Here is a 1,146,542-nt window from a genome sequence, read left to right as displayed (position 1 = left end):
TACTGCCGCCACTCACTGCAGAAATCGGAAGCGCTTTAAACTGGGTTTTTTCATTATCTGGCAACCTCAGCCCCGCGAGATGGCCGCTAATTAATTTTCCTCCTTCTTGATAGGCGCGGTCTTAACATCCGTGCCCTGGGGTGTTCTGCAGTTTCTTCGTATGTGTCCTTCAGCACCGTAGTTCCAGCACTTTAGTGTTTGTTTCATGTCGCACATATTCCGCCTCAAGGTATTGACTTGTCTAGTTAAATCGTTAAGATGAGCAGTCATTTGATCCACTGGCTCTTGTACTTGAGCGGCTCTGACTGGTTGGCGATCTTCGCAAATTGCTAGCTGGGCTGCCTCGAATTTCATGACGTACACCAAAGCGCGTTTTAGGTCCTTGACATCCGCCTTTCGTAGAAATTTCCGTATTTCCGAATCCTGAATGCCATCGATGACGTACTTCAGGTAGATTATTTCCCCTGTTTCTCTCGGGCACTCCGTAAAGGCGAGGTGAGACAGCCTTTCAATACCCGTGGAGTGTTTCTGTGGGCTTCTGTTGACGGGATTTTAATTGAAGCCTACTGTAGTCTTTTAATCATTTCTCTCCAAAGCGCCGGACAGAACTTCGAAATCTAACCTTTGGTTTTCTGGGAGGTTTTGAAGGATATCTGCTGCAGCTGCTCTCAGAGAAGCGGCGAGATAACAGGCCTTAGTTTGTGAATCCCATCCATTCGCGACTGACACTATAGAAGATTGTGTCTTATACACTGCCAAGTGTTCTTCCCATCATATGTAGATAGTTTCAGAGAGGGACGCGCAGGCATCGATAAAACTTTAAAACCATTTGTACTGCTCCTTGGCCACCGCAGAAGCCCTGTCATCGATTTGGTGTTGGGCTGCAGAAACTCTTTCTTCAATTCGTTGCTCCACCGCAGAAACTATTTCTTGCATTTCTCCAATTCTCTCTTTAAATATGTGTATTCTTCCTTCCCTAGCCTCGAACTTGTCTTCTATTATGCAAGTAATTTCTCTTTCCATTTCCTGTTTAATAGATCTCATCTCTTCTTTAACGTATTATTCCATCTTTCTTGAACGATTTTCCTCTCTACTTTAACGGATCCTTGGCCGGCTTGAACGGCTTTCATCTCTTCCTTAACGGATTCTTGGTCGAAATTCATTTGTTCTTGACCAGCAACCATCTTTCTTTGACTGATTTCATTTCTTCTTTAACGGAATGTTTTATCTCTTCTTTAAATGTAGTAAAAAACTTCAAATAGAACACAATTCAAACGAAGAGAAAGCTAATCCGATCTCACCGCGAATTCGCTACAATTAGCAACAAGAACTAAGTAAACGATTAAACTGAGAGGTGGATCGACGATCATTTATTCACTTCTGGTACACAACTACAAAGAGAGTTTTAACCAATATATTACATATTAATAACATATTAACATTTGCTTGAAAAAAATATGATGTACACTAGTACATCGTCGCACGAAGGCGGAAATATGAAGATGAGTGTTCATGAGGTAATAAAATACACTAAACGTAATACACTAAATTAGAATAGTAGTAATACAGTAAAATACACTAAACATACTAAGCAATGCATAAATTATTTAAGAAAAAACATGAGCTATTAGTGTTTGAAAGCATAAATAACAGAAGGAAGGTAACAGTACTAAAATTTACAATTAATAAAAAATATTTGTGTTTTTTAAATAGTAAGCAATTAAAAGTGCAATAATTATGCATTTCAGTATTTATTAGTAATGCTGATGTTTCTTAACACCATTTCTTTCGATTATATATAAATGTATTTACTTACTATTAGTTTCTACATTTTAGAATAGTGGTAGATTACAATGATCATTTCATGCACTTTTTATAATCAATAACTTTTCTTTTGATACTAAATAATTTAAATAATATAGTATACGATAGTAAGCTAAGTACGTTCAAGCTCTTCGTTAAATAGCACACGATGAAACTTTTTGTTTTATTATGAATTTCTTTATTATCATCTGTACATAAAATGTAAGCGAAGGAAATAGAATATACTTAAATTTAATAAAGAATAAAACCTAATTTCCAAAATTCATTTATTGAGCTAATCTAATAGACATACATAACAGCAATATTTAAAAAAACGCGAATTACATAGTGTTTGGAAGAATAGCTACCAAACGACAAGTAATAAAACTGCAATTTGCAATCAAATAAAAAAATATTTAGTGTTTTTTAATATTACACTTTTGAATATCGCATAATTATAGATTACAATATTTCAAAGCAATCCTAATGTTTCCTTAACACTATTTATTTTTTTCGATCATATGCGGAAAGTCTGAGCACAAACCTGTTCATTTAATATGAGTGATATACGATATAGCGCTTAGGACGTTATAACCGAATCCGTGTATCCAAATATTGCACCGCTGGATCACTGAAAATTGAAGAACACCACTATGTAAGTTTAATCACCAGAAACATAAAACACACACAAAAAAAAACACTATTTCATTGTAGGACGTAGCACATTGCATTATAGAGCAAATATTCACAAACAAAATAAGCAGAAATTCGGCATCACTATCATGATTCCTCCTCAATTCAAGATAAACTGCCATCATTATATTCTTTTCCATCGTTCTCTTGCCGTATTGAATCCCTCCAGTATTTAATTCCGACGGTGAATTAGAAAACCGTGAAGAAAATATTTCTCAAAAAAAGATGGAGCCTGAAATTATTGCACCGATAATGACAACTAGCCAAAGCGCGCAAGCCTCGAGCTCAGATGTTCGTTTATATAATCATCCGGTAAATAATATGTACATGGAATGTCAATCTCTCGAACAGCAGTTCAGTCTAAACCTTTCTACGGTTCTTCTGTTAATTCAATAGAATCTTTTTAAAATGGCATAGAAGAATTATTTCAACTGAATAGAATTACGAACGGTGCTCAAAAGATTATATTTACAAAAAAAATATTTATTGGGCTCGCTAAAGCATTTGTAATGTCAATATCGCCAAATCCCGAGTGTACTGTATATTAGGATTAAATCAAGCATTTTTAAATGCATGGAGGTGACAAAAACGTAACAAACAGTTCATCAGAACTTTTATAGGTAATGAATTTCGTATTTTTGTTCACATTTTCTCTAATTTTGATGTCATCATTTATTAGTAATTAATGAAAGCCATTAATTTTGTCGTTTTCCATTAAAAGTGTTAATATTTCTTTCTCATTTTCCATTAATTTTTTCACTTCTGCTTCTCCTAGCTGTCGGTCAGTTTTCCGTCAGATATATTGGACAGCCGTTAAATATGCATGGATATGCAACGTCTTTTAACATTGGACTTTTTCACAGAATTCTTAAAATCGCCCCATTTGTAACCATGAATACATCTTCATGCACAACCATATCTTCGCGAAAATTGTACTTTTTGCTCTGTATGCGGTAAAAATGTTTCATATTATATCAGCATATTCATTCAAATAAATTCATCCTTACTTCAAAAATAATAAAGTCATATTTCAGCAGTAAAATAATTGCTAACATGTGAATTGCACTGATATCAGAAATAGGATTTTTTTAAGTATATAAAACGCATAATTTAATAACTTGCTTTATAGATTAGTTTCATTTTTAAATATTTTGCTATATTTATAAAAATATTTTAAGTATTAATTATTTTAACAAAATTTTGACAATAATTTAGCACGTATTTTAGTACTAATTAAATTAAATAATTCAAGCATTTATATTAAATTTATATTTCATTAAATGAATCTACCTTAGATTAATATATTTAACTAAAATAAAGTAATGAAACATTGCAAAATATATCTTATTTGGACTTCAGATTCTTGAGAGGACAGATTTAGTCTCTTTTCATTCTAAAAGTGACACTGATCTATGAAAAAGATGCTAAAACGACCACGTCGAAAAGCGTTCATATCATGACGTTTCAGCGACGTCGACAAATTGCCAGGAGCAATGACAAATACTTTGCGTTTTCGCAACGTTGTAAAAGACGTCGTAAATGTTACCACTTTGCAACCTCTCGGACCAGTTTGCAACGTCGTTACGACATTGCTGTGCTACTTGGGTGGTAACATTGGCTTCTGTGTCTATGGTCATATTACGAGGAATTCCATTGATATGTCCCATTATGAAACGTCCGTTACTGCCGCCACTCACTGCAGAAATCGGAAGCGCTTTAAACTGGGTTTTTTCATTATCTGGCAACCTCAGCCCCGCGAGATGGCCGCTAATTAATTTTCCTCCTTCTTGATAGGCGCGGTCTTAACATCCGTGCCCTGGGGTGTTCTGCAGTTTCTTCGTATGTGTCCTTCAGCACCGTAGTTCCAGCACTTTAGTGTTTGTTTCATGTCGCACATATTCCGCCTCAAGGTATTGACTTGTCTAGTTAAATCGTTAAGATGAGCAGTCATTTGATCCACTGGCTCTTGTACTTGAGCGGCTCTGACTGGTTGGCGATCTTCGCAAATTGCTAGCTGGGCTGCCTCGAATTTCATGACGTACACCAAAGCGCGTTTTAGGTCCTTGACATCCGCCTTTCGTAGAAATTTCCGTATTTCCGAATCCTGAATGCCATCGATGACGTACTTCAGGTAGATTATTTCCCCTGTTTCTCTCGGGCACTCCGTAAAGGCGAGGTGAGACAGCCTTTCAATACCCGTGGAGTGTTTCTGTGGGCTTCTGTTGACGGGATTTTAATTGAAGCCTACTGTAGTCTTTTAATCATTTCTCTCCAAAGCGCCGGACAGAACTTCGAAATCTAACCTTTGGTTTTCTGGGAGGTTTTGAAGGATATCTGCTGCAGCTGCTCTCAGAGAAGCGGCGAGATAACAGGCCTTAGTTTGTGAATCCCATCCATTCGCGACTGACACTATAGAAGATTGTGTCTTATACACTGCCAAGTGTTCTTCCCATCATATGTAGATAGTTTCAGAGAGGGACGCGCAGGCATCGATAAAACTTTAAAACCATTTGTACTGCTCCTTGGCCACCGCAGAAGCCCTGTCATCGATTTGGTGTTGGGCTGCAGAAACTCTTTCTTCAATTCGTTGCTCCACCGCAGAAACTATTTCTTGCATTTCTCCAATTCTCTCTTTAAATATGTGTATTCTTCCTTCCCTAGCCTCGAACTTGTCTTCTATTATGCAAGTAATTTCTCTTTCCATTTCCTGTTTAATAGATCTCATCTCTTCTTTAACGTATTATTCCATCTTTCTTGAACGATTTTCCTCTCTACTTTAACGGATCCTTGGCCGGCTTGAACGGCTTTCATCTCTTCCTTAACGGATTCTTGGTCGAAATTCATTTGTTCTTGACCAGCAACCATCTTTCTTTGACTGATTTCATTTCTTCTTTAACGGAATGTTTTATCTCTTCTTTAAATGTAGTAAAAAACTTCAAATAGAACACAATTCAAACGAAGAGAAAGCTAATCCGATCTCACCGCGAATTCGCTACAATTAGCAACAAGAACTAAGTAAACGATTAAACTGAGAGGTGGATCGACGATCATTTATTCACTTCTGGTACACAACTACAAAGAGAGTTTTAACCAATATATTACATATTAATAACATATTAACATTTGCTTGAAAAAAATATGATGTACACTAGTACATCGTCGCACGAAGGCGGAAATATGAAGATGAGTGTTCATGAGGTAATAAAATACACTAAACGTAATACACTAAATTAGAATAGTAGTAATACAGTAAAATACACTAAACATACTAAGCAATGCATAAATTATTTAAGAAAAAACATGAGCTATTAGTGTTTGAAAGCATAAATAACAGAAGGAAGGTAACAGTACTAAAATTTACAATTAATAAAAAATATTTGTGTTTTTTAAATAGTAAGCAATTAAAAGTGCAATAATTATGCATTTCAGTATTTATTAGTAATGCTGATGTTTCTTAACACCATTTCTTTCGATTATATATAAATGTATTTACTTACTATTAGTTTCTACATTTTAGAATAGTGGTAGATTACAATGATCATTTCATGCACTTTTTATAATCAATAACTTTTCTTTTGATACTAAATAATTTAAATAATATAGTATACGATAGTAAGCTAAGTACGTTCAAGCTCTTCGTTAAATAGCACACGATGAAACTTTTTGTTTTATTATGAATTTCTTTATTATCATCTGTACATAAAATGTAAGCGAAGGAAATAGAATATACTTAAATTTAATAAAGAATAAAACCTAATTTCCAAAATTCATTTATTGAGCTAATCTAATAGACATACATAACAGCAATATTTAAAAAAAACGCGAATTACATAGTGTTTGGAAGAATAGCTACCAAACGACAAGTAATAAAACTGCAATTTGCAATCAAATAAAAAAATATTTAGTGTTTTTTAATATTACACTTTTGAATATCGCATAATTATAGATTACAATATTTCAAAGCAATCCTAATGTTTCCTTAACACTATTTATTTTTTTCGATCATATGCGGAAAGTCTGAGCACAAACCTGTTCATTTAATATGAGTGATATACGATATAGCGCTTAGGACGTTATAACCGAATCCGTGTATCCAAATATTGCACCGCTGGATCACTGAAAATTGAAGAACACCACTATGTAAGTTTAATCACCAGAAACATAAAACACACACAAAAAAAAACACTATTTCATTGTAGGACGTAGCACATTGCATTATAGAGCAAATATTCACAAACAAAATAAGCAGAAATTCGGCATCACTATCATGATTCCTCCTCAATTCAAGATAAACTGCCATCATTATATTCTTTTCCATCGTTCTCTTGCCGTATTGAATCCCTCCAGTATTTAATTCCGACGGTGAATTAGAAAACCGTGAAGAAAATATTTCTCAAAAAAAGATGGAGCCTGAAATTATTGCACCGTTAATGACAACTAGCCAAAGCGCGCAAGCCTCGAGCTCAGATGTTCGTTTATATAATCATCCGGTAAATAATATGTACATGGAATGTCAATCTCTCGAACAGCAGTTCAGTCTAAACCTTTCTACGGTTCTTCTGTTAATTCAATAGAATCTTTTTAAAATGGCATAGAAGAATTATTTCAACTGAATAGAATTACGAACGGTGCTCAAAAGATTATATTTACAAAAAAAATATTTATTGGGCTCGCTAAAGCATTTGTAATGTCAATATCGCCAAATCCCGAGTGTACTGTATATTAGGATTAAATCAAGCATTTTTAAATGCATGGAGGTGACAAAAACGTAACAAACAGTTCATCAGAACTTTTATAGGTAATGAATTTCGTATTTTTGTTCACATTTTCTCTAATTTTGATGTCATCATTTATTAGTAATTAATGAAAGCCATTAATTTTGTCGTTTTCCATTAAAAGTGTTAATATTTCTTTCTCATTTTCCATTAATTTTTTCACTTCTGCTTCTCCTAGCTGTCGGTCAGTTTTCCGTCAGATATATTGGACAGCCGTTAAATATGCATGGATATGCAACGTCTTTTAACATTGGACTTTTTCACAGAATTCTTAAAATCGCCCCATTTGTAACCATGAATACATCTTCATGCACAACCATATCTTCGCGAAAATTGTACTTTTTGCTCTGTATGCGGTAAAAATGTTTCATATTATATCAGCATATTCATTCAAATAAATTCATCCTTACTTCAAAAATAATAAAGTCATATTTCAGCAGTAAAATAATTGCTAACATGTGAATTGCACTGATATCAGAAATAGGATTTTTTTAAGTATATAAAACGCATAATTTAATAACTTGCTTTATAGATTAGTTTCATTTTTAAATATTTTGCTATATTTATAAAAATATTTTAAGTATTAATTATTTTAACAAAATTTTGACAATAATTTAGCACGTATTTTAGTACTAATTAAATTAAATAATTCAAGCATTTATATTAAATTTATATTTCATTAAATGAATCTACCTTAGATTAATATATTTAACTAAAATAAAGTAATGAAACATTGCAAAATATATCTTATTTGGACTTCAGATTCTTGAGAGGACAGATTTAGTCTCTTTTCATTCTAAAAGTGACACTGATCTATGAAAAAGATGCTAAAACGACCACGTCGAAAAGCGTTCATATCATGACGTTTCAGCGACGTCGACAAATTGCCAGGAGCAATGACAAATACTTTGCGTTTTCGCAACGTTGTAAAAGACGTCGTAAATGTTACCACTTTGCAACCTCTCGGACCAGTTTGCAACGTCGTTACGACATTGCTGTGCTACTTGGGTGGTAACATTGGCTTCTGTGTCTATGGTCATATTACGAGGAATTCCATTGATATGTCCCATTATGAAACGTCCGTTACTGCCGCCACTCACTGCAGAAATCGGAAGCGCTTTAAACTGGGTTTTTTCATTATCTGGCAACCTCAGCCCCGCGAGATGGCCGCTAATTAATTTTCCTCCTTCTTGATAGGCGCGGTCTTAACATCCGTGCCCTGGGGTGTTCTGCAGTTTCTTCGTATGTGTCCTTCAGCACCGTAGTTCCAGCACTTTAGTGTTTGTTTCATGTCGCACATATTCCGCCTCAAGGTATTGACTTGTCTAGTTAAATCGTTAAGATGAGCAGTCATTTGATCCACTGGCTCTTGTACTTGAGCGGCTCTGACTGGTTGGCGATCTTCGCAAATTGCTAGCTGGGCTGCCTCGAATTTCATGACGTACACCAAAGCGCGTTTTAGGTCCTTGACATCCGCCTTTCGTAGAAATTTCCGTATTTCCGAATCCTGAATGCCATCGATGACGTACTTCAGGTAGATTATTTCCCCTGTTTCTCTCGGGCACTCCGTAAAGGCGAGGTGAGACAGCCTTTCAATACCCGTGGAGTGTTTCTGTGGGCTTCTGTTGACGGGATTTTAATTGAAGCCTACTGTAGTCTTTTAATCATTTCTCTCCAAAGCGCCGGACAGAACTTCGAAATCTAACCTTTGGTTTTCTGGGAGGTTTTGAAGGATATCTGCTGCAGCTGCTCTCAGAGAAGCGGCGAGATAACAGGCCTTAGTTTGTGAATCCCATCCATTCGCGACTGACACTATAGAAGATTGTGTCTTATACACTGCCAAGTGTTCTTCCCATCATATGTAGATAGTTTCAGAGAGGGACGCGCAGGCATCGATAAAACTTTAAAACCATTTGTACTGCTCCTTGGCCACCGCAGAAGCCCTGTCATCGATTTGGTGTTGGGCTGCAGAAACTCTTTCTTCAATTCGTTGCTCCACCGCAGAAACTATTTCTTGCATTTCTCCAATTCTCTCTTTAAATATGTGTATTCTTCCTTCCCTAGCCTCGAACTTGTCTTCTATTATGCAAGTAATTTCTCTTTCCATTTCCTGTTTAATAGATCTCATCTCTTCTTTAACGTATTATTCCATCTTTCTTGAACGATTTTCCTCTCTACTTTAACGGATCCTTGGCCGGCTTGAACGGCTTTCATCTCTTCCTTAACGGATTCTTGGTCGAAATTCATTTGTTCTTGACCAGCAACCATCTTTCTTTGACTGATTTCATTTCTTCTTTAACGGAATGTTTTATCTCTTCTTTAAATGTAGTAAAAAACTTCAAATAGAACACAATTCAAACGAAGAGAAAGCTAATCCGATCTCACCGCGAATTCGCTACAATTAGCAACAAGAACTAAGTAAACGATTAAACTGAGAGGTGGATCGACGATCATTTATTCACTTCTGGTACACAACTACAAAGAGAGTTTTAACCAATATATTACATATTAATAACATATTAACATTTGCTTGAAAAAAATATGATGTACACTAGTACATCGTCGCACGAAGGCGGAAATATGAAGATGAGTGTTCATGAGGTAATAAAATACACTAAACGTAATACACTAAATTAGAATAGTAGTAATACAGTAAAATACACTAAACATACTAAGCAATGCATAAATTATTTAAGAAAAAACATGAGCTATTAGTGTTTGAAAGCATAAATAACAGAAGGAAGGTAACAGTACTAAAATTTACAATTAATAAAAAATATTTGTGTTTTTTAAATAGTAAGCAATTAAAAGTGCAATAATTATGCATTTCAGTATTTATTAGTAATGCTGATGTTTCTTAACACCATTTCTTTCGATTATATATAAATGTATTTACTTACTATTAGTTTCTACATTTTAGAATAGTGGTAGATTACAATGATCATTTCATGCACTTTTTATAATCAATAACTTTTCTTTTGATACTAAATAATTTAAATAATATAGTATACGATAGTAAGCTAAGTACGTTCAAGCTCTTCGTTAAATAGCACACGATGAAACTTTTTGTTTTATTATGAATTTCTTTATTATCATCTGTACATAAAATGTAAGCGAAGGAAATAGAATATACTTAAATTTAATAAAGAATAAAACCTAATTTCCAAAATTCATTTATTGAGCTAATCTAATAGACATACATAACAGCAATATTTAAAAAAACGCGAATTACATAGTGTTTGGAAGAATAGCTACCAAACGACAAGTAATAAAACTGCAATTTGCAATCAAATAAAAAAATATTTAGTGTTTTTTAATATTACACTTTTGAATATCGCATAATTATAGATTACAATATTTCAAAGCAATCCTAATGTTTCCTTAACACTATTTATTTTTTTCGATCATATGCGGAAAGTCTGAGCACAAACCTGTTCATTTAATATGAGTGATATACGATATAGCGCTTAGGACGTTATAACCGAATCCGTGTATCCAAATATTGCACCGCTGGATCACTGAAAATTGAAGAACACCACTATGTAAGTTTAATCACCAGAAACATAAAACACACACAAAAAAAAACACTATTTCATTGTAGGACGTAGCACATTGCATTATAGAGCAAATATTCACAAACAAAATAAGCAGAAATTCGGCATCACTATCATGATTCCTCCTCAATTCAAGATAAACTGCCATCATTATATTCTTTTCCATCGTTCTCTTGCCGTATTGAATCCCTCCAGTATTTAATTCCGACGGTGAATTAGAAAACCGTGAAGAAAATATTTCTCAAAAAAAGATGGAGCCTGAAATTATTGCACCGTTAATGACAACTAGCCAAAGCGCGCAAGCCTCGAGCTCAGATGTTCGTTTATATAATCATCCGGTAAATAATATGTACATGGAATGTCAATCTCTCGAACAGCAGTTCAGTCTAAACCTTTCTACGGTTCTTCTGTTAATTCAATAGAATCTTTTTAAAATGGCATAGAAGAATTATTTCAACTGAATAGAATTACGAACGGTGCTCAAAAGATTATATTTACAAAAAAAATATTTATTGGGCTCGCTAAAGCATTTGTAATGTCAATATCGCCAAATCCCGAGTGTACTGTATATTAGGATTAAATCAAGCATTTTTAAATGCATGGAGGTGACAAAAACGTAACAAACAGTTCATCAGAACTTTTATAGGTAATGAATTTCGTATTTTTGTTCACATTTTCTCTAATTTTGATGTCATCATTTATTAGTAATTAATGAAAGCCATTAATTTTGTCGTTTTCCATTAAAAGTGTTAATATTTCTTTCTCATTTTCCATTAATTTTTTCACTTCTGCTTCTCCTAGCTGTCGGTCAGTTTTCCGTCAGATATATTGGACAGCCGTTAAATATGCATGGATATGCAACGTCTTTTAACATTGGACTTTCTCACAGAATTCTTAAAATCGCCCCATTTGTAACCATGAATACATCTTCATGCACAACCATATCTTCGCGAAAATTGTACTTTTTGCTCTGTATGCGGTAAAAATGTTTCATATTATATCAGCATATTCATTCAAATAAATTCATCCTTACTTCAAAAATAATAAAGTCATATTTCAGCAGTAAAATAATTGCTAACATGTGAATTGCACTGATATCAGAAATAGGATTTTTTTAAGTATATAAAACGCATAATTTAATAACTTGCTTTATAGATTAGTTTCATTTTTAAATATTTTGCTATATTTATAAAAATATTTTAAGTATTAATTATTTTAACAAAATTTTGACAATAATTTAGCACGTATTTTAGTACTAATTAAATTAAATAATTCAAGCATTTATATTAAATTTATATTTCATTAAATGAATCTACCTTAGATTAATATATTTAACTAAAATAAAGTAATGAAACATTGCAAAATATATCTTATTTGGACTTCAGATTCTTGAGAGGACAGATTTAGTCTCTTTTCATTCTAAAAGTGACACTGATCTATGAAAAAGATGCTAAAACGACCACGTCGAAAAGCGTTCATATCATGACGTTTCAGCGACGTCGACAAATTGCCAGGAGCAATGACAAATACTTTGCGTTTTCGCAACGTTGTAAAAGACGTCGTAAATGTTACCACTTTGCAACCTCTCGGACCAGTTTGCAACGTCGTTACGACATTGCTGTGCTACTTGGGTGGTAACATTGGCTTCTGTGTCTATGGTCATATTACGAGGAATTCCATTGATATGTCCCATTATGAAACGTCCGTTACTGCCGCCACTCACTGCAGAAATCGGAAGCGCTTTAAACTGGGTTTTTTCATTATCTGGCAACCTCAGCCCCGCGAGATGGCCGCTAATTAATTTTCCTCCTTCTTGATAGGCGCGGTCTTAACATCCGTGCCCTGGGGTGTTCTGCAGTTTCTTCGTATGTGTCCTTCAGCACCGTAGTTCCAGCACTTTAGTGTTTGTTTCATGTCGCACATATTCCGCCTCAAGGTATTGACTTGTCTAGTTAAATCGTTAAGATGAGCAGTCATTTGATCCACTGGCTCTTGTACTTGAGCGGCTCTGACTGGTTGGCGATCTTCGCAAATTGCTAGCTGGGCTGCCTCGAATTTCATGACGTACACCAAAGCGCGTTTTAGGTCCTTGACATCCGCCTTTCGTAGAAATTTCCGTATTTCCGAATCCTGAATGCCATCGATGACGTACTTCAGGTAGATTATTTCCCCTGTTTCTCTCGGGCACTCCGTAAAGGCGAGGTGAGACAGCCTTTCAATACCCGTGGAGTGTTTCTGTGGGCTTCTGTTGACGGGATTTTAATTGAAGCCTACTGTAGTCTTTTAATCATTTCTCTCCAAAGCGCCGGACAGAACTTCGAAATCTAACCTTTGGTTTTCTGGGAGGTTTTGAAGGATATCTGCTGCAGCTGCTCTCAGAGAAGCGGCGAGATAACAGGCCTTAGTTTGTGAATCCCATCCATTCGCGACTGACACTATAGAAGATTGTGTCTTATACACTGCCAAGTGTTCTTCCCATCATATGTAGATAGTTTCAGAGAGGGACGCGCAGGCATCGATAAAACTTTAAAACCATTTGTACTGCTCCTTGGCCACCGCAGAAGCCCTGTCATCGATTTGGTGTTGGGCTGCAGAAACTCTTTCTTCAATTCGTTGCTCCACCGCAGAAACTATTTCTTGCATTTCTCCAATTCTCTCTTTAAATATGTGTATTCTTCCTTCCCTAGCCTCGAACTTGTCTTCTATTATGCAAGTAATTTCTCTTTCCATTTCCTGTTTAATAGATCTCATCTCTTCTTTAACGTATTATTCCATCTTTCTTGAACGATTTTCCTCTCTACTTTAACGGATCCTTGGCCGGCTTGAACGGCTTTCATCTCTTCCTTAACGGATTCTTGGTCGAAATTCATTTGTTCTTGACCAGCAACCATCTTTCTTTGACTGATTTCATTTCTTCTTTAACGGAATGTTTTATCTCTTCTTTAAATGTAGTAAAAAACTTCAAATAGAACACAATTCAAACGAAGAGAAAGCTAATCCGATCTCACCGCGAATTCGCTACAATTAGCAACAAGAACTAAGTAAACGATTAAACTGAGAGGTGGATCGACAATCATTTATTCACTTCTGGTACACAACTACAAAGAGAGTTTTAACCAATATATTACATATTAATAACATATTAACATTTGCTTGAAAAAAATATGATGTACACTAGTACATCGTCGCACGAAGGCGGAAATATGAAGATGAGTGTTCATGAGGTAATAAAATACACTAAACGTAATACACTAAATTAGAATAGTAGTAATACAGTAAAATACACTAAACATACTAAGCAATGCATAAATTATTTAAGAAATGCTCAAAAATAAATGAATAAATAATAACTCTCTCGCAAAAATAAATAAATAAACACTTCAAGTAAATATATATGTAAAATGTATTTATTTCTTTTGCAGCAATTTGTTGAAATGATACATACAGTATTTATTCTCATTCAGTAGATAAAGGCTTTCGAAAAGATGTATATGCAGTCTGTAGATAATGCATTTGTTCCACGCATAGGTGCATTAAAATTCGCATAGTATTTGATGTCGCATCAAACTATCACAATCTTACAAAAATGGACGCTAATTCAATGGCTTTTTTCAGACATTGTAGCTTAGCAGCTCTGGTATATCACAAAAGTATTTCAAGCACTCAGGATTAGTGATATTGTTCACTTGAGGAATCTGGTTGGTTGCCACTATCTTTCGAACAACACCTTCTAGTCGCTTGTTATTCACATTGTACTGAAAAGAAAGGGATAAAACAACTATAATAATCAACGATCTGATGTTAAAAACACATGTGTGAAGAGAGCACTTACATACCACTTGCAGAAAAATACCTCTGAAGATAATGATTGAAATTATATGTTCTCTGGCACATTATAACTCAAAAGACGAGCAAACTACCTTAACAATTCTGGAGTTTTTCAAAAGGCATCTTTATACATATTACATATTTATAAGTAAAGTCGGTAAAGAAATAGGAGTGGATTGTTGTTTATATCATGTATCAAGCAATAAATAGAAATGTAGTATTTCTGAAGATAATTAATGATAGAAATGGCACCAGTTTATTGGTACTTTATAAGCCAAAATACGGCCAAAATACCTTAATTCTGGAGTTTGAAAAGGCATCTTTATATTTATTACAAATTTATAGGTAATGCTGGTAAAGAAAAATGAATGGAAATGTAATTTATATCCTGTATCATGTAGTAAATGGAAATGTAGTGTTTTGTTTCAGAAATTCATGGAAAATACTTTTAAAATTGTAAAAATGATATCTGTAGGAAAAATACATATGAGGGAAAAATAGTTTAAGCAGGCGTTCGCATATTTGCAACAAACAGGAGGAGCACAACAGTCATTATTTGTCAAAAAGCATGTGAAAATTATGAAAAACATCAACACTTCAAAAGTTTTTTGAATTCTGTAAGCTTTCGTTCCATAAACGAACAGTAATTTATAATAAGAAGAGTGGAGAAAATTAACGTAATTTGCACAAAAGGTTAACTTCAGTTCGAAAGAATAAGTCAGTTGCATCCCTGAAGCATCATCACTGTTCTTGAACATACCTAAAATATGCAGCAACACAGCAGAAAGCGCTGTGTCATCCTTAGTTTTTAGCACCACGTTGGTCTCCGGGAGCCATCTATGTTTGGCAATGAGAACCATCTGTTAGCTTGTCTATACCAGGGAATCCCAACGGAGTCGGTATGGTAGGGTGTGTGTGTATTTAATTGTGGCAAAGCACACTAGGGCTATCTGCCTAAGGGGAGGGATGCCTTCGTGGATGACTTTCTAAGGGGAATTAGCTCGTATACACTTTATACATGGGGAAACCACGGTATGGTAGGGAACAGTGATGATCAGGGTTTCCATAGCCGAATATGCACAGCAAATTTATCGGCGGAATGAAGATCCCATTAATTATAAAAATTATTCATATTATAAATTTGATAATTAATTGCTTATTGATACAAAGCCAAATCATCTAAGGAATATATCATACGAAATAAATATAAGGAGAATAACACACGCAAATTATTTAATTTATTATAAAAACCAATAATATTTTTATGCAAAAAGTGCAATATAAAATGTAAAACGCAGGATTACAAGATAACACAACTAAAAAAGCAAGACAATAGTATTGAAGAAAGATGTTCAAGCGCAAGTTTAATTCAAAACAGAGGGGTGCGCTAAATCCTAGAAGTTAAAGCTTATTCGATAGAAATATCCCAAAATAAAAGTTATTACTGAAACATTATTATATTTTCTCTTTTCTAACCTAGTCGCAGGCTTCCGTCAAGTGAATAATTTAATACGGAGATCATGAAACGGGTTAAATAGTTTTAAAAGATGCGATTTAAGAATTACGCAGTTTTATGCCAAATATTAAAATAGATTCATCAATACATCAAACGCAGCCGTAACATTCATTAAAATAGGGCTTTTGTGCGATTAGATTTGGTAATTTTGATTCTGAAAACTTAATTATAATATTTCTAAAATTAAAGAATAATATTTCAAAAAATAATAAAACAAAACCATTTTTTAAAGCTTTTATTCCTATTCGTAGTCTAACTGATATCTTTATATGTGTAATTATTTATATTATGATTGCGTTGTAGTCTGTATATTATAAAGAAAAATGTAAGGGTGTCAATGAAGAAAACCATTCTTTCAAAAGAGGTCGATGGAAGAAAAGGCTTGGGAATCTCTGATCTGAACAGTTAGTTGCTAACGGGGATGTTCGCCAAGAAATTGTACCTCTAAGGATGTTGCTCTTTCTGCGTCCTCTGTTTCTAATGAAGAAGAACAAGCCGGTCCCGTGATTTGTCTGTATATATTAAACAAGAAAAACATTTTCCTTGATTTAAGCATCTTAGTTGTTAAGGGAGCGATGTTCGTGGTTTGCTAGCAAAGCCTGATGTTCTTTGGCCCCGATCACGATGGAACATAGGACCCTTTGGACTGTAGTACAATGCTAAACAGATCACACTAAAACAGTTCTCGGAGGGTAAGAGAATCAGAGGCAACGCCTTACTGTCCCATGGGAACCTACTCATCCCCAATATTAATAAACGCCGAAGTAATTTAGAAACAAGTTTCTTTTTCCGAATTTTATTTCCTTGCATTCTTTACTTCAGTTTCACAGACATTTATTTGCACTTACAGGAATATCTGGCACTTCTAAAATGACTTGCGGCACGCAGTCTTCCCACAGTTCCCTATCGATGGTGAGGGCGATTTTTTCTCTGAGTTCTGGAGTGAATGTAAAACCCGGTTTCAGCTTGACAAAGAGAACAACTCTACATTCGCCATCGTTCCTACTCTGATTGACACATATGTAGTCCATGATCTCTTCCATTCCGTGAACTGTAAATAAATAAACACAAATAAACTGTACATTTTGAGAAAGGAAAAGAGTCTTTCATGCATTGTTTCATTTAATATCGTTAAGTGAACATAAATTTAAAATAAAACAAAACTTATAATTTAACTATTTGTATTAACAAGAGATGAACATTTAGTTTTTTTGGGGGAGGAGGGTAATTCTTAAGCATACTGCAATATTTAAGAATCTGAAATGTGGTAATTATCAAAACTTTGATATACAGAAATGTTTGGAAGCACTGAAACTTTGCTATATGCAAAATGAGAGATTTTTTATCAAAGAAACAAGTTTTCTCAAATACCAAGTAAAAAGGATTCAGGATTTTAGAATTTTGTACAACTGCAATTTTTAGTTCAAGTAAAATTTTAGAATTCTTAAATGAAATCTCATTAGTAATCTCTGAAATCTTACTATACTAATGTTTGTGAAAAATGCAATAGCTTCCCAGACCAGCAGTCGCCAACTTTAGAACTTCATGGACCACTAAATGTAAAATTTTTTATTTGGCGAGCCACTAATATATGTTTAGAAAACAAAGATAAATACATTTATATAATAGCAATCAGAAAACTTTTATTTTATTAATATAAAGTGCATCCATTAAAGGTAACAGAGTTATAGAGTAATTATTTAAAGAAATGAAAAATTTAGGTTTATTTAAATATTACACATTTTTTAGTGTGATATTTGTTCCTGTTTGTTTGAAATCAGTTTGTGGATTTTTGGTTCTAGTGATATCACTGCAAGACGAAGAGCCACGTTTATTTCAAGCCGTGACCTGTACCAAGTTTTAACAGCTGTTACAGAAGAAAATGTCTTTTCGCAAAAGCAGATTGCTGAAACTTGAATTAAAATTTTCATAGCTTTTCCACTGAGTGATGGGTATTCATTCTTTTTGTAGAGAGACAATAATGAAGTCTTTATAAAGATGACTAGAATTTAGTTTTTGAACTGTCGCGCAAGACCGATCTATCTGCCTTTCTTTTTCATTCATGCTTAATTTGCTATCTTCAGTGTTTGCTGAAAATGAATATAAATTATCCACATATTTCCATGCCTAGGATCTTCTTGCTTTAGGTGATATAAACCAAACCATTCTGTCAATGACTGTAAGTGCTGTTGAATAATGGATACCACTTGCTGGTTTAGATCGTTCTCTCTCATATTTTCAATAAAATTTATAGGCATTTGTAGATTTCTACAGCGTTTGCCACAGTGATGTATTTTTTGAAAAGCATCTACTTTACTCGTACTGTAAACATGTGTTTAAGTTGTTCTTGTATATATTTAGTTCGGTTAACAACGCTGATGGAACGAGACGGCTCCCGACCTAATGCGAACTAATAGGCGCCAAGCGGGATTAAGTGCCGCCCCGCCCTTGATCAATCGACAATGTTGCGACCCCACAGGGTAGACAAGGCAGTACCAGTATAGTCCCTGCCGAGCCTTACTCTGTCCGAGAGCCCTCAGGCCTTCTGTGAAGTCTGTTATTATGCCCCCATGGTTGAGACTGCCTAGGTGCAGATCTTAACCAGTATTTCCCAGGCGTTCGCCTGAGTCAACCCCGGGGGAGAGTTCGGTTAACAGAGGAAATTCATCCGCCAGGTATGCAAGATTGGCTACCCACTTATCGTCGGACTAGAGTTCTTGAAACTCCGCATTATTTTGCTGCTGAAAAATAATTTGATTTCTTCGCGCAGGACGAACATTCATGTCAGTATTTTGCCCCTCGAAAGCCATCTCACCTCAGTGTGAAGAAGACGGTGAGGTGAGGTGAAGAAGGTGAATATTGGGAATCTATTTCCCCTTCACAAAGTACTTCGAATAGTCGAGGATTAAGCGCTTTGTATCGAATTTAATTTGTGATATTAATAAAATCTCGTAATACTTGGTGTAGTTCTGGGGACATTTTCTTTCACCACAAGATGTTCACTATGTGTAATGCAGTGTGTGTGGACAGAAAGTCTGGGTGACTAACATTTTTCATCTTTGCAACACCTCCTGAGCGATGCCCAGTCATGTTTAGTCATTTCCTCAATTTCGGGCTTAACAGTGTTAGCAGACATTTTACTTTCAGTTTCTGTACAGCTTTTTCTCCAAAAACCTCTTTACAGGCTTGGAATACGCAAGGCTTGAATAATTTTTCTCCGATCGTATATGGCTTTTTGTTTTTCTGTGTTTCATGTGCTATCAGATAGAAAGCCTTTGAAAGGGATTTACCTTATAGAATCATATTTCTAAGGTACCTACTTATTAGTTCAAATGGGCTTTGTCCCTGAAGGACTATTGCTTTCGTTTTGCGATTTTACGTTGAAATGTCCGTTTCACTTTTAAAACTGTTGCCACCAAATGCTAGAGTCCTGCATTATATTTGAAAAAATTCAATAATGAAAAATCTGAATAAATGTATGTATGTTCCTCGCATTGTGATAAAACAACGGTTCATAGAGCCATCGAATTTTGAATGATGTAATTCTCCTACGAATATGAGCATGTGGAAGACCAAATGTGAAATTTGGAATTTGTTTTATTATCGATTTCATATTTTTTAAATCTTCAACGCTTTAAAAGCGAGCAATGGCAACACTCTACGGGGTAAAAAACCTTTTTATCTCCAGCGCGTGGAACTGTGTATCGGAAATTCTAAAGATAGTCTCATTTAAAAATTATTTTGAGACATTGCTATTGAACTGAATTTTATGGTTTAAGTGCAAAAGTGATATTTAATAAATAAAGGTAACACACAAAACGTTAAAAAAACGCCCCTTTGGACTTCATTTAAAATCTGAAACGTTTCAGTTTTTTTTTTTTTTTTCATATTTTCACACATTTTTTTGAAAATATTTAAGTAGTTTTTTAACTAAATCTTGGTGTTTTGATTTCAAGTGACTTTCGAGTTTTGAAGGCTTCATGGCATTATTAAACAAACTCTCATAATACCAAATGGCCGTAGATTCAGCTAACTACCGGGTTCTGGAATAAATCTAAATTTCAAGTAGTCTGGATCACATTTTCTTGTTATTTTGGGTTTTTGCTTTGGGCCTGTAGTTTGAACGTTCTTTCTAACGCTGTCTAACCGTGACGAGGAATGTGGACGCTTTGATTCATTCATCACCTCTGTTAAATGAAGTAATACCATTTTCATTAGTTATTATATCTTTAGTTTTACTAAAGAAATGGAAAATATTCGCTTGCTTTTTCTCCCTCATTATGCGTCTTTATATTTTTTATTTGAATTTGAAAACCATAAAAAAATTAAAGAAAATTATTAATGAGTAAAAAATGTCCTTAAAAATGCATAAATTATGTCCTAATTTTTCTGCGGACCATTAAAAATATTTCACGGACCACCGGTTGGCGACCGCGGCTCCAGACCATGATGCTAGGCGTTTATGACGCTTGATAACACATTGTGGAAGCAGACGTTTCCCTCTGCAATGTCTGATGTTTACTATTCCATCATTGTACTCCATTGTACATCATTGTAGCGAGATTCATCGGAGAAAATTCTTTGTCACAGGGCACACCACGCATTGTGTTGCCGTGCCCATTGAAGTCGGAGGTGTCTGTGATTCAGCAACAGGGAAATCCTGCGCAGTTCATGCTGCAGCGGACGAAGAACCCTTGCACGCAGTTCATGCTGCAGCGGAAGGCGACGAAACGTAGAGCTACACTACACAACACCTGTAGCCATGCTGCAACGTTGTGCTAACACACGGCAGGGCGCTGTAAGATCCGTCACAGCCATGCGGATGAAGTAGCTACCTTCCTGTGCCATTGTAATATTGCGTACCCCACTTCCAGGATTTCCCCTTACTTGGTTCTTCTCTGTCCAGGTTGCGATTGCTAGGTATGGAAGCCTTCGCTTTTGGCGAGGCATATTGATCACTAATTAAACGTTTACCGCAGACAGAAAAGGATAAACAGATTTCAACGCAACTTTACAATTCTTTATGGAACAAGCGACCGGCGCATGCACAATCGCTTTGTAATTCTAATTATTTGCATGTCTTGTCTCACTTTACATTTTCTGTAAGTTTGGTTCAATTTGCATAATTCCTTCATGGTGTTGCAATTCTAACAAACATTAGTGTATTACCTATATATGATATTAATTAAGTAAAATAGAGTTAAACGAAATACTTTTTGTGCATAAAAATTATATACTTACTGGCAAAATAAACATCTCCAGCTGCAAAGCGATCACCATATTGAATTAAAGTATCATCACTAGAAAAATGAAGCAAAGAACTGAAATTAATGAACAGATGTATTTAAGAATTTTGATGAGCGTTATTTCATTAGTTGCAAATAAAACACTTTTCTTTTAACTTCAGTAACGGAATAAATAAATCAAACATGGAGGTAAGAATAAAAGGAGTGGTCAGACACGCACTACGAGTGAAGCACTGCTCCCTGGCCTTGGTCTCCAGATGGGGAGTATTTGCACATACAACAGTTCCACAGAAATCGGAAAGCGGAACACTTCCGCATAAAAGAAACATTCAATTATTGGATGGATAATAGAAATTTGTATAGTTCAGTGACATTTATGCAAAAATCAAATCTTGGTTATTTTTTGATAACTTGCAACAACGATATTGCGATACCTTTAAAATTGTATACGTCTTTCGATACCTTGACAGAGTGTTCGCTACTCTTATTCTATGTTCAAAACACCAAAATGTTTTAAATAAAATACGTTTTGTAATCCACGTATTATCATTTTATTTTTCTACAATTGAAAAATAATCACTTTGGGTTAACTAAAAAATTTTAAAAATAAAGTACTGTCTCTCTTTCTTAAAATTTTATTTAGCAAAATGTTTAATTAATGACTAAATGTAATACAAAATCATGAATGAAAAATCTTTGTTATTAAATACATATACTTGAATAGCGATCTGCTATTTTTGAAAAAGTTTCAAGACATGAAAAAAGCATCAGCAAAGTTATTAATAGGTATATCAATATAATTTGAATATTGTTTCCTTCTGAACTATCACATAGTATGCAAATTTCAGGTGTTTGTGAATTTAGATTAATTAGTTGTTTTAACTGTTTTAAAAAATGAAGCAATGTTATGCAGAGTAAGGCAATCAAGGCTGCGATCTGATGACAGTGAGGTTAATGTTTAAGTGTGAAATTAGTAGTTATTATTTATTATATTATCAGAGAACTCTTAAACTGGGTAAAATCGCTAAAAGAGCTATTGAATGCTCTGCCAAAATCTATTTACTAGAAAATTTGAACTTGATAATGAATGTATCCTAAAACGAGTTTTAAGTCAAAAGTTTGAAATTGATGGCTAGTTGTAAATATGAAATTATGCATGTTAAAATACTTGTAATTAGGCAATTAGGCATATAGGTCTGGTTAACTTTTCGTTCAATGTAATTTTCATTCAGGTTATAATTACACATATTTCTTATGTAAAAAATTCTGGTATATGATAAATTATTGCATATTACTTTACTCGAAAATGACAGTGAATGCACGGAAATTAAAGATTTGCACATGCCGGAAATAAAAAATATGAAATATGTATGGGTATTTATGCATATGTTTGAAAAAAGCATGTATCTGTCTTTAACAAATGACGTAAATATTTATTAAATTATTTATGAATGCATTTGAAATGAAGGTTTTATTTATTCATAAACAACTGTGAAGAAATCTAATTATTAAATATACCTAAATTTATAATGATTATGAATATTATCTAAATATATAATAAACTTAACATTTAATTGTAAACATAAATTGAAATTCTGTTGACAAATACGTTTATAATACTATTTAAGCAAGAATTGTTTGTACTGGAAAGCAATCTGTTAAAAGGTACTTTAAAGCAATTTCTATGAGGCGCATACTTAAGGAAGTAGCAAAGAAGAGTTTTTAGAATGTGTATTGTTGAAATGAAGGGTAACAAAATCTGTTAAGCATTAAAAGAATTATTTCCTTACATTTTATAATAACTCAGTTACAAATTTTAAATAATATTAAAAAAAGAATCCTTTTTCCCTTTAAAAAATATCTATAAAATGTTAAGTACATAGAAATCAGCACCAATATTTAACATATTTCGCTATTAAAATAAAAGGTGCTCTAATTTGAAATGAACCGAACAGAGCATTAATTATAAATTTACTCAGATTTTCGATTTAAAAGATGCCTCAGAAGCTAAAAAATCATATTTCAGAAAGTACTTTAGGAAGAAGCTCTGTAAATAGGAAAGAAATAATGAGTAATTTTAATATTAATAATACAACAAACTTTGATCTTAATTTTTGCAATCCTTAACCGAATAAAATCGAATTACCTTAATTTTTTTCTAATGTAATTAATGAAAGCTTGTAGAAATATTTCATTAAAATTAAATTATTTTGAGCAAACTGTTCTGGAAAATGTATAGCATTGAATTTCGTTCAGCATAAAATGCTAAAAAATGCATTCGTTTCACCTACTTAGGAGTCTGAAATATTGCAGAAAAAGAAAATAAATACATTTATAAGTATATTCAGGACGTAATTATAAAATGTTTAGATCCGATCATGTCAAAACCCATTGATCTTAATGGTTAGTCACTGAATGTTTTGGTTTCCATGAAGGGATCGCCACTGCTTCAAAGCAGTGAATGAGGAAAACCTGTTAGGGCCTCTACTCTTACTTCCTACCTTCAAGAAATAAAGTCACAATATGTTTTTTTTTTTTTTTTTTTTTTTTCAACTACTCTGGATTTGAAATTTAAATGATCTTTGCACGAAATTATAGCTGTAAAAATGATCTATCTGCCAACATGAATGTAATTCATATTAGTCCCTGAAATTACAAAAAATTCACTTTTTTTTTTTTTTTTTTTTTTTTTTTTTTTTTTGGATATTTTTCAAATGGCTCTTAGCAAAACCATTTAACATAGAGAATTTTAATTTTCAGCTTGTATTAAATACAGCAACACGTTCAAACTCTGAAATAAAAATAGCAATCTTCGAAACAATTCTTGTAATAGATTTATACGAATATGAAATACTGAAAATGAAAGAATTTTAAGTTGTAGAAAGGAAAAAAAATGAAAGGAAGTCAGAAAAGACGAGAAACTATACTTAAATATATATATATTTTTAAGAATAGATTAACATACATTTCAAAATGCAAATATATCACTTACAAAAAATTTATGTTTTATTTTTGCAATTACTTTCTGGCAACACACTATTCATATATTTAAAAATCGTGTAAAAATATTCTTTTTTAATCAAAATAACATACATTTATTAATCCTTCTAACGTCTGAAGATCTAATAGGTTTTCGATCTTTGTAGTTCATGAGACGCCTATGAACAAGAACGTATTGTTTTAAAGTTATTATTACAAAATGCCCCTAATATAATATGCCCTGATACTTTTATTTTCAATATGCGCTAATGTTTTGAGAAAATACTTTGCGTTTGTTTCCGTATGGAATTGCAAAATTTATCCAACGTCTAATATTACGTTATCTTCTCCAACGTATCATAATATCTTACTCAGATTATCTTAGTCATAGCATCTCATAACAAATCAATGAGGATACAGAAGTAACATTAAAAGAAATTACTCAAAATACTTTTGTCTGAGCTCTTTTGAATTACTTCTTTTTGAGAAAAATAAGACAGGTTATATAATGTACGGATATATATATTTGTGCAATCAATAAAAGTATATTTCTTTCACTTCCTTCCATATTCTGACCGATGAGACTCGGATGCCTTCGGTTTACAGGTCGAGTTATTGGAACAATTAAATACCAGTCTGGTTTTCGTTTCTACTGTCTCGTGGTTTTAGTATTTTTCTGATATTGAACTTGTTGAAAAGAAAAAAATAATTTCTTTAGTTATTTCTTCTGTTATTATATTATCCTTTTGTTACAAGAGATCTACCACAACGTAAAGACATCTCTTTTTCCAGAGCATTTTATTTTATTATTACTCAAAATACTTTTGTCTGAGCTCTTTTGAATTACTTCTTTTTGAGAAAAATAAGACAGGTTATATAATGTACGGATATATATATTTGTGCAATCAATAAAAGTATATTTCTTTCACTTCCTTCCATATTCTGACCGATGAGACTCGGATGCCTTCGGTTTACAGGTCGAGTTATTGGAACAATTAAATACCAGTCTGGTTTTCGTTTCTACTGTCTCGTGGTTTTAGTATTTTTCTGATATTGAACTTGTTGAAAAGAAAAAAATAATTTCTTTAGTTATTTCTTCTGTTATTATATTATCCTTTTGTTACAAGAGATCTACCACAACGTAAAGACATCTCTTTTTCCAGAGCATTTTATTTTATTATTATGATAAAACATATCTAAAAAGATGATAATGTTCCAGCTAAGTGCCTTTTAAATTTGGTCCACAGCACGTCTTCGTGCATCAGAAGGAAAATATTGCAAAACGTCTTTTGAGACCCTCTCTCAGACTGCGCAATGAATTCTGAATTTTGTAAAACTTAAGCAACACTTTTAAAGCCCCTTCAATCAATACTTATCCTTACATTTTGTACAAAATTACAAAGGATTATTTTAACAGATCTCGAGGTGAAGGGACAGCTCTGAGTGAAAGAAACGAATACTATTTCGGCATACAAAATAATGAATAAATAAATAAATCTGTATTTTAGTAAAGGAACATAGACTTTTAGGTAACGTTTTATTTTCATGCAAAGTAAACACAGATTGAAATTATGATTATTAGAAGCATATGAGTTACCTTCTTCCAAGTACAATGAGACCCTTTGTATCCGGATTGATCAAGCCTTCATCGTGTTGACACCAGACACCTAAAAGAAACAACAAAGCTTATTATAGTATAGTCTGTTAGGAGAAGGGACTCGATTATGCTTATATCACATGGTATCGGACGATCCCAGCATATTACTTTAGGTAAATTGGGACTGCGCAGGATTTGTAACTATGCTAGGAAATATTTAAGCTCCAAGCACATTTTAAAATACAGCATTTATGAGAATGATTTATGATTTTCTTAGCTACTGGCTAGTATTTGTACCTAGCAGTCTCAGCCACATGGGTATACAAATAAGGAATCTAGTGGCTGTAAAAGCCCCGGAAAGATCATTTATCGGTCGGCTCGTGGGTCTGGCAGGTCCTAGAGCTTAACGTTCTAGTAAGCCCGGGTGGCGCGTCGGGTACTTGCTTCGGGGTGGCACACTGGTTTTGCTGGGTAACGTCCTTGGGCGACAGGCAGCCCACATGACTGCCAGGTGAACCAGCGTCGCCTTATGGCGATGGCATCAATCCGCTCCAAGCATGGAGGTAAGAAAGGAAGGAGTGGCCAACCGGCACCAGACGTAAAGCACTGCTTCGAAGCTTCGGTCACCAGATGGGGTGTTCTTTGTTTACATTCAGAAGCTCGCTTGACAGTGTTCTGATAGTATTTCGACACACGACAGTTCCATACAAATCGAAAAAGGGACACATTCGCATGAAAGAAACATTCATAGTGTGATGGATAATAGCAATTTGTATAGTTTAGTGACATTAACGCAAAAATCACATCTTGGTTATTTTTCGATAACTAACAACAGCGATTTTGATCATGAATTTGTTTTATAAAATTCTAAGCTGTTGAACTACAAAAATGTTATGCTTAAAGAATGAAAAATACCTTACGGTACCTTCAAAATTGTATACGTCTTTCGATACCCTTGGTAGAGTATTCGCTACTTTTATTTTATGTTTCAAACGCCAAAATGTTTTAAATAAAATAAATTTTTTTCACATCCATATATTATTGTAACATGTACCTTTTAAAATTTTTTAGAGGAGAGGGTTTACTGCTGCTCATTTTAAACTCATCATTTTAATTTTATATATCTGAAAAATAATCCCTTTGGGCTTACACGTCTTACTTATTTGGGTTAATTAAAAATAAAATATAGTGACTGCACAGAAATTAAAGATTTGCACATGCCGGAAATGAAAAATATGAAATATGTATGGGTATTTATGTATGTGCTTGCAAAAAGCATGTATCTGCCTTTAACAAAATACATAAATATTCATTAAATTATTTATAAATGTATTTGAAATGAAGAATTTATTCATTTATAAACACATGTGAAGAAATCTAATTATTAAATGTATCTAATTTATAATGATTATAAATGTTATCTAAATATATAGCAACCTTAATATTGAATTGTAAACATAAATTGAAATCCTGTTGACAAATACGTTATAAAACTATTTAAGCAAGAATTGTTCGTACTGGAAAGCAATCTGTTAAAAGGCATTGTAAAGCAAATGCTATGAGACGCGCACTTAAGAAAGTAATAAAGAGTTTTGGAATATGCATTATTGAAATTAATGGTAAAAAAATTCTGATAAGTATAATTAAAAGAATTATTCTCCTTATTTTTTATAACTCAGTTACAAGTTTCAAATGATACTTAAAAAAAATCCTTATTTTATTCCCTTTCAGAAATGTTCAGAGAAAGTTAAGTACTATTTAAAGTATTTCGCTAATTTCTAATAATTCTCTAATTTAAAATGAACTGAATAGAGCATTAATTATAAATTAACTTATATTTTTTGATTTAAAAGATGCCTCAGAAGCCAAAAAATCATATCATATTTAAGAAAGTATTTTAGGAAGAAGCTATATAAATAGAAAAGAAATAATGCATATTTTTAATATTAATAATACAATAAACTTTGATCTTAATTTTTGTACCTTAACCGAATAAAATCGAATTACCTTAAATTTTTTTCTAATGTAATTAAAGAAAACTTGTGAAAATATTTCATTCAAATTAAACCATTCTGAGAAAACTGTTCTGCGAAAAGTATAGCATTTAATTCGGTTCAGAATTAAATGTTGTTTAAAAATATGTTATTTTCATATACTTAGGACTAGAAGTGTTGTAGAAAAAGAAAATATATACATTTATATGTATATTTACGACGTAATTGAAAAATATTTACATCTGATCGTGTCAAAACCCATTGAACTTAATTGGAATGGTAAATAACCTAATGTTTTGGTCACCACGTAGGGATCGCCAGTGCTTCAGAGCAGGGTACGGGAGAAACCTGTTTAGGGCTACTCCATCTTGCTTCCTACCTCCATGGCTCCAAGGTTCGAGGGCAGGGGTTGAACCTATGAGCCTGGTTCAGCGGTTGAATTGGCAACTTAATGTCGTAGTATGCCCGAAGTTTACCTACTAATGCTATCGTACTATATTCATATTCCATGTTATTTTGGCCAGACTTTCTATGTTATTTTGCCAGACACAGACGAATGGGCTTGCTGCATAGTTGGTTTCTGTGGTTTGTCCCCTTAAATGTAATGTGATATATGAGTCATTCCTCCTTTCATCTTTTCTCTTAGACATATAGCCTTAATGTACTTAATGTAGCTTAATGTACATGTTCAAATAGCCTAATCTAACTATCTATTACATGGGAAACAAGAACTGCCATGAAACAGGGAGTATAATCTGTCTGATAATAGTTAAAACATTTTGCTATATATTTAATAATTATAAATGGTAATGCCAACGAGCGCATACATTTAGAAAATCCGAGGAAAATTCTGCAAATGAATTATTTTATATAAACACTAGATAAACTTTATATTGTGGTATGAATAGTTATGAATTGCTTCATGGGATCGATAGATTCAAACAATAGACATTCTATTAATAATGTTATTGCCATATATCAAAATACAAGATATTTCATTTTAAGAATTCTCTGAGTTACCTGTTTCATCCAGAAAGCAAATGATTTATTGTCACAAAATTATTGTATATTGTCACAAAAGAAATTGTTACAGTATATATGTGATATTTTAGCAGTCGTGAACATGAATGACGAAGCTTGGCATCAAAGTCCGTGCATTGCTGAGTGTTAAGGCAGCAGAATGACGACGCAGAAGGATTTTGATTTTAATTGCACATCTTTACTAAATTCCAATGGCAGATAATCTTTCTTTTAAATGAAATTCTCCTAATTACATATCAAATAGTGTTTCAAACTAAATACGATGAAATCTAGGCTTTTGACGTCATAACTATTCTAACAAAGGGAAGAAAGATGAGAAACGCAGCAGCATAGATCTTAATAGCAGAGGGAGAGAGCAGCTTCTGACGCAAAATGGCGCGAGTTCTCTATTTATAGAAGCGGTTACATAATAAGATCGAATGTTCTGGAAAGTACTGGTCTAGGGCAAGATCCTGAATTGCAGAAAGTTAATTAAAGGTTGCTAGTTCGCATAGAGCAAAGCCGTCGTATTTTTTTTTTTTTTATATTTTACAAATATGTAAGATATAACAAAATATGAAAGCTCTTTCAAAAAAAAATAATAATAATAATAATTGGCGACCTCAAAATTAACATTCTAAATTTGGTGGTCTGCCCCTAAATTCATCTCTTCTCACAGGTTCCAGATTTTTCTATCTTACGTAACGTTTTATTGCAGATGCCTCTTGTCCAATCAAATTAATTGTAAACCAAAACTCTGAACTGAAACTTTCCCACTCCTAACCTTCTTCCTCTGAAAGTACTATAACTCTTTCCCTTTTTCGCATAAGCTGTCCTGCCGGCAAAACTCGTTTTTATGTATGCTGCTGCTTACTTGCTGAAGATAACGTCGTACTTCAAAATGCAACTTCTGTATTCGAATATAATTAGGAAGCATCTTGTCTGAAAAAAGGACGATTTGATATACATAAAAAAATAAAGATTGTGATTTTTCAAGATACGTTGTGCTAAATTGCGTCATCATGCTTCCCACTCTGCCATTTACAGCCACTATGGTCTTCTCAGCCATTTACGCAATACCGAAAGCTGTTGAGGGTTCCACTGTTTTCATCTACGCATTTTGAAATCATTACACATATGATAAAATGGTGGAGGTCCAGTTTATATGTGTAGCAGATGCTGGATGTGGTCCCATTCTTCTTGTTGGTGCCAGGCATCCCCACTCTGCATATTTGCAGATGACGCAGTGAACTGGAAATTGTTGTACATTATTTACATCAGCGATTTTTCTGGTTGTTATTTGTGTAGGATTTACCGACATATATACTTTTAGTTAAAATTTAATATAAGGAATGGTTCGGAGAGATTTAAATGAAAAACTTGACAGCCATAATTCCCTAGAATAATCCTGTCTTAAAAGTAATTAGTTGCCAACAAAACTACGAAGTTCTCCATATTTCAGTCTCTCAGTAATTTATTACTGGCCATTTTGAATGGAAAATTTATGCCAATGTGTAGTGGAGAATTTATAAATTGAGAGTGACCATTATCGCCGCACATGATGAATCAGTCACCTATCGTAAAGCCCACCAACGGCCGAGCGGTAAAGACGCTGACCACTGGTAGTTCGGTCCGAGGTTCGAATCCCGCGAACGGGCTGGCTGCATGGGCGTTTTCGTGATTTTCCCCATGTGTAACGTGTATGCGAGCCAGTTTCCCTTAGAAAGTCCTCCACGAAAGGCATCCCTCCCCTTAGGCAGATAGCCCTAGTGCGCTTTGCCATAATTAAATACACCACACCACTACACCACACCTATCGTAAAAACTCCTAAATATGAAAGCCGGATTTCCATCAATAACATGAAAAACGAAGGTATTCATTTTGCTGCGATGCTCTGCTTTGGATATCTTTCAAGGTATGTGTTGCAGCAATTATATTTGCCTCTCACGCATATGATGCATGTAGCAAAATGTGGCTCTGGTGTCCTGCGATTAAGATTCTGCAATAGTTAAAAATTTGTATCGAAAGGGTTGATTTACTTCAACTGTGAACAATAAACTAATATTATTATTAACGAAAAAATAAAGATCTTAACACCTACCGTTTATAAAATGTCTGCCAAAAATAATTATGTTTCGAACGCATCATAATAGATCGAATTACATCTTTAGAGACGTTTTATGTTAGAAACATATAAAAACTTAGTCAATACACAAAGAGGCATTCCCATTAAAAATACACGGACACATTTTATAAATTAAATATATTCTTTTTAATTTGTACTTCATAAATTATCTCCCTCTGTTCCAAAAATAAACTGAAAAACCGTGTAGTATGATAAAATATAAACTAGTATTTCTAAGTGCTATAAACAGGTTATTATTTTTTAATACTATAGTCTTTAATTATTATTATAATTTTAAGTACTACTGTTATTTTCTGAAGTACTATAAACAGTACAATTTTTAAGTACAATGACAAATATAGCGAGGCTGTCCTGTATGACTGCTTTTATTAAGACGTCGTTAACCGATGACTGGCACTATTCGTTACGTGATTAGACTGCATCTGTCATCATTAGCCGATATAAAATTTTAAAAATTCCAATCTTCTGTCAAACTCTATACAGATCTCTGGCCAACATATCGGCTATTGCAAGCTGAACGAAAAATTATTCAAAACAATTGACGCTTAACGCGTTAAATGAGTATTAACTGGTGCTAGTGGAAATTTGGCTTAATATAAAATTTGAATTAATATACCGAATACCTGTATATTAATTCATGCATTCATATATATTCACTAATGTAAATGCACTAACTACTACGTAATAAATACTCTATGTAGAGTGAGACATATTTATGCCCTCTCCTGTTATATAAAGCAACGCTAAATGCAATTCTGTCCCACTGTTGACTTCTTTGAGTAAAAAATTATAAAAGTAAAGCTCAGTCGCATTTAAAATAGAAAATTAACATAGTTCGAAAATAAAATGGTTTTTCCTGTCAACTCAGAAAACTGGCGGAGATCCCGCCAAATTCGAGCAAATATTTTGGTGGGAAGTCAAAGAAGCAGGTCTTTTTTTTTATTTAGCTACATAATCACGAACCACTCTTTAATTAATTTGATAATTAACAGATACAAATTATAGATACAGCAAATTTAAAATGGTTAGTAAATATGAACTCAAGTTTTCAGATTATCTGACAAACAAATTATTAAAATTGCAGAGAACCATCTCAGTGGTTAAAATTCTTTAAAATAGCAATAATATTTCGAATTTCTTTATAAACTTGGTGAATGCATAAAGTCGTTTAAATTTGAATCCCTGTGGTATCTCAGGTTTTCGCAGCGTCTTTTATTGCGCATTGTTTGCGAACCTCACAACGTTTCAGTTTTTAGTCCAAAGGGGTTTTGTCTCTAAAGGACTATTGTTTCCGTTTTGCGATTTTGCGTCGAATCACTATAAATGTCCATTTCACTTTTCAAACTATTGCCACAAAATGTTAGATTCCTACATTATATTTGAAGGAATTAAATAATGAACAATCTGCATAAATGTATGTCTATTTCTCGTATTGTGATAAAACAATGGTACCTAGAGCCATCTGATTTTGAATGACGTAATTCTCCTACGAATATGGGCATGTGGAAGATCAAATTAAAGTTTGGAATTCGTTTTATGATCGATTTCCTATTTGGTAAAACTTTAATGAATTTTTGAATAACAAAACTCAAGGATTTCAAAGCGAGCCATGGAAACATTGTACAGAAAAAAACATTTTTATCTCCAGCGCGTGAGTCTCTGTATCGGAAATTCTAAAGATATGCTCAATTTACAACTATTTTGCAATATTGCTGTTGAACTGAATTTTATGGTTTAGAATTATTTATGCTTATTATTTATGAATATTTTATGATTAGATTTACATATCCTATGAGTATGTTATTGAATCATGTTTGCCCATCATTATTGGCGCTAAATCGCACTATTTGGCGACAGTTTTAATTTGTCGAGAATGGTTGACGGGAAAGTACTTAAGTAGCATTGCTTCTTAAACAGAACCCTCTCAACTCAAATGAGATGCTGCGTTTTACATTGAGATATGGAAGAGAATTTACCTGGATATTTAGAGAGATAAGTTTCCTTCATGATTGTGTGATCGACGTCCTTCCAAAAGTAAATAGGAAAACTTGGACATGGAGCTGCAAATATTATTTCACCCTTCTCACCAATTAAAGATCGACCTGAGAATAAATGTTTGAAATTCCATTTCAGAACACACACAAAAAAGATTAACATTTGACATAGAAATTATTTAAGTTTTGTGCTCGAAATTTTAAAGAAATAATGCTAATGCACAAGTAGTCTTATGCTTCTAGCCACGTTTAAAATACAGAGAAAAATTAAACAATTGCAAAGAGCAGAAATTTAATTGCCATTTTCTTCTGGTGTGAATAAATATCGAGTGCTTATAATTGGTTGACGGCTTATTCTGTATAGAGTGAGAAATAATAAAACGGATGGTCTGTTTTCAGTTCAGGGTCATCAATAATATTTGATGCTTTCTTTTCTATGTTGAATTAAGATATTTCTTGAATATTGAAATAGTTATAAATACTTTAATTTAAAGTTTGTTCATATTGTTACGTTTTTCTTTCTGACACCAGATGTTGCGTTATTTTCTTCCTTCACGTTTGTACGGTGTTTGTAGATTTGGAGTGAATAACGACGACACTTGATGAAGTATCGAAAGTCGAACTGTTATAAACACGCTGACACAATCAGCGACACAGCCTTCACACTGTCAGGCAATAACGGTGGAGACAGCTTCACTGCAAAGCACCCGAGTACAGCTCCCAACTACGCTTGGTTGTTCTCGGAAAACCATGTACTCTCTAGACTCTGATGCACTCGACGATACACAAGAGTATAGCTCTCGACTCAGCACAGTCTAAGACAAAACTCGACGATGCACTAATTCGCGATGCACTAAAAGACTCTCTCGATGCACTCGACGACCACCTCGGCGCTAGACTTCGAGACACTCGCTCAATGACTAACTATCAGCTCGCTATACGAGGCACACACACTAACTGACTGCGGACCAGCAAGGATTTTATAGCTTTTGGCTTGTATTCGAGAACATTCTTGGCTAAACGGTAAGAATTCGTTCCAGAAGGTTCTCCATTCGATGGTATATCGCCAATTTTGTAGCCAAACAGGCGATTTTTTTCCAAATGTGGCAACTTTGCCGTCCCTTACCATTTTATGGCAACCCTAAAACTACTTTGCGGGGAAGCCATCTCACCGCGCCTTTACATTTCGTAACACTATATTCAGCATTTTAATAAATGTTGAAATATTTAAATGAAATCCTTGAAAGCATTTAAAACTAAGGATTTAGTAAAATACTTAGCTTATGTTTAAAAAATTGCATTTTGGACTTGATATTACTATATAGGAGTTATTTTCATTGCACAGCTAATTTTTAATATTACGTTATCAAACAGTCGAAATCAATGTTACGTTTTTATTCGTAAACTGTTTGCCAATAAATTGATTAAAAGTTAATTAATTTGTTAATTTATAAAAATGAAACTGAGATGTATTAAATTATTTTAACGAAAATTGCTTTTATTCTTACTTTTTAAGATTATAATAATGTTCGACGACTAAGTTTCATTATCCGATCAGCAAGTGCTCAGTTTTTATTGGAATTTAATGGGATTATAAAAAATTATTGTTCAGTAGTTCGGTGACTATTCTTTATGTTTATGCAGTAATTTATGGACATAGGCGTGAGTCCTTCGGAATTTACCGGATAAAGTAAGACGTTTTATTCTAAATAAGGAAATTTTAACAGCTTAGCGTTAATGCTTGTAAACTGGCACTGGCATGAAGTAGGTTATAAATACTACATTGTAGAGTACATTTATAGTAGAGTACCAAAATAAGAGACTAAATTTGCTTAGTTTGTTAGCTGTCATGTGATAGTTATGACATTTGCTAGAAACAATTCCATAAGTAAGGCATTATCACTTTCAACATCACACTAAATATATCACAAGAAGCAGATAACTTTAGTTATTTAATCGAGGTCCTTTTCTGAGAAAGCCTGTATGTATTTTTGTTGTTCATACTTCTTTTGATTTGACACGAACTCTTAGACGAGCCTATACAGAAGAGGTAGTGATTGCCTACCATTGGCCAGCTGCTTGGATGCCATACAGTTTATAGCACGACTTTTCCCAGTTCCTTCTCTTTCAGAGGAAAGGTTCACATGGAACATCTAGAAAGAAAAATCCCAGAGATTTTCTAGAAGGAAAATCACCAGGGAACGTATCCAAAGAACTCCCACCAGTCTTCCCTAACACCAACTTCTATAGAGAATATAACTTTTACCACTCTTCTCCTAACACCAACTTCTATAGAGAATACGCAGTATTTTAGCTCTTTATCTCTTAACCCGTCAGCACACGCGCTGGGGTAAAATCCACCCCACGTATCGTATTTTCTTAGAAAATAAGGAAAGGTCGTACGTGACCTTTCTAGTACTTCATGTACCTTTCAAGGTCAAGGTTAGGAAGGCGTCGTCCAGAGGAATTTTTCTCGTGTCCTTGGGATTTTGTGTTTTCGGGAAAGGAATGTGCAATGGGATTGTAGCTACCCCGCGCGTTTAGTAACGTTTCACTTCTAGGGAGACATTCATAGAGATGAGTGCGTATGAGCGAGAATAGTAACGACTGCGGGTTCTTCTCGCTAGTGTTGAAACTGATAGCAAAATTGAAGATTCCGATTCTGAGTGCGTTAATATTTCTGAAAGTGCTCCCGAAACTGATTCTGACCTGTAATATTATGATTCACATGATTTAGGGAGCATATCTTCTTTGACATCAGATGATTTTTATGTTTGAAAAGATGGAACAATTAAGTAAATAATTACCCTCGAAAACATTTGGACACGGCTGCACAATATAGTGACATATTTACCTGGTGTCAAGAAAAGCTTTAGAAATTTGAAAAATCCAACTGAGTGTTTATTGCAGATTTTTGATAAATAAATAATGGAAGATTTGGTGAAATCAACAAGCATTTACATTTCATCAATAAGAAACAAGATAATAGATTATTTCATCAATAACTTCTCTAGAGAACGTGATGCACAAGAGACAAACGTAGCTGAATTGAAGGCGTTATTTTTCCTAACATATTGCGCTGGAGTGCTGAAAGCACCACTTCTCAAAGCAAAGATTTGTGGTCAGCTGACGGAAGCAGAATAACAGTTTTTCAAATAACAATGTCTATCAACCGATTCCACTTCCTGTTGGTTTATTAGGTTTGATGACATAAAGATGACGGCTGGACTTGCACTTATTAAAAGTGTTTTTGAAATATTTATCAAAAACATACGAAAAATATATTCTTTATCTGAATATTGTACTATAGACGAAAAATTAGAACAATTTCGAGAAAGGTGTCAATTCAGACAATATATAAAATTAAGCTCCCAAGATATGGAATAAATGCATTTGCTTTGTGCGATTCTCATACATTTTACGCATACAACCCAGAAATTTATGCAGGTCAGCAGCCTGTTGGACTATATAGACAATCAAATGTGGCATTGGATGTTGTGCAAAGACTTATTGCACTCATAAGTGGCATTGAAAGAAATATAACTTATGGACAATTGGTACATGAGCATTCCTTTGGCCAATAAATTATTGAAAAAGCACAAATTGACATGTTTTGGGACACTTCAAAAAGATAAGAGTGAAATTCCAGAAGAATTTCTGCGAAATAAATCGGTTCTTGTTCTATCATCCATGCATGAGGATAATCAAATCGCTCCATTGTCTAAAGAGCAGCTCAAGCTCGAAATGATAACTTTTTGCAACTCTACAAAAGGTGATGTTTATACTGTTGATGAATTATGTGGAACTTAGTCTGTTCCAAGAAAATGCCGCCGCTGGCCTCTAACGGTATTTCACGGACTAATGACCATTGCAGGTATAAATACTTTTATTATTCATCGATCAAATAAGGACCAAGTGAATATCAACCGAAGAGCTTTTCTCAAAGGATTTAACATTAGAGCTTGTAAAAGAACATGCCCTGAAAAGGGTTGTAATTCTATCTCTCTCGAAAAACTCAAAACTGGAGTAAAAAGGTTGGCAGGAATAGAATATGCAGCATACCTTCACCCTAAGAAATTGTTTGTAAAAATATGTTGTCACATTATGTGAGGATTGTTCAAAACAAGATTATTTGAATAATAAACTCAGGTGGGGGGACGGAAAACCTATGTGTTATTTATATTTTGTAATATTCGTATTTAGAATCTATTCTTTGATATGAATAATTGTAGGACATTATATTGAGTTTAAAGGAAAAAAGCTAGTAAGAATGAAGCCTTTTCATATGCTTCTAGTGCTTTATCAAACCAATCTTTATAATAAACACTTATGTTTAAAAAATATGTACATATGAAAACTGATTTTTCTAATATAAGAAATCATATATGTATCTTATATAAGTCAGTAATTTTGCATAAATTTCGAATTTTATCGCTTACTTTAGGTAACTAGTATGGAAATGTTTGTATAACTTAAAGTAAGATTCTCTCGAATTAAAACTGGAAGAAAGAATTAACAGAATTCACAAAGCTATTAGTCATTTTTATACATTCATTTTAAACAAAGAAAATGCATTTATTTATACGTTAGGGGGATGAACTCTGAAAAAGAAACACTGGGGTAAAATTTGTCCCGCGCGTGTACCAACGTAGCGCAGTGATACGTGTGTGTTGAAGGGTTAAAAAAGAGCCTCAGGAAATGGATTTAAAAGTTTCCTAACTCTCTTCCCTAGAAACAATTTTTAAAGAGATTACGATAGTACTTTAATTGCCCTCATGCAACAAACCCTTTAGGCATTTATAAACATATATGCCTTCTTAACTGGGGCAAAAGTCTATGGTAGCCGGCTTTTTTACGACCATGCTAACAGTTGGCGGAGTCCATAGGTAATATTCTTTGTTTCCAGTCTGAGGATTCTATAAATAAAAACTGAGTAATAACGAAGTGGTATAACTCCACACATTGTGCAGAGTTTCATTCTATGACCACAGGTGCATTCTATGATCAATTTTTTATTACTCTAATATCTCATTCTATGATTGATATTTCTTAGAAGCTCAAGAGCTAGATTCTGATGGTCATGATCGTGTCGGGTACAAACTATGTGACAAATATGTCTGCTGACATTTCTCGAGTACTTAGCCATGAATGTGCTGTTTCGAGCTGATCCAGTTTTTTGTTATCCTCTTATGTCGGCTGTTCGTGTAGAAGTTTGAAACTACGCCACAGAGTCAAGATTATACGCGTTTTAATCAAATACTTATACATAAGAGTTCTTAAAAACCAGAATGACTGTACGAGAAAGATTATACGAATGTGAGAATGAACAAATGTACGAAAACGAACGAGAAAGAATGTAGCTATAACTTCTATTTTTTCAATATGTGTAAAGTAGGCATTACAAAAAATATTATTCGCATTCCACACTCATTGATCAGTAGATTCAGAAATTATGTAAATTAGAGCTCAAAATGTAACCATATGTAAATTAGCTTTTATTTTTTCTAATGGGCCGTGCTGGATAGGAATTTCTGATCTCATTTTGTTGTTATTGTTGTCTTGTCCATATTGCATCGAACAACGGTTGCCAGAGCCTACTCCGAAGAGAGGTTGGACTTCTATTTTCCACTCCCAATTTTGAGGGGAAGCACCCAGGGAGATCTGGAGGTCTCCAACCCCTCCTCCCTTCCACCAATCCACGCGAGAGAACTTTCGGCTCGCCGCGTATTTAGAGTGCCGCCATGCCGCACCGACACTATACATTTACAAAATCCATATCTTCTCCGGGATTCAGACCCGGGCCCTTCGGCACAGTAGTACGCTCTCCTAACCACAATACCACCTTGGTGACATTCTGATCTCATTTAGCATCTGAAAAGAATGCGTTTATGTACTGTAGGACAACCCTATAAAAGTATCAATGCCTTTGAAAAAGTGCTGACATCAGATACTGCAATGTTCCTTTCCAGTTTTTTACTAAGGACGTGAGTATAACAGACAGAATATGCAGTAATTAGTTCAAAGAGGATCGTCGAATACGAAGCTAAGGTTTCTGATTTCGTACGCAGCAAATGTCGATAAAGAATTGCCATTTCAGCAGCATGTTTTGACAGATGTCACAATATGTCAACATTTATTATACTTTCAATTACGTAATTTTCAACTGCTTGTCAAGCTGTTTTTTCCAATTCAGCAACTTTGTACAACAGAACAATAGTCCATGCAATATCGTGCAATGGAAATTGAATGGCAAGATGTTGTTTTCTCTGATCAACAGTGGTTTTATTTAGGTAAAGATGGTCACACATGTGTCCTCCTCCGAGAGGGTAAGAGATGCTTAGAAGAATATAGTTTTATTCGCTAAAAATGGAGCTTTTTTGTTTTCGGTGTTTAATGTGTTATTGGATTTGAAAGCAGATCCTCTATTGCAAGACTTCAAGCCCCCGTAACGAGTACTCGATATCTGAATGACATTCTACAACTTTTTAACTTTTGTACATGCAGTGATTATCTTTGGATAATATTCTAGAAAGATAGTGACACTCCTCATCCTGCAACAGCCTTCCTCAGATTTAATTGTACGTAACTGCTTTCTTGCCTGCTTTTATCAATTGAATGACATTCTACCGATCTGTCGAATTTCTGTACTTGCAGTGTCTCTCTTTCGATATTTTTCTAGAAGAATAATGACACTCTTCATGCTGCAAAAACAAAGTAAGCCGAATGCTCCTTAATCCTTCAAGAAACTTAAATTTAGGCTGAAGGCTCCAAATAATTAATAATGTATATTTTATGAAATAATTATTCGTCCAAATGTTAAATTCATATATAAAACCAGAGAGGGAAATATGTAATAGTCTGTCTTCTAGCTTGGGTTGAATAGTACTGAATATGTCATATTTGTAAGTTGGTACCAAATTTTGAATTAAGTTAAATATAAAAATCAATTAGGTAATTTATAAATAATAATAACGTAAAATTCCTTTTAACCTGAGAAGACTTAATAAAGTTGGTATTAATTTGAAATTTATATTATGTTTTCATTTGTGTATTTCATTTATCTTTTTTCCGATCCTTACCCGAGCACGGTCCCGGAGAAGACATTACTCACAAGGCGATGTCTTTAAATACGATCACAAACAAATGTTTAATTTGCTAGCACTTACTATATTTCTATGATTATTTTAGGTTTTGCTAACCTAGTTGGTTTAAATTTTTATTAGTTATGCAATTTAGTTACGGATTCACCAGATAATATTGTAGGACCAAATCGTAGAATATTACATTGGTGCTATTAATTAGTGTTACGGTTTCACCTGTCAGTTCTGTGTCGGTATTTTATTACGGTACCGGCGTCAAAACTGAGCTCATCCTGCTCGAATGAAATACTACTAACCTGCTTAACGCTTACACATAATTCCTAAATTAGCAATCTATAAAAAAGAACAGTAACTAATTTTCAACTGCAGAATGTTGAATCTATTCAATTATACGTTGCATTATATCAGTGTCGACTTTCTAGAACATTCTCCAAGCTTAACCCACACAGAATACCAAGCATTCTTACTTCATTTAATAAAAAGAAACTTACGTTTCCCGTTCCTCTTGACCTTCCCCATATTTTGGGGGGTTTAGGAAATGCGCTGTTTATTTTCCTCTTCTCTGAGATGCCTTATCCTATTTTAATGTAAACAGTTTCAAGTGATTATGCTTTAGAACTCTGTGAATCAAATTTCACTGATTTGCTACATCTCTCAGGTAACATAATGATTTCCCATACATGCATTGTTCTGTAGTTTGTTTTTAGTTTGACGTCGCTTAGAAATTAGCTTTTTCATTCTGAAGCTCAACCTGTTTATCATAAATTATGTCTGCTAAATTTTTAAATATGCGTGTTGCGTCACCAATAACAATTGATAGTTCCGTAACCAAAATGGCTAAAGAATACTCACCCTTTTCGTCTACAACACGAATATCCATTCCCAGAGCAGGCATTGGACTTCGCCGGCATACAGTGGCAGATTCATGTCAACACCGGAGAAAAATCCGAAAGACTCAGTGGCTCCTGAAATAAAATTTGCAAAACATACATACGTACATTATTTTACTTGGGCATTGATTACATGAACACATGCAAGTTTATTATGCATGCCACCGTTGATTTCATTTATGTTAATCATGTGCACGTCCTCTTTATCCTCTCTACGTGCAGCGCTCTCATCCATTGCATAATGTAAATGAATATTTGATTCATGTTAAAAAAATACCAGATTAAGCAAAACTACCGTTATAGTTCTTTGCAAGTGATTAAATTTAAAATTAAGAGCGCACGCCGTGCTGGAGCAGGGTATCCACAGCGAGCTTTTTAATTTCTAGCTACAAATGGGCCCTCTTACCAAAGAATATGAATTCAAATTCTTTATTCTTTGATGGGGAAATCGAAGCCATTGTTGTGGTTATTCAACAAATGTCGATTCGTAGCCACTCTTTTGTACCGATTTCAAAAGTCCGTTTCAAATCCTTCTGTATAATCAAAATAGTTCCCAAAGAATCTTAAACGGTACGCTTCTGCTTGAGGCAATAGTGTACAGAAATTCTTTCCACTTACCAATGGGCCCTCACTGCATTTGATGGGAAAATTGAAGCATATTGTTGTAGCTATTCAACAACTGTCGATTCGTAGTCACTCTTTCGTAAAGGCAGTCATATTGTCAGATTCTAAAAGTGCGCTTCAAGTTCTGAATAATCTAAAAAGTTCCCAAAGAATCTTGCACTGTAGGCTTTTGCTTAAGGTAATGGTATACAGAATTTCATTCCAATGGATTCTAGCAGTCATCCGGTGGTGACAATCTAGCCCACTGTGGAATTATGAGCAATGAGAAAGCTGATACATTAGCTAAGAAATTAACTTTGATAATGCAGCTAAATTAACCGGCCACTTTCTTTTCATACGACTAAACTGTTTGTTAACCTGACTCTTAAGCGGGATATGATTGGACGCGCTATGGATAAGAGATGGAGAATTCTGAAAGAAGAGACAACTTCTCATTCCCAGTTTTCCAAGAAAGACAGCAGTAGCTCTATTTAGACGTCTCACCGAACATAACCGTTTGCGAGACCACATCTTCAAAACTGGAGTGGTGGTTTCTCGAAACTGTATATTGTGCGACTCCAGTCAACCTAATTTTGAACATTAAAATAATTATACTGCCCTTTCTCGATTTGAGAACATTGTTAAAAAGTACTGGAGAGCCCGTGAACTAATGGCTTAAGCGCTAGTGTTTGCCATTTGTAAAATACAAGCAAAAACGCAGTATTAGACTGGCGAGGCTTTCTAACAGAGCCCTCAGATTTTTTTTTCAAAACCTACGTCAGTCTAAGACTGCTTTCCCCCTCTTAGTTTTTAAATTTTAAGCATATGTGATTCTCTCCCAGCTAGATGGTTATAACTTTGTTTTAATTAATGAATAATTCAGAGATGGCCACATCGTGGCGCGCTGGTAGACTACAAGTGGCACTTCAGTCAGTTCTGAGTGGTGACGAGTTTTGAAGCAGAGTTTTTGCAAGAGCGTTTTGTGCATTTGTGCTTTTTTTTATTTTGTGTGATACGATGTACGTAACTGTTATCTATTTGCTCTTTTTCAAACCATTTTTAGAGTTTTTGTACTTCTATATTTTTTATAGTTCCTTTTATATACATCCTTTGTCAGAAAAGTCCCAGAACAATATTTTTATTTCTGAGTTTGCAATACTAAAAAGAACAAATGTTTTTATGTTACCTGAAATGTGTTCTTACTTGACATGTCCTTCGCCATATTTCCGCGCGAACTCACTAGGTGGTAGGGCTGTGCTTAGCAACACACTGTTCGGGTTGTTGTCGTATTCGTTAAGATGACACAGTAGATACTGATTGTGTGCAAAGAGTGAACATTAAGTTCTGCGTTAAGTTCGGAAAAACCCCTAGTGAACCATGGAGCATGATTAAGAACAAAGATTAGCAAAGCAAGCATATGCAGGCGAGAAGGCACTTTCAAAAAGTCGTGCTTTCGAGTGGCACAAAAGGTTTCGAAGGCAGCGATTCAGTGCAAGACGATACCAGGGTTGGTCGTCCGTCTACAGCACATATCCGATGCAAAAATGGAGGAGTATGTAAGGCAGTTATTGTAAGAAGACCGCCATCTAGAAGTGCGTATGATATCAGAAGAACTGAATCTGAATTGTGATATGTGTCATAAGATTTGTCCTTTGTTCTAGTACTTTTCTGACAAAGGATGTATTACAGTGCAAATTAAAATGACCAAAAGAAGCAAAGAAAGTCATAGTAGGCGTGACTTTAATGAACAGTGGGAAAATGAGTTACTATTTGCAGCAAATTCATGATGAAAAACATTTTGCATAGCTGGTGAAGGTACTTTTTCACATAATAGAAGACGCTATCTTAGTAGACACTATAAAACACGGAATCAGACTTACATTGAAAAAAAAATTAAGTTTGTTGAGTTGCGAAAAGAACTTGTGACTAAGAAATAGGAAGAAATCAGAAGACAAAATATATCTGCTAAAGTAAGTTATGTAGACTTACTAATGACAGACCTAACCATTTTTCGCATATAAATTGCATGCAACTGGTGTAATGGTTTGGGCAGCCATTGGATACACGACACGCATATCTCTAATTCAGATCGACGGTAATTTGAACGCAGATGTGTACATTTCTGACGTCTTACATCCTGTCACTGTGCCCTATATTCGAGGCCCCCAAACGCCATGTTCCAACAAGATAATGCAAGACCAAATGTTGTAAGACGTGTTGTGGTCTTCCTCAACGCGTAGGTTATTAGATAGCTGCCCTGGCCTGCATGGTCTCCAGATCTGTCATCCATTGAAACCATCTGGTCAAGGGTTGCTGAGAGACTGGCCCGCCACCCTCTCCAGCTAATACGGATGATAAAGTGTGTCATTTCTGTCATCTAAGCCCAGTTTGACTTCGTGCCTAATGGGGTAAGGGCAGTTTCAGCTGCCAGAGGTGGCGGCTGTTTCTACTAATTTCGCACCCCTATAATCCTCCAAAATGCTCACAAATTTAATCATTTTGTTTCCAAGGCATGCTGTTTACGTGAAATAAATATATTTTTTGTATTTACTTTCCTTCATGGTGTTGCAATTTTAATGGACAGCAGTGTACATATATGCACATACACTACATACACACACACACATATAGTATATATATATACAGAGAGAGATTAACATATGCATGATGCACAGTGCAAATGTTTTTAACCGCATTTATGACCAATTAGGTTCTTTCTTGCTTTACACTTGCTTTGTATTTCACTTTTTTCTATTTTTATTGTATTTTCTTATTTTTAAGTACTGTTCTGTGTACTTGCTTTGCTTACTTCTGAATTTTATTCTTTCCAATACTTCGTCCGTACGGCGAGGAATTATTTCGCGGTCCAAAACAAAAGGTGAAATTTGGATTTGTTGAAATGTGAAATTTAAGCGGATTTTTGTCGGATTTAGAAGATGACGAAACGCGCTTTTCATGACTTATTGATTGGCTGTATGGAAAGATTCCAATTCCTCTTGATACGTCGGGATCTTTCCATGGAATCAGCAACAATTGTGTTTTATTTTTATGTTTTACATTTTAACTGACACAACTGTACCTTTATGCATTCCAATTAATTATCCTTTCCACAATAGTCCACATTAACTTTGTAAAATACTTTCTTAATTGCTAATCTTTACCACAAAAGTACACATCTGCATTCTAAATTTCACTTCGAATTTTCTAGAAGATGATTTCCTTTTAGTTTTTCTAGTTCAAGAAATTAATTTGATTTACCGTATAAAATAGCGACGAAGATATGCTTTCCAATCTTGTTTTGGACGAAAGTGAAGTTTTGAACTTTAACAGGGCTTCCACCTATGAACACCACTTTCAGGTTTTCTAAATTGGAATTTGGACCTAAAATATAATAGTAATAAATAAAGGTCCTAATACTGCAAACATGTTAGTTATTTGAAAGACATATTTATAAAATTATCGGCATTAATGTTTAATTTATTGATACGTTATAAGATTTTTAACAATTGCAATGAAGTTTAATAAAATAAAATAAAGAAAGGAAATAATGTTCCTAATATTCATGCCTACCAAAGATCGAGAGATAAAACCACTGAATTCTGGCAGTTTGATCTAAGTTCAGAACTTAGCACAGCTTCACGGGAGCTTTTGGGTTTAAGTCCACCTGTATTGTGAATAGAGCCAATTTGTCTTAGAAAGTCTTCCACGAAGGCAGATATCCCTGGAGTGATTCGCCATAATAAAAATATTTTAATCCAGTCCTAATGCTCATAGCATTAGAAAAAATGCATTTTGAGTTTCTTTAGAGTTTGATTTATAAAATCCAACTGTAAGTTTTTTTATTTAATTTTTTAAAAATTAAATAAAAAAATTTAAATTTTTAAAATAATTTAAATTTTTAAATTTTACTTATTTTAAAATAAATTTTTGATTTAAATTTTTAAAATTTAAATTTTTTAAATTATTTTTTTTAATTAAAAAATAAACCCTACTTAATAAGAAACTAGGGTTTATTTTTAAAAAAAAATATTTAATTTTTAATTTTATAAATTTATTTAATCCTAGTTTGGAAATAATTATTGTAGTGTTTCTCTAAATTATTCACTGTTCTGTTTAGATTTTTAATATTCTTTTCCTGTCTTATTAAATAAAAAAATTTCAATTCTTGCTTGTTTTATAACAACTGCTTATAAAACAATGCGGTTAAGAGAAAATTTTATGAAAATGAAAGTTCCCCGCCTTTCCCTATGCTGCCGGAAAAATTTGTTTCAATTTTATGCTTTGTACTCCGTAATTTGTCCTTTTTTTGTACTATTTTCTTCTACTGTTTGAGAATATTATTTTTCATAGTTATAAAACTGATTATCATATAAAATAATTATCCACGAACAGACTTTGGACAAAAATATTATTCAGAAATGACACTGTTACGAGTAGTGATTTTCAAAAACTAATACTTGCATAAGCTTCAGAGTAATCAGCTTTTAAAAAGTATTTCATCTCAGTATTTTCTAAACGTTTACTGAAATTCGTTCATAATATTAGTCACCAGAAAAGACTAATGGGAAAATAGACACAAGAAAAATGGGCTAAAATCAGGGACAATGATCAAGAAATAGAGTTATTTCATAAAGGAATCCGACAACGTTTGGCATGCGAATTTCGTAAAATACACTCTTTTGTAAAAAATATCGAAGCACCAAGAAGGACCTTTGCGATCGTGACGAAATTTGGTATGCAAAAACATCTTGGTCGAACACGCAAATTATCAAAACTGTAGTATCAGGCTCAATGTTCCGTCTTACTTTCTTCGGGAACATGCAAGGACCTGACTCGGGACAGAGAGCTTACTAAAGCTATGTTCAATCACTGTGGGAAGTAGACAGGATACACAAGAAGGGTATACAAAACCCTTTATTTTTCTCTATTTACAATAACTTCCGTACTTCGGAATACACAGACCCACTACTTGTGGTCTAAACGTAAAAATATAAAAATAAAACTAAACTCTAATTTAACTTTAAAATAATAAACGTGGAAGATTGGCCTTATATTAACAGGAAGCCGTATGTAGTACAGAGAACTGTGAACACTACAATACGTTTAAAAATTATCAAGAGGATTAAAACCTCTAGCCTGGAAGGCAACCAGCAACTGAGTAAAACTTCTAAGGTAAACGGCCTGCTTCGACTCACTGCTTCCTCTCTCTCGCTTGGCAAAAAGCCACAACTTAAATACTTGGCGTTCGCCAGACAAACTTTGAATAAATACGTTAACGCTTATAATTCTGGCCGGAAGTAGAAAATAAGAAGTGATAGTAAAGATTTAAAATAAAATAAACGTTAGTAAAACTTAAGATCCTTACATACTTCCCGCCAGAGTTAATTAGTTTGAAACTGGGGTCTAAAACGACCTTGTTGAAAACTTTTAGCTCTAGAATCTAACGCGAGGCCAATCTTTTACAAACATTTTTCGCTAGAAACTAGAAATTTAAAAGAAAGAAATTTGTTTTTACAATAGCAGCTCCCAGGACACACAATTTTTTTCATCTCTACTGCATCTAAACAGGAGCTTTTATTCAAATCTGGTTCCTTCCAGAGATCTGGAAGGAAAACTAGTTTAATGAAATGTTACACAATGAAACGGCAAGTAACATGTATAGTTATATTTCTCTTAACATTCTTATTTCATTCATGACTATTTTAATTATCTCTCCCCGTGCTCTCTGACATGTGTTGTAAAAGAACACCAAACACGAATGTGTTTCTGTCTACGTGTTCAACACTTCCTCCTACAATCAAAACACTAACGTGTTAAAATTCAACATACCAAGACCTCGTAACACACCCTAATTTCAACTCTAAACCCTGAGGTACTATTCTGAAAGTGGCTAACTCTGAAGTGTAGCGTCAGAGAGCCTAACTACATCATTCAACCTTTAACACATATTCACCATGATTTAGTCTTTTTACAGTCACACGAATAAAAAAAAATTTAACATTACTTTCACTTTTACCATATCACGGTATTTCTTAACATTTAAAATAACAGTTCACCTTATATATAAGAACATATTAACATGCCGTTAATTTTACACATTTGAAAACATACATTAGTAGTACATTGTTAACTTCTATTCTTTTCAAAGCAAGTGCCGATTCTTTCTACATTGAAATAATACATTTCAAAAAGTCTTTCAGACTAAAACTTCTTTCTTGCCAGAATGTTTTAAATAATATTTATACACTAACTTTTACAATATATAAGTCTTTACACATCGCTATTATACATCAACTTTACTTTTACACGCGAGTAATTGAAAAACATAATACCAAAATCGGTAACAACTCATTTCTCGCCCTTTTGGCGATAAAGGTAGACTTCGCATGAGGTAAAACTTCTTGAAATCTGCCACTTGCAGTAAGAATGAAAGATTAACTTAAGTTTGCAAAGTAACATAAAATTTTACTTATCTTTGTGATATTCGGACATTCTTTTCTGGGCCCAGTCCTGAAAGGTAGTGCAGATTGTTGTTTGATTTATCCTCCGTTTTGTACGGGCTCGCCCTTCAGTGCCTTCCTCTAGATGCTTTCTTTTTTCTCCAGTTCGGTCACCCTTGAATACCTTCTTTTTCGCTTCTGCCTGTGGTCTTGGTCGTTTGATTGCAGCTGGTCTTGGCGGAACCGGGAAACTTCTGTCGTGTTCCTGCTTGGACCTCGTTGCTGGCCGTTCAAATTTTCCTTGTAACTTTTCCTCCGTCGCTGGTGGCCCTTCCGCAGTTCGGCGACATTTGCTGCGGAGAGTCCTGTCGGATGTTTAGATCTTCCGTTTTAGAGCCGGGTTATAGTTGCCGTTATTTCTCCTGGTTCTCTTTGCATACGTCGTCCTTCTCCTTTCTTCATTCTGGGGGTGTTCGTGAGCTCTCTTTTCTGGACGGTGGAACGGCTTCTTTTTCTTGCTACCTTCAATTTTTCCGCGAAGAAACTTTCTTTTCACTTGCTCCTGCCTCTTAATGGCTTGCCCTTGTACTTGTCGTTTTTCCACCTCTGGAGCTTGTGCCTGCGGTGTCTGCCGTGCCGGGTCCTGCAAAAGATCTTTGAAAATTTTCATTTTATTACGATCATAGTAGGGTTTGATTTGATCAATGTTTGCGGAGCAGGTTTCACCATTTCTAGCTTTTAACACTACTACAGCGTGAGTTATTTTTTCTATGACATATGGTCCTTCAAATCGTGAAAAAAATTTGGCAGTTTTATCTTCTGGTGCTGAAGAAAGTGAATGCTCAATTTTTAAAACTTCATCCCCTACTTTATAAGTTACTCCCCGTCGTTTCAAATCATAATATAGTTTTTGTTTTCTCTGTGCTACTTCAGTATTCTTTTTTGCTCCTTTAATTAGTTTTTCTATATCACCCATTTTAAATTCTGGGGCTCTTTGTTGCACATAAAATAATTTATCTAACGGCGTTATAATCTTTCTGCCTAAAAATAACTCAGCAGGAGTTTTGCCCGTTGTATCATGTTTTGCGGTCCTAAGGGTGAAAGCAAATTCATTGACATAGTTATCCCAGCTTTTATGAAAATTTTTAACATAACTACGGATAATTTTCACTATATTTCTATTGACCCGTTCCGCTATATTTGATTGCGGCCGATACGGGACCATTTTTAAATGACGTATGCCCAGTTTTTGGCACTTGTCTTCAAATATATTACTTACAAATTGAGGACCATTATCCGATATAACTTTTAGGGGCGCCCCGTATTTTAAAATATATTTATTTAAAATAGAATCAGTAACTAATTTCGCGGAGGCTCGTTTTAAGGGAACAATTTCGGTCCACTTATTAAAATGATCAACCATAACAAGGAGATAGCGACTTTTATTTAACTGACTTTTTGGGAAAGGGCCCAATAAATCGATGCCAATTATTTCATTTGGAAATTCGGATTTAATACTATTTAGAAACCCGGCCGGGCGGAAATTAATATAATTAACTGCCTGACATGTTGGGCAGGACTGGGCATACGCCCTTGTTAACTTTTGCAGTTCAGGAAAATAGACTGCCTCGCGTACGCGTTGGATAGGTTTTCGAATACCAGCATGAGAAGCTAAAGGTCTGTCATGGAGCACCTCCAGGATATTTAATCTAAGACTAGCTGGGATAACAGGTCGAAATTCGTTGTTGGAATTCGTAGTTTTTGTATAAATTAATAGAGCATCTATTAGTTCGTAATGGGCCGCCCTATTTCTTATCGCCACAATATCTTGGTGGCTAAAATTTTCAGGATCCTTTAAATAATCATAAATATTTTTAAATTCAGGATCCTTACCCAGTTCGGTTATTACAGTTTCTCGGGAATTTATTGTACATGCTGTGAGCATTGCCACCTTTACGGTATTACCTTCTTGATCTATTTTAATTCTGGATAGGGCATCTGCTACGATATTTTCCTTTCCGGGGGTATGCTTGATTACCAGATTATATTCTTGTAGCTTGAGTGCCATCTTAATAACCTTTGGGATAAGTATTTCCCTGAGTACTATCTAGTTACCGCCGCATGATCAGAGTACACTGTTATTGGCGCCTTTCTAAAATAGACTCGGACCTTTTGCACTGCTAACAGAACTGCAAGTGCCTCTCTCTCGGTCGCGGAATAATTTCTTTGTGTTTGATTTAAAGTTCGGCTAAAAAATGCCACGGGCTGCTGATTTTGCGAAAGTACCGCTCCTACCGCAAAATCCGAAGCATCCGCTGAAATTTCTAAATTCTCATCCTTTTCAGGAAATTTCAACACAGGGGCTTGCGTTAATGCTTGTTTTAATTTTTCGAAAGCACTATTGGCTTCGGCCGTCCACGAGAATCTTGCCTTTTTCCTTTTTAATTTTAACAATGGTTCAGCAATAGCTGCAAAATTTTTTATAAAGGACCTATAATATGAACAAAGTCCTAGAAAAGAAGAGAGCTTCTTCGCCGTGTTTGGAGTCGGATACTTTTGTACAGCGATTATTTTTGATTCGTCTGTCTCTATTCCTTTCTGAGATATCTTGTAACCTAAATATTTTAATTCAGGGGCTGCAAATTTGCAATTTTCGACATTAACTTTTAGACCGGCTTCATTTAATAAAGAAAACACCTGTCTTAAATCCTGTACATGTTGGTCGAGATTATCACTAGTAATAATGATATCCTCTAAATAGATAAATGTGGACTTTCCATGAACAGGCCTTAACACAATGTCCATATATCGCTGAAATGTTGCCGGTGCCCCTGAAAGGCCAAATGGCATACGCAGAAATGCATAAGTGCCAGACTTGGTTATAAAAGCAGTCTTAGGCACGTCCTCAGGCCTAACCCCTATTTGAGAATAACTAGTCGTTAAGTCTAAAGTCGTCATATATTTGGTGGATGTTATGTTCCTTAGAATTTCTTCTATAATAGGTAACGGATATACCGGATATTTAGTTATGGAGTTTAATTTACGGTAGTCAATTGCGAATCTCCACCTTTTTGGATGTGTCAAAGGATAGTCATTATTTTTCTTACATAAAACCACCGGGCCTAGCATAACTACCTGAGATGGGCGTTATGATCTTTTTACGTAGCATATCGGTGATATGCCATTCTATAATTTTTTCCTTATTCTTATCATACCGGTATGCTTTGTGGCGAACTGGCATTGAATCTCCGGTGTCAATACTATGGTTAGTAACCTGAGTAAATCCTGGAATATCACTAAATAACGAAGCAAATTCACTTACCACTTGTCGGATTCTTCCTTGCTCGTCATTAGGCAGGTGGTCAAGATTTAACATCGGCGGTTCAGCCTTTTTTCCACGAACTGGTTTCATTGACAGCTTAAGGGACGCTTCATTAAAATCTAGCGTTGCTTGTGCCTCTGAAAGAAAATCTATTCTAAAATAATATGTGCTTGCAGATTCTTTACTATAAAAAACATAACCTTTACTTTTTCGTCCTTGATACGGACATACAGCGGTAATTTACCTATACACTTACATTTTTCTCCTTGCGCCGCTAACACTGTCGTATTATCCGAATTATATATGCGGTATTTCCGAAAATACTTCCTAAAAAATCTTCTGCCACACAGGAACACTGCGCGCCTGTATCCAGGAGTGCGGTGGCTGGGATATTATTCACCAACACTTCAATCTTCGGAAGAGTCAAATTTTTCACCATTACTGTATTTAACCTGAAGGAAGAGGGGTTTTCGTGGCCTTCGGATTTCCGCACCCTCTCATTAGCAGAAATCCGTTTTAGTTTAAATTATTTTTCATTTCCGTGCTTTCCTTCTTTTTCCACTGGCCTTAAGACTTTTTTCCTGGATTGCTCTTGAACTGTCGACGTTCGCCGGCTGTTTTTGAATGCTCGGGTTTCCTTGCCCACTGATTCGCTGTGCTTCCGTAGCCGTGTGCTTGAGTTTGCTGTAGTCTTGGCGCACCAAATTGGTTTCGCTGTTGATATTGGCGTCTTCTTTCAATGTCCGCCGTTCTTCTACTTTCAAACTGGATTGCTAGCTCAAATAACTTTTCCAGTGTAGTCGGATTTCTTAATTCAATAAAGTCTTGCACTTGGGGCAGTAACCTCGGCAAAATCACTTGAATTATCTCAGGATCCGGACGGTTTCCATACAAGAGTTTGAAGACGTGAATTTTTCTTAAAATAAAGCTTGAGAGATTTTCGATTCTTTGTTGATATATGCTGAAAAGTTCCGTTTCTAATTTCGCACGATCCCTTACGACAGGGAAGGCTTTTAGTAGGGCAGTCTTGAAATTCTCGTAAGTATAGGTGGGACTTCCTGCTTGACCCAAGAGACTTCTGCCTATACATTTGAACCAATTAAGCGCTTGGCCCCTCAAAGCGCTGGTAGCTAAGGTAACTTTTTGAAATTCGTACACGGGGTAGAGCATGAAGTGGTCATCCAATTTTTCCAAAAAACTGGTTACCGGGGAGTTTCCATTAAATGTTGCTTCTGGTTTCATCGAAGCGCGCATGGTCTGGACGATGTAACCAAATCCTTCCAGGGAGGCAGCTGGCATTTCTGGATTCTGAGCCGCTGCTGCAGAGAGCACAGGTTCTTCTTGAAACTCGGCTATGGTTATTCTTCTTCGTTGGGCGCCACTATCAGGCTCAATGTTCCGTCTTACTTTCTTCGGGAACATGCAAGGACCTAACTCGGAACAGAGAGCTTACTAAAGCTATGTTCAATCACTGTGAGAAGTAGACAGGGTACACAAGAAGGGTATACAAAACCCTTAATTTTCTCTATTTACAATAACTTCCGTACTTCGGAATACACAGACCCACTACTTGTGGTCTAAACGTAAAAATATAAAAATAAAACTAAACTCTAATTTAACTTTAAAATAATAAACGTGGAAGATTGGCCTTATATTAACAGGAAGTCATATGTAGTACAGAGAACTGTGAATACTACATTACGTTTAAAAATTATCAAGAGGATTAAAACCTCTAGCCTGGAAGGCAACCAGCAACTGAGTAAAACTTCTAAGGTAAGCGGCCTGCTTCGACTCACTGCTTCCTCTCTCTCGCTTGGCAAAAAGCCAAAACTTAAATACTTGGCGTTCGCCAGACAAACTTTGAATAAATACGTTAACGCTTATAATTCTGGCCGGAAGTAGAAAATAAGAAGTGATAGTAAAGATTTAAAATAAAATAAACGTTAGTAAAACTTAAGATCGTTACAGTAGGACTATGAATCGTATTTTTTGCATCGCTATTAGAGAAGGATTACAGCCTTATCGTTCTCTCTGTTCTTAGATACATTTCTCTCAATCTTATTATTTGGCATCGGGCACTCTCGCTTTCTCTCAATCAAATTAATTGGCATCGGGCACTCTCGCTTGTAAGAGATATAAAAGGTTTCAAATTTTTTTTTGTCTTTTTATTATTAACGTTTTCCGTGTTGACCTTATTTATTAAATATCACGTTTATCGGACTTATGCCACATAAAATTAAATTTAACAATAAAATTACGAAATATTTTAAAACACCAAAGTTTTAGAATTTCGGTTACATAGTCTTGCATACTGGGATAAAAATGTTTTATTCCGTACAGTATTGCCACTACTCGCTTTCTAATCGTCGAATCCGTTAATCAAAAATTCGTTTAATATGAAATAAATAAATAATAAAAAAAATCACGCCATTCTTCGAAAATACTAAATATTTTAATTAGAGCAATCTTGAATTAAATACAGTTTTATTGCTTAAATCAATTCGATTCAAAAGTAAGAAACTAATATTCTAAAGAACTGCTTCTATTACTTTCAAATGTATTGCTAAAATTAATTAATGTAAAAATTAATTGCTAGCAGTTATCCTTAATTGGTTTCGAGATTTCAGTTTTATTTGAATTAACGAGAAATTGTATTTATGTTGACTTACTTGGTACAATCTGCAACTTTTCTAATTTATCTAACATGCTGGGTACAAGGAAACAGTACTTGGCTTTATACTTTGCAATTAAGTCCCACATGTTGTTTCCATCTCTTATCTAGTAATGGCTACCACAGTACAAAAATATAGTTATGCCTAGGGCTAGGCATGGAGTGAAGAAATCCCAAGCGGTCCAACCCACCTGGTGCACATAAAAGGACAAAACATTTATCTTATTGATACTAAATGCAACTTAGTTAAATTTATTCATACAACACAAGTTCAAATAATGATAATATTGTTTTCATTATTTATTGGGAAATATGTATCGCATGCTGTCGAACATGATGTCAAATTTGCCGCATCAGTTATAAGCATTCATGTAGATTGTTCAGGCATAAAATTCAAGATGGTATAAATTTGTTTCCCTAGAGTTTGGCAGAAACATTCCTCAATATGAAACATTATTAAGAAAAACAATAAATGAATCCCAAGTTGACATACAGAAAGTGTGCAATGTGACATTTGTTATTGACAACGTAGATTTTTTTTGGCATTGTGTTATACTGATTACGAGTGTATGTGATTATGGCAAAGCCTCGAGGGCTATCTGCCTAAGGAGGGGAATGGCTTCGCGGAAGACTTTCTAAGGGAAACTGGCTCGTATACACGTTACACATGGGGAAAACCACGAAAACGCCCATGCAGCCAGCCCGTTCGCGGAATTCGATCCTCGAACCGAACTACCAGTGTTCAGCGACTTTAACATTCGGCCGCTGGTGGGCTATACCGATTACGAACCAGTGAAGAATGTTATCCCATAAGCACTGTGACTTAACAAGAGCCGCTGTTATTTAAAAAATTTATTTTTGAAATTCTTTTCTGACTTCCTAGTGAAGTCAGGAAAGACCAGCTGGAAAACGGTGACATTAAACACATAATTGATTTAATGGAGTCTTCAAACAGAAAACCTACTTGGCAGGACATTTCGATCTATAGATCTACCTACAACAAAACAATATTGGGCACTCTGGGACTCACTCCATATTCGAAACGGCGCCTTGTACTGGATAGTGGAATCGGATGATAGAAAGACGTTCCGATGGCAGCTGGTACTTCCAAGATCTCGGATCCCGAACATCCTTAAAAAACTGCATAACAGCCCTACAGGAGGCCACTTTGGAATAATAAAGACCTTGCAGAGAGTTCGAGAGCGCTTCTACTGGAGTAATGCGAAAGATGACGTGCAGAGGTGGTGCCGATCTTGCGATGCTTGTGCTGGTCGGAAAGGACGGAAGAAACGCAACCGAGGCAAGTTGCAACGTTACAACGTAGGAGAGCCTTTTGAACGTATCGCCGTTGACTGTCATTGTTTACTTCACCAAGTGGTCTGAAGCATATCCCTATTCCTGATCAAGAGGTTGTCACAGTTCGCGGAACTGCACGTATGTATATAAGCACCGGTCAGACTAGTTTCTGCCCTTTTCTTCTTCGCCCGTGTCCTACCTACTGTCGCTTGGCAATCAGCGACACCGCACGTTGTGCGAGTTTGTGTTCCTGCATATCGCGCTGATGGAGTTCCATCGTTCCTGCATATTTCACATGGAGTGTCGTCGTATTTTTTGCATAAAAAGAAGCAGAACGATAAGGTTGCAATACATTTAGATGAAAATGCTCAGCTTAAAAATCCATCTGCCACGGTAACGTTTTAAAAGATCTCAAGCAGATTATCTATAGGTGTTCGACTCCAGAAAATGCATGACCAGCGATGTGTCACCCGTGATATTTTATGTGTGTTAAAGAATGTGAATGTGAAAAAAGAGCTTGCACGTGTATAATAATAACGCGTGCACTGCACGAAATTAATATGAGAAAATTTCGACTACATAAATTGTGATGGAAGTCGATTTGATTTGTTAGCTAACGGACACGTGTTCTGTTTTCGTCTACTATTCCAATTTTAGGTTCCCACGCTTTGTGTTCTAAGTTATGATATTTTATATGTGTGTGATAAGTGTTCCATATTTAATCCAGAAAAGGTGTTTTTTGATAAAACAAATGTGAGATTAGAAAAAGAAATTTGTCTCCGCAAGTCTCATGCACGTGGGTTATTGGGTAAGTGAAATATTTAATTGTCCTTGATGCTAGGATTTAATACGCAATGTACGATCACTAAGAATTGAAGCCAGTAAATATTGGGCACATGTAAATTAATTAAGGATTTCTAGATAAATATTTGGATAGATTGTCACATTACAACGCCTCCTAGTAGTGCACACCACCACAGAGATGAAGATACAGCACTGGATTTCCAGGTTCGGAGTGCCTCTTCAGTTACTTTCGGATCAAGGAAGGAATTTTACCTCGGCTGTAATCAAAGAACTCTGCAAGCTACTCGTCATTGGTAAAACTCAAAAGACGCCCCTATATCCCCAGTCGGACGGCATATGGTAGAGAGGTTCAATCGAACCATCCTTCTCATGGGTGGCTTCCAGAAACCAATAGGACTGGGACAAGAAGTTACTGCTGTATTTACTGGCTTATCGCACGAGTACTGGTTTACGAGACTACCGGCTATTCTCCATCTCAGATGCTCTTTAGTCGTGACCATTGTCTGCCTTGTGATCTTTTGTTTGGACACAGTCCTAAACAGGCTGAACGACGTCGTGGTTCGGATCCGTAAGTCATCGAACTCTAAACCTAAAGTCGTTCATTACGACAGGTTAGCTCCTTACTATGTTCGTAGTAAATAGCGTATATAATTGTAAATAGAGTAAGACCATGGTCCTTTTGGTTTCTAAATTTGTAAAATTTATGCACTTATCTGATTTGTATTTGATTTGATTTGTATTTAGTATTTGATAATATTTGATTTGTTTTACGTTACTTATTGCAGTTATTGTTTATGTTATTTCTTATTGTAATAAAATATTTATTGTTGGATTGGTGCCTTGGTTGTAAGTTTGGCTTCCTGTCCAGGGGTTGTACTGCACGGGACGTGCAGTCCTTGGGAAGGGGGCAGTATTACGGTTTTTGTATTTAGATAGCTTTTTTTGGTTAAGAATTATTATTATAAATTATGAATTATTATTATGAATTACCAGAATTGTTATTGTTCCATACTTGTAACTTTATCGTTTCGCTGACGGAGCACTTTCCCATCGCATTTTTGTTATTGTGCATTTATATTGTCAATCCGTTACATCTGGCAACAAGAAGTAATGTAAAGATTAGTTTCTGATAATTGGCAACTGAGATATATTCCTACTACGCAGCAGAACGCTCACTCGCAACATGTATTAGCTGGAAAACTCTCTCTCTTCTCGCTAAGAATAAATGATTAAATTATATCGTTAATTGCGCATTTCATTTCTTACTACGCTAAACAAAGCTCACTACAGCGCACAGTTATTAAATTGTTTCACTTCCCTTGCAATGCCTAAAAATTAAAAATACAGGAGCACGTGCATTTAACATTTAATAAATAGATATCTCGTAATTGTTCTCTTTTGCCATCGAGAAAATACCAGAATGTTCTCGTGCACGATTAAAAAGCTTATAAAAGCCTGATCAAGTCATCTCAGTTCAGTTGTTTACTTAGTGCTGTTATTGATTGTAGCGAATTCGCGGTGCAATTGGATTAGCGTTTCTATGTTTTGAATTGAGTTTTATTTAATGTTATAGTAGTTTACAATATAAATACTGTACGAATATCTCTGAATAAATTTTAACATTTTGTTTTATTTCTTGGGATAAAAATAAATTTTGTTAACTTTTTATCAAGTTGTGCATTCAATCCATTACGAACCCGTACGCAAGCAACAATATCATTCTTTAATAACAACGTATTATTATGATACTTCGGCACCGAAGACAGGTGACGGAGAACGGGGGCACTTGGCGTCTACCAGAGGTAAGCAGATGTATGTCTCTCATCCTTCATTATCCAGCACTTGGTGAAGAATTTGTGAATTTATCAATAGAGCACAGCTTGCTGTTGTGTCTTCGCTCTTTTCAATATATAATGGCGGCGTTTTGGAGATTATGCTTTAAAACGAAATGACCCGTTCAGTTGCGTTTGCTTCGACGTTTATCTGCCGTCGCATGAGAAGACATCAGGCTATATATTGAATGATTCAAATTTTCACTTTACTGAAATTCAGCATCGCCGTCTAGCGATGGGCGGCCTGACGGAACCCCGCAGCTTAATATTTCTAAGTTTATACTCTGCTCTCTTTGAAAGATGCATTAAGTTTCGCTCAAACGTGTGATTGCAGTAGTATTAACAAAATTATCTCAAACATGTCTGTATTTAGATACTTAAGTTCTTTAAGTCTATTTCCTGTTATAAACTAAAGTATTACTGAGGCTACTCGTTTTTATTTGTTAATAAGTGTGGCAGGTATCCCCGTGGAAACGCCATTGATAATGCATGCAATATATGTACAGTAAACGTGTTATGTTATAGAAAGTCAGTATTTAAATATATAAATAAATCTCTATCTATAAATGTTCTTCTTTTTATGTAAGATGTTGATTGCAGTTTTTAAAACTAAGTAACGAATGAAACGCTTCATTCTTCTGATAGAAACCACAGACCTCTGTTATTGCAGTAATAGAGTTAATAGTTGTTTAGATCACAATCATTTGCCACTATTCTAAAGTTTTCATTCATGCTCAAGATTTATTCTAGTTTGAATTATGAATCATAAATCTGTTTTTAACTTGATTAAACTGAATTTTAGAACGTTTCTAAATTCATTTATTTACAGATTGCTCTTCAAAATGGGCTGGTAAATATTGTGAAAGAACATTTACCGGACACCAGTTGAAAACGACATCTCCGCTCTTTAAGTTATAATCAAAAGCAATGTTTTCGAACTCCGGTATTAACATCTGAAAGAAAAAGGAACAGAAATTTATTAAACCATAGGGATAGGTTTGAAATCAATATACATTCAAATCAACTCAATGTTGTACAAAGTTCACATAATATGAAAAAATCTGATGTGTACACCACATGACTGCCTTGTATGGAATATTAAATTAGATGCAATTTTTCCTGCATTTTACTTAAGCTTATTGAATTAAATTAAATCTTCTTTGTCGATAGCGCATCAACCACAACAGAATAAATGCGCTTTTTAAAATTTACTATATTTATTTACCATCTTGATACTCTGGCGTTAGGTTCACCTAAAAGTGTTACATCGCATTCTTTTTTTAACTCAGAATGTTCAAAAATTATATCATCTGAAGAATTATATAATCTTTGCCACATGTTCCATTCAAATACTGTAATAAATCTAAAACCACGTCTAAAAGAAATTAGACAAGTAAAAAAGAAACAGTTTTTTACAGACGATTCAGTGCTGCTTAGCTAATGCTCTTGCGCTACTCGTAAACATGTAGATTTATTACTCGTAGATTTATGACACTCGTAGATTTATGACAGTATTTTCTCCTGATATAAAACACTTATTTCCTCGAATTTCATTAGAGATGTATTTCTCATTCAATTAATTCAGGTCTCACTTCGCGACAAGGCAAAAATAATAAATACACAAAATATCTTCAATAAAAATTTAAAGATATAGAAAAACATAAAACACACCAAACACAGTTAAAAAGTTTGTTTTTCTTAAATTTTACAATAAAAATTACAATTTCTACACAAAAACAAGCAATTCGACCAGCGGGCAAGAAGACAGATTTTTCGGTGCATAAAACTGAAAGTTTATTTCTTGTCTCACTCGGCAAAAAGACACTGAAAGCGTAGAAACTGATTTCATTTGTTGTGGACCCCATGCTGAGTGAATATATGGGCGAATTTAATAACTTAATTGATAATTCCAGAATGATTTAAACATAATTTAATTCGCAATAATAACAGAAGACGTTACTTTGTTGTTACGAAGTTTAGTTTCTCTAGATTAGCAACAAATCCACTATTCTGCTAAGTTTCAAATGTAAATAAACATGACTGATATAGTAAAAACAAATATGCTTAAACAACTTTTAAACTGTTGATAATTATACAACTATTACATGCAAGTTAACTAAAGGCATAAAAGCCTTAAAAAATGCACAATTTACAAACATATAGGATTAAAGAAACTGAGCTCACTGAGCCGAATATCAGAGTGAATATATATATATATATATATATATATATATATATATACTTATATACTTTTGGTGCGGCCGATTCCAACAAAAAAGGGAGTAGCACAACTACATGTTATAGCAGTCCCACATACAAAATTTTAACGTTCTGAGACTATTCATTTTTGAGTTATGCGAGATACATACATACATACGTACGTACGTACAGACGCCAAGAAAAAATCTCTTCTGAATCCATTTTAAATCGGTTTTAAAATTCGTTTGGGGGAAAATCCTTTATTCTGTCCTTACGTACAGATGTCACACAAAAACATCGTTAAATTGCATTCGATAGCGGTGAAAATGGATATTTTCGTTGAAATAGAATACCCGAAATTTTTCGCGATTAGAATACTAACTTTTTACTTCGTACAAGGAAGTAAAGTTGACCACAGAATTAGAAACTAAGTGAGCTTCATGAATTTTATTCTTATTCCAATATATTTTAAAATCTTTCACTATCGCTATCTGTCTTATTCTTTGAACTTTGTACACATTCTCTAAGCTAATTTTTCAAAAAAGTACATGTATGAAGAAGAATGAGCTAAATTTTAGATTTAATCTCGAAACCAGCAAGGTATTTTCTCTTATTTGGTACCTAAATTTTGTTGACGGCTTGTGTTTCGTGATTGAGAGCAAGCAATAGGCTATGAAAACATATCGGTCTCTTTGTAAGCTGTGCATGTAAAGGTATGAAGATGTTAAGCTTATTAAATGGCCGAGAATATTGTACACTAGTATACATTTATTGTTTTAATACAGGGAATTAAATATTGAAAGAAACATTAAAAAATAGATATCATATTCAAAAAACATACTCACAATAGAATTGAAGTCTCTTTTAAAGTTCTTATCTCATTTGGACAAATTTTGTAACTCTGTAAGATTAAACCATAAACACTGGATTAAACTTCCTGGATTATCAGATGAATTTTTGTCGCTTCTTTAACTTAATATCCAATACAAAAAAAATTTGCAATTAAAGCATTTACTTATTTGCACTTTGACTTAAAGTTAAAAAAAAACTAAAACATGAATAAAAACCTGACATTTGCTTCTTGTTGGACGACAACGCAATAGTATTTAAATTTTTTTACGGGGAAAAAAATCCCCAATCAGCACAGCAAAATGGTAGGCTTAGAGTTAAAATCTGAGATTTATAGTTCCTAAGAATGCCAATAATCTTTCACTTGAGTTACATTTTAACTCGCTGTTTATATTAACATAATTTGAATTTATGGCTGCGTTGGCAAGGTGGAAGTCCAAGAAAGATTAGCCTTAAAGAAAAAACGTGCTAGAATAAAATTTATGATTGGAAATAAACGTCTGCCAGCAATATTCTACGAAAATACGGGTACTTACGTATTAACGCCACCGTAGCTGCAGATTTGGCGGTTTTTAAGTGCCGCCAACCTACACCTAAAATTTTTGCGACAAATCATAAATTAAAACACTTTATTTAAAATCAAAATAGTCAATTGGATTTCGGTGGTAAATCGTCCGATAGTTAGAGTTTAACATAGATTCAAAACAGTCTCTATTTTCTTTGACCTGATGCTATCGCCATATGAACTCTGCTAAATAAGATTCTAAATGATATCTCGCTGTCCCCCTATGTCTCTTGTTCCCCCATTTAGCACAGACCCACATTCTCTCAACTCCTGTATCAGGATCAATAAAATTGTATTTATGATTACCTTTAGCATGTAGGAATCCTTCTTTTTCTATTCTATTTGTTAGGTAACCTTTCCAACTGTCAGAATAAATTTGTGCTAGCATCTGCAATGTTTTCAATAATTTTATTAAGAAGGGTAGTTCTATTAGGAACAGTGACAACAAACGAATCTTTTGCCTCTGGACATATACCACCAACACCCACTATTCGGGTAATACTCGACCACAATTATTTTTACGCTTATCGACGCAATTTTTCATCAATTTCCACAATGTAATCTGGTCCACCTACCATAACTACGTTTATTCGCCCTATCCAATTCACGCATGTAATTGTTTCCAATCTATAACAGTTTTATCTGATAAATCTAGTTGCTTTTCACAAAATTTAATCGACGTCAACTCCTCGCACCAACAGTATATGAATCTCATAGCTGAACAAAATGGAATTCTAATTCCTTGAAACCAGTTGTCTTTTCTTAGTCCCACTTGCTGATCACACTGTCTTAAATTACATTTCCAAAACGTACGTTTAACCAAAATAAAGTTTCATATCATGCGAAATTGGTACATTTTAATTTTTTATGGTAAAATATTAAATTCTCCTGAAAAAATAAAATTGCATCTTCTTCTGTGCTTGACAAATCCCAAAGACGGGTTTTCGTAGCACTAAAAAGTGGCGCCAAAAATCAGCAAACAAGACAAAAAGGAATCCAAAAGATAACAGCATTCGAACAACAGGATTGCTCTTTATTGGCGCATCAACGCGACTCCTGCTGCGGTGGCGTTAATACGTTAAGTGCGGTGGCGTTAATACGTAAGTACCAAAATACATTCTGCAGCCACTTTTCATGAAAATTTATGTAGAGGAATGGAGAACGAATTATTTTTTTATTTTAGTTTTATAAAAGAGCACTATTATGTCCTAAAATTGTACTTTTTGCATATTGCATATTCCAAAAATCTGTCAAGGAGAATTACAATATAAAATTTCGAATATACGTAAATTATTACCCCTGCTGAATGAACCAGTCCCTTTGGGAGGCCTGTGGTGCCAGAGGTAAAGTTTAGAAAGGCAGGATGGCTGAAAGGAAGTTGCTCGAAAACTATGTCAGGGACGCTATCATCAGGATTTCGACCGCTTTCCAGAAACTCCTCTAAAAACACTCTTTGAAAAGAATAATAGAGAGAAGTTAATGTATAAAAATTTGCATAACATATATAATTGTGCACTATATTAATTGCGTTAGAGTACAATTTGGAGTACAATTATTACAGTACATGGGTATTAGACTACATTTGAGTGTTAAGTACGCATTAAGGCCCGTCCACACGAGTACGCTCGTGACGTAGTTGACGAAATTTTTTTTTTTTTTCGCCAGCGTAAATTCGCATTAAACTGAGTTCGCTCCTATTCAGCTTTTTCGTCCGGGACGTGAACCAACAGCCAATAGCCAACCGAGTTCTAATCACATGTCATAATCGGAAAATTTTCTCTCTTACCCGTTTAAATATGGCGTCAGAACCTTAAATAGATCGTAACTGTATACAGCAATAAAATAATCAGCCTTGTTTACGGCATCCTCAGATTTCTCAAACCACATACATTGGTATAAATTTCAAATTCTTATTAAAGGGCAAAAACTGTATCTTTATATAAAGCAAGGATCCAACCAGTATATCCATGTGCTTCACTTGTTTATAGCACCGTAAGTAATAGGAACCTAAATGAATTACAGTTTCTACGAAATTGAAGTTTCTTCCTTACAAATCGAAGTTTCTTACTTTCTCCTTAATTATTATAAATATTCGCTATTTCATGTGTAACAAAAAGCTCTATAAATACACCCAAAACTAAGTTACATGTTAAATACACCCAAAACTAAGTTCAGCAATATAACAATTTCTAAAATAAAGCAGTGTGACTGTGAATGAGTATTCAATAAAATACAATTACGAAATTTTCGAGGGCAGTTACAACTTGGTTCACACGTCAATCATTTATTGAATATTAATTAAATTACTTTTACAGTGACTTCTTACATTATTTTTCATAATATAATAAGTGCTATCACAGATAGCTGAGTGAATGGTCAGTATACTCTATTGCAAAGGGAAAGGTTGCAAGCTCGAACCACACCCATAACTACTGTAAATCAAATTTAGCTTTTCTCTTTTTGAAGCGTGTTTCTTATATTTAATCATGAATCATTATATTCCTAATTTGCCTATTATTATTATTGTTTTCATTTCTCACTTTATATATTATTATTATTGTTTTAAATTTAGTTTAAAAATGTGCACTTCAAATGGAAACCATTAACCCCTTATGTAATGATATATCTACGTCTCTTGTATAAATTATCTCTTTATTTTTACTTTATTGTATATTTTATCCTGCACATAATTTTACACAAACTGTCCAAAATTCTAAATTCAAAACTAAGTAAAAGAAAAACAAAAGAAAAAAGTCTGAAAGCTTTCAGATTTTATATTACTCTCAAATGGGCCTTTTTTTTCCTTTACAGCTACGTACATGTTTCGAGTGCATTAAGGCTAACGTCACATTGTGCCAAAAATATTTAAAAACAGCATATCTTTAGAAATTTTATTGGATGAACCTTTTCTTCATATTTATTTGTGTGATAATATATAGAAAATTATCAAATTATAGAACGCTTTACTTATTACAAAGATTCCTTTACGCGTACTCCATACCACACATAAACAAGCAAACCAAGGGAGGGAGAGATTAAAAAATGTGAAGTTGATTTTGTTATATGGTGGATAGTGTTTCAAGTAACTTAATTCTCTTTATATATAATGTAGCCCAGACCAATTATATAAATCTTAATTTTCATACAATATAGAATCTGCAAGTCTGTCAAACTGGTCGATACTCCTTCTGAAGTAATTAAAAATAATTCAGGATATTCATTTCGCAAACGAGGCAGTTAGGAAAATATCTCTTTGAACAGGTCGCTCTGAATAAATCTTTCGGACCCATTCTCGCCGTGTTTTGCCATTTTGCTTCAGCTTAATGATTGTTCTTAATAGCAATGTTTCAGCTATTAAAAATTATCTCATTCTGACATCTTGCCCCAAACATATAGAAACACAGTGAAGTAACAAGGTGACATCTCCGTTGAACAAATCTACATTACAGCGTCACGTGATTTTTTGTCACAAATAATTCCATTGGTTAAACGCAATCTTCGCAAGCGTACTCGTTCGGACGCTGTTTCGCTGGTAACGTAGATGCGTTTTCGTCAGTTACATTTCGAACGTAGTCGTGTGGACGGGCCTTTACATTAGTATATTAGAGCATAATTATTAGATTGCAGTATTTTAATTCCACTAGAATTATAAAAAAATTAGGTAAAAAAATATTAGGTATAAAGCGGCTACATATACATTTTTCTTTTCGTTTGCCACAGTCCTTTTTAATGATTAGAGAAGCAATTTGAAAGGAGGCGTTAAGATCTGACAGAAGGCTGACTGAAAGCTTATTTCGAGATAGACAATCTGAATATAATCTGAATCTAATATAACACATATATAATCTCTAATATATGTAATATTAATATATATATATATATATATGTATGTTTATGCGTATGTATAATATTTAAGTGCTATTCTCTTTTCTAGTATATAAGTATCTACTATATCTGGATATAATTTTACCGAAGGCTTATTCGAAGATAGACAACTAGAACATAATCTGAATCTAACATAAAATATATGCGAACTCTAACTTAATATATATAGTCTCTAAACTAATATAATATATCTGAATGTAATTTGACATAAGATTTTATTTCTAGCTAAACCGAGGCCATGTTAACATATTTTTGTTGTACAAGTTTTTGAGGTTAAATTTTTGTTATACAAGTTAGTTTATAGCACCTACCTTATGCTCATGTTTCCCTCAGTACGAAACATACATCAAATAACAAAATGTTTCCTTAGTCTCAGTTTATATACAAAATCATAATATCCCTAATTGGACCATGACAATCTTGAATTTGTTTTTAATGGGTTTTCAGTTTTGGTTGGATTTTTGCTGTAAAACCTTACTCTCGGCTATTACAAGTACCATTTCATATTCAGAAATATGATGTAAACCTTCCTTTTTGACAGATTATTACACATTTGAATACAATCTAGAATACTTCAGTAAAAATGATCAAGATAAAATATACATGAGTAATAAATTAAGAAATTACCCGTTTCTAATGTGCGAAATGCCACTGGTTACTCTTTCTTCCTTGGAGGGTATAATAATTACCTTCTCAAGTGTTGGGCAATCTAAAATATTTATGAATAATTATTCTTGGATCGGCTATTAATTCAATATGTTTAACTTGTTAAATAAGACAAATAAACTTTATTATATAAAATTTAAGCTTCCAGATCTCAAGTTCGAACATTGTGAATGTTACTTTATTTTCGGCAAAGGTCATTAGTGTAGTATAATAGTACCTTTAACCACAAGACCATATATTTTTCTTTATAACTGATATATATAAAATAAAAATCGGAATATGAAAAATCCCAATTTTCTATATATTAGAAATCTGATAATACATTATTTGTGCAGAACTATTTTTTTTTAAAGCAGCTACATTTTTCAAAAGTTTTTTTCATGAAAAATGCTTCATTTGCCGTTTTAAGTCTGTTACTTTCTGAAACAAATTTCTGTCATATGTTCGCTTTCTGCTTTTCTTACTGTAATCTCATGATGCAACCTTAGCAATGAGGTTACAGACGAAAACATTACGGCAAAAACATTGCGACGAAAACGTCGCGGAGGAAACACTGCAAAAGAGAAAACGTCGTGGTTCAAACCATCCTGGAAGAAAACATCGCAAAGAAAAAACATGAGCAGCTCTGAAACAAACGCAGCTCTGAAGAATCGTGGTCGAAAATAAAACTTCGCAGTTTAAAAACATCGTCGTCGAAAATATTGTGCTAAAAAATAAAGCACCTAAAAATCAACGCATGATGGTAATATCGCATAGATGCGTTTTTCAAATCGCATAGTGACATGTTATGTAATTGACTTTCGTTATAACTAGAAAAATCGCACTCCAAAAATTGATTGCACACCAAACATGAAAATGTTAACGACACTTTAAGAATAAACGGAAACTAAGTAATGTGTAATTTTCAGTAAAACAGTATTAGATTAACAAATGTGATAGAAAATAATTTTTAACTAAGCACTGATTATTAACTAAGCAACTTTTATAGAGGTAACCTCATGCAGTTACTTTTCTTCCTTTTTCTAAGCATTTTAGACTGTATTCTTTATGAAAAATTATCAGTTAAACTTTATAGAAAATGCTTAATTTATTATTGACATTTTGTTAATTAATTATATGAATTTAAAATTCTATTAAGCTTTTTAAGTTGCATTAATTTTCTACTCATTTTCAATTTTTAAATGCTAAAGTTTCTTTCTTATTTTTTCAGCGAAAATTTATTAGTTCGTTCAAATGTATGAAACATAGAAGTAAAAGAATCCCTCTTTTCTTCTTGCACTTTTTATACGAACATGCATTTACAACTTTCAAAACCTGAAAACGCATGTTCGCGATGTTATCGCCATGAGATGATTTGTAAATACTTTAATTTTTAACCTGATATTTTTGACGACTATGTTTTTAAACTCGCCTTTGAAAAGGGGAGTATATAAGGTATTTCTCCCACCTTCTTCGCATGCCTTCGTGGTGTGAAAAAAAAGTGACAGTTCTCTTTCTCCCTTTCTACAAGCCCGACTGACGACTGACTAAAAATTGGGTATCTGTCAAGGTAGCTTAATGGCACTTAAAGTTCAAATCTGAGGATTGGTAACCCTGAAGAACATATATTCAGATAAAAAGGGTATTAAGCATTAAAAGAAAATACCTGAATATGCAGGAAATTATAAAGTTTAAAATTAGAATGAAGTTAATCACGAAGTAAAATAGTAGAATCAGTCACGGTAAGAGTACAACAGAATGATAAATTGTAGATTTGGCAAATAAAAATAACACTATAAAATATAAACTAAGTAAGAGTTATTCAACGTATGGATATGAATAACAATTAAAGGTTATAAAATAAAATACTTAATTGAAAATTATTCTATGTTTATGAAATTTAAACATGTAATTTATCTGAAATAGTACCATAAAAAGCGGGATTACGATTGAAAATTATAAAAAAAGAGTTAAAATTTAGAGTATGTAGGAAACTAGAAAGAAAAAAAAGTGTCAAAAGAGTATAAAAATTACATCTAAAATTAAATAATGTCGATGTGGATACTGGAAAAATGTAATAAACAAGTTCAAAATTATAGTACTTTAAAAATTATGAAGGTTCAAAATGTATGACGAAACAAGTTAAAAATAATATGTAAAGTTAAATAAAGCTCCTATATATGGTCAGAAAATAGAGGAATTACGCTAAAACTAAGAACATGTTTGAAATTACCAAGGTTAAAACGTAAGAAATTAGTTAAAACGTATGAAAGTTAGTTAAAAACTAAATGAAAACCATGTATATAGTGTGAAAATATAGCAAATCAGTAAAAATACGGAGTATGTTGGAAACTAAAAAAATTAAAAAGTAGAAAAAAAGTTAAAATTTACATCTTAAATTAAATAAAAGTCAGGTATGTGATCTCCAAATATGGGAATTCTGTTAAAATTAAGACTATATTAGAAATTTTGAAGGATAAAATGCATGAAATCAAATAAAAGTCATGTATGTAGAATGTGAAAATATCAATTAGTTAAAAATTAGAGTACATTAAATATTAAAACGTACAACACAAGCTAAAAATGTTACACCTAAAATTATGTTAAAGTCATCCATATGATCAGAAAATATGAGAGATAAGTTAAAATACAGAATATGTTGAAGATCACAAACGTTAAAAACCATAAAAAAAAGTTTAAAATTACATCTGACATTGAATAACAAGAACGCGTATTTTAGTAATTACACTCATAAAATGTAACAAGTAAGTTAAAAGTATTGGCTAACAAGCATGAAAAAAATTCTGGGTAAAATGAATTTAGTAATAAAAATGAGTAATGCAATTAAGATTTTGGAAAGTAAATGTGATATTATGAACAGTAGAATTTTGGAACGTAACCACATTTACTGAACAGAAAATTTAAGAAATAAGGTAAAATTCTGAGTATATAGGGAATTAAAACGCTTAAAATATACGGAAAAATTGAAAATTTACATCTAAAATTAAGGCCTGCTGCACAGAATCATTGAAATCGAAAATAAGCACCGTTAAGGGTACTTAGGAAATAACCTTCATATATGTATTGATTAACAAAGAACCTTCGGAAAATCAATAAAAGATAGTCTTTTATCAAATCATGACGTCGTTCCGCGCTCTGCCTGCGAGCATGCTCCACGCTCCGCCTTCTGACGCTGAACACTCCGTTTCATACTACTCGCTTATAACAAATATACAAAATTTTTAAGCGGGCCAATATCCCACATAGCACAAAAACATCCTTGGGATATCCCGAGGATGTTGCTCGCGGGATATGCGCACATCCTCAGGACATCCCGGAATATCCCGCGAACCTCCTAAACACCTCCTCCCGAGTGCTTAATGTCACATCCCGGGATATCCTCAGGACATCCTAACTAAGTCCCATTGACAGCGTGCGGGATGTTATTAGGATATGAACTCCTACTTACTACATCCTCAGGACATCCCGGGATATCCCACTAACCTCCTAAACACATCCCATTATATCCTAAAAACATCCTATCTATGTCCCATCGACAGCGTATGGGATGTTATTAGGATTTAAAGTCCTACTTACTACATCCTCAGGACATCCCGTAATAACCCAGTTTCCTCCTAAACTCAACCTCCCTAGTGCTTAATGTCACATCCCAGTATATCCTTAGGACATCCTATCTAGGTCCCACCGACAGCGTATGGGATGTTATCAGGATTTGAAATACTAGTTACAATATCCCTTTAACCTCTTAAATACATACTCTCAACTGCTTAATGTTACATCCCAGTATATCCCCAGAAATCTTCTTTATATTCCAGTGAAAGTGTGTGAAGGTGTTGTGATAACCTGAAACTTGCTTATTTTCCACAGACAATCTCAGGTCCTCCATCTGTGGTTACTATAGAAAAATAAGAAATGTTAAGAATATTTATACAACTTATTTTCTAATTTGAATTTAAATTTATTTAATAATTTGTAAATATATCTAAAACTGAGCAAGAGACTTGAAATGAATTATTAATACAAAATATTATAAGAGAAAATTTTGCTTTAAAGTACTAAAAGTCTTTCGATCATTTTTAACCATTCAATAGCCCAAAACTGAATTCTTCGATATATTCATAATTAAATTATTCTACAAATTCAGTTCTGACTTCAGTTAATTTATATTCAAAATTCAATAATAAAATTAAGCATTTAATAACCTTTAAGTAGTGGACCAGATGTGTGTAAATTTTGAAATTCTGAACTTAAGTCGGTTATGTTGATTGAATCATTATTCATGGCTACAATATGATTAAACAGTTCATGAGTTCGTCTTGCTATTTGCTGTAATGGAGCGGAAGATTTTCTAATCAATTTTTTAGTAGAAGATATATAGCTTTCAAATTTAAATGCACTGTAATTATCTAACGGCCCAAACATTTTTACATCTTCGCAAATATGCAGTAGGCCGTGAATATTATGAGCAATATACTGTTTTTCATAATAAAGCCCAAAATTTACTACGAAGAGTTTTAATAGAGACTGTGCGTATTCATCAATTGCCGTCTGATTCTGTATTTTACATAAGAGTCTAATCGAAATATGAAGTAGTAAAAAATGATCATGTAGCTTTTTGTTAAATTAAAAAAAGAAAAAAAGAAAAATAAGTGGGCTAGTGTACAGTAAAAATTGACGGTATTCTGTAGCTTTCCAGTGTTTCAATTCTTTTAGAGTTGGTTCCTTGGTTTTCTTGCAAATTCAATTGGTACATAAGGCTTTAAAAACTGGTCATTTAAAAAAAAAAAAAAAAATATTTCAACATTTTTATGTGGTAATCGTGCTTGTAAGGTGCCTCCGCCTATCCTAATAGTAATCATTTTTTGTACTACTCCTAAGCACACAAGGGACATAAAGTCTAACGGAATATTTATTAGTCCTATATTTGGAATATTCCTTAAAATGGGATAATCGTTTTGGTAATCGTCATCAGTCAGTTCTTCTTGAGACATAAAAGTTCATATTCCGAATCACAGTTTGAAATGGAACTTAAAGAATATTTGCTAGCGCGAAAATTCGATACAGTCCTTTTTCATAATTAAATACTACTTCATCTTCTGACGAATCCGATAATATACGTTGATTTATTCTGCTGTAAATCCGTCTTTTAGATATCTGAGATAATTTTTTTTTAGTTCTGATCATTTTTGTAGAATAAAGGAAACATTTAGAAACTTACTTTTCACACTCTGTCAATGTAACGCTTGCAAGCGTCAGCAAGTCAGTTCGTAACTGAAAGAGAATTTGGAACGACGGCTATTAACGTTTAGCAGAATAGCTGAATTCTGGAAATCAGAAAGTAAGTACATGTACTTTCCACTTTGTGGGGTTCTTCAAGGATATCACTATTACGGAGCAATTAAAACCGTTGGGGGCGTTTTGCGACTTTGTTGTGAAGGGGGAAGGGATGTTTCCCTTGTAGGGGGATACAAAAGAAGGGAAGGTCTGACACATAAATCTGCCACGTTAACAAAAGAGAAATCTTCTTGGGGCATCGGCTACAGAAAAAGTGCTCATAGGTGTTACATTCTGAGCGGAGCTCGGTTTCTCAAAAGCAAAGAAAATTTGAGAAGCAGTTTTACGACCAGTGATAATGATGATCAAAACTTTAAGATTTTCAACTTCAATTGTTATTTATAGTATAAAATAAAGTAATAAAACCGCTGAGTTTAAAGAACGCGTTTAATTTAAAAATTAAATCATTTTAATTTAAAGTTTGAACATCTATTTAATCCGTTATCTAATTTTGAGTTTTCATAACAACATTTAACTTTGTGTTATATACCTTGAAGAAACTTGTTTACTGCGTTTTCTGGATGTTACAAATAAATTAATAAAGCAGCAATTACTGTTAAATTATGAGGAGTCATGTAGCATTGTCGGCATAACGTATAAGACTGCAGAGCGCTGGATATATTTTTTTCGCGCTTTGTCTAGCAGAAACCGAATATTTGTATGGTTAAAGAGGTAGCAAAGTGAGGTTTGAGGAAAGTAAGAACTTAATGTTAGTTCTTCCCATTCTCAAACCTTATTTTCCTATTACAGAGAGGTAAAAAATAAGTTACTTCTTACCTCAGTCGCTTTGAAAAACTAATTCTCATTATTAAAGAACTTACCAGAAAATGAACGAAGAAACTGCAATGAATTTTTTAGCCCAATAAAATTATTCTTCTGTTTATAAATTCAAATTAAAGCAAGTTAAACCTCGTACAGACTAGTTTTTAACTGCGTCTGTAAACTAAAATTTCGTTTGTTAAAAAAAAAAAAAAAAAAAAAAAAAAAATATTGTTACTTATTACTGCACAGCACTAAACATCATTCATTACTAATATAATAGTGTAACAGATCAAAAAGTATTTTTTTTTCTTTTGCAGTTTCAAAGTATAGTTATTTCTATGCTAAGAACTATCGATGAATTTAATAGAATACTTTTATAACTTGATATTTCTGATTAATGCCTCAGAGACGGGTAAGTGATTATATTGACCGATTGCCGAACAGAAGGGCTCAAGTTCGAATGCCATATAAGGCATGGATGCACATCATGCCCATCTGTTCATAGGATAAATGTCTTCGTAAAAGATTTTCTGAGTTAACCTGTAACGTACATAATATTTGTGTTCAAAGATATTAGAAAAGTATCTAAAATAATGTTTACAAAATATATTATGTAGCAATTAGAATTCAATAGTAAACACACTTTCAATATGAAATTCAAAAACGAATGAAAACACGTGCCTATAACTTGTAAGAAAGTTCTCTGATCAATAGGCACTGTGAAACAACAACAAAAATTTGAAAATATTATTACTTAATATTTACAGCCAACATATACAAGACGAAATCCAGTGTAAGCATAACAATTAAATTTTCATATGCAGAATGGGTAATCCATAGAGTAAGATTTCGATTCTTATAACATGACTTGCGTGAGGTACAAGGTTACTTTAATATTTTCAGATATGAGCTTCCATAAAAAGTAAGTACTGAAGATATCTGAGAAACAACATTCTCAGGAGATCTTCATATATCCCGGGACATTACGACTTGAACAGGACATCCTTAAGATGTTGATTTACGATGTCCTCAGGATATCTGAAAATCAACATCCTGAGGAGATCTTCATATATCCCGGGACATTGAGACTTGAATAGGATATCCTCAGGATGTTGACTTAAGAAGTCCTCAGGATATCTGAGAATCAACATCCTCAGGATATCCTAACTGCTTCCCAGGAGATTGCGACTTAAATAGGATATCCTGAGGATGTCTTGTGTTATGGGGGATGTAAATTGACGTATATCTTAGTAAATTTTGAATAAAAAATCTAGTGTTTTGAAGATGTGCCGATAAATACATCTATTCTAAGATGATTTAAAAATTTTATGGGTTATATTTCAAAATTCTTTTCGAAAATTTTATAAAAATTATTTAAAAATGCAAATTTTAAAAATAAAAATGGGCGAATTTTATTTGGAATGAACCTAAATTTCAAAATTAGAAAGGAAGAACCAAATGAGTTCGATAAAAAAAGAAAATAAATATATACCAAATTCAATTAACATTGAGGAGCTAAAGTTTCGAGAGCTAATTTTTTTAAAAACTGCACGCGCGATTTTTACAAAACTTGACCGTTTGGCATAATTTGACGCGTAGAATCGAAATATGGAAAAAAGTTGGCATGTCATTTCAGAAAACGTCCAATTTTGTGTCAAAATACCTATATTAGAACAATGTTATGTATATTTCTAATACATATCCTAAATCGCGCTTTCCAGGAATGAAAAATGCAATTTCAATTTCGTCAGTCGGCCCAGTAGAACGGGAAATATAGAACCGTCCCCTTCCCCCCCCCCGCAGTGTACATCAGAAACATTAAGGTTTCGCATTTTATCAACATTCTGTAGCTACTCTATATAAAAAGTAATCATTACATAAAAATATATACATAAGCATATATATATTTCATTTTATAAGAATTATTTTTGTAGATGCGCATAATACTCATTGTCGACTATAATCGGCAGATTTTCTAAAATGTTCCAAACCACTCCATCGTCTTGATGACAGTCTATAGTGATTAAAAACTTAGGTTCCATTCTAGCAACAGTGTTTGATGCAAACTAAAATGCAAGGAAAAAAAATCATACAAGGAATTTTCTCTTCAAATTTTAATATATAATATTACTTATTTGCTTACTTTCTCTTAAATTTTACAGTTTTATTAAGGCAGGAATAAGGGATCACCTGGCGCTGCTAATAAATAAACTTATAAGTTTTAAGTTTCCTAACAAAATGCCAGTATATTCAAAACCGAATGCAAGTGCTGTTCCCTATAAAATACATATGTTACCCTCTAAGAGAATTGTGACGCACAAAGAAAACATTACCTAATTGTAACGAAATTTCGTATGCGCATACCTATCGATTCAAAATATCAGTGATTAACGTTTTTGAGATCAATGAATAAATAGCGGAAGCTATAAAGATTGGCAACTGAACATTCAGATGGGGTACAAAAAAGGAGAAATTCCAATTTTAGGCCATAATTTCCATTCTACTTTAATGTCGTCTGTTTCCTTCGACTGCACCAATAACTTGCAAATGGATTTATGTCCAGTAGGAACATATGTTACCAGTTAAGACAGAATTTGCAGTTGGTATAAAAGAAGCAGGTTGGTCGAATCAGAGGATCGCTCGACACATCATTTGGAGTGATACCGCCATTATACGATGTTGGCAGCAATTACTGAATCATGGTAGAGCCCAGCATCTAGAAGGGAACTTTCAGAAAACAAAGACAACAAAAGGTAAGGACAAAGTGGCCATCAGATCGACTTTCGAAGCATCAAATTTCTCATAATATATATAACAGAAATATCAATGGTCGAATGTACCCTTGTCAAGCGTCTCAGAGAACGGAGTCTGCTCTCATGACGCCCATTGCCCTGATTACTCCTCACCTTTGCACACTAACAAATGCATTTGAAATGATGCCGGGCTCGTTCAACCTGAAATCTCACTTACGGGAGTAGAATTGTCTTCCGCGACGAATCCCGATGAGCCGCAATAACAAGCAAAAACGTCCAGTACAGCAACTGATATCGTCACACAGCCCGATATCATGGAGTTACGACATTCAGAGCTTCTCCTTTCATACTTCCGTCCCGTTAGCTGTTATCATTGACACCCTCAAAGCACAGTGGTACATCAAGGATATCCTAGCTCCCATTCTGTTGCTGTACTATTCGAAGCACACCGGGATTATATTTAAACAGGATAATGCCCAGGATAATTCTTTTCTACTGACTCCATTTGAGCTTCTTTTGCCTGTTCAGAAAGCGTCTCCAAGCCTCCTAAGGTGTCACCGAACTAGCTCGACAACTGGAGAGTTTGGTGACAAGTTATTCATCAGTTTTTGAGTCAGGTATCAGCTTCAAAACTTGCATAAGGGACAGAGGTAGGCGAATACTTTTTTGATTTATTCACTATATATAGCTGTATTATCTGAATAAATCCTTAAATTAGTCTAGGCATTCCGATAAGCTCCACTCTACATGATTTGATACTTTTTCTTTAAGGAGCTAAGTCAAAGACTAGACTACACTTTAACATGGTGCATGATATGCTATTTTTTTTTCTTTTTACGAAATAGTAGAAGCTTATAAAAACCTTACACCAACAAACATGCAGAATATTTGGAGACTGATGATTAATCGCTTTCCGAAGTGTAATGATCTTAATCCCATTAGTTAAAAGTCACGTATTTTGAAACTTAAGTACACTGTATAACAAAGGGAAATATAATATTCTAACTAAGATATCGCGAAGACTTACATAAATAACATTTCTAAAAGCACTGGAAAGAGAAGGCGTTATATAATTAGAGATATTATATTACAAGAGCGTCGAATCATTTACCATACTGGTGCAAAGCTGCTCAGGCTGAAGACTCCAGTTTCAACTTCGAATTTATGTTACTTCTCCTGGAGTCTTTTATTAATATTATTTTACTACGTTATTTAAATATCACCATATTTCTTTTGAACATCAGGATAACTAGAGAACTCTGATAAACTAAGTGCAGCTATTCCTAAGCCTTTGACTGTTAACGGGGACATTTATGTCCCGTTAAAATTTCAAAATTACTGCTGGGTTAAAAAGTACTTACAATCTTCTGAAAGTTGGGAATCATTTTCCAATAGTTGGAAAATTAAAGCCAAGCTATGCTCGTTGTACACAAATGACCACAAAGGAAAGAACAAATAGGAGTTTCCCAAAGTATAATGCTAGGTTTTGCAAAGAATGCAAGGTCATGTACCATATGATGTAAACACGATTTCAGATAATAACGTTTTCTAGAATAATAGGTGTGCTTATAGACACTCGACTGCTACGTGTGGGACATATATATGCGACCATTAACTACGGTTGGGACATATGTGTCCCCGCCTTTGAAACCGTTTGTCAAAAAAATCCAAATTCTAAATGTACCTTATTTATGACATATTTTTGTTCACTTGGGTAGGAAATGTAGTAATTTTTATTTTTAATTCATAGTCAAAGGGTTAAGCAGAGCACGCACTGTTATTGGAAGATTTCATTATGAATTCAGTTCTATTTAGGAAACTCTCTTACAAAGAAGTACAGTCTTAATTAAGATTCAATAACACGCCGAATAAATACTAATTCAGAATTCAAACAACAAAAATCAACGTTATATTTTCAAAATTATTTCACAGGAGTAGTTTCGATGGTTTTACCGAACCACCATTCTCAGCACAACCGCAAATGAACAAGATAGGAAATAATGATTAGATAAGATAAGAAAGCCTGGACAAAAATAAGCAAATGGCGCCATCTGTTGGTGAAACCAGAACTAAAACATAAACATTTTTTCTGCTGCCAAAATTATTCAAAAAACATTCTTCCATTGGAGAACTGGATTTTCTAGACGCATTTCACATTCAAAAAATCTTTCTGTTCTCGTTAACGATCCTAATTCCAATCCATCTTTGCCTTCGGCCTTTAAAGAAATTATGTTTTAGTTCTGGTTTCACCAACAGATGGCGCCACTTGCTTATTTTTGTCCAGACTTTCTTATCTTATCTAATCATTATTTCCTATCTTGTTCATTTGCGGTTTTGCAGCTGAGGATGGTGGTTCGGTAAAACCATCGAAACTAGTCCTGTGAAAAAAATTTTGAAAATATAACGCTGATTTTTGTTGTTTGACTTCTGAATAAGTACAGTCTTCTTAACACCAAAGGTCAAAGAAAAGAGATCGTCTACAAAAGGTAGTAAATATTTACCAGTCTAGAATTTAAAATTGACGCCTAATTTATGAAGGAAATATTCACATGAACATGTTATACTTTTATATAATAATTATATTAAATCTCTGGTAATTCTTGAGTTATAATCCTGAAGAAGGATATCAAAACTTGATAAACAAATGATTTGCCAAAATAACTCTAATGTGACAAATACTGTACGAAGAGTATAACAGAACTTTTTGAACTTAGAATTGCTGCTTATCTCTTTGTCTGTTTCTATGCATGTGATAGGTTAGTTAATTAATTAGTGTTAAGACTTTCGTTTGAGGTAACTGAGCTAATATTAATTTCGCTATTGATATTTAGTGAAAACTTAGAGTATGTGCTTTTGCCGGTTTATTTATTGTTTTCATTATCGAATACTTTTCATCGATTTCTACATTTTAATTTTGCTGACTGTGCCTTAAACTCATTGCATTGAATATTACAATTAATATGATCGTCACTTCTTAGCTTTTACTTATTCTATGTATATATATATATATATATTTGTGTGCGTGTTTCTGAATAAAAGCTTAAAACGAAAAACGCAGATACTTGCAGTCATTGCCGGAAAATACTTTTAAGCCAACACAGTTAAACTGGCGCAAAAAACGAGCTTATTCTTGAACAACCTACTTCACTACCTTATAGAGTTTTAAATATATTGGAAGATACAACGAAGCAGGGAGTATTATTAAATAGGCAGTAGAGAAGCGAAAGAGAGAATGCGACGTGTTTAGGGTGAAATTCCCGTTTAGAATGATTTTGTCTAAGTTCAGACTTTCCCCATCGACTAATCTTAAGTTTTGGTTCAAAAATTTGAGACTGCTTTTGGGTGAAGCGTTGTGTAATTACCTGCATCATTAGCATTACGTAAAAATATATATGACAACGATTAACTTTGAAATGGTATTGAATTTATGAATGTATATGGTATATGTAAGAGTTTAACTCATGCCGCCCGGATGCCGTAACGATGGGCCCGGATTCGAATCCTGGATATGGCATGATTGTAATTATCCGTCTTTTCATAGAAGGGAATGGTGACCACCTATTAGGTGCTTCCATAATGAAATGACCACCACTTCCGGCCCTTGTAATGGCGTATATTGGCTATTAAATAAAATGCCCAGCCACTAAAATAAAGAAATATTTAATTTCTTTTATATTATAAAAGAAATTAAATATCTCTTTATTTATTATATAATATTTATTATTTAACACGCACACAAATATATATATATATACATAGAACAAGCAAAAGCTAAGAAGTGACGATCATATTAATTGTAATATTCAATGCAATGATTTTAAGGCACAGTCAGCAAAATTAAAATGTAGAAATCGATGAAAAGTATTCGATAATGAAAACAATAAATAAACTGGCAAAAGCACATACTCTAAGTTTTCACTAAATATCAATTTAATTTCTTTTAGTTCAGGCGAAGGCGCTGCTCGTTTTTGACTTCTCGAGTATCAAAAAACCTAATGACTTAACAATTAAAGAGTTTACTATATTAAACTGGCAAATAGATAAAAGTAATTGTAAACGAAAGCCAAAAATTATCAGTCTACGAAAAGCAACGGAAACGTAGTCTTCAATTTTAATCCTTAGTTCTCTATTATAAATTAAAAAATGGATATTATATTAACGAAACTATTTTTCGAAGATACATAAATAAAAATTGCTCGTGACTGTGGAATACATGAAAGTTTAAAGGAACAGAGGACCGTTTTCAAAAGGAAAGCACTTAAATCCTATTATCGGCAATCAAAATTTTATTGAAGTTTTAATTCGAATGACATTAACATAACTTACTCGTGCTCCACAGAAAGGATGAGGTCCTCCCCATATAGCACCAATGCTGGTTGTTGCCAACATGGCGTAGATTGCTTCTTTCCTATTTGACATATGACCTGCAAAGATATTTTGTGTATTTTCGCATCACTGACTTACAGGTAAATGCTTAAAAATATGTTTCTGGCTCTTGATTTTATTTAATTAGTTTGATAAAAATTTGCATATTTGCCTCATACTGAAAATTGTTGGGTTTTTTTTTTTTTAATCATAAATGCGGAAAATCATACACTAAGCATTCAGCAAATATCTTAACTGTTTCAATGTTAAGAGGCTGAATGCCTTTTGACATATATGTACACATGTGTTCCATTTTATTACTTTCGATATAATTTTATTACTTTCGGTAATTCCGGTTTATTACTTTCGGTACTTTTAGAAATTAAATTTTAACCTATTTCTTTAGTCCCTTCTTCTTTGAACTTTAAGAATTACTTTAGTTAGTTAACAAATGCTGTTTATTTGTGGTATTATGAACACATTTAGTGTACTAGAATATTTAACAATCATACTTCTTTTGCAGTTTAAAAAAATTGTTAACCAATTAATAAACAAGTCTTGAAATTAAAAAAGATACTAGCTTTCTTTCCTTTTCATTTCCCGTAATTCAATTGTGCCTGTATATGTACTAGTTCGACCGCCTTATCCGCGACCACGCATGTTTCATTCGGACTGAATTATTCTCTAAATAGGGTGAAAGAATCGAGACTTTCTTTTCTTCGAGCATCTAAATCCTCTCTTTCTAGCGAAGAGAAGACTTTCACGTCGCAGTAAGTAATAACGCCCGTTTTGGACGAGCCTATCTGTTTTAGCAGAATGCCAGCCAAGGTTGCGTTTGAGACGGTCGAACTATAGAATTAAAAATAATCGTTTTCAGAAGACGTTTGCGAAAAATGACGTTCTATCAAAACAAAAACTAAGACAGCAGTGAAAATAATGATACCGTAATAATTTGCATACATTTTTTAAAACATCAATTCAAAAGCAGAATTTTTTTTCCAAAGTAAATTACAATAATGTGGTTTTATATGAAACTAAAATTCGTAAATTGACTGAATACCAGAGCTTCAGGTTTGGTTTTGTAATTTGAATTAAATTAAATGACACTATATGAAAAGTCGAAAACATTGCATAAATCGAATAACTGCAGAAGAACATATGCGCTATTTACAATATCAATTGAATATTATCAACATTTGAGAATATTGTTATGTTTTTTGTATTTATTTAATTATTTTAGTAGAATTAATTAAAATTGTTTTATATCCCAGTGTAAATGCAGCACGTGTATTATCTGAAGGGAAAGCTACGCAGGAAAAGGAGCACGCGAATTTAACATTTAAATAAATAGATATCTCGTAATTGTAGTCTTTTGCTTTCCAGAAACCTCTAAAAAATACAGATTACCATAATGTTATCGTGCATTATTAAAAAGCTTTAAAATGACGGACAGAAACATCTCAGTTCAGTTGTTTACTTAGTTGTTGTTGTTGATTGTAGCAAATTCGGGGTGAGATCGGATTAACTTTACGTTTTGAATCGAGTTCTATTTATATTTCAGTAGTTTAAAATATAACTACTGTGAGATATTGCAATATTGTACGAACATCTATGAGGAAATTCCAAAATTTTGTTTAATTTCTTGGGATAAGAATACATTTTATTAACATTTTATCGACTTGTGCATTCAATCCATTAAGAACCTGTACGTATGCAATAATATTAACAACATCTTGGAACTCTGTGTTTTTGAAATGCTACATATCTTAAGAATTAAAAGAAGTATTCAAAGATTAGTTAAAAGAACCTAAAGATTTTAAGATTGTTGTCAAAGACAAGATTTCAAATCTAAACAATTGTAGATTTATTAGTTATTTTAACAACAGCTTGGACATTTTCAAGCATACTGTATTTCTAATATTCAACATTACTTTAATATTTTTCACAGACTTTCATAACCCTGTATATTTTATTTTCAATGCGAATTTTGAAGTAATACCGCAGATAAGTCTTCGATATATATAAACTTTTTCCTTATAATTTATTAATATTTTGGCTTATACTAAGATTTCTTATAGCAAAATAGTTGAGAGATCTGATGGGGAAGGGAGTCCCTTTAGTTTTCTAATGAAAATTGATATAAATGAGCCTAATTTTTCTATTTTATTACATTTTTCATTCATTTGTATTATTTGTTTTATTTTTAAGAGCTAAAATGGACCCTTGAACCCTCCTCCCCTTCCCTCTTCTTCCTTCTAGATACATCTGTGTCAAATTTTCAGCCAAACTGAAAAGGGTGTCTTTATTGGTCCTCACATTAGAAAACTTCTCAAAGATGGTACTTTTGAGGGAAAAAATGAAAATTGCGGAAAACGAAGCCTTGCGGAGCCCTTTAAAGAAGCAATAACCAAGTTTCTTGGCAATAAAAAAGAATCCAAACTTTAAATCAACCCTTGAGAACATGCCGCAAAAGTTCAAAAATGTAGGATGCTCCACGAGCTTGAAAGCTATTTCTCTCAATTCATATTTGCACTATTTTTCTGAAAATATAGGTGCCGTTAGCGGAGAGATGTTTGACAGATTTCGTAAAGACGCCAAAAAATGAAAAAAATATATATATATCAAGGAAGATAGACTTCTTAGATGACGATTGGCTATTGCTAGATGTTACTCCGTTGTCAACTCCATCAAAAACATAAAAGGAAAAACAATGAAGAATCTTCTGGTAAGTTTTGGAATCATACACATTAGACCCTAGCTGAAAATACTAAGTAGTGAATTCTCGGTAGGTCGTGAAAGAAACCGATGACTGCAGAAGAAGGTTTTAAATAACGATTTTTACTTCAACTTAACACAAAATGCATTCGCTCGGTGCTCGCAATCTACCACCACTTGTAGCGAAGTAACAAGAACAGAAGTAAGCAACATAAAAATAAGACAAAAATCACAATAAAGTAATATTGATGCATGACTGGCTCCTTATTTATATAAACCGCTAAATAGGCTGCACACAGCGAAGCCGAACCTAGAATATCAATATAATCTAAATCGCGATGAGATCGAATTAGCTTTAATTTAGATTAAAGAGAGTGGCTAAGCACTATTCCAAGTACAAAACTACTTCACTCGGCATAAATTTGTAACTAACTCTCCTACTGCAAACTCAGACATGGGACATCGTTGGTGGTTCTTGACCAACGTAACTTCGTAGAGAAGCCAGAAAAAACCCGCTAGAAGTTTGGACCTCTAAGAGTTGACGTTGCGCTCTGAGGCCTTTGGCTGAAAATAGAATAAGCGCTTTTTCGCAACTTAGATTAGTATCTAAGTTAAACAAACAAGAAAATGTTATTTGCTATATGGAAAATGCAAAATATAGTTGAAACACAATAAACATATATGAAGTAGATTATATATCAAGAAATTGTATTCTTGCGATGAGAAGTATTAGAATTTCACACTTTGTTGATATATAAAAGTTTCTTGAAAGTTATTTGCAATTAAGTTTCTTGAAAGTTATTTGCAATTAAGTTTCTTGAAAATTATTTGCAAAGTATAATATATAAATGCGTTAATCCTAGAATACTAAAATGCGTTGAGAGTAATAATATGGGTTGAAGTAAGATACAAATAGAGTCCTATTATCAATTTGTCGGGAGCAAAGTCCTTTTCTTTGCAAGTTATATGAAAGTTGAATACATTATAAGGTATTTCTCCCGCCTTCTTAGCGTGTTTTCGTGGTGTGGTGGTCTGCACGCTGGGCGCGTATTCCAGGGGTTCGCAGCTCGATTCCCGGCGAGGGCGTTGCTCATTTTTCATGACTCCTGCTTCCAAAAAAAAAAAAAAATGCCTAATGCCTCTACAACAAAATAAATGAAAATGTAAAATGATGTAGAGAATTCAAAATTCCTAAAGCTTTGCCAGTTGAATCACAGTCTTTAGTCTGATATCTGTTGCTTTGATGAAATTTAGTTACTATGAGCAGAAAGAAAAACGATGTTATTGCACTTTTGGCCTGCGTTGGCAAGTTTAATATGCAGGGTTATATAAGAGGACGCTTGAAAGGATGCACAGTTACATGATCATAGTTTGCGAGTTGTGCGATATGAATGATGCTCTGAATTTTGTACATGTCTGAAGAAGTTAAGCGTGGTCACCAATATATAATCTTGAGCATGAGAAATTTTTAAAGCTACTACGAACTCTTAAAACCGCTGCTTAAGTACTGATTTCAACTCACTTAGACTTGCATACATGCCATTAGAATTTACATTCTGGTAGAAAACTGAAATCAGAAGGGAAAGGAAAGTTTTATGAAACTAAAAATAATTGGTTAGAATAAAATAAGTCTTTACAGCGTGAAGCAGAGTATGAACGTGTGGGTGCACGGAAACTTCGACACGATAAATAAAACTGCGTGTTTTGCGTACATTGTTTTAGTATAAGCTAAAAAGAACAGAAAATTAAATCTAAGGAAAAAACGTTTTAAATATATTTTAAAGCCTCACATTTTAGCGATTTTTTCGACTTGTCACAAATTGCAAATGTTGCCATTTCCGAAAAACCCTCATATAATGAGAAAAAATTAACATCATTTTCGTGGGATTCAAAGCTGCAAATTACATAGGAATCAAGTCATTAACGAAAGCTAATAAACATGACACGACCCAAATTTTGCATTCTTCTGTATTTATTAAACTGTTATTCTGAAGTGAATGGAACTATTTCATATATTTATTACCAAGAATATAATCGAAAACTATGATAATTCATGACTGATATCTCGCCTTAAATCAATGTCATTATTATATACTTTTAAATGCATTACTCACAAGCCACTGTATCGCCTTTTTGTAAGCCATGTTTCCTGAAAGCAGCTGCGTACAGCTTAGTCTCTTCGAATACTTCAGCATAGGTGACAGTCTCTTCATAACCAGTCTCATCTGGAACATGGAAAGTGTATTACACTGAGTCTAAACAATAGTTTGGTCTTAATGTAAAATACAGTAATAGCACAAAAAACGAATCAAAGGTTAATACTACAATAATCGAATGTTAGTGCTTCGAAATGATAAGCCTAAAACTGATTTTTGATAGTTAATTGAATATGAATGAAATATCACTAAAATACCCTTTATGTCTCTGAATAAAATCCTCGATACGGAAAACTGAGAATAGCAGAAAAAGAAAGTAAAGTGTTAGATAAATTAATCAGCTACTTCGACTCACCTGATGTATGGAAATTAAACTAGCATATGAAATATATGCAAATGCATTACGTTTTGGTAACGTGAACTCAAGTGCGAATGCACCCATGGGGTCATGAGATGGACGTAAAACAGCCATACTGATGACAGAGCAATAAAAACTATGCTACACTGCAAAACTAAATGAAGCCTCAATCACACCCGCTGTTTTCTCCATAATAGTTGTTCTGGGAAGATAATGTGTGTAGATTATTGCATTTCATCTAAAGCGCCATCTCGCTCGAGGCCGTCGCGCAATATAATTTATTTATCACCATCCAGATAGAAAGTAGTTAGTGACTCTGGCAGCCGTATCGCAGGACCGGGGTTCGAATCCCGGAGAAGGCATTGATAAAATGTGTTCGCCTCTTGATAGGAGGCAACGGTGGCGCACCTATTAGGTGCCTCCTTAATAAGGAGACCATCGCTTCCGGCCTAGTAGTGGTCAACGCTATAAAGCGGCTACAGGCCGCCGTTGCGGGTGGGGATTCAATAATTCTTCATTGTCGAGTATATCTTCAATTTCCAGATGATTCTCCTGCTTAGAGGGCGAATGGAATGAGTATTAACTTCCTTTTTAGATCCCGTAATGCAACATTTAATGCCCTCATTAAGAATTTTCTAATGGTTGAATTGTGCTCCTGGAAATTGACGTTATTGCTATTCCTGGGAATTGGCGTCAAAGTCTTAGGCATTATATCTTAGTATTCTGGCGTTTATACTTTATCTAACACTTAATTTAGGTTCCAGTTCGGAAAGGTTTTCAAAGCAAGTTAATATTCTGAACAACTTCTTAATTGACTTTGTCAGGTGTGAGAATGTCATCTGGTAATTTGTATAAAATGTTTAAAAAAATATTGCCGCCCAACCGGGATAGGGGTTAGTGATTCTCATTGCCGTACCAAAGGGCCAGGGTTTGAATCCCGGAGAAGGGATGGATGTTTATAAATGTATAGTTTTTTGTTGATATGGGGGCACTCTAAATATGCGGCCAGTCCTCTTGAAAGATTGGTGGTAGGGAAAGAAAGGTGAGAGATCCTCGGACCCGTAGCCCCCCGGGGTGCTCTTTTTCAAACTTGGTGGCGGAACTAATGTCGGAATGTAACCTATATGGTGCGCGAGGCTCTTGTCAACGCTCCATCGCATTTGACTCCTCGCCAAGTTGAATGTCGTGAGCTTGTGCTGACTATTGTCAGGCAACTGAGACTGGTAACAACAACAAAAAAGTATTTAAAGCATGAATTTAATTTCCAATTTTCTAATCTACACGTGCGCTTTCGCCAAACTGTGAATTAGATTTCTGTGTGAGTTACTTTTTATGGAAATTAATGAAAAAGAAAAATGATTTTTATTGCAATAAACAGCATACTAAAGACATCATTATGACATAAATTACCGAGATATATGAGAGCAAGTCTGTCATCTCTTATCCGTAAAAGGTTTTCAGCAATATTAAATTCTGCTCCTCTGAACCAATCGTAATCGAGGAACCCATCACCAGTTTTCACTACAGCCTATGATGAAAGATAAATTTTAATACCTTGAAGAGAAATAGACCCATATTAATAGCAAGCTCAATTTCAAAAAAATAATACATTTGTCTTACAATAAGTAAAATTTATGAATTGTTTTAATCTTCATAGTACTAAAAGCATGCGATAAAAATGAAATTATACAAAATGACATTGGAATTTGTCAAAATTGGATTTGTTAAAGATAACCATCTGTGATTTCAGGCCCTAGCTAATTTTTTGCGCCATAGGGTATGAACTAATAAATTCTTTGGCCTGTGTCAAGGACTGAAATCATCGAACAGAGAATAAAATATTTATCTCAAAATTTAGTATCGAATGGCAGTGATTGAAACTTGTATTAATCAGGTGTTTTGACATTTTAACTCAAATTTATAAAAAAAAAAAATATTTATTGCTTATTTTTGATAACGGTAAAATATTCCCACAAACTGTGGTGCAAATAATTATTTCGCAATTCGTTCGACTTTGAATGCTTCATCAATATTCAGAACGATCATATTTGATATAATTTCTAATGTTTTGATGATATAGAGATAATGACTTAAAGTTTAAGCACCCTGGAATTACTCATTTCCATAATCGATGATAATTGAAAGATTGTTAACTTACGTATATAAAAATTCTAAAAGGAACATAAGGTAGTATAATACTTTTTTCAGTACTTATTATATTAGATTAGTTGTAAAGTTTTATTAAACTATTGAAAATAATAATTTAAAAAAGAAAAGAGAAATAAATAAAAAATATTAAAAGAAATAAAGAAAAAAAAATCTGAAAGGTTTCAGATTTTAAATTACGTTCAAAGGGGCTTTTATTTAACATTTTGTGTGCACCATTATTTATGAAATATCATGTTGTTCTTAGCACTTAAACCATAAAATTCAGTTCAAGAGCAATATCGCAAAATAATTTTAAATTTAGGATACCTTTACAATTTTCGACAGATACACAGTCTCACGCGCTGGAGATAAAAATGTTTTTTTCTGTACAACGTTGCCATTGCTCGCTTTGAAATCCTTAAGTTTGTTAATCAAAAATTCGTTAAATTGCTAATAAAACAAATTTCAAATATGGCCTTCCAGATGCCCATATTCGCAGTAGGACTACGTCATTCAAAATTGGGTAGGTACCGGCTCTAGGTACCGTTGTTTTATCAGAATGCAAGAAACATACATACATTTATGCAGATTCTTCATTATTTACTTTCTTCAAATATATATATATCTGGTGGCAACAGTTTGAAAGGTGAAACGGACATCCAGAGTGATTTGAAGCAAAATCGCAAAACGAAAACAATAGTCCCTCAGGGACAAAGTCCATTTTAACTAAAAAATACTCTTTTATTGTGAAAGTAAATCATTCAATAAATTTAGACAATTAATCTTAAGAAAAGGATGTCAGTTTAAGCAATTTCTAGTATGTACCTTCTGGAAATGAGGTTTGATGCAGATTTCCTCAGGATCTACTAAATGCATTCTATATTTTTACCTCCTTGTACGAAGTTACGGAAGTAGTGATCTCTGCGAGGTGCTTGCTGTACTGCCTCGAATTTCATGGCGTACACTAGAGCGCTTTTTAAGTCCTTGACATCCGCCATTCGTTCAACCTTCTGTGTTTTCGAATCCCGAATGCCATCGATGAAATATCTGCAGGGAGAGTATTTCCCTTGTTTCACTCGGGCACTCCGTAAAGGCGAGGCGAGACAGCCTTTCAACATCCATGGCGAGCTCCTGGAGTATTTCGGTGGGCTTCTGTTGACGGGATTTTAATTGAAGCCTACTGTAGTCTTTGAAACATTTCTACCCAAACCTCAGCTCCAATGTGCCGGATAGAGCTTCAAAATGTAACCTTTGGTTTTCTGGGAGCGTTTGAAGGATATCTGCTGCGTCTGCTCTCAGAGAGGCGGCGAGATGACAGGCCTTAGCTTGGGAGTCCCATCCGTTCGCTTCCACTGCTATTGAAAATGGTGTCTTATAAGCTTGCCAAGAGGTCTTTCCATCATACGTAGATAGCTCAATAAGGGACTAGAAGGCATGGGTAAAAATTAAAAACCATCAAAATTGCTCCCTGCTGTCGCTACGAATTTCTTTAAAGTAGCAACTTCTTTGGCAACTGCAGCAGAAATCCTGTCATCAGTTTGCTGTTGGACGGTAGAAACTCTCATTTCATTCGTTACTCCGGAGCAGCAACTTTTTTCTTTTTATTATTTTACAGAGTAAACTCTTTCTTCTCTTTGTTCTCTTACAGAAGAAACTCTTTCTTTAATGTGTCCAACTTTATTCTCAACAGATTCAATTCTGCCTTTCATAGTCTCAAATATATTTTTTTATTTCACAGGTTATCTCTTTTATATTTTCTTTTGACCTACTTTAATTTATTCCTTAACAGCTTTCATCTCTGCTTTAACAGATACCTGAACAAACCTCAACAATATTCATCTCTTCTTTAAAAGTTACTTGCCAGCTTTCGTCTTCCCTTAAACGGAATTTTTGCCGGCTTTCATCTCTACTTTAACGGAATCTTCACATTCTTTCATTCTTTCTTAATATTCTTTAACGGATTCTTGGTCAGTTTTTATCTCTTTTTCAACAGACTTCGCGGCCCTTTCCATCTTTTCTTGGAATACAGCAAATTCAGTCATCAACTGTCTGAATTGTTCTTCCATCACTCTTGTAATTGTCATTCAATACCCCACTTCTGACACCAAAAAGTGTTGCGTGCGTACGGGTTCGTAATAAATTGAATGCACAAGTCCAATGAAAAGTGAATAAAACTTATTCTTATTGCAACAAATAAATCAAAATGCTGAAATTTCCTAAGAGATATTTGTACAATATCTCAATATCACACAGTACTTATATTTTTTAACTACAAAAACGTTCAATAGAACTCAATTCAAAACACCGAAAAAGTTAATCCGATCTCACCGCGAATTCGCTACCGTCAATAACAGCACTAAGTAAACAACTGAATTGAGATCTTTTGATCCGGCCTTCTGTAAGCTTCTAAATCCTGTACGAGAACATTCTTGTATTTTCTCGATTTTTACCGAATAGCAAAAGAGTACAATTACGAGATATCTATTTATTAAAATCTTAAATGCTCGTGCTTCTGTATTTTCATTTCTCCGCAATAGCTTCCTCTTCAAATAAGTCTCGTGCTGCATTGCACAAGAATGTAAAACAATTTTAATTACAAATTCTACTAAAAATAGCTAACCAAATACAAAATCTGTAACAATATTTGTATATACATATGTAGTGCCAGTGTTGAATACTAGATGGCGTACAGGTTGCTCATCGTACATTTCTTTTAATGTTTTTTTTTTTTTTTTGATTTGTCGGTTGGCAACTAGATGAGTTGAACTCAAGATTAAAAAAAAAGATGACAATAAAGACGTTGTAGGGTTTATATTTATTTTAACTAACATTTATTTTAAGTTTAAACTATCTTTCCTGTCAAGCCTTACTTTCCCCTGGAACTGCCAATGCCAGAGTATGTAAATTTTAGTAGAACGCGCAAGGATTCAAATTATCAGCGGAAGTATTCTGAGTTAAATAGAAAGGAAACGAGTTCGAAGGTGTGCTTTTCTTACTTCACGAGCGCGGAGGTAGTGAGTTAGAAATTGAAGAACCGCGCGTTTCGGCCTGTGTGCTTGCCTCTGCAAAATTGTTAATCTTTCAACGTAATCTTCAGAGTTTGCTGAATTATCAGCGGTATTTTAGAACGCGGTGAGGTTAGTTACGTTTAGAGAGCCTCGTAGTTAATGACTTGTTAGTATTTCTTTTCAGTGTCTTATTTTTATTTTACCGCCGGGTCGGCGTAGTTTGTGAGCGTCAAGAGCACGCATTTGTGATTTGTAAAGTTGAATAAAAAGGGACTTAAACCCTTCGCAAGACTCTGTCTAAATTCCAGTTTCAGCAGTCACCACTTTGTTGCGTGCAGGTTGGAGGCACACAACTCTACTTTGGCGCCCGAACACTTGTCGAACTGAAATGGCCGAAAATCGGATGGAAGCCGCGGGACAACAACAAGAAATGGCAAGCCAATTGGAAGGATTTGGATACCTGGTCCAGACGTTGAGAGCGTCAATCAAGCCAAACGTCAATTTGGACGGAAAAAATTCGGTGGCGATATTTCTAGGAAACCTCGACAATCACTTCCAGCTCTACCCTGTGCCTGAAAGACAAAAAGTTGCCATCGCCACATCTGCACTAAGAGGACAGGCCGCGCTATGGTGGAAGAATATAGGCAAAGTTTTATTAGGGGAATTTGGAGGCCAGACATATACATTTGAAAATTTCAAAAAATCGTTATTAAAGGCCTTCCCCATAGTGAAAGATCGAGCAAGGCTAGAAGCCGAACTATATAGTTTCTATCAACGGGATATAGAAGAATTAACGGACTTTATTCTGCGAAAAATTAAGCTGACGGATATGCTGTATGGGAAGAAACCCGACGCGGAGATTATTGAAATAATCTTATCAAGATTGTTACCTGCTGTTCAAGACTACTTCGAAATTAGAAACCCAAGCACATTGCAGGAGCTCTTCGAATTGGCGGTCAAGTTTCAAAATCGCAGAATAGCGGAAAAAGCTAGAGAGGCATCGTATTCTCAAGGGATCCGAAGGCAATCTTCAAATGAGCAGACCAGAAATGCAAACCGCTCTTATGGGGAAAAGAACTATCAAGCTAACTCATCGAACCTCGAAGGTCAGGGCCCAAAAGGAAATTCGAAAACAAATATCCGCGTACCCAGAAGGCAGAAGTTGAAAGGAAAGCTTTAAACGAGTAGAGGGGCCTGTGAAAGCGAGGGTCCAGACCCCGGAAGTTTTAAAAAAACCCTCAAAAAGACACTTAAATACGGTCATCGTAAAGAACTCACATCTACCAATTATACGAGTCCTGGTTAGTGATGTACCAGTAGAAGCCCTCATCGATACAGGAGCAGAAGGTAATTTTATGAGTGAGACATTTTTCAAAAAGAATTTTTATAGGTTACGATTATTTAAAAACAAAAACACAGAAATTATAGCGGCGCAAGGAAAAACCCGTCACTGCATTGGGAAATTATCATTAAACATACAGGTAAAAGAGGAAAGCCTCAAAGTATTAATTTTTGTAGTGAAGAATCTGCAAAATCCTCTTATTTTAGGTATGGAGTTTTTAAGGGTCGCGAGGGCCAAACTGAATTTTCAAGACAGTTCTATTGTGCTGGAGATGGACCAGAGGGTGGTGGAACCTGTGGAACAACCGCAAGTTGACCTTAGCCATTTAAATGACCATGAAAATCAAGCCATCCAGCAAGTGGTGAGTAATTTTTCAAACTTGTTTTCAGAAAGGCCTGGTAGCTGTCAAATAGTTACGCATGAGATACAGTTAACTGCCGAAAAACCTTGTAGGACTAAACCGTATCGTTATGATAAACAAAAAGACCTAATCATCGAAGAACATATTCAGGAGATGTTAAAGAATAAAATAATAACGCCCATAAATAGTGAGTACGCGAGTCCAGTCGTACTATGTAGGAAAAAGAACGAGTTTCCTCCTTCGGATAAAAGGGCTTGGAGGTTTGCTATCGATTACAGAAAACTAAATAGTATTACTAAATTCCCAGTTTACCCTTTGCCGGTTATAGAGGAAATTATTAGAAAGATCAAATCTACTAGATATATGACTACTTTGGACTTAACGTCTGGCTACTATCAAATAGCTATGACATCCGAAGACATACATAAAACCGCGTTTATAACAAAATCGGGCACTTATGCATTTTTACGCATGCCCTTTGGGTTGTGTGGGACCCCATCAACATTCCAGAGAGCTATGGACATTGTTCTAAAGCCTATCCTAGGAAAATCGACTTTAATCTATCTAGATGATATAATTATAACGAGTAGTACGTTGGAACAACATATTAAAGATCTAGAAGAAGTTTTTAAATTATTAAAAGAGGCCGGTCTTACAATTAACGTCTCAAAATGCAAGTTCGCAACTAAAAAACTTAAATATCTGGGGTATAAAATTTCGCAAAAGGGTATAGAAACGCAAGATTCAAAAATAAAAGCAATGAAGAATTTTCCACCGCCCAACACCGCCAACAAACTTTCTTCTTTCCTTGGGTTATGTTCTTACTATCGGTCATTCATAAAAGATTTCGCTAATATTGTTGAACCACTGTTAGGAATCAAAAAAAAGAAAAGTAAATTTACGTGGACAGCGGAAGCAAATACCGCATTTGAAAGATTAAAAGAAGCGCTCATCAATGCCCCTGTTTTGAAATTCCCGGAGGGGGACGAAAACCTGGAAATTGCAGCAGATGCGTCGGACTATGCGGTGGGTGCGGTTCTTATGCAAAATAGCCATCCTCTGGCATTTTTTAGTAAAACGTTGAATCAAACACAAAGGAATTACACAGCTACAGAGAGAGAAACATTAGCCGTATTAATGGCTGTACACAAATTTCGAGTTTATTTCGGCAAAGCGCCAGTAACAGTCTTTTCGGATCATGCGGCTGTTGGTAGACTTTATTCGGGGAAATCTTAACGCCCAGGTTAATAAGATGGGCTTTAAAACTCCAAGAATATAATCTAATAATAAAATATAAACCGGGTAAGGAAAACAATGTAGCTGACGCACTTTCTCGTATAAAACTGCACGAGGAAGGTAATGAACTTAAATGCGCTGTGTTGACTTCAAAAATTTTAGATTCTAGAGATACAATTATCGCTGAACTGAAAGCTGATCCTGAATTTGGAAATATCTATGCATATTTGAAAGACCTCGAAAGCTTGGAGCACACAGATATCGATGCGATAAGAAATAGAGCAAAAAACTCTGAAAGAATAGATAATTTATTATTTTATACGAAAACAACAAACGAAAATCTCGAGTACAAACCAGTCATCCCAGCCTCACTTTGATTAAGCATTTTGAAGGAATTACACGACGCGAAAACAGCGGGTCATTTAGGGTCAGAAAGACTTTAAAAAGGGTACGCGAGGCGGTATATTTCCCGCAATTATAGAAAATAGTAACTGCGTATGTCAGGTCCTGCAATCAATGTCAGTTAATAAATGATATTAATTACAGCCCGGCCGGGTACTTAAATAGCATTCGCGCTACATTTCCGAATTAAATTTTAGGCATAGATCTTCTTGGTTAGAATACCCCAGAGCGAGTTAAATAAAAATCGTTTTCTTTTAGTAATAGTAGATCATTTTTCAAAATGGATAGAAATTATTCCACTTAAAGGCGCGTCAGCCAAAACAGTCGCAGACGCATTCTTACACAGATACATTTTAAAATACGCTGCACCGATAAAAGTCATTAGCGATAACGGTAAACAATTCATTAGTCAAATATTTGAAAACATATGCACTGGACTTAGCATACGCCATATCAAAATGGTTCCTGTGCTAGCAAGCCGGCATCTACCATCAGACGATATCGCTTCAAGAATTGTCATCGTATCGTCCAAGCCTTTGGTGGCAGTTGTTGGACCGGTTTTTTTCCTCTTCTGCTGCTGGCGTTCGGGGGTGTAGGACGGGCTTCGGTCTGTCCTCTCCCTGGCCAATATGATGTGCCATTTTCCTGCTTCGCTTTGCTGTTCCTTCGATGCTATCTGCCATAGATGAAAATCCTTTTAGTGAGATTTTTACATGAAGATTCAAGAAAATAATTACTCCTGTTTCCTGTACATTGCTGCAGAAGATAAATTTTGTTCGGCTTCTTCCTCCTTTTGAGAAATCTTCGCAGCACGTGTTTGTGAAACCTGAAACTTCCTGATCTAAAGAAGAAAATGCAGAAATACCAGGATTGATCAAGTATGCTTAATGACTGCCATCAAATTTTGATTGTTCCTTTTACACCAAGACTTTGTTTCGAGTGGATCAAGAAAGATTGACTTTATTCTCAGTGCAACGTTAATTCTGGTGATGCGCATCACTCGTGCTTGATGTTCAAATTTATTCGCCTTTGTTTATATTAATACTTAATTCAATATCAAAGATGAAGAATAAAATATAATTGATTTGGTAACATACAGTTGTCATACTTTGGGGTAAGTACTTTATTTTGCTGTCCTCTGTGGGTCACATATTTTATCCCTGTCATTCGGGTTATTGCGGAAACAACGTGATGTACTCTTAATCATTGTTGTAATTTCATCGCTGATAATTACTTACTAAAAAAATTAAAAAATATAAATATTTTCACTACTTATAGCTTTCCTCAATTAATATTTTCACCACATATGGTGCCATAATTATTTTTTACCACAGATACTAATATATTTTTACTACATATGGTGCCGTGACAAAAGAAATAACTTAAAATCATTTAGTTCAGGTTGAGAATTCAAATAAAATGTGTGACCTATAGTATATTTGCTACACATATGATTTATATTGTTGAAAATTTATGATAAATGATAGGTAATATGCCATGAAAGAGTAATTCTATTTTGGATAATTCAAAAATTCAATTTCATATGTATTGTTATATATATGTGCATATTTAAAGAAAGTTTTAAGATATTTGAATCAAAAGCTGATTTCAGTAATTTCATTGGATTGTGGTATGTAATGATAAAATAATGTTCAGCAGTATTAGAATCCAGAAGTGTTAATGATCAGTGTACTTATATTGCATCACTAATTTGATATATGCATGGTTGAAGTTACAGGAGATCCTAATTAATTACTAAAATAAAAAAAATATAAAAAAAAATTACCTTAACTTTACTATCTACTCTTATATGCATGTTTGATAAATGTATATGTAAATTATCAGAGAGAGTGCTAAGTGTTTGTGTAAAATAATGTAGATCTCAATAACATTAAAATAGAAATAGCAGATTGTAAGGTAATGCAACATAAGTAACTATATTTCTTCATCTATGTCAAAACTTAAAGGTAGATCTAACATTGGTATGGCAACTTCTCTAGCTTCTGCTCTGCCCACATTTAGTGGCAACTTATCTGAAAATGTAAATTTCTTTCTTGATCAGATAAATAGTGTTGCTAAATTAGAAAAATGGTCAGATGAAAAGAAAATAATCATTCTGAAAATAAACTGTAGGGATAAAGCTCTAGATTTCCTAATTAATGATCCAAGAGTGGCTAAGGAAAATAAGTTTGAAAATTTAGAAAAATTATTAAAGAATAAATTTGCACGAGTTGAATCCTTTCAGGACATTCTACAGCAATTCTCAAACATTTCTCAAAAGTGTAACCAATCTGTTAGGGAATTAGCTGACAAGATTACTACAACAGCGACAAAATACATAAATGAATATTCGGTTGAGGATTCTAGTTTACATAAATTAAAAGAGAAAATGAAGCTCACTAAATTTCTTGAGGCCCTCAGAACAGACATTAGGATTGAAGTTAAGAAATTGGGTCCATCTTCCTTTGATAAGGCTGTAGAATTGGCAAGTAATATAGAAAATGCATTGAATGATGAGAAAACATATTTGAACAGTATAAATGTTGAGCAAAATTTAGAGATTAATAATCTTCTCAAAGAACGACTTGAACAGAATAAGATTATTCAGGAGCTAACAGATAAAGTAAATCAACTTTCTCAAAAGAAGCCTATAAACACATCTTATACAAGAATAAATCACAATGCTTCTACATCTCAAAATTCTAGCAACCTTAATAGTGTATCTTGTCATATATGTAGCAAAAGACACTTAACAACAGATTGTTGGTATTTTCCTAGGCAAGACCAGCATAATTTTAGAAACAACACATTCAGGGGACACAGACAATTTCGAAACACTTGGCGGAGGAACTATCATCCTTACAGAAATAATAGTCAATACAAAAAAGGTCAGAATAAGCATTTAAACTAGCTAAGGATTCTTGCCAGATATATTACAACAAAAAGTTTAGACCCCTTGCAAGAATCCGCAGAGACTGGGGTTATAAAGAACACCTGTATACACATCATAATCCAAGAAAGATCCAAAGTAACAGCAATAATGTCCAACACAAGTTTGCAAAAAATAAAAGATGTAATAATAGAAACTCAATCAAATTGTTGATGTCTTGTAACTCAGAAAATTCTAATTATCTGCCAATAATCAAACTTAAAATTGGTTCTCAGACTTATGAAGCTCTTCTTGATACTGGTGCTAATTTATCTTTAGTCCAACCAGATGTTATTGAGGAAATTAAACAATTCACTAAAGTTGAATTTGTTTCTCGGATGGTAAGAATAAAAACTATTGAAGATTCATGCATCCCTTACATGTCTGCAGTTAATTTAAAATTCAAAGTAAATGGTTCACTAATTTATTTTATGTCACCCAAAACAATTGGAATTCTACTTATCAGATAATCCTAGGGTATGACTTCATTCAAAGTAACAAAATTTTGTTAGATTCCATAAATAAGAAACTCATAGTAGATAATACTCATTTGGACTTTGAAGAAAATTATCCCAATAAAAAATTAAGCCACTCAGTTAATGTAAGAAGAAAAAATTGTAATTTAAACTCATTAAGAATGGTTTCTAATATAATAATAGTCCAGCCAGGTCAATCTCAAATCATTTCTTTAGCTGTTCCTGAAGCTCTAAAACAATTCAAAGAAATTTTGCTTTCTCCAAAGCCATCAAAAAATAAATTCCATATCAATGAATCTTTACATATAGTTGATTGTCACAACCACATTCAAACTATTGTTGAAAACAACACCAATGAGAAATTAATTCTTAGGAAGAATTCTGTTATTGGAACTGCTGTGCCATTTCACTTTGAGGATATTGTTAGTCCCAAAAATCATGAGACTTTACAAATCAACACACTAAATCTGCAAGAAGTAATTAAACTTAGAAAAAAGGAATTAAATGTATCAGACTTTAAACTAGATCATTTAAATGAACAAGCAAAAAATGAAATGATAGAATTGCTAATGAATAACTATGCTGTGTTTTCAAAATCATATAATACTTTAGGATCTACTGATAAAGTTGTACCAGAATTTAAACTTCTTCACAATTTCCCAATTCAAACTAGACCTTCCCTATTCCTAAAATTGCAAAACAGTATGCTCAACAAGAAATTGCAAAATTATTAGAAGCAGGCATAATAGAACCCTCTTCTTCAAGTTATAGTTTTCCTGTAATATTTGTTAGGAAAAAGAATTTACCTGGTGAAGATAAAAATGCACCAAAATTTCGTATGGTTGTAGATTATCGTCTATTAAACTGTATCACAGAATCATACAAAATTTGTTTACCAAAAATTTCTGAGATTTTACATAACATTGCTGGTAGGAAATTGTATTGTGTACTGGATTTGAAATCAGCCTTTTTCCAGAACAATTTGCAGGCCTCTGATAAAGAAAAGTTGGCATTTTGCACCGAGCTGGGTAATTTTCATCCTTGTAGACTTCCCTTTGGAGCTCGCAATAGCACTTCTTATTTCCATACATTAATTTCAAAATGTTTGAACGACATTAAAGGTAGTAATGTTCAATTTTTTCTGGACGACATTATTATTGCAGCTGATAGTATAAGTGAGTTAAAAGTAATTCTTCAAAAAGTGTTTGACAGATTAAAATCATTTAATTTAACACTAGATCCAGCTAAAGTGCAGCTCTGTAAATCTGAAATAACTTATTTGGGTTTCAATATTTCACAAGCAGGTTTTTCTCCTTCTGAAGAAAATATTTCAAAGGTTACAAGATTTCCTATTCCAAAGGATGTAAAACAAGTTCAGGCTTTTCTTGGCATGATGAACTATTTTAGACATTTAATCCATAATTTTGCTGAGATCACTCAGCCAATAGTACACTTAACTAAAAGAAATGTTCCCTTTGTTTGGAATCAAGATTGCCAAGATGCTTTTGATAAATTACAATCAATAATGTTGGACAAACCAACTATAAGGGACATTGATGATAATCATGAGATATTTTTGATCACTGATGCATCTAAAATAGCTATGTGTGGTATTCTGTTACAAAAGATTGATGATAAATTCTTTCCTGTAGAATTTTATTCGAAACTTCTCACTCTTGCTGAATCTAGATACCCATCGATCAGGCGTGAGCTTTATGCTATTTTTTCTTCTGTCAAGCATTTTTATGAACATTTATATGGCAAAATATTTACTATTTTAACATGCACACGGCTACTTGCCACCTCACTCTCGTATTTCGCTTCGATCCTGGAATAATATCGGCAGTTTTCTAGGAAGGGTTTTCTAGACAAAGTGACGGCGATTCGATGTGATGATCCATTCCAGTGACGAATATTTATGCCATAAACTTGCACTCTCCACATGCGCACGGCTACTTGCCACATGGCTCTCGTATTTCGCTTCGATTCTGGAATAATATCGGCAGTTTTCTAGGCAGGGTTTTCTATACAAAGTGACGGCGATTCCATGTGATGATCCATTCCGGTGACGGATATTTATGCCATACTTTTGGACTCTCCACATGCACACAGACACTTTCCACCTGGCTATTAGATTCGAGATACTTGAAATTTAAGAACCAGGTCAACAATGCATGGTCTGTCCCGGAGCAGGAATTTTCAGCCGCAGAGATAACGATGGAAATATTCTACGGCTTTAATTATGGCGAGCAAATCGTTCCCATTGACACGGCAATTCCTCTCCTGCTTAGACCAGCATTTATTCCAGTATTGTATGATATTTTCTTGACCGTTTATTTCTTGGAAAAAATAGCTCCGATTCTGTCGTTCCTCACATCTGTGTGAAGGTTAAATGATTTGTCGAGATGATGATGCGGCAGGATTGTCAGATATAATGCTTCCTTTAGTTTGTCAAATACATCCTCACTTACATTTATAGAAGAATTTTTGCTTGCTCTCTGTTAGTTTCTAAAAGCTGCTTGCGATGGAAGAAAAGTCCTTCACAAATCTCCTATAATATGTGCATAGCCACAAGAAACGTCTCTGCTATCGAATTCCAGGCGTCTTCATTCTTTAACTGCTGACACGTTTTCTGGATCCATACTCTTATCTTTGGCAGAGACGGTATGTCAAAGGTAAGTCATTGCCTATCTGAATAGTGTACATTTGTCGGAACGTAACATTAGATCTTTTGTGGATCATTTGGATGTATACCTACTTTCCAATACGCACTCTTTACGCCAAATAAATGTGACCAAAGCAATCAAAACGCAACGATAATTTGCACTTAAAGGGAAAAAATCGCCAGCAGCTGCGGACCTACGGCATACATGTGATTCGAAATTCTAATCTTCTGCTTGATAATGTGTTTACCAATTCGTTTCGCCTCCCCAATTTCAAAGATCGAAGTGCTCGCAAAACGCAGCCTGCGGTGAAATTTTCCAACTTTCATGTTCCCCAGAAAACACCATACTAATTCTTCCTAAAATGGGACAACGCCCTCGAGGGAAAAGTTCCCGCGAAATAATTAGAGGTGTTAAATTATCTCGTCTTTAATGCGGGAAATTTGGTTATTTTAGCTTTAAGCATTTGTCTTGTCACTACCAAACAATTAAAAAGACAACCTTCCTATAACAATTTTCGGTTTCCCTTAATCTTGCGGTCTTAGTCCACATTATTATATAGAACTTTGAAAGGAGTAATAAATCATTTATAAATTAAATGTGTAGTACAATGAAAATCTTAAGACACAACACTTGACTCTAACGTACTGAAACAGTGATAAATTGCTTTAAATTCAATGTTGAACTATGGAATATTCTCTTCTTACAGCTATGATGCGACAGCATGGTAAAAAGTGAATTTTTTCCAGTTCCTTGCTTTGCGGGGGAAGATGACCTTCGCTCTGCGCCATTTTAAATATTCCATTGCCTAAATGCTGATGATCTTCAGCATGCAGAATCGTTTTACCATGAGGAATGGATAGAAAGATATGAAGTTTAATTCTTCGCAACTCGTTTCGCTTTCAATACCTGGCTTTTAAGAATGACTAAAGACTTATCTCACCCTTGTACAGTGATCAGTGCACAAGTACAGATTAAAAGTACTTAATAAGGATTTTATTACATGACAGAGTGAATAATAATTATTTTCCTCAGTATAACATTTATAGGAATGCGCTGCATTAAACAAACGCCATAAGGCGAGTGCCCTCAACAGTAATGAACATTTTAATATATTTGTTAATTTCTAATACCTAATACACAAAATGAAGCAAACTCGCCAAGCTTGTTGCGTAAGTATTTACACCAGAGATTGCTGCGAATATGAAAATGAGGAGTTGGCTACTTGTTACCTGAGAGAGGTCCCAAAAGGTTCGGGTCGATAAATAAGTATCTCGAGCTGTCGTATATAGGACATAAAAATCGAAAGTGGCCGAGTCTCTAGGACTGGTGAATACTGATCCGATCATGGCCCGAAGCAAGGAGAAATAATGGCTGCTTGGTAGATTTTCTCTTATGCAGGGAGAATGCCAGAAAGTTTTCGTTAGAAGGTCCGCCAGGAAGGCATCACTCCCTCTTATGCAAATTGCCGTCCTTTGCTTAGCCGTATTCAAATAACCTAACTCCGAATACTGCAGGCCAAACACGCCTCAAACACTGACAGAAATAGCCCAGCAAACGCCTAAACATTCCTTAACACACTAATAAAATGCAAACAGCTGAACAACTAAAACGAACAACCTATCTCTTGAACAAACTGTTTATAAAAGAACAATTTATACACGAGGAATATTTTTGGAGGGATCAGCGTCTAATCAACAGAAAGAACAGTTAGTCAACACAGTTTCGGTCAAATCTGTCTTAAATATTGGTTTAATAATTTAACTAACATAAGCTTCTGTTATACCGTTAGAGATGAAATCTTCATTTTTCATCAAAGGCCAGCGCTCAAAGTTACGGATTCTTTACGCATTTATTTAAAGCATACTTTTACTACAGATTTACATTATTGGACAAAACTGCGTAAAAGATGCAGAAGTCACCATTTAAATTTTTTTCTAACAGTAAGTATTTTAAAATTATTTGTAAAGATATGACAAAAGTTTGCTTTGATATTTGAAAGCTATTGTATTTTCCTGCAAGAGTGTCTGATTAAATGAAACTGTAATCCTTTATATTATGTATAAAAATCGGAAGAATTGATCCTTAAAATGTTGCATTTCGAACATATATTAATTTGCATGTAAAGCAAAATCTGAAAATTATAAACAGATAGTTAAAGATAAAAAAGAAAGATAAAAAGTTTATATTTTATTTTTAGCGGAAATTTTGATACAGCACCAAAGAATAAATTCACTATTAAATGCCACAGCTGTAAATATGTTTAGAAAGATTTCATTTTAATAAACAGTCCAATTAATTAACACATTTCTTTTAATAAATTTAGATTTAGAAGATACGTTAGCGAACAGGGGGAAAGAATTTGTTTCTTCGGTTTAAGTACTTAGAACATGCTAAAATATTTTTCAATACCGAAGATCTATTTGTGCAAATATTATTATTTTGCACCAAATGTACGAAATATATACGAAATATTGTACGAAGAGGGGTTATATTCAGATTTATCAAAAGTTAAATATGAAAAAAACACCTTCTCCGCTCGTTCTCGAGTTTCCAACACGAACCACTCTATTAGTCAGAGACAGCATTCTCCACTCGTGCACTGAGGAGAGCATTAAAGCTTTCCAGATTTCGTTCTTACCATTAATATTTATGGCAGAATAAATTCCAAATATTTCGTAAAATGAAAATTCAGAAGTATTTAACAGAAAACATGTTTGGAAGGATGGAGATTGTGTAAGAAAAATCTTACCTCGAATCAAAATTGAAACAAAAGTGCAACTGAAAGTAGTAATAAAAATGCTAAGTTTTTTTACTTTCGCCTAATACTAAACCTTTTAATTCTACACGAGAATGTTTCGCTTTAAATTACCTAAAGATGTATACTGAGTTTGTACTAAATGTACGACTTGAACGTTAGTGTTTAGGCATATTCTTGGGGGTTTATACACCCAGAGCATATGTAAACAGGGCACAAGTATTTCATAATGCTTAAAAGTCAAGGATGGTTATGTTAAAATAAATACGAGTTTAGGTTAACGTAATTGATCAACAGTGACTTTATTTTTACGTTTAAAACCTTCAAACTGTTGCTTTTGTTTCACTTGAATAATATGCCTTTACGTATATTTTTAAGCATGCGACCCTGGATAAGGATTTTAGAATTTCTTTAAAATTCTATCAGCTTTACATGATGGGTTACGTCATCGTCACGCACACTTCTAAATAAAATTTCTCAACTACGTTCTTAAAAGCAATGGTGGTGATCAGAAAACAAAAAATACGTAAGCACAAAAACCAAACAAAGTGAACATTAAAACTTAAATTTATTCCAAAGCCACCGCTCCGCCTAAAATTGTCAATGCCATTTCATTTGAAAAAAATCTGAGAAAAGTTTATATGTATATCGCTTCTTAATTTTAAAATGTATGTAGCAGAGTGGTATACAAATAAACGAGTAAGCAAAAAATTGGTTAAATTGTTTTTATAATAATTCTAATCTAATACTGTAATTTTAAAAATCCATGGCATCATCGAATCGAAACTTATTTTCATGTAAGATCCAGTTCATGAAGAAATCTGAAATAAATAAATCTGTAAAATCACTACACACATCTTTAAGAATCATATGCAAATTTCAGGAAGTAACCAGATGACTCCGATGGTACGTCACAATGACGAGAGTGTAAGAGAGGGATATATAAGAAATACATGCAAAGAAGTAAAATTGTTCGCAGGCGCTTTATAAGAATTTCAGTGCAATAACCGAATAGTTATGACACAAAGGACGCATTTGGATGATTTTTTACGTGGTAGAATTATCGGCCGTCTGGAATGTGGGCGTACCCAACTGGAAGTATCAGACGGACTTGGAATTCCTCAGAGTGTCATCTCCAGGCTTTGGCAACGACTCCAAGATGATGGTAATGTGAGTAGACCTTACAGCACAGGTCGCCCCAGAGTTACAACGCCGAATGAGGACCGGTATTTGGCAGTTACTGCCAAAAGAAACAGGCGGAGCACAGCCTCAGACCTGTCTCGTCAGCTCTCTTCAGCCACTGGTACGACAATTTCAAGGCAGACGTGTACAAACGCTTAGGGCAGATTGGTCTATATATGCCCGTAGACCTGTCAGATGCGTTCCACTTACTGCAACTCACTGTCCCCTGCGGTTATTCTGGAGTAGAGAGCATGCATTGTGGACACCGCAACAGTGGGTTTGTGTGATGTTTTCCGACGAGTCCAGGTTTAGCTTGCAGTCTGCTTCTCGCCGGACTTTCATACGGAGAGCTCCAGGTACCCGTTACCACCAAGAAAACATCATTGAACGACACCGTTACGGTGGCGCAGGAGTGCTCGTTTGGGGTGCAATTATTCTGGGTTCCAGAACTGACCTGCATGTTCAGATTGGAACCATGACAAGCCAAATCTATCGGGACGTCATTCTGAAACAACATGTTCGTTTGTTTCGGGGGCCATGGGCGCACCGTTTGTGTTTATGGATGACAACGCTCGTCCTCACCGTGCAAAAATCGTAAGCGAATGCCTTCAGTCGGAGGATATCACCCGTATGGACTGGCCAGCATTCTCACCGAACTTAAATCCAGTAGAGCACGTATGGGACATGCTTGGCCGACGAGTTGCAGCCCGTCAGCCTCCTCCTACATGTCTACCGGAACTTCGGAGAGCATTGCTTTTTGAGTGGTGTAATATCCCCCAAGATCAGATCGATAATTTGATACTCAGCATGCCTAGGCGCTGTACGGACAGTATTGCATCGTCTGGGAGACATACAATGTATTAACAATCATACCAACCATGTAATATTGGTTTTTTGTAAATAGGTTTTTTTTTTTTTTTTTTTTTTTTTTTTTTTTGTAATTTGCTCCAGGGAGAAAAAATCGCTAATATTTTTAATAATATCAAACATATAGCATCTTGTTTTGTTGTTTACCTTTTGTTTAATAATTAAGCTTTACAAATAAGTCAAATTTGTTTTGCTTCTAACTCTTCCTTTGCCTGATTTTGCATTATCCTCAATGATGGACAATCCTTGTGGACATGAGTGTTTTTCATATTGTGTAAAACTTTAATAATGACTTTTTCATTTGCAAACTCAACGATTTCAAAGCGAGCTGTGTGGAAAACACTGTATGGAGTACAACATTTTTATCTGCATCTCACTAGTCTGTCTATCGAAAATCCTAAATATGTGCTGTTTTTAAATATTTTGTGATTTTAGTGTTGAATGGCATTTTATGCGGCGTGATATTTAATAAATAAAGTGAATACACAGAACGTTAATAATTAAAAGACAAAAAAGAGTTTCGTGAAGCCGAATTCATATGATCAACTGAGAAAAGACTGAAAAGAACAGAAAAATGTATGTCAATACTTACGGCGCATCGTGAATTCAAACATGCACGACTATGATGCTTTTGAAATTTATATGACAGTCCTTTCAAGAGCATTCTGGCTAACGCCGTTTGGGCTAAAATATTTAAAAAACAACATAGTTTTGAAATCAACTTCCCTACGAGGTGGAGATTAAAATATTTTATTCTGTACAGTATTGCCTCGACTCGCTTTGAAATTGTTGAGTAATTTTTAGCGCTCGAGACTGTGTATCAGAAATTCTAAAGACTCTTTTTATTAAATTATTTTGTGAAATTGCTGTTAAATTGAATTTTATGGTTTAAGAGCGAAGAACATGAAATAAATAAGGTAACTCACAAAACGTGAAGAAAACGCCCCTTTGGGCGTAATATAAAATCTGAAAGCTTTCTGATTTTTTTTACCTTATTTTCTTTATTAGACCACAGGAGAGTTTGCTCAGAAGTGTTAGTCTGGAAACTGGATTTTGCGTCGGATCACTGTAAAAGACTGAATCAGTTTTGAAATTGTTGCCACCAAGTGTTATCGCTCTATATTATTTTAAAAGAAAAACATATAATTTATTTTCAAACATTCTTCAAAGATTTTCCACATCACTACATTACGGACTCGAATAAGCAAACCGGAATTCATCTACGACGTAATACATTTCTGATACAATACAAAAAAACAAGGCCAGAGGATGTCAGTTTTGTAAGCGAATAAATTATTCTAGTGGAACAAAAGAAGGGCGAATGACAAGCGAGCCATGGTACGAATACATTAAACAGATTACAGTCCGGGATCATACTGCAAGAATGTTTACATTAAGAGAATTAAAATTCAGATACCTAACAGTCTAATATTAGGATGCTGGGTTAAGGTTTCATCGCATTCCAGGAGCTGCCCTACCGAAAGGCCCGGGTCTCGAATCCCGGAGAATGCATGGATGTTTGTTAAGTGTATATGTGGAATGGGGCACTCTAAATAGGCCATGGAGGTAGGAAGTAAGAAGGAGTCGCCCTAAACAAGTTTCTCCGTACCCTGCTCTGAAGCACCGGCGATCCCTACGTGGTGACCAAAACATTGGGTCATTTACCATTGAGTTCTATGGGATTTGACGCGTTCGGGTGTAAATATTTTGTAATTACGTCGCAAATATACATATAAATGTATATATTTTCCTTTTCTACAACACTTCAGAGTCCTAAGTATGTGAAAACAACATATTTTTAAACAACATTTCATTCTGAACGGAATTAAATGCTATACTTTTCACAGGACAGTTTTCTCAGAATGGTTTAATTTGAATGAAATATTTTCACATGTTTTCGTTAATTACATTAGAAAAAAAAATTGAGGTAATTCGATTTTATTCGGTTAAGGTACAAAAATTAAGATCAAAGTTTATTGTATTATTAATATTAAAATTATGCATTATTTCTTTTCTATTTATAGAGCTTCTTCCTAAAATACTTTCTTAAATATGACATGATTTTTTGGCTTCTTTTAAATCGAAAAATGTAAGTCAATTTATAATTAATGCTCTATTCGGTTCATTTTAAATTAGAGAATTATTAGGAAAATAGTATTTGACTTTCTCTGAACATTTCTGAAAGGGAATAACATAAGGTTTTTTTTTTTTTTTTAAGTATTATTTAAAACTTGTAACTGAGTTATTATAAAATGTAAAGGGAATAATTATTTTAATTATACTTATCAGATTTTTTTTTTACCCTTCATTTCAACAATACATATTCCAAAACTCTTTATTACGTTCTTAAGTGCGCATCTCATAGCATTTGCTTTACAATACCTTTTAACAGATTGCTTTCCAATACGAACAATTCTTGCTTAAAAGTTTTATAACGTATTTGTCAACATGATTTCAATTTATGTTTACAATTCAATATTAAGATTATTATATATTTAGATAACATTTATAATCATTATAAATTAGATACATTTAATCATTAGATTTCTTCACAGTACTATCACAGTTGTTTATAAGTGAATAAATTCTTCATTTCAAATACATTTATAAATAATTTAATGAATATTTAAGTATTTTGTCAAAGGCAGATACATGCTTTTTGCAAGCACATGCATAAATACCCATACATATTTCCTATTTATCATTTCCGGCATGTGCAAATCTTTAATTTCTGTGCATTCACTATATTTTTCGTGTAAAGTAATTTACACTAATTTAGCATACACCCGAAAGTTTTACATAAAAAATATATATGAATATAATTTGAATGAAAATTATAAGTATTATTTTTAATACCCACTCAAAGGTCAGTTTTTCTTCAAAATTCCTCCACGATGGCATCTCTCTCTTTAGGCAGATAGCCCTTGCATGCGTTACTCTATTTAATAAAAACTTAATCTGACCTATGTGCCTAATTACAAATATTTTAACATACATAATTTTATATTTACATTTAGCCATCAAGTTTCAAACTTTTCAAATCTTCTAGAAAATAAATTTTGGCAGATCTCTTTTAGCAATTTTCTTAAAATCTATATTTTTGTAGTGCAACAGCTTAGAATTTTATAAAACAAATTCATAATCAAAATCGCTGTTGTTAGTTATCGAAAAATAATCAAGATGTGATTTTTGCGTAAATGTCAGTAAACTATACAAATTGCTATTATCCATCACACTATGAATGTTTCTTTCATGCGAGAGTGTCCCTTTTTCGATTTCTATGGAACTGTCGTGTGTCGAAATACTATCAGAATTTTGTCAAGCGAGCTTCTGAATGTAAACAAAAAACACCCCGTCTGGTGACCCAAGCTTCAAAGCAGTGCTTCACTTCTAGCGCGGAATGGCCCCTCCTCCCTTTCCTACCTCCATGAAATAGGCAAACCAAATGTCCTCTTGAGACGACGATGGTAGGGGAAGGAGGTGTTGGAGACTTTCCGACCCGTCACCCCGGGCAAGCTGTCTATCAAAATTGCGTGGAAACTGAGCACAGTCCTACTGTTCTCTGCATGGTGCTCAAGGCTCTTGCCAACGACAGACGCAATCTTGCACTTCTTGCCCCGATGAATTTCGTGGGCCTGTCCTGATGTTACTCTCAGACAATTGAGATAAGTCACAACAACAGCAACAGACTTTTCGTCTATTAAACAGACGTTGTGCTTTGTTTTCGCTAGGTACCACCTTAGATATTTTATTTCAGTCAAGTTTGGTATTTCAGTTAGGAATAATTTATGTATTTTCAAACAATTTTTAACTATAAATTTTTAGACACTTATATTGTTTTGTAAATATTTTTAAGCTGTCAACTTTTGCAGGTTTTGTACTTATTTCCGTCATTTTCTATTTACTAAATTTTGCGGCGTCTTATTTTTTTAATGCAATTTGAAGTCTTTATGGTTTTTTCCTAACATGCTAATTTTTTTTAACTGCAGTTCATTCATGTTTAGCCACTAACTTTTCAGGAATGACTCTCGAAGGAGAGATGTACTTGGACCATGCAAATCTTGGTATAACTTTCGGTTTATTTCTAGCAACACATAGCGTTTCCAAACACGATATTTTCTTTTAAATGCTTTGTGTAAAACAGAAGTAAAAAATACCTTGAATAATTGAACATTTTAAGGTAATTAGGTACTTAACGGTATTCCAAGTTTTATAACTGACAGCCTCTGGCAATGTATCTAAGATTGAATTTTAGCGACTTCGTTTATGATTACATACTTCTATATCTTCAGTTAATGAAGATATCAAAGTTGTACTTTACTAAAGTTGTAATCTAAATCAATTGGAAAGTCAAAGCCGTAAACATAGGTTCTGTCAAGATATTTTAATATATTATGCACAGAAACGAAATGGAACAGTGTTGTAAAATGTTTAGGAATGATTTTAGCCACGAAAAGAATTTTGCAACCTAATCGCTGAATCGAATTTATATGATAAATTAGTCTACGCTTAGTAAAGATAAATTAATAGCTTAAAAATGTTTAATTGTTGCTTGCCTTAAAAATAGCTGTGCATTTATATTCAGAATTGAAAACATGACTCTATAATTTTCTTATCGTATTGGATATTTTAGTTTTACTGCGAAATTAAATCTTGCGTCATTGCTGGAAGGAATGAAATTTGAATTTAACAAACATTCTCTATTCGTAAAAAGCAAATTTAAAGTTAATTAAACTTTAAATGAATTACAAATAAATGATTTATTATTGCTGCAAACTAAAATGAACTTTAAATTTGCTTTTTACGAATAGAGAATGTTTGTTAAATATATATATATATATTTTGAAGACCGCGATATATTTGACATATATATATATATATATATATATATATATATATACATATAATAGTCTCTACCGATGTAGAAAGGGATAGCTCAGAGCGTACTTTTGTAATTAGTAGTACTTATGTTTATTTACATTCTAGAAATACTAATGACTTTCAGAAGTTGTTTTCATAAATAAATGATTATGAGTACATAATTATTTAAAAATTGATAGTTACATTTGAGAAGGTCACTTAAATTTAAAGCTAGAATATTCATAGAGATTTCTTTTAAATATTCCAGGAACTCCAGGTATCCCACTACACGTAAAAATGACATAGTGAGATAAAATTTAATGACGAATTTTGAGTTACTTAAATGATAAATTTATTCATTGCTTGTCTGCTGTATAAAAAGATATTTGAATTTCCAACGTTAAGCTCTCAAATTAATTTTTTCGTTGGGGTTGCTTTACTGTTATAAGCACGTAATTATAAATAATCTATATTAGAATAGTTCGTATTCTGATTAATGATTGTTTCGCTGTCTTTTATTGAAACATTTCTTGTATAAAAAGAAAATTTAATATAAATGTACGTTAAGTTTTCTTTCTTGTAAATCTCTTTATTACGTTACAAGCAAAACGAAAAGTGCTAGAAAGAATTCAACAGCATAAACTGGGAATAATTAGCCTATTGACTCATGCATCCACTCCCTTTTTTAAGAAAATAGAGAGGGAAACATTTTGAAAATAATTTAATTTTACGAATAACGTGGTTAAACGGTGGTAGCAGTTACAGTAAAAACAAAGTAAAAGAAAAGCGCTCTTGAATACATTATCTGTAACTATCACAATATTATTAATTTAAATTAATACTATTTTTCAATAAGAACTCATAATAAAATTAAAATTAATAAACTATCTTCATTTCTACTTCCCCGTATTTCACTCGCTCTCTTATTGTTGTTTACTGTGAATGTCTAAGCTTTGAATTATTTAATGCTATTGGAAGTAGTGTCTGTGTGGTCTGTGTGTGTAAAGATATATTCACCTTTATTCCTTCACCTTTATTCAACCATTCACCTTTATTCCTTGAGCAAATCAGTAAAATGGAAACATTCATTGCGAGGTCAAATACATTCTAAAATTTAGGCGAGCTCGATTATTGAACTCCTTGAGGAATGGAATGGGAAAACTGGGTGAACAATTTTAAAATTTCAGAGCCTGATGAGAAGAAAAATGCGCCACTAAATACGATAATTAATATTATGAATCGATTCAAGGAAAAAACACTAAATTCATAGTTTTCTAAAAAATTCAGAATTTATTAAAACTGTTTCTTTTACAGTTGTTTAGTTTTACTCTTTTCTCAATATCAAAAAGTACATATAAAAAAGCTTAAAATTTACAAATCATATGATTTACATCTGTTAAGATAACGTTTTTAAAACCAACTCGTACAAGTGAAATAGCGATGAAAACGATAAAATGTGTAACTCTGTTCTAGCTGACTAGTAGATATAAGCTGAAACAGAATACTCTGAGATCGGTGGTTATTGTGATATCATACTAGAAAATTCTTTACCATGCATTCGTATTCCTTCATCTGGATTTCTTTCATCCGGAATAATGGGCCAGTGCTAATAAAAATGTCATCAAATATGCAAACGTCTCGGTGCCAAAATTAGCCTTATACTACAGGAATTCATAAACGGATAGGTATCTGTACAATGGTTTATTTTCCACTTATGTTCAACTATAAAACTAAAATATTTTGTGAACATTTCCTTATCATAACCTTGATTGTCATCGTTATCAGGAACATAAATTCTAATATCACCATTGTCAAGATCGGCGTCTTCGTCGATGCGTAATTCCCTCGTAAGTATTTTTCGTTTTATTCTGCTACTTAATTTGTGCCAAGAAAACAAAACTGCCGCTAGATTTGACTCGTTAAGGGCTTTTTGAAACAAATTAAGAAAAAAACATTCCTGGCATACGAACGATTCGGGATCTTTCATATATTTAGACCACAGATGGACTACTGATGATCTTGTAAAATTATGATGAATACCTGCAACTAGTGAATCTTTCTTTTCCGATGACATTTGATTCCATAACTGAATAACGGATTCTTCTATACCGTATATGCATGATAATCTATACCGCTGATCATTTGAAATTCTGTTGTCTCGAATCAAGCGTTCCGCGATTTTCTTCTCATCTAAATGGCCGTTTGTCCAATCTGCCGGCGTCCAAAACTGTGCAGTGAAGTCGCAAGGGATGTTAAACATTGTCTTCCATTCTCCACTCCAAACTAATAGCTCTTGTGCAGTTGCTCGAATGCTATCAATTAAGCATTTCTGCACTGTGCATGGCAGAAAAAGTTCCTTGCACACTTCTGTAGAGCGCTTCGAAATAGATTCTTCCCAATCCATTGTTACGAGCTGAACAGAATAAAAATGTGCCCGATTCAGTTTAATGGAAAAAATATGTTTCTTGAGTTCAAAGTTATGACACATTTGCAAAGCAATTTTTTGAAGCGCCTGTTCCTTTAACAATGTTGGGGTTTTGGAAGAACCCTCTGTCATGAGTCCATCAACGTACGCTTTGTTGAAGATCATTTTTAGCTTGTTTTCCTCTTGTTACTTTCTATTAACAAATTCTTTTCCCAAAAAAGTCCGCTTGCAGTCGTCAAAGAAGCTTTCTCCGAACAATACTTCTTTGACAATTTTCTTCGCCTAAAAATTAAAATAAAATAATTATTAATATAGAGTACTTATTTGAATACCTCTGAACAAAATGAACTAAAAGAAACAAATTCAGCAATTCTGAACTTATTTTTGAACGTTATTAAAAACATTATTTTCTAAAGAACATGTAATATTACATTTTATCTGACTTTTGTGATAATAAAACTCATTCCTAGTACTACATGGAACAGAGTTAAATTTTTTAATTTAATGAATTAAAGGGTAACACTTTTTAATCAGGAAATAGCCTAATTATACACAAATCTATTGTTATTTTTTATGGGAAGAAAACTGTCTCATAAACCCTTAAAATGTAATTCGTATGTTACCTCGTAGAGACATAGAGTTCGTCGCTACGGGACACAGGAAAAGTGTGCACTGCCCTCGCTGTGATTCGAACTCCGAATCTCTCGATTGCGCGTCGCGCGTCCTTCCAGTTACTCCATGAAGGCACGGGCCAAATTCTGGCGGTGACAAAATATCATCCACCACCTTGTAGTTAAGACTACTTGTACAGTCTCTCTCTCTCTTTGTTTTTTAAAGAATTTTTTGAACTAAGAACATCAAAGAAATCCGCAGTGCCATCAACGGGATTCGAACTTTTTACTTCCCGATTATCTGTGGGACGTGCTTCCAGTTACGTCACAAAGGCAGCGGAAAGGTTGGGAGAAAATACCTTACAACCTTTTATTTCGTTAAAGCAATTCAAATCACATAATTTTTTTTTTTTTTTTTTTTTTTTTTTTTTTTTTTTTTAGTTTTGCCTATGAAAACAACTGTGAAAAAGGTTTTATTAAGGTGAAGAACATTTAATAAAGCCTTATTTTTTAGGCCTTACCCCATCTGAAATCTCAAAAAAAAAAAAAAAAAAAAAGATTCAATTTTTTAAAATTATAAGTAACTTTGTAAACAGGAAAATTCACATTATGAAATACATAAAATTTTAAAACATCACGGCTACAATTAAAAGAACAAATTTCGAAAGTTTCTTGTAACACCACTCCGTTTCTTCCAATTATAATTAATGCAAACACTGAAAAATATGAATAATGTATTACTGATTTAAAGCGAAATTTATCCGATTAAATTAATAATTTCAGTAGCATCATTAAACTTAAATTTATGGCATTCTTTATAAAATGTAACTTCTGATAATTTTTCTGTACTTATTTATTCCCAAAAGCTTATTACTTCATTCGTAATAAAAGAATAATATAAAAAATTCAATGTAATATCTAAAGCAAAAATATATTTCATACCTGTAAGAATTTATTTATTCCTTCCCCCCCCCACTCTAAATCCTTTTAATCCATTTTTTTCAGCTTTCCCTTCGTTTTTAGTTTCCTAATGCACTTATAATAATGCAATGCATTTGTATATATTGAATCCCAATGCACTTGTATATATTGAAAACACCAGCTTTTTATTCTAAAACTTTGCGAGTATGTGCTAAATTATTGTAATCAGTTTCCGTTTAGATTCTGCGCATTCTGCCTTAAATTTGAATATGAAAATAAGGCGTAAAATTTAAGCGAATGTAACTTATCTAGAGATATACGTATATGCCGCCTTTAGTTTAAGTACTAAAGGTCTAGTTCAAAGGAACTGTATGTGCTACGAATTTAAGGTCTAGCTGCCCAACCGGTATTGTGGTTAGCGTCGCTGACTGCCATGCCGAAGAGCCCGGATTTGAATCCTGGAGAAGGCATGGTTGTTTGTAAATATATAGTGTCGGTGTGGCATGGCGGAACTCTAAATATGCCGCGAGCCGAAAGTCTTCTCGTGTGGTTTGGTGGAAGGCGAGAGGAGTGGAAGACCCTCGGACCCGCCCCCCCCCGCGTGCTGTCCATTAAAATTGGATGGACTGTAAGAATCGAATCGGAATATCGAAACTTTGAGGAAGTTAAACCCATCTGGATATTAAAATAAGGTTCGATAGTCGGGTAATCTCTTTTTTATAAGCCAAATATATATTTATTTTAATGCTAGTGAGAAAAATATATTCCTTCGTGTACATTTTTATTTTATTTCAACAAGATTACGTAATTAAAAAAATTAATGCTTTTATTCTCAGAACAAAAATTATATACCCCTCTCGATAAGAAACATATTAAAATTAAATTTTATTTACTCCAGCAGAAAACTTATTCCTAATTTCTCAACATTTAATGCGGTAGAAAATCTAAAACCTGCCAGCACCTCAAATCGGTGAAATCCCTCAGATGTCAACAATAAAATGCAAATTGTTTTGGAGATTTTTTTATGTCATTTGAACTCTTTTTTGGCGATAGGTTTTTCTCATTCAATATTGTAGTTAGCTACGGTTCATGGGTTATCATTTTATAGTTGTTGTTGAATAAATATTCTGCCAAAAGTCACTAAACTTATGCTTCTAACTGAAGATTAATCATATGTCCTTTAAACAATGCATGTGGGATCGCGTACGTTACTTTCTCAGTCAGCAGATGGACTTATTATCGTATTCTTGGAGTGTTGGAAAGCTTCCTGTCGGAACAGAGACAGCAGATTGGCGGAAAGATGCTGACACTCAAAAGTAGGACAAGTCTAGACATTTATAGCAAGTCGCTTCAATAATGTTCCGTATCCTTCAGTAATTTAATGGTAGGAGCAGATGTTTAACTTCTTGTTCGGCATCGACGTATGTAATCTCTTCATGTTCATTTCTTCAATTAACCTTAATTATACGTAGTCATTGTCTAAAAATAAATGTATGAATCTACAGTACTGGGGTGATTATTTCCGAGCTACGGAGACACCGCATACATGCATGCAAGACTGCAGTAGCTGGTATTTTTGTACTTTTCCTTTAATGAAGCGATCCACCGAAGGCTGTGTGGTTGGTTTTCGTGACTTTCTCCATGTGACTGATAATTACATTAATCAGTCAGTCTACCTTAAAAAGTCCTTTACGAAAGCATCCCTGGTCTTGGGCAAACAACTCTTGCGTGCTTTGCCGTGCTCTAATAACCTAACCATTAAATGAGCAGCAGCCAAAATATAGGCAAGCACGTTATTTACAACAACCTTACACGGTTAACCACCTAAAACATTATGACTCATTAACGTTTCGATCCAGACACGTGGTTCGTACAAAATTTTAAGGATGACTAAAGATGGATTTTACGATCCGACTTTGCCAAATAATAAAGACTCTCTATCTGATTTCTTATAAGAAAAGGAAAAATTTACTTTATTTTCAAGTGCTAAATGCAAGTTCAAAATGGACGATCATGCCAAGAGAAAAAAGAATGCAAAAACACAAAATTGGTTGAATGGAATTTTTCTTTTCACAAAATTCTGTAATTTTTTTCACCTAAAATCCAGGTACGACTTGAATGTATCTTACGCATTCTCCTAATTATTTCAATCCAAATTTTGTGCCAACATTTATATTTGGCGACAGCTGCTGCCTTGTAAATGTATATATATTAATCGATTGACACAGAGTAACTCGAGGGTTATCTGCTAATGAGAGGGATGCGTTCGTGGAAGGCTTTCTGGGAATATTTTGGTCTAGTATATAAAAGATCAACTTGTAAAAGTTGAGAAACTACATGAAGTAAAAATGAACTGGGTGAAAGCCCATATTGGTGTTTTAGGTAACGAGAGGGCAGACATGCTGGCCAAAGAAGCTGCTATGGGTAATGTTGAGGATGTGTAATATGAATATGAGGAAGTTTCCTTTGTAAATCCTCCACGACAGCATAACTTGCCTTTGGCAGACAGCCATCTTGTGCTTTGCTTAATTCAAATAAATTAACTTACTTAATTTGCTATTTTGTTTATTTCAAGTACAAATTTTAATTTTATTTCCCATTTAGTTCCGTTCAGTGTGTAACTTCACTCATATGATCATGTGCAGATTAAATGAAATTTTTTATTGTATATTTTTAATAGAATCTTTAATCTATTCCTAAATCGATTAATGAAATGCATGGAAATAGTAGCTCAATAGTTTTAAAAATATAATATATCTGAGAATATTTAAGGGAATTCTCCGAGAGTCTTAATATTTTATTCGTTTTATTCTTATTAATCTTCCATTATAGTTTAATATTTTATTCTGATCATAGTTTTTCATTTTCTAACAAATAAATTTGAATCTTTTTAGCATTAGAAAAAATCCTCTCCAAAAGCAATTCTAAAGGTCATTATTAAGCAACTAATTAGATATGTATTAAAGCAAGAGAATTAAGAAAGAAGTAGAATTTCCTCATGACGCCCATACCTTTCTTTAACAGCAATTTTTACTTCTACATCTACTAATCCAAATCTTACTGAAATGTGTTAGATTAATTAACAGTATACCGTATTTCTAGATTTCAAGCTTTGAAATAATGAATCAAATTGTTGTTTGGTTTTCAAATTGTCAATCAATTGTCAAAATTGTCCATTTTGTTTAGTCTGGATTGTTAAACAATCTAGATCTGTTTAACAATCCAGACTAAACCAAATGGACTCTACTTTATATGGGACTAAATAATTTAAGAAACAAGAAGAGTGACAAAATGGGTTTTAAAAAATATATAAAAAGATATATTTTCAAAACTAAGGTATTAAATTTAAATAGTATTTAATACCTGGAAGAGCAATTTTTAATTTTTAATGCAAATTGTTTAAACATGTAGAAAAGATATTTCATACTCTGTATCCTTTAAATGCAGTGATGTAATCAATTTTAGTACAAATGCTAACAGCAGGGTCAGATTTTGTACACGTCAGTTAGCACATATGCTAATAAAAATGTGTATCTTGTAAAATTTATATCATACTGTTAATAAAAATTTATACTATCATTAACAAGGGGGCTAATTTCAATCTTTGGTTTAGAAATAAAACTAAAAAAATCTTTCCCTTTTGCATTACTATGGGAAATTATTAGGATAGCCAATCATAGCTTTAAGCAATATTTATTGTATTTTGAATTTCCATTATCCGGGATATCTAATTATACATTGCAAAATTTCCACTGCAGTTTATTCTTTGAAACATCAGTATCGCCACATTTCAAAATGAAAAGAAATAAAATTTGATCCGAGGGGGGAAAAAATATTTTCTCGAGTTGAATTACGTGCTACGTTAGAATGTAAAATCATTTCTTTGCTAACTGGAAATCTGAGTATTACTACACCATTATTATATAATTTCTTGCTCCGAAACTTCGATTTGACGAATATGGCAGCCTCCATATTATGAAACTCAAGAGTAACTTTAGTCATATGAGGAGCGTAGCTCTATATTGTACTATATGTCATGAAACCAGATGACGAGCTATACTCGTCACATGAGTAAATTACTGTTGAATATGATAATAATAATAGGAGGCTACCCTATTCCTTGAAACGAAACCAGTTAAACTGAAAGCCAAAAGATGGGGACGTTTTCAGAGCACATTCCTACAACTCAAATGAAAATAAAACCTTTTAAAAGGGGACGTAGTGTTACAAGAATAAAATTAGAAGTGACACCTTGACAGTGTAAATAATGGAGGATTCCTTTGCACCTACCGGAACGTTTTCAAACTATCACACGCTTGAAGACTATTGGGTATATCTTATTTAAGATTAACTTTACTTTTTTGTCATTTTTGATTTTACGCAAGAAATTAAAATTGTAATTAACAATGTACCCGTACTATAAAATGAAACTTTTTTTTTTCAATAATAATTAGACGGTTAATTTAGAAGTCAGACAACAAAAATTAGCGTTATATGTTCAGATTTAATAATATAACTTTGATTTTGTGACTGATATTTGAAAATATGACACTCCTTTTTGTTGTTTGACTTCTAAGTTAATACTTGTTCGGGGGTGTTATTGTATCTTAATTAAACGGTTATTTCACGCAAAAGTTTTCGTTCATAAATCTTACAGTAGAGGATTAATGAAACGTATAAATTGCACAGTTGTAAAAAATAACATTTTGTGGCCGTAGTACTGATAGGAGGAAAAAAATATTGAAAGACAAATCAAACTGAAGTCTGTAGTTTAAAGTAATCAGATATTCGAAAATAATCCAAGGTTAATTATTGCATTAACAACATTCTTTTTCGTCTCCTACGGCACAAAAGTCCAGGGTGAGTTTGGTTTTCTTCTCCCCTCGTTCCTCCGCCTTCGCAGTACAACTGGAAGCATACACAACGCGTATTCGGAGGTCCGGAGTTCGAATCCGGCTGGGGCATTGAACATTTTTCACGTCTCCAGCATCAAAAGATCTTAACAGTTCTGCAAGTCACACCCGAACTAAAAGGGGGTGGATGATAATTCACAATCACCAGTATTTGACGACTGGTTCCCCTAATCACCAGTCGTCCTTTAAAAGGGGGAGGATGTAAGGTATTTTCTTCCTCCTTTCCGCATGCCTTCGTGGTGTTAATTGGAAGCCTACAACCAAGCCATACTCGGCTTTCCTGCTATTCTGATTGTTTTTTAATTGTTTTATTGTTAAATAATGTAATGTTAAAAATATTCAGATTGCTTCAGCAAATTAACAATATTAATTAATTAAAAATTTCTTGAAATTTAACTTAAGAGAAAATAGGTTTCGAAAATAATAATACATCACCATTCACCGCTTTTTCCCATACCTTACAACTGCTATGCATTTATATTATTATATATACAATATAATTTATATTAGTATATTGTACAATGTGTACATGGTATATGCTTTACAGATAGCATTTCCAATGCTACATGATAATAAAATAAAAATATCCTTAATGTATATCGGAAAACAGTTATATATAAAATTTGGAGTCCTGTGTTAAATATATGAATTTTTCAAAAAGTTAATAATATTATAAAGAAGCAAATATCTTCTTTTCAGATCACTCAGTTCGTTATAAGTATTGCTATATTACTGTTATAATTTGCAAACAAATTAAAAATATGTTGTTTCATGGAATGTTAGCAACTCGTAACACGGACAGTCGGCCAGACTTTAAATGAGTTATTGGAAACAAAACTTTGCCATAAATATATAATAGTCTCTTAAAAATGTGCTTGCACCATATGCATAATTAAAGCTAAAATTCTGCCAAATTCAGGTGCTCGAATTCTGTTTCGGCAAAAACATATAAATTCATTTGAATAAGTAACCTAAATCTAAATTTTCTTGAATTTGAGCTCTGAACAATTCGCGAATCCATCAAATAAGAATTCGAGAAACACAAATAAAGAAAAATATCACTCAATTTCTAAAAGTTGCTTAATAAAAAAAAATAAAAAAAAACTTAAAAACCTGCATTTAATGAAATATAAGTTCAAGAAAATGATTTAAAAAATATTGCTGCATTTGTTAAAACACAAATTAGAAAAATAAAACGTATAATTTAATCTTTTGAATCCTGGGGCTCATTCACTTGTTAAAATTTGATAAAGAATTCGAACAGCAATTCAGATTTTAATGAACATTTCAAAATTCAGCAGCCGTGATTGAGCTGTTTATCTGGTAAACAACACGAATCGTACGGGATGCAGCACTTTCTATGCTACTTATGCCTTAGCGTGAGTTGTTGAAACCATTCAGAATTAATTTGTTGATAGATTATTGATGTCCAGAATTATCGTCAAGATTTAAATTTAGTTTCGAGCAAGGGCAGCGCACCGATTGCTTGGAAATTCTCATGCATTTCATAATATTGCAGACTCATATACAATCAAACTGCAAAGGGCCGTTACCACTGGGGTTTATCTGAGTTAACGGAGACAGTTGATGTAACCGACGCATCTCCAAAACCAGTTTTTTTTTCCGTAGGGCCTCAAGTTGAAAAATCTGAACTGCAGGCATAGCGGAGCTAGTCCAAAAAATATGTATTGTCAATTATTGAATTAAACATACACGTTCTTCGGCTAGTCGACACATGGAACTGACTTCGTTAGCTCAGATAAACCCCAGTGGGAACGGCCGTGACGTTAGAGAGGGAGAAGGCCGTGACACTTAATAACATGGCGGAGCTTTCCGTCCGATGTTATCGTCGGAAAGTCGTCTGAATTCTTAAATTTTCGTCGGAAATATAACTTTATCATGTTGCTTAGTTAATTAAAATAGCTGAAAGGAAGGAGGCTTTATATACATACACACTTTTTAAGCTTTTTACAGATATTTTAATTAACTTTGTGCATAAATATAATTGAAAGAACCGAAAAACAAACGAACATTTTACAAAAATTTAAACGCTAATTGAAAATTGCCACTGTCATGATAAATTGGGAAGAGGCTCTTAAGATAATAATTAATATTTTACCTAGGGTCAAGTATTTAATTATACGCGTTTCAGAGAAAAATATATGACCATCAACTTCAGCGTATGTAAAGGAAATACTTTGACATATTTAGTGAATGTGGCAATATTTTAAAAAGCACATAAACTATGCAGTGTTTGAAAGTTACCAGAAAAAAGAAACAGAACTACTATTTCCATTTAATATATAAAAAATCATTTAATGTTTTTTAAATAGCAAGCTGTTAAAAGTACAATAATTAGTAGCAATGCTGATGATTTTTAACATAATTTCTTTCGATCATATGTAAATATATTTATATACACTAAATTTAGACAATGGCAGATTCTCACGGTCATTTTACTCCTTTTTCCAAATCTATAACATTCCTTTGGGTACTTTACCTTGGATACTGGGCAGAAATAATTTGAATAATATACACAATAGTAAGAACTGCACATTTAAATCTGCTCTTCTTCAAATAGCACACAACAAAATGTTTTTTCTCATTTGTCTTGAGTCCCACCAGCGGCCGAGCGGTAAAGTCGCTGAACACTGGTAGTTCGGTCCGAGGTTCGAATCCCGCGAACGGGCTGGCTGCATGGGTGTTTTCGTGATTTTCCCCATATGTAACGTGTATACGAGCCAGTTTTCCTTAGAAAGTCTTCCACGAAGGCATCCTTTCCCTTAGGCGGATAGCCTTAGTGTGCTTTGCCATAATTAAATACACCACCCATTTATCTTGAATTTTTTTTGCTATCACAAGCATGTACAAAAATTAAAAATGAAAATGGAATGTATTCAAATGTAATAATTAAAAAACATAACTTGCAACATTTGTATTCATACTAAGAGATATACTACAAATTCCAAAAGAAAAATAACAGAACTGCAATTTGCAGTTAATGTAAAATTTAATGTTTTTAAAAATTGTATGATTAAAAATGAAATAATTATGGGTTACAATATTTAGTAGTAATGCTGATGTTTCTTAGCACCATTTCTTTCAATCATATACATATTTTTAGGTTCTAAATTTTAGGATAATGCGAATTATGATTGTCGTGTATATGCTTTTTATTGCCAGTTGTGTATGTTGTTTGTTAGGTTATTTCATTTCAAATATGAATGTTGGAAGGCTTTTTTGTTATAAGATTTAGGTATGTTTCTTGTATGAAATATTTTTATCACGTTTATTAGCTAATTTATATAGCATTTCATTTACATATGCTGGAGATATAGAAGTTGATGGTTATATATTTTGCTCTGAAACGCGAATAAATTAATACTTGAGCTTAGGTAAAATATTAATTATTATCTTAAGAACCCCTTCCCAATTTATCATGACAGTGGTAATTTTCAATTAGCGTTTAAATTTTTGTAAAATGTTCGTTTGTTTTTCGGTTCTTTCAATTATATTTATGCACAAAGTTAATTAAACTATCTGTAAAAAGCTTAAAAATTGTGTATGTATATAAAGCCTCCTTTCTTTCAGCTGTTTTGATTAACTAAGCAACATGATAAAGTTATATTTCCGACGTAAATTTAAAAATTCAGACGACTTTCCGACGATAACGTCGGACGGAAAGCTCCGCCATGTTTATTAAATGTCATGGCCTTCTACCTCTCGAAGGTCACGGAACGGCCCTGTACAGCGAACCCAGTTTATACTAAACCCCCAGATCTAACAAACTATCTGGTCCCGTCCAATTTCCTATACATTTTACACTTAATGTTACTTTATACGGTTATCTACGGTTTCAGTTGTTCAAAAATCAGATAACACACTTTGTGGAAATCTTGGACTGAAAAATTTTGTATAAAACATTTTTGCGGTCTTTCTGCAACTTTCAACTGGAAAATTATTAACTCTTAAATTCCCCTCTTTGCGGTTAGAATAGGAAAAACTACGTTTGGATTACTTCACCTTTGGCTGTGTTCTAAACAAAAGGCTATGAGAGAAAAATATAACACACCTTCTCGTAAAATCAGAATACACAATATATCTTAGGAAAACCTATTGTGTCACGCACCAAGCCAAAGAAACTTTGATCCATTGAGATAAAATGCTTTTAATTTCATTCTAGTTCTCTGAGTAATCAAACAGCACTCTGTTCAAGCTCGATGTTTATTTATAATTATAAATACTCGTTTTAAATGGAAAAGTGTAATCGGAAAGACACGTTTTTATGCTAAGTAATGTTTCGTGTAAGATTATTAAACTTTTTTTTTTTTTTCCTTTGAGAACATACAGACTCCCCGTGCACCACATATGTACAACACGGGGCTTACAGAAGTAAGTTAACTAGAACATTAAAGGTTACATGTATAGATAAACATTAAAAATCACATGCATAAATAAAGCGAACAAAAGCAGAGAACAGCAGTCTGGACTTCACGAAAACAGATAAGTTCACTGGCCAAGTCACTCCGAACATTTTCAAATCGTTCTGTAAGCATAATATAGGCCCATCAAATGTAGGGCACGAGAAAATCAAATGTTCCACATCCTGAGGAACTCTTTTTGAACATTCACATAAATTGTTTGATCGTAGATTAAAACGAAACAGATAACTTGCAAATTTACCGTGACCAGATAAAAACTGAGACACTTTAAAATTTAACGAGAGGAAAGACTCGGAATTCAGTCTATGGTAAATAGAAGGAAGGAACTTTTTGGTGACTTCAGCATTACAAGATGAAATGTATTCCTCATTCCACATAGCTAAAAGCTTTTTATAATGAAAGGACTTCCAATAACTCTTTGGAATGCTAATGTTGATATCAATGGGTAAATTTAAGGCATCTTTAGCTAAGAAATCAGCTCTTTCATTTCCGTAGAAACCATGATGAGCACGCACATAAGCAAAGCAGATATCAATTGTGTTGAAACCGAAAAACAACTAACCAGAAATTTAGCTGTTTTGCATAATAATAATTAACTTTTAATGCATTTTTTTAATTAAAGTTACTATTAACATTTGTTTATGACAATAATAATTATAAAGAAGCAGACGTTCTTATGTAATTTATCAATCAACTTCGACCCTTCAGATCGGATAGAGTGAACCAAATTCTCGGCACCTTGAAGTTTGTTAAAGAGGAGTTCGACACCAATATAGCTTTCATGGTCGCTAATGAGATGACATGTAGTAATACTGAAATTGTAACAATCTCGTTTGTTTAATAATAAAACTCAGTTTTTCAAAATTCTGCGTTGAAACATATAATGGTTTTTCAACTTAAGATATGGAATGATCTCAATGCCCCCCCCCAAAAAAAAGGCTCGAATCTTGAATCCTTTTTAAGATTTGCGGTATTCAAAACATCCCATCTCTATCATGCACTATTAGTTCTGACACAAAAGCAAATATATATCCTACATTGCTAAAACTCTATGCTATTTTTGTCTGTAATATTCAAACTAAGAACTTCCGCATTACGCTTTTAAAGCATTAAATTATGAACTATAAAAAATTAAATTTGAGAAAATGTGTTTAGAGAGGTTGCACATCTCTTAACACTCTTGCTAGTGATACATTCAATTCTACAAATGGACAGGAAAGTGTAAGCTTTAAATTTAGCCAAACGTTTCACTTAAAATTTTAAACGCAAGTTTTTGTAAGGATCTGTATCTTTAATTAGTGGGAAGAAGAAGAGGGAAAAAGACCATAGCTTTATGCGGTTAAAATATTCCAAGGATATAGTAATTAATATTTTCAATAGATAATTAAAATTACATGAATTTCTATAAAATAAGTTTACGAGGGTTGAACGTTTTTTGTAGAATTTTATTTAAATTAGAGATTAAAATCTATTTAAATTAGAGAAAGTTTATTTCTATAAATTTTATGATTATCTTAAGTCTTACGAAATTTAATTTCTATGCAACCTCTTAAATATATGTTATCACTGTTTCATTTAGTGTTTTAAACTATGCAATTTTGAGATTCTTCATATAAAATCAACAGGCCAAAATATTTTTTATCAAAGTGAAGAATTTAAGTAAGAAATTGTATAGAAAACGATCGTATGAAATTTAGGTTTACAGTAATTTATAATAAGCTTGAAATTGCCGTAGTAATATTTTACCTTAATGGTTCACTAATGATACTGGAATCACGGATTTATAGCCAATAATTGAAACAATGCTTAATCGTTCGAATGTTTTAAAATATCGAATAACTAGATATCAATTACGTTCAGATAGCTTTGAACTTTGTTCTGAACGTGAAACAAAAATTTTGTAACTACACATAAATTTCATGCTATCTAGTGATTAAAGGATAATATAATAGTTAACAATAATAACAATGCTGTAACAATTTATTGTAATATCTAGAATCACATGTTATTTATTTGGAAAGAAAGAAGGCCTTTTGCCATACATTATAAAATGCATAAAATTTATTCTTCCATTAAATTTGTGCTGCAGGAAGTCATGTTCTAAATTAGTAAAATGTATTGCCAACTAAAACTTTTAACATGCAACAAATAAAACACTTGATAGTAAGGAACTTAAGTGAATTTTCCGAAATAAAAGATAATTTCATACAGCGGATACATAACATCTTGGCCGAGAATTTTATATGTCCTATTATTTGTAATAGTTAACACTTTTTGTTTTTCTCTCGATAAAATGTAGGTATTAATGGGTTTCGAAAAAAATGTGTGCCTTTATCCAACATTTGTATATTATACTTACAAATTTAAATCCAACTACAAAATCTAGTGCAGAAATTCTTCCAAGGCTAAAAATTTTGATAAGACGCGCAGGAATTCCTAAAATTACATGAATAACCTCGCAAAAAAGTAGGCATAATCATTTCTGCTAGATTATTAAATGCTTATTAGATTACTTAGAATAAAAAATGTTTTATACTTACCACGGGTGAAGAGATTCTGCTACTCCCTGAAGGATTCTGCTAGGAAACGTTTGGGCAGCAAAACACACAACTCCAACACGGCTGAGAGCAAATGCTTTTTTGCATTGAGGGATTGGATATTTCATGAAGGTTGCATTTCATCCGATTTCTGAGGAAGTCAGAGAAAATGATTGCATTAGCGGAAACCAATACTATCCAACAAAGGCATTGTTACTTGACCTTGTCACAAAGGAGACAGGTGTTTGCTAAATGTCAAAGAGTAGAACGGGCTTAGAATCCTGAAGACCCTACCCCAAGTCGAAAACATTTTTTCAATAGGTTGCGAAACAATAACTTTTATAAGGCGCATAAGTGAAGCCCCACACCCGATAAGAATTTTGCCCCTAGGAAATTGTCGAACTGGCGACGAAAAAAAAAAAAAAAAAAAAAAAAAAAAAAAAAAAAAATAGGAAACGCAGCTTTCAGAAATTAGTTTCCACGAGGCAAACAGCTTTTTACGAGAATCGAAATATCCTTTTATTGAATAAGAATCTAAAATATTATTGTTGTTAATAAGATCGTAAACATTATTGATGATTATAAACGTTAATGAATATGCCAGTTCTGATGAAAAATTGAGCTTTTGGCCCTAGATATGGAATGTTCCATAATAGGTAAATCCACATAAATGGGAGGTTGAGTGGGTAGAAAAGAAGAAAGTGATCCATTGTTATGGTGTTTCAGATTATTCTTGCCAAAGCTGGAAAGGGGGCTGAGATGTGACCTTCGGGAACTTAGATTTCCTGGTCAGCTGCAAATTCATGTGATATGAGGTCATGAAAGACATCTGAAACCTTTTCCTAACATTACGTCATTCGGAGTGGGGACACTGAGGAAAGCAAGGTTTAGCACAATTTCGATTTCAACAAAATAAATCCTGGATTAAAATATGATTTTTCCAAGTTTCATCTTGTTATCGATTTCTTAAAATTACATTTTATGAATAATTCATTAAATATTTTACATAGAATAGCACATTTTGCATAGTGTAACAAACCCACAAATCTGAAAGTTTGCCGCTTGAGTATTTATTCTTAAACTGTATTTCTCGTTCTTGTCGCCATCCAAATTGTGCAATATTAAAATATTGAGATTCTTAATTTATACTTTCGTAAAATTGTAAAGTTATTGTTGACCTTTCTTATTCTTTCCCAGATTATCATGTTTACATAAAATCACTAAATACTAATTCAGAATTCTGCTTTCAGTAATGATCGCCCACTTTTTCTGAATTTTGGACTGTAAATGGTTTCCCAGCCCTATTCCAATTAAAATAATTTTCAATGAAAATATCCACTATAAAACAAATACTCATTGCGTAAATTGTTGAGCTTTACTGTCTAAATATCCTTAATAAATTTTCTGAACAAAGTTTCAGCATCATATGCTGATCTCTTTCCATATTAATAATTATATAACAGCAGTAACATTTCTAATTGATCAAAAACAATATTCGTACAAGGAGTGCACTTATTCATTTCTTCAAAGAGAAAACAGATCATCGTGAACTATACTAGAAAAATCTATTAAGTATACACAGTGTGTCTCAGATACGAAGCTTTAGCTGTATTATGAACAAATTCTGCTTTTTAAGTATATAAATGTATAAACAATTAAAATTTATAATAAGACATACACAGTTTTTTAGTTTTGCTTCAAATAATCTTCTAGACAATCGCTCAAAACCAAAATACAGATAATTAAATCGAGATTAAACTTAAAACTCTTCTACAACTTCTCTTTTAAAAAATCTGAAGCAAATTTTAAAAAATTCCGTTTTAAATTTTACAAATGAAATTTGTGAAATTTTAGATCTCTAAAAAATAAGAAAACTTTATCATTTGGAAATCTATACACAGTTATACCAGTTTTGGAAATTACAATAATTTACTTTTTTTTTTTAATTTATTCTTGCGACTTACAACTTGAGACTTAGTTAATCCAGATTCAAAATACTGCTTGTGTTATTTAATGGTTATTTAATGAGAATGATTACAAATAAGGTGAAATTCTTGATGTTTCCTGAACATTTTATAATATAATTAACATTGTACAGTTTTATATGCAGAATCTGAAGTACTGTTCAGTTACTGAGAATTATTCTTGGTGGCAAGTATTGTATGATTATTTCCACCATACGTAAATTTCATTCTCATTGTGCATAAATTTGTATCTGCAATTCGATTCAACATTTAATTTAAAAACTGAAAGGAGTATCTAAAGTATGGTCATCAGAATGCAACAGAATATTATAAATGTAGTTTCATGATAGAAATTTATTCTAAAAACCAAAATCTGTTTTTCATATTTCGTATTATTTTATAATAGCACCAATCAAAAATGTTTTGAAATGCTTTTAGAAATTTAACGCTTTTGGAATAAGATAGCTCAAATATTTTTTATCCATTTTTAGTGTAGACTATACCTTTTAGAATATTAAATCATAAGAATTCCAAACCTTTACTCTAAAATATTTCCAAAATTAATTAAAATCTTTATTCATCTACTTTTTAAAATTTTTATGTTTTGAATGCGCACTCATCGTTCAGTGGATAATACTTTTAATGGATGGACAACAAGAGGTCATCCGAAACTCTAAAACGAACGACGTAAAAATTTTAAAATATGCCATTATACGAATGATTGATATTTTATCGTAAATTATTATTCAGTGATTTAAGAAAATAATAATTTTAATATGATTAAATTTGATTGAAATTGAACTAAGGATTTACATCTTCTGTATTACACACTTTTAGACAACAGATACGAAATACAAAATATCAGAATTTTTCTTTAATGTGAAAGCTTAAAAAATCCTTCAAAAGGAAAAAAAAAAAAAGGGGGGGGGACCAAAACGTTACAATTATTGCAACGTAATTTAGATGAAGGGACAACTTCTCCAGCAGCGCGGGAAATTTTATTACCCTCAGTCAGAATGAAACAGACAGAATGGGAAAGAAGAAAAGGCAGGGACAACCTACTGCAGGGTTGTCCCTGCCTTTTCTTCTGTTCCTCCCCCGCCCCCGCCGCATTCAAGCAATTTTGACTTGGCCCTGTATCCAAAAGGAAAGATGCAGACGATATACATCTTTGATTTTCGGAATCGTGAGAAAGTATCTGTCATTTCATTTGAAGATTTTTTTCAAGCTTTCATTCATGTTTCAAGTTAGAATCACGTTTCAAGAATAAAACTACAGTTTGTTGCAACAATTTTTAGAAACAAAACAAAAAAACTAAAAACAAAACAAACAAAAAAAGGATAGTAAAGATTTTTTGACACTGTATGATAAGTGAAACTCTTACGTTATCCCCTAAATTCTTTCCCGCACTGCTGGAGAAGTTGTCCCTTCATCTAAATTACGTTGCAATAATTGTAACGTTTTGGTCCCCCCTTTTTTTTTTCCTTTTGAAGGATTTTTTAAGCTTTCACATTAAAGAAAAATTCTGATATTTTGTATTTCCTATCTGTTGTCTAAAAGTGTGTAATACAGAAGATGTAAATCCTTAGTTCAATTTCAATCAAATTTAATCATATTAAAATTATTATTTTCTTAAATCACTGAATAATAATTTACGATAAAATATCAATCATTCGTATAATGGCATATTTTAAAATTTTTACGTCGTTCGTTTTAGAGTTTCGGATGACCTCTTGTTGTCCATCCATTAAAAGTATTATCCACTGAACGATGAGTGCGCATTCAAAACATAAAAATTTTAAAAAGTAGATGAATAAAGATTTTAATTAATTTTGGAAATATTTTAGAGTAAAGGTTTGGAATTCTTATGATTTTATATTCTAAAAGGTATAGTCTACACTAAAAATGGATAAAAAATATTTGAGCTATCTTATTCCAAAAGCGTTAAATTTCTAAAAGCATTTCAACAAAAAAAGGATAATAAAGCAACAAAAAAAGGATAGTAAAGATTTTTTAACACTGTATGATAAGTGAAACTCTTACGTTATTCCCTAAATTCTCTCAAAGGTTAATCTAACGAATAATGCTTAACAATTTAAAGAATAATGTCCAAGTCTTTTCATTAATATTCTTTTTAGTCCAAAGGGCCTTTGTCCTTGGAGGCTGTTGTTTTCGTTTTGCGATTTCGCGTTGGTTCACTATAAATGTCAGTTTGAATTTTCAAACTGCTGCCACCCAATGTTAGAGTCCTGCATTATATTTGAAAAAATTAAATGATGAAAAATCTGCATAAATGTATGTATATTTCTCGCATTGTGATAAAACATTGGTACATACAACCATCGAATTTTGAATGACGTAATCCTACTGCGGATATGGGTATGTGGAAGTCCAAATTTGAAATTTGGAATTTGTTTTGTGATCGATTTGATATTTTGTAAAACTTTAACGAATTTTTGAGTAGCAAACTAAACGATTTAAAGGCGAGTAATGGCAATGTTGTACAGAAAAAACCTTTTTATCTCCAGCGCGCGGAACTGTGTATCGGAAATTCTAAAGATATGCTCAATTTAAAACTACTTTGCGATATTGCTCTTGAACTGAATTTTATGGTTTAAGTGCAAAGAACGTGATATTTAAGAAATAAAGGTAACACACAAAATGTTAAAAAAAGTCCCTTCGGACGTAATTTAAAATCTGAAACTTTTCAGATTTTTCTTTTATTCTGCAAATGTAAATAACTTGGATAAATAAAAAAAAAAAAAATCATTTTGTGTAGTTTCATTTTAGCCCAAAGGGCATTAGCCCAGAAAGGATATTAATTTCCTTTTGGCATTTTGCGTCTATTCACTTTCTGTGTTGATTCACTTTTCTGGAAGCCCTAATTTGGAATTTGGTTTACTATCTATTTCATATTTTGTCAGACATTAAAGAATTTTTGATTAACAAACTCAACAATTTCAAAGCGAGAAATGACAACATTGTAAGGGATTAAAATATATATATATATATATATATATACCTCCAGCGCGCGAGACTCTGAATCCGAAATTGTAAAGATCTTCATTTGCGGTTTTGCAGATTTTCATTTGCGGTTTTGCAGCTGAGAGGATGGTGGTTCGGTAAAACCATCGAAACTAGTCCTGTGGAAATTTTGTAATTATAACGCTGATTTTTGTTGTTTGTCTTCTGATTTTGTAAAGATCTGTTTATTTTTAAATTATTTTGCGATATTGCTGTTGAATTGAATTTTATGGTTTAAGTGTGAAGAGCATGATATTTAATAAATAAAGGTAACGCACAAAACATTAAAAAAAACTCGCCTTATTGCATAATTTATTATTTTAATAATATATATTATTAATAGTTATTTAATAATATATATAATATTTTATAATTTATTATTTAAATATTATTTTATTATTATTACTGTTTTATCAGTAATGTTCACAATTTGGAAATTCTAAGTTCCATAACCGACAAAATAATTCAAGCTTATGATATTTGTTATTCTTCTACAAAATCGCTTATCCTACGCGCTTTTTAATTGCAATTCCACACCTGCGTCGTTAGATTTCGTTTTGAAGTCCCTAATGACGGAAATGCTTTTAATCTCATATAAATCCGTGAACTCCATTATATAATCAACGCATTCATCTTTGATGTATTCCTAGAGAATATATGCATTGATTGCAGATAACTGAAGTGAGTTCTAATTTGTTCATTGTTTTCATGTATATCTGATATGATAAATTATGTTTCTTTTTCCTAGTACATTGATCTCAGTAAACAGTACATCGTGTATTTTCATAAAAGGAAAAAAAAATTCTTTAAAATAACTATATTTTCAAACGAAGAAAACTCAAAATTCATTACAATCAAAGGACATAATATTTCAGTAGTTTGTTTTCCTTTACTTCGAGAATAAGAGTTACTGCAGAGCAACTTTCTTCAATGCCTTGCTTAGAATAGAATAGTAGAGTTTGGACACTATGATAGTTAGTTTAATTAATAAGGTTTTTTTCCCCTCCTTTACGTAATCCATCGCGGTGTAATTAGAAGCATACTCGACGCGTATTCGATAGCTCCAGGGTTCGAATTCCGGCAAAGGGCAATGTACATTTTTCAAGTGTGCAGCATCAAAAGCCGTAATGACTCAAAGTCCGTAGAAGAACAGGTTAGCTCACTTGCATTCCAATGATTATGCTATATAAATTTAATAATATTTGTGAAATAAAAAAATTAATTTTACAGTTACGTTCAAATTTACATTAAACTTAAATCAATGCAAAAGTTTATAAGAGCCAATATAGAGCGAGAACTCGCTTTCGTTTGTTTACGCAAGTGAGGTAACCTACGATTCTTCTTAATTAAGAGACTAAAACTATCTGCCTATGAACAAGGATGCTTTCGTGAAGACTTCTGAAGGGAAAATATCTCGTATTCACGCTACAGTAAAGGAAACCATTAAAACTTCCATGCAGTCCACCCGTTCACTAGGATTTCAGCCTAGGTCAAACTACCAGTTCAGCGACATTACCGCTAGGTCGATACTATGATATTGAAGATTTCTTAAAGAATACAAAAAATTTACTGCATTTTTCTCCTTCTTCACAATCAAATTGAAAAATTGAAATATTTTCCTCTTTTGATCTTGTTTTTGTTATAAATACGTATTTTTTATTTAAAGATTTGTCCATAACATTTTGAAATGAATGATAGTGTGGAATTAATTGTTTTTCTTTAATGCATAGCAAATAGATTGCAATTTTCTTGATCTAATTTAATCCTATCAAAAATTCTGTTCTAGTAACGCTTACGAAAGGAACAAGTAGTATGTTTCTTTAAGTCTTGAATAACTTCTGAAACATTCATAAGCAGTATTATTGGGTTTGATTGCTTTTTTAATTAACTATAATGAAAGAACATAAACTTTCCCGAGTTTGCAGCGCACCTGATATAGCATACGAGGGCTATTTCCCTAAGGCAAAGGACGAATACGAGGAGGATTTTTTAAGGGCAACTAGCACGTGTTCGCATTGTTCATGGGGAAAAAAAAAAAAAAAATACAAAAACGATTAAGTAGCCACCTCATTCTCTGGGATTTTAACGCCGGCTTAACACAATTACAGTAGTCTTATTCACTCTGTCAGTGGTTGGCCTTTTACTGAATTTTAATAGTATTAGTATTTAGTATTGTAAAACATTTACAAATGAAATTGATGCTTTCAAGGAAAAGTTTAATTGAATTACGTATTCAATCTATTAATACCGAGAAGAAGATAAAACCGAAAGCATATTGATCAAATATCAGGTCTGTCTTCTAAATTGGGTATTAAATATCATTCAAGTGATTGTTATAGATTTGTGCATATTGTATGGATTTTTTAAAATGCGCAAACCGAAATTGCGGTAACACCATTAATTTCTTTCGACATATTTCCTCCTCTGAAAATTCTCTATTCTGAAAATTTCGTTCTCTGTTTACGAAAAGACAATGACCTCACAAAGACATACTTTTTATGGAATATGACATTATTTAAAAATTTGTGTTCGAAATTTGAGTTCTGATATAGGAAAGTACACGTTACGTAATTAAATGTGGGTATTCGTGTACATGTTTGTAAAAACAAATATATAAATTTTTAGCAAACTTTTGCATATTTTTCTATTTTGGTAATAATACTTTTAAGTTAGGAAAATATTCTATACTGAACATATGTGTCTATGAAATTCTTTGGAAAAAGCGGAAAGTAAATAATCATTTCGATACTTCGCTAAAAATAATAAAAATGAAAGCATGGCTCCAGTTCAGCAATGCAATGCAAAGTGTTAAGGGAAAAAAAGTTTCTAAACTGAGTTTTTTTTGTCACGTATGAAATGTATTGAAAGAGCGAAAATTAGTAATATATTAGCAGTGGACTAGGAAACAAATTTTTCAAATATAATACTGTGGTTTGAAAATTAATCAAAAAGTATAATATGTAAAAATGTTTCTTCGCAGTAAGTTATGAATGCTTTCGTTTCAGTAGAATGAAGTTAGAAAGTACAAATTTTGTAATGAAACATTTAAGCCTTTAAGATTTTTTTAAAAGGTGCAATAAAACATATTCACTTGAAATGTAATGCAGTAAGTTAAAATATAACTTTGGTTCATCAATACAATATATTAGTTATGTACAGTTAATTGTACATTTCGAATATGATAAAGAAGAAACTTTTGAGTCAAAAACAATGATTCTTATTTTATTATTAATTTCAAGCAAAGCTCTGATGTTTCTTATGAAGATGAGGTATTTTCTTAGACATGTTTCTAATGAAATTAGTATATAAACTTTTCAGAAAGAAATAGACTTCACGAGAAAAAGTCTATGACAATGCAAGTCAGTGATTGTGGTGACTTAGAGAAAATATTCCAAGTCTGTATGAGCTGTGTTCAAAGTCTCTATTATCTACATACGAATACGTCAATGTCAGAGAAAATTAATCTATCCCCATAGAATACTAAAATAACAATTACATTTCTTTTCTTAACTTCTGGTTTAGCGTGAAAGTGTTGTTGAAATTAAATCTTCCAAACGTGTAACAAAATTATTAAATCAAATAATATAACTATTTAGTAAAAATTTGCTCTCATGACTTTACGGGGCATTGTAAACATAAATAGGAAAATATTTGAAAATTCAATGGTTTGCAGTGGCAGTAAGGTAAAAAATGGTAATATTCAAAGTGTTCTAAAGGTTACCAATAAAGTGCTTCACAAAAACGGTTTATGAAAACACGAACACATCACAGCCACCCACAAATAACTTCTGTCAAAACTGAAAATTCTATACTCAAAATTTACTTTGAATGCAGGAAAAGAAACATTAGGGGTTTCGAAATGAAGGTACTCATGTAAACTTTCCGGAATGAAATGTACAATATTTCAGGAAATATTCCATTAACTTCTAACTTGTTTGCAATTTTGTTAAATCATATGTAATGAGCGTATGTGAGACAATGCATTCGTATACCAAAAAATAACAAACATTTAACTATCCGACAATGAATCAAATTTCATTGGAAATGTAATGGCATGAAAAGTAGTACATGGAAAATCTGTATGGAAAATCTTAATGATAATTTCTGGTGTGTTTTTTTCGAATAAAAAAAATAGTTAAAGGCTCCTAGGTTAGTAATGAACTACTAAATTCGGTCAATTTTCATCAAAAACGCCGTAAGAAGTTCTCCGTACTGGTAAAATATTACTTAAATTCTCTAGCTTTGTGACTTCCCTCAGACATTGGCAGGACCAACGGCTGTCTGGTCAATACAAGACAACTATGTGTTTAATAGGTTATTTCAAAGATATGAAAGAAATAACAGTTCGGCAAAATTATGGATATTTTCAAGAAACAAATGTTCTCTTATGTCCTTTTGGCATTATATTTATAAACAAAATGCAAAATTTAGTAAATACATAGATAAATCTCAGGAAAAAATGGTAAATTAACATGAAATGTTTACTTAAAGTCTATGTAAAGTTGGAAAACGGTGATCGTAATACATTTGAAAAATAGTTCATATACAGTGCATTAAAATTTTGCACCCGATCTATGAATTCATGAAAAATCAGCCCCAAAAGTCATTTATCACGTTCGCTTGCTTGCAGTATATTCTCTTGTCGTTTAATCTTCTTGCTTTTGAGTTGTAGTATTTCTGAATTTGAAGCTTTAAAACACAAAATCACTCTGATATATCAACTTGTGCCTACCAAATGAAACCAAATGAAAGATTTTAGCATAAGTAAATGTACTACAGACAAAATAAAATTAAAAAATTCATCATTATTTTTCATGCTCTGTTCATGAAACTAGTCCTGACTTATCCCATTCGGAACATTTTCAGAAAAAATATTCGCTTCTTGTTCATGTTTTTGCAAACTAAGATACTAATTTTGTTGGAAATATGGAATTTTATTATTCCCTTTTATATTTCACTGTTAAAGTCCGATCTATGAATTCATGAAAAATCAGCCCCAAAAGTCATTTATCACGTTCGCTTGCTTGCAGTATATTCTCTTGTCGTTTAATCTTCTTGCTTTTGAGTTGTAGTATTTCTGAATTTGAAGCTTTAAAACACAAAATCACTCTGATATATCAACTTGTGCCTACCAAATGAAACCAAATGAAAGATTTTAGCATAAGTAAATGTACTACAGACAAAATAAAATTAAAAAATTCATCATTATTTTTCATGCTCTGTTCATGAAACTAGTCCTGACTTATCCCATTCGGAACATTTTCAGAAAAAATATTCGCTTCTTGTTCATGTTTTTGCAAACTCAGATACTAATTTTGTTGGAAATATGGAATTTTATTATTCCCTTTTATATTTCACTGTTAAAGTCTGGCTTGCGAAAATTCTTTTCCGTGGAAATGGCATACTTATCCTATATATCTGCGACTGTTCTAATAAATGACATTACTAACAAGTGTGAATAAAATCCAGTTATACAAGAATTATCTTGAATGTTTCCTTAATCTAAAATGCAGAAATATGGGTGCAAAAATAGAGCAAGTTTATCTTAAAAAGTTCTCCACGAATACATCTTTTTCTCAGTCCTTACATACTTTTCTGTATTTATCACTCAAGTTCATTGTGTACCTCTCTTTTATCTAATTTGTGAAGTATTACTGTTTGAATTCTAACATTTGAATTTGTTTAACTGATTTTAAAGTACATGTATATTTTGGTCAATGCGTGGGGAAATGAGGAACTGTGGCACTGAGTGTTCTAAGCATTCCATACTGCATTTTTCTTAAGAGTACAGTCAGTTAAAAGAGAAATGTGTTTCGTACTTTGTGAAAATTTTAATTACTTATTATGTGTCATGCTCATAATAAATAAAAATGTTATACATGTGCGCAGGACTGTGTGGTTCCGATGTTTAATTAAAATAATGCTTTTCAAAAAAGTGTGATCTTTCTTATGACATATTAAAAAAAGCTTTAAAATTTTTAAAGTTGGTGACTATGGTAGATCTTTATATGGATTTTCTGTCATTATTACCTATTTTGTATAATTATTTGTGTGTAATTTTATTTACTATCTATGAAAAGTTAAATGTCAAAAAAGATGTAAAATCTCATTATTAAGGAATGTCAGTTTGAAATTTCTATCTTAACATTATTTGTGTTAATGCCTTTTACGTTAATTACTATGTTAGATCATTATTTGGAACTCTACTCAATATTTTGTGTAATGTATCATAACTATGTAGGAGTCATTTGTCAGGTATGGTAAATTAAATTTCGTTCTCGAAAGGCTGTAAGAGTTCAGTGCTAAATAAATTATTGACAATGTGAAATATGGGTATTTTTCAGTTAATTTACAATGAATACGTTAAAAATATTCCAAGTTAACAAATTTTTATATTCCAAGTTGGAAAAAAGGCAATAAAGTTTCATTTCCATGGCTGAATATTAATTTCATGTGTATTATAGACTTTAAGTTCTCCTTCACAGTATGAGACTATAATTCAAATTTAAAATAATACGTTACAAAGTGGATATTCTTCTCTGTAGTTAAAATATAATTCAACCTTCTGTACCTTGTTAAGAGAGTAAAGCTGTGATAAGTTCAAATAGAGCAGTGTTTATAAATTTCTGCGGTAAATGGTGGAATCATATTAAGAATCCGAGTGACGTTTTTACATGAAGGAAAAATCAAGGTTCACTGTATGTTTGGTGATTTAAGAAGGATGTGTGCAAGAAAAAATTTTTGTAAAATATTTCAAAGAGTTAACAAAATTTGTGTTAGTAGTATAAATGAATCTTACTGAATAAAAGGGAGTGTTCTGAATATATATGCATAAATGCCTGTAGAGTAAAATAAGAAGAAATGAAGTGCAATTGGTACGTATCTAAACTTAACTGGGTAGAAATGCTCCATGCACTGGTTTGAGTGGGCTTCATACCATGAAAATTTATTGCTCGTTATAAGATTTGTTTAAAGTCAGTAGGTCTTACAATAAAGAAACAAGTGTAAGTCTGTACTTATTATGGGGAAAAGGAATCAGAAATACAGCATGAATATGTTTTATAAGTTCAATATAAGGGTAAATGTGTAAATGGAAAGTGTAAAAATTACATTTGTCAGACATAGTTTGGTGAATCCTTTGAATAAAAGTAAGACGTGTAAAAGGGAATCAACAAAGTTTGTATAGTTTTGATAACGTGAAGGGGTAGCCGAGCGGTAAAACGCCAGCCTCCCATCTCATAGATAGCGAGTTCGAATCTGCGCTGTGGAGTTATTTTTAAAATTCAGGGAAAATGGTATTAAATTCCTTAAAAATGGATTAAAATATAATGGAATCAATTAAAAATAATAACGTATTAAACAATTAAAAATAATTAAAAAAGCGTAAATAAGTAAAAATAATAAAATAAAACGGATATCATGCCAAACACGTGGTTCAAGATACCGTTGCCATAAACATAAAAAATAGTGTCGTTGCCACAAAAAATAAAAACTTTGAAAAGTAGGATTGTTGCCACATAAAAGAAACTTTGATGATGTTATTCCGTCTACGTCATCCAACATCCATGATGGCGGAGGCCACGCCCCTTTTTATGACGTCACTTCCGCTGGCTGAGGACCGTGGCTTACTACTGACGTTTCCTTTGATTATATGAAAAAAGTCATAATTTTTCCTCTATCTGTCCAAGTATTTACTGCAAGTTAGTAAGTCTTGAAGTTGAATTAAGTGTATCGTTACCAGTTTGGTAGGTTATGACTTCGTTCCACCAAAAAGAAATCATTCATCACTTATTACAAAGAATAGTATAATATATGAACGTACTTTTGTATACATTTCTGATTCATTTTCAAACCATTTGCTTAAAGGGGGAATTTTGTTCGTACTCCGGTACTAAAATATTACTACTTTTTGCTTTTTAACCATTTCGTATTTGACAAAAGCTCAGTATAGAAAATTATACTTGCTGACACTTTGTATTGCACTGATGGACAGAGAGTCACGTTTTAATATTTTATTGCATATCATGTGAATAATAAAAAAAAAGTTTTTTTTTTTTTTTCTTCTATTTGCGCTGTCTCAAGCAATATTCTACTGTTACATAGATCGCTTTACAAATAGGTAAAATATTCAAAGGGTGACCTGAATGTTTCATTAGTAATTCGGAAGTTTCTTTCTTATTAAGAAAATAATTTATACACGTATTTTTTGTGCTCCTGTTATTTTTTTAAACTATTTATATATGACATTTCATTCTTGGTAAAATATTGAAGTGATTATTAAATTTTCGATTTTCGAATTCATTTCGTAATCACTTAAGCTCAATACAGAAAATTCCTTTGAGTTGTCAATAATACACACAAAGCAGAAAATATGGAAAAGTTTCCTAAATGTTTCATATGTTTGCTTATTTACAAAAATGCACACGGCTATCACATTTAATCCTTTAATGTTTATTTTCCTGCATCACAACTAAACTTTCAAACACAAATTATGGAATATTTACTTATTCCGCAGAAGTTACATATTTGCGATAACGTTGTGTTTTCAAAGAAACCTTTTCATACTGGAGTTTAATTCCATGTTCCATAAAATGTACGTACTCGAGACTTCATTTTACTTTTACGAAACCTATTTTAGACTGCGCTGTCGATAGCCTTTTGGTTTTTAAGAAAATAATTACTCTTTACTGTTGGTATATGTCAGTGAATTTCCATTACTTTTTGTGTGAATATTCATGTTTTGATGTCTTAAAAATATATTTATAGATCGTTCATGAGGGATACTGTGATAGCGAGAATAAGTAATTTTTTCTGCTCATGAGAAGAAAACTGATGTTTCATTTAAAGTACATTATTAAAATTTAATTTACTGTCATTTGAATGTATACTTACAATTTATTTCTCATTAAAACTATTATTAAAATTAATTTATATATTCAAAAACCTCTTAAATAGTCATAAAGTTGCCTTTTCATGAGTAATTGCTATTATACGATTTTCTAAATTAATTAAAAATCTGTATTTAGATAATATACCATCACTTGCAGAATCCGCTCTTCCTTTATTTCTGCTGAACATACATCGGTTAATTGCATACATTGTTATGTAATAAAGACTGTATTCATACCAAATTGTATATACTACATAGAATTTAAAAAGCATTGCGCGTGATAATCTTAACCTAGTTTCTAGTAAATTTAACCTTGTTTCTAAACTGTAGGCTCAAGCATAGCAGAATACTTAATTATTGCTTATTTCTTAACGTGTGAATTAATATAAAATATATGGGAAACTTTATAAAGTACATTAGCGTTAATATTCACATCCATGTATCATGAAATACAGGGATATAAGGTTAACAGAGAATAGCAAAAAGCCTTGCATAGCAAATTTAACACACAAACTTTTTTTTTTTTTTTAATTGAGGTGTTTTTCGTCATTCGGTGTATGTATAAGAAGAACCATTTTGACTAGAAACTTGGATATAAGGAATTGAAGAATAAATGTCATATATTTGAAATTTTAAATTGAAAATGATGAGAAGTAAATAAGAAACTTAGGTCTGCGATAAACAATTAAACCGCCTTTAGTTTTTTAAGAGAAGCAATATGTTTTATTCGCTTGTAAGCTATTTGTTACAATGTGCGGTTGGGTGACACAAGAGACTTGTAGAGGAAATAAATATAAACACAATTCGGTATATTAATTCTTGCTTAATTACTAATCTATCTTAGTCGTGCGTAGTAAGTTTAAATTTTTTTGTCCGTATGAACATATTAGCATAGGAATATACTTTGCAAAAATTGTTTAATTTATTTATAAAGTTCGGATTTATGAATAAGAAGTAAATAATATAATTATAAAAATTAGTTGAATAATATAATTATTCCAAATTTTTGTTATTTATTATTTGGAATATCATAATTATTGTTAGACTATTAATATTTTCGAAAATCCTGCACCGTGCAGAAATATATGTCATTAGTTACATTCCTGAATATATATTAAAATCAGTTAAATTACATTTAAATTTCTGAGTTAGTTGCTACTTTTTTTCATAAATTCTTCAAAGACTTTCAGTAAAGCTGTAATTTAAACGCTTTGGCCGAAACACATTAACAAACATAGCATTTAACTCATAAATACAAGCGTAAGCACTAAAGATGCAAATAATTAAAATAACTTTATTACCGCACAGTAATTAAAAAATTACATAGAAAAATTGTTTAAAATAGTTGACAAGTTGATTTTGTATTTACAAATCACAGGTTTGAGAAGTTGGAGAAAAATATGGATTGTTTTCCTAATTGAAAGGTCAGGTTTCCCACACTGGAGGAGAAAAGTTTTTCCCAGATCTAGCATGTTGATCTGTATGATACAGCAGGAGAGGGACTTCTTTAGCGGCCAAGAAAATTTACCTACAAAATAAGCATAAAGCTTAAAACATGAAAAAGTCACAAACAATAACCATCATATGTTAAAGTAATTTAACAATGAAAAAAAGCTGTGCATGTAATTAACACACTTTTAAAAACAATATGAGTTAAAACCTGTTATTTCCTAAATTATTGTCCCTGATAGAATTCCATTATAAAATTCACAAGGAGAAAATCTCAATAAAGTAACCACGCGCCTATAAGGTTTTAAGAATGAATACGTCAAACATTGAGGGCTGGAGGAAACCATATTGTCACTTTTCACAGTTTTCCCAATGCACTGCATATTTTTGCTTCATAAAAATTCAACTATTAGCCACCATTTAATTCCCTTCTAGCGATAGTCTAGATCAGCGATTTTCTGCCGGTGGTACGCAGGAGCAAAATAGGTGGTACGTAAAAGAAACTAAATAGTTTTAACTATTAAATTCAAAAATCGTGTGAAAAAAAGAACACTTGATATAAATTTCCTGTGATCGAACTTTAACTGAAGATTTAAAAAATAACATCTATTAACGTTTGGCCGAACACACACACACACACACACAAAAAAAAAAAAAAAAAAAAAAAAAAAAAAAAAATTAAAGGCATTTAAAATAAAGCTATTATATTTTTATCACCTTTTTGCAAACCTATTTGTGTCAACAAGGATTTTCTTCCGTGTTATATTTGAAAAATAAATAAAGAAGAATATTAAAAGTGGATCATAATTTACGGTTAAAACGAAGTGAAATTAAGACCACAAATAAACAATTGATTTCCGTTTAACAAGCCCAAATTTAACACTAAATTTTAGAATTTAGTTCTTATAACTGAAGTTGTAATAAGTATAATGGTACCCAATTTTCAATCTAATCTTGTTATTCGTGCATATTTAATACGAATAGCCAATACGTTGCACAAATGGCAAAATATATTTATTGAGAAATTGAAAAATAATCCCTGTAAAATGTAATGGTGGTTCTAAGGTTTTTCAATTTTGTTTAGATGGTACGCGTTAGCCAAAAGGTGAAGAACCGCTGGTTATCTGTTATAAAATTTTATACAAAATGCTGAGTTCATTTATAAAAAACTTAGTTAATTTTAGAAAACTATGTTTAAAATAAAAGTTCAGTAATAAATGTTTGCTAGACCTTTTAACACAAAGTGTATAATTTAATAAAAATGCATTTCAAAAATACATTAAGTACTTACCAGTCAATTAACATCACCGCTAACTTTTCTCCGTTTATGAGCTGATTTTTTTTTGTTTCTCTTGGCTTGAACCCTCATGTCTAAAGGTATGTTTTCCAGTTCGGAGAATCTTCTTTTGCAATTTCTCTTCATCAGTTTCACGTGATCAGCAATCGATGGGACTGATTTGACTCCGTGGTCGTTCTTAGACTCGTCAGGGCTGCTGCTATCCTGTTTGGGAAAGGAAATAAGCTGTTGTTAGAGTACGGTTTTGAAAAATAAATTGTTTCTATTTCACTTAAGCTAAAATCAAGAACTATAGTTTAGAAACTGTTTTATAAGCTATGGTTGTGATTCAAATTATTTTCCTATGAATATTTGAAGTTTCACTGAAAATAACTGCCGTAATTTACTTAAACATCAAAGAAAATGCGCTATTGAGGCCAAACTCTCTATCCACCTTTTCGAATATACATTTGTTAACGCTTGGTTTCCAAATGCTCGTGAATAAAAAATTCCTTCAACAATTCTATACTCACTTAAATAAATTAGAATATTTCGCAGAAACAAATCGCTTTAAATCATCTTCAGCACAGTGCCATTGTAGACACAAATTAAAAAAAAAAAATAAAGTTATTTGTCTATTGATTTCTGGGAAATGCACAGATAGTTATTAAAAACGCTAAGAATTTAAAAATTCTCAAGGGTTATAAAATGATGTTAAAATTTCTGAAACATGGTAAGATCAGATACAGATATATTTGACATTTTATATTTTCAGTACAATTTAAGGCAAGAAATTGAGAATTAAGCCATTGAAGGCAACAAATTTAGTTTAAGAATGATTTCAATTTTTAAACGTCTCACATGGCGGAGGGGTAATTCGTAGTAATTCAGTCCGAATTCAAAATCCAGCCAATGGTAAAACTGAATAAACAATTTTTGGCCTGTATAGTGTGTTGAAAAATTTCAACAATAAAAAATTCATTTCTTACAATCCAAGTGTGTTAAAAATTTAGTGTATTTTTCTAAATTATTTGTTTAATATTATAAAAATCTGAGAAAAAAGTCCCATTTAATTCACCGTGCGTAATTTTTGCCGATTCGAAGCATTCGTAGCCGATAAGAGGCATTCGTTGTCTCAATGGTCATGGCTCATACAATCATTGCTTGCAAAATAATTAATTGATAATTTATTCCAACAATCATTAATTAATAATTAAAACCTTTTGGTGAATCATAACAGTTTAACATATTATTCTTTTCCCCTTAAATTGAAATCCATTGTGAAGATCAGATTATAAATTATACGAATGCATTTGAACGTTCAGGAATAACGTTCGCGGAGTATGAGAATCCTGGAGTTGTTCTCGCTTTCATTAATTGGTGCAAAAGAATTCTTAAAACTTATTGGATAAATCGCAACTAATTAGCACAGATTTCCCCCCCCTTAAACTGAAGTATGTATAAGAAGAAAAGATTAAGATATCCGAGATTAAATTACTACCTAACAGAAATTACCCTCCTGAAGATAGAATGTTTTTTAGAATGCTTTGTGAAAGCGGATATGTACAGTGCATTTAGAACTGTAAATAATTCTGATCGCAGAAAATATTTACTTTTTAGCAAAAATATGCTCATGAAATTTTCATCATCAATTTTAAAATGTGTACATGAAAGTCAATCTAAAATATTCAACTTGAGTTAAACAAACAAGAGAAAGAAAGTTAAAAATAATCACTTGCAGAAATTTTTGATTCGTTATGCGAAATGAGAACAAATGGAATCTGAAAATAAAATTTTATCTTACAAAAAGGAATGTCAATAAATTTCGCATCTAACTGGAGGGAGCACCGATCCAGTCTTAGTCAAATTTTACTGATAATTATGAATCACAGGACTATCTACCTATCTATGATATTGATGGTAGTCTTAAATCCTCATTGACGTGTCTTCAAAAAAAAAAAAAAAAAAAAAAAAAAAAAGGAAACTATGTAGTTAGTTCACATTAAATAACTCCTCCTCTTGTATCTCTGGGCCTAAATCACATACATACACATACGCGCGAGTGTTCACACCCACGCAAAGAGGAAAAAAAAAAAAAAGAAGAAGAAGAAGAAGAAGAGGGGGGACATGTGATATAATGTTATTAAGTGCCTAGTGTACGTGTATTGTCTTACTGTATTAATTACATGTGGTTCTAAGATAATTCAACGCATATTAAAATAGGTTTAAATACAATTCTAAGTACTAATAAAAATATTAATTTGGAATTATCAAGGAAAATAAACATCTGCTATAATTAAAATGTCTTAAATGAAATACATAACAGTAAGCTGATAAAACATCAGTAGATTAATTCTTACTTGAACATCACTGTTTTCCATCAAGTAGAACAAATTAGAGTTAATTTCGTCAGAAAAGTCACTCGTGTAACTTTCGTAGACCTCCTTAATTAAGAGACGAAGTTCCGTTGCCTGAAAAAAAAAAAAAAAAAAAAAATAATAATAAAAAATTAATATTACAGGGACAGGTTATTCACGTAAATATTAAACGTAATAAAGGCATCGTCTTTCTTGTACAATGAAAGCTGGTTTCTTCCCTTATACTTAATAAATTTATGAGACAGGCAAATAACATTCAATATCACATATTCATCATTTCCGTCAGACAAATTCTAAGAAATTCTTTATAAACTAAAATATAAGCAAAGATATGCATTATTTATGTAATTTAAACTGTATTTACTTTGTGATATATTCAGTATTGAAAGTATCGGTTAAACATCATCGAAGATCTGGGTGTATAATCTCGCGTTTCGCATGCCTTTACTTTTATTAAATGTTTTTGGCACGTTTATGTTTTGCATAAGAAAATGACTGCTAAATAATAAGTACCTTGCATTATAACAGGAAACTATGTTTTTATAATAACCCTTAAAACTTATGAAAATGTTTAGCCACTGTAACCCCTGTGCCGATGATGACTCTTTCATAAGCCATTGTTAACACGTAACATCCGACCTACAAATTGAAGATTCGTTGCTTCAATCCGGCAATAACACAGTTAAATTCGTGTTTCTCTGTTTAAATAATTTAAGTGTTTCTAGAAGAGTTCAAAGACACTGTCTGGTGATACTGCTTAGAAATAATTTTGGTGCGCTTTCTTTATAAATGTATTTTAATTTTGAAAGCTCGGTCACAGAACTTCATACTTTAGGTCACTCAGACCTTCAGTGCTTACTAAATACTAATAAATACATGCAGATCAGGTCAAAAGGAAGAAATAATCCCATTTCTCAAAAGTACACTGTTAGTCCCCCCCCCCCCCCCACGTTTTAATGTTTGAAGATCAGATTTCTACGGAACAGCTAGGAAAGTTTACTGCTTCTTTTGTCGTATGTCCCTAGGAATACCGTTAATGTAAAAGATGCCCGTATGGCCCTTTGTTTTATTTTTCTGCATTTGCATTCTAAATTAGACTTTAACCACTTTGTAAAATGATATTCTATTGACATTACTTAATGTAAACTTTTGCCTAATTTTAATTTTAATGTAGAAAAGTTGGTAATATATAAAATTTCATCCAATCAATGAGCATTTTATATATCTATATTAAAGAAAAATATTTTATGCATAATAATCGTGTTTAAATTTCCTGTATGTTGGGAAACGATTTTCTTTCATAGGAAATCATTTATCATCACAGTGATTTGATAGGTTATCATTGTCTATGATGGCAAATGATTTCTTTGATTGATTTCCCTTCAAATGGCAGTATTAAGTATAATAATTTAAAATGTTTTTTCTAGAAAATGAAGTACTGCCACTAAGTCGTATTGGATATGCTGCAAGGTAATTTTCTATTCTACATTAACTCAAACTTTATGTCTTGTTACAGATATATTGGCAGAAATAATGAAAACCTGACATTCAAAAAGAAAAATAATAACGTTGCATGTAGTATATTAGATGGTTAACTGCGGTTTGGCAGCTCATTAATAATCTTGCACATATTGTACACGAATAATTTTGACAATTACTGGTATTTTCAATAGTATAAAATTAGGCAAGAAAGCAGCTTTAGTTTAGCACCGATTTTAAATACAACTCTCTTAATTTCGAAGGTGATCCTGCACACACAGGTCCTGTGTAATAGAAGGCTCGCCAACGGTCCTGCGGTAAAGTCTCTGAACACTGGTAGTTCGGTCCGAGGTTCGAATCCCGCGAACGGGCTGGCTGGATGGGCGTTTTCGTGGTTTTCCCCATGTGTAACGTGTATACGAGCCAGTTTCCCTTAGAAAGCCTCCACGAAGGCATCCCTCCCCTTAGGCAGATAGCCCTAGTGTGCTTTGCAATAATTAAATAAACCAAACCAAACCAAAACCAAATGGCAGAATTTCTGCAACAATGTTTACAAAAGGAATTTCTCTTTACTTATTTAAAAGTAGTTTGTGCTAAATTACGGCAAAGTACACTGGAGCTATCTGCCTAAGGGGAGGGATGCCTTCGTGGAAGGCTTTCTAAGGGAAACTGGCTCGTATACACGTTACACATGGGGAAAAACCCGAAAACGCCAATGCAGCCAGATCGTTCGCGGAATTCGAACCTCGAACCGAACTACCAGTGTTCAGCGACTTTACCACTCGGCCGCTGGTGGGCCCCAAAGCGAAATTTATAGTCCATCTAGGGAAACTGCCCCTTTGGATTAATTAAATATTTAAACGTATTTAATATTTTAATTAGATATATAATGAATTAAATGCTTTTTAATTTATGTCAATCAGATTAAAAAGTGCAAGATAGTGCTATAAATATTTTCGTTAACGCAGGTTTGGCTTTAAACGGTTCAGATTGTTATTTAATAACAAACAGATTAACTATGAAAATTAAGTTATTTAATTTTCCCGAAGGGCAACAGTCTCGAAAGGAAAGCGAAAAACACATGGGTTGGTTTAATTTTAAATGATTTTGACTGTACCGTTCAAGGTAAATCTCTTATATATATTATATAAATTAAAAAAAAAAAAAATATTTTGCGGAAATAAAAACTCAGAAAAAATAGGAAAGAGCAGCTATTGCACATTAAATTTTCATCAATATGAATGGCGTAATATCACACCTAAGCTTTCTTAATTATCTACTAATAATTTTAATGATACATAAAGACAAATAGAAAATGAACTGAAATCGTGTCGTCATTCAGGACACGTGCATTGAACTTTGATTAGTTGCATAGTAATACATGACTGAAAACTTCACGTTTTCTATTCTGTTAATATATGATCTAGGAGTAATGATTATTCATAGTATTTCTGTAGCTTAGTGCTATAGAAAATATTTTAAAGAATAGTAGTGGAATACCCATTTCTAATGCATGAGATTGTTATGTATCACCTGTATTTTTAAAATTTGAAGAAAAACACGCAATTTAATAATTAGAATATATTTCATATTTTTAATTAGATATATCATGAATTAAAAGTATTTTTATTTATATTAATCCGGTTAAAAAGTAAAAAATCATATTATAAATATCGTTTTCTAACATAGCTTTGCCTTTAAAAAGTTCATAGTGTTAGTCAATAACGTACAGATTAAATATGAAAGGATAATATCTTTCGTTTTTCAGAATGCATGAAAACTGAAAAAAACACATTGAGTTTATTATAAACTTGGTTCGCCATAAATGAGTTTGATTGTGTCGTACACAGTAAATCTCTTACTATATACATTATTAAAATTAAAAAAAAAAAAAAAAAAAAAAAAAAGCGCATATAAAATCTCAGGCGAAATAGGAAAGAGCAGTTATTCTCCACTGAAATCTCATTGGTATGAATGACATAATATACCTTTTAAGATTTGTGACTTAGCTGCTAATAATGCTACATAAAGACAAACGAAAAATCAAGCTTTACAATTATTTTTGTGTTACAGCATTCAATAATTACACTTTAAAGAGTTTAGAAATAAACGTGAGTCAGAATTCTTTCAACTGACTATATGTCTGCTTAATATTCGTGAGAATTTTTATCTACATTAAGAATTCTCAGCAACACATAACATCCATTCGACATGGTTGTATACCACGTGACATTATTCAAAGCAAGTGTATATTCTATTGGAACGAGTTTCTAGGAATGAAAAAAAAATGGCAACGTATTTTCTTTGATCTTCCGATTGCTCAATCGAATGCTGACCAGTTTCAGTCAAATCGTAAATTCTAAAGAAACGAAAACACGGGGTGCTAGAAACAGAGGGGTGTCTGTGGGCTTCGGAGCTGTGCAAAAATGCAAGAATCCGTTTAAACATCTAACTTTTGTGAGGCCAGAAAATATAGTAAAATTTATGTAATTTTGTACTATGAAAATGAATTATTAAGTGATAATTATCGCTCAAATAATTTCTCTTGAATGCACAGGGGTAGAAATAGACATATTTGATACATCAATAAATAAGTTTTGTGCTTCGAATGATGACATGAAGTATCTGAATATCTGAGAAATAGTCTTTACTAAAGTGGCTTCCAACTTCTTTATGTCTAAGGACCATTTTTTCAAATTATAAATACATTGCGGGTGGCTGCTTTTTGGTTAATTTTTTTAATGCCAAGTAACATTTAGCTATTTTTAATTCGGATCGAATGATTAAATGTGTGTTACATGTATGCGTGTGTATGTGTATGTATGTACACTGCACGAAAAAAAAAAAAAAAAAAAAAGGATACTTCTATATCTAGCGTTCTACTGGGCCAGTTGACGAATACAGTTTCGTTAGTTTTTATTATTTAACATTTATTGCAGTTTTCGAACACCTGAAAAATAAAACTAATTTATAAATTAATTTCGTGTGCATTTCTTTTTCAAGTATTACATTTCATAATACTTAAAAACAACTTGAAATTTGGTACGTGTTAATTTATTTGGAATATGTTCATATTAATTTTATAATTTAAATAATTCATTGTGGTCACACGAGCATAATCCAAAATGCACAGCATTTGACGGCAAATTAAGAAACAACGCAATGTATATATATAAAAAAGAAATCTGAAAGGTTCCAGATTTTAAATTACGCCCAAAGGGGCGTTTTTTTTTTAAACATTTTCTCTGTTACCGTTACCTATTAAATATCACGGGCGGTTTTTTTTTTTTTTTTTTTTTTTTAACATTTTCTCTGTTACCGTTACCTATTAAATATCACATTCCATAAACTTCAGCACTATTCACTAATATCACTTAAACCATAAAATTCAGCTCAAGAGCAATATCGCAAAACAGTTTTAAATTTAGCATATCTTTAGAATTTCCGATACAGAGTCTCGCGCGCTGGAGATAAAAATGTTTTTTCTGTACATAGTTGTCATTGCTCGCTTTGAAATCCTTCAGTTTGTTAATCAAAAAGTCGTTAAAGTTTTACAAAATACGAAATCAATAATAAAACAAATTCCGAATTTGGGATTTCAGATGCCCATATTTGCAGTAGGATTACGTCATTCAAAATTGGATGGCTCTAGATACCGTTGTTTTATCACAATGCGAGAAATATACATACATTTGTGCAGATTTTTCATTATTTAATTTTTTAAATATAATGCAGGACTCTAACATTTGATGGCAACAGTTAACCGATGTAAAATGCCAAAACGAAAGTAGTCCTACGGGACTCGAATCCTTTTGGACAAAAAAAAAAAAAAAAAAAAAAAAAAAAAAACTGAAACGTTTTAGATTTTAAATTACGTATAAAGGGGGGGGGTATTTTTAACATTTTGTGTGTTACCATTTTTAAATAAATATCATGTTCTTTGCACTGAAACCATAAAATTCAGTTCAAGAGCAATATTGCAAAATAATTTTAAATTGATCATCCGATACAGTCTCACGCGCTGAAGATAAAAATGTTTTCTGTATAACGTTGCCATTGCTCGCTTTGAAATCCTAGAGTTTCTTAATCAAATCCCTAATATTTGTACATTTATTTACACATGTAAGTTTTTCCTTAACATTGAATATTCGAGATCCCGAGTAAGCTCCGCCCTTAAGATGTGGCTCTATTGCCATTCGTCGTGGGATAGGGCGAATTGGAAAGTTGTTTTTCGCATTATCAGTGATGTCTTCCAATGTCAATTGCATGAGATAGCGTTTGCTAGTTTCATCCAGGGAAATTATTTCCTTTAAGAAATTTTTGTGAGAAATGTGTTCCAAACCTGCCTATGTAGTTTTCTGCTTTATTATATTTATTTTAGATATGGCCTTGAAAATAATCAGTACAGATAAATGATACAGTTTTGCAAAGTCATTAGCAAACTGAAAATAATTGTAATTTTATCAGTAATACTTAATTAAATAATAAGAATATTTTACAGCTGATAACACTGAATTCTCAGAAATGTTTTGCTTATTAAACAGTAATATATTTTTATTTTTTGTTTCAAATCAAATGAATTTCCTAATACCTTAACAAAATGTGTGGCGCTCTCTCTAAAAATTTACTAAATGTCAACTGGGAATATTTTCTTCGGCAATCTACTTAGGAAATTCATCTCAAGACACAGGCATATTTTTAACATTTGTATATCTCACTACACTCTGTGATTTTGTACTCGGTTATATTTATAAGTATCATTATAAGGCGTTTTTAGAATTAAAATTATATTACGGCATTCTCTACGGCAATGTTTTCTTATTTGTTTAGAATTCCTCTAGTAATTGTGCGGGAAATATCACTACTCGTTATTAGCTCAGCCGGGTAACTGTTCTTGGAAATTTGTGCAAATTTTCCTCTTTTTCCAAGGTTTAAAACATGACTACTCCTACACTTTCCCCAAGAGTCTTTTCATAATAATACGATTTGGATAGTTTCGTTGATGAAGTTCCCAAAATATCCTGGAGAAACTTGACTCACATCTAAGTAAATATTAATTGGTTACAAGGTTAAATTTGGTTTACTGAATTAGTTTAATGTTGCGTTCATTTATAACAAAACTAATGTTGCATAATCTTCAATCTAAGGAAATTGTACATTCTGAAAAGGATCCAGAATGGGGAATAAGGGCCATTAATTATTCCCTATTTTCCACTGAATTGCGTAATTCATCGGAAAGATATTTTTGTTGGCCAGCTTGGGCTACTGATTATTCATTGAGAAATATTAATAACCGTGCATACATAACTAGTCACGATGAAGCTTTATTTTAAACATGATTTTCTAGCGAGAATTTCACAGAAGTTTAATGAGATATTTTTGATTGCTATTTTTTAAACGGGAGGTTTTGCTAATTGCTTTTCCCGCTCAAAAGTTTTTATTAGCTTTGAAAACACCTTCTCAAATAAAACGTATATTTTAAAGAAGCAGGGTACATAGAAACTATCAATAGCGAATCCTAGACTTCGGAGACATGGGTCAGAATTCTCTGTATTTTATGGTGAAGTGAGTATAGTGTTTTGAATGTTAAGCCTAAACTTCGAAATTCTCCAACATTCATACAGAACGAAATTGTTGAAGTAATTTTTTAAAAAGACGAATTTTAAAAGCAAACTGAAATCGCGGACTGAATCTACGCGGACGAAAAATTTAGGGTAACTCGTTTTATGAGCGCCTTACGGAAGACAAATATTACCTAAATCATTAAAACAATTTCAGAATCCTGTGCTAAAAGAAAGCTAGGGAGGAAATGTTGTCTGAGTCCCAGTAATTCATTTGGACCAATATGTAATATTGTTTTAGAAATTTAAGGTAATAAATATAATATTTTTCGAATGCTAGAACAGTTCGAGAAATTTATTCAAGTTATGAATTCTGAATATAAGTATACTGTATATTATATTTAATATCTATGATGGCTTCATTTATGAAAAGATTTGCATATTCGCTGTTTTTGTACAATGAACTAAGCTTTCTATACGTGATTCCTGAAGATTTTGATCTTCAATAATAGTGGGCATCCTAGAGACGTTATGTTTACTAACTAGTTATTTTATGAGGAATGCTGGTTAAAATTAAAAAGCGATTGACTGAGGTATCTTGCGGTAATGAGACGGATCATTGTAATCCAATTTTTTAAAGAATTTAAGCTGTTCTTAATTACTTAAGATATTATAAAGAAATATGATTATAACTACATGTTTTAAACATCTATTAACATTATTTTTATAAGCTTTTTTTAAGAGCATGATTATGATTTTAAAAGAAATGTTTTTTCTTTATTTAGGAGACATGGTTTACATGTGCAAAGAGGAAAAACCATTCATTTTTAACAAGCAGTCGAAACTAATTTTTATGAAATGCTGTATTGTATTATTTTTTAATTATTCTTTTTTCAGGTTTTTATGTAAAGTTTATGAATTAAGTAATAAATTATTTTTACTTCTGTACTTTAATTAGCATATTATTTGCTTCATAGTGTTTCACAATAAAATTATAAATTCAATAAACTTCTTAATTAACATTCTGTAATATAGAGAGAGCATAAAGTTTGTTTTCTGTTGTCACATGTATATTTCACAATTTTGTATGCGAATCTCGAAATTTATAATAACTAGGAATACTTTTTTAGTATCACTTTCAAAATGGTAAATATTAAGCTTAGATTTATTACATATTATGTTTGTAAAAAAATATAGGTAAAATTAAAATGCATTAAATTTTAAGCTAAACTGAAGTATTAATTTTAGAAATAAATTTCTTAAAGGCATAATTGTATTAAGAATTTTAAGGGAAACAAGGCTTTAAAAATTAAGGTCAGTTGGCGAAGTTTTATGCTTATTCAAAAAGCATGACATTAGGTTTTTAATGGAAGACTTCTTACTGTTAATTCAAAGGAAATTATTTGAAGGTAAGTAAAAAAGTTATGCATTATTTCAAACAATAGCAGACTGTTGACAAACACTGAGTGCAGATAAGAATAAAAAGATTAGTTAGACGTTGTAATTCAAGCGCATGAACAAAATTTTTAATTCCTTGTAGTAACAAAATGAAGTTCATTGCTATGTTGAATTCTTTAATTTACTGAAAATGTCATTTTTTAGAAGGAGAGAATATATTTTTGAAAACATGAAGAACAGCTGTTCTGAGTTCTTCATAGAAAATTTTCACAAAATGTCTTTTGCTGTAATAATATGATCATATCAACATGCAACGCGTTTACTCTATCTAAGTTAAATAAAGTAGTTTATCTAAGTTCTATCTAAGTTAAATCTAAAGCAACATGTGTCTATTTTAGCTAAAATTTCTGAAAAGAAAGTTCTAGAACATATCTTATTAATTTAAACTAAAACATGCAAATAAAACATACTGTTTTTTTTTCAGCTATTTTACAGGGCAAATATAAATTCAAGATGCCTTAAAAACAACAGTGTATAATGAAATTTAAAAAAAAAATCTTACGTTATTTTCCATAGCCAAAAGATCCATATCGTTGGTATCCATAGCACAAATAATCCGCAGCCTTATTCACAAGCTTGCAAAATTTGAATTAATCTAGGACCCTATAGTTTCATCAAGAGGAATGTGGGCACTTTGACCAGTAGTGTCTTAGTAGACTTGACCAATAGTGTCTTAGTATAGTGATGACTTGCACAGTATCAGAACATGTGTTTACCATTGAATGTTTAAGAACTTTATTGTTCTTTCCCAGGTGCGTGCCTCGGAGGAAATAATGGATGCAATATCGGTGTGGGGGAATGAATACAGTCATTCTGGACTCCGATTATTATCGCAAAAAATTCCTTTCCCCTTAAACGAGATATTATCATTTTAAATTTTACATTGGCATATTTTTCTCCCGATTCAATATAATAACATATATTTTTTTAATAATTTTGCAACTTAGGCTTACATCAATATTTCATTTAAATAAATACGTGTAAGATTGTTATTTTAATTTAGACAAAACAACTTTACTCACAGTACCTAAAAAAAATGTTTAATTTTTCAAAAGTGGGGGTTAAGGGGGCAGGTGTTCTTATGCCAATTACTTTAATGTTATGCTTTATATATATTTTATCTAGAATGCTAAGCTAGCACAAAATCGAATCAATAATAACAGAGGATACAATAAAAATAACTGTAACAATAACTTAACAGAATTAGTTGTCATTTGAAATATGCTTTACTCTATTAACTTCTAAAATGTCATCTAGAAATATTTCAAATCAAAACATATTATATATGCTTTTTTGTACAGTCGCAATGCAACTAAAAGTTGTTGAAACATTATTTATTAGCTGCCACATTCAAAGCAATCCCCCCCTTTTTTTTTAGTTGCTTTTCTTTGGGAAAAAACATATGCATTTCTATTTAAAAAATGTATTCTAATAAAAGTTCGCACTCTGCAAAATAAACGAATTGCTTCTCTGTTAACTTCAGGATAATGTTTCTCCAGTTTATTAATTAAATTAATTAAAGAGCCAATGACATGCTTCCCTTTATAGTAAGTTGTACCATGAACTGCACAAAATATGCTTTCGAACTCATAAACTGTATTCATCCATGAATGAAAAGCTGTAGTCAAACCTCCTAACGACAAAAATTTAATCCATTCTGAATTAAATATTGGTTCATCAGCACTATTTTTAGACATTGTTCCCAATGATGGGTCTTTGTCTCGCCCACGATAGGCAATATAACCTGCAACATATGTTAATTCTTCTTTTTCGGCGGTCGAAAATTGTCTAGAGGTTAAAATATATATTTAGAGGTTAATCTAGAGGTTAAAATATATTTAGCATCATACGATGATTTCAAATCCTGGTGTAGGCCAAAAAGAGAATTTATTGAAATTATTATTCCTTTTTGGAAAGGCAGTAAGTTGGCTTTTCCCTGAACTCTTAATCCACCAATGACTTTCTTCATTAATTCCAAAACTTGAATTTTTTTCATGATGTTCATTTAATCCAAATGCTGCTTTAAATATTTTATCTGAAGGAGGGTATGTTTTGGTACTAGTCATAAAATCGAAAAAATTGTCGATTAACTCAATGAAGTCGGATGCTTTTTTATTTCCTGTGAGGTGAGTATACCTTTTGCTGTAGTTCTTGAAAATAATGTTTTTGCTGGAGCGACTTTTTGTCTCTCGTTTCCCTTGACATTAAATAATTTGGTTTTAGTTTGTGACATAATTTAATTTCTCCTGAATCTTTATTTAAAACCGCTTTAACAATATCAACATTTAAAACAGTTCCATCTTCTAAAACAAATTCTTTATCTAAAAAGTGGTTTGTCAGTAATTTGAGGCAGTGCGCTGAATCTGCAAAAACCCATATTTTTTTCGTTTGCAATACTGGATTTGGAAACTGAGAACTATTAATCGAAATCTGTGACTCTTTTCACAAAGTACTAGATCCTCCTAAATCAGACACTATTGCTTTCACTTCTACTCCAGATGATTGAATATGTCTTATGAGTGAAAAAAGAAGTTCTTTCTTCATTGGAGTGTTAAAATCAAAAAATATTGGTTGTTTCCACTGCGAAATGAGACCTCTGATTAAAACAAACTGCACTTTTTGAAAAGGACCAAGAATTTGGTCCAGTTTGGAGTCATAGCAGAGTTTAGAATCTATGTGCATTTCGTCGAAACTGAGAACGCATATTTTTTCTACAGAATTCAAATATTCGCATCTTTCCTTCATTACAGCAAGAACATCACTCTGAATTCATGGACTACATGAAAATTTAGCGTACCATCTCTTTAATGTGCTAGTGCTAGGTAAAGGAATTCCCATTTTTTTCTTTCCAAAAATCTTGGCTTTTAGATGACAGAGCTCTTATGACAATACAACGTGAAATATCTTCACTAGTCCACCTGATTTTTTCCTTCTTTCCAGCAATGAGTTAATCTGCGTCTTTGTAAAAATATGCTTTAGACGTTTTTCCAAATTCTCCGATCTGTGCTGTTTTTTCCTAAATTTCGCTGTTTGGGATTTTAATTTCTGAATTTCCGATACAAATTTCTTTCTAGATCTTGTCCACCTTCTTTGTCGCTGAGCAAACATTCTAAAATTTTTCTTTTCTCTATTTTTCAATATTTTATTACAATTTTATAAGGATATTATTTTGTTTTTCAAATTATCAATACATTCTTGTTTATCTTTACACTTAGGGCATTCAGGTATATTGTCACTTGTGAGTTTTTTTTCAAAATTATTCACATTTGATTTATTATTGTCAGCTTCAATTTCGTTCTCGGCCTCAAAATAAATTTTCTTTGGGCTTAATTCGTGTAGTCTTTCAAAAGCACTCTGCATTAGTTTTCTTTTCAAATGTCTCCGATTTCTTGGTGTTATTTCGTTTACTGCACAACATAAATTTACTTTCGACACAGTAATTTCAACAGTTTCTTTTGCTGTAATCCAAGCAAGCGATTTCTCATGTCATCTTCATAATCACTGCCCAGAAAATGTTCGCTGCAAATTCTTGCGTTTTTCACATTAATAGAATCCTGTCTTCGACATTTATGTATCCATTCTTTCGTCAAAAGCAAATTGTCCTTGGGAAAAGCATGAAATACAATATCTCTTCCTTTCGTATTTCTATAAGAGTTACGGCACGTTGCTACAGCACAAGAAGCCATATTACATAAAGGATACTTTAAATATAGAATTTAAAAGTAAAACTGACTGAAACTATATATATATATACACAAATTATTTTAAATATTTGCATTATTAGATAACAAATACAGTGTCTCAAAAAAGTGATGGGACACTTGTGCTTTACAAAAAGAAACTGTAATAAAATAAATAAAAAAAACATGTAAAAATTTTTTGTGGGTGTGTTTCATAATTAAATTTAGTAACAATTATTACATAACATACATGTTTTCAAAATATTAAAATATTAATTTAATAAAAATAAAATTGTTTAGAACGGAGCAAAAAATGGCTCACATAAGTGATGGCACACTACGTATTATGCAACAAAAATCGTCTGAAGTAAGCAATAAAAATATCTTTTGGGGTATTTATTTTTACTCAAAAGCAATTGGCAATAATTTATAAAATCGTCTGCAGTATTTCTCTCCAGTTTGTTTTGGAATTTTTGTGTTTTTTAGCTCTGTGCAGCTATGAATGCTAAACGAAAAGAAACTTTGCCTGAAATTCGAAAATTAGTTATTAATTTGCATATTGAACGTGGAAAATCTATTAGAGAAACAGCTAAAACAGTTAACTTGAGTCCTTCAACAGTTTTCAATATCATTAAACGATATAAAAAGAATCATATGATCCAGGATAAAAGAAGACCTGGCCGACCATCAAAACTATCCAATGGAATAAAGCGAATTATCGTTCGAAATATTAAAAAAAAATCCAAGAATGAGTGCTCCTAAAATTGCTGCTGATTTACAAGCATTATATGGAGTAATTGTTAATCCTCAGACTATTAGAAGAGTAATTCGATTTGCTGGATATCACGGTAGAGCAGCAGGAAAAAATTCTTCGTAAGTGAAAAGAATAGAAAACTCACACTGGCTTTCGCAAAATCCAACATTAAGAATTCTGATTACTGGAATGAAGTTATATTTGCTGATGAGAGTAAATTTAATATATTTGGTTCTGACGGTAGAATCTTGGTGTGGAGAAAACCCAGGGAAGAATTTCGCAAACAGAACTTGGTGCCAACAGTAAAACATGGTGGAGGAGGAGTTATGGTATGGGGGTGTATGTCGTCCACTGGAGTTGGTAATCTTGTTTTTATTGAGTATATTGACATTTTAAATCAAAATTTGAAATCTTCAACACGAAAATTGAACCTTCATAACAATTTTAAATTCTACCAGGACAATGACCCTAAGCACATTGCTTTGAACGTTAGACTCTGGCTGCTGTATAACTATCCTGAAATAATAAAAACACCACCACAATCTCCAGACTTAAATCCCATAGAGAATATTTGGCAATAATTGGAATCAAGAATCTGCAAACACACCATTTCTTCAAAACAACAATTAAAATCGGTGCTTCAAGAAGAATGGGGTAAAATCACTCCAGAAATCACAAAAAAAAAAAAAAAAAAAAAAAAAAAATTAGTGGAATCCATCCCAAGAAGATTAAATCATGTCGTAAAAGGAAAAGGAAATCCAAGAAAATATTGAAACCTTTTAAAAAGTAAAATTTTTGGATAAATATTTGATGGAAAAGTAAGTGTCCCATCACTTATCTGTGCCATTTTTTGCTCCGTTCTAAACAATTGCATTTTTATTAAATTAATATTTTAATATTTTGAGAAACTGTATGTTATGTAATAATTGTTACTAAATTTAAGTATGAAACACACCCACAAAAAATTTTTACTGTTTTTTAAATTTATTTTACTACAGTTTCCTTTTGTAAAGCACAAGTGTCCTATCACTTTTTTGAGACACTGTATGTATGATTAAAATTAATTTGGGATATGCGACCTCCAGAAAATCGTCTCGCAACTGAATGAAACTACAGTTTTAAATGTGCGAAATCAGAGCAGGTGCAACAGAGCCACGTCAGATTACTTCCAGTTCCCCCCTCCATGAGGCTCGCGTGGGCGAGGAGTCGAACAAAGGAATGACCTAGCCCTTCTATTTATCCCTGGAATAAGGGAAGACTGAGCTCTTCGATGTCGTGGGAAAATATGAGGGTCGTTTAATCTAACTTCTGTACATTCCGTTTTATAAAGACGAAAATAAGAAAACAAATTGAATTCTTTGAATGAATGCAATTTATTTACTATGAAAATGGGTTATTGAACGATAAACTTTAAGGCAAGTAACATCTTTTCTTAAAAACATAGGAGTAGAAAGACACATATTTATTACTTCAATGGATTTGTAGGGCAAATATTTTATTTATTTATTTATTTATTCCAATGGCAGATTGTGAACAATTACAAATGTAACCCAGTCCATTAATCTATACAAGGCCAGATGTGGTGATCTCTTTATTATGGAGGCACCTAATAGGTGGGCCACCATCGCCTATCCTATGAAGGGACGGACAGTTACAGCCATGCCTTTTCCGGGATTCGAACCCAGGCCCATCGGCATCGCAGTCAGCTTCAGGTAATAGGTTCTTTCTTGGCCTTTATTTTCACAATCATTTGTCGTAATCGTCAAATTAAAAAGGAGGGGGGGGGGAAGAATTTTCGACAAATAACGAAATCTAACTTTTAATGCGATCTCCCGTTTCTTGTATTTATATTTGGATATTTATATTTATAAGTACTTATATTTTATATACTTATATATGAAAAATTTTATACGCTTTATGAAAAAATAAAACGATAAGAAGTGTGTCTAACGAACGACAAAAATTGACCAGAATATTTAATTTCGAAATTTGCGTCTTTTTATAGCATTTTCAACTTGTCTCTAGGGATCGATTAATGAATTTACAATAATTCAAGGAAAGATGTTTAAATAAAGTGCGACAAAAAATGTGTATGATTTAGTAGGCCGTACAAGGAAATAATGTGGTGTCCACAATTTTTTTTTTTTTTTTTTTTTTTTTTAATTCTGTGACTGAATATTGCTGAAACACAAATTCGAAAAGGAAATTAATCGATGATAAATTTATTTTGAGTACCCCCAACTTCCCTCCTTTATATTTCGCCAAATTTCTGTAACAAAGCGGATTTTATCACTTAGATGAAACAACTGAAAAAGAATTCAACAGTAATTCAATATCATCTTATATAGGCTAAATTGAGGGCTGCTTATCTCGTAGCCGCTCCAATGGCTGTTACCAGATCATCCTATTCAATAAAATTAGAAAATCCTGAACGAGAGGCATCATTTAAACAAATAACACTCGTGCGCTTTCCATATTCAAATAACCAATCTAAGGAACTTGCTCAATAGTGTTAATGCTATAAAAAATGGTAAAGCACAAACAAAGAGCGTCTATGTTCTTTAACATATTCTTTGGCACAAATATGTCACTTGAAAAGAAAAAAAAATCGTTAACAAAAGTCATTACAAAGTCAAACGAAAAAAAAAAAAAATCTGAATGGTTTCAGATATTAACGGGTCGCCCAAAAGGGTTTATTAAGGTTATTTATGTTTTCTCTGAGCTGGAAGCCTACCAGTCTGCTGTTGAATTCATTCCTGTTATTTTTTTGTCATTTAGACTTATTATTAAGCATAATTTTCTTCGCACTTATGCCTAATGCAATTCAACAACAAAATTGTAAGAATTTTAAAAGCAGCAAAGCAACATGTTCAGTTTGTTAGTAATATGGCTTGCAAAACATTTTTTTTTTTTTTTTGTCTTTTTATTATTAACGTTTTGTGCGTTAGCTTTATTTATTATATATCGCGTTCTTCGCACTTAAGCCACATTAAATTCAATTCAGCGGGAAAATCCAAAAATATTTAAAAACAGCATATCTTTAGAATTTCGGACAGACAATCTTGCATGCTGGAGATAGAAATATTTTATTCCATGCACTGTTGCCACTGTTTAATTTCGAATCGTTGAGTTTGTTAAGCATAAAATCATTAATTTTACAAAATATGAAATCTCTACATATAATAAAAGAGTCTGTGTGTGTCTTTCGTTCGCGTTGCGCGTAAGCTAATAGACCCACGGCTACGAAATTTGGTACATAGGTGCATCTAGATAAAAGCCAGTGCACCTCGAAGCGATTTTTTCGAAATTCGAATTAGAATTTTTTTATGTTTTGTGACGAAATCGCGTCATTTTGAGACATAATGGGCTATAGGAAAGCGAGATTTTACTCTACACGCTCCATTTTTACATCGTCATGAAACGTAGGCACTGAGCTATTTTACGAACTTAAAATAAATTTCGTGTTTCAATAAATTGATTAAATACGAATTTATTTAACAAAGGGAGCTTAACACCTTTTCAACGGGATTTTTTCTGAAAACGTTTATTTAAAAAAATGTACAGTTTATTTTTCTTTGATTTTCGGACACTTTAAACTTTCATTCTTGCGACTGCTTTTGCAAAAAGAATTTTGAAAAAAAAAAATGATAATATTTTGTATTTTTAAAAAATTTGTTAAATGAAGCTTCCGAGTACACTTCTCACATCTCACATCTTTAAAAATATGATTTTGGCAACAATTTTCCTGTCTTATTGTTGTAGATAGATTTTTGATGAAATCGCATTATTTTGAATAGTTTCATTCTTTTAGAAATATGCGTTTGGCAACAAATTTTCATCGTATTTCTGATGTCACTGTTTTTAAGAGATTGCCATACTTCATTGTCATTTTTTTTATATAGATATAATACATTTTTATTTAATTATTTATTTATTTTTTATTTATTTATTTTTTTGATAAAGTTGTTCTGCAGAGTAAAATTCTGCGCGGAATTTTTTCTTTTGAGTTTCTTTCATGTTATTTTTTGCTTATTTCACTATTTGTAAGATATTGAAAAGTTTTGCTGATTTTTTTTCTTCAACGGAAAGTTGGTTAATTTTTTTATTAGGATAATAAGTATTTGTATTAAGGGATATAGCTTATTTCATTGTAATTTTTTCTCTTTATGAAGTTGTTCTGCAGAGTAAAATTCTACGCAGTTTTTAAATTTAACATTTGGTGTTCCCTTCAGCCATTTTTTCGATACATTTAAAACCCAGACGAAGGCTGGCAGCGAAGCTGCTAGTAGATTATAAAGTAAATACAAAAATTTAAAATTCGGGTTTCCAGGTGTCCATGTTCAGGTGGAAGACTACGTTATTCAGAATTGGATGGTTGTAGGTACCGTCGTTTTTTCACAGTGCGCGAAACATGCATACATTCATGCAGATTCTTCTTTATTTAATTTCTTTAAAAAGAATGTAGGGCAGCAATAGTTTGAAAAGCGATATCCCGTGTAAACCTCGAAACGTAAACCCCGTTTCGAGAGCAGTAGTCCGTTTGGGCTAACGCCTCCTTTGGGCTAATAAACCAGCTAAAGATGAAGAAATAAACTATCAGACAAATGAGATGACATATGAAGTGACAAATGAGATCATATGAGATGTCACTTGAAATGGAGCGGCCAGTCCTGTTAAAGATTAATGTACTAAGAATGTACGAAGTTTTAAACAGGATATATGAAGCAGATGACGCAGCATTTAGCTTGAAATTAATATATATATATTTAAAAAATATGTATATAAAGTACGTAGCGTATTCGGAAACTAAGTACCGTTTCATTCTAGCGCCGTCGCAGCGCTGTGGTAGGCGTCCCGCGCATGGGCACTAGTCTTTCTTGTTCACTGACTTTCAATTGCGCCATTTTGGTTGCTCTATGTTGTGTTTTTAGTTTGGTGTGCACATTCAAAATGTTTAAGACAATTAGTTCTCCCGATGACTGTGAGATTCGTGCCGTGATTAAATTTTTGAACGCGAGGAATGTTAAACCGACCTAAATTTATCGTCAAGTGACAGAAGTTTACGGTGAATACGCGATAAGTGATGGAATGGTGAGAAAGTGGGTAAGAATGTTTAATGCAGGTCGAACAAATGTCCACGCCGAGGCTCGGAGTGGTCGGCCTTCAGTTTTCACCGATGATAAGGAAAGTTGATGAAGCAATTCATGAGAACAGACCAAAGAATATGTATTGTAAAGAATATGTATAGACTTTCTTTTAACAGACGCTTCACAATGACAACTCTTTCAGAGGCATTTCCACAAATGTCACGTACTGTTTTGTTCGGCGTTCCCGATGGGTTCCAAAAATGCTCACTGATGTTCACAAAACAAAGCGACTTGGTAGTGCCCTGACATTTCTCACGCGGTACAATGATGAGGGAGAAAACGTTTTAAACCAAATTGTGACAGGTGATGAAACTTGGGTGTGTCATTTCACACCAGAATCGAAACAACAATCGATGGAGTGGAGACACACTCATTCTCCGAAAAAACAAAAGTTCAAAGTGACAATGTCATCACAAAAAATCATGTGCACTGTCTTCTGGGATAGAAAAGGCGTTTTGCTTACTGAATTTCTTCCCAGAGGTGATATTGTGAGACTTTAAAAAAACTAAGGGTGCCATTCAAAACAAACGAAGAGGAATGCTCAGTAAAGGAATTGTGTTGCTCCATGACAATGCTCGGCCCCATCCTGTTGGTGTCACTCAATCGTTAATTCGACAGTTTCGTTGGGACCCCCATCAACATTCCACAAATCCAACACGTGACTGAAACTGTCAATTTTGTCACTTGTACAGTAATATACTATTGCAGTTTTAGGTCATTAATTTCTAATTTTAAGACATAGAACGATGTGAAAATTATAAATAAGTAGAAGAAGAAATGAAAATGTCAAGTGGAAAGCAAGTAAAATGAACATTTATATTATGAAAAGAATGCGTCAAAACATCGTTTTTTCCTTTGTCTATATTTTCTTACTTCATCTATTTTCAGATACCCCGTGTAAAAATAATTGGTAATTGTAAAATTATTATAATAAGTTAAAGAAAAATCAAAAACTGCCAAAATGTTTGGCGATCCGCTGCTGCAGGACGCGACTCACAGTTTAAGAAACTCTGGTATAGATAAACAGTTAAAAATTGTAAAAAATAAACTGATTTGGCGATATAGCCCTCTTTGGCAAACTTCAAAATGCAGGTTCTGAAAACTTGGAAAGTCGCCAAATTGACATATTCATGCAACGGAAATGTAAAAATAATGAAAGAAGAGCTAACAAACAAAAGTAAACATATTTTGGCTGTCAATGGACACAAATTTAAAATAGAAGGATTTAACAGAACTGCTGGAAATTTAATTTTTGAAAAATGAGGTCAGGATACAAGAAATTCTATAAATCATTTTACTGTGGCTTAATTTTTAAGATTAGAAGTGCCGGAGCCCTATGGAAGACCGTCAGCAGAGAGGAACAAGAGTAAATAAATAAATAAAATGATTATTAAAATCATTAATAATTTTAAAATTAAATAGTTAATTATTATCAAATTAATTAATAGCTATTTAATTAATGTTTATAAATTGTTATTTAATCAATAATTATTATATATCATTATAAATTAATTGATAATTATTAGATAATTAATTATTATTTATTGAAATAATTAAAGATTGAAGTAATTAACTAATTAAAATTAAATAAAATGTAAAGAGATAAATTAAAATTTAATACGCGATTTAATATAATTTTATTGTTAAAATGAAATTTTCGAGATAAAATTTCTACTGAAATTGTTATTCAACTACATAAAAGAAGTGCCGAAGTCTTTTTATTCAGGGCTCCGGTGCGTTCCGGCTAGAATTATGATTTATTACAAAAACTAAGAAGCTCCGGAGCCGAGATACGGTGGGTTCCGGCCCAATTTAAGTTCTGATCGTAGGGGGAGGGGGAGTTCTTTTATCATCACAAAAATTAAACATACTTAAAGTATAGCTGATGAAAATTCCAAGGCGAAACAGAATGAGGGTATGAGTGGGTGGAAACAAAAAATGAGGGGAATCTTGGTGAGAGAGAACATTCTCTTTGACCGCAGCTCTCTGTTGGTATAATTATATCCATCAAGAAGATGGTTTTCAGGGGTAAATGAGTCCTGAATGGGACTCCTAAATGTAAAGTTGCGGGTTACGTCCCACCCCCCTCCCATTCGTGGATACTGTGGGAAAGACGATGTATAGGACGTGCTTGAGCAGTTTATCTCAGTATTTCACTCTTTTTGTATTCGCTGTCATTTAACGCACATTTAAGAACACGAATTTTCCTTCCTGGGAGGATAACTAACTGTAAACATCGATAACAATACACTAGATACGATGGCATGGCGAGAAATTTAGACGTTCCTAAACAAACTCCCCCAAATTTATTGCTTTGCGGAAAGGTTTCCGCATGTGAGTGAGGGGACTTTATTTGAACTTCTCATGAGTTTGTTTGTCTAGGGAAATAAGAATATTGCATGGTCTACTTATTGTTAAACTAAAACGTTAGGAATTCTAAATTTTGTTCCCTTTAAATTGTGATTCAGTTTTATAAAAAGAAGTACCGGAGCTCATCTTAATTAGGGCTGCGGTGCGCTCCGGCTAAAGTGGTAATTTATCTTAAAATTTTAGAAGCACTGCTGTGGACAGATGCGTCATATTTTTGTCATTTTAGTGTAATACAAATACTACTGCTTTACGTAATAATAAGAATGTAGTGGATTACGTACTGAAGTTATAAAGCGAACAAAATGCAATAAAAATGTGAACAAATAATTATCCGATTTACGCAATTATAGTCAGCGAAAGGAATCGAATTCCAAAAGTTAAAAAATTTCTAGGTCATCATTGGTCAAGTGCTTTTCCTCATGACTAAGGCAAATGCAAGACATTTCCATTAAAAATCCTCTCTTTCTTTCAAACTAAAAATGCTATACACTTTTCAGTGTTTCATTTTATTTTGAAGTATGTGAACTGTCGTATTGCAAGCTGCAAGCTAAATTCGATTTTTTTAAGAATCGCCAGAATTTTATCGCGTTTTCCCCTAACAGAGATATGATAAATTTTAGGGATAAAATACGATAAAATTTTCCCTTCGAATTTGAAGGGACTACTTCACATTTAAATCTGCCACCTGATTGCTTTTTAGAGCCTATCTCGTCAGCTGATGAGACGAGAATTTCTTCTATTACTTCCTCAACCGTAATCTCCACTGAACTTTCATATTCTTTCGAAATCTCAGATCAGATATTTCAGTTAAATATCATCTTCGGTAAAAGCTGTTAATTTCAAATGTCTAATGTATAATCTTGAAACAATATCCAGATCACACTCTAGCCCACGAGGGGCCGAGCGGTAAAGTCGCTGAACACTGGAAGTTCGGTCTGAGGTTCGAATCCAGCAAACGGGTTCGCTGCATGGGTGTTTTCATGGTTTTTCCTATCTGTAATGTGTATTCGAGCCAGTTTCCCTTAGAAAGTCCTCGACGAAGGTATACCTGGAATAGGCACAACTGGACGAAGGCATTCATGGATGAGATTCAGTGCATTTTGTGACGAAAACTTTCTTTCCTTTTAGCTCGAAAGGACTACTAGTCTTCAACAGAGATGGACAAAACCTCTGTTTTCTGGGATCGAATCAGAGCCGTTTTCTCTCTGAAATGAATTAGCTCTTTTTTATGTCTCATCTTTCACCAGTAATAACATTAATGAAAAAGATCGAGAACAAGGGGTGAATCTGAGCAGTTAGCGAGTATGGATCCAAGGGCGGAAAGGATGGAATGAGCGGATCGGGACCAATTAACGAAGCTGGAGCGAAAAGAATTGCACGGGTCGTGGGATCTGAAAAATTGACTCATCAAATGCTAACTCTCTAAACTGATTTCTTTCATCTGTAGTTTTGAAGATTGCCTTTCTACACAGAACTAACAATAAAATGCTAGAATGAAAATGTTTCAAAACGTCGAGGATGATAATTATTCTTTTCTACCCTAATATGAGAACCGAATTTTCCTGACACGTTTCCAATAAGATCTCTGCTCTTTTTTTCCCGAATCCGATTGCAAAACTATATATTCCTAACACTATTCCAACTACAGCTCTCCGTGAACGGTAAAAGAGTTACGTTTTCTAGAATCGGAATTAAATTCACAAAGTAAAGTAAATTGATCCTTTGAATCCATTCCGGAGCGGATCAATCAATCCTAGCCTCGAACCTCAATTTTTCATCGAATCACTTTCGATGTCCGTATTACTTTCCAAATAAAAAGATGTTACAACATCGGTTAACCAAAAGGGAAAAAGCTTTTATCACATGAAAAGCGATTGAAAAAGTTATGTGTAAGAACAAATAAAATTGAAGCAACAAAGCATATTGGTCTGGAAACCAAACGTCGTATAAAATAAACAATTCAAGCGTCAGAATTAGAGGAGCTGACATCGAGGAAAAAACGATTTCTTTTGAGCAACGTTAAAACCTGAACCATTCCAATTTGTTTTAATCCCAAAGGGCGCTAGCCGAAGAGGGCTATTAATTTCGTTTTGGGATTTTGTGTCGAAAACTTTAAATGTCCGTTTCACTTTTCAAATTGTTGCCACCAAATAGTATCCCCCTGTGTTACATTTAAAGAAATAAATAATGAAGAATCTGCATAAATGTATGTATGTTTCTCTCATTGTGATAAAACAGCGGTAACTACAGCCATCCAGTTTTGAATAATGTAATCCTCCACCAAACATGGGCATCCGGAAACCCTAATTTGGAATTTGTTTTATTACCGATTTCATATTTTGTAAAACGTTAACGAATTTTTTATTAACGATCTCAACAATTTCAAAGCAAGCAATGGCAACGCTGTATGAAAAAAAATTACATCCAGCGTGCGAGACTGTGTATCGGAAATTCTAAAAATATGCTCATTTTAAAAATTATTTTGCGATATTGCTGTTGAACTGTATTTTATGGTGATATTTAATAAATAAATATACAGCAGTTTAACTCCTGATTGGTTCTGGGTGAGCATTGGTGTACTGCAATAACCCTCCCCAAGAGCATCCCAAGGATGTTCAGGAGGATTAAAGTCAGGATATTTGGCTGTCCAATCCATTCGGTGTATATCCTCGCTTTCCAGATAGTCATCAACTAGGTGGGCCCTATGTGGTAGTGCGTTGTCATCCATAAAAATGAACTCAAGGCAAACAGCTCCCCTGAAAAGTCACACATTGTGCTCTAGGATCTCCTGTGTGTAACTCTGGGCGTTCATGGACCCAGTGTGAAACAAATGGAGCGGCTTGCGGGTATCTTGAATGATCTCTACTGAGACCATCACTTCTCCACCACCACATTGCTCCCTTTCCATTATGTTGCTGGAATGGCATCGGATCCCAGGTTCCCTCCATATCAATAATCTCTGAGAATTGGGTTGTAGGCTGAATCTGGACTCATCCATGAAGAAAACATTAGCCTACTGAAACTGTGTCCAGTGTTGGTGTTGTATGCACCATTGTAAATGCTTTCTTTTGTGAGAGGGAGTGAGTCGAATGCAAATAGCGAACTTTCTAGCATATCGTCCTGTCTCATGGAGCCTTCTGTTCTCTTGAACCTGTGGCAGTAATGAGGTCACAAGACAGGTTGTATGGCTGTAGACGTTCTCTGGCGCTTGGTTGAAGTACCAAATGCTGATCATCATTGGTCTTTCTGGCACTCGGGCAACCATGTCCTAGTCTTCTGTTTTTAAACTGTCCTCAAACTAGAGATGAAATTTGATGTTACATCCAGTTCCCTTGCAACCTGAAGTTTGGACTGCCCTGCCTCAAGCATACCCACAATTCTCATCTCATACCAGCATCCAAACGATGATGTGTTCTCATAAAAAAACAGCGAAAAACAATAAGATTATTTAAGAAAGACAATAAAAATCGTTACTGTGTTGCAAAGCGGAAAGAGTTGAGCAGCTGGATGCAGACTTGTATATCTCCTGCTGATGTAGCAACATGCACAGCAATACATAAACTCATCTCCCAGCACCACAGTGGCATTATATGGCAATAAACTGTCCAGGTTTTGCGTGGTATTTTAGGAGAAATGAGGGAAAATGTTTTCCATCTCTTAATTTTGTACACCAGTGTATTTACGAGTATTTTAGCTGAATTCGATGTGTTTTATTGTATGGACTTTTTTTATTGTTGCTTTCACCAACAGTCTGTTGTAATGCAAATTCAATTTATTGAATTTTGAAGTAACTTTGCTGTATGATCAAGTCTTGACGAAACCATGGCATCAATTGGTAGCTGAGAAAATACTGAAATACGATTGTAAATTTCAAAATTTAAATTTTTAAAAAATAATTTCATAGCACAAACATATTGCTGCTGTTTAGATATGTCCTGTATTTACATTACTTTGTTTTATTTCCCACGTTCTTCTTTTAACACTATTCCTAAGCACTCCTAAACACTGCCCGCTGTAGACACCGATTCTAAAAAGGGTTCCGTGAGCCAAAACATTTGAGTACCGCTGCTATAGGGGAGTTAGCACGACATCAACACCCTTCCAGGGATCTCTAGACCAGTGGTTCTTATCCTGTTTTGCCCCATGCACATCTTTCACCATTGTTAGAAGATCATCTCCCCTTCTTTCCAGAACATGAAAAATAACATATTTTTTATGAATTAAGCAGATAAAAGTATAGAAAATGTTGATAACAAAACTTAAAAGTAGTTTTTTATGTTTATAATGTAAAATTAAATATTTAATAGCCAAATAAAAGTCTGACCACATCTCCCTTGGTTGAGAACCCCTGCTTTAAACATTAAAATCCTTACCTGTAGAAGAATGGGATTTGTTGCGACAAGTTTTTTTATGGTTAATAACCTCATTTAAAGGGTGAAGGTCCATTGTGAGGCGTGTAAAGATACATCATATGGTCAAATTCTTTATTAGCCTTATCATTCTGAAAATAAAAGGTGTCATGTTTTGGTTTTGGTTTTCATTTACGTGTTGCAAAACTTTTACCTCAAATATTTTTATATGTTATTGCACTGGAGCCTCTCTTAATTTTAGGGATAAATCATAAGTCTAGCCAGAGCATACAGGAACCCTAAATAACAGAGCTCTGACACTTCTTTTATATAACTGAACAACAAATTCAGCAGAAATTTGATCTCGAAAATTTTATTTTTAATAAAAAAAAATTATATTAAAAATCGATTCTAACTTCTGAATACATGCCTTTCTTTATATGAGAAACAGTCAGTCTTTACAGTTTCGTAATGATTTTGTATCCTATGTAATTAACAAGAATTGAGAAAATTGCAAACAGAAACTGAGATGTTTAGAATTGTATCCTAAATATGCTTCATATTTTAAGAACTTCTGTGACATCTCATCAAGCAGCATTTTCCAATAAAACTAAGACTTTTAACAAATATTCATTTAATGTTGTTGTGACAAACTGAGATCTTAAGAGTTTTTGCAATAATAGCAACTTCTTTTTCAGGAGTTTCACAATACGAATATGAATATTAATACGAGTTGCGTGGCAAAAATTACTACAAATATATGGTGACATGTAAAGTATAAATCATGCAAGTTTTTAAGTAAGTACTTTTGTATGTCTAAAAAAACCTCAAATGTATAAATCATTTATCTTGACAAATTCCTTGAAGCAACTTATTGTGTAAATGTACATAGATTTGAAATGTAAAAATTTGTGTTTACTTATATTATGAAAATATTTATTTGTTGAATCACGATTCAATTACAATTATTACAACTAAAAAGTGTTTAATAGCAAATATTTATAGATGTATTTATTTTTTATGAAAATCAATAAAACTACGATTTTATAATTTTCTTTTCTGAAATACTTTATAATATTGTTTTTTAGTAAGACTTATAATCCAATATTATTCTTGTGGATATATGAATATCCCTAATTTCTGAAATACCGCAATCATTCACTTCTTCACATGATGTAAAACTGCAATCTTTTAAAATATTCAGATAATGTTCTAACATCTCTAGTGAAAGCAAATCTCACCTGTCCAAATGCTCTGGCATATCATCTGATGCACTAGGCCCAACCTAGTATCTGAAATGTAAGAACAGTTCCTACTAATTTATATGAAGAAATAAGAATAATTTGTGACTCATTCACTTATCTTGGAATGTGCTGAGCATATTGTTCCATAAAAGGACTTTATTAAAAAAATTCAGGCAAAGAATACGTTCATAAAATAATATAAATCTGATTTAAAAGTTTAAACGAATGGATCTGGCAGAATCGGACAAAATATTTTCCATCTTAAATTTAGTGAATTTTGAAGGCATATGCTTGCACTCAGTTTGCCATGAGCTTTTCATCAGCTGCATTCAATGAAATTCCAGTAAAAAAAGAAAGAAAGAATATGTTCATAAAAATACATACTAACAACATTCAGAAAATTTGTAAGAATATGCTTAAATGTGCGAGTGTAACAAAATGTTCGAACATTTTGAATAACATGAATGCCGTTAAGAAAGTAGTCATTAAATTGTTAACTTGGACTTCTAATAGCTTACTCTAGCATTTTCAATAACCTGTATCAGAAATTTTCCTTTTCAGCATAATATTAAAAATCAGTATTGGTTAATTATATTTAAAAGTCAATATATCAAATATATGACCATGTAGAAAAATCAAATCATAAGTTGTCCATCATATAGAACATAAAACTGTGTTATATAAAACTGTGTTAAATCCTGAACTATTCAGAATTGATTTTAAAACTATTTCTATGATGCAGCTGAGAATTTTGAAGATGATCTTTCACCAAAATTTAAATACAGTTTATCATCACAGAGCACCATTTCACTTATCCAACTAATCTGTTCGGCCTTTTGTTCTTTAGGAGGGGGAAAAAACTAATTTTGATTTGAATAGTGTTTTGTGTAAACACCTTGCATTGTTCTACTTACATATCTGACTTATCAAAGTAAATAAAAATAAATATATATTGTTTAGATTATTAATAAATTACCTATGCATATATATATTTTATTAAAATCTAATTTATTTTATGTTTATATATTACAAATCTGTTCATTATAAACCTTTATAAAATGTAATACATTGAAATTATAATACATTATAAAACTTAATCATTATGTGTATCAATGTACTTTAATCGCAATACATTGAAATAATTCAAATGTTTTAAACAGGTAAGAAACTTGCTAAATAGCTTAAAATTTTAGGAATTCAGTGATTGCTGCTGTAAGACAACTTCAATTACAGAATTATTTTTAAAATGAAAAATAAGTAATCATGATGTAATTACAAATGTTAGGTGGTTAAAAAATTTGTTATCCTAGAAATAAAATGCTCATAGTGTACTATCAACTCATCAGCTAGCTAATTTGTAATTAATCACTTAATGAGACTGTGTGCATTTGAATTCAGCATTTCACATTAAAAAAATTACTATCAATTGCTTAAGCTAATAAAACTTCATAGCAAATTAAAAATGTATTAATTTTGAATTTTAAAAGGCCATAGTTTAATCAGACTAATTTTGAAATTGAAAACTATCATGCATTTAAAAAAAGTATATTATGCTATCAAGAAGGGAAAGGAAAAAAAATTGGGAGAACCTGAAGATATATGAGAAATTTTTTTAAGTTAAAAATCAGTTTCTGCCATGTCATAAATTTAAAAAATTTTCTTTTTATAGTTATAGATGTATAAGTTGATTACATATTAAATTCTTTTATGTATTGTTTGATATTTTGATTGTACTTTTAGTACTTCTTGATCAGTTTTGAATTTTGGAAAAGTTTTGGTATTTTTCATTCTGACATACAATTTTAACAGGAGGGAAAAAAATGAATCCAGAAGAACAATTACAGTCTTGTATTTTGTAAAATGTTTCTAATCCATAATTTGTCTCCTTTCTCAGCAGCATTCACTAACTTTTAGACTTTATAAAAAAATAAGGATATTCCTCAAAACAGGTGAAAAACAGAAAAGTGAGATTATTAAGTCAAAATTAAACTAGCATATTTTTTGAACACTTTGTATATACTAAACTGACTGCTCCAACATGTGCATATTTTAGTATTTTAATATATATTATAGTTTTAAACTAAATTTATTGCAGATAAATCTTTCTATCCTACATATAAGAATATAAAACAAACAAAAAAAGAATCAGCTTCCAAAAACTATGATGTTTTCTGAAATTTTCCTTCATTATCGATACGAAGGTAATTTTTATTGAGAATTCTATATTTTTCATTTCTACATGTAACCCATTTTTCATATATTTTCTATTAAATTTTAACTGATATAGAAAATATGTCAAGGAATCATAAACTGATGTATAATAAACACATTTAAAAATACTAGGGGGTGTAATTTTAACTTAATGCGCATCAATTATATAAATTCAGCCTTCTATAGATTTTTTTAGAAGTTAAAATATAAAATAAGAATGCATTAAGAAATATTAATAAATACAGAATTCATTCAGAAACTATAAACTAATATAAAAAATTAAATCACTTATGCACAGTCTACATTTTTTTAAATAAATGATTTGTATATTTTAAGGAATTTTTTACGACTTTTTTTGGTCACCAGTAAACAGCCAAACCAGCTCTTAGTTTAAACCAATCTGTCATACAGTAAAATAAATTTTCATTTTGCATCCTGTCCTCCGGACACACTCATGCATTTGCTATACCTGCAATGTACTTTTTAATTCATGACAGCCGGTATACAGCTTGCTATCAGCAAGCTACACACGGAAATAGTGGGAAAAGGAAAGGAAAGTAAAATAAACATTAAATCAGTCCTGTGTTAATTGTTTTTACACATTTAAGCGACAGTATACTAAGTAGAATCTGTTCATAGAGTTCATGAAATGGGAATGATTAGGTTTGGTACCTAAAGTCTAGGAGTAGATGTTCATAAAGGCACCAGAAAAATGAATTTTCATTCGTTTAATATTAAAAAACAAAATAGCTTACATCTGAATAGATATGAATTATGAAAATTATAACACATGTGATAAAGTAGGATGTATAAACAATACACTTATATAAATAACAGACATACAGATCATTCACGTGTACAGAAATCTATGGTGCTAAATAGCAACACAGAATACATGATACAAATCCAAAGCAGAATATTTTTTAATATACATATGTAATGGCAGCTTAACGGGGGAGAGGGAGAAAAGACATCCTTACAGATCCTTACAGCATTTACTACTACCAGGAGGACTTTGCATATTTACACTTCAAGTACCTAGCTGATACTTACCATTAGAAACAGTAACTAATAAACCCATTCCAAAAAGAACAGGACGTGAAAATAACCAAAGAATCGGTACCAATTTTGTAAAGCCATAAAAAAATGTCAAATCAATGTACAAAATATCAATAAAAAAAAAGACAACAGCTTGTAAACTTTTAGCATGAAATATAAAACTAGAAATAAAACATATTGCAAATATGATTTTATACATACAAGTTATCTACATTGATAAATGCTCTCTAAAATGCTGAATGGTAATTTACATGATTTAGATTTATTCTTGTGTGATGTATGAAACTATGTCAGTAACACCTGTCAGTTCATCTTCTTCGTTTTCGGGATTCCTAGCTCGTAACAAAGTATGGATCATAAATCCTCCATTAGGCTGTGGCACTGGTGTTGCTACATATGGATTTGAAATAAAAGGAGGGACTTGCTCAGGTGGACCATAGTTAGGCTGATACGATGGCCGAGAGTCTTGTTTGTCATCTTCTGATGAACTTTCCTCCTCTTCACTCTCATCTGAGACGATTTTGTTCTCCCGCTTCCTCGGTGCAGATTCTCGAGAAGTGGATTCATCATCATCTTCACTACTAATGGCTTTCTTATTTATGTTGAGTTTTATTTGATTCCCTTCACAGCTTTTATTGACTTTCCACTGATCTTCTGATTCTTGACTGCTTTCACTTTCTTCGCTGGAACTCATGCTCTTTTCAGATTCAGAATCGGAGCTGACCCATTTACCAACCTTTGGTTTTTCTTTGGCTTTGTTTCTTTGAATGATGCTTCACTCTCTTCAGAAGATGCTGCTTTTCTTCGCTTTGGAGTTCTCAATACCAATACGAATTCCTCAAAACCAGCATTCATTTTTCTGCACTCTTTGTTCTTGTTTTTAACTTTTTTTTTTTCATAGCCTCAGTCTGTAATAAAAATGGAAATATTGTCAGTACTAAGCTTCAAGTTGTACAACGGAAACAAGAATTTGCCCTCAAGTTCTAGCATTACAATTCATTGAATATTTTAGTATGATAATAAATATTACTACAAAGGCCAGTATTTGTTGTTTATCTAAATTATAGAATGATGCTAAAAATTACAGTTAAAATTGGCTACATCTGTATTAAAACAACTGTTTTATTATGCATGCATTAAAAAATTTACAAATGGTAGAACAAAACATATATTTCTAAAAGCATAAAAAAAAAAGGTCAAGCTATGAAAGCAGACTATTTTCGTAAGTATTCAGAATTTTAATGAAGCGCTGACAATGTTACGACCTTATTGGAAGCATGACAAAATTTGACTTAGAAGCTAAGACGGCGGAAAAAGTTGTCTGTCTGTCTTTTGTGGTTGAAGGAATTAACATTCAGAGTAGATGGAGTTCAGCACACTAATGCCCAACATGCATAGTTAAGGATGCCTGAAGATTCCAAAAGTTTTAGTTTAGCCCCTGCCATATTGGAAGTGGGAGGAACGCTGGGAAATGCAACCGAAGGTTCAATTTGGTTTATTTCATTAATACAAAACACACGAGGACTATCTGCCTAAGGAGAGGAATACTTTCGTGGAGGAACTTTTTAAGGGAAACTGGCTCCTATTAACGTTACGCATAGTGAAAACAATGAAAATGCTCTAACATCAAAACCCAGGGAGACCTGACGGTGTTCAGCGATTGTATTGCTCAACAGCTGGTGGATCCTAAGTGAAGGAATAGAGTACACTGTAGATGCCGTAAAACGATAAGGCTAATTCGATGAATCCAGCCTTCAGTTTTGATGGTAGAAGCTTTGCAATATATTTTGTGAAAGGGTTAGAAAAGTCACTTTCTATCGTATCTAGTTGGGGAGGCAGAAGATAGCAACATCAGCTTCCGTTTTTAAAGGGAAGGCTCTGGGTTGATTTAAAGACATTGGTAAAAGTCTCTTAGTTCAATACTGCAGCGAGACACACTACTTTCATGTTCTGAAGGCCGCTCTAGTTAATGGCATCAGGTTGGAATCGGAATTAAACGAAAAGTATCAGGTGGTAGGGGAAGAATTAATATCGATTATATAACTGAAAGCGTTAAGTTTCTGTATGGAAGGAAGTCGTATAGTGAAGTCATTTACTAGATTATGTCGAGTTTGGCAGTACCCCAGTTTTGGGCGAGTAATTTTAAATTATCTTGTAAAAGATTTAAATAAAGAGCATGGTTCATTATGCCACCAACAAACACTAAATTACCTAATCCTGATGTGTTGACATGACCCCCCCCCACACACACAAGGACACCTCCACCCCCATGCTTTACTGTTCCAACCATGGAGGTAAGAAAGGACTTACTTCCTACCTCCATGGTTCCAACGAAGTTCTCGGGATTCGGTTCCTCATTTTCTCGTCTCCTTACAATTATACGCCCACCGGAATCCAAAACGTTAAATTTGCTTTCGTCTGCAAATAAGACGCTTCGGGCTTATTTACCATTAATAATTATTGCGATTGAAAGCCTAGGTTTTCTATATTTTCCTCGATCAGCTGATCTAAATAATCTAGCTGATCTGAGTACTCGTCGAACAGTTTCAGGTGAAACTGAAGTAGAAAACTTTTCAGTAAATTCTGTCGAAATCTTTACAACATTCAAAGATAGAGTTTTCACTAATTTTATAACTATAAATCTCTGATAAGACTTTCCCAGATGACCTCTTCTTATTTTATTTTCGATCCAATTTTCTTCTTTAAAGCATTTTATCACATATTGCACCTTAGAATGGGATAAATTTATTAATTTAGCGATATTCCGGATAGATTTTCCACTCTTATGATGAAACAATCAATTTTTGAATGCTACTAGTTGTTTCCTTATGACTACGACCCATTTTAAAATATTAAATGAAATATAAGAGCATAATCAAGCAAAGAATAAAGCGAAACACCTTTTTAAACGTCTCCTAAATGCAAAAATTTTTAAAAATGGCAGACGATAATTTTATTTATGGAATTTTACGAAAATGTTTCGGTGTACGATAACTTTTCTGCTGTGTTTTATTTATGCCTCCTTATATTTTCAATTTCAGAAAAAGAAAATTTGCCAATATTTAAAACCAAAAAATTTGGTTTTATTCAAAATCAGCATGAAGATGGCAGGAAAAATTATTTGAGCTCTGTATTCGAATTCAGTTCCGGGCTATAGCACTTTTTCTGCAAATTCTTAAAGTGGAGAACACTTTTGAGATCCACTGTAGGTAGTAATGTGCAATGTGAAATTAAAATATAATTTTTAGTTTATAATGAGGGCTTTTGTCTGCTTCTGAGTAGATTTTTTTCAGTAAATAAAAAATATCCCGTGATTGCTTGGATTAAAGAAAGAAAATCTTCTGACTAGGTAAGATTTTTATCTTGTTTATACTTGATATCTAGATCAGAAAACAAACGGTCTACTATTTTGGACATTATGCCTAGTATCTATTTGCGAGAAAGTCATTATTTACTCTATTACAGAAAATGTTTTTGCAGGAAAGCTGGAAGGCAGTCTCGAGAGACAAAATTTTCACCTAAGTTAATTCCTAAACATTATGATGTAAAATTTCTTTTTTTTTTTTTTTAATCATAGATGTAAAAGCTTTGTGAAACTTTTGGCTCAATCTGAATTTTATAGTTATAAAAATTCTGTACTTAAGTACTTAAGAACTTCATTTTCAAATTATTTAAGTTGTATGATAGCGATTGTAGTGTTTTATTTTTGCTAAACAATTATCCTATTATTTTGTATTTACTGTGACTTCTACTTTCATCAGCTCCCACTAAAATGGAAATTTATTAATACATTTAAGTACAACTAGATTTTTTGAGTTCAAGGGAAAACTTTTGGCAGCTATTGTTGGCTTTCTCCCTATTATCAATAGTGAAAGACAATTTACATTTGAGAGCTTTAAGCGGGCTTTACTTTAGAATTCTCATGGGTTAAATTTACTTGAACATTTGTTTCTGTTTTCCCCATAAGATACATAGACTGCTTTCTCTGCTGTAACTAGGTAAACCAAAATATTTTTTTCTAAAACAACGACATTTTTTGCTCTGAACGGGATAATTTTGAGAAGACACAGAACAGAAAATAAAACTTGCTAGGATAAGTACATCAAATCAAAAGGGGGGCGGGGTCTATATCTCTCGTTCTACTCGGTCGAATGACGAAACTGAACTACAGTGTCTCACAAAAGTGATGGGACACTTGTGTTTTACAAAAGGAAACTGTAATAAAATAAATTAAAAAAAAGATGTAAACATTTTTGTGGGTGTGTTTCATACTTAAATTTAGTAACAATTATTACATAACATACATTTTCTCAAAGTATTAAAATATTAATTTAATAAAAATACAATTGTTTAGAACGGAGCAAAAAATGGCTCACATAAGTGCTGAGACACCATTAGATACTACTACGTACTACTATAAAAAATTTTTTTGGGGTTTTTATTTTTACTCAAAAGCAATTGGCAATAATTTATAAAATCGTCTGCAGTATTTCTCTCCAGTTTGTTTCGGAATTTTTGTGTTTTTTAGCTCTGTACAGCCATGAATGCTAAACAAAAAGAAACTTTTTCTGAAATTCGAAAATTAGTTATTAATTTGGATATTGAACGTGGAAAATCTATTAGAGAAACTGCTGAAACAGTTAACTTGAGTCATTCAACAGTTTTCAATATCATTAAACGATATAAAAAGAATCATATGATCCAGGATAAAAGAAGACCTGGCCGACCATCAAAACTATCCAATGGAATAAAGCGAATTATCGTTCGAAATATTAAAAAAAAATCCAAGAATGAGTGCTCCTAAAATTGCTGCTGATTTACAAGCATTATATGGAGTAATTGCTAATGCTGACACTATTAGAAGAGTAATTCGATCTACTGGATATCACGGTAGAGCAGCCAGGAAAAAATTCTTCATAAGTGAAAAGAATAGAAAACTCACACTGGCTTTCGCAAAATCCAACATTAAGAATTCTGATTACTGGAATGAAGTTATATTTGCTGATGAGAGTAAATTTAATATATTTGGTTCTGACGGTAGAATCTTGGTGTGGAGAAAACCCAGGGAAGAATTTCGCAAACAGAACTTGGTGCCAACAGTAAAACATGGTGGAGGAGGAGTTATGGTATGGGGGTGTATGTCGTCCGCTGGAGTTGGTAATCTTGTTTTTATCGACAGTATAATGGATCAGTACAAGTATATTGACATTTTAAATCAAAATTTGAAATCTTCAGCACGAAAATTGAACCTTCATAACGATTTTAAATTCTCCCAGGACAATGGTATAAAAAAAGCACACTGCTTTGAACGTCAGACACAGACTGCTGTATAACTGTCCTGAAATAATAAAAACCCCATCACAATCTCCAGACTTAAATCCCATAGAGAATATTTGGCAAGAATTGGAATCAAGAATTCGCAAACACACCATTTCTTCAAAACAACAATTAAAATCGGTGCTTCAGGAAGAATGGGGTAAGATCACTCCATAAATCACAAAAAAAATTAGTCCATCTCAAGAAGATTAAATCATGTTTTAAAAGTAAAAGGAAATAAAACAAAATATTAAAACCTTTTAAAAAGTAAATTTTTTGGATAAATATTTGATGGAAAAGTAAGTGTCCCATCACTTATGCGAGCCATTTTTTGCTTCGTTCTAAACAATTGTATTTTTATTAAATGAATATTTTATTATTTTGAGAAAATGTATGTTATGTAATAATTGTTACTAAATTTAAGTATGAAAGACATTCACAAAAAATTTTTACATGTTTTTTAAATTTATTTTACCACAGTTTCCTTTTGTAAAGCACAAGTGTCCCATCACTTTTGTGAGACACTGTATGTCTTGAACGCGCAACTTATAGTATATTTTAGATTTATATATATTGTTTTAACATACGTTATTTTGCAAAAACTCTTTTTTTAGCTGTTTTTAATTGTATTTGGTATTTAATTTTTTTTTTTGTATTTTACAAGTTTGAATGAAGATGTTTTGAGTTATTTATTTTTTGCGTAGACACGAATCGATTGAATGAGAAATGCATCTCTAATGGAATTCCAGAAAATAAGTTTAAATGAAGTGCAGAAAAAAAAATATATGTATATATATGTGTGTACTTTCCTAGATCTTTCAATGAAGTCGTGGGGTGCCCACATCAGATACTTTACTTTCTCCTAAGAGTTTTTCACTTGCCGACATAACCTTTCATTTTATGTTAACCTTTACATTTTCCCATCTATTTTGCATAGTCGGAAAAAGCATACAGTTTTTTCTTTCTTGGAGATATTTTTACTTTATCACATAAACAAAACTTTACTTTTTACTTAAAAATCATAAAAATGTTTTCACTTTTAGATATTTTTATTAGAATTTTATATTAATTATTGGAGTTGTGTGGTTGAATAATATTTCTTCAAATAATTGTTTTCAAATTTCTACTTATTCATTCGAACTTACTACTAAATAGTTATGAGGTTTACGAGAGCTATTAGCCGAATAATAAACATTTTCTCGCTGCCAGCATTCGTCAAAAAAAAATGATTTGGTTCACTCTAATTGCATATACTATTCATTGTTCCTATTAGCGACCGTCACCACCTGGACATGCCGATGAAACAGCTCTAGTGGTAGACAGACTGTAGTAGTGTCTCGAAGAATGTAAACAAGGGTGGCGTGTGCAACGTGACTCATCGAACTCGAATCGTATTCCAAGCATATGTCATAAACCACAACATGTTTGATAACTTATAACGGATTCTGTGCATCTATGTGGCTGACTAAAATAAAAAATGGTTTTTTTCAGACCTTTCTATGTACCGGTATTATTTAACTTGAAAAATAAGACGGACCAATAAATTGTGAGCTTGTTAAATTCTATAGATATGCTGCGTTTAAAAATTTTGTGTTTGTTAGGCGATTGATTTGTGAATGCGATGACCAGAGGATATACCACGATCGACGGGATATTTTTAAGTGTGTCAACTGATGTGTACATGAGCCCGTACAGTTACAAATATCCATCGTATGAGAGAATGGAATACTAAAAAATGAGTGATGTTTATAATTAACATTGAACCATAGGGTTTATAAGCCAATTAGATTTTACTTCAAAACCATCAACCAGAAGTTGATAGTTTACTTAAAGCTCGTTGCTATTCCACCAATTCTACGTCTTAACATGGAATTGGTCATTTTCTGGTCATATCATATTTTTTGTTCATGTTACGGAATAGCAAAATATAAATTTCTTACCTCAGTATCAATCTTTACTTTTCTTACAGTATTAGTCTTTACTTTTCTGGACAGTCTTTTCAGTTCTTTTACTGTCATATTCATGGCATCAGTCTGTAATATAGATTGAAAAAAATTACCACTCCTAAACTCACATAATTGCACAGTCTGTACAAGAAAAGTCTGAAATAAGATTTGCTCCAAAGTTTAAAAAACTGCGTTCATTAACTATTTCAATGTGACAATAAATCTTGATACAACTCCTGGCAATTGTTATTAACATAAAATACTACGTATTTTGTTAGTCATGTGATCAAAATTTATAACTGCTAGAGCAAGAGATTTAACTCTAATAGCCTTGAGAAACTATAAGCAAGCTAATTTCAAGGCTATATTGGAGTATTCAAGGCTCTACTGAAAGATTAGCAATACCCTTTCATACATCTCTCTCTCTATATATAAAGAAGAATGTCTGTTTGTTTGTTCATGATACACTCAGTCACTACTATAGCTATCGTCACCAAACTTTCTATAATTCTTTTCTGGGTGCTGGGAAAGGTCGACGTCCACCTTTTTTCCCAAAAAAGTTCAATCGCTTGCTACGGGCAGTCTATGGAACTGACCAAATTAATCGGTAGCGAAGGCGGCCGAAGACCATCTGAGTGCACATGCGTGGCATTCACATATTTTATCTATATTGCACATATATTTTCTCTACCTGAGTGAATACCCGCTTCTTCAAACTGCGCTTTTACCAATATTCAATATTTTTTAATAATAATCTAATAATATAATCTATAATAGTTCTAATAATATAATCTATAATAATCTAATAATTTAATATAATCTCCTGTTTCTTTGATTTTGATTGGTGAAATTTTTGCTTGTCACTATCAATCTAATATATACGCATGCGCAAATACAAAAAGAAAAGAACAGTATAATAGCAGGAAAATTTTGAAGGAATGTGGGCTCAATCTGAAACGAACAACTCAAGATTCTAATATCAAAAGTTATGGAGGAAATAAAAATAAAACCACAGATTTTCATCGATTTCTAATTTGCTTTGAAACAACAATATGCAATGCTGAATTTGTATCCACTGTTTCAACTAATTTCGATTATGATGGATTAAACATGACCACAGATCATCAGTTATTTTGTCGAATTGTTTTATTGATTACTTATCAAATGGAATATAGGTTAAATACGATGGCAGATATTAATGGTGTCAGGATTTTAATAAATCATTAAAGACACCCTACTTATAATACACTCATGTCCAAAATTATGTTTACATGCATAAATTCACGGATTTCTCAGAGACTATGACTTATAATTTAATGAATTTTCGTGGAATCATACATAACATGATGACACATAAATGCAAAAGAAAAAATTGAAGATCACCTCATATGATATAAAATTGTAGCATGAAACAATAAAAATGGTAATAAAGTGTGACAAAAAGAGTTAAGAAAAAAAGGAATGATTCAGAAAAAGAATTAAGTCTTACGAATTTAATATGGAATATGATTTCCCCTGACTTGTACACACATATCACAACGTGTTTTAAGGCTGGAAATAACGTTGTTAACCACAGTTTGGGGAATTAATCTCCACTCTTCCAGCAATGCCGTCTTCAGAGCATTTACATCTCTAGGAGGAGGATGTATACATGCAATTGCTCTTCCAAGGTAGTCCCATAAGTTCTCTATCGGGTTAAGGTCAGGAGAGTTTGGTGGCCGAGGTATTCGCTTAATGTCTTCACTTTCAAGGAATTCATCAACGAGGTTTTCTCGATGTGGACGGGCATTATCATCCATAAATAAAAAGTCAGGTCCATATGCACCCCTGAAAAATCTTACATAAGGATATAAGACCTCATCTCGATATATCTGGCCTGTCACAGATCCGCTGCTGAACACGTGTAGGGGCGTACGTCCATCAATCATTATTCCACCCCATACCATGACACCTCCACTACCGAAACGGTCATGTTCCACAATGTTCGAGGGATCATTTCGTGTTCCTGACTCCCTCCAGATGTAAACACGTTTAGAATCACCAGTTAAACTAAACCACGACTCATCAGTAAAGATAACATGGGACCATTGAAGTTCAGTCCAGTTTTGATGTTCTTTACACCAATTAAAGCGATCCCTCTTTTTCTGTGAAGACAGTAAAACACATACCCTTGGCTTTCTGGCATACAGGCCTTTTTCATTAAGCCTTCTGTATATTGTTTGCCGTGATGCAAGAGTTCCAGTGGCGGCTGCAAGCTCTGAATTTAACTGGCAAGCAATAGCCTTTCTGTTACGACGGGCAGTTAATGCCAGATACCGATCTTCAGAAGAAGTTGTCATTCGTTTCCGACCTTGTCCAGGCCTTCTTGCAACACTTCCATCATTTTGAAACTGTTTCCATAGCTTAGAGACTGTCTGTCTTGAAATATTCAAACATGTGGCTGTTTCCATGATTGACTGCCCTGCTTTTAAATGGCCAATAATTCGCCACTTTACAGATTCTTCCAAATGATACTTCGAAGCCATAACAAACCGCTTTGAGTCCCTACACACTGAAATCAAACGCTATGTTGCAGAAATTCACTCAAATATTCAGTTTGCGCAAAGCGCTTGATTCACCCTTGGATGACGTAACGCCTAGATTTGCATATCACAAACAGTTTGATTACTTTTGATTGGATAATGCTAATTAAGCTTGGTTTTCACACATTCCCTGCAAATACGGATCACATTAATTCGATATTTCATTGAATATCATCATTTTTGGGTATGTAAAGATAATTTTGGACATGAGTGTATATTGGTAAAGGCCGCACTAGGCCGATTGCCTCTTAATTGTGTTACGACATAGATATATAATTTCAGTTTCATCTTTACTGTTTACCCAAATATTTTAAAGCATTATTTTATTTTTACGATGATTTCTGCATTTTTACTACATTTATTTGCATCTCTATTTTATCATGATTTTGTACTTTGGTTAGTGTATAGTGATCACGTGCTACTTCCTAGGACTTACTCTAAAGTACATTTATGCCATATAAGCATTATACCTCATCTAACTACTGCTAAAACTTAAGAAAACTGCTTTTCCGTCCAAGAAATTACTTACCCGACGTATATCTTCATTGTAGTTTTTCGGAAAATTTAACTTCCGGAGTATTGTACGAACTAATAGGTGACCCTAGGGAATAGGAGATTTATGGAAGTAAAGACCGTGGTAAAAGTTTACAATTGGGTGCCCCTTGTTTTTTGGCGATTCTTTTTTGACGCCAAGATCGGCGCCAGGAAGACACAATTTTAAGATGGCCGCTACGCAGAACCAAAATAAAAAGTCAAACAATTGCATAAACTCTGTGTCCATGTACACATCGATCTATTTTCATTTAAAAAGAAAAAAAACATCCCAGAATTGCACAAACTAGGCATTGCGCACTGTTTAAATTTGTCCATGTACACATCAATCTATTTTTATTTAAAAAAATCAGGAGGCAAAGTTATACTATCATGGTAACCAGAAATAAGATTTCATCGCCAAAATTTTACAAAAATTATCGCTAATCGAAGGGGCACCCAATTCTACACTAGAACCAAGGCCGTAAGGTCGAAAACTTGTCACAGATGTATTTTATTGTTATTATTATTATAATTTCAGTTTAGTTCCTTCGTTACGACAGATCATTAATAAATATCACTAAGCCTAACAGACATTAAAGAATAATACTCACAATAGCATTAAATCTCTGCACAAGAGATTTTATTTTCTCCAAACGAAAAGACTGATCAGCCAGACGATCCTTCTCCATCTCGTATCTATTAAGAGGAATTTAAATGTAATAAAATTGTTAAGAATAAAATATCAATATATTTTTAATTTTACATGTGGAGGTATTTATATCCACAGTGTACAGTAACCATATAACATATGATAAGAGTTTCACAATGAACTGTATATAAAAATATTGCTGCGTGCATACGGTTTCATAATAGATTGAATGCACAAGTCTGATAAAAGGTTAATAAAATTTATTCTTATCACAAGTATTGTAATAAAATGCTAGATTTTTTCCCTCAAAGATATTCGTACAATATCACACAGTAGTTATATTTTAAACTAATAAAACGTTAAATAGTACGCAATCCAAAGCGCAAGGAAAGCTAATTCGATCTCACCGCGAATTCGCTACAATCAATAACAACAGTCAGTAGACAACTGAACTGAGATGTTTCTCTCCAGCTTTTTAAAGCCTTTTAATCAGTCACGAGAAGCTTCTGGTAATTTCCGTTTTCTCGAGATTTCTGGAAAGCAAAAGAATAGAATTACGAGATATCTAATTATTCATTGTTAAATGCGCGTGCTTCTGTATTTTTACTTTTCCAACGTAGCTTTCTCTTAAAAGTCTCCTGCTGCACTGTGATTGGATATAAAACAATTTTAATTACAGTTCTACTAAAAATAGCTAACTAAATACAAAATCCGTAATAATATTAAAATTCTACATGCTTTAAAAATTTCCCATAACGTACTTCCATGTTATACCTAAATACAATGGTGATCAAAAAGTTAAGATTTCAAAAAGGTAATTACACAGGATTGTTTCAAAATTTCACTTATTTATTTTAGGAATCAATTTAATCTGAGGAACGTAATATATGAATTTAGAATTACCGGTGGACTGGATTTAGAATTGTATGTATGCATGTACACTAGCCCCCCCCTAAAAAAATGGGACATTTCTATATCTCCCGTTTGACAAATTTCAACTTGCTTTTTTCGGGTCTCAAAAGGGCGACTTAGGGTATTTATTAGATTTATACATAGCAGGCATGGTCACGTTTCTTTATTAATCACTTTTTAAAAAAAACACTTTTTTAATTAATTATTTATAATTCACTCAAATGAAAAATGTTTTACATAACTGTATTCTTAAAGACCAATTTATATTTTTCGGATTTTAGCTTATTTCTACTAAAATCAAACGGCAATTATAAAAGGAGGAGGATAAAGGAAACAAAAAGAAAATGTTTACCTTTTCCTGTCTGAACAGTACTACATAATACAGTAATTTCAAATTTATATTTTATTGGGACTTACTTTACTGAATACAGGCCAGCAGAAAACAAAACATGTATTTGCATTTATATGTAACCATGTTTAATTACATAAAAAATGCGAAATTCTCATTAATTTACTTCAAAAGTTTCTTTCCATTGAATACATGTCTTATTATTTTTGAAACGGTATAAATATGTATTTGCGGTTCTCGAACATTCATGAAATCTACTATGCGGCTCCTGTCGTTATGAAGTTTGACGACCCCTGATATATAGCATGGTTTTAATATAGGTATTTTGACACAAAATAGGACTTTTTCTGAAATGATATGCCAATTTTTTTTCGTATTTCGATTCCGCGACTCAAATTATGCGAAACTGCCAAGTTTTGTAAAAATCTCACGAGTACTTTTATAAAAATTAGTTCTAAAAATTTTAGCTCCTCAATGTTTAATTGAACTAGATACATATTTATTAATATCTCTTTTTTTTTATTAAACTAACTTGATTCCTTCTTCCAGAATTCGAATTTAGGCTTAATCCAAATATAATTCATACATTTTTATTATATCTTTTAAAAATTTGTATTTTTGAATACTTTTTATAAATTTTTCGAAAAAAGTTTGTATTATAACCTACAAAAATTTTAACATCATCTTAAAGTAGATATATTTCTAAGCATATCAGCAAAAACTCAGAATTTTTTATTCAATATTTCCTAAGATATATGTAAATTTACATTTTGGTGCGTTTTGAAATTTGGCGTATTTTATATAAGCGATAATAACGAAAATGTGGTTCACGCACTTTGTTACACTTATTTGAAAGAATGAACGATGGACCTTTTTCCTCTCGTGCATCAATGAAAAATAAGGAAAGTAAGTAGGTTAATATAAATTAAGAATTCCGCCAAGTGAATTATTCTTGGCCAAACTCAAAAGAAATGCGCCAAGATAAATTTTTCAATTTCTCACCAAAAATTACAAAATTTAACATCTAAACATAATTTGTTTCGTAGAATCGAAATGAAAAAAAATGATATGTTTCTTTCGGAAAAAGTCCGAATTTGTGTCAAAATGCCTATGTTAGAATAATGCTATATATAAATCTAATATATGTTTTAAGTCGCGCTTTTGAGATATGAAAAACGTAATTCTTTTTTGAAATAAAGTAAATAAGAAAAGTGGCTGAAAATAAAAAAAGTAAGATTGCAATTATACAAAGTCTGATATAAGATTTTCCACACTTAAGAGGAGATAAAAACAGCTCTATGACATATAGTTTACATTTTTATCTACTCCATATATAAATACCGGACAGTTTTCGTAGTCTCCAAAACCTCACATATGCATCCAGCTTATTTTTACATTGAAAAATGGCAAACATAAAAACATTTGTTAGGTAAAATTCAGTATGAAATATAAAAACAGGTTGTTGACAGATCATTGTATCTGAAAATTGGGGAAAAAAAGTACTTACAGTTTTTTTCTTTTTTGTACACTCGACTCTGCGATTTCAATACAAATCTACAAAAGAAAAAAATCATATAATTAAATAATCTTGAATCAATTTCACATATTTCTTTTTACTTGCAAAAGGGTTGAAAAACTCACTCTTGCTAGATCCTCTCTCATTTCTTCCAGATGATCTTTATAATTTACTAATATTTCATCTAACTCTGCTATTTTCATATCTATGAACTCAATCCTTTTATTAACCTGCATTATTAAAAAAAAGAAAAAAGGAATAATTAAATTAAAATAAAAACTTATATGGTTAATGTACTTTAAAAACGAATGAAAAGTAAATATAATTTAAATCGGGCTGTAACATACCAGACAGTTCCAATTAAAAAAATACCATTTCTGTCTGTCTTCAAGTTATCGAATCATTTCACACGATGGACCACAGAAATTTTGTTTGTCACTCAAATATTATAACAGAAAAACTTTTTCGTTTGTAACTCACAAATATTATAACAGAAAAACAAATAATTTAATTAAATTCCCCCCTCAGAAATGAAATATGAAATATATTTTAGGTATTAAAATTTATGCATTAAGACTAAAAATTATTTTTTCAGAATTGTTTTCTTTTCATTATCAGGTGCACCTCATTCTTGGCCGAGTGATTAAGACCACTGAATTCGAGGAAGTTTGGGTTGGATCCCAGGCAAACAAACTGGCTTTAAATGAAGAAATGATAAGAACAAAATGGTGAACAAATTTGCTTCAGAAAGCTTTAAATGAAGGCATCCCTCCTGTCAGGCATATAATCCTCATGGCTTTGACCTACTTTAAATAATGAATCGACTATTATTAGGTACAAGTCTAAGTTAATGTGAGGGCTGTAGTCGTTTTGCCTGGACGAAAAGTCAATTGGATGTAGTTATATTTATAATTCAACTCGATATTCATTCGTAAGAAGGGATCGTGATTTTTAACCCTAACGGAATTTTAGTCTCGAAATGCGATTTTGATTTCTTTCACTTTAACGCCTTCTTTTACTTTTCATTCTAGTCTGTTGCCATTTGAAAAACATGAGATATTATTATTTTTTTTTATGTTCAATCTGTCTGCTGCTGATAAACAAAGTTGCTGTTATGAACATAATTCAAATAAAAATTGTAACATAATTTCAAAGAGAAATCCGTAAGTTTGGCAAAGATGATCCATAATTCCAAAAAACTCGTTTTGTCATTTTGTCTGTATTCGTTTCGACTCATAAATGAGAGCAAATATTTTCACACATAAAATTTATTTTTAAGTAAGAATAGGAATAATCAGATTATATAAAATATTAAATATGCCAATTATGGAAGAATTTCTTCAGTGAAAATAATAAGAGGCTAGGTTGATTATGAGGAAAACTTGAGTCATGTTGGAGGGAAAATTATGAAAAATGGTACTTACCATTGCCATATATTTTAACAGATTTGGTGCAACTTCTTTAGGTTTTGTCTTTCCAGATAACCGATCCATGGTTGAATTTACCTATATAAATGAGCAATAAATTAAATCTAAAATTACACGTTAAATGTAAATGAAATATAAGAAACTGGAAATGGTAGTAACAAACAAAAGCACCTGAAAAGAATATAATGTTGCTAGGTAAAGAAAACTTAAATCTGGAAAGAATAAATAGAAATATATATCAACAGGAGTATAAATTATTATAAGTAATACAATCTAGGTTACTACTCGAAAACAGGTAGAAGGTGGGAAAATGCAAAACCTTAACTTAAAAAATTAAGCAAAGGAAACCTCATATGAGAAAAATACCCTATTTGGGCTCGCGTATTTTCCCAACTAGGTGTTTTAGCGCTAGTTTCTGAAAGTTTTAAAAATATTCGCATAATTTTCTCCTTCCTTTATTGTAATTGCTAAACTATATTTCTTTGGTTATTTTTTCACTCTATTCAATTTCGTATCTGCATTTTTGTAACAGCATTTTATCCATTTTATTTTCCCTTACATTTATTATCTGAACCATTTTTTTCTGTAGATTCTTGTTAAGCTAACCGGACGTCGCAATTGTTCTCACACTTAGAAAACTTTCCAAACATGCGATTTCACCTTACATCTGTTATTTTATGCTCCAACTCATTGTAGCCTTATCTACTGCTCATGTGTTGGATCTTTCGAAATCCTGGCCCCCCTTTTTCTTTGTTCCTCCGATGTCCCTCCTGGGAAATGCCATCAAGATTCATGATTGTGAGGTGTCCCTCTGGCTTCTTTATATGGTAAATGAGCCGGATTCATGGCGCTCTGTGCAACGTGTTCGACTCAGCTACTATCGCATATTGTTATTTTAATATCACTATGTACAGAGGCTGTTCGCACATTTTTTAGACGATTTTGGTAAGCGGTAATAAAAAATCGTTTGCTGCAAAAGAAGTAATTTCATTTGTACTATGTTTTTAAAAGTCAAAATTATCGTCTGTGGCTTGAAAGTTTTGTTTTTATTCAAAATGGCGAATTTAACAAAGCAGTGGTTCGAAGGTTACATTGACGCTCTTTCCGACGACAATAATGCATACTCCGTTATCCAAAAACGATGTGAGAGTCATTGTTTAGTGATATCTAAAGCGTCGATAGGTAATATCATCAACAATAAAGGAAAAAAGCTTCAAATTGGAGCCACAAGTGGGACAAAAATTCCAAACAAGTATCCAAAGAAAAAACGGACATCTTCGACTATTGCAAAGGTACGTTGTTTAATATTACAAGAAAATCCCCCTAGTCAAAGGACAGTTGCAAAATCATTAAAATGCCCGGTGTCCACTGTAAACAAAATGATAAACATTGATTTAAACCTTAAGAAAGCAAGAAAACGCAATGTGCATCGTCTTCTTCCAAAGCATATCGTTCAATGCAGGACACGCTGCAGAATTCTATATGAGAAACTCGTATCCCAAGAAAAATGGAAAATATTTATAACAATAGATGAACCATGGGTTATCTAAATGATTGAACCATGTACTTAAATTTTTTCTCCCCTTTTATGATAATAAATGGCTTTTTTTTTTTTTGTTACAAAGAATCGAAAGAAAGTTTTTCCTAAGGGATTCATGATTGTTGCTGGTTTTTCTTATAATGGCAAGTTAAAAATAAAGAGAGTGCAAAACAAATGTCAAGATTAACTCCAAATACTATCAGGAACATATTTTATCGCCAATTTTTCTGAATGAAATACCATCGCTTTACCCACAGTGCCATCCATGTGTGAGACTCCATCAGGACAAAGCTAGCAGTCACACTACAAAATCCACTGTAAATTTCCTAAAAGAAATGGAACAAAAAACTGGTATCAAGGCCATACTCTTAGCTGATATCCCTACTAAATCTCCCGATGAGTCCCCTTAGTTTTGTGAATACAATATATATCGTCTAAAAAATGTGTGAACAGCCTCTGTATTCTTACTGCAATGTAGGTTTACAAAATAATAACTTTCTGATAGCAGCCGGTAGTTTATGCATGACTACTTTTCATTTATTATTATCGTGCTCTAACCATATCCTTCGGAAATTAAATTTCTGGCAAAATTTTCCTTTCCGAACGATAAAACTGGTTAAAATTTTGTTTGGAGCATCCCTGACTTCTTTTCCTCAGAATGTGGTAACCCCAATCTATGTTGTATTAAAAATGATGAGAATATTGATGAAAAAAATCAAGTATCTGCTTAAAATAAGAAAAATGTTAATATATGTTTAAAAGCGAATTTTAGAAAAAACTTGAAGCAAATTCAGATTAAAAAGAAAGAAAGTTACACGTTCTGCACGTCCTCAAGAGTAAATATCTAATAATTGTACGTATGCGTGCATTGCACCGTTTCCTACAAAATCAATCACATACATTTGTATATCTATAGTTGCTTAATATGCATGCTAAGTTATTTCAGATATCAATCGGGTGTTGTCAGTGGATTGAGATTCTGACTTCTTTTAACAAAACTTTTCATAATAATAAGCCCCAAACGGACTTTTGTCCCGAATGGAATGTCTCGAAATGGATTTTGCATTGACTCATAGTAATTTACTTTTCAAATTGTTGTCACCAAATATTATCGCTTTAAAGAAATCAATAATGGAGAATCTGCACGAAGGTATGAATGTATTGTGGCTTGAACTTATACAGAAATTTACCTAACAAAGTCCAAACTATTTTTAATTACAAACTTCCAACAACCGTTCATGAACTCAGAACGTTGTGAGGTCTTATTAATTTTTATCGACGATATTTAAAAGAACGCATCAAAACCCAACAAAAAAAAAAAAAAGCCCACTATGATAATTGCCCACGCGACAAACACCCACAACGATGAAAGCGCACATTGATAAAAGCTCGCACTGATAAAAGCCCACGTTGATATAAGCCCACGCTGATAAAAGCCCATACTGATTTAAAAGCGCACATAATCGAAATGGACATATGGTTTTTTATTACTATACCATGTATTTATAATATTAATTGTAATAAATGGAGTTATTCAGATCTGAATTTTAACGTCTCACACATATGTCTGTTTGTATACATATATTTGAGACAAATATTTGTCTGTCTGTTTATTTAATTTATTATGTTGAAAGCAAACTTTCTACTCTCTGATTAAGTGATTAGCTATAACGTTTCGATGATAAATCTGAAATTTCATTTTATTATTTATTTACTTATTTAACTTTTGTATGTGTATGTGAAAATGAAAAATATCATTGTGGAGTTTCTCACATGCTATTTTTACGGTAATATGGCTGATATTAAATATAATTCTGTTTCATTATTAAAACTATTAACTTTTTAATTAAAAACAGTTGAATTTTATTTTATTTCTTCTTCGTTTTTCCTTTAGTTCCTTTTAGTTCCTTTTTAGTGTAGGAATATTAAAACAGTTAAGCACAATGAAAACTTGGTTAAGAGATATTTTATTCTTTACTTTACACTGAGCTTATTATCTAAGTTTAAATATATTTCTCATTGAAAGCTTTTTTGAATGTAACAATTATAATTTGGCGATTTCCTAGAGATATTTTCTTTTAGATTTCTGAATAAATTAAAACTATCAGCTGACACCCTGGCAGAAAATGAATTCCAAATATAACCTCTTAATCTTTCAACTACAGCAATTTGGAATAGTGTTTTTCATTTTCATTTTATTTATTTTTTTTTGGGGGGGGATGGAACAACTCTTAGAAGTCAACATCTCTACAAATTTAAGTACAATCACCTCAAAATATAGTAATAAATATGAAGCATTTTATTAGAGATTGTGAAGATTACAAAGAACTATGCATATAATAACATGTAATAAAATTTTGTAACTACATAAATATATATTTATAGAGTCATCAGATTCAAAATTCATCGTTTTTAGATTCTAAGTATACATATTATATAAATTCATCATTCATTAATAGTATTATGTATAGTAATAGAAAATTAGTATTAATGTTTCAAATTGTAATATTTTAATAATTTGTCTTGCATTTGCTGTATATTTGTTCAAGACGTATGAATATCTGTTATATAACGTGAAAAATAAACAGAAAGCAGCTAATCTTATCTAACAGCTGATTGTGAAAGAAAAATTACTGTGCTCTTAATTACAGTTACAGTGCTTTTAAATCTCCCTTTTGTAAATAACCGTTTTGTAGCTGACATTAGATTAAATTAATTCCATTATCCATTATAAAATAAGCCCACCAGCGGCCGAGCGGTTAAGTCGCTGAACACTGGTAGTTCGGTCCGAGGTTCGAATCCCGCGAACGGGCTGGCTGCATGGATGTTTTCGTGGTTTTCCCCATGTGTAACGTGTATACGAGCCAGTTTCCCTTAGAAAGCCCTCCACGAAGGCATTCTTCCCCTTAGGCAGATAGTCTTCGAGGCTTTGCCATAATCACACACACACATTAGAAAATAGTAATTATAGTGAATTATATCTGTTGAAGACATTTCTAAGACGTCGCCTTTTGAAAGAGACCTGTACTTTTTGTGAAGATAAACAAACATTGCCAGTGAATATTATATTTCTAAGACCACCATATGTACAACCAAAATCCTTTAAAACCGTGAACGGTTGCGTTTATAGAGGGCTCACTATATTTTTAGTAAAACATGTACATCTTCGTTATACACTTGCTACATTTTGATTTTCTGTCAAAGCAGAGGAACAGTGGTTCTATTTCTTTAGAAGTATGTGAAATTAAACAATGGACACTATAATGACAAAAATGGAATTAGATTCAAAAACACGCCTCTTGAACATGTCTGAAATTCATTATTCTGCTCGGAATAAATTTATTTAAAGAAAATGTTTAATAAATATTAGAACTCAAGGGCTAAGTCAGGTCAAAGTAGTAAGGGTCATTTCGTCTGAATATATCTTTTTTTAATCAAAAAGTGACTTTTTGAACAACGAATGAAACGGGAAAGACAGAATAAGATCGACAGGCCGCGGACAAACGACACTGTTTCGAACGCGGCATGAAAAGAAAACGGACGAAATGGCACTAAGCCAAGGAAAGGCATGCCTTCGTGGAGGACGTTTTAAAAAAAATTCGCTCGTATACATGTTACGCAAGGGGAAAACCACGAAAGCGCCCATGCAGTAAGCTTTTCCACCGAGATTTGAACCCTGGAATGAACTACCAGTGTTCAGCTTTTTTATCACTTGGTCGCTGGTGAGCCTTGTGCCTACATGAAAAGCTTAAGAATTGGATGAATGACGCTTTCTTAATGTACAGCTTTTAGACAGAATTAGTTTTTAATAGTGACTGAATGTACATATAATTTAATTTGTCTCACTTCTCTTATACTAACTTTTGTTATATAAAACTTCGTGCACGTTTTTTGAAAATAAAAGTTAAGACACAAATTTAAAAAAAAAAAAAAAAAAAAAAAAAAAAAAAGAACTTATTTAATAAGGGAAAAAAAATATTCAAAACGTAGCTCCATAATTAAGCATTTTTTTCTACTTGATCGCCAACACACGAGGTTTATAAGAAATATCTCCTAGAAGTTATGTGTCTACTATTTCTGTGTTGTCAGAATATAGAATTCGTATAGGGATAATAATACATTTCGATGTGAAAAAAATGACTTAAATTTGATAATTTTTCTAAATAAGAAATTTTTACATGTTACGCGTTTTTTTTTCTTAATCTAGGTGAAATAATATTCAACATGTAATAACAGCATAAAACCCCCAAAAGAAGTGTTCCAGTGAAATCCAATTTTTAAATGCTGTTTAATAAATTTGCTTCATTGAAAGTTTTAGAATATAAATAATTACGGTAAATTAAAATGTACTGTTTTTTAAGTGTTTACAGTTAATCGAGTAACATAATATTTTTTATTGAAATAAAAATTATTTTTAATGCGCAAGATTACTTTTCTTACAATGGTTCATGGTTCTTAAATTCTCTTGTTCTTGAGTTCAGAAATCTTCGTTATTAAAATTATTCGAATAGTTTAACTTCTTATTTTTCATTCTAACTTTCATATGGCTACATTTTCAACCATATGAAAGTTAAAATGAAAAATATTACTTTTACGTAAATTTTAATACATGTAATAATTTAACTTTTTTAGAAATAATTCAGTAGTTTTACTTTTAAACAATGGCTTTACTTCGATAGAACAAACAAGTTTAATTAGTTCATCAAAAAGTTGTTAGAAACACTATCGAACCAGGAGCTAGCATATTTTTCCACTCTGCAGTTTTACTGCAAAAACAGTGAATTATCCCTTTAAAAATGGTTAAGAAATATTTAATTCCTTTCGTTTTCCAGTTATTGAAATTTTTAAAATAATTGAAATGCTAACTAAATCCTTAGATAAAAAGTTATTCAAGAACTAGACTAAAGAAATGCAAGGGAAAGAGTTAACTTCAGTTACAAGCGGAATTTCAGATATTGTTATTTTCTAGTAATTAACAAAAAACATTTAAAATCCTCTTTAATTTATTCCTGACTACCCTTTAATTGCTCTTCTGCCATCCCGTCCCTTCTGAGGCCGTTCTTTGGCACCCTAGGCTCGATAGGGGATAAAGCAATTAAGCAAGGTTCTCCTCTCTTTAACTGCTTTTTCACACAGTTGGGGCAAAAGAAAAGGAACTCAATGGTTCCCCGCCTGAATAGCCAGCGGCCAGTTAGAAAGCTGCAAGAGAAAACCCCACGAGCGAATGCCCATTTATAAACAACACACATTTTCAGGAAATCCAAAATAGCTATGACTTCATGAAAAATTTTACAAGTAATAATTATTATGATTAAAAATGAAATTTCAAGTGGGAATGAAATTAATTTATTTAAAACCCAAGTTGTCAAAATTTAACTAGATTATTTGAAACCCTGCTTTTAATTCACTATTAAAACAGTGTTTGTGATAGCGCACACAAATGTTTACTTAATCATAATAGAATACGGTACTTTTATTTTTCTCCTTGAAATGAAAGTTAGGCTATAATTCTCCATAATTAATTCATTATCTGCAAAATTTTCTGCAGTGAAAATTATTCTCTGTATATGATGAAAATTTACATACATTTTATACTCCTTATAATTTTGTAGAATTAAAAGAAGCAGTGTGGCCAGTATTCCCTTTCATCTCCCTTTGTCGGACTTATACGAGGTTCACTTCCATTTGTCGCGTAAATATAAAAACAAAGTTACACATACATATATATGTTTTTAATTATATTATTTCCATTGACTCTCTGTTCTATATACATATAGGATTTTAATTCAGCCGGAGCCCAAAATGAAATGTGTTCTGCTACTTAAATTTATTGTTCAATTATTTTTATTAATTTAATTTATTTTTATTTTATCTTTATTCATGAACCTGCTTTGTGAAGCTGAAGAAAAAAGGGAAAAAATATTAATTTTAACGTAGCATACGAGTATATATCGGTGTGGGTTTTTGTCGGTGTGGGTTTTTGTCAGTGTGGGCTTTTATCAGCGTGCACTTATATCTATGTGGGCTTTTATCAGTGTGGGCTTTTATCAATGTGCGCTTTCATCAGCGTCCAATTACACCAGGAAGGCATGCGCAGTCGAGGGAGAAAATACCTTATAACGCACATATGCATATTTTTAAATACATTCTTTTTGTGTTTGTAATTTTTTTTTTATGTAATGTCAACTGGTGTCGAGGTTACAATCATTTTTCTGAATAGTTCAAAAAGGTAACCCACCGCCCAAATAAGAACTAAAACATTTTTCCCAATGGCAGATTGTAAACAATTACAAATGTAACCCAGTCCATTAATCTATACAAGACCAGATGTGGTGGTCTCTTTATTATGGAGGCACCTAATAGGTGGGCCACCATCGCCTATCCTATGAAGGGACGGACAGTTACAGTCATGCCTTCTCCGGGATTCGAACACAGGCCCTTCGGCATCGCAGTCATCTTCACTGACCACTATACCGACTGGGCAGCTTATAGTGCAAATACTGAGTTTTGCATTTCGAATGCTATGTTACATATATACGGAATATCCGAGTATATGAGAAAATAGACGCAACTCAAATGTCTTTCAATCTTTTCACGTTTAAGGACTGTTTACCAAATTACAAATACATTGAGGGTGGCTACTGTGTGGTTAATTTTCTAACGCCCTGTTTAATTGTTTTTGATTCGGGACTTCTTAAATAACGCAAACTGGTCTGCAGAAAATTCTCAAGAATTAAGTTATTTATACTGAGAAATACATTATTGATGCAATTTTTGGTTATATACATAATATGGAATCATTAAATTATATATATATGTATATAGGCATATATGAATGGAACAAAATATGTAACAAGGTATAAAATTACAAGAATTAAATTACCAGATGCCTGAAAACAAGTACGATAATTTTTATTAAAGTGGTATTATTTTATATTTGTGTAATTATTTTGCGTATTATTTTGTTTCTATATATTTCGTTATTATAATCGAATAATCAACAGATATATTTTTGAAGTATAAATTAAAGAAGTAACTAGGCATGATTCTAATACTTAATTTGGAATGAATTTTTCAAAAATAAAAGAGAACTTATGGTACACTATTTGCAGCTCTCAATTTTCAAAACATATAATTTCGAGAGTTTAATTTTGTTCATATATTTAATCTGTTACTGGCATTTCCATTAACCAACTCCAAAAATCAGTCCTAGTATCAAACTTAAAATTAAATTCATAAATGTGAATGATTCTTACAGTTTACAGTATAATACGCTTTGCTTTGGTTCACTATAAACGGCATATCCTTCATCAAACTGTTGCCGTCAAATATTATCACCCGCGAATATTTTTAAAGAAATTAAACAATGAAGATTCTGCATGTATGAATGTATGTTTCTCGCATTTTAAGAAAGCGACGGTACCTAGAGCCATTAAATTTTGAATAACGTAGTCCTTTACCCAAACATGTGCACAAATGTAAGGTATTTATTTATCTTTCAGTTTTAATTAACAAAGTCGTCTCTTTGAAAGCAATCTGTTGCCGCTGCTAGAAGTAAAACTCTTTTGTCTTCCACGCGTTCAGAAAAGCCTAAGATACTTTCATATTTAATCTGGAAGGTTACTGAATAATAAACTAAGCGTTTTAAAAGCAACAAGCGCAGTTCCTAAAAACATTTTTTACCACTTTCTGATATGATTTATTTAAGTAAACGTGTTTAAAATCATGGCATGTTTAATTAGAAGTATTCAGTATTTAAAAATTATATATATTAGCTGACTCATTAAAATCATTATTCTTTTTTATGATAACTATATTATGCGGCTTGCCGGTGCGAACGGTTAGTTTTAAAAAAAATAATGTAGCGAATATAAATATGCTGTTTTTAAATATATTGTGATTTTGCTGTTGAACTGAGTTTTATATGGCGCAAGTTAGAGCGTATGTTATATGAACGTGATACTTAATAAATAAATTTAGTATATAAAAACTTAATTATAAAAAAAAATTTTGAGCCATCTTACTAAGAAAATTGGATACTGATATAAAGAACTGGAAAAAAACTGAAAAGACTATAAAAATGTATGCCAACACTTAATACTGCATCTAGAGTTCTAAACATATGCAGTTATTCAGCTTTTTAAAGAATTTTGTGATTTTGGTGTTGAACTGTATGTGGCGTAATTGCGAAGAAAACGATGCTTAATAATAAAACTAAAAAAACACACACATACAAAGGAAAAAAAGGTGCGAAAGCTAAGGTTAGCAGGAATGAGTACAACAGCAGACTGGTAGACTGCGTGCTCAGGGTAAGAAACTTTAACAAACCCTTTTGGTTGACCGTTTAAATCTAAAACCTTTCAGTCTTTTTTCTTTCCTTTTTTTTTACTACTGTATTTTTTTTTTGGGGGGGGGCAAGAAAATTTTTTGCATAGGGGCCCAAGAGTTCTACTTACACCACTGGTGAGAACAGGTGTAGAAAAAGAGAAAATACTCAAATTTCCCTCTATAGAAAAAACTAATTTCCTCGGTGCTTTTCTGCTACCAGAACCAGATTCAGAAATGTATATATGCATGTATATAAATTTAAACAAATTTAAATTTAAATTTTAACAAACACGTATAAAAGTAAAAAAGCAAATTTAAAGTCAAAATAAAGAAAAAAAAGCCAAAATAATTTTTTAAAAAAATTTTAAAAAATGTGCAAACATATAAAAGATTTAATTCCCGAACTAATCTACAATACCATTTAAATTCATTTATATTCATTTAAATTTTAAATTCGCTATATTCTTACTTTTCTGTCATTTTTTATGTGCATAATAATGAGTACAAGAATGTTCCTTGAGTATTTTATTGAACAGTTGGGATTTACGGGACATTTCCTTTGTACTGAATTTCTACAGTTTTAAAATTTATATGAAGATACGTTTTGCAAATTCATGTCTCATTAATTGTTTGGAATCGATTATGTAACCATTCTTATTGAAATATTTTAAATTATGCGAAATTTTAATACCGACTTTCTTCCGAAGATTGACCATGCCGACGTGTATGGGAGTACAGCTCTGAGTACTGCTATAGTAAGGTTTAGATGGGATGCACTGAAATTTGTTCCAATATCTGAAAATCACTCACGTCTAGATCTGTGTATGTTTCTGATAGATTGTCAATGCAATGTAAATGCTGTTGATCGCTGGGGTCACCCTGCTTTATATTTTGCAATTGAGATTGAACATGAAATTTTAGTTAGAAAACTTCTGTTTTCTGGAAGTCATGCCGACATTTGTGACAAGTTTCGTCATACTCTATTATACTATGCATGCAAAACTAGAAACAAGAAAATTGTTGATTTACTCATCAATTTTGGTGCGAATTTACGACCACACGAATTTAGGTGCAGAAGATTTAGCCTGTTCAATTACGTTATTTGGAAATCGAAGTATTGTTCTTCCTTAGAAGACCTGTGTTATATCACAATCAGAAAAAACGTTAGATATTTGGAAAGAGATGCAACTCATCTCGGACTGCCTCTATTGCTTTTAAAGCGTCTGCAGCTTAAAGACTGATGGAAATATGTAATATGTTTTATTGGAATATACAGAAAAGTGTGTGTGTGATTATGGCAAAGCCTCGAGGGCTATCTGCCTAAGAGGAGGGATGCCTTCGTGGAGGACTTTCTAAAGGAAACTGGCTCGTATACACGTTACACATGGGGAAAACCACGAAAACACCCATGCAGCCAGCCCGTTCGCGGGATTCGAACCTCGGACCGAACTACCAGTGTTCAGCGACTTTACCGCTCGGCCGCTGGTGGGCTACAGAAAAGTGAGATTTAAATAGTTGAACTTCTTACGTTAAGTCTAATTATGTATAAATTACTGATTAACTTTTATTAAAAAGAAAAAAGTCATAATTGTCCATTGTCTTTTTCTACCATTAGTATCGTCTACGTTCTGTCCTTTTTTATTATTAAATGATCCTGCCAAAAAATAAAATTTTATTTTAAATTAATTTATTTTCCTAGAATTTTTTTAGATGAACTCCAACACAGTAAACGTGTAATCGTTTTTACAGATCGCTTTAACAGATCTTTCATCTAAAAGGTATTTTTCACCTCCTTTCCGTATACCTTCATGGTATTGTAGAGACATTAGGCATTTTTTGTAAGCTGGAAAGATGAAAAATGAGGAAGGCCAGGAATCGAACCACGGACCTGTGAAATACGCACCCAGTATGCAGACCACTACATCACGAAGGCACTCTAAGAAGGCGGGAGAAATACATTATACTATAATTGGAAACATGTGTGACTCGTATTCGAGAGGTTCAGGATTTGGGCCCTGCAAGGGCATTACTCATTTTTCACGTCTCCTGCTTCAACAAAAACCCCAATGACATGTCTTTTAGACAGACAGCCGTCCTAAGTTTTCCGCTTTTTAGTGAAGAAATCATCAACAACAATTAAAATTCGATTAAAAATTCTATTTTCTTGCTTTAACATATGCATCACTAAATGTGACTAAAATTTGGACACACGCACAGACGTTTCATTCTTTACATTCACATCATGGAGTGCATAAAATTAATTATTTAATAAAATATTTATTTTCAACATAGATATCTGTTGACAACGCAGGCATTTTCAAATCCGTTCACCGCCTATCGACCATTTTTGGAAGGTTTAAGAATACTTTTGCATACATTATAAACAAATATTGCAAACATGAAGGAGAAAAATTCAAGAAGAAAGCTGTGGATTAAAAAAAAAAAAATATATATATATATATATTTGTGCTGATTTTTTTAATATAATTTCAACATTTTGCTTTCTTAATTATTATTTAATGTCATTTCTCATAAATCCTAGTGACACAAAATTTTTATCTCTTTGAATAAACTTTGTAACATTAGAAATAAAAAAAATGTACTTTTGATCAACGGCGGATTTTAAGTTAAAAGTATTACATTAGTTTAAAGTAAAAATTTAATTAATTTAGTTAAAAGTATTACATTTGTTATTTTCTATTTGTATTATTCGCAGCAACGCGCAAAAGTGTTGCTAAAATTTTTACAATTGTTCTGTAAAGACATTAGTTGCTTTGCATAAGCATTAATCCGGTCAAGCACATCTAGATTTATTTTGAAAGTAAACGCGGTGTAGTTTAGATCCTTTTAGTCAAATATGGTTATCAACACAAAGGCTACGGTAAAATTACTAAGCTGAAGTACTGCATGCCGTAGAGGCAGTTATTTAAGGAATAACTATACATTAAATTTGTCAGAAATACAGTTATATAAATAATACCTCAGCTTTGGTTTGGTAAAGTTATAAATCAAGTTTGCAATAAAATTTAGTTAAATGATATATTCTTTTTTAATCAGTTAAAATTGTTTTAAAAGTCATTAATAGATGGCGTCACATGTTAAATTGTCCTATTTGTGTTAATATTCATAAAGTAATTAATTGTGATGCCAGTTATAAATGACTTTTTTTCCATAAATTATATTCGGAAGCGTTTGATATATTCTTATATGACACGGACTTCGCTAAACAGTGTCAGTATATTTTATTAAAGGTTCAAAGACTCAAAGAAAATGCTAGCGGATGGCCCCTTCTCAGGCTTACAGGAAAGCTTCCATTTTGGCTTTTAAATCAAGATATGAAAATAAGAAACTAATCTAATACTAAACTAAACTGAGCCGAAGGTAGACACAATTACTTAACGTAGTTGGCCTTAATTAAATTAGCCGGCAATTATCAACAGGCACGTACAATACGGCCGAGCGCACTTGGTTTAATAACGAAGTAGCCTGACGGCAAACACGCCACTAAGGATTCCTGAGCTCTCCTACTTAAGTAAGCTGAGCCTTCCTTAAATACTCCTTCTACCTGATTTACACGCAAAGCGATAATTAAAACTCAATCTGGTAGGACGTTGGAAGTGGAAAACAAGAATTTGAAAGAAAGGATTTCAAAATTAAAAATAACTATCATAAGATTAATATAATACTTACAGCGTTAATAAATTTATTTAAAATATTTTATAGTCACAAGGAAGAGATATCATGTCACAAGATAGTTCTTAATCGCATAATCCCTTTCACATCATTCCTGCGTGGTAATTGATTAGTTTTATATTTGGGCTCACTGGGCACATAGTCTCTTTTGGAAGAATTGTTAACGACACACGCATTTTTAAATCTTATTTTTTATTGGGGTCTTTTATTGCAATAGAAAAAGATTAATTTACTACCAAAAAAGAGGAGAAAAAGACATAGTATATTGGTTCAGAAAAATCAAGGACAATTTTTCTAAAGGTTTTATTCTTCTTATTGGATTCTTCTATAATGAGAAATTTAAAGTAAAGAAAGTAGGAACTATCAAAACTAATTCGGATTACAATCAGAAAAAACTTTAAACACCTATATTTAAGACGAAATTTCATCTCTTTATCCAAAAGATCTTGAATGTATTAAGTTCAATCAGGTAAAGGCTACAATTCATACCTCTAAATCTACTGCTTTATGGTTTGAAAAAATGAGATATGAAACCGGAATTAAAGCTGTACCTTCTAGATGCACATCCCCGAAATCTCCTGATGTGTCTCCTATGGATTAATGTGCATTTGCACGTTTAAAACAAGCTCTTTATACGTGGCATCCCCAAATATTGGATGGACTGTGGAACATTTTGAAGGAGAAGTGGCATAAAATCAACCTTGATGTTTTCAGGAATTTTCTATTGCTGATTTTAATTTTCTATTGCTGACAGAGTTTAGTAGGATATTATTTGTAGAACTTAAATTACTGTTTTGAGAGTAGAATTGATCTATCATGTGCTAATATATTTTTTTCAGTATCCTCCTGTACCGGGATTAAGGAATTCTAAGAATATCATTTAATGAGCTGTTGGGAGTTAAGCTACCACTTGGTTTTATGACACCGCGCGAACTGACATTATGTGACTTTCTTGTCAAAGAATTAAGTAGAAGTGTCTTTTCACAAGATAAAGACATAACTGTCTAGATATGAACTGAGTTTAGGATAAAATTATTGAAATTTCGTTGGATATCAATATCGTTGGATATCAATCCTGGGGCGATATGCTTCTAACTTTAAAAATATTAAAATTTAATTAATTTTGGTATCAATCGCCAGGCAGAGATTTTAAATAGGTCGACAACTGCAAATGCGGGCATGACCAAACTTTGATTCCAATTTATTTTAATTTTCAAGACATTACGACTTTTAACTTCCAGTATATATCCAATCGAGACATTTTTATAAAAATTATTTAAAACCATTTCTTCCAAACTTCATGTCATGACTGATTTGTTTGAGTAAAAGTCAGGTTTTTTGTAAAAGAAAAGAATGGTTACCTACCTGGCGCGAGGGAGGACTTTGCGGAGAACGTTCTAAGGGAAATTGCCTCATATACGTTGAGATAAGGGAAACTGCAGAAGCCAACCATGCAGCCAGCACGTTGCCGAGGATTCAAACAGGGTAAAACTATTAGCAATCTTAATGACAGAGCATATTGCTGTGGGACACATATTGAAAATACTTCGTTTGAAAAGAAAGCAATAAATTCTCATTTATTATTTCTAGTACGTTTTCACATACAGATCACAGAGAGAAAAAATCTAAAATAAAAAATAACATCCTTATTGGTGTTTTAATGATAATCTGGAGATTTTTTATGCGAAATGCCGACAAATAACTTACGAAAAACAGAAAGGAAGTGGCTGACGGTCACTTCGAATTGAGAGCACAGACAGCAAGGGAAAATATGCCTAAGAAAAATTTCAATAATAGCTACAGCTTCCCTTAATTCAATGAGAAGTTATAGTTAAAAATAGAGCATATTGGTAAATCATAACTGAATATAGTCTGTAAACTAGTAAATTAATTTAAGAACACAAGAAAAAGTAATTTAGCAATAGCATTTAACTGCAAATAATCATTTTAATTTCAGGTTAACATATAATTTCATTTTTATTTTACAGTTCTGAAATGTAGCTGCAAAAAAGCATTTTAAAATGACTTTCTTTTGTCATTTCAGCATGTTTGCATTTCAGCTGTAGCGAAATCGATTGAACTGAAAACATCCTTCCTCTCTCTTATCGAAAAAGGCAATTTTTTCCGTCAAAATCCAATGCTCAGTCAAGGAGATCGTCAGTTAGTCAGTCATTTTTCAGTCAAAGTCCAATTTTTATTCAGTCACTGGTCAGGCAAGGAGATCTTCCCTTTCTCGGTCCCTGTTCAGTGAATGCTTAATTTTTAGTCCGTCACTGGTCAGTCAATGAGATCGTCACTTAATCAGTCATTGCTCAGTCAATGTCCAATTTTTAGGTAGTCACTGGTCAGTGAATGAGATTGGTGTCATGGCAAACGAATTTTTGACGAATATGAATTGAAATTGTGTAAACTTATCTGAGATCTCGATAATATGCTATAAGTCCTTTGTTTATTTTTAATTTTTTAAAGCAGAAATATTTTAGTAATGGTTTTCTTAGGTTTGAAATTTTGAAACGCTTGCTATGATTCGAAGAAGGATGTTGAGTGTATTCGTCATCAATATAGATAACAGGGACGGTACCAAGGACAACATCAACAGGGTGTTCTTGAGAATCTTGAATTGGTTTGAGTTCTATTCTGTCTATTTGATCCACTTTGCCATTCATTCCTAGTTCATTATTTGTGTTAAGGAGATTACCAGAATCGATGTCACTTCGTGCTCCAAGATCGTTATGCGATACAATGCATTCAGCATAGGTTCAAAAACTTGTATAAAATGTGGCCAAAATGAAACTATAATATGACAGTGAAAAATAAAAATGCTTTATTTTAATGTTATTTTTTAAATATAATCCCAATATGTTACCATTTTTTAATAAAATTTATCAATGTTAGAATGTTCTAAAAAAATTGTCAAAAAATTCCCAGATCTCGGAATTAAAAATTTTCTATAGAAACCGATCTTAAAATCGCCAAAATGTTGATAATCACCAAATTTAGAACCCTGTAATAGAATTCACATTCCCAAAAGCGGAAAGTTGTTTGAGGGCTCGTTCATTACAAAAAATGAAATACTTTTCAAATGCTTATGTTTCACTTCCTGCTCAGAAATTCGAGTATCCCACCATTATTTATATTACAAATAGGAACAAATTATAACTCATCAACCCATTCAAAAAATAGCCATATTTGTCAGTGAATCGCCAAAAAATATTACTCCAAAATGCTGATTCACACTCAGAATGGCAGTCATAAAACAGACAGAAATTTCAGCTGATTAAAATTAAGGACCTTCTGCCGATTTTGGCCAAAATTAAGGACCAAAAATCAATTCCAAAAACTTAAGCACTCTTAAGGACCGTACGAACCCTGCTGCTGTATCTTCAGCAGTAGTATTCCAGTTCTGTGGGGAAGAAAGCTTTAGTTCCTTAGACCTATGAAAAACCTCTTAGAGAAGTTTATCTTAATGGTATGCTGATAAGATTCAAAGTTTATATGTCATGGTCTTAGACTCTGATTGCATGCTGGCAAAATGTATAATACGAAAACAGCCGATGGACCAGAACATTTTTTTGAGAAAATTTAAATACAGTTTTAACAGAACAAAAATAAAGATTAAACTAAATTTTAAATTTCACTTATAAGGTAATTATTATTAAATAAACTTATAAAGTAATTCTAATAATAATCCATTTTGAATAACATGCAAAAATTCATATTTATTTCCTACCTGAAGTTTAGAGGTTGAAACCTGCAAGAAATTTCTTTTGTTTACACTTTGAAATTGAAACATATTGATAGCAGCTATATATTAAATTTTACACTGATATTTATTTCAAGTCATTCCAGTTTATTAAAGTAACCACTAAATAAATTTAAAAAAAAAAATTAATCTAAACCAAAATCTGGGAACACCAGCATCCTGAAGCACTATTCACCTACACACTGTCAAAATAAATTTCCTTACTGTACCAAACCTGGAACATTTTAGAGCTTAGAGAATAAAATATTAGAGGAGACGAGAGTTCTGATTTTATCGTTGAAAGAGTCTAACACTAGTAGTTTTTCCAACAGATTCCAATTCTTTTTTACTTAAAATAAGTTTCATTCAAAAACAAAAAATGAACACATAACAAAAAAATTAAGAAGCTTATCAGCCATACCATATATGAAAATAATTATTCTAGAACAAATAATTAGACAATCAAATAAAGCAAAATTTATTTCACTGCTGTCATATAAGAAATTTGTAATTCAAGTAATTTGTTTGTTTTGAAAGAATTTGTTTTACCTCTTTAATAACAGTTAACTTTTTCCTGAATATTCGAATACTCATCATGCAGTTAACCACATATTTTACTTAAGTTTACCAACTATATTCAGAGTTTCATGCAAATGTTTTGGTTACTTGAACAATAATCCCCATAGGATGGATTTAAAGCTTTTAAAGAACAATCCAGGGAATGAAACAATAAAAAATATGAACAACATTAATTTATAATGTAAAGGGAGGACAGTCAGAAAAGTTCTCGGAGTCAGCGAAGTTCTCAGAATGTCTGAGAATCAGCATCTTCAGGACATCCTCACATATCCAGGAGCATAGCGAATTAAACAAGACATCCTCGGTATGTTACATTACAGCGTCCTCAGGACATCTGAGAATCAACATACTCATATGTTGCGACTCAAATAGGACATCCTGAGAATATGTAAAGACATTTTGCTTTGCAATCGTACATATTTTTGGAGAATTAAATGCACTGTTATTGGATGACAATATATGTCTACCAATATATATAAATATTTATTTTGCTATTAATCCTAAATCCTTGAAATTACCGAAATATCAATGCGTTGTTTAGTAATGTTCTATGGAGTATTTAAACAGCATATGCTTTATATTATATTTTTATAGATACTTTATTTACTTAAGTTATTTCTTGTTTAAATATATATTTTACACATTTTCACTATTTACTTACCATTTAATGACTTTTAATATTATATATCTGAAAACTAAATATGCTACTTAAAATTCTTTTTTCGTATGAAAAATTTGAACACAATTTATGTATTAGTGCCTCGGAGTAAACACAATTTATAAACTCATAAACACAATTTATGTATGAATTTAAAATTTGAACAGGGGGATCTACACACAGTACTACGTTACAGTCCTTGCATTCGTAATAACTCATTTGCCATTTGTAGGATTTTTCTTGTATTTTTTTATAAATTTAAAAGTTTAGTAATGTATTTCATCAGTTAAAACTTTGGAATAATTTAAATATCGCTTCCAAAAATTATTTCTAAATTTCTTTTTTATATATTTTCATGTAAAGGAAGAAGATACTTAAACGCTAATTTTAACATATATGATAGCTTAAAGAGCCGTCATAAAGCATGCCACTCGGAAACATTCCTTTGCCCTTATGTTTATATAATAAAAAACCACGTGTACGCTACTTTCATTTTGAGTAAAAGGTAAAATCTGCATGTATCTGAAACCATATGGACATACAATACCATCTTGTGCCAAAAGTTATAGTTTTTAAAATGTTTTAAGACACTGGCACAAATTTGTGACGGCCGGGGATGAACGAGAAAACGCTCTGCCACGCCAGAGCCAGGTAGAATAGGTTGGCGTAGAATGGGCGATTTCTGAATCCTTTTTGGTAAAAGAATTTGGCTTATTTATTTCAAAAATAACTTCAGAATATTGTTTTAAAATTTTGTAGGGGCATGAAAAAGGAGGAGATTTTTCTGGTGTTAGGATATTGAATTTCCTCATACATTAGTAAAGCACCAGGTTTAAAATTACTTGTTACAGACCTTATCGAAAGAATTTTCCTAGCTTCTTCACTTGGTGGATACACAGCCCAATTTTTGATCACATGGTAATTTTCCATAGTAAGATGATGGAAATTTTGTTACATGCTTCCTTTTTCACTAACGTGAGGAATAATTTTATACATACAATATTGATAAGAATTTAAATTACACTTTAATCTAGTCATAAGAGTTTGATTAACTTTTTCTACTTTACCATTAGGTCTCTAGTCTATAACGGTAGCTAATAGCTATGTAACATTATGGTTTCAAAAAAATGCTTAAATTTTGAGGTAAAGGTAGCATTTCAAGCATTTGAATTTTTCTTTTAAGTGCATATCTATTTATATTAAGTATAATGATCTGTAATAATGTGAATATACTTTTTAGTAGAATTATAATAATTCTGACTACCAACAGTATCGATAAAAAACAGTTCAAAAGGTTCACTAACAGATGAAGATTTTCACAAAAGCAATAAGAAATATTTTTTTCCTTTTTATTAAGCTCCTTACCCAGCTTAATGAAAGTTCCCTTAAAATTTTATTTTTATAAAAGGATTTTCAGTGCTACCATCTGCAGGACATTCATAAAACTAAAATGAAATCTTAAAAATCAGACAATTTTCATTTGTTTTCATTTTTAACATACTAGTACTAGCTTTCAAGCTTAAAAAACAATAAATAAGAAAATTGTTGTTATATTTTTAATTAGTACACTTATTATAACAAACACTTTTAAAAATTTTAAATGAATTAAAAAGGTTCATTTAAGGATCATACGAAACTGCAATACGGCTTACCATCCTGGTTATGCACAGCTTCTACCACCATATCAGACGCATCTATACAGATCTCCAATTTCTCCTCCAGATTCGGAAATTTCAAGACAGCTTGAATCAAATATTTAATTGCAATTATTTGGCTTCATGTCTCAGTCCTTCGATGTGATATTTTGTATCTCAAGTAACGAAGTTGAATTTATGTTTAGACCCATTTACGTTTCAAATCAATTTCGCACTTTCTCAATGTGCCCATCAATCGAGTTATTAGTAACTATTATGTCTTATGTCATCTAGAGAGATGAACGTTTACCTGTTTAGTTCGAGTCTTAGAGTTATGTTCCTCGCCTTCTTGAAGCGTAGTTGGAGCTTCGCATTATCCAAATGACCATCTTAGAAAGGCTAGATTTTGTGGTAAATGGCATTCTAACATATTTCCTGGCCTTTTGCTTGGCTCAAAGTGCCAAGAAGTTAAATCAAGTGTTATATATTTAATAACAGGTTCCTAATTATAGCCTCTGTTTTGAGAAGAGCGTAAATTTGTGCTGTGTAGCTTTCTGAAATCGACAGCAAAGCACAACGACTTATGCTGTGTTTGATTTATTCTTTTTCCGAAACTACTGGACTAGCTTAGAGACAATTTCAGGTACAATAATTTTGCTTTTAAGCACCTACTTGGTATGCATTTCTATGATTTCTTGTTTCATTGTTTCAGATGTATAAGGTATAGCTATACACGGGGATTGTTTTAAGCATTTATTAAATGTATTTACTACGTATAACCACGGTCTTACGGAAGGACACGGAAGTAGTACTTACCAACTTCTGAAGTTTTTCCTTTTCTTCCTCCTAGCCAAAGTTTCGCAGATATAGGTGGAAGGAGAACTCTTTACCCCCCCCCCACAAGCTGCGCTTGTAACAATCCACATCTCTACTGACTGCCTGTTCACTGCATAGTAGACTGAGTCTACTATACAGACTACTGACTGTATAGTAGTCTGAGTATTCAGTAGTCTGTATAGTCTGTCTGAGTATTCAGACTACTATATAACCTCCAAAATCACATCAGCATGCCAAGAAAATTCTCACGAGTCAATAAACAACGACAACGACAACCTCTCCCAGTCGCTTATAACTGTTAATATCAAAAACAAAATTCCATCCAGCTGCGTGAGGGTCTTTCAACACAGAGCGAAATCACAATCATCGAAGATTCTATTCCGAGCTTTGAAGACCTTCATCCAGAAGACATTCAAAAACTACACTCAAACTTTCTCGGACTAACTAACACTAGAATTAACACAAGAAGAGAAGTCCCTTTATCATCTCCGAGGCACTAACAGACGAAATCACCCCATATGCGGTCAGGTCGTAAATTTACAATCCCTTTTTTCAGGGGGAGAACTGACAAGGAGGGGACAATCTTGCTCGAGATCTTGAAAAAATGTGGGGGTTGTTTAAACATCTAACTTCTCTACATTCAGTTTTATACAGAGGAAAATACAAATTGAATTCTTCGAATGAATGCAATTTTGTATTACTTAACGATATTTGTATTACTTGAAAATTTTGTATTACTTGAAAATGATGTATTACTTAACGATAAACTGTAAGATAAATAACATCTTTTTTAAAGCCATAGGTGTAGAAAGATAGATATTTGTTACACGAATGAATTTGTAGTAAATATTGAGTTTTTCATTTCGAATGCTATGTTCCATGTATGCGAAGTAGCTGAGTATCTGAAAAAATAGTCATAACCGAATGGCTTTCGACCTTTTCACGTCTAAGGACTGTTTTCCAATTACATTGTGGTCGCTGCTTTTGAGTTAATTTTCTAATGACATATAAACAATAATTGTTTTTATTTGAGACTTATGAATAAAATAACGCAAACTAGACTGCAGAAAATTCTTCAGAATGAAGTTAAATAATACTGAAAAATACATTATTGATGCACTTTTGGGTTTTATATGTAGTAGTATTAACTACTACTATAAACCTTAAATGGAATCCTTATATTATATATATCTATGCATAGGTATATATAAATGGAACCAATATAGAACAAGGTATAAAATATCAAAGAAAAATATCTTTATTATTTTTGTAATCTTTTGTATTAGATTCAGTATTGTATACGTATCTGAAATTTAATTTTACTTGTTCTCTTTTTGGGTTACGACTTTAAGTGAGAAAGAATTGTTAGGGCCTTCATAGGGATTACATTATATACAAACAGTTAGGATCCGAATTTTCCTTTCTTTTAATCCTTATATATATTTAAATACTCCTTGATAAATATACATAAAATATAGCAGTTTTATAAGCTACTTATTTATATATCTATTGTTTGGTCTGGTTTGTTTGATTATAGCAAAACATTCGACAGTTATTTGCCTAAGGGTAAGGGTGCCTCGTGGAGAACTTTCTAAGCAAAACTTACTCTTAAGCACGTTACACGAGGGGCAAACCTCGTAAACGCCAATACAGCCATCCCCGTTAAAATTATTATTTAAGAAATGCGCTTATAATGTTTTTTAATTTTATGAAAGATACTTCCCGTTTACTATAGACCTAAAGAATGCTTTCGATACGCTGTGGTGGCCGGCTATCAAGCAGGCATTACGAAGGGCAAATTGCCCAAGTAACATATATAGTATAATAAGCAATTACCTGCAGGATTGGAAGCTATTAGCGGTGCATAATGCAGGCATTATCGAAAAGGTGCAAACTAGAGGATGTCCGCAAGGATCGTGTGCTGAGCCGCATTTATGGAACTTAACGTTCAATGAAGTACTGACAGCGACGTGGCCGGCGCACACTAAAATCATTGCATACGCGGATGACGCGGCGCTCATCGTAAAGGGTACCACGCGAGAAAAATTACAGAAAAATTGCAATGAAGTTTGCGCGATCTTTCATGACCAGTGTACCAAACTTAAGCTCACAATTGCAGAACATAAGTCAAAAGTCCTTTTAATTCCGAAAAAAGGAGGATCCTTAGTAAGACGCCCCACCATAAAGATTAAAAACCAACGTTTGCAGATAGTGGACCAGCTAAGACATTTAGGGGTCACTTTTCATCATAAGATGACCTGGATCCCTCACGTGCAGGATCTCAAACTCCGGACGGCAGCCATAGCCAAACAAATTAAACTCTTTTATGGTCACAAATGGGGGCTTAACCCTCATATTCAAAAGGTATTGTACACGACAGTCATCGAGAAAATAGTGACGTATGCTGCCGCAGTATGGGCCTACCCAATGCAAGGAAGGAAGGTCAGACATCTTAACAGCATACAACGACCATTCGCATCGGGAATCACACGGGCCTACCGCACCACCTCCACCGATGCCATTAACGTACTTGCTGGTCTCCTTCCCCTGCACATCCAGGTTGAGGAGGAGGCAGCACGCCAACACATTTTGCAACTTAAGAAGGCAGTTACTTTTGACGATGAAACATACTACCCGGATGAGTACGAAACAAACTTCTGCCCTCTTGACGTCCACCCGGCAGAGAAAGGCAAAGGGATACTTATCTCAATTAATCCTACTGCAACTCATCACTCAAGGGAAATGACCATCTATACAGACGGGTTTAGATTGGACGAAAGAGTGGGATGCGCCTATGTCGCCATGAAACAAGACAACGCAATCGAGAAATGGAAGGGACAGTTAAGACAACATAACAGTGTCTTTCAAAGCGAAGCAGTGGCAATTGCACAAGCGATTCGCTACCTGCACTCGCACCAGCATAGCCATGTTACCATTAAAACGGACAGCTTATCGTCGTTATATGCCATTTGGAATGCATATCATCCCTCGGAGATTATACAGGGAATCCAGAGAGATCTTAGAAGCAACCCCCAATACCGCACAAAATTAGAGTGGATAAAGGCTCATGTTGGCCACTATGGCAATGAGCTTGCCGACCAACTCGCCAAAGAGGCTACAACTGACCCGCCTGATGCACCAATTATCATCCCATGGCCGCATTCGTATTTAAAGAAGACACTACGCCTAAGGGCCACTGGCATGTGGCAGTACGAATGGGACCAAAGCACCACAGGGAGAAGGACCCACTACTTCATCGGCTGTGTGGACACTAGCCGAAATGTAGCGAACGCACAGTTGGAAAGGTTCATTTCCGGGTATGGACCCTACCCGGAATATTTCTTCAAGCGTGGCATAAGTCCCACAAGTCAATGTGCATGAGGCGACTCAGGCTCACCAGAGCACTATCTAACGTCATGCCCATTAACAGAAGGACTGCATATCAATGTCCCTGAAACAAATCGCCAGCCATTCTGTAAATATATGATAAAACAGCAGCACTTTTTTAAAAAGCTGGTACAGTTGATGGACAGACTGTCAGACTTAGATACAGACTTGTGTCACCCAGCATGTAAAAACAAGTTAAGCATTTTAAAAAGGGCATGTATTGCAATGTAGGAAAACTGTCATTCAAGTGAATTGTAAGAAACTATAATGTAGACTAGAAACTCACAGTATAAAGACTGCCTGTATTCATACCTGGAAAGTCAGTTGCATTTAACAATGTGCATGTACTGTGTAAATAAATTTCGCCAAATTATACCGTAAGTCAATATATAATGAACCGATATATAATGTAGGCATAACGAATGTATGAAAGTGCATATATCTGTAAGCAATGTAATGTAAGGGAGAGTAATATATGTAAATAAGTAAATATTTTTGTGTATCAGTAAGCTATGTATTAGTAAGTTATGCAATTTAAAGTAATGCAATATAAATGCAGAAATGTCTAATAAAAATGCATGGGTAACATATATGTTTTGTATTATGAATAAGGGATATAGGATGTCTAACGCAAAGCAATGTACATATTGGAATGTCTATTTCATGTACTGGAAAATTATGCAATAACTACCCAAATAACATGTAATGTAAGTAACCTGTAAGACTATTATGTTTGTAATATTTGTATCTCAAAATTAATCATAATGTATCTGCACGTATCTGTATGCAACTGCACGTATATGTAACCTTAAGTTAAGCAGTGTAGGCAAAAATTAAGTAATATGTGAAGCAAGCGTGCCTGACTATGTATGTATATAAAAATAATGTAACGTAAGGCACATGTAATATTGGCATATATAACTGTACATGCAAACTGTATTTATATGCAATCTACAAGTAATGTAGGTATATTTATTGAAATGTACAGCTAAAAACTGTAACTGTACACAAAAGTAATTCAACGCAATGTAAGATTAATGTAATTCAGGTAATGCATATGCATTGTATGCCGGAAATGAGAGACAAAGTCAGTATGTAACTCTGTAAATCACGTTATCCATAGAATATGTTAACCAGCAAACAAGAATGTAATACTAAATATTAACAGCCCTTGTATGGCCATGTAATTGCTCTTTTGAAAGACTCAAGGTTCAACTCTAGATATTGGTGGACGTGGCGCTACACCAATTAACCGACGGTAAAGGGGTGGTGCTCACGTCCCCCGTCGCATGTATTCAAGTCGATAGGACCAACTGAATCAAAAGATCGATTTGTTAATTCATTTCCAAGTTTCAAATTGGATGAATGGACTCGCAAAAAAAATGGCACATTAAAATACGGTCACTGAACTACAGTGAGCTAAGACACAATAGACACAGTGAGCTATGAAAATTTTAACAAAGGTTTCGTACTTTATCTTATGAAAACAAAATATCAGAATCTAATTAAATGTTTCACTTATTAGAAAAATAGAAAATCTAAATATTTGTGAATAAAAAGAAATTGTCTTTAAAAAAATAAAATGTAAATGAAAAAAATAAAAGAATTACAAAATATTGCAGAAATTACATAAAATAGCGAATAAACGTAATCGGCATAAGCTCGCTAAATCTAAAACAGATTGTACACTCAGTAAGCTCGCCTTGTCACAGAAATATACTGTTCATCGGGTTTAAAGGTTATTCAGACTAACGTGCGAAGTTCAGTGAGTAACATGTATTTTCCTTTGAATGTATAAACTAGCCAAAAAAAGGGGAGAGAACTTGACAATTAGATGCAAATTTAACAGATGGATTGAAGGAACCCTATTACAACCTACCACTTTGTGTAAGCATTTTCATGGATTTCTTTAAGGTATGTAAATATGAGCCCATTTTCCCTAAAAAATTCTCCATGAAATCATGCCTAGCCAACCCTCATATGTTTTGCCATATTCAACACATAATCCCAACAAAATCATTCTTAAGATGATTAATTAATTAATTTTATGTTAGATGATATGAAGCTTTTCAAAAACTAGGATACTTTCTGTAAACAATTAGTATAATAAGCGCTGTTCAACTGGAATTGGGTCGAATTATTTGTTTATAGCAGTGCTTTTCAGCCGACTTACATGTACCTGTATGTATTGCTCAGAGGAGGGTGAGAGGAAATTCCTGAAGAACAGAGAACTCTAGCTCCATTGAAGATTTTATTTCTGATATACTGATCCTGAATGAGACCTAAAAACACTTTTCTTTTAAAATATATCGCCCCTTATGATCCCTGACACAGCCGTTTACTTTCCCCTTCCGTAATTAACGTCAGTCTCCTGCTCTGCATTTGCAAAGCCCCCTAACAGACAACCTCAGAGAAGTGAAATATCCAATACTAATGTTTGCGCTCCAGAACTCATCGCAGAGAACATCAGTTTCACAGCATCAGGAAATTCCAAGAAGCACTACATCCCAACAACAAGATATTATACCTCCCAATACATCAAGCCATCATTGCAATTATTCCGTGGATGCACACAAAAAAAAGAAGAGAGCAGATTTGCTGCCACGGGAATAACCAGCACCCACCAGCAAACCTGATCACCTCTTCAGAGGTGCTAAGAAGAAAAGAAATGCACCGACCCTTCTCCTTTTCCCAACAAAATATCTCCAAAGATCACTGTAAGAAAATTTCTTAAAAGTCCTTCCTATCCATAAAATTATATTAAATAATCAAAAATGTTCCAACAAAGTTTTCAATACGTGTCGAATTGCTATTCCAAATTCCATTAACCAAAACAAAAGAAGCGAAGATGCAACAACGCACAGCATCAAGAAAAATAATGGATGTTGCATTCCTCCATGATTTCTCAAATAAAAACTCGTCACTCCAGAGTATGAGCAAAATCAACACACAACCACCAGGAACAAGCAATGAGATTTAAGTTCTCTTCCTTTGAGTTTCAAAAATAATCAAAATCTTACTGAAGCAATGAATCCGAATGGGATCGACGATCAACTCATCAAGATCCTGCACAAGAGCTTTCCTTATCTTAAAACACTAGACATCAAACTATTCAGACGCCGACAGGACCATTATAATACTTTATACACAGTTTTAGCTATTGTGTCAATGTAACTTCATCTTTTGTTTTGTTTGTCATATTGCGTGTAACTTCATCTTTTTTTCGTTTGTCAGGATACTTGCAGGTTAGTCAACAAGAAATTCCTCAGCAGTCTAAGAGATCTTCGGGAATAAAAAAAGATTCACCTAACACTAATGTACAAAATGAGTTAAAAAAATGCAAAGTTGATTCTACTCATCAGTATTTGAATAATACTGGTAAAGAGTTGAGAACTTCTCATGTTCTACCATCAGATTTAAACAATAATTTTATTAATTAAAAACAATTAAAGGAAAAGATCAAGTACTTATAATCAATCATAATTTATATACTTATAATTTAAATGATTAAGGTATTAGTATAGTATTGATTTTTCAAGTACTTATAATCAATCTGATGTAAAAGAAGAAAACAGAAATTCCTTTATTGATTATACCAATCAATATTTGAGTAATACTAGTGTAGAGGTCATACCTTCAACTTTAAATAATAATTCCAGTATTCCTTATCGTATTCATACTAATAATCTAGTCTATAAAACTAATGATAGTAAATATTGGCTTGAAGATCAAGATATAAGGGATGTTGTTCAAATTTATATCCCATATACGCGTATCCAAGCCATTCATGATGATTATGAAAAAAGTCCTATTCATTAGGTAATGAATTAAATAGTCAATTAGAACTATTCATTGATGGCTTTTTTAACTTTTCTGAATTATCCTCAAGGTTATTTTATATTAATACAGGTAACTTTCATTGGGCTACACTTGTAGTAGTGGGTCGCAATGATTAATACTATGCGTTCTACGTGGATTCTTACAATTGGGAAATTCCATCTGTTATTAAATAAGATTTAGAAAATAAAAAGATTGATTTTATAGAATTTAAGCGACAGCAATCTGATGGATATAACTGTGGTTTGTGAGCATTGCTCGAGATATTAATAGTATACTGGTAGAGTTTGATCAACAAAAAATGAGTATTCCTTTCAGGAAATTACTCCAACAAAACAGCTTTCTCAACTCTATTCTAAAATAATAGCCATGTTAGAAATGGGTAATAGAGATGTTGAAGGTGAAAGAATAAAACTTGCAGATGAATTAAGCAAAGATGATTCGGGTATTTTTATTGATCAAGAAGATGAGTCTCATGTAGCTCTGGAAAATTCTACAACAGACATATCTAAATAAGCAGGTTATATTCATATACATATAATAATTCCTATAACACTCCTATAAATGATACCACTGAAATTTTTACTGAGCGTATAAAGCAAGGAAGTATAGAAGATTCGGCGCTTAAAAGAACTGAGAGCTCTAAAAAGGAATTAACGCAACAGGATATTATTGATATTACAAGCTCTAAATATGGGTGAGAAGAAGGAGATTGTTTTAATGTTATTAACCTAGAAAAATTAGGAGAGGTATTACAAACATGGAAATTGAGAAGAAAAAGCTGACCGATGATGAAGTCCATTATTAATCTTCATAGTGAGGTAAATAATGGACATTGGGTAATGTTAGCCGTTAGATTTTGTAGTCAAAAATATAATATTAAGAATAAGAAATATTATAAATATAATATTAAGAATATAAAAGCTAGATAACTGTTTATTACAGAAAAGCCCCATAAAAATAGATCAAATTAGAAAATATTTTGTAGAAAAAGCATTTTCTAGTAAAATCGTATATCGAGTGAATTTGATAAAAACTGATCTAAATTTTAGTTCAATAAGTGGAAATAACAAACAAAAGAAAAAAAAAGGGAAAAAGAAAGGGGGAAAAAAAGAGTCTTATTTTTGAAAAATTTTTAGCTAATGAAGGGGCAAACTATGCTCAATAAGGCATTTGAGATGAAGATAAATACCCGCATGTTCAGTATCTTGTGTGGCTCTGTGCTAGTAAATCTGCCGAGTCTTGAAAAGTCTAAAAGAAATCTATCTTGAAAAGATTTACTGCCGAGTCTTGGATTTATCTGCCGAGTCTTTTCAAGACTCTACAGATTTACTACTTTCTTTCTTATACACAGATTTACTTGCTTTCTTTCTTATATAACCTTTGACTTGATAAAAAAAGGTAACCCAACGTACTACATAGAAAATCTAAAAGAAGGCATAAATCTAGAGAGGATGTCCAGTATCTTAAATGGCTCTGGTAGTAAATCTGTTGAGTCTTTTCAAGCCTTATATAACCTTTGACCCACTATACTGTTATAGAGTCTTGGGCTATAATTGGTAACAAATATAGTTAAGCGTAGACAGAGACATAATAGGCCGTAAGCCGCTAGGTTGAGGGATAGAGCTTCGTTAAAATCAAATTAGGAATGGTCGATAGTTTCAAGATTACCAGAAGACAACATTATCTATATCATTATAGGAGAGATACAGATAACGTTCCTGAAATCGAAGAGCACAGCATGTTAGGAAAGTTTATAAGTGTACTTGGGAAATCCTTATCATTCTTCCTATTAAAGGAGTATTAATGGACAAATATAAATGCGAGGAATTTAAAAACATGATTAGGAAGTCAGATCCGGCATATTACTAATGAAGTTGGGAGGTTAGGTCGGTGGATAAATTTACCCTTAACAAGGAAACGCTATGAGTACAAAAGAAGTTCACACAATAACGGATACAAAAATGTTAAGGATAGCTTGGGTATCTTAGCACGATGCGACCAAGGAATTCAAATGTTTAATGCATTACTTCAATGAAAAATATTTAAAAAAAATGTTACTATCAAGTAAACGGTAATAAAGCTAGGTAATAAAGTAGATAAGCAAAGTTATGGTCAAAACTTGGATAGCAATCTAAGAAAGCTAATAACTAATATGAAACAAATGCGCTATAGACCTGGATATATGTGTCAAATATCTATCCAAAAGGAGATAGGATAGGCAAGTTTCGTAATTTAGGGATTAGTAATTTTGAGGATAAGCTGGTTCAAAAGATGATGCAAAAAGTTCTTGAAAGCATATATGAGCCTATATTGCTAGATTGTTCATTTGGATTCAGACCTCCAAGGAGCTGTCATTTAGCAATTAAGGAACTACGCAATCATTTATATTCCAGACCTGTACAAGCTGTCATTGATGTCGATTTGGAAAACTTTTTCAGAAACATAAATCAAGAAACACTGCTTAAAGTATTACAAATAAAAATCAAAGACAGTCTTATACGATATATTATCAGAATGTTGAAATCAGGTACATTATCAAATGGGAAAACGAGTGTTCATGAAAGAGGAGTAGTGCAAGGTAGTTGCTGCAGCACTATCTTTGCGAATATTTTTGCTCATTATGTAATAGACGAATGTTGTTAAAATTTATTGCAAAAGCGAGGTAATATTATTACGTTATGGAGATGACATATGTTGCCAATATGAAAATGATTCCAGATGGATTAGGTCAACTTTAGCCAAACGTCTGTCTGGATTCAAATTGCAGTTGAATGCAGAGAAGACAAAAATGCTAAACTTTAATCGTAATAAAGACGGGAGGTCATCATTTAATTTCTTAGGCTTTCCATTTTATTGGGGCAAATCCCGTAATGGATTTAGGATACCCAAGTTCAAGACAGAAGGGAAAAGAATGAGACTAAAACTTTCGAAGGTGAGCCAATGGGTTAAAGGTGTTCGTAATTAATATAAACTCAAAATAATATGGCAAAAACTTTATATTAAACTTGAAAGTCACATTCAATATTATGGCTAAGCTATAATATTAAAGGGATAGAAACTTTCCTGCATCATACAAAGCAGATCATGTTTGTTTAAATGGTTAAACCGTAGGAGTCAAAGGAAACCGATTAATTGGAAAAGGTTTCATTTATTTCTATTAGCCAATCCACTTCCAAAAGCAAAACTCATCTATACACTCTTCTGAATCTATAGCCCGATCAAGTGAGTGAATTTATCTTGAGCTCATTGCAAGAAATTTGCACGATGATGGTTCTAAAGAGGGACGTAAGTGATACTTCTACTCTCTCATTAGATAGTTCTATCAGTGAATCCATAACTGTCAGATAATCCCTGATTAAACAATACTTCATTATACTTTTCAATGGTCTTTACCGAGTCTGCAAATAAAATTGTGTAAGTGCTTATTATTAACTAAGCTAGCACCTTAAAGTACTAATGATAAATGAAGAATAAGCAATGGAACAAGAACAAATAAGCATAGATCCCAATCTACTAAATGAATTATCGAAGATTTAGCTGTTTTCAGCAAGCAACTACAAAACTCACCGTAGAACGTGCCATGGATGCAGAATTAGACAATCACCTCGGCTATGCTATAGAAGGCAAGAACACAGGATTTAAATTATTGGAGCACATTAGCCATATCGGATGGAATAATGTATTGCTATACGGAGAGTACATTATAAATAAAAATTTAATTAAATGATTTAAGTCTTAGTCATTTATGCACCATTTTGCCTAATACCCTTATTAGGTCAGCATCGGAGGAAGGAAGATATCCAAGTAAACGACAAATAGTCTGACAATGCCATTTTAAACTGGCGATCGGTAGGTTCGTACAAAGAAAAAATATTATAAGGAACCCCGAGCTGTTGAAAAAGGTACTGAATAACATCGGAACTGATATCCCAGGCTGATCCCGGAAACCTGCCATATATCTCCATAAATTTTAACTGGCTAAAAAAACCAAGGCGACCTTTATCAGTCATGCCAGTCAATAGCGAAATTTGTTCTGGAGTCAATACCCATACATCTTTCCATTCAGATTTATCTTGCCCAGTATCTGTGAATACTGTAGTATACTACTTTTTTTCCTGAAACCTCTCGCAAATGTCCCCATATTGTAGCTTCGCTCCCACTGGGCGTAAGAGCATCAGTTTTGGATTTTATTTATATTAAATGAGCCATATATATTATTTATAAAAGTTTTTTTTTTTTTTTTTCTCTTTTAGTCCATAAGCTGTAATTATTCCATATTGGCATAAAAGCATTTTGCATATTGCTTCTGATTTGAGTAATTAGTTGTATACCTTTTTCCATGAGTTTTTTCAAACAATTCTTTACTGAAGTAAATTTATCGGCAAATACTTTGCTTACCACATTTTTAAATAAATTTTCTACTGGGAATCTATCATTGATTTTACCTGTAGTAAATTAAATAATTGACAATCAAATGTAATGATCCAAAAAACCAACCAGTTGAGGTTTTACCTTTGCTAGCAATCAATTTAAACACCTTGTGTCTAAGCTCTTTTGATGTTACATACCTTAATGGGGGTTGCATTCATAAAGTAACAACCTGTTTTCGTTTTGGAAAGACTTGTGTGAAAAAATTATCTAAATGTATTAATGTATGAAATTATTTAAAGAATATCATTAATATTTCATATATAAAATAACACAGGTGTAGAAACATAGTCAACTTCAATGACTATATTAATTTAAAAAAAAATTCATTTTTATAGTTATTAAACTAATATTTTTTTTAACTTTCCTATATATATATATAAGCCTTATATTCTTTATATATTCAATATATATATATAGAGATATAGATTTATATGATTTATAAATTTATATTTATTTTAAAAAATAAATTTCCCTCTTTCACAAAACATGAAAGACAGAAATATGTTTTAAAACATGAAACCAAAATGTATTCTCTCCACTTTTTTCTGCTACATTATTAATACTGCAGACAAACTGTAATACATAATTAACACAGAGTAAGCTTTGACTTGAACAAACTACCACAGAAAGCAAATATTTTTTTATTTATGAATAAGAAAAAGTTAATTTAAAATTTTATTTATTTTTTAATTAGTTACATTTTCTCTGACTTAAACAAATAACAATATAAAGCAAATATTTATTATTTGCAAATTAGAAAAAGTTAATTTAATATTTTATTACTTCTCACTACACCTTGATGTTTCGATTCTGATAAAGCTTGTAGTCTTTTACAGAAGTTAACTAAAAATTCATCTTCATCATGGATTGAAGATGCTCAGTGGTTAAGAACTGGGTTATTACTTTTCTTGATGTTTCTATGATTTAGTTTTTGATTACCATCTGTTGAGAATAAAGGTGTCTATGATTGTGACATTATTAAATAGGCTAACATTCTGAAAGGTGTGAAAGTGATCACAAAGAAAGACTGGAGACATTATAATATGTTGAAAAATTGCTTATGACCTGCATAGCAGAAAAACATTTATGGCTATTATCACGTGCTGTGCTTCCTTTATGTATGATATGCATTACACCCACTGTATTTGCATTTTAGTATTAAGAAGTGTTATGATAATAACTATAAAATTTTCTAGGAACCAAATAATTACTTCTTCCTTTTTTTTTTTTTTTCCCCTTATTGGAAAAGTCTGTTTAGATCTCAAATGGGCAGGATTTCTTGTCCAAGGATATGAAACAGGTTAATGACATAATACCAAAGCACTACAGCATTCTCCTCCCCCCCCCAAAAAAAAACCTTCAAACCCACATTTAAAAAAAAAAAATTATTTACAGATCATCAACAGCATGAATCTGTTCTCAAACTGTAATTTTAATATGCAGTTTTTTTCCTCCCCCCATTCTGCACTTTCATATACATTAGATTTAATTCTTAGTCATCCTATAATTTTATCACTAGCTTTGAAATTGTCTTTTAAGGAAGAAAATACCTCTCTTACAAATGGGGTCCTCACAATTAAACTCAATAGTGAATTTTTTTGGGATAGGACAGAAAAACATTCGAAGTATTAGAAAGATAACAGCTAAAATTAACTGTTTAATTCTATTCAGAAATAGAGGAAAATTAAAAATCATGCTAATCATGCTTCCTTCTTTTTCCCTGCATCACTTAGTAAAATTACAGAATGAACAATCCACACCAATTGAAATTCAAAATGGCATTCAACAGGGTGATGCACTAGGATGCCTTCTCTTCAATCTGGTCTTGGAAAAAGTAATAAGAGATTCAAACATCAATACCAGAGGAAACATCTGTTACATATATGTGGAAACACACTAGTTGCTGGTCAAACTGAAGTAATTGTCAGTTAATGTTCGTGTGGAATAAACAATGTGCTATGTGAAAGTGTTGTAATGAACTTAATTATAGATCAATAAATATTAATATGATTAAAACATGGCGTAGTCGTGTGGAATAGTATTACAACTAATTGCCAGGCAATCAATCGCCTTTGTTGTTTTTCTTCTCAGCAGACGAAAGATGGAATTTTGTCGCCCACCACAAGGCCTAAGTTTCGACAGCAATGTGGCTGAAAACTGGCGCAGATTCAAGCAGCTGTTCCAGATTTATATGAAAGCTTTAGGAAATGCTTCAAAAGATTCAGATGTGAAAGTTGCTTTATTTTTAAATGCCACTGGTGAGGAAGCAGTTGAAGTGTTCAACACGTTCAATCTTTCAACAGGAGATCAGGGTAACTATGAAAAAGTGCTTGAGAGGTTTGAAGCTTTCACGACACCTAGAACAAATTTTGTGGAAGAGATTTTTATTCAATAAGAGAAAACAAGAAGAAGGGGAACTTTTTGATTGTTTCGTAACCGACCTGAAAAAACTTGTAAAATCTTGCGGATTTGGTGAGCAGAGTGACTCTGTCATACATGATCGCATTGTCCTTGGAGTATCAGATGCCAGTTTACAGGAGAGGATGCTGCGAGAAAATAATCTGAGTTTGGAAAAAGCAATTGAATTAGGGAAAGCAGCTGAATTAAGCAAAGCTCGTGCTCAAACATTAAGAGAACACAATGTTGACAGCGTAACTAGAGAAAAAGTGAAGTGAGGAAGCACAGAGGATGGAGTGATGACACTTCAAATACTGAGACATCTTTATGTAAAAAATGCAACAGACATCACGTTAATGGACAGTGTACGGCATATGGGAAAAAATGCTTTAATTGTGGCAAACTAAATCACTTTTTGACTATGTGCAGACTGAAGCACATCCAAACTGTTTCTCAGCATGATAACAGAGATGTATATAGGGAATCTGATAATGAATTCTTCGTGAATTCCATAAATGTTCAAAGAACTAAAAGTCTGTGCTCAACATCATCTACAAAAGAGTGGACTAAAACTTTAATTGAAGGGACAACTGTGACTTTTAAGTTGGACACAGGGTCTGAAGTGAATGTTTTGTCTGTGAAAACTTACGAAACACTGAGTGCTAAGAACTCTAATCTTATTTTAAACAAGTATAATGTTGTATTAGAAGCATTTGGGGAGGGGGGTCCAAGGTTAAACCTGATGGGTCATTAATGTTACAGTGTTCCTCAGATGGTGTGGATCATACTCTAGAGTTTTTAATTGTTTCTAGCAAGCATATACGTCCATTATTAGGAATTGATGCATGTGTTAAACTTAATTTAATTCAGTTTATAAATAAGGTTGGAATATCAATTAAAGGTAAGTTGGATCAGTATACAATTGTTTTACCTCCATCTAAAGATCAATTTATTATTAATAATTCAGAAGTGTTTGAAGGTGTGGGAAAATTTAGTGAATTGTATAAAATCATGGTTGATGATCAGATAGCTCCTGCAGTGAGACCACCACATAGAGTACCACTTAGTTTAAAACCTAAACTTGAATTAAAATTAAGCGAATTAGAGAGACAGGGCATTATTGCAAAAGTTGATCAACCTTTGAACTGGGTTAGCAATCTAGTAATAATTGAAAAAGCTAATGGATCCTTAAGAATATGCCTTGATCCTCAAGATCTTAACAAAGCAATAAAAAGAGAACATGTGTTGATTCCAACAATTGAGGAGATTTTACCAAAGCTATGTAATAAATCAATTTACTCTGTTTTGGACTTAAAGGATGGGTTTTTTTTCAAATAGCGTTAGATGGAAATAGTAGTGATTTTTGTACTTTTAGCACACCATTTGGATGCTATAAATTCTTAAGGCTTCCAATGGGTATTTCCTGTGCACCTGAAATTTTTCAAAAACGCAATCTTGAAAACTTTGGTGATATACCAGGAGTATTGGTCTATTTTGATGACATCCTCATTGCTGCTAGCACTATACAAGAACATGATAAAATTTTAACAGAGGTCATCAACAGAGCTAAAAAACTCAATATTAAATTCAACAAGCAAAAATTTCAATATAGGGTTAGTGAGGTTAAATATTTAGGTCATTTATTTAACGCGTCAGGCATGCGACCTGATCCTGATCGAATTAAAGCCATTAGTGAGTTACAGGAACCTCAGAATAAGCATGAATTACAACATGTTTTGGGAATGTGTAATTATTTGAGGAAATTTGTACCACATTTTTCAGAGAAAACAGCCCTATTAAGGGAACTTTTGAAAAACAAAGTAGAATGGCAGTGGTTACAGCTACATTCTAAAGCATTCAAAGAATTAAAAAAATTAATTTCCAGTGCACCTGTGTTAGGAATATTTGATAGCAGTAAACCTATAACTATACAGGCAGATAGTTCTAAAGATGGGTTAGGCTGCTGCTTATTGCAGAATGGGCAACCAATTGCTTTTTTGTCTCGGAGTTTAAATAATGCAGATAAAAACTATGCTCAGATTGAGAAAGAATTTCTTAGTATTTTATTTGCTGCTAATAAATTTCACTATTACATTTATGGTAGAGAGGTAGAAGTGCTTACTGATCATAAACCATTAGTTTCAATTATGAACAAAAATATTGCTAATGTGTTGTCAAATAGATTGCAGAGGATAAAAATTAAGCTCTTAAAATATAACTTAAAACTTAAATATTTGCCTGGGAAATATATGTATATTGCAGATTTATTGTCACGTTCCTTTATTGATACAGACACAAATGAAAACATGGATATGACAGAGATTGTTCATACACTGACAAAACAACTGCAAATGTCTGAGAGTAAGAAAAGGGAATTTTAGAAAGCTACATTAGAAGATGAAGGGTTAATGCTATTGAAAGAATATTGGCAAAATGGATGGCCTTTGAGTGTTGATAAAGTTCCTAAAGAAGCAAGATCTTATTTTAAATTTAAAAATGAGTTGAGTGTTGAACAAGATTTAGTTTTTTTTAATAATCGAATTGCAGTACCTGTTGCATTAAGAAAGTGTATGTTAACATTATTACATGAAGCTCACTGTGGGATTGAAAAATCAAAAGCTAGGGCTCGATAAGTACTATTTTAGCCAGGAATCAACAGTGACATTGAGAATATGATTTCTGAATGCCTAATTTGTGATAGGTTCAGGCCTCAAACAGTAAAAGAACCTCTTGTTTCTCATGAAATTCCCAGTTTACCTTATGAAAAGGTTGGTGCTGATATCTGTGAGTATGCAGGAAAAAGTTATCTAGTAATAGGCTGTTACTTAACTAAATGGGTAGACATAATTCCTCTAAAAAATAAAAGTGCAGTGGAAGTTACTAGTAAATTGAAATCAATATTTGCAACACATGGAATACCCAAAACTTTAATTTGTGATAACATACCATTTAATAGTTGAAAAATGAAGAGTTTCGCAAGGGATTGGGGATTTGAAATAATCACTAGCAGTCCTCAATATCCTAAATCTAATGGATTTGCAGAAAGGTTGGTAGGTATAGCTAAGAGTTTATTTAGAAGAGCAGGATTAGAGAAATTAAATGAGGCTTTACTGGAATATAGAAATACTCAAGTTTCAGGTATAAATTTATCACCAAGTCAAATGCTATTAAGTAGAAATTTAAGAACACGATTACCAATTACACAAACAGAATTGAAGCCAACTGTAAAAGATCAATATAGAGAAAAGGTGAGGAGTAAACAGAAACAGGCTAAAATCTATTATGATAAGCATGCAAGGGAAAGACCTGAATTTATTCCTGGGGAAAAGGTAATGTTGAGATGGGAAAATAAATGGGAGCCTGCTATAGTTTTAAAAAAGCATTCAACTCCTAGATCATATTGGATTAGAACAAAAGATAATAGGGTAATTAGATGGAATAAATTCCATTTAAGAAAAACTAAAAATCAGAATTTAGTGACATTAGACTATTATAATCTATGTAATGAGAATGAGGAAAATATAAGTAGTGAACATCCAAAAATACATAATGATCCTCACCATCAAAATAATCGCAATAATATTAATCGTGATTGTGTATATAAAACAAGAAGTGGTCGTAATGTATATTGACCATCCAAATATGATAATTATGTAATGCATTGATTCCTATGAGTTTCCCAAAAGAGGGGAGATGTTACATATATGTGGCAACACACTAGTTGCTGGTCAAACTGAAGTGAAGTAATTGTCAGTTAATGTTCGTGTGGAATAAACAATGTGCTATGTGAAAGTGTTGTAATGAACTTAATTATAGAACAATAAATGTTAATATAATTAAAACAACATCTTTCATAAACTGGTACAGATATTGGCTTTTCCTGATGACATTATCATTACAGCTACAATACAAGCTGTACTAAAATGGGCTTTTATATCTCTAGAGAAGGCTCACAGGATGAGCCTGAGAATTAATGAAAATAAAATATATGCCATGCACTAAATGAGACATCAAGGACACTTAGATACGAGAATATAAATTTGAAAGTGTTGCCAGCTTCACATATTTACGGACTAAAACTTCAACAGGAACAATACTACTACAGAAATACAAAAGAGACAGTCAATAGCTGCTTCAGTGGAATGCAAAAATATATGTACTCAAATGCAAGTCAAAGAAAAACAGAGGTTTTACTGTATAAGACCAATTTTGACATATCCATATGAAACTTGGACCATGATGAGCATGAATGAGGATATTGTTACGAAATTTCCAGGCACGGTTAGATAGCTTCCCAGCAAAGCAGTTTTAGAGTTGTCATAAAATGAGAAAATACGCAAATGGTTGCCACATTAGGCAAGAAATCGCCCATTTGGTGACAAAATAGACGATATACCATGGAAGGATGGAGAACCTCCTGGAACGAATTCTTACTGGCTTAGTCCAACCAGCCAAAACCTATATAAACCCTTCTGGTACGCGCAGAGTGAGCTAGTACCGAGTTGGTGTCTCGTCTAGCAAGTCAATCGAGTTGACAGCCGGGCAGCGAGTGCCGAGTGAGTCGTCGAGTGCACCGAAAGAGTCTTGTGTATCGCGGTTAATGCATCGTCGAGAGAGCATACGACTTAACCGAAGAGTCGGGAACTGTGCTCGGTGTGTTGTCAAGTGCATCGCGAGTTGTAGCGTGGAGAGTCTCGAGAGTACGTGGAGTTCCGAGAATGACCGAGCAGAGTCGGGAGCTGTTCTCTGGTTCTTTGCAGTGAAGCCCTCTCCACCATGATAGCCTGATAACCTGGAGGCTGTGTCGCTGATCGTGTCAGCGTGTTTATTGTAGACCTTCGACAACTATAAAAACGTGTTTTGGAGCTGTCCTGATTAATACCGGCCAAACTCTGGAGGTAGACAAAGGAACGATACTTTTCCATTTCGCCAGCGCAGATCTCGCCAAGCAGACTGTTTTCGCGACAACATACAGTACACATAAATAATGTTAACATTCTAAGAATTTTTTATTTTGAAGGCATAAACATTTGAATATTTTTTAATATTTTGTAAAAAGAAAATAAATAAAGCTGGTAAATTTGTAAAAAGACATTAATTAAGAATTTACTAGATGCTTTCATGGTACAACATCCTGATTCACCTTTTCATATCATTGTGATATCAAGTTATCTCATCTCATGTAAACTAAACTACAAAATCTAATTATCTCAGTAATTTATCTACATTAATTTCAAGTTAAATCTTAATTTGGAATACAATTTTAAATGCAAGTATTATTTCAATTCGGACGAATAGCTTACTCAGAAATTATGTAAAACCACAGTGCTTTACTTCATTAGTGCATTCTCATTAGAATGGATGAATTTAAATATTCTATATTTTCAGGTGTGTGGTGTGATTGCATTTTAATTGACCTTATTACTGCGAATGGCCTTAGGGCATAAAATTGGACTATCTGGTAAAAATTCTATTTAATTGTATGCCAGTATTCAAAGAAACAATCAATCTAATAAGAAATGGTTGTGACTTGTTTTGAAAAAGATGTGTAAAAGGTTACCAGCAAGGAAATTCTGTTTGGCATCGGTTGTACTATTTTTGGCGACTTTATCGCTTGCGCTGGCAAAATGGAAAAGTACCAAATTTTTTTATTCTCAATGTCAACTTCTTGACCACTGATATGATATTTTTTGGATTTAGAACTGTATTACAGATTTTGTCATCCATTAGTTGATTAATGATTTGGATATTGTGATCGCAATGAAAAACTTCTGTTATATTACTTCTTCCCAATTGGAAAATTTCGATTTTTGTTTGCAATATCTGAAATCTTTCAGAATTGAAGTTTGAATATCTTTTAATTCTTGACTATCATCATAAAGCTTAGCTAGCATCCACTGCAGTGTAATCACAAGATTGGTAATTAAAGATATATTGTTCTGTTAAATTCTGCTTTCCTTCTACCATCATTAATCCATTTTCAAAGTTGCATATCATGGCTTTTTTTATGCCCAGATTCCGTAACTTTGAAAATACTCTGAAGTCTTGCAGTTCCGAATATTATTTTTTTTTTTTTCAAAATTCGGGGGAAAAATGGAAGTTACGTCCTTCATTATAAAATTTAACCATTTTATTGAGAATTAATTGAATTGACATAAAAACAAAAAAAATCTTTTGATTGTGCTAGGACGTCATGGTGGGACATTACTAACATTCTATCATACTGTTTGGCAACAGTATATATGGGTTTATAATGATGTTACAAATTTCTCATTTCCTGAATTTTTCGGGGCAAAAACTTTTTCGAAAAGTCTAAAATATTTTAGTTACTTGAACTTTCCAAGTAATTAAGTACCCAATAGTCAGGCTTTTACTATGCAGTCAATAAAAGTTTATTGTTGTCTGCAAATTATTATGCAACACAGTTTTATTGTGCATGCTGTAAAACTTCTGATGAACTTCAAACATGGCTATGGCAAAGCGATAATACAATAAATAAATTATTCCTCCAATACTGCAAATCAAGGAAATGGAAGTTCATGACAAGAGTTAAATTCAGGGAAACCACCATATGAGGTGACAAACAGAAAATACGAATAATCCGTATAGCCAATTTTTCCTCATTCTTACTGCAGAATTCAGTCCCCTTCTACTCCAACAATAACAGTTCTTGTGATGCCATCCATAGCAGCTCTCTCTATTAACTATATAGATTTCCTGCATACTCATACTGCAGGATATTAAGATTGCATTAAGATTCTCTGATGTTAATTTCTAGCATCAAGATGCTCTTTTATTTGAATGTACGCTTCCTCCAGATCAAGTTTAAGAAAACTAGCAGATTTAAAATTTTTGAAATATTAAGGTTTTTTTAAAGTATACAGTAAGTGGTTCCCGACACGAAGTCTTAGGCCTGACACAGATGCAGTGTTTAAGGATTAGATTTTGTGGTAAATTTTATTTCCAGATTGTGCTTTAATTAAGACACACACTCTAACATCCTCTATGTTTCTCCTTCATATTATCTTTAAATTTCTGTATGTTTTAATTTTCGTAAGATGACAACATAGGATTGTTGCCCACCAACAACTGGTAAGTTGAATTGATGAAAAATAAATGAGTTGTGTTCTTTTTCTCAAGTCATCCTGTCACCTAATTTTATTTATTTAAAGAGTTAAAAGTTTATTACGGGTAAAATATTAACATAAAATGCCCTCTTCAACACTTTTCTGCTATATTAATAATTCCACAAACAAAGGATAAACTATAATGCGTAATAAATATCTATAATAACATTTTTCTAATTCAAATGAACAAATATGCATGCATGGTAAATATTTGTTTAAATTTTTAACTTTATTTTATTTTTAACAATTTAATCTTTCAAGGTGCATTAACATGGAAGACAATATAAAATTAAAGCATAGCTTTATATATTAGAAAAATCTTTGGATTATTTGAAAAATATTGTTAATATCTCTGTAAATGAAAAAATATCAGGTGTAAATTATAATTGATTTCAATAACAACACGTATATATACAAGTTACCATTTCAAGCAGAATTTTTATCATATAAATATATTTTCATCATACAACCAATGTGTTTGGTTGTCCGCAAGAATACAGAGGCTTTTTGCACATATTTTACATGATTTTGCTTTGCTATAAAAAATGCCGTCTGCTGGGAAGTTCTTTATTTCACTGATTATATTTTTAAAGGTATAAATAATCATCTGCTACTTGGCAGTTTTATTCTTATGCAAAATGGCGCTTTTAAAGAAGTCATGGATGAAAGGCTATACTTCAGATCTTTGCAAAGAATATTATTCGTCTATAATGCCCCCCCCCACAAAAAAAAAACTCTTCTCGATATCTAAAGATAAGTAATACTGCTAACACTACCAGTAAGTTGGTACTTCTTGCCGACACTAAATATATAGACTAAATACATAAAATGGGCTTACCTTACATAATCTTATTTAGCCGAATTAATTCATCACGGTCAAGAGAACAGTCAGCGTACAAGTTCTTGGACATCTTCTAGGCGACAAGGTGGCCGAGTCCTGCTGTATCTGACTTTCATGAATGCAGCATAGAAAGTATAAGTGATCTAGTAGCTACCCATTTTCGGCAAAAAAAAATGCAGGAAGATCCTTTCCTGTGATATAAAACTAGACTTATTAAAGTCTTTCTAGACATATTAATTAATTAGTCTTCATGCAATACGGTCTTCTAAGAAAACACCCCTTTTTAAACATATCCTGAAACCTTGCAAAGAGCAGTCTTGGGTAATTTCATACGCCTGACAAGGTCAAAAATATTTTCTAGCCTTCTTATTCCTGTTATTAAAATGTACAGACATTTTGGTTATATTTATCTCTAAACTTGGGGGGGGGGGAAACATCTGGGCTAGGCCCATTCACAATCTTCCACTTTGAGTTGTAACTATGCTAGCACTTACATCGAAGTTTTAACTGCAGGCAAAGTAGCCTCACCTTTGTTTAGTTAGGCCTTGTCCAAATTTATAGTTAAATTTCAGTTATAAATCACCAGGAATGAACCGGATATCTGTAAGTATGTATGTTAATAATCAGAGAGAACTTAACACGGTTAATTTACCAGCATGTTAAGGTTACCCTGTTAGCCATCAGGTTTAGTATTCATATTAATCATTGTGAAAATTTTCCAAATAAAATGAAAAAAAGCTGTAAAATTTGTTGCTGGAATACCATGGAAGTTTTTAGATACCAAAGACGAAAGTTGGCTCGTCTCTGGTATGAGGCAAACTTTTTTTGGTGAATCTAGGACTCATAAGATCATCATTTGATGAAATAAATGAAAGTTTTGCTTGAATTATGCTCAAAAGATGAGGCTAAAGATCATTATATATGCGGCACCATTAAGCTTTCATTCAATTTTGCTCATACAGCTCAGGTTTAAAGGTGTTAATCTAATGTAAAGTTAATAAGCATTGTAATGTATTTACGTTGCTATGCTACCAACATAATACCAGTAAGAAATGTAGGGAAACCTGGAGCATAGAATATCAGTGCGGGAAGATGCATGCGCTTAAAATGTCTCTCAGTTATTCTGTACGTTTGACTAATAAAGTTGGTTGTTCCTTCAAAAATGTGACTGAAAAACAGCCTCTGAGAACTATAATCAGAATCCAGGTAGGGATTCACACACTTTTTAACTTACTTTTTACCCAAGACAGTTCCATGTCATATTAATTGGTGGATGTCCTTTCCAAAGCAATCATTTTCTGTTTGTTGTATCAGGAATATTTGGCTATACTGAACACTTAGCTGGTCGTGACAATCTTGCTAGGGGCATTTTCAAATAAACCTGAAAATATAACTACTAACACATAAAATAGTTATATATTTATTACTCAATTTCAGTAAATTATGTAAAATATTAATCTCAGATAGATACTGCATGAGTTGGATAGTCACTGCCCACCAGCAACGCTGGACAATACAATTTGTGATGCACTTAGCTTATCAGAATCCACACTCCGTGACAGGAGATCTGCCGGATTCTGATTCGATGCCACGGTTGAACAGATGAAAAGTTTTTGAATTGTGGCCACACTATGCTGAACAAACATCTTATCATCCATAGGTTCCTTTTATATCCATTCGAGGGCTATCATTGAGTCTGTCCATAAGTAGACTTGAGACACTACTAATTTCAAGGCGATATGGGCGTTTTTCACCAACTCGGACGATAGGACAGTGGCACATAGCTCAAGCCTCGAGAATCAATAGGCTCTTAAAAGGACCAGCTCTTGATTTGCTCAAGGTTAACCTTACCAATGTTCTCCCAGAAGAATCTACAGACTTGCAATAAACTGCTCCTCTGAAACAAAGTTCATAAGCATCGACAAAACAATGGATTTCAACATTTTTAGCTTGATCAACCACTACACGTCTGACAACATTGATGCTGTTTATGCTCTCTAGTGTCAAAAGAAACTGATGCCATTCCTAATTTTCTGCAGAAGGAAGTCCATCATTCAAATCAATTTTAAGACGGCACAGTTTCTGCATAAAAATCTTTGCTTTGGCTATAATTGGGCAAAAAGGGTCAAATAATCTAGCAATTGAAGATAAGACATCACTTATGTATGTGATATGATACATCTCTTATGTTATGATAACACTACGCTCTACTTTGAAGGAAATGCGATCCTTTATTGGTTTCCATGACACACCCAAGGTTTTTGTTTCAAATGGATCAGAGAAATTGTCGATTTCGAAAAGTTCAGAATGATTTGCACATCATTTATATGCAATTGGCTTGCCTACTTTTTGCACACTATAAGCTGCTGTTGTAACTCTTTGGGCTCGTTTAACATTGAAGCTGCGCAGCATCACCCATAGAGACTCGTATGGCAGGAAAATGTGATCCTGCTAGTTGATGGACAAAATACAATTCCCAACACGATCCTTTCGCTTCTGCTTCTGCCTAAACGGGAGGCACTTAGCTGTGACTGCTAGTGTCAACCAGCTAGTCACTAGTCTTAACTGGTCAGCAGATTGAAGTCAAGCTTTTGGAAGTTCTTGCGTTTACGAAAGCTGACTGGGGGACTTCAGTCTGCATATACGTCTGGCTAGCTCTAATACAGGACTCTTGTTGAGCTCCATGTTTGTGTCCTTGTGAGTGGGGCGGTCGGACCCGAATCCTACCTACTTAGAATATGGAAACTTTAAATTCTTTCCCCAATCACATGGAAATGAAAAATTTTGGTTAAGCTAAGTGAATGTGCACTTTTACCATTGTTAACACGAATAGAAGTCGAAAGTTCTTAGTCATTACTGGTCAACTAGGAAATCTATCACCATTCCTTGTCCACGAGTATATTTTGGCTGCAGCTGGAGGGACAAAATACATAAAAATGCTCAGTTCAAGATATTTGCTTATTTAAATGATATCTGATGCACAATCCTTCTCTCTCCCCAAAATCAGAAACGTGGGCGACCCCACATATGTGTTTGAACATAAGTCTTCTATTAATGTGTCCCCACGTAAGTCTTTGAACTCAGCCTGAGGTGTTATTTCAGAAATAGACAAGATATCAGTATCTGAGGCAGACCTGTTAGAAAAACTAGCTGAGCAAAACGTATCTGAAGTTCGTCGAATTATAATCCGTAGGGACAGAACACAGTTAACACAAAACATATCCTGACATGCTCATCTCCAGATCTACTGAAAGCCATAAAGGCAGGATACTTCAATTGTCCCATCAGACTTACATTCTGAACCCACTATGCTGCTTTCAAGTGCCATTGGATTGGTCATCCAAAAGCTGCATGTGGTGGAAACTTGGCGTGTGCTCGCTGCTCTGTAATCGGTCGCGAAAATCAGGACTAAATAGCCGATCCAAAATGCGTAAACCGTCTTGCCGACCATCCGTCATACTCACGAAATGGCCTAAATGGAAAGAAAGAAATACAGCATATTAAGATTACTAAATAAAACCTCCTTATCCTGACGCTAGAAAACTGTACAACACAGGTCAACCAAGAAAGACTTGAAGCCACCAAATCTTATCTGTCAATCAATATGCACCCAAACTTTACACTTACTTTAAACTTTTACAGAACAAAAAAAAAAAAAAAAAAAAAAAAAAGCCTGAATCCAAAAACAAATGACAAAGAAAAAATTTTAAATCATTGCTTCTTATATATAGGTCCCTTATCCGTTCAATACTCGACTACGGATCAGTCATTTACGGATCAGCAAGGTCTTTCGTGCTCGACAAACTTGAGCCAGTACACCACCAAGCAATTGGGATCTATGCTTATGAGTTTAGATTTTCTTTAGTGAAAAGCAATGAGACTTCTCTGAGTTTAAGAAGCAAGCACCTTTGTCTTAAGTCCTATTTTAAACACAGATCCAGAATCCCATCCGTCTACACTTACTCAATGATTCATGCTCCCGTTTATATCAGGCATGCCCAACATGTATCCCGTCGCTTGGTTTAAGAGTTTGCACCTTACAATATATGACTAACCTAAATACACAGCTGGAGAATCCTTTTGAGATGCCACCATAGGAGGACTGGAACAGTCAGTCTCTAGATACCTTCCAACACTGGGATAAATCTAGCACAAGTTGTAACGACCTTATTTCTAAGCAATTGTTTTTAGTTTTGCTTTCCTTTCCCTCCTGATTTCAGTTTCCTGATGGAATGTAAATTTTTAAAGACATCATGTGCTAATCTAAGTGTGTTTCAGAAGCAGTATTTGAGCTGCGTTTCAAAAGTTCGAAAAGGAGTAGTAGCAGAGATAATTCTGAATTCGCAATTAGCTCTCTAGTCAGCGTTAGACACCTTTCAGTTCATACTGATATTCCTAGGCCTGGCTTTGTCATGTGCAGCCAATTTAGCGTTTAGTTTTAAGCTAAGGAGCCAATCGATAGCCATCTTAATTTAATGTGCATTTCACATTTTTATTTTCTGTTAATTTCGTTAGCCACAAGTGGTGGTGAATTGTGAGCACCAAGTACATGCATCTGTTCAATTTAGTTGAAATATAAAGGTTATTTAAAACCTTCTTCTGCACTATTTATTCCTCAAAGACATAGCGAGTATTCGCTACTTTGTCTTTTATACAGAGTTCACACTGTATACTTCCAAAAAGAACACACCAACTCAATAAAGTGATGTTATTTACAGCCAGATCATTGTGAAACAGAGACACAAATACAGAAATGATATCCCTCTGTACAGATGGATTAAAATTTCGAGATCACGTTGTAGTAGGAAAAAAAAATTGGGGGTATCGAGATTACACATGGCTTGCTGCGTTTTTACCTCTGAACTCACTGCAGTTTGTCATGCTCTGACATTTATGTCAAAAGAACATTGCAGGACTTTCGTTATCTATACAGATTGAGTGTCCTAACATCATTGAAAGAGCTTAAGTATAAATTCACATTGCAGTATTAGCAGAATTCTGAAGCTTAATCAGACTAAAATATCGAGGATATCAGATTCTTTATTTCTGGATCCCTGGCCAGGGTGCCATAAAAGCGAATGAACTTGCGGACATTACAGCTAAAACTGCTAAATACAATATCCAATTCCCAGATTCCACTCATAGATATTAGTACGATGATGAATCTTAAATGGCAGAGAGGCATTGGGTGACCAAATGATTAACGAGCTGAGAAGTGTTAAATCCACAATTGAATGCTGGCTGTATATGGCAAATAGAGGAGAACAAGTTATCTTGACCCAGTTGAGAATAGGTCATTTTGGACTGACTCAGGAATATCTGCTGAACGGCAAGAATCCCCATTGCACAAATTGTAATGAAAATCTGACAGTAGGCCATATTTTGTTATAATGTTGGAGTTTTAGTTATCTTTGCCAAAAACGTTTTAAATGTTTAAAATCAGATTTAAACAACTCAATGGGGGAAAACCATCATCGCAAAGTGTTACAGTTTTTAAAGGAGTCTGACTTTTATTATATATGACACATAAAATAGACACCTTTATATATGACACCTAAAATGCATACTAATTGTGTTTTTAACACACCTAAATTGTATAGTAATTATACATAAGAAACTTTTAACATACTTTGTATTCCCTGTTTTTACCATTTGTTTGGTGCAGATAACCTCGTAATGTTTTGTGCCAGAAACTGCAATAAAACAATCTATCTCCTCTTTGTCTGTTTTCTGTTTGACAGATGATCTTTTTTATTGATGACTTTGGATGAGGCGTTAAGCTTCAAACGACTTCCTCACTTTCTAACTAAATTTGCCAGCATTATACAAAAAAGTCATCAATGACTGTTATAATACGGCTCTAACATTTTAAACATTGCTTCAGTACACTGCTCAGTTTGCTTTGTTCATACATGAAAAAATTATTCCTATGTCTCATTTGCTAAACTGATAAGTATAAGCATTCATAATAATATTCGAATAATATGTTATTTATACTGTAATAAATAATATAACGTCATTTATGTAGTTTTATTACAATTTACAAAATTACTATATTATGAAGATTAGTTAAAATTTTAAAATTGTAATATTCTGAATGAAACCAAATGTTCTCATATTTAAACATGCTTTTAATTTAGCTTCATTTAAACTCTAGATATTTCTTTCTGGTACTTGTATTTTAATTTTGGATAACATCCAATCTGGAACAAAACAATGAACTTTCAGAAAAAAAAAGTAACTGTAGTGGAGGACACATCTTTAATTTAAAAAATGTGCAGATACGGAACTATACTCATTATAATAATTTGGAACACCATTTTACAGAAAATCATTGCTACTAGCAAATCCATACAATCAGCTCAATGCAACATATTTAAAGGAGCTGATTTCTTAAAATCTTTAGAAAATTTTATTGCAGGATTCTGTCATGAATTTTTTAACATAAAAGAAGAAGAAACTTCTATAACATCTCTGATATATCAAAAGCGGAATCGCAGACCACAAATAAAGAAAATATTTTTGACAAGATTATTGAAGAATCGAAATCACTTTCACAACATGAAGACTTTATTTTTAATTCTTTTATTGTTATTTGTGACAATATATTAGAGGAACAATATAATAGCTCACATAAATAACACAGAAAATTTTAAAATATTCTTTTAAATTTTTCGAGTTAAGAGCAAAAAGTCTGCACGGAAAAATTAAAATATTTATAAAGGTGATATAAGTGTTATAGAATTTGATGATGAAGTACGACAATTTTTATGATTTTTAAAGAAAGATGAAGACATATTTAGTTCTGCCACAGAAGTACACACTGCCCGAGAAATGTCACGAACTTTTCCCAATGTATTATTTTGGAAATTTTCTTGACCATTACAGTTTCCAATGCATCAGGAGAAAGATCTTCCTCTGTTTTAAAAACTATTTAAGAAGTACGAAGTGGGAAGAATGATTAAACAGTACACCTATATTATATATGGAACAAGAAGTGCTAAATGATATCCATACCTCGAAAATATTTGACGAATTTACAACAACAAAAATCAAAAAAAAAATTACTAAAAACTTTGTTTAAAAGTTTTCTAATTTAATAATCAATTATATTAATTTAAAAATATTTCAGAAAATGTTTTAATATTCATTAATAAGATTTGTCGTAACTAAAGGTAATTTTTAATTTCTAAACTATGAATGCAAGACTTAAAAAATTTTCTTGTGGATTTACAATTTAATAAGTGGGATGTAGAAAATATGAAATTATGGATTACTCTGCAGTTTGAGATATCCTTTGTTATTGCATAACAGCGGCATTAAAAGGTTATTTGTTTTACATTAAATTTCAGTGAAGGTTATTCAGTTCAATTAAAAGTTATTCCTTCGTACTAAAATCCAATGCTTTATGTAATATTTCTGTTAAAACGGCTTATGAATGTACCCAGAAGGGATTAACAGAATTTAAAAACATTATTATCTTTTCAGTAAAAACTGTTCTTTATATAGTATGCTATGTGAATTAATAACCAATATTGTGGAATTTAATTAGGAACATATTTTATGCGTTTTGATTAATGAAACTGGTATATCATGAATTGGGTAAAAATTGACAATTTATATAAAGTTCACATAGAAGCAGATAATAAAACAATGAATGCAGCAGACAATTTATATTTTGAGAAAATGTGGGACAAACGAGCAGTGAATTTGAAGAAGAGTTGAAATGTATGTAGTGTTTAATGAAAGAAAAATATTTAAAACTCAGCTTGTAAAAACAAAGTTCTGTATGTTCAGCAGAAACAAAGAATAATATTTTGCTGTACTTTCATTTATCAGGTAAATATTTTAATAAAAATCTGTAGATTAAATTCAGTATTAATGTACTGAAACAAATTGTTGGAAGAAACAGGACTCCTGCAAAATTTATTTTCTAAATGTAATAATTTTTTATGTACAAAAACAATGAAAATCAAGCAAAATTCATAATGATGCTTATATTATTAGGTCAGTTATATTTTATGCAGAAAGATCTAAATATGCCTTTTTTAAGTTCATTATTTTATAAGTCAATCTGAGGTACTGAACAGTTTGTTAAAAGATGTAGTTTTATATTAAATATGCACAATATTCAGATGTTCTCAATAACAAGTAAGTAGATATATGTCGGAACTTAGGAAAAGAATGAATTAAAAAATTAAATCTTTTAATAAAACAGACTATATTTACAAAAAGGTATTCATTATAATGAGTCTTTGCAACAATCCCAAAAAAAGGTAATTACAAAACTAATAAGGAATTCGTTTTTCAGTAATTGAGCAAAAATGGTATGTTCAGTACGTCATCACAATACCATATAGTTACAACCTAAGATCGTATGTTTTTTCAAAAGAATGTGGTATGGAAAGATGCGAAAGCAATATCTTTGCATGAAATTACATGAAGTTGCGATGGTCGCAGAAGCATGGAATTTTGCGGACTTCTGGACATATTAAAGATGACATAATGTTGCGACTTTGCAACATTATGCACAATGAGATTGCTGTGTCACTACAACATCAGCATGTAACTTTTGATATGAGAAATCAATCAGAAAACATGATACTCCTCATATTTACTTCATAACTTGGTAACCTTCTAATGGAACGACAGTATTTGCCATGTCATCTGTATCAGCTTTCTCAATAACAAATGTGCAGAATTCAAACACATCACATTTACATGATATTAGGACTCAGAAGATTGCATTAAAAGGCTCTATTATTAATTAGTTTCTAGCAATAAGATGCTCTTCTATATGAATATAGGTTTCTACTTAATTAAATTTGGGACTGAAAACAAACAGATTAAAAATTTTTAAATAATTAACAGTCTTCTTTTAAATACATATATAGTAAGTGGTTCCCTTAAATTCAGAAAAGGATAGATGACACAGATGCAGTTCTTTTTGCAGTAAATTGTGTTTCCTGGTTTTGCTTTAAGCAATTAAGACAGACACTTATTTTTGCTACTTTGTGAATTAGATAAAAATATATAATTAACACAAATATTTCTAATTTGAATGAACATACATTCAAAGTAATTATTTATTAATTTTTTTTAAAAAATTTTTAGATATTCAATCTTCAAGGTGCATTTAAACATTCAAAGCAATAAAAAATTATTTCTATTCTTAAGGCTATATAAAAAGTAGAAGTGCAGTAGAAATTGGTAAAAGCATTTACTGCTCTCTATATACTCTGCGAAATAGATGAAAATATGATGATGTTACTTACCATCCTGATACCTTACTAAGTGTCTATTACTGGCCACAGTCTTGGACATCTTCTTATAGACAAGTTCCAACTCCATCCCACTTGTGAGAGAATCAACTTCTCGTAACAGAAAATTTCTCCAAAAAAGACTTCCTGTTCTGTACCGACTTTCATTACAGTAATTAACAGATTATGTATCTTACAGTGGCCATTTGTTTTAGATTAGTGTTAACTCGATATGGTAGCTATGGGCTGCAAAGTGAATTTTCACTCAGAAAGTTTCAGACTTTATACAGAAGAACTGCATATTACATGCAAAGTGCCACAAGATTTTATATACATAATATATGTAGATACAGTAGATGTGCAGTATCCCAGTAAGACCAATGAGAGATGCTTCTAGTTGCTAAGGTAGATTTAATAAGGCAGGTAATATTTTGGGTATTTAAAGTACATTATATTAATCAGTGGGTAACTGTTATTTTTGAAAATACAACGATTTCAAGCAATATAATGACAAAAAGAGATAACAATATCTTTATTAAAAACTTTTTCAGATTAACCAGTAACAAATCATTCAAGCTTACAGTGTTAGGGTGATGTTTCTAATGAGATAATTCGGAACTTATATTCATTGCATGTAGAAGCTTCTACAAGAGAACAGTTGTTTTAATATTTATTTTGTGTCAAAACGTAGGCTCCAATACTCATTATTTATGGTCTCAGAAAGTAGCTATTGACATTCCTTATGTGACAGCTTCTTAGAATTTAAGTAATAGATGTGCTTCATTAGAAATTTGTAATACTGAGCATGAAAAGAGACCTTAGCGAAAATGCCAATGTATTTCTAATACAAGTGCAAATAAAATTGCTTCTTATCAATGTAAAGGAATAAATTATGTTTATTTGTTTAAAGAATGGGTACCATTAAAATATTTAAATTTAAGGAATTAGATGTAACAGAGGGAAAGATAACATAAAAAATATATAATCCATGCTTTAATTGCCTCTGTGGTACTTAACATACTTGCATTAGTTTTTCGAAATTTAAGTAATACACACTGCTACATGAGAACAGTAAGTCAGTTTTTTTACAGCTGACTTAAATCCAGTTGTGATCTCAAATTCTTATAATTTAAAGCTTAACATGGAAAAAATAAGAAGTATTGTTTCCCACTGCAATCATTCAAGCACTTGATAGAATGGGAAACCAGCACAGTTGTTCTGTTCTGCATACTGGTAATGAATGCAGCTTTATTTTGGAGTCTTGTACACTGAAGTTACCACTGAAAAGAAGTTATGCTCTATCTACTGTTTATCCAGATGTGCTTTTCCGCTCATGATTCTAAAATTTCATTCTGCAAGAGAGTGTTATGCTAAATAAGTTACCTCTCCTCTTCCACCGAGGCATACGGATCATAATATTCTGTCATCTGAAGATTCTGTTGTTAGCTGATATTGAATATAGTGAGAAAAATTGACATTTTTATTGGCAGTTATAATGGATTTGCCTTTTGTTGCCAGGTATAAATAAAAATTCAGTAGTGGCACAACACACATATTTTGGTTGAGTACTTTCTGGAAGAATTCGAAACACATTTCGTGATAATGAAACCGCAATTGCACTAGACAACTTTTGGACTGAGTTAAACACTGACAAAGCCCTGAAGTGGTTTTGGGAAACTAGTGAGTTACTTCAAAGGGTTACAGTGCTAGCACACAAAGAGAAATATCATCTAAAGCTTTTCAAAGTGAATTCTGATTAGACTCTTCGTGAAGCTTCCGTTTTGAGATTCTGCTGAAAATATGAGAGAATATAAAGAAGTGGCAATTTCACACTTAATTGCCATTGATCACAAATTTAAGTGAAATCCTAGTTTGTAAAAAGGTTATAAAGAATACATGTCCGATTATGAAAAACTGAGTCTATGAGTCTAGTTAATTTAACACACAGGTTTACCTGATAATGCATAATACATTCCTCAACATTCTGCATTTATACCAAATAGTGCTATGGTTTTTCTAAACCTAATATAAAGGAAAGTCTTTGAATTCCATATTATTTGTAGGACTAACTATCAAGTGGGATTAGTTTTGGTACTTGGAAGTTTCATAATACATGTTGTAGTGTTTATGTCTGATACTGCCGAATTGTATGAGCACATTCTTATAGCTAAAGAAGGTAGAAATGCTTCGCAGAACAGAAGCATGGGATCGATTAATCATGGTAACTTATTTCATGCCTCCTTTTCATTTTTGCCAATGATACTTTAAAACAATTGCAGTGAGTGGGGGAAAAAGATTCAGAAGTATGGGATCGATTAATCATGGTAACTTATTTCATGCCTCCTTTTCATTTCTGCCAATGATACTTTGAAACAATTCCAGTGGATGGTGAAAAAGATTCGCCACGCATCAGAGATAATAAGAAATTATTTCTATGCGATGATCTTTTCTTTAGATTGAAAAGCACTGAAAAGGCTTTTGATACTTGTAGGCAGTTTATATATTGGAAGCTACGAAACAGGTGACTAAAGAAATTAAGGAACCAAAGAAGTGGTTTAAACTAAGGAAATGGTGAACCAATTAGCTTTTCCTAAAGCCAATATTTGTTGAACCAGGAAACTGGTTCTCTCAATGTGCAAATTATGCCTAATAAATTGTCTAAATTGTTGAAATTATAATCTGATTCAACATTATTATATAATGGGATTAAGACAGTCTTGGCTGTTGAAGAAAATTACAATTACAATCATCGGAGATTTTTTAACCTTTCAATAGCTGTAAAAGCGATGGAGATTACGTATCGACATCTTTGGATTTCCGATAGTGATTGGTATGATCTGGTTCCTAATAGTATTAATGAAAAATGGATAAAGTTTCAGTATATTAAAATTCCTAGATGCATTCACTTCCAGACAATGCAGTTGAGATACATTTCGTAATGCATCAGATTTTGCATACCAAAAAGTGATTAATTATAACAGCAAGAACTTAATATTACAATAGCTGTCATAACTACAGTTATTCTTCTTTTCCTAGATTAGAACTGAATGCTATCAAAGTTTGTTGGTTCCATTCAAAATATTCTGAGTTACTATAAGTTTCAAATCTTTGCATGGTATGTTGTTGCACTAATAAGGTTATCATCACCTTGTCGCAGATGGAAAACATTTACTGTTAACTGAAGTACGGAAATCTCGGAGTTTTACTGAGGTCTCGATCAGAATTACATTCCATCAAAATTATACCCAACAGACCTTGCTTCCTGGGGAGTCTGTTAGAAAAGCTCAAAATAAACTGACTGTGGTGGTAAAAGAGGCCCCTTGAATTTGACTGAGTTTTGAATTCTGTAACATCACTGAGGATCAGATGCATTGATTGAAAAGAGAACTAATACCATACTTTCATGACACAGTTTAAAAATTGAAACTTTAAGTACTTTCTTAAATAGCACTTATCGAAAAGATACAAAACTGTTTGCCAAATTTCAAGGGTGAACATTTCCCTATAACTCTTTGGAATGTAGAAAAGCATCAAGGCATTATTTAGTATTGTGGGTATAGTAAGTGCATTTTAAAGATGGCATACAATTATTAAGTTGCAAGAAACCTTTGAAAATTATAGTGTTCGCAGCATCAAATAATTTTTTTGAAGACAGCCTCCTACAAGTGGCAGGTTGTATTCAGCATACTAGAATAAATTATAATGCTAACCATTCATTTATTATTCAGTCTCCTAATAGACTGGATGAACTCTTGATTGAGCTGAATGAAATTCCATATGCAAGTTGTATAGTGGTAAATTCCATTTTAAAACACAACTGTTGTATCAATGGAGCAAAGAAAATTATTAAAAGTTTCAAAGCAAAATGCATAGTTTGCAAATTATAAGGGCCATTTGCTAACTGTAGTATTAATTATACGGTCCCAATGATTTAAAATTTAACTAAGGACATGGTAAATGGACTGCTAACAGCTATGCTGTATTACAGTCAAAAGTCGTTAATTCGGACACCCATAATCCGGAATGATCTATAATCTGGACCTCAAAGCTAAAAACTTTCTGCGCATGCGCATAAGCGTTTAAGCGTGCGCGTAAGACCTTTACGACTGCGCATTTGCGTGTGCACAAGCGCAGAATACGTTTTCACTGCGCGTTTAATGTATAACGGACGGTATAAGCTCAAATTATCTAATTGTCTATTTCAGTTAATGTTGATGATTGCGTTGTTCCTTAATCTTCGAATTGGATCCGGCTTATTATTTTTTACAGACTGTAAGAGCAATTTTATAAAAGTAAGCTTGAACTTTCGATTATGTCAAATAGAATTTCCGATGCTGGAGCTCCCAAAGGATCTACGAAAACGAATGTATGTTTCGATGTCCATCAAACAAAAAGTGGAATTGCTCCAAAAAATGGATAAAGGCATATCCTTTGTTTATTTAACCGTTCGGAAATCTGTTTATCAATTTCACGCTGCTCTGCGCGGGGGGAAGGGGGAACGTGGCGGCGCGCAATGAACTGGAAGTTGATATGTCAACATTATCGTTATCTTCAGGGCAGATGTTTTTATTTTATTCGGCTTATAATTCCTTATTAAATGTAGTATTTCATCTCAATGTACTTCGTCTTTGATATGATTTAAATCAAATTCCTGGTCATTACAAATATCACGAATACAAATTAAATAGTTTTCTGGTTGCAATTTTCTAATTTCGGCTATGCATAATGTATGCTTTACGCATGCGCGCGTTGAAAGAAATGTTTAATAAAGTAAACAAATACATATTAAGCTTTTTTTTTGTAAATTTTGATACCCTTTAGATCATAATTGCTCATTATTTTATAAATTACTGTTTTATATTTTTAATTTTATAATTTCTGCATGCCATCTTACCAGATTTAAACTTATGATCTATAATCCGGAAAAATCAATAATCCGGAATCACCGAAGTCCCGGCGAGTCCGGATTAAAGACTTTTGACTGTATTCGTTTGCATGGCAACAACAGCTAGCTAACAACAGCTCACCAAGAAGCTGTCTGAGATTTAACAATTGACTGTTGCATTCAAGAGGTTTGCTGCAAGCCAAGGCATACCTGACACATTTAATGTGATAAGGAAGTAACTTTATTGCAGCAAAGAGAAAACTGAATGAACTTTGAAAGAATTACGAGAAACTACTACAAGTGTTTCTGAATGTGATTTTATCAGGCCTCACACCTTCATTCCAAGAAGTTTCTGTTGCAGAAAATAAAGCTCTGGAAGAGATGCTTGCAAATGCTGCAATCCAGATGAGTATGGTCAATCTTGGAAATTGGGGATATCATTCTGCTAAAAGGTGACACTTTCCCAGCTACACAGCCATTACAAAGAATAGTAGAGGTTTATCCAGCACAACATGGACTTGTTTGTGTTTGTAACAATTACTGCTCATGTTTTATTTCAAGCAAGTTAATTCTCCTGCCTACATTCACATTTCCTGTGATAAGGAAGTAACTTTATTGCAGCAAAGAGAAAACTGAGTGAACTTTGAAAGAATTATGAGAAACTGCTACAAGTGTTCCTGAATGTGATTGTATCAGGCCTCCCCTTCATTCCATGAGGTTTCTGTTGCAGAAAATAAAGAAGATGAAGAAGAGAGATGGCACAGTGAATGCTTGCATATGCTGAAATCCAGATGAGAATGGTCATTCCTGGAAATTGGTGATATTATTCTGCTAATAGGTGACATTTTCCCAGCTACATGGCCATTAAAAAGAATAGTAGAGATATATCCAGCACAACATGGACTTGCTCTTGTAAGCTCAAGTTTTATTTCAAGCAAGTTAATTAAGAATCCACTTCTTCAGGACAGGTGTGATGGCTGTGTGCCACATGGGATCTGTGTTTTTACCCACATTTGCAGCATATTACAAGTGATGAAGATGGCTCATTACTGCCATGTCAAATAGCCACGTCATCATAGCAGTGCTGCTGTATTCTCCGGACTGATTTACACTTTCGGTCATGCAGTGCTGCTGACTGTCCATTTATTCCTCTTTACATTGTGTTAATAAATGTTCTTTTTTATTTTATAGCATTTTGTAACCTGGTTTATATTTCAAAAATTCTACATCCATCATAATTATTACATTCAGATACCAAAACATTGCAATAAACTCTCAAGATAATTGGTAAACTGGTGATTGGTAAACAAGATATGTAGATAATTGGATATCATTAGCTATCATGAATATTTATATATTAACAATTATGAACAAAGGTGAAACAAATTATGAATTCCTGTATTTCTTTTATGACAGCAGCAAAATAAATTTTTACATTTTTATTTAATTTAATTTTATAATTACATATTTCAAAATATCAACTATTTAATAGACAAATCTTTTCCTTTAATACATATTAAGCAGTTTAAAATGATTGTCATCTCAGAATTTCATATTTATGCTTAATCTCATATTATTTTAATTGAAAAAAGAATTAAAAATTTGTTAAAAGACTATTCATTATTAAAGTCTCTCAACAATAAAATTCCAAAACTTGTCTCAAGACAGAACTAACAATATTTTATTCTACTAGATATGCAGTCCTCTGTCCATGAGGTTGCCTTTGATATATTAAATTTTATTGTCATTTTGATTATTTAAAATTGTCATTAGTATTTCATGTACAAAGTAACATACGCATTGAAGCATAGTTCATTCCAATAAGTATCAATTTTTAAATGTTCAATTATATTCTGCCTATTTTCTATTCTTATTACTGAATTAATAATATTTATCCCTCCTTATTTAAGCCTTCTGCTCAAAATGTATAAATTTATGCAAATATGACACATTTTGGTATAATTAACATATGAAACCCAAAATATGTTCTATTTTTAGCAGCTATATTATTAATTCTGACATTAAATGGCAAGTAATGTATTTCTACACAGTACATAACATATATTTCAGCATATAACATGCACTTTTGCCAAAAATATGATTGAAATTTACGAGTGCATGTTATACGAGTGCACGACGGATATAAAAATAATAAATTAAAAATATGGAAAAAAATCGGCATACATAAGTTACATTTTTGTGTTTACTTATACTGTTTTAAAAGAAATGACATACCTCTTAAATTTAAAATCTTTTCATTATCGGATAGCATAAACTGTTCAACATGCTGGTATTCCGTTATATCCTCAGGCACATCATCGATTTCTGTTTTATCTTCACCGTCACTGCAAATCTGGTACATAAACAAACATCATTGTTGGTGAATCATTATCATTCACCAACACCAAACACCCTTGCTGCAGCACAATTTCCATTTTCTTTCACAAACTGAATGACTTTGCATTTAAAACTAGCAGTGTGTTTTTTGCAGGAACCATATTTACTACTAAAATTAACACAAGATCAACTGTATTTCAACTAAAACCTTCGATGTTCACTTGAAAATCACAGCTTCACAGAAAGAGAAAACATCTGAAATCTAATTCCATGACTTCTTTCGTGTTGGAAGTGCATTCTTTCTCCAGATTATATCCACCTTCTCTCGAAACCCTACCATAGCATTCTTTTGGACATTTGCATTGAATCCATCCTCTTTGCAGGAATATTTACTCCCTCAAGCATTTAACCCACACACATATTGTTCCTCTTAAGACTTGTCAATGCAGTAAATTATTGTTCGAATGGCGCGTTATACAGATATACAAACAAAAATTTAAAAATCTAGCGTAAAATTATAGATGCACATTATACACTGGTGGGCGTCCCACGTCGAAAAATACGGTAATTAATATGCAGTAATCTTTGACTTAAATCAGCAACCATAGAGAGCAAATATTTTTTATTTATAATTTAGAAAAAGTCATTTTAAAAGTTTATTCATTTTGTTTACTTATTTATATTTTAACTATATAATTTTTCAGCGGACATTTAAATATTTTCAACAATATAAATTTCAAACATAGCTTTTTATTAGAAAAGGTGTTATTCCTGTGAAAGCCAGAAACAAAAACACATAATAACTAAAGTTATTAAATATATAACTGTTGATTTGCCTTGAGGGGTTGTAGGATGAAATATTCATATCAGAACATTTATTCATATATATTAGAACAGAACTGCATATCAGGTCTATGCATAGAAAAATAAGTTGTTCAAAAATGTCTGCTAAAATCATAGACTTATTTTCATTTTGCAAAATAAACAGTATCACTCACATTAAATATGGGGTGGGGGGAATACATTAAAAATCAAAATAAGAAGAAAAGACTAAAAATAAAAATCGTTTAAGGCTATCTGTACAATTTCCTGAGATTTTATACACAGAATATAAAAGCTTTCACTTATGAATCTGTGATTTAGAACCTCTCCCTATCATAGAAATACTGATATAACTGCATGCTCTGTTATCTTCAACTATTATGAACTTCATATTCACATGTACTGTAAATAATTTTTAAGATTACTGAACAGTAAGGACAAAGCTAATCATAATAAAGTAACTTGCTATAGTACACAGACAGTAGCTCAGCAAAATGAAAATGATGAATGCAGAAAAAAAGTGTAGAAATTTAAAGTGGGGTAATTCTCATAAGCATAAATATAAAACACAATTTAAAAGCAGAAATTCTCAGAGTACTTTTCTTTCAAATAGTTCAAATATAGATCTAAAGTGAAAAAGTCGGATTTTTCATTCACTTCATTGCAACAGAGATATTAAGCTATCAATTTTTTATAAAAATTACGTAAGAAGGGTTCGGAATGAATGCAACTATTATTTAATAATTAAAATCATTTAAGATTTAATTCTTAAATATCTCATGATTATTCATGCCTCACATGCTATGTGTAAGCCTGGGTAAATGATAACACATGTGAAAACTCAAGCCTAGTTTTGAGTATTTGGTGGAGAAATTAGAAAACTGCTTTAAATTAAATTTATTCTAAAACAAAAATCAACATTTTCTATTAGCAAGTGAATGGATGCAATCCTTCCATAAAATTATTTGTAAAGAAATTTTACAACTTACCAAAATAAATGTTTTAGAAATTTTATAAATTATTCTCCCTATATAAATTAAAAACTGTTGTTTTGAGTTTTATTTCAATAACACCTGCACAATGTTCAATTAAATTATTCCTTCTCCTTGCAAATTCAATTCACAGAATGCCTTTTCATTAGTTAAGCAAAAACACACATTTTTAAATCTTTATTAAGGCTTATCATTTGTGCCCCAAAATGTTAAATAAAAACAATATGCACATGGAGAGATAGAAATGATTTGTTTAAGACTAAACTAATAAATTATTCCCTTGAAATGATTTATCTGGTATCTCAGTAATATAGTTACACAATTAAAATATATATGAACTAAAAATTAATTCTCTACATCTTAATTCTCATAATTAATAAACTTAATTCTCTTAATTCTCTAAGCTAAAGGGTATTTTTATGTTTCAGACATTCAAGTTTTAAAACTTTCAATCTAGTTCCTCATGAATATTAGACAAAATATTCGATAACAACATGCAAATAAATTATTTAAAAAGGACAGGATACAGTCCTTCTATAATTAATTTGTTTTTTCATCTAAATTTGTTTGACTTGTCCTTTTCTTGATACATGACACTGACATGATACATGATATTGACTGATGAAAAGGACTGCCTTCATGAAGAAATTTCCAATGCAAAATTGATCAAATTCACAGTACATATCTATGAAGGGAAAAAAGTGATTCCCCTCTTTTCTCACAATTATTTTTTTTTAATAAAATATCATTTTATGACTAGTTTTTCACAAAAACGTATTTTACAACAATTCTTTTACCTTAACTAACCATTTTAAAAAACTTGGATAAAATTATTTTGAAGCATTATTTTCCCCCCTCTCCTGTAGTGAAAATTGCATTTCATCAATTTTATTGTATGAATCGTGCTGATTAAAAAAAAAAAAAAAAAAAAAAAAAAAAAAAAAAAAACATGAAAGATGTTTAGGAACAAAGGAATTGAAGGAAGAAAATTACTTCATGTCTCCCTTTCACCAGGTGCATTATCCTCTGAAGAGAGTTTGATGCACATGCATACTACTCCTCAAAGATTAGCTTTGCCTCCTTACAAAATACTTATTTATAATTAAAATAATATATTTTTATTATTTAATATATAAAATAATATATATTTATTATTTAATATATTATTAATATTAAAATAATATACTGTTTTACAATTAAAAAGTATATGCAGAATGTTTCAAAGCATAATTTGTTTAAAGCTAAACGTTAAGGCACGTAAGAATAAAAAATTATATTTTTCCTTAACACTTAGCTGTGAACTCTACAGATTTCACAGCTAAATGAAGTATTTCAGAATGAAAGACAACAGAAAAGTTTTAAAAAATTCCACATGGTCTTATATTTAAAGGAAAAAATTAACAAAAAAAGTGGATTTCTTTTATCCTGTGCTTTGATTTATCCTGCATAAAAATTCATGGGTTTTAACAAAAAACAATTAATTATAGGTTGAAACACTAATATTAAAACCCTCTTAGACTTCATTTTTTAGCCTAAGATCTTATTTAAAAAAAAAAATTAAATACAAGACCTGAAATACTTCTTGAATGCTAAAAATTAGCCCAGCTTTAAAATGCAAAACTGTCATTTCCCATTTGAAATTTTCAGAGAAATGTAGTATTTAATACTATGTAAATTTAAGTTTCACAAATATATAATTACAACAAAAAATATCAAATATTTCTTATGAAATATGAAATAGATGCAAAGTTTTTCTACGTAATTCTTAGGTAATACATGCATTCCCATAGTAACACAAGGTACCAGGGTTTGGTTTACATAATAACAGACAATTTTGCCAGCCTCCTTAATTTTTTTTCCACAACATATAAAATTTATTTCTGAAGCAATATTTTGTTGTAATAATTTTCAGATATATAAAATAAAATGTTGAGGTAATAAATTTAATTCATATTGACAATTACTGAATATTAGTTATTAATGAGAAATTTTCAAGACAGAAGCAATTCTATGATTAGAAAAAAAAAATAATAAATTGAGAAAAATGTTCCCACACTTCCTGCTTTTTTTTTAATAAAACTCTTGGAAATATGAAAAAAACCTTTATTTTGTTAAATAATGTTTACAGATTTAGAAAATAAAAATATATTAATAACTTCTGAATTAATATTAGGAATTAACGTTTCTCAGTAACAGAGAAAATTATAATTAGAAATAATTTTTTTCCACAAGAAATGCTTCTTCTTTCTTTCTTTTTTTTTAAATAGCTGTCATTGTCATACCTACTGTTTAGTGCAAGATATCTTGCATTAAATATATTGAACAACATAAAGCAATTAATAAAATTCAGAATAAATCTAATAATAGCTCTTCGAAAACTGACTGTAATTGTCAAAAAGAATAAATTTTAAAATCTTGAAAATATGTCTTGTGACATACTTTTTTGCATCCATTTTTTTTTTCACAGAAAACAAAAAATTCAGATATCAAATTCAAAAATATCTTCTTTTAACAACTAATTAACATTAGATATTAATTGGAAAATTTCAAGGAGGAGGCAAAAAATATAAATGTAAGAAATATAAAGTATTGAAAAGATTTTTCTCCTTTTTCAAAATATTTGTAAAATAATGCTTCCAAATTAAGAAAATTAAACATTTCATGGCACAATTCTGAAATATTGAATTTTAGGAATTATTCATTCTGAATAATAATTCAATTCTCAATATTGAAATTACAAAGCATTATGTTTACACAGAAATGCCAAATGAAGTTGCACTTTTGCAAGCAGAAAAACATGATCAGATATAACAACAAATATCAATAACAAAGACAACATATATCTTGGAGATTTTTTTTTTTTTTTTTTTTTTGTGACAAATTTCATCTTTATCTCCCGATTTCTTAGTTTTCTAAATCAAAATAATTCTAAAAATAAAAGAATTATATATAATTTCATATAATATAAATTTTTAAAATGTTAAAAATAGAAAGTTATTTTAAATATGAATGTTCAGAGCATTAAATGTTTATCAACAGCAGAAAAAGTTAATAAAAATTAATTTCAATATTTAAATTGAAAATTAATCAAGATAAATAAACTTTAAAAAATTGGTTATTTATTAAATACACAAAATTATTTGCCTTCTAAAACATGTTCATCTATTCACATTTCTTTTTTTTAATTCATTTACATAAATTTTCTGTACATGTTTAAACAATACAGATCACTGGGGAGTGATGAATTTGTCACAAACATCAGTTATTTAACACAATACAAAAAGATAATAGATGCAAAAACTCATTGCCATCATGTACCTGTATCAATAAGTATTAAACAAATACTATGGGAGCTCGAAATACATACAGTTTCTCCCACTTAAATACTACGGAATCTCGAAACACAGTTTCTCCTGCTTAAGTAATGTTAGAAATACATTGTGAGTATTTCTGTCAGCAGGAGCAAGGAAACATACATTTGAACAATGCAGACTGCAAGTCCTGAGTTAAGTAACAAATAAGTGTTCTCTTTCATAATAAGTGTCCTTGCCTTTCAGGTAGTTAACCTAGAAAGGAACTGCTACGAAAACACACAGTGAACTTACAAACTTAGGCAAATCACAGCTGCAGTGATACTTCGCAGACATTCAGAGTGTTTCTTATGGAGTCTGGCAGTAAAATGTACCTGATTTGATTCCTCTGTTGGGGGGGGGGTATGAAAAATCAATACAGATAGGCACTTCTTGCCTGTTTGCTCAGGAACTGTTCAGGCGAATCATTATTATGGAAATTGTCGACACCTTTACAGTTTTTTCTCGAAACAATTCGCCAAACATAAGTGAACACAATTTTACAGTCTCTAAAATTTTGCACAGAAAGTCCTAAATCGTGGAGGACCTTAAAACCGAAATTTTGGTCAAATTCCTTATTTTCAAATTGTTTGACAAAGTTTGCCTCGATTTTCGGGAGTCGTTTCGATAAAGTCCAAAACTCTAGGCTTTCAGTTGAAGCTGGAATTTTCCCAGCTATGGCTGTGATGGAAAGGACATTTTGTAAAAGTCACCAAATTTGTATGAGTTACATTTTATGCAGGTATTTTGCTTGCATCTCCTGGGAACTTGCAGGTACATGATAAGCAGTAAAGACATCCAGAATGGTTAGGACATCCAGTTTGCATATGCCCAAAGTGCTGACACCTGAAACAGCTGCTGGTTGTTTGCTTCCCTGATCTGTATTTTGCTTCTGGTGGAGTCAGAGTTTTCATCCACTGATTAAGCCACATATGACAACCTTAAGTGGAAGTTGTTCTTTTGCACCGAAAGGCACTGACAGCCCGTTCTCTGCTGTGCCAGTCATGGAACATTCAGGAACATTCTCCTAAACGTTTACGATTTTGTAGAGTCTCACCTTCTTTGGGAACATATAAAGGTGACACTGCAGAGGAATGGGGGCATCGATATTATTTTTGCCGAAAACAGATTTCTTTCCACATGACTTGAGGTCGCAGGCACATTACGGGAAGCAGACAACATTTCTTTTCCACGGGAGGTGGGACGCTGTATCCAATAAATCCATCTGCCCTAGGCAACAAAAAGAGTTCATAGAAATGTTGAAAGCTCTCATGTCGGAATTGATGCAGTCAAGAAAGAATGCATGATGAAGGCAACAGATTTTACTGTGGTTAAGAAGTTCATTTTTGATTTACAAAAGATCTCTTTTGAAAAGAGAAGCTTTAAAATCATATCACACAGTGTTGGCGCTCAATAACTCTCATCCAGTTTTCCAGACGATGCTGAAGTAGCAAATTCAGTCATAATTAGTAAACTGCTGGAGTTGGCAGTCCTGTGAGGTTGATGATTTCTAACATCAGCAAAAAAAAGTCAAAGAGAGACAAGAATTGGTGACTTAATTTTAATGCACCAGTAATATCTTTCATTTCTGGCTGAGCATAAAAGTTTTTTTTTTTTTCTCCTTGCGGTCCAAACTTGTGTATTACAGCTCAGCTGATGAGTGTCTAATGCATATATGTGAGGGAATGAGCAGTGTGCCCTATTCAGTGCCCTCCCCCCACCTACTGGAGATGCATAAGCGAAAAAATGTTTTTCACAAATGGTAGCAAATTTATTCAAAAATATGAATAACATTTCAAGTGCATAGAGGATCATTTAAAAGCAAAATGCTTAGATTTTATCATCAAAATATAACATAAGATGAAACTGCAGAATTAAGCAGAATATACTGAGTTAATGTGTAAAACAAATACACAGAAATATAACCTAACATGATGAAAGTTATAACAGATTATGCCAGAATGGGTCAACATAGCCAAGAACTGTGTATAATTTATTCTAAATTACAAATGTTCAATAAAATGAGAAAAATGTATTAAAATACATAAAACAAAATATTTTTGCATGCAAATGTAGTTTGGCTCATCAATATATAAAGAAAAAACACATAATTATCTCAATAAAAAGTAAATTTGTTTTTTTTTATATAAATATAATACAAATGCATGTTAAAATTTCATTCAAAAATTGTATTTATGCATCTTCATAATACAATAATTTCGCTAATTATTTCAAACAATAAAATCTGTTAAATTCACAAATTTTTATAAAACAACCGATTTCTTTAAACAGTCATGTTTCAACTAAGTGCAGTCATGTTTTTATATTTTACAGAATTAGTACATACTGCACATAAAAATAAGAAAATGCACAAATTAAAGCATACAATTTTATTATTTCCACTCCTCATAATAAAATGACATTTTTTTTTTTCAACAAACATTGATATTATTAAATTGATTAAAATTTCCCCAGAAAAGATTTACACATTTCTATATATTGTGCCACGCAAATTTTCTTCCTCTAATAACCTAATAACTGACTTTTCATAAACTACTTTGCATCTATTTAATAATTTTTTAAACATGACGATTTTTTAAAACAAAAATATTTACTTAGAAATTATATGCATAAAGGAAAAGATTTTTACTAAAAAATTATTGTATAGATTTTCAATAGCCTTAACACAATAAACTTTTTCTTTAAAAAATTTTCTATGATGAATTGTATTTAAATATAGTGTCAAGAATTATAACAGTGTGCTTTGACAACTGTTTTAATGCACACACAAATTTAAAATGCCTAAAATGTTGAAATTATATAATTACAGTTTAAGCTTTACACAAAAGACATGCCAACATTTAAAATTTAAATTAATTAAGGATAAAAGGAGTAATTTATAAGTGACTGAATAGTATAAGAGGCTTTCGAATTAAAGTATTAGCTCAATACTCTGAGGTCAGCAAAACCATAGAGAAGGTAGTTTAATAATGTCATGAATAATATGAAATTTTTGTTCCACTTCATGTTTAAAAAAGTGAAATAAAATATTTGAAATAAAAATATATCATCAACCTTCATAAAATTTGTAATAAATTCTCAGATGAATACTTTACTGGAGTAAAACTCAGACAGTCTTGCATATTACAGTCAAAAGTCGTTAATCCGGACTCGTCGGGACTTCAGCGATTCCGGATTATCGATTTTTCCGGATTATAGATCATCAGTTTAAATCTGGTAAAATGGCATGCAGAAATTATAAAATTAAAAATATGAAACCGTAATTTACGAAATAAAGAACAATTATGATCTAAAGGGTATCAAAATTTACAAAAAAAAAAAAAGCTTAATATTTATTTGTTTACTTTATTAAATATTTCTTTCAGTGTAAGTTGTTTAAGTTGCTTCGTTTTTTATGTGATAATACATTCTCTTTAATTCCATAAACAGACATAATTTCTTGTTCAGTTACAAAGTTCCGCTGTTCAAGTCCTATAATTGCTGTGTCGAGAATACCGACTAATTTGTCAATCGAAATTTTTTCGTTTTCAATAACCTCTGTCACTTTCTTCGCTATTGGAAGCGAATTATAATGACGAGGCATTTGATTTAAATCATATCAAAGCCGGAGTACATCGAGAGGAAATACCACATTTAGTAAGCAATTATGAGCCAAATAAAATAAAAACATCTGCCCTTAAGATAAGGATAGTGTTGACAGATCAACTTCCAATTCATTGCGCTCCGCGGCGTTAAAGATAAACAAAGTTTAGGTAAACAAACGTTAAAGTTTAGATAAAAGAAGGATATGCCTTTATCCAAAGGATATGCCACGTTCCCCCCCCACACGCAGAGCAGCGTGAAATTGATAAACAGATTTCGGAATGGTTAGATAAACAAATCCTTTATCCTTTATCCATTTTTTGCAGCAATTCCACTTTTTGTTTAATGGACTCCGAAAGATACTTTCCCTTTGTATATCCTTTACATATTAGTAAATATATATCAGAAATTATGTTTGACATAATCGAAAGTTCAAGCTTACTTTTATAAAATTGCTCCAATTCGAAGATTAAGGAACAACGCAATCTGCAACATTAACTAAAATAGATAATTAGATAATTTTAGCTTAGCTTATCCCGTCCGTTATACATTAAACGCGCATTCGTAAACGTATTTTGGGCACGCGCACACGCAAATTCGCAGCCGTAAAGGTCTTACGCGCATGCGTCAACACGACGCATGCGCAGAAAGTTTGTAGCTTTGAGGTCCGGATTATAGATCATTCCGGATTACGGGTGTCCGAATTAACGACTTTTGACTGTACTATATTATATTAGCTTTTATAATATTAAAAAATTATATAAGAATGCAATTCATGCATAATAAATTACTTAACCCTTTGCGGCATGGTGGGTCAATATATGCCCCACCTAATTAATATTTATTTTCTCAGTTAGCAATTTCCGTTAGAAATTTTCTAATCTTTTAAAAATAATCTATTTTAGTTATTATTTTTCTCAGTAGATGTTACTACTATACCAGGGCTTAAGTTTATAAGCAAAAAATATTCAAAATAGGATCACAAGAGTGATATCCCTGTATCTCGCATTTTTCAATATTTTAAAAATTTTGGTATACAGTTTATGATATGTATGATACTTTTTAATATTCAAAAGTACTTTATTTTCAAAAATCTTAATTGTATTCAATATTTTATAACATTAATTTTGCAGTTGAAATAAGTGGGTTAAAATTTGTCCCACCACACACTTGAATTTCCGCTCAATAGATGGCAGCACTCACGATTATTTTTTCTTTTCTTTTTTGCATCTACTTTTTTCGTGATTGCGCGCGCTTTTACATCCGTTGTATGCTCTGATGTGCTAAAATGTCTAGGAAAAAATTAACAACTCAGGAAGCTTTGGATCTTTTTGCTGAATTGCCATCTGATTGCGACTCAAATGCTTCAGATGTCAGTTTCTGATTCAGATGAAATTGAAATCCAGGAGAGAATAACTGAGGTTGAAGTTATTGCTGAAGAAGAAAGGGAAGTAGTCATAATTTGTTTCGCTTTTTAAAGACACAGATGCATCTATGCATGTGGCACTGTAAATATGAATCGGAAGTATCTACCCACAAATTTATGTCAAGAGGATATATAGACTTTTCAGTTAGCGATGATTCAATTTATTGCATAAAATGGAAGGATAAAAGATCCGTTTCTATCCTGTCTTGCCTGGAAAAGGCAACTGAAATGAAAGAAATTAATAGAAAGGAACGAGATGGAAAGACAAAAAAAAAAAAAAAAAGTACTGTGCCCAAACAGCATTATTTCATGCAATAAGAATATGGGATATGTCGACTGATTGATCAACTGAAAGGACTATATGAAATAGACCGCAAAAGCAAGAAATGGTGGCACATGATTTTTTTTTTTTTTTTTTTTTTTACTTTTTAGATGCGAGTATAGTAAACACATTTATTCAAGTTTGTTCGCGAACCTGATCATGATGTAAAAACAATGAAAGGTTTTCTTCTCTCAGTTACAGAAGGTCTAATGGCACTTGCAGGCAAGAAAGAGCTGAAAAGAAAACTGAAATCCCCAGTTCAAATAAAACTAAAAACCCGTTCGTACAACCAGAAAAGACACTAAAAAATGTAAGTAAAACGCCAAAGAGAACGAGCAGGAGAAGATGTGCATATTGCAGCATATCGAAAGAATAACGACGAACATTTTGCATGTGTGAAACATGTGAAGTGCCTCTATGCTTACAAAAGAATGAAATAACATGTTTTTCAAAGTTTCATGAAAGTGACTTTTTTTTCAATTTTAGTCATATATAAATGTTTTTGAATCAAGTGCCAATTTTAATATTTTATTTAGTATCATATGTACGAGTATCAAATTTTAATCTTAAAATAATATTCAAGAAAATATTTTCTTTTGTTCCTAAAATTTAAAAATATTAAATATATACTACATGCAAAATGTGCATATGCAAAATTTTACAAGTCATGCATATATGCAATAAGTACAAAATGCATTTTAGTGTGTTTATTATGAATATTTTAGAATGCACGCTTTATTTTGTTTATTCATTCCACATATAATTTTTTTTCCCTGCTATACACCAATATGCTATAAGACATGTGCTAGTTGCATGGTGGGACAAATGGTATCCCACCTTCCACCGTAAAAAATAAAAGCGCAGAATTTTTTTCAAGCCTTAAAGGCACTTAAGTAAGTCCATCTGACTTATTCTAAGGCATTTTTTTAAAGATTAAAATATATTTTAAATATGCGTGTCGCAAAGGGTTAAACCAGACTTAAAAAATTTGACAGAAAGGTATTTTTTTATAAATTTTGTCAGTGTTTTAAAAGAAAGGCAAAGATTTCCTACACAGAATTAAAAGCGTTCTGTTGCAAAGAAATCAGAACTTAGTATTAGTTCTGGTGAATTGGGGGGGGGGAGAGTTTAAACATAATTTTGTCTGCATTTTGAATGACAATAATTTTGTCTCGGTCTTTTAGATGGTTTAGTGAAGCATGTGAATCTGAAATTTATGAAAAACTGGTTACACAATTATAATATTTTATTACAAAAAATAATAGTAGGACTGGAAGGGAATTAACTTTTTTCCTTTCCTAGGTATGTAGTGTGAATATGATCTGATTTGCATAATATATTTAGCCACTGAGTGAATAAATTCCTACTAGTGCCAGACCTGGTCAAAAGACATGTTGCCATTCATACATTACTGCATTCATTGCACTGTTTTTTAAATGATTTGTTTATTTTCTTTACAACAACTATGTAATTCTGCAAAACTCAGGAATCATGCAAACATGTGCCACAGAAAGTGGCCTAAAATGCTTGGTATAAGGATGAAGTAACTTCTTTTAGATATGTTGTGGTTTATCTTATTTGGAAAAGTCTAAAAAAATATCATACCAATTTAACCCCAGAACAGCCGAGAGATGGCAGCACATGATTACAGACCACAAAATTCTATCCCAAGATTCTCAAGGAGAGAGTCAGTCGTCGAACGCGCGCGATGGTGCACGTGTGTAGTTTGGAGGTGAAGATGAAATAAAAATTGTTAAGTTTGAAATGTTGAATCTAATTTGATCTTCCTAAATAATTATCATAGATTCTTAACAATGGTGACCCGGCCTTGCAGCAACCAAGCGTTATTGTTTTAAACTAATATTTGCACGGAAAAATTACGGAAAATTTTACATATTACTTGGGACTTAGCCACGTGACTGGAAATGACTGAAGGAACAGCAATAATCGGAGCAGTAAAGATACCTGTGTACAACTTCGCCGATCCTTCACTATGGTTCACTATGTGCGAAGCAACATTTGAATTGGGAACACCGAAAGCGATATCGGAGTCTCGCACGAAGTATAATTACATTGTTTCGCACCTGCCCGCCGAAGCCGCATCAATTGTGAGAGATGTAATCAAAGCCCCCAACTCCACGGATCCTTACAATCACATTAAAACTGAGCTAATCAAGCGGTGCGGAGAATCGACGCATCAAGAAATGAAAAAACTCCTCGGCGGCGAACAGTTGGGAGATCGCCGGCCAAGTGAACTCTTACGCATAATGCGACGACGCGCTGAGTCATACAGCATTTCCGATGAACTAATGCAAACTGTTTTTACAGCATATCCCGAGTTTCGTACAGGTCGATACTCGCAGCGAACACGCCTTTAACCTTGGATAAAGCTGCGGAAGTTGCGGATCGTGTCATCGATGTATCACCATCTCCTGTAGCGGTAAGTGCCACAAATATTTGTTCTGCTAATATTTCAGATTCCATTGAAGAACGTTTACTCGCAGAGATAAAAAAATTGCACGTAAGAATCGATAATATCTCGCGTGATCGTCGCCGCACTCGTTGTCAGAATAAATATCGCGGCTAAAGAGAACGCAGCCTCTCTCAAAATAAAAACAAGTTTGATACCTGTTGGTACCACCTTAAATTTGGTGAGAGAGCTATAAAGTGTACCCCGCCCTGTAAATTTTCAAAAAACGGCCCAGGCGAGGCATAGCGGCGACTACAGCCTTGCCCTCCAATTCTCGTCGCCTTTTTGTTAGAGATGCGCGCACAAATGTCAACTTCCTCATCGACACGGGTTCTGACGTATCTATAATTCCAGCAACAGCATTGCAAAGGCGAAATCGCATCCAAATGACCCTTTCAGCAGCAAACACTACACCAATTTCCGTCTACACTAGCCAAAATCTCTCCTTAGACTTAGGTTTAAGACGCATATTCAGATGGACCTTTCTTGTCGGCAGTGTTTCAACCCCTATTATTGGTGCAGATTTTTTGTATAATTTCAACTTGATGCCTAACCTCCACACAAAAAGATTAATCGACGGTAACACTAATCTTGGCTCTAAATGCAGTTTACGAGTTAGTGCAATACATTCAATAAAGACAGTATCTGGCGACAGTATATACCATAAATTATTATTAGAATTTCCAGAAATCACAAAACCACCCCGTGCTGACCAAGAAATTAAGCACACAGTAGTGCATCACATCCAAACCACAGGACCTCCCGTCACTGCTAAAGCACGACGTCTTGCCCCAGACCGCCTACGAATCGCCAAAGAAGAATTCCAAAATATGATAGAATTAGGCCACATTCGTCCTTCAAAAAGTAACTACGCATCACCTTTGCATATGGTCCCTAAAAAGGACAGCACGGAATGGCGTCCTGTAGGAGATTACAGAGCCCTCAATGCACAAACAATAAAAGATAATTATAACATTCCTAATATCTTAGATTTTACTTCTGAACTACATGGCTGCAAAATTTTCTCGTACCTTGATTTAATTAAAGCCTATCATCAAATCCCTATACATCCTGATGATATCCACAAAAGTGCTATAATCACCCCCTTCGGCTTATTTGAAAGCTGTCGCATGCAATTTGGCCTATGTAACGCTGCAGCCACATTCCAAAGATTCATCGATGAAGTTACTCGAGATTTAAAATTTGTTTATGCATTCGTAGACGATATATTAGTAGCATCTAAATCTGAGGAAGAGCATATCTCGCATCTAAGAATACTTTTTGAAAGATTGCAAAATTATGGCCTTAGCCTTAAACCTTCTAAGTGTGTTTTTGGTGTTTCCTCAATAAATTTCTTAGGTGTCAAAGTATCTGAAGAAGGAACAGAACCCCTGAAAGATAGAGTAGACTGTATTTTGAATTTTCCTAAACCTACTACCATAATTCAATTAAGAAGCTTCTTAGGTCTATTCAATTTCTATAGACGTTTCGTTCCTAGAGCAGCACACATATTAGCACCCTTAAATAAATTTTCAGAAGGTATCAAAAATAATAAAAAGAGCAGAAAACCTAAACAAAACGATCCCAAAGAAACACTTCAATGGTCTGAGGCTAGCGAACAGGCATTTACAGATGCCAAAAATTCACTAGCTACCGCAACTCTTCTTCGTCACCCAATTCCAGGAGCCAAACTTAGTGTTTGGGTTGATGCCAGTGACCTGGTAGTTGATGGTTCCTTGATGCAACTCAACACAACCAACTGGGAACCGATTGCATTCTTCTCTGTTAAGCTCACCAACAGTCAACAAAAATTCTCCACCTATGATCGAGAACTATTGGCCATTTACACTGCGGTGAAGAGGTTCCGGCACATGCTCGAAGGTCGGAACTTTATCATTTTCACTGATTAAAAGCCTCTTATCTACGCCTTTAAGCAAAATTCAGAGAAGTGCAGTCCGCGCCAATGGCGTCGACTTGATTTCATTTCTCAGTTTAGCACTGACATTCGTCATACCAGTGGTGTTAATAATAGCGTTGCAGATGCATTATCCAGAATTGAGATAAACAACATCTCAAATTCCCCATTTCTTGATTTTGAAGCCTTTAGTCACGCTCAGAAAGCTGATGATTTACAAAATCTGCAAAACAGCAATCATTCACTAGAAATAAAGTCCATGCCCAGCCCAGTGTCAGCAACAGAACTCATCTGTGATGTATCAACCGGAATTCCAAGACCTATTGTGCCAGCATCTTTTCGTAAAATAGTGTTTGACCATTTTCAGAACCTCTCGCATCCAGGAACAACAGGATCTTGCAAATTAATTTCTGCTCGCTATGTTTGGCCCAATATGAAAAAAAATATTAAAGACTGGGTAAAAAGTTGTGATGCATGCCAGCGATCCAAAGTTCACAAACACACAAAAACACCTCTGGGTACATTTGCTACACCAGACGCACGATTTTCTCATCTGCATGTGGATTTAATCGGACCCTTGCCTCCTTCAGAGGACAAAATGTACTGCCTCACCATCATCGACAGGTTCACCAGATGGCCTGAAGTGATACCCATCGCTGATATGACAGCAGCAACAGCATGCAGAGCCTTGTTCGAAGGATGGATATCCCGCTTTGGATGCCCATCTACCATCACCACAGATCAGGGTCGCCAGTTTGAGTCACCTCTGTTCAGTGAGCTCACACAAATTATGGGAACAAGAAGAATTCGTACTACAGCCTTTCATCCCCAAGCAAATGGCTTAGTAGAACGTTTTCACAGAGTCTTGAAAAATTCTTTAAAAGCCCATGAAAACCCAAGATGGACTGAATCATTACCAACAGTTCTCCTTGGCATTCGAGCTGCTGTTAAAACAGACATACAAGCATCAAGTGCTGATCTTGTGTATGGAACTTCACTAAGACTTCCAGCAGATTTATTTTCCCAAAGTGCCCAAAATACAACTCCATCTTATGAGTATGTGCAGAAACTCCAGGCACAAATGCAGCAGTTAAAGCCATTTCCCAACCAAAATCACCAAACAAGAATCTTTGTGCACCCAGAATTGCAAAAGTGTACACATGTTTTCCTTCGTGTGGACAAAATAACACCACCGCTCACTCAACCATATACAGGTCCCCACAAAGTCATAAGTCGAAGCGACAAAGTTATAAAAATATCCATAAATGTCAGGCAAAGCAATGTTTCCCTAGACAGAGTGAAACCTGCATTCATATATAATGATGAAATACAACAAATTCCTCACGAGCATGAACCTAAAGTCCCAGGAAATACTACTGGAAACTCTGTCAACAATTCCAAAACCACAAAATCTGGATGAATTGTGAAATTTAGCAAGAGACTCATCACAGAAATTGGTTAACTTGATCATAATTACTCTTGAGTTACTCGATTTTCAATGTTCATAATATCACAATTATTCTCTACAAATTTCAGAACTGAAAAACCTTTATTTTCATTTATTCATGTCAATTAGATTTAACCTGTATTACTTTATTTTGTTTTCTACTTTTATTTAATTTCATGTATGTAAGTGATTTCAGCAACTGACACAACCCAGCATCCCAATTCCCTTTTGTTTATGCTATGTATGTGTAAATACTGTCGTTCTTTCACTTCGCTTGTTCACTGGGGGGATACTCTTGTTGTGGTTTATCTTATTTGAAAAAGTCTAAAAAAATATCATACCAATTTAACCCCAGAACAGCTGAGAGATGGCAGCATATAATTACAGACCACAAAATTCTATCCCAAGATTCTCAAGGAGAGAGTCAGTCGTCGAACGCGCGCGATGGTGCACGTGTGTAGTTTGGAGGTGAAGATGAAATAAAAATTGTTAGGTTTGAAATGTTGAATCTAATTTGATCTTCCTAAATAATTATCATAGATTCTTAACAGATATTTCACTTGTCACACAGAAAAAGAAAACTCAAAATAATTTTCAATTTTTTTCTTAAAATTATCCATTTGCCTTATAAAATAAATATTTAATTAAACTAAATTTTAAAATTTACATTTCCATGTGCATATTATGAAGATTATTATTATTTTATATATACATACTGTGTATATAAAATATGTAGACCCAGATTTAGACTAAGCCTCATATACATTTACTTCTCCCCCCCCCATTTCTTCTTTCTTGGTCTTGGTTCAATCCACAGTAAAACTGGCATAAATTTTTTTTTATGCCAGTTTTACTGCATCCTTTCCTTTAAAAGTACATCCTTTCCTCGAGTTTCTAACGACGTTTTGTTCCTAATGACCATTTCCTTGTTGCCCTAAAAATATGCTTATTTTGCTAAATGGTTTATCCAGTTCTAACTGTTTGCATGTATCATATAATAACAGAGCTGTGACAGACACATATACTAGTGTTAAAATATTTTGTTCTTGATGTGAAATGCCATTCATGTTACAATACTGAGGATAATAATAAAATTTACATGTCTTTTTTTTATTATATGCTTGCCTACCTACTGAATTTAATTTTATATTATCATTTTTATTTTTCAAAATTGTATTTTAGAACGCCCCTCTCATTCTTTAACTTCATTTTTCTTTACTTTGAAATTCTTCATTTGAGACATATACAATTTCCTCCAATTTTAGTACAAAATCGAGGGGAAAAAAAAAGTACCTGGAAAATCTCAGTAACGATGGTGAGGTCCAAATTAAGTTAGAAATTAAGCAATTCATTTCACAGCTGCATTTTCAGCAGTGAAATTTCTTTTAAGGGTCAAAAATGTTACAACTATTAGGTGTTTTGTTAGAAAAATTCTGTGTTTTAATAAATAAATGCATTATTTTCTTGACGAAAAGGAATTTCTTATAATGCTTTGTATCCATATTGTTAATTACTGGACATGCATTTGTTTTTTTATTTAATTCAGTTGGGGAAATATTCAACCACATTTTTCTGTATATCTTGCATAGAGATTGCTCATATTTAGGGTTTTCATAGATGCTAACTCTACTGGTTTTCAATCACGTTACAAAAATCTCCAGTTTTTGAGATTTCATTGTTGACAGCTGTGGATTTTCTTCAGATGAAAAATAGACATTTTTATGACTTTATTGTTTATCAATTATTTTTGTATGCTTTTGTAATTTTTTTATTATTAAAATATTTTCCCTTTTACAAAGTTCTAAACTTTTTCTTTTTTCAGATTCACCTCACCGATGATATCGGAACAACATTATTGATGTTTGTTGTATTCAGATCTGCTTTCGACGAAATAAATTCAGGTAGTGAAAAATATTCATATGCAGATTTATTTACGCTCTTCATAGAACGAGGATGTGACGTTAATGCCACTAGGTTGGGTAGTACTGTTCTTCACTTGGCAGTTATCGAAAAACAAGAAATTTTAGTGCGAAAATTGCTCATTTCTGGAGCTGAAATCGACAGGCGTGATGAGTATGGTTTTACCCCATTGTTCTATGCATGTAGAAGAGGTAGCCAGAGATTTGTGGATTTACTTATAATTGCTGGTGCTAAATTATGCACACAGAATTGGAGAAATAATTTGATAATCTCTGGAAATGAAGAAAGCATTAAGATGCTTATATATATAAATGATAAATCCAAGCAGTGTCATACGCTGGAAAACTTGTGTTACATTAGTATCAGGAAAAGACTTCAGAATGTAGAAAGAGATGCCTTTCAACTGGGTTTACCTCCATTATTAATCAGACGCTTACAACTCAAAGACTGTTCTAATTATGTAGGATGATTATTCTAATTATGTATGATGTACTGAGTTGTAAAGTTTAATAAAGGGTAAAATATTGCTAAGTATGCATTTTCCTTTTTTGAGGGGGCTGAAATAACACTTCTTTTATTATTTTACATTCTTACAATATTTGCTGTCATAATTTATAAAAGTTGCGCTATATCTATAGTATAAACAAGCAAGAAGAAAGGTGTGCATATATCATATGTTAACAACAAAACAATGCACAAATGGAAAAGTTTGTAACCCAATAAAAGCACTTTTGTTATAAATAACACCAAGCAAGATATAACATTTGCATGGAAGGAAAGCTTTTTTAGAATTATATTTAAATTATCTGCGACAATAAAAGCATGATCAAGTTTTCTTGCCAATTAACAGAACCAGTCCAGTCCTCCTGTATACAGATTTGGGAGATATTTTAAAATTTTATTGCCTTTTAGTCCACTTTCACATTATTTTGATTACCATTAAAAATTAACATGAGTCCGGCCTCTGAAAATTTACATCTTATTCAAAAATTACAAATCTTTGGATAAGATTACAATCACAGATACAAATCTTGTTCAAAGAGTTGAAGTTATATATTTAATTATTTATATGACTTATTGTTATTATCGTTGCTAGAATATTTTATTTTGATAATTATATTTTACTTTTATTGGAGCTGGAATAATGATTGCAGTTTGTGTTTTCCAGCAGTTAATTAATTAAACTAAAAAAGTATTGCTTCTTATCATCTTTCGTTTTTTAATATAACCGTTACATGAAATTAATTCAGTTTCAGAATCCTTACTTCTTCAGAAATATTTGCAAGAAATTTCTGAAACAAAGTATACAAATGATTTCAAATGCTAAAAACTGAAAAATTCGAATAACTAGATAAATAATTATAAAATAATACAGCAAACAATTTTTAATGCCTAATCTTTTATACCTAATTCATTTTTAAAGCATCAACAGTCCAAGTCTTCTCAATTTTACTCACAAGATAAATATGTATTACTATTATTTTGGCGTGTGTTTTGGGGTTTGGCTGTATTATGAAACGCTAATACCACACAACGTAAATTGTTGGTACATCACATGATATTCTTCCGAGATGTGAAGAACACAAGTCCGGCCCACTCAGTCTCTTTCGTGCAAGGTCCAAAGAAGCCACTATTGAGATTGATGGAAGAAATTTTTTTTTTTTGTTAAAGTATATTTTGCCAAACAGATCTCTTCGAAATATCTGATATCACGTAATAGAAAATAAGGTAGAAAAGAAATCTCATAGTTTTCTGAATAGAAGCTCAACGTTAAGATAGGATAATCATTCTTTTTATAAATAACAGAGGTCGCTTTCAACACAAGTGCCTCAACAAATCACTTTGCTGTTAGTTTTCTATCGCTGATATCTGTCACCGTTTTTCCTTTATACAGAACATATGAAATTTTCCAAAACAGATAAATACGTCATCTTGAAAGACCCAAATAGAATAAAAGTATTGTTTTAAAGCTGAGAAATGTAAACTTAAAGTACATGGGCATTTGGCGTTAAAAACTATAAACGGCGAATCACTTTTCAAATTGTTCCCACCCAATATTATCGCCCTATATTATATTTAAAGAAATTAAATAGTGAAGAATCTGCATAAATGTATGTATATTCCTCGCACTGTAAAATAGCGTAACCTAAAGCCATTGAAATTTGGAATAACGTAATCTTCCATAGAATATGGGCATGTGGAAGCCCTAGTTTGAATTTGAAATTTGTTTTATTATCAATTTCTTGTTCAGAAACACTTCAACGTGTTATTGACCAAAACACTAAACGATTTGAAGCAAGTAGTGGCAACACTGTGCGAAAGAAAAACATTTTTATCTCCAGGGCACGAGACTCTGTATCGGAATTTCTAAAGATATACTCATTTAAAAATTATTTTGTGATATTGCTGTTGAACTGAGTTTCATGGTTTGAATACAAAGAACATGATATTTAAAAAATAAGGAAAACGTTAAAAAAGTAATTTAACGCAATTAAATTTTTAATTAATTTAAAATCTGAAACCTTTGAATTTTTTTTCTTACTGCTTTTAACCTTTTTTCCACTTTTCACTTCACCATATTTCTTCATTCGCCTCATATACTGGTGATTATTTTATTATCGGCACACATATGCAGTTTCCAGTGACATAATAATTGTTACTAACGCTGAATACTGTAATTTTTTTATTTCATTTTACGTAATATTGACTTTCATAGACTAACATGGTCTTTCGTTGTGTTTTGCATCGGAACGCATATATATTATACGAATCACAGCCAACTTATAAGGAGATTTTGAAGTATAGAAGATATTCCTCGTTGAAATCGTCTCTGTTAAAGACAAGTCTGAAAATGCGAATGTCGTCCGTTTTCAGACATACAAAGATAAATTTTGAAACATTTTAGAAAATTATCGAACAGTTTTGAATCGAGCATGAATAGTTATTCCTATAAGTTATTGTACAAAACTAAGCGGAGAGATTCCAGATGAACGTTAAAATAACCAAAGAAATAGTAGAGCAGGTATTAGTGCAATCGCGATGCGCATGTGAAGGGTCACAGAAATATGGCTTCACACTTAACCATTGCGGTCGCAGTTCAAAGCTGGCTTTCAGCATAATAAACCTCATACAAATGGCAACCACTTCAATCGAAATGAACATTAATTCATTATTTTCTCAAACTTCGAAAGTAACTCAAATTTTATGGGGTCTAATCATTGCCGCTGAATTTATTATAATGTTTTATGTATAAAATGTCAAACAAGTCAGCAAATTAACTCGATGTTGCTACCATTACTTTAATGTAGGGTTCTTCAACCCGTAGCCCGCTGAAGGTGTTTTAGTGGCCCCACATTTGAATTTGAAGAAACATTGAAGAATTTTTGATTTCAAGAAAACTTGCCTTGTCAGCTTTTTCTCGTAAAAAAAAATCCCTCCTATTCTTGATATTTAAAACATTTTATTGACATGCCTCATATTATTTGAGGTAAAATTTTCTGAAAATTACGAATTTTAGGCAGTTTGCCTTATTTGCAACGGCAGTGTATCTGTGATGAAGGAATACAACATTAAGAGATATGATACTAAGCGCAGTGACACACATTCTGCACTGGAAGGTCATTTTCGAAGTGATAAGGTGAGTGAATTAAAATCAAAACTAAATTTTCAGCAGTCTTTCTTCACCACAGCGAATAAAGAATATGAAAATAGTGTTCGTGTTAGTTACGTAATAGCAGAAAAATTGCTAAGGGTGGAAAACCATTTTCTTATGGAGAATTTCAAAAGAATGTCTTCAGAGTGCAGTTGATGTACTTTGGCTTTCGAGTCATATCGAATATTAGCTTGTCTGGTGTGACAGTAGCCAAGCGCATATAGGATCTCGCAAGAGATATATTCAGAAAATTAAAATGTAAATGCAAAAAATTTGAGTCTTATTCTGTAGCGATAGATGAATCGACAGATGCAACAATTTAGATATTGCACAAGTAACCATTTTTATTCGTTGCGTTGATAGAGACTTCACAATAGTAGAGGAATAAGCCAGAGTTGTTGCACTTAAAAGTACAATACGAGGAATGGATTTATATTCCAGTCTGACACAAACTTTGGATAAATGTAATGTTGACTTCGGTAATATATCTGCTATAACCACGGATGGTGCTACATCTATGACTGGAGACAAAATGAAATTAAGAACATTACTCATATCTCATATGAAGGCTAGTGGAAATAATACTATGATGATTTTCCACTGCATCATTCTTCAAGAAAATTTGTGCAAGAAGTTATTCTCAAACTTTGAACAATGTGATGAGTGTTGTTGTAAAAGTGGTTAATTTCATTCGGTCTAGAGGACTTAATCACAGGTAATTTGAACAGTTCTTGATTGATTTGGAAGCTGAATATGGTGATGTTGTGTATTATGTGGAAGTACCTTGGTTGAGGCCACTCTTGTTTGATCTTGTCCACTCTTGAAGAAAGATGCTTCAGCGTCTGTTTTGTTTGAAGAGCGAAATTCAACAATTCATGGAATCTAAAGGAAACTCTATTCACGAGTTCAGTGATGAGATATGGTTGAGAGACTTTGCATTTCTTGCAGACATTGCAGGTCATCTCAATGATATGAACTACCGCTTACAGGGAAAAGATCTACCTATATTAATTTAGAAGTCAAACAACGAAAATCAGCGTTATATTTTCAAATATCGCAGGACTAGTTTCGATGGTTTTACCGAACCATCATATTCAGCTGCAAAAGAGCAAATGAACGAGATAAGATATAATGACAACATAAGACAAGAAAAGCCAGGACAAGAAACAAGCTACCGGCGCCATCTGTTGAAGAAACCAGAACTAAAACATAATTTCTTTAAAGGCTGAAGGCAAGTGGATTGGAATCAGGGTCATTAACTAGAACAGAAAGATTTTTTTAATGTGAAATGCCTCTAGAAAATCCAGTTCACCAATGGAAGATGCTTTTTGAATAATTTTGGCAGCAGAAACATTTAAATTGTGATTTTCATACCAACAATGTTGGGCAACAGAAGACTTCTGTGTTTCCTTTTTCCTAACATATGCCTCATGTTCTTTAACGCGAAATTTTAAGGCTCTCTTAGTTTGGGCGATGTAATTTAAACCAAACTGGCAAGGAATCCTATAAATACCCCAGGAATTCATATCCGGAATGGGGTCCTTGAGTAAAGAACTCGGAATTTTATTGATCGGAGAATAAATGACCCGAAAGTCAATTTTCTGCAAAATACGTGCAACCTTATAGCCAATTGATGGAAAGAAGGGAATGGCAACGGAATTTTTATAATCTCCTAAAACAAGAGTGGGTTTTTTTGTGTGTTGAGATGAGAAGTTTTTAACTGCTTCATTAATAATGTTAGGTGAAAAGCCCCTGTCAATAGCTATCGCTTTTAAATAATTTAGTTCTTCATCAAAGGATAGTTTGGAGGAGCAAACTTGAAGAGCCCGGAAAACATAGGAATAAAATGAAGCTAACTTTTGTTTAGTCGGATGACATGATTTGAAGTGAGGTGGAAGGCTTCAGTAAACCGTAGTACTGAAGATGGATGTGTTTTGCGTGACTAGAGTGTCGAGAAACGGAAGAGATTTTCAAGTCTCAAGTTCAAAAGTGAATTGAATAGCAGGATCAATGGAATTCATTGTTGAAAGAACTTTATTTAAATCATCTTTATTACCTTCAAACAGGGTAAAAGTATCGTCTACTATATTTGTTCGACGTTTTATTGCGTCTTAATTAAAAGATCTACTTGTTCATAATCTTTGTTATATTGTAAAAAGCTTTTAATACAAAATTAATCCTCTGGGAAAGTCAATAGTTAAATAAGAATCCCACTCACTTTTCTAAAATTGGTGGAGTGTGCAAAGAACTCTACAGCGTGGAATACAAATAATTATGTACAATGCATTTCAAATTTCAATTCAAAAGCAGATTTTGTGATTTTCGTAAAAATGAAATTAGATTGTTCTCCTTACCATTTTCAGTAGACGTTGCAAGTGTTTCACCTGAACTTCAATTAGAATTTATAGATTTAGAGTGTGACTGCAGTAAAACACAAGTTTCTTGAAAATCCTACACTAATTAATTTTTATTCGAAGTACGTGACCGAAGACAAGTATCCAGGGAATTCGTAAACATACACACTTCTTGTCTTCTTTCTTTGGCAGTACCTACATATGTGAACAGCTCTGTAGTAAAATTAAAATCCTAAAATCGAAAACAAGAACACGGCTGACAAACAGACATTTGGAGGAAACTCAGCAAGACAGATTAAACCGGATATTGAAGCTCTAATCAAGCAAAAACAACATCAAATTTTACTTTAAAACTAAAGTATCTACCATATCCCGCCAGTAATGTAATTTGTTTTCTTTTTTTATTGTAAATGCATTTTGTAACATCGTTCCGTACAATCATCTTTACGCTTTTTTTTTTCATAGTTAAAAAAAAGTTCCAAAACGTTTTAATTCAATTTCCATTTGATGTTTTGGTTCCAAAAAGTCATATATATATATATATATATATATATATATGCAAATCTGTAACACTATATCTTTGGCTAGAATGAGTTATAGTCTTACAAAACAAAGCTCCCTTTTTTATAAATTTTCAGACTACACTATTTTTTTGTCAGACACGTGGCCCGCGGATCTTTATGAATTTATCCATGTGGCTCTCAGGCGTGAAATGTTGAAAACCCCTACTTTAATGAAAACATGAAATAATACAAAATTTTAATTTCTTAAATAAATGTTTGATTTTTCTTATCAGATATCATAAGTGACAGGCAGTGGCGGCTTGCCATATGGATCAGGCAAATGACTGATTTGCAAGTTCATCATTAGATGTGGGAATTAAAGCAAATATGTGGAAATATATTAGTAATTAATTTATCTAGCTTAATGAGCTGCATGAGGTCTTCAGGTGGAGAGGTAAAGTGTGATATTCTTTGGGGAGGAAATCCCATCAGTCATGAAGTTCGTAATTTCTTGATCCAGAGGGTTGTTAGCTGGAAAAACGTTTGGCTTGAACTGATTTTTGAGAGAGTTGGCAAACAGCTCTGCTTTTTCTTAATCAGTGCAAGCAGTATTCTTGTTTCTGGCAAATATTTTAAAATTTAATGGGGACAGCTAAAGGTTTTTCTTTGAAAGGAAATATAAGCAGTATTGATATTTGAAATCACTTTCAAACTTCTATACAGTTAAATGTTTGATATAAACACTCTATTCACTTCTCAACCCGTAGTAAACATGTTTCAGTCAAAGAAAAATAATCTGCGAAATTATTTTAATTGTAGATATTGGAAAAAGTAATTCTTCCATAAAACAAAAAATATTTTAGATTCCCATTTTTAATGACTTTACATGGAAAAGAACATTACCATCTTATAAAAGCATGTCATATATCAGTATAATATAAAAATTCACTTTCCTAGAAGGACATAAAATCTGCAAAAATTTCCAATGCTGTTATTTTATTTATTTTAGATATCATAGACCAAGAAGAAATTGCAGCATCTCAGATGCTCATTTAAATCGTGAAATCGTTTTTCCTAGAGAACTACAGTAGTCCCTGAATACAGTTGCAATACATTTTGCAACTGTATTAAAAAAAAATGGCACTCAAAAGTCAAATTTAGCATCATGTAAAACAAAAAAGTCTGTTTTTAGCATGCAAAAATTCCACAAAAATTCATAAATTCAATTCAACTCAATAGAAAAAGACTTTCATAAAGGATTTAAGAAAAATGTCTTATTTATGCAGTTAGGAAGCATCTTGTGTCAAATCATAGTCCTTTCTCAGCACAAGGGACAAAATTAATTTAATAACAAAGGAATTCTGGAATGCTTGTTGCTAGTTTATGAAAGATTCCCTATTAACGCAATTTGAAATTAACCAGGCCTTTTCTAAAAAGAGTTTGTTATTGAGAAAAGATGGAAAAATTACTATTCCAAACGTTTAGCTTATAAAAGAAAGCTGTTCATGAAAAGTACAAAAAGAAAAAGTTAAAATAAAGTATTAATTTTACCCAGGTCGCTCCTTGGAGGCACATTTTGTGTCTCAGTCCCAACTCGAGGGGACATCGGTGGTGTCTCCTCTGGATCCTCACATCACCTCCTACGCCACCAGGTTTTGAAACGACAGGGAGTCTAACATCCTGCCTGGCCTAAATTACACAGTATTATATTATAATTCGTTTAAACAGAAGAATTTGTAAAGAATACTGTTCAGCAATTGTAAAAACTACAATATGAATTATAATAACATTAATACATACTCTTTTCTTACAGAAATACTCAATGGATCAAGAAAATAGTTAGCATCATAGAAATTAGAGATGAATTTATTAGCCCAAATGGGCCAATAGTCTTGAAATGCAATTTTTATGTTATTTTACTTTAACACATTTACTAGCCTATGGCCATTCGAAAAAATACAAGATAATTATGTTTTAAAGTTATTTGGTCTCCTACTGATGAATAAACTAAGACATTAAGAAACAGATTAATAATATTAATAACAAAGCAATAGATTAATTTTTTTAACTTTTGAATATAATTCAGTTAAATAAAAATTCACAATATAGCTAATTTAAAACATTTAATTCATGCAGAATTATTTATAATATATATTTTCTCCCTTTTTAGGTATAACCATTGTTCCCATGTTAGTCTAAACGCATATTCATCTAGCTGCTAGCACAGACTCTTCATCTAGTAATGCTACCGAATGCCAAAGATTCATGTTACAATCTCGAAGCATAGGTCACTTCCATAACGTTCAATGAATGGTTTCTAAACATATTTGTCCCAGATGTCAAAAATTATTTAAGTAAAAAGGGATTGCCTTTTAAGACTCTTCTTTTAATTGAAAATGCGACTATTCATCTTCAAGATTTACAACACAAAAAATAGAAATTGTCTTTTTACCCAAAAAATACAACTTCCTTATTACAGCCATTGAATCAAGTAATAATTCCGACTTTTATGACATTGTATATCAAACAAACCTTTGGGTATATTTGAGAAAAAATGGAGAATGATGAATCTCTTACACTTATGGATGGCTTGGAAGAAATTTACAATCTTACATTGTGTTAAGCATGTTGGACTGCCATATACTGAGATTAAACAATCAATGCTCAACGCATGCTAGAAAGCAATATGGCTGGATGCTGCTAAAGATGAGAATGATAGATTTCCATTAGAGTATGAATATTCTCAGATCACTAAATTGGCCCAAACTATAGGAGGAGAAGGTTTTTGAGGATTTAGCTCAAGCACATATTGAAGAAAAAATGGTTGACGAAGAACTAAATGAGGATGAGTTAACATGATTCCCGAAACAAATAAACATGACGAAGACCAATTCGTACCAGCTGCATTCACAGCTAGAGTCATCAGCGTAGGACTTGAATTGGGAAGAAAATTAGGTATCATTTTTTGCAATATGACGCAAATGTTGAACGAGCTCTTCGATTCCAATAGCAGCTTAGTAAGAGTTTAAATCAATATGAGGATGTTTACAAAGATTTAGGGGAAAAAATGATAGTATTTGTTTATAAAGCATAATTTTAAGTTTTAATATTTTGGCAACATTGATAGTAAATTGTAAAATGAATAAGTTAAAAATGTATCTGGAAGACGGAGAGTTTCATTATAACTTTCAGAACATTAATGTTGTTTAGGCTTAACAAAATCGCCAATTTCTCTAAGAGAAAAATTAGACTTGTATTATAATTAGTGAATATAAATCAGAAAATATGGCATATAATATGATAAATTTGAGTCATACAGAAAAATTAAGTGATGATAATTATTTTATTTGGGCCAACAGAATTGAAAGTGAATTAAAAAGTTTAAAAATATGGAGAAGTATGATAGAAGCTGATGAACCAAAACCATATAAAAAGGATGATGTTAATTTCGAAAATGAAATAAAAACTTGGGAAATATGGGATGATAATAACGCGATAGCAAGAAATATAATGAATCAAACTATGACAGCTCCACAAGCGTTAAAACATGCGAATGAAAAGAACGCAAAGAAGTTATGGGAGAAAATCAAAAATGAAATGGCGGCAAGAAACAGACATTTCATTCATTTGGTGTATTTAATTATGGCAAAGCACAATAGGGCTATCTGCCTAAGAGGAGGGATGCCTTCGTGGAGAACTTTCTAAGGGAAACTGGCTCGTATACATGTTACACATGGGGAAAACCACGAAAACGCCCATGCAGCCAGCCCGTTCGCAGGATTCGAACCTCGGACCGAACTACCAGTGTTCAGCGACTTTACTGCTCGGCTGCTGGTGGGCCCACAGCAAGAACAGAAGATATTCAAATCAAATGTAGAATAGAATTAGTTCAACTGAAAATGACTCAAAATGAATCAGTAGATGATTATATGAATAGAGCTGTAATTCTAAAGTAAAAGTATTCAAGTTGGAGATGAAATAAGAGATAAAGAATTAATTTACTTCATACTAGAAGGACTTAGAAAGGAATTTGATGTTAAAATTATTAAAAGCAATAAAGAGAAAGATCTAGCTTCAATTAGACAAGCTTTAAAAGAAACAGAAGGAAAAAATAAACAAAGAGGAAAAGAAATAGAAGTAAGTTCTAAGGCAAAAGAAAACTGGATAAAATCGAAATATGAAAGAAGATGCTTTAATTGTGGAAAATTAGGACAATTAATAAAAGAATGTCGAAATAATAATAATATTATAAAATGCTTTTGCTGTGGAAAATTCGGCCACAAATCAACTGAATGTAAAATGAAAACTAAACAAGAACACCGACAGCAGAGAAATGTAACAAATAAAACTTATAGAATGTCAAGGAAAGAGAATATGAATCAGCTACATGCTTATTTGAAGTACCTAAGAAAATAGAAAGCACATATCTTAATCAAGATAGAAATGATGGAAAGAATAAAATAAATGAACAACAGAATAGAAAAATTAAATGGATTATTGATACAGGAGCCACATCTCACATGGCAACTAATAAAGAAATATTTACTCATTTCAAAGATGAAGAACGACAAATAATGACGGCTGAAAAAGGGGCCATGATCAAACAGAGTTGTATTGGTAACATTAAAATGCAAACTGATAGAAATAAGAACTGATAGAAAATGTTCTGCAAGTACCGAATTTAAGGGAAAATCTGCTGTCAGTATCAAAAATTGTAGATCATGATTTAAAAGTAATTTTTATCAAGAATAAAGCAGAAGTGATCATAAACAGGGAAACATTCTATATATAGCTAACAGAAATGGAAATAAATTTGAAGTTGAAGGAAATATTGTTGAAGAAGCTAAAATTAGTTATGTTAATGATGTACTATGGCATCAGAGACTAGGTCATATAAATTATCAAAGGCTGATAGAAATGAAAAAACACTCATCGGTCATTGGGTTAGAAAATGTAAAAATTTCTGAAAACAATTGTCAACCTTATACATTAGGTAAAATAACACAAACATCTTATAAAAGTGTGAAATTTAAGCAATCTGAAGATATTTTAGAATTATGGCACATAGATTTAGTTGGACCAATTAAGAAATCAATAGATGGAAGCTGTTATTTTTTAACAGTGGTAGATGATTACAGTAATTTCATATTTGTGATAACAATTGAGAAGAAGAGTGAACCTTGAGAAGCTCTAATCAAACTTATCATTCAAGTAGAAAGACATACAGGAAACAAACTAAAAAGAATTCGTAGTGATAATGGTAGTGAGTTTTTAGCTAAAAATATAAGTTTTTTTTTTTTTTTTTTTTTTGAAAAAATGGGAATTAAACATGAACTTACAACGCCTTATACTCTGGAAAGTAACGAAAAAGCTGAAGGTTTTAATCGTACTATAATTGAATCTGCTGGAACTATGTTAATTGATGCAGAATTACCGATAAAATTTTGGTCTGAAAGCGTTAAGGTAGCTGTACATGTGAATAACAGGAGTCACAAAAATGATAAAAGGTTTACACCATATGAACTATATAAAGAACGCAAGCCTAACAAGATTTGGATGTGAAGCATATGTTCATATAAGACGAGAGAAACATAGAAAGATGGATCTAAAAGCTAAAAAAGGAATTATGATAGGCTATAGCATGAAGAGAAAAGCATACAAAATTTATAGCCCTGAACTAAATAAAATTCAAGAAGTGAGGGATGTAAAATTTGATGAACAGAAACATAGATCACCTTTACTAAAAGAAAATTATTTAAAATTCGATAAAAATCAAATATTAGAAGAACTTATTATTTTTTATAAGAAACAAACTAATGGAAATGTAAATAATTCAGAAATAACTGACAGATACTATAGAGAAGATAATACAACAGATGAAGAAGCTGAGAAAATTTTGCCATCCAACAGTGATGATGAACACGATGATAACAATTCATTGGAAAAGCCAACCGAGTATCCACAAATAAATGAAGAACCTGAAAATGATAGTCATGGAAATTCTGTACAGAAAAGACCAGCACGAACTATGAAGCCCCCAGAAAAATTAAAAGATTCGTGAGAAAAAGTCGGGAGAAATATATTGTAAATCGGATTGGCGGGAGAGCGGTCGAAAATCGGGAGAGTTGGCAACTCTGCATTTCACAAGTGATTTCAATATACACATTCCAAAATTTTCCAAAAAGTTAATGTGCATTGGATGTACACGTATTATGATGTGTATTTTATAAACTATTTGTTATTCTTACTTATTCATTGCATTAAACAACAGTCTGTTTCTTATTCTATCTTACTGACACACACAGTTATACTTTATATTAGATAATTTTTATTTTTTGCCATTTACTGTTATGTTTAATGTTTATCAAAAGAAGCTTTAATGATATGCATGGACTGGTTAACAGACAAAAGCCCACAAAAAAAAGGCCCACTATGATAATTGACCATGCGACAAATACCCACAGCGATGAAAGCGCACATTGATAAAAGTCCACACAGATATAAGCACACGCCGATAAAAGGGGCTTATTTTTTTATTACTAAATCGTGTATTTATAATTTTAATTATAATAAATGGAGTACTCAAATCTGAATTTCAATGTTTCAAATATATGTCTAGTTTGTATTTTATCACTTCTTTATTTGTTTAATTTATTACATTGAAAGCAAACTTTATACTCTCTGATTAAGTGATTAGCTATAACGTTTGGATGATAAATCTGAAATTGCATTTTATTATTTATTTACTTATTTAACTTTGGTATGAGTATGTGAAAATGAAAAATATCATTGCGGAGTTTCTCACATGCCATTTTTAAGGTAATATGACTGAGATTAAATATAATTATGTTTCCTTATTAAAACCATTAACTTTTTAATTAAAAACACTTGAATTTTATTTTTAGTCCAAAGGGATTTGAATCCCGAAGGACTATTAGTTTCGTTTTGGCATTTTGCGTCGGACTCATAAACGTCGGTTCACTTTTCAAACTGTTGCCACAAAATGTTAGAGTCCTGCATTATATTTGAAGAAATTAAATAATGAAAAATCTGCATAAATGTATGTATATTTCTCGTATTGTGATAAAACAATGGTACATAGAGTCATCGAATTTTGAATAACGTAATCCTCCAACGAATATGAGCATGTGGAAGACCAAATTTGAAATTTGAAATTTGTTTTATGATCGATTTCCTATTTTTTAAAACTTTGACGAATTTTTGATTAACAAACTCAAGGATTTCAAAGCGAGCAATGGCAACGTTGTGCAGAAAAAACATTTTTATCTCCAGCGCGTGAGTCTCTGTATCGGAAATTCTAAAGATATGCTCGTTTTAAAACTACGAGTATTGTGCGATATTGCTGTTGCACTGGATCTTATGGTTTAAGTGCGAGGAACATGATATTTGATAAAGAAAGGTAACACACAAAATGTTAAAAAACGCCCCTTTGGACGTAATTTAAAATCTGAAACATTTCAGATTTTTTTTTTTTTTTTTAAATTTCTTTTTAGTTTTTCCTTTAGTTCATTTTAGTTCCTTTTTAGTTTAGGAATATTAAAACAGTTAAGCACAATGAAAACTTGGCTAAGAGATACTTTATTCTTTACTTTAGACTGAGCTTATTATCAAAGTTTAAACATATTTCTCACTGAAAGCTTTTTTGAATGTAACAATTATAATTTGGTGATTTTCTAGAAATAGTTTCTTTTCGACTTCAGAATAAATTAAAATTGTCAGCTGACACCCTGTCAAAAAAATGAATTCCAAATGTAACCTCTTAATCTTTAAACTACAGCAATTCGGAATAGTGTTTTTAATTTTTATTTTATTTATTTATTTATTTTGGGTGGGGATGGAACAACTCTCAGAAGTCAAATATGCTGATTTTAAAATTATTTTGGATATTGCTGTTGAACTGAATTTTATGGTTTAAGTGCGAAGAACACGATATTTAATAAATAAAGGCAACACACAAAATGTTAAAAAAACGCCCCTTAAATTACTTAAAAGTTGCATCTGCATGTGTGGAAGAGTGAATCATGAGAAAAGAAGTGAAATATTTGTTTATATTTGGTGAAAAATCGTCCACTGCAGCAACTATGCTTTAAATGAGAAGAGTGAAAACGCGAAAAATTATCACTATGATTGTATCGTTGACAGTTGTACCGCTGGGTAGGCCCAGGTTTAGATTTGTATTTAATAATGCGGACCCATAGTCCTCGAAAAAATCATAAGACTATGGGTCCGCATTATTAAATACAAATCTAAACCTGGGCCTACCCAGTGTTATAACTGTCAACGATACAATCATACACAGCGAGCGTGTCATAATACACCTCGCTGTGTTCAGGCGCGGCAGGAATCATATGGTACTATAGTGTCTGTTCTTTGTAAGATGTGCTGAAAATCACAGATCCCATCTCTGCTCTTTTAAGGGCACCCAAAATTATAATGCAAAGTGTATCCTATGCCTGGGACCGCACCTAGCATCCTCTATCTCTTGCCCACGCAGACCAGGAAATCTAAATAGTAACGATAACCACAATGAAGAAATAAAAAAATATTAAATATTCTGAAATGGAAAATATTCAAAGCAATGCTACCTCAGAAAACTCTCAAAAAAGTTATGACAGGTCACGTGATACTGCTAACCAATCTGAAAACACTAACTCATATGCAACTGAAGTTTAAAATAAAATAAATCCCATCAAAAATTCCAATTCTAATGCCAAAAAGGAACAATCCCGAGAAAAAATATAAATAACAGGCATGAACGACGTACAGGGGAAAACCTAGACAAATTCATAGCTTTCATGGCTTCAATATATGATCTTTATGATGACTTCTGTAATGCTAAATTTGTCACTGACAAAATGACTGTAGGATTTGAAGCACTCAGGATCTACAAAAATATCAATAATGACTAATACAAACAATTTCCAAAATTATTCAAATTTTAATAGACTAAACTACACCAAGATAATTTTCTACAATTGTGATGGTTTACTAAGGCAGCATTTACAAAATACTAAATTTTTGTTTGAAAACAACCTAGATATGATGTTACTCAATGAAACATCTCAAGCCCAATAAAAAATTCAAAGTTGCAAATTATGGAGTCTATAGAAATGATAAAATGCACAAAAGTGGAGGAGGTACAGCTATCATTGTAAAAAATTCTGTCAAACATACTGAATATCTTCTGCCAAATTTTTCTACAATAGAAGCTTGTGCCTGCCTTATCTAAAGCAATAATTATACTCCATATCTAATGGTTTCAGTGCACAAACCACCTCAAAAAATTATCAATACTGCCGAAATTGACTATATCTCCAACTTGGGATACCCTATCATCATTGCAGGTGATCTAAATTGCAAACACCCAGCATGGCACTCCAGACTTACTAACAGTAATGGAGTTAGATTGTATAATTATATGCAAAACTCTCCTATCAATATTCTAGCTACCACAGAGCCAACACACATTTCGGCTAATAATAACCACATCTCTTATGTTATAGACATACTTATTACCTGCAATATCCCTCAAATTCCAGACCTTATCAATATCACAGACCTGGACTCTGATCATAATCCCATTATGTTCATTTTGAATAATATTAAGCATTATATGCCCCCACAGCCTACTCAAGTAAACTCGACTGACTTTAAATATACTAGTTTAATATCTTATACAACAATATCTCTGCTGCAGCTAAAATGACTACTCCAGACTTAATAGAAGAAGCAACTACTAAATTTAACAATAAAATTCTGGATGCCATCAATAAAGCAACTAGAAATTCATCCAAAAAAGACTACTCCCTTCCTATCAATATTGTAGAAGAAATTAGAAACAAGAACAGATTAAGGAAGATCTGGCAGAGAACTAGAGACCAGAGAGATCATAATAATTATAAAAGATGTGACTACACAGTCAAAAAATTATGCTTTGAATTTAAAAAAGACAGCTGGAACGACTCTGTAGAAAACTTATCTCATACAGATCATTCTATCTTTGAATTTAAAAAAGACAGCTGGAACGACTCTGTAGAAAACTTATCTCATACAGATCATTCTGTTTGAAAATTAGCCAGAAAACTAAGAAATACCAACCAGAAAATTGGACCTATTGAGAACAACAACACAGTTATTTATCATCCTGTAGATATTGCCAATGAATTTGCAGATGTCTATGAAGAACAATTCAAAAATAACTTTTCGCATCCGGAAGACAACAACATTAAAGAACAAGTTCATAACTTTATTAATTCCAATAGGAGCACAGCTAATCCTCCTAACACTCCCTCTGAAGTATTCTATCTGATTAAGCATTTAAATCCTAAAAAAGCCAGCGGTTATGACAAAATTTCAAATACTGCCATACAGAATCTTCCTAAAAAAGCTATGATCTTTCTTGTCAACTTATTCAATGACAGCCTGAGGAATAATTACATCCCTAATGTCTGGAAAATTGCTACTATTATTGTCATTAAAAAACCTGGAAAGGACAAAAAATTAACCACAAGTTACACCATTTTCTCTTTTACCTACTATTTCCAAATTATTTGAAAAAATCATTCAAAAAAGATTGCAACAATATGCTCAAGATAATAGCATAATTTCTCCTTATCAGTTTGGCTTCAGGAAAAATTACTCCACCACTCACCAAGTCTCCCGCATCGTTGAAAAGATCGGTGAAGCCTTTAATAAAAAGGAAACAGTAGCTGCTCTTTTCCTCGATGTGGAAAAAGCATTTGACAAAGTTTGGCATACTGGCCTTATATTCAAACTTATTACCTACAATTTCCCTCCTGCTCTAATCATCATTATCTTCAATTATCTGCAAAACAGATACTTCCAAGTTAGAATCAACTCTGACTACTCAAACAAAAGAAAAATTAATGCTGGCGTCCCTCAGGGAGCAAATTTGGCTCCTTATCTCTACATTATTTATATAAATGATTTCCCAAATTATCCAGGTACTGAGTTAGCTCAGTATGCTGATAGTACTGCTATCTTTTCTAGATCCATCAACCTTACCTATGCTCAACACAAATTGCAAAATGCTGTTAATAATATCCAAGATTGACTCCAAAAATGGAAGATTAAAATTAATTCACAGGAAAGTACTAATATCATCTTCAAACGCACTAATAGAAGACCTGTATGCGATCATCTGTACATTAATAATCAACCGGTCAATACAGATAACTCAGTCAAATATCTTGGCATTAACCTAGATTCCAAACTTAATTTTAAAATTCATCCACAAGCTACCAAAGCCAAAACTATGCAAGCTTTTATGAGTGTATATTCAATAATCAATAGACACTCGAAACTGAGCATAAATACAAAAAAAATTATCTATTTACAACTCATAAGTCCTGTAATGCTTTACGGTTCGCCAGTGGGCAGCAGCAGCACGCACGAACAGAAAGCCTCTGCAAACATTGCAAAATAAAATCATAAGAACCATGCTGGGTGCTCCGTGGTTCGTAAGAAATGAAGTCCTACATAGACATATGAAAATTAACACAACTAACGAAGAAATATTAAAGACCGTCTATAAATTCTACAATAAAATCGAAAATCATCCCTCAAATCTCGTCAAAAACATGGGCAATTACGATTACATTATAGAACAGCCGTACAAAAGACCAAGGACAATTCATCACAATGTTCGTTGGTAACATATGTATATACTCATCATCGTATTTTATTATTTTATTATTCAGTATTTACTCAAGATTTTTGCTATACTTCAATTCTTTTGAACCTTGAATGAACTTTTATTGAAGGAATTACTTTATTTATCTGCAACTGTATTGGCCGATTAGCAGCTACACCTCTATACTCAAGTTATATTTTTCTTTAATCATCATGCATCAGCATCATCATACTGATATTTTTCTAAGTTTACTGATAATGTTAGAATACAATTCTATTCATCAGATTTGTAAATAGTCTATTATTTATTTTAATATAAAGCAAAATATGTCATCTTGAGCATCTCTCGACTCTGCCAATCAACATCACGGAAATAGCACACGTGACCAGCACCTCTGACTTACGTTAGTAAATTGAAATTACATCCCTGGCATAGATGTCACTTTTGTAATCAACATCTCGAATTAACACTGTGATTCAGGAATCTATTTTACTACTTACATGCATCCCTATGAGACAAGCACCAATACATTTCTAAGGCCTTTAATGGATAATATAACAGGTCAAGTAATACATTCCAATCAAACATTTTTTTAATGCAGTATTTTATCTGGTCTTTAAAAAATTCTGTATTAAAATGCTGCACAATTAGCTTTCTCTCACACAGAATTTCCCTTTGTTCGCTCTAAGCTTGATCTTTCGACCTGCGAGGAGAGGCCCACTAGCGGCCGAGCGGTAAAAGTTGCTGAACACTGGCAGTTCGGGCGAGGTTCGAATCCTCTAGCTGCATGCACATTCTCGTGGTTTTCCGCACGTGTAATGTGTATACGAGCCAGTTTCCCTTAGAAAGACCTCCACAAAGGCATCCCTTTCCTTAGGCAGATAGCTCTAGTGTGCTTTACCGTAATCTCAATACATCAATCAAAATCAACACCCTGCGGGAAGAAAGACTTCTGTCTGTCTTAGGTTGAAGCATAAACAGAAAACTTGCTGCTTAATATGTTGTGCGACTTTTAAAAAGTTCATACATGGACGATTAAATAATTATAATTTCTGTCTAATCACTTATTTAAGTAAATTACTAATCGAACGTAATCAACTTTTAGCTAACAGTTTATAATTTAATATTTCAAAGACCTTAGCGGGGACAAAGAGCTCTTTACGTTCAAACATAAAGAAAAGGTTTGCTTGTTACGACATGAACCTTTAAAAAGTCTAAACGTAATTTAGTTCTTAATTCTACAAACTGGAAAGGAACTAGATCGAAAGAAAACGCAGCCGATTTTTGTTTTATTCAGGGAGAATTGTTTATTTTTATTGCTTACAAATCTTGAGATATATCATATAAAGTCAAATAATTTCTTACATGGCTTTACCGCTTCTATCATGTTTAGCAACATTCAGTCATATAATCTTAAAAGTCTTCAATTCTGCCAGTTCCTTAATACAATTCATTTCAAATTGTATTTAGCTCACCAGAGGCAAAGCGGAAAAATAGGTGAAAACAGGTAGTTCGAACAGGGTTCATATCCTAGCTGCATCGCAGTTTCGTCGTTTTCTTCACATTTTTGGCTTGGTTTATTTGATTACGGCATAGCACACTACCTCAGTAAGGGCAGTGATACTTTCCTGGAGAAATGTCTAAGGAAAACTGACTCATACCCACGTTATGTATGGGGGAAAAGACGATAACGCCGATGCAGCCAGCCCGTTCGCCCAAAATTGAGTCCAGGTCAAACTACCAGCGTTCAGCGACTTTACTGCTGTACTGCTATGACCCGTTTTTCTCAACTATAAAGTGGCCGGGAGCCAGGAAAGGGGTATTGTCGTGACTTGCGATGTGGCGAATTTTGGTACTTAGTTATTACTTTTGTAACAGACAGCGCCACCACTTTTTCAAGTCATTTCATCACACAGTTGCCATTCGCCAATGTAACAGCCAATTAAAAAATATTCAGAACTACCTTTCAAATTTGCATAATAAGATTTATTCTTATTAAATATTAATATATATATATATATATATATATTTGTCTGTTTTGCAAAATATTTATTTCTTGTGCTGTGTTTTATATTACGGATAAGAAAATTTTCAGTGTACGAAAATACAAGTGTGAATTTTTTTTATTAAATTAGCTGGTTTAAGTATTTCACTGAATTATTTGGTATTAATATAACTGAAAGTGAGCTCCTAAATGTGATGGATATAGATAATATCAAGAACTTTACGCATATAGTGAATGAAACACACCCAATTTTGTACTGCTATATTTACTTGTCAAAATCTATTTCACTTCTTGTTGTAAGCACAGCATTAAAAAGTCTGATATGTAGACCACGACTTCCCTTGCGCGGAATATTAAATTATACGCACATTTTTTTTCTGCATTTCATTGAAACTTATTTCCTCTCTCATTAGAGATAGTTTTATCTATCAATTAATTCAATTCTCACTTTGCGACAAGACAAAAATACGTAAAACCTCAAAATAGCTTTATTGAAAATTGCAAAATATAGAGACTTGAAACACCAAATACAATTAAAACAATTAAAAAAAAACAATTTTTACAATTAAAATTATTGTTTCTACGCAAAAACAAGTAGTTATGCCAGCGAGAAGAAGGCAGATTTTTCGGTGCACAAAACTTTTACTTTGGGTCCCACTTGGCAAAAAGACACTAAAAGTGCAGAAACTGAATTCACTATTTCGCTAAGTTTCAAATGCAAACAAATATGGCAGCTATAGTAAAAAAAAAATTAGGCTTAGCCGCACTTAAAAAACTTTTAAATAGCTAATAATTCTACAACTATTGCATGCAGATTAACTAAAGGCATAAGAACTTTAACTGGGAGATAAGAACAACATAATTCAATCATTTTTAAAGCAAAACATGCACAATTTACCAATATATAAAAATTATTTTTAAAAAAAACTGAGCTCACGCAGCTGAGTTACAAAGTGGGTATATTTGCTTATTTATACACTTTTGGTGCAGCCGAATCCAACCAAAAAGGTAGGTGCACAACTACATGTTATATCATATACAAAATTTCAACGTTTTGAGTCTACTCGTTTTTGATTTATGCGAGCTACATACTTACATACGTACATCTAGACATCACAAAAAAATCTGTCCTGAATCCATTTTAAATCCTTTTTGCAAACCGTTTTGGGAAAAAGAGTCCTTTATTCTGTTCTTACCTACAGATGTCATGCAAAAACATCGTTCATTGTATCTGATAGCAGTTAATATATGGGTATTTTCATTGAAATATGATACCCGAAAATTTTCATGGCTGCGACACTTCTTACAAAAGTACAACTTACTTCGTTTGATTTACTTACAACTTACTTCGTTCACTGTCTGTCTCATTATTTACAACTTACTTCGTACAAGGAAGTAAAAAAGTGAGTTCTCAAATATCAGTAAATAATTAATTTTATTCCTTTTGTTCTTTCATATTATAATAGTTTATCATTTATCAGTACAAAAACTGAGGTAACTAAAAAATTAACTTTTTAGATATTTTTAGTATTTTTTCATTAACGTTATAAGGTATTTTCTCCCTCCTTTCTGCATGCCTTCGTGGTGTAACCGTAGCACACTCGGCGCGTATTCGAGAGGTGCAGGTTCAAGTTCCGGCGACTCCTTTGCACATTTTTCACAGCTCCTTTAAAATAACCTAATGACTCTACAGTGGCGCTCGAACTAAAATGTTGTGAACGATGATTCTTCACAACCAGGATTTAACGATCGGGTTTCCTAATTTCCATTTGCCCTTTAAAAGGGATAATGTATTTTCTCTCTCCTTCCAGTATGCCTTCGTGGTGTGACGGTTAGCACACTAGGCGCATATTCGAGAGGTTCAGGTTCGAGTCCTGGCAAAAGGCATTGCTCATTTTCAAAAATACCTCTCGGCGTATCATAAAAAAATAACCTAATAGATTCTAAAACGTAATTAATGAAAATCATTTCAACCCAAAATAGGATTTGCGTTAGTGAATTTTAGTTAAGAATAGTGGCTCCCCACTATTCTGAATATTATTGGAATAATTTAAAGATTAAATCCGATAGTATCTTAAGATGGTTTTGCAATCAGAAAACAAACTCATATTGATTCATCCTTATTTTCTTTACAAATGCCGAATATCTGTTTGCAAGTCTAATCTGTTTTCAAATCAAATGCCGAATATCTGTTTTCTATTTGAACTTGATCAAATAGTGTGTTAGTGTTTACTTCAAAAGATAATATTATGCATTGATTAACATTTCCTCTAACTTCTTTTTAACTAAGGTTGCCTATGAGCAACCCCTTTAATTCTGACTCGCAGCTTTTATTTTTAGGTCAGGATATGAATGTAATGTTAAGGCCAGGATATGAACGTCGGAAGGTTAAGGATATGAACCTTTAAACAATAGGATTTCTTTTGAAGCACAGCGGCATGACAATGATCAATAATCTTAGCATCACTAAGAATAATTTTCTGGGTTCTCATACTGAAATTTTCCCAGAGTATTAAAAGTTGTAAATGAAAACGTAAGCATATTATAAAGGAAAATGTAGCCGAAAAATGCTGTGACTGCTATTTAACTCTAAAGAGGGGTTATCAAAGAGAAAATGAGAATTAATATTGATTAAAATTGCATTTTAGGTAATTATTACTGATTATAATAGACTGCAATGTTTGAATATGAATTCTTTGAATATTTTTTTAAAAAATTATGATTGCGAAAATAGAAAAATAGTTTCTTGGATTGATTCCTTTCTCACAGAAGCCAGATGAATTCTGTTTTACTTAATGAAAACTAAAATTTATTTGCATATTAATCTGTCCTCTGTGAGCACTTTATTTCAGTGATCTCTATTAATCTGCCATTTGTTTTTCTTAATTTAAATGCTTCAAGAATAATTAGAAAAGGACCTAATTCTCTTCTTGCCTTTAAATTCTTCATTTGTAAAACTGCATTTTCAGCTATAATCATGTGAAATAATTCTCTAAATATAATTCAGTGCAGAAAAAATAAGATATATAAACAGCTTGCAAATGGGATCACCACTTAGATTCTGTTTTAGAAATATGATGAAGCTTACGAAAAATCTAGGAAGCGAAGTAATTCCGTACAATATTTTATAATTTTTTATCAATGATCAACCTGTAAATATAATTTATCGACATGCAAATATAATTTAATAATTTGATGTGTACGTATATGTTACCGTGAAACACCGAAATTGGAGAATATCGACTTTCACCGGAGAATGACAACATTTACCACATACATCGGTGAAAGATCGAATATTGCATTACATTCTTGTACATTCGGACCCTCACCGGTGTTATGTCGACAATCACAGATATGCTCTGGTGTAGGTCGAAAAGAGAGTTCATAAGAAGTCATAATAGTTTAAGTTGTTGCAATAAATAAGATTTGAGTCACATAATTTAGTAAGCTTTTTATTACTATTATTTTATTTTCTCATTTAGAACGCACTGTATAATTAAGTAAGTTTTTAACTTCTATTATTTTCCTTTCTCATTTTCAATGTACTGTGTGTTTTAAGTTCTTATTTTAAGTCTCAAGTGCTTTTTTTCGTGACTGAATTACGGAGAAGAAATATATTCTTATATGTTCAACATTCACCGGTGAAAGTCGACATTCTCCAGATTTCGGTATTTCACCATAACATATGTTCTACATGTAAATATTATAATATATATATGCATGTATATGTGAGGAGAAGGTTCATTAGCGTCTGAGTGGTAAAGCCGCTAAACAGTGATAGTTCGGTCCGGAGTTCGCATTCCAGTGAACGGAATGGCTGTATGGGCGTTTACGCTCCCCGGGGAAAGCGATTAGAAATACGATTTGTATGCGATTGAAATGCGATATTAATGTGCAAAATTGATATAATTTTGAATATTTGTTTCACCTGTTCATTCGTGCTTTCCCAGTGCTCGGGTACCTTGGCAAGGTCGGGGGGCTCCCTCTCCAAGGAGGGTCGAAAGCCTGAGCAAAAGTGCCTACTACTTACTGACTTGGTGTGAACCCCAGGGTACCAGGTCGGTCTACAGACCCAGTGCATCTTATTTAGTTAAGCGTTGAATAACTCTACCTACATCAAAATGAGTTCTAAAGACATTCTCAAAGAAGGACAGGCATATATTGCCACCTTAGAGACAATATTGACAAATAAAGCTTCTGGCATAAACAAGGCAGTAGCCGCTGATATTCGACATCAATTTCAATTGATGTTCAACCTTCTAACTGAACAGTGTGTCGAGATGGCACACATGGAAGGACAAATTCATCAAACGCCAAACATTAAAGACTCTTATGCGGACGTACTTAAACGTCCAGCTCGTGACCGATCCAAAACATGGAGAAAACCAGATAAACAACATGTCACTATTTTATACCCCACAAATGAAGGGGATAAACTAGACAACATCAGAAAGAAGCTCTTAAAAACTATTGATCCCACAAAGCTCCACATTGGAGTGAAAAGACTTAAAAATGAGGCAAAAGGTGGTCTCTTAATAGAGACCAATAAAGCGGAAGACATAGAGACGCTAGAAAATGAAATAAATACTGTACCAGAACTTAAAAAGGACCTACAAATTGTTCGTCCTACACGTAGGCTTCCTAAAATTATAATATATGATATTCCAAGGGACTTGACTAAGGAAGAACTTAAGGAAGCCATTTTAGCCCAAAACGAAGGCATCGATGGTGATGGCCTACAGGTTAAATTTCCTATCAAGCATAAGAACGGAAATCATTGGGTTTGTGAAACCTCACCGGAGGTTTTCAAACACTTACTAAGTTACGCAAACTGTGCGTTAATTGGGAACGTTTCAATTTAAGAGAATACATCAGACCAACGCAGTGTTTTAAATGCTGCCAATACCGACATATTTCTAAACAATGCCAAACAGAAGAGGCATGTGGACATTGTGGAGAAGTGGGACATTCCCACAAAAATTGTGACAATAACTACCAAAAATGTATTCATTGTGCAGAAAGAAATGGGAATAGTGATAAGCACCTTGACGAGCAGCACTCAAGTTTCTCAAAAGACTGTCCTAGCAGACAGCTAGAAATTGAAGATCTTCGAAGAAAAATCAATTACGGCTAGAGAACTTATTCAAAATATAAAAGCGTTGCAAATTAATTTAGCGAGATCACATGTCGCAACAGCACAACTAAAGACTTGTATCTTTGAATACGACTTGATTTTTATTCAAGAACCATACTGTATCAATGACAAGCCGTCTGGCTTTCCGACTCAAACATTTTTTCTCCAAATGACCACCCCAAAACAGCCACAGTGGTGGTTAACCCACGACTTACGGTTCTGAATACTTACGCTTCTTCTACTTTAAATGTTATTACATTAAAGATTGAACATAGGACAATAACCATTTTTAACTGTTATACTCAACCTATAACGGACTTAACAGATTTAACTACTCTGTTAAACTTAGCTGAACGTTACTTTGACGATCAACATGATCTTCTTCTCCTTGGCGACTTAAACGCGAAAAGTGTGCTCTGGGGCTCCCCCTTCAAGGATCCCAGAAAACGCACACTTAGAGAATTCTTAACAATGCATAGACTGGCTGTTGAAAACGATCCGGATGGTCCCCCTACCTACAACTGCACAAGGGGAAAGAGCTGGATTGATATTACAGCTTCCAGATCAATCTCTTCCACGTCTTTCATTCATAATTGGAAAGTTATGGACTGTATCACTTTAAGTGATCATTGTTATATCTCTTTTGAAATTACGTATCAACATTCTAGCTCAACTCAAAGAGTCAAATATAAACTTACACAAATGGATTGGCTCTTACTGAAGGCAAAAATTGGTCACTTTTTTGGTTCAATGGAATCTTACTTGCCTAAAGATACAGTTGATCTTAATCAACTTATAATTAAGTGGACTCAGAAAATACAGGAATACTGTGACTTGGCAACCCACGCCAAGGGAAAATATGTTAAAACTCAACACAACGGTGTCCCTTGGTGGACCCCGGAACTCTCAATATTACGAAAAAGAATCCTTGCTTTGAGAAAGCGTTATCACAAATGTATTCATGATGACGAACTAAGGACACACTATAAGCAAGTCTATGAAAAAGACCTTGCTCTCTATAAAAGAAAGCTTATGCAAGCCAAAAGAACAACCTGGAAAAGATATCTGGAGCGTCTAAGTCCTAGTTCACCCTTCGGGGTACACTATGACATTGCTAAGGGGACTATGCAATCCCCTCTACAATTAAAAGCGTTACTCAAACCAGATAAAACCAAGACTTCCACAATAGAAGAAACTATACGTTTCCTAATGGATTACCACCTTCCTAAAGATATAATCAGCGAAGACACGGAGTTTCATACGACAATTCGTAACAACTTAAGGAATCCATATAATTCAATAAATGATGTTCCGTTTACGATTCCAGAAGTGGAAAATGCTATCAAATCCCTCAATCCAGGCAAAGCACCTGGAATGGACAATATATCTAAAGAAATTATAGCTGAAGTTTTCTATGCTAACCCACAATTACAAGTAGCGTTACTTAATGAACTCTTCCGTCGAGGAATATTTCCTAACTGCTGGAAGACAGCGAAATTAGTATTATTCTCAAAAGAAGGAAAAAATGGTGAGCTTCCTGATGCTTACCGCCCTATTTGCTTGCTTAACGCATGGAGTAAAGTCTATGATAAATTAATCACTAACAGATTGACTTATTTCTTAGTATCGAATTCCAAATTAAGTGAACAACAATATGGCTTCACGGCGGGAAAATGCTCAGCAGATGCCATCAAGGACAACATAGTCTCACAAATAGAAGCAAACCGACGTAATAATAATTACACCAATGTTATCTCTTTGGATATCAAGAGTGCATTCAACAATATTTGGTGGCCGTTCCTACTACAGGAACTCCGCAATCTGGGATGTCCTCTAAATATTTATAAAGTTATTGAAAGTTTATTGGATAATAGACATATAATCTATGAAATAAATAATGTTCAATACTCCATAAAACAAGAAAAAGGATGTGTACAAGGATCCAACTCTGGACCACTATTCTGGAATATAGTAATGAATATAGCTTTAAAACTCGAATTTGAAGATGGAATCCACATCCAAGCTTATGCGGACGACGTTTCACTCCTAGTAACAGGATCTATGCATATGCAAATTCAAACCAAGGCAAAGTTGGCGCTTCAAAAACTATCGGAATGGGCACTCAAGTGCAAACTTCAATTCTCTCCCGAAAAGTCAAAGTCTATGTTTATAGCAATCAAAATGCGTGGTGCAGCCTATTCAGCACTGACAATAAAGATGAACGATCATACCATTAAGCAACAAAAATCCATTCAATATCTTGGAATAGTCATAGATGAATGCCTTACCTGGCTACCTCATCTAGATTATATTAAATCTAAAGTTTGTAAAATAATGAACAATCTTCTTAGATTACTTGGGATGCCCAAACCAGTTCTGAAAGAACTTTATAAACGTGCAATAGAGCGTACCATAGTATACACATGTCCTGCCTGGTGGTACCCACCTACGGTAAAAATGCGAAACAAAACAAACTCTATACAACGCATAGCACTTCTTGCAATGACCAAAAGCTATAAGACTGCCCCTACTGCAGCTCTTCAAGTGATTGCTGGAATTATGCCGCTTGATCTTAAATTGGACATGGAAAGCATCATCCAACGTACCAAACGAGGATGGACTGACTTTAAATATGAGGACTTAGAACTTTCACGGGATCAGATTGAATTCCCAGTACCTAAATGGCATTCTCATCCAGCTCATATTCAAGTCTTCGGATGGGACAACAAGCCTCCAATCAATAAAGGTTTAGAAATTTATACGGACGGTTCAAAAAGTGAAGACGGCACTGGAGCTGGCTTCTGTTCCTTCATGAATGGAGTTTGTCACGATCAATTTATGTTTAAACTGGATAAGACTAGTACAGTATATCAAGCTGAAACTTTAGCATTAAAGTCGGCATTACTATGGTTAAAATCACACCCCAGTCCTGCGCATATATATTCGGATAGCCAGGCTGTTTTAAAGTCTATCCATAAATACAATATCTATAATCAGAACATTATCGCCATAAAGAAATTACTGGCTTTTACAAAAGCAAAGCTTCATTGGATAAGAGGACACCAAGGCACTGCCGGCAATGAAAAAGCCGACGAGCTAGCCAAACAAGGGATTTACTCGAACACGTACCTAGACTGCAAGATCCCTATGAGTAATAGCATCAGGACGACAAAGATGAAAGCTCTCGATCTATGGCAAAGACAATGGAACGATGAAGAAACAGGACGACATACGTTCACACTTCTACCGAATGTTTCGGAGAAACGGCATTTCAGTGATTTTTTTTAAATCAAGTTATCACTAATCACGGAGCCTTTCCGATTTATATTAACAGATTCAAACTAAAGGAATCTACATGCAAGTGTCAATGTGGTAGTGAATCCGCAGATGCACTTCATATGATTATAGACTGTTCCAGTGTATCAACAAAACGTAGAGAAATTTTCAAACAAAATATAACTTTAGAAACTCTAAAACAACTAATTAAGAACGACAAGGGACGATCTTTGTTATCAAGTTTTATGGAATACATATACCATAATGAATCAGATCTGTACTTATAAATTGATTGTATTATATAATATTATTGTACTTATATTGGAATACTCATATCACAATGAATTAGATCTGTACTTGTAAATTCAATCGTATCATGTAATATCTTTGTACTTTTATTTGCCATGTTATTAATCATTTAATTATTGTAATACTTAATATTGATTCTTTACTTTGTTCTTCCTATCATTCTATGTTGCATTGTATAACTCAATTTATGTTCAAAAAATAATTTGTTTTGTAAATATAAAAACATGCTATGTAATGTATTTTTTCAATAAAGACGTTGGCGAGGCCAACACATCTCCTAGTCAGAAGACCTCAAAATTCTAACTAGGTCTTTCAAAAATTCTAATTGGCATTATTTGATCTTTGAGCTCTTGCTCCAAAATTGAAAATTTCCTTAGCCTATTGGCTCTGGTGATACTTCTGCTTAAGAAGTGCGGACCAGACAATCCATTTTCATGTTGTATGGGCGTTTACGTGGTTTTCCCCATGTATAACGCATATACGATCCAGTTTTGCTTAGAAAGTCCTCTACAGAGGCATCCTTACCCTTAGGCAGATAGCCGTCGAGTGCTTTGCTATATTTAAATAAACCACAACAAACCATATAAGTAATTTAAAAATCGCTTTATTTTATATATGCTTATAAAATGTATATATATATGTGTGTGTATGTGTAATTAAAAATTTTCTAATTGCTTCAGAACCTAACATTTATATTGATATTATATACCTATACATACATTAATGAACATTGTATATTTAAGATTTTTTTCTTTGATATTTTATACCTGGTAGAGACATTAGGTATTTTTTTCCGGAATCAGGCAAAATGAAAATTAACAGAGCCTTCGCCGGGAATCGAACCACGGACCTCTGACAATACCGGCTCAGCGTGCAGAACCACTACACCATGAAGGGATGCTAGGAAGGCACGAGAAATACCTTACATACTCCCCTTTTGAAAGGGCGACTGAGGTTTTTAGGGGACCCAATCGCCAAATCCTGGGCGCAGAGAATCCTCATGAAACACCCTTTTAGTTCGGGCGCCACTTTAGAGACATTAGGTATTTTTTTCTGGAAGCAGGCAAGATGAAAAATTAACAACGCCTTTGCTGGGAATCGAACCACGGACCTCTGACAATACCGGCTCAGCATGCAGAACCACTATACCACGAAGGGATGCTAGGAAGGCGGGAGAAATACCTTATAACCTTGTTCTTTATTTTGTTGCATTTATTTATGCCTATATACATACATATAAAAAAAAACATAATAATAGGCTAAAAATTAAAAGCAAAATTTTTAAACCCGTCCTGCACTATAGATATGTGTGTATTGGACGGCAGAATTTAGGGAAGTTGAAATTTTTGGAATTTGGGAAAGCACCGAGTGTCAAAATTAAGGGATGAGAAGTATTTATGATTTAGGGAAAGCACTGGGATCCAAAGTTTAGGCATGGTTAAAATTTAGAACTTACAAAAGCGCTTTGCAGCAGAATTTAGGACCTGTAAAGGCGATACCAGGCGGTTTCAAGCGCCAGCCCTAGATAAAGCCTTAAGTATATATGTGGGAGTTTATTTATTCAGGACTCATATTAGTTTGAAGCATGTGCAAGAAATAAACGTAGGTATAGTAAAAAACTAAACTATTACAATTCAGGCTTAATTCAGAACGCTATAGGAGCAAGACAAAATTTAGCGAAACCACTTGGGTTTCGTTGCCAATCTTGTGATACATAGCCAATAACGTATAACACACGCTATTAAGTTAGGCTAAAATTATCATTACTGATTCTAAGGCATTTTAAATTAATGTAGCAGACTGCGCTGCTCCCTGACCTTCTAATTTGACCCAGTTTATTAATTTTCGCAGACTGTTATTATTACAGAAATTTTATAAAAACTAAGCTTGAACTTTCGATTATGTCGAAAAGAGTTTCCAATTCTGGAGTTACAAAAGGGATCTACAAAGCGAAACCATGTTTAGAAGTCCATTAAACAAAATGTGGAATTGCTGCAAAAAATGCATACAGGCATATTCGTCTTAAAATTATGTGAGGAGTATGGCATTGGAAAGTCCACTGTATATGACACAAGAAAAAAGAAAAAGGAACTTTTTGAATTTTTTGTGGGAGCATCTTAAACAACTTGCATTGAACGAAATGTTTAATAAAGTAAACAAATATTAAGCTTTCTTTTGTAAATTTTGATACCCTTTAGATCATAATTGTTCTTTATTTCATAAATTACAATTTCATAATTTTAATTGTATAATTTCTGCATGCCATCTTACCAGATTTAAATTGATGATCTATTATTAGGGGGACCAAAAAGTAATGTCGTTTCTACGCATGTCGACAACAACGATAGACAACAACATGCTAAGGGCAGAAGTGGACGCAAATCAATGTCAAACAATCGAGGAACTGTCAAACACTCTTAACCAACCTTGGTCGACCAAAAACATTTAAAGCAGAATGGAAAAATAAGCAAAGCAGGTGTTTGAGTCCCCCATAATCTGTCCGAAGAGAACAAAGCCAACCTATCCATCACACGCAATGTATTGCTTCAACGGCACCATACAGAACCATTTTTTGATCGCTTGATTAGTGGAGACAGAAAAATAAGTCCTATATGATAATCCAAAACTCAAAAGGCAGTTTTAATAGGGGTTACAAAGGGTTTACATCCCGAAAAGGCACTTCTGGGTATTTGGTGGAGTATTCGTGGAATTGTTCATTTTGAATTGCTGAAATCTGGAAAAACTGTTAATGTAGACCTTTATTCTGAACAATTGGATCTAGTGAACCAATCTTTAATTGGAAAATATCCGCGATTGTCAACGGAAAAGGCGTCATTCTGCAACACGACTGTGCAAGACGAACACTGGAAAAACATAATGAATTGGGGTGGGAGGTACTGCCTCACCCACCATATTCGCCCGATATCGCACCCTCGGATTTCCATTTATTCCAATCCCTACAACATTTTCTTAGTAACAAAAAATTTCAAAATTTTGATGATGTCCAAAATGCCATCTTGAGATATTTTACTCAAAAACCAATTGATTTTTATTGATCTGGGATTGAAATCTGCATACTAGATGGCAAAAGGTTGCTGATAACGAGGGTGATTATATTATTGCTTAAAAATAAAAACTTGTTACAAATTTATTTGTTTGAATTTAATGTAAGAAAGCAACATTACTTTACAGCCCCCCACAGGATTTGGAAATATCCCAAATCCGGAATCGGCTAGTGCGGATTTCGAACTTTGTACTGTATTTATTAATACTATATGAAGAGATACTTTTTTAAATTATAAAAAATATTGCTTAAATTTTTAATGCATTTTATTCTCACTTTTTTGAAGTGTTTGTAAGAGTAAATTTTTAATTTTGCAATGTTATTGTCTGTTATTTTACTTCAATATTTATAATTAAATTTTATATACAACAAAATTTATTTTGTAGATTTCAAAATTGTGCATCATATACATATTTAATACTTCTAAATATGTCAAACAATACATAAAAAGTATTATAAATTAAACATGCTTATCTTCTACTACAGAAATGTTTAACAGCAACAAAATTTAATTATAAGATTTTTCTTTTCTTTCATGTTTGCAGCAAATGCAAGAAATAAAAATAATTCTGAAGATGTTTTTTATGTTGAAAGGTATCTAGTGGCATTAACTGCATAAGATACTTTTAAGCAAGTTGTAGCTTATATTTAAAAGAGTCGCTGATATTATCATCCAAGACTCATATTTTCAAACTACAGTAAATTTTTTTATAAACATGAGGTTTAGAATAATCACTTTCCTAAAAATCAAATAATGACACAAACATCAAGTTCTTAGGAGCCTGAATTAATCAGAATCACAGAAATTCAGTGGTTATGTAGAAATTATCCACAGCAGGACAACTCAGAAAGTTCTGGGGACAAGTAAAACATGCACCAAAAATTTTGGAATCATTTGCCATGATCTTTATTAAATAAATTTAAGATGATTTCTGAAAATAAAAATTCAACTTTTTTTAAAATTAAATACTGGAAAGCACTTTCCTGTTTTCTCACATGTGCTTAAAATTCTAATTTAGAATGCAGTTGTCAAGAACTGAATTTATTGCCTATGAAAAAATATTTCATTTTCAGATTAGATATAAAAGAATTTTTTTACCTCAGTAGTACATAGAGACTTCAAACTGCAAAATGTCCTGCAAAAAAGAAATAAAAATGCATTTCAATAGTCAGTACATAACAGAATATGCTATACAATATTTACATATAAGTTGCTTCAAAGGACTAAACTGGGAAGTAAATTTCTTCTGAAATTTAAGATGAATATGAAGAAGGTATACAATAAATAATTATGAAACTAAATTGAAGACCTTTAACTAAGAATTTAAACATGCTGCTAATTAATGTATACAGAATCATAGCCTTTAGTGCAGTAATAAGGAATAGCAAATGTAATAAACAGTAACTCTTTAATCAACACTAAGAAAACTGCTGAAACTGAACATAAAACACTAAGTTAATAATTTCAGAAACAGTTACAAAAAAATAATTGTTTAAAATCTTTACATATAACAACATAACACTGTTGGGCATAATAACAATTCAGCCTTTTAGGGCATAGTACATGCAGCAGAAAAGGTTTGAGATGGCACACAATTTGCTCTCAGTTCAGTTTTATATCCCTTTGGCCAGTGAAGGCAAACTCATTAGTCAACAGAGTCAATTATCAACAGTTCAGCACTGTATTTATTAATACTTGTATTCTCTTTTCAAGTATCTTCTTCCATTCATTCTCTGCATATGTCCAAACCATCTTATACCTTTCTCAACACTACATCTTTTTTCGCTCCACAACACTCCCTAAAATTAACTCAATATTTCAGTTTTTAAGTCTTAGTTAAACTATATATATATGTCGAATAAAACTTGATATTATACTTAATAACGATACTATTTTATTGATAAAAGAGAATTGCAATATATTGAAAAACTTGAATCGCAATAATGACTAACAAAACACTAATGTAAACAATGGCCTTGCATCTTCTTGAAAAGTTTGCATTTTGTATGTTGTTTTTCATTTTAAGCCTTATTACAAGTTTTCATGAATAAGATGACTTGTCTATTTACTCTTGACAAAAAGTTCATGCTTGAAAATTATTGATCGTATGAATATGTAGACTCGAATAAGAAAAACATCAAACGTTAGTTTTTTAAGCTGATTACATGAGTCGGGAATAATATTATTCCACATGTTTTCCTTCTCCAGATTACTTGTGCTGTGAACTAAGCACACATTTATTTTTCTCCAATGTTTCTACATCAGCACTTAAAATGTTCAAATTTCAAGTTTCATAATTTTTTTTTTTTTTTAAATTCAGCAATTGATTTCAGAGTTGCCAATGTGAATATTAAACAGAGAAATGCAATTCCGTTGCACTAGTATTAAGAGGTTTTTTAACAAAGGCTAATGTTGCTTTGCTGATTCAGAATTCCTGAAACCTGCTGAGAAAAACTTCTGTCATAAAACTGTTGTTTTGAAATGGCAAATGTCAATATTAGATCTATTTTCTTGAGAATGTTTCAACAGGCTTGGAAAGTGAACCAAAGTTTCTGTTTCAAAAATCTTGAGCAGAAAGGGATAATTTGCTTTCAAATGAAATAACTTCTTCCAACATCAGAAAAATTGTGTTTCCTCTTCCCTATAGGAGGTTCGAATCCCGCGAACGGGCTGGCTGCATGGGCGTTTTCGTGGTTTTCCCCATGTGTAACGTGTTAAAAACGAGCCAGTTTCCCTTAGAAAGTCCTCCACGAAGGCATCCCTCCTCTTAGGCAGATAGCCCTCGAGGCTTTGCCATAATCACACACACACACACCTCTTCCCTATAGTTTTTTGATTAAGCTGATTTAGATGAGATGTAACGTCTACCATAAAATAAAATTTTTGGATCTACTGATCATTCATTAGTTCTGGATTATAAACACTCATTTCAAGGAGTAATGCTTTAACTTCTGTTAATAAGGATGCAAAACATTTCAAAACATTTCCTCTTGATAACCAACGCACTTTATTATTCAGCAGAAGATCTGAGTACTCGCTCTCCATTTCAACTAAAAATTCTTTAAACTGGCGATGATTAAAAGCTGTAGTAATAATGAGATTAACAATAATATAATTATGAATTCCATAACTTTGCAAATTTCTTCTGGAAATGTCGAGCACAAAGCGCTTCTTGATGAATGATACAATGGTAAGTAAGATCTTGTCACTGATTTTTCCTTTCAAAATAATAACAAAAACGTTTCTTACCCCGGTCATTCTTTTCGCCCTGTTTGTTGCAACTGAGACAAGTTTATCGAGATTTGGTGATCTACCAGGAGACCAGAAGAAAAAGCAGAGTTGGCAGCTGTGGTTTATAAATATAAAAAACTATTTTTATTCGAATCCTGGTATATACCAACATTTTCTGTACTTTTTTTGGTTTAATTTATAAAGTAAGTTCAAAAGCAATCTAAATAAATATATATATGCATTTTTCAAGTACTGAAAAGGAAGGGCATGATGGGAATGATCTTCTGGCAATGGTGAAAGGGGTGGAATAGGGCAAAATAGGTTGAGAACCACAATGTTAGATCTTTTAAGTATTAGTTAAAAAAAAAATAAGTTTGAACCTTTACACGGCATTTAATTATTATTAAATGAAATTTGTTTACATCTAATTAGAATTTCGGAACACTTCCGCAAAGAACCCGGCAAATGTAAACATCGCCAACTTTGGCGATAATAGTTCAAACCTGGTAATCCGGCAGATTCAACCTATTCGCTTGTAAGAAGGTTGCAACCATTCCTCTAACGTTCATTTTGTTGAATTATCACCGTCATTGTTCGCATTTGCCAATTTAAATTATTCTTCACTTATTTATTATTATTTTTTTTGTATTTTCATGTTATTATTTATGAACTTTTAACAAATAGATAGAAATATTTTCATATAATAAAGGAAGTTTTCGGTGACAGATGCTAGTTTGTGGAAGAAAATATGGCGGGAGAGGGGTTAATGATAATTGGTAACATGGCTGTTAACGTAGCGTTAAGCACACAGAATCATGAGGTTTCCAACCGATAAAATATTTTGACTTCATCACCTGCCAAAATATGCATTTTAAATAATTAATTAAGTAATGTTTTTATTATTGGTATGGTCATCTAAAATTATGAGAAAAACAATATTTATGGCTTAAAACTTTAACCAGATAATATATTGTTAATGCTTTTCCAACAATAACATTTGAGAAGATTTCAGGTGTGACACACAAAGAGATGATTAAACTGAAATAAAAAGTATTATTGATTCTCTAAAATGACAGAATAGTTTTATGGATACTCAAAGTCATCAAAATTAGCAAACCACTACTTGTGTAATGAATCCAAGTGCAAATGACTCTTCAAAAGTTTTATTACCAATGCTACTGAATAGAATTTCAATACTGAAAATTATTGGCACTGTCAAATATACTATGAAAGACAGGCAGTTGTTTCAACATAAAATGCTTTAAACTGTTTACAAGTAAATTGATAAAAATAACATTGAAAAACTGTTTATGTAAAATGGATGTATTAAAAGTCATGCATTCATTAATTTATTACAGGCACATGGCTCTTATTGAACTAAGACTGTCACTGAATGATTGTTTGGAATCGACATTTCTTGCTGTCTGAAACCTACTTCACCTATGATGTAAATATGCAGTTGTGGTTCTCACTGACATAAAGTTTAGCCACTCCTGATCGATTATATATGTCTACTGTATTTATACCTATTATACTAATTATCAGATACAATTTTGAGAATATCAACAAGCAAAACACTTAAAAATTTAAAAAAGACACTTGTAGTAGAAATATTAATATTCTATATGAATTATGGAAAGTACATGTAATGAATAATACCATGACCAAACACTTAAAAAAAAGAATAGATTAAGTATTTCCTACCTCGATACTTGAGAAAGCAATCCTGTTACACAACACATAGTTAACTTTTGATTACATGATATTACATATTACATATTTAGTCCTACGAGTGGTTAAGAAGGCTGAATAGTGGTAGTTCAATCTCGGCTCAAATCCTGAAAAACGAGCTGGTTGTGCAGGTTATTTTTTTCGTATGTGTTTTGTGAATTTTGTGACATTTTCGTGGTTTTCCATGAGCCTATTTACCCTAGAAAATATTCACAGAAGCATGCCTTTTTCAGCTAGCTCTCACATGCTTTGTATATTGAATTAAGTACACACAAACCCTTCTTATTTTTAAAATGATAAAGTTATTAAGTTCACATTACATGCAACGAAGCTTTTTACAAGCCAGGATACTTTCTTTAACAATTACAGTGCTAATTAGTGCTGTACTTCTCAGTTATATGTGAAATAACATCTCAGTGTCACTGCTTGTGACACATTTGTTTCACTTAAGTCTTCTTATGCAGTCATAAGCATGAAATAAACAAAACAATAACATTTGAGAAGATTTCAGGTGTGACACACAAAGAGATGATTAAACTGAAATAAAAAGTATTATTGATTCTCTAAAATGACAGAATAGTTTTATGGATACTCAAAAACTCATGGTTATGCATGAAAAACCTAATCCATACATCCTTGGTGACTGATATTAACATAGTTTTTATGCTGCATTTGTGAACTACGCGGTTAAATTGAGTGAAATTGTGACTAAATTTCAGAAGACTTATAAAATTATGGTGTGAAAATTTAAATGTGAAATTAAAATCAAGGATACATTGGACAGAACAATCAAAAAAGAAATGTTGCCCATAAATATATTAATAATAATTAATGATAAAATGGACATTTAAAATATTCATATAATAAATATATACAATTAGTGTAATTAAAATAAATATATGCATTTAAAAATGATCTAACTTGGACCATATTTGCAATTTTTGTAATGTTATTAAATATGGACTTTAAATAAAATTTTTAGCAGCATACATCATTTGGGTTTGTTTAAATTATGGAAAAGCATGGGAGAGATATCTGCCTAAAAGAAAAGATGCCTTCAAGGAGGTCTTTCTGAAGGACACTGGTTTGAATCCACGTTACATATTGGGAATACCATGAAAACAATCATACAACTTGCCCATTAGCTTGGCTAACTAAACTACCAGAGTTCAGTCACTTTACTGTTTAGCTGCTGATGAGCTGTATATCAGTTGCAAAGCAGTGCACAAAAAATGATATATTCCTTGGTTCTCATTATGAGTTACACAGGGTTCATAGCCACATTTTAGTTAAAAAAATAAGCACTTTTCAAGCACATTTTAAGAAAAAAAATAAGCACCTGTCTAATGACATTATACACAACTGCATAACCTTAATTAGACTTGTAATTTAAAATATGAGAAATGCAGTATTTATTAAGAGAGAATAAGCATTACCTCAACCATGGAAAATAATTACTTTTTTTTTCCCTTTAAATTTTAAATAACAGTTCAATTTACAGAACTAGTTTACAATGAGAGAAAAGAAAAAAAACTATGCAGAACTAAACTATATTACAAGATTTAATGATGAAATTTCAGTTCAAAATAGAGAAAATAAATAATAATAAGGCATATTTATTGTATTTGCTTGGAACCTAATAATAAATACAATTTATTTTTCCACTCATATTAATATTTAAATAATTTAAATCTAAATTCTGAATATTTTCTAAATTTTCATTGTATATCAGTTTTCTCTTAACAGATATTGCAAGCAAAGTAATTTAAGTAAAAAAGAGGAACATTTCTGAAATCAGAAGACAGAAATTTGCTTCATGCAGTCATCCTTTAACAGTAAAAGCTTAACTAAGCCGCATACTTGGAAACTGGCGAATATTCGGACAGTTGAGCGTAACTTGAAAAAGAGGAGCGGAGGGGGGGGGTTGACTGTAGCCACTTTTTAGATTTTTCCGCTAAATAAATGCTTTTGACATTTTGATATGTGAATCATATAAAAATAAACCAATGGAACTGAAAAATATTCTGCTTAGCAAGCACAGTAAAACTCTTTTAAGTGTTCATAAACAAATCTCAAACAGAACATCAAAATTAATTAATTAATTATCTCTGCGAAATATCGCAAACGTTATTGCACAATACGTGTGCCATAATTCTTCCCTACGTGATATTACGCAATCGGAATCAACAGCTGCTGAAATTGGGAGAATAAAGAACTAAATATGAGTAACTGGGGTGTTTTTCATTCTAATTTTCAACAGACGGCGTTAAATTTCCGCAATAGAATCATTCTTCGCTTGGGTTGGTAGACCGCAGAACTTTTAGTCCTATTCAATCCAGATTGGAAAGTGACAAAAAAAAAAAAAAAGTCCGTTGCTTGTTTTGCAGCGAACTTGTAACAGTTTCAATATTTGAGATTTTGGGGAGAAAGGGGAGAACCTCCCAATCTTCGCACTATATAATGTATTGGCCAAAAAAAATTAAATTATTTTGACTATTCGATTACTTTCCCTTTATTTAAGCCATTCCGAGTATTATTCCTAAAACGCTATGTTAAAATACAACCATTTTTGGAAGTTTACTATACTTCAGCAGTTACTGCAACTGTTATTATAAACATTCATACATATACTCATAATATAAGCATAATGATCATAATAAACACAAATATGAACTGACCAAGCGGAACGAGAATGCAAATTATTAAGATCTGGATAGAAATTTAAACGTGTATAGTATTTGGGTGGGAGGAAAAGAATGCCGAATGTACCGAAATTTTCTACAGCTTTCGCAATTCTTTGACCAATATAACGACGGGCACCTGTCTGTACTCTTTGTGCGCACCAAAGGTTATGTTAATGCAGAGAAAGGGGGAAAAGCTATTTCCGGGAGTATGATTCACCACCTGACATTCAATATTAAGAAAAGTTGTTTATTTAGTTTCGGCTTTGGTAGGGGGAAAATAGCGCGTTCATTAAAAAAAAAGCACTAAAAGCAAAAAATAAGCACTAAAAACAAAAAAATAAGGGCTTTAAAGAAAAAGTAAGCACCTATAAGGGCCTTTATATTTTATTTTCAAATATAAGGACTTATAAGCACTTATAAGGACCGCTATGAACCCTGGTTACATGCAAAAAAGCAAGTCTTAATAAAAATCGATATGCCAAATGTAAAGTTAATATGTTGGTTTTTTCGTGCAATACATGAACATATACATAAAATTTAAAAAAATAAGTCAGAGCAGAATATAATTTATTACTAAAAAAACTTTTATGTAATCAGTTGCAATTAAGTTTCTATTTAAATGAGAATATCTATTCATTTCATTTATGCGATCATAATGGATTTTCAATCGCAGTTTTGGAAGTACTTTAAAATTATGCAATGAAGATATTAATCGTAAATTCACAATTTCTTTAGAAACTGCACTGTTAAAAACATAAATATTTTGGAATTTTATAATACTGAAAGATATTCAAAGACAGATCTCAATTTTCCCAAGAAATTGCCAAGAAAAAGGGTCATTATTACAAAGCTCAATATTACATGATTTTTCTACTTCCATTAAGCTTTACATATTGTTTTCTGTGCTAACTTGAATTAAATACAAATTTATTTTCGTGCATCGTGTTTAACCAGTTAATTTTGAATTTTCACTTTCATATGCTTAATATATTGTTTTCTCTGCTAACGTGAATTTATGTTACTTATTCTTTAATTACTTTGATTATATTCTTTAAATATCATGTTTACGCGGCTTACTTCCATGTGTTTTAATATCTCATAACCAACGCCCATCAACCATAGGTGAACTTGGCGAGTAAAACAGCAACGGCGCCAACGGGTTCTCTGTGGATGAAAATTCAGAATTTCTAAATCAATCAAACACATTCATGAAAACAAGCAATTTCAAAAGTCATTATAATAACAGTAGTCAAGAAAGCATAAAGTTACCAGCAAGAAATCTCTAACAAAGTTAAAGATCATCCATATAATCCAATTGCTATATTAATCAAAATAAATAAGAAATTCAGTACAAAGTCTGAAATCCAGACGTCCATTATCCGAAATGATCTAAAATCCGGACCTCAAAACCACCAACAACATTTTTCTCCTAGGTTTTACGCATGCACATTTGATTCCACCCCCCCTCCGAGCATAATAAAACATCTGGAGTGTGCCAATTCTTAATTTCACTTTGACACTAAATGAAATACATTGTTATTGAAGAAACAAACCTTTTAGCATAAATATGTACGATCAGGATCAGTAACTTGGTTTCATTCCTGCGTATCCGCTTTATGGTACACATCTCAAACTGAAACATTCCACATAGATACATCATTGATCTGACGCCAACCTTGGGAATCATTATTTATTATACTTTCCTTTCATCACCGCATGTTTATCAAAACATGACAACTTCAGTAATGACTCATGTAGCGATGCCTAAACAATTTTTGGTACTTTTCCGTTTTGCCGGCGCAAGCGATAAAGTCGCCAATAATGGTACAATCGATGCCAAAAGGAATATTCTCGCTGGTAACCTTTTACGCCTCATTTTCAAAACAAGTCGCAGCTTTTTCTTATCAGATTGATTGTTTTTTTCAATACTGGCATATAATTACATAGAATTTTTATCAGATAGTTCAGTTTTATGTCTAAGGCCATTTTCAGTAGTTAAGTCAATTAGGATGCAATCACAGCTCTTACCCGAAGCCGAAAATATAGAAAAGGTAAAGTCAAGGGTTAAATTCATCAATTCTAATAAGGATACATTAGCGAAGTAAAGCACTGCAGTTTTACATAATTTCTAAGTAAGCTATTCGTACGAATTGAAATATTTCTTGCATTTAAACTTGTGTTCCAAATTAAGATTTAACTTGAAATTAATGTAGATAATTACTGAGAGCATTAGATTTTTGTAGAGTAGTTTACGTGAGATGAGATAGCTTGGGGTCACGTGATATAAACCGGCGAATTAGGATTTTGAACCATGAAAGCATAGTAAATTCTTAAATTAATGTCTTTTTACAAATTTATTGTCTTTATTTATCGGCTTTTTATAAAGTTTTAAGTGATATTAAAATGTTTATGCCTTCAAAAAATGAATTCTTAGAACTAAGATTTTTTTAATATTTTTTATGTGTATACTGTCTGTTGTCGCCAATAAAGTCTGCTTGGCGAGATTTGCGCCGGCGAAACGGAAAAGTACCCAATTTTTCTTGTTAGTAATTGAATAATAAAGGTGTATGGTAACCTTATATGTTGACATTACGCTTGGCGATGATTACAGATTTAAGTTAAATGTGCTAAAAAAATGTTTACGAGGAAACATTTACCAAACATTTCTTTCCATGTGATAAAAATAGATTTTGTTGATGATACTCATAGACTCAAAGATTAAATTTATGGCTATTTGAATTAAGAATAATTGATTTGTTATTCACATAAACCCAGAACCAGCACCAGGGCTCGTATGGCTGCAGAGACTCGGAGAATTTAGGACCCACAGAGACTGCATCAGGCGGTAAGATATCTAGCGCCGGCCTTCAATTAAGCTGAAATATATGTGGGAATTTATTTATTCAGAACTCTAATAAGCCTTAAGCACGTGAAAGAAATAGACATAAGTATGATAAATAACAAAACTAATATAATTCAGGCATAATTGTCTCAGTGCGTGATAGAAGCAAGATAAAATTTAACAGAACAACTTGTCGTTAGTCGCCAAGCTCGTGATGCATAGCCAAATATGTACAGTGAAGGATAGCTAAATTTGATGATGATAGCCACTAATTTTAAAGGTTTTCGGATATAGCAAAACAAAGGCGAAATTTTCCAATTAACGGATTTTGTAAAGAAATGTGGACAAGCTGTAATAAATGAGGATGATATAAAAGAAGTTTTCATTGTGATGACAATCCTTCTCAATCATCAATCAATTAATGAATGGCAAAATCTGTAGTATAGTTCTAGATCCAGAAAATACGCTACTGATAGTGAAGAAAGTGACAGAGAAGTTACTGACAATGAGAAAATTTTGATTGACAAATTAATCGGAATTCTCGAAACAGCAGTTACAGGACTTCAACAATGTAACTAAGCAAAGGATTATGCCTGTCTACAGAATTAAAGAGAATGTATTAGCGCAACAAACGGAGCAACTTAAACAACTTGCATTGAGAGAAATGTTTAATAAGGCAAACAAATCAATATTAAGCTTCTTTTTTTTTTTTTTTTTTTTTTTTTTTTGTAAATTTTGATACCCTTTAGGTCATAAATACTTCATTATTTCACGAACTTTATCCATGTACACGTCGATCTATTTTCACTTAAAAAAAAAAAATCCCCGAATTTCACAAAAATGGCATTGTGCACTCTTTTAACTTTATCCATGTACACGTCGACCTATTTTCACTTAAAAAAAATCCCAGAATTGCACAAACTTGCATTGCACACTCCCTTTACTTTGTCCATGTACACATTGATATATTTACACTTAAAAAGTCAAAGGAGCACCAAATTCTACAATATAGGGGAAAAAAATGCAAAATCTCAATAAAATACATTTTAAACCAAAAAATAAAATAACATAGAAAAGAAAAAACATGTTATATATTTAAGCACTACCAAAAGCAAATATTCACTTACCATGATTTTCGAGTTCGCTTCGTACACCCCGAGCCACGTAAAAATCAAAATATCAATCATACTCAAATGACTTTTTTCAAACCAGGTACTCTTTCTGATCGAACACTTCACATAGTGACCATCTGAACTTTTCTTCCTACAAACCCATTCAAATCCATCTAAACGATTTTTACGTTCGACTAGACGCATATCCTTCCTACATACAGAACACTTATAATGGCTACTAAGTAAACCTACATTTACACACCAGTCAATTAAAGCTCTTTTCCCCTTTTGCTCCAAATTGTACAGAAACTTCAAATTAATCTTACTACATTCGGCCATTCTACTGTCTAAAGAATCAAACCAACACACACCACAAAAACGCTTACAAAACATCCCATGATTCAAAATTTCCCAGAATCATGCACCTGATTATGTCACAAAAGGGGTTTCCATAACATTCAACTACTCAGGCTACCATAAATGAAACAACAACTTGGTGATAAATCAAACAACAACTTCACCATAATACAAGGGGTACCTTAAAGTCTACTCTACCCCAATTTTTTTACTTGCTATTTTCAAGTTGGCAATTTTGAGAAACGTGCGGAGCAGTGGGTGATTCTGCACTCTCCCAGTTTGTCGCCAAGGGCTCTTATAGGATTTTACCCAAATTTTAATTAACATAATCTAATATTTTAAAGTTGCAATTGCATAACATTATGGGAAGAAACGTATTCATGGAAAGGTTGTTTCACATTACGGAAAGCTTCTATCAATCTACAACTTTTATTTATTTTTAATTAAAACAAATTTTAAGACTATTTAACAGGAAGAAAGAAATAAAATAGAATGGAAATATCCCCATTATAAATAATCAATAAAGATCCTGAATTATTAAAAAAAAGTGTGGAAATTTTTCTCTTCCTAAATATTTAACATTACTGGATAAATAGTAGCATTTAGGCTGATTAGCATATTTCAGCTAAATATCCACTGTATCCTTAATTCTTACTCATCTATTACAATATAAATATACCTAAGTTTGAAAAATAATATTAGGTACTTTTCCGTTTTGCCGGCACAAACGATAAAGTCGCCAATAATGGTACAACTGATGCCAAACGGAATATCTTCGCTGGCAAACTTTTACCCTTCATTTTCAAAACAAGTCGCAGCCATTTCTTATCAGATTGATTGTTTCTTTCAATACTGACATACAATTACATAGAATTTTTACAAGATAGTTAAATTTTTTGCCCTAAGACCATTCGCGGTAATTAATTACGATGCAATCACACCACTCACCTGAACGCAAAGATATAGAAAAGGAAAATCAAGGGTTAAATTCATCAAATCTAATGAGAATGCACTAGCGAAGTAAAGCACTGCGGTTTTACATAATTTCTGAGTAAGCTATTCGTACGAATTAAAATAATTCTTGCATTTGAACTTGTATTCCATAAGATTTAACTTGAAATTAATGTAGATAATTACTGAGAGAATTATATTTTTGTAGCGTAGTTTACATGAGATAAGATCACTTGGGGTCACGTGATATGAACCGGCGAATCAGGATGAAAGCAAAGTAAATTCTTAAAGTAATGTCTTTTTACAAATTTATTGTCTTTATTTATTGGTTTTTTACAAAATTTTAAACCATACTAAAATGCTTATGCCTTCAAAATAAAAAATTCTTAAAACTAACATTGGTTAAATTTTTTATGTGTATACTGTATGTTGCTGCCAATAAAGTCTGCTTGGCGAGATTTGCGCCGGCGAAATGGAAAAGTACCCAATATTATAATTAAATTGTCTTGGACTAAATATCTCACAAGATTAGTAAAGTTCTGCTTCAAGTAAGAGAAAAGCAGTTATGTAATTAATTGATAATACTGTATTATATTCTACAAGACATCTTTGTGTGTTTTCCAAGAGGTTTCACCTTTCAAATTCTGCCCTGCTTCAGAAAATATGTTATAGAGTCAAAAGCTGTTAAATACATGATTTTAGAAATTTTCAGAAAGATCATTTCAAAAATTTGGTTAATCTTTGGAACATGGTAACAGGTAGTTTGGTGACATTTTGGTAAGGTGATAAAGGTTACTAGCTAGGATTTTAGCAATAATCTGAGAAGTACACAGTTCGAATCACAGATTATTTTGTCTCAGAGAAATGAGAGATCATGAGACATGTCATGTGACATTTTCCGGAAAATTCCAAACAGGATTTTAGCTAATAAGCACTTAGAAACAATTTCGCTGCTAAAGTGCAGAATCGCCCACTTATTTGTTTGGTGCTTTTTACAAGAGTAAGAAGAATTGGATTTTTGTAATTTTTTTTTTTTTTAATTTTTATTTTTTAAGTGAAAATAGGTCAATGTGTACATGGATAAAGTCATTTTTGTGTGCGCAATACCAAAGTGTGCACAATGCCATTTTTGTGCAATTCTGGGATTTTTTTTAAGTTATAATAGGTTGATGTGTACATAGATATCGTGTATATGCAATTCTTAAAAACGCAGCAAGCAGTGGGCGATTCTACACTTCCTCCCAATTTCGCACCTAATCTTCGTCATGATTAAGCACTTTTGTTCCATAAAAGTTCTAGCATAAGCGTAATTCGGCTAGCAGATTGTTGGAAAAAATTTTGAGTAAAAAAAAAAAAAATAAAATAAAACATGGCTTTACTTCATGAAAACAAAATGGCATCCAAAAAAAAAAAAACTAGCAGGTTGCTGTAGCAGGGATGGTCGCCAAAGTTTCGCCAAGTTACCATAATCCGAAGATTCACCAAAAATTTTACTAAAAAATTCCCTTTTTCTACTTGCAAACTAATAACAAATTTAAGAGTTTCTAGTTTATTTACAGTGTGAGCTCCATCTAAGGTATTTTGTGCGTTATGGCATTTTGTCCCATTTTTAACGAGCATTTTAAGCTAAACATACGGTTCTGAAGAATAATGGTCAACTTAATATAACATGTGACATGACGAAAATATAGTCAGCCTATTTTTGAACTTATACTTAACATCTGGATTTATTGTAAAATGAAGACTAAGAAAACGCATAATTCAAGGAAACTAACATTTTATACTTTTAGTTTCGCACATTTAAATATTCTGGCACTTTTTTAGGAAACTACACATATTCGATTACATTTGGATATCAAACATTTTACTTTAATTGTATATTGAATTCCTACATACAAACAGATCACGAATATAAATATTTTCGCTCTAGTGTAGAACTGAGTGCCCCTTCGCTTCACGACAACTTTTTTAAATTTTGGCGATGAAACCTTACTTCTGGTTACCATGATAGTTTTAACTCTGTTTTAGCTTCCTGATTTTATTTAAATGAAAATAGATTGATGTGTACATGGGCAAATTTAAGGCAGTGCGCAATGCCTAGTTTGTGCAATTCTAGGATTTTTTTTTAAGTGAAAACAGATCAATGTGTTCATGGACACAGAGTCTGTACAATTCTTTGACTTCTTATTTTTGTTTTGTGTAGCGACCATCAAGAAATTGTACCTTCCTGGTGCCGATCTTGGCATCAAAAAAAGAATCGCCAAAAAACAAGGGGCACCCAATTGTAAACTTTTACCAATATTTTGTGTATTTGAAAAAAAATATATATAAGTGAATACATACACAGCAAGCCTTTTGAAGCGTTCTTCTTCATCACCCGCATCAATATCCATTGAAGTCTCGGAACTTTTAAAAAGAAAAGCACACGGTAAATAACACATTTGTTCATTGGCGCAAACACAACCAGCGAATCAGCTTTACGTTTCAACGTTGCCAAATCGCGCAATTTTCGACAAAACTATGCTGCCAAAATTCATGTGCTTGCGTTTTTGGGAAATTTTCCCTGCTCTTTTTTCTTAAACGCACATATGTTAAAATAACTTTTCTATTAAAATTAATTTATAATAAAAAGATCTTGCCCCCCAGATGGTATAGTGTTTAGGAGCTACTCTAATTTTTCATTATTTAATTTCTTCAAATATAATGCAAGACTCTAACATTTGGTGGCAACAGTTTGAAAAGTAAAACGAACATTTATAATAGTGATTCAACGGGGAGATCAGAGATCATTATTCGTTAAGTAGTGTTCGACCCGAGGGCCTTTACCACTACATGTTTATCAATCCCCTAAGGACCTGTAAAAGTTCGTTAAATTCCATAAACTGGAAAAGTCGTATGCATTTGTAATAAAAGTGCAAAGTCTTCAGTAGTGAAGAAGTTGATCAGGGGTGACGCTGTAGCCTTGGCTACTAATGTTTAAAATTAATTTATGACTAGTAACAGCATGAATTATAAACAAATAGCTAAGTTATTGCATTTTATTTTCCAGCTATCGAAATGCGACGCTACGAGCAACGTTTTGAAACCAAAACCTAGCAATCATGAATCAGAACTAGAACTAGTTGCCATTCAGCATAAAGAAATTTAAATATAAATATGAATATTAACAAAATATTAAAGTTAATTTTATAAAATAATTAAACACATGAACAAATATATGAAATAAAAAATAATTATTTCTCATGCAATAACTGGGCCACTACACTACTCCCCCACCAGTAACTAAGTTACGTTACGAAGATGGAGAAATAGGTAGTAACTAGTATTGCAGTGTTAACCACTATCAAAATAATTTAGTCAGTCCTTGAATCTAACAGGTAAACGTATAGTTCTGCCTGTGCGAGAAGGTTTTTGATTCACATCCGAATTTGAGTCCGGTCTCTGCAAATTACTGTAGTCAGGTTGTATCAACTGAGAATTTTCCTCAGCTAAAATATATGCTGGTTTCAGGCGATCCAGGGATACATTAACATGTTTTCCTTTTGTGCTAATAGTAAAATATTTGTCCTTGCGATCAATAACAGGAAATGGTCCTTCATAAGGAGGTTCCAAAGGTTTTTTTTATCCGATCTATTCGCTGAAACACATGAGAACAAGTTTTTAAGTCTTTATGGACAAATATCTGTTCAGATGAATTTTTACGAATTAGTCTCGGTCCAACAACTTCCATCTGTTTCTGGAGTTTATTAGCAAAAGTCTCCGATGCTGTCTGGATACTTGGTTCGCTGAAAAACTCGCCAGGAAGTCTGAGACTCTGGCCATAAACTACTTGCGCAATAGAATGATTGGTATCTTCTTGAATAGTACTGTTGAATAGTTTACAAACCCAAAAGTACTGTTGGTAACGTGTCCGTCCAAGATATGTTGTTGTGGGCTTTTAATGCTGTTTTCAATATTCGATGAAGGCGCTCAACATTGCCATTACACGAGGGGTGGTAGGCAGTAGTCTGTTGTAAATTGATGCCACAGATTTTGGACAAAGCTCGTAATGTATCACTTTTAAATTGGGATCCACGATCACTAATGAGTTTACTTGGCGTTCCGAAACGCGCAATCCAGTTGTTATAAAAGGTTCTTGCGACGTTCTCAGCAGAAATATTTTCTAAAGGAATTGCTTCCATCCAATTCGAAAATCTATCTATGCAAGTAAGACAATAAATATTCCCTTTAGATGGTGGAAGTGGTCCTATGAGATCGATATGGATGACAGAAAATCTTCCTGGTGATACTTCAAACTCACCTAATTTTGTTTTGGTGTGCCGATTGATTTTAGCTTTTTGGCAATGAATGCAGGTTCTTGTCCACAACTGTACATCTTTTTTTATGTTAGGCCAAATGAATTTTGATGTCATTAATTTCATAGTCGATTTTATTCCTGGATGTGATAAACCATGAATTCTTTGAAAGACGTGTTTTCTGAAAGCCTGAGGAATATACGGCCGAACATGTTTAGTTGATGTATCACACCACAAATATTTCCCCGATGGTAGAGAACATTGCTTGAAATTCAAGGAAGTAGTGGTTTGCAAACTCTTCAGTTCTTCATCTTGAGTTTGTTCATCAGCTATTTTATCATAATCTATCGATGAAATTTCATTAACTCTAGATAACGTATCCGCCACAATATTATTCTCACCTTTTAAATATTTGATATCAGTCGAAACCTGGGAGATGTATTGAAGTTGGCGAGCATGTCTAGGTGTTGCTTTGTCAAGTTTTTGACGAAAGGCGAATATTAAGGGCTTGTGATCTGTATAAATTGTAAATACTCTTCCTTCTAGATAATGCTTAAAGTGTCTAACTGAAAGATATATGCTTAATAGTTCTCTATCATAGGTGCTATATTTTTGCTGAGTATCACTTAATTTTTTAGAAAAAAATGCTATTGGCTTCCACGAGGAGTTTTCATATTGTTGCAACACTGAGCCAATCGCCGTATCTGAAGCATCTGTAAATAACGCCAGAGGTAATTCAGAATTGGGAAAAGACAACAGTGCCGTGTTCACCAGGTCATTCTTGCACGTTTCAAACTGTTTTTCAGCTTCTTCAGTCCATTCGATTTTACGTTTGTCCCTCTTTTTAGCTCCCTTGAGATACGCATGTAACAATGCTTGATTCTTCGCTGCATCCTTTATATAACGACGATAAAAGTTAAGTATTCCAAGAAAGGTTCTAAGTTCATGAATTGTTTCTGGTCGTTTGTAGTTAGTAATAGCTTGAACTCTTTCTGGCAAAGGACGGGAACCCTTAGGTGTAATTAGGTAGCCTAGAAACTCGATTTGGGGAACAGCAAAGACAGATTTTGAAACATTAATTCTTAACCCAAATGTATGTAATCTTTCGAAAACTAATTTAAGGTGATTTTCGTGTTCTTCATGGGTACTGGATGCAATGAGTATATCGTCTAAATAGGGAAAAACGAATTCTAATCCTCTAAAGACTTCGTGAATAAATCTTTGGAACGTTGCAGGAGCATTTTTTAAACCGAAACTCATTACATTAAATTCGTATAAACCGAAAGGAGTGATGATAGCCGTTTTACATTTGTCTTCTTCTGCAATGGGAATTTGAAAATAAGCTTTGAATAAATCAATTTTAGAAAAAATATTTGTACCTCTTAAAATATGATGAAAATCTTCAATGCGAGGAATTGGGTATCGATCAGGTATCGTCTGCGCATTCAATCGTCGGTAGTCTCCGCAAGGACGATATGAACCATCCTTTTTCGTAACAAGGTGCAAGGGGCTTGACCACTGGGAGTTTGATGGACGAATTATTCCATTGTCAAGCATAAATTTAAATTCCTCTTTAGCTATAGCTAAGCGTTTTGGATCGAGCTGTCGTGCCTTTGAATAAACGGGTTGACCAACAGTCGAAATAAAATGTGTAACACCATGTTTAATTTGTGTAGGAAAAAGGTTAGGTTTAGAAATTTCGGGATATTTCGACAGTAAATCGAAAATTTTTATGGATTTATATAATGTGGTTACTGAGTAATCACTGGAAATAGCAGCGACATCACACTGGACACAAAGCTATGTTACGCCATCAATTAATTTTTTCTTATTTATATCGACAAGCAATTTATATTTGTGAAGAAAGTCAGCTCCTAAAATACCTTTTGTGACATCAGCAATTATGAATGGAAACTGAAAATCACGACGTAATCCCAAATCAAGAGTTAGCGTTTTTATGCCATAAGTGGAAATATCTGTGCCATTAGCTGCATACAGTTTATATTCAGTTTTACATTTATTCTGTGAAGTAGCAGGAATTATGCTTACGTCAGCTCCGCTATCAATAAGAAAGTGCAAATTTGATCTTCGGTCACGAACGAATAAACGAAATTTGCGACAATCCTTCATATTTTCTGCAGCAGCGTTTGCCGCTGAACCTACTGCAGATTCGAGTTTTCCTGGTTTTTGAAATCGTTTTTTACCCAAGCACACGGAGGCTTGCATTTCTCTAGAATGAATTTTGCTCCAAAACGATATAATTATCGTTTAATAATTTTAATTATTAATTAATAATTTTGGCATATCTTTTACACATTATCGTAGATTTGACACAGTATCGTACAGTAAAAATGGAAAATAATATATACAAGTCCCAGAATTTTTTTTTCTTTCGTCTGAGGCGAAAGTACCTATATCTTAATACTCATAGGGAAGGAGACGCGTATTTCCAAACCCTACCCCACTTTTCAAATTTTTGACGTCACGGAAATATCGACTAGTTTGGCAAGACGCCTACCCCACTTTTGACTACTACGGTGCGCTTTCGAAAGAATTGTGCTCCTGAATAGTGTGTTTAGGTGCTAATTGTGAGATTTTCGCAATTTAAATTATTATGAGTGGAAATTTACGCAAAGTCTTTAGTGAATGGTTATTGTTTAACGCCGTAGTGTATTTGAGGAAAGAGGAGAATAATTCACTGCTGATGTATACATTAACAGTATGAAAAGTCTGGAAGGTGATACTCGGCAATAAATGTGCTGCATTTCATCGCAAAATTCAGCGACGCCAGTAAAATAAACGAAAGTGTTTGAAAAACTTATCCACATCTGAAGCCACTATACAAAAATTATATGTGTGCCAATACAGCAATTTAAATAAAAAAAAAAAAATTGCAGAAAACTTTAGATCAAGGAATAAGAATTGCAGTGCCTCTATGTGCTTAAAAACTACGAAGCATTCTGCAGACTTTCGTGCCAAAATCAAGTTTGACAAATAGATTAATACATTTTATTGTTTCTTTTAGTGTATATATTTCAAAATTATTAAAATAACTTGAACAGTTGTTTAATTGCTTAAAACAGCAATAAAGTTCATTTATAAAGATACACAAGGAACTTCATAATTCATTGCTTTGATGAACAACTGAAATTTACTAAATTACCTAACTTTATAACATTAAATATCTTTGTAACTGTGTTATTATGCTCTGTTTTATAAAAGCTTAACTACTTCTAAAAGCTAACTACTAACTAAAAGCTTAGTTACTTACTATTCATTTGTTATACATTAAAATATTTTCTGATTTATTTACTAAATGTATTAAGAATTTCCATACATGCTTGTGCAGTGTGAATGCATGTTTGTGTAATGAACTTTGATTTTCATGAACGAAAAAGAAATACAATCTCCGAATAAGTACTTTTTGTTTTCCAGTTCCTGTGTTTAGCTGTAAAAGTAAATTCACTTCAAGTATATGTCTGTGCAATTTTGACGATGTAAATGCTGAAATGTATGTATAGTAAAAACTCGACAAAAAAAATATCCGGAAAGCTCTTGAAATTTTGGATAGCCGAGCATATAAAAAATGAAATATTGTAATAAGTGAATGTAAGAATAAACTTAGTCTAAAATCATAAAAACAGTTCATCTTATTTGTATCAACTTGACTATCAAAAGCCAATATTTAATATTATGCACGATTTTGAAAAAAAATGTATGCTGCTGATCTTTGGAATATGATAACGGGTGATTTTTACAATGGTTGTTATGTGGATTAAGACTGCAAGTTGAGACTTTAAATATGAACAATAGTAATCTGAAAATTTGAAGTAGTAATTTCATATCCAACAATCTCTGCCAAATAACTTCTATGTTTTAAGTAATTAAAAAATATATTTTAACCACTTATTATTAATTTTATAAAGTATATTCTATAATTTAAATTTTATTTACTTTCATCTATTTTTAATGTTTGCCATTATAAATTTCATACTATGTACTTTTTTAAGATTTCATAGTTGCTAATTAAACTTCCTTTACAATTTATTTAGTTATTCTATACTTACAGTTATATTTTATGTAAGAAAGGGATTTATGTGCAAGAGATATACAGTGAAAATCATTTAACACAAAACTGAGGGGACTGAAATATTTTTTCGTGTTAAAGAATATTGAAAAGAAAAAAAAAGCATATATTCAACAAAATTAAGCTTAGCTAAATTAAGCTAATCCGAACCCTAAAGATCCTTCACCTTCGGACTTATCCAAAATAAAAACTGCGATCAAATCTTCGCAAATCATTTCAAGCAACTTAAAACATTCGCTTATCCCATCTGTTGCGAATTGTGCCAGATTATATGTTCTTCCCAAAATTCATAAAAGTGGTATTCCTTTCCGCCCTATTGTATCAAATTTAGGTACTGCCTCGTATCCATTAGCTAAATATTTAGTTTCTAGATTTTCCACTCTATTAGACAATAACATTGACACCATAAAAAATTCAATAGAGTTTGTAAAAAAGGTTAAAAACATTTCTCCTCGTAATTTACTCATGGTTTCTTTTGATGTAAAATCATTATTCACCAATGTCCCAGTGGAGGGTGCATTAAGATGTCTAGAAACCAGACTTCGCGAATTTCATTTCTCTTGCATCGAAATTGATGAGCTAATTTCTCTCACTCAACTCTGTTTGAAACAAACACATTTTGTTTTCCAAAATAAATATTACAAGCAAACTGAGGGATTAGCCACGGGAAGCCCCCTCAGTCCCATCCTGGCTGATATCTACATGCATTATTATGAATCAAAATTGTTTGAAACTTTAAACTTCCCGGCATGGTTCCGCTACGTAGACGATACTTTTACCCTGTTTGAAGGTAATAAAGATGATTTAAATAGAGTTCTTTCAACAATGAATTCTATTGATCCTGCTATTCAGTTCACTTTTGAACTTGAGACTTGCAATTCTCTTCCGTTTCTCGACATTCTGGTCACACGCAACACATCCAACTTCAGTACTACAGTTTACCGTAAACCTTCATCGGTTTGCCTTCCACCACACTTTAAATCATGTCATCCGACTAAACAAAAGTTAGCTTCATTTTATTCCTATGTTTTCCGTGCTCTTCAAAGTTTGCTCCTCCAAACTAGCCCTTGATGAAGAACTAAATTATTTAAAAGCAATAGCTATTGACAGGGGCTTTTCACCTAACATTATTAATCAAGCAGTTAAAAAATTCTCATCTCAACACACTAAAAGCCACACTCTTATTTTAGGAGATTATAAAAATTCTGTTGTTATTCCCTTCTTTCCATCAATTAGCTATAAAGTTGCACATATTTTGCAGAAATTTAACTTTCGGGTTGTTTACTCTCCCATCAATAAAATTCCAACTTCTAAACTCAAGGACCCCATTCCGGATATGAATTCCTGGGGTATTTATAGGATTCCTTGCCAGTGCGGTTTAATTTACATTGGCCAAACTAAGAGAGCCTTAAAATTTCGCGTCAAAGAACATGAGGCATATGTTAGAAAAAAGGAAACACAGAAGTCTTCTGTTGCTCAACATTGTTGGTCCGAAAATCACACTTTCAATTTTTCTGCTCCCAAAATTATTCAAAAAACATCTTCCATTGGAGAACTGGATTTTCTAGAGGCATTTCACATTCATAAAAATCTTTCTGTTCCAGTTAACGATCCTAATTCCAATCGAAATTTGCCTTCGGCTTTTAGAGAAATTATGTTTTAGTTCTGGTTTCGCCAACAGATGACGCCACTTGCTTATTCTTGTCCAGGCTTTCTTATCTTATCTAAACATTATTTCCTATCTTGTTCATTTGCGGTTTTGCAGCTGAAGATGATGGTTCGGTAAAACCATCGAAACTAGTCCTGTGAAAATTTTGTAAATTAACGCTGATTTTTGTTGTTTGACTTCTGAATTAGTGTTATATATATTATATATATATATATATATATATATATATATATATGTATATAATCGTATAAAAATATGTTACCTTGAAAGACCGAAATTAAAGAATGTCGACTTTCACCGGAGAATGTTAAAATTCACCAAATACGTCGGTGAAAGATCGAATATTGCATTACATTCTTCTACATTCGGACCCTCACCTGTGTATGTCGACAATCACAGATATGCTCTGGTGTAGATTGAAAAGAGAGGAGTGTATGTACACAATGTTATTGCAAAAGGAAGTGTTCCACAAATAAATGCAGTTGTAAAAGCAAGGGCCTCTTGTGCAATTGAAAGTGACATAACAGTTTAAGTTGTTGCAATAAATAAGATTTGAATCACGTAATTTAGTAAACATAGCTTGAGTAAGCTCCCTGTTCCGAGTCAGGATAGTTCATGTTTTCAAAGCAAGTAAAGAGGAATACAAGTCCTGATAGTGGCGCCCGACGAAGAAGAATAACCATGGCCGAGTTTCAAGAAGAACCTTTGTTGCCTGCAGAAGCGGCTCAGAATCCAGAAATGCCAGCGGCCGCCCTGGAAGGATTTGGGTACATCGTACAGACCATGCGCGCATTGATGAAACCAGAAGCAACATTTAATGGAAACTCACCGGTAACCAGTTTTTTGGAAAAATTGGACGACCACTTCATGCTGTATCCAGTCCATGAGTTCCATAAAGTCACCTTAGCTACCAGCGCTTTGAGGGGCCAAGCGCTTAATTGGTTCAAATGTATAGGCAGAAGCCACTTGTTTCAAGCGGGAAGTCCCACCTATACTTACGAAAATTTTAAGACTGCCTTAGTAAAAGCCTTCCCTGTCGTAAGAGATCGTGCAAGTTTAGAAACGGAACTCTTCAGTATATACCAGCAACGAATCGAAAATCTTTCCACCTTTATTTTAAGAAAAATTCACGTCTTTAAACTCTTGTATGGAAACCGTCCGGATCCTGAGATAATCCAAGTGATTTTGCCGACTTTAGTACCCCAAGTACAAGACTTTATTTAATTAAGGAATCCGACTACACTGGAAAAGTTATTTGAGCTAGCAATCCAGTTTGAAAGTAGAAGAACGGCGGACATCGAATGAATACGCCAGTATGAGCAACGAAGCCAATTTGGTGCGCCAAGACCACAGCAAAGGCAAGAACACGGCTACGGAAGCAAATCGAATCAGAGGGCAAGGACCAAAAAGTATCCAAAAACAACCGGCGAACGTCGACAGTTCAATAGTAAGCCAGAAAAAAAGTCTGAAGGCCAGCGGAAAAACAAGGAAGGCATGGAAAGGAAGAAAGAAAATTTAAACTAAAACGGATTTCTGCTGACGGGAGGGTGCGGAAATCCGAAGGCCAAGAAAAGTCCTCTTATATACAAATACAGTTTTATACAAATACAGTTATTGTGAAAAATTTGACTCTTCCAAAGATTGAAGTTAGAGTTTTATAAAAGATTTTGCAGCTATTGTTGAACCATTGTTAAAATTAAAAAGGAAAAAGGCAATTTTCTCGTCCACGGCCGAAGCCAATAGTGCTTTCGAAAAATTAAAGCAAGCATTAACGCAAGCCCCTGTTTTGAAATTTCCTGAAAACGATGAGAATTTAGAAATTTCAGTGGATGCTTCGGATTATGCGGTAGGAGCGATACTTTCGCAAAATCAGAAGCCCGTGGCATTTTTTAGTAGAACTTTAAATCAAACGCAAAGAAATTATTCCGCGACTGAGAGAGATTCACTTGCAGTTCTGTTAGCAGTGCAAAAGTTCCGAGTCTATTTTGGAAAGGATCCAATAACAGTGTATTCTGATCATGCGGCGGGAACTAGATTGTACTCAGGGAAAAACTTATCCCCAAGGTTAATAAGATGGGCACTAAAGTTACAAGAGTATAATCTGGTAATTAAGCACACGCCCCGGAAAGGAAAATATCGTAGCTAATGCCCTATCCAGAATAAAAATAGATGAAGAAGGTGATACTGTAAAGGTGGCAATGCTCACAGCATGTAAGTTACATTCCCGAGAAGCTGTGATAACCGAACTGGGTAAGGATCCTGAATTTAAAAATATTTATGATTATTTAAAGGATCCTGAAAATTTTAGCCACCAAGTTATTGTGGCGATAAGAAATAGGGCGGCCCATTACGAACTAATAGATGGTCTATTATTTTATACAAAAACTACGAATTCCAACAACGAATTTCGACCTGTTATCCCAGCTAGTCTTAGATTAAATATACTGCAGGAGTTACACGACTCCCCTTTAGCTTCTCATGCTGGTATTCGAAAAACCATCCAACGCGTACGCGAAGCAGTTTATTTTCCTGAGCTGCAAAAGTTAACAAGGGCGTATGTCCAGTCCTGCCCAACATGTCAAGCAGTTAATTATATTAATTTCCGCCCGGCCGGGTTTCTAAATAGTATTAAATCCGAATTTCCAAATGAAATAATTGGCATCGATTTATTGGGCCCTTTCCCAAAAAGTCAGTTAAATAAATGTCGCTATCTTCTTGTTATGGTTGATCATTTTAGTAAGTGGATCGAAATTGTTCCCTTAAAACGAGCCTCCGCGAAATTAGTTACTGATTCTATTTTAAATAAATATATTTTAAATACGGGGCGCCCCTAAAAGTAATATCGGATAATGGTCCTCAATTTGTAAGTAATGTATTTGAAGACATGTGCCAAAAACTGGGCATACGCCATTTAAAAATGGTCTCGTATCGGCCGCAATCAAATATAGCGGAACGGGTCAATAGAGATGTAATGAAAATTGTCCGTAGTTATGTTAAAAATTTTCATAAAAGCTGGGTTAACTATGTCAATGAATTAGGTTTCGCCCTTAGGACCGCAAAACATGATACGACGGGCAAAACTCCTGCTGAGTTATTTTTAGGCAGAAAGATTATAACGCCGTTAGATAAATTATTTTATGTTCAACAAAGAGCCCCAGAATTTAAAATGGGCAATATAGAAAAATAAATTAAAGAAGCAAAAAAGAACACTGAAGTAGCACAGAGAAAACAGAAGCTTTATTATGATATGAAACGACGGGGAGTAACTTATAAAGTAGGAGATGAAGTGTTAAAAATTAAGCATTAACTTTCTTCAGCACCAGAAGATAAAACTGCCAAATTTTATCCACGATTTGAAGGACCATATGTCATAGAAAAAGTAACTCAGGCTTAGTGGTGTTAAAAGCCAGGAATGGTGAAACCTGCACCGCAAACGTAGACCAGATAAAACCATTTTATAATCGTAATAAAATGCCACTATTTCAAGATCTTTTGCAGGATCCGGCACGGCAGGCACAAGCTCCAGAGGTGGAACAACGACAATCCCAAGGGCAAGCCATTAGTAGACAGGAGGAATTGAAAAGAAAGTTCCCCCGTTGGAAAACTGAAGGTAACAAGAAAAAGAAGTCGTTCCACCGACCAGAAAAGAGAGGGCACGACCACCCCAGAATGAAGAAGGGAGAAGTACGACTAATGCAAAGAAAGCCAGGAGAAATGACAGCAACTATAACACGGCTCCAAAACAGAAGATCTACCCATCGGATAGGAGTCTACGCAGCAAATGTCGACGAATTGATGAAGGAAGACCAGCTGCAGATGCAAAGACGCAAGAAAAATTTGAACAGCCAGCAACGAGATCCAGGCAACAACGAGAGACAGTTGTCCCGGTTCCGCCAAGACCAGCTGCCATCAAACGGCCGTGACCACAGGCAGATGCTAAAGGAAGGGACCGAAGGGCGAACCCGCACACCAAGGAAGATCAACCAGACCGTAGTCTTCGCTACCTTCCAGGACTGGGCAGAAAAAAGGATGTCTGAATATCACAAAGATAAGTAAAACTTTATGTTACTTTGAAACCGTAAGTTAATTTTTCAATCTTACTGCAAGTGGCAGAATTCAAGAATTTTTACCTCATGTGAGGCCTACCTTTATCGCCAAAAAGGCGAGAAAGGAGTTGTTACCTATTTTGGTATTGTTTTTCAGTTACTCGCGAGTAAAACTAAAATTAATGTATAATAGGAATGTGTAAATACTTGAATATTGAAAAAGCATTGATAATCTTTGAGAAAGGTACCTTAAGAAAATTGTAAAAATTATTGTATAAAATTTTATTTAAAAGATTCTGGCAAGAAAGAAGTTTTAATCTGAAAGACTTTTGAAATGTAGAATTTCAATGCAGAAGAATTGGCACTTGCTTGGAAAAGAATAGAAGTTAACAATGTACTACTAATGTATGTTTTAAAATGCGTAAAATTAACGGCATGTTAATATGTCCTTATATACAATGTGAACTGTTATCTTAAAAGTTAAGAAATATTGTGATATGTTAAAAGTAAAAATATTAGAGTAATGCCAAAAATTTTAACTTATTCGTATGACTGTAAAAAGAGCAAATTATTGTGAATATGTGATAAAGGTTGAATGAATGTAGTTAGGCTCTCTGACGCTACACTTCAGAGTTAGCCACTTTTCAGAATTGTAGCTCAGGGTTTAGAGATGAATATAAGGTGTCTTCTGAGGTTTTGTTATGTTGAATTTTAAGACGTTAGTGTTTTGATTGCAGGCGGTAGTGTTGAACACTTGTACATAGACACGCTCGTGTTTGGTGTTTTTCTTTACAACACAAGTCAAAGAGCACGGGGAGATAATTAAATAACGTCATGAATGAAATAAGAATTTTAAAGGAGAAATATAAATATTCATGTTACTTGCCATTTGATTGTGTAACATTTCATTAAACTAGTTTTCCTTCCATAAGGAACCAGATTTCAACTAAGAAACTCCTGTTTATAGATGCAGTACAGATGAAAATACTTGTCCATAGAGATGATAATGTAAAAACGACTTTTTAATATCTAGTTTCTAGAGAGAAATGTTTGAAAAAGATTGGCCTCGCGTTAGATTCTAGAGCTAAAAGTTTTCAACAAGGTCGTTTTAGACCTCAGTTTCAAACTAATTAACTCTGGCGGATAGTATGTAAGGATCCTAAGTTTTACTAACGTTTTTGATGTCATTTAAAACGCTTAATTACAGGGCCGTACTATAATACACAACCCCCCCCAAACCCAGAAGTATAGCGATATACAATAGTGACGTGATCGAAGATTCTTTGGAAATAATCGTTGTCATCGAATGACATGCATATTCTATTTAAGTAATCGTAGTCATCGGCTTTTAATATTCTCTGCAAATGATCATTGTCATCAAATAATCATTGTAAAGAATCATTCTCATCGGATAATCATTGAAAATAATCCTTGTCGTTACATAAAGGGGCATAGTAGCTGATGTATAAAGAATTGTACTCAAATTCTAATCAAAAGAATCGCATATGTATGCAATTTATCATATGATCATTATTTATAGCAATGATTCTTATATGTTTTCGACCTACGGCTCCTAATGACGCCGCGGAAAACGTGCGCAACAGTGACAAAAAGAATATTTAAAAATACAATAAAAGCTTGAAAGCTAGGGAAAATGTGTGAATTTATTTTCCTTTTATTTAAATGAAGCTTAATGTTTTTAAAGGAAATTGAATATTGTAAACAGGAATCAGCAGTTTAAATATATGTGGGATTTTGCCTCTTTGTTTTTTTTTTCTTCGTAACATCATATCCTCCGGAACGGGGGGAGGGAGATTTGAGTTTTGAAGGAGGTACCCTCGGATTTCAAAAATTCTTGGTAAAACTTTTCGACTATTGTTATCTTCCTACGACTATCACTCGAGATGTTATATAAAATTTCGGAAAGCGCTGGAGATCAAATTGCTTTATTTAGAAAAATGATGGCTCTTCTCACTCTCAAATCGTATTGTTTAAGAGAAATTTTTAAGTTAAAAAAATATGAAATAAATAGTATTGCCAAACTCGAAACTTATTGTTATTATTTACGGTTATATTCTGAGTTGAAGAAAGCACGTGATTACATATAACGTCACTGTATGTCGAAAAATATTTCGTTAATTTCAGTATTTTAAATGAATAGCTGCTTTTGGCAACGTTTATGTTTCACCTTTAGATCCGTGACACGATATGCTATCGCTACGTTAATTCTTTTATTGAGATTTTGCAAATTTGTTATATTAAAATTAATTTAAATCATAACTTCAAATGTATCACCCCAAGTGTCAAAGTTCTTTGTTTCCTGACTTGGCAAGAAAAATTTATTTACGAATAGCTGGTTGCTTGGAAAGAATGAATACATTTTCTTCATAGTGAAATGTTTCTATGCATTTTATGCTATTCTAATTTTATTTATAAAAATTTAATTTCTTTTATTGTATAGTTCCTTTCTGAGTAGAAGTTTAAACTTCTGTAGGTATTTAACATATTTTAGATGATATGTTACTTTACTACAGTTACATAATTTTTTTTTTCAATTTACTAAAATGTCTGAACGCAAGAAGACAGCACAAACGTTACAGCGAGCTACAGAAAAAATGACGTAAAAAGCACTAGGAGACTCAGCAGGCAAGTACAAGAAACTTGTCGCAAGTAAACGAAGGATGCAAGACTGTCCGCGTCATCGTCAGATTCGACAGGAAATACTAGAACAGCTCAAGAAGCTGCATAAACAACTCAAGACGCTGCAGATTACGGACAATTTCGGTTCGAAGAGGCAGAGCTCATACGAGGAAACAAGCCTCGCATGAACACATCACGACATACACGTAGTACTCTTCACAATGCAGGAAGTTTACTTTGAGCAACACACTGTATACGTAGAGCTCGTAGACATATATAGTAAAGATTTTGCTTTGTAAACAGCCCCCTAGTAAAATGTATGAAGTTTATATTGACATCTCACAATACCTGAAAGAAATTTTTCTATTTACTTCTTCATTTACTATTTTCTTAAATTTCTTATCAGTAATCCTGTCTATATATTATAGATATCAAAATCAGAAAAAAATTAATTAATTATCTTTAAATGTATCTAAGTGATGAATACTTCGCCCCTGTTCGTACCGAAACAACACGATGTAATTGTAGATACCTAGAAAGTAAAATGTATTCAGCAGGCTGTACAGCAAGCGACACCTATAAATGGTGATAACACAAGAATGTTATATAATGTTACATACTGGCAGAATTTTAAAAAAAGAACATATACATCAGTGTTTTAAAAATACGAATTTTGCATCAAATTGCAAAACAAATATCTTAAAATCTGCCTTTCCATGCATAAGAGTTCAGGATTCGGAAAATTATATTTTCGTAAACGGTTTAGCAAAAATAACAAAAATTATTGCCTTGAGAAATGGATAATCTTGGTATGAATACGAATTACGCCAAGACTACTCGTCAATGGTTGTTTTGAACACGCCCTTAATGTATATATATAACCCTTAAAAAACGTAAAGTGAGTGAATCTACTATTCGAGTGTGTCTTTATATCTTGAGTATTTAAGAAATAAGAATTGCATTTATCTATCTCGATAAAGCTAACGCTATTGCCCGAATAACAACGTTTATTTAACACTTGATATAACCAACTTCATATATATCTTGAAATAAAACATAAATTTCCTAATCAGATACTACCAATTGCAGAAAAAATACAAAAATAATGGAATTTCTAATAACACTACAAGTAACATACCGAGGAATAAATTGCGCTGCAAAACTGATGCAATCTACAATATGTAAACCACAAAATGTATGTACCGCTATAGAAATGCAATAGAATGAGAAATGAAACTGTGATGAAATTTATAATGAAAAATATATAGCTCCAAATGGAAATGGGTAGGATTCCGAAGACAAACCTGTAATTTCGCAGCTTCTCTGAGAATAGAAGAAGACGATATCGGTCCCACTCTTCTAGAAACCCAGAGGCTAGATTTTGATGCTGTACCCGGTACGCGAAAGCTCTACTAAGAAGTGTTTAAAAGGCTACAGAAGGCTGCAGTTAATATCTCGATAGCAGAAGCTCACCAAAATAATCCAGAAGCTCGCCACTGATATCGAAATTCTCTCCCATCTCTCCTTTTTGACTGCTCAACAGAAATACGTGAAGTACAATCCATGAAATACTTCCTCGGTGGCATACGGGAACCTGAGGTATAGAAACAACTGCGAATAGTGGATCTCAAGGATTTAAAAAATGCCTAGAGTGTACGCCATGAAAAAAGTGGCAGTCCTTTCAGAAACCTGCACACACCATTGCCCAATCGGAACTACTCCAACCCAGAAGCTAGTGGACAAGTGACAGCTCGTCCAGGCAGTCTACCCACTTAAGTAAGTGCCTTGAGGCGGAACAGACGTCAGACGAAAGCAATCTTAGTATGCTAGAACTGCAGTGGTGATGAACACTTACGAAAGAACTGCAGAACACATTAGGACACAGAAGATAATGCTGCTAATCAGCAAGAAGTCACGAAAACAAATCGTGGGTGTTGAGCGGAATTTGCCAGAGATTGCCAGATATTGAGAAGTCCCACATAAAATCCTTTCAGATTTCGGTTATGGTTGGTGGCAATAATGGACTTCTCAATCATGAGGCATACAAATAGAGTTCCCTTAGTATAACAATCGATACATGAGTAATTTACCATCATCCAAAACCTCAAGTCGAGATGATAGAACCAGCATGAACAGAACTTTTCCTTCCAGGATTATAGCTGAAAACAGAAATTTCCGGTAAGGCATTATGAAATATGCTAAGAACGTTAAGAGCACGAAATGAGTACTAATAATATGTTCTTTCGTTAATTATCTAGGCCGTCATTCCGGTGAAGGTTGAAACGTAAGTGCCAAAGCTAAAGTCATTGGGGAATGCGAAGTGGTTGCATCACGTTCTCCATTGAACTACGTTAAGGGGTCTCGTACACCTTAAAACCCTCAAAATCTCTGAATATGATCCTGTTGTAAGAATTGGGATAACATATTTATTTTTAAAGCTATTACTTCCAGTTTTTTATAGCTGACTACATAGCACAGCTGAATTAGTAAGCAAATAGTTTGTGTTGCCACAAATGTTTTTATAATTTAATCTTCTTTGTGAGGTAATTTTTTATATGTTCACGTAATACTCCCACTTTGCGTGCACAATTTAAAACATTCTGTTATATATTTTAACTTCATAGTTAATATACAGCTTGTATAGCATCTAAAGACTACTGTGAACCAAAAACCTTAAGAATTTCATGTTAAATTCTCATTTTATTTAGAACTAAATTTACACAATGCATTTTAATAAAATTTTTTAATATTTCCATACGTAAAATTTTTGACTATTAAAATATTCAATATAATTTTTGTTCAGTTAGATGATAATACTCATATAAAGAAGTCCATTAAATTTAAAGTGTGTACCAAAAACCGTTTTTATAATATCATGCGCGCAACAGTGAAAATTTATGTTTTGAGATAATCAAGTTTTAATGTAAATATTTTTTTAAATACTTCTCTTGTTATAAAATATATAAAATGCTTATTTTCTGAGAGATATTTTAATATTATACAATTTCCAATAGTTGGTATAAGCATAATTAATGTAAAATAAGCTGCCATCATCAAAGTATAACATATCAACTAAAAATGATTTGAAACTTCTACGCTATCAATGATACAACTAAAATTTTTCTTACAAATTGGAACTTACTTATAGGCAAATGTTTCAGGTAAAGTTCTCTGTAATGTATTATTGTATATCAAACATATAAATCATTTAATAGTTCTTCCACAGGGTAACGTTAGCATACTCTAAATGCTATGTATACAACTGGGAAAAAATGCATTTTAAGAAAATCGAGTTTTGAAGCAAATATTTCAGTATACAACTTTCTAATAATAAAGTGCATAGTATATTTATTTTCAAAATGATATATTTAAAAAGTATAAATCTTAATAAATTGCATAAGCTTTTGTCAATATGAAACACATTAAAATTACCATACTATATAAAATACCATGACAGAATGATAGCCGTGTATTAAAATACGTGTAGCTTATTTGAACAAATAATTTATTTTTACATTACCACATCACTTAAGTACTTTCAAGCATTTAAGCATATGATATGTATCATATTATGCAATATTATTTAAACATAGGTGGGAAAAAACCTTTACGACTTATTTGAAATTGTATGCTAAACTGCTACATTCATTGAAGTATAACATATCGACTAAGAATGATAAAACTAAAACTTCCTTACAAATAAGAATTTACTTATAGCCAAATGTCTTAAAGTTCTCTGTAATATATTACTGTATATCAAACATATAAAACATTTAATAGTTCTTCCACAATGTAACTTTAGCATACTTTAAATGCTATGTATACAACTGTAAAAACCATATTTTAAGAAATTTGAGTTTTAATGCCAATACTTCAGTATATAACTTTCTAATAATAAAGTGCATAGTATATTTATTTTCAAAATACATTTAAAAAGTATAAATCCTAATAAATTGCAGAAGCTTTTGTTAGTATGAAACACGTTAAATTTACTTTGCTATATACATTACCATGACAGAGTGATAGCCGTATATTAAAATACATGTAGCGTATTTGCACAAAAATTTATTTTTACATAACCACTTTAGTTAAATAAACTCAAGCATTTAAGCATATGATATGTATTATATTGTATAATATACATATTATTTAACATGTGTGAAAAAATCTTTTACGACTTACTTCAAATTGTATGCTAAACTGCTAAAATTTTATTTACAAATTAAAACGCACCAGCACAATAAACATCCCCATCATTTTTATGGAGGCCTGCACTTCTTACATTTTTTGCTGCCTTTCAAGGTTACGCTGTTGTTTTGTTTCTGACAAGCCTTTCTTTTCTGCGTTATCTATTCTCTTGTTATCAAGTTGTAAAAATCCTTCAATAGAAAACTTAATTCTAAAAAGCTGTAGCTCATTCATTACAGAATGTCTACCAACAGACCTTTCGTTAAAAGCAATTACTGCTTCATTTCCAGCAATTTGAACTATCCTGTTACCAGCACGACATGTCTTTGGACAAAATTTCCAAATTAAGGAATTAAATGATTCATTATTATTTTGTGTTTTGCCGCCAAGGCAATTACGAAGGTTGTGACAAATCTATAAAAACTGGCTTTATTGCCTCCATTACAGCGACTGGTTCAGAATTTATATGCTTATAATCAGCTTTATTTTGCTTAGATTTATTGTATTTGCACCATGTGGTTTCATTTGTAGGACAAACGTCATGAATCGGCTTTTCATCACTCCATATTTTGTGGTAGTAAATTGCCCAAATGGCTTTTCTCATATCACTAACAGACTCATTATATTCTCTAATCGCATTACCATAATACGAAGTTATTTCATTTATTAACTTATCTGTTGGTCTCCCTTTCCCAGGCAGATTTTACCGTCATTTAATTTTACTTTTTTTCTTTCAAGTTTTAATTTGCGTAGCCATATTCCCATTCGTTTTTGAATATGTCCAACACGCTCAATTTTTTCTATATTTAATGAACCATATGGTTTGGCGTCAGTGATACCTGCAAATGGTTTTGCATCACCTATGTAAGGATCTTAAGTTTTACTAACGTTTATTTTATTTTAAATCTTTACTATCACTTCTTATTTTCTACTTCCGGCCAGAATTAAAAGCGTTAACTTATTTATGCAAAATTTGTCTGTCGAACGCCAAGTACTTAAGTTGTGGCTTTTTGCCAAGCGAGAGAGAGGATGGAGTTAGTCGAAGCAGGCCGCTAACCTTAGAAGTTTTACTCAGTTGCTGGTTGCCTTCCAGGCCAGAGGTTTAATCCTCGTGATAATTTTTAAACGTATTGTATTGTTAACAGTTCTCTGTACTACATACGGCTTCCTGTTAATATAAGGCCAATCTTCCACGTTTATTATTCCAAAGTTAAGTTAGAGTTTAGTTAAATATTTTTATATTCTTACGTTTAGACCACAAGTAGTGGGTCTTTGTATTCCGAAGTACGGAAATTATTGTAAAGAGAGAAAAACAAAGGGTTTTGTATACCCTTCTTGTGTATCCTGTCTACTTCCCACAGTTATTGAACATAGCTTTAGTAAGCTCTTAGTTCCGAGTCAGGTCCTTGCATGTTCCCGAAGAAAGTAAGACAGAACATTGAACCTGATACCGTCACCAATATAAGAAGTATATTTTACACCTCTTTTTTCCATGGAACATGAAAAATTGTTTATCTTTCCATTCATTTCCATTTTTCCTGAAGAACCAGCATGATTCTCCAAACAGGCCTTGTGTTCACTTACGCCATTTCCTAGAAATGACTCGCAACCTTTGTAATATAAAGACAGTATTTCTGTATCGATTACTGTGTTGCTTTCTGACCCTATTACGGAACAGACTCCAACCAAAGACGTATGTCCTCGAGTCTTCCATGTACCGTCTCCACTTACAGTCACATTTAACGACGAATTTGAAAGAACGATGTGCAATCACAGGAGGGAGATCCATAACGCAGCAGAATTTCTGCATAGCAGCTTTCCCTTGACCAAGAGTTCGCATTGCATACGTAAATCTTCTGTTTAGCTCTGATATATTTTTTCGGACACCCATCATATTAGAGTTTCTGAAAGTTCTTTTACATGAACACTTTGAGCATAGTAACTCAAATTTTGAGCTTAAACCATGATGAAATAGTTCACTTAAATGAACATTACAAATTTTACAACATAAATTATTTTCAATACATTGAAATAGGATATCCAAATCAAATAGTCTATAACCACTAAAATTAGGCTGTAAAGTTATCTTTATCTCTTGGTGGCAAAACAGTGTCACTATTTAATTTTTTAAACGAAGAACTGACACCACACTTCTTATTCATTGTATCATTATGCTGATTTCCATGGAACTTTCTTTTCTTTGGTCGATGAATATAAGATCTTTTATTTTTTACATCTTCCTCACAATTTTCCATAATTATCAGGTGATAAAAATACTAAACAAAAACTGCAATGTTATAATAAAAACACCTTCAAAAAAGTCAAAAGAAATTTAGAAATCGCAAAAGAGCTTGTAAACAATCACGTTTCACGCTAATCCAAAGCTGGAGTAAGATTTCAACACATGCCTATGTTAGATTCCTACGTTAGAATAGTGCTATGTATAAATCTAATATATTCCTAAGTCGCGCTTTCGAGACATGAAAAACGCAGTTTGAATTTTGTCAATCGGCCCAGTAGAACGGGAGATATAACACAGTCCTCCTTTTTTTTTTTTTTTTTTTTTTTTTTTTTTTTTTTTTTTTTTTTTAGCTTGATAACACATTAGCACTGTTTTTCCACCATCTCAAAATAAATTATGAAGATTTGTGCTTATGCAACTAGTTGAATTTCAATAGAAATACACGTTCATATGAAAACGTTGAAGCTCTTTTAAAGGGCCGGTTTTATACCTTTATGCAAATGTAATTCTACCGCATATAGCAGTACTTCCCTGTTAGCTGAATTACTTTCACACTGAGTCTTCCGATGAGAATTTTCCTAATTAAATACCAAAGGATGAATGATTATAAATTTCAAAGTACCTACTATCTTAACGATCGTTTCACTCAAAATCAAATATTCGAAAAGTGAGCAGAAAGGCAAAATAGACAATAGCTAAACATGCGAACATTGAATGTGAATAGCACTTTATTGTTGGTCTGCTGCCTTTTAATAGCTAAGATAGTACTTGCCAGAAACCGAAGATTATCCAACTGTGGGCATTGTGGTAAGAAGTCCTTTACTGAGTTCTCCAGCCGAGTAAACGTAAATGCGATTAACCTCTCGAAGCCGGCTGGTACAGCAGTTGTACAAGGAGAATGACTTTCTCAGACGCCGGCATCGGTACAACTGTCGTACCATCCATGCCCTCCCCATTTTGGAGAATCGCCTATCTGTAGATCTTTGGGTGGTCCATTGTCGCTGCTCAGAGTAGCCGCTGGCTACGCATTATTTCCCTCTTCTTATCAGTTTAGCTACATTTTGGCAAAAACCGCAGGTTTCGTCTCGCGCCAATATACTTGAAAATTAAATAGAGGCCATCTCTTTCTCAATCTGTCTCATAATTTTAATGCTATTTTTTTTAGTACTGACTTTTGCTATGATTAAAACGTCAGCGATTTTGCACGCTCTTTAAGCTTACCATATTTAATGTTCTTTAATCATAACAAATAAGAATAGATTAATATTTTAGATTTAATGCCCTTCTAGAAAATAGGTAAAACCGTTTTTATCGTTTACTCGTTTACTTCCTTTTCATACTTATGAATAAAAAGATTTTATTTTGACATTGTTTTGTGGAGTGCATAAAACCCTTAAGAACTGTCAACTCTTTCAAAGTGCTTCTATTATGCAGGCAATTTTGTCTGATTTATCAGGAGATAAATAAGAGACAATTGTATGCATAATAGTTTTTCTGATTTTCATTCATTCAGTGATTTCTTTCAATGATTTTCATTGATTGTAAATTAAATAAAATCAATTTATCTTTACACCCTCTTTTATGATGAGATCTGCCAAAAAATATTTAAATATCAGTAAAGCTCACGTTACTTCTAAACTGAATCAAAACATCAGTTAAATGTTATAAAATTTTGGCCAGTTTTATTTGCTGAAATTCTTATACTCTTCAAGCGATAGAGAGAATTCAGACAAGTTGATAAAAAAATATCTTAAAAAAGTTGTTATTTTGTCTGTAATAAGGTGTATGTCAACTTACTACTAAATGTATGAAAATTAGGATTGGATTACGGAAAAGCACGCGAACGCTATCTGCTTAAGGGAATGGATGCTTTCGTGTAAACCGTTTTAAGAGAAAATTGCTCGCATTTACATTCCTGGTGGAAAACTCCACATGTAATCAACCCGTTCTTCGGTATTGATTGGATTAATTTGTTCGCTTACTGAATTACATCAAAGCACCCAACGATTACCTGTATAAGGGGAGTTATGTCTTCGCGGAGGACTTTCTAAGAGAAGCTGGCTTGCATTTACGTTACACAAAAACCATGACTCCAACTATTTATCCGGGATTCAAATCCAAGCGAGCTATAAGTGTTCAGCCACCTTTACCGCTTTCCTGAAGAGCAGGTAAAAATATTGATAAAGGAAAAGTATTGAATTAACCGGTTTAATTTACTAACCTATATTTCTCAATCGACAGTACATAAATTACGCATATGAGGGGGATTATTTGTGAATAAATAAACTGTATTGCACTTTTATCCACTATGTCATATTACAATGGAATTATTGCATTTCAAAGTTATTTCTCATGAATTAATTTTGCTCTTCATGATTTTTGATATTTTCAAAGAGAAAATTCCACACTTTAAATAAAAATATACACGAGAAGATACTTTATGCACAATTTGGCGTAAACGGTTTTCTTAATTTTGCTTTGAAAATATTGCAGGGTAATCGTTTTCATTACTGGAAGAAATAATAAAAAACAAATTTACTACATGGTATCAACACCCAATATTTCCTTATTCTTTTGAAAACGTGAAAGATTACTCTTTCTAAAATAAATTGGAAAATATATTATGTGCAAATAGAATATTCGTTGAAAATGAAATAGACTTCAACTTTTGGATATAACGATAGTTTTAGACGAAATTTCTACCTATGGAAAGAAATTGACGTATAATTAATTCTTCATGAACATTTAAAACTGTTCTCAAAATTCTTTTGATGATTGCATGTATAAGTCACGAATTTTTTTCTCGGCTAACATAAACAAAAGCCAATTTTACAAAGAAAAATTCTCGTTAAAGATATACCTTCTTTGTCTGATAGTCCAATGTAATATTTGTTAAAATTAATTATTAAACGCAACCAATGTATCTCGGATTTTGATTTTTATATTATAATAACAAAATTATCGAAAAAAGCAGATTTAAATCTCTGTTATTGTTATGTAAAGCTTTATTATTGCTGTAAGTTCATCTCAAAATCTATTTGTATTGAATCTCATTCTAATCATCTAATGGTAATAAATATTATTATTATTATTTCATTAAATTAGTCATTACCATTATTTTATTAATGAAAATATGTTATTAAAAATCGCATTCCGGCCTGCAGACTTACAGATCTAGTCTGTATTTACTATATTTTGTTAAATTTTGTTCTCGCTTGCTAATTTCTAATACGAAAATACGCGAATATAAATGAAGAGTGAAAACAAAGTTAAAAAATTCACAAATTATTTACGAGATTGATTAGAAATAGTGAATGAAATATAAACATTGCATACATTTTGTTCTAAATAAAGTGTGCACTGGATATGCATCCAGTACTGCACATTTATTTATGCACTATTTATTTAGAATTTTGCTTTCACTTAAATATGAAAGCAAAATAATCATCGAAAAAATTGCAAATCTAGCAACTCCTCTACTATGGGACGTAGGCGTCCGACAAACATGTAAATTTTACTTCATCCATGGAGGGGAACTGACGACTTTTCTCATTAGGAAAATGTCAAAGAGGGGGCAAAACTGTTTCGGATTGCGCTGGTCTGAAAGCTATAATATGAGAATTTCGGCCCGGTTTTAGAAGGTTAAGAGGGTAATGCTTGAGAACCTATTGTAATAATTTTGTGGAAACATTTATTTGGAAGAACGTTTATAAAAGTATAAAGAAACATTACAATGAGAGAGAAAATATAAATTATTATCAGGTTTTAGTCAAATTATCTGTATATGAAACGTCGGAATGGTAATATGAGGAGTATTTTATTCATTTGTGTAAGCATTTTATTTACTTGCATACCAACGAGTTCTGACGAAAAGTCTGCATAGATTTATTACCTAATTATTGGCACTTCTTGCAGACGCAAATGAGATCTAATCAGAAAATAATCAAGAATCTGAATCAGTCAATCATCAACACGCACATTCTAAATCAGATTTCTGAATTACTTTCTTGAAGCGTTTACGGTCCAAATAAAACTGAAGAAACATTTTAAACACAAAACAAAGCAGCAGAAGTGTGAGAAGTATATATTACTATAAAGCCAACACTCTGTCAGTTAAAGACAAAGTAGTTTGATTAAATAAACAAGGTGAACAGAGACACAGTTGTAGCCGTTTGTAATTTTAAAGTACATAAAGCGCAGGAGTATATGAGAAAACTAATGAGTAGCACATTGGTTACAATTTTTGTTATAAACATGCTGAAACTGTGAATATAATTTCAAGCATCGGTGGCATCATCGAATGGAGACATGCTTCAGTGTCAGATGTATTTCATTAAAAGATATGAAATATTTTTAAACGTTTAAGAACACAGTTTCTGAAGTACTTGACAGCTCACCCTGTATAAGCTTCATTCCTTTGTTTAAAAGTCGGTAAAGAGTTATCACAGATTTTCTTAAAAATTATCGGTGATCAATACTGGTATTGATCAATCATAACGACAATAACATACATTGTTATGGAAAGAGAGAAAGTACTTGTGAGGCTTTCTGAAAGACCGAGTCTCAGTTTTAATATTTGAATATTAATCTCTACAAGTCTGAATTAACTGACACTACTGAAATAGTTACGAAAAATTGATTCCCACTGTTAAAAAATTGATCTGCATTTTTTTTCGTAAATTTTATTTTTTTAAACAACATGTCTGTAATCAATGTGCGCAACCGCTTTGATGCTGGAAAAACACTAAAATTTGAATCATCGTTGTAGAAGCTAAAAAAAAAAAAAAAAAAAAACAATATTTAATTGTGAGAATAAAATATTCTAACGACTATAATGATAAGTCATGAATAAAATCAAATCTGTAGCTGCAAGCCTTTTTTTAGCGTTATGGTGGTTAGGGAAACCTGAGTGCGATACCGTAGGGCTCAGGTTTGAATCCCGGAGAAGGCATGGATGTAAAATTGTCTGTCCCTTCATAGGAGGCAATGATGTCCCGCCTACTAGGCGCCTCCATGATAAAGAGACTACCGATCTGGCCTTAGGGCAGGACGATGCCGACATAGGCAAGTGCCAACCATAAGAAAAAAAAAATTGATTGTAATCTTATTCAAAAATTCCTAATTATAAGACGCAAATTTTTAGACACCTTTCTCATGTTCGTTTTTAATGGTAATCAAACTAATATGAAAGTGGACTGAAAAGTCATTTTTAAATGAACCCCATAATCTTATACGTCTCTGTACATTTGCATTAATCCATAATGGGCCAGGTATTATTTTGTCGAAGGACAAGAGTCTAAATGGAACGATTACTTCGCTTGCTTGCGAGTGAATTCTAGGAGGTCCGACGAAGACATCGCGGACGAAAACGTAGCGGAGAAAACAACGTAAGACGGAAACTTCGAAAACATGTGGGAGAAAAGAAGGCAGGAAAACATATCGTAAGTCTAAAACATCATCGAAAAAATCAATCGTGGTACAAAACATCGACGAAGAACAGAAAGCGGTTCCAAAACTTCGCAGTTTAAAAATATCGTCGTGGAAAATATATTCCTATAAAAGAGAGTAAATAAAATAATCGCATGACGATTATTCTGCAGATATATCTTTTCTACTTTTAAAAGGTGGTGGTGCGTATTCGAGTAATGAATTCTAGGTGCGAGTAAGAATGAGGAATATTTTTACCTCTATATTTCATATATTTCCTTTCATTAATAATTTTTTGCTAAAAATCCAAGAAGGAACTCTTGCATTGAAAAGTTGAAAGGAAGTAGAAAATTAATGATACGTATGGGAGTACTACGTAGTTTTTTATTTTTTATTTTAAGAGAATTTTAAATTTATTTACTTAACTATTAAACGTTATTATTTAATTAAGTCATTTCATAAAGTTGTATTGGCAGTTCTTCATGAACAATATATTTTTAAAAAATTAAAAAAGGGAAAAGGAGCATTTACTTTAGATTAAATGTATTTAAAAGTTTTATTCATGTCTGAAATTTCTAATATTATGTTCTTTGAATAAAATTAAGACTTCTTTTGTTCTTTTTCCTTCAGCTTCTTCAAAGTAATCCTTTTATATAAGTATCCTTTGCATGTTGCGATTCGTTAGTTGTGATGACACAAGTCAGGATGAACTACGTAATATTTCAGTACCGTATTTATATTTATTGGATTATTGGAAGAGCCCGTCAGGGCTCTTTTCCTAAGGGGAGGGAAGCGTTTGGGGAGGACTTTCTCAGGAAAAGTTTCGTACGCACATTACACATTAGAAAAACCACAAAATTCTCAAGCAGCGTGTTTTTGTGCTGGGTCTAGCTACCAGCGTTCAACGACTTTACCTCTGGACCACTGCAGCCAGATAGAGTTATTAACGGAATAGATTATTAACGGAAATGCATTCATTTTCACACTATTTTTTTGAGAAAGATCAAATTTAAATTTAGATCTAGAAAATGTAAACGCAGAATTTTACAAAAAGAAAATATAGGTACAATAAATCCTCTTGTCGATTACCATCCTAAGATGACCGATGTTTCTGAGAAAATAAGTAAATATAGGTTTTTCACAATGTCTCTCTAAGATGACCGCATCAACGGAAGACTAAAGAGATATGGAATCGTCAACGATCGCTTTGAAACGAATATTTTATATTTAACTTTACATTTATATATTTTTATAAATGATTCTAAAATATGGTTAAGCTTTTGTGTCTCAGTGTGCCACTACATGGAACACCCAAATTGAATCGCTTCGAAAGCCTCTAAATTCAACCGTAAATAGATAAAAATGCTTTTATAATATACTTTGAACTTTTCTTTTTAAACCGTAAATAACAGCATATCACAAGGAGACACATAACGTTAATTTATTATGTGTTATTAAAATCCATTTTTTTCAAGTAATTTTCTCTATTTTTTTAATGATATAAAAATTTTATTTGGAGAAAAATAGGCATAATTTTGCTGGCTGTACTCTAAATTATTTTTTTAATCTTTCATACAAAAATCATACGCAGAATCATTGAATAAAACCAGGTGTTCCATTAGCGGGAACACTGCGCCTTTAGCAATCTCATGCTGTTACTAATCAGAACATCTGTGCTCTTAGGAGAGAACATCCGTTGTTTTCGTTTTCTGTTTCTGTTGATTTTTTTTGGGAAGGGAATGAATTCAAACAAAGCAGCATTGAGGGGCGAGGTGGTTTTTGTCTTATGAAAGCATTAATATTGGCATCTCGAAATTTTTGGGGGTAGTTTTTAGGCGGGAATTTCATTAGCAGCTTGACTCATCTTTACTTAGACCTACGCGAAATTTTTGCTGCCTTTTTAGTCTCATTCCCGTTTATTTTCAATAATTGTGTAGATATTTTTCGTGTATCTATATATTATAAGCTTATTTTTCATTTTGTTAATATTAATCGTAGTTAATTATTTTAGTCTTAGTTGGTTTGTGCTTCCATCAAAAAGGTGTGACTTGCTTTGAACAATTTCACGAAGCTAAGAAATAGGAAAATTTATAAACATTTTTGTATATAGGACTTGTGTATGTAGATATGTATCTCATTTATCCGTATATATTCAAGAATATTGTGTATATCCAGGAAACCATGTATACAGCCATAATACAGAGTTTTTTCATTCTTATGCAAACGCTTCTACTCATTTTCGTGCTTCACTGCAATGCTCGCTTAGTCGCACTTTTCAAAGCTCTGGCGGCGCAGTGTTCCACCTCATGGAACACCCACAGAATTAAAACGGTAAGTGCAATTTTTACAAAATTTTACCTGTATACTTATTTAGGACTAAATAGACTGAATACAACGTTTCTTGTTGAAATTCCGACTTTAACGTACAGTGCGCCGCAAAAGATTAAATATTTTAGTTCTATGTTACGCAAATTGTATTTCTCTCTTTGTACCGGGGAGAGGCGCAGACACAAATTTGTTAGGATCGTAAAGCTCGGGTTTAGAGCTTTTAATTTGCTGTGAGTTTCAACTAAGCAGAGGTTCTCCCGAGTTTACTTGGTGAGCCGCTACTGAAGTCAGAGGTGTCAAAGTGTTCTTCGCCATTCCTCAGCCAACTTAATGTTTGAAAGCCAATAAAGTAGTTTCGGTCAACATTATGACTCTGAGGTTTCTTGGGTTCTAGACTGAGGGAACATCAAGTGAATTTACAGTCCACTACTTTTGAACGATGGGACATACAGTTTTCACACACAATTTATTCGAAAATGTTTTAGTTATTGCTTGAACTTTTAGAACGAAGTTCTCAGCGAACCACTTTTTTTTACGACCACTTCTTAAAAGTATAGCTGTGGAATTTTGGTACTAATTCTCATCTATTTAAGATTTCCCATTTAGGTAATATTTTATTACTGCATTTTACAATATAAAGGAAGTATTATAATTACGAAAATTTTCAAGTATCACATTTCAGTGGAAATATCCATTTTGTCCATATCTGAATCCATTTGGATGATTTTTGTGCGACATCTCATACGGACAGAATAAAGACTTCTTCCTTTTCATAGTATATTTTATAATGCATTTAAAAGGGATTTTTTCGTGTTCTCTGTATGTATGTAGATATAATATATGTGTGTATGTATCTCGCATAACTCAAAAACGATTAGCCGAAGAATATTGAAATTTTCTAAAGAGTAGGCTTGCTTCTCTCTTTATATTGCAGGTTAGCTGTACCAACCGCATATGTATATGCTCACGTATATGTACACCAACATCCTTTATCCGGCTTAAAAGTCCCTACACGACCTTTATTTTTGCAATCGTTGCTTGTAGTAATATACTTCCAGTTATCGAAATGTTTTTAAATCACGAAAATATTCATGTTTTGGCGATGTCGAATAATTAAAAAAATTCTTTTTTGACAAATAAGTAAATCCAAATTTTAATACAGTCTCGCGGTTCGTATACTTACATTTGGGAACGTTTCATACTTCATTTCATGTTCATTTCATGTTATCTATATAGTATATAAAGAAGAAAGTTTGTGTGTTTGTCCTCTCATAACTCGGTCACTACTATAGCTATCACCACCAAACTTTCTACAATTAGGTCGACGTCACTTTTCTCAAAAAAAAAAAAAAAAAAAAAAAAAAAAAAAAAGTAGCTAAAATCAGAGCTATAAATAAAAACTCGGAAAAACGATAATTTCCTTTCTCATTTTTCGAGTGGCAACAGTCTCGCAAGCTGGAGACGAAAATCTGCTTTATTTCGAAAGTTGTTACCATTGCTCTCTTTCAAATCCTAGAGTTTGTTAAAATACGAAAATAGATAAAAGATGAAATAAAAATAGCTTTCCCAAACATTAAATACGTTATTCCCGATTCCGAAAATTCGAGAGAAGCCATTTCGACTATTCTCATCTTAACCACTTTCATGAGCGAAAATACTAATTAAAAATTCTGAAAGTTCTAATTTTCGCACTCATTTTTCCTACTGGTAACAGTCTCGGGCGTTGGAGATAGAATTGTTTTATTTCGAAAAGTGTTGCTACTGCTCGCTTGCAAATCTTACATCTTGTTAATAAAAAAAATTGTCAATTTTACATAACCTATATATATAAAGAAGAATGTCTGTTTGTGTGTTTGTTTGTTTGTTTGCGTTATTGATTTCTCATCAATTATGATAAATATTTTGCGACATTGAATCGACTAAAGTTGAATATAGGTGAAATATTGGATGGAACTTGAGCTGTTATGGCCATTTGATTAGAAAGACGAAAATCACTAAAAGCTGAGTGACATTGCTTCTGATACAATGAGAGAGAATTATATTTTTCTATCGAAATTTTTTATGTGGGGTTGCATATCGCACCAGACTGAAAAATGTATAACTATGAATCGTATTTTTTACATCGTTAGAGAAGGATTACAACGGTATCGTTCTCTCTGTTGTTAGATACATTGCTTTCAATCTAACTTAATTGACATCGGGTACTTCCGCTAATAAAGAAATAAAATTAGAAAAAATTCATAAACGCACGACCAAAATTAAGCAGTATACATTATTTCAAAATCAGCAACTTTCTTTTAGGAATCGGGTATTCAAGTTTGAAAGAGCAATTCGAAGAAATAAATTTAAATGATCAGCAGCAAAAAGTGTGTATAATTTAATAGGCCTTATAAGGAAATTCATATAACTTATAAGGAACAATACATAAGGCCTTACAAGGCCTTATTTGTTGTTCGCCTGAGATTTTTGATTTTAGTAAGCACATAATTTTTCGATTTTTTTCATTCGAAAAAATATGCGTCTGTTTCTCGTACTTTTCTAATATACAGTGAATTATTTCATAAGAGCATTACGCGGAAGTTTCTAATTATTCGTTTATATATAGTATATAGACATTGTCAAAAATTCGTTTCCTCCATATGTAAACCACCTGTTTCTCGACCGGGCCCAAACAGCTTTTTACATATTGTTAACTGCAAACAATCATTCGATTTACTGCATAGTTAAATGGAATGTACTCTGAGAGCTGAAAAATGTCAACTAAGCAATTTGCAATTTGATTCATTACTAGTAAATCTGAAATCAGTTTCGTTATTTTAACAAGAAAGGGCATTTTTATGCATAGTGCTGGAAATAGATTAAAGATTTAATAAAAATTAAATTTTAGGTTCGAGTTCCATTTGACGAATATCAAAATGTTTACCTTGAAATATTAATAAAAGTATTTTGAAAATAGGAATGTAATTTTTAATTAATTTAAATCTATTTACTCTAAAGCAAAATGCCGTTACATTAAATATCGGAGGCACAAGTAGAAGATATAGAACTGGATATAGATGGCTAGAAGTAAGAAACAAACAGAAAAGAAAGAGAGAGATCAGAGTAAAATTATTCATGTTAAATTCAAATGGAAAGAATTTGAAAATGCTATATTTCAATAGCTAAGATTTAGTTAACTCTAACAGGGAGAAGTACCTCATATGGGCATAGTCTACATCATAAGTGAAGTGGTGAAAGCATACGGTATCGTGTTTTTACTATTTGAACACTTTCGAAGATCTGAATGATGAGTTTATATATGTCAAATACTCTATTAATTACTTATCTCTATCTATCTGTAATTATACACGTACTGTCCAGCAATGAATGCTCGATGTATAGGTCACAGCCACTATCCCACCAAAAGAGAAAACTTTCATTTATGAAACTTCCTAGTACGTCTGCCAGGGAAACGAAAACAGGCTTTACATCTAACATTATCCTGCACATTTTTATGAAACATTAACATTTTGATTCGACACTTTTGTTTTATTTTGTTTTGTGTTTAAGCAAAGGTTTCGAAAATCATTCCTACTTGTAAATACCTGTTTGTTTCTTGTATGTTTGGGGCACCATTGGTCATGTGGTTAGGATTGCAGAATACTGAGAGTTTTATGGAACTGATCATCCCAATTGTAATTTCCATTATTTATATACAAAAACAATATAGGAGCATGAAAAACACCAATATGGATAGTTTAATAAGACGAAACTTCAGCTCGTAAGTGCTGATAAAAAACAATGTACAATAACTAAATGTTACTGTAGGATGTTTATTATAGCTTAAATAAACAATATTCTGTTTTTGCTCAAACACAGCGTTAAAAATACCAAGTGGTTGACACGAAGCCACATAAATTTCATTTGACTAATTATTAATATATTATTTTATCATAATATTAGTTAGCAGTGGTAAATCTAGGTATTAAAAATTCGTAAACACGAATTTTTGAAAATTTTAATATTTCTCTTTTCGCCACGTTTGAATTATCCATTTGAAATTAGGCATCAAGAAGGTAGCAAGGGGCCTTCATTTTCAAGGAATGATTTCTACCGGCAGTAATTTTACAATAATATTATAAGATTAGACATAATAAATCTGACAGCATGAATGCATTATATGAAAAAAGCACGGAATTTGCAATGTTTTGCTGTAGAATGTTATACTAATTCTCGATTATCCGTGTGTGGAATACCCGTCTTGCAATTTGGAACTAGGTACCGTTGAAGCAATTTTAAGCGACCAGCGAATATATTTTTCATTTAGTCAATTTGTCGAAATTTTAATCTTTTTAATTGCAGTTTTACATTATTTTGATTACCTTTAAAAACGAACGTGAGTAACTCATCTGAAAATGTATAAGCTGTGAGAGAAATCATATTGAATGATCTGAGCATACAGAGGAGACTAGTTATATGCCTTTGGCTTTACAATCCTTGTTAGAATATTTCATTTTCAGAGTTGTGTTTTTGTGTTTATTGCAGCTTGTAGGATGATGAGTGAAATTGCTTGGAACTCCGTGCATTAAATAAGTGCAAACATTGGTTACAGACCTTGTTAATTAAAAAAAATTAAACTTTACAAAAAATAATGTTACAGAATACATATATTTCTTTTACATTCCGAATCAATTTTTCGTACCTAGTTGAGTCACATAAATTATGACAAACTTTGAGAAATTAATTTAAAAGAATTAAATATGAAAAAAAAGAAATAACAAAACAATTATAATTTGGCTGTGCGAGAAATCTCACAAATACTACGTTTATGTTTCTGAACAAATGCATAATATTCCCTCCATTTCTATCTATCAATTTTATCAATTATCTCTCACACCCTTTTTTATGAAAATCTGTGATAACACTTTACAAACATTTAAACAAATAAATGAAACTTATACAGATTGGACTGTCAAATACCTCGAAAAATTAGTTGTTAAATTTCAAAAAATATCAGATTTCATTACGAGATATATCTGACATCGAAACAGGTCTCAATTCGATAATGTCATGGATTTTTAGAATTATGATTACAGTTTGAAATTATCCTTATTATATGAAAAATATTAAATAAATTTGTTATATATCAGTTTCCTTGCACACTCTTGTGCTATATGTACTTTAACGTACAAAGAACGTTATAGAATAATACGTTATAGAACGTTATAGAAAGAACGTTATAGAATAATACGTTATAGAACGTTATAGAAAGAACGTTATAGAATAATACGTTATAGAACGTTATAGAAAGAACGTTATAGAATAGTGTTATGAATGGTTATTTAAACCAAACTGCTGTGCGTTTTTAAGGCCGAGCGGTAGCTTTCTAATTAACACGCTGAGTTCGGCGCCGAATTTGCTGTCCTTTCCGTTCAGCCGGCAGCGAGCTAAGCCTTAAAGCTAAGCCGTATTTTTGTTTAGAATGTTTCAATACATTTCATTAATGCTAAATTTGATCACATTTCATTGAGACTATATTTATTTTTTAACTTATAGTGTCGGTTCCGTGGAACGACGCCAGGCAAACGAAAATTCCAGTGTCGGTTCCCAGGGACCGACGCCGGCCACACGGAAAGTTCACTGTCGGTCCCCAGAGACCGGCGCCCCGCTCAACGTGTTAAGAAAGTTTCGGGCCGGTAAGTAAATATGTATTTAATTCAAATATATGAATTGATATGTAATCTATATATATGATTGATTGTATTTGAGTTCTATTTCGAATACTCAAAACTTAAACACAAAGAACTAGAGGCAGCAGATACATAAATCAGTTTATTGAACGCAATTTAACAGAATCGTTACAGGTGATGAGATGTGGGTAGCTCACTTCACCACAGAAAACAGCAACTCACAATTGATTGGCGTCACAGGGATCCACGCGCCGGACGATCCTCAGTCTATGCACGGAAATTGAAGTCCACGGTATTCTGGGATAGTAAAGGCATTCTGCTCATTGACGTATTGGCGAGTGGTGCTCCGGTGAAAGCTGATCTTTATTGCGCTTTACTAGAGAACATCTGAAGAGCCATTCAGAACAAATGGTTTGGGATGCTCAGTGCTGGTGTTGTGGTCTCCTACGACAACATCGGACGCATACGGGGAATTCCACAAAATATATGTTGCAGACGTTTCGCTGGGAGATGTCTGACCATCCATTCTATGGCTTCGATCTTGCTGTTAAGTACTTCCACGTGTTATTGCACCTGAAGACGTTCTTGTCTGGGCACACTTTCCTACAGGTGAAATGTTGCAGACAAATGTGACGGGCTGCCTTTCTTCCCAGGCGACAGACTTCTATGACACTCTAATGGAAATAGGTAACCGACGCTATGACAATTGGTATAGTTCGATGTTTCTTATGCTGAGAAGTAGCAGAAATATAGCTGTATCTTTTGCAATAGGTTTTTCCAGGTAATAAGACTTTGTTTTTTATGGTTTACGGCAAAGTAATTTTTCGGACGACCCTCTTATTGTTTAAATAATCATTATCAAATGAATATACCTTCATCTAAATCAATATCTAACTCATTGAAATCATCATATATATAAATTTCCTTCTAAATCCAATCAACTTCATCTGCTAATCTAAGACATCTAACTAAGCATAACTACCCAAAACACATCTTTATGTTAAACCATCATATATATATATATTATCATCATCATCGTCATTGAAAATATCGCCAAATTAAGATAAATCATTATAGCTCAAATCAACTAAATAAAAAGCAGTATCATCTAAATCACCACCATCAACAATATGATTCTCATTTGATCATCGTCTTCATCACCTCAAACTTCTAAATCACCATCAAAATTGTTATCTGAATAACCAAGAAAGAAATTATAAAATTATCACCAGATAATTCAAAACCATCATTTAAATAATCATCATCATCGAAATCATACCTTCAGTTTAAACCGTCGTATATGTCATCATCACCATTATCATCGTCCAGATAGATAAATCATAATCTTCCAGATCATCTAAATAGAAAGCAATATCAACCAAATCATCATCTTCTTCATCCTCATTTAATCATCGTCTTTATTGTCTAACTCCTCTAAAGTATTATATAAATCACTCTCACATCATGTATAAAATCGTCATCAGTCAAAACTATGTCACCATCAAATTCATCTAAATATTTATTATCACTTAATACACATCGTCATTTTAACCATCATGTATATCGCGTCACCATGATCATCGTCAGAATAAGATAAACCATCATCACCCAAATCACATCAGTCATTCTAAACCATCCTATGTATCATCTTCATCATCATCATTGAAGTCGTCGTCAGAATAAAAAAACTTCACCTAGATACAAAGCCTGATTACCTAAAGTTTTATTATCATCCTACTCAATTATTCATACTCTTCATCACTAAACCATATACTCACGACCACCTAAATAAAAAATCAGCAGCAGTTAATCTAAATTGTCGTCCTCAAAATTCCAGTTAAATTATTCAAATCATCGTCGTTTAAATCATGACTTTTTAGTGTTTCGCTAGTGTGCCGTCAAATAGAGCCAGTTTCATTCAGGTACAGACAGAAGGATATCACCGGAAGTTCACTATCGTTGGTTCAGGTGTAGTAACCAACCGCCCTCAGGAGATGCCAGAGGCTTGGGTACGTAGCCGAAACCTATGCCATCTTAGATAACGTGACACTCGGAAGTGACGTAAGAGTTTGAATAACGTAATGTTTCAAAAAGTTTGGTTTTTGTGACAACGAAAATATTTTTTAAAGTTTCATTTCTTCCGGAAACGACGAATTGTTTTCTTTTTTTTTTAGGCAACGGCCTCTTGAACCCCTTGAAATCTTGTTTGTAATGACATTAAAAATTTCCCTTTTATCATTAAATCTGTATTTGTTTTTAATTGAGCATCTCATTATTTACTGTTTGTTCATTTTGCATAATTTTAATATAATAATAATAAGCCAAATGCAAAATGTTATTCGTTAAAGAGAAATGCGACCAGAGATATAAAATTAAAAATTAAAAGACAAAAAATTAAATTTATATATCAAGTTTTACCAGAATAGAAAAAAAAGAGAAAGGACTTTAAAGAATAGAATAGTTGAAGGGGTGATGAAAGCCAAAACATTTCATAAAATGAGGATTTCTGATATTTGCATTTTCAAATTCTCTACAATTTTAGCTTTCTTAAAACACCGTTCTTTAATCTCTATGAAAATTAGGACTGTACAAAATCTAGCTTTAATTTGTCATTGAATACTTTGATAATTGAGAATTTTTACATAAAATCGCGTTTTCCCCCGAACGTGATTTTTTATACTCGATGTAGTACCTGTTCTCAAGAACTACTGCTCACAGGTATCTGAAATTTTTATACCTTATTTACTACGCTTCCAAATATTTGCCGAAAAGAGCTTTTGATTATAATCAGTGCTAAATTTTACTATGCGTAACAAAATATACTGTAAAATACTCTAAAATTTAAAATGATAAAAAAGCTCTTTTCAGTATATTCAGCTAGGTATTGTGATGTTACTTCCCTTAGCGAAAGACGTTTCCAGAACAATTTATCCGCGAGGGGCGAAAGACGGTTAAAGGAAGGGACGTAGTTACGCCGGAAAACAGAGTGGAGGCAAGCTGGTGGGAAGAATACCAGACTTGTGACTTTTGCGGTTGGACCGGCAGTCATGCCGTGTGCAAAGAGATAACTTAAGCTAAATGTATAGTAGTGGTATTTGTTTTATTGTGTATTGTTTAATAAATTAGTGGATAAAATTTCAAAGCTGATGGAGATTATTTTCCTATTATGGCGAGTGCATGAGAAATGACCGAACCCGCCTCGGACTTGAAACGGCGCGAGGTGCAAATCGGCGCAGTCGATAGGATAAGATTGTGAAAAAGGAAATCACTAAATAGTGAAAATAATAAATAAATATGGTTGTAAAAAGTTACTGAAAGTTATAAAATGAAATTCGGTGATAGTTCACGAATGGATCTACGATGAGAGAAGATTTTTATGACGAAAGAAAATGGCGCGTTTAGGGCCATGTGTGCGAATAAATTCATCCGATTTGTGAAAGCGTGATGTGCTAAAAAGTTAACAGCCAGTGAGTGGTAAAATGGGATCATCAGTGTTCATCATCCTAGTGAAATCGTGAAAAGTTAAATCAGGGATAATGTGAATTACCGTGTTGTAATCATGTCAAGTTACGTGCCACTGCAGTGTGCTCATGATTAAAGTTAACAGCGTCAAGTTGTGCTCTTCGTTCGATATTTTCACTATCGGGATCAAAGGTAAGTCCTTCTTAATTTATATATTAACCATATTAACTTAGAAAATTATAATTGTTTTTATGTCTGTTAATAACATGATTCGAATGTCAGGCGTTAAAGCCAGTAGACACCGAGAAAGTATATTTTATATGGAAATGAGAAATTAAGGTTCTTATTTTTATCAAGATATAGGAGATTCTTAGAGCAAGGGAAACGATTATTGAAACATTTGAAAATAATGAAAGGAATTATGTTTGACCCACCATCGAAAGCTGAGAAATGGCTGTTCTTTTTACATCATGATGAAGTGATTCTTAATCTCTATAAAATATCTGAAGAAGGGAAAATTATTTTGCAGAGTTTAAAAACAAAAGTTAAAAGTTTGATCGCGACTCTCGATGAAATGGATTGAAATAACAATATTATGATTAAAGACACCGTATTAAAAGAATTCGAGATTCCTCGGAAAAACCGATCGAGGCAGGCTGGTGGCGTGAATACGAGACTTGGTACTTTAGCGATTGGACCGGCAGCCATGCCGTGTGGAAAGAGATTACTTAAAACATGTTTTGCGCGCCTTATATTATGTATATAGTTGAGATTACTTAAAACATGTTTTGCACGCCTTATATTATGTATATAATTAAATGTATACTATACTAGTGATATTTGTTTTATTGTATATTGTGTACCGTTATGTGTAATAAATTAGAGGATAAAATTTCAAAGATAGAGATTATTTTCCTACTATGGCGAGCGCATAGACGAACCTGCCTCGTGCTTGTAAGAGCGCGAGGTGATAGATGTATTTTAATTACGTAAAAACCTTCAAGCCTGTAAGAACAGCAGATTTTCAGAAAAGGTAATCCAAAAATTGCCAATTCAACATTGTTGCTATAGGGTTTCCAACACCCCTTAATAAAAAGGAGTAAAATATTTTTTGAAAAAATGGCATTTATGGAAATACAAAAAAGAAATATGTTTAGCTTATAAGAGTATATAATATTTCTGTAAAATAAATAAAGTGAGCATTTAAAAGCAATTTTTTAAAATAAAAAACCAAAAGGAAATATTTATAGTTTTTAAAATCAGTATTACTTTTGTAAAATGAAAGAACTTAAAATCTTTTTAAAGTAAAAATAGCGAAAAGAAAAATTTAAATTAAAGTTTCACGTTATTAAACTAAATATTGAAGAAAGAAACATTTTTGACACGAGAAAGGGAAAATAAAAGAATTTAAAAGTCAAAATTGCATTTACACAAGTTGCAACTTTGATAGAGATTCGCGTTCCTTTAAGCCTCGGGCGTCTTCCTATGACGGTCGGTTACTATTAAGCTTGTTATTGTAAACTGGCTATTCAAATTACAGTCGGTATGCGCAAAGGGGGCCTGAATCTTCATCCTGAAAAATAAACAAAATTATTGTTACACATCACATAAAAATATCAGTTAAAATGATATTTCAATTCTGAGTCACAAGCATGAGAATATTTGAGAAGGTTACTTGGCATACGCAAATAACCAAAATGAAAGGTACTCGAAACGCATGTCTGTGCACTGTCTGCAAAAGTTCAGACCGGATCTTGGTCGTTTGTGGTAGGCATTGACTTGCAAGTACAAATGTGTTTTGAAAAACGTAAATGTTTGCGCTTTGGTACTTTTAAATTTAAAGTCATTTGTTTTGTAAAAATTACGAAGCCTAGCTCTTCATATGTTTCTCCGACACTCATAATTTTATGAGGAAAAAGTTTGCACTCGTTATGAAATAATTTTGAACATAAGTATCTCCGTCTGATTTCGATTGACACCAGTCAATTGTTTTGTGATTTATTTCTTATAACCAAAAGGAAAGTTTCCGAAATGAAGTCTAGGTATTGGAGGAAAGAATAATTAGTAAAATGTAGAAAACTGATACTTTTATTTTGAGCTTTTTTGAAATGAACTCATTATGCAGCGTGCCAAAAAAATTAAAAAGACTTCTCTCAAAATTTAATTTTCAACGTTCTATTTTGGAAATGAAAATACCAATTAACAATAGACAGAACTCATCCTTGACTTTGTAAATTATTCTAGAAATCCTTGACTTCCTATAGCTGGTAAAAACCTGAAATCTCTTACTAAATTTGGCATGGAATATGCCAGTAAATTTCAAACGTAAAAATGTGCGCCATTTGTTTTTACATATAATTTCTCATATAAATAATTCTTGGATTAGATTTTTTTGAAAAGTATCTTGACCCAAAACGTTTAAACTGTTTTCTTAAAACTTTCGTTTGCTATTGAAAATTTTATAAATATAACTAGACTGAGTTTGGAATAAATGAAATTAAAACCCATAAGCACCTTGTTGGAACATTTTGTATAAGAAAACGTAATCGCATATAAATCAAGTTCTTATATCGCTTAATTACAATGCATCAGGTCTTTAGTAAATAAAGAAAGCAATAAAATACACATGGTGGTTTGGCAATACCAAAAACATCATATCTCGCAACAGCTCTTCTTGATTATTTCATACCTTAGGAAACACGAGCAAATATGTCAATTGCGGAAACATTGCAGTTTGGCAAGCGATAAGGTGGTGCGCAGGAGAAATGATTATCGGGGAAAATATTTCTGCAAGGTAGGAGGTGATTTGTATTCATTCTGGATGTGGAAGAGAATGTTATTCTAGGACTTCGAGAAATAAGGAACATAATTTGGATAAGAGTGCACTTTCGACCAAAGTGAGTTTGCGGAATTAGGAGTCATGTTTCTTCTTTCTGAAGTCATTTGAAGCCGTGGTTCTGATGTCAACATCAAAGACTTAACGATATCACATTTGCTTTTAGTGAAGTGTAGTTCATCCAGTGCTTTCTTCAGCAGTAGTTATGGCTTTCGCCGAACGAAACAAACACTATGCAAGTTTCAAATGTTAAGTCATTCAGTTTGCGAAAGAAAATGCAAATCATGCAGGATGGTTTTCGTGAATGCTTCGTACACGAGTGGAAGAGGCATGAAATTTTACAATGATTATTGCGCCAAAGAATAAATGTGTATTGCATAAAGAAGTAATGAAATAGCTTACCGTCGGCGAAAGTGTTGGAAACTGCATTGTAGAAAATCCCCATCATCACTAGAATGGATTAATTGTAACAAGAAACAGCGTACGTTTCTTTGCCTTAAAAATAGAAAAAACGAGTGCAAATGGAAGTGAAAACTCTAAAGCAAACTGAGGTTGTGTATTCGATTTACTTCACGGAATAATTCAGTTCTCCGAAAAAAAGAGATAACATTTTTTCAAAGGCTTCGAAAATATAGAGATAAAACTTTGATGAGTTTTTAAAAATATGTTAAACTTTATTTACTATCACGTGTTGCAAATATGGATGTCATTCCTGTAGTTTTGATATAGTAGGAGATAAAGAAACAATGATATGAAAGAAAAGTAACGGTTAACATAACATCAATAGGCCAACGAGAAATCTCACCTCACCGTACTGATCTCCTGCTTAGCCGACCGTACGAAATTAAAAGCTCATCGATATCTTGAAAAGAAAGACTTTGCTGAAGTGCAGGTTCCCGAAAGTGTTTTCATCCGTATTCACGAGAAATGATCGGCGGAGAAAAATGTTGTGAAACTGTGGATAAGAAATATTTGGCAAAAGCTTCCTTTTGCCTCAGATAATCAAGAAAGTATAATACTTTGGGACATGCTCAGCCTCCATCTAACGGATAACACAAATATGTTGTTGAAAGAGTGTTATACAGATATGACAGTTTATCCAGGCGGATTATTGCCATTAGTTCAGATATTAGACATATATGTCAATAAATCATCGATAGAATATTTTAAACGTTAGTGGAATACTCGAACAAAAGTGAAGGTGAAAAAAACAATTACAAATGGAGACCAAATACGTCATGCCAGTGCATAAATAGTGTGTCAGTAGATAATAAAATCACGTAATAAAATTAAATCTATTAGTGTATAAATGTTTTCAAAATTTCGATGTTACGTTTTTCAATCTTTGTGTTTAGAAAAGGGATAAAGAATTCAAACTTTTATCTCCGAAAACAAAATTCTAAATCAGATTTCTAATGAAGAAGTGAAATTCTCTATAGCTTTACTTTCCGGACTAATTAAAATTAAGAAAAAGAAGAGAGAAAAAAAATAACTGATTTGGGTAAGCAGAATATTTAGCCATTCAGTATCTATTGATGGGAATGTATATAACTCTAATGAATAGTACAGAAATAAGATAAAGTTACGTTTCAGTTTGTAGGCCTTACATTTCAAAATGGTTTTAATACAGCTTAAAGCGCATAGCCAAAGATTATGCTCTCAGCCGCTTTTTCAGTAATAACGTCAGAGAATAATTCTTACAGTTACAATGTTTTCAAATAATCCATTCCTTCAAAAGTAATCTATTGTACTAAGATAATGTGTTTTCGAGGGCAGAAATTGAAACAGAACGGCGAGATCCATCAGAGTATGATCCTGTAATGCTTTAACAAATCTTTCGCAGTCTTAAGTAATAGAGAAATGTGGTAGAGCATCATCTTACACTATATTCTTGTATTCATATTATTTGTATTATGTGACTATGTGTCTCTATTCGATGTGTGGGAAAAAAACGTCTCCAACAGGTTTATATAAACGATACCATTCAGATAAACGCAAAGGAAACCAACATTTCCATCTAATAATATACATTTTATTTTAATTATACCATTTTCTAGTTAGATAACCAATTTGTGAGCAAGAATTTGCATCGTAACAGTGAATCATATTGCTGCCAAATTCCAAATATAAAAAACTAAAGCTCACGAATCACAAACCGAGAGTTTCTGTGAGATTTGTGAGGTGCGAAGGAATTTCTATTTTGAAAGAAATCGAAATTGATATAAATTCGCTTTATAACATATTATTCAGTTTATTTATCTAATTATATTATGATTCTGATGTAATGTATACACACATTTTAAAAGTTATTTCTTTCGCTCATTTCAATTTGTAATCTTGAATTTTTACACTGAAAAAATCCTGAGTAGAGACGGAAACTGTGGTATGTCAAACTGAATTTAAACAAGGTGAAATCAAATGAAAAGCTAATGTACATACTACAATAGCTTTTAATTTGTTTAGAATTACAATCTTAGTAATGCAAATCATGCTGATTAACACATAATTAAAAGTGGATAAACATTCCTTTTTGAACGTTTCTTTGAACCTTGATATAAAGTTCTATGAATATCTGCAGTTGGATAAGACAGCTCAGGGTCAAACAAATTTTAAAATGAAATTTGTATAAATTAATTTCATGAGTTCAATTATGAAAGATATGCCGTGCAATATTTATTTGCACAATTTAAAGCCAGTAGCACAACATAAATTTATTGTTGAAAAATATTGTCATGTGTAAAGCTATGTGTTAAAAAAGTCAATAAACTGTGACTTTCCAGGTAAAACCGGAAGACCTCGCAGCCATGAAAGGCACTGAAAACATAGATCTGAACTACGAAAGAGTGTACTTAGTTGCTGCTAAAATAATACTGGTATCTTAAAGTTAGCATGACTAATTACTAGCTTATAATATATCAGTAGTTACACTTACCGAGCAACATATTATCAAATGCCGTCCATATACTAAGAACACCATAAAGTTCTTGATAATAAAAATGTTGTTGATAATAAATTTTGGTAAAATGAAGCAGGTATATGATTTATTTGTTCTATTTTTCTTTTCCGGGTCTTGCTTCGTTTGGTCATTAAATCAATCGTTCTACAGTCGGTATCCAGTTCTGGCTCTTTTCGCAGTTCAACCGGTTTCCTTTTCGGGTTTGACAGTTCTTTTCCGGTTCCAGCTTGTCTTTCAGATTTGGAATCTTTTCCGTTTTTTGCTTCTTTTCCAGGTATTGCGTCTTTTCAGACTCCTCTATATTTTCCATTTCTGGCATCTTTTCCGTCTCTTGCTTCTTTTCCAGTTTTTGCATTTTTTCCAGTTCCTTCTTCATTTTCAGGTCTCTCTTTTTTGGTTTTTGCAATTTTCCCCTCAACTTTTGCCTTTCCAGTTCATTTTTGTGTGCTTGTTTTAGCATCTCTTCAATATGTTTCTCCATTTTCAGTTCTTCTTTCTTTTCTAGTTTTTGTATTCCTTCTCGTATTTTCTTCTTTTTCAGTTCTTCTTTCTTTTCTAGTTTTTGAATCCATTCCAGTAATTGCTTCTTTTCCAGTTCTTTCTTCTTTTCTAGTTTCTGTTGCTTTTCCAGTTTTTGTTTGTTTTTCAGTTCTTCCTTCTTTTCCAGTTTTTGCTTCTTTTTCTGCTCTTGTTTCATTTTCATTTCTTGCTTCTTTTCCAATTTTTGCTTCTTTTTCAGTTCTTGCTTCTGTTCTAATTCTTGTATCTTTTCCTGTTCTTGCTTCTTTTCTAGTTTTTGTATCTCTTCCAGCTTTTGTTTCTTTTTCAGTTCTTGCTTCTTTTCTAGTTTTTGTGTCAATTCCAGTTTTCTCTTGTTTTTGAGTTCTTGCTTCTTTTCCAGTTTCTCCTTCTTTTCCTGTTCTTCCTTTTTATTCAGTTTTTGATTCTTTTCCAGTTTTTGCATCTTTTCCGGTTCTCGCTTCTTTTCCAGTTCCTTCTCGTTTTCCAGTTCTTTCTCGTTTTCCAGTTTTTGCTCCTTTTCATGATCACAAGGAGGATTTTCCAATCTACAAAAAAATCGGTATATCTTTATTTCATTAGTAAAATAGTGAAAGTAATGCAATGACGATCACGTTTAACATGTACAACACTTCCATATTTAGATACTATATAACACTTTTGGCTCAGTTTCATAGGGAAAAAACTCCCCGTAGATTATTGCCTGGCAGAATTGTTTTCTACAAAGGGTGAATTTGTTGTTTTCGTTGTTCTGACCTAAAGCCAAGCAGATAAGTTAAAGTATTTTGCGTTATTTGTATGCAATAAGCGGCCTCCATGAATCTCACGTAGAGCGTAATAATTTGAAAAGTTTCAGTGCCTTACTTTTCCTTACTTAATTTTTACATAAGTTGCAATAATAATAACAGAAATAATAAACAGGTGGCTTAAAAACAGAGGGAAACAATGACGAAAATTGCAAAATAGGAGGAAAAAAGGAAACTGAAATGAAAAGGGAAACAACTACAAACAAAGGATGGAAAAAGCATTTTAGAAGATATACACGTAACGTTCTTTCTGAATCAGCCAAACCTGTATTTTAACGAGTCTCTTTGCATCGTTGGCTGCACAGATTTCAAATTTTCTCTCGTTATTCAAAATTCGGATCATATTACTGGTCTTTTTCGTAGTCCAGCAGAGCCGCACTAGGATTTTTGCCACCATTTGTTTCAATTGAAACTTTTATTCTCATTCTTCAGTTGCATTCTTAAAGTTTATTTATTTATACAGGAAGAAAAAAGAAATCAATCAAATCAAAGTAAATTAGGAAAAGATATACCTGTTTTCTCCTATATTTATTGTTCCCTGTAATTTCTTTTGCCTGTTGCATTAAATTTAGTGAAGGAAAATTTACAAAATCATTCAAAATGTATTTCCTAAATCCTTATGCGAATTTAGCCCTTCTGATCATTTCGGCCACACTTTAATGGCTTTTACAATTTTATGTTTGAATATTGACAGCTGCCTATACTGAAATATGCTCTCCATTGCTCTCGAAAAAAGAAAAATTAAAGTTCCAGGTAATTTTGCAATGAAGGACACATATATCTTATTTGAAGGGCAAGAGGAAAAGAAAAAGATATTTTCGGATGGGAATATGTAGCATTTTAAACACCGTGTTTGTAAATGTCATCATATAGTAGCAACACTTGAGTCATATGTAATTATACACATATATGAGAGAGACGACGATGACGAAAAATTAAATGGCAAAACATGGCCGAAAACACTTTTCTGGCCGGTGCAAACAACACAAAACACAAGAAAGATCGGACACCAGTTACGCTTAGCACAAGAGAAATTAAAAAGTAGGAACAAAATTAGACACTTATGGACCTCAAAAAAGGTGTTCGAAATTACGACCTGCACCCTGTTACGGGTATCCCATCTCTCGCACATCCAACTGACTATCTCTACCAAATATCTATCCAATGCACTATGACTATCCAATGCACTGGACTATCTCTACCAAACCCATGTTTAGGATACGTTCCGAAGGAACTTTCGAATACTTTCTTTGATGGCGATCCCCTGCTTTTGTTCTTATTTCTTGGTTTCCGCTGCGCTAAGGAAAATAAACAAATATCTTTACAATGTTCGTACCCTATTTTTCTTGTGTTGTCTCTCGTCACTATGGGCCAGGAAAGCGTTTCCGACAATGCATTGCAATAAACGATTATATATATATATATATAAACAATATATATACACGATATATATATATATATATATATATATATAAACAATATATATATATATATATATATAATCTTATAAGCATATGTTACCGTGAAAGACCGAAATTGGAGAATATCGACATTCACCGGAGAATGTCAACATTCACCAAATACGTCGGTGAAAGATCAAATATTGCATTACATTCTTCTACATTCGGACCCTCACCGGTGTACGTCGATAATCACAGATATGCTCTGGTGTAGATTGAAAAGAGCGGAGTATATGTACACATTGTTATTGCAAAAGGAAGTGTTCCACAAATAAATGCAGTTGTAAAAGCAAGGGCCTCTTGTGCAATTGAAAGTGTTATATATTATATATATATATATATATATAATCGTATAAACATATGTTACTGTGAAAGACCGAAATTGGAGAATGTCGACTTTCGGTAGATTGAAAACAGAAGAGTATATGTACACACTGTTATTGCAAAAGGAAGTGTTCCACAAATAAATGCAATTGTAAATGCAAGGGCCTATTGCGCAATTGAAAGTGTTATATATATTATATATATATATATATATGTATATAATCGTATAAAAATATGTTACCTTGAAAGACTGAAATTAAAGAATGTCGACTTTCACCGGAGAATGTTAACATTCACCAAAGACGTCGGTGAAAGATCGAATATTGCATTACATTCTTCTACATTCGGACCCTCACCGGTGTATGTCGACAATCACAGATATGCTCTGGTGTAGATTGAAAAGAGAGGAGTATATGTACACACTGTTATTGCAAAAGGAAGTGTTCCGCAAATAAATGCAGTTGTAAAAGCAAGGGCCTCTTGTGCAATTGAAAGTGTCATAACAGTTTAAGTTGTTGCAATAAATAAGATTTGAATCACGTAATTTAGTAAACGTAGCTTGAGTAAGCTCCCTGTTCCGAGTCAGGATAGTTCATGTTTCCAAAGCAAGTAAAGAGGAATACAAGTCCTGATAGTGGCGCCCGACGAAGAAGAATAACCATGGCCGAGTTTCAAGAAGAACCTGTGGTGCCTGCAGAAGCGACTCAGAATCCAGAAATGCCAGCTGCCGCCCTGAAAGGATTTGGGTACATCGTACAGACCATGCGCGCATCGATGAAACCAGAAGCAACATTTAATGGAAACTCACCGGTAACCAGTTTTTTGGAAAAATTGGATGACCACTTCATGCTGTATCCAGTCCATGAGTTCCATAAAGTCACCTTAGCTACCAGCGCTTTGAGGGGCCAAGCGCTTAATTGGTTCAAATCTATAGGCAGAAGCCTCTTGGGTCAAGCGGGAAGTCCCACCTATACTTACGAAAATTTTAAGACTGCCTTAGTAAAACCCTTCCCTGTCGTAAGAGATCGTGCAAGTTTAGAAACGGAACTCTTCAGCATATACCAGCAACGAATCGAAAATTTTTCCACCTTTATTTTAAGAAAAATTCACGTCTTTAAACTCTTGTATGGAAACCGTCCGGATCCTGAGATAATTCAAGTGATTTTGCCGAGTTTAGTTCCCCAAGTACAAGACTTTATTTAATTAAGGAATCCGACTACACTGGAAAAGTTATTTGAGCTAACAATCCAGTTTGAAAATAGAAGAACGGCGGACATCGAATCAAGACGCCAGTTTGAGCAACGAAGCCAATTTGGTGCGCCAAGACCACAGCAAAGGCAAGAACACGGCTACGGAAGCAAATCGAATCAGAGGGCAAGGAAACCTGAGTATCCAAAAACAACCGGCGAACGTCGACAGTTCAATAGTAAGCCAGAAAAAAAGTCTGAAGGCCAGCGGAAAAACAAGGAAGGCATGGAAAGGAAGAAAGAAAATTTAAACTAAAACGGATTTCTGCTGACGGGAGGGTGCGGAAATCCGAAGGCCAAGAAAAGCCCTCTTTCTTCAAGTTAAATACAGTTATTGTAAAAAATTTGACTCTTCCAAAGATTGAAGTTAGAGTTTTATAAAAGATTTTGCAGCTATTGTTGAACCATTGTTAAAATTAAAAAGGAAAAAGGCAATTTTCTCGTCCACGGCCGAAGCCAATAGTGCTTTCGAGAAATTAAAGCAAGCATTAACGCAAGCCCCTGTTTTGAAATTTCCTGAAAACGATGAGAATTTAGAAATTTCAGTGGATGCTTCGGATTATGCGCTAGGAGCGGTACTTTCGCAAAATCAGCAGCCCGTGGCATTTTTTAGTAGAACTTTAAATCAAACACAAAGAAATTATTCCGCGACTGAGAGAGAGGCACTTGCAGTTCTGTTAGCAGTGCAAAAGTTCCGAGTCTATTTTCGAAAGGTCCAATAACAGTGTATTCTGATCATGCGGCGGGAACTAGATTGTACTCAGGGAAAAACTTATCCCCAAGGTTAATAAAATGGGCACTAAAGTTACAAGAGTATAATCTGGTAATTAAGCACACGCCCCGGAAAGGAAAATATCGTAGCAGATGCCCTATCCAGAATAAAAATAGATGAAGAAGGTAATACTGTAAAGGTGGCAATGGTCACAGCATGTAAGTTACATTCCCGAGAAACCGTGATAACCGAACTGAGTAAGGATCCTGAATTTAAAAATATTTATGATTATTTAAAGGATCCTGAAAATTTTAGCCACCAATATATTGTGGCGGTAAGAAATAGGGCGGCCCATTACGAACTAATAGATGGTCTATTATTTTATACAAAAACTACGAATTTCAACAACGAATTTCGACCTGTTATCCCAGCTAGTCTTAGATTAAATATACTGCAGGAGTTACACGACTCCCCTTTAGCTTCTCATGCTGGTATTCGAAAAACCATCCAACGCGTACGCGAAGCAGTTTATTTTCCTGAGCTGCAAAAGTTAACAAGGGCGTATGTCCAGTCCTGCCCAACATGTCAAGCAGTTAATTATATTAATTTCCGCCCGGCCGGGTTTCTAAATAGTATTAAATCGGAATTTCCAAATGAAATAATTGGCATCGATTTATTGGGCCCTTTCCCAAAAAGTCAGTTAAATAAAAGTGGCTATCACCTTGTTATGGTTGATTATTTTAGTAAGTGGATCGAAATTGTTTCCTTAAAACGAGCCTCCTCGAAATTAGTTACTGATTCTATTTTAAATAAATATATTTTAAAATACGGGGCGCCCCTAAAAGTAATATCGGATAATGGTCCTCAATTTGTAAGTAATATATTTGAAGACATGTGCCAAAAACTGGGCATACGTCATTTAAAAATGGTCCCGTATCGGCCGCAATCAAATATAGCGGAACGGGTCAATAGAAATATAATGAAAATTGTCCGTAGTTATGTTAAAAATTTTCATAAAAGCTGGGTTAACTATGTCAATGAATTAGGTTTCTCCCTTAGGACCGCAAAACATGATACGACGGGCAAAACTCCTGCTGAGTTATTATTTTTAGGCAGAAAGATTATAACGCGTTAGATAAATTATTTTATGTTCAACAAAGAGCCCCAGAATTTAAAATGGGCAATATAGAAAAATAAATTAAAAAAGCAAAAAAGAACACTGAAGTAGCACAGAGAAAACAGAAGCTTTATTATGATATGAAACGACGGGGAGTAACTTATAAAGTAGGACATGAAGTGTTAAAAATTAAGCATTCACTTTCTTCAGCACCAGAAGATAAAACTGCTAAATTTTATCCACGATTTGAAGGACCATATGTCATAGAAAAAGTAACTCAGGCTTAGTGGTGTTAAAAGCCAGGAATGGTGAAACCTGCACGCAAACGTAGACCAGATAAAACCATTTTATAATCGTAATAAAATGCAAATATTTCAAGATCTTTTGCAGGATCCGGCACGGCAGGCACAAGCTCCAGAGGTGGAACAACGACAATCCCAAGGGCAAGCCATTAGTAGACAGGAGCAATTGAAAAGAAAGTTCCCCCGTTGGAAAACTGAAGGTAACAAGAAAAAGAAGTCGTTCCACCGACCAGAGATGAGAGGGCACGACCACCCCCAGAATGAAGAAGGGAGAAGTACGACTAATGCAAAGAAAGCCAGGAGAAATGACAGCAACTATAACACGGCTCCAAAACAGAAGATCTACCCATCGGATAGGAGTCTACGCAGCAAATGTCGACGAATTGATGAAGGAAGACCAGCTGCAGATGCAAAGACGCAAGAAAAATTTGAACAGCCAGCAACGAGATCCAGGCAACAACGAGAGACAGTTGTCCCGGTTCCGCCAAGACCAGCTGCCATCAAACGGCCGTGACCACAGGCAGATGCTAAAAAAAAGGTCTTTAAGGGTGACCGAACTGGAAGAAAAAGAAAGCTCATGGAGGAAGGGACCGAAGGGCGAACCCGCACAAGAAGGAAGATCAACCAGACCGTAGTCTTCGCTACCTTCCAGGACTGGGCAGAAAAAAGGATGTCTGAATATCACAAAGATAAGTAAAACTTTATGTTACTTTGAAACCGTAAGTTAATTTTTCAATCTTACTGCAAGTGGCAGAATTCAAGAATTTTTACCTCATGTGAGGCCTACCTTTATCGCCAAAAAGGCGAGAAAGGAGTTGTTACCTATTTTGGTATTGTTTTTCAGTTACTCGCGAGTAAAACTAAAATTAATGTATAATAGGAATGTGTAAATACTTGAATATTGAAAAAGCATTGATAATCTTTGAGAAAGGTACCTTAAGAAAATTGTAAAAATTGTTGTATAAAATTTTATTTAAAAGATTCTGGCAAGAAAGAAGTTTTAATCTGAAAGACTTTTGAAATGTAGAATTTCAATGCAGAAGAATTGGCACTTGCTTGGAAAAGAATAGAAGTTAACAATGTACTACTAATGTATGTTTTAAAATGCGTAAAATTAACGGCATGTTAATATGTCCTTATATACAATGTGAACTGTTATCTTAAAAGTTAAGAAATATTGTGATATGTTAAAAGTAAAAATATTAGAGTAATGCCAAAAATTTTAACTTATTCGTATGACTGTAAAAAGAGCAAATTATTGTGAATATGTGATAAAGGTTGAATGAATGTAGTTAGGCTCTCTGACGCTACACTTCAGAGTTAGCCACTTTTCAGAATTGTAGCTCAGGGTTTAGAGATGAATATAAGGTGTCTTCTGAGGTTTTGTTATGTTGAATTTTAAGACGTTAGTGTTTTGATTGCAGGCGGTAGTGTTGAACACTTGTACATAGACACGCTCGTGTTTGGTGTTTTTCTTTACAACACAAGTCAGAGAGCACGAAGAGATAATTAAATAACGTCATGAATGAAATAAGAATTTTAAAGGAGAAATATAAATATTCATGTTACTTGCCAGTTGATTGTGTAACATTTCATTAAACTAGTTTTCCTTCCATAAGGAACCAGATTTCAACTAAGAAACTCCTGTTTATAGATGCAGTACAGATGAAAATACTTGTCCATAGAGATGATAATGTAAAAACGACTTTTTAATATCTAGTTTCTAGAGAGAAATGTTTGAAAAAGATTGGCCTCGCGTTAGATTCTAGAGCTAAAAGTTTTCAACAAGGTCGTTTTAGACCTCAGTTTCAAACTAATTAACTCTGGCGGATAGTATGTAAGGATCCTAAGTTTTACTAACGTTTTTGATGTCATTTAAAACGCTTAATTACAGGGCCGTAGTATAATACACAACCCCCCCAAACCCAGAAGTATAGCGATATACAATAGTGACGTGATCGAAGATTCTTTGGAAATAATCGTTGTCATCGAATGACATGCATATTCTATTTAAGTAATCGTAGTCATCGGCTTTAATATTCTTTGCAAATGATCATTGTCATCAAATAATCATTGTAAAGAATCATTCTCATCGGATAATCATTGAAAATAATCCTTGTCGTTACATAAAGGGGCATAGTAGCTGATGTATAAAGAATTGTACTCAAATTCTAATCAAAAGAATCGCATATGTATGCAATTTATCATATGATCATTATTTACAGCAATGATTCTTATATGTTTTCGACCTACGGCTCCTAATGACGCCGCGGAAAACTTGCGCAACAGTGACAAAAAGAATATTTAAAAATACAATAAAAGCTTGAAAGCTAGGGAAAAGGTGTGAATTTATTTTCCTTTTATTTAAATGAAGCTTAATGTTTTTAAAGGAAATTGAATATTGTAAACAGGAGTCAGCAGTTTAAATATATGTGGGACTTTGTCTCTTTGTTTTTTTTTTTTTCTTCGTAACATCATATCCTCCGGAACGGGGGGGGGAGATTTGAGTTTAGAAGGAGGTACCCTCGGATTTCAAAAATTCTTGGTAAAACTTTTCGACTATTGTTATCTTCCTACGACTATCACTCGAGATGTTATATAAAATTTCGGAAAGCGCTGGAGATCAAATTGCTTTATTTAGAAAAATGATGGCTCTTCTCACTCTCAAATCGTATTGTTTAAGAGAAATTTTTAAGTTAAAAAAATATGAAATAAATAGTATTGCCAAACTCGAAACTTATTGTTATTATTTACGGTTATATTCTGAGTTGAAGAAAGCACGTAATTCCATATAACGTCACTGTATGTCGAAAAATATTTCGTTAATTTCAGTATTTTAAATGAATAGCTGCTTTTGGCAACTTTTATGTTTCACCTTTAGATACGTGACACGATATGCTATCGCTACGTTAATTCTTTTATTGAGATTTTGCAAATTTGTTATATTAAAATAAATTTAAATCATAACTTCAAATGTATTACCCCAAGTGTCAAAGTTCTTTGTTTCCTGACTTGGCAAGAAAAATTTATTTACGAATAGCTGGTTGCTTGGAAAGAATGAATACATTTTCTTCATAATGAAATGTTTCTATGCATTTTATGCTATTCTAATTTTATTTATAAAAATTTAATTTCTTTTATTGTATAGTTCCTTTCTGAGTAGAAGTTTAAACTTCTGTAGGTATTTAACATATTTTAGATGAATGTTACTTTACTACAGTTACATAATTTTTTTTTCAATTTACTAAAATGTCTGAACGCAAGAAGACAGCACAAATGTTACAGCGAGCTACATAAAAAATGAAGTAAAAAGCACTAGGAGACTCAGCAGGCAAGTAGAAGAAAACTTGCATGCTTCAAAAATGAATGAAGATACAACTAGAAACTCAGCAGGCAAGCATAGTGACAAGAAAGGTTACGCATTCAAGAAACTGAAGAAGAAACGAATAGGAGTTCCAGCAGACAAGCAACAACTCAAGAAACTTCGCTTGCTCAAACTGTATCAGAAACTAGTAGCAGATGCAAAAGACCTTCAGAAAACCAAGAATCACTGCGTGCTCCGGAAAGGTAAGCAGAAGCGAAACGGAGGCCCATTAGGAAAGCGGAACGTCAAAAGAATATGCGCGATGACGGGAAGAAGTCGCAAGTAAACGAAGGATGCAAGACTGTCCGCGTCATCGTCAGATTCGACAGGAAATACTAGAACAGCTCAAGAAGCTGCATAAACAACTCAAGACGCTGCAGATTACGGACAATTTCGGTTCGAAGAGGCAGAGCTCATACGAGGAAAAAAGCTTCGCATGAACACATCACGACATACACGTAGTACTCTCCACAATGCAGGAAGTTTACTTTGAGCAACACACTGTATACGTAGAGCTCGTAGACATATATAGTAAAGATTTTGCTTTGTAAACAGCCCCCTAGTAAAATGTATGAAGTTTATATTGACATCTCACAATACCTGAAAGAAATTTTTCTATTTACTTCTTCATTTACTATTTTCTTAAATTTCTTATCAGTAATCCTGTCTATATATTATAGATATCAAAATCAGAAAAAAATTAATTAATTATCTTTAAATGTATCTAAGTGATGAATACTTCGCCCCTGTTCGTACCGAAACAACACGATGTAATTGTAGATACCTAGAAAGTAAAATGTATTCAGCAGGCTGTACAGCAAGCGACACCTATAAATGGTGATAACACAAGAATGTTATATAATGTTATATACTGGCAGAATTTTAAAAAAAGAACATATACATCAGTGTTTTAAAAATACGAATTTTGCATCAAATTGCAAAACAAATATCTTAAAATCTGCCTTTCCATGCATAAGAGTTCAGGATTCGGAAAATTATATTTTCGTAAACGGTTTAGCAAAAATAACAAAAATTATTGCCTTGAGAAATGGATAATCTTGGTATGAATACGAATTACGCCAAGACAACTCGTCAATGGTTGTTTTGAACACGCCCTTAATGTATATATATAACCCTTAAAAAACGTAAAGTGAGTGAATCTACTATTCGAGTGTGTCTTTATATCTTGAGTATTTAAGAAATAAGAATTGCATTTATCTATCTCGATAAAGCTAACGCTATTGCCCGAATAACAACGTTTATTTAACACTTGATATATACCAACTTCATATATATCTTGAAATAAAACATAAATTTCCTAATCAGATACTACCAATTGCAGAAAAAATACAAAAATAATGGAATTTCTAATAACACTACAAGTAACATACCGAGGAATAAATTGCGCTGCAAAACTGATGCAATCTACAATATGTAAACCACAAAATGTATGTACCGCTATAGAAATGCAATAGAATGAGAAATGAAACTGTGATGAAATTTATAATGAAAAATTTACCATAAACTATTAGTATATGATATAAGTAAATATATACTTTTAATACTATTCATTTAAATATGTTCAAACGTTCATAATATTCATTACTTACAAACGCTTCTTCATCCATCGAAGCATAGCACAAGCCATTCTCAATTCTGTGCTGGTGCACGTCAATAAAATAAGGATAAATCCAAATTTTTACAAAAAATCAATCGCTTTGACTCGTTTCTCAAAAAACGTATATCTACAAATGCAGTATTAATATATCACATCAATATAATTCGGGATCATAAAATCACCAAACAACGCATTAAACGCAAAAAATCGCATTAAGGCAGAATGAAGAATTTTCACTCTTACAATGACTTTTACAACAATATATAATAGAATCGAATTTCTAAACTAAGTGTTCATTGTTACACCATATTTCATTCTTGGGGAACCTTTCATGGTTGTTCAGTAATTCTAACTGTTAACTGGTATAAAAAGAATTATGATTTCATATATATGCACAGACTTATGTATGTATTATATTAACACGTATCTGTAGTAACATACATCATCTTATATTATATGTATTCGCATAATTCTAAATTAATTATACTAGTCAACATAATTTGTATATTGATAGCAGCACAGTTTTAAAATTATTTATTACTATCTGCTTGCTAACGATTATATAATTAAGTACAGTGGTTCCTCGACAAACGAGTTTAATATGTTTCGTAACCTTGCTCGTATCTCAAAGCAATTTTCCGATTTGAAAGTAATCGAAATGCCATAAATCCGTTCCAGCTCCCAAAACACGACCTCAGCTGTTTTTTTAAGTGTTTTTGAATAAGAAAAATGTAGTTTCTTATTCAAAAACAAGAAGAAACATTTATTTATAAATAACAAATACATATTCTATAAAAACATAATTAAAAGAAAAAGTGCCTACGGAAGCGCTTAATTTTTGTCACTGGTCTTCGCTCTTTTTGTCATGATCTGCTCATTTTCACCCGCAGATCGTTTAAAAAAACTGTCCAAGGAGGTTTGTTTCTTCCTACCTGTCAAGGTATTGCGGAATCGAGTTAGGCAAGTTTCGTTGAACAATTCCGATTTAGGAGTAGTTGCAACATTTTCGCGGTGATTTTTATCCACGAACTCTACAACTTTATCCCACATTCTCAAGATCTGTTTTATATCTCTTTTAGGGATAACCTCCTCCATCTCTGGCTCCTCTTCAAAACTAATTTTTCGTTGAACCACCGTATGCTGCTGCAAATGCAGATCGTGTAACTCCTCGGTTGTCAGCTCCTGAGACTGTTCCTCTACGAGTTCGTTCACATCTCTCTCCTCCACCTCCAGACTCATGGATTTTCCCAGAGAAACAAGCTCCTCTACCACTGACACTTTGGGTTCCAATCCTTCGAATTCTCTTTCAGCTACAGCCTCAGGCCACAGCTTCTTCCATGCAGACGTTGTAACACCCAGCCAGGCCTGAACAATAATTCTTAGGCACATCACGATGTTAAAGGGGTTTTTCCAGAACTCTGGAATGGTAAGGTTTGTGTTCTCTGTCACCTCAAAGCAGCGGCGAAAAATGTGATTGGTGTACAAATTCTTAAAATTAGAAATCTCCTGCTGATCCATGGGCTGCAAGATAGGAGTGGTGTTGGGTGGTAGGTAGGGAAATTTTATATACTTGAACTCTTCGAGTAAATCATCTTCGAGATTTGATGGGTGAGTAGGGGCATTGTCGAGGCCAACACCAGAACGGAACACCAAAATTATCTACTCCACAAAGAAGTTCATTCTGTCCCACGCCTTCGGATTTGCCCTCCACATATCTACTTAAAATTATAACTGGCAGGTTTTCTTTTAAAATATTATATGACTTAAAGCCTCTGGGGTTTTCCGAATGGTATACTAACGGAGGCTTGATTTTACAGTCGCCATTCGCATTGACGCAAATTGCTAGATTTAATCTATCCTTAATGGGTTTGTGACCTGGCATCTTCTCCTCTGCCGTTATGTAAGTTCTATTCGGCATCCTTTTCCAGAAATGCCCTGTCTCGTCACAGTTGAGGACTTGCTGGGGGGATGTATCCTTTGGCTACTATCTGTTCGGAAAACATTTTGATGTAAACATCAGCTGCCTTTACATCCGGATTTGCTGCCTCACCATGCCTGACGACGGAGTGAAGGTCGGTCCTTTCCCTAAAGTTGTCAAACCAGCCCCGACTGGCTTTAAACGGGTCTTCCGATTCCACGTTTGTAGAAGTGTGTGGGATCTTCTTTAGAAAATAACCGTAAATCGCTCGTAAATAACTCGTAATAGTGCCTTCTCACATATGATGCTTTGTGTTAAGGTTCCTCCTTGAAGCTGCTTCTCTCTCACTCACACCATCAGTAGTTTCTCCATGTCTTGACGGAGAGAGGTCGGAGCTTAAAAATTATTGTAACGCCCTTAGTTGGCGTTATACTTTAGAACTCCTTTTGTTCAAGCACAGTAAATATCATTGATGTGTTACGCCCGTACATCCTCCCCAAGTCAATTACTCGCACACCTTGCTCATGGTTTTCTATTATTTAACGCTTTAATTCAATAGACATCATCATCTTCTTTGGACCCAGGTTTATGAAAATAAATATGATAATGTTTTCTAAATGTACAAAAAGCAAAAAACGCGAACCCAACTTATCAAAAATGCTTCCAAAACGAGGGAAACAAGCACTCAGACTGAGGACTAGTCTGAGGTGGGAGAAACTGTTAGACGCTGCACACGACACCTACATGCGCGCGCATGTTGCGGTCGTGTACAGCGGTGTAGTGTGCGATTCCTCGTATCTCAAATCTTGCTCTCGTCTCAAAGCAAAAACATCGCTCGCTCGGTAGTTCCTGTCTCAAAACACTCGTATGTTGGGGCACTCGTATATCGAGGTACCACTGTAAATACAGTTTATAGTTTTTTAATTGTGACAATCATTATAAGCCATGTAGATTTTCCCTTGTGGCTTCATTTGTTTTCTCTTCCAAAATTTCGAACGTCCAACAGTTTTGTCAGTTTCGGGCTTTTGGTATGGAGAGTGAGAAAATGAGATAAGACCAGAATGAACTTCAGTTCTGAACTCTGCAGTTCAGCATAGAGTAAGGAGTATTGACAGATTTATGTTCGCTCTTTACGTGCGCTTTTCATCGTATTTTCTTCATCATTCTCAGCACTTTAAAGTGATAACTACTAGCAGTGTTCCTTTATATTTCGTATATTTTTGGAATTATATTTTTTACTCGTACTTTTCGAAAAACTCCAGAATTATTTAGTGTTTTTTCGGGACAAATAAATTCTAACAATCTACCAGCTCTTCCGCATGCTTTACGAACCTTTATGCCAGGAACAATTTTGGGTGTTAGAAGTGGGACAGAATGCTAGTGACAAGAACAATTGAGGAGCATCTGAGGCAGCTTGTGACAGACTTTGCTGCGTTCCAGGAAGATATAAAAGGAGAGGTTGATTCCTTTACAGAAGAGATAAATGCGTCCAACAAAAGAGGGAAAGGGGAAATAATACCAGTTCAAGGAAAGATGGAATCGATCCAAAATTGATACTTAAGCCTGTCAAGAAGAAATAAAAGACAACAGTAGAAGATTTTCGAGGATTTTGAAAGCAGAAATAACATGGTCGAAAGGAGAGTTAGAGAAACTGGAGAACGTGTTTCTGCTGTCAAACAGCAAATCAAAGAAAGAGTTAATGCTGTCAAACTACAAATCAAAGGAAGAGTTTCTGATGTCGAACAACAAATCGATGACAAAGTTTCTGCTGTTGTCGCCGAAGAATCTGACAGCTTTAACACATTCATAATGACAACTGGAGACGATTCTGATACCTTTAAATAGGTACCTATGTTTTCCGACCCATTTTGTCATGCTTTCCACGTGTGATGGAAAAAACATGTGACATATGTACAAGGCTCAGTTCTGTATAGCTCCAAATGGAAATGGGTAGGATTCCGAAGACAAACCTGTAATTTCGCAGCTTCTCTGAGAATAGAAGAAGACGATATCGGTCCCACTCTTCTAGAAACCCAGAGGCTAGATTTTGATGCTGTACCCGGTACGCGAAAGCTCTACTAAGAAGTGTTTAAAAGACTACAGAAGGCTGCAGTTAATATCTCGACAGCAGAAGCTCAACAAAATAATCCAGAAGCTCGCCATTGTTATGGAAATGCTCTCCCATCTCTCCTTTTTTGACTGCTCAACAGAAATACGTGAAGTACAATCCATGAAATAATTCCTCGGTGGCATACGGGAACCTGAGGTATAGAAACAATTGCGAATAGTGGATCTTAAGGATTTAAAAAATGTCTAGAGTGTACGCCATGAAAAACGTGGCAGTCCTTTCAGAAACTTGCACACACCATTGCCCAATCGGAACTACTCCAACCCAGAAGCTAGTGCACAAGTGACAGCTCGTCCAGGCAGTCTACCCACTTAAGTAAGTGCCTTAAGGCGGAACAGACGTCAGACGAAAGCGACCTTAGTATGCTAGAACTGCAGTGGTGATGAACACTTACGAAAGAACTGCAGAACACATTAGGACACAGAAGATAATGCTGCTAATCAGCAAGAAGTCACGAAAACAAATCGTGGATGTTGAGCGGAATTTGCCAGAGATTGCCAGATATTGAGAAGTCCCACATAAAATCCTTTCAGATTTCGGTTATGGTTGGTGGCAATAATGGACTTCTCAATCATGAGGCATAAAAATAGAGTTCCCTTAGTATAACAATCGATACATGAGTAATTTACCATCATCCAAAACCTCAAGTCGAGATGATAGAACCAGCATGAACAGAACTTTTCCTTCCAGGATTATAGCTGAAAACAGAAATTTCCGGTAAGGCATTATGAAATATGCTAAGAACGTTAAGAGCACGAAATGAGTACTAATAATATGTTCTTTCGTTGAATTATCAAGGCCGTCATTCCGGTGACGGTTGAAACGTAAGTGCCAAAGCTAAAGTCATTGGGGAATGAGAAGTGGTTGCATCACGTTCTCCATTGAACTACGTTAAGGGGTCTCGTACACTTTAAAACCCTCAAAATCTCTGAATATGATCCTGTTGTAAGAATTGGGATAGCATATTTATTTTTAAAGCTATTACTTCCAGTTTTTTACAGCTGACTACATAGCACAGCTGAATTAGTAAGCAAATAGTTTGTGTTGCCACAAATGTTTTTATAATTTAATCTTCTTTGTGAGGTAATTTTTTATATGTTCACGTAATACTCCCACTTTGCGTGCACAATTTAAAACATTCTGTTATATATTTTAACTTCATAGTTAATATACAGCTTGTATAGCATCTAAAGACTACTGTGAACCAAAAATCTTAAGAAATTTATACAATGCATTTTAATAAAAAAATTTTAATATTTCCATGCGTAAAATTTTTGACTATTAAAATATTCAATATATTTTTTGGTTCAGTTAGATGATAATACTCATATAAAGAAGTCCATTAAATTTAAAGTGTAGACCAAGAACCGTTTTTAAAATATCATGCGCGCAACAGTGAAAATTTATGTTTTGAGATAATCAAGTTTTAATGTAAATATTTTTTTTAAATACTTCCCTTATTGTAAAATATATAAAATGCTTATTTTCTGAGAGATATTGTAATATTATATAATTTCCAATAGCTGGTATAAGCATAATTACTGTAAAATAAGCTGCCATCATCAAAGTATAACATATCAACTAAAAATGATTTGAAACTTCTACGCTATCAATAATACAACTAAATTTTTCTTACAAATTGGAACTTACTTATAGGCAAATGTTTCAGGTAAAGTTCTCTGTAATGTATTATTGTATATCAAACATATAAATCATTTAATAGTTCTTCCACAGAGTAACTTTAGCATACTCTAAATGCTATGTATACAACTGGGAAAAAATGCATTTTAAGAAAATCGAGTTTTGATGCAAATATTTCAGTATACAACTTTCTAATAATAAAGTGCATAGTATATTTATTTTCAAAATGATATATTTAAAATGTATAAATCCTAATAAATTGCATAAGCTTTTGTCAATATGAAACACATTAAAATTACCATACTATATAAAATACCATGACAGAATGATAGCCGTGTATTAAAATACGTGTAGCATATTTGAACAAATAATTTATTTTTACATAACCACATCAGTTAAGTACTTTCAAGCATTTAAGCATATGATATGTATCATATTATGCAATATTATTTAAACATAGGTGGGAAAAAACCTTTAAGACTTATTTGAAATTGTATGCTAAACTGCTACATTCATCGAAGTATAACATATCGACTAAGAATGATAAAACTAAAACTTCCTTACAAATAAGAATTTACTTATAGACAAATGTCTTAGCCAAATGTCTTAGCTCAAGTTCTCTGTAATATATTACTGTATATCAAACATATAAAACATTTAATAGTTCTTCCACAATGTAACTTTAGCATACTTTAAATGCTATGTATACAACTGCGAAAAACCGTATTTTAAGAAATTTGAGTTTTAATGCCAATACTTCAGTATATAACTTTCTAATAATAAAGTGCATAGTATATTTATTTTCAAAATACATTTAAAAAGTATAAATCCTAATAAATTGCAGAAGCTTTTGTTAGTATGAAACACGTTAAATTTACTTTGCTATATACATTACCATGACAGAGTGATAGCCGTATATTAAAATACATGTAGCGTATTTGCACAAAAATTTATTTTTACATAACCACTTTAGTTAAATAAACTCAAGCATTTAAGCATATGATATGTATTATATTGTATAATATACATATTATTTAACATGTGTGAAAAAATCTTTTACGACTTACTTCAAATTGTATGCTAAACTGCTAAAATTTTATTTACAAATTAAAACGCACCAGCACAATAAACATCCCCATCATTTTTATGGAGGCCTGCACTTCTGACATTTTTTGCTGCCTTTCAAGTTTATGCTGTTGTTTTGTTTCTGACAAGCCTTTCTTTTCTGCGTTATCTATTCTCTTGTTATCAATTTGTAAAAATCCTTCAATAGAAAACTTACTTCTAAAAAGCTGTAGCTCATTCATTACAGAATGTCTACCAACAGACCTTTCGTTAAAAGCAATCACTGCTTCATTTCCAGCAATTTGAACTATCCTACTACCAGCACGACATGTCTTTGTACAAAATTTCGAAATTAAGGAATTAAATGATTCATTAATATTTTGTGTTTTGCCGCCAAGGCAACGTCTCAATAACGAAGGTTGTGACAAATCTATAAAAACTGGCTTTATTGCCTCCATTACAGCGACTGGTTCAGAATTTATATGCTTATAATCAGCTTTATTTTGCTTAGCTATATTGTATTTGCACCATGTGGTTTCATTTGTAGGACAAACGTCATGAATCGGCTTTTCATCACTCGATATTTTGTGGTAGTAAATTGCCCAAATGGCTTTTCTGATATCACTAACAGACTCATTATATTCTCTAATCGCATTACCATAAGACGAAGTTATTTCATTTATTAACTTATCTGTTAGTCTCCCTTTCCCAGACAGATTTTACCGTCATTTAATTTTACTTTTTTTCTTTCAAGTTTTAATTTGCGTAGCCATATTCCCATTCGTTTTTGAATATGTCCAACACACTCAAATTTTTCTATATTTAATGAACCATATGGTTTGGCGTCAGTTATACCTGCAAATGGTTTTGCATCACCTATGTAAGGATCCTAAGTTTTACTAACGTTTATTTTATTTTAAATCTTTACTATCACTTCTTATTTTCTACTTCCGGCCAGAATTAAAAGCGTTAACTTATTTATGCAAAATTTGTGTAGCGAACGCCAAGTACTTAAGATGTGGCTTTTTGCCAAGCGAGAGAGAGGAAGGAGTTAGTCGAAGCAGGCCGCTTACCTTAGAAGTTTTACTCAGTTGCTGGTTGCCTTCCAGGCCAGAGGTTTAATCCTCGTGATAATTTTTAAACGTATTGTAGTGTTAACAGTTCTCTGTACTACATACGGCTTCCTGTTAATATAAGGCCAATCTTCCACGTTTATTATTCCAAAGTTAAGTTAGAGTTTAGTTAAATATTTTTATATTCTTACGTTTAGACCACAAGTAGTGGGTCTTTGTATTCCGAAGTACGGAAATTATTGTAAAGAGAGAAAAATAAAGGGTTTTGTATACCTTTCTTGTGTATCCTGTCTACTTCCCACAGTTATTGAACATAGCTTTAGTAAGCTCTCTGTTCCGAGTCAGGTCCTTGCATATACCCGAAGAAAGTAAGACGGAACATTGAACCTGAGAGTGGCGCCCAACGAAGAAGAATAATCATGGCCGAGTTTCAAGAAGAACCTGTGCTGCCTGTAGAAGCGGCTCAGAATCCATAAATGCCAGCTGCCGCCCTGGAAAGATTTGGTTACATCGTCCAGACCATGTGCGCTTCGATGAAACCAGAAGCAACATTTAATGGAAACTCACCGGTAACCAGTTTTTTGGAAAAATTGGATGACCACTTCATGCTCTACCCCGTGCACGAATTTCAAAAAGTTACCTTAGCTACCAGGCTTTGAGGGGCCAAGCGCTTAATTGGTTCAAATATATAGGCAGAAGTCTCTTGGGTCAAGCAGGAAGTCCCACCTATACTTACGAGAATTTCAAGACTGCCCTAGTAAAAGCCTTCCCTGTCGTAAGGGATCGTGCGAAACTAGAAACGGAAGCTGTATTTTAAGAAAAATTCACGTCTTCAAAATCTTGTTAGGAAACCGTCCGGATCCTGAGATATTTCAAGTGATTTTGCCGAGGTTACTGCCCCAAGTGCAAGACTTTATTGAATTAAGAAATCCGACTACAGTGGAAAAGTTATTTTATGCTAGCAATCCAGTTTGAAAGTAGAAGAACGGCGGACATTGAAAGAAGACGCCATTATCAACAGCGAAACCAATTTGGTGCGCCAAGACTACAGCAAACTGAAGCACACGGCTACGGAAGCAAAGCGAATCAGTGGGCAAGGAAACTCGAGCATTCAAAAACAGCCGGCGAACGTCCACAGTTCAATAGCAATCCAGGAAAAAAGTCTCAAGGCCAGTGGAAAAAGAAGGAAAGCACGGAAATGAAAAATAATTTAAACTAAAACGAATTTCTGCTGACGGGAGGGTGCGGAAATCCGAAGGCCACGAAAACCCCTCTTCCTTCAAGTTAAATACAGTAATGAAATGGTGAAAAATTTGACTCTTCCGAAGATTGAAGTGTTGGTGAATAATATCCCAGCCACCGCACTCCTGGATACAGGCGCGCAGTGTTCCTGTGTGGCAGAAGATTTTTTTAGGAAGTATTTTCGTAAATATCGTATATATAATTCGGATAATACGACAGTGTTAGCTGCGCAAGGAGAAAGATGTAAGTGTATAGGTAAATTACCGCTGTATGTCCGTATCAAGGACGAACAAGTAAAGGTTATGTTTTTTATAGTAAAGAATCTGCAAGCACATATTATCTTAGGAATAGATTTTCTTTCAGAGGCACAAGCAACGCTAGATTTTTAAGAAGCGTCCCTTAAGCTGACAATGAAACCAGTTCGTGAAGAAAAGGCTGAACCGCCGATATTAAACCTTGACCACCTGCCTAATGAAGAGCAACGAAGAATCCGACAAGTGGTAAGTGAATTTGCTTCGTTATTTAGTGATATTCCAGGATTTACTCAGGTTACTAACCATAGTATTGACACCGGAGATTCAATGCCAGTTCGCCACAAAGCATACCGGTATGATAAGAATAAGGAAAAAATTATAGAATGGCATATCACCGATAAGCTACGTAAAAAGATCATAACGCCCATCTCAAGTAGTTATGCTAGCCCGGTGGTTTTATGTAAGAAAAATAATGACTATCCATTGACACATCCAAAAAGGTGGAGATTCGCAATTGACTACCGTAAATTAAACTCCATAACTAAATATCCGGTATATCCGTTACCTATTATTGAAGAAATTCTAAGGAACATAACATCCACCAAATATATGACGACTTTAGACTTAACGACTGGTTATTTTCAAATAGGGGTTAGGCCTGAGGACGTGCCTAAGACTGCTTTTATAACCACGTCTGGCACTTATGCATTTCTGCGTATGCCGTTTGGCCTTTCAGGGGCACGAGCAACATTTCAGCGATATATGGACATTGTGTTAAGGCCTGTTCATGGAAAGTCCACATTTATCTATTTAGAGGATATCATTATTACTAGTGATAATCTCGACCAACATGTACAGGATTTAAGACAGGTGTTTTCTTTATTAAATGAAGCCGGTCTAAAAGTTAATGTCGAAAAGTGCAAATTTGCAGCCCCTCAATTAAAATATTTAGGTTACAAAATATCTCAGAAAGGAATAGAGACAGACGAATCAAAAATAATCGCTGTACAAAAGTATCCGACTCCAAACACGGCGAAGAAGCTCTCTTCTTTTCTAGGACTTTGTTCATATTATAGGTCCTTTATAAAAGATTTTGCAGCTATTGCTAAACCATTGTTAAAATTAAAAAGGAAAAAGGCGAGATTCTAGTGGACGGCCGAAGCCAATAGTTCTTTCGAAAAATTAAAACAAGCATTAACGCAAGCCCCTGTGTTGAAATTTCCTGAAAAGGATGAGAATTTAGAAATTTCAGCGGATGCTTCGGATTATGCGGTAGGAGCGCTACTTTCGCAAAATCAGCAGCCCGTGGCATTTTTTAGCCGAACTTTAAATCAAACACAAAGAAATTATTCCGCGACCGAGAGAGAGGCACTTGCAGTTCTGTTAGTAGTGCAAAAGTTCGAAGTCTATTTTGGAAAGGTCAATAACAGTGTATTCTGATCATGCGGCGGGAACTAGATTGTACTCAGGGAAAAACTTATCCCCAAGGTTAATAAAATGGGCAATAAAGTTACAAGAGTATAATCTGGTAATTAAGCACACGCCCCGGAAAGGAAAATATCGTAGCAGATGCCCTATCCAGAATAAAAATAGATGAAGAAGGTAATACTGTAAAGGTGGCAATGCTCACAACCTGAACAATAAATTCCCGAGAAACTGTAATAACCGAACTGGGTAAGGATCCTGAGTTTGGAAGCATTTATGAGTATTTAAAGGATCCTGAAAATTTTAGCCACCAAGATATTGTGGCGATAAGAAATAGGGCGGCCCATTACGAACTAATAGATGGTCTATTAATTTATACAAAAACTACGAATTCCAACAACGAATTTCGACCTGTTATCCCAGGTAGTCTTAGATTAAATATCCCGTAGGAGCTCCATGACAGCCCTTTAGCTTCTCATGCTGGTATTCGAAAACCTATCCAACGCGTACGTGAGGCAGTCTATTTTCCTGAACTGCAAAAGTTAACAAGGGCGTATGTCCAGTCCTGTCCAACATGTCAAGCAGTTAATTATATTAATTTCCGCCCGGCCGAGTTTCTAAATAGTATTAAATCCGAATTTCCAAATGAAATAATTGGCATCGATTTATTGGGCCCTTTCCCAAAAAGTCAGTTAAATAAAAGTCGCTATCTCCTTGTTATGGTTGATCATTTTAGTAAGTGGACCGAAATTGTTCCCTTAAAACGAGCCTCCGCGAAATTAGTTACTGATTCTATTTTAAATAAATATATTTTAAAATACGGAGCGCCCCTAAAAGTTATATCGGATAATGGTCCTCAATTTGTAAGTAATGTATTTGAAGACATGTGCCAAAAACTGGGCATTTGTCATTTAAAAATGGTCCCGTATCGGCCGCAATCAAATATAGCGGAACGGGTGAATAGAAATATAGTGAAAATTATCCGTAGTTATGTTAACAATTTTCATAAAAGCTGGGATAACTATGTCAATGAATTTGCTTTCGCCCTTAGGACCGCAAAACATGATACAACGGGCAAAACTCCTGCTGAGTTATTTTTAGGCAGAAAGATTATAACGCCGTTAGATAAATTATTTTATGTGCAACAAAGAGCCCCAGAATTAATAATGGGTGATATAGAAAAACTAATTAAAGAAACAAAAAAGAATACTGAAGTAGCACAGAGAAAACAAAAGCTGTATTATGACTTGAAACGACGGGGAGTAACTTATAAAGTAGGGGATGAAGTGTTAAAAATTAAGCATTCACTTTCTTCAGCACCAGAAGATAAAACTGCCAAATTTTTTCCACGATTTGAAGGACCATATGTCATAGAAAAAATAACTCACGCTGTAGTAGTGTTAAAAGCCAGGAATGGTGAAACCTGCTCCGCAAACATTGATCAAATCAAACCCTACTATGATCGTAATAAAATGCAAATATTTACAGATCTTTTGCAGGATCCGGCACGGCAGACACGGCGGGCACAAGCTCCAGAGGTGGAACAACGACAAGTACAAGGGCAAGCCATTAAGAGGCAGGAGCAAGTGAAAGGAAAGTTTCCCCGCGGGAAAATTAAAGGTAACAAGAAAAACCGTCCAGAAAAGAGAGCTCACGAACACCCCCAGAATGAAGAAGGGAGAAGGACGACGTATGCAAAGAGAGCCAGGAGAAATGACGGCAACTATAATCCGGCTCTAAAACGGAAGATCTACTCATCCGACAGGACTCTCCGCAGCAAATGTCGCCGAACTGCGGAAGGGCCACCAGCGGCGGAGGAAAAGTTACAAGGAAAATTTGAACGGCCAGCAACGAGGTCCAAGCAGGAACGCGAAAGGATTCTCCCGGTTCCGCCAAGACCAGCTGCCATCAAACGGCCAAGACCACAGGCAGCGGCGAAAAAGAAGGTATTCAAGGGTGACCGAACTGGAGAAAAAAGAAAGCTTCTAGAGGAAGGCCCTGAAGGGCGAGCCCGCACAAGAAGGAGGATAAAACAAAGGAGAATCTGCGCTACCTTCCAGGACTGGGCTCAGAAAAGAATGTCCGAATATAACAAAGATAAGTAAAATTTTATGTTACTTTGCAAACGTAAGTTAATCTTTCATTCTTACTGCAAGTGGCAGATTTCAAGAAGTTTTACGTCATGCGAGGTCTACCTTTATCGCCAAAAAGGCGAGAAATGAGTTGTTACCGATTTTGGTATTATGTTTTTCAATTACTCGCGCGTAAAACAAAAGTTGATGTATAATAGGAATATGTAAAGACTTAAGTATTGTAAAAGTTATTGTATAAATTTTATTCAAAACATTCTGGCAAGAAAGAAGTTTTAGTCTGAAAGACTTTTTGAAATGTAGTATTTCAATGTAGAAGAATTAGCACTTGATTTGAAAAGAATAGAAGTTAACAATGTACTACTAATGTATGTTTTCAAATGCGTAAAATTAACGGCATGTTAATATGTTCTTATATACAATGTGGACTGTTATTTTAAATGTTAAGAAATACTGTGATATGGTAAAAGTGAAAGTAATGTTAAAAATTTTTTTTATTCGTGTTAGTGTAAAAAGACCAAATCATGGTGAATATGTGTTAAAGGTTGAATGAATGTTGTTAGGCTCTCTGACGCTACACTTCAGAGTTAGCCACTTTCAGAATAGTACCTCAGGGTTTAGAGTTGAAGTTAGGGTGTGTTACGAGGTCTTGGTATGTTGAATTTTTAACACGTTAGTGTTTTGATTGTAGGAGGAAGTGTTGAACACGTATACATAAACACATTCGTGTTTGGTGTTCTTTTACAACACATGTCAGAGAGCACGGGGAGAGATAATTAAAATAGTCATGAATGAAATAAGAATGTTAAGAGAAATATAAATATGCATGTTACTTGCCATTTCATTGTGTAACATTTCATTAAACTAGTTTTCCTTCCAGATCTCTGGAAGGAACCAGATTTGAATAAAAGCTCCTGTTTAGATGCAGTACAGATGAAAAATTGCGTGTCCTTGGAGCTGCTATTGTAAAAACAAATTTCTTTTTTTTTTAATTTCTAGTTTCTAGTGAGAAATGTTTGTAAAAGATTGGCCTCGCGTTAGATTCTAGAGCTAAATGTTTTCAACAAGGTCGTTTTAGACCTCAGTTTAAAACTAATTAACACTGGCGGGAAGTATGTAAGGATCTTAAGTTTTACTAACGTTTATTTTATTTTAAATCTTTACTATCACTTCTTATTTTCTACTTCCGGCCAGAATTAAAAGCGTTAACTTATTTATGCAAAATTTGTCTGGCGAACTCCAAGTACTTAAGTTGTGGCTTTTTGCCAAGCGAGAGAGAGGATGGAGTTAGTCGAAGCAGGCCGCTTACCTTAGAAGTTTTACTCAGTTGCTGGTTGGCTTCCAGGCCAGAGGTTTAATCCTCGTGATAATTTTTAAACGTATTGTAGTGTTAACAGTTCTCTGTACTATATACGGCTTCCTCTTAATATAAGGCCAATCTTCACGTTTATTATTCCAAAGTTAAGTTAGAGTTTAGTTAAATATTTTTATATTCTTACGTTTAGACCACAAGTAGTGGGTCTTTGTATTCCGAAGTACGGAAATTATTGTAAAGAGAGAAAAACAAAGGGTTTTGTATACCCTTCTTGTGTATCCTGTCTACTTCCCACAGTTATTGAACATAGATTTAGTAAGCTCTCTGTTCCGAGTCAGGTCCTTGCATGTTCCCGAAAAAAGTAAGACAGAACATTGAACCTGATACCGTCACCAATATAAGAAGTATATTTTACACCTCTTTTTTCCATGGAACATGAAAAATTGTTTATCTTTCCATTCATTTCCATTTTTCCTGAAGAACCAGCATTATTCCCCAAACAGGCCTTGTGTTCACTTACGCCATTTCCTAGAAATGACTCGCAACCTTTGCAATATAAGACAGTATTTCTGTATCGATTACTGTGTCGCTTTCTGACCCTATTACGGATCAGACTCCAACCAAAGACGTATGTCCTCGATTCTTCCATGTACCGTCTCCACTTACAGTCACATTTAACGACGAATTTGAAAGAACGATGTGCAATCACAGGAGGGAGATCCATAACGCAGCAGAATTTCTGCATAGCAGCTTTCCCTTGACCAAGAGTTCGCATTGCATACGTAAATCTTCTGTTTAGCTCTGATATATTTTTTCGGACACCCATCATATTAGAGTTTCTGAAAGTTCTTTTACATGAACACTTTGAGCATAGTAACTAAAATTTTGAGCTTAAACCATGATGAAATAGTTCACTTAAATGAACATTACAAATTTTACAACATAAATTATTTTCAATACATTGAAATAGGATATCCAAATCAAATAGTCTATAACCACTAAAATTAGGCTCTAAAGTTATCTTTATCTCTTGGTGGCAAAACAGTGTCACTATTTAATTTTTTAAACGAAAAACTGACACCACACTTCTTATTCATTGTATCATTATGCTGATTTGCCTGGAACTTTCATTTCTTTGGTCGATGAATATAAGATCTTTTATTTTTTACATCTTACTCACAATTTTCCATAATTATCAGGTGATAAAAATACTAAACAAGAACTGCAATGTTATAATAAAAACACCTTCAAAAAAGTCAAAAGAAATTTAGAAACCGCAAAAGAGCTTGTAAACAATCACGTTTCACGCAAATCCAAAGCTGGAGTAAGATTTCAACACATGCCTATGTTAGAATAGTGCTATGTGTAAATCTAATATATTCCTAAGTCGCGCTTTCGAGACATGAAAAACGCAGTTCGAATTTTGTCAATCGGCCCAGTAGAACGGGAGATATAGCACAGTCCTCCCCCCCTTTTTTTTTTAGCTTGATAGCACATCAGCACTGTTTTTCCACCATCTCAAAATAAATTATGAAGATTTGTGCTTATGCAACTAGTTGAATTTCAATAGAAATACACGTTCATATGAAAACGTTGAAGCTCTTTTAAAGGGCCGGTTTTATACCTTTATGCAAATGTAATTCTACCGCATATAGCAGTACTTCCCTGTTAGCTGAATTACTTTCACACTGAGTCTTCCGATGAGAATTTTCCTAATTAAATACCAAAGGATGAATGATTATAAATTTCAAAGTACCTACTATCTTAACGATCGTTTCACTCAAAATCAAATATTCGAAAAGTGAGCAGAAAGGCAAAATAGACAATAGCTAAACATGGGAACATTGAATGTGAATAGCACATAATTGTTGGTCTGCTGCCTTTTACCAGCTAAGATAGTACTTGCCAGAAACCGTAGATTATCCAACTGTGGGCATAGTGGTAAGAAGTCCTTTACTGAGTTCTCCAGCCGAGTAAACGTAAATGCGATCAACCTCTCGAAGCCGGCTGGTACAGCAGTTGTACAAGGAGAATGACTTTCTCAGACGCCGGCATCGGTACAACTGTCGTACCATCCATGCCCTCCCCATTTTAGAGAATCGCCTATCTGTAGATCTTTGGGTGGTCCATTGTCGCTGCTCAGAGTAGCCGCTGGCTACGCATTATTTCCCTCTTCTTATCAGTTTAGCTACATTTTGGCAAAAACCGCAGGTTTCGTCTCTCGCCAATATACTTGAAAATTAAATAGAGGCCATCTCTTTCTCAATCTGTCTGATAACTTTAATGCTATTTTTTTTTAGTACTGACTTTTGCTATGATTAAAACGTCAGCGATTTTGCACGCTCTTGAATCTTACCATATTTAATGTTCTTTAATCATAACAAATAAGAATAGATTAATATTTTAGATTTAATGCCCTTCTAGAAAATATTTAAAACCGTTTTTATCGTTTACTCGTTTACTTCCTTTTCATACTTATGAATAATAAGATTTTATTTTGACATTGTTTTGTGGAGTGCATAAAACCTTTAAGAACTGTCAACTCTTTCAAAGTGCTTCTATTATGCAGGCAATTTTGTCTGATTTATCAGGAGATAAATAAGAGACAATTGTATGCATAATAGTTTTTCTGATTTTCATTCATTCAGTGATTTCTTTCAATGATTTTCATTGATTGTAAATTAAATAAAATCAATTTATCTTTACACCCTCTTTTATGATGAGATCTGCCAAAAAATATTTAAATATCAGTAAAGCTCACGTTAGTTCTAAACTGAATCAAAACATCAGTTAAATGTTATAAAATTTTGGCCAGTTTTATTTGCTGAAATTCTTATACTCTTCAAGAGATAGAGAGAATTCAGACAAGTTGATAAAAAAAATATCTTAAAAAAGTTGTTATTTTGTCTGTAATAAGGTGTATGTCAACTTACTACTAAATGTATGAAAATTAGGATTGGATTACGGAAAAGCACGCGAACGCTATCTGCTTAAGGGAATGGATGCTTTCGTGTAAACCTTTTTAAGAGAAAATTGCTCGCATTTACATTCCTGGTGGAAAACTCCACATGTAATCAACCCGTTCTTCGGTATTGATTGGATTAATTTGTTCGCTTACTGAATTACATCATAGCACCCAACGATTACCTGTATAAGGGGAGTTATGTCTTCGCGGAGGACTTTCTAAGAGAAGCTGGCTTGCATTTACGTTACACAAAAACCATGAATCCAACTATTTATCCGGGATTCAATTCCAAGCGAGCTATAAGTGTTCAGCCACCTTTACCGCTTTACTGAAGAGCAGGTAAAAATATTGATAAAGGAAAAGTATTGAATTAACCGGTTTCATTTACTAACCTATATTTCTCAATCGACAGTACATAAATTACGCATATGAGGGGGATTATTTGTGAATAAATAAACTGTATTGCACTTTTATCCACTATGTCATATTACAATGGAATTATTGCATTTCAAAGTTATTTCTCATGAATTAATTTTGCTCTTCATTATTTTTGATATTTTCAAAGAGAAAATTCCACACTTTAAATAAAAATATACACGAGAAGATACTTTATGCAAAATTTGGCGTAAACGGTTTTCTTAATTTTGCTTTGAAAATATTGCAGGGTAATCGTTTTCATTACTGGAAGAAATATAAAAAACAAATTTACTACATGGTATCAACACCCAATATTTCCTTATTCTTTTGAAAACGTGAAAGATTACTCTTTCTAAAATAAATTAGAAAATATATTATGTGCAAGTAGAATATTCGTTGAAAATGAAATAGACTTCAACTTTTGGATATAACGATAGTTTTAGACGAAATTTCTACCTATGGAAAGAAATTGACGTATAATTAATTTTTCATGAACATTTAGAACTGTTCTCAAAATTCTTTTGATGATTGCATGTATAAGTCACGAATTTGTTTCTCGGCTAACATAAACAAAAGCCAATTTTACAAAGAAAAATTCTCGTTAAAGATATACCTTCTTTGCCTGATAGTCCAATGTAATATTTGTTAAAATTAATTATTAAACGCAACCAATTTATCTCGGATTTTGATTTTTATATTATAATAACAAAATTATCGAAAAAAGCAGATTTAAATCTCTGTTATTGTTATGTAAAGCTTTATTATTGCTGTAAGTTCATCTCAAAATCTAATTGTATTGAATCTCATTCTAATCATCTAATGGTAATAAATATTATTATTATTATTTCATTAAATTAATCATTACCATTATTTTATTAATGAAAATATGTTATTAAAAATCGCATTCCGGCCTGCAGACTTACAGATCTAGTCTGTATTTACTATATTTTGTTAAATTTTGTTCTCGCTTGCTAATTTCTAATACGAAAATACGCGAATATAAATGAAGAGTGAAAACAAAGTTAAAAAATTCACAAATTATTTACGAGATTGATTAGAAATAGTGAATGAAATATAAACATTGCATACATTTTGTTCTAAATAAAGTGTGCACTGGATATGCATCCAGTACTGCACATTTATTTATGCACTATTTATTTAGAATTTTGCTTTCATTTAAATTTGAAAGCAAAATAATCGTCGAAAAAATTGCAAATCTAGCAACTCTTCTACTATGGGACGTAGGCGTCCGACAAACATGTAAATTTTACTTCATCCATGGAGGGGAACTAACGACTTTTTTCATTAGGAAAATGTCAAAGAGGGGGCAAAACTGTTTCGGATCGCGCTGGTCTGAAAGCTATAATATGAGAATTTCGGCCCGGTTTTAGAAGGTTAAGAGGGTAATGCTTGAGAACCTATTGTAATAATTTTGTGGAAACATTTATTTGGAAGAACGTTTATAAAAGTATAAAAAACATTACAATGAGAGAGAAAATATAAATTCAGGTTTTAGTCAAATTATCTGTATATGAAACGTCGAAATGGTAATATGAGGAGTATTTTATTCATTTGTGTAAGCATTTTATTTACTTGCATACCAACGAGTTCTGACGAAAAGTCTGCATAGATTTATTACCTAATTATTGGCACTTCTTGCAGACGCAAATGAGATCTAATCAGAAAATAATCAAGCATCTGAATCAGTCAATCTTCAACACGCACATTCTAAATCAGATTTCTGAATTACTTTCTTGAAGCGTTTACGGTCCAAATAAAATTGCAGAAACATTTTAAACACAAAACAAAGCAGCAGAAGTGTGAGAAGTATATATTACTATAAAGCCAACACTCTGTCAGTTAAGGACAAAGTAGTTTGATTAAATAAACAAGGTGAACAGAGACACAGTTGTAGCCGTTTGTAATTTTAAAGTACATAAAGCGCAGGAGTATATCAGAAAACTAGTGAGTAGCACATTGGTTACAATTTTTATTATAAACATGCTGAAACTGTGAATAAAATTTCAAGCATCGCTGGCATCATCGAATGGAGACATGCTTCAGTGTCAGATGTATTTCATTAAAAGATATGAAATATTTTTAAACGTTTAAGAACACAGTTTCTGAAGTACTTGACAGCTCACCCTGTATAAGCTTCATTCCTTTGTTTAAACGTCGGTAAAGAGTTATCACAGATTTTCTTAAAAATTATCGGTGATCAATACTGGTATTGATCAATCATAACGACAATAACATACATTGTTATGGAAAGAGAGAAAGTACTTGTGAGGCCTTTCTGAAAGACCGAGTCTCAGTTTTAATATTTTAATATTAATCTCTACAAGTCTGACCTAACTGACACTACTGAAATAGTTACGAAAAATTGATTCCCACTGTTAAAAAATTGATCTGCATTTTTTTTTCGTAAATTTTATTTTTTAAACAACATGTCTGTAATCAATGTGCGCACCGCTTTGATGCTGGAAAAACACTAAAATTTGAATCATCGTTGTACAAGCTAAAAAAAAAAACAATATTTAATTGTGAGAATAAAATATTCTAACGACTATAATGATAAGTCAAGAATAAAATCAAATCTGTAGCTGCAAGCCTTTTTTAGCGTTATGGTGGTTAGGGAAAACTGAGTGCGATACCGAAGGTCTCGGGTTCGAATCCCGGAGAAGGCATGGATGTAAAATTGTCTGTCCCTTCATAGGAGGCAATGATGGCCCGCCTACTAGGCGCCTCCATGATAAAGAGACTACCGATCTGGCCTTAGGGCAGGACGATGCCGACATAGGCAAGTGGCAACCATAAGAAAAAAAAATTTGATTGTAATCTTATTCAAAAATTCCTAATTATAAGACGCAAATTTTTAGACACCTTTCTCATGTTCGTTTTTAATGGTAATCAAACTAATATGAAAGTGGACAGAAAAGTCATTTTTAAATGAACCCCATAATCTTATACGTCTCTGTACATTTGCATAAATCCATAATGGGCCAGGTATTATTTTGTCGAAGGACAAGAGTCTAAATGGAACGATTACTTCGCTTGCTTGCGAGTGAATTCTAGGAGGTCCGACGAAGACATCGCGGACGAAAACGTAGCGGAGAAAACAACGTAAGACGGAAACTTCGTTGTAGAAAACATGTGGGAGAAAAGAAGGCAGGAAAACATATCGTAAGTCTAAAACATCATCGAAGAAAACAATCGTGGTGCAAAACATCGACGAAGAACAGAAAGCGGTTCCAAAACTTCGCAGTTTAAAAATATCGTCGTGGAAAATATATTCCTATAAAAGAGAGTAAATAAAATAATCGCATGACGATTATTCTGCAGATATATCTTTTCTACTTTTAAAAGGTGGTGGTGCGTATTCGAGTAATGAATTCTAGGTGCGAGTAAGAATGAGGAATATTTTTACCTCTATATTTCATATATTTCCTTTAATTAATAATTTTTTGCTAAAAATCCAAGAAGGAACTCTTGCATTGAAAAGTTGAAAGGAAGTAGAAAATTAATGATACGTATGGGAGTACTACGCAGTTTTTTATTTTTTATTTTAAGAGAATTTTAAATTTATTTACTTAACTATTAAACGTTATTATTTAATTAAGTCATTTCATAAAGTTGTATTGGCAGTTCTTCATGAACAATATATTTTTAAAAAATTAAAAAAGGGAAAAGGAGCATTTACTTTAGATTAAATGTATTTAAAAGTTTTATTCATGTCTGAAATTTCTAATATTATGTTCTTTGAATAAAATTAAGACTTCTTTTGTTCTTTTTCCTTCAGCTTCTTCAAAGTAATCCTTTTATATAAGTATCCTTTGCATGTTGCGATTCGTTAGTTGTGATGACACAAGTCAGGATGAACTACGTAATATTTCAGTACCGTATTTATATTTATTGGATTATTGGAAGAGCCCGTTAGGGCTCTTTTCCTAAGGGGAGGGAAGCGTTTGGGGAGGACTTTCTCAGGAAAAGTTTCGTACGCACATTACACATTAGAAAAACCACAAAATTCTCAAGCAGCGTGTTTTTGTGCTGGGTCTAGCTACCAGCGTTCAACGACTTTACCTCTGGACCACTGCAGCCAGATAGAGTTATTAACGGAATAGATTATTAACGGAAATGCATTCATTTTCACACTATTTTTTTGAGAAAGATCAAATTTAAATTTAGATCTAGAAAATGTAAAGGCAGAATTTTACAAAAAGAAAATATAGGTACAATAAATCCTCTTGTCGATTACCATCCTAAGATGACCAATGTTTCTGAGAAAATAAGTAAATATAGGTTTTTCACAATGTCTCTCTAAGATGACCTCATCAACGGAAGACTAAAGAGATATGGAATCGTCAACGATCGCTTTGAAACGAATATTTTATATTTAACTTTACATTTATATATTTTTATAAATGATTCTAAAATATGGTTAAGCTTTTGTGTCTCAGTGTGCCACTACATGGAACACCCAAATTGAATCGCTTCGAAAGCCTCTAAATTCAACCGTAAATAGATAAAAATGCTTTTATAATATACTTTGAACTTTTCTTTTTAAACCGTAGATAGCAGCATATCACAAGGAGACACATAACGTTAATTTATTATGTGTTATTAAAATCCATTTTTTCAAGTAATTTTCTCTATTTTTTTAATGATATAAAAATTTTATTTGGAGAAAAAATAGGCATAATTTTGCTGGCTGTACTCCAAATTATTTTTTTAATCTTTCATACAAAAATCATACGCAGAATCATTGAATAAAACTAGGTGTTCCATTAGCGGGAACACTGCGCCTTTTGCAATCTCATGCTCTTACTAATCAGAACATCTGTGCTCTTAGGAGAGAACATCCGTTGTTTTCGTTTTCTGTTTCCGTTGATTTTTTTTGGGGAGGGAATGAATTCAAACAAAGCAGCATTGAGGGGCGAGGTGGTTTTTGGGTTATGAAAGCATTAATATTGGCATCTCGAAATTTTTGGGGGTAGTTTTTAGGCGGGAATTTCATTAGTAGCTTGACTCATCTTTACTTAGACCTACGCGAATTTTTTGCTGTCATTTTAGTCTCATTCCCGTTTATTTTCAATAATTGTGTAGATATTTTTCGTGTATCTATATATTATAAGCTTATTTTTCTTTTTTGTTAATATTAATCGTAGTTAATTATTTTAATCTTAGTTGGTTTGTGCTTCCATCAAAAAGGTGTGACTTGCTTTGAACAATTTCACGAAGCTAAGAAATAGGAAAATTTATAAACATTTTTGTATATAGGACTTGTGTATATAGATATGTACCTCATTTATCCGTATATATTCAAGAATATTGTGTATATCCAGGAAACCATGTATACAGCCATAATACAGAGTTTTTTCATTCTTATGCAAACGCTTCTACTCATTTTCGTGCTTCACTGCAATGCTCGCTTAGTCGCACTTTTCAAAGCTCTGGCGGCGCAGTGTTCCACCTCATGGAACACCCACAGAATTAAAACGGTAAGTGCAATTTTTACAACATTTTACCTGTATACTTATTTAGGACAAAATAGACTGAATACATTGTTTCTTGCTGAAATTCCGACTTTAACGTACAGTGCGCCGCAAAGGATTAAATATTTTAGTTCTATGTTACGCAAATTGTATTTCTCTCTTTGTACCGAGGAGAGGCGCAGACACAAATTTGTTAGGATCGTAAAGCTCGGGTTTAGAGCTTTTAAGTTGCGGTGAGTTTCAACTAAGCAGAGGTTCTCCTGAGTTTACTTGGTGAGCCGCTACTGAAGTCGGAGGTTTCAAAGAGTTCTTCGCCGTTCCTCAGCCAACTTAATGTTTGAAAGCCAATAAAGTAGTTTCGGTCAACATTATGACTCTGAGGTTTCTTGGGTTCTACACTGAGGGAACATGAAGTGAATTTACAGTCCACTACTTTTGAACGACGGGACATACAGTTTTCACACAGAATTTATTCGAAAATGTTTTAGTTATTGCTTGAACTTTTAGAACGAAGTTCTCAGCGAACCACTTTTTTTTACGACCACTTCTTAAAAGTATAGCTGTGGAATTCTGGTACTAATTCTCATCTTTTTAAAATTTCCCATTTAGGTAATATTTTATTACTGCATTTTACAATATAAAGGAAGTATTATAATCACAAAAATTTTGAAGTATCACTTTTCAGTGGAAATATCCATTTTGTCCATATCTGAATCCATTTGGATGATTTTTGTGCGACATCTCATACGGACAGAATAAAGACTTCTTCCTTTTCATAGTATATTTTATAATGCATTCAAAAGGGATTTTTTCGTGTTCTCTGTATGTATGTAGATATAATATATGTGTGTATGTATCTCGCATAACTCAAAAACGATTAGCCGAAGAATATTGAAATTTTCTAAAGAGTAGGCTTGCTTCTCTCTTTATATTGCAGGTTAGCTGTACCAACCGTATATGTATGTGCTCACGTATATGTACACCAACATCCTTTATCCGGCTTAAAAGTCCCTACACGACCTTTATTTTTGCAATCGTTGCTTGTAGTAATATACTTCCAGTTATCGAAATGTTTTTAAATCACGAAAATATTCATGTTTTGGCGATGTCGAATAATTAAAAAAATTCTTTTTTGACAAATAAGTAAATCCAAATTTTAATACAGTCTCGCGGTTCGTATACTTACATTTGGGAACGTTTCATACTTGTTATCTATATAGTATATAAAGAAGAAAGTTTGTGTGTTTGTCCTCTCATAACTCGGTCACTACTATAGCTATCACCACCAAACATTCTACAATTAGGTCGACGTCACGTTTCTCAAAAAAAAAAAAAAAAAAAAAAAAAAAAAAAAGTAGCTAAAATCAGAGCTATAAATAAAAACTCGGAAAAACGATAATTTTCATTCTCATTTTTCGAGTGGCAACAGTCTCGCAAGCTGGAGACGAAAATCTGCTTTATTTCGAAAGTTGTTACCATTGCTCTCTTTCAAATCCTAGAGTTTGTTAAAATACGAAAATAGATAAAAGATGAAATAAAAATAGCTTTCCCAAACATTAAATACGTTATTCCCGATTCCGAAAATTCGAGGGAAGCCATTTCGACTATTCTCATCTTAACCACTTTCATGAGCCAAAATACTAATTAAAAATTCTGAAAGTTCTAATTTTCGCACTCATTTTTCCTAGTGGTAACAGGCTCGGGCGTTGGAGATAGAATTGTTTTATTTCGAAAAGTGTTGCTACTGCTCGCTTGCAAATCGTACATTTTGTTAATAAAAAAATTTGTAAATGTTACATAACCTATATATATAAAGAAGAATGTCTGTTTGTGTGTTTGTTAGTTTGTTTGCGTTATTGATTTCTGATCAATTATGATAAATATTTTGCGACATTGAATCGACTAAAGTTGAACATAGGTGAAATATTGGATGGAACTTGAGCTGTTATGGCCATTTGATTAGAAAGACGAAAATCACTAAAAGCTGAGTGACATTGCTTCTGATACAATGAGAGAGAATTATATTTTTCTATCGAAATTTTTTATGTGGGGTTGCATATCGCACCAGACTGAAAAATGTATAACTATGAATCGTATTTTTTGCATCGTTAGAGAAGGATTGCAACGGTATCGTTCTCTCTGTTGTTAGATACATTGCTTTCAATCTAACTTAATTGACATCGGGTACTTCCGCTAATAAAGAAATAAAATTAGAGAAAATTCATAAACGCACGACCAAAATTGTGCAGTATACGTAATTTCAAAATCAGCAACTTTCTTTTAGGAATTGGGTATTCAAGTTTGAAAAAACAATTCGAAGAAATAAATTTAAATGATCAGCAGCAAAAAGTGTGTATATTTTAGTAGGCCTTATAAGGAAATTCACATAACTTATAAGGAACAACACATAAGGCCTTACAAGGCCTTATTTGTTGTTCGCCTGAGATTTTTGATTTTAGTAAGCACATAATTTTTCGATTTTTTTCATTCGAAAAAATATGCGTCTGTTTCTCGTACTTTTCTAATATACAGTAAATTATTTCATAAGGGCATTACGCGGAAGTTTCTAATTATTAGTTTATATATAGTATATAGACATTGTCAAACATTCGTTTCCTCCAGATGTAAACCACCTGTTTCTCGACCGGGCCCAAACAGCTTTTTACATATTGTTAACTGCAAACAATCATTCGATTTACTGCATAGTTAAATGGAATGTATTCTGAGAGCTGAAAAATGTCATCTAAGCAATTTGCAATTTGATTCATTACTAGTAAACCTGAAATCAGTTTTGTTATTTTAACAAGAAAGGGCGTTTTTATGCATAGTGCTGGAAATAGATTAAAGATTTAATAAAAATTAAATTTTAGGTTCGAGTTTTTTTATTAAATTTAAAAAATTAAATTTTAGGTTCGAATATCAAAATGTTTACCTTGAAATATTAATAAAAGTATTTTGAAAATAGGAATGTAATTTTTAATTATTTTAAATCTATTTACTCTAAAGCAAAATGCCGTTACATTAAATATCAGAGGCACAAGTAGAAGATATAGAACTGGATATAAATGGCTAGAAGTAAGAAACAAACAGAAAAGAAAGAGAGAGATCAGAGTAAAATTATTCATGTTAAATTCAAATGGAAAGAATTTGAAAATGCTATATTTCAATAGCTAAGATTTAGTTAACTCTAACAGGGAGAAGTACCTCATATGGGCATAGTATACATCATAAGTGAAGTGGTGAAAGCATACGGTATCGTGTTTTTACTATTTGAACACTTTCGAAGATCTGAATGATGAGTTTATATATGTCAAATACTCTATTAATTACTTATCTCTATCTATCTGTAATTATACACGTACTGTCCAGCAATGAATGCTCGATGTATAGGTCACAGCCACTATCCCACCAAAAGAGAAAACTTTCATTTATGAAACTTCCTAGTACGTCTGCCAGGGAAACGAAAACAGGCTTTACATCTAACATTATCCTGCACATTTTTATGAAACATTAACATTTTGATTCGACATTTTGATTCGCCGAATTTTATTTTGAGTTTTGTTCAAGCAAACGTTTCGAAAATCATTCCTACTTGTAAATACCTGTTTGTTTCTTGTATGTTTGGGGCACCATTGGTCATGTGGTTAGGATTGCAGAATACTGAGAGTTTTATGGAACTGATCATCCCAATTGTAATTTCCATTATTTATATACAAAAACAATACAGGAGCATGAAAAACACCAATATGGATAGTTTAATAAGACGAAACTTCAGCTCGTAAGTGCTGATAAAAAACAATGTACAATAACTAAATGTTACTGTAGGATGTTTATTATAGCTTAATAAACAATATTCTGTTTTTGCTCAAACACAGGGTTAAAAATACCAAGTGGTTGACACGAAGCCACATAAATTTCATTTGACTAATTATTAATATATTATTATATCATAATATTAGTTAGCAGTGGTAAATCTAGGTATTAAAAAACCGTAAACACGAATTTTTGAAAATTTTAATATTTCTCCTTTGGCCACGTTTGAATTATCCATTTGAAATTAGGCATCGAGAAGGTGGCAAGGGGCCTTCATTTTCAAGGAATGATTTCTACCGGCAGTAATTTTACAATAATATTATAAGATTAGACATTATAAATCTGACAGCGTGAATGCATTATATGAAAAAAACCAGGAATTTGCATTGTTTTGCTGTAGAATGTTATACTAATTCTCGATTATCCGTGTGTGGAATAGCCGTCTTGCAATTTGGAACTAGGTACCGTTGAAGCAATTTTAAGCGACCAGCGAATATATTTTTCATTTAGTCAATTTGTCGAAATTTTAATCTTTTTAATTGCAGTTTTACATTATTTTGCTTAAAAACGAACGTGAGTAACTCATCTGAAAATCTATAAGCTGTGAGAGAAATCATATTGAATGATCTGAGCATACAGAGGAGACTAATTATATGCCTTTGGCTTTACAATCCTTGTTAGAATATTTCATTTTCAGAGTTGTGTTTTTGTGTTTATTGCAGCTTGTAGGATGATGAGTGAAATTGCTTGGAACTCCGTGCATTAAATAAGTGCAAACATTGGTTACAGACTTTGTTAATTAAAAAAAATTAAACTTTACAAAAAATAATGTTACAGAATACATATATTTCTTTTACATTCCGAATCAATTTTTTGTATCTAGTTGAGTCACATAAATTATGACAAACTTTGAGAAATTAATTTAAAAGAATTAAATATGAAAAAAAAGAATTTAACAAAACAATTATAACTTGGCTGTGCGAGAAATCTCACAAATACTACGTTTATGTTTCTGAACAAATGCATAATATTCCCGCCATTTCTATCTATCAATTTTATCATTTATCTCTCACACCCTTTTTTTTATGAAAATCTGTGATAACACTTTACAAACATTTAAACAAATAAATGAAACTTATACAGATTGGACTGTCAAATACCTCGAAAAATTAGTTGTTAAATTTCAAAAAATATCAGATTTCATTACGAGATATATCTGACATCGAAACAGGTCTCAATTCGATAATGTCATGGATTTTTAGAATTATGATTACAGTTTGAAATTATCCTTATTATATGAAAAATATTAAATAAATTTGTTATATATCAGTTTCCTTGCACACTCTTGTGCTATATGTACTTTAACGTACAAAGAACGTTATAGAATAATACGTTATAGAACGTTATAGAAAGAACGTTATAGAATAGTGTTATCAATGGTTATTTAAACCAAACTGCTGTGCGTTTTTAAGGCCGAGCGGTAGCTTTCTAATTAACACGCTGAGTCCTGCGCCGAATTTGCTGTCCTTTCCGTTCAGCCGGCAGCGAGCTAAGCCTTAAAGCTAAGCCGTATTTTTGTTTAGAATGTTTCAATACATTTCATTAATGCTAAATTTGATCACATTTCATTGAGACTATATTTATTTTTTAACTTATACTGTCGGTTCCGTGGAACGACGCCAGGCAAACGAAAATTCCAGTGTCGGTTCCCAGGGACCGACGCCGGCCACACGGAAAGTTCACTGTCGGTCCCCAGAGACCGGCGCCGCGCTCAACGTGTTAAGAAAGTTTCGGGCCGGTAAGTAAATATGTATTTAATTCAAATATATGAATTGATATGTAATCTATATATATGATTGATTGTATTTGAGTTCCATTTCGAATACTCAAAACTTAAACACAAAGAACTAGAGGCAGCAGATACATAAATCAGTTTATTGAACGCAATTTAACAGAATCGTTACAGGTGATGAGATGTGGGTAGCTCACTTCACCACAGAAAACAGCAACTCACGATTGATTGGCGTCACAGGGATCCACGCGCCGGACGATCCTCAGTCTATGCACGGAAATTGAAGTCCACGGTATTCTGGGATAGTAAAGGCATACTGCTCATTGACGTATTGGCGAGTGGTGCTCCGGTGGAAGCTGATCTTTATTGCGCTTTACTAGAGAACATCTGAAGAGCCATTCAGAACAAATGGTTTGGGATGCTCAGTGCTGGTGTTGTGGTGTCCTACGACAACATCGGACGCATACGGGGAATTCCACAAAATATATGTTGCAGACGTTTCGCTGGGAGATGTCTGACCATCCATTCTATGGCTCCGATCTTGCTGTTAAATACTTCAACGTGTTATTGCACCTGAAGACGTTCTTGTCTGGGCACACTTTCCTACAGGTGAAATGTTGCAGACAAATGTGACGGGCTGCCTTTCTTCCCAGGCGACAGACTTCTATGACACTCTAATGGAAATAGGTAACCGACGCTATGACAATTGGTATAGTTCCGATGTTTCTTATGCTGAGAAGTAGCAGAAATATAGCTGTATCTTTGCAATAGGTTTTCCAGGTAATAAGACTTTGTTTTTTATGGTTTACGGCAAAGTAATTTTTCGTACGACCCTCTTATTGTTTAAATAATCATTATCAAATGAATATACCTTCATCTAAATCAATATCTAACTCATTGAAATCCTCATCTATATAAATTTCCTTCTAAATCCAATCAACTTCATCTGCTAATCTAAGACATCTAACTAAGCATAACTACCCAAAACACATCTTCATGTTAAACCATCATATATATATTATCATCATCATCGTCATTGAAAATATCGCCAAATTAAGATAAATCATCATAGCTCAAATCAACTAAATAAAAAGCAGTATCATCTAAATCACCACCATCAACAATATGATTCTCATTTGATCATCGTCTTCATCACCTCAACCTTCTAATTCACCATCAAAATTGTTATCTGAATAACCAAGAAAGAAATTATAAAATTATCACCAGATAATTACAAACCATCATTTAAATAATCATCATCATCGAAATCATACCTTCAGTTTGAAGCGTCGTATATGTCATCATCACCATTATCATCGTCGAGATAGATAAATCATAATCTTCCAGATCATCTAAATAGAAAGCAATATCAACCAAATCATCATCTTCTTCATCCTCATTTAATCATCGTCTTCATTGTCTAAGTTTTCTAAATTATTATATAAATCACTCTCACATCATGTATAAAATCGTCATCAGTCAAAACTATGTCACCATCTAATTCATCTAAATATTTATTATCACTTAATACACATCGTCATTTTAACCATCATGTATATCGCGTCACCATGATCATCGTCAGAATAAGATAAACCATCATCACCCAAATCACATCAGTCATTCTAAACCATCCTATGTATCATCTTCATCATCATCATTGAAGTCGTCGTCAGAATAAAAGAACTTCACCTAGATACAAAGCCCGATCTACTAAAGTTTTATTATCATCCTACTCAATTATTCATACTCTTCATCACTAAACCATATACTCACGATCACCTAAATAAAAAATCAGCAGCAGTTAATCTAAATTGTCGTCCTCAAAATTCCAGTTAAATTATTCAAATCATCGTCGTTTAAATCATGACTTTTTAGTGTTCGCTAGTGTGCCGTCAAATAGAGCTAGTTTCATTCAGGTACAGACAGAAGGATATCACCGGAAGTTCACTATCGTTGGTACAGGTGTAGTAACCAACCGCCCTCAGGAGATGCCAGAGGCTTGGTGACGTAGCCGAAACCTATGCCATCTTAGATAACGTGACACTCGGAAGTGACGTAAGAGTTTGAATAACGTAATGTTTCAAAAAGTTTGGTTTTTGTGACAACGAAAATATTTTTTAAAGTTTCATTTCTTCCGGAAACGACGAATTGTTTTCTTTCTTTTTTAGGCAACGGCCTCTTGAACCCCTCGAAATCTTGTTTGTAATGACATTAAAAATTTCCCTTTTATCATTAAATCTGTATTTGTTTTTAATTGAGCATCTCATTATTTACTGTTTGCTCATTTCGCATAATTTTAATATAATAATAATAAGCCAAATGCAAAATGTTAATCCTTAAAGAGAAATGCGACCAGAGATATAAAGTTAAAAATTAAAAGACAAAGAATTAAATTTATATATCAAGTTTTACCAGAATAGAAAAAAAAGAGAAAGGACTTTAAAGAATAGAATAGTTGAAGAGGTGTTGAAAGCCAAAACATTTCATAAAATGAGGATTTCTGATATTTGCATTTTCAAATTCTCTACAATTTTAGCTTTCTTAAAACACCGTACTTTAATCTCTATGAAAATTAGGACTGTACAAAATCTAGCTTTAATTTGTCATTGAATACTTTGATAATTGAGAATTTTTACATAAAATCGCGTTTTTCCCCCAAACGTGATTTTTTATACTCGATGTAGTACCTGTTCTCAAGAACTACTGCTCACAGGTATCTGAAATTTTTATACCTTATTTACTACGCTTCCAAATATTTGCCGAAATGAGCTTTTGATTATAATCAGTGCTAAATTTTACTATGCGTAACAAAATATACTGTAAAATACTCTAAAATTTAAAATGATAAAAAAGCTCGTTTCAGGATATTCAGCTAGGTATTGTGATGTTCCTTCCCTTAGCGAACGACGTTTCCAGAACATTTTATCCGCGAGGGGCGAAAGAGGGTTAAAGGAAGGGACGTAGTTACGCCGGAAAACAGAGTGGAGGCAAGCTGGTGGGAAGAACACGAGACTTGTGACATTTGCGGTTGGACCGGCAGTCGCCGTGTGCAAAGAGATAATTTAAGCTAAATGTATAGTAGTGGTATTTGTTTTATTGTGTATTGTTTAATAAATTAGTGGATAAAATTTGAAAGCTGATGGAGATTATTTTCCTATTATGGCGAGTGCATGAGAAATGACCGAACCCGCCTCGGAGTTGAAACGGCGCGAGGTGCAAATCGGCGCAGTCGATAGGATAAGATTGTGAAAAAGGAAATCACTAAATAGTGAAAATAATAAATAAATATGGTTGTAAAAAGTTACTGAAAGTTATAAAATGAAATTCGGTGATAGTTCACGAATGGATTTACGATGAGAGAAGATTTTTATGACGAAAGAAAATGGCGCGTTTAGGGCCATGTGTGCGAATAAATTCATCCGATTTGTGAAAGCGTGATGTGCTAAAAAGTTAACAGCCAGTGAGTGGTAAAATGGGATCATCAGTGTTCATCATCCTAGTGAAATCGTGAAAAGTTAAATCAGGGATAATGTGAATTACCGTGTTGTAATCATGTCAAGTTACGTGCCACTGCAGTGTGCTCATGATTAAAGTTAACAGCGTCAAGTTGTGCTCTTCGTTCGATATTTTCACTATCGGGATCAAAGGTAAGTCCTTCTTAATTTATATATTAACCATATTAACTTAGAAAATTATAATTGTTTTTATGTCTGTTAATAACATGATTCGAATGTCAGGCGTTAAAGCCAGTAGACACCGAGAAAGTATATTTTATATGGAAATGAGAAATTAAGGTTCTTATTTTTATCAAGATATAGGAGATTCTTAGAGATTCTTAGAGCAAGGGAAACGATTATTGAAACATTTGAAAATAATGAAAGGAGTTATGTTTGACCACCATCGAAAGCTGAGAAATGGCTGTTCTTTTTACATCATGCTGAAGTGATTCTTAATCTCTATAAAATATCTGAAGAAGGGAAAATTATTTTGCAGAGTTTAAAAACAAAAGTTAAAAGTTTGATCGCGACTCTCGATGAAATGGATTGAAATAACAATATTATGATTAAAGACACCGTATTAAAAGAATTCGAGATTCCTCGGAAAAACCGATCGAGGCAGGCTGGTGGCGTGAATACGAGACTTGGTACTTTAGCGATTGGACCGGCAGCCATGCCGTGTGGAAAGAGATTACTTAAAACATGTTTTGCGCGCCTTATATTATGTATATAATTAAATGTATACTATAATAGTGATATTTGTTTTATTGTATATTGTGTACCGTCATGTGTAATAAATTAGAGGATAAAATTTCAAAGATAGAGATTATTTTCCTACTATGGCGAGTGCATAGACGAAGCTGCCTCGTGCTTGAAAGAGCGCGAGGTGATAGATGTACTTTGATTACGTAAAAACCTTCAAACCTGTAAGAACAGCAGATTTTCAGAAAAGGTAATCCAAAAATGGCCAATTCAACATTGTTGCTATAGGGTTTCCAACACCCCTTAATAAAAAGGAGTAAAATATTTTTAAAAAATGGCATTTATGGAAATACGAAATAGAAATATGTTTAGCTTATAAGAGTATATAATATTTCTGTAAAATAAATAAAGTGAGCATTTAAAAGCAATTTTTTAAAATAAAAAACCAAAAGGAAATATTTATAGTTTTTAAAATCAGTATTACTTTTGTAAAATGAAAGAACTTAAAATCTTTTTAAAGTAAAAATAGCGAAAAGAAAAATTTAAATTAAAGTTTCACGTTATTAAACTAAATATTGAAGAGAAAAACATTTTTGACACGAGAAAGGGAAAATAAAGGAATTTAAAAGTCAAAATTGCATTTACACAAGTTGCAACTTTGATAGAGATTCGCGTTCCTTTAAGCCTCGGGCGTCTTCCTATGACGGTCGGTTACTATTAAGCTTGTTATTGTAAACTGGCTATTCAAATTACAGTCGGTATGCGCAAAGGGGGCCTGAATCTTCATCCTGAAAAATAAACAAAATTATTGTTACACATCACATAAAAATATCAGTTAAAATGATAATTCAATTCTGAGTCACAAGCATGAGAATATTTGAGAAGGTTATATGGCATACGCAAATAACCAAAATGAAAGGTACTCGAAACGCATGTCTGTGCACTGTCTGCAAAAGTTCAGACCGGATCTTGGTCGTTTGTGGTAGGCATTGACTTGCAAGTACAAATGTGTTTTGAAAAACGTAAATGTTTGCGCTTTGGTACTTTTAAATTTAAAGTCATTTGTTTTGTAAAAATTACGAAGCCTAGCTCTTCATATGTTTCTCCGACACTCATAATTTTATGAGGAAAAAGTTTGCCTTGTTATGAATTAATTTTGAACATAAGTATCTCCGTCTGATTTCGATTGACATCAGTCAATTGTTTTGTGATTTATTTCTTATAACCAAAAGGAAAGTTTTCGAAATGAAGTCTAGGTATTGGAGGAAAGAATAATTAGTAAAATGTAGAAAACTGATACTTTTATTTTCAGCTTTTTTGAAATGAAATCATTATGCAGCGTGCCAAAAAAATTAAAAAGACTTCTCTCAAAATTTAATTTTCAACGTTCTATTTTGGAAATAAAAATACCAATTAACAATAGACAGAACTCGTCCTTGACTTTGTAAATTATTCTAGAAATCCTTGACTTCCTATAGCTGGTAAAAACCTGAAATCTCTTAGTAAATTTGTCATGGAATATGCCAGTAAATTTCAAACGTAAAAATGTGCGCCATTTGTTTTTACATAAAATTTCTCATATAAATAATTCTTGGATTAGACTTTTTTTGAAAAGTATCTTGACCCAAAACGTTTAAACTGTTTTCTTAAAACATTCGTTTGCTATTGAAAATTTTATAAATATAACTAGACTGAGTTTTGAATAAATGAAATCACAACGCATAAGCACATTGTTGGAACATTTTGTATAAGAAAACGTAATCGCATATAAATCAAGTTCTTATATCGCTTAATTACGATGCATCAGATCTTTAGTAAATAAAGAAAGCAATAAAATACACATGGTGGTTTGGCAATACCAAAAACATCATATCCCGCAAGAGCTCTTCTTGATTATTTCATACCTTAGGAAACACGAGCAAATATGTCAATTGCGGAAGCATTGCAGTTTGGCAAGCGATAAGGTGGTGCGCAGGAGAATTGATTATCGGGGAAAATATTTCTGCAAGGTAGGAGGTGATTTGTATTCATTCTGGATGTGGAAGAGAATGTTATTCTAGGACTTCGAGAAGTAAGGAACATAATTTGGATAAGAGTGCACTTTCGACCAAAGTGAGTTTGCGGAATTAGGAGTCATGTTTCTTCTTTCTGAAGTCATTTGAAGCCGTGGTTCTGATGTCAACATCAAAGACTTAAAGATATCACATTTGATTTTAGTGAAGTGTAGTTCATCCAGTGCTTTCTTCAGCAGTAGTTATGGCTTTCGCCGAACGAAACAAACACAATGCAAGTTTCAAATGTTACGTCATTCAGTTTGCGAAAGAAAATGGAAATCATGCAGTTTGGTTTTCGTGAATGCTTCGTACACGAGTGGAAGAGGCATGAAATTTTACAATGATTATTGCGCCAAAGAATAAATGTGTATTGCATAAAGAAGTAATGAAATAGCTTACCGTCGGCGAAAGTGTTGGAAACTGCATTGTAGAAAATCCCCATCATCACTAGAATGGATTAATTGTAACAAGAAACAGCGTACGTTTCTTTGCCTTAAAAATAGAAAAATGGAGTGCAAATGGAAGTGAAAACTCTAAAGCAAACTGAGGTTGTGTATTCGATTTACTTCACGGAATAATTCAGTTCTCCGAGAAAAAGAGATAAAATTTTTTCAAAGGCTTCGAAAATATAGAGATAAAACTTTGATGAGTTTTTAAAAATATGTAAAAATTTATTTACTATCACGTGTTGCAAATATGGATGTCATTCCTGTAGTTTTGATATAGTAGGAGATAAAGAAACAATGATATGAAAGAAAAGTAACGGTTAACATAACATCAATAGGCCAACGAGAAATCTCACCTCACTGTACTGATCTCCTGCTTAGCCGACCGTACGAAATTAAAAGCTCATCGATATCTTGAAAAGAAAGACTTTGCTGAAGTGCAGGTTCCCGAAAGTGTTTTCATCCGTATTCACGAGAAATGATCGGCGGAGAAAAATGTTGTGAAACTGTGGATAAGAAATATTTGGCAAAAGCTTCCTTTTGCCTCAGATAATCAAGAAAGTATAATACTTTGGGACATGCTCAGCCTCCATCTAACGGATAACACAAATATGTTGTTGAAAGAGTGTTATACAGATATGACAGTTTATCCAGGCGGATTATTGCCATTAGTTCAGATATTAGACATATATGTCAATAAATCATCGATAGAATATTTTAAACGTTAGTGGAATACTCGAACAAAAGTGAAGGTGAAAAAAACAATTACAAATGGAGACCAAATACGTCATGCCAGTGCATAAATAGTGTGTCAGTAGATAATAAAATCACGTAATAAAATTAAACCCCGTTTAATTTATGTGGTATATCTGACGGTCTAGATGCAACGAAAGATGATTATTTATGTGTGGATCAGAGTAAAAGTAACGGCAAAACTGAAACAGAATTCGATGATGTGCTTGAAGTTATAGCTTGAGACGTATATGAGGAACTTGGATCTGTCTATGCAAGTATGGATCAGAGGTGAAGGTGAAAATGAAACAGAATCCGATAACGAAAATTTTTAAGTACATAAACTATGTTATTTCTCTTAAATAAAAAGCATTTAATTACACGCATAAATCTAATTTTATCTAATTCTAATCACTTTTTCCATATTTCTAAACATAACATTAGCTGGCGTACAGCGCGTACCCATAAATTTCCATCTTGCATTTTCTTTTAAAAGTGCGCCTTATACGCCTGAATATACTATAACAAACATAGCTGAAACTTAAGTGATAGAGATATTTACATGCTTGCTGAAGCATTATATTCTGTTTTTTTTCCTTCTATTAGTGTATAAATGTTTTAAAAATTTCGATGTTACGTTTTTCAATCTTTGTGTTTAGAAAAGGGATAAAGAATTCAAACTTTTATCTCCGAAAACAAAATTCTAAATCAGATTTCTAATGAAGAAGTGAAATTCTCTATAGCTTTACTTTCCGGACTAATTAAAATTAAGAAAAAGAAGAGAGGAAAATAAATAACTGATTTGGGTAAGCAGAATATTTAGCCATTCAGTATCTATTGATGGGAATGTATATAACTCTAATGAATAGTACAGAAATAAGATAAAGCTACGTTTCAGTTTGTAGGCCTTACATTTCAAAATGGTTTTAATACAGCTTAAAGCGCATAGCCAAAGATTATGCTCTCAACCGCTTTTTCAGTAATAACGTCAGAGAATAATTCTTACAGTTACAATGTTTTCAAATAATCCATTCCTTCAAAAGTAATCTATTGTACTAAGATAATGTGTTTTCGAGGGCAGAAAATGAAACAGAACGGCGAGATCCATCAGAGTATGATCCTGTAATGCTTTAACAAATCTTTCGCAGTCTTAAGTAATAGAGAAATGTGGTAGAGCTTCATCTTACACTATATTCTTGTATTCATATTATTTGTAATATGTGACTATGTGTCTCTATTCGATGTGTGGGAAAAAAACGTCTCCAACAGGTTTATATATACGATACCATTCAGATAAACGCAAAGGAAACCAACATTTCCATCTAATAATACTCATTTTATTTTAATTATACCATTTTCTAGTTAGATAACCAATTTGTGAGCAAGAATTTGCATCGTAACAGTGAATCATATTGCTGCCAAATTCCAAATATAAAAAACTAAAGCTCACGAATCACAAACCGAGAGTTTCTGTGAGATTTATGAGGTGCGAAGGAATTTCTATTTTGAAAGAAATCGAAATTGATATAAATTCGCTTTATAACATATTATTCAGTTTATTTATCTAATTATATTATGATTCTGATGTAATGTATACACACATTTTAAAAGTTATTTCTTTCGCTCATTTCAATTTGTAATCTTGAATTTTTACACTGAAAAAATCCTGAGTAGAGACGGAAACTGTGGTATGTCAAACTGAATTTAAACAAGGTGAAAGCAAATGAAAAGCTAATGTACATACTACAATAGCTTTTAATTTGTTTAGAATTACAATCTTAGTAATGCAAATCATGCTGATTAACACATAATTAAAAGTGGATAAACATTCCTTTTTGAACGTTTCTTTGAACCTTGATATAAAGTTCTATGAATATCTGCAGTTGGATAAGACAGCTCAGGGTCAAACAAATTTTAAAATGAAATTTGTATAAATTAATTTCATGAGTTCAATTATGAAAGATATGCCGTGCAATATTTATTTGCACAATTTAAAGCCAGTAGCACAACATAAATTTATTGTTGAAAAATATTGTCATGTGTAAAGCTATGTGTTAAAAAAGTCAATAAACTGTGACTTTCCAGGTAAAACCGGAAGACCTCGCAGCCATGAAAGGCACTGAAAACATAGATCTGAACTACGAAAGAGTGTACTTAGTTGCTGCTAAAATAATACTGGTATCTTAAAGTTAGCATGACTAATTACTAGCTAATAATATATCAGTAGTTACACTTACCGAGCAAAATATTATCAAATGCCGTCCATATACTAAGAACACCATAAAGTTCTTGATAATAAAAATGTTGTTGATAATAAATTTTGGTAAAATGAAGCAGGTATATGATTTATTTGTTCTATTTTTCTTTTCCGGGTCTTGCTTCGTTTGGTCATTAAATCAATCGTTCTACAGTCGGTATCGAGTTCTGGCTCTTTTCGCAGTTCAACCGGTTTCCTTTTCGGGTTTGACAGTTCTTTTCCGGTTCCAGCTTGTCTTTCAGATTTGGAATCTTTTCCGTTTTTTGCTTCTTTTCCAGGTATTGCGTCTTTTCAGACTCCTCTATATTTTCCATTTCTGGCATCTTTTCCGGCTCTTGCTTCTTTTCCAGTTTTTGCATTTTTTCCAGTTCCTTCTTCATTTTCAGGTCTCTCTTTTTTGGTTTTTGCAATTTTTCCCTCAACTTTTGCCTTTCCAGTTCATTTTTGTGTGCTTGTTTTAGCATCTCTTCAATATGTTTCTCCATTTTCAGTTCTTCTTTCTTTTCTAGTTTTTGTATTCCTTCCCGTATTTTCTTCTTTTTCAGTTCTTTCTTTCTTTTCTAGTTTTTGAATCCATTCCAGTAATTGCTTCTTTTCCAGTTCTTTCTTCTTTTCTAGTTTCTGTTGCTTTTCCAGTTTTTGTTTGTTTTTCAGTTCTTCCTTCTTTTCCAGTTTTTGCTTCTTTTTCTGCTCTTGTTTCATTTTCAGTTCTTGCTTCTTTTCCAATTTTTGCTTCTTTTTCAGTTCTTGCTTCTGTTCTAATTCTTGTATCTTTTCCTGCTCTTGCTTCTTTTCTAGTTTTTGTATCTCTTCCAGCTTTTGTTTCTTTTTCAGTTCTTGCTTCTTTTCTAGTTTTTGTGTCAATTCCAGTTTTCTCTTGTTTTTGAGTTCTTGCTTCTTTTCCAGTTTCTCCTTCTTTTCCTGTTCTTCCTTTTTATTCAGTTTTTGATTCTTTTCCAGTTTTTGCATCTTTTCCGGTTCTCGCTTCTTTTCCAGTTCCTTCTCGTTTTCCAGTTCTTTCTCGTTTTCCAGTTTTTGCTCCTTTTCATGATCACAAGGAGGATTTTCCAATCTACAAAAAAATCGGTATATCTTTATTTCACTAGTAAAATAGTGAAAGTAATGCAATGACGATCACGTTTAACATGTACAACACTTCCATATTTAGATACTATATAACACTTTTGGCTCAGTTTCATAGGGAAAAAACTCCCCGTAGATTATTGCCTGGCAGAATTGTTTTCTACAAACGGTGAATTTGTTGTTTTCGTTGTTCTGACCTAAAGCCAAGCAGATAAGTTAAAGTACTTTGCGTTATTTGTATGCAATAAGCGGCCTCCATGAATCTCACGTAGAGCGTAATAATTTGCAAAGTTTCAGTGCCTTACTTTTCCTTACTTAATTTTTACATAAGTTGCAATAAAAATAACAGAAATAATAAACAGGTGGCTTAAAAACAGAGGGAAACAATGACGAAAATTGCAAAATAGGAGGAAAAAAGGAAACTGAAATGAAAAGGGAAACAACTACAAACAAAGGATGGAAAAAGCATTTTAGAAGATATACACGTAACGTTCTTTCTGAATCAGCAAAACCTGTATTTTAACGAGTCTCTTTGCATCGCTGGCTGCACAGATTTCAAATTTTCTCTCGTTATTCCAAATTCGGATCATATTACTGGTCTTTTTCGTAGTCCAGCAGAGCCGCACTAGGATTTTTGCCACCATTTGTTTTCAATTGAAACTTTTATTCTCATTCTTCAGTTGCATTCTTAAAGTTTATTTATTTATACAGGAAGAAAGAAAGAAATCAATCAAATCAAAGTAAATTAGGAAGAGATATACCTGTTTTCTCCTATATTTATTGTTCCCTGTAATTTCTTTTGCCTGTTGCATTAAATTTATTGAAGGAAAATTTACAAAATCTTTCAAAATGTATTTCCTAAATCCTTATGCGAATTTAGCCCTTCTGATCATTTCGGCCACACTTTAATGGCTTTTACAATTTGATGTTTGAATATTGACAGCTGCCTATACTGAAATATGTTCTCCATTGTCCTCGAAAAAAGAAAAATTAAAGTTCCAGGTAATTTTGCAATGAAGGACACATATATCTTATTTGAAGGGCAAGAGGAAAAGAAAAAGATATTTTCGGATGGGAATGTGTAGCATTTTAAACACCGTGTTTGTAAATGTCATCATATAGTAGCAACACTTGAGTCATAAGTAATTATACACACATATGAGAGAGACGACGATGACGAAAAATTAAATGGCAAAACATGGCCGAAAACACTTTCCTGGCCAGTGCAAACAACACAAAACACAAGAAAGATCGGACACCAGTTACGCTTAGCACAAGATAAATTAAAAAGTAGGAACAAAATTAGACATTTATGGACCTCAAAACAGGTGTTCGAAATTACGACCTGCACCCTGTTAAAGGTATTCCATCTCTCGCACATCGAACATGAGATGTTCTGGAAAATACCGTGCATCCCCAGTACTTTCCCAGCACCTGCCACAATATGTGCCACGAGTTCCTGTTGGACTTCTAACTGGGGTTTCGTGCACTTATGTGTTGAAGTACCCCGAGACGAACTGATAATGCAAGTTAGGTCTCGTGATCTTGCTGAACAATGCACTGGACTATCCCTACCATACCCATGTTTAAGATACGTTCCGAAGGAACTTTCGAATACTTTCTTTGATGGCGATCCCCTGCTTTTGTTCTTATTTCCGCTGCGCTAAGGAAAATAAAGAAATATCTTTACAATGTTCGTACCCTATTTTTCTTGTGTTGTCTCTCGTCACTATGGGCCAGGAAAGCGTTTCCGACAATGCATTGCAATAAACGATATATATATATATATATATATATAAACAATATATATATATATATAATCTTGTAAACATATGTTACCGTGAAAGACCGAAATTGGAGAATATCGACATTCACCGGAGAATATCAACATTCACCAAATACGTCGGTGAAAGATCAAATATTGCATTACATTCTTCTACATTCGGACCCTCAACGGTGTATGTCGATAATCACAGATATGCTTGAAAAGAGCGGAGTATATGTACACTCTGTTATTGCAAAAGGAAATGTTCCACAAATAAATGCAGTTGTAAAAGCAAGGGCCTCTTGTGCAATTGAAAGTGTTATATATTATATATATATATATATAATCGTATAAACATATGTTACTGTGAAAGACCGAAATTGGAGAATGTCGACTTTCGGTAGATTGAAAACAGAAGAGTATATGTACACACTGTTATTGCAAAAGGAAGTGTTCCACAAATAAATGCAATTGTAAATGCAAGGGCCTATTGCGCAATTGAAAGTGTTATATATATTATATATATATATATGTATATAATCGTATAAAAATATGTTACCTTGAAAGACCGAAATTAAAGAATGTCGACTTTCACCGGAGAATGTTAACATTCACCAAATACGTCGGTGAAAGATAGAATATTGCATTACATTCTTCTACATTCGGACCCTCACCGGTGTATGTCGACAATCACAGATATGCTCTGGTGTAGATTGAAAAGAGAGGAGTATATGTACACACTGTTATTGCAAAAGGAAGTGTTCCGCAAATAAATGCAGTTGTAAAAGCAAGGGCCTCTTGTGCAATTGAAAGTGTCATATTAGTTTAAGTTGTTGCAATAAATAAGATTTGAATCACGTAATTTAGTAAACATAGCTTGAGTAAGCTCCCTGTTCCGAGTCAGGATAGTTCATGTTTCCAAAGCAAGTAAAGAGGAATACAAGTCCTGATAGTGGCGCCCGACGAAGAAGAATAACCATGGCCGAGTTTCAAGAAGAACCTGTGGTGCCTGCAGAAGCGGCTCAGAATCCAGAAATGCCAGCTGCCACCCTGGAAGGATTTGGGTACATCGTACAGACCATGCGCGCATCGATGAAACCAGAACCAACATTTAATGGAAACTCACCGGTAACCAGTTTTTTGGAAAAATTGGATGACCACTTCATGTTGTATCCAGTCCATGAGTTCCGTAAAGTCACCTTAGCTACCAGCGCTTTGAGGGGCCAAGCGCTTAATTGGTTCAAATGTATAGGCAGAAGCCTCTTGGGTCAAGCGGGAAGTCCCACCTATACTTACGAAAATTTTAAGACTGCCTTAGTAAAAGCCTTCCCTGTCGTAAGAGATCGTGCAAGTTTAGAAACGGAACTCTTCAGCATATACCAGCAACGAATCGAAAATCTTTCCACCTTTATTTTAAGAAACATTCACGTCTTTAAACTCTTGTATGGAAACCGTCCGCATCCTGAGATAATCCAAGTGATTTTGCCGAGTTTAGTTCCCCAAGTACAAGACTTTATTTAATTAAGGAATCCGACTACACTGGAAAAGTTATTTGAGCTAACAATCCAGTTTGAAAGTAGAAGAACGGCGGACATCGAATGAATACGCCAGTATGAGCAACGAAGCCAATTTGGTGCGCCAAGACCACAGCAAAGGCAAGAACACGGCTACGGAAGCAAAACGAATCAGAGGGCAAGGAAACCTGAGTATCCAAAAACAACCGGCGAACGTCGACAGTTCAATAGTAAGCCAGAAAAAAAGTCTGAAGGCCAGCGGAAAAACAAGGAAGGCATGGAAAGGAAGAAAGAAAATTAAACTAAAACGGATTTCTGCTGACGGGAGGGTGCGGAAATCCGAAGGCCAAGAAAAGCCCTCTTTCTTCAAGTTAAATACAGTTATTGTGAAAAATTTGGCTCTTGCAAAGATTGAAGTTAGAGTTTTATAAAAGATTTTGCAGCTATTGTTGAACCATTGTTAAAATTAAAAAGGAAAAACGCAAGATTCTCGTGGACGGCCGAAGCCAATAGTGCTTTCGAAAAATTAAAGCAAGCATTAACGCAAGCCCCTGTGTTGAAATTTCCTGAAAACGATGAGAATTTAGAAATTTCAGTGGATGCTTCGGATTATGCGCTAGGAGCGGTACTTTCGCAAAATCAGCAGCCCGTGGCATTTTTTAGTAGAACTTTAAATCAAACACAAAGAAATTATTCCGCGACTGAGAGAGAGGCACTTGCAGCTCTGTTAGCAGTGCAAAAGTTCCGAGTCTATTTTGGAAAGGTCAATAACAGTGTATTCTGATCATGCGGCGGGAACTAGATTGTACTCAGGGAAAAACTTATCCCCAAGGTTAATAAAATGGGCAATAAAGTTACAAGAGTATAATCTGGTAATTAAGCACACGCCCCGGAAAGGAAAATATCGTAGCAGATGCCCTATCCAGAATAAAAATAGATGAAGAAGGTAATACTGTAAAGGTGGCAATGCTCACAGCATGTAAGTTACATTCCCGAGAAACTGTGATAACCGAACTGAGTAAGGATCCTGAATTTAAAAATATTTATGATTATTTAAAGGATCCTGAAAATTTTAGCCACCAATATATTGTGGCGATAAGAAATAGGGCGGCCCATTACGAACTAATAGATGGTCTATTATTTTATACAAAAACTACGAATTCCAACAACGAATTTCGACCTGTTATCCCAGCTAGTCTTAGATTAAATATACTGCAGGAGTTACACGACTGCCCTTTAGCTTCTCATGCTGGTATTCGAAAAACCATCCAACGCGTACGCGAAGCAGTTTATTTTCCTGAGCTGCAAAAGTTAACCAGGGCGTATGTCCAGTCCTGCCCAACATGTCAAGCAGTTAATTATATTAATTTCCGCCCGGCCGGGTTTCTAAATAGTATTAAATCGGAATTTCCAAATGAAATAATTGGCATCCATTTATTGGGCCCTTTCCCAAAAAGTCAGTTAAATAAAAGTCGCTATTTCCTTGTTATGGTTGATCATTTTAGTAAGTGGATCGAAATTGTTCCCTTAAAACGAGCCTCCGCGAAATTAGTTACTGATTCTATTTTAAATAAATATATTTTAAAATATGGGGCGCCCCTAAAAGTAATATCGGATAATGGTCCTCAATTTGTAAGTAATATATTTGAAGACATGTGCCAAAAACTGGGTATACGTCATTTAAAAATGATCCCGTATCGGCCGCAATCAAATATAGCGGAACGGGTCAAAAGAAATATAATGAAAATTGTCCGTAGCTATGTTAAAAATTTTCATAAAAGCTGGGTTAACTATGTCAATGAATTAGGTTTCGCCCTTAGGACCGCAAAACATGATACGACGGGCAAAACTCCTGCTGAGTTATTTTTAGGTAGAAAGATTATAACGCGTTAGATAAATTATTTTATGTTCAACAAAGAGCCCCAGAATTTAAAATGGGCAATATAGAAAAATAAATTAAAGAAGCAAAAAAGAACACTGAAGTAGCACAGAGAAAACAGAAGCTTTATTATGATATGAAACGACGGGGAGTAACTTATAAAGTAGGAGATGAAGTGTTAAAAATTAAGCATTAACTTTCTTCAGCACCAGAAGATAAAACTGCCAAATTTTATCCACGATTTGAAGGACCATATGTCATAGAAAAAGTAACTCAGGCTTAGTGGTGTTAAAAGCCAGGAATGGTGAAACCTGCACCGCAAACGTAGACCAGATAAAACCATTTTATAATCGTAATAAAATGCCAATATTTCAAGATCTTTTGCAGGATACGACACGGCAGGCACAAGCTCCAGAGGTGGAACTACGACAATCCCAAGGGCAAGCCATTAGTAGACAGGAGCAATTGAAAAGAAAGTTCCCCCGTTGGAAAACTGAAGGTAACAAGAAAAAGAAGTCGTTCCACCGACCAGAGAAGAGAGGGCACGACCACCCCCAGAATGAAGAAGGGAGAAGTACGACTAATGCAAAGAAAGCCAGGAGAAATGACAGCAACTATAACACGGCTCCAAAACAGAAGATCTACCCATCGGATAGGAGTCTACGCAGCAAATGTCGACGAATTGATGAAGGAAGACCAGCTGCAGATGCAAAGACGCAAGAAAAATTTGAACAGCCAGCAACGAGAGACAGTTGTCCCGGTTCCGCCAAGACCAGCTGCCATCAAACGGCCGAGACCACAGGCAGATGCTAAAAAAAAGGTCTTCAAGGTGACCGAACTGGAAGAAAAAGAAAGCTCATGGAGGAAGGAACCGAAGGGCGAACCCGCACAAGAAGGAAGATCAACCAGACCGTAGTCTTCGCCACCTTCCAGGACTGGGCAGAAAAAAGGATGTCTGAATATCACAAAGATAAGTAAAACTTTATGTTACTTTGAAACCATAAGTTAATTTTTCAATCTTACTGCAAGTGGCAGAATTCAAGAATTTTTACCTCATGTGAGTCCTACCTTTATCGCCAAAAAGGCGAGAAAGGAGTTGTTACCTATTTTGGTATTGTTTTTCAATTACTCGCGAGTAAAACTAAAATTAATGTATAATAGGAATGTGTAAATACTTGAATATTGAAAAAGCATTGATAATCTTTGAGAAAGGTACCTTAAGAAAATTGTAAAAATTGTTGTATAAATTTTTATTTAAAAGATTCTGGCAAGAAAGAAGTTTTAATCTGAAAGACTTTTGAAATGTAGAATTTCAATGCAGAAGAATTGGCACTTGCTTGGAAAAGAATAGAAGTTAACAATGTACTACTAATGTATGTTTTAAAATGCGTAAAATTAACGGCATGTTAATATGTCCTTATATACAATGTGAACTGTTATCTTAAAAGTTAAGAAATATTGTGATATGTTAAAAGTAAAAATATTAGAGTAATGCCAAAAATTTTAACTTATTCGTGTGACTGTAAAAAGAGCAAATTATTGTGAATATGTGATAGAGGTCGAATGAATGTAGTTAGGCTCTCTGACGCTACACTTCAGAGTTAGCCACTTTTCAGAATAGTACCTCAGGGTTTAGAGATGAATATAAGGTGTGTTCTGAGGTTTTGTTATGTTGAATTTTAAGACGTTAGTGTTTTGATTGCAGGCGGTAGTGTTGAACACTTGTACATAGACACGCTCGTGTTTGGTGTTTTTCTTAACAACACAAGTCAAAGAGCACGGGTAGAAAATTAAATAACGTCATGAATGAAATAAGAATTTTAAAGGAGAAATATAAATATTCATGTTACTTGCCATTTGATTGTGTAACATTTCATTAAACTAGTTTTCCTTCCATAAGGAACCAGATTTCAACTAAGAAACTCCTGTTTATAGATGCACTACAGATGAAAATACTTGTCCATAGAGATGATAATGTAAAAACGACTTTTTAATATCTAGTTTCTAGAGAGAAATGTTTGTAAAAGATTGGCCTCGCGTTAGATTCTAGAGCTAAAAGTTTTCAACAAGGTCGTTTTAGACCTCAATTTCAAACTAATAACTCTGGCGGATAGTATGTAAGGATCCTAAGTTTTACTAACGTTTTTGATGTCATTTAAAACGCTTAATTACAGGGCCGTAGTACAATACACAACCCCCCCCAACCCCAGAAGTATAGCGATATACAATAGTGACGTGATCGAAGATTCTTTGGAAATAATCGTTGTCATCGAATGACATGCATATTCTATTTAAGTAATCGTAGTCATCGGCTTTTAATATTCTTTGCAAATGATCATTGTCATCAAATAATCATTGTAAAGAATCATTCTCATCGGATAATCATTGAAAATAATTCTTGTCGTTACATAAAGGGGCATAGTAGCTGATGTATAAAGAATTGTACTCAAATTCTAATCAAAAGAATCGCATATATATGCAATTTATCATATGATCATTATTTACAGCAATGATTCTTATATGTTTTCGACCTACGGCTCCTAATGACGCCGCGGAAAACGTGCGCAACAGTGACAAAAAGAATATTTAAAAATACAATAAAAGCTTGAAAGCTAGGGAAAATGTGTGAATTTATTTTCCTTTTATTTAAATGAAGCTTAATGTTTTTAAAGGAAATTGAATATTGTAAACAGGAATCAGCAGTTTAAATATATGTGGGATTTTGCCTCTTTGTTTTTTTTTTCTTCGTAACATCATATCCTCCGGAACGGGGGGGGGGAGATTTGAGTTTAGAAGGAGGTACCCTCGGATTTCAAAAATTCTTGGTAAAACTTTTCGACTATTGTTATCTTCCTACGACTATCACTAGAGATGTTATCTAAAATTTCGGAAAGCGCTGGAGATCAAATTGCTTTATTTAGAAAAATGATGGCTCTTCTCACTCTCAAATCGTATTGTTTAAGAGAAATTTTTAAGTTAAGAAAATATGAAATAAATAGTATTGCCAAACTCGAAACTTATTGTTATTATTTACGGTTATATTCTGAGTTGAAGAAAGCACGTGATTCGATATAACGTCACTGTATGTCGAAAAATATTTCGTTAATTTCAGTATTTTAAATGAATAGCTGCTTTTGGCAACTTTTATGTTTCACCTTTAGATACGTGACACGATATGCTATCGCTACGTTAATTCTTTTATTGAGATTTTGCAAATTTGTTATATTAAAATAAATTTAAATCATAACTTCAAATGTATTACCCCAAGTGTCAAAGTTCTTTGTTTCCTGACTTGGCAAGAAAAATTTATTTACCAATATCTGGTTGCTTGGAAAGATTGAATACATTTTCTTCATAATGAAATGTTTCTATGCATTTTATGCTATTCTAATTTTATTTATAAAAATTTAGTTTCTTTTATTGTATAGAACCTTTCTGAGTAGAAGTTTAAACTTCTGTAGGTATTTAACATATTTTAGATGCAATGTTACTTTACTACAGTTACATAATTTTTTTTTCAATTTACTAAAATGTCTGAACGCAAGAAGACAGCACAAATGTTACAGCGAGCTACAGAAAAAATGAAGTAAAAAGCACTAGGAGACTCAGCAGGCAAGTAGAAGAAAACTTGCATGCTTCAAAAATGAATGAAGATACAACTAGAAACTCAGCAGGCAAGCATAGTGACAAGAAAGGTTACGCATTCAAGAAACTGAAGAAGAAACGAATAGGAGTTCCAGCAGACAAGCAACAACTCAAGAAACTTCGCTTGCTCAAACTGTATCAGAAACTAGTAGCAGACGCAAAAGACATTCAGAAAACCAAGAATCACTGTGTGCTCCGGAAAGGTAAGCAGAAGCGAAACGGAGGCCCATTAGGCAAGCGGAACGTCAAAAGAATATGCGCGATGACGGGAAGAAGTCGCAAGTAAACGAAGGATGCAAGACTGTCCGCGTCATCGTCAGATTCGACAGGAAATACCAGAACAGCTCAAGAAGCTGCATAAACAACTCAAGACGCTGCAGATTACGGACAATTTCGGTTCGAAGAGGCAGAGCTCATACGAGGAAACAAGCTTCGCATGAACGCATCACGACATACACGTAATACTCTTCACAATGCAGGAAGTTTACTTTGAGCAACACACTGTATACGTAGAGCTCGTAGACTATTGACATCTCACAATACCTGAAAGAAATTCTTCTATTTACTTCTTCATTTACTATTTTCTTAAATTTCTTATCAGTAATCCTGTCTATATATTATAGATATCAAAATCAGAAAAAATTAATTAATTATCTTTAAATGTATCTAAGTGATGAATACTTCGCCCCTGTTCGTACCGAAACAACACGATGTAATTGTAGATACCTAGAAAGTAAAATGTATTCAGCAGGCTGTACAGCAAGCGACAACTATAAATGGTGATAACACAAGAATGTTATATAATGTTATATACTGGCAGAATTTTAAAAAAAGAACATATACATCAGTGTTTTAAAAATACGAATTTTGCATCAAATTGCAAAACAAATATCTTAAAAGCTGCCTTTCCATGCATAAGAGTTCAGGATTCGGAAAATTATATTTTCGTAAACGGTTTAGCAGAAATAACAAAAATTATTGCCTTGAGAAATGGATAATCTTGGTATGAATACGAATTACGCCAAGACTACTCGTCAATGGTTGTTTTGATCACGCTTTAATGTATATATATAACCCTTAAAAAACGTAAAGTGAGTGAATCTACTATTCGAGTGTGTCTTTATATCTTGAGTATTTAAGAAATAAGAATTGCATTTATCTATCTCGAAAGAGCTAACGCTATTGCCCGAATAACAACGTTTATTTAACACTTGATATAACCAACTTCATATATATCTTGAAATAAAACATAAATTTCCTAATCAGATACTACCAATTGCAGAAAAAATACAAAAATAATGGAATTTCTAATAACACTACAAGTAACATACCGAGGAATAAATTGCGCTGCAAAACTGATGCAATCTACAATATGTAAACCACAAAATGTATGTACCGCTATAGAAATGCAATAGAATGAGAAATGAAACTGTGATGAGATTTATAATGAAAATTTACCATAAACTATTAGTATATGATATAAGTAAATATATACTTTTAATACTATTCATTTAAATATGTTCAAACGTTCATAATATTCATTACTTACAAACGCTTCTTCATCCATCGAAGCATAGCACAAGCCATTCTCAATTCAGTGCTGGTGCACGTCAATAAAATAAGGATAAATCCAAATTTTTACAAAAAATCAATCGCTTTGACTCGTTTCTCAAAAAACGTATATCTACAAATGCAGTATTAATATATCACATCAATATAATTCGGGATCATAAAATCACCAAACAACGCATTAAACGCAAAAAATCGCATTAAGGCAAAATGAAGAATTTTCACTCTTACAATGACTTTTACAACAATATATAATAGAATCGAATTTCTAAACTAAGTGTTCATTGTTACACCATATTTCATTCTTGGGGAACCTTTCATGGTTGTTCAGTAATTCTAACTGTTAACTGGTATAAAAAGAATTATGATTTCATATATATGCACAGACTTATATATGTATTATATTAACACGTATCTGTAGTAACATACATCATCTTATATTATATGTATTCGCATAATTCTAAATTAATTATACTAGTCAACATAATTTGTATATTGATAGCAGCACAGTTTTAAAATTATTTATTACTATCTGCTTGCTAACGATTATATAATTAAGTACAGTGGTTCCTCGACAAACGAGTTTAATATGTTTCGTAACCTTGCTCGTATCTCAAAGCAATTTTCCGCATTGAAAGTAATCGAAATGCCATTAATCCGTTCCAGCTCCCAAAACATGACCTCAGCTGTTTTTTTAAGTGTTTTTGAATAAGAAAAATGTAGTTTCTTATTCAAAAACAAGAAGAAACATTTATTTATAAATAACAAATACATATTCTATAAAAACATAATTAAAAGAAAAAGTGCCTACGGAAGCGCTTAATTTTTGTCACTGGTCTTCGCTCTTTTTGTCATTATCTGCTCATTTTCACCCGCAGATCGTTTAAAAAAACTGTCCAAGGAGGTTTGTTTCTTCCTACCTGTCAAGGTATTGCGTAATCGAGTTAGGCAAGTTTCGTTGAACAACTCCGATTTAGGACTAGTTGCAACTTTTTCGCGGTGATTTTTATCCACGAACTCTACAACTTTATCCCACATTCTCAAGATCTGTTTTATATCTCTTTTAGGGATAACCTCCTCCATCTCTGGCTCCTCTTCAAAACTAATTTTTCGTTGAACCACCGTATGCTGCTGCAAATGCAGATCGTGTAACTCCTCGGTTGTCAGCTCCTGAGACTGTTCCTCTACGAGTTCGTTCACATCTCTCTCCTCCACCTCCAGACTCATGGATTTTCCCAGAGAAACAAGCTCCTCTACCACTGACACTTTGGGTTCCAATCCTTCGAATTCTCTTTCAGCTACAGCCTCAGGCCACAGCTTCTTCCATGCAGACGTTGTAACACCCAGCCAGGCCTGAACAATAATTCTTAGGCACATCACGATGTTAAAGTGGTTTTTCCAGAACTCTCGAATGGTAAGGTTTGTGTTCTCTGTCACCTCAAAGCAGCGGCGAAAAATGTGCTTGGTGTACAAATTCTTAAAATTAGAAATCTCCTGCTGATCCATGGGCTGCAGGATAGGAGTGGTGTTGGGTGGTAGGTAGGGAAATTTTATATACTTGAACTCTTCGAGTAAATCATCTTCGAGATTTGATGGGTGAGTAGGGGCATTGTCGAGGCCAACACCAGAACAGAACACCAGAATTATCCACTCCACAAAGAAGTTCATTCTGTCCCACGCCTTCGGATTTGCCCTCCACATATCTTCTTAAAATTATAACTGGCAGGTTTTCTTTTAAAATATTATGTGACTTAAAGCCTCTGGGGTTTTCCGAATGGTATACTAACGGAGGCTTGATTTTACAGTCGCCATTCGCATTGACGCAAATTGCTAGATTTAATCTATCCTTAATGGGTTTGTGACCTGGCATCTTCTCCTCTGCCGTTACGTAAGTTCTATTCGGCATCCTTTTCCAGAAATGCCCTGTCTCGTCACAGTTGAGGACTTGCTAGGGGGATGTATCCTTTGGCTACTATCTGTTCGGAAAACATTTTGATGTAAACATCAGCTGCCTTTACATCCGGATTTGCTGCCTCACCATGCCTGACGACGGAGTGAAGGTCGGTCCTTTCCCTAAAGTTGTCAAACCAGCCCCGACTGGCTTTAAACGGGTCTTCCGATTCCACGTTTGTAGAAGTGTGTGGGATCTTCTTTAGAAAATAACCGTAAATCGCTCGTAAATAACTCGTAATAGTGCCTTCTCACAAAAGATGCTTTGTGTTAAGGTTCCTCCTTGAAGCTGCTTCTCTCTCACTCACACCATCAGTAGTTTCTCCATGTCTTGACGGAGAGAGGTCGGAGCTTAAAAATTATTGTAACGCCCTTAGTTGGCGTTATACTTTAGAACTCCTTTTTTTAATGTGACAATCATTATAAGCCATGTAGATTTTTCCTTGTGGCTTCATTTGTTTTCTCTTCCAAAATTTCGAACGTCCAACAGTTTTGTCAGTTTCGGGCTTTTGGTATGGAGAGTGAGAAAATGAGATAAGACCAGAATGAACTTCAGTTCTGAACTCTGCAGTTCAGCATAGAGTAAGGAGTATTGACAGATTTATGTTCGCTCTTTACGTGCGCTTTTCATCGTATTTTCTTCATCATTCTCAGCACTTTAAAGTGATAACTACTAGCAGTGTTCCTTTATATTTCGTATATTTTTGGAATTATATTTTTTACTCGTACTTTTCGAAAAACTCCAGAATTGTTTAGTGTTTTTTCGGGACAAATAAATTCTAACAATCTACCAGCTCTTCCGCATGCTTTACGAACCTTTATGCCAGGAACAATTTTGGATGTTAGAAGTAGGACAGAATGCTAGTGACAAGAACAATTGAGGAGCATCTGAGGCAGCTTGTGACAGTCTTTGCTGCGTTCCAGGAAGATATAAAAGGAGAGGTTGATTCCTTTACAGAAGAGATAAATGCGTCCAACAAAAGAGGGAAAGGGGAAATAATACCAGTTCAAGGAAAGATGGAATCTATCCAAAATTGATACTTAAGACTGTCAAGAAGAAATAAAAGACAACAGTAGAAGATTTTCGAGGATTTTGAAAGCAGAAATAACATGGTCGAAAGCAGAGTTAGAGACACTGGAGAACTTGTTTCTGCTGTCAAACAGCAAATCAAAGAAAGAGTTAATGCTGTCAAACTACAAATCAAAGGAAGAGTTTCTGATGTCGAACAACAAATCGATGACAAAGTCTCTGCTGTTGTCCCGAAAGAATCTGACAGCTTTAACACATTCATAATGACAACTGGAGACGATTCTGATACCTTTAAATAGGTACCTATGTTTTCCGACCCATTTTGTCATGCTTTCCACGTGTGATGGAAAAAACATGTGACATATGTACAAGGCTCAGTTCTGTATAGCTCCAAATGGAAATGGGTAGGATTCCGAAGACAAACCTGTAATTTCGCAGCTTCTCTGAGAATAGAAGAAGACGATATCGGTCCCACTCTTCTAGAAACCCAGAGGCTAGATTTTGATGCTGTACCCGGTACGCGAAAGCTCTACTAAGAAGTGTTTAAAAGACTACAGAAGGCTGCAGTTAATATCTCGACAGCAGAAGCTGAACAAAATAATCCAGAAGCTCGCCATTGTTATGGAAATGCTCTCCCATCTCTCCTTTTTTGACTGCTCAACAGAAATACGTGAAGTACAATCCATGAAATACTTCCTCGGTGGCATACGGGAACCTGAGGTATAGAAACAATTGCGAATAGTGGATCTCAAGGATTTAAAAAATGCCTAGAGTGTACGCCATGAAAAACGTGGCAGTCCTTTCAGAAACTTGCACACACCATTGCCCAATCGGAACTACTCCAACCCAGAAGCTAGTGGACAAGTGACAGCTCGTCCAGGCAGTCTACCCACTTAAGTAAGTGTCTTAAGGCGGAACAGACGTCAGACGAAAGCGACCTTAGTATGCTAGAACTGCAGTGGTGATGAACACTTACGAAAGAACTGCAGAACACATTAGGACACAGAAGATAATGCTGCTAATCAGCAAGAAGTCACGAAAACAAATCGTGGATGTTGAGCGGAATTTGCCAGAGATTGCCAGATATTGAGAAGTCCCACATAAAATCCTTTCAGATTTCGGTTATGGTTGGTGGCAATAATGGACTTCTCAATCATGAGGCATAAAAATAGAGTTCCCTTAGTATAACAATCGATACATGAGTAATTTACCATCATCCAAAACCTCAAGTCGAGATGATAGAACCAGCATGAACAGAACTTTTCCTTCCAGGATTATAGCTGAAAACAGAAATTTCCGGTAAGGCATTATGAAATATGCTAAGAACGTTAAGAGCACGAAATGAGTACTAATAATATGTTCTTTCGTTGAATTATCAAGGCCGTCATTCCTGTGACGGTTGAAACGTAAGTGCCAAAGCTAAAGTCATTGGGGAATGAGAAGTGGTTGCATCACGTTCTCCATTGAACTACGTTAAGGGGTCTCGTACACCTTAAAACCCTCAAAATCTCTGAATATGATCCTGTTGTAAGAATTGGGATAGCATATTTATTTTTAAAGCTATTACTTCCAGTTTTTTACAGCTGACTACATAGCACAGCTGAATTAGTAAGCAAATAGTTTGTGTTGCCACAAATGTTTTTATAATTTAATCTTCTTTGTGAGGTAATTTTTTATATGTTCACGTAATACTCCCACTTTGCGTGCACAATTTAAAACATTCTGTTATATATTTTAACTTCATAGTTAATATACAGCTTGTATAGCATCTAAAGACTACTGTGAACCAAAAATCTTAAGAAATTTATACAATGCATTTTAATAAAAAAATTTTTAATATTTCCATGCGTAAAATTTTTGACTATTAAAATATTCAATATATTTTTTGGTTCAGTTAGATGATAATACTCATATAAAGAAGTCCATTAAATTTAAAGTGTGTACCAAGAACCGTTTTTAAAATATCATGCGCGCAACAGTGAAAATTTATGTTTTGAGATAATCAAGTTTTAATGTAAATATTTTTTTTAAATACTTCTCTTGTTATAAAATATATAAAATGCTTATTTTCTGAGAGATATTGTAATATTATATAATTTCCAATAGTTGGTATAAGCATAATTAATGTAAAATAAGCTGCCATCATCAAAGTATAACATATCAACTAAAAATGATTTGAAACTTCTACGCTATCAATAATACAACTAAATTTTTCTTACAAATTGGAACTTATTTATAGGCAAATGTTTCAGGTAAAGTTCTCTGTAATGTATTATTGTATATCAAACATATAAATCATTTAATAGTTCTTCCACAGAGTAACTTTAGCATACTCTAAATGCTATGTATACAACTGGGAAAAAATGCATTTTAAGAAAATCGAGTTTTGATGCAAATATTTCAGTATACAACTTTCTAATAATAAAGTGCATAGTATATTTATTTTCAAAATGATACATTTAAAATGTATAAATCCTAATAAATTGCATAAGCTTTTGTCAATATGAAACACATTAAAATTACCATACTATATAAAATACCATGACAGAATGATAGCCGTGTATTAAAATACGTGTAGCATATTTGAACAAATAATTTATTTTTACATAACCACATCAGTTAAGTACTTTCAATCATTTAAGCATATGATATGTATCATATTATGCAATATTATTTAAACATAGGTGGGAAAAAAACCTTTAAGACTTATTTGAAATTGTATGCTAAACTGCTACATTCATCGAAGTATAACATATCGACTAAGAATGATAAAACTAAAACTTCCTTACAAATAAGAATTTACTTATAGACAAATGTCTTAGCCAAATGTCTTAGCTCAAGTTCTCTGTAATATATTACTGTATATCAAACATATAAAACATTTAATAGTTCTTCCACAATGTAACTTTAGCATACTTTAAATGCTATGTATACAACTGCGAAAAACCGTATTTTAAGAAATTTGAGTTTTAATGCCAATACTTCAGTATATAACTTTCTAATAATAAAGTGCATAGTATATTTATTTTCAAAATACATTTAAAAAGTATAAATCCTAATAAATTGCAGAAGCTTTTGTTAGTATGAAACACGTTAAATTTACTTTGCTATATACATTACCATGACAGAGTGATAGCCGTATATTAAAATACATGTAGCATATTTGCACAAAAATTTATTTTTACATAACCACTTTAGTTAAATAAACTCAAGCATTTAAGCATATGATATGTATTATATTGTATAATATACATATTATTTAACATGTGTGAAAAAATCTTTTACGACTTACTTCAAATTGTATGCTAAACTGCTAAAATTTTATTTACAAATTAAAACGCACCAGCACAATAAACATCCCCATCATTTTTATGGAGGCCTGCACTTTTGACATTTTTTGCTGCCTTTCAAGTTTACGCTGTTGTTTTGTTTCTGACAAGCCTTTCTTTTCTGCGTTATCTATTCTCTTGTTATCGATTTGTAAAAATCCTTCAATACAAAACTTACTTCTAAAAAGCTGTAGCTCATTCATTACAGAATGTCTACCAACAGACCTTTCGTTAAAAGCAATCACTGCTTCATTTCCAGCAATTTGAACTATCCTACTACCAGCACGACATGTCTTTGTACAAAATTTCGAAATTCAGGAATTAAATGATTCATTATTATTTTGTGTTTTGCCGCCAAGGCAACGTCTCAATAACGAAGGTTGTGACAAATCTATAAAAACTGGCTTTATTGCCTCCATTACAGCGACTGGTTCAGAATTTATATGCTTATAATCAGCTTTATTTTGCTTAGCTATATTGTATTTGCACCATGTGGTTTCATTTGTAGGACAAACGTCATGAATCGGCTTTTCATCACTCGATATTTTCTGGTAGTAAATTGCCCAAATGGCTTTTCTGATATCACTAACAGACTCATTATATTCTCTAATCGCATTACCATAATACGAAGTTATTTCATTTATTAACTTATCTGTTAGTCTCCCTTTCCCAGACAGATTTTACCGTCATTTAATTTTACTTTTTTTCTTTCAAGTTTTAATTTGCGTAGCCATATTCCCATTCGTTTTTGAATATGTCCAACACACTCAAATTTTTCTATATTTAATGAACCATATGGTTTGGCGTCAGTTATACCTGCAAATGGTTTTGCATCACCTATGTAAGGATCTTAAGTTTTACTAACGTTTATTTTATTTTAAATCTTTACTATCACTTCTTATTTTCTACTTCCGGCCAGAATTAAAAGTGTTAACTTATTTATGCAAAATTTGTGTAGCGAACGCCGTTACTTAAGATGTGGCTTTTTGCCAAGCGAGAGAGAGGAAGGAGTTAGTCGAAGCAGGCCGCTTACCTTAGAAGTTTTACTCAGTTGCTGGTTGCCTTCCAGGCCAGAGGTTTAATCCTCGTGATAATTTTTAAACGTATATGTAGTGTTAACAGTTCTCTGTACTACATACGGCTTCCTGTTAATATAAGGCCAATCTTCCACGTTTATTATTCCAAAGTTAAGTTAGAGTTTAGTTAAATATTTTTATATTCTTAAGTTTAGACCACAAGTAGTGGGTCTTTGTATTCCGAAGTACGGAAATTATTGTAAAGAGAGAAAAATAAAGGGTTTTGTATACCTTTCTTGTGTATCCTGTCTACTTCCCACAGTTATTGAACATAGCTTTAGTAAGCTCTCTGTTCCGAGTCAGGTCCTTGCATATACCCGAAGAAAGTAAGACGGAACATTGAACGTGAGAGTGGCGCCCAACGAAGAAGAATAACCATGGCCGAGTTTCAAGAAGAACCTGTGCTGCCTGCAGAAGCGGCTCAGAATCCAGAAATGCCAGCTGCCGCCCTGGAAAGATTTGGTTACATCGTCCAGACCATGTGCGCTTCGATGAAACCAGAAGCAACATTTAATGGAAACTCACCGGTAACCAGTTTTTTGGAAAAATTGGATGACCACTTCATGCTCTACCCCGTGCGCGAATTTCAAAAAGTTACCTTAGCTACCAGGCTTTGAGGGGCCAAGTGCTTAATTGGTTCAAATGTATAGGCAGAAGTCTCTTGGGTCAAGCAGGAAGTCCCACCTATACTTACGAGAATTTCAAGACTGCCCTAGTAAAAGCCTTCCCTGTCGTAAGGGATCGTGCGAAACTAGAAACGGAACTTTTCAGCATATATCAGCAAAGAATTGAAAATCTCTCAAGCTGTATTTTAAGAAAAATTCACGTCTTCAAAATCTTGTTAGGAAACCGTCCGGATCCTGAGATAATTCAAGTGATTTTGCCGAGGTTACTGCCCCAAGTGCAAGACTTTATTGAATTAAGAAATCCGACTACACTGGAAAAGTTATTTTATGCTAGCAATCCAGTTTGAAAGTAGAAGAACGGCGGACATTGAAAGAAGACGCCATTATCAACAGCGAAACCAATTTGGTGCGCCAAGACTACAGCAAACTGAAGCACACGGCTACGGAAGCAAAGCGAATCAGTGGGCAAGGAAACCCGAGCATTCAAAAACAGCCGGCGAACGTCCACAGTTCAATAGCAATCCAGGAAAAAAGTCTCAAGGCCAGTGGAAAAAGAAGAAAAGCACGGAAATGAAAAATAATTTAAACTAAAACGAATTTCTGCTGACGGGAGGGTGCGGAAATCCGAAGGCCACGAAAACCCCTCTTCCTTCAAGTTAAATACAGTAATGGTGAAAAATTTGACTCTTCCGAAGATTGAAGTGTTGGTGAATAATATCCCAGCCACCGCACTCCTGGATACAGGCGCGCAGTGTTCCTGTGTGGCAGAAGATTTTTTTAGGAAGTATTTTCGTAAATATCGTATATATAATTCGGATAATACGACAGTGTTAGCTGCGCAAGGAGAAAGATGTAAGTGTATAGGTAAATTACCGCTGTATGTCCGTATCAAGGACGAACAAGTAAAGGTTATGTTTTTCATAGTAAAGAATCTGCAAGCACATATTATCTTAGGAATAGATTTTCTTTCAGAGGCACAAGCAACGCTAGATTTTTAAGAAGCGTCCCTTAAGCTGACAATGAAACCAGTTCGTGAAGAAAAGGCTGAACCGCCGATATTAAACCTTGACCACCTGCCTAATGAAGAGCAACGAAGAATCCGACAAGTGGTAAGTGAATTTGCTTCGTTATTTAGTGATATTCCAGGATTTACTCAGGTTACTAACCATAGTATTGACACCGGAGATTCAATGCCAGTTCGCCACAAAGCATACCGGTATGATAAGAATAAGGAAAAAATTATAGAATGGCATATCACCGATAAGCTACGTAAAAAGATCATAACGCCCATCTCAAGTAGTTATGCTAGCCCGGTGGTTTTATGTAAGAAAAATAATGACTATCCATTGACACATCCAAAAAGGTGGAGATTCGCAATTGACTACCGTAAATTAAACTCCATAACTAAATATCCGGTATATCCGTTACCTATTATTGAAGAAATTCTAAGGAACATAACATCCACCAAATATATGACGACTTTAGACTTAACGACTGGTTATTTTCAAATAGGGGTTAGGCCTGAGGACGTGCCTAAGACTGCTTTTATAACCACGTCTGGCACTTATGCATTTCTGCGTATGCCATTTGGCCTTTCAGGAGCACCGGCAACATTTCAGCGATATATGGACATTGTGTTAAGGCCTGTTCATGGAAAGTCCACATTTATCTATTTAGAGGATATCATTATTACTAGTGATAATCTCGACCAACATGTACAGGATTTAAGACAGGTGTTTTCTTTATTAAATGAAGCCGGTCTAAAAGTTAATGTCGAAAAGTGCAAATTTGCAGCCCCTCAATTAAAATATTTAGGTTACAAAATATCTCAGAAAGGAATAGAGACAGACGAATCAAAAATAATCGCTGTACAAAAGTATCCGACTCCAAACACGGCGAAGAAGCTCTCTTCTTTTCTAGGACTTTGTTCATATTATAGGTCCTTTATAAAAGATTTTGCAGCTATTGCTGAACCATTGTTAAAATTAAAAAGGAAAAAGGCGAGATTCTAGTGGACGGCCGAAGCCAATAGTTCTTTCGAAAAATTAAAACAAGCATTAACGCAAGCCCCTCTGTTGAAATTTCCTGAAAAGGATGAGAATTTAGAAATTTCAGCGGATGCTTCGGATTATGCGGTAGGAGCGCTACTTTCGCAAAATCAGCAGCCCGTGGCATTTTTTAGCCGAACTTTAAATCAAACACAAAGAAATTATTCCGCGACCGAGAGAGAGGCACTTGCAGTTCTGTTAGTAGTGCAAAAGTTCCGAGTCTATTTTGGGAAGGCGCCAATAACAGTGTACACTGATCATGCGGCGGTAACTAGATTGTACTCAGGGAAAAACTTATCCCCAAGGTTAATAAGATGGGCACTCAAGCTACAAGAATATAATCTGGTAATCAAGCATACCCCCGGAAAGGAAAATATCGTAGCAGATGCCCTATCCAGAATTAAAATAGATGAAGAAGGTAATACTGTAAAGGTGGCAATGCTCACAACCTGAACAATAAATTCCCGAGAAACTGTAATAACCGAACTGGGTAAGGATCCTTAGTTTGGAAGCATTTATGAGTATTTAAAGGATCCTGAAAATTTTAGCCACCAAGATATTGTGGCGATAAGAAATAGGGCGGCCCATTACGAACTAATAGATGGTCTATTAATTTATACAAAAACTACGAATTCCAACAACGAATTTCGACCTGTTATCCCAGGTAGTCTTAGATTAAATATCCTGTAGGAGCTCCATGACAGCCCTTTAGCTTCTCATGCTGGTATTCGAAAACCTATCCAACGCGTACGTGAGGCAGTCTACTTTCCTGAACTGCAAAAGTTAACAAGGGCGTATGTCCAGTCCTGCTCAACATGTCAAGCAGTTAATTATATTAATTTCCGCCCGGCCGAGTTTCTAAATAGTATTAAATCCGAATTTCCAAATGAAATAATTGGCATCGATTTATTGGGCCCTTTCCCAAAAAGTCAGTTAAATAAAAGTCGCTATCTCCTTGTTATGGTTGATCATTTTAGTAAGTGGACCGAAATTGTTCCCTTAAAACGAGTCTCCGCGAAATTAGTTACTGATTCTATTTTAAATAAATATATTTTAAAATACGGAGCGCCCCTAAAAGTTATATCGGATAATGGTCCTCAATTTGTAAGTAATGTATTTGAAGACATGTGCCAAAAACTGGGCATACGTCATTTAAAAATGGTCCCGTATCGGCCGCAATCAAATATAGCGGAACGGGTGAATAGAAATATAGTGAAAATTATCCGTAGTTATGTTAACAATTTTCATAAAAGCTGGGATAACTATGTCAATGAATTTGCTTTCGCCCTTAGGACCGCAAAACATGATACAACGGGCAAAACTCCTGCTGAGTTATTTTTAGGCAGAATGATTATAACGCCGTTAGATAAATTATTTTATGTGCAACAAAGAGCCCCAGAATTTAAAATGGGTGATATAGAAAAACTAATTAAAGAAGCAAAAAAGAATACTGAAGTAGCACAGAGAAAACAAAAGCTGTATTATGACTTGAAACGACGGGGAGTAACTTATAAAGTATCCTCCTCGTATATGATTCAGTGAACTTCGCGTTAATAATTTCTCTGCAGCCTTTGGGCTAGCTTAATATTTAGCTAATTTTTTTTTAATAGAAATACCTTACTTTTAAATGGCAAAAAAAAAATAAAAAAACATGCGTTTAAAAATCGCGATGCAGTCTTAACTGGTGGCATATATATATATTTTTTTTTTTTTTTTTTTTCATTTTTCTATTCAGTCGTTTTTCAGCTAATCACCTCAACGCTCAGTTTTCTTACTAAGATGGCTTTAAAAACTTATTTTGCCTTCTTAATATTAACACTCTGTGCGTTTACTTTATTTATTAAATATGATACTTTTTGCCCCTTAAACCACCTAAAATTGGATTCAACTACAAAATTACAATATATTTCACAGCAGCATAAATTTAGAATATCCGATAAACGGTCTCGCGTGCTGGAAATAAAAATGTTTTATTCGGTACAGTGTTGCCACTGCTCGCTGGGTTTGTTAATAAAAAATTTGTTTTACAAAATATGAAATAGGTAATAATTCCAAATTCGGCTTTCCATGGGGCCTTGCTGGGGTGAAGGGCAGCGCTACTCTAAATCTGATGGTTATCGGAACAGTTGTTTCTTCACAGTGCGGAAAACCTACATACATCCACGCAGATTCTTCTTATTGAATTCCTTTAAATAAAATACAGTGCGATAATATTTGGTGGGAATAATCTGAAAACTGATACAGCGCATTTAAATGTTTCGAATCAAACTGTCGTTTCGAGACTGATATCCCGTTCAAGATAAACGTCCATTTTGGGGTAATAAGTACAATATGCGAAACAACTGCAAAATTAACAAAAAAAAGCTATTGTAGAGAATTCAATCGCAAAAAGAGAATGATTCAATCGCAAAAAGAGATGACACCAAATTACGTGTAATTACGGAGGAGGTGATTAGGCTACAGGCGAGGTTGAGAATGTTTTGACTTTTATATTTGAAATGGTAAATTTCCTTTATTAACTGTTATTAGCTATTGTTGTATGTATAATATCCAATCTGTACAAGCAGAATTCGTAAACAGTGCAAGAATGCATTTAATCATTTAAACAGTCCCTTGTGTCAAACGACTCGCAAACATTTTACCAATAAGTTAAGTAATTTCGGAAATATACGAAAAGATTTTTGGTATGAAAGTGTTTCTTCAGGAAAGGGCTCTTTCAGCTTCACAAGAGTATTTCTTGACTTGCAAGTCTGATATCCAAATTAATATGGGTTTCGTAATACTTAATAAATATTTTTAGAGCCACAGCGCATTTAGAGAGGGGCCTTGCAAAGATCAACATTAGAATTATACGTATCGAGTGCTCTTGGAAAAATTAGTAGCCTTCAGAGATGCTATTTTATAAATGTTTGTAGAAAAGGAGAATTAATATTTGTTAAATTCATTTTATCGTTTAGGCTACTAAGTCGATATTTTAAATTTTTACGTTTATTAAGGTACTGTTAAATAGTTTAAATTTGTTTTCATTTTTCATAATAAGCCGAATCATGAAAGAAAGAGATTGCTTACCAGTCGAAAATGCATGTTTTTAATTATTTTTCCTTTAATGATCTTTTTTAAAACTTTTGTATGGGAACTTATATTATTTCATTAAAATTTTTTGAAATAGATTTGATAAGATCGAATGAAGTGTCAAGAATTTAAGAAAAGGCTAAACATTTCTCTGACTCCGATAAAATTAACATTTAATTTTCATTTCTCATATCGAAATTCACAAATAGGAAACCAGGCATTGTTCTTTTTCATTTCATGGTGTTCTAATTTTTCCACTTCAACTGAACTTTATCAGAAACTAGATGATGATGCAATAAATCGATGTCATCGAAACGACACTACTATATTAGTAGTGTTCCTTTATAGGAAATTATCAATATTATAGGTTTTTATAAACAAGATTTTATGCCGCTGTTTACATCAACATCCACACGTTTGATATTTTAATATAAATATTTAATTTTCCTTTGCAGTTAATAACAAAACTTTTGCCTTAGTATATGGCTCTACAATTGCATTGCTTTTATTTCTGAGAATGCATATTTTTATAGTTATTATATCCATGCTCACCCCAAACCCAATACGGTAATTTAAGTAAAGTGTCCGTGAATATCTGTAGTCGAAGAATATAAAGCCGTAGATGGCAACACAGGGAATTTCTGAAGACAGCGTAGACGCATTGTATTTTAATATTAAATAAACAAATCTTGTACTCTATATATAGAAAGTATTGCCCGCTTATTGCATACCAGTTTTCTCGTCCGCCTATACGGTATAAAAGTTTGTCTCTTTCCTGCTCAGGACACATTTAGTTTCTAAGTTTAATTGTTTTACCTTTTTGAATGAAACTGCATTGCTTCTTAGATGTAAAGCGGTGGTTTTGTAATGTCTTGGTGTGGAGAAACTGTTTTTCCGTGATTACTAATTTTATGTAACATATATCCGAACTTTTTGGAAAGGTGAGTGCCGACATTTCTCCTTTTAGTGTTACATGTGTGAACTTAGAAGAAACTTCCGAAATTCTTATCTAAGGAAATTTTTCTCAAAAATATGGGTAAACCAGACCGGCTTCATGAAGTAAAAAATTCAGCAATTTGAACGTTTTATTGCGAAACGTTCTTTCCCGGAGGACATTGCACCAAGCTCCAGTTTTTTATTGTTCCATTTACGGGGATTAAGAAGGCTAATGAGCACGTAACCCAGTGAACCAGCTGTTGTGTCGATGGCGAAAAGGAAGAAGGCAGACAATAAATTGCTATAAAAGTTGCTTAATTTTGAACTTTTCCACTCCCACGATTTAGACTCCGTGCTTGTTCTTCCTTGCTTATTGACGCTGAAAAATTAAACTGTGTAGATTAGAGATGATGGGATGAACATAAGTCTGAATAAAATTACATGAAAGAGGGAAGCCGAATAAACAGTGAAAGATTCCTTGGGAGATGTGTTGCAAACGGCCTACTTCCGTTTACTAGCGTATTTTTGACATTTTCGCTGACATTGAATTTACAGATGAAACTCCTACTAAATTTCTTTAAGAATGCTTTACTATTCCCAAATTCAGGATCCCGGTGCAGTTATTTATTGCATAATTCAGCAAACCTGAATTTTTTATGCAAAATTCTAAGTGGCAGAGCGAGCAGGAATTGTGTAGAAAATTGATGTAGTTTTATTCCGGGATAAAATTTTCTTACAAAGTGAAATAGCTAGTACTATTACACTTTCCAGTTTCCTCCTCTCGTATTGCAGTTTTAAAGCATTATTTTTATTCCTTCCCATTTCAACTAAAACTGTCAGTGAAATTCAGTCACTAAACATTGTGGTCGAGCGGAAACAAATAAGAAAAGCTACCTTCAATATCGATGCAGTGGTGAATAGGAAAAATTTGACAGAAGCAAAGATTTAGAAATAAAATATTTAGGAATGAGATTACTATGAACGAGTGCTACTTCAACGAGTGTTTCGTAAAGTTAATTTAAAATAAAAACTCGGATGCAAATTTAAAGGTTCAAATCCCGCGAACGGGCTGGCTGCATGGGCGTTTTCGTGGTTTTCCCCATGTGTAACGCGCATACGAGCCAGTTTCCCTTAGAAAGTACTCCACGAAGGCATCCCTCCCTTTAGGCAGATAGCTCTCGTGTGCTTTGCCATAATTACGGATGATCTGCTCGGAGGATTCGACAGAAGGAGAGAGGCTTGTGACTCGATTAGTTTTCATTATTATCATTTTTTTCTTTTCTGCGAACAAAACGGGGAAATCCCTTTTTATGTCTATGTATAAATTAGAGTAATGTAACATTTCCACTTGTGTGAAATATCGAAAAAGATCTCGACATTGAATGATCCGTGCTCCGATTATTTCAACTGTAACGTGCACTTTGTAACCTAGTGGGTTGCAATATATTGAATCTCGAGAACATAGAGTCCGCGATTTTATTTTTCGTTAAGTACGGATACCAAAATTTTGAAAGCAAAACGAAAGTCGCGTTTAGGGTACAGAAATAGCTCAGTCGTATTTAGGGTGCAGATTTAGAATAAAATCGCATTTAGGTTACAGATATTAGTCGCCCAGATATAGCTCAGAAGATTGAAAACGAAAGTTTTAAAGATGGTTTGATTTAATGATGGTTTGGTTCAGATTTATGTACGGGATCCATTTTCCATAGTAACGAAAAATGCTGCTGGTCGGATTAAATGAGATTTAGCTGAACTTTATGATTTACTTGAGAGCAAGCTCATGGCCCTCGAAAGCTCAAAGGTAGAACTAAGGAAGAGTTTGCTGAATTTTTGGAGCCACTTGTTGAGTCCTGCTTACCAGAAACTGTTCAATGGATGATGCTTCGTCCCAGCAAGATAGTGCGCGCTCTTTGGATAAACGTTTGTGCTTTCTTCGAAACCAAGTGCAAAGGGAGGAAAGGATTAAGCTCGCACGTAGCCGGGTCGGGAGCTTCCCTTTCTGCTCATTCACGTCCACATTCTGATGTTCCCTATTGCTCTACAGCTGCTGCCTTCGTAAATTTCCAAGGCAATACAGGTAGGCGGAATTTAGGTTGTATTTTTTGTTAGAAATCCCACAATTCTGCCGAATGTTTTTCTGCTCGCAAAATGTGTTTAGAAGATAAACTAAAGCCTTTGGTGCAAACGCCTGTCTATTTTCGCCGCCTACGAGTTGGACATAGCTCACAGGCCTTCAGAAAAAAAGTAAAATGTTTAACATGTGTATAAATTTCACTATACCAATATGTGCTCTAATAGCGAAACTGTAAAGCGAAATGAAACTGAAAGTACTGTTTTTTCAAGTAATGCATTGTCTAATCAGCCAACTGTTAATAAAAATGTGTATTTGCAAACATTTGATTTAAAAATAGTTTTCGAAGGTACACAACTTACAGTTCGTACGATTTTCGACAGTAGTTCACATAATCTTATCTTTCAGAAAGGGTCATCACGTTTTTGCAACTGCGTCCCAAATAGAAACAAACCATTCTTGGGGAGAGAGAGACAAGTCCTAATTGCCATTTAGTGTTTGATGTTAATTTAAGAAATTTTGAGGGAACGTATGAACATAACTTTGAAGTACTTACTCATAACAAAATATGCGAATCTGTTCCAAAAATAGTTGATCACAATACCCTAAATTAAAAGGTAGAAATATCACCTTGTCTGATTTGCAAGCTAAGGAATATAACATTGAATTACTTTTAGGAGCAGATGCCATCGGGGACATTATTGCTGGCAGCTCTCTGAAACTGCACTCGGGTGTGTCTGTAGTGGCGACTGAATTCGGATACACTGTGATTGGTAAAGTAAACAGCTTATCTGAAAAATCTACTTCAGCTACTATTCTAGCATTACTGGAAAATAATTTGTTCAACAATATAGTGTCGTTGCATTCCTCTAATCTTGTGTAACCGAACTCTGGAATTTAGATGCCATTGACATAACAGACCCAACCGAAGATGTTAAACTAGAACTTGCTCACACCAACACAGTTAAGCAATTCAAAGAGATATTAAATTTTCTTTCCGATGGCCGATATGAATTGCCACCATCCTTTAAATTTGAAATTCTGTTACCTAACAATAAATCTATGACCTTTAAAAGTCACAAAAGAATGTGTCGACGAATTGATGAGAAAATCAGTTAGGTGAATATAAGGTAGTTTTTGAAGCAACGGGAAGATCTAAAAGTAATAGAAAAGAATTTAGTATGCTTGATTTTTTTCGCCATTTATTTTAACAGAAAGTTGCTTAGTAAGATTTTGTCCAGGTTTATTATTTGTCATGATTCTAGATTTGGAGGATGAAATTTCAAGTTTAATTTTCTTGCATTCTTGCTGGAATATGGCTATTATTTCTTGACAATTTCTTCGAAGGATTAAATGGGACTTTCCACTCATAACAAATGCGACATCATCGGCGAAAGCAGTAATTTTAGCAAAAGGAAGCCAAGCACTTTTTATAATTTTATTAAATGTAATATTCCATAATTCTGCGCTTATACATGCGCCTTGTGAATATCCACGAACTTGTTTTCTTCTGATTAAAGAATTATTATATAAAATGAGACTATGCCGATTATCAAGGAAATTATTGATAATTTAATAGATATTATAAGTACATTCAATATTTCTAAGTGCTTCATTAATTGAGGGCCGCCATAATGAATCAAAGGCTGATTTGAGACCTAAGCTGATTATTGCGGAGTGTAGGTTATTGATTTTATTAACATGGATTTGGTTTAGGACTGCACTGGTTGCATGAATGGTAGATTTTTGCTGCCTAAATCCACACTGATTTTCATTAATGAATTTATGATGGTGAAAATGGTATTCAAGTCTTCCTATAATACAACTTTCAGATTTTCTCCAAGGGATGGTAGAAGGTTAATTGGCCGATAGGAATTAGGATTTTCATGAGCTTTGTTCTTTTTGAGGAAGAGTATGTTTTGTCTTGTTTTATAGCAGTCTTGAAAAATACCAAGTTGGAGACATTTATTGCAGATTAGAATTAGCTTAGGATTACTTTTATGTATAATTTGATAGCAGATTCTATCTGGTCCAGGAGCCTTTTCGTTATTGAGTTTTTTAATAAATAGATTGAGTTCCATGGCTGTAAATGTGTTATCATTTTCTTGGAAGTAGATTACAACGAATTAATCTTTGTTCAGTTAAATCATCATATATGTTTTCTTTTGGTAGAATAACATCTAGAATGTTTTCTAAAGTGATCTTCGTAACATTTTTATCATTATTTCCCCTATTAGTGACTGTAAGTTGCGTTGGGTGGAAGATTTTGTTGGTTTCAATTTTGTACAATGAGCCATACGTATACTGGTTGTTTGAACAATAGTTGCACCATGCTTAAAGCTTTGCAGACATTATTTGCTTTTTATATGGGGCTTTTCGTTTTTTGTATTTTTGAAGTAGGTTGAGTCGTTCTTCATTAGTTTGCGATGATTTCAGTTTTCTTCGTAATGCTCGTGTTTTGTGTTTGACTTAGCGGAGTTCTTTCGTCACCAGTTGATTTTTATAATGGGTATTGATGATCTTTTGAAGAAGGTACGTTCGTAGGTATCTTGAAACTTTCTGATAAGTTCCTTGGTAATATTATTAAGTTCTGTTTTGGTTGTACACAGAATAATAGCATTTAGAAAGTCATTTGAAATTGGATTGAACTTTTGTTGAAATTTCTTTTTTTTTTGTTATTATTGATTTTAAATCTGGTAAGTGCAGTAAAGGACGTATATTCAGTTATATCAAAAGAGATATATTTGTTATAAGATTCGGTATGTTCATCTAGTATTGATCTGTTGTTAATTTTATTATCAAGATGTGTTGTAGAAATAAGAAGATCAGTCCAATAATTATTGTAGGTATTATCAAAGGTAGGTCGGTCAGTAAAATGATTATGTAGAATGAGATTGTTTGCATTTAAAAATTCTTCAAGTATTCTTCCTCTGTGATCGGTTTGTAAGTATCCTCATTAAGTACTTTGCGAGTTAAAGTCTCCACAAAAAACATGCGGACTATTATTATTGTTGTAAGATTTCATTTAGTATGGATAAGGTTTGATTTGGATTTTTGACGGAGATATATAGATACTAGTAATAAGAAGCTGAGATGCATTAGTATTGATTGAAATTGTGATTATATCTCGAGTATTAATAATTATTGTAGAATTCCATTTAGTGTTTGGAATGAATATGGCTGTACGAGGAGATAAAACACCCGTTGAAGCATGACGTTGAATAATTGCCCAGTTATTTGGACTTCTTCCTAATTTGCCAGTGATGCAATAATGTTCTTGATTTAAATTAAAATCTGCCAGATAATCTACTTGATACTGACATAGTTGGTCGGTGGCGGTCTTTGCTCTTTGAAGATTTATTTTGAGAAAGCGGATGCCATTGTTATTCTTTTTATTGATGGAAAGGGTCTATAGATAGTCTGCAGGATCTTGCATTATTGTTGATAATATGTATTGGATTTTACTCGTCTAACTTCTGTTTGATATGTGGACCAGGAAATAGCTAAAGCTGGATGTTTACAGTCAAATTTTGTTTCATACTTTTTATTGTTAATCCAACAGATTATGCAGTACGGAGTTTGGGAATAACAGCAAGAAACATATTTTCCGCCGTAGAATGAGCATTTCGGTTGGTTTGTCTTATGAGAAAAATCCTGACAGACTTGACATCTGCGTACACCGATAAACTCGGTTATTTTATTGGTGCGCCATCCAATATATATTTGTTTTTTACTCATAAAATTTTGGAAAGTTTGACCGTGACATTTTATGATCCATTTATCGATATTATTTTGATAATTCAGTTTCAATAAAGGCCTTAGGTGAGAAATATTTGATTATGTTTCTTGGGCTATAATTTGAATCAGTTCATCAGAGTTGAAATTTTTTGGAGTATTATGAATTGTGCATTTTGGCATTGTGGCTTCCGGAAGTTTTACGTTAACTATATCTTTTGCAACTGTTTTGGCAATGAGGTTATAGCTGATTTTTTTTATACCTTCTGACTTATGACAGTGTATTGCAAAGCTTCCTTGAAGAAAGGTGTTTATTCTTTTGACGTTGATATTTAATGCTTGCAGTGGTATTATTTGCAGTGGTATATGATTTATTTGTTCTATTTTTCTTTTTCGGGTCTTGCTTCGTTTGGTCATTAAATCAATCGTTCTACAGTCGTTATCCAGTTCTGGCTCTTTTCGCAGTTCATCCGGTTTCCTTTTCGGGTTTGACAGTTCTTTTCCGGTTCCTGCTGGTTTTGCAGATTTGGATTATTTTCCGTTTTTTGCTTCTTTTCCAGGTATTGCGTCTTTTCTGACTCATCTATCTTTCCAGTTCTGGCATCTTTTCCGGCTCTTGCTTCTTTTCCATTTTTTGCATTTTTTCCAGTTTCTTCTTCTTTTTCAGGTATTCTTTGTTTTTTAGTTTTTGCATTTTTTCCAGTTTCTTCTGCCTTTTCAGTTCTTCTTTGTTCACTTGTTTTTGTATCTCTTCCAGTTGTTTCTCTATTTTCAGTTCTTCTTTCTTTTCTAGTTTTTGTATCTCTTCCAGTTTTTTCTTGTTTTTCAGTTCTTCTTTCTTTTCTAGTTTTTGAATCCATTCCAGTGTTTGCTTCTTTTTCAGTTCTTGCTACTTTTCTAGTTTCTGTTGCTTCTCCAGTTTTTGTTTGTTTTTCAGTTCTCCCTTCTTTTCCAGTTTTTGCTTCTTTTTCTGCTTTTTCAGTTCTTCTTTGTTTTTTAGTTTTTGCATTTTTTCCAGTTCCTTCTGCCTTTTCAGTTCTTCTTTGTTCACTTGTTTTTGCATCTCTTCTAGTAGTTTCTCCATTTTCAGTTCTTCTTTCTTTTCTAGTTTTTGTATCTCTTCCAGTTTTTTCTTGTTTTTCAGTTCTTCTTTCTTTTCTAGTTTTTGAATCCATTCCAGTGTTTGCTTCTTTTTCAGTTCTTGCTTCTTTTCTAGTTTCTGTTGCTTCTCCAGTTTTTGTTTGTTTTTCAGTTCTTCCTTCTTTTTCAGTTTTTGCTTCTTTTTCTGCTCTTGTTTCATTTTCAGTTCTTGCTTCTTTTCCATTTTTTGCTTCGCTTCCTGCTCTTGCTTCGTTTTCAGTTCTTGCTTCTTTTCCAGTTCTTGTATCTTCTCCGGTTCTTGCTTCTTTTCTAGTTTTTGTATCTTTTCCAGCTTTTGCTTCTTTTTCATTTCTTGCTTCTTTTCTAGTTTTTGTGTCAATTCCAGTTTTTTCTTGTTTTTGAGTTCTTGCTTCTTTTCCAGTTTCTCCTTTTTTTCCAGTTTCTCCTTCTTTTCCGGTTCTTCCTTTTTATTCAGTTCTTGTTTCTTTTCCAGTTCTTGCTTCTTTTCCAGTTTCTCCTTCTTTTGCAGTTTCTCCTTCTTTTCCGGTTCTTCCTTTTTATTCAGTTCTTGTTTCTTTTCCAGTTCTTGCATCTTTTCCGGTTCTCGCTTCTTTTCTAGTTCTCTCTCGGTTTCCAGTTTTTGCTCCTTTTCATGATCACAAGGAGGGTTTTCCAATCTACAAAATAATCAGTATATCTTTATTTCAGTAGTAAAAAAGTGAAAGTAATGCAACGACGATCACGTTTAACATGTACAACACTTTAATATTTAGATACTATATAACACTTTGGGCTCAGTTTCATAGGGAAAAATCTCCCCGTAGATTTATTGCCTGACAGAATATTTTTCTACAAAGGGCGAATTTGTTGTTTTCGTTATAAGGACCTAAAGCCAAGCAGAGAAGTTAAAGAATTTGGCGTGATTTGTATGCAATAAGCGACCACCATGAATCTCACGTAGAGTGTGATAATTTGCAAAGTTTCAGTGCCTTACTTTTCCTTACTTAATTTTTACATAAGTTGTAATAATAATAATAGTAATAATAAACAGGTGGCTTAAAAACAGAGGGAAACAATGGGGAAAATTGCAAAATAGGAGAAAAAAAGGAAACTGAAATCAAAAATGAAACAACTACAAAAAAAAAAAAAGGATGGAAAAAGCATCTTAGAAGATATACACGTAACGTTCTTTCTGAATCAGAAAAACCTGTATTTAAACGAGTATAAGTTTGAGAGCTTTAGATTCATTTAGGTTTTGAATCAATTACTATTTCTTACGCTTGCTAGATATTTTAAATTTCTTCAATTTTTGTATAATTTACTTACGTATTTTGTATTTTAACCTTTTCTTATTATTATCCCAGTAGAGGTAACCTTACACATCATTACATTATCTCCGAGTTTCCTCATTTAAGTCATCTTTCTCTCAGAAGAATCCCTTTGCATCGCTGGCTGCACAGGTTTCAAATTTTCTCTTGTTATTCCAAATTCGGAAAATATTGCTGGTCTATTTCGTCGTCCAGCAGAGCAGCACTAGGAATTTTGCCACCATTTGTTTTCAATTGAAAATTTTATTCTCATTCTTCAGTTACATTCTTTAAGTTTTAATTATTTATACAGGAAGAAAGAAAGAAATCAAACACAGTAAAACAAATTAGGAAAAGAAATATCTGTTTTCTCCTATATTTATTGTTCCCTGTAATTTCTTTTGCCTGTTCCATTAAATTTATTGAAGGAAAATTTGCTAAGTTTTTCAAAATGTATTTCCTAAATCCTTATGCGAATTAAGCCTTTCTGAGCGTTTCGGCTAATGGCCGAAAGCACTTTAATGGCTTTCACAATGTAATGTTTGAATATTGACAGCTGCCTATACTGAAATATTTTCTCCATTGTCCTCGAAAAAAGAAGTATTAAAGTTCCAGGAGATTTTACAATGAAGGACACACATTTCTTATTTGAAGGGCAAGAGGAAAAAAAAAGATATTTTCGGATGGGAATATGTAGCATTGTAAACACCGTGTTTGTAAATTTCATCATATAGTAGCAACACTTGAGTCATAAGTAATTATGCACATATATGAGAGAGACGACATCGAGGAAAAATGAAATGGCAAAACAGGGCCGAAACAACTTTCCTGGCCGGTACAAACAACACAAAACACAAGAAAGAACGGACACCAATTATGCTTAGCACAAGAGAAATTAAAAAATAGGAACAAAATTAGACACTTATGGACCTCAAAGAAGGTGTTCGAAATTACGACCTGCACCCTGATGCAGGTATCACATCTCTCGCACATCGACCATAAGATGTTCTGGAAAATACTGTGCATCCTCAGGACTTTCCCAGCAGCTGCCACGATATGTGCCACAAGTTCCTGTTGGATTTCTAACAGGGATTTCGTGCACTAATGTGTTGACGTACCCCGAGCGGAAGTGATAATGCAAATGAAGTCTCGTGATCTTGCTGAACAATGCACTGGACTACCCCTAACAAACCCATGTTTAGGATACTTTCCTAAGGAACTTTCGAATACTTTCTTTGATGACGATCCAATGTTTTTGTTCTTATTTCTTAGTTTTCGCTGCGCTAAGAATAATAAAGAAATATCTTTACACTGTTCGTACCCTATTTTTCTTGTGTTGTCTCTCGTCACTATAGCGCCAGGAAAGCGTTTCCGACCATGCATTGCAATAAACGATTATATATATATATAATTTATTTCCTAAACAATATTAATTAATTGATTATATTATCTCCTATGTTTAATTAAAGTAGAATTATTTTAAAAGAGTGAATCCATACTGGTAAGTTATATTTCGAAATATGTTTTGAAGTAATTTGAAAGCAAAATGTTAATAATGTTTTTGGTTAATAATATTAATAATGTTTAGCAAAATGCAAAATGTTAATAATGGGGACTAGAGTTAAATCATCATGAAGAATAAAATTTCAATTGTAAAAGGAAAATTAAAACCATGTAATCATTGTCATTGATCGGAAATTAATTGACTTTTCAATGGGAACAAACCAACTCCCATTCAACGAACAATAATTGATAAAAATACGTAAATACGAAGGTGTTTCGTCTTTACTCGAGTTATAAGTTAAAGCCGAACCGGCAATTCTAGTCAGGCCAAATATCTCCGCGAATAGAAGGGATTATGATCCAATGCTTATACTCAAAGAACTTATTCTTATGAAGCAATTTAGTCAATTCAATTTGGAGTAAAAAGCAAAATCTGTAGAGAAATTCGATATAACCCGAGTAACCGTCCCCGACACCTTCATGTTTATGCATTTGAGTTCTATATTATTTTTAAAAATTAAACATTGGAAATTCAATTTGGAGTAAAAAGCAAAATCTGTAGAGAAAGCCGATATAACCCGAGTAACCGTCCCCGACTCCTTCATGTTTATGCTTTTGATTTCTATATTATTTGTAAAAATTAAACATTGGAAATTGTTATTATGAAATCGAATTCAAAGTAAAGTTGAAATAAACATAGAAGATTACAAAATAAGATAAATAATGCAAAGTTTGTAAAAACAAATCAAAGACAATATAAAGTAATATAAAAAAATGTAAAAAATAATATATAATAAGAACAGTGAATGTACATGAAGATATAAAGGCCAGAAAAGGTATTAAGTAACTTACATTCTTTCTAGTGGGGGAGTTGGCAAAGTATTCTCTTCATGTCTGACTCATAAGTGTTGGGTGTCCGAAAATTCTTAGCGGCAGTGGGGGCTTTGAATAATATCAGTCGGTAAGACTTGGGTGAAGTAATTTATGGTAGTGGGTTGGACTCGGAATTCTTGAGGGATGTATTATGTGGAGTTCTTATTTGAGGGAGAATGTCTGTTAAGATTTTTTTGAAAATACTAGTGAATGGAAATTAATTAATTTCTGGCTAATTGTCGTGTCGCAATGATTAAGAATTTAAGAAAGGAAAAAAGGAATTTTTCACTGTCCAAGAGCTATTAGACAGACTAAAGTCATGAAATAGGCCCATTTTTTTAGTAACAGTATAGTAACAGCATGAGTCTGAAGACAATTAGGTTTTTACAATATATACAATTGAGTAATTACACTATATACAAATCCTTCAACTGATAGTCATCCAACTTATACCGCCTTCTCAGGTTTAGGAACAAATAATCATATCCCTATCAGTTACATGATTAAGGGTGAGTATTTAACGCCTGCTCTTTTAAGGCAATGGTTGATAAATTGAATGATAATCAAAAAGAGATATTTATTTATTTAATGCACGCGCTCTTGTATTTTCAATTTTCCTGCTTAGCTTTCTTTTAATATTCGTCACGCGCTGCACTGCGCGAGAAATAAAACCATTTAATTTATAATTGAACTAACATTAGCTTTTTAAATACCAAATTCGTAACACTGCCCCCTTCCCAAGGACTGCACGTCCCGGGCAGTACAATCCCTGGACAGGAAGCTAAACTTACAACTGTGGCATACATGCATTAATAAGCATTACATTACAATAATGAACAACATGAACAATAAATGCAATAAATAAAACAAATCAAATGCTATCAAATACAAATCAAATACTAAATGCAAATCAAATACTAAATACAAATCAAATCAAATATACATTTAAAAACAAAAAGGACCATGGTCTTATACTATTTACAATTATTTACATTACGTACTATGGCCATAGTAATGAGCTAACCTGTCGTAATGAACGACTTTAGAGTTCGAAGGTTTTTTAGGTTTAGAGTTCGAAGACTTACGAATCCGAACCACGATGTCATTCAGCCTATTTAGGACTGTGTACGGGCCATCCCAAGGTGACTGTAATTTCGGACAAAGTCCTTTCCGTCGAGTCGGATTCCACAACCACACCTTGTCTCCTTCGTGGAATTAATGTTCAGTAGCTCTTGTGTCGTAGCGGGTCTTAATCTTCTCTGTCGCCAATTTGACTCTCTCTCGTGCAAAGTTGTGCATCACTTCAAACCGGGCCTGGAGATCTTGAATATATTCCTCAGACGATGAAGGAGAATCCGGAGGGCGTCCAAACAATAGATCACAAGGCAGACGAAGGTCACGACCGAAGACCATCTGTGATGGGGAATAGCCGGTAGTCTCGTGAACAGCACTGCGGTAAGCCAGTAAAAAGAGTGGTAATTTCTTGTCCCAGTCCTGCTGGCTTCTGGAAACCACTAATGAGAGGTTATTAAGGATGGTTCGATTGAACCTCTCTACCATGCCGTCCGACTGGGGATGTAATGGCGTCGTTTGGGTTTTGTCAATGCCGAGTAGTTTGCATAGTTCTTTGATTACTACCCAGGTAAAATTTCTTCCCTGATCGGAATGTAACTGAAGAGGCACCCCGAACCTGGAAATCCAGTGCTGTATCATCACCTCAGCTACTGTAACAGCCTCTTGATCAGGAATAGGATACGCTTCAGGCCACTTGGTGAAGTAATCAATGACAACGAGTATGTATTTGTTACCATCAGCAGTTCGTGGCAGAGGTCCCACGTCTTCCCATCATCCGACTCGAATTTCCGGTATAAGACGCCGTTTCGAATGTGAAGTGAATCCCAGAGTGCCCAGTATTGTTTTGTTGTAAAACTACAGATAGAAATGTCCTGCCATGTAGGTTTTCTGTTTGATGACTCTATTAAATCAAGTATGGGTTTAATGTCACGGTCTTCCAGCTGGTCTTTCCTGACTTCATCATCACTCCACGGGTCTCGATCAGCCGATGTTGATGTTGTAATTTGTCTTGCGACCGGAGTCAGCAGCTCGTATTTCGCTTCCACCCTGGAACAATATCGGCAGCTTTCTGGCCAAGGTCTTCTAGACAGGGCGTCGGCGTTCCCGTGTGATGTTCCCTTTCGATGACGGATAGTGATGTCATATTCTTGCAGTCTCTGTATCCACCTGGCTATTTGACCCTCAAGATTCTTAAAATTTAAAAGCCAGGCTAATGATGCATGGTCCGTGCGGAGGAGGAATTTTCTGCCGTATAGATAATGATGGAAATGTTCTACAGCTTTGACTATGGCGAGCAACTCTTTCCTGGTGACACAGTAATTCCTCTCCGGTTTAGACCAGCACTTGCTCCAGTACGCTACTACACGTTCTTGGCCGTCTATTTCTTAGGACAAAACCGCACCGACACTGTCATTGCTCGCGTCCGTGTCGAGAATAAATGGTCTGTCGAGCTGAGGATACGTCAGGATTGGAGCAGATGTTAAAGCTTCCTTTAAGTTGTTAAATGCATCCTCGCATTCTTTTGTCCACAAGAACGTTTGCTTGCTCTCTGTCAGCTTGTGAAGGGGTCTTGCGATGGAAGAAAAGTCCTTCACGAATCTCCTATAGTAGGTGCAAAGCCCTAGGAAGCTTCTCAGCTGATGGACATTTTCGGGACGTGTCCTGGATTTAACCGCTGATATATTTTCAGGATCCGTGCGTACACCTTCTGCAGAGATGACATGTCCCAGATAAGTCACTTCCTTTCGGAACAATTTGCATTTAGCGGGGCTCAGCTTCAGATTGGCTTTTTTCAGTTTCTGAAGCACCTTCCTAAAATTTTCTAAATGTTCTTCAAAACTCTTTCCGACGATGATGATGTCGTCCAGGTATATCAGGCAGGCTTCGTAGGAAAGGCCTTTCAAAACAGTCTCCATAAGACGTTCGAATGTTGCCGGCGCATTACACAGTCCAAACGGCATCGCCTTGAATTGCCAAAGCCCTTGTCCCGTAGTAAATGCCGTCTTTTCTCGGTCATCAGGGTGTATTTCTACCTGCCAATACCCACTCTTTAAATCAAGTGTTGAGAACCACTTGCTTCCAGAAAGAGTGTCCAAAATGTCGTCAATTCTAGGAAGAGGGTAACTGTCTTTCTTCGTAACCTCATTCAACCGGCGATAGTCAACGCAAAATCTTGTTGAGCCGTCTTTCTTTCTGACAAGAACGATGGGAGATGCCCATGGACTTGCTGAAGGCTCGATAACATCGCTTTCTTCCATATCCTTTAAAAGTGTTCGTACCTCTTCCTGTTTAGCAAACGGTAGGCGTCTTGGATGTTGCTTGATCGGGTGATGATCGCCTGTATCGATTCTATGTTGCGTCAAACTAGTTCGACCCACGTCAGAAGACGAGCGGGAGAAAACAACTTGAAGATCTTTAATGACGCGATCGGCAGCATTCTTCTCTTCATCGTTTAATTGCGCATTCTGCAATAACTCCGATGTAATGCTCTCTGAGGACACGGGTTCTGGGATGTTGCTCTTTCTTTCAACGCTGGTTACTGGAGTACATGCTGCAACCACGTCGCCTTTCTTAATAACTCTCGCCTTCTCAGTTACATTGGCAACTCTCACAGGAATAACCATTCTCGATAAGTCGACGAGTGTTGAGGCTACTAGTACTCCTTTCGGGGTATTAGAGTTATTGGGATATTCTATGATGCCGTAGCGAAAATCTCTGTTTTCGGCTATAGATCCAGGGAGTAAAATTTCTGTTCTTGCCGGTATTGTGATATTGTCTTGTGCTATGATTCTGTGGACAGATTTAAGTTCTTCATTATTAATTCCAAATAACGTTATGTCCTCAGACGCAGAATGCAATTCATTATTTTTAAAGTCCAAGGAAAAATAATATTTCCTTAAAAAGTCTAATCCGGGTATGCAAGGATCTGTAACGTCTGCTACATATGCTATGTGATGGTAAGCGGCACTTCCAAACCTGATATTAACGTTCACTTTCCCCGCGATATCGATCTTCTCACCGGACACAGTCTGGAGGGTAACGCAGGGCGGCGTCCAGATAAGTTTGCTTCCCAATTGTTGAGCCAAATCTTTTCGGATGATGGTAACGTTGGCTCCTGTATCTATTGTCATATTGCAGGGAACTCCATTAATATGTCCTATTACAAAAAGTCCATTACTGCCGCCTCTCACTGCAGAAATCTGAAGCGCTTTAAACTGGGGCTTTTCATTATCTGGCAACCTCCGCCCTACGAGATGGCCACTAATTAGTTTCCCTGCTGCTTGCTAGGAGCGGTCTTAACATCCGTGCCCTGGGGTGTTCTGAAGTTTCGTCGTATGTGTCCTTCAGCACCGCAGTTCCAGCACTTAACGGTCGGTTTCTTATCACCAATATTCCGTCTCAAGGCGTTGAGTTGTCTAGTTAAATCGTCTAGACGAGCAGTGACTTGATTCTCTGGCTGCTGGACTTGAGCAGCTCTCACGGGGTGGCGGTCTCGACGAGTGGCTTGCTGGGCTGCCTCGAATTTCATGGCGTACACTAAAGCACTTTTCAAATCTTTAACATCCGCCATTCGTAGAGCCTTCTGTATTTCGGGATCCCGGATGCCATCGATAAAGTACTGCAGGGACAGGATTTCCCTCGTTTCTCTCGGGCACTCCGTAAAGGCGAGGTGGGACAGCTTTTCAACATCTGTGGCGAGTTCCTGGAGTGATTCGGTGGGCTTCTGTTGACGGGATTTTAATTGAAGCCTGCTGTAGTCTTTTAAACATTTCTCGCCAAAGCGCAGTTCCAATGCGCCGGATAAAGCTTCGAAGTCAAGTCTTTGGTTTTCTGGAAGCGTCTGCAGGATATCCGCTGCGTCTGCTCTCAGAGAAGCGGCGAGATGGCAGGCCTTAGTTTGGGAATCCCATCCATTCGCATCCTAAACGATAGAAAATTGTGTTTTATACACTTGCCAGGATGTATTCCCATCATATGTGGATATCTTCAGAGATGGACGAGCAGGCATCGGTAAGAATTTAAAACCCTCAGAATTGCTTCTTTCGTTCGCTATGCTCTTCTTTAAAGTGTCAACTTCTTTCGCAACGGCTGAAACCCTATCATCAATTTGTTGCTCGACGGCAGAAACTCGCTCTTCTATATGGTCTTTTACAGAAGGAACTCTTTCTTCTATTTCTTCTTTCACCGAAGAAACTCTTTCTTCAATTTGACCTTTTACGGAAGAAACCTTTTCTTCAATTTGCCCAACTTTATTTTCAACCACATCTATTCTGCCTTCCATAGCATCGAATTTGGTTTCCATTATGCAGGCAATTTCTCTTTTCATTTCGTATTGACTTTTTTCAATCTTTACTTGTACGGCTTTTATTTCGTCTTTAAAAGTTAATTGACCAGCTTGAATGGCCTTTATCTCTTCCTTAACGGATTCTTGTCCCGCTTCAATCCTTTCCTGATTAGATTTCATATCTTCTTTCCACGAGGTAAAGGCTGAGATCAACTGCCTTAATTGCTCTTCCATCGCTCTTGTTATTGGCATTCAAATCCCACTTCTGACACCAAAAATTGTTGCGTGCGTTACGAGTTCGTTATGAAATGAATGCACAAGTCCGATGAAAAATGAACAAAAATTTATTATTATCACAACAAAAATGCTTACATTTTCTCAAATTAGCATGCAGTATTACAATATCTCACAGTAGTTATCTTTTAACTACTCAAATGTCCAATAGAACGTAATTCAAAACAGCTAAAGAACGCTAATCCGCTACAATCAACAAGAGCAGTTTTCTAAACAACAACAAACTAAGCAACTACTGCGAACTGAGACGTTTTCCTCCTTTTATAAGATTTTAAAATCACGCGCTAGAATTTTCCAGTACTTTCTCGAAATCAAAAAGAGATATTTATTTATTTAATGCACGCCATCTTGTATTTTCAATTTTCCTGCTTAGCTTTCTTTTAATATTCGTCACGCCCTGCACTGCGCGAGAAATAAAACCATTTAATTTATAATTGAAGTAACATTAGCTTTTTAAATACCAAATTCGTAACAGTATCTTTGCTAACATTTCTACATAGAATTTATTCTATTTTGACATATTTATAGATTTTTGAACTAATAAATTGTCTTCGCCGCAAAAGTTCTCAGTTTAGTTACCAACTTTCTGTCTTTGTGTAGCAATTATTGCCTTAACGTCTTTATTTGGGAGCATATTTTATTTAGTTTTTTATTATTACCTCATATCTATTTTTCATTTCGTATACATGTAAATATGCTACTTCACAAAAATGTAAATATGTTAGTCAGTTTATAAAAAAAAATTATGCTTGAAAATTCGTTGCTATGTATTTTTATGCCGCGATGTTTCGATAAATTTTGGTTATAGTATTAGACGATCGCGTTTAGAATATACATGATTTGCTGAAAGAAAGAAATCAACTATAACTTAAGGCACATTTTTCTTTTTGTCACTTTTCTTTCCTGTATACCTTTTACTTTGAACATCGCTATAATCCCTACATATATCACACTCTACCTGGAACTCTATTACGGAACAGATAAGAGCAAAGAAACATTTATTTCCTCTCAACATTAGTGTAAAACTAAAGTACCAAAGTATAATACTTTGGTCAATTTACTGACTTGAGAAAATGTCAGCATAATCGACCTTGCCTATAACGATCTCACCTTAGTTGAGCAGTCTCGCGACATATTTATATAAATATTCAAAAAGGATGCTTCAATGTCATAAATGCTACCTTCGAACCATATATACCAAAATCATTCCAAAACTTTGACGAATAATTTCATATACTGGTCATGATTTTAATATAATTACATCACTTTACCATCATGATTATAACGTAAATCCTACGATAATCGTAATCCTGCTTTATTTCGCCTACTCACCACAAAAAACTTGAAAATATTTTCCGCTTAGCGGTTTTCTGGCATGGAGATAGGAAAGCCAGTTTCCACAACCTTCGTATTCGTCCTCGAATCTTAGGATTCTAGCTTCGGTGCTCGACAAGTGTTTAGTCTGTCTGTGCCACACAGGCAATTCTGGTGTTTGGTTTGATTTAGTTGATTATAACGAAGCACACTTGCGCTATCTGCCTAGGATGAAGGATGCCTTCGTGGAGAACATTCTAAGGGAATCTGGCTAATATACACGTTACACATAGGAAAAACTCCGAAACCTCCCATGCAGTCAACCTATTCGCCTAGAATCGAAACCAGTTTGAAACTACCAGTGCTCAGCGATTTTACCCCTCCGCCACTGTTGGGCGACAACTGCTGTCGAGCCGAAATTCTTCTAGAGAGCGTGATCTTAGGTCTTGGGAATGTGGGAGAAAGTTGTAGAGTGCGTGGATAAAAATCAACGCGCGAAAATGTTGCAACTAGTCGTGCATCCTTGACACGGAGGAAGAAACAAACCTCCTTCGACAGTTTTTTAAACGATCTGCGGGTGAAAATGAGCAGAGCATGACGAAAAAAGCGAAGACCAGAGACAAAAATTAAGCGCTTCCGTAGGCACTTCACTTTTCCTTTTAATTATGTTTTTATAGAATATGTATTTGTTATTTATAAATAATTGTTTCTTCTTGTTTTTGAATAAGAAAATACATATTTCTTATTCGAAAACACTTAACAAAAACAACTGAGGTCGTGATTTGAGAGCTGGCACAGATTAATGGCATTTCGAATTATTTCAATGGGGAAAATTGCTTTGAGATACGAGCAAGGTTACGAAACGAATTAAACTCGTATGTCGAGGTACCACTGTACGTAATTATATAATAGTTAGCAAGCAGATAGTAATAAATAATTTTTAAAGTCTGATGCTATCAATATATAAATTATGTTGACTAGTATAATTAATTTAGAATTATGCGCCTACATATAATAAGATGATGTATGTTACTACAGATACGTATTAATATATACATATATAAGTCTGTGCATATATATGAAATCATAATTCGATTTAAACCAGTTAACAGTTAGAATTACTGAACAACCATGAAAGATTCCTCAAGAATGAAATATGGTGTAACAATGAACACTTAGTTTAGAAATTAGATTCTATTGTATATTGTTGTAAAAGCCATTGTAAGAGTGAAAATTCTTCATTCTGCCTTAATGCGATTTTTTGCGTTTAATGCGTTGTTTGGAGATTTTATGATCCAGAATTATATTAATGTGATATATTAATACTGCATTTGTAGATAAACGTTTTTGAGAAACGAGTCAAAGCGACTGACTTTTTGTGAAAATTTGGATTTATCCTTATTTTATTGACGTGCACCAGCACTGAATTGAGAATGGCTTGTGCTATGTTTCGATGGATGAAAAAGCGTTTGTAAGTAATGAATATTATGAAAGTTTCAGCATATTTAAATGAGTAGTATTAAAAAGTATATATTTACTAATATCATATATTAATACTTTATGGTAAATTTTTCATTATAAATCTCATGATAGTTTCATTTCTCATTCTATTGCATTTCTATAGCGGAACCTAAATTTTTTGGTTTACATATTGTAGATTGCATCAGTTTTGCCGCACAATTTATTCCTCGGTATGTTACTTGTAGTGTTATTAGAAATTCCATTATTTCTGTATTTTTTCTGCAATTGGTAGAATCTGATTAGGAAATTTATGTTTTTATTTCAAGATATATATGAAGTTGGTTATATCAAGTGTTAAATAAACGTTGTTATTCGGGCAATAGCGTTAGCTTTATCCAGATAGATAAATGCATTTCTTATTTCTTAAATACTCAAGACATAAAGACACACTCGGATAGGACAGGACAGGACAGGAACAAGTACAGGGGGCACCACGCCATCGCCATTGACAAAAATGGTATAGCCCCCATGTACTAGCTCTCTGGACACAGGGGACCTGATTACAGTAAACATAGGACATAGCACTAACAACGTTTAGGACATAGCGCAACTTACTGTTACAACATACTTCAACACATAGGACATAGCATTATCATAATATTACAGATTATTTACAATGCAAGAAGTTATGTTCATAGGACATAGCATTATCATACTATTACAGATTATTTACAATGCAAAACGTTATGTTCATACGACATAGCATTATCATGATATTACAGATTATTTACAATGCAAGAAGTTATGTTCATACGACATAGCATTATCATACTATTACACACTCGGATAGTAGATTCACTCACTTTACGTTTTTTAAGGGTTATATATATATACATTTAGGGCGTGTTCAAAACAACCATTGACGGGTAGTCTTGGCGTAATTCGGATTCATACCAAGATTATCCATTTCTCAAGGCAATAATTTTTGTTATTTTTGCTAAACCGTTTACGAAAATATAATTTTCCGAATGCTGAACTCTTATGCATGAAAAGGCAGATTTTAAGATATTTGTTTTGCAATTTGATGCAAAATTCGTATTTTTAAAACACTGATGTATATGTTCTTATTTTAAAACTCTGCCAGTATATAACATTAAATACCATTCTTGTGTTATCACCATTTATACATGTCGCTTGCTGTACAGCCTGCTGAATACATTTTACTTTCTAGCTATCTACAATTACATCGTGTTGTTTCGGTATGAACAGGGGCGAAGTTTTCATTACTTAGATACATTTAAAGATAATTAATTAAATTTTTCTGATTTTGATATCTATAATAGATAGACAGGATTACTGATAAAAAATTTAAGAAAATAGTAAATGAAGAAGTAAATAGAAAAATTTCGTTCAGGTATTGTGAGATACCAATATAAACTTCATACATTTTACTAGGGGGCTGTTGCCAAAGCAAAATCTTTACTATATATGTCTACCAGTTCTATGTATACAGTGTGTTGCTCAAAGTAAACTTCCTGCATTGTGAAGAGTACTTAATGCGTTCTTGCGAAGCTTGTTTTCTCGTACAAGCTCTGCCTCTTCGAACCGAAATTGTTCGTAATCTGCAGCGTCTTGAGTTGTTTATGCAGGTTCTTGAGCTGTTCTGGTATTTCCTGTCGAATCTTACGGTGACGCGGAGAGTCTTGTATCCTTCGTTTACTTGCAACGTATCTTCATCGCGCAACTTATCTTCATCGCTTCTCTTCATCGCGCATATTCTGTTGACGTTCCACTTATCTAATGGGCCTCCGTTTCGCTTCGGCTTCCCTTTCCGAAGCACGCAGTGTTTCTTGGTTTTCAGAATGTCTTTTGTGTGTTCTACTAGTTTCTGATACAGTTTTAGCACGCGAAGTTTCTTGAGTTGCTGCTTGTCTGCTGGAACTCCTATTCGTTTCTTCTTCACTTTCTTGAATGTGTAAGCTTTCTTGTCACTATGCTTGCCTGCTGAGTTTCTAGTTGTATCTTCATTCATTTTTGAAGCTCGGAAGTTTTCTTGTACTTGCCTGCTGAGTTTCCCAGTGTTTCTTACTTCATTTTTATGTAGCTCGCTGTAACATTTGTGCTGTCTTCTTGCGTTCAGGCATTTTAGTAAATTAAAAAAAAAATTATGTAACTGTAGTAAAGTAACATTGCATCTAAATTACGTTAAATACCTACAGAAGTTTAAACTTCTACTCAGAAAGGAACTATACAATAAAAGAAATTAAATTTTTATAAATAAAATTAGAATAGCATAAACTGCATAGAAACATTTCATTATGAAGAAAATGTATTCATTCTTTCCAAGCAACCAGCGATTCGTAAATAAATTTTTCCTGCCAACTCAGGAAACAAAGACCTTTGACACTTCAGGTAATACATTAGAGTTTATGATTCAAATTTATTTCAATATAACAAAATTTCAAAATCTCAATAAAGGAATTAACGTAGCGATAGCATATCGTGTCACGTATCCAAAGGTGAAACATAAAAGTTGCCAAAAGCAGCTATTCATTTAAAATACTTATATTAACGAAAGATTTTCGACATACAATGACGTTATATTCAGTTTCCTTTAAAAACATTAAGCTTCATTTAAACAAAAGGAAATTAAATTCAGACATTTTTCCTAGCTTTCAAGCTTTTATTGTATTTTAAAATCTTCTTTTTGTCACAGTTGCGCAAGTTTTTCTCGGCGTCATTAGGAGCCGTAGGTCGAAATCATTTAAGAATCATTCCTGTAAATAATGATCATATGATAAATTGCAATACATATTCGATTGTTTTATTGAGAATTTGAGTACAATTCTTTATACATCAGCTATTATGCCCCTTTATGTAACGACAAAGATTATTTTCAATGATTATCCGATGAGAATAATTCTTTACAATGATTATTCGATGACAATGATTATTTGCAACGAATATTAAAAGCTGATGACTATGATTACTTAAATAGAATATGCATGTCATTCGATGACAGCGATTATTTCCAAAGAATCTTCGATCATGTCACTATTGTATATCGCTAAACCCCTGGGTTTGGGGCCGGTTGGGAATTGTACTACGGCCCTGTAATTAAGCGTTTTAAATGACGTCAAAAAGTCACTGATCCAGATATTTTACTAGTAACTGCTGTGTATTGTGATCGAAACCGTTATTTAAATCTTCTGAATAAAATTTGGGATAATTCATTTTACATCAGAGAATAAAGCAATTTGTAACACGAATTTCAACAAAACTACATGCATCGAATAACAAGAATTATATAAACGGAAGTATCAGTACAACAAATCGCTCTTTGCAGCTCCGCTTTAGTCCGACACTTGTTTTTCAGCTATCGTATCTACCCATTTGAAGATACCATGTGAAGAATACTTTTTTTAAGTGTGTAAATTAATTACATGTATGTTATGTATATATATGGAGATATTTTTTGAATTAGGAAAGCACCAACGTCTTTTAACGAAAACAACCGAGACATTATCTCCAGTCCAATTTAATTTTTCATCTAAATCATTTCTTAATTACAAAAGTTAATATTAATTTTCTTTGCAAAGGAGACTAGGTGTTGCTGGAAACAAATGAAATACCAAACATTATTAAATTTATTGAAGTCAACAGCAGAAAACTGTTAAACATTTAATAGATCACTTCAATGAAATGTAGTTGCATTTAAACGTATTAAATTGTTTTCAGCAGATGTAATAATCAGGAACATAGGAAGATCCGAAGAGATATTGTGCGTTTAAATACTTTTTTTGTTTTCGCTAATTTTTTTATACATTTCAGTTAACGTGTAAATCTGTGTTTTGAACGCATGGCCCGTTAAGTGAAGAAGTCTGTAGGAAGGCAATTTTTAATCCTGTGCGGAAATTGTCCAAATGAATGATCAGTCATCGACTCAGCATACGCAGCCATCAGGTTGAGATCCCAAACATTGATTAATTGCGCTCGACTGGAAATTTCATCAGCATGGTCAACGGAAGCCACCGTTTAAAAAATTTTCTTGTTCTTAAATATATGCTTATTCACTTTTGTAATATGATTAGATACTTATAATCACAGTTCCTTCACTTTCAATAATATATTTCATAAATTGTTGAAGTGCAGCCACACACTTCATATTGTAGAAACACGTTTCTCTGGAATTTTTGATGCAAATCCTGGTTATTTTTCCTAAGAAGGGAAAGTAAGGGAGAGTGCCATTTATAAAGCTTAGGTTTTCCAGATTTGCAGGTTTTTCGCGCTCGCATTTTACGTGCTTCTTAAGAATCTCTGGTAATAAAATGGGAACTTTCCATGACTTGTTGCCAATCTAATTGGAGAAAAAAATTTATTCTTTATAGGGATACTTGCGGGAGGTAACCGTCGAGCAATCTTCTTGTATCTGTCTCGTCCCATCCTGTTTGTTATTTTATTAAAACGTGTTTGGAAAATTTTTTCCTGATTGCATGGTTTGATTTGAGATGATAGATGTCAATCAGACCTTTTAATATGGCATCCTGAGCTGTTGGTGCCAGCAGCTTCATTTCCTATTATACCTGTATATTCTCATAATGGAATTTAGGCTAATAAGAGGAATATTCATTTCCATATTTATTGTTTTTAAAAGATTTTGAATAAGTAAAGATATTTTCTTCGTGGAACATTGAGCGTTTAAAAATCTTTGACAATCTGTAAAAATGCTCGCAAACTGTAACTTACTACTTTTGACAAAAAACGTATAAGTAATCATTTATTAAATTAATGAATTCAAACATATGAACATATATATTTAATAAAATAAAAATATTTCAGCGCAAATAATTATCGACGTATATTTGAAGAAGAAGAAGGAGAAGCAGGAATATACTACAGCGATCAACTACTAGAAGAATTGGATCCCCAATGTTTAAGATTGCAATACGTGTCGGAGACGTAAGTCTTTTCGGAAAAAATAATAAAACAAAACATAATGTTTCAGGTCCAGTTTAATTATACCTTTAATAATTTTTTGACAAAAACGCTGGTCTGGAAAATAATACGTTTTCAGATTTATAATGCTTAATGTTTTTTTCATTCCTTCATTACAAAAATATATTATAAATGTTTAAGATGGAAAATCCTATTGTGAAGAATTCAAATTTATTGTCATACCTTTTGATTATGAGGAAACGTTATTGCATTAACTAATGAAATATCTAAACAGAAAGCTAATATACAAAATACACGTGTTTAAACGGCCAGTTTGTAAAATTTGTGAATGAGAAGTTGTTATGAAGTTAGTTGTTGAATGTCAAATAGTTGATATAATTAGAGTAACAAAGACAAAAAGGACTTTATGTTTATAAATAATAATATATATGTATGTAAAACAAATTACGTAAACACTGAAATCCATCCTATACTCTATTCGGAACAAATCTAATATAAATTGTTCTCTTCATCTGTTTCTGTTAGACTATATATTTCTAGATTTACAGAGATTTAGAATATTATTTAGCTCGAGTTTTGAGAATGTACTCATCAAACATAATAAAAATTTCCAGATTCCAACTTTTCATTGTAATTATTTTTTTAATATATAATATTAAATAATTTTGAATTAATAGAAAATTAAAAAATAAAAATTAATTAATTAAAATATATTTATGTAGATATATATATCCCCATCACATGATTTACATAAAGATGATGACCTAGCTAAGTGGGAATTTAAATTTCCTGAATCAAATATTTCTCTTACTAAGCCACAATGTTGTCGAACTATGCACATTTTTTCTATCTCTGTCACCGCTGACACGAAGTCGTGCTACTTTCTTCCTATTCCAACAATATGAGAAATATAAATATTCTAGAAATAGGTAGGTTTAGAATTTCAAATGAATTGGGGCCGCAAATGTGAATTGAAATAAATCTGAATATTTTACCTTATTCATCTGCCAAATTTGCTCTGTATTATAGATCAATATGTGCGATCAGAATTCCTAACATTAAATCACACACACACACATATACATATATATCTATATATATACGTTTATCGTATATATGTTATGGTGAAACTCCGAAATCTGGAGAATGTCGACTTTCACCGGTGAATGTCAACATTCACATAGTCGCTTGTTGTATGTCCGAAATATTTTCCAAATACTCTTATTTCTGACTTACACCGGTAAATGTCAACATTCACCATCTACTAATGGTGAATGTTGAACACATAAGAATATTATATTTTCTCCGTAATTCGGTCACGAAAAAACGCACTTAAATTAAGAACTTAAGAATATAAGAACTTAAAACACACTGTACATTCAAAATGAGAAAGGAAAATAATAGAAGTTTAAAACTTACAAAATTACGTGATTCAAATCTTATTTATTGCAAAAACTTAAACTCTTATGACACTTTCAATTGCACAAGAGGCCCTTGCTTTTACGACAGCATTTATTTGTGGAACACTTCCTTTTGCAATGACAGCGTGTACATATACTCCTCTCTTTTCAACCTACACCAGAACACATCCGTGAGTGTCGACATACACCGGTGAGGGTCCGAATGTACAAGAATGTAATGCAATATTCGATCTTTCACCGACGTATTTGGTGAATGTTGACATTCTCCGGTGAAAGTCGACATTCTCCAATTTCGGTCTTTCACGGTAACATATATATATATATATATATATATATATATATAAAGATTTTATATATATATGATTTTCCTTTTACAATTGAAATTTTATTCTTCATGATGATTTAACTCTAGTCCCCGTTAAAACATTATTAACATTTTGCTTTGAAATTACTTCAAAACATCTTTCGAAATATAACTTACCAGTATGGATTCACTCTTTTAAAATAATTCTACTTTAATTAAACTTAGGAGATAATATAATCAATTAATCAATATTGTTTAGGAAATAAATTATTATTAACTAACTTTGCAGCAATTGCGCAAGTAATAGTAACTTGTTTTCGCACTTAATGAATTTAAGATCATACAACATTGGATATGCTAAATAGCAGCTATTAGCGCTATTTATCTCTTGCCTAATGTACCCACTTTATATATTACCTCCATTCTTCTTTTTTAATATTTCAATTTTTAAAATTTATAAAGTTCTTATACAAAACCTTTACTGTATTGAAGGTTAGCAGCCTCCTTACTTTTATATCTTGCTAGTTTATCTCAAATTGAAATCATTAAATGTCATTCCACGAGATGAAAAACTTGAAAATTTAACGCCATGCCTGCTACAGATAAACCCAAAAAACAATTTTTATAAAAAACATTTAACTGTATTTACATGATTACATGCGGCACTTGACATATAAAATATATAGGACAGACTAAAAACAATCTTAACTTTCGAATCAATAACCATAGAGCTTAAATCAAAACATTCAACGCACAAAAAATAGCATTAAAATAAGTACACCATCACAACTCAATACAGCAGAATTAGAGCACTTTAAACACCATGACTTCAACTCTATTCAACTTCAGATACTAGATATAATACCCAATCACAAAACACGAATTTTTCAGGAATCTCTCTATATACTAAAACAACGTTCACTTTATCCATATGGACTTAACACTTATATACATAGTCATAGAGATACTTCTAAGAAGTCTATTTTCAGCCAATTTAAGCACTACAGCAACAAAACGCAGAGAGGAATAAGAGGAAGCAAAATAAAAAATAATGCGAGATTTTTATCCACTTTGGATACATTTGCATTGAAAAAACAATTGAAATGTTTCTTTGACTCAGACAACTTTCCCAAGAAACTTCTCAACTGTTACACTCCTGTACTAATAAATTCCTTATCAAACTAAAAAAATTCATTCAATAAAGCTACGACGACACACAAATCATTAAAGACATGATTCTCGATTTTAGTTTTTTCGGACTCTCTAATAGTCTCACTCAACGCAAAATTTATTTTAAAGTCAATTTTCTACATCCGCAGTTTGACAATATTCATTTCTCAAGAATCATCAGAGATTGTAAAGATTACTTCCCCGCAGTTGATACATTAACTATGGTTGCATTTAAATATCAAAGGACCTTAAGCAACTTGCTGACTAACCACCATGAAATAGATGAAACAGCAGAATGACATTGTAAGACACCAATTTACAGCAATTACGTGGATTCTCATCACCAGCGCATAATTACTGGCAACCTGAATATCATACAGAACCATCAACTTAAAACATTAATGAGTTATGGTACAAAATTTAGACCAGTCAGAAACATGACTACAAATTTCTGTTACAAGACTTTCGAAAACAACACCAACAAAGTTATAGTTAAAGCAAGCTATCAACTGAATTTACCCATAGATACCTTATAAAAATGGAAAGCCAAAATTCTTCAACGCATATCCACCGAAATCAGTCACCTCAAGTTTAAAAGTACACTGAATTGGTCGCAACTTACATCAGATATTAAAAAATTAAAACAGCTCTTTACTATTACAAAAATAGTTAAACAACTAATAACTTTAGCATTATATGAAAACAATTCTACGCAGAAATTATTCATAAAGAACTTCTCAACGCGACTACTTATCAATTAGCCAACCTTACAGAAACATCTATAATAAACAGGTTTAAAACTTTTCATAAGAAACTCAATATTACTTTCAATGCAAACTACAACAGATTTACTAATCTTTATGCGATTCCCAAATTCCATAAAACACAATTCAAATTCAGATTTATTGCTAATGGAACTAATAAATTACAAGAAAAATGTAGACTATTGTTTTTCAATTCAACTTAATAAAATCTGTAAATTTATTTTCAATGATTGTAACACTAATCATAACAATCCTGGATCATTCATAATAACACTCCTGTCATTAATACTATTCAAACCATTAACATCCAAAACATTAATTGCTATGACTTTGAAAACTTATATACCTCACTTCCTCTAGAATAAATCTATACCAGTCTACTTGATCTAACTAAACTCTTCCCTGATATGCTCAATATCATGACTCTTGACAAATGGGAAACCTACCTAAAATGCACACTTTTTCATAACTACATCAAGTTTCAAAATCAAATTTTTAAACAAGTCAGAGGATTGCCAATGGGCTTACATTCCAGCACCTCGATCTGTAATATCTTTTTATTTGTCAAAGACTTTAACTTCCAAAAAAATTCTACAACCACAAGAGTTAAATTACTACAAACACACCTACAGATATATTGATGACCTTATTACAATTAATAATTTTGATAAAATTGAACACTCCGAGATTTATCCGAATTGTCTTACACTTAATAAAACTAATAATTCACAAAATAGCATAGACTTTCTAGATCTTCAAATCATTAACTACAAAAAAATTTTACTTTTTGACAAAACAAGAAACTTCAATTTCAGTACTAACAAATTAATAAATTGGAACTCCAACATATCCAAAAAAGTAATTAACAACACTATAATTAATCAAATACAACGAATTAAAATTATATGGACAGATACAATAGATTTACAACGCGAAATTTTGCTCCTTATTAAAATTCTCAAAAATAATCTATTACCCATTCAATTTATTAACCATTGCCTTAAAAGAGCAGGCGTTAAATACTCACCCTAAATCATGTAACTGATAGGGATATGATAATTTGTTCCTAAACCTGAGAAGGCGGTATAAGTTGGATGACTATCAGTTGAAGGATTTGTATATAGTGTAATTACTCAATTGTATATATTGTAAAAACCTAATTGTCTTCAGACTCATGCTGTTACTATACTGTTACTAAAAAAATGGGCCTATTTCATGACTTTAGTCTGTCTAATAGCTCTTGGACAGTGAAAAATTCCTTTTTTCCTTTCTTAAATTCTTAATCATTGCGACACGACAATTAGCCAGAAATTAATTAATTTCCATTCACTAGTATTTTCAAAAAAATCTTAACAGACATTCTCCCTCAAATAAGAACTCCACATAATACATCCCTCAAGAATTCCGAGTCCAACCCACTACCATAAATTACTTCACCCAAGTCTTACCGACTGATATTATTCAAAGCCCCCACTGCCGCTAAGAATTTTCGGACACCCAACACTTATGAGTCAGACATGAAGAGAATACTTTGCCAACTCCCCCACTAGAAAGAATGTAAGTTACTTAATACCTTTTCTGGCCTTTATATCTTCATGTACATTCACTGTTCTTATTATATATTATTTTTTACATTTTTTTATATTACTTTATATTGTCTTTGATTTGTTTTTACAAACTTTGCATTATTTATCTTATTTTGTAATCTTCTATGTTTATTTCAACTTTACTTTGAATTCGATTTCATAATAAAAATTTCCAATGTTTAATTTTTACAAATAATATAGAACTCAAAAGCATAAACATGAAGGAGTCGGGGACGGTTACTCGGGTTATATCGGCTTTCTCTACAGATTTTGCTTTTTACTCCAAATTGAATTTCCAATGTTTAATTTTTAAAAATAATATAGAACTCAAATGCATAAACATGAAGGTGTCGGGGACGGTTACTCGGGTTATATCGAATTTCTCTACAGATTTTGCTTTTTACTCCAAATTGAATTGACTAAATTGCTTCATAAGAATAAGTTCTTTGAGTATAAGCATTGGATCATAATCCCTTCTATTCGCGGAGATATTTGGCCTGACTAGAATTGCCGGTTCGGCTTTAACTTATAACTCGAGTAAAGACGAAACACCTTCGTATTTACGTATTTTTATCAATTATTGTTCGTTGAATGGGAGTTGGTTTGTTCCCATTGAAAAGTCAATTAATTTCCGATCAATGACAATGATTACATGGTTTTAATTTTCCTTTTACAATTGAAATTTTATTCTTCATGATGATTTAACTCTAGTCCCCATTATTAACATTTTGCATTTTGCTAAACATTATTAACATTATTAACCAAAAACATTATTAACATTTTGCTTTCAAATTACTTCAAAACATATTTCGAAATATAACTTACCAGTATGGATTCACTCTTTTAAAATAATTCTACTTTAATTAAACATAGGAGATAATATAATCAATTAATCAATATTGTTTAGGAAATAAATTATATATATATATAATCGTTTATTGCAATGCATGGTCGGAAACGCTTTCCTGGCGCTATAGTGACGAGAGACAACACAAGAAAAATAGGGTACGAACAGTGTAAAGATATTTCTTTATTATTCTTAGCGCAGCGAAAACTAAGAAATAAGAACAAAAACATTGGATTGTCATCAAAGAAAGTATTCGAAAGTTCCTTAGGAAAGTATCCTAAACATGGGTTTGGTAGGGGTAGTCCAGTGCATTGTTCAGCAAGATCACGAGACCTCACTTGCATTATCACTTCCGCTCGGGGTAATTCAACACATTCGTGCACGAAATCCCTGTTAGAAGTCCAACAGGAACTTGTAGCACATATCGTGGCAGCTGCTGGGAAAGTCCTCAGGATGCACAGTATTTTCCAGAACATCTTATTGTCGATGTGCGAGAGATGTGATACCTGCATCAGGGTGCAGGTCGTAATTTCGAACACCTTCTTTGAGGTCCATAAGTGTCTAATTTTGTTCCTATTTTTTAATTTCTCTTGTGCTAAGCATAATTGGTGTCCGTTCTTTCTTGTGTTTTGTGTTGTTTGTACCGGCCAGGAAAGTTGTTTCGGCCCTGTTTTGCCATTTCATTTTTCCTCGATGTCGTCTCTCTCATATATGTGCATAATTACTTATGACTCAAGTGTTGCTACTATATGATGAAATTTACAAACACGGTGTTTACAATGCTACATATTCCCATCCGAAAATATCTTTTTTTTTCCTCTTGCCCTTCAAATAAGAAATGTGTGTCCTTCATTGTAAAATCTCCTGGAACTTTAATACTTCTTTTTTCGAGGACAATGGAGAAAATATTTCAGTATAGGCAGCTGTCAATATTCAAACATTACATTGTGAAAGCCATTAAAGTGATTTCGGCCATTAGCCGAAACGCTCAGAAAGGCTTAATTCGCATAAGGATTTAGGAAATACATTTTGAAAAACTTAGCAAATTTTCCTTCAATAAATTTAATGGAACAGGCAAAAGAAATTACAGGGAACAATAAATATAGGAGAAAACAGATATTTCTTTTCCTAATTTGTTTTACTGTGTTTGATTTCTTTCTTTCTTCCTGTATAAATAATTAAAATTTAAAGAATGTAACTGAAGAATGAGAATAAAATTTTCAATTGAAAACAAAGGTGGCAAAACTCCTAGTGCTGCTCTGCTGGACGACGAAATAGACCAGCAATATTTTCCGAATTTGGAATAACAAGAGAAAATTTGAAACCTGTGCAGCCAGCGATGCAAAGGGATTCTTCTGAGAGAAAGATGACTTAAATGAGGAAACTCGGAGATAATGTAATGATGTGTAAGGTTACCTCTACTGGGATAATAATAAGAAAAGGTTAAAATACAAAATACGTAAGTAAATTATACAAAAATTGAAGAAATTTAAAATATCTAGCAAGCGTAAGAAATAGTAATTGATTCAAAACCTAAATGAATCTAAAGCTCTCAAACTTATACTCGTTTAAATACAGGTTTTTCTGATTCAGAAAGAACGTTACGTGTATATCTTCTAAGATGCTTTTTCCATCCTTTTTTTTTGTAGTTGTTTCATTTTTGATTTCAGTTTCCTTTTTTTCTCCTATTTTGCAATTTTCCCCATTGTTTCCCTCTGTTTTTAAGCCACCTGTTTATTATTACTATTATTATTATTACAACTTATGTAAAAATTAAGTAAGGAAAAGTAAGGCACTGAAACTTTGCAAATTATCACACTCTACGTGAGATTCATGGTGGTCGCTTATTGCATACAAATCACGCCAAATTCTTTAACTTCTCTGCTTGGCTTTAGGTCCTTATAACGAAAACAACAAATTCGCCCTTTGTAGAAAAATATTCTGTCAGGCAATAAATCTACGGGGAGATTTTTCCCTATGAAACTGAGCCCAAAGTGTTATATAGTATCTAAATATTAAAGTGTTGTACATGTTAAACGTGATCGTCGTTGCATTACTTTCACTTTTTTACTACTGAAATAAAGATATACTGATTATTTTGTAGATTGGAAAACCCTCCTTGTGATCATGAAAAGGAGCAAAAACTGGAAACCAAGAGAGAACTAGAAAAGAAGCGAGAACCGGAAAAGATGCAAGAACTGGAAAAGAAACAAGAACTGAATAAAAAGGAAGAACCGGAAAAGAAGGAGAAACTGCAAAAGAAGGAGAAACTGGAAAAGAAGCAAGAACTGGAAAAGAAACAAGAACTGAATAAAAAGGAAGAACCGGAAAAGAAGGAGAAACTGGAAAAGAAGGAGAAACTGGAAAAGAAGCAAGAACTGAAAAACAAGAAAAAACTGGAATTGACACAAAAACTAGAAAAGAAGCAAGAAATGAAAAAGAAGCAAAAGCTGGAAAAGATACAAAAACTAGAAAAGAAGCAAGAACCGGAGAAGATACAAGAACTGGAAAAGAAGCAAGAACTGAAAACGAAGCAAGAGCAGGAAGCGAAGCAAAAAATGGAAAAGAAGCAAGAACTGAAAATGAAACAAGAGCAGAAAAAGAAGCAAAAACTGGAAAAGAAGGAAGAACTGAAAAACAAACAAAAACTGGAGAAGCAACAGAAACTAGAAAAGAAGCAAGAACTGAAAAAGAAGCAAACACTGGAATGGATTCAAAAACTAGAAAAGAAAGAAGAACTGAAAAACAAGAAAAAACTGGAAGAGATACAAAAACTAGAAAAGAAAGAAGAACTGAAAATAGAGAAACAACTGGAAGAGATACAAAAACAAGTGAACAAAGAAGAACTGAAAAGGCAGAAGAAACTGGAAAAAATGCAAAAACTAAAAAACAAAGAAGAACTGAAAAAGAAGAAGAAACTGGAAAAAATGCAAAAAATGGAAAAGAAGCAAGAGCCGGAAAAGATGCCAGAACTGGAAAGATAGATGAGTCAGAAAAGACGCAATACCTGGAAAAGAAGCAAAAAACGGAAAATAATCCAAATCTGCAAAACCAGCAGGAACCGGAAAAGAACTGTCAAACCCGAAAAGGAAACCGGATGAACTGCGAAAAGAGCCAGAACTGGATAACGACTGTAGAACGATTGATTTAATAACCAAACGAAGCGAGACCCGAAAAAGAAAAATAGAACAAATAAATCATATACCACTGCAAATAATACCACTGCAAGCATTAAATATCAACGTCAAAAGAATAAACACCTTTCTTCAAGGAAGCTTTGCAATACACTGTCATAAGCCAGAAGGTATAGAAAAAATCAGCTATAACCTCATTGCCAAAACAGTTGCAAAAGATATAGTTAACGTAAAACTTCCGGAAGCCACAATACCAAAATGCACAATTCATAATACTCCAAAAAATTTCAACTCTGATGAACTGATTCAAATTATAGCCCAAGAAACATAATCAAATATTTCCCAACTAAGGCCTTTATTTAAACTGAATTATCAAAATAATATCGATAAATGGATCATAAAATGTCACGGTCAAACTTTCCAAAATTTTATGAGTAAAAAACAAATATATATTGGATGGCGCACCAATAAAATAACCGAGTTTATCGGTGTACGCAGATGTCAAGTCTGTCAGGATTTCTCTCATAAGACAAACCAACCAAAATGCTCATTCTACGGCGGAAAATATGTTTCTTGCTGTTATTCCCAAACTCCGTACTGCATAATCTGTTGGATTAACAATAAAAAGTATGAAACAAAATTTGACTGTAAACATCCAGCTTTAGCTATTTCCTGGTCCACATATCAAACAGAAGTTAGACGAGTAAAATCCAATACATATTATCAACAATAATGCAAGATCCTGCAGACTATCTATAGACCCTTTCCATCAATAAAAAGAATAACAATGGCATCCGCTTTCTCAAAATAAATCTTCAAATAGCAAAGACCGCCACCGACCAACTATGTCAGTATCAAGTAGATTATCTGGCAGATTTTATTATAAATCAAGAACATTATTGCATCACTGGCAAATTAGGAAGAAGTCCAAATAACTGGGCAATTATTCAATGTCATGCTTCAACGGGTGTTTTATCTCCTCGTACAGTCATATTCATTCCAAACAATAAATGGAATTCTACAATAATTATTAATACTCGAGATATAATCACAATTTCAATCAATACTAATGCATCTCAGCTTCTTATTACTAGTATCTATATATCTCCGTCAAAAATCCAAATCAAACCTTATCCATACTAAATGAAATCTTACAACAATAATAATAGTCCGCATGTTTTTTGTGGAGACTTTAACTCGCAAAGTACTTAATGAGGATACTTACAAACCGATCACAGAGGAAGAATACTTGAAGAATTTTTAAATGCAAACAATCTCATTCTACATAATCATTTTACTGACCGACCTACCTTTGATAATACCTACAATAATTATTGGACTGATCTTCTTATTTCTACAACACATCTTGATAATAAAATTAACAACAGATCAATACTAGATGAACATACCGAATCTTATAACAAATATATCTCTTTTGATATAACTGAATATACGTCCTTTACTGCACTTACCAGATTTAAAATCAATAATAACAAAAAAAAAAAAAGAAATTTCAACAAAAGTTCAATCCAATTTCAAATGATTTTCTAAATGTTATTATTCTGTGTACAACCAAAACAGAACTTAATAATATTACCAAGGAACTTATCAGAAAGTTTCAAGATACCTACGAACGTACCTTCTTCAAAAGATCATCAATACCCATTATAAAAATCAACTGGTGACGAAAGAACTCCGCTAAGTCAAACACAAAACACGAGCATTACGAAGAAATCTGAAATCATCGCAAACTAATGAAGAACGACTCAACCTACTTCAAAAATACAAAAAACGAAAAGCCCTATATAAAAAGCAAATAATGTCTGCAAAGCTTTAAGCATGGTGCAACTATTGTTCAAACAACCAGTATACGTATGGCTCATTGTACAAAATTGAAACCAACAAAATCTTCCACCCAACGCAACTTACAGTCACTAATAGGGGAAATAATGATAAAAATGTTACGAAGATCACTTTAGAAAACATTCTAGATGTTATTCTACCAAAAGAAAACATATATGATGATTTAACTGAACAAAGATTAATTCGTTGTAATCTACTTCCAAGAAAATGATAACACATTTACAGCCATGGAACTCAATCTATTTATTAAAAAACTCAATAACGAAAATGCTCCTGGACCAGATAGAATCTGCTATCAAATTATACATAAAAGTAATCCTAAGCTAATTCTAATCTGCAATAAATGTCTCCAACTTGGTATTTTTCAAGACTGCTATAAAACAAGACAAAACATACTCTTCCTCAAAAAGAACAAAGCTCATGAAAATCCTAATTCCTATCGGCCAATTAACCTTCTACCATGCCTTGGAGAAAATCTGAAAGTTGTATTATAGGAAGACTTGAATACCATTTTCACCATCATAAATTCATTAATGAAAATCAGTGTGGATTTAGGCAGCAAAAATCTACCATTCATGCAACCAGTGCAGTCCTAAACCAAATCCATGTTAATAAAATCAATAACCTACACTCCGCAATAATCAGCTTAGGTCTCAAATCAGCCTTTGATTCATTATGGCGGCCCTCAATTAAAGAAGCACTTAGAAATATTGAATGTACTTATAATATCTATTAAATTATCAATAATTTCCTTGATAATCGGCATAGTCTCATTTTATATAATAATTCTTTAATCAGAAGAAAACAAGTTCGTGGATGTTCACAAGGCGCATGTATAAGCGCAGAATTATGGAATATTACATTTAATAAAATTATAAAAAGTGCTTGGCTTCCTTTTGCTAAAATTACTGCTTTCGCCGATGATGTCGCATTTGTTATGAGTGGAAGGTCCCATTTAATCCTTCGAAGAAATTGTCAAGAAATAATAGCCATATTCCAGCAAGAATGCAAGAAAATTAAACTTGAAATTTCATCCTCCAAATCTAGAATCATGACAAATAATAAACCTGGACAAAATCTTACTAAGCAACTTTCTGTTAAAATAAATGGCGAAAAAAATCAAGCATACTAAATTCTTTTCTATTACTTTTAGATCTTCCCGTTGCTTCAAAAACTACCTTATATTCACCTAACTGATTTTCTCATCAATTCGTCGACACATTCTTTTGTGACTTTTAAAGGTCATAGATTTATTGTTAGGTAACAGAATTTCAAATTTAAAGGATGGTGGCAATTCATATCGGCCATCGGAAAGAAAATTTAATATCTCTTTGAATTGCTTAACTGTGTTGGTGTGAGCAAGTTCTAGTTTAACATCTTCGGTTGGGTCTGTTATGTCAATGGCATCTAAATTCCAGAGTTCGGTTACACAAGATTAGAGGAATGCAACGACACTATATTGTTGAACAAATTATTTTCCAGTAATGCTAGAATAGTAGCTGAAGTAGATTTTTCAGATAAGCTGTTTACTTTACCAATCACAGTGTATCCGAATTCAGTCGCCACTACAGACACACCCGAGTGCAGTTTCAGAGAGCTGCCAGCAATAATGTCCCCGATGGCATCTGCTCCTAAAAGTAATTCAATGTTATATTCCTTAGCTTGCAAATCAGACAAGGTGATATTTCTACCTTTTAATTTAGGGTATTGTGATCAACTATTTTTGGAACAGATTCGCATATTTTGTTATGAGTAAGTACTTCAAAGTTATGTTCATACGTTCCCTCAAAATTTCTTAAATTAACATCAAACACTAAATGGCAATTAGGACTTGTCTCTCTCTCCCCAAGAATGGTTTGTTTCTATTTGGGACGCAGTTGCAAAAACGTGATGACCCTTTCTGAAAGATAAGATTATGTGAACTACTGTCGAAAATCGTACGAACTGTAAGTTGTGTACCTTCGAAAACTATTTTTAAATCAAATGTTTGCAAATACACATTTTTATTAACAGTTGGCTGATTAGACAATGCATTACTTGAAAAAACAGTACTTTCAGTTTCATTTCGCTTTACAGTTTCGCTATTAGAGCACATATTGGTATAGTGAAATTTATACACATGTTAAACATTTTACTTTTTTTCTGAAGGCCTGTGAGCTATGTCCAACTCGTAGGCGGCGAAAATAGACAGGCGTTTGTACCAAAGGTTTTAGTTTATCTTCTAAACACATTTTGCGAGCAGAAAAACATTCGGCAGAATTGTGGGATTTCTAACAAAAAATACAACCTAAATTCCGCCTACCTGTATTGCCTTGGAAATTTACGAAGGCAGCAGCTGTAGAGCAATAGGGAACATCAGAATGTGGACGTGAATGAGCAGAAAGGGAAGCTCCCGACCCGGCTACGTGCGAGCTTAATCCTTTCCTCCCTTTGCACTTGGTTTCGAAGAAAGCACAAACGTTTATCCAAAGAGCGCGCACTATCTTGCTGGGACGAAGCATCATCCATTGAACAGTTTCTGGTAAGCAGGACTCAACAAGTGGCTCCAAAAATTCAGCAAACTCTTCCTTAGTTCTACCTTTGAGCTTTCGAGGGCCATGAGCTTGCTCTCAAGTAAATCATAAAGTTCAGCTAAATCTCATTTAATCCGACCAGCAGCATTTTTCGTTACTATGGAAAATGGATCCCGTACATAAATCTGAACCAAACCATCATTAAATCAAACCATCTTTAAAACTTTCGTTTTCAATCTTCTGAGCTATATCTGGGCGACTAATATCTGTAACCTAAATGCGATTTTATTCTAAATCTGCACCCTAAATACGACTGAGCTATTTCTGTACCCTAAACGCGACTTTCGTTTTGCTTTCAAAATTTTGGTATCCGTACTTAACGAAAAATAAAATCGCGGACTCTATGTTCTCGAGATTCAATATATTGCAACCCACTAGGTTACAAAGTGCACGTTACAGTTGAAATAATCGGAGCACGGATCATTCAATGTCGAGATCTTTTTCGATATTTCACACAAGTGGAAATGTTACATTACTCTAATTTATACATAGACATAAAAAGGGATTTCCCCGTTTTGTTCGCAGAAAAGAAAAAAATGATAATAATGAAAACTAATCGAGTCACAAGCCTCTCTCCTTCTGTCGAATCCTCCGAGCAGATCATCCGTAATTATGGCAAAGCACACGAGAGCTATCTGCCTAAAGGGAGGGATGCCTTCGTGGAGTACTTTCTAAGGGAAACTGGCTCGTATGCGCGTTACACATGGGGAAAACCACGAAAACGCCCATGCAGCCAGCCCGTTCGCGGGATTTGAACCTTTAAATTTGCATCCGAGTTTTTATTTTAAATTAACTTTACGAAACACTCGTTGAAGTAGCACTCGTTCATAGTAATCTCATTCCTAAATATTTTATTTCTAAATCTTTGCTTCTGTCAAATTTTTCCTATTCACCACTGCATCGATATTGAAGGTAGCTTTTCTTATTTGTTTCCGCTCGACCACAATGTTTAGTGACTGAATTTCACTGACAGTTTTAGTTGAAATGGGAAGGAATAAAAATAATGCTTTAAAACTGCAATACGAGAGGAGGAAACTGGAAAGTGTAATAGTACTAGCTATTTCACTTTGTAAGAAAATTTTATCCCGGAATAAAACTACATCAATTTTCTACACAATTCCTGCTCGCTCTGCCACTTAGAATTTTGCATAAAAAATTCAGGTTTGCTGAATTATGCAATAAATAACTGCACCGGGATCCTGAATTTGGGAATAGTAAAGCATTCTTAAAGAAATTTAGTAGGAGTTTCATCTGTAAATTCAATGTCAGCGAAAATGTCAAAAATACGCTAGTAAACGGAAGTAGGCCGTTTGCAACACATCTCCCAAGGAATCTTTCACTGTTTATTCGGCTTCCCTCTTTCATGTAATTTTATTCAGACTTATGTTCATCCCATCATCTCTAATCTACACAGTTTAATTTTTCAGCGTCAATAAGCAAGGAAGAACAAGCACGGAGTCTAAATCGTGGGAGTGGAAAAGTTCAAAATTAAGCAACTTTTATAGCAATTTATTGTCTGCCTTCTTCCTTTTCGCCATCGACACAACAGCTGGTTCACTGGGTTACGTGCTCATTAGCCTTCTTAATCCCCGTAAATGGAACAATAAAAAACTGGAGCTTGGTGCAATGTCCTCCGGGAAAGAACGTTTCGCAATAAAACGTTCAAATTGCTGAATTTTTTACTTCATGAAGCCGGTCTGGTTTACCCATATTTTTGAGAAAAATTTCCTTAGATAAGAATTTCGGAAGTTTCTTCTAAGTTCACACATGTAACACTAAAAGGAGAAATGTCGGCACTCACCTTTCCAAAAAGTTCGGATATATTTTACATAAAATTAGTAATCACGGAAAAACATTTTCTCTACACCAAGACATTACAAAACCACCGCTTTACATCTAAGAAGCAATGCAGTTTCATTCAAAAAGGTAAAACAATTAAACTTAGAAACTAAATGTGTCCTGAGCAGGAAAGAGACAAACTTTTATACCGTATAGGCGGACGAGAAAACTGGTATGCAATAAGCGGGCAATACTTTCTATATATAGAGTACAAGATTTGTTTATTTAATATTAAAATACAATGCGTCTACGCTGTCTTCAGAAATTCCCTGTGTTGCCATCTACGGCTTTATATTCTTCGACTACAGATATTCACGGACACTTTACTTAAATTACCGTATTGGGTTTGGGGTGAGCATGGATATAATAACTATAAAAATATGCATTCTCAGAAATAAAAGCAATGCAATTGTAGAGCCATATACTAAGGCAAAAGTTTTGTTATTAACTGCAAAGGAAAATTAAATATTTATATTAAAATATCAAACGTGTGGATGTTGATGTAAACAGCGGCATAAAATCTTGTTTATAAAAACCTATAATATTGATAATTTCCTATAAAGGAACACTACTAATATAGTAGTGTCGTTTCGATGACATCGATTTATTGCATCATCATCTAGTTTCTGATAAAGTTCAGTTGAAGTGGAAAAATTAGAACACCATGAAATGAAAAAGAACAATGCCTGGTTTCCTATTTGTGAATTTCGATATGAGAAATGAAAATTAAATGTTAATTTTATCGGAGTCAGAGAAATGTTTAGCCTTTTCTTAAATTCTTGACACTTCATTCGATCTTATCAAATCTATTTCAAAAAATTTTAATGAAATAATATAAGTTCCCATACAAAAGTTTTAAAAAAGATCATTAAAGGAAAAATAATTAAAAACATGCATTTTCGACTGGTAAGCAATCTCTTTCTTTCATGATTCGGCTTATTATGAAAAATGAAAACAAATTTAAACTATTTAACAGTACCTTAATAAACGTAAAAATTTAAAATATCGACTTAGTAGCCTAAACGATAAAATGAATTTAACAAATATTAATTCTCCTTTTCTACAAACATTTATAAAATAGCATCTCTGAAGGCTACTAATTTTTCCAAGAGCACTCGATACGTATAATTCTAATGTTGATCTTTGCAAGGCCCCTCTCTAAATGCGCTGTGGCTCTAAAAATATTTATTAAGTATTACGAAACCCATATTAATTTGGATATCAGACTTGCAAGTCAAGAAATACTCTTGTGAAACTGAAAGAGCCCTTTCCTGAAGAAACACTTTCATACCAAAAATCTTTTCGTATATTTCCGAAATTACTTAACTTATTGGTAAAATGTTTGCGAGTCGTTTGACACAAGGGACTGTTTAAATGATTAAATGCATTCTTGCACTGTTTACGAATTCTGCTTGTACAGATTGGATATTATACATACAACAATAGCTAATAACAGTTAATAAAGGAAATTTACCATTTCAAATATAAAAGTCAAAACATTCTCAACCTCGCCTGTAGCCTAATCACCTCCTCCGTAATTACACGTAATTTGGTGTCATCTCTTTTTGCGATTGAATCATTCTCTTTTTGCGATTGAATTCTCTACAATAGCTTTTTTTTGTTAATTTTGCAGTTGTTTCGCATATTGTACTTATTACCCCAAAATGGACGTTTATCTTGAACGGGATATCAGTCTCGAAACGACAGTTTGATTCGAAACATTTAAATGCGCTGTATCAGTTTTCAGATTATTCCCACCAAATATTATCGCACTGTATTTTATTTAAAGGAATTTAATAAGAAGAATCTGCGTGGATGTATGTAGGTTTTCCGCACTGTGAAGAAACAACTGTTCCGATAACCATCAGATTTAGAGTAGCGCTGCCCTTCACCCCAGGAAGGCCCCATGGAAAGCCGAATTTGGAATTATTACCTATTTCATATTTTGTAAAACAAATTTTTTATTAACAAACCCAGCGAGCAGTGGCAACACTGTACCGAATAAAACATTTTTATTTCCAGCACGCGAGACCGTTTATCGGATATTCTAAATTTATGCTGCTGTGAAATATATTGTAATTTTGTAGTTGAATCCAATTTTAGGTGGTTTAAGGGGCAAAAAGTATCATATTTAATAAATAAAGTAAACGCACAGAGTGTTAATATTAAGAAGGCAAAATAAGTTTTTAAAGCCATCTTAGTAAGAAAACTGAGCGTTGAGGTGATTAGCTGAAAAACGACTGAATAGAAAAATGAAAAAAAAAAAAAAAAAATATATATATATGCCACCAGTTAAGACTGCATCGCGATTTTTAAACGCATGTTTTTTTATTTTTTTTTGCCATTTAAAAGTAAGGTATTTCTATTAAAAAAAAATTAGCTAAATATTAAGCTAGCCCAAAGGCTGCAGAGAAATTATTAACGCGAAGTTCACTGAATCATATACGAGGAGGACAAGTACTATTGCCAAGAATATACAACAATAACGACAGACTGCTATCGTAGAATTCGAACTGGTAATGTGTCCTTCAGCAAGCCGTACACGTTCTAATCTAAAACCTCCCTTAATACTACCTTTTTCTACCTCATTTAAATACGCACGAACTAAGGTTTACATTTTGACAGGGAAGAGGTAAGAGAGAACTCACAGTAAAGATGCGTAACCATAAAATACCTGGTAAATTAAAATGAATAAATATTTTACAACTTTCATCTATTTTACCGAATCCCATGTCGACAAAGTGACTATATCTAACAGATTATGTTCTATCGTTTACAGATTAGGTCAAAAGTTTTCTTTGATGTAGAAAAAATTAGCTCTTGATTTAATGATTGACTTCAGTTTTTTCTTCTTTCCGAGAATCTGACAATTTCCATTTTCAGACAGCCATTTGGGTTCAAAATTACATTGGATTGCCCATGCCACCAGATCTGTAATAAAAGTTTCCCGGAAAATTACGTTTGTTTCAACGATATTATATCTTGCCAATTTATATACATCCAGCTTCATTTATTTCACGCTCTGATATAACTTCCGAGAAGTGAGTATCTAACTGCTACTGTTGATTTCATGAGTAAATACGTTTAGGTCATATTTTGAGCTTGCTTTATTTCATGCTCTAAAGCCAATATACCAAAATATGAAAATGATGGAAGATTTTTCATCACCCAGTCCAATTAAACCAGTTATTACATTTTCTGTAAATGGTTACAAAGAAGTTATCTTTCGATTCTTGTCCTTCATTCGCTCGTTGCTTTCTACATTTCTTTAACTTATACAGATATTAATTTAAAGTGACCGCAACATATATTAAAAAATCGAGCGCATACGTCAATGAATATTTTGAACGATACTTTTATATATTAACGTGTAATCTTAAAATATGGGCAGACAATGACCAATGTTTAGAAGAAAAAAATAAATGTAAAACCCAGCCGTATTTACACGTAAATCATGTAAGAACCTGCCAAAAAGTACTAGCGGTATTTTTTAACAATGATCACTGTCTTTTCCACGCCGTTGTGGAAGGTACGGCGGTTTCAGAGCCAAACATTAAAACAGTTTTCGAGTTTTAGTGAATATTTAGTTGTCATGCAATTACCAAAACCGTTAGGTTTGTTAGGTAAACATTTAAATTTTCTTTCTTTGCAGTCAAAGTGAAATGGGCCAAATGTTATGCATACAGTTTTATTCTCTTATTAAGTTGCTTCCCATTGACATTAGCGGAATGATTGCTGAGGATATGTTTTGGATGCCAAGTTCTTGCTATTGCAAATCGAGCCCTTCAAATACGCCATGGAAACATTTCATTGCAATGGACATCTAAGTGTAAACAAGCCAACCACTGTACTGTTTCGAAAACTTGTTTTACAATTTGTGTTTGCAGGCTCTCAGTAATGTATTGTTGCGTGCGTACGAGTTCGTTATGAAATGAATGCACAAGTCCGATGAAAAATGAACAAAAATTTATTATTATCACAACAAAAATGCTTACATTTTCTCAAATTATCATTCAGTATTACAATATCTCACAGTAGTTATCTTTTAACTACTCAAATGTCCAATAGAACGTAATTCAAAACACCTAAAGAACGCTAATCCGCGAATTCGCTACAATCAACAAGAGCAGTTTTCTAAACAACAACAAACTTAGCAACTACTGCGAACTGAGATGTTTGCCTCCTTTTATAAGATTTTAAAATCACGCGCTAGAATTTTCCAGTACTTTCTCGAAATCAAAAAGAGATATTTATTTATTTAATGCACGCGCTCTTGTATTTTCAATTTTCCTGCTTAGCTTTCTTTTAATATTCGTCACGCGCTGCACTGCGCGAGAAATAAAACCATTTAATTTATAATTGAACTAACATTAGCTTTTTAAATACCAAATTCGTAACACTGCCCCCTTCCCAAGGACTGCACGTCCCGGGCAGTACAATCCCTGGACAGGAAGCTAAACTTACAACTGTGGCATACATGCATTAATAAGCATTACATTACAATAATGAACAACATGAACAATAAATGCAATAAATAAAACAAATCAAATGCTATCAAATACAAATCAAATACTAAATGCAAATCAAATACTAAATACAAATCAAATCAAATATACATTTAAAAACAAAAAGGACCATGGTCTTATACTATTTACAATTATTTACATTACGTACTATGGCCATAGTAATGAGCTAACCTGTCGTAATGAACGACTTTAGAGTTCGAAGGTTTTTTAGGTTTAGAGTTCGAAGACTTACGAATCCGAACCACGATGTCATTCAGCCTATTTAGGACTGTGTACGGGCCATCCCAAGGTGACTGTAATTTCGGACAAAGTCCTTTCCGTCGAGTCGGATTCCACAACCACACCTTGTCTCCTTCGTGGAATTGATGTTCAGTAGCTCTTGTGTCGTAGCGGGTCTTAATCTTCTCTGTCGCCAATTTGACTCTCTCTCGTGCAAAGTTGTGCATCACTTCAAACCGGGCCTGGAGATCTTGAATATATTCCTCAGACGATGAAGGAGAATCCGGAGGGCGTCCAAACAATAGATCACAAGGCAGACGAAGGTCACGACCGAAGACCATCTGTGATGGGGAATAGCCGGTAGTCTCGTGAACAGCACTGCGGTAAGCCAGTAAAAAGAGTGGTAATTTCTTGTCCCAGTCCTGCTGGCTTCTGGAAACCACTAATGAGAGGTTATTAAGGATGGTTCGATTGAACCTCTCTACCATGCCGTCCGACTGGGGATGTAATGGCGTCGTTTGGGTTTGTCAATGCCGAGTAGTTTGCATAGTTCTTTGATTACTACCGAGGTAAAATTCCTTCCCTGATCGGAATGTAACTGAAGAGGCACCCCGAACCTGGAAATCCAGTGCTGTATCATCACCTCAGCTACTGTAACAGCCTCTTGATCAGGAATAGGATACGCTTCAGGCCACTTGGTGAAGTAATCAATGACAACGAGTATGTATTTGTTACCATCAGCAGTTCGTGGCAGAGGTCCCACGTCTTCCCATCATCCGACTCGAATTTCCGGTATAAGACGCCGTTTCGAATGTGAAGTGAATCCCAGAGTGCCCAGTATTGTTTTGTTGTAGGACTACAGATAGAAATGTCCTGCCATGTAGGTTTTCTGTTTGATGACTCTATTAAATCAAGTATGGGTTTAATGTCACGGTCTTCCAGCTGGTCTTTCCTGACTTCATCATCACTCCACGGGTCTCGATCAGCCGATGTTGATGTTGTAATTTGTCTTGCGACCGGAGTCAGCAGCTCGTATTTCGCTTCCACCCTGGAACAATATCGGCAGCTTTCTGGCAAAGGTCTTCTAGACAGGGCGTCGGCGTTCCCGTGTGATGATCCCTTTCGATGACGGATAGTGATGTCATATTCTTGCAGTCTCTGTATCCACCTGGCTATTTGACCCTCAAGATTCTTAAAATTTAAAAGCCAGGCTAATGATGCATGGTCCGTGCGGAGGAGGAATTTTCTGCCATATAGATAATGATGGAAATGTTCTACAGCTTTGACTATGGCGAGCAAATCTTTCCTGGTGACACAATAATTCCCCTCCGGTTTAGACCAGCACTTGCTCCAGTACGCTACTACACGTTCTTGGCCGTCTATTTCTTAGGACAAAACCGCACCGACACTGTCATTGCTCGCGTCCGTGTCGAGAATAAATGGTCTGTCGAGCTGAGGATACGTCAGGATTGGAGCAGATGTTAAAGCTTCCTTTAAGTTGTTAAATGCATCCTCGCATTCTTTTGTCCACAAGAACGTTTGCTTGCTCTCTGTCAGCTTGTGAAGGGGTATTGCGATGGAAGAAAAGTCCTTCACGAATCTCCTATAGTAGGTGCAAAGCCCTAGGAAGCTTCTCAGCTGATGGACATTTTCGGGACGTGTCCTGGATTTAACCGCTGATATCTTTTCAGGATCCGTGCGTACACCTTCTGCAGAGATGACATGTCCCAGATAAGTCACTTCCTTTCGGAACAATTTGCATTTAGCGGGGCTCAGCTTCAGATTGGCTTTTTTCAGTTTCTGAAGCACCTTCCTAAAATTTTCTAAATGTTCTTCAAAACTCTTTCCGACGATGATGATGTCGTCCAGGTATATCAGGCAGGCTTCGTAGGAAAGGCCTTTCAAAACAGTCTCCATAAGACGTTCGAATGTTGCCGGCGCATTACACAGTCCAAACGGCATCGCCTTGAATTGCCAAAGCCCTTGTCCCGTAGTAAATGCCGTCTTTTCTCGGTCATCAGGGTGTATTTCTACCTGCCAATACCCACTCTTTAAATCAAGTGTTGAGAACCACTTGCTTCCAGAAAGAGTGTCCAAAATGTCGTCAATTCTAGGAAGAGGGTAACTGTCTTTCTTCGTAACCTCATTCAACCGGCGATAGTCAACGCAAAATCTTATTGAGCCGTCTTTCTTTCTGACAAGAACGATGGGAGATGCCCATGGACTTGCTGAAGGCTCGATAACATCGATTTCTTCCATATCCTTTAAAAGTGTTCGTACCTCTTCCTGTTTAGCAAACGGTAGGCGTCTTGGATGTTGCTTGATCGGGTGATGATCGCCTGTATCGATTCTATGTTGCGTCAAACTAGTTCGACCCACGTCAGAAGACGAGCGGGAGAAAACAACTTGAAGATCTTTAATGACGCGATCGGCAGCATTCTTCTCTTCATCGTTTAATTGCGCATTCTGCAATAACTCCGATGTAATGCTCTCTGAGGACACGGGTTCTGGGATGTTGCTCTTTCTTTCAACGCTGGTTACTGGAGTACATGCTGCAACCACGTCGCCTTTCTTAATAACTCTCGCCTTCTCAGTTACATTGGCAACTCTCACAGGAATAACCATTCTCGATAAGTCGACGAGTGTTGAGGCTACTAGTACTCCTTTCGGGGTATTAGAGTTATTGGGATATTCTATGATGCCGTAGCGAAAATCTCTGTTTTCGGCTATAGATCCAGGGAGTAAAATTTCTGTTCTTGCCGGTATTGTGATATTGTCTTGTGCTATGATTCTGTGGACAGATTTAAGTTCTTCATTATTAATTCCAAATAACGTTATGTCCTCAGACGCAGAATGCAATTCATTATTTTTAAAGTCCAAGGAAAAATTATATTTCCTTAAAAAGTCTAATCCGGGTATGCAAGGATCTGTAACGTCTGCTACATATGCTATGTGATGGTAAGCGGCACTTCCAAACCTGATATTAACGTTCACTTTCCCCGCGATATCGATCTTCTCACCGGACACAGTCTGGAGGGTAACGCAGGGCGGCGTCCAGATAAGTTTGCTTCCCAATTGTTGAGCCAAATCTTTTCGGATGATGGTAACGTTGGCTCCTGTATCTATTGTCATATTGCAGGGAACTCCATTAATATGTCCTATTACAAAAAGTCCATTACTGCCGCCTCTCACTGCAGAAATCTGAAGCGCTTTAAACTGGGGCTTTTCATTATCTGGCAACCTCCGCCCCACGAGATGGCCACTAATTAGTTTCCCTGCTGCTTGCTAGGAGCGGTCTTAACATCCGTGCCCTGGGGTGTTCTGAAGTTTCGTCGTATGTGTCCTTCAGCACCGCAGTTCCAGCACTTAACGGTCGGTTTCTTATCACCAATATTCCGTCTCAAGGCGTTGAGTTGTCTAGTTAAATTGTCTAGACGAGCAGTGACTTGATTCTCTGGCTGCTGGACTTGAGCAGCTCTCACGGGGTGGCGGTCTCGACGAGTGGCTTGCTGGGCTGCCTCGAATTTCATGGCGTACACTAAAGCACATCCGCCATTCGTAGAGCCTTCTGTATTTCGGGATCCCGGATGCCATCGATAAAGTACTGCAGGGACAGGATTTCCCTCGTTTCTCTCGGGCACTCCGTAAAGGCGAGGTGGGACAGCTTTTCAACATCTGTGGCGAGTTCCTGGAGTGATTCGGTGGGCTTCTGTTGACGGGATTTTAATTGAAGCCTGCTGTAGTCTTTTAAACATTTCTCGCCAAAGCGCAGTTCCAATGCGCCGGATAAAGCTTCGAAGTCAAGTCTTTGGTTTTCTGGAAGCGTCTGCAGGATATCCGCTGCGTCTGCTCTCAGAGAAGCGGCGAGATGGCAGGCCTTAGTTTGGGAATCCCATCCATTCGCATCCTAAACGATAGAAAATTGTGTTTTATACACTTGCCAGGATGTATTCCCATCATATGTGGATATCTTCAGAGATGGACGAGCAGGCATCGGTAAGAATTTAAAACCCTCAGAATTGCTTCTTTCGTTCGCTATGCTCTTCTTTAAAGTGTCAACTTCTTTCGCAACGGCTGAAACCCTATCATCAATTTGTTGCTCGACGGCAGAAACTCGCTCTTCTATATGGTCTTTTACAGAAGGAACTCTTTCTTCTATTTCTTCTTTCACCGAAGAAACTCTTTCTTCAATTTGACCTTTTACGGAAGAAACCTTTTCTTCAATTTGCCCAACTTTATTTTCAACCACATCTATTCTGCCTTCCATACCATCGAATTTAGTTTCCATTATGCAGGCAATTTCTCTTTTCATTTCGTATTGACTTTTTTCAATCTTTACTTGTACGGCTTTTATTTCGTCTTTAAAAGTTAATTGACCAGCTTGAATGGCCTTTATCTCTTCCTTAACGGATTCTTGTCCCGCTTCAATCCTTTCCTGATTAGATTTCATATCTTCTTTCCACGAGGTAAAGGCTGAGATCAACTGCCTTAATTGCTCTTCCATCGCTCTTGTTATTGGCATTCAAATCCCACTTCTGACACCAAAAATTGTTGCGTGCGTTACGAGTTCGTTATGAAATGAATGCACAAGTCCGATGAAAAATGAACAAAAATTTATTATTATCACAACAAAAATGCTTACATTTTCTCAAATTAGCATGCAGTATTACAATATCTCACAGTAGTTATCTTTTAACTACTCAAATGTCCAATAGAACGTAATTCAAAACAGCTAAAGAACGCTAATCCGCTACAATCAACAAGAGCAGTTTTCTAAACAACAACAAACTAAGCAACTACTGCGAACTGAGACGTTTTCCTCCTTTTATAAGATTTTAAAATCACGCGCTAGAATTTTCCAGTACTTTCTCGAAATCAAAAAGAGATATTTATTTATTTAATGCACGCCATCTTGTATTTTCAATTTTCCTGCTTAGCTTTCTTTTAATATTCGTCACGCCCTGCACTGCGCGAGAAATAAAACCATTTAATTTATAATTGAAGTAACATTAGCTTTTTAAATACCAAATTCGTAACAGTATCTTTGCTAACATTTCTACATAGAATTTATTCTATTTTGACATATTTATAGATTTTTGAACTAATAAATTGTCTTCGCCGCAAAAGTTCTCAGTTTAGTTACCAACTTTCTGTCTTTGTGTAGCAATTATTGCCTTAACGTCTTTATTTGGGAGCATATTTTATTTAGTTTTTTATTATTACCTCATATCTATTTTTCATTTCGTATACATGTAAATATGCTACTTCACAAAAATGTAAATATGTTAGTCAGTTTATAAAAAAAAATTATGCTTGAAAATTCGTTGCTATGTATTTTTATGCCGCGATGTTTCGATAAATTTTGGTTATAGTATTAGACGATCGCGTTTAGAATATACATGATTTGCTGAAAGAAAGAAATCAACTATAACTTAAGGCACATTTTTCTTTTTGTCACTTTTCTTTCCTGTATACCTTTTACTTTGAACATCGCTATAATCCCTACATATATCACACTCTACCTGGAACTCTATTACGGAACAGATAAGAGCAAAGAAACATTTATTTCCTCTCAACATTAGTGTAAAACTAAAGTACCAAAGTATAATACTTTGGTCAATTTACTGACTTGAGAAAATGTCAGCATAATCGACCTTGCCTATAACGATCTCACCTTAGTTGAGCAGTCTCGCGACATATTTATATAAATATTCAAAAAGGATGCTTCAATGTCATAAATGCTACCTTCGAACCATATATACCAAAATCATTCCAAAACTTTGACGAATAATTTCATATACTGGTCATGATTTTAATATAATTACATCACTTTACCATCATGATTATAACGTAAATCCTACGATAATCGTAATCCTGCTTTATTTCGCCTACTCACCACAAAAAACTTGAAAATATTTTCCGCTTAGCGGTTTTCTGGCATGGAGATAGGAAAGCCAGTTTCCACAACCTTCGTATTCGTCCTCGAATCTTAGGATTCTAGCTTCGGTGCTCGACAAGTGTTTAGTCTGTCTGTGCCACACAGGCAATTCTGGTGTTTGGTTTGATTTAGTTGATTATAACGAAGCACACTTGCGCTATCTGCCTAGGATGAAGGATGCCTTCGTGGAGAACATTCTAAGGGAATCTGGCTAATATACACGTTACACATAGGAAAAACTCCGAAACCTCCCATGCAGTCAACCTATTCGCCTAGAATCGAAACCAGTTTGAAACTACCAGTGCTCAGCGATTTTACCCCTCCGCCACTGTTGGGCGACAACTGCTGTCGAGCCGAAATTCTTCTAGAGAGCGTGATCTTAGGTCTTGGGAATGTGGGAGAAAGTTGTAGAGTGCGTGGATAAAAATCAACGCGCGAAAATGTTGCAACTAGTCGTGCATCCTTGACACGGAGGAAGAAACAAACCTCCTTCGACAGTTTTTTAAACGATCTGCGGGTGAAAATGAGCAGAGCATGACGAAAAAAGCGAAGACCAGAGACAAAAATTAAGCGCTTCCGTAGGCACTTCACTTTTCCTTTTAATTATGTTTTTATAGAATATGTATTTGTTATTTATAAATAATTGTTTCTTCTTGTTTTTGAATAAGAAAATACATATTTCTTATTCGAAAACACTTAACAAAAACAACTGAGGTCGTGATTTGAGAGCTGGCACAGATTAATGGCATTTCGAATTATTTCAATGGGGAAAATTGCTTTGAGATACGAGCAAGGTTACGAAACGAATTAAACTCGTATGTCGAGGTACCACTGTACGTAATTATATAATAGTTAGCAAGCAGATAGTAATAAATAATTTTTAAAGTCTGATGCTATCAATATATAAATTATGTTGACTAGTATAATTAATTTAGAATTATGCGCCTACATATAATAAGATGATGTATGTTACTACAGATACGTATTAATATATACATATATAAGTCTGTGCATATATATGAAATCATAATTCGATTTAAACCAGTTAACAGTTAGAATTACTGAACAACCATGAAAGATTCCTCAAGAATGAAATATGGTGTAACAATGAACACTTAGTTTAGAAATTAGATTCTATTGTATATTGTTGTAAAAGCCATTGTAAGAGTGAAAATTCTTCATTCTGCCTTAATGCGATTTTTTGCGTTTAATGCGTTGTTTGGAGATTTTATGATCCAGAATTATATTAATGTGATATATTAATACTGCATTTGTAGATAAACGTTTTTGAGAAACGAGTCAAAGCGACTGACTTTTTGTGAAAATTTGGATTTATCCTTATTTTATTGACGTGCACCAGCACTGAATTGAGAATGGCTTGTGCTATGTTTCGATGGATGAAAAAGCGTTTGTAAGTAATGAATATTATGAAAGTTTCAGCATATTTAAATGAGTAGTATTAAAAAGTATATATTTACTAATATCATATATTAATACTTTATGGTAAATTTTTCATTATAAATCTCATGATAGTTTCATTTCTCATTCTATTGCATTTCTATAGCGGAGCCTAAATTTTTTGGTTTACATATTGTAGATTGCATCAGTTTTGCCGCACAATTTATTCCTCGGTATGTTACTTGTAGTGTTATTAGAAATTCCATTATTTCTGTATTTTTTCTGCAATTGGTAGAATCTGATTAGGAAATTTATGTTTTTATTTCAAGATATATATGAAGTTGGTTATATCAAGTGTTAAATAAACGTTGTTATTCGGGCAATAGCGTTAGCTTTATCCAGATAGATAAATGCATTTCTTATTTCTTAAATACTCAAGACATAAAGACACACTCGGATAGGACAGGACAGGACAGGAACAAGTACAGGGGGCACCACGCCATCGCCATTGACAAAAATGGTATAGCCCCCATGTACTACCTCTTTGGACACAGGGGACCTGATTACAGTAAACATAGGACATAGCACTAACAACGTTTAGGACATAGCGCAACATACTGTTACAACATACTTCAACACATAGGACATAGCATTATCATACTATTACAGATTATTTACAATGCAAGAAGTTATGTTCATAGGACATAGCATTATCATACTATTACAGATTATTTACAATGCAAAACGTTATGTTCATACGACATAGCATTATCATAATATTACAGATTATTTACAATGCAAGAAGTTATGTTCATACGACATAGCATTATCATACTATTACACACTCGGATAGTGGATTCACTTACTTTACGTTTTTTAAGGGTTATATATATATACATTTAGGGAGTGTTCAAAACAACCATTGACGGGTAGTCTTGGCGTAATTCGGATTCATACCAAGATTATCCATTTCTCAAGGCAATAATTTTTGTTATTTTTGCTAAACCGTTTACGAAAATATAATTTTCCGAATGCTGAACTCTTATGCATGGAAAGGCAGATTTTAAGATATTTGTTTTGCAATTTGATGCAAAATTCGTATTTTTAAAACACTGATGTATATGTTGTTATTTTTATATTCTACCAGTATATAACATTATATAACATTCTTGTGTTATCACCATTTATACATGTCGCTTGCTGTACAGCCTGCTGAATACATTTTACTTTCTAGCTATCTATAATTACATCGTGTTGCTTCGGTATGAACAGGGGCGAAGTATTCATCACTTAGATACATTTAAAGATAATTAATTAAATTTTTCTGATTTTTATATCTATAATATATAGGCAGGATTACTGATAAAAAATTTAAGAAAATAGTAAATGAAGAAGTAAATAGAAAAATTTCGTTCAGGTATTGTGAGATGCCATTATAAACTTCATATATTTTACTAGGGGGCTGTTGCCAAAGCAAAATCTTTACTATATATGTCTACGAGCTCTATGTATACAGTGTGTTGCTTAAAGTAAACTTCCTGCATTGTGAAGAGTACTACGTGCATGTCTTGATGCATTCATGCGAAGCTTGTTTTCTCGTACAAGCTCTGCCTCTTCGAACCGAAATTCTTCGTAATCTGCAGCGTCTTGAGTTGTTTATGCAGGTTCTTGAGCTGTTCTGGTATTTCCTGTCGAATCTTAGGTGACGCGGAGAGTCTTGTATCCTTCGTTTACTTGCAACGTATCTTCATCGCGCAACTTATCTTCATCGCGCATATTCTGTTGACGTTCCACTTACCTAATGCGCCTCCGTTTCGCTTCGGCCTCCCTTTCCGGAGCACGCAGTGTTTCTTGGTTTTCTGAATGTCTTTTGTGTGTTCTACTAGTTTCTGATACAGTTTGAGCACGCGAAGTTTCTTGAGTTGCTGCTTGTCTGCTGGAACTCCTATTCGTTTCTTCTTCACTTTCTTGAATGTATAAGCTTTCTTGTCACTATGCTTGCCTGCTGAGTTTCTAGTTGTATCTTCTTTCATTTTTGAAGTACGCAAGTTTTCTTGTACTTGCCTGCTGAGTCTCCTAGTGTTTTTTACTTCATTTTTCTGTAGCTCGCTGTAACATTTGTGCTGTCTTCTTGTGTTCAGGCATTTTAGTAAATTGAAAAAAAAATTATGTAACTGTAGTAAAGTAACATTGCATCTAAATTACATTAAATACCTACAGAAGTTTAAACTTCTACTCAGAAAGGAACTATACAATAAAAGAAATTAAATTTTTATAAATAAAATTAGAATAGCATAAACTGCATAGAAGCATTTCATTATGAAGAAAATGTGTTCATTCTTTCAAGCAACCAGCGATTCGTAAATAAATTTTTCTTGCCAACTCAGGAAACAAAGACCTTTGACACTTCAGGTAATACATTAGAGTTTATGATTTAAATTTATTTCAATATAACAAATTTTCAAAATCTCAATAAAGGAATTAACGTAGCGATAGCATATCGTGTCACGTATCTAAAGGTGAAACATAAAAGTTGCCAAAACCAGCTATTCATTTAAAATACTGACATAAACGAAAGATTTTCGGCATAGAATGACGTTATATGGAATCACGTGCTGTCTTCAACTTCAGAATATAACCGTAAATAATAATAACAATAAGTTTCACGTTAGGCAATACTATTTATTTCATATTTCTTTTAACTTAAAAATTTCTCTTAAACAAACTCTACGATTTGAAAGTGAGAAGGGCCAACATTTTTCCAAGTAAAAAATTTTGATGTCCAGTGCGCTAGACATCGGCCACTTGGAAAAATAAATACGAAAAATTAGCGTTTTCCGAAATTTTATATAATATCTCGAGTGATAGTCGTAGGAAGATAACAATAGTCGAAAAGTTTTACCAAGAATTTTTGAAATCCGAGGGTACCTCCTTCCAATCTCAAATTCCCCGTTCCGGAGATATGATGATACGAAGAAAAAAACAAAGAGGCAAAAATCCACAGATATTTATATTGTTGATTCCTGTTTATAATATTCAGTTTCCTTTAAAAACATTAAGCTTCATTTAAATAAAAGGAAATTAAATTCAGACATTTTTCCTAGCTTTCAAGCTTTTATTGTATTTTAAAATATTCTTTTTGTCAGAGTTGCGCAAGTTTTCCTCGGCGTCATTAGGAGCCGTAGGTCGAAGACATTTAAGAATCATTGCTGTAAATAATGATCATATGATATATTGCAATACATATTCGATTGTTTTGTTGAGAATTTGAATGCAATTCATTATACATCAGCTACTATGCCCCTTTATGTAACGACAAAGATTATTTTCAATGATTATCCGATGCGAATGATTCTTTACAGTGATTATTCGATGACAATGATTATTTGCAACAAATATTAAAAGCTGATGACTATGATTACTTAAATAGAATATGCATGTCATTCGATGACAGCGATTATTTCCAAAGAATCTTCGATCATATCACGATTGTATATCGCTATACCCTTGGAGTTGGGGCCAGTTGGGAATTGTACTACTGCCGTGTAATTAAGCGTTTTGAATGACGTCAAAAAGTCACTGATCCAGATATTTTACTAGTAACTGCTGTGTATTGTGATCGAAACCGTTATTTAAATCTTCTGAATAAAATTTGGGATAATTCATTTTACATCAGAGAATAAAGCAATTTGTAACACGAATTTCAACAAAACTACATGCATCGAATAACAAGAATTATATAAACGGAAGTATCAGTACAACAAATCGCTCTTTGCAGCTCCGCTTTTGTCCGACACTTGTTTTTCAGGTATCGTATCTACCCATTTGAAGATACCATGTGAAGAATACTTTTTTAGTGTGTAAATTAATTACATGTATGTTATGTATATATATATGGAGATATTTTTTTGAATTAGAAAAGCACCAACTTCTTTTAACGAAACCAACCGAGACATTATCTCCAGTCCAATTTAATTTTTCAGCTAAATCATTTCTTAATTACGAAAGTTAATATTAATTTTCTTTGCAAAGGAGACTAGGTGTTGCTGGAAACAAATGAAATACCAAACAACATAAATTTATTGAAGTCAACAGCAGAAAACTGTTAAACAATTGATAGATCACTTCAATGAAATGTAATTGCATTTAAACGTATTAAATTGTTTTCAGCAGATGTTATAATCAGGAACATAGGAAGATCCGAAGAGATATTGTGCGTTTAAATACTTTTTTTGTTTTCGCTAATTTTTTATACTTTTCAGTTAACGTGTTAATCTGTGTTTTGAACGCATGGCCCGTTAAGTGAAGAAGTCTGTAGGAAGGCAATTTTTAATCCTGTGCGGAAATTGTCTAAATGGATGATCAGTCATCGACTCAGCATACGCAGCCATCAGGTTAAGATCCCAAACATTGATTAATTGCGCTCGACTGGAAATTTGATCAGCCTGATCAACGGAAGCCACCGTTTAAAAACATTTCTTGTTCTTAAATATATGCTTATTCACTTTTGTAAGATGATTAGATACTTATAATCACAGTTCCTTCACTTTCAATAATATATTTCATAAATTGTTAAAGTGCAAACACACACTTTATATTGTAGAAAAACGTTTCTCTGGAATTTTTGATGCAAATACTGGTTATTTTTTCTAAGAAGGGAAAGTAAGGGAGAGTGCCATTTATAAAGCTTAGGTTTTGCTAGATTTGCAGGTTTTTCGCGCTCGCATTTTACGTGCTTCTTAAGAATCTCTGGAAATAAAATGGGAACTTTCCATGACTTGTTGCCTATCTAATTATAGAAAAAAATTTATTCTTTATGGGGATACTTGCGGGAGGTAACCGTCGAGCAATCTTCTTATATCTGCCTCGTCCTATCCTGTATGTTATTTTATTAAAACGTATTTGGAAAATTTTTTCCTGATTGCATTGTTTGATTTGAGATGATAGATGTCAATCAGACCTTTTAATATGGCATCCTGAGCTGTTGGTGCCAGCAGCTTCATTTCCTATTATACCTGTATATTCTCATAATGGAATTTAGGCTAATAAGAGGAATATTCATTTCCATATTTATTGTTTTTAAAAGATTTTGAATAAGTAGAGATATTTTCTTCGTGGAACATTGAGCGTTTAAAAATCTTTGAAAATCTGTAAAAATGCTCGCAAACTGTAACTTACCACTTTTGACAAAAAACGTATAAGTAATCATTTATTAAATTAATGAATTCAAACATATGAACATATATATTTAATAAAATAAAAATATTTCAGCGCAAATAATTATCGACGTATATTTGAAGAAGAAGAAGGAGAAGCAGGAATATACTACAGCGATCAACTACTAGAAGAATTGGATCCCCAATGTTTAAGATTGCAATACGTGTCGGAGACGTAAGTCTTTTCGGAAAAAATAATAAAACAAAACATAATGTTTCAGGTCCAGTTTAATTATACCTTTAATAATTTTTTGACAAAAACGCTGGTCTGGAAAATAATACGTTTTCAGATTTATAATGCTTAATGTTTTTTTCATTCCTTCATTCAAAAATATATTATAAATGTTTAAGATGGAAAATCCTATTGTGAAGAATTCAAATTTATTGTCATACCTTTTGATTATGAGGAAACGTTATTGCATTAACTAATGAAATATCTAAACAGAAAGCTAATATACAAAATACACGTGTTTAAACGGCCAGTTTGTAAAATTTGTGAATGAGAAGTTGTTATGAAGTTAGTTGTTGAATGTCAAATAGTTGATATAATTAGAGTAACAAAGACAAAAAGGACTTTATGTTTATAAATAATAATATATATGTATGTAAAACAAATTAAGCAAACACTGAAATCCATCCTATACTCTATTCGGAACAAATCTAATATAAATTGTTCTCTTCATCTGTTTCTGTTAGACTATATATTTCTAGATTTACAGAGATTTAGAATATTATTTAGCACGAGTTTTGAGAATGTACTCATCAAACATAATAAAAATTTCCAGATTCCAACTTTTCATTGTAATTATTTTTTTAATATATAATATTAAATAATTTTGAATTAATAGAAAATTAAAAAATAAGAATTAATTAATTAAAATATATTTATGTAGATATATATATCCCCATCACATGATTTACATAAAGATGATGACCTAGCTAAGTGGGAATTTAAATTTCCTGAATCAAATATTTCTCTTACTAAGCCACAATGTTGTCGAACTATGCACATCGTGCTACTTTCTTCCTATTCCAACAATATGCGAAATATAAATATTCTAGAAATAGGTAGGTTTAGAATTTCAAATGAATTGGGGCCGCAAATGTGAATTGAAATAAATCTGAATATTTTACCTTATTCATCTGCCAAATTTGCTCTGTATTATAGATCAATATGTGCGATCAGAATTCCTAACATTAATTCACACACACACACATATACATATATATCTATATATATACGTTTATCGTATATATGTTATGGTGAAACGCCGAAATCTGGAGAATGTCGACTTTCACCGGTGAATGTCAACATTCACATAGTCGCTTGTTGTATGTCCGAAATATTTTCCAAATACTCTTATTTCTGACTTACACCGGTAAATGTCAACATTCACCATCTACTAATGGTGAATGTTGAACACATAAGAATATTATATTTTCTCCGTAATTCGGTCACGAAAAAACGCACTTAAATTAAGAACTTAAGAATATAAGAACTTAAAACACACTGTACATTCAAAATGAGAAAGGAAAATAATAGAAGTTTAAAACTTACAAAATTACGTGATTCAAATCTTATTTATTGCAAAAACTTAAACTCTTATGACACTTTCAATTGCACAAGAGGCCCTTGCTTTTACGACAGCATTTATTTGTGGAACACTTCCTTTTGCAATGACAGCCTGTACATATACTCCTCTCTTTTCAACCTACACCAGAACACATCCGTGAGTGTCGACATACACCGGTGAGGGTCCGAATGTACAAGAATGTAATGCAATATTCGATCTTTCACCGACGTATTTGGTGAATGTTGACATTCTCCGGTGAAAGTCGACATTCTCCAATTTCGGTCTTTCACGGTAACATATATATATATATATATATATATAAAGATTTTATATATATATATATATATATATATGATTTTCCTTTTACAATTGAAATTTTATTCTTCATGATGATTTAACTCTAGTCCCCGTTAAAACATTATTAACATTTTGCTTTCAAATTACTTCAAAACATCTTTCGAAATTTAACTTACCAGTATGGATTCACTCTTTTAAAATAATTCTACTTTAATTAAACTTAGGAGATAATATAATCAATTAATCAATATTGTTTAGGAAATAAATTATTATTAACTAACTTTGCAGCAATTGCGCAAGTAATTGTAACTTCTTTTCGCACTTAATGAATTTAAGATCATACAACATTGGATATGCTAAATAGCAGCTATTAGCGCTATTTATCTCTTGCCTAATGTACCCACTTTATATATTACCACCATTCTTCTTTCTTAATATTTTAATTTTTAAGTTTTATAAAGTTCTTATACAAAAACTTTACTGTATTGAAGGTTAGCAGCCTCCTTACTTTTATATCTTGCTAGTTTATCTGAAATTGAAATCATTTAATGTCATTCCACGAGATGAAAAACTTGAAAATTTAACGCCATGCCTGCTACAGATAAACCCAAAATACAATTTTTATGAAAAACATTTAACTGTATTTACATGATTACATGCGGCACTTGACATATAAAATATATAGGACAGACTAAAAACAATCTTAACTTTCGAATCAATAACCATAGAGCTTAAATCAAAACATTCAACGCACAAAAAATAGCATTAAAATAAGTACACCATCACAACTCAATACAGCAGAATTAGAGCACTTTAAACACCATGACTTCAACTCTATTCAACTTCAGATACTAGATATAATACCCAATCACAAAACACGAATTTTTCAGGAATCTCTCTATATACTAAAACAACGTTCACTTTATCCATATGGACTTAACACTTATATACATAGTCATAGAGATACTTCTAAGAAGTCTATTTTCAGCCAATTTAAGCACTACAGCAACAAAACGCAGAGAGGAATAAGAGGAAGCAAAATAAAAAATAATGCGAGATTTTTATCCACTTTGGATACATTTGCATTGAAAAAACTATTGAAATGTTTCTTTGACTCAGACAACTTTCCCAAGAAACTTCTCAACTGTTACACTCCTGTACTAATAAATTCCTTATCAAACTAAAAAAATTCATTCAATAAAGCTACGACGACACACAAATCATTAAAGACATGATTCTCGATTTTAGTTTTTTCGGACTCTCTAATAGTCTCACTCAACGCAAAATTTATTTTAAAGTCAATTTTCTACATCCGCAGTTTGACAATATTCATTTCTCAAGAATCATCAGAGATTGTAAAGATTACTTCCCCGCAGTTGATACATTAACTATGGTTGCATTTAAATATCAAAGGACCTTAAGCAACTTGCTGACTAACCACCATGAAATAGATGAAACAGCAGAATGACATTGTAAGACACCAATTTACAGCAATTACGTGGATTCTCATCACCAGCGCATAATTACTGGCAACCTGAATATCATACAGAACCATCAACTTAAAACACTAATGAGTTATGGTACAAAATTTAGACCAGTCAGAAACATGACTACAAATTTCTGTTACAAGACTTTCGAAAACAACACCAACAAAGTTATAGTTAAAGCAAGCTATCAACTGAATTTACCCATAGATACCTTATAAAAATGGAAAGCCAAAATTCTTCAACGCATATCCACCGAAATCAGTCACCTCAAGTTTAAAAGTACACTGAATTGGTCGCAACTTACATCAGATATTAAAAAATTAAAACAGCTCTTTACTATTACAAAAATAGTTAAACAACTAATAACTTTAGCATTATATGAAAACAATTCTACGCAGAAATTATTCATAAAGAACTTCTCAACGCGACTACTTATCAATTAGCCAACCTTACAGAAACATCTATAATAAACAGGTTTAAAACTTTTCATAAGAAACTCAATATTACTTTCAATGCAAACTACAACAGATTTACTAATCTTTATGCGATTCCCAAATTCCATAAAACACAATTCAAATTCAGATTTATTGCTAATGGAACTAATAAATTACAAGAAAAATGTAGACTATTATTTTTCAATTCAACTTAATAAAATCTGTAAATTTATTTTCAATGATTGTAACACTAATCATAACAATCCTGGATCATTCATAATAACATTCCTGTCATTAATACTATTCAAACCATTAACATCCAAAACATTAATTGCTATGACTTTGAAAACTTATATACCTCACTTCCTCTAGAAGAAATCTATACCAGTCTACTTGATCTAACTAAACTCTTCCCTGATATGCTCAATATCATGACTCTTGACAAATGGGAAACCTACCTAAAATGCACACGTTTTCATAACTACATCAAGTTTCAAAATCAAATTTTTAAACAAGTCAGAGGATTGCCAATGGGCTTACATTCCAGCACCTCGATCTGTAATATCTTTTTATTTGTCAAAGACTTTAACTTCCAAAAAAATCTACAACCACAAGAGTTAAATTACTACAAACACACCTACAGATATATTGATGACCTTATTACAATTAATAATTTTGATAAAATTGAACACTCCGAGATTTATCCGAATTGTCTTACACTTAATAAAACTAATAATTCACAAAATAGCATAGACTTTCTAGATCTTCAAATCATTAACTACAAAAAAATTTTACTTTTTGACAAAACAAGAAACTTCAATTTCAGTACTAACAAATTAATAAATTGGAACTCCAACATATCCAAAAAAGTAATTAACAATACTATAATTAATCAAATACAACGAATTAAAATTATATGGACAGATACAATAGATTTACAACGCGAAATTTTGTTCCTTATTAAAATTCTCAAAAATAAACTAATACCCATTCAATTTATCAACCATTGCCTTAAAAGAGCAGGCGTTAAATACTCACCCTAAATCATGTAACTGATAGGGATATGATAATTTGTTCCTAAACCTGAGAAGGCGGTATAAGTTGGATGACTATCAGTTGAAGGATTTGTATATAATGTAAATTACAGTCACCTTGGGATGGCCCGTACACAGTCCTAAATAGGCTGAATGACATCGTGGTTCGGATTCGTAAGTCTTCGAACTCTAAACCTAAAAAACCTTCGAACTCTAAAGTCGTTCATTACGACAGGTTAGCTCATTACTATGGCCATAGTACGTAATGTAAATAATTGTAAATAGTATAAGACCATGGTCCTTTTTGTTTTTAAATGTATATTTGATTTGATTTGTATTTAGTATTTGATTTGCATTTAGTATTTGATTTGTATTTGATAGCATTTGATTTGTTTTATTTATTGCATTTATTGTTCATGTTGTTCATTATTGTAATGTAATGCTTATTAATGCATGTATGCCACAGTTGTAAGTTTAGCTTCCTGTCCAGGGATTGTACTGCCCGGGACGTGCAGTCCTTGGGAAGGGGCAGTGTTACGAATTTTGTATTTAAAAAGCTAATGTTAGTTCAATTATAAATTAAATGGTTTTATTTCTCGCGCAGTGCAGCGCGTGACGAATATTAAAAGAAAGCTAAGCAGGAAAATTGAAAATACAAGAGCGCGTGCATTAAATAAATAAATATCTCTTTTTGATTATCATTCAATTTATCAACCATTGCCTTAAAAGAGCAGGCGTTAAATACTCACCCTAAATCATGTAACTGATAGGGATATGATAATTTGTTCCTAAACCTGAGAAGGCGGTATAAGTTGGATGACTATCAGTTGAAGGATTTGTATATAGTGTAATTACTCAATTGTATATATTGTAAAAACCTAATTGTCTTCAGACTCATGCTGTTACTATACTGTTACTAAAAAAATGGGCCTATTTCATGACTTTAGTCTGTCTAATAGCTCTTGGACAGTGAAAAATTCCTTTTTTCCTTTCTTAAATTCTTAATCATTGCGACACGACAATTAGCCAGAAATTAATTAATTTCCATTCACTAGTATTTTCAAAAAAATCTTAACAGACATTCTCCCTCAAATAAGAACTCCACATAATACATCCCTCAAGAATTCCGAGTCCAACCCACTACCATAAATTACTTCACCCAAGTCTTACCGACTGATATTATTCAAAGCCCCCACTGCCGCTAAGAATTTTCGGACACCCAACACTTATGAGTCAGACATGAAGAGAATACTTTGCCAACTCCCCCACTAGAAAGAATGTAAGTTACTTAATACCTTTTCTGGCCTTTATATCTTCATGTACATTCACTGTTCTTATTATATATTATTTTTTACATTTTTTTATATTACTTTATATTGTCTTTGATTTGTTTTTACAAACTTTGCATTATTTATCTTATTTTGTAATCTTCTATGTTTATTTCAACTTTACTTTGAATTCGATTTCATAATAACAATTTCCAATGTTTAATTTTTACAAATAATATAGAAATCAAAAGCATAAACATGAAGGAGTCGGGGACGGTTACTCGGGTTATATCGGCTTTCTCTACAGATTTTGCTTTTTACTCCAAATTGAATTTCCAATGTTTAATTTTTAAAAATAATATAGAACTCAAATGCATAAACATGAAGGTGTCGGGGACGGTTACTCGGGTTATATCGAATTTCTCTACAGATTTTGCTTTTTACTCCAAATTGAATTGACTAAATTGCTTCATAAGAATAAGTTCTTTGAGTATAAGCATTGGATCATAATCCCTTCTATTCGCGGAGATATTTGGCCTGACTAGAATTGCCGGTTCGGCTTTAACTTATAACTCGAGTAAAGACGAAACACCTTCGTATTTACGTATTTTTATCAATTATTGTTCGTTGAATGGGAGTTGGTTTGTTCCCATTGAAAAGTCAATTAATTTCCGATCAATGACAATGATTACATGGTTTTAATTTTCCTTTTACAATTGAAATTTTATTCTTCATGATGATTTAACTCTAGTCCCCATTATTAACATTTTGCATTTTGCTAAACATTATTAACATTATTAACCAAAAACATTATTAACATTTTGCTTTCAAATTACTTCAAAACATATTTCGAAATATAACTTACCAGTATGGATTCACTCTTTTAAAATAATTCTACTTTAATTAAACATAGGAGATAATATAATCAATTAATCAATATTGTTTAGGAAATAAATTATATATATATATAATCGTTTATTGCAATGCATGGTCGGAAACGCTTTCCTGGCGCTATAGTGACGAGAGACAACACAAGAAAAATAGGGTACGAACAGTGTAAAGATACTTCTTTATTATTCTTAGCGCAGCGAAAACTAAGAAATAAGAACAAAAACATTGGATTGTCATCAAAGAAAGTATTCGAAAGTTCCTTAGGAAAGTATCCTAAACATGGGTTTGGTAGGGGTAGTCCAGTGCATTGTTCAGCAAGATCACGAGACCTCACTTGCATTATCACTTCCGCTCGGGGTAATTCAACACATTTGTGCACGAAACCCCTGTTAGAAGTCCAACAGGAACTTGTGGCACATATCGTGGCAGCTGCTGGGAAAGTCCTGAGGATGCACAGTATTTTCCAGAACATCTTATGGTCGATGTGCGAGAGATGTGATACCTGCATCAGGGTGCAGGTCGTAATTTCGAACACCTTCTTTGAGGTCCATAAGTGTCTAATTTTGTTCCTATTTTTTAATTTCTCTTGTGCTAGGCATAATTGGTGTCCGTTCTTTCTTGTGTTTTGTGTTGTTTGTACCGGCCAGGAAAGTTGTTTCGGCCCTGTTTTGCCATTTCATTTTTCCTCGATGTCGTCTCTCTCATATATGTGCATAATTACTTATGACTCAAGTGTTGCTACTATATGATGAAATTTACAAACACGGTGTTTACAATGCTACATATTCCCATCCGAAAATATCTTTTTTTTTCCTCTTGCCCTTCAAATAAGAAATGTGTGTCCTTCATTGTAAAATCTCCTGGAACTTTAATACTTCTTTTTTCGAGGACAATGGAGAAAATATTTCAGTATAGGCAGCTGTCAATATTCAAACATTACATTGTGAAAGCCATTAAAGTGATTTCGGCCATTAGCCGAAACGCTCAGAAAGGCTTAATTCGCATAAGGATTTAGGAAATACATTTTGAAAAACTTAGCAAATTTTCCTTCAATAAATTTAATGGAACAGGCAAAAGAAATTACAGGGAACAATAAATATAGGAGAAAACAGATATTTCTTTTCCTAATTTGTTTTACTGTGTTTGATTTCTTTCTTTCTTCCTGTATAAATAATTAAAATTTAAAGAATGTAACTGAAGAATGAGAATAAAATTTTCAATTGAAAACAAATGGTGGCAAAACTCCTAGTGCTGCTCTGCTGGACGACGAAATAGACCAGCAATATTTTCCGAATTTGGAATAACAAGAGAAAATTTGAAACCTGTGCAGCCAGTGATGCAAAGGGATTCTTCTGAGAGAAAGATGACTTAAATGAGGAAACTCGGAGATAATGTAATGATGTGTAAGGTTACCTCTACTGGGATAATAATAAGAAAAGGTTAAAATACAAAATAGGTAAGTAAATTATACAAAAATTGAAGAAATTTAAAATATCTAGCAAGCGTAAGAAATAGTAATTGATTCAAAACCTAAATGAATCTAAAGCTCTCAAACTTATACTCGTTTAAATACAGGTTTTTCTGATTCAGAAAGAACGTTACGTGTATATTTTCTAAGATGCTTTTTCCATCCTTTTTTTTTTTGTAGTTGTTTCATTTTTGATTTCAGTTTCCTTTTTTTCTCCTATTTTGCAATTTTCCCCATTGTTTCCCTCTGTTTTTAAGCCACCTGTTTATTATTACTATTATTATTATTACAACTTATGTAAAAATTAAGTAAGGAAAAGTAAGGCACTGAAACTTTGCAAATTATCACACTCTACGTGAGATTCATGGTGGTCGCTTATTGCATACAAATCACGCCAAATTCTTTAACTTCTCTGCTTGGCTTTAGGTCCTTATAACGAAAACAACAAATTCGCCCTTTGTAGAAAAATATTCTGTCAGGCAATAAATCTACGGGGAGATTTTTCCCTATGAAACTGAGCCCAAAGTGTTATATAGTATCTAAATATTAAAGTGTTGTACATGTTAAACGTGATCGTCGTTGCATTACTTTCACTTTTTTACTACTGAAATAAAGATATACTGATTATTTTGTAGATTGGAAAACCCTCCTTGTGATCATGAAAAGGAGCAAAAACTGGAAACCGAGAGAGAACTAGAAAAGAAACGAGAACCGGAAAAGATGCAAGAACTGGAAAAGAAACAAGAACTGAATAAAAAGGAAGAACCGGAAAAGAAGGAGAAACTGCAAAAGAAGGAGAAACTGGAAAAGAAGCAAGAACTGGAAAAGAAACAAAAACTGAATAAAAAGGAAGAACCGGAAAAGAAGGAGAAACTGGAAAAGAAGCAAGAACTGAAAAACAAGAAAAAACTGGAATTGACACAAAAACTAGAAAAGAAGCAAGAAATGAAAAAGAAGCAAAAGCTGGAAAAGATACAAAAACTAGAAAAGAAGCAAGAACCGGAGAAGATACAAGAACTGGAAAAGAAGCAAGAACTGAAAACGAAGCAAGAGCAGGAAGCGAAGCAAAAAATGGAAAAGAAGCAAGAACTGAAAATGAAACAAGAGGAGAAAAAGAAGCAAAAACTGGAAAAGAAGGAAGAACTGAAAAACAAACAAAAACTGGAGAAGCAACAGAAACTAGAAAAGAAGCAAGAACTGAAAAAGAAGCAAACACTGGAATGGATTCAAAAACTAGAAAAGAAAGAAGAACTGAAAAACAAGAAAAAACTGGAAGAGATACAAAAACTAGAAAAGAAAGAAGAACTGAAAATGGAGAAACTACTAGAAGAGATGCAAAAACAAGTGAACAAAGAAGAACTGAAAAGGCAGAAGGAACTGGAAAAAATGCAAAAACTAAAAAACAAAGAAGAACTGAAAAAGCAGAAAAAGAAGCAAAAACTGGAAAAGAAGGGAGAACTGAAAAACAAACAAAAACTGGAGAAGCAACAGAAACTAGAAAAGAAGCAAGAACTGAAAAAGAAGCAAACACTGGAATGGATTCAAAAACTAGAAAAGAAAGAAGAACTGAAAAACAAGAAAAAACTGGAAGAGATACAAAAACTAGAAAAGAAAGAAGAACTGAAAATAGAGAAACAACTGGAAGAGATACAAAAACAAGTGAACAAAGAAGAACTGAAAAGGCAGAAGAAACTGGAAAAAATGCAAAAACTAAAAAACAAAGAATACCTGAAAAAGAAGAAGAAACTGGAAAAAATGCAAAAAATGGAAAAGAAGCAAGAGCCGGAAAAGATGCCAGAACTGGAAAGATAGATCAGTCAGAAAAGACGCAATACCTGGAAAAGAAGCAAAAAACGGAAAATAATCCAAATCTGCAAAACCAGCAGGAACCGGAAAAGAACTGTCAAACCCGAAAAGGAAACCGGATGAACTGCGAAAAGAGCCAGAACTGGATAACGACTGTAGAACGATTGATTTAATGACCAAACGAAGCAAGACCCGAAAAAGAAAAATAGAACAAATAAATCATATACCACTGCAAATAATACCACTGCAAGCATTAAATATCAACGTCAAAAGAATAAACACCTTTCTTCAAGGAAGCTTTGCAATACACTATCATAAGCCAGAAGGTATAGAAAAAATCAGCTATAACCTCATTGCCAAAACAGTTGCAAAAGATATAGTTAACGTAAAACTTCCGGAAGCCACAATACCAAAATGCACAATTCATAATACTCCAAAAAATTTCAACTCTGATGAACTGATTCAAATTATAGCCCAAGAAACATAATCAAATATTTCCCACCTAAGGCCTTTATTTAAACTGAATTATCAAAATAATATCGATAAATGGATCATAAAATGTCACGGTCAAACTTTCCAAAATTTTATGAGTAAAAAACAAATATATATTGGATGGCGCACCAATAAAATAACCGAGTTTATCGGTGTACGCAGATATCAAGTCTGTCAGGATTTCTCTCATAAGACAAACCAACCAAAATGCTCATTCTACGGCGGAAAATATGTTTCTTGCTGTTATTCCCAAACTCCGTACTGCATAATCTGTTGGATTAACAATAAAAAGTATGAAACAAAATTTGACTGTAAACATCCAGCTTTAGCTATTTCCTGGTCCACATATCAAACAGAAGTTAGACGAGTAAAATCCAATACATATTATCAACAATAATGCAAGATCCTGCAGACTATCTATAGACCCTTTCCATCAATAAAAAGAATAACAATGGCATCCGCTTTCTCAAAATAAATCTTCAAAGAGCAAAGACCGCCACCGACCAACTATGTCAGTATCAAGTAGATTATCTGGCAGATTTTATTATAAATCAAGAACATTATTGCATCACTGGCAAATTAGGAAGAAGTCCAAATAACTGGGCAATTATTCAATGTCATGCTTCAACGGGTGTTTTATCTCCTCGTACAGTCATATTCATTCCAAACAATAAATGGAATTCTACAATAATTATTAATACTCGAGATATAATCACAATTTCAATCAATACTAATGCATCTCAGCTTCTTATTACTAGTATCTATATATCTCCGTCAAAAATCCAAATCAAACCTTATCCATACTAAATGAAATCTTACAACAATAATAATAGTCCGCATGTTTTTTGTGGAGACTTTAACTCGCAAAGTACTTAATGAGGATACTTACAAACCGATCACAGAGGAAGAATACTTGAAGAATTTTTAAATGCAAACAATCTCATTCTACATAATCATTTTACTGACCGACCTACCTTTGATAATACCTACAATAATTATTGGACTGATCTTCTTATTTCTACAACACATCTTGATAATAAAATTAACAACAGATCAATACTAGATGAACATACCGAATCTTATAACAAATATATCTCTTTTGATATAACTGAATATACGTCCTTTACTGCACTTACCAGATTTAAAATCAATAATAACAAAAAAAAAAGAAATTTCAACAAAAGTTCAATCCAATTTCAAATGACTTTCTAAATGCTATTATTCTGTGTACAACCAAAACAGAACTTAATAATATTACCAAGGAACTTATCAGAAAGTTTCAAGATACCTACGAACGTACCTTCTTCAAAAGATCATCAATACCCATTATAAAAATCAACTGGTGACGAAAGAACTCCGCTAAGTCAAACACAAAACACGAGCATTACGAAGAAAACTGAAATCATCGCAAACTAATGAAGAACGACTCAACCTACTTCAAAAATACAAAAAACGAAAAGCCCCATATAAAAAGCAAATAATGTCTGCAAAGCTTTAAGCATGGTGCAACTATTGTTCAAACAACCAGTATACGTATGGCTCATTGTACAAAATTGAAACCAACAAAATCTTCCACCCAACGCAACTTACAGTCACTAATAGGGAAAATAATGATAAAAATGTTACGAAGATCACTTTAGAAAACATTCTAGATGTTATTCTACCAAAAGAAAACATATATGATGATTTAACTGAACAAAGATTAATTCGTTGTAATCTACTTCCAAGAAAATGATAACACATTTACAGCCATGGAACTCAATCTATTTATTAAAAAACTCAATAACGAAAATGCTCCTGGACCAGATAGAATCTGCTATCAAATTATACATAAAAGTAATCCTAAGCTAATTCTAATCTGCAATAAATGTCTCCAACTTGGTATTTTTCAAGACTGCTATAAAACAAGACAAAACATACTCTTCCTCAAAAAGAACAAAGCTCATGAAAATCCTAATTCCTATCGGCCAATTAACCTTCTACCATCCCTTGGAGAAAATCTGAAAGTTGTATTATAGGAAGACTTGAATACCATTTTCACCATCATAAATTCATTAATGAAAATCAGTGTGGATTTAGGCAGCAAAAATCTACCATTCATGCAACCAGTGCAGTCCTAAACCAAATCAATGTTAATAAAATCAATAACCTACACTCCGCAATAATCAGCTTAGGTCTCAAATCAGCCTTTGATTCATTATGGCGGCCCTCAATTAAAGAAGCACTTAGAAATATTGAATGTACTTATAATATCTATTAAATTATCAATAATTTCCTTGATAATCGGCATAGTCTCATTTTATATAATAATTCTTTAATCAGAAGAAAACAAGTTCGTGGATGTTCACAAGGCGCATGTATAAGCGCAGAATTATGGAATATTACATTTAATAAAATTATAAAAAGTGCTTGGCTTCCTTTTGCTAAAATTACTGCTTTCGCCGATGATGTCGCATTTGTTATGAGTGGAAGGTCCCATTTAATCCTTCGAAGAAATTGTCAAGAAATAATAGCCATATTCCAGCAAGAATGCAAGAAAATTAAACTTGAAATTTCATCCTCCAAATCTAGAATCATGACAAATAATAAACCTGGACAAAATCTTACTAAGCAACTTTCTGTTAAAATAAATGGCGAAAAAAATCAAGCATACTAAATTCTTTTCTATTACTTTTAGATCTTCCCGTTGCTTCAAAAACTACCTTATATTCACCTAACTGATTTTCTCATCAATTCGTCGACACATTCTTTTGTGACTTTTAAAGGTCATAGATTTATTGTTAGGTAACAGAATTTCAAATTTAAAGGATGGTGGCAATTCATATCGGCCATCGGAAAGAAAATTTAATATCTCTTTGAATTGCTTAACTGTGTTGGTGTGAGCAAGTTCTAGTTTAACATCTTCGGTTGGGTCTGTTATGTCAATGGCATCTAAATTCCAGAGTTCGGTTACACAAGATTAGAGGAATGCAACGACACTATATTGTTGAACAAATTATTTTCCAGTAATGCTAGAATAGTAGCTGAAGTAGATTTTTCAGATAAGCTGTTTACTTTACCAATCACAGTGTATCCGAATTCAGTCGCCACTACAGACACACCCGAGTGCAGTTTCAGAGAGCTGCCAGCAATAATGTCCCCGATGGCATCTGCTCCTAAAAGTAATTCAATGTTATATTCCTTAGCTTGCAAATCAGACAAGGTGATATTTCTACCTTTTAATTTAGGGTATTGTGATCAACTATTTTTGGAACAGATTCGCATATTTTGTTATGAGTAAGTACTTCAAAGTTATGTTCATACGTTCCCTCAAAATTTCTTAAATTAACATCAAACACTAAATGGCAATTAGGACTTGTCTCTCTCTCCCCAAGAATGGTTTGTTTCTATTTGGGACGCAGTTGCAAAAACGTGATGACCCTTTCTGAAAGATAAGATTATGTGAACTACTGTCGAAAATCGTACGAACTGTAAGTTGTGTACCTTCGAAAACTATTTTTAAATCAAATGTTTGCAAATACACATTTTTATTAACAGTTGGCTGATTAGACAATGCATTACTTGAAAAAACAGTACTTTCAGTTTCATTTCGCTTTACAGTTTCGCTATTAGAGCACATATTGGTATAGTGAAATTTATACACATGTTAAACATTTTACTTTTTTTCTGAAGGCCTGTGAGCTATGTCCAACTCGTAGGCGGCGAAAATAAACAGGCGTTTGTACCAAAGGTTTTAGTTTATCTTCTAAACACATTTTGCGAGCAGAAAAACATTCGGCAGAATTGTGGGATTTCTAACAAAAAATACAACCTAAATTCCGCCTACCTGTATTGCCTTGGAAATTTACGAAGGCAGCAGCTGTAGAGCAATAGGGAACATCAGAATGTGGACGTGAATGAGCAGAAAGGGAAGCTCCCGACCCGGCTACGTGCGAGCTTAATCCTTTCCTCCCTTTGCACTTGGTTTCGAAGATAGCACAAACGTTTATCCAAAGAGCGCGCACTATCTTGCTGGGACGAAGCATCATCCATTGAACAGTTTCTGGTAAGCAGGACTCAACAAGTGGCTCCAAAAATTCAGCAAACTCTTCCTTAGTTCTACCTTTGAGCTTTCGAGGGCCATGAGCTTGCTCTCAAGTAAATCATAAAGTTCAGCTAAATCTCATTTAATCCGACCAGCAGCATTTTTCGTTACTATGGAAAATGGATCCCGTACATAAATCTGAACCAAACCATCATTAAATCAAACCATCTTTAAAACTTTCGTTTTCAATCTTCTGAGCTATATCTGGGCGACTAATATCTGTAACCTAAATGCGATTTTATTCTAAATCTGCACCCTAAATACGACTGAGCTATTTCTGTACCCTAAACGCGACTTTCGTTTTGCTTTCAAAATTTTGGTATCCGTACTTAACGAAAAATAAAATCGCGGACTCTATGTTCTCGAGATTCAATATATTGCAACCCACTAGGTTACAAAGTGCACGTTACAGTTGAAATAATCGGAACACGGATCATTCAATGTCGAGATCTTTTTCGATATTTCACACAAGTGGAAATGTTACATTACTCTAATTTATACATAGACATAAAAAGGGATTTCCCCGTTTTGTTCGCAGAAAAGAAAAAAATGATAATAATGAAAACTAATCGAGTCACAAGCCTCTCTCCTTCTGTCGAATCCTCCGAGCAGATCATCCGTAATTATGGCAAAGCACACGAGAGCTATCTGCCTAAAGGGAGGGATGCCTTCGTGGAGGACTTTCTAAGGGGAACTGGCTCGTATGCACGTTACACATGGGGAAAACCACGAAAACGCCCATGCAGCCAGCCCGTTCGCGGGATTTGAACCTTTAAATTTGCATCCGAGTTTTTATTTTAAATTAACTTTACGAAACACTCGTTGAAGTAGCACTCGTTCATAGTAATCTCATTCCTAAATATTTTATTTCTAAATCTTTGCTTCTGTCAAATTTTTCCTATTCACCACTGCATCGATATTGAAGGTAGCTTTTCTTATTTGTTTCCGCTCGACCACAATGTTTAGTGACTGAATTTCACTGACAGTTTTAGTTGAAATGGGAAGGAATAAAAATAATGCTTTAAAACTGCAATACGAGAGGAGGAAACTGGAAAGTGTAATAGTACTAGCTATTTCACTTTGTAAGAAAATTTTATCCCGGAATAAAACTACATCAATTTTCTACACAATTCCTGCTCGCTCTGCCACTTAGAATTTTGCATAAAAAATTCAGGTTTGCTGAATTATGCAATAAATAACTGCACCGGGATCCTGAATTTGGGAATAGTAAAGCATTCTTAAAGAAATTTAGTAGGAATTTCATCTGTAAATTCAATGTCAGCGAAAATGTCAAAAATACGCTAGTAAACGGAAGTAGGCCGTTTGCAACACATCTCCCAAGGAATCTTTCACTGTTTATTCGGCTTCCCTCTTTCATGTAATTTTATTCAGACTTATGTTCATCCCATCATCTCTAATCTACACAGTTTAATTTTTCAGCGTCAATAAGCAAGGAAGAACAAGCACGGAGTCTAAATCGTGGGAGTGGAAAAGTTCAAAATTAAGCAACTTTTATAGCAATTTATTGTCTGCCTTCTTCCTTTTCGCCATCGACACAACAGCTGGTTCACTGGGTTACGTGCTCATTAGCCTTCTTAATCCCCGTAAATGGAACAATAAAAAACTGGAGCTTGGTGCAATGTCCTCCGGGAAAGAACGTTTCGCAATAAAACGTTCAAATTGCTGAATTTTTTACTTCATGAAGCCGGTCTGGTTTACCCATATTTTTGAGAAAAATTTCCTTAGATAAGAATTTCGGAAGTTTCTTATAAGTTCACACATGTAACACTAAAAGGAGAAATGTCGGCACTCACCTTTCCAAAAAGTTCGGATATATGTTACATAAAATTAGTAATCACGGAAAAACATTTTCTCCACACCAAGACATTACAAAACCACCGCTTTACATCTAAGAAGCAATGCAGTTTCATTCAAAAAAGTAAAACAATTAAACTTAGAAACTAAATGTGTCCTGAGCAAGAAAGAGACAAACTTTTATACCGTATAGGCGGACGAGAAAACTGGTATGCAATAAGCGGGCAATACTTTCTATATATAGAGTACAAGATTTGTTTATTTAATATTAAAACACAATGCGTCTACGCTGTCTTCAGAAATTCCCTGTGTTGCCATCTACGGCTTTATATTCTTCGACTACAGATATTCACGGACACTTTACTTAAATTACCGTATTGGGTTTGGGGTGAGCATGGATATAATAACTATAAAAATATGCATTCTCAGAAATAAAAGCAATGCAATTGTAGAGCCATATACTAAGGCAAAAGTTTTGTTATTAACTGCAAAGGAAAATTAAATATTTATATTAAAATATCAAACGTGTGGATGTTGATGTAAACAGCGGCATAAAATCTTGTTTATAAAAACCTATAATATTGATAATTTCCTATAAAGGAACACTACTAATATAGTAGTGTCGTTTCGATGACATCGATTTATTGCATCATCATCTAGTTTCTGATAAAGTTCAGTTGAAGTGGAAAAATTAGAACACCATGAAATGAAAAAGAACAATGCCTGGTTTCCTATTTGTGAATTTCGATATGAGAAATGAAAATTAAATGTTAATTTTATCGGAGTCAGAGAAATGTTTAGCATTTTCTTAAATTCTTGACACTTCATTCGATCTTATCAAATCTATTTCAAAAAATTTTAATGAAATAATATAAGTTCCCATACAAAAGTTTTAAAAAAGATCATTAAAGGAAAAATAATTAAAAACATGCATTTTCGACTGGTAAGCAATCTCTTTCTTTCATGATTCGGCTTATTATGAAAAATGAAAACAAATTTAAACTATTTAACAGTACCTTAATAAACGTAAAAATTTAAAATATCGACTTAGTAGCCTAAACGATAAAATGAATTTAACAAATATTAATTCTCCTTTTCTACAAACATTTATAAAATAGCATCTCTGAAGGCTACTAATTTTTCCAAGAGCACTCGATACGTATAATTCTAATGTTGATCTTTGCAAGGCCCCTCTCTAAATGCGCTGTGGCTCTAAAAATATTTATTAAGTATTACGAAACCCATATTAATTTGGATATCAGACTTGCAAGTCAAGAAATACTCTTGTGAAACTGAAAGAGCCCTTTCCTGAAGAAACACTTTCATACCAAAAATCTTTTCGTATATTTCCGAAATTACTTAACTTATTGGTAAAATGTTTGCGAGTCGTTTGACACAAGGGACTGTTTAAATGATTAAATGCATTCTTGCACTGTTTACGAATTCTGCTTGTACAGATTGGATATTATACATACAACAATAGCTAATAACAGTTAATAAAGGAAATTTACCATTTCAAATATAAAAGTCAAAACATTCTCAACCTCGCCTGTAGCCTAATCACCTCCTCCGTAATTACACGTAATTTGGTGTCATCTCTTTTTGCGATTGAATCATTCTCTTTTTGCGATTGAATTCTCTACAATAGCTTTTTTTGTTAATTTTGCAGTTGTTTCGCATATTGTACTTATTACCCCAAAATGAACGTTTATCTTGAACGGGATATCAGTCTCGAAACGACAGTTTGATTCGAAACATTTAAATGCGCTGTATCAGTTTTCAGATTATTCCCACCAAATATTATCGCACTGTATTTTATTTAAAGGAATTCAATAAGAAGAATCTGCGTGGATGTATGTAGGTTTTCCGCACTGTGAAGAAACAACTGTTCCGATAACCATCAGATTTAGAGTAGCGCTGCCCTTCACCCCAGCAAGGCCCCATGGAAAGCCGAATTTGGAATTATTACCTATTTCATATTTTGTAAAACAAATTTTTTATTAACAAACCCAGCCAGCAGTGGCAACACTGTACCGAATAAAACATTTTTATTTCCAGCACACGAGACCGTTTATCGGATATTCTAAATTTATGCTGCTGTGAAATATATTGTAATTTTGTAGTTGAATCCAATTTTAGGTGGTTTAAGGGGCAAAAAGTATCATATTTAATAAATAAAGTAAACGCACAGAGTGTTAATATTAAGAAGGCAAAATAAGTTTTTAAAGCCATCTTAGTAAGAAAACTGAGCGTTGAGGTGATTAGCTGAAAAACGACTGAATAGAAAAATGAAAAAAAAAATATATATATATATATATATGCCACCAGTTAAGACTGCATCGCGATTTTTAAACGCATGTTTTTTTATTTTTTTTTGCCATTTAAAAGTAAGGTATTTCTATTAAAAAAAAATTAGCTAAATATTAAGCTAGCCCAAAGGCTGCAGAGAAATTATTAACGCGAAGTTCACTGAATCATATACGAGGAGGACAAGTACTATTGCCAAGAATATACAACAATAACGACAGACTGCTATCGTAGAATTCGAACTGGTAATGTGTCCTTCAGCAAGCCGTACACGTTCTAATCTAAAACCTCCCTTAATACTACCTTTTTCTACCTCATTTAAATACGCACGAACTAAGGTTTACATTTTGACAGGGAAGAGGTAAGAGAGAACTCACAGTAAAGATGCGTAACCATAAAATACCTGGTAAATTAAAATGAATAAATATTTTACAACTTTCATCTATTTTACCGAATCCCATGTCGACAAAGTGACTATATCTAACAGATTATGTTCTATCGTTTACAGATTAGGTCAAAAGTTTTCTTTGATGTAGAAAAAATTAGCTCTTGATTTAATGATTGACTTCAGTTTTTTCTTCTTTCCGAGAATCTGACAATTTCCATTTTCAGACAGCCATTTGGGTTCAAAATTACATTGGATTGCCCATGCCACCAGATCTGTAATAAAAGTTTCCCGGAAAATTACGTTTGTTTCAACGATATTATATCTTGCCAATTTATATACATCCAGCTTCATTTATTTCACGCTCTGATATAACTTCCGAGAAGTGAGTATCTAACTGCTACTGTTGATTTCATGAGTAAATACGTTTAGGTCATATTTTGAGCTTGCTTTATTTCATGCTCTAAAGCCAATATACCAAAATATGAAAATGATGGAAGATTTTTCATCACCCAGTCCAATTAAACCAGTTATTACATTTTCTGTAAATGGTTACAAAGAAGTTATCTTTCGATTCTTGTCCTTCATTCGCTCGTTGCTTTCTACATTTCTTTAACTTATACAGATATTAATTTAAAGTGACCGCAACATATATTAAAAAATCGAGCGCATACGTCAATGAATATTTTGAACGATACTTTTATATATTAACGTGTAATCTTAAAATATGGGCAGACAATGACCAATGTTTAGAAGAAAAAAATAAATGTAAAACCCAGCCGTATTTACACGTAAATCATGTAAGAACCTGCCAAAAAGTACTAGCGGTATTTTTTAACAATGATCACTGTCTTTTCCACGCCGTTGTGGAAGGTACGGCGGTTTCAGAGCCAAACATTAAAACAGTTTTCGAGTTTTAGTGAATATTTAGTTGTCATGCAATTACCAAAACCGTTAGGTTTGTTAGGTAAACATTTAAATTTTCTTTCTTTGCAGTGAAAGTGAAATGGGCCAAATGTTATGCATACAGTTTTATTCTCTTATTAAGTTGCTTGCCATTGACATTAGCGGAATGATTGCTGAGGATATGTTTTGGATGCCAAGTTCTTGCTATTGCAAATCGAGCCCTTCAAATACGCCATGGAAACATTTCATTGCAATGGACATCTAAGTGTAAACAAGCCAACCACTGTACTGTTTCGAAAACTTGTTTTACAATTTGTGTTTGCAGGCTCTCAGTAATGTATTGTTGCGTGCGTACGAGTTCGTTATGAAATGAATGCACAAGTCCGATGAAAAATGAACAAAAATTTATTATTATCACAACAAAAATGCTTACATTTTCTCAAATTATCATTCAGTATTACAATATCTCACAGTAGTTATCTTTTAACTACTCAAATGTCCAATAGAACGTAATTCAAAACAGCTAAAGAACGCTAATCCGCGAATTCGCTACAATCAACAAGAGTAGTTTTCTAAACAACAACAAACTTAGCAACTACTGCGAACTGAGATGTTTGCCTCCTTTTATAAGATTTTAAAATCACGCGCTAGAATTTTCCAGTACTTTCTCGAAATCAAAAAGAGATATTTATTTATTTAATGCACGCGCTCTTGTATTTTCAATTTTCCTGCTTACTTTCTTTTAATATTCGTCACGCGCTGCACTGCGCGAGAAATAAAACCATTTAATTTATAATTGAACTAACATTAGCTTTTTAAATACCAAATTCGTAACACTGCCCCCTTCCCAAGGACTGCACGTCCCGGGCAGTACAATCCCTGGACAGGAAGCTAAACTTACAACTGTGGCATACATGCATTAATAAGCATTACATTACAATAATGAACAACATGAACAATAAATGCAATAAATAAAACAAATCAAATGCTATCAAATACAAATCAAATACTAAATGCAAATCAAATACTAAATACAAATCAAATCAAATATACATTTAAAAACAAAAAGGACCATGGTCTTATACTATTTACAATTATTTACATTACGTACTATGGCCATAGTAATGAGCTAACCTGTCGTAATGAACGACTTTAGAGTTCGAAGGTTTTTTAGGTTTAGAGTTCGAAGACTTACGAATCCGAACCACGATGTCATTCAGCCTATTTAGGACTGTGTACGGGCCATCCCAAGGTGACTGTAATTTCGGACAAAGTCCTTTCCGTCGAGTCGGATTCCACAACCACACCTTGTCTCCTTCGTGGAATTGATGTTCAGTAGCTCTTGTGTCGTAGCGGGTCTTAATCTTCTCTGTCGCCAATTTGACTCTCTCTCGTGCAAAGTTGTGCATCACTTCAAACCGGGCCTGGAGATCTTGAATATATTCCTCAGACGATGAAGGAGAATCCGGAGGGCGTCCAAACAATAGATCACAAGGCAGACGAAGGTCACGACCGAAGACCATCTGTGATGGGGAATAGCCGGTAGTCTCGTGAACAGCACTGCGGTAAGCCAGTAAAAAGAGTGGTAATTTCTTGTCCCAGTCCTGCTGGCTTCTGGAAACCACTAATGAGAGGTTATTAAGGATGGTTCGATTGAACCTCTCTACCATGCCGTCCGACTGGGGATGTAATGGCGTCGTTTGGGTTTTGTCAATGCCGAGTAGTTTGCATAGTTCTTTGATTACTACCGAGGTAAAATTCCTTCCCTGATCGGAATGTAACTGAAGAGGCACCCCGAACCTGGAAATCCAGTGCTGTATCATCACCTCAGCTACTGTAACAGCCTCTTGATCAGGAATAGGATACGCTTCAGGCCACTTGGTGAAGTAATCAATGACAACGAGTATGTATTTGTTACCATCAGCAGTTCGTGGCAGAGGTCCCACGTCTTCCCATCATCCGACTCGAATTTCCGGTATAAGACGCCGTTTCGAATGTGAAGTGAATCCCAGAGTGCCCAGTATTGTTTTGTTGTAGGACTACAGATAGAAATGTCCTGCCATGTAGGTTTTCTGTTTGATGACTCTATTAAATCAAGTATGGGTTTAATGTCACGGTCTTCCAGCTGGTCTTTCCTGACTTCATCATCACTCCACGGGTCTCGATCAGCCGATGTTGATGTTGTAATTTGTCTTGCGACCGGAGTCAGCAGCTCGTATTTCGCTTCCACCCTGGAACAATATCGGCAGCTTTCTGGCAAAGGTCTTCTAGACAGGGCGTCGGCGTTCCCGTGTGATGATCCCTTTCGATGACGGATAGTGATGTCATATTCTTGCAGTCTCTGTATCCACCTGGCTATTTGACCCTCAAGATTCTTAAAATTTAAAAGCCAGGCTAATGATGCATGGTCCGTGCGGAGGAGGAATTTTCTGCCGTATAGATAATGATGGAAATGTTCTACAGCTTTGACTATGGCGAGCAACTCTTTCCTGGTGACACAGTAATTCCTCTCCGGTTTAGACCAGCACTTGCTCCAGTACGCTACTACACGTTCTTGGCCGTCTATATCTTAGGACAAAACTGCACCGACACTGTCATTGCTCGCGTCCGTGTCGAGAATAAATGGTCTGTCGAGCTGAGGATACGTCAGGATTGGAGCAGATGTTAAAGCTTCCTTTAAGTTGTTAAATGCATCCTCGCATTCTTTTGTCCACAAGAACGTTTGCTTGCTCTCTGTCAGCTTGTGAAGGGGTCTTGCGATGGAAGAAAAGTCCTTCACGAATCTCCTATAGTAGGTGCAAAGCCCTAGGAAGCTTCTCAGCTGATGGACATTTTCGGGACGTGTCCTGGATTTAACCGCTGATATCTTTTCAGGATCCGTGCGTACACCTTCTGCAGAGATGACATGTCCCAGATAAGTCACTTCCTTTCGGAACAATTTGCATTTAGCGGGGCTCAGCTTCAGATTGGCTTTTTTCAGTTTCTGAAGCACCTTCCTAAAATTTTCTAAATGTTCTTCAAAACTCTTCCGACGATGATGATGTCGTCCAGGTATATCAGGCAGGCTTCGTAGGAAAGGCCTTTCAAAACAGTCTCCATAAGACGTTCGAATGTTGCCGGCGCATTACACAGTCCAAACGGCATCGCCTTGAATTGCCAAAGCCCTTGCCCCGTAGTAAATGCCGTCTTTTCTCGGTCATCAGGGTGTATTTCTACCTGCCAATACCCACTCTTTAAATCAAGTGTTGAGAACCACTTGCTTCCAGAAAGAGTGTCCAAAATGTCGTCAATTCTAGGAAGAGGGTAACTGTCTTTCTTCGTAACCTCATTCAACCGGCGATAGTCAACGCAAAATCTTGTTGAGCCGTCTTTCTTTCTGACAAGAACGATGGGAGATGCCCATGGACTTGCTGAAGGCTCGATAACATCGCTTTCTTCCATATCCTTTAAAAGTGTTCGTACCTCTTCCTGTTTAGCAAACGGTAGGCGTCTTGGATGTTGCTTGATCGGGTGATGATCGCCTGTATCGATTCTATGTTGCGTCAAACTAGTTCGACCCACGTCAGAAGACGAGCGGGAGAAAACAACTTGAAGATCTTTAATGACGCGATCGGCAGCATTCTTCTCTTCATCGTTTAATTGCGCATTCTGCAATAACTCCGATGTAATGCTCTCTGAGGACACGGGTTCTGGGATGTTGCTCTTTCTTTCAACGCTGGTTACTGGAGTACATGCTGCAACCACGTCGCCTTTCTTAATAACTCTCGCCTTCTCAGTTACATTGGCAACTCTCACAGGAATAACCATTCTCGATAAGTCGACGAGTGTTGAGGCTACTAGTACTCCTTTCGGGGTATTAGAGTTATTGGGATATTCTATGATGCCGTAGCGAAAATCTCTGTTTTCGGCTATAGATCCAGGGAGTAAAATTTCTGTTCTTGCCGGTATTGTGATATTGTCTTGTGCTATGATTCTGTGCACAGATTTAAGTTCTTCATTATTAATTCCAAATAACGTTATGTCCTCAGACGCAGAATGCAATTCATTATTTTTAAAGTCCAAGGAAAAATTATATTTCCTTAAAAAGTCTAATCCGGGTATGCAAGGATCTGTAACGTCTGCTACATATGCTATGTGATGGTAAGCGGCACTTCCAAACCTGATATTAACGTTCACTTTCCCCGCGATATCGATCTTCTCACCGGACACAGTCTGGAGGGTAACGCAGGGCGGCGTCCAGATAAGTTTGCTTCCCAATTGTTGAGCCAAATCTTTTCGGATGATGGTAACGTTGGCTCCTGTATCTATTGTCATATTGCAGGGAACTCCATTAATATGTCCTATTACAAAAAGTCCATTACTGCCGCCTCTCACTGCAGAAATCTGAAGCGCTTTAAACTGGGGCTTTTCATTATCTGGCAACCTCCGCCCCACGAGATGGCCACTAATTAGTTTCCCTGCTGCTTGCTAGGAGCGGTCTTAACATCCGTGCCCTGGGGTGTTCTGAAGTTTCGTCGTATGTGTCCTTCAGCACCGCAGTTCCAGCACTTAACGGTCGGTTTCTTATCACCAATATTCCGTCTCAAGGCGTTGAGTTGTCTAGTTAAATCGTCTAGACGAGCAGTGACTTGATTCTCTGGCTGCTGGACTTGAGCAGCTCTCACGGGGTGGCGGTCTCGACGAGTGGCTTGCTGGGCTGCCTCGAATTTCATGGCGTACACTAAAGCACTTTTCAAATCTTTAACATCCGCCATTCGTAGAGCCTTCTGTATTTCGGGATCCCGGATGCCATCGATAAAGTACTGCAGGGACAGGATTTCCCTCGTTTCTCTCGGGCACTCCGTAAAGGCGAGGTGGGACAGCTTTTCAACATCTGTGGCGAGTTCCTGGAGTGATTCGGTGGGCTTCTGTTGACGGGATTTTAATTGAAGCCTGCTGTAGTCTTTTAAACATTTCTCGCCAAAGCGCAGTTCCAATGCGCCGGATAAAGCTTCGAAGTCAAGTCTTTGGTTTTCTGGAAGCGTCTGCAGGATATCCGCTGCGTCTGCTCTCAGAGAAGCGGCGAGATGGCAGGCCTTAGTTTGGGAATCCCATCCATTCGCATCCTAAACGATAGAAAATTGTGTTTTATACACTTGCCAGGATGTATTCCCATCATATGTGGATATCTTCAGAGATGGACGAGCAGGCATCGGTAAGAATTTAAAACCCTCAGAATTGCTTCTTTCGTTCGCTATGCTCTTCTTTAAAGTGTCAACTTCTTTCGCAACGGCTGAAACCCTATCATCAATTTGTTGCTCGACGGCAGAAACTCGCTCTTCTATATGGTCTTTTACAGAAGGAACTCTTTCTTCTATTTCTTCTTTCACCGAAGAAACTCTTTCTTCAATTTGACCTTTTACGGAAGAAACCTTTTCTTCAATTTGCCCAACTTTATTTTCAACCACATCTATTCTGCCTTCCATAGCATCGAATTTGGTTTCCATTATGCAGGCAATTTCTCTTTTCATTTCGTATTGACTTTTTTCAATCTTTACTTGTACGGCTTTTATTTCGTCTTTAAAAGTTAATTGACCAGCTTGAATGGCCTTTATCTCTTCCTTAACGGATTCTTGTCCCGCTTCAATCCTTTCCTGATTAGATTTCATATCTTCTTTCCACGAGGTAAAGGCTGAGATCAACTGCCTTAATTGCTCTTCCATCGCTCTTGTTATTGGCATTCAAATCCCACTTCTGACACCAAAAATTGTTGCGTGCGTACGAGTTCGTTATGAAATGAATGCACAAGTCCGAAGAAAAATGAACAAAAATTTATTATTATCACAACAAAAATGCTTACATTTTCTCAAATTATCATGCAGTATTACAATATCTCACAGTAGTTATCTTTTAACTACTCAAATGTCCAATAGAACGTAATTCAAAACAGCTAAAGAACGCTAATCCGCTACAATCAACAAGAGCAGTTTTCTAAACAACAACAAACTAAGCAACTACTGCGAACTGAGACGTTTTCCTCCTTTTATAAGATTTTAAAATCACGCGCTAGAATTTTCCAGTACTTTCTCGAAATCAAAAAGAGATATTTATTTATTTAATGCACGCCATCTTATATTTTCAATTTTCCTGCTTAGCTTTCTTTTAATATTCGTCACGCCCTGCACTGCGCGAGAAATAAAACCATTTAATTTATAATTGAAGTAACATTAGCTTTTTAAATACCAAATTCGTAACAGTATCTTTGCTAACATTTCTACATAGAATTTATTCTATTTTGACATATTTATAGATTTTTGAACTAATAAATTGTCTTCGCCGCAAAAGTTCTCAGTTTAGTTACCAACTTTCTGTCTTTGTGTAGCAATTATTGCCTTAACGTCTTTATTTGGGAGCATATTTTATTTAGTTTTTTATTATTACCTCATATCTATTTTTCATTTCGTATACATGTAAATATGCTACTTCACAAAAATGTAAATATGTTAGTCAGTTTATAAAAAAAAATTATGCTTGAAAATTCGTTGCTATGTATTTTTATGCCGCGATGTTTCGATAAATTTTGGTTATAGTATTAGACGATCGCGTTTAGAATATACATGATTTGCTGAAAGAAAGAAATCAACTATAACTTAAGGCACATTTTTCTTTTTGTCACTTTTCTTTCCTGTATACCTTTTACTTTGAACATCGCTATAATCCCTACATATATCACACTCTACCTGGAACTCTATTACGGAACAGATAAGAGCAAAGAAACATTTATTTCCTCTCAACATTAGTGTAAAACTAAAGTACCAAAGTATAATACTTTGGTCAATTTACTGACTTGAGAAAATGTCAGCATAATCGACCTTGCCTATAACGATCTCACCTTAGTTGAGCAGTCTCGCGACATATTTATATAAATATTCAAAAAGGATGCTTCAATGTCATAAATGCTACCTTCGAACCATATATACCAAAATCATTCCAAAACTTTGACGAATAATTTCATATACTGGTCATGATTTTAATATAATTACATCACTTTACCATCATGATTATAACGTAAATCCTACGATAATCGTAATCCTGCTTTATTTCGCCTACTCACCACAAAAAAACTTGAAAATATTTTCCGCTTAGCGGTTTTCTGGCATGGAGATAGGAAAGCCAGTTTCCACAACCTTCGTATTCGTCCTCGAATCTTAGGATTCTAGCTTCGGTGCTCGACAAGTGTTTAGTCTGTCTGTGCCACACAGGCAATTCTGGTGTTTGGTTTGATTTAGTTGATTATAACGAAGCACACTTGCGCTATCTGCCTAGGATGAAGGATGCCTTCGTGGAGAACATTCTAAGGGAATCTGGCTAATATACACGTTACACATAGGAAAAACTCCGAAACCTGCTATGCAGTCAACCTATTCGCCTAGAATCGAAACCAGTTTGAAACTACCAGTGCTCAGCGATTTTACCCCTCCGCCACTGTTGGGCGACAACTGCTGTCGAGCCGAAATTCTTCTAGAGAGCGTGATCTTAGGTCTTGGGAATGTGGGAGAAAGTTGTAGAGTGCGTGGATAAAAATCAACGCGCGAAAATGTTGCAACTAGTCGTGCATCCTTGACACGGAGGAAGAAACAAACCTCCTTCGACAGTTTTTTAAACGATCTGCGGGTGAAAATGAGCAGAGCATGACGAAAAAAGCGAAGACCAGAGACAAAAATTAAGCGCTTCCGTAGGCACTTCACTTTTCCTTTTAATTATGTTTTTATAGAATATGTATTTGTTATTTATAAATAATTGTTTCTTCTTGTTTTTGAATAAGAAAATACATATTTCTTATTCGAAAACACTTAACAAAAACAACTGAGGTCGTGATTTGAGAGCTGGCACAGATTAATGGCATTTCGAATTATTTCAATGGGGAAAATTGCTTTGAGATACGAGCAAGGTTACGAAACGAATTAAACTCGTATGTCGAGGTACCACTGTACGTAATTATATAATAGTTAGCAAGCAGATAGTAATAAATAATTTTTAAAGTCTGATGCTATCAATATATAAATTATGTTGACTAGTATAATTAATTTAGAATTATGCGCCTACATATAATAAGATGATGTATGTTACTACAGATACGTATTAATATATACATATATAAGTCTGTGCATATATATGAAATCATAATTCGATTTAAACCAGTTAACAGTTAGAATTACTGAACAACCATGAAAGATTCCTCAAGAATGAAATATGGTGTAACAACGAACACTTAGTTTAGAAATTAGATTCTATTGTATATTGTTGTAAAAGCCATTGTAAGAGTGAAAATTCTTCATTCTGCCTTAATGCGATTTTTTGCGTTTAATGCGTTGTTTGGAGATTTTATGATCCAGAATTATATTAATGTGATATATTAATACTGCATTTGTAGATAAACGTTTTTGAGAAACGAGTCAAAGCGACTGACGTTTTGTGAAAATTTGGATTTATCCTTATTTTATTGACGTGCACCAGCACTGAATTGAGAATGGCTTGTGCTATGCTTCGATGGATGAAAAAGCGTTTGTAAGTAATGAATATTATGAAAGTTTCAGCATATTTAAATGAGTAGTATTAAAAGTATATATTTACTAATACCATATATTAATACTTTATGGTAAATTTTTCATTATAAATCTCATGATAGTTTCATTTCTCATTCTATTGCATTTCTATAGCGGAAGCTAAATTTTTTGGTTTACATATTGTAGATTGCATCAGTTTTGCCGCGCAATTTATTCCTCGGTATGTTACTTGTAGTGTTATTAGAAATTCCATTATTTCTGTCTTTTTTCTGCAATTGGTAGAATCTGATTAGGAAATTTATGTTTTTCTTTCAAGATGTATATGAAATTGGTTATATCAAGTGTTAAATAAACGTTGTTATTCGGGCAATAGCGTTAGCTTTATCCAGATTGATAAATGCATTTCTTATTTCTTAAAATCTCAAGACATAAAGACACACTCGGATAGGACAGGACAGGACAGGAACAAGTACAGGGGGCACCACGCCATCGCCATTGACAAAAATGGTATAGCCCCCATGTACTAGCTCTCTGGACACAGGGGACCTGATTACAGTAAACATAGGACATAGCACTAACAACGTTTAGGACATAGCGCAACTTACTGTTACAACATACTTCAACACATAGGACATAGCATTATCATAATATTACAGATTATTTACAATGCAAGAAGTTATGTTCATAGGACATAGCATTATCATACTATTACAGATTATTTACAATGCAAAACGTTATGTTCATACGACATAGCATTATCATAATATTACAGATTATTTACAATGCAAGAAGTTATGTTCATACGACATAGCATTATCATACTATTACACACTCGGATAGTAGATTCACTCACTTTACGTTTTTTAAGGGTTATATATATATACATTTAGGGCGTGTTCAAAACAACCATTGACGGGTAGTCTTGGCGTAATTCGGATTCATACCAAGATTATCCATTTCTCAAGGCAATAATTTTTGTTATTTTTGCTAAACCGTTTACGAAAATATAATTTTCCGAATGCTGAACTCTTATGCATGAAAAGGCAGATTTTAAGATATTTGTTTTGCAATTTGATGCAAAATTCGTATTTTTAAAACACTGATGTATATGTTCTTATTTTAAAACTCTGCCAGTATATAACATTAAATACCATTCTTGTGTTATCACCATTTATACATGTCGCTTGCTGTACAGCCTGCTGAATACATTTTACTTTCTAGCTATCTACAATTACATCGTGTTGTTTCGGTATGAACAGGGGCGAAGTTTTCATTACTTAGATACATTTAAAGATAATTAATTAAATTTTTCTGATTTTGATATCTATAATAGATAGACAGGATTACTGATAAAAAATTTAAGAAAATAGTAAATGAAGAAGTAAATAGAAAAATTTCGTTCAGGTATTGTGAGATACCAATAAAAACTTCATACATTTTACTAGGGGGCTGTTGCCAAAGCAAAATCTTTACTATATATGTCTACCAGTTCTATGTATACAGTGTGTTGCTCAAAGTAAACTTCCTGCATTGTGAAGAGTACTTAATGCGTTCTTGCGAAGCTTGTTTTCTCGTACAAGCTCTGCCTCTTCGAACCGAAATTGTTCGTAATCTGCAGCGTCTTGAGTTGTTTATGCAGGTTCTTGAGCTGTTCTGGTATTTCCTGTCGAATCTTACGGTGACGCGGAGAGTCTTGTATCCTTCGTTTACTTGCAACGTATCTTCATCGCGCAACTTATCTTCATCGCTTCTCTTCATCGCGCATATTCTGTTGACGTTCCACTTATCTAATGGGCCTCCGTTTCGCTTCGGCTTCCCTTTCCGAAGCACGCAGTGTTTCTTGGTTTTCTGAATGTCTTTTGTGTGTTCTACTAGTTTCTGATACAGTTTTAGCACGCGAAGTTTCTTGAGTTGCTGCTTGTCTGCTGGAACTCCTATTCGTTTCTTCTTCACTTTCTTGAATGTGTAAGCTTTCTTGTCACTATGCTTGCCTGCTGAGTTTCTAGTTGTATCTTCATTCATTTTTGAAGCTCGCAAGTTTTCTTGTACTTGCCTGCTGAGTTTCCCAGTGTTTCTTACTTCATTTTATGTAGCTCGCTGTAACATTTGTGCTGTCTTCTTGCGTTCAGGCATTTTAGTAAATTAAAAAAAAAATTATGTAACTGTAGTAAAGTAACATTGCATCTAAATTACGTTAAATACCTACAGAAGTTTAAACTTCTACTCAGAAAGGAACTATACAATAAAAGAAATTAAATTTTTATAAATAAAATTAGAATAGCATAAACTGCATAGAAACATTTCATTATGAAGAAAATGTATTCATTCTTTCCAAGCAACCAGCGATTCGTAAATAAATTTTTCTTGCCAACTCAGGAAACAAAGACCTTTGACACTTCAGGTAATACATTAGAGTTTATGATTTAAATTTATTTCAATATAACAAAATTTCAAAATCTCAATAAAGGAATTAACGTAGCGATAGCATATCGTGTCACGTATCCAAAGGTGAAACATAAAAGTTGCCAAAAGCAGCTATTCATTTAAAATACTGATATTAACGAAAGATTTTCGACATACAATGACGTTATATTCAGTTTCCTTTAAAAACATTAAGCTTCATTTAAACAAAAGGAAATTAAATTCAGACATTTTTCCTAGCTTTCAAGCTTTTATTGTATTTTAAAATCTTCTTTTTGTCACAGTTGCGCAAGTTTTTCTCGGCGTCATTAGGAGCCGTAGGTCGAAATCATTTAAGAATCATTCCTGTAAATAATGATCATATGATAAATTGCAATACATATTCGATTGTTTTATTGAGAATTTGAGTACAATTCTTTATACATCAGCTATTATGCCCCTTTATGTAACGACAAAGATTATTTTCAATGATTATCCGATGAGAATAATTCTTTACAATGATTATTCGATGACAATGATTATTTGCAACGAATATTAAAAGCTGATGACTATGATTACTTAAATAGAATATGCATGTCATTCGATGACAGCGATTATTTCCAAAGAATCTTCGATCATGTCACTATTGTATATCGCTATACCCCTGGGTTTGGGGCCGGTTGGGAATTGTACTACGGCCCTGTAATTAAGCGTTTTAAATGACGTCAGAAAGTCACTGATCCAGATATTTTACTAGTAACTGCTGTGTATTGTGATCGAAACCGTTATTTAAATCTTCTGAATAAAATTTGGGATAATTCATTTTACATCAGAGAATAAAGCAATTTGTAACACGAATTTCAACAAAACTACATGCATCGAATAACAAGAATTATATAAACGGAAGTATCAGTACAACAAATCGCTCTTTGCAGCTCCGCTTTAGTCCGACACTTGTTTTTCAGCTATCGTATCTACCCATTTGAAGATACCATGTGAAGAATACTTTTTTTAAGTGTGTAAATTAATTACATGTATGTTATGTATATATATGGAGATATTTTTTGAATTAGGAAAGCACCAACTTCTTTTAACGAAAACAACCGAGACATTATCTCCAGTCCAATTTAATTTTTCATCTAAATCATTTCTTAATTACAAAAGTTAATATTAATTTTCTTTGCAAAGGAGACTAGGTGTTGCTGGAAACAAATGAAATACCAAACATTATTAAATTTATTGAAGTCAACAGCAGAAAACTGTTAAACATTTAATAGATCACTTCAATGAAATGTAGTTGCATTTAAACGTATTAAATTGTTTTCAGCAGATGTAATAATCAGGAACATAGGAAGATCCGAAGAGATATTGTGCGTTTAAATACTTTTTTTGTTTTCGCTAATTTTTTTATACATTTCAGTTAACGTGTAAATCTGTGTTTTGAACGCATGGCCCGTTAAGTGAAGAAGTCTGTAGGAAGGCAATTTTTAATCCTGTGCGGAAATTGTCCAAATGAATGATCAGTCATCGACTCAGCATACGCAGCCATCAGGTTGAGATCCCAAACATTGATTAATTGCGCTCGACTGGAAATTTCATCAGCATGGTCAACGGAAGCCACCGTTTAAAAAATTTTCTTGTTCTTAAATATATGCTTATTCACTTTTGTAATATGATTAGATACTTATAATCACAGTTCCTTCACTTTCAATAATATATTTCATAAATTGTTGAAGTGCAGCCACACACTTCATATTGTAGAAACACGTTTCTCTGGAATTTTTGATGCAAATCCTGGTTATTTTTCCTAAGAAGGGAAAGTAAGGGAGAGTGCCATTTATAAAGCTTAGGTTTTCCAGATTTGCAGGTTTTTCGCGCTCGCATTTTACGTGCTTCTTAAGAATCTCTGGTAATAAAATGGGAACTTTCCATGACTTGTTGCCAATCTAATTGGAGAAAAAAATTTATTCTTTATAGGGATACTTGCGGGAGGTAACCGTCGAGCAATCTTCTTGTATCTGTCTCGTCCCATCCTGTTTGTTATTTTATTAAAACGTGTTTGGAAAATTTTTTCCTGATTGCATGGTTTGATTTGAGATGATAGATGTCAATCAGACCTTTTAATATGGCATCCTGAGCTGTTGGTGCCAGCAGCTTCATTTCCTATTATACCTGTATATTCTCATAATGGAATTTAGGCTAATAAGAGGAATATTCATTTCCATATTTATTGTTTTTAAAAGATTTTGAATAAGTAAAGATATTTTCTTCGTGGAACATTGAGCGTTTAAAAATCTTTGACAATCTGTAAAAATGCTCGCAAACTGTAACTTACCACTTTTGACAAAAAACGTATAAGTAATCATTTATTAAATTAATGAATTCAAACATATGAACATATATATTTAATAAAATAAAAATATTTCAGCGCAAATAATTATCGACGTATATTTGAAGAAGAAGAAGGAGAAGCAGGAATATACTACAGCGATCAACTACTAGAAGAATTGGATCCCCAATGTTTAAGATTGCAATACGTGTCGGAGACGTAAGTCTTTTCGGAAAAAATAATAAAACAAAACATAATGTTTCAGGTCCAGTTTAATTATACCTTTAATAATTTTTTGACAAAAACGCTGGTCTGGAAAATAATACGTTTTCAGATTTATAATGCTTAATGTTTTTTTCATTCCTTCATTACAAAAATATATTATAAATGTTTAAGATGGAAAATCCTATTGTGAAGAATTCAAATTTATTGTCATACCTTTTGATTATGAGGAAACGTTATTGCATTAACTAATGAAATATCTAAACAGAAAGCTAATATACAAAATACACGTGTTTAAACGGCCAGTTTGTAAAATTTGTGAATGAGAAGTTGTTATGAAGTTAGTTGTTGAATGTCAAATAGTTGATATAATTAGAGTAACAAAGACAAAAAGGACTTTATGTTTATAAATAATAATATATATGTATGTAAAACAAATTACGTAAACACTGAAAACCATCCTATACTCTATTCGGAACAAATCTAATATAAATTGTTCTCTTCATCTGTTTCTGTTAGACTATATATTTTTAGATTTACAGAGATTTAGAATATTATTTAGCACGAGTTTTGAGAATGTACTCATCAAACATAATAAAAATTTCCAGATTCCAACTTTTCATTGTAATTATTTTTTTAATATATAATATTAAATAATTTTGAATTAATAGAAAATTAAAAAATAAAAATTAATTAATTAAAATATATTTATGTAGATATATATATCCCCATCACATGATTTACATAAAGATGATGACCTAGCTAAGTGGGAATTTAAATTTCCTGAATCAAATATTTCTCTTACTAAGCCACAATGTTGTCGAACTATGCACATTTTTTCTATCTCTGTCACCGCTGACACGAAGTCGTGCTACTTTCTTCCTATTCCAACAATATGAGAAATATAAATATTCTAGAAATAGGTAGGTTTAGAATTTCAAATGAATTGGGGCCGCAAATGTGAATTGAAATAAATCTGAATATTTTATCTTATTCATCTGCCAAATTTGCTCTGTATTATAGATCAATATGTGCGATCAGAATTCCTAACATTAATTCACACACACACACATTTACATATATATCTATATATATACGTTTATCGTATATATGTTATGGTGAAACGCCGAAATCTGGAGAATGTCGACTTTCACCGGTGAATGTCAACATTCACGTAGTCGCTTGTTGTATGTCCGAAATATTTTCCAAATACTCTTATTTCTGACTTACACCGGTAAATGTCCACATTCACCATCTACTTATGGTGAATGTTGAACACATAAGAATATTATATTTTCTCCGTAATTCGGTCACGAAAAAACGCACTTAAATTAAGAACTTAAGAATATAAGAACTTAAAACACACTGTACATTCAAAATGAGAAAGGAAAATAATAGAAGTTTAAAACTTACTAAATTACGTGATTCAAATCTTATTTATTGCAACAACTTAAACTCTTATGACACTTTCAATTGCACAAGAGGCCCTTGCTTTTACAACAGCATATATTTGTGGAACACTTCCTTTTGCAATGACAGCGTGTACATATACTCCTCTCTTTTCAACCTACACCAGAGCACATCCGTGAGTGTCGACATACACCGGTGAGGGTCCGAATGTACGAGTACAAGAATGTAATGCAATATTCGATCTTTCACCGACGTATTTGGTGAATGTTGACATTCTCCGGTGAAAGTCGACATTCTCCAATTTCGGTCTTTTACGGTAACATATATATATATATATATATATATATATATATGATATATGACAACGATTACATGTTTTTAATTTTCCTTTTACAATTGAAATTTTATTCTTCATGATGATTTAACTCTAGTCCCCGTTAAAACATTATTAACATTTTGCTTTGAAATTACTTCAAAACATCTTTCGAAATATAACTTACCAGTATGGATTCACTCTTTTAAAATAATTCTACTTTAATTAAACTTAGGAGATAATATAATCAATTAATCAATATTGTTTAGGAAATAAATTATTATTAACTAACTTTGCAGCAATTGCGCAAGTAATAGTAACTTGTTTTCGCACTTAATGAATTTAAGATCATACAACATTGGATATGCTAAATAGCAGCTATTAGCGCTATTTATCTCTTGCCTAATGTACCCACTTTATATATTACCTCCATTCTTCTTTTTTAATATTTCAATTTTTAAAATTTATAAAGTTCTTATACAAAACCTTTACTGTATTGAAGGTTAGCAGCCTCCTTACTTTTATATCTTGCTAGTTTATCTCAAATTGAAATCATTAAATGTCATTCCACGAGATGAAAAACTTGAAAATTTAACGCCATGCCTGCTACAGATAAACCCAAAAAACAATTTTTATAAAAAACATTTAACTGTATTTACATGATTACATGCGGCACTTGACATATAAAATATATAGGACAGACTAAAAACAATCTTAACTTTCGAATCAATAACCATAGAGCTCAAATCAAAAAATTCAACGCACAAAAAATAGCATTAAAATAAGTACACCATCACAACTCAATACAGCAGAATTAGAGCACTTTAAACACCATGACTTCAACTCTATTCAACTTCAGATACTAGATATAATACCCAATCACAAAACACGAATTTTTTAGGAATCTCTCTATATACTAAAACAACGTTCACTTTATCCATATGGACTTAACACTTATATACATAGTCATAGAGATACTTCTAAGAAGTCTATTTTCAGCCAATTTAAGCACTACAGCAACAAAACGCAGAGAGAAATAAGAGGAAGCAAAATAAAAAATAATGCAAGATTTTTATCCACTTTGGATACATTTGCATTGAAAAAACAATTGAAATGTTTTTTTGACTCAGACAACTTTCCCAAGAAACTCTTCAACTGTTACACTCCTGTACTAATAAATTCCTTATCAAACTAAAAAAATTCATTCAAGAAAGCTACGATGATATACAAATCATTAAAGACATGATTCTCCATTTTAGTCTTTTCGGACTCTCTAATAGTCTCACTCAACGCAAAATTTATTTTAAAGTCAATTTTCTATATCCGCAGTTTGACAATATTCATTTCTCAAGAATAATCAGAGATTGTAAAGATTACTTCCCCGCAGTTTACACATTACCTATGGTTGCATTTAAATATCAAAGGACCTTAAGCAACTTGCTGACTAACCACCATGAAATAGATGAAACAGCAGAATGACATTGCAAGACACCAATTTACAGCAATTACGTGGATTCTCATCACCAGCACATAATTACTGGCAACCTGAATATCATATAAAACCATCAACTTAAAACACTAATGAGTTATGGTACAAAATTTAGACCAGTCAGAAACATGACTACAAATTTCTGTTACAAGACTTTCGAAAACACTATCAACAAAGTTATAGTTAAAGCAAGCTATCAACTGAATTTACCCATAGATACCTTCTAAAAATGGAAAGCTAAAATTCTTCAACGCATATCCACCGAAATCAGTCACCTCAAGTTTAAAAGTACACTGAATTGGTCACAAATTACATCAGATATTAAAACATTAAAACAGCTTTTTACTATTACAAAAATAGATAAAGCAACTAATAACTTATTATATGAAACAATTCTACGCAGAAATTATTCATAAAGAACTTCTCAACGCAACTACTTATCAATTAGCCAACCTTACAGAAACATCTATAATAAACAGGTTTAAAACTTTTCATAAGAAACTCAATATTACTTTCAATGCAAACTACAACAGATTTACTAATCTTTAGGCGATTCCCAATTTCCATAAAACACAATTAAAATTCAATTAAAATTCAGATTTATTGCTAATGGAACTAATAAATTACAAGAAAAATGTAGACTATTATTTTTCAATTCAACTTAATAAAATCTGTAAATTTATTTTCAATGATTGTAAGACTAATCATAACAATCCTGGATCATTCATAATAACATTCCTGTCATTAATACTATTCAAACCATTAACATCCAAAACATTAATTGCTATGACTTTGAAAACTTATATACCTCACTTTCTCTAGAAGAAATCTATACCAGTCTACTTGATCTAACTAAACTCTTCCCTGATATGCTCAATATCATGACTCTTGACAAATGGGAAACCTACCTAAAATGCACACTTTTTCATAACTACATCAAGTTTCAAAATCAAATTTTTAAACAAGTCAGAGGATTGCCAATGGGCTTACATTCCAGCACCTCGATCTGTAATATCTTTTTATTTGTCAAAGAATTTAACTTCCAAAAAAATCTACAACTACAAGATTTAAATTACTACAAACACACCTACAGATATATTGATGACTTATTACAATTAATAATTTTGATAAAATTGAACACTCCGAGATTTATCCGAATTGTCTTACACTTAATAAAACTAATAATTCACAAAATAGCATAGACTTTCTAGATCTTCAAATCATTAACTACAAAAAAATTTTACTTTTTGACAAAACAAGAAACTTCAATTTCAATACTAAGAAATTAATAAATTGGAACTCCAACATATCCAAAAAAGTAATTAACAATAGTATAATTAATCAAATACAACGAATTAAAATTATATGCACAGATACAATAGATTTACAACGCGAAATTTTGCTCCTTATTAAAATTCTCAAAAATAATCTAATACCCATTCAATTTATCAACCATTGCCTTAAAAGAGCAGGCGTTAAATACTCACTCTAAATCATGTAACTGATAGGGATATGATAATTTGTTCCTAAACCTGAGAAGGCGGTATAAGTTGTATGACTATCAGTTGAAGGATTTGTATATAATGTAATTACTCAATTGTATATATTGTAAAAAGCTAATTGTCTTCAGACTCATGCTGTTATTATACTGTTACTAAAAAAATGGGCCTATTTCATGACTTTAGCTAAAAAAAATGGGCCTATTTCATGACTGTCTAATAGCTCTCTGACAGTGAAAATTCCTTTTTTCCTTTCTTAAATTCTTAATCATTGCGACACGACAATTAGCCAAAAATTAATAATTTCCATTCAATAGTATTTTCAAGAAAATCTTAACACACAGTCTCCCTCAAATAAGAACTACACATAATACATCCCTCAAGAATTCCGAGTCCAACCCACTACCATAAATTACTTCACCCAAGTCTTACCGACTGATATTATTCAAAGCCCCCACTGCCGCTAAGAATTTTCGGACACCCAACACTTATGAGTCAGACACGAAGAGAACACTTTGCCAACTCCCCAACTAGAAAGAATGTAAGTTACTTAATATCTTTTCTGGCCTTTATATCTTCATGTACATTCACTGTTTTTATTATATATTATTTTTTACATTTTTCTATATTACTTTATATTGTCTTTGATTTGTTTTTACAAACTTTGCATTATTTATCTTATTTTGTAATCGTCTATGTTTATTTCAACTTTACTTTGAATTCGATTTCATAATAACAATTTCCAATGTTTAATTTTTACAAATAATATAGAACTCAAATGCATAAACATGAAGGTGTCGGGGACGGTTACTCGGGTTATATCGGATTTCTCTACAGATTTTGCTTTTTACTTCAAATTGAATTGACAAAATTGCTTCATAAGAATAAGTTCTTTGACTATAAGCTTTGGATCATAATCCCTTCTATTCGCGAAGATATTTAGGATATTTGACTAGAATTGCCGGTTTGGCTTTAACTTATAACTCGAGTAAAGACGAAACACCTTCGTATTTACGTATTTTTATCAATTATTGTTCGTTGAACGGGAGTTGGTTTGTTCCCCTTGAAAAGTCAATTAATTTCCGATCAATGACAATGATTACATGTTTTTAATTTTCCTTTTACAATTGAAATTTTATTCTTCATGATGGTTTAACTCTAGTCCCCGTTAAAACATTTTTAACATTTTGCTTTCAAATTACTTCAAAACATCTTTCGAAATATAACTTACCAGTATGGATTCACTCTTTTAAAATAATTCTACTTTAATTAAACTTAGGAGATAATATAATCAATTAATCAATATTGTTTAGGAAATAAATTATATATATATATAATCGTTTATTGCAATGCATGGTCGGAAATGCTTTCCTGGCGCCATAGTGACGAGAGACTACACAAGAAAAATAGGGTACGAACAGTGTAAAGATATTTCTTTATTATTCTTAGCGCAGCGGAAACTATGAAATAAGAACAAAAACATTGGATCGTCATCAAAGAAAGTATTCGAAAGTTCCTTAGGAAAGTATCCTAAACATGGGTTTGGTAGGGGTAGTCCAGTGCATTGTTCAGCAAGATCACGAGACTTCACTTGCATTATCACTTCCGCTCGGGGTACGTCAACACATTAGTGCACGAAATCCCTGTTAGAAGTCCAACAGGAACTTGTAGCACATATCGTGGCAGCTGCTGGGAAAGTCCTCAGGATGCACAGTATTTTCCAGAACATCTTATTGTCGATGTGCGAGAGATGTGATACCTGCATCAGGGCGCAGGTCGTAATTTCGAACACCTTCTTTGAGGTCCATAAGTGTCTAATTTTGTTCCTATTTTTTAATTTCTCTTGTGCTAAGCATAATTGGTGTCCGTTCTTTCTTGTGTTTTGTGTTGTTTGTAGCGGCCAGGAAAGTTGTTTCGGCCCTGTTTTGCCATTTCATTTTTCCTCGATGTCGTCTCTCTCATATATGTGCATAATTACTTATGACTCAAGTGTCGCTACTATATGATGAAATTTACAAACACGGTGTTTACAATGCTACATATTCCCATCCGAAAATATCTTTTTTTTCCTCTTGCCCTTGAAATAAGAAATGTGTGTCCTTCACTAAAAAAATCTCCTGGAACTTTAATTCTTCTTTTTTTAAAGACTATGGAGAAAATATTTCAGTATAGGCAGCTGTCAATATTCAAACATTACATTTTAAAAACCATTAAAGTGTAGCCGAAACGCTCCGAAAGGCTTAATTCGCATAAGGATTTAGGAAATACATTCTGAAAAACTTAGCAAATTTTCCTTCAATAAATTTAATGGAACAGGCAAAAGAAATTACAGGGAACAATAAATATAGGAGAAAACAGATATTTCTTTTCCTAATTTGTTTTACTGTGTTTGATTTCTTTCTTTCTTCCTGTATAAATGATTAAAACTTAAAGAATGTAACTGAAGAATGAGAATAAAATTTTCAATTGAATACAAATGGTGGCAAGACTCCTAGTGCTGCTCTGCTGGACGACGAAATAGACCAGCAAAATGTTCTGAATTTGGAATAACGAGAGAAAATTTGAAACCTGTGCAGCCAGCGATGCAAAGAGATTGTTCTGAGAGAAAGATGACTTAAATGATGAAACTCGGAGATAATTTAATGATGTGTAAGGTTACCTCTACTGGGATAGTAATAAGAAAAGGTTAAAATACAAAATACGTAAGTAAATTATACAAAAATTGAAGAAATTTAAAATATCTGGCATGCGTAAGAAATAGTAATTGATTCAAAAAATAAATGAATCTAAAGCTCTCAAACTTATACTCGTTTAAATACAGGTTTTGCTGATTCAGAAAGAACGTTAGGTGTATATCTTCTAAAATGCTTTTTCCATCCTTTGTTTGTAGTTGTTTCATTTTTCATTTCAGTTTCATTTTTTCCTCCTATTTTGCAATTTTCGCCATTCTTTCCCTCTGTTTTTAAGACACCTGTTTATTATTACTATTATTATTATTACAACATATGTAAAAATTAAGTAAGGAAAAGTAAGGCAGTGAAACTTTGCAAATTATCACGCTCTACGTGAGATTCATGGTGGTAGCTTATTGCATACAAATCACGCCAAATTCTTTAACTTCTTTGCTTGGCTTTAGGTCCTTATAACGAAAACAACAAATTCGCCCTTTGTAGAAAAACATTCTGTCAAACAATAAACCTACGGGGAGATTTTTCTCTATGAAACTGAGCCCAAAGTGTTATATAGTATCTAAATATGGAAGATTTGTACATGTTAAACGTGATCGTCGTTGCATTACTTTCACTTTTTTACTACTGAAATAAAGATATACTGATTATTTTGTAGATTGCAAAACCCTCCTTCTGATCATGAAAAGGAGCAAAAACTGGAAAACGAGAAAGAACTAGAAAAGAAGCGAGAACCGGAAAAGATGCAAGAACTGGAAAAGAAACAAGAACTGAATAAAAAGGTAGAACAGGAAAAGAAGGAGAAACTGGAAAAGAAGCAAGAACTGAAAAAGAAGAAAAAACTGGAATTGACACAAAAACTAGAAAAGAAGCAAGAACTGAAAAAGAAGAAAAAGCTGGAAAAGATACAAAAACTAGAAAAGAATCAAGAACCGGAGAAGATACAAGAACTGGAAAAGAAGCAAAAACTGAAAAAGAAGCAAGAGCAGGAAGCGAAGCAAAAACTGGAAAAGAAGCAAGAACTGAAAATGAAACAAGAGCAGAAAAAGAAGCAAAAACTGGAAAAGAAGGGAGAACTGAAAAACAAACAAAAACTGGAAAAGCAACAGAAACTAGAAAAGAAGCAAGAACTGAAAAAGAAGCAAACACTGGAATGGATTCAAAAATTAGAAAAGAAAGAAGAACTAAAAAACAAGAAAAAACTGGAGGAGATACAAAAACTAGAAAAGAAAGAAGAACTGAAAATGGAGAAACAACTGGAAGAGATACAAAAACAAGTAAACAAAGAAGAACTGAAAAGGCAGAAGAAACTGGAAAAAATGCAAAAACTAAAAAACAAAGAAGAACTCAAAAAGAAGAAGAAACTGGAAAAAATGCAAAAAATAAAAAACAAAGAACTGAAAATGAAGAAGAAACTGGAAAAAATGCAAAAAATGGAAAAGAAGCAAGAGCCGGAAAAGATGCCAGAACTGGAAAATATAGACGAGTCAGAAAAGACGCAATACCTGGAAAAGAAGATAAAACGGAAAAGAATCCAAATCTGAAAAACAAGCTGGAACCGAAAAAGAACTGTCAAACCCGAAAAGGAAACCGGATGAACACCGAAAAGAGCCAGAACTGGATAACGACTGTAGAACGATTGATTTAATGACCAAACGAAGCAAGATCCGGAAAAGAAAAATAGAACAAATAAATCATATACCACTGCAAATAATACCACTGCAAGCATTAAATATCAACGTCAAAAAAATAAACACCCTTCTTCAAGGAAGCCTTCCAATACACTGTCATAACCTAGAAGGTATAGGAAAAATCAGCTATAACCTCATTGCCAAAACAGTTGTAAAAGATATAGTTAACGTAAAATTTCCTGAAGCCAGAATACCAAAATGTACAATTCATAATATTCCAAAAACATTTCAACTCTGACGCCTTGATTCAAATTATTGCCCAAGAAACATAATCAAATATTTCCGAGCTAAGACCTTTATTTAAACTGAATGATCAAAATAATACTGATAAATGGATCATAAAATGTCACGGTCAAACTTTCCAAAATCTTATGAGTAAAAAACAAATATATATTGGATGGCGCACCAATAAAATAACCGAGTTTATCGGTGTACGCAGATGTCAAGTCTGTCAGGATTTCTCTCATAAGACAAACAAACCAAAATGCTCATTCTGCGGCGGAAAATATCATGTTTCTTGCTGTTATTCCCAAACTCCGTACTGCATAAACTGTTGGATTAACAATGAAAAGTATGAAACAAAATTTGACTGTAAACATCCAGCTTTAGCTATTTCCTGGTCCACATATCAAACAGAAGTTAGACGAGTAAAATCCAATACATATTATCAACAATAATCCTGCAGACTATCTATAGACCCTTTCCTTCAATAAAAAGAATAACAATGGCATCCGCTTTCTCAAAATAACTCTTCAAAGAGCAAAGACCGCCACCGACCAACTATGTCAGTATCAAGTAGATTATCTGGCAGATTTTATTATAAAACAAGAACATTATTGCATCACTGGCAAATTAGTAAGAAGTCCAAATAACTGGGCAATTATTCAACGTCATGCTTCAACTGCTGTTGTAACTCCTCGTACAGCCATATTCATTCCAAACAATGAATGGAATTCTACAATAATTATTAATACTCTAGATATAATCACAATTTCAATCAATACTAATGCATCTCAGCTTCTTATTACTAGTATCTATATATCTCCGTCAAAAATCCAAATCAAACCTTATCCATACTAAATGAAATCTTACAACAATAATAATAGTCCGCATGTTTTAGTGGAGACTTTAACTCCCATAGTACTTAATGGGGATACTTACAAACCGATCACAGAGGAGAAATACTTGAAGAATTTTTAAATGCAAACAATCTCATTCTACATAATCATTTTACTGACCGACCTACCTTTGATAATACCTACAATAAAGATTGGACTGATCTTCTTATTTCTACAACACATCTTGATAATAAAATTAACAACAGATCAATACTAAATGAACACTGATCTGATAACAAATGTATCTCTTTTGATATAACTGAATATACGTCCTTTACTGCACTTACAAGATTTAAAATCAATAATAACAAAGAAAAGAAATTTCAACAAAAGTTCAATCCAATTTCAAATGACTTTCTAAATTCTATTATTCTGTGTACAACTAAAACAGAAGTTAATAATATTACCAAGGAACTTATCAGAAAGTTTCAAGATACCTAAGAACGTACCTTCTTCAAAAGATCAAGAAAACTCAAATCATCGCAAACTGATGAAGAACGACTCAACCTACTTCAAAAATACAAAAAACGAAAAGCCTCACATAAAAAGCAAATAATATCTGCAAAACGTTAAGCATGGTGCAACTATTGTTCAAACAACCAGGATACGTATGGCTCATTGTACGAAATTGAAACCAACAATATCTTCCACCCAACGCAACTTACAGTCACTAATACGGGAAATAATGATAAAAATGTTACGAAGATGACTTTAGAAAACATCCTAGATGTTATTCTACCAAACGAAAGCATATATGATGATTCAACTGAACAAAGATTAATTCGTTTTAATCTACTTCCACGAAAATGATATCCCATTTACATCCATGGAACTCAATCGAATTATTAAAAAACTCAATAACAAAAATGCTCCTGGACCAGATAGAATCTGCATCCAAATTATACATAAAACTAATCGTAAGCTAATTCTAATCTGCAATAAATGTCTTCAACTTTGTATTTTTCAAGACTGCTTAAAAACAGGACAAATCACACTCTTCCTCAAAACGAAAAAAGTTCCTGATATTCCTAATTCCTATCGGCCAATTAACCTTCTTCAAGCTCTTGGAGAAATTCTTGAACGTTGTATTATAGGAAGACTTGAATACCATTTTCACCATCATAAATTCATTAATGAAAATCAGTATGGATTTAGGCAGCAAAAATCTACCATTCATGCAACCAGTGCAGTCCTAAACCAAATCAATGTTAATAAAATCAATAACCTACACTCCGCAATAATCAGCTTAGATCTTAAATCAGCCTTTGATTCATTATGGCAGCCCTCAACTAAAGAAGCACTTAGAAATATTGAATGTCCTTATAATATCTATCAAATTATCAATAATTTCCTTGATAATCGGCATAGTCTCATTTTATATAATAATACTTTAATCAGAAGAAAACAAGTTCGTGGATGTTCACAAGGCGCATGTATGAGCGCAGAATTATGGAATATTACATTTAATAAAATTATAAAAAGTGCCTGGCTTCCTTTTGCTAAAATTACTGCTTTCGCCGATGATGTCGCATTTGTTATTAGTGGAAGGTCCCATTTAATCCTTCGAAGAAATTGTCAAGAAATAATAGCCATATTCCAGCAAGAATGCAAGAAAATTAAATTTGATATTTCATCCTCCAAATCTAGAATCATGACAAATAATAAACCTGGACAAAATCTTACTAAGCAACTTTCTCTTAAAATAAATGGCAAAAAAAAATCAAGCATACTAAATCAATCAAATACCTAGGAAATTATAATACATCAAAACAAAATTTTATCGAATATCTCAAGGAACTTAAAATTCGTACACATTCTATAAGTCAAAATCTTCGACATGTGCATGGCACAAACTGGGGTTTAAATCGCCATATCACCAAATTACTATATCGTACAGTAATAACCAAAATGATTACATACGGCTCTGCCATCTGGCCATTCCCTATAACAACAAGAAAAGAAAAAATTCTTACCTCAACACAACGACAATTTACGCTTAATATTACCAGAGGCTTTGGAACTACCTCCAGTACTGCTCTTAATATCTTAGCTGGAACTATTCTACTCCATGTGGAATCCATTCAAGAAGCAATTTATTCTACAATATATCAACTTCGCCATAATATTACTTATAACAAAACCATATACATCACAGAGGATTACGAAATGCGCCCTGCTCCTTACAATAGACATCTCCTGCTGTATCACACCCAAAAATGAAAACATCAATAAAAACTAAAACTAAAAACAATTCAATTGAAGTATTTAATTATAGAATCAAATATTAATACTGACCGTCAATCTGCCATCTATGCTATCTCTAACCCAGAAAATCAGTCTTTTATTGCTCATGACATCAATAACCTCTCTAAGAAACAGATAATTTAAAAATTCATATATCATGGATAAGAGGCCATAGCAGAAATGCCGGTAACGAAACATTCGACAAACTTGCAAAGAAGCTGTTCCTAATCAAGAAAGCAATTTCCTATATACGAAATTTCCCAAATCTTATCTTCGATTCTCCATAAAAGAACAAATTACCCAAATATGCCAAGAACAATGGAATAACGCATCTACAGGTCGACGAAATTACTAGTTCTATCCCTATTGCAATACTGACACCAAGAGTACAAAATCCTTTTTAACATGTAATATTACTGGCCATGGGCCATATCGTGTTTATTTTCGTCAAAGAAACTTAATAGACACTGACTTCTGTATATGCTGCTAGAAAGGAGACAGTGATCACTATCTTTTCTCATCTCCTCTCAAGAAAACGTATCCTGTTCGCGCACCCAGAAATATTGATATATCATTCAAAAGAACGATCAGCAAATTTCAACATGTTCATTCTAATATGAAACAAATTCACCAAAACTTAACACAATTGGATTAAATCCATGCAGAGTAACCCCATCTACAACAGACGAAATATAACAAAATATTTAATTTTCACCCTTGTAGAATTTTAAGATAATTATCGATCTTTGTCACAAATACTTATTTCTACTGATCGTAATAAAAAAAGCCTTGCAAAATCCATAATAAACAGAATGAAATATAAAAACTGAGTCGTGAGAGTAAACTACAACTGAATAGGTGAGTCATGATACTGATTTGCTGTGTCATGACAAAAATGAGCTATGAATATTGTATGAATCATGTAAAATATATGAACTTAAACGAGGAACTTTTTATGATCTCTCTAATCATGAACACTTTACTGACTTATGAACTCTGCCTAATGAATACTGAAAACTATTTGAGATCATGAATTCTAAAATACAATTTTATTCTCTTCTACATGTTATACTTATATTTTATTAATTTTATTATATGATTCATCATGTATTATCCTATATTTTAGCACTTTATTCAAAATTATAATTTTATTATAATGGCACATTATGTGTTATTGTATACTTGATGTATTATTCTACATATATTTTTCTTCTATTTTAAGAATTATTCCAAATTTGCCATATGATATCTCTACATATAATAAAAGAAAGAGTCTGTCTGTGTGTTCTGTGTGTTTCTTTCCTTTGCACTGCGCGTAAGCTAATAGACACACGGCTACAAAATTTGCTACATAGGTGTATCTAGACAAGGGCCAGTGCACCTCGAAGCGATTGTTTCGAAATTCTAATTCGAATTTTTTTTTAATTTTATGTTTTGTGACGAAATCGCGTCGTTTTGAGACATAATGGCCTATAGGAAAGCGAGATTTTACTCTACACACTCCATTTTCAAATCGTCATGAAACGTAAGCATTTAGATATTTTACGAACTTAAAATATATTTCTTGTTTCAATAAATCGATTAAATACGATTTTATTTAACAAATGGAGCTTAACACATTTTCAAAGGGATATTTTCTAAAAAAGTTTATTTTTAAAAATGTACAGTTTATTTTTCTTTGATTTTTGGACACGTTAAACTTTCATCCTTGCGACTGCTTTTACAAAAGTAATTTTGGAAAACTGATAATATTTTGTACTTTTAAAAAAATTTTTAAATGAAGTTTCCGAGTACACTTCGCACATCTCACATCTTTAAAAATGTGATTTTGGAAACAATTTTCCTGTCTTATTGTTGTTGATAGATTTTTGATGAAATCGCATCATTTTGAATAGTTTCATTCTTTTATGGCGCACCAGCGGCCGAGCGGTAAAGTCGCTGAACACTGGTAGTTCGGTCTGAGGTTCGAATCCCGCGAACGGGCTGGCTGCATGGGTGTTTTCGTGGTTTTCCCCACGTGTATACGACCAAGTTTCCCTTAGAAAGTCCTCCACGAAGGCATCCCTCCTCTTAGGCAGATAGCTCTAGTGTGCTTTGCTATAATTAAAATACACACCAATACACCATTGTTTTAGAAATATGGGTTTGGCAACAAGTTTTCATCGTATTTCTTATGTCACTGTTTTTAAGAGATTGGCATATTTCATTGTCATTTATATATATGTAATAATAATATTCCATAATCAAGAATACACTTGAAATTCTATCTGTATGTCTTTTCATTTTTAATGGCGACGTGCTCTTATTTGAAAGTACGCGGAATTAAATCCACAGCCCCGTAGTCAAGTTGTTTTTCCCGCCTTTTCTACACGTACAGTTATAGAATGTTCTCGAAATATTTAAAGCGAACTGGATTGGCTGACGTCATTTTTGGAAGCTCCGCCTTTCCAGAGGCTATAAAAAGACTCGCAAAAGGAATATCGGGGCTTTTTGTTAAATGTTACGATGCAGTAAACTTCATACAAAAAGTTATTAATAATTCTTTTTTATTTACTCCGCATATCTGATTTTTGTAACTGCTATTTCGCCTGAATAATAATAAATGGATCCTGTTTTTTAAACTTATCATCTGATAATTTAAGCTAAGACTACATTTATGATTCTTCAAAAAAAATAATAATTTCTTAAAATATGTTCTTACTTGGCTGTTGAGTACACTATTTAATCTTGCTCGTTTTTGTGCTGCTAAAAAAAACACAGCATAAATGATTGAAATTCTTCACATATATATATATATAATACATTTTTATTAATTTTTTTTTGATAAAGTTGTTCTGTAGAGTAAAATTCTGCGCGGAATTTTATGTTTTTTGAGTTGTTTTCATGTTATTTTTTGCTTATTTCACTTTTTGTAAGATACTGAAAAGTTTTGCATATTTTTTTTTTCTTAAACGGAAAGTTCGTTAATTTTTTATTAGGTTAATAATTATTTGCATTAAGAGATATAGCTTATTTCATTGTAATTTTTTTCTCTTGAAAATATAAGATAAAATATCATTAATTATACTTTGTTTTCAAGAAATTTTTTGTTTCTTGTATTATTTTGTGTTATTTATTGCTCATTTCACTGTTTTTAAGATTTTGAAAAGTTCTGAGTGATTTTTTTAGGAAACAAAGTTCTTAACCTCCTTTATACCATTTGAGTTCTTAAGATTTTGCAAAGAGAAGTTGGTTAATTTATTTATTAGGATAATTAATATTTGTATTAAGGGATATTGCTTATTTCATTGTAGTTTTGTTACACGTAATAACTTTTTTTATGAAGTTGTTCTGCAGAGTAAAATTCTACGCTGTTTTTAAATTTACCGTTTGGTGTTTCTTTCAGCCATTTTTCCGGTACATTTATAGCCAGACGAAGCTGCTAGTGTTCTATACAAGCTTGATGTAAAACCTGTTTTATTAGATTTCCCTCCTTTCCCAACAGCACAAAGTTTCGAGTTCTGGTCTCATCCGATGGGCTAATAATTGATTTACCCACTACAATATTACTACTACCTTCTAATGACCCTTTTTCTAGTTTTTTTCATTTCTTCTATTAACCGTTCTCCCTTTTTGTCCTCCTCACTTAAAAACTAACTTCTAAATCTCTCTTTAAAGAACTATCAGCAGGTTTATTCTTCTTCTGGGCTTCCGTCCGTGCTCTATTCGGTTAGTGATTGGGAGCTATAGATGTGCAATCTTTAATGAAGCTCCAACACTTTTACCTGTACATGTATGTATCTAAATGAAAGTGGCTCGTTTTGATGTTATACTAGCGAAACACCAAAAAAAAAAAAAACCCTTATTTAAATGATGATGATTTAAATAATATAGCTGGAATTTTAAGGATTAGGATTTACACTAACTGCTGATGATATTTTATTTAAGTTATCGTGATTATATGTTATAGTGATGAAGAATATGATTAATTGAGCATGATGGTAATAAATGTTTAGGTGATAGTACTTTGTATTTAGGTGATTTTTTTTTATTTGACGACTTCATTGATGATGGTGTAGATGATATATAGTTTCGTATGATTAGTATGGGAATGATGATGTGATTTGTGTGATTGTGGTTTATTTTATTCTGACGATGGTGATAGTGATCCGATGGTTTAAAATGATGATGTGTTTTGTGTGGTGAGGAATATTTTGATGATTTTGATGATGATATAGATTTGACTGATGAGGATTTTATAGCTGATATGATAGTGATCTATAGAATAGTTTAGAGGGTTTCGGCAGTGGAGACGATGGTTAAATGACGATGAAGAAGAAGATGATTCGGGTTACATTGCTTTCTATTTAGGTGAACTGGAGGATTATAATTTATCTATCTCGACGATGAGGTTAGTGACGATGTTAAACTGATGTTAAACCGACGGTTTAACCTGATGATATGTTTTGGATGATGGGGATAATTTAAATGATTTAGATGATAATTTTGATTTATCTGGTGATAATTTTATAATCTATATTCTGGTGATTTAGATAAAAATTTAGATGATCATTTACATGGTTTAGATGATGAAGATACTGATCAAATGAGAATGGTGTTCTTGATGATGAAGCTTTAGATTATACTGATTTTTTTATTTAATTTGAACGATGATGATTTATCTTAATTTGGCGATGTTTTCAATGATGATGAAATGATATATATATGATGGTTTGAAATGATGATATGGATGATATGGTTTGAAATGATAACAAGTGGAAATACTTGAAAGCAACATGGGAGCTATAGGATGGAGGCTCAGACACCTATGGAATTCGCCGTATGCGTCAGATGTTGTCGGGGTACAACATAACACCAGCACTGATCACGTAGTGAAAACATAAAAATTGAGCAATACCGCAGCCGGGACTCGAACCAGGATCTCTCGAATACGCTCCGAGTATGCTATTGTTACATCACGAAGGCATGCAGAAAGTCAAAATCAAGAAAACGCCCTTGCAGCTGGCCCTTTCGTTCGCGTGGATTGGAACTAGTGCCCAGCGACTTTAATTCTCTATTGCTAGTGGGACCCTCACATGCTGAGCGTATAGAAATAGCTTCTAAAATTGTATATAACAGTGCAAACAAAATTTCAGAGCAGTTTAAATCCGTATGTACTGATACTACAATTATTTTCAAATAATTTTCATATTTAATGCAATTTAATAATAGAAAGGAATTTGCCTTAATATATATCTTTACAAATCTATTGCTTTTATTTCTGTGATTGCAAGTTTTTATAATTAATGTACTGGTGCGCAATATGGTAATCAAACCCAATATGGTAATCTGAGTAAAGCGTTCATCAACATCTGTAGATTCATACAGAACACATAGCTGGAAACAGCAACAAAGGGAATTCTGGAAACAGGCATCCACATGCCAACGCAATATACACTCATTGCCATAAAAATTTGCACACCAAGAAGTAACTGTGAGATCGTAAGGAGATTTGGCATGAAGATACATGTCGGGTAAATATGGAAATGCTTAGAAATGCAGCGTTAGAAATAGCCAATTGCGTAATGCCACTTGATGGCGTTGAACTTGGTTCTTCTTGGGGTATAAAACAGGTAAGCAGAGATTGTTTGAGTGTCTTCTCAATGATAGAGAAAAATTCCAGAGTGGACCTGAAGAAGAAAAACTTATTTATACTTTAACCTTTAGGCTTATCCTAATTTACGCCTCATCTGCTTGCGCTGTGGTTACGGATAAGAGCATCTGTAAACTGAAAATTTTACAATCTAAATTTCTCCGTCTGGTAATTAATGCACACTATTACGTGCGTAACGATCAGCTGCATAAAGACCTCAAATTGGACGTAAAAATATCTCAATCGAAGAAATGAAGGTTTTTTTACGAAAGCCCTTGAGTGCGATACTCTGAGCTATTTCGCTACCTTCCATTATGAACTGTTAGACGAAAATCGAACACTAAGACCCTTTGTAGCTCATATGATTGATACAAATTTTCCTAACTAATTTGCGAATATTGAAATGCTATCGTGACCTGTATATAGTGTAAATAAATTTATCTTATCCATCTTAAGTTTCATATTGTATTACTGTTTGTAAAAAATGCTGTATAATATCCTCACAACAAATCAGCAGACATTATCAACTCACGAGACACAGGACAACAAATCAAAACTCCTCCAGACCAATGAGTTGAAATTTCCCCACCCACGTGGCAATGGTCACACTCCTTACCTCACCCTCAGCGCTCCTTCAAACACGACAGCAGTTAGTCAAGAAATGCCACACCCAGGCTTCGAACGGCACTACTTCAGAGAGACGGATCACGTTACGCAGGTTCGCATGATAATTCTAGCATATCAGCGGAACTAGGAATTGTTTGAGTGTACTTAATATTTTACTCAGGAAACGCTGAGGTTGACATGCCGTTACGCTGCCATCGAAGCCAATATCAGCAGCTGTCACAGTTCGAGAGGTGGAGAATCATCCGGATGATGGAAGCTGGGTGGTTAGCTCGGCGAGCAGCTCGTCAGGTTGGCCGTTCTGAGTTTTCTTTGAGGAGGTGTTCGACCCAGTGGACATGCGACATGCGACGGAGGACGTGGGCACCACCCCTCCACCATAGGTTAATTGGTGTAGCACCACGTCCACCTTTATCTAAAACAGCCGTGAAGCCACACAAGGGCCCCACACCTGGCGCCCAAACCCAACGCCTAATTCACCCCGGTGGCGGTCCTACTGTCTAAAACTGCCCCCAGGAGCTCACTCCATCCTACCGCCCGGGCACATTATTTATTTAATCATAGAAATAATATACAGATGGCATTACAATGGCTACTCATATGATTACATGCATTTTCTGGTTTTACATACAGATTTTTCTTTCTGGCACATTATATTGCTTTCTAGTACATTATAATTCTGTTTGTTACATTGTTATTCGATTATTACATATGATTGTCTGTAATTACTGATACATATAGTACAGTCATTGGATTTCTGTTTATTAGTTCGGTTCATTGGTAGTAGTTCATGTGTTATAAGCTTTGAGACATTCATAGTGTCGTCCATCCTCGGGTTCCTGCTAAACTTATTCGCTGCAGTTTATATTCACATCCCTTATTTGCTGCAGTTTTATATTCATATCCTGTTGTGAACGTTTGTTTTTGCACCTGTAATAGTGCTTGCTATCAATAGAAACTTATTTACATATTTACACCATTACATAACTCTCTTTAAACATTGAGGCAACACTTGTAATGTTGCTTGCTAGACTGAGGAGGCTTAATTACATATTTGCACTATTTATGCTGAAATCAATTTGCGACGCACTCGATTAATACTTTTGCATCAATCATATTTACATATTTACTTACGCGGAGCATATTACATATTACAAGCGATGCTTATGAAATCTATTTACATAGTTACATTCTTGAGTATTCTCTTAAATACTAGATGTATAATCTTTACTGATACCATTGGGCCTTATGATTGCATAAGATTTCTTATATTAAGGATGGCCTATATGCACATTTTCGAGTATACAGTGCACATTTTCGGGTACATATGTGATAATGCTGTGTGCCAGTAAATTGGAATACACTTGAAAACACACTTGATTAACACGCTTGCTTAATAAACACATTTGCACTGAGCATATTTACGTTGTACTTTGAGGGGGATGCACTGTACATTGCTTGCTTGCACCACTCTACATTTCTGTTTGTATTGCTTGTTGAAGGTATGACTCATGCAAATTTATATAGTATTACTCGCGAGCTTATTATATTTATTTACATATTTACATTCTTAATACTCTCATTGATTCTGGGTCTATAATTTTTACTGCTGAAATTAAATCTTATAGTTGCATAGGGTATTTTATTTTGAGGATAACATACGGTTTATGTGACGGAGCTCAATTTGGCACAAATCCAGATTAAGTTCCGCTAATTTGTCCATTAGCTGCACAATCTTTTTAATTAGGTGCCGTTGCTTAATCAGATATTTACAGAACGGTTGTCTGTTATTATCTGGTAGTCTAATGTGGAGACCCTCAGTCAGCGGGCATGTCTCCAAGTAATGCTCTGGCGAGCCCGGTTCTCCACATGCGCACTGACTTGTATTGCAGAAACCACATTTGTAGAAAATGTCAGGAAAGGGACCATGCCCTGAGATAAACCTTGCGAGCTGCGTGTTTGCTATATTTCTGTCTGTGTCCACATAACCACAGAAGTAATGGGTCCTCCTCTCTGTGTTGCTCTCGTCCCATTCACATTGCCACTTCCCCATGGCTTTCAATCTCAGCGTACGCTTAAAGTAAGAACGCGGCCATGGTATAACTGTCTCTGCTATTGCTGTTTCTGTGGTGGCCTCCTTTGCAAGCTGATCTGCCATTTCATTCCCTTCATGGCCCTCGTGTGCTTTTATCCATTCTAATGTGATCTTAAAATTTGGATTATTTCTAAGGGCCTTCTGTATCTCTTGAATAATTTCAGAGGGATGGTCGGGGTTCCATATCGCATGTAATGTTGACAAGCTGTCAGTTTTTATTGTGGCCTGCCTGCATCTTATGGAATGTACATAGTGGATTGCTTGCAATATGGCCAAGGCTTCACTTTGGAAAACGCTGTTGTTTTGTCTGAGCCGGCCCTTCCATTTTTCTATGATGAACCCTGCCTCATGGCGGCGTAGGCACAGCCCACTTTCTAGTCCAACTTTGACCCGTCCGTGTAAGCTGTCAGGCCAAGTGGCTGGTTATTATCCTTAGGCTTCACCGAGACGTATACCCCTCTTCCTTTAGCCGCTGGGTGTACATCCAACGGGTTGCAGCTTTCCTCATACTCCTCAGGGGAGTAAATTTCTTCATCAAATGTGACCATTTTTTTAGTTGTAAGACTTGCTGTCGTGCCGCCTCCTCCTCAGCACGGATGTGCAGGGGCAGTAAGCCTGCCAGCACATTAATTTCTTCGCTTGAAGTGGTGCGATAGGCCCGGGTAATACCCAATGCAAAGGGTCGTTGAATGGCATTAAGGTGTGTTTAACCTTTCTCCCTTGCATTGGATAGGCCCATACTGCCGCAGCATACGTGACTATTCTTTCTACCACTGTGGAATACAGCACCTTTTGTATGTGGGGGTTCAGTCCCCATTTATATCCATAGAACATCTTCATTTGTCGAGCTATTGCAGTTGTCCTTAGTTTAAGGCTTTGCACGTGGGGGATCCAATTCATTTTTTCGTCAAAAATGACGCCAAGGTATCTGAGTTTCGACACTATCTTAATCCGCTCTCCATTAATTTTTATTGTGGGCCTGCGTGACGTCATTTACAGGGCGACGACCTGGTCAGACCAGTCGTCGAGATGACCGTCACATCATACAACATGCACGCGTAGAGCCAACTGCCTCATTGGCCGCTATCCGGACACAGGCAGCTGCTTCAATACGGAATCCTGTGTCTTCCCGAACCATCGCAAAGCGCCTGGTTTGAGGGACATCCAGTATAGTAGCACCCATTACGTGTGCTGCCAACTACACCCACCCGACGACGCCTCCGTTTCGAGTGATTTCGCGCACAACAAGATTGTACTTTAACGGAATGGAACCAGGTCACCTTCAGCGACGAATCTAGATTCAATTTGACCAGTGATGACAATCCCTTTCGTGTGTGGAGCACTCGTGGTGAACGCCTCAATCCTGGATCCGCTTTACAGCGACAGACCGTTCCCACAGTTGGTGTGACGGTAAGGGGTGCCATTGCTTACGATACACGGTCACGCCTAATATTGGTCCATGGCACAATGGCAGGCCAGCGGTACGTCCATGACATCCTTCAGCCACATGTGTTGCCACTCATGGCAGGGCACCCAAAAGCCTGTTTTCAACAAGACAATGCTCGGCCACACACAGCACGGATCTCACAAGACTGCCTTCGGCACATTACCATCCTTATCTGGCCTGCTCGATCCCCAGATTCGTCACCAAGCGGGTCCATCTGGGATCATTTGGGATGGCGAGTTGGACAGCCGACGAGATTAGCCGAAGCAGAGGCGCATTTACAGCAACTGTGTAATGATATGTCTCAGGACACCGTACGGAACTTGTATGCCACAATGCTCCGCTCGTATTGCATCGTGCATTCGCGCTACAGGTGGTTTAACAGAGTACTAAAACTTCCGTTCATGTGTACTTTTTTCTGCAATAAATTATCCTCTTTTCTTTGATTTTCTAATCACTTACTTATATCAAAGTAATAATTATATATGTAAAATTTCGTTTAATTCTGACAACTCTCTCTTTACACAAATTTTTATGGCAATGGTTGTATTTTAATATTAACAAAACGAATCCTGTACTTTCAATTAAAAAATATTGCTCGTTTTTTGCATATCAGTTTTCGAGTATTTTTTATACGGTATAAAACTTTATATACTCTCCTTGATTTCGCATCAAGAAATGTTCTATTTCTCATTTTTGGAATGGAACTGCATTGTCTCTTAGAGATGAAGCGGTGGTTTTCTAATGTTTTCTGTCACAGCTGGAAAATTTTTCTGCATGTTTATTACTTCTATGCGTTGCAGCAACGTAATTCCGAACGTAGATTGGAAACTTCAGTGCCAACAATGCTGCATTTAATGTATAGTGTGCGAATATATAGGAAAATTTCAAAATTATTTTATAGTAATAATTTTCACAGCAGTATGGCAATCCAGACTTGTTTCTTTAAATAAAAGAACTAAGAGGCAAAAGTTAGCAATTTGAACATTTTATTGTGAAAAGTGTTTTCCTGGAATATAGCTCCAGTTTTTATTTTTTCCATTCACGAGGATCTAACGGGCTGAAAATGAGCACCTAACCCAGGGATGTTTCATATAATTTCTTTAAATATAGTACAGCGCGATAATATCGTGTGTGATCAACATGAAAAGTAATACAACGGATATAAGTGCTTCGACAAAAATGCTGTTTCGAGTCTAATGTCCCATCAGGGACAAACGTCCGTTTCTGCTCATTAATAACCAAATGCGAAAGGAATACTAAAAAATAAAAACTATTGTAGAGACGTAAAATGATAAAAAGAGGAAAAGATGATACTAAAATAAGTGTAATCTCAGAGGAAGTGAGTAGGCTATGGTCGGGGGAGGAGAATCTTAAGACTTTCATATTTAAAACGGTAAAATACCTTTATTAACCCATTAATCGCCAAAACTACAAGCAATGTTTCTTTTCTCATGAAAATAATAACAAATATCAAATTAAGCATTTATAATATAAATTTACATTGAAAATAAAAAAAAAAAAAAAAAAAAAAAAAATGCTCTCACCTGTGGAAAACGCGAGTGTTGCGTTCGCGCAACGTCAGCGGAATAAGACTACGGATGTTTAGTGAGTAGGATTGTACTCGTGTGATGTTTCTTTTGAGTGGAGCGCAGGATTACATTTTTGATGTATAACGTTTTATAAATCTACCAAATCACTTTACTTTTAATTAATTTAATATTAAAATATACATTGTATTTCTTTTACAAATACAGATTATTTCAATGGAAAGATTCAAGCATGACAAGCTTGATTACAATCATGATGTAAAGCTACATTACATACTTCGCATCTATAAATAGTCTGGCTATGGTACTCTTTACAACAAAGTCTTTTGTTATCAACGGACTTTACGATAAAATGTCTACCATCTCCATACAATGGTTTTTGAATGCTGAATATACTAGGTCTTGCCATTCCTTTCTTGTTCGCCACCAGATTCTGCAATTTCTGGGGGAACAACAACAATATCAGTTTCATTCTGGTCATTATTAACATTATCATCATCTATTTCTTCATCAAAAAATCTTTGAAGGGTAGGGCTTCTTCTAATGTAAGATACCTCGTTCTAGGCATTTTTAAACAACCAGAACATGAACCAGAACATCGAAAGGAATGAGTGAAAAAGAAGATCGACTACCCTTTTCCTGCTGACGTCAGCGCAACACTTATTTTCCTTTCCTTTCCAAATCAAATTTAAACATCTGAGTGATGTAATGTTCTGATAAACGGTGACCTTGACTAAAAATAGATCACTCATAAAGACGGCGATTCTTTCTTTAAATATTTTCAGCAAAAATACACGGTCGAAAATTTTGCTTAAATTTGCTTAAAGTATGAGATCAATTATTATAAACAAAATGAATTGTTGAAGGCAAATATTTTTTACAGATATAATCTTCATAATATTCCCTACACAAAATCATCTGCTGGTATAAAATATTTTAGGTAGTTATATTTATATACGCATTTATTTTGACCGTTGCGTGAACGCAACACCAGCGGTTAATGGGTTAACAAAAATAAATTATTGTATGTTACATATCCAGTATGTAAAAACAGGATTTGTAAACATTGCAAGAATACGATTCATCATTTAAAGTGTCAATTGTTTCAAACAAATAGTAAATGTTTTCTCATAAAGCTAAGCATAAAATTAATTTCGGTAATATAAGAAAACATTTTTGAATGAAAGTGATTCTGAAGGGCATTTGTCAGTTATATTCGAGTATTTCGTAAATTGTATATCTGATATTCGAACTAAAATTGGTTTGGTAATCGCGAATAAATATGTCACTGCGCAGTTAGGGAGGAGCCTTGCAAAAAGTTAGCATCTTTCAGAGATGATATTTTGTCACCATACAGAATCTGAAGTGTAACACAGGATGGCGTCTAAATGAGGTTATCTCTAAATTTTTGAGTTAAATTTTTCCCTGTGATGGTGAAATTGGCTGTTATGTCGAGGGTCATACTGCAAGGAACTCCTTTGATACTGCCCGTTGATGATACGCGTTCTCTGCTTGGCAAAAGAAATCGAATTTACCCATTATCGAAGTAGAACAGTCTTCACATTTGTTAATTTTCTTGAAATTATCACAACGAAATTGTTGCTCACACGCCTGAAGGTCATTGGATTGAGGTAAATTATAGTAATGCAACAGAGAACCGATATTATCCTTAAGAGCGAAAGCGTATGCTTCAATACCGATACGTTTCAAATTTTCGATGAGCAAGTCAACACGTGCACAGCGCGAAGTATCACATTTTGAAACATCCAGAGATAATAATTTATCCAAATAATTATGGTCGAACATCTTATTATTCGGAAATAGCCAAAATGTCTGAAGTGTCACACGAAAAAAATTAGTAGAAGATTACACATCCAGGGACATAGTATCTTTATACGAAGAGCACGAGGTATCGGCTTACGAACTAGGTCTGGTGCCATTTTAGCTCGTAAAATTCGAAGAATGTCCCAGCGGGAAAATTCAATATCTATGGCCGAAATAATATTCATAGTAATCCAAAAATATCGCAGCAATTAAACACAGCAAAACGATCACTCAAAAAATACAAAACAGCAAGGATCGCAACAGGCATAAATACCCAGGGAACGGTGGGGAGCTATATAGCGAAATGCGGCATGAAACTTCGAACGCGCACGTGAAAGAAATCTTGAAACCAAGCGTATGCTCTGACCGTCTTAAAGGGCTACATAAAAAGCGGTCCTCAACTAAACATAATTCAGCTTTTGAAGGCATAAATCAATTTTTAATCAAAAAATATTAAAATCATCAACACGCTGCAAATCAAACATAAGCTTTACATTTTTATTATCTTTTGTGATGGGCATAAGACTGTAGAAATAATTTAGGGACAGAACCTAGCATACAAATTAATACAAAAATAGAATTTATTCATAAGCCACCGCTCTGCCTTAAAAAGACAAAGCAGTTTCATTTAAAACAAAATGTTTATTTATTGTTATGTGTTGCAGTCTCCAACTCCAACTCGCTTTATTTGCCGCGATTAACCTGCGAAATCGCAGGTTGTGTTCCGGCTATCGAACTTTGGTGCTTCTAGGAGCGCTGCAGGTAAGGAAATGCCGAACGTAGTTCTCGTGGAGACAGGATAGCAGATGCAGGGGGTGTGACCAATGTCACGTGATGAGCGATAAGACATCTGGTTGGCGATGAGGTATCCAGGCATCGTAGCGCTGTAAATCTGAAGTTTTACAATAGTTATACATAAAATAGTACTAAATCAGTTCATAAAAGGTGTGTGTTGCAGTCATAAATGCAGAAAATAAAATACGATTCCAAAAAGTAAAATAGTATATACAGGAAAAATATAAGTAATATCTTGTGGGCATGGCTGTGTGTGTCACATGATCATCCGGCTAAGATTTCTAAACATCATTATTTACAAGTCAAATAAGTTTTTCAGAGTACTACATACTTAAAAACACAAATTATGTTGGAAAATCCTGGTTTCCACTGAGTAGAAAAGCGGCATATGGACGGAGGTGCCTGTCCTCGTGTAAAATTTCATAGTGAAATAGGTTGAAAATGTCCATATGTTGGCACTCCTTAGCGGCGTCATAAAATGCCGTGTTAGTTCTTCTTAAATATTGTGTTGTAGTTCGCAATTTTAATAATGTATGTACCTCAAGAATGTACGAAAAAACCACTGAGTAAGAAATTGGTAATAACTTTTCTCATAATAATTTCAAATTTGAAATAAACTTTTAAAAATCCATAGCAATATCGTATCGAAACCTGTTTCCATGTCACATGTATTGCATAAAGAAATGTGAAATTTGAAGAACTAATTTTCCTAAATATTTAATACTCGAATCCGTATAAGTTGCATGCATTTGTTTTAGTAAAGTGTTATGACAGATTTTTTTAAGAGCTGTTGGAGACAAATGATAATATTCCTCGACAGTAATGAACGAGAATACCATGCATTTGTTCAAAAACAGAAACGAAGTATTTGTGAGATTTATTCAACATCCAAGTCTTAATTTTAACAGTTTTATATTATTTTTCTCTACTAGCCAGGTATAGTTTAAGTGTCTCAATTGGGTATCAAAACGCGTGTGTGAAAACACTGATCTGCACTTTGTTACTAGATATTTTTTCCTTAAATTTAGTTTTTTATATATCAAGGTGTCTGTAGTCAATGTGTATATTGTATTAATTCGGGAAGTTCCCTGATTCTTTAAACATGAGTATACAAGCAGCAGTGAAAGTAAAAAATAATTATGAAAACCAAATAGTCTATAACGATTTTAATGCCAAGTCATAAATAATCAAATGAATAACTTCAAATTTCTGAATTTGTTTAATATCACAATTTTCAGTTCCGGTTTTGGTGAGAATCGAAATAATATAAATTTGAATTCAAAATCATGAAAATCCTCAGGATTTTCACGATTTTGTTCTTACAAATCCTTGACATGATAAATAGTATCATAATAATGCTAAATAACTGAAGAAAAATGCATTTGCTGGCTCTCTAAGATTACTTGGATGGCCTCTAGGTTCAGACCAATAGCTTTTAAGATTAGTGTTTTTGAGCAGAATGAAACATTAATTTTTAACAGAGTTTTGGTCTAATAGTTCATGGTATCGATCTATTAGACTTTGCTGTATTTTCAGCACAAAGACCATATTCTATTTGTTAATCTGTCACAGCTCAAACAGCACGGTAACCTAATCTGCAAACTATGTTCGCTTGAGATGAGTAAACCTTGTTAGAAAGCTAAACTATTTGTGAAAACTGCATCTAACGTCTATCATTCAAATTTACTTTAACTTGTTGACGAATTTCTGGCCTTAAAAGCTATGTAACTGGAATCAGAAAACAAGTTTGATGAAAAAACAAATAACCCACATAGCACAAAAACATGCCTGGGATATCCCGAAGATGTTGCTCGCGGGGTATGCGCACATCCTCAGGACATCGCGGAATATCTCTCGAACCTCCTAAACACCTCCTCCAGAGTTCTTAGTGTCACATCCCAGTATATCCTCAGGACATCCTAACTAAGTCCCATCGACAGCGTACGGCATGTTATTAGGATATGAACTCTTACTTATTACATCCTCAGGACATCCCACTCACCTCCTAAACACAACCCATTTTATCCAAAAATCATCCTATCTATGTCCCATCAACAGCGTATGGGATGTTGGTAGGATTTAAAGTCCTACTTACTACATCCTCAGGACATCCCACAATATCCCAATTTCCTCCTAAACTCGTCTTCCCGAGTGCTTAATGTCACATCCCAGTATATCCTTTGGACATCCTATCTAGGTTCCACCGACAGTGTATGGGATGTTATCAGGATTTTAAATACTAATTACAATATACCTTTGACCTCTTAAATACATACTGTCAACTGCTTAGTGTCACATCCCAGTATATATACAGAGAAAACTTCCAGTGAAAGTACATGAAGGTGTAGTGATGATCTAAAACCTAATTACTTTACACAGATAGTCTCAAATCCTTCTCCTATGGTTACTATCGAAAAATCAGAAATGGTGAAAACATTTATACAACATATTTATGTATTTATGAATCAAAATACATGAGAAATCGCAGTGAGAAAAAGCACTGCTACCTTAATCTGTGATTATATATAACAAATTCAGTGAATTATAGTTAACAAACAGTGAAAATATTTATATTTCTGAAATATTTTATATATAACATTTTCAGTTTCGCATATGTGGCAGCTTGAGATTTTTTTTAAGTATACCAATTTTTTTAAATGTCTAAAAATTTTTGTATTTTCAAGGAAAGCTTATTCTTTCACCTTTAGTATATAAGTAATGGTAATTTACCAGATAAAATTACGTAATGGGGAATACAGAAAAATATCTAACCACTTACTTTTGACTTCATCTGCAGAGAGACTAAACATGTAGTTCAGCTAAATCTGTTATAATAAATATTTATAATAATGCTAAATCCTGCAATAACTATTAATATGACAAATTTTTGTAAACCTATTTATTTGGATGAAAACTAAACACATTCAGAAATTTATGGCACTATATTATGGTTAACAGAGGAAAAACACTTTTCAAAATTCAAAATAGTTTTTATAAATCCAATTTATCACATTTTCCTTAAATTCCTGAAAAATAATCTTATATCCATGTAAAAGAGGAATATGTATTCATCTGTATATAAAAACTCTAAATACTGGAGTTAAACTGGAGCTTAGCCATTGCCAAAAATAAATAAAATGCAATTACTACATGTGAATATAATTCATAATTAAATTTAAACAAATCACTATTAGAATGCAAATTAAAGGAAGCTTTTAAAATATTTTAACATATAGTACCTATAAACAGAGTAGCCATTATTTGTGTTGTATCATAAATTATAATACGACGTTTAGCATAAGAGAGCTTCTCCTGACGCATGCGCCGTTCGCGTTTATCCGCGCGGTGTATGATGACGTAACTGTTTATTACGTATGTATGTATATGTATACCATTCTTACTTCTTCGCCCTTTTTTCTCTGCTGTATGCAACTATGTTTAAGTTAATCTCTGTCATTAAAAATGTTCATTGATATTACAATCTATTTAGGCTCATTTATTTCTTCAATTTGACTATTCGATTATAGTAAAATAAACATGGGGTATGCCTTTTAAATTTTTTATGTCAGAAATTAAACTCAACCTACCAGCTGAACCATATGAGCAGTTGTATCAGTCAGCCACTGGTAGGTAACCTAAATAACGAATCAACATATAAAGTTGCCAAAATAAGGAGAGAAACAAAATTATGATAATCACATCTTACCTAATCATAAAATTTAATGTGTAGGCAAGTCTAAAAAGAGTGAGAAGGAATTTATTTTGCAACACAAAGTAAAGCTGTCTTGCAGGAGCAAAAAAACTTGTCTCATGAGATAGTAAAAAATAATTAACTGTATCTGGTAACATTTATCTGACAACACATAAGTAATTGTTAACTACGTGCAGAAAATAAAATCTGGTCATGATAAGCAAAATGCAATTTTAAACTTTTGAGTTTAACTGCAGAAATCTACGAAAGACGTATATTTTATGTTGTAGCAGTAGTAAATCAAGATGCGGCTAATCTTTACTGTATGGTACACCTTGTTTTTTGTCTGAAAAAATCGCCAAGTGGTATTGGTTGTTCGTGAAATCTGGAAGCCCATTGCGACAAATAAGTTTTTCCGTTATTGTAATGTTGATAATGTTGGCGAAAATAGCCTTTGAAAAAAATAAGTTTTTGTCAATATAAAGGGGTTATTTCTGGAAATATTGCCAACGTGTTGTGATAAATTTAGTTTTGGGCTACATTTTGTAATAGTAACCCTTTTGTACGGACCCGTGTTTTTGGTTCTTACCATTCTTTTTAATTGCTATGTTTGGTTGCACGTAAGTGGTATGGTCTTGTATTTTGAACTTGCTATTATTTTGGTGTGGGTACCATCGTTCGAGTATGTCTGAGGTGAATAACAGACGATGAATTTAATTGAATTGCTTATCTGGAGGATGGAGGAAATGGTGGTGGAAAGCCTAAACGTATGCATGTGAAAAAAAAGGTATGTTAAAAAAATGACGCTTCATTTATTTATTCGTCTCTGTGTGTTAATTTTTCTTTTTGTTGTTTAATATTTTTATGTTAGAAAATATGTATTTTTGGTAACTTATTCCTCTCTGTTTTTGTATTTTTGGTTGTCTCTGTGTGTTAAGACAGTGGCGAATATTTTCTTGTAAACATGATATTTTTAACTTTCTGGTTTTCTTAAAGTGAAAATAGATCAATGTGTACATGTGCAAAGTTAAGGCAGTGCACAATACCTAGTTTGTGCAGTTTTCTGTTTTCTTTTTAAGTTAAAATAGGTCGATGTGTACATGGACACCAAGTTTGTGTATGTTTTTGACTTCTTATTTTGGTTTTGTGTAACGGCCATCTTGAAATTTGTGCCGATTCTTCCAGGTGACGATCTTGATATAAAATAAGAAACGATTTGCCAAGGGTTACCGTAGAGTAAATTTTTACCAAAGATGTTCTACCATAATCACCATTTCAGTGGTTTAAACACTAGTGGAACAGTATTCAGAGATGAAGATTTCAGTTTTGTTTACACAGCATGATGGTTTAGGCACTCCAGCCGTTACGGTGAACAAGATTATAATAAACATAGCCAAAACAATTATCTATAAATATCGACGTATAAAACTGCATGAACTAATATATTTCTTATGCTAGTATGTACAGAATCCTTAATCGAAGTGAAAATGAGAAGACTGTGCCTGACTTACGTGATTACAAACTTACTCTGAGCCGTTTTTCTGTGACTCTTTTACTGTGTAGAGCTGTATAGAGATTTAAAATTAATCAGTAAAGGCTTGCAACGTAATAACGTCACAAGAGGCTTTTTTCTCGACAAAGCTAAGACTTTCGATCGTGTTTGGCTGGGTGCTCTTATTTACAATTTACACATTTCGGGGCTCCAAGAGTACATTAAACACATAATTAAATCCTGCATGACAGGTAGACACTTTGTCTTTCGTGTCACAGGAATTCTCTCTACACCTAAACTTTTCCTTGCAGGCGTCCCCCAGGGAAGTCTTCGCGGACCTATACTTTTTAATATATACGTGAATGACATACCCACTCTGAACAACACAAAACTCGCAATGTATGCTGATGACACTGCGATCCTTACACAAGGCCGGCTATACAACAGCTACAAAACCACATACATGCATTAGAGACTTGACTCATCAGATGGAAAATTAAGGTTCATGTGGAAAAGACTCAGGCAATCCTGTTAACAAAAAAGGAGAAGTTCAATAAAAACCTACATTTCTACGGAATGTCAATTCCCTGGTACAGGCAAGTCCGACCAGGCCCGGTCGTTACAAAAACATAATACAAAAATTTCACCCTTTGGTGAAATTTATCGAACTTCTTAGTAGCTGAGTTTAAGGTCAGGTACATGTCATTCACAATCATTTCCGGAATTTATCCCTCCATCTTTTCTCAGAAACTGAGTAGCCGGGCTTCCCAGGCCCGAGACCCTCGCTAGCATTGTCATTTAAAAATGTGAAAGATGTCAGGCAGTTGCAAAAATGTCACGCTATTTGATTTATGACGATGAAATGAAAAGATTACAGAAACTATTAGCCGAAATGTTGACTGATGAAGATTCAGTTAATGAAGAAGACGAAGAAATAATTGATGAAGAACAGTTTAGTGATCACCAATCGAATTCTGAAGAGACATTAGATTCAAGCGATGAATCTAGTAATGAATTCAGCATTTCTGTTTCCGTGAATTGATATCTTGTCAAAGATAGCCATCAAATTTGAAAGGTAGAGAGCTGCTCGACACAAGAATATTACAGAAATCAGATCATTTATCTGTCTTCTTTGTTTTGGAGAATTTTGTTTTAAAATAGAAGGCTTCTCACGTAAATGTTGCGAAGTTTGGGCGACTGACGGGACAGGGCTTGACATTTTTCATCGAACAGTGTCTCATAAACGTTTTTTAATCCTAATGAGATGTTTGGGATTTGATGACCTAAGAGATCGTCCTTCTAGAAGAGAAATGGATAAACTGGCTCCGGTAAGAAATGATTTTGAAAAGTTCGTTAAAAATGCTGGCGAATACATCACAACTGACGAAAAATTAGAACCTTTTATAAGAAGATGCTCCTTTCTTCAATACATTCCAAGTAAACCTGCAAAATATGGAATTAAAGTTTTTGCTGTTTTTGATGCAAGGACATTTTGTACTTCAAATCTTGAAATTCATGCAGGAACACAACCCAAACGGTCGTGCAGCTCAGAAAATGGTCTTGATAAAGTAGTCAAGAGGTTTAGAGAGCCTATTTTGAATCCAGGGCGCAACCTTACCGTGTACAACTGGTTTACCAGTTATACCTTGGTAAAGAATCACCTTGAAAAGAAAATTACGCTCGTGGGAACTATCAGAAAAAATAAAAAAGAACTGCCAATATATTTTACTTGTGGCAGAAAAAGAGAAGTTTGATCATCATTATTTGGATTTCAAAGAAATATGACATTAGTTTCCTACACACCAAACAAAAATAAATGCGTTGTTGTATTGTCCACCATGCATAATGACAGAGCCATCGATGTTTCGACTGGAGAAGCAAATAAAAAAAACAGAAATTATGACTTTTAATGATTTAACAAAGGGTGCTATAGATGTAGTAACCATTTATAGTACTGCTAGAATTAGCAACAGATGACCAATGGCAGTATTCTTTAGTATGTTCAACATTGCAGCTATGAATACTAGAATATTATTGTTATCTTCGAGGACGCCAGTAGTGCAATATAGAAAACGAAGTTTATTTATCAAAGAATTTGCATTAGAACTTTTCAAGGATCACATTCAAGAAAGAAGCTCGCAGCAAAATTTCCACGCGAATTGAGTGAAAAATGAAATTGCAGATATAGGGAAAATTGGGAAGGACACTCGCCAAAAAAACAGGAGTGTTCTAGGGAAAGATGCCATATATGTAATAGCGTAAAGGACCGAAAACCACAAATTTGCTGCGCTAAGTGAGAGAAAAATGTTTGCGGTAAACACAGCGCGATTTTTTGCAAAAAAAATGTGAAATGTAAGTTTTTTTTTGAAAATATTTCTGTAAAAATTTAATATTACATAAATTAGTATTAAATTTCGTTTGCTCACAAAAAGAAATCAGTCTGATTTTTTCTGTTAATGATAAATAATTTCAATCTTAAAAGTGTATTAAAATACAATTTTTTTAGAATTATTAAATTCAAAGTATATTTTTATATTTTATATACTTTTTATTATTTAATTTTTTTCTTCGATTACACAAACAATTTTATTTTTATTTCGTTAAGAAATAACGTTTCGGACCTACGGAGCCCGACGCGCGTCCTCGCGTAGCTAAAAGCAGCGCGCGTCTTCGCGGGTTAACAGCGTGAAATAGCATTCTTTCTATAGACAACAAGTTACTCATTTAACAAGTCCCTTCTACGTCCAATATTGCCTTATGCTTGCTCTGTTTGGGCTTATTCTAGTTGATCCTTAAGGAAGAAATTGAAAACTGCACAAAACGGGGTTTTGAGACAAATTAGTAATGTTTTATGGTAGCTTCGGATTTACAGATTTGCATGCTGAACTGAAAATTGACCACATTTTAACCTTTTACTATCGCCTTGCTAAGAAATTCTATAAAGACATAGAGTTTATTAACAACACTGCAATTAAAATTTATGATTACGACGCAAATGATCAATGTAATATCAAAAGGCCTATGGCCGTTCTTAGTTACACTCTTGATTAAGCTTAACTGCACCATGGCTACCTTATATATAGTATGATTTTGTATTGTATGTAACTGTTTACTTTTAACTTGAGCTCCTTACTTAATTTATTCTATGATTATGATCACATTTTTAATAATGCTGACTGGGTCTTGTATTTACCAAATGTTTGCTTGACAATTTTCATGTGTTCATTTATTATTGTTCCCAATGGCTCGACGGAGTTTGCAGCTTTTCTGGACAGCATTTTCATCACCGAATCATGTATGCGTGTTACAAATATTCATCTTACAAATATTCATCAAGTCATTTATTAAGGCCATTATAAATAATTATTTGAAAAAAAACCCTTAAGATATCCTGGGCATATTTATATAATACTATAAGTTGTAACTTTGTATTGTACCCGAAGTGGCATATTTTCATTTGTGGATAGGGTCTAAGACCCAGGCACCCCGGTGCTACACCATCACTCGTTGCGTAATCTGTTAAAAGATGCCTAACACTCACAAAGACCTCACAAAAACTGAGTACTATCAGCCCTCTTTTCGATGCGAGCAAAATTTTGAAAAGGTTATCCATGCCAGAATACATCCTTTTTTGACAGATTTCCCGCACAGCAATTTGGCTTTAGAAAAAATCTCTGTGACGAAGCAGTTGGTGCGTCTGACAGAATTTATTAGAGGTGCCTTTAATAATAAACAATGTGTTGTCTTAGTCATGATAAACGTGGCTAAAGTGTTCGATAGCGTCGGCCCGAGGGTTAATTTTCAGGCTTATTTAAGCTCGAGTTCTCTAGGGAATTAACCCTAATTGTGAGTTTATTTATCACTGAGAACATTTCATATCTGCATTTCATATACTTTGAACAGGAAGCAGGTGTGCACTAATGATGGTCAGAGTTCAGTTTGATGTCCCATATTGTGCACTACTACATATTTGAAAAGATAAAATTATTTTATTAACAAAGGCAAATATTGTGTGTAATATATCCAATTTGTACAGAGTAGAATTTGTAAAGTGCAGGACTATGTACAAAGCAGAATGTTTTAAACAGTGTAAGAATACAAGTAATCCTTTAAACTGTCCTGAGTCACAAACCACTAATAAACCTTTTCCCGCTAATCTGATAAAATTAATTTCTAAAATATAGGAAAACTCATACGCATGAAAGTGTTTGTGGAGAGAGGAGATTTTTCAATTATATGCTGTCACAGGGGGTGATTAATAGTTATTAAATTCATTTTATCGCTTAGGCTGTGAAGCAGATATTGTTAAAATGTTTGCATGTCAGTTTAAACTTGTGTTCATTTCTCATATTAAGCAGTATCATGAATGAATAACTTTATTTACCAGTCGACAATGCAAGTTTTTAATTTTCTGCGTTCTTTTTTCAACGGTTTTATTGGAACGTTTTTATTATGTAAAAGGCTAAAACACTTGTCTGACGCCTACACTTCACTGAAGATTAACATTTATTTGCATTCTTTCCTATCGGATTTCACAAACAGAAAATCAGTTACTGTTCTTTTTAATTTCACGGTGGTTTAATTCTTCTACTCCAACTTAACGTTTATCAAAACTACGTGATGATGCAATAAATCGAATCGATGCGATCGAAGCCAACTCTACATCAATGGCATTCCTTTAAAAGAAATTCTCAACTATTAAACCTATGATTCTATGCCCGGATTTACATTAACATGCTCTCGTTTGATATTTTATTACAAATACTTAATTTTCACTTGTAATTAATAATTAAAATTTTGCCTCAATGTATAGCTTAATGCCTTAATGTTTGACTATCATATGGGAGTGTCTACTCTAGATTATGTATCCTGACGGGTTTCCAAATATCAACCACCTGCCTTTTAAACTGGTAGTTTTCATCTATCACATTTATCTCGCATTTAGTTCTCAATTTTTCGCACTACTTATAAAACTCGGAATTAAAGCATGTTTACTTTCATTATCGGAATTCGAACATTCGTCAGTTGTCTCGTACCATCTTTCAAGCTTGTTATTTAAACTACAATTAAATTCCTGTGTTTACTTCCACCAAGCATAATCATCCTATAAGCCACGCCTCTCCGCTATGTTGGGTTACCAGCCCGAACATAACTTTGCATTACGCTGTGTCGGCGAAGCGGTTATCGTTTGTAACTTCAATTTTACACCATCGCTTAAGCTGCAGAGGGCAACACAAAGAACTGTGATATAGCATGACCGACTCATCCGCGACCATGATCGCAAACACGCATGCGCATTTCGGACCGAATTATTCTCAAAATAGGGTGAAAGGATGGGGACTTTCTTTCCCTCCAGCATAGCTTTTCCGGAGATGAGAAGACCTTTCACGTCGCAGCAAGTAATACCACCCCTTTTGGACGAGTCTATGTGTTTTGGCACAATGCCAACCAGGGTTGCGCTTGAGAGGGTGATCGATTCATAACAGGCATCCTAGATTTATTATTATGTTAACGAAACTAGTAGTCTCTACAAAACATTACTACTTGTTTATTACTCACCAGATTTCTCGTACACTTTTACGTTAGAACAATTCAGCTAGTGTTACGATTTTAATATTACGTGGCCGTATCTTCTCTTTTTTTAATCAAATTGCGTTGTCTCTTGAGGCGAAGCGGTGTTTATATAAAGTGTGGCATTACAGCACTCCTGTCTACATCTCGAAACGTCAGTATGTATGTGAGGCGGTTCTATAACTTTCATCCAAGAGGGAAGCTAGAATTCTTGCACATGCGATTTTCCCGTCTATTTTTCCATCGCTAACGTTTAAAAAATTTTCAATGCTACGACAATTTTCCGAAGAATATACACAGACGCCTTTGCCTTTTCAGGGCCAACTCAACAGCTCTTCTCGAAACAATCGGATACACTAGCCCGTATCGTATTGTTTGTGGAAAGAACCAAACAATGTTTACCCAGCGAAAACGTTTGTACTCGTTTTCGTAAAACATACATACACACAAAGACACTACTTGTGTTTTTTTCTTTTTCCTCTGCTGAAGATTTTCCCTCTGCTGAAGATTTTCCCTTGCTGAAGGTTTACTTGAAACATATGATTTAAAGTTTCCAATAATAAATGCTTTTTATGTTTATAACAACTTTTAGATGTTTAATGTAGATGGGATGTATCTGATTTTAAACTGCTGTAACTGTTAATATAATTTTACGGATGTCAATTTACTAAACTGCTTAGAAAGTTACTTATAACTCCACCGACTTGAAATGTAGCAACTAATTTGGGACAAAATTTTCGACCTAAACGTAACAACTAATTTGGGACGGATGGAGTATAATTCAACATTTTGTTTTAATTCCTTTTAAGAAATTTCGTCATCACGAATTATAAAGCTATCATATTAAAAAATCACTGTTTTCAAAAAGGCTTTTAACGTAATAATATTAAGAATAATAAATAGAAAAACGATTGGGATGACAAGCCAAATCTTCTTTCCAAGAATTTTGAATATAAATATATTAATTTCAATTAAAATACTTTTAATATATTTTAAAAGTGTAAAATGAGGTTAAATATTTTGAAATACTTTAATTTCCTGTAAAATTGCCTTTATTAAAATTCTACTATTAGCTCACACTCTGCCTATATCTTGTTCGAATTTCCAATCGTTCATAAAATACTCAAGTTTATCCACTCGAGTTCAAATACAATTTTTTAAACTTGTAATGTATGACACTTGATATTAATATGATGATTTTAGGTTTTTTTAAATATGTTTTCACATATTAAAAATTTTTAATGTAATTTTTTTTGTATTTTTAAGTTTTAAAAATTTTTTCATTGTTGACCTAAGTAGAAATTGAATTTAGAAAAAAATGTTTATAATTTTTGTTTTAATTGATATAATTTCATTATTTCAGAAGTCATTATTTTCATAATTTTGTTTCATTAAAAACAAAAAAATTAGACTAAAATCTAATTTTTTAAAAAATTTTTAGCACTCTGATTACTAGCTCAGTTTTTTTTAAAAACTAAACATCTTAATTAATCAGAATAATAGTCAGCTTCTTTTCTATGTTTTAATTAAAAACATAAATTAATTAAACTATGGAATTTCTTCTGTTACTAAATAATTCACATCAATTTTATTATAAATGCCTACATTTATTTTTATCCAACTAAAAATTTTCGAGCAATTAGCAATTTATTTTTCAAATAAGTATTCCTTGCATGAAGGCAGTTATGCAAGAGGTTTCCATCAAGAACGTCAGCGTAGTTTTTGACTCTATTCTTTTTGTCTAAATTAAAAAAAAAGAGTTATGATTAGTGTAATTCTTAGCAAATTTATCTGTGTTTCAAAAATATCCTTCTGAAATTGTTCTTTTCATTAGTTTGTTACTATTTATCTTTATTTTTACTATCTTAAAAAGTGTATGATTGTTAGTTTAATAGTTTAATGAATTTTGTTTGAATCATCATAATAACAGCCTTTCTACGTGAGCCTAGAACGAAAATACTTTCAATTTACTCATATCTATGTAAGGAGGATGTATACTCAAAATGTGTTGAAAATAGCTATCAATGTGTGTCTGAGTTTGACTGAACTTAAATTAAATAAAAAGTGTTGTTTTGACAAATAAAAAACAATATACAATAAAAAGCCTCATAACTGGGTCTATTTAACCACGCACAAAAACTTATTTATATTATTTATTTTACTTAAAAGTAAACAGAGACAAACGGGGATTTGTAGACGTAAATTGCCCATTTGCTCTAACTCGCAAACAGAAAAACTGCTTATTACTTCACTTTGCAAATTTCTGAACTTCCAAATGTAAACAAAGACCGTCCGTTGCCGGTGCCTTCCTCACAAAACCTGGCTTATTCTTCCCTACCCATGGGCAAGAATTTTAACTTTCCAACTCCCCAATGAAAATTATAGTATCGTCTCCCTCGTAGACTGCGTTTTGGGATGTAGGCGTTAGAGGTAGGATATTTTTCTGCATGCGTATTAATTCTATATGTTTCTGCAACAGAATTCCAATCTTAGATTAGAAATCTGTGTGCCGACAATTCTCCATTTACTGTAAAGAGTGCGAATTTATAAGAAAATTCCAAAATTCTTTTACAGGAACAATTTTCGCAGCAATATGGGTAAACCAAACTAGTTTCCTCTACTACAAAATTAAAATTAGCAATCTGAACATTTTATTGTGATATGGTTTTCCGGAAAACTTTGCACTAAGCTTCAATTCTTATTCTCTCCGTTCATTGGGATCTAACACGCTAAAAATGAGGTCCTAACCTGCATTCCGGGATTTGTCTGAGCTGTTGAGTGTGAAGTTGTACTTGCCCTTGGCTTATCTAGGCAGACCAACTTTCGCAATTTTACGTTTGATCTCATCGGAGGTGTAGGTATGTGATCCTACAATGGCTCCCAAGCAATTTCCGATTAATGTTGCTCATGCAAGAAACGTTTTATTGCAATTAAGTATCAACGAAGAAGGTAGTTTAGTGCATTTACATACCGCACTGAATAATGTTCCTAGTATGTAGAGAAGATTTAGCGATGGCAGGGTCAGTGCTTACGACCTGTAAGACGTGGAGCTAGACTTCTATACTTCTGGACGCGACGAATTTCTCCATCTTCGGACTGTTCAGAGATCCTGAGGGAAAACTTCTAGTTTGGACTTTTACTTCAGATGCTTTTAATTCTCAATATGGCAGGAAGAGTTATGCACCTGAGGCGAAAGAAAAAGAAACTATCTGGGCTTCCCCAAAAAATCTAACCGTGCCTACTTCTACCCAGGAAGGTACTCCAGTGATTTCGAAACCTACAATTCAAAATTGTTAAAACCAGCCTTTCGTGTTTGTGAAAATCAAGTGTGAAAGAACGTGCCCGTAAAAAAAAGAAATTGTTCCTGTGGTAAAGCCTGCCGAAATGAAAAACAATAAAGAAAGATTACCTCCTATCACCTGCCACATACCGCTGGCCATCTGAAGATTATTAGATGCCTTTTCTCTAACCATAATGTCCATGGCTTTACGTGACGCATCTTAGCAAAATTTTCTGTTAGAGCAACGCCCTTGAATTTGGCCAATGACAGTCCAGATGAATATCACCGTTAACTCCACCCACATGAATGATGTCACATGAGTTTTGTGTACATTCTGCTGTTGCGCGCTGCGAAGAGAGCTCTTTGAATGTATATTTAGTTTTTCGGAATGAAAGCGCTTATATGTGTATATAACTATATAATGTTTGTTTCAGAATAATTAGGATTACTCTATTGATCCATAACAAAATTATATCCAGTCAGATGGTGCGAATGGGCTATATGTGGTGAAGTACAGCAACTAATTAACACCGTTTTGTTCGAAAAGATCCTTCCCAAACAGGCTTACTAATGTTTTTCCAGGAAGATTATTGCGTAGACGTTATTGTACGAACTATACACTTATACACACATATATGTAACTATATACTCACGTACACTCACACAATTGAATGTATGCATGTATTTTACAAGTAAACAAAGCACAAATTATACAACAACTGATTTTCATGTGCGTACAACTACAGTAAGATAATGTAGGTTAATAAAAATTTAAGTAATACGTAAGCTATTATATCAAATGGAGCAGAAACAAGCAGGACCTTTTTCAGAAGTAAAACGTTTTTGCTTTTCGAAAAGACAAGACTGTCGGAGCACTCTTGGAGTTCAGTAGTTCAGTAGTTTTCTTAAAAATGTATACCAAATTAAGGTAATTTTTTTTCCTTGATTTTAATTATTATTTTTCATTTGTCGCCTGGCTGTGGATGAGAGAAACTTAATAATTACAGACAGTATTTTCATGCTTACAAACGTAAATATGCTTTGACAAATTTATGCTTGAAGCTTACGTATACATTTTTCGTAATATATGTCACATATATTGTTATGTTCTTCGTAATCATTATTTTTACAATAGATTTACGATCTGCATTTTTTGAAACACTGGTTCCGCTCATTTTTCTATTAACTTTCCCGTGAAAACTATGATGGCATGCCAATTGTTTTTGAAAATATTGGGATTATCAATATTAGTTTTCTGCATTTTCTTCAATTCCCAGTGATCCGTAATGTTAATTAAAGAAAAAATACAGATTTTTATATTAATTTAATTAAGCCAAAATATTAATATATTATATATAATTATTATAAATTTTTGCTAACACACAATGTATTGTACGTAATAATAATTAATTAATAATGATTTTGTTATTAACCATTATTAATATGCATAATTATAATAGTTATAATATATATTTAATCATAATTGCGAGTAATAAAATTTTCATATATATTATATGTAAGATATAACAAAATACGATGGCTGCTTTAAGAATAATTGGGGACCTCAAAATTAATAATTCTAGACATGAAGTTCTCGTCACCTAAATTCATCTGTTCTCCGAAATGCGGGATCTTCCCTGTTACATATCAGTCTAAAATTAACCAATCCCCCAGTTTAGATTACTTTCTGCATCTACTAGGTATAACCGCTTACAAGTAACTACGTCATGTTCCTTTCCTAACTTCTGCTCTGGCAAAACCGCGGCTTACAAAAATGCCTATGTCATACCTTTAATACCCAGCGTATGTGAAATCATGATAACTGCTTGTGATCAAAAAGTATATTTTTGAGAACATTCCAGCTTATTATGTAACCCGCTTCTATAAATAACGAATTCGCGTCATTTTGTGTCACAGAGACCACTTTCTCCCTCTGCTGCTAAGACCTGTACTGCTGCTCTTCTGCATTTTTTTGTTCGAATTATGACGCAGTGAATTTAAAGTTAATCTTATTTAGTAAATCATTATAGAATATGTAATTTTGGAGAATTTAGTCTAGAAGAATAATAATCTGCCGTTTGAATGGAATAAAGATATGGAGCTATAAATTCTTCTGTGTCATCATTCTGCTGTATTCCACTCAGTCAAACAAAGCCCGGACTCTGATGCCAAGCTTCGACATTCCTATGTCTATCCGCAAAATCATCCCATATATATATATATATATATATATATATATGGTGTTAGCTGAGTTCGACATTCAACTATTTTTCCCTTGAAAAGCCTGGTTGGAAGTCCAATTGGGTTAATTTACCATTTTCCGCTTTGTAATTTTTATAATTTTTATAATTTTGCAATTTATGTTTTAATTATAATTTTTATAATTTTTGCAATTTATGTTTTAATTATTATGTTTTAATTTTGTTTTAACTTGTTCCATCGATCTGTTTTTATATGTATTAACTTTTCACATTTCACAACGATCAGATTAGTTTTTTTTTGTGCATTCACATGTTTTCCAACATTGATTTTAACAGTTTTATTTCGCGTGTAGGCTGTTTTTTCACCTTTCCATGTTAATATTTTAACCCCCCGAGCGTTACGGGTTTTTTCAGGAAACGACTTAAAAATAATCGTGTTTTCTTACCAGGACTGTCGCAAAAGCGGCAAGCATTTTTACTCAAACTGCTTCAAAAGCGGGCCCCCCTTACCATGTGGATGTAATTAAGCTAACTCTCCCCTCCGTTGAATTTAGCGAGTGAAATTAGATTTTCTCCTTATGGTATCTTCGTAACGAGACTGGTTGCTAAAATAGTATTTTATCTCCTATTTCGCTACTTTATAATTTGCACACTAACACATATGCTGTATATTACTCGTACCTTAAATCAAGATGTGTGCCGAATACAGAAAGTTAGTCAATATACATCAGTAAGAGAAAGTACGTAAAATGCTTTAAATTTTCAGTTTCTTTAAGGAATTGCTTCGATAATGGTGAAAAATTAATCTTGCATTTTTTTTTATCCTTATTTTCTGAGGAAATACTTTTTAATATACAAAGGGAATTTGTGAGAATTTTTTTCTCTCGTGTTCCAGTTTTTCGAATACAAATTATTCGCAACTTATTTTAGTATTATGTTTATATTTAATTTTCAAATATTATAAGTTTATTCCAGTTTAAAGTGTTAGATTTAAATAATTCTTTAGATTGCATCACAAATTTATTAGTAGTTAGTTATTTATGACATCGTTTTGACTTGTGAGAAATAAATAAAGTATTGTAATCGCGAAACATTTCGATTTTCATATTTCAAAGGAAATTTCCATTTTGAATAGTTCCATCATGACGTTTACACGTACGTATGTCGCATAACTTAACATAAAATGTTGAAATTTTATATTTGGGACTTATGACTAGTTTTAGCGCGACGTATGTCTGTACGTATGTATGCATGTATATCGCATAACTCAAAAAGGTTAACCGTAGAATGTTGAAAGTTTCTGTATGGGGATCTGTATAACATCTAATTGTGCACCTCACTTTTTTATTGCTTTCGGCAGTGCCAAAGGGGCATTTTGAAATGGAAGATCATATCTCATTTTCAAACGAAATAGGTTTAAATGAAGTTTAGCAAGAATTGCGTTTCATTTATTTGTCGTACAAGGAAGTCATGTGGTGCCCGCATCAGATTTTTTAAGATGTTTCAAAATAAATAAATATATTGTTTGAATATCAAATGATCTCAAATGTATCAGTTTTATTTGTTTGTAAATATTCTACAAGGAAGTCAAGAAATAATCTAAATAGCATACCTTGAGAAGAAACACATTAAATACATTTTCTTTTCAAGGAAAGTTGAAATTTTAAAGAAAAACTGATTAAATTTTCTTTAATTCCTTTTATAAAATATTACATATAAAACCAGTTACGGTTTTCAGAAAGACAATTTAAGGAGGAAAATATTGTTTTAGAATGCATATCGCACAATATTTCCACCTTAAATTGTTTTTCTGAAAAATATTTGTGTAATATTCATTCTAAAGTAATATTTTTACTCATAAATTTGTTATGCTTAAATTTATGTTATCTACCTGTATATAATATAAGCAGTCAGTTCAACCACAATGTAACGATGATGCAAGCTCTGTGTAAAGATCGATTTCTGTCATCTATGTCCATCTGTTCTATAATCTATTTCTAACTCTATAATCAGTCAAAATAGTGTTATAATTATCCTTTTGAATATTGGAACGGGTAAAATATATCAATATGAAATATGCGATCAAGTAAAATTATCTCATTGCTGTTACAGGAGGATGTTGTGTGTAAAACGTCCTTTAAAAGGTGGCAAAAACACGTAAGTGTTTTAGGTTTAGTTTTATTTATTTGATTGCGGCAAAACAAGTATTCGTAAGTATTATCTGCCTAATGAAGGCATGCTTTCGTGGAGAACTGCTTAAGGAAAACTGGCTGGCACTGACGTTAACACATTAGGAAAACCATGAAAGCCTCCATGGAGTCAGCCTGTTCGCCAGAACTAGACACTAGTTCGAAGTACTAGTGTTCAGAGATATTACCGCTGTACTATGTTAGAATTTTAAATCTATGTCATCTTTAAGTTATTTAGCAGATACTATGTAACAACAAATTATTAAATTCTCAATGACTTGATTCAAGTAATTTTCTATAAAACTGGGCCTCCTGATGGCCGATTGGATAAGCCCAAAGAATTTGAGTTTTCGACCTGGGCCAGAATCATGGCAAATGCCTGGCTGCATTTGTGGATTTCTCCATAGGGAGTACAAATGTGAGGTAAGTTTCCTTCCAGAATGCTTCACGAAAGCATTACGCTCTTTAGGCAGATAACCTTAGTATTTTTCATCGCTTACAGTTAAATCAAATGAGCTTCCGATAAAGTGCGATGTAAAAGTAGGACCGAGGAAGTACGACAGTCCTCTATATACATATATCGTTCTGAGGAAGTACGATATGCATACACAGAGAAAGTATGAGATAAAAAAGGCAGTAAATACATTTGAAGTGTTGAAACTTTTTTCGAAGGAGAATAAAATGCAAACAATATTTTGCTTCTAGACACACTTTCCAAACTGGGATAAATCAGAGTGCAGAATGCACTTAAAACAAATTAGCTTGAATAATTTTATCAAAAGCTTATTCATGAATGAGAAATCATAAACACAATTTTTGTTATTTTTTACGTTCTAGAGACATTAGGTATTTTGGAAGCAGAAAAAATGAAAAATAAGCAATGCCGGGAAGCGAACCATGGACCTTTCAATTATGCGCTGAGCGTGCAGACTACCACACCACGAAGGCATACCAAGAAGGTGGGATTTGGCAACTGGGTTTTTAGGTCGCCAAATCCAGGGGAAGGAGAATCATCATCCAACACCCTTTTAGTTCGGGCGCCACTGTAGAGAAATTAGGTAATTTTTGGAAAGCAGGAGTGATGAAAAATATGCAACGCCTTTGCCGAGAATCGAAACCCGGACCTCTTAGTTACGCGCTGAGCGTGCAGACCACCACACCACGAAGGCGGGAGAAATACCTTATAATGTAATGAAATTTATAAGTATTAAAAATTTTAATACAGCTAAATTAAAACTGTATATAAAATTAACTGCGATAATTCGATTCTTCGGTTATCGCCGTTTCAATTATGCAATTTTAATGTAATAACATAATTACAAAATATTTTTGCCCGTTTTTCAGCCGCCTTCTATAAAAGGAGCATATGATATGACGTGATTTTCTTCACTGCTTAGTTGTTCGATATATTGCTCATTAGCTGTTTATTTATCTGATGTCTTACTATATATGTTATTAAATTAAGCAAAACTTTATGTATAGTGCAACTTAATATTTGCCTATAGCAGCTCTGTTACAGATAGGACATACGTACATATTATTTGTCTCATCGGTATATCATATACCTGGGAGTCTAAATTCCCTTTTCTCATTATTTAAAATCTGATAAAATCATTAACTTTAAGCTGAGGTAATCTGGAATACTTTGTCACGCAAGGAAATTTCCCTTAAATTGTGCATTTTACATCCATTCGGTCGTTTTTTTTTTCAAGTCCAGAAGTGCAGGTTGGCTCTGAAGGACTATTAATTTCGTTTTGGCATTTTGCTAAGAGGCTGAATTACTTTTGAAATCGTTGCCACTATGTATTATCACCCTGTCTTATATTTAAAAAAATAAAATAATGAAGAATCTCAATAAATGTACGTATGTTTCTCGCATTGTGATAAAACAACAGTACCTAGAGCCACCCAAATTTGAATAACATAATTTTCCATAGAATATGGGCACGTGGAAGACCTAATTTGAATTTGAAATTTATTTTATTATCGATTTCAGATTTTGTAAACCTTCAACGAATTTTTGATTAAAAAAAACGAAACGATTTCAAAGCGAGCAATAGCAACACTGTACAGGAAAAAAAAATTATCTCCAGCACGAGGCTCTCTATCGGAAATTCTAAAGATATATAATTTGAGATATTGCTGTTGAACTGAATTTTATAGTTTGAGTACGTACAACATAATATTATACCATAGCCATTATTTTAGTATACCATAGCCCCGCTCTACCAGGAGGATTATGAGATTATGACTTGCTTTCTCATGATCCATATGTCCGGTACAATAATTTCACACGGGTGTGTAATCTGTAGAAGTATTTCGTGTGTACTCGCGCACGGTTTGGTAATAAATTGAATGCACAAAAATGATGCGTGGAGATACCTTGATAAAAATTTATTTTTACCGTAAGGAACAGTTCATAATTCTGAAACTTCCCACAAAAATAGTCTTACAGCTCTTCACAGCATCACGACGTACAATCAGTAGTTACACTTCATACGGCTAACAAAGTTAAACACAAAGCAGTGTAAAGAGCATCTAAAAAGAGAAGTTAACCCAGATATATCTCAGTACTCCGAACTCATGCTGAACTAACAATAGATATAATAATATGGTTTTCAGCCGACCGCTGAGATAATTCTAGTACTTTCAACTTTTCATGTTACTGGAAGATATATAAGGGCGGGAAAACGGGTCAGATTTGCATATAAAATGAATGACAAATATTCAGTTACATTACATATTACAATAAAACAGGGAACTTACCAATATGTCACCAAATGGTCCACGTTTGGCGAATTTTCCGATTTCTCGACAAATTCGACAAAAATTCGTCACCGAAACTTTCGCCAGCTTCGTGATATCTCGCAAATTTAGCGAGAAAGCTATTTGCTCAGTGGTAAAGACACTTGCCCCTGCATTTTTACTTTTTCGGCAGAATATCGTTTCTCTCAGCTTTTCAGGTTACATTTATATAAAAACGACAACTATTTCATATATAATAGCGGCTAAAATCATCTATCTCTATTCAAAATTCGTAACTGTATGTACTCGCATATTTATTTCTCTCGCTTAACTCCTCCCTGTGGTTCAATATGTATACAGACTTCTGATTAACGGTAACAATGTATGAGGTGTGCACAAATAGCGAAGTACTCTGCATAAGTAAAAATATTATTATTGAAATTGATAGGTTCCTCGAAATGACGTATAAAAATTATCAGTGTGTAATGTGCGCTTTTTAATGTGCTGTATTTTTCATTGCAGCCGTCTTTTGAGAAATAGAATATCCCCCATAACACAAAACATCATCAGGGTATCCTATTTAGGTCGCAATGTTCCGGGAAACAGTTAGGATATCCTGAGGATGTTGATTGTAAGATATCCTGAGGACTTTTTAAGTCAACATCCTGAGGACATCCTATTCAAGTCTCAATATATGAAGATCTCCTCAGGATGTTGATTTTCAGATATCCTGAGGACTTCGTAAATCAATATCTTAAGGATGTCCTGTTCAAGTCGTAATGTCCCGGAATATATGATGATCTTCTGAGGATATTGTTTCTCAGATATCTTCAGTACTTACATTTTATGGAAACTATTATCTGAAAATATTAAAGTAAAGTAACCTTGTACCACAAGTCATATTATAAGAATCGAAATCTTACTCTATGGATTACTATTCTGCATATGAAAATTCAATTGTTATGTTTTAATTTTTTTTGTCTTGTATATGTTGGCTGTATATAATAATATTTTCAAATTTTTGTTGCTGTTTCACAGTGCCTAGTGATCAGAGCACTTTCTTACAAATTATAAGCACATGTTTTCAGCCGTTTTGAGTTTCATATTGAAAGTGTGTAAGATTAAATTCTAATTGCTACATAATACATTTTAACATTATTTTAGATATTTTGCTAATATCTTTGAACTGAAATATTATTTACGTTACAGGTTTGCTCAGAAAACCTTTCACGAAGTCATTTATCCTATGAACTGATGGGCATGATGTACTATGCTTTAAGTAAATAATCCTGCTGGTTGCAGAGAAAGAAAACGCTAAACTCTGGTAGTTCGACACGATTGCAATGCTCGGGAACGAACAGGCTGCATGAGATTTTTCATGTTTTTCCCATTTTTCGTGTATAGCGTAGAAACGAGCAAATCCCTCTTAAAAAAGCAAATCGTTAGTAAAGACATTTCTTTCCTTTGTTAGACTGCCTCGAGTGCTTTGCCACAGATCCTTAAATCAGGCTAATATTTTTTTTTTAAATTTTTAATGGCTGACACTAGCCGTTAGAGGCAAAAAACACTGCTAATGCCGGAAGCGGGGGTCACTATATTATGAGGGTAAAAAATGAGCCATCGTTGCCTCCTATGAGGGTACAGACAATTTACATCCATGCCTTATCTGTCATTCGAACTTGGGCCCATCAATACGGCAATCACTAACCACTTACCCGTATCTGCAGCACTAATCAGAAATAATGTAGCATTAAGTTGCTTGAGAATATGGCGCAAAGCGGAATATTAAGGCATGGCTGAACTATGCATTTACTAAATCAAGTTATAAAAGCACTCTATTAAATTCATCGAAGATTTTAGAGCAAAACATATTACTGAAAGGATTTAGATCCAAAAATATTTCCATTAGCTAGTTCTTAGCATAGAAATAACTATACTTTGAAACTGCAAAAGAAAAAAAATACTTTTTGATCTCTTACACTATCATATTAGTGATGAATGATGTTTAGTGCTACAATCAGTAGTTACACTTCATACGGATAAGAACGTAACACACAACGCACTGTAAAGAGCATCTAAAGAGAGAAGCTGACCAGGAGATATCTCAGTATTACGAACTCACGCTGAACTAATAACAACCGAGAAATTGATATTCTTCCCGGTTACTGGGAATTTACCAATATATCACCAAATGGTCGTATATTTGGCGAGTTTTCCGATATCTCGCGAAATTGAGCGACAAAAATTCGTCTCCAAAAGTATCGCCAACTTCTTACATATCCCTGTGATATCTCGCCAATTTAGCGAGAAAGCTATTTGCTCAGTGGTAAAGACACTTGCCCCTGTATTTTTATTTTTTCTGTAGAGTTTCGTTTCCCTCAGCGTTTCAGGTTACTTTTATACAAAAAAGACAACAATTTCATATATAATAGCGGCTAAAATCATCTATCTCTATTCAAAATTCGTAACTGTATGTACTCGCATATTTATTTCTCTCGCTTAACTCCTCCCTGTGGTTCAATATGTATACAGACTTCTGATTAACGGTAACAATGTATGAGGTGTGCACAAATAGCGAAGTACTCTGCATAAGTAAAAATATTATTATTGAAATTGATAGGTTCCTCGAAATGACGTATAAAAATTATCAGTGTGTAATGTGCGCTTTTTAATGTGCTGTATTTTTCATTGCAGCCGTCTTTTGAGAAATAGAATATCCCCCATAACACAAAACATCATCAGGGTATCCTATTTAGGTCGCAATGTTCCGGGAAACAGTTAGGATATCCTGAGGATGTTGATTGTAAGATATCCTGAGGACTTTTTAAGTCAACATCCTGAGGACATCCTATTCAAGTCTCAATATATGAAGATCTCCTCAGGATGTTGATTTTCAGATATCCTGAGGACTTCGTAAATCAATATCTTAAGGATGTCCTGTTCAAGTCGTAATGTCCCGGAATATATGATGATCTTCTGAGGATATTGTTTCTCAGATATCTTCAGTACTTACATTTTATGGAAACTATTATCTGAAAATATTAAAGTAAAGTAACCTTGTACCACAAGTCATATTATAAGAATCGAAATCTTACTCTATGGATTACTATTCTGCATATGAAAATTCAATTGTTATGTTTTAATTTTTTTTGTCTTGTATATGTTGGCTGTATATAATAATATTTTCAAATTTTTGTTGCTGTTTCACAGTGCCTAGTGATCAGAGCACTTTCTTACAAATTATAAGCACATGTTTTCAGCCGTTTTGAGTTTCATATTGAAAGTGTGTAAGATTAAATTCTAATTGCTACATAATACATTTTAACATTATTTTAGATATTTTGCTAATATCTTTGAACTGAAATATTATTTACGTTACAGGTTTGCTCAGAAAACCTTTCACGAAGTCATTTATCCTATGAACTGATGGGCATGATGTACTATGCTTTAAGTAAATAATCCTGCTGGTTGCAGAGAAAGAAAACGCTAAACTCTGGTAGTTCGACACGATTGCAATGCTCGGGAACGAACAGGCTGCATGAGATTTTTCATGTTTTTCCCATTTTTCGTGTATAGCGTAGAAACGAGCAAATCCCTCTTAAAAAAGCAAATCGTTAGTAAAGACATTTCTTTCCTTTGTTAGACTGCCTCGAGTGCTTTGCCACAGATCCTTAAATCAGGCTAATATTTTTTTTTTAAATTTTTAATGGCTGACACTAGCCGTTAGAGGCAAAAAACACTGCTAATGCCGGAAGCGGGGGTCACTATATTATGAGGGTAAAAAATGAGCCATCGTTGCCTCCTATGAGGGTACAGACAATTTACATCCATGCCTTATCTGTCATTCGAACTTGGGCCCATCAATACGGCAATCACTAACCACTTACCCGTATCTGCAGCACTAATCAGAAATAATGTAGCATTAAGTTGCTTGAGAATATGGCGCAAAGCGGAATATTAAGGCATGGCTGAACTATGCATTTACTAAATCAAGTTATAAAAGCACTCTATTAAATTCATCGAAGATTTTAGAGCAAAACATATTACTGAAAGGATTTAGATCCAAAAATATTTCCATTAGCTAGTTCTTAGCATAGAAATAACTATACTTTGAAACTGCAAAAGAAAAAAAATACTTTTTGATCTCTTACACTATCATATTAGTGATGAATGATGTTTAGTGCTACAATCAGTAGTTACACTTCATACGGATAAGAACGTAACACACAACGCACTGTAAAGAGCATCTAAAGAGAGAAGCTGACCAGGAGATATCTCAGTATTACGAACTCACGCTGAACTAATAACAACCGAGAAATTGATATTCTTCCCGGTTACTGGGAATTTACCAATATATCACCAAATGGTCGTATATTTGGCGAGTTTTCCGATATCTCGCGAAATTGAGCGACAAAAATTCGTCTCCAAAAGTATCGCCAACTTCTTACATATCCCTGTGATATCTCGCCAATTTAGCGAGAAAGCTATTTGCTCAGTGGTAAAGACACTTGCCCCTGTATTTTTATTTTTTCTGTAGAGTTTCGTTTCCCTCAGCGTTTCAGGTTACTTTTATACAAAAAAGACAACAATTTCATATATAATAGCGGCTAAAATCATCTATCTCTATTCAAAATTCGTAACTGTATGTACTCGCATATTTATTTCTCTCGCTTAACTCCTCCCTGTGGTTCAATATGTATACAGACTTCTGATTAACGGTAACAATGTATGAGGTGTGCACAAATAGCGAAGTACTCTGCATAAGTAAAAATATTATTATTGAAATTGATAGGTTCCTCGAAATGACGTATAAAAATTATCAGTGTGTAATGTGCGCTTTTTAATGTGCTGTATTTTTCATTGCAGCCGTCTTTTGAGAAATAGAATATCCCCCATAACACAAAACATCATCAGGGTATCCTATTTAGGTCGCAATGTTCCGGGAAACAGTTAGGATATCCTGAGGATGTTGATTGTAAGATATCCTGAGGACTTTTTAAGTCAACATCCTGAGGACATCCTATTCAAGTCTCAATATATGAAGATCTCCTCAGGATGTTGATTTTCAGATATCCTGAGGACTTCGTAAATCAATATCTTAAGGATGTCCTGTTCAAGTCGTAATGTCCCGGAATATATGATGATCTTCTGAGGATATTGTTTCTCAGATATCTTCAGTACTTACATTTTATGGAAACTATTATCTGAAAATATTAAAGTAAAGTAACCTTGTACCACAAGTCATATTATAAGAATCGAAATCTTACTCTATGGATTACTATTCTGCATATGAAAATTCAATTGTTATGTTTACATTTTTTTTGTCTTGTATATGTTGGCTGTATATAATAATATTTTCAAATTTTTGTTGCTGTTTCACAGTGCCTAGTGATCAGAGCACTTTCTTACAAATTATAAGCACATGTTTTCAGCCGTTTTGAGTTTCATATTGAAAGTGTGTAAGATTAAATTCTAATTGCTACATAATACATTTTAACATTATTTTAGATATTTTGCTAATATCTTTGAACTGAAATATTATTTACGTTACAGGTTTGCTCAGAAAACCTTTCACGAAGTCATTTATCCTATGAACTGATGGGCATGATGTACTATGCTTTAAGTAAATAATCCTGCTGGTTGCAGAGAAAGAAAACGCTAAACTCTGGTAGTTCGACACGATTGCAATGCTCGGGAACGAACAGGCTGCATGAGATTTTTCATGTTTTTCCCATTTTTCGTGTATAGCGTAGAAACGAGCAAATCCCTCTTAAAAAAGCAAATCGTTAGTAAAGACATTTCTTTCCTTTGTTAGACTGCCTCGAGTGCTTTGCCACAGATCCTTAAATCAGGCTAATATTTTTTTTTTAAATTTCCAATGGCTGACACTAGCCGTTAGAGGCAAAAAACACTGCTAATGCCGGAAGCGGGGGTCACTATATTATGAGGGTAAAAAATGAGCCATCGTTGCCTCCTATGAGGGTACAGACAATTTACATCCATGCCTTATCTGTCATTCGAACTTGGGCCCATCAATACGGCAATCACTAACCACTTACCCGTATCTGCAGCACTAATCAGAAATAATGTAGCATTAAGTTGCTTGAGAATATGGCGCAAAGCGGAATATTAAGGCATGGCTGAACTATGCATTTACTAAATCAAGTTATAAAAGCACTCTATTAAATTCATCGAAGATTTTAGAGCAAAACATATTACTGAAAGGATTTAGATCCAAAAATATTTCCATTAGCTAGTTCTTAGCATAGAAATAACTATACTTTGAAACTGCAAAAGAAAAAAAATACTTTTTGATCTCTTACACTATCATATTAGTGATGAATGATGTTTAGTGCTACAATCAGTAGTTACACTTCATACGGATAAGAACGTAACACACAAAGCACTGTAAAGAGCATCTAAAGAGAGAAGCTGACCAGGAGATATCTCAGTATTACGAACTCACGCTGAACTAAGAACAACCGAGAAATTGATATTCTTCCCGGTTACTGGGAATTTACCAATATATCACCAAGTGGTCGTATATTTGGCGAGTTTTCCGATATCTCGCGAAATTGAGCGACAAAAATTCGTTTCCAAAAGTATCGCCAACTTCTTACATATCCCTGTGATATCTCGCCAATTTAGCGAGAAAGCTATTTGCTCAGTGGTAAAGACACTTGCCCCTGTATTTTTATTTTTTCTGTAGAGTTTCGTTTCCCTCAGCGTTTCAGGTTACTTTTATACAAAAAAGACAACAATTTCATATATAATAGCGGCTAAAATCATCTATCTCTATTCAAAATTCGTAACTGTATGTACTCGCATATTTATTTCTCTCGCTTAACTCCTCCCTGTGGTTCAATATGTATACAGACTTCTGATTAACGGTAACAATGTATGAGGTGTGCACAAATAGCGAAGTACTCTGCATAAGTAAAAATATTATTATTGAAATTGATAGGTTCCTCGAAATGACGTATAAAAATTATCAGTGTGTAATGTGCGCTTTTTAATGTGCTGTATTTTTCATTGCAGCCGTCTTTTGAGAAATAGAATATCCCCCATAACACAAAACATCATCAGGGTATCCTATTTAGGTCGCAATGTTCCGGGAAACAGTTAGGATATCCTGAGGATGTTGATTGTAAGATATCCTGAGGACTTTTTAAGTCAACATCCTGAGGACATCCTATTCAAGTCTCAATATATGAAGATCTCCTCAGGATGTTGATTTTCAGATATCCTGAGGACTTCGTAAATCAATATCTTAAGGATGTCCTGTTCAAGTCGTAATGTCCCGGAATATATGATGATCTTCTGAGGATATTGTTTCTCAGATATCTTCAGTACTTACATTTTATGGAAACTATTATCTGAAAATATTAAAGTAAAGTAACCTTGTACCACAAGTCATATTATAAGAATCGAAATCTTACTCTATGGATTACTATTCTGCATATGAAAATTCAATTGTTATGTTTACATTTTTTTTGTCTTGTATATGTTGGCTGTATATAATAATATTTTCAAATTTTTGTTGCTGTTTCACAGTGCCTAGTGATCAGAGCACTTTCTTACAAATTATAAGCACATGTTTTCAGCCGTTTTGAGTTTCATATTGAAAGTGTGTAAGATTAAATTCTAATTGCTACATAATACATTTTAACATTATTTTAGATATTTTGCTAATATCTTTGAACTGAAATATTATTTACGTTACAGGTTTGCTCAGAAAACCTTTCACGAAGTCATTTATCCTATGAACTGATGGGCATGATGTACTATGCTTTAAGTAAATATTCCTGCTGGTTGCAGAGAAAGAAAACGCTAAACTCTGGTAGTTCGACACGATTGCAATGCTCGGGAACGAACAGGCTGCATGAGATTTTTCATGTTTTTCCCATTTTTCGTGTATAGCGTAGAAACGAGCAAATCCCTCTTAAAAAAGCAAATCGTTAGTAAAGACATTTCTTTCCTTTGTTAGACTGCCTCGAGTGCTTTGCCACAGATCCTTAAATCAGGCTAATATTTTTTTTTTAAACTTCCAATGGCTGACACTAGCCGTTACAGGCAAAAAACACTGCTAATGCCGGAAGCGGGGGTCACTATATTATGAGGGTAAAAAATGAGCCATCGTTGCCTTCTATGAGGGTACAGACAATTTACATCCATGCCTTATCTGTCATTCGAACTTGGGCCCATCAATACGGCAATCACTAACCACTTACCCGTATCTGCAGCACTAATCAGAAATAATGTAGCATTAAGTTGCTTGAGAATATGGCGCAAAGCGGAATATTAAGGCATGGCTGAACTATGCATTTACTAAATCAAGTTATAAAAGCACTCTATTAAATTCATCGAAGATTTTAGAGCAAAACATATTACTGAAAGGATTTAGATCCAAAAATATTTCCATTAGCTAGTTCTTAGCATAGAAATAACTATACTTTGAAACTGCAAAAGAAAAAAAATACTTTTTGATCTCTTACACTATCATATTAGTGATGAATGATGTTTAGTGCTACAATCAGTAGTTACACTTCATACGGATAAGAACGTAACACACAACGCACTGTAAAGAGCATCTAAAGAGAGAAGCTGACCAGGAGATATCTCAGTATTACGAACTCACGCTGAACTAATAACAACCGAGAAATTGATATTCTTCCCGGTTACTGGGAATTTACCAATATATCACCAAGTGGTCGTATATTTGGCGAGTTTTCCGATATCTCGCGAAATTGAGCGACAAAAATTCGTCTCCAAAAGTATCGCCAACTTCTTACATATCCCTGTGATATCTCGCCAATTTAGCGAGAAAGCTATTTGCTCAGTGGTAAAGACACTTGCCCCTGTATTTTTATTTTTTCTGTAGAGTTTCGTTTCCCTCAGCGTTTCAGGTTACTTTTATACAAAAAAGACAACAATTTCATATATAATAGCGGCTAAAATCATCTATCTCTATTCAAAATTCGTAACTGTATGTACTGGCATATTTATTTCCCTCGCTTAACTCCTCCCTGTGGTTCAATATGTATACAGACTTCTGATTAACGGTAACAATGTATGAGGTGTGCACAAATAGCGAAGTACTCTGCATAAGTAAAAATATTATTATTGAAATTGATAGGTTCCTCGAAATGACGTATAAAAATTATCAGTGTGTAATGTGCGCTTTTTAATGTGCTGTATTTTTCATTGCAGCCGTCTTTTGAGAAATAGAATATCCCCCATAACACAAAACATCATCAGGGTATCCTATTTAGGTCGCAATGTTCCGGGAAACAGTTAGGATATCCTGAGGATGTTGATTGTAAGATATCCTGAGGACTTTTTAAGTCAACATCCTGAGGACATCCTATTCAAGTCTCAATATATGAAGATCTCCTCAGGATGTTGATTTTCAGATATCCTGAGGACTTCGTAAATCAATATCTTAAGGATGTCCTGTTCAAGTCGTAATGTCCCGGAATATATGATGATCTTCTGAGGATATTGTTTCTCAGATATCTTCAGTACTTACATTTTATGGAAACTATTATCTGAAAATATTAAAGTAAAGTAACCTTGTACCACAAGTCATATTATAAGAATCGAAATCTTACTCTATGGATTACTATTCTGCATATGAAAATTCAATTGTTATGTTTACATTTTTTTTGTCTTGTATATGTTGGCTGTATATAATAATATTTTCAAATTTTTGTTGCTGTTTCACAGTGCCTAGTGATCAGAGCACTTTCTTACAAATTATAAGCACATGTTTTCAGCCGTTTTGAGTTTCATATTGAAAGTGTGTAAGATTAAATTCTAATTGCTACATAATACATTTTAACATTATTTTAGATATTTTGCTAATATCTTTGAACTGAAATATTATTTACGTTACAGGTTTGCTCAGAAAACCTTTCACGAAGTCATTTATCCTATGAACTGATGGGCATGATGTACTATGCTTTAAGTAAATAATCCTGCTGGTTGCAGAGAAAGAAAACGCTAAACTCTGGTAGTTCGACACGATTGCAATGCTCGGGAACGAACAGGCTGCATGAGATTTTTCATGTTTTTCCCATTTTTCGTGTATAGCGTAGAAACGAGCAAATCCCTCTTAAAAAAGCAAATCGTTAGTAAAGACATTTCTTTCCTTTGTTAGACTGCCTCGAGTGCTTTGCCACAGATCCTTAAATCAGGCTAATATTTTTTTTTTAAATTTCCAATGGCTGACACTAGCCGTTAGAGGCAAAAAACACTGCTAATGCCGGAAGCGGGGGTCACTATATTATGAGGGTAAAAAATGAGCCATCGTTGCCTCCTATGAGGGTACAGACAATTTACATCCATGCCTTATCTGTCATTCGAACTTGGGCCCATCAATACGGCAATCACTAACCACTTACCCGTATCTGCAGCACTAATCAGAAATAATGTAGCATTAAGTTGCTTGAGAATATGGCGCAAAGCGGAATATTAAGGCATGGCTGAACTATGCATTTACTAAATCAAGTTATAAAAGCACTCTATTAAATTCATCGAAGATTTTAGAGCAAAACATATTACTGAAAGGATTTAGATCCAAAAATATTTCCATTAGCTAGTTCTTAGCATAGAAATAACTATACTTTGAAACTGCAAAAGAAAAAAAATACTTTTTGATCTCTTACACTATCATATTAGTGATGAATGATGTTTAGTGCTACAATCAGTAGTTACACTTCATACGGATAAGAACGTAACACACAACGCACTGTAAAGAGCATCTAAAGAGAGAAGCTGACCAGGAGATATCTCAGTATTACGAACTCACGCTGAACTAATAACAACCGAGAAATTGATATTCTTCCCGGTTACTGGGAATTTACCAATATATCACCAAATGGTCGTATATTTGGCGAGTTTTCCGATATCTCGCGAAATTGAGCGACAAAAATTCGTCTCCAAAAGTATCGCCAACTTCTTACATATCCCTGTGATATCTCGCCAATTTAGCGAGAAAGCTATTTGCTCAGTGGTAAAGACACTTGCCCCTGTATTTTTATTTTTTCTGTAGAGTTTCGTTTCCCTCAGCGTTTCAGGTTACTTTTATACAAAAAAGACAACAATTTCATATATAATAGCGGCTAAAATCATCTATCTCTATTCAAAATTCGTAACTGTATGTACTCGCATATTTATTTCCCTCGCTTAACTCCTCCCTGTGGTTCAATATGTATACAGACTTCTGATTAACGGTAACAATGTATGAGGTGTGCACAAATAGCGAAGTACTCTGCATAAGTAAAAATATTATTATTGAAATTGATAGGTTCCTCGAAATGACGTATAAAAATTATCAGTGTGTAATGTGCGCTTTTTAATGTGCTGTATTTTTCATTGCAGCCGTCTTTTGAGAAATAGAATATCCCCCATAACACAAAACATCATCAGGGTATCCTATTTAGGTCGCAATGTTCCGGGAAACAGTTAGGATATCCTGAGGATGTTGATTGTAAGATATCCTGAGGACTTTTTAAGTCAACATCCTGAGGACATCCTATTCAAGTCTCAATATATGAAGATCTCCTCAGGATGTTGATTTTCAGATATCCTGAGGACTTCGTAAATCAATATCTTAAGGATGTCCTGTTCAAGTCGTAATGTCCCGGAATATATGATGATCTTCTGAGGATATTGTTTCTCAGATATCTTCAGTACTTACATTTTATGGAAACTATTATCTGAAAATATTAAAGTAAAGTAACCTTGTACCACAAGTCATATTATAAGAATCGAAATCTTACTCTATGGATTACTATTCTGCATATGAAAATTCAATTGTTATGTTTACATTTTTTTTGTCTTGTATATGTTGGCTGTATATAATAATATTTTCAAATTTTTGTTGCTGTTTCACAGTGCCTAGTGATCAGAGCACTTTCTTACAAATTATAAGCACATGTTTTCAGCCGTTTTGAGTTTCATATTGAAAGTGTGTAAGATTAAATTCTAATTGCTACATAATACATTTTAACATTATTTTAGATATTTTGCTAATATCTTTGAACTGAAATATTATTTACGTTACAGGTTTGCTCAGAAAACCTTTCACGAAGTCATTTATCCTATGAACTGATGGGCATGATGTACTATGCTTTAAGTAAATAATCCTGCTGGTTGCAGAGAAAGAAAACGCTAAACTCTGGTAGTTCGACACGATTGCAATGCTCGGGAACGAACAGGCTGCATGAGATTTTTCATGTTTTTCCCATTTTTCGTGTATAGCGTAGAAACGAGCAAATCCCTCTTAAAAAAGCAAATCGTTAGTAAAGACATTTCTTTCCTTTGTTAGACTGCCTCGAGTGCTTTGCCACAGATCCTTAAATCAGGCTAATATTTTTTTTTTAAATTTCCAATGGCTGACACTAGCCGTTAGAGGCAAAAAACACTGCTAATGCCGGAAGCGGGGGTCACTATATTATGAGGGTAAAAAATGAGCCATCGTTGCCTCCTATGAGGGTACAGACAATTTACATCCATGCCTTATCTGTCATTCGAACTTGGGCCCATCAATACGGCAATCACTAACCACTTACCCGTATCTGCAGCACTAATCAGAAATAATGTAGCATTAAGTTGCTTGAGAATATGGCGCAAAGCGGAATATTAAGGCATGGCTGAACTATGCATTTACTAAATCAAGTTATAAAAGCACTCTATTAAATTCATCGAAGATTTTAGAGCAAAACATATTACTGAAAGGATTTAGATCCAAAAATATTTCCATTAGCTAGTTCTTAGCATAGAAATAACTATACTTTGAAACTGCAAAAGAAAAAAAATACTTTTTGATCTCTTACACTATCATATTAGTGATGAATGATGTTTAGTGCTACAATCAGTAGTTACACTTCATACGGATAAGAACGTAACACACAACGCACTGTAAAGAGCATCTAAAGAGAGAAGCTGACCAGGAGATATCTCAGTATTACGAACTCACGCTGAACTAATAACAACCGAGAAATTGATATTCTTCCCGGTTACTGGGAATTTACCAATATATCACCAAGTGGTCGTATATTTGGCGAGTTTTCCGATATCTCGCGAAATTGAGCGACAAAAATTCGTCTCCAAAAGTATCGCCAACTTCTTACATATCCCTGTGATATCTCGCCAATTTAGCGAGAAAGCTATTTGCTCAGTGGTAAAGACACTTGCCCCTGTATTTTTATTTTTTCTGTAGAGTTTCGTTTCCCTCAGCGTTTCAGGTTACTTTTATACAAAAAAGACAACAATTTCACATATAGCGCTAAAACCATCTATCTCTATTCAAAATTCGTATCTGTATATACTCTCATATTTATATCCCTCTCTTACCTCCTCCCTGTGGTTTCAATATGTGAGTTACAAACTTCTGATTAACGATAACAATGTAAGATGTGGGCACAAATAGCGAAGTACTCTGTATAAGTAAAATTATTATTATTGAAATTCATAGGTTTTTCGAAATGGCATTTATAAAAATTATTAGTGTGTGATGTTCGCTTTTTAATGAGCTGTATTTTTCATCGAAGCAATCTTTTGAGAAATAGAATATATTTTGCTCTTCCAGTTTTCAAATGTAAAATTAGCTGGAAAACAGGAAAAAATACGCTTACAAGCACAGTGCTTCATATTTGAAAAAATAAATATATAAAGAATAAATTTCAAATATTCATAAAAGAAATAAATATACATACAGGAGTAAATTTTTCATGCGTGCTCTTTTCTCTGATTTCGAAGATTTCTCTCCAGAATTTTAAAGTAGTTTAATTCAAAATTCTTATAATTTGTGAAAACGTTTATTAATACGCCACATATATAGATTTATCATAAAAGAGAACACGGATTTCGATATATGTTTCTACCATTATTTCAGCGAAAATTTCGATCTCGGTATCAATGTATAAGAGATATATCTCGGTATATAATAGATATATTCAAACGTTTTAGCAGGCATTTTTTTATTTTTGTTTCAAACGTGAATTAATTTTGTTGAACTGAAATACAGGGAAAGAAAACCGGAAAATTTTTATGGGAAGCGTAATTCGACGTAGAGCACAAACAAGACATAAAGTGCTTTGTTAATGTTCACTGTATCAGGGAAGCTTTTTGATTGCTGCTTTACCTGATAAACAGTGCTTCAAAAGCAATGTATTTTTGTACACAAATTAAAAGAGGAAAAATTTTTAAAAAGGGACACTTTTTTTTTCCTGTGAAGTGGTTTATTTGTGGTATTGGAATTGCATTAATATCTGTTTAAATCTTGTGCGAAAGGAAGTTCGACAGTTTAAAAATATGAGTGAATATTTTTAGCCAATTAAAATATGAGCTAAGTGTTATTTCTTCATATGCCATTTTATTAGTGGTAAATATGCCAGAATAATTAATGATAGAGTAACTAACGTTCAGTTTATTTTTTTATTTGGTATTAAGAATTAGTAGATGCATTAACTTCTTTCATAATTGGAAAGCATAACACAAACATTTAATATTACAAAGATGATATTACAGAAAAAATGTAAGTGTTTCCATGAAGAAAACCTTCATCTAAACTTCTTTTAAAAGAGGTTAATGTAAGAAAAAGTATGACAACTCCTTCTTTACACAAGCCATATTTTCCAAACCTAGCTTCTCTATTTTTACCTTCCCTAAGTTGTCTTATTCTTATTTTTAAATGTAATGTCATATGAAATATAATTTTTAAATCTTTTTTTGATATTTTCTGATTATTCAATCCAGCAAAATATTTGGTATTGAGCCCCAGTATTTGACAAAAATTGTTTAATGCATTTTTTTAATGTTTTTCTTACTTCTCTAGTTATTCATTAGAAATACAATGAACATGTTACCATCAATAATGTTGTGGTTGAGGCTGTTTAACACTAGTAATTCGACCTGGGTCTGAATCCATGCAAACGGACTGTCTGTATGTATAACATGAATGCAACCCAGTTTCTCTACGAAACCGCACGTACTCTTAGTCAGTAAGCAATCAAGTGGCTTTCTACAATCAAATATCTGATCAAAATGAATTTATCTGTCTTCTTTTTTAGGTTCCCACTGATGTTGAAATAGAACTACAAACAGGATCTAAAAGATGGTAATTTCGTTTCTGTATGCCTCTTTCTAATGCTCCCGAGTGCATTTTTGTACTTCTCATCTAATGATCATTAGAACTGATTACTATGTTTATAAGACTACTATAATAAAATTGTTGAATATAAAGCTTTATATCTGTGTTTCATAATGCTGTAAAAAATATACTAAAATTTTCAGAAAACCTTTTACAAATGTTTTAAAATAACTGCTATAAGCACGTGTGCTTTCCGAGATTTATTGGTTGAAATACTCCAGAATGTGAACCTGGAAAATGCTTTCTGTTAAAATTATAAATAATTGAAAATATCACTTCTATTATTCAAGTAAGTTTATCTTATTTATTTCATACAGTTAAAGATTTCAAGTTAGAAAAATGTTATTGATGTATATACTCTTTTTATGTAAGTATAAAAATGTATTTTAATTACTCAGAAGTACTTGCTATACAATTCTGAAAATTATGATTAAAATATGTATAGCGCATACATGATCATTTGACAGGTTATATGAGTAGGTTCATGTTGTTAAATTAAATTTGATGAACCGAATATAAGTGATATAATTTATTTAAGTATGCTTGCATGTATGTCTGCGCACCATTCAGCATAAAATATTTAATTATTTTCTTATGTACCAGTTACACAAAATTTATCTATGTGGATTTAAATATGTTCTTCATTAATTCTTTGTGATCTTAATTTTAAGCTGATGTTTTTTCTCTAACTTATTTTATATGAAATGTTTACTTTTCTACATACTTTTATATGAAATGTTTACTTTTCTACAAAAATGCAAAAAAGCAGGGATGGCAACTCATATAAAATACGCAGAGAGCACTTTCTTCGACATGGTTAAGCGGAGTAATTAACTCTGGGCAGATATATAGCGAAATGCGACAGGAATCGTCAATGGTGAAAGTGAAAAAGCGGATTTTTACTTCCTTGTACGAAGTAAAAAAGGAAGTATTGTAATCGCGAAAAGTTTCAGGCAGCATATTGCAACGAAAATATCCCATTTTGACCTCTTTCAAATGCTATTTAACGATGTATTTCGGTGATATATGTATGTAAGGACAGAATAAAACACTCTTTTCTTCAAAAAAAATTATAAAACTGCTTTAAAATGAATTCTGAATAGAATTTTCGTGGCGTCTGTACGAACGTATGTACGTACGTATCTCTCATAACTCAAAAACCAGTAGCCTCAGAACGTTGAAATTTTGTATATAGGACTGCTATAACATGTAGATGTGCACCTCGTATTTTAGTTGCAATCGGCCGCACCAAACATATATAAATATATTTCTATATATATTGCGATTCTGTTACACTGCTCAGTGATCTCAGTTTCTTTACCCTTGTATGTTTGTAAATTGTACATTTTTTCTTTAAAAATGAGTGAATTGTGTTGTTCCTATCTTCCGGTTAAAGTTTTTATGCCTTTAGTAAATCTGTATGCGATATTTTTAGAATTATCAACAATTTTAAAATTGTTTAAGTGCCGCTAAGCCTAATGATGTGTTTGATGGCGGCCATTGCTTTTGTTTACATTTGAAACTGTATTAAAAATATGAACATTTGAAACAGCAGGATAGCGGATTTTTTGCCAATCTAGAGAAACTTAGCTTCGCAAAAACAAAGATAACGCCTTCATTTATTATTTAAATCATGCTTAATCCTTTCTGGAATGTTTTCGAGGAAATAAACGTTTAAGATTTACTTCTTAATTTTTAATACAGATGTTTTGAGTTTTTATGTATTTTTGCCTTGTCGCGAAGTGAGAACTGAATTAATTGAATGAGAAATACTCAATCGTCTGTGAAAAACTCTTCCTTTTTTGTTTTGTTTGCTTAATTTCTTTTATACATCGTTCTAGCTTTGTTATAGTATTTGAATAGAACATGGGACAACGATTAGATAATTCTTTAAATGATATAAATTCTGTGCATTCTGAGTTATAATATGAACGACATATAATACTCTTAAATAAACCTAGCGCCAGAGTGCCGCTATGGTAAACAAAGTGAATTTTAAAGAATGCATTTATTCTATTGTGGTTTATGCGCTGTCAGCGAAATAGGTTTAATTCAATCTAATAACTTTAAATGAAATGCAAGAAAAAATGCGTATAATTTGATATTGCGTGCAAGGAAGTCATGTGGTGTACACATCAGATTTTTTTTGACTGTATTAGCGGGCTACGCAAAACAAAATATTACCGATCCGATATTTGCCGACTAAATACGTTAACTGATAAAGCTTTCCGGTGGAGCTTTCGGAAGGTGTTTATAATTCAGCATAATAACATCTCCTTTCAAAAATACTTAAATCTTACCCACGCTCTATATTAAACTTCAGAATTACGTTTTTAATAGCTTTTGCAGCGAACAGCAAAACGAAGATGTAGTTTAAGCACAGAACCAAACAGTCGAATAAAAAAAATTACAATTTATTCAAAAGCAACCGCTCTGCCTAAAAAAGGCCATAAAATATTTAGATAATAAAACAAAATTACATGATACCGCTTGTAATTTTAATATATATATACCGCTAGAGTACACGAAAAACTGGTAGCAAAATCGTTATAATTTTTTCATAATAATTATAATCTCTAATTGCAAATATAATTTTAAAAATCCATGGCAAAATCGAATCGAAACCTGTTTCCATTTCACATGTGTTTCATGAAGAAATCTGAAACTTGAGAAACGAATTTTCCTAAGTATATATAGTTCAATCAGTTAAAGGTGCAAACATTTGTTGAAACGTTAATAAAGTGTTATGACAGATTTTGTTAAAAAGCCATCAGAGATAAATCCTAATATTTATCGACAGTAATGAACGAGAATACCATACATTTCTTTAGAAACATAAACGAAGTATTGAAATTTATTGCGTGATCAAGTTTCAATTTTAATATTTTTTTTATTATTCTATACAAGACTGATATAATCTACGTGTCTCACCTGGATACGGAAAACTGGGCGTGAAAAGATTGATCTGCATTTTCTTACTAAATACTGTTTTCTTAAATTAAATTTGTTTTAATCTACACGTCCGTCGTTAATGTGTGCATTGATTTAATTCCGGAAGTTTCCTGATTCTTCAGACTATCAGTATACAAGCAGTAGTAAAAGAAGAACGTAATTATGAAAATAAAATATTCTACAATAATTTTAATGCCAAGTCATAAATAATCAAATGCATAACTTCAAATCTCTGAATTAGTTTAATATGATAGTTTGCAGATTTTCAGAGGCGTTACTCATGTTAGGTTTTAATGATAATCAAAATAAACTAAATTTGGACTCAATTTGAAATTTGGACCTGACACTGTTATATATCTTTGCCATAATAATTAGTATCATAATAATGCGAATTAACGGAACGGAAAATGTATTCCCCAGCTAAGAACGACTGCTAGGAAGACCTGTAGGTTCACAACACTACCTTATAAGATTAGCGTTTATTGCGCACAATGAAATATTAATTTTTAATAGAGTTTTAGTCTAATATATCGTGGATTCTACAATGTTGTATTATCAGCTCGGAAAAAACAATCATTTTGTTAATCTAACACAGTGTAAACCGAGCAGGAACCTAATCTGCAAACAATGTTCGCTTGAGATGGTTAAACCTTCTTACAAACCTGAACTATCTGTAAAGAAGTAATTTAACGGCTAACATTCAAAATTACCTTAACCTGTTGAAGAATTTCTGGCTATGTAACCGGAATCAGAAAACAAGAAATGGAAATACAAATAAAAGTTTATGAAGCCAATCTTTTGGGTTATAACATAAAATAGAATACAAATCTTGAACACTGATTTGTTGTAATTAAAATAACTTCATTTTTTACTAATTTCGGTTGTCTGAATCAGATCAAGCCCACGAAATTCATTGTGGTAAGGAGCCAAGTTTGCGACTGTTGTTAGCATACATGTATATTACAGGTACTAAATACAGTTACCCTTGTGCATAGACCCGTTGCTTTGGGCCTTAGCATATAGGTAACAATTTGACTTTTTTCAGTTCCTTCGCCAAATTTAAAGAAGAAAAGCTTGAGGCGATTTGTTCGATGGTTTCCCATTCTTCTTTCTCTGCCTTCAACCTCTCCCGAGAATATTTGGCTGGCTGCATACATAGAATGACCCACACTGCAAAGACACTACTCATTTACAAACATCTGTGCCTTCCCCGGGATTCGCACCCGTGCCCTTCGATACGCCAGTCAGCAAATATAGTGATGATCATTTTCCCGTTTAAGTTGCAGAGAAATAGGATGATCAATTCGAGTGTTTGTTCTCTGGTAGTTCAAGAGAGATAACGGAGTTTCGGCAAATTAAGGCACAGAGTGAAATTTCAGAAGCCCGAAACCTGTTAATAATACGTGTAATGTGGGGTATCTGTGACAAACGTTTAGTCTAACATGACCAAATAGTTATTTTACTTGCTTGGTCTACGGAATAATTGGTATTGCACATGTTGATGGTTATATTCATATTTCTTGTTCTGGTGACGAGAACTGCTTCAGTCTTTTCGACATAAATTTTTATTTTCCATTTCATGAGCGAGGATTCCAGTTTATGTTTATATGTTCTTGTAGCGACTAACGCATTTGTGCTAGGATCGCAGCATTGTGAGTGTTAGGTAAATGTGCGATATCGTTGACTACATGTGATAAAAGGACAGAGCAGAGAAGCAAACCTTTTGGATATTCTTGGATATTCCCTCAATTATATTCTTGAGTACAGAATGTGTGTTATTAGAGAAAACGATACATTATCCGTCATACAGATAGGAATTATTTATGTTAATGTTGTAATCTGGGAATCCCAGAGTAATTAGTTTGTAGGTAAGACACTGCAGCCACAAGCTGTCAAAGTCTTTCGATATATGGAGAAAGTGTGATCCAGTAGTTTCGGGATTTCGAAGTTTTTATGTAAGAAATTCCGTCAACCTCTAAAGATGGAGGGTTTGTTGCCTTTCGAACGCATGCTGCTGAAGAATGATGCTGAAGAATGCTGCTGAACAATGCTGCTGAAGAATGATGCTGAAGAATGCTGCTGAAGAATGATGCTGCTTTGTCATCTATGAAGCTGTCAACACGATGAAGTGTAATTGCTTCAGCAGTTTTGCTGAGCGTGGAAATTAAGCTAATCAGAGGATTTAAAGCCGGTACAACTCGGATTTTTCCTGGCTTCCAAATCGGAGTATTGATTACAGTCTTCCAGTTGGTCTTTAAATGTTAAATCTTGATCATAAGACGGATAACTTGGTTGAACTTGCAAATCATCTTCGCATCCATTTACTTGATGATCGTATTACTGATGTCATTCAGTTACGAACTTTAGCTGTGATTTTTTCCTTTTTCCATATAAACATCTCCGAGGGCATAACAATAGGGAATGTTGACACGGCATGTTTTGTTTGATGGTGGGATATGTGGTTATAGTAGCCTTTTCCATTTGCAACATCATTGCAGTTTTTGGTAAGAGCAGAGTGTATTTCACTCGTAAATGTTTCATCATCAAATCATGCCAGTCAAATCATCTAAGTTATTTATGTTGTGTATGTGTGGGAAAATGTGTTGGGTGTTGTCTAGAGCTGTGGTATATCTTGCCCAGTTAGTAATAACGGCTCTCCTGTGTTGTGTACTGTAGCTATTAATGTTGCTCTCTGCCGTTGTCAGATTATGATTCGAAGAACGTTCATTCATCCTCTCAATATAAGACTGGTTTTATGTCCTGCGTATTTTGCGATAAATGCGGGGATTAGGGAACTACTAATTAGTGATTTTAATGATAAACACCGTACCGTACTCACCTTTATTAACTGAATGATCAGTTAGGTTAGCGAACAAATATCTTTATTAATTAAACCAAAATTAGAAATAGATTATAACTTTAAAGTACAATAAAAATAATACAATCGTTATTTGCGTTTAAAATAGAATAATAGAAAATACAACTCGTATTTAATACATAGACCCGTATTCAATGCATATACATTATTATACCTGTATTTATTATATATATACATTATTATACCCGTATTTAATACATATACATTAATAAGTAGAATTCTCGCATTTATTAAAGCTCTCAATCTAACTCGAAGCTTTAATATTTTTGACCATCTGTATTCCATGTAACTATTGTGTATGGCATACACGTTATTGAACTGAGTCATTCTTGTTAATTTCATCAGTCATTTCAAGAAAAATTATACATTTTATCAATAGGATCACTAGCCGCTTTGAACCTGGGCATACGGTTTTTGAATATGCTATTTATAATTTAAATTCTACTTTTTTTCTAAAACTTTTATGTAACTCAGTCATACCTTTGAACAAAGAAAAAATTCAGAGATTTGAATTTGACCTGTAAGGTCACTAGTACTTGAAGGATTGTTAAACAATTCAGTGCTATTGGTATTACAGTTATTAACCAACCTGGCACTAACACTAGCCGAGTCTCGGAGGTTAGCAATGGTGTTTGGAGTTTGTGCAGCAGCCTGTATTTTGGCCATTTCCGCGTGAGAGATGCACGGTTTAACAGAGCTAGGGTTTTTTTACTTTTGCTGGTTTAATTGTAGGGGAACAAACATGCCCACGATAAAAAGCAACTTGAAGTTTCAGGCAGTTACCGCACTTGGATTCTACAATGCTTCCCTTTTGTGAGCAGTCCAGTCTTTTGCGTGGAGGAGGGCATTTCCCACAGCGTTGCTGAAAGTAACAATTGTCCAAGGAATGGAGCCATCGTTAGCACTCGTGCACTGAGTCACTTGGTTATCGGATACATATTTTTCCACAGATTCGAAGAAATGTATGTGATCACTCAGTACACAAATTTGTACCGAGTTAATATTTTTAATTATTTGAATCATAAATGCGTATGCTAAGCTTTGTCTTCGTTTCGTTCGTTTGGTTGACCTTCTCGGGAAATCGTTTAAAACTTGCGATGCATCTATATCAACGATACACTGGTCAGAAAGGTACATAATTTAACAAAGCCGATATCGTTGTCCATGACGGAAAATTTTTCAATCAAATATGCAGAAATAATGTTTTCTTTTTCTGTAGCGGTGGCTAATCAGCAAGTCAGAATCTTTATAGATTTAGTATATTTAGCTCTTAAACTATAATGTTAACACCATGTTTTTTTATTAAACACTACGTACACGATGATCATTTTCATTATAAAGATAAATCTTTATGAATTGTGCATTCAGTTTCCCCACAAACGTAACATCACTACTCTCTGCCAGCCTTTTCATAAATTTCTCATGTGATAGACTGGTAGGGTTAACTAAGATGGAAGGAATAAAAGGGGGCGGAATGTTGTTCGGTTGTTGCTGCATAATCTGAAACACTGGGATTGCATTATCACTATGATAAACATTTTCATTATTTAAACCATGAAATTAGTTATTATTTTCAATAGACTTAAGTATAGTATCTATTTTAAATTGTTTATCAGTTTGTGTTAGTGCAAGTTAAATTGCACGTACCTCTGAGTACGTAGGCTTCTCAGCGTAATTCCTAGAAAAGCTTAACTGTATCTTTCGCAGCTCTATTTTCGTCGGCGAGAGAAAGTCTCTCGACTTAAATCAAATCCTTATATTCGCTGTATCATGTATTCATGTCTATTTCATTCAATTTCTTGAGCATTATCGACCTCTCCTTTAACAGTCGAGTTGCTGGGTTTAGTTTTCTTAGTGACTCCATGCGGTTGTCTGGATCAGGTGGAAACTCTTCGGCACCGCTACTCATTTTAGCAACCTACTAGCACGGAGACTGAGTACTTAATCTATGTTACATTAAATGCGACAGACGCTTTGAGTTAAAACACAAAAAGGATATCAAAAATATTCGCACGAGACTTTCTCAAAGTAAAAACAACTTGCAAAGATTAGTATAAAAGTATTAATTATGAACGTTTAATTGAAAAGAAAATTTTACTTTGGAACTTTGGGGTGATACTAGGGCACAGCAGGTAATTTTACCCTGCTCTTGCGAATTCCTTTTCTAATCTCTTTATACTTTACCTTCTTTTTTTCAGTGAAGAGCGTTTCCTTTTTAAAACAAAGCGACTATAAAGAATTGCAATTATTTTCCCTGCAGGGAACTGTGTATTTCAGGCAGCAGGGTTTTCTTGTAGTAGATGTTAAGATTTGATAGCGTCGGTCGTTAGATGGCATTCCAAGCGTTCAAGCTCTGCAGTTATCCATTGCTCTATTTATACATAAAGACGAAGCTTTCGAAAGAACTAAAGAAGAAAACTACATAATCAAACGATCAGGAATGAAATTCTGAAAAACCTACGGGCTAATTCTGACTTTGAAATTAGTATATTACATCATACAGGTTGTTCTTCAAATTTACTGGGAAAAGTTATGGGATACTAAAAAAAATGAAATCTTTTTAAATTTGACGTTAAATTATTAAACTTTATTTAAAATTCTATAAGCGTACAATAATAAGAAATGCAGGAAGAATATTGGACCCAGTGTGTTTCTTTCTCCTTTTACTGCCAGTCTGAAACTAATTATCCAGGATTTGTGGAAACGAGAAATTCATTAGAATGAAGATTTACCACAAGAGTTAACGAAAAACTGGAACAGCCGCTATTCCGAATTACATCAACTGAAAGACTTTTCATTTGCAAGCAAATGCTTTCGATGATTGTGGAGATGATTGGAGATACATTGCATTTATACATATTTTCAGTGCCAACTCTAAAGCTTACGCTGAAGAAGTCTATCTCAGATTTCAAGAAGGAAAGAACATTTGCACTAATTTTGTGATGGCTAAAAGCCGACTTTCTCTGAAGAAACTCTTTAATTCTACCGAAATTAGAATTAATGAATGCAGTGATATCAGGCGGAATTTATGAATACTTAGAAGATGTATCCAAAGTGAGCAATATATACTTTCATCAGGCTGTTCCATTGCATTCTAATGGATAAAAGGTAAGACTAGAGATTCAATATTATTTGTGACCATTTCTTGACCTTTCTTCTTCAGTAGTAGAACCATTTCTTGATGTTGAAATATATACTTAATTGTCAAGATTGTATCGAATTACAACCTACATAAAAAGCTTTATCCATGAGAAAGTAAAATCGGGGAGAAGAGAGAACTTGCCCGAACACCTTTAGAGCTGTCAGAAGCTAAAATATGATGAACAGCAAACTAAAGAAACAATTTAAGCACACAACGAGGCAGTCAAATGTAAAAACGCTATTCAATTTACTCCAAAGCCACCGCTCTGCCTAAAATAGGCAACGCAGTTTCATTTAAAAACATTCACGTGACTCAAATTTTGCGTAGTTTCGCAAAATTAAAATCTATATACCGAAAGAGTATACGAAAAAACTGGTAAGTGACAAATTCGGTATAATTTTATTTGCATTCATTATAATCTCAAACTGTAAACACAATTTTAAAGATCCATTGCATCATCGAATTGAAACCTGTCTCTATGCACATGAATTTCATTAAGAAATCTGAAGAACCAATTTTCCTAAATATTTAATAGTCCAATCTGTATAAGCTGCATGCATTTGCTTTAGTAAAGTATTGTGACAGATTTTCTTAAAAAGCTATCAGAGACAAATAATAATATTCATCGACAGTAGTGAATGAGAATACTATGCATTTGTTTAGAAAAAGAAACGGAACATTTGTGAGATTTATTGAATATCCAAGTCTCAATTTTAACAGTTTTATATTATTATTCTCTACTAGTTTGGTATAATTTACGTGTCTCAACTGGGTGCCGAAAATTGTGTGTGAAAACATTGATCTGCACTTTCTTACTAGATATTTTCTCCTTAAATTGAAATTTCTTATATCAACATGTCTGTAGTCAATGTGCACATTGATTTAATTTCGATAATTCGCTGATTCTTCAGACCCTCAGCCTACAAGCAGCAGTGAAAGGAAAACGTAACTATGGAAATAAAATATTTTACAACGATTTTAATGCAGGGTCATATAAATAATCAAATCCATAAATTCAAATCTCTGAATTAGTTTAATATCACAGTTTGCAGATTTTTAAATGCGTTACTCATGTTCTTTTTTGATGAGAATTAAAATAATATAAAAGTGGACACAAAATCATTACAATTCTGAAATTGTTACAAATTCTTGCCATAATAAATAGAATCATAATAATGCTAATTCATTGAACGGAAAGTGTATTCGCTGGCTGCGTAATATTGATTGGACGGCCTCTAGGTTCAGACTAGTAGTTTATAGAATTAGTGTTTTTTGCGAATTATGAAATATTAATTTTTAACACAGTCTAATAGATCATGGACTCTACTATGCTGTATTATCAGTTCGGAAAGTAGATTCATATTTTTAATGTGACACAGAGCAAATAGCATGAGATCCTAATCTGCAAACTAAGTTCGCTTGAGAGGGGTAAACCTTTTTACAAAGATGAACTATGTGTGAACTCTCAACCTAAGGATTAACGTTCAAAATTACCTTAACCCTCTTGAAAATTTCTGCACTTAACACCTATGTAACTGGAATCAGAAAAGAAGTTTGATAAAAATAAAAGTTCATTAAGCTATTCTTGTGGTTTATAACAGAAAATATAATACAGATTCTGAAACAGTGATTTGTTGTAATCAAAATAGCTGCTTTCAAGATTGCGCCTGTCGTTAGCATACAGTAACATCACAGGTAACTGAATACAGATACTTTGCACATAGACCAGCTACTTCGGGCGTTAGCATGCGGGTAACTTGGGCAGCATACAGTAGCCCTTCGACTGTTCCCAGTTGCGCTGCCAATTTTGAAGGGGAACACCGCAGGCAGGCGTGTCCGAGGGTCTAACAGCCCTTCGTACACGTCCCCTTCGATACGGCAGTAAGCGTGGCACAGAAGTAGGATGACCAAGATGAGTTACTCTTGTACTTAAATTTAAAAAAAAATTATAAACACAAAATTTAATTCATAGTTTAACATTTGCTAGGTCTATATTACAGTTAAACTCTTACATAGCTTACAAGTAGCACAGTCATTTTCTAATTTCGCCCTCAAATCTAGGTCTACGCTGCAGTTAAAACTCTTACGTAGCTTACAAGTAGCTTAACCACTATTTAATTTTAGTTCTCAAATGGATTTAGCAGGAACAACCTTTTAGTGAGGTTTTAGAGTGATATGTGGTTTGGATGTTTTTATTCTAGGTATTATGATTTGCTAAACCAGGCTGTTAGATGGCACTCCGAGTGTCCTGTCTCTGGAGTTATTCCATAAGTTAATTTCTAGATGAAGAACGAAGATGTTAAGCCGAACAATACCGCATTTGCATGCGCCTAATGATTCTGGCTGTATTGCGCATAAATTTATATGTGTTAATAACGACCGGAATCATCGGATTTCATACTCGGAATTAAATCTGAAGATTTGTAATATAAATAGTTACCGCAAAAATATGATTCAAGAACATACGACATTCCAGAAAAATAGAGTATACGAAAAAAGAATTGCTTGGAAAGAAAAAAAGAGATGCGTGAAATTTTCCTGTTAGATAATGCATACACCTGAGAAGAATACATAAAAGCACACGGCGCTAAGAAGCAACTACAGCAAAATTTATTACCATAACTAAATCTTACACCCTCGAATACTAAACTGATTGAAAAACTGTTTTTAGTATTAACAGAGAAAATGCAAAATCAGTTGCAGTAAAATAAAGAAACAGAAGTAGATATGGCAGACGTGAATCAATTAAAAAGGACATAATATCTATTAAAAATTACAAAGAAAAATTTTAATTTGCAAAACACGCATGAACAGATATATAAAGAGTTGCCTCACGTGAAATTAGAGTGCAGGATACTTCGAGGTATTTTAAGTAATCCGAGAATATCCGATATAAATTCAGCTCAAATTAAAATTTCACATTTAGTAAACGAAACATGTCTCAAAATATTTGGACTTAAAAACTATTATTCACGACTATTATTCTATTATTCAACTATTATCCCTAAATGACGTAGAAAGGTTGAAGTACCTATTATTTAACAATATTTAACGAAACTTCCTCAGGAGGTCTATTGGTGATTTCAGAAAATTATAACACGACAAATGAGATATTAAAATTAAACGCTTTGGATAGAAATGAATTACAGCTAGACATCTGTATGCCTAGATTACCCAATCTGAATCCATGCAGATATTCCAAAGCCATAACGTCATTAACAAAAGACCACTTTAGTATCTAAGCACAAGTTTTAGTCAGTCTTGGCATTGATTCTAAACGCATATGGTACACTTTTTTCCCATTTTAATAAGTGGGGTACCAACAGGTAAAGCTTTTGCATTTAACCGATTTTATCATCCCGAAAAAAATAAAAGCAACAGACATGTGAAACATTTTAGAGAAAGAAACTGAATCTAGAAAGTGCACATTTCCTTTAACTGATTTCGATAATATTTATCAAAAAAATACAGATAATTAAATTCGCACTTATTAACAAAATAAAGGAAATTTCGTATCCTATGAAAATTTTTAAAAATGTGAAGAAAGTGCCAATGGCTGCAGCCTTAAATAGGCTTGCTGAAAATTCAAGATTTTCTTTTGTTGTTTTGATAAATTAACGGATCATTTATCGGATCGTCGTAATAAATTTAATTTCGCGCAGAAGAAGGATATTCTTAGAATAAATGTTAGATACTTTAAATGTTTCTTGTGTTATAAAACGTTCCATGCTAAAAAAATATGCAGAATTAAATTTGAATGTAATATATGTTATAAAAGGCAACAACACAGAAAAGGGGTTATACGAAAAAGCTTAGAAGTTTCTTCAATAGCACCTTCACATTTAGTCTTAAAAACATCAGATTTATATTTAAGTAGAGCAAAGCCTGTTGTGCAAGTCAGGGGTTCTCAACCGGTGGTACACTCGTTGTACGCAAGAGCAAAATAGGTGGTACACTCGTTGTACGCAAGAGCAAAATAGGTGGTACTGGAGCCTCCGTCTCTTATAATCTCTGAGTTCTAACACAGCATGTGCACAATTATTTTCCATATTATTATTGAATTCAACTTCTTTGATTCTTCAAGCCTAAAGAATCAAGAAAAATATATTCGTAAAGGCCGTTACGGGCCAATGCCTCTTCCCAGAGCTAAGACATAGACATAGACCTCCTCATCAGAATTAAATAAAGTGAGCAGAAATAGGAAAAATGCATAAATTAACTTATGCAAGCTAGAGGGAGCCACAGGAGCTCGAGAAAGTTTAGCGGATACAGTTAGATAAAATAAACATTAATAAGATGAAATTTTTAATTTATATAAATCCATGGTATCATCGAATTGAAACTTGATTCCATGTCACATATATTTCATGAAAAAATCTGAAGAACTAATTTTCGTAAGTGCTTAATAGTACAATCTATATAAGCTGCATGCATCTGTTTTAATAAAGTCTTATAATAAGAGATTTTTTAAAAAAAAAACCTCTCACGGATTAATCTTATATTGGTCGTCAGTAGTGAACGAGAACACCATGCATTTGTTTAGAAACAGAAAAGATATGTTTGTGAGAGTTATTGCACGACCAAATCTCAATTTTAATAGTTTTATATTGTTATCCTCTACAATTCTGATATAATTTACGTGTTTCAATTAAGTACGGAAACTTGAGTGTGAAAACATTAATCTGCATTTTGTTAGTAGTTATGTTTTCCTTAAAGTTAATATTTTTAACCAACATGTCTGTAGTTAATATGTGCATACCCTGATTCATCAAAGATCAGTATATAGGCATCAATATATATCATTATATATCAGTAAAGGCAAAACGTAATTATGAAAATAAAATATTCTGCAAGGATTTAAATATCAGGTCATATAAATAATCAAATGCATAAATTAAAATTTCTGAAAATATTTAATATCACAGTCTGCGGATTTCCAGAGGCGTTACTCATGTTCGGTTTTAATGATAATAAAAATAATACAAAATTGGACTCAAAAATTTGACTCCTGCAATTGTTACAAATCCTTGCCATAATATTTAGTAACATAATAATGCTAATTAACGGAACGGAAAATGCATTCGCTGGCTGTGTAAGATTCCTTGGGCGGCCTCGAGGTTCAGAACACTATCTTATGGAATTACCTTTTTTTGCTCACTGTGAAATATTGATTTTTAACAGAGCTTCAGTCTAAAGGATCAAGGACACTATAATGCTGTATTATCAGCTCAGAAAACACATTCATTTTGTTAATATTGCAGAGCGCAAACCTCACGGGAACCTAATCTGCAAGAGATGGTTAAAAGTTGAAGTATCTGTCAACACTCAATCGAACGGCTAACATTGTAAATTACCTTAACTTGTTGAAGCATTCCTGCTCTTAATAGCAATGTGACTCTAATCAGAAAATAAGCTTGATAAAAATACAAATAAACGTTTATTGAAACATTCTTGTGGTTTATAACAGAATATATAATACAAATCTGAAACAATAGTTTCTTGCAATCAAAATTGTTTATTTCGTTATTATTTTTGTTGTGTGATTCAGATCAAGCAAACGAAATACATTATGTCAACCAGTCAAATTTGCCCCTGTTCCTTAGCAAACAGGTACCTTGAAGAGCATATATGTAACAGTTTGACTATCCTTAGTTCCGCCGCCACATTTGAAGGACAGCACCCCAAGTAAATGTGTCCAAACCCTGCCATCCCTACTGCCCTACCGCCAAACTCTCGAGAGGATTTTCGGCTGGTCACATATAAAGAGTTCCTCCTGCTGCAAAGACACTACTCATTTACAAATATCTGTGCCTGCACTGGAATTCTTATACGTGGCTCGATACTGCAGTCAGTGATACTGCAGTCAGCGTCTCTTACCACTGTCCCCTATGCGTGGCATAGAAATAGGTTGACCAAGATGAGTAGTTAAATTTTAAAAAAATATAAACAAAGTTTCTTTAAGTAAAACATCTGGTAAGTTTACACTACAGTTATACTCTAACACAGCTTACCAATATCACAATCACCCTCTCATTTTGGCCCTGAAATCTAGATCTACAGTCCAGTTAAACTTTTAAGTAGATTACCAGTATCACAAAAACTATCAAAAACTCTGATATGCACCAAGAGAATTTCTCTATAAAATTACTTCCGTGAAAACTTTCAAAATGATTTCTCGATAAAACTGCTGTGTCATCTTCTACATTATTTTGACCATCTCTTGGTCAAAACAATGTAGAAGACCAAGAGATTTTGACCATCTCTTGGTCAAAATAGTTTAAAGGTTTTTTTTTTTTTTTTTTTTTTTTTTTTGAATATCAGACGAAGCTAGACCATTAACTAACGAATCGCATTTAGAAAAACGCTGTTTGATCGATAAAAACGAGACTGATAATCTACGTAATCATTTATCAAATTATTCTTAATTTCGCATTCGATTTCCTCAGCTTATGCAAATGTTTAGAAAACTGTGATTAACTAAAATATTTCTATCTGACATTGTTTTTTCAAACCTTTCTTTTAAAGCATTTTTCAGCTGAAATGAAGTGAAATGGAATGGATGAAACAGTGATTGAAATAATTGCTTAAATTCGTGCTGCAATAAGTTCCTATCCAAGTAATCATCTTCAGAAAATTCACAGTAACCGGAAGTTTATTTCGATGCTTGTAATATATTTGTTTTCAACAGATTCCATATCAAACAAACTGGCTTTCATGATTAATAAAATTTCAAAACATATTTATTTCAGCAACCAGGCACTTTGCTACTCAAGCGTTTGAGGCCATGTCCAAACCTATGTCTCGTTACCGAGACTTTGTCGAATAAACCCCAAAAAGGGCAATCTTTGGATAAAATAATGTTCATGGTTATTCAAAAATATAGCAGCACTTAAACACAACGAGAAGATCACTCACACAAATGCAAAAAGCAGGGTTTGCAACTCATGTAAAATACGCAGACAGCGCTTTCCTCGACATGGTTACCCGAAGTAATAAAATCTGGGGAGATATATAGCGAAATGCGACATGAATCGTCGATCGAAAGAAATCTCAAAGCAAAGAGGATTTTCTGACTGCCATAGCAAAAATAGGGCAAAAATATTGCCATAGCAACAGGGCAAAACACACACAAAAAAAAATCTTCCCGTGCCGCTATTTGCCCTCTAAATTACTTTAACTAATGAAACTTTCAGGGGGAGCTTTAGGAAGGCGGTTGTAAGGTTATAATTAAGCTTCTAAAAGCATAAATAATATCTTTTTTCAAAAATATTAAAATCTTCCTCACGCTATAAAGCAAAATTTAGAATTACGTTTTGAATAGCTATTGCAGAGATCAGCAAACTTAAGAAACAAACTAAGCACATACCACTCGAGTAAAAAAAATCACACCTTATTCCAAATCCACCGCTTTTGCCTAAAATAGGCTAAACAGTTTTATTTAATAACATACGTCATACTAATTTCTTTGGTTGTATGTGTCTGCAATTTTAAAACATATATACCGCAAGAATATACGAAAAAACTAGTATGTAATATCAAACTTCAGGCTATAAGACTATGACGGTGAAAACAGCTTCATGGCAAAGCACTGACGTAGTCTTCACGGATCTCAGTACCTTAGATTTTTTCTTCTGGGACCATCTGAAATCGGTCGTAGGAGGATCGGACGGCACTGATCGTCGTTGCTTCAGCTGATATCGCCAGCACACAGGGCGGGTTTGAATGCGTCCGGAATCCTTCGTCCGTCGATATCGGCTATGCGGCCGCAACAAATAATTTCTATAAATATGTCTAGTCATCTTCGCCATTTTACATTAAACTGTTATGAATTGTAATCCTGCTTTTACATCAAATAAATATTTTTCTACTTATTATTGGTCCCTTTTGTTCCGTTCGGCATCAAACCCTTCATAAATATTTGTACGATTTTCTCGTACTATACTTTGTTTGTGACCCCTTCTTCTATTGCGGTTTTTCTTTTTCTAGATGACTACTATCACTCTTCTCAATTTCTTGGTCGAATTCGGAAACGCCCTGTATTTGACATATGGGGTATATCATTCAGAAAAACTTTCTGAATGAAATAAATTTCTAAATGCTACTATATGTTTAAAATTAATCAGAACATGCAAATGACTGATAATGATTTTCTCTTAAATTATATAGTTTTTAGGCAAAATTCTGTACTGAAATTAATACAATGTTTATTACATAGATTTGGAGATCCTATATATTAAATTTCCAGACAAAATGAAATAAACTGCATTTCACTAACTGAGCATGTTCTAGAAATAAAGGAATAAAAATTATTCTTTTTTAAACATTTTTTCCGAAGAAAAGGAAAAGGTATATGAAAGATAATCCATACATTTTCTTGATAATATTATAAAATTACTCGAAATGCTAAAAATTATATTAGAAATTGAAATTTCTTGTAGATATTCGCATTATACTCATTTAATTTTATGTGCTACCTTTCTTTCCAAAAATTGTTCTGTTAATATTCACATGAAAAAGAAATATATATCATAACATAACGTCCAGAATTTCATGACAATGTAACGAATTTTAATGTATGGCTAATTTCCTCAGCGATGGTATCATGGGTAAAACAATTTTATGACCCCATACATGTCCTAGTAGAGCGCTTATATTTCAATACCCTCAAAAGCCATAATTTTCGTTTGTGGTTTTTTGATAATTGAATTTAATTTTGAAAATTGAAATTTTTGTTTAGCCACAGTACGGTCTCAAAGTTTGGTCAAATTGCACAATAATTTGATGACGTCACAAGTGCGCGCGCACGAGTTAGGTTTAACAACGTTCAGTTCTATGTATAGCTCGACAGTGAGCGGTTGAAGGAGTAATGTACTAATTATTTTTTGGTGTAAAAATAAATCTTTACCAATGTATCTAAATAGAATTTATTTTATTTTGAAATATTTATAGATATTAGAACTGAAGACTTTCTTTGCCATAATAATTTGCATTTTGGAATTGGTTCAAAGCTCAAAAAATACAACTGATGCAGATTCCGATGACGAAAATGAAATGAATAATTTAGCTCTTCTTCGAGCATCATCAGAAATGAGGAGCATTATGAAAAGTAGGCGCAGTTATTTAGACGCGCATTCCAATGGTGAAAGGAATAACAGTTTCGCTGTTCAAAAAATTCGAAATTTTTTTATTAACTTCTTGCAAAGGATTTTTGTTTCATTGAATTTTATTAAATACATGCACACATGCATATCTATGTAACAAAAATCTACTCTAATAAATTTAATTTTGCTAAATATATATTTTCTGCAATATCCTTTTACACGAAAACGTATTTCAGCCCCTTCAGTTTCTTGTTAAACGATTTTGACTGTAATGAGAAATATCATTTTAGTTCCCATGATACATGTTGCTTTATGCGCAATGTTTAAAGATATTGAAACTTAAATTTATTAAATTTACACGTATAATGAATTTCAAAGTTCTCTACTTCAGATTTCTTCGAAGCACATCGTGATAAATTTAAGTCCTTGAACTTTTTAAGTATCGAAAACATTCATTCGTATCCAGCTGCAATAATCAGTGCTAAAGAAGTATAAAAGGACTTTTCCATTTACAACACGTAAGATAATTGTAGATAAATTTAACTAACACTTATATTTTGAGGTATTTCATTCTTGTTTGCTCATGTCACAACTTTCGAATGCATCAGAAAGTTATACAAATTTAATATCCGTGAGGCAGACGTTAAAAGAAGGAATTTAGTTCGGCTTCCCATACCTCAGTAAAATATTGATTCTGCTAAATCCATTTGAGGACTAAAATTAGATAACGCCTGTGCTACTGGTAAACTGCATAAGAGTTTAATTATATTAAGACTTATCAGATGTTTATCTTTGAATTAAACTTTGTGTTTATGATTTTTTTTTTGTAGTTACAAGAGAAAAACAAACTCCTCTTTGTTATCCTATTTGTATGCCCCCCACGGGATAGTGGTAAGTCACGATGACTGCCGTAGCGAAGGGCACGGGTACTAGTTCCGGTGAAGGCACAGATGTTTGAGTATTTACGTATTAACGCCACCGAAGCTGCAAATCTACGCCTAAGATTTTTTTGACAAATCATAAATTAAAACACTTTGTCCGATAAATCAAGTTGCTTTTCACAAAATTTAATCGACGTCAACTCCTGGCATCAGCAGTATATGAACAAAATGGATTCTGCTTCCTTGAAACCAGTTGTCATTTCTAAGTTCCACTTGCTGATCACACTGTCTTAAAGTACAACTTCAAAACGTACGTGAACCAAAATAAAGTTTCATATCATGCGAATTGGTATATTTTCGTTTTCGAGGTAAAACACTTCGCTTTTGAAAAAAATAAAATTGCATCCTCTTCTGTGTTTGGCAAATTCCAAAGACGCATTTTCCTAGCACTAAAAACTCGCGTCAAAAATCAGGAAACAACAAGGCAAAAAGGAATTCAAAAGAAAAGTGCGTTCGAAGAATAGGTTTGATCTTTTTTAGCGCAACTTCTGCTGCGTTAGCATTAATACGTAAGTACCGTTGTTTGTAAATGAGTAGTATCTCTGCACCATGGGCCACTCTATACATGCGGCCAGCCAAGTATTCTCTCGTCAGGTTGGAGGCAGGGAAAGAGGAATATGACATCATCGGTAGGTCAACTCGAGCATTTCTCCTTCAAAATTGGCGGCGGAACTAAACAAAGTCGAACTATTTTCTGTATGTTAACGCCCAAAGCGTCTATGCACATTGTAACTGTATTCCCTACCTGTAATGTACCTGTATGCCAAAAACTGTCGCAAACGTGACTCCTTGTCACAATGAATTTCGTGGGCTTCATGTGATTCAGACAAACAAAATTGGTTACAAAAGCAGCTATTTGGATCACAACAAAATCATTGTTTAACATTTGTATTAAATTTTCTGTTATAAATCAAAAGACTGGCTTAATAAACTTTTATTTTTATTTTCATCAAAGTTGTTCTCTGATTCCAGTTACATGGTAGTTAAGGGCAGAAATTCGTAAACAGGTTAAGGTAATTTCGAATGTTAACCTTTAGGTTCAGTCTTCACGCATAGTTTATTTTTGTAACAAGGTTTACACATTTCAAGCGAAAATAGTTTGCAGATTAGGTTCTCATGCTATTTGCGCTCTCTCAGATAAACAAAATGAATGGGATTTTCGAACTGATAATGCTGCATAATAGAGTCCATGATCTATTAGACAAAAACAATGTTAAGAACTAATATTTCATAGTTCACGAAAAACACTAATTCTATAAACTAGTGGTCTGAACCTACAGGCCATCGAAGCAATTGTACGCAACCACCGAACACATTTTCCGTTCAGTCAATTAAGAATTATTATGATATTAATTATTATGAGAAGAATTTGTAACAATTTTAGGATTTTAAGGTTTTGGTCCAATTTTAGGTTATTTTGATTATCATTAAAAAAGAACATGAGTAATTAAGACACAATAACACGCCGAATAAATACTAATTCAGAAGTCAAACAACAAAAATCAGCGTTATACCTACAAAATTTTCAGACTAGTTTCGATGGTTTTACCGAACCATCATCTTCAGCTGCAAAACCGCAAATGAACAAGATAGGAAATAATGATTAGATAAGATAAGAAAGCCTGGACAAGAATAAGCAAGTGGCGCCATCTGTTGGCGAAACCAGAACTAAAACATAATTTCTCTAAAAGCCGAAGGCAAATTTGGATTGGAATTAGGATCGTTAACTAGAACAGAAAGATTTTTATGAATGTGAAATACCTCTAGAAAATCCAGTTCTCCAATGGAAGATGTTTTTTGAATAATTTTGGCAGCAGAAAAATTGAAAGTGTGATTTTCGGACCAACAATGTTGAGCAACAGAAGACTTCTGTGTTTCCTTTTTTCTAACATATGCCTCATGTTCTTTGACGCGAAATTTTAAGGCTCTCCTAGTTTGGCCAATGTAAATTAAACCACACTGGCAAGGAATCCTATAAATACCCCAGGAATTCATATCCGGAATGGGGTCCTTGAGTATAGAAGTTGGAATTTTATTGATGGGAGAATAAACAACCCGAAAGTTAAACTTCTGCAAAATATGTGCAACTTTATAGCTAATTGATGGAAAGAAGGGAATGACAACAGAATTTTTATAATCTCCTAAAATAAGAGTGTGGCTTTTAGTGTGTTGAGATGAGAATTTTTTAACTGCTTGATTAATAATGTTGGGTGAAAAGCCCCTGTCAATAGCTATTGCTTTTAAATAATTTAGTTCTTCATCAAGGGCTAGTTTGGAGGAGCAAACTTGAAGAGCACGGAAAACATAGGAATAAAATGAAGCTAACTTTTGTTTAGTCGGATGACATGATTTAAAGTGTGGTGGAAGGCAAACCGATGAAGGTTTACGGTAAACTGTAGTACTGAAGTTGGATGTGTTACGTGTGACCAGAATGTCGAGAAACGGAAGAGAATTGCAAGTCTCAAGTTCAAAAGTGAACTGAATAGCAGGATCAATAGAATTCATTGTTGAAAGAACTTTATTTAAATCATCTTTATTACCTTCAAACAGGCTAAAAGTATCGTCTACGTAGCGGAACCATGCCGGGAAGTTTAAAGTTTCAAACAATTTTGATTCATAATAATGCATGTAGATATCAGCCAGGATGGGACTGAGGGGACTTCCCATGGCTAATCCCTCAGTTTGCTTGTAATATTTATTTTGGAAACAAAATGTGTTTGTTTCAAACAGAGTTAAGTGAGAGAAATTAGCTCATCAATTTCGATGCAAGAAAAATGAAATTCGCGAAGTCTGGTTTCTAGACATCTTAATGCACCCTCCACTGGGACATTGGTGAATAATGATTTTACATCAAAAGAAACCATGAGTAAATTACTAGGAGAAATGTTTTTAACCATTTTTACAAACTCTATTGAATTTTTTATGGTGTAAATGTTATTGTCTAAGAGAGTGGAAAATCTAGAAACTAAATATTTAGCTAAAGGATACGAGGCAGTACCTAAATTTGATACAATAGGGCGGAAAGGAATACCACTTTTATGAATTTTGGGAAGAGCATATAATCTGGCACAATTCGCAACAGATGGGATAAGCGAATGTTTTAAGTTGCTTGAAATGATTTGCGAAGATTTGATCGCAGTTTTTATTTTGGATAAGTCCGAAGGTGAAGGATCTTTAGGGATCGGATTATATGGTCCTTCGTTTAAGAGTTTAGTGACACCATCGATGTAAGTGTTCTTATCCATGACGACTATCTGGCCACCTTTGTCAGCCTTTGAAATGATAATATCCGGGTTAGAATGAATTTCGCGCATTGTAGCTCTTTCTCTCGCAGTTAGATTTGGTTTCAAAGGTTTATTATTGAATTTCACATTATGAGCGATAAGTTGCCTAATCATTTCTTTCTGTGAATCTGAAACTTTACTGAACTTGAAAGCTTTTTCGATAGGAGCCAAAATCTTTGGAATCGAGGGTTTACAGGTTTGTGAGAAGTTAAAATTATATTTTAGAATTCTCTCTTGTTCTTCTGAAAGACTAACATTAGAAATATTAACTATTGGCTTGATGTTTACAATGGGAAGATTTTTTGAACTACTTGAACTGGAAGACCGTAAAAGAAGTTTTTCGAATTTAACTGTAAGGGTGTTTTTATGAAGGTTAACTGCATTCTCCGTTCTAGACCAAGACTTTTGTTCAAGGGCAGTGAATTTTGGATATGATTTAGCGAGTTCCAGATGAAGCTTATAGAGTTCATGTTCAATTTTGGACAATTGTTGACGTGTATCCTTTATCACGGACCGAAGTAAGGCAAGCTTGCAATTTAACAGAATTCTTGAAACGCGACTCGAAGGTTTTTGATTAGATTTGATTTGAATAAAATTAGGGATCAATTTTTTACATTTACATTTAAGTAAAAAGTCAAGATGATTCAGGAATTTTTGCCGTTTCAGGCGTAATTTAGTGAAACGATTAACGGATGAAGGCATGATAAACAATGCAGAAAATCAAACCAAATTAACTGAGCAATAATAAAGTACACACAAAACAGCAGAAAAATCCCTCACTGAAATGAATAGAAAACAAAACGTTTGTAAGCAAAATGCATGAAATCAGACAAGCAAAGCACAATATCCAAATGTACAAAACATAAACACTTGAAAATTGCAAAAATGTACTCACCGAAACTCCTACAATCACAAAATGGCGGCCACACCACGTGCAAAAAAGAAAGCAAAATGTAAGCCTGTTTGGGGCTTCTATAATTAAGACACAATAACACGCCGAATAAATACTAATTCAGAAGTCAAACAACAAAAATCAGCGTTATACCTACAAAATTTTCAGACTAGTTTCGATGGTTTTACCGAACCATCATCTTCAGCTGCAAAACCGCAAATGAACAAGATAGGAAATAATGATTAGATAAGATAAGAAAGCCTGGACAAGAATAAGCAAGTGGCGCCATATTGTGCTTTGCTTGTCTGATTTCATGCATTTTGCTTACAAACGTTTTGTTTTCTATTCATTTCAGTGAGGGATTTTTCTGCTGTTTTGTGTGTACTTTATTATTGCTCAGTTAATTTGGTTTGATTTTCTGCATTGTTTATCATGCCTTCATCCGTTAATCGTTTCACTAAATTACGCCTGAAACGGCAAAAATTCCTGAATCATCTTGACTTTTTACTTAAATGTAAATGTAAAAAATTGATCCCTAATTTTATTCAAATCAAATCTAATCAAAAACCTTCGAGTCGCGTTTCAAGAATTCTGTTAAATTGCAAGCTTGCCTTACTTCGGTCCGTGATAAGGGATACACGTCAACAATTGTCCAAAATTGAACATGAACTCTATAAGCTTCATCTGGAACTCGCTAAATCATATCCAAAATTCACTGCCCTTGAACAAAAGTCTTGGTCTAGAACGGAGAATGCAGTTAACCTTCATAAAAACACCCTTGCAGTTAAATTCGAAAAACTTCTTTTACGGTCTTCCAGTTCAAGTAGTTCAAAAAATCTTCCCATTGTAAACATCAAGCCAATAGTTAATATTTCTAATGTTAGTCTTTCAGAAGAACAAGAGAGAATTCTAAAATATAATTTTAACTTCTCACAAACCTGTAAACCCTCGATTCCAAAGATTTTGGCTCCTATCGAAAAAGCTTTCAAGTTCAGTAAAGTTTCAGATTCACAGAAAGAAATGATTAGGCAACTTATCGCTCATAATGTGAAATTCAATAATAAACCTTTGAAACCAAATCTAACTGCGAGAGAAAGAGCTACAATGCGCGAAATTCATTCTAACCCGGATATTATCATTTCAAAGGCTGACAAAGGTGGCCAGATAGTCGTCATGGATAAGAACACTTACATCGATGGTGTCACTAAACTCTTAAACGAAGGACCATATAATCCGATCCCTAAAGATCCTTCACCTTCGGACTTATCCAAAATAAAAACTGCGATCAAATCTTCGCAAATCATTTCAAGCAACTTAAAACATTCGCTTATCCCATCTGTTGCGAATTGTGCCAGATTATATGCTCTTCTCAAAATTCATAAAAGTGGTATTCCTTTCCGCCCTATTGTATCAAATTTAGGTACTGCCTCGTATCCTTTAGCTAAATATTTAGTTTCTAGATTTTCCACTCTATTAGACAATAACATTTACACCATAAAAAATTCAATAGAGTTTGTAAAAAAGGTTAAAAACATTTCTCCTAGTAATTTACTCATGGTTTCTTTTGATGTAAAATCATTATTCACCAATGTCCCAGTGGAGGGTGCATTAAGATGTCTAGAAACCAGACTTCGCGAATTTCATTTCTCTTGCATCGAAATTGATGAGCTAATTTCTCTCACTCAACTCTGTTTGAAACAAACACATTTTGTTTTCCAAAATAAATATTACAAGCAAACTGAGGGATTAGCCATGGGAAGCCCCCTCAGTCCCATCCTGGCTGATATCTACATGCATTATTATGAATCAAAATTGTTTGAAACTTTAAACTTCCCGGCATGGTTCCGCTACGTAGACGATACTTTTAGCCTGTTTGAAGGTAATAAAGATGATTTAAATAAAGTTCTTTCAACAATGAATTCTATTGATCCTGCTATTCAGTTCACTTTTGAACTTGAGACTTGCAATTCTCTTCCGTTTCTCGACATTCTGGTCACACGTAACACATCCAACTTCAGTACTACAGTTTACCGTAAACCTTCATCGGTTTGCCTTCCACCACACTTTAAATCATGTCATCCGACTAAACAAAAGTTAGCTTCATTTTATTCCTATGTTTTCCGTGCTCTTCAAGTTTGCTCCTCCAAACTAGCCCTTGATGAAGAACTAAATTATTTAAAAGCAATAGCTATTGACAGGGGCTTTTCACCCAACATTATTAATCAAGCAGTTAAAAAATTCTCATCTCAACACACTAAAAGCCACACTCTTATTTTAGGAGATTATAAAAATTCTGTTGTCATTCCCTTCTTTCCATCAATTAGCTATAAAGTTGCACATATTTTGCAGAAGTTTAACTTTCGGGTTGTTTATTCTCCCATCAATAAAATTCCAACTTCTATACTCAAGGACCCCATTCCGGATATGAATTCCTGTGGTATTTATAGGATTCCTTGCCAGTGTGGTTTAATTTACATTGGCCAAACTAGGAGAGCCTTAAAATTTCGCGTCAAAGAACATGAGGCATATGTTAGAAAAAAGGAAACACAGAAGTCTTCTGTTGCTCAACATTGTCGTCCGAAAATCACACTTTCAATTTTTCTGCTGCCAAAATTATTCAAAAAACATCTTCCATTGGAGAACTGGATTTTCTAGAGGCATTTCACATTCATAAAAATCTTTCTGTTCTAGTTAACGATCCTAATTCCAATCCAAATTTGCCTTCGGCTTTTAGAGAAATTATGTTTTAGTTCTGGTTTCGCCAACAGATGGCGCCACTTGCTTATTCTTGTCCAGGCTTTCTTATCTTATCTAATCATTATTTCCTATCTTGTTCATTTGCGGTTTTGCAGCTGAAGATGATGGTTCGGTAAAACCATCGAAACTAGTCTGAAAATTTTGTAGGTATAACGCTGATTTTTGTTGTTTGACTTCTGAATTAACATGAGTAATGCCTCTGAAGAGCTGCAAATTGTGATGACACAGAGATTTAAAGTTAGGTATTTGATTATTTATATGACTTAAATCGGCATTAAAATCGTTGTAGAACATTTTATTTTCATAATTACGTTTTCCTTTTACGACTGCTTGTATACCGATGGCCTGAAGAATCAGCGAACTTCCAGAATTAAATCAATGAACACATTAACTACGGACATGCTGATTAATACAAATTTAATTGAAGAAAACAATATCTAGTAGGAAATGCAGAACAACCTTTTACGCTCAGTTTTCCGTACCCAGTTGAGGCACTTAAATTATATAAGACTTGTTGATCCACGTAAATTATATCAGACTTGTATAGATCAATAATAAAAAGTTATTAAAATTGAAACTTGATCACGCAATAATTTTTAATACTGCGTTTGACTTTCTTATTTTTGTTCGTTATTGTTGATCAATATTAGGATTTATCTCTGATCAATTTTTAACAAAGTCCGCGATAACACTTTACAAACGTTTAAATAAATGTATGTAGCTTATACAGATTGAACTATTAAATAATTAAGAAAATCCGTTCCTTAAATTTCATTTCTTCATGAAATATATGTGACATGGAAAGAGGTTGCGATTCGATGATGCCATGGATTTTTTAATTTATAATTTGCAGTTTGAGATTATAATTATTATGAGAAAATCTATAAACAATTTCTTAGTTACTAGCTTTTTCGTATAATCTAGCGGTACATAAATATTATAACATTCATTTGCATCAAAATGCGAAAGTGGCAAAGTATGCTTTCTAATGCAACCGCGTTGCCTGTTATAGGCAGAGCGGTGGCTTGAAGATATATTAAATTTTTGGTTCGTCTGCTCGGTTATGTGCTAAAATTGTTGTTTCTGTTTGCTGTCGAAGTCAAAATGTTTTAAAAGCGTAATGCACAAGTTTCATTTACAGCGTGGTGAAGATTTTAATATTTTTTTAGAAAGAATTGATTTGTGGTTTTAAAAACTGAATTATGTTTAAATGAGGAGCGATTGCCAAGAGCTCTACCAGAAAGTTTTATCAGTTAAAGGTTTATCAGTTTTGGTCCCGTGGCTCTCACCTCTCGAAGCCTTAGCCACTACAATCAATAGATCTCGTCCAATCACATTTATATCTCCCTTTATTCCGAAAATCAAATCAGTAGCAGATGTGTGTTCTGATTTACTCATACTTCTCAACACAAATAATCGAATTATTCTAGATGGAGTTTTTAATATTTGGAATTTGATTTTGGAATTTAATTTAATTTGCATTTGGAAATGCAATTCAATTAATAACTGTGGTATAATAACGTACGAACATGCCGAATGAACCAATATTTTAATTACAGCTGTGCATAAACGAACATATTATAGGGCTCGCAGATCCGCCTTTATTAATTTCTTTCTTTTCTAAAGTATTAACTCTCTGACTTATATTGAGATACTTTCTTAGGATCGTAATTCGGCAATGGTGGAAATCAGCATTAATAGCTTCAGTACACAACACAAAAGAGCCCTTTTTGCTAACTGCTCAGGATATGCCACAGCCCTAGCATATACCCAATACATTACCCCATATACATGCAAGAAATAAGTTAGATTTTTTGACTAAAGAATTTACGAATGAATTACACTACGCTTTCACCTAAAACAAGAAGGAAGTTGCAGAATAAAAACGATATAAAATTCTTTCTTTAATAGAACGGGCTAAAAATATTATGCTAGAGAAACCCGGCAAAAGTCATGTTGTCCTCAAGAGGAAAGAATCATGAATATATTCAATCATGAGGTCAGTATCCTTATCAATGAACAAGCACAACTGGACCTAATTAGGTACTTAGAACCAGTTTTGATAGATGATAGTTCTGTCTGGAATGCTTTTTCCAGACAATGCTGTTTTTCCAGACAATGCTGGAATGCTGTTTCCAGTATAAAAGCGCAATACAAAATGTTCCACCTCTTAATGGCCCTAACGGGACGGCATTCACCGAAATTGAGGAGAAAGTGTCTCTAGCAGATCACAAAGCATCTCAATTTTGGACTCACAACATATCACAACCTCAAACAGAATGCATTGTGTAATTAATTACTCAATACTCTATTCTTTTCAAAAACACACACAAACAATTTCCCTGTTGCCATGCCCTCGGATGTAAATAGATATATCGAAAATAGAAAAAATCCCAAATGTCTTGGACGGGCTTGCTCCAAGGTCGTTCTCGCGGTTTTCCCGATGTGCAATGAAACATGAAAGCCAGTTCCCCTTAGAAAGCCCTCCAAGAATCTATTCCCTTAGACGGATAACCGCAGGGTTGTTTCCCATAACACACCGAAACATCTTTGGAATATATAAGTATGTATTAGTCATATTTATATCTCCGTACCTATAATTAAATACTAAATATGTACGCTATGAGGGCTTGGTAATTCGTGTGTCATATAGTATGCGTATTCGAGCGATGTTTTCGGATCATTGCTACAACCATCGAACATTTATAATTTCTTAGCTTAGGAGATATCATTTTAAAAGAAGATACTTTCGAAGGCGGTGTTTGCACAATTTCAGCAGATAGAAAGTACTGTAGCAGGCTGAAATCCTGTATAGGAATTTGTGAAGCTGTATAGGGTTCAGTAATTCTTTAATGTTCAATTTTAATATTTTAAATAATTGCAACCCGATGTGTGTAATTGAAGCATTAATATATGAATAATTAGTTAAGCCGAATGCCGTAATTCTAGACGTTATTATCGAATTCATAATTTCAAAATTCTTTTTTCTTTCCTAACCTTTTTCTTACCTTTGCTAGTTAAGATTTTGTGAATTCTATCTTGCCTTAACCAGAAGCTTTAAAGCCGTTGGGCTACCTAAGCGTATTTTCTTAATCAAAAATAAATAAATAAAATAAAATAATATTTTTCTAGGTAAATGTTAACATCAAATTTCTTAATATTTAGTTCGAAATGCTTTATTAGTTGCACAAGGTTTTCCTTAACCTAATTTATAGTTGAAATGTTTTTTTAGATTTATAGAATAACACCATTTGTAATTTAAAAATTTATATTTTAAATAAATACGTAAATGTATATATAAAGAAGGTGACCATGTATGTACACAGATGCCCATGCATTTTTACAGCTTCAAATTTTCTGAAACGCAAACCTATGTAGATATCTCAAAACTAATTTTGCAGTCGAATTTGGTGGCAAGGTTTTATTTAAAGGTTATCAGTCCGACCCAGTCGTTGACGTTACATTCGTTCATAGGCTTGTTATCCCGGTATTTTCTTGAATAGTCTCATTTCAAGTATTTGCTTCTGTCAAATGTTCCCTATTCACAGCTGCATCCAGAGTGAAGATAGCTTTTCTTATTTGTTTACTCACGATTGCAATGCATATTAACTAAATTTCACTGATAGTTTTATTTCAAATCAAAAATAATATAAATAACGCTTTAAAATCGTAGCATTTGATATAACGACAGGAGGAAATTGAAAAGTGTAATAGTACTACTTTGTTAATTTCTAAGATATTTTCTTCGCGGAAAAGAAATTACATCACTTTTATACAAAATTACTGCTACTTCTGCCATTTGAACTCTATTAAATTCTGCAATGAAGAAATGCACCGGGATCCTGAATTGGGAAACTGTAATCTCCAAGAAATTTAATAAAAGCTTCGTCTTTAAATTCACTGTTTAACTAGGATGTCAAAATTACGGACATGGGCCATATAAAACACATCTCTCGAGGAATCTTTCACAATGAATCCAGTTTCCCTCTTTTAGGTAATTTTATTCAGCGTTATGTTCATCCCATAATCTCAAAATGTACACAGTTTAAATTTTCTCCATCGATAAGCAAGGAAGAACAAGCACGGTGTCAAAATGGCAAAGTGAGACTGGAAAATTAAAGCAGCAATTATTGTTCCGGCGATTTCTAAATGGACTGTAACTCTCAATTAAACTAATTTACAAACTACTTTGTAACATATCTTTATCTTTATTATACTAATTTTTGAGAGACGCTCAGGCTCCCACAATCACTCTCTGCTTCGCCATTGAAGCCAACTCCAAAGTAATTCACATTCTTTTTGTAAACAGTAACGATGGCAGCGCCATCTGCCTTCAGAGGGACTTAACACTCCCCCGGATTGAAATTACAAAATTTCAAGAAATTATACAAACATTCTTAACAAAGTTAATATACTTATAAACAACATAATATATTATTACTATAACTACAGCTATTACAATACTATAACAATACAATACATATGCAAAAATATCATTTCAGTTTTCTATCGGAAGAACGGAGGTCTTTGTTATCGCTCTTTTTAATTCTCCTGATTTTGTTTTGATTTTAACCGTGCTTACTTTATTGTCAGATCCATGATAGACTTTAATAACCCGACCTAATATCCATTTGCAAATTGGCAGATAATCCTCCTTGACGAGTACCATAGTACCAACAGAAATATTGTCCTTCTCTATCATCCACTTGTTTCTCTGCTGCAGAGTTCCTAAACAGTCATTTGACCATTTCTTCCAAATAATCTGAACTACTTTGTTCTCTGCCACCGGCTTAACCGATTTTCAGTTACGTCTATTATCATTGGCTCCGGAATCGTCTGTATTGATCTCCCTATTAAAAAATGACCTGGGGTCAAAACGTCATAACAATCAAAATCATTAGAAATAGGTGTAAGAGGTCTCGAATTTAGTATTCCTTCTACCTGCTCGATTATGGTTTCAAACTCCTCATATGTAAAACGCAAATTTCCTATCGTTATCTTTAAATGATACTTTACGGACTTTACACCGGCTTCCCATAGCCCTCCGAAATGAGGGGACTTGGGAGGTATAAAGTTCCAGTCTATTCTTTCGGACGTGAAATATGAGGCCAAAGTTTTATCAGGAAAATTAATTACATTGTAAAATTTCTTCAACAGAGAATTTGCTCCTACAAAATTAGGGGCATTATCAGTCAATATATTCGCACATTTGCCACGTCTGGTCATGAAACGCTTAAGAGTGGCAATTAAAGCACTAGAAGTTAAATCTGACAAAAGGCTCAAGATGAATAGCTCGTGTCACAAAACATATACATACACAAATGTAAATTTTATTTAGCACGTCCTTTCTCTGATGCTTGTAAGTCACATAAAAGGGACCGCATAGATCCAAACCTGAAACACTGAATGGGGGTGATCTTAAAAACACTAAATGGGTGTAATTAATACTCTCTCGTATGGCAAATTGCCCATAATCTGTGAAGACAAAATCGGTTTGCATTTAAAGCATGTCACACAAAGATGTACTGTTTTTCGCGCCAAATCTCTACCACCTAATGGCCAAAATTTTAAACGTACTGCATTCAATAATCCTTGGGGTCCAACATGCAATAATCTTCTGTGCACAATCGAAAAATAAATCTTACTTAGCTTAGAATTTTTTGGTAGGATTGCAGGATATTTCTGAGAAAATGGTAAAGAAGCTTTTTCAAGACGGCCACCAACGCGAATTATTCCTGTATGATCAACAAAGGGATGTAAATTTTTTAAGTTACCTGTTATGTCCTTTTTACAAAACAGAACCTTCTGCTCATGCTTAATAAGCATTTTCTCAGCTATTCTTACCTCCTCTAGTTGAAGAGGGCCTACCTTTATTGATTCACCTTTCCTGCAGTTACAAATGAACCTAAAAATATAAGAAAGAACATTAATTATTCTATAATAATTGTTACTAATATTCAAGAGTTCGTCTAAAACGTTAGAGTTCATGTCAATCAACATAGTTCTTTCAGAAATGTCATTAATGTCACTAGAACTTTTGCTTTCTTGCACAAAGGACTCCCTTTCATTTGGTGTTAGGTTCTCAACCTCTGGAACTATTGGTTGTAAGCACTCGTAGGGAAGATGCGGCTCTGTAAAAAATTCTGCACAAGTCCACCACTTAGAATTGTTCACTAGAGAAGAGGCACTAACTCCACGCGTTAGAAGATCGGCTGGATTGTCTTTGGTTGAACAATAAAACCATGAATCTGGATTAGTCAACTTCTGAATCTCGTCGACGCGATTTTGAACGAAAGACTTCCATCTTCTGCTTGATCCTTTGATCCAATACAGTGTAACTTTAGAATCACTCCAAAAAAAGATATTAGATGAACCTTTACGATCTAAAACTTTTTTAACTTCCGTTCCCAATCTTGCACCAATCAGTGCACCCAGCAATTCAAGTCGAGGCAAGGAAACTTTTTTGACAGGTGAAACTCTGCTCTTGGAAGCCAGCAAATTCAAAGAAATTTTTTCTTGATTCTGTACCTTTACGTAAACGGCTGCACCATACAACTTTTGACTTGCGTCAGAAAAAACACGGATCTCTATATTTTCATCACATGAATCCAAAGCAAATCTTGAAACACTAATGTTACTAAGTTCTGAAAGCTCGCTACACCACTGAGACCACTCGTCGTTCAAATCAGAAGGAAGCTCTTCATCCCATGGTAATTTACGTAACCATAGCTTTTGTAGTAAAAGTTTTATTCTAACAGTGAATGGTGTGATGAGTCCAAGAGGATCATATACTTTTCCAGCTGTTTGGAGGATGAAGCGTTTGGTACTTTTCTTTCTCCTCGAAATTTTCGTCAAACAAGAAGTCTCTATACTCAAACTATCTTCCTGAATGTTCCATTGAATTCCTAATACCTTCAGTATCCTTTCATTTGAGCTTACGGGATGAATATCAAAATTTTCTTCTTCCCATTTTTTTAGCTAAATGATAATCATTCGTCACCCATTTGCGTAGATTCATCCCAGCTCCCCGCATAATTTCCTTTGCTTCCCTTGAAGTTTTTAAGGCTTCTGATACATCATCTGCTCCTGTAAAAAGATCATCAACATACATGCATGTATCAAGAATTTGAAAGGTATCGGGATACAAATTTCTGTACTTTTGGATATGCAGCTTTATAGTTGCAGCTAACAAAAAAGGACTGGAATTAACACCAAAGAGCACACGCTTAAATCTATACACTTCTAGCTGATCGTCGGTATTCTGCAAAGGTGTATCAATATTCTTAACAAATAAAAATCTAACTGCATCTCGATCTTTTTCAGCTAACACGATCTGTATAAATGCCTTTTCGATATCTCCTAAGATTGCAACTCTATTAAATCTAAAATATATCAGCAAGTGAAATATATTTTGATTCAGATTAATACCTGGCCACAAACAATCATTCAGGGACAGACTACCTATTTCATGTGAGCTCGCATCAAATACAATACGCATTTTTGCTGTAATGCTTTCTTCTCTATAAACTGCCTGATGCGGCATATAAAAAACTGGCTTGTTTACTGGTTTCGTAGAATCTAATACTCTTTCTATTATCCCTTGATTTAGGTACTCTTCTAAAGTTTCTCTATATTTCAGGTATAATGTATTATCATGCTGCATTTTTCTCATCAGGATTTTTATTCTTTTTTCTGCAACACCAAAATTGTCGCCTAAATGTTCCCAACGTTTCTTCCAAGGCAGACTAACAATATAACGACCATCTTTGAAACTAACAGTTTTGTTGAATATCTCTAATGCTTTATCTTCATCGTAAGAATTGGAATCATCTCTGATACCAATTGGTTCCAAATCAAAAACCTTCTTCATCTGTGCTTCGACATTGTCATAAATTAACCAACAATGCATTAATTGTTTCCCATGTGGTAAATCTTCAATGCTACCGCTTACCAAATACCCAAATGCTGAGTTTTGTAACACTAAATTTGTATTTGGTACATAAATTTGCCCGGATCTTATCAAATCGATAAATATTTCAGATCCTAAAAGTAACTGAATTTTACCCGGTTTGTGAAAGTCTGGATCAGCTAACGTAACTCCTTGTGGAATCTCAATATTACAGACATCAATTTGTCTAGAAGGCATCAAATGAGTAATTTTCGGAATTACGAAAAAATCTAGTTTACGACTGTATGTGTTTCCTTTATTTAAAATAACCGCACTTATTTTTGACTTCACCGTTGTTGAAATCCCAGATAAACATCCTACTGATAGGTTTACATTTTCTCTCTGCAAATGAAGCTTCTCAGCTAATTCCGATGAACAAAGATGAATCATACTTCCACTGTCAAGCAAAGTTCTGGCTGGAAATATTTCTCCTCCATTTCCCTTAATATAAACAATCGCTGTCGATAGTAGGACTCTATTAACTGCATTACAATTTTTATTTACATTAGCTGTCATAAAACACTCGTTATCCTTATTTATAAATGGCTTCGCTACTTCCGTAGATGAACTGGCGTCTCACTTTTGATCCGACAGAGAGGCGATTTCGCAACTCTCTCTATTTTGGGAAATCGAAACTTTTTCTCGCTCAAAACACAGTAACGAATTGTGCTTTTTTCTGCATAGCCTACAAGAGTAATTTGAAGGGCAATTTCTCACTCCATGATTTCCAAAACAGCAGAAACATAAGTTGTGCTTTTTAACATACTCGACTCTATCCTTTAAGCTGAATTTTTGAAATTTAGGGCATTTAAATAATTTATGTTCCACATTACACAGTTTACAAATTAAAGCACGTTTTTCAGTCACACATGAAACCATTGAAGAAACCTTTGATTGACTTACTGAAGCTTTTGATTTAGACATTACTGGAATTCTAGAAGCGTTTAATGTCCTCGCGTGATCCTTTAGAAATTCTAATAACTCTGTAATTCAGAAGTCAAACAACAAAAATCAGCGTTATACCTACAACATTTTCACAGGACTAGTTTCGATGGTTTTTACCGAACCATCATCTTCAGCTGCAAAACCGCAAATGAACAAGATAGGAAATAATGATTAGATAAGATAAGAAAGCCTGGACAAGAATAAGCAAGTGGCGCCATCTGTTGGCGAAACCAAAACTAAAACATAATTTCTCTAAAAGCCGAAGGCAAATTTGGATTGGAATTAGGATCGTTAACTAGAACAGAAAGATTTTTATGAATGTGAAATGCCTCTAAAAAATCCAGTTCTCCAATGGAAGATGTTTTTTGAATAATTTTGGCAGCAGAAAAATTGAAAGTGTGATTTTCGGACCAACAATGTTGAGCAACAGAAGACTTCTGTGTTTCCTTTTTTCTAACATATGCCTCATGTTCTTTGACGCGAAATTTTAAGGCTCTCTTAGTTTGGCCAATGTAAATTAAACCACACTGGCACGGAATCCTATAAATACCCCAGGAATTCATATCCGGAATGGGGTCCTTGAGTATAGAAGTTGGAATTTTATTGATGGGAGAATAAACAACCCGAAAGTTAAATTTCTGCAAAATATGTGCAACTTTATAGCTAATTGATGGAAAGAAGGGAATGACAACAGAATTTTTATAATCTCCTAAAATAAGAGTGTGGCTTTTAGTGTGTTCAGATGAGAATTTTTTAACTGCTTGATTAATAATGTTGGGTGAAAAGCCCCTGTCGATAGCTATTGCTTTTAAATAATTTAATAATTCTAACCCGGATATTATCATTTCAAAGGCCGACAAAGGCGGCCAGATAGTCGTCATGGATAAGAACACTTACATCGATGGTGTCACTAAACTCTTAAACGAAGGACCATATAATCCGATCCCTAAAGATCCTTCACCTTCGGACTTATCCAAAATAAAAACTGCGATCAAATCTTCGCAAATCATTTCAAGCAACTTAAAACATTCGCTTATCCCATCTGTTGCGAATTTTGCCAGATTATATGCTCTTCTCAAAATTCATAAAAGTGGTATTCCTTTCCGCCCTATTGTATCAAATTTAGGTACTGCCTCGTATCCTTTAGCTAAATATTTGGTTTCTAGATTTTCCACTCTATTAGACAATAACATTTACACCATAAAAAATTCAATAGAGTTTGTAAAAAAGGTTAAAAACATTTCTCCTAGTAATTTACTCATGGTTTCTTTTGATGTAAAATCATTATTCACCAATGTCCCAGTGGAGGGTGCATTAAGATGTCTAGAAACCAGACTTCGCGAATTTCATTTCTCTTGCATCGAAATTGAGGAGCTAATTTCTCTCCCTCAACTCTGTTTGAAACAAACACATTTTGTTTTCCAAAATAAATATTACAAGCAAACTGAGGGATTAGCCATGGGAAGCCCCCTCAGTCCCATCCTGGCTGATATCTACATGCATTATTATGAATCAAAATTGTTTGAAACTTTAAACTTCCCGGCATGGTTCCGCTACGTAGACGATACTTTTACCCTGTTTGAAGGTAATAAAGATGATTTAAATAAAGTTCTTTCAACAATGAATTCTATTGATCCTGCTATTCAGTTCACTTTTGAACTTGAGACTTGCAATTCTCTTCCGTTTCTCGACATTCTGGTCACACGTAACACATCCAACTTCAGTACTACAGTTTACCGTAAACCTTCATCGGTTTGCCTTCCACCACACTTTAAATCATGTCATCCGACTAAACAAAAGTTAGCTTCATTTTATTCCTATGTTTTCCGTGCTCTTCAAGTTTGCTCCTCCAAACTAGCCCTTGATGAAGAACTAAATTATTTAAAAGCAATAGCTATTGACAGGGGCTTTTCACCCAACATTATTAATCAAGCAGTTAAAAAATTCTCATCTGAACACACTAAAAGCCACACTCTTATTTTAGGAGATTATAAAAATTCTGTTGTCATTCCCTTCTTTCCATCAATTAGCTATAAAGTTGCACATATTTTGCAGAAATTTAACTTTCGGGTTGTTTATTCTCCCATCAATAAAATTCCAACTTCTATACTCAAGGTCCCCATTCCGGATATGAATTCGTAAACACACGAAACGTTAATAAAAAAAAGACAAAATAAGTTTTTTAATTGCATCTTAGTAAGAAAAAATGAACATTGAGACGATGAACAGAGAAAAATGTATGCCAACACTTAACGTCGCATCAGGAGTTCTAGGCGTATACTGCTATACTGCTTTTATAATTTTTGTAATTTTGTTGTTGAATTATGCGTGGCGTAAATGCGAAGAAAATTATGCTTAGCAATAAAGTTAAAAGAAACAGAAAATAGGTTAGTAGCAATGACTCTGACAGCAGAATGGTGGACTGCGAGCTGCGCGGATGCGTTGAATTGACTTATTCTATTTCCCGTCGATAGCTATATATCATAATAAAATAACACCACACACATTACAGTTTCAATAAATTTATTTTACATAGCGACTCTCTGGCGCTACGTTTCACCTTACAGCCTAACATATGAATCGCAACTTCCAATGTACCACAAAATCGAGTTTTTCACAGAAAACATTTCAGTGCCGATTCCGGCGGCGCATGCGCCATTAGCCAAGATTCCGCTCTGGCGCCAAACATTTCTCAGCTAATACAAAACATGCGTGAAAAAGCTCAATAAATATTTTGGGCTATCGTCGAATTCTGAAACCTTTCAGCCGTTTATTTTTATTTTTTCCATTTTCAAGTGCAGCATGTTTGCGTTTCAAAAAATTTGTGCTTAAGTATATTTAAATGCTCATTACGTAAAACAACTATAAAAAAATTTCGCTGATGCAGCGGACAGAAACAGAAAGCGTTTTTTGTTATTTGGGTTTTAACCCGAATCATGCTTTCTATAAAAACGTTTTGGTTTTATTTCCCAGTATTTGAGTTCAACAAAAATGTTTTATGTTTGAAACAGAAATTAAAAAAAAAAAAAAAAAAAAAAAAAAAAATTGCTTGCTAAATAAATTATGCGTGTATATACAGTTAACGCATCCCATGTACATACATAGATGGCTTTAGCGTAATTATATGTGAAATTGTATTTGTATTTTTCTGTAAAATATAACATGAAAGACTAAAGAAACGAAGCTTTGTCAAAACAGCGAAAATACAGGGTCAAGCCTATGTAACATGGAGAGAATGTGTATCTTGCTAACCTGGCGAGGTATCACCAAGCTGGACACGGTTTAGGCGACTTTTGCTCGGTCAACGTATGAATTGTCGTTGAATCCAGATATATAACTGTGATCGTACCCGGCACTAATATGCTCCCCAGCAATTTCTCGGTGGCCGTAGGAAAACTAAATAAGACAGCAGTTTAGGTTTGGCATAGTTCAGCGCGAGTTCGGAGCAATGATGTTAGCTTCGGATTTTAGATGCGCTTTGCACTGCGTTGTTTCTAACTAGGTTTTGTACACAGATGCTCCGTATTCTTCACAGGGTATGATGTGTTTCTTTGGAGTCTATTTTTCGATTTTCAAGTTCACACTAAACATGTTGTTTAAATGATGAATTTCTTAACCTGCTCATTTTTTCCTTAGTTCAATAAGGGAAATAGGTAATTTTTCTACTTCGCCTGAATTGTGTAACTTTTAGTGCAGGATAGTTTCTTCTTTCTAAATCATTTTTTATGCTTTCCTCTGACATCGGTTTAGGAAGATTTTTTACAATAATCATAAGTGGTTTCTTACTCTCGAGCTGGAATGAATGATAGGGGATATTCTTGTCTTTAAGTATTTCAGTTGCATTTCATAGTCTTTAACGGTCTTCACGTTTACATACAGTGACTGGGTTTCCATTTCAGCTTCGAATTCATCCAAACAAACATTGCTTACAAGTTCACGCACTGCCATCCAATCTTTTTCTTTCTGAGATAAAACTCTTTCGGCGGGGGGGCGATTTCCTCTTCTGTTGCTCCTTCTGCTTCTCGGTTCTGAATATTTTGTAAAGTTTAGAAACGATTTTCTTGCGGTTTTTCCATCGGTTTGGCGGGTGTTGGTGCTTTTGCTGCCTTCTTTGGTGGGATTCACGGTTCCGGTGGTTGAGTCATCTGCTCTCAGTAGGATTTTCGGGGGCTTTCATCACATATTTTGGTGATACTGGATCATTCTTCTTTATATTTTCAAGGAATGCATTCGTCTCTGCACTTTGATTGCCTGACAAGGCTTTCATAATTGCTTCTACTCCATATTCTTTAATAATCCGCTGTACATTCTTTGACTCGGTAGCATCCATTGTTTTGAGTCGTGTTACTTCTCTCGTCTACGCATCTGCTTTCGATTTAGAAGATTTCTTTTTCTTTGGTAATCTTTCATCTTTCTGGAAGCTGTCTCGTCGAGGATTCGGCTGGGATTCTATCGATCTCGTAGATTGTTCGGAATCACATTCATCATCAAAGTCAGAGGATGTCCTGAAAAGCACATTTTCTCGTGCACCCGAAGGTAACACTGCCGGCTTCAAACTCTGAGAAATATTTCTTATTATTTGCCGATTACTTGTACTGCTATCGAAAACTAAACTCTCTGCTGATTGTCAGTTTCTAAGTATAAAGACGCAACACAAATATTCCACATCTTAATAGCACTAACGGGATCGCATACGAAGAAATTGAGAAAAATAAGTCTGTACCAGCTCATTGCGCATCTGAATTTTACACTCACAACATATCCCCCTCAAACAGAACACCCTCAAACAGAACAAGTTGTGTAATTACTCAATATACAATTCTTTTCAAGAACACATATGAACAACATCCCAGTTGTTAAGCCCTCGGATGTGATGATATATATCAAAATAATAAAAAATCGCAAAGGTACGAGATGGGTTGACTGTAAGTGAATTTCATGGCTTTTCCGATGTGGAACGTAACTAAGAGCCAGTTCGCTTTACAAAGGATCTCAAAATGTCATCTTTTCCCTTGCAGAAATAACCACAACGTGTTTTGCATAATCGAACAAATCGAATCGCTCCACAACTGTGGCCTTTTTGTTCCAAATTTGTTCACGAAGACTTTTTAGTAATTCAATGTAGTAGTATTGATTAACAGTCTCACCACTGAGAACCCATTGAATCATGATCTTCTTCCACAGAGTCCCTTACACCTGAAAACCACTTATGCCATTCACAGACAAAATTTCATTTCCATAAGCCTCGGTTAATAATTGAAATGTTTCCTCTGTGGCTGATTTCTGAAGTTTCACAAGAAACTTGATGTTAATTTGCTGTTCGGTGTTTATATTAGACATTTTTCCGGCGGAATGCAGTCACGTGTTCACTCAAAGACGAAGTACTCCACAATGGTGTCCTTTCGGTTAAGTCAAAAACTGGTTGCATGGATAGAAGGTGTGGTATGACGTCGCCAAAACAGTTGTTGCCAACTCCACTCTGTTTTCAAGCTACTTAGTTAGTCTCGTTTTCTTTTTTGTGTGTGTGTGCTACGAGGGCGTTGTATTTCGTGTGTAATATGGTATGTGTATTTGTGAGATGTTCCCGGATTATTGCTACAACCGACGAACATTACTAATGTCTTAACTTAGGAGATATCATTTTGATACTAAAAATTGAGCATCATTTTCTCTTAGCTTAGGAGATACTATTTTGAAAGTAGATACTTTTTGAAGAGAGTGTTTGTACTATTTAAGCAGATAGAAAGGGCAATAGCAGGATGAACACCTATATAGGATGTTATGGATCTGTATAGTATTCAGTAATACTTAACTATTCAATGTTAATATTTTAAATAATTATCACCTGATGTGTCTACTTGTAGCATTAAGATATGAATAATTAGTATGGCTTAACAAGAATGCCATTATTCTAAGCGTTATTAGCTTCTTAAATATTTAATTCTTCTCCTTTAAAATTTATATTGCGCTGAAGGTGTGTGTCATCACAACATAAAAAGAATTACTTTTCATGTAAAAGCGTAAAGCCAGAAGACAAACATCACAGAATTCCTGTCCCTTCATTGAAGCTTATGCTCCTCTCTGTCTGTTCTTTTCAAAACCTTGAAGAATTTTATCCTTAAATATTTTGTCAGTAATTGTTTTTCCTGAAAGTCGTTTTTCTTTAACATTTTCTTACTGTTGCCATTTATCATTTGCGAACTTTATCTTGCTGTAACCACACATGTGAAAGCTCTTGGATTCCAGATGCCGATTTTCTTAATTAAAAAGAAGTTAATTAAACCTTTTTTGTTTAATTATTTCCATCAAATTGCTTAACATATAGTTCAAAATGCTTTATAAGTTGCACGAGGTTTTCTGATCGCAATTTACAGTTAAATATTTTTTTTTATTTCTAGAAGATTAAAATTTCTGTATTAAAATACATATTTTTAATCTATCTATCTATCTATCTATACATACATATATAAAGAAGGTGACACTCTTACATACAGAAGCACATGCATTTTTAGACTTTCGAATTTTCTGAAATGCAAAGATATGCAGATGCCTGAAAACTAAATTTTGCCGTTCGATTAGTTGCGAGTTTTTTTTTACGTCCTTGCAATCTCCATCTGAAGTTACATTCGTTCATAGTAGTATTATTCCTATATTTTCCGGAATAAGCTTATTTGGAAATATTTTATTTCTAAATATTTGCTTCTGTCAAGTTTTTCCTATTCACCACTGCATCCAGAGTGAAGCTTGTTATTTGTTTTACCCATGATCACAATGGATATTAACTGAATTCCACTGATAATTTTGACTGGATTGAGAAAGAATAAAAATAATGTTGAAAACCGTAGCATTTGATATAATGAAAGGAGGAACCTGAAAAATGTAACATTACGACTTTGTGACTTTACTGCAAGCAGTTCTCTTCCAGGAACAAAATTACATCAATTTTATACACAATTACCGCTCGCTGTGCCACTTGAAATTTTGTATACTAAATTCAGCTTTGCTCAATTCTGAAATGAGTAACTGCATCGAGATACTGAATTTTGAAATAATAAAGCTCGCTTGAAGAAATTTAATAGTAGTTTCATTCGTAAACTACTGATAAAGAGGAAGTCAACAATACCGACATACGCCATATGCAACATATCCATCTTTCACAATTAATCCAGTCTCCTACTTTTAGATAAATTTTTTTCAGCTTTATTTGAGATAATGGTTCACCCCATTATCTCAAATCTATACAGTGTAATTATTTTTCCATCAATGAACAAGGAAGAAAAGCTGTTAGTCTAAAAGGAGGCTTTAAAATTAATCAGCAGTTATAGCAGCTAGTGTCTTTTATTTTGCCATCGATAGGTCCTTTGGTTCCCTGGGTTAGGTGGTCATTAGCCAATTAGATCCCCGTCAGTGGAATCAATAAAAATTAGATCTAAGTGCAATGTTTTCCAGTTAAACAAAGACTTTGCGAAAAACTGCTAAAATGTTGTGCTGTTTTTTTTTAAATTATAGATGAGAATTATAACATAATTTCTATAAAGGAATTTTGTTTCAATTATATTTCATAATATATCTAATCATAAACACTTTTGACTCCTTAAACATTTTTATACACTTAATTCTAATATTAAAATTGTATTTAAACATAATAAAGAATTTTACTTGTATTTTATAATGATTATTTTTTTATTTATTTTTAGTTCTGCAAAGGTTTTTTTTTTTTTTTTTTTTTTTTTTTTTACTGTTAATTTTATTTATTAGCTCAAAGGTGCGGTAGCCTAGAAAGGCTGTTAGTTTCTAAGCGGCATTTTGCGCTGTTTTACTATAAATGTCCATGTCTCATTGCAAATTGTTGTTACCAAATATTATCGCCCTTCATTATATGTAAAGAAATTAAATAAGGAAGAATTGCATGAATACATGTATGTTTCTCACACTGTGACAAAAAGGACAGTATCTAGAGACATCAAGTTTTGAATAATGTAATCCTCCACCCGAACGGACGGCCGAATTTCGAATTTATTTTAATCTATTTCATATTTTGTAAAACTTTTACGAATTTTTGATTAACAAACTCAAGGAGTTCAGAGCGAGCACTGTACGGAAAATAACAGTTTTATCTCCAGTGCGGAAATTCTAAAGTAATGCTGTTTTCAAATGCATGTGGTTTACGGGCAAAGAACATGATATTCAATAAATATAGATAACACACAAAACGTTAAAAAAAAAGTTCCTTTAGGGCGTAATGTAAAATCTGAGTGCTTCTAGATTTTATTTTATCTTTTTATTTTCCTTCATTACACTCAGAAAATTTTATGCTCCGAATTTTATAAGTTACTGAAATAAGTATTTCACTTTAATGTTAATAAGTTAATGATGACATAATCAAATAAATGATTGTTTTGTAATGTTGTTATAGTTTGGAAAATCACTGCCTGAAAATGGTCATTAAATTACAAAAAAAAAAAAAAAAAAAAAAAAAAAAATTAACAGATCTTGTTCAATTTTACCTTATTTATTTCAAAGGATCACGTACTATCAACCTTATTTAATTTTACATTATTTGTACGCAAAATTAAGTTCATAAATTTTGTGCTTAGAGTTTTTACCGTTTTACCAAAGTAAAGATGTTTGTACAAGAATTACGAGTGAAAAATTGCGCAAAATGCAGTAAAATGTGCTTTAATGAGATATATAAAATCCTATTTGGAAAAAATTGTGTCTTTCATAATCTCATCACTATACAACGTATCACATTTAATAATTAAAAACAGTTATGTGATACACACGCCATAGGTTTCAATGTTAAAGTAAACCAGATCGTCCCTACTGTTTTTCTCGGGCATGTCGGTGACGCGCGCCCCCCACTGGGTTAGTCTATCTCTTATAAGGTCCATGCCCCCAAATAAGTGTAAACACAAAGGCGGTGCGTAGGCTATGGGGGTGGTGGAAAATCTTCTGACTTCCATATTTGAAATGGTTAAACTCCTTTATTAACAAAGTGAATGGTTGTATGTAATATATATAATCTATAAAAACCGGATTTGTAAATAGTGAAAGAATACGATTAGTCATTCAAACTGTGAATAGTTTTAAACGACTCTTAAACTTTTTCCCACTAAGTATAAAATTAATTTCGGAAATATGTGAGAAACGTTTTTGAATGAAAATAATTCTGGAAGGGACATTTGTCAGGTATATAGGAATATTTCCTAAATTGTAAGTCTGATATCCCAATTAATATTAGTTTGATAATCTCGAATAACTATTTCTGATTGTCACAGTGCAGTTAGGGAGGAGCCTTGCAAAACAATAGCATCTTTGAGAGATGATATTTTATGAGAGTTTGCAACCAATGGAGGATTAATAGTTTAATAATTTTTTTTTATCGTTTGGACTATGAAGTCGATATTTTAATTTTTTCCGTTTATAATTATGTTATTAACTACATCAGTTTGAATTCATTTTCATTTCTCATATTAAGCAGTGTCATGAATGAACGAACTTATTCACTATTCGACAATGCAAGCATTTAATTTTCTACGTTTTTTTAAAAACTTTTTTATAGGAAATTATGGTATTCATTAAACGTTTTTGGAAAACGTTTGTTAATATCTGTCTGGAATTTAGGAGAATGGTAAGCACTACTCTGACGCCTATAACATTAACGTTTATTTACATTGTTTCATATCGAATTTCACAAACAGATAATGAGTCCTTTTTCTTTTGGATTTCATGGTGTTAATATTGCCACTCCAATTCAACTTAATTTTATCAAAAACCATATGATGACGCAATAAATCAACATGATCGAAACAAAACCACATAAGTAGTTTTCCTGTATATGAAATTATCAGTATTATAGATACTAATAAACAAAGTTTTATGCCGCTATTTACATCAACATCCACTACGTTTGATATTTTATTTCAAATTCTTAATCTTTAATAATTAAAATCTTGCCTTAGTATATATATATACTGTTACGAATTTGCTATTTAAAAAGCTAATGTTAGTTCAATTATAAATTAAATGGTTTTATTTCTCGCGCAGTGCAGCGCGTGACGAATATTAAAAGAAAGCTAAGCCGGAAAATTGAAAATACAAGAGCGCGTGCATTAAATAAATAAATATCTCTTTTTGATTTCGAGAAAGTACTGGAAAATTCTAGCGCGTGATTTTAAAATCTTATAAAAGGAGGAAAACATCTCAGTTTGTAGTAGTTGCTTAGTTTGTTGTTATTTAGAAAACTACTGTTGTTGATTGTAGCGAATTCGCGGATTAGCGTTCTTTAGCTGTTTTGAATTACGTTCTATTGGACATTTGAGTAGTTAAAAGAAAACTACTGTGAGATATTGTAATACTGCGTGATAATTTGAGAAAATTTAAGCATTTTTGTTGTGATAATAATAAATTTTTTGTTCATTTTTCATCGGACTTGTGCATTCATTTCATAACGAACCCGTACGCACGCAACAATTTTTGGTGTCAGGAGTTTGATTTGAATGCCAATAACAAGAGCGATGGAAGAGCAGTTAAGGCAATTGATAACAGCCTTTGCCTCGTTTAAAGAAGAAATGAAATCTAGCCAAGGAAAGATGGAAGGGGCCGTCAACTCCGTTAAGGAAGAAATAAAATTGGGCCAGGAATCTGTTAAGGACGAAATGAAAGCCGTTCAAGCTGGTCAAGAAAAGATTGAAGCAGGTCAAGAAGAAATGAAAAGAGAGATTACCTGCATAATAGAAAATAAATTTGAAGCTATGGAGGGCAGAATTGACGCAGTTGAAAATAAAGTTGGACATATTGAAGAAAAAGTTTCTTCCGTAAAAGATCATATTGAAGAAAGAGTTTCTTCGGTGAAAGAAGAAATAGAAGAAAGAGTTTCTTCTGTAAAAGAACATATAGAAGGGAGAGTTTCTGCTGTGGAGGAACGAATTGAAGGAAGAGTTTGTGCCGTCCAACACCAAATCGAACAACAAATTGATGAGAGAGTTTCTGCAGTTGCCAAAGAAATGGATACTTTAAAGAAATTCGTAGCGTCGGCAGGGAGCAGGAGTGATGATTTTAAATTCTTACCAATGCCTGCTCGTCCACCTCTGAAGCTATCCACATATGATGGGAAGACCTCCTGGCAGGTGTATAAGACACAATTTTCTATCGTTTCGGATGCGAATGGATGGGATTCCCAAACTAAGGCCTGTCATCTCGCCGCTTCTCTGAGAGCAGACGCAGCGGATATCCTGCAGACACTTCCAGAAAACCAAAGACTTGACTGCGAAGCTCTATCCGGCGCATTGGAGCTGCGCTTTGGCGAGAAATGTTTAAAGGACTACAGCAGGCTTCAATTAAAATCCCGTCAACAGAAGCCCAACGAATCACTCCAGGAACTCGCCACGGATGTTGAAAGGCTGTCCCACCTCGCATTTACGGAGTGCCCGAGAGAAACGAGGGAAATTCTGTCGCTGCAATATTTCATCGATGGCATCCGGGATCCTGAAATACAGAAAGCTCTGCGAATGGCAGATGTAAAGGATGTAAAAAGCGCTCTGTTGTACGCCGTGAAATTGGAGGCAGCCCAGCAAGCAACTCTTAGGGATCGCTACCCAGTCAGAGCTGTGCGGGTCCACGACCCAGGGGACCAATTGATGGCTGGTTTAGATGATTTATCCAGACAAGTCGATGCTTTGATACGGAGTAGCAGTGAGAACAAAGTGGCTGTAAGATGTTGGAGATGTGGTTCTGAAGGTCACCTACGACGGCATTGCAGAACACCCCAGGGCAAGGATAATGAAACGGATGAGTTGACAAGACCAGTGAATGCTTTAAGACGGAATAGTGGTGAAACAAAACCGACCCTAAAGTGCTGGAATTACGGTGTTGAAGGCCACCTACGAAGGAACTGCAGAACTCCCCAGAGCACGGAAAATAAGGCATACGATTTAAACAGACAATTAAATGCCACGGGAAGGAAAAGGACAGACAAGAAACCAAAGTGCTGGAACTGTGGAGCTGAAGGTCACGTACGAAAGAATTGCAGAACACCCCAGGTTACGAAAATTGAGACAATTTCTGAGCAACGACGCAGGAAACAAATTAATGACCATATCAAGGAATGGAGGTTGCCAGATAATGAAAAACCCTGTTTTAAAGCGCTTAAGATCTCTATAGTGAGTGGCAACAATAACGGACTGTCCATCAATGGGAATATCGATGGAGTTCCTTGCAATATGATCATTGACACAGGAGCTAATGTTACCATCATTAGGAAAGATTTAGCTGAACAGTTTAAAGATAAACTTATTTGGACGCCATTCTGTGTTACCCTTCAGACTGCGTCTGGTGACAAGATCGACATAACTGGGAAGTTAAACGTAAACATCACGTTTGGAAGTGCCGCCTACCATCACACGGCATATGTGTCGGATATTACAGATCCATGCATACTCGGATTGGACTTTTTAAGGAAATACAATTTTTCCTTAGATTTCAAAAACAATAAGCTGCTTTCAGCATCTGATGGCATGACTATCCATCCTGAAAAGGGATCCTCGCCTGGAAATGTCGACGCCTTGTCCGAAAGATCGAGCTCGGGAAGCTGCCGAAATCATACCAGGCTCGAAAAGAAACTCAAGACTACCAGCTATTCTCCATCCCAGAAGCTCTTCGGTCGAGACCTTCGTCTGCCTTGTGACCGTCTGTTTAGTCGCCCTACGGATGCGCCTTCATCGCCTGAGGAACACATCCAAGATGCCCAGGCCCGGTTTGAGGGGATGCACCGTTCTGCACGAAAGCGAGTCTACTTGGCGACGGAGAAAATGAAGACCAGATGCCACGCAAGAGCTACTAGACATAGATCCAACAAAGGAGACAAGGTGTGGTTGTGGAACCTAATTCAACGAAAAGGACTGAGTCCTAAATTACAGTCACCTTCGGATGGTCCATATACAGTGCTGAACACGAATGACGTCGTGGTTCGGATCCGTGAGTCTTCGAACTCTTACGACAGGTTAGCTTATTACTATGGCCATAGTACATAATGTAAATAATTGTAAATAGTATAAGACCATGGTCCATTTTGTTTTTAAATGTGTATTTGATTTGTATTTGATAGCATTAGATTTGTTTTATTTATTGCATTTATTGTTCATGTTGTTTATTATTGTAATATAATGCTTATTAATGCATTTATGCCACAGTTGTAAGTTTAGCTTCCTGTCCAGGGATTGTACTGCCCGGGACGTGCAGTCCTTGGGAAGGGGGCAGTGTTACGAATTTGGTATTTAAAAAGCTAATGTTAGTTCAATTATAAATTAAATGGTTTTATTTCTCGCGCAGTGCAGCGCGTGACGAATATTAAAAGAAAGCTAAGCCGGAAAATTGAAAATACAAGAGCGCGTGCATTAAATAAATAAATATCTCTTTTTGATTTCGAGAAAGTACTGGAAAATTCTAGCGCGTGATTTTAAAATCTTATAAAAGGAGGAAAACGTCTCAGTTCGCAGTAGTTGCTTAGTTTGTTGTTGTTTAGAAAACTGCTCTTGTTGATTGTAGCGAATTCGCGGATTAGCGTTCTTTAGCTGTTTTGAATTACGTTCTATTGGACATTTGAGTAGTTAAAAGATAACTACTGTGAGATATTGTAATACTGCATGATAATTTGAGAAAATTTAAGCATTTTTGTTGTGATAATAATAAATTTTTTGTTCATTTTTCATCGGACTTGTGCATTCATTTCATAACGAACCCGTACGCACGCAACAATACTTATAGTTGTTTTGCTTATATTTCCGTAATTGCATATTTTAATTATTATTCTACTGCAACCTCACCTCAAACCAGAACGGTACTTTAAATAAAGTGTTCATTAACATCTGTAAGTTGATATCCAACAACGCAAAGTCGGAGACGGCAACACAGGGAATTTATGAAACCAGGAACCTATGGGAAGGCGCATTGGACTTTAATATTAAATAAACAAATTGTATACTCTTTTTGAAAAACAAATGTTGCCCGTGCATTACATACCAGTTTTTTCCTGAACTTAAGTGGTATAAAAATTTGGTTGCTTTTCTTTACAACAAATTTTAGATAGCTTTAGAAAATTGTTTCTAATGAAACTGCGTTGTCTTTTAAAGGCGAAGCCGTGGTATTGTAAGGTTTTGTATTATACCTAGGATATTTTTCTGAATATTTTAACGGAGAAAGTTTGTTCCAGGAGGACAGCACCCTATGCTCCAGTTTTTTTTATTCCGTTCACGGGGATCAAACAGGCTGATGAGCACCTAACCCAGTGAACCAGCTGCTCTGTCGATGGCGAAAAGGAAAACACTAACTGCTATAACTGCTGCTGAATTTTAAGTCTCATTCTGCCATTTCTACCTCATGCTTGTTCTTCCTTTCTTATTGATGCAGAAAAATTAAAATCTATAGACGTGAGATGATGGGATGAATATAAAGCGGAATAATATTACCTAAAATAGGAAGGCTGGATTAATTGCGAACGCTTTCTTGAGAGATGTGTTTTGTATAGCCTATGCCCGTATTATTGACATCCTCGTTAGCAGTGAATTTACAAATGAATCTTTTATTAAATATTTTGAAGATTTCTTTACTGTTTCCCAATTTAGAATCCCGGCAGAGTTATCCATTGCAGAATTTGACAGAGCTGATCTTATTGTATAAAATTTCAAGTGGCACAGCGAGCACTAATTGTGTATAAAATTGATGTAATTCATTAAATTGATTTTAATTATTATAAAGGAAAGATTTTAATTTGCAAAACGCGCATAAACAACTATATAAACAGATGCCGTGAAATTAAAGTGCACAATAACTCTATGTAATCAAATTCGACAGTATCGGGTTGCCACACATACCAAAAATGCAATCCTAATAATTATTATTCCTGAATTTTAAACTGGAAATCTAACGAACGGTAATATAAAGCTTGTGTTTACCACACACACATGACGCACGAACATTCGGGATGCCAGAAAAAAGAATTGTTTGAAAATTTTAAAAAATGTAGATAAATCAAATTTTACTATTAGACAATAAATACATTTGAGAAGAATATAAAGAGCAGATACAACAACCTTTTTTAAAAAATTAGAAACAGAGCTAAATATTACTTCCTCGAACCTGAACTGATTGAAGAACTGTTTTGGGACTATCAGAGAAAGTGCAAAATTAGTTACACTAAAATAAAGTAGTAGATAGACACGAATCAATTAGAAAAGGAAAAGTATAAAGAATAAAATTATAGAGAAAAGATTTTAATTTGCAAAACGCTCATAAACAGCTATATAATTTGAGGTATCACGTGAAATCGTACAGGATAAATCTATGTATATTAATTCGACAATATCGGGTTTGGATTCTGGTCAGATTCAAATTTCAGTTTTAGTAAGGGAAAAATTTGACGGCGAAACACCCAAGTGACACAATTTTTGGGATCCGTTTAAAACTACTATTCACGATAACGAATTGTTAAATGATGCAGAATAGTTTAATTACTTAAAAACATATTTAACACGTGATGTGGAAACTTCCGTTGGAAGTCTATTATTGATTTAAAAAAATTATAAAAAAGCAGTTGAGTTATTAAAATTGCGGTTTCGGAGGAAATAATAACAGACTAATCCACGAAACACATTCTTAATAAATGTAAGATATTTGGCATTTAAACCATAATGTTCAGCACCATGTTTTTTTGAAGAAACACTAAGTATAGGATGATCACTTTCATTATGAGGAAGAATCTTCATGAATTCTCCATTCAATTCTCCACAAATTAACATCAGTACTCTCTGTCAGCTTTTACAAAACCTCCTCCATGTGATAGACTGCCAGTGTTAACTAAGGTGGAAGGAACAGACGGGGCAGGCTATTGTTCGCCTGCTGATGTACAACCTGAACCTCTGGGGTTGCATTATTATTATAAATATTTTCATTATTCAAAACATGATATTATTTACTACTTTCAATAGATTTAGGTATAGTATGAGTTTTAAGCTATGTATCAGTTTAATTTAGCACTATCAGAATCAATTTTCCCCGAGCTGGGTAAGGTTGACTCAGCCTTTCTTCCCAGGAGTGGGTCGATAAAATGAGTACCAAATTCGCTTGGAGACTAAACCACCGAAAGTCCTGCAAAAGCTGACCACTTGTCAGGGGCATAGATTAATTCCCGTTGTAAACCAGAATATGCAACCAAAATATCAAAGCGTAGCGTGTATCTTCACAAAACATATTTCTATTTGTATACTACATCTAATAACATATATAATTTAACATGAATAAATTGCTTTAATGTCTTTGGAGTTATTCCATAACTTAATTTCTTCAAGAAGAAAGAAGATGCAAAGCCTAATATACCGAAGATGAAACGTATTTTACTTGAATATTCCTGCAATTTTTCCGTAACTTAATTTTTACATGAAGAACAAAGATTTTAAGCTTAACTTACCAAAATGCATACCTAATAATTATGCCTGTATTTAAAAAAATATATATTTTAATAACGAGCAGAATCGTTACTTGCATCTGGATTTTAAACTCGAAATCTAGCGAATCTAACGAAATAGTTGCCACAAAATTATGATTCACGAACATCCGGGATTCCAGGAAAATAGAGTATACGAAAAAATAATTGCTTGAAAAGAAAAAAAAAAGAGATAAGTTAAATTTTCCTGTTAGATAATGAATACACTTGCGAAGAATATATAGAAGAGCACGGAGCTACGAGCAGCTACAAAAAATTTATTAACAGAACTAAATATTACACCCTCGAACTGATTGAAGAAGTGTTTTGAGGACTATAAGAGAAACCGAAAAATTAGTTACATTAATATAAAGAAGTGGAAGTCAGACGCGAATCAGTTAGGAAAGGAAAAGAATAAAGATTAAAATTATAGAGAAAAGATTTTAATTTGCAAAACGGTCTCACCTGAAATTCAAGTGCAGGATAATTCTATGTATATTAATTCGACAATATCGGGTTTGAATTCTGGTCAGAATCAAATTTCAGTTTTAGTAATGGAAACATTTGATGTCAAAATACCCAAATTACAAAATTTTTGAGATCCGTTAAAATTACTTTTCACGATATCGAATAGCTAAACGATGCAAAATAGTATAATAACCTAAAAACATATTTAACAGGTGATGCCGAAATTTTCGGAGAAGTTCTATTATTGATTACAGAAGATTATAACAGGGCAACTGAGTTATTGAAAATCGGACTTTCGTAGATAATAATTACAGCCAGACACCTCTATATCTAAGATTACACAATCTCACACCACGCAAATACTCGAAAGACATCATGTCATTAACAAAATTTTAAGACCTCTTTATTATGATATATAAGCTTTGCCCAGTTTCGTATTGAGACAAATGCGTATGGATACATTCTTCTTCCCATTTTAATTAGGAAGTTATCAGCTGATATAGCCTTAGAATTTAACCGATTGCATGATCCCGACGAAAATTAAAGCAAAAGACTTGAAACATTTTAAAGAAAGAAACTGAATTTAGAAAATGTGTATTTCTTTTAACTGGATGGAGTTCGATAATTTTTATTAAAAAAATACAGATAAATATTTTCGCGCAATCAAACAAAATAAAGACAAGGTCGTATTACAAGAAAATAAAAAAAATCTAAAGAAAGTTGCAACGACAGCAAAATACGTTTACTTCCTTGTTTTTTATAATAAAACAACTACTTACCTGAAAATTCGCTAAGAAGCTACAATCTCGGCATGAATATGTTTTGCTTTTACTGAGATTTGTATAAGAAATGATACAAATGGAATTATAATTCAGCCGTATTACTGTTGGATGACTTCTAAAAATTTTTATTTTTAGTTCCCTAGGGCTTCATGAGATGAGGAAATATAATGGACTGGTTCTCTCAAGTATGAAACTTTACCTTTCAAGATTTGGATTTTCTCAACGCCTGTGATGTCTGTGCTGTTTCTTCTACTGCCGTGTTTGTCCTCTAGAATTACCACGTGCTGAACTTTTTAACGTCATGTGCCTTGATAGCTTTGTTTGTCACCGAACCAGAAATATCCCGCGATATCGCGGTAATATTTATTTAATTCGGTTCAGATCATAAAGTAACGGATCATTTCTCAGATGACTACAGCAAATCTAATATATCGCAAGAGAAGGATATTCTTAAAAGAAATGGTAATTATTTTAAATGTTTCTTGTGTTATGAAAAGTTCCCTGTTATGTTGAATGCAATATATGCCATAAAAGACAACACAGAGGAGGAGCTACATGAAAATATTTCCAGCTGTAAATGATTCTTTATATGAACAAGTAGATCCCGTTAATAGCTCTGAAAAAGAATTTACGTCATTAATGCCGGAAAAAGAATTTACAAATTGTAAGTAAAGTGTTTTTCTAAAAATATTTCTGGCATTTGTTCTTAGCACAAGAATTAAAATGAAAGTACGTTTTTTACTTGACTCAGGAAGTCAAAGAATATTTGTTCGTAGAAATTTATCAAAGAAATTAAATTTGCCTATCTCAAAGAAAAGACAAATTACACACTTTTGGTAAGAATACTGCATTGAATAGTCTAAGATATAGGGTAAAATTGCAGTTATGTAACATCGAAAACCAAACTAAATGTTTGTCTACTCAAGCATTATAGATTTACCTGAAATTTGGGATGCTTTAATAAAAATTCCTAACAAACAACTGAATAAAAAAATCTAACATTTAAATATTAATTTATCTGACTGTGAAAATGATGAATATAATAATCGTAAAATTGGCATACTACTTGGAAGGGATTACTTTTGGGAAATAGTTTCCAGTGAAACTAAACGCTTAATTTTTCCATGAATGCTAATAGGTATACTGTTGGGATGACACTGACGTCTAGTCATACATTCATGTTTAAGCCTCAAACTATCATTGATTGGAGTTTTCAACGTTGCTCTTAAGAAAGGGTTTGACGAGGATAAACTATCGTCGTGACAGTTAAAAGCGTTTTGGGTATTAGTAGTCCTAGGTATGCATAATAACTCCTCCTTCCTCTGATGTCCACTTCTTATGAAGAAGCTTTTCGAAATTTCGAATCAAGTTTGACTTTTATAGAAGGCCGTTATGGAGCACAACTTCTTCGGAAACATGATTCTGGTAATTTTGAATACAATTACTATACAATAGAAATACAAAGAAATTAAGGATTGCTTCAATGCTTCTTTCGCATCCACCTGAAGCTGTGCCACTAAACGAATAGTTTCATCCGAGACCAAAACGTAAACACAGATAGCTTAAAATTTATACTAAATTTCGAATTAACAGAATGGCATTTATTTCTGATACTGAGAAGGCATCTCTTCAAATTAGTATAGTATAGACTGATCGTGGTATTGTACGTTTTCTGTAGGAAGACAATTTACCACATAATATATCGGATACTGAATCCAAAATCCTATGAATGACTGTGACAAAATCCTATGAGTCCTGTTTGGTATTACTTCCAGTATTTTTTCTTTTAGCTGCTGTAATTAAATTCCACTTCAAGCTATTAAGTATCCGGATACTTGGTTCATGTTAAACGAATCGATGCACTTCGACGATTCCTTATCAGGAACTCCAAATGAAGAAGAAGCTTTCGCAAGAACTAAATAAGCAAAGCACATAATCAAACGTGGAGGAAAGTTTCGAAAATGGAGATAATATTTCTGAAAACTTGTGGGCTTTTTCTGACTTTAGAACTAGTACATCCGGCAATACATTTATTTGATCAAATGTATTAGAATATTACTGCATAGTCAAAAGAACGTTTTGAAATTTGACGTCAGAAACTTATTAAACATTTATTAAATTATGATGATACTAAACGTACAATAATAAGAAAGATTTGAAGAATATTGGATCCAGTTCCTCTTACTGTCAGACTGACACTGAGTTTCCAAGAACTGGAACAAGGAATTCATTGGGTAAAGACTTACCTCAGAATCTAAAGGAAAACTGGAATAGATGCTATTCCAAATTACAACTCCTCAAAGAATTTTCATTTCAAAGAAATGCTTTCGATGAATGGGGGATGATCGGAGATGCATTGCATTTACCAATATTTTGCAATGCCATGTCCGGGGCTAAGGTGAAATAGTGTATATCAGATTTCAACAAGGAAAGAACATCTGCACAAGTTTCGTGATGAACAAAATCAGAGTTTCTGCTCTGAAGAAACTCATTAATGCTACCGAAATTAGAATTTATGCGTGCGGAGATTGCGGCCAGTATTGATGATTACCTAAAAGATGTATTCAAAGTGAGCAATATTTTACTTTGATCCGACGCTTCCATTACATTGCAATGGATGAAAGGTACGACGAGTGATTCAAAACCAACGGATAACTGAAATAAATAACGCACCAGTCCTCAGAATTGAAATCGTTGTAAGAAAACGGAAAACACAGTACAGACTCAGGAGAGAAAAAAAAATATTTCAAAATTAATGAAAGATGTTAAGGGTTTGCAAGGTACTATGGCCTCAAGGTAGTTTAAGTGTTGTCAATTCAGAAGACTTGAAAACAGAGAAGAAAACTACAGTGCAAATTTCATGTAATGCCACGTCAGTGGAAGAACCAAGACACGATATTGAAATATATACTAAATTCCCAAAACTTCATAGAATTGCAGCATGAATAAAACACTTTATACATACTGCAAGAGAAGTTGGTGACAAGAAAGGTCTCCTAGCAACTTTACAACTGTCAGTAGAGTAATTTATTGGTGAAACCTATGCAGCAAAACATTCTGAAGACGAAACAAATTAATTGTTTATTTATCAGGCAATAGCAAACGTATTAATCTTCATTGAGTTTAATCTAGAATTATATAAAAACGAGCATAGAACGAATTACATGAACACATACATAGGGGAAAGACTCCATTTTTGAAAATGAAATAAAAGAAAAACACCTCTGCTTAATTCCTAGAAGAATCAATTTAGCGGATCTCTTAACGATAGACGAGCAGAATGAGATACTACATTCAGGAATAGCTGACGCAGTGGCTGAACCACGGAGCAGATTTTGGATTCTCAGAGGAAGGCAAAATGCTAAATTCTTAATATAGAATGCTTAATATGAAGGCTTAACAATGCGCAAATACTTAATAAGAAAACGATATAAGGTTCGTCCTGCAGTGCAAGTTAGAGCTGGGCTTCTAGTAGACTGTGTTCAATAATCTCGTTCATTAGATGAGACTGCCATTCATTTCGCTCAACACAGAAGGGATGATAATCGTTATAGCATTTAATTCGTAAAACTGTTCAGTAAATGGAAACCCTATAAAGAGGTGGATGTTTGTGAACGATTTTAAGAAGTAGGATCTTCTATATTACAAACAGTTTATGTATCGCATACCACTTTTATTTTGGATTTTTTTCATTGTATATGTATGTGTGTACGTATAAAATAATATATATATATATATATAATATGTATGTGTGGGATGGCATCGTTCATTATAATCGGATGACGCGACAAGCTGTGAGAAAACATCTTTTACTTTTCCGATGATAGAAGTCAGACGATTCTGCCATTAAGACGATAATGCGACTGAAACATGTTTACGTGAAAAAGACGGTCGATTCTCTTCGTCTGTAAATATCATCTATGTAAATTCATCCTTCTACACATGTAATCATTTTGTAGTTTGTAGCAACTATTTGTTTTTACATTAAATATTCAAGTTATTTGTAAATTCGACCAGTTTATTAGCCCCTAGACAGCCACAAAAGAAGTAAGTTTACAGACATCATATTCCTAGATAGTAACTACCGATTCTACATATATCTGTGTGTATTAATACAAAGTGAAAACTGTTCCAAATCTAGTTCAAACTATGCACAGAAATCAAATTCATATTCAGCACGGAACGTACGATAAAATAAAATCTCATAATACAAGATAAAGTAAAATCGAGAAGCACAGGGACTAATTGCGTAAAAAGACGCAGGTTTCAAGCTGTATATTTTTTATGACATCAGTACCTGTGCTTTTCGAATTTACTCTATGTTGTGTTGTGTGATTTTATTTTATCTTACGTTCCGTGTTGATTCTGAATTGGATTTAATTGCAATACCATGTGTTAAAAGATATAAGGCATATATAGAAAATATACAAATAAAAAATATTACAATACGTATAAAATAGTTCATACACATACAGATAAATTGCAAAATAAAAGGCAGTTCCAAATCTAATTCAACTATGCCCTGACAGCTGCATCTTTTTATGTAAATTAGTCACTTTGCTTCTCGGTTTCATTTTATCTTTAATGGCATATTCCGGGTTGATTATGAATTCGATTTAAATACTTCACCTTTATTTTGGAGTATATAGGCATATATAGAAAATATTGTTGCGTGCGTACGAGTTCGTAACAGATTGAATGCACAAGTCTGATAGATACTAGGTCAATAAAATTTATTCATATCAAATGAAATTCAATATCTATGGCCGAAATAATATTCATGGTAATCCAAAAATATCGCAGCACTTAAACACAGCAAAAAGATCACTTACAAAAATGCAAAAGAGCAAGGATCGCAACAGGCATAATTACCCAGGGGCAGTGGGGAGTTATATAGCTAAATGCAGCATGAATCTTTGAATCCGCACGTGAAAGCAATCTCGACACCAAGCGGATGCTCTGACTGTCTTAACGAGCAACAGAAAAAATCTTCGCGGATCGCCATTTGCCCTCTAAATACTTTAACTTATGTAACTTTCCAATGGAGGTTTTAGAAAGCGGTCCTCAACTAAACATAATTCAGCTTTTGAAAGCATAAATCAATTGTTTTTTCAAAAATATTAAAATCTTCACCACGCTGCAAATCAAACATGTGATTTAAATTTTTTTTAGTTTTTATGGTGAATATACTGAAGAAATAATTTAAGGACAGAACCTAGCACACAAATTAATACAAAAATAGGATTTATTCGAAAGCCACCGCTCTGTCTTAAAAAGACAAAGTAGTTTCATTTAATACATTGTATGCTATCCATTATGTACCTCAAGCATGTACGAAAAAACTGCTGAGTAAGAAATTTGTTATATTTTTTCTCATAACAATATTAATCTCAAATTTGAAATATTCTTTTAAAAATCCATAGCATCATCGTATCGAAACCTGTTTCAATTTCACATGTATTTCACGAAGAAATGTCAAATTTGAAGTACTAATTTTCCTAAATATTTAATACTCGAATCCATATAAGCTGCATGCATTTGTTTTAGCAAAGTGTTATGACAGATTTTCTTTAAAAGCTATAGGAGACAAATGATAATATTTCTCGACAGTAGTGCACGAGAATACCATGTATTTGTTAAGAAACAGAAACGAAGTATTTGTGAGATTTATTGAACATCCAAGTCTCAATTTTAATAGTTTTATATTATTTTTCTCTACTAGTCTTGTATAGTTTAAGTGTCTCAACTGGGTATCGAAAAGTGTGTGTGAAAACACTGATCTGCATTATGTTCCTACACATTTTTTCCTTAAATTTAGTGTTTTTTATATCAACATGTCTGTAGTCAATGTGTACGTTGTATTAATTCCGGAAGTTCCCTGATTCTTCAAACATGAGTATACAAGCAGCAGTGAAAGTAAACAATAATTATGAAAATAAAGTATTCTACAACGATTTTTAATGCCAAGTCATAAATAATCAAACGAATAATTTGAAATCTCTGAATAAGTTTAATATCACAGTTTTCAGATTTTCAGAAGCGTTACTCATGTTCGGTTTTAGTGAGAATCAAAATAATATAAAATTGGATTCAAAATTGTGAAAATCTTGAAATTACAAATCCTTAACATAACAATTAGTATCATAATAATGCTAATTAACTGACGAAAAATGCATTTGCTGGCTCTGTAAGATTGCTTGGAAGGCCTCTAGCTTCAGACCACTAGCTTATAAGATTACTGTTTTTGAGCAGAATGATACATTAATTTTTAACAGAGTTTTAGTGTAATAGATCATGGTATCGATCTATTAGACTTTGCTGTAATTTGAGCTCAAAGACCAAATTCATTTTGTTAATCCGTCACAGCTCAAACAGTTCGGTAACCTAATCTGCGAACTATGTTGGCTTGAGATGAGTAAACCCTCCTAGAAAGCCAGACTATTTGTGAAAACTGCATCCAACGTCTTACATTCAAAATTACTTTAACCTGGTGACGAATTTCTGACCTAATATTTGCTGCAAAATATATTCTTTATAAACATATAGAAGAAAATCCCCGACCTCTCATCGTTCATTATTAAATCACCGCTTTGCCTTTAACACGCAATGCAGTTTCATTGAAAAACTGTTTCATCTATTTCAGGTTATGTTTTTGCCAAATGTAGCTAAATTTTTATACAACACAAATTGAGAGGAAAACTGGTTTGCAATAATTTGTTTTTCTACCAGTAATTTAATAGACTCCCCGTCCCAAATTAGTACCTACACTTAGGAAAACATTATGATGTCAGATGGGGGCAACTCGTACAAAATAACCCATCTCTCCAAGGAAAAACTTTGTAGTCAAACTTTTCTTCCCCGAAACTTGGCATGTAATCCCGAAACTATATTATCAGGGAGATTTTCCTTAAATATCAATTAAAATTTATTTATTTGCAATTAAAGTTATCTTAACTTGACATTTTCGCTCTCAATTTTTACTTTCCACAACTGTAGCACTTATTTTAAAACACATTTTCGGCGCGAATTTACAACTATCGCATTCTGTTAAGACACGCCCCATTTAGTAAGAACTCTACCCAAGGACCTTATAAGATATGGACTAACCCAAACTAACCCAAACGTTGCCGGCTGTCACCTTGATCACATCCGGAGGAGTAGGGACGACTTTCAGAAATTTAACATTGGTTGGCTATTGCAGTGTGTATAATTATCAAGAAAAAGCTGTATGTAGCGCCTCATTTCACAAATTAGAATTTCTAGATATTTTTATTTTTGAAATTGAGATTGATTTTTAAAATTTTAGCATATTTATCAAGCATAATTAAAGTTCCAAATAATTATAAAGCTATTCCATGCTATCATGGCTCGATATTTTTTTAGCTTTTCCTATACTGTTAGGATATTTGCAACTACTTCTTTTAGAAAATAATATTTTAAATCTCAACTAATAGAAAATTTCGAACAAGCAATTTTCTCTTGCAACTTTGATGCTTTTTATGGGTGTAAATAAGTAAAAAGTACTAAAATATTTAAATACGAATTTTTGAAATTTTTGTTTAAAATTCTAAATTATGCTGCTTGTTTAAAATTATAGATGAGTATTATAGCACAATTTCTATAACGGAATTTTATTTCAACTATATTTCATAATACATCATAGTGATAAACACTTTTGACTCCTTAAAAATTTTTATACATTTTATTCTAATATTGAAATTATATTTAACCGTAATAATTAATTTTGCTTGTATTTTATACTGATTATTTTTTTTAATTTATTTTTAGTTCCTAATAAGATTTTTTTATTTACTGTTCATTTAATTTATGAGCCTAAAGGGGCTGTTAGTTTCAAAGCGGCATTTTGCGCTGTTTTACTATAAATGTCCGTGTCTCCTTGCAAATTGTTGTTACCAAATAATATCGCCCTAAATTATATGTAAAGAAATTAAATAATGAAGAAATCTGCACGAATACATGTATGTTTCTTGCACTGTGACAAAAACGACAGTATCTAGAGCCATCAAATTTTGAATAATGTAATCCTCCAACCGAACATGGGCATCTGGATGGCCGAATTTCGAATTTCTTTTAATCTATTTCATATTTTGTAAAACTTTAACGAATTTTTTATTAACAAACTCAACGAGTTCAGAGCGAGCACTGTACAGAAAATAATAGTTTTATCTCCAGTGCGGAAATTCTAAAGATATGCTGTTTTCAAATGTATGTGGGTTACGGGCGAAGAACATGATAATCAATAAATATAGGTAACGCACAAAACTTTAAAAAAAGCTTCCTATAACATAAAAAATATCAGATCTTGTTTAATTTTACCTTATTTATTTCAAAGCATCACGTATTATCAATCTTATTTAATTTTACTTTATTTGTACGCAAAATTAAGTTCATAAATTTTGTGCTTAGATTTTTTACCGTTTTACTAAAGTAAAGATGTTTGTACAAGAATTACGCGTGAAAAAAATGCGCGAAATGCAGTAAAAAGTGCTTATGAGATAGATTAAATCCTATTTGGAAAAAACTGAGGCTTTCATAATCTCATCACTATACAACGTATCACATTTAATAATTAAAAAGAGTTATGTGATACAAACGCCATAGGTTTCAATGTTAAAGTAAACAAGATCGTCCCTACTCTTTCTTGCCGACATATCGGTGACGCGCGCCCCGCCCACTGGGTTAGTCTATTTCTTAGGTCCATGGTATCAAAGCGTTGACTTCTCTGGCTAAATCATCTAAACGAGCCATCAATTGATCAACTGGCTCGTGGACTCGCACAGCTCTGACTGGGTAACGATCTCTACGAGTTGCTTGCTGGGCTGCTTCGAATTTCATGGCGTAGACTAAAGCGCTTTTCAAATCTTAAATAACCGCCATTCGCAGTGCCATTTTGTATTTCAGGGTCCCAGATGCCATCGATGAAAAAAATGCAGCGACAGGATTTCATTTCTTTGTGTCGGGCACTCCGAAAAGGCGAGATAGTACAGCCTTTCAACATCCGTGGCGAGCTCCTGAAGTGTTTCTGTGGGCCTCTGTTGTCGGGGTTTTAATTGAAGCCTGCTGTAGTCTTTTAAACACTTCTCCCCAAAGCGCAGCTCCAACGCGCCGGACAGAGCTTCGAAATCTAGCCTTTTTCTTTCAGGAAGAGTCTGAAGGATATCCGCCGCGTCTCCTCTCAAAGAAACGGCAAGATGACAGGCCTTAACTTTGGGATCCCATCCATTGGCTTTTGCCACTGTAGAAAACTGTGTCTTATATACTTGCCAGGAGGTCTTCCCATCATATGCAGAAAGCTTCAGAGAGGGACAAGCAGGCATAGATAGCAATTAAAAACATTCAGAATTGTTTCCTGCCGTCGCTATGCACTTCTTTAGACTGTCAACTTCTTTGGCAACGGCATCAAAAACCCTGTCATCAATTTGTTGTTGGACGGCAGAAACCTTTTCAATTTCTACAACTCTGTTTTCAACCGTGTCAATTCTGTCTCCTATAGTTTCAAATTTGCTTTCTATTATGCATGTGCTTTCTCTCTTAATTTCCTATTCGCCCACTTTCATTTCTGCTTTAACAGCTTACATCTTTGCTTGAAAGGCTTCCTGTGTCGCTTTAATCTCTGCTTTAACAGATGTCACATCTGCTTTAACATAATCTTCCATGTCTTCTTTAAATGATGCTTGGCCAGCTTCCATCTTTTCCTGGCTAGATTTCATCTGTACTTTAAACGAGGCAAAGGCTGCTATCAATTGCCTCAACAGTTGCTCCGTCTCTCTTGTTATTGGCGTTCAAATCCCATTTCTGACACCAAACATTGTTGCGTGCGTACGGGTCCGTTATGAATTGAATGCACATGTCCGATGAAAAAAAAAGGAATAAGATTTATTATTATCACAAATAAATAAATCAAAACTCTTAAATTTCCTCAGATATTCGTGCAGCTTTACAATATCTCACAGTAGTTACCTTTCACATACTCGAACGTTCAACAGAACTTAATTCAAAACAGCTAGAGAAAGCTAACCTTCGAATTCGCTACAATCAACAAAAGCAGTTCTCTAAACAAACTCATAAAACAACAACCAACTAAATAACAACAACGAAGTGAGAAGTTTTCATGTCGCTTATATAAGCTTTTTAAATGCGTGAGAACTTTCTGGTATTTTCTCGAAATCAAAAAGAGATATTTATTTATTAAATGTTAAACGCACGTGCTCTTGCATTTTTAATTTTCTGGCTTAGCTTTCTTTTAATATTTGTCACGAGAAAACACTTCACGGAGAATAAAACAATTTAATTTATAATTCAACTAGCATAAGCTATTTAAATACCAAATCCGTAACAATACTTTTGTACTGTTTATTGATCCTGATTATGATGTCGTTTGAGCATTTTAAGAACTTTCAAGGTTCTACGTAATCAGTCAACAACATTTAACTGCGAAGCGCTTCCTTCTTAAATCTGTATCAAATTAGTTTATAAAATCCAGGGTTTGCACAACCTTAATCCACACCGATTTCTTAAGGACTCTTCCACAGTAATCGCACTATCTAATGAATTGTGAATTCAATGATCTTATCGCGCCCAGAAGCTGAATACTGGGTACCCCAAATCTATTTTACTTTCACTGCATTTTACGTTACCATATGTTCCTGTAGGCACTTTTTGATCATAACCTATACTGTTACGAACATTTTAAGAGGTTAGTTGCATAACCTGAACATTTGGGCATTAGGTGCACCTAATTCAAGTTTTTTGCATCGGTTTCTACCTGCGAGTGCGATGACGTCCCGCTCTGTAAGTGTATTCATTATTACCTGTATATACTGCTGTAAATATTTATATATTTTACACACGTTTTATTTAATTTGATAGACGATTTTGGTTTGGTTTGGTTTATTTAATTATGGCAAAGCACACTAGGCCTATCTGCCTAAGGGTGCCTTAGTGGAGGACTTTCTAAGGAAAACTGGCTCTTATATACGTTGCACATGGGGAAACCACGAAAACGCCCATGTAGCCAGTTCGTTCGTGGGATTCAAACCTTGGACTGAACTACCAGTGTCCAACGACTTTGCCGCTCTGGCGCTGGTGGGCTAATTTGATAAATACAATTTATATCTGTCCTGGCCTGTAATGATCTGCGGTCCCCCTTCTACCCTTCACTGCTACTCTTCGGTGAGGCACGCTCACGAGCACATGACCGTCAAGTGGCCTTCGTGCCTAATTTTTAAGCTGCCGGGAAAAGTCCTACCAACTGTGCGATATCTCCTTCATAAAGTGAAACCTGGAAATGACCGTTACTGTGTATACGAGCCAGTTTCCCTTAGAAAAACCTCGATGAAGAAACCTATCCCTCCCCTTAGGCAGATAGAAAAAACTATCACTCCTCAGATAAAAAAAAAAAAAAAAAAAAAAAAAAAACTATCCCTGTCTGAGGAAGGATGTTAGCCCTCGAGGCTTTGGGGTAATTACATAAACATGATCCTTGTGATATGCCAGTGGTAAGAGTCCTTACGAAATGGGGCGTGGCTTAACAGATTGCGAAAGCTGTAAATACGGGTCGGAAAATTTGTCCTAAAACACGTGCTACAGTTGTGGAAAGTAAAAATTGAGAATAAAAATGGCAAGTTGAGATAATTCCGGGATTACATGACAAGTTTCGAGGAAAAAGAGTTGGACGACGAATGTTTTTCTTAGAGAGATGGGTTATTTTGTAGGAGTTGCCTCCATGTGACATCATAATGTGTTTTTAAATGTAGCTACTAATTTGGAATGGCGAGACTATTAAATTACTGATTATAGAAAAAAATATTGCAAACCAGTTTTCTCCTCAATTTATGCGGTATAAAGTTTTAGCTACTTTTGCTAAAATAACCCAAAATAAAACGGGAAGTGTATTTTTTTTTATGAAACTGAGTTTCTTCGTGGAGGCAAAGCGGTGGTTTTGCAACGGCAGTTGTGACAGTTCGGAAATTTTTCTGATTTTACATGAATTGCGTATTTTTCAGCAAGATACTTCGGAACTTTTGTTGGAAACTAGTGTCGACAATTCTCCATGCAGTGTGAAGTGTTCGAATTCATAAGAATACTCGAAATCCCCGATTTAGAGAAATATTTCACAAACGTATGCGTAAAACAAAACGTTTTCTTCAACTAAGAAAAAATAGCAATGTCAGCATTTCAGCAGGTTTTCGCAAAGTCTTTTTTGCCTGGAAGACATTGCACTAAGATTTATTTTCTATTGATTCCATTGATGGGAATGTTATAGGCTAAAGAACACCCAACCCAGTGAACCAACAAACCTGTCTCTGGCGAAATGAAAGACACTAACTGCTATAACTGCTGATTAATTTTAAATTCTCCATTTCGACTAAGAGCTTTTTATTCCTTGTTTATTGATGCAAAAAAATACACTGTATAGATTTGAGATGATGGGATGAACATAAAGCTGAAACAAATTATCTAAAAGAGGGAGACTGGATTAATTGCGAAAGATTCCTTGGGACATGCGTTGTATATTGCGTATGTTGGTATTTTTGACTTCCTCGTTAACAGTAACTTATAAATGAAACTTCCATTAAATTTCTTCAAGAGTGCCTTATTGTCTCAAAATTCAGTATCTCTGTGCAGATACTCACTTCAGAATTGAACAAAGCTGAATTTATTATATAAAATTTCAAGTGGCAGATCGAGCAGTAATTGTGTATAAAATTGAAGTAATTTTGTTCCGGGCAGAAATTTGCTTACATTAAGAAAAGTAGCAGTATTACATTTTTAGGTTCCTCCTTTCGTTATATACAATGCTACAGTTTTAAAACATTATTTTTCGTCTTTCACTTTTCAGTTAAAATTATCAGTGAAATTCAGTTAATATCCATTGTGATCGTGGGCAAAGCAAACAAGGAAAGGTATCTTCACTCTGGATGCAGTGGTTAATGGGTAAAATTTGTCAGAAGCAAATATATAGAAATAAAATAGTTCGAAATAAGATTATTCTGGAAAATATAGGAATAATACTCCTATGAACGAATGTGACTTCAGATGGAGATTGCAAGAACGTAATAAAAACTCTCAACAAATTGAACAGCAAAATTTAGTTTTCGGGCATCTGTACTTCTTTGCATTTCAGAAAATTCGAAACTCTAAAAATGCATGTGCGTCTGTATGTAAGAGTATTACCTTGTTTATATATGTAATATACACATACATAGATAGACAGATAGATTTAAAATATATATTTTTAATACAGAAATTTTACTATCCTGGAAATTAAAAAAATATTTTAAATGTAAATTACGTTAAGAAAACATCGTGCAACTAAAAAGCATTTTGATCTATATGTTAAAGCAATTTGATGGAAATAATTAACCAGAAAAAAACTGCTTTTTAAGAGAAACTTTTTTTAAAGAGAAACTTTTTTTAAAGAGAAACTTTTTTTAAAGAGAAACTTCTTTTTAATTAAGAAAATCGGCATCTGGAACCCAACAGCTTTCGCATGTGTGGTTACAGCAAGAGAAAAATCGCAAATGATAAAAGAGACCAGTAAGAAAAATTTAAAGAAAAGCGATTTTTCGAAAAACAATAACTGACAAAATATATAAGGATAAAGGTCATAGAAGGATAAGATATAAGGATATAAGGATAAGATTTTGAAAAGAACAGACAGAGAGGAGTATACGTTTCAGGAGTTCTGTGATGTTTGTTTTCTGGATTTACGCTTTTACATGACTAGTATTCCTTTTTTTTATGATGTGATGACACATACCCTCAGTGCAATATAAGTTTTAAAAGAGAAGAATAAAATATTTAAGAAGCTAACATCGCTTGGAATTATGGCATTCCGGTTAAGCATACTAATTACTCATATTTTATTGCTATAAGTATACACATTGGGGAATAATTATTTAAAATAATAAAATTGAGCAGTTAAATATTACTGCATATTATGCAGATCCACAAATTCTTATATAGGTGTTCAGATTGCTATTGCCCTTACTATCTGCTTAAATAGTACAAACACTCCCTTGAAAAAGTATCTACTTTTAAAATAGATTTCCCAAGCTAAGATAAAATGATGCTCAACTTTTAGTATCAAAATGATATCTCCTAAGCTAAGAGATTAATAATGTTCGCCGATTGTAGCGATGATCCGGAAATATCACACAAATACACATATACACGATCACATCGATGACATACACATACACATCCACGCCCTCATAGCGTACATACTTAGCATTGAATTGTAGGTTAAGGAGAGATAAGTATGACTAATGAATACTCATATGGGGTGTGACACAAAAAAAAGCGAGACTAGCTGTGTTCCTTGAAAGCCAAATGGTGTTCTAATGTCGCCTAAAAGGTTGCAACTTTTAATTGCAATATCATGTTTCTAGACACGGTAGAAAGTTGGATAAATTACGCCCATTATGTGTTTGAAGACAATATGAAAGTACCACCCAGTGGCTTGGGTGGAGCTTTCGCAAAGAGCTAAATTGTACAAGCAAATAAACAGTATTGTGCATTATACACATTGATACAAAGTTTGCCTGAAAGGATTATGACTTTACAAAAATGCCATGAAATTTTTGAAGGCGAATGAAATTCCTTTTCACACTTATCTGGCGGAAAACGAAAAACCACTGAGAGTCACTTTGAAGAATCTCCCATATAATTTTGCATTTAGAACATTTGGGAGAATTATTCTTAAATTTAAGGAAAACTTAAATTTTGAGTTGTTTTATCTTTCTTTACTGATGTCACAATTTTCGCACACATCAGAAACTTGCACAATTTAATGTCTGTGTCACAGAGCTTAGATGTATGATTTTAATTCAGCTGATGTAATGTTCTTCATTATCTAACTAAAAGGTTGTTCCTGCTAAATCTATATGAGAACACTAAATTTAAATAGTGTTTGTGATACTGGTAAGCTACTTAACAGTTTACCTGGAGTGTAGACCTAAATTTAAGGGCCAAAATGAGAGGGTGATTGTGATATTGGTAAGATGCGTTAAAGTTTAATTGTAGTTTAGATTTACCAGATGTTGTACTTAAAGAAACTTTGTTTATAATTTTTTAAATTTAACTACAACCGAAAACGCTCATCTTGGTCATCCTATTTCTATGCCACCCAAAGGGGACGATGGTAAGAGACACTGACTGCAGTATCACTGGTATACGAATTCCAGTGAAGGCATATAGATATTTGTAAATGAGTAGTATGTTTGCAACATGAGAAAATCTATATATGCGACTAGCCGAAAATCCTCTCGAGAGGTTGGAGGTAGGGCAGTAGGGATGGGAGGCTTTCGGACACATTAATTTGGGGTGCTGTCCTTCAATGTAGCGGCGGAATTGAGGATAGTCAAACTGTTACATATATGCTCTCCAACGTACCTGTTTGCTAGGGACAGGGGCAAATTTGACTGCTTGACATAATGCATTTCGTTGGCTTGATCTGAAACACACAACAAAAATTAGTAACGAAATAAACTATTTTGATTGCAACAAACTATTGTTTCAGATTTGTATTAATATTCTGTTATAAACCACAAGAATGGCTTAATGAACGTTTATTTGCATTTTTATCAAGCTTGTTTTCTTATTACATTGCTACTAAGAGCAGAAATTCTTAAACAAGTTAAGGTAATTTACAATGTTAGCCGTTCGATTGAATGTTCACAGAGAGTTCAGGTTTGTAAGAAGGTTTAACCATCACTTGCAGATTAGGTTCCCGTGAAGTTTGCGCTTTGTCATATTAACAAAATGAATGTGTTTTCTGAGCGGATAATACAGCATTATAGAGTCCTTGATCCTTTTGACTGAAGCTGTGTTAAAAATTAATATTTCATAGGCGCACAAAAAAAAAAAAATAATTCTTTAAGCTAGTGGTGTAAACCTGGAGGCCGTCCAAGCAATCATATACACCCAGCGAATGCATTTTCCATTCTGTTAATTAGCATGATTATGTTACTAAGTATTATGGCAAGGATTTATAACAATTATAGGAATCAAACGTTTTTCAGTCTAATTTTATATTATTTTGATTATCATTAAAACCGAACATGAGTACCTCCTGTGGAAATCGACAAACTGTGATATTAAAGAAATTCAGAAATTTTAAGTTATGCATTTGGTTATTTATATGACCTGATATTTAAATCGTTGCAGAATATTTTATTTTCATAATTACGTTTTACGTTTACAGCTGCTTGTATACTGATGTTTGAAGAATCAGGGAACTTCAGGTATTATGACAACGCACACATTGACTACAGACATGTTGGCTAAAAAATATTAAATTTAAGCAAAACATATCTACTAATAAAATGCAGATCAATGTTTTTACACTCAAGTGTCCATACCTAATTGAAACACATGCATTACATGAGACTTGTAGAGGATAATAATATAAAACTATTAAAATTGAGATTTGGGTATTTTATAAATTTCACTATGTCTATAAATCTCACTAATGTCTTCTGTTTCTAAACTAATGCATGGTATTCTCGTTTACTGCTGTCGATCAAATTTAAGGTTAATATCTGATAGCTTTTTAAAAACGTCTATGAATACGCTTTACTAAAATAAATATGTGCTGCGTATACAGATTGGACTATTAAGGACTTGGGACAATTACTTCTTCAAATTTCTTCATACGTGACATGGAAACAGGTTTCGATTCGATGATGCCATGGATTTTTAAAAGTACAATTACAATTTGAGATTATAATTATTATGAAAATATTCATAACCATTTTTACTCACAAGATTTTTCGTATAATCTTGCGGTATATAGAGATTTTAGAACTAAAAGACACATAAGTAAAACACTGCACCACGCACCAGCTGCTGAGGACAGTGGAGTTCATTCACGAAGGGTTTCGTAACAAAATGCTTACTGGCGCTTTATTTCTTGACATAGCCAAAGCATTTGATAGGACTTGGCATATAGGAATTATTATCAAGCTCATACGACTTGACGTTTCGGCCCATTTAATTCATATAATTAATTCGTACCTCACTAATAGATCTTTTTCTGTACGAGTTAATTCTTTCATTTCGGCACCCCGTCCTATACTAAGCGGCGTCCCCCAAGGGTCACTTTTAGGCCCAATTTTGTTCAACATTTTCATAAATGACATACCAAAATCACCTAGTATCACTCTTGCACTTTATGCAGATGATACGGCCATCCTAGCTCAACACACACGCCTTGAAAACTTGGTCCAAATCATTCAGAGATATCTCTCTAGCCTTGAGCACTGGCTCATCACTTGGAAAATAAAAATTAATGTTGCTAAATGTACTGCTATGATATTCAAACGTAGCCCCCTCCCGTACCCTTCCATTAATATTAAATTCTTTGATGACTATGTTCCCTGGTCAAATTCTTACAAGTACCTAGGAGTTGTACTTGATTCAAAATTAACCTGGCGCCTTCACATTGAAAATGTTCTCAACAAAGCGAAAGGTGCTAGAGCCCAACTTTACCCATTTTTAGCTCGAAAGAGCAATCTGTCAATTAAAAACAAAATCCTTCTCTATACATCCATTATAAGACCTGTCTTTATGTATGCATGTACAATCTGGGGTACTGCTGCAAAAACTCATGTGAAAAAACTTCAATCTTTTCAAAGTAAAACCTTACGTATGGCCCTGAATGCAGCCTGGTACGTCCGTACAGATGTGATTCATTCGGACCTAAATATTAAACCTGTAGATTATCATATTAAAAAGCTTAGTCAAAATTTATTCCTCAAAATTGAACAGATTGATAACCGAGCACTTCAGCAGATTCCAGCATACGATCCTGCTATTCGCAGCTCACAGAAGAGACCGAGAGCCGTGATTGGCCGAGAGTTTGGCATCTATCCGCCATCTAAAAGGGCAAGACACGCCCTCTCAACTTCAGTTCCAGCCCCCGCGCCATGAAGGAAGGACGTCTCTTCAGCGAGCTGCCATATAATTGCTTTTTTCATCCTCTGCTACTACTATCAAGATCTTCAAGCAAAGTTATCAATCTGTTTACTTAAGAATCACATCTCCCGCAGATTTCAAATCTGCCTATGAATATTTTCATCGCGATCTCAATAATTATTTGCACTCTCCAACACAAGCCACATGCCAATGAGCCTATTAATCGTAAAATCTTTCCTATCCACTTTTTGCTTTAGTGTTTGTACTGTGTATAAAAAATTATAAAAAACCAAAAAAAGTATAAAATATAAAATACAAAAAAATTTTAAAACCCTAAAAACTTATAAAAAGATTATGATACTTAAGTTTTTATTTCTCTTCTCTATCCCTAAACTTTCTTGAGCCTGTGGCTCCCTCTAGTGTGCATCAAGTAAATCACTTATGCAAAATTTTTCCTATTTCTGCTCGCTTTTAGTAATTCTGATGTGGAGGTAGATGGTTTTGAACCATAGGAACTCCGAAATTTTTAAATCATTGGCAGACACATAAGTTATAAAACAAGAAACTGAAGCAATTCTTAAATGAAACTGCGTTGCCTGTTATAGGCAGAGCGGTGGCTTTGGAATAAATTATATATATATATATATATATATATTGTTTTGCTTGGTTCTGTGTTAAATTTTTTTTTTCCACTTATCTGTTTAACTCAAATCGTTCTAAAAGCGTAATGCACATGTTTCATTTACAGCGTGCTGAAGATCTTAATATTTTTGAAAAAGAACTGATTTGTGCTTTTAAAATCTGAATAATGTTTAATTGAGGAGCGATTTCAAAGAATGCTCCCCCGGAAAGAATTATAAGTTAAAATATTTAGCGGGCAAATAGTGGCCCGCGAAGACTTTCCTGTGGCCCGCCTAAGAATGTCAGAATATTTTGCTATGATTCGAGATTACCTTCAAGTGCGCGATCAAAGATACACATAGCATTTCGCTATATATTTCTTCAAAGTTAGATACTCCGCATAACACTGTAGAATAAAGTGATCTCTGGATGTTTGACGTGTGAATGTCTGTGCACTTTTTTTATTTATATGTGCCCTTTTTGCATTTTTGTGAGAGCTCGTTTGCTGCGTTTAAGTGCTACGAAGTTTTTGGATTACCCTTGAATATTATTTCGGACAGAGATAGTGAATTTCCGCAGTTGGGAAATACTTCGAATAGAGATAGAGTATATGAAAATGGCGCTAAGCATACTTCTTAGACCGATCCCTCGTGCTCTTCGCATGAACATGATATGTTCCTTGATTTGGAATCTTCAACGAATTTTTATGTGTGTGAGATTTTCCAGATATTTAGGTATATTTGAATAATAAGATATACGATGACATTTATTTGGATAAATTACTCACTGCGGATTTTTTCAAAGTCCGATACTTTTCCCAAGTAGCACGGCAACAACGTAACGACGTTGCAAACTCGTCGCGGATGTCGTTGCAAAAACGTTGCAATATGTCGTCTAGTCGCCTAGATCTCCGCTAACATCCCCTGTTTTGCAAACGTTCCAAAGACGTCTTTATTATTTTGCAAATGAGGTTTTTATCGCATAGATGCCGTTATTGTGTCTTTCTTAGGTTATAATACGGTTGTGAAAGCATCCTACCACGACGTCTTAGCGACGCCTAAATGTTCGCAGTATTCGACCTTTTTGAAACAGTTGTGAAAACGTCGTTATTATGTCCATGTGTTACATATTGATTTACGTAGAAAAATAAGCTTAATAATTAACGTATTTTTCTTTTTCTTTTTTTTTTTTTTTAAATTTTGTATTTCTTGTATTTTTCTAAAGTTTAAATATATTATCATTTCCTGAAAACCAGAAGATTATACATGTTTTTATTTTTAGAACAATTATGCATAATTAATAATAGCCTTAATTATTTTCAGTACTTTAAACTATATTTTTAAATAAGTTAAATTCCAAGTTACGATTATTTAATATTTCATTATTTTTGTTCTTAATCCTTTAGTATGTAAGTAAGAGTAATTATGAATGCGGTTATTATAAATATATAACATTAGTAGCAGTAAGAACCTTCGGGTGAAGTAATTACACTAATTCCGAGCTAAATTCCTATTTTTCAGCTCTGCCGCACGGACATTGAATTTTTATAACTTTCTGATGAGAGTAAAATTGTGACATGAGTAAAGAAGGATGGAACACCTCAAAATATTAGTTAAATGCTTCAATAATTATCACAAATGTTCTAAATGGAAAATTCGTTTTAGCTCATAGATCTTTTGCACTTATTTTTGAACCGAATGAAAATGAGTGATAGTGTTCTGATATTTAAAAAGTTCAAAGATTTAAATTAATCACAATATGCTTCGAAGAAATTTGGAGTAGAAAACTTTGAAATATATGATACCCGTAAATTTAATTAATTTAACTTTTAAATTTGCAACTGTGTAGGGTTTATGTGTTGTTTTCAGGAGAATTTACAGTAAACCCTAAATGAAAGACTGCGTAGGGAATACTCGCTATTGAATGAAGTGAAATTTATTGTGGCAAGAAGCCAATTTTGCGGCTTAGTTAGTTGTGTGCGTTATATAATTACATTATATATAAAGTAAGCACATTATATACCACAATAAAATGCCTGTGTCAGTATATATAATGACTATTCAAGGCATTATATATAATGACATATTAAATCGAGTAAGAAAACAAAAACGTTGGCTCTTTCCTGAGCAATGCGAGCAAGCTGATAGTCTTTCCCCTTCTGTAATAATGTTTTAATGTTACTTTTTAATTAACCAAGAAAGCTTATGTTAAATTTCAAAAAAAAAAAAAAAAAAAAGAAGGATAAAAAAACAACAAAAACAAAAAAAAAATCCTAACGAAATAAGCATAAACGCCCTTTAAATAACAGGCGCACTTATAAAGAGCCGTAATTTCCAGTTTGTTTATTTCAATAAATCTCCAAAACGCAGAAGCACAAAACAGACACTAATGCCAGTATATGACGGTCAAATGTCGTTTGAATCAATCCATGTGAAAACAATTAACACTTAGCTCCATTTACTGGCTTTTAAAAATTCAAATAAATCGGTCCGTTTTAATGCAGCCTATACGCGACGCTAGGATCGTAGGAGCAGAATCGTTGCGTCTATACAGGATGCTGGGCTGGTAGGCGTGGAATCGTTGCGTCACGTGTACGCGACGCTGGTCCTGAATGGGTTAAAGTTATATACAAAAATAAACCCATCTATAAGAACTTCCAAAGTCAAATAAAGTAAAAGAAATTAATTAGACACCTTTTGAATATGTAGTTGAGAAAGAGCTCAAAATTTTCAAGTGAACTTTTATAATCAAATAAGCTAGAATGGCTCATCTGCGAATTTTGCATGAACAGAAACGTAGTGGTTTTCCAAGAAAAAGATGTTCAATGCTGATCTGGCTCTTCTTGATAATTGATGAATTAGATTTTGATTGCATTCCTTCACCAATTTGAATTTTTATGACAATTTCTATCAATAATTTTTCTCGTTTGAGATTTACTGGTTGTTTTTTACATATATATAGGCAATTTTGTATTTTACTGATATTCTCTTTCAATGCTTTTGAGTCTCTCTGGATATGGTTCTAAATTTCTTAGTTCTTGTATATAGAGAGATAGGTACTATTAATATATAACATAGATAGATAAATATTGCTGCGTGCGTACGGGTTCGTAATATATTGAATGAACACAGGTACGTTGATTGGTTGATGAAATATATTTCTATCAAAGAAAACACATTAGATATCCGTATCTTTCCATGGAATTATTCCTACAACTCTCGATCATATCACAGAGTTCAATCAATGCTCGTATATTTCTGAAGAGGAAGCTAAGCCGGAGATAGTGAAACGTTGCGCTAACAGCTAACAACAACTGAGAGCAGATGCTCTCACCAGCCTTATATAGTTCGCACCTGACCACCGAGATAACTGTAATTCCTTTTCCTTCTCGAAATTACTGGAAGGCAATATCCGAGTCGAATTACGGTTGGAGGAAATATGGTGATATATTCGTTTACAATACCTACTACGGTGATACAGGGACCGGACCAAAATGTCATTAAATGCTGACCAAGTTGGGCGAGTTTTGGCGATTTTTGGTCAAATTACTGAGATACCCATTTCTTCATTACTAAATGGGCTTGCCTTTAAGGCAGATCTTACTGCTTTAGGTACTTCATGTTACATTACACAAAAGAAATTTTACAATTTTGCATGTAACTTCATTAAAATCATCTGTCTATGTAAAACATTTATAACAATTTATGTTTATTGCTGCGAAATGGCTAGTTACAAAGCGAGTCTAGGGTTCCCAGAGAGTTGCAAGAAAGGACAGAGTTGCCGGATTTGGCGCGAAATTGCCCATTTGGCGCCAAACCTGGCAATATGCCAAAGATGGAAAGAGAAGCTTCTAGAGCGAATTCTTACTGGTCTTCCGGAGTATCCATTCGTGGTGGTCTTCTCGAAGGTAGGTCAAAACCTATAAATATCCTGCCTTTACGCGGAGTAGCAGTTTACCGTGGAGAGTATCTTGAGTGTGTTGAGTTCGGTAGTAGTGCTTAGAGTTCAGAGATTAGCTTGAGAGCGATCGGCTGAGTTCGGAGTTGTACTTTAGCGCTTTGCCATTGCCATTAAGCTGTCTTCACTGTTGCAGCCTGATAGCTTTAAGTCTGTATTGCTGATTATTTCAGCGTGTTTACCGTAGTTTTTCGGAGGCTGGAAACGTGTCTTTCGAACTCTCCTGTATAATACTGACGATTTTTGGTTCTTCATCAAAACATGTCGTCAATCACTGCCAATCCAGGAACCCTTAGAACGCAAGAATAGGTAGCATAGATAACGTAGAATGTAGAATGATAAATGCATAATGAAAAGCAAGGAGTTTGATTGCGTAGAACGTTGATCTATAAGGAATAGCAAACTTGGCAGACGAGGTGATTTAAATATTCCTCTTTACTATAAAAACATGTTGCATCTGCAAACAACTTCACACATTACTAGGGTTTATTACAAATTTTTACATTTCGGTAGCTTCGCAATAAGAAGAGAGCAGCAGTCGAGCTAGGCTGAAGTGCAGAAACCACGTGCAGTTGTGTTCAGGATGAAATCTTACGTTAGAATGAGTTAGCTCTGGTTTTAATGCATTCGATTAGATAATGATTACTGCCATAAAGTTATTTCTGGCTGCTTGAGTGTTAGTTCCATTTACATCACCAGTGGTATGTTACAGTAATAAAGGTTTAGACCTAAAATAACACATTTAGAAAAACGGTATCATCTTTTTAGAGCAGAAAGAGGAAATACTGTCTTCAAATTAAACATAAATGGACTATTGCTAATTTAAATTATAATTAATATTTACATATATTTTTTATTATATATTTATACATAATTTTAATAAGGTGTATGTAATACTAAGCCTATTATTTTTTAAATGTCAGTGCTTTTAAGAGAATTAAGATGAAACTCTGGGTTAACCCCAAAGATTAGAGGGGCTTTAACTAATTCAACACTTGGTAACCCTTACACCACGCTTCTAAGTTCTTTGTACTTTCCTGGACGATTTTATTTAATTCAGTGGCTATTTGCATTTTCACGTTCTTGGGGCAGATTAATGAACTGAGCAGAAGATTACAGAACTGATTAGCACAGTGATCTGCAAGCGACTCAGCTTTCTCAGTCTCGAAGTAAGCAATGCCGCGTTGGCCAGTTAAGGGCAGAATGTTGTTGTGGCATCTCTGAAGTTTGGAAGTGGCCTCGCAACCAGCGTTATAGTTAGTTCCCTGAGTGAGAAGATAGGCAAGTGACTCAGTCATTTTCAGCGCATTTGCTTGTAAGGAGCCTGACTTCGTGGTTAAGTTATTTAATCACTGTTTTGTCTTGTTGATCTCTACCACGTTGTCATTGATTGTAAGCGAAATTACGCCTCTAATTGAGATTTTCGAGTTCTTTTCCGCAAATTTGTTTTTTAATTTCCGCCGATGTGCTATCTACCTTGATAGCATTTTTAAGTTGCAAGGTGAACTTCCTAACTCATCACCCGTATGTGGTGCTGGAATGAATAGAGGAATGATGTTTTAAAAAATCGACCGCATACGTCAATGAATATTTTGAACGATACTTTTATATATTAACGTGTAATCTTAAAATATGGGCAGACAATGACCAATGTTTAGAAGAAAAAAATAAATGTAAAAGCCAGCCGTATTTACACGTAAAACATGTAAGAACCTGCCAAAAAGTACTAGCGGTATTTTTTAACCATGATCACTGTCTTTTCCATGCCGCTGTGGAAGGTACGGCGGTTTCAGAGCCAAACATTAAAACAGTTTTCGAGTTTTAGTGAATATTCAGTTGTCATGCAATTACCAAAACCGTTAGGTTTGTTAGGTAAAAATTTAAATTTTCTTTCTTTGCAGCCAAAGTGAAATGGGCCAAATGTTATGCACACAGTTTTATTCTCTTATTAAGTTGCTTGCCATTGACATTAGCGGAATGATTGCTGAGGATATGTTTTGGATGCCAAGTTCTTGCTATTGCAAATCGAGCCCTTCAGATACGCCAAGGAAACATTTCATTGGAATGGACATCTAAGTGTAAACAAGCCAACCACTGTACTGTTTCGAAAACTTGCTTTACAATTTGTGTTTGCAGAAATTGTGTACTTCATATGGTATGGAGTGGTTTCTGAGAGCTCTCAGTAATGTATCTTTGCTAACATTTCTACATAGAATTTATTCTATTTTGACATATTTATAGATTTTTGAACTAATAAATGTCTTCGCCGCAAAAGTTCTCAGTTTGGTTACCAACTTTCTGTCTTTGTGTAGCAATTATTGCCTTAACGTCTTTATTTGGGAGCATATTTTATTTAGTTTTTTATTATTACCTCATATCTATTTTTCATTTCGTATACATGTAAATATGCTACTTCACAAAAATGTAAATATGTTAGTCAGGTTATAAAAAAGAATTATGCTTGAAAATTCGTTGCTATGTATTTTTATGCCGCGATGTTTTGATAAATTTTGGTTATAGTATTAGACGATCGCGTTTAGAATATACATGATTTGCTGAAAGAAAGAAATCAACTATAACTTAACGCACATTTTTCTTTTTGTCAGTTTTCTTTCCTGTATACCTTTTACTTTGAACATCGCTATAATCCCTACATATATCACACTCTACCTGGAACTCTATTACGGAACAGATAAGAGCAAAGAAACATTTATTTCCTCTCAACATTAGTGTAAATCTAAAGTACCAAAGTATAATATTTTGGTTAATTTACTGACTTGAGAAAATGTCAGCATAATCGACCTTGACTATAACGATCTCACCTTAGTCGAGCAGTCTCGCGACATATTTATATAAATATTCAAAAAGGATGCTTCAATGTCATAAATGCTACCTTCGAACCATATATACCAAAATCAGTCCAAAACTTTGACGAATAATTTCATATACTGATTATGATTTTAATATAATTACATCACTTTACCATCATGATTATAACGTAAATCCTACGATAATCGCAATCCTGCTTTATTTCGCCTACTCACCACAAAAAAACTTGAAAATATTTCCGCTTTGCGGTTTTCTGGCATGGAGATAGGAAAGCCGGTTTCCACAACCTTCATATTCGTCCTCGAATCTTAGGATTCTAGCTTCGGTGCTCGACAAGTGTTTAGTCTGTCTGTGCCATACAGGCAATTCTGGTGTTTGCTTTGATTTAGTTGATTATAACGAAGCACACTTGCGCTATATGCCTAGGATGAAGGATGCCTTCGTGGAGAATCTGGCTAATATACACGTTACACATAGGAAAAACTCCGAAACCTGCTATGCAGTCAACCTATTCGCCTAGAATCGAAACCAGTTTGAAACTACCAGTGCTCAGCGATTTTACCCCTCCGCCACTGTTGGGCGACAACTGCTGTCGAGCCGAAATTCTTCTAGAGAGCGTGATCTTAGGTCTTGGGAATGTGGGAGAAAGTTGTAGAGTGCGTGGATAAAAATCAACGCGCGAAAATGTTGCAACTAGTCGTGCATCCTTGACACGGAGGAAGAAACAAACCTCCTTCGACAGTTTTTTTAAACGATCTGCGGGTGGAAATGAGCAGAGCATGACGAAAAAAGCGAAGACCAGTGACAAAAATTAAGCTCTTCCGTAGGCACTTCACTTTTTCTTTTAATTATGTTTTTATAGAATATGTATTTGTTATTTATAAATAAATGTTTCTTCTTGTTATTGATTCTTATTTAAAAACACTTAACAAACAACTGAGGTCTTGTTTTGGGATCTGGAACGGATTAATGGCATTTCCATTAATTTCAATGGGGAAATTGAGATACGAGCAATTTGACATACGAGCAAGGTTACGAAACGCATTAAACTCGTATGTCGAGGTACCACTGTACGTAATTATATAATCGTTAGCAAGCAGATAGTAATAAATAATTTTAAAAGTCTGATGCTATCAATATATAAATTATGTTGACTAGTATAATTAATTTAGAATTATGCGCCTACATATAATAAGATGATGTATGTTACTACAGATACGTATTAATATATACATACGTAAGTCTGTGCATATATATGAAATCATAATTCGACTTAAACCAGTTAACAGTTAGAATTACTGAACAACCATGAAAGATTCCTCAAGAATGAAATATGGTGTAACAATAAACACTTAGTTTAGAAATTCTATTCTATTTTATATTGTTGTAAAAGTCATTGTAAGAGTGAAAATTCTTCATTCTGCCTTAATGCGATTTTTTGCGTTTAATGCGTTGTTTGGAGATTTTATGATCCAGAATTATATTAATGTGATATATTAATACTGCATTTGTAGATAAACGTTTTTGAGAAACGAGTCAAAGAGATTGATTTTTTGTGAAAATTTGGATTTATCCTTATTTTATTGACGTGCACCAGCACTGAATTGAGAATGGCTTGTGCTATGCTTCGATGGATGAAAAAGCGTTTGTAAGTAATCAATATTATGAAAGTTTCAGCATATTTAAATGAGTAGTATTAAAAAGTATATATTTACTAATATCATATATTAATACTTTATGGTAAATTTTTCATTATAAATCTCATGATAGTTTCATTTCTCATTCTATTGCATTTCTATAGCGGAACCTAAATTTTTTGGTTTACATATTGTAGATTGCATCAGTTTTGCCGCACAATTTATTCCTCGGTATGTTACTTGTAGTGTTATTAGAAATTCCATTATTTCTGTATTTTTTCTGCAATTGGTAGAATCTGATTAGGAAATTTATGTTTTTATTTCAAGATATATATGAAGTTGGTTATATCAAGTGTTAAATAAACGTTGTTATTCGGGCAATAGCGTTAGCTTTATCCAGATTGATAAATGCATTTCTTATTTCTTAAAATCTCAAGACATAAAGACACACTCGGATAGGACAGGACAGGACAGGAACAAGTACAGGGGGCACCACGCCATCGCCATTGACAAAAATGGTATAGCCCCCATGTACTACCTCTTTGGACACAGGGGACCTGATTACAGTAAACATAGGACATAGCACTAACAACGTTTAGGACATAGCGCAACATACTGTTACAACATACTTCAACACATAGGACATAGCATTATCATACTATTACAGATTATTTACAATGCAAGAAGTTATGTTCATAGGACATAGCATTATCATACTATTACAGATTATTTACAATGCAAAACGTTATGTTCATACGACATAGCATTATCATACTATTATAGATTATTTACAATGCAAGAAGTTATGTTCATACGACATAGCATTATCATACTATTGCACACTTGGATAGTAGATTCACTCACTTTACGTTTTTTAAGGGTAATATATATATATACATTAAGGGCGTGTTCAAAACAACCATTGACGGGTAGTCTTGGCGTAATTCGGATTCATACCAAGATTATCCATTTCTCAAGGAATAATTATTGTTATTTTTGCTAAACCGTTTACGAAAATATAATTTTCCGAATGCTGAACTCTTATGCATGGAAAGGCAGATTTTAAGATATTTGTTTTGCAATTTGATGCAAAATTCGTATTTTTAAAACACTGATGTATATGTTGTTATTTTTATATTCTACCAGTATATAACATTATATAACATTCTTGTGTTATCACCATTTATAGATGTCGCTTGCTGTACAACCTGCTGAATACATTTTACTTTCTAGCTATCTATAATTACATCGTGTTGCTTCGGTATGAACAGGGGCGAAGTATTCATCACTTAGATACATTTAAAGATAATTAATTAAATTTTTCTGATTTTGATATCTATAATATATAGGCAGGATTACTGATAAAAAATTTAAGAAAATAGTAAATGAAGAAGTAAATAGAAAAATTTCGTTCAGGTATTGTGAGATGCCATTATAAACTTCATATATTTTACTAGGGGGCTGTTGCCAAAGCAAAATCTTTACTATATATGTCTACGAGCTCTATGTATACAGTGTGTTGCTCAAAGTAAACTTCCTGCATTGTGAAGAGTACTACGTGCATGTCTTGATGCATTCATGCGAAGCTTGTTTTCTCGTACAAGCTCTGCCTCTTCGAACCGAAATTGTTCGTAATCTGCAGCGTCTTGAGTTGTTTATGCAGGTTCTTGAGCTGTTCTGGTATTTCCTGTCGAATCTTAGGTGACGCGGAGAGTCTTGTATCCTTCGTTTACTTGCAACGTATCTTCATCGCGCAACTTATCTTCATCGCGCATATTCTGTTGACGTTCCACTTACCTAATGGGCCTTCGTTTCGCTTCGGCCTCCCTTTCCGGAGCACGCAGTGTTTCTTGGTTTTCTGAATGTCTTTTATGTGTTCTACTAGTTTCTGATACAGTTTGAGCACGCGAAGTTTCTTGAGTTGCTGCTTGTCTGCTGGAACTCCTATTCGTTTCTTCTTCACTTTCTTGAATGTATAAGCTTTCTTGTCACTATGCTTGCCTGCTGAGTTTCTAGTTGTATCTTCTTTCATTTTTGAAGTACGCAAGTTTTCTTGTACTTGCCTGCTGAGTCTCCTAGTGTTTTTTACTTCATTTTTCTGTAGGTCGCTGTAACATTTGTGCTGTCTTCTTGTGTTCAGGCATTTTAGTAAATTGAAAAAAAAATTATGTAACTGTAGTAAAGTAACATTGCATCTAAATTACATTAAATACCTACAGAAGTTTAAACTTCTACTCAGAAAGGAACTATACAATAAAAGAAATTAAATTTTTATAAATAAAATTAGAATAGCATAAACTGCATAGAAGCATTTCATTATGAAGAAAATGTGTTCATTCTTTCAAGCAACCAGCGATTCGTAAATAAATTTTTCTTGCCAACTCAGGAAACAAAGACCTTTGACACTTCAGGTAATACATTAGAGTTTATGATTTAAATTTATTTCAATATAACAAATTTTCAAAATCTCAATAAAGGAATTAACGTAGCGATAGCATATCGTGTCACGTATCTAAAGGTGAAACATAAAAGTTGCCAAAAGCAGCTATTCATTTAAAATACTGACATAAACGAAAGATTTTCGGCATAGAATGACGTTATATGGAATCACGTGCTTTCTTCAACTTCAGAATATAACCGTAAATAATAATAACAATAAGTTTCACGTTAGGCAATACTATTTATTTCATATTTTTTTTTAACTTAAAAATTTCTCTTAAACAAACTCTACGATTTGAAAGTGAGAAGGGCCAACATTTTTCCAAGTAAAACATTTTGATGTCCAGTGCGCTAGACATCGGCCACTTGGAAAAATAAATACGAAAAATTAGCGTTTTCCGAAATTTTATATAATATCTCGAGTGATAGTCGTAGGAAGATAACAATAGTCGAAAAGTTTTACCAAGAATTTTTGAAATCCGAGGGTACCTCCTTCCAATCTCAAATTCCCCGTTCCGGAGATATGATGATACGAAGAAAAAAACAAAGAGGCAAAAATCCACAGATATTTATATTGTTGATTCCTGTTTATAATATTCAGTTTCCTTTAAAAACATTAAGCTTCATTTAAATAAAAGGAAATTAAATTCAGACATTTTTCCTAGCTTTCAAGCTTTTATTGTATTTTTAAATATTCTTTTTGTCAGAGTTGCGCAAGTTTTCCTCGGCGTCATTAGGAGCCGTAGGTCGAAGACATTTAAGAATCATTGCTGTAAATAATGATCATATGATATATTGCAATACATATTCGATTGTTTTGTTGAGAATTTGAATGCAATTCATTATACATCAGCTACTATGCCCCTTTATGTAACGACAAAGATTATTTTCAATGATTATCCGATGCGAATGATTCTTTACAGTGATTATTCGATGACAATGATTATTTGCAACAAATATTAAAAGCTGATGACTATGATTACTTAAATAGAATATGCATGTCATTCGATGACAGCGATTATTTCCAAAGAATCTTCGATCATATCACGATTGTATATCGCTATACCCTTGGAGTTGGGGCCAGTTGGGAATTGTACTACTGCCGTGTAATTAAGCGTTTTGAATGACGTCAAAAAGTCACTGATCCAGATATTTTACTACTAACTGCTGTGCATTGTGATCGAAACCGTTATTTAAATCTTCTGAATAAAATTTGGGATAATTCATTTCACATCAGAGAATAAAGCAATTTATAACACTAATTTCAACAAAACTACATGCATCGAATAACAAGAATTATATAAACGGAAGTATCAGTACAACAAATCGCTCTTTGCAGCTCCGCTTTTGTCCGACACTTGTTTTTCAGCTATCGTATCTACCCATTTGAAGATACCATGTGAAGAATACTTTTTTTAGTGTGTAAATTAATTACATGTATGTTATGTATATATATATGGAGATATTTTTTTGAATTAGAAAAGCACCAACTTCTTTTAACGAAACCAACCGAGACATTATCTCCAGTCCAATTTAATTTTTCAGCTAAATCATTTCTTAATTACAAAAGTTAATATTAATTTTCTTTCCAAAGGAGACTAGGTGTTGCTGGAAACAAATGAAATACCAAACAACATAAATTTATTGAAGTCAACAGCAGAAAACTGTTAAACAATTGATAGATCACTTCAATGAAATGTAATTGCATTTAAACGTATTAAATTGTTTTCAGCAGATGTTATAATCAGGAACATAGGAAGATCCGAAGAGATATTGTGCGTTTAAATACTTCTTTTGTTTTCGCTAATTTTTTTATACATTTCAGTTAACGTGTAAATCTGTGTTTTGAACGCATGGCCCGTTAAGTGAAGAAGTCTGTAGGAAGGCAATTTTTAATCCTGTGCGGAAATTGTCTAAATGGATGATCAGTCATCGACTCAGCATACGCAGCCATCAGGTTAAGATCCCAAACATTGATTAATTGCGCTCGACTGGAAATTTGATCAGCCTGATCAACGGAAGCCACCGTTTAAAAACATTTCTTGTTCTTAAATATATGCTTATTCACTTTTGTAAGATGATTAGATACTTATAATCACAGTTCCTTCACTTTCAATAATATATTTCATAAATTGTTAAAGTGCAGACACACACTTTATATTGTAGAAAAACGTTTCTCTGGAATTTTTGATGCAAATACTGGTTATTTTTTCTAAGAAGGGAAAGTAAGGGAGAGTGCCATTTATAAAGCTTAGGTTTTGCAGATTTGCAGGTTTTTCGCGCTCGCATTTTACGTGCTTCTTAAGAATCTCTGGAAATAAAATGGGAACTTTCCATGACTTGTTGCCTATCTAATTATAGAAAAAAATTTATTCTTTATGGGGATACTTGCGGGAGGTAACCGTCGAGCAATCTTCTTGTATCTGTCTCGTCCGATCCTGTATGTTATTTTATTAAAACGTATTTGGAAAATTTTTTCCTGATTGCATTGTTTGATTTGAGATGATAGATGTCAATCAGACCTTTTAATATGGCATCCTGAGCTGTTGGTGCCAGCAGCTTCATTTCCTATTATACCTGTATATTCTCATAATGGAATTTAGGCTAATAAGAGGAATATTCATTTCCATATTTATTGTTTTTAAAAGATTTTGAATAAGTAGAGATATTTTCTTCGTGGAACATTGAGCGTTTAAAAATCTTTGACAATCTGTAAAAATGCTCGCAAACTGTAACTTACTACTTTTGACAAAAAACGTATAAGTAATCATTTATTAAATTAATGAATTCAAACATATGAACATATATATTTAATAAAATAAAAATATTTCAGCGCAAATAATTATCGACGTATATTTGAAGAAGAAGAAGGAGAAGCAGGAATATACTACAGCGATCAACTACTAGAAGAATTGGATCCCCAATGTTTAAGATTGCAATACGTGTCGGAGACGTAAGTCTTTTCGGAAAAAATAATAAAACAAAACATAATGTTTCAGGTCCAGTTTAATTATACCTTTAATAATTTTTTGACAAAAACGCTGGTCTGGAAAATAATACGTTTTCAGATTTATAATGCTTAATGTTTTTTTCATTCCTTCATTACAAAAATATATTATAAATGTTTAAGTTGGAAAATCCTATTGTGAAGAATTCAAATTTATTGTCATACCTTTTGATTATGAGGAAACGTTATTGCATTAACTAATGAAATATCTAAACAGAAAGCTAATATACAAAATACACGTGTTTAAACGGCCAGTTTGTAAAATTTGTGAATGAGAAGTTGTTATGAAGTTAGTTGTTGAATGTCAAATAGTTGATATAATTAGAGTAACAAAGACAAAAAGGACTTTATGTTTATAAATAATAATATATATGTATGTAAAACAAATTAAGCAAACACTGAAATCCATCCTATACTCTATTCGGAACAAATCTAATATAAATTGTTCTCTTCATCTGTTTCTGTTAGACTATATATTTCTAGATTTACAGAGATTTAGAATATTATTTAGCACGAGTTTTGAGAATGTACTCATCAAACATAATAAAAATTTCCAGATTCCAACTTTTCATTGTAATTATTTTTTTAATATATAATATTAAATAATTTTGAATTAATAGAAAATTAAAAAATAAAAATTAATTAATTAAAATATATTTATGTAGATATATATATCCCCATCACATGATTTACATAAAGATGATGACCTAGCTAAGTGGGAATTTAAATTTCCTGAATCAAATATTTCTCTTACTAAGCCACAATGTTGTCGAACTATGCACATCGTGCTACTTTCTTCCTATTCCAACAATATGAGAAATATAAATATTCTAGAAATAGGTAGGTTTAGAATTTCAAATGAATTAGGGCCGCAAATGTGAATTGAAATAAATCTGAATATTTTACCTTATTCATCTGCCAAATTTGCTCTGTATTATAGATCAATATGTGCGATCAGAATTCCTAACATTAATTCACACACACACACATATACATATATATCTATATATATACGTTTATCGTATATATGTTATGGTGAAACGCCGAAATCTGGAGAATGTCGACTTTCACCGGTGAATGTCAACATTCACATAGTCGCTTGTTGTATGTCCGAAATATTTTCCAAATACTCTTATTTCTGACTTACACCGGTAAATGTCAACATTCACCATCTACTAATGGTGAATGTTGAACACATAAGAATATTATATTTTCTCCGTAATTCGGTCACGAAAAAACGCACTTAAATTAAGAACTTAAGAATATAAGAACTTAAAACACACTGTACATTCAAAATGAGAAAGGAAAATAATAGAAGTTTAAAACTTACAAAATTACGTGATTCAAATCTTATTTATTGCAAAAGCTTAAACTCTTATGACACTTTCAATTGCACAAGAGGCCCTTGCTTTTACGACAGCATTTATTTGTGGAACACTTCCTTTTGCAATGACAGCGTGTACATATACTCCTCTCTTTTCAACCTACACCAGAACACATCCGTGAGTGTCGACATACACCGGTGAGGGTCCGAATGTACAAGAATGTAATGCAATATTCGATCTTTCACCGACGTATTTGGTGAATGTTGACATTCTCCGGTGAAAGTCGACATTCTCCAATTTCGGTCTTTCACGGTAACATATATATATATATATATATATAAAGATTTTATATATATATATATATATATATATATATGATTTTCCTTTTACAATTGAAATTTTATTCTTCATGATGATTTAACTCTAGTCCCCGTTAAAACATTATTAACATTTTGCTTTCAAATTACTTCAAAACATCTTTCGAAATATAACTTACCAGTGTGGATTCACTCTTTTAAAATAATTCTACTTTAATTAAACTTAGGAGATAATATAATCAATTAATCAATATTGTTTAGGAAATAAATTATTATTAACTAACTTTGCAGCAATTGCGAAAGTAATTGTAACTTCTTTTCGCACTTAATGAATTTAAGATCATACAACATTGGATATGCTAAATAGCAGCTATAAAATCTGTAAATTTATTTTCAATGATTGTAACACTAATCATAACAATCCTGGATCATTCATAATAACACTCCTGTCATTAATACTATTCAAACCATTAACATCCAAAACATTAATTGCTATGACTTTGAAAACTTATATACCTCACTTCCTCTAGAAGAAATCTATACCAGTCTACTTGATCTAACTAAACTCTTCCCTGATATGCTCAATATCATGACTCTTGACAAATGGGAAACCTACCTAAAATGCACACTTTTTCATAACTACATCAAGTTTCAAAATCAAATTTTTAAACAAGTCAGAGGATTGCCAATGGGCTTACATTCCAGCACCTCGATCTGTAATATCTTTTTATTTGTCAAAGACTTTAACTTCCAAAAAAATCTACAACCACAACAGTTAAATTACTACAAACACACCTACAGATATATTGATGACCTTATTACAATTAATAATTTTGATAAAATTGAACACTCCGAGATTTATCCGAATTGTCTTACACTTAATAAAACTAATAATTCACAAAATAGCATAGACTTTCTAGATCTTCAAATCATTAACTACAAAAAAATTTTACTTTTTGACAAAACAAGAAACTTCAATTTCAGTACTAACAAATTAATAAATTGGAACTCCAACATATCCAAAAAAGTAATTAACAATACTATAATTAATCAAATACAACGAATTAAAATTATATGGACAGATACAATAGATTTACAACGCGAAATTTTGCTCCTTATTAAAATTCTCAAAAATAATCTAATACCCATTCAATTTATCAACCATTGCCTTAAAAGAGCAGGCGTTAAATACTCACCCTAAATCATGTAACTGATAGGGATATGATAATTTGTTCCTAAACCTGAGAAGGCGGTATAAGTTGGATGACTATCAGTTGAAGGATTTGTATATAGTGTAATTACTCAATTGTATATATTGTAAAAACCTAATTGTCTTCAGACTCATGCTGTTACTATACTGTTACTAAAAAAATGGGCCTATTTCATGACTTTAGTCTGTCTAATAGCTCTTGGACAGTGAAAAATTCCTTTTTTCCTTTCTTAAATTCTTAATCATTGCGACACGACAATTAGCCAGAAATTAATTAATTTCCATTCACTAGTATTTTCAAAAAAATCTTAACAGACATTCTCCCTCAAATAAGAACTCCACATAATACATCCCTCAAGAATTCCGAGTCCAACCCACTACCATAAATTACTTCACCCAAGTCTTACCGACTGATATTATTCAAAGCCCCCACTGCCGCTAAGAATTTTCGGACACCCAACACTTATGAGTCAGACACGAAGAGAATACTTTGCCAACTCCCCCACTAGAAAGAATGTAAGTTACTTAATAGCTTTTCTGGCCTTTATATCTTCATGTACATTCACTGTTCTTATTATATATTATTTTTTACATTTTTTTATATTACTTTATATTGTCTTTGATTTGTTTTTACAAACTTTGCATTATTTATCTTATTTTGTAATCTTCTATGTTTATTTCAACTTTACTTTGAATTCGATTTCATAATAACAATTTCCAATGTTTAATTTTTACAAATAATATAGAACTCAAATGCATAAACATGAAGGTGTCGGGGACGGTTACTCGGGTTATATCGGATTTCTCTACAGATTTTGCTTTTTACTTCAAATTGAATTGACAAAATTGCTTCATAAGAATAAGTTCTTTGACTATAAGCTTTGGATCATAATCCCTTCTATTCGCGAAGATATTTAGGATATTTCACTAGAATTGCCGGTTTGGCTTTAACTTATAACTCGAGTAAAGACGAAACACCTTCGTATTTACGTATTTTTATCAATTATTGTTCGTTGAACGGGAGTTGGTTTGTTCCCCTTGAAAAGTCAATTAATTTCCGATCAATGACAATGATTACATGTTTTTAATTTTCCTTTTACAATTGAAATTTTATTCTTCATGATGGTTTAACTCTAGTCCCCGTTAAAACATTTTTAACATTTTGCTTTCAAATTACTTCAAAACATCTTTCGAAATATAACTTACCAGTATGGATTCACTCTTTTAAAATAATTCTACTTTAATTAAACTTAGGAGATAATATAATCAATTAATCAATATTGTTTAGGAAATAAATTATATATATATATATAATCGTTTATTGCAATGCATGGTCGAAAACGCTTTCCTGGCGCTATAGTGACGAGAGACAACACAAGAAAAATAGGGTACGAACAGTGTAAAGATATTTCTTTATTATTCTTAGCGCAGCGAAAACTAAGAAATAAGAACAAAAACATTGGATTGTCATCAAAGAAAGTATTCGAAAGTTCCTTAGGAAAGTATCCTAAACATGGGTTTGGTAGGGGTAGTCCAGTGCATTGTTCAGCAAGATCACGAGACCTCACTTGCATTATCACTTCCGCTCGGGGTAATTCAACACATTCGTGCACGAAACCCCTGTTAGAAGTCCAACAGGAACTTGTGGCACATATCGTGGCAGCTGCTGGGAAAGTCCTGAGGATGCACAGTATTTTCCAGAACATCTTATGGTCGATGTGCGAGAGATGTGATACCTGCATCAGGGTGCAGGTCGTAATTTCGAACACCTTCTTTGAGGTCCATAAGTGTCTAATTTTGTTCCTATTTTTTAATTTCTCTTGTGCTAAGCATAATTGGTGTCCGTTCTTTCTTGTGTTTTGTGTTGTTTGTACCGGCCAGGAAAGTTGTTTCGGCCCTGTTTTGCCATTTCATTTTTCCTCGATGTCGTCTCTCTCATATATGTGCATAATTACTTATGACTCAAGTGTTGCTACTATATGATGAAATTTACAAACACGGTGTTTACAATGCTACATATTCCCATCCGAAAATATCTTTTTTTTTTCCTCTTGCCCTTCAAATAAGAAATGTGTGTCCTTCATTGTAAAATCTCCTGGAACTTTAATACTTCTTTTTTCGAGGACAATGGAGAAAATATTTCAGTATAGGCAGCTGTCAATATTCAAACATTACATTGTGAAAGCCATTAAAGTGATTTCGGCCATTAGCCGAAACGCTCAGAAAGGCTTAATTCGCATAAGGATTTAGGAAATACATTTTGAAAAACTTAGCAAATTTTCCTTCAATAAATTTAATGGAACAGGCAAAAGAAATTACAGGGAACAATAAATATAGGAGAAAACAGATATTTCTTTTCCTAATTTGTTTTACTGTGTTTGATTTCTTTCTTTCTTCCTGTATAAATAATTAAAACTTAAAGAATGTAACTGAAGAATGAGAATAAAATTTTCAATTGAAAACAAATGGTGGCAAAACTCCTAGTGCTGCTCTGCTGGACGACGAAATAGACCAGCAATATTTTCCGAATTTGGAATAACAAGAGAAAATTTGAAACCTGTGCAGCCAGCGATGCAAAGGGATTCTTCTGAGAGAAAGATGACTTAAATGAGGAAACTCGGAGATAATGTAATGATGTGTAAGGTTACCTCTACTGGGATAATAATAAGAAAAGGTTAAAATACAAAATACGTAAGTAAATTATACAAAAATTGAAGAAATTTAAAATATCTAGCAAGCGTAAGAAATAGTAATTGATTCAAAACCTAAATGAATCTAAAGCTCTCAAACTTATACTCGTTTAAATACAGGTTTTTCTGATTCAGAAAGAACGTTACGTGTATATCTTCTAAGATGCTTTTTCCATCCTTTTTTTTTTGTAGTTGTTTCATTTTTGATTTCAGTTTCCTTTTTTTCTCCTATTTTGCAATTTTCCCCATTGTTTCCCTCTGTTTTTAAGACACCTGTTTATTATTACTATTATTATTATTACAACTTATGTAAAAATTAAGTAAGGAAAAGTAAGGCACTGAAACTTTGCAAATTATCACACTCTACGTGAGATTCATGGTGGTCGCGTATTGCATACAAATCACGCCAAATTCTTTAACTTCTCTGCTTGGCTTTAGGTCCTTATAACGAAAACAACAAATTCGCCCTTTGTAGAAAAATATTCTGTCAGGCAATAAATCTACGGGGAGATTTTTCCCTATGAAACTGAGCCCAAAGTGTTATATAGTATCTAAATATTAAAGTGTTGTACATGTTAAACGTGATCGTCGTTGCATTACTTTCACTTTTTTACTACTGAAATAAAGATATACTGATTATTTTGTAGATTGGAAAACCCTCGTTGTGATCATGAAAAGGAGCAAAAACTGGAAACCGAGAGAGAACTAGAAAAGAAGCGAGAACCGGAAAAGATGCAAGAACTGGAAAAGAAACAAGAACTGAATAAAAAGGAAGAACCGGAAAAGAAGGAGAAACTGCAAAAGAAGGAGAAACTGGAAAAGAAGCAAGAACTGGAAAAGAAACAAGAACTGAATAAAAAGGAAGAACCGGAAAAGAAGGAGAAACTGCAAAAGAAGGAGAAACTGGAAAAGAAGCAAGAACTGGAAAAGAAACAAGAACTGAATAAAAAGGAAGAACCGGAAAAGAAGGAGAAACTGCAAAAGAAGGAGAAACTGGAAAAGAAGCAAGAACTGGAAAAGAAACAAGAACTGAATAAAAAGGAAGAACCGGAAAAGAAGGAGAAACTGGAAAAGAAGGAGAAACTGGAAAAGAAGCAAGAACTGAAAAACAAGAAAAAACTGGAATTGACACAAAAACTAGAAAAGAAGCAAAAGCTGGAAAAGATACAAAAACTAGAAAAGAAGCAAGAACCGGAGAAGATACAAGAACTGGAAAAGAAGCAAGAACTGAAAACGAAGCAAGAGCAGGAAGCGAAGCAAAAAATGGAAAAGAAGCAAGAACTGAAAATGAAACAAGAGCAGAAAAAGAAGCAAAAACTGGAAAAGAAGGAAGAACTGAAAAACAAACAAAAACTGGAGAAGCAACAGAAACTAGAAAAGAAGCAAGAACTGAAAAAGAAGCAAACACTGGAATGGATTCAAAAACTAGAAAAGAAAGAAGAACTGAAAAACAAGAAAAAACTGGAAGAGATACAAAAACTAGAAAAGAAAGAAGAACTGAAAATAGAGAAACAACTGGAAGAGATACAAAAACAAGTGAACAAAGAAGAACTGAAAAGGCAGAAGAAACTGGAAAAAATGCAAAAACTAAAAAACAAAGAAGAACTGAAAAAGAAGAAGAAACTGGAAAAAATGCAAAAAATGGAAAAGAAGCAAGAGCCGGAAAAGATGCCAGAACTGGAAAGATAGATAAGTCAGAAAAGACGCAATACCTGGAAAAGAAGCAAAAAACGGAAAATAATCCAAATCTGCAAAACCAGCAGGAACCGGAAAAGAACTGTCAAACCCAAAAAGGAAACCGGATGAACTGCGAAAAGAGCCAGAACTGGATAACGACTGTAGAACAATTGATTTAATGACCAAACGAAGCAAGACCCGAAAAAGAAAAATAGAACAAATAAATCATATACCACTGCAAATAATACCACTGCAAGCATTAAATATCAACGTCAAAAGAATAAACACCTTTCTTCAAGGAAGCTTTGCAATACACTGTCATAAGCCAGAAGGTATAGAAAAAATCAGCTATAACCTCATTGCCAAAACAGTTGCAAAAGATATAGTTAACGTAAAACTTCCGGAAGCCACAATACCAAAATGCACAATTCGTAATACTCCAAAAAATTTCAACTCTGATGAACTGATTCAAATTATAGCCCAAGAAACATAATCAAATATTTCCCACCTAAGGCCTTTATTTAAACTGAATTATCAAAATAATATCGATAAATGGATCATAAAATGTCACGGTCAAACTTTCCAAAATTTTATGAGTAAAAAACAAATATATATTGGATGGCGCACCAATAAAATAACCGAGTTTATCCGTGTACGCAGATGTCAAGTCTGTCAGGATTTCTCTCATAAGACAAACCAACCAAAATGCTCATTCTACGGCGGAAAATATGTTTCTTGCTGTTATTCCCAAACTCCGTACTGCATAATCTGTTGGATTAACAATAAAAAGTATGAAACAAAATTTGACTGTAAACATCCAGCTTTAGCTATTTCCTGGTCCACATATCAAACAGAAGTTAGACGAGTAAAATCCAATACATATTATCAACAATAATGCAAGATCCTGCAGACTATCTATAGACCCTTTCCATCAATAAAAAGAATAACAATGGCATCCGCTTTCTCAAAATAAATCTTCAAAGAGCAAAGACCGCCACCGACCAACTATGTCAGTATCAAGTAGATTATCTGGCAGATTTTATTATAAATCAAGAACATTATTGCATCAATGGCAAATTAGGAACAAGTCCAAATAACTGGGCAATTATTCAACGTCATGCTTCAACGGGTGTTTTATCTCCTCGTACAGCCATATTCATTCCAAACAATAAATGGAATTCTACAATAATTATTAATACTCGAGATATAATCACAATTTCAATCAATACTAATGCATCTCAGCTTCTTATTACTAGTATCTATATATCTCCGTCAAAAATCCAAATCAAACCTTATCCATACTAAATGAAATCTTACAACAATAATAATAGTCCGCATGTTTTTTGTGGAGACTTTAACTCGCAAAGTACTTAATGAGGATACTTACAAACCGATCACAGAGGAAGAATACTTGAAGAATTTTTAAATGCAAACAATCTCATTCTACATAATCATTTTACTGACCGACCTACCTTTGATAATACCTACAATAATTATTGGACTGATCTTCTTATTTCTACAACACATCTTGATAATAAAATTAACAACAGATCAATACTAGATGAACATACCGAATCTTATAACAAATATATCTCTTTTGATATAACTGAATATACGTCCTTTACTGCACTTACCAGATTTAAAATCAATAATAACAAAAAAAAAAGAAATTTCAACAAAAGTTCAATCCAATTTCAAATGACTTTCTAAATGCTATTATTCTGTGTACAACCAAAACAGAAATTAATAATATTACCAAGGAACTTATCAGAAAGTTTCAAGATACCTACGAACGTACCTTCTTCAAAAGATCATCAATACCCATTATAAAAATCAACTGGTGACGAAAGAACTCCGCTAAGTCAAACACAAAACACGAGCATTACGAAGAAAACTGAAATCATCGCAAACTAATGAAGAACGACTCAACCTACTTCAAAAATACAAAAAACGAAAAGCCTCATATAAAAAGCAAATAATGTCTGCAAAGCTTTAAGCATGGTGCAACTATTGTTCAAACAACCAGTATACGTATGGCTCATTGTACAAAATTGAAACCAACAAAATCTTCCACCCAACGCAACTTACAGTCACTAATAGGGGAAATAATGATAAAAATGTTACGAAGATCACTTTAGAAAACATTCTAGATGTTATTCTACCAAAAGAAAACATATATGATGATTTAACTGAACAAAGATTAATTCGTTGTAATCTACTTCCAAGAAAATGATAACACATTTACAGCCATGGAACTCAATCTATTTATTAGAAAACTCAATAACGAAAATGCTCCTGGACCAGATAGAATCTGCTATCAAATTATACATAAAAGTAATCCTAAGCTAATTCTAATCTGCAATAAATGTCTCCAACTTGGTATTTTTCAAGACTGCTATAAAACAAGACAAAACATACTCTTCCTCAAAAAGAACAAAGCTCATGAAAATCCTAATTCCTATCGGCCAATTAACCTTCTACCATCCCTTGGAGAAAATCTGAAAGTTGTATTATAGGAAGACTTGAATACCATTTTCACCATCATAAATTCATTAATGAAAATCAGTGTGGATTTAGGCAGCAAAAATCTACCATTCATGCAACCAGTGCAGTCCTAAACCAAATCCATGTTAATAAAATCAATAACCTACACTCCGCAATAATCAGCTTAGGTCTCAAATCAGCCTTTGATTCATTATGGCGGCCCTCAATTAAAGAAGCACTTAGAAATATTGAATGTACTTATAATATCTATTAAATTATCAATAATTTCCTTGATAATCGGCATAGTCTCATTTTATATAATAATTCTTTAATCAGAAGAAAACAAGTTCGTGGATGTTCACAAGGCGCATGTATAAGCGCAGAATTATGGAATATTACATTTAATAAAATTATAAAAAGTGCTTCGCTTCCTTTTGCTAAAATTACTGCTTTCGCCGATGATGTCGCATTTGTTATGAGTGGAAGGTCCCATTTAATCTTTCGAAGAAATTGTCAAGAAATAATAGCCATATTCCAGCAAGAATGCAAGAAAATTAAACTTGAAATTTCATCCTCCAAATCTAGAATCATGACAAATAATAAACCTGGACAAAATCTTACTAAGCAACTTTCTGTTAAAATAAATGGCGAAAAAAATCAAGCATACTAAATTCTTTTCTATTACTTTTAGATCTTCCCGTTGCTTCAAAAACTACCTTATATTCACCTAACTGATTTTCTCATCAATTCGTCGACACATTCTTTTGTGACTTTTAAAGGTCATAGATTTATTGTTAGGTAACAGAATTTCAAATTTAAAGGATGGTGGCAATTCATATCGGCCATCGGAAAGAAAATTTAATATCTCTTTGAATTGCTTAACTGTGTTGGTGTGAGCAAGTTCTAGTTTAACATCTTCGGTTGGGTCTGTTATGTCAATGGCATCTAAATTCCAGAGTTCGGTTACACAAGATTAGAGGAATGCAACGACACTATATTGTTGAACAAATTATTTTCCAGTAATGCTAGAATAGTAGCTGAAGTAGATTTTTCAGATAAGCTGTTTACTTTACCAATCACAGTGTATCCGAATTCAGTCGCCACTACAGACACACCCGAGTGCAGTTTCAGAGAGCTGCCAGCAATAATGTCCCCGATGGCATCTGCTCCTAAAAGTAATTCAATGTTATATTCCTTAGCTTGCAAATCAGACAAGGTGATATTTCTACCTTTTAATTTAGGGTATTGTGATCAACTATTTTTGGAACAGATTCGCATATTTTGTTATGAGTAAGTACTTCAAAGTTATGTTCATACGTTCCCTCAAAATTTCTTAAATTAACATCAAACACTAAATGGCAATTAGGACTTGTCTCTCTCTCCCCAAGAATGGTTTGTTTCTATTTGGGACGCAGTTGCAAAAACGTGATGACCCTTTCTGAAAGATAAGATTATGTGAACTACTGTCGAAAATCGTACGAACTGTAAGTTGTGTACCTTCGAAAACTATTTTTAAATCAAATGTTTGCAAATACACATTTTTATTAACAGTTGGCTGATTAGACAATGCATTACTTGAAAAAACAGTACTTTCAGTTTCATTTCGCTTTACAGTTTCGCTATTAGAGCACATATTGGTATAGTGAAATTTATACACATGTTAAACATTTTACTTTTTTTCTGAAGGCCTGTGAGCTATGTCCAACTCGTAGGCGGCGAAAATAGACAGGCGTTTGCACCAAAGGCTTTAGTTTATCTTCTAAACACATTTTGCGAGCAGAAAAACATTCGGCAGAATTGTGGGATTTCTAACAAAAAATACAACCTAAATTCCGCCTACCTGTATTGCCTTGGAAATTTACGAAGGCAGCAGCTGTAGAGCAATAGGGAACATCAGAATGTGGACGTGAATGAGCAGAAAGGGAAGCTCCCGACCCGGCTACGTGCGAGCTTAATCCTTTCCTCCCTTTGCACTTGGTTTCGAAGAAAGCACAAACGTTTATCCAAAGAGCGCGCACTATCTTGCTGGGACGAAGCATCATCCATTGAACAGTTTCTGGTAAGCAGGACTCAACAAGTGGCTCCAAAAATTCAGCAAACTCTTCCTTAGTTCTACCTTTGAGCTTTCGAGGGCCATGAGCTTGCTCTCAAGTAAATCATAAAGTTCAGCTAAATCTCATTTAATCCGACCAGCAGCATTTTTCGTTACTATGGAAAATGGATCCCGTACATAAATCTGAACCAAACCATCATTAAATCAAACCATCTTTAAAACTTTCGTTTTCAATCTTCTGAGCTATATCTGGGCGACTAATATCTGTAACCTAAATGCGATTTTATTCTAAATCTGCACCCTAAATACGACTGAGCTATTTCTGTACCCTAAACGCGACTTTCGTTTTGCTTTCAAAATTTTGGTATCCGTACTTAACGAAAAATAAAATCGCGGACTCTATGTTCTCGAGATTCAATATATTGCAACCCACTAGGTTACAAAGTGCACGTTACAGTTGAAATAATCGGAGCACGGATCATTCAATGTCGAGATCTTTTTCGATATTTCACACAAGTGGAAATGTTACATTACTCTAATTTATACATAGACATAAAAAGGGATTTCCCCGTTTTGTTCGCAGAAAAGAAAAAAATGATAATAATGAAAACTAATCGAGTCACAAGCCTCTCTCCTTCTGTCGAATCCTTCGAGCAGATCATCCGTAATTATGGCAAAGCACACGAGAGCTATCTGCCTAAAGGGAGGGATGCCTTCGTGGAGGACTTTCTAAGGGGAACTGGCTCGTATGCACGTTACACATGGGGAAAACCACGAAAACGCCCATGCAGCCAGGCCGTTCGCGGGATTTGAACCTTTAAATTTGCAACCGAGTTTTTATTTTAAATTAACTTTACGAAACACTCGTTGAAGTAGCACTCGTTCATAGTAATCTCATTCCTAAATATTTTATTTCTAAATCTTTGCTTCTGTCAAATTTTTCCTATTCACCACTGCATCGATATTGAAGGTAGCTTTTCTTATTTGTTTCCGCTCGACCACAATGTTTAGTGACTGAATTTCACTGACAGTTTTAGTTGAAATGGGAAGGAATAAAAATAATGCTTTAAAACTGCAATACGAGAGGAGGAAACTGGAAAGTGTAATAGTACTAGCTATTTCACTTTGTAAGAAAATTTTATCCCGGAATAAAACTACATCAATTTTCTACACAATTCCTGCTCGCTCTGCCACTTAGAATTTTGCATAAAAAATTCAGGTTTGCTGAATTATGCAATAAATAACTGCACCGGGATCCTGAATTTGGGAATAGTAAAGCATTCTTAAAGAAATTTAGTAGGAGTTTCATCTGTAAATTCAATGTCAGCGAAAATGTCAAAAATACGCTAGTAAACGGAAGTAGGCCGTTTGCAACACATCTCCCAAGGAATCTTTCACTGTTTATTCGGCTTCCCTCTTTCATGTAATTTTATTCAGACTTATGTTCATCCCATCATCTCTAATCTACACAGTTTAATTTTTCAGCGTCAATAAGCAAGGAAGAACAAGCACGGAGTCTAAATCGTGGGAGTGGAGAGTTCAAAATTAAGCAACTTTTATAGCAATTTATTGTCTGCCTTCTTCCTTTTCGCCATCGACACAACAGCTGGTTCACTGGGTTACGTGCTCATTAGCCTTCTTAATCCCCGTAAATGGAACAATAAAAAACTGGAGCTTGGTGCAATGTCTTCCGGGAAAGAACGTTTCGCAATAAAACGTTCAAATTGCTGAATTTTTTACTTCATGAAGCCGGTCTGGTTTACCCATATTTTTGAGAAAAATTTCCTTAGATAAGAATTTCGGAAGTTTCTTCTAAGTTCACACATGTAACACTAAAAGGAGAAATGTCGGCACTCACCTTTCCAAAAAGTTCGGATATATGTTACATAAAATTAGTAATCACGGAAAAACATTTTCTCCACACCAAGACATTACAAAACCACCGCTTTACATCTAAGAAGCAATGCAGTTTCATTCAAAAAAGTAAAACAAACTTAGAAACTAAATGTGTCCTGAGCAAGAAAGAGACAAACTTTTATACCGTATAGGCGGACGAGAAAACTGGTATGCAATAAGCGGGCAATACTTTCTATATATAGAGTACAAGATTTGTTTATTTAATATTAAAATACAATGCGTCTACGCTGTCTTCAGAAATTCCCTGTGTTGCCATCTACGGCTTTATATTCTTCGACTACAGATATTCACGGACACTTTACTTAAATTACCGTATTGGGTTTGGGGTGAGCATGGATATAATAACTATAAAAATATGCATTCTCAGAAATAAAAGCAATGCAATTGTAGAGCCATATACTAAGGCAAAAGTTTTGTTATTAACTGCAAAGGAAAATTAAATATTTATATTAAAATATCAAACGTGTGGATGTTGATGTAAACAGCGGCATAAAATCTTGTTTATAAAAACCTATAATATTGATAATTTCCTATAAAGGAACACTACTAATATAGTAGTGTCGTTTCGATGACATCGATTTATTGCATCATCATCTAGTTTCTGATAAAGTTCAGTTGAAGTGGAAAAATTAGAACACCATGAAATGAAAAAGAACAATGCCTGGTTTCCTATTTGTGAATTTCGATATGAGAAATGAAAATTAAATGTTAATTTTATCGGAGTCAGAGAAATGTTTAGCATTTTCTTAAATTCTTGACACTTCATTCGATCTTATCAAATCTATTTCAAAAAATTTTAATGAAATAATATAAGTTCCCATACAAAAGTTTTAAAAAAGATCATTAAAGGAAAAATAATTAAAAACATGCATTTTCGACTGGTAAGCAATCTCTTTCTTTCATGATTCGGCTTATTATGAAAAATGAAAACAAATTTAAACTATTTAACAGTACCTTAATAAACGTAAAAATTTAAAATATCGACTTAGTAGCCTAAACGATAAAATGAATTTAACAAATATTAATTCTCCTTTTCTACAAACATTTATAAAATAGCATCTCTGAAGGCTACTAATTTTTCCAAGAGCACTCGATACGTATAATTCTAATGTTGATCTTTGCAAGGCCCCTCTCTAAATGCGCTGTGGCTCTAAAAATATTTATTAAGTATTACGAAACCCATATTAATTTGGATATCAGACTTGCAAGTCAAGAAATACTCTTGTGAAACTGAAAGAGCCCTTTCCTGAAGAAACACTTTCATACCAAAAATCTTTTCGTATATTTCCGAAATTACTTAACTTATTGGTAAAATGTTTGCGAGTCGTTTGACACAAGGGACTGTTTAAATGATTAAATGCATTCTTGCACTGTTTACGAATTCTGCTTGTACAGATTGGATATTATACATACAACAATAGCTAATAACAGTTAATAAAGGAAATTTACCATTTCAAATATAAAAGTCAAAACATTCTCAACCTCGCCTGTAGCCTAATCACGTCCTCCGTAATTACACGTAATTTGGTGTCATCTCTTTTTGCGATTGAATCATTCTCTTTTTGCGATTGAATTCTCTACAATAGCTTTTTTTTGCTAATTTTGCAGTTGTTTCGCATATTGTACTTATTACCCCAAAATGGACGTTTATCTTGAACGGGATATCAGTCTCGAAACGACAGTTTGATTCGAAACATTTAAATGCGCTGTATCAGTTTTCAGATTATTCCCACCAAATATTATCGCACTGTATTTTATTTAAAGGAATTTAATAAGAAGAATCTGCGTGGATGTATGTAGGTTTTCCGCACTGTGAAGAAACAACTGTTCCGATAACCATCAGATTTAGAGTAGCGCTGCCCTTCACCCCAGGAAGGCCCCATGGAAAGCCGAATTTGGAATTATTACCTATTTCATATTTTGTAAAACAAATTTTTTATTAACAAACCCAGCGAGCAGTGGCAACACTGTACCGAATAAAACATTTTTATTTCCAGCACGCGAGACCGTTTATCGGATATTCTAAATTTATGCTGCTGTGAAATATATTGTAATTTTGTAGTTGAATCCAATTTTAGGTGGTTTAAGGGGCAAAAAGTATCATATTTAATAAATAAAGTAAACGCACAGAGTGTTAATATTAAGAAGGCAAAATAAGTTTTTAAAGCCATCTTAGTAAGAAAACTGAGCGTTGAGGTGATTAGCTGAAAAACGACTGAATAGAAAAATGAAAAAAAAAAAAAAAAAAAATATATATATATGCCACCAGTTAAGACTGCATCGCGATTTTTAAACGCATGTTTTTTTATTTTTTTTTGCCATTTAAAAGTAAGGTATTTCTATTAAAAAAAAATTAGCTAAATATTAAGCTAGCCCAAAGGCTGCAGAGAAATTATTAACGCGAAGTTCACTGAATCATATACGAGGAGGACAAGTACTATTGCCAAGAATATACAACAATAACGACAGACTGCTATCGTAGAATTCGAACTGGTAATGTGTCCTTCAGCAAGCCGTACACGTTCTAATCTAAAACCTCCCTTAATACTACCTTTTTCTACCTCATTTAAATACGCACGAACTAAGGTTTACATTTTGACAGGGAAGAGGTAAGAGAGAACTCACAGTAAAGATGCGTAACCATAAAATACCTGGTAAATTAAAATGAATAAATATTTTACAACTTTCATCTATTTTACCGAATCCCATGTCGACAAAGTGACTATATCTAACAGATTATGTTCTATCGTTTACAGATTAGGTCAAAAGTTTTCTTTGATGTAGAAAAAATTAGCTCTTGATTTAATGATTGACTTCAGTTTTTTCTTCTTTCCGAGAATCTGACAATTTCCATTTTCAGACAGCCATTTGGGTTCAGAATTACATTGGATTGCCCATGCCACCAGATCTGTAATAAAAGTTTCCCGGAAAATTACGTTTGTTTCAACGATATTATATCTTGCCAATTTATATACATCCAGCTTCATTTATTTCACGCTCTGATATAACTTCCGAGAAGTGAGTATCTAACTGCTACTGTTGATTTCATGAGTAAATACGTTTAGGTCATATTTTGAGCTTGCTTTATTTCATGCTCTAAAGCCAATATACCAAAATATGAAAATGATGGAAGATTTTTCATCACCCAGTCCAATTAAACCAGTTATTACATTTTCTGTAAATGGTTACAAAGAAGTTATCTTTCGATTCTTGTCCTTCATTCGCTCGTTGCTTTCTACATTTCTTTAACTCATACAGATATTAATTTAAAGTGACCGCAACATATATTAAAAAATCGAGCGCATACGTCAATGAATATTTTGAACGATACTTTTATATATTAACGTGTAATCTTAAAATATGGGTAGACAATGACCAATGTTTAGAAGAAAAAAATAAATGTAAAAGCCAGCCGTATTTACACGTAAATCATGTAAGAACCTGCCAAAAAGTACTAGCGGTATTTTTTAACAATGATCACTGTCTTTTCCACGCCGTTGTGGAAGGTACGGCGGTTTCAGAGCCAAACATTAAAACAGTTTTCGAGTTTTAGTGAATATTTAGTTGTCATGCAATTACCAAAACCGTTAGGTTTGTTAGGTAAACATTTAAATTTTCTTTCTTTGCAGTCAAAGTGAAATGGGCCAAATGTTATGCATACAGTTTTATTCTCTTATTAAGTTGCTTGCCATTGACATTAGCGGAATGATTGCTGAGGATATGTTTTGGATGCCAAGTTCTTGCTATTGCAAATCGAGCCCTTCAAATACGCCATGGAAACATTTCATTGCAATGGACATCTAAGTGTAAACAAGCCAACCACTGTACTGTTTCGAAAACTTGTTTTACAATTTGTGTTTGCAGGCTCTCAGTAATGTATTGTTGCGTGCGTACGAGTTCGTTATGAAATGAATGCACAAGTCCGATGAAAAATGAACGAAAATTTATTATTATCACAACAAAAATGCTTACATTTTCTCAAATTATCATTCAGCATTACAATATCTCACAGTAGTTATCTTTTAACTACTCAAATGTCCAGTAGAACGTAATTCAAAACAGCTAAAGAACGCTAATCCGCGAATTCGCTACAATCAACAAGAGTAGTTTTCTAAACAACAACAAACTTAGCAACTACTGCGAACTGAGATGTTTGCCTCGTTTTATAAGATTTTAAAATCACGCGCTAGAATTTTCCAGTACTTTCTCGAAATCAAAAAGAGATATTTATTTATTTAATGCACGCGCTCTTGTATTTTCAATTTTCCTGCTTAGCTTTCTTTTAATATTCGTCACGCGCTGCACTGCGCGAGAAATAAAACCATTTAATTTATAATTGAACTAACATTAGCTTTTTAAATACCAAATTCGTAACACTGCCCCCTTCCCAAGGACTGCACGTCCCGGGCAGTACAATCCCTGGACAGGAAGCTAAACTTACAACTGTGGCATACATGCATTAATAAGCATTACATTACAATAATGAACAACATGAACAATAAATGCAATAAATAAAACAAATCAAATGCTATCAAATACAAATCAAATACTAAATGCAAATCAAATACTAAATGCAAATCAAATCAAATATACATTTAAAAACAAAAAGGACCATGGTCTTATACTATTTACAATTATTTACATTACGTACTATGGCCATAGTAATGAGCTAACCTGTCGTAATGAACGACTTTAGAGTTCGAAGGTTTTTTAGGTTTAGAGTTCGAAGACTTACGAATCCGAACCACGATGTCATTCAGCCTATTTAGGACTGTGTACGGGCCATCCCAAGGTGACTGTAATTTCGGACAAAGTCCTTTCCGTCGAGTCGGATTCCACAACCACACCTTGTCTCCTTCGTGGAATTGATGTTCAGTAGCTCTTGTGTCGTAGCGGATCTTAATCTTCTCTGTCGCCAATTTGACTCTCTCTCGTGCAAAGTTGTGCATCACTTCAAACCGGGCCTGGAGATCTTGAATATATTCCTCAGACGATGAAGGAGAATCCGGAGGGCGTCCAAACAATAGATCACAAGGCAGACGAAGGTCACGACCGAAGACCATCTGTGATGGGGAATAGCCGGTAGTCTCGTGAACAGCACTGCGGTAAGCCAGTAAAAAGAGTGGTAATTTCTTGTCCCAGTCCTGCTGGCTTCTGGAAACCACTAATGAGAGGTTATTAAGGATGGTTCGATTGAACCTCTCTACCATGCCGTCCGACTGGGGATGTAATGGCGTCGTTTGGGTTTTGTCAATGCCGAGTAGTTTGCATAGTTCTTTGATTACTACCGAGGTAAAATTCCTTCCCTGATCGGAATGTAACTGAAAAGGCACCCCGAACCTGGAAATCCAGTGCTGTATCATCACCTCAGCTACTGTAACAGCCTCTTGATCAGGAATAGGATACGCTTCAGGCCACTTGGTGAAGTAATCAATGACAACGAGTATGTATTTGTTACCATCAGCAGTTCGTGGCAGAGGTCCCACGTCTTCCCATCATCCGACTCGAATTTCCGGTATAAGACGCCGTTTCGAATGTGAAGTGAATCCCAGAGTGCCCAGTATTGTTTTGTTGTAGGACTACAGATAGAAATGTCCTGCCATGTAGGTTTTCTGTTTGATGACTCTATTAAATCAAGTATGGGTTTAATGTCACGGTCTTCCAGCTGGTCTTTCCTGACTTCATCATCACTCCACGGGTCTCGATCAGCCGATGTTGATGTTGTAATTTGTCTTGCGACCGGAGTCAGCAGCTCGTATTTCGCTTCCACCCTGGAACAATATCGGCAGCTTTCTGGCAAAGGTCTTCTAGACAGGGCGTCGGCGTTCCCGTGTGATGATCCCTTTCGATGACGGATAGTGATGTCATATTCTTGCAGTCTCTGTATCCACCTGGCTATTTGACCCTCAAGATTCTTAAAATTTAAAAGCCAGGCTAATGATGCATGGTCCGTGCGGAGGAGGAATTTTCTGCCGTATAGATAATGATGGAAATGTTCTACAGCTTTGACTATGGCGAGCAACTCTTTCCTGGTGACACAGTAATTCCTCTCCGGTTTAGACCAGCACTTGCTCCAGTACGCTACTACACGTTCTTGGCCTTCTATTTCTTAGGACAAAACCGCACCGACACTGTCATTGCTCGCGTCCGTGTCGAGAATAAATGGTCTGTCGAGCTGAGGATACGTCAGGATTGGAGCAGATGTTAAAGCTTCCTTTAAGTTGTTAAATGCATCCTCGCATTCTTTTGTCCACAAGAACGTTTGCTTGCTCTCTGTCAGCTTGTGAAGGGGTCTTGCGATGGAAGAAAAGTCCTTCACGAATCTCCTATAGTAGGTGCAAAGCCCTAGGAAGCTTCTCAGCTGATGGACATTTTCGGGACGTGTCCTGGATTTAACCGCTGATATCTTTTCAGGATCCGTGCGTACACCTTCTGCAGAGATGACATGTCCCAGATAAGTCACTTCCTTTCGGAACAATTTGCATTTAGCGGGGCTCAGCTTCAGATTGGCTTTTTTCAGTTTCTGAAGCACCTTCCTAAAATTTTCTAAATGTTCTTCAAAACTCTTCCGACGATGATGATGTCGTCCAGGTATATCAGGCAGGCTTCGTAGGAAAGGCCTTTCAAAACAGTCTCCATAAGACGTTCGAATGTTGCCGGCGCATTACACAGTCCAAACGGCATCGCCTTGAATTGCCAAAGCCCTTGTCCCGTAGTAAATGCCGTCTTTTCTCGGTCATCAGGGTGTATTTCTACCTGCCAATACCCACTCTTTAAATCAAGTGTTGAGAACCACTTGCTTCCAGAAAGAGTGTCCCAAATGTCGTCAATTCTAGGAAGAGGGTAACTGTCTTTCTTCGTAACCTCATTCAACCGGCGATAGTCAACGCAAAATCTTGTTGAGCCGTCTTTCTTTCTGACAAGAACGATGGGAGATGCCCATGGACTTGCTGAAGGCTCGATAACATCGCTTTCTTCCATATCCTTTAAAAGTGTTCGTACCTCTTCCTGTTTAGCAAACGGTAGGCGTCTTGGATGTTGCTTGATCGGGTGATGATCGCCTGTATCGATTCTATGTTGCGTCAAACTAGTTCGACCCACGTCAGAAGACGAGCGGGAAAAAACAACTTGAAGATCTTTAATGACGCGATCGGCAGCATTCTTCTCTTCATCGTTTAATTGCGCATTCTGCAATAACTCCGATGTAATGCTCTCTGAGGACACGGGTTCTGGGATGTTGCTCTTTCTTTCAACGCTGGTTACTGGAGTACATGCTGCAACCACGTCGCCTTTCTTAATAACTCTCGCCTTCTCAGTTACATTGGCAACTCTCACAGGAATAACCATTCTCGATAAGTCGACGAGTGTTGAGGCTACTAGTACTCCTTTCGGGGTATTAGAGTTATTGGGATATTCTATGATGCCGTAGCGAAAATCTCTGTTTTCGGCTATAGATCCAGGGAGTAAAATTTCTGTTCTTGCCGGTATTGTGATATTGTCTTGTGCTATGATTCTGTGGACAGATTTAAGTTCTTCATTATTAATTCCAAATAACGTTATGTCCTCAGACGCAGAATGCAATTCATTATTTTTAAAGTCCAAGGAAAAATTATATTTCCTTAAAAAGTCTAATCCGGGTATGCAAGGATCTGTAACGTCTGCTACATATGCTATGTGATGGTAAGCGGCACTTCCAAACCTGATATTAACGTTCACTTTCCCCGCGATATCGATCTTCTCACCGGACACAGTCTGGAGGGTAACGCAGGGCGGCGTCCAGATAAGTTTGCTTCCCAATTGTTGAGCCAAATCTTTTCGGATGATGGTAACGTTGGCTCCTGTATCTATTGTCATATTGCAGGGAACTCCATTAATATGTCCTATTACAAAAAGTCCATTACTGCCGCCTCTCACTGCAGAAATCTGAAGCGCTTTAAACTGGGGCTTTTCATTATCTGGCAACCTCCGCCCCACGAGATGGCCACTAATTAGTTTCCCTGCTGCTTGCTAGGAGCGGTCTTAACATCCGTGCCCTGGGGTGTTCTGAAGTTTCGTCATATGTGTCCTTCAGCACCGCAGTTCCAGCACTTAACGGTCGGTTTCTTATCACCAATATTCCGTCTCAAGGCGTTGAGTTGTCTAGTTAAATCGTCTAGACGAGCAGTGACTTGATTCTCTGGCTGCTGGACTTGAGCAGCTCTCACGGGGTGGCGGTCTCGACGAGTGGCTTGCTGGGCTGCCTCGAATTTCATGGCGTACACTAAAGCACTTTTCAAATCTTTAACATCCGCCATTCGTAGAGCCTTCTGTATTTCGGGATCCCGGATGCCATCGATAAAGTACTGCAGGGACAGGATTTCCCTCGTTTCTCTCGGGCACTCCGTAAAGGCGAGGTGGGACAGCTTTTCAACATCTGTGGCGAGTTCCTGGAGTGATTCGGTGGGCTTCTGTTGACGGGATTTTAATTGAAGCCTGCTGTAGTCTTTTAAACATTTCTCGCCAAAGCGCAGTTCCAATGCGCCGGATAAAGCTTCGAAGTCAAGTCTTTGGTTTTCTGGAAGCGTCTGCAGGATATCCGCTGCGTCTGCTCTCAGAGAAGCGGCGAGATGGCAGGCCTTAGTTTGGGAATCCCATCCATTCGCATCCTAAACGATAGAAAATTGTGTTTTATACACTTGCCAGGATGTATTCCCATCATATGTGGATATCTTCAGAGATGGACGAGCAGGCATCGGTAAGAATTTAAAACCCTCAGAATTGCTTCTTTCGTTCGCTATGCTCTTCTTTAAAGTGTCAACTTCTTTCGCAACGGCTGAAACCCTATCATCAATTTGTTGCTCGACGGCAGAAACTCGCTCTTCTATATGGTCTTTTACAGAAGGAACTCTTTCTTCTATTTCTTCTTTCACCGAAGAAACTCTTTCTTCAATTTGACCTTTTACGGAAGAAACCTTTTCTTCAATTTGCCCAACTTTATTTTCAACCACATCTATTCTGCCTTCCATAGCATCGAATTTGGTTTCCTAAATTATGCCTTAATTAATTTATAATTAAATAATAAATTATTATGCAGGCAATTTCTCTTTTCATTTCGTATTGACTTTTTTCAATCTTTACTCGTACGGCTTTTATTTCGTCTTTAAAAGTTAATTGACCAGCTTGAATGGCCTTTATCTCTTCCTTAACGGATTCTTGTCCCGCTTCAATCCTTTCCTGATTAGATTTCATATCTTCTTTCAACGAGGTAAAGGCTGATATCAACTGCCTTAATTGCTCTTCCATCGCTCTTGTTATTGGCATTCAAATCCCACTTCTGACACCAAAAATTGTTGCGTGCGTACGAGTTCGTTATGAAATGAATGCACAAGTCCGATGAAAAATGAACAAAAATTTATTATTATCACAACAAAAATGCTTACATTTTCTCAAATTATCATGCAGTATTACAATATCTCACAGTAGTTATCTTTTAACTACTCAAATGTCCAATAGAACGTAATTCAAAACAGCTAAAGAACGCTAATCCGCGAATTTGCTACAATCAACAAGAGCAGTTTTCTAAACAACAACAAACTAAGCAACTACTGCGAACTGAGACGTTTTCCTCCTTTTATAAGATTTTAAAATCACGCGCTAGAATTTTCCAGTACTTTCTCGAAATCAAAAAGAGATATTTATTTATTTAATGCACGCCATCTTGTATTTTCAATTTTCCTGCTTAGCTTTCTTTTAATATTCGTCACGCCCTGCACTGCGCGAGAAATAAAACCATTTAATTTATAATTGAAGTAACATTAGCTTTTTAAATACCAAATTCGTAACAGTATCTTTGCTAACATTTCTACATAGAATTTATTCTATTTTGACATATTTATAGATTTTTGAACTAATAAATTGTCTTCGCCGCAAAAGTTCTCAGTTTAGTTACCAACTTTCTATCTTTGTGTAGCAATTATTGCCTTAACGTCTTTATTTGGGAGCATATTTTATTTAGTTTTTTATTATTACCTCATATCTATTTTTCATTTCGTATACATGTAAATATGCTACTTCACAAAAATGTAAATATGTTAGTCAGTTTATAAAAAAAAATTATGCTTGAAAATTCGTTGCTATGTATTTTTATGCCGCGATGTTTCGATAAATTTTGGTTATAGTATTAGACGATCGCGTTTAGAATATACATGATTTGCTGAAAGAAAGAAATCAACTATAACTTAAGGCACATTTTTCTTTTTGTCACTTTTCTTTCCTGTATACCTTTTACTTTGAACATCGCTATAATCCCTACATATATCACACTCTACCTGGAACTCTATTACGGAACAGATAAGAGCAAAGAAACATTTATTTCCTCTCAACATTAGTGTAAAACTAAAGTACCAAAGTATAATACTTTGGTCAATTTACTGACTTGAGAAAATGTCAGCATAATCGACCTTGCCTATAACGATCTCACCTTAGTTGAGCAGTCTCGCGACATATTTATATAAATATTCAAAAAGGATGCTTCAATGTCATAAATGCTACCTTCGAACCATATATAACAAAATCATTCCAAAACTTTGACGAATAATTTCATATACTGGTCATGATTTTAATATAATTACATCACTTTACCATCATGATTATAACGTAAATCCTACGATAATCGTAATCCTGCTTTATTTCGCCTACTCACCACAAAAAACTTGAAAATATTTTCCGCTTAGCGGTTTTCTGGCATGGAGATAGGAAAGCCAGTTTCCACAACCTTCGTATTCGTCCTCGAATCTTAGGATTCTAGCTTCGGTGCTCGACAAGTGTTTAGTCTGTCTGTGCCACACAGGCAATTCTGGTGTTTGGTTTGATTTAGTTGATTATAACGAAGCACACTTGCGCTATCTGCCTAGGATGAAGGATGCCTTCGTGGAGAACATTCTAAGGGAATCTGGCTAATATACACGTTACACATAGGAAAAACTCCGAAACCTGCTATGCAGTCAACCTATTCGCCTAGAATCGAAACCAGTTTGAAACTACCAGTGCTCAGCGATTTTACCCCTCCGCCACTGTTGGGCGACAACTGCTGTCGAGCCGAAATTCTTCTAGAGAGCGTGATCTTAGGTCTTGGGAATGTGGGAGAAAGTTGTAGAGTGCGTGGATAAAAATCAACGCGCGAAAATGTTGCAACTAGTCGTGCATCCTTGACACGGAGGAAGAAACAAACCTCCTTCGACAGTTTTTTAAACGATCTGCGGGTGAAAATGAGCAGAGCATGACGAAAAAAGCGAAGACCAGAGACAAAAATTAAGCGCTTCCGTAGGCACTTCACTTTTTCTTTTAATTATGTTTTTATAGAATATGTATTTGTTATTTATAAATAATTGTTTCTTCTTGTTTTTGAATAAGAAAATACATATTTCTTATTCGAAAACACTTAACAAAAACAACTGAGGTCGTGATTTGAGAGCTGGCACAGATTAATGGCATTTCGAATTATTTCAATGGGGAAAATTGCTTTGAGATACGAGCAAGGTTACGAAACGAATTAAACTCGTATGTCGAGGTACCACTGTACGTAATTATATAATAGTTAGCAAGCAGATAGTAATAAATAATTTTTAAAGTCTGATGCTATCAATATATAAATTATGTTGACTAGTATAATTAATTTAGAATTATGCGCCTACATATAATAAGATGATGTATGTTACAACAGATACGTATTAATATATACATATATAAGTCTGTGCATATATATGAAATCATAATTCGATTTAAACCAGTTAACAGTTAGAATTACTGAACAACCATGAAAGATTCCTCAAGAATGAAATATGGTGTAACAATGAACACTTAGTTTAGAAATTAGATTCTATTGTATATTGTTGTAAAAGCCATTGTAAGAGTAAAAATTCTTCATTCTGCCTTAATGCGATTTTTTGCGTTTAATGCGTTGTTTGGAGATTTTATGATCCAGAATTATATTAATGTGATATATTAATACTGCATTTGTAGATAAACGTTTTTGAGAAACGAGTCAAAGCGATTGACGTTTTGTGAAAATTTGGATTTATCCTTATTTTATTGACGTGCACCAGCACTGAATTGAGAATGGCTTGTGCTATGCTTCGATGGATGAAAAAGCGTTTGTAAGTAATGAATATTATGAAAGTTTCAGCATATTTAAATGAGTAGTATTAAAAGTATATATTTACTAATACCATATATTAATACTTTATGGTAAATTTTTCATTATAAATCTCATCATAGTTTCATTTCTCATTCTATTGCATTTCTATAGCGGAACCTAAATTTTTTGGTTTACATATTGTAGATTGCATCAGTTTTGCCGCGCAATTTATTCCTCGGTATGTTACTTGTAGTGTTATTAGAAATTCCATTATTTCTGTCTTTTTTCTGCAATTGGTAGAATCTGATTAGGAAATTTATGTTTTTCTTTCAAGATGTATATGAAATTGGTTATATCAAGTGTTAAATAAACGTTGTTATTCGGGCAATAGCGTTAGCTTTATCCAGATTGATAAATGCATTTCTTATTTCTTAAAATCTCAAGACATAAAGACACACTCGGATAGGACAGGACAGGACAGGAACAAGTACAGGGGGCACCACGCCATCGCCATTGACAAAAATGGTATAGCCCCCATGTACTAGCTCTCTGGACACAGGGGACCTGATTACAGTAAACATAGGACATAGCACTAACAACGTTTAGGACATAGCGCAACTTACTGTTACAACATACTTCAACACATAGGACATAGCATTATCATAATATTACAGATTATTTACAATGCAAGAACTTATGTTCATAGGACATAGCATTATCATACTATTACAGATTATTTACAATGCAAAACGTTATGTTCATACGACATAGCATTATCATAATATTACAGATTATTTACAATGCAAGAAGTTATGTTCATACGACATAGCATTATCATACTATTACACACTCGGATAGTAGATTCACTCACTTTACGTTTTTTAAGGGTTATATATATATACATTTAGGGCGTGTTCAAAACAACCATTGACGGGTAGTCTTGGCGTAATTCGGATTCATACCAAGATTATCCATTTCTCAAGGCAATAATTTTTGTTATTTTTGCTAAACCGTTTACGAAAATATAATTTTCCGAATGCTGAACTCTTATGCATGGAAAGGCAGATTTTAAGATATTTGTTTTGCAATTTGATGCAAAATTCGTATTTTTAAAACACTGATGTATATGTTCTTATTTTAAAACTCTGCCAGTATATAACATTAAATACCATTCTTGTGTTATCACCATTTATACATGTCGCTTGCTGTACAGCCTGCTGAATACATTTTACTTTCTAGCTATCTACAATTACATCGTGTTGTTTCGGTATGAACAGGGGCGAAGTTTTCATTACTTAGATACATTTAAAGATAATTAATTAAATTTTTCTGATTTTGATATCTATAATAGATAGACAGGATTACTGATAAAAAATTTAAGAAAATAGTAAATGAAGAAGTAAATAGAAAAATTTCGTTCAGGTATTGTGAGATACCAATATAAACTTCATACATTTTACTAGGGGGCTGTTGCCAAAGCAAAATCTTTACTATATATGTCTACCAGTTCTATGTATACAGTGTGTTGCTCAAAGTAAACTTCCTGCATTGTGAAGAGTACTTAATGCGTTCTTGCAAAGCTTGTTTTCTCGTACAAGCTCTGCCTCTTCGAACCGAAATTGTTCGTAATCTGCAGCGTCTTGAGTTGTTTATGCAGGTTCTTGAGCTGTTCTGGTATTTCCTGTCGAATCTTACGGTGACGCGGAGAGTCTTGTATCCTTCGTTTACTTGCAACGTATCTTCATCGCGCAACTTATCTTCATCGCTTCTCTTCATTGCGCATATTCTGTTGACGTTCCACTTATCTAATGGGCCTCCGTTTCGCTTCGGCTTCCCTTTCCGAAGCACGCAGTGTTTCTTGGTTTTCTGAATGTCTTTTGTGTGTTCTATTAGTTTCTGATACAGTTTTAGCACGCGAAGTTTCTTGAGTTGCTGCTTGTCTGCTGGAACTCCTATTCGTTTCTTCTTCACTTTCTTGAATGTGTAAGCTTTCTTGTCACTATGCTTGTCTGCTGAGTTTCTAGTTGTATCTTCATTCATTTTTGAAGCTCGCAAGTTTTCTTGTACTTGCCTGCTGAGTTTCCCAGTGTTCCTTACTTCATTTTTATGTAGCTCGCTGTAACATTTGTGCTGTCTTCTTGCGTTCAGGCATTTTAGTAAATTAAAAAAAAAATTATGTAACTGTAGTAAAGTAACATTGCATCTAAATTACGTTAAATACCTACAGAAGTTTAAACTTCTACTCAGAAAGGAACTATACAATAAAAGAAATTAAATTTTTATAAATAAAATTAGAATAGCATAAACTGCATAGAAACATTTCATTATGAAGAAAATGTATTCATTCTTTCCAAGCAACCAGCGATTCGTAAATAAATTTTTCTTGCCAACTCAGGAAACAAAGACCTTTGACACCTCAGGTAATACATTAGAGTTTATGATTTAAATTTATTTCAATATAACAAAATTTCAAAATCTCAATAAAGGAATTAACGTAGCGATAGCATATCGTGTCACGTATCCAAAGGTGAAACATAAAAGTTGCCAAAAGCAGCTATTCATTTAAAATACTGATATTAACGAAAGATTTTCGACATACAATGACGTTATATTCAGTTTCCTTTAAAAACATTAAGCTTCATTTAAACAAAAGGAAATTAAATTCAGACATTTTTCCTAGCTTTCAAGCTTTTATTGTATTTTAAAATCTTCTTTTTGTCACAGTTGCGCAAGTTTTTCTCGGCGTCATTAGGAGCCGTAGGTCGAAATCATTTAAGAATCATTCCTGTAAATAATGATCATATGATAAATTGCAATACATATTCGATTGTTTTATTGAGAATTTGAGTACAATTCTTTATACATCAGCTATTATGCCCCTTTATGTAACGACAAAGATTATTTTCAATGATTATCCGATGAGAATAATTCTTTACAATGATTATTCGATGACAATGATTATTTGCAACGAATATTAAAAGCTGATGACTATGATTACTTAAATAGAATATGCATGTCATTCGATGACAGCGATTATTTCCAAAGAATCTTCGATCATGTCACTATTGTATATCGCTATACCCCTGGGTTTGGGGCCGGTTGGGAATTGTACTACGGCCCTGTAATTAAGCGTTTTAAATGACGTCAAAAAGTCACTGATCCAGATATTTTACTAGTAACTGCTGTGTATTGTGATCGAAACCGTTATTTAAATCTTCTGAATAAAATTTGGGATAATTCATTTTACATCAGAGAATAAAGCAATTTGTAACACGAATTTCAACAAAACTACATGCATCGAATAACAAGAATTATATAAACGGAAGTATCAGTACAACAAATCGCTCTTTGCAGCTCCGCTTTAGTCCGACACTTGTTTTTCAGCTATTGTATCTACCCATTTGAAGATACCATGTGAAGAATACTTTTTTTAAGTGTGTAAATTAATTACATGTATGTTATGTTTATATATGGAGATATTTTCTGAATTAGGAAAGCACCAACTTCTTTTAACGAAAACAACCGAGACATTATCTCCAGTCCAATTTAATTTTTCATCTAAATCATTTCTTAATTACAAAAGTTAATATTAATTTTCTTTGCAAAGGAGACTAGGTGTTGCTGGAAACAAATGAAATACCAAACATTATTAAATTTATTGAAGTCAACAGCAGAAAACTGTTAAACATTTAATAGATCACTTCAATGAAATGTAGTTGCATTTAAACGTATTAAATTGTTTTCAGCAGATGTAATAATCAGGAACATAGGAAGATCCGAAGAGATATTGTGCGTTTAAATACTTTTTTTGTTTTCGCTAATTTTTTTATACATTTCAGTTAACGTGTAAATCTGTGTTTTGAACGCATGGCCCGTTAAGTGAAGAAGTCTGTAGGAAGGCAATTTTTAATCCTGTGCGGAAATTGTCTAAATGGATGATCAGTCATCGACTCAGCATACGCAGCCATCAGGTTGAGATCCCAAACATTGATTAATTGCGCTCGACTGGAAATTTCATCAGCATGGTCAACGGAAGCCACCGTTTAAAAAATTTTCTTTTTCTTAAATATATGCTTATTCACTTTTGTAATATGATTAGATACTTATAATCACAGTTCTTTCACTTTCAATAATATATTTCATAAATTGTTGAAGTGCAGACACACACTTCATATTGTAGAAACACGTTTCTCTGGAATTTTTGATGCAAATCCTGGTTATTTTTTCTATGAAGGGAAAGTAAGGGAGAGTGCCATTTATAAAGCTTAGGTTTTCCAGATTTGCAGGTTTTTCGCGCTCGCATTTTACGTGCTTCTTAAGAATCTCTGGTAATAAAATGGGAACTTTCCATGACTTGTTGCCAATCTAATTGGAGAAAAAAATTTATTCTTTATAGGGATACTTGCGGGAGGTAACCGTCGAGCAATCTTCTTGTATCTGTCTCGTCCCATCCTGTTTGTTATTTTATTAAAACGTGTTTGGAAAATTTTTTCCTGATTGCATGGTTTGATTTGAGATGATAGATGTCAATCAGACCTTTTAATATGGCATCCTGAGCTGTTGGTGCCAGCAGCTTCATTTCCTATTATACCTGTATATTCTCATAATGGAATTTAGGCTAATAAGAGGAATATTCATTTCCATATTTATTGTTTTTAAAAGATTTTGAATAAGTAAAGATATTTTCTTCGTGGAACATTGAGCGTTTAAAAATCTTTGACAATCTGTAAAAATGCTCGCAAACTGTAACTTACTACTTTTGACAAAAAACGTATAAGTAATCATTTATTAAATTAATGAATTCAAACATATGAACATATATATTTAATAAAATAAAAATATTTCAGCGCAAATAATTATCGACGTATATTTGAAGAAGAAGAAGGAGAAGCAGGAATATACTACAGCGATCAACTACTAGAAGAATTGGATCCCCAATGTTTAAGATTGCAATACGTGTCGGAGACGTAAGTCTTTTCGGAAAAAATAATAAAACAAAACATAATGTTTCAGGTCCAGTTTAATTATACCTTTAATAATTTTTTGACAAAAACGCTGGTCTGGAAAATAATACGTTTTCAGATTTATAATGCTTAATGTTTTTTTCATTCCTTCATTACAAAAATATATTATAAATGTTTAAGTTGGAAAATCCTATTGTGAAGAATTCAAATTTATTGTCATACCTTTTGATTATGAGGAAACGTTATTGCATTAACTAATGAAATATCTAAACAGAAAGCTAATATACAAAATACACGTGTTTAAACGGCCAGTTTGTAAAATTTGTGAATGAGAAGTTGTTATGAAGTTAGTTGTTGAATGTCAAATAGTTGATATAATTAGAGTAACAAAGACAAAAAGGACTTTATGTTTATAAATAATAATATATATGTATGTAAAACAAATTAAGCAAACACTGAAATCCATCCTATACTCTATTCGGAACAAATCTAATATAAATTGTTCTCTTCATCTGTTTCTGTTAGACTATATATTTCTAGATTTACAGAGATTTAGAATATTATTTAGCTCGAGTTTTGAGAATGTACTCATCAAACATAATAAAAATTTCCAGATTCCAACTTTTCATTGTAATTATTTTTTTAATCTATAATATTAAATAATTTTGAATTAATAGAAAATTAAAAAATAAAAATTAATTAATTAAAATATATTTATGTAGATATATATATCCCCATCACATGATTTACATAAAGATGATGACCTAGCTAAGTGGGAATTTAAATTTCCTGAATCAAATATTTCTCTTACTAAGCCACAATGTTGTCGAACTATGCACATCGTGCTACTTTCTTCCTATTCCAACAATATGAGAAATATAAATATTCTAGAAATAGGTAGGTTTAGAATTTCAAATGAATTGGGGCCGCAAATGTGAATTGAAATAAATCTGAATATTTTACCTTATTCATCTGCCAAATTTGCTCTGTATTATAGATCAATATGTGCGATCAGAATTCCTAACATTAATTCACACACACACACATATACATATATATCTATATATATATACGTTTATCGTATATATGTTATGGTGAAACGCCGAAATCTGGAGAATGTCGACTTTCACCGGTGAATGTCAACATTCACATAGTCGCTTGTTGTATGTCCGAAATATTTTCCAAATACTCTTATTTCTGACTTACACCGGTAAATGTCCACATTCACCATCTACTTATGGTGAATGTTGAACACATAAGAATATTATATTTTCTCCGAAATTCGGTCACGAAAAAACGCACTTAAATTAAGAACTTAAGAATATAAGAACTTAAAACACACTGTACATTCAAAATGCGAAAGGAAAATAATAGAAGTTTAAAACTTACAAAATTACGTGATTCAAATCTTATTTATTGCAAAAACTTAAACTCTTATGACACTTTCAATTGCACAAGAGGCCCTTGCTTTTACGACAGCATTTATTTGTGGAACACTTCCTTTTGCAATGACAGCGTGTACATATACTCCTCTCTTTTCAACCTACACCAGAACACATCCGTGAGTGTCGACATACACCGGTGAGGGTCCGAATGTACAAGAATGTAATGCAATATTCGATCTTTCACCGACGTATTTGGTGAATGTTGACATTCTCCGGTGAAAGTCGACATTCTCCAATTTCGGTCTTTCACGGTAACATATATATATATATATATATATATATATATATATATATAAAGATTTTATATATATATATATATATATATATATGATTTTCCTTTTACAATTGAACTTTTATTCTTGATGATGATTTAACTCTAGTCCCCGTTAAAACATTATTAACATTTTGCTTTCGAATTACTTCAAAACATCTTTCGAAATATAACTTACCAGTATGGATTCACTCTTTTAAAATAATTCTACTTTAATTAAACTTAGGAGATAATATAATCAATTAATCAATATTGTTTAGGAAATAAATTATTATTAACTAACTTTGCAGCAATTGCGCAAGTAATTGTAACTTCTTTTCGCACTTAATGAATTTAAGATCATACAACATTGGATATGCTAAATAGCAGCTATTAGCGCTATTTATCTCTTGCCTAATGTACCCACTTTATATATTACCTCCATTCTTCTTTTTTAATATTTCAATTTTTAAAATTTATAAAGTTCTTATACAAAACCTTTACTGTATTGAAGGTTAGCAGCCTCCTTACTTTTATATCTTGCTAGTTTATCTCAAATTGAAATCATTAAATGTCATTCCACGAGATGAAAAACTTGAAAATTTAACGCCATGCCTGCTACAGATAAACCCAAAATACAATTTTTATGAAAAACATTTAACTGTATTTACATGATTACATGCGGCACTTGACATATAAAATATATAGGACAGACTAAAAACAATCTTAACTTTCGAATCAATAACCATAGAGCTTAAATCAAAACATTCAACGCACAAAAAATAGCATTAAAATAAGTACACCATCACAACTCAATACAGCAGAATTAGAGCACTTTAAACACCATGACTTCAACTCTATTCAACTTCAGATACTAGATATAATACCCAATCACAAAACACGAATTTTTTAGGAATCTCTCTATATACTAAAACAACGTTCACTTTATCCATATGGACTTAACACTTATATACATAGTCATAGAGATACTTCTAAGAAGTCTATTTTCAGCCAATTTAAGCACTACAGCAACAAAACGCAGAGAGGAATAAGAGGAAGCAAAATAAAAAATAATGCGAGATTTTTATCCACTTTGGATACATTTGCATTGAAAAAACAATTGAAATGTTTCTTTGACTCAGACAACTTTCCCAAGAAACTTTTCAACTGTTACACTCCTGTACTAATAAATTCCTTATCAAACTAAAAAAATTCATTCAAGAAAGCTACGATGATATACAAATCATTAAAGACATGATTCTCCATTTTAGTCTTTTCGGACTCTCTAATAGTCTCACTCAACGCAAAATTTATTTTAAAGTCAATTTTCTACATCCGCAGTTTGACAATATTCATTTCTCAAGAATAATCACAGATTGTAAAGATTACTTCCCCGCAGTTTACACATTACCTATGGTTGCATTTAAATATCAAAGGACCTTAAGCAACTTGCTGACTAACCACCATGAAATAGATGAAACAGCACAATGACATTGTAAGACACCAATTTACAGCAATTACGTGGATTCTCATCACCAGCAAATAATTACTGGCAACCTGAATATCATATAAAACCATCAACTTAAAACACTAATGAGTTATGGTACAAAATTTAGACCAGTCAGAAACATGACTACAAATTTCTGTTACAAGACTTTCGAAAACACTATCAACAAAGTTATAGTTAAAGCAAGCTATCAACTGAATTTATCCATAGATACCTTCTAAAAATGGAAAGCTAAAATTCTTCAACGCATATCCACCGAAATCAGTCACCTCAAGTTTAAAAGTACACTGAATTGGTCGCAAATTACATCAGATATTAAAACATTAAAACAGCTTTTTACTATTACAAAAATAGATAAAGCAACTAATAACTTATTATATGAAAACAATTCTACGTAGAAATTATTCATAAAGAACTTCTCAACGCAACTACTTATCAATTAGCCAACCTTACAGAAACATCTATAATAAACAGGTTTAAAACTTTTCATAAGAAACTCAATATTACTTTCAATGCAAACTACAACAGATTTACTAATCTTTAGGCGATTCCCAATTTCCATAAAACACAATTAAAATTCAATTAAAATTCAGATTTATTGCTAATGGAACTAATAAATTACAAGAAAAATGTAGACTATTATTTTTTAATTCAACTTAATAAAATCTGTAAATTTATTTTCAATGATTGTAAGACTAATCATAACAATCCTGGATCATTCATAATAACACTCCTGTCATTAATACCATTCAAACCATTAACATCCAAAACATTAATTGCTATGACTTTGAAAACTTATATACCTCACTTCCTCTAGAAGAAATCTATACCAGTCTACTTGATCTAACTAAACTCTTCCCTGATATGCTCAATATCATGACTCTTGACAAATGGGAAACCTACCTAAAATGCACACTTTTTCATAACTACATCAAGTTTCAAAATCAAATTTTTAAACAAGTCAGAGGATTGCCAATGGGCTTACATTCCAGCACCTCGATCTGTAATATCTTTTTATTTGTCAAAGAATTTAACTTCCAAAAAAATCTACAACTACAAGATTTAAATTACTACAAACACACCTACAGATATATTGATGACCTTATTACAATTAATAATTTTGATAAAATTGAACACTCCGAGATTTATCCGAATTGTCTTACACTTAATAAAACTAATAATTCACAAAATAGCATAGACTTTCTAGATCTTCAAATCATTAACTACAAAAAAATTTTACTTTTTGACAAAACAAGAAACTTCAATTTCAATACTAAGAAATTAATAAATTGGAACTCCAACATATCCAAAAAAGTAATTAACAATACTATAATTAATCAAATACAACGAATTAAAATTATATGCACAGATACAATAGATTTACAACGCGAAATTTTGCTCCTTATTAAAATTCTCAAAAATAATCTAATACCCATTCAATTTATCAACCATTGCCTTAAAAGAGCAGGCGTTAAATACTCACTCTAAATCATGTAACTGATAGGGATATGATAATTTGTTCCTAAACCTGAGAAGGCGGTATAAGTTGGATGACTATCAGTTGAAGGATTTGTATATAATGTAATTACTCAATTGTATATATTGTAAAAAGCTAATTGTCTTCAGACTCATGCTGTTATTATACTGTTACTAAAAAAATGGGCCTATTTCATGACTTTAGCTAAAAAAAATGGGCCTATTTCATGACTGTCTAATAGCTCTCTGACAGTGAAAATTCCTTTTTTCCTTTCTTAAATTCTTAATCATTGCGACACGACAATTAGCCAAAAATTAATAATTTCCATTCAATAGTATTTTCAAAAAAATCTTAACGCACAGTCTCCCTCAAATAAGAACTCCACATAATACATCCCTCAAGAATTCCGAGTCCAACCCACTACCATAAATTACTTCACCCAAGTCTTACCGACTGATATTATTCAAAGCCCCCACTGCCGCTAAGAATTTTCGGACACCCAACACTTATGAGTCAGACACGAAGAGAACACTTTGCCAACTCCCCAACTAGAAAGAATGTAAGTTACTTAATACCTTTTCTGGCCTTTATATCTTCATGTACATTCACTGTTTTTATTATATATATTATTTTTTACATTTTTCTATATTACTTTATATTGTCTTTGATTTGTTTTTACAAACTTTGCATTATATATCTTATTTTGTAATCGTCTATGTTTATTTCAACTTTACTTTGAATTCGATTTCATAATAACAATTTCCAATGTTTAATTTTTACAAATAATATAGAACTCAAATGCATAAACATGAAGGTGTCGGGGACGGTTACTCGGGTTATATCGGATTTCTCTACAGATTTTGCTTTTTACTTCAAATTGAATCGACAAAATTGCTTCATAAGAATAAGTTCTTTGACTATAAGCTTTGGATCATAATCCCTTCTATTCGCGAAGATATTTAGGATATTTGACTAGAATTGCCGGTTTGGCTTTAACTTATAACTCGAGTAAAGACGAAACACCTTCGTATTTACGTATTTTTATCAATTATTGTTCGTTGAACGGGAGTTGGTTTGTTCCCCTTGAAAAGTCAATTAATTTCCGATCAATGACAATGATTACATGGTTTTAATTTTCCTTTTACAATTGAAATTTTATTCTTCATGATGGTTTAACTCTAGTCCCCGTTAAAACATTTTTAACATTTTGCTTTCAAATTACTTCAAAACATCTTTCGAAATATAACTTACCAGTATGGATTCACTCTTTTAAAATAATTCTACTTTAATTAAACTTAGGAGATAATATAATCAATTAATCAATATTGTTTAGGAAATAAATTATATATATATATAATCGTTTATTGCAATGCATGGTCGGAAATGCTTTCCTGGCGCCATAGTGACGAGAGACTACACAAGAAAAATAGGGTACGAACAGTGTAAAGATATTTCTTTATTATTCTTAGCGCAGCGGAAACTATGAAATAAGAACAAAAACATTGGATCGTCATCAAAGAAAGTATTCGAAAGTTCCTTAGGAAAGTATCCTAAACATGGGTTTGGTAGGGGTAGTCCAGTGCATTGTTCAGCAAGATCACGAGACTTCACTTGCATTATCACTTCCGCTCGGGGTACGTCAACACATTAGTGCACGAAATCCCTGTTAGAAGTCCAACAGGAACTTGTGGCACATATCGTGGCAGCTGCTGGGAAAGTCCTGAGGATGCACAGTATTTTCCAGAACATCTTATGGTCGATGTGCGAGAGATGTGATACCTGCATCAGGGCGCAGGTCGTAATTTCGAACACCTTTTTTGAGGTACATAAGTGTCTAATTTTGTTCCTATTTTTTAATTTCTCTTGTGCTAAGCATAATTGGTGTCCGTTCTTTCTTGTGTTTTGTGTTGTTTGTAGCGGCCAGGAAAGTTGTTTCGGCCCTGTTTTGCCATTTCATTTTTCCTCGATGTCGTCTCTCTCATATATGTGCATAATTACTTATGACTCAAGTGTCGCTACTATATGATGAAATTTACAAACACGGTGTTTACAATGCTACATATTCCCATCCGAAAATATCTTTTTTTTCCTCTTGCCCTTCAAATAAGAAATGTGTGTCCTTCATTAAAAAAATCTCCTGGAACTTTAATTCTTCTTTTTTTAAAGACTATGGAGAAAATATTTCAGTATAGGCAGCTGTCAATATTCAAACATTACATTTTAAAAACCATTAAAGTGTAGCCGAAACGCTCCGAAAGGCTTAATTCGCATAAGGATTTAGGAAATACATTCTGAAAAACTTAGCAAATTTTCCTTCAATAAATTTAATGGAACAGGCAAAAAAAATTACAGGGAACAATAAATATAGGAGAAAACAGATATTTCTTTTCCTAATTTGTTTTACTGTGTTTGATTTCTTTCTTTCTTCCTGTATAAATGATTAAAACTTAAAGAATGTAACTGAAGAATGAGAATAAAATTTTCAATTGAATACAAATGGTGGCAAGACTCCTAGTGCTGCTCTGCTGGACGACGAAATAGACCAGCAAAATGTTCTGAATTTGGAATAACGAGAGAAAATTTGAAACCTGTGCAGCCAGCGATGCAAAGAGATTGTTCTGAGAGAAAGATGACTTAAATGATGAAACTCGGAGATAATTTAATGATGTGTAAGGTTACCTCTACTGGGATAATAATAAGAAAAGGTTAAAATACAAAATACGTAAGTAAATTATACAAAAATTGAAGAAATTTAAAATATCTGGCATGCGTAAGAAATAGTAATTGATTCAAAAAATAAATGAATCTAAAGCTCTCAAACTTATACTCGTTTAAATACAGGTTTTGCTGATTCAGAAAGAACGTTAGGTGTATATCTTCTAAAATGCTTTTTCCATCCTTTGTTTGTAGTTGTTTCATTTTTCATTTCAGTTTCATTTTTTCCTCCTATTTTGCAATTTTCGCCATTCTTTCCCTCTGTTTTTAAGACACCTGTTTATTATTACTATTATTATTATTACAACATATGTAAAAATTAAGTAAGGAAAAGTAAGGCAGTGAAACTTTGCAAATTATCACGCTCTACGTGAGATTCATGGTGGTAGCTTATTGCATACAAATCACGCCAAATTCTTTAACTTCTTTGCTTGGCTTTAGGTCCTTATAACGAAAACAACAAATTCGCCCTTTGTAGAAAAACATTCTGTCAAACAATAAACCTACGGGGAGATTTTTCTCTATGAAACTGAGCCCAAAGTGTTATATAGTATCTAAATATGGAAGTGTTGTACATGTTAAACGTGATCGTCGTTGCATTACTTTCACTTTTTTACTACTGAAATAAAGATATACTGATTATTTTGTAGATTGGAAAACCCTCCTTCTGATCATGAAAAGGAGCAAAAACTGGAAAACGAGAAAGAACTAGAAAAGAAGCGAGAACCGGAAAAGATGCAAGAACTGGAAAAGAAACAAGAACTGAATAAAAAGGTAGAACAGGAAAAGAAGGAGAAACTGGAAAAGAAGCAAGAACTGAAAAAGAAGAAAAAACTGGAATTGACACAAAAACTAGAAAAGAAGCAAGAACTGAAAAAGAAGAAAAAGCTGGAAAAGATACAAAAACTAGAAAAGAATCAAGAACCGGAGAAGATACAAGAACTGGAAAAGAAGCAAGAACTGAAAAAGAAGCAAGAGCAGGAAGCGAAGCAAAAACTGGAAAAGAAGCAAGAACTGAAAATGAAACAAGAGCAGAAAAAGAAGCAAAAACTGGAAAAAAAGGGAGAACTGAAAAACAAACAAAAACTGGAAAAGCAACAGAAACTAGAAAAGAAGCAAGAACTGAAAAAGAAGCAAACACTGGAATGGATTCAAAAATTAGAAAAGAAAGAAGAACTAAAAAACAAGAAAAAACTGGAGGAGATACAAAAACTAGAAAAGAAAGAAAAACTGAAAATGGAGAAACAACTGGAAGAGATACAAAAACAAGTAAACAAAGAAGAACTGAAAAGGCAGAAGAAACTGGAAAAAATGCAAAAACTAAAAAACAAAGAAGAACTCAAAAAGAAGAAGAAACTGGAAAAAATGCAAAAAATAAAAAACAAAGAACTGAAAATGAAGAAGAAACTGGAAAAAATGCAAAAAATGGAAAAGAAGCAAGAGCCGGAAAAGATGCCAGAACTGGAAAATATAGACGAGTCAGAAAAGACGCAATACCTGGAAAAGAAGCAAAAAACGGAAAAGAATCCAAATCTGAAAAACAAGCTGGAACCGAAAAAGAACTGTCAAACCCGAAAAGGAAACCGGATGAACACCGAAAAGAGCCAGAACTGGATAACGACTGTAGAACGATTGATTTAATGACCAAACGAAGCAAGATCCGGAAAAGAAAAATAGAACAAATAAATCATATACCACTGCAAATAATACCACTGCAAGCATTAAATATCAACGTCAAAAAAATAAACACCCTTCTTCAAGGAAGCCTTGCAATACACTGTCATAACCTAGAAGGTATAGGAAAAATCAGCTATAACCTAATTGCCAAAACAGTTGTAAAAGATATAGTTAACGTAAAATTTCCTGAAGCCAGAATACCAAAATGTACAATTCATAATATTCCAAAAACATTTCAACTCTGACGCCTTGATTCAAATTATAGCCCAAGAAACATAATCAAATATTTCCGAGCTAAGACCTTTATTTAAACTGAATGATCAAAATAATACTGATAAATGGATCATAAAATGTCACGGTCAAACTTTCCAAAATCTTATGAGTAAAAAACAAATATATATTGGATGGCGCACCAATAAAATAACCGAGTTTATCGGTGTACGCAGATGTCAAGTCTGTCAGGATTTCTCTCATAAGACAAACAAACCAAAATGCTCATTCTGCGGCGGAAAATATCATGTTTCTTGCTGTTATTCCCAAACTCCGTACTGCATAAACTGTTGGATTAACAATGAAAAGTATGAAACAAAATTTGACTGTAAACATCCAGCTTTAGCTATTTCCTGGTCCACATATCAAACAGAAGTTAGACGAGTAAAATCCAATACATATTATCAACAATAATGCAAGATCCTGCAGACTATCTATAGACCCTTTCCTTCAATAAAAAGAATAACAATGGCATCCGCTTTCTCAAAATAACTCTTCAAAGAGCAAAGACCGCCACCGACCAACTATGTCAGTATCAAGTAGATTATCTGGCAGATTTTATTATAAAACAAGAACATTATTGCATCACTGGCAAATTAGTAAGAAGTCCAAATAACTGGGCAATTATTCAACGTCATGCTTCAACTGCTGTTTTAACTCCTCGTACAGCCATATTCATTCCAAACAATGAATGGAATTCTACAATAATTATTAATACTCGAGATATAATCACAATTTCAATCAATACTAATGCATCTCAGCTTCTTATTACTAGTATCTATATATCTCCGTCAAAAATCCAAATCAAACCTTATCCATACTAAATGAAATCTTACAACAATAATAATAGTCCGCATGTTTTAGTGGAGACTTTAACTCCCATAGTACTTAATGGGGATACTTACAAACCGATCACAGAGGAGAAATACTTGAAGAATTTTTAAATGCAAACAATCTCATTCTACATAATCATTTTACTGACCGACCTACCTTTGATAATACCTACAATAAAGATTGGACTGATCTTCTTATTTCTACAACACATCTTGATAATAAAATTAACAACAGATCAATACTAAATGAACACTGATCTGATAACAAATATATCTCTTTTGATATAACTGAATATACGTCCTTTACTGCACTTACAAGATTTAAAATCAATAATAACAAAGAAAAGAAATTTCAACAAAAGTTCAATCCAATTTCAAATGACTTTCTAAATTCTATTATTCTGTGTACAACTAAAACAGAACTTAATAATATTACCAAGGAACTTATCAGAAAGTTTCAAGATACCTAAGAACGTACCTTCTTCAAAAGATCAAGAAAACTCAAATCATCGCAAACTGATGAAGAACGACTCAACCTACTTCAAAAATACAAAAAACGAAAAGCCTCACATAAAAAGCAAATAATATCTGCAAAACGTTAAGCATGGTGCAACTATTGTTCAAACAACCAGGATACGTATGGCTCATTGTACGAAATTGAAACCAACAAAATCTTCCACCCAACGCAACTTACAGTCACTAATACGGGAAATAATGATAAAAATGTTACGAAGATGACTTTAGAAAACATCCTAGATGTTATTCTACCAAACGAAAGCATATATGATGATTCAACTGAACAAAGATTAATTCGTTTTAATCTACTTCCACGAAAATGATATCCCATTTACATCCATGGAACTCAATCGAATTATTAAAAAACTCAATAACAAAAATGCTCCTGGACCAGATAGAATCTGCATCCAAATTATACATAAAACTAATCGTAAGCTAATTCTAATCTGCAATAAATGTCTTCAACTTTGTATTTTTCAAGACTGCTTAAAAACAGGACAAATCACACTCTTCCTCAAAACGAAAAAAGTTCCTGATATTCCTAATTCCTATCGGCCAATTAACCTTCTTCAGGCTCTTGGAGAAATTCTTGAACGTTGTATTATAGGAAGACTTGAATACCATTTTCACCATCATAAATTCATTAATGAAAATCAGTATGGATTTAGGTAGCAAAAATCTACCATTCATGCAACCAGTGCAGTCCTAAACCAAATCCATGTTAATAAAATCAATAACCTACACTCCGCAATAATCAGCTTAGATCTTAAATCAGCCTTTGATTCATTATGGCAGCCCTCAATTAAAGAAGCACTTAGAAATATTGAATGTCCTTATAATATCTATCAAATTATCAATAATTTCCTTGATAATCGGCATAGTCTCATTTTATATAATAATACTTTAATCAGAAGAAAACAAGTTCGTGGATGTTCACAAGGTGCATGTATGAGCGCAGAATTATGGAATATTACCTTTAATAAAATTATAAAAAGTGCCTGGCTTCCTTTTGCTAAAATTACTGCTTTCGCCGATGATGTCGCATTTGTTATTAGTGGAAGGTCCCATTTAATCCTTCGAAGAAATTGTCAAGAAATAATAGCCATATTCCAGCAAGAATGCAAGAAAATTAAACTTGATATTTCATCCTCCAAATCTAGAATCATGACAAATAATAAACCTGGACAAAATCTTACTAAGCAACTTTCTCTTAAAATAAATGGCAAAAAAAAATCAAGCATACTAAATCAATCAAATACCTAGGAAATTATAATACGTCAAAACAAAATTTTATCGAATATCTCAAGGAACTTAAAATTCGTACACATTCTATAAGTCAAAATCTTCGACATGTGCATGGCACAAACTGGGGTTTAAATCGCCATATCACCAAATTACTATATCGTACAGTAATAACCAAAATGATTACATACGGCTCTGCCATCTGGCCATTCCCTGTAACAACAAGAAAAGAAAAAATTCTTACCTCAACACAACGACAATTTACGCTTAATATTACCAGAGGCTTTGGAACTACCTCCAGTACTGCTCTTAATATCTTAGCTGGAACTATTCTACTCCATGTGGAATCCATTCAAGAAGCAATTTATTCTACAATATATCAACTTCGCCATAATATTACTTATAACAAAACCATATACATCACAGAGGATTACGAAATGCGCCCTGCTCCTTACAATAGACATCTCCTGCTGTATCACACCCAAAAATGAAAACATCAATAAAAACTAAAACTAAAAACAATTCAATTGAAGTATTTAATTATAGAATCAAATATTAATACTGACCGTCAATCTGCCATCTATGCTATCTCTTACCCAGAAAATCAGTCTTTTATTGCTCATGACATCAATAACCTCTCTAAGAAACAGATAATTTAAAAATTCATATATCATGGATAAGAGGCCATACCAGAAATGCCGGTAACGAAACATTCGACAAACTTGCAAAGAAGCTGTTCCTAATCAAGAAAGCAATTTCCTATATACGAAATTTCCCAAATCTTATCTTCGATTCTCCATAAAAGAACAAATTACCCAAATATGCCAAGAACAATGGAATAACGCATCTACAGGTCGACGAAATTACTAGTTCTACCCCTATTGCAATACTGACACCAAGAGTACAAAATCCGTTTTAACATGTAATATTACTGGCCATGGGCCATATCGTGTTTATTTTCGTCAAAGAAACTTAATAGACACTGACTTCTGTATATGCTGCTAGAAAGGAGACAGTGATCACTATCTTTTCTCATCTCCTCTCAAGAAAACGTATCCTGTTCGCGCACCCAGAAATATTGATATATCATTCAAAAGAACGATCAGCAAATTTCAACATGTTCATTCTAATATGAAACAAATTCACCAAAACTTAACACAATTGGATTAAATCCATGCAGAGTAACCCCATCTACAACAGACGAAATATAACAAAATATTTAATTTTCACCCTTGTAGAATTTTAAGATAATTATCGATCTTTGTCACAAATACTTATTTCTACTGATCGTAATAAAAAAAGCCTTGCAAAATCCATAATAAACAGAATGAAATATAAAAACTGAGTCGTGAGAGTAAACTACAACTGAATAGGTGAGTCATGATACTGATTTGCTGTGTCATGACAAAAATGAGCTATGAATATTGTATGAATCATGTAAAATATATGAACTTAAACGAGGAACTTTTTATGATCTCTCTAATCATGAACACTTTACTGACTTATGAACTCTGCCTAATGAATACTGAAAACTATTTGAGATCATGAATTCTAAAATACAATTTTATTCTCTTCTACATGTTATACTTATATTTTATTAATTTTATTATATGATTCATCATGTATTATCCTATATTTTAGCACTTTATTCAAAATTATAATTTTATTATAATGGCACATTATGTGTTATTGTATACTTGATGTATTATTCTACATATATTTTTCTTCTATTTTAAGAATTATTCCAAATTTGCCATATGATATCTCTACATATAATAAAAGAAAGAGTCTGTCTGTGTGTTCTGTGTGTTTCTTTCCTTTGCACTGCGCGTAAGCTAATAGACACACGGCTACAAAATTTGCTACATAGGTGTATCTAGACAAGGGCCAGTGCACCTCGAAGCGATTGTTTCGAAATTCTAATTCGAATTTTTTTTTAATTTTATGTTTTGTGACGAAATCGCGTCGTTTTGAGACATAATGGCCTATAGGAAAGCGAGATTTTACTCTACACACTCCATTTTCAAATCGTCATGAAACGTAAGCACTTAGATATTTTACGAACTTAAAATATATTTCTTGTTTCAATAAATCGATTAAATACGATTTTATTTAACAAATGGAGCTTAACACATTTTCAAAGGGATATTTTCTAAAAAAGTTTATTTTTAAAAATGTACAGTTTATTTTTCTTTGATTTTTGGACACGTTAAACTTTCATCCTTGCGACTGCTTTTACAAAAGTAATTTTGGAAAACTGATAATATTTTGTACTTTTAAAAAAATTTTTAAATGAAGTTTCCGAGTACACTTCGCACATCTCACATCTTTAAAAATGTGATTTTGGAAACAATTTTCCTGTCTTATTGTTGTTGATAGATTTTTGATGAAATCGCATCATTTTGAATAGTTTCATTCTTTTAGGGCGCACCAGCGGCCGAGCGGTAAAGTCGCTGAACACTGGTAGTTCGGTCTGAGGTTCGAATCCCGCGAACGGGCTGGCTGCATGGGTGTTTTCGTGGTTTTCCCCACGTGTATACGACCAAGTTTCCCTTAGAAAGTCCTCCACGAAGGCATCCCTCCTCTTAGGCAGATAGCTCTAGTGTGCTTTGCCATAATTAAAATACACACCAATACACCATTGTTTTAGAAATATGGGTTTGGCAACAAGTTTTCATCGTATTTCTTATGTCACTGTTTTTAAGAGATTGGCATATTTCATTGTCATTTATATATATGTAATAATAATATTCCATAATCAAGAATACACTTGAAATTCTATCTGTATGTCTTTTCATTTTTAATGGCGACGTGCTCTTATTTGAAAGTACGCGGAATTAAATCCACAGCCCCGTAGTCAAGTTGTTTTTCCCGCCTTTTCTACACGTACAGTTATAGAATGTTCTCGAAATATTTAAAGCGAACTGGATTGGCTGACGTCATTTTTGGAAGCTCCGCCTTTCCAGAGGCTATAAAAAGACTCGCAAAAGGAATATCGGGGCTTTTTGTTAAATGTTACGATGCAGTAAACTTCATACAAAAAGTTATTAATAATTCTTTTTTATTTACTCCGCATATCTGATTTTTGTAACTGCTATTTCGCCTGAATAATAATAAATGGATCCTGTTTTTTAAACTTATCATCTGATAATTTAAGCTAAGACTACATTTATGATTCTTCAAAAAAAAAATAATAATTTCTTAAAATATGTTCTTACTTGGCTGTTGAGTACACTATTTAATCTTGCTCGTTTTTGTGCTGCTAAAAAAAACACAGCATAAATGATTGAAATTCTTCACATATATATATATATATAATACATTTTTATTAATTTTTTTTTTGATAAAGTTGTTCTGTAGAGTAAAATTCTGCGCGGAATTTTATGTTTTTTGAGTTGTTTTCATGTTATTTTTTGCTTATTTCACTTTTTGTAAGATACTGAAAAGTTTTGCATATTTTTTTTTTCTTAAACGGAAAGTTCGTTAATTTTTTATTAGGTTAATAATTATTTGCATTAAGAGATATAGCTTATTTCATTGTAATTTTTTTCTCTTGAAAATATAAGATAAAATATCATTAATTATACTTTGTTTTCAAGAAATTTTTTGTTTCTTGTATTATTTTGTGTTATTTATTGCTCATTTCACTGTTTTTAAGATTTTGAAAAGTTCTGAGTGATTTTTTTAGGAAACAAAGTTCTTAACCTCCTTTATACCATTTGAGTTCTTAAGATTTTGCAAAGAGAAGTTGGTTAATTTATTTATTAGGATAATTAATATTTGTATTAAGGGATATTGCTTATTTCATTGTAGTTTTGTTACACGTAATAACTTTTTTTTATGAAGTTGTTCTGCAGAGTAAAATTCTACGCTGTTTTTAAATTTACCGTTTGGTGTTTCTTTCAGCCATTTTTCCGGTACATTTATAGCCAGACGAAGCTGCTAGTGTTCTATACAAGCTTGATGTAAAACCTGTTTTATTAGATTTCCCTCCTTTCCCAACAGCACAAAGTTTCGAGTTCTGGTCTCATCCGATGGGCTAATAATTGATTTACCCACTACAATATTACTACTACCTTCTAATGACCCTTTTTCTAGTTTTTTTCATTTCTTCTATTAACCGTTCTCCCTTTTTGTCCTCCTCACTTAAAAACTAACTTCTAAATCTCTCTTTAAAGAACTATCAGCAGGTTTATTCTTCTTCTGGGCTTCCGTCCGTGCTCTATTCGGTTAGTGATTGGGAGCTATAGATGTGCAATCTTTAATGAAGCTCCAACACTTTTACCTGTACATGTATGTATCTAAATGAAAGTGGCTCGTTTTGATGTTATACTAGCGAAACACCAAAAAAAAAAAACCTTGATTTAAATGATGATGATTTAAATAATATAGCTGGAATTTTAAGGATTAGGATTTACACTAACTGCTGATGATATTTTATTTAAGTTATCGTGATTATATGTTATAGTGATGAAGAATATGATTAATTGAGCATGATAGTAATAAATGTTTAGGTGATAGTACTTTGTATTTAGGTGATTTTTTTTTATTTGACGACTTCATTGATGATGGTGTAGATGATATATAGTTTCGTATGATTAGTATGGGAATGATGATGTGATTTGTGTGATTGTGGTTTATTTTATTCTGACGATGGTGATAGTGATCCGATGGTTTAAAATGATGATGTGTTTTGTGTGGTGAGGAATATTTAGATGATTTTGATGATGATATAGATTTGACTGATGAGGATTTTATAGCTGATATGATAGTGATCTATAGAATAGTTTAGAGGGTTTCGGCAGTGGAGACGATGGTTAAATGACGATGAAGAAGAAGATGATTTGGGTTACATTGCTTTCTATTTAGGTGAACTGGAGGATTATAATTTATCTATCTCGACGATGAGGTTAGTGACGATGTTAAACTGATGTTAAACCGACGGTTTAACCTGATGATATGTTTTGGATGATGGGGATAATTTAAATGATTTAGATGATAATTTTGATTTATCTGGTGATAATTTTATAATCTATATTCTGGTGATTTAGATAAAAATTTAGATGATCATTTACATGGTTTAGATGATGAAGATACTGATCAAATGAGAATGGTGTTCTTGATGATGAAGCTTTAGATTATACTGATTTTTTTATTTAATTTGAACGATGATGATTTATCTTAATTTGGCGATGTTTTCAATGATGATGAAATGATATATATATGATGGTTTGAAATGATGATATCTTTTGGATAGTTATGATTATTTAGCTGACTTAGATGCTGATTTAAATTTAGCGGATGAATTTGATTGGATTTTGAAGATTTATATTTAGATGATCATTTCAATGGGTTAGATACTGATTTAGATGATGATTATTTAAACAATACTAGGGTCATCTGAAAAATCAATTTCCCGCACACCATAAAAAAAACAAAGCACTATAACTTTTAAAGACCTACTGCAAAAGATACAGCTATATTTCAGCTGCTTCTCAGCATAACAAGCATCGGAACTGTATCAATTGTTATATCGTCGGTTAAGTATATGCAGTCCAGTCTCATAGAAGTCTGCCGCCTGGGAAGGAAGGCAGCCTGTCATAGTTGCCTGCAACATTTCTCTTGTGGTAAAGTGATGCCCGGACAGGAAAGTCTTCAGATGCAAGAACAAGTGGAAATACTTGAAAGCAACATGGGAGCTATAGGATGGAGGCTCAGACACCTATGGAATTCGCCGTATGCGTCAGATGTTGTCGGGGTACAACACAACACCAGCACTGATCACGTAGTGAAAACATAAAAATTGAGCAATACCGCAGCCGGGACTCGAACCAGGATCTCTCGAATACGCTCCGAGTATGCTATTGTTACATCACGAAGGCATGCAGAAAGTCAAAATCAAGAAAACGCCCTTGCAGCTGGCCCTTTCGTTCGCGTGGATTGGAACTAGTGCCCAGCGACTTTAATTCTCTATTGCTAGTGGGACCCTCACATGCTGAGCGTATAGAAATAGCTTCTAAAATTGTATATAACAGTGCAAACAAAATTTCAGAGCAGTTTAAATCCGTATGTACTGATACTACAATTATTTTCAAATAATTTTCATATTTAATGCAATTTAATAATAGAAAGGAATTTGCCTTAATATATATCTTTACAAATCTATTGCTTTTATTTCTGTGATTGCAAATTTTTATAATTAATGTACTGGTGCGCAATATGGTAATCAAACCCAATATGGTAATCTGAGTAAAGCGTTCATCAACATCTGTAGATTCATACAGAACACATAGCTGGAAACAGCAACAAAGGGAATTCTGGAAACAGGCATCCACATGCCAACGCAATATACACTCATTGCCATAAAAATTTGCACACCAAGAAGTAACTGTGAGATCGTAAGGAGATTTGGCATGAAGATACATGTCGGGTAAATATGGAAATGCTTAGAAATGCAGCGTTAGAAATAGCCAATTGCGTAATGCCACTTGATGGCGTTGAACTTGGTTCTTCTTGGGGTATAAAACAGGTAAGCAGAGATTGTTTGAGTGTCTTCTCAATGATAGAGAAAAATTCCAGAGTGGACCTGAAGAAGAAAAACTTATTTATACTTTAACCTTTAGGCTTATCCTAATTTACGCCTCATCTGCTTGCGCTGTGGTTACGGATAAGAGCATCTGTAAACTGAAAATTTTACAATCTAAATTTCTCCGTCTGGTAATTAATGCACACTATTACGTGCGTAACGACCAGCTGCATAAAGACCTCAAATTGGACGTAAAATATCTCAATCGAAGAAATGAAGGTTTTTTTACGAAAGCCCTTGAGTGCGATACTCTGAGCTATTTCGCTACCTTCCATTATGAACTGTTAGACGAAAATCGAACACTAAGACCCTTTGTAGCTCATATGATTGATACAAATTTTCCTAACTAATTTGCGAATATTGAAATGCTATCGTGACCTGTATATAGTGTAAATAAATTTATCTTATCCATCTTAAGTTTCATATTGTATTACTGTTTGTAAAAAATGCTGTATAATATCCTCACAACAAATCAGCAGACATTATCAACTCACGAGACACAGGACAGCAAATCAAAACTCCTCCAGACCAATGAGTTGAAATTTCCCCACCCACGTGGCAATGGTCACACTCCTTACCTCACCCTCAGCGCTCCTTCAAACACGACAGCAGTTAGTCAAGAAATGCCACACCCAGGCTTCGAACGGCACTACTTCAGAGAGACGGATCACGTTACGCAGGTTCGCATGATAATTCTAGCATATCAGCGGAACTAGGAATTGTTTGAGTGTACTTAATATTTTACTCAGGAAACGCTGAGGTTGACATGCCGTTACGCTGCCATCGAAGCCAATATCAGCAGCTGTCACAGTTCGAGAGGTGGAGAATCATCCGGATGATGGAAGCTGGGTGGTTAGCTCGGCGAGCAGCTCGTCAGGTTGGCCGTTCTGAGTTTTCTTTGAGGAGGTGTTCGACCCAGTGGACATGCGACATGCGACGGAGGACGTGGGCACCACCCCTCCACCATAGGTTAATTGGTGTAGCACCACGTCCACCTTTATCTAAAACAGCCGTGAAGCCACACAAGGGCCCCACACCTGGCGCCCAAACCCAACGCCTAATTCACCCCGGTGGCGGTCCTACTGTCTAAAACTGCCCCCGGGAGCTCACTCCATCCTACCGCCCGGGCACATTATTTATTTAATCATAGAAATAATATACAGATGGCATTACAATGGCTACTCATATGATTACATGCATTTTCTGGTTTTACATACAGATTTTTCTTTCTGGCACATTATATTGCTTTCTAGTACATTATAATTCTGTTTGTTACATTGTTATTCGATTATTACATATGATTGTCTGTAATTACTGATACATATAGTACAGTCATTGGATTTCTGTTTATTAGTTCGGTTCATTGGTAGTAGTTCATGTGTTATAAGCTTTGAGACATTCATAGTGTCGTCCATCCTCGGGTTCCTGCTAAACTTATTCGCTGCAGTTTATATTCACATCCCTTATTTGCTGCAGTTTTATATTCATATCCTGTTGTGAACGTTTGTTTTTGCACCTGTAATAGTGCTTGCTATCAATAGAAACTTATTTACATATTTACACCATTACATAACTCTCTTTCCACATTGAGGCAACACTTGTAATGTTGCTTGCTAGACTGAGGAGGCTTAATTACATATTTGCACTATTTATGCTGAAATCAATTTGCGACGCACTCGATTAATACTTTTGCATCAATCATATTTACATATTTACTTACGCGGAGCATATTACATATTACAAGCGATGCTTATGAAATCTATTTACATAGTTACATTCTTGAGTATTCTCTTAAATACTAGATGTATAATCTTTACTGATACCATTGGGCCTTATGATTGCATAAGATTTCTTATATTAAGGATGGCCTATATGCACATTTTCGAGTATACAGTGCACATTTTCGGGTACATATGTGATAATGCTGTGTGCCAGTAAATTGGAGTACACTTCAAAACACACTTGATTAACACGCTTGCTTAATAAACACATTTGCACTGAGCATATTTACGTTGTACTTTGAGGGGGATGCACTGTACATTGCTTGCTTGCACCACTCTACATTTCTGTTTGTATTGCTTGTTGAAGGTATGACTCATGCAAATTTATATAGTATTACTCGCGAGCTTATTATATTTATTTACATATTTACATTCTTAATACTCTCATTGATTCTGGGTCTATAATTTTTACTGCTGAAATTAAATCTTATAGTTGCATAGGGTATTTTATTTTGAGGATAACATACGGTTTACGTGACGGAGCTCAATTTGGCACAAATCCAGATTAAGTTCCGCTAATTTGTCCATTAGCTGCACAATCTTTTTAATTAGGTGCCGTTGCTTAATCAGATATTTACAGAACGGTTGTCTGTTATTATCTGGTAGTCTAATGTGGAGACCCTCAGTCAGCGGGCATGTCTCCAAGTAATGCTCTGGCGAGCCCGGTTCTCCACATGCGCACTGACTTGTATTGCAGAAACCACATTTGTAGAAAATGTCAGGAAAGGGACCATGCCCTGAGATAAACCTTGCGAGCTGCGTGTTTGCTATATTTCTGTCTGTGTCCACATAACCACAGAAGTAATGGGTCCTCCTCTCTGTGTTGCTCTCGTCCCATTCACATTGCCACTTCCCCATGGCTTTCAATCTCAGCGTACGCTTAAAGTAAGAACGCGGCCATGGTATAACTGTCTCTGCTATTGCTGTTTCTGTGGTGGCCTCCTTTGCAAGCTGATCTGCCATTTCATTCCCTTCATGGCCCTCGTGTGCTTTTATCCATTCTAATGTGATCTTAAAATTTGGATTATTTCTAAGGGCCTTCTGTATCTCTTGAATAATTTCAGAGGGATGGTCGGGGTTCCATATCGCATGTAATGTTGACAAGCTGTCAGTTTTTATTGTGGCCTGCCTGCATCTTATGGAATGTACATAGTGGATTGCTTGCAATATGGCCAAGGCTTCACTTTGGAAAACGCTGTTGTTTTGTCTGAGCCGGCCCTTCCATTTTTCTATGATGAACCCTGCCTCATGGCGGCGTAGGCACAGCCCACTTTCTAGTCCAACTTTGACCCGTCCGTGTAAGCTGTCAGGCCAAGTGGCTGGTTATTATCCTTAGGCTTCACCGAGACGTATACCCCTCTTCCTTTAGCCGCTGGGTGTACATCCAACGGGTTGCAGCTTTCCTCATACTCCTCAGGGGAGTAAATTTCTTCATCAAGTGTGACCATTTTTTTAGTTGTAAGACTTGCTGTCGTGCCGCCTCCTCCTCAGCACGGATGTGCAGGGGCAGTAAGCCTGCCAGCACATTAATTTCTTCGCTTGAAGTGGTGCGATAGGCCCGGGTAATACCCAATGCAAAGGGTCGTTGAATGGCATTAAGGTGTGTTTAACCTTTCTCCCTTGCATTGGATAGGCCCATACTGCCGCAGCATACGTGACTATTCTTTCTACCACTGTGGAATACAGCACCTTTTGTATGTGGGGGTTCAGTCCCCATTTATATCCATAGAACATCTTCATTTGTCGAGCTATTGCAGTTGTCCTTAGTTTAAGGCTTTGCACGTGGGGGATCCAATTCATTTTTTCGTCAAAAATGACGCCAAGGTATCTGAGTTTCGACACTATCTTAATCCGCTCTCCATTAATTTTTATTGTGGGCCTGCGTGACGTCATTTACAGGGCGACGACCTGGTCAGACCAGTCGTCGAGACGACCGTCACATCATACAACATGCACGCGTAGAGCCAACTGCCTCATTGGCCGCTATCCGGACACAGGCAGCTGCTTCAATACGGAATCCTGTGTCTTCCCGAACCATCGCAAAGCGCCTGGTTTGAGGGACATCCAGTATAGTAGCACCCATTACGTGTGCTGCCAACTACACCCACCCGACGACGCCTCCGTTTCGAGTGATTTCGCGCACAACAAGATTGTACTTTAACGGAATGGAACCAGGTCACCTTCAGCGACGAATCTAGATTCAATTTGACCAGTGATGACAATCCCTTTCGTGTGTGGAGCACTCGTGGTGAACGCCTCAATCCTGGATCCGCTTTACAGCGACAGACCGTTCCCACAGTTGGTGTGACGGTAAGGGGTGCCATTGCTTACGATACACGGTCACGCCTAATATTGATCCATGGCACAATGGCAGGCCAGCGGTACGTCCATGACATCCTTCAGCCACATGTGTTGCCACTCATGGCAGGGCACCCAAAAGCCTGTTTTCAACAAGACAATGCTCGGCCACACACAGCACGGATCTCACAAGACTGCCTTCGGCACATTACCATCCTTATCTGGCCTGCTCGATCCCCAGATTCGTCACCAAGCGGGTCCATCTGGGATCATTTGGGATGGCGAGTTGGACAGCCGACGAGATTAGCCGAAGCAGAGGCGCATTTACAGCAACTGTGTAACGATATGTCTCAGGACACCGTACGGAACTTGTATGCCACAATGCTCGCTCGTATTGCATCGTGCATTCGCGCTACAGGTGGTTTAACAGAGTACTAAAACTTCCGTTCATGTGTACTTTTTTCTGCAATAAATTATCCTCTTTTCTTTGATTTTCTAATCACTTACTTATATCAAAGTAATAATTATATATGTAAAATTTCGTTTAATTCTGACAACTCTCTCTTTACACAAATTTTTATGGCAATGGTTGTATTTTAATATTAACAAAACGAATCCTGTACTTTCAATTAAAAAATATTGCTCGTTTTTTGCATATCAGTTTTCGAGTATTTTTTATACGGTATAAAACTTTATATACTCTCCTTGATTTCGCATCAAGAAATGTTCTATTTCTCATTTTTGGAATGGAACTGCATTGTCTCTTAGAGATGAAGCGGTGGTTTTCTAATGTTTTCTGTCACAGCTGGAAAATTTTTCTGCATGTTTATTACTTCTATGCGTTGCAGCAACGTAATTCCGAACGTAGATTGGAAACTTCAGTGCCAACAATGCTGCATTTAATGTATAGTGTGCGAATATATAGGAAAATTTCAAAATTATTTTATAGTAATAATTTTCACAGCAGTATGGCAATCCAGACTTGTTTCTTTAAATAAAAGAACTAAGAGGCAAAAGTTAGCAATTTGAACATTTTATTGTGAAAAGTGTTTTCATGGAATATAGTTCCAGTTTTTATTTTTTCCATTCACGAGGATCTAACGGGCTGAAAATGAGCACCTAACCCAGGGATGTTTCATATAATTTCTTTAAATATAGTACAGCGCGATAATATCGTGTGTGATCAACATGAAAAGTAATACAACGGATATAAGTGCTTCGACAAAAATGCTGTTTCGAGTCTAATGTCCCATCAGGGACAAACGTCCGTTTCTGCTCATTAATAACCAAATGCGAAAGGAATACTAAAAAATAAAAACTATTATAGAGACGTAAAATGATAAAAAGAGGAAAAGATGATACTAAAATAAGTGTAATCTCAGAGGAAGTGAGTAGGCTATGGTCGGGGGAGGAGAATCTTAAGACTTTCATATTTAAAACGGTAAAATACCTTTATTAACCCATTAATCGCCAAAACTACAAGGAATGTTTCTTTTCTCATGAAAATAATAACAAATATCAAATTAAGCATTTATAATATAAGTTTACATTGAAAAAAAAAAAAAAAAAAAAAAAAAAAAAATGCTCTCACCTGTGGAAAACGCGAGTGTTGGCGTTCGCGCAACGTCAGCGGAATAAGACTACGGATGTTTAGTGAGTAGGATTGTACTCGTGTGATGTTTCTTTTGAGTGGAGCGCAGGATTACATTTTTGATGTATAACGTTTTATAAATCTACCAAATCACTTTACTTTTAATTAATTTAATATTAAAATATACATTGTATTTCTTTTACAAATACAGATTATTTCAATGGAAAGATTCAAGCATGACAAGCTTGATTACAATCATGATGTAAAGCTACATTACATACTTCGCATCTATAAATAGTCTGGCTATGGTACTCTTTACAACAAAGTCTTTTGTTATCAACGGACTTTACGATAAAATGTCTACCATCTCCATACAATGGTTTTTGAATGCTGAATATACTAGGTCTTGCCATTCCTTTCTTGTTCGCCACCAGATTCTGCAATTTCTGGGGGAACAACAACAATATCAGTTTCATTCTGGTCATTATTAACATTATCATCATCTATTTCTTCATCAAAAAATCTTTGAAGGGTAGGGCTTCTTCTAATGTAAGATACCTCGTTCTAGGCATTTTTAAACAACCAGAACATGAACCAGAACATCGAAAGGAATGAGTGAAAAAGAAGATCGACTACCCTTTTCCTGCTGACGTCAGCGCAACACTTATTTTCCTTTCCTTTCCAAATCAAATTTAAACATCTGAGTGATGTAATGTTCTGATAAACGGTGACCTTGACTAAAAATAGATCACTCATAAAGACGGCGATTCTTTCTTTAAATATTTTCAGCAAAAATACACGGTCGAAAATTTTGCTTAAATTTGCTTAAAGTATGAGATTAATTATTATAAACAAAATGAATTGTTGAAGGCAAATATTTTTTACAGATATAATCTTCATAATATTCCCTACACAAAATCATCTGCTGGTATAAAATATTTTAGGTAGTTATATTTATATACGCATTTATTTTGACCGTTGCGTGAACGCAACACCAGCGGTTAATGGGTTAACAAAAATAAATTATTGTATGTTACATATCCAGTATGTAAAAACAGGATTTGTAAACATTGCAAGAATACGATTAATCATTTAAAGTGTCAATTGTTTCAAACAAATAGTAAATGTTTTCTCATAAAGCTAAGCATAAAATTAATTTCGGTAATATAAGAAAACATTTTTGAATGAAAGTGATTCTGAAGGGCATTTGTCAGTTATATTCGAGTATTTCGTAAATTGTATATCTGATATTCGAACTAAAATTGGTTTGGTAATCGCGAATAAATATGTCACTGCGCAGTTAGGGAGGAGCCTTGCAAAAAGTTAGCATCTTTCAGAGATGATATTTTGTCACCATACAGAATCTGAAGTGTAACACAGGATGGCGTCTAAATGAGGTTATCTCTAAATTTTTGAGTTAAATTTTTCCCTGTGATGGTGAAATTGGCTGTTATGTCGAGGGTCATACTGCAAGGAACTCCTTTGATACTGCCCGTTGATGATACGCGTTCTCTGCTTGGCAAAAGAAATCGAATTTACCCATTATCGAAGTAGAACAGTCTTCACATTTGTTAATTTTCTTGAAATTATCACAACGAAATTGTTGCTCACACGCCTGAAGGTCATTGGATTGAGGTAAATTATAGTAATGCAACAGAGAACCGATATTATCCTTAAGAGCGAAAGCGTATGCTTCAATACCGATACGTTTCAAATTTTCGATGAGCAAGTCAACACGTGCACAGCGCGAAGTATCACATTTTGAAACATCCAGAGATAATAATTTATCCAAATAATTATGGTCGAACATCTTATTATTCGGAAATAGCCAAAATGTCTGAAGTGTCACACGAAAAAAATTAGTAGAAGATTACACATCCAGGGACATAGTATCTTTATACGAAGAGCACGAGGTATCGGCTTACGAACTAGGTCTGGTGCCATTTTAGCTCGTAAAATTCGAAGAATGTCCCAGCGGGAAAATTCAATATCTATGGCCGAAATAATATTCATAGTAATCCAAAAATATCGCAGCAATTAAACACAGCAAAACGATCACTCAAAAAATACAAAACAGCAAGGATCGCAACAGGCATAAATACCCAGGGAACGGTGGGGAGCTATATAGCGAAATGCGGCATGAAACTTCGAACGCGCACGTGAAAGAAATCTTGAAACCAAGCGTATGCTCTGACCGTCTTAAAGGGCTACATAAAAAGCGGTCCTCAACTAAACATAATTCAGCTTTTGAAGGCATAAATCAATTTTTAATCAAAAAATATTAAAATCTTCAACACGCTGCAAATCAAACATAAGCTTTACATTTTTATTATCTTTTGTGATGGGCATAAAACTGTAGAAATAATTTAGGGACAGAACCTAGCATACAAATTAATACAAAAATAGAATTTATTCATAAGCCACCGCTCTGCCTTAAAAAGACAAAGCAGTTTCATTTAAAACAAAATGTTTATTTATTGTTATGTGTTGCAGTCTCCAACTCCAACTCGCTTTATTTGCCGCGATTAACCTGCGAAATCGCAGGTTGTGTTCCGGCTATCGAACTTTGGTGCTTCTAGGAGCGCTGCAGGTAAGGAAATGCCGAACGTAGTTCTCGTGGAGACAGGATAGCAGATGCAGGGGGTGTGACCAATGTCACGTGATGAGCGATAAGACATCTGGTTGGCGATGAGGTATCCAGGCATCGTAGCGCTGTAAATCTGAAGTTTTACAATAGTTATACATAAAATAGTACTAAATCAGTTCATAAAAGGTGTGTGTTGCAGTCATAAATGCAGAAAATAAAATACGATTCCAAAAAGTAAAATAGTATATACAGGAAAAATATAAGTAATATCTTGTGGGCATGGCTGTGTGTGTCACATGATCATCCGGCTAAGATTTCTAAACATCATTATTTACAAGTCAAATAAGTTTTTCAGAGTACTACATACTTAAAAACACAAATTATGTTGGAAAATCCTGGTTTCCACTGAGTAGAAAAGCGGCATATGGACGGAGGTGGCTGTCCTCGTGTAAAATTTCATAGTGAAATAGGTTGAAAATGTCCATATGTTGGCACTCCTTAGCGGCGTCATAAAATGCCGTGTTAGTTCTTCTTAAATATTGTGTTGTAGTTCGCAATTTTAATAATGTATGTACCTCAAGAATGTACGAAAAAACCACTGAGTAAGAAATTGGTAATAACTTTTCTCATAATAATTTCAAATTTGAAATAAACTTTTAAAAATCCATAGCAATATCGTATCGAAACCTGTTTCCATGTCACATGTATTGCATAAAGAAATGTGAAATTTGAAGAACTAATTTTCCTAAATATTTAATACTCGAATCCGTATAAGTTGCATGCATTTGTTTTAGTAAAGTGTTATGACAGATTTTTTTAAGAGCTGTCGGAGACAAATGATAATATTCCTCGACAGTAATGAACGAGAATACCATGCATTTGTTCAAAAACAGAAACGAAGTATTTGTGAGATTTATTCAACATCCAAGTCTTAATTTTAACAGTTTTATATTATTTTTCTCTACTAGCCAGGTATAGTTTAAGTGTCTCAATTGGGTATTAAAACGCGTGTGTGAAAACACTGATCTGCACTTTGTTACTAGATATTTTTTCCTTAAATTTAGTTTTTTATATATCAAGGTGTCTGTAGTCAATGTGTATATTGTATTAATTCGGGAAGTTCCCTGATTCTTTAACATGAGTATACAAGCAGCAGTGAAAGTAAAAAATAATTATGAAAACCAAATAGTCTATAACGATTTTAATGCCAAGTCATAAATAATCAAATGAATAACTTCAAATTTCTGAATTTGATTAATATCACAATTTTCAGTTCCGGTTTTGGTGAGAATCGAAATAATATAAATTTGAATTCAAAATCATGAAAATCCTCAGGATTTTCACGATTTTGTTCTTACAAATCCTTGACATGATAAATAGTATCATAATAATGCTAAATAACTGAAGAAAAATGCATTTGCTGGCTCTCTAAGATTACTTGGATGGCCTCTAGGTTCAGACCAATAGCTTTTAAGATTAGTGTTTTTGAGCAGAATGAAACATTAATTTTTAACAGAGTTTTGGTCTAATAGTTCATGGTATCGATCTATTAGACTTTGCTGTATTTTCAGCACAAAGACCATATTCTATTTGTTAATCTGTCACAGCTCAAACAGCACGGTAACCTAATCTGCAAACTATGTTCGCTTGAGATGAGTAAACCTTGTTAGAAAGCTAAACTATTTGTGAAAACTGCATCTAACGTCTATCATTCAAATTTACTTTAACTTGTTGACGAATTTCTGGCCTTAAAAGCTATGTAACTGGAATCAGAAAACAAGTTTGATGAAAAAACAAATAACCCACATAGCACAAAAACATGCCTGGGATATCCCGAAGATGTTGCTCGCGGGGTATGCGCACATCCTCAGGACATCGCGGAATATCTCTCGAACCTCCTAAACACCTCCTCCAGAGTTCTTAGTGTCACATCCCAGTATATCCTCAGGACATCCTAACTAAGTCCCATCGACAGCGTACGGCATGTTATTAGGATATGAACTCTTACTTATTACATCCTCAGGACATCCCACTCACCTCCTAAACACAACCCATTTTATCCAAAAATCATCCTATCTATGTCCCATCAACAGCGTATGGGATGTTGGTAGGATTTAAAGTCCTACTTACTACATCCTCAGGACATCCCACAATATCCCAATTTCCTCCTAAACTCATCTTCCCGAGTGCTTAATGTCACATCCCAGTATATCCTTTGGACATCCTATCTAGGTTCCACCGACAGTGTATGGGATGTTATCAGGATTTTAAATACTAATTACAATATACCTTTGACCTCTTAAATACATACTGTCAACTGCTTAGTGTCCCATCCCAGTATATATACAGAGAAAACTTCCAGTGAAAGTATATGAAGGTGTAGTGATGATCTAAAACCTAATTACTTTACACAGATAGTCTCAAATCCTTCTCCTATGGTTACTATCGAAAAATCAGAAATGTTGAAAATATTTATACAACATATTTATGTATTTATGAATCAAAATACATGAGAAATCGCAGTGAGAAAAAGCACTGCTACCTTAATCTGTGATTATATATAACAAATTCAGTGAATTATAGTTAACAAACAGTGAAAATATTTATATTTCTGAAATATTTTATATATAACATTTTCAGTTTCGCATATGTGGCAGCTTGAGATTTTTTTTAAGTATACCAATTTTTTTAAATGTCTAAAAATTTTTGTATTTTCAAGGAAAGCTTATTCTTTCACCTTTAGTATGTAAGTAATGGTAATTTACCAGATAAAATTACGTAATGGGGAATACAGAAAAATATCTAACCACTTACTTTTGACTTCATCTGCAGAGAGACTAAACATGTAGTTCAGCTAAATCTGTTATAATAAATATTTATAATAATGCTAAATCCTGCAATAACTATTAATATGACAAATTTTTGTAAACCTATTTATTTGGATGAAAACTAAACACATTCAGAAATTTATGGCACTATATTATGGTTAACAGAGGAAAAACACTTTTCAAAATTCAAAATAGTTTTTATAAATCCAATTTATCACATTTTCCTTAAATTCCTGAAAAATAATCTTATATCCATGTAAAAGAGGAATATGTATTCATCTGTATATAAAAACTCTAAATACTGGAGTTAAACTGGAGCTTAGCCATTGCCAAAAATAAATAAAATGCAATTACTACATGTGAATATAATTCATAATTAAATTTAAACAAATCACTATTAGAATGCAAATTAAAGGAAGCTTTTAAAATATTTTAACATATAGTACCTATAAACAGAGTAGCCATTATTTGTGTTGTATCATAAATTATAATACGACGTTTAGCTTAAGAGAGCTTCTCCTGACGCATGCGCCGTTCGCGTTTATCCGCGCGGTGTATGATGACGTAACTGTTTATTACGTATGTATGTATATGTATACCATTCTTACTTCTTCGCCCTTTTTTCTCTGCTGTATGCAACTATGTTTAAGTTAATCTCTGTCATTAAAAATGTTCATTGATATTACAATCTATTTAGGCTCATTTATTTCTTCAATTTGACTATTCGATTATAGTAAAATAAACATGGGGTATGCCTTTTAAATTTTTTATGTCAGAAATTAAACTCAACCTACCAGCTGAACCATATGAGCAGTTGTATCAGTCAGCCACTGGTAGGTAACCTAAATAACGAATCAACATATAAAGTTGCCAAAATAAGGAGAGAAACAAAATTATGATAATCACATCTTACCTAATCATAAAATTTAATGTGTAGGCAAGTCTAAAAAGAGTGAGAAGGAATTTATTTTGCAACACAAAGTAAAGCTGTCTTGCAGGAGCAAAAAAACTTGTCTCATGAGATAGTAAAAAATAATTAACTGTATCTGGTAACATTTATCTGACAACACATAAGTAATTGTTAACTACGTGCAGAAAATAAAATCTGGTCATGATAAGCAAAATGCAATTTTAAACTTTTGAGTTTAACTGCAGAAATCTACGAAAGACGTATATTTTATGTTGTAGCAGTAGTAAATCAAGATGCGGCTAATCTTTACTGTATGGTACACCTTGTTTTTTGTCTGAAAAAATCGCCAAGTGGTATTGGTTGTTCGTGAAATCTGGAAGCCCATTGCGACAAATAAGTTTTTCCGTTATTGTAATATTGATAATGTTGGCGAAAATAGCCTTTGAAAAAAATAAGTTTTTGTCAATATAAAGGGGTTATTTCTGGAAATATTGCCAACGTGTTGTGATAAATTTAGTTTTGGGCTACATTTTGTAATAGTAACCCTTTTGTACGGACCCGTGTTTTTGGTTCTTACCATTCTTTTTAATTGCTATGTTTGGTTGCACGTAAGTGGTATGGTCTTGTATTTTGAACTTGCTATTATTTTGGTGTGGGTACCATCGTTCGAGTATGTCTGAGGTGAATAACAGACGATGAATTTAATTGAATTGCTTATCTGGAGGATGGAGGAAATGGTGGTGGAAAGCCTAAACGTATGCATGTGAAAAAAAAGGTATGTTAAAAAAATGACGCTTCATTTATTTATTCGTCTCTGTGTGTTAATTTTTCTTTTTGTTGTTTAATATTTTTATGTTAGAAAATATGTATTTTTGGTAACTTATTCCTCTCTGTTTTTGTATTTTTGGTTGTCTCTGTGTGTTAAGACAGTGGCGAATATTTTCTTGTAAACATGATATTTTTAACTTTCTGGTTTTCTTAAAGTGAAAATAGATCAATGTGTACATGTGCAAAGTTAAGGCAGTGCACAATACCTAGTTTGTGCAGTTTTCTGTTTTTTTTTTTTTAAGTTAAAATAGGTCGATGTGTACATGGACACCAAGTTTGTGTATGTCTTTGACTTCTTATTTTGGTTTTGTGTAACGGCAATCTTGAAATTTGTGCCGATTCTTCCAGGTGACGATCTTGATATAAAATAAGAAACGATTTGCCAAGGGTTACCGTAGAGTAAATTTTTACCAAAGATGTTCTACCATAATCACCATTTCAGTGGTTTAAACACTAGTGGAACAGTATTCAGAGATGAAGATTTCAGTTTTGTTTACACAGCATGATGGTTTAGGCACTCCAGCCGTTACGGTGAACAAGATTATAATAAACATAGCCAAAACAATTATCTATAAATATCGACGTATAAAACTGCATGAACTAATATATTTCTTATGCTAGTATGTACAGAATCCTTAATCGAAGTGAAAATGAGAAGACTGTGCCTGACTTACGTGATTACAAACTTACTCTGAGCCGTTTTTCTGTGACTCTTTTACTGTGTAGAGCTGTATAGAGATTTAGAATTAATCAGTAAAGGCTTGCAACGTAATAACGTCACAAGAGGCTTTTTTCTCGACAACGCTAAGACTTTCGATCGTGTTTGGCTGGGTGCTCTTATTTACAATTTACACATTTCGGGGCTCCAAGAGTACATTAAACACATAATTAAATCCTGCATGACAGGTAGACACTTTGTCTTTCGTGTCACAGGAATTCTCTCTACACCTAAACTTTTCCTTGCAGGCGTCCCCCAGGGAAGTCTTCGCGGACCTATACTTTTTAATATATACGTGAATGACATACCCACTCTGAACAACACAAAACTCGCAATGTATGCTGATGACACTGCGATCCTTACACAAGGCCGGCTATACAACAGCTACAAAACCACATACATGCATTAGAGACTTGACTCATCAGATGGAAAATTAAGGTTAATGTGGAAAAGACTCAGGCAATCCTGTTAACAAAAAAGGAGAAGTTCAATAAAAACCTACATTTCTACGGAGTGTCAATTCCCTGGTACAGGCAAGTCCGACCAGGCCCGGTCGTTACAAAAACATAATACAAAAATTTCACCCTTTGGTGAAATTTATCGAACTTCTTAGTAGCTGAGTTTAAGGTCAGGTACATGTCATTCACAATCATTTCCGGAATTTATCCCTCCATCTTTTCTCAGAAACTGAGTAGCCGGGCTTCCCAGGCCCGAGACCCTCGCTAGCATTGTCATTTAAAAATGTGAAAGATGTCAGGCAGTTGCAAAAATGTCACGCTATTTGATTTATGACGATGAAATGAAAAGATTACAGAAGCTATTAGCCGAAATGTTGACTGATGAAGATTCAGTTAATGAAGAAGACGAAGAAATAATTGATGAAGAACAGTTTAGTGATCACCAATCGAATTCTGAAGAGACATTAGATTCAAGCGATGAATCTAGTAATGAATTCAGCATTTCTGTTTCCGTGAATTGATATCTTGTCAAAGATAGCCATCAAATTTGAAAGGTAGAGAGCTGCTCGACACAAGAATATTACAGAAATCAGATCATTTATCTGTCTTCTTTGTTTTGGAGAATTTTGTTTTAAAATAGAAGGCTTCTCACGTAAATGTTGCGAAGTTTGGGCGACTGACGGGACAGGGCTTGACATTTTTCATCGAACAGTGTCTCATAAACGTTTTTTAATCCTAATGAGATGTTTGGGATTTGATGACCTAAGAGATCGTCCTTCTAGAAGAGAAATGGATAAACTGGCTCCGGTAAGAAATGATTTTGAAAAGTTCGTTAAAAATGCTGGCGAATACATCACAACTGACGAAAAATTAGAACCTTTTATAAGAAGATGCTCCTTTCTTCAATACATTCCAAGTAAACCTGCAAAATATGGAATTAAAGTTTTTGCTGTTTTTGATGCAAGGACATTTTGTACTTCAAATCTTGAAATTCATGCAGGAACACAACCCAAACGGTCGTGCAGCTCAGAAAATGGTCTTGATAAAGTAGTCAAGAGGTTTAGAGAGCCTATTTTGAATCCAGGGCGCAACCTTACCGTGTACAACTGGTTTACCAGTTATACCTTGGTAAAGAATCACCTTGAAAAGAAAATTACGCTCGTGGGAACTATCAGAAAAAATAAAAAAGAACTGCCAATATATTTTACTTGTGGCAGAAAAAGAGAAGTTTGATCATCATTATTTGGATTTCAAAGAAATATGACATTAGTTTCCTACACACCAAACAAAAATAAATGCGTTGTTCTATTGTCCACCATGCATAATGACAGAGCCATCGATGTTTCGACTGGAGAAGCAAATAAAAAAAACAGAAATTATGACTTTTAATGATTTAACAAAGGGTGCTATAGATGTAGTAACCATTTATAGTACTGCTAGAATTAGCAACAGATGACCAATGGCAGTATTCTTTAGTATGTTCAACATTGCAGCTATGAATACTAGAATATTATTGTTATCTTCGAGGACGCCAGTAGTGCAATATAGAAAACGAAGTTTATTTATCAAAGAATTTGCATTAGAACTTTTCAAGGATCACATTCAAGAAAGAAGCTCGCAGCAAAATTTCCACGCGAATTGAGTGAAAAATGAAATTGCAGATATAGGGAAAATTGGGAAGGACACTCGCCAAAAAAACAGGAGTGTTCTAGGGAAAGATGCCATATATGTAATAGCGTAAAGGACCGAAAACCACAAATTTGCTGCGCTAAGTGAGAGAAAAATGTTTGCGGTAAACACAGCGCGATTTTTTGCAAAAAAAATGTGAAATGTAAGTTTTTTTTTGAAAATATTTCTGTAAAAATTTAATATTACATAAATTAGTATTAAATTTCGTTTGCTCACAAAAAGAAATCAGTCTGATTTTTTCTGTTAATGATAAATAATTTCAATCTTAAAAGTGTATTAAAATACAATTTTTTTAGAATTATTAAATTCAAAGTATATTTTTATATTTTATATACTTTTTATTATTTAATTTTTTTCTTCGATTACACAAACAATTTTATTTTTATTTCGTTAAGAAATAACGTTTCGGACCTACGGAGCCCGACGCGCGTCCTCGCGTAGCTAAAAGCAGCGCGCGTCTTCGCGGGTTAACAGCGTGAAATAGCATTCTTTCTATAGACAACAAGTTACTCATTTAACAAGTCCCTTCTACGTCCAATATTGCCTTATGCTTGCTCTGTTTGGGCTTATTCTAGTTGATCCTTAAGGAAGAAATTGAAAACTGCACAAAACGGGGTTTTGAGACAAATTAGTAATGTTTTATGGTAGCTTCGGATTTACAGATTTGCATGCTGAACTGAAAATTGACCACATTTTAACCTTTTACTATCGCCTTGCTAAGAAATTCTATAAAGACATAGAGTTTATTAACAACACTGCAATTAAAATTTATGATTACGACGCAAATGATCAATGTAATATCAAAAGGCCTATGGCCGTTCTTAGTTACACTCTTGATTAAGCTTAACTGCACCATGGCTACCTTATATATAGTATGATTTTGTATTGTATGTAACTGTTTACTTTTAACTTGAGCTCCTTACTTAATTTATTCTATGATTATGATCACATTTTTAATAATGCTGACTGGGTCTTGTATTTACCAAATGTTTGCTTGACAATTTTCATGTGTTCATTTATTATTGTTCCCAATGGCTCGACGGAGTTTGCAGCTTTTCTGGACAGCATTTTCATCACCGAATCATGTATGCGTGTTACAAATATTCATCTTACAAATATTCATCAAGTCATTTATTAAGGCCATTATAAATAATTATTTGAAAAAAAACCCTTAAGATATCCTGGGCATATTTATATAATACTATAAGTTGTAACTTTGTATTGTACCCGAAGTGGCATATTTTCATTTGTGGATAGGGTCTAAGACCCAGGCACCCCGGTGCTACACCATCACTCGTTGCGTAATCTGTTAAAAGATGCCTAACACTCACAAAGACCTCACAAAAACTGAGTACTATCAGCCCTCTTTTCGATGCGAGCAAAATTTTGAAAAGGTTATCCATGCCAGAATACATCCTTTTTTGACAGATTTCCCGCACAGCAATTTGGCTTTAGAAAAAATCTCTGTGACGAAGCAGTTGGTGCGTCTGACAGAATTTATTAGAGGTGCCTTTAATAATAAACAATGTGTTGTCTTAGTCATGATAAACGTGGCTAAAGTGTTCGATAGCGTCGGCCCGAGGGTTAATTTTCAGGCTTATTTAAGCTCGAGTTCTCTAGGGAATTAACCCTAATTGTGAGTTTATTTATCACTGAGAACATTTCATATCTGCATTTCATATACTTTGAACAGGAAGCAGGTGTGCACTAATGATGGTCAGAGTTCAGTTTGATGTCCCATATTGTGCACTACTACATATTTGAAAAGATAAAATTATTTTATTAACAAAGGCAAATATTGTGTGTAATATATCCAATTTGTACAGAGTAGAATTTGTAAAGTGCAGGACTATGTACAAAGCAGAATGTTTTAAACAGTGTAAGAATACAAGTAATCCTTTAAACTGTCCTGAGTCACAAACCACTAATAAACCTTTTCCCGCTAATCTGATAAAATTAATTTCTAAAATATAGGAAAACTCATACGCATGAAAGTGTTTGTGGAGAGAGGAGATTTTTCAATTATATGCTGTCACAGGGGGTGATTAATAGTTATTAAATTCATTTTATCGCTTAGGCTGTGAAGCAGATATTGTTAAAATGTTTGCATGTCAGTTTAAACTTGTGTTCATTTCTCATATTAAGCAGTATCATGAATGAATAACTTTATTTACCAGTCGACAATGCAAGTTTTTAATTTTCTGCGTTCTTTTTTCAACGGTTTTATTGGAACGTTTTTATTATGTAAAAGGCTAAAACACTTGTCTGACGCCTACACTTCACTGAAGATTAACATTTATTTGCATTCTTTCCTATCGGATTTCACAAACAGAAAATCAGTTACTGTTCTTTTTAATTTCACGGTGGTTTAATTCTTCTACTCCAACTTAACGTTTATCAAAACTACGTGATGATGCAATAAATCGAATCGATGCGATCGAAGCCAACTCTACATCAATGGCATTCCTTTAAAAGAAATTCTCAATTATTAAACCTATGATTCTATGCCCGGATTTACATTAACATGCTCTCGTTTGATATTTTATTACAAATACTTAATTTTCACTTGTAATTAATAATTAAAATTTTGCCTCAATGTATAGCTTAATGCCTTAATGTTTGACTATCATATGGGAGTGTCTACTCTAGATTATGTATCCTGACGGGTTTCCAAATATCAACCACCTGCCTTTTAAACTGGTAGTTTTCATCTATCACATTTATCTCGCATTTAGTTCTCAATTTTTCGCACTACTTATAAAACTCGGAATTAAAGCATGTTTACTTTCATTATCGGAATTCGAACATTCGTCAGTTGTCTCGTACCATCTTTCAAGCTTGTTATTTAAACTACAATTAAATTCCTGTGTTTATTTCCACCAAGCATAATCATCCTATAAGCCACGCCTCTCCGCTATGTTGGGTTACCAGCCCGAACATAACTTTGCATTACGCTGTGTCGGCGAAGCGGTTATCGTTTGTAATTTCAATTTTACACCATCGCTTAAGCTGCAGAGGGCAACACAAAGAACTGTGATATAGCATGACCGACTCATCCGCGACCATGATCGCAAACACGCATGCGCATTTCGGACCGAATTATTCTCAAAATAGGGTGAAAGGATGGGGACTTTCTTTCCCTCCAGCATAGCTTTTCCGGAGATGAGAAGACCTTTCACGTCGCAGCAAGTAATACCACCCCTTTTGGACGAGTCTATGTGTTTTGGCACAATGCCAACCAGGGTTGCGCTTGAGAGGGTGATCGATTCATAACAGGCATCCTAGATTTATTATTATGTTAACGAAACTAGTAGTCTCTACAAAACATTACTACTTGTTTATTACTCACCAGATTTCTCGTACACTTTTACGTTAGAACAATTCAGCTAGTGTTACGATTTTAATATTACGTGGCCGTATCTTCTCTTTTTTTAATCAAATTGCGTTGTCTCTTGAGGCGAAGCGGTGTTTATATAAAGTGTGGCATTACAGCACTCCTGTCTACATCTCGAAACGTCAGTATGTATGTGAGGCGGTTCTATAACTTTCATCCAAGAGGGAAGCTAGAATTCTTGCACATGCGATTTTCCCGTCTATTTTTCCATCGCTAAACGTTTAAAAAATTTTCAATGCTACGACAATTTTCCGAAGAATATACACAGACGTCTTTGCCTTTTCAGGGCCAACTCAACAGCTCTTCTCGAAACAATCGGATACACTAGCCCGTATCGGATTGTTTGTGGAAAGAACCAAACAATGTTTACCCAGCGAAAACGTTTGTACTCGTTTTCGTAAAACATACATACACACAAAGACACTACTTGTGTTTTTTTCTTTTCCCTCTGCTGAAGATTTTCCCTCTGCTGAAGATTTTCCCTCTGCTGAAGATTTTCTCTTGCTGAAGGTTTACTTGAAACATATGATTTAAAGTTTCCAATAATAAATGCTTTTTATGTTTATAACAACTTTTAGATGTTTAATGTAGATGGGATGTATCTGATTTTAAACTGCTGTAACTGTTAATATAATTTTACGGATGTCAATTTACTAAACTGCTTAGAAAGTTACTTATAACTCCACCGACTTGAAATGTAGCAACTAATTTGGGACAAAATTTTCGACCTAAACGTAACAACTAATTTGGGACGGATGGAGTATAATTCAACATTTTGTTTTAATTCCTTTTAAGAAATTTCGTCATCACGAATTATAAAGCTATCATATTAAAAAATCACTGTTTTCAAAAAGGCTTTTAACGTAATAATATTAAGAATAATAAATAGAAAAACGATTGGGATGACAAGCCAAATCTTCTTTCCAAGAATTTTGAATATAAATATATTAATTTCAATTAAAATACTTTTAATATATTTTAAAAGTGTAAAATGAGGTTAAATATTTTGAAATACTTTAATTTCCTGTAAAATTGCCTTTATTAAAATTCTACTATTAGCTCACACTCTGCCTATATCTTGTTCGAATTTCCAATCGTTCATAAAATACTCAAGTTTATCCACTCGAGTTCAAATACAATTTTTTAAACTTGTAATGTATGACACTTGATATTAATATAAGGTATTTTCTCCCTCCTTCTAGAATGCCTTCATGGTGTAACGGTTAGTACAATTGGCTCGTATTCGAAAGATCCAGGCTCGAGTCTCGAAGAGGGCATTGCTTATTTTTCCTTTCTCCCGCATATATATATATATATATATATATATATATAATTTATTTCCTAAACAGTATTGATTAATTGATTATATTATCTCCTAAGTTTAATTAAAGTAGAATTATTTTAAAAGCGTGCATCCATACTGGTAAGTTATATTTTGAAAGATGTTTTGAAGTAATTTGAAAGCAAAATGTTAATAATGTTTTAACGGGGACTGGAGTTAAATCATCATGAAGAATAAAATTTCAATTGTAAAAGGAAAAATTAAAACATGTAATCATTGTCATTGATCGGAAATTAGTTGACTTTTCAAGGGGAACAAACCAACTCCCGTTCAATGAACAATAATTGATAAAAATACGTAAATACGAAAGTGTTTCGTCTTTACTCGAGTTATAAGTTAAAGCCAAACCGGCAATTCTAGTCAGGCCAAATATTTCCGCGAATAGAAGGAATTATGAACCAATGCTGATATTCAAAGAACTTATTCTTATGAAGCATTTTAGTCAATTCAATTTGGAGTAAAAATCAATTACTGTAGAGAAATCCTATTTAACTCGAGTAATCGTCCCCGACACTTTCATGTTTATGCATTTGAGTACCATATTATTTGTAGAAATTAAACATTGGAAATTGTCATTATGAAATCGAATTCAAAGTAAAGTTGAAATAAACATAGATTATAAAAAAAGATAAATAATGCAAAATTTGTAAAAACAAATCAAAGACAATATAAAAATAATATAAAAAATAATATAGAAAATAATATATAATAAGAACAGTGAAGGTACAGGAAGATATAAAGGCCAGAAAAGGTATTAAGTAACTTACATTCTTTCTAGTGGGGGAGTTGGCAAAGTGTTCTCTTCGTGTCTGACTCAGAAGTGTAGGGTGTCCGAAAATTCTTAACGGCAGTAGGGGCTTTGAATAATATCAGTCGGTAAAACTTGAAGCAATTTATGGTAGTGGGTGGGACTTGGAATTCTTGAGGGATGTATTTTGTGGAGTTCTTATCTGAGAGACACCATCTGTTAAGATTTTTTTGAAAATACTAGTGAATGGAAATTAATTAATTTCTGGCTAATTGTCGTGTCGCAATGATTAAGAATTTAAGAAAGGAAAAAAGCATTTTCACTGTCCAAGAGTTAATAGACAGTTACTTAATACCTTTTCTGGCCTTTATATCTTCATGTACATTCACTGATCTTATTTATATTATTTTCTATATTATTTTTTATATTATTTTTATATTGTCTTTGATTTGTTTTTACAAATTTTGCATTATTTATCTTTTTTTTTATAATCTTCTATGTTTATTTCAACTTTACTTTGAATTCGATTTCATAATGACAATTTCCAATGTTTAATTTCTACAAATAATATAGTACTCAAATGCATAAACATCAAAGTGTCGGGGACGATTACTCGAGTTAAATAGGATTTCTCTACAGTAATTGATTTTTACTCCAAATTGAATTGACTAAAATGCTTCATAAGAATAAGTTCTTTCAATATCAGCATTGGTTCATAATTCCTTCTATTCGCGGAAATATTTGGCCTGACTAGAATTGCCGGTTTGGCTTTAACTTATAACTCGAGTAAAGACGAAACGGTTACAGCCGAAAACATCGCGGCAAAAACATCGCGGACGAAAACATCGCGGAGAAATCAACGCAAGGCGAAAACATCGTGGGAGAAAACATCGCAGTTCTAAAACATCGTGGTACAAAACATCGTCGTCGAAAATAAAGCGGTTCAAAAACTTCGCAGTTTAAAAATATCGCCGTCGAAAATATCGTGGTAAGAAATAAAGTATCTATTAATCATCGCATGACGATAACATCGCAGACATGCTTTTTTCAGGCTTTAATAACTGTAAATGGATATTCCCATAATGATTTGTGAGCGCAAGTGATGTAAGGAAGGATAATTTTTACTTTCACATTTTTTTATTAACTAATAAATTTTTGCTGAAAAAATAAGAAGGAAACTTAAGCATAGAAAATTAAATGCAACTTAATAGATTATACTTTTTATGAAAAATTACCTGTAAAATCTTTATTAAAAATAATTTATTATGGTCTTTGTTAGTTAACTATGTCGATTTAAAATTCTATTAAGTGCTATAAGTTGCATTAATTTTCTATGCTTAGGTTTCCTTTTTATTTTCTCAGCAAAAATGTATTAATAAAAAATATGAAAGTAAAAATTATCCTTCTTACCCTCTTGCGCTCACGAATCATTATGGGAATATCCATTTACAGTTATTAAAGCATGTCTGCGATGTTATCGTCATGCGATGATTTGTAGATACTTTATTTTTTATCACGATATTTTCGACGACTATGTTTTTAAATTGCGAAGTTTTTGAACCGCTTTATTTTCGACGACGATATTTTGTACCACGATGTTTTAGAACTGCGATGTTTTTCTCTTTGCGATGTGTTCTCCCACGATGTTTTGTAGCACGACGTTTTCGCCTTGCGTTGTTTTCTCCGCGACGTTTTCCTCCGCGATGTTTTTGCCGCGATGTTGTCGGCGGACACCAGACGAAACACTTTCGTATTTACGTATTTTTATCAATTATTGTTCATTGAACGGGAGTTGGTTTGATTCCCTTGAAAAGTCAACTAATTTTCGATCAATGACAATGATTACATGTTTTAATTTTCCTTTTACAATTGAAATTTTATTCTTCGTGATGATTTAACTCCAGTCCCCGTTAAAACATTATTAACATTTTGCTTTCAAATTACTTCAAAACATCTTTCAAAATATAACTTACCAGTATTAACCAGTAACTTACCAGTTATAACTTACCAGTTTTTAGAATTAAAATAAGCAGTGTGGCCAGTATTCCCTTTCACCTCCCTTTGTCACACTGATACAAAGGCACTTCCATTTCTTGCGTAAATATAAAAACAAAGATACACATACATGTATATGTATGTGTATCTTTGTATACCTATATACAGTATAGATTCACACTTTTAAAATAATTCTACTTTAATTAAACTCGGGAGATAATATAATCAATTAATCAATACTGTTTAGGAAATAAATTATTATTAACTAACTTTGCAGCAATTGCGCAAGTAATAATAACTTGTATTCGCACTAAATGGATTTAAGATCATACAACATTATATATATATATATAAAACCTAATGACTCTACAGTAAGAACTAAAGATTCGTATAAAATTCTATATAGAGTATAAAATTCTATATTTAAATCAAGTTGGCTCAGTCTAGACCAGTGATTCTCACCAGCTTTTTCCCCATATACCCTTTCCACCATTGCTAAATGATCATTCAACCTCTCCTTCCCAAAACTTGAAAAGTAGATATGTGTTTGTTTAAATACGGATTATTTTTTAAGTAAATTAAACAAGTATCAAACATGTTGGTAAATACCAAAATTTGAATAAATGTTCTTTTTTGTATTCATAAACTAAATCTAAATACTTAATACGTAAAGAAAAGGTGGACTAAATTACTCTCTGAAACTTTGAAATTCCCCTTAGGGCTATTCCTCCTGATTGAGGACCCATAGTCTAGCCAGAATTCGTTTTTAATAGTGACTAAATATACAGATAATTTAATTTGTCCCACTTTTCTTATACTAACTTTTGTCACAGAAACTTCGGATTACGTGCATGTTTTTTGAAAATAAAAGACACAAATTTAAAAAAAAATATATGTTTAAAATTTGATGTTGAAAACAGTTATTTGGTAGCCAGACCTAATAAACCTAAGAGATCAAATTTGAAGTACACCTTACTTGTTCTTACTAACTTCTGCTTAATGAATTAGAATTATTCTTAGAAAAGAGCCCACCAGCGGCCGAGCGGTAAAGTCGCTGAACACTGGTAGTTCGGTCCGAGGTTCGAATCCCGCGAACGGGCTGGCTGCATGGGCGTTTTCGTGGTTTTCCCCATGTGTAACGTGTATACGAGCCAGTTTCCCTTAGAAAGTCCTCCACGAAAGGCATCCCTCCCCTTAGGCAGATAGCCCTAGTGTGCTTTGCCATAATTAAATAAATACACCACCATCTTAGAAAAGAACCTTAAAAACTGGTGAAACATTTCATGCTAGAAAACAAGATATTAGAAACTTTGAACTCATTCAATAGAAGAAAAAAGTTATTCAAAACGTAACTCCATAACAAAACATTTTTTTTCTACTTGATCGTCAACACATGAGGCTTTTAAGAAATACCTCCTACAAGATATGTGGCCACTATTTCTGTGCTGTCAGAATATGAAATTCGTATAAGGAAATCAATGCACTTCGAGGAGAAGAAAATGACCTTAATTTGATAGTTTTTCTACCTAATAAATTTTTACATGTTATGAGTTTCTTTTTCTTAATCTAGGCGAAATAATATTCAACACGTAATAACAGCATAAAACCCACAAAAGAAGTGTTCCAGTGAATTTTCAGTTTCTAAATGCTGTTTAAATTTGCTTCAATCAAAGTTTTTGTATATAAATAATTACGGTAAATTGAAATGAACTGTTTTTTAAGCGTTTACAGTTAATCGAGTAATATAATATTTTTATTGAAATAAAAATTATTTTTAATGTGCAAGATTACTTTTCTTACAACGCTGGGCTCATGGTTCTTAAATCCTCTTGTTGCTAAGTTCAGAAACCTGTGTTATTAAAATTATTCGAATAGTTTAACTTTTATTACGGTTTCATATTTTTCATTTTAACTTTCACATGGTTGCGTTTTCAACCATATGAAAGTTAAAATGAAAAATATTACTTGTACGTAAATTTTAATATATGTAATAATTTAATGTTTTTAGAAATAGTTCAGTAGTTTTACTTTTAAACAATGGCTTTGATATAACAAGCATGTTTAATTAGTTCATCAAAAAGTTGTTAGAGACACTATCAAATCAGGAACTAGCATATTTTTCCACTCTGCAGTTTTACTGCAAAAACAGTGAATTATCCCTTTAAAATTGGTTAAAAAATATTTAATTCCTTTCATTTTCCAATTATTGAAATTTTTAAAATAATTGAAATTCTAACTAAATCCTTAGACAAAAGGTTATTCAAGAACTATACTAAAGAAATGTAAGAAAGGGGTTAACTTCAGTTACAAGCGGAATTTCAGATAATGTTATTTTCTAGTAGGTAACTAACAAAAAACATTTAAAATCCTCTTTAATTGTTCTCCTGCCACACCCTCCCTTCTGAGGCCTTCTTTGGCGCCCCAGGTTCCATAGGGAATAAAGCAATTAAGCAAGGCTCTCCTCTCTTTAACTGCTTTTTCACACAGCTGGGGGCAAAAGAAAAGGAAGGCAATGGTTTCCTGCCTGAATAGCCAGCGGCCAGTTAGAAAACTACATGACAAAAGCCCACAAGACGAATGCCCACTTAAAACCAGCACACATTTTCAGGAAATCCAAAATAACTATGACTTCCTGAAAAATTTTACGAGTAATTATTATGATTAAAAAAATTAAATTTCAAGTGGGAATGAAATTAATTTATGTAAAATCCAAGTTGTCAAAATTTAACTGGATTATTTGAAACCATGCTTTTTATTCACCATTAAAACGGTGTTTGCGCTTAATCATAATAGAATACTGTACTTTTATTTTTTTTCGTTAAAATGAAAGTTCGGCTTTAATTCTCCATATTAAATTCATATAATGCAAAATTTTCTGTAGTGTTAAATTATTCATAAATTATTCTCTGTATATGATGAAAATTTACATACATATTATACTCCTTATAATTTTGTAGAATTAAAATAAGCTGTGTGGCCAGTATTCCCTTTCACCTCCCTTTGTCACACTTATACAAAGGCACTTCCATTTCTTGCGTAAATATAAAAACAAAGATACATACATGTATATGTTTTTAATAATATTATTTTGATTGACTCTCTGTACTATATATATATATATACGAATTTAATTCAGCCGGAGACGAAAATGAAATGTGTTCCGCTACTTAAATTTATTGTTCAATTATTTCTTATTCATTTATTTTTTATTTTATCTCTATTCATGACGTATATATCGGTGTGGGTTTTTGTTAGTGTAAACTTTTATCAGCGTGCCCTTCTATCTATGTGGGCTTTTATCTGTGTGGGCTTTCATCAATGTGCGCTTTCATCGGTGTGGGTATTAGTCGCGTGGGCAATTATCTTAGTGGGGTCATTTTTGTGGGCTTTTGTCGTGTGCACTTTCGTCCTTTTGTCTGGTCACCGCATGGACTTTATGTATTTCCTTCACAATGCATTTTGCTGTGAAATGACAAACATTGTACAGTTAATAATTAAAAATAAAAGTATGTTTTGACTAACAAAACTAAAGAAAGGAATATTTATACATGATTAATAAAAATTAATTATTCATGTAATATTATATCTAGAGTAAGGTACCATCCTTATACTCATTATTGGAATTGTCGTATATTGATACTTTGATACCCCCCTTACTTTGTTTAAAAATTTGAAATTAGATTCCATTTACTCAAAAACCAGTATTATATTTATCTGTTCCATCTGCTTAGTTACACTTAAGTGCTTAAAGTTCTAGTCATTGTACAAGGCATATATAATAAATATGTTTTTCTCCTATCTAAAATATCTATTTGTAAAATATCTTTTGAAGTAAATCTTTTAATTATAATAATGATTAATCTTTTATGTGGTAAGATTATGTAAATTATGTATGGATATTAGATTTAAGTGACTGAAATTTAAAAATTTCAATGGGAAAGTGGTGTTTACTTGGAATATTCCCATGATTCTCGAGTTACCTGGAGTCTTGTTAGACAACAATGCTGCATAAATGTACTAGACCGTTTGGCAGATGAAGCTACTATGTATTTTTCTGCATTGCATGGAAAATTGAGGTGTGTTCTTATACCTGTTACCCATCATCTGGCTCGTAAGTATGAATAAAATATTAAGATACTTATTTATTGATCTATTATTTATTGAAAAATATTTTTATGATATAAATCCAGATGTATTGCATAGTTACAAGAACTATCTATTAGTTTTCATGTTAGTTCTAAGCTTTATTGTAAATTTTATTTTTTTACTTTGAAAAAGAATAATTGTGATGAAATATTATATTCTGGACGATTATATATCTCTAAACCACAGAATTTCTAGCAGCAATTTGCCATCAGTGTCAACATTAAAAAATCATTATACTGAATAATTCACCTTATAGCTGTAAACTGCTAATATTTTGATACAATTGGACATATTATTTTAGGATATGTCTCTTAATCTTCTCTTAACTCGTTCCATACTCAAATCATCCCCTTAGAAGCTAAGATTGAGAATACTCGTCTCCTCAAGCAACAATTGGATGCTGTACGAGTCGCATCGGACATGGACCAGCATACACCTCTTACGGCAAAAGCAAACTGTGATACATTGAAAGTACTGGAGCTCCTTAAGGGTAAGTGTGTTTTTAAATATCTCAGTATGCTAAAAAAACCCTTAGATAGCCTTGCTAATGCTTTTAATGATAATTTTAAGTTAAATATAAAAAGAAAACAACATGAAATCTCGGATAATTCAAACGCTAATTCTAACCACGAGGATGGTAAGCCTATAAGGCATACATACGTATAGTATATTTTTCAGTTGCAATACCTTATTACCACTGAGAATTTTTTGCGATTCCCAGGACGCCATAATACAGTCAAAAAGTCATTAATTCAGACACCCATAATCCGGAATGATCTATAATCCAGACCTCAAAGCTACAAACTTTCTGCGCATGCGTCGCGTTTACGTGTGCTCGTAAGACCTTTACGGCTGTGACTTTGCCTGTGCACATGCGCATAATACGTTTACGCATGCGCGTTTAACGTATAACGGACGGTATAAGCTGAGCTAAAATTATCTAATTCAGTTAATGTTGCAGATTGCGTTGTTCCTTAATCTTCGAATTGGATCAGGCTTATTATTTTTTGCAGACTGTTAGAGCAATTTTATAAAAGTAAGCTTGAACTTTCGATTATGTCAAACAGAATTTCCGATATATATTTACTAATATGTACAGGATCTACAAAGCAAAAGTATGTTTCGAAGTCCATTAAACAAAAAGTGGAATTGCTGCAAAAAATGGAAAAAGGCATATCCTTTGTTTCTTAACCATTCCGAAATCTGTTTATCAATTTCATGCTGCTCTGCGGGGGGGACATCGCAGCGCGCAATGAACTGGAAGTTGATTTGTCAGCACTATCCTTATCTTCAGGGCAAATGTTTTTATTTTATTCGGCTTATAATTCCTTACTAAATGTAGTATTTCATCTCGATGTATTCCGTCTTTGATATGATTTAAATCAAATTCCTTGTCATTATAAATATCACAAGTACACATCAAATAGTTTTCTGGTTGCAATTTTCTAATTTCGACTATGCTTAATGTATGCTTTACGCATGTGCTTGTTGAAAGAAATGTTTAATAAAGTAAACAAATAAATATTAAGCTTTTTTTTTGTAAATTTTGATACCCTTTAGATCATAATTGTTCTTTATTTCATAAATAACGGTTTCATATTTTTAATTGTATAATTTCTGCATGCCATCTTACCAGATTTAAACTGATGATCTATAATCCGGAATCGCCAAAGTCCCGACGAGTCCGGATTAACTACTTTTGACTGTATTTACAAAAATTCTGTGGAACCCAATAAGTACTGCGCAAATCCGACACATGCGTGAGTGAAACTGTCAATTTTTTCTTTTGTACACTTGCAGTTTTAGGTCACTACATTTAATTTCTAATTTTAAGACATAGAACAATGTGAACATTTTAAATAAGTAACAGATGAAATGACAGCGTCACGTGCAAAGCAAGAAAAATGAACGTTTCTATTATAAAATGAAGGCGTCGAAACGGATTCATTTTTTTTTCTTTGTCTGTATTGCCATATCTATTTTAAGATGTATTGTATTATGTAAAAATATTTGGTAATTGTAAAAGTATTATAATAAATTAAAGAAATATCAAAACTGCTAAAATTCTAGGCAACCCCCTGCTGCAAGTCCAGCGACTCCAGTTTAAGAAACCCTGGTATAGACAGACAACCCGGCGAAATTACGCCCTAATTGAGATACAGACATAAAACTTATATCAAAATGATGGGGCATGCATTTGCAGTTGAAAGCAGCAAAACGCATCAAAATGGATCATTAACTTTCGAGTCGTGTGATTTTGATGCGGCTTGCTGCTTTCAAAAGCATTTTCCTACAACTTGCATCCTATTTGAGATGCAGATATAAAATTTGTGGAGCATGAAATTGCTATTGAATGCAGGAAACCGCATCAAAATCGGACAATCGGTTCCCGTGTAAAACAGATTTTAAAAAACTGTAATTCTTAGAGATGCATCGAATTTCATTGCCATGAAAAATATATTTCGTCCTCTGGACCCTGAAAACGATACTAATTATGTCCAGAATGCAGTTAACACTGTAAATCAACGAAGCACTTCAAGTCAAAATTTACCTACACCACCACAACCAAAAGTTGTTCCTCCAGTCAAAAATTCTACAATGATATAACCAGGGCAAACAAGTCCACAATACCAATTTTAAATCATATCAAATCCGAAAAACACAGGAAAAGGCCTAAAACCATCCTCAGAGACATACAATAAAGGTTTTTGATAAACGTTTAATTACTGTAAAGGCCCTTATTTTTGCAGGCCGTAATTTTCACAAAAATGAATATATCGGTGATTTCGCGAGTTGAAAATTTCACGAATTTTATATGAACAGAACAGAAAGTTGAAAAATTTTAAAAGTACTTAAGTAAAGTTGGGGGGAAAAAAAAGTATTTCGCAAAGCTTTGATTTTTGCGATTACGACGGGCTCACGAAAATAAGGGCCTTTACACCAGTTTAAAAAAGACCCAAAAAACTAATTAATTATTCTTTAACTAATTATTGTAATATACCTAATTGCCTAGCTTAGCACCGAAAATTGGGAAAATTAAAATTTTTATTCCTATCGGATCACTAATTAATATTGAAGCAGGCTTAATTTAATTTTTCCATCATGTCCTCTACCCCCTCATTCACTCAGCCATCCCTTTAAATTAGTATGGATTGAAGACAAGAAAGAATTTCAACCAATCACAAAAAATGCTGGTGGAAAAAATTGAAATAAGTGAGAATAAGGAGCGCTTAACGAGGATCCTTAAGCGCTCCATCTCTCACTTTGTAATCACAGTTCAACAGCTTTCGGCCATGAAGGCGGTAGCTATCATAATCATACCACACACTCTACAACCAATCACGTTCGTCTCGATCTAGTTACTCAACCGTAAACCACAGAAGGATTTTTCGCCGATTTAATGGCTATATCCAAACTAAACAATAGAATTATCATAGGTAGAGACTTTAACTCACACCACAAAAATCGGAACTGCAGAAATGATAATTCAAATGGTCACATTGTTAATCAATTTGCCTCAACGGCCAACTTTACTGTTGTAGCTCCCTCCTACCCAACATGCTATAGATCTGCAAGCATTATTGAATTTTTCCTGCTAAAAAATATTTATCAACCATCAAGGATAGAAAGATTACGTGAACTATTCTCTGATTATAACCCTGTTTTAATGGAGGTGAATATCAGTAGCTATAGTACATCACACAAAAGAGCCTTTATTATGAACTGGGTAGCTCTAAACAACACTCAGTACCCGTTACCCGCGATACACAGTGAAGACGAGTTAGACGCAGTTATCGAAGATTTTACTAGCACACTTAACCGTGCTCTGAAAAATAGCAAGGCGGTCCCGTTGACTGGTAGGGCCAGAGATCCTGCTATTAGAGAACTTTTAGCTAACAGAAAGAGAGCTAGAAAAATATGGCAGAGGACCAGATGCCCAGAAGTTAAGAGAATTTTAAATCGGCTGAATCAGGAAGTCAGTACACGCACAAAACAAATGGTCTAGATATTTAGAATCACTCTCTACTGATGATCATGTATATGGAAAGCTGCTTCTAGATATAATAGATGCTACACAAATATTCTGCCCCTTAATGGCCCCTCTGGGATCACATACACAGAAACTGAGAAAGCTGAGTCACTAGCTGATCACTACGCTACTCAGTTTTACATTAACATCTCACACCCAGACACAGAACGCACAGTTAGTTACACTAACAATTTATACTTTTCATAACCAAAAACAGACAACATCCGTCTTGCTAAACCTTCGGAAGTTAACACCGCCACCTCCATACCTGTCCCTTTCAATGATGTTCGATCGATTATTGCGGCTTCCCCGCTCTCTCCAGATGAGTATGCGATGAGAATCGCTACTCAGACTGAATCTGCTCTCATCTGTAAAGAGTACTCGTCCCCATTCATTGTCTCTCCAATTCCGGTGTTCCCGGCACCACAGAGAACGCCTTCTCCGATGGGCAGGCATTAGAGGTACACACCGTACAGGGCGTCGTGCAAACAGACCACCACCCTGCAGTCTTCTGGCCACGGTAAAACGCGATATCTGTCGTCCAGTCGCCTGCGTCGTGTGTCTAGCGATTTCTCCCGCTGTCTGCCGCCTGTTTCTTCTGGCCTGTAAGGCAATATACCGGTCATCTGCAGGTGTGGTTCCTCGTGAACGACCACTACTAAACCCCCGGATAGCTGTTCCTGTAGTTTTAAATTGTCTCCAAAGTCGTGAAACGATGCTGTGAGCAATTCCGATCTCTGCAGCCACACTTGTCACACGGCGGCCTTCCTCCAACTTCCCAATGACCTCGGGTAAAAGCATCCAGATGTCATCTAACAGATTGATTATTCGCCATTTCTCGCCGAGGCAGCAACTCAGTGTGATTTTAACTGCTATACGGTGTGCAATCTCTTTGCCAGAAATACTGATCTTTCACCGAGAACATGCTTTATACAACTCAGACACTCCCCCATTATGTCTACCTGCATATCTGCGCAAGTGCTACCGTAGATCACCTTACTTAATCTCGGGATTGGTCTTTCTGTCCGCTCTGCCTCTTCGTTCAGCTGATATGCTAATTTTTCGACTTCGTCCTTAATTTTTGCACACCAGTGTATTTCACGTGCTATACACAGGATAAGGTACAACCCAGGAACCTGGAAATGATGTGTGTCTTTGTACCCTTCTAAAGGAGTATGGATTGAAAACAGCCTAGGCCATCCCCGTAGCACACTGTAAATCACACTTCACCCAATAGGATTACTCCTCTGCCAGCCAACAGAAGTTCAACAAGCTCCCGCCTACCACCTGACTACTGAACCATTCAGCCTTGAATACTCGAGGAGAGGGGGAAGAAAAAAGAAGAAAAGGGCTTTTTCTTCTCTCTCCGCCCCCGATTGCCTCTGCTGCTCACACTCCAACTAGCTCTAGGTTTTAACTTCAAAACTCATCATCTTATATTTGCTGCAAACTCTGCCATTACTACTGATTATAATGTCACAATTGCTTTCATTTCATTTCATTTCACTGCCATAACTGCTCTTTGAATTTTTATTTTTACGAACTTCAGCAACATTATTTCTTTAACATTCGTAAAAGTATTAACTTACTACACTGGGATAAGGCTATGCCCAGGAACCCACTACAACTGAACATTAGTTCATCGAGGAAGGGCATACTCTAAATGAAGCTGCAGATGTCCAAATAAAAAAGGAAAAGAAAACCTATTCACAATAAATTGTTTCAACAAAGGAAACGATTGTGTGATTTTAGATGACAGTCGGAGAGTATTAGTATCAAATATTTTATTTCATCATACCACCAACAAATATTTTCTTTTGTTTCAGAAGCCCATCAAAAACTTACATGACAGCAAATGCAAATCTAGTATAAATAACGTTTATGTTGCTAAAATAAATTCTGATTTCCAAAGATGGCCTGTTTCTCGCATTGTTGGTAAATCATGGTTGATGGGCATTAAGAATGGTCTTTCCTCTAATTCACTGGACACACACAAATTAGCAGCACGTTGGTGTTAATTCTTTTTAATTCTGTATTAAAATATACAACTTTAAACTTAGTTGACATATGCGGCATTTGAAGTGCAAAGAATAAAAATTTTTCTTAAATACTATGCTTTGTTGCTTATCTTTTAGAAATTTAAAGACCTGGAATTCTGCAATTCTGAGTAAAAAATGAAAATAAAAAACAATTAACACCAACAAAAACTTGTGGTAACATGACAGACAAATTATTACAAATACTACAAAAGATCATGCCTTTTCATTTTATTTAACCATATGTTAAAGCAGTATTCTTTATTAGACCTGGAAAAGTTAGAAACAGGAATATATTTTACTACAAAAACTACACGACAATTTTGAAATTAGAAGCTTTTCTGTATGAATTCCACTCTAAAACAATGCAAGTGCAGTCTTGACGATAAGAAAGTCAAATTTATTGAAATTTAAATTTGTATTTCCATTTTAATTTTCATTTTCCTAAAAACATTTGTCAACTTTGCAGGATTTCATCTTCAAGTATATATGTACAGACATTTAAAGTTCTGATGTATTAACATCTCGTGGAAATACACCTATCCCTCGATTTATACAGTACTTACCTGTTTTACATGATTTCAGTTTTACACAGTTTAAAAATTAACAGATTTCAAAAACTTAGTAAAATAGTATTTGCTGCATAAATGCAAATACATACATTTGAAGTCATTTTTTAATCTCATTTCTTTGGTAACACTGGTGGCAACAACAAGGATGGGGATTCCCCGTGTTAGGAGAATCTCAATAGTATGTATATGTATTTCATAACAGTAAAATTTTAAATTATATGGTTCACGCGAACTAATGCAGTATCAGTATTTTAGCAGCAAGGATTACATCATTTTTATCTACATATCTGAATGTTTACTAGCAAGTTTTCAACATTTATAGTTTTTGTGGCATTTTTTATAATTTATGTAAATTTTTTAAAGTATTATAATGCCAAAACGATTTTTAAAAAAAAAATCAAAAATGAAATTAGAAGCAAAAATTAAAATATTAGATCATCTATGTAATAGAGAAGGAGTAACAAATGTTGCTAAATTTTACTCCATGAATGAAGCCACAATAAGGACAATTAAAAAAAAAATGAAGACTCTACTAGAAAAAGAATTAGATATGGGTAGAAGACGAAAATTTAAAATGGATTCCAATTGATACTGATGCTATTAGAAACAAGGCTTTAAAAATTTATAAAGCACTTAAGAATCGGTCACTATCGACTTTGTCAGATGAAAAAAAGGTATCTTTTTCCACAAGTCATGGTTGGTTTGAGAGATTTAATAATATTTAAACAAAGGCATTCTTTACATAATCTAAGATTGAAAGGAGAAAGTGCATCTGCTGATTCGAATGTAACAACAATATCCAGCAAAATTTGCTGAAATCAATTGCCACGATCTCCTACATTTCTGATCAGATCTTCAATGCTGACGTGTCTACGTTGTTCTGAAAAAAAAAAAAAATACAGTCAAAAGTCGTTAATCCGGACTCGTCGGGACTTCGGCGATTCCGGATTATCGATTTTTCCGGATTATAGGTCATCAGTTTAAATCTCGTAAGATGGCATGCAGAAATTCTAAAATTAAAAATATGAAACCGTAATTTATGAAATAAAGAACAATTATGATCTAAAGGGTATCAAAATTTACAAAAAAAAAAGCTTAATATTTATTTGTTTACTTTATTAAACATTTCTTTCAATGTAAGTTGTTTAAGTTGCTTCATTTTATGTGATACTAATACTTTCTCTTTAATTCTATAAACAGACATAATTTCTTTTCAGTTAAAGAGTTCTGCTGTTCAAGTCCCGTTAATTGCTGTGCCGAGAATACCGACTAACTGGTCAATGGAAATTTTTTCGTTTTCACTAACCTCTCTGTCACACTCTTCATGTCTTTATCCATTTTTTTCAGCAATTTCAGTTTTTGTTTGTTGGACATTGAAACATACTTTCGTTTTGTAGATCCTTTGGAAGTTCCAGCATCGGAAATTCTATTTGACATAATCGAAAGTTCAAGTTTACTTTTATAAAATTGCTCTTACAGTCTGCAAAAAATAATAAGCGGGATCCTATTCGAAGATTAAGGAACAACGCAATCATTAACATTAACTGAAATAGATAATTAGATAATTTTAGCCTACACCGTCCGTTATACATTAAACGCGCAGGCGAAAACGTATTCTGCGCTTGCTCACACGCATATGCGCAGTAGTCAAGTTCTTACGCGCTCGCGTAAAACGCCTGTGCGCATGTGCTAACGCGGCACATGAGGATGAGTTAGTTAACATGATTCATGAAACAAATAAACATGATGAAGACCAATCTGAACCAGCTGCATTCACAGCTAAAGTCATCAGTGTAGGACTTGAATTGGGAAGAAAATTAGGTAATCATTTTTTACAATATGACACAAATGTCGAATGAAATCTCCGATTCCAAGGGGAGCTTAGTAAGTGTTTAAATCTATATACGGATGTTTAAAAAGATTTAGCGGGACAAAAAAACAACAGGCAATTGTTAATTATGGATTTCATCATGAAGTCTAGTCGATGTGAGATCTCCCCTAATTTATCATCTATTGAAGCAGAATTGTATCACGAATACTCAAGTGATGAAAGAGACATCATACCAATCAAGAAGAAAAAACTAATAATTCATGAAAGTGATGTCAGTCCAAAATCAACTCTAAATATGAGAATATTTGTAGAAATTTCCTGTTCTTTCAATTCGAGCCACAATTTTTCATAAATGCTACATACTTTCATTACATTATCAGGTTGCATACTTCTGATGTCTGTGTAATTTATTTAATTGATGATGTAATTTATTTAATTGATAACTAAATATATTCGATTATGTTTTCACAAGGCTTGCTAATGTTTTTTTAAATAACACGAAAATAATCATTTTCGTGTTATTTAAAAAAATTTTGATGAAGGTGTACAAACGGTGCCAAATTCTTGGTTTTGGGCTGATATGGATAAATGACATATGTAATATGAAAAAATGAATCAAACTGAACAAAATGATTGCATCACATCAAGCCCCAGATTATTGAGAACTTTGGCAATTTCACCGGGTTCTCTAAATTTTTGCATCGACAAGTATGATATTTTCTATAATTATGTGTTCTTGTTGCTCATTTTTCTCACTGTATAATTTAGAAAGCTGAATAGAACATGGAAAATGCTGTTATGAATGACATCAGTACCAAAATATTTTTAAAATATAGTAACATCTCCATTTTTAGTACTTTTATCCATAAATTATTAGTACGAGTTGGTAGTTTGGTTTTTGAATCTTAACATTATTTTAATTACCAGACTAGTTGTTTAAAAATAGGAATGCATGTATTAAAAAATTCAAAAATTAACAATCATATCAGGATATAATATATATTTGCTTTAACATTTAACTGCATTTTTTTTTATACAAATTTGATGCTCTCAAAATCTATTCGGTCACCTTAATTTTGCAGTGGAAAAATAATGAAATAGTATAATCCTACAATTCGAAACCATAAAAATTCTATTTGATTTATTTATTGAATAAATTGTTGCAAAATATCTGAAATTTGCAGAATTTTATAAAATAATGTAGCCATGACTGTTAATTTAATTTTACATCAAATATTTCGATAATTATACATGAGCAAATAAATGCTGCTAGAACATTTAGATGTTTAATCTAACATTAAATGATTATTTAATTCATTCTTTTTGCTTTATGTTAAATTATTGTTTATGAGTGATAACGGAAATTTAAAATTTTCAGTGAAAAAGGCATAGAAAAGTTAAAGTTGGCTATGAAGTTTTCAGACATCGAAAAGTGCAGAATTTGGTGCGGAAACAACAACAACAACAACAACAACAACAAAAAAAAAAAAACACCAGCGATTTAAATTCTCCGATTCTTCAGATGAGTAAAAAAAGTAAACAAGTAAAAAACAGTAAAAAAGTACTATAGTAAAAAAGCTAGCAGAGCTGTGCTTGCCATTGCTACCAGAGTGCACACAAGGAAAATATTTTCAACCAGAATTTTCTGCATCTGTTTTAGCTAGTCCTCACTGCAAATCTGAGGACTAATACTCCAAAAGCAGGCTCATCAGAAAGACCCAATAAAGGTTTCGTACTGTTGCATTCCTGTACAGGTTCATGCAATTTGGAGTGATTAACGATGACACTTAATAAACACACAATGTATTTGCCAGTATTATTCAGGACATCTCCAAAAACATGTTTACAATCGTCCAAAAACTGCGACAAGCACATTGAAACAATCAGCAACAGAGCCTTTAGGCTGTAACAGTGAAGACAGCTTCACAGCAAAGTGCTAGAGTACAGCTCCCGACTAGGTTCAGTCTTCTCAGAACTCGACGTACTGTCGAGATTCTCGACGCTACAACTCGCGATGCACTCCACAATAAGCACTAGAATACAGCTTCTGACTCAGTTCAATCGTTCTTGGAGCTCAACACACTCCAAGATAAGACTCGATGATGCACTAACTCGCGATACATTAAGAGACTCTCTCTACGCACTCCCCAATCAACTCAATACTAGACTGAAAATCAACTCGATAGACTCGAGATACTACTGCTACTCCGCATACAGGCAGGGTTTATATAGCTTTTAGCATGCATTCGAGAACATTCTAAGTCAAACCAGTAAGAACTCGTTCTAAATGGTTCTCCATCCGTCTACGGCATATTGCCAATTTCGCTGAAAGATGTTGCCAAATGGGTGATTTCTCGCCAAATCTAGCAAATCCTAAACCTGCTTTGTGGGAAATCTATCTTACCGCAGCTGGAAATTTTTTAACAGTAACTTTCTGAATTTGCCAATAGTCAATTTTTTAAAAGTGTTCTGTTTTCAGGTTTTTAGAATAATTATGTAATAAAGACACAATAACACGCCGAATAAATACTAATTCAGAAGTCAAACAACAAAAATCAGCGTTATATTTACAAAATTTTCACAGTGACTGTTTACTGTGAAAATTTTGTAAATATAACGCTGATTTTTGTTGTTTGACTTCTGAATTAAATATGTAATACCCTGACCTTTTCTCTTCCGCAGAACTTCAACATCTAATCTTAAAAAATTTAAATTCTTTATCAAGTAGATTACAAATATTGCAAGAAAAGGTGGAGTTGCTGAAAACTCCTAACTGTGCAATCAACCGAAAAATTCAGAATTAAATATATTCCAATTAAAAACTGAATTAGAACTTCAATTTTTAGAGAGAATGTTTCTCAACAACATAGCTCCTGTGGTATTGTAAAATAATATTTTACATTAATCCTAATAGTTTTTTTTTTATTTTTATTTTTATTTTGTTTACTTTTTGCACACATTTTCATTTTATAAAGTAATTTCTGTTACGTTTTTGCTTAAATGAAATTTTCTATTTCAGTATTATCTTATTTTCTTTATATAAAAACTAACTGCATAAAATGTACTAAAATACAAATATGGAACTCAAAGCAATGAAAACGTTATGATTTTATAAATAAGTTTCCATTACATTTGCATTTTATTTTGAGGAAAGTTAGATTTCTTGAGTGTTCTGTGAAGTTGAAATAATTTTCTTAAATGATAGAATAAGAAATCTTGTTGGTTATGCATTTATAGATTAAAGTCAATTTTTATTTATATATTTATTTATTTAGGTCAATGAATTGAAACATATTAATGTTAAAGGAGACTAACGTAAACATATTAATAGTAATCGTAACAAATATTTTGAAGTGATGTCGGACACGCTAGCCGAAGAGTACAGTTGGGTAAGTGAAAAAAAAAGGGGGGCATTTAAATCCCTGAAGTTATCATAGGTTATTTTACATAAGTCAACATTTATAAATATATTTTTATGTACATCATCATTTACAAAATATCTTGATAACTTACATTACGTATAATATGAAATCTGCCAAATTAAGTCACACCCAGCACCCGTAGCTCTCAGCCTGAGTCAAATCTTAATTATTCAAAAAATCGAATAAAATAAGACCAGACTTCCATGAATAGTGCATAGTGCTACTAAATGCATATGTGACCATCCCAGAAGAAATAAAGCAGGTAGATATTAGCATCTGGAAAGATATCCCAATGCATGAAGGAAGAGTAATATATTTAGTGCATGAACCTGTTATGTCAAGAAGACTTTAAATGAATTAGAAGACAACATAAAATAGCAGTTTTATCTGATCGCAAATGTTTAAAATGTTATTTAAAATGTCTAACTTTTTTTTTGTTTTTAAAATGATGTTTAATCCTCATTTGTTCTGCTATTTAATTTTTATGATGTATTGTTACTTAGTTTGTTATCTATCCATTTGTCAGTAATTGAGCTGAATTAAGTAAAGCTTTGTTCTTTTACATTATATTTTACCGCTCGATCAGGCCGACTGCCGTACCAAAGCACTCGGGTTCGAATCTCGAAAAAGGTTCGGGGGTTGTAAATGCATAGTGTCTGTGCATCATGGGGGCACCCAAAATATGCTGCAAGCCGAAAAGTTCTTTCAAGAAGCTGATCGTAGGGAAAGAGAACTTGAAAAACCTTGAACTCTTCCTCCGTGTGATAGTTGCATCGCAAAAATGTTATGGTTTTTAATTAATTGACTTTCTGTTTAAATATGCAGTAATTATAATTAAAAATTCACAAGTAAATTTTCCATTTAATGTATTTTTTTAGAGATAGTGCAAACTCATCTCCCTGCAACAATTGAAAAGAAAGGTGCTACTATAACAGTTAATCTCAAAAAGGTTGGTGGGTGGTAAATGTATAGTGTCTGTGCAGCATGGGGGCACCCAAAATATGCCGCAACAAAGTTGCTACTACACTCATGTCCATAAATAAAGGATAATTCGGAGTCACGCGGAAATCGAACTCTAAAATATACTAAAATATCACCTGTAACATCACAACACACATCTTCAAGAATCATATGCAAATTTTAGGAAGTAACCAGATGACACCGATGGTACTTCACAATGACGAGAATGTAAGAAAGTGATATATAACGAATACAGGCAAAGAAGTAAAATTGTTCGCAGGCACTTTATAAGCATTTCAGTGCAATAACCAAATAGTTCGCAGGGGCTTTATAAGCATTTCAGTGCAATAACCGACAAAGGACGCATTTGGATGATTTTTTACGTGGTAGAATTATCGGCCGTCTGGAATGTGGGCGTACCCAACTGGAAGTATCAGACAAACTTGGAATTGCCCAGAGTGTCATCTCCAGGCTTTGGCAACGATTCCCAGATGATGGTAATGTGAGTAGACGTTACAGCACAGGTCGCCCCAGAGTTACAGCGCCGAATAAGGACCGGTATTTGGCAGTTACTGCCAAAACAAACAGGTGGAGCACAGCCTGAGACCTGCCTCGTCAGCTCTCTTCAGCCACTGGTACGACAATTTCAAGGCAGACCGTGTACAGACGCTTAGGGCAGATTGGTTTATATGTTCGTAGACCTGTCAGATGCGTTCCACTTACTGCAACTCACTGTCGCCTGCGGTTAGCCTGGAGTAGAGAGCATGCACTGTGGACACCGCAACAGTGGGCTTGTGTGATGTTTTCCGACGAGTCCAGGTTTAGCTTGCAGTCTGATTCTCGCCGGACTTTCATATGGAGAGCTCCAGGTATTCGTTACCACCAAGAAAGCATCATTGAACGACACCGTTACGGTGGTGTAGGAGTGCTCGTTTGGGGTGGAATTATTCTGGGTTCCAGAACTGACCTTCATGTTCAAATTGGAATCATGACAAGCCATATCTATCGGGACGTCATTCTGGAACAACATGTACATTTGTTTCGGGGTGCCATGGGCACACAATTTGTTTATGGATGACAACGCCAGTCCTCACCGTGCAAATATCGTAAGCGAATGCCTTCAATCGGAGGATATCACCCGTACAGACTGGCCAGCATTCTCACCAGACTTGAACCAGTAGAACACGTGTGGGACATGCTTGGCCGACGAGTTGCAGCCCGTCAACCTCCTTCTACATGTCTACCGGAACTTCGGAGTACATTGCTTTTTGAGTGATGTAATATCCCCCAAGATCAGATCGATAATTTGATACTCAGATGCCTAGGCGTTGTACGGACTGTATTGCATCGTCTGGGAGACATACAATGTATTAACAATCAAACCAACCATGTAATATTGGTTTTTTGTAAATAAGTTTTTTTTTTTTTTTTTTTTTTTTTTGGTAATTTGCTCCAGGGAGAAAAAAAATCGCTAATTTTTTTAATAATATCAAACATATAGCATCTGTTTTTGCTCTTTACCTTTTGTTTAATAAATAAGCTTTACAAATAAGTCAAATTTGTTTTGCTTCTAACTTTTCCTTTGCCTGATTTTGCATTATCCTTAATTTATGGACATGAGTGTATAACAACGAGTACTTTTGTGTACAGAAGTTGTCTTGAAAGCTTAGAATCTAAAATTTTAAGTTTGTATTTGTTTTTACTGAATTGTAAGTATTATAAATTCATATGTTTGGAAGCGTCCGAGTTTCAAAAATAATAAAAGTATAAATGATAAATAATAAAGCTTCAAAATAGTAATTCAAACAATCATCAAAATGTTTAGTACCTATTTAAAAATTTGGAGCTTTCTTTCAATTTTAAAGTAATTTAAAATTTAATAAATAGCTTTAAAACTCTTGCCAGTCACTGCTCATCTCAATGCATATAATAGCATTATAATTTTTTATAATAATAATGCATATTTTGTTTAATTTCATGAGGCTGAAGGAGACATTGTAAACTTATATTATGAATACGAGTCATATTTTGTAAAATTCGATGAAAGGCCATTCGAAAAACATGTATACATTGACAGAATTGCCGATATAAATAAAATATGTTATTAACAATATTAACTTCTTATTAATTAAGAAAAGGCTGCATTAAATATATTAAAAGGATCTTTTAAAATTTTTGCAGGAAATGAATTTAAGTTTCTCTTAAGTGAATGGATATTTTTATATCTTTATTACCGTATTTGCAGGCGCATAAGGCACATCCCCCTTTTTTTATACACATTTCATTATAATGAATTTACAGTATTTTAAATATAAATACACCACAATTTATACCCACAATTCATCTGGGGAAGAGCTTTTAATTTTCTTCATCAAAACCTAAACACTCATCACCATAGCTAAATGAAAAGTCACTTGAAACCTCTCCTAAATCAGCATTCGAGTCCTCATACAACAGATTGTCCTCTGTACCATCCAGTGTATTAATAATGCCACACTTCATACATGATTTAACCTCTGCCTCTGTTTTCACAGCATCCCAAGATGCTTTGACCCATTCACAAACTTTCCAAATGTTAGGCCTTCCCCTTCTTCTTGATGGTGTAACCTCAAAATTTGAAGCCTGCATCCAGCTTGCATGCTTTGTTACAGCAATTTCAACATTGTTTTTGAACCATAATTTGCCAACAAACTTAAGAAACACCAAACAGTTGAAATTTCCCACACTTAAAAGTCGTTCGCAAAAATTGCAGTTTTCATGCCAGATGCACATTTACTAAGCTCTCCATAACTGTAATATTCCCACACATCGCAAGGAAACAAGAAAAAAATCACATAACTCCAAAAAAAGAGGAAATTTCCAGAAATTAATGCAATCAAAAACTGAGTATCGACATACAAGATGCACCTCCTTTTTTTCCCGACTTATTTTCAAAGAAAAAAAGTGCGTCTTATACACTAGAAAATTTGATTATATGAAAATTTTATTTAAAACTTTCTTACATTTATTGGAAAACAAATTGTTTTATATGCTTAATTTCATTCACATAACTATGCTCACTGTAGTTATTGGCTATACTAAATATTTGAATGAAGAAATGTAAGTTTTATTTGCACAAAAACTATTAGCATATGTTTTATAGCAATACACGCAAGTACACAAAAGTGATACACAAAAACTATGAGCATATAGTTTTATAGCAATTTATGAGAGCAAAGTTTTACATAAAAATGTAAATGAATCATAAACGCATCTGTTATATAATTTCAATACAATGAGATATAACAATAATCACTGAGGAAATCTGATATGATTGTGATGACTATATTCAATAATTAAAAAATTCCAAAGATTCCAGTAAGATTTTAATAACTGGAAGAGTAACTTCTTACTGGATCAATAAAACGCTTTTCTGCTGTTATCAGTTTTACTGGAGGAGATGTCTGAAATACTGCTATTGCGACATTATACTGATTAAACTAATGTAACACTGTGCGACACCCACACAGATCTTTAAAGCAGCAATTCTCAACAGGTGGTACACAAGATAAAAAATAGGTGGTAGGCAAAGAAACAAAGTTCAAAAATTCTATGAAGAAAAAAAGAACAATTGTTAGAAAATTCCTGTGATTGCACTTCCACTGAAGATTTCATAAATAACTTTTGGCTACACCGAAAAAAAGAATTTAAAGGCATTTCAAATAAAGCTAAATTTTTATTGCCTTTTCGCACAACCTATTTGTGTGAACAAGGATTTTCTTCCATGTTTTATTTGAAAAATAAATACAGAATAAAATTAAAAGTGGATCACACTTAAAGCTAAGTGAATTAAGGCCAGACAAAGAAATTGATCTCTCTTAAACAGGCCCAAATTTTACACTAAATTTAAGTATATAACTTAAATTTTGATAATTAAAATGGTAACCAATTCTTAATTAATATTTTTTATGTGTGCCTATTTAATACAGATAGCCAATAGCTTGTGCAAATGGCAAAACATTTATTTTTTCTATTTATATTGAGAAACTGAATAAGTATTATAAAATGTACAATAATTATACTGGTTGTACTAAGGTTTTTAAATTTTTGTTTAGATGGTATGTGTTAGTCAAAAGGTTGAGAACCGCTGCTTTAAAGCAATTAAATTTATGTCACTTTGTGAAGTTATACAAAAGTCGCAGTGTGACATTAACATCATTATCGCAGCATGACTTTACTACCATACTCAAAGACAAAGAAGCAACAATAACAAAAAAAAAGAAGCCAAGAGAAAAAATTGGTATCTTACCTCTCAGCCTCCACATCCACAGGGCTTGTTTGCTCACATCCTCTTCTTGGGCGCTTCGCATTCCTATAATAAACAAAAATAGGTACAATTTTATTACCGAGACCATAATAAACCACAGTGACAGTACATGCATAAAAGCACCAAACTTGGCACACACATCCATTTAAATCATAAATTGACATCACATAAATTTAGATACTTCTAAATGCAAGTGAATTATGACTGCACATAAATTTAGATAGCTCTAAATTTTAATTTACCACTGAAATACTGGTATACTTTTTAAACTTTTTAAAAGTGCATCGAATCTATCTATTTAGAAATTGCCAGAGATGAAAAATTTGCAATAAAATTTTGACAAAGAAAAGGCATCATTCATGATTGTGTGTGATTATGACAAAGCCTCAAGGGCTATCTGCCTGTGCCTTTGTGGAGCACTTTCTAAGGGAAACTGGCTTGTATACACGTTACACATGGGGAAAACCACGAAAACGCCCAGCCCGTTCCTGGGATTCGAACCTCGGACCGACTACCAGCGTTCGGCGACTCCACCGCTCGGCCGCTGGTGGGCCTCATTCGTGATAGAAAATTAGGCTTAAACTATAGTCCAAGAACCATGAAATGAAACCATTTCATCGATAACTCAACAACTAAATGGCACCTTTAATCTTCTAGGTGTATCTACGGATTATTTCGTATTGAAAGATGGCTTTCCAAATCACGACACGCAGAATATTCTTGTCAGATTTTGATAAATACAAAATGGTTTCGAATGAATGCGGCAACTGGCAGTAGGGAAATAGCAATCAATAGAGAAAGATGTTACAGCGCGAGGTTCATAAATAAAAACCTCGTATCCAGCCACACTATCTGCCGACCTGTAGGCGATTTTCGTGCCGAAACCGAAAAATACTAAGAAGCCTTCGACCGAAAGCTTTGTGTATGCAAAAAGTTTGTGAAACAAAATTTCTTCTATAAAATAAAATGCAATTTGCACTGAACCCATGAATTACTTTTAAAGAAATTAATATCACCTAATTTACAAATAATTTCTTTTAGCATGGAATAAATACTTAAACAGGTATCTTACAATTAAATGAAATAACGTAATCTTTAAAGGCATTGATGTATACAATATAAATATTTGCTTGTTATTTTATGAAATAACAGTGTCTGGGAAGCCCACTCAAATATCCTGTAGAATTTTAACAAATTATTTTATAGGATACAAATATGCATCTGTTTTTTTTTATGAAATATGTGAAATTCATGCAAATAAAATTAAGGATTATGAAATTTATTTTAATATAAATAACTCTGCAAAAAGAAATATTCAGGAGACTTTATTCCCCTTATTTTCCTATTATTGTCATCATAAAAAAATAATAGCATTTATCTTAAAGATAATTAGCTTATTTAAAAAATACAATCTGTAAGCACTTTCTTTAACTCGATATAAGATCCATTTATTTTAAATACTTTTCTAAAACTTTTTATAAAAAATAAGAAAATAATGTAAGCACAAACCTTGTGGTTGAAAAGTTATGCAAACCTTGGGTTCAGTACCCCTCAAATAAATAATGAAAACAATCTCAGATTTTATAGGATAAAAATTAGGTCCAAACGGGCAATTTTTTTCATTTACAGACAATCATTAGATGTTTGGGCTAATGCTACTTTGGACTAAAAGTATTTAAAAGCTACAATTTCAGACAGACTGTCTTGCACACTTAAAATACAAATGTTTTATTAATTACACTGCTTGCCTTAAAAATATGTTTCTTAATCAAAAATTTGCTAAATTTTTATAAAACATAAACTAATACTTATAAAAGAGCCTGAGGCAATTTGTTACAATTAATTAAATTGTTCAACGTTGTTTAATTAATTGTTTAGGCGGTCAGAGCCGGAACAGCTAATGAAGTTTATGAGACTGTGATATTACTTTCGGTTTTGTGAAATGAAGAATTACATAGGATACTTTCAGATTGAAGTTCTGTAGAAACAAAAAAGTAAGTACCATCCCTCTTTCTGAAGCTCTTTATTTGTTTATTGACTTTTGGTAATTAAAAGGTCACTAAAGGAGATATCAGCGAAAAAACATACATTGAAAACAAAGTTAAAACAAAACGTTGCCGACAAAAATATCCAAAGAAGTGATTTGGAAGTGCTGAAGAATAAGTTTAAAGTGTTCGAGACAAAGATAAATTCCAATTTCGATTCTTTGTTCGGGTTATGTATTGAAGAAAGTGCAGTCAAAAGTCTTTAATCCGGACATCCATAATCCGGAATGATCTATAATCCGGACCTCAAAGCTACAAATTTTCCGCGCATGCGTTTACGCATATGCATAATACGTTTACGCATGCGCGTTTAATGTATAACGGACGGTATAAGCTAAGCTAAAATAATCTATTTCAGTTAATGTTGCAGATTGTGTTGTTCCTTAATCTTCTAATTGGATACGGCTTATTATTTTCTTTTAGACTATTAGAGCAATTTAATAAAAGTAAGTTGGAACTTTCGATTATGTCAAACACAATTTCCGATACTGGAGATGATGGTAATGTGAGTAGACGTTACAGCACAGGTCGCCCCAGAGTTACAGCGCCGAATAAGGACCGGTATTTGGCAGTTACTGCCAAAACAAACAGGTGGAGCACAGCCTGAGACCTGCCTCGTCAGCTCTCTTCAGCCACTGGTACGACAATTTCAAGGCAGACCGTGTACAGACGCTTAGGGCAGATTGGTTTATATGTTCGTAGACCTGTCAGATGCGTTCCACTTACTGCAACTCACTGTCGCCTGCGGTTAGCCTGGAGTAGAGAGCATGCACTGTGGACACCGCAACAGTGGGCTTGTGTGATGTTTTCCGACGAGTCCAGGTTTAGCTTGCAGTCTGATTCTCGCCGGACTTTCATATGGAGAGCTCCAGGTATTCGTTACCACCAAGAAAGCATCATTGAACGACACCGTTACGGTGGTGTAGGAGTGCTCGTTTGGGGTGGAATTATTCTGGGTTCCAGAACTGACCTTCATGTTCAAATTGGAATCATGACAAGCCATATCTATCGGGACGTCATTCTGGAACAACATGTACATTTGTTTCGGGGTGCCATGGGCACACAGTTTGTTTATGGATGACAACGCCAGTCCTCACCGTGCAAATATCGTAAGCGAATGCCTTCAATCGGAGGATATCACCCGTACAGACTGGCCAGCATTCTCACCAGACTTGAACCAGTAGAACACGTGTGGGACATGCTTGGCCGACGAGTTGCAGCCCGTCAACCTCCTTCTACATGTCTACCGGAACTTCGGAGTGCATTGCTTTTTGAGTGATGTAATATCCCCCAAGATCAGATCGATAATTTGATACTCAGATGCCTAGGCGTTGTACGGACTGTATTGCATCGTCTGGGAGACATACAATGTATTAACAATCAAACCAACCATGTAATATTGGTTTTTTGTAAATAAGTTTTTTTTTTTTTTTTTTTTTTTTTTTTTTTTGGTAATTTGCTCCAGGGAGAAAAAAATCGCTAATTTTTTTAATAATATCAAACATATAGCATCTGTTTTTGCTCTTTACCTTTTGTTTAACAAATAAGCTTTACAAATAAGTCAAATTTGTTTTGCTTCTAACTTTTCCTTTGCCTGATTTTGCATTATCCTTAATTTATGGACATGAGTGTATAACAGCGAGTACTTTTGTGTACAGAAGCTGTCTTGAAAGCTTAGAATCTAAAATTTTAAGTTTGTATTTGTTTTTACTGAATTGTAAGTATTATAAATTCATATGTTTGGAAGCGTCCGAGTTTCAAAAATAATAAAAGTATAAATGATAAATAATAAAGCTTCAAAATAGTAAATCAAACAATCATCAAAATGTTTAGTACCTATTTAAAAATTTGGAGCTTTCTTTCAATTTTAAAGTAATTTAAAATTTAATAAATAGCTTTAAAACTCTTGCCAGTCACTGCTCATCTCAATGCATATAATAGCATTATAATTTTTTATAATAATAATGCATATTTTGTTTAATTTCATGAGGCTGAAGGAGACATTGTAAACTTATATTATGAATACGAGTCATATTTTGTAAAATTCGATGAAAGGCCATTCGAAAAACATGTATACATTGACAGAATTGCCGATATAAATAAAATATGTTATTAACAATATTAACTTCTTATTAATTAAGAAAAGGCTGCATTAAATATATTAAAAGGATCTTTTAAAATTTTTGCAGGAAATGAATTTAAGTTTCTCTTAAGTGAATGGATATTTTTATATCTTTATTACCGTATTTGCAGGCGCATAAGGCACATCCCCCTTTTTTTATACACATTTCATTATAATGAATTTACAGTATTTTAAATATAAATACACCACAATTTATACCCACAATTCATCTGGGGAAGAGCTTTTAATTTTCTTCATCAAAACCTAAACACTCATCACCATAGCTAAATGAAAAGTCACTTGAAACCTCTCCTAAATCAGCATTCGAGTCCTCATACAACAGATTGTCCTCTGTACCATCCAGTGTATTAATAATGCCACACTTCATACATGATTTAACCTCTGCCTCTGTTTTCACAGCATCCCAAGATGCTTTGACCCATTCACAAACTTTCCAAATGTTAGGCCTTCCCCTTCTTCTTGATGGTGTAACCTCAAAATTTGAAGCCTGCATCCAGCTTGCATGCTTTGTTACAGCAATTTCAACATTGTTTTTGAACCATAATTTGCCAACAAACTTAAGAAACACCAAACAGTTGAAATTTCCCACACTTAAAAGTCGTTCGCAAAAATTGCAGTTTTCATGCCAGATGCACATTTACTAAGCTCTCCATAACTGTAATATTCCCACACATCGCAAGGAAACAAGAAAAAAATCACATAACTCCAAAAAAAGAGGAAATTTCCAGAAATTAATGCAATCAAAAACTGAGTATCGACATACAAGATGCACCTCCTTTTTTTCCCGACTTATTTTCAAAGAAAAAAAGTGCGTCTTATACACTAGAAAATTTGCTATTTAAAACTTTCTTACATTTATTGGAAAACAAATTGTTTTATATGCTTAATTTCATTCACATAACTATGCTCACTGTAGTTATTGGCTATACTAAATATTTGAATGAAGAAATGTAAGTTTTATTTGCACAAAAACTATTAGCATATGTTTTATAGCAATACACGCAAGTACACAAAAGTGATACACAAAAACTATGAGCATATAGTTTTATAGCAATTTATGAGAGCAAAGTTTTACATAAAAATGTAAATGAATCATAAACGCATCTGTTATATAATTTCAATACAATGAGATATAACAATAATCACTGAGGAAATCTGATATGATTGTGATGACTATATTCAATAATTAAAAAATTCCAAAGATTCCAGTAAGATTTTAATAACTGGAAGAGTAACTTCTTACTGGATCAATAAAACGCTTTTCTGCTGTTATCAGTTTTACTGGAGGAGATGTCTGAAATACTGCTATTGCGACATTATACTGATTAAACTAATGTAACATTGTGCGACACCCACACAGATCTTTAAAGCAGCAATTCTCAACAGGTGGTACACAAGATAAAAAATAGGTGGTAGGCAAAGAAACAAAGTTCAAAAATTCTATGAAGAAAAAAAGAACAATTGTTAGAAAATTCCTGTGATTGCACTTCCACTGAAGATTTCATAAATAACTTTTGGCTACACCGAAAAAAAGAATTTAAAGGCATTTCAAATAAAGCTAAATTTTTATTGCCTTTTCGCACAACCTATTTGTGTGAACAAGGATTTTCTTCCATGTTTTATTTGAAAAATAAATACAGAATAAAATTAAAAATGGATCACACTTAAAGCTAAGTGAAATAAGGCCAGACAAAGAAATTGATCTCTCTTAAACAGGCCCAAATTTTACACTAAATTTAAGTATATAACTTAAATTTTGATAATTAAAATGGTAACCAATTCTTAATTAATATTTTTTATGTGTGCCTATTTAATACAGATAGCCAATAGCTTGTGCAAATGGCAAAACATTTATTTTTTCTATTTATATTGAGAAACTGAATAAGTATTATAAAATGTACAATAATTATACTGGTTGTACTAAGGTTTTTAAATTTTTGTTTAGATGGTATGTGTTAGTCAAAAGGTTGAGAACCGCTGCTTTAAAGCAATTAAATTTATGTCACTTTGTGAAGTTATACAAAAGTCGCAGTGTGACATTAACATCATTATCGCAGCATGACTTTACTACCATACTCAAAGACAAAGAAGCAACAATAACAAAAAAAAGAAGCCAAGAGAAAAAATTGGTATCTTACCTCTCAGCCTCCACATCCACAGGGCTTGTTTGCTCACATCCTCTTCTTGGGCGCTTCGCATTCCTATAATAAACAAAAATAGGTACAATTTTATTACCGAGACCATAATAAACCACAGTGACAGTACATGCATAAAAGCACCAAACTTGGCACACACATCCATTTAAATCATAAATTGACATCACATAAATTTAGATACTTCTAAATGCAAGTGAATTATGACTGCACATAAATTTAGATAGCTCTAAATTTTAATTTACCACTGAAATACTGGTATACTTTTTAAACTTTTTAAAAGTGCATCGAATCTATCTATTTAGAAATTGCCAGAGATGAAAAATTTGCAATAAAATTTTGACAAAGAAAAGGCATCATTCATGATTGTGTGTGATTATGACAAAGCCTCAAGGGCTATCTGCCTGTGCCTTTGTGGAGCACTTTCTAAGGGAAACTGGCTTGTATACACGTTACACATGGGGAAAACCACGAAAACGCCCAGCCCGTTCCTGGGATTCGAACCTCGGACCGACTACCAGCGTTCGGCGACTCCACCGCTCGGCCGCTGGTGGGCCTCATTCGTGATAGAAAATTAGGCTTAAACTATAGTCCAAGAACCATGAAATGAAACCATTTCATCGATAACTCAACAACTAAATGGCACCTTTAATCTTCTAGGTGTATCTACGGATTATTTCGTATTGAAAGATGGCTTTCCAAATCACGACACGCAGAATATTCTTGTCAGATTTTGATAAATACGAAATGGTTTCGAATGAATGCGGCAACTGGCAGTAGGGAAATAGCAATCAATAGAGAAAGATGTTACAGCGCGAGGTTCATAAATAAAAACCTCGTATCCAGCCACACTATCTGCCGACCTGTAGGCGATTTTCGTGCCGAAACCGAAAAATACTAAGAAGCCTTCGACCGAAAGCTTTGTGTATGCAAAAAGTTTGTGAAACAAAATTTCTTCTATAAAATAAAATGCAATTTGCACTGAACCCATGAATTACTTTTAAAGAAATTAATATCACCTAATTTACAAATAATTTCTTTTAGCATGGAATAAATACTTAAACAGGTATCTTACAATTAAATGAAATAACGTAATCTTTAAAGGCATTGATGTATACAATATAAATATTTGCTTGTTATTTTATGAAATAACAGTGTCTGGGAAGCCCACTCAAATATCCTGTAGAATTTTAACAAATTATTTTATAGGATACAAATATGCATCTGTTTTTTTTTATGAAATATGTGAAATTCATGCAAATAAAATTAAGGATTATGAAATTTATTTTAATATAAATAACTCTGCAAAAAGAAATATTCAGGAGACTTTATTCCCCTTATTTTCCTATTATTGTCATCATAAAAAAATAATAGCATTTATCTTAAAGATAATTAGCTTATTTAAAAAATACAATCTGTAAGCACTTTCTTTAACTCGATATAAGATCCATTTATTTTAAATACTTTTCTAAAACTTTTTATAAAAAATAAGAAAATAATGTAAGCACAAACCTTGTGGTTGAAAAGTTATGCAAACCTTGGGTTCAGTACCCCTCAAATAAATAATGAAAACAATCTCAGATTTTATAGGATAAAAATTAGGTCCAAACGGGCAATTTTTTTCATTTACAGACAATCATTAGATGTTTGGGCTAATGCTACTTTGGACTAAAAGTATTTAAAAGCTACAATTTCAGACAGACTGTCTTGCACACTTAAAATACAAATGTTTTATTAATTACACTGCTTGCCTTAAAAATATGTTTCTTAATCAAAAATTTGCTAAATTTTTATAAAACATAAACTAATACTTATAAAAGAGCCTGAGGCAATTTGTTACAATTAATTAAATTGTTCAACGTTGTTTAATTAATTGTTTAGGCGGTCAGAGCCGGAACAGCTAATGAAGTTTATGAGACTGTGATATTACTTTCGGTTTTGTGAAATGAAGAATTACATAGGATACTTTCAGATTGAAGTTCTGTAGAAACAAAAAAGTAAGTACCATCCCTCTTTCTGAAGCTCTTTATTTGTTTATTGACTTTTGGTAATTAAAAGGTCACTAAAGGAGATATCAGCGAAAAAACATACATTGAAAACAAAGTTAAAACAAAACGTTGCCGACAAAAATATCCAAAGAAGTGATTTGGAAGTGCTGAAGAATAAGTTTAAAGTGTTCGAGACAAAGATAAATTCCAATTTCGATTCTTTGTTCGGGTTATGTATTGAAGAAAGTGCAGTCAAAAGTCTTTAATCCGGACATCCATAATCCGGACCTCAAAGCTACAAATTTTCCGCGCATGCGTTTACGCATATGCATAATACGTTTACGCATGCGCGTTTAATGTATAACGGACGGTATAAGCTAAGCTAAAATAATCTATTTCAGTTAATGTTGCAGATTGTGTTGTTCCTTAATCTTCTAATTGGATACGGCTTATTATTTTCTTTTAGACTATTAGAGCAATTTAATAAAAGTAAGTTGGAACTTTCGATTATGTCAAACACAATTTCCGATACTGGAGATGATGGTAATGTGAGTAGACGTTACAGCACAGGTCGCCCCAGAGTTACAGCGCCGAATAAGGACCGGTATTTGGCAGTTACTGCCAAAACAAACAGGTGGAGCACAGCCTGAGACCTGCCTCGTCAGCTCTCTTCAGCCACTGGTACGACAATTTCAAGGCAGACCGTGTACAGACGCTTAGGGCAGATTGGTTTATATGTTCGTAGACCTGTCAGATGCGTTCCACTTACTGCAACTCACTGTCGCCTGCGGTTAGCCTGGAGTAGAGAGCATGCACTGTGGACACCGCAACAGTGGGCTTGTGTGATGTTTTCCGACGAGTCCAGGTTTAGCTTGCAGTCTGATTCTCGCCGGACTTTCATATGGAGAGCTCCAGGTATTCGTTACCACCAAGAAAGCATCATTGAACGACACCGTTACGGTGGTGTAGGAGTGCTCGTTTGGGGTGGAATTATTCTGGGTTCCAGAACTGACCTTCATGTTCAAATTGGAATCATGACAAGCCATATCTATCGGGACGTCATTCTGGAACAACATGTACATTTGTTTCGGGGTGCCATGGGCACACAGTTTGTTTATGGATGACAACGCCAGTCCTCACCGTGCAAATATCGTAAGCGAATGCCTTCAATCGGAGGATATCACCCGTACAGACTGGCCAGCATTCTCACCAGACTTGAACCAGTAGAACACGTGTGGGACATGCTTGGCCGACGAGTTGCAGCCCGTCAACCTCCTTCTACATGTCTACCGGAACTTCGGAGTGCATTGCTTTTTGAGTGATGTAATATCCCCCAAGATCAGATCGATAATTTGATACTCAGATGCCTAGGCGTTGTACGGACTGTATTGCATCGTCTGGGAGACATACAATGTATTAACAATCAAATCAACCATGTAATATTGGTTTTTTGTAAATAAGTTTTTTTTTTTTTTTTTTTTTTTTTTTTTTTTTTTTGGTAATTTGCTCCAGGGAGAAAAAAAATCGCTAATTTTTTTAATAATATCAAACATATAGCATCTGTTTTTGCTCTTTACCTTTTGTTTAATAAATAAGCTTTACAAATAAGTCAAATTTGTTTTGCTTCTAACTTTTCCTTTGCCTGATTTTGCATTATCCTTAATTTATGGACATGAGTGTATAACAGCGAGTACTTTTGTGTACAGAAGCTGTCTTGAAAGCTTAGAATCTAAAATTTTAAGTTTGTATTTGTTTTTACTGAATTGTAAGTATTATAAATTCATATGTTTGGAAGCGTCCGAGTTTCAAAAATAATAAAAGTATAAATGATAAATAATAAAGCTTCAAAATAGTAAATCAAACAATCATCAAAATGTTTAGTACCTATTTAAAAATTTGGAGCTTTCTTTCAATTTTAAAGTAATTTAAAATTTAATAAATAGCTTTAAAACTCTTGCCAGTCACTGCTCATCTCAATGCATATAATAGCATTATAATTTTTTATAATAATAATGCATATTTTGTTTAATTTCATGAGGCTGAAGGAGACATTGTAAACTTATATTATGAATACGAGTCATATTTTGTAAAATTCGATGAAAGGCCATTCGAAAAACATGTATACATTGACAGAATTGCCGATATAAATAAAATATGTTATTAACAATATTAACTTCTTATTAATTAAGAAAAGGCTGCATTAAATATATTAAAAGGATCTTTTAAAATTTTTGCAGGAAATGAATTTAAGTTTCTCTTAAGTGAATGGATATTTTTATATCTTTATTACCGTATTTGCAGGCGCATAAGGCACATCCCCCTTTTTTTATACACATTTCATTATAATGAATTTACAGTATTTTAAATATAAATACACCACAATTTATACCCACAATTCATCTGGGGAAGAGCTTTTAATTTTCTTCATCAAAACCTAAACACTCATCACCATAGCTAAATGAAAAGTCACTTGAAACCTCTCCTAAATCAGCATTCGAGTCCTCATACAACAGATTGTCCTCTGTACCATCCAGTGTATTAATAATGCCACACTTCATACATGATTTAACCTCTGCCTCTGTTTTCACAGCATCCCAAGATGCTTTGACCCATTCACAAACTTTCCAAATGTTAGGCCTTCCCCTTCTTCTTGATGGTGTAACCTCAAAATTTGAAGCCTGCATCCAGCTTGCATGCTTTGTTACAGCAATTTCAACATTGTTTTTGAACCATAATTTGCCAACAAACTTAAGAAACACCAAACAGTTGAAATTTCCCACACTTAAAAGTCGTTCGCAAAAATTGCAGTTTTCATGCCAGATGCACATTTACTAAGCTCTCCATAACTGTAATATTCCCACACATCGCAAGGAAACAAGAAAAAAATCACATAACTCCAAAAAAAGAGGAAATTTCCAGAAATTAATGCAATCAAAAACTGAGTATCGACATACAAGATGCACCTCCTTTTTTTCCCGACTTATTTTCAAAGAAAAAAAGTGCGTCTTATACACTAGAAAATTTGCTATTTAAAACTTTCTTACATTTATTGGAAAACAAATTGTTTTATATGCTTAATTTCATTCACATAACTATGCTCACTGTAGTTATTGGCTATACTAAATATTTGAATGAAGAAATGTAAGTTTTATTTGCACAAAAACTATTAGCATATATTTTATAGCAATACACGCAAGTACACAAAAGTGATACACAAAAACTATGAGCATATAGTTTTATAGCAATTTATGAGAGCAAAGTTTTACATAAAAATGTAAATGAATCATAAACGCATCTGTTATATAATTTCAATACAATGAGATATAACAATAATCACTGAGGAAATCTGATATGATTGTGATGACTATATTCAATAATTAAAAAATTCCAAAGATTCCAGTAAGATTTTAATAACTGGAAGAGTAACTTCTTACTGGATCAATAAAACGCTTTTCTGCTGTTATCAGTTTTACTGGAGGAGATGTCTGAAATACTGCTATTGCGACATTATACTGATTAAACTAATGTAACATTGTGCGACACCCACACAGATCTTTAAAGCAGCAATTCTCAACAGGTGGTACACAAGATAAAAAATAGGTGGTAGGCAAAGAAACAAAGTTCAAAAATTCTATGAAGAAAAAAAGAACAATTGTTAGAAAATTCCTGTGATTGCACTTCCACTGAAGATTTCATAAATAACTTTTGGCTACACCGAAAAAAAGAATTTAAAGGCATTTCAAATAAAGCTAAATTTTTATTGCCTTTTCGCACAACCTATTTGTGTGAACAAGGATTTTCTTCCATGTTTTATTTGAAAAATAAATACAGAATAAAATTAAAAGTGGATCACACTTAAAGCTAAGTGAAATAAGGCCAGACAAAGAAATTGATCTCTCTTAAACAGGCCCAAATTTTACACTAAATTTAAGTATATAACTTAAATTTTGATAATTAAAATGGTAACCAATTCTTAATTAATATTTTTTATGTGTGCCTATTTAATACAGATAGCCAATAGCTTGTGCAAATGGCAAAACATTTATTTTTTCTATTTATATTGAGAAACTGAATAAGTATTATAAAATGTACAATAATTATACTGGTTGTACTAAGGTTTTTAAATTTTTGTTTAGATGGTATGTGTTAGTCAAAAGGTTGAGAACCGCTGCTTTAAAGCAATTAAATTTATGTCACTTTGTGAAGTTATACAAAAGTCGCAGTGTGACATTAACATCATTATCGCAGCATGACTTTACTACCATACTCAAAGACAAAGAAGCAACAATAACAAAAAAAAGAAGCCAAGAGAAAAAATTGGTATCTTACCTCTCAGCCTCCACATCCACAGGGCTTGTTTGCTCACATCCTCTTCTTGGGCGCTTCGCATTCCTATAATAAACAAAAATAGGTACAATTTTATTACCGAGACCATAATAAACCACAGTGACAGTACATGCATAAAAGCACCAAACTTGGCACACACATCCATTTAAATCATAAATTGACATCACATAAATTTAGATACTTCTAAATGCAAGTGAATTATGACTGCACATAAATTTAGATAGCTCTAAATTTTAATTTACCACTGAAATACTGGTATACTTTTTAAACTTTTTAAAAGTGCATCGAATCTATCTATTTAGAAATTGCCAGAGATGAAAAATTTGCAATAAAATTTTGACAAAGAAAAGGCATCATTCATGATTGTGTGTGATTATGACAAAGCCTCAAGGGCTATCTGCCTGTGCCTTTGTGGAGCACTTTCTAAGGGAAACTGGCTTGTATACACGTTACACATGGGGAAAACCACGAAAACGCCCAGCCCGTTCCTGGGATTCGAACCTCGGACCGACTACCAGCGTTCGGCGACTCCACCGCTCGGCCGCTGGTGGGCCTCAATCGTGATAGAAAATTAGGCTTAAACTATAGTCCAAGAACCATGAAATGAAACCATTTCATCGATAACTCAACAACTAAATGGCACCTTTAATCTTCTAGGTGTATCTACGGATTATTTCGTATTGAAAGATGGCTTTCCAAATCACGACACGCAGAATATTCTTGTCAGATTTTATAAATACGAAATGGTTTCGAATGAATGCGGCAACTGGCAGTAGGGAAATAGCAATCAATAGAGAAAGATGTTACAGCGTGAGGTTCATAAATAAAAACCTCGTATCCAGCCACACTATCTGCCGACCTGTAGGCGATTTTCGTGCCGAAACCGAAAAATACTAAGAAGCCTTCGACCGAAAGCTTTGTGTATGCAAAAAGTTTGTGAAACAAAATTTCTTCTATAAAATAAAATGCAATTTGCACTGAACCCATGAATTACTTTTAAAGAAATTAATATCACCTAATTTACAAATAATTTCTTTTAGCATGGAATAAATACTTAAACAGGTATCTTACAATTAAATGAAATAACGTAATCTTTAAAGGCATTGATGTATACAATATAAATATTTGCTTGTTATTTTATGAAATAACAGTGTCTGGGAAGCCCACTCAAATATCCTGTAGAATTTTAACAAATTATTTTATAGGATACAAATATGCATCTGTTTTTTTTTATGAAATATGTGAAATTCATGCAAATAAAATTAAGGATTATGAAATTTATTTTAATATAAATAACTCTGCAAAAAGAAATATTCAGGAGACTTTATTCCCCTTATTTTCCTATTATTGTCATCATAAAAAAATAATAGCATTTATCTTAAAGATAATTAGCTTATTTAAAAAATACAATCTGTAAGCACTTTCTTTAACTCGATATAAGATCCATTTATTTTAAATACTTTTCTAAAACTTTTTATAAAAAATAAGAAAATAATGTAAGCACAAACCTTGTGGTTGAAAAGTTATGCAAACCTTGGGTTCAGTACCCCTCAAATAAATAATGAAAACAATCTCAGATTTTATAGGATAAAAATTAGGTCCAAACGGGCAATTTTTTTCATTTACAGACAATCATTAGATGTTTGGGCTAATGCTACTTTGGACTAAAAGTATTTAAAAGCTACAATTTCAGACAGACTGTCTTGCACACTTAAAATACAAATGTTTTATTAATTACACTGCTTGCCTTAAAAATATGTTTCTTAATCAAAAATTTGCTAAATTTTTATAAAACATAAACTAATACTTATAAAAGAGCCTGAGGCAATTTGTTACAATTAATTAAATTGTTCAACGTTGTTTAATTAATTGTTTAGGCGGTCAGAGCCGGAACAGCTAATGAAGTTTATGAGACTGTGATATTACTTTCGGTTTTGTGAAATGAAGAATTACATAGGATACTTTCAGATTGAAGTTCTGTAGAAACAAAAAAGTAAGTACCATCCCTCTTTCTGAAGCTCTTTATTTGTTTATTGACTTTTGGTAATTAAAAGGTCACTAAAGGAGATATCAGCGAAAAAACATACATTGAAAACAAAGTTAAAACAAAACGTTGCCGACAAAAATATCCAAAGAAGTGATTTGGAAGTGCTGAAGAATAAGTTTAAAGTGTTCGAGACAAAGATAAATTCCAATTTCGATTCTTTGTTCGGGTTATGTATTGAAGAAAGTGCAGTCAAAAGTCTTTAATCCGGACATCCATAATCCGGAATGATCTATAATCCGGACCTCAAAGCTACAAATTTTCCGCGCATGCGTTTACGCATATGCATAATACGTTTACGCATGCGCGTTTAATGTATAACGGACGGTATAAGCTAAGCTAAAATAATCTATTTCAGTTAATGTTGCAGATTGTGTTGTTCCTTAATCTTCTAATTGGATACGGCTTATTATTTTCTTTTAGACTATTAGAGCAATTTAATAAAAGTAAGTTGGAACTTTCGATTATGTCAAACACAATTTCCGATACTGGAGATGATGGTAATGTGAGTAGACGTTACAGCACAGGTCGCCCCAGAGTTACAGCGCCGAATAAGGACCGGTATTTGGCAGTTACTGCCAAAACAAACAGGTGGAGCACAGCCTGAGACCTGCCTCGTCAGCTCTCTTCAGCCACTGGTACGACAATTTCAAGGCAGACCGTGTACAGACGCTTAGGGCAGATTGGTTTATATGTTCGTAGACCTGTCAGATGCGTTCCACTTACTGCAACTCACTGTCGCCTGCGGTTAGCCTGGAGTAGAGAGCATGCACTGTGGACACCGCAACAGTGGGCTTGTGTGATGTTTTCCAACGAGTCCAGGTTTAGCTTGCAGTCTGATTCTCGCCGGACTTTCATATGGAGAGCTCCAGGTATTCGTTACCACCAAGAAAGCATCATTGAACGACACCGTTACGGTGGTGTAGGAGTGCTCGTTTGGGGTGGAATTATTCTGGGTTCCAGAACTGACCTTCATGTTCAAATTGGAATCATGACAAGCCATATCTATCGGGACGTCATTCTGGAACAACATGTACATTTGTTTCGGGGTGCCATGGGCACACAGTTTGTTTATGGATGACAACGCCAGTCCTCACCGTGCAAATATCGTAAGCGAATGCCTTCAATCGGAGGATATCACCCGTACAGACTGGCCAGCATTCTCACCAGACTTGAACCAGTAGAACACGTGTGGGACATGCTTGGCCGACGAGTTGCAGCCCGTCAACCTCCTTCTACATGTCTACCGGAACTTCGGAGTGCATTGCTTTTTGAGTGATGTAATATCCCCCAAGATCAGATCGATAATTTGATACTCAGATGCCTAGGCGTTGTACGGACTGTATTGCATCGTCTGGGAGACATACAATGTATTAACAATCAAACCAACCATGTAATATTGGTTTTTTGTAAATAAGTTTTTTTTTTTTTTTTGGTAATTTGCTCCAGCGAGAAAAAAAATCGCTAATTTTTTTAATAATATCAAACATATAGCATCTGTTTTTGCTCTTTACCTTTTGTTTAATAAATAAGCTTTACAAATAAGTCAAATTTGTTTTGCTTCTAACTTTTCCTTTGCCTGATTTTGCATTATCCTTAATTTATGGACATGAGTGTATAACAGCGAGTACTTTTGTGTACAGAAGCTGTCTTGAAAGCTTAGAATCTAAAATTTTAAGTTTGTATTTGTTTTTACTGAATTGTAAGTATTATAAATTCATATGTTTGGAAGCGTCCGAGTTTCAAAAATAATAAAAGTATAAATGATAAATAATAAAGCTTCAAAATAGTAAATCAAACAATCATCAAAATGTTTAGTACCTATTTAAAAATTTGGAGCTTTCTTTCAATTTTAAAGTAATTTAAAATTTAATAAATAGCTTTAAAACTCTTGCCAGTCACTGCTCATCTCAATGCATATAATAGCATTATAATTTTTTATAATAATAATGCATATTTTGTTTAATTTCATGAGGCTGAAGGAGACATTGTAAACTTATATTATGAATACGAGTCATATTTTGTAAAATTCGATGAAAGGCCATTCGAAAAACATGTATACATTGACAGAATTGCCGATATAAATAAAATATGTTATTAACAATATTAACTTCTTATTAATTAAGAAAAGGCTGCATTAAATATATTAAAAGGATCTTTTAAAATTTTTGCAGGAAATGAATTTAAGTTTCTCTTAAGTGAATGGATATTTTTATATCTTTATTACCGTATTTGCAGGCGCATAAGGCACATCCCCCTTTTTTTATACACATTTCATTATAATGAATTTACAGTATTTTAAATATAAATACACCACAATTTATACCCACAATTCATCTGGGGAAGAGCTTTTAATTTTCTTCATCAAAACCTAAACACTCATCACCATAGCTAAATGAAAAGTCACTTGAAACCTCTCCTAAATCAGCATTCGAGTCCTCATACAACAGATTGTCCTCTGTACCATCCAGTGTATTAATAATGCCACACTTCATACATGATTTAACCTCTGCCTCTGTTTTCACAGCATCCCAAGATGCTTTGACCCATTCACAAACTTTCCAAATGTTAGGCCTTCCCCTTCTTCTTGATGGTGTAACCTCAAAATTTGAAGCCTGCATCCAGCTTGCATGCTTTGTTACAGCAATTTCAACATTGTTTTTGAACCATAATTTGCCAACAAACTTAAGAAACACCAAACAGTTGAAATTTCCCACACTTAAAAGTCGTTCGCAAAAATTGCAGTTTTCATGCCAGATGCACATTTACTAAGCTCTCCGTAACTGTAATATTCCCACACATCGCAAGGAAACAAGAAAAAAATCACATAACTCCAAAAAAAGAGGAAATTTCCAGAAATTAATGCAATCAAAAACTGAGTATCGACATACAAGATGCACCTCCTTTTTTTCCCGACTTATTTTCAAAGAAAAAAAGTGCGTCTTATACACTAGAAAATTTGCTATTTAAAACTTTCTTACATTTATTGGAAAACAAATTGTTTTATATGCTTAATTTCATTCACATAACTATGCTCACTGTAGTTATTGGCTATACTAAATATTTGAATGAAGAAATGTAAGTTTTATTTGCACAAAAACTATTAGCATATGTTTTATAGCAATACACGCAAGTACACAAAAGTGATACACAAAAACTATGAGCATATAGTTTTATAGCAATTTATGAGAGCAAAGCTTTACATAAAAATGTAAATTAATCATAAACGCATCTGTTATATAATTTCAATACAATGAGATATAACAATAATCACTGAGGAAATCTGATATGATTGTGATGACTATATTCAATAATTAAAAAATTCCAAAGATTCCAGTAAGATTTTAATAACTGGAAGAGTAACTTCTTACTGGATCAATAAAACGCTTTTCTGCTGTTATCAGTTTTACTGGAGGAGATGTCTGAAATACTGCTATTGCGACATTATACTGATTAAACTAATGTAACACTGTGCGACACCCACACAGATCTTTAAAGCAGCAATTCTCAACAGGTGGTACACAAGATAAAAAATAGGTGGTAGGCAAAGAAACAAAGTTCAAAAATTCTATGAAGAAAAAAAGAACAATTGTTAGAAAATTCCTGTGATTGCACTTCCACTGAAGATTTCATAAATAACAACTTTTGGCTACACCGAAAAAAAGAATTTAAAGGCATTTCAAATAAAGCTAAATTTTTATTGCCTTTTCGCACAACCTATTTGTGTGAACAAGGATTTTCTTCCATGTTTTATTTGAAAAATAAATACAGAATAAAATTAAAAGTGGATCACACTTAAAGCTAAGTGAAATAAGGCCAGACAAAGAAATTGATCTCTCTTAAACAGGCCCAAATTTTACACTAAATTTAAGTATATAACTTAAATTTTGATAATTAAAATGGTAACCAATTCTTAATTAATATTTTTTATGTGTGCCTATTTAATACAGATAGCCAATAGCTTGTGCAAATAACAAAACATTTATTTTTTCTATTTATATTGAGAAACTGAATAAGTATTATAAAATGTACAATAATTATACTGGTTGTACTAAGGTTTTTAAATTTTTGTTTAGATGGTATGTGTTAGTCAAAAGGTTGAGAACCGCTGCTTTAAAGCAATTAAATTTATGTCACTTTGTGAAGTTATACAAAAGTCGCAGTGTGACATTAACATCATTATCGCAGCATGACTTTACTACCATACTCAAAGACAAAGAAGCAACAATAACAAAAAAAAAGAAGCCAAGAGAAAAAATTGGTATCTTACCTCTCAGCCTCCACATCCACAGGGCTTGTTTGCTCACATCCTCTTCTTGGGCGCTTCGCATTCCTATAATAAACAAAAATAGGTACAATTTTATTACCGAGACCATAATAAACCACAGTGACAGTACATGCATAAAAGCACCAAACTTGGCACACACATCCATTTAAATCATAAATTGACATCACATAAATTTAGATACTTCTAAATGCAAGTGAATTATGACTGCACATAAATTTAGATAGCTCTAAATTTTAATTTACCACTGAAATACTGGTATACTTTTTAAACTTTTTAAAAGTGCATCGAATCTATCTATTTAGAAATTGCCAGAGATGAAAAATTTGCAATAAAATTTTGACAAAGAAAAGGCATCATTCATGATTGTGTGTGATTATGACAAAGCCTCAAGGGCTATCTGCCTGTGCCTTTGTGGAGCACTTTCTAAGGGAAACTGGCTTGTATACACGTTACACATGGGGAAAACCACGAAAACGCCCAGCCCGTTCCTGGGATTCGAACCTCGGACCGACTACCAGCGTTCGGCGACTCCACCGCTCGGCCGCTGGTGGGCCTCATTCGTGATAGAAAATTAGGCTTAAACTATAGTCCAAGAACCATGAAATGAAACCATTTCATCGATAACTCAACAACTAAATGGCACCTTTAATCTTCTAGGTGTATCTACGGATTATTTCGTATTGAAAGATGGCTTTCCAAATCACGACACGCAGAATATTCTTGTCAGATTTTGATAAATACGAAATGGTTTCGAATGAATGCGGCAACTGGCAGTAGGGAAATAGCAATCAATAGAGAAAGATGTTACAGCGCGAGGTTCATAAATAAAAACCTCGTATCCAGCCACACTATCTGCCGACCTGTAGGCAATTTTCGTGCCGAAACCGAAAAATACTAAGAAGCCTTCGACCGAAAGCTTTGTGTATGCAAAAAGTTTGTGAAACAAAATTTCTTCTATAAAATAAAATGCAATTTGCACTGAACCCATGAATTACTTTTAAAGAAATTAATATCACCTAATTTACAAATAATTTCTTTTAGCATGGAATAAATACTTAAACAGGTATCTTACAATTACATGAAATAACGTAATCTTTAAAGGCATTGATGTATACAATATAAATATTTGCTTGTTATTTTATGAAATAACAGTGTCTGGGAAGCCCACTCAAATATCCTGTAGAATTTTAACAAATTATTTTATAGGATACAAATATGCATCTGTTTTTTTTTATGAAATATGTGAAATTCATGCAAATAAAATTAAGGATTATGAAATTTATTTTAATATAAATAACTCTGCAAAAAGAAATATTCAGGAGACTTTATTCCCCTTATTTTCCTATTATTGTCATCATAAAAAAATAATAGCATTTATCTTAAAGATAATTAGCTTATTTAAAAAATACAATCTGTAAGCACTTTCTTTAACTCGATATAAGATCCATTTATTTTAAATACTTTTCTAAAACTTTTTATAAAAAATAAGAAAATAATGTAAGCACAAACCTTGTGGTTGAAAAGTTATGCAAGCCTTGGGTTCAGTACCCCTCAAATAAATAATGAAAACAATCTCAGATTTTATAGGATAAAAATTAGGTCCAAACGGGCAATTTTTTTCATTTACAGACAATCATTAGATGTTTGGGCTAATGCTACTTTGGACTAAAAGTATTTAAAAGCTACAATTTCAGACAGACTGTCTTGCACACTTAAAATACAAATGTTTTATTAATTACACTGCTTGCCTTAAAAATATGTTTCTTAATCAAAAATTTGCTAAATTTTTATAAAACATAAACTAATACTTATAAAAGAGCCTGAGGCAATTTGTTACAATTAATTAAATTGTTCAACGTTGTTTAATTAATTGTTTAGGCGGTCAGAGCCGGAACAGCTAATGAAGTTTATGAGACTGTGATATTACTTTCGGTTTTGTGAAATGAAGAATTACATAGGATACTTTCAGATTGAAGTTCTGTAGAAACAAAAAAGTAAGTACCATCCCTCTTTCTGAAGCTCTTTATTTGTTTATTGACTTTTGGTAATTAAAAGGTCACTAAAGGAGATATCAGCGAAAAAACATACATTGAAAACAAAGTTAAAACAAAACGTTGCCGACAAAAATATCCAAAGAAGTGATTTGGAAGTGCTGAAGAATAAGTTTAAAGTGTTCGAGACAAAGATAAATTCCAATTTCGATTCTTTGTTCGGGTTATGTATTGAAGAAAGTGCAGTCAAAAGTCTTTAATCCGGACATCCATAATCCGGAATGATCTATAATCCGGACCTCAAAGCTACAAATTTTCCGCGCATGCGTTTACGCATATGCATAATACGTTTACGCATGCGCGTTTAATGTATAACGGACGGTATAAGCTAAGCTAAAATAATCTATTTCAGTTAATGTTGCAGATTGTGTTGTTCCTTAATCTTCTAATTGGATACGGCTTATTATTTTCTTTTAGACTATTAGAGCAATTTAATAAAAGTAAGTTGGAACTTTCGATTATGTCAAACACAATTTCCGATACTGGAGATGATGGTAATGTGAGTAGACGTTACAGCACAGGTCGCCCCAGAGTTACAGCGCCGAATAAGGACCGGTATTTGGCAGTTACTGCCAAAACAAACAGGTGGAGCACAGCCTGAGACCTGCCTCGTCAGCTCTCTTCAGCCACTGGTACGACAATTTCAAGGCAGACCGTGTACAGACGCTTAGGGCAGATTGGTTTATATGTTCGTAGACCTGTCAGATGCGTTCCACTTACTGCAACTCACTGTCGCCTGCGGTTAGCCTGGAGTAGAGAGCATGCACTGTGGACACCGCAACAGTGGGCTTGTGTGATGTTTTCCGACGAGTCCAGGTTTAGCTTGCAGTCTGATTCTCGCCGGACTTTCATATGGAGAGCTCCAGGTATTCGTTACCACCAAGAAAGCATCATTGAACGACACCGTTACGGTGGTGTAGGAGTGCTCGTTTGGGGTGGAATTATTCTGGGTTCCAGAACTGACCTTCATGTTCAAATTGGAATCATGACAAGCCATATCTATCGGGACGTCATTCTGGAACAACATGTACATTTGTTTCGGGGTGCCATGGGCACACAGTTTGTTTATGGATGACAACGCCAGTCCTCACCGTGCAAATATCGTAAGCGAATGCCTTCAATCGGAGGATATCACCCGTACAGACTGGCCAGCATTCTCACCAGACTTGAACCAGTAGAACACGTGTGGGACATGCTTGGCCGACGAGTTGCAGCCCGTCAACCTCCTTCTACATGTCTACCGGAACTTCGGAGTGCATTGCTTTTTGAGTGATGTAATATCCCCCAAGATCAGATCGATAATTTGATACTCAGATGCCTAGGCGTTGTACGGACTGTATTGCATCGTCTGGGAGACATACAATGTATTAACAATCAAACCAACCATGTAATATTGGTTTTTTGTAAATAAGTTTTTTTTTTTTTTTTTTTTTTTTTTTGTAATTTGCTCCAGGGAGAAAAAAAATCGCTAATTTTTTTAATAATATCAAACATATAGCATCTGTTTTTGCTCTTTACCTTTTGTTTAATAAATAAGCTTTACAAATAAGTCAAATTTGTTTTGCTTCTAACTTTTCCTTTGCCTGATTTTGCATTATCCTTAATTTATGGACATGAGTGTATAACAGCGAGTACTTTTGTGTACAGAAGCTGTCTTGAAAGCTTAGAATCTAAAATTTTAAGTTTGTATTTGTTTTTACTGAATTGTAAGTATTATAAATTCATATGTTTGGAAGCGTCCGAGTTTCAAAAATAATAAAAGTATAAATGATAAATAATAAAGCTTCAAAATAGTAAATCAAACAATCATCAAAATGTTTAGTACCTATTTAAAAATTTGGAGCTTTCTTTCAATTTTAAAGTAATTTAAAATTTAATAAATAGCTTTAAAACTCTTGCCAGTCACTGCTCATCTCAATGCATATGATAGCATTATAATTTTTTATAATAATAATGCATATTTTGTTTAATTTCATGAGGCTGAAGGAGACATTGTAAACTTATATTATGAATACGAGTCATATTTTGTAAAATTCGATGAAAGGCCATTCGAAAAACATGTATACATTGACAGAATTGCCGATATAAATAAAATATGTTATTAACAATATTAACTTCTTATTAATTAAGAAAAGGCTGCATTAAATATATTAAAAGGATCTTTTAAAATTTTTGCAGGAAATGAATTTAAGTTTCTCTTAAGTGAATGGATATTTTTATATCTTTATTACCGTATTTGCAGGCGCATAAGGCACATCCCCCTTTTTTTATACACATTTCATTATAATGAATTTACAGTATTTTAAATATAAATACACCACAATTTATACCCACAATTCATCTGGGGAAGAGCTTTTAATTTTCTTCATCAAAACCTAAACACTCATCACCATAGCTAAATGAAAAGTCACTCGAAACCTCTCCTAAATCAGCATTCGAGTCCTCATACAACAGATTGTCCTCTGTACCATCCAGTGTATTAATAATGCCACACTTCATACATGATTTAACCTCTGCCTCTGTTTTCACAGCATCCCAAGATGCTTTGACCCATTCACAAACTTTCCAAATGTTAGGCCTTCCCCTTCTTCTTGATGGTGTAACCTCAAAATTTGAAGCCTGCATCCAGCTTGCATGCTTTGTTACAGCAATTTCAACATTGTTTTTGAACCATAATTTGCCAACAAACTTAAGAAACACCAAACAGTTGAAATTTCCCACACTTAAAAGTCGTTCGCAAAAATTGCAGTTTTCATGCCAGATGCACATTTACTAAGCTCTCCATAACTGTAATATTCCCACACATCGCAAGGAAACAAGAAAAAAATCACATAACTCCAAAAAAAGAGGAAATTTCCAGAAATTAATGCAATCAAAAACTGAGTATCGACATACAAGATGCACCTCCTTTTTTTCCCGACTTATTTTCAAAGAAAAAAAGTGCGTCTTATACACTAGAAAATTTGCTATTTAAAACTTTCTTACATTTATTGGAAAACAAATTGTTTTATATGCTTAATTTCATTCACATAACTATGCTCACTGTAGTTATTGGCTATACTAAATATTTGAATGAAGAAATGTAAGTTTTATTTGCACAAAAACTATTAGCATATGTTTTATAGCAATACACGCAAGTACACAAAAGTGATACACAAAAACTATGAGCATATAGTTTTATAGCAATTTATGAGAGCAAAGTTTTACATAAAAATGTAAATGAATCATAAACGCATCTGTTATATAATTTCAATACAATGAGATATAACAATAATCACTGAGGAAATCTGATATGATTGTGATGACTATATTCAATAATTAAAAAATTCCAAAGATTCCAGTAAGATTTTAATAACTGGAAGAGTAACTTCTTACTGGATCAATAAAACGCTTTTCTGCTGTTATCAGTTTTACTGGAGGAGATGTCTGAAATACTGCTATTGCGACATTATACTGATTAAACTAATGTAACACTGTGCGACACCCACACAGATCTTTAAAGCAGCAATTCTCAACAGGTGGTACACAAGATAAAAAATAGGTGGTAGGCAAAGAAACAAAGTTCAAAAATTCTATGAAGAAAAAAAGAACAATTGTTAGAAAATTCCTGTGATTGCACTTCCACTGAAGATTTCATAAATAACAACTTTTGGTTACACCGAAAAAAAGAATTTAAAGGCATTTCAAATAAAGCTAAATTTTTATTGCCTTTTCGCACAACCTATTTGTGTGAACAAGGATTTTCTTCCATGTTTTATTTGAAAAATAAATACAGAATAAAATTAAAAGTGGATCACACTTAAAGCTAAGTGAAATAAGGCCAGACAAAGAAATTGATCTCTCTTAAACAGGCCCAAATTTTACACTAAATTTAAGTATATAACTTAAATTTTGATAATTAAAATGGTAACCAATTCTTAATTAATATTTTTTATGTGTGCCTATTTAATACAGATAGCCAATAGCTTGTGCAAATGGCAAAACATTTATTTTTTCTATTTATATTGAGAAACTGAATAAGTATTATAAAATGTACAATAATTATGCTGGTTGTACTAAGGTTTTTAAATTTTTGTTTAGATGGTATGTGTTAGTCAAAAGGTTGAGAACCGCTGCTTTAAAGCAATTAAATTTATGTCACTTTGTGAAGTTATACAAAAGTCGCAGTGTGACATTAACATCATTATCGCAGCATGACTTTACTACCATACTCAAAGACAAAGAAGCAACAATAACAAAAAAAAAGAAGCCAAGAGAAAAAATTGGTATCTTACCTCTCAGCCTCCACATCCACAGGGCTTGTTTGCTCACATCCTCTTCTTGGGCGCTTCGCATTCCTATAATAAACAGAAATAGGTACAATTTTATTACCGAGACCATAATAAACCACAGTGACAGTACATGCATAAAAGCACCAAACTTGGCACACACATCCATTTAAATCATAAATTGACATCACATAAATTTAGATACTTCTAAATGCAAGTGAATTATGACTGCACATAAATTTAGATAGCTCTAAATTTTAATTTACCACTGAAATACTGGTATACTTTTTAAACTTTTTAAAAGTGCATCGAATCTATCTATTTAGAAATTGCCAGAGATGAAAAATTTGCAATAAAATTTTGACAAAGAAAAGGCATCATTCATGATTGTGTGTGATTATGACAAAGCCTCAAGGGCTATCTGCCTGTGCCTTTGTGGAGCACTTTCTAAGGGAAACTGGCTTGTATACACGTTACACATGGGGAAAACCACGAAAACGCCCAGCCCGTTCCTGGGATTCGAACCTCGGACCGACTACCAGCGTTCGGCGACTCCACCGCTCGGCCGCTGGTGGGCCTCATTCGTGATAGAAAATTAGGCTTAAACTATAGTCCAAGAACCATGAAATGAAACCATTTCATCGATAACTCAACAACTAAATGGCACCTTTAATCTTCTAGGTGTATCTACGGATTATTTCGTATTGAAAGATGGCTTTCCAAATCACGACACGCAGAATATTCTTGTCAGATTTTGATAAATACGAAATGGTTTCGAATGAATGCGGCAACTGGCAGTAGGGAAATAGCAATCAATAGAGAAAGATGTTACAGCGCGAGGTTCATAAATAAAAACCTCGTATCCAGCCACACTATCTGCCGACCTGTAGGCGATTTTCGTGCCGAAACCGAAAAATACTAAGAAGCCTTCGACCGAAAGCTTTGTGTATGCAAAAAGTTTGTGAAACAAAATTTCTTCTATAAAATAAAATGCAATTTGCACTGAACCCATGAATTACTTTTAAAGAAATTAATATCACCTAATTTACAAATAATTTCTTTTAGCATGGAATAAATACTTAAACAGGTACAGTAATAGCACTTCACACCCTAATTTTATATTTGCTGCGTTGTTTCAAACAGAGGATTAAACCAATTGTTTCCTTTTCCTAATATACTGTGAAAGCATCGATTTATCCGTTTATAGTTATGTTTATAGTAAATTAATTGAATTCTGCTGCTATGCTCAACGATATATATAGTTAACAAAATAGCTCTAGACAAACGTTACGCAAGTCAAACGACGCCAACTGTACTTTTAAATACGATGAAAATAAAATTAATAATCATGTACATACTAATGAGTGGATGAACTTTCGTTAAGTAACAATTACTGATGTAAAAAATTAAACACAAATATTAACACTTAATTAAATAGATAACCAATAGAATAGACTGATGCAATACATTAAAAGAATTTAACTACAGTTTATTATGAAAAACTTAATGCAGATAATTTAATTTTCATCAACAAAGATTTAACCGGGACATTGGTAGTACCGACAAACCGAGTGAAGTGCTAAAAAATAAATAAAACAATATAAATACGCAAATATACATTACCTGGAGCTGAAAGGCTCGGACTCCATTTCAGAAATTATTTTTATTACACAAGTAAATTACAATATATATACTACAATACAAAAATTTTAATGGCAAGAAAAAAAGTATTTATTACAAATATTATTTACAAAAATATTATATACAAATGTTAATAGTTAGTAAGAAAAATTAGTATTTATATACAAAGATATTATATACAAATGTTAGTAAGGTTAGAATAAATATTTATGTACGAAGATATTAAAGCTTAAATATCTGAAAAAGAATTAGAAAATTATATAAAAAAATATATCAAATACAAAGATAAAATATCTGAAAAAGGAATTAGAAAATTATATAAAAAAATATATCAAATACAAAGATAAAATATCTGAAAAAGGAATTAGAAAATTTATAAAAAATATATCAAATACAAAAATATTAAAGATTCTTAAAAGGAATTAGAAAATTATATTAAAAAAAATCAAAAATACAAAGATATTTAAGATTAAATATCTTAAAAAGAATTAGAAAATTATACAAAAAATATATCAAACAGAAAGCTATTAAAGATCTTAAAAAGAATTAGAAAATTAGATCAAATTAGACAATGAAAAATATATAGAGAATTTATAATCGCAAGAATAGCACCTAGATCCAACAAAGTTAAAGTCTAGTATGAGCTAAGGCTCCTCTAAACCTTAGTATAGCCTTAGTATGAGCCGTAAAGCTTTTGCACTTCGTCGCGAAGTCAGTGGCGAACGGTCATGTGCCCTTTCTAGCCAATCAGAAAAATCAGTTAAAAATTACACTAAAATTTCATTGGATGGATTTGCACCGTTTGCTAATTGTAAATTTCGGCCCCCTCCCAGACCCGAAGCACTTGGCGACAGCGTTTTCACTCTGCTCTTGTTAACAACCACTGATCAAGGAAACGTCGATGCTTGTCAAAATTCATGATGTAACCCCTCACAAAATTGATTCTGGCCCTTTTTTGACACAAAAAAATTTACTAAATTAAGTCCTTCAGTGTTTTTACCTTTTTTTCACTGTAGAAGGCAGTTACTCTTGTTAAATTTAACATTTGGCACTAAATTTTACCTCTTTGCGGAACCCTCTTTTTGGCGATAAAAATAATTCTTTGATGATGTGGGGATAAAGGCATTGGTCATTGCAAATTCGAATCCTTTGTTACCATTTCAATTAATGCTGGTGATTTTTTTAGTCTAAAACAAACACTTCGCTTCCGAAAACTGTCAGATTTAAATTGAAATGAGTTTCACTTCAGTTTTAGACAAACGAAATAATTTGACTAGCTACTCGGGAGAGGCGGAATATCTTATTGTAGCAAGTACGGTTATATAAATGGCAGGGAAAACTTTCTACTACCACCTTGCAATAAACTTTCATTTAAACCTCAGGACCCCGTAATATTTACACAAATTTTGTGGGACTCCATAAGTATTGCGCAAATAAGACACACGCGTGAGTGAAACTCTCAATTTTTTTCACTTGTACTGTAATATACTATTGCAGTTTCAGGTCATTCCCTTTAATTTCTAATTTTAAGACATTGTGAAATTTTTAAATATGTAACAAACGAAATGACAGCTTCACGTGCAAAGCAAGGAAAATGAACGTTTATATTATAAAAAGAATGCGTCGAAACGTTTTCGTTTTTCCCTTTGTCTGTATTGTCTAGCTTTTTTTATTTTCAGATACATTGTGTAAAAATATTTGATAACTGTAAAATTATTATATTAAGTTAAAGAAATATCAAAACTGCTAAAATTTTGGCAACATCCTACTGCAGGTCCCGCGACCAACACGGGAGTCGTGACCTACAGTTTAAGAAACCCTGTTCTAGGTAAAATCCTAGTATACGGAACAGCATTTGACGCGACTTTAAAAATCGTCGCCAACACCAAAATGACACGTTTACTGCTCATCATAATGCCGCCGAATCCCGTATGTACTGCAAACTAGAATTAAAACGTGTTCTCTCTCTCACACACACACATACCATATCCATATATATATATATATATATATATAATTTATTTACTAAATAATATTGATTATATTTATCTTCTAAGATTAATTATAGTAGATTTATCTGAAAAGAGTGAATCCATACTTAGTAAGTTCTATTTCGAAAGATGTTTTTAAGCAACTTGAATGAAAATTGTTAAAAATGTTTAACGGGGACTGGAATTAAATCATGAATAACAAAATTTCAATTGTAAAAGGAATAAATTAAAAGCAAGAATTAAATTAGATACAAATATACATATAAATTATATGCGTTGCTCTAGTTATTTCGTGCACTATTTAGGAATTTTTTACTTGTTGTAGAAGGGTTAAGGCGACTGTGCCTGGGCACCCTGTTGTGTCCAAACACCGTTCCATCGTGATACACCAAGACTCCATTAAATGTGATCACATTTTTCCAACCGGGATAGTGATTAGTGACTCTGAGTACCGTACCGAAAGACTCGCGCTCGAATCCCGGAGACTGCATGGATGTTTGTAAATGTATAGTGTCTGTGCGGCATGGGGGGCACTCTAAATACGCGGCGGGCCGAAAGTCTTTTTTCGTTTTGGAATATATGAAAGATGTTATATTATATGTTAGTCTAAACGCATATTCATCTAATATCCTGTAGAATGTGTCGCTATTCCACTTGACCCATGTCCATCCATAAACTCTATTGATATACCATATTAAAATTTAAAAGAAACCTTGTTTAAAAAAATGTATTTGTAATATTTGGATCGTATTAACCGAACTGTTGATCACAATAAGCGATGTATTTTCCATGTTTTCGTATACAAACTGAAGGGCGTTCTGCAATTCGATAACAATATCCAAATGATAACATTATTTTTCACATTGGACAGCTGATGTTTATCCATTTTCACAGTCGCACTTTCCCGTAATTCTGATAATACTCTGTTACATGCAGTTGAAAACAAGTCTGAAATCATTTTTTCCAAATGCAATTGAAAAATAGATCACTTGTACTGTTTCTGACAGAATTTAAACCACTTCAGAATTAATCAGGTTTACATGAATACAAAGCGTTATTATGGCAATGGTACGCAAGTCGCGAAGAAATTTTGGGGGGTCGCTAAATTCAAAAAAAATTTATTTGACAACAAAAAATATAACGGCATTTGAAAAGAATTTTGGATGTTTAACATTTACTAGGAATTTTAAATTAATCATTTCCATATATTAATTTTGATTGTATTGTTTTCCCCTTGATTCAGGCGTTATGCTTGAACAATTCGAGAATCGAATTTCAAAGCGCGCAGCGATAATTGTAATATGCATAGTTTACACACTTGTGTTCCCTATTTCTAACCAAATTTGTTGTCAAGCAAGCATATAACATTTTCGAAGTATTGGAAAATTCGAATGCGTGCTTGAAGGATGATTTAAAAAAAAAAAAAAAAAAAAAAAAAAAAAAAAAAAAAAAAAATTCAGGTTTGTTCGATGGATAAATGGCTACACAAAGAGGGTACAATCCTAGAACGCGGTATGGTCTTGGCGCGAGTTTGAAAATTTTCGCCAACACCAAAATGACCCGTTTACTGCTTATAATAATGTCGCAAAATTCACCCAATCCCGTGTGTAACGTATACTGGGATTAAATCGGCAAGAGTGAAAATGGGAATGATGGCCAGACATCTAATAAACATTTTTCTTTCTACTTCTAATAAAAAATCAAGTAAATATCAAGAAGAGTTTATTAGATACTGTTTTACATGTTGCATTATCAGTGGAAAATGAATATCCGTTGTGTGTTAAATGCAATGAAAAATCAATGCATGAAACCTGTTAAATTAAAACTATATTTGGAAACTAAACATAACGATTTAGTAAATAAATCTGATTAATTTTTAAGAAATTAACTAACAGCGTGAAATATCAAAATGTATTTTTGAGAAAATATACAACAGTTCCTGAGGTTTCATCGGCATCCTTACAAATTTCATATTTAATTACGAAAAATCTAAAACCTCATACAATTGGAGAATCGCTCAATCTTCCTTTTCGGCAATAAAAATGACATCAATTATCCATGGAGAAAAATACAATAACGACTTAAATGATACGAAACAGTCACGATTTTATTTGAATTCGAAAAGGGGGTGGGATAGAATTCGGAAATATGCAACCGGGAAAAACCGGCAACTATGAAAAAACGAAATAAATAGGCGTAAAATGGACGAAATACGTTAGTCTAAACGCATAATTCATCTAATATCCTGTAAAATGTGTCGCTATTCCACTTGAGCCATGTTTATACATAAACTCAAACTGATAAACCATATTAAACTTTAAAAGAAACCTTTGTTTAAAAAATGTATTTGTAATATTTGGATCGTATTAACCGAACTGTTAATCGCAATGAGTGATGTATTTTTCATGTTTTCATATACAAATTAGAGGAATTTCTGCAGTTCGATAACAATATCCAAATGATAACATTAAGGGGCATTTACTGTATTTTACAATTTCTGATTAACAGGGGGGGGATTCAAACTCTTGGTTGACAGAATGACAGTTTGCATGATTTTCCTTTCAAGAAAATATGATTTTTTTTTTTCATCTGGAATTGGATCATTATCCATTTTTTGGCGCATGGCTGTAATATTCTGTCACTAAATTCCAAATTCTTTAGAAGCAAATCTGGCTCCACTGTACCCGAGTAGTTAAAACTGTTGACTACTGCGTTGGCTTTTGTGATTTTTACTATGCAATCAGTTTTCCTTAGTAATTACTCCACGAAATCAAACCTACGTTATTTGGCCAATGTGCTTGGCCAAATAACCTAACCTAACATTTGAAGGAAATCAGCGTGAAACCAATTTTGAAAAATACATAAACAAATAAGTAAGTAAAATTTTAAAAAAATTCTGAAAGTTTTCAGATTTTATATGACATTCAAAACTGCGTCTTTTAACGTTTTGTTCACACTCAGGCCACATAATATTCAATTCAACAGCAATATCGCAAAATGTTTAAAAACAGAACATCTGTAGACAGTGTCGCGCGCAGGAGATAAAAACACTTTTTTTCTGTACGGTGTTGCCACTACTGGCTTTAAAATCGTTGAGTTTGTTAATCAAAAATTCCTTAAAATTTTCCAAAATATGGAAAAAATTCGAAATTCAAAATTCGGGGGTCCAGGTGCTCATGTTCGGGTGGAGGATTACGTTATTAAAAATTGGATGACTGTAGGTACCGTACTTTCTTCACAGTGCTAGAAACATGCATACATTCATGCAGCTTCTTCATTATTTAATTTCTTTAAATATAATACAGGTCGGTAATATTTGGTGGCAACAATTTAAAGAGTGATTCGCCGTTTATAGTGAAACGCCATAAAATGCCGTTTTGAGACTAATAGCCCTTCTGGCTCACCGCCCGCTCGGGTTAAAAAATTAGGTTATGTTAACTGAATACACACAGTACTGTAGGGGTATCACCTTCAGGGATGGGACGCCTTTGTGGAGGTCTTTCTCAGGAAACTAGATTATACTCATGTTACAGACAAGTGAAAAACCAAGAGAAGTACTCATGTAGCCCACTAGTTCGAAGAGGTTTGCAATTTTAGTCGAACTACCGGTATTGAGTGGTCACTCGTGGGGTTTTGGAAAAGCTAAGATTGATTTTTTAAAAAAAAATATTTTTATTTATTTATTTAACCAAGATTAAACTAAATGTGTTCCACATTTTCAAAGCAACTGAATATGATTCTTACTTCGTTACTTGTTTACAGATCGTTACAGCTAGCTCAAGACAGGGATAAAAACTAAAGATAACTAAAGACAGCTTTAGTTTAGAAACTAAAGATAACTTCAGTAACTAATTAAAATAGAGATTTCTAAACTAAACTTTAGTTTAGAAAAATTAACCTTGATCGAAACTTAGTCTAGAGAAAATTGTTTGGCGCGTGTTGTCTTGCCTCTGTCGCCCCCCCCCGCTTGAAACAAGATTTTTCGTTGTTTCACTTTTCATGCGAGTCAGTTGCCTTTCGGAAAAACGGAAGATATAATTCTTTCGTTTGTCCAGTATTAACAACTAAGCTATTTAAAAGAAATAGATGCAATTCTAAAGAATATTATCTATTTACATTTTAATATGTTTAAGTAAAAATGCACTTAATTCATGATACATCTAATTATATAGAATTGCATTTTATATTTCCTTCAGTTTTTAAGTACACAAGAGATACAGAACATTCCTGTGTTACCCTAAATGTATTATGTACCTGTATTATCCTTTAAAATATTCCGTTATTCCACCTGGGACGTCTCTGCCCATAATCTCCACTTTCAAAGGGAAAAAAAGGCCCTTCTGGACGATCGGTAAAATCAACCCTTTCAGATTTTTCATTATTATTTTTTAAATTGGCGATATTGGCGACATAAACAATTTCGAAAAAAATTAAAAACTGAAGACCATTTTGACACTAAATCCAGGTAGTCGTAAATTCTAATAAAAACTACCTGAAGTGGACTGAAGTTTAGCTTTCCTATTTTTTTTAGCCCAAAGGGCGTTGGCTCAGCAGGGCTATTAATTTCGTTTTGGCATTTTGCGTGGATTCACTATAAACAGCGAATCACTTTTTAAATTGTTGCCCCTAAATATTAGAGCCTGTATTATATTTAAAGAAATTAAATAATGCAGAATCTGCATGAATGCATGTATGGTTCTCGCATCGTGCGGGAAAAAAAAAGGGGGGGGTTACTTAGAGACGTTAAACTCTGAATATCGTAGTTCTCTACCCGAATATGGATACCCGGAAACCCGAATTTAGAATTTCTTTTATTGTCTATTTCATATTTTGTAAAACTTGTCAAAACGAATTTTTGATTAGCAAACTCAACGATTTCAAATCAAGTAACGGTAACATTGTATTGAAAAAACACTTTTATCTCCAGCGCGCAAGACTATCTGTCGGAAATTCTAAAGATATGCTGTTTTTAAATATTTTTAGCCCAAATGCTCTCGAAATGTGTATGTGTAACGTAATGTAATATATACGAGTGTACTGCAACCCTCCTGGCCGATAATAATAGGCCTCATGGTTAACGCAGCACAACCAACACAAACGTGTATATGTACGTAATTAAAAAAAAAAAAAAAAAAAAAAAAAAAAAAAAAGCCCCTTTGAGAGTAATATAACACGTGAAAGCCTTTCTATTTTATTTTATTTATTTATTTATTTTTTAAATTATGGCGGGCACTAACCGATTATAGGCGTTGCCCCCTACTAAGGTCAGAAAAGGAGGTCGTTTTATTATGGGGCCGGCGGCCACCGTTACGTCCTATGAAGGCACAGACAATTTACATACATGCCTTCTCCGGGATTCGAAATCAGGCTCTTCGGTTACGGTTACGTTCCCGTCTGGACGGCAGGTTTCCTAAATTAATGTTTTGTTAAATTACTGCAAAGTACACGAGGACTATCTGCCTGAGAGAAGGGATGCCTTCGTGGAGGAGTTCCTAAGTGAAATTGGCTCAAACTGGGGAAAACTAAGAAAACACCCATGCCAGCCCGTTAGCCAGGACTCGAACTACCAGTGTTCAGCGACTTTAGCGCTCGGCAGCTGGTGGACCTCCTACGTTAAAATTTAACTGCTATGAATAGGAATGGCATAACTGTTAAGCATTGATAGGGGATGTTTACAGGCTACATTTAAAATGGTTTATTTTACTCTGACAAAAAATGAATAAAGTTTTTGGAACCTAAACAATGAGTAATAAAAAAGATGTAAAACCAATCCTTTTTATGCCAGTCATATTTTATGTTGATTTTACTTTCTTACTTATATCATTTTCTTCTTTCACATAATTTCAAAATTGAGCGTGAGTCATTGTAATGACAAATCAGAATTGCTTCAACTGCCTCCACTGCAAACTTGTTACTTTTATCCGATTCCTGAGGACCATTAATGAAAATATTCTCTGGAAATTTGCATCGTGGGCTAGAATGACAATTAGCTTAGCTTTCTTGGATATGATTTCCGATCAGTATGCTTTGTATCTGTAAGAAATTTAGCCATTTTCAAAGTAATCACACAGTTTTAAATAGTATTCTTTTTTTTTTTTTTTTTTTTTCCTAATTAATCTTAGTTACCTTATGGCAACCCTAGCTACTATACGAAAACGTTGGAAACGAAAAGGTAGATGTAAGGAAATTCATGAATCACGAAGTTAGTTCACTTCAACTGCAGTGTTTTAAAAGGCAGATGCAAAGCTCATAAACAGTATCTATTTTTTCCGCTTTGGCGCGTATCGAAAGATGCAAAGTCAACAGAATTTTATTCGTATTTTCTGTTATTATATTCAGACATGTCCTTTAGTTACTCGCTGGGAATTTAACTTTGCTCTTGCTGTTGCCTTTCACCCTAAAGAACTCGGATATATCTCTAACGAAATGAAAGAACTTTGTTTCTTTCTTCTTTTTTCCGGTTGGCTAGGTACAGTGGCTCCCAAAAGTGTTCGAACACTTATGATTTTCATTGAAATAGGGCTCTATCCATTAATCAAAAGTAAACTTTTTCAATGAGATTTTAATAATAAGATCTATAACATATTCATAACAAAATTACATGATTTTTAAAATATAGCGAAACTTTATTTTTAAGAAATTAATAATAAAAAAATGACAAACATTTTATCTCACAAAAGTCTTTGTACACTGAAATATTTTTAGATAAAATCAAAATTAGAATTACAGTTCGCCGCTTTTTTTAACTTTTGCAATGTGGTGACATTTAAAAAATCGCTTGCTTTAATTTTTTATTGTTTACTTCATAATATTCTATTTATTATTGAAAAATGGGTTGCAGTCGTAAAGAAATTACAAACAGCATTCGAATATTGATAATTTGTCACCACAGTAGAGTTAAATCAATTCGAAATATCGCTAAATTAGTTAACGTATCACATTCTACAGTGCAGTATGTGATAAAACGCTTTAAAGAAGAAAATCGGATTGAAAACAAGGTAAAAAAAGGTCGACCGAGAAAGTTAACTAAACGTGATGAGACTATTTAAACGTGATATACGAACTATTTAAACGTGATGAGAGATTTATTATTAGAAAATTTGTGAAAAACCCACATTTGAGTGCTGTAAAAGTTTCTGCAGAAATTAATGCAAAGTTTTCTACTTCAATTTCACCTTAAACTGTTCGACAAGTTCTCAGAGAAGCTGGATTACATGGGCGTTCACCCCGTAAAAAAATTTTGTTAGTGAGAAAAACAGAAAGCTTAGGCATTCATTCGCAAAATCAGAGATAAATATACCCGAAACGTACTGGAATAATGTCCTATTCGCTGAGGAAAGCAAATTTAACATTTTTGGTTCCGATGGTCGAATAACTGTATGGAGAAGAAAAAATGAGGAACTTTATTCTAAGAACTTAGTTGGAACAGTTAAGCAAAGCGGTGGAGGTGTACTTGTGTGGGGGAAGGGCATAACAGCATCAGGACTAAGTAATTTGGTATTAATTGATGCATAATGAATCATTCTCTTTATTTAAATATTTTAAGAGACAATTTAAAATTATCAGCCCAAAATTTGGGTATTGGAAACAACTTTATTTTTATTCATGATAACGATTCTAAGTTCTCTCAACGTTCGCCTGTAGTGTCTCTACAATTGTCCACAGGTTTTGAAAACACCAACTCAGTCGCCAGATTTAAACCTCATAGAACACATTTGGAAAGAGCTAGAGGTTAAAGTACAAAAACACGACATCAAAACGAAAAGCGAACTCAAAACAGCCATGATGGAAGAATGGATGAACATTGATACAGAAATTACAAAAAAAATTAAAATCTATTCCCAGACATTTAAAAGCTGTTGTGGATGCTAAAGGATATCCTACTAATATTAATTGAACGAAAAATGAAAATATTTAATAATATGTCAAGATTTTTTTGAAGTGTACGAAGACTTTTGTGAGATAAAATGTTTGTCATTTTTTGATTATTATTTCCTTAAAAATAAAGTTTCGCTTATTTTAAATATATTACATGTCATTTTGTTACGAATAGATTATAGTTTCTTATTATTAAAATCTGATTCAGAAAGTTTACTTTTAATTAATGGATAGAGCCCTATTTCAATGAAAATCATAAGTGTAAGAACACTTTTGGGAGCCACTTTTGGGATCAAGAGAAACAAAGTATTTTTAAATATTAAATTCAAAAATCTCGTTGTGATAGCCCTCGAGGCTTTGCCATAATCACACACACACACACACACACACAAAAATCTCGTGAAGAAAACTGGCTAACTAGCGGCTCAACCGTGGAAAAAAATTAAAGGCATTTCAAATAAAGTTATTAAAATTTTATTGCCTTTTTGCAAAACCTATTTGTGTGAATAAGGATTTTCTTCCATGCTGTATTTTAAAAATAAATACAGAACTAAATTAAAAGTGGATCCTAATTTACGGTTAAAACTAAGTGAAATAAAACCAGAAATAATGAAAATTATCTCTCTTAAATGGGCCCCAATTTCGCACTCAATTTTAGAATTTAATTATTATAACTTAAATTTTGATAATTAAAATGGAAACCCATTTTTAATCGAATATTTTTTATGCGTGCATATTTAATGCAAATAGCCAACAGGTTGTGCAAATGGCAAACTTTTTTTTCCTCCATTTGAGAAATTGAAAAATAATCAATGTAAAATGTAGTGGTGGAACTAAAGTTTTTCAATTTTTGTTTAGGGCCTACCAGCGGCCGAGCGGTAAAGACGCTGAACACTGGTAGTTCGGTCCGAGATTCGAATCCCACGAACGGGCTGGCTGCATAGGCGTTTTCGTGGTTTTCCCCATGTGTAACGTGTATACGAGCCAGTTTCCCTTAAGTCCTCCACAAAGGCATCCCTACCTTTAGGCAGATAGCCCTCGTGTGCTTTGTCATAATTAAATAATCCAATCCAATCAATTTTTGTTTAGATGGTACGCGTTAGACAAAAGGTTGAAAACTGATGTTCTAACGTTTCACACAGGGCTTAATTTCTAAGATTAGGAGAGCCGAAGCCCTACCGTAGACCCTCAGGAAAGAGGAACAAGAAGAAATAAATAAATAAAATAATTAATAAAATTGTTAATCATTAAAATAATTAATGATCAAAGTGATAAATAATAAAAGAAATATATTAAAATTTATTTCTTTGGTGATTTTAAATATAACTTAAACTAATAACTTTATTATTAGATAATAATTTAATCTAATAATTTATTATTCGATTAAATATACTCGTACTATATATTAGATTATTAGTCCAAAGGGGCTTTGTCTCTGAAAGACTATTGTTTTCGTTTGCGATTTTGTGTCGAATCACTCTGAATGCCCGCTTCACTTTTCAAACTGTAGTCACCTAATATTATCGCCCTGTATTATATTTGAAGAAATTAAATAATGAAGAATCTGCATAAATGTAAGTATGTGTTTCGCATTGTGATAAAAGAACGATACCTAGAGCCATCCAATTTTGAATGACGTAATCCTACTGCGAATATGGGCATCTGAAAGCACAGATTTGAAATTTGTTTCATTATCGATTTCATATTTTGTAAAACTTTAACGAATTTTTGATTTACAAACTCTACGATTTCAAAGCGAGCTATGGCAACGTTGTACAGAAAAAACATTTTTATCTCCAGCGCGTGAGACTGTGTCTCGGAAACAAAGATATGTTCAATTTAAAATTATTTTGCGATATTTATCTTGAACTGAATTTTATGGTTTAAGTGCAAAGAACAGGATATTAAATAAGTAAAGGTAACACACAAAATGTTTAAAAAAACGCCTCTTTGGACGTACTTTAGAATCTGAAACCTTTCAGATTTTCTTTTTTGTCTTTTTTTTTTAAATTTATCTCTAATTTTAATAAATCTAATAAGTAATTTTTAATATAATTTTATTGCTTAAAATAAAATTTTCGATATCAAATTTCCACTGAAATTGTTGTTCAGTTCCATAGAAGAAGTACCGAAGCCTTCTTTTTTAGGGCTCCGGCTAGCATTATTATTTATCCTAAAAACTAAGAAGTACCGGAACCCGGTACTTAATAGCCGAGTTCCGGTAATTAAGTACCAGAACCCGTGCAATTTAAGCTCTGATTTCGCAACAATATAAAGGTATGTGAGACAGCGGCCAGCCGCTACCCGACTTTTTTCGTATCCTCTAAAGAAGCGGCCTACCAGCGGCCGAGCGGTAAAGTCGCTGACACTGGTAGTTCGGTCCGAGGTTCGAATCCCGCGAACGGGCTGGCTGCATGGGTGTTTTCGTGGTTTTTACCCATGTGTAACGTGTATACGAGCCAGTTTTCCTTAGAACGTCCTCCACGAAGGTATCCCTCCCCTTAGGCAGATAGCCCTAGTGTGCTTTGCCATAATTAATTACACCACCACCACCTCTAAAGAAGCAAACAGCGTTGCCATGTATTACAACATACCTTGAAATTTGTTAGACAGTTCCAAGAATTAATGGCAAAATGCAAAAACGGCAAAAATTACGGAAAAAGAACACTCAAATCCTTGAAGAGAACAGGAAAGATAAACGCGTAAACAATAATTATATGTACTGTACGTAATATTTGCTCTGTTTGGCCTAGAAATATCTTAAAAAGGTTGTCGAGTTATACGGAATGTCTGGATATGGGGAGTCATGTTTGCGGGATTCTACTGTATTTAATTTTAATTAGATTTATACGCATTTTCGCAATCCATTTTGTTATCACACATTTAGAACATGGGTGTCTAAAGTACGCAAATTGTGAAAGTATTTAAATTTATACTTTTTTATTAAAAAAATAAATGTTTGAACTCGATTCGTTGGCATTTATTTTAAAATAAAAATTTAAATAAAAACATCTTAGTATGTCATGTTGATATGCAAAGTGACATTCAACTGAAAGAAAAATTTGAAATTTTTTTTTTACTGGAGTTTTATAAAGATTACCTACCCCGCGATAAATATCCTAATTTTAACAATCATGCTTTATTAATGTCTTCACTTATATTCGTGAACAATTATTTTCAAGAATGAAGTATACAAATATAGAACAAAGATCACTGACAAACATCCTGAAAATGCATTAAGAATTGCTATCTCGTCTATTGAACCCGATATCGATTTGCTTGTTCAACAAAAGCAAATTCAACCATCTTCATTAATTCGAACTTTTTCCATTTGTATGAAATCCGAACTAAATGAAATGAAACTTTTACTAATTAATAATAACATAAATATCTAATTCAAATATTAATAAATTAATAATAAAAAGAAATTAATTTATTTTAATAAAACAACATAGAGCTAATTTTTATTTCAATTTGTTAAAAATATTGTACGTGTGGCCCAGCAAATTTTTCTTTCTTTGCAATGCGGCCTCGCAAATTTTTATCCTTTACAAAGTGGCCCTCAAACGGTCCTAGTTTAGATACCCATGATTTAGAACAAGGAAGAGAAATTGAGCCATGTGGATTTATGTGTCGTCGACATCGTACCAAAAATCAAGAATATTTAAAAATGTTTGCTTCAAGAGACTGAAAACCGAACAAGTTATCGTTCCTAGAAAAAATATCTCTTCTAATACTATCACAAAATATGCGTGTTCCCTTCTGATACAATGCGAAGCATTGAAAATAATACAAGAAATGCGTTTAAGTGAAAATAGTAAAAGTACAGATTAGGCGACTTTGGCGTGATGTTGGCGAAGTACACTGCGCAAAAACACAAAATGGGACACTTCCCGTATCTGCCGTTCTACTGAGCCGATTAACAAAATTCAAATTGCGTTTTTCATGTCTCGAAAGCGCGACTTAGGATACGTACAGTGGGTACAAAAAGTATTTGCACACATACATTTTTGTTCACAATTTATAAGAAAATGCATTAAGAAATACAAAAATTGGCATTTAAAAATAGAATAAGCTTATTTATATAAATTAATTAAAAAATACAATAATATTAATAAAAAAACATTTTTTGCAACAATATTAAAATAGCTTATGTCAAAAAAGTATTTGCACACTCAACTCAACTTTAGCAAATTTGCATTTTTATGCTATTATTTGACAGTCATCCCGCAGTAAATAACGTACGTAAGACGACTAGGTGTTGTCGAAACGTTATCAGTTGATTGTCGATTCAAATTGTAATGGCACCTAAGAAATCTGAATTGCCGATTTCGTTGCGAGAAAAAATTGTGTCTCTACGTGAAAATGGCCTAAGTTATCGAGAAATAGGTAAAAAAGTAAATGTTTGCTTCTCTACTGTTCGGTATATTATAAAACGTTATAAAGAAAGAGGATCTACATCAAATAACTTGCGCTCTGGACGCCCAAAGAAACTTTCACTGCGAATGAAGCGAAAATTCATAAGAGAAGCATCAAAAAGTCCATTTGTTAGTGCAATTACTTTAGCCAATGATGTCGCTTCAACATCTGGAGTTCAAACCTGTGCCCAAAGTGTTCGAAATGTCCTGCATGAAGCACACATTTATGGGAGATCACCAAGGAAAAAAAACCTCTCATAACTGAACGAAATAGTCTGAAGAGACTTGAATTCGCTAAGGAATATAACAATAAGCCAATTCATTTCTGGAAAAATGTCATATTCTCCGACGAGAGTAAGTTCAATATCTTTAAATCAGATGGCAGGAAAATAATTTGGAGAAAACCTTGTACTGCTTTTCATACCCAAAATGTGTTACCTACAGTTAAACATGGAGGAGGTTATGTTATGATTTGGGGGTGCATGGCTAGCAAAGGAGTTGGTGATTTGTGTTTTATTGATGGGAATATGATAGCTCGAACCTATATTGATGTGTTGCGAGATAATTTGCCACAAAGTGCAATAAAATTGGTATCAGTAATTCGTACTATTTTCAGCAAGACAATGATCCCAAGAACACTGCCGGTATAACACGTATGTGGTTGCTTTATAATGTACCCAGAAAACTTGCCACTTCACCACAATCACCAGACTTCCTTTGGAAAATTTGTGGAATTCTTTGGATTTAAAAATAAGAAAAAAGGAAGATTTCAAGCAAATCTGCTCTTAAGCCCTTATTGAAGAGTGGTCGAATACTGACCCTACTGTTACAGAAAATTTAATTAAATCAATGCCAGCAAGATTACAAGCAGTAATAGATGCTAAAGGAATGCATACTAAATATTAGTTATTTGAAATTTGCTTATATATTTTATTTCTTTTGTATTCATGCAGGTGTGCAAATATTTTTTGATATGAGATATTTTAAGTTTGTTACAAAAAAGCATTGTTATTTATATTATTGTAATTTTTCTGTTTGTTTCGGATGATTAAACTTATTCTGATTTGGAAATACCAATTTTTTTATTTCTTAATGCTTCTTTTTATGAATTGCAAACAAAAATGTAGGTGTGCAAATACTTTTTTTTACCCACAGTATGTTACTTCTTTCCATATTTCGATTCTACGACTCAAATGATGCCAGATTGCCAAGTTTTGTAAAAACTCGCACGGGAATTTTTAAAAAATTCGCTCTCAAAATTTTAGCTCCTCCATGTTAATTGAATTTAATATATATATTTATTAATATCTCTTTTTTATTAAACTTTTTGTATTTTTCCTTCCACATTTCGAAATTTAAGTTCATTCCAAATCAAATTCACCCATTTTTTATGATTTATTTGTTAATTTGTATTTTTAAACAAATTTTATCAATTTTTCGAAACAAATTTTGAATTCTGACCTATAAAATTTTTACCATCATCTTAAAGTAGTTGTATTTCTAAGCATATCTACGAAAATTCGAGTTTTTTTTATCCAGAATTTCCTAAGATATACGTGAATTTACACATTGGGGCGTTTTGAAATTTGGCATATTTGCTATAAGCGATAATAACGCCAAATCTCATTTACGCACTTTGTTAAAATTAGTTGAAAGTAAGAACGATGACTTTTTCCCGCTCCTGTATAATTAAAAAAAAAGGAACGGAAAATAGATTGCAATAAATTAAGAGGTACTTACGTATTATCGCAACCAGGCCAAAATTCGCATAAATTGCCAAATTTGGCTACCCTACTTACGGCACCCCTACGTGTTATACGTAGTTTTGTAAAAAGAGCATGTGGAAATTCACAAAATTTTCCTGCATTTTCGTGCAAATTTTTGTAATTTATGAGAAAATAGCAGTGTACATGGATAAAGTCAACAGTGTGCGCAGTGCCATTTTTGTGCAATTCTGGGATGTTTTTTTAAGTAAAAATAAGTCGACGTGTACATGGTTATGGCGAATACGGTTTTCAATCAGTGCTAAAAGCAATAGCCAAAAGATTTCCGCCGAAAAAATAATTCTGCAACTTATTCAAATTCGAAACCGGAAGGGTTTAATTGCTATTTTATATTTTAAAACAAAATAATATAAAAAACTGTATTAAAAATTATCTGTAATTAATAAATGTACATTTTCTTTCTATTCATACTTTTTTACTCAAACATACAAATAGCGCCAACCTGGTTGCGATAATACGTAAGTACCAATTAAGAAGTTCGCTGAGTGAATTAATCTTGGCTCAAGCTGGGAAACAAAAAAAAAAAAAAAAAAAAAAAAATGCTCCAAGGTGGATTTTTGAAATTTCTCCATAAATTTTTCACCAAAAATTAGAAAATTTAATATTAACTCGTAGAATAAATTAGAAAATTTAATATTAACTCGTAGAATCGAAATATAGAGGGGAAAAAAATTGGTACGTAATTTCAGAAAAAGTCCGATTTTGTGTCAAAATGCCTATGTTAGAGCAATGCTATATATAACTCTAATACATATCCTAAGTCGCGCTTTCGAGACATGAAAAACGCAAGTTGAATTTTGTCAATCGGCCCAGTAGAACAAGGTATAAAGAACTCCCCCCCCCCGCTTTTCGCGCAGTGTAAAAACGTATGCATGTCTGTGTATACACGCACACATACAGGCACCTACATACAGTTAGTCACGAAAGTCTGCATACAGACTAAATTTTAAATTAAGAAAAAGAAGAAATAGAAAAATGTATTTTAATCATTGCATTTTTTTTCTTCTATTATCTAAAATTGTAAGCTTAAATAAAAAGTAAATAATATCAGTGTAATACTTTTTACATTTTTTCAAAAATATATTTTGTCAAAAAAACTCAGAAATTCCCTCCAGTTAAGTCTGCGTACACTTTAAAAAAAAAGCAAAATATAAGTTTTTTACATTACTTCAATACTTTGTAGGATATCCTTTATTCTTCAAAACAGCTTGCAGACGTCTGGGCATTGACTGAACTAGTTTTTCAGTGTCATCCGACGTAAATTTCGCCCATTCTTCCTGCAATTTACTAATTAGCTTATTTCGCGACGTAATATTGTGTTTTCGAATTCATTTCTCCAATTTTGCCCACAAATATTCGATTGGATTGAGGTCTGGTGACTGTGGTGGAGTACGCAACTGTTTTGGAGTGTGATAGAGGAGATATTCCTTCACAATTTTAGCTGTATGTTTCGGGTCGTTGTCTTGTTGGAAAATAAAGGTATTAGAAAGGTTTAAATTTCGGGCACTGTCTCGTAGATTTTTCTTCAGAATATCCAGATAAACATACTTATCCATGACTTCATCAATAATGTGAAAATTTCCTACTCCTTTCGACGACATACACCACCATACTACCACACCGCCAACTCCATGTTTGACAGTTGGATTTAAATTTCTCAGATTCAGTTCTGTTCCTGGTTTTCTCCATACAATAGGGTGGTCATTAACTTTAAATATTGTAAATTTACTTTCATCTGACCAAATTACATTGTTCCAGAAGTCCTGCGAAGAGTTTAAATATGTTTTGGCAAAAGCAATTCTTTTCTTTCTATTTGTCTCGGAAATGTATGGCTTAGACCTAGGTTTGCGTCTATGATATTTGGACTTTCGCAGCACTTTTCGTACAGTTTCAGTAGAAATTTCCTTGTTGCTAGTTAAAAAAATGTCTTTTGCAATGCTTGCAGAAGAAAGTTTAGGATTTTGTTTAATTCGTAAAAGAATTTTTCTTTCTTCTCTCTGCGTTAGCTTCTTCGGTCTCCCACATCTTGGTTTTACAGCAAGACTACCAGTGTCAAGATAGTTTTGAATAACTCTTTGCACACTAGAAAATGGTTTTCTAATGGTTTTACCAATATAACGAAGAGTTTTACCTTCATCTCTCAATTTGATAATTAGTTGTCTCGTAACTAAAGGAATTTCTTTATTGGTTGTCATTTTCGTCAAAGAAAATAGAAATAGCAACTTCCAATCAACGTGAAATTTGCTTCGGAAGTCAATGACCTTCAAAGTGTAACCTTCTTTGCATTCTCAAGTTTGAAGTTTAAAAGTTAGATAAGAAATCCCCTGCCTCCTTCGCGTTGTACGCAAACTTTATAGGCTTTAATTTCTGGCCACTTATCTTTTAAAAATTAGTGTGCATAAATTATTAGATATGAAAATATTACAGTTAAATAATTTCAAAGTCCCTTATTGAAACTAAATATTTAAAAAATAAAACTTTAAGAAACTACCCTTTTCGCACCTTAAAATTTGGATTTGATATTACTTTTCTTGATGTACGCAGACTTTATTGACTAACTGTAAGTCCGCACATACATATACACATATAAGCACATACATAGTATGTATGCCTCTTAAAGAGGAGAATGAAATTCCGACTTTTCCAGATTTTCCAGGTGTGTTTTGAGAAAATTCCAGTCTATTCGCATAGTGCGTGTTGGCTGCGCTGAGAAGTAAATTAATTATAGTACCATTTGTAAACACAAAAGTTTGTCAATTGCATCAGAGGCATTATATAATAAAATCCTGAAAGAATTACTATTATAGCTATAATAGGAGCTGTTTTCTCCACTGAAGATTGAGATTAGAATCTGCCCGATCTGGATTAAAAAACGAGTTTTTTTGCAGACATTTTGCAGCTAAACGAAATAAATAAATCTATTTAATGATATTTTAAATTAAATTCAGGTATTTTATATTTATTTAGCAGCATACATAAACAAAAATATGTGCATTAAATTTCGTGATAGTATGTCATCATACTGCTAGATTTAGTTTCAGAATTATGCCAGAGAAATTTGCCTAAATTTGAAAGTATTGTTAACTAATAATAAATAAATTTAGAGGATTTAAACATTAAATGCTATAAATAACATTAAAATGAAGTTAATTACTTAAAAATTGAATTACCATAATCAATGATATTTTGGCGAATATAGTCAGATCAAACGATTACTATTTTTACTGACTGATTACGATTTTTTATTTTACTGCAAAATGAAAAATAAGGCATTTATTAAAATGAAAAAAAAAAAAGTTTAAAAGATTTTGCGATAAAATCCTAGTCTTTGCTACGGCCTTGGTAGAATTTTGAAAACTGCCGCCAACACCAAAATGACCGGTTTACTGCCCAACATCTTCTTAAACAGAGACTAAGAGACAGAAAAAGGTAACTGTTGTTACTGCTCATCATAATATCACCAAATCCTGTGTGTACCGTACATGGAGGTTAGAATAAACTAAATATGTATTGTTAAGATAAAAAAAACTTCTCTGCAACAGAAATGGCTCCGTCTCAACGTTGAGGGAAACAGCTCCGTATGCGCGAAATATCTGTCGCCGGAGCTCGCGAAATTCAAAGGTCAAGTTTATCAAGAGTACATAAAACGAATATCGTTTTAAATTTCCTTTAAAGGAAAAGAAAATAATTTTTGTGCGAGTAAATTAATTAATAGATTAGCTATTTTGAGCAAAAAAAAGTACGAAAATCCGAGTATAAATTATCACGAAAGTCTAAGAACATAGCGGAAAGGGAAATTCTGGCCGTCAGGTTCCGTCGCCAAATCCCCTTGGCATTCTTTTCCCTTGGCGAGTTTTTCCCTCCGCTTTCTACCGACACTCTAGCAAACTGATTTACATTACGTCTATGGAACCTTTCTTTCTTTACATAGACATTCTTACATTAGATCAGAGTCCATGGTACCGTATATTAGGATTAAACCGATTTTGTTGCATACGAGAATGGAAAAGTATTTTCTTCAGTTCAACATAATCTGCACAAGCGAGTCTTTAGGATTCTCGCGGTTCGAAAACTTGCTTTGCCTTTCTAAAAGACAATGCGAAAATTGGCTCTACGCCAGCTGGCCGAATGACACTCATCCGATACATAAGTCGCCAACAAAGTGATCGTTTCCAACATTGGCGCAAAACTCGCTTTTTGGAGGATCACCGTATGACATAGCAAGCCCCGGCACTGCGACCTGCATCACAGCCAGCACCACCGGCCCAGGCTCTAGCCCCAACTCCTGAGGACTGCAGCTGTACCGACACTATCCGTTGAGTATTCCAGATCTCATCTGAGTTCGGAATCGACCACAAAACCTTACTACAAGCCTTCAGAAATGCCCTGCCTCAGCTACGGACAGTCTCCACCGGACCTGAGCGAGCATTTTTTATCTACGAGGCCTACGTTGGACTCCTCAACTAAACCAGCACGTTCAACGATCCAAATAGAGGTGAAGAGCTACTGATTTCGTTCTGGAATGCCAACGGAATAAAGAACAAGATCCACGAAGTCCGGGATTTTATTAATGAGCACCACATGGACCTCTTCCTCGTACAGGATTGTACATCTGGTTGAGGGACTTAGCGCGAACATCGCGAATTATGTTATGCTACCGAAATGATAGAGAGGTATGCATCAGTGACACTGTTCGTGCTAGTGGCGGTACTAGCATATATGTAAAACGCTCATTAAAGCATTCTAGAATACCCACGCTACCACTGGAGGCCCTAGAAGCGACAATTATTCAAATTCATATTCAAAATTCCCCCCCCCCCAATAGCAGTAGCGTCCTGCTATATGCCTCCGAGACAGGGACCTGCCTTTCTCTCTGATCTCAGAAAATTAAGTGGTGTAGCAAATAACCTGATTATCGCAGGAGACTTAAATGCCCGTCATAGAAGTTGGGATTGTGTCAATGCCAACAACTATGGCGATAAACTCAAAATTTGGGCTCAGGACGCCCGTACCCAAATTATAGCGCCGAACTCACCTACCCATTACCAGTTTCCTGGGGGGTTAGGTGCTCCTTCCATTATTGATTTGGCTTTATTTAAAAATATTCCATTAGATTATTCGATCAAAGTGATTCCGGAATTGTCCTCTGACCATTATCCGGTTCACCTCACCCTTAAAACTACCAAAATCAATCAAAATTTACCGGCGCAAGTCTCGACTAACTGGGACAACTTTCGGTATGTTTTGGAAAATAGTATTCTCCCCCCTATCAAAATTAACGATAATCAGGAGGTTGACTTAGCCATTGACAGGCTCAACCAAACCCTGGGAAGTGCGTTCACGGCTGCTTCCAAACCCAAATTCAGGCCTAATCACTATAAATTACCTGACTTCATTAAGGATAAAATCAAAATTAAAAACCGTCTTCGCAGAGATTGGCAAAACACACTTTTAGAATCCTTTCGAGTACAACTGCGAAGAATCCAGAATGAGATCAAGTCTGACATTAAAAAGTACGCAGATGATAAATACTCAAATTATCTTAAGTCCTTAAAGACTTCTGACAATAGCTTTTGGGTTGCTAGCGCACGGCTTCGCAAACCTAAACAAGACATTCCCCCCCTAATGAGCACGGTCAATGACCGGATGGCATTAACAGATACTGAGAAGGCTGAACGCATAGCGGACAGTCTTCAAACACAATTCTCATTAAACACTGGACTCATGTTCGATACCTGTGCAACGCACACGCATGAAGTCCAACACCAAGTTGAAGAATTTCTCTCCTCAGATACACATTCTGAGGAACCCATTACCACAACCATGACTGAGATTTCTGCAATTGTCAAAAATCTCACCCCTGCAAAAGCACCTGGCCTTGATAGGATTTCTAATCGCATGATTAAAAATTTGCCTATTAAATTCATATTTTACCTAGCAGTTTTGATTAACTCAATGCTAAGGTTAAAATATTATCCTAATAGCTGGAAGAATGCTTTAGTCATTCCTATTCTAAAACCTGGTATGGACCCAAAGTCCCTCAAAATTACAGACCGATCAGCCTCCTGTCTTCACTTAGTAAAATCTACGAAGCTATACTGCTTAGATACCTGAATGATTTCTGCCGAAACCGAAATATTATTATTCCTCAACAATTCGGTTTTCGCGCAAAACACTCAACTCAGACCCAGCTACTGAGGGTAGTAGAAATCATTCACACAGGATCTCGCAGTGAAAAGCCTACAACTATAGTCTATTTAGACGTAGCAAAGGCTTTCGACAGGTGTTGGCATATCGGAATTTTATTCAAGCTCATGCGACTTGAAATTTCGGCTGATTTCGTGCACATAATGCACTCTTACCTCAATAATCGTACCTTTTCTGTCAAAGTTAAATATTCTGTTTCTTCTCCTCGGCCTATCCTGGCGGGGGTGCCTCAGGGAGGAATTCTTAGCGCTACGCTCTTCAACTTGTATGTAAATGACATACCACAATCACCAAGTGTCGATCTAGCCCTTTGTGCGGACGACACAGCCATCATTTCTCAGCAGCCAACACTTAACGCCACTCTCAATCACCTTCAACTTTATTTAACAGACTTGGAGTCCTGGCTCATTACCTGGAAAATCAAAATTAACGTCGCAAAAAGTGCCGCCACCGTTTTCTTTTCCAGAAAGAGGAACGTCCATAGTCAACTCCAACCACTCAGGTTATTTGAAGAGGAGATACCCTGGGTGGATTCCTATAAATATCTGGGAGTTTATCTAGATGCGAAGCTGCTCTGGAGTACCCATATCAACTATACAATAGCCAAAGCAAGAATTGTCAGAACCCAACTAATGTCACTTATCAACCGAACCAGCAACCTCTCTCTCAGCAACAAGATCCTCCTTTATCGCAGTACCATCCTTCCCATCCTCACCTATGCAGCTATCATCTGGTCAACCGCAGCCAACAGCCACCTAAAGAAACTCCAAGTATTCCAGAGCGTCACGCTTCGCATACTCACCAATGCTCATTATTTCGTCCGGAATGAAGTGCTCCATAACGATCTCAAAATTTTACCCCTAGATGCCTTTTTTCGGCAAAATTCGGCCAAGTTTTTCAATAGACTTTCTCAGATTGAAAACCCAGTCTTGCATTCACTTCCTGCCTATAATCCAGCAGAGCCCAGCTCTGCTAAGCGACCTAAGAGCGTTCTTGATAGAACATTTAACATCTTTCCTAGGAAGCCAAAGCGGAGGTGCTTGCTTGACTAGGAATTCTTTCTAATCTTAAACTTTAAACTTTAACCAGCACTTCACGGGCCTAACCCGGCGACCCTTAACTAACTCTCCTTTTTACATCACTGCCCGCCGGATCTAATCTGGCCTCGTTCATCGCGACCTACACCTGTACCACTAAACATGACCTCCCCCCATTTATCAGGACCTCACCTTTTCATTTTTCACGGACCAGACTTATAGCATTAAAGTTAACTTTAAAAATAAGCAATATTAAACATCAACTTATTAAACTAATTTAACTTCTAGTAAAATTTCGTTAAATTTGAGACTTAAATAATCCTGCAATAAATTATCTTTAATTTAATCATTCCTGCAGACCACCTTTTACTTAAATTTAAGTTCCAATTCCTTATTTGGTGGCAACAGTTTGAAAAGTGAAACGGACATTTATAGTGATCCAACGCAAAATCGCAAAGCGAAAACAATAGTTCTTCAGGGAGAAAGCCCCTATGGGCTAATTGTCTCCAGCGCGCGAGACTGTATATCGGAAATTCTAAAGATAGGTTCATTTTAAAAATTATTTTGCGATAGTGCCGTTGAATTGAATTTTATGGTTAAGTGCGAAGAATATGATATTTAATAAATAAAGGTAACACACAAAACGTTAAAAAAAAACGGCTGTGTGGCCGTAATGTAAAATCTGAATTTTTTATTACAGTCTCTCTTTCTTACGGAATTAAAAATCTGATGTGTACACCATGACTTCCTTGTATTGGAATATTAAATTATACGCATTTTTTCTTGCATTTCATTTAAACTTATTGGATTGAATTAAATCTACTTCGCCGACAGCGCATAAACCACAATAGAATAAATGCATTCTTTAAAATTAACTCTAGTATTTGTTTACCATAGCGACACTCTGGCGCTAGGTTCACTTAACAGTATTAATAATTATATAACAGTTAACTTATATAATAATTTTATAACGGAAACTAAGTTAACTGTTATATAATCCAATAATTATATAACAGTTAACTCATATATTTCGTTCATATTATAACTCATAATGCACAAAATTTATATCATTTAAAGAATAGAATTATCTAATCGTTGCCACATGTTCTATTCAAATACTATAATAAAGCTAGAATGATGTATAAAAGAAATTAAGCAAAAAAAAAAGAAATAGTTTTTCACAGACGATTGAGTGTTTCTCATTTAATTAATTCAGTTCTCACTTCGCGAGAAGGCAAAAATACATAAAAACTCAAAATATCTATATTAAAAATTACGAAGTAAATTTTAAACGCTTATTTCCTCGAAAAAATTCCAGAAAGGATTAAGCATGATTTAAATAATAAATGAAGGCGTTATCTTTGTTGCTGCGAAGCTAAGTTTCTCTAGATTGGCAACAAATCCACTAGTCTCCTGTTTCAAATGTAAACATCAAATGGCCGCCATTAAAAAAAGCTTAGCGGCAATTAAATAACTTTAAAATTGCTGATAATTCTAAAAATATTGCACACAGATTTACTAAAGGCATAAAATCCTTAACCGGAAGATAAAAACAACATAATTCAATTATTTTTAAAGCAAAAAATGTACAATTTACAAACATATAAGAGTAAAGAAACTGAGATTACTGAGCCGGGTAACATAGTGGATATATATATAAATATACGTTTGGTGCGGCCGATTGCACCAAAATACGAGGTGCACATCTAAATGTTATAGCAGTCCTATATACAAGATTTCAACGTTCTGAGGCTACTCGTTTTTGAGTTATGCGAGATACGTACGTACGCATGCACGTACGTACATACGTTCGTACAGACGCGACGAAAAATTCTCTTCAAAATTAATTTTAAAGCAGTTTTATAATTTTTTTGAAGGAAAAGAGTATTTTATTCTGTCCTCACGTACAGATATCGCGCAAAAACATCGTTAAATTGCATTCGATAGCGGTCAAAATGGATATTTTCGTTGAAATATGCTGCCTGAAACTTTTCGCGATTACAATACTTCCTTTTTACTTCGTACAAGGAAGTAAAAAGGGCTTGCAAAAAATTCTTACACAGTATTTTATTATTAATACTCTAACATGTTTTACTTCATCAGAAGCATTTAAGCCTTATACATTGACGAGAGAATATAGCCTCTGAACATAAACAACGTGTTCCAAAATTGTATTTCTAGAACTTTTTTTTGTTTTTCACTCCAGTCTGATAAAGGAAATGGCAATTTGTTATCATTATATTCCTAAAATATTTTCTAAATTTATTAGTTCTTGAGAATAAATAACGCTAAGTGCGGTGATTTTAATGAACTAAACAATTACATTCTGCTTGACATCATCCTTTTTAACGGAGCTTTTACCTTATAAAACTATTTGAAAATCTGTAGCATCAATAACGTTTAACTTTTTAAATTACAATTTATTGTTTTTAGATAAGATAAATGTAAACGATTTCGTAAAAGGAAAACAGAATTTCCAAGTAAGAGTGATTATTACTCCTGATTTTATTTCTAGGAATCAGGCAAACAAAAATATTTATGGGAAAAAAGATGTTTTTTTTAATTATAAATCTGAAAGCTTTTAGATTTTACATTACGCCCTAAGGTGCGCTTTTTTAAAGTTTTGTGTGTCACCGTTATTTATTAAATAAATTTTCTTCGCACTTAAACCATAAATTCAACAACAATAACGCAAAATAATTTTAAAATGAGCATATCTTTAGAATTTCCGATACACAGTCTCGCGCGCTGGAGATGAAAGTGCTCCCCCCTCTCCCTATAGTGTTGCCATTGCTCGCTTTGAAATCGTTCAGTTATTAATCAAAAATTCGTTAAAGTGTTGTAAAATATGAAATCGATAATAAAATGAATTTTAAATCCCAAATTAGGGCTTCTAGATGCCCATATTCGAGGGAGGATTACGTTATTCAAAATTAGATGGCTCTAGGTACCGTTGTTTGAAGACAGAGCGAGAAACATACACACATTTATGTAAATTCTTTATTATATAATTTATTTAAATGTAACGCAGGGTGATAATATTTGGTGCCAAAAATTTGAAAAGTCAAACAAACATTTAAAGTTTTCGACGCAAAATGCCAAACGAAATTAATAGCCCTTCTGGGCTAACGCCCTTTGGGCTCAAAAAAAAAAAAAAAAAAAAAAAAAGATTTTTATATTACGTCCAGAGGGGCGTTTTTTTAACGTTTTGTGTGTTACCTTTATTCTTTATTAAATATCATGTTCTTACTTAAACCATAAAAATCTGTTCAATAGCAGTATCACAAAATGTTTTAAAGAGCATATTGTTGGAATTTCCGATAGACAGTCTCGTGCGCTGGAATTTTTTTTTTTTTTTTTTTTTTTTTTTGTAATAGTTTTCAGTTATGTGATTATAGTTTAGATTTCTATCATAAATTATTTGAGATAGACCGAGTTCTTCTCTTAAAAAATTAACTTTTCTAAAATGCGAATTAAATGAAAAAAAAAAATCATCTGAATTGTAAAGAGCGATTAACGATTTTCAAGAAGTAAAGCTGGGATATTACAGCCACAAACACTTGTATGAATATAATAAACATGATCTTAATGCAAATTTTTGCAGAAAATTTCGCTGAATAAAATTTGTTTAAAGACATATACCATTAATTTCATGTTCAATAGACTAGCCTGTTCAAATTCATCGAATTTCTAAACCTAATTTACGTAGAAGGAAAGATTTATTTGCAGAAGTAAAAAGATAATAAAAATAATATCTATCTGTAGTTTAGAACAGTGTTTCTCTACTAGATTTACTCCAAAGACCGGTAAAATATTTCGGTACGTTCTAGCGGACCGGTAAGTTTAATAATTCGACCCATTGGCACAATTTTTGGACACATAGCTGGATATTTCGCGGACGGCAAATATTTTTTTGCGGACCGGCGGTTGAGAAACATTGGTTTAGAACACATTTTGTGTCTTGTGCTAATTAACATACGATGTCATTTTTTTTTTCCTTTTGTAGTATGAAGTATATTAGCAACTGGGTGCGTAATCTAGAGGTCCAGGTTCGAGTCCCGGCGACGGCAGTGGCGGGAGACATCTGTCACCGGGCGCAGCAACGAGGGAGCGCCAAATTGATGTTACCGAATTTTAAAATGAAATGTTTTCCATTCTTGCACACAGAAATGGGCGCAAAATCTTCAGTTGTCCCCGAGCGCTCAAAACCTTAGCTACGTCTCCGGGAGAGGGCACTGCTCATTTTTCATGTCTCCTTCAAAAATCCCAAGAACTCTACACCGTTATGCAGCGAATATACCTAAAAATTAAAAAATGCAATTTGAAATTACAGGTGCCTGTTATGCGCGGGAATATGGTATGTATTCCTGGTAAAAAGGGAGTAAAATAAATATGTACACTGGGAAAAAAAAAAGAGACAGTTCTAAAGCTCCCATTTCTATCTAATATATATCATAAGTCGCACTTTCGAGACATGAAAAATACAGTTTGAATTTCGTCAATAGGCCCAGTAGAATGGGAGATTTAGAATTGTCCTTGTATTTTTATTTATTTATTTATTTGCGCAATGTACAAAGGGACCAAAATAAGCAAATTTTATAATAGAATACGCTCGCGGAAATCACGCGCTAAGGTGGTACAGGACTCTTTTTAATCGGTAGATAGAGCATTTTGCTGAACTCCATGCGCATATCGAGCCAGTTTACCTTACAATATCCTCAATGAAGGCATCTCTCCCCTTGGACAAGTGCGCTTTACCATATTTATAACCTAACCTGTAGAGACATTAGGTATTTCTTGGAAGCCGGAGAGATAAAAAATGAGCAATCGCCTTCGCCGGGAATCGAACCAGGACCTCTGGAATACCGGCCCAGCGTGCAGAACCACTACACCACGAAGGCAAGCTAGGAAGCTGGGAGAAATACCTTATACACTCCCTTTTTAAGGGCGACTGGGGTTTTTGGAGGGCCCAATCGCCAAATCCTGGGTGTGGAGAATCCTCATCCAACACCCTTTTAGTTCCGGCGCCACTGTAGAAACATTAGGCATTTTTGGAAGCAGGCAAGATGAAAAATGAGCAATGCCTTCGCCGGGAATCGAACCACAGACGTCTGGAATACCGGCCCAGCGTGCAGAACCACTACACCACGAAGGCACGCTAGGAAGGCGGGAGAAATACCTTATAAATGTAAAATTTTCATTTGAAGTTCAATATGGGGTTTTTTTTCCATACCTCACACCATTCGATTTCTATCACTCCCAAAAATGCTGACTTCATTTTTACCTACAAATATCATAGGGTTTTACTTACATAGAAGCTTATGTTAACTCAATGTGAAAAGCTTCACTTGTAAGACAATAACAAACTTGTAAGACCTATCCCAGATCCTATTATAATGACAATAAGTTATCGCTCCAGCTTGAATTCAAATGACAGAAATTTTTTTAAGGTTTCTTAAAAAGGTCTTTTTTAAAGTTTTTTTTTTTTTTTTTTTTTTTTTTTTTTTTTTAAGGCAATAACGTTTTTATTGAACTGTTGAAATTAACAGGAGGCACTGCTTGTGTACAGATGAAACTCTACCACCTCCGGTACTTAAAATAACATAGAACTGAGCGTTTAAATTCAAGTAAAGAAGGCTGATACTACACACAAAATAGTTTACTTAAGTAAATAACGGCGCGCTTTTTCAAAAGTCGGCTAGCAAAATATCTAAAGCCGGATTAAATTCTGGCAGAGCTGGCGATAATATGTAACTGTAAGCGAGCTCTAATTCTGAAACATTCAAAACATCAACTTAAATAATCATCAAGTTTCATTTTGATAAAGATTAATAGTAAAATTTCAAATCATAACCGGTTAATTTTACCATAAAATCCTACAATTTGACTGAATACGAAGAACCTTGAAGGTTTTCAAAACATCTTAACGAAGTGTAAATTTGCCTTTCAATTCGCTTCAACGAGAAATGGTTATTTCAAGTTATTTGGTCATGAAAATTATTTTTTCTTAAAATAGGCCCAACGGTTTCTTAATTAGCGGATTTTCTAAATATTCGTTCAGTTTAACTGCTATCGTTTTAAAAGATTACTAATATTATTTTTAATGATCCAGCTTCCACGGCTATTGAAATGCCTTGGACGCTTTGTTCGCAATTTATTTTTTTAAAAAAAATTTCTGCTGTATTTCGAAGTAAATATTTTGAATTAGTAGATTTCATGCACGCTTACTTTACACTTATTTTTCTCTTCAATTTTCCACGATTATAAAAAGCAAGTTGTATATTTTCTCTCGTCAAAAAAATATCTCAGAATTTTTTCGACGCATTTTAACAAAGAAAAACTAGAACCTTATATTTTCAAAAGTTTAAAATTCTTCCAGCTGTTTTACAAGAAAAGCCTATCAGAACTGGTTCTTTCTCATACCTATTACCGCAATGTTCCAAGACATTTTTAACTTTAATTTTCCAACGATAAAATAAATAAAATAAACAAAATACTTAAATACACAAAATAACTAATTCCTTTATTAGTTTTATTTAATTTCATCCTTTATTAGTTTTATCAATTTCATCGTAAAAGATTTAATACAGTATTACCTACAAAAAACATTTTTTTAATAATAGTTGAATTTTTAATTACTAAATGTCCTGTACCCAGTTACCTTTCTCTTTTTTTACTTACAAGGGCTATTGGTCTCGAAAAGAGATTTTGCGTCGTTTCTATTTATTTCGAGTCTGTTCCCGTTCGCAAACGTGACATTCTTATTTCATATTTAATCTATCTATTATTCATGAACAAACTAAACTGTTTAAGAGAAATATTATTTTCCTCCCTTTTTAATCCGACTTATTTAAAAAAATAAGCATATTTCGTTCATGATATATATAATAAAAAACATTCAGTACTTTTATAGAATTACTTTCCACACCTTGTCATTTTTTAAATATAGAGAAGATACATAACGTCCCCATGTTATCCATGGACATCTCGATCGATAATTCCTACTGTTAAAAAATATTAACTTTAAAACAGTCCATCTGAGCAATCATTAAAATCTGAACTTTTTTTTTTTATTTTTTTTTTTACTTACTCTATTCAAACGCGCTTATTCCTACAGATAAACACATTTTTAGCCCAAAGGGCGTTAGCCAAGAAGGGTTGTTGGTTTCGTTTTTATATTTTGCGTTTATTCACTATAAACGGCGAATCACTTTTTATATTGTTCCCACCAAATATTAGAGCCCAGTATTATATTTAAAGAAATTAAATAGTGAAGAATCTGCATAAATGTATGCTTGTTTCTCGCATTGTGATAAAACAACGGTACGTAGTGCCATCCAATTTTGAATAACACACGTCTCCATCCGAATATAGGCAACTGGAAGCCCAAATTGGGAATCTGGAATTTGCTTTATTATCTGTTTCATATTTTGTAAAACATTTATGAGTTTTTTGATTAAGAAACTCAACGATTTCAAAGCGAGAATTGGCAACAACAACAAAACAAAACAAAAAAAAAAAAAAACACTCCAGCACACGAGACTGTGTTTTGGAAATTCTAAAAATATGCTGATTTTAAAATTATTTTGGATATTGCTGTTGAACTGAATTTTATGGTTTAAGTGCGAAGAACACGATATTTAATAAATAAAGGCAACACACAAAATGTTAAAAAAACGTCCCTTAAATTACTTAAAAGTTGCATCTGCATGTGTGGAAGAGTGAATCATGAGAAAAGAAGTGAAATATTTGTTTATATTTGGTGAAAAATCGTCCACTGCAGCAACTATGCTTTAAATGAGAAGAGTGAAAACGCGAAAAATTATCACTATGATTGTATCGTTGACAGTTGTACCGCTGGGTAGGCCCAGGTTTAGATTTGTATTTAATAATGCGGACCCATAGTCCTCGAAAAAATCATAAGACTATGGGTCCGCATTATTAAATACAAATCTAAACCTGGGCCTACCCAGTGTTATAACTGTCAACGATACAATCATACACAGCGAGCGTGTCATAATACACCTCGCTGTGTTCAGGCGCGGCAGGAATCATATGGTACTATAGTGTCTGTTCTTTGTAAGATGTGCTGAAAATCACAGATCCCATCTCTGCTCTTTTAAGGGCACCCAAAATTATAATGCAAAGTGTATCCTATGCCTGGGACCGCACCTAGCATCCTCTATCTCTTGCCCACGCAGACCAGGAAATCTAAATAGTAACGATAACCACAATGAAGAAATAAAAAAATATTAAATATTCTGAAATGGAAAATATTCAAAGCAATGCTACCTCAGAAAACTCTCAAAAAAGTTATGACAGGTCACGTGATACTGCTAACCAATCTGAAAACACTAACTCATATGCAACTGAAGTTTAAAATAAAATAAATCCCATCAAAAATTCCAATTCTAATGCCAAAAAGGAACAATCCCGAGAAAAAATATAAATAACAGGCATGAACGACGTACAGGGGAAAACCTAGACAAATTCATAGCTTTCATGGCTTCAATATATGATCTTTATGATGACTTCTGTAATGCTAAATTTGTCACTGACAAAATGACTGTAGGATTTGAAGCACTCAGGATCTACAAAAATATCAATAATGACTAATACAAACAATTTCCAAAATTATTCAAATTTTAATAGACTAAACTACACCAAGATAATTTTCTACAATTGTGATGGTTTACTAAGGCAGCATTTACAAAATACTAAATTTTTGTTTGAAAACAACCTAGATATGATGTTACTCAATGAAACATCTCAAGCCCAATAAAAAATTCAAAGTTGCAAATTATGGAGTCTATAGAAATGATAAAATGCACAAAAGTGGAGGAGGTACAGCTATCATTGTAAAAAATTCTGTCAAACATACTGAATATCTTCTGCCAAATTTTTCTACAATAGAAGCTTGTGCCTGCCTTATCTAAAGCAATAATTATACTCCATATCTAATGGTTTCAGTGCACAAACCACCTCAAAAAATTATCAATACTGCCGAAATTGACTATATCTCCAACTTGGGATACCCTATCATCATTGCAGGTGATCTAAATTGCAAACACCCAGCATGGCACTCCAGACTTACTAACAGTAATGGAGTTAGATTGTATAATTATATGCAAAACTCTCCTATCAATATTCTAGCTACCACAGAGCCAACACACATTTCGGCTAATAATAACCACATCTCTTATGTTATAGACATACTTATTACCTGCAATATCCCTCAAATTCCAGACCTTATCAATATCACAGACCTGGACTCTGATCATAATCCCATTATGTTCATTTTGAATAATATTAAGCATTATATGCCCCCACAGCCTACTCAAGTAAACTCGTCTGACTTTAAATAGACTAGTTTAATATCTGATACAACAATATCTCTGCTGCAGCTAAAATGACTACTCCAGACTTAAAAGAAGAAGCAACTACTAAATTTAACAATAAAATTCTGGATGCCATCAATAAAGCAACTAGAAATTCATCCAAAAAAGACTACTCCCTCCTATCAATATTGTAGAAGAAATTAGAAACAAGAACAGATTAAGGAAGATCTGGCAGAGAACTAGAGACCAGAGAGATCATAATAATTATAAAAGATGTGACTACACAGTCAAAAAATTATGCTTTGAATTTAAAAAAGACAGCTGGAACGACTCTGTAGAAAACTTATCTCATACAGATCATTCTATCTTTGAATTTAAAAAAGACAGCTGGAACGACTCTGTAGAAAACTTATCTCATACAGATCATTCTGTTTGAAAATTAGCCAGAAAACTAAGAAATACCAACCAGAAAATTGGACCTATTGAGAACAACAACACAGTTATTTATCATCCTGTAGATATTGCCAATGAATTTGCAGATGTCTATGAAGAACAATTCAAAAATAACTTTTCGCATCCGGAAGACAACAACATTAAAGAACAAGTTCATAACTTTATTAATTCCAATAGGAGCACAGCTAATCCTCCTAACACTCCCTCTGAAGTATTCTATCTGATTAAGCATTTAAATCCTAAAAAAGCCAGCGGTTAGGACAAATTTCAAATACTGCCATACAGAATCTTCCTAAAAAAGCTATGATCTTTCTTGTCAACTTATTCAATGACAGCCTGAGGAATAATTACATCCCTAATGTCTGGAAAATTGCTACTATTATTGTCATTAAAAAACCTGGAAAGGACAAAAAATTAACCACAAGTTACACCATTTTCTCTTTTACCTACTATTTCCAAATTATTTGAAAAAATCATTCAAAAAAGATTGCAACAATATGCTCAAGATAATAGCATAATTTCTCCTTATCAGTTTGGCTTCAGGAAAAATTACTCCACCACTCACCAAGTCTCCCGCATCGTTGAAAAGATCGGTGAAGCCTTTAATAAAAAGGAAACAGTAGCTGCTCTTTTCCTCGATGTGGAAAAAGCATTTGACAAAGTTTGGCATACTGGCCTTATATTCAAACTTATTACCTACAATTTCCCTCCTGCTCTAATCATCATTATCTTCAATTATCTGCAAAACAGATACTTCCAAGTTAGAATCAACTCTGACTACTCAAACAAAAGAAAAATTAATGCTGGCGTCCCTCAGGGAGCAAATTTGGCTCCTTATCTCTACATTATTTATATAAATGATTTCCCAAATTATCCAGGTACTGAGTTAGCTCAGTATGCTGATAGTACTGCTATCTTTTCTACATCCATCAACCTTACCTATGCTCAACACAAATTGCAAAATGCTGTTAATAATATCCAAGATTGACTCCAAAAATGGAAGATTAAAATTAATTCACAGGAAAGTACTAATATCATCTTCAAACGCACTAATAGAAGACCTGTATGCGATCATCTGTACATTAATAATCAACCGGTCAATACAGATAACTCAGTCAAATATCTTGGCATTAACCTAGATTCCAAACTTAATTTTAAAATTCATCCACAAGCTACCAAAGCCAAAACTATGCAAGCTTTTATGAGTGTATATTCAATAATCAATAGACACTCGAAACTGAGCATAAATACAAAAAAAATTATCTATTTACAACTCATAAGTCCTGTAATGCTTTACGGTTCGCCAGTGGGCAGCAGCAGCACGCACGAACAGAAAGCCTCTGCAAACATTGCAAAATAAAATCATAAGAACCATGCTGGGTGCTCCGTGGTTCGTAAGAAATGAAGTCCTACATAGACATATGAAAATTAACACAACTAACGAAGAAATACTAAAGACCGTCTATAAATTCTACAATAAAATCGAAAATCATCCCTCAAATCTCGTCAAAAACATGGGCAATTACGATTACATTATAGAACAGCCGTACAAAAGACCAAGGACAATTCATCACAATGTTCGTTGGTAACATATGTATATACTCATCATCGTATTTTATTATTTTATTATTCAGTATTTACTCAAGATTTTTGCTATACTTCAATTCTTTTGAACCTTGAATGAACTTTTATTGAAGGAATTACCTTATTTATCTGCAACTGTATTGGCCGATTAGCAGCTACACCTCTATACTCAAGTTATATTTTTCTTTAATCATCATGCATCAGCATCATCATACTGATATTTTTCTAAGTTTACTGATAATGTTAGAATACAATTCTATTCATGAGATTTGTAAATAGTCTATTATTTATTTTAATATAAAGCAAAATATGTCATCTTGAGCATCTCTCGACTCTGCCAATCAACATCACGGAAATAGCACACGTGACCAGCACCTCTGACTTACGTTAGTAAATTGAAATTACATCCCTGGCATAGATGTCACTTTTGTAATCAACATCTCGAATTAACACTGTGATTCAGGAATCTATTTTACTACTTACATGCATCCTTATGAGACAAGCACCAATACATTTCTAAGGCCTTTAATGGATAATATAACAGGTCAAGTAATGTACTTTTATTAGTACAAAACTTGAAGTATAACGTTATGACCTGACCTGACCTGAAAGGTCAGATCCCACTCCAACATTCAGAATAATCAATTCGGCTTTCGTCAAGGACATTCAACAACTAATTCTCAATTTTAGCAGAAAAAAATTGCAGAAGCTTTTAATAATAAATCTTGTTTCGTTGCCTGCTTCCTGGACATCGCATTTGACAAAATTTGGCCTAATGGTTTACTCTACAAAATCATCTAAATTAAAAGCGACATTAATAAAGCATGTAGAATCATTAGGATTTTTTGGAAGCCAGAGAGATGAAAAATTAACAACCGCCTTCGCCGGGAATCGAACCACGGACCTCTGGAATACCGGCCCAACGTGCAGAACCACTACACCCGAAGAACGCTAGGAAAGTGGGAGAAATACATTATATACTCCCCTTTTTGAAAGGTTGACTAAGGTTTTAGGGGACCTAGTCGCCAAATCCTGGGTGTGGAGAATCTTCATCCACAACCCTTTTAATTTGGGTGTCACTTGTAGAGTCATTAGGTTAATTAGAAACAGAAAAGATGAAAAATATGCAACCGCCTTCACTTGGAATCGAACCACGGACCTCTGGAATACCGGCCCAGCGTACTACCATTACACCACGAAGGCACGCTAGGGAAGTGGGAGAAATACCTTATAAGCATTTCTGAATAAATTAATGTCCCAATATTCCGCTTTTCGTTCCCATCATTGTAATAAATTGTATTTTTATTTTTCCAAAGAGGCGATTTGACCAGAAGGACTATTAATTTCGTTTCAGCATTCTACGTTGGCTCACTATAAATGTCGGTTCACTTTTTAAATTGTTGCCGCCGAATATTAGAGCCCCGTTGTGTTATATTTAATGAAGAGTCTGCATGAATGTTATGTACAGTGGATGGACAAAAATATGGAAACACCTTGTGAAATGCACGTTTGAAAAGAAAGATTGATTTTAATGAAATATGTAGGTGGCGCTGGCATTTTTGACTACTGACGCCACCTATACAACTTCGTAAATGTGGTAAACAGTTCAGTTGTTGTCGGAGTACAGTTATGTGAGGTTGTCATTGCATTATGTCAGAGTTAAGAGACTTCGAACGTGGGCAAAGTGTTGGAGCACGTATGGTAGGTGCTTCCGTAAGCAAGGTAGCCGAGGTGTTTAGTGTTTCAAGAGGTACTGTATCAAAGATTTATTCCGCATATTTGAAAAGCGGAAAAACATCATCTGCTAAATCACAGCGCGGACGAAAGTGTGTCCTGAGTGATCGTGACAGACGATCATTAAGGGCAATTGTGACGAAAAATAAGAAGACCACAGCTGCAAAAGTTACTGCCTGAATGAATGTTGTGTTATTAAACCCTGTGAGTACCAAAACAATTAGAAGGGAGCTTCATAAACAGGGAATTGCTGACCGTGCTGCAATTGAGAAGCCACTCATCAGTGATGCTAATGCCCGTAACAGGAAAAGGTGGTGTTTAAGTCATAAAGCCTGGACTACAGAGCAGTGGAAGCGAGTAATATGGTCTGACGAGTCTTCTTTCACATTGTTTCCCACTTCTGGCCGAGTTTACGTCTGAAGAACGCCATCTCAAGCCTATAATACAGACTGCTTGTTGCCAAGAGTGAAACATGGCAGGGGTTCTGTTATGGTTTGGGCAGCCATATCGTGGTTCTCTGCTAGCCCCATGATAACTGTGTCAGAGCACATGACTGCCAAGACTTATGTGAACATTTTGGCCGATCAAGTTCATCCCATGGTACAAACTTTGTTCCCCGATGGTGATGGTGTCTTCCAAGATGACAAAGCCCCTGTTCACACAGCTCACATTGTCCAGGACTGGTTTTCTGAGCACGAGGATGAGTTGTCCCATCTCCCCTGGCCACCACAGTCACCAGACCTGAATATTATCGAACCTTTGTGGTCTACATTGGAACGGAAAGTGCGTTCTCGTTATCCACCGCCAACATCGTTATCTGAACTTGCCACCGTTTTGCAGGAAGAATGGTATAATATTCCCTTGGCAAACAAACAGGAACTGTATTTATCCATTCCGAGAAGACTGCAAGCTGTTTTGGATGCCAACGGGTTTCCTACCTCATATTAAGCAAAGAAACATTTTTTTTTAAAGGTGTTTCCATATTTTTGTCCAACCCCCGTATGTTTCTCGCATTGTGATAAAACAACAATACCTAGAGTCATCAAACTTTGAATACTGAACATTTCCACCCAAATATGGGCATTTGGAAGCCGAAATTTAGAATTTGTTTAATTCTCGATTTTATATTTTGTAAAACTTTAACAAATTTTTTATTAACAAACTCCACGATTTCAAAGCGAACAACGGCAAGACTGTAAGGAAAAATCATTTTTATCTCCAGAGCGCGAGACTGTGTATTGGAAATTCTAAAGCTATGCCCCGTTTAACATTATTTTGCAATATTGCTGACGAACTGAATTTTATGGTTTAAATGCGAAGAACATGATATTTAATAAGTAAAGGTAACATACAAAATGTTAAAAAAGCGCCCCTTTGGGCGTAATGTAAAATCTGAATGCTTTCAAAATTTTTTTTATTTATATTTATTTGATTTTTTCCCTCACAATTATTATTTGAAAATAATGCTACTACTTAGTAATTTTCTTTCAAATAATAAACAAAAGCAAAAGATCAGATTTTCACTTTGAAGGTAGGCAGTTAAAAATACGACACAAATTTTGCAATCGACTTTTTTTACAACTTGCTAGAAAGAAACCTTCCTTATGGGTGATACTCGTAGGATAAAATAACACTCACTGTAAAAGTTAAATGATACTACCAGATAAAATGAATTTTAAACCATCAATTTACACTGTATTAAGACACACACTTCTTTAATAGCATATATAAGTAAAAGATATTTTTTTGCCCTTATAACACAGAAAAGAGACTTTTCTTCGCGACTTTTTAACCTTTTTCCAATTTGATTCTTTATAGTGAAAGCATATAAACCGTATCCCAAATGATCTAGTTTTCGAAATATTTCTGTTAATTCCCAACAAAAAGTGAATGGTTAATTAAGTGTAATCGCCTTGAATGAGAAGAAATTAATACATTCCAATCAAACATTTTTTTAATGCAGTATTTTATCTGGTCTTTAAAAAATTCTGTATTAAAATGCTGCACAATTAGCTTTCTCTCACACAGAATTTCCCTTTGTTCGCTCTAAGCTTGATCTTTCGACCTGCGAGGAGAGGCCCACTAGCGGCCGAGCGGTAAAAGTTGCTGAACACTGGCAGTTCGGGCGAGGTTCGAATCCTCTAGCTGCATGCACATTCTCGTGGTTTTCCGCACGTGTAATGTGTATACGAGCCAGTTTCCCTTAGAAAGACCTCCACAAAGGCATCCCTTTCCTTAGGCAGATAGCTCTAGTGTGCTTTACCGTAATCTCAATACATCAATCAAAATCAACACCCTGCGGGAAGAAAGACTTCTGTCTGTCTTAGGTTGAAGCATAAACAGAAAACTTGCTGCTTAATATGTTGTGCGACTTTTAAAAAGTTCATACATGGACGATTAAATAATTATAATTTCTGTCTAATCACTTATTTAAGTAAATTACTAATCGAACGTAATCAACTTTTAGCTAACAGTTTATAATTTAATATTTCAAAGACCTTAGCGGGGACAAAGAGCTCTTTACGTTCAAACATAAAGAAAAGGTTTGCTTGTTACGACATGAACCTTTAAAAAGTCTAAACGTAATTTAGTTCTTAATTCTACAAACTGGAAAGGAACTAGATCGAAAGAAAACGCAGCCGATTTTTGTTTTATTCAGGGAGAATTGTTTATTTTTATTGCTTACAAATCTTGAGATATATCATATAAAGTCAAATAATTTCTTACATGGCTTTACCGCTTCTATCATGTTTAGCAACATTCAGTCATATAATCTTAAAAGTCTTCAATTCTGCCAGTTCCTTAATACAATTCATTTCAAATTGTATTTAGCTCACCAGAGGCAAAGCGGAAAAATAGGTGAAAACAGGTAGTTCGAACAGGGTTCATATCCTAGCTGCATCGCAGTTTCGTCGTTTTCTTCACATTTTTGGCTTGGTTTATTTGATTACGGCATAGCACACTACCTCAGTAAGGGCAGTGATACTTTCCTGGAGAAATGTCTAAGGAAAACTGACTCATACCCACGTTATGTATGGGGGAAAAGACGATAACGCCGATGCAGCCAGCCCGTTCGCCCAAAATTGAGTCCAGGTCAAACTACCAGCGTTCAGCGACTTTACTGCTGTACTGCTATGACCCGTTTTTCTCAACTATAAAGTGGCCGGGAGCCAGGAAAGGGGTATTGTCGTGACTTGCGATGTGGCGAATTTTGGTACTTAGTTATTACTTTTGTAACAGACAGCGCCACCACTTTTTCAAGTCATTTCATCACACAGTTGCCATTCGCCAATGTAACAGCCAATTAAAAAATATTCAGAACTACCTTTCAAATTTGCATAATAAGATTTATTCTTATTAAATATTAATATATATATATATATATATATATATATATATATATATTTGTCTGTTTTGCAAAATATTTATTTCTTGTGCTGTGTTTTATATTACGGATAAGAAAATTTTCAGTGTACGAAAATACAAGTGTGAATTTTTTTTATTAAATTAGCTGGTTTAAGTATTTCACTGAATTATTTGGTATTAATATAACTGAAAGTGAGCTCCTAAATGTGATGGATATAGATAATATCAAGAACTTTACGCATATAGTGAATGAAACACACCCAATTTTGTACTGCTATATTTACTTGTCAAAATCTATTTCACTTCTTGTTGTAAGCACAGCATTAAAAAGTTCACTTCTTGTTGTAAGCACAGCATTAAAAGACCACGACTTCCCTTGCGCGGAATATTAAATTATACGCACAATTTTTTTCTGCATTTCATTGAAACTTATTTCCTCTCTCATTAGAGATAGTTTTATCTATCAATTAATTCAATTCTCACTTTGCGACAAGACAAAAATACATAAAACCTCAAAATAGCTTTATTGAAAATTGCAAAATATAGAGACTTGAAACACCAAATACAATTAAAACAATTAAAAAAAAACAATTTTTACAATTAAAATTATTGTTTCTACGCAAAAACAAGTAGTTATGCCAGCGACAAGAAGGCAGATTTTTCGGTGCACAAAACTTTTACTTTGGGTCCCACTTGGCAAAAAGACACTAAAAGTGCAGAAACTGAATTCACTATTTCGCTAAGTTTCAAATGCAAACAAATATGGCAGCTATAGTAAAAAAAAAATTAGGCTTAGCCGCACTTAAAAAACTTTTAAATAGCTAATAATTCTACAACTATTGCATGCAGATTAACTAAAGGCATAAGAACTTTAACTGGGAGATAAGAACAACATAATTCAATCATTTTTAAAGCAAAACATGCACAATTTACCAATATATAAAAATTATTTTAAAAAAAAACTGAGCTCACGCAGCTGAGTTACAAAGTGGGTATATTTGCTTATTTATAGACTTTTGGTCCAGCCGAATCCAACCAAAAAGGTAGGTGCACAACTACATGTTATATCATATACAAAATTTCAACGTTTTGAGTCTACTCGTTTTTGATTTATGCGAGCTACATAATACTTACATACGTACATCTAGACATCACAAAAAAATCTGTCCTGAATCCATTTTAAATCCTTTTTGCAAACCGTTTTGGGAAAAAGAGTCCTTTATTCTGTTCTTACCTACAGATGTCATGCAAAAACATCGTTCATTGTATCTGATAGCAGTTAATATATGGGTATTTTCATTGAAATATGATACCCGAAAATTTTCATGGCTGCGACACTTCTTACAAAAGTACAACTTACTTCGTTTGATTTACTTACAACTTACTTCGTTCACTGTCTGTCTCATTATTTACAACTTACTTCGTACAAGGAAGTAAAAAAGTGAGTTCTCAAATATCAGTAAATAATTAATTTTATTCCTTTTGTTCTTTCATATTATAATAGTTTATCATTTATCAGTACAAAAACTGAGGTAATTAAAAAATTAACTTTTTAGATATTTTTAGTATTTTTTCATTAACGTTATAAGGTATTTTCTCCCTCCTTTCTGCATGCCTTCGTGGTGTAACCGTAGCACACTCGGCGCGTATTCGAGAGGTGCAGGTTCAAGTTCCGGCGACTCCTTTGCACATTTTTCACAGCTCCTTTAAAATAACCTAATGACTCTACAGTGGCGCTCGAACTAAAATGTTGTGAACGATGATTCTTCACAACCAGGATTTAACGATCAGGTTTCCTAATTTCCATTTGCCCTTTAAAAGGGATAATGTATTTTCTCTCTCCTTCCAGTATGCCTTTGTGGTGTGACGGTTAGCAAACTAGGCGCGTATTCGAGAGGTTCAGGTTCGAGTCCTGGCAAAAGGCATTGCTCATTTTCAAAAATACCTCTCGGCGTATTATAAAAAAATAACCTAATAGATTCTAAAACGTAATTAATGAAAATCATTTCAACCCAAAATAGGATTTGCGTTAGTGAATTTTAGTTAAGAATAGTGGCTCCCCACTATTCTGAATATTATTGGAATAATTTAAAGATTAAATCCGATAGTATCTTAAGATGGTTTTGCAATCAGAAAACAAACTCATATTGATTCATCCTTATTTTCTTTACAAATGCCGAATATCTGTTTGCAAGTCTAATCTGTTTTCAAATCAAATGCCGAATATCTGTTTTCTATTTGAACTTGATCAAATAGTGTGTTAGTGTTTAATTCAAAAGATAATATTATGCATTGATTAACATTTCCTCTAACTTCTTTTTAACTAAGGTTGCCTATGAGCAACCCCTTTAATTCTGACTCGCAGCTTTTATTTTTAGGTCAGGATATGAATGTAATGTTAAGGCCAGGATATGAACGTCGGAAGGTTAAGGATATGAACCTTTAAACAATAGGATTTCTTTTGAAGCACAGCGGCATGACAATGATCAATAATCTTAGCATCACTAAGAATAATTTTCTGGGTTCTCATACTGAAATTTTCCCAGAGTATTAAAAGTTGTAAATGAAAACGTAAGCATATTATAAAGGAAAATGTAGCCGAAAAATGCTGTGACTGCTATTTAACTCTAAAGAGGGGTTATCAAAGAGAAAATGAGAATTAATATTGATTAAAATTGCATTTTAGGTAATTATTACTGATTATAATAGACTGCAATGTTTGAATATGAATTCTTTGAATATTTTTTTAAAAAATTATGATTGCGAAAATAGAAAAATAGTTTCTTGGATTGATTCCTTTCTCACAGAAGCCAGATGAATTCTGTTTTACTTAATGAAAACTAAAATTTATTTGCATATTAATCTGTCCTCTGTGAGCACTTTATTTCAGTGATCTCTATTAATCTGCCATTTGTTTTTCTTAATTTAAATGCTTCAAGAATAATTAGAAAAGGACCTAATTCTCTTCTTGCCTTTAAATTCTTCATTTGTAAAACTGCATTTTCAGCTATAATCATGTGAAATAATTCTCTAAATATAATTCAGTGCAGAAAAAATAAGATATATAAACAGCTTGCAAATGGGATCACCACTTAGATTCTGTTTTAGAAATATGATGAAGCTTACGAAAAATCTAGGAAGCGAAGTAATTCCGTACAATATTTTATAATTTTTTATCAATGATCAACCTGTAAATATAATTTATCGACATGCAAATATAATTTAATAATTTAATGTGTACGTATATGTTACCGTGAAACACCGAAATTGGAGAATATCGACTTTCACCGGAGAATGACAACATTTACCACATACATCGGTGAAAGATCGAATATTGCATTACATTCTTGTACATTCGGACCCTCACCGGTGTTATGTCGACAATCACAGATATGCTCTGGTGTAGGTCGAAAAGAGAGTTCATAAGAAGTCATAATAGTTTAAGTTGTTGCAATAAATAAGATTTGAGTCATATAATTTAGTAAGCTTTTTATTACTATTATTTTATTTTCTCATTTAGAACGTACTGTATAATTAAGTAAGTTTTTAACTTCTATTATTTTCCTTTCTCATTTTCAATGTACTGTGTGTTTTAAGTTCTTATTTTAAGTCTCAAGTGCTTTTTTTCGTGACTGAATTACGGAGAAGAAATATATTCTTATATGTTCAACATTCACCGGTGAAAGTCGACATTCTCCAGATTTCGGTATTTCACCATAACATATGTTCTACATGTAAATATTATAATATATATATGCATGTATATGTGAGGAGAAGGTTCATTAGCGTCTGAGTGGTAAAGCCGCTAAACAGTGATAGTTCGGTCCGGAGTTCGCATTCCAGTGAACGGAATGGCTGTATGGGCGTTTACGCTCCCCGGGGAAAGCGATTAGAAATACGATTTGTATGCGATTGAAATGCGATATTAATGTGCAAAATTGGTACAATTTTGAATATTTGTTTCACCTGTTCATTCGTGCTTTCCCAGTGCTCGGGTACCTTGGCAAGGTCGGGGGGCTCCCTCTCCAAGGAGGGTCGAAAGCCTGAGCAAAAGTGCCTACTACTTACTGACTTGGTGTGAACCCCAGGGTACCAGGTCGGTCTACAGACCCAGTGCATCTTATTTAGTTAAGCGTTGAATAACTCTACCTACATCAAAATGAGTTCTAAGGACATTCTCAAAGAAGGACAGGCATATATTGCCACCTTAGAGACAATATTGACAAATAAAGCTTCTGGCATAAACAAGGCAGTAGCCGCTGATATTCGACATCAATTTCAATTGATGTTCAACCTTCTAACTGAACAGTGTGTCGAGATAGCACACATGGAAGGACAAATTCATCAAACGCCAAACATTAAAGACTCTTATGCGGACGTACTTAAACGTCCAGCTCGTGACCGATCCAAAACATGGAGAAAACCAGATAAACAACATGTCACTATTTTATACCCCACAAATGAAGGGGATAAACCAGACAACATCAGAAAGAAGCTCTTAAAAACTATTGATCCCACAAAGCTCCACATTGGAGTGAAAAGACTTAAAAATGAGGCAAAAGGTGGTCTCTTAATAGAGACCAATAAAGCGGAAGACATAGAGACGCTAGAAAATGAAATAAATACTGTACCAGAACTTAAAAAGGACCTACAAATTGTTCGTCCTACACGTAGGCTTCCTAAAATTATAATATATGATATTCCAAGGGACTTGACTAAGGAAGAACTTAAGGAAGCCATTTTAGCCCAAAACGAAGGCATCGATGGTGATGGCCTACAGGTTAAATTTCCTATCAAGCATAAGAACGGAAATCATTGGGTTTGTGAAACCTCACCGGAGGTTTTCAAACACTTACTAAGTTACGCAAACTGTGCGTTAATTGGGAACGTTTCAATTTAAGAGAATACATCAGACCAACGCAGTGTTTTAAATGCTGCCAATACCGACATATTTCTAAACAATGCCAAACAGAAGAGGCATGTGGACATTGTGGAGAAGTGGGACATTCCCACAAAAATTGTGACAATAACTACCAAAGATGTATTCATTGTGCAGAAAGAAATGCGAATAGTGATAAGCACCTTGACGAGCAGCACTCAAGTTTCTCAAAAGACTGTCCTAGCAGACAGCTAGAAATTGAAGATCTTCGAAGAAAAATCAATTATGGCTAGAGAACTTATTCAAAATATAAAAGCGTTGCAAATTAATTTAGCGAGATCACATGTCGCAACAGCACAACTAAAGACTTGTATCTTTGAATACGACTTGATTTTTATTCAAGAACCATACTGTATCAATGACAAGCCGTCTGGCTTTCCGACTCAAACATTTTTTCTCCAAATGACCACCCCAAAACAGCCACAGTGGTGGTTAACCCACGACTTACGGTTCTGAATACTTACGCTTCTTCTACTTTAAATGTTATTACATTAAAGATTGAACATAGGACAATAACCATTTTTAACTGTTATACTCAACCTATAACGGACTTAACAGATTTAACTACTCTGTTAAACTTAGCTGAACGTTACTTTGACGATCAACATGATCTTCTTCTCCTTGGCGACTTAAACGCGAAAAGTGTGCTCTGGGGCTCCCCCTTCAAGGATCCCAGAAAACGCACACTTAGAGAATTCTTAACAATGCATAGACTGGCTGTTGAAAACGATCCGGATGGTCCCCCTACCTACAACTGCACAAGGGGAAAGAGCTGGATTGATATTACAGCTTCCAGATCAATCTCTTCCACGTCTTTCATTCATAATTGGAAAGTTATGGACTGTATCACTTTAAGTGATCATTGTTATATCTCTTTTGAAATTACGTATCAACATTCTAGCTCAACTCAAAGAGTCAAATATAAACTTACACAAATGGATTGGCTCTTACTGAAGGCAAAAATTGGTCACTTTTTTGGTTCAATGGAATCTTACTTGCCTAAAGATACAGTTGATCTTAATCAACTTATAATTAAGTGGACTCAGAAAATACAGGAATACTGTGACTTGGCAACCCACGCCAAGGGAAAATATGTTAAAACTCAACACAAAGGTGTCCCTTGGTGGACCCCGGAACTCTCAATATTACGAAAAAGAATCCTCGCTTTGAGAAAGCGTTATCACAAATGTATTCATGATGACGAACTAAGGGCACACTATAAGCAAGTCTATGAAAAAGACCTTGCTCTCTATAAAAGAAAGCTTATGCAAGCCAAAAGAACAACCTGGAAAAGATATCTGGAGCGTCTAAGTCCTAGTTCACCCTTCGGGGTACACTATGACATTGCTAAGGGGACTATGCAATCCCCTCTACAATTAAAAGCGTTACTCAAACCAGATAAAACCAAGACTTCCACAATAGAAGAAACTATACGTTTCCTAATGGATTACCACTTTCCTAAAGATATAATCAGCGAAGACACGGAGTTTCATACGACAATTCGTAACAACTTAAGGAATCCATATAATTCAATAAATGATGTTCCGTTTACGATTCCAGAAGTGGAAAATGCTATCAAATCCCTCAATCCAGGCAAAGCACCTGGAATGGACAATATATCTAAAGAAATTATAGCTGAAGTTTTCTATGCTAACCCACAATTACAAGTAGCGTTACTTAATGAAGTCTTCCGTCGAGGAATATTTCCTAACTGCTGGAAGACAGCGAAATTAGTATTATTCTCAAAAGAAGGGAAAAATGGTGAGCTTCCTGATGCTTACCGCCCTATTTGCTTGCTTAACGCATGGAGTAAAGTCTATGATAAATTAATCACTAACAGATTGACTTATTTCTTAGTATCGAATTCCAAATTAAGTGAACAACAATATGGCTTCACGGCGGGAAAATGCTCAGCAGATGCCATCAAGGACAACATAGTCTCACAAATAGAAGCAAACCGACGTAAGAATAATTACACCAATGTTATCTCTTTGGATATCAAGAGTGCATTCAACAATATTTGGTGGCCGTTCCTACTACAGGAACTCCGCAATCTGGGATGTCCTCTAAATATTTATAAAGTTATTGAAAGTTTATTGGATAATAGACATATAATCTATGAAATAAATAATGTTCAATACTCCATAAAACAAGAAAAAGGATGTGTACAAGGATCCAACTCTGGACCACTATTCTGGAATATAATAATGAATATAGCTTTAAAACTCGAATTTGAAGATGGAATCCACATCCAAGCTTATGCGGACGACGTTTCACTCCTAGTAACAGGATCTATGCATATGCAAATTCAAACCAAGGCAAAGTTGGCGCTTCAAAAACTATCAGAATGGGCACTCAAGTGCAAACTTCAATTCTCTCCCGAAAAGTCAAAGTCTATGTTTATAGCAATCAAAAAGCGTGGTGCAGCCTATTCAGCACCGACAATAAAGATGAACGATCATACCATTAAGCAACAAAAATCCATTCAATATCTTGGAATAGTCATAGATGAATGCCTTACCTGGCTACCTCATCTAGATTATATTAAATCTAAAGTTTGTAAAATAATGAACAATCTTCTTAGATTACTTGGGATGCCCAAACCAGTTCTGAAAGAACTTTATAAACGTGCAATAGAGCGTACCATAGTATACACATGTCCTGCCTGGTGGTACCCACCTACGGTAAAAATGCGAAACAAAACAAACTCTATACAACGCATAGCACTTCTTGCAATGACCAAAAGCTATAAGACTGCCCCTACTGCAGCTCTTCAAGTGATTGCTGGAATTATGCCGCTTGATCTTAAATTGGACATGGAAAGCATCATCCAACGTACCAAACGAGGATGGACTGACTTTAAATATGAGGACTTAGAACTTTCACGGGATCAGATTGAATTCCCAGTACCTAAATGGCATTCTCATCCAGCTCATATTCAAGTCTTCGGATGGGACAACAAGCCTCCAATCAATAAAGGTTTAGAAATTTATACGGACGGTTCAAAAAGTGAAGACGGCACTGGAGCTGGCTTCTGTTCCTTCATGAATGGAGTTTGTCACGATCAATTTATGTTTAAACTGGATAAGACTAGTACAGTATATCAAGCTGAAACTTTAGCATTAAAGTCGGCATTACTATGGTTAAAATCACACCCCCAGTCCTGCGCATATATATTCGGATAGCCAGGCTGTTTTAAAGTCTATCCATAAATACAATATCTATAATCAGAACATTATCGCCATAAAGAAATTACTGGCTTTTACAAAAGCAAAGCTTCATTGGATAAGAGGACACCAAGGCACTGCCGGCAATGAAAAAGCCGACGAGCTAGCCAAACAAGGGATTTACTCGAACACGTACCTAGACTGCAAGATCCCTATGAGTAATAGCATCAGGACGACAAACGTTCACACTTCTACCGAATGTTTCGGAGAAACGGCATTTCAGTGATTTTTTTTAAATCAAGTTATCACTAATCACGGAGCCTTTCCGATTTATATTAACAGATTCAAACTAAAGGAATCTACATGCAAGTGTCAATGTGGTAGTGAATCCGCAGATGCACTTCATATGATTATAGACTGTTCCAGTGTATCAACAAAACGTAGAGAAATTTTCAAACAAAATATAACTTTAGAAACTCTAAAACAACTAATTAAGAACGACAAGGGACGATCTTTGTTATCAAGTTTTATGGAATACATATACCATAATGAATCAGATCTGTACTTATAAATTGATTGTATTATATAATATTATTGTACTTATATTGGAATACTCATATCACAATGAATTAGATCTGTACTTGTAAATTCAATCGTATCATGTAATATCTTTGTACTTTTATTTGCCATGTTATTAATCATTTAATTATTGTAATACTTAATATTGATTATTTACTTTGTTCTTCCTATCATTCTATGTTGCATTGTATAACTCAATTTATGTTCAAAAAATAATTTGTTTTGTAAATATAAAAACATGCTATGTAATGTATTTTTTCAATAAAGACGTTGGCGAGGCCAACACATCTCCTAGTCAGAAGACCTCAAAATTCTAACTAGGTCTTTCAAAAATTCTAATTGGCATTATTTGATCTTTGAGCTCTTGCTCCAAAATTGAAAATTTCCTTAGCCTATTGGCTCTGGTGATACTTCTGCTTAAGAAGTGCGGACCAGACAATCCATTTTCATGTTGTATGGGCGTTTACGTGGTTTTCCCCATGTATAACGCATATACGATCCAGTTTTGCTTAGAAAGTCCTCTACAGAGGCATCCTTACCGTTAGGCAGATAGCCGTCGAGTGCTTTGCTATATTTAAATAAACCACAACAAACCATATAAGTAATTTAAAAATCGCTTTATTTTATATATGCTTATAAAATGTATATATATATGTGTGTGTATGCGTAATTAAAAATTTTCTAATTGCTTCAGAACCTAACATTTATATTGATATTATATACATATACATATATTAATGAACATTGTATATTTAAGATTTTTTTCTTTCATATTTTATACCTGGTAGAGACATTAGGTATTTTTTTCCGGAATCAGGCAAAATGAAAATTAACAGAGCCTTCGCCGGGAATCGAACCACGGACCTCTGACAATACCGGCTCAGCGTGCAGAACCACTACACCATGAAGGGATGCTAGGAAGGCACGAGAAATACCTTACATACTCCCCTTTTGAAAGGGCGACTGAGGTTTTTAGGGGACCCAATCGCCAAATCCTGGGCGCAGAGAATCCTCATGAAACACCCTTTTAGTTCGGGCGCCACTTTAGAGACATTAGGTATTTTTTTCTGGAAGCAGGCAAGATGAAAAATTAACAACGCCTTTGCTGGGAATCGAACCACGGACCTCTGACAATACCGGCTCAGCATGCAGAACCACTATACCACGAAGGGATGCTAGGAAGGCGGGAGAAATACCTTATAACCTTGTTCTTTATTTTGTTGCATTTATTTATGCCTATATACATACATATAAAAAAAAACATAATAATAGGCTAAAAATTAAAAGCAAAATTTTTAAACCCGTCCTGCACTATAGATATGTGTGTATTGGACGGCAGAATTTAGGGAAGTTGAAATTTTTGGAATTTGGGAAAGCACCGAGTGTCAAAATTAAGGGATGAGAAGTATTTATGATTTAGGGAAAGCACTGGGATCCAAAGTTTAGGCATGGTTAAAATTTAGAACTTACAAAAGCGCTTTGCAGCAGAATTTAGGACCTGTAGAGGCGATACCAGGCGGTTTCAAGCGCCAGCCCTAGATAAAGCCTTAAGTATATATGTGGGAGTTTATTTATTCAGGACTCATATTAGTTTGAAGCATGTGCAGGAAATAAACGTAGGTATAGTAAAAAACTAAACTATTACAATTCAGGCTTCATTCAGAACGCTATAGGAGCAAGACAAAATTTAGCGAAACCACTTGGGTTTCGTTGCCAATCTTGTGATACATAGCCAATAACGTATAACACACGCTATTAAGTTAGGCTAAAATTATCATTACTGATTCTAAGGCATTTTAAATTAATGTAGCAGACTGCGCTGCTCCCTGACCTTCTAATTTGACCCAGTTTATTAATTTTCGCAGACTGTTATTATTACAGAAATTTTATAAAAACTAAGCTTGAACTTTCGATTATGTCGAAAAGAGTTTCCAATTCTGGAGTTACAAAAGGGATCTACAAAGCGAAACCATGTTTAGAAGTCCATTAAACAAAATGTGGAATTGCTGCAAAAAATGCATACAGGCATATTCGTCTTAAAATTATGTGAGGAGTATGGCATTGGAAAGTCCACTGTATATGACACAAGAAAAAAGAAAAAGGAACTTTTTGAATTTTTTGTGGGAGCATCTTAAACAACTTGCATTGAACGAAATGTTTAATAAAGTAAACAAATATTAAGCTTTCTTTTGTAAATTTTGATACCCTTTAGATCATAATTGTTCTTTATTTCATAAATTACAATTTCATAATTTTAATTGTATAATTTCTGCATGCCATCTTACCAGATTTAAATTGATGATCTATTATTAGGGGGACCAAAAAGTAATGTCGTTTCTACGCATGTCGACAACAACGATAGACAACAACATGCTAAGGGCAGAAGTGGACGCAAATCAATGTCAAACAATCGAGGAACTGTCAAACACTCTTAACCAACCTTGGTCGACCAAAAACATTTAAAGCAGAATGGAAAAATAAGCAAAGCAGGTGTTTGAGTCCCCCATAATCTGTCCGAAGAGAACAAGGCCAACCTATCCATCACACGCAATGTATTGCTTCAACGGCACCATACAGAACCATTTTTTGATCGCTTGATTAGTGGAGACAGAAAAATAAGTCCTATATGATAATCCAAAACTCAAAAGGCAGTTTTAATAGGGGTTACAAAGGGTTTACATCCCGAAAAGGCACTTCTGGGTATTTGGTGGAGTATTCGTGGAATTGTTCATTTTGAATTGCTGAAATCTGGAAAAACTGTTAATGTAGACCTTTATTCTGAACAATTGGATCTAGTGAACCAATCTTTAATTGGAAAATATCCGGCGATTGTCAACGGAAAAGGCGTCATTCTGCAACACGACTGTGCAAGACGAACACTGGAAAAACATAATGAATTGGGGTGGGAGGTACTGCCTCACCCACCATATTCGCCCGATATCGCACCCTCGGATTTCCATTTATTCCAATCCCTACAACATTTTCTTAGTAACAAAAAATTTCAAAATTTTGATGATGTCCAAAATGCCATCTTGAGATATTTTACTCAAAAACCAATTGATTTTTATTGATCTGGGATTGAAATCTGCATACTAGATGGCAAAAGGTTGCTGATAACGAGGGTGATTATATTATTGCTTAAAAATAAAAACTTGTTACAAATTTATTTGTTTGAATTTAATGTAAGAAAGCAACATTACTTTACAGCCCCCCACAGGATTTGGAAATATCCCAAATCCGGAATCGGCTAGATTTCGAACTTTGTACTGTATTTATTAATACTATATGAAGAGATACTTTTTTAAATTATAAAAAATATTGCTTAAATTTTTAATGCATTTTATTCTCACTTTTTTGAAGTGTTTGTAAGAGTAAATTTTTAATTTTGCAATGTTATTGTCTGTTATTTTACTTCAATATTTATAATTAAATTTTATATACAACAAAATTTATTTTGTAGATTTCAAAATTGTGCATCATATACATATTTAATACTTCTAAATATGTCAAACAATACATAAAAAGTATTATAAATTAAACATGCTTATCTTCTACTACAGAAATGTTTAACAGCAACAAAATTTAATTATAAGATTTTTCTTTTCTTTCATGTTTGCAGCAAATGCAAGAAATAAAAATAATTCTGAAGATGTTTTTTATGTTGAAAGGTATCTAGTGGCATTAACTGCATAAGATACTTTTAAGCAAGTTGTAGCTTATATTTAAAAGAGTCGCTGATATTATCATCCAAGACTCATATTTTCAAACTACAGTAAATTTTTTTATAAACATGAGGTTTAGAATAATCACTTTCCTAAAAATCAAATAATGACACAAACATCAAGTTCTTAGGAGCCTGAATTAATCAGAATCACAGAAATTCAGTGGTTATGTAGAAATTATCCACAGCAGGACAACTCAGAAAGTTCTGGGGACAAGTAAAACATGCACCAAAAATTTTGGAATCATTTGCATGATCTTTATTAAATAAATTTAAGATGATTTCTGAAAATAAAAATTCAACTTTTTTTAAAATTAAATACTGGAAAGCACTTTCCTGTTTTCTCACATGTGCTTAAAATTCTAATTTAGAATGCAGTTGTCAAGAACTGAATTTATTGCCTATGAAAAAATATTTCATTTTCAGATTAGATATAAAAGAATTTTTTTACCTCAGTAGTACATAGAGACTTCAAACTGCAAAATGTCCTGCAAAAAAGAAATAAAAATGCATTTCAATAGTCAGTACATAACAGAATATGCTATACAATATTTACATATAAATTGCTTCAAAGGACTAAACTGGGAAGTAAATTTCTTCTGAAATTTAAGATGAATATGAAGAAGGTATACAATAAATAATTATGAAACTAAATTGAAGACCTTTAACTAAGAATTTAAACATGCTGCTAATTAATGTATACAGAATCATAGCCTTTAGTGCAGTAATAAGGAATAGCAAATGTAATAAACAGTAACTCTTTAATCAACACTAAGAAAACTGCTGAAACTGAACATAAAACACTAAGTTAATAATTTCAGAAACAGTTACAAAAAAATAATTGTTTAAAATCTTTACATATAACAACATAACACTGTTGGGCATAATAACAATTCAGCCTTTTAGGGCATAGTACATGCAGCAGAAAAGGTTTGAGATGGCACACAATTTGCTCTCAGTTCAGTTTTATATCCCTTTGGCCAGTGAAGGCAAACTCATTAGTCAACAGAGTCAATTATCAACAGTTCAGCACTGTATTTATTAATACTTGTATTCTCTTTTCAAGTATCTTCTTCCATTCATTCTCTGCATATGTCCAAACCATCTTATACCTTTCTCAACACTACATCTTTTTTCGCTCCACAACACTCCCTAAAATTAACTCAATATTTCAGTTTTTAAGTCTTAGTTAAACTATATATATATGTCGAATAAAACTTGATATTATACTTAATAACGATACTATTTTATTGATAAAAGAGAATTGCAATATATTGAAAAACTTGAATCGCAATAATGACTAACAAAACACTAATGTAAACAATGGCCTTGCATCTTCTTGAAAAGTTTGCATTTTGTATGTTGTTTTTCATTTTAAGCCTTATTACAAGTTTTCATGAATAAGATGACTTCTCTACTTACTCTTGACAAAAAGTTCATGCTTGAAAATTATTGATCGTATGAATATGTAGACTCGAATAAGAAAAACATCAAACGTTAGTTTTTTAAGCTGATTACATGAGTCGGGAATAATATTATTCCACATGTTTTCCTTCTCCAGATTACTTGTGCTGTGAACTAAGCACACATTTATTTTTCTCCAATGTTTCTACATCAGCACTTAAAATGTTCAAATTTCAATTTTCATAATTTTTTTTTTTTTAAATTCAGCAATTGATTTCAGAGTTGCCAATGTGAATATTAAACAGAGAAATGCAATTCCGTTGCACTAGTATTAAGAGGTTTTTTAACAAAGGCTAATGTTGCTTTGCTGATTCAGAATTCCTGAAACCGCTGAGAAAAACTTCTGTCATAAAACTGTTGTTTTGAAATGGCAAATGTCAATATTAGATCTATTTTCTTGAGAATGTTTCAACAGGCTTGGAAAGTGAACCAAAGTTTCTGTTTCAAAAATCTTGAGCAGAAAGAGATAATTTGCTTTCAAATGAAATAACTTCTTCCAACATCAGAAAAATTGTGTTTCCTCTTCCCTATAGGAGGTTCGAATCCCGCGAACGGGCTGGCTGCATGGGTGTTTTCGTGGTTTTCCCCATGTGTAACGTGTTAAAAACGAGCCAGTTTCCCTTAGAAAGTCCTCCACAAAGGCATCCCTCCTCTTAGGCAGATAGCCCTCGAGGCTTTGCCATAATCACACACACACACACACACACACCTCTTCCCTATAGTTTTTTGATTAAGCTGATTTAGATGAGATGTAACGTCTACCATAAAATAAAATTTTTGGATCTACTGATCATTCATTAGTTCTGGATTATAAACACTCATTTCAAGGAGTAATGCTTTAACTTCTGTTAATAAGGATGCAAAACATTTCAAAACATTTCCTCTTGATAACCAACGCACTTTATTATTCAGCAGAAGATCTGAGTACTCGCTCTCCATTTCAACTAAAAATTCTTTAAACTGGCGATGATTAAAAGCTGTAGTAATAATGAGGTTAACAATAATATAATTATGAATTCCATAACTTTGCAAATTTCTTCTGGAAATGTCGAGCACAAAGCGCTTCTTGATGAATGATACAATGGTAAGTAAGATCTTGTCACTGATTTTTCCTTTCAAAATAATAACAAAAACGTTTCTTACCCCGGTCATTCTTTTCGCCCTGTTTGTTGCAACTGAGACAAGTTTATCGAGATTTGGTGATCTACCAGGAGACCAGAAGAAAAAGCAGAGTTGGCAGCTGTGGTTTATAAATATAAAAAACTATTTTTATTCGAATCCTGGTATATACCAACATTTTCTGTACTTTTTTTGGTTTAATTTATAAAGTAAGTTCAAAAGCAATCTAAATAAATATATATATGCATTTTTCAAGTACTGAAAAGGAAGGGCATGATGGGAATGATCTTCTAGCAATGGTGAAAGGGGTGGAATAGGGCAAAATAGGTTGAGAACCACAATGTTAGATCTTTTAAGTATTAGTTAAAAAAAAAATAAGTTTGAAGCTTTACACGGCATTTAATTATTATTAAATGAAATTTGTTTACATCTAATTAGAATTTCGGAACACTTCCGCAAAGAACCCGGCAAATGTAAACATCGCCAACTTTGGCGATAATAGTTCAAACCTGGTAATCCGGCAGATTCAACCTATTCGCTTGTAAGAAGGTTGCAACCATTCCTCTAACGTTCATTTTGTTGAATTATCACCGTCATTGTTCGCATTTGCCAATTTAAATTATTCTTCACTTATTTATTATTATTTTTTTTGTATTTTCACGTTATTATTTATGAACTTTTAACAAATAGATAGAAATATTTTCATATAATAAAGGAAGTTTTCGGTGACAGATGCTAGTTTGTGGAAGAAAATATGGCGGGAGAGGGGTTAATGATAATTGGTAACATGGCTGTTAACGTAGCGTTAAGCACACAGAATCATGAGGTTTCCAACCGATAAAATATTTTGACTTCATCACCTGCCAAAATATGCATTTTAAATAATTAATTAAGTAATGTTTTTATTATTGGTATGGTCATCTAAAATTATGAGAAAAACAATATTTATGGCTTAAAACTTTAACCAGATAATATATTGTTAATGCTTTTCCAACAATAACATTTGAGAAGATTTCAGGTGTGACACACAAAGGGATGATTAAACTGAAATAAAAAGTATTATTGATTCTCTAAAATGACAGAATAGTTTTATGGATACTCAAAGTCATCAAAATTAGCAAACCACTACTTGTGTAATGAATCCAAGTGCAAATGACTCTTCAAAAGTTTTATTAACAATGCTACTGAATAGAATTTCAATACTGAAAATTATTGGCACTGTCAAATATACTATGAAAGACAGGCAGTTGTTTCAACATAAAATGCTTTAAACTGTTTACAAGTAAATTGATAAAAATAACATTGAAAAACTGTTTATGTAAAATGGATGTATTAAAAGTCATGCATTCATTAATTTATTACAGGCACATGGCTCTTATTGAACTAAGACTGTCACTGAATGATTGTTTGGAATCGACATTTCTTGCTGTCTGAAACCTACTTCACCTATGATGTAAATATGCAGTTGTGGTTCTCACTGACATAAAGTTTAGCCACTCCTGATCGATTATATGTGTCTACTGTATTTATACCTATTATACTAATTATCAGATACAATTTTGAGAATATCAACAAGCAAAACACTTAAAAATTTAAAAAAGACACTTGTAGTAGAAATATTAATATTCTATATGAATTATGGAAAGTACATGTAATGAATAATACCATGACCAAACACTTAAAAAAAAGAATAGATTAAGTATTTCCTACCTCGATACTTGAGAAAGCAATCCTGTTACACAACACATAGTTAACTTTTGATTACATGATATTACATATTACATATTTAGTCCTACGAGTGGTTAAGAAGGCTGAATAGTGGTAGTTCAATCTCGGCTCAAATCCTGAAAAACGAGCTGGTTGTGCAGTTTATTTTTTTCGTATGTGTTTTGTGAATTTTGTGACATTTTCGTGGTTTTCCATGAGCCTATTTACCCTAGAAAATATTCACAAAAGCATGCCTTTTTCAGCTAGCTCTCACATGCTTTGTATATTGAATTAAGTACACACAAACCCTTCTTAATTTTAAAATGATAAAGTTATTAAGTTCACATTACATGCAACGAAGCTTTTTACAAGCCAGGATACTTTCTTTAACAATTACAGTGCTAATTAGTGCTGTACTTCTCAGTTATATGTGAAATAACATCTCAGTGTCACTGCTTGTGACACATTTGTTTCACTTAAGTCTTCTTATGCAGTCATAAGCATGAAATAAACAAAACAATAACATTTGAGAAGATTTCAGGTGTGACACACAAAGAGATGATTAAACTGAAATAAAAAGTATTATTGATTCTCTAAAATGACAGAATAGTTTTATGGATACTCAAAAACTCATGGTTATGCATGAAAAACCTAATCCATACATCCTTGGTGACTGATATTAACATAGTTTTTATGCTGCATTTGTGAACTACGCGGTTAAATTGAGTGAAATTGTGACTAAATTTCAGAAGACTTATAAAATTATGGTGTGAAAATTTAAATGTGAAATTAAAATCAAGGATACATTGGACAGAACAATCAAAAAAGAAATGTTGTCCATAAATATATTAATATTAATTAATGATAAAATGGACATTTAAAATATTCATATAATAAATATATACAATTAGTGTAATTAAAATAAATATATGCATTTAAAAATGATCTAACTTGGACCATATTTGCAATTTTTGTAATGTTATTAAATATGGACTTTAAATAAAATTTTTAGCAGCATACATCATTTGGGTTTGTTTAAATTATGGAAAAGCATGGGAGAGATATCTGCCTAAAAGAAAAGATGCCTTCAAGGAGGTCTTTCTGAAGGACACTGGTTTGAATCCACGTTACATATTGGGAATACCATGAAAACAATCATACAACTTGCCCATTAGCTTGGCTAACTAAACTACCAGAGTTCAGTCACTTTACTGTTTAGCTGCTGATGAGCTGTATATCAGTTGCAAAGCAGTGCACAAAAAATGATATATTCCTTGGTTCTCGTTATGAGTTACACAGGGTTCATAGCCACATTTTAGTTAAAAAAATAAGCACTTTTCAAGCACATTTTAAGAAAAAAAATAAGCACCTGTCTAATGACATTATACACAACTGCATAACCTTAATTAGACTTGTAATTTAAAATATGAGAAATGCAGTATTTATTAAGAGAGAATAAGCATTACCTCAACCATGGAAAATAATTACTTTTTTTTTCCCTTTAAATTTTAAATAACAGTTCAATTTACAGAACTAGTTTACTATGAGAGAAAAGAAAAAAAACTATGCAGAACTAAACTATATTACAAGATTTAATGATGAAATTTCAGTTCAAAATAGAGAAAATAAATAATAATAAGGCATATTTATTGTATTTGCTTGGAACCTAATAATAAATACAATTTATTTTTCCACTCATATTAATATTTAAATAATTTAAATCTAAATTCTGAATATTTTCTAAATTTTCATTGTATATCAGTTTTCTCTTAACAGATATTGCAAGCAAAGTAATTTAAGTAAAAAAGAGGAACATTTCTGAAATCAGAAGACAGAAATTTGCTTCATGCAGTCATCCTTTAACAGTAAAAGCTTAACTAAGCCGCATACTTGGAAACTGGCGAATATTCGGACAGTTGAGCGTAACTTGAAAAAGAGGAGCGGAGGGGGGGGGGGTTGACTGTAGCCACTTTTTAGATTTTTCCGCTAAATAAATGCTTTTGACATTTTGATATGTGAATCATATAAAAATAAACCAATGGAACTGAAAAATATTCTGCTTAGCAAGCACAGTAAAACTCTTTTAAGTGTTCATAAACAAATCTCAAACAGAACATCAAAATTAATTAATTAATTATCTCTGCGAAATATCGCAAACGTTATTGCACAATACGTGTGCCATAATTCTTCCCTACGTGATATTACGCAATCGGAATCAACAACTGCTGAAATTGGGAGAATAAAGAACTAAATATGAGTAACTGGGGTGTTTTTCATTCTAATTTTCAACAGACGGCGTTAAATTTCCGCAATAGAATCATTCTTCGCTTGGGTTGGTAGACCACAGAACTTTTAGTCCTATTCAATCCAGATTGGAAAGTGACAAAAAAAAAAAACAAAAGTCCGTTGCTTGTTTTGCAGCGAACTTGTAACAGTTTCAATATTTGAGATTTTGCGGAGAAAGGGGAGAACCTCCCAATCTTCGCACTATATAATGTATTGGCCAAAAAAAATTAAATTATTTTGACTATTCGATTACTTTCCCTTTATTTAAGCCATTCCGAGTATTATTCCTAAAACGCTGTGTTAAAATACAACCATTTTTGGAAGTTTACTATACTTCAGCAGTTACTGCAACTGTTATTATAAACATTCATACATATACTCATAATATAAGCATAATAATCATAATAAACACAAATATGAACTGACCAAGCGGAACGAGAATGCAAATTATTAAGATCTGGATAGAAATTTAAACGTGTATAGTATTTGGGTGAGAGGAAAAGAATGCCGAATGTACCGAAACTTTCTACTGCTTTCGCAATTCTTTGACCAATATAACGACGGGCACCTGTCTGTACTCTTTGTGCGCACCAAAGGTTATGTTAATGCAGAGAAAGGGGGAAAAGCTATTTCCGGGAGTATGATTCACCACCTGACATTCAATATTAAGAAAAGTTGTTTATTTAGTTTCGGCTTTGGTAGGGGGAAAATAGCGCGTTCATTAAAAAAAAAGCACTAAAAGCAAAAAATAAGCACTAAAAACAAAAAAATAAGGGCTTTAAAGAAAAAGTAAGCACCTATAAGGGCCTTTATATTTTATTTTCAAATATAAGGACTTATAAGCACTTATAAGGACCGCTATGAACCCTGGTTACATGCAAAAAAGCAAGTCTTAATAAAAATCGATATGCCAAATGTAAAGTTAATATGTTGGTTTTTTCGTGCAATACATGAACATATACATAAAATTTAAAAAAATAAGTCAGAGCAGAATATAATTTATTACTAAAAAAACTTTTATGTAATCAGTTGCAATTAAGTTTCTATTTAAATGAGAATATCTATTCATTTCATTTATGCGATCATAATGGATTTTCAATCGTAGTTTTGGAAGTACTTTAAAATTATGCAATGAAGATATTAATCGTAAATTCACAATTTCTTTAGAAACTGCACTGTTAAAAACATAAATATTTTGGAATTTTATAATACTGAAAGATATTCAAAGACAGATCTCAATTTTCCCAAGAAATTGCCAAGAAAAAGGGTCATTATTACAAAGCTCAATATTACATGATTTTTCTACTTCCATTAAGCTTTACATATTGTTTTCTGTGCTAACTTGAATTAAATACAAATTTATTTTCGTGCATCGTGTTTAACCAGTTAATTTTGAATTTTCACTTTCATATGCTTAATATATTGTTTTCTCTGCTAACGTGAATTTATGTTACTTATTCTTTAATTACTTTGATTATATTCTTTAAATATCATGTTTACGCGGCTTACTTCCATGTGTTTTAATATCTCATAACCAACGCCCATCAACCATAGGTGAACTTGGCGAGTAAAACAGCAACGGCGCCAACGGGTTCTCTGTGGATGAAAATTCAGAATTTCTAAATCAATCAAACACATTCATGGAAACAAGCAATTTCAAAAGTCATTATAATAACAGTAGTCAAGAAAGCATAAAGTTACCAGCAAGAAATCTCTAACAAAGTTAAAGATCATCCATATAATCCAATTGCTATATTAATCAAAATAAATAAGAAATTCAGTACAAAGTCTGAAATCCAGACGTCCATTATCCGAAATGATCTAAAATCCGGACCTCAAAACCACCAACAACATTTTTCTCCTAGGTTTTACGCATGCACATTTGATTCCACCCCCTCCGAGCATAATAAAACATCTGGAGTGTGCCAATTCTTAATTTCACTTTGACACTAAATGAAATACATTGTTATTGAAGAAACAAACCTTTTAGCATAAATGTGTACGATCAGGATCAGTAACTTGGTTTCATTCCTGCGTATCCGCTTTATGGTACACATCTCAAACTGAAACATTCCACATAGATACATCATTGATCTGACGCCAACCTTGGGAATCATTATTTATTATACTTTCCTTTCATCACCGCATGTTTATCAAAACATGACAACTTCAGTAATGACTCATGTAGCGATGCCTAAACAATTTTTGGTACTTTTCCGTTTTGCCGGCGCAAGCGATAAAGTCGCCAATAATGGTACAATCGATGCCAAAAGGAATATTCTCGCTGGTAACCTTTTACGCCTCATTTTCAAAACAAGTCGCAGCTTTTTCTTATCAGATTGATTGGTTTTTTCAATACTGGCATATAATTACATAGAATTTTTATCAGATAGTTCAGTTTTATGTCTAAGGCCATTTTCAGTAGTTAAGTCAATTAGGATGCAATCACAGCTCTTACCCGAAGCCGAAAATATAGAAAAGGTAAAGTCAAGGGTTAAATTCATCAATTCTAATAAGGATACATTAGCGAAGTAAAGCACTGCAGTTTTACATAATTTCTAAGTAAGCTATTCGTACGAATTGAAATATTTCTTGCATTTAAACTTGTGTTCCAAATTAAGATTTAACTTGAAATTAATGTAGATAATTACTGAGAGCATTAGATTTTTGTAGAGTAGTTTACGTGAGATGAGATAGCTTGGGGTCACGTGATATAAACCGGCGAATTAGGATTTTGAACCATGAAAGCATAGTAAATTCTTAAATTAATGTCTTTTTACAAATTTATTGTCTTTATTTATCGGCTTTTTATAAAGTTTTAAGCGATATTAAAATGTTTATGCCTTCAAAAAATGAATTCTTAGAACTAAGATTTTTTTAATATTTTTTATGTGTATACTGTCTGTTGTCGCCAATAAAGTCTGCTTGGCGAGATTTGCGCCGGCGAAACGGAAAAGTACCCAATTTTTCTTGTTAGTAATTGAATAATAAAGGTGTATGGTAACCTTATATGTTGACATTACGCTTGGCGATGATTACAGATTTAAGTTAAATGTGCTAAAAAAATGTTTACGAGGAAACATTTACCAAACATTTCTTTCCATGTGATAAAAATAGATTTTGTTAATGATACTCATAGACTCAAAGATTAAATTTATGGCTATTTGAATTAAGAATAATTGATTTGTTATTCACATAAACCCAGAACCAGCACCAGGGCTCGTATGGCTGCAGAGACTCGGAGAATTTAGGACCCACAGAGACTGCATCAGGCGGTAAGATATCTAGCGCCGGCCTTCAATAAGGCTGAAATATATGTGGGAATTTATTTATTCAGAACTCTAATAAGCCTTAAGCACGTGAAAGAAATAGACATAAGTATGATAAATAACAAAACTAATATAATTCAGGCATAATTGTCTCAGTGCGTGATAGAAGCAAGATAAAATTTAACAGAACAACTTGTCGTTAGTCGCCAAGCTCATGATGCATAGCCAAATATGTACAGTGAAGGATAGCTAAATTTGATGATGATAGCCACTAATTTTAAAGGTTTTCGGATATAGCAAAACAAAGGCGAAATTTTCCAATTAACGGATTTTGTAAAGAAATGTGGACAAGCTGTAATAAATGAGGATGATATAAAAGAAGTTTTCATTGTGATGACAATCCTTCTCAATCATCAATCAATTAATGAATGGCGAAATCTGTAGTATAGTTCTAGATCCAGAAAATACGCTACTGATAGTGAAGAAAGTGACAGAGAAGTTACTGACAACGAGAAAATTTTGATTGACAAATTAATCGGAATTCTCGAAACAGCAGTTACAGGACTTCAACAATGTAACTAAGCAAAGGATTATGCCTGTCTACAGAATTAAAGAGAATGTATTAGCGCAACAAACGGAGCAACTTAAACAACTTGCATTGAGAGAAATGTTTAATAAGGCAAACAAATCAATATTAAGCTTCTTTTTTTTTTTTTTTTTTTTTTTTGTTTTGTAAATTTTGATACCCTTTAGGTCATAAATACTTCATTATTTCACGAACTTTATCCATGTACACGTCGATCTATTTTCACTTAAAAAAAAAAAATCCCCGAATTTCACAAAAATGGCATTGTGCACTCTTTTAACTTTATCCATGTACACGTCGACCTATTTTCACTTAAAAAAAATCCCAGAATTGCACAAACTTGCATTGCACACTCCCTTTACTTTGTCCATGTACACATTGATATATTTACACTTAAAAAGTCAAAGGAGCACCAAATTCTACAATATAGGGGAAAAAAATGCAAAATCTCAATAAAATACATTTTAAACCAAAAAATAAAATAACATAGAAAAGAAAAAACATGTTATATATTTAAGCACTACCAAAAGCAAATATTCACTTACCATGATTTTCGAGTTCGCTTCGTACACCCCGAGCCATGTAAAAATCAAAATATCAATCATACTCAAATGACTTTTTCAAACCAGGTACTCTTTCTGATCGAACACTTCACATAGTGACCATCTGAACTTTTCTTCCTACAAACCCATTCAAATCCATCTAAACGATTTTTACGTTCGACTAGACGCATATCCTTCCTACATACAGAACACTTATAATGGCTACTAAGTAAACCTACATTTACACACCAGTCAATTAAAGCTCTTTTCCCCTTTTGCTCCAAATTGTACAGAAACTTCAAATTAATCTTACTACATTCGGCCATTCTACTGTCTAAAGAATCAAACCAACACACACCACAAAAACGCTTACAAAACATCCCATGATTCAAAATTTCCCAGAATCATGCACCCGATTATGTCACAATAGGGTTTCCATAACATTCAACTACTCAGGCTACCATAAATGAAACAACAACTTGGTGATAAATCAAACAACAACTTCACCATAATACAAGGGGTACCTTAAAGTCTACTCTACCCCAATTTTTTTACTTGCTATTTTCAAGTTGGCAATTTTGAGAAACGTGCGGAGCAGTGGGTGATTCTGCACTCTCCCAGTTTGTCGCCAAGGGCTCTTATAGGATTTTACCCAAATTTTAATTAACATAATCTAATATTTTAAAGTTGCAATTGCATAACATTATGGGAAGAAACGTATTCATGGAAAGGTTGTTTCACATTACGGAAAGCTTCTACCAATCTACAACTTTTATTTATTTTTAATTAAAACAAATTTTAAGACTATTTAACAGGAAGAAAGAAATAAAATAGAATGGAAGAAATTGTGGAAATTGTGAAAAAGTGTGGAAATTTTTCTCTTCCTAAATATTTAACATTACTGGATAAATAGTAGCATTTAGGCTGATTAGCATATTTCAGCTAAATATCCACTGTATCCTTAATTCTTACTCATCTATTACAATATAAATATACCTAAGTTTGAAAAATAATATTAGGTACTTTTCCGTTTTGCCGGCACAAACGATAAAGTCGCCAATAATGGTACAAGTGATGCCAAACGGAATATCTTTGCTGGCAAACTTTTACCCTTCATTTTCAAAACAAGTCGCAGCCATTTCTTATCAGATTGATTGTTTCTTTCAATATTGAAATACAATTACATAGAATTTTTACAAGACAGTTAAATTTTTTGCCCTAAGACCATTCGCGGTAATTAATTACGATGCAATCACACCACTCACCTGAACGCAAAGATATAGAAAAGGAAAATCAAGGGTTAAATTCATCAAATCTAATGAGAATGCACTAGCGAAGTAAAGCACTGCGGTTTTACATAATTTCTGAGTAAGCTATTCGTACGAATTAAAATAATTCTTGCATTTGAACTTGTATTCCATAAGATTTAACTTGAAATTAATGTAGATAATTACTGAGAGAATTATATTTTTGTAGCGTAGTTTACATGAGATTTTGGTATGGAGAGTGAGAAAATGAGATAAGACTAGAATCAACTTCAGTTCTGAACTTTGCAGTTCAGCATAGAGTAAGGAGTATTGACAGATTTATGTTCGCTCTTTACGTTCGCTTTTCATCGTATTTTCTTCATCATTCTCAGCACTTTAAAGTGATAACTACTAGCAGTGTTCCTTTATATTTCGTATATTTTTGGAATTATATTTTTTTACTCGTACTTTTCGAAAAACTCCAGAATTGTTTAGTGTTTTTTCGGGACAAATAAATTCTAACAAGCTACCAGCTCTTCCGCATGCTTTACGAACCTTTATGCCAGGAACAATTTTGGGTGTTAGAAGTAGGACAGAATGCTAGTGACAAGAACAATTGAGGAGCATCTGAGGCAGCTTGTGACAGTCTTTGCTGCGTTCCAGGAAGATATAAAAGGAGAGGTTGATTCCTTTACAGAAGAGATAAATGCTTCCAACAAAAGAGGGAAAGGGGAAATAATACCAGTTCAAGGAAAGATGGAGTCTATCCAAAATTGATACTTAAGCCTGTCAAGAAGAAATAAAAGACAACAGTAGAAGATTTTCGAGGATTTTGAAAGCAGAAATAACATGGTCGAAAGGAGAGTTAGAGAAACTGGAGAACGTGTTTCTGCTGTCAAACAACAAATCAAAGAAAGAGTTAATGCTGCCAAACTAGAAATCAAAGGAAGAGTTTCTGATGACGAACAACAAATCGATGACAGAGTTTCTGCTGTTGTCGCCAAAGAATCTGACAGCTTTAACACATTCATAATGACAACTGGAGACGATTATGATACCTTTAAATTGGTACCTATGTTTTCCGACCCATTTCTCATGCTTTCCACGTGTGATGGAAAAAACATTTGGCATATGTACAAGGCTCAGTTCTGTATAGCTCCAAATGGAAATGGGTACGATTCCGAAGACAAACCTGTAATTTCGCAGCTTCTCTGAGAATAGAAGAAGACGATATCGGTCCCACTCTTCTAGAAACCCAGAGGCTAGATTTTGATGCTGTACCCGGTACGCGAAAGCTCTACTAAGAAGTGTTTAAAAGGCTACAGAAGGCTGCAGTTAATATCTCGATAGCAGAAGCTCACCAAAATAATCCAGAAGCTCGCCACTGATATCGAAATTCTCTCCCATCTCTCCTTTTTGACTGCTCAACAGAAATACGTGAAGTACAATCCATGAAATACTTCCTCGGTGGCATACGGGAACCTGAGGTATAGAAACAACTGCGAATAGTGGATCTCAAGGATTTAAAAAATGCCTAGAGTGTACGCCATGAAAAAAGTGGCAGTCCTTTCAGAAACTTGCACACACCATTGCCCAATCGGAACTACTCCAACCCAGAAGCTAGTGGACAAGTGACAGCTCGTCCAGGCAGTCTACCCACTTAAGTATGTGCCTTGAGGCGGAACAGACGTCAGACGAAAGCAATCTTAGTATGCTAGAACTGCAGTGGTGATGAACACTTACGAAAGAACTGCAGAACACATTAGGACACAGAAGATAATGCTGCTAATCAGCAAGAAGTCACGAAAACAAATCGTGGGTGTTGAGCGGAATTTGCCAGAGATTGCCAGATATTGAGAAGTCCCACATAAAATCCTTTCAGATTTCGGTTATGGTTGGTGGCAATAATGGACTTCTCAATCATGAGGCATAAAAATAGAGTTCCCTTAGTATAACAATCGATACATGAGTAATTTACCATCATCCAAAACCTCAAGTCGAGATGATAGAACCAGCATGAACAGAACTTTTCCTTCCAGGATTATAGCTGAAAACAGAAATTTCCGGTAAGGCATTATGAAATATGCTAAGAACGTTAAGAGCACGAAATGAGTACTAATAATATGTTCTTTCGTTAATTATCTAGGCCGTCATTCCGGTGAAGGTTGAAACGTAAGTGCCAAAGCTAAAGTCATTGGGGAATGCGAAGTGGTTGCATCACGTTCTCCATTGAACTACGTTAAGGGGTCTCGTACACCTTAAAACCCTCAAAATCTCTGAATATGATCCTGTTGTAAGAATTGGGATAACATATTTATTTTTAAAGCTATTACTTCCAGTTTTTTATAGCTGACTACATAGCACAGCTGAATTAGTAAGCAAATAGTTTGTGTTGCCACAAATGTTTTTATAATTTAATCTTCTTTGTGAGATAATTTTTTATATGTTCACGTAATACTCCCACTTTGCGTGCACAATTTAAAACATTCTGTTATATATTTTAACTTCATAGTTAATATACAGCTTGTATAGCATCTAAAGACTACTGTGAAACAAAAACCTTAAGAATTTCATGTTAAATTCTCATTTTATTTAGAACTAAATTTATACAATGCATTTTAATAAAATTTTTTAATATTTCCATACGTAAAATTTTTGACTATTAAAATATTCAATATAATTTTGGTTCAGTTAGATGATAATACTCATATAAAGAAGTCCATTAAATTTAAAGTGTGTACCAAGAACCGTTTTTATAATATCATGCGCGCAACAGTGAAAATTTATGTTTTGAGATAATCAAGTTTTAATGTAAATATTTTTTTAAATACTTCTCTTGTTATAAAATATATAAAATGCTTATTTTCTGAGAGATATTTTAATATTATACAATTTCCAATAGTTGGTATAAGCATAATTAATGTAAAATAAGCTGCCATCATCAAAGTATAACATATCAACTAAAAATGATTTGAAACTTCTACGCTATCAATGATACAACTAAAATTTTTCTTACAAATTGGAACTTACTTATAGGCAAATGTTTCAGGTAAAGTTCTCTGTAATGTATTATTGTATATCAAACATATAAATCATTTAATAGTTCTTCCACAGGGTAACGTTAGCATACTCTAAATGCTATGTATACAACTGGGAAAAATGCATTTTAAGAAAATCGAGTTTTGAAGCAAATATTTCAGTATACAACTTTCTAATAATAAAGTGCATAGTATATTTATTTTCAAAATGATATATTTAAAAAGTATAAATCCTAATAAATTGCATAAGCTTTTGTCAATATGAAACACATTAAAATTACCATACTATATAAAATACCATGACAGAATGATAGCCGTGTATTAAAATACGTGTAGCTTATTTGAACAAATAATTTATTTTTACATAACCACATCACTTAAGTACTTTCAAGCATTTAAGCATATGATATGTATCATATTATGCAATATTATTTAAACATAGGTGGGAAAAAACCTTTACGACTTATTTGAAATTGTATGCTAAACTGCTACATTCATTGAAGTATAACATATCGACTAAGAATGATAAAACTAAAACTTCCTTACAAATAAGAATTTACTTATAGCCAAATGTTTTAAAGTTCTCTGTAATATATTACTGTACATCAAACATATAAAACATTTAATAGTTCTTCCACAATGTAACTTTAGCATACTTTAAATGCTATGTATACAACTGTAAAAAACCATATTTTAAGAAATTTGAGTTTTAATGCCAATACTTAAGTATTTAACTTTCTAATAATAAAGTGCATAGTATATTTATTTTCAAAATATATTTAGAAAGTATAAATCCTAATAAATTGCAGAAGCTTTTGTTAGTATGAAACACGTTAAATTTACCTTGCTATATACATTACCATGACAGAATGATAGCCGTATATTAAAATACATGTGGCATATTTGCACAAAAATTTATTTTTACATAACCACTTTAGTTAAATAAACTCAAGCATTTAAGCATATGATATGTATTATATTGTATAATATACATATTATTTAACATGGGTGAAAAAATCTTTTACGACTTACTTCAAATTGTATGCTAAACTGCTAAAATTTTATTTACAAATTAAAACGCACCAGCACAATAAACATCCCCATCATTTTTATGGAGGCCTGCACTTCTTACATTTTTTGCTGCCTTTCAAGGTTACGCTGTTGTTTTGTTTCTGACAAGCCTTTCTTTTCTGCGTTATCTATTCTCTTGTTATCAAGTTGTAAAAATCCTTCAATAGAAAACTTAATTCTAAAAAGCTGTAGCTCATTCATTACAGAATGTCTACCAACAGACCTTTCGTTAAAAGCAATTACTGCTTCATTTCCAGCAATTTGAACTATCCTGTTACCAGCACGACATGTCTTTGGACAAAATTTCCAAATTAAGGAATTAAATGATTCATTATTATTTTGTGTTTTGACGCCAAGGCAACGTCTCAATTACGAAGGTTGTGACAAATCTATAAAAACTGGCTTTATTGCCTCCATTACAGCGACTGGTTCAGAATTTATATGCTTATAATCAGCTTTATTTTGCTTAGATTTATTGTATTTGCACCATGTGGTTTCATTTGTAGGACAAACGTCATGAATCGGCTTTTCATCACTCCATATTTTGTGGTAGTAAATTGCCCAAATGGCTTTTCTCATATCACTAACAGACTCATTATATTCTCTAATCGCATTACCATAATACGAAGTTATTTCATTTATTAACTTATCTGTTGGTCGCCCTTTCCCAGGCAGATTTTACCGTCATTTAATTTTACTTTTTTTCTTTCAAGTTTTAATTTGCGTAGCCATATTCCCATTCGTTTTTGAATATGTCCAACACGCTCAATTTTTTCTATATTTAATGAACCATATGGTTTGGCGTCAGTGATACCTGCAAATGGTTTTGCATCACCTATGTAAGGATCTTAAGTTTTACTAACGTTTATTTTATTTTAAATCTTTAGTATCACTTCTTATTTTCTACTTCCGGCCAGAATTAAAAGCGTTAACTTATTTATGCAAAATTTGTCTGTCGAACGCCAAGTACTTAAGTTGTGGCTTTTTGCCAAGCGAGAGAGAGGATGGAGTTAGTCGAAGCAGGCCGCTAACCTTAGAAGTTTTACTCAGTTGCTGGTTGCCTTCCAGGCCAGAGGTTTAATCCTCGTGATAGTTTTTAAACGTATTGTAGTGTTAACAGTTCTCTGTACTACATACGGCTTCCTGTTAATATAAGGCCAATCTTCCACGTTTATTATTCCAAAGTTAAGTTAGAGTTTAGTTAAATATTTTTATATTCTTACGTTTAGACCACAAGTAGTGGGTCTTTGTATTCCGAAGTACGGAAATTATTGTAAAGAGAGAAAAACAAAGGGTTTTGTATACCCTTCTTGTGTATCCTGTCTACTTCCCACAGTTATTGAACATAGCTTTAGTAAGCTCTCTGTTCCGAGTCAGGTCCTTGCATGTTCCCGAAGAAAGTAAGACAGAACATTTAACCTGATACCGTCACCAATATAAGAAGTATATTTTACACCTCTTTTTTCCATGGAACATGAAAAATTGTTTATCTTTCCATTCATTTCCATTTTTCCTGAAGAACCAGCATGATTCTCCAAACAGGCCTTGTGTTCACTTACGCCATTTCCTAGAAATGACTCGCAACCTTTGTAATATAAAGACAGTATTTCTGTATCGATTACTGTGTTGCTTTCTGACCCTATTACGGAACAGACTCCAACCAAAGACGTATGTCCTCGAGTCTTCCATGTACCGTCTCCACTTACAGTCACATTTAACGACGAATTTGAAAGAACGATGTGCAATCACAGGAGGAAGATCCATAACGCAGCAGAATTTCTCCATAGCAGCTTTCCCTTGACCAAGAGTTCGCATTGCATACGTAAATCTTCTGTTTAGCTCTGATATATTTTTTCGGACACCCATCATATTAGAGTTTCTGAAAGTTCTTTTACATGAACACTTTGAGCATAGTAACTCAAATTTTGAGCTTAAACCATGATGAAATAGTTCACTTAAATGAACATTACAAATTTTACAACATAAATTATTTTCAATACATTGAAATAGGATATCCAAATCAAATAGTCTATAACCACTAAAATTAGGCTCTAAAGTTATCTTTATCTCTTGGTGGCAAAACAGTGTCACTATTTAATTTTTTAAACGAAGAACTGACACCACACTTCTTATTCATTGTATCATTATGCTGATTTCCCTGGAACTTTCTTTTCTTTGGTCGATGAATATAAGATCTTTTATTTTTTACATCTTCCTCACAATTTTCCATAATTATCAGGTGATAAAAATACTAAACAAAAACTGCAATGTTATAATAAAAACACCTTCAAAAAAGTCAAAAGAAATTTAGAAATCGCAAAAGAGTTTGTAAACAATCACGTTTCACGCTAATCCAAAGCTGGAGTAAGATTTCAACACATGCCTATTTTAGATTCCTACGTTAGAATAGTGCTATGTATAAATCTAATATATTCCTAAGTCGCGCTTTCGAGACATGAAAAACGCAGTTTGAATTTTGTCAATCGGCCGAGTAGAACGGGAGATATAGCACAATCCTCCTTTTTTTTTTTTTTTTTTTTTTTTTTTTTTTTTTTTTTTTTTTTTTTTTAGCTTGATAACACATCAGCACTGTTTTTCCACCATCTCAAAATAAATTATGAAGATTTGTGCTTATGCAACTAGTTGAATTTCAACAGAAATACACGTTCATATGAAAACGTTGAAGCTCTTTTAAAGGGCCGGTTTTATAACTTTATGCAAATGTAATTCTACCGCATATAGCAGTACTTCCTTGTTAGCTGAATTACTTTCACACTGAGTCTTCCGATGAGAATTTTCCTAATTAAATACCAAAGGATGAATGATTATAAATTTCAAAGTACCTACTATCTTAACGATCGTTTCACTCAAAATCAAATATTCGAAAAGTGAGCAGAAAGGCAAAATAGACAATAGCTAAACATGCGAACATTGAATGTGAATAGCACTTTATTGTTGGTCTGCTGCCTTTTAATAGCTAAGATAGTACTTGCCAAAAACCGAAGATTATCCAACTGTGGGCATTGTGGTAAGAAGTCCTTTACTGAGTTCTCCAGCCGAGTAAACGTAAATGCGATTAACCTCTCGAAGCCGGCTGGTACAGCAGTTGTACAAGGAGAATGACTTTCTCAGACGCCGGCATCGGTACAGCTGTCGTACCATCCATGCCCTCCCCATTTTAGAGAATCGCCTATCTGTAGATCTTTGGGTGGTCCATTCTCGCTGCTCAGAGTAGCCGCTGGCTACGCATTATTTCCCTCTTCTTATTAGTTTAGCTACATTTTGGCAAAAACCGCAGGTTTCGTCTCGCCCCAATATACTTGAAAATTAAATAGAGGCCATCTCTTTCTCAATCTGTCTCATAATTTTAATGCTATTTTTTTTAGTACTGACTTTTGCTATGATTAAAACGTCAGCGATTTTGCACGCTCTTTAAGCTTACCATATTTAATGTTCTTTAATCATAACAAATAAGAATAGATTAATATTTTAGATTTAATGCCCTTCTAGAAAATAGGTAAAACCGTTTTTATCGTTTACTCGTTTACTTCCTTTTCATACTTATGAATAATAAGATTTTATTTTGACATTGTGGAGTGCATAAAACCCTTAAGAACTGTCAACTCTTTCAAAGTGCTTCTATTATGCAGGCAATTTTGTCTGATTTATCAGGAGATAAATAAGAGACAATTGTATGCATAATAGTTTTTCTGATTTTCATTCATTCAGTGATTGCTTTCAATGATTTTCATTGATTGTAAATTAAATAAAATCAATTTATCTTTACACCCTCTTTTATGATGAGATCTGCCAAAAAATATTTAAATATCAGTAAAGCTCACGTTACTTCTAAACTGAATCAAAACATCAGTTAAATGTCATAAAATTTTGGCCAGTTTTATTTGCTGAAATTCTTATACTCTTCAAGAGATAGAGAGAATTCAGACAAGTTGATAAAAAAATATCTTAAAAAAGTTGTTATTTTGTCTGTAATAAGGTGTATGTCAACTTACTACTAAATGTATGAAAATTAGGATTGGATTACGGAAAAGCACGCGAACGCTATCTGCTTAAGGGAATGGATGCTTTCGTGTAAACCTTTTTAAGAGAAAATTGCTCGCATTTACATTCCTGGTGGAAAACTCCACATGTAATCAACCCGTTCTTCGGTATTGATTGGATTAATTTGTTCGCTTACTGAATTACATCAAAGCACCCAACGATTACCTGTATAAGGGGAGTTATGTCTTCGCGGAGGACTTTCTAAGAGAAGCTGGCTTGCATTTACGTTACACAAAAACCATGACTCCAACTATTTATCCGGGATTCAAATCCAAGCGAGCTATAAGTGTTCAGCCACCTTTACCGCTTTACTGAAGAGCAGGTAAAAATATTGATAAAGGAAAAGTATTGAATTAACCGGTTTCATTGCAGCATTGAGCATTGAGGGGCGAGGTGGTTTTTGTGTTATGAAAGCATTAATATTGGCATCTCGAAATTTTTGGGGGTAGTTTTTAGGCGGGAATTTCATTAGTAGCTTGACTCATCTTTACTTAGACCTACGCGAAATTTTTGCTGCCTTTTTAGTCTCATTCCCGTTTATTTTCAATAATTGTGTAGATATTTTTCGTGTATCTATATATTATAAGCTTATTTTTCTTTTTTGTTAATATTAATCGTAGTTAATTATTTTAGTCTTAGTTGGTTTGTGCTTCCATCAAAAATGTGTGACTTGCTTTGAACAATTTCACGAAGCTAAGAAATAGGAAAATTTATAAACATTTTTGTATATAGGACTTGTGTATGTAGATATGTATCTCATTTATCCGTATATATTCAAGAATATTGTGTATATCCAGGAAACCATGTATACAGCCATAATACAGAGTTTTTTCATTCTTATGCAAACGCTTCTACTCATTTTCGTGCTTCACTGCAATGCTCGCTTAGTCGCACTTTTCAAAGCTCTGGCGGCGCAGTGTTCCACCTCATGGAACACCCACAGAATTAAAACGGTAAGTGCAATTTTTACAAAATTTTACCTGTATACTTATTTAGGACTAAATAGACTGAATACAACGTTTCTTGCTGAAATTCCGACTTTAACGTACAGTGCGCCGCAAAGGATTAAATATTTTAGTTCTATGTTACGCAAATTGTATTTCTCTCTTTGTACCGGGGAGAGGCGCAGACACAAATTTGTTAGGATCGTAAAGCTCGGGTTTAGAGCTTTTAATTTGCTGTGAGTTTCAACTAAGCAGAGGTTCTCCCGAGTTTACTTGGTGAGCCGCTACTGAAGTCAGAGGTGTCAAAGTGTTCTTCGCCGTTCCTCAGCCAACTTAATGTTTGAAAGCCAATAAAGTAGTTTCGGTCAACATTATGACTCTGAGGTTTCTTGGGTTCTAGACTGAGGGAACATCAAGTGAATTTACAGTCCACTACTTTTGAACGACGGGACATACAGTTTTCACACACAATTTATTCGAAAATGTTTTAGTTATTGCTTGAACTTTTAGAACGAAGTTCTCAGCGAACCACTTTTTTTTACGACCACTTCTTAAAAGTATAGCTGTGGAATTCTGGTACTAATTCTCATCTATTTAAGATTTCCCATTTAGGTAATATTTTATTACTGCATTTTACAATATAAAGGAAGTATTATAATTACGAAAATTTTCAAGTATCACATTTCAGTGGAAATATCCATTTTGTCCATATCTGAATCCATTTGGATGATTTTTGTGCGACATCTCATACGGACAGAATAAAGACTTCTTCCTTTTCATAGTATATTTTATAATGCATTTAAAAGGGATTTTTTCGTGTTCTCTGTATGTATGTAGATATAATATATGTGTGTATGTATCTCGCATAACTCAAAAACGATTAGCCGAAGAATATTGAAATTTTCTAAAGAGTAGGCTTGCTTCTCTCTTTATATTGCAGGTTAGCTGTACCAACCGTATATGTATATGCTCACGTATATGTACACCAACATCCTTTATCCGGCTTAAAAGTCCCTACACGACCTTTATTTTTGCAATCGTTGCTTGTAGTAATATACTTCCAGTTATCGAAATGTTTTTAAATCACGAAAATATTCATGTTTTGGCGATGTCGAATAATTAAAAAAATTCTTTTTTGACAAATAAGTAAATCCAAATTTTAATACAGTCTCGCGGTTCGTATACTTACATTTGGGAACGTTTCATACTTGTTATCTATATAGTATATAAAGAAGAAAGTTTGTGTGTTTGTCCTCTCATAACTCGGTCACTACTATAGCTATCACCACCAAACTTTCTACAATTAGGTCGACGTCACTTTTCTCAAAAAAAAAAAAAAAAAAAAAAAAAAAAAAAAAAAAAAAAAAGTAGCTAAAATTAGAGCTATAAATAAAAACTCGGAAAAACGATAATTTTCTTTCTCATTTTTCGAGTGGCAACAGTCTCGCAAGCTGGAGACGAAAATCTGCTTTATTTCGAAAGTTGTTACCATTGCTCTCTTTCAAATCCTAGAGTTTGTTAAAATACGAAAATAGATAAAAGATGAAATAAAAATAGCTTTCCCAAACATTAAATAAGTTATTCCCGATTCCGAAAATTCGAGGGAAGCCATTTCGACTATTCTCATCTTAACCACTTTCATGAGTGAAAATACTAATTAAAAATTCTGAAAGTTCTAATTTTCGCACTCATTTTTCCTAGTGGTAACAGTCTCGGGCGTTGGATATAGAATTGTTTTATTTCGAAAAGTGTTGCTACTGCTCGCTTGCAAATCTTACATTTTGTTAAAAAAAAAATTGTCAATTTTACATAACCTATATATATAAAGAAGAATGTCTGTTTGTGTGTTTGTTTGTTTGTTTGCGTTATTGATTTCTCATCAATTATGATAAATATTTTGCGACATTGAATCGACTAAAGTTGAATATAGGTGAAATATTGGATGGAACTTGAGCTGTTATGGCCATTTGATTAGAAAGACGAAAATCAGTAAAAGCTGAGTGACATTGCTTCTGATACAATGAGAGAGAATTATATTTTTCTATCGAAATTTTTTATGTGGGGTTGCATATCGCACCAGACTGAAAAATGTATAACTATGAATCGTATTTTTTACATCGTTAGAGAAGGATTACAACGGTATCGTTCTCTCTGTTGTTAGATACATTGCTTTCAATCTAACTTAATTTACATCGGGTACTTCCGCTAATAAAGAAATAAAATTAGAAAAAATTCATAAACGCACGACCAAAATTAAGCAGTATACATTATTTCAAAATCAGCAACTTTCTTTTAGGAATCTGGTATTCAAGTTTGAAAGAGCAATTCGAAGAAATAAATTTAAATGATCAGCAGCAAAAAGTGTGTATAATTTAATAGGCCTTATAAGGAAATTCATATAACTTATAAGGAACAATACATAAGGCCTTACAAGGCCTTATTTGTTGTTCGCCTGAGATTTTTGATTTTAGTAAGCACATAATTTTTCGATTTTTTTCATTCGAAAAAATATGCGTCTGTTTCTCGTACTTTTCTAATATACAGTGAATTATTTCATAAGAGCATTACGCGGAAGTTTCTAATTATTCGTTTATATATAGTATATAGACATTGTCAAAAATTCGTTTCCTCCAGATGTAAACCACCTGTTTCTCGACCTGGCCCAAACAGCTTTTTACATATTGTTAACTGCAAACAATCATTCGATTTACTGCATAGTTAAATGGAATGTACTCTGAGAGCTGAAAAATGTCAACTAAGCAATTTGCAATTTGATTCATTACTAGTAAATCTGAAATCAGTTTCGTTATTTTAACAAGAAAGGGCATTTTTATGCATAGTGCTGGAAATAGATTAAAGATTTAATAAAAATTAAATTTTAGGTTCGAGTTCCATTTGACGAATATCAAAATGTTTACCTTGAAATATTAATAAAAGTATTTTGAAAATAGGAATGTAATTTTTAATTAATTTAAATCTATTTACTCTAAAGCAAAATGCCGTTACATTAAATATCAGAGGCACAAGTAAAAGATATAGAACTGGATATAGATGGCTAGAAGTAAGAAACAAACAGAAAAGAAAGAGAGCGATCAGAGTAAAATTATTCATGTTAAATTCAAATGGAAAGAATTTGAAAATGCTATATTTCAATAGCTAAGATTTAGTTAACTCTAACAGGGAGAAGTACCTCATATGGGCATAGTCTACATCATAAGTGAAGTGGTGAAAGCATACGGTATCGTGTTTTTACTATTTGAACACTTTCGAAGATCTGAATGATGAGTTTATATATGTCAAATACTCTATTAATTACTTATCTCTATCTATCTGTAATTATACACGTACTGTCCAGCAATGAATGCTCGATGTATAGGTCACAGCCACTATCCCACCAAAAGAGAAAACTTTCATTTATGAAACTTCCTAGTACGTCTGCCAGGGAAACGAAAACAGGCTTTACATCTAACATTATCCTGCACATTTTTATGAAACATTAACATTTTGATTCGACCCTTTTGTTTTATTTTGTTTTGTGTTTAAGCAAACGTTTCGAAAATCATTCCTACTTGTAAATACCTGTTTGTTTCTTGTATGTTTGGGGCACCATTGGTCATGTGGTTAGGATTGCAGAATACTGAGAGTTTTATGGAACTGATCATCCCAATTGTAATTTCCATTATTTATATACAAAAACAATATAGGAGCATGAAAAACACCAATATGGATAGTTTAATAAGACGAAACTTCAGCTCGTAAGTGCTGATAAAAAACAATGTACAATAACTAAATGTTACTGTAGGATGTTTATTATAGCTTAAATAAACAATATTCTGTTTTTGCTCAAACACAGCGTTAAAAATACCAAGTGGTTGACACGAAGCCACATAAATTTCATTTGACTAATTATTAATATATTATTATATCATAATATTAGTTAGCAGTGGTAAATCCAGGTATTAAGAAACCGTAAACACGAATTTTTGAAAATTTTAATATTTCTCTTTTCGCCACGTTTGAATTATCCATTTGAAATTAGGCATCAAGAAGGTGGCAAGGGGCCTTCATTTTCAAGGAATGATTTCTACCGGCAGTAATTTTACAATAATATTATAAGATTAGACATAATAAATCTGACAGCATGAATGCATTATATGAAAAAAGCACGGAATTTGCAATGTTTTGCTGTAGAATGTTATACTAATTCTCGATTATCCGTGTGTGGAATACCCGTCTTGCAATTTGGAACTAGGTACCGTTGAAGCAATTTTAAGCGACCAGCGAATATATTTTTCATTTAGTCAATTTGTCGAAATTTTAATCTTTTTAATTGCAGTTTTACATCATTTTGCTTAAAAACGAACGTGAGTAACTCATCTGAAAATGTATAAGCTGTGAGAGAAATCATATTGAATGATCTGAGCATACAGAGGAGACTAGTTATATGCCTTTGGCTTTACAATCCTTGTTAGAATATTTCATTTTCAGAGTTGTGTTTTTGTGTTTATTGCAGCTTGTAAGATGATGAGTGAAATTGCTTGGAACTCCGTGCATTAAATAAGTGCAAACATTGGTTACAGACCTTGTTAATTAAAAAAAATTAAACTTTACAAAAAATAATGTTACAGAATACATATATTTCTTTTACATTCCGAATCAATTTTTCGTACCTAGTTGAGTCACATAAATTATGACAAACTTTGAGAAATTAATTTAAAAGAATTAGATATGAAAAAAAAGAAATAACAAAACAATTATAATTTGGCTGTGCGAGAAATCTCACAAATACTACGTTTATGTTTCTGAACAAATGCATAATATTCCCTCCATTTCTATCTATCAATTTTATCAATTATCTCTCACACCCTTTTTTATGAAAATCTGTGATAACACTTTACAAACATTTAAACAAATAAATGAAACTTATACAGATTGGACTGTCAAATACCTCGAAAAATTAGTTGTTAAATTTCAAAAAATATCAGATTTCATTACGAGATATATCTGACATCGAAACAGGTCTCAATTCGATAATGTCATGGATTTTTAGAATTATGATTACAGTTTGAAATTATCCTTATTATATGAAAAATATTAAATAAATTTGTTATATATCAGTTTCCTTGCACACTCTTGTGCTATATGTACTTTAACGTACAAAGAACGTTATAGAATAATACGTTATAGAACGTTATAGAAAGAACGTTATAGAATAATACGTTATAGAACGTTATAGAAAGAACGTTATAGAATAGTGTTATCAATGGTTATTTAAACCAAACTGCTGTGCGTTTTTAAGGCCGAGCGGTAGCTTTCTAATTAACACGCTGAGTTCGGCGCCGAATTTGCTGTCCTTTCCGTTCAGCCGGCAGCGAGCTAAGCCTTAAAGCTAAGCCGTATTTTTGTTTAGAATGTTTCAATACATTTCATTAATGCTAAATTTGATCACATTTCATTGAGACTATATTTATTTTTTAACTTATAGTGTCGGTTCCGTGGAACGACGCCAGGCAAACGAAAATTCCAGTGTCGGTTCCCAGGGACCGACGCCGGCCACACGGAAAGTTCACTGTCGGTCCCCAGAGACCGGCGCCCCGCTCATCGTGTTAAGAAAGTTTCGGGCCGGTAAGTAAATATGTATTTAATTCAAATATATGAATTGATATGTAATCTATATATATGATTGATTGTATTTGAGTTCTATTTCGAATACTCAAAACTTAAACACAAAGAACTAGAGGCAGCAGATACATAAATCAGTTTATTGAACGCAATTTAACAGAATCGTTACAGGTGATGAGATGTGGGTAGCTCACTTCACCACAGAAAACAGCAACTCACGATTGATTGGCGTCACAGGGATCCACGCGCCGGACGATCCTCAGTCTATGCACGGAAATTAAAGTCCACGGTATTCTGGGATAGTAAAGGCTGCTCATTGACGTATTGGCGAGTGGTGCTCCGGTGGAAGCTGATCTTTATTGCGCTTTACTAGAGAACATCTGAAGAGCCATTCAGAACAAATGGTTTGGGATGCTCAGTGCTGGTGTTGTGGTGTCCTACGACAACATCGGACGCATACGGGGAATTCCACAAAATATATGTTGCAGACGTTTCGCTGGGAGATGTCTGACCATCCATTCTATGGCTTCGATCTTGCTGTTAAGTACTTCCACGTGTTATTGCACCTGAAGACGTTCTTGTCTGGGCACACTTTCCTACAGGTGAAATGTTGCAGACAAATGTGACGGGCTGCCTTTCTTCCCAGGCGACAGACTTCTATGACACTCTAATGGAAATAGGTAACCGACGCTATGACAATTGGTATAGTTCCGATGTTTCTTATGCTGAGAAGTAGCAGAAATATAGCTGTATCTTTTGCAATAGGTTTTTCCAGGTAATAAGACTTTGTTTTTTATGGTTTACGGCAAAGTAATTTTTCGGACGACCCTCTTATTGTTTAAATAATCATTATCAAATGAATATACCTTCATCTAAATCAATATCTAACTCATTGAAATCATCATATATATAAATTTCCTTCTAAATCCAATCAACTTCATCTGCTAATCTAAGACATCTAACTAAGCATAACTACCCAAAACACATCTTCATGTTAAACCATCATATATATATATATTATCATCATCATCGTCATTGAAAATATCGCCAAATTAAGATAAATCATTATAGCTCAAATCAACTAAATAAAAAGCAGTATCATCTAAATCACCACCATCAACAATATGACTCTCATTTGATCATCGTCTTCATCACCTCAAACTTCTAAATCACCATCCAAATTGTTATCTGAATAACCAAGAAAGAAATTATAAAATTATCACCAGATAATTCAAAACCATCATTTAAATAATCATCATCATCGAAATCATACCTTCAGTTTAAACCGTCGTATATGTCATCATCACCATTATCATCGTCGAGATAGATAAATCATAATCTTCCAGATCATCTAAATAGAAAGCAATATCAACCAAATCATCATCTTCTTCATCCTCATTTAATCATCGTCTTTATTGTCTAACTCCTCTAAAGTATTATATAAATCACTCTCACATCATGTATAAAATCGTCATCAGTCAAAACTATGTCACCATCAAATTCATCTAAATATTTATTATCACTTAATACACATCGTCATTTTAACCATCATGTATATCGCGTCACCATGATCATCGTCAGAATAAGATAAACCATCATCACCCAAATCACATCAGTCATTCTAAACCATCCTATGTATCATCTTCATCATCATCATTGAAGTCGTCGTCAGAATAAAAAAACTTCACCTAGATACAAAGCCCGATTACCTAAAGTTTTATTATCATCCTACTCAATTATTCATACTCTTCATCACTAAACCATATACTCACGACCACCTAAATAAAAAATCAGCAGCAGTTAATCTAAATTGTCGTCCTCAAAATTCCAGTTAAATTATTCAAATCATCGTCGTTTAAATCATGACTTTTTAGTGTTCGCTAGTGTGCCGTCAAATAGAGCCAGTTTCATTCAGGTACAGACAGAAGGATATCACCGGAAGTTCACTATCGTTGGTTCAGGTGTAGTAACCAACCGCCCTCAGGAGATGCCAGAGGCTTGGTGACGTAGCCGAAACCTATGCCATCTTAGATAACGTGACACTCGAAAGTGACGTAAGAGTTTGAATAACGTAATGTTTCAAAAAGTTTGGTTTTTGTGACAACGAAAATATTTTTTAAAGTTTCATTTCTTCCGGAAACGACGAATTGTTTTCTTTTTTTTTTAGGCAACGGCCTCTTGAACCCCTTGAAATCTTGTTTGTAATGACATTAAAAATTTCCCTTTTATCATTAAATCTGTATTTGTTTTTAATTGAGCATCTCATTATTTACTGTTTGTTCATTTTGCATAATTTTAATATAATAATAATAAGCCAAATGCAAAATGTTAATCGTTAAAGAGAAATGCGACCAGAGATATAAAATTAAAAATTAAAAGACAAAGAATTAAATTTATATATCAAGTTTTACCAGAATAGAAAAAAAAGAGAAAGGACTTTAAAGAATAGAATAGTTGAAGGGGTGATGAAAGCCAAAACATTTCATAAAATGAGGATTTCTGATATTTGCATTTTCAAATTCTCTACAATTTTAGCTTTCTTAAAACACCGTTCTTTAATCTCTATGAAAATTAGGACTGTACAAAATCTAGCTTTAATTTGTCATTGAATACTTTGATAATTGAGAATTTTTACATAAAATCGCGTTTTCCCGCGAACGTGATTTTTATACTCGATGTAGTACCTGTTCTCAAGAACTACTGCTCACAGGTATCTGAAATTTTTATACCTTATTTACTACGCTTCCAAATATTTGCCGAAAAGAGCTTTTGATTATAATCAGTGCTAAATTTTACTATGCGTAACAAAATATACTGTAAAATACTCTAAAATTTAAAATGATAAAAAAGCTCTTTTCAGTATATTCAGCTAGGTATTGTGATGTTACTTCCCTTAGCGAAAGACGTTTCCAGAACATTTTATCCGCGAGGGGCGAAAGACGGTTAAAGGAAGGGACGTAGTTACGCCGGAAAACAGAGTGGAGGCAAGCTGGTGGGAAGAATACGAGACTTGTGACTTTTGCGGCTGGACCGGCAGTCATGCCGTGTGCAAAGAGATAACTTAAGCTAAATGTATAGTAGTGGTATTTGTTTTATTGTGTATTGTTTAATAAATTAGTGGATAAAATTTCAAAGCTGATGGAGATTATTTTCCTATTATGGCGAGTGCATGAGAAATGACCGAACCCGCCTCGGACTTGAAACGGCGCGAGGTGCAAATCGGCGCAGTCGATAGGATAAGATTGTGAAAAAGGAAATCACTAAATAGTGAAAATAATAAATAAATATGGTTGTAAAAAGTTACTGAAAGTTATAAAATGAAATTCGGTGATAGTTCACGAATGGATCTACGATGAGAGAAGATTTTTATGACGAAAGAAAATGGCGCGTTTAGGGCCATGTGTGCGAATAAATTCATCCGATTTGTGAAAGCGTGATGTGCTAAAAAGTTAACAGCCAGTGAGTGGTAAAATGGGATCATCAGTGTTCATCATCCTAGTGAAATCGTGAAAAGTTAAATCAGGGATAATGTGAATTACCGTGTTGTAATCATGTCAAGTTACGTGCCACTGCAGTGTGCTCATGATTAAAGTTAACAGCGTCAAGTTGTGCTCGTCGTTCGATATTTTCACTATCGGGATCAAAGGTAAGTCCTTCTTAATTTATATATTAACCATATTAACTTAGAAAATTATAATTGTTTTTATGTCTGTTAATAACATGATTCGAATGTCAGGCGTTAAAGCCAGTAGACACCGAGAAAGTATATTTTATATGGAAATGAGAAATTAAGGTTCTTATTTTTATCAAGATATAGGAGATTCTTAGAGATTCTTAGAGCAAGGGAAACGATTATTGAAACATTTGAAAATAATGAAAGGAGTTATGTTTGACCACCATCGAAAGCTGAGAAATGGCTGTTCTTTTTACATCATGCTGAAGTGATTCTTAATCTCTATAAAATATCTGAAGAAGGGAAAATTATTTTGCAGAGTTTAAAAACAAAAGTTAAAAGTTTGATCGCGACTCTCGATGAAATGGATTGAAATAACAATATTATGATTAAAGACACCGTATTAAAAGAATTCGAGATTCCTCGGAAAAACCGATCGAGGCAGGCTGGTGGCGTGAATACGAGACTTGGTACTTTAGCGATTGGACCGGCAGCCATGCCGTGTGGAAAGAGATTACTTAAAAAATGTTTTGCGCGCCTTATATTATGTATATAGTTGAGATTACTTAAAACATGTTTTGCACGCCTTATATTATGTATATAATTAAATGTATACTATACTAGTGATATTTGTTTTATTGTATATTGTGTACCGTTATGTGTAATAAATTAGAGGATAAAATTTCAAAGATAGAGATTATTTTCCTACTATGGCGAGCGCATAGACGAACCTGCCTCGTGCTTGTAAGAGCGCGAGGTGATAGATGTACTTTAATTACGTAAAAACCTTCAAGCCTGTAAGAACAGCAGATTTTCAGAAAAGGTAATCCAAAAATTGCCAATTCAACATTGTTGCTATAGGGTTTCCAACACCCCTTAATGAAAAGGAGTAAAATATTTTTTGAAAAAATGGCATTTATGGAAATACAAAAAAGAAATATGTTTAGCTTATAAGAGTATATAATATTTCTGTAAAATAAATAAAGTGAGAATTTAAAAGCAATTTTTTAAAATAAAAAACCAAAAGGAAATATTTATAGTTTTTAAAATCAGTATTACTTTTGTAAAATGAAAGAACTTAAAATCTTTTTAAAGTAAAAATAGCGAAAAGAAAAATTTAAATTAAAGTTTCACGTTATTAAACTAAATATTGAAGAAAGAAACATTTTTGACACGAGAAAGGGAAAATAAAAGAATTTAAAAGTCAAAATTGCATTTACACAAGTTGCAACTTTGATAGAGATTCGCGTTCCTTTAAGCCTCGGGCGTCTTCCTATGACGGTCGGTTACTATTAAGCTTGTTATTGTAAACTGGCTATTCAAATTACAGTCGGTATGCGCAAAGGGGGCCTGAATCTTCATCCTGAAAAATAAACAAAATTATTGTTACACATCACATAAAAATATCAGTTAAAATGATATTTCAATTCTGAGTCACAAGCATGAGAATATTTGAGAAGGTTACTTGGCATACGCAAATAACCAAAATGAAAGGTACTCGAAACGCATGTCTGTGCACTGTCTGCAAAAGTTCAGACCGGATCTTGGTCGTTTGTGGTAGGCATTGACTTGCAAGTACAAATGTGTTTTGAAAAACGTAAATGTTTGCGCTTTGGTACTTTTAAATTTAAAGTCATTTGTTTTGTAAAAATTACGAAGCCTAGCTCTTCATATGTTTCTCCGACACTCATAATTTTATGAGGAAAAAGTTTGCACTCGTTATGAAATAATTTTGAACATAAGTATCTCCGTCTGATTTCGATTGACACCAGTCAATTGTTTTGTGATTTATTTCTTATAACCAAAAGGAAAGTTTCCGAAATGAAGTCTAGGTATTGGAGGAAAGAATAATTAGTAAAATGTAGAAAACTGATACTTTTATTTTCAGCTTTTTTGAAATGAACTCATTATGCAGCGTGCCAAAAAAATTAAAAAGACTTCTCTCAAAATTTAATTTTCAATGTTCTATTTCGGAAATGAAAATACCAATTAACAATAGACAGAACTCGTCCTTGACTTTGTAAATTATTCTAGAAATCCTTGACTTCCTATAGCTGGTAAAAACCTGAAATCTCTTACTAAATTTGGCATGGAATATGCCAGTAAATTTCAAACGTAAAAATGTGCGCCATTTGTTTTTACATAAAATTTCTCATATAAATAATTCTTGGATTAGACTTTTTTTGAAAAGTATCTTGACCCAAAACGTTTAAACTGTTTTCTTAAAACTTTCGTTTGCTATTGAAAATTTTATAAATATAACTAGACTGAGTTTTGAATAAATGAAATTACAACCCATAAGCACCTTGTTGGAACATTTTGTATAAGAAAACGTAATCGCATATAAATCAAGTTCTTATATCGCTTAATTACAATGCATCAGGTCTTTTGTAAATAAAGAAAGCAATAAAATACACATGGTGGTTTGGCAATACCAAAAACATCATATCTCGCAACAGCTCTTCTTGATTATTTCATACCTTAGGAAACACGAGCAAATATGTCAATTGCGGAAACATTGCAGTTTGGCAAGCGATAAGGTGGTGCGCAGGAGAAATGATTATCGGGGAAAATATTTCTGCAAGGTAGGAGGTGATTTGTATTCATTCTGGATGTGGAAGAGAATGTTATTCTAGGACTTCGAGAAATAAGGAACATAATTTGGATAAGAGTGCACTTTCGACCAAAGTGAGTTTGCGGAATTGGGAGTCATGTTTCTTCTTTCTGAAGTCATTTGAAGCCGTGGTTCTGATGTCAACATCAAAGACTTAACGATATCACATTTGCTTTTAGTGAAGTGTAGTTCATCCAGTGCTTTCTTCAGCAGTAGTTATAGCTTTCGCCGAACGAAACAAACACTATGCAAGTTTCAAATGTTAAGTCATTCAGTTTGCGAAAGAAAATGGAAATCATGCAGGATGGTTTTCGTGAATGCTTCGTACACGAGTGGAAGAGGCATGAAATTTTACAATGATTATTGCGCCAAAGAATAAATGTGTATTGCATAAAGAAGTAATGAAATAGCTTACCGTCGGCGAAAGTGTTGGAAACTGCATTGTAGAAAATATCCATCATCACTAGAATGGATTAATTGTAACAAGAAACAGCGTACGTTTCTTTGCCTTAAAAATAGAAAAAACGAGTGCAAATGGAAGTGAAAACTCTAAAGCAAACTGAGGTTGTGTATTCGATTTACTTCACGGAATAATTCAGTTCTCCGAGAAAAAGAGATAAAATTTTTTCAAAGGCTTCGAAAATATAGAGATAAAACTTTGATGAGTTTTTAAAAATATGTTAAACTTTATTTACTATCACGTGTTGCAAATATCGATGTCATTCCTGAAGTTTTGATATAGTAGGAGATAAAGAAACAATGATATGAAAGAAAAATAACGGTTAACATAAAATCAATAGGCCAACGAGAAATCTCACCTCACCGTACTGATCTCCTGCTTAGCCGACCGTACGAAATTAAAAGCTCATCGATATCTTGAAAAGAAAGACTTTGCTGAAGTGCAGGTTCCCGAAAGTGTTTTCATCCGTATTCACGAGAAATGATCGGCGGAGAAAAATGTTGTGAAACTGTGGATAAGAAATATTTGGCAAAAGCTTCCTTTTGCCTCAGATAATCAAGAAAGTATAATACTTTGGGACATGCTCAGCCTCCATCTAACGGATAACACAAATATGTTGTTGAAAGAGTGTTATACAGATATGACAGTTTATCCAGGCGGATTATTGCCATTAGTTCAGATATTAGACATATATGTCAATAAATCATCGATAGAATATTTTAAACGTTAGTGGAATACTCGAACAAAAGTGAAGGTGAAAAAAACAATTACAAATGGAGACCAAATACGTCATGCCAGTGCATAAATAGTGTGTCAGTAGATAATAAAATCACGTAATAAAATTAAATCTATTAGTGTATAAATGTTTTCAAAATTTCGATGTTACGTTTTTCAATCTTTGTGTTTAGAAAAGGGATAAAGAATTCAAACTTTTATCTCCGAAAACAAAATTCTAAATCAGATTTCTAATGAAGAAGTGAAATTCTCTATAGCTTTACTTTCCGGACTAATTAAAATTAAGAAAAAGAAGAGAGAAAAAAAATAACTGATTTGGGTAAGCAGAATATTTAGCCATTCAGTATCTATTGATGGGAATGTATATAACTCTAATGAATAGTACAGAAATAAGATAAAGTTACGTTTCAGTTTGTAGGCCTTACATTTCAAAATGGTTTTAATACAGCTTAAAGAGCATAGCCAAAGATTATGCTCTCAGCCGCTTTTTCAGTAATAACGTCAGAGAATAATTCTTACAGTTACAATGTTTTCAAATAATCCATTCCTTCAAAAGTAATCTATTGTACTAAGATAATGTGTTTTCGAGGGCAGAAAATGAAACAGAACGGCGAGATCCATCAGAGTATGATCCTGTAATGCTTTAACAAATCTTCTTTCTTAAGTAATAGAGAAATGTGGTAGAGCTTCATCTTACACTATATTCTTGTATTCATATTATTTGTAATATGTGACTATGTGTCTATTCGATGTGTGGGAAAAAAACGTCTCCAACAGGTTTATATATACGATACCATTCAGATAAACGCAAAGGAAACCAACATTTCCATCTAATAATACTCATTTTATTTTAATTATACCATTTTCTAGTTAGATAACCAATTTGTGAGCAAGAATTTGCATCGTAACAGTGAATCATATTGCTGCCAAATTCCAAATATAAAAAACTAAAGCTCACGAATCACAAACCGAGAGTTTCTGTGAGATTTATGAGGTGCGAAGGAATTTCTATTTTGAAAGAAATCGAAATTGATATAAATTCGCTTTATAACATATTATTCAGTTTATTTATCTAATTATATTATGATTCTGATGTAATGTATACACACATTTTAAAAGTTATTTCTTTCGCTCATTTCAATTTGTAATCTTGAATTTTTACACTGAAAAAATCCTGAGTAGAGACGGAAACTGTGGTATGTCAGACTGAATTTAAACAAGGTGAAAGCAAATGAAAAGCTAATGTACATACTACAATAGCTTTTAGTTTGTTTAGAATTACAATCTTAGTAATGCAAATCATGCTGATTATCACATAATTAAAAGTGGATAAACATTCCTTTTTGAACGTTTCTTTGAACCTTGATATAAAGTTCTATGAATATCTGCAGTTGGATAAGACAGCTCAGGGTCAAACAAATTTTAAAATGAAATTTGTATAAATTAATTTCATGAGTTCAATTATGAAAGATATGCCGTGCAATATTTATTTGCACAATTTAAAGCCAGTAGCACAACATAAATTTATTGTTGAAAAATATTGTCATGTGTAAAGCTATGTGTTAAAAAAGTCAATAAACTGTGACTTTCCAGGTAAAACCGGAAGACCTCGCAGCCATGAAAGGCACTGAAAACATAGATCTGAACTACGAAAGAGTGTACTTAGTTGCTGCTAAAATAATACTGGTATCTTAAAGTTAGCATGACTAATTACTAGCTTATAATATATCAGTAGTTACACTTACCGAGCAAAATATTATCAAATGCCGTCCATATACTAAGAACACCATAAAGTTCTTGATAATAAAAATGTTGTTGATAAAAAATTTTGGTAAAATGAAGCAGGTATATGATTTATTTGTTCTATTTTTCTTTTCCGGGTCTTGCTTCGTTTGGTCATTAAATCAATCGTTCTACAGTCGGTATCCAGTTCTGGCTCTTTTCGCAGTTCAACCGGTTTCCTTTTCGGGTTTGACAGTTCTTTTCCGGTTCCAGCTTGTCTTTCAGATTTGGAATTTTTTCCGTTTTTTGCTTCTTTTCCAGGTATTGCGTCTTTTCAGACTCCTCTATATTTTCCATTTCTGGCATCTTTTCCGGCTCTTGCTTCTTTTCCAGTTTTTGCAATTTTTCCAGTTCCTTCTTCATTTTCAGGTCTCTCTTTTTTGGTTTTTGCAATTTTTCCCTCAACTTTTGCCTTTCCAGTTCATTTTTGTGTGCTTGTTTTAGCATCTCTTCAATATGTTTCTCCATTTTCAGTTCTTCTTTCTTTTCTAGTTTTTGTATTCCTTCCCGTATTTTCTTCTTTTTCAGTTCTTCTTTCTTTTCTAGTTTTTGAATCCATTCCAGTAATTGCTTCTTTTCCAGTTCTTTCTTCTTTTCTAGTTTCTGTTGCTTTTCCAGTTTTTGTTTGTTTTTCAGTTATTCCTTCTTTTCCAGTTGTTCCTTCTTTTTCTGCTCTTGTTTCATTTTCATTTCTTGCTTCTTTTCCAATTTTTGCTTCTTTTTCAGTTCTTGCTTCTGTTCTAATTCTTGTATCTTTTCCTGTTCTTGCTTCTTTTCTAGTTTTTGTATCTCTTCCAGCTTTTGTTTCTTTTTGAGTTCTTGCTTCTTTTCTAGTTTTTGTGTCAATTCCAGTTTTCTCTTGTTTTTGAGTTCTTGCTTCTTTTCCAGTTTCTCCTTCTTTTCCTGTTCTTCCTTTTTATTCAGTTTTTGATTCTTTTCCAGTTTTTGCATCTTTTCCGGTTCTCGCTTCTTTTCCAGTTCCTTCTCGTTTTCCAGTTCTTTCTCGTTTTCCAGTTTTTGCTCCCTTTCATGATCACAAGGAGGATTTTCCAATCTACAAAAAAATCGGTATATCTTTATTTCATTAGTAAAATAGTGAAAGTAATGCAATGACGATCACGTTTAACATGTACAACACTTCCATATTTAGATACTATATAACACTTTTGGCTCAGTTTCATAGGGAAAAAACTCCCCGTAGATTATTGCCTGGCAGAATTGTTTTCTACAAAGGGTGAATTTGTTGTTTTCGTTGTTCTGACCTAAAGCCAAGCAGATAAGTTAAAGTATTTTGCGTTATTTGTATGCAATAAGCGGCCTCCATGAATCTCACGTAGAGCGTAATAATTTGAAAAGTTTCAGTGCCTTACTTTTCCTTACTTAATTTTTACATAAGTTGCAATAATAATAACAGAAATAATAAACAGGTGGCTTAAAAACAGAGGGAAACAATGACGAAAATTGCAAAATAGGAGGAAAAAAGGAAACTGAAATGAAAAGGGAAACAACTCCAAAAAAGGATGGAAAAAGCATTTTAGAAGTTATACACGTAACGTTCTTTCTGAATCAGCCAAACCTGTATTTTAACGAGTCTCTTTGCATCGCTGGCTGCACAGATTTCAAATTTTCTCTCGTTATTCAAAATTCGGATCATATTGCTGGTCTTTTTCGTAGTCCATCAGAGCCGCACTAGGATTTTTGCCACCATTTGTTTCAATTGAAACTTTTATTCTCATTCTTCAGTTGCATTCTTAAAGTTTATTTATTTATACAGGAAGAAAGAAAGAAATCAATCAAATCAAAGTAAATTAGGAAAAGATATACCTGTTTTCTCCTATATTTATTGTTCCCTGTAATTTCTTTTGCCTGTTGCATTAAATTTATTTAAGGAAAATTTACAAAATCATTCAAAATGTATTTCCTAAATCCTTATGCGAATTTAGCCCTTCTGATCATTTCGGCCACACTTTAATGGCTTTTACAATTTGATGTTTGAATATTGACAGCTGCCTATACTGAAATATGCTCTCCATTGCTCTCGAAAAAAGAAAAATTAAAGTTCCAGGTAATTTTGCAATGAAGGACACATATATCTTATTTGAAGGGCAAGAGGAAAAGAAAAAGATATTTTCGGATGGGAATATGTAGCATTTTAAACACCGTGTTTGTAAATGTCATCATATAGTAGCAACAATTGAGTCATATGTAATTATACACATATATGAGAGAGACGACGATGACGAAAAATTAAATGGCAAAACATGGCCGAAAACACTTTCCTGGTCGGTGCAAACAACACAAAACACAAGAAAGATCGGACACCAGTTACGCTTAGCACAAGAGAAATTAAAAAGTAGGAACAAAATTAGACACTTATGGACCTCAAAAAAGGTGTTCGAAATTACGACCTGCACCCTGTTACGGGTATCCCATCTCTCGCACATCCAACTGACTATCTCTACCAAATATCTATCCAATGCACTATGACTATCCAATGCACTGGACTATCTCTACCAAACCCATGTTTAGGATACGTTCCGAAGGAACTTTCGAATACTTTCTTTGATGGCGATCCCCTGCTTTTGTTCTTATTTCTTGGTTTCCGCTGCGCTAAGGAAAATAAAAAAATATCTTTACAATGTTCGTACCATATTTTTCTTGTGTTGTCTCTCGTCACTATGGGCCAGGAAAGCGTTTCCGACAATGCATTGCAATAAACGATTATATATATATATATATATATAAACAATATATATACACGATATATATATATATATATATATATAAACAATATATATATATATATATAATCTTATAAACATATGTTACCGTGAAAGACCGAAATTGGAGAATATCGACATTCACCGGAGAATGTCAACATTCACCAAATACGTCGGTGAAAGATCAAATATTGCATTACATTCTTCTACATTCGGACCCTCACCGGTGTACGTCGATAATCACAGATATGCTCTGGTGTAGATTGAAAAGAGCGGAGTATATGTACACATTGTTATTGCAAAAGGAAGTGTTCCACAAATAAATGCAGTTGTAAAAGCAAGGGCCTCTTGTGCAATTGAAAGTGTTATATATTATATATATATATAATCGTATAAACATATGTTACTGTGAAAGACCGAAATTGGAGAATGTCGACTTTCGGTAGATTGAAAACAGAAGAGTATATGTACACACTGTTATTGCAAAAGGAAGTGTTCCACAAATAAATGCAAGGGCCTATTGCGCAATTTAAAGTGTTATATATATATATATATATATATGTATATAATCGTATAAAAATATGTTACCTTGAAAGACCGAAATTAAAGAATGTCGACTTTCACCGGAGAATGTTAACATTCACCAAAGACGTCGGTGAAAGATCGAATATTGCATTACATTCTTCTACATTCGGACCCTCACCGGTGTATGTCGACAATCACAGATATGCTCTGGTGTAGATTGAAAAGAGAGGAGTATATGTACACACTGTTATTGCAAAAGGAAGTGTTCCGCAAATAAATGCAGTTGTAAAAGCAAGGGCCTCTTGTGCAATTGAAAGTGTCATAACAGTTTAAGTTGTTGCAATAAATAAGATTTGAATCACGTAATTTAGTAAACATAGCTTGAGTAAGCTCCCTGTTCCGAGTCAGGATAGTTCATGTTTCCAAAGCAAGTAAAGAGGAATACAAGTCCTGATAGTGGCGCCCGACGAAGAAGAATAACCATGGCCGAGTTTCAAGAAGAACCTGTGGTGCCTGCAGAAGCGACTCAGAATCCAGAAATGCCAGCTGCCGCCCTGGAAGGATTTGGGTACATCGTACAGACCATGCGCGCATCGATGAAACCAGAAGCAACATTTAATGGAAACTCACCGGTAACCAGTTTTTTGGAAAAATTGGATGACCACTTCATGCTGTATCCAGTCCATGAGTTCCATAAAGTCACCTTAGCTACCAGCGCTTTGAGGGGCCAAGCGCTTAATTGGTTCAAATGTATAGGCAGAAGCCTCTTGGGTCAAGCGGGAAGTCCCACCTATACTTACGAAAATTTTAAGACTGCCTTAGTAAAACCCTTCCCTGTCGTAAGAGATCGTGCAAGTTTAGAAACGGAACTCTTCAGCATATACCAGCAACGAATCGAAAATCTTTCCACCTTTATTTTAAGAAAAATTCACGTCTTTAAACTCTTGTATGGAAACCGTCCGGATCCTGAGATAATTCAAGTGATTTTGCCGAGTTTAGTTCACCAAGTACAAGACTTTATTTAATTAAGGAATCCGACTACACTGGAAAAGTTATTTGAGCTAACAATCCAGTTTGAAAATAGAAGAACGGCGGACATCGAATGAAGACGCCAGTATGAGCAACGAAGCCAATTTGGTGCGCCAAGACCACAGCAAAGGCAACACGGCAACACAAAGAACACGGCTACGGAAGCAAATCGAATCAGAGGGCAAGGAAACCTGAGTATCCAAAAACAACCGGCGAACGTCGACAGTTCAATAGTAAGCCAGAAAAAAAGTCTGAAGGCCAGCGGAAAAACAAGGAAGGCATGGAAAGGAAGAAAGAAAATTAAACTAAAACGGATTTCTGCTGACGGGAGGGTGCGGAAATCCGAAGGCCAAGAAAAGCCCTCTTTCTTCAAGTTAAATACAGTTATTGTAAAAAATTTGACTCTTCCAAAGATTGAAGTTAGAGTTTTATAAAAGATTTTGCAGCTATTGTTGAACCATTGTTAAAATTAAAAAGGAAAAAGGCAATTTTCTCGTCCACGGCCGAAGCCAATAGTGCTTTCGAGAAATTAAAGCAAGCATTAACGCAAGCCCCTGTTTTGAAATTTCCTGAAAACGATGAGAATTTAGAAATTTCAGTGGATGCTTCGGATTATGCGCTAGGAGCGGTACTTTCGCAAAATCAGCAGCCCGTGGCATTTTTTAGTAGAACTTTAAATCAAACACAAAGAAATTATTCCGCGACTGAGAGAGAGGCACTTGCAGTTCTGTTAGCAGTGGAAAAGTTCCGAGTCTATTTTCGAAAGGTCCAATAACAGTGTATTCTGATCATGCGGCGGGAACTAGATTGTACTCAGGGAAAAACTTATCCCCAAGGTTAATAAAATGGGCACTAAAGTTACAAGAGTATAATCTGGTAATTAAGCACACGCCCCGGAAAGGAAAATATCGTAGCAGATGCCCTATCCAGAATAAAAATAGATGAAGAAGGTAATACTGTAAAGGTGGCAATGCTCACAGCATGTAAGTTACATTCCCGAGAAACCGTGATAACCGAACTGAGTAAGGATCCTGAATTTAAAAATATTTATGATTATTTAAAGGATCCTGAAAATTTTAGCCACCAATATATTGTGGCGATAAGAAATAGGGCGGCCCATTACGAACTAATAGATGGTCTATTATTTTATACAAAAACTACGAATTCCAACAACGAATTTCGACCTGTTATCCCAGCTAGTCTTAGATTAAATATACTGCAGGAGTTACACGACTCCCCTTTAGCTTCTCATGCTGGTATTCGAAAAACCATCCAACGCGTACGCGAAGCAGTTTATTTTCCTGAGCTGCAAAAGTTAACAAGTGCGTATGTCCAGTCCTGCCCAACATGTCAAGCAGTTAATTATATTAATTTCCGCCCGGCCGGGTTTCTAAATAGTATTAAATCGGAATTTCCAAATGAAATAATTGGCATCGATTTATTGGGCCCTTTCCCAAAAAGTCAGTTAAATAAAAGTGGCTATCACCTTGTTATGGTTGATTATTTTAGTAAGTGGATCGAAATTGTTTCCTTAAAACGAGCCTCCTCGAAATTAGTTACTGATTCTATTTTAAATAAATATATTTTAAAATACGGGGCGCCCCTAAAAGTAATATCGGATAATGGTCCTCAATTTGTAAGTAATATATTTGAAGACATGTGCCAAAAACTGGGCATACGTCATTTAAAAATGGTCCCGTATCGGCCGCAATCAAATATAGCGGAACGGGTCAATAGAAATATAATGAAAATTGTCCGTAGTTATGTTAAAAATTTTCATAAAAGCTGGGTTAACTATGTCAATGAATTAGGTTTCTCCCTTAGGACCGCAAAACATGATACGACGGGCAAAACTCCTGCTGAGTTATTTTTAGGCAGAAAGATTATAACACCGTTAGATAAATTATTTTATGTTCAACAAAGAGCTCCAGAATTTAAAATGGGCAATATAGAAAAATAAATTAAAAAAGCAAAAAAGAACACTGAAGTAGCACAGAGAAAACAGAAGCTTTATTATGATATGAAACGACGGGGAGTAACTTATAAAGTAGGACATGAAGTGTTAAAAATTAAGCATTCACTTTCTTCAGCACCAGAAGATAAAACTGCTAAATTTTATCCACGATTTGAAGGATCATATGTCATAGAAAAAGTAACTCAGGCTTAGTGGTGTTAAAAGCCAGGAATGGTGAAACCTGCACGCAAACGTAAACCAGATAAAACCATTTTCTAATCGTAATAAAATGCCAATATTTCAAGATCTTTTGCAGGATCCGGCACGGCAGGCACAAGCTCCAGAGGTGGAACAATGACAATCGCAAGGGCAAGCCATTAGTAGACAGGAGCAATTGAAAAGAAAGTTCCCCCGTTGGAAAACTGAAGGTAACAAGAAAAAGAAGTCGTTCCACCGACCAGAGAAGAGAGAGCACGACCACCCCCAGAATGAAGAAGGGACAAGTACGACTAATGCAAAGAAAGCCAGGAGAAATGACAGCAACTATAACACGGCTCCAAAACAGAAGATCTACCCATCGGATAGGAGTCTACGCAGCAAATGTCGACGAATTGATGAAGGAAGACCAGCTGCAGATGCAAAGACGCAAGAAAAATTTGAACAGCCAGCAAAGAGATCCAGGCAACAACGAGAGACAGTTGTCCCGGTTCCGCCAAGACCAGCTGCCATCAAACGGCCGAGACCACAGGCAGATGCTAAAAAAAAGGTCTTCAAGGGTGACCGAACTGGAAGAAAAAGAAAGCTCATGGAGGAAGGAACCGAAAGGCGAACCCGCACAAGAAGGAAGATCAACCAGACCGTAGTCTTCGCTACCTTCCAGGACTGGGCAGAAAAAAGGATGTCTGAATATCACAAAGATAAGTAAAACTTTATGTTACTTTGAAACCGTAAGTTAATTTTTCAATCTTACTGCAAGTGGCAGAATTCAAGAATTTTTACCTCATGTGAGGCCTACCTTTATCGCCAAAAAGGCGAGAAAGGAGTTGTTACCTATTTTGGTATTGTTTTTCAGTTACTCGCGAGTAAAACTAAAATTAATGTATAATAGGAATGTGTAAATACTTGAATATTGAAAAAGCATTGATAATCTTTGAGAAAGGTACCTTAAGAAAATTGTAAAAATTATTGTATAAAATTTTATTTAAAAGATTCTGGCAAGAAAGAAGTTTTAATCTGAAAGACTTTTGAAATGTAGAATTTCAATGCAGAAGAATTGGCACTTGCTTGGAAAAGAATAGAAGTTAACAATGTACTACTAATGTATGTTTTAAAATGCGTAAAATTAACGGCATGTTAATATGTCCTTATATACAATGTGAACTGTTATCTTAAAAGTTAAGAAATATTGTGATATGTTAAAAGTAAAAATATTAGAGTAATGCCAAAAATTTTAACTTATTCGTGTGACTGTAAAAAGAGCAAATTATTGTGAATATGTGATAAAGGTTGAATGAATGTAGTTAGGCTCTCTGACGCTACACTTCAGAGTTAGCCACTTTTTAGAATAGTACCTCAGGGTTTAGAGATGAATATAAGGTGTGTTCTGAGGTTTTGTTATGTTGAATTTTAAGACGTTAGTGTTTTGATTGCAGGCGGTAGTGTTGAACACTTGTACATAGACACGCTCGTGTTTGGTGTTTTTCTTTACAACACAAGTCAGAGAGCACGGGGAGATAATTAAATAACGTCATGAATGAAATAAGAATTTTAAAGGAGAAATATAAATATTCATGTTACTTGCCATTTGATTGTGTAACATTTCATTAAACTAGTTTTCCTTCCATAAGGAACCAGATTTCAACTAAGAAACTCCTGTTTATAGATGCAGTACAGATGAAAATACTTGTCCATAGAGATGATAATGTAAAAACGACTTTTTAATATCTAGTTTCTAGAGAGAAATGTTTGAAAAAGATTGGCCTCGCGTTAGATTCTAGAGCTAAAAGTTTTCAACAAGGTCGTTTTAGACCTCAGTTTCAAACTAATTAACTCTGGCGGATAGTATGTAAGGATCCTAAGTTTTACTAACGTTTTTGATGTCATTTAAAACGCTTAATTACAGGGCCGTAGTATGATACACAACCCCCCCAAACCCAGAAGTATAGCGATATACAATAGTGACGTGATCGAAGATTCTTTGGAAATAATCGTTGTCATCGAATGACATGCATATTCTATTTAAGTAATCGTAGTCATCGGCTTTAATATTCTTTGCAAATGATCATTGACATCAAATAATCATTGTAAAGAATCATTCTCATCGGATAATCATTGAAAATAATCCTTGTCGTTACATAAAGGGGCATAGTAGCTGATGTATAAAGAATTGTACTCAAATTCTAATCAAAAGAATCGCATATGTATGCAATTTATCATATGATCATTATTTACAGCAATGATTCTTATAAGTTTTCGACCTACGGCTCCTAATGACGCCGCGGAAAACTTGCGCAACAGTGACAAAAAGAATATTTAAAAATACAATAAAAGCTTGAAAGCTAGGGAAAATGTGTGAATTTATTTTCCTTTTATTTAAATGAAGCTTAATGTTTTTAAAGGAAATTGAATATTGTAAACAGGAGTCAGCAGTTTAAATATATGTGGGATTTTGTCTCTTTGTTTTTTTTTTTTTTCTTCGTAACATCATATCCTCCGGAACGGGGGGGGGGAGATTTGAGTTTAGAAGGAGGTACCCTCGGATTTCAAAAATTCTTGGTAAAACTTTTCGACTATTGTTATCTTCCTACGACTATCACTCGAGATTTTATATAAAATTTCGGAAAGCGCTGGAGATCAAATTGCTTTCTTTAGAAAAATGATGGCTCTTCTCACTCTCAAATCGTATTGTTTAAGAGAAATTTTTAAGTTAAAAAATATGAAATAAATAGTATTGCCAAACTCGAAACTTATTGTTATTATTTACGGTTATATTCTGAGTTGAAGAAAGCACGTAATTCCATATAACGTCACTGTATGTCGAAAAATATTTCGTTAATTTCAGTATTTTAAATGAATAGCTGCTTTTGGCAACTTTTATGTTTCACCTTTAGATACGTGACACGATATGCTATCGCTACGTTAATTCTTTTATTGAGATTTTGCAAATTTGTTATATTAAAATAAATTTAAATCATAACTTCAAATGTATTACCCCAAGTGTCAAAGTTCTTTGTTTCCTGACTTGGCAAGAAAAATTTATTTACGAATAGCTGGTTGCTTGGAAAGAATGAATACATTTTCTTCATAATGAAATGTTTCTATGCATTTTATGCTATTCTAATTTTATTTATAAAAATTTAATTTCTTTTATTGTATAGTTCCTTTCTGAGTAGAAGTTCAAACTTCTGTAGGTATTTAACATATTTTAGATGAATGTTACTTTACTACATTACATAATTTTTTTTTCAGTTTACTAAAATGTCTGAACGCAAGAAGACAGCACAAATGTTACAGCGAGCTACATAAAAAATGAAGTAAAAAGCACTAGGAGACTCAGCAGGCAAGTAGAAGAAAACTTGCATGCTTCAAAAATGAATGAAGATACAACTAGACACTCAGCAGGCAAGCATAGTGACAAGAAAGGTTACGCATTCAAGAAACTGAAGAAGAAACGAATAGGAGTTCCAGCAGACAAGCAACAACTCAAGAAACTTCGCTTGCTCAAACTGTATCAGAAACTAGTAGCAGACGCAAAAGACCTTCAGAAAACCAAGAATCACTGCGTGCTCCGGAAAGGTAAGCAGAAGCGAAACGGAGGCCCATTAGGAAAGCGGAACGTCAAAAGAATATGCGCGATGACGGGAAGAAGTCGCAAGTAAACGAAGGATGCAAGACTGTCCGCGTCATCGTCAGATTCGACAGGAAATACCAGAACAGCTCAAGAAGCTGCATAAACAACTCAAGACGCTGCAGATTACGGACAATTTCGGTTCGAAGAGGCAGAGCTCATACGAGGAAACAAGCTTCGCATGAACACATCACGACATACACGTAGTACTCTTCACAATGCAGGAAGTTTACTTTGAGCAACACACTGTATACGTAGAGCTCGTAGACATATATAGTAAAGATTTTTCTTTGTCAACAGCCCCCTAGTAAAATGTATGAAGTTTATATTGACATCTCACAATACCTGAAAGAAATTTTTCTATTTACTTCTTCATTTACAATTTTCTTAAATTTCTTATCAGTAATCCTGTCTATATATTATAGATATCAAAATCAGAAAAAAATTAATTAATTATCTTTAAATGTATCTAAGTGATGAATACTTCGCCCCTGTTCGTACCGAAACAACACGATGTAATTGTAGATACATAGAAAGTAAAATGTATTCAGCAGGCTGTACAGCAAGCGACACCTATAAATGGTGATAACACAAGAATGTTATATAATGTTATATACTGGCAGAATTTTAAAAAAAGAACATATACATCAGTGTTTTAAAAATACGAATTTTGCATCAAATTGCAAAACAAATATCTTAAAATCTGCCTTTCCATGCATAAGAGTTTAGGATTCGGAAAATTATATTTTCGTAAACGGTTTAGCAAAAATAACAAAAATTATTGCCTTGAGAAATGGATAATCTTGGTATGAATACGAATTACGCCAAGACTACTCGTCAATGGTTGTTTTGAACACGCCCTTAATGTATATATATAACCCTTAAAAAACGTAAAGTGAGTGAATCTACTATTCGAGTGTGTCTTTATATCTTGAGTATTTAAGAAATAAGAATTGCATTTATCTATCTCGAAAGAGCTAACGCTATTGCCCGAATAACAACGTTTATTTAACACTTGATATAACCAACTTCATATATATCTTGAAATAAAACATAAATTTCCTAAACAGATACTACCAATTGCAGAAAAAATACAAAAATAATGGAATTTCTAATAACACTACAAGTAACACACCGAGGAATAAATTGCGCTGCAAAACTGATGCAATCTACAATATGTAAACCACAAAATGTATTTACCGCTATAGAAATGCAATAGAATGAGAAATGAAACTGTGATGAAATTTATAATGAAAATTTTACCATAAACTATTAGTATATGATATAAGTAAATATATACTTTTAATACTATTCATTTAAATATGTTCAAACGTTCATAATATTCATTACTTACAAACGCTTCTTCATCCATTGAAGCATAGCACAAGCCATTCTCAATTCTGTGCTGGTGCACGTCAATAAAATAAGGATAAATCCAAATTTTTACAAAAAATCAATCTCCTTGACTCGTTTCTCAGAAAACGTATGTCTACAAATGCAGTATTAATATATCACATCAATATAATTCGGGATCATAAAATCTCCAAACAACGCATTAAACGCAAAAAATCGCATTAAGGCAGAATGAAGAATTTTCACTCTTACAATGACTTTTACAACAATATATAATAGAATCGAATTTCTAAACTAAGTGTTCATTGTTACACCATATTTCATTCTTGGGGAACCTTTCACGGTTGTTCAGTAATTCTAACTGTTAACTGGTATAAAAAGAATTATGATTTCATATATATGCACAGACTTATGTATGTATTATATTAACACGTATCTGTAGTAACATACATCATCTTATATTATATGTATTCGCATAATTCTAAATTAATTATACTAGTCAACATAATTTGTATATTGATAGCAGCACAGTTTTAAAATTATTTATTACTATCTGCTTGCTAACGATTATATAATTAAGTACAGTGGTTCCTCGACAAACGAGTTTAATATGTTTCGTAACCTTGCTCGTATCTCAAAGCAATTTTCCGATTTGAAAGTAATCGAAATGCCATAAATCCGTTCCAGCTCCCAAAACACGACCTCAGCTGTTTTTTTAAGTGTTTTTGAATAAGAAAAATGTAGTTTCTTATTCAAAAACAAGAAGAAACATTTATTTATAAATAACAAATACATATTCTATAAAAACATAATTAAAAGAAAAAGTGCCTACGGAAGCGCTTAATTTTTGTCACTGGTCTTCGCTCTTTTTGTCATGATCTGCTCATTTTCAACCGCAGATCGTTTAAAAAAACTGTCCAAGGAGGTTTGTTTCTTCCTACCTGTCAAGGTATTGCGGAATCGAGTTAGGCAAGTTTCGTTGAACAATTCCGATTTAGGAGTAGTTGCAACATTTTCGCGGTGATTTTTATCCACGAACTCTACAACTTTATCCCACATTCTCAAGATCTGTTTTATATCTCTTTTAGGGATAACCTCCTCCATCTCTGGCTCCTCTTCAAAACTAATTTTTCGTTGAACCACCGTATGCTGCTGCAAATGCAGATCGTGTAACTCCTCGGTTGTCAGCTCCTGAGACTGTTCCTCTACGAGTTCGTTCACATCTCTCTCCTCCACCTCCAGACTCATGGATTTTCCCAGAGAAACAAGCTCCTCTACCACTGACACTTTGGGTTCCAATCCTTCGAATTCTCTTTCAGCTACAGCCTCAGGCCACAGCTTCTTCCATGAAGACGTTGTAACACCCAGCCAGGCCTGAACAATAATTCTTAGGCACATCACGATGTTAAAGTGGTTTTTCCAGAACTCTCGAATGGTAAGGTTTGTGTTCTCTGTCACCTCAAAGCAGCGGCGAAAAATGTGATTGGTGTACAAATTCTTAAAATTAGAAATCTCCTGCTGATCCATGGGCTGCAAGATAGGAGTGGTGTTGGGTGGTAGGTAGGGAAATTTTATATACTTGAACTCTTCGAGTAAATCATCTTCGAGATTTGATGGGTGAGTAGGGGCATTGTCGAGGCCAACACCAGAACGGAACACCAGAATTATCCACTCCACAAAGAAGTTCATTCTGTCCCACGCCTTCGGATTTGCCCTCCACATATCTACTTAAAATTATAACTGGCAGGTTTTCTTTTAAAATATTATATGACTTAAAGCCTCTGGGGTTTTCCGAATGGTATACTAACGGAGGCTTGATTTTACAGTCGCCATTCGCATTGACGCAAATTGCTAGATTTAATCTATCCTTAATGGGTTTGTGACCTGGCATCTTCTCCTCTGCCGTTATGTAAGTTCTATTCGGCATCCTTTTCCAGAAATGCCCTGTCTCGTCACAGTTGAGGACTTGCTGGGGGGATGTATCCTTTGGCTACTATCTGTTCGGAAAACATTTTGATGTAAACATCAGCTGCCTTTACATCCGGATTTGCTGCCTCACCATGCCTGACGACGGAGTGAAGGTCGGTCCTTTCCCTAAAGTTGTCAAACCAGCTTCGACTGGCTTTAAACGGGTCTTCCGATTCCACGTTTGTAGAAGTGTGTGGGATCTTCTTTAGAAAATAACCGTAAATCGCTCGTAAATAACTCGTAATAGTGCCTTCTCACATATGATGCTTTGTGTTAAGGTTCCTCCTTGAAGCTGCTTCTCTCTCACTCACACCATCAGTAGTTTCTCCATGTCTTGACGGAGAGAGGTCAAAGCTTAAAAATTATTGTAACGCCCTTAGTTGGCGTTATACTTTAGAACTCCTTTTGTTCAAGCACAGTAAATATCATTGATGTGTTACGCCCGTACATCCTCCCCAAGTCAATTACTCGCACACCTTGCTCATGGTTTTCTATTATTTAACGCTTTAATTCAATAGACATCATCATCTTCTTTGGACCCAGGTTTATGAAAATAAATATGATAAAGTTTTCTAAATGTACAAAAAGCAAAAAACGCGAACCCAACTTATCAAAAATGCTTCCAAAACGAGGGAAACAAGCACTCAGACTGAGGACTAGTCTGAGGTGGGAGAAACTGTTAGACGCTGCACACGACACCTACATGCGCGCGCATGTTGCGGTCGTGTACAGCGGTGTAGTGTGCGATTCCTCGTATCTCAAATCTTGCTCTCGTCTCAAAGCAAAAACATCGCTCGCTCGGTAGTTCCTGTCTCAAAACACTCGTATGTTGGGGCACTCGTATATCGAGGTACCACTGTAAATACAGTTTATAGTTTTTTAATTGTGACAATCATTATAAGCCATGTAGATTTTTCCTTGTGGCTTCATTTGTTTTCTCTTCCAAAATTTCGAACGTCCAACAGTTTTGTCAGTTTCGGGCTTTTGGTATGGAGAGTGAGAAAATGAGATAAGACCAGAATGAACTTCAGTTCTGAACTCTGCAGTTCAGCATAGAGTAAGGAGTATTGACAGATTTATGTTCGCTCTTTACGTGCGCTTTTCATCGTATTTTCTTCATCATTCTCAGCACTTTAAAGTGATAACTACTAGCAGTGTTTCTTTATATTTCGTATATTTTTGGAATTATATTTTTTTACTCGTACTTTTCGAAAAACTCCAGAATTGTTTAGTGTTTTTTCGGGACAAATAAATTCTAACAATCTACCAGCTCTTCCGCATGCTTTACGAACCTTTATGCCAGGAACAATTTTGGGTGTTAGAAGTAGGACAGAATGCTAGTGACAAGAACAATTGAGGAGCATCTGAGGCAGCTTGTGACAGTCTTTGCTGCGTTCCAGGAAGATATAAAAGGAGAGGTTGATTCCTTTACAGAAGAGATAAATGCGTCCAACAAAAGAGGGAAAGGGGAAATAATACCAGTTCAAGAAAAGATGGAATCGATCCAAAATTGATACTTAAGCCTGTCAAGAAGAAATAAAAGACAACAGTAGAAGATTTTCGAGGATTTTGAAAGCAGAAATAACATGGTCGAAAGGAGAGTTAGAGAAACTGCAGAACGTGTTTCTGCTGTCAAACAGCAAATCAAAGAAAGAGTTAATGCTGTCAAACTACAAATCAAAGGAAGAGTTTCTGATGTCGAACAAAAAATCGATGACAAAGTTTCTGCTGTTGTCGCCAAAGAATCTGACAGCTTTAACACATTCATAATGACAACTGGAGACGATTCTGATACCTTTAAATAGGTACCTATGTTTTCCGACTCATTTTGTCATGCTTTCCACGTGTGATGGAAAAAACATGTGACATATGTACAAGGCTCAGTTCTGTATAGCTCCAAATGGAAATGGGTAGGATTCCGAAGACAAAACTGTAATTTCGCAGCTTCTCTGAGAATAGAAGAAGACGATATCGGTCCCACTCTTCTAGAAACCCAGAGGCTAGATTTTGATGCTGTACCCGGTACGCGAAAGCTCTACTAAGAAGTGTTTAAAAGACTACAGAAGGCTGCAGTTAATATCTCGACAGCAGAAGCTCAACAAAATAATCCAGAAGCTCGCCATTGTTATGGAAATGCTCTCCCATCTCTCCTTTTTTGACTGCTCAACAGAAATACGTGAAGTACAATCCATGAAATACTTCCTCGGTGGCATACGGGAACCTGAGGTATAGAAACAATTGCGAATAGTGGATCTCAAGGATTTTAAAAAATGCCTAGAGTGTACGCCATGAAAAACGTGGCAGTCCTTTCAGAAACTTGCACACACCATTGCCCAATCGGAACTACTCCAACCCAGAAGCTAGTGGACAAGTGACAGCTTGTCCAGGCAGTCTACCCACTTAAGTAAGTGCCTTAAGGCGGAACAGACGTCAGACGAAAGCGACCTTAGTATGCTAGAACTGCAGTGGTGATGAACACTTACGAAAGAACTGCAGAACACATTAGGACACAGAAGATAATGCTGCTAATCAGCAAGAAGTCACGAAAACAAATCGTGGATGTTGAGCGGAATTTGCCAGAGATTGCCAGATATTGAGAAGTCCCACATAAAATCCTTTCAAATTTCGGTTATGGTTGGTGGCAATAATGGACTTCTCAATCATGAGGCATAAAAATAGAGTTCCCTTAGTATAACAATCGATACATGAGTAATTTACCATCATCCAAAACCTCAAGTCGAGATGATAGAACCAGCATGAACAGAACTTTTCCTTCCAGGATTATAGCTGAAAACAGAAATTTCCGGTAAGGCATTATGAAATATGCTAAGAACGTTAAGAGCACGAAATGAGTACTAATAATATGTCCTTTCGTTGAATTATCAAGGCCGTCATTCCGGTGACGGTTGAAACGTAAGTGCCAAAGCTAAAGTCATTGGGGAATGAGAAGTGGTTGCATCACGTTCTCCATTGAACTACGTTAAGGGGCCTCGTATACCTTAAAACCCTCAAAATCTCTGAATATGATCCTGTTGTAAGAATTGGGATAACATATTTATTTTTAAAGCTATTACTTCCAGTTTTTTACAGCTGACTACATAGCACAGCTGAATTAGTAAGCAAATAGTTTGTGTTGCCACAAATGTTTTTATAATTTAATCTTCTTTGTGAGGTAATTTTTTATATGTTCACGTAATACTCCCACTTTGCGTGCACAATTTAAAACATTCTGTTATATATTTTAACTTCATAGTTAATATACAGCTTGTATAGCATCTAAAGACTACTGTGAACCAAAAATCTTAAGAAATTTATACAATGCATTTTAATAAAAAAATTTTAATATTTCCATGCGTAAAATTTTTGACTATTAAAATATTCAATATATTTTTTGGTTCAGTTAGATGATAATACTCATATAAAGAAGTCCATTAAATTTAAAGTGTGTACCAAGAACCGTTTTTAAAATATCATGCGCGCAACAGTGAAAATTTATGTTTTGAGATAATCAAGTTTTAATGTAAATATTTTTTTAAATACTTCTCTTGTTATAAAATATATAAAATGCTTATTTTCTGAGAGATATTGTAATATTATACAATTTCCAATAGTTGGTATAAGCATAATTAATGTAAAATAAGCTGCCATCATCAAAGTATAACATATCAACTAAAAATGATTTGAAACTTCTACGCTATCAATGATACAACTAAATTTTTCTTACAAATTGGAACTTACTTATAGGCAAATGTTTCAGGTAAAGTTCTCTGTAATGTATTATTGTATATCAAACATATAAATCATTTAATAGTTCTTCCACAGAGTAACTTTAGCATACTCTAAATGCTATGTATACAACTGGGAAAAATGCATTTTAAGAAAATCGAGTTTTGATGCAAATATTTCAGTATACAACTTTTTAATAATAAAGTGCATAGTATATTTATTTTCAAAATGATATATTTAAAATGTATAAATCCTAATAAATTGCATAAGCTTTTGTCAATATGAAACACATTAAAATTACCATACTATATAAAATACCATGACAGAATGATAGCCGTGTATTAAAATACGTGTAGCATATTTGAACAAATAATTTATTTTTACATAACCACATCAGTTAAGTACTTTCAAGCATTTAAGCATATGATATGTATCATATTATGCAATATTATTTAAACATAGGTGGGAAAAAAACCTTTACGACTTATTTGAAATTGTATGCTAAACTGCTACATTCATCGAAGTATAACATATCGACTAAGAATGATAAAACTAAAATTTCCTTACAAATAAGAATTTACTTATAGCCAAATGTCTTAGCCAAATGTCTTAGCTCAAGTTCTCTGTAATATATTACTGTATATCAAACATATAAAACATTTAATAGTTCTTCCACAATGTAACTTTAGCATACTTTAAATGCTATGTATACAACTGCGAAAAACCGTATTTTAAGAAATTTGAGTTTTAATGCCAATACTTCAGTATATAACTTTCTAATAATAAAGTGCATAGTATATTTATTTTCAAAATACATTTAAAAAGTATAAATCCTAATAAATTGCAGAAGCTTTTGTTAGTATGAAACACGTTAAATTTACCTTGCTATATACATTACCATGACAGAGTGATAACCGTATATTAAAATACATGTAGCATATTTGCACAAAAATTTATTTTTACATAACCACTTTAGTTAAATAAACTCAAGCATTTAAGCATATGATATGTATTATATTGTATAATATACATTTTATTTAACATGTGTGAAAAAATCTTTTACGACTTACTTCAAATTGTATGCTAAACTGCTAAAATTTTATTTACAAATTAAAACGCACCAGCACAATAAACATCCCCATCATTTTTATGGAGGCCTGCACTTCTGACATTTTTTGCTGCCTTTCAAGTTTACGCTGTTGTTTTGTTTCTGACAAGCCTTTCTTTTCTGCGTTATCTATTCTCTTGTTATCAATTTGTAAAAATCCTTCAATAGAAAACTTACTTCTAAAAAGCTGTAGCTCATTCATTACAGAATGTCTACCAACAGACCTTTCGTTAAAAGCAATCACTGCTTCATTTCCAGCAATTTGAACTATCCTACTACCAGCACGACATGTCTTTGTACAAAATTTCGAAATTAAGGAATTAAATGATTCATTATTATTTTGTGTTTTGCCGCCAAGGCAACGTCTCAATAACGAAGGTTGTGACAAATCTATAAAAACTGGCTTTATTGCCTCCATTACAGCGACTGGTTCAGAATTTATATGCTTATAATCAGCTTTATTTTGCTTAGCTATATTGTATTTGCACCATGTGGTTTCATTTGTAGGACAAACGTCATGAATCGGCTTTTCATCACTCGATATTTTCTGGTAGTAAATTGCCCAAATGGCTTTTCTGATATCACTAACAGACTCATTATATTCTCTAATCGCATTACCATAATACGAAGTTATTTCATTTATTAACTTATCTGTTATTCTCCCTTTCCCAGACAGATTTTACCGTCATTTAATTTTACTTTTTTTCTTTCAAGTTTTAATTTGCGTAGCCATATTCCCATTCGTTTTTGAATATGTCCAACACACTCAAATTTTTCTATATTTAATGAACCATATGGTTTGGCGTCAGTTATACCTGCAAATGGTTTTGCATCACCTATGTAAGGATCTTAAGTTTTACTAACGTTTATTTTATTTTAAATCTTTACTATCACTTCTTATTTTCTACTTCCGGCCAGAATTAAAAGCGTTAACTTATTTATGCAAAATTTGTGTAGCGAACGCCAAGTACTTAAGATGTGGCTTTTTGCCAAGCGAGAGAGAGGAAGGAGTTAGTCGAAGCAGGCCGCTTACCTTAGAAGTTTTACTCAGTTGCTGGTTGCCTTCCAGGCCAGAGGTTTAATCCTCGTGATAATTTTTAAACGTATTGTAGTGTAACAGTTCTCTGTACTACATACGGCTTCCTGTTAATATAAGGCCAATCTTCCACGTTTATTATTCCAAAGTTAAGTTAGAGTTTAGTTAAATATTTTTATATTCTTACGTTTAGACCACAAGTAGTGGGTCTTTGTATTCCGAAGTACGGAAATTATTGTAAAGAGAGAAAAATAAAGGGTTTTGTATACCTTTCTTGTGTATCCTGTCTACTTCCCACAGTTATTGAACATAGCTTTAGTAAGCTCTCTGTTCCGAGTCAGGTCCTTGCATATACCCGAAGAAAGTAAGACGGAACATTGAACCTGAGAGTGGCGCCCAACGAAGAAGAATAACCATGGCCGAGTTTCAAGAAGAACCTGTGCTGCCTGCAGAAGCGGCTCAGAATCCAGAAATGCCAGCTGCCGCCCTGGAAAGATTTGGTTACATCGTCCAGACCATGTGCGCTTCGATGAAACCAGAAGCAACATTTAATGGAAACTCACCGGTAACCAGTTTTTTGGAAAAATTGGATGACCACTTCATGCTCTACCCCGTGCGCGAATTTCAAAAAGTTACCTTAGCTACCAGGCTTTGAGGGGCCAAGTGCTTAATTGGTTCAAATGTATAGGCAGAAGTCTCTTGGGTCAAGCAGGAAGTCCCACCTATACTTACGAGAATTTCAAGACTGCCCTAGTAAAAGCCTTCCCTGTCGTAAGGGATCGTGCGAAACTAGAAACGGAACTTTTCAGCATATATCAGCAAAGAATCGAAAATCTCTCAAGCTGTATTTTAAGAAAAATTCACGTCTTCAAAATCTTGTTAGGAAACCGTCCGGATCCTGAGATAATTCAAGTGATTTTGCCGAGGTTACTGCCCCAAGTGCAAGACTTTATTGAATTAAGAAATCCGACTACACTGGAAAAGTTATTTTATGCTAGCAATCCAGTTTGAAAGTAGAAGAACGGCGGACATTGAAAGAAGACGCCATTATCAACAGCGAAACCAATTTGGTGCGCCAAGACTACAGCAAACTGAAGCACACGGCCACGGAAGCAAAGCGAATCAGTGGGCAAGGAAACCCGAGCATTCAAAAACAGCCGGCGAACGTCCACAGTTCAATAGCAATCCAGGAAAAAAGTCTCAAGGCCAGTGGAAAAAGAAGGAAAGCACGGAAATGAAAAATAATTTAAACTAAAACGAATTTCTGCTGACGGGAGGGTGCGGAAATCCGAAGGCCACGAAAACCCCTCTTCCTTCAAGTTAAATACAGTAATGGTGAAAAATTTGACTCTTCCGAAGATTGAAGTGTTGATGAATAATATCCCAGCCACCGCACTCCTGGATACAGGCGCGCAGTGTTCCTGTGTGGCAGAAGATTTTTTTAGGAAGTATTTTCGTAAATATCGTATATATAATTCGGATAATACGACAGTGTTAGCTGCGCAAGGAGAAAGATGTAAGTGTATAGGTAAATTACCGCTGTATGTCCGTATCAAGGACGAACAAGTAAAGGTTATGTTTTTCATAGTAAAGAATCTGCAAGCACATATTATCTTAGGAATAGATTTTCTTTCAGAGGCACAAGCAACGCTAGATTTTTAAGAAGCGTCCCTTAAGCTGACAATGAAACCAGTTCGTGAAGAAAAGGCTGAACCGCCGATATTAAACCTTGACCACCTGCCTAATGAAGAGCAACGAAGAATCCGACAAGTGGTAAGTGAATTTGCTTCGTTATTTAGTGATATTCCAGGATTTACTCAGGTTACTAACCATAGTATTGACACCGGAGATTCAATGCCAGTTCGCCACAAAGCATACCGGTATGATAAGAATAAGGAAAAAATTATAGAATGGCATATCACCGATAAGCTACGTAAAAAGATCATAACGCCCATCTCAAGTAGTTATGCTAGCCCGGTGGTTTTATGTAAGAAAAATAATGACTATCCATTGACACATCCAAAAAGGTGGAGATTCGCAATTGACTACCGTAAATTAAACTCCATAACTAAATATCCGGTATATCCGTTACCTATTATTGAAGAAATTCTAAGGAACATAACATCCACCAAATATATGACGACTTTAGACTTAACGACTGGTTATTTTCAAATAGGGGTTAGGCCTGAGGACGTGCCTAAGACTGCTTTTATAACCACGTCTGGCACTTATGCATTTCTGCGTATGCCGTTTGGCCTTTCAGGGGCACCGGCAACATTTCAGCGATATATGGACATTGTGTTAAGGCCTGTTCATGGAAAGTCCACATTTATCTATTTAGAGGATATCATTATTATTAGTGATAATCTCGACCAACATGTACAGGATTTAAGACAGGTGTTTTCTTTATTAAATGAAGCCGGTCTAAAAGTTAATGTCGAAAAGTGCAAATTTGCAGCCCCTCAATTAAAATATTTAGGTTACAAAATATCTCAGAAAGGAATAGAGACAGACGAATCAAAAATAATCGCTGTACAAAAGTATCCGACTCCAAACACGGCGAAGAAGCTCTCTTCTTTTCTAGGACTTTGTTCATATTATAGGTCCTTTATAAAAGATTTTGCAGCTATTGCTGAACCATTGTTAAAATTAAAAAGGAAAAAGGCGAGATTCTAGTGGACGGCCGAAGCCAATAGTTCTTTCGAAAAATTAAAACAAGCATTAACGCAAGCCCCTCTGTTGAAATTTCCTGAAAAGGATGAGAATTTAGAAATTTCAGCGGATGCTTCGGATTATGCGGTAGGAGCGCTACTTTCGCAAAATCAGCAGCCCGTGGCATTTTTTAGCCGAACTTTAAATCAAACACAAAGAAATTATTCCGCGACCGAGAGAGAGGCACTTGCAGTTCTGTTAGTAGTGCAAAAGTTCCGAGTCTATTTTGGAAAGGCGCCAATAACGGTGTACACTGATCATGCGGCGGTAACTAGATTGTACTCAGGGAAAAACTTATCCCCAAGGTTAATAAGATGGGCACTCAAGCTACAAGAATATAATCTGGTAATCAAGCATACCCCCGGAAAGGAAAATATCGTAGCAGATGCCCTATCCAGAATTAAAATAGATGAAGAAGGTAATACTGTAAAGGTGGCAATGCTCACAGCATGTACAATAAATTCCCGAGAAACTGTAATAACCGAACTGGGTAAGGATCCTGAATTTAAAAATATTTATGATTATTTAAAGGATCCTGAAAATTTTAGCCACCAAGATATTGTGGCGATAAGAAATAGGGCGGCCCATTACGAACTAATAGATGGTCTATTAATTTATACAAAAACTACGAATTCCAACAACGAATTTCGACCTGTTATCCCAGCTAGTCTTAGATTAAATATCCTGTAGGAGCTCCATGACAGCCCTTTAGCTTCTCATGCTGGTATTCGAAAACCTATCCAACGCGTACGCGAGGCAGTCTATTTTCCTGAACTGCAAAAGTTAACAAGGGCGTATGTCCAGTCCTGCCCAACATGTCAAGCAGTTAATTATATTAATTTCCGCCCGGCCGAGTTTCTAAATAGTATTAAATCCGAATTTCCAAATGAAATAATTGGCATCGATTTATTGGGCCCTTTCCCAAAAAGTCAGTTAAATAAAAGTCGCTATCTCCTTGTTATGGTTGATCATTTTAGTAAGTGGACCGAAATTGTTCCCTTAAAACGAGCCTCCGCGAAATTAGTTACTGATTCTATTTTAAATAAATATATTTTAAAATACGGAGCGCCCCTAAAAGTTATATCGGATAATGGTCCTCAATTTGTAAGTAATGTATTTGAAGACATGTGCCAAAAACTGGGCATTTGTCATTTAAAAATGGTCCCGTATCGGCCGCAATCAAATATAGCGGAACGGGGGAATAGAAATATAGTGAAAATTATCCGTAGTTATGTTAACAATTTTCATAAAACCTGGGATAACTATGTCAATGAATTTGCTTTCGCCCTTAGGACCGCAAAACATGATACAACGGGCAAAACTCCTGCTGAGTTATTTTTAGGCAGAAAGATTATAACGCCGTTAGATAAATTATTTTATGTGCAACAAAGAGCCCCAGAATTAATAATGGGTGATATAGAAAAACTAATTAAAGAAACAAAAAAGAATACTGAAGTAGCACAGAGAAAACAAAAGCTGTATTATGACTTGAAACGACGGGGAGTAACTTATAAAGTAGGGGATGAAGTGTTAAAAATTAAGCATTCACTTTCTTCAGCACCAGAAGATAAAACTGCCAAATTTTTCACGATTTGAAGGACCATATGTCATAGAAAAAATAACTCACGCTGTAGTAGTGTTAAAAGCCAGGAATGGTGAAACCTGCTCCGCAAACATTGATCAAATCAAACCCTACTATGATCGTAATAAAATGCAAATATTTACAGATCTTTTGCAGGATCCGGCACGGCAGACACGGCGGGCACAAGCTCCAGAGGTGGAACAACGACAAGTACAAGGGCAAGCCATTAAGAGGCAGGAGCAAGTGAAAGGAAAGTTTCCCCGCGGGAAAATTAAAGGTAACAAGAAAAAGAAGCCGTTCCACCGTCCAGAAAAGAGAGCTCACGAACACCCCCAGAATGAAGAAGGGAGAAGGATGACGTATGCAAAGAGAGCCAGGAGAAATGACGGCAACTATAATCCGACTCTAAAACGGAAGATCTACTCATCCGACAGGACTCTCCGCAGCAAATGTCGCCGAACTGCGGAAGGGCCACCAGCGGCGGAGGAAAAGTTACAAGGAAAATTTGAACGGCCAGCAACGAGGTCCAAGCAGGAACGCGAAAGGATTCTCCCGGTTCCGCCAAGACCAGCTGCCATCAAACGGCCAAGACCACAGGCAGCGACGAAAAAGAAGGTATTCAAGGGTGACCGAACTGGAGAAAAAAGAAAGCTTCTAGAGGAAGGCCCTGAAGGGCGAGCCCGCACAAGAAGGAGGATAAAACAAACGAGAATCTGCGCTACCTTCCAGGACTGGGCTCAGAAAAGAATGTCCGAATATAACAAAGATAAGTAAAATTTTATGTTACTTTGCAAACTTAAGTTAATCTTTCATTCTTACTGCAAGTGGCAGATTTCAAGAAGTTTTACGTCATGCGAGGTCTACCTTTATCGCCAAAAAGGCGAGAAATGAGTTGTTACCGATTTTGGTATTATGTTTTTCAATTACTCGCGCGTAAAACAAAAGTTGATGTATAATAGGAATATGTAAAGACTTAAATATTGTAAAAGTTATTGTATAAATTTTATTTAAAACATTCTGGCAAGAAAGAAGTTTTAGTCTGAAAGACTTTTTGAAATGTAGTATTTCAATGTAGAAGAATTAGCACTTGATTTGAAAAGAATAGAAGTTAACAATGTACTACTAATGTATGTCTTCAAATGCGTAAAATTAACGGCATGTTAATATGTTCTTATATACAATGTGAACTGTTATTTTAAATGTTAAGAAATACTGTGATATGGTAAAAGTGAAAGTAATGTTAAAATTTTTTTTTATTCGTGTTACTGTAAAAAGACCAAATCATGGTGAATATGTGTTAAAGGTTGAATGAATGTTGTTAGGCTCTCTGACGCTACACTTCAGAGTTAGCCACTTTCAGAATAGTACCTCAGGGTTTAGAGTTGAAGTTAGGGTGTGTTACGAGGTCTTGGTATGTTGAATTTTTAACACGTTAGGGTTTTGATTGTAGGAGGAAGTGTTGAACACGTATACATAGACACATTCGTGTTTGGTGTTCTTTTACAACATATGTCAGAGAGCACGGGGAGAGATAATTAAAATAGTCATGAATGAAATAAGAATGTTAAGAGAAATATAAATATGCATGTTACTTGCCATTTCATTGTGTAACATTTCATTAAACTAGTTTTCCTTCCAGATCTCTGGAAGGAACCAGATTTGAATAAAAGCTCCTGTTTAGATGCAGTACAGATGAAAAATTGCGTGTCCTTGGAGCTGCTATTGTAAAAACAAATTTCTTTTTTTTTTAATTTCTAGTTTCTAGTGAGAAATGTTTGTAAAAGATTGGCCTCGCGTTAGATTCTAGAGCTAAATGTTTTCAACAAGGTCGTTTTAGACCTCAGTTTAAAACTAATTAACACTGGCGGGAAGTATGTAAGGATCTTAAGTTTTACTAACGTTTATTTTATTTTAAATCTTTACTATCACTTCTTATTTTCTACTTCCGGCCAGAATTAAAAGCGTTAACTAATTTATGCAAAATTTGTCTGGCGAACTCCAAGTACTTAAGTTGTGGCTTTTTGCCAAGCGAGAGAGAGGATGGAGTTAGTCGAAGCAGGCCGCTTACCTTAGAAGTTTTACTCAGTTGCTGGTTGGCTTCCAGGCCAGAGGTTTAATCCTCGTGATAATTTTTAAACGTATTGTAGTGTTAACAGTTCTCTGTACTACATACGGCTTCCTCTTAATATAAGGCCAATCTTCCGTGTTTATTATTCCAAAGTTAAGTTAGAGTTTAGTTAAATATTTTTATATTCTTACGTTTAGACCACAAGTAGTGGGTCTTTGTATTCCGAAGTACGGAAATTATTGTAAAGAGAGAAAAACAAAGGGTTTTGTATACCCTTCTTGTGTATCCTGTCTACTTCCCACAGTTATTGAACATAGATTTAGTAAGCTCTCTGTTCCGAGTCAGGTCCTTGCATGTTCCCGAAAAAAGTAAGACAGAACATTGAACCTGATACCGTCACCAATATAAGAAGTATATTTTACACCTCTTTTTTCCATGGAACATGAAAAATTGTTTATCTTTCCATTCATTTCCATTTTTCCTGAAGAACCAGCATTATTCCCCAAACAGGCCTTGTGTTCACTTACGCCATTTCCTAGAAATGACTCGCAACCTTTGCAATATAAGACAGTATTTCTGTATCGATTACTGTGTTGCTTTCTGACCCTATTACGGAACAGACTCCAACCAAAGACATATGTCCTCGATTCTTCCATGTACCGTCTCAACTTACAGTCACATTTAACGACGAATTTGAAAGAACGATGTGCAATCACAGGAGGGAGATCCATAACGCAGCAGAATTTCTCCATAGCAGCTTTCCCTTGACCAAGAGTTCGCATTGCATACGTAAATCTTCTGTTTAGCTCTGATATATTTTTTCGGACACCCATCATATTAGAGTTTCTGAAAGTTCTTTTACATGAACACTTTGAGCATAGTAACTCAAATTTTGAGCTTAAACCATGATGAAATAGTTCACTTAAATGAACATTACAAATTTTACAACATAAATTATTTTCAATACATTGAAATAGGATATCCAAATCAAATAGTCTATAACCACTAAAATTAGGCTCTAAAGTTATCTTTATCTCTTGGTGGCAAAACAGTGTCACTATTTAATTTTTTAAACGAAAAACTGACACCACACTTCTTATTCATTGTATCATTATGCTGATTTGCCTGGAACTTTCATTTCTTTGGTCGATGAATATAAGATCTTTTATTTTTTACATCTTACTCACAATTTTCCATAATTATCAGGTGATAAAAATACTAAACAAGAACTGCAATGTTATAATAAAAACACCTTCAAAAAAGTCAAAAGAAATTTAGAAATCGCAAAAGAGCTTGTAAACAATCACGTTTCACGCAAATCCAAAGCTGGAGTAAGATTTCAACACATGCCTATGTTAGAATAGTGCTATGTGTAAATCTAATATATTCCTAAGTCGCGCTTTTGAGACATGAAAAACGCAGTTTGAATTTTGTCAATCGGCCCAGTAGAACGGGAGATATAGCACAGTCCTCCCCCCCTTTTTTTTTTTTTAGCTTGATAGCACATCAGCACTGTTTTTCCACCATCTCAAAATAAATTATGAAGATTTGTGCTTATGCAACTAGTTGAATTTCAACAGAAATACACGTTCATATGAAAACGTTGAAGCTCTTTTAAAGGGCCGGTTTTATACCTTTATGCAAATGTAATTCTACCGCATATAGCAGTACTTCCCTGTTAGCTGAATTACTTTCACACTGAGTCTTCCGATGAGAATTTTCCTAATTAAATACCAAAGGATGAATGATTATAAATTTCAAAGCACCTACTATCTTAACGATCGTTTCACTCAAAATCAAATATTCGAAAAGTGAGCAGAAAGGCAAAATAGACAATAGCTAAACATGCGAACATTGAATGTGAATAGCACTTTATTGTTGGTCTGCTGCCTTTTACCAGCTAAGATAGTACTTGCCAGAAACCGTAGATTATCCAACTTTGGGCATAGTGGTAAGAAGTCCTTTACTGAGTTCTCCAGCCGAGTAAACGTAAATGCGATTAACCTCTCGAAGCCGGCTGGTACAGCAGTTGTACAAGGAGAATGACTTTCTCAGACGCCGGCATTGGTACAACTGTCGTACCATTAATGCGCTCCCCATTTTAGAGAATCGCCTATCTGTAGATCTTTGGGTGGTCCATTGTCGCTGCTCAGAGTAGCCGCTGGCTACGCATTATTTCCCTCTTCTTATCAGTTTAGCTACATTTTGGCAAAAACGGCAGGTTTCGTCTCTCGCCAATATACTTGAAAATTAAATAGAGGCCATCTCTTTCTCAATCTGTCTGATAATTTTAATGCTATTTTTTTTTTAGTACTGACTTTTGCTATGATTAAAACGTCAGCGATTTTGCACGCTCTTGAAGCTTACCATATTTAATGTTCTTTAATCATAACAAATAAGAATAGATTAATATTTTAGATTTAATGCCCTTCTAGAAAATAGGTAAAACCGTTTTTATCGTTTACTCGTTTACTTCCTTTTCATACTTATGAATAATAAGATTTTATTTTGACATTGTTTCGTGGAGTGCATAAAACCCTTAAGAACTGTCAACTCTTTCAAAGTGCTTCTATTATGCAGGCAATTTTGTCTGATTTATCAGGAGATAAATAAGAGACAATTGTATGCATAATAGTTTTTCTGATTTTCATTCATTCAGTGATTGCTTTCAATGATTTTCATTGATTGTAAATTAAATAAAATCAATTTATCTTTACACCCTCTTTTATGATGAGATCTGCCAAAAAATATTTAAATATCAGTAAAGCTCACGTTACTTCTAAACTGAATCAAAACATCAGTTAAATGTTATAAAATTTTGGCCAGTTTTATTTGCTGAAATTCTTATACTCTTCAAGAGATAGAGAGAATTCAGACAAGTTGATAAAAAAAAATATCTTAAAAAAGTTGTTATTTTGTCTGTAATAAGGTGTATGTCAACTTACTACTAAATGTATGAAAATTAGGATTGGATTACGGAAAAGCACGCGAACGCTACCTGCTTAAGGGAATGGATGCTTTCGTGTAAACCTTTTTAAGAGAAAATTGCTCGCATTTACATTCCTGGTGGAAAACTCCACATGTAATCAACCCGTTCTTCGGTATTGATTGGATTAATTTGTTCGCTTACTGAATTACATCATAGCACCCAACGATTACCTGTATAAGGGGAGTTATGTCTTCGCGGAGGACTTTCTAAGAGAAGCTGGCTTGCATTTACGTTACACAAAAACCATGAATCCAACTATTTATCCGGGATTCAATTCCAAGCGAGCTATAAGTGTTCAGCCACCTTTACCGCTTTACTGAAGAGCAGGTAAAAATATTGATAAAGGAAAAGTATTGAATTAACCGGTTTCATTTACTAACCTATATTTCTCAATCGACAGTACATAAATTACGCATATGAGGGGGATTATTTGTGAATAAATAAACTGTATTGCACTTTTATCCACTATGTCATATTACAATGGAATTATTGCATTTCAAAGTTATTTCTCATGAATTAATTTTGCTCTTCATTATTTTTGATATTTTCAAAGAGAAAGTTCTACACTTTAAATAAAAATATACACGAGAAGATACTTTATGCAAAATTTGGCGTAAACGGTTTTCTTAATTTTGCTTTGAAAATATTGCAGGGTAATCGTTTTCATTACTGGAAGAAATATAAAAAACAAATTTACTACATGGTATCAACACCCAATATTTCCTTATTCTTTTGAAAACGTGAAAGATTACTCTTTCTAAAATAAATTAGAAAATATATTATGTGCAAGTAGAATATTCGTTGAAAATGAAATAGACTTCAACTTTTGGATATAACGATAGTTTTAGACGAAATTTCTACCTATGGAAAGAAATTGACGTATAATTAATTTTTCATGAACATTTAAAACTGTTCTCAAAATTCTTTTGATGATTGCATGTATAAGTCACGAATTTGTTTCTCGGCTAACATAAACAAAAGCCAATTTTACAAAGAAAAATTCTCGTTAAAGATATACCTTCTTTGCCTGATAGTCCAATGTAATATTTGTTAAAATTAATTATTAAACGCAACCAATTTATCTCGGATTTTGATTTTTATATTATAATAACAAAATTATCGAAAAAAGCAGATTTAAATCTCTGTTATTGTTATGTAAAGCTTTATTATTGCTGTAAGTTCATCTCAAAATCTAATTGTATTGAATCTCATTCTAATCATCTAATGGTAATAAATATTATTATTATTATTTCATTAAATTAGTCATTACCATTATTTTATTAATGAAAATATGTTATTAAAAATCGCATTCCGGCCTGCAGACTTATAGATCTAGTCTGTATTTACTATATATTGTTAAATTTTGTTCTCGCTTTCTAATTTCTAATACGAAAATACGCGAATATAAATGAAGAGTGAAAACAAAGTTAAAAAATTCACAAATTATTTACGAGATTGATTAGAAATAATGAGTGAAATATAAACATTGCATACATTTTGTTCTAAATAAAGTGTGCACTGGATATGCATCCAGTACTGCACATTTATTTATGCACTATTTATTTAGAATTTTGCTTTCATTTAAATTTGAAAGCAAAATAATCATCGAAAAAATTGCAAATCTAGCAACTCTTCTACTATGGGACGTAGGCGTCCGACAAACATGTAAATTTTACTTCATCCATGGAGGGGAACTAACGACTTTTCTCATTAGGAAAATGTCAAAGAGGGGGCAAAACTGTTTCGGATCGCGCTGGTCTGAAAGCTATAATATGAGAATTTCGGCCCGGTTTTAGAAGGTTAAGAGGGTAATGCTTGAGAACCTATTGTAATAATTTTGTGGAAACATTTATTTGGAAGAACGTTTATAAAAGTATAAAAAACATTACAATGAGAGAGAAAATATAAATTCAGGTTTTAGTCAAATTATCTGTATATGAAACGTCGAAATGGTAATATGAGGAGTATTTTATTCATTTGTGTAAGCATTTTATTTACTTGCATACCAACGAGTTCTGACGAAAAGTCTGCATAGATTTATTACCTAATTATTGGCACTTCTTGCAGACGCAAATGAGATCTAATCAGAAAATAATCAAGCATCTGAATCAGTCAATCATCAACACGCACATTCTAAATCAGATTTCTGAATTACTTTCTTGAAGCGTTTACGGTCCAAATAAAACTGAAGAAACATTTTAAACACAAAACAAAGCAGCAGAAGTGTGATAAGTATATATTACTATAAAGCCAACACTCTGTCAGTTAAAGACAAAGTAGTTTGATTAAATAAACAAGGTGAACAGAGACACAGTTGTAGCCGTTTGTAATTTTAAAGTACATAAAGCGCAGGAGTATATCAGAAAACTAGTGAGTAGCACATTGGTTACAATTTTTATTATAAACATGCTGAAACTGTGAATAAAATTTCAAGCATCGGTGGCATCATCGAATGGAGACATGCTTCAGTGTCAGATGTATTTCATTAAAAGATATGAAATATTTTTAAACGTTTAAGAACACAGTTTCTGAAGTACTTGACAGCTCACCCTGTATAAGCTTCATTCCTTTGTTTAAACGTCGGTAAAGAGTTATCACAGATTTTCTTAAAAATTATCGGTGATCAATACTGGTATTGATCAATCATAACGACAATAACATACATTGTTATGGAAAGAGAGAAAGTACTTGTGAGGCCTTTCTGAAAGACCGAGTCTCAGTTTTAATATTTTAATATTAATCTCTACAAGTCTGACCTAACTGACACTACTGAAATAGTTACGAAAAATTGATTCCCACTGTTAAAAAATTGATCTGCATTTTTTTTTCGTAAATTTTATTTTTTTAAACAACATGTCTGTAATCAATGTGCGCACCGCTTTGAACACTAAAACACTGGAAAAACACTAAAATTTGAATCATCGTTGTACAAGCTAAAAAAAAAAAAACAATATTTAATTGTGAGAATAAAATATTCTAACGACTATAATGATAAGTCAAGAATAAAATCAAATCTGTAGCTGCAAGCCTTTTTTAGCGTTATGGTGGTTAGGGAAAACTGAGTGCGATACCGAAGGGCTCGGGTTCGAATCCCGGAGAAGGCATGGATGTAAAATTGTCTGTCCCTTCATAGGAGGCAATGATGGCCCGCCTACTAGGCGCCTCCATGATAAAGAGACTACCGATCTGGCCTTAGGGCAGGACGATGCCGACATAGGCAAGTGGCAACCATAAGAAAAAAAAAAATTGATTGTAATCTTATTCAAAAATTCCTAATTATAAGACGCAAATTTTTAGACACCTTTCTCATGTTCGTTTTTAATGGTAATCAAACTAATATGAAAGTGGACTGAAAAGTCATTTTTAAATGAACCCCATAATCTTATACGTCTCTGTACATTTGCATAAATCCATAATGGGCCAGGTATTATTTTGTCGAAGGACAAGAGTCTAAATGGAACGATTACTTCGCTTGCTTGCGAGTGAATTCTAGGAGGTCCGACGAAGACATCGCGGACGAAAACGTAGCGGAGAAAACAACGTAAGACGGAAACTTCGTTGTAGAAAACATGTGGGAGAAAAGAAGGCAGGAAAACATATCGTAAGTCTAAAACATCATCGAAAAAATCAATCGTGGTACAAAACATCGACGAAGAACAGAAAGCGGTTCCAAAACTTCGCAGTTTAAAAATATCGTCGTGGAAAATATATTCCTATAAAAGAGAGTAAATAAAATAATCGCATGACGATTATTCTGCAGATATATCTTTTCTACTTTTAAAAGGTGCTGGTGCGTATTCGAGTAATGAATTCTAGGTGCGAGTAAGAATGAGGAATATTTTTACCTCTATATTTCATATATTTCCTTTCATTAATAATTTTTTGCTAAAAATCCAAGAAGGAACTCTTGCATTGAAAAGTAGAAAATTAATGATACGTATGGGAGTACTACGCAGTTTTTTATTTTTTATTTTAAGAGAATTTTAAATTTATTTACTTAACTATTAAACGTTATTATTTAATTAAGTCATTTCATAAAGTTGTATTGGCAGTTCTTCATGAACAATATATTTTTAAAAATTTAAAAAAGGGAAAAGGAGCATTTACTTTAGATTAAATGTATTTAAAAGTTTTATGCATGTCTGAAATTTCTAATATTATGTTCTTTGAATAAAATTAAGACTTCTTTTGTTCTTTTTCTTTCAGCTTCTTCAAAGTAATCCTTTTATATAAGTATCCTTTGCATGTTGCGATTCGTTAGTTGTGATGACACAAGTCAGGATGAACTACGTAATATTTCAGTACCGTATTTATATTTATTGGATTATTGGAAGAGCCCGTTAGGGCTCTTTTCCTAAGGGGAGGGAAGCGTTTGGGGAGGACTTTCTCAGGAAAAGTTTCGTACGCACATTACACATTAGAAAAACCACAAAATTCTCAAGCAGCGTGTTTTTGTGCTGGGTCTAGCTACCAGCGTTCAACGACTTTACCTCTGGACCACTGCAGCCAGATAGAGTTATTAACGGAATAGATTATTAACGGAAATGCATTCATTTTCACACTATTTTTTTGAGAAAGATCAAATTTAAATTTAGATCTAGAAAATGTAAAGGCAGAATTTTACAAAAAGAAAATATAGGTACAATAAATCCTCTTGTCGATTACCATCCTAAGATGACCAATGTTTCTGAGAAAATAAGTAAATATAGGTTTTTCACAATGTCTCTCTAAGATGACCTCATCAACGGAAGACTAAAGAGATATGGAATCGTCAACGATCGCTTTGAAACGAATATTTTATATTTAACTTTACATTTATATATTTTTATAAATGATTCTAAAATATGGTTAAGCTTTTGTGTCTCAGTGTGCCACTACATGGAACACCCAAATTGAATCGCTTCGAAAGCCTCTAAATTCAACCGTAAATAGATAAAAATGCTTTTATAATATACTTTGAACTTTTCTTTTTAAACCGTAGATAGCAGCATATCACAAGGAGACACATAACGTTAATTTATTATGTGTTATTAAAATCCATTTTTTCAAGTAATTTTCTCTATTTTTTTAATGATATAAAAATTTTATTTGGAGAAAAATAGGCATAATTTTGCTGGCTGTACTCCAAATTATTTTTTTAATCTTTCATACAAAAATCATACGCAGAATCATTGAATAAAACCAGGTGTTCCATTAGCGGGAACACTGCGCCTTTAGCAATCTCATGCTCTTACTAATCAGAGCATCTGTGCTCTTAGGAGAGAACATCCGTTGTTTTCGTTTTCTGTTTCCGTTGATTTTTTTTGGGGAGGGAATGAATTCAAACAAAGCAGCATTGAGGGGCGAGGTGGTTTTTGGGTTATGAAAGCATTAATATTGGCATCTCGAAATTTTTGGGGGTAGTTTTTAGGCGGGAATTTCATTAGTAGCTTGACTCATCTTTACTTAGACCTACGCGAATTTTTTGCTGTCATTTTAGTCTCATTCCCGTTTATTTTCAATAATTGTGTAGATATTTTTCGTGTATCTATATATTATAAGCTTATTTTTCTTTTTTGTTAATATTAATCGTAGTTAATTATTTTAATCTTAGTTGGTTTGTGCTTCCATCAAAAAGGTGTGACTTGCTTTGAACAATTTCACAAAGATAAGAAATAGGAAAATTTATAAACATTTTTGTATATAGGACTTGTGTATATAGATATGTACCTCATTTATCCGTATATATTCAAGAATATTGTGTATATCCAGGAAACCATGTATACAGCCATAATACAGAGTTTTTTCATTCTTATGCAAACGCTTCTACTCATTTTCGTGCTTCACTGCAATGCTCGCTTAGTCGCACTTTTCAAAGCTCTGGCGGCGCAGTGTTCCACCTCATGGAACACCCACAGAATTAAAACGGTAAGTGCAATTTTTACAACATTTTACCTGTATACTTATTTAGGACAAAATAGACTGAATACATTGTTTCTTGCTGAAATTCCGACTTTAACGTACAGTGCGCCGCAAAGGATTAAATATTTTAGTTCTATGTTACGCAAATTGTATTTCTCTCTTTGTACCGAGGAGAGGCGCAGACACAAATTTGTTAGGATCGTAAAGCTCGGGTTTAGAGCTTTTAAGTTGCGGTGAGTTTCAACTAAGCAGAGGTTCTCCTGAGTTTACTTGGTGAGCCGCTACTGAAGTCGGAGGTTTCAAAGAGTTCTTCGCCGTTCCTCAGCCAACTTAATGTTTGAAAGCCAATAAAGTAGTTTCGGTCAACATTATGACTCTGAGGTTTCTTGGGTTCTACACTGAGGGAGCATGAAGTGAATTTACAGTCCACTACTTTTGAACGACGGGACATATAGTTTTCACACAGAATTTATTCGAAAATGTTTTAGTTATTGCTTGAACTTTTAGAACGAAGTTCTCAGCGAACCACTTTTTTTTACGACCACTTCTTAAAAGTATAGCTGTGGAATTCTGGTACTAATTCTCATCTTTTTAAAATTTCCCATTTAGGTAATATTTTATTACTGCATTTTACAATATAAAGGAAGTATTATAATCACGAAAATTTTGAAGTATCACATTTCAGTGGAAATATCCATTTTGTCCATATCTGAATCCATTTGGATTATTTTTGTGCGACATCTCATACGGACAGAATAAAGACTTTTTCCTTTTCATAGTATATTTTATAATGCATTCAAAAGGGATTTTTTCGTGTTCTCTGTATGTATGTAGATATAATATATGTGTGTATGTATCTCGCATAACTCAAAAACGATTAGCCGAAGAATATTGAAATTTTCTAAAGAGTAGGCTTGCTTCTCTCTTTATATTGCAGGTTAGCTGTACCAACCGTATATGTATATGCTCACGTATATGTACACCAACATCCTTTATCCGGCTTAAAAGTCCCTACACGACCTTTATTTTTGCAATCGTTGCTTGTACTTCCAGTTATCGAAATGTTTTTAAATCACGAAAATATTCATGTTTTGGCGATGTCGAATATTTAAAAAAATTCTTTTTTGACAAATAAGTAAATCCAAATTTTAATACAGTCTCGCGGTTCGTATACTTACATTTGGGAACGTTTCATACTTGTTATCTATATAGTATATAAAGAAGAAAGTTTGTGTGTTTGTCCTCTCATAACTCGGTCACTACTATAGCTATCACCACCAAACTTTCTACAATTAGGTCGACGTCACATTTCTCAAAAAAAAAAAAAAAAAAAAAAAAAAAAAAAGTAGCTAAAATCAGAGCTATAAATAAAAACTCGGAAAAACGATAATTTTCATTCTCATTTTTCGAGTGGCAACAGTCTCGCAAGCTGGAGACGAAAATCTGCTTTATTTCGAAAGTTGTTACCATTGCTCTCTTTCAAATCCTAGAGTTTGTTAAAATACGAAAATAGATAAAAGATGAAATAAAAATAGCTTTCCCAAACATTAAATACGTTATTCCCGATTCCGAACATTCGAGGGAAGCCATTTCGACTATTCTCATCTTAACCACTTTCATGAGCCAAAATACTAATTAAAAATTCTGAAAGTTCTAATTTTCGCACTCATTTTTCCTAGTGGTAACAGGCTCGGGCGTTGGAGATAGAATTGTTTTATTTCGAAAAGTGTTGCTACTGCTCGCTTGCAAATCGTACATTTTGTTAATAAAAAAATTTGTAAATGTTACATAACCTATATATATAAAGAAGAATGTCTGTTTGTGTGTTTGTTTGTTTGTTTGCGTTATTGATTTCTGATCAATTATGATAAATATTTTGCGACATTGAATCGACTAAAGTTGAATATAGGTGAAATATTGGATGGAACTTGAGCTGTTATGGCCATTTGATTAGAAAGACGAAAATCACTAAAAGCTGAGTGACATTGCTTCTGATACAATGAGAGAGAATTATATTTTTCTATCGAAATTTTTTATGTGGGGTTGCATATCGCACCAGACTGAAAAATGTATAACTATGAATCGTATTTTTTGCATCGTTAGAGAAGGATTACAACGGTATCGTTCTCTCTGTTGTTAGATACATTGCTTTCAATCTAACTTAATTGACATCGGGTACTTCCGCTAATAAAGAAATAAAATTAGAAAAAATTCATAAACGCACGACCAAAATTGTGCAGTATACGTAATTTCAAAATCAGCAACTTTCTTTTAGGAATCGGGTATTCAAGTTTGAAAAAGCGATTCGAAGAAATAAATTTAAATGATCAGCAGCAAAAAGTGTGTATATTTTAGTAGGCCTTATAAGGAAATTCACATAACTTATAAGGAACAACACATAAGGCCTTACAAGGCCTTATGTGTTGTTCGCCTGAGATTTTTGATTTTAGTAAGCACATAATTTTTCGATTTTTTTCATTCGAAAAAATATGCGTCTGTTTCTCGTACTTTTCTAATATACAGTGAATTATTTCATAAGGGCATTACGCGGAAGTTTCTAATTATTAGTTTATATATAGTATATAGACATTGTCAAACATTCGTTTCCTTCAGATGTAAACCACCTGTTTCTCGACCGGGCCCAAACAGCTTTTTACATATTGTTAACTGCAAACAATCATTCGATTTACTGCATAGTTAAATGGAATGTACTCTGAGAGCTGAAAAATGTCATCTAAGCAATTTGCAATTTGATTCATTACTAGTAAACCTGAAATCAGTTTCGTTATTTTAACAAGAAAGGGCGTTTTTATGCATAGTGCTGGAAATAGATTAAAGATTTAATAAAAATTAAATTTTAGGTTCGAGTTCCATTTGACGAATATCAAAATGTTTACCTTGAAAAATTAATAAAAGTATTTTGAAAATAGGAATGTAATTTTTAATTATTTTAAATCTATTTACTCTAAAGCAAAATGCCGTTACATTAAATATCAGAGGCACAAGTAGAAGATATAGAACTGGATATAAATGGCTAGAAGTAAGAAACAAACAGAAAAGAAAGAGAGCGATCAGAGTAAAATTATTCATGTTAAATTCAAATGGAAAGAATTTGAAAATGCTATATTTCAATAGCTAAGATTTAGTTAACTCTAACAGGGAGAAGTACCTCATATGGGCATAGTATACTACATAAGTGAAGTGGTGAAAGCATACGGTATCGTGTTTTTACTATTTGAACACTTTCGAAGATCTGAATGATGAGTTTATATATGTCAAATACTCTATTAATTACTTATCTCTATCTATCTGTAATTATACACGTACTGTCCAGCAATGAATGCTCGATGTATAGGTCACAGCCACTACCCCACCAAAAGAGAAAACTTTCATTTATGAAACTTCCTAGTACGTCTGCCAGGGAAACGAAAACAGGCTTTACATCTAACATTATCCTGCACACTTTTATGAAACATTAACATTTTGATTCGACCCTTTTGTTTTATTTTATTTTGAGTTTTGTTCAAGCAAACGTTTCGAAAATCATTCCTACTTGTAAATACCTGTTTGTTTCTTGTATGTTTGGGGCACCATTGGTCATGCGGTTAGGATTGCAGAATACTGAGAGTTTTATGGAACTGATCATCCCAATTGTAATTTCCATTATTTATATACAAAAACAATATAGGAGCATGAAAAACACCAATATGGATAGTTTAATAAGACGAAACTTCAGCTCGTAAGTGCTGATAAAAAACAATGTACAATAACTAAATGTTACTGTAGGATGTTTATTATAGCTTAATAAACAATATTCTGTTTTTGCTCAAACACAGGGTTAAAAATACCAAGTGGTTGACACGAAGCCACATAAATTTCATTTGACTAATTATTAATATATTATATCATCATAATATTAGTTAGCAGTGGTAAATCTAGGTATTAAAAAACCGTAAACACGAATTTTTGAAAATTTTAATATTTCTTCTTTTGGCCATGTTTGAATTATCCATTTGAAATTAGGCATCAAGAAGGTGGCAAGGGGCCTTCATTTTCAAGGAATGATTTCTACCGGCAGTAATTTTACAATAATATTATAAGATTAGACATTATAAATCTGACAGCATGAATGCATTATATGAAAAAAACCAGAAATTTGCATTATTTTGCTGTAGAATGTTATACTAATTCTCGATTATCCGTGTGTGGTATAGCCGTCTTGCAATTTGGAACTAGGTACTGTTGAAGCAATTTTAAGCGACCAGCGAATATATTTTTCATTTAGTCAATTTGTCGAAATTTTAATCTTTTTAATTGCAGTTTTACATCATTTTGCTTAAAAACGAACGTGAGTAACTCATCTGAAAATCTATAAGCTGTGAGAGAAATCATATTGAACGATCTGAGCATACAGAGGAGAGTAATTATATGCCTTTGGCTTTACAATCCTTGTTAGAATATTTCATTTTCAGAGTTGTGTTTTTGTGTTTATTGCAGCTTGTAGGATGATGAGTGAAATTGCTTGGAACTCCGTGCATTAAATAAGTGCAAACATTGGTTACAGACTTTGTTAATTAAAAAAAATTAAACTTTACAAAAAATAATGTTACAGAATACATATATTTCTTTTACATTCCGAATCAATTTTTCGTATCTAGTTGAGTCACATAAATTATGACAAACTTTGAGAAATTAATTTAAAAGAATTAAATATGAAAAAAAAAAGAATTTAACAAAACAATTATAACTTGGCTATGCGAGAAATCTCACAAATACTACGTTTATGTTTCCGAACAAATGCATAATATTCCCGCCATTTCTATCTATCAATTTTATCATTTATCTCTCACACCCTTTTTTTATGAAAATCTGTGATAACACTTTACAAACATTTAAACAAATAAAGGAAACTTATACAGATTGGACTGTCAAATACCTCGAAAAATTAGTTGTTAAATTTCAAAAAATTTCAGATTTCATTACGAGATATATCTGACATCGAAACAGGTCTCAATTCGATAATGTCATGGATTTTTAGAATTATGATTACAGTTTGAAATTATCCTTATTATATGAAAAATATTAAATAAATTTGTTATATATCAGTTTCCTTGCACACTCTTGTGCTATATGTACTTTAACGTACAAAGAACGAACGTAGAATAATAATATATTATAGAAAGAACGTTATAGAATAATACGTTATAGAACGTTATAGAAAGAACGTTATAGAATAGTGTTATGAATGGTTATTTAAACCAAACTGCTGTGCGTTTTTAAGGCCGAGCGGTAGCTTTCTAATTAACACGCTGAGTTCGGCGCCGAATTTGCTGTCCTTTCCGTTCAGCCGGCAGCGAGCTAAGCCTTAAAGCTAAGCCGTATTTTTGTTTAGAATGTTTCAATACATTTCATTAATGCTAAATTTGATCACATTTAATTGAGACTATATTTATTTTTTAACTTATAGTGTCGGTTCCGTGGAACGACGCCAGGCAAACGAAAATTCCAGTGTCGGTTCCCAGGGACCGACGCCGGCCACACGGAAAGTTCACTGTCGGTCCCCAGAGACCGGCGCCCCGCTCATCGTGTTAAGAAAGTTTCGGGCCGGTAAGTAAATATGTATTTAATTCAAATATATGAATTGATATGTAATCTATATATATGATTGATTGTATTTGAGTTCTATTTCGAATACTCAAAACTTAAACACAAAGAACTAGAGGCAGCAGATACATAAATCAGTTTATTGAACGCAATTTAACAGAATCGTTACAGGTGATGAGATGTGGGTAGCTCACTTCACCACAGAAAACAGCAACTCACGATTGATTGGCGTCACAGGGATCCACGCGCCGGACGATCCTCAGTCTATGCACGGAAATTAAAGTCCACGGTATTCTGGGATAGTAAAGGCTGCTCATTGACGTATTGGCGAGTGGTGCTCCGGTGGAAGCTGATCTTTATTGCGCTTTACTAGAGAACATCTGAAGAGCCATTCAGAACAAATGGTTTGGGATGCTCAGTGCTGGTGTTGTGGTGTCCTACGACAACATCGGACGCATACGGGGAATTCCACAAAATATATGTTGCAGACGTTTCGCTGGGAGATGTCTGACCATCCATTCTATGGCTTCGATCTTGCTGTTAAGTACTTCCACGTGTTATTGCACCTGAAGACGTTCTTGTCTGGGCACACTTTCCTACAGGTGAAATGTTGCAGACAAATGTGACGGGCTGCCTTTCTTCCCAGGCGACAGACTTCTATGACACTCTAATGGAAATAGGTAACCGACGCTATGACAATTGGTATAGTTCCGATGTTTCTTATGCTGAGAAGTAGCAGAAATATAGCTGTATCTTTTGCAATAGGTTTTTCCAGGTAATAAGACTTTGTTTTTTATGGTTTACGGCAAAGTAATTTTTCGGACGACCCTCTTATTGTTTAAATAATCATTATCAAATGAATATACCTTCATCTAAATCAATATCTAACTCATTGAAATCATCATATATATAAATTTCCTTCTAAATCCAATCAACTTCATCTGCTAATCTAAGACATCTAACTAAGCATAACTACCCAAAACACATCTTCATGTTAAACCATCATATATATATATATTATCATCATCATCGTCATTGAAAATATCGCCAAATTAAGATAAATCATTATAGCTCAAATCAACTAAATAAAAAGCAGTATCATCTAAATCACCACCATCAACAATATGATTCTCATTTGATCATCGTCTTTATCACCTCAAACTTCTAAATCACCATCAAAATTGTTATCTGAATAACCAAGAAAGAAATTATAAAATTATCACCAGATAATTCAAAACCATCATTTAAATAATCATCATCATCGAAATCATACCTTCAGTTTAAACCGTCGTATGTGTCATCATCACCATTATCATCGTCGAGATAGATAAATCATAATCCTCCAGATCATCTAAATAGAAAGCAATATCAACCAAATCATCATCTTCTTCATCCTCATTTAATCATCGTCTTTATTGTCTAACTCCTCTAAAGTATTATATAAATCACTCTCACATCATGTATAAAATCGTCATCAGTCAAAACTATGTCACCATCAAATTCATCTAAATATTTATTATCACTTAATACACATCGTCATTTTAACCATCATGTATATCGCGTCACCATGATCATCGTCAGAATAAGATAAACCATCATCACCCAAATCACATCAGTCATTCTAAACCATCCTATGTATCATCTTCATCATCATCATTGAAGTCGTCGTCAGAATAAAAAAACTTCACCTAGATACAAAGCCCGATTACCTAAAGTTTTATTATCATCCTACTCAATTATTCATACTCTTCATCACTAAACCATATACTCACGACCACCTAAATAAAAAATCAGCAGCAGTTAATCTAAATTGTCGTCCTCAAAATTCCAGTTAAATTATTCAAATCATCGTCGTTTAAATCATGACTTTTTAGTGTTTCGCTAGTGTGCCGTCAAATAGAGCCAGTTTCATTCAGGTACAGACAGAAGGATATCACCGGAAGTTCACTATCGTTGGTTCAGGTGTAGTAACCAACCGCCCTCAGGAGATGCCAGAGCCTTGGGTACGTAGCCGAAACCTATGCCAGCTTAGATAACGTGACACTCGGAAGTGACGTAAGAGTTTGAATAACGTAATGTTTCAAAAAGTTTGGTTTTTGTGACAACGAAAATATTTTTTAAAGTTTCATTTCTTCCGGAAACGACGAATTGTTTTTTTTTTTTTTAGGCAACGGCCTCTTGAACCCCTTGAAATCTTGTTTGTAATGACATTAAAAATTTCCCTTTTATCATTAAATCTGTATTTGTTTTTAATTGAGCATCTCATTATTTACTGTTTGTTCATTTTGCATAATTTTAATATAATAATAATAAGCCAAATGCAAAATGTTAATCGTTAAAGAGAAATGCGACCAGAGATATAAAATTAAAAATTAAAAGACAAAGAATTAAATTTATATATCAAGTTTTACCAGAATAGAAAAAAAAGAGAAAGGACTTTAAAGAATAGAATAGTTGAAGGGGTGATGAAAGCCAAAACATTTCATAAAATGAGGATTTCTGATATTTGCATTTTCAAATTCTTTACAATTTTAGCTTTCTTAAAACACCGTTCTTTAATCTCTATGAAAATTAGGACTGTACAAAATCTAGCTTTAATTTGTCATTGAATACTTTGATAATTGAGAATTTTTACATAAAATCGCGTTTTCCCCCGAACGTTATTTTTTATACTCGATGTAGTAGCTGTTCTCAAGAACTACTGCTCACAGGTATCTGAAATTTTTATACCTTATTTACTACGCTTCCAAATATTTGCCGAAATGAGCTTTTGATTATAATCAGTGCTAAATTTTACTATGCGTAACAAAATATACTGTAAAATACTCTAAAATTTAAAATGGTAAAAAAGCTCGTTTCAGGATATTCAGCTAGGTATTGTGATGTTCCTTCCCTTAGCGAAAGACGTTTCCAGAACATTTTATCCGCGAGGGGCGAAAGACGGTTAAAGGAAGGGACGTAGTTACGCCGGAAAACAGAGTGGGGGCAAGCTGGTGGGAAGAATACGAGACTTGTGACTTTTGCGGTTGGACCGGCTGTCATGCCGTGTGCAAAGAGATAACTTAAGCTAAATGTATAGTAGTGGTATTTGTTTTATTGTGTATTGTGTAATAAATTAGTGGATAAAATTTCAAAGCTGATGGAGATTATTTTCCTATTATAGCGAGTGCATGAGAAATGACCGAACCCGCCTCGGAGTTGAAACGGCGCGAGGTGCAAATCGGCGCAGTCAATAGGATAAGATTGTGAAAAACAAAATCACTAAATAGTGAAAATAATAAATAAATATGGTTGTAAAAAGTTACTGAAAGTTATAAAATGAAATTCGGTGATAGTTCACGAATGGATCTACGATGAGAGAAGAATTTTATGACGAAAGAAAATGGCGCGTTTAGGGCCATGTGTTCGAATAAATTCATCCGATTTGTGAAAGCGTGATGTGCTAAAAAGTTAACAGCCAGTGAGTGGTAAAATGGGATCATCAGTGTTCATCATCCTAGTGAAATCGTGAAAAGTTAAATCAGGGGTAATGTGAATTACCGTGTTGTAATCATGTCAAGTTACGTGCCACTGCAATGTGCTCATGATTAAAGTTAACAGCTTCAAGTTGTGCTCTTCGTTCGATATTTTCACTATCGGGATCAAAAGTAAGTCCTTCTTAATTTATATATTAACCATATGAACTTAGAAAATTATAATTGTTTTTATGTCTGTTAATAACATGATTCGAATGTCAGGCGTTAAAGCCAGTAGACACCGAGGAAGTATATTTTATATGGAAATGAGAAATTAAGGTTCTTATTTTTATCAAGATATAGGAGATTCTTAGAGTTTCTTAGAGCAAGGAAAACGATTATTGAAACATTTGAAAATAATAAAAGAGTTATGTTTGACCCACCATCGAAAGCTGAGAAATGGCTGTTCTTTTTACATCATGCTGAAGTGATTCTTAATCTCTATAAAATATCTGAAGAAGGGAAAATTATTTTGCAGAGTTTAAAAACAAAAGTTAAAAGTTTGATCGCGACTCTCAATGAAATGGATTGAAATAACAATATTATATTATGTATATAATTAAATGTATACTATACTAGTGATATTTGTTTTATTGTATATTGTGTACCGTTATGTGTAATAAATTAGAGGATAAAATTTCAAAGATAGAGATTATTTTCCTACTATGGCGAGTGCATAGACGAAGCTGCCTCGTGCTTGAAAGAGCGCGAGGTGATAGATGTACTTTAATTACGTAAAAACCTTCAAACCTGTAAGAACAGCAGATTTTCAGAAAAGGTAATCCAAAAATGGCCAATTCAACATTGTTGCTATAGGGTTTCCAACACCCCTTAATAAAAAGGAGTAAAATATTTTTAAAAAATGGCATTTATGGAAATACGAAATAGAAATATGTTTAGCTTTAAGAGTATATAATATTTCTGTAAAATAAATAATGTGAGCATTTAAAAGCAATTTTTTAAAATAAAAAACCAAAAGGAAATATTTATAGTTTTTAAAATCAGCATTACTTTTGTAAAATGAAAGAACTTAAAATCTTTTTAAAGTAAAAATTGCGAAAAGAAAAATTTAAATTAAAGTTTCACGTTATTAAACTAAATATTGAAGAGAAAAACATTTTTGACACGAGAAAGGGAAAATAAAAGAATTTAAAAGTCAAAATTGCATTTACAGAAGTTGCAACTTTGATAGAGATTCGCGTTCCTTTAAGCCTCGGGCGTCTTCCTATGACGGTCGGTTACTATTAAGTTTGTTATTGTAAACTGGCTATTCAAATTACAGTCGGTATGCGCAAAGGGGGCCTGAATCTTCATCCTGAAAAATAAACAAAATTATTGTTACACGTCACATAAAAATATCAGTTAAAATGATAATTCAATTCTTAGTCACAAGCATGAGAATATTTGAGAAGGTTATATGGCATACGCAAATAACCAAAATGAAAGGTACTCGAAACGCATGTCTGTGCACTGTCTGCAAAAGTTCAGACCGGATCTTGGTCGTTTGTGGTAGGCATTGACTTGCAAGTACAAATGTGTTTTGAAAAACGTAAATGTTTGCGGTTTGGTACTTTTAAATTTAAAGTCATTTGTTTTGTAAAAATTACGAAGCCTAGCTCTTCATATATTTCTCCGACACTCATAATTTTATGAGGAAACAGTTTGCACTCGTTATGAAATAATTTTGAACATAAGTATCTCCGTCTGATTTCGATTGACATCAGTCAATTGTTTTGTGATTTATTTCTTATAACCAAAAGGAAAGTTTCCGAAATGAAGTCTAGGTATTGGAGGAAAGAATAATTAGTAAAATGTAGAAAACTGATACTTTTATTTTCAGCTTTTTTGAAATGAACTCATTATGCAGCGTGCCAAAAAAATTAAAAAGACTTCTCTCGAAATTTAATTTTCAACGTTCTGTTTTGGAAATGAAAATACCAATTAACAATAGACAGAACTCGTCCTTGACTTTCTAAATTATTCTAGAAATCCTTGACTTCCTATAGCTGGTAAAAACCTGAAATCTCTTACTAAATTTGTCATGGAATATGCCAGTAAATTTCAAACGTAAAAATGTGCGCCATTTGTTTTTACATAAAATTTCTCATATAAATAATTCTTGGTTTAGACTTTTTTTGAAAAGTATCTTGACCCAAAACGTTTAAACTGTTTTCTTAAAACATTCGTTTGCTATTGAAAATTTTATAAATATAACTAGACTGAGTTTTGAATAAATGAAATTACAACGCATAAGCACATTGTTGGAACATTTTGTATAAGAAAACGTAATCGCATATAAATCAAGTTCTTATATCGCTTAATTACAATGCATCAGATCTTTAGTAAATAAAGAAAGCAATAAAATACACATGGCGGTTTGGCAATACCAAAAATATCATATCCCGCAACAGCTCTTCTTGATTATTTCATACCTTATAAAACACGAGCAAATATGTCAATTGCGGAAATATTGCAGTTTGGCAAGCGATAAGGTGCTGCGCAGGAGAATTGATTATCGGGGAAAATATTTCTGCAAGGTAGGAGGTGATTTGTATTCATTCTGGATGTGGAAGAGATTGTTATTCTAGGACTTCGAGAAATAAGGAACATAATTTGGATAAGAGTGCACTTTCGACCAAAGTGAATTTGCGGAATTAGGAGTCATGTTTCTTCTTTCTGTAGTCATTTGAAGTTGTGGTTCAGATGTCAACATCAAAGACTTAACGATATCACATTTGATTTTAGTGAAGTGTAGGTCATCCAGTGCTTTCTTCAGCAGTAGTTATGGCTTTCGCCGAACGAAACAAACACAATGCAAGTTTCAAATGTTAAGTCATTCAGTTTGCGAAAGAAAATGGAAATCATGCAGGTTGGTTTTCGTGAATGCTTCGTACACGAGTGGAAGAGGCATGAAATTTTACAATGATTATTGCGCCAAAGAATAAATGTGTATTGCATAAAGAAGTAATGAAATAGCTTACCGTCGGCGAAAGTGTTGGAAACTGCATTGTAGAAAATCCCCATCATCACTAGAATGGATTAATTGTAACAAGAAACAGCGTACGTTTCTTTGCCTTAAAAATAGAAAAAATGGTGTGCAAATGGAAGTGAAAACTCTAAAGCAAACTGAGGTTGTGTATTCGATTTACTTCACGGAATAATTCAGTTCTCCGAGAAAAAGAGATAAAATTTTTTCAAAGGCTTCAAAAATATAGAGATAAAACTTTGATGAGCTTTTAAAAATATGTAAAAATTTATTTACTACCACGTGTTGCAAATATGGATGTCATTCCTGTAGTTTTGATATAGTAGGAGATAAAGAAACAATGATATGAAAGAAAAATAACGGTTAACATAAAATCAATAGGCCAACGAGAAATCTCACCTCACCGTAATGATCTCCTGCTTAGCCGACCGTGCGAAATTAAAAGCTCATCGATATCTTGAAAAGAAAGACTTTGCTGAAGTGCAGTTTCCCGAAAGTGTTTTCATCCGTATTCACGAGAAATGATCGGCGGAGAAAAATGTTGTGAAACTGTGGATAAGAAATATTTGGCAAAAGCTTCCTTTTGCCTCAGATAATCAAGAAGGTCTAATACTTTGGGAACATGCTCAGCCTCCATCTAACGGATAACACAAATATGTTGTTGAAAGAGTGTTATACAGATATGACAGTTTATCCAGGCGGATTATTGCCATTAGTTCAGATATTAGACATATATGTCAATAAATCATCGATAGAATATTTTAAACGTTAGTGGAATACTCGAACAAAAGTGAAGGTGAAAAAAACATATACAAATGGAGACCAAATACGTCATGCCAGTCCATAAATAGTGTGTCAGTAGATAATAAAATCACGGAATAAAATTAAACCCGTTTAATTTATGTGGTATATCTGACGGTCTAGATGCAACGAAAGATGATTATTTATGTGTGGATCAGAGTAAAAGTAACGGCAAAACTGAAACAGAATTCGATGATGTGCTTGAAGTTATAGCTTGAGACGTATATGAGGAACTTGGATCTGTCTATGCAAGTATGGATCAGAGGTGAAGGTGAAAATGAAACAGAATCCGATAACGAAAATTTTTAAGTACATAAACTATTTTATTTCTCTTAAATAAAAAGCATTTAATTACACGCAGAAATCTAATTTTCGTATGCTCACTTTTTCCATATTTCTAAACATAACATTTTTATAGCTGGCGTACAGCGCGTACCCATAAATTTCCATCTTGTATTTTCTTTTAAAAGTGCGCCTTATACGATTGAATATACTATAACAAACATAGCTGAAACTTAAGTGATAGAGATATTTACATGCTTACTGAAGCATTATATTCTGTTTTTTTTCCCTTTATAGTGTATAAATGTTTTCAAAATTTCGATGTTACGTTTTTCAATCTTTGTGTTTAGAAAAGGGATAAAGAATTCAAACTTTTATCTCCGAAAACAAAATTCTAAATCAGATTTCTAATGAAGAAGGGAAATTCTCTATAGCTTACTTTCCGGACTAATTAAAATTAAGAAAAAGAAGAGAGGAAAAAAATAACTGATTTGGGTAAGCAGAATATTTAGCCATTCAGTATCTATTGATGGGAATGTATATAACTCTAATGAATAGTACAGAAATAAGATAAAGTTACGTTTCAGTTTGTAGGCCTTACATTTCAAAATGGTTTTAATACAGCTTAAAGCGCATAGCCAAAGATTATGCTCTCAACCGCTTTTTCAGTAATAACGTCAGAGAATAATTCTTACAGTTACAATGTTTTCAAATAATCCATTCCTTCAAAAGTAATCTATTGTACTAAGATAATGTGTTTTCGAGGGCAGAAAATGAAACAGAACGGCGAGATCCATCAGAGTATGATCCTGTAATGCTTTAACAAATCTTTCGCAGTCTTAAGTAATAGAGAAATGTGGTAGAGCTTCATCTTACACTATATTCTTGTATTCATATTATTTGTATTATGTGACTATGTGTCTCTATTCGATGTGTGGGAAAAAAACGTCTCCAACAGGTTGATATATACGATACCATTCAAATAAACGCAAAGGAAACCAACATTTCCATCTAATAATATTCATTTTATTTTAATTATACCATTTTCTAGTTAGATAACCAATTTGTGAGCAAGAATTTGCATCGTAACAGTGAATCATATTGCTGCCAAATTTCAAATATAAAAAACTAAAGCTCACGAATCACAAACCGAGAGTTTCTGTGAGATTTGTGAGGTGCGAAGGAATCTCCATTTTGAAAGAAATCGAAATTGATATAAATTCGCATTATAACATATTATTCAGTTTATTTATCTAATTATATTATAATTCTGATGTAATGTATACACACATTTTAAAAGTTATTTCTTTCGCTCATTTCAATTTGTAATCTTGAATTTTTACACTGAAAAAATCCTGAGTAGAGACGGAAACTGGTATGTCAAACTGAATTTAAACAAGGTGAAAGCAAATGAAAAGCTAATGTACATACTACAACAGCTTTTAATTTGTTTAGAATTACAATCTTAGTAATGCAAATCATGCTGATTAACACATAATTAAAAGTGGATAAACATTCCTTTTTGAACGTTTCTTTGAACCTTGATATAAAGTTCTATGAATATCTGCAGTTGGATAAGACAGCTCAGGGTCAAACAAATTTTAAAATGAAATTTGTATAAATTAATTTCATGAGTTCAATTATGAAAGATATGCCGTGCAATATTTATTTGCACAATTTAAAGCCAGTAGCACAACTTAAATTTATTGTTGAAAAATATTGTCATGTGTAAAGCTATGTGTTAAAAAAGTCAATAAACTGTGACTTTCCAGGTAAAACCGGAAGACCTCGCAGCTATGAAAGGCACTGAAAACATAGATCTGAACTACGAAAGAGTGTACTTAGTTGCTACTAAAATAATACTGGTATCTTTAAGTTAGCATGACTAATTACTAGCTAATAATATATCAGTAGTTACACTTACCGAGCAAAATATTATCAAATGCCGTCCATATACTAAGAATACCATAAAGTTCTTGATAATAAAAATGTTGTTGATAATAAATTTTGGTAAAATGAAGCAGGTTATTTGTTCTATTTTTCTTTTCCGGGTCTTGCTTCGTTTGGTCATTAAATCAATCGTTCTACAGTCGGAATCCAGTTCTGGCTCTTTTCGCAGTTCAACCGGTTTCCTTTTCGGGTTTGACAGTTCTTTTCCGGTTCCAGCTTGTCTTTCAGATTTGGAATCTTTTCCGTTTTTTGCTTCTTTTCCAGGTATTACGTCTTTTCAGACTCCTCTATATTTTCCATTTCTGGCATCTTTTCCGGCTCTTGCTTCTTTTCCAGTTTTTGCATTTTTTCCAGTTCCTTCTTCATTTTCAGGTCTCTCTTTTTTGGTTTTTGCAATTTTTCCCTCAACTTTTGCCTTTCCAGTTCATTTTTGTGTGCTTGTTTTAGCATCTCTTCAATATGTTTCTCCATTTTCAGTTCTTCTTTCTTTTCTAGTTTTTGTATTCTTTCCCGTATTTTCTTCTTTTTCAGTTCTTCTTTCTTTTCTAGTTTTTGAATCCATTCCAGTAATTGCTTCTTTTCCAGTTCTTTCTTCTTTTCTAGTTTCTGTTGCTTTTCCAGTTTTTGTTTGTTTTTCAGTTCTTCCTTCTTTTCCAGTTTTTGCTTCTTTTTCTGCTCTTGTTTCATTTTCAGTTCTTGCTTCTTTTCCAATTTTTGCTTCTTTTTCAGTTCTTGCTTCTGTTCTAATTCTTGTATCTTTTCCTGTTCTTGCTTCTTTTCTAGTTTTTGTATCTTTTCCAGCTTTTGTGTCTTTTTCAGTTCTTGCTTCTTTTCTAGTTTTTGTGTCAATTCCAGTTTTCTCTTGTTTTTGAGTTCTTGCTTCTTTTCTAGTTTCTCCTCCTTTTCCTGTTCTTCCTTTTTATTCAGTTTTTGATTCTTTACCAGTTTTTGCATCTTTTCCGGTTCTCGCTTCTTTTCCAGTTCCTTCTCGTTTTCCAGTTCTTTCTCGTTTTCCAGTTTTTGCTCCTTTTCATGATCACAAGGAGGATTTTCCAATCTACAAAAAAATCGGTATATCTTTATTTCAGTAGTAAAATAGTGAAGGTAATGCAATGACGATCACGTTTAACATGTACAACACTTCCATATTTAGATACTATATAACACTTTAGGCTCAGTTTCATAGGGAAAAAACTCCCCGTAGATTATTGCCTGGAAGAATTGTTTTCTACAAAGGGTGAATTTGTTGTTTTCGTTGTTCTGACCTAAAGCCAAGCAGATAAGTTAAAGTACTTTGCGTTATTTGTATGCAATAAGCGGCCTCCATGAATCTCAACTAGAGCGTAATAATTTGCAAAGTTTCAGTGCCTTACTTTTCCTTACTTAATTTTTACATAATTTGCAATAATAATAACAGAAATAATAAACAGGTGGCTTAAAAACAGAGGGAAACAATGACGAAAATTGCAAAATAGGAGGAAAAAAGGAAACTGAAATGAAAAGGGAAACAACTACAAACAAAGGATGGAAAAAGCATTTTAGAAGATATACACGTAACGTTCTTTCTGAATCAGCAAAAACTGTATTTTAACGAGTCTCTTTGCATCGCTGGCTGCACAGATTTCAAATTTTCTCTCGTTATTCCAAATTCGGATCATATTACTGGTCTTTTTCGTAGTCCAGCAGAGCCGCACTAGGATTTTTGCCACCATTTGTTTTCAATTGAAACTTTTATTCTCATTCTTCAGTTGCATTCTTAAAGTTTATTTATTTATACAGGAAGAAAGAAAGAAATCAATCAAATCAAAGTAAATTAGGAAAAGATATACCTGTTTTCTCCTATATTTATTGTTCCCTGTAATTTCTTTTGCCTGTTGCATTAAATTTATTGAAGGAAAATTTACAAAATCTTTCAAAATTTATTTCCTAAATCCTTATGCGAATTTAGCCCTTCTGATGATCTCGGCCACACTTTAATGGCTTTTACAATTTGATGTTTGAATATTGACAGCTGCCTATAATGAAATATGTTCTCCATTGTCCTCGAAAAAAGAAAAATTAAAGTTCCAGGTAATTTTGCAATGAAGGACACATATATCTTATTTGAAGGGCAAGAGGTAAAGAAAAAGATATTTTCGGATGGGAATATGTAGCATTTTAAACACCGTGTTTGTAAATGTCATCATATAGTAGCAACACTTGAGTCATAAGTAATTATACACATATATGAGAGAGACTACGATGACGAAAAATTAAATGGCAAAACATGGCCGAAAACACTTTCCTGGCCGGTGCAAACAACACAAAACACACGAAAGATCGGACACCAGTTATGCTTAGCACAAGATAAATTAAAAAGTAGGAACAAAATTAGATACTTATGGACCTCAAAAAAGGTGTTCGAAATTACGACCTGCACCCTGTTACAGGTATTCCATCTCTCGCACATCGAACATGAGATGTTCTGGAAAATACCGTGCATCCCCAGGACTTTCCCAGCACCTGCCACAATATGTGCCACAAGTTCCTGTTGGACTTCTAACTGGGGTTTCGTGCACTTATGTGTTGAAGTACCCCGAGACGAACTGATAATGCAAGTTAGGTCTCGTGATCTTCCTGAACAATGCACTGGACTATTCCTACCAAACCCATGTTTAGGATACGTTCCGAAGGAACTTTCGAATACTTTCTTTGATGGCGATCCCCTGCTTTTGTTCTTATTCCTTGGTTTCTGCTGCGCTAAGGAAAATAAACAAATATCTTTACAATGTTCGTACCCTATTTTTCTTGTGTTGTCTCTCGTCACTATGGGCCAGGAAAGCGTTTCCGACAATGCATTGCAATAAACGATTATATATATATATATATATATATATATATATATAAACAATATATATATATATATATAAACAATATATATATATATAATCTTATAAACATATATTACCGTGAAAGACCGAAATTGGAGAATATCGACATTCACCGGAGAATGTCAACATTCACCAAATACGTCGGTGAAAGATCAAATATTGCATTACATTCTTCTACATTCGGACCCTCACCGGTGTATGTCGATAATCACAGATATGCTCTGGTGTAGATTGAAAAGAGCGGAGTATATGTACACACTGTTATTGCAAAAGGAAGTGTTCCACAAATAAATGCAGTTGTAAAAGCAAGGGCCTCTTGTGCAATTGAAAGTGTTAGATATTATATATATATATATATATATATAATCGTATAAACATATGTTACTGTGAAAGACCGAAATTGGAGAATGTCGACTTTCGGTAGATTGAAAACAGTAGAGTATATGTACACACTGTTATTGCAAAAAGTAGTGTTCCACAAATAAATGCAATTGTAAATGCAAGGGCCTATTGCGCAATTGAAAGTGTTATATATATATATATATAATGTTGTATGAACTTAAATCCATTTAGTGCGAATACAAGTTATTATTACTTGCGCAATTGCTGCAAAGTTAGTTAATAATAATTTATTTCCTAAACCGTATTGATTAATTGATTATATTATCTCCTAAGTTTAATTAAAGTAGAATTATTTTAAAAGTGTGCATCCATACTGGTAAATTATATTTTGAAAGATGTTTTGAAGTAATTTGAAAGCAAAATGTTAATAATGTTTTAACGGGGACTGGAGTTAAATCATCACGAAGAATAATATTACAATTGTAAAAGTAAAAATTAAAACATGTAATTATTGTCATTGATCGGAAATTAGTTGACTTTTCAAGGGGAACAAACCAACTCCCGTTCAATGATCAATAATTGATAGAAATACGTAAATATGAAAGTGTTTCGTCTTTACTCGAGTTATAAATTAAAGCCAAACCGGCAATTCTAGTCAGGCCAAATATTTCCGCGAATAGTTGTTACTCAAAGAACTGATTCTCATGAAGCATTTTAGTCAATTCAATTTGGAGTAAAAATCAATTACTGTAGAGAAATCTTGTAAAACTCGAGTAATCGTCCCCGACACTATCATCTTTATGTATTTGAGTACTATATTATTTGTAGAAATTAAACATTGGAAATTGTCATTATGAAATCGAAATCAAAGTAAAGTTGAAATAAACATAGAAGATTATAAAAAAGATAAATAATGCAAACTTTGCAAAAACAAATCAAAGAGAACATAAAAATAATATAAAAATAATATAAAAATAAAATAGAAAATAATATAAATAAGATCAGTGAATGTACATGAAGATATAAAGGCCAGAAAGGTATTAAGTAACTTACATTCTTTCTAGTGGGGGAGTTGGCAGTGTGTTCTCTTCGTGTCTGACTCAGAAGTGTAGGGTGTCCGAAAATTCTTAGCGGCAGTAGGGGCTTTGAATTATATCAGTCGGCAAGACTTGGGTGATACTCAAATACATAAAGATGATAGTGTCGGAAACGATTACTCGAGTTTTACAAGATTCAATTTACAAGATCATTTGCGTATGTGGTAGAAATAAATGTTTACCTTATATTTAGAAGTTCATAAGGCTTTACGTCTTTCAATATTGGAGACTGTTACTAACCTTTTGGTAGACTTTAAGCGACTTTTTTCTATATCTGAAGTAACAACATAAATTTGAGAATCATTTAAAAGCCCCTTTATTTGAAACTTAATAAGATGAACAGAAGGTATATCTCGTGCTTGCAAGTCTACCAACATTTATGGCGAGAAACCAAAGTAGAAATTCAAATGTAAATAACAAATAACCTAATAACTAAAAACTACGCATAGTAAATTTACGCGAAGTTAACTCGGACTTTATTGGCATGAATTAAATTATCTGCAAGTATAATGCTAGGCCGAGGACTGAAAATCTTGGCTTCAAACAGCAAACCTAGTAACGTGGCCTTCAAAAGGTAAAACAAACTCTGACTTAACAATCTCAAACCTTCACTTAAATACACGCGAAATCACTTGTATTCTGATAGGAAAAAGTAAAGGGAGAAATGACAGTACAGATTCAAATTATAACTGATTATTCAAATTAAAAATCTTCACATGGTGTTTACCATACGCGTGAGCCAAAGGTTAAAATAAAATACACTGCTGGCCATTAAAATTGCAACACGATGAAGGAAAGCAAATATAAAAAATTATTTATTGTGCGTAAACAGTACGGCATGAAGACAAAATGATTAAACTTGTAAGCAGTTTTGGAGTTTTCAGGGGTGCGAAATTAGTAGAAACAGCTGCCACATCTGGCAGCTAAAACCACCCTTAACGGTTAGGCATGGAGTCGAACTGGGCTTGGATGACGAACTGGGCTTGGGATTTGCGCCAATGAGATTGGCGACTGTAAAATCAAGCCTCTGCTAGTATACCATTCGGAAAATCCCAGAGTCTTTAAGTCATATAATATTTCAAAAGAAAATCTGCCAGTTATGTGGAGGACAAATCCGAAGGCGTGGGTCACCAGGAAATTCTTTGCGGAGTGGATAAACCTGGTCTTTGGCCCTTCTGTTAAAAAATACCCACAGAAAAACAACCTACCCATGCAAGCCCTTCTCTTCCTCGACAATGCCCCTACTCACCCACCAAATCTCGAAGATGATTTACTCCAAGAGTTCAAGTTTATAAAAGTTCCCTACCTACCACCCAACACCACTCCTATCCTGCAGACCATGGATCAGCAGGTGATTTCTAATTTTAAGAAATTGTACACCAAGCACATTTTTTGGGGCTGCTTTGAGGTGACGGAGAACACAAACCTTACCCTTCGAGAGTTCTGGAAAGGCCACTTTAAGATCGTCATATGCCTAGGAATTATTGATCAGGCCTGGCTGGGTGTTACAACGAGGACCTTAACCTCTGCATGGAAGAAGCTGTGGCCTGAGGCTGTTGCTGAAAGGGCCTTCGAACGATTGGAACCCAAAGTCGCATAGGTAGTGGAGCTTGTTTCTCTGGGAAAATCCATGAGTCTGGAGGTGGATGGGAGAGATATGAACGAACTCGTCGAACAACAGTCTCAGGAGCTGACAACCGATTAGTTACACGATCTGTATTTGCAGCAGCATACGTTGGGTTAACGAAAAATTAGTTTTGAAGAGGAGCTAGAGTTGGACAAGGTTATCCCTACAAGAGATATAAAACAGGTCTTGGGAATGTGGGAGAAAGTTGTAGAGTTCGTGGATAAACATCACCGCGAAAACGTTGCAACTAGTCGTGCATCCTTGACACGGAGGAAGAAACAAACTTCCTTGGAAAGTTTTTTTAAACGATCTGCGGGTGGAAATAAGCAGATCATGACGAAAAAAGCGAAGACCAGTGACAAAAATTAAGCTCTTCCGTAGGCACTTCACTTTTTCTTTTAATTATGTTTTTATAGAATATGTATTTGTTATTTATACATAAATGTTTCTTCTTGTTTTTGATTCTTATTTAAAAACACTTAAAAAACAACTGAGGTCGTGTTTTGGGATCTGGAACGGATTAATGGCATTTCGATTAATTTCAATGTGGAAAATTGCTTTGAGATACGAGCAATTTGACATACGAGCAAGGTTACGAAACGAATTAAACACGTATGTCAAAGTACCACTGTACGTAATTATCTAATCGTTAGCAAGCAGAGAGTAATAAATAATTTTAAAAGTCTGATGCTATCAATATATAAATTCAGTTGACTAGTATAATTAATTAGAATTATACGCCTACATATAATAATAGGATGTATGTTACTACAGATACGTATTAATATATACATATATAAGTCTGTGCATATATATGAAATCATAATTCTATTTAAACAAGTAAACAGTTAGAATTACTGAACAACCATGAAAGATTCCCCAAAAAATGAAATATGGTGTAACAATGAACACTTAGTTTAGAAATTAGATTCTATTGTATATTGTTGTAAAAGCCATTGTAAGAGTGAAAATTCTTCATTCTGCCTTAATGCGATTTTTTGCGTTTAATGCGTTGTTTGGAGATTTTATGATCCCGAATTATATTGATGTGATATATTAATACTGCATTTGTAGACATACGTTTTCTGAGAAACGAGTCAAGGCGATTGATTTTTTGTAAAAATTTGGATTTATCCTTATTTTATTGACGTGCACCAGCACTGAATTGAGAATGGCTTGTGCTATGCTTCGATGGATGAAAAAGCGTTCGTAAGTAATGAATATTATGAAAGTTTCAGCATATTTAAATGAATAGTATTAAAAGTATATATTTATTAACATATATCAATAGTTTATGGTGAATATTTCATTATAAATCTCATGATAGTTTCATTTCTCATTCTAATGCATTTCTATTGCGGTACATAAATTTTTTGGTATACATATTGTAGATTGCATCAGTTTTGCTGCGCAATTTATTCCTCGGTATGTTACTTGTAGTGTTATTAGAAATTCCATTATTTTTGTATTTTTTCTGCAATTTTTAGTATCTTATTAAGAAATTTATGTTTTATTTCAAGATGTATATGAAGTTGGTTATATCAAATGTTAAATAAACGTTGTTATTCAGGCAATAGCGTTAGCTTTATCCAGATAGATAAATGCATTTCTTAAATACTCAAGATATAAAGACACACTCGGATAGTAGATTCACTGACTTTACGTTTGTTAAGGGTTATATATATTCATTAAGGGCGTGTTCAAAACAACCATTGACGGGTAGTCTTGGCGTAATTCGGATTCATACCAAGCTTATCCATTTCTCAGGGCAATAATTTTCGTTATTTTTGCTAAACCATTTACGAAAATATAATTTTCCGAATGCTGAAATCTTATGCATGAAAAGACAGAAGTTAAGATATTTGTTTTGCAATTTGATGCAAAATTCTTATTATTAAAACACTGATGTATATGTTCTTAATTTAAAACTCTGCCAGTATATAACATTATATAACATTATTGTGTTATCACCATTTATAGATGTCGCTTGCTGCACAGCCTGCTGAATACATTTTACTTTCTAGCTATCTACAATTACATCATGTTGTTTCGGTATGAACAGGGGCGAAGTTTTCATTACTTAGATACATTTAAAGATAATTAATTAAATTTTTCTGATTTTGATATCTATATTATATAGACAGGATTACTGATAAAAAATTTCAGAAAATTGTAAATGAAGAAGTAAATAGAAAAATTTCGTTCAGGTATTGTGAGATGCTAATATAAACTTCATACATTTTACTAGAGGGCTGTTGCCAAATCTTTACTATATATGTCTACGAGCTCTATGTATACAGTGTGTTGCTCAAAGTAAACTTCCTGCATTGTGAAGAGTACTACGTGTATGTCTTGATGCGTTCATGAGAAGCTTGTTCCCTCGTATACGCTCTGCCACTTCGAACAAAAATTGTCCGTAAACTGCAGCGTCTTGAGTTGTTTATATAGGTTCTTGAGCTGTTCTGTTATTTCCTGTCGAATCTGACGCTGACGCGGAGAGTCTTGTATCCTTCGTTTACTTGCTACTTCTTCTATTCATCGCGCATGGTCTGTTGACGTTCCACTTGCCTAATGGGCCTCCGTTTCCCTTCTGCTTCCCTTTCCGGAGCACGCAGTGTTTCTTGGTTTTCTGAATGTCTTTTGTGTTTTCTACTAGTTTCTGATACAGTTTGAGCACGCGAAGTTTCTTGAGTTGCTGCTTGTCTCCTGGAACTCCTATTCGTTTCTTCTTCAGTTTCTTGAATGCGTAAGCTGTCTTGTCACTATGCTTGCCTGCTGAGTTTCTAGTTGTGTCTTCATTCATTTTTGAAGCTCGCAAATTTTATTGTACTTGCCTGTTGAGTCTCCTAGTGTTTTTTACTTCATTTTTCTGTAGCTCGCTGTACCATTTGTGCTCTCTTCTTGCGTTCAGACATTTTAGTAAATTGGAAAAAAAAAAATTATTTAACTGTAGTAAAGTAACATTGCATCTAAAATACGTTAAATATCTACAGATGTTTAAACTTCTACTCAGAAAGTAAGTATACAATAAAAGAAATTAAATTTTTATAAATAAATTTAGAATAGCATAAAATGCATAGAAACATTTCATTATGAAGAAAATGTATTCATTCTTTCCAAGCAACCAGCGATTCGTAAATACATTTTTCTTGCCAACTCAGGAAACAAAGACCTTTGACACTTCAGGTAATACATTGGAGGTTATGATTTAAATTTATTTCAATATAACAAATTTTCAAAATCTCAATAAAGGAATTAACGTAGCGATAGCATATCGTGTCACGTATCCAAAGGTGAAACATAAAAGTTGCCAAAAGCAGCTATTCATTTAAAATACTGATATTAACGAAAGATTTTCGACATACAATGACGTTATATGGAATCACGTGCTTTCTTCAACTTCAGAATATAACCGTAAATAATAATAACAATAAGTTTCACGTTTGGCAATACTATTTATTTCATATTTTTTTTAACTTAAAAATATCTCTTAAACAAACTCTACGATTTGAAAGTGAGAAGGGCCAACATTTTTCCAAGTAAAGCATTTTGATGAACAGTGCGCTAGACTTCGGCCACTTGGAAAAATAAATACGAAAAATTACCGTTTTCCGAAATTTTATATAATATCTCGAGTGATAGTCGTAGGAAGATAACAATAGTCGGAAAGTTTAACCAAGAAGTTTTGAAATCCGGGGATACCTCCTTCCAATCTCAAACTCCCCGTTCCGGAGATATGATGTTACGAAGAAAAAAACAAAGAGGCAAAAATCCACAGATATTTATATTGTTGATTCCTGTTTACAATATTCAATTTCCTTTAAAAACATAAAGCTTCATTTAAATAAAAGGAAATTAAATTCAGGCATTTTTATTACCTTTCAAGCTTTTATTGTATTTTTAAATATTCTTTTTGTCACAGTTGCGCAAGTTTTCCTCGGCATCATTAGGAGCCTTAGGTCGAAGACATTTAAGAATCATTGCTGTAAATAATGATCATATGATAAATTGCAATACATATGAAGGAAAGGAAAGTATACATATGAAGGAATAGGAAGTGTGCCATTTATAAAGCTTAAATGTCGCTAGATTTGCAGGTTTTTCGCGCTCGCATTTTACGTGCTTCTTAAGAATCTCTGGAAATAAAATGGGAACTTTCCATGACTTGTTGCCAATCTAATTGGAGAAAAAAATTTATTCTTTATAGGGATACTTGCGGGAGGTAACCGTCGAGCAATCTTCTTGTATCTGTCTCGTCCCATCCTGTTTGTTATTTTATTAAAACGTGTTTGGAAAATTTTTTCCTGATTGCATGGTTTGATTTGAGATGATAGATGTCAATCAGACCTTTTAATATGGCATCCTGAGCTGTTGGTGCCAGCAGCTTCATTTCCTATTATACCTGTATATTCTCATAATGGAATTTAGGCTAATAAGAGGAATATTCATTTCCATATTTATTGTTTTTAAAAGATTTTGAATAAGTAAAGATATTTTCTTCGTGGAACATTGAGCGTTTAAAAATCTTTGACAATCTGTAAAAATGCTCGCAAACTGTAACTTACTACTTTTGACAAAAAACGTATAAGTAATCATTTATTAAATTAATGAATTCAAACATATGAACATATATATTTAATAAAATAAAAATATTTCAGCGCAAATAATTATCGACGTATATTTGAAGAAGAAGAAGGAGAAGCAGGAATATACTACAGCGATCAACTACTAGAAGAATTGGATCCCCAATGTTTAAGATTGCAATACGTGTCGGAGACGTAAGTCTTTTCGGAAAAAATAATAAAACAAAACATAATGTTTCAGGTCCAGTTTAATTATACCTTTAATAATTTTTTGACAAAAACGCTGGTCTGGAAAATAATACGTTTTCAGATTTATAATGCTTAAAGTTTTTTTCATTCCTTCATTACAAAAATAGATTATAAATGTTTAAAATGGAAAATTACATTGTGAAGAATTCATATTTATTGTAATACCTTTTGATTATAAGGAAACTTTATTGCATTAACTAATGAAATATCTAAACAGAAAGCTAATATACAAAATACACGTGTTTATTCGGCCAGTTTGTAAAATTTGTGAATGAGAAGTAAATGTCAAATAGTTGATATAATTAGAGTAACAAAGACAAAAAAGACTTTATGTTTATAAATAATATGCATATATATATATATATATATATATGTAAAAAAAATTAAGTAAACACTGAAATCCATCCCATGCTCTATTCGGAACAAATCTAATATAAATTGTTCTCCTCACTTCTTTCTGTTAGACTATATATTTCTAGATTTAAAGAGATTTATGATATTATTTAGCTCGAGTTTTGACAATGTACTCATCAAACATAATAAAAATTTCGAGATTCTAACTTTTCATTGCAATTATTGTTTTTAATATGTAATATTAAATGATTTTGAATTAATAGCAAATTAAAAAATAAAAATTAATTAATTAAAATATATGTTTATGTAGATATATATATCCCCATCACATGATTTTTACATAAAGATGATGACTTAGCTAAGTGGGAATATAAAATTTCCTGAATCAAATATTTCTCTTACTAAACCACAATATTGTCAAACTATGCATATTTTTTCTATCTCTGTCACCGCTGACACGGCGTCGTACTACTTTATTCCTATTCGAACAATATGAGAAATATAAATATTCTAGAAATAGGTAAGTTTGGAATTTCAAATGAACTGGGGCCGCAAATGTGAATTGAAATAAATCTGAATATTTTATCTTATTCATCTTTCAAATTTGCTCTGTATTATAGATCAACATGTGCGATCAGAATTCCTAACATTAATTCACACACACACACACACACACATATATACATATATATATATATATATATATATATATATATATATATATACGTTTATCGTATATATGTTACGGTGAAACACCGAAATCTGGAGAATGTCGACTTTCACCGGTGAATGTCAACATTCACATAGTCGCTTGTTGTATGTCCGAAATATTTTCAAATACTCTTATTTCTGACTTATACCGGTATATGTCGACATTCACCATCTACTAATGGTATATATATATATATATACATATAATCGTTTATTGCAATGCATTGTCGGAAACGCTTTCCTGGCGCCATAGTGACGAGAGACAACACAAGAAAAATAGGGTACAGTGTAAAGATATAAAAACAGTGTAAAGATATTTATTTGTTATTCTTAGCGCGGCGGAAACTAAGAAATAAGAACAAATACATTGGATCGTCATCAAAAAAAGTATTCGAAAGTTCCTTCGGGAAGTATCCTAGACATGGGTTTGGTAGGGGTAGTCCAGTGCATTGTTCAGCAAGATCACGAGCCCTCACTTGCATTATCACTTCTTCTAGGGTACGTCAAAACATTAGTGCACGAAACCCCCGTTAGAACTCCAACAGGAACTTGTGGCACATATCGTGTCAGCTGCTGGGAAAGTCCTGGGGGTGCACGGTATTTTCCAGAACATCTTATGTTCGATGTGCGAGAGATGTGATACTTGCATCAGGGTTCAGGTCGTAATTTCGAAGAATTTCATTGAGGTCCATAAGTGTCTAATTTTGTTCCTATTTTTTAATTTCTCTTGTGCTAAGCATAACTGGTGTCCGTTCTTTCTAGTGTTTCGTGTTGTTTGTACCGACGAGGAAAGTGTTTTCGGTCATGTTTTGCCATTTCATTTTTCGTCGTCGTCGTTTCTCTCATATATGTGCATAATTACCTATGACTCAAGTGTTACTACTATATCATGAAATTTACAAACATAGTGTTTAAAATGCTACATATCCCCATCCGAAAATATCTTTTTTTTTCTCTTGCCCTTCAAATAAGAAATGTGTGTCCTTCATTGTATAACGTCCTGGAACTTTAATTCTTCTTTTTTCGAGGATTATGGAGAAAATATTTCAGTATAGGCAGCTGTCAATATTCTAACATTACTTTTTAAAAGCCATTAAAGTGTAGCCGAAACGCTCAGAAAGGCTTAATTCGCTTAGGATTTAGGAAATACATTTTGTAAGACTTCGCAAATTTTCCTTCAATAAATTTAATGGAACAGACAAAAGAAATTACAGGGAACAATAAATATAGGAGAAAACAGATATATCTTTTTGTAATTTATTTTGCTTTGTTTGATTTCTTTCATTCTTCCTGTATAAATAATTAAAACTTTAAGAATGCAACTGAAGAATGAGAATAAAATTTTCAATTGAAAACGAATGGTGGCAAAAATCCTAGTGCTCCTCTGCTGTACCACGAAATAGACCAGCAATATATTCCGAATTTGGAATAACGAGAAAAAATTTGAAACCTTTGCAGCCAGCGATGCAAAGAGATTGATCTGACAGGAAGATGACTTAAATGAGGAAACTCGGAGATAATTTAATGAGGTGTCAGGTTACCTCTACTAGGATAATAATAAGAAAAGGTTAAAATACAAAATACGTAAGTAAATTATACAAAAATTGAAGAAATTTAATATATCCGGCATGCGTAAGAAATAGTAATTGATTCAAAAATGTAAATGAATCCAAAGCTTTCAAACTTATACTCGTTTATATACAGATTTTGCTGATTCAGAAAGTACGTTACTTGTACATCTTCTAAAATGCTTTTTCCATCCTTTGTTTGTAGTTGTTTCATTTTTCATTTCAGTTTCATTTTTTCCTCCTATTTTGCAATTTTCGCCATTCTTTCCCTCTGCTTTTAAGCCACCTGTTTATTAGTACTATTATTTATATTACAACTTATGTAAAAATTAAGTAAGGAAAAGTAAGGCACTAAAACTTTGCAACTTATTACGCTCTACGTGAGATTCATGGTGGTCGCTAATTGCATACAAATCATGCCAAATGCTTTAACTCTTTTGCATCGAGGGACGACCAAATCTGTTTTCAATAAACATCGAAAACGCCCGTGTTTACGAATTTGTCTTGGAATAGTTTTCCTTTCCTCCTCCGGATTCATCCATTGTGTGCAGTTTCACCTTAGGGCCGGTTTGCACCTGCGAACGTCAATAGCTTTCCGTTTTTCTCCTTTTTACTTTCCGTTTTTCTCGTTTTTTTAATTTATATTATTGTTTTTATTATTTTTATTTTTCGTTTTTCTCCTTTCCTTTATTATTTCTTCTCCTTTATTTTTTATTTCTCTTTTAGTTATATATTATTATTATTTTATTGCTTCAAAAGAATGATTGACATGTCTTTTAACAACTCGCGAAACCAATGAGCCATACACACTAACGTGGAGGGGAAAGAACTAGGTAGAAAATAAACGAGGCGTTGCGGCGGTTTGCTGTTGCCTGAATGCACGGGCGTTTCGGGCGACTTTATGCGAAAGAGTTAATTTCTCTGCTTGGCTTTAGGTCCTAACAACGAAAACTAAAAATTCGCCCTTTGTAGAAAAACATTCTATCAGGCAATGAATCTACGGTTAGATTTTTCCCTATGAAACTGAGCCAAAAGTGTTATATAGTATCTAAATATGGAAGTGTTGTACATGTTAAACGTGATTTTCGTTGCATTACTTTCACTCTTTTACTACTGAAATAAAGAGATACTTGTAGATTGTAAACCCTCCTTGTGATCATGAAAAGGAGCAAAAACTGGAAAACGAGAAAGAACTAGAAAAGAAGCGAGAACAGGAAAAGATGCAAGAGGTGAAAAAGAATCAAGAGCTGAATAAAAAGGAAGAACAGGAAAAGAAGGAGAAACTGGAAAAGAAGCAAGAACTGAAAAACAAGAAAAAACTGGAATTGACACAAAAACGAGAAAAGAAGCAAGAACTGAAAAAGAAGCAAAAGCTGGAAAAGATACAAAAACGAGAAAAGAAGCAAGAACCGGAAAAGATACAAGAATTGGAAAACATACAAGAATTGGAAAATAAGCAAGAACTGAAAAAGAATCAAGAGCAGGAAAAGAAGCAAAAACTTGAAAAGAAGCAAGAACTGAAAATGAAACAAGAGCAGAAAAAGAAGCAAAAACTGGAAAAGAAGGAAGAACTGAAAAACAAACAAAAACTGGAAAAGCAACAGAAACTAGAAAAGAAGCAAGAACTGAAAAAGAAGAAAACTCTGGAATGGATTCAAAAACTAGAAAAGAAAGAAGAACTAAAAATTCAGAAACAACTGGAAGAGATACAAAAACAAGTAAACAAAGAAGAACTGAAAAGGCAGAAGAAACTGGAAAAAATGCAAAAACTAAAAAACAAAGAAGAACTGAAAAAGAAGAAGAAACTGGAAAAAATGCAAAAAATAAAAGACAAAGAAGAACTGAAAAAGAAGAAGAAACTGGAAAAAATGCAAATACAGGAAACGAAGCAATAGCCGGAAAAGATGCCAGAACTGGAAAATATAGACGAGTCAGAAAAGACGCAATACCTGGAAAAGAAGCAAAAACGGAAAAGAATACAAATCTGAAAAACAAACTGGAACCGGAAAAGAACTGTCAAACCCGAAAAGGAAACCGGATGAACTGCGAAAAGAGCCAGAACTGGATAACGATTGTAGAACGATTGATTTAATGACCAAACGAAGCAAGAACCGGAAAAGAAAAATAGAACAAATCAATCATATACCACTGCAAGTAATAGCACTGCAAACATTAAATATCAACGTCAAAAAAGTAAACACCCTTCTTCAAGGGGGCTTTCCAATACACTGTCATAATCCAGAAGATATAGAAAAAAATCATTTATAACCTCATTGCCAAAACAGTTGCAAAAGATATAGTTAACATAAAATTTCCTGAAGCCAGAATACCAAAATGCACAATTCATAATATTCCAAAAAATTTCAACTCTGATGAACTGATTCAAATTATCGCCCGAGAAACATAATATTTCCGAGCTAAGACCTTTATTTAAACTGAATGATCAAAATAATAAATGGATCATAAAATGTCACGGTAAAACTTTCCAAAATTTTATGAGTAAAAAACAAATATATATTGGATGGCGCACCAATAAAATAACCGAGTTTATCGGTGTACGCAGATGTCAAATCTGCCACGATTTCTCCCATAAGACAAACAAACCAAAATGCTCATTCTTCATCGGAAATTATCATGTTTCTTGCGTTCTTCCCAAAATCCGTACTGCATAAACTGCTGGATTAACAATGAAAAGTATGAAGCAAACTTTGAGTGTAAACATCCAGCTTTAGCTATTTCCTGGTCCACATATCAAACAGAAGTTAGACGAGTAAAATCCAATACATATTATCAACAATAATACAAGATCCTTCAGACTATATATAGACCATTTCCATCAATAAAAAGAATAATAATGTCATCCGCTTTCTCAAAATAAATCTTCAAAGAGAGAAGACCGTCACCGACCAACTAAGTCAGTATCAAGTAGATTATCTGGCAGATTTTATTATAACACAAGAATCTTATTGCATCACTGGCAGAGTAGGAAAAATTCCAAATAACTGGACAATTATTCAACGTCATGCTTCAACCGGTGTTTTATCTCCTCGTACAGCCATATTCATTCCAAACAATAAATGGAATTCTACAATAATGATTAATACTCGAGATATAATCACAATTTTAATCAATACTAATGCATCTCAGCTTCTTATTACTAGTATCTATATATCTCCGTCAAAAATCCAAATCAAACCTTATCCATACTAAATGAAATCTTACAACAATAATAATAGTCCGCATGTTTTTTGTGGAGACTTTAACTCGCAAAGTACTTAATGAGGATACTTACAAACCGATCACAGAGGAAGAATACTTGAAGAATTTTTAAATGCAAACAATCTCATTCTACATAATCATTTTACTGACCGACCTACCTTTGATAATACCTACAATAAAGATTGGACTGATCTTCTTATTTCTACAACACATCTTGATAATAAAATTAACAACAGATCAATACTAGATGAACACTGAATCTGATAACAAATATATCTCTTTTGATATAACTGAATATACGTCCTTTACTGCACTTACAAGATATAAAATCAATAATAACAAAGAAAAGAAATTTCAACAAAAGTTCAATTCAATTTCAAATGACTTTCTAAATTCTATTATTCTGTGTACAAAAAAAAAAAAACACAACTTAATAATATTACCAAGGAACTTATCAGAAAGTTTCAAGATACCTACGAACGTACCTTCTTCAAAAGATCATCAATTCCCATTATAAAAATCAACTGGTGACGAAAGAACTCCGCAAAGAAACACACAAAACACGAGCATTACGAAGAAATCTCAAATCATCGCAAAATGATGAAGAACGACTAAACCGACTTCAAAAATACAAAAAACGAAAAGCCTCATATAAAAAGCAAATAATATCTGAAAACGTTAAGCATGGTGCAACTATTGTTCAAACAACCAGGATACGTATGGCTCATTGTACAAAATTGAAACCAACAAAATCTTCCACCCAACGCAACTTACAGTCACTAATACGGGAAATAATGATAAAAATGTTACGAAGATCACTTTAGAAAACATCCTAGATGTTATTCTACCAAACGAAAGCATATATGATGATTCAACTGAACAAAGATTAATTCGTTTTAATCTACTTCCACGAAAATGATATCCCATTTACATCCATGAAACTCAATCGAATTATTGAAAAACTCAATAACAAAAATGCTCCTGGACCAGATAGAATCTGCATTCAAATTATACATAAAAGCTCTTGGAGAAATTCTTGAACGTTGTATTATAGGAAGACTTGAATACCAATTTCAACATCAAAATTTCATCAAGGAAAATGAGTATGGATTTAGGCAGCAAAAATCTACCATTCATGCAACCAGTGCAGTCCTAAATCAAATCGATGTTAATAAAATCAATAACCTACACTCCGCAATAATCAGCTTAGATCTTGAATCAGCCTTTGATTCATTATGGCGGCCTTCAATTAAAGAAGCACTTAGAAATATTGAATGTAATTATAATATCTATCAAATAACAAATAATTTCCTTGATAATCGCCATAATCTCATTTTATATAATAATACTTTAATCAGAAGAAAACAAGTTCGTGGATGTTCACAAGGCGCATGTATGAGCGCAGAATTATGGAATATTACATTTAATAAAATTATAAAAAGTGCCTGGCTTCCTTTTCCTAAAATTACTGCTTTCGCCGATGATGTCGCATTTGTTATCAGTGGAAGGTCCTACTTAATCCTTCGAAGAAATTGTCAAGAAATAATAGCCATATTCCAGCAAAAATGCAAGAAAATTAAACTTGAAATTTAATCCTTCAAATCTAGAATCATGACAAATAATAAACCTGGATAAAATCTTACTAAGCAACTTTCTGTTAAAACAAATGGCGAAAAAAATCAAGCATACTAAATCAATCAAATACCTAGGAAATTATAATACATGAAAACAACATCTTATCGAATATCTCAAAGAACTTAAAATTCGCACACATTCTATAAGTCAAAATCTTCGACATGTGCATGGCACAAACTGAGGTTTAAATCGCCATATCACCAAATTACTATGTCGTACAGTAATAACCAAAATGATTACCTACGGCTCTGCCATCTGGGCATTCCCTATAACCACAAGAAAAAAAATTCTTACCTCAACACAACGACAATTTAATCTTAATATTTCCAGAGGCTTTCGAAATACCTCCACAACTACTCTTAATATCTTAGCTGGAACTATTCCACTCCATGTCGAATCCATTCAGGAAGCAATTGATTCTACAATATATGAACTTCGCCATAATATTACTTATAACAAAACCATATACATCACAGAGGATTACGAAATGTGCCCTGCTCCTTACAATAGACATCTCCTGCTGTATTACACACAAAAATAAAAACAGCAATAAACACTAAAACTAAAAACAATTCAATTGAAGTATTTAATTATAGAATCAAATATTAATACTGACCGTTAATCTGCCATCTATGCTATCTCTAACCCAGAAAATCAGACTTCTATTGTTTATGACATCAATAACCTCTCTAAAACAACAGATAATTTAAAAATTCATATATCATGGATACGAGGACATAGTAGAAATGCCGATAACTTAACATTTGACAAACTTGGAAAGAAGCTGTTCCTAATCAAGAAAGCAATTTTCTATATACGAAATTTCCCAAATCTTATCTTCGACTGCCCATAAAAGAACAAATTACCCAAATATGCCAAGAACAATGGAATAACGCATCTACAGGTCGATGAAATTACTAGTTCTACCCCTATTGGAATACTGACGCCAAGAGTACATAATCCTTTTTAACATGTAATAGTACTGGCCATGGGCCATATCGTGTTTATTTTCATCAAAGAAACTTAATAGACACTGACTTCTGTATATGCTGCTAGAAAGGAGACAGTGATCACTATCTTTTCTCATCTCCTCTCAAGAAAACGTTTCATATTCGCGCACCCAGAAATATTGATATATAATTCAAAAGAACAAACAGCAAACTTCAACATCTTCATTCTAATATGAAACAAATTCACCAAAACGTAACACAATTGGATTAAATCTATGCAGAGTAACCCCATCTACAACAGACGAAATATAACAAAATATTTAATTTTCACCTTTGTAGAATTTTAAGATAATTATCGATCTTTGTCACAAATACTTATTTGTACTGATCGTAATAAAAAAAGCCTTGCAAAATCCATAATAAACAGAATGAAATATAAAAATTGAGTCGTCAGAGTAAACTAGAACTGAAAAGGTGAGTCATGATATTAATTTGCTGTGTCATGACAAAAATGAGCTATGAATATTGTATGAGTCATGTAAAATATATGAACTTAAAGGAGAAACTTTTTATGATCTCTGTAATCATGAACACTTTAGTCACTTATGAACTCTGCCTAATGAATACTGAAAACTATTTGTGATCATGAACTCTAAAATAAAATTTTATTCTCTTCTACATGTTATACTTCTATTTTATTAATTTTATTATATGATATATCATATATTATCCTATACTTTAGCACTTTATTCAAAATTATAATTTTATTATATGATATATTATGTACTATTCTATACTTTATGTATTAAGCTATATTTTATTTCCCATATTTTAAGTATTATTCAGTATTTGTCATGATATATTCGGTTTTAGCATTTTATTCTAAATTTGGAAAATTCAAAATTTTGTTATAATGGCACATTATGTGTTATTGTATACTTGATGTATTATTCTACATATATTTTTCTTCTATTTTAAGAATTATTCCAAATTTGCCATATGATATCTCTACATATAATAAAAGAAAGAGTCTGTCTGTGTGTTCTGTGTGTTTCTTTCCTTTGCACTGCGCGTAAGCTAATAGACACACGGCTACAAAATTTGCTACATAGGTGTATCTAGACAAGGGCCAGTGCACCTCGAAGCGATTTTTTCGAAATTCGAATTCGAATTTTTTTTTATTTTATGTTTTGTGACGAAACCGCGTCATTTTGAGACATAATGGCCTATAGGAAAGCGAGATTTTACTCTACACACTCCATTTTCAAATCGTCATGAAACGTAAGCACTTAGATATTTTACGAACTTAAAATAAATTTCTTGTTTCAATAAATCGATTAAATACGAATTTATTTAACAAATGGAGCTTAACACATTTTCAACGGGATATTTTCTAAAAATGTTTATTTTTAAAAATGTACAGTTTATTTTTCTTTGATTTTTGGACACGTTAAACATTCATCCTTGCGACTGCTTTTACAAAAAACTTTTGGAAAACTGATAATATTTTGTACTTTTAAAAATATGTTTAAATGAAGCTTCCGAGTACACTTCGCACATCTCACATCTTTAAAAATGTGATTTTGGCAACAATTTTCCTGTTTATTGTTGTTGATATATTTTTGATGAAATCGCATCATTTTGAATAGTTTCATTCTTTTAGAAATAAGGGTTTGGCAACAATTTTTCATCGTATTTCTTATGTCACTGTTTTTAAGAAATCGGCATATTTCATTGTCATGTATATATATATATATATAATACATTTTTATTGATTTTTTTGATAAAGTTGTTCTGTAGAGTAAAATTCTGCGCGGAATTTTATGTTTTTTGAGTTGTTTTCATGTTAATTTTTGCTTATTTCACTGTTTGTAAAATACTGAAAAGTTTTGCATATTTTTTTTTCTTCAACGGAAAGTTGGTTAATTTTTTATTATGATAATAATTATTTGCATTAAGGGTGTAGGGTTTATATTTATTTTAAGTTTAAACTATCTTTCCTGTCAAGCCTTACTTTCCCCTGGAATTGCCAATGCCAGAGTATGTAAATTTTAGTAGAACGCGCAAAGGATTCAAATTGTCAGCGGAAGTAATCTGAGTTAAATAGAAGGGAAACGAGTTCGAAGGTGTGCTTTCTTGCTTCACGAGCGTGGAGGTGGCTAGTTAGAAATTGAAGAACCACGCGTTTCGGCCTATGTGCTTGCCTCGCCAGATTGTTAATTTTTCAACGTAATATTCAGAAGTTTGCTGAATTATCAGCGGTATCTTAGAACGCGGTGAGGTTAGTTACGTTTAGAGAGCCTCGTAGTTAGTCACTTGTTATTATTCTTTTTTAAGTTTCTTATTTTTATTTTACCGCCGGGTCGGCGTAGTTTGTGAGCGTCAAGAGCACGCATTTGTAATTTCTAAAGTTGAATAAAAAGGGATTTAAACCCTTCTCAAGACTTTGTCTACTTTCCAGTTCTTAGCAGTCACCACTATTGTTGCGTGCAAACATAACATTAGCGCCTTAACACTTGTCGAACTGAAATGGCCGAAAATTGGATGGAAGTTGCTGGAGAACAACAAGAAATGGCAAGCCAATTGGAAGGATTCGGATACCTGGTCCAGACGATGACAGCGTCAATCAAGCCAAACGTCAATTTCGAAGGAAAAAATTCGGTGGCGATATTTCTAGAATGCCTCGACAATCACTTCCAGCTCTACCCTGTGCCTGAAAGACAAAAAGTTGCCATCTCCACATCTGCACTAAGAGGACAGGCCGCGCTATGGTGGCAAGAATATAGGCAAATTTTTATTAGGGGAATTCGGAGGCCAGACATATACATTTGAAAATTTCAAAAAATCGTTATTAAAGGCCTTCCCCATAGTGAAAGATCGAGCAAGGTTAGAAGCCGAACTGTATAGTTTTTATCAACGGAATATAGAAGAGTTGACGGACTTTATTCTGCGAAAAATTAAGCTGACGGATATGCTGTATGGGAAGAAACCCGACGCGGAGATTATTGAAATAATCTTACCAAGATTGTTACCTGCTGTTCAAGACTACTTCGAAATTAGAAACTTAAGCACATTGCAGGAGCTCTTCGAATTAGCGGTCAAGTTCCAAAATCGCAGAATAGCGGAAAAAGCTAGAGGGGCATCGTATTCTCAAAGTATCCGAAGACAATCTTCAAATGAGCAGACCAGAAATGGAAACCGCTCTTATGGGGGAAAGTGCTATCAAGCAAGGTCATCGAAACTCGAAGGTCAAGGCCCAAAAAGGAAATTTGAAAACAACCGTCCGCGTACCCAGAAGGCAGAAGTTGAAAGAAAAGCTTTAAACGAGTAGAGGGGCCTGTGAAAGCGAGGGTCCAGACCCCGGAAGTTTTGAAAAAACCCTCAGGAAGACACTTAAATACGGTCATCGTAAAGAACTCACAGTTACCAATTATACAAGTCCTGGTTGGCGATGTACCAGTAGAAGCCCTCATCGATACAGGAGCAGAAGGTAATTTTATGAGTGATATTTTTTTTAAGAACTTTAATAGGTTTCGATTATTTAAAAATAAAAACACAGAAATCATAGCAGCGCAAGGACAAACTTGTCATTGTATTGGAAAACTATCTTTAAAAATTCAAGTTCAAAACGAAAGCCTTAAAGTATTAATTATTGTAGTAAAAAATTAATAATTAATCCACTTATTTTAGGTATGGAGTTTTTAAAAGCCGCGAAGGCCAAACTGAATTTTCAGGAAAGTTCTATCGTGCTGGAGATGGATCGGAGGGTGGTGGAATCAGTGGAACAACCGCAAGTTGACCTTAGCCATTTGAATGACCATGAAAGTCAAGCCATCCAGCAAGTGGTGAGTACTTTTTCAAACTTGTTTTCAGAACGGCCTGGTAGCTGTCAAATAGTTACGCATGAGATACAGTTAACTGCCGACAAACACTGTAGGACTAAACCTTACCGCTATGATAAACAAAAAGACCAAATCATAGAAGAACATATTCAGGAAATGTTAAAGAACAAAATAATAACGCCCATAAATAGTGAGTACGCGAGTCCAGTCGTACTATGTAAGAAAAAGGACGAGTTTCCTCCTTCGGATAAAAGGGCTTGGAGGTTTGCTATCGATTACAGAAAACTTAATAGTATTACTAAATTCCCAGTTTACCCTTTGCCGGTTCTAGAGGAAATTATTAGAAAGATTAAATCTACAAGATACATGACTACTTTGGACTTAACGTCTGGCTACTATCAAATAGCTATGAGACCCGAAGACATACATAAAACCGCGTTTATAACAAAATCGGGCACTTATGCATTTTTACGCATGTCCTTTGGGTTGTGTAGGGCCCCATCAACATTCCAGAGAGCTATGGATATTGTTCTAAAGCTTGTCCTAGGAAAATCGACTTTAATCTATCTAGATGATATAATTATAAAGAGTAGTATCTTGGAACAACATATTAAAGATCTAGAAGAAGTTTTTAAATTATTAAAAGAGGCCGGTCTTACAATTAACGCCTTAAAATGCAAGTTCGCAACTAAAGACTTAAATATCTGGGTTATAAAATTTCGCAAAAGAGTATAGAAACTCAAGATTCAAAAATAAAAGCAATCAAGAATTTCCCACCTCCCAACACCGCCATGAAAATTTCTCCTTTCCTCTGGTTATGTTCTTATTATCGGCCATTCATAAAAGATTTTGCTAATATTGTTGAACCCTTGTTAGTAATTAAAAGAAAGAAAAGTAAATTCATGTGGACAGCAGAAGCAAATACCGCATTCGAAAGGTTAAAAGAAGCGCTTATCAATGCCCCTGTTTTGAAATTCCCGGAGGGGGACGAAAACCTGGAAATTGCAGGAGATGCGTCGGACTATGCTGTGGGTGCGGTTCTTATGCAAAATGGCCATCCTTTGGCAATTTTTAGTAAAACGTTGAATCATACACAAAGGAATTATACAGCTACAGAGAGAGAAACATTAGCCGTATTAATGGCTGTACACAAATTTCGAGTTTATTTCGGCAAAGCGCCAGTAACAGTCTTTTCGAATCATGCGGCTGTTGGTAGACTTTACTCGGGGAAAAACCTAACGCTCAGGTTAATAAGATGGGCTTTAAAACTCCAAGAATATAATCTCATAATCAAATATAAACCGGGTAAGGAAAACAATGTAGCTGACGCACTTTCTCGTATAAAACTGGACGATGAAGGCAATGAACTTAAATGCGCTGTGTTGACTTCAAAAATTTTAGACTCTAGAGATACAATTATTGCTGAATTGAAAGCTGATCCTGAATTTGGAAGTATCTATGCGTATTTGAAAGACCCCGAAAGCTTTGAACACACAGATATCGATGAGATAAGAAATAGAGCAGAAAAGTATGAAATAATAGATAATTTATTATTTTATACGAAAACAACAAACGAAAATCTGGAATACAAACCAGTCATCCCAGCCTCGCTTCGTATAAGCATTTTGATGGAATTACACGACGCGAAAACAGCGGGTCATTTAGGGGTCAGAAAGGCTTTAAAAAGGGTACGCGAAGCGGTATATTTCCCGCAAATATACAAAATAGTAACTGCGTATGTCAGGTCCTGCAATAAATGTCAGTTAATAAATGATATTAATTACAGCCCGGCCGGTACATTCGCGCTACATTTCCGAATGAAATTTTAGGCAAAGATCTTCTTGGTCCTTTCCCCCAGAGTGAGTTAAATAAAAATCGTTTTCTTTTAGTAATTGTAGATCATTTTTCAAAATGGCCAGAAATTCTTCCACTTAAACGCGCGTCAGCCAAAACAGTCGCAGATGCATTCTTACACAGATACATTACACGGATACATAAATACGGTGCACCGAAAAAAGTACATAGCGATAACGGTAAACAATTCGTTAGCCAAATATTTGAAAACATATGCACTGGACTTGGCATACGCCATATCAAAATGGTTCCGTATAGACCACAGGCAAACATAGCAGAAGGAGTTAATAAAAACATTGTAAAAATAATTCCAAGTTATGTTAGCACACATCACAAGCGCTGGGATGGCTACATAAATATGTTAGCTTATGCTTTAAGAACGGCAAATCACGATACTACGGGAAAACCCAAGCAGAATTATTTTTAGGACGAAAGTTAATTACGCCATTAGATAAATTATTCTTTGTGCAACAAAGAGACCAAGAATTTAAACAGAAAGATGTGCAAACACTTATTGACCAGGCGGTTAAAAGATCGGATACGGCAAGAAATAGGCAAAAGTTATACTATGATAGAAAACGCCGTGAAGCAGATTTTAAAGTTGGAGATAAAGTGTTGAAGCGGAAATTTTCTTTATCAAGTGCCCCAGACAATTTTACTGCAAAGTTAGCTCCAAAATTTGAAGGCCCTATGTAATTCAGGAAATCAAGGGAGTCGTATTGTACCTTAACAACGAGAGAGGGGAAATCTGTAAAGCAAGTCCCGACCAGGTGAAAAATATTATAATCAAAATGATTTTGAAATCGTTGAAAGTTTCTTGCAGGACTCAAGCGTAAAAGAAGTAGAAGGTCCAGAAATAACGTCACCCGTTCCACAACCCAAGAAGCAGAGAACAAGAAGAGAAACCTAGCCGTTCTATAAGTCATGCGACGGTACCGAAAAGAAGAAATGAAAACGTCAGACTCCAGCATTTAAGAAATACAAGAAAGCAAAGCCGCCGCGTAAAGACACTTTGGTAAAGAGGAAAACACCACTTACAACTTATCGCAGTAGAAATTCTACATCGAGGAGAACGCTTCCAGGGCCAGAGAGTCAGGTGCAAACAAGGCCGCCGTTCCCGAGGACGAAAAGACAGCAGAAGGAACGAAAAGACCACCACCAACAGAAGAAATCCAAGCACGATTCAAGACCGGAGGACGCCAAGACCAGCCGTCCAGGGGCAAAACGGAAAAGACAGCAACCCGACGACTACCACTCCAAGAGGCCAGCATGCAGAGGGCGAAAAAGAAGAAGCAACGTGGACGACACTCGAAGGACCCTAAGGAGACGACTGACGTCAATGAAATCTATAACATGGGAGCAGTTCTGCCAGAAGAGAATGTCGGAGTTACAATCATCGAAAACTCAAAGATAAGTTAAAATCTTCTATAACATTTTTTTTCTTTTGTTCCGAAATGTTATGCGTAAATACAAAGTTCTATGTTTTGACGAAAGTCAATGTGTCTCGGTTGAGATTTACTTTTATTTTACTTTATTTAGCTAAGGCAAAAGTATTATTTTCTTTAAGTATAAAATCTAGGAACAAGCAGTTTCTGTTGGTCGAAAGACTAATTCTTTTATGTTAAAGCCAAAATTTGGCCGAAGATAAAAATAACTTCGTATTCTTGTATTAATAACAACTTTAGTTTCAGTGCCTCCAGCTTGGCGAAGAATGAGTAAAGTAAAAATTTATTTTTCTCTTATTCATTTTAATTGTAAATGTAAAAATCATATGTATTAGAATTTTGTAAATATACGTAAATGCTTGAAAGTTATGTAAAAGTAGAATTTAGTCTAGAAGCATAAAATTTTAGATGCTAAAAGTAAATGCTCAAAAGCAATGAATTCAAATTTAATTATTAAACTGTAGATAAAATCATGCTTTAGAGCGAAAGCCTGCATGTCTATAGATAAATGAGGGGGAATTTAGAATGAATGTGTTTTGTAATGTTCTCCACCTACACTTGAATTTTAAGAATGTTAAAGTAGCTCATCGACTTGTATAATGTCGAGTAAGGTGTGTCTATTTGGTCGTTGAATTCTAACAAATCATTGTGGTTAGGAGAAGTGTTGCAATACTAAAACACGAATATTCCCGTTTGACTCCTCACATGGTGGAGAGCCAGGGTAAAGTTAAATTCATGTTTGAATACTTGAATGAATGTGAATTAAGCAGTAACTAAGGAAAATAAATCGTTCAAAAACAAAAACTTATTCAGTGTCAAGAAAGTGTAAATTATAATGTATTTAGAAAGATACTGATACTTATTCCTTCCAGATACTGGAAGGAAGAGAACAGATTGATTGCTGAAGTCCGGGAAAGGTTGCTGTAAGAAGAGAGAATTAAATAAGTATCTACAGAAATTTGTTCTACCTTTTGTGAGATAACAGATTTTTTTTATGTCAACGAGGCTCTTAAAATTTAGATCAGAATTGTGGAAACTTTCCAATAGGTCGTTTCTAGGACCTGCTTCCAAGTTTTCCAAATTCTGGCAGCGGGAAATGTAGGGTTTATATTTATTTTAACTAATATTTATTTTAAGTTTAAACTATCTTTCCTGTTAAGCCTTACTTTCCCCTGGAATTGCCAATGCCAGAGTATGTAAATTTTAGTAGAACGCGCAAAGGATTCAAATTGTCAGCGGAAGTAATCTGAGTTAAATAGAAGGGAAACGAGTTCGAAAGTGTGTTTCTTGCTGCACGAGCGTGGAGGTGGCTAGTTAGAAATTGAAGAACCACGCGTTTAAGTTCTTGTTGTTAATTTTTCAACGTAATATTCAGAAGTTTGCTGAATTATCAGCGGTATCTTAGAACGCGGTGAGGTTAGTTACGTATAGAGAGCCTCGTAGTTAGTCACATGTTATTATTCTTTTTTTAGTTTTTTATTTTTATTTTACCGCCGGGTCGGCGTAGTTTGCGAGCGTCAAGAGCACGCATTTGTAATTTCTAAAGTTGAATAAAAAGGGATTTAAACCCTTCTCAAGAATTTGTCTACTTTCCAGTTGTTAGCAGTCACCACTATTGTTGCGTGCAGGTTGGAAGCGCGCAACATTACAAGGGATATCATTAATTATACTTTGCATTATCATTAATTATACTTTGCTTTCCAGAATTCTTTTGATTTTTGTATTCTTTTGTGTTCTTTGTTGCTCATTTCACTGATTTTAAGATACTGAAAAGTTTTGAGTGATTTTTTTAGGAAACAAAGTTCTTAACCTCCTTTATACCATTTGAGTTCTTAAGATTTTGCAAAGGGAAGTTGGTTAATTTATTTATTAAGATCATTAATATTTGTATTAAGGGATATTGCTTATTTCATGGTAATTTTGTTATACGTAATAACTTTTTTTTTATGAAGTCGTTCTGCAGAGTAAAATTTTACGCTGTTTTCAAGTTTAAAAATTGGTGTTTCTTTCAGCCATTTTCCCGGTACATTTAAAAGCCAGACGAAGGCTGGCAGCTAAGCTGCTGGTATTCTGTACAAGCTTGGTATAAAACTTGTTTTATTAGATTTCCCTCCTTTCCCAGCAGCACAAAGTTTCGAGATCTGGACTCATCCGGTGGGCTAATAATTGATTTAGCCACTACAATATTATTACTACTTTCTAATGAACCTTTTTCTAGATTTCTTCATTTCTTCTATAACCCGTTCTTCCTTTTTGTCCTCCTCACTTAAAAACTAACTTCTAAATCTCTCTTTAAAGAACTACCAGTAGGATTCTTCCTCTTCTGGCCTTCCCTCCGTGCTGTATTCGGTTAGTTATTGGGATGTATACCTGTGCAATCTTTAATGAAGCTCCAACACTTTTACCTGTACATGTCTGTACCTAAATGAAACTGGTTCGTTTTGATGTTATACTAGCGAAACACCAAAAAAATCTTGATTTAAATGATGATGATTTAAATAATTTAGCTGGTATTTTAAGGATGAGGATTTATACTAACTGCTGATGATTTTTTATTTAAGTTATCGTGATTATATGTTATAGTGATGAAGAATGTGATTAAATGAGTATGATGGTAATAAAACTTTAGGTGATAGTACTTTGTATTCAGGTGATTTTATTATTTGACGACTTCAATGATGATGGTGTATATGATATATAGTTTCGATTGATTAGTATGGAATGATGATGTGATTTGTGTGATGGTGGTTTATTTTATTCTGACGATGGTGATAGAGATACGATGGTTTAAAATCATGATGTGTTTTGTGTGGTGAGGAATATTTAGATGATTTTGATGATGATATAGATTTGGCTAATGACGATTTTATAGCTGATATGATAGTGATTTATAGAATAGTTTAGAGGGTTTCGGCAGTGAAGACGATGGTTATTTATATTTAGATGCAGCGTCTAACAGTTTCTCCCACCTCAGACAAGATCTCAGTCTGTGTGCTTGTTTCCCTCGTTTTGGAAGCATATTTGATAAGCTGGGTTGGCGCTTTTTGTACATTTAGAAAACATTATCATATTTATTTTTATAACCATGGGTACAAAGAATAAGATGATGTCTATTGAATTACAGCGTGAAATCATAGAAAACCATGAGCAAGGTGTGCGAGTAATTGACTTGGCGATGATGTACGGTCGTAGCACATCAATGATATGTACTGTGCTTAAAAAAAAGGAGTTGATAAAGGGTATAACGCCATCTAAGGCCGATAACATAATGTCTAAACTCTGGACCTCTCTCCATGAATAGATGGAGAAACTACTGATGGGGTGGGTGAGAGAGGAGCAGCTTCAAGGAGGAACCTTAACATAAAGCTTCATATGTGAGAAGGCACGAGCAATTTACGGTTATTTGCTAAAGAAGATCCCACACACTTCTAAAAATGAGGAATCGGAAGACTTGTTTAAATCCAGTAGGGCTGGCTTGACATCTTTAGGAAAAGGACCGGCATTCACTCCGTCCTCAGACATGGTGAGGCAGCAAGTTCCGATGTGAAGGCAGCTGAGGTTCACATCAAAATGTTTTCCGAACTGATACTAGCCAAAGCATACATCCCCCCAGCAAGTCTTTAACTGTGACGATACAGTATTTTTCTAGAAAAGGATGGCGAATAGAACTTACATAACGGCAGAGCAGAAGACGATGCCAGGTCACAAACCCATGAAGGATAGATTAACTCTAGTAATTTGCGCCAATGAGATTGGCGACTGTAAAATCAAGCCTCTGCTAGTATACCATTCGGAAAATCCCAGAGTCTTTAAGTCATATAATATTTCAAAAGAAAATCTGCCAGGTATGTGGATGACAAATCCGAAGGCTTGGGTCACCAGGAAATTCTTTGTGAAGTGGATAAACCTGGTGTTTGGCCCTTCTGTTAAAAAATACCCACAGAAAAACAACCTACCCATGCAAGCCCTTCTCTTCCTCGACAATGCCCCTACTCACCCACCAAATCACGAAGTTGATTTACTCTAATAGTTCAAGTATATAAAAGTTCCCTACCTACCACCCAACACCACTCCTATCCTGCAGACGATGGATCAGCAGGTGATTTCTAATTTTAAGAAATTGTACACCAAGCACATTTTTTGGGGCTGCTTTGAGGTGACGGAGAACACAAACCTTACCCTTCGAGAGTTCTGGAAAGGCCACTTTAAGATCGTCATATGCCTAGGAATTATTGATCAGGCCTGGCTGGGTGTTACAACGAGGACCTTAACCTCTGCACGGAAGAAGCTGTGGCCTGAGGCTGTTGCTGAAAGGGCCTTCGAACGATTGGAACCCAAAGTCGCATAGGTAGAGGAGCTTGTTTCTCTGGGAAAATCCATGAGTCTGGAGGTGGATGGGAGAGATGTGAACGAACTCGTCGAACAACAGTCTCAGGAGCTGACAACCGAGGAGTTACACGATCTGTATTTCCAGCAGCATACGTTGTGTTAACGAAAAATTAGTTTTGAAGAGGAGCCAGAGGTGGAGGAGGTTATCGCTACAAGAGATATAAAACAGGTCTTGGGAATGTGGGAGAAAGTTGTAGAGTTCGTGGATAAAAATCACCGCGAATACGTTGCAACTAGCCGTGCATCCTTGACACGGAAGAAGAAACAAACCTCCTTCGAAAGTTTTTTTAAATGATCTGCGGGTGGAAATAAGCAGATCATGACGAAAAAAGCGAAGACCAGTGACAAAAATTAAGCTCTTCCGTAGGCACTTCACTTTTTCTTTTAATTATGTTTTTATAGAATATGTATTTGTTATTTATAAATAAATGTTTCTTCTTGTTTTTGATTCTTACTTAAAAACACTTAACAAACAACTGAGGTCGTGTTTTGGGATCTGGAACGGATTAATGGGATTTCGATTAATTTCAATGTGGAAAATTGCTTTGAGATACGAGCAATTTGACATACGAGCAAAGTTACGAAACGAATTAAACACGTATGTCGAGGTACCACTGTGCGTAATTATATAATCGTTAGCAAGCAGATAGTAATAAATAATTTTAAAAGTCTGATGCTATCAATATATAAAATATGTTGACTAGTATAATTAATTTAGAATTATACGCCTACATATAATAATATGATGTATGTTACTACAGATACGTATTAATATATACATATATAAGTCTGTGCATATATATGAAATCATAATTCTATTTAAACAAGTTAACAGTTAGAATTACTGAACAACCATGAAAGATTCCCCAAAAATTAAATATGGTGTAACAATGAACACTTAGTTTAGAAATTAGATTCTATTGTATATTGTTGTAAAAGCCATTGTAAGAGTGAAAATTCTTCATTCTGCCTTAATGCGATTTTTTGCGTTTAATGCGTTGTTTGGAGATTTTATGATCCCGAATTATATTGATGTGATATATTAATACTGCATTTGTAGACATACGTTTTCTGAGAAACGAGTCAAGGCGATTGATTTTTTGTAAAAATTTGGATTTATCCTTATTTTATTGACGTGCACCAGCACTGAATTGAGAATGGCTTGTGCTATGTTTCGATGGATGAAAAAGCGTTCGTAAGTAATGAATATTATGAAAGTTTCAGCATATTTAAATGAATAGTATTAAAAGCATATATTTATTAACATATATCAATAGTTTATGGTAAATTTTTCATTATAAATCTCATGATAGTTTCATTTCTCATTCTTTTGCATTTCTATTGCGGTACATAAATTTTTTGGTATACATATTGTAGATTGCATCAGTTTTGCTGCACAATTTATTCCTCGGTATGTTACTTGTAGTGTTATTAGAAATTCCATTATTTTTGTATTTTTTCTGCAATTGGTAGTATCTGATTAGGAAATTTATGTTTTATTTCAAGATATATATGAAGTTGGTAATATCAAGTGTTAAATAAACGTTGTTATTCAGGCAATAGCGTTAGCTTTATCCAGATAGATAAATGCATTTCTTAAATACTCAAGATATAAAGACACACTCGGATAGTAGATTCACTGACTTTACGTTTTTTAAGGGTTATATATATTCATTAAGGGCGTGTTCAAAACAACCGTTGACGGGTAGTCTTGGCGTAATTCGGATTCATACCAAGCATATCCATTTCTCAGGGCAATAATTTTCGTTATTTTTGCTAAACCATTTACGAAAATATAATTTTCCGAATGCTGAACTCTTATGCATGAAAAGACAGAAGTTAAGATATTTGTTTTGCAATTTGATGCAAAATTCTTATTATTAAAACACTGATGTATATGTTCTTAATTTAAAACTCTGCCAGTATATAACATTATATAACATTATTGTGTTATCACCATTTATAGATGTCGCTTGCTGCACAGCCTGCTGAATACATTTTACTTTCTAGCTATCTACAATTACATCATGTTGTTTCGGTATGAACAGGGGCGAAGTATTCATTACTTAGATACATTTAAAGATAATTAATTAAATTTTTCTGATTTTGATATCTATATTATATAGACAGGATTACTGATAAAAAATTTCAGAAAATTGTAAATGAAGAAGTAAATAGAAAAATTTCGTTCAGTTATTGTGAGATGCTAATATAAACTTCATACATTTTACTAGAGGGCTGTTGCCAAAGCAAAATCTTTACTATATATGTCTACGAGCTCTATGTATACAGTGTGTTGCTCAAAGTAAACTTCCTGCATTGTGAAGAGTACTACGTGTATGTCTTGATGCGTTCATGAGAAGCTTGTTCCCTCGTATACGCTCTGCCACTTCGAACAAAAATTGTCCGTAAACTGCAGCGTCTTGAGTTGTTTATATAGGTTCTTGAGCTGTTCTGTTATTTCCTGTCGAATCTGACGCTGACGCGGAGAGTCTTGTATCCTTCGTTTACTTGCTACTTCTTCTATTCATCGCGCATGGTCTGTTGACGTTCCACTTGCCTAATGGGCCTCCGTTTCCCTTCTGCTTCCCTTTCCGGAGCACGCAGTGTTTCTTGGTTTTCTGAATGTCTTTTGTATTTTCTACTAGTTTCTGATACAGTTTGAGCACGCGAAGTTTCTTGAGTTGCTGCTTGTCTGCTGGAACTCCTATTCGTTTCTTCTTCAGTTTCTTGAATGAGTAAGCTGTCTTGTCACTATGCTTGCCTGCTGAGTTTCTAGTTGTGTCTTCATTCATTTTTGAAGCTCGCAAATTTTATTGTACTTGCCTGTTGAGTCTCCTAGTGTTTTTTACTTCATTTTTCTGTAGCTCGCTGTACCATTTGTGCTCTCTTCTTGCGTTCAGACATTTTAGTAAATTGGAAAAAAAAAATTATTTAACTGTAGTAAAGTAACATTGCATCTAAAATACGTTAAATATCTACAGATGTTTAAACTTCTACTCAGAAAGTAAGTATACAATAAAAGAAATTAAATTTTTATAAATAAATTTAGAATAGCATAAAATGCATAGAAACATTTCATTATGAAGAAAATGTATTCATTCTTTCCAAGCAACCAGCGATTCGTAAATACATTTTTCTTGCCAACTCAGGAAACAAAGACCTTTGACCCTTCAGGTAATACATTGGAGGTTATGATTTAAATTTATTTCAATATAACAAATTTTCAAAATCTCAATAAAGGAATTAACGTAGCGATAGCATATCGTGTCACGTATCCAAAGGTGAAACATAAAAGTTGCCAAAAGCAGCTATTCATTTAAAATACTGATATTAACGAAAGATTTTCGACATACAATGACGTTATATGGAATCACGTTCTTTCTTCAACTTCAGAATATGACCGTAAATAATAATAACAATAAGTTTCACGTTTGGCAATACTATTTATTTCATATTTTTTTTAACTTAAAAATATCTCTTAAACAAACTCTACGATTTGAAAGTGAGAACGGCCAACATTTTTCCAAGTAAAGCATTTTGATGTCCAGTGCGCTAGACTTCGGCTACTTGGAAAAATAAATACGAAAAATTACCGTTTTCCGAAATTTTATATAATATCTCGAGTGATAGTCGTAGGAAGATAACAATAGTCGGAAAGTTTTACCAAGAAGTTTTGAAATCCGGGGGTACCTCCTTCCAAACTCAAACTCCCCGTTCCGGAGATATGATGTTACGAAGAAAAAAACAAGGAGGCAAAAATCCACAGATATTTATATTGTTGATTCCTGTGTACAATATTCAAATTCCTTCAAAACATTAAGCTTCATTTAAATAAAAGGAAATTAAATTCAGGCATTTTTATTACCTTTCAAGCTTTTATTGTATTTTTAAATATTCTTTTTGTCACATTTGCGCAAGTTTTCCTCGGCGTCATTAGGAGCCGTAGGTCGAAGACATTTAAGAATCATTGCTGTTAATAATGATCATATGATAAATTGCAATACATATTCGATTGTTTTGATGAGAATTTGAGTACAAATCTTTATACATTAGCTACTATGCCCCTTTATGTAACGACAAAGATTATTTTCGATGATTATCCGATGAGAATGATTCTTTACAATGATTATTCGATGACAATGATTATTTACAACGAATATTAAAAGCTGATGACTATGATTACTTAAATAGAATATGCATGTCATTCGATGACAGCGATTATTTCCAAAGAATCTTCGATCACGTCACTATTGTATATCGCTATACCCGTGGGGTTGGGGCCGGTTGTGAATTGTACTACGGCCCTGTAATTAAGCGTTTTAAATGACGTCAAATAGTCACTGATCCAGATATTTTTCTAGTAACTGCCGCGTATTGTGATCAAAACCGTTATTTAAATCTTCTAAATAAAATTTGGGATAATTCCTTTTACATCAGAGAATAAAGCAATTTGTAACACGAATTTCAACAAAACTACATGCATCGAATAACAAGAATTATATAAACGGAAGTATCAGTACAACAAATCGCTCCTTGCAGCTCCGCTTTTGTCCGACACTTGTTTTTCAGCTATCGTATCTACCCATTTGAAGATACCATGTGAAGAATACTTTTTTTAAGTGTGTAAATTAATTACATGTATGTTATGTATATATATGGAGATATTTTTTGAATTAAGAAAGCATCAACTTTTTTTAACGAAAACAACCGAGACATTACCTCCAGTCCAATTTAATTTTTCATCTAAATCATTTCTTAATTACAAAAGTTAATATTAATTTTCTTTGCAAAGGAGACTAGGTGTTGCTGGAAACAAATGAAATACCAAACATCATAAATTTATTGAAGTCAACAGCAGAAAACTGTTAAACAATTAATAGATCACTTCAATGAAATGTAATTGCTTTAAACGTATTAAATTGTTTTCAGCAGATGTAATAATCAGGAACATAGGAAGATCCGAAGAGATATTTTGCGTTTAAATACTTCTTTTGTTTTCGCTATTTTTTTATACATTTCAGTTAACGTGTAAATCTATGTTTTGAACGCATGGCCCGTTAAGTGAAGAAGTCTGTAGGAAGGCAATTTTAATCCTGTGCGGAAATTGTCCAAATGATTGATCAGTCATCGACTCAGCATACGCAGCCATCAGGTTGAGATCCCAAACATTGATTAATTGCGCTCGACTGGAAATTTGATCAGCATGGTCAACGGAAGCCACCGTTTAAAAAATTTTCTTGTTCTTAAATATATGCTTATTCACTTTTGTAATATGATTAGATACTTATAATCACAGTTCTTTCACTTTCAATAATATATTTCATAAATTGTTGAAGTGCAGACACATACTTCATATTGTAGAAACACGTTTCTCTGGAATTTTTGATGCAAATCCTGGTTATTTTTTCTATGAAGGGAAAGTAAGGGAGAGTGCCATTTATAAAGCTTAGGTTTTCCAGATTTGCAGGTTTTTCGCGCTCGCATTTTACGTGCTTCTTAAGAATCTCTGGTAATAAAATGGGAACTTTCCATGACTTGTTGCCAATCTAATTGGAGAAAAAAATTTATTCTTTATAGGGATACTTGCGGGAGGTAACCGTCGAGCAATCTTCTTGTATCTGTCTCGTCCCATCCTGTTTGTTATTTTATTAAAACGTGTTTGGAAAATTTTTTCCTGATTGTTTGGTTTGATTTGAGATGATAGATGTCAATCAGACCTTTTAATATGGCATCCTGAGCTGTTGGTGCCAGCAGCTTCATTTCCTATTATACCTGTATATTCTCATAATGGAATTTAGGCTAATAAGAGGAATATTCATTTCCATATTTATTGTTTTTAAAAGATTTTGAATAAGTAAAGATATTTTCTTCGTGGAACATTGAGCGTTTAAAAATCTTTGACAATCTGTGAAAATGCTCGCAAACTGTAACTTACTACTTTTGACAAAAAACGTATAAGTAATCATTTATTAAATTAATGAATTCAAACATATGAACATATATATTTAATAAAATAAAAATATTTCAGCGCAAATAATTATCGACGTATATTTGAAGAAGAAGAAGGAGAAGCAGGAATATACTACAGCGATCAACTACTAGAAGAATTGGATCCCCAATGTTTAAGATTGCAATACGTGTCGGAGACGTAAGTCTTTTCGGAAAAAATAATAAAACAAAACATAATGTTTCAGGTCCAGTTTAATTATACCTTTAATAATTTTTTGACAAAAACGCTGGTCTGGAAAATAATACGTTTTCAGATTTATAATGCTTAATGTTTTTTTCATTCCTTCATTACAAAAATATATTATAAATGTTTAAGATGGAAAATCCTATTGTGAAGAATTCAAATTTATTGTCATACCTTTTGATTATGAGGAAACGTTATTGCATTAACTAATGAAATATCTAAACAGAAAGCTAATATACAAAATACACGTGTTTAAACGGCCAGTTTGTAAAATTTGTGAATGAGAAGTTGTTATGAAGTTAGTTGTTGAATGTCAAATAGTTGATATAATTAGAGTAACAAAGACAAAAAGGACTTTATGTTTATAAATAATAATATATATGTATGTAAAACAAATTACGTAAACACTGAAATCCATCCTATACTCTATTCGGAACAAATCTAATATAAATTGTTCTCTTCATCTGTTTCTGTTAGACTATATATTTATAGATTTACAGAGATTTAGAATATTATTTAGCTCGAGTTTTGAAAATGTACTCATCAAACATAATAAAAATTTCCAGATTCCAACTTTTCATTGTAATTATTTTTTTAATATATAATATTAAATAATTTTGAATTAATAGAAAATTAAAAAATAAAAATTAATTAATTAAAATATATTTATGTAGATATATATATCCCCATCACATGATTTACATAAAGATAATGACCTAGCTAAGTGGGAATTTAAATTTCCTGAATCAAATATTTCTCTTACTAAGCCACAATGTTGTCGAACTATGCACATTTTTTTCTATCTCTGTCACCGCTGACACGACGTCGTGCTACTTTCTTCCTATTCCAACAATATGAGAAATATAAATATTCTAGAAATAGGTAGGTTTAGAATTTCAAATGAATTGGAGCCGCAAATATGAATTGAAATAAATCTGAATATTTTATCTTATTCATCTGCCAAATTTGCTCTGTATTATAGATCAATATGTGCGATCAGAATTCCTAACATTAATTCACACACACACACATATACATATATATCTATATATATACGTTTATCGTATATATGTTATGGTGAAACGCCGAAATCTGGAGAATGTCGACTTTCACCGGTGAATGTCAACATTCACATAGTCGCTTGTTGTATGTCCGAAATATTTTCCAAATACTCTTATTTCTGACTTACACCGGTAAATGTCCACATTCACCATCTACTTATGGTGAATGTTGAACACATAAGAATATTATATTTTCTCCGTAATTCGGTCACGAAAAAACGCACTTAAATTAAGAACTTAAGAATATAAGAACTTAAAACACACTGTACATTCAAAATGCGAAAGGAAAATAATAGAAGTTTAAAACTTACAAAATTACGTGATTCAAATCTTATTTATTGCAAAAACTTAAACTCTTATGACACTTTCAATTGCACAAGAGGCCCTTGCTTTTACGACAGCATTTATTTGTGGAACACTTCCTTTTGCAATGACAGCGTGTACATATACTCCTCTCTTTTCAACCTACACCAGAACACATCCGTGAGTGTCGACATACACCGGTGAGGGTCCGAATGTACAAGAATGTAATGCAATATTCGATCTTTCACCGACGTATTTGGTGAATGTTGACATTCTCCGGTGAAAGTCGACATTCTCCAATTTCGGTCTTTCACGGTAACATATATATATATATATATATATATATATATATATATATGATTTTCCTTTTACAATTGAAATTTTATTCTTCATGATGATTTAACTCTAGTCCCCGTTAAAACATTATTAACATTTTGCTTTCAAATTACTTCAAAACATCTTTCGAAATATAACTTACCAGTATGGATTCACTCTTTTAAAATAATTCTACTTTAATTAAACTTAGGAGATAATATAATCAATTAATCAATATTGTTTAGGAAATAAATTATTATTAACTAACTTTGCAGCAATTGCGCAAGTAATTGTAACTTCTTTTCGCCCTTAATGAATTTAAGATCATACAACATTGGATATGCTAAATAGCAGCTATTAGCGCTATTTATCGCTTGCCTAATGTACCCACTTTATATATTACCACCATTCTTCTTTCTTAATATTTTAATTTTTAAGTTTTATAAAGTTCTTATACAAAAACTTTACTGTATTGAAGGTTAGCAGCCTCCTCACTTTTATATCTTGCTAGTTTATCTGAAATTGAAATCATTTAATGTCATTCCACTAGATGAAAAACTTGAAAATTTAACGCCATGCCTGCTACAGATAAACCCAAAATACAATTTTTATGAAAAACATTTAACTGTATTTACATGATTACATGCGGCACTTGACATATAAAATATATAGGACAGACTAAAAACAATCTTAACTTTCGAATCAATAACCATAGAGCTTAAATAAAAATATTCAACGCACAAAAAATAGCATTAAAATAAGTACACCATCACAACTCAATACAGCAGAATTAGAGCACTTTAAACACCATGACTTCAACTCTATTCAACTTCAGATACTAGATATAATACCCAATCACAAAACACGAATTTTTCAGGAATCTCTCTATACACTAAAACAACGTTCACTTTATCCATATGGACTTAACACTTATATACATAGTCATAGAGATACTTCTAAGAAGTCTATTTTCAGCCAATTTAAGCACTACAGCAACAAAACGCAGAGAGGAATAAGAGGAAGCAAAATAAAAAATAATGCGAGATTTTTATCCACTTTGGATACATTTGCATTGAAAAAACAATTGAAATGTTTCTTTGACTCAGACAACTTTCCCAAGAAACCTCTCAACTGTTACACTCCTGTACTAATAAATTCCTTATCAAACTAAAAAAATTCATTCAATAAAGCTACGACGACACACAAATCATTAAAGACATGATTCTCGATTTTAGTTTTTTCGGACTCTCTAATAGTCTCACTCAACGCAAAATTTATTTTAAAGTCAATTTTCTACATCCGCAGTTTGACAATATTCATTTCTCAAGAATCATCAGAGATTGTAAAGATTACTTCCCCGCAGTTGATACATTACCTATGGTTGCATTTAAATATCAAAGGACCTTAAGCAACTTGCTGACTAACCACCATGAAATAGATGAAACAGCAGAATGACATTGTAAGACACCAATTTACAGCAATTACGTGGATTCTCATCACCAGCGCATAATTACTGGCAACCTGAATATCATACAGAACCATCAACTTAAAACACTAATGAGTTATGGTACAAAATTTAGACCAGTCAGAAACATGACTACAAATTTCTGTTACAAGACTTTCGAAAACAACATCAACAAAGTTATAGTTAAAGCAAGCTATCAACTGAATTTACCGATAGATACCTTATAAAAATGGAAAGCCAAAATTCTTCAACGCATATCCACCGAAATCAGTCACCTCAAGTTTAAAAGTACACTGAATTGGTCGCAACTTACATCAGATATTAAAAAATTAAAACAGCTCTTTACTATTACAAAAATAGTTAAACAACTAATAACTTTAGCATTATATGAAAACAATTCTACGCAGAAATTATTCATAAAGAACTTCTCAACGCGACTACTTATCAATTAGCCAACCTTACAGAAACATCTATAATAAACAGGTTTAAAACTTTTCATAAGAAACTCAATATTACTTTCAATGCAAACTACAACAGATTTACTAATCTTTATGCGATTCCCAAATTCCATAAAACACAATTAAAATTCAGATTTATTGCTAATGGAACTAATAAATTACAAGAAAAATGTAGACTATTATTTTTCAATTCAACTTAATAAAATCTGTAAATTTATTTTCAATGATTGTAACACTAATCATAACAATCCTGGATCATTCATAATAACACTCCTGTCATTAATACTATTCAAACCATTAACATCCAAAACATTAATTGCTATGACTTTGAAAACTTATATACCTCACTTCCTCTAGAAGAAATCTATACCAGTCTACTTGATCTAACTAAACTCTTCCCTGATATGCTCAATATCATGAGTCTTGACAAATGGGAAACCTACCTAAAATGCACACTTTTTCATAACTACATCAATTTTCAAAATCAAATTTTTAAACAAGTCAGAGGATTGCCAATGGGCTTACATTCCAGCACCTCGATCTGTAATATCTTTTTATTTGTCAAAGACTTTAACTTCCAAAAAAATCTACAACCACAAGAGTTAAATTACTACAAACACACCTACAGATATATTGATGACCTTATTACAATTAATAATTTTGATAAAATTGAACACTCCGAGATTTATCCGAATTGTCTTACACTTAATAAAACTAATAATTCACAAAATAGCATAGACTTTCTAGATCTTCAAATCATTAACTACAAAAAAATTTTACTTTTTGACAAAACAAGAAACTTCAATTTCAGTACTAACAAATTAATAAATTGGAACTCCAACATATCCAAAAAAGTAATTAACAATACTATAATTAATCAAATACAACGAATTAAAATTATATGGACAGATACAATAGATTTACAACGCGAAATTTTGCTCCTTATTAAAATTCTCAAAAATAATCTAATACCCATTCAATTTATCAACCATTGCCTTAAAAGAGCAGGCGTTAAATACTCACCCTAAATCATGTAACTGATAGGGATATGATAATTTGTTCCTAAACCTGAGAAGGCGGTATAAGTTGGATGACTATCAGTTGAAGGATTTGTATATAGTGTAATTACTCAATTGTATATATTGTAAAAACCTAATTGTCTTCAGACTCATGCTGTTACTATACTGTTACTAAAAAAATGGGCCTATTTCATGACTTTAGTCTGTCTAATAGCTCTTGGACAGTGAAAAATTCCTTTTTTCCTTTCTTAAATTCTTAATCATTGCGACACGACAATTAGCCAGAAATTAATTAATTTCCATTCACTAGTATTTTCAAAAAAATCTTAACAGACATTCTCCCTCAAATAAGAACTCCACATAATACATCCCTCAAGAATTCCGAGTCCAACCCACTACCATAAATTACTTCACCCAAGTCTTACCGACTGATATTATTCAAAGCCCCCACTGCCGCTAAGAATTTTCGGACACCCAACACTTATGAGTCAGACATGAAGAGAATACTTTGCCAACTCCCCCACTAGAAAGAATGTAAGTTACTTAATACCTTTTCTGGCCTTTATATCTTCATGTACATTCACTGTTCTTATTATATATTATTTTTTACATTTTTTTATATTACTTTATATTGTCTTTGATTTGTTTTTACAAACTTTGCATTATTTATCTTATTTTGTAATCTTCTATGTTTATTTCAACTTTACTTTGAATTCGATTTCATAATAACAATTTCCAATGTTTAATTTTTACAAATAATATAGAACTCAAAAGCATAAACATGAAGGAGTCGGGGACGGTTACTCGGGTTATATCGGCTTTCTCTACAGATTTTGCTTTTTACTCCAAATTGAATTTCCAATGTTTAATTTTTAAAAATAATATAGAACTCAAATGCATAAACATGAAGGTGTCGGGGACGGTTACTCGGGTTATATCGAATTTCTCTACAGATTTTGCTTTTTACTCCAAATTGAATTGACTAAATTGCTTCATAAGAATAAGTTCTTTGAGTATAAGCATTGGATCATAATCCCTTCTATTCGCGGAGATATTTGGCCTGACTAGAATTGCCGGTTCGGCTTTAACTTATAACTCGAGTAAAGACGAAACACCTTCGTATTTACGTATTTTTATCAATTATTGTTCGTTGAATGGGAGTTGGTTTGTTCCCATTGAAAAGTCAATTAATTTCCGATCAATGACAATGATTACATGGTTTTAATTTTCCTTTTACAATTGAAATTTTATTCTTCATGATGATTTAACTCTAGTCCCCATTATTAACATTTTGCATTTTGCTAAACATTATTAACATTATTAACCAAAAACATTATTAACATTTTGCTTTCAAATTACTTCAAAACATATTTCGAAATATAACTTACCAGTATGGATTCACTCTTTTAAAATAATTCTACTTTAATTAAACATAGGAGATAATATAATCAATTAATCAATATTGTTTAGGAAATAAATTATATATATATATAATCGTTTATTGCAATGCATGGTCGGAAACGCTTTCCTGGCGCTATAGTGACGAGAGACAACACAAGAAAAATAGGGTACGAACAGTGTAAAGATATTTCTTTATTATTCTTAGCGCAGCGAAAACTAAGAAATAAGAACAAAAACATTGGATTGTCATCAAAGAAAGTATTCGAAAGTTCCTTAGGAAAGTATCCTAAACATGGGTTTGGTAGGGGTAGTCCAGTGCATTGTTCAGCAAGATCACGAGACCTCACTTGCATTATCACTTCCGCTCGGGGTAATTCAACACATTCGTGCACGAAACCCGTTAGAAGTCCAACAGGAACTTGTGGCACATATCGTGGCAGCTGCTGGGAAAGTCCTGAGGATGCACAGTATTTTCCAGAACATCTTATGGTCGATGTGCGAGAGATGTGATACCTGCATCAGGGTGCAGGTCGTAATTTCGAACACCTTCTTTGAGGTCCATAAGTGTCTAATTTTGTTCCTATTTTTTAATTTCTCTTGTGCTAAGCATAATTGGTGTCCGTTCTTTCTTGTGTTTTGTGTTGTTTGTACCGGCCAGGAAAGTTGTTTCGGCCCTGTTTTGCCATTTCATTTTTCCTCGATGTCGTCTCTCTCATATATGTGCATAATTACTTATGACTCAAGTGTTGCTACTATATGATGAAATTTACAAACACGGTGTTTACAATGCTACATATTCCCATCCGAAAATATCTTTTTTTTTCCTCTTGCCCTTCAAATAAGAAATGTGTGTCCTTCATTGTAAAATCTCCTGGAACTTTAATACTTCTTTTTTCGAGGACAATGGAGAAAATATTTCAGTATAGGCAGCTGTCAATATTCAAACATTACATTGTGAAAGCCATTAAAGTGATTTCGGCCATTAGCCGAAACGCTCAGAAAGGCTTAATTCGCATAAGGATTTAGGAAATACATTTTGAAAAACTTAGCAAATTTTCCTTCAATAAATTTAATGGAACAGGCAAAAGAAATTACAGGGAACAATAAATATAGGAGAAAACAGATATTTCTTTTCCTAATTTGTTTTACTGTGTTTGATTTCTTTCTTTCTTCCTGTATAAATAATTAAAACTTAAAGAATGTAACTGAAGAATGAGAATAAAATTTTCAATTGAAAACAAATGGTGGCAAAACTCCTAGTGCTGCTCTGCTGGACGACGAAATAGACCAGCAATATTTTCCGAATTTGGAATAACAAGAGAAAATTTGAAACCTGTGCAGCCAGCGATGCAAAGGGATTGTTCTGAGAGAAAGATGACTTAAATGAGGAAACTCGGAGATAATGTAATGATGTGTAAGGTTACCTCTACTGGGATAATAATAAGAAAAGGTTAAAATACAAAATACGTAAGTAAATTATACAAAAATTGAAGAAATTTAAAATATCTAGCAAGCGTAAGAAATAGTAATTGATTCAAAACCTAAATGAATCTAAAGCTCTCAAACTTATACTCGTTTAAATACAGGTTTTTCTGATTCAGAAAGAACGTTACGTGTATATCTTCTAAGATGCTTTTTCCATCCTTTTTTTTTTTTTGTAGTTGTTTCATTTTTGATTTCAGTTTCCTTTTTTTCTCCTATTTTGCAATTTTCCCCATTGTTTCGCTCTGTTTTTAAGCCACCTGTTTATTATTACTATTATTATTATTACAACTTATGTAAAAATTAAGTAAGGAAAAGTAAGGCACTGAAACTTTGCAAATTATCACACTCCACGTGAGATTCATGGTGGTCGCTTATTGCATACAAATCACGCCAAATTCTTTAACTTCTCTGCTTGGCTTTAGGTCCTTATAACGAAAACAACCAATTCGCCCTTTGTAAAAAAATATTCTGTCAGGCAATAAATCTACGGGGAGATTTTTCCCTATGAAACTGAGCCCAAAGTGTTATATAGTATCTAAATATTAAAGTGTTGTACATGTTAAACGTGATCGTCGTTGCATTACTTTCACTTTTTTACTACTGAAATAAAGATATACTGATTATTTTGTAGATTGGAAAACCCTCCTTGTGATCATGAAAAGGAGCAAAAACTGGAAACCGAGAGACAACTAGAAAAGAAGCGAGAACCGGAAAAGATGCAAGAACTGGAAAAGAAACAAGAACTGAATAAAAAGGAAGAACCGGAAAAGAAGGAGAAACTGCAAAAGAAGGAGAAACTGGAAAAGAAGCAAGAACTGGAAAAGAAACAAGAACTGAATAAAAAGGAAGAACCGGAAAAGAAGGAGAAACTGGAAAAGAAGGAGAAACTGGAAAAGAAGCAAGAACTGAAAAACAAGAAAAAACTGGAATTGACACAAAAACTAGAAAAGAAGCAAAAGCTGGAAAAGATACAAAAACTAGAAAAGAAGCAAGAACCGGAGAAGATACAAGAACTGGAAAAGAAGCAAGAACTGAAAACGAAGCAAGAGCAGGAAGCGAAGCAAAAAATGGAAAAGAAGCAAGAACTGAAAATGAAACAAGAGCAGAAAAAGAAGCAAAAACTGGAAAAGAAGGAAGAACTGAAAAACAAACAAAAACTGGAGAAGCAACAGAAACTAGAAAAGAAGCAAGAACTGAAAAAGAAGCAAACACTGGAATGGATTCAAAAACTAGAAAAGAAAGAAGAACTGAAAAACAAGAAAAAACTGGAAGAGATACAAAAACTAGAAAAGAAAGAAGAACTGAAAATGGAGAAACTACTAGAAGAGATGCAAAAACAAGTGAACAAAGAAGAACTGAAAAGGCAGAAGGAACTGGAAAAAATGCAAAAACTAAAAAACAAAGAAGAACTGAAAACGCAGAAAAAGAAGCAAAAACTGGAAAAAAAGGAAGAACTGAAAAACAAACAAAAACTGGAGAAGCAACAGAAACTAGAAAAGAAGCAAGAACTGAAAAAGAAGCAAACACTGGAATGGATTCAAAAACTAGAAAAGAAAGAAGAACTGAAAAACAAGAAAAAACTGGAAGAGATACAAAAACTAGAAATGAAAGAAGAACTGAAAATAGAGAAACAACTGGAAGAGATACAAAAACAAGTGAACAAAGAAGAACTGAAAAGGCAGAAGAAACTGGAAAAAATGCAAAAACTAAAAAACAAAGAAGAACTGAAAAAGAAGAAGAAACTGGAAAAAATGCAAAAAATGGAAAAGAAGCAAGAGCCGGAAAAGATGCCAGAACTGGAAAGATAGATGAGTCAGAAAAGACGCAATACCTGGAAAAGAAGCAAAAAACGGAAAATTATCCAAATCTGCAAAACCAGCAGGAACCGGAAAAGAACTGTCAAACCCGAAAAGGAAACCGGATGAACTGCGAAAAGAGCCAGAACTGGATAACGACTGTAGAACGATTGATTTAATGACCAAACGAAGCAAGACCCGAAAAAGAAAAATAGAACAAATAAATCATATACCACTGCAAATAATACCACTGCAAGCATTAAATATCAACGTCAAAAGAATAAACACCTTTCTTCAAGGAAGCTTTGCAATACACTGTCATAAGCCAGAAGGTATAGAAAAAATCAGCTATAACCTCATTGCCAAAACAGTTGCAAAAGATATAGTTAACGTAAAACTTCCGGAAGCCACAATACCAAAATGCACAATTCATAATACTCCAAAAAATTTCAACTCTGATGAACTGATTCAAATTATAGCCCAAGAAACATAATCAAATATTTCCCACCTAAGGCCTTTATTTAAACTGAATTATCAAAATAATATCGATAAATGGATCATAAAATGTCACGGTGAAACTTTCCAAAATTTTATGAGTAAAAAACAAATATATATTGGATGGCGCACCAATAAAATAACCGAGTTTATCGGTGTACGCAGATGTCAAGTCTGTCAGGATTTCTCTCATAAGACAAACCAACCAAAATGCTCATTCTACGGCGGAAAATATGTTTCTTGCTGTTATTCCCAAACTCCGTACTGCATAATCTGTTGGATTAACAATAAAAAGTATGAAACAAAATTTGACTGTAAACATCCAGCTTTAGCTATTTCCTGGTCCACATATCAAACAGAAGTTAGACGAGTAAAATCCAATACATATTATCAACAATAATGCAAGATCCTGCAGACTATCTATAGACCCTTTCCATCAATAAAAAGAATAACAATGGCATCCGCTTTCTCAAAATAAATCTTCAAAGAGCAAAGACCGCCACCGACCAACTATGTCAGTATCAAGTAGATTATCTGGCAGATTTTATTATAAATCAAGAACATTATTGCATCACTGGCAAATTAGGAAGAAGTCCAAATAACTGGGCAATTATTCAACGTCATGCTTCAACGGGTGTTTTATCTCCTCGTACAGCCATATTCATTCCAAACAATAAATGGAATTCTACAATAATTATTAATACTCGAGATATAATCACAATTTCAATCAATACTAATGCATCTCAGCTTCTTATTACTAGTATCTATATATCTCCGTCAAAAATCCAAATCAAACCTTATCCATACTAAATGAAATCTTACAACAATAATAATAGTCCGCATGTTTTTTGTGGAGACTTTAACTCGCAAAGTACTTAATGAGGATACTTACAAACCGATCACAGAGGAAGAATACTTGAAGAATTTTTAAATGCAAACAATCTCATTCTACATAATCATTTTACTGACCGACCTACCTTTGATAATACCTACAATAATTATTGGACTGATCTTCTTATTTCTACAACACATCTTGATAATGAAACTAACAACAGATCAATACTAGATGAACATACCGAATCTTATAACAAATATATCTATTTTGATATAACTGAATATACGTCCTTTACTGCACTTACCAGATTTAAAATCAATAATAACAAAAAAAAAAAAAAAAGAAATTTCAACAAAAGTTCAATCCAATTTCAAATGACTTTCTAAATGCTATTATTCTGTGTACAACCAAAACAGAACTTAATAATATTACCAAGGAACTTATCAGAAAGTTTCAAGATACCTACGAACGTACCTTCTTCAAAAGATCATCAATACCCATTATAAAAATCAACTGGTGTCGAAAGAACTCCGCTAAGTCAAACACAAAACACGAGCATTACGAAGAAAACTGAAATCATCGCAAACTAATGAAGAACGACTCAACCTACTTCAAAAATACAAAAAACGAAAAGCCCCATATAAAAAGCAAATAATGTCTGCAAAGCTTTAAGCATGGTGCAACTATTGTTCAAACAACCAGTATACGTATGGCTCATTGTACAAAATTGAAACCAACAAAATCTTCCACCCAACGCAACTTACAGTCACTAATAGGGGAAATAATGATAAAAATGTTACGAAGATCACTTTAGAAAACATTCTAGATGTTATTCTACCAAAAGAAAACATATATGATGATTTAACTGAACAAAGATTAATTCGTTGTAATCTACTTCCAAGAAAATGATAACACATTTACAGCCATGGAACTCAATCTATTTATTAAAAAACTCAATAACGAAAATGCTCCTGGACCAGATAGAATCTGCTATCAAATTATACATAAAAGTAATCCTAAGCTAATTCTAATCTGCAATAAATGTCTCCAACTTGGTATTTTTCAAGACTGCTATAAAACAAGACAAAACATACTCTTCCTCAAAAAGAACAAAGCTCATGAAAATCCTAATTCCTATCGGCCAATTAACCTTCTACCATCCCTTGGAGAAAATCTGAAAGTTGTATTATAGGAAGACTTGAATACCATTTTCACCATCATAAATTCATTAATGAAAATCAGTGTGGATTTAGGCAGCAAAAATCTACCATTCATGCAACCAGTGCAGTCCTAAACCAAATCCATGTTAATAAAATCAATAACCTACACTCCGCAATAATCAGCTTAGGTCTCAAATCAGCCTTTGATTCATTATGGCGGCCCTCAATTAAAGAAGCACTTAGAAATATTGAATGTACTTATAATATCTATTAAATTATCAATAATTTCCTTGATAATCGGCATAGTCTCATTTTATATAATAATTCTTTAATCAGAAGAAAACAAGTTCGTGGATGTTCACAAGGCGCATGTATAAGCGCAGAATTATGGAATATTACATTTAATAAAATTATAAAAAGTGCTTGGCTTCCTTTTGCTAAAATTACTGCTTTCGCCGATGATGTCGCATTTGTTATGAGTGGAAGGTCCCATTTAATCCTTCGAAGAAATTGTGAAGAAATAATAGCCATATTCCAGCAAGAATGCAAGAAAATTAAACTTGAAATTTCATCCTCCAAATCTAGAATCATGACAAATAATAAACCTGGACAAAATCTTACTAAGCAACTTTCTGTTAAAATAAATGGCGAAAAAAATCAAGCATACTAAATTCTTTTCTATTACTTTTAGATCTTCCCGTTGCTTCAAAAACTACCTTATATTCACCTAACTGATTTTCTCATCAATTCGTCGACACATTCTTTTGTGACTTTTAAAGGTCATAGATTTATTGTTAGGTAACAGAATTTCAAATTTAAAGGATGGTGGCAATTCATATCGGCCATCGGAAAGAAAATTTAATATCTCTTTGAATTGCTTAACTGTGTTGGTGTGAGCAAGTTCTAGTTTAACATCTTCGGTTGGGTCTGTTATGTCAATGGCATCTAAATTCCAGAGTTCGGTTACACAAGATTAGAGGAATGCAACGACACTATATTGTTGAACAAATTATTTTCCAGTAATGCTAGAATAGTAGCTGAAGTAGATTTTTCAGATAAGCTGTTTACTTTACCAATCACAGTGTATCCGAATTCAGTCGCCACTACAGACACACCCGAGTGCAGTTTCAGAGAGCTGCCAGCAATAATGTCCCCGATGGCATCTGCTCCAAATCTGCTAACTTCAAAGTTATGTTCATACGTTCCCTCAAAATTTCTTAAATTAACATCAAACACTAAATGGCAATTAGGACTTGTCTCTCTCTCCCCAAGAATGGTTTGTTTCTATTTGGGACGCAGTTGCAAAAACGTGATGACCCTTTCTGAAAGATAAGATTATGTGAACTACTGTCGAAAATCGTACGAACTGTAAGTTGTGTACCTTCGAAAACTATTTTTAAATCAAATGTTTGCAAATACACATTTTTATTAACAGTTGGCTGATTAGACAATGCATTACTTGAAAAAACAGTACTTTCAGTTTCATTTCGCTTTACAGTTTCGCTATTAGAGCACATATTGGTATAGTGAAATTTATACACATGTTAAACATTTTACTTTTTTTCTGAAGGCCTGTGAGCTATGTCCAACTCGTAGGCGGCGAAAATAGACAGGCGTTTGCACCAAAGGCTTTAGTTTATCTTCTAAACACATTTTGCGAGCAGAAAAACATTCGGCAGAATTGTGGGATTTCTAACAAAAAAATACAACCTAAATTCCGCCTACCTGTATTGCCTTGGAAATTTACGAAGGCAGCAGCTGTAGAGCAATAGGGAACATCAGAATGTGGACGTGAATGAGCAGAAAGGGAAGCTCCCGACCCGGCTACGTGCGAGCTTAATCCTTTCCTCCCTTTGCACTTGGTTTCGAAGAAAGCACAAACGTTTATCCAAAGAGCGCGCACTATCTTGCTGGGACGAAGCATCATCCATTGAACAGTTTCTGGTAAGCAGGACTCAACAAGTGGCTCCAAAAATTCAGCAAACTCTTCCTTAGTTCTACCTTTGAGCTTTCGAGGGCCATGAGCTTGCTCTCAAGTAAATCATAAAGTTCAGCTAAATCTCATTTAATCCGACCAGCAGCATTTTTCGTTACTATGGAAAATGGATCCCGTACATAAATCTGAACCAAACCATCATTAAATCAAACCATCTTTAAAACTTTCGTTTTCAATCTTCTGAGCTATATCTGGGCGACTAATATCTGTAACCTAAATGCGATTTTATTCTAAATCTGCACCCTAAATACGACTGAGCTATTTCTGTACCCTAAACGCGACTTTCGTTTTGCTTTCAAAATTTTGGTATCCGTACTTAACGAAAAATAAAATCGCGGACTCTATGTTCTCGAGATTCAATATATTGCAACCCACTAGGTTACAAAGTGCACGTTACAGTTGAAATAATCGGAGCACGGATCATTCAATGTCGAGATCTTTTTCGATATTTCACACAAGTGGAAATGTTACATTACTCTAATTTATACATAGACATAAAAAGGGATTTCCCCGTTTTGTTCGCAGAAAAGAAAAAAATGATAATAATGAAAACTAATCGAGTCACAAGCCTCTCTCCTTCTGTCGAATCCTCCGAGCAGATCATCCGTAATTATGGCAAAGCACACGAGAGCTATCTGCCTAAAGGGAGGGATGCCTTCGTGGAGGACTTTCTAAGGGAAACTGGCTCGTATGCACGTTACACATGGGGAAAACCACGAAAACGCCCATGCAGCCAGCCCGTTCGCGGGATTTGAACCTTTAAATTTGCATCCGAGTTTTTATTTTAAATTAACTTTACGAAACACTCGTTGAAGTAGCACTCGTTCATAGTAATCTCATTCCTAAATATTTTATTTCTAAATCTTTGCTTCTGTCAAATTTTTCCTATTCACCACTGCATCGATATTGAAGGTAGCTTTTCTTATTTGTTTCCGCTCGACCACAATGTTTAGTGACTGAATTTCACTGACAGTTTTAGTTGAAATGGGAAGGAATAAAAATAATGCTTTAAAACTGCAATACGAGAGGAGGAAACTGGAAAGTGTAATAGTACTAGCTATTTCACTTTGTAAGAAAATTTTATCCCGGAATAAAACTACATCAATTTTCTACACAATTCCTGCTCGCTCTGCCACTTAGAATTTTGCATAAAAAATTCAGGTTTGCTGAATTATGCAATAAATAACTGCACCGGGATCCTGAATTTGGGAATAGTAAAGCATTCTTAAAGAAATTTAGTAGGAGTTTCATCTGTAAATTCAATGTCAGCGAAAATGTCAAAAATACGCTAGTAAACGGAAGTAGGCCGTTTGCAACACATCTCCCAAGGAATCTTTCACTGTTTATTCGGCTTCCCTCTTTCATGTAATTTTATTCAGACTTATGTTCATCCCATCATCTCTAATCTACACAGTTTAATTTTTCAGCGTCAATAAGCAAGGAAGAACAAGCACGGAGTCTAAATCGTGGGAGTGGAGAGTTCAAAATTAAGCAACTTTTATAGCAATTTATTGTCTGCCTTCTTCCTTTTCGCCATCGACACAACAGCTGGTTCACTGGGTTACGTGCTCATTAGCCTTCTTAATCCCCGTAAATGGAACAATAAAAAACTGGAGCTTGGTGCAATGTCTTCCGGGAAAGAACGTTTCGCAATAAAACGTTCAAATTGCTGAATTTTTTACTTCATGAAGCCGGTCTGGTTTACCCATATTTTTGAGAAAAATTTCCTTAGATAAGAATTTCGGAAGTTTCTTCTAAGTTCACACATGTAACACTAAAAGGAGAAATGTCGGCACTCACCTTTCCAAAAAGTTCGGATATATGTTACATAAAATTAGTAATCACGGAAAAACATTTTCTCCACACCAAGACATTACAAAACCACCGCTTTACATCTAAGAAGCAATGCAGTTTCATTCAAAAAAGTAAAACAAACTTAGAAACTAAATGTGTCCTGAGCAAGAAAGAGACAAACTTTTATACCGTATAGGCGGACGAGAAAACTGGTATGCAATAAGCGGGCAATACTTTCTATATATAGAGTACAAGATTTGTTTATTTAATATTAAAATACAATGCGTCTACGCTGTCTTCAGAAATTCCCTGTGTTGCCATCTACGGCTTTATATTCTTCGACTACAGATATTCACGGACACTTTACTTAAATTACCGTATTGGGTTTGGGGTGAGCATGGATATAATAACTATAAAAATATGCATTCTCAGAAATAAAAGCAATGCAATTGTAGAGCCATATACTAAGGCAAAAGTTTTGTTATTAACTGCAAAGGAAAATTAAATATTTATATTAAAATATCAAACGTGTGGATGTTGATGTAAACAGCGGCATAAAATCTTGTTTATAAAAACCTATAATATTGATAATTTCCTATAAAGGAACACTACTAATATAGTAGTGTCGTTTCGATGACATCGATTTATTGCATCATCATCTAGTTTCTGATAAAGTTCAGTTGAAGTGGAAAAATTAGAACACCATGAAATGAAAAAGAACAATGCCTGGTTTCCTATTTGTGAATTTCGATATGAGAAATGAAAATTAAATGTTAATTTTATCGGAGTCAGAGAAATGTTTAGCATTTTCTTAAATTCTTGACACTTCATTCGATCTTATCAAATCTATTTCAAAAAATTTTAATGAAATAATATAAGTTCCCATACAAAAGTTTTAAAAAAGATCATTAAAGGAAAAATAATTAAAAACATGCATTTTCGACTGGTAAGCAATCTCTTTCTTTCATGATTCGGCTTATTATGAAAAATGAAAACAAATTTAAACTATTTAACAGTACCTTAATAAACGTAAAAATTTAAAATATCGACTTAGTAGCCTAAACGATAAAATGAATTTAACAAATATTAATTCTCCTTTTCTACAAACATTTATAAAATAGCATCTCTGAAGGCTACTAATTTTTCCAAGAGCACTCGATACGTATAATTCTAATGTTGATCTTTGCAAGGCCCCTCTCTAAATGCGCTGTGGCTCTAAAAATATTTATTAAGTATTACGAAACCCATATTAATTTGGATATCAGACTTGCAAGTCAAGAAATACTCTTGTGAAACTGAAAGAGCCCTTTCCTGAAGAAACACTTTCATACCAAAAATCTTTTCATATATTTCCGAAATTACTTAACTTATTGGTAAAATGTTTGCGAGTCGTTTGACACAAGGGACTGTTTAAATGATTAAATGCATTCTTGCACTGTTTACGAATTCTGCTTGTACAGATTGGATATTATACATACAACAATAGCTAATAACAGTTAATAAAGGAAATTTACCATTTCAAATATAAAAGTCAAAACATTCTCAACCTCGCCTGTAGCCTAATCACCTCCTCCGTAATTACACGTAATTTGGTGTCATCTCTTTTTGCGATTGAATCATTCTCTTTTTGCGATTGAATTCTCTACAATAGCTTTTTTTTGTTAATTTTGCAGTTGTTTCGCATATTGTACTTATTACCCCAAAATGGACGTTTATCTTGAACGGGATATCAGTCTCGAAACGACAGTTTGATTCGAAACATTTAAATGCGCTGTATCAGTTTTCAGATTATTCCCACCAAATATTATCGCACTGTATTTTATTTAAAGGAATTCAATAAGAAGAATCTGCGTGGATGTATGTAGGTTTTCCGCACTGTGAAGAAACAACTGTTCCGATAACCATCAGATTTAGAGTAGCGCTGCCCTTCACCCCAGCAAGGCCCCATGGAAAGCCGAATTTGGAATTATTACCTATTTCATATTTTGTAAAACAAATTTTTTATTAACAAACCCAGCGAGCAGTGGCAACACTGTACCGAATAAAACATTTTTATTTCCAGCACGCGAGACCGTTTATCGGATATTCTAAATTTATGCTGCTGTGAAATATATTGTAATTTTGTAGTTGAATCCAATTTTAGGTGGTTTAAGGGGCAAAAAGTATCATATTTAATAAATAAAGTAAACGCACAGAGTGTTAATATTAAGAAGGCAAAATAAGTTTTTAAAGCCATCTTAGTAAGAAAACTGAGCGTTGAGGTGATTAGCTGAAAAACGACTGAATAGAAAAATGAAAAAAAAAAAAAAAAAAAAAAATATATATATATGCCACCAGTTAAGACTGCATCGCGATTTTTAAACGCATGTTTTTTTATTTTTTTTTGCAATTTAAAAGTAAGGTATTTCTATTAAAAAAAATTAGCTAAATATTAAGCTAGCCCAAAGGCTGCAGAGAAATTATTAACGCGAAGTTCACTGAATCATATACGAGGAGGACAAGTACTATTGCCAAGAATATACAACAATAACGACAGACTGCTATCGTAGAATTCGAACTGGTAATGTGTCCTTCAGCAAGCCGTACACGTTCTAATCTAAAACCTCCCTTAATACTACCTTTTTCTACCTCATTTAAATACGCACGAACTAAGGTTTACATTTTGACAGGGAAGAGGTAAGAGAGAACTCACAGTAAAGATGCGTAACCATAAAATACCTGGTAAATTAAAATGAATAAATATTTTACAACTTTCATCTATTTTACCGAATCCCATGTCGACAAAGTGACTATATCTAACAGATTATGTTCTATCGTTTACAGATTAGGTCAAAAGTTTTCTTTGATGTAGAAAAAATTAGCTCTTGATTTAATGATTGACTTCAGTTTTTTCTTCTTTCCGAGAATCTGACAATTTCCATTTTCAGACAGCCATTTGGGTTCAGAATTACATTGGATTGCCCATGCCACCAGATCTGTAATAAAAGTTTCCCGGAAAATTACGTTTGTTTCAACGATATTATATCTTGCCAATTTATATACATCCAGCTTCATTTATTTCACGCTCTGATATAACTTCCGAGAAATGAGTATCTAACTGCTACTGTTGATTTCATGATGACGTTTAGGTCATATTTTGAGCTTGCTTTATTTCATGCTCTAAAGCCAATATACCAAAATATGAAAATGATGGAAGATTTTTCATCACCCAGTCCAATTAAACCAGTTATTACATTTTCTGTAAATGGTTACAAAGAAGTTATCTTTCGATTCTTGTCCTTCATTCGCTCGTTGCTTTCTACATTTCTTTAACTCATACAGATATTAATTTAAAGTGACCGCAACATATATTAAAAAATCGAGCGCATACGTCAATGAATATTTTGAACGATACTTTTATATATTAACGTGTAATCTTAAAATATGGGCAGACAATGACCAATGTTTAGAAGAAAAAAATAAATGTAAAAGCCAGCCGTATTTACACGTAAATCATGTAAGAACCTGCCAAAAAGTACTAGCGGTATTTTTTAACAATGATCACTGTCTTTTCCACGCCGTTGTGGAAGGTACGGCGGTTTCAGAGCCAAACATTAAAACAGTTTTCGAGTTTTAGTGAATATTTAGTTGTCATGCAATTACCAAAACCGTTAGGTTTGTTAGGTAAACATTTAAATTTTCTTTCTTTGCAGTCAAAGTGAAATGGGCCAAATGTTATGCATACAGTTTTATTCTCTTATTAAGTTGCTTGCCATTGACATTAGCGGAATGATTGCTGAGGATATGTTTTGGATGCCAAGTTCTTGCTATTGCAAATCGAGCCCTTCAAATACGCCATGGAAACATTTCATTGCAATGGACATCTAAGTGTAAACAAGCCAACCACTGTACTGTTTCGAAAACTCGTTTTACAATTTGTGTTTGCAGGCTCTCAGTAATGTATTGTTGCGTGCGTACGAGTTCGTTATGAAATGAATGCACAAGTCCGATGAAAAATGAACAAAAATTTATTATTATCACAACAAAAATGCTTACATTTTCTCAAATTATCATTCAGTATTACAATATCTCACAGTAGTTATCTTTTAACTACTCAAATGTCCAGTAGAACGTAATTCAAAACAGCTAAAGAACGCTAATCCGCGAATTCGCTACAATCAACAAGAGTAGTTTTCTAAACAACAACAAACTTAGCAACTACTGCGAACTGAGATGTTTGCCTCCTTTTATAAGATTTTAAAATCACGCGCTAGAATTTTCCAGTACTTTCTCGAAATCGAAAAGAGATATTTATTTATTTAATGCACGCGCTCTTGTATTTTCAATTTTCCTGCTTAGCTTTCTTTTAATATTCGTCACGCGCTGCACTGCGCGAGAAATAAAACCATTTAATTTATAATTGAACTAACATTAGCTTTTTAAATACCAAATTCGTAACACTGCCCCCTTCCCAAGGACTGCACGTCCCGGGCAGTACAATCCCTGGACAGGAAGCTAAACTTACAACTGTGGCATACATGCATTAATAAGCATTACATTACAATAATGAACAACATGAACAATAAATGCAATAAATAAAACAAATCAAATGCTATCAAATACAAATCAAATACTAAATGCAAATCAAATACTAAATACAAATCAAATCAAATATACATTTAAAAACAAAAAGGACCATGGTCTTATACTATTTACAATTATTTACATTACGTACTATGGCCATAGTAATGAGCTAACCTGTCGTAATGAACGACTTTAGAGTTCGAAGGTTTTTTAGGTTTAGAGTTCGAAGACTTACGAATCCGAACCACGATGTCATTCAGCCTATTTAGGACTGTGTACGGGCCATCCCAAGGTGACTGTAATTTCGGACAAAGTCCTTTCCGTCGAGTCGGATTCCACAACCACACCTTGTCTCCTTCGTGGAATTGATGTTCAGTAGCTCGTGTGTCGTAGCGGGTCTTAATCTTCTCTGTCGCCAATTTGACTCTCTCTCGTGCAAAGTTGTGCATCACTTCAAACCGGGCCTGGAGATCTTGAATATATTCCTCAGACGATGAAGGAGAATCCGGAGGGCGTCCAAACAATAGATCACAAGGCAGACGAAGGTCACGACCGAAGACCATCTGTGATGGGGAATAGCCGGTAGTCTCGTGAACAGCACTGCGGTAAGCCAGTAAAAAGAGTGGTAATTTCTTGTCCCAGTCCTGCTGGCTTCTGGAAACCACTAATGAGAGGTTATTAAGGATGGTTCGATTGAACCTCTCTACCATGCCGTCCGACTGGGGATGTAATGGCGTCGTTTGGGTTTTGTCAATGCCGAGTAGTTTGCATAGTTCTTTGATTACTACCGAGGTAAAATTCCTTCCCTGATCGGAATGTAACTGAAGAGGCACCCCGAACCTGGAAATCCAGTGCTGTATCATCACCTCAGCTACTGTAACAGCCTCTTGATCAGGAATAGGATACGCTTCAGGCCACTTGGTGAAGTAATCAATGACAACGAGTATGTATTTGTTACCATCAGCAGTTCGTGGCAGAGGTCCCACGTCTTCCCATCATCCGACTCGAATTTCCGGTATAAGACGCCGTTTCGAATGTGAAGTGAATCCCAGAGTGCCCAGTATTGTTTTGTTGTAGGACTACAGATAGAAATGTCCTGCCATGTAGGTTTTCTGTTTGATGACTCTATTAAATCAAGTATGGGTTTAATGTCACGGTCTTCCAGCTGGTCTTTCCTGACTTCATCATCACTCCACGGGTCTCGATCAGCCGATGTTGATGTTGTAATTTGTCTTGCGACCGGAGTCAGCAGCTCGTATTTCGCTTCCACCCTGGAACAATATCGGCAGCTTTCTGGCAAAGGTCTTCTAGACAGGGCGTCGGCGTTCCCGTGTGATGATCCCTTTCGATGACGGATAGTGATGTCATATTCTTGCAGTCTCTGTATCCACCTGGCTATTTGACCCTCAAGATTCTTAAAATTTAAAAGCCAGGCTAATGATGCATGGTCCGTGCGGAGGAGGAATTTTCTGCCGTATAGATAATGATGGAAATGTTCTACAGCTTTGACTATGGCGAGCAACTCTTTCCTGGTGACACAGTAATTCCTCTCCGGTTTAGACCAGCACTTGCTCCAGTACGCTACTACACGTTCTTGGCCGTCTATTTCTTAGGACAAAACCGCACCGACACTGTCATTGCTCGCGTCCGTGTCGAGAATAAATGGTCTGTCGAGCTGAGGATACGTCAGGATTGGAGCAGATGTTAAAGCTTCCTTTAAGTTGTTAAATGCATCCTCGCATTCTTTTGTCCACAAGAACGTTTGCTTGCTCTCTGTCAGCTTGTGAAGGGGTCTTGCGATGGAAGAAAAGTCCTTCACGAATCTCCTATAGTAGGTGCAAAGCCCTAGGAAGCTTCTCAGCTGATGGACATTTTCGGGACGTGTCCTGGATTTAACCGCTGATATCTTTTCAGGATCCGTGGGTACACCTTCTGCAGAGATGACATGTCCCAGATAAGTCACTTCCTTTCGGAACAATTTGCATTTAGCGGGGCTCAGCTTCAGATTGGCTTTTTTCAGTTTCTGAAGCACCTTCCTAAAATTTTCTAAATGTTCTTCAAAACTCATGTCGTCCAGGTATATCAGGCAGGCTTCGTAGGAAAGGCCTTTCAAAACAGTCTCCATAAGACGTTTGAATGTTGCCGGCGCATTACACAGTCCAAACGGCATCGCCTTGAATTGCCAAAGCCCTTGTCCCGTAGTAAATGCCGTCTTTTCTCGGTCATCAGGGTGTATTTCTACCTGCCAATACCCACTCTTTAAATCAAGTGTTGAGAACCACTTGCTTCCAGAAAGAGTGTCCAAAATGTCGTCAATTCTAGGAAGAGGGTAACTGTCTTTCTTCGTAACCTCATTCAACCGGCGATAGTCAACGCAAAATCTTGTTGAGCCGTCTTTCTTTCTGACAAGAACGATGGGAGATGCCCATGGACTTGCTGAAGGCTCGATAACATCGCTTTCTTCCATATCCTTTAAAAGTGTTCGTACCTCTTCCTGTTTAGCAAACGGTAGGCGTCTTGGATGTTGCTTGATCGGGTGATGATCGCCTGTATCGATTCTATGTTGCGTCAAACTAGTTCGACCCACGTCAGAAGACGAGCGGGAAAAAACAACTTGAAGATCTTTAATGACGCGATCGGCAGCATTCTTCTCTTCATCGTTTAATTGCGCATTCTGCAATAACTCCGATGTAATGCTCTCTGAGGACACGGGTTCTGGGATGTTGCTCTTTCTTTCAACGCTGGTTACTGGAGTACATGCTGCAACCACGTCGCCTTTCTTAATAACTCTCGCCTTCTCAGTTACATTGGCAACTCTCACAGGAATAACCATTCTCGATAAGTCGACGAGTGTTGAGGCTACTAGTACTCCTTTCGGGGTATTAGAGTTATTGGGATATTCTATGATGCCGTAGCGAAAATCTCTGTTTTCGGCTATAGATCCAGGGAGTAAAATTTCTGTTCTTGCCGGTATTGTGATATTGTCTTGTGCTATGATTCTGTGGACAGATTTAAGTTCTTCATTATTAATTCCAAATAACGTTATGTCCTCAGACGCAGAATGCAATTCATTATTTTTAAAGTCCAAGGAAAAATTATATTTCCTTAAAAAGTCTAATCCGGGTATGCAAGGATCTGTAACGTCTGCTACATATGCTATGTGATGGTAAGCGGCACTTCCAAACCTGATATTAACGTTCACTTTCCCCGCGATATCGATCTTCTCACCGGACACAGTCTGGAGGGTAACGCAGGGCGGCGTCCAGATAAGTTTGCTTCCCAATTGTTGAGCCAAATCTTTTCGGATGATGGTAACGTTGGCTCCTGTATCTATTGTCATATTGCAGGGAACTCCATTAATATGTCCTATTACAAAAAGTCCATTACTGCCGCCTCTCACTGCAGAAATCTGAAGCGCTTTAAACTGGGGCTTTTCATTATCTGGCAACCTCCGCCCCACGAGATGGCCACTAATTAGTTTCCCTGCTGCTTGCTAGGAGCGGTCTTTACATCCGTGCCCTGGGGTGTTCTGAAGTTTCGTCGTATGTGTCCTTCAGCACCGCAGTTCCAGCACTTAACGGTCGGTTTCTTATCACCAATATTCCGTCTCAAGGCGTTGAGTTGTCTAGTTAAATCGTCTAGACGAGCAGTGACTTGATTCTCTGGCTGCTGGACTTGAGCAGCTCTCACGGGGTGGCGGTCTCGACGAGTGGCTTGCTGGGCTGCCTCGAATTTCATGGCGTACACTAAAGCACTTTTCAAATCTTTAACACCCGCCATTCGTAGAGCCTTCTGTATTTCGGGATCCCGGATGCCATCGATAAAGTACTGCAGGGACAGGATTTCCCTCGTTTCTCTCGGGCACTCCGTAAAGGCGAGGTGGGACAGCTTTTCAACATCTGTGGCGAGTTCCTGGAGTGATTCGGTGGGCTTCTGTTGACGGGATTTTAATTGAAGCCTGCTGTAGTCTTTTAAACATTTCTCGCCAAAGCGCAGTTCCAATGCGCCGGATAAAGCTTCGAAGTCAAGTCTTTGGTTTTCTGGAAGCGTCTGCAGGATATCCGCTGCGTCTGCTCTCAGAGAAGCGGCGAGATGGCAGGCCTTAGTTTGGGAATCCCATCCATTCGCATCCTAAACGATAGAAAATTGTGTTTTATACACTTGCCAGGATGTATTCCCATCATATGTGGATATCTTCAGAGATGGACGAGCAGGCATCGGTAAGAATTTAAAACCCTCAGAATTGCTTCTTTCGTTCGCTATGCTCTTCTTTAAAGTGTCAACTTCTTTCGCAACGGCTGAAACCCTATCATCAATTTGTTGCTCGACGGCAGAAACTCGCTCTTCTATATGGTCTTTTACAGAAGGAACTCTTTCTTCTATTTCTTCTTTCACCGAAGAAACTCTTTCTTCAATCTGACCTTTTACGGAAGAAACCTTTTCTTCAATTTGCCCAACTTTATTTTCAACCACATCTATTCTGCCTTCCATAGCATCGAATTTGGTTTCCATTATGCAGGCAATTTCTCTTTTCATTTCGTATTGACTTTTTTCAATCTTTACTTGTACGGCTTTTATTTCGTCTTTAAAAGTTAATTGACCAGCTTGAATGGCCTTTATCTCTTCCTTAACGGATTCTTGTCCCGCTTCAATCCTTTCCTGATTAGATTTCATATCTTCTTTCCACGAGGTAAAGGCTGAGATCAACTGCCTTAATTGCTCTTCCATCGCTCTTGTTATTGGCATTCAAATCCCACTTCTGACACCAAAAATTGTTGCGTGCGTACGAGTTCGTTATGAAATGAATGCACAAGTCCGATGAAAAATGAACAAAAATTTATTATTATCACAACAAAAATGCTTACATTTTCTCAAATTATCATGCAGTATTACAATATCTCACAGTAGTTATCTTTTAACTACTCAAATGTCCAATAGAACGTAATTCAAAACAGCTAAAGAACGCTAATCCGCGAATTCGCTACAATCAACAAGAGCAGTTTTCTAAACAACAACAAACTAAGCAACTACTGCGAACTGAGACGTTTTCCTCCTTTTATAAGATTTTAAAATCACGCGCTAGAATTTTCCAGTACTTTCTCGAAATCAAAAAGAGATATTTATTTATTTAATGCACGCCATCTTGTATTTTCAATTTTCCTGCTTAGCTTTCTTTTAATATTCGTCACGCCCTGCACTGCGCGAGAAATAAAACCATTTAATTTATAATTGAAGTAACATTAGCTTTTTAAATACCAAATTCGTAACAGTATCTTTGCTAACATTTCTACATAGAATTTATTCTATTTTGACATATTTATAGATTTTTGAACTAATAAATTGTCTTCGCCGCAAAAGTTCTCAGTTTAGTTACCAACTTTCTGTCTTTGTGTAGCAATTATTGCCTTAACGTCTTTATTTGGGAGCATATTTTATTTAGTTTTTTATTATTACCTCATATCTATTTTTCATTTCGTATACATGTAAATATGCTACTTCACAAAAATGTAAATATGTTAGTCAGTTTATAAAAAAAAATTATGCTTGAAAATTCGTTGCTATGTATTTTTATGCCGCGATGTTTCGATAAATTTTGGTTATAGTATTAGACGATCGCGTTTAGAATATACATGATTTGCTGAAAGAAAGAAATCAACTATAACTTAAGGCACATTTTTCTTTTTGTCACTTTTCTTTCCTGTATACCTTTTACTTTGAACATCGCTATAATCCCTACATATATCACACTCTACCTGGAACTCTATTACGGAACAGATAAGAGCAAAGAAACATTTATTTCCTCTCAACATTAGTGTAAAACTAAAGTACCAAAGTATAATACTTTGGTCAATTTACTGACTTGAGAAAATGTCAGCATAATCGACCTTGCCTATAACGATCTCACCTTAGTTGAGCAGTCTCGCGACATATTTATATAAATATTCAAAAAGGATGCTTCAATGTCATAAATGCTACCTTCGAACCATATATACCAAAATCATTCCAAAACTTTGACGAATAATTTCATATACTGGTCATGATTTTAATATAATTACATCACTTTACCATCATGATTATAACGTAAATCCTACGATAATCGTAATCCTGCTTTATTTCGCCTACTCACCACAAAAAACTTGAAAATATTTTCCGCTTAGCGGTTTTCTGGCATGGAGATAGGAAAGCCGGTTTCCACAACCTTCGTATTCGTCCTCGAATCTTAGGATTCTAGCTTCGGTGCTCGACAAGTGTTTAGTCTGTCTGTGCCACACAGGCAATTCTGGTGTTTGGTTTGATTTAGTTGATTATAACGAAGCACACTTGCGCTATCTGCCTAGGATGAAGGATGCCTTCGTGGAGAACATTCTAAGGGAATCTGGCTAATATACACGTTACACATAGGAAAAACTCCGAAACCTCCCATGCAGTCAACCTATTCGCCTAGAATCGAAACCAGTTTGAAACTACCAGTGCTCAGCGATTTTACCCTTCCGCCACTGTTGGGCGACAACTGCTGTCGAGCCGAAATTCTTCTAGAGAGCGTGATCTTAGGTCTTGGGAATGTGGGAGAAAGTTGTAGAGTGCGTGGATAAAAATCAACGCGCGAAAATGTTGCAACTAGTCGTGCATCCTTGACACGGAGGAAGAAACAAACCTCCTTCGACAGTTTTTTAAACGATCTGCGGGTGAAAATGAGCAGAGCATGACGAAAAAAGCGAAGACCAGAGACAAAAATTAAGCGCTTCCGTAGGCACTTCACTTTTCCTTTTAATTATGTTTTTATAGAATATGTATTTGTTATTTATAAATAATTGTTTCTTCTTGTTTTTGAATAAGAAAATACATATTCCTTATTCGAAAACACTTAACAAAAACAACTGAGGTCGTGATTTGAGAGCTGGCACAGATTAATGGCATTTCGAATTATTTCAATGGGGAAAATTGCTTTGAGATACGAGCAAGGTTACGAAACGAATTAAACTCGTATGTCGAGGTACCACTGTACGTAATTATATAATAGTTAGCAAGCAGATAGTAATAAATAATTTTTAAAGTCTGATGCTATCAATATATAAATTATGTTGACTAGTATAATTAATTTAGAATTATGCGCCTACATATAATAAGATGATGTATGTTACTACAGATACGTATTAATATATACATATATAAGTCTGTGCATATATATGAAATCATAATTCGATTTAAACCAGTTAACAGTTAGAATTACTGAACAACCATGAAAGATTCCTCAAGAATGAAATATGGTGTAACAATGAACACTTAGTTTAGAAATTAGATTCTATTGTATATTGTTGTAAAAGCCATTGTAAGAGTGAAAATTCTTCATTCTGCCTTAATGCGATTTTTTGCGTTTAATGCGTTGTTTGGAGATTTTATGATCCAGAATTATATTAATGTGATATATTAATACTGCATTTGTAGATAAACGTTTTTGAGAAACGAGTCAAAGCGATTGACGTTTTGTGGAAATTTGGATTTATCCTTATTCTATTGACGTGCACCAGCACTGAATTGAGAATGGCTTGTGCTATACTTCGATGGATGAAAAAGCGTTTGTAAGTAATGAATATTATGAAAGTTTCAGCATATTTAAATGAGTAGTATTAAAAGTATATATTTACTAATACCATATATTAATACTTTATGGTAAATTTTTCATTATAAATCTCATCATAGTTTCATTTCTCATTCTATTGCATTTCTATAGCGGAACCTAAATTTTTTGGTTTACATATTGTAGATTGCATCAGTTTTGCCGCGCAATTTATTCCTCGGTATGTTACTTGTAGTGTTATTAGAAATTCCATTATTTCTGTCTTTTTTCTGCAATTGGTAGAATCTGATTAGGAAATTTATGTTTTTCTTTCAAGATGTATATGAAATTGGTTATATCAAGTGTTAAATAAACGTTGTTATTCGGGCAATAGCGTTAGCTTTATCCAGATTGATAAATGCATTTCTTATTTCTTAAAATCTCAAGACATAAAGACACACTCGGATAGGACAGGACAGGACAGGAACAAGTACAGGGGGCACCACGCCATCGCCATTGACAAAAATGGTATAGCCCCCATGTACTAGCTCTCTGGACACAGGGGACCTGATTACAGTAAACATAGGACATAGCACTAACAACGTTTAGGACATAGCGCAACTTACTGTTACAACATACTTCAACACATAGGACATAGCATTATCATAATATTACAGATTATTTACAATGCAAGAAGTTATGTTCATAGGACATAGCATTATCATACTATTACAGATTATTTACAATGCAAAACGTTATGTTCATACGACATAGCATTATCATAATATTACAGATTATTTACAATGCAAGAAGTTATGTTCATACGACATAGCATTATCATACTATTACACACTCGGATAGTAGATTCACTCACTTTACGTTTTTTAAGGGTTATATATATATACATTTAGGGCGTGTTCAAAACAACCATTGACGGGTAGTCTTGGCGTAATTCGGATTCATACCAAGATTATCCATTTCTCAAGGCAATAATTTTTGTTATTTTTGCTAAACCGTTTACGAAAATATAATTTTCCGAATGCTGAACTCTTATGCATGAAAAGGCAGATTTTAAGATATTTGTTTTGCAATTTGATGCAAAATTCGTATTTTTAAAACGCTGATGTATATGTTCTTATTTTAAAACTCTGCCAGTATATAACATTAAATACCATTCTTGTGTTATCACCATTTATACATGTCGCTTGCTGTACAGCCTGCTGAATACATTTTACTTTCTAGCTATCTACAATTACATCGTGTTGTTTCGGTATGAACAGGGGCGAAGTTTTCATTACTTAGATACATTTAAAGATAATTAATTAAATTTTTCTGATTTTGATATCTATAATAGATAGACAGGATTACTGATAAAAAATTTAAGAAAATAGTAAATGAAGAAGTAAATAGAAAAATTTCGTTCAGGTATTGTGAGATACCAATATAAACTTCATACATTTTACTAGGGGGCTGTTGCCAAAGCAAAATCTTTACTATATATGTCTACCAGTTCTATGTATACAGTGTGTTGCTCAAAGTAAACTTCCTGCATTGTGAAGAGTACGTAATGCGTTCTTGCGAAGCTTGTTTTCTCGTACAAGTTCTGCCTCTTCGAACCGAAATTCTTCGTAATCTGCAGCGTCTTGAGTTGTTTATGCAGGTTCTTGAGCTGTTCTGGTATTTCCTGTCGAATCTTACGGTGACGCGGAGAGTCTTGTATCCTTCGTTTACTTGCAACGTATCTTCATCGCGCAACTTATCTTCATCGCTTCTCTTCATCGCGCATATTCTGTTGACGTTCCACTTATCTAATGGGCCTCCGTTTCGCTTCGGCTTCCCTTTCCGAAGCACGCAGTGTTTCTTGGTTTTCTGAATGTCTTTTGTGTGTTCTACTAGTTTCTGATACAGTTTTAGCACGCGAAGTTTCTTGAGTTGCTGCTTGTCTGCTGGAACTCCTATTCGGTTCTTCTTCACTTTCTTGAATGTGTAAGCTTTCTTGTCACTATGCTTGCCTGCTGAGTTTCTAGTTGTATCTTCATTCATTTTTGAAGCTCGGAAGTTTTCTTGTACTTGCCTGCTGAGTTTCCCAGTGTTTCTTACTTCATTTTTATGTAGCTCGCTGTAACATTTGTGCTGTCTTCTTGCGTTCAGGCATTTTAGTAAATTAAAAAAAAAATTATGTAACTGTAGTAAAGTAACATTGCATCTAAATTACGTTAAATACCTACAGAAGTTTAAACTTCTACTCAGAAAGGAACTATACAATAAAAGAAATTAAATTTTTATAAATAAAATTAGAATAGCATAAACTGCATAGAAACATTTCATTACGAAGAAAATGTATTCATTCTTTCCAAGCAACCAGCGATTCGTAAATAAATTTTTCTTGCCAACTCAGGAAACAAAGACCTTTGACACTTCAGGTAATACATTAGAGTTTATGATTTAAATTTATTTCAATATAACAAAATTTCAAAATCTCAATAAAGGAATTAACGTAGCGATAGCATATCGTGTCACGTATCCAAAGGTGAAACATAAAAGTTGCCAAAAGCAGCTATTCATTTAAAATACTGATATTAACGAAAGATTTTCGACATACAATGACGTTATATTCAGTTTCCTCTAAAAACATTAAGCTTCATTTAAACAAAAGGAAATTAAATTCAGACATTTTTCCTAGCTTTCAAGCTTTTATTGTATTTTAAAATCTTCTTTTTGTCACAGTTGCGCAAGTTTTTCTCGGCGTCATTAGGAGCCGTAGGTCGAAATCATTTAAGAATCATTCCTGTAAATAATGATCATATGATAAATTGCAATACATATTCGATTGTTTTATTGAGAATTTGAGTACAATTCTTTATACATCAGCTATTATGCCCCTTTATGTAACGACAAAGATTATTTTCAATGATTATCCGATGAGAATAATTCTTTACAATGATTATTCGATGACAATGATTATTTGCAACGAATATTAAAAGCTGATGACTATGATTACTTAAACAGAATATGCATGTCATTCGATGACAGCGATTATTTCCAAAGAATCTTCGATCATGTCACTATTGTATATCGCTATACCCCTGGGTTTGGGGCCGGTTGGGAATTGTACTACGGCCCTGTAATTAAGCGTTTTAAATGACGTCAAATAGTCACTGATCCAGATATTTTTCTAGTAACTGCCGCGTATTGTGATCAAAACCGTTATTTAAATCTTCTAAATAAAATTTGGGATAATTCCTTTTACATCAGAGAATAAAGCAATTTGTAACACGAATTTCAACAAAACTACATGCATCGAATAACAAGAATTATATAAACGGAAGTATCAGTACAACAAATCGCTCTTTGCAGCTCCGCTTTAGTCCGACTCTTGTTTTTCAGCTATCGTATCTACCCATTTGAAGATACCATGTGAAGAATACTTTTTTTAAGTGTGTAAATTAATTACATGTATGTTATGTATATATATGGAGATATTTTTTGAATTAGGAAAGCACCAACTTCTTTTAACGAAAACAACCGAGACATTATCTCCAGTCCAATTTAATTTTTCATCTAAATCATTTCTTAATTACAAAAGTTAATATTAATTTTCTTTGCAAAGGAGACTAGGTGTTGCTGGAAACAAATGAAATACCAAACATTATTAAATTTATTGAAGTCAACAGCAGAAAACTGTTAAACATTTAATAGATCACTTCAATGAAATGTAGTTGCATTTAAACGTATTAAATTGTTTTCAGCAGATGTAATAATCAGGAACATAGGAAGATCCGAAGAGATATTGTGCGTTTAAATACTTTTTTTGTTTTCGCTAATTTTTTTATACATTTCAGTTAACGTGTAAATCTGTGTTTTGAACGCATGGCCCGTTAAGTGAAGAAGTCTGTAGGAAGGCAATTTTTAATCCTGTGCGGAAATTGTCCAAATGAATGATCAGTCATCGACTCAGCATACGCAGCCATCAGGTTGACATCCCAAACATTGATTAATTGCGCTCGACTGGAAATTTCATCAGCATGGTCAACGGAAGCCACCGTTTAAAAAATTTTCTTGTTCTTAAATATATGCTTATTCACTTTTGTAATATGATTAGATACTTATAATCACAGTTCCTTCACTTTCAATAATATATGTCATAAATTGTTGAAGTGCAGCCACACACTTCATATTGTAGAAACACGTTTCTCTGGAATTTTTGATGCAAATCCTGGTTATTTTTCCTAAGAAGGGAAAGTAAGGGAGAGTGCCATTTATAAAGCTTAGGTTTTCCAGATTTGCAGGTTTTTCGCGCTCGCATTTTACGTGCTTCTTAAGAATCTCTGGTAATAAAATGGGAACTTTCCATGACTTGTTGCCAATCTAATTGGAGAAAAAAATTTATTCTTTATAGGGATACTTGCGGGAGGTAACCGTCGAGCAATCTTCTTGTATCTGTCTCGTCCCATCCTGTTTGTTATTTTATTAAAACGTGTTTGGAAAATTTTTTCCTGATTGCATGGTTTGATTTGAGATGATAGATGTCAATCAGACCTTTTAATATGGCATCCTGAGCTGTTGGTGCCAGCAGCTTCATTTCCTATTATACCTGTATATTCTCATAATGGAATTTAGGCTAATAAGAGGAATATTCATTTCCATATTTATTGTTTTTAAAAGATTTTGAATAAGTAAAGATATTTTCTTCGTGGAACATTGAGCGTTTAAAAATCTTTGACAATCTGTAAAAATGCTCGCAAACTGTAACTTACTACTTTTGACAAAAAACGTATAAGTAATCATTTATTAAATTAATGAATTCAAACATATGAACATATATATTTAATAAAATAAAAATATTTCAGCGCAAATAATTATCGACGTATATTTGAAGAAGAAGAAGAAGAAGCAGGAATATACTACAGCGATCAACTACTAGAAGAATTGGATCCCCAATGTTTAAGATTGCAATACGTGTCGGAGACGTAAGTCTTTTCGGAAAAAATAATAAAACAAAACATAATGTTTCAGGTCCAGTTTAATTATACCTTTAATAATTTTTTGACAAAAACGCTGGTCTGGAAAATAATACGTTTTCAGATTTATAATGCTTAATGTTTTTTTCATTCCTTCATTACAAAAATATATTATAAATGTTTAAGATGGAAAATCCCATTGTGAAGAATTCAAATTTATTGTCATACCTTTTGATTATGAGGAAACGTTATTGCATTAACTAATGAAATATCTAAACAGAAAGCTAATATACAAAATACACGTGTTTAAACGGCCAGTTTGTAAAATTTGTGAATGAGAAGTTGTTATGAAGTTAGTTGTTGAATGTCAAATAGTTGATATAATTAGAGTAACAAAGACAAAAAGGACTTTATGTTTATAAATAATAATATATATGTATGTAAAACAAATTACGTAAACACTGAAATCCATCCTATACTCTATTCGGAACAAATCTAATATAAATTGTTCTCTTCATCTGTTTCTGTTAGACTATATATTTCTAGATTTACAGAGATTTAGAATATTATTTAGCTCGAGTTTTGAGAATGTACTCATCAAACATAATAAAAATTTCCAGATTCCAACTTTTCATTGTAATTATTTTTTTAATATATAATATTAAATAATGTTGAATTAATAGAAAATTAAAAAATAAAAATTAATTAATTAAAATATATTTATGTAGATATATATATCCCCATCACATGATTTACATAAAGATGATGATCTAGCTAAGTGGGAATTTAAATTTCCTGAATCAAATATTTCTCTTACTAAGCCACAATATTGTCGAACTATGCGCATTTTTTTCTATCTCTGTCACCGCTGACACGACGTCGTGCTACTTTCTTCCTATTCCAACAATATGAGAAATATAAATATTCTAGAAATAGGTAGGTTTAGAATTTCAAATGAATTGGAGCCGCAAATATGAATTGAAATAAATCTGAATATTTTATCTTATTCATCTGCCAAATTTGATCTGTATTATAGATCAATATGTGCGATCAGAATTCCTAACATTAATTCACACACACACACATTTACATATATATATATCTATATATATACGTTTATCGTATATATGTTATGGTGAAACGCCGAAATCTGGAGAATGTCGACTTTCACCGGTGAATGTCAACATTCACGTAGTCGCTTGTTGTATGTCCGAAATATTTTCCAAATACTCTTATTTCTGACTTACACCGGTAAATGTCCACATTCACCATCTACTTATGGTGAATGTTGAACACATAAGAATATTATATTTTCTCCGTAATTCGGTCACGAAAAAACGCACTTAAATTAAGAACTTAAGAATATAAGAACTTAAAACACACTGTACATTCAAAATGAGAAAGGAAAATAATAGAAGTTTAAAACTTACTAAATTACGTGATTCAAATCTTATTTATTGCAAAAACTTAAACTCTTATGACACTTTCAATTGCACAAGAGGCCCTTGCTTTTACAACAGCATATATTTGTGGAACACTTCCTTTTGCAATGACAGCGTGTACATATACTCCTCTCTTTTCAACCTACACCAGAGCACATCCGTGAGTGTCGACATACACCGGTGAGGGTCCGAATGTACGAGTACAAGAATGTAATGCAATATTCGATCTTTCACCGACGTATTTGGTGAATGTTGACATTCTCCGGTGAAAGTCGACATTCTCCAATTTCGGTCTTTTACGGTAACATATATATATATATATATATATATATTTATATAAGGATTATATATATATATATATATATATATGATATATGACAATGATTACATGTTTTTAATTTTCCTTTTACAATTGAAATTTTATTCTTCATGATGATTTAACTCTAGTCCCCGTTAAAACATTATTAACATTTTGCTTTGAAATTACTTCAAAACATCTTTCGAAATATAACTTACCAGTATGGATTCACTCTTTTAAAATAATTCTACTTTAATTAAACTTAGGAGATAATATAATCAATTAATCAATATTGTTTAGGAAATAAATTATTATTAACTAACTTTGCAGCAATTGCGCAAGTAATAGTAACTTGTTTTCGCACTTAATGAATTTAAGATCATACAACATTTGACATGCTAAATAGCAGCTATTAGCGCTATTTATCTCTTGCCTAATGTACCCACTTTATATATTACCTCCATTCTTCTTTTTTAATATTTCAATTTTTAAAATTTATAAAGTTCTTATACAAAACCTTTACTGTATTGAAGGTTAGCAGCCTCCTTACTTTTATATCTTGCTAGTTTATCTCAAATTGAAATCATTAAATGTCATTCCACGAGATGAAAAACTTGAAAATTTAACGCCATGCCTGCTACAGATAAACCCAAAAAACAATTTTTATAAAAAACATTTAACTGTATTTACATGATTACATGCGGCACTTGACATATAAAATATATAGGACAGACTAAAAACAATCTTAACTTTCGAATCAATAACCATAGAGCTCAAATCAAAAAATTCAACGCACAAAAAATAGCATTAAAATAAGTACACCATCACAACTCAATACAGCAGAATTAGAGCACTTTAAACACCATGACTTCAACTCTATTCAACTTCAGATACTAGATATAATACCCAATCACAAAACACGAATTTTTTAGGAATCTCTCTATATACTAAAACAACGTTCACTTTATCCATATGGACTTAACACTTATATACATAGTCATAGAGATACTTCTAAGAAGTCTATTTTCAGCCAATTTAAGCACTACAGCAACAAAACGCAGAGAGAAATAAGAGGAAGCAAAATAAAAAATAATGCAAGATTTTTATCCACTTTGGATACATTTGCATTGAAAAAACAATTGAAATGTTTTTTTGACTCAGACAACTTTCCCAAGAAACCTCTCAACTGTTACACTCCTGTACTAATAAATTCCTTATCAAACTAAAAAAATTCATTCAAGAAAGCTACGATGATATACAAATCATTAAAGACATGATTCTCCATTTTAGTCTTTTCGGACTCTCTAATAGTCTCACTCAACGCAAAATTTATTTTAAAGTCAATTTTCTACATCCGCAGTTTGACAATATTCATTTCTCAAGAATAATCAGAGATTGTAAAGATTACTTCCCCGCAGTTGATACATTACCTATGGTTGCATTTAAATATCAAAGGACCTTAAGCAACTTGCTGACTAACCACCATGAAATAGATGAAACAGCAGAATGACATTGTAAGACACCAATTTACAGCAATTACGTGAATTCTCATCACCAGCACATAATTACTGGCAACCTGAATATCATATAAAACCATCAACTTAAAACACTAATGAGTTATGGTACAAAATTTAGACCAGTCAGAAACATGACTACAAATTTCTGTTACAAGACTTTCGAAAACACTATCAACAAAGTTATAGTTAAAGCAAGCTATCAACTGAATTTACCCATAGATACCTTCTAAAAATGGAAAGCTAAAATTTTTCAACGCATATCCACCGAAATCAGTCACCCCAAGTTTAAAAGTACACTGAATTGGTCACAAATTACATCAGATATTAAAACATTAAAACAGCTTTTTACTATTACAAAAATAGATAAAGCAACTAATAACTTATTATATGAAGACAATTCTACGCAGAAATTATTCATAAAGAACTTCTCAACGCAACTACTTATCAATTAGCCAACCTTACAGAAACATCTATAATAAACAGGTTTAAAACTTTTCATAAGAAACTCAATATTACTTTCAATGCAAAATACAACAGATTTACTAATCTTTAGGCGATTCCCAATTTCCATAAAACACAATTAAAATTCAATTAAAATTCAGATTTATTGCTAATGGAACTAATAAATTACAAGAAAAATGTAGACTATTATTTTTTAATTCAACTTAATAAAATCTGTAAATTTATTTTCAATGATTGTAAGACTAATCATAACAATCCTGGATCATTCATAATAACACTCCTGTCATTAATACCATTCAAACCATTAACATCCAAAACATTAATTGCTATGACTTTGAAAACTTATATACCTCACTTCCTCTAGAAGAAATCTATACCAGTCTACTTGATCTAACTAAACTCTTCCCTGATATGCTCAATATCATGACTCTTGACAAATGGGAAACCTACCTAAAATGCACACTTTTTCATAACTACATCAAGTTTCAAAATCAAATTTTTAAACAAGTCAGAGGATTGCCAATGGGCTTACATTCCAGCACCTCGATCTGTAATATCTTTTTATTTGTCAAAGAATTTAACTTCCAAAAAAATCTACAACTACAAGATTTAAATTACTACAAACACACCTACAGATATATTGATGACCTTATTACAATTAATAATTTTGATAAAATTGAACACTCCGAGATTTATCCGAATTGTCTTACACTTAATAAAACTAATAATTCACAAAATAGCATAGACTTTCTAGATCTTCAAATCATTAACTACAAAAAAATTTTACTTTTTGACAAAACAAGAAACTTCAATTTCAGTACTAACAAATTAATAAATTGGAACTCCAACATATCCAAAAAAGTAATTAACAATACTATAATTAATCAAATACAACGAATTAAAATTATATGGACAGATACAATAGATTTACAACGCGAAATTTTGCTCCTTATTAAAATTCTCAAAAATAATCTAATACCCATTCAATTTATCAACCATTGCCTTAAAAGAGCAGGCGTTAAATACTCACCCTAAATCATGTAACTGATAGGGATATGATAATTTGTTCCTAAACCTGAGAAGGCGGTATAAGTTGGATGACTATCAGTTGAAGGATTTGTATATAGTGTAATTACTCAATTGTATATATTGTAAAAACCTAATTGTCTTCAGACTCATGCTGTTACTATACTGTTACTAAAAAAATGGGCCTATTTCATGACTTTAGTCTGTCTAATAGCTCTTGGACAGTGAAAAATTCCTTTTTTCCTTTCTTAAATTCTTAATCATTGCGACACGACAATTAGCCAGAAATTAATTAATTTCCATTCACTAGTATTTTCAAAAAAATCTTAACAGACATTCTCCCTCAAATAAGAACTCCACATAATACATCCCTCAAGAATTCCGAGTCCAACCCACTACCATAAATTACTTCACCCAAGTCTTACCGACTGATATTATTCAAAGCCCCTACTGCCGCTAAGAATTTTCGGACACCCAACACTTATGAGTCAGACACGAAGAGAATACTTTGCCAACTCCCCCACTAGAAAGAATGTAAGTTACTTAATAGCTTTTCTGGCCTTTATATCTTCATGTACATTCACTGTTCTTATTATATATTATTTTTTACATTTTTTTATATTACTTTATATTGTCTTTGATTTGTTTTTACAAACTTTGCATTATTTATCTTATTTTGTAATCTTCTATGTTTATTTCAACTTTACTTTGAATTCGATTTCATAATAACAATTTCCAATGTTTAATTTTTACAAATAATATAGAACTCAAATGCATAAACATGAAGGTGTCGGGGACGGTTACTCGGGTTATATCGGATTTCTCTACAGATTTTGCTTTTTACTTCAAATTGAATTGACAAAATTGCTTCATAAGAATAAGTTCTTTGACTATAAGCTTTGGATCATAATCCCTTCTATTCGCGAAGATATTTAGGATATTTCACTAGAATTGCCGGTTTGGCTTTAACTTATAACTCGAGTAAAGACGAAACACCTTCGTATTTACGTATTTTTATCAATTATTGTTCGTTGAACGGGAGTTGGTTTGTTCCCCTTGAAAAGTCAATTAATTTCCGATCAATGACAATGATTACATGTTTTTAATTTTCCTTTTACAATTGAAATTTTATTCTTCATGATGGTTTAACTCTAGTCCCCGTTAAAACATTTTTAACATTTTGCTTTCAAATTACTTCAAAACATCTTTCGAAATATAACTTACCAGTATGGATTCACTCTTTTAAAATAATTCTACTTTAATTAAACTTAGGAGATAATATAATCAATTAATCAATATTGTTTAGGAAATAAATTATATATATATATAATCGTTTATTGCAATGCATGGTCGGAAATGCTTTCCTGGCGCCATAGTGACGAGAGACTACACAAGAAAAATAGGGTACGAACAGTGTAAAGATATTTCTTTATTATTCTTAGCGCAGCGGAAACTATGAAATAAGAACAAAAACATTGGATCGTCATCAAAGAAAGTATTCGAAAGTTCCTTAGGAAAGTATCCTAAACATGGGTTTGGTAGGGGTAGTCCAGTGCATTGTTCAGCAAGATCACGAGACTTCACTTGCATTATCACTTCCGCTCGGGGTACGTCAACACATTAGTGCACGAAATCCCTGTTAGAAGTCCAACAGGAACTTGTGGCACATATCGTGGCAGCTGCTGGGAAAGTCCTCAGGATGCACAGTATTTTCCAGAACATCTTATGGTCGATGTGCGAGAGATGTGATACCTGCATCAGGGCGCAGGTCGTAATTTCGAACACCTTCTTTGAGGTCCAAAAGTGTCTAATTTTGTTCCTATTTTTTAATTTCTCTTGTGCTAAGCATAATTGGAGTCCGTTCTTTCTTGTGTTTTGTGTTGTTTGTAGCGGCCAGGAAAGTTGTTTCGGCCCTGTTTTACCATTTCATTTTTCCTCGATGTCGTCTCTCTCATATATGTGCATAATTACTTATGACTCAAGTGTCGCTACTATATGATGAAATTTACAAACACGGTGTTTACAATGCTACATATCCCCATCCGAAAATATCTTTTTTTTTCCTCTTGCCCTTCAAATAAGAAATGTGTGTCCTTCATTAAAAAAATCTCCTGGAACTTTAATTCTTCTTTTTTTAAAGACTATGGAGAAAATATTTCAGTATAGGCAGCTGTCAATATTCAAACATTACATTTTAAAAACCATTAAAGTGTAGCCGAAACGCTCCGAAAGGCTTAATTCGCATAAGGATTTAGGAAATACATTCTGAAAAACTTAGCAAATTTTCCTTCAATAAATTTAATGGAACAGGCAAAAGAAATTACAGGGAACAATAAATATAGGAGAAAACAGATATTTCTTTTCCTAATTTGTTTTACTGTGTTTGATTTCTTTCTTTCTTCCTGTATAAATGATTAAAACTTAAAGAATGTAACTGAAGAATGAGAATAAAATTTTCAATTGAATACAAATGGTGGCAAGACTCCTAGTGCTGCTCTGCTGGACCACGAAATAGACCAGCAAAATGTTCTGAATTTGGAATAACGAGAGAAAATTTGAAACCTGTGCAGCCAGCGATGCAAAGAGATTGTTCTGAGAGAAAGATGACTTAAATGATGAAACTCGGAGATAATTTAATGATGTGTAAGGTTACCTCTACTGGGATAATAATAAGAAAAGGTTAAAATACAAAATACGTAAGTAAATTATACAAAAATTGAAGAAATTTAAAATATCTGGCATGCGTAAGAAATAGTAATTGATTCAAAAAATAAATGAATCTAAAGCTCTCAAACTTATACTCGTTTAAATACAGGTTTTGTTGATTCAGAAAGTACGTTAGGTGTATATCTTCTAAAATGCTTTTTCCATCCTTTGTTTGTAGTTGTTTCATTTTTCATTTCAGTTTCATTTTTTCCTCCTATTTTGCAATTTTCGCCATTCTTTCCCTCTGTTTTTAAGACACCTGTTTATTATTACTATTATTATTATTACAACATATGTAAAAATTAAGTAAGGAAAAGTAAGGCAGTGAAACTTTGCAAATTATCACGCTCTACGTGAGATTCATGGTGGTAGCTTATTGCATACAAATCACGCCAAATTCTTTAACTTCTTTGCTTGGCTTTAGGTCCTTATAACGAAAACAACAAATTCGCCCTTTGTAGAAAAACATTCTGTCAAACAATAAACCTACGGGGAGATTTTTCTCTATGAAACTGAGCCCAAAGTGTTATATAGTATCTAAATATGGAAGTGTTGTACATGTTAAACGTGATCGTCGTTGCATTACTTTCACTTTTTTACTACTGAAATAAAGATATACTGATTATTTTGTAGATTGGAAAACCCTCCTTCTGATCATGAAAAGGAGCAAAAACTGGAAAACGAGAAAGAACTAGAAAAGAAGCGAGAACCGGAAAAGATGCAAGAACTGGAAAAGAAACAAGAACTGAATAAAAAGATAGAACAGGAAAAGAAGGAGAAACTGGAAAAGAAGCAAGAACTGAAAAAGAAGAAAAAACTGGAATTGACACAAAAACTAGAAAAGAAGCAAGAACTGAAAAAGAAGAAAAAGCTGGAAAAGATACAAAAACTAGAAAAGAATCAAGAACCGGAGAAGATACAAGAACTGGAAAAGAAGCAAGAACTGAAAAAGAAGCAAGACCAGGAAGCGAAACAAAAACTGGAAAAGAAGCAAGAACTGAAAATGAAACAAGAGCAGAAAAAGAAGCAAAAACTGGAAAAGAAGGGAGAACTGAAAAACAAACAAAAACTGGAAAAGCAACAGAAACTAGAAAAGAAGCAAGAACTGAAAAAGAAGCAAACACTGGAATGGATTCAAAAATTAGAAAAGAAAGAAGAACTAAAAAACAAGAAAAAACTGGAGGAGATACAAAAACTAGAAAAGAAAGAAGAACTGAAAATGGAGAAACAACTGGAAGAGATACAAAAACAAGTAAACAAAGAAGAACTGAAAAGGCAGAAGAAACTGGAAAAAATGCAAAAACTAAAAAACAAAGAAGAACTCAAAAAGAAGAAGAAACTGGAAAAAATGCAAAAAATAAAAAACAAAGAACTGAAAATGAAGAAGAAACTGGAAAAAATGCAAAAAATGGAAAAGAAGCAAGAGCCGGAAAAGATGCCAGAACTGGAAAATATAGACGAGTCAGAAAAGACGCAATACCTGGAAAAGAAGCAAAAAACGGAAAAGAATCCAAATCTGAAAAACAAGCTGGAACCGAAAAAGAACTGTCAAACCCGAAAAGGAAACCGGATGAACACCGAAAAGAGCCAGAACTGGATAACGACTGTAGAACGATTGATTTAATGACCAAACGAAGCAAGATCCGGAAAAGAAAAATAGAACAAATAAATCATATACCACTGCAAATAATACCACTGCAAGCATTAAATATCAACGTCAAAAAAATAAACACCCTTCTTCAAGGAAGCCTTGCAATACACTGTCATAACCTAGAAGGTATAGGAAAAATCAGCTATAACCTCATTGCCAAAACAGTTGTAAAAGATATAGTTAACGTAAAATTTCCTGAAGCCAGAATACCAAAATGTACAATTCATAATATTCCAAAAACATTTCAACTCTGACGCCTTGATTCAAATTATAGCCCAAGAAACATAATCAAATATTTCCGAGCTAAGACCTTTATTTAAACTGAATGATCAAAATAATACTGATAAATGGATCATAAAATGTCACGGTCAAACTTTCCAAAATCTTATGAGTAAAAAACAAATATATATTGGATGGCGCACCAATAAAATAACCGAGTTTATCTGTGTACGCAGATGTCAAGTCTGTCAGGATTTCTCTCATAAGACAAACAAACCAAAATGCTCATTCTGCGGCGGAAAATATCATGTTTCTTGCTGTTATTCCCAAACTCCGTACTGCATAAACTGTTGGATTAACAATGAAAAGTATGAAACAAAATTTGACTGTAAACATCCAGCTTTAGCTATTTCCTGGTCCACATATCAAACAGAAGTTAGACGAGTAAAATCCAATACATATTATCAACAATAATGCAAGATCCTGCAGACTATCTATAGACCCTTTCCTTCAATAAAAAGAATAACAATGGCATCCGCTTTCTCAAAATAACTCTTCAAAGAGCAAAGACCGCCACCGACCAACTATGTCAGTATCAAGCAGATTATCTGGCAGATTTTATTATAAAACAAGAACATTATTGCATCACTGGCAAATTAGTAAGAAGTCCAAATAACTGGGCAATTATTCAACGTCATGCTTCAACTGCTGTTTTAACTCCTCGTACAGCCATATTCATTCCAAACAATGAATGGAATTCTACAATAATTATTAATACTCGAGATATAATCACAATTTCAATCAATACTAATGCATCTCAGCTTCTTATTACTAGTATCTATATATCTCCGTCAAAAATCCAAATCAAACCTTATCCATACTAAATGAAATCTTACAACAATAATAATAGTCCGCATGTTTTTTGTGGAGACTTTAACTCGCAAAGTACTTAATAAGGATACTTACAAACCGATCACAGAGGAGAAATACTTGAAGAATTTTTAAATGCAAACAATCTCATTCTACATAATCATTTTACTGACCGACCTACCTTTCATAATACCTACAATAAAGATTGGACTGATCTTCTTATTTCTACAACACATCTTGATAATAAAATTAACAACAGATCAATACTAAATGAACACTGAATCTGATAACAAATATATCTCTTTTGATATAACTGAATATACGTCCTTTACTGCACTTACAAGATTTAAAATCAATAATAACAAAGAAAAGAAAGTTCAATCCAATTTCAAATGACTTTCTAACTTTCTAAATTCTATTATTCTGTGTACAACTAAAACAGAACTTAATAATATTACCAAGGAACTTATCAGAAAGTTTCAAGATACCTAAGAACGTACCTTCTTCAAAAGATCAAGAAAACTCAAATCATCGCAAACTGATGAAGAACGACTCAACCTACTTCAAAAATACAAAAAACGAAAAGCCTCACATAAAAAGCAAATAATATCTGCAAAACGTTAAGCATGGTGCAACTATTGTTCAAACAACCAGGATACGTATGGCTCATTGTACGAAATTGAAACCAACAAAATCTTCCACCCAACGCAACTTACAGTCACTAATACGGGAAATAATGATAAAAATGTTACGAATATGACTTTAGAAAACATCCTAGATGTTATTCTACCAAACGAAAGCATATGATGATTCAACTGAACAAAGATTAATTCGTTTTAATCTACTTCCACGAAAATGATATCCCATTTACATCCATGGAACTCAATCGAATTATTAAAAAACTCAATAACAAAAATGCTCCTGGACCAGATAGAATCTGCATCCAAATTATACATAAAACTAATCGTAAGCTAATTCTAATCTGCAATAAATGTCTTCAACTTTGTATTTTTCAAGACTGCTTAAAAACAGGACAAATCACACTCTTCCTCAAAACGAAAAAAGTTCCTGATATTCCTAATTCCTATCGGCCAATTAACCTTCTTCAAGCTCTTGGAGAAATTCTTGAACGTTGTATTATAGGAAGACTTGAATACCATTTTCACCATCATAAATTCATTAATGAAAATCAGTATGGATTTAGGCAGCAAAAATCTACCATTCATGCAACCAGTGCAGTCCTAAACCAAATCAATGTTAATAAAATCAATAACCTACACTCCGCAATAATCAACTTAGATCTTGAATCAGCCTTTGATTCATTATGGCAGCCCTCAATTAAAGAAGCACTTAGAAATATTGAATGTCCTTATAATATCTATCAAATTATCAATAATTTCCTTGATAATCGGCATAGTCTCATTTTATATAATAATACTTTAATCAGAAGAAAACAAGTTCGTGGATGTTCACAAGGCGCATGTATGAGCGCAGAATTATGGAATATTACATTTAATAAAATTATAAAAAGTGCCTGGCTTCCTTTTGCTAAAATTACTGCTTTCGCCGATGATGTCGCATTTGTTATTAGTGGAAGGTCCCATTTAATCCTTCGAAGAAATTGTCAAGAAATAATAGCCATATTCCAGCAAGAATGCAAGAAAATTAAACTTGATATTTCATCCTCCAAATCTAGAATCATGACAAATAATAAACCTGGACAAAATCTTACTAAGCAACTTTCTCTTAAAATAAATGGCAAAAAAAATCAAGCATACTAAATCAATCAAATACCTAGGAAATTATAATACATCAAAACAAAATTTTATCGAATATCTCAAAGAACTTAAAATTCGTACACATTCTATAAGTCAAAATCTTCGACATGTGCATGGCACAAACTGGGGTTTAAATCGCCATATCACCAAATTACTATATCGTACAGTAATAACCAAAATGATTACCTACGGCTCTGCCATCTGGCCATTCCCTATAACAACAAGAAAAGAAAAAATTCTTACCTCAACACAACGACAATTTACGCTTAATATTACCAGAGGCTTTGGAACTACCTCCAGTACTGCTCTTAATATCTTAGCTGGAACTATTCTACTCCATGTGGAATCCATTCAAGAAGCAATTTATTCTACAATATATCAACTTCGCCATAATATTACTTATAACAAAACCATATACATCACAGAGGATTACGAAATGCGCCCTGCTCCTTACAATAGACATCTCCTGCTGTATCACACCCAAAAATGAAAACATCAATAAAAACTAAAACTAAAAACAATTCAATTGAAGTATTTAATTATAAAATCAAATATTAATACTGACCGTCAATCTGCCATCTATGCTATCTCTAACCCAGAAAATCAGTCTTTTATTGCTCATGACATCAATAACCTAAGAAACAGATAATTTAAAAATTCATATATCATGGATAAGAGGCCATAGCAGAAATGCCGGTAACGAAACATTCGACAAACTTGCAAAGAAGCTGTTCCTAATCAAGAAAGCAATTTCCTATATACGAAATTTCCCAAATCTTATCTTCGATTCTCCATAAAAGAACAAATTACCCAAATATGCCAAGAACAATGGAATAACGCATCTACAGGTCGACGAAATTACTAGTTCTACCCCTATTGCAATACTGACACCAAGAGTACAAAATCCTTTTTAACATGTAATATTACTGGCCATGGGCCATATCGTGTTTATTTTCGTCAAAGAAACTTAATAAACACTGACTTCTGTATATGCTGCTAGAAAGGAGACAGTGATCACTATCTTTTCTCATCTCCTCTCAAGAAAACGTATCCTGTTCGCGCACCCAGAAATATTGATATATCATTCAAAAGAAAGATCAGCAAATTTCAACATGTTCATTCTAATATGAAACAAATTCACCAAAACTTAACACAATTGGATTAAATCCATGCAGAGTAACCCCATCTACAACAGACGAAATATAACAAAATATTTAATTTTCACCCTTGTAGAATTTTAAGATAATTATCGATCTTTGTCACAAATACTTATTTCTACTGATCGTAATAAAAAAAGCCTTGCAAAATCCATAATAAACAGAATGAAATATAAAAATTGAGTCGTGAGAGTAAACTAGAACTGAATAGGTGAGTCATGATACTGATTTGCTGTGTCATGACAAAAATGAGCTATGAATATTGTATGAATCATGTAAAATATATGAACTTAAACGAGGAACTTTTTATGATCTCTCTAATCATGAACACTTTACTGACTTATGAACTCTGCCTAATGAATACTGAAAACTATTTGAGATCATGAATTCTAAAATACAATTTTATTCTCTTCTACATGTTATACTTATATTTTATTAATTTTATTATATGATTCATCATGTATTATCCTATATTTTAGCACTTTATTCAAAATTATAATTTTATTATAATGGCACATTATGTGTTATTGTATACTTGATGTATTATTCTACATATATTTTTCTTCTATTTTAAGAATTATTCCAAATTTGCCATATGATATCTCTACATATAATAAAAGAAAGAGTCTGTCTGTGTGTTCTGTGTGTTTCTTTCCTTTGCACTGCGCGTAAGCTAATAGACACACGGCTACAAAATTTGCTACATAGGTGTATCTAGACAAGGGCCAGTGCACCTCGAAGCGATTGTTTCGAAATTCTAATTCGAATTTTTTTTTAATTTTATGTTTTGTGACGAAATCGCGTCGTTTTGAGACATAATGGCCTATAGGAAAGCGAGATTTTACTCTACACACTCCATTTTCAAATCGTCATGAAACGTAAGCACTTAGATATTTTACGATTTTAAAATATATTTCTTGTTTCAATAAATCGATTAAATACGATTTTATTTAACAAATGGAGCTTAACACATTTTCAAAGGGATATTTTCTAAAAAAGTTTATTTTTAAAAATGTACAGTTTATTTTTCTTTGATTTTTGGACACGTTAAACTTTCATCCTTGCGACTGCTTTTACAAAAGTAATTTTGGAAAACTGATAATATTTTGTACTTTTAAAAAAATTTTTAAATGAAGTTTCCGAGTACACTTCGCACATCTCACATCTTTAAAAATGTGATTTTGGAAACAATTTTCCTGTCTTATTGTTGTTGATAGATTTTTGATGAAATCGCATCATTTTGAATAGTTTCATTCTTTTAGGGCGCACCAGCGGCCGAGCGGTAAAGTCGCTGAACACTGGTAGTTCGGTCTGAGGTTCGAATCCCGCGAACGGGCTGGCTGCATGGGTGTTTTCGTGGTTTTCCCCACGTGTATACGACCAAGTTTCCCTTAGAAAGTCCTCCACGAAGGCATCCCTCCTCTTAGGCAGATAGCTCTAGTGTGCTTTGCCATAATTAAAATACACACCAATACACCATTGTTTTAGAAATATGGGTTTGGCAACAAGTTTTCATCGTATTTCTTATGTCACTGTTTTTAAGAGATTGGCATATTTCATTGTCATTTATATATATGTAATAATAATATTCCATAATCAAGAATACACTTGAAATTCTATCTGTATGTCTTTTCATTTTTAATGGCGACGTGCTCTTATTTGAAAGTACGCGGAATTAAATCCACAGCCCCGTAGTCAAGTTGTTTTTCCCGCCTTTTCTACACGTACAGTTATAGAATGTTCTCGAAATATTTAAAGCGAACTGGATTGGCTGACGTCATTTTTGGAAGCTCCGCCTTTCCAGAGGCTATAAAAAGACTCGCAAAAGGAATATCGGGGCTTTTTGTTAAATGTTAAGATGCAGTAAACTTCATACAAAAAGTTATTAATAATTCTTTTTTATTTACTCCGCATATCTGATTTTTGTAACTGCTATTTCGCCTGAATAATAACAAATGGATCCTGTTTTTTAAACTTATCATCTGATAATTTAAGCTAAGACTACATTTATGATTCTTCAAAAAAAAATAATAATTTCTTAAAATATGTTCTTACTTGGCTGTTGAGTACACTATTTAATCTTGCTCGTTTTTGTGCTGCTAAAAAAAACACAGCATAAATGATTGAAATTCTTCACATATATATATATATAATACATTTTTATTAATTTTTTTTGATAAAGTTGTTCTGTAGAGTAAAATTCTGCGCGGAATTTTATGTTTTTTGAGTTGTTTTCATGTTATTTTTTGCTTATTTCACTTTTTGTAAGATACTGAAAAGTTTTGCATATTTTTTTTTTCTTAAACGGAAAGTTCGTTAATTTTTTATTAGGTTAATAATTATTTGCATTAAGAGATACAGCTTATTTCATTGTAATTTTTTTCTCTTGAAAATATAAGATAAAATATCATTAATTATACTTTGTTTTCAAGAAATTTTTTGTTTCTTGTATTATTTTGTGTTATTTATTGCTCATTTCACTGTTTTTAAGATTTTGAAAAGTTCTGAGTGATTTTTTTAGGAAACAAAGTTCTTAACCTCCTTTATACCATTTGAGTTCTTAAGATTTTGCAAAGAGAAGTTGGTTAATTTATTTATTAGGATAATTAATATTTGTATTAAGGGATATTGCTTATTTCATTGTAGTTTTGTTACACGTAATAACTTTTTTTATGAAGTTGTTCTGCAGAGTAAAATTCTACGCTGTTTTTAAATTTACCGTTTGGTGTTTCTTTCAGCCATTTTTCCGGTACATTTATAGCCAGACGAAGCTGCTAGTGTTCTATACAAGCTTGATGTAAAACCTGTTTTATTAGATTTCCCTCCTTTCCCAACAGCACAAAGTTTCGAGTTCTGGTCTCATCCGATGGGCTAATAATTGATTTACCCACTACAATATTACTACTACCTTCTAATGACCCTTTTTCTAGTTTTTTTCATTTCTTCTATTAACCGTTCTCCCTTTTTGTCCTCCTCACTTAAAAACTAACTTCTAAATCTCTCTTTAAAGAACTATCAGCAGGTTTATTCTTCTTCTGGGCTTCCGTCCGTGCTCTATTCGGTTAGTGATTGGGAGCTATAGATGTGCAATCTTTAATGAAGCTCCAACACTTTTACCTGTACATGTATGTATCTAAATGAAAGTGGCTCGTTTTGATGTTATACTAGCGAAACACCAAAAAAAAAAAACCTTGATTTAAATGATGATGATTTAAATAATATAGCTGGAATTTTAAGGATTAGGATTTACACTAACTGCTGATGATATTTTATTTAAGTTATCGTGATTATATGTTATAGTGATGAAGAATATGATTAATTGAGCATGATGGTAATAAATGTTTAGGTGATAGTACTTTGTATTTAGGTGATTTTTTTTTATTTGACGACTTCATTGATGATGGTGTAGATGATATATAGTTTCGTATGATTAGTATGGGAATGATGATGTGATTTGTGTGATTGTGGTTTATTTTATTCTGACGATGGTGATAGTGATCCGATGGTTTAAAATGATGATGTGTTTTGTGTGGTGAGGAATATTTAGATGATTTTGATGATGATATAGATTTGACTGATGAGGATTTTATAGCTGATATGATAGTGATCTATAGAATAGTTTAGAGGGTTTCGGCAGTGGAGACGATGGTTAAATGACGATGAAGAAGAAGATGATTTGGGTTACATTGCTTTCTATTTAGGTGAACTGGAGGATTATAATTTATCTATCTCGACGATGAGGTTAGTGACGATGTTAAACTGATGTTAAACCGACGGTTTAACCTGATGATATGTTTTGGATGATGGGGATAATTTAAATGATTTAGATGATAATTTTGATTTATCTGGTGATAATTTTATAATCTATATTCTGGTGATTTAGATAAAAATTTAGATGATCATTTACATGGTTTAGATGATGAAGATACTGATCAAATGAGAATGGTGTTCTTGATGATGAAGCTTTAGATTATACTGATTTTTTTATTTAATTTGAACGATGATGATTTATCTTAATTTGGCGATGTTTTCAATGATGATGAAATGATATATATATGATGGTTTGAAATGATGATATCTTTTGGATAGTTATGATTATTTAGCTGACTTAGATGCTGATTTAAATTTAGCGGATGAATTTGATTGGATTTTGAAGATTTATATTTAGATGATCATTTCAATGGGTTAGATACTGATTTAGATGATGATTATTTAAACAATACTAGGGTCATCTGAAAAATCAATTTTCCGCACACCATAAAAAAAACAAAGCACTATAACTTTTAAAGACCTACTGCAAAAGATACAGCTATATTTCAGCTGCTTCTCAGCATAACAAGCATCGGAACTGTATCAATTGTTATATCGTCGGTTAAGTATATGCAGTCCAGTCTCATAGAAGTCTGCCGCCTGGGAAGGAAGGCAGCCTGTCATAGTTGCCTGCAACATTTCTCTTGTGGTAAAGTGATGCCCGGACAGGAAAGTCTTCAGATGCAAGAACCAGTGGAAATACTTGAAAGCAACATGGGAGCTATAGGATGGAGGCTCAGACACCTATGGAATTCGCCGTATGCGTCAGATGTTGTCGGGGTACAACACAACACCAGCACTGATCACGTAGTGAAAACATAAAAATTGAGCAATACCGCAGCCGGGACTCGAACCAGGATCTCTCGAATACGCTCCGAGTATGCTATTGTTACATCACGAAGGCATGCAGAAAGTCAAAATCAAGAAAACGCCCTTGCAGCTGGCCCTTTCGTTCGCGTGGATTGGAACTAGTGCCCAGCGACTTTAATTCTCTATTGCTAGTGGGACCCTCACATGCTGAGCGTATAGAAATAGCTTCTAAAATTGTATATAACAGTGCAAACAAAATTTCAGAGCAGTTTAAATCCGTATGTACTGATACTACAATTATTTTCAAATAATTTTCATATTTAATGCAATTTAATAATAGAAAGGAATTTGCCTTAATATATATCTTTACAAATCTATTGCTTTTATTTCTGTGATTGCAAATTTTTATAATTAATGTACTGGTGCGCAATATGGTAATCAAACCCAATATGGTAATCTGAGTAAAGCGTTCATCAACATCTGTAGATTCATACAGAACACATAGCTGGAAACAGCAACAAAGGGAATTCTGGAAACAGGCATCCACATGCCAACGCAATATACACTCATTGCCATAAAAATTTGCACACCAAGAAGTAACTGTGAGATCGTAAGGAGATTTGGCATGAAGATACATGTCGGGTAAATATGGAAATGCTTAGAAATGCAGCGTTAGAAATAGCCAATTGCGTAATGCCACTTGATGGCGTTGAACTTGGTTCTTCTTGGGGTATAAAACAGGTAAGCAGAGATTGTTTGAGTGTCTTCTCAATGATAGAGAAAAATTCCAGAGTGGACCTGAAGAAGAAAAACTTATTTATACTTTAACCTTTAGGCCTATCCTAATTTACGCCTCATCTGCTTGCGCTGTGGTTACGGATAAGAGCATCTGTAAACTGAAAATTTTACAATCTAAATTTCTCCGTCTGGTAATTAATGCACACTATTACGTGCGTAACGACCAGCTGCATAAAGACCTCAAATTGGACGTAAAAATATCTCAATCGAAGAAATGAAGGTTTTTTTACGAAAGCCCTTGAGTGCGATACTCTGAGCTATTTCGCTACCTTCCATTATGAACTGTTAGACGAAAATCGAACACTAAGACCCTTTGTAGCTCATATGATTGATACAAATTTTCCTAACTAATTTGCGAATATTGAAATGCTATCGTGACCTGTATATAGTGTAAATAAATTTATCTTATCCATCTTAAGTTTCATATTGTATTACTGTTTGTAAAAAATGCTGTATAATATCCTCACAACAAATCAGCAGACATTATCAACTCACGAGACACAGGACAGCAAATCAAAACTCCTCCAGACCAATGAGTTGAAATTTCCCCACCCACGTGGCAATGGTCACACTCCTTACCTCACCCTCAGCGCTCCTTCAAACACGACAGCAGTTAGTCAAGAAATGCCACACCCAGGCTTCGAACGGCACTACTTCAGAGAGACGGATCACGTTACGCAGGTTCGCATGATAATTCTAGCATATCAGCGGAACTAGGAATTGTTTGAGTGTACTTAATATTTTACTCAGGAAACGCTGAGGTTGACATGCCGTTACGCTGCCATCGAAGCCAATATCAGCAGCTGTCACAGTTCGAGAGGTGGAGAATCATCCGGATGATGGAAGCTGGGTGGTTAGCTCGGCGAGCAGCTCGTCAGGTTGGCCGTTCTGAGTTTTCTTTGAGGAGGTGTTCGACCCAGTGGACATGCGACATGCGACGGAGGACGTGGGCACCACCCCTCCACCATAGGTTAATTGGTGTAGCACCACGTCCACCTTTATCTAAAACAGCCGTGAAGCCACACAAGGGCCCCACACCTGGCGCCCAAACCCAACGCCTAATTCACCCCGGTGGCGGTCCTACTGTCTAAAACTGCCCCCGGGAGCTCACTCCATCCTACCGCCCGGGCACATTATTTATTTAATCATAGAAATAATATACAGATGGCATTACAATGGCTACTCATATGATTACATGCATTTTCTGGTTTTACATACAGATTTTTCTTTCTGGCACATTATATTGCTTTCTAGTACATTATAATTCTGTTTGTTACATTGTTATTCGATTATTACATATGATTGTCTGTAATTACTGATACATATAGTACAGTCATTGGATTTCTGTTTATTAGTTCGGTTCATTGGTAGTAGTTCATGTGTTATAAGCTTTGAGACATTCATAGTGTCGTCCATCCTCGGGTTCCTGCTAAACTTATTCGCTGCAGTTTATATTCACATCCCTTATTTGCTGCAGTTTTATATTCATATCCTGTTGTGAACGTTTGTTTTTGCACCTGTAATAGTGCTTGCTATCAATAGAAACTTATTTACATATTTACACCATTACATAACTCTTTCCACATTGAGGCAACACTTGTAATGTTGCTTGCTAGACTGAGGAGGCTTAATTACATATTTGCACTATTTATGCTGAAATCAATTTGCGACGCACTCGATTAATACTTTTGCATCAATCATATTTACATATTTACTTACGCGGAGCATATTACATATTACAAGCGATGCTTATGAAATCTATTTACATAGTTACATTCTTGAGTATTCTCTTAAATACTAGATGTATAATCTTTACTGATACCATTGGGCCTTATGATTGCATAAGATTTCTTATATTAAGGATGGCCTATATGCACATTTTCGAGTATACAGTGCACATTTTCGGGTACATATGTGATAATGCTGTGTGCCAGTAAATTGGAGTACACTTGAAAACACACTTGATTAACACGCTTGCTTAATAAACACATTTGCACTGAGCATATTTACGTTGTACTTTGAGGGGGATGCACTGTACATTGCTTGCTTGCACCACTCTACATTTCTGTTTGTATTGCTTGTTGAAGGTATGACTCATGCAAATTTATATAGTATTACTCGCGAGCTTATTATATTTATTTACATATTTACATTCTTAATACTCTCATTGATTCTGGGTCTATAATTTTTACTGCTGAAATTAAATCTTATAGTTGCATAGGGTATTTTATTTTGAGGATAACATACAGTTTATGTGACGGAGCTCAATTTAGCACAAATCCAGATTAAGTTCCGCTAATTTGTCCATTAGCTGCACAATCTTTTTAATTAGGTGCCGTTGCTTAATCAGATATTTACAGAACGGTTGTCTGTTATTATCTGGTTAGTCTAATGTGGAGACCCTCAGTCAGCGGGCATGTCTCCAAGTAATGCTCTGGCGAGCCCGGTTCTCCACATGCGCACTGACTTGTATTGCAGAAACCACATTTGTAGAAAAGGTCAGGAAAGGGACCATGCCCTGAGATAAACCTTGCGAGCTGCGTGTTTGCTATATTTCTGTCTGTGTCCACATAACCACAGAAGTAATGGGTCCTCCTCTCTGTGTTGCTCTCGTCCCATTCACATTGCCACTTCCCCATGGCTTTCAATCTCAGCGTACGCTTAAAGTAAGAACGCGGCCATGGTATAACTGTCTCTGCTATTGCTGTTTCTGTGGTGGCCTCCTTTGCAAGCTGATCTGCCATTTCATTCCCTTCATGGCCCTCGTGTGCTTTTATCCATTCTAATGTGATCTTAAAATTTGGATTATTTCTAAGGGCCTTCTGTATCTCTTGAATAATTTCAGAGGGATGGTCGGGGTTCCATATCGCATGTAATGTTGACAAGCTGTCAGTTTTTATTGTGGCCTGCCTGCATCTTATGGAATGTACATAGTGGATTGCTTGCAATATGGCCAAGGCTTCACTTTGGAAAACGCTGTTGTTTTGTCTGAGCCGGCCCTTCCATTTTTCTATGATGAACCCTGCCTCATGGCGGCGTAGGCACAGCCCACTTTCTAGTCCAACTTTGACCCGTCCGTGTAAGCTGTCAGGCCAAGTGGCTGGTTATTATCCTTAGGCTTCACCGAGACGTATACCCCTCTTCCTTTAGCCGCTGGGTGTACATCCAACGGGTTGCAGCTTTCCTCATACTCCTCAGGGGAGTAAATTTCTTCATCAAATGTGACCATTTTTTTAGTTGTAAGACTTGCTGTCGTGCCGCCTCCTCCTCAGCACGGATGTGCAGGGGCAGTAAGCCTGCCAGCACATTAATTTCTTCGCTTGAAGTGGTGCGATAGGCCCGGGTAATACCCAATGCAAAGGGTCGTTGAATGGCATTAAGGTGTGTTTAACCTTTCTCCCTTGCATTGGATAGGCCCATACTGCCGCAGCATACGTGACTATTCTTTCTACCACTGTGAAATACAGCACCTTTTGTATGTGGGGGTTCAGTCCCCATTTATATCCATAGAACATCTTCATTTGTCGAGCTATTGCAGTTGTCCTTAGTTTAAGGCTTTGCACGTGGGGGATCCAATTCATTTTTTCGTCAAAAATGACGCCAAGGTATCTGAGTTTCGACACTATCTTAATCCGCTCTCCATTAATTTTTATTGTGGGCCTGCGTGACGTCATTTACAGGGCGACGACCTGGTCAGACCAGTCGTCGAGACGACCGTCACATCATACAACATGCACGTGTAGAGCCAACTGCCTCATTGGCCGCTATCCGGACACAGGCAGCTGCTTCAATACGGAATCCTGTGTCTTCCCGAACCATCGCAAAGCGCCTGGTTTGAGGGACATCCAGTATAGTAGCACCCATTACGTGTGCTGCCAACTACACCCACCCGACGACGCCTCCGTTTCGAGTGATTTCGCGCACAACAAGATTGTACTTTAACGGAATGGAACCAGGTCACCTTCAGCGACGAATCTAGATTCAATTTGACCAGTGATGACAATCCCTTTCGTGTGTGGAGCACTCGTGGTGAACGCCTCAATCCTGGATCCGCCTTACAGCGACAGACCGTTCCCACAGTTGGTGTGACGGTAAGGGGTGCCATTGCTTACGATACACGGTCACGCCTAATATTGATCCATGGCACAATGGCAGGCCAGCGGTACGTCCATGACATCCTTCAGCCACATGTGTTGCCACTCATGGCAGGGCACCCAAAAGCCTGTTTTCAACAAGACAATGCTCGGCCACACACAGCACGGATCTCACAAGACTGCCTTCGGCACATTACCATCCTTATCTGGCCTGCTCGATCCCCAGATTCGTCACCAAGCGGGTCCATCTGGGATCATTTGGGATGGCGAGTTGGACAGCCGACGAGATTAGCCGAAGCAGAGGCGCATTTACAGCAACTGTGTAACGATATGTCTCAGGACACCGTACGGAACTTGTATGCCACAATGCTCGCTCGTATTGCATCGTGCATTCGCGCTACAGGTGGTTTAACAGAGTACTAAAACTTCCGTTCATGTGTACTTTTTTCTGCAATAAATTATCCTCTTTTCTTTGATTTTCTAATCACTTACTTATATCAAAGTAATAATTATATATGTAAAATTTCGTTTAATTCTGACAACTCTCTCTTTACACAAATTTTTATGGCAATGGTTGTATTTTAATATTAACAAAACGAATCCTGTACTTTCAATTAAAAAATATTGCTCGTTTTTTGCATATCAGTTTTCGAGTATTTTTTATACGGTATAAAACTTTATATACTCTCCTTGATTTCGCATCAAGAAATGTTCTATTTCTCATTTTTGGAATGGAACTGCATTGTCTCTTAGAGATGAAGCGGTGGTTTTCTAATGTTTTCTGTCACAGCTGGAAAATTTTTCTGCATGTTTATTACTTCTATGCGTTGCAGCAACGTAATTCCGAACGTAGATTGCAAACTTCAGTGCCAACAATGCTGCATTTAATGTATAGTGTGCGAATATATAGGAAAATTTCAAAATTATTTTATAGTAATAATTTTCACAGCAGTATGGCAATCCAGACTTGTTTCTTTAAATAAAAGAACTAAGAGGCAAAAGTTAGCAATTTGAACATTTTATTGTGAAAAGTGTTTTCCTGGAATATAGCTCCAGTTTTTATTTTTTCCATTCACGAGGATCTAACGGGCTGAAAATGAGCACCTAACCCAGGGATGTTTCATATAATTTCTTTAAATATAGTACAGCGCGATAATATCGTGTGTGATCAACATGAAAAGTAATACAACGGATATAAGTGCTTCGACAAAAATGCTGTTTCGAGTCTAATGTCCCATCAGGGACAAACGTCCGTTTCTGCTCATTAATAACCAAATGCGAAAGGAATACTAAAAAATAAAAACTATTATAGAGACGTAAAATGATAAAAAGAGGAAAAGATGATACTAAAATAAGTGTAATCTCAGAGGAAGTGAGTAGGCTATGGTCGGGGGAGGAGAATCTTAAGACTTTCATATTTAAAACGGTAAAATACCTTTATTAACCCATTAATCGCCAAAACTACAAGGAATGTTTCTTTTCTCATGAAAATAATAACAAATATCAAATTAAGCATTTATAATATAAATTTACATTGAAAAAAAAAAAAAAAAAAAAAAAAAATGCTCTCACCTGTGGAAAACGCGAGTGTTGGCGTTCGCGCAACGTCAGCGGAATAAGACTACGGATGTTTAGTGAGTAGGATTGTACTCGTGTGATGTTTCTTTTGAGTGGAGCGCAGGATTACATTTTTGATGTATAACGTTTTATAAATCTACCAAATCACTTTACTTTTAATTAATTTAATATTAAAATATACATTGTATTTCTTTTACAAATACAGATTATTTCAATGGAAAGATTCAAGCATGACAAGCTTGATTACAATCATGATGTAAAGCTACATTACATACTTCGCATCTATAAATAGTCTGGCTATGGTACTCTTTACAACAAAGTCTTTTGTTATCAACGGACTTTACGATAAAATGTCTACCATCTCCATACAATGGTTTTTGAATGCTGAATATACTAGGTCTTGCCATTCCTTTCTTGTTCGCCACCAGATTCTGCAATTTCTGGGGGAACAACAACAATATCAGTTTCATTCTGGTCATTATTAACATTATCATCATCTATTTCTTCATCAAAAAATCTTTGAAGGGTAGGGCTTCTTCTAATGTAAGATACCTCGTTCTAGGCATTTTTAAACAACCAGAACATGAACCAGAACATCGAAAGGAATGAGTGAAAAAGAAGATCGACTACCCTTTTCCTGCTGACGTCAGCGCAACACTTATTTTCCTTTCCTTTCCAAATCAAATTTAAACATCTGAGTGATGTAATGTTCTGATAAACGGTGACCTTGACTAAAAATAGATCACTCATAAAGACGGCGATTCTTTCTTTAAATATTTTCAGCAAAAATACACGGTCGATAATTTTGCTTAAAGTATGAGATTAATTATTATAAACAAAATGAATTGTTGAAGGCAAATATTTTTTACAGATATAATCTTCATAATATTCCCTACACAAAATCATCTGCTGGTATAAAATATTTTAGGTAGTTATATTTATATACGCATTTATTTTGACCGTTGCGTGAACGCAACACCAGCGGTTAATGGGTTAACAAAAATAAATTATTGTATGTTACATATCCAGTATGTAAAAACAGGATTTGTAAACATTGCAAGAATACGATTAATCATTTAAAGTGTCAATTGTTTCAAACAAATAGTAAATGTTTTCTCATAAAGCTAAGCATAAAATTAATTTCGGTAATATAAGAAAACATTTTTGAATGAAAGTGATTCTGAAGGGCATTTGTCAGTTATATTCGAGTATTTCGTAAATTGTATATCTGATATTCGAACTAAAATTGGTTTGGTAATCGCGAATAAATATGTCACTGCGCAGTTAGGGAGGAGCCTTGCAAAAAGTTAGCATCTTTCAGAGATGATATTTTGTCACCATACAGAATCTGAAGTGTAACACAGGATGGCGTCTAAATGAGGTTATCTCTAAATTTTTGAGTTAAATTTTTCCCTGTGATGGTGAAATTGGCTGTTATGTCGAGGGTCATACTGCAAGGAACTCCTTTGATACTGCCCGTTGATGATACGCGTTCTCTGCTTGGCAAAAGAAATCGAATTTACCCATTATCGAAGTAGAACAGTCTTCACATTTGTTAATTTTCTTGAAATTATCACAACGAAATTGTTGCTCACACGCCTGAAGGTCATTGGATTGAGGTAAATTATAGTAATGCAACAGAGAACCGATATTATCCTTAAGAGCGAAAGCGTATGCTTCAATACCGATACGTTTCAAATTTTCGATGAGCAAGTCAACACGTGCACAGCGCGAAGTATCACATTTTGAAACATCCAGAGATAATAAATTATCCAAATAATTATGGTCGAACATCTTATTATTCGGAAATAGCCAAAATGTCTGAAGTGTCACACGAAAAAAATTAGTAGAAGATTACTCATCCAGGGACATAGTATCTTTATACGAAGAGCACGAGGTATCGGCTTACGAACTAGGTCTGGTGCCATTTTAGCTCGTAAAATTCGAAGAATGTCCCAGCGGGAAAATTCAATATCTATGGCCGAAATAATATTCATAGTAATCCAAAAATATCGCAGCAATTAAACACAGCAAAACGATCACTCAAAAAATACAAAACAGCAAGGATCGCAACAGGCATAAATACCCAGGGAACGGTGGGGAGCTATATAGCGAAATGCGGCATGAAACTTCGAACGCGCACGTGAAAGAAATCTTGAAACCAAGCGTATGCTCTGACCGTCTTAAAGGGCTACATAAAAAGCGGTCCTCAACTAAACATAATTCAGCTTTTGAAGGCATAAATCAATTTTTAATCAAAAAATATTAAAATCTTCAACACGCTGCAAATCAAACATAAGCTTTACATTTTTATTATCTTTTGTGATGGGCATAAAACTGTAGAAATAATTTAGGGACAGAACCTAGCATACAAATTAATACAAAAATAGAATTTATTCATAAGCCACCGCTCTGCCTTAAAAAGACAAAGCAGTTTCATTTAAAACAAAATGTTTATTTATTGTTATGTGTTGCAGTCTCCAACTCCAACTCCAACTCGCTTATTTGCCGCGATTAACCTGCGAAATCGCAGGTTGTGTTCCGGCTATCGAACTTTGGTGCTTCTAGGAGCGCTGCAGGTAAGGAAATGCCGAACGTAGTTCTCGTGGAGACAGGATAGCAGATGCAGGGGGTGAGACCAATGTCACGTGATGAGCGATAAGACATCTGGTTGGCGATGAGGTATCCAGGCATCGTAGCGCTGTAAATCTGAAGTTTTACAATAGTTATACATAAAATAGTACTAAATCAGTTCATAAAAGGTGTGTGTTGCAGTCATAAATGCAGAAAATAAAATACGATTCCAAAAAGTAAAATAGTATATACAGGAAAAATATAAGTAATATCTTGTGGGCATGGCTGTGTGTGTCACATGATCATCCGGCTAAGATTTCTAAACATCATTATTTACAAGTCAAATAAGTTTTTCAGAGTACTACATACTTAAAAACACAAATTATGTTGGAAAATCCTGGTTTCCACTGAGTAGAAAAGCGGCATATGGACGGAGGTGCCTGTCCTCGTGTAAAATTTCATAGTGAAATAGGTTGAAAATGTCCATATGTTGGCACTCCTTAGCGGCGTCATAAAATGCCGTGTTAGTTCTTCTTAAATATTGTGTTGTAGTTCGCAATTTTAATAATGTATGTACCTCAAGAATGTACGAAAAAACCACTGAGTAAGAAATTGGTAATAACTTTTCTCATAATAATTTCAAATTTGAAATAAACTTTTAAAAATCCATAGCAATATCGTATCGAAACCTGTTTCCATGTCACATGTATTGCATAAAGAAATGTGAAATTTGAAGAACTAATTTTCCTAAAGATTTAATACTCGAATCCGTATAAGTTGCATGTATTTGTTTTAGTAAAGTGTTATGACAGATTTTTTTAAGAGCTGTCGGAGACAAATGATAATATTCCTCGACAGTAATGAACGAGAATACCATGCATTTGTTCAAAAACAGAAACGAAGTATTTGTGAGATTTATTCAACATCCAAGTCTTAATTTTAACAGTTTTATATTATTTTTCTCTACTAGCCAGGTATAGTTTAAGTGTCTCAATTGGGTATCAAAACGCGTGTGTGAAAACACTGATCTGCACTTTGTTACTAGATATTTTTTCCTTAAATTTAGTTTTTTATATATCAAGGTGTCTGTAGTCAATGTGTATATTGTATTAATTCGGGAAGTTCCCTGATTCTTTAAACATGAGTATACAAGCAGCAGTGAAAGTAAAAAATAATTATGAAAACCAAATAGTCTATAACGATTTTAATGCCAAGTCATAAATAATCAAATGAATAACTTCAAATTTCTGAATTTGTTTAATATCACAATTTTCAGTTCCGGTTTTGGTGAGAATCGAAATAATATAAATTTGAATTCAAAATCATGAAAATCCTCAGGATTTTCACGATTTTGTTCTTACAAATCCTTGACATGATAAATAGTATCATAATAATGCTAAATAACTGAAGAAAAATGCATTTGCTGGCTCTCTAAGATTACTTGGATGGCCTCTAGGTTCATCCCAATAGCTTTTAAGATTAGTGTTTTTGAGCAGAATGAAACATTAATTTTTAACAGAGTTTTGGTCTAATAGCTCATGGTATCGATCTATTAGACTTTGCTGTATTTTCAGCACAAAGACCATATTCTATTTGTTAATCTGTCACAGCTCAAACAGCACGGTAACCTAATCTGCAAACTATGTTCGCTTGAGATGAGTAAACCTTGTTAGAAAGCTAAACTATTTGTGAAAACTGCATCTAACGTCTATCATTCAAATTTACTTTAACTTGTTGACGAATTTCTGGCCTTAAAAGCTATGTAACTGGAATCAGAAAACAAGTTTGATGAAAAAACAAATAACCCACATAGCACAAAAACATGCCTGGGATATCCCGAAGATGTTGCTCGCGGGGTATGCGCACATCCTCAGGACATCGCGGAATATCTCTCGAACCTCCTAAACACCTCCTTCAGAGTTCTTAGTGTCACATCCCAGTATATCCTCAGGACATCCTAACTAAGTCCCATCGACAGCGTACGGCATGTTATTAGGATATGAACTCTTACTTATTACATCCTCAGGACATCCCACTCACCTCCTAAACACAACCCATTTTATCCAAAAATCATCCTATCTATGTCCCATCAACAGCGTATGGGATGTTGGTAGGATTTAAAGTCCTACTTACTACATCCTCAGGACATCCCACAATATCCCAATTTCCTCCTAAACTCATCTTCCCGAGTGCTTAATGTCACATCCCAGTATATCCTTTGGACATCCTATCTAGGTTCCACCGACAGTGTATGGGATGTTATCAGGATTTTAAATACTAATTACAATATACCTTTGACCTCTTAAATACATACTGTCAACTGCTTAGTGTCACATCCCAGTATATATACAGAGAAAACTTTCAGTGAAAGTATATGAAGGTGTAGTGATGATCTAAAACCTAATTACTTTACACAGATAGTCTCAAATCCTTCTCCTATGGTTACTATCGAAAAATCAGAAATGTTGAAAATATTTATACAACATATTTATGTATTTATGAATCAAAATACATGAGAAATCGCAGTGAGAAAAAGCACTGCTACCTTAATCTGTGATTATATATAACAAATTCAGTGAATTATAGTTAACAAACAGTGAAAATATTTATATTTCTGAAATATTTTATATATAACATTTTCAGTTTCGCATATGTGGCAGCTTGAGATTTTTTTTAAGTATACCAATTTTTTTAAATGTCTAAAAATTTTTGTATTTTCAAGGAAAGCTTATTCTTTCACCTGTAGTATATAAGTAATGGTAATTTACCAGATAAAATTATGTAATGGGGAATACAGAAAAATATCTAACCACTTACTTTTGACTTCATCTGCAGAGAGACTAAACATGTAGTTCAGCTAAATCTGTTATAATAAATATTTATAATAATGCTAAATCCTGCAATAACTATTAATATGACAAATTTTTGTAAACCTATTTATTTGGATGAAAACTAAACACATTCAGAAATTTATGGCACTATATTATGGTTAACAGAGGAAAAACACTTTTCAAAATTCAAAATAGTTTTTATAAATCCAATTTATCACATTTTCCTTAAATTCCTGAAAAATAATCTTATATCCATGTAAAAGAGGAATATGTATTCATCTGTATATAAAAACTCTAAATACTGGAGTTAAACTGGAGCTTAGCCATTGCCAAAAATAAATAAAATGCAATTACTACATGTGAATATAATTCATAATTAAATTTAAACAAATCACTATTAGAATGCAAATTAAAGGAAGCTTTTAAAATATTTTAACATATAGTACCTATAAACAGAGTAGCCATTATTTGTGTTGTATCATAAATTATAATACGACGTTTAGCTTAAGAGAGCTTCTCCTGACGCATGCGCCGTTCGCGTTTATCCGCGCGGTGTATGATGACGTAACTGTTTATTACGTATGTATGTATATGTATACCATTCTTACTTCTTCGCCCTTTTTTCTCTGCTGTATGCAACTATGTTTAAGTTAATCTCTGTCATTAAAAATGTTCATTGATATTACAATCTATTTAGGCTCATTTATTTCTTCAATTTGACTATTCGATTATAGTAAAATAAACATGGGGTATGCCTTTTAAATTTTTTATGTCAGAAATTAAACTCAACCTACCAGCTGAACCATATGAGCAGTTGTATCAGTCAGCCACTGGTAGGTAACCTAAATAACGAATCAACATATAAAGTTGCCAAAATAAGGAGAGAAACAAAATTATGATAATCACATCTTACCTAATCATAAAATTTAATGTGTAGGCAAGTCTAAAAAGAGTGAGAAGGAATTTATTTTGCAACACAAAGTAAAGCTGTCTTGCAGGAGCAAAAAAACTTGTCTCATGAGATAGTAAAAAATAATTAACTGTATCTGGTAACATTTATCTGACAACACATAAGTAATTGTTAACTACGTGCAGAAAATAAAATCTGGTCATGATAAGCAAAATGCAATTTTAAACTTTTGAGTTTAACTGCAGAAATCTACGAAAGACGTATATTTTATGTTGTAGCAGTAGTAAATCAAGATGCGGCTAATCTTTACTGTATGGTACACCTTGTTTTTTGTCTGAAAAAATCGCCAAGTGGTATTGGTTGTTCGTGAAATCTGGAAGCCCATTGCGACAAATAAGTTTTTCCGTTATTGTAATGTTGATAATGTTGGCGAAAATAGCCTTTGAAAAAAATAAGTTTTTGTCAATATAAAGGGGTTATTTCTGGAAATATTGCCAACGTGTTGTGATAAATTTAGTTTTGGGCTACATTTTGTAATAGTAACCCTTTTGTACGGACCCGTGTTTTTGGTTCTTACCATTCTTTTTAATTGCTATGTTTGGTTGCACGTAAGTGGTATGGTCTTGTATTTTGAACTTGCTATTATTTTGGTGTGGGTACCATCGTTCGAGTATGTCTGAGGTGAATAACAGACGATGAATTTAATTGAATTGCTTATCTGGAGGATGGAGGAAATGGTGGTGGAAAGCCTAAACGTATGCATGTGAAAAAAAAGGTATGTTAAAAAAATGACGCTTCATTTATTTATTCGTCTCTGTGTGTTAATTTTTCTTTTTGTTGTTTAATATTTTTATGTTAGAAAATATGTATTTTTGGTAACTTATTCCTCTCTGTTTTTGTATTTTTGGTTGTCTCTGTGTGTTAAGACAGTGGCGAATATTTTCTTGTAAACATGATATTTTTAACTTTCTGGTTTTCTTAAAGTGAAAATAGATCAATGTGTACATGTGCAAAGTTAAGGCAGTGCACAATACCTAGTTTGTGCAGTTTTCTGTTTTTTTTTTTAAGTTAAAATAGGTCGATGTGTACATGGACACCAAGTTTGTGTATGTCTTTGACTTCTTATTTTGGTTTTGTGTAACGGCAATCTTGAAATTTGTGCCGATTCTTCCAGGTGACGATCTTGATATAAAATAAGAAACGATTTGCCAAGGGTTACCGTAGAGTAAATTTTTACCAAAGATGTTCTACCATAATCACCATTTCAGTGGTTTAAACACTAGTGGAACAGTATTCAGAGATGAAGATTTCAGTTTTGTTTACACAGCATGATGGTTTAGGCACTCCAGCCGTTACGGTGAACAAGATTATAATAAACATAGCCAAAACAATTATCTATAAATATCGACGTATAAAACTGCATGAACTAATATATTTCTTATGCTAGTATGTACAGAATCCTTAATCGAAGTGAAAATGAGAAGACTGTGCCTGACTTACGTGATTACAAACTTACTCTGAGCCGTTTTTCTGTGACTCTTTTACTGTGTAGAGCTGTATAGAGATTTAGAATTAATCAGTAAAGGCTTGCAACGTAATAACGTCACAAGAGGCTTTTTTCTCGACAAAGCTAAGACTTTCGATCGTGTTTGGCTGGGTGCTCTTATTTACAATTTACACATTTCGGGGCTCCAAGAGTACATTAAACACATAATTAAATCCTGCATGACAGGTAGACACTTTGTCTTTCGTGTCACAGGAATTCTCTCTACACCTAAACTTTTCCTTGCAGGCGTCCCCCAGGGAAGTCTTCGCGGACCTATACTTTTTAATATATACGTGAATGACATACCCACTCTGAACAACACAAAACTCGCAATGTATGCTGATGACACTGCGATCCTTACACAAGGCCGGCTATACAACAGCTACAAAACCACATACATGCATTAGAGACTTGACTCATCAGATGGAAAATTAAGGTTAATGTGGAAAAGACTCAGGCAATCCTGTTAACAAAAAAGGAGAAGTTCAATAAAAACCTACATTTCTACGGAGTGTCAATTCCCTGGTACAGGCAAGTCCGACCAGGCCCGGTCGTTACAAAAACATAATACAAAAATTTCACCCTTTGGTGAAATTTATCGAACTTCTTAGTAGCTGAGTTTAAGGTCAGGTACATGTCATTCACAATCATTTCCGGAATTTATCCCTCCATCTTTTCTCAGAAACTGAGTAGCCGGGCTTCCCAGGCCCGAGACCCTCGCTAGCATTGTCATTTAAAAATGTGAAAGATGTCAGGCAGTTGCAAAAATGTCACGCTATTTGATTTATGACGATGAAATGAAAAGATTACAGAAGCTATTAGCCGAAATGTTGACTGATGAAGATTCAGTTAATGAAGAAGACGAAGAAATAATTGATGAAGAACAGTTTAGTGATCACCAATCGAATTCTGAAGAGATATTAGATTCAAGCGATGAATCTAGTAATGAATTCAGCATTTCTGTTTCCGTGAATTGATATCTTGTCAAAGATAGCCATCAAATTTGAAAGGTAGAGAGCTGCTCGACACAAGAATATTACAGAAATCAGATCATTTATCTGTCTTCTTTGTTTTGGAGAATTTTGTTTTAAAATAGAAGGCTTCTCACGTAAATGTTGCGAAGTTTGGGCGACTGACGGGACAGGGCTTGACATTTTTCATCGAACAGTGTCTCATAAACGTTTTTTAATCCTAATGAGATGTTTGGGATTTGATGACCTAAGAGATCGTCCTTCTAGAAGAGAAATGGATAAACTGGCTCCGGTAAGAAATGATTTTGAAAAGTTCGTTAAAAATGCTGGCGAATACATTACAACTGACGAAAAATTAGAACCTTTTATAAGAAGATGCTCCTTTCTTCAATACATTCCAAGTAAACCTGCAAAATATGGAATTAAAGTTTTTGCTGTTTTTGATGCAAGGACATTTTGTACTTCAAATCTTGAAATTCATGCAGGAACACAACCCAAACGGTCGTGCAGCTCAGAAAATGGTCTTGATAAAGTAGTCAAGAGGTTTAGAGAGCCTATTTTGAATCCAGGGCGCAACCTTTCCGTGTACAACTGGTTTACCAGTTATACCTTGGTAAAGAATCACCTTGAAAAGAAAATTACGCTCGTGGGAACTATCAGAAAAAATAAAAAAGAACTGCCAATATATTTTACTTGTGGCAGAAAAAGAGAAGTTTGATCATCATTATTTGGATTTCAAAGAAATATGACATTAGTTTCCTACACACCAAACAAAAATAAATGCGTTGTTCTATTGTCCACCATGCATAATGACAGAGCCATCGATGTTTCGACTGGAGAAGCAAATAAAAAAAACAGAAATTATGACTTTTAATGATTTAACAAAGGGTGCTATAGATGTAGTAACCATTTATAGTACTGCTAGAATTAGCAACAGATGACCAATGGCAGTATTCTTTAGTATGTTCAACATTGCAGCTATGAATACTAGAATATTATTGTTATCTTCGAAGACGCCAGTAGTGCAATATAGAAAACGAAGTTTATTTATCAAAGAATTTGCATTAGAACTTTTCAAGGATCACATTCAAGAAAGAAGCTCGCAGCAAAATTTCCACGCGAATTGAGTGAAAAATGAAATTGCAGATATAGGGAAAATTGGGAAGGACACTCGCCAAAAAAACAGGAGTGTTCTAGGGAAAGATGCCATATATGTAATAGCGTAAAGGACCGAAAACCACAAATTTGCTGCGCTAAGTGAGAGAAAAATGTTTGCGGTAAACACAGCGCGATTTTTTGCAAAAAAAATGTGAAATGTAAGTTTTTTTTTGAAAATATTTCTGTAAAAATTTAATATTACATAAATTAGTATTAAATTTCGTTTGCTCACAAAAAGAAATCAGTCTGATTTTTTCTGTTAATGATAAATAATTTCAATCTTAAAAGTGTATTAAAATACAATTTTTTTAGAATTATTAAATTCAAAGTATATTTTTATATTTTATATACTTTTTATTATTTAATTTTTTTCTTCGATTACACAAACAATTTTATTTTTATTTCGTTAAGAAATAACGTTTCGGACCTACGGAGCCCGACGCGCGTCCTCGCGTAGCTAAAAGCAGCGCGCGTCTTCGCGGGTTAACAGCGTGAAATAGCATTCTTTCTATAGACAACAAGTTACTCATTTAACAAGTCCCTTCTACGTCCAATATTGCCTTATGCTTGCTCTGTTTGGGCTTATTCTAGTTGATCCTTAAGGAAGAAATTGAAAACTGCACAAAACGGGGTTTTGAGACAAATTAGTAATGTTTTATGGTAGCTTCGGATTTACAGATTTGCATGCTGAACTGAAAATTGACCACATTTTAACCTTTTACTATCGCCTTGCTAAGAAATTCTATAAAGACATAGAGTTTATTAACAACACTGCAATTAAAATTTATGATTACGACGCAAATGATCAATGTAATATCAAAAGGCCTATGGCCGTTCTTAGTTACACTCTTGATTAAGCTTAACTGCACCATGGCTACCTTATATATAGTATGATTTTGTATTGTATGTAACTGTTTACTTTTAACTTGAGCTCCTTACTTAATTTATTCTATGATTATGATCACATTTTTAATAATGCTGACTGGGTCTTGTATTTACCAAATGTTTGCTTGACAATTTTCATGTGTTCATTTATTATTGTTCCCAATGGCTCGACGGAGTTTGCAGCTTTTCTGGACAGCATTTTCATCACCGAATCATGTATGCGTGTTACAAATATTCATCTTACAAATATTCATCAAGTCATTTATTAAGGCCATTATAAATAATTATTTGAAAAAAAACCCTTAAGATATCCTGGGCATATTTATATAATACTATAAGTTGTAACTTTGTATTGTACCCGAAGTGGCATATTTTCATTTGTGGATAGGGTCTAAGACCCAGGCACCCCGGTGCTACACCATCACTCGTTGCGTAATCTGTTAAAAGATGCCTAACACTCACAAAGACCTCACAAAAACTGAGTACTATCAGCCCTCTTTTCGATGCGAGCAAAATTTTGAAAAGGTTATCCATGCCAGAATACATCCTTTTTTGACAGATTTCCCGCACAGCAATTTGGCTTTAGAAAAAATCTCTGTGACGAAGCAGTTGGTGCGTCTGACAGAATTTATTAGAGGTGCCTTTAATAATAAACAATGTGTTGTCTTAGTCATGATAAACGTGGCTAAAGTGTTCGATAGCGTCGGCCCGAGGGTTAATTTTCAGGCTTATTTAAGCTCGAGTTCTCTAGGGAATTAACCCTAATTGTGAGTTTATTTATCACTGAGAACATTTCATATCTGCATTTCATATACTTTGAACAGGAAGCAGGTGTGCACTAATGATGGTCAGAGTTCAGTTTGATGTCCCATATTGTGCACTACTACATATTTGAAAAGATAAAATTATTTTATTAACAAAGGCAAATATTGTGTGTAATATATCCAATTTGTACAGAGTAGAATTTGTAAAGTGTAGGACTATGTACAAAGCAGAATGTTTTAAACAGTGTAAGAATACAAGTAATCCTTTAAACTGTCCTGAGTCACAAACCACTAATAAACCTTTTCCCGCTAATCTGATAAAATTAATTTCTAAAATATAGGAAAACTCATACGCATGAAAGTGTTTGTGGAGAGAGGAGATTTTTCAATTATATGCTGTCACAGGGGGTGATTAATAGTTATTAAATTCATTTTATCGCTTAGGCTGTGAAGCAGATATTGTTAAAATGTTTGCATGTCAGTTTAAACTTGTGTTCATTTCTCATATTAAGCAGTATCATGAATGAATAACTTTATTTACCAGTCGACAATGCAAGTTTTTAATTTTCTGCGTTCTTTTTTCAACGGTTTTATTGGAACGTTTTTATTATGTAAAAGGCTAAAACACTTGTCTGACGCCTACACTTCACTGAAGATTAACATTTATTTGCATTCTTTCCTATCGGATTTCACAAACAGAAAATCAGTTACTGTTCTTTTTAATTTCACGGTGGTTTAATTCTTCTACTCCAACTTAACGTTTATCAAAACTACGTGATGATGCAATAAATCGAATCGATGCGATCGAAGCCAACTCTACATCAATGGCATTCCTTTAAAAGAAATTCTCAATTATTAAACCTATGATTCTATGCCCGGATTTACATTAACATGCTCTCGTTTGATATTTTATTACAAATACTTAATTTTCACTTGTAATTAATAATTAAAATTTTGCCTCAATGTATAGCTTAATGCCTTAATGTTTGACTATCATATGGGAGTGTCTACTCTAGATTATGTATCCTGACGGGTTTCCAAATATCAACCACCTGCCTTTTAAACTGGTAGTTTTCATCTATCACATTTATCTCGCATTTAGTTCTCAATTTTTCGCACTACTTATAAAACTCGGAATTAAAGCATGTTTACTTTCATTATCGGAATTCGAACATTCGTCAGTTGTCTCGTACCATCTTTCAAGCTTGTTATTTAAACTACAATTAAATTCCTGTGTTTACTTCCACCAAGCATAATCATCCTATAAGCCACGCCTCTCCGCTATGTTGGGTTACCAGCCCGAACATAACTTTGCATTACGCTGTGTCGGCGAAGCGGTTATCGTTTGTAATTTCAATTTTACACCATCGCTTAAGCTGCAGAGGGCAACACAAAGAACTGTGATATAGCATGACCGACTCATCCGCGACCATGATCGCAAACACGCATGCGCATTTCGGACCGAATTATTCTCAAAATAGGGTGAAAGGATGGGGACTTTCTTTCCCTCCAGCATAGCTTTTCCGGAGATGAGAAGACCTTTCACGTCGCAGCAAATAATACCACCCCTTTTGGACGAGTCTATGTGTTTTGGCACAATGCCAACCAGGGTTGCGCTTGAGAGGGTGATCGATTCATAACAGGCATCCTAGATTTATTATTATGTTAACGAAACTAGTAGTCTCTACAAAACATTACTACTTGTTTATTACTCACCAGATTTCTCGTACACTTTTACGTTAGAACAATTCAGCTAGTGTTACGATTTTAATATTACGTGGCCGTATCTTCTCTTTTTTTAATCAAATTGCGTTGTCTCTTGAGGCGAAGCGGTGTTTATATAAAGTGTGGCATTACAGCACTCCTGTCTACATCTCGAAACGTCAGTATGTATGTGAGGCGGTTCTATAACTTTCATCCAAGAGGGAAGCTAGAATTCTTGCACATGCGATTTTCCCGTCTATTTTTCCATCGCTAACGTTTAAAAAATTTTCAATGCTACGACAATTTTCCGAAGAATATACACAGACGTCTTTGCCTTTTCAGGGCCAACTCAACAGCTCTTCTCGAAACAATCGGATACACTAGCCCGTATCGGATTGTTTGTGGAAAGAACCAAACAATGTTTACCCAGCGAAAACGTTTGTACTCGTTTTCGTAAAACATACATACACACAAAGACACTACTTGTGTTTTTTTCTTTTCCCTCTGCTGAAGATTTTCCCTTGCTGAAGGTTTACTTGAAACATATGATTTAAAGTTTCCAATAATAAATGCTTTTTATGTTTATAACAACTTTTAGATGTTTAATGTAGATGGGATGTATCTGATTTTAAACTGCTGTAACTGTTAATATAATTTTACGGATGTCAATTTACTAAACTGCTTAGAAAGTTACTTATAACTCCACCGACTTGAAATGTAGCAACTAATTTGGGACAAAATTTTCGACCTAAACGTAACAACTAATTTGGGACGGATGGAGTATAATTCAACATTTTGTTTTAATTCCTTTTAAGAAATTTCGTCATCACGAATTATAAAGCTATCATATTAAAAAATCACTGTTTTCAAAAAGGCTTTTAACGTAATAATATTAAGAATAATAAATAGAAAAACGATTGGGATGACAAGCCAAATCTTCTTTCCAAGAATTTTGAATATAAATATATTAATTTCAATTAAAATACTTTTAATATATTTTAAAAGTGTAAAATGAGGTTAAATATTTTGAAATACTTTAATTTCCTGTAAAATTGCCTTTATTAAAATTCTACTATTAGCTCACACTCTGCCTATATCTTGTTCGAATTTCCAATCGTTCATAAAATACTCAAGTTTATCCACTCGAGTTCAAATACAATTTTTTAAACTTGTAATGTATGACACTTGATATTAATATAAGGTATTTTCTCCCTCCTTCTAGAATGCCTTCATGGTGTAACGGTTAGTACAATTGGCTCATATTCGAAAGATCCAGGCTCGAGTCTCGAAGAGGGCATTGCTTATTTTTCCTTTCTCCCGTATATATATATATATATATATAATAATTTATTTCCTAAACAGTATTGATTAATTGATTATATTATCTCCTAAGTTTAATTAAAGTAGAATTATTTTAAAAGCGTGCATCCATACTGGTAAGTTATATTTTGAAAGATGTTTTGAAGTAATTTGAAAGCAAAATGTTAATAATGTTTTAACGGGGACTGGAGTTAAATCATCATGAAGAATAAAATTTCAATTGTAAAAGGAAAAATTAAAACATGTAATCATTGTCATTGATCGGAAATTAGTTGACTTTTCAAGGGGAACAAACCAACTCCCGTTCAATGAACAATAATTGATAAAAATACGTAAATACGAAAGTGTTTCGTCTTTACTCGAGTTATAAGTTAAAGGCAAACCGGCAATTCTAGTCAGGCCAAATATTTCCGCGAATAGAAGGAATTATGAACCAATGCTGATATTCAAAGAACTTATTCTTATGAAGCATTTTAGTCAATTCAATTTGGAGTAAAAATCAATTACTGTAGAGAAATCCTATTTAACTCGAGTAATCGTCCCCAACACTTTCATGTTTATGCATTTGAGTACCATATTATTTGTAGAAATTAAACATTGGAAATTGTCATTATGAAATCGAATTCAAAGTAAAGTTGAAATAAACATAGAAGATTATAAAAAAAGATAAATAATGCAAAATTTGTAAAAACAAATCAAAGACAATATAAAAATAATATAAAAAATAATATAGAAAATAATATATAATAAGAACAGTGAATGTACAGGAAGATATAAAGGCCAGAAAAGGTATTAAGTAACTTACATTCTTTCTAGTGGGGGAGTTGGCAAAGTGTTCTCTTCGTGTCTGACTCAGAAGTGTAGGGTGTCCGAAAATTCTTAACGGCAGTAGGGGCTTTGAATAATATCAGTCGGTAAAACTTGAAGCAATTTATGGTAGTGGGTGGGACTTGGATTTCTTGAGGGATGTATTTTGTGGAGTTCTTATCTGAGAGACACCATCTGTTAAGATTTTTTTGAAAATACTAGTGAATGGAAATTAATTAATTTCTGGCTAATTGTCGTGTCGCAATGATTAAGAATTTAAGAAAGGAAAAAAGCATTTTCACTGTCCAAGAGCTAATAGACAGTTACTTAATACCTTTTCTGGCCTTTATATCTTCATGTACATTCACTGATCTTATTTATATTATTTTCTATATTATTTTTTATATTATTTTTATATTGTCTTTGATTTGTTTTTACAAATTTTGCATTATTTATCTTTTTTTATAATCTTCTATGTTTATTTCAACTTTACTTTGAATTCGATTTCATAATGACAATTTCCAATGTTTAATTTCTACAAATAATATAGTACTCAAATGCATAAACATCAAAGTGTCGGGGACGATTACTCGAGTTAAATAGGATTTCTCTACAGTAATTGATTTTTACTCCAAATTGAATTGACTAAAATGCTTCATAAGAATAAGTTCTTTCAATATCAGCATTGGTTCATAATTCCTTCTATTCGCGGAAATATTTGGCCTGACTATAATTGCCGGTTTGGCTTTAACTTATAACTCGAGTAAAGACGAAACGGTTACAGCCGAAAACATCGCGGCAAAAACATCGCGGACGAAAACATCGCGGAAAAAACATCGCGGAGAAAACAACGCAAGGCGAAAACATCGCAGTTCTAAAACATCGTCGTCGAAAATAAAGCGGTTCAAAAACTTCGCAGTTTAAAAATATCGCCGTCGAAAATATCGTGGTAAAAAATAAAGTATCTATTAATCATCGCATGACGATAACATCGCAGACATGCTTTTTTCAGGCTTTAATAACTGTAAATGGATATTCCCATAATGATTTGTGAGCGCAAGTGATGTAAGGAAGGATAATTTTTACTTTCACATTTTTTTATTAACTAATAAATTTTTGCTGAAAAAATAAGAAGGAAACTTAAGCATAGAAAATTAAATGCAACTTAATAGATTATACTTTTTATGAAAAATTACCTGTAAAATCTTTATTAAAAATAATTTATTATGGTCTTTGTTAGTTAACTATGTCGATTTAAAATTCTATTAAGTGCTATAAGTTGCATTAATTTTCTATGCTTAAGTTTCCTTTTTATTTTCTCAGCAAAAATGTATTAATAAAAAATATGAAAGTAAAAATTATCCTTCTTACCCTCTTGCGCTCACGAATCATTATGGGAATATCCATTTACAGTTATTAAAGCATGTCTGAAAAAAGCATGTCTGCGATGTTATCGTCATGCGATGATTTGTAGATACTTTATTTTTTATCACGATATTTTCGACGACTATGTTTTTAAATTGCGAAGTTTTTGAACCGCTTTATTTTCGACGACGATATTTTGTACCACGATGTTTTAGAACTGCGATGTTTTTCTCTTTGCGATGTGTTCTCCCACGATGTTTTGTAGCACGACGTTTTCGCCTTGCGTTGTTTTCTCCGCGACGTTTTCCTCCGCGATGTTTTTGCCGCGATGTTGTCGGCGGACACCAGACGAAACACTTTCGTATTTACGTATTTTTATCAATTATTGTTCATTGAACGGGAGTTGGTTTGATTCCCTTGAAAAGTCAACTAATTTTCGATCAATGACAATGATTACATGTTTTAATTTTCCTTTTACAATTGAAATTTTATTCTTCGTGATGATTTAACTCCAGTCCCCGTTAAAACATTATTAACATTTTGCTTTCAAATTACTTCAAAACATCTTTCAAAATATAACTTACCAGTATTAACCAGTAACTTACCAGTTATAACTTACCAGTTTTTAGAATTAAAATAAGCAGTGTGGCCAGTATTCCCTTTCACCTCCCTTTGTCACACTGATACAAAGGCACTTCCATTTCTTGCGTAAATATAAAAACAAAGATACACATACATGTATATGTATGTGTATCTTTGTATACCTATATACAGTATAGATTCACACTTTTAAAATAATTCTACTTTAATTAAACTCGGGAGATAATATAATCAATTAATCAATACTGTTTAGGAAATAAATTATTATTAACTAACTTTGCAGCAATTGCGCAAGTAATAATAACTTGTATTCGCACTAAATGGATTTAAGATCATACAACATTATATATATATATATATAAAACCTAATGACTCTACAGTAAGAACTAAAGATTCGTATAAAATTCTATATAGAGTATAAAATTCTATATTTAAATCAAGTTGGCTCAGTCTAGACCAGTGATTCTCACCAGCTTTTTCCCCATATACCCTTTCCACCATTGCTAAATGATCATTCAACCTCTCCTTCCCAAAACTTGAAAAGTAGATATGTGTTTGTTTAAATACGGATTATTTTTTAAGTAAATTAAACAAGTATCAAACATGTTGGTAAATACCAAAATTTGAATAAATGTTCTTTTTTGTATTCATAAACTAAATCTAAATACTTAATACGTAAAGAAAAGGTGGACTAAATTACTCTCTGAAACTTTGAAATTCCCCTTAGGGCTATTCCTCCTGATTGAGGACCCATAGTCTAGCCAGAATTCGTTTTTAATAGTGACTAAATATACAGATAATTTAATTTGTCCCACTTTTCTTATACTAACTTTTGTCACAGAAACTTCGGATTACGTGCATGTTTTTTGAAAATAAAAGACACAAATTTAAAAAAAAATATATGTTTAAAATTTGATGTTGAAAACAGTTATTTGGTAGCCAGACCTAATAAACCTAAGAGATCAAATTTGAAGTACACCTTACTTGTTCTTACTAACTTCTGCTTAATGAATTAGAATTATTCTTAGAAAAGAGCCCACCAGCGGCCGAGCGGTAAAGTCGCTGAACACTGGTAGTTCGGTCCGAGGTTCGAATCCCGCGAACGGGCTGGCTGCATGGGCGTTTTCGTGGTTTTCCCCATGTGTAACGTGTATACGAGCCAGTTTCCCTTAGAAAGTCCTCCACGAAAGGCATCCCTCCCCTTAGGCAGATAGCCCTAGTGTGCTTTGCCATAATTAAATAAATACACCACCATCTTAGAAAAGAACCTTAAAAACTGGTGAAACATTTCATGCTAGAAAACAAGATATTAGAAACTTTGAACTCATTCAATAGAAGAAAAAAGTTATTCAAAACGTAACTCCATAACAAAACATTTTTTTTCTACTTGATCGTCAACACATGAGGCTTTTAAGAAATACCTCCTACAAGATATGTGGCCACTATTTCTGTGCTGTCAGAATATGAAATTCGTATAAGGAAATCAATGCACTTCGAGGAGAAGAAAATGACCTTAATTTGATAGTTTTTCTACCTAATAAATTTTTACATGTTATGAGTTTCTTTTTCTTAATCTAGGCGAAATAATATTCAACACGTAATAACAGCATAAAACCCACAAAAGAAGTGTTCCAGTGAATTTTCAGTTTCTAAATGCTGTTTAAATTTGCTTCAATCAAAGTTTTTGTATATAAATAATTACGGTAAATTGAAATGAACTGTTTTTTAAGCGTTTACAGTTAATCGAGTAATATAATATTTTTATTGAAATAAAAATTATTTTTAATGTGCAAGATTACTTTTCTTACAACGCTGGGCTCATGGTTCTTAAATCCTCTTGTTGCTAAGTTCAGAAACCTGTGTTATTAAAATTATTCGAATAGTTTAACTTTTATTACGGTTTCATATTTTTCATTTTAACTTTCACATGGTTGCGTTTTCAACCATATGAAAGTTAAAATGAAAAATATTACTTGTACGTAAATTTTAATATATGTAATAATTTAATGTTTTTAGAAATAGTTCAGTAGTTTTACTTTTAAACAATGGCTTTGATATAACAAGCATGTTTAATTAGTTCATCAAAAAGTTGTTAGAGACACTATCAAATCAGGAACTAGCATATTTTTCCACTCTGCAGTTTTACTGCAAAAACAGTGAATTATCCCTTTAAAAATGGTTAAAAAATATTTAATTCCTTTCATTTTCCAATTATTGAAATTTTTAAAATAATTGAAATTCTAACTAAATCCTTAGACAAAAGGTTATTCAAGAACTATACTAAAGAAATGTAAGAAAGGGGTTAACTTCAGTTACAAGCGGAATTTCAGATAATGTTATTTTCTAGTAGGTAACTAACAAAAAACATTTAAAATCCTCTTTAATTGTTCTCCTGCCACACCCTCCCTTCTGAGGCCTTCTTTGGCGCCCCAGGTTCCATAGGGAATAAAGCAATTAAGCAAGGCTCTCCTCTCTTTAACTGCTTTTTCACACAGCTGGGGGCAAAAGAAAAGGAAGGCAATGGTTTCCTGCCTGAATAGCCAGCGGCCAGTTAGAAAACTACATGACAAAAGCCCACAAGACGAATGCCCACTTAAAACCAGCACACATTTTCAGGAAATCCAAAATAACTATGACTTCCTGAAAAATTTTACGAGTAATTATTATGATTAAAAAAATTAAATTTCAAGTGGGAATGAAATTAATTTATGTAAAATCCAAGTTGTCAAAATTTAACTGGATTATTTGAAACCATGCTTTTTATTCACCATTAAAACGGTGTTTGCGCTTAATCATAATAGAATACTGTACTTTTATTTTTTTTCGTTAAAATGAAAGTTCGGCTTTAATTCTCCATATTAAATTCATATAATGCAAAATTTTCTGTAGTGTTAAATTATTCTCTGTATATGATGAAAATTTACATACATATTATACTCCTTATAATTTTGTAGAATTAAAATAAGCTGTGTGGCCAGTATTCCCTTTCACCTCCCTTTGTCACACTTATACAAAGGCACTTCCATTTCTTGCGTAAATATAAAAACAAAGATACATACATGTATATGTTTTTAATTATATTATTTTGATTGACTCTCTGTACTATATATATATATACGAATTTAATTCAGCCGGAGACGAAAATGAAATGTGTTCCGCTACTTAAATTTATTGTTCAATTATTTCTTATTCATTTATTTTTTATTTTATCTCTATTCATGACGTATATATCGGTGTGGGTTTTTGTTAGTGTGGACTTTTATCAGCGTGCCCTTCTATCTATGTGGGCTTTTATCTGTGTGGGCTTTCATCAATGTGCGCTTTCATCGGTGTGGGTATTAGTCGCGTGGGCAATTATCCCAGTGGGGTCATTTTTGTGGGCTTTTGTCGTGTGCACTTTCGTCCTTTTGTCTGGTCACCGCATGGACTTTATGTATTTCCTTCACAATGCATTTTGCTGTGAAATGACAAACATTGTACAGTTAATAATTAAAAATAAAAGTATGTTTTGACTAACAAAACTAAAGAAAGGAATATTTATACATGATTAATAAAAATTAATTATTCATGTAATATTATATCTAGAGTAAGGTACCATCCTTATACTCATTATTGGAATTGTCGTATATTGATACTTTGATACCCCCCTTACTTTGTTTAAAAATTTGAAATTAGATTCCATTTACTCAAAAACCAGTATTATATTTATTTGTTCCATCTGCTTAGTTACACTTAAGTGATTAAAGTTCTAGTCATTGTACAAGGCATATATAATAAATATGTTTTTCTCCTATCTAAAATATCTATTTGTAAAATATCTTTTGAAGTAAATCTTTTAATTATAATAATGATTAATCTTTTATGTGGTAAGATTATGTAAATTATGTATGGATATTAGATTTAAGTGACTGAAATTTAAAAATTTCAATGGGAAAGTGGTGTTTACTTGGAATATTCCCATGATTCTCGAGTTACCTGGAGTCTTGTTAGACAACAATGCTGCATAAATGTACTAGACCGTTTGGCAGATGAAGCTACTATGTATTTTTCTGCATTGCATGGAAAATAGAGGTGTGTTCTTATACCTGTTACCCATCATCTGGCTCGTAAGTATGAATAAAATATTAAGATACTTATTTATTGATCTATTATTTATTGAAAAATATTTTTATGATATAAATCCAGATGTATTGCATAGTTACAAGAACTATCTATTAGTTTTCATGTTAGTTCTAAGCTTTATTGTAAATTTTATTTTTTTACTTTGAAAAAGAATAATTGTGATGAAATATTATATTCTGGACGATTATATATCTCTAAACCACAGAATTTCTAGCAGCAATTTGCCATCAGTGTCAACATTAAAAAATCATTATACTGAATAATTCACCTTATAGCTGTAAACTGCTAATATTTTGATACAATTGGACATATTATTTTAGGATATGTCTCTTAATCTTCTCTTAACTCGTTCCATACTCAAATCATCCCCTTAGAAGCTAAGATTGATAATACTCGTCTCCTCAAGCAACAAATGGATGCTGTACGAGTCGCATCGGACATGGACCAGCATACACCTCTTACGGCAAAAGCAAACTGTGATACATTGAAAGTACTGGAGCCCCTTAAGGGTAAGTGTGTTTTTAAATATCTCAGTATGCTAAAAAAACCCTTAGATAGCCTTGCTAATGCTTTTAATGATAATTTTAAGTTAAATATAAAAAGAAAACAACATGAAATCTCGGATAATTCAAACGCTAATTCTAACCACGAGGATGGTAAGCCTATAAGGCATACATACGTATAGTATATTTTTCAGTTGCAATACCTTATTACCACTGAGAATTTTTTGCGATTCCCAGGACGCCATAATACAGTCAAAAAGTCATTAATTCAGACACCCATAATCCGGAATGATCTATAATCCGGACCTCAAAGCTACAAACTTTCTGCGTATGCGTCGCGTTTACGTGTGCTCGTAAGACCTTTACGGCTGTGACTTTGCCTGTGCACATGCGCATAATACGTTTACGCATGCGCGTTTAACGTATAACGGACGGTATAAGCTGAGCTAAAATTATCTAATTCAGTTAATGTTGCAGATTGCGTTGTTCCTTAATCTTCGAATTGGATCAGGCTTATTATTTTTTTCAGACTGTTAGAGCAATTTTATAAAAGTAAGCTTGAACTTTCGATTATGTCAAACAGAATTTCCGATATATATTTACTAATATGTACAGGATCTACAAAGCAAAAGTATGTTTCGAAGTCCATTAAACAAAAAGTGGAATTGCTGCAAAAAATGGAAAAAGGCATATCCTTTGTTTCTTAACCATTCCGAAATCTGTTTATCAATTTCATGCTGCTCTGCGGGGGGGACATCGCAGCGCGCAATGAACTGGAAGTTGATTTGTCAGCACTATCCTTATCTTCAGGGCAAATGTTTTTATTTTATTCGGCTTATAATTCCTTACTAAATGTAGTATTTCATCTCGATGTATTCCGTCTTTGATATGATTTAAATCAAATTCCTTGTCATTATAAATATCACAAGTACACATCAAATAGTTTTCTGGTTGCAATTTTCTAATTTCGACTATGCTTAATGTATGCTTTACGCATGTGCTTGTTGAAAGAAATGTTTAATAAAGTAAACAAATAAATATTAAGCTTTTTTTTTTTGTAAATTTTGATACCCTTTAGATCATAATTGTTCTTTATTTCATAAATAACAGTTTCATATTTTTAATTGTATAATTTCTGCATGCCATCTTACCAGATTTAAACTGATGATCTATAATCCGGAATCGCCAAAGTCCCGACGAGTCCGGATTAACTACTTTTGACTGTATTTACAAAAATTCTGTGGAACCCAATAAGTACTGCGCAAATCCGACACATGCGTGAGTGAAACTGTCAATTTTTTCTTTTGTACACTTGCAGTTTTAGGTCACTACATTTAATTTCTAATTTTAAGACATAGAACAATGTGAACATTTTAAATAAGTAACAGATGAAATGACAGCGTCACGTGCAAAGCAAGAAAAATGAACGTTTCTATTATAAAATGAAGGCGTCGAAACGGATTCATTTTTTTTTCTTTGTCTGTATTGCCATATCTATTTTAAGATGTATTGTATTATGTAAAAATATTTGGTAATTGTAAAAGTATTATAATAAATTAAAGAAATATCAAAACTGCTAAAATTCTAGGCAACCCCCTGCTGCAAGTCCAGCGACTCCAGTTTAAGAAACCCTGGTATAGACAGACAACCCGGCGAAATTACGCCCTAATTGAGATACAGACATAAAACTTATATCAAAATGATGGGGCATGCATTTGCAGTTGAAAGCAGCAAAACGCATCAAAATGGATCATTAACTTTCGAGTCGTGTGATTTTGATGCGGCTTGCTGCTTTCAAAAGCATTTTCCTACAACTTGCATTCTATTTGAGATGCAGATATAAAATTTGTGGAGCATGAAATTGCTATTGAATGCAGGAAACCGCATCAAAATCGGACAATCGGTTCCCGTGTAAAACAGATTTTAAAAAACTGTAATTCTTAGAGATGCATCAAATTTCATTGCCATGAAAAATATATTTCGTCCTCTGGACCCTGAAAACGATACTAATTATGTCCAGAATGCAGTTAACACTGTAAATCAACGAAGCACTTCAAGTCAAAATTTACCTACACCACCACAACCAAAAGTTGTTCCTCCAGTCAAAAATTCTACAATGATATAACCAGGGCAAACAAGTCCACAATACCAATTTTAAATCATATCAAATCCGAAAAACACAGGAAAAGGCCTAAAACCATCCTCAGAGACATACAATAAAGGTTTTTGATAAACGTTTAATTACTGTAAAGGCCCTTATTTTTGCAGGCCGTAATTTTCACAAAAATGAATATATCGGTGATTTCGCGAGTTGAAAATTTCACGAATTTTATATGAACAGAACAGAAAGTTGAAAAATTTTAAAAGTACTTAAGTAAAGTTGGGGGGAAAAAAAGTATTTCGCAAAGCTTTGATTTTTGCGATTACGACGGGCTCACGAAAATAAGGGCCTTTACACCAGTTTAAAAAAGACCCAAAAAACTAATTAATTATTCTTTAACTAATTATTGTAATATACCTAATTGCCTAGCTTAGCACCGAAAATTGGGAAAATTAAAATTTTTATTCCTATCGGATCACTAATTAATATTGAAGCAGGCTTAATTTAATTTTTCCATCATGTCCTCTACCCCCTCATTCACTCAGCCATCCCTTTAAATTAGTATGGATTGAAGACAAGAAAGAATTTCAACCAATCACAAAAATGCTGGTGGAAAAAATTGAAATAAGTGAGAGATGGAGCGCTTAACGAGGATCCTTAAGCGCTCCATCTCTCACTTTGTAATCACAGTTCAACAGCTTTCGGCCATGAAGGCGGTAGCTATCATAATCATACCACACACTTTACAACCAATCACGTTCGTCTCGATCTAGTTACTCAACCGTAAACCACACAAGGATTTTTCGCCGATTTAATGGCTATATCCAAACTAAACAATAAAATTATCATAGGTAGAGACTTTAACTCACACCACAAAAATCGGAACTGCAGAAATGATAATTCAAATGGTCACACTGTTAATCAATTTGCCTCAACGGCCAACTTTACTGTTGTAGCTCCCTCCTACCCAACATGCTATAGATCTGCAAGCATTATTGAATTTTTCCTGCTAAAAAATATTTATCAACCATCAAGGATAGAAAGATTACGTGAACTATTCTCTGATTATAACCCTGTTTTAATGGAGGTGAATATCAGTAGCTATAGTACATCACACAAAAGAGCCTTTATTATGAACTGGGTAGCTCTAAACAACACTCAGTACCCGTTACCCGCGATACACACTGAAGACGAGTTAGACGCAGTTATCGAAGATTTTCCTAGCACACTTAACCGTGCTCTGAAAAATAGCAAGGCGGTCCCGTTGACTGGTAGGGCCAGAGATCCTGCTATTAGAGAACTTTTAGCTAACAGAAAGAGAGCTAGAAAAATATGGCAGAGGACCAGATGCCCAGAAGTTAAGAGAATTTTAAATCGGCTGAATCAGGAAGTCAGTACACGCACAAAACAAATGGTCTAGATATTTAGAATCACTCTCTACTGATGATCATGTATATGGAAAGCTGCTTCTAGATATAATAGATGCTACACAAATATTCTGCCCCTTAATGGCCCCTCTGCGATCACATACACAGAAACTGAGAAAGCTGAGTCACTAGCTGATCACTACGCTACTCAGTTTTACATTAACATCTCACACCCAGACACAGAACGCACAGTTAGTTACACTAACAATTTATACTTTTCATAACCAAAAACAGACAACATCCGTCTTGCTAAACCTTCGGAAGTTAACACCGCCACCTCCATACCTGTCCCTTTCAATGATGTTCGATCGATTATTGCGGCTTCCCCGCTCTCTCCAGATGAGTATGCGATGAGAATCGCTACTCAGACTGAATCTGCTCTCATCTGTAAAGAGTACTCGTCCCCATTCATTGTCTCTCCAATTCCGGTGTTCCCGGCACCACAGAGAACGCCTTCTCCGATGGGCAGGCGTTAGAGGTACACACCGTACAGGGCGTCGTGCAAACAGACCACCACCCTGCAGTCTTCTGGCCACGGTAAAACGCAATATCTGTCGTCCAGTCGCCTGCGTCGTGTGTCTAGCGATTTCTCCCGCTGTCTGCCGCCTGTTTCTTCTGGCCTGTAAGGCAATATACCGGTCATCTGCAGGTGTGGTTCCTCGTGAACGACCACTACTAAACCCCCGGATAGCTGTTCCTGTAGTTTTAAATTGTCTCCAAAGTCGTGAAACGATGCTGTGAGCAATTCCGATCTCTGCAGCCACACTTGTCACACGGCGGCCTTCCTCCAACTTCCCAATGACCTCGGGTAAAAGCATCCAGATGTCATCTAACAGATTGATTATTCGCCATTTCTCGCCGAGGCAGCAACTCAGTGTGATTTTAACTGCTATACGGTGTGCAATCTCTTTGCCAGAAATACTGATCTTTCACCGACAACATGCTTTATACAACTCAGACACTCCCCCATTATATCTACCTGCATATCTGCGCAAGTGCTACCGTAGATCACCTTACTTAATCTCGGGATTGGTCTTTCTGTCCGCTCTGCCTCTTCGTTCAGCTGATATGCTAATTTTTCGACTTTGTCCTTAATTTTTGCACACCAGTGTATTTCACGTGCTATACACAGGATAAGGTACAACCCAGGAACCTGGAAATGATGTGTGTCTTTGTACCCTTCTAAAGGAGTATGGATTGAAAACAGCCTAGGCCTTCCCCGTAGCACACTGTAAATCACACTTCACCCAATAGGATTACTCCTCTGCCAGCCAACAGAAGTTCAACAAGCTCCCGCCTACCACCTGACTACTGAACCATTCAGCCTTGAATACTCGAGGAGAGGGGGAAGAAAAAAGAAGAAAAGGGCTTTTTCTTCTCTCTCCGCCCCCGATTGCCTCTGCTGCTCACACTCCAACTAGCTCTAGGTTTTAACTTCAAAACTCATCATCTTATATTTGCTGCAAACTCTGCCATTACTACTGATTATAATGTCACAATTGCTTTCATTTCATTTCACTGCCATAACTGCTCTTCGAATTTTTATTTTTACGAACTTTAGCAACATTATTTCTTTAACATTCGTAAAAGTATTAACTTACTACACTGGGATAAGGCTATGCCCAGGAACCCACTACAACTGAACATTAGTTCATCGAGGAAGGGCATACTCTAAATGAAGCTGCAGATGTCCAAATAAAAAAGGAAAAGAAAACCTATTCACAATAAATTGTTTCAACAAAGGAAACGATTGTGTGATTTTAGATGACAGTCGGAGAGTATTAGTATCAAATATTTTATTTCATCATACCACCAACAAATATTTTCTTTTGTTTCAGAAGCCCATCAAAAACTTACATGACAGCAAATGCAAATCTAGTATAAATAACGTTTATGTTGCTAAAATAAATTCTGATTTCCAAAGATGGCCTGTTTCTCGCATTGTTGGTAAATCATGGTTGATGGGCATTAAGAATGGTCTTTCCTCTAATTCACTGGACACACACAAATTAGCAGCACGTTGGTGTTAATTCTTTTTAATTCTGTATTAAAATATACAACTTTAAACTTAGTTGACATATGCGGCATTTGAAGTGCAAATAATAAAAATTTTTCTTAAATACTATGCTTTGTTGCTTATCTTTTAGAAATTTAAAGACCTGGAATTCTGCAATTCTGAGTAAAAAATGAAAATAAAAAACAATTAACACCAACAAAAACTTGTGGTAACATGACAGACAAATTATTACAAATACTACAAAAGATCATGCCTTTTCATTTTATTTAACCATATGTTAAAGCAGTATTCTTTATTAGACCTGGAAATGTTAGAAACAGGAATATATTTTACTACAAAAACTACACGACAATTTTGAAATTAGAAGCTTTTCTGTATGAATTCCACTCTAAAACAATGCAAGTGCAGTCTTGACGATAAGAAAGTCAAATTTATTGAAATTTAAATTTGTATTTCCATTTTAATTTTCATTTTCCTAAAAACATTTGTCAACTTTGCAGGATTTCATCTTCAAGTATATATGTACAGACATTTAAAGTTCTGATGTATTAACATCTCGTGGAAATACACCTATCCCTCGATTTATACAGTACTTAACTGTTTTACATGATTTCAGTTTTACACAATTTAAAAATTAACAGATTTCAAAAACTTAGTAAAATAGTATTTGCTGCATAAATGCAAATACATACATTTGAAGTCATTTTTTAATCTCATTTCTTTGGTAACACTGGTGGCAACAACAAGGATGGGGATTCCCCGTGTTAGGAGAATCTCAATAGTATGTATATGTATTTCATAACAGTAAAATTTTAAATTATATGGTTCACGCGAACTAATGCAGTATCAGTATTTTAGCAGCAAGGATTACATCATTTTTATCTACATATCTGAATGTTTACTAGCAAGTTTTCAACATTTATAGTTTTTGTGGCATTTTTTATAATTTATGTAAATTTTTTAAAGTATTATAATGCCAAAACGATTTTTAAAAAAAAAATCAAAAATGAAATTAGAAGCAAAAATTAAAATATTAGATCATCTATGTAATAGAGAAGGAGTAACAAATGTTGCTAAATTTTACTCCATGAATGAAGCCACAATAAGGACAATTAAAAAAAAAATGAAGACTCTACTAGAAAAAGAATTAGATATGGGTAGAAGACGAAAATTTAAAATGGATTCCAATTGATACTGATGCTATTAGAAACAAGGCTTTAAAAATTTATAAAGCACTTAAGAATCGGTCACTATCGACTTTGTCAGATGAAAAAAAGGTATCTTTTTCCACAAGTCATGGTTGGTTTGAGAGATTTAATAATATTTAAACAAAGGCATTCTTTACATAATCTAAGATTGAAAGGAGAAAGTGCATCTGCTGATTCGAATGTAACAACAATATCCAGCAAAATTTGCTGAAATCAATTGCCACGATCTCCTACATTTCTGATCAGATCTTCAATGCTGACGTGTCTACGTTGTTCTGAAAAAAAAAAAAAATACAGTCAAAAGTCGTTAATCCGGACTCGTCGGGACTTCGGCGATTCCGGATTATCGATTTTTCCGGATTATAGGTCATCAGTTTAAATCTCGTAAGATGGCATGCAGAAATTCTAAAATTAAAAATATGAAACCGTAATTTATGAAATAAAGAACAATTATGATCTAAAGGGTATCAAAATTTACAAAAAAAAAAGCTTAATATTTATTTGTTTACTTTATTAAACATTTCTTTCAATGTAAGTTGTTTAAGTTGCTTCATTTTATGTGATACTAATACTTTCTCTTTAATTCTATAAACAGACATAATTTCTTTTCAGTTAAAGAGTTCTGCTGTTCAAGTCCCGTTAATTGCTGTGCCGAGAATACCGACTAACTGGTCAATGGAAATTTTTTCGTTTTCACTAACCTCTCTGTCACACTCTTCATGTCTTTATCCATTTTTTTCAGCAATTTCAGTTTTTGTTTGTTGGACATTGAAACATACTTTCGTTTTGTAGATCCTTTGGAAGTTCCAGCATCGGAAATTCTATTTGACATAATCGAAAGTTCAAGTTTACTTTTATAAAATTGCTCTTACAGTCTGCAAAAAATAATAAGCGGGATCCTATTCGAAGATTAAGGAACAACGCAATCATTAACATTAACTGAAATAGATAATTAGATAATTTTAGCCTACACCATCCGTTATACATTAAACGCACAGGCGAAAACGTATTCTGCGCTTGCTCACACGCATATGCGCAGAAAGTTTTTAGCTTTGAGGTCCGGATTATAGATCATTCCGGATTATAGGTGTCCGAATTAACGACTTTTGACTGTACCTTGCAAATCAGCTAGTGGTCATAAGGTAGTGAAAAGTCATACAATTTTTTTCTGTTGCAATGCTTCAGGCAATTATATAATGAAACCATTGGTTATTAACAAATCAAAAACACCATGTTCATTTAAAGGAACAAATATAAATAACCTTCCCTTTTATTGGATGCCTAACAGGAAAGCATGGGTCACTGCCATAAGGTTCAATGAATGATTTCTTACCATGTTTGTCCCAGATGTCAAAAATTATTTAGGTAAAAAAGGATTGCCTTTTAAGACTCTTCTTTTAATAGATAATGCACCTGGTCATCTTCAAAATTTACAACACAAAAAAGTAGAAATAGTCTTTTTGCCCAAAAAATACAACTTCTTTATTACAGCCATTGAATCAAGTAATATTTTCTGGCTTTTACAACATTGTGTATATCAAACAAACCTTTAGGTATATTTTAGAAAAAATGGAGAATAATGAATCTTACTCTTATGGATGCTTGGAAGAAATTTACAATCTTAGATTGTGTTGGACTGTCATATACTCAGATTAAACAATCAATGCTCAACGCATGCTGGAAAGCAATACGTTGGATGTTGCTAAAGATGAGAATGATAGATTACCATTAGAGTGTGAATATTCTCAGATCACTAAATTGGCTCAAACTGTAGTAGGAGAAGGTTTTGAGGATTTAGCTCAAGCATATATTAAAGGAATAATGGTTGATGAAGAACTAAATGAGGATGAGTTAGTTAACATGATTCATGAAACAAATAAACATGATGAAGACCAATCTGAACCAGCTGCATTCACAGCTAAAGTCATCAGTGTAGGACTTGAATTGGGAAGAAAATTAGGTAATCATTTTTTACAATATGACACAAATGTCGAATGAAATCTCCGATTCCAAGGGGAGCTTAGTAAGTGTTTAAATCTATATACGGATGTTTAAAAAGATTTAGGGGGACAAAAAAACAACAGGCAATTGTTAATTATGGATTTCATCATGAAGTCTAGTCGATGTGAGATCTCCCCTAATTTATCATCTATTGAAGCAGAATTGTATCACGAATACTCAAGTGATGAAAGAGACATCATACCAATCAAGAAGAAAAAACTAATAATTCATGAAAGTGATGTCAGTCCAAAATCAACTCTAAATATGAGAATATTTGTAGAAATTTCCTGTTCTTTCAATTCGAGCCACAATTTTTCATAAATGCTACATACTTTCATTACATTATCAGGTTGCATACTTCTGATGTCTGTGTAATTTATTTAATTGATGATGTAATTTATTTAATTGATAACTAAATATACTCGATTATGTTTTCACAAGGCTTGCTAATGTTTTTTTTAAATAACACGAAAATAATCATGCAATGCAATAAAAATAGAACATCATTTTCCTGCCTCAGAATATACTACTAATAACAGGTTGTTTAAAGAGCAAAATATACAAAATTTAAATTAAATAATTATTTCCTTTTACTCAGTTGAATATACATTTAATTCATAAACATGTATATGCAGATAAAATTAGCTATGTCAATAAAGTTCTGCAAAGAATAATGAACGTGATCCTATTAGTTAAGTGTTGCAACTTTATTTCATATGAAATATTTTCTATATAGTCATTCCTTAAAAGTAGTCTCTGAATAATTAAACCAATTAAATTTGTTTCTAAATGTACTTGGGTTAATTGATAAAAGCAAGGCTTTTTTTTAAATGGCAAGCTGATTTTTAATTGATTTCATACTTAGATACATCATTATACATACATTAATAAAATAAATAAAATTCTAATTATGTTAGGGCAGTTTCCATTTTGCTGGTGTTTACTAAAGAAAATTTTACAGATAGCATTTTTAACAAAAACGCTGTTTATGATCATTTAAGATTTAAAAATAAATAAATAAATAAATAAAGAGAGAGAGAGATTATTTTGTAAGTATTCATCAAGAATATTTCTTCCAATTTATGTTTTCGAAGAAACGCCTTTATTACACCAAAGTAAAAAAAAATTATCCCTCTACCAAAACTTAAATCTGTATCGATTAAAAAAGAACAGTAATGCGTATTTAATAAGAACACAGGAATAAATTGTATTAAAACTCAAATCTATTTGTAAATTGTTCTTCTCTAAACTTATGCTTTGAACCTGAAATATTTTGAATGAAATAGTGCTTTTTTATTTATTTTAAGACTTGATCTATTTTAAATTTACCTAAAATACCTAAAATAATTATTTTAGCTTTTCAAGACTTTCTTTTACATTGCTGAATTTGATGAAGGTGTACAAACGGTGCCAAATTCTTGGTTTTGGGCTGATATGGATAAATGACATATGTAATATGAAAAAATGAATCAAACTGAACAAAATGATTGCATCACATCAAGCCCCAGATTATTGAGAACTTTGGCAATTTCACCGGGTTCTCTAAATTTTTGCATCGACAAGTATGATATTTTCTATAATTATGTGTTCTTGTTGCTCATTTTTCTCACTGTATAATTTAGAAAGCTGAATAGAACATGGAAAATGCTGTTATGAATGACATCAGTACCAAAATATTTTTAAAATATAGTAACATCTCCATTTTTAGTACTTTTATCCATAAATTATTAGTACGAGTTGGTAGTTTGGTTTTTGAATCTTAACATTATTTTAATTACCAGACTAGTTGTTTAAAAATAGGAATGCATGTATTAAAAAATTCAAAAATTAACAATCATATCAGGATATAATATATATTTGCTTTAACATTTAACTGCATTTTTTTTTATACAAATTTGATGCTCTCAAAATCTATTCGGTCACCTTAATTTTGCAGTGGAAAAATAATGAAATAGTATAATCCTACAATTCGAAACCATAAAAATTCTATTTGATTTATTTATTGAATAAATTGTTGCAAAATATCTGAAATTTGCAGAATTTTATAAAATAATGTAGCCATGACTGTTAATTTAATTTTACATCAAATATTTCGATAATTATACATGAGCAAATAAATGCTGCTAGAACATTTAGATGTTTAATCTAACATTAAACGATTATTTAATTCATTCTTTTTGCTTTATGTTAAATTATTGTTTATGAGTGATAACGGAAATTTAAAATTTTCAGTGAAAAAGGCATAGAAAAGTTAAAGTTGGCTATGAAGTTTTCAGACATCGAAAAGTGCAGAATTTGGTGCGGAAACAACAACAACAACAACAACAACAAAAAAAAAAAAAAAAAAAAAAAAACACTAGCGATTTAAATTCTCCGATTCTTCAGATGAGTAAAAAAAGTAAACAAGTAAAAAACAGTAAAAAAGTACTATAGTAAAAAAGCTAGCAGAGCTGTGCTTGCCATTGCTACCAGAGTGCACACAAGGAAAATATTTTCAACCAGAATTTTCTGCATCTGTTTTAGCTAGTCCTCACTGCAAATCTGAGGACTAATACTCCAAAAGCAGGCTCATCAGAAAGACCCAATAAAGGTTTCGTACTGTTGCATTCCTGTACAGGTTCATGCAATTTGGAGTGATTAACGATGACACTTAATAAACACACAATGTATTTGCCAGTATTATTCAGGACATCTCCAAAAACATGTTTACAGTCGTCCAAAAACTGCGACAAGCACATTGAAACAATCAGCAACAGAGCCTTTAGGCTGTAACAGTGAAGACAGCTTCACAGCAAAGTGCTAGAGTACAGCTCCCGACTAGGTTCAGTCTTCTCAGAACTCGACGTACTGTCGAGATTCTCGACGCTACAACTTGCGATGCACTCCACAATAAGCACTAGAATACAGCTTCTGACTCAGTTCAATCGTTCTTGGAGCTCAACACACTCCAAGATAAGACTCGATGATGCACTAACTCGCGATACATTAAGAGACTCTCTCTACGCACTCCCCAATCAACTCAATACTAGACTGAAAATCAACTCGATAGACTCGAGATACTACTGCTACTCCGCATACAGGCAGGGTTTATATAGCTTTTAGCATGCATTCGAGAACATTCTAAGTCAAACCAGTAAGAACTTGTTCTAAATGGTTCTCCATCCGTCTACGGCATATTGCCAATTTCGCTGAAAGATGTTGCCAAATGGGTGATTTCTCGCCAAATCTAGCAAATCCTAAACCTGCTTTGTGGGAAATCTATCTTACCGCAGCTGGAAATTTTTTAACAGTAACTTTCTGAATTTGCCAATAGTCAATTTTTTAAAAGTGTTCTGTTTTCAGGTTTTTAGAATAATTATGTAATAAAGACACAATAACACGCCGAATAAATACTAATTCAGAAGTCAAACAACAAAAATCAGCGTTATATTTACAAAATTTTCACAGTGACTGTTTACTGTGAAAATTTTGTAAATATAACGCTGATTTTTGTTGTTTGACTTCTGAATTAAATATGTAATACCCTGACCTTTTCTCTTCCGCAGAACTTCAACATCTAATCTTAAAAAATTTAAATTCTTTATCAAGTAGATTACAAATATTGCAAGAAAAGGTGGAGTTGCTGAAAACTCCTAACTGTGCAATCAACCGAAAAATTCAGAATTAAATATATTCCAATTAAAAACTGAATTAGAACTTCAATTTTTAGAGAGAATGTTTCTCAACAACATAGCTCCTGTGGTATTGTAAAATAATATTTTACATTAATCCTAATAGTTTTTTTTTATTATTATTTTATTTTGTTTACTTTTTGCACACATTTTCATTTTATAAAGTAATTTCTGTTACGTTTTTGCTTAAATGAAATTTTCTATTTCAGTATTATCTTATTTTCTTTATATAAAAACTAACTGCATAAAATGTACTAAAATACAAATATGGAACTCAAAGCAACGAAAACGTTATGATTTTATAAATAAGTTTCCATTACATTTGCATTTTATTTTGAGGAAAGTTAGATTTCTTGAGTGTTCTGTGAAGTTGAAATAATTTTCTTAAATGATAGAATAAGAAATCTTGTTGGTTATGCATTTATAGATTAAAGTCAATTTTTATTTATATATTTATTTATTTAGGTCAATGAATTGAAACATATTAATGTTAAAGGAGACTAACGTAAACATATTAATAGTAATCGTAACAAATATTTTGAAGTGATGTCGGACACGCTAGCCGAAGAGTACAGTTGGGTAAGTGAAAAAAAAAGGGGGGCATTTAAATCCCTGAAGTTATCATAGGTTATTTTACATAAGTCAACATTTATAAATATATTTTTATGTACATCATCATTTACAAAATATCTTGATAACTTACATTACGTATAATATGAAATCTGCCAAATTAAGTCACACCCAGCACCCGTAGCTCTCAGCCTGAGTCAAATCTTAATTATTCAAAAAATCGAATAAAATAAGACCAGACTTCCATGAATAGTGCATAGTGCTACTAAATGCATATGTGACCATCCCAGAAGAAATAAAGCAGGTAGATATTAGCATCTGGAAAGATATCCCAATGCATGAAGGAAGAGTAATATATTTAGTGTATGAACCTGTTATGTCAAGAAGACTTTAAATGAATTAGAAGACAACATAAAATAGCAGTTTTATCTGATCGCAAATGTTTAAAATGTTATTTAAAATGTCTAACTTTTTTTTATTCTTAAAATGATGTTTAATCCTCATTTGTTCTGCTATTTAATTTTTATGATGTATTGTTACTTAGTTTGTTATCTATCCATTTGTCAGTAATTGAGCTGAATTAAGTAAAGCTTTGTTCTTTTACATTATATTTTACCGCTCGATCAGGCCGACTGCCGTACCAAAGCACTTGGGTTCGAATCTCGGAAAAGGTTCGGGGGTTGTAAATGCATAGTGTCTGTGCATCATGGGGGCACCCAAAATATGCTGCAAGCCGAAAGGTTCTTTCAAGAAGCTGATCGTAGGGAAAGAGAACTTGAAAATCCTTGGACTCGTCCTCCGTGTGATAGTTGCATCGCAAAAATGTTATGGTTTTTAATTAATTGACTTTCTGTTTAAATATGCAGTAATTATAATTAAAAATTCACAAGTAAATTTTCCATTTAATGTATTTTTTAGAGATAGTGCAAACTCATCTCCCTGCAACAATTGAAAAGAAAGGTGCTACTATAACAGTTAATCTCAAAAAGTTTGGTGGGTGGTAAATGTATAGTGTCTGTGCAGCATGGGGGCACCCAAAATATACTGCAACAAAGTTGCTACTACACTCATGTCCATAAATTAAGGATAATTCGGAGTCACGCGGAAATCGAACTCTAAAATATACTAAAATATCACAACACACATCTTCAAGAATCATATGCAAATTTTAGGAAGTAACCAGATGACACCGATGGTACTTCACAATGACGAGAATGTAAGAAAGTGATATATAACGAATACAGGCAAAGAAGTAAAATGGTTCGCAGGCACTTTATAAGCATTTCAGTGCAATAACCAAATAGTTCGCAGGGGCTTTATAAGCATTTCAGTGCAATAACCGACAAAGGACGCATTTGGATGATTTTTTACGTGGTAGAATTATCGGCCGTCTGGAATGTGGGCGTACCCAACTGGAAGTATCAGACAAACTGGGAATTGCCCAGAGTGTCAACTCCAGCCTTTGGCAACGATTCCCAGATGATGGTAATGTGAGTAGACGTTACAGCACAGGTCGCCCCAGAGTTACAGCGCCGAATAAGGACCGGTATTTCGCAGTTACTGCCAAAACAAACAGGTGGAGCACAGCCTGAGACCTGCCTCGTCAGCTCTCTTCAGCCACTGGTACGACAATTTCAAGGCAGACCGTGTACAGACGCTTAGGGCAGATTGGTTTATATGTTCGTAGACTTGTCAGATGCGTTCCACTTACTGCAACTCACTGTCGCCTGCGGTTAGCCTGGAGTAGAGAGCATGCACTGTGGACACCGCAACAGTGGGCTTGTGTGATGTTTTCCGACGAGTCCAGGTTTAGCTTGCAGTCTGATTCTCGCCGGACTTTCATATGGAGAGCTCCAGGTATTCGTTACCACCAAGAAAGCATCATTGAACGACACCGTTACGGTGGTGTACGAGTGCTCGTTTGGGGTGGAATTATTCTGGGTTCCAGAACTGACCTTCATGTTCAAATTGGAATCATGACAAGCCATATCTATCGGGACGTCATTCTGGAACAACATGTACATTTGTTTCGGGGTGCCATGGGCACACAATTTGTTTATGGATGACAACGCCAGTCCTCACCGTGCAAATATCGTAAGCGAATGCCTTCAATCGGAGGATATCACCCGTACAGACTGGCCAGCATTCTCACCAGACTTGAACCAGTAGAACACGTGTGGGACATGCTTGGCCGACGAGTTGCAGCCCGTCAACCTCCTTCTACATGTCTACCGGAACTTCGGAGTGCATTGCTTTTTGAGTGATGTAATATCCCCCAAGATCAGATCGATAATTTGATACTCAGATGCCTAGGCGTTGTACGGACTGTATTGCATCGTCTGGGAGACATACAATGTATTAACAATCAAACCAACCATGTAATATTGGTTTTTTGTAAATAAGTTTTTTTTTTTGGTAATTTGCTCCAGGGAGAAAAAAAATCGCTAATTTTTTTAATAATATCAAACATATAGCATCTGTTTTTGCTCTTTACCTTTTGTTTAATAAATAAGCTTTACAAATAAGTCAAATTTGTTTTGCTTCTAACTTTTCCTTTGCCTGATTTTGCATTATCCTTAATTTATGGACATGAGTGTATAACAGCGAGTACTTTTGTGTACAGAAGCTGTCTTGAAAGCTTAGAATCTAAAATTTTAAGTTTGTATTTGTTTTTACTGAATTGTAAGTATTATAAATTCATATGTTTGGAAGCGTCCGAGTTTCAAAAATAATAAAAGTATAAATGATAAATAATAAAGCTTCAAAATAGTAAATCAAACAATCATCAAAATGTTTAGTACCTATTTAAAAATTTGGAGCTTTCTTTCAATTTTAAAGTAATTTAAAATTTAATAAATAGCTTTAAAACTCTTGCCAGTCACTGCTCATCTCAATGCATATAATAGCATTATAATTTTTTATAATAATAATGCATATTTTGTTTAATTTCATGAGGCTGAAGGAGACATTGTAAACTTATATTATGAATACGAGTCATATTTTGTAAAATTCGATGAAAGGCCATTCGAAAAACATGTATACATTGACAGAATTGCCGATATAAATAAAATATGTTATTAACAATATTAACTTCTTATTAATTAAGAAAAGGCTGCATTAAATATATTAAAAGGATCTTTTAAAATTTTTGCAGGAAATGAATTTAAGTTTCTCTTAAGTGAATGGATATTTTTATATCTTTATTACCGTATTTGCAGGCGCATAAGGCACATCCCCCTTTTTTTATACATATTTCATTATAATGAATTTACAGTATTTTAAATATAAATACAAAGTAATACTATATACCCACAATTCATCTGGGGAAGAGCTTTTAATTTTCTTCATCAAAACCTAAACACTCATCACCATAGCTAAATGAAAAGTCACTTGAAACCTCTCCTAAATCAGCATTCGAGTCCTCATACAACAGATTGTCCTCTGTACCATCCAGTGTATTAATAATGCCACACTTCATACATGATTTAACCTCTGCCTCTGTTTTCACAGCATCCCAAGATGCTTTGACCCATTCACAAACTTTCCAAATGTTAGGCCTTCCCCTTCTTCTTGATGGTGTAACCTCAAAATTTGAAGCCTGCATCCAGCTTGCATGCTTTGTTACAGCAATTTCAACATTGTTTTTGAACCATAATTTGCCAACAAACTTAAGAAACACCAAACAGTTGAAATTTCCCAAACTTAAAAGTCGTTCGCAAAAATTGCAGTTTTCATGCCAGATGCACATTTACTAAGCTCTCCGTAACTGTAATATTCCCACACATCGCAAGGAAACAAGAAAAAAATCACATAACTCCAAAAAAAGAGGAAATTTCCAGAAATTAATGCAATCAAAAACTGAGTATCGACATACAAGATGCACCTCCTTTTTTTCCCGACTTATTTTCAAAGAAAAAAAGTGCGTCTTATACACTAGAAAATTTGCTATTTAAAACTTTCTTACATTTATTGGAAAACAAATTGTTTTATATGCTTAATTTCATTCATTTATTCATGCATTATTATTTTTTATAATAATAATGCATATTTTGTTTAATTTCATGAGGCTGAAGGAGACATTGTAAACTTATATTATGAATACGAGTCATATTTTGTAAAATTCGATGAAAGGCCATTCGAAAAACATGTATACATTGACAGAATTGCCGATATAAATAAAATATGTTATTAACAATATTAACTTCTTATTAATTAAGAAAAGGCTGCATTAAATATATTAAAAGGATCTTTTAAAATTTTTGCAGGAAATGAATTTAAGTTTCTCTTAAGTGAATGGATATTTTTATATCTTTATTACCGTATTTGCAGGCGCATAAGGCACATCCCCCTTTTTTTATACACATTTCATTATAATGAATTTACAGTATTTTAAATATAAATACAAAGTAATACTTTATACCCACAATTCATCTGGGGAAGAGCTTTTAATTTTCTTCATCAAAACCTAAACACTCATCACCATAGCTAAATGAAAAGTCACTTGAAACCTCTCCTAAATCAGCATTCGAGTCCTCATACAACAGATTGTCCTCTGTACCATCCAGTGTATTAATAATGCCACACTTCATACATGATTTAACCTCTGCCTCTGTTTTCACAGCATCCCAAGATGCTTTGACCCATTCACAAACTTTCCAAATGTTAGGCCTTCCCCTTCTTCTTGATGGTGTAACCTCAAAATTTGAAGCCTGCATCCAGCTTGCATGCTTTGTTACAGCAATTTCAACATTGTTTTTGAACCATAATTTGCCAACAAACTTAAGAAACACCAAACAGTTGAAATTTCCCACACTTAAAAGTCGTTCGCAAAAATTGCAGTTTTCATGCCAGATGCACATTTACTAAGCTCTCCGTAACTGTAATATTCCCACACATCGCAAGGAAACAAGAAAAAAATCACATAACTCCAAAAAAAGAGGAAATTTCCAGAAATTAATGCAATCAAAAACTGAGTATCGACATACAAGATGCACCTCCTTTTTTTCCCGACTTATTTTCAAAGAAAAAAAGTGCGTCTTATACACTAGAAAATTTGCTATTTAAAACTTTCTTACATTTATTGGAAAACAAATTGTTTTATATGCTTAATTTCATTCACATAACTATGCTCACTGTAGTTATTGGCTATACTAAATATTTGAATGAAGAAATGTAAGTTTTATTTGCACAAAAACTATTAGCATATGTTTTATAGCAATACACGCAAGTACACAAAAGTGATACACAAAAACTATGAGCATATAGTTTTATAGCAATTTATGAGAGCAAAGTTTTACATAAAAATGTAAATGAATCATAAACGCATCTGTTATATAATTTCAATACAATGAGATATAACAATAATCACTGAGGAAATCTGATATGATTGTGATGACTATATTCAATAATTAAAAAATTCCAAAGATTCCAGTAAGATTTTAATAACTGGAAGAGTAACTTCTTACTGGATCAATAAAACGCTTTTCTGCTGTTATCAGTTTTACTGGAGGAGATGTCTGAAATACTGCTATTGCGACATTATACTGATTAAACTAATGTAACACTGTGCGACACCCACACAGATCTTTAAAGCAGCAATTCTCAACAGGTGGTACACAAGATAAAAAATAGGTGGTAGGCAAAGAAACAAAGTTCAAAAATTCTATGAAGAAAAAAAGAACAATTGTTAGAAAATTCCTGTGATTGCACTTCCACTGAAGATTTCATAAATAACAACTTTTGGCTACACCGAAAAAAAGAATTTAAAGGCATTTCAAATAAAGCTAAATTTTTATTGCCTTTTCGCACAACCTATTTGTGTGAACAAGGATTTTCTTCCATGTTTTATTTGAAAAATAAATACAGAATAAAATTAAAAGTGGATCACACTTAAAGCTAAGTGAAATAAGGCCAGACAAAGAAATTCATCTCTCTTAAACAGGCCCAAATTTTACACTAAATTTAAGTATATAACTTAAATTTTGATAATTAAAATGGTAACCAATTCTTAATTAATATTTTTTATGTGTGCCTATTTAATACAGATAGCCAATAGCTTGTGCAAATGGCAAAACATTTATTTTTTCTATTTATATTGAGAAACTGAATAAGTATTATAAAATGTACAATAATTATACTGGTTGTACTAAGGTTTTTAAATTTTTGTTTAGATGGTATGTGTTAGTCAAAAGGTTGAGAACCGCTGCTTTAAAGCAATTAAATTTATGTCACTTTGTGAAGTTATACAAAAGTCGCAGTGTGACATTAACATCATTATCGCAGCATGACTTTACTACCATACTCAAAGACAAAGAAGCAACCATAACAAAAAAAAGAAGCCAAGAGAAAAAATTGGTATCTTACCTCTCAGCCTCCACATCCACAGGGCTTGTTTGCTCACATCCTCTTCTTGGGCGCTTCGCATTCCTATAATAAACAAAAATAGGTACAATTTTATTACCGAGACCATAATAAACCACAGTGACAGTACATGCATAAAAGCACCAAACTTGGCACACACATCCATTTAAATCATAAATTGACATCACATAAATTTAGATACTTCTAAATGCAAGTGAATTATGACTGCACATAAATTTAGATAGCTCTAAATTTTAATTTACCACTGAAATACTGGTATACTTTTTAAACTTTTTAAAAGTGCATCGAATCTATCTATTTAGAAATTGCCAGAGATGAAAAATTTGCAATAAAATTTTGACAAAGAAAAGGCATCATTCATGATTGTGTGTGATTATGACAAAGCCTCAAGGGCTATCTGCCTGTGCCTTTGTGGAGCACTTTCTAAGGGAAACTGGCTTGTATACACGTTACACATGGGGAAAACCACGAAAACGCCCAGCCCGTTCCTGGGATTCGAACCTCGGACCGACTACCAGCGTTCGGTGACTCCACCGCTCGGCCGCTGGTGGGCCTCATTCGTGATAGAAAATTAGGCTTAAACTATAGTCCAAGAACCATGAAATGAAACCATTTCATCGATAACTCAACAACTAAATGGCACCTTTAATCTTCTAGGTGTATCTACGGATTATTTCGTATTGAAAGATGGCTTTTCAAATCACGACACGCAGAATATTCTTGTCCGATTTTGATAAATACGAAATGGTTTCGAATGAATGCGGCAACTGGCAGTAGGGAAATAGCAATCAATAGAGAAAGATGTTACAGCGTGAGGTTCATAAATAAAAACCTCGTATCCAGCCACACTATCTGCCGACCTGTAGGCGATTTTCGTGCCGAAACCGAAAAATACTAAGAAGCCTTCGACCGAAAGCTTTGTGTATGCAAAAAGTTTGTGAAACAAAATTTCTTCTATAAAATAAAATGCAATTTGCACTGAACCCATGAATTACTTTTAAAGAAATTAATATCACCTAATTTACAAATAATTTCTTTTAGCATGGAATAAATACTTAAACAGGTATCTTACAATTACATGAAATAACGTAATCTTTAAAGGCATTGATGTATACAATATAAATATTTGCTTGTTATTTTATGAAATAACAGTGTCTGGGAAGCCCACTCAAATATCCTGTAGAATTTTAACAAATTATTTTATAGGATACAAATATGCATCTGTTTTTTTATGAAATATGTGAAATTCATGCAAATAAAATTAAGGATTATGAAATTTATTTTAATATAAATAACTCTGCAAAAAGAAATATTCAGGAGACTTTATTCCCCTTATTTTCCTATTATTGTCATCATAAAAAAATAATAGCATTTATCTTAAAGATAATTAGCTTATTTAAAAAATACAATCTGTAAGCACTTTCTTTAACTCGATATAAGATCCATTTATTTTAAATACTTTTCTAAAACTTTTTATAAAAAATAAGAAAATAATGTAAGCACAAACCTTGTGGTTGAAAAGTTATGCAAACCTTGGGTTCAGTACCCCTCAAATAAATAATGAAAACAATCTCAGATTTTATAGGATAAAAATTAGGTCCAAACGGGCAATTTTTTTCATTTACAGACAATCATTAGATGTTTGGGCTAATGCTACTTTGGACTAAAAGTATTTAAAAGCTACAATTTCAGACAGACTGTCTTGCACACTTAAAATACAAATGTTTTATTAATTACACTGCTTGCCTTAAAAATATGTTTCTTAATCAAAAATTTGCTAAATTTTTATAAAACATAAACTAATACTTATAAAAGAGCCTGAGGCAATTTGTTACAATTAATTAAATTGTTCAACGTTGTTTAATTAATTGTTTAGGCGGTCAGAGCCGGAACAGCTAATGAAGTTTATGAGACTGTGATATTACTTTCGGTTTTGTGAAATGAAGAATTACATAGGATACTTTCAGATTGAAGTTCTGTAGAAACAAAAAAGTAAGTACCATCCCTCTTTCTGAAGCTCTTTATTTGTTTATTGACTTTTGGTAATTAAAAGGTCACTAAAGGAGATATCAGCGAAAAAACATACATTGAAAACAAAGTTAAAACAAAACGTTGCCGACAAAAATATCCAAAGAAGTGATTTGGAAGTGCTGAAGAATAAGTTTAAAGTGTTCGAGACAAAGATAAATTCCAATTTCGATTCTTTGTTCGGGTTATGTATTGAAGAAAGTGCAGTCAAAAGTCTTTAATCCGGACATCCATAATCCGGAATGATCTATAATCCGGACCTCAAAGCTACAAATTTTCCGCGCATGCGTTTACGCATATGCATAATACGTTTACGCATGCGCGTTTAATGTATAACGGACGGTATAAGCTAAGCTAAAATAATCTATTTCAGTTAATGTTGCAGATTGTGTTGTTCCTTAATCTTCTAATTGGATACGGCTTATTATTTTCTTTTAGACTATTAGAGCAATTTAATAAAAGTAAGTTGGAACTTTCGATTATGTCAAACACAATTTCCGATACTGGAGATGATGGTAATGTGAGTAGACGTTACAGCACAGGTCGCCCCAGAGTTACAGCGCCGAATAAGGACCGGTATTTGGCAGTTACTGCCAAAACAAACAGGTGGAGCACAGCCTGAGACCTGCCTCGTCAGCTCTCTTCAGCCACTGGTACGACAATTTCAAGGCAGACCGTGTACAGACGCTTAGGGCAGATTGGTTTATATGTTCGTAGACTTGTCAGATGCGTTCCACTTACTGCAACTCACTGTCGCCTGCGGTTAGCCTGGAGTAGAGAGCATGCACTGGGGACACCGCAACAGTGGGCTTGTGTGATGTTTTCCGACGAGTCCAGGTTTAGCTTGCAGTCTGATTCTCGCCGGACTTTCATATGGAGAGCTCCAGGTATTCGTTACCACCAAGAAAGCATCATTGAACGACACCGTTACGGTGGTGTAGGAGTGCTCGTTTGGGGTGGAATTATTCTGGGTTCCAGAACTGACCTTCATGTTCAAATTGGAATCATGACAAGCCATATCTATCGGGACGTCATTCTGGAACAACATGTACATTTGTTTCGGGGTGCCATGGGCACACAATTTGTTTATGGATGACAACGCCAGTCCTCACCGTGCAAATATCGTAAGCGAATGCCTTCAATCGGAGGATATCACCCGTACAGACTGGCCAGCATTCTCACCAGACTTGAACCAGTAGAACACGTGTGGGACATGCTTGGCCGACGAGTTGCAGCCCGTCAACCTCCTTCTACATGTCTACCGGAACTTCGGAGTGCATTGCTTTTTGAGTGATGTAATATCCCCCAAGATCAGATCGATAATTTGATACTCAGATGCCTAGGCGTTGTACGGACTGTATTGCATCGTCTGGGAGACATACAATGTATTAACAATCAAACCAACCATGTAATATTGGTTTTTTGTAAATAAGTTTTTTTTTTTGGTAATTTGCTCCAGGGAGAAAAAAAATCGCTAATTTTTTTAATAATATCAAACATATAGCATCTGTTTTTGCTCTTTACCTTTTGTTTAATAAATAAGCTTTACAAATAAGTCAAATTTGTTTTGCTTCTAACTTTTCCTTTGCCTGATTTTGCATTATCCTTAATTTATGGACATGAGTGTATAACAGCGAGTACTTTTGTGTACAGAAGCTGTCTTGAAAGCTTAGAATCTAAAATTTTAAGTTTGTATTTGTTTTTACTGAATTGTAAGTATTATAAATTCATATGTTTGGAAGCGTCCGAGTTTCAAAAATAATAAAAGTATAAATGATAAATAATAAAGCTTCAAAATAGTAAATCAAACAATCATCAAAATGTTTAGTACCTATTTAAAAATTTGGAGCTTTCTTTCAATTTTAAAGTAATTTAAAATTTAATAAATAGCTTTAAAACTCTTGCCAGTCACTGCTCATCTCAATGCATATAATAGCATTATAATTTTTTATAATAATAATGCATATTTTGTTTAATTTCATGAGGCTGAAGGAGACATTGTAAACTTATATTATGAATACGAGTCATATTTTGTAAAATTCGATGAAAGGCCATTCGAAAAACATGTATACATTGACAGAATTGCCGATATAAATAAAATATGTTATTAACAATATTAACTTCTTATTAATTAAGAAAAGGCTGCATTAAATATATTAAAAGGATCTTTTAAAATTTTTGCAGGAAATGAATTTAAGTTTCTCTTAAGTGAATGGATATTTTTATATCTTTATTACCGTATTTGCAGGCGCATAAGGCACATCCCCCTTTTTTTATACACATTTCATTATAATGAATTTACAGTATTTTAAATATAAATACAAAGTAATACTTTATACCCACAATTCATCTGGGGAAGAGCTTTTAATTTTCTTCATCAAAACCTAAACACTCATCACCATAGCTAAATGAAAAGTCACTTGAAACCTCTCCTAAATCAGCATTCGAGTCCTCATACAACAGATTGTCCTCTGTACCATCCAGTGTATTAATAATGCCACACTTCATACATGATTTAACCTCTGCCTCTGTTTTCACAGCATCCCAAGATGCTTTGACCCATTCACAAACTTTCCAAATGTTAGGCCTTCCCCTTCTTCTTGATGGTGTAACCTCAAAATTTGAAGCCTGCATCCAGCTTGCATGCTTTGTTACAGCAATTTCAACATTGTTTTTGAACCATAATTTGCCAACAAACTTAAGAAACACCAAACAGTTGAAATTTCCCACACTTAAAAGTCGTTCGCAAAAATTGCAGTTTTCATGCCAGATGCACATTTACTAAGCTCTCCGTAACTGTAATATTCCCACACATCGCAAGGAAACAAGAAAAAAATCACATAACTCCAAAAAAAGAGGAAATTTCCAGAAATTAATGCAATCAAAAACTGAGTATCGACATACAAGATGCACCTCCTTTTTTTCCCGACTTATTTTCAAAGAAAAAAAGTGCGTCTTATACACTAGAAAATTTGCTATTTAAAACTTTCTTACATTTATTGGAAAACAAATTGTTTTATATGCTTAATTTCATTCACATAACTATGCTCACTGTAGTTATTGGCTATACTAAATATTTGAATGAAGAAATGTAAGTTTTATTTGCACAAAAACTATTAGCATATGTTTTATAGCAATACACGCAAGTACACAAAAGTGATACACAAAAACTATGAGCATATAGTTTTATAGCAATTTATGAGAGCAAAGTTTTACATAAAAATGTAAATGAATCATAAACGCATCTGTTATATAATTTCAATACAATGAGATATAACAATAATCACTGAGGAAATCTGATATGATTGTGATGACTATATTCAATAATTAAAAAATTCCAAAGATTCCAGTAAGATTTTAATAACTGGAAGAGTAACTTCTTACTGGATCAATAAAACGCTTTTCTGCTGTTATCAGTTTTACTGGAGGAGATGTCTGAAATACTGCTATTGCGACATTATACTGATTAAACTAATGTAACACTGTGCGACACCCACACAGATCTTTAAAGCAGCAATTCTCAACAGGTGGTACACAAGATAAAAAATAGGTGGTAGGCAAAGAAACAAAGTTCAAAAATTCTATGAAGAAAAAAAGAACAATTGTTAGAAAATTCCTGTGATTGCACTTCCACTGAAGATTTCATAAATAACAACTTTTGGCTACACCGAAAAAAAGAATTTAAAGGCATTTCAAATAAAGCTAAATTTTTATTGCCTTTTCGCACAACCTATTTGTGTGAACAAGGATTTTCTTCCATGTTTTATTTGAAAAATAAATACAGAATAAAATTAAAAGTGGATCACACTTAAAGCTAAGTGAAATAAGGCCAGACAAAGAAATTCATCTCTCTTAAACAGGCCCAAATTTTACACTAAATTTAAGTATATAACTTAAATTTTGATAATTAAAATGGTAACCAATTCTTAATTAATATTTTTTATGTGTGCCTATTTAATACAGATAGCCAATAGCTTGTGCAAATGGCAAAACATTTATTTTTTCTATTTATATTGAGAAACTGAATAAGTATTATAAAATGTACAATAATTATACTGGTTGTACTAAGGTTTTTAAATTTTTGTTTAGATGGTATGTGTTAGTCAAAAGGTTGAGAACCGCTGCTTTAAAGCAATTAAATTTATGTCACTTTGTGAAGTTATACAAAAGTCGCAGTGTGACATTAACATCATTATCGCAGCATGACTTTACTACCATACTCAAAGACAAAGAAGCAACAATAACAAAAAAAAGAAGCCAAGAGAAAAAATTGGTATCTTACCTCTCAGCCTCCACATCCACAGGGCTTGTTTGCTCACATCCTCTTCTTGGGCGCTTCGCATTCCTATAATAAACAAAAATAGGTACAATTTTATTACCGAGACCATAATAAACCACAGTGACAGTACATGCATAAAAGCACCAAACTTGGCACACACATCCATTTAAATCATAAATTGACATCACATAAATTTAGATACTTCTAAATGCAAGTGAATTATGACTGCACATAAATTTAGATAGCTCTAAATTTTAATTTACCACTGAAATACTGGTATACTTTTTAAACTTTTTAAAAGTGCATCGAATCTATCTATTTAGAAATTGCCAGAGATGAAAAATTTGCAATAAAATTTTGACAAAGAAAAGGCATCATTCATGATTGTGTGTGATTATGACAAAGCCTCAAGGGCTATCTGCCTGTGCCTTTGTGGAGCACTTTCTAAGGGAAACTGGCTTGTATACACGTTACACATGGGGAAAACCACGAAAACGCCCAGCCCGTTCCTGGGATTCGAACCTCGGACCGACTACCAGCGTTCGGTGACTCCACCGCTCGGCCGCTGGTGGGCCTCATTCGTGATAGAAAATTAGGCTTAAACTATAGTCCAAGAACCATGAAATGAAACCATTTCATTGATAACTCAACAACTAAATGGCACCTTTAATCTTCTAGGTGTATCTACGGATTATTTCGTATTGAAAGATGGCTTTCCAAATCACGACACGCAGAATATTCTTGTCAGATTTTGATAAATACGAAATGGTTTCGAATGAATGCGGCAACTGGCAGTAGAGAAATAGCAATCAATAGAGAAAGATGTTACAGCGCGAGGTTCATAAATAAAAACCTCGTATCCAGCCACACTATCTGCCGACCTGTAGGCGATTTTCGTGCCGAAACCGAAAAATACTAAGAAGCCTTCGACCGAAAGCTTTGTGTATGCAAAAAGTTTGTGAAACAAAATTTCTTCTATAAAATAAAATGCAATTTGCACTGAACCCATGAATTACTTTTAAAGAAATTAATATCACCTAATTTACAAATAATTTCTTTTAGCATGGAATAAATACTTAAACAGGTATCTTACAATTACATGAAATAACGTAATCTTTAAAGGCATTGATGTATACAATATAAATATTTGCTTGTTATTTTATGAAATAACAGTGTCTGGGAAGCCCACTCAAATATCCTGTAGAATTTTAACAAATTATTTTATAGGATACAAATATGCATCTGTTTTTTTATGAAATATGTGAAATTCATGCAAATAAAATTAAGGATTATGAAATTTATTTTAATATAAATAACTCTGCAAAAAGAAATATTCAGGAGACTTTATTCCCCTTATTTTCTTATTATTGTCATCATAAAAAATAATAGCATTTATCTTAAAGATAATTAGCTTATTTAAAAAATACAATCTGTAAGCACTTTCTTTAACTCGATATAAGATCCATTTATTTTAAATACTTTTCTAAAACTTTTTATAAAAAATAAGAAAATAATGTAAGCACAAACCTTGTGGTTGAAAAGTTATGCAAACCTTGGGTTCAGTACCCCTCAAATAAATAATGAAAACAATCTCAGATTTTATAGGATAAAAATTAGGTCCAAACGGGCAATTTTTTTCATTTACAGACAATCATTAGATGTTTGGGCTAATGCTACTTTGGACTAAAAGTATTTAAAAGCTACAATTTCAGACAGACTGTCTTGCACACTTAAAATACAAATGTTTTATTAATTACACTGCTTGCCTTAAAAATATGTTTCTTAATCAAAAATTTGCTAAATTTTTATAAAACATAAACTAATACTTATAAAAGAGCCTGAGGCAATTTGTTACAATTAATTAAATTGTTCAACGTTGTTTAATTAATTGTTTAGGCGGTCAGAGCCGGAACAGCTAATGAAGTTTATGAGACTGTGATATTACTTTCGGTTTTGTGAAATGAAGAATTACATAGGATACTTTCAGATTGAAGTTCTGTAGAAACAAAAAAGTAAGTACCATCCCTCTTTCTGAAGCTCTTTATTTGTTTATTGACTTTTGGTAATTAAAAGGTCACTAAAGGAGATATCAGCGAAAAAACATACATTGAAAACAAAGTTAAAACAAAACGTTGCCGACAAAAATATCCAAAGAAGTGATTTGGAAGTGCTGAAGAATAAGTTTAAAGTGTTCGAGACAAAGATAAATTCCAATTTCGATTCTTTGTTCGGGTTATGTATTGAAGAAAGTGCAGTCAAAAGTCTTTAATCCGGACATCCATAATCCGGAATGATCTATAATCCGGACCTCAAAGCTACAAATTTTCCGCGCATGCGTTTACGCATATGCATAATACGTTTACGCATGCGCGTTTAATGTATAACGGACGGTATAAGCTAAGCTAAAATAATCTATTTCAGTTAATGTTGCAGATTGTGTTGTTCCTTAATCTTCTAATTGGATACGGCTTATTATTTTCTTTTAGACTATTAGAGCAATTTAATAAAAGTAAGTTGGAACTTTCGATTATGTCAAACACAATTTCCGATACTGGAGCTGCAAAGAATCTACAAAGGGAAAGCATGTTTCGATGTCCATCAAACAAAAAGTGGAATTGCTGCAAAAAATAGATAAAGGCATATCCTTTGTTTCTCTAACCATTCCAAAATCTGTTTATCAATTTCAAGCTGCTCTGCGGGGGGGGGACGTCACGGCGTGCAATGAACTGGAAATTGATCTCTCAGCACTATCCTCATCTTCATGGCAGATGTTTTTATTTTAATCGGCTTATAATTCCTTATTAAATGTAGTATTTCATCTCGATTTGCTCCCTCTTTGATATGATTTAAATCAAATTCCTTGTCATTATAAATATCACAAGTACACATCAAATAGTTTTCTGGTTGCAATTTTCTAATTTCGACTATGCTTAATGTATGCTTTACGCATGTGCTTGTTGAAAGAAATGTTTAATAAAGTAAACAAATAAATATTAAGATTTTTTTGTAAATTTTGATACCCTTTAGATCATAATTGCTCTTTATTTCATAAATTACGGTTTTATATTTTTAATTTTATAATTTATGCATGCCATTTTACCAGATTTAAACTGATGATCTATAATCCGGGAAAACCGATAATCTGGAATTGCTGAAGTCCTGACAAGTCCGGATTAAAGACTTTTGATTGTATTGATGCTTATGTAAAAGAGAAAGAAGAGATTGACGATATTGTCTTAGATGTAGAAGTCGAATTAAATCGTAAATTAGCTAAGCTTTCCAAAGAAATTGAATAGGAACCTTTGGTTTTCACGAATGCTTAGGTCAATGCTAAATTATCCAAAATTATTTTGCCAACGTTTTCGGGTAACTTACACGAGTAGCTTTCACTTAAAGATATTTTTTAGCCAGTGTTGATTCAAATCCTAATTTAACAGATGTGGTCAAATTACAGTACTTAAAATCTGCGCTAAGAGGAGATGCTAATCGTATTGTTCAGTCAATATCCATAGTTGACTCTAATTATAAATTAGCCTTTTCATTACTAGAAGAAAGGTTCTCTAATCACCACGAACAAGTGTATGTTCATCTGAAACGATTTATGAATATGCATCCTACGCAAAATGAGTCTGCGTCAGCAACATTAAATGTAATTGACATTTAGAGACTCTTTCACTGAACTGTGTTATCTTCAGTACAGTGGCTTTGTTTTGTATTAGCTGAGAAATACTTGGCGACAGAGCAGAATCTTGTCTAATAGCGCATGCGCCACTAGAATCGCCGCTGAAATATATTTTCGATAAACTTGATTCTTGTTGTACACATTCGGAGTTGCGAATCATATGTTACTCTGTAAGAAAGAAAGCTAGCGCTAGACTGTCGCCATGGAAAATAAATGTATTGAAAGTAAAAGTGTTATTTTCTGTAATGTGTGTGTGGTGTTATTTTATTGCGATATATAGCTATTGACGAGAAATAGAATAATTCAATTCACCAAACACACTTGAATTGAATTATTCTATTTCTCATGAATAGCTATATATCACAATAAAATAACACCACACACATTACAGAAAATAACACTTTTACTTTCAATACATTTATTTACCATAGTGACACTCTGGCACTACGTTTCTTTCTTACAGCGAAACATACGAATCGCAACTCCGAATGTACGTTTTTCTGCTCATATCTCCTTTAGTGACATTTTAATAAGCAAAAGTCAATAAACAAATAAAGAGCTTCAGAAAGGGGGACGGTACTTAAACTTTTGTTTCTACAGAACTTCAATCTGAAAGTATCCTAGTAATCCTTCGTTTCACAAAACCAAAAGTAATATCACAGTCTCATAACCTTCATTAGCTGTTCCGGCTCTGACTTACTGAGTTGGATCTTTTAATTTCTTATTTAACTACTTTTATTAAATTCAGTTTACAATATAAAATTAGTTAAATTTTTACAAAATGTAAAATAATTACACTGCTCACTTTAAAACTATGATTTTTAATCAAAAATTTGTTAAATTTCTACAAAGTATAAAATAGATAATAAAAATATGTTAATTCCAAATTCAGGCTTCCAAGTGCCTATATGTTCGGGTGGAGGACTATGTTATCCAAAATTTAATGACTATAGGCAACATTGTTTTTCAACAATGCGTAAACATACATATGTTCATGCAAATTATCATTATTTAGTTTCATGAAATATGATACAGGGTGATAATATTTGGTGACAACAATTAGAAAAGTGCTTCGGACATTTAAAGTGATTTGACACAAAATGCCATTTTGAAACTAATAGCCCTTCTGGGGTAATTCACATTTGTGCTTTAGAAAAAAATATAAAATTAAAAATATTAAAATAAAAGCTGAAAGATTTCAAATTTTATATTACACCCAAAGGGAATTCTTTTAATGTTTTGTGTGTTACCTTTAATTCTCAAATAGCCTGTTCTTTGTACATAAATCACATAAAATTCAAGTAAACAGCTATATAAAAAAAATATTTAAAAAAGGCCTATCTTCAAAATTTCCAATAGCCTTGCGTGCTAGAGGTAACAAAATTTTTTTCTCATACAGCAATACCATTGCTCACTTTTATTCCATTATAACTGATGAAGTCACTTCAAATAATAAGGAAACTTTATGATGGTGTACAAGATGATTTGTGAACAGTCAAAAAATATTAGATAAGAAAGACATCCTACATTTTCTCAGACTAGCTAAGATTACAGGTCCACTCAATAATAATTCTATAATCTCAATAATTTCAAAATCCGGGTTAGATGGTAGCAACATTAGCTATGAGTTATGATGGAGCAGGTAACGTGATAAAAAAGGGAATTGGAGCTCAGATTAAAGCTTTTGCTCCAAAAGCAATCCATATGCACTGCACTTCTCATTACATGAATCTTGTGTTCATATACTCATGCAACATTTCTGAAATTCACAATATGCTGAACAAACTTTAAAAAAAATATTCAAATCGGCAAAAAATATTAGACCTTTTCCGGACAAGATAGATAGCCTATACTGCATTGAGGCGTACCGCCACTTCTATCACAGCTTTTCCGATATCACCGAATTTAAAGGATCCGAAATTCGATCGAAAGCAAGTCTATCGAAATACTGTTCATTGTGATTCTGTGTTTTGTTAATACAAAGCTGCATTTTAGCAGTACCTTAACTTGTCTAGCTCATTTTCCAACTAAAATCTCAGTTTTTCAAATTTAGAAAAGATTGTATATCACCGTTTTGCATCAGTTTGCGCTGATCATGTAAATGAAATTTGTGACATATAAAGATGATTTACTCTATCCGGTAACACATCGACGTATTTTCACTTAAAAAAACATCAGAGAATTGCACAATATCGGCAATGTGCATCTTCCTTTGTTCAAGTACACATTGATGTAAAAAAGTCAAAGGAAATTGACAAAAATCCAGTTTTTCTTACTCTTGTAAAAAGCGCCAAATAAGTGGGCGATTCTGCACTTCACACCCTAATTTTATATTTGCTGCGTTGTTTCAAACAGAGGATTAAACCAATTGTTTCCTTTTCCTAATATACTGTGAAAGCATCGATTTATCCGTTTATAGTTATATTTATAGTAAATTAATTGAATTCTGCTGCTATGCTCAACGATATATATAGTTAACAAAATAGCTCTAGACAAACGTTACGCAAATCAAACGACGCCAACTGTACTTTTAAATACGATGAAAATAAAATTAATAATCATGTACATACTAATGAGTGGATGAACTTTCGTTAAGTAACAATTACTGATGTAAAAAATTAAACACAAATATTAACACTTAATTAAATAGATAACCAATAGAATAGACTGATGCAATACATTAAAAGAATTTAACTACAGTTTATTATGAAAAACTTAATGCAGATAATTTAATTTTCATCAACAAAGATTTAACCGGGACATTGGTAGTACCGACAAACCGAGTGAAGTGCTAAAAAATAAATAAAACAATATAAATACGCAAATATACATTACCTGGAGCTGAAAGGCTCGGACTCCATTTCAGAAATTTTTATTTTTATTACACAAGTAAATTACAATATATATACTACAATACAAAAATTTTAATGGCAAGAAAAAAAGTATTTATTACAAAGATTATTTACAAAAATATTATATACAAATGTTAATAGTTAGTAAGAAAAATTAGTATTTATATACAAATGTTAGTAAGGTTAGTTATGTACGAAGATATTAAAGCTTAAATATCTGAAAAAGAATTAGAAAATTATATAAAAAAATATATCAAATACAAAGATAAAATATCTGAAAAAGGAATTAGAAAATTTATAAAAAATATATCAAATACAAAAATATTAAAGATTCTTAAAAAGAATTAGAAAATTATATTAAAAAAAATCAAAAATACAAAGATATTTAAGATTAAATATCTTAAAAAGAATTAGAAAATTATACAAAAAATATATCAAACAGAAAGCTATTAAAGATCTTAAAAAGAATTAGAAAATTAGATCAAATTAGACAATGAAAAATATATAGAGAATTTATAATCGCAAGAATAGCACCTAGATCCAACAAAGTTAAAGTCTAGTATGAGCTAAGGCTCCTCTAAACCTTAGTATAGCCTTAGTATGAGCCGTAAAGCTTTTGCACTTCGTCGCGAAGTCAGTGGCGAACGGTCATGTGCCCTTTCTAGCCAATCAGAAAAATCAGTTAAAAATTACACTAAAATTTCATTGGATGGATTTGCACCGTTTGCTAATAGTAAATTTCGGCCCCCTCCCAGACCCGAAGCACTTGGCGACATAAAGTTCGAGCGTTTTCACTCTGCTCTTGTTAACAACCACTGATCAAGGAAACGTCGATGCTTGTCAAAATTCATGATGTAACCCCTCACAAAATTGATTCTGGCCCTTTTTTGACACAAAAAAATTTACTAAATTAAGTCCTTCAGTGTTTTTACCTTTTTTTCACTGTAGAAGGCAGTTACTCTTGTTAAATTTAACATTTGGCACTAAATTTTACCTCTTTGCGGAACCCTCTTTTTGGCGATAAAAATAATTCTTTGATGATGTGGGGATAAAGGCATTGGTCATTGCAAATTCGAATCCTTTGTTACCATTTCAATTAATGCTGGTGATTTTTTTAGTCTAAAACAAACACTTCGCTTCCGAAAACTGTCAGATTTAAATTGAAATGAGTTTCACTTCAGTTTTAGACAAACGAAATAATTTGACTAGCTACTCGGGAGAGGCGGAATATCTTATTGTAGCAAGTACGGTTATATAAATGGCAGGGAAAACTTTCTACTACCACCTTGCAATAAACTTTCATTTAAACCTCAGGACCCCGTAATATTTACACAAATTTTGTGGGACTCCATAAGTATTGCGCAAATAAGACACACGCGTGAGTGAAACTCTCAATTTTTTTCACTTGTACTGTAATATACTATTGCAGTTTCAGGTCATTCCCTTTAATTTCTAATTTTAAGACATAGAACGATGTGAAATTTTTAAATATGTAACAAACGAAATGACAGCTTCACGTGCAAAGCAAGGAAAATGAACGTTTATATTATAAAAAGAATGCGTCGAAACGTTTTCGTTTTTCCCTTTGTCTGTATTGTCTAGCTTTTTTTATTTTCAGATACATTGTGTAAAAATATTTGATAACTGTAAAATTATTATATTAAGTTAAAGAAATATCAAAACTGCTAAAATTTTGGCAACATCCTACTGCAGGTCCCGCGACCAACACGGGAGTCGTGACCTACAGTTTAAGAAACCCTATTCTAGGTAAAATCCTAGTATACGGAACAGCATTTGACGCGACTTTAAAAATCGTCGCCAACACCAAAATGACACATAATGCCGCCGAATCCCGTATGTACTGCAAACTAGAATTAAAACGTGTTCTCTCTCTCACACACACACACATACCATATCCATATATATATATATATATATATATATATATATATAATTTATTTACTAAATAATATTGATTATATTTATCTTCTAAGATTAATTATAGTAGATTTATCTGAAAAGAGTGAATCCATACTTAGTAAGTTCTATTTCGAAAGATGTTTTTAAGCAACTTGAATGAAAATTGTTAAAAATGTTTAACGGGGACTGGAATTAAATCATGAATAACAAAATTTCAATTGTAAAAGGAATAAATTAAAAGCAAGAATTAAATTAGATACAAATATACATATAAATTATATGCGTTGCTCTAGTTATTTCGTGCACTATTTAGGAATTTTTTACTTGTTGTAGAAGGGTTAAGGCGACTGTGCCTGGGCACCTTGTTGTGTCCAAACACCGTTCCATCGTGATACACTAAGACTCCATTAAATGTGATCACATTTTTCCAACCGGGATAGTGATTAGTGACTCTGAGTACCGTACCGAAAGACTCGCGCTCGAATCCCGGAGACTGCAAGGATGTTTGTAAATGTATAGTGTCTGTGCGGTATGGGGGGCACTCTAAATACGCGGCGGGCCGAAAGTCTTTTTTCGTTTTGGAATATATGAAAGATGTTATATTATATGTTAGTCTAAACGCATATTCATCTAATATCCTGTAGAATGTGTCGCTATTCCACTTGACCCATGTCCATCCATAAACTCTATTGATATACCATATTAAAATTTAAAAGAAACCTTGTTTAAAAAAATGTATTTGTAATATTTGGATCGTATTAACCGAACTGTTGATCACAATAAGCGATGTATTTTCCATGTTTTCGTATACAAACTGAAGGGCGTTCTGCAATTCGATAACAATATCCAAATGATAACATTATTTTTCACATTGGACAGCTGATGTTTATCCATTTTCACAGTCGCATTTCCCGTAATTCTGATAATACTCTGTTACATGCAGTTGAAAACAAGTCTGAAATCATTTTTTCCAAATGCAATTGAAAAATAGATCACTTGTACTGTTTCTGACAGAATTTAAACCACTTCAGAATTAATCAGGTTTACATGAATACAAAGCGTTATTATGGCAATGGTACGCAAGTCGCGAAGAAATTTTGGGGGGTCGCTAAATTCAAAAAAAATTTATTTGACAACAAAAAATATAACGGCATTTGAAAAGAATTTTGGATGTTTAACATTTACTAGGAATTTTAAATTAATCATTTCCATATATTAATTTTGATTGTATTGTTTTCCCCTTGATTCAGGCGTTATGCTTGAACAATTCGAGAATCGAATTTCAAAGCGCGCAGCGATAATTGTAATATGCATAGTTTACACACTTGTGTTCCCTATTTCTAACCAAATTTGTTGTCAAGCAAGCATATAACATTTTCGAAGTATTGGAAAATTCGATTGCGTGCTTGAAGGATGATAAAAAAAAAAAAAAAATCAGTTTTGTTTGATGGATAAATGGCTACACAAGAGGGTACAATCCTAGAACGCGGTATGGTCTTGGCGCGAGTTTGAAAATTTTCGCCAACACCAAAATGACCCGTTTACTGCTTATAATAATGTCGCAAAATTCACCCAATCCCGTGTGTAACGTATACTGGGATTAAATCGGCAAGAGTGAAAATGGGAATGATGGCCAGACATCTAATAAACATTTTTCTTTCTACTTCTAATAAAAAATCAAGTAAATATCAAGAAGAGTTTATTAGATACTGTTTTACATGTTGCATTATCAGTGGAAAATGAATATCCGTTGTGTGTTAAATGCAATGAAAAATCAATGCATGAAACCTGTTAAATTAAAACTATATTTGGAAACTAAACATAACGATTTAGTAAATAAATCTGATTAATTTTTAAGAAATTAACTAACAGCGTGAAATATCAAAATGTATTTTTGAGAAAATATACAACAGTTCCTGAGGTTTCATCGGCATCCTTACAAATTTCATATTTAATTACGAAAAATCTAAAACCTCATACAATTGGAGAATCGCTCAATCTTCCTTTTCGGCAATAAAAATGACATCAATTATCCATGGAGAAAAATACAATAACGACTTAAATGATACGAAACAGTCACGATTTTATTTGAATTCGAAAAGGGGGTGGGATAGAATTCGGAAATATGCAACCGGGAAAAACCGGCAACTATGAAAAAACGAAATAAATAGGCGTAAAATGGACGAAATACGTTAGTCTAAACGCATAATTCATCTAATATCCTGTAAAATGTGTCGCTATTCCACTTGAGCCATGTTTATACATAAACTCAAACTGATAAACCATATTAAACTTTAAAAGAAACCTTTGTTTAAAAAATGTATTTGTAATATTTGGATCGTATTAACCGAACTGTTAATCGCAATGAGTGATGTATTTTTCATGTTTTCATATACAAATTAGAGGAATTTCTGCAGTTCGATAACAATATCCAAATGATAACATTAAGGGGCATTTACTGTATTTTACAATTTCTGATTAACAGGGGGGGGGATTAAACTCTTGGTTGACAGAATGACAGTTTGCATGATTTTCCTTTCAAGAAAATATGATTTTTTTTTTCATCTGGAATTGGATCATTATCCATTTTTTTTGGCGCATGGCTGTAATATTCTGTCACTAAATTCCAAATTCTTTAGAAGCAAATCTGGCTCCACTGTACCCGAGTAGTTAAAACTGTTGACTACTGCGTTGGCTTTTGTGATTTTTACTATGCAATCAGTTTTCCTTAGAAATTACTCCACGAAATCAAACCTACGTTATTTGGCCAATGTGCTTGGCCAAATAACCTAACCTAACATTTGAAGGAAATCAGCGTGAAACCAATTTTGAAAAATACATAAACAAATAAGTAAGTAAAATTTTAAAAAAATTCTGAAAGTTTTCAGATTTTATATGACATTCAAAACTGCGTCTTTTAACGTTTTGTGTGTTCACACTCAGGCCACATAATATTCAATTCAACAGCAATATCGCAAAATGTTTAAAAACAGAACATCTGTAGACAGTGTCGCGCGCAGGAGATAAAAACACTTTTCTTCTGTACGGTGTTGCCACTACTGGCTTTAAAATCGTTGAGTTTGTTAATCAAAAATTCCTTAAAATTTTCCAAAATATGGAAAAAATTCGAAATTCAAAATTCGGGGGTCCAGGTGCTCATGTTCGGGTGGAGGATTACGTTATTAAAAATTGGATGACTGTAGGTACCGTACTTTCTTCACAGTGCTAGAAACATGCATACATTCATGCAGCTTCTTCATTATTTAATTTCTTTAAATATAATACAGGTCGGTAATATTTGGTGGCAACAATTTAAAGAGTGATTCGCCGTTTATAGTGAAACGCCATAAAATGCCGTTTTGAGACTAATAGCCCTTCTGGCTCACCGCCCGCTCGGGTTAAAAATTTAGGTTATGTTAACTGAATACACACAGTACTGTAGGGGTATCACCTTCAGGGATGGGACGCCTTTGTGGAGGTCTTTCTCAGGAAACTAGATTATACTCATGTTACAGACAAGTGAAAAACCAAGAGAAGTACTCATGTAGCCCACTAGTTCGAAGAGGTTTGCAATTTTAGTCGAACTACCGGTATTGAGTGGTCACTCGTGGGGTTTTGGAAAAGCTAAGATTGATTTTTTAAAAAAAAAATATTTTTATTTATTTATTTAACCAAGATTAAACTAAATGTGTTCCACATTTTCAAAGCAACTGAATATGATTCTTACTTCGTTACTTGTTTACAGATCGTTACAGCTAGCTCAAGACAGGGATAAAAACTAAAGATAACTAAAGACAGCTTTAGTTTAGAAACTAAAGATAACTTCAGTAACTAATTAAAATAGAGATTTCTAAACTAAACTTTAGTTTAGAAAAATTAACCTTGATCGAAACTTAGTCTAGAGAAAATTGTTTGGCGCGTGTTGTCTTGCCTCTGTCGCCCCCCCCCCCGCTTGAAACAAGATTTTTCGTTGTTTCACTTTTCATGCGAGTCAGTTGCCTTTCGGAAAAACGGAAGATATAATTCTTTCGTTTGTCCAGTATTAACAACTAAGCTATTTAAAAGAAATAGATGCAATTCTAAAGAATATTATCTATTTACATTTTAATATGTTTAAGTAAAAATGCACTTAATTCATGATACATCTAATTATATAGAATTGCATTTTATATTTCCTTCAGTTTTTAAGTACACAAGAGATACAGAACATTCCTGTGTTACCCTAAATGTATTATGTACCTGTATTATCCTTTAAAATATTCCGTTATTCCACCTGGGACGTCTCTGCCCATAATCTCCACTTTCAAAGGGAAAAAAAGGCCCTTCTGGACGATCGGTAAAATCAACCCTTTCAGATTTTTCATTATTATTTTTTAAATTGGCGATGTTGGCGACATAAACAATTTCGAAAAAAATTAAAAACTGAAGACCATTTTGACACTAAATCCAGGTAGTCGTAAATTCTAATAAAAACTACCTGAAGTGGACTGAAGTTTAGCTTTCCTATTTTTTTTAGCCCAAAGGGCGTTGGCTCAGCAGGGCTATTAATTTCGTTTTGGCATTTTGCGTGGATTCACTATAAACAGCGAATCACTTTTTAAATTGTTGCCCCCAAATATTAGAGCCTGTATTATATTTAAAGAAATTAAATAATGCAGAATCTGCATGAATGCATGTATGGTTCTCGCATCGTGCGGGAAAAAAAAAGGGGGGGTTACTTAGAGACGTTAAACTCTGAATATCGTAGTTCTCTACCCGAATATGGATACCCGGAAACCCGAATTTAGAATTTCTTTTATTGTCTATTTCATATTTTGTAAAACTTGTCAAAACGAATTTTTGATTAGCAAACTCAACGATTTCAAATCAAGTAACGGTAACATTGTATTGAAAAAACACTTTTATCTCCAGCGCGCAAGACTATCTGTCGGAAATTCTAAAGATATGCTGTTTTTAAATATTTTTAGCCCAAATGCTCTCGAAATGTGTATGTGTAACGTAATGTAATATATACGAGTGTACTGCAACCCTCCTGGCCGATAATAATAGGCCTCGTGGTTAACGCAGCACAACCAACACAAACGTGTATATGTACGTAATTAAAAAAAAAAAAAAAAAAAAAAAAAAAAAAGCCCCTTTGAGAGTAATATAACACGTGAAAGCCTTTCTATTTTATTTTATTTATTTATTTATTTTTTAAATTATGGCGGGCACTAACCGATTATAGGCGTTGCCCCCTACTAAGGTCAGAAAAGGAGGTCGTTTTATTATGGGGCCGGCGGCCACCGTTACGTCCTATGAAGGCACAGACAATTTACATACATGCCTTCTCCGGGATTCGAAATCAGGCTCTTCGGTTACGGTTACGTTCCCGTCTGGACGGCAGGTTTCCTAAATTAATGTTTTGTTAAATTACTGCAAAGTACACGAGGACTATCTGCCTGAGAGAAGGGATGCCTTCGTGGAGGAGTTCCTAAGTGAAATTGGCTCAAACTGGGGAAAACTAAGAAAACACCCATGCCAGCCCGTTAGCCAGGACTCGAACTACCAGTGTTCAGCGACTTTAGCGCTCGGCAGCTGGTGGACCTCCTACGTTAAAATTTAACTGCTATGAATAGGAATGGCATAACTGTTAAGCATTGATAGGGGATGTTTACAGGCTACATTTAAAATGGTTTATTTTACTCTGACAAAAAATGAATAAAGTTTTTGGAACCTAAACAATGAGTAATAAAAAAGATGTAAAACCAATCCTTTTTATGCCAGTCATATTTTATGTTGATTTTACTTTCTTACTTATATCATTTTCTTCTTTCACATAATTTCAAAATTGAGCGTGAGTCATTGTAATGACAAATCAGAATTGCTTCAACTGCCTCCACTGCAAACTTGTTACTTTTATCCGATTCCTGAGGACCATTAATGAAAATATTCTCTGGAAATTTGCATCGTGGGCTAGAATGACAATTAGCTTAGCTTTCTTGGATATGATTTCCGATCAGTATGCTTTGTATCTGTAAGAAATTTAGCCATTTTCAAAGTAATCACACAGTTTTAAATAGTATTCTTTTTTTTTTCCTAATTAATCTTAGTTACCTTATGGCAACCCTAGCTACTATACGAAAACGTTGGAAACGAAAAGGTAGATGTAAGGAAATTCATGAATCACAAAGTTAGTTCACTTCAACTGCAGTGTTTTAAAAGGCAGATGCAAAGCTCATAAACAGTATCTATTTTTCCGCTTTGGCGCGTATCGAAAGATGCAAAGTCAACAGAATTTTATTCGTATTTTCTGTTATTATATTCAGACATGTCCTTTAGTTACTCGCTGGGAATTTAACTTTGCTCTTGCTGTTGCCTTTCACCCTAAAGAACTCGGATATATCTCTAACGAAATGAAAGAACTTTGTTTCTTTCTTCTTTTTTCCGGTTGGCTAGGTACAGTGGCTCCCAAAAGTGTTCGAACACTTATGATTTTCATTGAAATAGGGCTCTATCCATTAATCAAAAGTAAACTTTTTCAATGAGATTTTAATAATAAGATCTATAACATATTCATAACAAAATTACATGATTTTTAAAATAAAGCGAAACTTTATTTTTAAGAAATTAATAATAAAAAAATGACAAACATTTTATCTCACAAAAGTCTTTGTACACTGAAATATTTTTAGATAAAATCAAAATTAGAATTACAGTTCGCCGCTTTTTTTTAACTTTTGCAATGTGGTGACATTTAAAAAATCGCTTGCTTTAATTTTTTATTGTTTACTTCATAATATTCTATTTATTATTGAAAAATGGGTTGCAGTCGTAAAGAAATTACAAACAGCATTCGAATATTGATAATTTGTCACCACAGTAGAGTTAAATCAATTCGAAATATCGCTAAATTAGTTAACGTATCACATTCTACAGTGCAGTATGTGATAAAACGCTTTAAAGAAGAAAATCGGATTGAAAACAAGGTAAAAAAAGGTCGACCGAGAAAGTTAACTAAACGTGATGAGACTATTTAAACGTGATATACGAACTATTTAAACGTGATGAGAGATTTATTATTAGAAAATTTGTGAAAAACCCACATTTGAGTGCTGTAAAAGTTTCTGCAGAAATTAATGCAAAGTTTTCTACTTCAATTTCACCTTAAACTGTTCGACAAGTTCTCAGAGAAGCTGGATTACATGGGCGTTCACCCCGTAAAAAAATTTTGTTAGTGAGAAAAACAGAAAGCTTAGGCATTCGTTCGCAAAATCAGAGATAAATACACCCGAAACGTACTGGAATAATGTCCTATTCGCTGAGGAAAGCAAATTTAACATTTTTGGTTCCGATGGTCGAATAACTGTATGGAGAAGAAAAAATGAGGAACTTTATTCTAAGAACTTAGTTGGAACAGTTAAGCAAAGCGGTGGAGGTGTACTTGTGTGGGGGAAGGGCATAACAGCATCAGGACTAAGTAATTTGGTATTAATTGATGCATAATGAATCATTCTCTTTATTTAAATATTTTAAGAGACAATTTAAAATTATCAGCCCAAAATTTGGGTATTGGAAACAACTTTATTTTTATTCATGATAACGATTCTAAGTTCTCTCAACGTTCGCCTGTAGTGTCTCTACAATTGTCCACAGGTTTTGAAAACACCAACTCAGTCGCCAGATTTAAACCTCATAAAACACATTTGGAAAGAGCTAGAGGTTAAAGTACAAAAACACGACATCAAAACGAAAAGCGAACTCAAAACAGCCATGATGGAAGAATGGATGAACATTGATACAGAAATTACAAAAAAAATTAAAATCTGTTCCCAGACATTTAAAAGCTGTTGTGGATGCTAAAGGATATCCTACTAATATTAATTGAACGAAAAATGAAAATATTTAATAATATGTCAAGATTTTTTTGAAGTGTACGAAGACTTTTGTGAGATAAAATGTTTGTCATTTTTTGATTATTATTTCCTTAAAAATAAAGTTTCGCTTATTTTAAATATATTACATGTCATTTTGTTACGAATAGATTATAGTTTCTTATTATTAAAATCTGATTCAGAAAGTTTACTTTTAATTAATGGATAGAGCCCTATTTCAATGAAAATCATAAGTGTAAGAACACTTTTGGGAGCCACTTTTGGGATCAAGAGAAACAAAGTATTTTTAAATATTAAATTCAAAAATCTCGTTGTGATAGCCCTCGAGGCTTTGCCATAATCACACACACACACACAAAAATCTCGTGAAGAAAACTGGCTAACTAGCGGCTCAACCGTGGAAAAAAATTAAAGGCATTTCAAATAAAGTTATTAAAATTTTATTGCCTTTTTGCAAAACCTATTTGTGTGAATAAGGATTTTCTTCCATGCTGTATTTTAAAAATAAATACAGAACTAAATTAAAAGTGGATCCTAATTTACGGTTAAAACTAAGTGAAATAAAACCAGAAATAATGAAAATTATCTCTCTTAAATGGGCCCCAATTTCGCACTCAATTTTAGAATTTAATTATTATAACTTAAATTTTGATAATTAAAATGGAAACCCATTTTTAATCGAATATTTTTTATGCGTGCATATTTAATGCAAATAGCCAACAGGTTGTGCAAATGGCAAACTTTTTTTTCCTCCATTTGAGAAATTGAAAAATAATCAATGTAAAATGTAGTGGTGGAACTAAAGTTTTTCAATTTTTGTTTAGGGCCTACCAGCGGCCGAGCGGTAAAGACGCTGAACACTGGTAGTTCGGTCCGAGATTCGAATCCCACGAACGGGCTGGCTGCATAGGCGTTTTCGTGGTTTCCCCCATGTGTAACGTGTATACGAGCCAGTTTCCCTTAAGTCCTCCACAAAGGCATCCCTACCTTTAGGCAGATAGCCCTCGTGTGCTTTGTCATAATTAAATAATCCAATCCAATCAATTTTTGTTTAGATGGTACGCGTTAGACAAAAGGTTGAAAACTGCTGTTCTAACGTATAATATATAAAATTGTATTTGAATATATAAAATTGTAGTTAGTAGGGAAAAAATGAGTTATGATGTAGTTACACTGAGTTAACACTGAGTTATGATATCGGTGTTTGAAATGGTATTCAAAAGTGACATTTAAAATGTGTCGTGAGTGTGAAAATGCAGAAATAAAAGAGCTTTGGTGGATTTAATAAACTTGGTTCAATGTGGTTGATGGAAAAATTTGTTCCATGTGAATTAAATAGTGTAAGATATGAACCTCTTTCTCTCAATAGTTAATTATTCAATTGTAAGACAATTAAACTTTAAATATATATGCATATAGTACATGTAATGATTAATATTACATTGATTAATGTAAATAACTGATGATATGTGTATTAACATAGTGAATGTTCGCTTTTATGAAGTTCTAAGCATTACTTTAAATACCATTCATAAAACTTTTATCTCAGATATACAAACATGACAATATCAATTGAGTTTTCGTTTATTCTTTGGAATGTATGAAAGTTTAAATATTTTTTTTAATTTAATGTAGATTGGAGTAAAATATCTGTATCTTTCTTCATTTCAATCGGTAATATCTGTATGCTGGTAAAGGTACATATGTTCGTAAGAATTATACTGTGTCACATTTTTGACAATCTTCTTTCATTCATATTAGCTAATAAGAGAATTATTGAAGTTAGTAAAGTAATGAAAATCAACGCTATTGAAAGAAAACTCTAAAAGCATTTACATTTCCAGAAATATATCAAAGTTCCTTTTCTTAAAATCAGCAGGTGTATCGTAGTTTTTATTTCTATTTCATTAAAAGCTGAACTTGTAAAATAAAAATTTTCTATTAGTGTAAGGTAAACAAAAAGAAAATCAAGAGACAATCCGTATCATGAATGAAATTCAAGTCTTACATCGGATTAAAAAGAAATACTCTGAATCTAAATGTTTATGCCTATTTAGCACAAAATGCGTTTATTTGTGTTATAAATTTAACTAAAACCATTCTTATAACAGTATGTTGCCTTTAAACTGGGTAAAAGTGTTAAGTATATTTTCTGATGGTATTGATATACTTGTCAAAGAAGTTCTAGAAACCTCAAATGTCGAAAGAGCATATGATAAGAATCTCCTTTCCTATCGCTACATCAGTTACAGGTTAAGGGGTGGCTTGGATAAAGGAAATGTTTGTGCAAAAATATAGTCGTTCTATTTTGAAATGAGAAATAATTCGCTTTTTGTCAATTAAGGAAACTTGTGGTATTATTAAACAGAATGTTAGTGAAAGACATTGCGTTTGCATAGTGAATTATGAAGGTACTGAAAGGTAGTAAAGAAGGTGAATGAAAGAATTAATTTGAACAAATAAGGTAAGGCTATCATTAAAAGAAAAAACTGTTTAAAAGATGTATGTTAGAATTAAAAGTAAGATGTTAAAGTTTAAAAAGATGTAACAGAGTAAAACCAAAGAATACTGGTAATTCCTATCTGGAAAACAGTAATTTGAGTACGATATTGAAAAAGTTGGTTTTAAGAATTTCTTTATGCATGTGATGCAAAACAATTGCTAGTTTATCATGAGTGCTGACATAGATGCAATTAGTGCAGGAAAAATAGTAAAATTAGTATAGTCAGTGTCTCTAAAACATGAAAAAATAATAGTGTGAGCAGTGTAAATTCATTTGAAGTACTGAAATATGACATAGACTAAATATCAGAAAATGTAAGAAATATTTTGGTATGTGTGGATGAAACACTGAACGTGGTTGTAAAATTAGAAATGAAAATTATCAACACACTTGAAGGTAATCGGGATTTAAAACTAAATATGATGTTAGAAACTTTGAAGACCATAAAACTATATGAGAAAGAAATACATTTAGATATAAATGGTATTAAACTGTAAAGTTGTGAATGGAAATTTCTGAGTAAAATCTGTAGATGATCTATTATGATCGAGGAATAAAACAAGTATTATAAAAATTGTAAGGAAATATTTGAATATGGAGTAAATGAAAACAATCCATATCGTTAAAATGAATAAAAAGGGATAAAATGTTGGAATTACGAGTGATGAGACAGAAATAAAAACATTATAATAAATAAGTTAAGCAAGAATTAAGAAATATAAACACAGAAGGGAAATCATGAACGTAAGAAGAGCAATTAACAGTTATAGACTTAAGTTTTTTTTAAAAAATATTCGGTAATGTAAGGAAGATATTGTTAAACACGTGAAAGAAATTAGAAATTCTGTAGAAAATTTAGTAAAAGAACTAAGATCATGAAAAATAAACGTTTCTTTTTAAATACAATTTCATACCACTAAGCTAAAGTGTGTATAGAATACTAGAATGGTTTAATAAAAAGTAAATGAAGTTAAAATTCAGAATACATTAAACATTTTAACGTTAAAAAAAGTGTGAAATTGCATCTAAAATTAAGTAATGTAACAAATAAACAGCACGTGCGGGAACGTTTGTGAAATATAACGTATAAGTTAAAAATCAGGTATTCTGAAATTTATGAAAAGTATGAAAAAAAATAGTATGTGGAAATTAAATAAAATATTACAAATTAGAAACGTGTTAAGTATTAAAAAAATATGACAGTAAATGAATATGTTATTATGAAACAGAAAACCTGAGAAATAAGTTAAAGTTTCATGAAAAACTAGAAAGGATAAAAGTATCAGAATAAAATTGACTAATAAAAACAAATTATCTTGTAATTTCATTTTCATGACATGATGAACTATTATTAAAGGAAAGTCTTTTTTATATTTGTTTCTTTTACATTGTTTTCAGAGTCGCGCATTGAATAATTTTAACACCAGACGTAAAAATATATTTCTAAAACATATCATTCACTTTTTCATTAATAGAGGGCAGCATCGCTATACCATCAAAATTAAGATGCAGAAAATATTTCCCGTTGCCAATATAAAAAACTAACTTTAAATGAAAAGCAGGAGGTCTACAACTCAATCAGCAATCTACCAACACCTCAACTCCACTCGTGACCACGCCTCCTAGTGTGATGACGTTGCCTTTGGTCCCGCCCTCTGTGTGACGTCGTTGGCCACGCCCACACCGCGTGCAGGTGAACCCCCATTTTCTATCTACTAAAGCATATAAACTTCGATAATATTTTAAAAATAACTTTGGGTATGAAGAACGTAAGTGAGAGTCGTGGTAAATAAAGAGATATTACAGATTGAGCGTTTAAGTCCAAGATGTTTAATTCCGCAAAGGCGACGAAGATTTGCTTATATTTAGCTTTGAAAATCTAAAATTCTATGATTCTACGCTGCCCGGGAAGAGACAGATGGCCATCTTAAGTAATAATACGTAAATAATTCATAACGTGTCTGTATTTTGTTTCCTTCACCGTAGAAATTTGGTAACATTTTATGGCTTCTGTTATTAGTGTATTTGGAATGTTGCCTAAAATTGTTCCACTTGCTGGGTAAATTAGCTGCTTTGATTAGAAATTTTAGCATTAACAGAAGTCACGAGGATATAATAACCTGTTAAATTTGCTAAGCGGTCAATGTCCTTATAACGTGTTTCGTTTATTTCTTAAGTAACTCCTTATCACCATCAATGGTTCGGATAATAAAATATTCATAATAAACCAATCAGCTTCGATAAAGGTTTTCCCAGTCCTGCGGGACCAACATCCCTTTTACTCGCATAAAGGAGAAACGCTGAGTAAGTACTACATGACAATAATTTATGTTACTCTATTTATGACCAATTAGAATAGGTACAATCCACAAATTTAGTTACAGTAGATTTCCGATTAACGGAAAACGGCATCCACGGTTAGCTAAAGTCATAGTTATAAGAACTGAAGTTTAATAAGACGAAGAAAGGAAGATTAATCTACATTATAATTAACAGATAATAATAAATAATACACCCACATTTTACATCAGTATACTTTGAAAAATAAGTTAATTTTTTACGTAAATTCATCATTCAAGAAAGAAATACCTTTCAAATTAGAAGAGAAAAATTTTGCTTACATTATTTTTATGTTTCGATCGGGTTCTATATGAAATGGAAAATGCACAAGTACATATTTAATTTAAAGTTTGGATTTTTCCGGATTCAAATGGATAACGAATAACAGGTTTGGGTGGATGATTTAGCAAACACTTACGTATTTTAGGCTATATACTGTTGTAATAACAGCGCAACGACTGCCTTACCATCAAGCTTTACGTGAAATCTTTCTCCTTCGCTTGTCTGGCACTGCACACACTGTTCCAAATTTTTCTTTAAGTCGCTATTAACATGCAATATGTGCATGCTGTATTCCGGCTGTCCTGATATGGGTGCTTCTAAGAGCGCTGAAGGTGAACAACTGCATGAGCTGGCCAGTGCAGAAGGCTGATATGGGCACAATTGTCCTGAAAAAAATTTATAAGAACAAGCTTTAACGTAAACAGTGTAAAAAATGTACAAAATTTTCGTGTTTGGTTCTGTTTATAGTTATGGCATAGTACTCGATGTATGCCTTTGTGGAGAATATTCTAACGAAAAATGGCTCAAGAAAGTGGGGATAACAAGGAAAGCACTCATGCAGCCAGACCGAGTTACTAGCTTTCAACGACTTTACCGCTCGTTCGCTGGTGGCCTTTCGATTTGATAGGAAAAGAAATTATACGATGTAAAAGAGCAAAACAAAATAAGCAATGTTTTTGTATTAATAATACAGAGGAAAAGAAAAGAAAGACACGAATCTAGGCTTGTGTTTCACCTCAGTTACTTGGTTACTTAGAGTGAAACTTCAAACCAGCAACATTTGAGTTAATTTCATTTGAGCACGTGCGCCCACCTACCTAATGAAATCCATATTCAGCCCTCGAGGAGGGACGTGAAATAGCTTAGTAAATGAAGGGGTCCAAAAATTCACAGCTTGATTTAAGAATCAAACGCACACTTTACATTACGCTTATAAGACCGATTTTGCTGTATGCAGTGGCTGCATGGGCAACTGCAAATAAGACGGAGAGAATAAAAATAAGTGTGCTACAGAATAAAATACTCAGAGCTATTACAGATACACCGTGGTTTGTGCGAAATCAACAAATTAATGATGACCTGAAAATTCCCTGCATTCATGATCAAATTCTTGTCAATGCGCATAATTTCTTTGCAAATATTCAAAATTCACCATACAGCGCCATTAAAGCACTTACAAACTATGATTCTACCTAAGAAAGTATCGTGGAAAGACCGCGATCTATCCACTACAATCCAAAGTGGTGGTTGTGTACATACTCTACATATTTTTGCCATATCTACTAGTATTTAACCAAGAATTGTGTTTTGTGTTTATCTAGTATCAACTGTTTTTTGTGTCACTTAGGACTTTGTGTTTACCCAGAGTGGAACTGTTTTTGACAAAGCCTTAGGACTTGTGTTTCTTCATAAAATTTTTTAATTACTATATTTTTTAATTACATTACGTGAATAGTTCCTATCATTAAGATTGCGTTATCATCTGTTGTAACTGCTGTTTTTAAACTCATTTTATATTTTGGCATTTTTGGTAGAAATTTTGCTTCATTTGTATAATTTGTAATGGGAATTTTTAACTCGTTCCTCAAAAAGCGAAGTTAATCTTCAAATGGAACTGAAACCAGCGAAATCTGAATCTTTTTTTTACACCAAATAATGTAATAGTAATCCTTCGAAGGATCACGAAGGCTGTAGAGTAAAGACCGCTTTTTGTTGCCCGATAAGCTGCCCATAGAAGATATTAGAACCCTGAAAAAACTTTCAAATGCCTTGGCATCTGTAGAATTTTGTACAAGCACTTGAAATATTACAAACTATTATTGTATCACTACAGAACACAAATAAAAAAAATTAAATTGTTATCAAATTTTACTGTAATTAAGAGAAATAAAAATAAATGTTCACTTAATATTAAAAATTAAGGAAAACCGCCTAGGTGGTGCGATATTTTTGTAAAAAAAAAGTGTATCAATCTAGATGATAAACAGAAAAAAATAGATCTGGAGGAAAATACACATCAGGGGGAGTCTGGTCTCCATATATTTCTCTGGATGGTTTGTCGTCACTGGCAGCTGCTTACACCAGCTGTGTTGTGAACAGATTATTATGAACATAGGTCATATTATATGATTGGCAATATCCTAGAATGAAAAACATACGTAATATATATATATATATATATATATATTCATTATAAAGACTGTGTCAGTCACTTTCGACAGTTCTTCAAGACCATATTCCCTACCTTCAAATAGAAAAATCCATCGAAACTCCTAATTTAATTAAATAAACTTTAATAGAGTGACAACAGTTTTTAACTTAAAACACAAAAATTGATTTAGATGTTGAAACTTCGAGAACGTTCAAGAAATAAGGTAAAAGTGGAGACACCATTGTCCTCCTGTACTGCATGTTTGCTAATCAGATGAAAAGCGACGAGAGATAAAAGTCACACCGTGCAAAAAAGAAAAAATATAATATAAAATATAAAAAAGAAATTCAGCAGTCAAAATTAGATTACGAAGTTGCGATCTTTAAGCACATGAGAAGGAAAAGATCCGATCCAATCATCTTGTGGAATGATTTGGTAACTAAGAACTTCTGAAAAATTTGCATCATTACAGTTTTGAAGAAACGCTTGCTTAGTTATTATGTATTCCACATAAATAATCGGTCGAGTTTCAAGTCATCGTTTATCAGTTCGTTTCTCTCATATTATTTTTCCATGCTACATGAATTTTGTGGATTTCTGCATTTGAGTCCGACAGCCAGGCTGCACAAACATACATAGAAGTGGCCTCGTAATACGTAGATGTAGTATTGACTTTTTTTTTTGAAGAACCGTGCAAAAAATTTCTCTAGGACTGTAGAAAGATGGCTGAAGATGGCAATCTTATGATGTACGAATAATTCTCTAACTGAAATGTGAGCATAAATATTAAAGTACGTTGCACATTATCTATCGAGCAATAACAAAAAAAAAAAAAAAAAAAAAAAAGGGAAAAAAGGAAAAGAGAAAAAAAGAGCATTTTCGTCGCACTACAGATTACCATAGATATTTTAATAACTATACCAGATTTTTAGAAAGAAACTTTAATTTATTAAAATGAATAACACATGCAGGATATGTATTTCACTGATTAATATTTAACGAAAGAGAAACAAACATACGCTGTTTACTGAAAGAAAAGCTGGGTAAATTTGTTCTTTGAGTTTTAAGTCAAAATATACATTTTCAGATTGAGTGAAACATATGAAAACGAATTTTAGAAACAAGCTTTGATTCGAAGAAATAATGGTATTTAAAATGAAATATAAACCGACACTAAATGCTTAGCAAATTTTATTGTCAAATTACTGACCACCAATTCTTTCGTCACTTTCTGTAGTATAAAATTTTGGAAATCGCTTCTCTTACAGTAAAATCTGGTAATGTACAGGAATTTTCATTAATATAACTGCATTGTCTCCTTGAGGCAAAGTGGTGGCTTTAAAGTATATGTTAGATATTTGTTGTTTAGATTGTACTTCGCTGCCCAATGCGTTTCTGGTTTTTTTCGGAACTTTGATTTGTGTTATAAGTGAAGACTCTACACTTAACTTAGAGTTTGGAGACAGTTTAAGAAAATTTAAAAACTTATCTCTACTTTTCTGCCCTCTAACAAATAGGTGTTCTTAAACCAACATGGAGTTTCAATTGACATACAACTAGCAATTCAAGAGTTTTGGAAGCCTTTTACGAAAAATGAAGTTAAGCTAGACATAAAACAGAGCTTCCTTTCATTCAGGAATTTGTTTAATGCTAAATGGAGTGATTAATCAATAAATTCTCTTTTATAGCAGTACAGATTATTATTAAACTCTTCCAAGTATAAATTGGGATTTCAAATAGAATTTTATATATTTACTTTGCGTGCCAAATTCACCATTTTATTTGAGAAATGCTAATTTTTATTGAAATGATGATTGGCAATGCCAAGAATCTTCAATAGTATTCAAATTTTCTAGACTAGCACTTCAAATAAAGCTAAAAGCAAGCATAAATATTTTACACAAAATTTACCTCTCGACATCACTTTCAACATCAAATATTCTCGAAATCTTTAACCAGGGGAGAAAATGTCCCATATGCCAAAAAATAATAGCTTTTATTTCAGAGTATTTCATTTGCTGTAGAAAGACACAGTTTTATTTTTTAAAATAAATCAAACGGTTAGTCGGAATATTTAAGTAACTGTGCTAGGAATGGCTGTGTATACAAAAGGAATTAAACGAATGTTTAATTCATTTTATATACTTACTTAATAATAACAAATTATTTAATTTAATATTTTTTGTAATGAGTGAAAACTAAATATAACTACAAAAATACTAAAACAAATAGAAAGGAAACCGTATTTTTCCAGTTCCAATACTAATAATGTCCGAGTTAGGACTAATTTCTTTCAATTAAGTGATAATTTAGTTTCTTTGTGTGTAATATTTATGAACAATTAAATTCTTGAGTTTCTGGACAGTTTAAAATTTTTTGTCTCGCAAGACATTAAAAATAGCAATACAATATAACAGTTTTCTTCAAATATTTAAGTAATCACAAATTAAAAGCTTCATTTAGGGCATAACATTTCTTTTTAGAAATTAGAGACATTTGCGTAATTAAAATGGGTCTTTCATTTGGAGCATTTAACAAGGTTCAGTATTTGAAGTCGAAGCTTTATCACTTGTACACTATACAGAAATAACTAGTTCAGTGTCGTGTTGCCAGACTCTTAACAGCTGCTCAACTATATATTATCAAAATGGACATTAATTTAGATTACAGCTCCGCTATATTGTAAGTTAATAATTGCGAATTGTAAGATCTTGGATCATATGAGCCCAGTTTTCTATACAGGGTGATTCTAAATTGTTACAAATTAAGAATAATATTACTAAGTGAATATTATCAACCTACTCCAACGGCAACGCTGAATGCCGAGATTAGCATGAAACGTTCATGCTGTGTTCCGGCAGTCAGAACATCGTGTCCCATAGAAGGGTGCTTCAAGTAGAATGAGCGCAGAACAGTATGTCCAGGAGGGCAGGATAGAAGATGGCAAAGGGGAAAAATTGATACTTTGATTGGATTGGATTATTTAATTATGGCAAAGCACACGAGGGCTATCTGCCTAAAGTGTGGGATGCCTTCGTGAAGGACTTTCTAAGCGAACTGGCTCGTATACACGTTACACATGGGGAAAACCACGAAAACGCCCATGCAGCCAGCCCGTTCGCAAGATTCGAACCTCGGACCGAACTACCAGTGTTCAGAGTCTTTACCGCTCGGCCGCTGGTGGGCTTGATACTTTGATATCAATGTATTCAGCCATTCATTAGATAATTAACTTGTTGCGATCGTTTACGAGGTTGACATCTTGCGAATCAAAGCTGTGCATTTGATTGTTTGCCTTCAAAGTGAGCACGAAGTAACACTGGAATGCCAAGTTTTCGGTTTTTTCCTTTTTGTGCACTTTCTGTGAGTTTTTCATTAAACTTACTGAGCACCTTTTGGTCTCATTCATTCGCTTTTCAATACTATTTTTTTTTTCTTTCTTTGAGAACACACAGACTCCCCTTGCACCACATATGTACAACACGGGGCTTACAGAAGTAAGTTAATTAGAACATTAAAGGTTACATGTATAAATAAACATTAAAAATTACATGCATAAATAAAGCGAACAAAAGCAGAGAACAGCAGTCTGGACTTCACGAAAACAGATAAGTTCACTGGCCAAATCACTCCGAACATTTTCAAATCGTTCTGTAAGCATAATCTAGGGCCATCAAATGTAGGGCACGAGAAAATCGAATGCTCCACATCCTGAGGAACTCTTTTTGAACATTTACATAAATTGTTTGATCGTAGATTAAAACGAAACATATAACTTGCAAATTTACCGTGACCAGATAAAAACTGAGACACTTTAAAATTTAACGAGAGGAAAGACTCGGAATTCAGTCTATGGTAAATAGAAGGACGGAACGTTTTGGTGACTTCAGCATTACAAGATGAAATGTATTCCTTATTACACATAGCTAAAAGCTTTTTATAACGAAAGGACTTCCAATAGCTCTTTGGAATGCTAATGTTGATATCAGTGGATAAGTTTAAGGCATCTTTAGGTAAGAAATTAGCTCTTTCATTTCCGTAGAAACCATGATGAGCACGCACATAAGCAAAGCAGATACCAATACCTCTAATTCTAAGTGAACTAACAGTTACTAGGGTTTCGATAACCAATTTATCGCAGCTGGTAATACTGTTCAAAAGTTGAAGAGAAGAAAGAGAATCAGAACAAATAAGGTACTTTGAGGATGTTGTCCCATAATCCTGGATCCATTTGACGGCAAGATAAATGCACAGAAGTTCTGCTTGAAAAACTGTACATTCATTCCGTATACGGTGAATTCCGTATTCCGTATTCCAATACTGTTGTAAGATCAGGTTGGAATTCCAATATTCCTCTTTTCTGCCTCTCAGAGCGGAATGCGACCCAAAGTTCTATGGTAATTATTGCTCATCTGGATGAGTACTATAATCCCTCCTAATTTGTAAACACTATTTAGAATCACCCTGTATAATCAGACAGACAAAAGGTAGATTAGTGTTTCTAATGAAATGCAAAATTTTACAAGCAGCTCATTTATCCTATATATTAAAACAAAATGGAAAACTTTATGTACGATTACCCGATCATATCTTATTATGTAAATGATTCATGATGTGTTATCGCTCTTAAGAGCACTGTGTGTGTTTAGAAGAATGTCATTATGTGTCGAATTCAGCTCTCTGTGCCTTAGACATGGAGATGCAGGGGTATAAATCAGATTTCTGAAATTTAAGATGTACATTTTACATGAAGTCAGTGAGAACGGAGGTATTTTAGAATACCATAGTCCCTCGTATTACTAGTTTTTCTGACTTGCAATTTAACTATAAAGCCTATATTTTAATAAGTGGATAATCATTCACATAAATTGATTTCTATTTCCACTTTACAGCTGTGCATAGCTTCTTTTTTTATCGTATATTGTAGGCATCAAAGCATTCATCTTAAAATCGAAGAGCTACGGTAATTATCCTTAATGATAGAAATTTGAAAACAATTATACGCCCGTTGCAGTGGGAAAACTATTAGTATAGAAATTGTAGGTGCTAAATTATGTTTAATTTTTTCTGAAAGCACATCCTTAATTTTGATTCCATTTCTTGTGAGGTCTTCTGGTAACGTTTACCAGCTGAATCAGATCTGAATTTAACTGTCTATTGTATAACAGTGTTTAGATTGTATAACAGTTCTTGAAATGGCAAAAGTGGGAGATCATTACGCTTCAATGAAAGCCGCTAATCTTTCGAATAAGACATGAATTCGTTTTAAAGGGGAAAATGTTAAGGGAAAAAAGAATTCTAACCATGAAAGCAAAATTATGATTGAGAGTCATTTTTATTAAAACTAAAATGTTACAGCAAACGGAAACCAGAATTTCTTATTTGCTTTAAGACTATTAATTTTATGTATACTGCGTTACACTCTTTCCACGAGAATTTTTGATGGCGAAATTTTACTCTATTTGGCATAAATTTCTTTGTATGTCATAAATGCATTACTTAACAATGCACCCGCTCTCTTCCTAAAATCAGGCAGAGCTTCAAATGCTTGGACTTTAAATATCCAAAACACATGTCATCTACAGGTTTTTTTTCTATTTCTGTATCAAATGAAAGAAGAATGTTGAAATTATTTTTTAATTTTTTTTTTTTTTTTTTTACTTGATTGTAGAATTTGTACTACTTGATTGCAGATTACTCGCTAGAATTACTGGTATTATTTGAAGCGTCTTAGAAACATCAGAGTTTGAGCACATTTTCTCAAGTATACACAGTCCTTGTGTGCCTCATGAAAACTAGCCTGATAGGTTGACCACATATTTTAGTCTCTGTGGGTTGAAGCAATAATAATTACTTCTCGTTATTTGATTTTGGTTCAATTATTATGTAACATAATACGTGTTTATTTTCAAATAATGTGTTAACTCAATCCCTGATCGCTCGAATTACTTCGTGTTGAGAGAACTATCACGCAGTGATTGGCCCGAGTTAACTCGTTGTCCTCAAGCGCTTAACATGCAATTAGCATGAACGCTAAAAGTAAATACCCACAATTTTTACTGCAAAGCAAATGTTCCTCTCTCTAGCAATTAGAGATATAGTAGCACTAATGAAGGAATTTCCACTTGAGAGTCTTTCATTGAAGAACAAAGTGCCTCTATATTCTTCTTCTGCTTATGACGCTTTATAAGTTGACACCGCGGGGTTGCGTTTAACACAATGGATTTTCTACAAAACGGAATTTATTTCTTTGAGCTTTCATTTTAAGGGCTTAAACAAACATGCTTATACTATGAAATTTCTGTAGCCACGCAAGAAGTACTTGTTTTGAAATGTGAAGTCAAATAACAGTCAGTTATTTTCTGTAACTTTGCAGTGTACGTCACATTGTATTTAAGCTGATAATTTAGCTTTCAAATTATGTTGTCACTCTTTGTTAAGTATAAATTTTCGTACTTTTTACCCTGTTAATAATTCTTTTAAATATTAATATTGCTACATGACTGTCTGTTAAGAGACATCTTTACTCCTTTGCTATCGTTGACTAGCTAAAATCCGGTAATGCGCATGCGAAAATAATTTTTTCCTTAGTGATTTGATGGCATTTGATTTGCATTTCTAATGCTGCTAACTGAGTGGTTATATTAATAATAAATGAAATTAAAATTTCAAAAAATATTTACTTTTCGTCATTTCCTAGTTTCCGTCTAAAACAATTGAAAAGAGACGAAATCTTAAAAGAAAATGTTTTGAAGCAGTTCACCTTATTAATAATTTTGGAAGTTCTTTAAACATTTTTTTCCAATGGTCTTTCCGAAAATGAGATGGCTAAGCACTTTCGGTTACTGAGTATTTCTGTTTTCTCTGAGACAGATAAACCTCCAGTTGTTAGTCCTAAGTGTTTTTATTTCAGTTGTATAATTCTTTTCTCTAATTATCATTTCTCTTGTTTCCTACGCCGCCTAAGACTCTTTTTTGTATATTTTAAAATGTTTGCAAATGTAATGACTCGAGTTACCATTAAAAATTTTACATTACTTATAGCTTCCAACTGTGACCAAAACTCTGGTCTTCCTTCCTGCATTATAATTAAAACGCTTCAGAGGAGAAAAAATTACTGTTTTTATTTTGCTATAAAAAGATTAATATTAGCATATCGAATTTTGCATTTGTTTTTTTTTTTTCTCTAATTTTAAATTTATGTTTCACATAAGCTCTTTCTCTCCCTTTTAGATTTGTTCAGGTTATGTAATTTAACATAAAGACTCTCACAAGAGAACATGCTGCGGTTGAACAGAGAAGCCAAATCCTGGGATTAAAATGTTCGCCATTTGTAATTGAAATGTTAATGAAGCCTGACACTGAGTATTAAACTAACATATCGAATTTCAGAGTTTATTTCTCGATTTAGTTAGGTACAACTGATTTTTTTTACAATGAGCTTTATTAAAATAGGCTTATATGGAGTACTTTTCACTAATTCACAGTGTAATAAAATTGTGTTTGTGTAAGAAATCCAGAGGAAGGTTTTTAAAGAAGACCTAGTTTTAGTTTTTCGAAGAGCAAATATTTTCAACTAATTCTTTGGGAGAGGAAGCTAACACTTCAATTTGTAACGAAAATGAATGAAAACTTTTTTTCCGTGTTGTGAGTATTTATTATATCCTAATTACGTACAAAAGTTACTTTTATATCTGGGGATAGGCATAAAAATTCTAGTCGATCTGTTGTTGCCTCTCACATTCGCATGAATGTTTGATCCGCAAAAGAAAAGGGTTCTCTTTTAGCCACATTTATAATAATGTGTGTTTAATGATAGCAAGGAGAAATATTCAAATCACGATTTTCTTGAATTATTTCCTTATAATAATTAATAAAGATAACAAGTGACAGTAATGGCAACAAAATATTGTTTTATTTAAAAACAGTTTCAATAAAGTGAGATTACAAGTCTGCATTTCAGAAAAAATAATTTTGAGAATGGAATTGCATAATGCATTTGCAAAATAAAGAATACTTCCAATTTTGAAGTTCATTCTCTCAATATGGTTTAAGAGAAATTAGTTAAATAACGTTTAAACATTTTACATTTTCTAGAATCTTTGCAAATCAAATCATGTTTCAAAGGAGGAGGACAGTTTAAGCTTCAAAGGACAGTTAAAGAAGTACAAGCTTCTTTTAATAGTTCAAATGCACAGTAACCTATAGGAGATACATCAGGGAACTTGATTGGGATGGATTTAGAGGTATGGCTTGGAGTCTTGTCCTGAGGAAACTTAACAGAGTGAAGATTATTTGGATAAGGAGATGGAATTTCTTCTTTAAAAATAGGTGCTAAAACATATTTCAGATAGTAATTCGAATTAATTTCGTCTTTTTTTCTACTTTCCTTATTTTGGTTTTCTACTATAAGAGAATCCAGTAATTACCTATACCTTTAAAAAAACTTCCGATGCTTTCTCGGAACCCATATTTTCAGTATTTTTCTCCTCTTTTTCGGTAGTAAATGGATCTCCTTTTATTTCAAGCAGATAAGTATATCCACGCCTTATCAATAGTAATTATATATTTTCCTTTTTCATCTAACAAATAATTTTCATACAGAAATTTGCACATTGCCTTACGCTGAGAAACATGTTTCGGCGTTAGGCGTTGAACATCATGTTTTATTGCTTGTTTGTTTGTTTGTTTGTTTGTTTTGTTTTCATTAGCTTTAAATCAGATTTTATAATTTTGTTCACAGTTCCTACAGAGATATTTAAAGATTTTTCAATAGTTCTTTGGGAGTGGGAGCTAGATTTTCCTTTAAAACATGAGATACGACTGTAGATTTAATAAGAGTGGAATACACCATAAGTGTGGTATGGTATTGATCGGTATGGCATTTTTTCCTTTTTTCCCAGTCAGATGTAAACTTTGACGTTTCATATCAATTATGTAGAAATAGTAAAACCATGTTTTTCACATCTTTTTTAATAATTGAATAAGAGTATTTCTCTTCTTACAGCGTGAAAATATATTTGATGATATATATATATATTTGATCCATCGTTTATTTTCAACGACATTTTAAAGAAAAGAATATTTTTAATGCTGCAGACGATAATTAAACCTTATTCCAATTTGATACCAGTCATGCCTATGAACATAAACGCCAGCTAGCTCTATAAGTATTTATTAACAGAGCCCAGAATATGTTAAAAACAAAATGATCAAAACAGAAATACTCAAAATAGAATACAAAAATTTAAAAATTGACTTTCGTGTAATATAACAAGATTTCGAGAGTAAATACAGTATAGAGAGTATAGATGTTACAGTGAAACACCGAAATCTGGAGAATGTCGACTTTCATCGGTGAATGTCAACATTCACATAGTCTCTTGGTGTATGTCCGAAATATTTTCCAAATACTCTTATTTCTGACTTACACCGGTCAATGTCGACATTAACCGTGTACTAATGGTGAATGTTGAACATATAACAATATTATATTTTCTTCTCCGTCATTCAGTCGCGAATAAACGCACTTGAGACTTGAAATAAGAACTTAAGAACATGAGAACCTAAAACACACAATACATTCAAAATGAGAAAGGAAAATAATAGAAGTTAAAAACTTATTTAATTATACAGTACGTTCTAAATGAGAAAATAAAATAACAGTAGTAAAAAACTTATTAAATTATGTGATTCAAATCTTATTTATTGCAACAAGTTCATGACCTCTCTTTTCGACTTTCACCAAAGCATATCTGTGATTGTCGACATACACCGGTGAGGGTCCGAATATACAAGAATGTAGTAAAATACTCGGTCCTTCACCGACGTATTTGGTGAATGTTGATATTCTCCGGTGAAAGTCGACATTCTCCAATTTCGGTCTTTCACGGTAACATAGATATATTGAGATACAGCATAGATATATTGAGATATTTAATCATATTAATGATTAAGTATCTCAATAGTACAAGTATTCCGTAGTAATGCATAGATTCTTTTAAATTTTTCCCCAAGCATATAAATACAGGATAATTTTTGCATTTTTGTATTGCTATGATCAAATACGACAGATAGATATAAATAATTACTTTTTCCAAAACATTTAAGAGAATAAAGATCAATAGCGGTTGCAAAGGATGTTTAGACATTTTTGGAATAATTTCGAGGGCGTTTAATTAAAGCTTAAAATGTAAAGAGTTTCTTTTTAAATATTTGATTTGACAGCATTTTTTCTAGACTATAGATCTACGTTTATATTGTAAAATTGTTCTCTAGTTTTTAAAATATTCAAAACTAGCACATAACACATAAGCTTTCCGTCACATGCGCGTTCCAAAATAGCAGCCTTGAAAGGAATTTTGAGTAATATCTTTAAAAGTCCCTACGATATCTGGATAGTTACCAGGCGTCTATCTGGTCCAAGACCATGGATTAAAATTTACAGAGAATCTTTTAAAAAGTGAGTAGAAATACATAAAGATTATAATGGGAAAAACTACAGAGAGCCACATGGTTCGAGATAGCCTAGAAGGAAGAGTAATAATGATATTATTTTTCTCGTTGTTTTTTATAATGTTTTTCTTTTTTATATACACAACGCAAACATTACGGTTAGAATATCGATTAATGATAATGGAACTTAAATCAATTAATGCTAATGGTACTTAAATCATAAAAGTCGCAATTCATGAATGTACTTTTGGAAATATATGCACGGCAGAATACATTTCTTCGGTTCAGATGCGATTTGTAAAGCTAACAGACTGATCCAAGCTCCAAGTGAAAGAAATCAACTTAGGGGATGAAGAAGGAGAAGGAGGCTGTGACCAACTGTCACTCGAGCTAACAGACTGATCACCATTAGTTTTAAGACGACCTATTACTTCGCTTCTAAGAAAAAAATCTATACATAAAATTTCTATAACCACCGATGGCTGAGTAAAATTTAAATTATTGGGAATTTTCGTGTTGCATCTTCACTTCGGTTTGTAAGAGTGATTTTTCTCGCAATGCTACTTGCCATCTAAAATGTCAACTACTAGTTGGGCAAATAGAACCGATGACTCTGAACACTCCACTCATTCGACCGCAAATAATATGAGTAATGAAAATAAGACTAAACGCGAAGCACCGTTACGAGCATCTGAAATAAATGACTCACTGCAAAAATTGAAATCAGACCCAAATTGGGCCAACGATAAATCTAAAGCGAAAATAGTCACTATTTTAGAAAGAGACCGAATTGCAACAAAACAAAAGTGTCCAGCTTTGAATAAACCTACCGAAGATTTATTAGAGAATTTTGCAAAATATTTGCCCCCTCTTGAAGAAGAAACTCAAAAACGCCAAAATTCTATTATGGAAATCATCAAACTTAACACCCAGGAATTAAACAGAAATAAGGATAACAACAGCAAACGGTAAAGCCATCAAAACGCGCAAGAAAACATAGCGGGTAGTCAATGTAATGAGTCTTCCAATTAGCACTTTAAATGGAAATCAAAACCTTGATCAAATGGATAATGACAGTACTCCTGTCACACAAAATAATAGCAACACTCAAAGTAATTCCAGCTCACAAAGCTTTAAAAATGAACCATAAAAATATCGCCAATTATCATAACTAGCAATGTTAACTGGTTACAAATAAGAAAGGAAATTAAAGAAAAGCTCGGAGTTACAAAACTCGAATGTAAGAAAGAAGATGATACTTTAAAACTTCAGCTTTACACTGCAGACGACTTTCCAAGTGTTCAAGAAAAAAATCACTAAGGAAAAGATCGAACTCCACACTTTTCTCCTAAAATAAGAAAGAACCATAAAACCCTTATTAAAGGACTGACCCTTGAAATGCCGGTCGAAGACGCCAAACAAGAGCTCTTAAACCTTAACATTAAAGTAATAAAATGCCAGCAACTACAGAGAATGAGAAAGCGTCCCAACATTTCAGCCTGTATTTTATCTAGAAATCCCTAGAGGTCCCGACGGAAAGAGAATTCATCAAGTTACACATATAATGGATATGCGTGTCAAAATTGTCGGATATAGATCTCAGCCCGGTTCTGTGCAATGTTTTAAATGCCAGTGATACGGGCACACATAGAAAGCATGGCATAATACCGCTAGATGTGTTCGATGTCTCGAAACTCATAGAAAACCGATCATGGCATGAACCCAGGCGAAAGGATAGCTGATTGGTTGATTTCCTCTTATGCAGGGAGAATACCAGAAATGTTTCGTTAGAAGGTTCGCCAGGAAGGCATCACTATCTCTTATGAAAATAGCAGTCGTTTGCTTAGCCGTATTCAAATAATTTAACACCGAATACTGCGTGCCAAACACGGCTCAAACAACGAGAGAAATAGCCCAGGAGATGCCGAAATCTTTCCTTAACGCATTTTTAAAATGCATACAGCTGAACAGCTAAAATGAAAAAACTTTCTTTTGAACTAACCGTTTATAAAAGAACAATTCATGCACGAGAAATATTATTCGATTTTTTTGGAGAACAGCGTCTAATTAACATAAAAAACAGATAGTCATATTTCAACACAGTTTGATCAAATCTGTCTTTCATAACCGTAAAATTTCATTTAATAATTTAACTAACATAAGCTACTGTTAGTTCGTTATAGATGAAATCTGCGTTTTTCAGCAAAGGCCAGCATTTAAAGTTATGGATTCATTACTCAGATATTTAAAGCATAAAAAATTTACATTTTTGGACGAAACTGTGCAGAAGATGCAGAAGTCACGATTTAAAAATCTTTTCCCTAACAAAAATTATTTTCAAAGATACGACAAAAATGTTCTTTGACATTTAAAAGCAGTTTTTGTTTCCTGCAAGAATGTCTGTTTAAACGAAACTGCAATAATTTATATTATGTGTCAAAAGCGGAAGATTTGATCCATAAGATGGCGCATTTCCAACATATAGTAATTTGCATGTAAAGCATCTTCTGAAAATTATAAACAGAAGGTTAACAAGTTTATATTTTATGTTTTTAGCAGAAATCTTTATACAACACCAAAGAATAAACACACTGTTATATACCACAGTCGTAAATATTGTTATAAATTTGGTATTTAAAAATCTAATGTTAGTTCAATTATAAATTAAATGGTTTTATTTTCCGCGCAGTGCAGCGCGTGACGAATATTAAAAGAAAGCTAAGCCGAAAAATTAAAACACAAGAGCGCGTGCATGAAACATTTAATAAATATCTCTTTTTGATTTCGAGAAATTACTAGAAAATTCTCGCAAACGATTTTAAAATCTTATAAAAGGAGGAAAACCTCTCAGTTCGTATTTACTTACTTAGTCTGTTGTTGTTTAGAAAACTGCTCTTGTTGACTGTAGCGAATTTGCGGATTAGCTTTCTTTAGCTGTTTATAATTAAGTTCTTTTGAACGTTTTAGTAGTTAAAAGATATCTACTGTGATATATTGTAATATTGCAAGAATATTTGAGAAAATTTAAACATTTTTGTTGTGATAATAATAAATTTGTTCATTATTCATCGGACTTGTGCATTCATTTCGTAACGAACCCGTAAGCACTCAGCAATATAATTATAGAGTTTTCAACACATTCCTTTTAATAAATCTAGATTTAGGAGATACATTAGAGAACAGCGGGAAATAATTTCGTTTGTGCTTTTAGTTAGAGCATGCTAAAATGTTTCATCAATACGGAAGATCTACTTGTGTAAATATTATACAAAAATAGGTTGATTTAAATTTCACAAAAGTAAAATATGACAAAACACGTTTTGTCCACGCATTCTAGAATTTCCAACGAGGACCAATATCAGTCAGAGACAGCATCGTATACTGAGTGATTTTAAATAGAGCTTATGCAAAAAGTTTCCAGATTTCTTTCTTACCATTGATATTTATGGCAGAACAAATTCCAAATATTTCGCAAAAATTTAAAAAAATGTATTTAACAGAAAACATGTTTGGATTGATTAAGAAAAATCTTATATCAAATGAAATTCGAAACAAAAGTACAATTGAAAGTAGTAATAATGATGGTAAGTGTCTTACCATTCGCCTACACTAAACATTTTAATTCTCCACGAGTATGTTTCGCTTTAAATTACCTAAAGATGCATACTTGAGTATGTACTAAATATACCACTTGAATGTTGTTGTTTAGACATATGCTCTGAGTGTTTATATATAAACAGGGTACAAGAGATTTCATGACGCCTTAAAGTCAAGAAAGATTACTCTCCGTCCTTTGGTAAATTTGTTAAAATAAAAAATTGTTTAGATCACCGTAATGATCAACAAGTGAATTTTTAGTCTACGAGATTTTATTTTTACTTAAAATTCTCAGTACTATCTAGAATACCTGCGGGAAATAAAGTATGCTTTGTCTTCTTGCATAAAAGTCTCCGCTGTGCAATGCTTGATGGAGGCATTCTGTCAGGTGGAATTTTCTTTTGATATTTCAAACTTTTAATAACTTTTTAACTTATGAGTGTCTATGCCCGTTTCATTATTTTTTAAAGCGTAACTTCATGATTTATGGTGATGAATTCAAACCAAAAGTTCCAAACACTGTTGTGTAACATTGTTTCCAAGATTCGGTGTATATGACAGATCATTCAATTTACCTAGTTTATGATTGCTTCGGTGAATATTGCTTCTGGGCAATTAGATACTTGAAGAATGAAGCAAACCTTAGTCTCACGGGGTACATACCTTTAAAATTCTCTTTTCACGTCGAAATTTATTTCTGGATTTAGTCATTATTTTTTTTTTCATTTTTATCTGAAAATATGGTACTATGAATTCATGTCAGATAATTATGTGACACAGATCACAAGTAAAGAAGCATTCCTGTCTGTTTCTCTGGCTTCTCCACTTTCAATCATCTGGCTCGCAGAGTTTCAGTGATATTCAATTATCTGCTCTAGGATTCAAGATCATAAAATTGTGAGAAAAGACATATGCGTTTAATCTCTGTACACACGTTTTTCGCTCTGTCAGGATCGTAATTGTCTCGCTCTCTAAGGAACTCGAGACAAAGTGTCATTTAGTGATTAGAATCTTTCTCGGTACTCAGAAATCATTTTCTTAAAACCAGGTTTCTATTCGTTTCCCAGAAAAATAAAAATCTCATATTTTCATCATTAAATTTATAATCTAAATGTAAATTTGCACTCAGAAATGCTTTTTAAAAGAAGCAGTATTTTAGGTTTTTCATTGCTGAAATGTTCGAGTGCTTCCTTTAAAATTTCGCCCTGGTATAAATAGCAACCTGACTACTTTTGATCCCTCACCAATAAGAAAGTCGCACACCAAACATACGCTATAAATCATTCGGCGCTCGATTTTTAAACAAGTGACTTACTTTGTTACTCGTAATTAAATCTGGTGATTACTTTTATCTTACCGCCATTTGGCTGGCAGTCTTTCTTGTACTGGTTCGCAGCTATACCAGCTATACCTTAGCAGTCTCGACAGCGGGGGAGACCAACGCGAGACCAACCAATTCACTTGTACAGGTGTCAGATGCCGCCCAGGTTGGGCGGATTAGTGTTAAGAACTGTTCCAGAGAATACGGCAGACGATGGCGGTATTCGTAGGTAGAAATACTGAAGATTAGCCAAATCCTGGTGGCTTGCATGTTTCCCGCCACTTTAATTCCTGGGAACCGGGAGTGTTGACCCCATGCGCTGCTGGTAGTAGTGGTTACAGAGAAAACTCTTAAGTCTGCTGACTCGGAATGGGGCCCTGGGCCGGTAGCATATTTTTTTTTTTTCTTTTGAGAACATGCAGACTCCCCGTGCACCACATATATACAACTCGGAGATGCTCGTCTGGTCACCTACAACTTGCCTAAAATAAGGACATCTCATCTGGGACCGATCCGTATAGTGCCGAATAGGCGGGGCATGCCGAATAGGCAATCTATTATTATCATCATAATTATATAATGTATTAAACCCTTATTACTTCGAAACTTATAAAGCTTATTTGTATAACAAAACTTTTTTTTTTCTTTGCAGACCTTTCTTTAGTTTCAATTGCAGGAGAAGTAATGACTTTTATGAGGTATTTGTTTTGAGAATGGTCAGCATTCTAGTAAAGTAAGTTTGAAGAATTTGAATTGTTTTACTGATTTAGTGTATTATAATACTGATATTATAGATGTTGTGATGAAACGTTCGAGTGTTTCCTTTATAATAGCGTCTTCAGTATAAATACAGACAGAAGAACAGTTTTATTGCTACAATTTTCTGCTCAAAATGTAATATGATGCTAAATATATTTTTTATGCGTAACCGGTAACATCAGATATTGCTGTACATATGAGCAGAAAGTTGTGGCAAGTAGCTTTTAGATACTGCGTATTCGGTCAGTTACCGAGCGCTTATAAAGACCTTCAAATGCTGGTAACTGGACCTGAATCCAAACCCAGGCTTACTTGTTGTTTTTTCCTATGTGTGGCTTTAATATGACCTAGCTGGTTTTAAACGTCCCTTATTGAGAGCAGAATTCCCTGTAGACTGAGAGCTCTTCTGTGCTTTTTCTTGTTAAAAGAACCTAATTTTACTTTGAGTACTATGCGTCACACACTTTGAAAAACCAGGAATAACGGTGCACTGCATTCTGAGGCACTAATTTGCGATTGCGTTGCTCGTGACGTAAAAGTACCAATTAATGAAGTTTCTGTCTCCTTTCGCTGATCGCCGCTATTGTAGTGCGTTCCGCAGGACGTGTTCCGGCAGTCGAATGTAGTTGACTGTACTGGGAGGCTTAAAATAGTTTGACAGAATGTAAGTCCAAGTAGAAAATATGAAAGCGACGAAATTTTCTGAGACCGAAATAACAATGAAAACATTTTCGTATTCTGCCCATCACTATTTCAAAACGAGCCAAAAAATTGGCTTTCCAAGAAACCTTCAACAAGCACATGTAATTTACAAGAAATTATTCCAAAATGAAAATTCACGAGTACACCAGTTTTATTTCTTTAGCGGTGACTATTGATTAATTATGTGTATATATGTTTTGAATGTGTGTATTAGAACGTCTTAAATTAGCGATGAATTAATCTCTCACTTAATAATAATAATAACATAAACCGGAAAAAGTTAATTCACTACAATGTGTTTTTTTTACTCTTAATCGCTAAAGTCAGGATGAGTTATTTTGCGATATTCACTTTAAAAATAAATCTGCTTCATTTGAACTATAAAATCGAAGTCACCCCAAGCATTTGAAACTTGCATATCACTATCATTGGTAGTCATTTACCTTTTTAGTTTTGAATTAACCGTCAATTACCCACCAATTAAAAATGCAGTGACTCATGTAGCGACCAATTTTGAAAGGCGACTAGCAAAAATTCTACCTTACCCCTTCAGAGACTAAAAGTCATATTAGCACTAGCGTTAATTGTTCTTTATTTTTCATTTTAAGCTCTTTTGCTACATTGCACTGCTCAGTTTCACGACGAGGGGGAAAAAACTCTATATATCTCAGGAGCTATAAAGAAGCAAAAGGTCTCAAAACTTCAAGTTCCGAATCAGCTACGTCGTCAGTGTTACGCTAATCATACGAGATGGTGGTGGTTGTGGTGTATTTAATTATGGCAAAGCACACTAGAGCTATCTGCCTAAGGGGAGGGATGCCTTCGTGGAGAACTTTCTAAGGGAAACTGGCTCGTATATACGTTACACATGGGGAAAACCACAAAAATACCCATGCAGCCAGCCCGTTCGCGGGATTCGAACCTCGGACCGAACTACCAGTGTTCAGCGACTTTACCGCTCGGCCGCTGGTGGGCCCATACGAGATAGATGAAGCTATATATGACGCTGTCTAGAAAATTTATTATTTATGATTTATATTATATATTATTATGATTACTTTATGATTTTAATTTACATATTTTATATCCTCATAATTTTGGTATGCATATTTTTTAATTTTACATTTAAAATTTCCTTGATACTGCAGTAATGCTTTTGCGAAAAGTCTTTTCTGTCGCCAAGCCTGTTTTTCTTTGAAAGTGGGGGGATATGTAAGAGTGAACTCAAAGTACTGAAATATCTCCGGGTTAGCTTCGCTCTTTAGATGAATCTTGCATTATGTTGTCTTTAAAATTTTTAGTTTGAAGTGTACTACTGTTTGTACTCTGTGGTACTGTGAAGATTTGTATGACTATTTTTTGGGGGAAAGTTCCAGAATTCTGAGGTGTTTTCTTTGGTAAAATGAATTTTATCAACCTCTCATCGGAACTGTGTACATTCAATTTATTACGAATCCATACCCACGCAACAATATTTTATCAGAAGAAAATAATATTTTAACATCCCGGAATGCTTTTGATCAATATTATGCTTCAACTAAATTATGTTTGGATCGTCAGATCGATATGTTTATCAGCTGTGAGTTATATGTTAATTATTTTTGAACTGTGAATGCACTATATTAATCATGTGTGTGTTATGTGTTAATTATGCTTGAAATGTGAGATTAAATAATGCTTCTTTGTTCTTGTAAAATATTTTAAGAAATAATTGCCACTGCGAAATAGAAGTAAATTTTATCATTTGCTATATTCAAAATATTTGCAAAAACTTTATTTAACGTGACATGAGTTCATCTTTATTACATCAGGGTCACGATATTATTGTTTTACCATTATGATACCTCAAAAATCCTTTCGTTTCCTTCTCTCTTTCTGCATATGTATATATAATATATAAATACATAATGACTACATATGTATGTAATAAAAAAGAACTTTCATACTGATGGTATCGAAAGTAGAAGGTTGAATCCGTAATAAAGAGCAAGAATTTTAATTGAGTAAAATACTATTCTATAATGAATAGGAAACTGGCAGCCGAGGCAGATTAAATCTTCATTTTATTTCCAGTAAATATATTGCGACCGCAAACAACTTGGCACAATATTTGTGCCTATTTAAAAATGTTTGCATTTTTGATAGATTTGCAATAAGAAGAGACCCGCCGACAGCAAACCAGCTACTCAGAAGAGCGGAAAGCGAGTGCCTTATGTTCAGGATGAAATTGTAATTCAGACTAAGGTGCACTATTTCATTGCTACATTGCGAATGATTTTTTTTAGCTCAATCTAAAAGGAATCCAATTGATCTTTACATAATGAAATACTTGAAATTATTTCTAAACACCTTCAGCGAGGTTGCAGAAATAGGGTATAAAAGCAATTTGTTGATCTTTTGCAGGGAATTAAGAAAAAAGGTTAGTCACTATGCAGATTTTTGGAAAAGCAAATAGAATCATTAAATTTAACTGCAGTCTCGAAACCCAAATCTCAATTTACATTGGAAGAGTTACGAAATGGGTAAACCAATATGAGACGATTATGTTTCATAGCTCACTCAACATGTCCAAGAAGTATGCTTCGCATAGCATTTAAACAAACATCTGTTCTCAGTGATCGCCGATTTACTGTGTTACAGTAAGAAAGTTGTGTTTCGTATCTAATCGACGGAACGATAAGACCTGACAGAACAAATTTAAGGAAAACCGTTTCCAGTACAGTTTTACCAGACCCGTTACATTTTTGTAACAATTAAATTTATTATTGGAGTTGATTTATTGATTTCCGTTTGTTGTTATGCACTTATAAATTAAACGGGATTAGAAAATCCGTGCTGCAGTGATGACTGATTCTCGTCTGTCTCTTTTAAATCTGATTTTTTCGTATCGTTATATTTTTTAATAACCAATTTTTCAATAAAGATGTCGATTCAGTTAAATTAAAGTAGCACATCTCAAAGTAAAACGCATGTAAGAAAAATAAAAACAGAAGTTCTAAATTTTGCATATTATTGCGCAAGAAGTCTTGCAAACCTTTCGTCTAAAAGAACAGGTTTTAAAATAGCAAAAAATACTAATATTCACCAATACTAATAATACCAGCTTTGTAACAGTATACTCATAAAAACGATAGTAAATAAGTATTGTTTTGTTAACATAACTAAGTTAAACCTAAATAAAAGGTTTTCTTGGCTAACATTTCATTAAAATAGAAATTAAATTACAAAAATTTAAGGCTGAATCCTAGGACATGCTGGAGAAATCAAGACATTCTTTACTTGTCCTAGGCTTGGACACGCCTTTTTATAACGTAATTTTGGCTTGGTCTCTTTCTAGGAACTAGTTACAGTCCACCATAGCTTCATATTTGAAGAAACTTTAAATTATATTTGAACTGAGTAGAAATGTTAGCTGTACAATATTACTGCGCGAGATTTTTTTACTATAAATTTACTTGCTGTCGTTAACATTAAACACAACGATTTAACGTTCAAAACTTAATTATTAAAATTAAATTTACTAAACGATTAAAAGAATTCGATGAATAATCTAAATTTATAATTGCACCTGCTCGAAATGCAAAAAAAACGAATGCCTCAAAATAATTTTGATAACTTATCAGGAATAAATATTTCAATATTTTAAATGAGTACGTCTAATATGACGGATTCCTGCAATAGAGATGAAAAGAGCTTCATCGCATAGAAAGATCGGCGATAAAGTATATACTTCTGTTCCATATTCCACAATAAAATAAATTTCTCTATGCTTTAGTATTATATTAAATAAAGATTCTTGAAATAAAAAACTTTGCTCATCAAAACAAATACATTTTGACTATATGAAGCATTTTATTTAGAATTTTTAAATGTAAAAAATTAGCTACCCTGTTTTCAGCAATTTAATAATAGGATTTTCAAACAAACAACAGGAACAAATCTTCAGAATATCACTCTGAGGTTGCCCATACCGGCAAAACGCACTTTCTCTCTATTCTCGACGGGTTCACCAGCAGCCGAGCGGTTAAGTCGCTGAACACTGGTAGTTCGGTCCGAGGTTCGAATCCCGCTAACGGTTTGGCTGCATGAGTGTTTTCGTGGTTTTCCTCATGTGTAACGTGTATACGACCCAGTTTCCCTTAGAAAGTCCTCCACGAAGGCATCCCTCCTCTTAGGCAGATAGCCCTCGAGGCTTTGCCGTAATTACATAACCTAACCTAACCTCTATTCTTGACTCTTGATCTTTATTTTTAGCACAGAAGGGCGTTAGCTCAGAAGGGCTCTAGTCTCGGAACGAGATTATGCGCCGAATCACTGTAATAGGCTATATCAGTATTCCAAATTAGCAATTAAATGTATTATCTTTCTTTACTGCATTTAAAGAAATTAAATGATGAAAAATCTGCATAAACGTATGTATTTTGCTCGCATTGTGAAAAACAAAGATACCTAGAGTCATCAAATTTCGTATTGGTTTTTGTGCACTTCGTAACTGGAGGATAAGCGTTATCTGAAAGCGACTTTCCGCCAGTTCTTATTCATATGTACAGCAAAATCTAATGTTACAGTTTACACATGAAAACGTATTTATCGTCTATTACATTTAGAGTCAACAATTGTAGCAATAAAACTGTTCAACTGCCTGCATTCGCACTCAAGCCGTTATTTCAAAGCAACCATTCGAACATTTCATAACAGCACTTATAATATCAATATTAATACACTAAATCAGTAAAACAGTTAAATTTCTTCAAACTTACTTAATTCGAATACTGACCATTCTCAACACAAATACCTTATATAAGTCACTACTTCTCCTACAATTCATTAGAAGGTCCTCCACGAAGGCATCCTTCCCCTTAGGTAGATAGCCCTAGTGTGCTTTGGCATAATTAAATACACCAAATACTCCTACAATTCAAACTATTCAGATTCAGGTGTGCAAAAAAAAGTTTTGTTTTGCAACAAAATCTAAATTTAAAGGTTTCGAAGCAATAAAGGTTTGGATATATTACATGATAATGATGATAATAATAATTGTCATAATAATTGCCTTTCATTCGGGTTGTCGTACGGATACGCGTTTATCGAATATAATTTCAGAGGATAGTCGAATTTTAGTTGGATGTACGTTAGTTATTTTAAACTTTATGACATATAACCGCTGCAGGTTACTTTAATCTCTATAGCATTGCACATTTTATTACCGCTATAGGCTGTTTTTAACTTTATGATATGTACCTTTTCTTATTGTAAAAACTCGTATTTGTTTAATAATTGTGAGAGTTTATTCCTACATATTTTTTTTCATCAAATGACCATTAAAAAAAGCTTGATATTCGCGGTTTTCAAGACCCTTTGACGAATTCATATCGATTCCTACAGCCAAAGGATCCTCCTCTATACTTGTGTTACGTCGCGATAGCCTCGTATGTCGCACTTCAGGTGTATAAATACACTTTCAAATTAAACGCCTGTATACATTTCAGAACTACTATGAGAAATATGAACTTATAAGAAGAGCTATTACTGGATACAAGATATAGGTTACATTTTTTTTTTTTTTTTTTTTTTTTTTTTTTTTTTTTTTGGTTAAACAAATCTAAAGCGACCGAATATAGTTTCGTGATTGTTCACTGTATTGTTGCCACGGTTGAGGGATTAGGGTTACCATCTCGGTAAATCTTGAAAGAAACCTCATTCTAATGATAAACCTACTCCTATCGGGCGGAGTATTTAACGTAATCTGCGTGAAACGTTCTTCAGACTCCAAGAAATGTTGCAAAGGGAATTCTTTACGGCTTCAGATGCGCTTCGTGGTATATTTATTGTTTGTCTATGAAATCCTTGATTTCTTTAAGAATATCAACCGCATGTAAGCCTGTTGAGCTGATGCTTTTTTCTAAACATCAATCTCGCGATTGAGTGACTGCAGTAAAAATGCAAAGTATTGGAATTTGTAAAATAAACTTGAAAATTAATACATACTTCACATCAACAATAATCAGATAATAGACTTGCTTAACAGATGTATTTCGCGCTAGAGTTTTCTTTTCAGTCAACGTCATAGAAAAATGTATATTTCAGTGTTTTATAGGCATCCTCATGCTTTGCCAGCAGGATCGCCATTTGCTAGACAAGCTTTATTTACGCGTAGATGAAAAATGTTAGAAAAGTTTTCCTGTCTGCATTTTAATCTCCTTGGCAAAGCATAAGGTGCAGAGATAATTGAAACTGATCTCAGAAACAACGTACTGTCAACTACTGAAGAGCCCAAGGTCGATATCAATGCCAGGATCATTCGGAGCTTCTTCGTCGAAGGCGCCTCGCTTCTGTGACTTTTCACTTTGCGCATTTTCGAATGTTATTTGTTTGTTATCATTGCGTATTGCTTTGATTGCTTATAGCCAGGCAGCAACAGTCCCCATTCCGTTATTTTCTATGCAGTCACCCAGAACATTTTTGTTGTATTTGAGAGGTTGACTATGTCTTCTTGGTGTAACCTGATTAAGAGTTTATAGCTATTTTTGACAACAAAGAATGAGACAAATTAAAGAATTTCGAATCTTGTCGTGGTCTAGGACAACACACCCTGCGGGAAGAGGCTAATACCAAGCTAGAGAAAATAGATGTAAAAATTCATAAGGGCATGCAGCCTGAGTTCTTGATGAACACTGAGTCGGTTAATAAACCTCGACTATTGATAAGTGATAATTAGACAATGGTTTAAGGGTCAACTAGAATAGGTGGAACTAAAAAAAGAAGACTATCTTTGCACAAGAGCCTTTATTTCGTATGATTGTTTCACAAGCTCTGGAATGGAGGTTTCTATGCAACTGGGAAAAAGAACGGAATTCAACAAAAAATAATATTGAACTCTCCTTTGATGAGTTTTTAAAAGTGCAAAAGGCAGATGAAATATTTATTTCGCTGAAACGTGATAAAGAAAGAGAAGAGCATGTTTTTTTTTATTATATCGAAATAAAGCCAGAGGTTTTTTGGAGAAGCAAAATCAAAATTTCTAGATGTAATAGATGCCACGAAACTTAAAACCGGTATCAAGAATGTAAGGAAAAAATCAGAGGTGGTATACTGGTTGAATGCATGCATCAAATGCACACGAAAACTTTAGGTGTATAAATAAAGTTAAATGCTTTATGAAAAGACGAAATTTAATCACCGTTACCGGCTGAAATAATATAAGATTATTACTTACAATGCTGAAATGACTCGTGATAAGAATGAAGGTGCTATCAAAAGACAAAATAAAAGTTTTGTGATGGTGCTTTTCAACTTTCTATAAAAATTTCTATAAAAGTTAAAAATGGTAAATTGCGTGGCTTTGCTGAAGTGCATCGAGGAAAATATAAACATTTTCTTAAAACTGGAAAATTTAATTTGAAATGGTTAAGAGAATACTTGACTGAAGAATATCGTGAAGAATTTATCTTGACGTGATAAAATATTTTAATGCCAAGGTTATGGACATTTTATCGGAACGAAATCCAATTTTCTCTATATATAAGATCAGGATAAAAAGAGCGGGAATATAGGAGTGATTTTGAATGCATGGATTGTAAAAATGCCAATGTTAAATATACATTGCGTCTTTGCGTAAAAGTCTAATGTCTTGACAAGATATGCGTCTGCTTTAAAAGATAAATAGACTTCTTAATCAGAAAACCAGATTATGGATCTTAGAATATGGAAACATCTTAAGAAAGATAAAAGCTTTAGAAGTATTCATACTTCTGAAAAAGATGTTTAAAAATATTTTTGTTAAGTGTGAATGTGAAATGTGTTTTTTTACTATTTGATGTTAGCGAATTTGAATGAAAATTAGTAAAATAAAAAATGAGCAGAATTGCATTTTAAACGAAAAAAAAGTATATTTTGTTGACTATTACGGACTAATTTGTAATTTATTAAATGTAATGAAAAGCTTTTCTTCAAATATATTTGTTATATGAGATGTAAACGTACGATTGCGTAGTATTCTGAGTTTTCTTAGTCATGATGTACTTGCCTGTTGTGTATTGAACTACTGCATATCAGGTTTATATATTTTGGTAATCCACCAATCCTGAGATCGAACACTCAAACAAATTTCAGTCCCTCCAACTAGATGATGAAATGAACTAGGGAATAACAGACAGTAATCCTGAATCAGATCATGCAACAGCAATGAAGACATGAGGAGTATCACGCAACAGCCATCAAAACAGAGCCACTAGCAATAAAGATAGGAATCGGATAACGAAACAGCAAAAATGACATGAGAAAATAAAATCTGTAAGGAAAGCTGTTAATAAAATTCAGTCTCTTATTATTTCGGATTTACATATTAACTGGGAAAAGATGAAAGAAAATATAGACTTATTCTTCAGCATATATATATAGAGAGAGAGAGCCCTTAAAATGGAAAACTTAAATTTTAAACTCTACGATGCCGAAGATTATAAGAAAGCTACAGGTTGCAGACTCGAAAGGAATATCTATTTACTTTGTTTTTAAACCCAAATCCTTCATAGTAACGCGCAGTTGTAGTATACTAAACAAGAGGAATAATAATTTTTAAGCAATCTGAAGAGCTTTGTGCTGAATGTGAAATGATACTTGCTCTTTTAACAACTTTTACATGTATAGAGATTAACTATTGTGTTTTCTTATTAGATTACTGAGCGTACCAGCGGCCGAGCGGTAAAGTCGCTGAACACTGGCAGTTCGGTCCGATGTTCGAGTCCCACGAACGGGCTGGCTGCATGGGCGTTTTTGTAGTTTTCCCCATGTGTAACGTTTATACGAGCCAGTTTCCCTTAGAAAGTCCTTAGAAGGCATCCTTCGACTTAGGAAGATAGCCCTAGTGTGCTTAACCATAATTAAATACACACACACACACTCTTATTAGATTACTATAATACATATGTTTTAAATATTTATGGAATATTCTGAGGAGGGTAGGAAATGAAATGTTCGCAACTCAGTAAATAGAATATTCGCAAGCTTGTCTATCAGCACCATGGAATCTGCTATCAGAACAAATGTTTAGACTTGATAAATAAGCACGTTATATAATTTATGTTAAATAAAGACCTTAATAGCAATTAATTAAATTATATTAACACAATTTAAATTTACGACACAACACATATAAAACTGCAGAACGATTGAGATTTAGACCTGTTATGGCTTATATTTTTCTAAACATTCTTTAAATATTTTCTAATACATTAGTCATGACGTAATCACCATGTAATTACTTTATTTCTTTAGCGTGCTATTTTTCAATTGCTGACTTATAATAACAAACTCTAAGAAATATAGAAAAAAAAGGTAATTTCCTTCAGTTTTGCAGACACATATTTATTACTAGTGAATTAATTTAAACTGATATTTATAAGAAAAATCACGAAAAGGTAATTGCACATTATATTGACTATTACAACAAATAGCACTCAAAACTTGACATGCCTTAAAAAGACATGCAATGTTTCCCTTTTTAGCCCTTCCTTCAATCAGGAGGCCCACCTATATGTTCTCTACACTTTATATCTAATATGAAGTTATTGGTAATGAATTTCTGGACAAACCTCTCAAGGCCTTATGCGCCAAACACAGGAGACATTAACAGGTAACAGGTGACGGAGGACGGGGACGCTTGATGTCTAACATAGGTAAGCAGGCATGTGTCCCGCGTCCTCCCCTATTTAGAAGCATTAACTCCCTGGAGCCATAGAAGGCTCCACCGGGAATTTATAATGATTTGAAACATAGAGGTAACAGTATCATACTGGAGCGGTTTCAGATTTACATTGGTGATAGAATAACATAATGCTGTGATTGTACAAAGGTGCATATAAATATAAATAAACATAGAAGAGTAACAGAGAGAGAAGGCAGGAGAAAGAATGACAGTAACAAAATGCGGTACTTACAGTACTTACAAGTTCACAAGACTGGAGCAGATACACAATATTTACAGATACGCTGATGCTAGTTATTACAAGTACACAATTCCTACATTAGCAAATACGTAATACAGTTTCTAACACATGCGCAAATACATCATATACATGCATATACATGCGCAAATACATCATATTTACAAATATGCTGGCACTAATACTTACAATTGCATGATACTTATTTAAAAAAAAAAAAAAAAAAAAAAAAAAGCAAATTCGCAATTCAAAAGCAAGTACGCAATTACACATATACAAATACCCTAATGTAGATACATTAAAAGCAGATACACATTACAGTTACATCGATTATAATATTGTATAGAAATCGTAAATAGGGGGACAATAGCTATGCATGTTGACATTCCTATTATGTAAATAATTATGCTATTATAGAAATGCTGGTGTTGTGGATTATTCTGGTAATACACCGATATAAGTGCTTACAATACAATACTTACAGGTGTCAATACTGGAGTAAATGCATGATTTTTACAGATACGCTGATATTAATATCTACAGGTACACAGTTCTACGGAAGCAAATACACAATACAATCGAGAATACGCAAATACAAGATATTTACAAATGCGCTGTCACCAGCGCTAACAAGTACATGATACTTACAAAAACAGATTCGCATTACAAACGCAAATACGTAGTTAAGGAGACATTAACACCAAGTCGGGCTATATTACCTGGCTGCTTCTAGAGCGCCTTAGCATGATTCACAGCCTCCCTCGGACGACTGTGCCGGCGGGGCGCCAACGCACCGAACAGCTTGCAGAGACTTCTCATGTTCATCGCAACAATTCATCACACTGCGGGCTGCGTGGGGAGTGGTCCCCCCGGCACAGTGCTTAATATCTACATGAGAGCGTCCCTATAGCGAAGGCAACAGACACGACAGTACTAGTACGGTCCCTGCCAAGCCTGCAACTACCATAGGATAGACCTATGGTTCTAGTCCTGTGAAGTCTGATTATATACCCAAAGAGACCGACGCTGTCAGGACACAAGTCTAGCCAGTGGTCTGAGAGAACCCCAGGGCTCCTCCCATAAATGGTCGGTTCCGGAAATTCCCAACAGTCGATCCCCTGGAATCGGTTTGCCCAGCGTCATTAGATTATACGAGCCAGGGCTTGGACCAAGGCATCGTATAGTTTCCAGCGGGGCCACGAGGAGGCTGACGCTGAGCTGTGGGAGACGCAAGCAGGCGAACCTGAAGCCATTCCCACAGCCCCTGCCCATGGATCAAACGTCGGGTTTCCTGCCTTCCTCCACTGCTTACGACAATGTCCCGCGCACGGTTCACGTCGCTTACAGTGTTTTCCAGCCGATTCCAGGCATCCGACCCCCGGGTCAGGGAACCGGCAGTTCGGGCTTTGGATCAAACAGCAGGTCTCCTCCCGCTATGCGGTCGGTTCTGGATATTTGTCCTCGGGTCCGAACACCACCCGCTTAAACCCAGGAGACAATATGAAGTTGCTGATTTAAAGTGCCAATTGAAAGAACTTCACACCTAGAGATAAGAACACATGAACTAAGTCTCACTCGTAAAGACTGAAAAGAAAATATTAAAATTGAATATTGATCAATGAACGAATCTTAATTCTTTTGTCTGTCTAAAAAAGTATACAATATTCCAATCATCTCTTAAAACAACGATAACCTACTCACCAGTCTTTTTCTACGTTTTGCATGATATAAAAGATTTTTAAAAATCGGTTTTTAGCACTCGTACAAACTTACTTTGAACAAAACTGCGTTGCTTTTATAAAGCAAAGCGGTGGATGTATATTGCACTGTAGGCATTCTGAGACCATAAAATTTGAATAGCGTAAAACTTTCATAGAATATAGGCGTGCGGAAGCCCAAAGTTGAGTTTGAAATTTGTTTTATTATGTTTCGTAGCAATTCAACGAATTTTTGATTAACAAACTAAACTATTTCAAAGCGAGCAATTGCGACACTGTACGAAAAAAACATTTTTATCTCCAGCTCGCGAGACTCTGTATCGGAAATTCTAAAGATATGCTCATTTTAAAATTATTTTGCGATATTGCTGTTGAACTGAAATTTATGGTTGAAGTGCGAAGATCATATTTAATAAATAATGGTAACACAGAAAACGTTAAAAAAAGTTCCTTTCGACGTAATGTAAAATCAGAAAACTTTCAGATTTTTTAATTATTATTATTATTTTTTTTAATTTTATTTTGCTTTGGTTAGGACACTATTCCGAACTTCCTAGTATACTTGCGAAGAACATGATATTTAATAAATAAAGGTAACACACAATATGTTACAAAAACGCCCCTCTGGACGTAATTTAAAATCTGAATCCTTTCAGATTTTATAGGCGAAAGGAGCGTTAGCTCAGGAGGGTTGTTAGTTTCGTTTTGGCATTTTGCGTCGATTCACTTTCTACGTTGTTTTAATTTTTTATTTTATTTTATTTATTTATTTATTTATTATTTTTATTTTATTTTTTTTTTTTTTTTTTTACTTTTGGTGCTCCAAATGTCAAGTGGACGAATTGAAACGAGTCTTTACTCTTTTTTTTTTTTTTTTTTTTAAATTTTAGTGCTTTGAATTATTAGCCCTTTACGAGTCCATTTGAATCATTAAAATGAATAATTAATTTGCATTTTCATAGTTTTTAGTTTAAAATAGTTCTAAAAAATTTCAACATATTTAACATTTCAATTTACATTTTACTTCATTCTATAATTTATCCTTTTAAATTGGTTTCCTAGGATACTATATTCTATTTTATTCTGATTTGAAATTTAACTTTTATGTATATATATATATATATATATAAGATGTATATTTATATTATTAATATTTAACGAAAGAGAAGCAAGTTTATATTGTTTGATAAATGCAAACCTGACCAAACTTATTCAGTCAGTGTACGTATTTTCAGTTTGAAACCGAATATATCGAAACAAACTATTATTCGAAGAATTAATGGATTTTGAAATTAAATACAATCTAATATAATTAACTGCTAACCTGCTGACCGCCAGTTTTTTCTTGCCCTTTCGCAGCATAAAACTTTGAAGACGCTACCAAACTTAAGAAAAAATGTTTTTCAAAAACCTCCTTCTTTTAAACAAACAACTGTGCGTTGACTCTTCGGGGCAAAGTGGTGATTATAGAATAATTCTTAGAAGGAGGCGCAATTAATGTGATACCTTACGCAAACTAGTGGGTGAAGGAAAGGTTTTTCCGGTAAAGAATAAGGAAGAGATAACCATGCATTTGGAATGTATATACATGCATGCATACGCCTTACAGCATAGTTCTGTACTTGACCGTTCCCATCAGCGGAATTGTTTTCCTATTTCCATATGTTTATGTGGGTTTGTTCCCTCTTGATGAATTTTCTGCCTTTTCTAAAAGTGCAAACAAATATGCGTGATGGCAATCCATCACGCTTTATAAAATGAGCGGAATTTTTTCTTAAATTCTAAAATATTTATCGAGAGTTTTTTGCATCGAATTAAGTATAAACCTGCAAGGTTTTTCAACTAAAAATATATATACAACTCAGAATATATTGCCCTATAAACTCCGACGAAAAATGTATTTGTTCTGGGAAAATTCGCCTTTGAAGATGGATTTTCTTTAAGCTCCGTGGATAAATTTTTAGTAAGTATACATGACAATTTTCCATGTTACGATACTATGAATAAGTAGAATAGGTAGTATTCCAAAAATTCATGGTCATGATATACAGGTCATGATTTCTCAATCGAGAGTAGACTTGCCATTAAAGAAACAAAGCTTCTACGGTAAGCAAAATCTTAGTTACCCGGACAGAATTTTAATAAGACACAGAAAGGACGATTAATCTATATTATATTTAACAGAATATAGTAAATTCATCTAAATTTCTAAACAATTCATATAAATTTTCAATTAAATTAATTTGGGAGCTAAGTTAATTTTTTTAAATTGAGTCAGGATTCAGAAAAAGAAAACCTTTCAAATTAGAAAGCGAAAATTTTGTTCATATTGTTTTCTTTATTTCGATCGGACTCAATGTGAAACAGAAGATTAGTAGGCAAATATTTAATATGTATTTGGGGTTCAGTAATTTGGTTTCAATGGAGGATTTAACAATACTTATGTATTTTAGATTCTGAACGTTTAAATTAAGCATATAGAACTAAAATATGCGAATAAAAAATCTTTGGAATCATAAATATTTTTTAATTATCAGCTGTTACTTTTCGTTATCATGCTGATTTTCTACCTTTGGATTTCCCGTAGAAATAGCTTCATTCTGATAGTTTATGACAGTAGTTTTTCCTACGTTCCGGCAAAAGAAAGCAAAAATTGAAATGGAATACAAATATAAAATTTTAAATTATTATTAACCCAAAAGGAAGCTAGCGCAGAAAGGCTATTAGTCTCGAAGTAGCATTTTACTTGGAATCACTACAAACGGCTCTATCACTTTTCGAATTGTACCACCGAATATGATCGCACTGTATTCTATGTAAAGAAATTAAATAATAAAAAATGAACGTATGTATTTTTCTTGCAGTGTTAAAGATCAGCGTAACCTAGAGCCATCAAACTTTAGAATAACTTAGTCCTTTGTTAAAATATGGGCATCTGGAAGACCGAATCTTTGAATTTCGCTTTGTTTTATTATCTTTATCACATTTTTAAACTTTTAATGATTTTTTTATCAAAAAACTCTACGACTTCAAAGCTAACAGTGGCAACACTGTAGGGGGGAAAATTATTTTTATTTCCAGTACATGAGACTGTGTATCGAAAATTCTAAAGATGTGCTGTTTCTAAATATATTACCTCAAATGTTCTCGAAATTTGTGTGAATGAATGCATGTGTGAATGAAATTTGTATTCATGAAATTTGTATGCATGTGAATGAAAAAAAGCCTCCGCGAGCGTAATATAAAACCTGAAACCTTTCTGATTTTTTATTACTTTAAAATTAATGAAAAAAAACTTCCTTTGGCGCATACCTTCAGTTTTTTTCCTACAGCAAGAGACCCGTGTCTTATTATCTTCTAACTCCATTCCTCCTTATTCAGAGCCTTTGCCTCATTCAAACTGCTGTTTAGTCTTGACTCTTTTTTTAACACAAAGGCCTGGGTCAAACGCCCTGTATTTGTAATCGGTATCTGATCCTGTTTGCATTTTTCTTCATTATAGATGGTATTGATTATCTCATTATTGATCATAAATATATAAATAGATCTACACATTCAATTCCCAGGTTTTTTTTTTTTTTTTTTTTGGTTAATTTCATACAACAAGATATAAAGTTTCTTACACTTCACGTTTTATTTTTAAAAAAGTATTATTTCCAAGAAATGTTTTCTGGGAAACTTTGCATACACACTATTGTCTCCAGACAGATTCCCTTTTATTTGGCTTTGCATTAAAATTAGAGATATGAATTCAAACCTTCTCATATAATTATTTGAGAAAAAGTGATAAAGTATAGGAAATACGTTCTGTCTAATTTGAGCGTTGCAAAGTGTTTTATATAAAATATAATTTCGGAGGTTCGCTTAATGTTGCAAATATTTTGCTTGTAACGAATTAGTTACAAAGTAGTTTTGCGCTGAGTCGTGTGGTTTCTTCCGAACATGTGCTGTACCACTACGGTAGTTAGATACCAGGGTACATTTGCACACTCTGATACCACTTCTAAATCCATTCTTTAAAAGTTGCTAAATAAATTTGAAAAGGTAACTTGGTGAGTTAGAATAAGGATTAAAAAAAAAGGGCTATTCAGTTGGTAATTCAGAAAGCCGGTGAGATGGGGACAACAAATGCAACTTACCATTAAGCGCTACTGAGAAAACAATAAAATAAATGCAACATATACACACAAATCGTAATTAGAAATCCAAAAACACAGCACAAAGATGAGCATATTCACAGATGACCCTTTTGCTGATGATGGGTGTCTTAGAGTTTTAAACGTTTAAATTTCGTGGTTCTTTATATCGCGGAAGACGCAAGAGCTGCCCATCTTTCAGTTTTTTAACCTAAATATTTTTTCTAAGCAATATTTGTTTTTTATTTTTCGAAGTAACGGAAGAAATATTACAGCTTTTTCTTACAGAATCCCTGTCTATGTTCCCTTTCAATGACAGAGTTAATCCTATGTTATTTAGATAATTAATAAACAAAGGCGAAGATCTTATTGTTATCGCATAGTCCTATATGCATATATACGTATTTGATGAAATATATTTTTCTAGAAATTTATTCACTGAAGTAAAAAATTCCATATACCATTTACTAAAATTTCCTCACAGTTTATATCAATCTATGTCAGGATACGAACATTTCATTATTAATTTAATAGAGTTCTTTTGATAGCGAGAACATAATAAAGCCCTCGTACATGAAACTCAATTTTTTATAAAGGGCATATTTATAAAGTTATAAAGTTATATAATATATATATTTATAAAGGGATCCTTTAAGCATGAAAGATGAAATTTATACTTTTACGTTTCAATAGTAAAACATAATCGTTAGTGAACATAATCAAAAGTGAAATTAAGGGAATATTCTCCCAAGAGTATACAAATAAATAGTTATTTACAGCAATATGTACTTTGTATTGCTTTTGCATATGATATAAATATTCGTTGCTTTCTTCGTCCATTTTGAACCCTAGCCATTTTAATCTTAGCCTAAACCTAACCAAATTTTAGAAATAAAAGTGGGTGTAGCAAGTATTTTATATCTTAATCTCTTTTCAAACTGAAATAGGATGTAAATTTATTTTATGTGAAACTTCAAGCTACTTTCGTAATAGATGTTTTGTTCATATGAGGTATTATAACCAGTTACAGAAAGAGTTAAGTCTTCTGTACTGAATTCAATATTCGTCATAGAGTGTAAAGAAGGACTCCAATCTTCAAATATCGTTTTGACTAGAAGTATCAGTGCGTATTTTGTGCTTGCAGTTAAAAAGGGAACAGGGCTGATTTAGTGCATCAGTTTAACGTACAGTATTACCAGAATTATAATCTGAATTAACACCAGTTTTAATTGTATAATTTTAAAAAGACAGGAATTATTTGGCACCGCAACATAATACTAATTACTTTTCTATAATAAACAAAACTTCTATTTCAAATATTGGTAGTACATATAACATTACAGATCAAAATAAGCACTTATGGTAACTTTGTGTTACTTCGGACATCCGTTTATTAACATTGGGATCCAGAAAATGTAGAAGATTTCTTTTTATTGGTTTTGTATTTTTTTAGTTATGCTTAATTTTAAGTCATTTTGTAAAAATGTTACATTATCAATATTATATTGATAATGAAACAAATTAATTATGAGTGACATATTAATTATCAATATTAATTTGTCACTATAAGTAAACTGAATTACATTGTTGAAGTCATTATTTATACAAACCCGTTTGTAGCACAGTTATTTAAATCTTGTTAAATAACTTTTAAATTATTTAAAAAAAGGCTGAATCTTTCTTCATCAAACGAGATGTACTGGATAAGGGAATTGATTTTATTTACCATATACCCCATTATGTCCATTGGATAAAGATTCCGGAATATTTGATACTGAAAGGGATGCTGAGAGGCACATTTTGGGAGGCATATTTTTATGCATTGCTTCTGTTTGTAGCTTTATTTGCAAGCTAGTCTAAAGAATTTTAATTTCTGTAGACATTACGATCCATCATTACAATAACCAGTGTCAGTTGTTAATTAAAATGCCGAAATTTGACGGCACAGTAAGTACAAGTTCTATCAGAAATCCGAATTCATATTTGGGAAAGATGAATAATAATAATAATATCTAGTGGTACTTAATAGGGCTTCTTGGTGAATCATTCCATTCAACATTTAGCCTTAAATAAATTCCTGAATGAATCTTAACTCACTTTTATATCCAACTTAATTCCTCATTTTCTGAAAGAAAAATGTCTAGACTACGGTTTTTGAATTTTATTGCAATTTCGGGCGATTTTAAATTAGCAGAATTTTCTTCACTGACATTACAAATAAAAGTTCCGAATTATATCGCAGACACATTTAGTAGCCAACACCATTCTTAGGAATAATTAGCTACAGAAAAAGCAAAACAATAATCTAATGTTTTCCTAAACCACCGCTTTGCCTTAAAAAGCAACGCAGTTTTATTTAAAAGCTTCAGCACGCCATTTCAGACACACGATTAATCTTACAATTGTTTCCAATTATTTATACCTCAAGACAGAACGAAAAAACTGGTGGTCAGCAATTTGGCAATGCTTTATGTTACCTATTACACTGTGTTCCATTTTATTTTAAACTCCGCTTTTCCTTAAAAAAAATTCGATTTTAGAGTTTTCATCCAAAGTGAAAATGCATATATATATATAACCCAAAAGAAGAAATCTGCCTAGTCCATTCTCTAAACTGTGTATGTTTTCTTCCCTTTCGTTAAAAATTAGTAATTAAAATACATATCCTGCAATTTATATATATATATACGTACATATATATATTAAAAATAAAATAGTATCTCGAAAAGGTTTTTAATAGATTTTAAAAATAAAACATAACTAGCTATTAAATTTTAAAACCAAGTAAATTGTCAATTGAAATTCTAGAATACATTAGATTTTTTTTATAAATATTTTAAACTAAAATGATAAATAATTATTTAAATGTATTATTAAAATAATAATATTAAATATTAATAAATATTTAAATAATAAATTTAATAATATTAAAATTTTAATATTATTAAAATAATATTAAAATGCAAATATGTATATGTATATTATTTCAAAATAACTCATCAAGGGGTAATAATATAAAACATTAACATTCGTAGAAATATGTTCTTTTGGCCACGCGTTTCGTTCCACTTGACATTTTGAGCTCCAACGAATTCAAAAATATAAATCTTAAAATAAAAATAGCATCATAATAATGATAATATACATGTATATATAGAGAGATGTAGATAACTAGATGGAGATAAATAAACGTCTCAAATAGATAGATACGCATAGGGAAATTCAGGCGTTAATCTAGAATAAATGTAAAATTAATTACAAGGACAGTTACGATGCAGAGTATTTTAAATTTTAAGATTAAAGTCCGAATATGCAGCACTCAGCTAAAAGGCAAGTTGCCTCAAGCAACCGGAAGATTTTCCAATTTTAAAACTTCATTCCCCTTAGGAAAAGTAAGCAAATAAGGGACTTGAGGTCTTTGTAAAAGATATCTCTCACGTAAAACTAGGTGTACTAAAAACGTACGTACATACTTTGGATGAGGTGGTCGTGGCATTGCCCATTTTCTGTAATGATAACTTCGTTCTTAAACTAAACAGTAAATCTTTTTTTAATCTACCAGATGAAGTACTTTATCTACAATACGAAATACAGCATTCTGTAAATAGAAAAAATTGAATTTAATTCACAGTTTTTCACATTTTAAACATGCTTTATATTAATGGTTGTTTTTTTTTGCCTCATTTCATAAAACAGGTACTTATTTTTGGGATAACTTCTCTATGCGACCCCGTGGCCGTCATTCGCCCAGTAAAAATATCTGCGAACATACCAGTGATTTTGAGGATCTGAAAAATTCAAATAAATCTTATAAAACGAGCTTTTTGTGGGGGAGGATGTAAATATTAGATTTGTTAAGTTTTTCGATTGTATGTAGCCGTTACGAAAGTCTCAAAGCGTGTGAGGGCCTCTCTTGTAGCGACATCAAATGACATTAAAAAGGTAATATAGGGCTTTCATAATGATTCATACGTTAGTAATACATGCCCGGAAGAAAATAATCCACTCAACTCAAAAGGGTTTTGTAGCTAATTCATTTATAACGTTAGGTAAGTCTTCGAAATTATATTTTATCTAATACATTTTGTAACTCTCAAATTAAGGAGAAATTTTCGCCCCATATTTATAGAGGCCGCTGCCTTTCCACGCCCAATTTATCGTTGTTTCTCAAATCATAGTATGAGAAGGTTTGAATTAATATCTCTAATGGTAGAGAAAAACAAATAAAATACGCTGTCTGCATGTAATAATGTATGCAAAGCTTCACGCAAAAATATTTCTTCACATTTTCAAAAACATTTTTGAAAGCCATTTTGAAAAAGGAAAATGTTAAATGTAGAATATATGTATTTTGTTGTATGAGAATCAGAAACAAAATCTAATAATGGACTCTTTCTATATTGCCCACCAGCAGCCGAGCGGTAAAGTCGCTGAACACTGGTAGTTCGGTCCGAGGTTCGAATCCCGCGAACGGGCTGGCTGCATGGGTGTTTTCGTGGTTTTCCCCATGTGTAACGTGTATACGAGCCAGTTTCCTTTAGAAAGTCCTCCACGAAAGGCATCCCTCCTCTTAGACAGATAGCCCTAGTGTGCTTTGCCATAATTAAATACACACGTTTCTATATTTATTAGTAGTAATGCGATAATCAATACCATCTATAGTGAACAAGAATGCAAAACACAATCAGATACCGATTAGAAATCTTGGGCGCTTAAACCAGTCCTTTTATAAAAAAACGTTAAGGGACGAATTAATATGATTCCTACAACAAACGATCGTCCCCTAGACGTGTGTTATGTCGCGACAGACTCGTATGTCGCACGTCAGGTGTACAAATATATTTTCAAACTAAACATATGTCCACATTTCAGAATTAGGATGAGAAATGTGAACTTATAAGAGGGGCTATTAAAGCATATGAGATATAGGTTACATATTTTTGGTCAAACAGTTGGAAATAAATCTACAGCGACCGAATATAGTTTCGTAATTGCTCACTGTATTGTTACCACGGTTGAGGGAGAGGGGTTACCATCTCGTTAAATCTGGAAAGGAACCTCATTTTAATGAGTTTGTTCGCAAGGCAGAGCCAATAAACTCAGAAATCCTGATTAACTGATGCGTCGTAGAAAGACCCTTCCTGAAGCCTTATTGCTCATTTGGGAGAAATCCTAGATGTAGTAGTAGTCTGTTATAGAAGAGACCTTCGAGTATCTTCCCTAGAAAGGAAAGGATGCTTATAGGGCGATAACTTGGATGTTTGCCCGGTGGTCTTTTGGGCTTGGGATTGAGAAAGATATCAACGTGCTTCAAACAGATGAGAAATGCGAGTTATTAAGACAGGCGTTGTAGATGCTCACAAGCGTGCAGATAGTACTGTGTGGGATGTTTTTCAGCAGTTTATTTGTAATTCTGTCGTTTCCGAGGGCTTCCATGCTTTCGGAGTGCTTTATAATTTCCCAGACCTCTCTGGGAGTAGCAAATTTAATGGTATTGTGCGGAGTAGGAGTTGCAATCCAGTCTTTAACGTTACCAGTAATGGCGGCGATCGAGCCTTGATCGGAAGGAGTATCGTTCGCGATGAACTGCTCGGATAAGTGACTTGCGAAAACAAAATCATTTTTTTTGTTGTTTTGTGAAGGCAAAGCCGTATTGGCTTTTGATTGGCGGGATGATCTATGAGGGTTTCTTGATTCTTCTCAGATAGTTCCAGAATGAACTGTCTTCTAGATTTAAATTTTAAATTTTTGCATTCCAAGTTTCAGTGCGATGATCTTAAATTTTGAACTTGGTTAGTCTATTAATTTCAGTTTTTATTGCAGAGTTTCAAGTGCGGTTAGATTGTTTCCGTTTCCTGGTTATATTTCTCAGGGTGATGATTGATCTGATGTGTGAGGAAAAGGTGCCGTGAGTGTAGGAGTCGATCTTCTCTGTCGTGGCCTGAATTAGGAAATCATTCAACTTTTTCTGAGAATTTTTTCACAGCCGTGTCAATATTCTCTGGAGTCCTTAGGTTAACAATATTAATTGGTGATGTCAATGCAAACTTATAGAAAAGCTTCCAATCTGTTATTTTCCTTGGGTGAGTAAAATTAAGTTTGTTAACACCGAGCCTTGCTAGTACAGGTACGTGATCCGAAGCTAGATCCGTAATCACTTCCATAGAGAAGGGAAGATTGAAGTTTGCAATGAAAATGTCCAAGATATCAGAGCGTCTGTTGAGGATGTTTGGACGATAGGTCGGCTGATCTGGTACAAATATAAATAGGTTCGTTTTCCACGTAATGGTGAATTACATTCCCATTTGCGGTCGAGTTGAAGTCGCCTCCAATATTTGTGGGGGTTTGATTACTGAGATAGCATTCCAGGTCTTCTTCTGTGATGCGATTGTTAGAGGGATTATAAATTGCGCAGAAGCTAACGTTGTCTAGTTTAGGAATATTTACATTTGAACATACGATTTCAAATGATTAAATGCAGAAGAAAAACCCTTTTCAAAATTTAAAATAGATTTTAGTAATCTAATTTATCTAATTTTCTTTCAAGTCTTGCAAAATGATTTAGAAAGTGTGTCCAGTGAGGGTACAATCATTTCTCTCGAGCTATCTATGACTTCGACAGAAAGATTCAGCAGTCTTTGTAAAGAATATCTTCTGTCTTTCATAATAACCCCCAAAAAATTAAAAAAACCCTACCAAACGCTTATCACTTTTAAAATTTAGTAGTGCTAAAATACTATAGTTTATTATTAAAGTTCTTAGAAATTCCAATAATTCAAAAACAAATCTACTATTCATTAAAAATTAGGTAATTGTCAAAATCCAGTTTTAAAAAATTGCATTTTATTCTTTCATATAAAAAAACTTCATTCAGCCATCGATTTCAAAGGAAAAAAAAAATTAATGTAAACTTTTTATAAATTGAGCTCTTATTTAAAACTTATAAATCTATTTATGAACTCAAAGGTGGAAAATCTAAAGAAAATTTATTTAAAAGATCTGTTCATCTGTATCTGTTGGTACAAACAGTAATAGTTTCTGAAATTTTCCCCTTGTTCGGTAAATGAAAATATGCGCGGAAAAACGGTTTCAACAGAAAATATATATAGAGATAGATAAAATTGTAAAAAAAATCGTTTCTGCACGTTGCCTTTTGTAAGCAATGTGAACACAGAACTTAGACACGATAGTTTATCAAAAATTTTTTAAAAAAAGGATGCATTTTTGGACCATAACGACAGACACCAAGAGTTTAGCTAAATAAAAGCTTGAATTACAGATTAACATCGATGACACTTCCTTACCCGCAATATATGTCAGCAGTAAAAGCTGTTTTACAGACGATAGCTTTTCACTAAATTTCAGAATACTCTTGAAATACTTGCATATTCTGCTATTTCTTCTGTACAATAAAATGAAGCTTTTTCAAGCGTGGGTTCAACTACATAAATTTACAGCTCTATCGATTCAAACTGAAAACCACATATAGCTTTCTACGCTTAATGAACGCGGCTGAAGGTATTCAACGTTCTAATTTAATGAGCATCTTTTTAGACAAGAAGTTGCACACAGTTGAGAATTTGATTCAGAACGTGAGTTCCAATTACAACCTAATCCTAACCTAGCTAGTATGCGTAAACGTCTGGACTGAGCGAGAACATTATGAAACAAAACATAAAATAAGGAAATTAACTTGAAGCTAACTGTTTAAAAAAATAAAATTACAAATGTCGCAACTCTGGCATTAGGTCTGAAATAATGTGTCATTAGAACCTGTAGCGCCTTGGTCCTATAGCCTTTTTCTTGTAGTATCAAACAAAAGCCAGCATTGGAACAAAAAACAGGTTTATTTCTGAAATATAACTTTGATTTAAGACATTTAAAATTAAATTGAAGACCATTAGTGCGTATAAGAATAATTAAAGCATTTTCAAGTTGTGCGCCATCTACAATTCTTTAAAAAAAAGTATTATCAAATAATTCTGTAACTTACTATTACAGTAACTTTAGTTTTAAAACAAGTAGTGGCTAGGTAACACTACGTCTTTACAAGAAATTCATAGTCCACATTTTTATAGTTAACATATTTTAAGTTTGGTTATTTGTGTCTGTCCGTTAGTTCAAAATTAAAAGGACATTTTAAATGGGCTATAAAAAGACGATTTTTTTAATAATTTAAACATACTGTTTTTCAGTTTATTAAATACATTAATTAAATTTTCTAAAACATTTAGTAACATTTCATTTAGTCAAATGTTTAGAGGCATTTTGCTACGAAGTGAGAGACTGACGACATACCAGCCTACGCATGGATTGATTTCGTGTATTTAATTATGGCAAAGCATTCGAGAGCTGTCTGCTTAAGAGGAGTGATGTCTTCGTGGAGGAATTTCTAAGAGAAACTGTCTCGGAAATGCGCTACAGATGGGAGAAAACCACGAAAACGCCCTCGCAACTAGCCCGTTCGCTATTAACAGTGTTCAGCGACTTTACCGCTCGGCCGTTGGTGAGAACGAAGATCACGCTGGGAAGAGCGTCAACATCCTGGTACTTTGATGATGATCACGAATAAACGACAGCTAATTTGAACATATAAATGGTATTAAAACAATTGAAATACCAAAGTAATAACAATTTTACAAAATCATATGACTTCAATTCATACATTACGTGTATAGAAAATCTATGAGAAATATAACATTCCGTGTAATATTTATATTAATTCACAAAGTTTAAAGCTGTAAGTTGCATGATATTTTATTGCTATTGTGTTTTAACTTTATATCGTAACACCACTGGTAATATTGTCCTTATCATTATGCACGTTGACAATTCTCGCAAGATAACGTTTTAAATATGCTGCGCCATCAGATTCTTTTTTTAATTATCATTTCATCGAAGGAAATACAATATTTTTCTAAGACTTTAAAAATAACGAATTCTATTCATCTTCTGAGGACATAGCCCTGTTGTAATGCTGCAGGAGTTACATCTGACCGGAAAATCATAAGACGATATCACAATACCAGCAAGAACATAATTTTTACTTTATGGATCCATAGCCAAAAAGAGAAATTTCCGCTACGCCATCAGATTATCACAAGAACTGTAACAGCCCGAAAGGAGTACTGCTAGCCACAGCACTCGTCCACCTATCGAGGACTGTTTTGTCCGGGTGAGAGTTGCCAATGTAACTGATAAGGAGAGAGTTATTCAGAATGAAGTAGTTGCAGCATGTACTCCAGTGACCAGTACTAAACGAAACCGTAACACCCCGGAATCCGTCTTCTCACAAAGCATTAATAAGAGTTATTGCAAAATGCACAATCAACTAAACGATGAAGAGAGGAATGCTGCCAAACATGTCAGTTAAGAAATTCAAGTAATTTTTCTCCCGCTCATCTTCTGACGTGGGTCGAACCAGTTGAGAATTGATACCGGGCTTCATCCACCAATTAAGCAACATCCAAAACGTCTACCAGTTTCTAAACAGGAAGAGGTAGAATCATTTCTAAAGGATATGGAAGAAAGCGATGTAGCATTTAAAAGTCAAGTATCATATATTGGTAAAGGCCGTTAATGGTCGATTGCCTCTTACTAAGTGATATGACATAGACATAGAAAGCGATGTTATCAGTAAGTCCACGGGCATCCCCCAATGGGCCTTGTCAGAAGGAAAGACGGTTGAAGAAGATTTTGCATTGACTATCGCCAGTTGAATGACGTAGCAAAAAAAGACAGCTACCCCTTTTTCAGAATTTGACGATATTCTGGACACTCTTTTCTGGAAGCAAGTTGTTTTCGACGCTAGATCTAAACAGTGGAGATACATTCGATGACCGAGAAACGATTACCATTTATGATATTAAGCATTTAGCTCTGATAACTGTAACATACGTCTGTGATAATTTATAACAAACTTCTAAATGATGTGAATGTAACACTGCAGGAACTGGCAAATTTATAGTTTTCTCTGAAATCCATTTCGCACTTCCGCTTGGGTTCTCTATTTTGGGTAATAGGCATAAAATCTTTCGCGGCTGCATCTTAAAATGATCCAATATTATGCTTATCATGAAAAAATAAAAATTTCTGTCGAATCTTTGTCTACCAATTCCCTCTTGCAAAAGTGTGATACAAAGATTTTCAATAAATGTGCCTCACATCCGCATTAAATTCCATGATGAACTCTTTTAAAAAAAACTGCTTTGTCACTTTCAGGCAAAGCGGTGGCTATGAAATATATTGTTGATCACTCTCCGCTGTTCCTTAATGTTGCAGCAGTAGTTTCAAGTTTTTGCGTTTTGATATACCTGCCATCAATATTTAGAACTTCTGATGCTGTTATATGCTATACTTCCTCAATCCCAAATTAGTTGCATTTTAGTTTGAAAATTTTGTCTCAAATTAATTGCTACATTTCAAGTAGGAGTCATAAATAACTTTCGATTCAGTTAGTAAATCCACAAAAGTAAAATTATACAATGTTATACAATGAACACAAATAGGTAATGTAACTAAATTTTCATTGTCAGTTTTTACTTTTCAGAAATGTAGCACATATATTAGGACAATTTTTCGTAGCAAATTCACAGGGTTCGCGCGCTCTTAAAATTCACGCCCCATTTTGTAAGGACTCTACGCCAGTATATCCGAAAGATCATGTTTATATGATTAAGGTAAAGCTTCGAGGGCTGTCTGCCTAAGGCGATGGATGCCGTCTTGGAGGACGTTATATGTGAACTGGCTCGCATACACGAGACAGATCATTGAATTCACAATTTATTAGCTAGAAGTTAGTTTTACGCAATTACTGATGGAAGAGTCCTTACAAAATGAGGCGTGCCTTAAGGGAGTCCGAACCCTGGATTTTTTAAACTAATTTGGTACTGATTTAAGGAGGGAATGCTTGGTAAGTAAATGTTGATTGATAACGTAGCGCTCTTAAATTTCTGAAAAAAATATACAAATGATTTCGTAAGATCTTCAGTATCAATAATCAGTACAAAAGTATTCAAATGTAGGAACTAATTTGGGACAGAGTTATAACGTGTACTTTCCTATATTATACTCAAAAGATTTTGTTTCTTCATATGTTAGAAATGCTTATGGTCCGACTATGCTACTATGCTTATATAAAATAATGTTCTTTTAATCACCATCACCTGCACTTGTTTCGTAAAACTGCTGTCATGGAATGCTTTTTTACATGCTTCTACAGCATGGGCACATTGTAAAAATAAAATATAAGGCATTACCAATTTATAAACTCTGAAGATTTTAGTTCTCACTTTTTTTTCCTTCATGGATAATCTTTCTGATGAAACTCACTATCCCTGATATTGTCTGAACAATATTTCCCCGTTGGCACAATAGTAACATTAATTTATTGGCATTCTTTATTTCACAACAAGTACAGTAAGCCATTTTTTTATTGTCACCTTTCAAGTGATCCTTTTATTCTATTGCGTCTAACTATCCATGCCTAAGATTGAGAGCTTGGTTTTTATATCACTGTTTAGATACCTTTGTTACGAATCTTGTGTTCGGTTAGGTATTTTTAGTAGTGCTAAACATAGAAAATGCCGTGGTCTACAAAGCTAATATTTATTATTGAGATATCCAGAGATACAAGCACAGATAAGTAGAAGCAGAATAATACTAAGTACAAACAAGGATAAGCGGTTACAGAGGTCATATATATAACTTTATAACAGATCATGGTTTAACAAATCATAAACAAGACACAATAAATAACCAATCAAAAGTAACGTACAGAATGAGATTTAAGTTTCAGAATAACTCGGACCTGGCTGAAAGCTAATGTATGTATCGGACGTGACAGAAAGCTATACTTCCTTTTAACCAGTAAGAATGCGATTACAAATATCTCAACACTCCCCCTTAATCGCACATTATACATAACATAGAAGAATTACACAATTTTTAAACAGCTCAATGATAGCAGTTCATAGAATTTTGTTTTTTAACAAAGACTTAGTTAACATGTCTGCAATTTGTAAACCTGATTTTACATATTCAATTCTAATATTATTTTCCTTAACAATCTTACGAGTGAACTTTAATTTTGTATCTATATGTTTCAACCTACTTGAAAAGTTTTCATTAACAATACTTTTAATACATGATTGGTTATCCTAAAAAATATAAACATTTTTATCACTGGAAATTTCATTTACTACATTTTTTATCCATAAAACATCTTGAATACCTTTACATAAAACAATTATTTCAGCTTCTGTTGATGAAAGTGCAATACACTTTTGCTTGTTACAGCACCACATAATAGGACAGTTTGAAAACATTATAAAGTAACCAGTAATTGATTTCCTATCTTGAGTATCTCACCCCCCCCCAATCTGCATCTACATACAAACACAAGTTTGCCCTTTTCAAATCACCCTTGGTGCTACTTTGGTAGACGGTTGCACGGATTTTGGCGATTTTTTGGCGACTTTTCTTTTGGCGAGTAATACAACTTATGGTAAACCCATTGCTGGATAAGTTATTTATGGTAACCGATACTTTGTTGTCATTTTATTAAAAAAATAATGCGTTTTATTATGCACAACTTCCATGTTTTAAATATTATTTATGGCTTCTAAATATTAAAAATCAATTTAATTTAACATTTTTATTTGAAATAAAAATTTTGTTGTTTATAATATTTTATATAATTTTATGCTGTTGATGATGTAATCAATGACGTTACCTTACTTAAAAAGTAATTGGTTTTATTAATATCTATAAATTTAATCTAAAGTTTTAAACATTATTTATGGCTGTTAAATATTAAAATACAATTTATTTTTGCATTTATTTTAAAAATTATTTTATTATGAATGATTATTTAAATAATTTTAATTCTATGCGTGATGTAATCAGCTGCCTGATTGGTTACTGAATATTTGGGCATTACCACGCCATTTTAAAATTTTATTATTCATCTCTTCGAATTCGTCAGATTTCAAATGGAATGGATATATTCGTTTCGAAGATGAATGTTGGTATTGGTAATTACCAAGAATTATTGGTATTGGAATAAAAAAATTTCCCTTTGAGACCTTATTTTGGCCAACCTGGCTTTCCTAATCAAAGGTTTATTTATAAATTGTTAATAGCGTCAGAGGAAATTTATTTAAAATTTTTGGAGGAAATGACTACCTCTTCAATGAAATGCGAGATATGTGGATAACAGATGAAGATGATTAAAAGAGACGATTCAATTATGATTTCGATTTTTTTGTGGTACTTATCAATAAACACGACGTTAAATTACTCAAAAAATATAAGTACATATTTTTCTTTTATTTTGTAATTGTATACTGCAATTTTTGTTAAAAAAATTAATACACTATTTTCAAAAATTGCTGAGATAATTATTGTCACATATGTTTTAATGCTAATTATATTTCATATAACGTATTTTAAAGTATTTGAATTTAATAATATTCTAATTCTTTTAAAAGTTGGTAGGATGGTTTTTAATTCGATATTCAATTTCAGTAATATTTTATCAAATTAAACGTTTGCACAATGTTTTTATAGCCGTGTTTTTATTCTTTTTCTTTCTTTTTTTTTTTTTTTTGCTAAGTAATAATAGCCTTACTTTAGTATTTTATACTCATAGTAAATGTATTTATTTACACTTGCCTGCCATCTTAAAAAACAACATTTTCAACAAAAAATTAATCCAACTACTTTTAACGATATTTAATTTTTTTTTTTAAGTTTCGAATACTTTACTATGCGTAAAAACAGCGTTTTTCAAGATGGCTGACGATTGCAAAAATCGCGCCAACAATTGCGCCAACGTAAATCGCCAAAAATCCGTGCAGTCGTCTACCAAAGTAGCACCTCACCCTTTTTGTATATCAATTTTAAATTTAAGGTGTTTTTCAAGTACCTAAGAATTCTTTTTAGAGCACACCAGGTAACATCAGTAGGATGCTCCTGCAGTTGGCTTAAGCAATTTACTGCAAAAACAATATCTGGCCTTGTGATATAGGCTAAGTAAAGTAAAGATCCAATTAATTCTCTGTATGGGCCATGAAATGCATTTCCTTTCTGAAAATCAGCTGCTGTAGATTTTGGTTCAATGGAAGTTTGGGCTGTTTTACAATCAGACATTTTAAATTTATCAAGTAATTTTCAATATATGGTTTCTGATCTAAATATAAACAACCAGATTCAAATTTCAGTCTAATGCCTAAAAATTCTGAAACCCTTTCAGATTTTGACATTTGAAATTCACTAGACAACAATGATATTATAATATTTGTTTCTTTTACATCTGAACCTGCAATTAATAAGTCATCAACATAAAGAGCCATAATTACTTCCTTACAATTTAAATTTCTAATGAAAATACATGGTTCAGAGTCCAATTGCTTAAAATCTAATTTAATAACATAATTAAGAAATTTCTGATACCATTTTAGCACAGATAGCACAGATAAGTAGAAGCAGAATAATACTAAGTACAAGCAAGGATAAGCGGTTACAGAGGTCATATATATAACTTTATAACAGATCATGGTTTAACAAATCATAAACAAGACACAATAAATAACCTATCAAAAGTAACGTACAGAATGAGATTTAAGTTTCAGAATAACTCGGACCTGGCTGAAAGCTTATGTATGTATCGGACGTGACAGAAAGCTATACTTCCTTTTAACCAGTAAGAATGCGATTACAATTATCTCAACAAGTAGAATTATAATTACATTTTTTTTTTTTTTTATATTCCGTGAAATGCAGCACGAGATATATTTTAAGAGAAATCTACGTCCGAAAAGTAAAAATACATGAACACGCGCGTTTAATATTTAACAAATAGATATCTCGTAATTTATATTTAAATTGAATAAATGTAACCGTAATTCTACTCTCTTGGTTTTTAGAAATCTGGAGAAAACAGAAATGACCAGAACTTTCCCGTTACCGATTAAAGAGCCTTAAAAAGGAAAGGTTTTCTTGTAGTACTTCCATCGGTCTGAAATAACAGGAACTTTCCCATGACTCTTGGGAATAACCCATTCCTTTCCTTTGTCTTCATCAGTAGGTAGACGTTTTTCTTCTGTGCAACGTTTTTTCGCTTGTTCATCACCCTTTTTTATCTTCTATTTCGCAAAAACTCCAATAACATTTTAAATTCCATGTGCTTTAATGAATTTCATTAATTCATGGAAATTTGCATCCTCTTTGTCCTTCTGCGGGACTAGAACACTGCTTCTTTCTGTGTCGGACATCGCTTTTGAATGCCTTTCTCCCTTTTCGTTTCTTTGGGATTGCGGATGTTTCAGGAAATCATCTCGTTGTGGAAAGACAGGCTGTGACATCGTAGAATTCTCAGGATCAGCGTAATCGCTGAAATCATCCTCGTCTCGAGAATTAGCTGTCCTAAAAGAGGACATTTTAAGTGAAACCCGAAGGTAACAACTGCAGTAGTTGAGCAAATTATTAGACTGATACTGGAAACAGAGCTATGTGTAATACGTTTAATAGCCACTTAATGATTGACAAGTAAAAATGGAAATGAACGCTGATGATCAAAGGCCTATACGATACCGCGACATTAATGGAGTGGGTTATTTTATTCTAGAAATAATGACGTTAACTGCTTCTTACACAGGTCAAAAGGAATCTGAAGCGTCTCCAATCGCTAAATAGAAACTTAAAATGTATCTTTTTGTTCTTATTTTTAAAAACAATACAGTTGCTAAACCAACCTCCATCGCAAATATTTCGATAAAATGTATAATTCAAGAATAACATTGATTTTTATTTCCTTATTCAAATTTGGAACTTTCTTGTCATTTTGTACCATCTTATTTATTGAAATAAAGCCTATAATTCCATTTTCATTTGGAAGCACTGTTGCATGATCTCACGAGCGGAATAGTAACGAAATGTGAAAAGGTAAGAGATAGAATTTTGAAAGCGATGGGAAGAGAAGGATTAGAAAATTAATGTCAGTAAATCAAGAAGAAATAATATTGTTAATATGAAATTATTCAGAGAACACCGGATTACTAAATGAAGAAGCTTTGTGGACAATTAATGCAGATACAAAACAAAAAAATAAATAAGTGTCCTTCGGTGATTATTTCTCCTTTTCAAAAATACGATTCATGTCCCCTGAACAGAAATTTCAAAGCTTTTTCGATCGGATATGTTAAATCATACAGGAATGAACGCAGAAACGTAAACTTTCCCCGAATATGGGCATCTGGAAGACCAAATTTTGAATTTGTTTTATTATCGAGTTCATATTTTGTAAAACTTTAACGAATTTTTGTTAACAAGGATTTCAAAGCGAGCAATGGCAACGTTATGCAAAAACAACATTTTTATCTCCAGGGCGCGAGACTGTATTGGAAATTTTAGAGATATGCTCATTTTCAAATAATTTTGAGATAGAGCTCGTGAACTGAATTTTATGGCTCAAGTGCGAAGAACATGATATTTAATAACTAAAGATAACACACAAACCGTTAAGAAAACGCCTCTTTGGACTTAATTTAAAATCTGAACCCTTTCAGATTTTTTATTAATTTTTTTTAATTTTATAAATTTTGGAGGATTTTGTATTTTTTAAACATATATAAAACACTAAAGCAGAAAGAGGATAAGAAAGATTTTACGAATTAATAAGGATCTTTGACATGTGTGGCTAAATCAAAGAGCTGTAAAGTTGTCGAAACGCTTGGAAATATTAGATCATCTTATATATCATAGACCATCACTCATAAAAAGGGTATATGACCCTGAGGCTTGTGCCCTACTATATTTGTTCCATCTGGGAGTCCTAAAAAGAGAAGAGTAATCCAATAAATGTGCAAATCTATGCACTATTTGTTCTGAAAACTTCATATATACCAGAGGAGAAATATTATAAAATATTGTTTAACATTTATTACTGGTAAGAACATTGGAACATCAATTTAATTTTTAGCAATCTATGCAGTACGAAACCCAAGATTGGGAAAGTCCGAACTTCTGAAAGTCTTCATTTTCAACGTATTTCCTCTCTTTCATTTCTACCAATTAGCTATATTTCCTGTATTTAAAAGAATAGTGGAATTGCCTGTTAATTTGACGATGACTGGGGTTTTGTCACTGCAGTTAAACGTCTGATATATCTACTTCATTTAGTGTCCCTTTTCAAAATTTCGTCTTAAATTCCATTAATTAGACCATTTTTGTCAAAGTCTCGAAAATAGCAATTTATTTCCACCAATGGTTATTAAAAGTGTCGTCAGAACACACTCATACTTCTTACATGGCCGCAGACCACAAGCATAGACCTTATAAGAAATAGACTAACCCAAGCGGGTTTCCTCCCTTGTCTGAGGCGTTGCCGGCTGTCACCTTCATCACATCCGGAGGAATGGGGACGACTTCCAGAAATTTACATTGATTGCCTATTGCAGCATGTATAATTGTCAAGAGAAAGCTAGTTGTAGCGTCTCATTTCACAAATTAGAATTTCTACATGTTTTTATTTTTGAAATTGAAATTAATTTTTAAAAATGTAGTATATTTATCGAGCATAATTAACATTCCAAATTATTATAAAGCTATTGCATGCTTTCAGGACTGGATATTTTTTTAGCTTTTCGTATGCTGTAAGGAAATTTGTAACTACTTCTTTTAGAAAATAATATTTTAAATCTGAACTAATAGAAAATTTCAAACAAGCAATTTTCTCTTGCAATTTTTATGCTTTTTATTGATGTAAATAAGTAAAAAATATTAAAATATTTGAAAACGAATTTTTGAAAGTTTTGTTTAAAATTCTAAATTGTGCTGCTTTTTTAAAATTATAGATGAGTATTATAGCACAATTTCTGTAAGGGAATTTTATTTCAATTATATTTCATAATACATCATCGTGATAAACACTTTTGACTCCTTAATAATTTTTATACATTTAATTCTAATATTAAAATTGTATTTAACCATAATAATTAATTTTGCTTGCATTTTATAATGATAATTTTTTAAAATTTATTTTTAGTTCTGCATAAGATTTTTTTTATTTATCGTTAATTTAATTTATTAGCGCATGCATGAATATATGTATGTTTCTCGCACTGTGACAAAAACGACAGTATCTAGAGCCATCGAATTTTGAATAATGTAATCCTCCACGCGAACATAGGCATCTGGACGGCCGAATTTCGAATTTGTTTTAATCTATTTTACATTTTGTAAAATTTTAACGAATTTTTGATTAACAAACTCAGCGAGTTCAGAGCGAGCACTGTACGGATATGCTGTTTTCAAATGTATGTGGTTTACGGGCGAAAAACATGATATTCAATAAATATAGGTAACACACAAAACTTTAAAAAAAGAGTGCTTCTAGATTTTATTTTATCTTTTCTTTCATTACCCTCAGAAAATTTTATGCTCCGAATTGTATGAATTATTAAAATGACTAATCCACCTTAATGTTAATAATTTAATGATCATATAATCAAATAAATATGATCGTTTTGTAATGTTATAGTTTCGAAAATCACTGCCTGAAAATGCTCATTAAATTTTAAAAAAAAATCATCAGATCTTGTTTAATTTTATCTTATTTATTTCAAAGCATCGCGTACTATCAATCTCATTTAATTTTACTTTATTTTTAAGCAAAATTAAGCTCATAAATTTTGTGCTTAGAGTTTTTAGTGTTTTACCAAAGTAAAGATGTTTGTACAAAAATTACGCGTGAAAAGTGCGCGAAATGCAGTAAAAAGTGCTTTAATGAGATATATTAAATCCTATTTGGAAAAAACTGTGGCTTTCATAATCTCATCATTATACAACGTATCACATTTAATAATTAAAAAGAGTTATGTGATACAAACGCCATAGGTTTCAGTGTTAAAGTAAACCAGATCGTCCCTACTCTTTCTTGCCGACATGTCGGTGCCGCGTGCCCCGCCCACTGGGTTAGTCTATCGCTTATAAGGTCCATGACCACAAGGTGTTCCTGGGCAGAAGTCCTATCCCGAAAATCCACTCCTAAGAACTCAAGCTTTTACAAGAGAAGGAATTGTGATTCGCATCATTAAGCCTATAAACTCAAGAATTATGCTAATATTTTGCGTCTCTTACAAAGTTACGAAAATGAACCATTGATATCCGCTAGATATTATACATGATATCCGCAGAACATAATACAAACTGAACGGTAGGCGGAGCTTAGAATGGAAACAGGTGTAGCAATAATTTGACATATGTCTTTTTAAACGAAAAGAGTGCAAATTCAGTTTCTATTAATAGAAGTTTTGTAATATGAGATACTCTATTGTAAATAAGATGTAAAGGTATTTTGTTTTAATAAACAATAGGAAATGCTACTAACTCATTAAAGAAACATATTTAATATATCAACAATCAATCATTAATTACAAATTAATGCTTTCTGAAAATCTTAAGAGTAAATCTCTGATCTCATAACACAGATCATTTTTACTAAATGCCGTTCTTTATCAATAAAATTAGTTCTTATGCAATTAAAGATATGCTTCCTAACTGAAATCTTGATTTATA

The 1,146,542-nt window shown here is 33.5% G+C and overlaps 3 protein-coding genes, 3 long non-coding RNA genes and 1 pseudogene across 14 annotated transcripts; 2 read left to right on the top strand and 5 right to left on the bottom strand.

The window, feature by feature from the left end:
* Window positions 1-14,436: 14,436 nt before the first annotated feature.
* LOC118204618 (acetoacetyl-CoA synthetase-like) lies at window positions 14,437-87,735 on the bottom strand (annotated as a pseudogene).
* Window positions 87,736-110,206: 22,471 nt separating this feature from the next.
* On the bottom strand, window positions 110,207-125,527 carry LOC146995197 (uncharacterized). Of its 2 annotated transcripts, none has more exons than XM_085826120.1 (2): window positions 124,796-125,527; window positions 110,207-111,650 (listed from the first exon to the last, which is right to left on the bottom strand). In XM_085826120.1, the coding sequence occupies exon 2, from the start codon at window positions 111,531-111,533 to the stop codon at window positions 110,565-110,567; it is 969 nt and encodes a 322-aa protein (XP_085682246.1). In that variant the 5' UTR covers window positions 111,534-111,650; window positions 124,796-125,527; the 3' UTR covers window positions 110,207-110,564. Both variants share the same exon structure in this region, with proteins under 2 accessions (XP_085682246.1, XP_085682247.1).
* A 47,212-nt stretch (window positions 125,528-172,739) lies between these two features.
* On the bottom strand, window positions 172,740-314,094 carry LOC118180638 (uncharacterized). Of its 2 annotated transcripts, XM_085825833.1 has the most exons (9): window positions 313,323-314,094; window positions 299,170-299,206; window positions 274,160-274,297; window positions 188,314-188,394; window positions 187,015-187,119; window positions 186,881-186,927; window positions 184,075-184,159; window positions 180,342-180,434; window positions 172,740-173,993 (listed from the first exon to the last, which is right to left on the bottom strand). In XM_085825833.1, the coding sequence occupies exons 1-9, from the start codon at window positions 313,418-313,420 to the stop codon at window positions 173,937-173,939; spliced, it is 741 nt and encodes a 246-aa protein (XP_085681959.1). In that variant the 5' UTR covers window positions 313,421-314,094; the 3' UTR covers window positions 172,740-173,936. The 2 variants fall into 2 exon arrangements, with proteins under 2 accessions (XP_085681959.1, XP_085681961.1); XM_085825835.1 differs by lacking the exon at window positions 274,160-274,297 and having other exon boundaries at window positions 313,323-314,093.
* Window positions 279,886-847,392, top strand: LOC146995195 (uncharacterized). Of its 5 annotated transcripts, none has more exons than XR_015043637.1 (3): window positions 279,886-280,028; window positions 747,333-747,467; window positions 847,246-847,392. It is a non-coding gene; the product is annotated as an uncharacterized LOC146995195 (long non-coding RNA). The 5 variants fall into 5 exon arrangements; XR_015043636.1 differs by having other exon boundaries at window positions 747,279-747,467; XR_015043635.1 differs by lacking the exons at window positions 747,333-747,467; window positions 847,246-847,392 and adding an exon at window positions 302,661-304,022.
* On the bottom strand, window positions 724,815-843,786 carry LOC146995196 (uncharacterized). Of its 2 annotated transcripts, XM_085825837.1 has the most exons (4): window positions 843,750-843,786; window positions 776,793-776,855; window positions 764,117-764,179; window positions 724,815-728,054 (listed from the first exon to the last, which is right to left on the bottom strand). In XM_085825837.1, the coding sequence occupies exons 2-4, from the start codon at window positions 776,851-776,853 to the stop codon at window positions 727,990-727,992; spliced, it is 189 nt and encodes a 62-aa protein (XP_085681963.1). In that variant the 5' UTR covers window positions 776,854-776,855; window positions 843,750-843,786; the 3' UTR covers window positions 724,815-727,989. The 2 variants fall into 2 exon arrangements, with proteins under 2 accessions (XP_085681963.1, XP_085681962.1); XM_085825836.1 differs by lacking the exons at window positions 776,793-776,855; window positions 843,750-843,786 and having other exon boundaries at window positions 764,117-764,320.
* Window positions 847,393-923,268: 75,876 nt separating the features above from the next.
* Window positions 923,269-1,092,547, bottom strand: LOC146995193 (uncharacterized). Of its 2 annotated transcripts, none has more exons than XR_015043631.1 (4): window positions 1,077,248-1,077,529; window positions 1,070,734-1,070,796; window positions 1,064,406-1,064,468; window positions 923,269-924,471 (listed from the first exon to the last, which is right to left on the bottom strand). It is a non-coding gene; the product is annotated as an uncharacterized LOC146995193 (long non-coding RNA). The 2 variants fall into 2 exon arrangements; XR_015043632.1 differs by lacking the exon at window positions 1,077,248-1,077,529 and adding an exon at window positions 1,092,369-1,092,547 and having other exon boundaries at window positions 924,352-924,471.
* Window positions 1,043,344-1,055,825, top strand: LOC146995194 (uncharacterized). Its single transcript, XR_015043630.1, has 2 exons — window positions 1,043,344-1,045,053; window positions 1,055,158-1,055,825. It is a non-coding gene; the product is annotated as an uncharacterized LOC146995194 (long non-coding RNA).
* Window positions 1,092,548-1,146,542: the final 53,995 nt, after the last annotated feature.

This window comes from Stegodyphus dumicola, chromosome 10 (assembly GCF_044657685.1).
Source record: "Stegodyphus dumicola isolate Sdum_Otavi_A_Nest chromosome 10, ASM4465768v1".
Taxonomy (NCBI): Eukaryota; Metazoa; Arthropoda; class Arachnida; order Araneae; family Eresidae; genus Stegodyphus; species Stegodyphus dumicola.
Note: the sequence above shows the minus strand (reverse complement) of the source record. Positions and strands in the feature narration are given on the sequence as shown.

What these genes read in the sequence shown, in the direction of transcription:
- LOC146995197 (XM_085826120.1), bottom strand. Translation starts at nt 111,533, where the DNA reads ATGATCTTCAACAAAGCGTACGTTGATGGACTCATGACAGAGGGTTCT.
- LOC146995196 (XM_085825836.1), bottom strand. Translation starts at nt 764,298, where the DNA reads ATGTCAATTTATGATTTAAATGGATGTGTGTGCCAAGTTTGGTGCTTT. An exon ending in GTGGATGTGGAGGCTGAGAG is followed by an intron (nt 728,055 to 764,116) that starts GTAAGATACCAA and finishes GTAAAACTTCAG; the next exon opens with ATTTACAGCGCTACGATGCC.
- LOC118180638 (XM_085825833.1), bottom strand. Translation starts at nt 313,420, where the DNA reads ATGTGTTATTTACCGTGTGCTTTTCTTTTTAAAAGTTCCGAGACTTCA. An exon ending in TGTTAAAATATATGGCAATG is followed by an intron (nt 187,120 to 188,313) that starts GTAAGTACCATT and finishes TTAATAATGCAG; the next exon opens with GTTAATAAAAGGATTGAGTT. An exon ending in TGCAGAGATTTAATGCTATT is followed by an intron (nt 180,435 to 184,074) that starts GTGAGTATTATT and finishes TCTATATTACAG; the next exon opens with ACTGATGCCATGAATATGAC.